Source organism: Manis pentadactyla, chromosome 2, assembly GCF_030020395.1.
Source record: "Manis pentadactyla isolate mManPen7 chromosome 2, mManPen7.hap1, whole genome shotgun sequence".
Taxonomy (NCBI): Eukaryota; Metazoa; Chordata; class Mammalia; order Pholidota; family Manidae; genus Manis; species Manis pentadactyla.
This window is the reverse complement of record NC_080020.1, coordinates 66,008,897-67,162,329: the sequence shown is the minus strand read 5'-3', so window position 1 is coordinate 67,162,329 and position 1,153,433 is coordinate 66,008,897. Positions and strand designations below refer to the sequence as shown.

At 37.3% G+C, this 1,153,433-nt stretch overlaps 10 protein-coding genes, 1 long non-coding RNA gene and 1 pseudogene across 48 annotated transcripts in view; 6 read left to right on the top strand and 6 right to left on the bottom strand.

The window, feature by feature from the left end:
* KIAA0825 (KIAA0825 ortholog) overlaps positions 1 to 95,070 on the bottom strand; it is a 432,275-nt gene extending 337,205 nt beyond the window's left edge. The window contains exons 1-5 of one of the 3 annotated variants that reach the window (XM_057493388.1): positions 94,983 to 95,070; positions 62,300 to 62,448; positions 31,523 to 31,654; positions 14,476 to 14,644; positions 10,810 to 11,479 (exon numbers count right to left, since the gene is read on the bottom strand). In XM_057493388.1, coding sequence (XP_057349371.1) covers positions 10,810 to 11,479; positions 14,476 to 14,644; positions 31,523 to 31,653 — 970 coding nt within the window. In that variant the 5' untranslated portion in view covers position 31,654; positions 62,300 to 62,448; positions 94,983 to 95,070. Of the gene's footprint in view, positions 1 to 10,809; positions 11,480 to 14,475; positions 14,645 to 31,522; positions 31,655 to 33,676; positions 34,755 to 62,299; positions 62,449 to 94,982 lie in introns of those variants that run through there. The other 2 variants (XM_036925703.2, XM_057493384.1) reach the window with 2 other exon arrangements.
* LOC118932312 (U4/U6.U5 tri-snRNP-associated protein 1-like) lies at positions 90,842 to 93,521 on the bottom strand (annotated as a pseudogene).
* Positions 95,071 to 95,128: 58 nt separating the features above from the next.
* On the top strand, positions 95,129 to 172,570 carry SLF1 (SMC5-SMC6 complex localization factor 1). 4 transcript variants are annotated; one of them, XM_036925710.2, is made up of 21 exons: positions 95,129 to 95,252; positions 111,571 to 111,684; positions 111,857 to 111,932; positions 113,058 to 113,298; positions 124,259 to 124,421; positions 128,430 to 128,570; positions 130,173 to 130,319; positions 131,190 to 131,330; positions 132,188 to 132,310; positions 133,904 to 133,957; positions 135,528 to 135,686; positions 136,540 to 136,703; positions 138,584 to 138,709; positions 139,288 to 139,453; positions 148,721 to 148,868; positions 164,729 to 164,874; positions 165,825 to 165,988; positions 166,761 to 166,891; positions 168,820 to 168,912; positions 169,331 to 169,513; positions 172,055 to 172,570. In XM_036925710.2, exons 2-21 carry the CDS (start codon positions 111,571 to 111,573, stop codon positions 172,534 to 172,536), a joined length of 3,162 nt encoding a protein of 1,053 aa, XP_036781605.2. In that variant the 5' UTR covers positions 95,129 to 95,252; the 3' UTR covers positions 172,537 to 172,570. The 4 variants fall into 4 exon arrangements, with proteins under 4 accessions (XP_036781605.2, XP_057349378.1, XP_036781604.1 ...); XM_057493395.1 differs by lacking the exon at positions 133,904 to 133,957; XM_036925708.2 differs by lacking the exon at positions 131,190 to 131,330 and having other exon boundaries at positions 95,131 to 95,252.
* A 9,756-nt stretch (positions 172,571 to 182,326) lies between these two features.
* MCTP1 (multiple C2 and transmembrane domain containing 1) lies at positions 182,327 to 698,886 on the bottom strand. 23 transcript variants are annotated; one of them, XR_005032713.2, is made up of 25 exons: positions 698,035 to 698,885; positions 442,254 to 442,368; positions 408,209 to 408,351; positions 402,977 to 403,056; positions 399,733 to 399,844; positions 394,380 to 394,427; positions 391,490 to 391,528; positions 382,704 to 382,763; positions 377,334 to 377,411; positions 372,696 to 372,866; positions 369,883 to 370,013; positions 355,925 to 356,111; positions 351,058 to 351,151; positions 333,192 to 333,294; positions 331,382 to 331,484; positions 330,949 to 331,050; positions 330,501 to 330,575; positions 328,364 to 328,483; positions 270,782 to 270,901; positions 251,448 to 251,501; positions 198,132 to 198,179; positions 194,077 to 194,186; positions 185,818 to 185,932; positions 185,286 to 185,383; positions 184,323 to 184,342 (listed from the first exon to the last, which is right to left on the bottom strand). XR_005032713.2 is itself a non-coding variant. In XM_036925712.2 (24 exons), exons 1-24 carry the CDS (start codon positions 698,752 to 698,754, stop codon positions 184,271 to 184,273), a joined length of 3,045 nt encoding a protein of 1,014 aa, XP_036781607.1. In that variant the 5' UTR covers positions 698,755 to 698,881; the 3' UTR covers positions 182,327 to 184,270. The 23 variants fall into 23 exon arrangements, 20 of the variants coding, with proteins under 20 accessions (XP_036781607.1, XP_036781620.1, XP_036781613.1 ...); XR_005032711.2 differs by having other exon boundaries at positions 198,070 to 198,179; positions 698,035 to 698,884; XM_036925712.2 differs by lacking the exon at positions 185,818 to 185,932 and having other exon boundaries at positions 182,327 to 184,342; positions 198,070 to 198,179; positions 698,035 to 698,881.
* A 73,497-nt stretch (positions 698,887 to 772,383) lies between these two features.
* Positions 772,384 to 826,794, top strand: FAM81B (family with sequence similarity 81 member B). Its single transcript, XM_057497504.1, has 10 exons — positions 772,384 to 772,483; positions 786,697 to 786,893; positions 790,308 to 790,372; positions 803,087 to 803,330; positions 808,647 to 808,765; positions 815,898 to 816,027; positions 817,861 to 817,967; positions 822,868 to 823,003; positions 824,669 to 824,864; positions 826,565 to 826,794. Exons 1-10 carry the CDS (start codon positions 772,384 to 772,386, stop codon positions 826,696 to 826,698), a joined length of 1,428 nt encoding a protein of 475 aa, XP_057353487.1. The 3' UTR covers positions 826,699 to 826,794.
* An 8,785-nt stretch (positions 826,795 to 835,579) lies between these two features.
* SKIC3 (SKI3 subunit of superkiller complex) lies at positions 835,580 to 919,947 on the bottom strand. Of its 6 annotated transcripts, none has more exons than XM_036925731.2 (42): positions 919,868 to 919,889; positions 919,253 to 919,351; positions 913,025 to 913,115; positions 909,689 to 909,832; positions 908,523 to 908,614; positions 908,034 to 908,109; positions 907,365 to 907,505; positions 905,204 to 905,302; positions 904,992 to 905,100; positions 899,724 to 899,864; positions 898,881 to 898,982; positions 897,927 to 898,066; positions 895,691 to 895,777; positions 895,499 to 895,602; positions 894,878 to 895,004; positions 894,061 to 894,240; positions 893,613 to 893,737; positions 892,540 to 892,793; positions 891,302 to 891,404; positions 889,054 to 889,230; positions 888,824 to 888,968; positions 888,587 to 888,665; positions 888,441 to 888,502; positions 888,269 to 888,325; positions 886,845 to 886,913; positions 885,122 to 885,196; positions 884,374 to 884,515; positions 881,662 to 881,755; positions 879,381 to 879,458; positions 877,030 to 877,154; positions 876,090 to 876,213; positions 872,753 to 872,974; positions 872,030 to 872,102; positions 870,302 to 870,355; positions 870,006 to 870,117; positions 866,924 to 867,052; positions 856,125 to 856,246; positions 854,247 to 854,405; positions 845,466 to 845,618; positions 841,758 to 841,888; positions 838,022 to 838,148; positions 835,580 to 836,364 (listed from the first exon to the last, which is right to left on the bottom strand). In XM_036925731.2, the coding sequence occupies exons 3-42, from the start codon at positions 913,112 to 913,114 to the stop codon at positions 836,290 to 836,292; spliced, it is 4,698 nt and encodes a 1,565-aa protein (XP_036781626.2). In that variant the 5' UTR covers position 913,115; positions 919,253 to 919,351; positions 919,868 to 919,889; the 3' UTR covers positions 835,580 to 836,289. The 6 variants fall into 6 exon arrangements, with proteins under 6 accessions (XP_036781626.2, XP_057349265.1, XP_036781627.2 ...); XM_057493282.1 differs by lacking the exon at positions 919,253 to 919,351 and adding an exon at positions 915,153 to 915,219 and having other exon boundaries at positions 919,868 to 919,882; XM_036925732.2 differs by lacking the exon at positions 919,868 to 919,889 and adding an exon at positions 915,158 to 915,219 and having other exon boundaries at positions 913,025 to 913,117.
* A 107-nt stretch (positions 919,948 to 920,054) lies between these two features.
* ARSK (arylsulfatase family member K) lies at positions 920,055 to 971,276 on the top strand. 3 transcript variants are annotated; one of them, XM_036925792.2, is made up of 9 exons: positions 920,215 to 920,323; positions 926,251 to 926,354; positions 926,821 to 926,950; positions 932,510 to 932,669; positions 945,926 to 946,208; positions 948,314 to 948,485; positions 961,176 to 961,400; positions 969,524 to 969,748; positions 970,641 to 971,276. In XM_036925792.2, the coding sequence occupies exons 3-9, from the start codon at positions 926,881 to 926,883 to the stop codon at positions 970,928 to 970,930; spliced, it is 1,425 nt and encodes a 474-aa protein (XP_036781687.1). In that variant the 5' UTR covers positions 920,215 to 920,323; positions 926,251 to 926,354; positions 926,821 to 926,880; the 3' UTR covers positions 970,931 to 971,276. The 3 variants fall into 3 exon arrangements, with proteins under 3 accessions (XP_036781686.1, XP_057349255.1, XP_036781687.1); XM_036925791.2 differs by lacking the exon at positions 926,251 to 926,354 and having other exon boundaries at positions 920,055 to 920,323; XM_057493272.1 differs by lacking the exons at positions 926,251 to 926,354; positions 926,821 to 926,950 and having other exon boundaries at positions 920,205 to 920,323.
* A 10,467-nt stretch (positions 971,277 to 981,743) lies between these two features.
* Positions 981,744 to 983,718, top strand: GPR150 (G protein-coupled receptor 150). 2 transcript variants are annotated; one of them, XM_036925537.2, is made up of 2 exons: positions 981,744 to 982,712; positions 982,911 to 983,718. In XM_036925537.2, exons 1-2 carry the CDS (start codon positions 981,861 to 981,863, stop codon positions 983,145 to 983,147), a joined length of 1,089 nt encoding a protein of 362 aa, XP_036781432.2. In that variant the 5' UTR covers positions 981,744 to 981,860; the 3' UTR covers positions 983,148 to 983,718. The 2 variants fall into 2 exon arrangements, with proteins under 2 accessions (XP_036781432.2, XP_036781431.2); XM_036925536.2 differs by having other exon boundaries at positions 981,744 to 983,718.
* A 27,298-nt stretch (positions 983,719 to 1,011,016) lies between these two features.
* On the top strand, positions 1,011,017 to 1,022,886 carry RFESD (Rieske Fe-S domain containing). 2 transcript variants are annotated; one of them, XM_036925736.2, is made up of 4 exons: positions 1,011,017 to 1,011,114; positions 1,019,150 to 1,019,313; positions 1,019,418 to 1,019,452; positions 1,020,044 to 1,022,884. In XM_036925736.2, exons 2-4 carry the CDS (start codon positions 1,019,151 to 1,019,153, stop codon positions 1,020,305 to 1,020,307), a joined length of 462 nt encoding a protein of 153 aa, XP_036781631.1. In that variant the 5' UTR covers positions 1,011,017 to 1,011,114; position 1,019,150; the 3' UTR covers positions 1,020,308 to 1,022,884. The 2 variants fall into 2 exon arrangements, with proteins under 2 accessions (XP_036781631.1, XP_057349213.1); XM_057493230.1 differs by lacking the exon at positions 1,011,017 to 1,011,114 and adding an exon at positions 1,012,376 to 1,012,509 and having other exon boundaries at positions 1,020,044 to 1,022,886.
* SPATA9 (spermatogenesis associated 9) lies at positions 1,022,621 to 1,055,546 on the bottom strand. The gene is given in 5 exon segments (XM_036925737.2): positions 1,022,621 to 1,022,908; positions 1,035,517 to 1,035,612; positions 1,047,316 to 1,047,543; positions 1,053,924 to 1,054,012; positions 1,054,190 to 1,055,546. Coding segments are annotated over 5 exon segments (762 nt in total). The 5' UTR covers positions 1,054,251 to 1,055,546.
* Positions 1,055,547 to 1,075,918: 20,372 nt separating this feature from the next.
* On the bottom strand, positions 1,075,919 to 1,097,682 carry LOC118932321 (uncharacterized). The gene is made up of 4 exons (XR_008994149.1): positions 1,097,561 to 1,097,682; positions 1,094,841 to 1,094,992; positions 1,085,281 to 1,085,432; positions 1,075,919 to 1,079,003 (listed from the first exon to the last, which is right to left on the bottom strand). It is a non-coding gene; the product is annotated as an uncharacterized LOC118932321 (long non-coding RNA).
* On the top strand, positions 1,096,682 to 1,152,957 carry RHOBTB3 (Rho related BTB domain containing 3). Of its 2 annotated transcripts, none has more exons than XM_036925734.2 (12): positions 1,096,682 to 1,097,304; positions 1,097,479 to 1,097,704; positions 1,102,196 to 1,102,382; positions 1,112,385 to 1,112,536; positions 1,115,498 to 1,115,609; positions 1,125,273 to 1,125,638; positions 1,132,463 to 1,132,575; positions 1,134,097 to 1,134,217; positions 1,138,843 to 1,139,016; positions 1,140,735 to 1,140,901; positions 1,144,859 to 1,144,955; positions 1,150,049 to 1,152,957. In XM_036925734.2, coding segments are annotated over exons 1-12 (1,833 nt in total). In that variant the 5' UTR covers positions 1,096,682 to 1,097,302; the 3' UTR covers positions 1,150,165 to 1,152,957. The 2 variants fall into 2 exon arrangements, with proteins under 2 accessions (XP_036781629.2, XP_036781628.2); XM_036925733.2 differs by having other exon boundaries at positions 1,112,382 to 1,112,536.
* Positions 1,152,958 to 1,153,433: the final 476 nt, after the last annotated feature.

Below are 1,153,433 nucleotides of genomic sequence, written 5' to 3'. Positions count from 1 at the left end.
AACATCTTGCAAAAAATATTAACTAATGGGATTATTGTTAATCCTAAAATAGTCTCTCAAACCTGGAAGTAATTACTACAACTATTTCAGTATCGTAGTTATTTTTAGCTTAACTTTGGCAAAAAGTTTAAATGTAAACAGCTTATCTGCATTTCTAGAATTAAAATGAGAATCTCCATCTGGATTTTTTTTTTAGTATTACGTAAAAAATTAATGTTATTTTCTTTTCCATGTGTTAACATGTAAAGTCTTGGATTTTTTTTCTTTCCAAATCTTTCCCAAACAGAAAATCTAGCTTTGCACTCTTTTACTATCATAGTTCCTTCCAAAATTCAAGTTTGCTTAACTTTATCTGTAGAAAAATAAATACATGTGTTATGATTCCAGAAAGGCAAACACAAAAATCAGGATTGTGGCTAAAATGCGAATTACTTTTCAAATTATAAAAGGACTCCTTATCTTCCAAATGAATTCTTTTAGCAAGTCATTGTAGCTAAGAGAATAGGCTTGGTCATAAATCAGAAATGGATATGAAGTCCAGTGAGGTACATCCTAGAATGGGACTTGAGGCTACTTTACTTATCCAACCTCTTTCTCAATCTATAAAACAGGGATAATGCCTACCTTTTCAGAGGCATTGTAAGAGTCAAATGCCTAAAAATACCAGTGCATAAAGTTCTTAGCATGATGCATGGGTACTTAAAAGCACCTAAGAAACAGTATTGCACAATTGATTTTATATATTTGTAAAAAGATAATAAGGAAAAATGAAGATGATCAATGAGAAAATGTTAATCAAAATTAATGTCAAATTCATGTTCTGAGTACATTCCTTGCAAAGTATATACTTCAGTTAAGTATTTCCTGCTAAAAAAATCCTAAGCAATGTGTGCCTTATGAAAACTCAAGAATCAGAATGACTGGGAACAGCTTTTAACACAGATAACACTATCTTAAATGGGAATTTGTCCTATTATACCTATATAAAGGATGAAATAAAAATGAATAGTCCTAATTTTTATCCTCACCCTGAAAAATCAACTGTGCACTTCTACTATTGAGAGATTGACAGTATAGAAAGGAGGAAGAATGAATGGAGGAAGAATGCCCTCTTGTCCTAGAAAAAGAGTAGGCTAGGCCCCTTCATACTCTAGAAGTCCTGTGAAGGCACTGAACATGCCACGTGGAAAGTCATAAAGACTGATTATGCCAGGACCCAAATAATCGCTTTTTACTTTCTAAAATTTACTAATATTATTTGCAAAAATTTAAATACATATTTCTTCCATTATATATGGCTCCTGAAATTCTTACCCAAAGACTCTTAAAACAAGATCACTTCCATGCTTTATAGACCTAATTCTGATGCTTTTATTTTGTGCTTATACAGGCATTTGTATGGATACCAAGATGTTTTTTTTGAGAAAAAGTACTGTCCACATCTACTGTCTATAATCTTGCAGAAACGAGCTGGTTCTTTCCCGGGGAAAAAACACAAGTTTTTTTATCTACCTTTGAAATTAGATCCCTGTCTTGCCTGTTTTACATACATGCCAGAGAAAAGGTATATGCATTCCTTTCCAATCAACAGTAAAGAATCATAATTGCATTTCCAGTTTTGGCCTGTGATCTTGATTTTCAATTATCTGATTAAAAGTGCTCCCACAAAAATAAATAAATAAATAAATAGAAATTGAAACTAAAAATAAAACAAAACACTTGGTTGTAGGATCAAAGGGGAAATCTAAAAAAGAATTCCTAGTAACAATTTCAGATATTCACTGGAAGAAGACACTCCACCTCCTTTTTTTTGCTTAATCACCTGCTCCTTCCCTTCTTCACCTTCCCCTCCTTAAAAAAAATGCAACCACAGGGAGTGGGCAGTTTTCATATTGTTATTTTCAAGTGTCACTTGGGGAAGGAAATCTCACATAAGATCTAAAGGAGATTTTTGTGTCTGTTACTGTGGCATACAAAGCCACATGCTTAGCCAGTGAACACATCTGTACTGTCAGCAGAGAAAATAAAGTGGCAGTTACCAATGACAAACTGTAGGCATAACATCTGGTTGTACAATGATTTCCACGTCACAGAGGCAGAAAAAGTTTTGGCTAAAACATAAGATATTCTCTAATATAACCCTTTCATTTTATCAATTAGAACAAATTGAAGAGGTTAAATGAGTTACCTAAGGTCACAAAAAAAGGGGGTGGGAGATTCAGGACTAGCACTTCTGACTCCCAGTAAGTGTGCCTTTCTCCTTCAGAAAGCAAAGTAATTGTACACAAGGAATGCACCAGGACTTCATTTAAAAATAGTAATTATGATGAAGCAGTGGGGGAAACAAGCTGATCAACAGCATTAGGTAGTGTTTTCAAAAACAGCACAGCAACAGACCCTTAAACCACATTATTATTTTAAAGCCATTCGTGATAACTGAATAAAAATACCACTTTCTCTTACAATTTACTCCCCCACTACTGTTTTGTATTGTGTGAAATTCCAAGCTTCTGTCAGTGTAGGGTTAGACAGCAGTAAGCACAATGGTCAGGAGAGAGTCGATGCAGATCGTCACCCGTGTCTCAGGAGCACAGCAGCAGGAGGAGAGGCAGTGTCCTTCTGGAGGCTGGTCTCTCCTGTAAAAACACTCTTACAGATCTTCTCTTTGTGTGCATTTTACATGCTGGCCTCAATATACCTCTTCACATTTCCTTGAGATCATTGCCTAGCTAGTCAGAGCTCCTTGAAGAATAGGAGAGAAATTAGGGTGGCTGGAAGACTAGCCTACTTTTCAGTTGTGATCTGGGCCTTCCTATGCAAGAAATCTACCTAGTTTGGTTTGAAGGCTGTCTTTACTCTGAAGGATCTTTTCATCTGCTGAGGGAGTCGTTTTCTCCCACTTCCAACCATCTTTAACAAAATAGCAAGGTCCTGCGAAAGGGAAGGGGCTGTAGAGGCCATTCACTTTCAACCAACTCCCTGCAGATCTTTAGAAACTCTCCAAATATTCAAAGGCATGTGTCATATTCTCTTAAGTCTTTCCCTTCCAAGCTAACAATGACCTCAAGAAAAATTCAGAACAAGACACACAGGGGACCATGAAATTTATCTACATTTGAAATCTCCTAATTGCATTGTTCCTTATTAAAATACAGAGGACTTATTTAACTGAAATTACTACACATAAGCAATCCCCTCTTTTTCAAGCATTGAGAAAAGTAGCAATAACTTTCCTTAAATTCATAGAAAATACTATTTGAAAAGTAAAAGAAATTTGATCACTTAACCCTCCAAATATAGATGTAATAGATGTTACAAAATGACAGTGTTCTCCTGAAATGTAGATGACACCTGTGTATGTGTAAATATGAATCTGACTTTACAAATAATGACAAATCCGGTTATGATCAAAATGCTAAATGCAAATGTCTAGCCTTTTGAAAATTGTTTATTTTGGCTTTAAAGCCTTATAAAATAAATGAAAAAAACAAATATTGTAGCATAAGCCTTTATAATACAATTGATAATTTCCCCAAAAAACTATTAGAGAAACTATAAGAATACAGGTGAACAAAATCAGAGTTGGTGAGAAAGTCTTGGTTCTTAAGTCATTCTTGAAACTTTCTAATAGAGTATCTGTAAAAATAGTACTGTTCCTTTGTAGGATAATCACCAAATAACAAAGATTCTATAATGTTTATATTATTTCATCATTTTCTTCAGAGAACAAGACATAAAGCTATACACTTCGAAATGTATTATTAAAACAGCACATGCTCTCAAAAATAAAACACTTAACATCATATGAATATATAGGAGAAAAATGGTTATCATACAATGCCAAGATGCAGAATTTAAGTCAAGGGATAAGCTTATATAAAATATAATTAAGCGTCCGTCTGGTACTTTATCACAGGAAAGTGGTTAGAGAGATTGTCACAATATTTTAAATAAATGTACAGGAGAGTCTGCATGGCTGCTGGTGAAACTGCTTTAGAAACTCTCCAAATATTCAAAGGCATGTGTCATATTCTCTTAAGTCTTTCCCTTCCAAGCTAACAATGACCTCAAGAAAAATTCAGAACAAGACACACAGGGGACCATGAAATTTATCTACATTTGAAATCTCCTAATTGCATTGTTCCTTATTAAAATACAGAGGACTTATTTAACTGAAATTACTACACATAAGCAATCCCCTCTTTTTCAAGCATTGAGAAAAGTAGCAATAACTTTCCTTAAATTCATAGAAAATACTATTTGAAAAGTAAAAGAAATCTGAGGTGTCCAAGTGAACACTACCACCAGCAAGGCGAGTTCAGTCATTTTCGGAGTTAATAAGCACAAGCAAATCATGAGTCAGTTATGAATCAATGTTAATAAAAAAAGAAAAAAGAAAAAACACTAAGATTAGAACACAGAAATGTTAAAATCAAAAAAAAGAAAATGTGAAAGTATTTTGTAAATTATTTTTTACACTAATTATCACAGTGACTTGCACAGGCTTTTCCATTGAGGTTGGTATCACATCAAGATAATATATCAATCAAACACCAGTTGTTAAAGATGCTGTCATTTCCCCGTTGACACAGAAAATCCTTTATACGGGTTATTAGCTGTGTGGCCCTGGAAAATATTTACTTTTATGAGTCAGATTGCTCATATTTAAAAAATGAATACAATGAAACATTGTACATAAGACTAACCTCACATATGTAAAATCTTACATATAATAATATATAGTAAGTTATTTTTGATCTTCAAGTAATATTATTTTCTCTCTATATATAGACATACATACATTATAAATACAGATATAAACATATGTATGTTTATATGTATGTGCAGATAAGACAATTAATGTATTATTCAGGGAAGAATAACTGATCCTCAAACCAGCTAGAAAAATCAGAGGCAATTAAAGATTCAGTAGTTCCAAATTGCATTATATCAATAATGTGGTAGGCATATGTATAAGCAGATAGCACATTAGTTCATAAAGACATGCATACAAACTCTTCCAAAAACAGAAGGGGAAGGAACACTCCCAAACTCATCTAATGAGGCCAAGTATTACCCAGATACCAAAGCCAAATATGGACACAATAAGAAAAGAAAACTACAGGCTAATATCCCTGATGAATACGGAAGCAAAAATTCTAAACAAAATATTAGTAAAGCAAGACCTATACCCTGAAAACTACAAGACAGCCTTAAGAGAAATTAAAGAGGACACTAATAAATGGAAACACATCCCATGCTCTTGGGTAGGAAGAATTAATTGTCAAAACTGCCATCCTGCCTAAAGCAAATACAGATTCAATGCAATCCCTACCAAAATACCAATAGCATTCTTCAATGAACTGGAAGAAATAGTTCTAAAATTCATATGGAACCACAAAAGACCCCGAATAACCAAAGCAATCCTGGGAAGGAAGAATAAAGCAGGGGGGATCTCACTTCACAACTTCAAGCTCTACTACAAAGCCATTGTAATCAAGACAATTTGATACTGGCACAAGAACAGACCCATAAACCAGTGGAACAGAGAGTCCAGATATTAACCCAAGCATATATGGTTAATTAATACATGATAAAGGAGCCATGGATATACAACGGGGAAATGACAGCATCTTTAACAACTGGTGTTGGCAAAATGGACAGCTACATGTAAGAGAATGAAACTGGATTACTGTCTAACTCCATACACAAAAGTAAACTCAAAATGGATCAAAGACTTGAATGTAAGTCATGAAACCATAAAACTCTTAGAAGAAACCATAGGCAAAACTCTCTTGAATATAAACATGAACAAATTCTTCATGAACATATCTTCATGGGCAAGGGAAACAAAAGCAAAAATGAACAAGTAGGACTACATCAAACTAAAAACCTTCTGTACAGCAAAGGACACCATCAGAACAAAAAGGCATCCTACAGTATGGGAGAATATATTCATAAATGACATATCTGATAAGGGGCTGACATCCAAAATATACAAAGAGCTCATGTACCTCAACAAACAAAAAGCAAATAAGCTAATTAAAAAATCGGCAGATGATCTGAACAGACACTTCTCCAAAGAAGAAATTCAGATGGCCAACAGGCACACGAAAAGATGCTCCACATCACTAATCATCAGAGAAATGCAAATTAAAACCACAATGAGATATCACCTCACACCAGTTAGGATGGCCACCATCCAAAAGACAAACAACAACAAATATTGGTGAGGATGTAGAGAAAAGGGAACCCTCCTACACTGCTGGTGGGAATGTTAATTAGCTCAACCATTGTGGAAAGCAGTATGGAGGTTCCTCAAAAAACTAAAAATAGAAATACCATTTGACCCAGGGTTTCCACTCCTAGGAATTTACCCTAAGAATGTAGGAGTCCAGTTTCAAAAAGACATATGCACCCCTATGTTTATCGCAGCACTATTTACAATAGCCAAGAAATGGAAGCAACCTAAGTTCCATCAGCAGATGAATAGATAAAGAAGATGTGGTACATATAAACACAATGGAATATTATTCAGCTATAAGAAGAAAACAAATCCTACCATTTGCAACAACATGGATGGAGCTAGAGGGTATTATGCTCAGTGAAATACGCCAAGCAGAGAAAGACAAGTATCACATGATTTCACTCATCTGTGGAGTACAAGAACAAAGAAAAAACTGAAGGAACAAAACAGCACAGACTCACAGAACCCAAGAATGGACTAACAGTTACCAAAGGGAAAGGGACTGGGGAGGATGGATGAGAAGGGAGAGATAAGTGGAATAAGGGACATTACGATTAGCACACATAACGTAGAGTGGGGCACGGGGAAGGCAGTATAGCACAGAGAAGACAAGTAGTGACTCTATCGCATCTTACTACGCTGATGGACAGTGACTGTAATGGGGTATGTGGTGGGGACTTGATAATGGGGGGAATCTAGTAACCACAATGTTGCTCATGTAATTGTATATTAATGATAACAAAATAAAAAAAATTTTTTTAAATAAGGAAAAATATTACAGACTTATGTCAGACAGTAAATAATAAAACTAATCTGTAATTTTGGGGGTTTTATAATGTTTGTGGAGTTTGTCAGCTTTTTACAATTTGTAATTTGTTAGGATTCCTTTTTTCATACTGAATAAACATTCACTTCTGTACCTTAAAAAAAAATATTAGTAAACCAAGTTCAACAGCATTTTAAAAGGATCATACACCATGAACCAGCAGTATTTATCTCTGGGAGGCAAGGATAGTTCAACATATGCAGATCAATCAATGTGATACACCACTTTAATAGAATGAAAGATAAAAATCACATGATCATCTCCATAGATGTAGAAAAAGTATTTAACAAAATTCAACTTCCTTTCATGATAAAAACTCTCAACAAATTTGATATAGAGGGAACATACTTCAACATAAAGGCTATTATGACAAGCCTATAGGTAATATCATACTCAAAGATTGACAGTTTTTCCTCTAAGATTAGGACCAAGACAGGGTGCATATTCTTACAACTTTCATTTAACATAATACTAAAAGACCTACCCAGGGCAATAAGGCAAGAAAAGAAATAAAAGGCACTGAAACCACAAAGGAAGAAGTAAAATTGCCTTTCTTTGCAGATGATATAATCTTACAGAGAATATTCTAAAGACTCCACTAAAAAATTGTTTGAACTAATCAATGAATTCAGTAAAGTTGCATGATACAAAATCAATATACAGAAATCAGTTGCATTTCTATATACTAACAATGAAATAACTAAAAAAGAAATAAATCAGTCCCATTTACAATAGCATCAAAAACTAATTTACTAGGAATAAATTTAACCAAGGAGGTAAAAGATCTGTATGTTGAAACATATAAAAATATTCTGATGAAAGAAAGTGAAATAGACACAAATAAATGGAAAGATAGTGCATGTTCATGGACTCAAAGAACTAATATTGTTAAAATCCCTACTACTCAAAGCCATCCATGGAATTCAGTGCAATCCCTATCAAACTTCCATTGTGATTTTCCACAGAAATAGAGAAATAATCCTAAAATTTGTATGGAACCACAAAAGACCCCAAATATTAAAGCAATCCTGAGAAAGAAGAACAAAGCTGGAGGCATCACATACCTTTATTTCTGCTATATTGCTGGTGATCTAATGCACAGCATTGTGATTACAGTTAATAATAATGTATTACGCACTTGAAACTTCTTAAGAAAGTAACTCTTCAACGTTCTCACCACAAAAAAGTAATGGTAATTATGTGATGTCATGGAGTAATATGCTAATGTTATGGTGGTAATCATTTCAAAATACGTAAGTGTATCAAATGAACACATTGTACATCTTAAATTCATACAATGTTATATGTCAGCTCAACAGAGCTGGAAAAAAATACTTGTAGTATACATACAAGACCTGCTTAAGGTATTTCAAATAGATCCCAAAATAGGAATTATACACAGAAAACTTCCAAATTGGCATTATGTAGTCTTCAAATAAGAAGAGTGTGGGTAGTTTAGAGAAAAGTAAAACAAATACTCCAATAGAGTTAGCACACAGAAGATTCAGAGTCCTGTTTTTAAAAGCAATGAGCTATTTCCATCCTGATTTTTAGGCAGTAGAGCATAGTCATAGAATAAGAGCCCTAGAGTCAGCCAGACCTGAGTTTAAATCCTAGCTTTATTCTGTAAACTTGACTAAATAATTTAATATCTCTATGCTTTAGTTTCCTCACTGTATAACAGAGATAATAAATAGAGGTATCTCCCTTGTTGGGTGGTTAGGATTAAATGAGATAATGCACATCAATGTCTTATACTATAATGTTAGCTATTGTTACTTAAGGAATGTCTTTCTACAGGCTCAGGCAAAATATCAAAGCCATGGAAAGCATAAAGATATAAACATAAAGATAATATTATATAGAATCCATTTAAGCCAATCTACATCTCATTCAAATAAAATTGTAACTTACAATTTTATTAATATTTATGATTATTATTATTTTGCTTATCTCAAACTGTATTTCCTTTATAAATAAAATATGGCCATCGTGTCAAATATGCATGGAAAATATGACTGATGCATTGAGAGTCAGTTTAGCAGTTCTCAAACAGCTTTGGCAGCATTTACTCGTTTATTTTCTTCTTTTTACTGTCTAGCTCAGAACCTTAAACATGGCAGCTGCTAAATGCCTTGCCTGTGATAGGGTAAGTAAAGCTGAACTGAACTGATTTTCAGGCAGCCCATTTGAACAGTACTGTTTATTTATTTTACAAGTGACAAAACATTTAATTCTATACTTTGAGACAAGGTCCAAAAGAATGGTGGTTAAGAAAAGGTCTTGGAGACACACAGATCTACACATGAATCCTCACTCTGTACAACATGATCCAGGGCAAGTTAACCTTTCAAAGCTTCTTTCTTTGTTTATGAAATTGGGATAGTAAGAAACAGGATATACTTAGCATAGTGCCTAGCATACGGAAAGCATTCAACAAGTCATTTATACCAGAGTTTAGTAAAGGAGCTTGGGAAAGATCAGTGCACCTAGACTTTTGGAAAATGCTTCAAAGTTTGGTGTTAAAGCCTACACACACAGTTTTCTCTTGCGTATGAGAAAACACCTCAAGGTCAGCCCTGAAGACTCCACAGCAACTTACACATATTTTCAACCATATGGATCTTTTTCTTCTGTTATAAACTATATTTAGCACATAAAAACTTTCATACTGAAAACACTTTATGAGTAAGCAGGAATTTTTTTAGATAATATACAAATTTTTAGTGAATACATGCATGAAATTCATTTTAAAGTTATGTAACAATTAAAATGAAAATCTATTGCAATGCTCCTAAATTAACTGACTTTGTATTCTGCCATAACCTAAAGTTGGCTGATGGTATCTCTGTTCTATGATGTGATACAGCTTCCAGAGGAAAATTAATATTTTAAGAGAAAACATTAAATTACTTAAAAATTCACATGTCAGAACAATTTTGCATATTCTGGCATTTTATTAAAAGAGTTAAGTAAAAATAGTCAACTATGGAAATTTTTATGAAATGATAATAATTCAGGGTTAGCAGTTAACCAAATAATTTTCAAATACTTAAAGAATACAGTTTAATAACCTATTTAGAAAAATGTCTTATAGTTTTACTTAAAGCCATAACTATTCATAATTTTCAAAATAATCATAGTTTTTACCTTGCATTTTCTCCTCTGGTAAGAAGTTAAAATGATAGGAAAAAGTTTACCTTATCACAATAGTTTCTTTCCTTTTTCCTTTATCTTTTTTTTTTTACATAAAATTAGGAACTTTCAAATCATCTAAGAAATTAAACTTCCAATTTTAGTTCATGCAAATTTTAACAAACTTTCAATAATTCATTTTACCTTTGGAGGAAACAATGGGTTAAATGTTATACTTTTCTGCTTTATATATATGTATGCATGTGTGTATATGTACACACATGCATACATATATAGTTTATATACATACACAGTTTTACCCCACAATTTATATAATCAAAAAACAAAACTCTTATTGCCAATTTTTCTACTTATATTTCCAGTATCTTGAACAATTTAAATAACAGGAAAGTACACACTTCTATTACTATACTTACAGGAAAAGGAATGCATAAGAGAAATGTGTACTGCAGAATTTCATGACATTTATTTTCTAATTTTCAAGTTTACAATTAAATTTAACCCAGTCAAAAAGTGTTAGAAAATTAAAGATATCGAAAGGCTTAAGTTAAACCAAACAGAAATTTAAAAAATCACTAACCCAATGCATGCACTGCTCCTCTATGCCTGCTGGAGCTCTTGCTTGTTTTAATCACACGGACAGCACTTTCTCTGAACTGCAGCTCACAAAAATTTTCAAGAAATTTTGCCATTTCTTCTGTAACAGTATCCAGGTAAGTTTCTTTAATGAATTTCACCATTGAGGATGGAGCTAAAATTTCACGCAGCATATTAAAATCATCTTTTATCATTGAGTATAACTTAAGCATTGTACTTTGGTATCCATGAACCATTATGTCTAAATTTGATTCTCTGCTGTAAGAAGGAAAACAGTTCTGCAGAAGTTTAGCCAACAGTTTATTCTGTATGTTTTGGTATTTGACTATAACTTCTGATTCTGGATAGAGAAACAAGAGTTGTTGTATGCACTGATTTTTCAACAGAATCTTTTGCTGTGAATTGCTTATTTCATTAACACTTTGTAGTCTGCTCACTAAGAAGCGTCGAAGATGTAATCTTATATCATCCCATATAGACTTTACATTCATAGAGGAATGATCTTCAACAGAATGAAGAGAAGTTCTAGAGAGGAAATGGAACGATGTTCCACTTAGGGTTGATGGGAATGAAATGCTGCTCTTGCAGGAGAGGTCCCAAAGTAAGTCCAATACCATTTCTTCTTGATTTAGCTCATTGTTCAACAAATCTTGCTAATAAAATTAAATGAAAACATTAGAAATGTGATTAACTGTAAGAGTAACAGGAAAAATGATTTCTACAGTCACACACAACTTCATAATAATTCATTTCAACTTAGAATTAATACACTGATGCTTTACAAGATTTTTCTGCATTTCAAATTTAATCAATTTAGACATTTTAGAATGTTAGCGTTATCGTCTGTAAAATTTTGTAAAGCCCAGGTGATGAATTATACTTTTCATTTGGTTTCCAAACATAACGTAGTTTTCAGCCCTCTGTGTTAACCCAACACTGACATGATGTGAGATGTATGAAAGCTGAGCTTAAAAATTCTAAATAAAGATCTAATGTAAAACATTGATTGAAACATATTCTTAAGACAAAATAAATTGAAGATCATGCCCCTAATTAATTCCTGGTATAAAATTTTCATGTCTTAATGAGTATATTTACTATTATAGAACCCTGAATGAACATACAAAATGAAGACCTTTAAATATAGTATGTGCCTAGGGGTTACTAATGCTGCCATCCTGAGAAATACAATTTAATAGACTTAAAGACTTTAATTTTCACTTAAATTCCTTTTTGAGAGCCATATTAAGAAAGGTTTTACTTTGGAAATTAACCTGAGACTATTCTACTTCTCTCCAAAGAAATAACTAACTCAAAATGGAAAAAAAATACCCTCAGAATTGTTCCCCACAAGATGGTATGAAATTATTCCTTTTAACTTTCCAACAGAAACAATGGTAGGTATATTATGAATAGTAAAGGAAGAAAAAATTTACTTTCTTTTTGGACTTTGAATTATGCACACACATTCTCCTTACATGCCGACTTTCTTAATACTGTCTATTTCAGCTAATATTGAAATTCGTTGATATTCTGAAGTAGCAACATGCTGATTATAAGAAAAATGGAAGCAAGGTTCAAGTGGCATAAAATCTGGTTGGCTTTGAAATTTCTTATTGACAAAAAGACCACAAATATTATGTGTGATTCAGAATCATGAACTACTCCTAGACACATTCCGGGAATTTGCTCTCAATCATTCAAAGCACTGTAATGTCTAAATAATGTCCTCTCTGATAAAACCCAGTATCTATATAGTGTTTTATTAAAAGCACTTTTTCATATAGTCTCTGGCATACTGATAATGAAAACTCTTTCATATAGATATTTTAAAACCTTATTTACAAATAAGTACACTAATGTATAGCACATTTAAGTTACTTTCCAAATGTTACAAAATCAAGCACAAAACCAAGAAGGGACCCTGGCTTTACTCTCCTTGTCCATGTTCTACTACACCCTAGAGAGCCACCAAGTGCATTGACCTTTCTGAAGCTTCTTTATCTCTCTCTCTTCTCCCTCTATTTAGTTCTTTTGATGCTTCTGGAAAAGAAATGTCCTTAGAGTCCAGAACATCAGCATTATGATAAATTCTATTAAGCAAGCGAGTTATATTAGTGTCCCAACCTTGAATTCCTTTAGTCAATAACTATAAATATTTCATCAAGCAAATATTATTTAGAGAATAAAAGATTACAAGAGGTTTAAAACATGTGTTTAGTATGATTGCTCAAATTTTGAAAATAACTTCAGTTTAACTGCCATAATGAGGATCTCTGTTTCTTATTTAAGTAGTTAGGTAATTAATAAACAAAATTTTTTTCTATGGAAAAAACAGATTTATGAAAAAAGCTATAAGACTGACCCTTTTAACATACAAAAACTTGATAGACAACAAGGTTGTTTTAATCTGGATCTGTTTTATAATGCGGTTCTTTCCTCAAAATAACATGATCAATTATGAAAAAAACCTCGGTCTGGAACAATCCTATCAGTCTAATGAATTTGAGCAAAACTAAAATGGCCTTTGCCCTGCAGTGAATGGAGAAGACTTATGCGTGACAGATTAAAAGATAATTAAAAGCCTTTGCTTTTAATTAAATGAGAAAGCATTATTACATCAATATTAATGAAATTCAATACACACAGCTCTTAATAGAAATTAAAGGAATAACTATATCCATATTTATTCTTCAAGGCTTCACCTTTGCAAGATAATGGGTGAAAGGATTTTTTTAAAAGAATAAAGCTTCAGGGCACATAGTCTTCTTTTCTCTTCCTTCTATTACTTTGTAAACATTAAAGAGACATCTGCAATAATAACAACAGCTAAGAACTATTTTCATCTGATTCTGTCATCTTAAGTCGTCTACAACCCCAAGATATTTTCCACATCTGCCTTAGTCAATGTTTGATGTTTAGACAAAAAGAGTGCCTTCCCCCCCACCAACCTAAGTTAAATTAATACCATGGGTACAGAAATACTGCTTTCTAACAATCGTGCTGCTTCTCTGGGAAGCTGTACTTGCAAGCTAGCTACTCTTGTAGAGAGAGGTGTATTAAAATAACTGTTCTTACATAGAGGGTGGTCAATATCAAAGAATGAGCAATGTAATAATTCTCTATCAATTAAGAGTGGTCTTGTATAAATCACTGCCTTGATTGAAAAGAACTAGGTATGCTTGCAGGTTGAGAATGCAGGGAATGATAGACAAGGCTACTTACTAGATACAATCGATGGTGATCTTACTATACTTAATAGTGAGCACAGAGAAAATGAGTATTTGTGAATGGCCACAAAATGTAATTAATATAAACTTTTCTGGTAGACAATTGTGGTACATATCGATCAATACATTTCGTGGCATCAATATGGTATACATCGCACCACAAATTATGCAGGAATGAATATATTTAATCACTATGTAAAGTTTCATTTTATTGATAAAAATCATAGTAAAAAATAAAAACAAATAGCTAACTGGATTCCACTGGGAATATAGAAACAAAACAAAACACAAGCCCCAACCCCTACAAAAGGCAGTCTAACATTGTCACTAAAATAAATATTTACATATAGAAATTGAATGAATTATATTCCATGATCACCCAATGCACTCCAATATATATCAAAGATTCTTTTATTTACCAGTGTTTTGAGGAATTTCATCAAATCTCCATGAGGAATAGAAGTTGACTTGGATGAGTTATAGTTACAGTTATTTAGCCATTCAAAACAGTCAGTTGTTGTTTGCAGCTGCACATCTGGACAATGTTTGTTAACTTGAGACTGTATTTCTTTAATGCAGTGCTCTATACTACAAAAAAAAGAAAAAATTATTTTGGTAGGAAGTAGCTAACAGTTGCATCTCATAATAAACAGGCCCTGGCATGTTTGTTGTGTACAACATTACAAAATTACAAAATGTACATGTGATATGAAAATAAAAAGATTATATAATTTCATTCATAATTAAAAACTGAAAGTCCAAATTTTCTGGCAGTTTCCTTCCAAATGCAATAAAGGAAATGAGATAGTGAGCTACTCACAGATGAATTAGATATTCTTTTGTGTTAAAAGAAAAATCAAGCATAGATGCAATGAAATAATTGTCCCCTTGACAAGCAGTGGATGGAAGGTGGAGAAAATACTACTGATGACTGAAGATCAGAAACATATTATCTACTAATAGGTGAATGACTATATAAATTATGGAAAACCTCAATCAATGGAATATTAAGAAGTCACAAAGCAGTTACAAAGAGCTTGTAATTTTAAAAGCTGTAAAAGATACATGTTGTATATATACTGTTACTACAACCAAGTCCCTTTACTTGCCTTGGAATTCCATTCCAAAAAAAAAACAAACCAGAAAACATACTAGAAATTGCATATCTTAAAAAAAAGACTGGAAGGAAATGAAAGAGAAGGTTAATAGCAACTATCTCTCAGTGATGAAATTTGATGTTTTTAATTTTACTTTTCTATATTTTCTGAATTTTTACAAATTCTCCATTTATATAAATAAAAAAACAATGAAAATGTGCCTAATTGAATTTTACAATAGATGTTTTTAAAATTCCATCCAAAATATCTTTAGCTGTGATACTAAAAAGGTCTACTCTGTTGTTTTGCTTTTCATATGAAAATCTGTACATTCATTATTATAAACGTTTGCGAGGTAAACTGGTGACCTTAAGCAGAATGTCATCAGTGGAGCCACAAGGACATTACATATTAATACCACCTGATGGCAGCATATCTAAACTCCAAGAAAGCTTATAAACAGGAATATTCTTTTGAAGCTGGATCCCCTCACCCAAAATTTACAGCTATGCATTTGTATTTGCCTCTTAACAATATTAAGACCTGTTACTGAAGAGGTTACTACTGTTTTGAAAATATCAATGCTATTGACTGTAACTTCTGTGTGATAGAATCATGTAGGCTTTGGAAAACAAGCTATGATGATTAAAATTTATGTCATATGAAAGACTCCAAAATTCATCAGGTGTCAGTTCCCAATATTAAACACACAAACTGTACAACTTGCAGGAAGGCTTTTCGGAAGACTTCTGAACATGAGTGAATTCAAACTGAATTACCTTGAAACAAATACATTTTGAGAATTAAAGGGCCTTTTCATGAAAACAAAAAACTTACAAGAAAAACAATACCTCCTTAGGTCACCGGCCACGCAATTTCCTGATGGCACAGTCTTATTCAGGAATACTAGTTCTAAATCAGACATGAGATTGGCATATATTTTCTTAAATTACATAAGCACTTCTATGGACTAAGCTTACACCTTGACTCTAGGGACCCTTATCAAAGGTTTTTATTATAGCATCATCATGTGTCTCATTCAGTGAAACCTAATAGAGTGCAGCAATGTGATTCGGAAAGGCTCAGCGGTTAGTCTACCGAAATCTTTTTCAATCAGGACTCAGCTTTTAGGCTTATCTCTAACATCTGAATCTGGGTAGAGTCCAATAACTACAATTTCTAAATAGGGTAAAGACCTAAGAGAGTAAGTAATTTGTCTAAACACTGATAAAGGGATTGAGCAGTTGCATTTCAGAGGACCCTCCTTACTGATACAGTTGAGCTGGCTTTTAAAATCATTTTGTCACAATTTTAAAATGTCGGAAATCATTATCTGCACCTGATTTGATTTTAGTTGACAAAATACCTTGTCATTCTGCCATCCACAAATCTCTATACATCTTGCTTTAGAAATGCCAAATGTTTGAAGTCTAGAGACTTAGTGCCTGAGTGTTATACAAAAGAAATATTTCCAAAATTTAAGGCAAATGTAAGGTTAGTGTACAATTATCTTAATTGAGGTCAAAATTAAATTTAAAATTAATTTTCGACACCTAAAAAGTAACATTATTTTCATATGAGTGTAGTAATATTACTGATAGGGATGGGAATCTTGGGTGGGAGGAAGTCCACATATTACATTTAGATGATGCAAGAACTTGGTATAGGTTTTTCTTTTCTTCTTTTTTTTTTTGGTATCATTAGTATACAATTACATGAGCAACATTATGGTCACTAAACTACTCCCATTATCAATTCCCCACCACATACCCCATTACAAACACTGTCGAACAGCATAGTAAGATGCTATAGAATCACTTCTTCTCTTCACTGTTACAGTGCCTTCCCTGTGTCCCGCCCCCCTACATTATGTGTGCTAATCTGCATGACCCTTTTTCCACTTATACTTCCCTTCCTAATTATCCTCCCCAGTCCCTTTCCCCTTGGTAACTGTTACTCCATTCTTGGGTTCTGTGAGTCTGCACAGAAAAACCTTCAGTTTTTTCTTTGTTCTTACACTCCACAGATGAGTGAAATCATGTGATACTTGTTTTTCTCTGCCTGGCTTATTTCATGGAGCATAATACCCTCTAGCTCCATCCATGTTGTTGCAAATGGTAGGATTTGTTTTCTTCTTAAGGCTGAATAATATTCCATTGTGTATATGTACCACGTCTTCTTTATCCATTCATCTGCTGATGGAACTTAGGTTGCTTCCATTTCTTGGCTATTGTAAGTACTGCTGTGATAAACATAGGGCTGCATATGTCTTTTTGAAATTGGACTCCTACACTCTTAGGGTAAATTCTTAGGAGTGGAAATCCTGGGTCAAATGGTATTTCTACTTTTAGTTTTTTGAGGAACCTCCATACTGCTTTCCACAATGGTTGAACTAAGTAACATTCCCACCAGCAGTGTAGGAGGATTCCCTTTTCTCTACATCCTCGCCAACATTTGTTGTTGTCTTTTGGATGATGACCATCCTAACTGATGTGAGGTGATATCTCATTGTGGTTTTAATTTGCATTTCTCTGATGATTAGTGATGTGGAGCATCTTTTCATGTGCCTGTTGGCCATCTGAATTTCTTCTTTGGAGAAGTGTCTGTTCAGATCATCTGCCGATTTTTTAATTGGCTTATTTGCTTTTTTGTTTGTTCAGGCATATGAGCTCTTTGTATATTTTGGATGTCAGCCCCTTATCGGATATGTCATTTATGAATATATTCTCCCATACTGTAGGATACCTTTTTGTTCTATTGATGGTGTCCTTTGCTGTACAGAAGCCTTTTAGTTTGATGTACTCCCACTTGTTCTTTTGTTTCCCTTGCCCATGGAGAATTTTTTCATGTTTATATTCAAGAGAGTTTTGCCTATGTTTTCTTCTAAGAGTTTTATTGTTTCATGACTTACATTCAAGTCTTCAATCCATTTTGTGTTTACTTTTCTGTATGGAGTTAGATAGTAATCCAGTTTCATTCTCTTACATGTAGTTGTCCAGTTTTGCGAATACCAGCTGTTGAAGAGGCTGACATTTCCCCATTGTGTATCCATGGCTCCTTTATAATATATTAATTGACAATATATGCTTGGGTTAATATCTGAACTCTCTACTCTGTTCCACTGGTATATGGGTCTGTTCTTGTGCCAGTACCAAATTGTCTTCATTACTGTGGCTTTGTAGTAGAGCTTGAAGTTGAGAAGCGAGATTCCCCCCTGCTTTATTCTTCCTTCTCAGGATTGCTTTGGCTATTCGTGGTTCCATATGAAATTTAGACCTATTTGGTCTTTCATGGTTCCATATGAATTTTAGAACTATTTGTTCCAGTTTGTTGAAGAATGCTGTCAGTAGTTTGATAGAGATTGCTTTAGGCAGGATGGCCATTCTGAAAATATTAATTATTCCTACCAAAGAGCATGGAATGGACCTAATGGGCATCTACAGAACACTCCATCCAAAAGCAACAGGATACACATTCTTCTCAAGTGCACATGGAACATTTTCCAGAAAAACACAGTAGTCCGGGCAGGACCCAGAATGAGCTGGAACTGACGAGACTCAGCCTGGCCTTATATTCCAAGGCACAGTTAGAGCTCTTCTTCTCCCTCTTAAATTTACATGTGACGTGGGATCACTTTTCATAGACTATAGTGATGGGAGCTAAATGGAAGTGACACAGGGCTATGTTTATGATGTAAATAGAATTTTTTAGAAATGTTCTATAAGGACATGGCAGTTTAATACCCATGAAAAGCTTGAATAAGTTAACGTGGTTTCTTTTTCATCTATAGAGGCTTGTCCAGTAATTTCAGCACAATTACTAAAGTCAGATGTGGGGGATCACGGGAAGATGGTGGCGTGAGTAGTTCAGAGGAAATCTCCTCCCCAGAACATATATTTTTATGAAAATACAATAAATACAACTATTCTTAAAGAGACACCAGTGGATGCAGTACAACAGCCAGGATACATCTGCATCTATGAGAACTCAACATCACACGAAGGGGGTAAGATACAAGCCACGGCCAGGTGGGACCTGAATGCTCCCCCACCCCAAAACCCAATGGGAAGAAAGGAGTCGGAATGAGGAGGGACTGAAAGCCCAGGAGTGCTAAACAACCAGCTCTAGAAATCCGCACCCGGAACGCAGACACAAGGTGCACGGGGTGCTAGATATTAGAGAAACGGAAAAGCAAAACCTGTGGGCAGGTCCCGGCAACTGGCGCCCCTGAGACAAAAGAAAAGAGAGTGCTTTCTGCAATTCTTAAAGAAACAGGGACCCCATAGCTGGATGAAGTTGTCCCGGCAGCTGGGAATACTGGGGAAACTTAGGCGCCCTAAACCCCAGGGAGACAGTGCAGCTCTGAAGCCCCTCACGGCACTGAACAGCCTGCCAATCATTCCTCCAAGTGGCGCAGACCCCGAAACTCTGGCCCAGTAGCCCAGTAGCGGGAGAGTGGCAGCGTGTGCCAGTGATGGCAGCGCCGGAAGGGACCGGGAGCAGATCCGTGCGCCACAGGAGAGGCTTGAGCTAGCCTGCAGCGGCGCAACCAAACAGCCCGGGCGCAGCTCAGACGCACCGGCGGCAGTGAAGCCAGAGGAGCCCAGTAGAGGCCTGCATGGAAGAGCCCCGCGCGCACCTTCAGTGGAGCTAGAGGGAGAAGGCGTGCTCCCAGCAGCCGAACGGAATCCCAGCCCAACACACAGCCACCCAGGCCAGACCCAAAGGCCACTGCTGCTACACAGCTGCCTGGCAGGGTCGCCGCTAGCACAGAGGAGCACACCAGGTGTGCCTGCCACTCCCTGCAGGGCTCCCCGCTGCTCTGACAGACACCCCGCCGACAGCAGCTTAGGGGACTAACCCAGTGGCTACTCCTGGAGTGCGGGTAACTGTCACAGGCAGCGGAGAAGGGCAAGGCATCCAGCAAGCAGGAAAGGACTTTCTTCTCCCAGCTGACACACCTGCAACATGCCTACAGCCACTGCTATCACCATGAAAAGGCAAAAAAATCTGGTCCAGCCAAGATACGTCAAACAACACCTGAGAAAGGATCTGCAGAGGCAGACCTAACCAGTCTCCCTGAAAAAGAATTCAAAATAAAAATCATAAACATGCTGACAGAGCTGCAGAGAAATATGCAAGAGCTAAGGGATGAAGTCTGGACGGAGATTACAGACGTGTGGAGGGAGATTACAGACGTCCGGAGGAAGATTACAGAAGTGAAACAAATTCTGGAAGGATTTATAAGCAGAATGGATAAGATGCAAGAAGCCATTGATGGAATAGAAACCAGAGAACAGGAACGCACAGAAGCTGATACAGAGAGAGATAAAAGGATATCCAGGAATGAAACAATATTAAGAGAACTGTGTAACCAATCCAAACAGAACAATATCCGCATTATAGGGGTACCAGAGGAAGAAGAGAGAGAAAGAGGGATAGAAAGTGTCTTTGAAGAAATAATTGCTGAGAACGTCCCCAAACTGGGGGAGGAAAAAGTTACTCACACTAAGGAGGCACACAGAACTCCCCAGAGACAGAATCCAAAGAGGACAACACTAAGACACATAATAATTAAAATGGCAAAGATCAAGGACAATGACAGAGTATTAAAGGCAGCCAGAGAGAGAGAAAAAAGGTCACCTACAAAGGAAAACCCATCAAGCTATCATCAGACTTCTCAACAGAAACCTTACAGGCCAGAAGAGAATGGCATGATATATTTAATGCAATGAAACAGAAGCGCCTTGAACCAAGGATACTGTATCCAGCATGATTATCATTTAAATATGAAGGAGGGATTAAACAATTCCCAGACAAGCAAAAGTTGAGGAATTTGCCTCCCACAAACCACCTCTACAGGGTACCTTAGAGGGACTGCTCTAGATGGGAGCACTCCTAAAAAGAGCACAGAACAAAATACCCAACATATGAAGAATGGAGGAGGAGGAAAAAGAAGGGACAGAAATAAACATCAGACTGTGTTTATAATAGCTCAACAAGCGAGTGAGGTCAGACAGTAAGGTAGTAAACAAGCTAACCTTGAACCTTTGGTAATCACAAATCCAAAGCCTGCAATGGCAATAAGTACGTATCTTTCAATAATCATCCTAAATGTAAATGGACTGAATGCACCAATCAAAAGACACAGAGTAATAGAATGGATAAAAAAGCAAGACCCATCTATACACTGCTTACAAGAGACTCACCTCAAATCCAAAGACATGCACAGATTAAAAGTCGAGGGATGGAGAAAGATATTTTATGCAAACAACAGAGAGAAAAAAGCAGGTGTTGCAATACTAGCTAATATCAGACAAAATAGACTTCAAAATGAAGAAAGTAACAAGAGATAAAGACGGACATTACATAATGATAAAGGGCTCAGTCCAACAAGAGGATATAACCATTATAAACATATATGCACCCAATACAGGAACACCAATATATGTGAAACAAAAACTAACAGAATTAGAGGAAATAGAATGCAAAGCATTCATTTTGGGAGACTTTAACACACCACTCACTCCAAAGGACAGATCCACCGGACAGAAAATAAGTAAGGACACAGAGGCACTGAAAAACACGCTAGAACAGATGGACCTAATAGACATCTACAGAACTCTACATCCAAAAGCAACAGGATACATACTCTTCTCAAGTGCACATGGAACAGTCTCCAGAATAGACCACATACTAGGCCACAAAAAGAGCCTCAGTAAATTTCAAAAGACTGAAATCCTACCAACCAACTTTTCAGACCACAAAGGTATAAAACTAGAAATAAATTGTACAAAGAAAGCAAAAAGGCTCACAAACACATGGAGGCTTAACAACATGCTCCTAAATAATTAATGGATCAATGACCAAATTAAAATGGAGATCCAGCAATATATGGAAACAAATGACGACAACAACACAAAGCCCCAACTTCGTGGGATGCAGCAAAAGCAGTCTTAAGAGGAAAGTATATAGCAATCCAGGCATATTTAAAGAAGGAAGAACAATCCCAAATCAATAGTCTAATGTCACAATTATCGAAATTGGAAAAAGAACAAATGAGGCCTAAGGTCAGCATACGGAGGGACATAATAAAGATCAGAGAAGAAATAAATAAAATTGGGAAGAATAAAACAAAAGAAAAAATCAATGAAACTAAGAGCTGGTTCTTTGAGAAAATAAACAAAATAGATAAGCCTCTAGCCAGACATATTAAGAGAAAAAGAGAGTCAACACACATCAACAGAATCAGAAATGAGAAAGGAAAAATCACAACAGACCCCACAGAAATACAAAGAATTATTAGAGAATACTATGAAAACCTCTATGCTAACAAGGTGGAAAACCTAGGAGAAATGGACAACTTCCTAGAAAAATACAACCTTCCAAGACTGACCCAAAAAGAAACAGAAAATCTAAACAGACCAATTACCTGCAACGAAATTGAAGCGGTAATCAAAAAACTACCAAAGAACAAAACCCCCGGGCCAGATGGATTTACCTCGGAATTTTATCAGACATACAGGGAAGACATAACACCCATTCTCCTTAAAGTTTTCCAAAAAATAGAAAAGGAGGGAATACTCCCAAACTCATTCTATGAAGCCAACATCACCCTAATACCAAAACCAGGCAAAGACCCCACCAAAAAAGAAAACTACAGACCAATATCCCTGATGAACGTAGATGCAAAAATACTCAACAAGATATTAGCAAACCAAATTCAAAAATACATCAAGAGGATCATACACCATGACCACATGGGATTCATCCCAGGGATGCAAGGATGGTACAACATTAGAAAATACATCAACATCATCCACCACATCAACAAAAAGGACAAAAATCACATGATCATCTCCATAGATGCTGAAAAAGCATTCGAAAAAATTCAACATCCATTCATGATAAAAACTCTCAACAAAATGGGCATAGAGGGCAAGCACCTCAACATAATAAAGGCCATATATGATAAACCCACAGCTAACATCATACTGAACAGCGAGAGGCTGAAACCTTTTCCTCTGAGATCAGGAACAAGACAGGGATGCCCACAGTCCCCACTGTAATTCAAAGTGGTACTGGAGGTCCTAGCCACAGCAATCAGACAAAACAAAGAAATACAAGGAATCCAGATTGGTAAAGAGTCAAACTGTCACTATTTGCAGATGACATGATATTGTACATGAAAAACCCTAACGACTCCACTGCAAAACTACTAGAATATCGGAATTCAGCAAAGTTGCAGGATACAAAATTAACACACAGAAATCTGTAGCTTTCCTATACACTAACAATAAACTAATAGAAAGAGAAATGAGGAAAACAATTCCATTCACAATTGCATCAAAAAGAATAAAATACCTAGGAATAAACCTAACCAAGGAAGTGAAAGACCTATACCCTGAAAACTACAAGACACTCTTAAGAGAAATTAAAGAGGTCACTAACAAATGGAAACTCATCCCATGCTCCTGGCTAGGAAGAATTAATATTGTCAAAATGGCCATCCTGCCCAAAACAATACACAGATTCGATGCAATCCCTATCAAATTACCAAGAGCATTCTTCAATGAACTGGAACAAATAGCTCAAAAATTCATATGGAACTGTCAAAGACCCCAAATAGCCAAAGAAATCCTGAGAAGGAAGAATAAAGTCGGGGGGATCCCACTCCCCAACTTCAAGCTCTACTACAAAGCCATAGTAATCAAGACAATTTGGTACTGGCACAAGAACAGAGCCATAGACCAGTGGAACAGAATAGAGACTCCAGACATTAACCCAAACATATATGGTCAATTAATATATGATAAAGGAGCCATGGACATACAATGGGGAAATGACAGTCTCTTCAACAGATGGTGCTGGCAAAACTGGACAGCTACATGTAGGAGAATGAAACTGGATCACTGTCTAACCCCATATACAAAAGTAAACTCCAAATGGATCTAAGACCTGAATGTAAGTCATGAAACCATAAAACTCTTAGAAAAAGACATAGGCAAAAATCTCATGGACATAAACATGAGTGACTTCTTCATGAACATATCTCTCCGGGCAAGGGAAACAAAGGCAAAATGAACAAGTGGAACTATATCAAGCTAAAAAGCTTCTGTACAGCAAAGGACACCATCAATAGAACAAAAAGGTATCCTACAGTATGGGAGAACATATTCATAAATGACAGATTGATAAAGGATTGACATCCAAAATATATAAAGAGCTCACACGCCTCAACAAACAAAAAGCAAATAATCCAATTAAAAAATGGGCAGAGGAGCTGAATAGACAGTTCTCTAAAGAGGAAATCCAGATGGCCAACAGGCACATGAAAAGATGCTCCACATCGCTAATCATCAGAGAAATGCAAATTAAAACCACAATGAGATATCACCGCACACCAGTAAGGATCGCCATCATCGAAAAGACAAACAACAACAAATGTTGGTGAGGTTGTGGACAAAGGGGAACCCTCCTACACTGCTGGTGGGAATGTAAATTAGTTCAACCATTGTGGAAAGCAGTATGGAGATTCATCAAAATGCTCAAAATAGAAATGCCATTTGACCCAGGAATTCTACTTCTAGGAATTTACCCTAAGAATGCAGCACTCCAGTTTGAAAAAGACAGATGCACCCCTATGTTTATTGCTGCACTATTTACAATAGCCAAGATATGGAAGCAACCTAATTGTCCATCAGTACATGAATGGATAAAGAAGATGTGGTACATATACACAATGGAATATTACTCAGCCATAAGAAAAAAACAGATCCTACCATTCGCAACAACATGGATGGAGCTAGAGAGTATTATGCTCAGTGAAATAAGCCAGATGTAGAAAGACAAGTACCAAATGATTTCACTCGTATGTGGAGTATAAGAAGAAAGGAAAAATGAAGGAACAAAACAGCAGCAGAATCACAGAACCCAAGAATGGACTAATAGTTACCAAAGGGAAAGGGACTGGGGACGATGGGTGGGAAGGGAGGGATAAGGGCGGGAAAAAGAAAGGGGGCATTACGATTAGCATGTATAGTGTGTGTGGGGACACGGGGAGGACTGTGCAACAGAGAGGAGACAAGTAGTTCTCTTACAGCATCTTACTACACAGATGGACAGTGACTGTGAAGGGGTATGTGGGGGGGACTTGGTGAAGGGGGGAATCTAGTAAACATAATGTTCTTTCTGTAATTGTAGATTAATGATACCAAAATAAACAAAAAAAAGTCAGATGTGGTCTAGCCCAGTGAAAACATACAAACTAAAATCAGGATGAGAAAACAGGAGAATTTACACTAGCATTTACTCTGTGGTGATTCCTTCAATTTTCTTCCTGAGAAAGAGACAGGAAAATGATGAGACAGGGAGAACATGTATAATAATAAGATTCAGAAGAGATCTGGGAAAGCATCTAGTCTACATCTTTATCTCCATTGCAAGGATAATTTCAATCACCAGCCAGACAATAGATTTGTCTAGAAGTTAGAAATTGAAGGTCCTAAAAATACCTGTGGTCACGCTGTAAGGAGGTAGACTATACAGCATGAATTCTCATATAACGCCTATGGGAGAGAAGACAATTGCAGTACTGCTGAAGAATAATATGCAGCAGCTAACTGTACAACTCCTAAGAAGCTATCGCATAGATAGTCTCTTATAAGGAAATGAGGGCACACTCGTCTGTATGTACAGCTAATGGAAGAAAGACTGAAAATATTGTAAGTGTTCATCCAGAGGGAACTGGATTAATAAACTGTCATACATTCATACAAGTAAATTTAAAAGATAAGGTACAATTATATGGAGAGATTTAAGAAATCTATTAAGTAGTAAAAGCTAATTGAAATACATACAAATAATTCCCATTTGTATAAAAAAGGGAATGTATTTTTGGTTACATATATATATGTATATATACAGAATATTTCTGGATAATGATATACATAATTTCATAATATAGGTTACTTCTGAAGACCAAGATTTGGGGGGTCAGAGGAGTAAGCAAACTTTTCCTCATCTCTTCACTTCTGTACTGAACTTTTCCTTATATCTGCCTTTTTCTACCACCTGAAATTTTCCATGAGAATGTATATTACTTTTATAACTTAAAATTACTTAATAGAAAAGAAAACGAGTATTTGATGACTGCTTTTTGTATCACATTCTATTTATCTAACTGCACATTTGCTTAAGATAAACAAACATGCCAAACACACATTTATTGACTGTATTCAGGCCTACTTTGTACCAGGATTTTTTTAGGCAGTGGTAAACAGTTAAAGTCTTACAGTAGCAATGAATGAAGTAATGGACCCAGCTTCCACTGTAATAGTTTCCCACTCCCTGCCCCTTGCAGCTCCCATATGATATTCTTAGTTAAGACACTGAAGAATTAGGATTGTAATTAGCAAAGGCGTGGTGTTAGTGACCCTTTTTTAGACAAGGTGTTAAGAACTCTGCTGGATCCCTGGCAAGGCTGTTTTCTAGGGAAATGCCGCAGGATTGGTTTAGATCTCAAGGCGTCAGTCATCTAACAGGAAAAATGGGCAAGCCACACCTCATTACCAGGGCCCAGTTCTCTTCAGTATTCCCTCACCTGTTCTTGCCCTCAGAGCAGGGCCAGGTCTTCAAAGGCACACCCCAGGTTGTAACCTCAGGAGTGGGGCCTTACTTCCCACTGGCCAATTAACTCTCTGGAAAATAGTGGCCTATTTTTGACTCAACCTCCTCATCAGGTCTGGATTTGTACTATAACATTACTCATACTTTTGTTATCATAATAGTTTGTAAACTGGCAGACACTTGCTTCCCTTTCCTTATTTCCCATCGAAAGACAATTACAATAATATTCCTTAGGAATATCCTCAAGCAGTAATTCTTTATTACCTTATGCCTATTTGGACAAGAGCAGGTGAAAGTAACACATGTAAAAATAAAAGTTATACTTCAGATAAAGTCAGACACTTAAAATAAATGTATTACTTGAAACAACTGCTTAATAACCATCTCATAGAGCAACTGACCCCACATTTTACCCTACTCATCTCAGCCTCCAAAAGCAGAGGTCTTAGGGAAGCACTGAGGGTGCATGTTGTAGGACTGTGGAGAAGAGTTAAGAACACCACAGGCATTCAAATAATGAAGCTTATAGTGAAAGAAAATGATGAGGAGAAAGTGGTTGAATAGGCCACCATGAAACAGAGAGTGGTTTGTCTCCTTCCCACTCACCCCCATTTCTACCTGCATGGATCACCAGACTTCTGGTTGAGAGCTTCAATGGGAGGACTGGAGATATTTAAAAGGTAGGATATATGAATGAGGCCAGAGAAAGTTTAGGCCAGAGCTGCAGAGGCCCAGGAGTGTCATCTGCCTGGAGGCATTTTTAATTTCTGAGAAGAACAAGAGTACTCAAAGAGCCCAGACAGAGGGAATGGAAAAGTGGCTGGTTAGGCCTTAGTCTGGGTTCAAAGATGGGTGGGGAGGCCTTTCGGGTTTCTTTCCATGCAGCCTGGTCCTATTCAGTAAGATAGGAGAACAGGTAGGGATTCTGTGAGAACCCCTCTTGTTTTTAAGTGCCAAACTACTGCCAGGAATTATAATATACAGTAGTCCTTGATAGCATATTTGAAGATTTCTTTTGGTTACTTCTTTCAGACCTTCAGACTATAAAGTGGAAAACTGTAAAGAAATTTTCAAATGTAAGTTCAAGAATTTCAGCATTATGTAAAAAATAAGTGTATCTATGAAATATGTATACTCCATGGTTAAACTTCTAGAAACCATATATCCAAAATAACTGTCAAAATATAAAGTTAATGCCCCTCCTCCATCCCCACACCAAATTTCCTAGATTAAGACAAATTTTAGCCATGATAGCACTCCCTGTTCTTTCTCTAGGTTAAAAAAAACATAGTAATCCTGCACCAGTACCAGAAAAATTTATGTTCTGAGGGACACATAAAGATTTTCTATAATTAGGAAACAGAAAGGTAAAATGAAATCTTAATGATAAAATTACATCTATCCAACTGAACACTAAGAAGAGAATAATCATTCTATGTTATATTGTAAGTCCAAGAAAAATTCTGTATCTCTCTATCTTGTTAAACGAGTAAGTTCCAGTCAACTCAAACAGTACTTCAGTGTTATATGCAGTTTTCAGTTAGTGAACCGAGTCTGTGGGTGAAACATTCATGCTCTTCCTTTTTGGCAGGTTATTTACCTTCTTGTTACCACTTTTGATGTGTGTTAAAAGTAAGAGACTCACTATCACTGATTTCTACTGTCAAACCTAAGAGTGACCTAGCTCTAACTTGAATAGAAACAAGGATGTAAGAGTGAAAATGGTCTGAGAGAATAACAGCTTCTCTTGAAAGGAAGGTGAAGGTTCAGTGACCTCTGGGCACTCTGGTCCATTCTGTTGAATCACTGCTTTGGGGAAGCAAAAGACCCTGTGGCTCATAAAACTTGATGATATTAGGAAGAGGGAAGGAATTTACAGTTAGAATTCAGGGTCACTGATAGAAATATAACTTTAAAAATTCAAGGATAAGGAAAAATATCATATTTAAAAATGAATTACTAATGTTTTTTCTTTTAAAACATTGGGAAAACCCACATCATTTAGATGATCATTACTTATTCAATGTACACCACTGAGAGATAAATAGAACATAGAATACAAAAATGCCAAGGGTAATTCAACTACTGCAGTGTAAGTGTGGCATAACTGATTCGTCATGACATACAATTTTCTAAAAGCTATTCTGTTAGAAGGCAATAAATGAGTGCATAAATGATTTACGCTCTTCTGAACCATGGTTATTATTCAGTATTTTATTTTTTTAAATATATACACCCTGTACTATTATGTTTATTCTCTAGAGTATAATAAAAACATAATTGAATTTGATGAAAAATAGACTTGATTCTAAATGCAGCATACAGCACATACAGCTACTCCCTGTTTTTATCAACCTTGTGAAGATCAATGGTAACTTGAGGTGGTTCTGTTCCAGGTTTGCTTTAATATATGGGCAATAAAATATTTTTAATTTAAAAATTATATCCTTATATTCCATGTTATATATTTTTTAATAACATATGAATTTTGACCTAAATAACAATTTATGAATTCAAAGTATACTATTTTAATCACTGTTCTACTCCTAAATATGATTTCTCAGGTAGGGCAGAAAATTAACCACAGATGGTTTAGCAAATAAAACTGAAGAAGTCTATAACAAAAGCATCAGAAATTTGTTCTGATGGAGCCTAAATGCCACTATGAACAGAGGTCACCTTTTTTTTTCCATTCATGCAAATTTTTTTTTTATTAAGGTAACATTGATATGTAATCTTATGAAGGTTTCACATGAGCAACATTGAGGTTACTACATTCACCCATATTACCAAGTCCCCACCACCACCCCATTGCAGTCACTGTCCATCAGCCTAGTAAGATCAGAGGTCACCTTTTCAAAGTTATTTAAAATTTGTTTTACTATAACCATCTCTGGAATTTAGACAAATGACTTATTAATCTATTTAAAGTAATGCCATTTTCATTTATAAGTTCTTTTGATTTAAAAACTGTCATGTAATATATAAATATGTAATACATAAATTACATAAATACATAATTACATCAAAGTTTAATGAAGTTATTTTCTATTTATATACAAATTATATACTCTATAGTATGGTAAAGTTATTTTTATATATGCCCTTTTTAAAACTGTAGGTAGATAGACAGATAGTAAGGGCAAAAACAAATTAAAATAAGAGGTTTAATTCTCCCATTGAAAATAAGTAAACAGAATTCCCTCCCTTCTTTTTTCTTAAAGTATTTAGCTTAGAAATGTGTAAGTTCTTTTTCATCTCTTTGAAATGTATCCCTTGGAAGACTACTAGATGGGGCTTTTGTCAGCTTTTTCAGCCAGGACACTTTTTCTCAAGAACCAGGGAGCCATCTTCTCAAAATACAAACTCCAAGAGAGATAGCTCTCCTATCTCCCAGTTCCTGTGGAAGAGTAGGAGTCTAACTTCAGTGTGTGCCTTCTTCTAATTTATAAAACTACTTCTCCTCATAAAGATGAGAAGTTTCTCCTCAGGATAAAGCCCATATGCTAAACATAAAGTGTTCTTTAACCATGGTAAAGTTAGGATGAACTATGGGTGAAAAAATGTGCTTGCAATCCTCTTAAGACTAGTTATTATTTATCTTGAAAACATGTATGTAATGAGTCATAACTACAAGGCTATATAAACGGGGTGAAACCCTTTCTGTTTTGCATTCTATTAGCAGATTGCCTGTGATGTGCATTGCATTCTGGTTTAATGCCTGTTGAATAATAAGTGTTTTCTTTCTCTTCTGCCTTTGTGAAGAGGATTTCTGAGATGAGAGAAGATTTTGTTTTTAATTATAATTCCCCAAAAGTATGCTCTTTTAAATTCATGTTATTTACGCCCATTAATATGATGAAAAATTAACTGTACTTGCATATAAAATGAGGGAAAAAAATCATAGGAACATATCACTTGCCTGGTTCAGTTTCTTTGACAATTCAGTATAACTATACCTTACATTTTTAAAAAGGAAACACTATTTATCTTTCTACAACAGAATTTTTTTACTGTGGTTTGCATATTTATAACCCACTTGAGACAAATTACTATGACCTTTGACCAAAAGGACTCAAATAAGTGAATTAACTCTAAGGCCCACAAATACATAAGATGACAAAGTCCTTTCTATCAAAGAATATGCATTAGTGGGTAACTACTTAGCTGTCCCTGCCTCCCCCAGTGCTTGGTAACACTAACTTTAGAATAGCTGCTACAGACTTAATTTGCCCTTGCAACTCTATGGAGTCCCTAGTCTCCCAAGTAAGCTGGAGACTTAAAATGACAAACATTACATAGACAAAACTAATTTTTAATGCTCTGTTTTCAGCAACTCAAGCAATCCATGGCCTTATACTACAATTTTAGTATCTTAATTTCATATTTTTAATTTCTGTGTTTACCCATCAAATGAGAATGTTTAACCATAAACTAAATGTATTAATGAAAAGGCAGTCCATCGATATTGGCAAACTCTAAGAAATCATTAATAGTAATTTGGTAAACTTTAATATACCTATTTGAAGGTAGTGCCCATATTTTCCAATCTTATTTAAAGTACTAATCAGACACTGATTAGTTAAATTTTAGGGGGAGGACATAATCTAATTTTTTTCAGGAAAATTAATGATGATTAAAGCCTAAAGTTAGCTAAGAGTAGGAAACTAAAATTGACCTAGGTAAAGCTCCATAAATAAAACATGAAACCAACTTGTTTTAAATATTTAGCAATATTTACCTTGTAGCATTTTGTTCTATCTTTTCATCGATGTCACTGAAGATCTGCTTAAACTCCAAGTCTCCAGGAAATGAATTTAACAAACAATGAAGGTCAAAAGAATTATGGGAATAATCATCTTCCCAATCCATTCTGAAGAACAAGAATTTTAAAAAATGTCAGTTCCCCAAAATGAAAGAACAATAATAATAATAAACACCTCAAGTTGTGATAGTAAACCAAAAATAATTCCCATTTACATGCAAAATAAAACATAGCAGTACAAGAACGAGGGTATTATTAAGCTAGGTAAGGGTGTTTTGTTATTAAATTTCATGAAGTGTGACCTAATTTCCACACTTCTCCACGTTTGAAAGCAGAACATAACAGCATCCCTCAGAGAGTACTTAAATATCCTTTTGCCTTTCACTGTAACCAAGAACTGCAAAGGAAATCACAGAGCCTCACAGACCACTGTAAACAAGGGTAGCTGCAGCAAGAATTCAATAGCTTTCCTCTACTCTTGCCAACATGGAAATAGAAACTGCAACCTTGGAACTCTTAAGGTCTCATCCCCTGACCCCATTTATATGTGAAGAAGGCAAGATTTCCCTTGAGTACCTCTAGCATTCTGATAATGTAAGCACTGATAACTGATTTAATCATGTACTGATAAAACTTAACTATGCTACTCCTTTTAGAGAAACATACACTTCCTACTATGAAAGCTTCAATCAGTCATTCTATACATATTTATTGAATGTTTGATACGTAACAGGCAAGACTGTAAAGGCTGGAGTTACAGCTGTAGCAAGTGAAAGCCCTGCCCTTATGGAGTTTTTATTCATGGAAGGTAGATTTTCAAAGCACAAATACATTTTATAAATGACCACATAGTAAGAAGTCCTACAGGAACAAGTAGGCAGGGCAATGGGATGAACTAAGAATGATGGAGTTGAGGCAGAGTAAACTACTTTATTTGAAGATATATTATTTTTGGACATAAAATAGTGCTTATAATAAGGTATTTTGGTGACTCATGGTGTAAATGAAATAGAAATTAAAACATTAAATTAAAACAAATATACATGAAATAAAATTTAACAAGAAAAAGCCTTGGGAAATGTGGTTTTAGCTTAGATAAATCTAAAACACTTCGAAAATTGTCTAAAAAGTTTTGCTATGGCTACAACATTAATGGGTTTTCCTCATCTTCAATTATTTAATTATAATAAATCCAACTAATTTATTATCTTGTAATGAGATAGTGTGAGTCCTATCTGGAACTTCAAAGTAGTCTTGAAATAATGCTTTTATTTTTCTTCAGATATTTTAAAAGGAAAACAGTCAACTGAAATGTAATTCTATGGCATGACAAGGCTTCTCAGTTGTAAACTCATTTAGTTCCAAATACAGAATAAGCACAGATATACCATTTTAAAATACCAAAAATCCTAATACATGTGGATTCTCTTCTTTGAAAATATTTCGCAGTAAGAGGTATAAGTTCTCATTTGAGAACAAATATTTACCTATAATGTACCATAATAAATATTAAGTTGAAATCTGCCAAAAAGCCAAACAAACCAACCTCCTACCACCAAAATAAAAACAAAAAACCCCAAACCTATAAGCTAAATGGTAGAAAACTCTATGTCCATCATAAGTTATACTTTTTTAAGGCCACCAAAACCTCATTATTTCCATATAACCATTGAGTTTGGTAACTTCTCATCTTCCTAGCAGATCAACTAATTACAGCTTGTCTTGCCAGAGGTTTCAGTCCTGGATAACTTCATTCTGGGTTTGCTGACACCAAATCACAATAATTGAACGTTGAGGGCAAAAGAGTTTATACCAAGCTTTACTCTTGTGGTGGCAGGTCAAGTGCTAGAATCCTATCTGTCTCCAGGCAAGTCTACATGCAGCAAGCCAGTCTCTGCCTCTGGGCCTCTCTGTCCCCATAGCCATCTCACCATCTCAGTCTCTGCCCCAGGCACTGCCACCATTCCAGCCTCTGCTCTCTTGCAGCTGCACAGCCCAGAGCACTGGGAGGAGCTCTTTAATAATGTACTGCCCACACGTGTGCAGTGGGAGAGCAGACCAGAGTCAGGAGAGAATCTTCACTACAGGAACTTTCATTTTCTCTACATTCCACCCCTCAAGGATTCTCACCTCACACTCTATGAGCCTTCAATCTTCTGTGATGGTCCCTGTGTGAGAAAACTGGAACATTGTAACCAAATTCCACAATAACAACAGAGGCTGTGACAATATAAAAATAACAAAAATATACAGATAACAACAGAAATTATAATAATTCTCAAGCCTGAGAACATCGATGCTACCAAGTGGTCATTCCAACTGTATTCCACTCTCAATCTTCTGGGCTATAATTTCCTGGATTATAAATGGCATTTTTTCATGCCCAACTCCTTAAACACCTGTTGGAGCTTGGCATACATCTACCATCTGGAAGGGGAAGATGGTAAGTCACCCATATTAGATCATATAGTACAAAGGGAGGCTAGCAACCATTCAAGAAGGGAATGGGTCTCTGGGGTCTGGCATGCACTCTGCAGTTGTTGTTGCAAGGCAGGACAAGTTGTTAGGGAAGCCAGCTTTCCCATCTCTGATACACACAGGAAAATACTTCTCACACCTGCATCCCAAAGACACAGAAGCTAGGATGATATGGACTCCAAGGGCTTCTGCCGAAACCGGGAGCCCAATTCCACCAGTTCCAAATGTGTATAAGGGTGGAAAGTGGAATGCTCCATGACCTGGGGAAGAGGCTACACTTCTACTGGAGGAACCTGCAGTTGCTGTGTCTTTATTTCCTTAACTACAACTGGGTGAACTTTCAATAGAGGAGGGGTCGATGCCTCCAGCACTATTTCCAACCCCTTCATCTTCCCTGGATCCTCCACCATTTCCAGGGCTGTTGGCACCACTACATCCTTTTCCTTTTGCACAAGGCCTTGCAGCCTGAGTTCTCATGCTGCCACTACATCCTTTACCACTTCTAACACACCTTGCAGTGATGCCAAATCAGTTTTTGACACATCTTTTACCTTCTCTACAGCACCTTGCACCCTGTGTTCTTGTGCTGCCTCTTCTTGTACTTCTTACAGGAGTATGTCCTTCTTGAAGGAGTATGCCCTACTCCTTTATGGCCTCTCTTAACATTGTGAGAAATACCAATCCACAGCTCCCACCACTATGTGGGCACTAAGTTTCTTTAAAGATTTACCAATCTTGTGCAGGGCCTCCAACACGTATCGCCTCCAACTCCTCCCAGTCCTGGGGGGGGGGGGGGCATTCCTCTAGCAGGACAGCCATCTCAGACCATATGCTCAATGGGGGATACCTGTGTATCTCCCCATCCATAGGGGTAGCCTGCTGAAGTACTCTTCCCATGAGGGCAGCTAATCCCATCAGCGAATCCTACCGACTATGCCAATTGTCTTGTCAGAGGTTTCAGTCCCAGGCAAGTTCACTCTGAGTTCTGAGTCCAAATCACAAAAACAGAATGTTTTGGGTAAAAGAGTTTATACTAAGCTTTACTCTTGCAGTGGCAGATCAAAAACTAGCATTCCGTCCACCTACAGGCAAGTCTGCGTGCAGCAAACCGGTCACCACCTCTGGATCTCTCCATCCCAGCAGCTGTATCAGTCTCTATTTAGATGTGGCCACCACTCCACCCTCTGCTCTCTTGCAGCCATACAGCCCTGGGTCATTAATAATGTATTGCCCACATATGTGCAGTGGGAAAGCAGGAAAGGTCAGGTGAGAACCTGGCCACAGGAACTTTCATTGTCTCTATATAGCTATTATCAGAATAGTCATTTCTAAATCCAATAGCCAATATTACCAATAACGATTTTAGTTTTATGTATCTGCATATTTTTTCATCATTTTTTTTAATTCAACTACTCAGATGATGAGTTATTCAAAAATTGTTGCAAGAAAATAAAATTTAATTTGTAATGACAAGATTTCATTGGCTGAGGGTTCTTGAAGAGAACTAAAACTTAGCAAATGTTTATAGGCAGCCTCTCTGTAATAAAATAAGTTATATATCAATACTCTGTTCAGAGTTGTCCTAATTTGTCAATTCTATAAAATTTCATTTATTCAGACTCCATAAATTCAAAACTTAAGAAAGTATGTATAGAAGTCAGCTTAAATATAATACCAAAACAGTGCTGGGGAAGAAAAAGATTTCTTCTACCCTTCAAAGATTTTTCTAGCTGATCTAAAAATCAAATTGACAAGGAATAGATTAACAAGAGGAAACCAAATTTAATTACATACATATTTATGGAGAGTCCAGACTTGAAATTCCAAAGACAGAGAATATGAGGTTGTGGGGGAATGGAAGTTGCTATGGCCAGGATTCTCACCTGTCCCTAAACTACTTGATGATGTCATTAGCCTACTGCTGGGCTAATGCTTACACACCCCTTGGCAAAGAGCCATTGTTGTTGGTGTTGCATAAATAGCTCCACCCAGTGCTCTGCCTGGAGGCAAAGGCTGAGGCAATTGTGCTTTACAGACTTGCTGGATGCAGACATGATTATAGCACTTGACCTAACACTGTGAGAATAAAGATGGTATAAACTCTTTTACCCCTAATGCTCCATTGTTGTTATTTGGTCTCAGAGAATACAGAATGAACTTGCCCAGAGCTGGGAGCTCCCTCTGGCCCAGAGCTACAGAGGTATATATGTCATCCTGAACTAAGAAGGGGCTAGAGGATTGGGACTACAAAGGGAAGGAAATTCACAGGAATAATGAAAGAGTAAATATTTGGTAAACAAATGTTTGCTAGGCCGCACAGAAACCATGGACATAGAGAGGAATTTTAACAAAGAGACTTTGCTAAATTCCTCCACATCTGTAGATCTCTAGTTCATATTATAATAAAGCAGGTCTTCTTTCTAAATTTTTTCTCTGCAGTTAGAGAGAAGGTCTAATTTCTTTCTGAGTCTTTGGACCTTTATTGTTTTTAGCTCACAATACGGTGCAAGCCAAAGCAGTACATCTTGGGGTGGCATGCGTTTGACCCCTACAAGAACAATATGATGTGTTGTGAAGCTACTATGTACATGGTAGCTTATGTACATCATATTTCTTAACCCATTTAGTAACTCTACAAAATAGTTTTTATCCTCATTCATAGGGGAGAGAACCTGGGCCCAAAAGATTTTAACTAACATGATCATGTTACATAGCTACTCAGGGTTAGGTGTAGGGTTTGAAACCAGAACAATATGCTTCTAAAACTTGAGGGGGGCTAGTCACTTTAAATAAATCACTTAATGCATACAAAATATAGCTTTGTCTAAATGCTGTTAACCAAAATGTTAAAATGGTTATCCCTGGGTATTTTGACTATTGTTGATTTCTATTTTCTTCTTCATACTCAGCATTTTCCTATGTCTTTGCAATATGTACTTATCATTTTATATATAATTAGGAAAAATACTTAAAAAAGAAATTTTCCCTGCTCTCAGAGGGGTTCTGATGTTTTATTTTACATTTCCTATCTGTCTTTATTTGAACCATCTTCCAACCACAATACTTCTCGCTTGCCAATACATGTCTATCATTTCTTTCAAAGTCTAATTCAAAGCTTACATAATTAAATATTTCCCAACTACCTGTTTTCATTTCACCAAACTTTTTCTATTACTTTTGTGGTATTTATGCTTGCAAACACTGTTAAAAGAAAATCTGTTGTTTTCATTATTTTGATATTGTATGTGTGTTACGTCCTTCATTGAAAGCAGTTCTGAAGTAAAACTACAACAGGTTGAAACATGTTGAGCATTCACATGCAGTTGGTTACCACAATTTTGAAGGATATCCAATCTACGGGGATGTGTGATTTTTCTCTATGTAACCTCAGTAGAGAATTTAATCAGTAAATACAAAGAATGCATTAAAAGATCGTCATTTGATAACAATGGCAGGGTGCCAGAGTGATAGTGGTTCAGTTTCCATGTGCCTAGCACAGATCTGTGATGCTGTCATTTTTATGATAAGGTTCCAAGGTGATGAAGGACAACAGGAGCAAGAGTCACCTTTTTAGGTAAAGTGGAAGCAAGTTTAAGATGCTGTCAGATAGGAAAAGAGAAAACTTGATGGGCAAAACAATATACAATAAGAAAAGTAAGCTGAATGAGTAGGGATGCACAGGACTAATATTAGAAATAAATGAAGGAAGGGAGTAAGCTGTGGTAAGTGATGCTACAGTTTGGATTTAACAAGTTTCCTTATTAGAATAATAATGTCCATTCAGGACTGTGGAGAGATAGGCACTGGCACCAATCATTCCATTTCCTACATGTACTCCTCTCAAGGCAAAGAGACAGTAAAGAGAATTAGACCATAAAAAAGGAAGCCAGTAAGAACAAAAGAACTATGACCTCAACAGGAGAGAAAGCAAGTTACTGAGGAGCCAATGTAGTTTGTTTGGCAAATACTTCAGTGATACTTCAGAAAGGTAGAACTACCTTTAAAAACTTTAGGGGGAAACAGGAAAAGGCTGTGAAGCTGTGGGTCAAGATATAGCTTTACATTCTGTTCATGTTCTTATTCTTCCAACTGTTAAGTTATCAATACAGACATAAAATAATTTGACATAATGAACGAAGTCTCTTATCCAACCCATGATCAATAAAAAATGGGACTTATAACATTTAATATTAATGTTTGCTTTTAAAATTGCCACTCTACAATATTGTTTTTAAATGTTCATCCTACTGTAATGTTTCCGACCATTTATTGTATAAGATTTTTAAAAACAGTGCTTAATATTTCAAATAAATATAAACAAAAAATCTAATATTAGTTATTATCTTTTAAAAATGACTTATGTTTAAAGAATTTATTTAAGCCAAACATCTATAGATCAAGTTTCAACTGTAGGAAATTATAACAGTTGAGTTACAAATTTCTAAGAACAGTGACTACCATAAAATATGAACATATTACATGCACTGCCAGAAAACATTTCAATAAAGCAATAAAAAAAGTCATACCTTACATGTGATCAAAAGAAAGCACACAAAAGTAATTTTGGAATCTCACTTGTCTTCTAACATATTTTAAAATACCTTTCTATTCTAGGGTCTCTTTTTCTTTCTTCAAACACATAATGTGGTTAGAGTTCCTATTTTATCTTTTCTCAGTTTCTTCAATAATAAAAATCCAGAGTGCCATTCTTCTTATGACCAATGAACACATGCTTAAAAGGCAGTGAAAGAAGATAGAAAAACCAACCATTGGGAAGAAAGCCACAGTGAAACTGAGTTAGTACAGGGGAAAAAAATCATGTGATGTCTCCTCTGTGGAAAAGGCCAGTGATGAGAGTCACATGCCTTCTCAGATATACGGACAAACTATGGACTTAATGTGTCCACCATTTCTGGCTCACCTTAAGTCCTACTGTTCAATATGGTAAGGAAGTGGGGTGTTCTGATTAATTAAAAATAACTGTATGTTTCACATATAACTGAACATGTTTCAAAATGTTGCACTATAATAAAACACATCAAACTCTAAACATCATCAAACGCTAAATATCATTGTACCAAAAACTGACAGATTTTGAGTACTGATCCAGGTTGTCCATCTGACTTTGGATAAGTCACTCAATCTCTCAGAGGTACAGAACTCAAGGGCTTATTTATAAATTGATGTCCATGGTTTCATTATGCTCTGAGGTTTCTTCTAGCTATAAATTTGTTTTATAAGTAATCGTAGGAGAAGGACATACTGATGAATCCCCTAAATTGACTCTTCAAATGGACTATTTTGTTCACTAAACCATTATTTTTCTTTTATCTTGGACTCTCAGAATGGTTTTTTTTTTGGTATCTTAATCTACAATTACATGAGCAACATTATGGTTACTAGACTCCCTCTATTTACAAGTCCCCCCAACATACCCCATTACAGTCACTGTCCATCAGCATAGCAAGATGCTGTAGAATCACTACTTGCCTTCTCTGTGTTGTACAGTCCCTCCCCGTGTCTCACCCCCATATTATGTTGCTAATTGTAATGCCCCTTTTTCCCTCTTGTTCCTCCTTTCCCACCCATCCTCCCCAGTCCCTTACCCTTTGGTAACTGTTAGTCCATTTTTGGGTTCTGTGAGTCTGCTGCTGTTTTGTTCCTTCAGTTTTTTTCTTTGTTCTCATACTCCACATAAGAGTGAAATCATTTGATACTTGTCTTTTTCCACCTGGCTTATTTCACTGAGCATAATACCCTCTAGCTCCATCCATGTTGTTGCAAATGGTAGGATTTGTTTTCTTCTTATGGCTGAATAATATTCCATTGTGTATATGCACAACATAATCTTTATCCATTCATCTACTGATGGACACTTAGGTTGCCTCCATTTCTTGGCTATTGTAAATGGTGCTGTGATAAACATAGGAGTGCATAAGCCTTTTTCAAACTGGGCTGCTGCATTCTCAGGGTAAATTCCTAGGAGTGGAATTCCTGGGTCAAAAAGTTTTGTTTTGTTTTGTTTTTTTTTGAGAGGGCATATCTTATATTTATTGATCAAATGGTTGTTAACAATAAAATTCTGTATAGGGGACTCAATGCACAATCATTAATCAACCCCAAGCCTAATTCTCAACAGTCTCCAATCTTCTGAAGTATAATGAACAAGTTCCTACATGGTGAACAAATTCTTACATAGTGAGTAAGTTCTTACATGGTGAACAGTGCAAGGGCAATCATCACAGAAACTTTCAGTTTGGATCACGCATTATGAACTATAAACAATCAGGTCAAATATGAATATTTGTTTTTTATACTTGATTTATATGTGGATACCACATTTCTCCCTTTATTATTATTATTATTTTTTTTAAATAAAATGCTGAAGTGGTAGGTAGATACAAGATAAAGGTAGAAAAACTTAGTTTAGTGTTGTAAGAGAGCAAATGTAGATGATCAGCTGTGTGCCTGCAGACTATGTGTTAATCCAAGCTAGACAAGGGCAATAAAACATCCACGTATGCAGAAGATTTCTCTCAAAAAAGGGGGGAGAGGTTCTAAGCCTCACCTCTGTTGATGCCCAATTTCTCACCTGATGGCCCCCCTGCGACTGTGCCTGTCTTAGGTTCTTCCTCCCTTGAGGAATCTTACCCATCTTTGGCTAACCAGTCATCTTCCGGGGCCATACAGGGAGATGTAAAGTTGGTAAGTGAGAGAGAAGCCATATTGTCTGAAAAGGTTAGCTTTTTACTTCTTTGCAGATTTATGCCCTGTGGCTTCTATACCCAGCATTTGTCTTGAGGTGTCTTTACCACTTGGAGGAATTATGATACTCGGTAAATTCGATATGAGGCACAAATTCTATTTAAGGGTTGTAATTAGGAAGGAAGAAGAAAAGCTATAGAGGTAGCAGACGGAAGAAAACATGGGGAGATTGATTATTTCTTTGACATATCTTCTTGTAGAGTAATTTAAGCATGTATAGGTTTTAAACTACTAATTAAATTGCACACACACATTAACATAATAGGAATACAGTTACATAACCAAAGCAGATCTATAATTACCAGCCATCTCCAGTGAGGCCAAGAAAACCAGTTAGGCACCCTAGGCATTTGTGAAAACTTATCTATGATATGGTGGATATTGTCCAACTGAATTTGAACAGTCTGAGAGAAATCAGACAAATTAAAACAACCCATTCCTGGGGACTGTTCACATCCCATATGTTCTTTTAACCGTAGATAGTCTGTAGTCATAAGATTTTGGAGCGCTACAACTTGCACTTCTCCTAATTCTTGGTTGAGTTCCAACAGTATAGATCCAGTCAAATTTGTTGTTTTACTGTATGCACAGGCCAGCTTAGATAACTCCTTCTTCATTCCAATGGCAAGTCCAGGAACTGGTGGGATGAATGCAGCTACAACTGCAGCATCGCCTGGATCTTTGTTGAGGTTTTTTGATGATCATCTTCTGGTATGACTCTTCCAGAGAGTGCTGATGTTGGAAGTTCTTCTTCATATCGCATCTTAGTTCATTTTCTGGGTAGCCAAATTAGGCTTTGATCCTCTGTATAAACACAAACAGACCTTTTGCCCACACTTTGATCAGCCCTTTCTACCATTGTGTAGAACTCATTGGAGGTCACCACACAGGAACTGCTTTTTTTTTTTTTAAGAGAAAGAAATATTATCAGAAAAGTGTACCTCCATAACCGATCATCTGACACCCTTTAAGTGATCAAAATTAAGGATATTTAAAGCATGCATTAATTGTTGATTTACAGTTAGTTTTGTCCTATCATGAAATAATCCCCCTTTTCTTTCTTTCTTTGTTTTTTTTTTTGTTATCTTTAATCTACCCTTACATGAAGAATATTATGTTTACTAGGCTCTCCCCTATACCAGGTCCCCGCTATAAACCCCTTTACAGTCACTGTCCATCAGCATAGCTAAATGTTGTAGAATCACTACTTGTCTTCTCTGTGTTGTACAGCCCTCCCCTTTCTCCCACCCCCCCATGCATGCTGATCTTAATACCCCCCTTCTTCCTCCCCCACCATCCCTCCCTACCCACCCATCCTCCCCAGTCCCTTTCCCTTTGGTACCTGTTAGTCCATTCTTGGGTTCTGTGATTCCGCTGTTGTTTTGTTCCTTCAGTTTTTCCTTTGTTCTTATACTCCACAGATGAGTGAAATCATTTGGTATTTTTCTTTCTCTGCTTGGCTTATTTCACTGAGCATAATACCCTCCAGCTCCATCCAGGTTGCTGCAAATGGTAGGATTTGCCCTCTTCTTATGGCTGAGTAGTATTCCATTGTGTTTATGTACCACATCTTCTTTATCCATTCATCTAGCGATGGACATTTAGGTTGTTTCCAAATCTTGGCTATTGTAAATAGTGCTGCAATAAACATAGGGGTGCATGTGTCTTTCTCAAACTTGATTGCTGTGTTCTTAGGGTAAATTCCTAGGAGTGGAATTCCTGGGTCAAATGGTAAGTCTGTTTTGAGCATTTTGATGACCCTCCATACTGCTTTCCACAATGGTTGAACTAGTTTACATTCCCACCAGCAGTGTAGGAGGGTTCCCCTTTCTCCACATCCTTGCTAACATTTGTTGTTGTTTGTCTTTTGGATGTTGGTCATCCTAAATGGTGTGAGGTGACATCTCACTGTGGTTTTAATTTGCATTTCTCTGATGATTAGTGATGTGGAGCATCTTTTCATGTGCCTGTTGGCCATCTGAATTTCTTTATTGGAGAAGTGTCTGTTCAGATCCTCTGACCATTTTTTAATTGGCTTATTTGCTGTTTGTTTGTTGAGATGCTTGAGCTCTTTATATAATTTGGATGTCAAACCCCTTATCAGAAATGTCATTCATGAATATATTCTCCCATACTGTAGGATGTCTTTTTGTTCTACTGATGGTGTCCTTTGCTGTACAGAAGCTTTTTAGCTTGATATAGTCCCACTTGTTCATTATTGCTTTTGTTTCCCTTGCCCGGGGAGATACGTTCATGAAGAAGCTGCTCATGTTTATGTCCAGGAGATTTTTGCCTATGTTTTTTTCTAACAGTTTTATGGTTTCATGACTTACATTCAGGTGTTTGATCCATTTTGAATTTACTTTTGTGTATGTGGTTAGACAATGATCCAGTTTCATTCTTACATGTAGCTGTCCAAGTTTGCCAACACGAGCTGTTGAAGAGGCTGTCATTTCTCCATTGTATATCCATCGCTCCTTTATTATATATTAATTGACCGTATATGTTTGGGTTAATATCTGGACTCTCTATTCTGTACACTGGTCTGTGGATCTGTTCTTGTGACAGTACCAAATTGTCTTGATTACTGTGGCTTTGTAGTAGAGCTTGAAGTTGGGTAGCAAGATCCCCCCTGCTTTATTCTTCCTTCTCAGGATTGCTTTGGTTATTTGGGGTCTTTTGTGGTTCTATATGAATTTTAGAATTATTTGTTCCAGTTCATTGAAGAATGCTGTTGGTATTTTGATAGAGACTGTATTGAATCTGTAGCTTGCCTTAGGCAGGATGGCCATTTTGATAATATTAATTCTTCCTAGCCAAGAGCATGGTATGAGTTTCCATTTGTTAGTGTCATCTTTAATTTTTATTAGGAGTGTCTTGTAGTTTTCAGGGTATAGGTCTTTTGAAACAGCTAGCCCATGTTTCTGAACTCCTCTACCTTGTTATACTCTCCACTCAACAAAAGATGTCTGAGACCAATTGACTTAGGGCATTATGCCTCCACAAGAAAAAGGGTGACATTATGGTATCATACCTTCATAGTTATCATGTACCTTTGATCACTTAGTGTTTAAAATTTTTATATTATTTGTATTATTTATTGTATTGCAGATTTGGTCTGAGTTGCTGGTTTTGTTAAAAAGCAAAGTGAAAATAAACTTTGACTAGGTCATTGCTCTTAAACCTGAACTAGTCTTTTATTGCTGGTCTGGTTCATTTTTATTATTTGACCCATATCTAATCACAAAGTAGTACTATATCATTCACAAAGTCCTGCCAACATTATACAACTCAAAATTTAACTGATAACTTTACATAGCTCAGGGAACTCATTCACTGAGACATGGATTAAAGGTATAATGGCTAAAGAACAGCAATATTAATGATAACAGCTGCTAACTCTTATGTAGCATTTACATGGGCCATGCATTGTTCTAAGTACTTTATATATTATGAACTCATTTAATTCTTACCATAATCCTATGGGATAGATACTTTATACTCTCCATATTAAAGATGTGGAAACTGAGGCATAGAGAGGCTCATGACTTGCCTATAAGTCATGCTCACCTACATAGGAATTAGCAAAGCTGGGATTCAGACTACTTCAAAGGCTGTCCTTAAACACAATGCTATAAACTCTCTCTCTGTACAGACTTGTACTTAAAAAATATTACTTTACTGCTTATATGTGCTGATTGTTTACTGCCATATATATTTGACAGGTTTAGTCATTCATTATAAAACCTATAAATTTCATTCATTATAATACCAATGTAATTTCTAAAAAAAATCTTTTAAGGCTAGATCTCCCCTTGTGGTATTTCAGGATTGCCAGAAATTTATTTATTTTCATCAATTACTTGAAGTTGAAATTTGAATATTTTAGTTGAACTTTATTTCAACTAAAATTTATTTCAACTTATTTTAGTTGAAAACTTAATGTGCTCCCCCAAAGACTGAGAAACAATTCAAATGGATCTCAATTTGTTTCCAGTCATTTAAAATACCTATGCATTAAAGTCTTATATTTGAAAATACAGAACTTGCTATTCTACTTAATTTATTTTCTCTACTCTCATCTAAATATCAGGTTTTCCCCTACAGACTACTATACTTCCTGATAATTGTGGAACTTCTGATTAATATAATTGTGTGGGTTAGAATATTAATATATCCAGTAAGTACTCATATAAACACACTATAGCTATTAAAATCCCCTGTGATAAAATATAAAATATCTCATTGTAATTCCTCTATTAGTAATTTATATACATGTATGTATGAAGTAGAAATTGACAGGATCAGTCAGAATACACTATTGTAGCTTGACAAGCAAACAGAATAATTGTCATGTGCTTTACTCAACAAATCTGACAGTGCTTTCTTTATTTTTCAATGCACTTCTCTTCCTAGAAAATATTTTCATTTTAACAACTCTCTATAATCTTCAATATGCAATCCTAGCCATCTCTTGCTTTAATACAACAATGAAACCAAGGTACTGTGAAAACACATTTTAATTTCAGCATTCTTTTATAAGGTGGCACTCATATTTCACATGATTTAAGTCATAAAATTACGTATTTTGAAATTAGACTTAAATAATGTTACAAACCACAGGGTTAATGATTAACTACTGAATTTTCAAGTACAGTAAAGCCTTATTAATTTGGAGAATAGTAAATCTGCATTATTAGAAAGTTTGTTATGGATTTAACTTAGAATGATTTGACCTTAGCATGCATTTTCTAGCTACATGGGTACTGAAGGACTTAGGGTTATTAAGGTATATTCCAAGGGTTTAAGAATTTCTCCTGAAATGTTAATAGTATTATTTAGCTATTAGCAGTCATATCAATGTGATACTATTCTGCTAAGTTTTGTTAGTATTATTAACATTAATTTGATGAATAAACGTATCCACTGATGTGCCCTTTTATGACTGCCAGGGCTTTGCTTCATCAATATCCCTTTCAGCTGCCTATAAACATGTTCAAGTTTCTTACCTTTTAGAAACTGAGAAAACCCTCCCTAGGATCCCCCTTTCATAGCTCAGCATCTCAAAATAGTAGTCCATAATTCCTAATCTTATATTCTCATCTCTCATTCACTTTTTAACCCAGAGATATCTGGTTTCTGCTTCTATCATAATACTGAAACTTACACAATATTTTTCAGTCCTACCATACTTCATCTCTACACTATATTGCCTACTACTACTATTCTTCCATGAAGTTGTCTCCTCTCCCAGTCGTCCTAAGTATGAAAGCTTCTTAGTTCTCTTCTTGTCTCTACGCATTTACTCAAAGGCTCCTGGCAGGAGTTCCCACTTTAGGTAGCTGGCCTGCTCCTTTTTTAAATCTGATATACAATATATACATACATAATGGAGGTCCGTTTCTATGCTAGGGGACCCAGATTCCCTGGTCATACCTAACTGATCCACTGACAGACACCTGACCCAAGCTGAACCAAATGCATACTAAATGAAATTTGAAATTTGAAATGAAGGCAGGGACAGGGTATCCCTGGTGGTAAACCAATCAAGTTAATTCCAACCTCGTAAGAGAAGGTGCATGCATTTTTTTTGGCTTAAACTCATGTAATTGCCCAGTTCCTGTCTTCTGCCTGATTGCTCATAGTTTTCTTTTGGTTCTGTGAGATATACACAATAAATCTCCCTGCTCCGTTGTACAACAGCCACTTTTTTTTCTTAAATTAACCAGAGTAGTTTTTATTACACTATTAAACATCTCGTGTGGCTCCTCTCTCATCTCTGCCATTAAACTCTGATATTTACCATAGGATTCTCCCAAGGTCTGGTTCTCCTTTTAAATACTTTCTCTGAGCATTCTTCATTCAAAGCTACTTCTTCCTCTTTTTATGTAATTTCACGACAGATTCATTTTGTTCTGATATATAAAATATGTTTTAATTAAAAAAAAAGTTTTGTTTTATTCACTGGATTTTCTCCTCCTCTTTCATTCAAAGCTACTTCTTCCTCTTTTAATGAAATCTCATGACCGATTCATTTTGTTTTGTTATATAAAATTTTTTAATTTAAAACAATTTTTGTTTTATTCACTGGATTTTCAAGGAGTTTGTTGTTGGTACTCAAAAACTCTCTATTAGTTCTCATTGTCTAGTCTTTACAAATGTCCTTATTCCTCTTGTCTGACTTAGGAAGGGGAGTACAGAAATTTTTCTTCCCCATCTTTCTCTTCTCATCCATTTCATGCTCAAGTTTTTGGTGCTCTTGTTATTCTACATGCTTTTCGCTGAGAAACCACATTTCTCTATTAGCTCTATGCTGAAAATTCAGTCTGTATCTCTAACTCTAGTTCCTCCTCCAAACCCTTCCTGCCAAATATTTCCAAGCACTTACTAGACAATTCCACTTTGCTGATTCAAAGGTCCCTAAGCTCAACATATCTAAAATTTAATTCAAAACACTTCCTTAAGCTGACTTTACAGGGTCACCACCTACCTAATCTCTCTATCCTTGCCCTCGTATCTTAAAATCAGGTGTCACCAAACTGAGGCAGTCGGTTTTTTTCTATGGCCTGAAAACTGAGAATGGTTTTTACATTTCTAACAAATAGTAAAAATAAAAACAAAAAAGAATATGGTACAGTGGCCATCCATATGTGGTCCATATATCCCAAAATATTTATTATCTGGCCCTTAATAGAAAGAGTTTGCTAACCATTATCTTAAACGGTCAGCAATTTCTTTGACCCTTTCTCTTCCTAATATCTTAAATGGTTAATAAATGCTCTCAAGTTTGACTTCTCCCTTATATGCTACTACTATCCCAAATCTGATGTTATTTCTTACTGAAAAAAATGTTAGAACGTCCTATCTGGCCTTACACCTTGTGATATAATAAATAGACTTACATACTTAATATACCTTGTGGTATAATAAATATACATATTTGGTTTTTGCTCCTTGTCTCTCCCTACCCCCTTCCTTTCTTTGTCATATGCATCTCTTCCATTTGGCCATTTCTGAATTGTATCCATTGTAATAAAACTATAATCAGAAGTACAGCACTTTCCTGAGTTCTTTAAGTCATTTTAATGAATTACTTAATCTGAGGGTGGGATGTGGGAATCCCCAAATTTGTAGTTAGCAGGGCAGAAGTGGGTATACCAAAGAGACTCCAATTATGGCTAACATCTGAAGTGGGGGCAGTCTTATGGGACTGAGCCTTTAACTTGTGGGGTCTGTGCTAACTCCTGGTAATCAGGGTTTGAACTGAATTGAATTGTAAGACACCCAGTTGGTGTCCACCTTGCATGCTGGCATTAGACTTGTTTTACAAATCAATCAGATCATTTTACTACCCTGCTAAAATACCACTGAAGGATTTCCACAATGCATAGAACAACTGCAGGGTATTTGCTTGTTTTATATATTTAGTTCTTCACATTTTTCTACTGTAACTGTCCTTGATTGACATCTTGAAATAGTTTCCTAGCTATAACACCCTCTACTAATGATGTTTTCAGAAGGAAATCTAATTTATGGAAAGCATTTATTTCATTAATGTACATAATATTATTTATGGGCAATGTATTACTGTAACAACTTTTCTTTGTTTAAAGAAAATGTACAAATTATGGCTTAAACCACTCTAAAATGTCTTTTAGCAATTAAAAGCATTTTTTTTAAAAACTATAAAAAGGCATGAAAATATACTTGTGATGAAAATTCAGGATTTAACATTTAAGCAATCAAATAAAAATTTTAAATTGTGATACCTTAAAACTCTTTCTAGTTTCCATCTACAAAAAAAAAGATATTAGATAAAAATGATCTTCAAGGACCCTTCTAGTTTTAAAAATCTATTGTTTTAACCATGTGAGCTATTTCTTTAATATTTAATCTTCTATTATTGCTGCCTTTGCAATACACTTTTTAATTCTATAGTTGAATGGAAGGATAATTTCTTGTTGGTTAAATTCATATGAAATGACATGAAAATCTATTTAAAGAGCAATCAGCAAAAGTAAATATTGGATTTCTTTGTAATAAGCCTGAAAATCCATCACTATACTTGCTTTTTACTTTATTTGCTGCTTAACATATCTCAACAGTGAATCTATCATATCAACATAGTCATCATGATCCAAGCTGCAAATAATAGAGAGTGTCAGTGTCAATTTTGCTTTCTCACACTTGCTTCCCTTCACTTCATCTGATTTTAATAATCCCTGTCAAACCACAAACAGTCCAAATTACCTTCACGACACAGAAGCTTTCAAGGAGCAGACAGAATCTCAACTTTCATTTAGCAACTACAAAAGAAAGCTGTCCAGCTGGACAAATATTATTTCCACACTTGACAATCTCTACAGTTGAGCATGCATTTTAATTTTAACTAAACCTGCCAGGACTGTGATATGAGCTTGTTGTTTTGTGTAGATTGACTCACAGGATTATCAGGCCAATGACTGTAATTGTGATGAAAGGACCCAGCATTTTTCTACTAAAAGATAAATCATACACCAAAGCTGAGGGATCAAAATGAACATATAAAAGATAATGTAGCGGCACAGATTATAGGAAGAAAATGACTTAAATTGTGTGCTTTAATTACTAAAGTGTAAAGATACATTCTTGACATGATTTTGAAAAATAACACCTAAGTAAATAAAACGTAAAAAATTAAAATTTTACCTATAGATAACACTGAGAAAAAGGTTCTAAGAATGAAACCTAAAGATATTTAACTGTTTAAAAGTTAAGAGATTTTTTATTGTCCTAGATTGACTCAATTTCAAAGTCAAATTTCCAGAAGAGTCCTATGTATCAAATTATAACAGAATTGGTGCTCTTGATAAGAAATTAAAAAGTTAATTTTATATTAATTAATGTGCCATTGTATATTTAATGTAAAACCTTTAAAAACTCAGAGTAAAAAATGAATTTTAATAAGTTTGTAGAGGGGTATTAAAATAAAAGTTGCAGTACAAAACTATACTATGGACTGTTATATATTTGAAGTTTAATATATTAAATAAATCTAAAAGTTTCAAATGGTCAAATATTTCTAGGGACATTTCCTGTCTAAGATAGGCTGAATTCCTCCTTGTTATTAGAACCTTACAGTTGCCAAACGCAAATCTTCTCTCCAATCTGCTTCATTTAACACTAGTCCTGGGCTCTTCAAAGGCCTATCTGTTGGCTACTAGAGCATTGTTTTTCCCAACTCTTATCTTGGACACCACAGCTCAGTTTCCTTTACCAGCTCCTTTTCTTTCTCTTCCTCTCAGTTTTCTAACTGGACAATTTCATCCATTTACATATCTTCTACTACAAACTCAGTGTTGAGTTCTTACTCTTAACTCTTCAACTTCATACTGGATAACTCTCTTCGATGTCCCACAGGTACCGCAAATTCAACAAGCCCTCAAACAAGGATAATCTTATTATCCTTCCTCTGAAGCTTCTTTCTTTTCTTGAGGTCCTATCATAGTTAGCAGCACTACTAACAACCTAAGCACTCGTGTCAGAAATGTGGGAGTCATCCCCACATTCCAAATATTCTCTCAGCAATGTCACAGCCAAATGATCAGGCTTTCTTTATGTCAATTATATCCATCCACTGCCTCCTGTTGTTGCTGAATAGGTTTGAAATCCATCGTCTGGATTAGTGCAACAGTTTCCTCAAGTCTCCCTATTGTTTTGTATCATCTTCTAACTCATTCATTATCCCACCACCAGAATGATCTTGGTAAAACAAGAGAGAGGAATCAGTGTTTATAGCAAGATTTTAAGTCTACATAAGTGGGAGAAAATTCACACTCAGAGAAAGAAAAATCAGGAGTTAATTAGTAGGGAGAACTGATGTTTTTAGAGATAAAAAATTTTAAAGTATAAGAATTACATGTATAAACATGTACATTACATGTACATGTCATATATAAACATAAAGCAATCATTTGAAAAAGAGGAAATGGAATTAAGGGAGGGGATAGAGCATATATACATAAAAGAGGAAATGAAATTTGGGAAGGAGGGGATAAAGCATATATACCATATGATTTATCATCTAAACTAGGACTTTTTAGAGTAAAAAGGTACTGAAAATAATTAAAATTACATGATTTTTGAAATATTTACTGACCAATTAAGTGGTTTTATTGTATCTGTGGCTCTATATAATTATATTCAAAAATTATTTTCAAAAATAACATTGTTTCAAAAAAAAATCCTATAACTGTGCTCATTAAAGTAATTTATAGTATTTTAATATTAAAAATATATACAATTCTTGATACATTTTCACATACTTTAATCAATTTTTTACTTGTATGTACCTGTCAAAGATATTTTTCTGAAGAATGTATTTTTTTAATATAATTACATTATGCTCATATTTTTCCAAGTTGCATTTCAGGGTTAGTACAGTTTATATTTTTGCCACCTTCAACTGACTCTTCAATATACTCTTCCTCAGGTGCTAGCTACCTGGTAAATTTATTATGTTTAGAGCGAATTTTGGTAGTGGAGAATACCCTTATTTTAATTTAATTTTTCTTGTGTAGATTGACTCATACATAAATATTATATTCTAATATATTTTCACAGGTAATATTTTTCTTGTCTCCATGCCGAATACCATTTTTGACCAATACTTTAAAAAAATAAAACTCTTCAAATAAATATGTATGATTATTTTCAATATTTTGCTAAATTTAGAACTACAAAATTGTAAGCTTTCCAGTTTAACCTCATTCTAGACTACAATTTAAATTATTCAATTAAAAATACAAGCTCCATCAAAATATTTTTCTCTGTAAGTCCAGATATTTCAAAATGTAATTATGGAATTTCACAATTAAATCTTGTACACCATTTGAGTTCTCATCATTTAATTTGTTTGGTTCCCCTTCTGATTTCATGGGGACACATTTCAATGTATTTCTATTTTTGAGCTTTGTTTTCATAATTGTAATTCTCCAAAAGCTTCATATGAATTGATTTTTTTTTTTTGCCGTGCATTTGTTAAATGCTTTGATTAAAGATTTCTAATAGATTTTTAAGAAACTGCAACCAAAATTTAGAGGATGTTTTTACAAGAGGATTTAATACCATGGTAGGGTACTTAAAGTTGATTTATAAAGTAATTCTTCAAAGTCTCAAACATTTCTAAAATCCAACAAGAGAAGCTGTATACTGCCATGCTGAAGTTATTTTTTCTCTTCAATATGAATCTAATCATAAAAATTTATACTGGTTATTTTGTGTATGTATAAACACATTTGTACTTTTTGATAACTACATCATCTATTTAGAATGGTAATTTGCATGTTTTGGATGCAGTTATGAATTACCATGTTCATCACAGCAAAGTCCAAGTATAGACCTCCCCTTAGGTTCTACCTTTATTTTTTTAAATGTTATAATTTTATGTTCCACCATGTGTATTTTAAATATTCCTAAGAGCAAGTAATTTTATCATGTTGCAGTTTATAACCTGATTTACAGGAGTACTCACAATAATATCAAGTGTTTCACATTTTACAGAATGAACTTTTAAATACTTTACTTTCATTCCATAAATTAGACATGAAAGTTGAACCATTAGTGGAACTGATTGATTTTCTTATCAGAAGTATCCAATGATACTGATGTAAAACTGGTGTAATTTAACTGTTGATAAAATTTTTTAAATGAAACAAATAATGTTAACAGTTATTGTTTCACCTTCCATACATGCACAAGAAACTGAAAATGAGAAATTAATTTAGAATAGTCACTTGATCTAAATGAAAAGACATGTTTCACAGATTGGGACACAATTGTACCATCTGCAGCTAAGTATTAGAATGTATTTTCAGGCACAGGCTTGAATTATGACTATGTAGTAGATTTTGATGTTTCTATAGCAGATATGTGTTTTCTTATCTTTAAGTCATCAGTGACATTATTAATAGCCCTGCAGAGCAAGCTATACATTAATTCTTTTTGGAAATTCAAAGGAAATTCAGTACTGTTAACACGCTTGCCTTTCTTTAAATCCTTGTCACCAAAAGGGTTATTACAAAATAAAAAAGTGTTACCCAACAACAAAATAAACAAGTAGTTGTAGATTAATACCTTATGATACTTGACAAAACCCTTGTATCAATAGTTAGACTGCATTCCTTCTATGGCAAGCCTGAATAAAGGCTGGGAAATGTACAGTCCATGTAATAATAGGGCATGGGCCCAGCAAAAGAGGCTGGCACAGAAGTGGTCAGCAGAGGTTACAACACTGAATACTTGTGCCACCACCACCACCACCTAAAAAGGCTCTGTCTAACTGCTCATGCCACGGTGCATTCACTTTATCAGCAAGCACCTTTCATGCTGCCCTTGAAGAAGATGTGTTAGTTTATTCTGGAAAGAATCTAGAAGAAGGAAATGGGTTATTGCCAATTTAACCATATGTTAATGTGACAATTCTGTTTAATATATTGGCATTTCACATATGAGATGATGTCAGAATGTACAAGTACAAAGTGGAGGTCTCTAGAAACCTCACCTGGTTTACACAACTATTAATACTTCATTAAATAATGAAGAACATGACACAAATGCTAAACCAGATGAAATACTAGGACAAAAGGTAAAAATAGGACTATCCTGGGCAAACTGGATATATGATGTAATGTCAACATATGATATTTTAAATAACAATATAAAAAACACAAAATGGAGCTTAAGTACCTGTAAAAATTATACTCTTGTTCTGAATGGCATGACATGGAAAGATTTCCAGAAAATTTTCATTTTTAAAAAGTTGTAGAACTAAATATACAGCATGACACAGTATAATACTTTAAAAAAGAACCCCCCAAATCAGGAAGGATATTCAAAGAAATATTAATAATGCTAATCTGTGGGTGGTAGAACTAAAAAGGGACAGGAGAAAAGGGAGTTTTTATTCTTTATAATCTATTTTTATTTGAAATTATAATGAGCATGTCCTACTTTTGACACATAAGAAGCAAAAACAAGTTTAAAAAGATACAAAAAAAATGTTACAAGGCATTAGTTAATTTAGTTATCATTGAGTGGCATAATTAACAAAAGATCTAGAATTTTGCAGTGGGAAGTTCCCTGTGGGCAGATTGAGATAGGGAAGTCAAGCCACCAAGAGAAAGGAAGAGGCATTACTAAAGGTAGGAGGCACTGATCTTCCAAAATCCATAGCCTCACAGACACCACAAGCACCCTCCAATTCTGGCAAAGATCTAATAGTAGTGAAGGGAAGACGTAAGAAGCCTAAGCTAGACAGTAACATTAGAAGTAAATGAATTCATCCCCTGCTTATTTCCCTCCTCTCCCACAACCTGGGCTCTTAGGAACTTGTTTACTACCAGTGCAGAGTTATGTCCCCCATCTTAAGGTTTCTTTGTATGTGCTGGCATTCCACTCCTAAACCAGGGTCGGCTACCTGCCCTAGTTTTATGAAGTACCACCAGCAGGCCCTGGTGATGCAAATGCTGAGAACATCCCTGGAACACAAATGGGACTGCTCTGGGGAGCCAGAGCAGAAAATTCATGGATGAAAATAGTGAAAGATGAAATTAAAGAGGCACGTTATGGCCAAATAGGTAAGCTAAGGCCATTTTTTTCTCCAGTTGGAAAATATCTGGACTCTCTTCTGTGCAAAGCAGGGAGCCATAGCTTTTGTTTGTTTGTCTTTGTGTTTGTTTTTTTTACTAAGGCAGTATGTGACAAGTGTTTTATAAATATTTACCCAACAGGATGTTTAGACAGTTTGGTGTTGGGTGAGAGAATAGAGGTACACAGATCAATTAGGAGGAAAGCAGATGAATCCAGATGAAGGTGACAATGAAAAGGAAGAGAATGGGAGTGTGAGAAAAGGAAAGGTAGCTTTTGAAATGACTTTCCAGGGTATGAATAGATTCATTATGGTTGTTGAGTGAAGCAGACAATTATAGCTGAGAGAAAACCAGGTGTTACACGTCCCCCGAACAAGCTTGGATTTCAGACCCAGTCATCAGAGACATCAAACAGGACAATGTGAAAATTCTCAAGTCATGTTAAGAGGCAGAAAACTTGGAGATATGTCATTAGTAAAGAGCAAAGGGTAAAGGCCACAGTGGGGCTGTTACTGGGCAAAAAGAACCAATGCAGTAAAAGACTGATTATGACAGTAGTGGCTAAGGAAAGAAGGCAGGCATCATACAGAGCTGGGCATACTTGTTGTCAAGGGCAGTTACAGTTTTGCTGAAGGCAGCCATAGACACCACATACAGTGTATAAACAAGAGAGCCTTCAGGAAGCTAGCCGAGGACAGGGCGAACACTACGGTTGTCATGAAGTTTTCTGCTGCCAAGGGTAGAAAGAAGAGACTATAAGCAAGTTTATGCAGTAACAGCTAAATTATTTACAAAGGTGTCTTGCCAATGGGTTTCAGCCCCGGGCAAGTCTGTTATAGATTCAGTGTGACCAAAGAAAATGACAGCAAAACACTCTTTGGGGTGAAAGGGTTATACCCAACTTTATTTCCAGGTGGCAGGTCAGTCGCTAGAATCCCATTCACTCAGAGCGAATCTGTATGCAGCAAGCCAGTCTCTGCCTCTGGGCCCCTCTGTCTGCACAGCTGTCCTCTGGGCTTTTCTGCATAGTCGTCCCACACAGCCGTCCTTGGGCCTCTGTCCTCAGCACCGCCACCACTCCAGCCTCTGCTCTGCTCTCCTGCAGCCTTGCAGCCCTGCCACCGTGTCGCGCATGTATCTTTTTATAGAGTCAAATTGCCCACAGGTGTGCAGTGAGCTAGTCAACCAGGGCCATGTGAGAATTCTGGCCACAGGAACTCTCATTTTATCCACAAAAGGAAATTCTTAAACTTTACTTTGAATGACAGAATGATAGTTTATGAATAGATTTTAAAAACTTAAGAGGTAGATGGAGACATGAAGGCATGGAAAATTCAGTTTACACATGATGATTTGGGGTGGCTTATAGAGATGGGAATGTCCAGAATGGAGATGGAAAAGGTACATGAGGTCTATACATGAGAAAAGATAGTGCTCATAATGTCACATTAAAGATCAGGAGACCAACACTCAGGCAGTATCTTTCAAAATTTTTGGACTATAATACACAGATTAAAAATGCATTGTAAGCTAATGTGTATGTGTGCACACATGTCTTTAACAAAAGCTTCATGAAACACTAGTTACCCTTAACACTTGATATTTTCTATTCTAATCTGTTTGTGGGTAAAACTGCAGTATTTTCAGAATCTTTCACCTGGCCTTACTGCATCTCCCTATCAACAGGTGTTTCCAAGGGGTGGAGAGAAGTAGCCATCTCCATACCAATAGGTAATTACAAGGGGAGCAAGGGCATATCTGGACCTGAGAGGTTCGGTGGGGCCCCTTTTTCTGCAGCTGGGTCATGAGAGAGATGAGCAGAAGTGGACAATGGCTTGTAAGCAATAAACAGGTTTCTCCTCCTTTATTTCTCCTTTTGACTGATTTCGACTTCAAAGTAATTTTCCCTGGGCTGGGAACATTATTCCCCCCATCCCTTTTCTTTTCTTCTCGTTCTTCCTTTTTTTTTCAACACATTGCCTACAATTGCTAAATTAATTTCAGCACCCGCATTTTGGCTTAGAGATTTTTAATTATTTTGTGATCATTTTGTAGAACCATCTGCAAAGATGATTGATAAGTCTAGAAGAGATGTTCTTTGAGAAAGGGTAAAAAAGAGAAAAGCAGAAAACATGGGGACCACTAACAGGGGTAGAAGAAAGGCCAAAGAAGACAGTGGGGTCAGATGGAAAAAAAAAAAAGAATCAAAGAGGACAATGTTACAAAAAAGAATGGGTAGTCAGCAAAACTTTTTCAATTCATGTCTTTGCCTCTACTGCAATGTTTCTAAAAGTGCAGTCCAAAATTATTTAAGCAGAATTACCCAGTCATTTGTTAAAAATGCAAATACCTAGGCCTCATCCCAGGCTTAGTGAACGAACTCTCGAGGTGTCAAACCTGGAAATGGCAACTTAAAAGTTTCCCATGGCATTCTTTTCACCAAGTATTTTTATCTCAGTATCTTTCACAAATCCAGCCTTCAAAATGGTCCTTTCCAGGAACATACACTCTCGCTTCACACATTAGATGTACTCTTGAACAAAAGTTGTTGAGTACTTGCACACCAAATCATTATGCCCCTAAAGACAACCATGATAAACTTCAGACTTATGTTCACCCAAAGAAAACAAACATGTTTCTGGAGCATTTAGCCTTTAAACAAACATTCTTTATTCATCTAAAAAAATTTTTTCTGTATTACTTATGCAATTGGGGGGGTCAAACAGGCTTAAAATCCTCATAATTTTTATTCTCTTTAAAAGCACATATACTTAAAAATTCAACATACTTTTGTAAATCCAGGGAGAGGAAATCCTGGGACAAAATGTCTCTAGAACTGAAATCAGTCAAAGGGAGAAATAAAGTTTAAAAACCATTTCTTGCTTACAAACTGCAGTCTGCAGCTGTCTCTCTTCCCTGCTCCAGCAGAAGCAAAACCAGCACTCCCCATCACCTCTCAGGTTCAAATAAGCCCTCCATTGCCCAGGTAATTACCCAATGATATGGAGATGAACTTTTCTCCACCCCTGAGGAACACCTATTGATATGCAGATGCACTAAAGCCAGGTGAGATAATACTACAATTTTACCCCCAACTGTTAACACTTTTCATTTTGATTTTGAAGTGATTTCATTGTACTTAACTGGTTAAGTACCACAGTCAAGAGATATTTAGCAGGACCCACAGAAAGGAAGTGCCACAGGAAGACAGTTCTCAGAAAATACAAAAACTGAAGCTTGTAATTTGGACTGTAACAGTAAAGATATCCTTTTATGTACAGAGATCTCTTAACAAAAATATTTGGTGTTTTATTACCAATTGTTAACAAAGAAGTATGAGATGTGAATCCATTCTAAGATAGGAATCATAGGTAACAACTAGAGTAGCTATCGTTCACTTTGTATCAGGCCCTGTACTAAATCCTTTACATGGATGAACTCATTTCATCTTTACAACAATCCTGGAGAGTAAGTACCATTTTAGACCTCATTGCCCAGTTGATGAAGCTGAGTTGCAGAGTTATGTACCTTTCCTGAGGTCCCTCAGCTAGAAATGGCAGCTGAGTTTCAAATCTAGGCAGCCTATCTTTTGAGTCTGTACTCACAGGCTACACTGTGATTCTAGGTCTCAGATGTTGAAGTAGTTAACTGCCATTGTAGAAAGAAAGACTTGCTGTTTATATTGAGTTTATTTTTCCTGCTCTTTAAACAACTGATCTCAGGATAACCTGTATTTACTTTGGATTCCTGCCAATGTTTAGTTCTTAGATCTTATAATGGACTTTATACAGAAAAGGGATACCCAGAATAGCATAAAGATGGGAATTCAGTATCATATTATACACAGAAGTAGAAATTCTTAAGGATACTTAATTTTGTATGTAAGAGCAGGACAGCATAGTAGTTTAGAACTATGTTTCTATAACTTTAATGTACCAATAACCTAATAATCTTGTTAAAAATTCAGATTTTCAGTAGGTCTGGGATGGGGCCTGAGATTTTGCATTTCTAACAAGTTCCCAAGTAATGAAAATAGTGAAATTGCTGGCTCAGGGATCACATTTTATGTAGTGAGGGCTTGGAGTGCAAGCTCTGGAGTCACATGGCTTGTGTCTGAATCCCAGCTCTGTTACTTACTAGTTTTGTAACCTCCTTGTGTAACTCTACATCTGTAAAATAGTGAAATCATTAAAGGGTTGTTATGAGGATTATGTGAGATAATCCATGGATAGGACTTAGAACAGTCGATGATATATAGAAAGCATTCAACAAATATTCTCTCTTAATATTACAGAAAACTATTAAAAGCATATATTGTTCCCATTAGAAAGCCATTTATAGAACTGACTGATGTAGCAGAAACATTAAATAAGATTTCATCATTCTTTTCCAGGCAGTCACTAGAACATCACTGTACATTGAAGGTCATTAAATATATAAGTTAGATCCACTACCCAGCTTTATTAAATACATAAATCTGAAACTGTTCTAAATGAATTTGCTTTAAGCTGGCTTGGTCTATAATATTTACAGAGAATATTTTGTTTCTCTGCAAGAAAACTTCTATATTTCAGGTATAAAGAGTTCTAATTCATTTATTTGAATAGCTGCCACTGAATTTAGAAATAGCCATTCTTGTTTAAAATTTTTCATTTTTAACTCATAAATGTCAGAACTAGTATTAACGTGAATGATAATAATTATTTTTAAAATGTGTTCAAACAAGGGCACTATACAGTTAAATGAGTCTGGAAGAGTTAACCAAAACCTCCACAGACAACTGTAGATATTTTCAAACCACTACACAATGCAGTACAATTATGTCATTGTTGAAGACTGGGATTTAGAAAGAATATTATTTGTCAGAATCATAATTATTTAATAATGATGTGATTTTGAAGGTCCAAGGGATAAGAAAAAGTAAAAGTTAGGATTGAGAAATGAAGAAAACCTATCTTCATAGCCACATCCCAAATGAAAACTGTTAGAAACTTCTCAAATTTAACACTGCATGAAAAATAAGGAGGTAATAAGAATGGAATGGAATATGCTAAAAAGAAAGATTAATGTTCACTTAATCATTAATAAAAGACCAGGAAGTGTAACTGGTTAGCCAGAGACGGGTAAGATTCCTCAAGGGAGGAACAACCTAAGACAGGCACAGTCGCAGGGGGGTCATCAGGTGAGAAATTGGGGATCAACAGAGGTGAGGCTTAGAACCTCACCCCCCCGTTCTGAGAGAAATCTTCTGCATACGTGGATGTTTTATTGCCCTTGTCTAGCTTGGATTAACACATAGTCTACAGGCACACACCTGATCATCTACATTTGCTCTCTTACAACACTAAACTATGTTTTCTACCTTTATCTTGTATCTACCTACCACTTCAGCATTTTGTTAAAACTAATAATAATAAAGAGAGAAATGTGGTATCCACATAAAAATCAAGTATAAAAATCAAATGAGTATTCATATTTGAACTGACTGTTTATAGTTCATAATGCATGAGCAAAACCAAAGTTTTCTGTGATGGCTGCCCTTGTACTCTTCACCATGTAAGAACTTATTCACTATGTAGGAATTTGTTCTCCATGTAAGAACTTGTTTGTTATGCCTAAGAAGATTGGAGACTGATGAAAATTAGGCTTGGGGTGGATTAATGATTGTGCATTGAGCATTGACTCTCCTATACAGAATTTTATTGTTGTTAACAACCATTTGATCAATAAATATGAGAGATGCCCTCACAAAAAAAACAAAAGTATACACTTCCAATGGTAAAATAATAAGTAACCGGGATGTAATGAATATAGTCAAGATATTATAACAGCTTGGTATGGTGATAGCTGGTACCTAGAATTGTCATGTATATAAATGTTGAATCACTATGTTGTACACCTGAAACTAATGTAATGTAATACTGTGTGTCAACTACCCTTCAATAAAAAAATAATTATCTACAAAAAAAAAAAAAAAAAAACCAGGAAGTGTAAAATCTGGTGTTTCTTTAATCAAGGAGATGAGAGATATAAAGTATTTTGGGTTGGTCAGTATCTTTATGAGTCAGCAATAAAAGATCCACAAATAATTTGGTTCTCTTTTCATCCTTTTTATCTGTAACACAGATGATGAAAAGACAGATTCTGATATTTCTTTTTCTAAATTAAAACTAGGTTTCAGCATAGATAATGTTGACCCTTGAGATCTTGGCAAGTAAGAATCAAGGAAAAGGGAGGAATTTGGGTGAATAGATTATTCTCTCCCTCCTCTCTCCTCTTTATCTCTCTCCTCTCAAAATACTCCTGCCTGCTTCTTTAATGTCCAGTGTGGTACTGGAAAAAATTTTAAAGCAAAATATCAGATTTTACTTTATATTTTACTTTCTATAACAAGCATTACTTTAAAAACCAAGATTGTAACCCCCAAAGACCTGCATAGCAATGCTTTATATAAAGGACTACCATATAAAAGTTTTTAAAGTAGGGTTTACCTATTCTCAACTACACCAAATAACGATTCTTCAAATGAAATAATTATTAGTTTTGACTCATATTTTTAGTGAAAAAAAAAAAATCCACTGTGAGAATTGTGATTCATAACAACTATAGAGGTGATAACCAAGAAATCAAATAGGATTACAGATACAAAAATAACAGTGTGAACAGAATTATATCAACATCACGTCTTGTTATTTGGACTCATATTAGCCTGAATCATATTCATGAACAACAGAAATTTACTAAAATATCTGTTTTAACTTTTTCCAATTAGAAGGCAGGTATTTGCTGTCTCTCAAAACCAGAGAAGCAAGGAATTCCACTCCAGTGTGACCTACTTATGCCTCTTAGATTTATCATATGCATTTTTTAATGACCCTGAACCAAAGGAAATGTAGAAACCTATTTGAAAAGCTGACATTAAGGTTGTGACACCAACCAAACAACAAGAGAATTTAAAGTTAAACTGACACACAATCCCCAAATCAGTCTGTTACACTCCTAATTTAAAAAACAGTTACTATGTGAAATAGTGATGGCATGTCAGCCTCTGCTTTGAAACTCCTGAATTTTGTCAGTTGGTGTTTGTGTCACAACCTTAACATTATTTAAATATACTTTTTAATATCTATTATTTAAAAATTATCTTTGAATTGAAGGCACTCCTAAAGCTTTGAAGAAGCCAACCTCAAAGCATTGCATTCCTTTCATGCCACTTTTATCAGAAGTGGTGCATAAAACATTTGCTATTGACAAATCTGATTCATTAAAAAGTGAGATGGATGCATTTTAAAATAATTGGCTGGCATCATTACCTTCGGTGCCTTTTATAAATTATTCCTCTTTTCCCTTCTGACTGAACTTGTCACAGTTCCCTTTCAGAGGCTGAGTGTTATGCCTTATAGTCAATGCTTTCAACATGTTTAGACAAGTCATAAGTTAAACAAGCAGTGGTATTTTATTTTCTGGAAATGTGAAAGGGTAGCTGAAATACTTACAGATTATTTCATTCAATTCATTTATTTTTAACTAAAGACAAGTAAAGTCAGTTAGTGGTGGTTTCATCTCACACAAACAATTTAAAAATAAAGCTATACTGTTTGGATAGAAGGGAGAATTTCAAAGAAAGAAACATAAAGAGAGATGCTGGCAGCCTGGCTGCACTGTTGTGCAGAAGACTTAGTTTAAAATTGAATTGTGCTTCCCTGACAATGGAGATCAGGTATATCATAAGGCTGACAGCTGGCTGGCACACTAACTTCTTAAAGGAAAACACTAACTGTATTTCTCTTAGAGGCCAAAGGAATAGAATTATAGAAGCCTTCAAGGAAACTGAGCAGGCAGAGCACAAATTATTCAAAATACGAAGGAAAACATTTCTTACCTAACTTTTCTTCAGAAAACTATGAATGAGCTGGTCTTCTAATCCTAAGTAGTTAGAAAATTATTTCCTTTCGAGATGTCAGCAGAAGAGCTAGCTGCCCTTTCTTTAGTATCTTGAGCAGAGTTCTGTTCCAAATACACAAAATGAACCTATAAAATAATTAGATAAAACTTTATTGCTGCCACAATGAAGGGGACATGGTCACAACATTTGCTGTCTACACTGGTAGTGATAGCACTATCAGTAAGTTATGACATGCAGGCTTGGGCCAAGAGATGATAGAAATATATTGACATACTGAAGTTGGGTTACCGAAGAAAAGCTGAAGGTGTTCCACAGATTATATGCACATGGATAACAGAGGAACCTAGTAAAATGCACATTCAAAACAATGTTTTTATTCTCACTGATTCTGCAAATGTCCCTAAGGAAATGTAGATCAGAGAGGGTAAATGATGGTTGCATGCCATGCCTTTCAATACAACTGCTTTTTTGCTGTTTAGTTACCAGTTGTCCCAGAACAGTTTATTAAAACCATTTCCCTGCTATTCTGGATTATCTTGTTAAAACAGATTCTGATTTGATTGATCTGGGGTTGGGGTCAGGGGTTCTGTATATCTAGCAAGCTCCTAGGTAATGCCACCACTACTGTGGCTCTCTGCACTACACTTTCACTAGTAAGATTCCACCTGTCTATTTGTCTTTTCCAGCACTGAAGTACACTGTTGTTATTCTTGACTATACCCCTTGTCTTTCCATACCATTTTCCAATCTTTTGTCAAGTACTCTCCCCTCCCAACCAAAAAAGACAAGAATTTGATTGAGATTGCATCAATCAAATTGGGCATCTCTAAAACATTTGAATTTTCCAAGCCATGTGTGTTGTATATCCCTTCACTTATTGTTGTCACACAATAATGTTTTATATTTTCCCCATGGGAGTTTTGTACATCTTTTTATGTTAGATGTATTCCTAGGTACTTCATGTTTAGAATATTAGTATACATGATATCTTTGAAAAAAATATTTTCATTTTTTATTTATATATGTGTATATTTGTATAACTTGTTTTTATCCAGCATATTTGCTAAACTCTTACTTATATTTTTTCTGTAGTTACATATCATGCACAAATAATGAGTTTTACTTCTTCATTCCAAAATCTTTACTTTTTATTTCTTTATCTCACCTTCCTAAAAGAAAAGTTGAATAATAGATGGATTTTTAATAGAAAAGACTATTTTGTTATCTATAATCAGTCAAACTCAACTCTTGGTTAGGCCTAGGTCAGCTACACAAGGATTATGAAGAAGGTTCCATGTGTTCCTTTTGATATTTATTAATTGTCCTCATATTCTCGCCTTTCTCTGTTATCTGATATACCAGTGCTTACATGTTACTAATATCCATTATCCCAAGCTGACTTCCACTTGACATTTTATCAGAAACATACAAAAAACTCTCATGGACAACTTCGCCACTCTGGGAACTGAAATTGAACGAAAAAGTTAACAGGAATTATAAGGAAGGAAATGATTTTTGTTCCATTGAAGAACTAAGGCAGAGATTATAACATAGGAAGCCATTACAGAGTTATAACACATCACCTGTATTCTATAGCTGATATCATAAGATTTCTTGGAAAACCCATAAATAACTGAAATTGCTTTCTTGATATCAATGTCAGCATGTTCTAGGGTTAACTGCCCCTCTTGATAGCTTTCAGGCAATCAGCTCGACTAAAGGAAAAACTTAAGACTTACTGTTCCATAAACTGTCAATGTTGTTAACATTGGTTACCTTAGAAAAGGGAAATGTGAATTATGGTGAGATGGAGGAGAGAGTAAATAAAGGAGGCAGTAATTAAAATAACAAGTGTTATAATAATAAAAACACAACAAACTGTTTCTTTAAAAATGTGCTTATAATCCAAGACAAACAATAATTATGAAGTACAGCAATGCAGAAAATGCTTACATAGAGAAGTGAAAACAGGACCCTAGACAGCATGTATATATTTTATCACAACTGTTTAAAAATATGTTCACAAAATTTTTAATTAGAAAGCTCAATCAGTGGAAAGATCCCTCCACAGATCCCCCTAAAAGATAATACAGGTGTGTGTTAGAGGTCGGGGAGAGGATGTAAACCCAATAAGGAAGAGGCTGATAGGGCCACAACTACAGATTTGTATAAGGTAACACAGATGAAAGAGCATTCACAGAAGAAACAGATTGGGAAAAGCCAAACTCTAGAATGTGTACAGAGAACATTACAATTATGAATGACTTGATATCCCTGGGATAGTGTGGCTAATATATGCAATCAATTGAAGATTGTTCAAGAAAGACTGAATTTCCCTCCCCTATCTTTTTGTATAAGTAACTATTTTTTTCTTCTGCGTAGTTGAATTTCTGACTGTGATAATAAAAAGTAAATGGGATAAGAGCTGTTGTGTTTGAAGAAGTGAGTTAACTGTCTAGAAAACAAACAAAGGTAATAATATGGGTAAGGGTACCTGAAAGAAAAGTCTGCCTTACTATATGCTTTAGCTGACTACCAGCATACTCATGGTTCCCTACCTATTCACTCTACAATACACTGTACCAGTGACATCCATATCATCCAAATATAGCTTCCAGGCAGCTTTTGGTTTTCTCTTTTCTAGTACGAATGCATAACCAAGGATCATTAAGCATTTGAAGAAAATCTCTTTTTCACATTTGAGACCAATGTAAAACAAAAGTTTATCCCAAAGAACACAGAGATAAATCAATTAATAGAATAAATAAATTTTCCATCTTCCTAAAATAGTAAAGAAAAAAAGGTATACGTGATACAAAACCAGAAGGACTACCAGCTTTGAATGAGTGAAATTAGCAAACTATTCTAAAAAATAAACTATACAGCTAGACAAAATTGATAAATACAACCATTTCAGTGCTGTAGAAATTAATCAAGGAAATAATTTGAGAAGAAAACTACTAATCTTTACATAAGAACACTAGGTCCCTGGCCTATAGGTACTCTTATCACCATCAACCACAGCTCAGTTGGTAAAGAGGTTATCCAGGGTGGGGAAGATCATTAGGACTAGAAATGTCTATGCTGTGGCCAAATGGAACTCACTTCCACTTTCCATTTTCCAATGGAAAACCCAGCAGTGTTTAAGTGGAAGTGATGATCTTAGAAGTGGGCAAGCAGAGAGAGCCAACAGCTATATTAGCCTGAGGTCATGGTCATAACTGGGGCAAGCATATATTTTTGGCTAAGGCTTAAGAGTATGTGCAACGGATACCAGAAGGTAACAAGGCTAGTTACATGTTCCTGAGGCTAAATGATCACATGACATGTAGAGAGGAAATGTCAAAGAGCCCAGCAGACAGCAAAAGTCAGGGCACAACTGAGAACAGCGTAAACTTTAAATGCATTCTTGTATCAATACAGAGATCCAAAGCAGATGACAGACAGCATATGGACTTGAAGTGTTTAAACACAAGCACTGTCCAATCATTGGTTTACCATTTCAGCAAATCCTAGGAAGCCAATTGTCAAACTTATAACAAAAATCTTAGAAACACACATACACACACACACAGAAAACCAGATAGATCAGTGCCCACATAGGGAAGACAAATGTCAATGATTTGTTTAGGCAAATTATTAAACAAAGAACAAGCAAATAAAGCAACAACAATGATCTTCAGGGAGGAAAAAAAATCAGAATCCAAAGTTACTACAATATATGATATAAAATATCTAGTTTTCAACAAGAAATTATGAGACATGCAAAGAAATAGGCAAAAAGGAGTCCATAGGAACCATCTGAGCAGCCCTAGATGTTGGATTTAAACAAAACTCCAAAACAGTTATTACACATACATTCAAAGAACCAAAGGTGACCATATTTAAAGAGAAAAACAATGACCAAAAATAGGGATTCTCAATAAGGAGACAAAAATTTTTATAAAGAACTAAATAGAAATTCTGTAGTTGAAAAGCACAATAAAAAGAAAATTCACTAGAGGGACTTGACAGCAGATTCAAAACAGCCTGAAGAAAGAATTAGTGAAGTTAAGAAAGATGAATATAAATTACAAATCTGAAGAACAGAGAGAAAAAAGAATTTTTAAGGAATGAACAAAACTCAAGAGATGTTTGGGACAAACTTAATCATATCAAGACATGAAATGAGTATTCCATAAGCAATGAAGAGAGATAAAGGGATAGAACAAATATATGAAATGAGAGGCAAAAACATACCAAATTTGATGAAAAGCATTATCTACTCAAAGAAGTTCAATAGATCCCAAGTAGGACAAATATAAAGCAAAGGATATCTAGACATAATATAATCAAACTTTTAAAGGACAAAGACACAGAGAAAATGTCAAAAGCAACAAGAGAAAATTAACTTATCATATACAGGTGAGCATCAATGAAACAATGCAGGCCAGAAATCAGTGGAATGAGAAATTTAAAGTGTTGAGAGAAAAAAGTATCCATCATATATTCTGTATCAACAATAACTATCCTGTAAATTGGAGGCAAAATAAAGCCATCATTTTTAAAACTCACGACAAAATAAAAGCTAAGAATTTGTTGCTAACAGGCCTGTCTTAAAAGAAATACTAAAGGAAATCCTTCACGTTGAAAGAAAATGACACTGGATAGTAGCAAGTCCAGAGCAATAAATAAAAAGCAGTTTTTTTTTTACTTGTTTTCAGTATACAAGAAACAATGCTTATAAATAAAAAACAAATGGTAAATATGTGGGTCAATACAAAAGACTCTGAAATATTAACTCATTTTCATTTCATTGAATTTTTTAAAAGATACTGATTGCATAAAACAATAACAATAACTGTATTATTTAGTTTATAACATGTAGAGAATATATATGACAAAAATAGCAGAAAGGGGAGGAAGGAATAAAACTATTTTGGAATGAAGTTTATACTTTATCAAAATTAAGCTGGTATTAACTGCTTGGTATCAAGTTGGCTGTGGTACAGTAAGATGTAGATTGCATTTTTAAAAGCATACACTAAAAAAAAGAACTTCTAAAAAGATTAAGTTACATTAGAAATTAAAATGTAAAAATATTTATTTAATACAAAAGGAGGTGGCCAAGGTAGAAAAAAGACAGGAGTCATACAAGAACAAAACAAAATGAAAAATGTAAACCCAATCATATCAATAAGTACATTAAATGTAAATGGTCTAACTACTTCAATCAAAAGGCAGAAATTGTCAGACTAGGAAAAAAAGAAAGATTCAATCACGTGTCATCTATAAGAGATACATCTTACATTCAAAGACAGAATAGAAGAAAAGTAAAAGGATGGAAAAAAGATATGCCATGTAAACAGTAACCATAATAAAAGCAGTTACTGCACTAAAATTAGACAAAATAGCATTTAAGAAATAATATTTGAAAAAAATGGGATATTTCAAAATGATAAATAGGTCAATACACAAGAAACAATGCTTATAAATAAATACACACCTGAAACAAAGCACCAAAACTAATGTAGCAAAAAATGGCATAATTGATAAAAACCATTTGACAATTATAGCTAGGTATTTCAGTGCACTGCTTGCAACTGACAGAGTTAAACAGAAACATCAGCAGGATTATATAAGATTTGAATACTATCAATCTACTCAACCTAACTCACGTACACAGACGACTTCTCAATAGTGAAAGAATACACATTTTTTTCAAACAGCAAAAACCATTTTCCAAAATGGTCCATATGCCAGATAATAAAATAAGTTTCAATGAATTTAAAAGGAATGAAATCATAAAAAGTATGTTCTACAAGTATAACATAATTAAATTAGAAATCAATGACAGAAAAAAATCTTGGAAAATTTCCAACATTTAAAAGTTAAAAAACATACTTCTAAATAACATTAAGTCAAAAAAGAAATCACCAGGGATATTAGAAAATATTTACTGAATGATAGTGAAAATATGTTACATTTTATAGGATACACAGAGTGCAGTATTTGGAGGGAAATTAATAGCTTTAAACACCTGTATCAAAGAAAGAAAGGTCCCAAACAGATAACTTAAGATTCAATCTTAGGACACTAAACATAGAAAAAGAGAATAAAGGGAACACAAAAGATTACAGCAGCAATAAATGCAATAGAAAAGACAAAAGCAGTAGAGAAAATAAAATCAAAAACTGGTTCTTTGAAAAGATCAACAAAATTGCTAACCTTTAGGTAGACTAATCAAAAAAAAAAAAGAAAGACATAAATTACCAAAAACAATAAATGAGAAAGATGTCACTACTGACCTATAGCGATTAAAAGCATTGAAGACCACAATGAACAGCTTTATGCCAACAAATTAAGCATACAGATGAAATGAACACATTCATTAAAAGACATAAATGACCAGAACTGACTTAAGAAGAAATGTGAAAACTGAATAGACCTAAATCAAGAAATTGAATTAGTATTTCAAAATCTTCCCACAAGGAAAATCAAAGAAAGTCTCAAGGGCTTCACAGGTGAATTCTGAGAAGCAAAAAATACCAGCATCTCACATACTCTTTCAGAAAACAGAGGAAATTTGTCCTATGATGACAATATTACTCTGAAAACAAAGCCAGACGCATAACAAGAAAAAAAAGCTGCAGACTAAATGCCTATATGAATGGAGATCTAAAATCAATACCTAACCTTCAACTTTAAGAAAACTGAAAAAGAAAAGCTAAATCCAAAGAAAGCAGAAGGATGTAAACGATAAAGATTAGATTGAAAATAAAAAAATAGAGAAACAGAAAACCAATTAAACTGAAGTTGATTCTTTGAAAAATAAAGTTGAGAAACCTTTAGCTCAACTGACCAAAAACAGAAAAAAAGAAGACTTAAATTACTAAGATTAGGAATGAAAGATGGAACATTATTACTGACATTACAGAAATAGAGATTATAAGGGGATACTATAAATGATTGTATGTCATCAAATTATATGATGTAGATTAAACAAATTCCTAGGAAGACATAAAGTTGGAAATGTCTGAAGATGATTTAAAAAAGTGAAGAGACTTATAACAAGTAAGTAGATTGAATTAATAAAAAATTTTCCACAAACAGAATCCTAGGACCAGTAGCTTCATTAGTGAATTCTACCAAAGATTTAAAGAGTTAACACCAAGGCTTCAGAAATTCTTCCAAAAAACAGAAGAAATGGGAGCATTTCTCAACTTATTCTCTGAAGCCAGTATTACCCTAAAACCAAACAAAAACATTACAAGAAAACTACAGACCAATGTCCCTTATGAATATAAAGTCAAAAATACTCAACAAAACATTAGCAAATTGAATTCAGCAACACATGAAAAGAATTAAACATTATGACTGAGTGGGATTTATCCCAGTAATGAAGGTTGAATCAGTACATGAATCAATATAATACACCTTTTTAACAGAATAAAGGACAAAAACTACATGATGCTCTAAATAGATGCACAGAAGAATGTGTCAAAATCCAACACCCTTTCATGATAAAAACATTCCAAACAAACTAGGAATAGAAGGGAACTTTATCAGCCGAATAAAGGACATCTACAAAAAACCCACAGTTGACTTCACACTTAATGGTGAAAAACAAAAGCTTTGCCCTTAAGATGGGAAACAAGATAAGAATGTCCTTTTCACCATTTACATTAAACACTGTACTGGAAATTCTGGCCAGGACAATTAGTCAAAAAAAGTAAGTAGAAGGGAACCAGGTTGAAATGAAGAAGTAAAACCATCTCTACTTATATGACATGATTTTATATGTAGAAAATCGTAAGGAATTCTAAAACAAATAAAAAACCCAAACTATTGGAACAAATTAATAACATTCAACAAAGCTTGCAGGATCTAAGATCAACAGGCAAAAAATCAATTGCATTCCTATATGCTAGCAATTAACAATTTGAAAATGAAATTAGGGAAAAAATTCCATTTACAATAGCATCAACAGAATATTTAGGAAAAAATTTAACAGAAGTGTAAGACCTGCTCACTGAAAACTACAAAACATCATAGAAAGAAAATGCATTAGACCTAAGTAAATGAAAAGTCCATTTTTATGGACTAAAAGATTTAATATTGTTGAAGAGGCAATACTTCCCAAACTAATCTACAGATTCAATGTAATCCTATCAAAACCTTAGCAGCTTATTTTGCAGAGATTAACAAACTGGTCCTAAAATTCATATGGAAATTCAAGGGACCCAGAATAGCCAAAACACTCTTGAAAAAGAACAAAGTTATAGAACTCACATTTTCCATTTTTCAAAACTTACTAGAGCTACAGTAATCAACACTGTGTGATAAGATAGGCATGTAATGAACTCAATAAAAATGAGAGTCCAGAAATAAACCTATACATATCCAGTCGATTTTTAATGAGGGTTTCAAGAAAATCCTATAGGAAAAGATTAGTCTTTTCAAGATATTGCTGAGACAACTGGATGGATACCAACATGCAAAAGAATGAAGTCAGACCCCTTCATCAAGAGATAAAATTAACTCAAACTGATCAAAGACCTAAATATAATTGCTAAAGTACATAAAATTCTTAGAAGAAACAATAGATGTAAATTTTCTTGACCCTCTAGAATGACAATAATCAAGAAATAGATAACAAGTGTTGGGGAAAATGTGGAGAAACTGAAAACCTCATACATGCTAGTTGGAATATCAAAGTCTCTCTTCAACCCTGTCTGTGGAGCTATTTCCTTCATTACAGTTTGCACTTTGTAATTATTTTTGTGATATCTCCCACTAGACTGAAAGCACATGAAGAGAGAGATTAGGTCTCTTTCCCTCACCTAAGCATATCAGTTAGGGCACTTCTCATTCTGTGCTATTCACAATCATTGATTTGCTTACCTCTCTCAGCCGATAGCCTATAATCTTAAAAGAGGGACTGTGTCTATTTTTTGCATCCCAGTACCTAGCCTAGTGGTTAACACAGAAGTAGTATCAAAAAAAAGTTAAATAAGAGATCTCAAAGTGTTGTACACAGATTCTGGTGAAGCCCCAGTATACTTTCAGAGGGTTCACAAGGTCAAACTATTTTTATAATAAGACATTATATGTCATCTCACTAGACTGACATTTGTACTAGAGTAAAAGCAAGATGCTCTAGCACAAACTGCAGTTCCTAAACTGTATTAGTTTTATTAGTTTCCTATTGCTCCTGTAATAAATTGCCACAAATTAGTTTTACTAGTTTCCAATTGTTGCTGTAATAAACTGTCACAAATTTACTGTCATAAAACCACACAAATTTATTACCTTACAGTCTCTAGGTACGAAGTTTGAAACAGGCCTCAATGACTGAAACCAAAGGATAAACAGAGCTGCATTTCTGTTTGGAGGCTCTGAGATGAATCCATCTGTTTCCTTGTGTTTTCTAGTTTTTAGAGCCTGTTCTCATTCCTTTGCTCATGGGCCCCTCCCCCCATTTTCTACCTAGCTGAGTGAGTTCTTCTCACTCTGAAGTCTTTTGCCATCTTCCACTTTTGATAACCACTGTGATTACCTTGGATCCATCTGAATAATCCAGGATAATCTATTTTAAGGTAAAGTGCTTAGCAACTTTAATTCCCCTTTGTCATATAACATAACATACAGGTTTCAGAGATTAGGATGCAAGCATCTCTTAGGGTGAGGGTTGGTGGGGGAGGAGAGGATTATCCTGTCCATCATGGTAGGCATATTTTTTTCACCACCACAAAGTTGATATAAAAAATAATGCCAGGTTCACTTAACAATGACCTTGTGAGGCAGTAAAAGTATTTTTATTAGCTCAACCTTTGAATATGACACATTTTCTCAAAATTAACCAAATTGGGCTCTTGCTTCAAGGCAAACAGACAGTATTTGTTGCCAATGATAAAATTAGAACTTACAAAGTAAAAACAGGAATTATGGAAAATTCATACACTGTCAGATAGTTTCCCAATATTTTAGGATTTTCCTGATGAGATTGTTGGTAACACTAAAAAATGGGATTTTTTAAATATTGTATAATGAATGTTATTAAGATTAGGCAGATCAGCATATGTTTGTAAAAATATCATGGGTTTGTAAAAGATTCATTCAAAGTGCAAGATAGACCAAGGGAATTTAAAATAACAATACAAAAACTACATTGATGCAGTTACAGACTCTATATTGCAATTAAACTTTAAGAAACAACCTCTTGTTAAATTTTGGTATAGAATCAAAAAAATATTCACAATTATCTGAAAAGGCCATTAAAATACTTCTTTTACAACTATATGTCTGTATTCAGTTGGACTTTATTCTCCTCACCCAAAATAAAATATCACAACAGACTGAATACAGAAGCAGATCTGAGAATTCTGCTCTCTTCTCTTAGGCCAGACATTAAAGAGATTGCAAAAATATAAAACAATACCACTGTGGATAAAACTTCAGTATTTCCAGAATCTCTCGCCTGCCCTTAGTACATCTCCATACCAACAGGTGTTTCTAAGGGGTGGAGAGAAGTATCCATCTCCATATCAATATGTGATTACAAGGTGGGAGGGGAGCCAGCAAGCCCTTGAACTGGAGAGGTTTGGTGGGGTCCTTTGGCAAGAAGGAGCAGACGATTGCTTGTAAACAATAAACGGGTCTCTCCCACTTTATTTCTCCCTTTGACTGATTTTAGCTTCAAAGGTTTATTTACCCTGGGCTGGGAACACATTTTCCATTGGAGTTACAACCACACTTTCACTAAAATTTTTAGAAAATACAGGTTTAAAAAAAATGCTATTCATGTTAACATGTAATGGCTTTGTTTTGAATTACAGATTCTTTTTACTTGTTTTTAATTTAGAATAAATTTAGGTAGATGTAATTACATACATAAAAACTCTTGAGCTCAACGGTAATTTTTAAGAGTGTAAAGGACTCCTAATCCACACATTTGAGAACTGTAAATTAGTTAAATGAGAAAACCCCCAGAAAGAACATCAAAAGAATGAGTTTAGACAGCCTCAAAGATACCAGGGTACAGAAGGCAACATAAAACAAAGCCTAGAAGGGAGAGTTCCATTTACAAACAGCCCCCCTCCCAAACTCTTTCCAGTCAAATCTCTGAATAACAGAGGAGAAATCTCACCTTTGAGGAGCTAAATTGCCATGGCATTATCAAGGCAGGTATGGTAGAGAAGGAAACAATAATATTTTTCTTTTAATTACAACAGAATAAATTATCATATGGTTATACATAAACCTTGCATTTTAAAAATGAAAAATATTTGGTAAGTTGAAGTCTAAAAAAACAAGGATAATGGGTAAAGAATGCCATGACAATGAAGCACAGGGTAATAATCACTGGTATTATTGAAAACTGACTTGATTAGTATAATGCTCTCAGAAAGAGTCCCCAGCACTCCTCAGTTTAAATTAGGTAAACTCCAGTCTTAAACTGTTGAATTGCCTGTGTTCACCAAAAGGAAAACAGACAGTAAATTCAAGTGATGTGGCATGGCTGCTGACAGCTAGGAACAATTTTAGCTATACAACCTCCCTGACACTTGATGGTCAGAATCTGGGAAGAATTCTTCAGTAAATCTTAGCAAGCAAATAATGAAAGTGACAGAAAAGGACTATCATATTAACTAACTGGAAAACAGAGTAATTACATGCCCTAAGTAGAGCAAACAAGAAGCCTTTCCTGGAAGCATGAGTCAAAAGAGCCCAAAATTTAGATTTTTAAGACAGCTGCTTCTTCAAGTCACATGTTTTCTGAGTTACCTGGACAAGTAAAATCTTGACCCTCTTGAGCTTTCATTTCCTCATGTAAGATAAGTTGGTCTAAATATTTTGCTAAATTCAACTGTGATTCATGATAGCAACCACATTTTATATCCAAATCCTGAAGCTACACATATCTTAAATAAAAATGCAAGCTGATACTTACCAAATTCATGGGTCATGATCTGCCATTTGAGAAGCACTGAACTGACTGACCTTTCCAATTGCTTATTAAAAACAACAAATGGTGGTGGGAGAAGGGGAGACCTACAAAACAAATATTCTGATCTTTTTCATCACAGTATTGTCTTTGGTAAGAAGGGAAATAGTCATTCAAGTATAGGCTAATATTCAAACTATGGACAATAACATTACTCAGCTGTTTATGATTGTTAACATTTATTGGCTCCCTGAATTGAGAAATTTAAACAGCAATTTGTGTTTAACCACCTCATGTCAAAAAATCAATTGCTGGAGGAGGAGCCAAGATGGCAGAGTGAGTAGAGCAGTGGAAATATCCTCCAAAAAACCACATATATCTATGAAAATATAACAAACACAACTCTTCTTAGAATAAAGACCAGAGGACACAGGACAACATCCAGACCACATCCACACCTGCGAGAACCCAGCGACTCGCAAAGGGGGTAAGATACAAGCCCCGGCCCGGTGGGACCCGAGCGCCCCTCCCCCCAACTCCCGGCGGGAGGAGAGGAGACAGAGCGGGAGGGAGAGGGAGCACAGGACTGCTGAACACCCAGCCCCAGCCATCGGGAACAGAGCGCAGACACAGTGCATGCGCGGGTCCCTGGATACTAGGGAAACAGGGCAGCAAGAACGGTGAGCGGGTACCGGAGGCCTGGCGCCGGAGGACATAAGAAAAGCCAGCGGCCATTTTTCTTGTTGTTGTTGTTGTATTTTTGTTGAGGTGAGTGCTTTTTTGAAGTCTTAAAGGGACAGGGACCCCAATATTAGGGAAACAGGGCAGCAAGACTGGTGAGCGGGTGCCTGAGGCTGGTGCCAGAGAATAAAGAAAACGAGCGGTCAATTTTTTATTTTTTTAATTAAAAAATTTTTTTGTGTGTGGTCATTTCATTTTGGTGGGCGCTTTTGGGAAGTCTTAAAGGGGCAGGGCGGGACACTTAGTCCAGAGGTAGGGAATCCGGGGATCTCTGGGCACTCTAATCCCCTGGGCTGCAGGGAGCACGGAGGCCCCTTACGGAGATAAATAGCCTCCCAGCGATCCCCCTCCAACGCGACTCCACCACACTGGAGCAGGCGCCTGAGCCAGGCCACGCCCACAGCAACAGTGGAGATAAACTCCATAGCAGCCGGGCAGGAAGCAGAAGCCCTGTCTGCGCAGCTGCCCAGCACAAGCCACTAGAGGCCGCTGTTCTCCCAGGAGAGGAAGGCCACAAACCAACAAGAAGGGAAGTTCTTCCAGCCGTCACTCGTCCCAGCTCTGCAAACTATTCCTATCACCATGAAAAGGCAAAGCTACAGGCAGACAAAGATCACAGAGACAACACCAGAGAAGGAGACAGCCTAACCAGTCATCCTGACAAAGAATTCAAAATAAAAATCATAAACATGCTGACAGAGATGCAGAGAAATACGAAAGAGATATGGGATGAAATCCGGAAGGAGATCACAGATGCCAGAAAGGAGATTACAGAAATGAAACAAACTCTGGAAGGTTTATAAGAAGAATGGATAGCATGCAAGAGGCCATTGATGGAATTGAAACCAGAGAACAGGAATGCATAGAAGCTGACATAGACAGAGATAAAAGGATCTACAGGAATGAAACAATGTTAAGAGAACTGTGTGACCAATCCAAAAGGAACAATATCCGTATTATAGGGGTCCCAGAAGAAGAAGAGAGAGGAAAACGGATGGAAAGTATCTTGGAAGAAATAATTGCTGAAAACTTCCCCAAACTGGGGGAGGAAGTAATCGAACAGACCACTGAAATACACAGAACTCCCAACAAAAAGGATCCAAGGAGGACAACACCAAGACACATAATAATTAAAATGGCAAAGATCAAGGACAAGGAAAGAGTTTTAAAGGCAGCTAGAGAGAAAAAGGTCACCTATAAAGGAAAACTCATCAGGCTAACATCAGACTTCTCGACAGAAACCCTACAAGCCAGAAGAGAATGGAATGATATATTTAATGCAATGAAACAGAAGGGCCTTGAACCAAGGATACTGTATCCAGCATGACTATCATTTAAATATGATGGCGGGATTAAACAATTCCCAGACAAGCAAAACCTGAGGGAATTTGCTTCCCACAAACCACCTCTACAGGACATCTTACAAGGACTGCTCTAGATGGGAGCACTCCTAGAAAGAGCACAGAACAAAACACCCAACATATGAAGAATTGAGGAGGAGGAATAAGAACAGAGAGAAGAAAAGAATCTCAGACAGTGTATATAACAGCTCAATAAGCGAGCTAAGTTAGGCAGTAAGATAATAAAGAGGCTAACCTTGAACCTTTGGTAACCATGAATTTAAAGCCGGCAATGGCAATAAGTACATATCTTTCAATAATCACCCTAAATGTAAATGGACTGAATGCACCAATCAAAAGACAGAGAGTAATAGAATGGATAAAAAAGCAAGACCCATCTATATGCTGCTTACAAGAAGCTCACCTCAAACCCAAAGACATGCACAGACTAAAAGTCAAGGGATGGAAAAACATATTTCAGGCAAACAACAGCGAGAAGAAAGCAGGGGTTGCAGTACTAATATCAGACAAAATAGACTTCAAAACAAAGAAAGTAACAAGAGATAAAGAAGGACACTACATGATGATAAAGGGCTCAGTCAAACAAGAGGATATAACCATTCTAAATATATATGCACCCAACACAGGAGCACCAGCATATGTGAAACAAATACTAACAGAACTAAAGGGGGAAATACACTGCAGTACATTCATTCTAGGAGACTTCAACACACCACTCACCCAAAAGGATAGATCCACAGGGCAGAAAATAAGTAAGGACACGGAAGCACGGAACAACACAGCAGAGCAGATGGACCTAATAGACATCTATAGAACTCTACATCCAAAAGCAACAGGATACACATTCTTCTCAAGAGCACATGGAACATTCTCCAGAATAGACCACATACTAGGCCACAAAAAGAGCCTCAGCAAAATCCAAAATACTGAAATTCTACCAACCAACTTTTCAGACCACAAAGGTATAAAACTAGAAATAAATTCTACAAAGAAAACAAAAAGGCTCACAAACAATTGGAGGCTTAACAACACGCTCCAAAAAAATCAATGGACCAATGAACAAATTAAAATAGAGATCAAGGAATATATAGAAACAAATGACAACAATAACACAAAGCCCCAACTTCTGTGGGACGCAGCAAAAGCAGTCTTAAGAGGAAAGTATATAGCGATCCAGGCACACTTGAAGAAGCAATCCCAAATGAATAGTCTAACATCACAATTATCGAAATTGGAAAAAGAAGAACAAATGAGGCCTAAAGTCAGCAGAAGGAGGGACATAATAAAGATCAGAGGGTGGGGGGCGGAAGATGGCGGCGTGAGTAGAGCAGCGGAAATCTCCTCCCAAAACAACATATATCTATGAAAATATAACAAAGACAACCCTTCCTAGAATAAAGACCAGAGGACACAGGACAATATCCAGACCACATCCGCACCTGAGAGAACCCAGCGCCTCGCGAAGGGGGTAAGATACAAGCCCCGGCCCCGCGGGAGCCGAGCGCCCCTCCCCCCAGCTCCCGGCGGGAGAAGAGCAGGCAGAGCGGGAGGGAGACGGAGCCCAGGACTGCCGAACACCCAGCCCCAGCCATCCGGGCCAGAGTGCAGGGCGCTCGATACTAGGAAAACAGGGCAGCAAGAACAGTGAGCAGGCACTGGAGGCTGGGCGACAGAGGACATAAGAAAAGCGCGCGACCATTTTTTTTTTTTTGCTTTTTTGCTGTTTTGTTTTGGCGAGCGCTTTTTGGAAGTCTTAAAGGGGTAGGGACCCCAATACTAGGGAAACAGGGCAGAAAGACCGGTTAGCAGAGGCCTGAGGCTGGCACCGGAGAATAAAGTAAAACGAACGACCACCTTATTTTTTTTTTTTTTTTAATTAAAAACTTTTTTTTTTTCTTTCATTTTTTGGTGGGCGTTGTTTTGTTTTGGCGGGTGCTTTTTGGAAGTCTTAAAGGGGCAGGGCGGGTCACTTAATCCAGAGGTAGGGAATCCGGGATCTCTGGGCACCCTAATCCCTGGGCTGCAGGGAGCAGGGAGGCCCCTTACGGAGATAAATAGCCTCCCAGCAACTCCTGCTCCAACGCGACTCCACCATTTTGGAGTAGCTGCCCGAGCCAGGCCACGCCCACAGCAACAGCGGAGATTAACTCCATAGAAGCCGGGCAGGAAGCAGAAACCCTGTCTGCGCGCAGCTGCACAGCACAAGCCACTAGAGGTCGCTGTTCTCCCAGGAGAGGAGGGCCACAAACCAACAAGAAAGGAAGTCCTTCCAGCCATCACTCGTCCCAGTTCTGCAGACTATTCCTATCACCATGAAAAGGCAAAGCTACAGGCAGACAAAGATCACAGAGACAACACCAGAGAAGGAGACAGACCTAACCAGTCTCCCTGAAAAAGAATTCAAAATAAGAATCATAAACATGCTGACAGAGATGCAGAGAAATATGCAAGAGAAATGGGATGAAGTCCGCAAGGAGATCACAGATGCCAGAAAGGAGATCGCAGAAATGAAACAAACTCTGGAAGGGTTTATAAGCAGAATGGATAGAATGCAAGAGGCCATTGATGGAATTGAAATCAGAGAAAAGGAACGCATAGAAGCTGACATAGAGAGAGACAAAAGGATCTCCAGGAATGAAACAATACTAAGAGAACTGTGTGACCAATCCAAAAGGAACAATATCCGTATTATAGGGGTCCCAGAAGAAGAAGAGAGAGGAAAAGAGATGGAAAGTATCTTAGAAGAAATAATTGCTGAAAACTTCCCCACACTGGGGGAGGAAGTAATCGAACAGACCACGGAAATACACAGAACCCCCAACAGAAAGGATCCAAGAAGGGCAACACCAAGACACATAATAATTAAAATGGCAAAGATCAAGGACAAGGAAAGAGTTTAAAAGGCAGCTAGAGAGAAAAAGGTCACCTATAAAGGGAAACCCATCAGGCTAACATCAGACTTCTCAACAGAAACCCTACAGGCCAGAAGAGAATGGCATGATATATGTAATACAATGAAACGGAAGGGCCTTGAACCAAGGATACTGTATCCAGCACAACTATCATTCAAATATGATGGCGGGATTAAACAATACCCAGACAAACAAAAGCTGAGGGAATTTGCCTCCCAGAAACCACCTCTACAGAACATCTTACAGGGACTGCTCTAGATGGGAGCACTCCTAGAAAGAGCACAGCACAAAACACCCAACATATGAAGAATCGAGGAGGAGGAACAAGAAGGGAGAGAAGAAAAGAATCTCCAGACAGTGTATATAAAAGCTCAATAAGTGAGCTAAGTTAGGCAGTAAGATACTAAAGAGGCTAACCTTGAACCTTTGGTAACCACGAATTTAAAGCCTGCAATGGCAATAAATACATATCTTTCAATAGTCACCCTAAATGTTAATGGGTTGAATGCACCAATCAAAAGACACAGAGTAACAGAATGGATAAAAAAGCAAGACCCATCTATATGCTGCTTACAAGAAACTCACCTCAAACCCAAAGACATGCACAGACTAAAAGTCAAGGGATGGAAAAACATATTTCAAGCAAACAACTGTGAGAAGAAAGCAGGGGTTGCAGTACTAATATCAGACAAAATAGACTTCAAAACAAAGAAAGTAACAAGAGATAAAGAAGGACACTACATAATGATAAAGGGCTCAGTCAAACAAGAGGATATAACCATTCTAAATATATATGCACCCAACACAGGAGCACCAGCATATGTGAAACAAATACTAACAGAACTAAAGGGGGATATAGACTGCAATGCATTCATTCTAGGAGACTTCAACACACCACTCACCCCAAAGGATAGATCCACTGGGCAGAAAATAAGTAAGGACACGGAAGCACTGAACAACACAGTAGAGCAGATGGACCTAATAGACATCTATAGAACTCTACATCCAAAAGCAGCGGGATATACATTCTTCTCAAGTGCACATGGAACATTCTCCAGAATAGACCACATACTAGGCCACAAAAAGAGCCTCAGAAAATTCCAAAAGATTGAAATCCTACCAACCAACTTTTCAGACCACAAAGGCATAAAACTAGAAATAAACTGTACAAAGAAAGCAAAGAGGCTCACAAACACATGGAGGCTTAACAACACGCTCCTAAATAATCAATGGATCAATGACCAAATCAAAATGGAGATCCAGCAATATATGGAAACAAATGACAACAACAACACTAAGCCCCAACTTCTGTGGGACACAGCAAAAGCAGTCTTAAGAGGAAAGTATATAGCAATCCAAGCATATTTAAAAAAGGAAGAGCAATCCCAAATTAATGGTCTAATGTCACAATTATCGAAATTGGAAAAAGAAGAACAGATGAGGCCTAAGGTCAGCAGAAGGAGGGACATAATAAAGATCAGAGAAGAAATAAATAAAATTGAGAAGAATAAAACAATAGCAAAAATAAATGAAACCAAGAGCTGGTTCTTCGAGAAAATAAACAAAATAGATAAGCCTCTAGCCAGACTTATTAAGAAGAAAAGAGAGTCAACACAAATCAACAGTATCAGAAACGAGAAAGGAAAAATCACGATGGACCCCACGGAAATTCAAAGAATTATTGGAGAATACTATGAAAACCTATATGCTAACAAGCTGGGAAACCTAGGAGAAATGGACAACTTCCTAGAAAAATATAACCTTCCAAGATTGACCCAGGAAGAAAAAGAAAATCTAAACAGACCAATTACCAGCAACGAAATTGAAGCGGTAATCAAAAAACTACCAAAGAACAAAACCCCCGGGCCAGATGGATTTACCTCAGAATTTTATCAGACATACAGGGAAGACATAATACCCATTCTCCTTAAAGTTTTCCAAAAAATAGAGGTGGAGGGGATACTCCCAAACTCATTCTATGAAGCTAACATCACCCTAATACCAAAACCAGGCAAAGACCCCACCAAAAAAGAAAACTACAGACCAATATCCCTGATGAACGTAGATGCAAAAATACTCAACAAAATATTAGCAAACCGAATTCAAAAATACATCAAAAGGATCATACACCATGACCAAGTGGGATTCATCCCAGGGATGCAAGGATGGTACAACATTCGAAAGTCCATCAACATCATCCACCACATCAACAAAAAGAAAGACAAAAACCACATGATCATCTCCATAGATGCTGAAAAAGCATTTAACAAAATTCAACATCCATTCATGATAAAAACTCTCAGCAAAATGGGAATAGAGGGCAAGTACCTCAACATAATAAAGGCCATGTATCATAAACCCACAGCCACCATTACATTGAACAGCGAGAAGCTGATAGCTTTTCCTCTGAGATCGGGAACTAGACAGGGATGCCCACTCTCCCCACTGCTATTTAACATAGTACTGGAGGTCCTAGCCACGGCAATCAGACAAAACAAAGAAATACAAGGAATCCAGATTGGTAAAGAAGAAGTTAAACTGTCACTATTTGCAGATGACATGATATTGTACATAAAAAACCCTAAAGACTCCACCCCAAAACTACTAGAACTGATATCGGAATACAGCAAAGTTGCAGGATACAAAATCAACACACAGAAATCTGTAGCTTTCCTATACACTAACAATGAACCAATAGAAAGAGAAATCAGGAAAACAATTCCATTCACAATTGCATCAAAAAGAATAAAATACTTAGGAATAAATCTAACCAAGGAAGTGAATGACATATACTCTGAAAACTACAAGTCACTCTTAAGAGAAATTAAAGGGGACACTAACAAATGGAAACTCATCCCATGCTCGAGGCTAGGAAGAATTAATATCGTCAAAATGGCCATCCTGCCCAAAGCAATATACAGATTTGATGCAATCCCAATCAAATTACCAGCAACATTCTTCAATGAACTGGAACAAATAATTCAAAAATTCATATGGAAACACCAAAGACCCTGAATAGCCAAAGCAATACTGAGAAAGAAGAATAAAGTAGGGGGGATCTCACTCCCCAACTTCAAGCTCTACTATAAAGCCATAGTAATCAAGACAATTTGGTACTGGCACAAGAACAGAGCCACAGACCAGTGGAACAGACTAAAGACTCCAGACATTAACCCAAACATATATGGTCAATTAATATTTGATAAAGGAGCCATGGACATACAATGGCAAAATGACAGTCTCTTCAACAGATGGTGCCGGCAAAACTGGACAGCTACATGTAGGAGAATGAAACTGGACCATTGTCTAACCCCATATACAAAAGTAAATTCAAAATGGATCAAAGACCTGAATGTAAGCCATGAAACCATTAAACTCATGGAAAAAGACATAGGCAAAAACCTCTTAGACATAAACATGAGTGACCTCTTCTTGAACATATCTCCCCGGGCAAGGAAAACAACAGCAAAAATGAACAAGTGGGAGTATATTAAGCTGAAAAGCTTCTGTACAGCAAAAGACACCATCAATAGAACAAAAAGGAACCCTACAGTATGGGAGAATATATTTGTAAATGACAGATCTCATACAGGCTTGATGTCCAAAATATATAAAGAGCTCACACACCTCAACAAACAAAAATCAAATAATCCAATTAAAAAATGGGCAGAGGAACTGAACAGACAGTTCTCCAAAAAAGAAATACAGATGGCCAACAGACACATGAAAAGATGCTCCACATCACTAATCATCAGAGAAATGCAAATTAAAACTACAATGAGGTATCACCTCACACTAGTAAGGATGGCTGCTATCCAAAAGACAAACCACAACAAATGTTGGCGAGGCTGTGGAGAAAGGGGAACCCTCCTACACTGCTGGTGGGAATGTAAATTAGTTCAACCATTGTGGAAAGCAGTATGGAGGTTCATCAAAATGCTCAAAACAGACTTACCATTTGACCCAGGAATTCCACTCCTAGGAATTTACCCTAAGAACGCAGCAATCAAGTTTGAGAAAGACACATGCACCCCTATGTTTATCGCAGCACTATTTACAATAGCCAAGATTTGGAAACAACCTAAATGTCCATCGCTAGATGAATGGATAAAGAAGATGTGGTACATATACACAATGGAATACTACTCAGCCATAAGAAGAGGGCAAATCCTACCATTTGTAGCAACCTGGATGGAGCTGGAGGGTATTATGCTCAGTGAAATAAGCCAAGCAGAGAAAGAAAAATACCAAATGATTTCACTCATCTGTGGAGTATAAAAACAAAGGAAAAACTGAAGGAACAAAACAGCAGCGGAATCACAGAACCCAAGAATGGACTAACAGGTACCAAAGGGAAAGGGACTGGGGAGGATGGGTGGGTAGGGAGGGATAAGGGGGGGGAGAAGTAGGGGGGTATTAATATCAGCATGCATGGGGGGTGGGAGAAAGGGGAGGGCTGTACAACAGAGAAGACAAGTAGTGATTCTACAACATTTAGCTATGCTTATGGACAGTGACTGTAAAGGGGTTTATAGCGGGGACCTGGTATAGGGGAGAGCCTAGTAAACATAATATTCTTAATGTAAGGGTAGATTAAAGATAACAAAAAAAAAAAAAAAAAGAAAGAAAAGGGGGATTACTCCATGATAGGATAATACTAACTGCAAATCAACGATTAATGTATGCTTTAAATAGCCTTAATTTTGATCACTTAAAGGGTGTCAGATGATCGGCTATGGAGGTACACTTTTCTGATAATATTCCTTTTCCTTAAAAAAAAAATCAGTTCCTGTGTGGTGACCTCCAGTGACTTCTACACATTGGTATAAAGGGCATATCAAAGTGTGGGCAAAGGGTCTGTTTGTGTTTATACAGAGGATCAAAGCCTAATTTGGCTACCCAGAAAATGAACTAAGATACGATATGAAGAAGAACTTCCAACGTCAGCACTGTCTGGAAGAGTCATACCAGACGATGATTATCAAAAAACCTCAACAAAGATCCAGGCGATGCTGCAGTTGTAGCTGCATTCATCCCACCAGTTCCTGGACTTGCCATGGGAATGAAGAAGGAGATATCTAAGCTGGCCTGTGCATACAGTAAAACAAATTTGACTGGATCTACACTGTTGGAACTCAACCAAGAATTAGAAGTGCAAGTTGTAGCGCTCCAAAATCTTACAACTACAGACTATCTACTGTTAAAAGAACATATGGGATGTGAACAGTTCCCAGGAATGGGCTGTTTTAATTTGTCTGATTTCTCTCAGACTGTTCAAGTACAGTTGGACAATATCCATCATATACTAGACAAATTTTCACAAATGCCTAGGGTGCCTATCTGGTTTTCTTGGCTTCACTGGAGATGGCTGGTAATTATAGATCTGCTTTGGTTATGTAACTGTATTCCTATTATGTTAATGTGTGTGCGCAATTTAATTAGTAGTTTAAAACCTATACATGCTTATGTTACTCTACAAGAAGATATGTCAAAGAAATAATCAATCTTCCCAGGTTTTCTTCCGCCTGCTACCTCTATAGCTTTTCTTCTTCTTTCCTAATTACAACCCTTAAATAGAATTTGTGCCTCATATCAAATTTACCGAGTATCATAATTCCTCCAAGTGGTAAAGATACCTCAAGACAAATGCTGGGCATAGAAGCCACAGGGCATAAATCTGCAATGAAGTAAAAAACTAACCTTTTGAAACAATATGGCTTCTCTCTCACTTACCAACTTTACATTTCCCTGTATGGCCCCGGAAGATGACTGGTTAGCCAGAGATGGGTAAGATTCCTCAAGAGAGGAACAACCTAAGACAGGCACAGTCGCAGGGGGGCCATCAGGTGAGAAATTGGGGATCCACAGAGGTGAGGCTTAAAACCTCTCCCCCCTGTTTTGAGAGAAATCTTCTGCATCTGTGGATGTTTTACTGCCCGTGTCTAGCGTGGATTAACACATAGTCTACAGGCACACACCTGATCATCTACATTTGCCCTCTTACAACACTAAACTAAGTTTTCTAACTTTATCTTACATCTACCTACCACTTCAGCATTTTATTAAAAATAATAATAATAATAATAAAGGGAGAAATGTGGGATCCACATATAAATCAAGTATAAAAATCAAACAAATATTCATATTTGACCTGATTGTTTATATTCATAATGCGTGATCAAAACTGAAAGTTTCTGTGATGACTGCCCTTGTACTGTTCACCATGTAAGAACTTATTCACTATGTAAGAATTTGTTCACCATATAAGAACTTGTTCGTTATGCTTCAGAAGACTGGAGACTGGTGAGAATTTGGCTTGGGGTGGACTAATGATTGTGCATTGAGCATTGACTCCCCTACACAGAATTCTATTGTTGTTAACAACCATTTGATCAAGAAATATGAGAGATGCCCTCTCAAAAAATAAATAATTAATTAAATAAATAAATAAATAATAAGAGGATTAGGAGGCCAGCCTTGCCTTCCTTCAGCTCGGCTGCCCTCTCCACAGGTGCACAAGAAGGGCCTTTTGTCCCTGATGGGCAGGCTCAGGCTTCAGTGAGAAAGGCTCACACTGTGGGCCCATCCAAATATTAGCTGTGGACACTTTCCTACTTTGAAATAGAAGATCCTGTGCACTCAGAGCCTTGCCTTCCAGAGAACACATCTCTTCTGTTTTCCTTTTCCCAGTGCATTGAGGCCTGACTCTGGCTTTGACTTTATGTCCACATCACCCCAGGCTTGGGGTCAGGGCTTAGGCTCGCTCTTATCTCTGCTTCTACCGGTGTTCTTGGCCTGGGCCCCCACCAACAGAGAAGCAGGAGAGCACCCTGAGGGTCCACAAAGACCCCTGCATGGCTGACAAATTTCATCATAACTTTGGAGAAACTTGCCTTAAGCTGATGTTAAATAAATTTACCTCCTGTACCTGGTATTAAGATGGTTCCAAGATGCAACTATTATGTGTAACCAAAATCAATATTTTTCATGTCATTATCTGATCACACAATGAAGGTCAATTTATCAAATTGGAAAAATGTTGCATAATGGAGCAACACTGAGTCATGGCTCTACAACAAACTGGATGCTATTGAACCTAGTCTGTGGCCTGTCAGGTTGAATTGTCATTTTCTCAGCCTAGATTTTAAAGCCAAATCCACAAGCATGTCAACAAAAATTAGGCTCACATCCAATTCACTGGGTAGTCTTCATTGACTATTATTCCTAATGATTGGCATTGCTGTGGTGTGAGGTCATGGGAGGGGCAGGTGTGGTAGGCTCCTGTCAGCACTGACCACAAATACAGGCTTTAACGAAGTGAGTCTGGTGTGCTTTTTCCCACCAGAACAATAGGTTGAGAAGTTGTATTTTTTATTGTTTTAAAAAACTCTATAAACCCAAATAACCATCAACTGATGAACGAACAAATAAAACGTGACATATCCATGCACTAGAATATTATTTGGTTATAAAAAGGAGTGAAGCACTGGTAACATGCCACAGCACAAGTGAACCTCGGAAACATTATGCTAAGTGAAAGAAAATGGACATAAAAGGCCAAATATTGTCCGGTTCCATTTATATGAAATGTCCAGAATAGGCAGATCTGTACAGACAGAAATTAGTTTAGTGCTTGCTGGGGAAGGCAGGCAGGGAGAATGGAGAGTGACTGCTAGTGGCTCTGGGGTTTCTTTATAAACTGATGAAAATGTTCTAAGATTTGTTGTGGTGATCATTGCCCAACTCTGTGAATATACTGAGAACCACTGAATTTTACACTTTATATGGGAGAATTGTATGATATGTGAACTATATCTCAATAAAGCTGTTTTGTTGTAAAAAAAAATCAATTGCTTACCTAATGTTTGCATTTTTCAACTGTAATTTGGAATGGATCTTTTGATTCCTTAATTGTTCTCTGGATAACAAACTGTATTATAAAATACAAGAGGTCGTTAGTCTAAGAACATGTGCCTCAAATGTTAATGTCAATGTCTGGCAGCAGGGACTGTACTTCACTAGGGAGAGGAAATAAAATTCAAGGGATGAAATCTAAACACACTTACAAGTTACAGTATGTGACAACCATTAATTATTTTTACTAACAGCTACCATTACATTGAGTACCGTGGCAACACGATATTCCTCTAACTGATGACTTTGGCTCACAGATCCCCCATTGGCCTGACTTAAGCTTTCTTAGAACAGTGCAACAGTTTGAGATCCTTCTTATCCTCCTTTCCTTCCTTCCTGCCACCTCTTTGTTTCCTCCCCCTTGCCCTTCACAGGTGGTCAGACCTGCAGTGAGGCCTGAAGGCACCTCCTCAGAATTCTTGCCATGTCTCCTTTATCCTTCACAGGCAGTTTCCCCCATAAACCTTTTGCACATCTAATCCCTTCTTGGCATCTGCTTCTCTGAGAATTTGAGGAAACAAAGTGCTTAGAAGTCTAGCCACCGTGTTAAATTACATGCATCATTATTTCATTTAATTTTCACAAAGGCCTATGGCGATACTACTATTCTCAGTTTACAAATAAGGAAACAAACACTCAGAACAGAAAAGTAACTTTCCAGAGTCACACAACTAGTGATAGATTTGAACTCATTTGACTTCACAAGTTGGAACCACAGATCTTATTTTAAAGCAATTAGACTTTATTAAACAACAAAATCTAGAAAGATCCCTAATAAAATTTTTCTGATGCCTCTATGTGGTTTTATAAATTCACACTTAATCCTAATAAATTCATAAAAGTCGGCATTATCACCTTTCCTCAGGGTTTCAGCCCCAGACAAGTTCACTACGGATTTGATGAGACTGAGAAATGACAACGGAATGTTCTTGGGGTAAAAGGGTTTATACCCAGCTTTATTCTCATGGCAGTAGGTCGAGCACTAGAATCACGTCTGCATCCAGCAGTCTGCAGGTCCATAATGCTCCTCCAGCCACCTCCACCCAGTGCTCTTTATATAGGGATTCAGTCAATAATAACTCATTGCCAGTGAGTGTGGAAGCAGTAGCCTAGCGTAGGTCAATTACATCATCAAGTAGTTTAGGGTGAGGTGAGGATCCTGAAAATAGGAACTCCCATTTTTCCCCACACCAGGTCCTCCAGAATCACCCCTTTCTACTCAGTGATCATTCATGATGCTTTCTCTACATAGAAACAAAGCCAACAACAGAAATCTTCCTCCTTCCAGTGCTTGAATACTACTGAGTTACTCCCAGGCTGCTAAACATCCTACTCTGCTAGCCCTAATGCCCACTACTGCTAGACTGTGTCCTTTCAGAGGCTGGGAAATGACCAGTTTTGGTCATTAGAAGTGATGATTTTGCAGACGCTGACTCAACTCATCAGGTTAAGGGAAGTGTTTGAGTGGTGAGCTCAAGATCTGCAGCTGAGTTAGCAAAGGCAAAACCCAGCATGATTATATTAAAAAGCCTGAGGAATGGGGAAGAGAATACTGCCTCTCAGCCTCAACTGTTACGCTATTGGAGACAGATATTTAAAATAGTGCTCCAGCTACTTCCCTGTACATTTTGGTTAGAATACAAGTAGACAAGGAGACAGATGGCTCAGGAAATATTCTAAATGCTAGTACAGTATATATGTGTGGTGGATATACACACCCATAGCAAGAGTGAATGAACATACATAACTGTTTAAATCATTTAGGGTATTTTTTGCTGAATAAATTTTTCCATAAAATAACCTAAAAAAATTGTCATTTTAACTAGTTAGGCAAAGTGATAAAATGTAAACCAGCTGAATTCAAGTAAGAGCATAAGTCCAAACTCAGGAACATGTAATATTTTGAAGTTAAATTCTTTGAGCCCCAATTTCTTCATCTGTAAAATGGTATGTGGGGAAAATGGAAGTTCCTATGGCCAAGAACCTCGCCTGACCCTAAACTACTTGATAATGTAATTGGCCTACGCTAGGCTACTGCTTCCATACCCATTGGCAATGACCTATTATTGACTGAGTCACTATATAAAGAGCACTGGGTGGAGGTGGATGGAGGAGCATTATGGACCTGCAGACTGCTGGATGCAGACGTGATTCTAGTGCTCAACCTACTGCCATGAGAATAAAGCTGGGTATAAACCCTTTTACCCCAAGAACAATCCGTTGTCATTTCTCAGTCTCACTGAATCCATAGTGAACTTGTCTGGGGCCGAAACCCTCAGGCAGGACACATAGGCATAGGCAGGTCAGGAAGACAAGGCAGTTCCAAGTGTGACACCACATTGGAGGGGTCCTGGAGCCACTTCTGGGTGGGGAGAGCACAGAAGTCCCCTACCCAGTCCACTCACTGACTTCAGATGGGGAAACTGAGGCTCAAAGAGAACAGGTGGTTGCTCAGGGTCACAGACATCAGGAAGGGGCAGAAGGCATGGAGGTGACAGCAAAGAGGGGAGTGTGTGAAGATCTCTCAGCTGGGGAGAGGGCTTACACTCCCCACCATTTGCAATCACTGCCATTTCGGCTGGTGCCAAGGACCAGCATGCACCCCACCAGAAAACATGTTTGTGGACCAGCCCCCACTCTCTTGGAACAAGACACTTGTGGACCTACCCCAATATGAATAGTTGTCTCTCAGAATGGGGGCCCAAACAGAGGCTAGTTCGCTCCTCTGAGCCCTCTCCTTCCTCTTGGCCAGCCTGAGCCCTAAGATAGCTATTGACTCACCAGGGCAGCAAGGGGGTCCCCAGGAGGGCACCCAGCTGAGGGTGGGGGTCAGTGGACAGGTGTGGGCTGGGATTGGTATAGGATTAAGGGCAGTTTTTCATTTCTTCTTCTTTTTCTCTTATTACATTCTTATTTCTATAACAAATGAGTAAATTTCCATAACAAATAAATTAAACGCCAACCCCATCGTTCACTTTATCTTGATTATACATGCAAATCACTGCTTATTGTAAAAAGCCTAACGTCTTTGACATGACAAAACTGTTACCACAGTTTGCCCTGAACTCAGTCTTTTTTTCCTTTATTATTAACCTTCATCATTCTAAACATCCAAAGTGAAGTTATCACTATTCTCTTTGCAGACACCTTTGCATTGTCCAATGGAATATTCTCCCCTTTTGTCCCCCTGCCAAAAGTTCTCACCATCCTTCAAGGCCCAAACTCAGCATTACCTTCTTCATGAAAACGTTCATCTGTACAAAGCAAAAATTAATTTTCTCTGTGTTCTCACCCTGCTTTGTGTTCAATGATCATATGTAAACTGTCCCTTATATAAGAACTATTTTGTATATAACTTTATCTTTCCTAGTAGACTATAATTGAAAAGTTTCCTCACCTTCGGCTAATTTATAAAGCATTTTTATATGCACCAATCTTTCTTCCTCACAAGGTTAGGGGAGAAAGAGAATATTCATTTAATGGCAACTGGATGTCAGGTAGTATGTTGGAAGCTTTATGTATATTATCTCATTTAAACCTCACAGCATCTGTGTGGATCAGTTTTATACATGAAAACAAGCTCACTAAGTTTTAGTGACTTATCAGGGTCATAAGCACAGCAGAGGGTTTTTGTTGTTGTTGTTGTCTTAAACTCTGGTCTTTTTCTTTCTAGAAAACAGGATATTCTTCAGAATTAAGTTCCATGTCATTTCTAGTATTGATCATTTCAACTTAATCAGTCTTTTCTGTTTTTGTTTTTCATTTCTTTTCTTTTTCGCTTATTACATTCTTATTTCTATAACAAACTTCATTTAATATTAAAGTCAGGGAGGGTGTTGGAAGGGAGGTTGGCCTCACTTGGTGATGGTGTTCACATTCATGCTCTTGCTGCTGCCACTTAGCACAATGTATGGTGTTTTCCAGGCCTTTTGCTTCTCCTGGAGCAAAGTCACGGTGCTCAGGGCTGGGGCTCATCTTTTTCAGGAGTGCCTCCTTGTCCAACTTCTTATTGTTGTTCGGTCTTCCTCTTTCCTGAGCCCTTCCCATGGAAGCAGTGGGACAGCTCCCAAAAAACCTCCTTGGGTGTGAGCTTCTGGCCAGTGTTGTCCACATACTGGATATTAACGTCGGGCCTGTTAACTCCTCCTTGAAGTCCTGGGTGAAGCCAAGGTGCTCCTCCTGGTGGCTGTATTTGTTGTCAATGGCCACCTTGTCCTCAATGCAGTACACAGCAGACAGGGACTTGTTGAGTGCCTCCACCCAGGCCACCTTCTGCACTGTCATCTCCAGCAGCCCTTTGTTCTGACATAGCAGCAGGGTGGCTGCCAGCCCTCCATTCATGATGGGCTCCTCATCCAGGATGGTGGTGGAGGAGGCAGAGAAGGCCTGCTGCTGGTTCTCCTCGTCCAGGTTGACTGTGCTGCAGCTGATGTTCTCTCAGTCAGACTCGGAGCTACCACTGGCAGAGCGCTCCTTGTTGCATTCAAAGTCCATGAGCTCCTTCTGCTCCTCCAGGTTGCCAGCCAGCTGGTTCGTGGGGGTCTCCCCCAGCATGCTGTAGAACTCTGATGTGGCATTGACCACGATGGCCCCTTGGATCCTCACCCTCCTCTCGGCCCCGCTGGCGAGATGACAGCTTCTTCGTAGTCTCCACCACCTTCCCCCCACCATCTCGCAGCTCCGCTCAGCCTCGTTCTCCTCTAGCACCTCTGGGGATCCAGAGCGTGGTGCTCCCTGCTCCTCCTCGTCACTGATGTCCATGATCTCCACCCGGGTGTCATATGACTGTGGGGGCTGGGGCATGGGCTTCTCCTCCTCCTGGACCTCCTTGTCTGCCTGGGGCACTCAGCAGTGCGGAGCCTGCCCAACAGTCGAACCAAAGTCCCCATCTTGAGTTTGGTCTCCAAGAGGAAACAAGTTGTCAGCCCGCACTACCACTTTCCTCTCCTCTTTGCAAATCATCTTCACCCTCCGTTTGTTCTTTAGAAAGGTCACCATTTTCTCGGGCGTGAGGTACTGCTCAGTGGCAAGCGAGGGCCGGGCTGTGCTCAGGGCCTGCGCTTGCAGCCACAGCTTCGTGTGGATCTCTTCCAGCCCCTGTTCCTGTAGGCCACCAGCCATACCGCCCTGGTCCAAACAGGAGTGTGGCCACTTGCCCTGGAGCTCCTCATCGTCCTTGTAAAGGATAGAGTAGGGCTTTTACTGTGACAAGTCGTCCACGCTCTCGTGCTCTGCATAGGGCAAGCAGACAGGCTTCTTCCTCCACAGTGCCCTATCCTGCTTCACTAGCTTCACATTCACAAGCACACCCTCCTTCTCCTGCAGTACACCTTTGTCCTTGAGGATGAGGCTCACAGTCTCTCTTTCACAGAAGGATTCAATGGCATGCTCCACGGTGAGGCCCTGTAGGTCCCGGGCACTGTACAGGCCCTGCTACCTCTGCCCAAACTCCTCCTCCACCAGAATGCTAACACCAAACTCTTGGTCCATCTTCTCTAGCATCTTGGCCTCTCTGCCAAGTCCTTCTCCTTCTGGAGCTGTCAGCTCCTCTCGATCCAGGCCACAGTGTCATTTAGCCAGGGATCATCCACCCCCAGCATCTTTACCTTCCCCAGCTTTTGGTTCAGGAGGTGCTTTTCTTTGGCAGCCGCCAGATTCTCCCTCACCTCCTCTCGCTGTCTCAAGGCCATGGGTTTCATCTTACTTAGACAATTAGACTATTTTTATTTCACTACATAACATAGAATATTGGAAAAGGTAGGTCTAATTAATCATACTCCCTTTAAATGTGTGATAAGCACCATTTGTCTGAGGGTCATGAGTGGAACAGAACAATTTTGTTAATAACCAGGAAATAGTAATTTCTTATACTACAAAGCACTATTTTATTAATTTCTACTCATTTTCTCTTTCTCCATATGTATGTGAATGTGTATGTGTGTGAGAAAAACTGCCTAAAGAGATAGCTGATACTGTGCCCATACAGTCACTAAAACATTGATGGTCTCTAGATGCCTTATATTTGTTTAAGTTAGGATAAAACTGGCCAAGGATGAACACAGAAAAGAATTGGATTATTCATGTTGTAAAATTACTTGATGGTAATTAAATCCCTAACACATTCCTTAATCCTTAAGGGATTAACTTCTTATATTAATATGTTAGTTCCTTAAGACAGTCCTTTAATCTCTTTATACTCAAGTTTTGCTATTCATTGTACTTGTGAATATGACACATTATCCAATTTTACCTGAGGATAGGGGAAAAAAATGATTGTTGTGATTATTTATGAAAGCAGAGTAAAAAGAGCCAAAGTTGGGAGTCAGATTGTTCAAAATATCAATTGTGCCATTTAATTGTATAATTTGTGAGAATGTCTTTGAGTCTCAGTCATAAGCATTTGTGTCTCAGTATAAAATGTTTGTAAAATAATAATATTTTTCTTGATGAACTGTAGTAAGGTTAAATAAAATAATGAAAGTACCTGGCAGACAGTAGCTATTTGTGGTTAGTATGACTGGTTGGTGCTGTTAATTTGAAAGAAGATATCATAAATTAAGAGCAATGATACCAAAAAATCAAAAACCACTGCCTGTCTTAAAACTAGTTCTTATGTAGAAACATATAACCTCCCTTTAAATTATTTATAATCCTTTCAACTGGAGAAATAAAGAAAAAACACAAGATTAAATTAAACTGGCAGAACTGGGACCAAATGAAAAGATTATAAAAAGTTTCTTGAATTATTAATCAACAAGGAGATTAGAAAATCTATGTACTAAGTCTAAACATGGTTGTAATACTCTCAAAAGGTAACAAAGAATTTGGCTGGTACATCAGGGGTCTTGAACTGAACAGATTGCATGTTCTTTAAAAAAAATCAGCCACTTTTTATAAAGAAAAAACATGATTTGTAAATATAAGATGGTGAGTGAAAATCACTTACTTGAAGACACTGCATTTATCAAGGAAAGAGAAGTAGCCAAGGTTCACTACACCACATCTTTCAAATATTCCGCTGAATGAGCACCTTTCCTCATATTAGCCCTTACCTCAAAGCAATTTCTCTTTAAAACTATTCTGGTTACTCCAACCAAAATCAAAATTCTTCATTATAGAGGAAGCCTGGAACAGAGCACTAATACTCCTTTCTGAAAGCACACCTACTTGATGACGGGTTTCCAAAGGGTAAAAGTTGTATGTAAAACCCATGCATGAAATTTTAAGCTTGTTTTCATACCTCATGAGCTCACAGTCAGGCAAACAAAGACCATTCCCACCCAGTGCAAACTATGGCGGGAACGTTTACTTAATTCTATCAGGAACAACCCCTCATCCCACTTCCAAAATGTTTGCAAAGAGTGTCCATTCAGCTGACTTCCTGCCTCCCAGGCACTGCATCCAGGGCAACAGGTACAATACTTGGGAAAAGGACGGCAAAGCCCAGTAGAGAATCAAGGGTGACCAAACTTTGCCAATGAGCGTGAGGACGCTACTTGATCCCTGGCAGAGGGACTACTAAATTGAATTCCAGTAAACGGTGTCTTCAGCCTCACCCAGGGACTGCTGGGGGCCCGAGGTCGAGTTCCAAGTGGGAGAGGAATATTACGAGTGGGGAAGATAGTAAGCAGGGATCCCAAGGCCTTCTCCAGCGGCACAGAGGGTCAAGCACCACAGAGCTGGTTGGGGACTTCTGGTTCAACCTTCTCTCGGTCACTTCTGAGTCCAGCCAAGATGTTGCACGGAACACCGACCGGTCAGGTGACAATATCAGATCCAGGAGGCAACCCAGAAAAATCACTTACCAGTCTCCCACCTTCGGCGGTGATCTAGCAGGCGCCTGGCCTCCCGGCCAGAATCACACGAACCACCAACTCAGAGTACCCTGACGACCGTTCGGGAGCGTCACTGACAACCAACCGGAAATGATGCAATAACTTCCGGGATCACCTAGCGCGCGGCGGGAAATTTTTTCCCAGAGCCCGGATTAGTGAAGCAGTGAGTGCTGCGGCGGCAGTCGTCTTCCGTTACCACCGCCGCCCGAAGGAAGCAGCCTAGATACTTCGGTCGGGAAGGTAAAGGGCCTCAGCTCGGAAGAGAGTGCAACCTGACTCTGGGGATGTTTCCTCCGTAGCTCCAAAGTTTCTGCGGCTCCCGGCTGTGAGGCTGGGAAAGGGCTGGGGTGAGCGTTGGCGGCGACGGCGCCTGCCTCTCGCGCTTTCCGCAGTTGCAGTGCATTTCCACTCCCCCGGCCTCGCTGCGCTCCGCCCCCGCGTTGGTGGGCTGCGGACTCAGACCCCGCGCCGCGCCGCCCTCGCCGCCCTTGCCGCCGTGGGGACAGCCGCCAGGAGCCTCTCCGAAGTGCAGGGCTGAGCCTCTTCCCCCGCCGCCTGTTTCCGCAGCTCTGTAGGTCGAGCCCCTGTCGCAAGGCGCTAGGCCAACCGCGTCTTTCGTTGCCATAGAACCGTGTAGGAAACCTATCACTGAGTCTCCCAGATTCTTGGCCGCTTTCCATAATTTAGCGTTGGTGCAGGTGGCTGGGATTCCCCCCAGGCCCACCTTCCAGTGACGAGCAAAACAGTGTCATTCTTTCCCTCTAGAATTTTTTTTAACGCATCGAAGTGGTAATGATCATATCTCTGCAGCTACTGGAGGCGTTTAAACACACACGCGCGCGCGCACACACACGTTTCCCTAAAGGGAACGTAACACACACGTGCATGTATGTTCCTGGAAATTGTAATATCTCAGCTGCCTGAAAGCTGGAGACAAGACTGGTTATTCTGAGATTTCTTCCACTCCCGAAGCCTCTCATTAATGTCAAAAAATTGACCTACCTCTGGGACTCCATATCAGGATTTGACCCAGAAAGTAGTAGATGGAGCTTAATTTTGGAAGCTTGCTCTTGAATTTACAGTATTACGTGTGACAGACACTGCCCTTTGTGAACCTTTTGGTTTATGTTATTAACGCCTCAATTCCTAGAAGTTTCTATTGATGTGCAAGATGTTCCCATTCTAGGAGTTGGACTAACCTGTATTGCGGGTGTTTAGTACTTTAGTTGATAGTTTGGGGTGGATTTTTGTAAGGGATCTAATTTGATTATGCCTACATTAACTCAAAGAGTATAATTAATTTAATTGAACTATGATGTTTAAATATTTGAATGTATAAATTTTTATTGTAACGACAGCCTTTGATAATGCTCTAACCCTATTTGATCTGTTTTGTAAATGCAGATTTTCTTTTGCCTTACTGACTTAAGTGAAATTCAGTTATATGATTTAATATTTTCTTGCTTACCTAAAGCAGGAAGCGTAAATCATGTAAGTCTTTGAAAAGGTGGTCCAACGTGGTTACTTTTCATAATCAAATTTCATAATTCTTAAGATTTTGTAGTAGGTATCCACAGTTTATGCTAATGTCCAAAAACACTTTGGTGTTAGAAAACCAATAGTGTAGCTTTATTAACTAGACAGTATTTATCTGATTAACTATCCTAAGAATCTTTTAACTAAAAAAAATATTTTTAAATAATATGAACAATTCCATATAGTCTCTGAATAATAAGACCTAATGAAAGTGAAAAATTCTTTCTCAGAAATAAAACTAAAATGAAATATTATCTGTTACTTTTGTAATTAACTTTTCCTTAGATATGCAGTGGAAATATATGCTATAAAATATGCTAAGTACTATTTCTTAACTTCTAAAGATATCTTACTGCTTAAAAGTAAAATATCCCTTTTAAGTTCATTTAGTTTTTATTTTCTTTTTATCATAATTACTTTGAAATAAAAATATATTTTGTTACTTTTGTTTAAGAAAAGGCCATATGAATTAGTCTGGGAATTAATTTCAGGAGGAAAATAATGAAAATTTTATCTTTTTTCATAAGAAAAAAACCTTCTTCATAAAGAAAATATGGTACTCTTTAGATTATTCCTGGAAATACTTTGAAATTTTAGACGTTAGTGTTATTTCCCTGAAATTGTTTTATAATTGTGTTTAAATTTTCAGTGATAATACTGATATAAATGTCTCCCCATCCATAGTAAATTCCTTTTTATGCAATGTACTTTTCTCTTGCACTAGCTAAAACAAGATTGCTTTGTAAAATTATAATGTGGTTAAAAATATTAAGACTAAATTCTAAAATTTAACTCAAAGTGGTTTTGTAGAAAAGACATACACTTTTTGCAGAAACAGACTTAGATTTTTTTCATCTTGGTTTCACCATTTACAGCTGTGCCCTTGAGCTGGTTTCCTTATCTCTTAGATTCCCCAGTATCTGTCAAATTCCTCATCTGTATAAGAAGGGTAAACAGCACTTAATACTGTCAAGAAGGAAATTAACTAACATATATAAGTGTATAGACCATAGCAGGTCAATAAAAGTGAAATCCTGCTTCTTCAGCCTTAGACCTGATGTTCCTCCTAACATATCTTTTGTCCATCTTGCTTCTTTAAAGACCCCTTTATGCTTAAAACTAGCATCTCCAGTCCACCTTGTGCCTTGTATAGTACTGGATAGACTGGACATTTCCGTAAGTTCTCTTAACCTCTCATTTCTAATTCACCACGGTCACTTTGCCTGCTACTTTTCCACTTTTTTCCATCTACTGCTAAATTTACCATCAAAGAGATTGATTGTGACTGCTCCTTTCCTAAATCATGCAACTGAAGTGCAAACATCCCTCAAGTCTCACCACTGGAGACCTCAGTCAAATAATTAATTTATACACACACACTCTCATACCCCATATCTTTGAATGGTGGGGCAAGAAATGGACACTATATCTTTAAAAAAAATTTCCAAAGGCCAGCTGAATGAAATTAAAGGCCTAATTAGACTCCTAGGCCAAAAGGGTTCAGAATTCCTAAACTCCACTTGATGGTATAGCATTCAGAGCAAAGCAGTATTTTACTCTCACAACATGAGTAGTGTGATTTGTGTTTACTTTTTGAAGTATTGGTTAAAACGAATCTAACACTTTAACCCTTTTCAGTAATTTTTCTGATTAAATACATTAGGTAAGAGAAATTCATATAAATCTTTCAAACTCTTGAATTCAAAGTAGAATATTAATTGTATTCAAGACTTGGTATATCCTTTTCAGAAGAGGGAAGGGGTCTTTTGGTTTATTTTTTATTTTAAAAAATATTGTACATACAGAAAAATGCACAAATCTTAAGTGTACAGCTTGAGGAGTTTTGACATGTGTATGCATTCATGTAACCATTGCCCAGATCAAGACAGCAAATATTCTCACTAATTTTTTTTCACTTCATTTATTTCACCCATCCCCTATGGTAACCACCAGTCTGTTCTCTGTATTTATGAGTCTAATAGAATTTTGTTATCTATTTTGTTTTTTTCAATTCCACATACAAATGAAATCATATGGTATTTGTCTTTCTGTGTCTGATGTCTGACATATTTCACTTAGCATAATACATTTTAGGTCCATCCATGTTGCTGCAAATGGCAAGATTTCATTCCTTTTTATGGCTGAGTACTATTTCATCGTATACATGTACCATGTATTCTTTATGCATTCATCTGTTGATGGGCACTTAGGTTGTTTCTGTATTTTTCCTATTGTAAGTAATGCTGTGATAAACATAGGAGTACATACTTCTTTTTAGATTAGTGATTTTGTTTTCTTTGGGTAAATTCCCAGAAGTGGAATGTCTGAGTTATATAGTATTTCTATCTTTATTGAGTTTATTTTTATGTATACTGTAAGACAGTGATCCAGTTTCTTTTGCATGTAGCTGTCTCATTTCCCCACCACCATTTATTGAAGACTCTTTTCTCTATTGTGTATTCTTCTCTTCTTTGTCATATATTAATTGACTCTATGGGCATGAGTTTCTTTCTGATCAGAAGAGGGAAGTTTTAAAGGTGAATTTCCTTAGTAGGCTTAAAATCAAAGTAGTTCACTAATATAACAAAAAATTAAGAAACCAGCAGTTTACAACCTGTTGACCATAAAACCATGAAGAATATTCAATGACATGGGAAAAGGATCATGATATAATTTTGTTTGTTTGTTTGTTTTTTATTTTGGTATCATTAATGTACAATTACATGAGCAATATTATGGTTACTAGACTCCACCCATTATCAAGTCCCCAGCACATACCCCATTACAGTCAGTGCCCATCAGCGTAGTAAGGTGCTATAGAATCACTACTTGTCTTCTCTGTGTTATACTGCCTTCCCCTTGCACACACACCCCTACATTATGTGTGCTAATCGTAATGCCCCTTTTTACCCCCTTTCCCTCCCTTCCCACTGTTCCTACGCAGTCCCTGTCCCTTTGGTAACTGTTAGTTCATTCTCTGGTTCTGTGAGTCTGCTGCTGTTTTGTTCCTTCAGGTTTTCTCTTTGTTCTTATACTCCACAGATGAGTGAAATCATTTGATACTTATCTTTCTCTGCTTGGCTTATTTCACTGAGCATAATACCCTCTAGCTCCATCCATATTGTTGCAAATGGTAGGATTTGTTTTCTTCTTATGGCTGAATAATATTCCATTGTGTATATGTACCACATCTTCTTTATCCATTCATCTACTGATGGACACTTAGGTTGCTTCCATTTCTTGGCTATTGTAAGTAGTGCTGCAATAAACATAGGGGTGCATATGTCTTTTTGAATCTGAGAAGTTGTTTTCCTTGGGTAAATTCCAAGGAGTGGAGTTCCCGGGTCAAATGGCATTTCTATTTGTAGTTTTTTGAGGAACCTCCATACTGCTTTCCACAATGTTTGAACTAATTTACATTCCCACCAGCAGTGTAGGAGGGTTCCCCTTTCTCTACATCCTCCTCAACATTTGTTTTTGTTTGTCTTTTGGATGTTGGCCATCCTAACTGGTGTGAGGTGATATCTCACTGTGGATTTAATTTGCATTTCTCTGATGATTAGTGATGTGGAGTATCTTTTCATGTCCCTGTTGCCATCTGAATTTCTTCTTTAGAGAAGTATCTGTTAATTGGATTATTTGCTTTTTGTTTCTTGAGGTGCATGAGCTCTTTATATATTTTGGATGTCAACCCCTTATCAGATATGTCATTTATGAGTATATTCTCCCACACTGTAGGGTGCCTTTTTGTTCTACTGATAGTGTCCTTTGCTGTACAGAAGCTTTTTAGTTTGATATAGTCCCACTTGTTTATTTTTGCTTTTGTTTCCCTTGCCCATGGATATATGGTCATAAAGAAGTTGCTCATGTTTACATCCAGGAGATTTTGCCTATGTTTCCTTCTAAGAGTTTTATGGTTTCATGACTTACATTCAGGTCCTTGATCCATTTTGAGTTTACTTTTGTGTATGGGGTTAGACAGTAATCCAGTTTCATTCTCATACATGAAGCTGTTCAGTTTTGCCAACACCAGATGTTGAAGAGGCTGTCATTTCTCCACTGTATATACTTGGTGCCTTTATCATGTATTAATTAACCATATATGCTTGGGTTAATATCTGGACTCTGTTCTGTTCCACTGGTGTATGGGTCTGTTCTTGTGCCAGTACCAAATTGTCTTGATTACTGTGGCTTGGTAGTAGAGCCTGAAGTTGGGAAGCAAGAACCCTACTGCTTTATTCTTCCTTCTCAGGATTCCTTTGGCTGTTGGGGGTCTTTTGTGGTTCTATATGAATTTTAGAACTATTTGTCCAGTTCGTTGAAGAATGCTATTGGTATTTTGATAGGGATTGCATTGAATCTAGATTGCTTTAGGCAGGATGACCATTTTAACAATACTGATTCTTTCTAGACAAGAGCATGGGATGAATTTCCATTTATTAGTGTCCTCTTTAATTTCTCTTTAGAGTGTCTTCTATTGTCCAGGATATAGGTCTTTCACTTTCTTGGTTAGGTTTATTCCTAGGTATTTTATTCTTTTTGATGCAGTTGTGAATGGAATTGTTTTTCTGATTTCTCTTTCTGCTAGTTCATCATTAGTGTATAGGAACGCAACAGATTTCTGTGTATTATTTTTGTATCCTGCAACTTTGCTCAATTCAGGTATTAGTTCTAGTAGTTTTGGAGTGGATTCTATAGAGTTTTTTTATGTACAATATCATGCCATCTGCAAACAGTGACAGTTTGACTTCTTCCTTACCAATCTGGATGCTTTTTATTTCTTTGTGTTGTCTGATTGCCATGGCTAGGACCTCCAGTACTATGTTGAATGAAAGTGGGGAGAGTGGGCATACTTGTCTTGTTCCTGATCATAGGGGAAAAGCTTTCAGCTTCTCGCTGTTAAGTATAATGTTGGCTGTGGGTTTGTCATATATGTATGGCCTTTATTATGTTGAAGTACTTGCCCTCTATATCCATTTTGTTGAGAGGTTTTATCATGAATGCATGTTGAATTTTGTCGAATGCTTTTTCAGCATCTCTGGAGATGATTGAGTGGTTTTTGTCCTTTTTGTTGATGTGGTGGATGATGTTGATGAATTTTCTAATGTTGTACCATCATTGCATCCCTGGGATAAATCCCACTTGATCATGGTGTATGATCCTCTTGATGTGTTTTTGAATTTGGTTTGCTAATATTTTGTTGAGTATTTTTACATTTATGTTCATCAGAGATATGGGACTGTAGTTTTCTGTTTTTGTGGTGTCCTTGCCTGCTTTTGGCATTAGAGTGATGCTGGCTTCATAAAATGAGTTTGGGAGTATTCCCTCCTCTTCTATTTTTTGGGAAACTTTTAGGAGGATGGGTATTATATCTTCTCTAAATGTCTGATAAAATTCAGTGGTGAATCCCTCTGGTTTGAGTGTTTTGTTCTTGGGTAGTTTTTTCATTACCAATTCAGTTTCGTTGCTGGTGATTGGTCTGTTTAGGTTTTCTGTTTCTTCCTTGGTCAGTCTTGAAAGGTTTTATTTTTCTAGAAAGTTGTCCATTTCTTCTAGGTTATCCAGTTTTGTTAGCATATAGAATTTCCTAGTATTCTGTAATAAATAATTCTTTATATTTCTGTTTTGTCCATCATGATTTTGCCTTTCTCATTTCTGATTCTGTTTATGTGTGTAGATTCTCTTTTTCTTTTTATAAGTCTGGCTAGGGGCTTATCTATATTGTCTTTTTCTCAAAGAACCAGCTCTTGGTTTCATTAATTTTTTTCTACTGTGTTATTCTTCTCAGTTTTATTTATTTCTTCTCTGATGTTTATTATGTCCTTCCATCTGCTGACTTTGGGCCTCATTTGTTCTTTTTCCCCTTTCAATATTTTAGAACTAAGACTATTCATTTGGGATTGTTCTTCCTTCTTTAAATAGGCCTGAATTGCCTTTTAGAACAGCTTTCGATGCGTCCCATAGAAGTTGGGGCATTGTGCTGTTGTTTTCATTTGTCTCCATATATTGCTTGATCTCTGTTTTAATTTGTTCATTGCTCCATTGATTATTTAGGAGCATGTATAAGTTTTTGAGCCTTTTTGTTTTCTTTGTACAATTTATGCCTAGTTTTATGCCTTTGTGATCTGAGAACTTGGTAGAATTTCAATCTTTTTGAATTTACTGAGGCTCTTTTTGCGGCCTAATATGTGGTCTATTCTGGAAAATGTTCCATGTGCACTTGAGAAGAATGTGTATCCTGCTCCTTTTGGGTGTAGTGGTCTGTAGATATCTGTTAGGTCCATCTGTTCTCGTGTGTTGTTCAGTGCCTCTGTGTCTTATTTTCTGTCTGGTTGGTCTGTCCTTTGGAGTGAGTGGTGTGTTGAATTCTCTTAAAATAAATGCATTGCATTCTATTTCCTCCTTTAATTCTGTTACTATTTGTTTTACATATGTAGGTGCTCCTGTGTTGTATGCATAGATATTTATAATGGTTATATTCTCTTGTTGGACTGACTCCTTTATCATTATGTAATGTCCTTCTTTGCCTCTTATTACTTTCTTTGTTTTGAAGTCTATTTGTCTGATACAAGTACTGAAACACCTGCTTTTTTCTCCCTATTTTTTCATGAAATATCTTTTTCCATCCCTGACTTTTTGTCTGTATATGTCTTTGGGGTTGAGGTGAGTCTCTTGTAGGCAGCATATAGACGAATTTTCCTTCTTTCCATTCTATTACTCTGTGTCTTTTGATTGGTGCGGTTATTCAATGTACATTTAGGGTGATTGTTGATAGATATGTACTTATTGCCATTGCAGGCTTTGGATTTGTGGTTACCAAAGGTTCAAGGGTAGCTTCTTTACTACCTTACGGTCTAGCTTAACTCACTTATTAAGCTACTATAAACACAGTCTGATGATTCTTTATTTTTCTCCCTTCTTTTTCTTCTTTGTCCACTCTTTATATGTTAGGTGTTTTATTGTGTACTCTTTTGTGTTTCCCTTGACTGATTTTGAGGATAGTTGATTTTAGTTTGCATTTAGTTAGTATTTGGTTGGTCTACTTTCTTTGCTGTGCTTTTATTTTCTCTGGTGACATCTATTTTGCCTTAGGAGCACTTCTATCTAGAACAGTCCCCTTAAAATACCCTGTAGAGGTAGTTTGTGGAAGTTAAATTCCCTCAACTTTTGCTTATCTGGGGATGTTTAATCCCTTCTTCAAATTTAAATGATAATCTTGCTGGATACAGTATTCTTGGTTCGAGTCCCTTCTGTTTCATTGCATTGAATATATCATACCATTTTCTTCTGGCCTGTAAGGTTTCTGCTGAGATGTTTGATAATAGCCTAATTGGTTTTCCTTTGTAGGTTATCATTTTTCTCTTTCTGGCTCCTTTTAATACTCTGTACTTGTCTTTCATCTTTGCCGTTTTAATTATGATATGTCTTGGTGTTGTCCACTTTGGGTCCCTTGTGTTGGGAGATCTGTGGACTTCCGTGGTCTGAGAGACTATTTCCTTCCTCATATTGGGGAAGTTTTCAGCAATTATTTATTTGAAGACTTTCTGTCCCTTTCTCTCTCTTCTTCTTCTTCTGGTACCCCTATAATGTGGATATTGTTCTGTTTGGATTGGTCACACAGTTCTCTTGATATTCTTTCATTCCTAGAGATCCTTTTATCTCTCTCTGCCTCAGCTTCTCTGTATTCCTATTCTCTGATTTCTGTTTCATTAACAGTCTCTTGCACTTCATACAGTCTGCTCTTAAATCCTTTCATTGTTTGTTTCACTTCTTTTATCTCCCTCCTGAATTCTTCCCTTAGCTCTTGCATATTTCTCTGTAGCTTCATCCCCATGCTATGACTTTTACTTTGAATTCTTTTTCAGGAAGATTGGTGATTTCAGGCTCATTAGGCCCTCTCTGTGGTGTTTGAGGGATTTTGGACTGAACAAAGTTCTGCTGTTTCATGGCAATGGAAGTGATCACCGGCGATTACCACATTTGTCAGCTGTGAGAACAAAGTCCTTTCCTTCTTGCTGGTCGCCTTGCCCGTCTCCGCTGCCTGTGTCAGTTAACTGCACACAGGGAGCGGCCTCTGGGTTAATCCCCTGAACTGCTGTGGGCCGGATGGCCCTCAGGATGGCCTAGGGCACTAACAGGTTCTCAGGTGAGCAGCGTGTGTCCTTCTGCAAGAATGGCGCCTCTTTGTGCTTTCCGGACTCTGTACCATTTTCTGCTGCCTGTGCTGGGCAACCACACACAGTGAGCAGCCTCTGGGTTGAGCCCATGAGCTGCCGTCTGCAGCGCATCCCTCGGGTTGGCCTGAGGCACTGGGGGTGGTTGCAGGTAAGCAGCATGCGTTCAACGCTTAAACAGAGCCCCTATGTGTTTCCTGGACTCTGTGCCAATTTCCTCTGCCTGTGCCCATCAACCAGGTGCAGGAGGCAACTTCTGGGTTAATCCCCTGAGCTGCCATGGGCAAGACGGTCCTCGGGATCCCCTAGGGTACTGGTGGTGGTTGCAGGTGATCAGGGCATGTTTGCTGTGAGAACAGAGCCCATACATGCTTTGTGGACTCCACGCCGGTTTCCTCTGCCTGTGCCGGTCAACTGGGTGCACGCGGCAGCCTCTGGGTTAATCCCCTCTGCTGCCATGGGCATGGTGGCTCTCGGTATGGCCTAGGGTACTGACAGTGGTTGTAGGCCATCAGCATGTGTTTGCCGCGAGAACAGAGCCCCTACATGCTTCCCTGACTCTGTACCGGTTTCCTCTGCCTTTGTCAGTCAGCCAGGTGCAAGGCACAGTCTCTTGGTTAATCCCCTGAGCTGCTGTGGGTGGGGCGGCTCCTGGGATGGCATAGGGCATTGGCGGTGGTTGCAGGTGATCAACATGTGTTTGCCGTGAGAACAGAGCCCTTATGTGCTTCGCGGACTCTGCACTGGCTTTCTCTGCCTGTGCCGGTAGTCTGCATGCAGTGGGTATCCTCTGGGTTAATCCCCTGAGCTGCCGTGGGCCTGCCTTTGGGATGGCCTAGTGCACTGATGGGGGTTGCAGGCAAGCATCGCATTTTTGCCATAAGAATAAAGCCCCTTTGTGCCTCCTGGACTCTGTGCTGGTCTCTGCTGTCTGTGTCCAGCAACTGTGGGCAGGGGGCAGCCTCTGGGTCTGGCCAGGTTAGCCACACACTGGGAGAACCCTCTGTGTCATTGCTGTGGACAGGACTGCTCTCTGGTTGCTCCACAGCAATGGCGGATCAACCGGTTCACTTGCAGTGCTGGCAGAGGGAATGAACAGCAGGCTGCTTATCCCTGTGAGGCGCTTCAGAGCTGCATTGCCACCCAGGGGTTAGAGTGCCTAAAGTTCCTTAAAGTTCCCAACCTGCTGGACTGAGTGTGCCAGGATGATTTTGTCCACCTGTTAAACCCTTGTCCCTTTAAGACTTTTAAAGTACCCGCTTTTCTTTTGTCCTGTTCTTTCCGGACTCTGTACCATTTTCTGCTGCCTGTGCTGGGCACAGTCTTAGTCTTGGATTTTGCTTTTCCATTTCTCTAATATCCGGTACACCATGCAATGTGTGTCTGTGCTCTGGTGCAGATTGCTAGGGATTGTTATTTAGCAGTCCTGTGCTTCCACTCCCTCCCCACTCTGATTCTTTTCCTCCTGCTGGTGAGCTGGGGTGAGGGGAGTGCTCGGGTCCCACCAGGTCACAACTTTGTATCTTACCCTTTCTGTGAGATGTTGAGTTATCGCAGATGTAGATGTAGCCTGGCTGGTGTACTGTATCTTCTGGTCACTCTTTTAGCAATAGTTGTATTTTCTATATTTTCAAAATATGTATGGTTTTGGGAGGAGATTTTTGCCACCCTACTCATGACACCATCTTGAGAAAGCCCCCCAGTCATGATATAATTTTACATAAAAATTAACATACACTACAATTTGTCCAATTTTTGTTATATAATATGTTTATTTCCACATGCAAACGTAAAACCTTCAAGCCAAACCCCTCTCCCCCTCCCAACCTTAACAGTGCTCTTACAGGATGAAGAAATTAGAAATTGTTTTAATATAGTTTCTATATATTTTGTAGTATTTTTCAAATTTTCTATAATCCTGTGTTAACTTTTACTGATCTGTCTTTTAATTTTAATTATTTTGGGGGAAATTTTTAGTTCTTAAATGCAAATGTGTAAATAAAAAAAATATTTTAAATCCCTCTTATCTTAATCATGGAGAGATTTTAAGGTGCATGGTATTCTCAAAATTCTAAAATACCCTATGGCTGATCATAAAAAAATTGTGATGTAGAGTAGTAAAGGTTTATCTTTATTTTCCTAGACCTCTTTGAGCATCCCTGCTTCTCTTTTTTGCAACATCTTTCCTTTTTTGCCCAGCTCTTATACACTGCTCTTTCATCCTCACTCTTGAGCCAGACCTTTGTACAGTAGTCCCCCATTATCTATGGTTTCACTTTCCCACGTTTCACTTATCACCAGCAATCAACTGTGTTCAGGAGCAGGTGATCCTATGGACTATTGGCAGGTCAATAGTAGCCTAATGCTAGGGCACAATGCCTGCGTCATTCACCTAACTTCAGCTCATCATGTAGGCATTTTATCATCTCACATCATCACATGGGTGAATGCAGTAATGCAGTACAGTAAGATGTTTTGAAACACCACATTCACATAACTTTTACTACATTATATTCTTATAATTTTTCTATTTCATTGTTATTGTCAATCTCTTACTATGCATAATTTTTGAATTAAACTTTATCACAGGTATGTATATATAGAAAAAAACATAGTACATATAGGTTTGGCATAATCTGTGATTTCTGGCATCCGCTGAGTGTCTCAGAACATATTTCCTGCAGATGGGGGGATCTACTGTATTTGTATCTGTATTCCTGCCTCTACTTTTCTGAGTTCTCTTTTCAGCATATTCTAGCTAATATGTGTGATACTCTTCAAATGTGTTCCAACTATTTGATATAAAGAATTCTTAGGATATAAAAAGTTAGTGCATAATAAAATTTTCTTAATTATGATGATAAATGCTATAGGTTTATTTGCATTTCTGACTGCATCAACTGCAAAGGAATTTCAGGCATTAGGGATAGGCCCATGTGGGAGATATTTTGGGAAAGTCCAAGCCACAGGGACAGTTGCTTGCTTTGCATAAATGCCTGCTCTGTTCACAATCATTACCTCCTTAATTGTGTATATTATTGGTTCAAGGTAAGTAACTAGATTTTTTTTAATTACTACAAAATTTTACAAAATTACTACAAAAGCATTTTTCTTGTAACTAAGAATAAAATATATACTTTATAACTTTTTGACAGAAAACATAAAAACACTTAACTGCTAAAAACAAATGCTCTCTTTTTTTCTTTTTCTTCTGTTGTATTAGGATAGTATCTCTTGTGAGAATGCCTGAAGGGCCATACCCTGTATGTTCTAGAAAACTCTATAATTTCTCTAGAAATATTACTGGTACAATTATATTACAGTATATTTACTTTCTTCTTTGGCTGGAAGACTTCTAGCAGTTAGCTCTTAATCCTCTATATGCCACAACATTATCAACTACACAAAACTGACCCAACTTTTAAGGAATTTGAATTGTCTGGGTCATCCATGGGTATTTTACATCAACTTTATACAGTGTTCTCTTTGGGTTCATTGGCATATCAAGGATCTTATTTATTGTTTTCCATACCATTAAACCACTAATTTTATAAGTAAATCAATCTGTATATCTGTATATGCTTATGTCTATTCCTCTATAGATGGATACCAATATTCCCATGTAACTATGAATTATCTGTTCTAGACTATTAGTTTGTCATATGATGTTTAATCACAATTTTAAAACATTGGTAAATGTATTATAAACTCTGTTACTTGAGTAGATCATTTTATTAGATTAGGTTAATGGAATTTGTTCTTTGTAAACTGTGCTAGGTATTGTGTGCCATCACTGAGATTCACAAATCTGAAAGTTTATTATATATAGCCCAGTTTTTCTGGTAAAACTTGTAAATGTTCTGTGTTCTGATTTGTTTTTTAACATTCATATTTGCATAGTGTTTGAATCAAGACATCCTGTTTTTTCACCTGCATTTCTTCCCTTTCCTCTTTGCTTAATTTCAGTTTGTATTTAATTGTTTTTCAAAGAAGAGAAATTGATTTAAAAAGGCTTTCTTGATTTCTACCATTAAGAACAGTTGGTCTGGTTTTCATTTACTGTGGAGTCTTGATTTGACAGAAAATACCAATAAATATACAAAATTCATTCCATTATAAGGACACTATGATTTAAGATGAAAACTTGGCACTATACACTGACTCTAATAAGTCCAAAATCATTTACTAATTTGTATTAGTATAAACCAAAATATGTTCGAATGTAACCTTGTTAATAATAAACATTCAAATTGTAAAATACCTAGTAACAGCTTCATCTAAGAGGAAAATTGTATGATGGGTTTTTTTTTTTCCTTACAGGTCTATATAACATATATTTAGTTGTCAGGAAGCAGAAGAATAAAATTTAGAGGACAACCTTGAAATAAAACTTTTTGGGTGATAGCATTACAATGATTTTTTTCCATTGCTTTCTATATATTCCAATTATTTAACACTAGTGTCTATTTTTTAGTAGTTTAGAATGGCCAGATAGGCAAGATTTTAGGTTTTTAAAGCTATTCAAACTTCCTTCTTTGGCAACAGTTCTTGAAATAGCCAACTAAGTAGCTTTTGAAGTTCTTAAATATATAAACAAATTACAAGTAGTAGATAATATGCATGATTAAAGCACTTGCATTCTTCTGATAAAAAAGGCTTTCAGTAACTATAGAAATAATTAGATTGCTTTTTCCATAGAATACCAAGAAGATATTCACAGATATATTAAATTTCATTTGTCTAGTATTTCTGAAAGGACCCATCATTTTCTTAAGGAAATTTGCTTAAAGTATTTTAATAATTCCCTAGAAATAATGAAAGCAGTGTTTCTTGCTGGTTATGGTCACGTGTCTTTTTAGCTACATGTGGCTTTATTTTATGTGTTAATATATGTTCTGCATCAGACTAAATCATTATTTCTAGCAACTGGGTATATTCTTTGTAAAGTTTTTATGTATCACCAGTTTATATTAATGGGTATTATTACCCAAGGGCAATGTTATTTAACCCATGAAAGTGGTTTCTAAAAATTGAATAATTCCTTAAGCCAGAAGGTACTTGTATTTTACTTACTGATGATAGTAGTTTATGTATGATTATTTTATAAGACACCAAGCCCTACTGTGTATAGTTTATAATTTTGTACTAACCAGAGCTTTTAAAAAATTGTTTCACTGAAGAGCCTTATCATTAAGTCACCCTATGTTCTATATCTTGAATCTTGGTATTCTAATGTTCTAATACATAATAATTCCTTTCCTGCTTTTGGAGCCAATAAAGAAATGTGAAAGTCAGATATATTAAGGTCAGAATATCAGCTTGTTTTTCTGAGTAAAAATTGGCTTGGAGGAGGTGGGTTTGATGTGCAACTCCAGTGTTTTTCTTAAGACATAACCTCTGAATTGATTTACCAACCCAGGTGGTACAGGACTACAACTGGCAGCCCCTTAGGACATGTCAGAAAGTATTAATATGAACTGTATTTGCAAATATGCAGATAAGCCTAGCAAAGCATATACAGTTAGTTCTGTCCAGTAGCTTTTCCTCCCAAAGCAAGGAATGAAGAAGGGTACAGAGAGAAACCAGGAGTGCTATGACCCTAGCTGAAGTTCCTCCTCTTAACAACTTCAAGAAGGGGAAATAAAGGTTCACTCTTAAACTCTTGGGTTATGCTTTCAAGTTGTTTATAGTGACACTGTCTTTCAAATTTTGCTCTAAAATGAGTCTCATCCTTTAAATAAATGCATATATGTATGTAGTTCACATATACTTAATGTAAGTACATTTTTATTTAGCCTTTTAAAATAAAATTTGTGTAAAGAACACTTTTCACTTTACCAGTTGTCTGTTATTAGCTGGACTTAAACAGTTATAATTTTTGAAGTTTTTAATTGTCTTGAAAGAAAACAACTGCAGTTGAACTGCCTATGGCATTAAATAATAATCCAGGGGTATGGTGACAACATGATTAGAGAAATAAAAAACTACCCCTGATTTCTCTTATCTCTGCTTTCCTCATTCATAATGAGAATAGATTTTTCTCTAAGATGCTATTGAGTTCTGAAGTTTTAACCACATGTAAACAAAAAAATAACCTGTATCCTAATTAGAAATGCTGTTTTCCTTTCTTAGTAAATCTGCCACCTCAGATACAAAGTGCTATGTGAAGTACATTTTAATATGGATTAAGGTCCCTATTAAAATAAATTTGAAACCACATGATTTCCTTCAGTCTACGTTGTAGGTGATGAAATTAACATATATGTAGCAGAGTTCAGAAATGTAGATTGGGAATAGGTTCCAGATTCATTATATGTACCCACTATACTAAATTATTTGTTGTAAATGCTATGGGACCATTAGTTCTATCAGCTTCTGTAGTGACACATATCTTCAACATCTGTCCAAAAACATTTTTAAAATAGGTATAAAATCTGATTTTCATTGTGTAAAAGTATACTTTTTCAAAAGTTCTTAACAAAAACATTATCTTTAAAATGAGGCCAGTATTATTATGCTAATATTCATATAAGCATTTGTCCTTTTCTGAAGAATTGTATATGTTCATCAGTGTATTCTAATAGCAAGTTTGTAATGTGGACTATCAATGTTCAAACCAGCAAACAAGATCATAATTTATGGTCATATTTTAAGAAGATAACTTTTACAGTAATTTCTATTGTGTGTAAGTAATTTTAACATTGGTATTTAAAATTAACCCTCATGTTTAATTCATTATATGATTAATAGTTTTCATTTTTTTAACACTCATAGTTAAGAGAAAATAATACCAATCCTGTGAGTAATTAACATCTGTTATCTTCTTTATATGTGTATATGTATGTTAGATGGAAGATGGTACCCCAAAGCATATTATCCAAATGACAGGATTTAAGATGGAAGAAAAGGAGGCTCTAGGAAAATTGCTTTTAAAACTAGATTGCACTTTTATTAAGAGTGAGGTGAGTACAGAAATTTATCAAAATGTTGAAGATATAGTTGAAAAATAACTAGAAATGAAATACTGGCCTAAGAATGATAAAATTGACCCCTTGATATTATAATAAAAGGAATGTGTTAAAATGGAAGTCTTACCTTAATTAAAAATTTTTTCATGTGAATTTTTCCTTCCAGAAGTATAAAAATTGTACACATCTTATAGCTGAACGTCTGTGTAAAAGTGAAAAATTTTTGGCAGCTTGTGCAGCAGGTAAGTCAACTACCTTCTCCCCACTTTTGAAAAAAAATGCTCATGTTAAAGAAAAAGTACTTTAATCTTTGAAAAGATGGTATGCTTATTATATCAAAAATATATGTGCTTTTTGCTAAAAATGTTTGTTTGATCCAATATTTTTACTTTATTCTTCTAAGTAAAACGTTGTAACACATGAAAATGTATTAGAGGCAGAAATATTTACTTCACCAAAGATTTAGTGTAAGTACTTTATGTAAAACAAAATATTTTAACAAAAAGAGTTGGCACAAAATGCCACCTCACGCCCCTCAAAAAAGCTTTTGTTGAAGTCTCAGCTGTTCTTAGTCAAGTTTCTTTTCTTTGATCATTGGAAATAATCATTGCTTTTGTTCTCCATCTGCTGCTTCCCCTCCCATCTATGCTTTGAAGCAATGATCATCCTATTTTATTTTTCAAAGATTTTAAATTTCATAAACCCAAATTAGAATTTAGTTCCCTCTTCTCTTTGCCACCATCAATGTACCTTTTATAGTTTACTGTAATTGATCTGTTATATCATTAGTTCACTGATTGCAAAAATAAAATGAATTAGGTGAGTTTAACCATTTGTTAAAGTAACTTACCAGAAAATATTTGGAGACATCGTTACCTCCACAGATGAAAATATACATTGTCCCTATTATAGAAGATCATTCATACTCATATAAACCACAGAATGTTATTAAATATACCGGAAAATTTTCTAACTCAATAAATTCATTTCAGAAAGTATAAAAATGCTGTAAACATAATCGGACAAGTTTTTAACTTAGAAGGAAGAATATAAATCTCACTCAAAATAGTGAATAATAATATAGTCATAATTTAAGTAATACCACATTTTATTTTATTAAGGCTTAGGTTTATATTTTATTTAATAACAATTATAATTATCATGGGAAAGAGTATATACAATGTTCAGTGATGTTGTAGGCCTCTATCAAAAAATTCAGGGAAAGAAACAAAATTCAAAGATAATATTGGCAATGTAGCTTAAGAGTCTCATGCTGAAATGCATCAAATTTTATTTGATATTTCATCTTTATTATTTACCATTTATCAGAACCAACATTCTTTTCTAACAGTTCATTTGCTTTCTAGGAAAGTGGGTACTAACTAAGGACTACATAATTCATAGTGCCAGAAGTGGCAGATGGCTTGACGAAACAACCTACGAATGGGGATATAAAATTGAAAAAGACTCCCATTGTTCACTTCAAATGCAATCTGCGCCAAAAAGGTGGCGTGAAGAACTGAAACGCACTGGTGCTCCGGGAGCCTTCCACAGATGGAAAGTTGTTCTCCTTGTTAGAGCTGATAAACAGAATGATTCTCTTGCAAGGTAAGATGAGATCTAATAAAAGCTAAAACAATGAATGAGAAAACAATTTTGGTTTGCTTTTTTCTACATCTTTGCAATTATTAATTTAGTCCAAGTGAGCAGTAGGATTTACTCTTTGATCTAATTAAGCCATTCTCCACTTTTAAGTGTATGCGTCTAATGGAACAAAGTCTATTTTACAGTATTGCTTTAGATTACTCTCGTGAGCTCTTTTACTTGCCATGTTATTTCTTTTGGCCAACTCAAGCAAAATAAAATACCTAATAAGATTTCTGTTTTTAGTTTTGAAGCACATTTAGATTTTTGCAAGTAAAATATTATACTAAGAGCGTTTATGGTGTTTATATAGTGCAGCCTTCATGGTGTATACCATTCCCTTCATAATTTCCATTCTCCTCTTTTACATAATATTTTTAAAAGGCTTATTGGGTAAAAAATATTTTAAGGACTGCCATGATATATTTTTTTAATTGTTTTATTTTGATATCATTAATGTACAATTATGTGAACAACATTATGGTTACTAGATTCACCCCATTATGAAGTCCCCCCCACATACCTCATTACAGTCACTGTCCATCAGCATAGTAATATGCTATAGAATCACTCCTTGTTCTCTGTATATACTGCCTTTCCCGTGTCACTACTCTCTACATTATGTGTGCTAATCGTAATGCCCCCTTTTCCCCCTTATCCCTCCCTTCCCACCCACCCTCCCCAGTCCCTTTCCCCTTGGTAACTGTTAGCCCATTCTTGGGTTCTGTGAGTCTGCTGTTGTTTTGTTCCTTCAGGTTTTACTTTGTTCTTATATTCCACAGATGAGTGAAATCATGATACTTCTCTTTCTCTGCCTGGCTATTTCACTGAGCATAATACCCTCTAGCTCCATCCATGTTGTTGCAAATGGTACGATTTGTTTTCTTCTTACAGCTGAATAATATTCCATTGTGTGTGTATATATATATATATATATATATATATATACATACCACATCTTTATCCATTCATCTACTGATGGACACTTAGGTTGCTTCAATTTCTTGGCTATTGTAAATAGTGCTGTGATAAACATAGGAGTGCATATGTCTTTTTCAAACTGGGATGCTGCATTCTTAGGGTAAATTCCTAGGAGTACAGTTCCTGGGTCAAATGGTATTTCTATTTTTAGTTTTTTGAGGAACCTCCATACTACTTTCCACATGGTTGAACTAATTGACATTCCCACCAGCAGTGTAGGAGGATTGCCCTTTCTCCACATACTCGCCAACATTTGTTGTTGTTTGTCTTTTGGATGTTGGCCATCCTAACTGGTGTGAGGTGATATCTCATTGTGGTTTTAATTTGCATTTCTCTGATGATTAGCGATGTGGAGCATCTTTTCATGTGCCTGTTGGCCATCTGAATTTCTTCTTTGGAGAAGTGTCTGTTCAGCTCCTCTGTCCATTTTTTAATTAGTTTACTTGCTTTTTGTTTGTTGAGGTGTGTGAGCTCTTTATATAATTTGGATGTCAACCCCTTATCAGATATGTCATTTATGAATATATTCTCCCATACTGTAGGATGTCTTTTTGTTCTACTGATGGTGTCCTTTGCTGTACAGAAGCTTTTTAGTTTGATATAGTACCACTTGTTCATTTTTGCTTTTGTTTCCCTTGCCCGTGGATATATGTTCATAAAGAGGTTGCTCATGTTTATGTCCAAGATATTTTTGCCTATATTTTTTTCTAAGAGTTTTATGCTTTCATGACTTACATTCACGTCTTTGATCCATTTTGAGTTTATTTTTGTGTACGGGGTTAGACAGTAATCCAGTTTCATTCTCTTACATGTAGCTGTCCAGTTTTGCCAACACCAGCTGTTGAAGAGGCTATCATTTCCCCATTGTATATCCATGGCTCCTTTATCGTATATTAATTGACCATATATGCTTGAGTTTATATCTGGACTGTCTATTCTGTTCCACTGGTCTATGGGTCTGTTCTGGTACCATTACCAAATTGTCTTGATTACTGTGGCTTTGTAGTAGAGCTTGAAGTCAGGGAATGTAATTCCTCCTGCTATATTCTTCCTTCTCAGGATTGCTTTGGCTATTTGGGGTCTTTTGTTATTCCATATGAAATTAGAACTATTTGCTCTAGTTCGTTGAAGAATGCTGTAGGTATTTTGATAGGGATTGCATTGAATCTGTAGATTGCTTTAGGCAGGATGGCCATTTTGACAATATTAATTCTTTCCAAGGGCATGGGATGAATTTCCATTTATTAATGTCCTCTTTAATGTCTCTTAAGAGTGTCCAGTAGTTTTCAGAGTGTAGGTCTTTTAGTTCCTTGGTTAGGTTTATTCCTATGTATTTTATTCTTTTTGATACAATTGTGAATGAAATTGTTTTCCTGATTTCTCTTTCTGCTAGTTCATTGTTAGTGTATAGGAATGCAACAGATTTCTGTGTATTAATTTTGTATCCCGCCACTTTGCTGAATTCATAGATTTAGTAGTTTTGGAGTGGATTCTTTAGGGTTTTTTATGTACAATATCATGTCATCTGCAAACAGGGACAGTTTGACTTCTTCCTTGCCTATCTGGATGCCTTTTATTTCTTTGTGTTGTCTGACTGCCGTGGCTGGGACCTCCAGTACTGTGTTGAATAAAAGTGGGGAGAGTGGGCATCCTTGTCTTGTTCCTGTTCTTAAAGGAATAGCTTTCAGCTTCTTGCTGTTAAGTATAATGTTGACTGTGGGTTTGTCATATATGGCCTTTATTATGTTGAGGTACTTGCTCTCTATACCCATTTTGTTGACAGTTTTTATCATGAATGGATGTTGAATTTTGTCAAATTCTTTTTCAGCATCTATGGAGAATATCATGTGGTTTTTGTCCTTCTTTTTGTTAATGTGGATGATATTGATGGATTTTTGAATATTGTATCATCCTTGCATCCCTGGGATGAATCCCACTTTATCATGATGGATGATCTTTTTAATGTATTTTTGAATTCAATTTGCTAATATTTTGTTGAGTATTTTTGCATCTGTGTTCATCAGGGATATTGGTCTGTAATTTTCTTTTCACATGGTGTCTTTGCCTGGTTTTGGTATTAGAGTGATGTTGGCCTCGTAGAATGAGTTTGGGAGTATTCCCTCCTCTTCTACTTTTTGGAAAACTTTAAGGAGGGTGGGTATTAGGTCTTCACTAAATGTTTGATAAAATTCAGCAGTGAAGCCATCTGGCCCAGGGGTTTTGTTCTTAGGTAGTTTTTTGATTCTCAATTCAATTTCTTTGCTGGTAATTGGCCTGTTCAGATTTTTTCTTGCTTTCTGCATCAGCCTTGGAAGGTTGTATTTTTCTCAAAAGTTGTCCATTTCTTCTAGGTTGTCCAGTTTTTTAGCATATAATTTTTCATAGTATTCTCTCATAATTCTTTGTATTTCTCTGGTGTCTGTAGTGATTTTTCCTTTCTCATTTCTGATTCTGTTTATGTGTGTAGACTCTCTTTTTTTCTTGATAATCTGGCTAGGGGTTTATCTATTTTGTTAATTTCTCGAAGAACCAGCTTCTTTCATTAATTCTTCCTATTGTTTTATTCTTCTCAATTTTATTTATTTCTGCTTTAATCTTTATTATGTCCCCCCTTCTACTGATTTGGGCCTCATTTGTTCTTCCTTTTCTAGTTTCATTAATTGTGAGTGTAGACTGTTCATTTGGGATTGTTCTTCTTTCCTGAGGTAGGCGTGTATTGCAATATGTTTCCCTCTTAGCACAGCCTTCGCTGTATCCTACATATTTTGTGTTGTTTAATCATCATTGTCATTTGTCTCCATATATTGCTTGATCTCTGTTTTTATTTGGCCATTGAACCATTGATTATTTAGGAGCATGTTATTAAGCCTCCATGTGTTTGTGGGCTTTTTCATTTTCTTTGTGTAATTTATTTCTAGTTTTATACCTTTGTGGTCTGAGAAGCTGGTTGGTACAATTTCAGTCTTTTTGAATTTACTGAGGTTCTTTTTGTGGCCTAGTAGATGATCTATTCTTGAAAATGTTCCATGTGCATTTTAGAAGAATGTGTATCCTGTTGCTTTTGGATGGAGTGTTCTGTAGATGTTCATTTGGTCCATCTGTTCTAATACCTTGTTCAGTGCCTCTGTCTCTTTACTTATTTTCTTTCTGGTGGATCTGTCCTTTGGAGTGAGTGGTATGTTGAAGCCTCCTTAAATGAATGTATTGCACTGTATTTCCCCCTTTAATTCTGTTAGTATTTGTTTCACATATGTAGGTGATCCTGTGTTGGATGCATAGGCATTTATAACAGTTATATCCTCTTGTTGGACTGACCCCTTTATCATTATGTAATGTCTTTCTTTGTCTCTTATTACTTTCTTTGTTTTGAAGTCTATTTTGTATGATACAAGTACTGTAACTCCTGCTTTTTTCTCCGTTAGTTGCATGAAATATCTTTTCCTATCCCTTTACTTTCAGTCTGTGTATGTCTTTGGATTTGAAGTGAGTCTCTTGTAGGCAGCCTGTAGGTGGGTCTTGTTTTTTAATCCATTCTAATACTGTATGTCTTTTGATTGGTGCATTCAGACCATTTACATTTAGGGTGATTATTGATAGGTATGTACTTACTGCCATTGCAGGCTTTAGATTTGTGGTTACCAAAGGTTCAAGGGTAATTCCCTTACTATCTAACAGTCTAATTTAACTCACTTTGTGTGGTATTACAAACACAACCTAAAGGTTCTCTTTTTTTTTTCCTCCTTTTTCTTCCTCCTCCATTCTTTGTATGTTATGAATCATATTCTGTACTCTTTGTCTATTCCTTGGGTGCTATCTATTTAGCCTTAGGAACACTTCCATCTACAGGAGTCCCTCTAAAATGCACTGTAGAGGTGGTTTGTGGGAGGTAAATTCTCTCAACTTTTTCTTATCTGAAAATTCTTTAATCCCTCCAATTTTAAATGATAACCTTGCCAGGTATAGTATTCTTGGTTCAAGGCTCTTCTGCTTCATTGCATTAAATATATCTTGCCACTCCCTTCTGGCCCATAAGGTTTCTGTTGAGAAGTCTGATGATAGCCTGATGGGTTTTCCTTTATATGTGATCTTTTTTCACTCTCTAGCTGCTTTTAAAAGTCTTGTCTTTATCCTTGATCTTTGCCATTTTAATTATTATATGTCTTGATGTTGTCTTCCTTGGGTCCCTCGTGTTGGGAGATCTGTGCACCTCCATACCTCCATGGCTTGAGAGACTATCTCCTTCCCCAGACTGCGGAAGTTTTCAGCAATTACCTCCTCAATGACACTTTCTATTCCTTTTTCTCCCTCTTCTTCTTCTGGTACCCCTATAATATGAATATTGTTCCGTTTGGATTCATCACACAATTATCTCAATATTCTTTCATTCTCAGAGATTCTTTTTTCTCTCTGTGCCTCAGCTTCTTTGTATTCCTCTTCTCTAATTTCTATTTCATTTACTGTCTCTTCTACTACATCTAATCTGCTTTTAAATCCCTCCATTGTATGTTTCATTTCAGATATGGAATTTCTTAATGATTGAATCTCTGACTTAAATTCATTCCTGAGTTCTTGAATATTTTTCTGTACCTCCATAAGCATGTTTATGATTTTTATTTTGAACTCTCTTTCAGGCAGATTGGTGAGTTGAGTTTCATTTGACCCTTTTTCTGGGGTTTGTGAAATTTTGGTCTGAACCATGTTCTTTTGATGTTTCATATTTCTGTGTGGTGGCCACTAGTGCCCAGAAGCTCCGGTCTCTGGAGCTGCTCAGCCTCTATAGTGAGGTTGGGGGTCTTAGTGGAGTGGAGCTGGTGCCTGGGGGGAGGAAAGATCTGTTTCCTGATTCCCGTCTGCAGTGCCTGTCTCTGGTGTGAGAGCCAGTGGGCCAAGCACACAGGTGTAAGCCTCTGTGCTTTGCATCTCTAGCTGTTGTTGGCAGGGCCTCCCTCTGGCTGGCCTGATGCTGGCACAGTGACTGCAGGTTTGTGAACCGGTGTTGGCAGGCTAGGAGGAAGATGCAGCAGGCTTCATATCACAGTGGGGGACCTTGGAGCTGAGTAGGCAGTCAGGGTGATAGAGCACCTGAAGCTCCTCTAAGTTGCTGACCAGCTGGGCAGACCGCACCCAGACAACCTTGTCCAGCTCTCCCCTCCCCTGCGCAGAAAGCTCAGTACAAACCCTGCTCCTTCAGCAGCCCTCTTGCTGCTAGGAAACCTCTCAGACTGCCTGCCTTTCCCTTCTTCCAGAGTAGCCAGGTGTGGACCCCATCCTCCACAAATGGCCAGAATCTGTCTCTCAAGCACTCCACCTGTCTGAGCTCCCCATCATCCAGAACACCACACAGTGTAGGTTTCTGCTACCAGAGCAGACCTCCAGGGCTCGGTGTTCAATGGTTCCAGGCTTCCACCCCCTCCCCAACTCCATTTCTCTTCCTCCCGCCAGTGAGCTGGGGTAGGGGAAGGGCTTGGGTCCTGCCTGATTAAGGCTTTCGTGCGTTACCCTGTTTCATGAGGTCTGCTCTGCTCATGAGGTCTGTGTGCAGTCTGGTTCAGCCCTCCTTCTTGTTGCTGTTTTAGGGCTAGTTGTATCAATTAACAACATTTTCATACTATCTGTAGTTTTGGGAGAAACTCTCTGTCTCACCTCTCATGCCGCCATCTTGCATGTAGTGATGAGGACTGCAAGGGCTTTTTGTCACCTTTATAGAAGTGTAATTTATAGACAGTGAAATGCACACATTTTAAGTGTATATTTTTATGATTTTGGACAAATGTACACACCCATGTTATCCCACTATAATCAAAATCTGTAACATTTACATAATCCTGTAATGTTCCCTTGTATCCTTCTACATCTAATTCTGTACTGTCAAAACCAGATGACCACAGATTTCCTTTTCATTACCATACATTAGATTTATCAAATTATCAAAGTTCATATAAATGGGATCATACTGTATATACTCCTTTGATGTAGCTTCATTTGCCTAACTCACTATTTTTGAGATTCATGTTTACTGTTACACATATTAATAGTTCATTGCTTTCTCTTATTGAGTAGTAGTCCACTCAATGGATGTATCACAATTTATTTATTCACTTTTTTTTTTCCTTTTTGCTAATATAAATAAAGCTGCTATGAGCATAGTGGTACATGTAGTCTTCAAGTAGACATGTTTTAATTTCTCTTGGGTAATTACCTTGGAACGAACTTGCTGGTTCAGATAGCAGTTGTGTGTTTAACATTATAGGAAGATGCCGAACTGTTTTCCTAAGTAGTTGTACCATTTAACATTCCCACTAACAATATGTGAGTGTTCCAGTTGCTCTGTAATTAACTTGGCACTATTGTCTAATAATCAGTCAACTATATTTAAGTGGTCTCTTCTGGACTGCTCATTCTATTCCATTGATGTATATGTTTACCTTTTACTGGCAACACACTGTTTTGGGTACTGTAGCTTTGTAGTGAGTCTTAAAATCAGGTACTGTGAGTCCTCTAACTTTGTCTTCTTCAAAATTGTTTTTGATGTTTCTGGAGCCTGTATATTTCCATATGCATTTTAGAATCATGTCAATTTCTCAAAACAAGCTTGGATTTTGTTTGTTACTTTATATAAATTACCTAACAATCTGAGGAATATTGAAATCTTAACAATATTTCCCTCCTATCAACATATCTCTCCAGGTCTTCTTTAATTTCTGTCATTAATGTTCTATAATTTTCATTGTATAAATCATGCACATATTTTGTTAAGTTTAATCCAAGGTATTTCATATTTTGGGATGTTTTAATTGTATTGCTCTGAAATTTTTTGTCTGCATCTATTGAGATAATTAGCTTTTCTTCTTTATTCTGTTAATATGGTAAATTATTTTGATCAATTCCTAAATGTTAAACCAAACTTATATTCCTGAGTTAAACTCCACTTCATCATATTATATTATCTATTTTTAATAATTGCTTATTCTATTTGCAAATATTATGCTAAAAATTTTTGTATCCTCAACCTGATCAATAACAACTATGAAAATATCGGTGTGTAATGTCATGACTTTTTTCCTCCATAATTGGGAACAAGACAAGGATGCTCACTCTGTTTCTATTCAGCATTTCACTAGAGGTACTAACCAGTGAAATAAGGCAAAGAAAATAAGAGGCATAGGTGGAAATAAAGAAATACAAAGAACCATCTTTATTTCCAAAGGGTATAGTCATATACTAAATAATTTACCCAAGAAAGCTATTAAAACTAATAAATGAATTTAGCAAAATCATAGGATAAGTCACTATATAAAATTTGTGTTTTTATATGCTAGTAATATTGGAAATTAAAATTTAAAAAGCAGTATGACCTTTGGGGTTAGTGGTTTGATTATGTGTCCAGAGTTATTTATTTATTATTATTTATGTTTTTTATTTGCTTGGAGTTCTCTGAGCTTCTTGGACATGTGGTTTTTATCTTTTATTAATTGTAGAAAATCCTCAGTCATTATCTTTTAAATATTTCTTCTGAAACTCCATTACCCTTATTTTAGACCACTTGATTCTGACCCAGTGTTTGTATGCTCTGTTGTTTGTTTGGGATTTGTTTTGTTTTGTTTTGTTTTACCTTTTTTTTTTCATTTTTTTGTCAGTTGGATAATTTTTACTGACATATTGTCAAGTTCAATGATTCCTTCTTCAATTGTGTGTAGTCTGTTGATAAGCCTGTCAAAGAAATTCTTCAATACACTATCATTTATTTCTACCATTTTCATTGTACTATGTGCTGAATTCCCACATCTCTTCATGCAACTTTTGTCCACCTTTTCTGTTATATCCTTTAACATTTCAGTCACAGTTATTTTTAAGTTATTTTCTGATAATTTCAACATATGGATCTTCTTTCTGTGCTATTTACTTTATCTCTGGACAATAATTTTGTTTTCTCTTGCTTTTTTTGTATGTCTTGTTTTTTTTAACTATATGTGTAGACATCACATAGAGAAGAACAGTAGAGGCTGAGGTGAATAATATTTATATCAAAAAATGATCCTACCTCTTTTGTAAGGCAATATGGGTGGTTGAGTTAATCTTACCAGATGTTGAGCTGGCTTTGGGTTTTGCTAATGATCTTTTCACCTTCGATGCATCATTTCACGTTACTCCAGGATTGGGCTACACTTCCTTTGTGTTTAGTGTGGGATCTGAGAGGCTGGAGGGTTATTAGGCAGTGTTCTTGCATCACTCTCAGTTTTCAGTCATTCCTGTACTTTTAAGTCACAGAAGGCCTGTTTCTTTATACTCTTCTTCTTGCCTGTTATTCAGTTCTGTGCTGGGGTAAGGGTGGGTGTGTGCTCAGGTTCTGCTGGATAGGCTTCAGCTCTAAGTTTACTTTGTGTTCTTGGTCTCTGGGGTTGACACTTTCTAGATGTTTGTGTCTCCATGCCCCATGGCAGCCAAATTCTGCTTTGTATCTCTTGGCATGGTCTTGGGCAAGAATTTCCAGCCTCTCCCATAGTATTAGATCTCTGGTTTGTATTGATGCAAGAGCCTACACCAGAGTGGCCTTCCTGCCTTTTCTCCAGAAACAGATGGCTTTTGCTCCTATCTTTCATCTAGAAACAGTGGATATTTTTTTGGGCTGTGCAGCAGGAAGTTTTCCTATCCCTTCCCCAGAAGCAGATACTTCCACTCTCACAACAGAAGCAGTACATCATTTCCTGGGTTCTAAAGGTAGAGAACCTTCTTACCTTATCCAGCTGACTTTAAGGCTTGCCTCAGATGAGAGAAGGAAATGGGCCTGATTTTTAATCTTTCTCTTGATGGCAGCCTGTGCCTTGGTCCACCTGTGCTACCAGTGAGGGCTTCCTCTGTTACCTGCCCCTAATCTTTTTCATGAATATGTAATTGAGGCCTGTGGCAAAGAGGTTGCAAATGAGATAGGCTTTCTGTTGTCACCGATTCCTAGTTATTTTAAACTGTCATGCTATTTACCCTTGACCTTTAAATTTGGTAATATGTTATGTTATTATTGCTGCTGTTATGGCGGCCACTTCTTTCCTGCACCCTGGCAGAAGTGAAATAGTTTGGGGACCTATCTCTTCACAAAGAAACCTCTCACTCTTGAACATTCAGTTTCTTGGATGGCGTGTTACCTCAGTTCTCTGATGGGTTCATGAAAAATTATTTTTTTTAGATCATTTTGCTTTTTTTTAATGCTAGGTACAAATGTTCCCTGTGGCTTTTTAAATCCTAAGTAGAAGCAGAACTTTTGTGAAACTTGGAATTTCATCTGTATCTACATGTGTTTGTCTTCTAAAATTAAATGTAAAACGTATTTCTTAATGTAAGTCAAAGTTAAAGTTTTTCAAAAGCTAATTTTTAGAAGAAGGTTGGTGACTTTAGTTCCATTTTTTGTGGTCCAGAATGATTACATTGGAGGTATGCTGCCTACAGAAGTAGCTACTTCCTTAGACTTTCTTTTTTTTTTTTTTTTTTTTGGCTATTGAAGTGATTTTTCTTTAGGTAACTTTTCCTGGATAAATAGAAGGAATAGCAATGGTATCTGAAACATCTCTTGAAAACTTATAATTTAAGAAATAACTGCATAATTATTCTCTGTGGCACTCAAATTAACCCAAAGGAATTAGCTCCTTTCAGAAAGTTCCTCACACTCCTAAGATGTACTTGATTTAAAGAATTAGACTGAATATACTTTTTAAAAGAATATTTTCTCTGTGGCATCTTACTACACTGATGCACAGTGACTGCAATGGGGTATGGTAAGGGGGGAACTTGATAATATGGATGAATATAGCAACCAAATTGTTTTTCTTGTGAAACCTCCATCGGAATGTATATCAATGATACCTTAATAAAAAAATAAAATAGAAAGGGTGAATGCAGGATGGACAAAATATATATATATATATTTATTTCCTCTTATTTACATTCTTAGAGTTTTGGAGGCTGGAAAAGCAACTGTTATTTTACCAAATAGTTCACCAAGTGGAATAACTCATGTGATTGCCACTAATGCAAGAATCAAGGCTGAACAAGAAAAAGATAACTTTAAGGCTCCATTTTATCCAATTCAGTATCTAGGGGATTTTCTTTTAGAGGTAAGTAAAATAGATAGTATATATTTTTTAATGTTTATTTTATAAAATATATATATATAATGAAATATATATTAACATTAAATTATGGTCCAAATTTTGAAAGTACAATGATTGGAAGTAGTAATTAAAATGACATTTTTAAGGCATTGTTCTCAATTATTTCAGTATTCAAGACTACTTCTGATACATCTGGAAGAAGCTTGCTTGTTAAGTTTAAAATTTGTCTTGAGTTTCCTTGTTTTCAGTGCTATAGTGATGTGTACTACAAGATAATTTTTGCATTTTAATTTCAGAGCATAGATAAAATAACAGTGGACCATAATATCATAGAGCATCATATGAGAATTTTTGGATTATTTTCCCATTGGAAAACAGGGAGCTATTTCTAAGGATTTGGAAGTACTTTCTTGTCCTATTCTTCTTCTACCTCCCTCTGTCCACTTGGTGCAAATACCACTTGAGTAGTTTAAATGGGGACAATCTTAGAAAACACCGTCTAAAGATAAACAAAGAAAAATTTTTAAGAAAGTTCACTTAAATTAGAAGAGAAACCTCAGTATTCTTAAAACTGCATCTTGATCTTCTAGGAAAAACAGGCTCCTTCAGTGTTTCCCATCTTAATAGTATAACCTTTTTATCAAATGATTTATGTTAGAAACCTGGGAAGCACCCTCAAGGGTGCTTCCTCTCCCTTATTCCCCACATCATGTCAATTACCAATTCTACTAATTATATCTTAACTGCCTCTTGAATCACATTGCTCTCCTTCTGTACTAACATCATATTGAGTTCATCCTTTTTCCCCTGCAATTCTGGAATAGACCTTTAGTTACTCTTCCTGTTACTATACCTTTTTACTCTTGCTAATTTCTAAACTACTCTTACCTGTTTCTTACCTACCCCATTCTACTTCATTCAAGAGCCAAAAATGCTCTTTCTAAAACAGTTCTATTTCTGTCACTCTCCTGCTCAAAACCCTTCAGTGGCTTCCCATTGCCCTTAGGATAAAGTCACAAAACCTCTGACATGGCTTATAAGTTCCCACAGGATGCCTGTCTTTCCTGCCTTTCAGCTGTATCCTGTTCCACTTTTTTCTCAGCTCACTTTGCTATAACAAAACTGCCTTCTCCCTGTTCCTTAACCAGGCTAAGCTACTTCCTACCTCAGTGCCTTTTCAAAAGCTATTTTCTCTGCCTGAAAAGGTGCTCCCCACTACTCTTTCATTTCCTGTGCCTGTCTGCCTTCTGCTTATCATTCAGGTTCCAGTTACGTTGCCTCTTCAAAAGCATCTCTGTAGTCCTCTTATAGTTAGTGTCACCTATAATGTGTTCTCTTAGCATTTTTTTGCTTTGTAATACTCATCACAGTTGTAATAAATTGGCTGATTACTTAATGTCTATTTCCCAAATAATGTCCATCTAAACCAAAAATACCGTATCACCAAGGATGATGTTTGCCTTTTCCTTTGTTGTATCTGAATCATCTTGCCTAAAGCCTGGCACTTGAGTTCTCATATTTGTTAGATTAGTTGAGAAATTATGAAAGACCTTTGAGTTTTCCAAGAGTAGATGTAATATATTATTCTATAATTGCCTTTCCCCACTGAGTAGCAACAATGTAGATTGGAAATTTGACCTTAGTTCAAGGTATGAATCTGCTTGGGCTATGGATAATCTCATTGCCCTTGACAGTGATTGGTCTAGGAATGGGCATGTGAACCAGTTCTGATCTTTGGAACATAAAGAGAGGTATGTAAGAGTTTCTAGGATGTTTCTTCCCCATTCTGGCAACCTAACTCCTCCTACATGTATGTGAACATGGAAGAAGGTAACCTCAATTACTACTAGCACTCATTCTTTGACTGTGAGAAATAGCCTTAGGGTGAAACCGACCCTGTAGACAGCAAAATGTAGAGACAGACAGCGGATCCTTGTTGAAATACTTAAGTTGCTAGACTAACCAACTGTGAAACCTGTCTAAGCGCTGGACCACATTGCTATTCTGTGAGGTACTACATTTTCTCGTTTACATTACTTTGAGTTGATTTTCTATTACTTGCAGCCAAAAGCATCCTATCCGATCTGTCTCTCTGAACAGTTTAAAGGTAGTATGTCAAAAGAATGAATGCCATTCTTAACTAGATTAGCAAAAGTAACTGAATTTTCCTTTTTGTATGGAAAAAAAATGAATAAAGTATAATGTACTATCGGCTTTATCTTAATTTGCATTAATCTGACAATAAGATTCAGCTGCTGAAATACTGGAGGGCAGCAATAGTACATCAAGTAAAAATAGCAGATAATCTCTAACCTACATTTGTTTTTAGAATACCTTGGATTAGATAGCTGGGAGTTCATAACCATCATTCCAAATAAGGAAGACATTTTGTGATCACTTCTCAGGAAAAAACGGACAGTGAACTTATCGATGCCTTGCTTTTCTTTGACCACTTTGGCAAAGAGCATACTACATTCCTAACTAAATGAATTCTAAAGTCTCCTCTAAGAAGAGTTTTGTTTAACTTACTTATACTTTTTTGGAACCTGCTGAATGACAGAATCAGGAATCTATTTAGTTCAGGTTTATAGGTAATTACTGAAGACTTTTGCTATACCAGGTACCATGCTATGCATTAGGGAAAATGAGTAAGACCATGTCAGACTTTGAGGTGCTTATTACTATTCAGTGGTAAAAACAGAACATGGAAGCAATTGATTACTATTCAGCATGTATTGTGCACTGGTAAAATTATGTGTGAGGAACAGGAATGCAGAGGAACAAATGACTGATGTATCTCAATTGTTTGGTCCTAGGAAGGCTTCACAAAAAGGAGAGGACAATTAAGAGTACTTAAAATTTCTTTCCACTATCTACCTAAGAAAGAAAGTGAACCATAGAAAAGTCTCAGGGAAATTTAGTAGGAGTAACGGGGAAAAAAACAAAAACTTTTTGGGCCACATCAACTAATTTGTGACCCAGATTTATAATTTATATTTAAACTCACTTTATCCCCCTTTAACTTGTCCTTAACAGAAATTGTTGTTTGTACATTCAGAGTAATTCTTTCTTTGATGCCAGGAATAGGAAGGAAAAAAGTCATCATTTTTCTTAGCTGTCAATTTAACTTTTCTGCGTAACTGAAGAAATCAGCTACACTCACGGATTTTTCCCTGGTTGCGGGATTGCAGCCTGCTAAAGGGCCCTCACATCCATAAAGGAAGCAGCACAAGTGAAAGGGACCTGAAGATCACACCACAGACACCATAGACCTTATCATAGTGCAATTTAGGTCCTTAGGAAGACATGTTTTTCCTGTCTTAACAGTGGAAAGGTAGTGAATCCCTGAATACCCTTTCATAAGTACCTTTTGGGAACTATCATGAGCTCAACTTTACTCCCATCTCTGTTACTAAACTTTTAGAATTATGTAGGTACATATGCAAATATTTTTAAACTTATTGCCATTGGGTGATTTGTGAATTCAGTTTGGATTTCTTGGCAAGAGAAATTTAAATGTTTGAGGTAAATGTTAAGTGAAGATAATTGTTTATTGCTATTTAAGTAAAGTAAGAACTGTGAATTCAGCTGTTAGCCACTTTTTCTGTGTAGTACATTTGCAAATGAGAAGTCTCATCAGTAAAACAATGAAAATAATCTGAGAAGTAATCTATGTATAATCTGAAAAATTTTTATCTAGATTGTAACTTCAACTAGGACAGGGACTCAATTAAAAATTTTTGTTTGTGATTTTCACAAAAAGGATTCTTTGTTACTAGACCATTAAAAAGCATTAGCCTATTTTTTAGATATACAAAGCCATTTTATTTCAGGACCTTTGTTGTGATTTTTTTCCTTGAAAGTATTTACTAGTGTTTAATTACCTTTGATTTATAAGAGTACATTTTACCTACCTGCTTGACTATTAAAGCATTTTACATTTGGAAACCATACAAGTACAGAATGTTGAAATTACACTTAATTGATCTCCTAAACTATTCTTACATACAGAAAGAAATTCAGAATGATGAAGATTCCCAGACCAATTCTGTTTGGAATAAACAAAGCAATCAAGAAAAAAACAAAGATTTCAGTGAAGATACGGGATTTGAAATGAAAGGTGCCTTAAAAGAGAACATGTGTAGAACCCAGGTAAAACTTCATAGGTTAGAAAATTTCCAGTTCTTCTTCGAGAAACAATATATTGTGGGAATAACATGGATTTTGGAATCACAGAGCTGTTATCTGAACCCAGCTCTGTGTTTTATAGCCCATTATTTGTGCATATAAGGATATTGCTTTATGTCTCTGTTTAGAGACTCTTCCTGGAATAATGTATATGCATATAGAAACACAGTACCTAACATATAGTGTATTCTAACACATAGTAATTACTCAAAACTCCTTGTATGTTTAATATAACATAACTTATAAAGGATTCTTATCTGTCAGCAATATGTATATTCATAATTCATGATGTAAATTCAAGTATGTTGCTGCATTTAGAATAATCTTTTTTAAGTGACACAAATGAATTTTTTCTTTTTAAATATGAAAAAACAAAAAACAGAAAGGACTTTGAGCTTGGAACAATTAGAAATTCCTTAAGAAAGCATGTATGTGACTCTCAAATAAAATTTTTCAAATAGCAGCAGCAACTTAAAAAAAGACATTATTCTATCCTACGAGAGCTAATGTTCAGTTATGTTCAACTTCATATTGTGTTTTAGAAAACAGACTATTTAGTTGCTTTACCAAATCATTAGTCTACTGATTCTTAGTCTAAAATGTTTAAATATGACTAGGAAAAAGTTAAAAATTCTGTTTTTGCTGCACCTATCAAAAGTTTTAGGGAGAATTCTGAGAACAATTTGGAACTTCTTAAACTGATAAAACTTTCCAGGAATCTAAAATGTTTTTGCAATTTTTTTCTTGCTTTTCCAAAGTATGGTTGATAGTTACACAACTTACAAGACTACTTCCTATTATGATAATTACATGTACATGGTCTTTTTTAAAAAAGGCTTTTTGAGTTGATGTGTCTGTTGAAATGTGTATTATTAACCACAGTATACAACTTTTACCTTCAGAAAGGAATGTAATGTTATTAAGGTAAATTTAGTTTTTATTTAACATAGAAAAGAGAATCAAGTGGAGATTTTATGGAAAGAAAGGGAAATTATTAAAATACATCTACATATATCTTGATTTCCTTTTAGAACTCAAGAAGATGAATATAAAGTTAAGGTAGAAATTTCCATTAAAAAATAAATAAATTTGGGTAATGAATAAATAATATTTGTGATACTCTTTATAGGTATGTCCTATAAAAAATTTTCTTAAAGTGCTTCATTTGATTTTCCCAATAAAGACAAAATTCTCTTTGTCTATAGCCTAAGTTATTTTTACAGATATTTAGAAAAATAAAATAATGAAATAACCAAATTCCGATTTGACTAATCATCTGACAAATAGGAAGGGAAAAGCAGAGATTCCAAGAAAGATTACATTAAAGTGCCTGAATTAAATGTATACTTTAACACAATATAACCCTTTGTGAACTAAAAATCTTCGCTGCTTCATGTTAGTATAACTAAGATGTAATGTAATTCACAAGGCTCTTTATTATGAATCTTTTATGTATGTTTTACAAAACTGACTTTCCTGAGTGGGTTTTCCTGTTGTGATTTGAACTAATTGTGTTGAGGCTATGTTAATCCACAGTCTGACTAAAGTATTGTTACTGACTTGCAGAAAGAAATACAAAATCATGATGAAGATGTTAATGTTAGTTCTATTTTGACTGAACATCACAAAGAAGAAAAATTCAGAGGTTCCAGTAAAGATTTGAAATTTGTAAAAATGAAATATGCCGTACGAAGGCACACATACGAAAATCCGGTAAGACCTTATACATTAAAAGTAATTAGTTATATTTTATGGCTCTTTTAAAACTACCGAATATAATGATATTCATGAAATTATGATTTCTGAATTATACATAAAAAAAATATTTGTAAAGTATTTGTGTACAGTTTTAAAAAGAATACGAAAATGAGTGCTATGTACCCACCAGCTAGTTTAAGAAACAGAGCATTAACAGCTTTTTAAGATCCTGCTGTCATTTAAAAACTCTGTCCTTGTTTTCTCCGTTATCTAGTGGTAACCTGTCTTGAAATTGGTGTTTATTATTTCCTTATTTTTCATTATAGTTTTACCAGCTATGTATGTATTTCTAATAATATATTGTTTAATTTTGCCTGTTAATGAACTTTTTGCAGTTCATAGTACTTATAATCATAAGTGACTTGGTTTTTTTTTGCTGGTGTATATGATGTTACATTGTTTCACAATTTTGTCTTTTATCCTTTTTGCTATTGATAAGCATTTGGGTTTCTTTTTGTTGATTTGTGTTTGATTAATTGGTTAGTTTTTGCAGTTATGAACAGTTCTGCCACAAACAGTGAATTTTTTCTAATGTGGCTGTGGGTGTACATGTTCAAGAGTTTCTCTAGCTTATTCTTAGGAGTGGAATTGCTTGGTTTATAAAGACTGCATGTTTGACTGTATTAGGTAATGCCCAACTGTTTTCCAAAATGTTTTACAAATGTATACCCAGTTCAACATGGATGAGCTTTTCCCTTGTATATAACTCTATTATTCTTTAAATGTGGTATACTTTTGTTAAAAGTCAGACTCTTCTTGCATTTATTTGGATTTTATAACAGATTCATGTTAACATTTGTTTAATTGTGGTCTAAATACATGTAGAAGGAAGTTAAGAAAAAAGATGAAGATATTCAAAGGAATTATACTTTGAGGAAAAAACGGAAAAAAGAAAGAAGTTCCAGAAAGGACATTGAACGTGACAAAATTAAAAGTTCCTTAAGAAAGCACATATATACAGATCTGGTAAAACTAAGCTAAGTCAAAGAGTTTTCTTTTTATCTAGTTCTTCCCTAATATAATCCAGACATACAGTCTGATTTTTTAATTGTTTGCTGTGTTAAATATAACAGCGCATCTTATGGAAAAAAATCATCTTGAGTTAATATGCTGAGATATTCATAATTAATTTATAATTAACCTTGACACAATGGGAGTATTTTTACATTAATTACATGAAGAAATTTGAATTAATAATCAGGATATTCAAATAAATTGTTTTGCTTGAAAAAAAAGGAAACAAATGTTCTAAAAAAGAAGCTAAAACTCTTAATATGAAAGCTCTTAAAATGTATGTGTATGTAGTTTGTGTAATACATTCTAATCTAAATTTTAGTTTTTGTCTTGCTTAAGCCAGACCATTTTTAATAAGGTAGCTTGTCTTTTAAGTGGAATCCTTCTTGAGTTATTTAGATTATAACTTTATTTTAAAGTCTAAACTACAACATGTTTATATATATATATTCAGAAGGATCTTCAGAGATATGATAAAGGTATGGATCATGTTTTGTGTAAACATGGCAACAAAGAAAAAAAATAAAAGAGAGAGAGGTTTCTGGAAAGATATGGAACAGGTTAGAATGAAAAGTACCTTAAGAAACTACATATATAAATATCAGGTAAAACTTCAAAATTAAAATGTTTGCTCTCTTTAACTTTTTATTTCATTTTATAATCTTTATATATCTGATTATAAGGATTTTTCTGTGGTTAATTAACACTGCATGAATGTGTTCTTGTGTTATACTGTCCATTGTGATATTTAATGTTTGTATTGACCCTATCTTTAGCACACTTTCTAAAGTACTTTTATGTGTATGCAGAAGGAAGTGAAGAATTCTCTTTTTGCTGATCATGCCAAAGAATCAGAAACCAAGCATGTCAGGACAGATGTGGATATTTCTGAAATAAAAAATGCCTTAAGGAAGCACATATATAAAGCTCAGGTAGAACTTGACATACTAAAAAATTTGTGCAGTTTCTTCTCCTTCTCTAGTGTAACCAAAGTATAAGACTCATAACAGATGACTATTATGTTTGGTAAGTCTTAAAATAGTTGTAATAGTTCATTAATTTGTTTTAAGTAGTAATATAATTAGGCATTTAGTAAATATGCTGAATTCTTTGCTGTTTATACTTCAGTGGTGTTACAGATAAACTATAGGTATTAGGTATATTGCAGACTGCTGTAATTTGTTGCTGATGCTTGTTAGCATGATGTTGGAGGGTGAGGGCTGAAAGATCCTTTGTTCTGTTCTGGTTCGGACAGCCTGTCTTAAGCAGGGATAGAGGCCCTGGGTTTTGGGGAAAGGCTTTCTCAATGATCATACCCCGCCCCTAGTGGTAGAGGATCTCTTAATAATCTGTGACCACAATCTGTTCCTACTCCTCTTCAGGGATAGTCTTTTTCCCCACGTGTGTTCATGTGTGCATGCTTGTGTGTGTGTGTTGCCTTTTCACCAAGAGGGAGGCTTGCTTTAGTCTCCTGTCCTGTCTCTTGTTTTTTGGCATGAGCACCCAGTAAGGTCCATGGAGAAGATCCTGCCATTGACAAATTCCCCTTGTGTCTTTGATTCCTGGGGTTTCTGTTCCTTCTTGCCAGCACACACTAGGCCTATAGTAAATGGTGAAAACTTTTAGCTGAAATTTTCATACCTTCTTTAATGGAGGCTTCCTCCTCCTACCAAGCTTTGTCTCAGATAAGTCAGTGCTCATATTCCATGTCTTTGGACACTCTTGTCTTCATATTTCAGTGTGCTTGATCACATTAAGACCTCTGTGTCTTATGAGTTCAAGAAAAATTAAGATTTGGTAGATTTTACAACTTCTCTTGTTCATAATGTGGGATCACCTTTTTCCAGCTTTCTACATCCTGAGCAGAAGCCAAAGCTATGTCATTGCTCTAATTTATATCTCTCTGGTAGTAGCAACTTTGAGCATATTTTATACCTTCACTTGTCATTTCTGTATTTCTTCCTCTCTGAATTGCCTATTCATATTCTTTTTCAATTTTCCATTAGGTTGTTTTACATCTTTGTTTCTAGAACTCTTTATGTAATCAGGATATTCCCTTTTTATGCTTAACACATATTTTTCCAGTATAATCTTTTAAGCAAATACACGATTGTGGGTATTTTAAAACAATAGAGAAAGAGTTTACTTTTGATTCTATAGAGAACATGACTGCAGTTTTTTCTCCTTTTGACTCTTACACAAACTGTTCTTCACATTTGTATTTCTAATTACAGTACTAAGGGCAAAAGACCTTTTCAGGTCTTTGAAGTGAATATGGCTTTACCTTCTAAGTTATTTTCATTTAGAAGGGGAAAATACAGAATGTTCATACTCATGAGTGTCATTACCCTAAAATTATGGCAGTCGTTAGTCTGAGCAAACATGAGTATCAGATCAATTATCACTATCAATGTCTTCCTGAATCTGTTTTTTTAAGTTTGGTCAACACTTTATGTTTGGTAAGCTGAAATGTATTTTTTGACCTAAAAATGTTTAATTTTAGTTAAATGATTGCTGTTTTGTAGGCTATCAGATACAGCTGCATTAGAATAGATAAACAACCAGTATACAATATCGAGGTAAGGGGCTTGGAGTAGGGTGGTTATGGGGGCAAAAAGGAAGTTTTGTATCATGTTGCTTTTAGTTATTTTGATATAAAGGAATGTATTGTCAGCATAGACAGTTCCTATCAAATTTGAAATGTAATTTCTCTAATTAGAAATATAATGCTGTTGTATGTCAAAGCTCCAAAAATAATTCCATATAGTAGTAAAATCTGGTACTGGAAATTAAAAATTTATCTTGTGTTATCATGTGTGCCTGTTCTGACATTTCATAGTTTTCATAATTACAACTTATAGACTGAATTTTCAGTATATTTACAAAAATATATTATTTCCTTTATATCATTATGCATTCTTTTTTTTTAAATTAAGGTATCATTGATATACACTTTATAGAGTTTTCACAAGCAAAACAATGTGGTTATTACATTCACCCTTATTATCGAGCCTCCGCCCATTACTCCATTGCAGTCACTGTCCATCAGTGTAGTAAGATGTCACAGAGTCTCTATTTGTCTTCTCTGAGCTACACTGTCTTCCCTGAGACCCCACACACACCATGTGCACCAATCATGATACCCCACAATCCCCTTCTCCTTCCCTCCCCACCCACCCTCTCCTACCCCTCCCCATTGGTAACAGCTAGTCCCTTCTTGGAGTCTCTGAGTCTGCTGCTTTTTTGTTCCTTCAGTTTTGCTTCATTGTTACACTCCACAAATGAAGGAAATCATTTTGTATTTGTCTTTCTCTGCCTAACTTATTTCACTGAGTGTAATACCCTCCAGTTCCATTCATGTTGTTGCAAATGGTAGGATTTGTTTTATCCTTATGGCTGAATAATATTCCATTGTGTACATGTACCACATCTTCTTTATCCATTCATCTATTGATGGACACTTAGGTTGCTTCCATATCTTGGCTATTGTAAATAGTGCTGCAGTAAACATAGGAGATTATGCATTCTTTTAAAATTGTTTTATTCCGTGTAGTCTTTCAGAGTGTTTTTGATTGTCAATTAGTTCAAAGTAGTTGCATTTATTTTATTATTATAAATATTTTGACTGAGGGAAATGTATTTTGTGGAACTCAGTTTTACTAATGTACATTCTCAGAGTGATTTCCTAGTACTGTACAATTGTCACTGTTTGCAGATATTGATTGTGTTTGATGGCACCTTTGTATATTATATTGAGTTTATCTTAATAGGCATCGTTGGCTTATGTTTAAAGGAAAACTACAAAATAATTTTACACCTAAAGAACTATATATAGTTATAACTCAGAGCTCCTCACTATCAGCCACACTTTGCAAATGTCTTTTAAATTTTTCTTCTGGAGATGGTATTCTCCTTACTATTTAAGGCAACATAGAATAATAAATAAAACAATTAATGTATATTTTTGCAGTGCCTTATAGTTGTAAAACACATTCATAAGAATCATCCTTTTTGAACCACATTAACAATCCTGTGTAATTGTTAAGGACAGAAATTATCTTCATTTACTGAGAAAATTAAGGCTTCTTATTTAAGGTTTGATCCCAAATTTTACCCATCTCTTGAGTCATAGAATCTTTCCTTTCTTAGGTTAAAAATGCTGAATTTCCCAGAGGTGTATTAAATTTAATTGAGAACCTCATAGAAGGACAGTTTTTTAAAGAAGCAATTGAAGAAATTTCCTCTTTGCAAGCACAGTATATTCCTCCTGTATGCCTTCTTCATGCTCTTCTAGAGAACATTCTACAGGTAAGAGTAGTCAGAAGCAGTTGTAATCTTTCAAATAATGTTAATGTATGAACATCTTCTCAGTCTGTGTGTTTGCAGTTTATCATTTCAATATTTTTTCCCTCATTTTATAGGAAATATGGTACCCATTTATTATAATTTCTTTTCTATTTTTAAACTATTTAGTAGGTTTACTCTGAGTGCTTTCACATTATTTTCTCAGTTTCCAAGATAGTTTTCTCTTGGAAAAAATATACATGTTTTTTTTATATGGCAGTAAAATATCTAACTATAAAATACAAAATCTTCATATAAAGTATAAAAATCAGATTACAATGATCTAGAATTTCATGTGGTAAATTACTCCTTTATTTGTTGGTAATACTCATTTGTATTCATAGTATGCATAGTTAATGAACATATTCCTAAAACTGTGAAAAACAATGGGAACAGCTTTTCAAAGGTAGCTTTCTAATCATACTCTTCAACAGAGTACCATTTTGAAGAAATAACAAGTATAAGCTATGTTAGACTAATATTGGTGATAAGTAAGAATGTTTTCATGAAAAGTTTATCTTTAGTTCCTTTGAGAAATCTTTGAGAACTCTTAATCTCACTATAATCATGAAAAATAAAATAGACATTTCATATAAGTCAGTCCCAAAAGCAAGGATTACCTAGTATGTGGATACATATTTAGAGTGTGCCTCTCTCTCAGTTGCACTGTTTAATTAACTGAACATGGTACTTCCATCTGATTTCCTTGTTCCAAACACATGTATTTGGCAATAGAGGCCAGTTATTAGAGTTAAGACTGAATTAGTGAAACTTACTTTTCAGCTATAGCATTTTGTTTGTTTGTTTTAAATAATAGGATAACATAGATATGTTTTCTGGTCGATACTTTCATGTATGGTCAGCTCTTCTTCACCTACATCCTCCTTGGAAGTCCCCAGCCATGTCAAGATATTACTTAGAATTGTTTCAGTGTCCAACTTGTATGAAAGGAACGTGGTCTCTAATAGAAGTGCTTATCAGGTAAGGAATTTTACATGTGAGGCTGCTAAATTTCACCTAGTAGTTACTATCTGTGTAATTTTTAGATGGTGATGAAAAAGTACACTTCCTTTTTGAAAAAGCTTCTGTATGTGTGTATAGTAAGTTTATGTGTTGTGTTTGTTGTAAAGCTCTTGTTACAAAAAGGCCAAGTCTAAATTGGTCATAGTTATCAACCAGTTTATAAAAAAATTAGTGCTTACTGAAATATGAAATGTACTTACAGGAAAACAAATCATTTGCATGTTTTTTTTAAACCAAATGTATTTGCATACATTCAGTTTTTTAAAAAAAACTGATTTGTAATTTCCCAGATAGAAGTCCATCATTAACTCACACATCACCTGTAGAAAAGTTAAATTCCTTATCAAAACATGTAAGACCCTTCATGATTTAGCCCCTATGTGTGTCCTCATCTTAATCATTTTCCCAAATGGGTCCAGTGACAACTAGTTTTCATTTCCTATCTCTTTGCTCTTATGTTTTCTCTGCCTATACATTCTTGCCACCCCACAAGTATCTGTCCAACTCCTAATCATCTTTTAAAATGCAACTTAGGTTCCACTTCCTAATTTTTGCCCTTTTCTTTGTTGGTCACTCACATTAGCCTCTGACTTTCTTAAGAATAGATGCTAAATATATGTATCCTAGGTGTTTAATATAATGCTTGGAACATAATAAGTGCTTAATAAGTGATTAGACAAATTAATTGATGCTACAGGAGATAGAATTTGGACATCTTAAAAATAGACTTTAAGATAAGCATAAATACCCTATTTCATTTCAAAATAATTCAGTTCACTGAGGAAGGAGACAAGGGAAGTGGTGGTAGTATAAATGAGCTGAATGATAATAGGCTACTTTTGAATGCATTTGAAATATTACATTATACAAGTTTAAAAAAATCCAAAAAGATTATATGGTATCCATCTCTGGTGGTTTTCAATAGACTGGATAAACTATATGGGCATGGAGGCTCTTATAGAATAGACTCAAGTATAGAATGGTTAAATTTAGTAGGTATTAATGACTTACCTAGTCTGACAATGGGGAATTCAAAAAGAAGACAGGGAAGGTGGAGACAGATGTAGAAAGTACACTGTTGATATAATTGATGGTGAAGTTGGAAGATTATAATAAATACTGTTGTCTAGATTTTATCTCTCTCAGACCTAGAGTTCTGAGTAATCTTATATTCTAAGAAAAACACCATAGAACTGTGCTACCCATCATAGTAACCACTAGCCGCATGTGCCTATATTTAAATTTAGTTAAAATTAAATAATTAAAAATTTGTGTCCTCAGTTGCACAAGCCACATTTCAAGTGTTCAGTAGAACATACCCATTATCATAGGAAGTTCTCTTGGATAAAACTATAGAAGATGGAAAGAGAATAAATACTGAATTTTTAAAATTTACAAAACAGCCAAGTGACCTTCATTTTACTAAATAATGAAAAAGAAAGTTACCTTGAGTAAGAGGATGATTATTGAGAATATTATAAATTAAGAGTATAGCTGGTCATCTGAATCAAAAGGGTTTAATGAAATTCATAATTTTTTGTTCTTTATTAGTGAAATAAAGAGTACAAAGAGTACCAGATGATTATTAAACATTACAATCACTGAAATACAGATAAATTAGGTCTGTATTATTAAAAATTCAGTGTCATGAGATATTTGAAATGCTTTAATTTTTTGAAAGAAGAAAATATATTATTAGAAAAATGTTAAACTTGCTTTATATTTTGTTGGAGCAAATTTTTAAATTCCAGTAATACTCAAATAAAAGAAATATTTTGCCCACAAATTACTCAGTGAATTGCTTGTATGTTATAAATTGCTTGGTTAATGTTTTTCAGGTCTTGCCTTTTCAACGAAGGCTTCTGTCATCAAATTTCAAAAAACAGCTCTAAGGTGCTCCACCTGACATTGCTCAAATTTTTCTTTAATTTAGTTGAAAGTGAAGTGCAACATCTGAGTCAAAAGTAAGTATTTATTAAACACAAAAAATACATTATCTACATATTATTTTATGTACCATTTTTCTAATCATTTATGTATATAATTATAAAAAATAGACCTTGTTTTTTAAAGTAGACTTAATTTAAAAACTTATTTTCAGACACAGTCTTCAGTGGCAGTAAGGTATTATGCACTTTTTGTTTTCTTAGTTCACATTTTTATTTTTTACTAACATACATTTGGGTAGGGTAAGAGCATTTTTTTTTTTTTCAGAATTTTAAAAATTACTTAGTAATTGAATGCTTAAATAAAGAGCTACAGGAGGTTTTAGTACTGAATCTGTAATATCCATAATGTTTTGTGTATGCTCTAAACTTGCAATTAAATTATGATGTGAACTTATTGAGATTATATTGAAATAAGGCTATTTAAAAAATTTTGTCCTTTATTGTAATTATATATTATAATCTTATATTAAAACCTTTGTGAATTCAGAAATTGCTAGAATTTTTTTGTCCATTTTATGTCAAAACATACTATGCCTAGTAACAGTAGTGATCAAGTTGGTGTAAAAAGTACTTTTCATTTCTGTTTTCATTAGGTTGTATGACTGGTCTGATTCTCAGAGTCTGAAAATAACAGGAAAGGCAATTCTTCTTGAAATCTTTTGGTCAGGAAGTGAGACTTCTGGGCTTTTGACCAAACCTGTAAATATGCTTTTGGATTGGACTATATATTCTCATAAGGAGAAATGCAAGTCTAATGATGTAAGTGGGATTAATTTACACATAAATAATGGCATATGAAAAAGTGTATCTTTGAATTATTCGTCTTTTTTCTTCCCCCTATTATTTGACTGACTTGAAAATAATTTAATCATACTTCAATATATCATTGTTTTCTATTTAGTATATCTAGTTTTAAGATAAAAGGTCCTTAGAGACTGGTTTCTTCATTATTACATTTGAATGTAGTAACTAAGAATAGTTATTTGATCATTACTGCAAAGAAATCTATAGTTACTTAACATTCTAGATTTTTTACTTTGTACATTTCAATTCTGAAGAAATCTATGATTTAAAAATTTGAGTAAATCCATACAATTTTTTGTATATTACTAATAACATTTTTTAAAATGTTTCTAAAATTACCATTTTGGGTGCTAAGAGTTATTTCCTGACTATTTCTTCATAAGTAGGTCTTGCTTGTGTCATTAGCAATTTAACATACACTGGTTTTAGTTTATTATCTATTTATCTGAAGGGTAGTTGGGAAAATTAAGTGCAGTAAAATATGTAGAGTGCATGGCAACATACTGTGCCACATTTTGTGTGCATAATATTAATCACCTTTCTCCTTTTCATAATGATCTGCCTTTGGGACTTACTGTCTTTGTTATATCATTAATTTCTGCTCTTATTTTTAGAATTCTTTCTTTTTACTTTCTCTTTATTAAATGTTGTTTGGATCTTTTTTCTTTTTAGTCTTTATTTTAATATACACACTTAATATAAATTGCCTTGCGAGTACCACTTGAGATTCCTTTGGTTCTGATTCTTTAATCTAGAGTTCTCTTACTGTTTTTTCAAAGTGTTTTTTATTGTCAATTATGAATTCCTCTTTGATCCAAGAAACATTTTAAAAGACTGTTTGAAAACTCATAAGTAGATGGATTTTTGTTGTTTCAGTGGAATTGTCTGTGCTTTTGTTGTTAGTTTCTGAAAGTAAATGATCATTAAAAATGAACCCTGCATAATTTCTGCTTTTCTGAAAACAAGTCAGCTTTTTTTTTGGACTCTCTATATAAGATTAGGGGCCAAAATGTGTGTCCCATGATGCTTTACATTCTTCTCTATCACCTATTAGGCCAAGCTTAATCATTGGTTTAATCAACTCTTTTGAATCTACTTTGTGAATGTGTTCATTAATTTTGCTTTTTATGCTAACAGTTTGTTTTGTTTTGGTTTTTCTGTTTGTTTTTGGTTTTGGTTTTGGTTTTTTATTAAGGTATCATTGATGTACAATCTTATGAAGGTTTCACATGAGCAACATTGTGGATTACCACATTCACCCATATCATCAAGACCCCCACATGCACCGTAGCAGTCACTGTCCATCAGCATAGTAAGATACCACAGAGTCACTAGTTGTCTTCTCTGTGCTACACTGTCTTCCCTGTGACCCCTACACACACCATGTGTACCAATCATAATACCTCTCAATCCCCTTTTCCCTCCCTTCCCCAACTTTAGTAACCACTAGTCCCTTCTTGGAGTCTGTGAGTCTGCTGCTGTTTTGTTCCTTCAGTTTTGCTTTGTTGTTATACTCCACAAATGAGTGAAATCATTTGGTACTTGTCTTTCTCCACCTGGCTTATTTCATGGAGCATAATACCCTCCAGTTCCATTCATGTTGTTGCAAATGGTAGGATTTGTTTTATCCTTATGGCTGAATAATATTCCATTGTGTACATGTACCACATCTTCTTTATCCATTCATCTATTGATGGATAATTAGGTTGCTTCCATGTCTTGGCTATTGTAAATAGTGCTGTGATAAACATAGGTGTACATATTTTTTTTTAAATCTGTGATCTTGTTTTCTTCAAGTAAATTCCTAGGAGTGGAATTCCTGGATCAAATGGCATTTCTATTTTTAGTTTTTTGAGGAAACTCCGTATTGCTTTCCACAATGGTTGGACTAATTTACAATCCCACCAGCGGCGTAGGAGGGTTCCCCTTTCTCCACATCCTTGCCAGCTTTTTTTGTTCCTTGTCTTTTGGATGTTGGCCATCCTGACTGGTGTGAGGTAGTATCTCACTGTGGTTTTAATTTGCATTTCCCTGATAATTAGTAATGTGGAGTATCTATTCATGTGTCTGTTGGCCATCTGAATTTCTTGGGAGAAGTATCTGCTCAATCCTCTGCCCATTTTTTAATCGGGTAATTTGAATGTTGCTTTTTGGGTGTTGAGGCATGTGAGTTCTTTATATATTTTGAATGTTAACCCCTTGTCGAATATGTCAGTTACAAATATATTCTCCCATACTGTATGATGCCATTTTGTTCTACTGTTGGTGTCCTTTGCTGTACAGAAGCTTTTTAGTTTGATGTAGTCCCATTTGTTCATTTATGCTTTTGTTTCCCTTGCCCAAGGAGATGCGTTTAGGAAAAAGTTGCTCATATTTATGTTCAAGAGAGTTTTGCCTATGTTTTCTTCTAAGAGTTTTATGGTTTCATGACTTACATTCAGGTCTTTGATGCATTTCAAGTTTACTTTTGTGTATGGGGTTTGACAATAATTCAGTTTCATTCTCTTACATGTAGCTGTCCAGTTTTGACAACACCAGTTGTTGAAGAGGCTGTCATTTCCCCATTGTATGTCCATGGCTCCTTTATTGTATATTAATTGCCCATATATGCTTGGGTTTATATCTGGGCTCTCTATTCTGTTCCATTGGTCTATGGGTCTGTTCTAGTACCAGTACCAAATTGTCTTGATTATTGTGACTTTGTAGTAGAGCTTGACATTGGGGAGTGTAATCCCCCCAGCTTTATTCTTCCTTCTCAGGATTGCTTTGGCTACTGGGGGTCTTTTGTGGTTCCATATGAATTTTAGAACTATTTGTTCTAGTTCATTGAAGAATGCTATCAATATTTTGATAGGGATTGCCCTGAATCTGTAGATTGCTTTAGGCATGATGACCATTTGACAATATTAATTCTTCCTAGCTATGAGACGGGATGTATTTCCATTTATTGGTATCTTACTTTACCCTTTTCTGTGAGGTTTTCCCCAGATGTAGGCAGTCTGTCACAGTCTTCAAATTGCTTTTTCAGGATTAATTGTATTTGCTGTATTTTCGTGTTATATGTGGTTTTGGAAGAAGGTTTCTGTCTCACTTCTCATGTCACCATCATTTTCCACCCTCGCTAACAATTTCTCTATTTTATATATAGTCATTCATAGTGGTTAGTGTGGCAAGCTTTGCTGCCAAATGTCTATGATTTTATTCTATCTTAAGGAAAATTCTTATGTAGTTTCTCTTCTAATGTTTCCTCTTATCCATTTTCTCTCTTTTGCATTTTAAGTTCCAATTAAATTTGTTATATGTTTTTATATATCATCAATTAATATTCGATAAAGGAGCCATGGACATACAATGGGGAAATGACAGTCTCTTCAACATATGGTGCTGGCAAAACTGGACAGCTACATGAAAGAGAATGAAACTGGACCACTGTCTAACCCCATACACAAAAGTAAATTCAAAATGGATCAAAGACCTGAATGTAAGTCATGAAACCATAAAACTCTTAGAAAAAAACATAGGCAAAAATCTCTTGGACATGAACATTAGCGACTTCTTCATGAATATATCTCCCTGGGCAAGGAAAACAAAAGCAAAAATGAACAAGTGGAACTATATCAAGCTGAAAAGCTTCTGTACAGCAAAGGACACCATCAATAGAACAAAAAGGTACCCTACAGTATGGGAGAATATTTTCGTAAATGACAAATCCGATAAAGGCTTGACATCCAAAATATATAAAGAGCTCACGCACCTCAACAAACAAAAAGCAAATAATCCAATTAAAAAATGGGCAGAGGAGCTGAACAGTTTTCCAAAGAAGAAACTCAGATGGCCAACAGACACATGAAAAGATGCTCCACATCACTAGTTATCAGAGAAATGCAAATTAAAACCACAATGAGATATCACCTCACACCAGTAAGGATGGCTACCATCCAAAAGACAAACAACAACAAATGTTGGCGAGGTTGCGGAGAAAGGGGAACCCTCCTACACTGCTGGTGGGAATGTAAATTAGTTCAACCATTGTGGAAAGCAATATGGAGGTTCCTCAAAATGCTCAAAATAGACTTACCATTTGACCCAGGAATTCTACTTCTAGGAATTTACCCTAAGGATGCAGCTCTCCAGTTTGAAAAAGACAGATGCACCCCTATGTTTATCGTAGCACTATTTACAATAGCCAAGAAATGGAAGCAACCTAAGTGTCCGTCAGTAGATGAATGGATAAAGAAGATGTGGTACATATAGACAATGGAATATTATTCCGCCATAAGAAGAAAACAAATCCTACAATTTGCAACAACATGGATGGAGCTAGAGGGTATTATGCTCAGTGAAATAAGTCAAGCGGAGAAAGACAAATACCAAATGATTTCACTTGTCTGTGGAGTATAAGAACAAAAGAAAAACTAAAGGAAAAAAACAGCAGCAGAATCACAGAACCCAAGAATAGACTAACATTTACCAAAGGGAAAGAGACTGGGGAGAATGGGAGGGTAGGGAGGGATAAGGGCAGGGAAGAAGAAAGGGGGTATAATGATTAGCATGTATAATGTGGGGGGTGGGGGAGAGGGGAGGGCTTTGCAACACAGAGAAGACAAGTAGTGATTCTACAACATCTTACTTTGCTGATGGACAGTGACTGTAATGGGGTGTGGGGGGGACTTGGGGTAGGGGAGAGCTCAGTAAACATAATGTTCTTCATGTAATTGTAGATTAATGATAACAACCAAAAATAAAAAATAAAAAATAAATTTGTTATATGTTTTTGTATGCCCTGTGAATTTTATCAATTTTTTTCCAAACTTGGAGCATTCTAAATAGTGCTTTGTCATCCTATTTTTACTTCAATAGTCTCTCTTGTTATATTAAACATAAACGTTGCATTTTTAATTTTTGGATTTTTTCCAGTTCCAAATTACTATGTCAAGTTTGTGTGTTTTCTAGTTCCCTACTAAATTTTCAAGGTTTTGTTTTTTCTTTGAACATGTCAAACAGTATTACAGTCTATGTCTCATTATTCCACATTTGAAGTCTTTTGGGATCTGTTTCTATTTGTTGTTTCTGCTTTTTCCTTCTCTTGTGTCTTTTATATTCTTTTGTGAGCCAGTTATCATTTACTGTGTGCTATAAATTGCATTTGGAAATGTATTTGTAAAAACAATTGTGGCAAAGACACAGAACATCTTTCTCCAGAGAGAATTTCTATTGCCAGATTTGAAAGTTCCTGGGTAGTCCAAGTGAAGTACAGGTCTATGGATACATGTAGTTTTACTTATGATTCACTCCTACTCTGAGAATGAAGCCCTCCAGGGTCATATTGGATATTAGGCCTTGAGCTGTGACTTACACTCCTTTTCCCTAGACTCCCAACAGCCACTTTCTGTATGTCAGCTCTTTCTCTGGGTCAGCAGATGTCCTTGTGGCAGAGTTAGCTAGCTTTGAATGCCTCACTTGGCTTTTAGCTTTTCCTAGATCTTGGCTTTGCAATTATTCATAACTTTTTAGAAGAAGTTTTGCATATTTTATTCAACAATTATGAATTACCTAGGCCTCCATTATCAGAAACAAAATACTGGTTATTTAAAAATAAAAACCCTTACTGGTTTTTTAAAATTCTATTAAGGTGTGTCTGAGGCATGCTTAAAAAAAGAAAATCTTTTGGAGGGCCCTAATTTTTTTTTTAATTGGCATTTAAAAAGGAAGCTTGGTTGTGGATATAGCTAGAATTTTTTTGATCAGGTAAATCCTCTTATGTGACAATAACCAAATGACTAGCCACTCATTTGGTTATTAAACATGTATCTGATTTATAGAAGAAATGAATATACTAATGTGTATAAGTTGAAAATATTCAGAAAGAACTATCTATACATCAGTCAATTAAGTATTCTAAGCTAAAATTGGTAACATATGTATTAATTACCATCTGCCATTTTATGTATTTTTTAGACAATAGAATCATTTAGGATAGAAAGTATTTCCTCAGTTTGGATCATTTCTTTTTATCCACATGATTACATAAATAAAATTTCTCATTTGTAACTGAAAACAATAAAACTTACATTTTCACAATTTTACTAAATCACCAAAGGGCTGCCACAGATAACAATTTACTCTGGAAATACTGCTATACATATATACAGATTTATACATATTTAACTTGAAGAGTTTTTTCAAATTTATAAATAAATTCAACATATTTGTGAAGCACTCTGCAATAAATTGTAGCATCAATTGTAATATGAGAACTGGTTTTAAACTTTGCAAATTAATATTTTATTTAACATTTGAATTGCTTAAATTCATATAAACTGCTTTTTTATTTTGCTAACTTTTCTGTTAGAATTCATTCTGGTACCTAATTAAGTCTTTTTGGCAGTTTCCAATTTCAAAAATTCCATGCATGTTCACAGGCATCATTTTCTGTACTGTAAGGCATTTGTTTCTTGATTGGCTGAATTGAAGCATTCAATTTAAGTCATTAGCTAAACAGAAGTCCTCAGTTTATGCTAATATTGTTTTGTCATAATGTCAATCAGCAACTGTTGCAGAGTGGCACAATGGCAGTGAATTTCATTGTCATTAATCTGAGAAAGCTTTGGGCTTTCCTTGGCAAAGAGCAGAGGTGGACTATGTCAAGGTTATGAAGGAGGCACAAATTTGACTAAGCTCTTGGTAGTTAGTCCTACTTTTCTTTGTGATGTCCTCAAGTACTATTTAAGGATAACCCTGCAGTTATAGGTAGAAGTGGAATCTACTTTGTATTTAAAAATAAGAAAATTGATGCTAAAGAGCTTAAGCAATTTTTCAAGGTGTGGTAGCTAGTTAGGGCAAGGCCTTGTAGAGGTGAAGTCTCCACTGCAATATACTTTCTCTTCTTTAAAATGCCGGTGTTTAAAACAGGAAGAGGCACAGTATGTGCATTACGTTTGCATCATTCTGAGGGAGGTACTAGAGAAGCACTTTATCATCTACTGCAGTGGAATATACAAAGCCCTAACCTGGGAGTCAGAGGCCAAGATTCAGTTTGTTTTACATTATGTACTAGTCAATACTGGGAAGATCACCAAGTTTATAAACTGGAGATTACTTGTATTAGCAGATAATAGAGATAGTATTGAGAGAATGTCTGATAATAGATTTTAATATTAGAAAGGAATTCTAAGATAAATATATGTCATCTGTGCAAATAATGTCATTTCATTTCATTTATTAATTCTTAGGGTATACATGTTTTATTCTTTTGACTTTAACAAACATTTCAGTATTCCAAGAAAGCTTCTCTCCTCTGACTATTTATTTGCCATTTCTCACTAATTCGCTTCTGAAGCATATATATCCACTATGGTAGAAATAGTAGCATTGCTTATATACTGTTAAAGTTGCAGTGAGAACAGTCCAGAGCATGTTGTCTGGCCTATGCTTATAGTGACTATTATGAATACATGGTAGTATGTACATTTAGCAAATGTCACAAGGACAGGAATGACTTTGGCAGGATTTTTCTTATCATGGTAAAGAAGCTAAAGGCATGCCTTGAAAATAGTTTAAGGTCTACCCATCTCTAACTGTTTAATAACAGAAACATCAAGATAAATTGAATATTAAGCAATATTGATATTCATTTGTGGTGTCAAGTACATGTGTACATATATTTTTGGAAGGAAAGAGGGTACATCCCAACAAATTGATTTTATATTACTTATAATTGGTGGAGTGCTGGATTATGGTTTTACATGAAGCTTAGACCTCCTTCTTCCCTATCCAGAATCTTAGGGCTACAGATCTGAATTGATCCTTCTTTACCATACCCTTGAGATGGGGAATGCTTTGAGAAATCAAAGATTACCAATCTCTTGCTTTCTTCCTGAGTAAAGTTATTGCTGATATTCAGATATACATTATGTTGAAAGGAGCCTTTTGTGGCATGGATCTTGACATGATCTTCAATTTGTAGTTTAAATATAGGTTTTTCACTGTCCTGTTTTGTATTCTCTTCATAACTTGAACCATGAGAAGTAAAATTTGCTCAGAGTGATCATCTACATGTTGCTGTTACAAAGAATGGGGTTGACTTCCACCAAAGTTCTTTCAAGACTAGCTAACACCCAGTGCTTAAGGGAGTCAGTTCTGGTCGTCTTCAACACTTTGACCCTACCAGGATCCAAAAGAGGTGTTGTTACTCTCCCAGCCTGCTGATAAGCCAATCCTGCTGTTCATTTCCCTTGTCACACAGCTGCAACTGCAAAACTTTAACCCAGCTTTCTAATCAGAGTGGGAGAGAAGGTAGTACTGACTCTACTCGTGAATCCTGAGCTGGTGAGATTTAGTCAAGGTTCTGTATCACGGCCCCTAATCATGCAGTTTAAAATCTCCTTGGTCTTATTCTTCAGAGTCTTGCTCTAAGTGTCTAATGTCAGCCCTGACAGAATGCAGTATGTTCTCCCACGTGCGATAGGGCGACACCGTTTCATCAGTAGTTTATGGATTAGAGAGATATTCTTAAATACTAGGTTAAACTACACTTATTGTAAGTAAGGCTCGTATTCCTTGCTTATTTCTTAGAGGAATTTAATGTTTTTGTAGAAAAAACAGTTTAATGCTTTTAAAGCTTATCTGTACATCTCTAACTTAGGTAATGGCATTAGATATGATTTATTAGAATTTGAGCCAGTCTGTTTCTATACAGTAAAGCACAGTTTTGTTTGCTAAAGCTTTTATTCATTTTATTTTTCAAGTATTTTTCTGAAAAATGCCATTTTTAGAAATGTAAAGGTTACCTTTATAAACAGTAAGGATGACTAAGTCTATCCTTTTTGGTAGTTTTATGTTCCTTTTGACAGAAATCTGCAGAAGCCAGCTACTTCCTCATCATGTTAATGGAATTAATGCCCTACAGCAATTGACAGCATTGGATACAGTTAATTTAAACGTTTGTTATAAGTCCTGGCAAATTTGTTTCATTAACTGTCATATAGATATAGATGGGGGAGGAAAATAGAGGGGAAGGAAGGAGACAGAACAGAGGGAGTGAGTTTGCTTAGGTTTTTAAGAATACCTTTAAGCATTAGCATACACTGTATTTATTTTTATTTTATTTTTTTACTCTCTATTTTTAAATAGCTACAGTTTACCTCAAATTTTCAAAATAAACACTGATATAAATCATACATTTTAATAATTTTCATAATATTTTTCTTATTTTAATGTTAGGTCTTCATACATGAACTAGCTTACTTACTGACTGGAATTCTTGGAGCAACAGTAGATTATTGGATCTTTCTTGGTCTTAAGATGGGCAGGAATGTGATGCGACACATGTCTGATGACTTAGGAAGTTATGTTTCCCTTTCATGTGATGGTAAGTGTGTCTGTGTTGTTTTTGGGGGAATTAGTTTTGATTTTCCTTTAGACAGTCTGTAATCTTTAACATAAGTTCATATGAAGCTTTCTTAAAATAGTTTTATTTATACCCACGCACACACGCAAATACATATAAAGAGGAAGGTAAAAGTTTCCTATAATGAGTGTTTCCACACAGATAACCAATGTTAAGTTTACAATATATTTCTTTCTGGTATTTCTAAGCATTTTTTTCATAGTTGAGCTCATGCTATATTTGTATTTTGTATTCTTATTTTTGTCTAAATAGTACATGAACCTTCCCCCCCAACACACATCATTTATTATTCAAAAATGTTATTTTGATGATTTCATAAAAATTAAATGTTAGGTTAGGTTAGAAAATAGTACCTGAAAATAAATTATATATATATGTTTATATATAATATTATTAATGTTTTCCTTAATCTACAACTAAAAATTGTAGCTAAGCCATCCTATGCAAGTAAACATTTAACTAGACAAATTTAAAATCAGTTTATTCTCTTATCATTGGAGAGACAGATGTGTTCTTTTATGTGTGGTGTCTTAGAATCTCACATAATAAACATTTTCAGTACTTTTAACACCTCTAATCATTCAAGTTGAATAGAAAGCATTATCTTATCTTTAATTTTATATGTGCCATATGAACATTCCAAGGTCTTTTCCTGCATGAGCACTTAATAGTACTAATAAATGAAATTCATTGAGTCAGAATACTTATTATGTTATAAAGCCACTTGCATTAACTTAGGTTATATCATCAGGTAAAACATTTTCTCCATGTACCTGTTGCTGTATAATTCTTCTTATTACAATATAAAAAGCTGCTACTATTTCTTTTCCTTTGAGTCTGGTGATCTAACAAATGAGCAATGATGAAGCAAATAGAAGTCATTTATAATTTTCTAACTTTTCCTCCTCCCTCCATTATCTACTTTACAGTTACCTTTAAATTAAGTGGGTGATGGAATATTATTTAAGTAATATAATGACAGAACTCATTTTCACGTGCTCACCTTATGAAATGTTCTACCTGACTCCTTTGGGTTTTTAGAGTGAGGGAGGGTTCCATAAAGTCTCATATACATTTCTAAATTTCAAAGCCAGTTTAAGGAATTATTAATCTTTTTCTCTCTTATTTCTGTAATCCTAAATTCCTAAAATAAACATATTTTAAACCAACTGAGCTTTTTCAAATATAAAAGATTATTTTTATATACTTAAAAATTTTAGATTGCCTAGTAAGTATTCTATTTTGTTACACATGTGTTCCATTGCAACTTGGTTTAGATAAAAGAAAAAGTTCTTGAATATGCTGTCAATCCCTTTAATACTTTGAAGAGAGATTCTAGAATAGGAATTCAGGTTATAACTAGGTTCAGGATTTATTTGATGATGCCCTCTACAAAGAAGTCTTTTTTTATAATACCTATTGAAGTTAGAAGATTTTTATCTAAAGCATTTTATCTCCTTTTTTCTCTTTCTGTTTCATTGAACTGAGGGGGTGATTACTGTTCCTTTTGTGTAGTAGCTGTCTTTTGTTGTATGACTTTTTAACATTTCTTAGCTCAAATTCAATCTTCCTTCAGAACATTTTTCTTACTTCTTTCCCACCATTCCTACTACGTAGTGTTTTGTGTTGTTTTTTTCCATTTTAGAAACATCAGAATTCTGGCATTATTTCCTTGCATGAGAACTAAACATTCAGCTGAAAGTATTCCCTGTTTTTATTCCATAATGAAACCTGAGCTTGGGCACCCAGAACAGGGTTAGCAGTGGCTTTGGAGACTATTGAGATAGTTACGTGTGTTCTATTGGTTACATTTAGGGAAATACAACAAGTTTAGCTAAATGCATGAAATAATGAGCCTTGTATTTAACAGGGTTCTCCCACACGTTATATATTACCTTCAGTGTTTTATCACATGACAAGTTTAAGCCCAACATGTTTGAACCTGTAACTGACTCTAAGCTAAAACCAGACTTTAATTTATATATTAGCTATAGAAAAACTTCTCTCTTGAGGATAAATTGTTCATTTCTATCTCTTGACAAAAGTTAAAAATCAAGATGTATTAACAACAAAAATCCAGGAAGATACTAATTTGAACCATTTTTTTAGAAATATATTAGAATATTTTTCAACTCCCTAGCTGTACCTAATTGGAATCCTAAGGAACCAGTTGTGTGCATGTTTTGAGAAGGGTAAGGAAAAGCCTAAACACACTTTTCAGAGATACAGTTTAAACCCCATCTAGAGTTTTAAATATTAATGATCAAACATAGATCATGGGGAGCAAAGTAATCACTCAGTTTGTCCACAGGATTGTAATGGTAACATTAACATCTTTATATGGTATATATTATATATATGTATGTGTATATAAAATATAAGTTTATGTATAGATTTATCATTTATAATTGTGACAGTGTTTTTTATGGCATTGATAGAATAACACTCTTATCACTACAAGTGAACCAGGTGTTTTAACAATATCCTTTTTGAGAATATTTTGATATTTTATTGAAGAATCATTTCTTTTTCTCTACAGATACTCCTCCTTTATTTTATCAACATTTATTTGAATTGTGCTTCAGCCTAATTACTATTTTTTGCTTTTCTTAAGTCATTAATAAAGATGTTATAATCCAGCTGTTACATAATTTTTAGTTGAGGCTATTGGTCCAACTTTTTCATTTATGCACAGTGGATATTTTTGTTTTTCCTAGTGCAAAAGTATAAAATTCACATTGTGACACTACTGAGATTCAGATCTACTTACTTAATTTTAGTTTAGTGAAATTGTTAGTTTTTAAATGTTTCATTAGAAAACTAAAGCAGAAGATATTTCAGCAGATAAGTAAAGTCCTTTCTTCTTTGCATCAAATCTCATGTCCATCAATTGCACATAAATGCCATTCTCTTTTACTTATCAGTACTTTGAACAAAAAGTTTTCATATATATCCCTTACTGTATTTTAAGATCAAATAATCTGAAATTTCTTTTTTATACCTAATTGAAATTTCTGATTTTTGGCTTAAAGTAGGGCTGGCAAACTTTTATTTGCAAAGAACCGGGTACTAAGTATTTTTGGCTTTATAAGCTCTACAGTCTGTCCCAGCTGTTCAACTCTGCAGTTGTAGTAAGAAAGCAGCCATACCCAATAGATAAATGAACATGACTATGTTCCAGTAAAATTTTATTCATAAAAATAGGCAGCAGGATATAATTTGCCAATCCCTCAGTTAAACTTACTTCTTCTTCTGTGGGAAGAAAACATATCATCAAAATCTGCTTTAATGCCTTTCACATCTTTAGAAAACTTTAATAAATCTTCCTTTGCCCTTCTCAAGTTACATCATTATCTTCTGATAAATAGTTTTTCCAAACCTTTATTCACTTTATTTTTTAATCTTATTCTAATACTTCTCCATGCTTTAGATTTCTCCCATAAATTTAATTTTTTTATTATTTTACTAATTATCTTTCTAAAAATGTTTCCATTCCTTTCATTTATTCAACACATTTTTATTGGCACTCTATCAGGCTTGAGCTGAACACTTCATATACAGTGGAGGAAGAAAACAAAGCATGGTCCTTGCTTCCAAAGGGAGAGACAGACTGTAATTAAGTTAATGTAAATATATCATTTAACAAGGCTCAGTGCTCCAAACAAAAAAACTAGGCGTTGAGGTGGGTGAACTTACTTTATATTGGGTGGTCATGGGAAGCAGAACCTGAAGGGTAAGTAGAAGTTTGGCAGAGTAAAGGAAGAATGCTCCCCTCAGAAAACACATTTGCCACAACTCTTGAGTTAGAAAAAAGCTGGGCCTATTTGAAGTCTGGTGGATGGCTGATGGCAAGTGACAAGAAGAAGAGTAGCAGAATAAAGCCACCGAAAGGGTAGAGGAGTTTGCATAGGAACTGCTAAGCCATGTTGAGGAGTTAGAAGCCATTTTAAGGGAGCAGTATGATCTGATTAACTTTTTAAAAAAAATATCTTGCTTAGGGGTTTAAGGGGCACTATAATTTGCAATCACAATATAGGTAGGTCACCAGGACAGTACAGCACGGAGAATACAATTCATGACTCTATAACATCTTATTATGTTGATAGACAGTGACCGCAGTGCAGGCGGTGAGAACTTGATAGTATTGGTGAATGTTGAACCACTGTATTGTGTATGTGAAGCCATCATAAGATTGTATATCAATGATACTTAATTTTAAAAAAAAAGATCTTCCTTGTTCAGCTCTCCAGAGTTATTGCTATCTGCCAGTCATTCATTTATTCATTGATCTATTATGTACTAAATGCTTATATTGTACAAGTTAGTGGCCTAGTAGTAGCTTGGTAGACCAAGTTAGTGGCTGTGAGCACTACAAAAATGATCTTGCTGTTAAAAGGTCTTGCAGTCTAGGGGCTCAGTATCTCCTGTTCTCTTGTTCATCTATTAATTTTCATTCCATTTGAATGTGTTACCTCATAATATGTGGGTCCATTATAGTTTGTATTCCCTATTTCTTTAAATCTATCAAATACTCTTTCTAGATGAATAACTATTTGGAAGTTCCAAGGCAAGATCAGTTCTTTTGAGCTGTACAGTGCAAGTTATTTCTGCTTTCCTTAGAGACATGTCTCTGCTTAACATGTCTCTTGACATGTTAAGAGATCACTTAGTTGTAGTAAACCCTGTGATGATAGATATACTTTTTTCATATGCATATTGAATGCTCAAAATAAATCCTACAGAATGGAGAAAATTTTTGCAGACCATGTATTGGGTAAAGGGTTAATATCCAAAACATATAAAGAACTCAGTGAACTCAGTAACAACAATAAGAAAACAATCCAAAAAATGGCCAGAGGAACTAAATAGGCATTTTTCTAATGAGGACATCAAAATGGCTAACAGCATGAAAAGATGCTCAACATCACTAATCATTGGGGAGATGCAAATAACAAACACAATGAGATATCACCTTATGCCTGTTAGAATGGCTGACATCAAGAAAGACAAGAGACCACAAGTACTGCTAAGGATTTGGTGAAAAAGGAACCTTGATACACTGTTGGTGGAAATGTAAATAGGTCCAACCACTATGGAAAACAATATTGAGGTACCTCAAAAAATTAAAAATAGATCTACCATACGATTCAGCAACTCCGTTTCTGAGTATGTACCTAAGGAAAGGATTTTTAAAAGATATATGCACACCCATGTTTATTGCAGCATTATTCACAATAGCCAAAATATGGAAACAGCCCAAATGCCTATCAATAGATGAATGGATTAAAAAGATGTGGCATATATACACAATGGAATATTAAATATTATTCAGCCATGAGAGAAGAGGCTATCCTGCCATCTGTGACAAATGATTAGACCTTGATGCTAAGCAAGATAAGTCAAACAGAGAAAGACCAGTACTCTATGATATCAGTTATATGTGATATCTAAAAAAGTCAAACCTGTAAAAATACGGAAAGTAAAATGGTGGTTATCTCAGAGGATGAGAGATTGGGAGGATAAGATTGATGGTGTTTTAGGGTACAAACTTCTAACAGGTAGTAAATAAGCTCTAATGCACAGTATAATGAACATAGACAATAATATTGCTCTGTAACATGTAATGTGATAACTTTCACTTCATTATGTTCACAAAATGTAAAACATCAAATTTTGTTTTTTTTTAATAAGATCTTTTGGCAATCATCTTTCAGTTTACTGCTTGCAGTTTCATATAATAGTAAGAGCCTAGTAGGTTTTAAGTGATTAATTGTTAAGTTGTAACAGAAGGTTGTAAAATGCCTTTCCCATTTCCATTTCTTACAAATTGTATCTTTATTAGGACATTTTGAAAAGGATTATTTGAATTCACAATCCTATGTCTGTGTAGAGTTTTGTGGATCTTCTTAACATCTGACTGGAGCCATTGCCTGTATGGCAGTCTGTCACAAGCAAGAACCTCAAGTCTGTTTAGTCCAGACAGTTTCTTTCTTAGCCTGTTCACTGTTTATGTTTTGGGTCAAATGTTTTTTGTTATAGAGGCCTGTCCTGGGAACATTGTAGGAGGTTTAGTAGCATCCAGTAGCCTTTGCCCACTGGATGCCAGTAGTGCTTGCCTCCCAGTAGTGACAACCAAAAGTTGCCAAATGTTCCCTGGGGTGGAATCCTCCCCACTCAGTCCATCATTCATCACCTCCCCCGACCCAACTGAAAAATGAAATGGTCAAGGACTGCAAGGACACCAGAGCCCCAGCCTTTTGGGAGGGCATGTGAGCAGGATAGGACTTTGATGGGGTGTCTGATGTCTCCTTAGCCTAAAGGACCTAAATCCCTGTATTGGGGAGTCAAGTTTTATACTTTATATTGCTATTAAATTTATCATTTTGTCCAATTTTTAAAATGTATTTTAACCTATTATGTTTATTTTGCTTATTTTAATTGAATTTTCCTAATTCTTTATTTTCCAATGCTTGTGGTAAAGGGGAACACAATATTCTGGCCAAAATACCCATTTTGGCATGTGGATTATTTCGAGTTAAAGATAATCAAGGGCCAAAAGACTCAAGAAGAGCCTTTTACTCACCTCTTAACTGCCTAAAAGAATTTAGATAGAGAGCTATCATCAGAGATAGGTACACAGAGTATGGACTGAGTGTGGTAAGCTGGGGGAAACTCTGCAGGTTCTATATGTTCAAATTCTTCTGTGTCCCATTGTTTCCACATAGCATGACAAACATTTGTTTACTAAACATTTGCATTTCCTATCTTCCTGTAAATTATCTTCCTTCCCTTTGAAGCCCCAGAACCCTGGTCCCTTCTTCTTAGCTCAGGATAGCATATAAACTTCAACTGCCTGACTGTCTTTGAACCTCTCATGTCTATGTGAGGCTCCCAAATGTATGAAATTAAATTTGGTTTTCTCCTGTTAATCTGCTTTAAATCAATTTAGTTAATAGACCAACCAAAAGAACCTGGAAAGGTAGTGGAAAGAACTTTCCTCCCCTACAGTTGGGGACCACAAAGGGACTAACTTCACTGGCTGTACACTGCTCACTCCAGGGATCCTGCAGAGAGATCATGGGACCTCTGATAAAAAACTAGCATAAGGTAAGAATCCTTACCATGTCGGTCTCCCTGATCTCTGCCTGCAGGGTCTGGTGGAAGCAAGAGTGGTGAGAGTCCTTTTTTCCTTTTCTAAATTTAGATTAGCAGGAGAAAATATTTGTGAAACTAGTTCCTTGGATTAGTGACTCTAGTAAAGATTTGTTATGAGTAATCTTGGTTTCTATTAATACTTTTCCTCCCAGAGATGGTAACTGGTTTTCTTTATCTCTGCCTATTATGTTGTTTATCTTAAGGAGGAAAACTATAGGGTAGATGTAGGCATTGGCCCCTGTAAGTCTACTGTTCCAGCTGGCCTAACAGACTAATGAGTTCACAGTTCTCACCAAACCAACATCTGTTTAAACAAATTTTACTGTGGGTTATTGTACACACAAGGTCCAGGCTGTTGCTAAGGGACTTCTGGACAGCCAAAGCTGCAAAAATTGGTGGGCATGGATTGAGTACTTAAAAGCTATTAGAGCACCCACCACCTAACTCAAAGAGTCCCATGTTAGGATAAGTTGGTCACAGAATGGCTTAGATTGGTCACCTCAAGAAAATTTCCGTGCAATGAAGTGCTCTGTAAAACACCTCACAGTTCCCAACCCAGTAGCACATCCCTCTTAGGTGTTAGTTTGGCTCCAATAGAGCCAAGGCTTACCTAAAGCTGTTAATGTGCATTTAAGAAAAAACAGATGAGGTTTTCCTTATTTCTCGTATGTCTTCAGAGCTTGGCTCTATGACCAGTGAGAATAAATTCTCTGGTTTCTGCCACCTGGAAGGTGCCCCTACCAGTGTGCATTCTAGTGGCCAAATAGACTGGAGTCCTCAGACACCAAGTCACAAGTAGCACTTCCTTTGTCCGATGATGCCAGATGTTAGGGGAGTTTGTCATAGGGCACTCCAGTCCATAGAGAACTTTTGTTGTTTCAATCTTCACTGTTTTGTTAGTATTGGAAAAGTCCTATTCCAGTTGCACCTACCCAGTGTTACAGATCAGCACATCTGTGACTGGAGGCCTCTCAAGGTCTAGTGGGAAACTAGAGACATCATTTTCACTACACCACTTTTACCACCTGGAACAATGAAGGGCTTTATTTTCTTAGACTGTCTTTGAGAATAAACCCTTTGGATCATGGGGACTAAGTCTTCTACACCCTCTCCAGAGACACCTCTTGTGTCCATGGTGAAGATTTACTCTAAGCCTGGAAAGCTACATCTAAGTCTTTCTGCAAAAAAGCTTATTTGTTTGCATCCATACTGAGATTAATAAAAGATTCTAGTTATCAGTGGCCAGACAAAAACTCCTTTAAAATGACTATATTAGGAACAAAAATTAAAGTCCATATCCAATGTAAATTCCCCTTCTGAAAGTCTAGTACCATCTTCTCAGCAAACTCTCTGAACTCTCAAAACTCCCCCACCTTCCTCCAAAAATCCTTTAAACACCCAGTTACCTGTTTTAGCTTCCCTTTTCATACAAGATTTACAGAGAGCATCCCTGCCTGATCTCCAGGTCCTGAACATACAAGTTAGTTGTTTAAGTGCTGAAAGCCAGGAAGTGAATTTAACAGGAGAATCTGAAACAGGTAATAGGACTAGGTTTGCTGTTTCTTACAGCTCCTCTTACTTTCCAGGGCTCTGTAATCAGGCTATGCCAGCTTTGGGCCTTCCTATGCAATATACTTTGCAGATATATCCTGGACCCCTACTGCAAAGAATTCATGTCCCATGAACAGCAGCATATCTTTTAAATTTATAAAGCCTTTTTACCCCCACTTTCAAATTTAGAGAAGAGTTTAAAAGATCAGTGGCCATTCACAACCCCCTCACAGGGACCCTGATTACTGCTGAGAGGTGTTTCTTCCCACCCCTAGTTATAGTTAATAGACAAACCAGATGGCTTCCTGAGGGGAAAAAAAATGCCTTTGACAGAGGAATCAGATGGCCAGAATTTCTCCTAGGCCTTCATCCAAAGAGTTAGCTGAAGGCTGATGATGGTCAAGGGCTGATAGAAGCAAAGGTAGAGACTTTTTCCCCATAAGGTGAATTGGTCCAAGGTTGAATTGTGCACTCAGAGAAGAGGCTTTTGTTAAAACACTTTATATAGACTTTACAAAGGTACAATGCATTATACCTTGAAGCTCTACATAGAGAAATCTTTTGATTTCCATTTTAGTTGGAAATCTTCTCCCTGATATGAAGTAGCAAACTGAAGATAATGTGATTGGATGGTTGGATCAGCTCCTTGTTATCATTTAGGCTACAGCCCAGTTCTTTGAGGAATTAAAAGCGATTATCCCAGCCTTCAAATCTTTGCAAAACTAGAAATGTAGCTCTAGAAACAGTGGCCATCTCCAGACTTCCCCTATTCATCTCAAAATGCTTGTAGATATTGTAAAAGATTGGGACATCAGGAACAGAATTGTCCTACCTGCACTTAAGAAAAAGGAAAAAAATTATGTAATAATTACTCTAGACCTCTGATAATAGGTAAATATTCCATCTTGAACTGGAAACCCCAAAACTCCATCTTGGAGAAAAGTTGGATGCTTTCTCTATGCTTCTGTAATACAAATTTTCTACCTTCATCTCCTCTAGGACCTAAGAGCCATTCTTTGAAATGCAAACTTTTAAGAAGTTTCTCATATGAAGGAGAAAAAAGGAACTATTTGGAAATTGGGCTAATGAAAAATCTTAAATGTCCTTTCCAGATTTTAAAAAGCTTTAGCCATCTGGGCAGGTGCACTTATCCCAGCTGACAAAACAAAGTTTGGATCCAACTGCTCTTTTACAAACTAGTGAGTTTTGCATTATACCTGTCTGATGGTTAAAAATTTTAAGTGAAATCTGTAAGGTCTCTGCATCTGTCTATCTGTTTATATGTGTCTGTGTTGTAGATGTATTTTTCTACCTCTGGATGGTATTGCTAAAATTTTTTTCTAATAAAGATATATTAATGCAGTATTAATAATAGTATAGCATCAATAAATTCTATTAGTGAGATCCTATAGCAGTGTTAGCCATTTTGCACAACCCTATACATTTTTTTTCTTAGTCTCTTCCAACGTGGGATATTTCCTTAGTCTACTTTGCCTTTCTGGACCATGGTGCTTTCAGAATAACTCATCAGTTATTTATTTTTTATATTGAGGTATATACAATAAAATCCACAAACCTTATTGTACAGCTTGAATTTTGATGTGTGTACACTGATATAACCATCACCTAGATCAAGATATCAAACATTCTCACTAATATTTCCTCCTTCACATGCTTCTTTTTGCTAAAAATTTTTTCCTAAAATTTGCTAAACATTAACTTGTACAAGAGCTCTATTTAATTTAAGAACAAAAAAAGTACTGATATGAATTCAGGAGTCATAAAATTCTCAGAAGTATAGCAAACTAACCCAGATGCTTTTCAGGCTCATGTGATCTGAAAAAATACCCAATATCAAAGCTATTTTAAGTTTATTAAAATAGACATATCTTTAGTGTTTTCCACATCAAATAATGCAGAAATACAACTTTTATTCTACTTGTGTTTATGGGTCAAGTATATTCATGCTATCTCTGTTACAAAAAGGTTGTCAGCAAGAATAGCAACTTGTGATGATGGCTGATTTTATCTAAGGTCTCATTAAGTTTTTATGTGTAGTCCAAACATAATTTTTGGGAATAAGTGATTTAGGTAGATGTAAGTGAATTAAGAGTTTTTAGGTGAACTTTTTTCTATAATAATCATGTTTTATGGTATGTGTACTTAGTTTCCCAAATCTCTTTGGTAACATACTGTTAGTGTTTCTAAGTAAAATGATGGAAATTCATTGAATATCTGGGTCATTTCTAACTAAGATAAAATACTGAAACATTAATAACATAGATTATCCAATTGTGGTTTCCTTTTACAGATGTACTAAAGATATCTGGGTCTATTTGTAAACATGTTTTATATTGCATTAGAAATTCACCATGAGGAAGAATATACTTATAGAAATTATAACAAATTCATAAATTTGCTAGTAACAGGTAGTTCACAATTGTTTACTTCCTAGTCTTCACTAGAAATTAACATTTCTAAGGATTAATAAGTCTAATGTGTGTAATTAATAAGACTACTGAAAATAATAGGGGAAACAACTCTGTATACAAGGAAAGTAAGTTGTGTTTTTTGGCTGAGACAGGCAGAGGTTTGGAGATGTGTTTTTGTTGAGGAGGAAAGAAGTAATTTTGTCCTGGTTAAGAATGAGAGGGCGGGAGAAAGGGAGGAAGAGGGGGAATTTTACCTTACGTGGTCCAATTGGCTAAAATTAAGTTACTATAAAGGATTTTTTTAATAAGCTTTAATTTTAATTAATGTTCTTATGCGTAAGTAAAACTAAACTTAATTTTCTTTCATTTGCTCAAAGGATAAATTTTTCTTGAACTATGGTTTTTTTCTACCTTTAAGTAATCTTCCTAGAAGACAAAGATTCTTTTTCATCAAAAGATTTTACTGGGTTGTCTTCATCATGTCTTGATTACTGAGGAAAACTGAATCTTCTTTATTAAAAGCACAAAGTTTTTTTAACTACTTAACCTTCTGTTTAGCCTACAGTGTTGTTAATTGTCATTTTGGTTAAATTGCTTCACAGTGACGTATGATTCTATTTTCTAAAACCTTCTGATATACTTGGCAAATTTCCTAAATTCAAATTCTAAATAGTTTTTTTTTTTACCGCAAACTAAGTTTGGGGTTTTCCAGAGGGCCTCTTCTTTTTGTAAAGGTGTATATTATGAAATTACATAATTTTTATAAACTAGAAATGATCAAAATTTTCCACAAATCTGATATGTCCTGGTATAATGTATAACTTGTAATTCTTGTTATTATCTTAATATATTGTATGCCACAGAAATAGCCAAATTTTCTTGCTAATTGCATTTTAATGAACTCTCAACAGACCCTTAACAATGGCCATTGTGAAGTCTTTATAGGGAATTACTATTTTACTCTAATGCCTTTACAAATATGTTTTATCTTCAGAGAGATTCATGGAAAGGACTCTGACAATTAGCATAGAATATAGGTTTCAGAAAATATTAAGACCATACCAGTGATCTTGTTAAGAATTTGCAGGATTCTAATGGAGAAACTGATGGCCTCATAAAACTGCTAACAAAAGGTCAAGATCAACAAGAATTAATTTCATACTAAATGAATTGATCAGGATGATAATAATTTTTCCACTCCTTGAAACATTGCTGGTTCTTTAATGTTTTGTTTTTCCAGATTTAAGGAAACTTTTTACAACAAATTGGTAAAGTATACCTTAATAAACAAAGATGAAACATTTGCTTTTTTTCCCCTATCTGATCCCTCCAGAATTTGGAAACTCAGTATTCTTATTTTCATGGCAGTAGAGTTATTTTCATAAGTTCAGTGAAAATCTGTTATCCTTGTAACAGGACACAACTGAAAACATTATTTGTATTGCAAGGCTTTGCCTGGAATGTCACATTTGTGACTGTGCTTAGAATTAGATATGACTGGACAGCTTTAGACTGTAGGGTTGACTTCATGGACAGTAAAACCCCTTGGAAAAACAGCTTGGTACTTTACTTTCAGGGTTCCTGGCAACCTTACCAGGTGAGTAAAGAAGGTCACTTTCTGACAGGCTCAGAAACTGCACGATAGTTTGGAGATCTTGAGAAAAGTAGAATTCATCCAGATCTATATGTATTACTGGCAAAATCTATTTGTGAGACCTTGGCTTGGCTTCTTTGCCTTGAGAGGCTTTTAAAAGTTCAATATGAGACTCTTGATGAAAAGTTCCAGCAAAGCAGATTTAAAAGAGTCTATATGACCATCACTATTCTTGTCCTTATTTATATAAACAATCAGGCCAAGTTTATTGAAACTAGACTTAATTTGTAAGCAAATTAGTTTTACTCTGGTCATCTTTGATAAAATGGGGTTGACTGTGTAGAGAAAAATTGTTATACAATTATAACACACCTTCATAGATATCAGATTCTAGAGCTGTTAACTGTCTTTAAGGTTTTGTTTTCTACCTATAAACTGGGCTAGATCCTAGTTATTCTAGTTTCCTCCAATATTAGACCCCCACTCTGCAAACTAACATTTCTAATTTTTTCCCACATTTCTGACTTGGAATCATTGAGAATTTGATTTGGCCTTTCCCGAAAGCAATGCAAACTAAAGCTGGACAACTTGATATAAACTTTAGAGAAATCACAACAGCTCATGCATGGCAAACATATTTATTGATATGTGGCCACTCAGAAAGCCCACCAGAGACGTTCAAGCTTCAAATTAGGAAGCTGCTGCCTGCCCTCACCTGAAGATACTTTAAGCCAGACATCTAGAAATGTCAGTTCTCTTCTTCCAGAACTCAGAAACTTGGATTATATTTTGCCCTACCATTAACCTTCATTTTTCTTTTGTTTCAATAGAAGTACCTCTCATTAAATACCTGATTACTTGTACTATTTAGGCCTAACTTTGAGAGCCCACTGCATCACCACCTCCTGAAATATGAGACACAACCCTTTTAGTTGAATTGACCTGTTCTCAGGACTAACAGACTGTTTCAGTGAGATGGAAAAATGTACCAACTCATTTACTGGAATGTAAAAGTGTTACCAGGTAGAATGCATTGTATTTCCCTGATTCTTGTCTTTTCAAAGGAGAGAATTCAATCTAGAGACCAGGTAGCAAGAAAAAACAGCATGGAATTTGTTGGGTTAAAGGGAAAAAGTACACTCTTGAGACAGAAAACCAGAAGCAGCCCTGCCATTTGTGTTAGGTTGGCTTTTTATTTTTTCTTAAGATGGCAGGGAGTCCCAGCCTGGATCTTAGGTCATTTGATTAATAAGTTGGTTGACAGCTCTAGGTTATATAACCTTTTTTCTCGGTGTGCAGGCACCTTACCCATAAGTACCTAAGCAAAGCTCACAGCGGGGCCAAACCACAATTGTAATTAGATTTAGATTATTATAATGAGGTAGGCTACTTTCAGACAATCATCATACCTTGCACATGCCCTGTAATCAGGGAAGCCTCTGTGGTCCTGGGCCTCTTGACAATCTAGGTGTTCCTGACTCTCTCTGCCTCCTGATAAACTAGGCATCCTTGATTGTGGAACTGGGAACTAAAGAGGGTTTAGGAGTTGGTCAAGGTAGAATCTTACTTGGTGATGGGCTGGCCCATTTCTCCCGTTTATGTCTGCTTACTCTAACAAAAGTTCCTGGGGAAGATTCAAAGGCAGGATTGAAGTAGACCAGAATATGTCCACCTAAAAATGTGCCACTTGGCATGCAGATTATTTTGAGCTGAAGACAATCAAGGAAAAGACTGAGGAAAAAGCATTTTTACTTACTCCTTAACTACCTTAAGAGAATTTAGATGGAGAACCTGCTCCAGGAAGAAAGCTATATCAGAGATAGCTACAGAGATTATGGGCTTAATGTGGTAAACTGGGTAGAACTCTGCAGAGCCTATATGTTTACATTCCTCTGTGTCCCATTGTTTCTGCACAGCAAGACATTTATTTACCAAATACTTTTATCTTCCTATAAATCATCTTCCTTCCCTTTGAAGCCCCAGACCCCTACCTATCCACTTTTCCTTAGCTCAGGATGGCATATATCCTCAATTGCTTGACTGTCTTTGAAGCTTTCATGTCTATGTGCGGCTCCCCATAATTACAGAATTAAATTTGCTTTTCTCCTGCTAGTCTGTTTTATGGCAATTTAACTAATAGACCAGCCAAAAGAACCTAGAAGGGTAGAGGGAAAGTTTTTCCTCCCCTCCAGTAGTTAATCTGCCTTATTGTATATCACAACTTTTTATCCTGTTTAATTTTGCTTAATTTTAGTTTAGTTAAATGGTCTTATTTTACTAATTTTAATTGTTCTTATTTCTTCTTTATCATTTCACTTTATCATTCTTATTTTTCCTTGTTACTTACACAGAGAGCATTCATGGAAAATTCATAACATTGAATAGATTACATGGGAAATAGTCACCAAAGTCCTTTATCACTTTCTCTACATGTGTATATTTATGCATTTCCATGTTAGTGGAGAACCTGAGGTTTTTGGGAAGAAGAGATTTTAGGCTCTTGGAATTTTTTGTTGTTTGTTTTGTCATTTAGCCCCTTCCTCCACTTGATGTAGGAGAATGGATACAAACATTTAAGGAAATTCTTATACATTCTCTTGTCTTATATTTCTCTCTTCTTACCTTTCTTCCTCTACAGTGATAGGATTCATGGGTGTTGTTAGGAGAAGGCACCTAATTTCTTTCTTCCTATCAGTTCAAGACTAATCACTGAAAATTAAGTACATGTGTGCCCATTTAAAATCTAAGTACTGGTTTTCCAAAGGGACAACTCTGTTGTGGGACAAGATCTTTAACATTAACTGGAAAAAATAAAATCCCATTGTATATCCATATGTTATTTGTCTATTCGTGTGTGCATATGTATAATTTCAGGACTTCTATTTAAAATAATAAAAATTATTTCAAATGTAAAAATTTTAAAGGCAAAGAATAAGAATGTTAATCTATTTTTTGTGGCTTAAAATTATGAGGGTGAATCTTAAGTAGTATGAGAATCATTAGAATAAAATTCACAGAGAAAATAGTCTATAGAAAGACATTTTATAGGGTGTAGCAAGAACTATATTTACTTCTCTTGTTTTCTACAGACTTCTCTTCACAGGAATTAGAGATTTTCATTTGTTCCTTTTCCTCCTCCTGGCTTCAAATGTTTGTTGCAGAGGCAGTCTTTAAAAAGTTGTGTTTACAGAGTTCCATCAGTATTTCTTCCGAGCCACTCTCTCTTCAGAAAATGGTGAGCACCACTCTACTCTTGTTTTTTTTAATTTGCAAGAAGTTTATAAATTCAATTTTTAAGTATTCTTCATTATTTCTTATAATTGGGCCAAGTATATTAATTATAAATCTTTCTATAAAAGGATTTTTCCTATCTCAAAAATGGAATAGTGAATAGAAATTTTAATTATTTGAGAGTAATTAAGAATTGATAACAGAAAAATAATACAGGAATCTTTGTTTCCTAATCACTTGCCACAGTACATAAGATTATTACTTTGGAAAGACATAGATCCAAAAAAAGTTCTACATGGTATTTAATGGTATTTAAAAAGCAAAATTTGCAAATGATGCCAAGGGTTAGTCTGTTTTTTCCTATGTATACACACAAATAAAAGCTGCATTAAACACGAAGCTGTCCAGTTTCATCTTGGCTATCTTCAGCTATTATTTTCAATTATTTCAAACAGTTTCCTCAACAGATAAGAAATACACCTGTTAATGGGTCAGATTGAACAAATACTATTTCGGTAGCAATTCTTGTCTTTAGCAGCTTTTGCACTCCTTATTCCAAATTGGTTTTCTGTTGAAGGAAGGAATTACTAAATTGGAAGTGGCAAAATACCAGTCATATACACATAAGTATTAAATATATGCAAATGAATTATAACAAGTTGGGCATAAGACTAATCAAAGAATTCACTAAATGAACACTAAAATTGAAATTGAAAAAAGTAATTATTTTCAAGAAGGTATTTTTCTTGTTGTATATGTCATAGTGACTTAATGACATGGAACTAACAGCTTTCTTAATAGTCTAACATGTTCAAATGAGATAGGGTGGCAATCATAGTGATGGGACCAAGAGAATATAACCAAATTTAATGATGAAATGAATCCAGTAGTTTCTTTTTACTACTTCCCAGGTCTTTGTAGTTGAGAAAGCAATATAATATTATCTTGCAACAGGTATATTCCTATTTGCCAGCTTTGGGGAAAACTGGTGTATATCAGATTGGAAAGATGCAGACTCCAAAGAAAATAGGACAGAGGCCTTGCCTTGAGTCTCAGAGGGCCTTACTAATGCTGAATGGTGCTAAACAGAAACAAGTTGAAGGGCTGTCAGAGTTACCGTAAGTGATGCTTAAATACCACTACACTTTGTTTTAGAGGACACTTCTCTTTCTGACACATTTCTTGAACTTTACTGTTATCTGTAGGGATTTCTGAATTATTCTGATTAGCAGAAAAGTCAGTTTTACGCCTATAAATACACACAATCCACATTTTTGCTTTCTTTAATTCAAGTACTACATGCTTGCTTTCTATTAAGATTAAGTGCTTTTCAAAAGAAATAAAACTATTCATTCGTTGTTCACACAATTTTTGCCTGTAATTTAAATTACAACTTATCTCTAATAAAGATGTGATTTTAGAATGCATGGTCATGTGACAAACTCTGAATTGTTATAATAGCTTTGCCCAAATGAGAAACCTCCTCTGAAAGGATGCTACATAAAACTCAGAAATCCTGAACTGTTTTTAGGAAGAAGAGAATTGGATCAGAATATGAAAATATGAATGGGGATCAAAGGCCTGCATCTCAATCTTAATGTTTTGCTTTGTTCCCTCTGCCAACTATAGTTTGCCTGGTCTCTTCCTGTACCTGACATTCTGTATTCATAAACTTTTCAGGGGGTGGTTGGAGTATAAGGTTAATAAAATGAGAATTAATGCTTTAAAATTTGCTTCTATACAGTTGAAATAAATATAAAAGGCAGTAAAATTTGAAAGAATAAGGGAGTTTATATTAACAGAAGGCTAGCTTTTAAAAAATACCATCTAATGTATGCTGCTATTTCTTGGTGAAAAACAAGCTTTCATTATGTCTTACTTTCTTTTCAGAAATCTGAACCTTGCTAAATGTTCATCATTAAAAAGATTGAAAAAGAAGTCAGAAGGAGAATTGCCATGTTCCAAGGAGAATTACCCCTCTTTGGTTACAAAGATGAATTTTCACAAGACTAATCTAAAAGGTATTCCAAGTATCAATTAATTTTTGCTGGGAACTTCTCGTGGTTGTCAGTAATTGCACGTTTTACACACTAGCCCTGATGAATACTTGAACTTAAATATTGGGCTAGGTCCAGAAATACCTTCCTACATAGCCCTTTTATTTTGAACTGTTATTTATGCAAAGCAAGTGATTGTTTAACACCCAGTGTAATAGAGTATTCCTCCTCTTCTTTTCTCCTATTCTTCCTCTCTCAATATTTGACAGTGTGTGTGTGTTATTCCAGACTTGCCCGCCTTACTTTTCTATTCTACCTCAACCTGTGCTGCTTAGGATCAAAGTCTTTTGATTTGAAAGTATAATGCAGTCTTCATCTCTTTCAGTCCTAGACATTTTGTGAACAAAGAGTGAGGAGTAGACTATGTTACATAGCAGTGTTAAGCATATGGACTCTTTTCTTCCAGGCATTGAGCCCAGACTATGAAATGAGTTTGGCTTTTGGTTTTAACCATACTGGAACCTAAGTACCTAAAGGATGCAGTTAGCAAGAATAGTGTTGTAGTAATTTACTCCAGTACCTCTTTATTTAAGTACCTCTTATCCCACAAATATGTTACCTTCCTAGAGTCTATAACTGGCCTAAGTAAATTGCTGAGTCTCTTGTTTATGAGCTATAACATGTTTTTAATACAAATATTATCACTGACACCAGTGGAAACAGTAATGTTGAAGCTCTCACAATGTTTGAATAGGATAAAAGTTCATAATTACATATCAAAAATTCAGAACAACTGCCTATTTGGTTTAAAATGTGAAAAGTGTATTAAACGAGAAGTCAGATATTGATTTCACAAAACAGGGTCCTTTTTCTTTGTTTATTGTTTCAGAAAGTAAAATGAATATGAAATGACTAGGCTGAATGGCAGAAGAAACTGGGAGGGAGGAAGAGAATTGAGAAAGAGTAGAGAAAAACTTCAAAAGCTTTTCAGTGCATGTAAAATAAATGTTTCGTTAGAAGTTACAGAGATAACTTGTAAAACTGAACAGTAAAAATGTGCTACTTAATATTTTATGGCAAGAAAGAGTTTGATTCAATATTTCATTTGTTTTCTAAGCAATTGCTTATTGTTAAGTTTTTTAAAAATCCCCTTACATCAGATTGTCACTTAGATCTTATTAGTCTTGGTTACAACAGAGATGGATATAGACAATCTTAGCCAGCACACTAATTGCATCCCTCCTACAAAACATTTTGCTATTCTGTTTGTCACTCTTGTTCAGCTTTAAATGGTACTAGAGAGAGAGAGAGAGTGTGTGTGTGTGTGTGTGTGTGTGTGTGTGTGTGTGTGTGTGTGTGTTTATATTAAGATTCTCCCATTTCTTCTTCTCTGTGCTGCTGTAGCCAAGCCAGACAGCCTATTGAGAAGCAGCAAACCATCTGTTAATGGATTTGAAGTTCTGAATTATACTTGAGTGTGTAGAGGCACTCGTGCTTAGCCAGAAACATTCATTTGAATTAAGCTATAAATGCTGTATAAAAAAGCGCCATACATTTAATGTAGGTTCATGAATAAATTTAAGAGAGGGCAATTGCACTCTAAACTTTTATTGCTGCAAAACCCAGTATTTTTGGTGTTCTCTGATCATTTGAGGGTTTTATAGTGGGACTGAAGCTTTAAACCTTGAACTAGCAAGAGACAATGCCTGTGTTAAACCTTTTGCAGTAGAATTTCATTGCTGAATTGCTGATAGAACAGAAGCTCTATGGATTGGTGGGGTTCCCTCCCCGACTCTCTTTTTTAATGCTAGAGATTTTTAAGCCAGTCAAAAGGGAAACTCAATAAATAATTTTCTGGCATAGGGCCAGATCTCCTAGTTCATGCCCTTTGATTATTTTCTTTAGTTCATATCTTGTCTTCTCTGGAATAATCTATTAATTTTTTATGGCAGGAGAAACAGCCCTCCATAGAGCTTGCATAAATAACCAAGTGGAGAAATTGATTCTTCTTCTCTCTTTGCCAGGAATAGACATCAATGTTAAAGGTAAGTTCTAAATCTTTGTGGTCTAGTCCAATGTTGTAATATTTGTAGTATTAAATAGTTTTATGTCACCATTAAGAAAAATCATTTAAGTATATTTATCTAACATATCTTTAAAATATCGCCAGTAGCAAAACCAAGAAATTCATCATACACTGATTTATAACTAGTAGGGTAGACACATTTGTGTCCATAATATGATCTGATCCCAGTATCACTATTTTAAGTTCTTTTAATTTATTTTATTTTTCTTCTTAAAATTAGAAATATGATTACGCTTATAGGCATGTTTATCAAAAAGCATTCTATTTGTGTATGTGGCACCTAAAAGTCAAACTGACAAGGAAAGTAGAATATGAATACTTCACTACCAAAAGTCCTACTTTTGCGATTTTAAAACTTGCCTTGATTTCTGATTTAGACAATGCTGGCTGGACGCCTTTGCATGAAGCCTGTAACTATGGCAACACAGTGTGTGTCCAGGAAATTTTGCAACATTGTCCAGAGGTAGATCTGCTCACTCAAGTGGATGGGGTGACTCCTTTGCATGATGCACTGTCAAATGGACATGTAGAAATTGGCAAGCTGCTAATCCAGCATGGGGGTGAGTACATTTATGCTAAACAGGTTTTGATAAATTATCCAATTTTTTGATGAATCCCTGAGGTAGATAGCATTTTGTTTTTAAGATTTATAAGGAAAGATGCCTTAATTTCATATTAATGAAAAAATAAGGATAAAAGTCTCCTAGAATGTAAGTACCTTTTATTTAGTAGGAATAAAAAAGCCTTTTCCTAATATATATATATTTATTGATTTATTATTAAGTCTATTTAGGTTTGTGTATGAGAGTGTATTTTGAATTGAGTGTGCTGGTAAATATTAATCTGTTTACTGAAAATGTATAATGTCTTTGTGAACAGCCATTTGTGAAAGCTTATTAATAAATGGATGTAAATGCTCAATTATGAATACTTGGATTTTTTATTCTTGCTTCATTTCCTGTGTGTAACTGCTAACTCAATCAGTCTTTTTTTAATGAGTCATTTCTTTACAGATGTAAAAAAAGATATCCTAGAATATCTTTTCTTCATTCACATTTTGCAGTCAATTAAGTTAAAATAGGAGGATTTTCAAATGGTGATAACTGTTTTACAGGGGATTTGTGATGGAGGTAACTTGAGCTTAATATTTATCTACTGCTTTTTCTACTGATATATCTCTGCTTTCAGAAAGCACTCCCACCCTTCAGTGATATTCTCCTTATATCTGAACTGAATAATATAAATTTTATATCAAAATGTTCAAAACTGATTTTTTCAAAAAAAAAACTGATGACTAGTTTACAATGCAGAAATAAAGATTTATATAAATTTCCTGTTACTTTTATTTGTACTAATTTTAACTTGAAATTTAAAATAGTTTTTCCAATAATTAAAGCTATTTGATTCTACATGAAAATAAAAAGCATATTTTCTATAAATGTCTTTTTACTCTCTAAGAAAGGTTGGATAGCATGGTAGCTTAAGACATTTGGTTATTTATAGTCATCTCCTGCCCCCTAAAGGCGTTAGTGTGTCTGTTTTACTGACACTGCTTCATAATCAATACATTTTTCACTTCTACTTTCATTAGTATTATATATTTACTGAACCATAATGTTCTGTCTCCTGTTTTATTTTTCTATTCCACTACATGTATGACATTCCATGCCAGTATTTGGCCTGTTCTTCAAATACTTTAATTGATGAAAGAGCCATTACTGTATTAAGTCCAACTCTTCAGGAGAGTATGGCATAATACTAAACAATGTGAATTTTTCTAGGGCCTTGGTGAAGAATAATAATGGATTAGTTCCTTGTACTAAGATAGGAAATCTAGTTGTACTTGCATGTGTCAAGGTCCTTTGGCAATCATACAGACTTATCTTTGCCTTAGTAATATGATGAGTTTGGACTTGTCAAATAGTTTGACACAATCATTGAGGTAACTACATTATCTCTTCATTGTGAGTCACTTAGCAGAGAGCAATAATTTAAAGAACTTATATCTTTAAAACCTTTGTTTACTTTTGGTGTGTTATGTCCATAATTTTGTTGTGTGTGTTTTTTTTAAGAGGAGTCACGTGGAACATTTTTCTTGAAATACCAACATAATGAAAAGAAACTTAATTCTGATTTAGAATTATCTTTTTTTCTGTGAATTATATGTTAATGATATTATCAATGATCTGTTATATTCAATACAGTTTATATCTAGGCTAATACTTATGTGTGTGATCAGATTCATCATAAGAATTTTATCAGCTGTAATCTATATTATCTATAATATGTTCTCTCAGTCCTTGTTTTGCTCCTCCCACATCATCCTTTACTACCTAGGAAATAAACTCTATCTTAAGTACCCTCTAAGTAGATAGATGGTTAGCTAGGACAGATAAATGAAATCTGAATCTGACCTAGAGCAGTTAAGACTTAATTTTTAGCAAATTAAATCAGTTACCTGTATGAAAAATTGAACATAAGCAAGGGTAAGTGAAATGTGTTCTGTGCCTATGCAAGGATTTGCAGTCTACACTCCAACAGTCGCCCATCAGCAATGGAAGGAGGCAATACTTTTTCCTCTTGGCAATATAATTATGAGATACTCTTAAGACTCTAATACACAATTTAAGGTGAATATATTTTTTTAAATTTCTTTAGGGAACACTGAAATTCTTATTTTAAGAAGATAATTTATAAAGTTTTATGAAAGTATAGGTATGTAGTAGGGACTTGATAGTGGGGGGAATCTAGTAACCACAGTGTTGCTCATATGATTGTATATTAATGATATCAAAAAACATATATATGAAAAAAAAAGTTTTATGAAAGTTTTTTGTTTCATTTATGTTATTTACTGAATGAAGGCATGCACTTTTTAGGCAAACCTCATTAGGCAATTGATTAGAACTTTGTTGTTTTTTTTAAAGCAACTTTATTAGGCAGTCAGTTATGTATAGCCAGTTAACTATGTCAATATTAATTAGTACAAAAGATGACTGTGGACAAAGCCCTGGGTGCTTTGGAAAAAGAGGTAAAACAGCTGTTAAGCTGCCAAAATAAAAATGTTTTGCTTTTAACAATTTGGATTTTCTTCTTCACAGGCCCAGTGCTTTTAGAGCAGAAGAACTCTAAGGGAGAGTTGCCCTTGGATTATGTGGCATCATCTCAAATCAGGGAAGAATTATTTGCTATTAAAAAAATAGAAGATAAAGTGGAGAACTTTCATGCACAAGCAGAGAAACATTTTTGCCACCAGCAACTTGAATTTGGTTCATTTTTAATTAGTAGAATGCTGCTAAATTTTTGTTCAATTTTTGATTTATCTTCAGAGTTCCTCTTAGCTTTCAATGGGTTAACTCACCTAAATGAGCTACTGATAGCTTGTAAGAATTATAAGGAAACCACCAATGCTCATACTGACTGGTTACTGGATCTTTATGCTAGAAATATAAAGACATTGCAGAAGCTCCCAAATATTTTTACGGAACTACCTGAGAATTTAAAAGTGTGTCCTGGAGTACACACAGAGGCCTTATTGGTGTCGTTGGAAATGATGTGTCGTTCAGTCACAGAGTTTTCATGATAATGTCAAAAATATAAGACAGCTTTTTAACCTTGCTCAGCTTGAGTTGTCATTTATTATGGACTTCATAGCTTATTAACAAATAGTAATTTGATTTATTTTTTGACAGAATTTGCAGCCTTGCTAAATTTTAAAAGCACTTAAAGAACTTCTGCAGAATGATATAGACTTAGCATTTTTTCAGTGTGTAGAATTTGACTCAAAGTAAAAAACAGTTTTGTTTGGTGTACACTGCTTTCATTAATCCTTATTATTACTTTTTTCTTCTGAAAGTGACTGAAAGTGGTATTATTTATCTATTTATATTGTACATGTAAATTGTTCTTAATTTAAATATTTTTTTCAAATCAAATGTAATGTCCTCTATTCCAGGTATGCTAGGTCTTAGAATCATGGCAAGGGTATTCATGTACACAAACACACAAACACTCCCTATTTCTTCTCTGTAGGCTCTTAGACTCACATACTCATTTTAATTCCATGTGTTCCTAAAATAAACATTTCTAAAATTTACATTAATAATATTCTCTGGGTTTTTTAATGTAATGGATGTCCAAAGTTTGGCAATTTGATTCCTTAATCTGTTTTATTTTAGCAGGTCATGTACAAAGTATATTTCTACTCCATTTAATCCCTGTTCTGTAAGTGAAAACATTCTGCATAGTAAGTTTTATTAAATATTAAGATTCTAAATGGCAACTAAGTAATATATATGAGATTATCTAAAATTTTAATGTACAATGTGAATATACATAGTAGTAATATTTCAATTTGCAGTTTTTTCCTAATAGCAATTTATAGTAAAACTGAAAGAAAGGGTGTGGATAATAACCACTTTTGAAATTGGAGTTGCTTCACTAGTGGGAATAGAAAAGAAACACTAAAACTTCATTTAGCTTTTATGTAACTAAAGTGATGATCTAACGGCAATTAATATGCTAAAGGAGCACACTTAAGTTTTATCTTGGAAATAGATCTTTCAACAAGATACAAATGCTGTTTCAGTTTATAATCTAAACTGGAAACTGCTACATTAGTATATCAGCTTAGAATGAGCTTTATTTTTAAATCAGTAGTTTTTTGCACATAGCACAGGAAATAGTAGTTTCTAGATAGTCTTCAAATGTGACATCATACATCCCCGTTAATACTTGATCTGCCAATGTATCAGAGAAAACATGAAGTAGTAGAGAGTATTTAAGGAAAATTAAAATATTCAGATAGAGTATAGTGCTTCCCAGATAATGAGTAAGAACATTTTTATTCCAAAGAGTAGCCACTTATTTCACTTGTGAAGGTATCTGGAATAATGTTTACTTGGCAAACTGATGTAAACTTAAAAACATAGACTTTGACATAGACAGTTTCAACTCCTCGTCTATATTCTTTTAACTAAATTACAAGGAAAGTTCCTTTCTGAACTTTGGTTTTCTTACCTGCCAAATAGAAATAATACCAGGTACCATCTTTGTTGTGATAGAATTCAATTAGCCTATCGCCTTATATGGTACTTAGTAAATGTTACTTTCTTTCCAATTCTTACCTCCTCTTTTTAGTTACAGTGAATCATTTAGGTAAAAAAGCAAGATAGTAAGTGCTTAACTTGGTAATAATTGTAAGTTAATGAAATAATCAACTTGATGAGCTAGAGTTTTGTACTGCTAGGGAGAAGTAGCTTTCAAAATTTATTTAGTTGCATTTAATATTAAAATTTCATAATTGTTTTATCCAGCAACCTCTGCAAGTCATGATAACATAAAGTCTTAAAAAGTCAAATACCATGAGATCTCTGCCTTTAAGAAGGTGTTTAATTTCACTGTTGCTCTTCTTCAAAAGTGTAGCTTGGCAAACACAGGTTACTTTATTCTGTGTCCTAGTTAATAATACCAATAAATATATGAATTTAAATCTTCAGTGAGAAACTTTAATTCTTGTATTTTATTATTCATTATATATTATTTCTTATACTTTTATTTTAGAAAACTTAATAATTGCCTTAAATCTGTTTTAGAGGTAGGGGAATTAGAAGTTTTAATAAATAAAATTCATAGTCTTTTCTGAGTCCTAGCTTTTGGTTGTAGATGTCTCAGAGTTCCAGCAGCTGAAGACAAGGCTGAGTAATGCTATTCATGGTACTCTGTCACCAGATTTCATATCATAGTTCAATGGAATTGTTTAAAAAAAAAAAACACTAAATGCCCTTATTACAATGTAAATAAAGCCTGGAAGAAAATTTCTGAGCTGTTAAGATTCCGCTTCCTAAATGCATAATCCCCACAAATATTTGGAATAAAAAAGATTTTAGTATCCTTACTGGCAGCTACCTAGGATGGGTCTATGTGAAGTTATGAGTTTTCTAGCTTGTTCTTAATTTCCCTATGCAGAATGAAGTGGTTCAGGTGTACATGTTTTCTGTCATTTCACTAAATCTATGATGACCAGAAAAAACATTTATCCTCATATAAATCAAATGCTAAATTAGTGTTTTAAATTCATCGTTTCTTAAATAGCTACTAGATAGTTTGCTTAACATAGACAGTTTCAACTCTGTAGTAATGGGTGTTCTGTTTTTGTTTTTAAATGTAAATATTACAATGAAGTTTCTGGTAGTTTAACACTTTGATCAGTATCATTTTAGCAATTTTATTTTTGAGTGACTGGAATGAACTTTTGCAGTCTTATTGAACTAGTACTCATTCCTAGGTAAACACAAATGCATTAATGCTAGGATACTTTACATAAATACCGGGAAATATTTGTCATTTTTATTTATATTGTTACAGAAAGTTAAATGGTTACCTTCACATGGAAATTGGTGGAATGTTCAATTTATTTTCCTTTACACACCTTTCCAGTTAAGTGATGAACTTGATGAGAGCCTGTCACTTGCTTCTTAAGCGGTAGGAAGGGGTCATCTTTGAATGACAAGAGGCACTCTTTCCCTCAGGCATTTATCATGCAGTTTCCACGCCAGTCGCACCTCCTGCTGAGGTGGAGCTTGGAAAATTCAGAATGATAATTGTTTTTATAACAAATGTGGATTGAGTTAGAAAGGCCAGTGATGGCATTACTGGAATTAGCCTGTGCCTGGTGATGTCAAAACTGGAGACATGGAATAGTTAACTGTTTCTTATAAATCAAATTATGCTATCAAAAAATTCACCTTGTAGATTGAAAAAAACTGTGGAAGGGTATACTTTGGAGGTTATTTGTTCTGATACAGAATTAGAGATTATTAGACTATAAATTAATAGAAAGGCTATGGTAATGTTTTATTTGGTTCCAAACATATATATATTTCAAGGTACTGCAAATCCTACTGAAAGAAGACTTTTTCAGAGGAAACAACATAAGGTATTTTAAGCATCATTGATCATTACATGTTTAAGAAAGTTTTCCCTCTTAAGTAAATGTTAATCTTTGAGAACATCCAAGATATATTTAATTCATGCTTCCCAGTTTATGAAAGCACCTAGCAACAAGACCCATAAATATCTGTTTCTTGAGACATGCAAATTTATGTGAATTGTTAGAGGAGGAAAAAATCTTCTATTAATTGTTTGAATTAAAAAAAGCCTTGCTACTATAGTAACATTGACCAGTCACAAATTTGAATGATTAGATTTTTATAACAGAGGAAACTGCTATTTGGGAGTACTTTTATATTATAAGCAAAATTACACTTTATATATTGTATATACAATATTTTCCAATATTTTGTGTGTTTGAATTTTTTAGTGTAGCTCTTTTTTTTTTTTAGTGTAGGTATATAGATAGTTTTGGTTAGTGTAGGTCTTTCTTTTTTTTAGTGTAGGTATATAGATAGCTTTGGTTATAAATACATTATGCTTTTTTAAAAAACCCTCAGCATCAGATAGAAGTGATTTTTTTGTAATGTTTTTTTACTGTTGAATATATGTATATTTTTTATTTTAGAAAAAAATACATTTTTTATTTTTAAAGCAGAGATAAAGTGAACTCTTTCCTGAGTTTAACTACTTGCTAAATTAATACCCAACAGTATTAAGTCAACAAATTAACCAGTGATTGTTAAAAACAATATTCCTAATAAGTATTATTTATATATGTAATTTTTAATTGTAATATTATACTTAGCAGAGATGAAAAAATTTTTTTCAAGTTCCTTATTCAAGCCCTTGTAATTTAGCTATCCCCAATTAGAATTGAAACATTTCCTCCAAATTTTTTTAAATCTTCGTTGTTTCTCTATTACAGCACAAAGTTACTGAGCAATAAGTACCATTTGATAGAAGTATACAAAACTTCTAAGAATGAACCCAGATTTGGTAAATATAATAATCCCCTTCCTTCAATAAGTCTCTCAATTATATCAAATGAACATTACTGCACCAACAGGTGCTAACATTTAATAGAGAATGGCTAACTACTTTGGAACACATTTAGTTCTCTCAAAAAAAATGGAAGTTTTTCAAAAATGTGCTTGGTACTTCCAGCAGGTAAATTGCACTGAACTGAAAATCTGGAATCCACCTTTGAATTTACACCTACTGTACTTTCATTTGTCTTAATAGTAGATGAGCTAAGATTTCCAGTGATTCTCCATTCCTCTGTCCTTAAATGAAATAAATAGTCATGTTGAAAAAAATCATTAATCTAAAAGTGGTGACAGATAAAAAGAACTTAGTTTGTTGTCAGTACAAGGTTAGGTCAGCAATGGTTTATGTCATGACACTGATAAATTTTTCTAATGACTGGAATGGTTTGATTTATAATCGTTTTTTATTTTTGTTTTAAGGAATATATATCTTGGATTTCTGACTTAATCCTGGTTCATTTTTCTACTTTACATTGTTCCTCTTTCACAACAGAAAGACAAAGTTACAAAAAATAAAATTTGGTAAAATAAGGATTTTTAAAAAGCTCCATGGAAACTTAAAAGCAGAACTGTAAAGATGAAAACTGGGCAAAGGAATGAGGGGAAAAATCATTAGGAATTACTCTGGTGTAAAGGAATCAAGAGGGTGAAGATTTCTAGATGCTGTTTTAATATATTGATTGAGAAGTTAAGGTATAAAATCAGGCAAGAGGTATATAAGTAAATCTAGTCTTGTAGGCAAATAAACTGCTAAAGTGATGTTTGTGATAGAATTTTGAATATTTCTTTTTCATTTTTCCAAGTTTCTTTGTAATATAATTTGTTTATAATGCCATAGTCAATTTATTTTTTTTAAATAATGCTTTTGATATAAGAACCAGTCCTGAAGTTTTTCTAAAGTTTTATTTAAACTGGCATCTGTTGGATTTTTGAAATATAAAGTACGTTTTTAAAATATGCCACTTTTCTTCAAGGTAGAATGTAATTAAACATAGTATCATCTAATGCAGATCTCAGATAATACCCATGCACTATATTCTTCTCCTTTGAGAGTAAGTCTCATTTTATGAATATGCTGCTTCGATCTTCATGTTAAGCCCCTTGAAAGTAGCACCTCACCACATTGGATGGGGTTATTACTCTCTAGTAGGATTCTTCGATTGCTTAAGATTAACCTTCATGTAGATACCATGTAGAGTCATGATAATGCCTGTTCACTATCAGCTTTTTCCCATTTTAGAAATATTTTCAAGGAACCTAAAGAATTACTCGTTCTCTGAATTTTTTTTTTTCAGATTCAACACCAGAAAGCAACTGTAAGATTAAATGATGGCTATGTTTATCAAAGTCTGTACCTTAAGTGCCTTTGAAGGGAGTTCACTACTATATTACTGAGATTTTTTTCTTCTGTCATCATAGATGTGAAAAAAATTCACTTTTTAATGCAGATTTTATTATCTACAACATTAAGGCAGAAGTGAGCAGCTAGCCATCTATTGAGAGAATTCTGAGTGAAAGTGTCTTGCCACTGTTCTCAAGAGCATATTATTCTGCAGCTTTTCTGTGAAGGGCAGGAAAATGGATTTTTGTATGGTACTGTTTTAAGTAGTACAATTCAAAATATATTGGATCCCTGTATCATGGCTGCAGTATACTGGAGAGTACTATACCAATGTGTTTTTTGGGGGAGATGTCTCACCTGTTTGTCAGGGTTGTCACAGACTTAGGAGATCTAAGAGGCCAAGTACATGTTTGTTCTTTGTATTAGCATCATAATACTATAAGAATGGACATTGTGTACCTGGTACACCACCCTCACAAGAGTTAGTATGCCTGCCCTCTGAGTTAAATTATCAAGTGCCAGATGTTCATATCCCCCCAGAAATTTTTTCCTCTGTTATATCTGAAAATACATTTTTTCATTCTACAAATCTAAAAGTACTGCTCAGCAACTTTAAACAAAAGAGAATACTACATTGATCTATTTTAAAACTACTACTTCAAACATATGTAATATTTGACTTTTCCAGGTAGCTTCCCATGTATTTCAGAGGCCCTGCTACAGTTTGCTAGGTCTCTTTGTAAATGGAATCTGAAGTTTGTAAAAGTTTCAGTTCAAAGGTAAGGGGTAGGCATACCACTGTGTAAGGTTGGGTCAGAACTTGGGTTACCTGCTTTCCCCATTATACAACAAAGATAACAAAATCACTAACATCCCTTTCTTTATAATGGAAAATAGACACTTGTTAGTCAGATTTCTCAAGAGTTTATTAGTTTTTGACACCAAAAAATTGTTTTCCATGGTTTTAGTATTATAAGACACACAGATTTTAACTTGTAATTGCCATGATCACAGCTGTATAAAGGAAGAGTGTTTTGTGGAAATGATGTAACATTTAGTTATAATGTTTCCAGTTCTCTGAATATCTTTATTTAAATACTTCTGAACTTGGGACAAATCGTGGCATTTCCTTCCCCTCACCTCTCTTCTATGGTCCAGCTGTCTCTGTAATACCCTTGACTGTTGACTCAGGTGTGTCTCTAGTAATTAAGAAACAGGAGTGGTTGTGGCCAGGAGTGCACCTTTCTCAATGCAGTTAGCATTTCCCATAAACTTGTTACCTCTTGAACTCCAGCAAATTAAAATGCCTCAAGTTAACTCATGCCATTTGAACTTTGACTAGGAAGAGGAACTGAGCCTGTATTACCACCTCACTAGCACCCCGACGACCCCACTCAGCCAGGTCTGAGTGCCTTCAGTGCATTCCTCCCGGGAATACGAGAGGTGGCTTGCAAGGTTCACTCTTTGCCTCTCAGGTTGGTCGCTCCTTTTCTCTTTTGAAAGCACACTGAAGAATCTACAGCAAGTGAGAATTACATAGCAATTTTATTTTTGCTGAAACTGAAAAAAGTTTTGGCACAACTACTTGTCTATTTCTGTTTTAATACAAATAAAGCTTTCAGCTTAACATAGAAGAACACTGTTAATCAACTAGAGCAGAACAACAGTGCCATTTGGTTACCTTTTTTCAAATGAGTCATACTGTTTTTCAGGGACAGCTGTAGACACAACCATCAGATAAATTTAAAAAAACCTATCTACAAAAATACTGCTTGTGCACGTGATAGAACACTTTTTTGTCATTGTTAGTTTAGAATATGAAAGAAGGAGGATCCCAATACACTGAAACATTTGAGACCAATTACATATCTGATTGTTTCCCTTTTTTTGGTTCTTAAGTCAGATGCCCTTGGAAAGCACAAATAGACATAATCATTAATTCCAGCAAACCTTTCATAGTGTTGTTAGTTTCAATAGCATGTGACCACTGTGGACCCTTAGTGGTTTTTGTTTTGGCTTAGTATTCTTACATAACTTGTAATTGCCATGATCAAATTGTATAAAGTAAGAGTGTTTTGTGGAAATGATGTAGCATTTAGTTATAAGGTTTCCAGTTCTCCAAATATCTTTATTTAAAGATTTCTGAACTTGAGACAAATCCTGGCATTTCCTTTCCCTCACCTCTCTTCTGTGGTCCAGCTGTCTCTGTAATAACTCTTGACTGTTGACTCAGGTATCAGGTATGTCTCTAGTAATTAAGAAACAGGAAATTTTATTTGGTATTTCATAAACCTCAGAGATTTAGGTGAATAAGTCTTATCATGTGATTGCCTCTATACAAATGTAGAAACTGAGGCATAAGAGGTAACATTTTCACCCTCCCAAAAAAAGGGGGTTCCATATTTTTTTTCTTTCAGTGAGTCACACCAGTCATTCTGGGAAAGAGAATTGGTTGAAAGGAATGATACTGTTGTAAGTATTTATTACATTATTTTTTATGTGGTTTTAATTCATATTTGACTGAGCAATTAAAAAGACTGATTCTAAATTAGATACTCTAAAATCAAATAAGCATCTGTACACACACACACACTCAATCTCTCTCTCTCTCTCACATACTTGACATACAAAGCCCCAGAATTTAAAGAAGCATTAATTTAATCATACTTGAATCTTTTGCAAGAAGTACAATGGTGGCTCTCTTTGCTTGTATGTCTGGAGCCTCAGCTGTCTTATATGTATATTTTTGATGTGTTTTCTAATGCTGAGTAAAAAATTGAAACATAAACAGTTAGGTGAATTTAACAAGTGTATAAACTGAAATTAAATCCTCCAGTAAGGTGTGTTAATTCAACTTAGACTACTTTCAGCCATAGATACATTTGGATAGTGAGATAATGGAAAAAAAGTTTCTATGGTTCCTGAATAAGAGAGCTTACTACTGAATTTTTTCTTCTTTTAAATACAGGATAAAATTCTATAAAAGGTATTTTCAGAAACATACCAATTTAATTTCACTCTCATTATACTTTAATTCCATATTTGATTTTAATATAGTGTTGTTGGTTTGACCGTTACCTATCACAGAGCAAATTCTACAATAGATACTGAATGTGTGTATATATATATATATATCATGTTATTTAAAGAATCTGTAAATTCAGATTATCTTACATAGAATGGTTCAAATATAGTTTGGAATCCCTACTGCATCTATCAGTTTAAATCTGGAACAGTAGCAGAATGAACAAGAAGTACTATGTTTTTTTATAAATGAAAAAATTAAAATTTGCATTTCTTATGAATTACTACAATTAATGGCAACAATAGTAGACTGGAATATAAATGACCATCAACAAATTTACTCTAAAAGATACCGAAGAATGTATTTAATAGGTCACATGACTACTATATTTAGCAGTCCAAATAGGAGTTAAGAGTGACATCCAATTTCTTAAAGATATTTTCAAATATTTACAGTTGACACTTGAACAACACAGGTTTGAACTGTGGAGGTTCACTTACAAGCAGATATTTTTCAAAAAAATACATTAGAAGTAGTTCTGGAGGTTTTTTTTTTTACAATTTGAAAAACACTTTCTTCTCTCTAGCATATTTTTTTTAAGAATGTGTTCAGGGAGTCAAAAGTTATACTTGGGTTTTTGATTGTACAAGTAATCAGTGCTCCTAACCCCCCATATTGTTCAGTGGTCAACTGTACATGGCAAATCACTCAAAATTAAATCAAGTTAAATATCTTTCAAGAAGCAAAACTAAACCTTAGCCTGAAGGAGAAATTGTTAAAATTCTGTTAGACACAGTCTCTTATTTTTTAGCCTGTGAATCTAGTAGTTTGTAAAAGCAGTAAAGATTCCTCTCAGTATCTTATCAGTCCTCAAGTTAAGTTTTTACTTCTCTGAGTTCTGTAGTCAAGGTTTTAAGTTTTCAAGGAAGATTTCTGAACTTGAGACAAATCCTAGCTGTCCAAACCAAACCTAGGTTTCTCTAAGAGAAGTGACAGTTACATGAATATGCTGACAATCCTCCATTACTCACTCCTCTCTTCACCACCAAAAAAAGAATACTACTGATTATACTTAGAAAAGATTATTTTTTTTATTTAATGCAGTGAATGTATAGTCAACATTATCATTGAACTAAACATCTGGAATTTGCTAGAATGAAACAAACAAATTAGTCATCTGTTAATAATGGTTATGTTACTATCCACTAGGTGCATCTGAAGTTGTAGAGTATCAGACTTGTAGACACTGTCAGCATAGAACATAAATTTCACACAAGATATAATCAAAAGTTATTTCAAACAAATTATCCCATCAATAAACTTTCTGTAGTAACAACTTCATGGAGTTTTATGTCTTAGCAACAAACTGATGGTATGCAGATAGAAGCATGTTATTATAAATAAGAGCTGAATAGAGCATATTGAGGTTAAAGCCTTTCTCTAGAAAGGGAATTTAATTGACATTCTTTCAAGCATAGTGTATAAACAGGTCAAAATAGTTCTATCATAAGAAATAGTATTTAACAACATAGCTTTAAAATAAAAATACTTTAAAAAATCAGCTTTGATGAGAGTAAATTTATTTTTAAAGTCTCTTCCTTTAGAGTGAAATATATACTTCTTGCTTCTGGCTTTTCTACATTTTTCCAGTATAACACCCACCTTCACCTGTTCCAGGCTATTATTAATAAAATAGTGCACAGCATTGCAGCAGTTTCAAACCAAGCATAATCCCCTACCATGTCAGGGAAGTAAGACATTGTCACCAAATTATTTCTGTCTCCAGAGGTATACTCCCTTGATGTACCAGAGAGTTAAGTACAAAAACTACTGTAGGAGTCTTGGGAATGCAATTTTTGAGTATAGATTCTATGGTAAGTAGCAGAACATTCTTTTAAAGGCAAACTCCTCGCCCCATAAGCAGTGTATTTTACAAAATAGGTTTTCATGCATTCATATCATCAAGAATAATTATTTTCTATACATGAATGTAATGAAACGCTGGCATATCATAGTCTACATTAAAATTCACACTGAGAGCAAAAATCATAGTATGCACTAAAGCATTTCAGTAATCTAGTGAGAAAACAGATACTTTGTGTGAGAACACTTCAGTATTAAATATTTTTAGATGCACATAAGTATGATCTGACACAAAAAGCAATATGGATTTAGTTTGCTAGTTTTTGGTTTTGTTTTTTTGAAATTGAACTGGGTTGCTGATTTGCAGACTTGGTACAGATTAAAGTAGTGGTAAGTATAAAAATTCAGATAAGCAATCATTTATAAACCTGGCAGTATTTGTGTGCAGTCCTGTAGAGATTTTAAGGTTTAGATGGAATGATAGAAGGTTTGGAAGTTCTCTTTGTAGGATTTCAAGAGTGGAAGTTTCTCTTCAAGGGGTAAATATACCTTTACTGGTTAAATTAAAGTCAGCCTAGCATATCTAAATAATTTGCACAGGAATGAAGGTCAGGATCTGCAGTCAAAATTCATGTTAAATTGAAATGCATCTGTTCTCTTAGATTTTGCAGTCCCCCCCCCTTTTGAAATGTACAAAACATAGAAAAATGTAATGGATTACTTTTCAGATAAAAAATAGTCACATTAAAAAAAAACCTTAAAATCAAATTGACATTTATACTTTATGTAGATTTCATCAGAGCATAGCTAAACATTTAATCTAATATTCTGGTTTCTCCACTTACAACTAAAGACCTGTGTGTCTCCCAATGTTCCCATTCTTAACATTTGTTCCAATGTGTTTTATTATTACCACTGCTAACCAGGCTTTCACGCAGCAGTAGCAAAACCTTTATCAAATCGATTCTGTACAATGGAAGTATGTTTTCAAAGACATATGCCTTTGTACACTATTTACAAATTCTCTCATTCATGATAAAAAGGCAAAATAAATAAAAAGCAGGAAGAAAGGAAATGCTGCTGAGGCTGAAGGCTTTTTCTTTTATCTTCGCAAACAGATGCTGGTCTCCTCAGTGCTGGGAGCTAGCTAGCCAAGATTGTTTTTCTTCCTTTTACATGGGCTGTGAGAAGGATCTGGTTTCAGTTCTTGGTATTGCACCTGTTTAAACAGAGTTCAGAGGAAGACTGGTCAGGTGGCCACTTTCTGACGTAGTAAAAGCAAAGGAATGAGAGACTGTGCTTATGGGGAAAAAAAATTGCTCACTCTGGAAGCGGTATGAAATCTGCAGCTGGGATGTTGAAAACAATAGAATGATAGAGCAAGAGTCAGAAGGGAAATCCTGCTAGAACCTACATGAGAGTTCTGGGTCATCACTGTCCACAACACATTACGTTAAAAGCAAAACCATCTCCATCTGTTTGGAAGGGCTGGATAATAATTCTTTGCCATTTATTATTTGTTTAATATAGGCTTAATCTCCATCCAGCCCACTCTCATGTCTGATACCAAATCAAAAACAACTGATACAAAGGAAAAAGGTATTATTACAACTCAACTTCCAGATATTTTGATAAAAAATATTTCTCATTTTACTCTTAAATAGATGATGATTAATGGGCATTAAATTAACCTCAAAAAATTTCAAAGGAATGAGGTATGCCCCAGTCTTCAAAAAGGAGTCAACCCCCCTTCCACTGATTTCCAAAATAACGCATCTTTAAAACTCAATGTAAATTATGCAAAGAAGTATAGTCTCTTAAATGTCCACTAGCACACTTTGCCTTCATCTAATATTGCTATTTCCTCCCTTCAGTTAATAGTGACTTCCTTTCAAAATCTCCTGCAGAACCATCCTTGGAAGAAAATTGTCCCTAACAGCCCTGATGGGTTCTTTATGCAACCTCCTCTCATTCTCCATTTCCCTCTATAAGTTCTTGGATAACAGTCAAAATGGGCCAAATTCTTGAATAGCAAAATCTGCTACAAGTTTTGTTAACTTTACCTGACTCTTCTAAAGCCTTTGAACTTAAAAGGATATAAAAGGTAAAACCCAGTGCCGTACTACATTAAAATAATAGTAATAATAATGAGCCTTACATACCACTTGTACATCTGAATGGACTCTGGAAAGGAAGTCAAGTAGTTCGTTGTTATCGATTGCATATGGACTCCGAAGCTTTTTTGTAAATTTATTGATGCCTGAAAAAGTGACAGATCAAACATTATTGAAATCTCCCAAGTTTGGAGTTACAGAAAACATTTCTGGCAAAAGTGTTGTACTGATTTGAAGAGCTAGACCTAGCTGCCCTTCAGTCTTGACTGCATGAACCAGTAAATCCAGTTTTCTTCCTTCCTCAGCTTTCCTTCCTTCTTTTCCCCCTTTCTTTCCCCTTCTTTCCTCTTCCCAACTCAGTGGCTGCTCTGTTTTTCTGTTTGTACTTTAGTCATTTTTTCCCAGCAGGAAAGGCTTTTTATTCGGGGAGAAAAAAGGCACCTGGCAAGAATATGCAATGACTATCTTGTTTTGCCCCTCCAGTGTGCTTAGCTGTCTTTCTTTACTGTTCATCTCTGATGAAACTTGTCTGCCAACATTTTGAATTGGGATTGCTTTTAATGCAAGAAGTCTAACTTACTGGTTTTCCCCTTTTTCGAAAGATACACCATCTTTTTTTTAGTTGGGGGAGGTGTTGCTGTTATGCAAGCTAAATGTTTGGAAGACATATGGACTTGATTTTTCCTCACAATAACCTGAAATGAGAAAGGGATTACCACCAGCTTGTTCAAAACATAAACAGCTTTGAAGATGGCAATATTAGAGGATCCTAAACTCACCTCTTCCCACATATTGGGCAAACAAGAGGAGAAGGCTCACACTGAAGAAGGTAGTGGAGGCTGGGTTACAGTCTGGCCATAAACCCCACCTGCAGCACAGCAACCCACAGTTCAAAAGGAACTCAAAGCCCAAAACTTCTCCAAGTAGTGAAGTGTTTAAACCCCACATCAGGCACCCCCAACTTTTACATCCTGCATCTGAGATACAAGCCCCCAAAGCACATAGCTTTGAAAACCAATAGGACTTGTATTCACGATACCCACAAGGGTACAGTGACCTTAGAAGTGGATCACGTGCTCAGACTCACCTGTCCCATATTCCACGGTGGAATTGGCTGATTGACAAGTGCCTGGACTTTGTGTGGGAAAGGCTTAATTGCTTGGCTTGAAGCATTGGCCTAGGTCAGGCTTCTGACTTGACACACATTTGGGGGCCTACTGGGGTGCTGTTTCTCCACCTTGTTCCAGCTGGAAGATGCTATCTTTTTTTCTTTCCTGGCAGGTACCATCTCTGCTCTCTGCCTCACTCTAGTCAGTTGGCACCATCTTCACTCTCTCCCTCTGCCACACTCCAGTCTCTCTCCAAGGGGAACTTTTATGTATGTCTGGTACCTTGGTTTTATGTCTGATTTTACTTCTAGGAGGTGGTTCAAGATGGAAACAGGAAGATCCTGACCTCACCTTCTCCTATGGGTATGCCCAATCTGCAGCTACAAATGGAATAATTTTCTCTGAAAAAGACCTGAACACTTAGCAGTGCAACTCCTTCACACTGGACAAATGCGAAAAAGGCCACACTGAAGCAGGTAGGAGAAGCTGACATACAATCTTGCCTTAAATTCCCCACCCCTGACTCAGTGGCCAGCAATCAGAAGGGCACTCACAAACCTGGAGCAGGCTTCTCCCTGAGGAATGAAGGGTTTGTACCCATTGATCACTTGAACCTTAAGACTTGCACCTGGGAGATGAGCCTCTAAAACATCTGGCTTTGAAAACCATCTGGCTTGCATCCATGAAACCCAAAGAACTGTAGTGAACTGAGAAACGGCTATTAAATTATATGTCCACAGAGACAATTACTCTTGGACCCAGTGCAGAAGCAGCTGTTTGAAAGTACCCGGACTTTATGTGAAAGAGATTCATTTGCTAAAGCATTGTTCAGAGAGGCAGGAATACTCTGGGGACAGAGGCTAGCAGGCAATATTTTCACAAACTCCATCTACCCTGCTAAAGCAGGCAAGCGCTGTCTTCACACTCTGCCTCTACCATACTTCAGAGTGCTAGTATCTCCCAGAGGGGAGCTTTTATACATGTCTGGTGACCTAGTGTTTGTGGCTGCCACCCGGAAGACACTCCTTGGACACTTGGCTCTGGAGGCCAGGGAGGCTTGTGTTTTGAGTCCTGTGCGACTGTGACAGTTGGAGAGGATGTTCTTGACCAACTGCAAAACACCCTTAGGCTTTCCAAGAAAAAAGACTGTTTCCTCATCCAGGAGCTTTGGCCCAAGGGTCAGACTTCTGGTCTGCCATAGTTATAGGAGTCTTTGAAGGTTCTGTCAGGGAACAAAGGCCAGTGGACACAGTCCTTGTACTCTCCCTCTGCCTTGCTACATCTTGCCAGTATCTCCCAGAAAGAAACTTATATCCTTGTCTGGTGCCACAATTTTTGCAACTGCTGTGAGGGACACTGCTATACCACCTAGCTCTAGTGGCCATCTGGGCTTATGTTCACAGATCCCACAGGACTGTACCCAATGGAGAAAGTTCTTAAAATGATATCACCCTCAAGGCACAGCAAGAGGCAAAAGGCCCAACAACTCAGTCTTGCTATGAAAGAGGCCGATAAGCTTATGATCATAGCTGCAGCTTGAGGGGCAGGCTTCTAATTAAACATATATCTAAGGACTGAATTTTCTGTCTTTCCAGAGAGAAATACTGGCTGAAAAATTCACTAACCTAGAGAAGGAAAGAGACATCTAAATCCAGGAAACCCAGAGTAAGAGGAACCTAAAGAGATCTGTACTGTGACATATTATAATTAAAATTTCAAAAGTTAAATGAGAGAATCTTAAAAGCAGCAAGAGAAAAACTCTTATGTACAAGGAAACCTGCATATTATGATCAGATTTTTCAGCAGAAATTTTATAGGCCCAAAGAGGGTGTGGCACAACGTATTTTAAAGTGCTGACAGAAAAAAACTTCCAACCAAGAATACTCTTATCCAGCAAAGTTATCATTCAGAATTGAACGAGAGAGAGTGAGTTTTCCAGGCAAGCAAAAACTGAAGGAGTTCATCACCAATAAACCTGGCTTACAAGGAATGTTAAAGGAACTTCTTCAACCTGAAACGAAAGCATCCAAAAGCAACAGAATACACATTCTTCTCAACATATGGAATATATTCCAGGATAGATCATGTTAGGCCACAAAATAACTCCTAATAAATTTAAAAGACTGAAATCATATTAAACCTCTTTTACAACTACAATGGTATTAATCTAGAAATAAAAGAAGAAAACTGGAAAATTCACAAACATGTGGATGCTAAACAACATGCTATGAAACCAGTGGGTCAGCAAAGAAATTAAAAGAGAAGTAAAAATACCTTGAGACAAATGAAAATGGAAATACAACATACCAAAATTTATGGTATGCAACAAACATAGTTCTAAGAGGTAACACATAGTGATAAGTGCCTTCCTCAGTAAACAAGAAAAATCTCAAACAACCTAACTTCACAACTCAAGGAACTAGAAAAAGAAGAACAAAGCCCAAAGTTGGTAGTAACAAAGGTTAGAGTGAAAATAAGTGAACTAGAGACTAAAAGGACAATAGAAAAGATCAATGAGCTGGTTCTTTGAAAAGGTACAAAATGACAAACCTTTGGCTAGACACAGCAAGAAAAAAAAGGCAATGCTCAAAATCAGAAATGAAAGAGGAAAACAGTACAGCTGACACTGCTGAAATACAAAGGATCATAAGAGAACTACTATGAATTATATGCCAACAAATTGGGTAACCTAGAAGAAATGGATAAATTCCTAGAAACATAAAATCTTCCGAGACAGAATCATAAAGAAAGAGAAAATCTTAATACACTGATTACTAGTAAGGAAATTGAATCAGTAATCAAAACCTCCCAACAAACAAAAGTCCAGATCCAGATGGCTTCACTGGTGAATTCCACCAAGCATTCAAACCCTTCTCACTCTTCCAAAAAATAGAAAATGAGGAAACACTTCTAAATTCATTCTACAAGGCCAGCATTACTCCAGTACCAAAAGCAGACAAATAAACCACAAGAAAAGAAAATCCCAGGCCAATATCCATAATGAACTCAGACACAAAAATCCTCAACAAAATAGTAGTATACCAAACTCATTGATAGTTTAAAACACTCATAGACCATGATCAATTTGGGCTTACTTCAGGGATGTTAAACATCTACAAATCAGTTATCATATACTCCATTAATAAAATGAAAGCTAAAAATCACATGCTCATCTCAGTAGGACACAGAAAGAGCATTTAACAAAATTCAACTTTAATTGATGATAAAAACTCTCAGCAAAGTTGGTAGAGAGGGAACATGCCTCAACATAATAAAGGCCATATATGACACACCCACAGCTAATATCATATTCAACAATAAAAGCAGAAATTTTTTTCTCTAAGGTCAGAAACAAGACAAGGATGCCAACTCTCACCACTTCTACTTAGTATTGGAAGTCCTAGCCAGATCATTTAGACAAGAGAGGGAAAAAAAGGCATCCATATTGGGAAGAAAAAAGTAAACCTGTCAGTATTTGCAGAGGATATATTACATACAGAAACCTTTTAGACTCCACTAAAAAACTGTTTAGAACTAATAAATGAATTCTGTAAAGTTTCAGGGTTGTTGGAAAGGTAATTGAGAGAATATGATCCTTGAGCTAGACTCAGGCAATCAAAAGTTTACCCTCTCTTGTCCTTGGAATGTAAGTTCTGCCCACTGTTCCCATAGAGGTGCTGTTCCAAGGATATAACGTCGAGAGAGAAAGGTGTTGAGAACATCTGGACTATATATGTGACTGAACCCAGTTAAGGCCTCTATATAAACTTTTAAGATTCTGGTGGGTGGGTGCTGAGATCTATTTTCCTTGAGGCCACCCAACACAAGCCCTGTAAAGAAGTTCCCTTGTTTATTAAAACTGCCACCTACCAATCTAGAGTGGTTGACCTCTTTCTTTCGTCTATCCATGCCCTCTGTGTATGGGTGGTCAATTTGCAAACTTACAAGGTAATGCAGTCAATATAAAAATATGTTGCATTTCTCTATACTAATAATGAACTATTAGAAAATAAACTAAGAAAATTCCATTTATAATTTTATCAAAAAGAATAAAATATGGAGGAATAAGTATAATGAAGTACTTGAAAGATCTGTACACTGAAAACTATAAGATGATGTTAAAAAATTGAAGATGTTACAAATAAAGGGAAAGATATTCTTTGTTCATGGATTGGAAAAATACTGTTAAAATGTCTCTGCTAACCAAAACAATCTACAGATTCAATTCAATCCCTATAAAAACTTAAATGGCATCTTTCACAGTAGAACAAATAATCCTAAAATTTGTGTGGAAAGACAAAAAACCCTGAATAGCCAAAGCAATCTTAAGAAAGAAGAACAAAGCTGAAGTATCATGCTCCCTGATTTCAAACTGTATTACAAAGCTATAGTCACCAAAACAGTATGATACTAGCATAAAATCAGACATAGACCAATGGAACAGAATAGAGAACCCAGAAATAAACCCATTGATATGGTCACTTAATTTACAACTGAGCAAAGAATATATGGGGAAAGGATAGTCTCTTCAATAAATGGTGTTGGAAAACTGGACCATATTTTATACCATACATAAGATTAACTCAAAATAGATTAGAGATCTGAATATAAGACCTAAAACCACAAAACTCCTAGAAAATATAGCCAGTGAGCAACTTGACATTAGTCTTGGTGATTTTTTGGATTTGACACCAAAAACAGAAGCAACAAAAGTAAAAATAAACAAGTAGGACTACATCACACAAAAGTTTCTGCTCATCAGACAAAACCATCAACAAAGTGAAGAGGCAACCTACTGAATCTTAGAAAAGATCTCATAATATATAAAATACATAAATAACTTGTGACTCAATAGTTAAAAAAATAATAAGCAACTACTTAAAAACTAGGTAGAGGATCTAAAAAAGTTTCTCCTAAGAAGACAGTTAGCCAATAGGTACCTGAAAAGATACTCAACATCACTAATCATTAGGGAAATGGAAATCAAAACTACAGTGAGGTATTACCTCACACCTGGTAGAATGGCTATCATCAAGAAGACAAGAAAAAAAAAATCCTCATGCACTGTTGGTGGGAATGTGAATTGGTGTAGTATGGAAAACAGTATGGAGGTTCCTCAAAAAAACAGAAGTACCATATCATCCTGTAATTTAACTTCTGGGTATTTATGTGAATAAAATGAAAACACTAACTTGAAAAGATACATGCACACCCAGTGTTCACTGAAGCACCCTTTATAATAGCCAAGATGTGGAATAAAGAAAATGTGTATGTGTGTATATATATATATATATATATATATATATATATATATATATACACACACACACACACAGTAGAATATTGGCCAGAAAAAAAAGAGGGAAATCTTGCCATTTACAATAATGTAGATGGCCTTTGGGGGAGTTATGCTAAGTAAAATAAGTCAGAGAAAGATGAATACTGTGATCTCACTTATATGTGGAACCTATAAAAAAAAAAAAAAGCTCATAGACTGGTCGTTACCAGACATGGGTGTTGGCAAGATCGAAACATATAAACTTCCAGTTATAAAGTAAATAAGTCATGATAATGTATGGTTGGTATACTGACTATAGTTAATACTAGCATAGTTGAAAGCACTAAGAGAGTAGATCTTAAATTCTCATCAGAAGAACAAGTTTCTGTTTCTACATCTCTGGCATTAAAATTTTCAGAAACCAATTTTCCTTTTAAATAAAAAATGTAAATGTAATGCCTACAAAAGATGTTGCTATGATTGAGTCAACTTAGATCACTTCTTAGAGTAGAATGGCCAAGAACGGTTAAAGATGAGCCACATTTACCCATATTAAATTATTCTACAGTTAATCCTATGCAGTACCTGAAGACCAAACTGGATGAGGGGTAAATACAGGTGAAATTGGAGTTATACAAGCAAATGAATTAATGAGACAAAAATGTCAGTGTACAAAACTAGAAGTATCTACATAATCTCTGATATAGTGAAGAATTTCAGTGAGATAAGTCTTCTCTTTTACATTTATATCACACTTAATAAATTACCAAGCATATTCACATAAAAAATATATGAAATCAATAGACTGGCAAAAACTGGGCCATAAATTAGAGCATCTTGGCTCTTCAGGATATTCAGTAGAAAAAACTTCTGCAGCCATGATTTTACTCTGCCTCCCCATCTGACACCCACGTCTTAGAGTTCAGGTTAATATTTCAGCAATCACCTACCACTATAGAAATACTGTTCTTGTTTAATTTCATTTGATGAAACAAAAGGCCCCAACATTCTCTAAAAATTACATTTGAGACAGCTAGCCAGTGAGGCCACCCTAGGTTACATAGCCAGATGTCTGCCATGGGCTCCAGTTTCTGGGAACCTGGGGAATCTAAACCAGAGGTTCGCCACCTATCACTACTGAGATGGCAGGTCTGACCTGAGGTAGGTTAGAGGTAATAAACTACCACACCTAATGCCCTACCCTAATTCCTTCAATAAAATAGCATCTGTTTTAAATATCAGAGGAAGGAATGAAAGATGAGGGCTTGAACCTACAATAGGGAAGCAAGAACATGGTGGAAATGCCTCTTCCCTTGTATAGTCAAAGTACTGTGTTAGTTGAAACTGTCTCCTTAAAGTAGAGAAAATAAGGATAAAAATAATCATTCCCCTCATCCTCCATTCCCTAACCAAGATATAAAGATAATAATGATAGTGATGGTTAAGGGTTTACTCAAGATATGACAAGATAGTCCAAAAAGAATAGAGAGAAGAATCTTGAAACAGGAGGGTTTGGAGACATTACATCCTTTCTCACTTTATTCCAGCGTATTTCTTTAAAAGCTTTAAAAATAAAAGAACATTTCCTTTGATGTTTTTGCTTTTTGTGTAAGCACATGCTTTCTGAAGTTAAGACCCATTTTGGTTCTTTGCTTTTTGTATAGATTTAGTAAACTTAGGTGTATGCAGGCCAGGGGCAAGTAGAGAATTACACTTCTACTCAGTTTTGCTTATATATCATTAATGTAGTTTTATATGTCAGTTGATCTTAGAGACTGAAAAGTGAGTTTTTGAAACCAAGAATTTTGTCGAATAAAGAAACAAAAACCCCAAAACTGTAAAGAATGCTGAAACCACCACCTAAAATGGAGTCTAGGTGCATAGGAAGTGTGCCGTATAACTGCTTTAAAAATAGGACTCAGAAATACTGCCTTTAAAGTAGGTTTTGGGAGAAGCATTCTTGTTTAGTACGCATAAAGGTTTCTTGCTCCTAAGCAGCCTGTCAATGCCAACACACTTTTTCCTGCATCCTAAAGGTGACCTCTTAACAAGGCAGCCATATATAGTACCATGTTGATGGACACTCACAAGATAGAGTACAAAGAACAAAAGCATATTGTTCTAAATGTACTGTATGGATCAGAATGCCTCTGTTTAAGTATAAGTGGTGAAAATAAATCAGAGTGATTTCTAGACAAAGGTACACTTTGAAGGATCTGCACAACTACATGTTTATAGTATGATGGAACCTATGGTGCCAGATAAGAAAAATGCATTTTGCAGTAGACCTAAATCTTTATACTGTTGTAATTTTTAACTGGCCTGTCTCTTTTCATCATGGAGTAGCTTCACGACTATAAATACAAGAAACTACTGACATATAACTCATCCCTTAAAAATAGTTTATTCTTAGCAGCTAAGGCAGTTTAAAAAAAACAAAGGCTTCACTTACCCCAGACAAGGACAATGTATCTCAGTGGAATGAAGTACAGGATGACTGTGAACACACAGAGGGCTACAATGGCCAGCCAGCTTAAGAATGGGACGGTCCAGTTGAACGTACTGAATGAGAAATTAACACATCAGCAATCTGAGCACTTTGTACTTTTTCAAACAAAGATTAAAGTATAAATGTGATTCTGATTTAAAATCTGGACTAGGGATCTATCCAGTAGGACTGCATTTCTCTCTGAAATAGAATCCAGCTGTAGTGGGCTATCAGAGGACGTAAGTTGGTCTAATTTGATCAGCTCCGTGAACCCAGCCTTGCCACCAACCCCTCCAGATTGTCCCAGGTGACTTCAGGGTCTAAAGTCATTGCACTACTTGGGTGACACCCCACATGGTAAAACAACAAAACAATTTTGTTTTCATATTTCTAAAGCTTGCACCCAATCTTGGGTTTCTCCAACTTTTCGTGTAGGAGAATGCACCTGGGCTTACCATTCTTTCTTCTATCAACTCTCACACTGAATCCCCCACACTGGAAATAAAATGTATAGCATTTGTCTGTAGACCCAAATCTCACACTGTTGTGCAAATCCTCTGACCTTTAGAATTCCTTAGAGGAATACTCACTTCCCACTTCACCTGTGTTTCGAATGGCGCTAGAAGTCGGGAAGGGGGAACAGAGCAGTTAGGCTTGTAAAACTTCACCTGCCATCATGCTCTTCTTCCCAGAAATACATAGATAACTTAAGAAATAAAGTCAGTATGGCCTACTAGTCTCCCTATATTATTTCTGGCAAAGGAGAGCATCACACATGGTAGATTTGTTGGACGGACTATGAAAAGGGAAGGTAAGCTGGAAGAGTGGGTTATAACAGGACCTGGCTGATGGCTCTGCTGTGTCCCCACACTCTGGTAATAGATAATGGAGAAGGTCAGGGAGGCTCCAAGACTGAGTAGTGATTGAGACAACAGCAGAACAAAGAAAATGGGTCAATGAAAGAAGTAGAGGAAGTTACAAAAAAGACAGTACTAAGAAGATGGGAAGAAATGCAGTGGGACAAAAGGAAAGGAGGAAAAATGAAGACAGAAAAAGCAAAAATGATGATGTGGGAAATTAGGGAAATGGAACATGGAAAGACTAACTAAAACTTTTTGTGTAGAAGTTCTGCAGTGAATCTCTTGAAAGTTTCTAAGAGAGAGTGACAATTATAAAGAAAACAGAACCATGGAGACTTCACACTGGGGTATCTAACTATACCCCAGTGGTATCAGGCAGACCACTGCCACCTCGTTCAGCCTCCAAAGAGGAACTAACATCCTGTCGAGTGATTCTTTAGCAAGTTTAATGAAATGAGCAAAAGAAAGTAGCAGACCTGTGTCCAAAGCCTAGATTCTGTTCTGCAGCTTTAGATATGTCAACCAACCTCTTTAAGCTTCAACTTCCTCCCTTTATAAGTAGGGGACAGCTGATACATCAAGGAAGACTGGTAGTTGTGGTAAGGTATATATGTGAACCAATGTGACATTTTAGAGCCAGCTAGGAATCTAAGTATGGCATTTCTTGTAAGGCAGAAGGCACTTGAGGAAAATAAGAAATTGTGTATGATGTTTGGGGTTTTTTTCTCTTCTAATTTCCTGGTAATGTATGTTGTATTCACTTGGGGTGGGGTTTGTCAAGGGCAGTTTTTGATTCAATAAAGAATGACTGTTCAGAGATTTTCTTCCCATACTGTGCCTCAGCACAACACTTTGGAATTATTCCTTAGCTTTGTGGCATATGGCTTGCTTTTTGTGTCTAGGTCAAATGTTCCCTGAAATGTTGACAGTAAAATAACCAGATCAATTTCATTGTCTTGTTTTCAGTATGCTTGGGATCTGGCTTTTCTATCTTTGTCTTTTTCCTCCCATGGCCAGAGTGAGCATCCTGCAACTGTCACCAGGTAGAGTTCATGGCTTCCCTCACTTCCTAACACCTGTGCTTCCCTTGCTTCTGCCTGCTTGTAGAGAGAACAGAAGGCTGAGGGTCTGCTTGCTTTCTTGTGGCTGAGCTCAGAGCCATCCGTCACACTGCTCCATATGGGAGGGCACTGGCTCTTCACTCAGAAACCCTCCTTCTGGGCAGCCTCGCTGAAGGGCTCCCTGTGTTCTCCTTTCTCCTCTTGGAAGGAAAAATGGCAAAGAATCCTTACCAGTGTAGCTAATATCAGAAAGAAAAAAAAAAATCCCTTTTGTATTTCCACAGTGCATTGTGAAATCTTAATCTAGAATATGGTCTTCCTCCCAAAAAAGAGATGTGATTCAAGAAAGTTCTGGTAAAATTATTTAGTAATAAGATATGGTAATTATACGGGCTATTCCCTTTGTACTAAAAGATGCTTCTGAATCTGCTTTCTGGATAGATGCAACTTATCCCATGTGACCCCAGGGGAATTTCTCTGTTTTAGTATTTGAAGGATTACTGTCACAGAAGATGGCTCCCACAAGACTCACTGGACCCTATACCGTGTTCCTATACCTCAGTCTGTATGTATGAGAAGTTTTATAAAACCCAGTTTTCCCCATGGCCAGGCCATAGCCTCTGGCCATGTTTTTCCATCAAGCATCTATTCTAAGGTCTCCTACCACCCAGATTTAAAAAGAATCGTCTTCCCCTTAGGCATTCACTAGCCTGACCTCAGAGATGACCCAGAGTCTTATGGAATAAATGAGAAGCTTCCTTCAGGTATAAACACAGTGTACCTCAGAGAAAGAACAATACTCAATAGGGAAATTTTTAAGACTTTACTCTATGCTTCAGTGGATATACTGGAGAACAAGGGACCATTCTTAGAGATAGAAATAACATGGAAAGGAAGAAGGAAAGAGAAAAGATGTGGAAATCAGTCTTCAGAAATCTGAGTTGTTGCTTAGAGGCACATTTGGAGTGAGAGGAAGGCTGTTCTAATATAAGAAAGTGGAAACTCAGCACCTATTCATATGTGGAAATGTATTAAAAATTATACAAAATGCATTATACCTTGAAACATGAAAGGCACTGAATGAATGACTCACACCTTTAAATAATTTACTCCTTTCAAATCCTGTATATGCCCAAGGATGCAAGTCTGCAGAACACTTTTGGTTATGAATATAAACATGATACTAGGAAAATGTAAGCTTATCCAGATATACAGCACCTCTTCTTGAACAGACATTTAGCAATTATTATGTAGACCAATTTCACATAGTTTAACAATATGGGGCCTTAGTATATTTTTTACTAATAATCAGTTATTGCAAATCTACCTTATGGTTTTTATAATTAAGCAGTTGTTTTTAAAAGCATATTAATAAAAATTATTTGAAATAAACACAAGTAATGTAATATAAAGTTTCTTAATTTTACATTAGATCTCAATGAAGCTGTATTTCCTTATTCTAAAAAAAAAGGTTTTTATAATTATAAAAATTCCATGCATTTTCTAAGTGACAAAGCACTAGTTTATTTCATCTATAATTATGATCTCATAAAAGCTATTTAAATACACACATTTGAAAGAATATTTTTGCAGGTTGCTACATATAATATGATTTTCTTAAAATTTAGTATGACTTGATGAAAACATACTTGACCAATAATAAAATGTAGGTGTGTCTTGATTACCTGAAATCCTCAGTTTTCTTGGTTTATTTTTTTCTTACCACAATTTCATATTCCATTTAAGAACAAAGTCTTTCACTCTGAAAATGTGCTAAAATTTAGGATTGTGTTATTTCTTCAAAGCTACAAGTATGACTTCTTTCCAACCAATATGTTCTAAATTTCAGGAAGGAAATTGACAGAAGTTTCATAAAACCCAAGACTGGCAGAAACAAAGTAAATAATGATGAAACTGAGCAATAAATCACCCAGAAGGCGTGTCCCCTGCCAAAAAGAATAGCATTTCACCCTCCAAGAAACAAATGGACACTATGTCCCACAGAAAGCCAGGGCTCACATGTCATCATCACTCACTTCTTTATCCTTTCGCCAAAGGAAGCCACTTCATCTAGGATGTTCTGGACACTGATACATACCTCTTGGATGGCATAGATTTTATTTATAAATCCCTTTTTTTCACTGTCCTAAAATACAATAAAGAGAGATTCTGTAAAGGTATTGTTTAGTGCATGAATTCTTTGAATTGTCCATCTTATATTTTTACACTTAAAAAAACTTCATATCTGCATATATATAAATGGATACTTGAAGCCCATGAAAGTTTCAGGATACAAAGGGAGATGGAGGAGGAAGGGTACCCAGCATCACTGACACGTACAAGCATAAAGGTAACTGCAAAGAACAAGGCACAGATCCTGGTGCTGTTGCCCTGAGGAACAAACATTTCAGCAGCCAGGGGGAGGGGAGGTGTAAAGTTGCAAGATAGAGGTCAGGTCTCATAATGACCAAATCCAGAATCTGTACTGACCCTGGACACACCATGACTCCATCCTTAGCACACCTAGTTTCTTGTACCCTACCACCTACAGACGTAAATTTAGTCTTGGCTCCAGATAGTTCAACAGTAGAGAATGCTGGGTGCAAATGAGAATACCTGTGAGCAATGAAAACTGAAGGAAAAAAAAAAAAGACAAGGTCAACTGAAATCCTTTAATTGGCACTTCCTAGATAGTACCTTAGGTAGATCAGATTCACGGTAAGCCTGGTTAGTCACATACTTTATACAGTAGCATATGCTCTAGTCAGGGTTCTAACAAGACATTTTCCCCCTTCTTTGTACTTAGTTCTTCATTTTTAAAACGTGCTGGATTTAAGCAAAGCTGGTATGCTCCAAGGAATGGGTGAGGATTGAGCATAAAGCACCCAGAGAGTGGTGTGAGCCTGGGGGAAATGTGCACATTTTGTAATTTTAGACCCAGAGGAAGAAATAGTGGTGGCCTTTCACGATTGAAAATTCTGCTTAGTAGCCTGGCATCACAGGCACTTGCCTAGGCTGTTCGGTGGAGATCATCCAACCCTGATTCCATGACTCCATTCCTCCATGCCAGCTTGAATATCTATGGAAATGTAGATCCAATTTCATTACTTTAGCTTCTTTTGAACACTAGCACACTGTGCCAGAACACTTGAGACCTCATGTGGCAGTCAGTGCTTGCTGAAAGCAGCCAGGAAGCTAGAATAATAATGTCGTCATGTTGCACATTTACATACTGACTTTCATTTCAGAAGAGTTGAAAGCACTTTGCACTGTGAACACTTGGCTGGGACTGGCATCCTGCCACCTTTGAAATCGAGGACAAGTGAATGACAGGTGTGTGTGCAGCCTCCAAGGAAGGACAACAGGGTACGTAAGACTGAGGACATGGAGGCCAGTTTTATAACATCATCTTTAGATACCAGTCATGAGCCCTCATTTTAAATTTAATTACCATGGGAGATATTGTCTACATTTTTCACCTTGCTTAAGCCAAAAAGGATTGTCATATGATGATATATATGAGATGCATAAGGCTTAAAGTATATGGAACAACTAAGTACTCTTGGGGTCCCCACTATCTTCAAAAGTCACTCTTCACTTGTCACTACAGACATGGGTGCAGTAATTTCTTGTCTTTTTTCCCTCCCCAGTAATAAAACAAAATGCATTAATTTCATCTATGCAATTGTACACTTTAGAATAACCAGTGGCTCCTAGTTCTCTACATAATTACAAAGTTGTTCTGCTCTAATCATCTCCATGGCCCTCAGTGTTCTCTCTCAAGCACCAGCTAAGTTCATTTATTACTATTAAGTGAAGTGCTTTTCAAATATTTTTCTATATACAGAATAAATCAAGCTGGAGTCCAAGCATGCTGGTTGTACAACAAAAGTTCTTTGAGAATAATATCAGTTCAATATTATAATGTGAAAAATATTTCTTTCACAGTAGCAATAAAATATGTAAAATACTTAGGCATAATCTTAACAAGAAATGTATAGAATCTATCTTAAGGAAACAATACTGTGTTTCTGCGTTATAACTCTGAATATTAAAATATATTCTTTTTTTCAGTTGGACTTACATGCATAATGCAATTTCAAGCAAATAGTAATGTATTTGGAGTGGAGTAAAATGGAATTTGATATTAAGTGTTTTTAAAATTTTGTAGAATAAGTAACTGTAGCCATGAAATTTTTCACAAAAGAGAAACCATGATAAGGCATTTATTGTACCAAATATTTAAGTAATTAAACTATGAATGATGAGCAATGAAAGATTGGTGTATGATATAGTCAATAAACATCCGGAAAAACTTTCATTGCAGGTTTGTTTATAAAAACAAAAGGAGAAAAACCACTAACATGTTAGATGGAATTAATTATGGTACATACAATTGATAGACTTATGAAATAAAAAATATTGTTTATAGAGTATATTTTGTGACAATGAAAATGCTATGATCTAATAGAAACTGAATAAAATGGGAAGTAAATGTGATTGATATAGAGCATAATCCTAAATTTTTTTTCAAATGGATAGATTAGAAAAAAATGAAGGGAATGTGTCAAAATATTAAAAGTAATGGAAGTTTATCTTCTTCTTATTTTCCTGTAATATTAAAATTATTTGCAATTAATATGTTTTCCTTTTATAATCAGAATATTTCCCTAATTTTCTCCAACAACATTATTGAAGGAACATGGGTAAAAGAAGTAAACTGGCACTCATTGAACATGATTTTATATGGTTTATCTGTTTTTTTCTCAGTGAATTTTTGTATTTTTATACTTATTTTTAGAAAATAGTAGAATATAAATAGACACTTATTAAGCAACTGTAAAGTGCTTTTCATTGTTCATTCAATCATCACAGCCATCCTACAATGCAGATATTTTTCTCTGCTCTATGGAAGAAGAAACTGAAGCCCAGGGAGACTTGACAGAGCTTGGATTAGGACTCCAACAGGCCAACTCTGCCCAAGTCTGTTCTCCCCACAATATACCACATGACCTTCCCATTCTCCCCAGATGCTTTCAGTTCCTATCCAGAATCCCTGTGAGGTAAACAAGAAAAGATTTGAAAATATCTAGGAACTTATCTTGTAGGAACCATGATCAGCAAGAAAATCAAATCTGGAACTTGATTTAACAGTGGAAAGTGAAAGAGGTGTTAAAAACCACCAGATTTCATGTCAATAACACAGTGTATAAATATAAACATAGGACCCTAGTGAAGATGTGTCATTTAAGGAATCTACAAAGACTGTTTCCAGTAGATAGTTAAAATGCAATTACAGATGTTTGATGATTGGCTGAGAGTTTTACAAATCTGCTACTCTTAATTGTCTTTGTTTCTTCTGCACTCCCACCCTACCCCCAGCCCCTCACCCAGGGCCACCAAAAACCAAAATAAGATGGTCTGTAATTCTGGCAAAATGTTAAAAAGCAAATGCTTTGAACCTCACACCAGTAAGGATTGCCACCATCCAAAAGACAAACAACAAATATTGGCGAGGTTGTGGAGAAAGGGGAACCCTCCTACACTGCTGGTGGGAATGTGAATTAGTTCAACCATTGTGGAAAGCAGTATGGAGGTTCCTCAAAAAGCTCAAAATAGACATACCATTTGACCCAGGAATTCCACTTCTAGGAATTTACCCTAAGAATACAGCAGCCCAGTTTGAAAAAGACAGATGCTCTCCTATGTTTATCACAGCAGTATTTACAATAGCCAATAATGGAAGCAACCTAAGTGTCCATCAGTAGATGAATGGATAAAGAAGATGTGGTACATATACACAATGGAATATTATTCCGCCATAAGAAGAAAAATCCTACCATTTGCAACAACATGGATGGAGCTAGAGGGTATTATGCTCAGTGAAATAAGCCAGGCAGAGAAAGACAAGTACCAAATGATTTCACTCATATGTGGAGTATAAGAACAAAGAAAAACTGAAGGAACAAAACAGCAGCAGAATCACAGAACCCAAGAATGGACTGACAGTTACCAAAGGGAAAGGGACTGGGGAGGATGGGTGGGAAGGGAGGGATAAAGGGGGCATTACGATTAGTATGTATAATGTGGAGGGAGGCACAGGGAGGGCTATGCAACACAGAGAAGACAAGTAGTGATTCTACAGTATCTTACTACACTGATGGATATTGACTTTAATGGGGGTTGTGGGGGGGACTTAGTGAAGGGGGAAACCTAGTAAACAATGTTCCTCATGTAATTGTAGATTAATGATACCAAAATAAAAAAATAAAAAAGCAAATGCTTTGGGATAAAACTTTCATTTTAAAATCTCCTTCATTAAATTCTATATTCCTCTATTGTGGTCTCCAACCAATGAAGTAATTACTCTTTGTACACAGTATGTGACCCAAAACTGCATTGGGTAATGGAATTGCTCTGTGTTGCATTCCAACATTTCATACTTTTTTCACTAATGTTCAATACTTTATTAGTAGAGAATAAATTGGTACATTTCTTTTATTGTCATTTTTGCTTTCGTTTATAAACCAGTTTGGATGAAAGAAATATCATAGGGTAGTTAATCATCCAAAAGCTTCGTAGTAACACTTTATTTTTTTTAATGCATTATTAAGGTTTCTTTTGAAGATGTAAGAAAAAAATTACCCATTAAAAAAGAGCTATAGCTATAAATCTGAGTACATTTGAGATTTATATTCTATAAGTTTTTCTAATGACTATAAAATTTAAAAAAATCTTAAATAGTCTATAAAGCATCAAGAATTGCAAATCTGAAATAGTGATTCTTTCATATTCACCTATTTATTACCACATGTCACATCAGAAAGTTAACTCAGTTTTTCTGAAAAAGTACTACTTCCCAGCTTTGAGATATTTGGGAAAATCTAAAGACCTAAAGAATCAATAGGAGTACCATACATATTAGGAGAATTCTGTTCACTGGCTTTCAAATAAAATGACAAATGCCCCCAGTCATTGATTCTGTTCCAAGTGGGGACAAGAAACCAAATTGATGGGTACCAGGGGATGTGTATGACGGGCTGGGTCCCTCATCCAGCTGCATCCTGCCACAGCCATGGTGCTTTTCGTGGTCCTGCCAAGGTGATCACTATCAGCCCTGTTGATATCATAGTAAATGAATCTGGTGAACACCTGTGCTGTACCAATCAGCAGGTATGTAGAATGTTTGCTCAAAATATAATTATAAAATTAATGTTATTTCAGTTTCTAAGGTGAGAGAGTGTCATACAAGTACAAGTGGGGCAGCTATCGAATCTCATGCCAGGATGACCATAAAATGGAATGATCCCAGCAAACCAGAACATATGTTTACTCATTTATGATTTCCTGGAGGAAACATACAGATTGCCACCCCAAAGAGCTGATCTTCCTCATAATTTTGCTTTTCCTTTAAAGTCTTCCTATGTAACCTCTAGCAAAAAGTGAGAAATAAGATTGAAATTTGCTCTGAGACAAAACTGTTATAATCAATAGAGTACAGCTCTTCTGTTAGCATGTATATGATTGTGTTGGAATATGTTTTATGTGATTTATTTTTTATGCTAAATATGGTTTTGCTACACAGCTTTCTTGTTCATTCAGTAAAATGCCCTGCAAAACAGACTTGTTTCCACATCTTTACTCCTAACCTTTGGAAAATATATTAGATATAAAGTATAGATTCAATAAAGCCACACAAAGTGATGGAATGTTTTCTCTGGGCCAATATTCCTTCTTTTTCAGATATAGAAGACTATGTTTCAGCCCAAAATCCAGAATAGTGAAATTCTCAAGAGAGTAGCTTGGCAACTCAGAGACCACTGACCACTGCATCTTACCCTAGTGTCTTACTTAGTTTTCATTACATCCAATCTTAATCAGGTTACTTAGTGCCTTGGCTCTTTTCCTTAAAAATAGGAACTCGCCATTGAGACATTAAAGGATTCTGAGATATATTCAAGGTTAAAAGGACAGATGGACATCATTTAAGACAGTATATTTTTCTTTTAAAAAGTAAAAGTGCTCAAGGACATCTGCATTTTAGGGTTATAAAAGAGACTAAATAGGATAAGACGTGGAGAGCTCAGTACAATGCCTGGTACCTAATGTCTATAAGTATTACTGATAGTAGCGGTAGTAGGAATGAAATTATGGATACAATTCCTTATTGAAAGAATTCAAATTATTTTTATATATTTTTGCTTATACTAAAAACAAAATTTTGTAATATTACAGAGAACTCCCAAATATATGAAACCTTTTATGCATGTTTAATTTTGCCCCAGATGACTTAGTGTTAACTTCTCAGATTACATTTTGGAAAATGATGGTAGGTTCTTTGTAATAGTACATTGAGAAGATTTTTCCTCCCTTCTGCTAACTCTGCACATGATTTCCTGCAGAATGAGCATCTACCTAGTCTTAATTTTTTGCTTACTCTGTTGCAAGGTAGCCCCTATGATTTTCAGTATTCATTTTCTACAATGCAATTTTTCATCACATTTAGTTGTGCCTTGCCCTATTAATTTAATAATATACATTTTGCATGTAACCTTAAAGGTGGTTGTAAAGTAAAAAAAAAATTTGGAGAGAAATGTTCCGTGGGCTAGGCAGTATAAGCAGTAGGCATTTAAAAATGGCAGCTGGCATTCCTAAATTGTTACAAAAGCCAAGAAGGAAAAAGGAGGAAGGAAGAGAAAGGGAGGGAGGGAGGGAAGGAGGAAGAAGATAGGAGGTGAAAAAAGGGAAGAAAGAGAAAAAAGAGTAGACTGAGGGAAGAAAAAGAAGGGGGAGGAAAGAGGGAGAGGAAAACTTGAGGAGGAGACATTCCAGGGAGCCAAGGAGGAGGAGGAGGAGACCACGAGCTCGCGGGGTGAAGACAAGGAGCAGAAGGAATAGCTTCTTGGATCAAAAACAAAACTGACCTAAGGCCAAGGGAAAACCAAAACCCCTTAACGAACTAGGTTAACTTCTAATTCAGTAAAACTATTATTTATAAAGGGCAGCATATAAAATATTTAATTTCCATTAAATGTAAATGTGAATGAAACTTATAGAAAACACCCAGGGACGCAGATGTATGTTAGGAGGGAGAGTTCTTAGGAGCCGATTTTGCCAAATCTCCCTCTTTCAAATTATTTCAGGTAACCCCTTATAACTCCTTCTAGTACTTAAAAACTCTTAAATATTAGGGGTATATGTCAATATCAAAACCTTTGGCTTAATCTTGCCAGCAGAAGTGCATGTTCCAGAGAGTGGCTTTACAGCTTGTGAGCTCAGGTCATTTTGCCCCAAGAGAGGTTGTCCTTTCAGAGGGACTCCCATGTGAAGGGGCCGGAACGCCTGGCTCCAGGTTCACCTCCATAGAACCACAGCAGAAGCTGGGAGGCTGCTGCTCCCAAGGAGCCAGAGAGGAAAATAAGTGACAGAGTATACTTTCACCCAGGACAGTACAATATCAGTGCTGAGAAAAGAATCTGTAGGCCTCACAGGTCTCTGTAAAGTCAAAATAGCTTGTGGAAAGGTTTTGCAAATGTGAAAGCACATTGCAGGGTTATGGTGGCCTAGGACAGAGCACTGCCTGCCTTAGACTCTGGAAAAAAGTTAAATAAAGTGTGCCCTAAAATCCCTTCTGGTTACAAATCAGCCATTTTACAGAAAAGATAATAAGGGTTTTGGAAAAGCCTCTGGCCCTCAAATCGTTTGAAAGCTTATGTAAGGACACTGCTGGTGGGTGGGATTTCTCCTGCCCCTTCCTTGGGTTCTGTAGTTGAAACCTTAGTGACAGCAGGGAACAGAGTACCCAGCTTGTTTCTGAATCCAAATAACAGACTAGTTTTCCTTTATTCCTACTTATAATAAAAATGTTATGAGTACATGTATGTGTTTTAAGAAACTTCTTCTGAAATAACGTGTTTCATTGTCAAATGTGTGTTTAAATGGTTGGCATTCAAATGCAGAACTGAAAGAGAGGACAACTGAATATCCAGAGAAGGCTGGGGGTACTCTCTTATTCTAGATGACCCCAATCTTACCTAGAAGATGACTAGATTTCTAACTGGCTCTATTGCTAAACCTGGCTCCAATCCTTTCACATGTGATTTTTTAGCAATTTATTTACCTTCCTCTGTAAAATGGGGGAAATAATGGAAACTACCTTTGTGATAGTTATAAAATTAAATGAGTTTAATCCATTAAAAGCATTTACCACAAATGTCAGGAACATAGGAAATGCTCAATACATGTTAGCCACTAATATTATTAAAAATTTGAAAAGACTAAAAAAGGAAATAGTATAAAACTTACAAATGCTGAATTTTATGAAATTTAATGAAAATGACAAATTGCTCCCTTCTTATTTAGAATATATTTCAGGACTCTTACATTGGTATAGCTTCTTTGTCACCTAATGCGAGCATAGATTATTTTTTATGTATCATCTTACATGATCCTTACAAAAGTTACAGGTGGGTGGCAAGTATTCTCATTTCCTGCGTGAGGAAACCCGAGACCAGTCGCCTAATGTCCTAACTCAAACTTCTGCCCCAACCCATGCTCCCTCTCCCTGGGTGTCTCCAGCCATATCTGTACTCATCTGAGATGTGGGACCTGAAAATAAGTAGATGCATCTGTTTACAATATTCCTGCCTGCTAAAAATTGTACATTCTTCATAGCCCAAAGCTAAACTCATGCAAGGTGCACGCCTTCTATCCTGTGATGTTATCTGTGCTGATAAAGGTAGAATCAGTGATTTGTTCTTCAACAAGCTTCATGGCTGAATCCGGGCCAGAATTTATTATTTACTCTCCTAACAGCACAAGCTTTGTTACTAATTTACTTACTAATGCAGTTTTTAATCAATGAAAGATTCTCTTTCTTATGTACACAAAGTCATATACACAAAGCTGTGGAACCCTTGAAGGTTTCTTTCTTGAATAGATTTTGTTATGAAAACAATCATTTACCTTTGTAAAGGATAAACTTTCTGGCTTATAAAGCATCTTAAAGTTATTCTACCACTTGGATGACAAGGGCAGGTGGTCCCCTGCTTTACAGATAAGAAAACTGAGGCTTAGAGAAGTTAAGGTCTCATTACTAGTTGAAAAGTGTTCCTGGGACTTTAACCCGTATGTCCTGCCTGAAATTGAGCTCCTTGCAGGTCCCTGTCAAAAAGCTGTCAAGTCACATATGGTATTTCTTCACTACATTGTTTCAGATATTCAAACTTGGCTCTTCCCAAAAACCTAATCTTTGAGTTATAATCAAATTGTGTGAGAAAAGAATCATATTAATATTATAAAAACAATGCTCTATGTGACTTCTCCAAAACCAAGTCAGGAATACTTTGTGAAATCCGGAGGCTATTTTTCTTTACAAATACTTTACAAGACAAACTTGTACCTTTCTAAAAAAGCACATCTGTTGTAAATTACTCCTTTACAGAAAGAAAGAATCACCATCTTTTCTTCCCATCTGAGCTTAAAAGAGATTTGTTGACATATTCTAAGGCCGGCATAGACAAAACAGCACAGGAAAGAGGAGGCGGTCAGCAAGACCAGGGCTTGGTTTTGCTTAAACTAATACCACATGCCCCATGAACCATTAGCTGTTTTTTATTTCCTGCTCTAAAGATCTGTACTGAAAATAATCTGGGGTAGGAAAAAGTTGCACATATCTTTTTTTCCCCCAACAAGATGCTGTGTTAGCAAATAGAACATATGAGCCACCTTCAGCAAACCAAGGTCTTTAACAATCCATTTTTCAAATACTACTGGTATTTCCTTTCCAAACAAAGATGGACTGTGACTGGAATCAATTTCATCATTTGTATGGTTACAATTGCCAAGTTTCTGGAAATAATAGCCATAAATACTGGATAATATTTTTTATATGAAGCCAACAACAGTTTTATTGCCATTTAATTTCCATGATTTGTTTGTTATAAGTTTTCAGTGTTCTGAGAGCATGATGTTTAGGGATAGAGAAAAATCTTAAGTACAAATCAGGGGAAAAGCGATGTCAAAGTCATGTTAATGGCCTGACTTGAATCAACCAAACAAGGGAAATCAGCATGAGGTAAAAACTATTCCCTCTACCATTTAGGATTCTTTTCCTCAGTTTCCCTATAAATTGCATAATATAACATCACCCATCATTTTCAGACCTTTGCATATTGTAGGAAATGGTAAGGACTGAGAATTCATTTGTCCCCTTTGAGATGATAATAGAGCTCTTCAGTGAAATTTGACAAAACAGAGGTGATGGTACAAATAAAGGCCTGGTGAATTTGAAGAGAACTCGGCCATCTTTCTCTATTGATGCCATATGTAGCACATACCTGAGTAACAACTTCATGGTCTATGGGATGCTGCTGATATATGGGGTGGGCCTCTCCCCTAAGCCCCTTCCTTACTGCAAACTAAATCACTAAAACAGGCTCATTCTGAGATCAACCTGGAAGAAAACACCAAAGGCCCACTTCATTGAGCTGATGGCAGAATTGTTACTTACTTAGTTCTGCAGATCACGGTCTTTCAATTTATTTGGGAGAAGAGGAAGGGAGTATAAATGGCAAGAAATACTAGGAATCAATTTGAAAAAAATCTCTCAAATTCTCTCTCTGGGGATGGCCATTGGTTTAACAGGATAAAATAAGCTCTTCAGAAATAGTAGCTTATCCATTTTCATATAAAATTTCTGCATTTTAAATAAAAGTAGGGTAGCCCTGGGTTGAGGCTGTGATATACATTCCTGGTGTGGCCCTAATCAGGCAGATGGATGCTGTAGGCTGGAATCCTGTTGTACATTTTACAGCCACGTGATCTTGTCTAAGGGACGTAACTCCTCAGATACCCAGTTTCTCCATCAGTAAGATGGAGAGACTGTCTACCTGACAGCATTGATGTGGGAACAGAATGAAGTCATGTATATAAGGAAATGACACATTAGTAGATATTAAATAAATACATTTCCTTTCCCCCACTAATTGTCTTTCTGCCCAAAGGGTAACATTTTCCCTTTTTTTTTGCCTAATTTCTCTTACTTTCCTTTCTCCTTCCTGGAGTTTGTATTTAGAAGCCCAATTATCATTCCCTTCATTTATATCACCTCCCCAATGTTCAGTTTAGCCAAATCTTAGTCTATTCTTTTTATTCATTAATTCAATAAATATTGAGCGACAACTACATACTATTCTAGGCTCTGGGAATACAGTGATAAACAGAACAGCATCAAGCCAACATAGTAGTAAAGAAAAAAACCAGCCATGTGTAGCAATGACAGTGCCGAGTGTAACAGTGAGACCTGAATAGGTACATCTCGAGAGTGTGCTGAGGGAGGGCTGTCCAGAGGATGACCTTCATGGGTGAGAGCTGCTCATGTTGAGGAGAACAGAAACTACTGTAGGCATTTCAGACAACCTTAACACAGTGAAGTGGCTACACTGGGGGTGGAAGAATTCAGAATCCAATAGAGCAACAAATATTAGGGGCTCAGGAGCCACCACCAGAAGGAGGGGGTGTTCCTGGGGCCCAAATGATGGACCACACGGACCCACCATGGCATGAGCCACAGGCACGGGCAGGGCTCCTTGGCAGAATTTGCAATTTTGAAGGAGATGCTGACCCACTGCAGAGGGCAGCACCTCATCCCAGCTGGAAAATGTCCCTGTAAGCATAGGTGAGGAGGGGCTGGAGAAAGGAGAAAGAAAGGGGAGGAGAAAAAGGAAAGAGAAACAGAGAGCATAAAAGAAATTGTACTTTTTCCCTTCCAGCATCTCCTTGCCCAAATCCTCCAAGAGCCATTGTCAAGGCAGCTGGGAAATGTGGAACCAGAAAAGCGGGTGGGCATTTCCCTGAAAGCAAACAAGCAATAAACAGAAGAAGGCAGCCCAACTGGAAGGAGCTGGGGACGGGGGTGGGTAGGAATCGGGGACCCAGCACAGGGCCCTGTCCTGTTGTCTCCAAAGGAGAAACGAACTTGATTTGTTCCAGGAAATTAAGAAAGTCTAGAGCAAGGTGGCCGGGTGAAGGGGAGAGAAGCCCAGGAAGGTCCCAGAGAAGCAGGCGGTGCCACAGAGGGCCTTGTGAAGCCGAGTAAAGAGGGGGGATTCTTTTGTAAGGTGATGGGAAACCTGGAACATTTCAACCAGAACAACATGATCTAATGTATGTTTTTAAAAGACCACATAGTCATAATGCATTGTAGAGGAGAAACAAGATAGGAGGTCACTATTGTAGTCCACAGGAGATGGGAGCTCAGACCAGGTGGATATATTCACAAAGGTTTGGAAGTACAGTCACCGTAGTTAATAGATTGTATTTGGGAGGTGAGAGAAAGAGAACTCAAGGAACTGCCTACATTTTTGGCTGAGCGACTAGGTAAACAAGGTTGGCTTTACTGAGCTAGAAAATAGAGGAAGAGCACTGTTGGGGAAAGAGCAGAAGCAGAGCTGCATCTGGGCCGTGAGAAGGTCTGCGGTGCTTATGGGACATCCAAGAGGTGATATCAGTAGGCACATGAAGAGAGGGGGAGGGCCGGAGATACAAATTTGAAAGTCCCTGGCATCTGGAAGGCCTGTAAAGTCGTGCACACAGAAGGAGTCGCCCAGGGAAAGAACACAGACGGAGGGGGCCGGAACCAAGCCCCAGGGCACAAAACTTAGTTGTTGAGCAAATGAGGAGGAACCAACAAAGGAGACTGAGAAAGATGGAGACAGGAGAAAAGTTAGCAAGAGGCATCCTATAGGTCAAAAGAAAATGTTCTAAGAAGGAGGGAGGGGCAACCTCACTGACCCTCTGCTTTGAGGCCAAGAAACGCCAGCGGATTGCCGAGCACGGCGTATGGACGAGAGCAAGTCCCACTCAGCAGCAGCAATGGGAGTTCTGTCTAGATGGAGCAAAGGTGAATGAAAGGCTGACAGCAGACACCACTCTCAGAAAGTCTTGCTATAAAGGGTCGCTAAAAAAGAGGGAGGAAAATGGAGAGTATATACATGGGGTCAAAAAGGGGGATTTTTTTTTTTGAGGATGGTAAATACAGCCTTACTACTCAAACGATGATCTGCATTTTAACAAGATCCCCAAGTGATTCATACATCAGCATATTTGCTTGCTCTTGGAATGACGTAGAATAGAGGAGAAAGGGATGGCACAGACAAGGGGCATGACCCCAGGAACGCACGTTTGGGAAGGTCTGGGGCAGAGCCCAAGTGGAGGGGAGACACAGGACTCTCTCCTCCCCTGGGAGCAGAGGGAAGGTATGAGAGTGGTGCTAATGAAGCAGGACTGAGCTTTGGTCTGAGGATGTGGAAGTTCCTAAACTTGTTTGTGATTTCTCAGTGTTACAGGAGGCAAAAATCATCAGCTGAGAGCGAGCAGGAGCAGCAGCTGGCTGGTGCGGCTTGGTGGAAACAAAAGCAGAGGGGAACTGTTCACTGGTCCTTCTCAGGTCTGTTCATGGCCCAGTAGGGTGACTGATATGAGCTCTGCACTGTCCTACTTACTACTGGTTTTGTATTTCAGTCTCTTTCACTGCCTTAATAAAATTAAGACTTATCCATCTTGCCTAGCAGTCTTTTATTAAATCCCCTTTTATAAACCTTAAAAGGATGCCACATAATTTACCATTAAAATACCTTAACCAGATTTGTGTTCAACAGCCATGATGGGCCCCTATAAGGAAGACAAAGACCCTTCTTTTGGACAAAGACTTCCTCTCCAGGCCCTGCCCCAGCAGAGCTGGCCATGCAGCCGGCACCCAAGTCCAAATCCAGCCTCTGAAAACAAGAAGATACAGCTGTGTTTTCTTTTTATTTTCTCACCCATTCCTGCTTTTTATTCCTGATTTTGATTTCTGAGGAGACGAAAGACAGCTCTTGGCTAAATAACTGGGTAAACAATGTAGAACTTGGCCATGTCACAGGTAATCTGTGTTTGTTTCATTATGCTGGTGGGAAGCAGAAAGTCAGTTTCTAATGTATGAACGGCCCAACCAGATCTGTACCGTCTATCAGGGAATTATTTGCTGCTTCAGAGAAGGATCCTTGTTGATCTCTAGATCCATTGGCATACAACTGGTCATTGTAAAAAAAAAAATATATATATATATGGTTCCAGCACAAGCTGCTCTAGCTTTAGTGATGTGTATGATCCTTGTCCTGGATTTTAAATAAACCCTCAAGTCTGTTTTCTGAGTGGACCTTTTACCCCAGTTCAGTTTGTGCCAGAGAGTCCACCATCAAATAAGGATGAGGAATCATTTCTAATGCAAGCTGGAAAGAGCTGGTGACAGAGAAGGGCCTGCATGCAGCTGGTGATGCAGAGGTGGGTTTCAAAGCCATACCTTGTAGGAGGTGGACCTTGCTGGGCATCTCGTAAAAGTGCCCCTGCCAGCTCTGTGAAGGTTGCCCTCCTCTCATCTTGTGACACCTATTCTTCCCTCCTAAACCCATCTCCTCATGTTGCAGAAGGGAATCAGAAATAGATACTCGTTAGTGTTTGGGAAACTGTAATAAAATCATGAACACACTGAGTTCTGGACCACAGCTAACTTTAGCAACTCAAGCCAAACACACACACACACACACACACACACACACACACACACACACACACACACACATTCATGTAATCACAGTAATTGCAGAAGAACTTGACCAACATAAAATCAAGTACCTGTGTTACAAATGAAAGAAGAAAACCTACAATATGAAGGAATTGGGAAATAGTACCACTGCAAGAAAGAGTGGACTTAGCTTCAGGAGAACAAAAAATTATTTTTGGTATATTTTCTTGCAGAGCTTAATAAATCTCTACATACTTAAAGGAATTTAGATGGTTCTGAGTCTAACATGGTAAATCAATCCTGAATTTGAAAGCATTTGGTCTACTGCTTGGTATATAGTAAGTTCTCAAAAATCTTACTTATTACCATTTTAATATTATTACCATTATTTTTGTTACTATCATTGAGTGTTGGAAGATAGATTACAATAAATATTGACTTTTCCAACTGACTCTTTATATTTCTATGATATCATATATACACAAACATCTAAATGCCTCTGTTTATGAACGTGTCCTGACTGTAAGCATGAGTTACAACAATCCGCTCTTCCTCAAATACACTGTGCAGAGTTGATAGGAATTATTTTTAACCTTCTGGTTTGTGTGACTTTCTGGCACACCCACCAGTATTATGAATTAGCTATTTATCTGAGCCAAACTGCTGCTACACAGAAAAACAAATAGAAAAGTAGCATTCTCCAGATAAACAGATAGCTGGGAGAAACAAAGACAACACCATAAATAGATCTTTTTAAAAAAGAAGTTTTAATATTCACTTTATTAGTCCAAATGCCAAATTCATCCTTCTAATTACTGCATTCTTATTTTTCTTTCCATTCCTGAGAATCATTTAAGTAGTTTTCTTTAGTAAATGGGCATTTATTTATTCCTTTTGAGTTAACAGAGATAACTGTAATATCAATTAAAAACTTGAAATCAGGGATTCCAGGTAGCAATGTAGAAAGTCATTTTGTGGAAGAGACACCTACTGGCAAATACCCTGTGAGTTTCATCATAACTGTAGAGAAATTAGTCCTCAGTGACTACATTTGAGAGACATGGTTTTAAGAAATTTTGAAAGACAGTATTATCAAATTACAGAAAGGATTAATTGACAGGCAGTTCTTTTCAACATTGTGATTGCTATGTTTTTTTTTTTCTGTCAGTATAAAATGTTCATCCATCTGAAGGTTTGTATATTTCTCCTTAGCATCCTATTAGCTTGATTAATAAATTTAATCAACATTTTAGTTGCTTAAAAAATAAGCCAAATCATCCAGGTATGGTTTATAAAATTGTTTTTATATATTAAAATTTTATGCCTACAATGGTCACATTTGAAGTTGAATTTTGTATAACTACTTAGAATAGTTTTAGCTATTCCATATATGACAAATTTGATCATTTTCATCTCCTTTATTATTTAAGTAAGCTCATTACGTTAGAGGACATTAGAAATTATTTGGAACTCACATTGGAAAATTGTTTTGTAAAATTAGTATTAGAAAAAATGCTTTAATGCAATGGAAGTCAGACAGCTAGGAGGAGCAGAGAATTTTCCATTAAAGTCTTGTTTTATCTTGTATGCAGGAATTATATGGCTGATGAGGAATTTCTTAGGGCTAGAAGGTAGATATCAAAAGGTTTGTGACTTTAGGCAAACATCCAAACCCATATTAATGCAATAAGTTCTCCAGTGTCCTCAGGCACAACAATATGATCAATAGAGGATTTCCATCTACTTTCCTTAGAACAAAATTCTGGAGGTCACAGGCTCTGTGTACATTTTGTATCATCACATTGTAGGTGCTAATCACTGGGGTCTTAGGATGGTCAAGCAACTCTGGCAATATTCCCTCCCCAAATCAATAAAGGGGATGATTCCTATCTTAAAGGAGCATTAGTAAGATTAATAAAATGTTTGATTAAAAAATAGTTGCTTTCCCCATTTCTAAACTAACTTTTAGTTCTTCATTCAAACCCAGGACACAGTGATGGATGTGGAGAAGCAGAAAGGGGAGGGAGGCATCCTGAGAGTCCTTCATAGGCCAAGAACTGGGCATTAATACTGGTATCAATACTTTTAGCCTCATTTTGCAGGTGAATATATATAATGTTAGAAAGATCACAGAACATGTAAGTGGCTGAGTGGGGACCAGATCTTAGATCTATCTGCAGGCAAAAACAGGAAAAAAAACCCAAATATTTATCATTACAGAAAAGATCTTAATATACATATCTCTGTTCAAATCACTCCAATCCTAGTTCTGTGATCCCTCCTAAGTGCAGAGTGATATTGTAATTAGCATTCAAATGAGCCCCTCACGTACCTCCAATACTCACTAAATGTACCAGCTGCCACTTACATCCCACCACCATCCTTTCCAGAATTTCTGTAAGCGCTGCTGATCAAATGCAAAGTCTCACTAGTACTCATTAAAATAGCTGTTCATTCCTCTATAGATAGTTATGGTGTGAAAAATGCGAATTTTTTTAGGATGCAGTCTTATAATACTTATTGTTCTTCTTTCCAGGCATAAACATAATACATGCTTATTGTGGAGAACTCGGAAAATAAAAACAATCATAGAAAAAAGTAAAAATCTCTGGTAAACATCTTAACATTTTACAATAAGTTCTTAGGCTCTTTTCTATTTTGTAGTTTTACTATCATTATTAATCATGTGATTGTTATGTGTCAAGCCCATCAGATGCTGGGCATTCAATGAAAAAGGCAGACTGGATCTGAATCCCTGATATTGAACATATAAATGCATTGCATTTTACAAAGGAGATGTGTCTGGTGCGCACTTATGCATATGTTTCTTGCCTTTAGTCTCCAAATGCTGAGTGTTTTGATTCCCCTTTCAATTTTGTCATTATAAAAAATGATGCAAAGAACATCTCTATACAAGTCTTTGGTACATCTTTCATAATACCCTCAAACTAAAGTCCTAGAACTTGAAATGTAGAATTGAAGGATATATGTACTTGAAGAAATTTTTTAAATTAAAATATGAGGTTTTAAAAAATAGATTATACATGTTCAAATGTATGGAAAAACTCCTTTTCTCTCTCTGGCTCCCAGCTAATTACTCTCTACCCTGGAAGTAACCAATTTCACCAATTTCTCATACATTCTCCAAGAGATTATCCTAATCACAGCCAATAAAATTCAGTCATGAGTGTGTGTGTGTGTGCATGTGCACATGCAGGCACATGCGTGCATATATTATTTTCTTTCCTTTTTTCTTAAGGCACAAATAGCAGCTTATTATAAACATTGCCCATTGCCCTGGCTTTTTCTACTTAAAAAAATACATATACATATTTGTATGTATATATGATCATTCCATATCAGTGCTAAAAATCTTCCTCATTTTTATAACTGCATGACAGTCCATTGTATCAATATACTGTATTTATTTAATCAGTTTTCCCTTAATGGATGTTTAAGTTCTTTACCAATATTTTGCTATTACAAAAAAGCAGAAGCAAAAAATACCTTGTGTATATGAGAATTTCATGCATGTGTCAGGGTATCCGTAGGATAAACTTCTGGAAGTGGAATTGTTTGGGCACAGGATTTGTGTTTTTGTAATTGTGATACCTATTGCCAGATTGCCTTCCAAAAGAGATGGTACAGTTTCCATTCTCACTAGGAAGACATGGGCTACTCAGTTCCTTGCCAGGCTGTGTCAGAGACTTCCTCTTTTCCAAGTGTTTTTGAGAATATTTGTAGAACTAGATTAGTTCCTATGTGGGCTCCACAGTGTTATTTTTTTAAATTTTTAACCAATTACTTGTCTACATTGTGTTTTGAATTAAGTGATAATCATTTTGGTTTACGGAATTATTGAGTACATAACATATATTAGACAAAAGGATAGTTTTTTCTATGGCTACAGAAATGACCAATCAGTTAAGTACCTTACAGTATGGTAGGGTCATGAATAGATTAAGTAGACGTTTTCTTGTTAAATAGCAATTTCCATAAAAATTGCTGCACCGAAGGAGATTTTATTTAATTTATACATTATGTCCAAGGTATTGAACCCAATAAGTGTGTTTGAATTAAAATATTTCTATTTTACTGTTGGATGGGTTCTCAAGCAGGAAAATTCAACACAGTAGCAGAGACACGCAGTATAGCATTCTGGTAAAGTATGCAGGCTGGCCAGCCCAACAGCACCAACAGGTTTGGAACTACGTTTGCTAACTTTGTGTCCTTGTGTACCTAACTCACCCTATTCGGGCTTCAGCTTCTTTTTCTGTAAAAAGTGATATTGGAAATACCAAATGACATATACTAAGTCTCAATAAATGACTACCACTATCACTAATATTACTGCGGAAACACATTCCCAAATCCAAATAACTTATCCCATTGTAAGATGTGCTCCCATGTACACAGATAAATATGAGCAATATAAACATGTTACCTGAGAATTTAGCATAACCAAAATCATAATCTTGTTGAGTTCCTCATGAAAGATTAATACCAAAGTGCCTTGACTCTAAAATACACACATACACACATGTGTGCAAATATTTTAAATGAAAGATTTAAGGAAACAAAGAATACGTGAAAATCTTTGCATGAACTTCTTTTGAGTCATTCTCAGAAGGTAATGGGGTAAGCTCTGGTTGGCAAAAATATACTATGCAGTTGTAGCTGATTTACTGAGATCAGGTGGAAACAACACTGCACTATTTTTCTGACCAGCAGAAAAAGTTATTTAACTCATTGAGATTCTACTCTGTGCTTGGCACCATCCCAGGCACAGGGATAGACTGCTAAACCCAACAGGCATGGACCCCGCCTTTCTGATGCTTACAGTCAGGTAAAATATCCTGAGGGAGACAGCCTAAGTAAGACACACTTTCGCTGAGCCGCCTTCTGTGGCAGAAGTACTGCCAGATAAGGGTATTATGTAACACATTAGTGCAAACAGCTTCGTAGAAAAAACAGGCTCTAATCCAGAGCAGTCAGCTCAGATATTAGCATGTAACACCATTTCCAAATCTCTAAGTACCCAAATAGTTTAATGTCATTTATTACCAAAGATGCTTGTCACTATTTGAATACTGAATATGGGAATTTCCTGAGTAAGCACCAATAGGGAAAATTAATGTGGAGAAACCTGTAGGAGTTTTATTTAAATAGTTCTAATTTTGTACAATTCCTATATGTTTGAAATAACCACTGATGAGTAACAGTTCAGTTTCCTCTATCTATTAATAACTAGTTATATAAGTAATAAAGTTATAGCTCACTAATAGGAAATCTATTTTGATTTCATTAGAACCTGAATTCTCAAAATTATCTAAAATCCTTTCACCAAAAATCACGAATAATGCACGTTCACCACCTAGCGGCACTTTTAGCAAACTGCAGGTACTTTACACAGTATATTCTGCTAATTTAACTCATGGAAAACATCAGAAACTTTACAGATACCTTTCATTTTATAAGTAATCTATGTGTTATAACCCTTAGCAATTTAGCAGAATACCCTCTCTTTTTATCCCTCCTCAATTCCCACTATGCTGTCTAGACCAGACCCCCCCTTACCTTCTCCTGGAGTTGCAGTACTAGCCTGCCTCGATTCTCCAACTCCTCTTGAACACTGCCATTTATCTCATTTCTTTACTTAAGAAATAGGAATAAATTCCTTTTTGACACATCTAGTAAATGCACCTGGCCTGGTACAAAGCGTCTGATTCTCAACTTGCTCAGCAAACTAAATTCTAGCAAGAGTTTCAAATGTGACAGCTCTGTGAGCACACATCTCGTCCCAGCTTGTACAGTATTAAACTCTGGACCTGAAGCCGCCTTACTCTGTCCCCTCCATCTGGGAAGATCCTACCATTCTTCAAGGCTTATCTCAAAACCACTGCCTGCAAGAAGTCTTTCTTGACTTCTGCAACCCATTTACTCTCCCTGTGATGGATTTTAAGAATGGTGATTGTAGCCTTGAATGGCTTTTGATGCCCTCTTATTAGCACCCATTATGTGGGTGGATTAGAGACATTTTTACCCCTGATTTAGGAAACACCTTTCAAGGCAGTGATTGTTTAAATACTTCTTTTTAAATACCCCCGCTTCTCCACTGCACCCTGCTCAGTGAAGAACACAAAGCACCATAAATACTGGAGGGTTGCAACCACCATCCTTAATGGCATTTCCTTATTCTGATGTTTTAGTATACTGATGACTCCCAGGTGTGGCTTCTGATCACTCTGTCATCTTCCGTTAGTTAAAACACGTGATCTTTTCAAAAGCAACAGTAGCTTCATGTCAAGATATCTGTATATTCAGTGAGGAGAACTGGCATGTTTCCTAGTAATTTAGGCCAAGAGAACAGTTCTTTGATTACCTGGGTTTTTAAGGTGGAAGTTCAGGTTAATATTGGCAAGGATTTGCCTCATTTACTCACTTTAGTTTGTATCTGCTAGTCAGTTGTGATTTATGAATACCTTCCAAAGGTCACTATCTATCTTTAAGTTACAACAGTCTTAAGTATCCACCTTCCATTTTGAAGAAAGAAATTTAGTTTCACAAACACATGAGACAAGAACACAGTCTGATCAACAGTGCATAGGATTCACGAAATCAATATTAATTTATGTGATATCACCTGAAACAGCCAGAAGGCGCACTTTCGATTCTGATTAAAACTACTGTAACAACTGATGGGTCTAGAGGAACATTTTGTTCTTAAATTAATTTAAATAAATCTTGGAATAACAAAAGGTATTAAACTTTGCCATAGATGCCCTCTATGGCATGGCATTCTAATAGGAAGACATGTTGGTACTAAAAAAGTGGATACTCCAGAGAGTGCAAAACCAGCCCATGGGCATCTGTAACCTCCATTTTAACCTGTTATAAACATACAACAGGATCCTAATGTTATTTAATTTGGAGTAAGGTTTAAGACAGTTTTAAATGCATTTTCCTAAGCCTCAAATCTCTTCATCACATGCAGTGGTACAGCAATTACTTGCTAGACACAATATTTTCTTGAATCATACACATATTGAAAATATATGTATATATAAATTACAAAAAATAAAACTCATGTTGACTTATCATACCTAAAATAACTTTTACTCGTATCCATTTATCTCTAGACAGTCATTTAAAATATGATTTGCCAAGGATTTGAATTTGTGTATGTACAGGCTGCATATTCTTACAATAAAAAAGTAGAAAAAACCTACTTACATGCCTTCAGTTATCTTTGTTGAATTTGATTTTTTAGATATAAATAACCAAAGTCTCTCAATGTAAACCTGACACTGATAATGAATACGTTTCAGATGGCAACAGGAAAACATACTACTGCTGCAATTAAATGCAAATGTTTTGAGTGCATACAGTATTAAAGCTGAGTTTAAGTCACCGAATAAGGAAATTCAGAAGTTAAGTGGCTCAAAAGGAATAATTTAAAACTGCTGAGTCAGATTTTCCCATAGAACAAGCTGCCTCTTGGGAGTGAATCTGGTGTGTTTGGAAGTGGGAGAAACTCTGTTGGATTTCATAATTTTAATAGGAATGGAGACATTATTCCTGGTACCTTAGCAATTTTTATGCAAAGTACATGGGCTTCATCCTGAGAGGCATTGCCTTGTTTATACAGTCAGACAATCCAATTTCCTGTGTACCCCAAGTGTGCAGGGTCATAAACCCAGCATTTAAAGAGATACCAGACGTTTGTGCTCTTCTGTTGCTGCACAGTTCCTACATGAAAATGCCTTCAAATACTTAAGAATCCTGAGTCCATTAATTCTAGAGGTAGTGATTCATCAGGTAGGTGGGATTAATCAAAGAAGACTTCTTGGAGAAGGTGAGGTAAGATGCAGAAACATACAAGTTATTGTATGGGGAGGAGAAATCCATTGCTGGGTTAAGCCAAGAATCCACATGAAAGAGAACTGAGGTTCGAGGAAGCTGGTGGGGCAGCTACCAAGGGCCTCGATGACCAAGGGCACCTGTTCAACCAGCTCAGAACCATCTTCACTCTCATTGAAGTGAGAAAGGTTCACCACTCCCCTCAGTCTGTGCTAAATATGAGAGAACCCTGCAAAGTTAGAGTCTTATTTACAATTCTTCTGTGAAAACTTGAAATTTCCCAAGAAATACTCAGCTTCTGGAGATACTCTCCCATAACAATGCTTGTAAATCAACATCTCAAAAAAGGGAAATAATGAGCATTACAACAGAGGTATAAAAGTGGAACCCTGGGTTACACTTTCCTCTTTAAACCACAGTATGAGAGAAAACACTGAGACATGTTGGCTTCCAACATTCAAATAGCTGCACCCACTTTTGGTAAATAAAATGACTTTACTTCTCTTCTTGGACTAAGAATTAGGGTATTAAATTCAAGATCGAGTCCAATATGAAAGTAATCCTGGATGATAAAGGCAACCAATGCAAGCTCAAGGACTCAGACCTGACAGCTACTTCGGGAGGCTCTGCTAACATTACTATGTGCATTAGATAAAAACGAATTTAACTTGTGTCTAGCTTCCTCTCAGATGCTTCAATAATAGCTAAATAATAGCAGCCTGTGCCACCAAGTTAGGAACCTCTTCTAGTGAGAGTCACCAGCAATCTTCTGGATGAGGAGTTTCTGCAAAGTTCCCTGTGAGAGCAGAATGTGGGGATGGCAGAGGCGCAAACGCATACGTGGCTTGAACTGGAATTCCACTCGATGGTTTACTAGCTAGGATGCTGCCTGAGACCCTTAACTCCTCAAACCTCCTCATATTAAATATCTGTGTTAATAAGAACACATTTCTTAGGGTTGTTATAAGGATCAGATGTAATGATCCAATTAAAATGCTTACACCAATGCTTGGCACACAGCAATATTCCATACATGTTAGCTCTTATTTTATTTCCAGCATCTTTAAATGACATCACAATAAGTTGCGTGGTTAAAGGCAAAATTTTGAGTGTCATTAAGGCAATAAAATATTTGGGTGAAACTCATGGAAAATAGAAAACAATAAGAAAAAACGACTCTGGAATACTTCTATAATCCAATAGCAGAAAAGTAAAAGGGCACATCTCTTTAAAAAGGAGTTTTAAGTATTTCTATTGGTTTTTAATTTATTGGGCCTAAGCAAATGGACTGTCATGGCTGTCATTTGTTTTTGTCAATGAAGTCCTGGTCGAGCCAGCAACTGTGCCTGCTGACAGATCAAACGCACGCGCCCTCTGCAGGGTCTCAGGCTCGCCTCTGAAGGCTGTGGCAGAGAAGCACAGGCTAATGAACCCAGTCACTGCCTGTTAAAACTGCCTCAAAAGAAGAAAGAATAAGGAACTTCTGAAGTTTCTTGACTTTGCCAAGATCTCGACAACAAACTATCCCTTTGGTGCTTATGAATTTAAAAACAAAATTTTAACTGGAAAGAAAGAAAAAGAAAAATACTATATTAAACTATTGATACCATTGATTAACTTGAGGCCGTAGTGCCTATGCCCCTTCATGTCAGGCTTAAGAAACTTCAATTTAGGTCATCTTTCTATCTGAGGTACATGAGTTTCAGGCAATAATTCAGTCATGGAAATTATACTGAACACCCACTATCTGCCAGGCAGTATGCTGAATGTGAGAAAGAGATGAATAATGTTCAGTCCCTGCCCATAAGAGAACAAGCCAGCAAACAGATCCTTAGGATCCTCTCTGATAAATCCTATGCTAGAAATATGGAAAGGCAGGGAGATGGCAATTTGGCTGAAGCAGGAAGACTCTGCTGGGAAAGAAAATGATTTTATCATCTACCAATGAGAACAATCAGGAACAAATATCTAATGAAAATCTAATGAAAACATTGTGTAATTAAATGTAAAAATAATTGGTGACGATTGTCACTCCTACTGTTTCCTACAAATGAGATGAAGTCAGAATTGGGTATATTAAAATTAACCTGAAACCTGTTCTTTGTGGGAAGTATTAAATGTCAGTCTTATTAGTGAACCTGCAAACTTACTTACATTCAGTTCAATGGAAAAGAAAATTGAGGGCCTCCGATATGCCAAACACTGATTTCACGCTAGGGAGAGAGAAAACCCAGCAGAGAAGGCGGAAAGAAAGGAGAAAGCTTGCAGCCTCAGGATGGTAAAATGAGATAAGTGAGAACTTGAAAAACGCTTTATGACAGGTGCCAACAAGTTTCTTCCAGGGACACAGACTCAAATGCCTGCATAGGCCAGACCGGGTGAGTACAAGTCCCATGGGGAGGGGGCATCCACGACCTGGCTCCCCTGGATCCAGGCCATGTGGGACCCAGATCCAGGGTTGCCAGAATGTCCTAATTTTTCAGTAGAAGCCCAAAATTCAAGTTTTTCTGGCCTCCTGATTTTTGAAGACGGTTGCAAAATCCTGCCCACAGCTGAATCCAATTCCTTGGCTGCCAGTGGGCAGCCTCCATGTTTCCAAACATGTAAGGAACAATTATGGAGGGAGACAGGGTTAAGGGCAGGGACTTTAGTACTGGATTCAAATCCTACACTGCCTGTGCCACACAAACTTGGTCAAATCCTTAAAGTGGCCCTGAGTTGCAAATTCACCCTCTTTTAAACTGGGGGTAAACAGACGTTTCTCTTAAGGTTTTTGTGAGGAGAAAATGTGAGCTAGAATATAGTAAGCTCTCCAAGACATAATAGGTTTATCATTATCTTCAGAAAACCTTCCTGTAGGAAAAGGAATAGGAGCTGGTCCTTAGGAATAGGTTGACTTTAGGGCTGGCCCAGCAGAGGTGGCCCGGGGGCTTCCCGGGCATTCTACACAGAGGGAGTGAAGGCTCCGATCCTGGAAAGCGGCAAGAGATCCTGTCTCGGCAAAGTATTGTCACCTGGTTAGGCTGAAACAGGCAGCAGATGATGAAGCACAGGGGATGAACACCAGCAGGTCACACTGTGCCTCAAGCTCTGGAGCTTCAGGAGTGCCGCCCGAGGGAGGGCTGGACTTGATGGCACAGGAAATGAAGAGACATTGTTTTTTGAAAAAGGGATCAAAATCTCAGGGCTACTCTTCATGAGGCATTCATCCAACCAGTATTTACTGAGGCTTACTATGTGCCAGGTGCTAATATTTGGTTCTGGGGACGTAGTGGTAACAAGGCAAACAAACAAGGTCCCTACTCCATGGACCTTATGCGCTAGAGGCTGTAGGAAGGAGCTGTGGGTTGCACTGCATGGAGCCTGGGGTCGAGGAGACTAGTTGGCAGCCTATTGCTAGCTCCAGCAGGAGGTTATGATGGTCTCATTTAGGGCAGTGGTGGTGAGATGGTCAAGGAGGAGATGAGTTGAGGGAGGGTAGGGAGAGAGAAGCAACCTAAGAGGTTGGTAGGACTCAGGTTTTTGGGCTGTAATGATGACAGAGCACTTAGGATGATATTAGCAGAAATAAGGAAGGCATGAGGAGATGTTCGTTTATTGGCAAGAGGGATGGTCAAGTTTATCCCCATAGTTTTGATAAACAGCACACTGGTCTGTTAATGCCTCTATATCACTACAGCATCTTGGCCAAATGATCATTTCTGAGGAAGTTGGGTTTTCTCACCAAAAGGTAATTCTTACTTGGATTACATCCAGATATTTGATACCAAGACTAAACCTAGGTTCAACTCACTTCCCCAAATACAGTGTTAAAGGCAGATCCTGAACGGAAAGCATTTCCTGTCAGATAACCATTTGCTTTTAGGAACAAGATGAGAAGACTCCAGAGCATTTCTGTGATATGCTCCCACTTGCATAGAATAAACATGTTGTCCAGCTGAGTCTAATGCTTGTGGACTTCACCCAATTAATTTTCTCATATTCAGATGGATATAACAGAATATTCAATTAACAATAGTTTAGACAATAGAGTTAATTTTCCTCATATAATAGGAAGTGCAGAAGTCAGTGGTCACTGATATTTTATATGTTCAAAGATGTCTTTGGGGCCCTAAGAACTTTGATCTTTCCATTCCATCAACTTCTTGTTTTTGCTTCATGGTGCTCAGATGGTTGCCCCAGCCTTAAGCATTACATCTGCATTCAGGAATAAATGACAAGAGGAAGGATGGAGCCAGCAATATCTGTCCTCTTTGATCAAGAAAGTGAAAAGCTTTTCTAGAAACTCCCAGAAAATGTCTTCTAGCTCTTTGGCCAAAACTGTACTAATTCATCATTCATAGCTATAGCCAAACCTTAGAAAAATGAGCATTTAGCCAGATTCTTTGCCCTTGTGTATAAAGTCAGTCTTCTGTTAGCAAGGGAAAAGGGAACATTGGGTAGACAACCACCACACTTTTAGAACCCTCCCTGCCCACACTCCTTCTGAATCCTCAGATTACTTACAGCCTTGTATAAACTTATTTATGTCACTATTTTCACCCCAGATTGAAGGCAGAACCCATGTTTTACTCATTTCCCTGGTACTGTCTTTTATACAGTAGATCCTTAATAAGTGTTGAATAAACTGTAAGTATTGTACTTTTTTTGATGTGTAAAATGATGCTTTTTAAGTAGCCATAAAAAGAAAAAATAACTTCGTTTTTACATTTGTGCATTAGCTACTGCTCTTTTTTAAAAAATACACTAGGTAAAGTAGGTCTAAGTGAAGTTTCAGAAAGGGTATGGGAACAAATACAAACAACAAATATAAAACATTCTTATAATGTTAACAATGCAGACAAAACTGAAACTCAGATCTACAAAATAAAGTTAATTTCCTGTTTGTCTTCTAGTGCATGCTGGTGCATGAAGATAGATAAGTTTTTCTAGAAATACTAATTCTTTCAGGCTCAGAAACCTTCAGTTGATCTCAGTGCACATAAAAAACTTCCACAGTCCTTGCTCAAAACTCTACATCCTGGCCCCAACCAACCTTCCTACCTCTGTCATTTACAACTGTTGTATCAGAATATTTTGTTCCAGCCAAATTTTTCTATTCACTGCTCTTCAATGCCTCTTGGGCATCCTGCTTCCCTTGACCTTGAACACTTTGACCTCCTTTCTTGGCTTGTCTGAATCTGATGTAGCCATCAAAGATTGACTCAAGTCAATAATTATATAGTGTGAGTTTCCAGCATTCTTTAGGCTGGAATACAGTTTGTCTGTGGCCTCTCTTCTGCCTATGTCAGTTTTGTGGCTCCAGTTGTCCAAGAGTCACATGCATAAACTGTCATCCATTCCCTTCCATGGATGCCTTACTCAGCAGAGCACCAGAGCAGCAACTCTCTCTTCTGTGATGGGAAACTGATCGCTAGGATTCTGATAGTAATTATACTCACCATGTAATTAACAAATATACAGTTATATGTATTTGCTAATATTTACTAAAGGAACTCTATTAAAAAGTATCATTTAATTCTTATAATCTTACAAGGTACTATTTTTATTTCCATTTCCCATAAATTTCTGAATAATTTAATTCTTATAATCTTACAAGGTACTATTTTTATTCCCATTTTGCAGATGAGGAAATAACTTCTAATCTGCAATTCAATACATTTTTTTCTGTAAAGAGCTAGATAGTAAATATTTCTGGCTGTAACTACTCAACTGTTACAGCACGATAGCAGTCACAGACACTATGGAAACAAGTCATAGACACTAGGGAGACAAATGAATGGAGTTATGTTCCAATAAAACTTTATTTACAAAATCAGGTAGTGGGCTGGATTTGGCTCATGGACTGTTTGCTGACTGCTCTAGTTCAAAAACCCATTGTATAGATTAGGCCAAGAGAAGTAAAGCCACTTGCTCCAGACTGCACCAGAGGAAGATCTAGAATACAGGTCTTCTGGTCAATTGTTTAGTGGTCTTTAATACAATCTGAATTGGGATTATTACTCCATAATAAACGGAACCTCTGAAGCTGTAAGGCAGATCTGATACTATTGACACAAATTAGACAATTTTGACCCAGATGATCTGATTCATGTGATTTGATGTGAATTTTATTCTATCTTCTCGATCTTCCAAGGTATATGGATATTTAAACTCAGTTTCCTTGTTTATCTTGGAAAGGAAAGCATTGCCCAGACCAGGCAAGCACACGTATAGTTAGGACTTAGTGCTTGTTCAAAAGCTGGGTTTGGTGGTGTCAGAATCCCTGAGACATTTTCAGGATAGTGGTCCCCTGGCAGGATTTCTCAGAATGGCTCTGAATATGCATGGCTCCCTGCAACTTAAACTTAGCCTCCTGTTTTACTAGGGGACATTCTGAGATGGATAGAAACCTTTGTGGCTACAAGACAAAATCCATGATGGCTTGACCTCCTTAGCCTCATACTCTAAAAAATTAAGTTCTGTGTTGTTGATTGAAATCTTTGATAGGAAATAAAATTTCTGAGGGGCAAGCTATTATTCTGTGACCTTTGTTCCTTCTACTAATAGCCTTGTAAAATCATGGAAAATATAGTTAACATTCCCTTGCACATCTACTTCAGCACCATCATGAGCAAAGTTTCTCAATCATTGTCTTAGGACTTCATGATGATACTAACAGCTTTCAAGAATTTCTTGAGCTGCAACTACTATAACACTATATGTCAAGCTCTCTGTTCGGCCTGCAAACTAAGCAGAAAATGGGAAAAGTGAATTGTGTCTAATATACTTTACTCTCCTGGGTAAAAGTAAGACACTGTTACTTTGACTGTTCATAGTACACTAACTGTTAGCAGACTGGCCAGCCTATTCAGCAGCACTCAACTCAATGAGAAGCCTGGGAGATGAGCTGACTCTAGAAGGTCAAGAAATACAGTTATCCTTCATGATTTTGCTATAATTGTGACCCCACAGTGTTCTTGTCCTTGATTTATGTCATGACCTGGGGTTATGTTTTGATTCTGAGTATTCATCTCTTATTAGGTTATGCGCATCATATTTAAATACTTAGCTCAACCTTGAAAGATGTTTAGAATCCTCACCAGCCTATATAATTTTTGTTAGTCAAATCTATTATCAAGGAGACTAAAGGAAAAAGTGTCTGTGAGGAGACAGATATATTTGCTGTGGATAACTGGGCAAAAGACACCTGTAATAGTGTCTTATTAGTTGTTATGTCCTACCACTTAAAATACATGCAGCTCTGTGCTCTAAAACCTATTTTTGAAGAATGGAAAATGGAAATATTTTATCAGAGCAGAGGAAAAAGATCAAGTTTACCCAAGTTTCAGAATCTATAAGCATTGCATTAAATAAGAAAATTGTAAGTGATCTTTTGTTAGGGATAACATTTATAGAGACATTTATAAGAACTATAAATACATTTTATCCATACTGTGAATAGTATTACTGTATCTATTACACAGATGAGGAAACTGAGGCTACAGAGAGGTTAATTTGCCCAAAGCGATTTAGCTAGTATGTGATGGAGCTGGAATCTAAACGTAGTAAGTCTGACTCCAGTTCCAGAGTGAATCATTACTCTAATGTGTATAGTCACTTGGTAAAATCTATATCCTTCAATAGAGAGTTACTGAATGAGGGGGTGGGGCAGGAAATAGCATATTCTAGTCCCCTTGCTCCCCAGGTCACTGCTGACATATTACAGAGCACATGCCCCTTGGGCTACTGTCCATGCCCGGCCAGTCACAGAAGGAGATAGGTACCAGCCACAGGACCAGGTCTCAACATCACTGTTTTCCAACAGTTACCAAAGATGGAACTTTGCTTTTGTATTGTTATTGAAGTGCAGGGGGAAACCTTAAATTCTTAATGGTTCAAATTACATACTTTTTGGTAGACAAAACTTAATATAGTTCTTATTATAGTCATTCTCTCCCTTCAATATCTTAGACTCATGAACCTACTAGACCCTGTAGTAACCATTAAAACCATGCACAGATATTCTGCCTCTCCCTTTCTGGCCTGTGGTAGGATCACACATGTCCAGACCCTAGATGTGACTTGCTTTGGCTACTGAAAGGCGAGCAGAACTGATCTATGTTGCTCCCAGGAGGAAGCTTCAAGAGTCAGTACCTGCTTTGCCTTCTTTCTCCTTCAGATGTGGTGCCTGGCAACATTCAAAATGGCAGCTGCTCCATTACCCTAGGACCCAAGGTGAGGATACCTGCAAAAGTGTGGGGCAAAGGCCCCTGCCCACCCCGAGGAACACATATGATAGGCAAGAAATAAAGCCTTGTGGTTCTAAACCACCAAGATTTGGAGTCACAACTGAGGCAAAATGTAGCCTATCCTGACTAGTCTGTTCTTACAGAAAATATTGGTGCCTAATTCAGAGCGGCAACATGGGAAGATGGCAGAAGGAGGGGATTAGGTTTCTGGCTGTTGTGAAGGCCATCAATGCTGCCAGGTGTAGGAAATATCCAGGTGTTGCCAAAAGGACTGGAGATAGCAGTACATAAAGGAAAAGTCCTCATTGTCCAGGACTGAACCCCGGTCAGGATTTCTCTGAAAGTAGAAATGTGCAATTTCCAATTCCTGCAACTGACCCAAACTGTCAGGAGCACCCAAGAAGCCCCATATCTTTCCTATATGGCCTTAGACATGAACATACGCACTGTGGAAACAATGTGGAATTTTTACTAAAATCTGGCCAGGCTGAACTAACCCCTTGGAAGCATACTATTTTAACTTTCTTGACAGGTATGAACCATCAGAAGAGCAACCAACAGCTTTTCTCTCTCCTCTCCTTTTGGGAATCAGCAAAAAGAGTGATGCTGTGAGTTAGGGGTTTAAACAGAAAGAAATTGAAATCCATGACAGTGATGACTTAATAATATTGCAAATTATAGTTTTTAGTTCAGGTAATTTAGCATACCAAATCATGGTTGAATTTCCTTCCACAAAGCCCAGGCAAGTGAGATACTGTATGGAACAAGGGGAAAGGTGGGTTGAAGTGGGGAGTGAAGATGAGAGGAAAAAAATATTGTAAGACCCCTCAAAGGCAGGTGCCCTTCAAAGACTAATACAATGACCTGGAGAATGTAAATGACAGTTCATTAATATATGCAAGGCCCAGAGCCCTGATATTTGGGAGGCCGAGTCCTTGCTTCCTTTTGTTCAGATGCCGGCTTCTCCTGCCTCGTGGAATGTGAGGATCCAGTGCCCAGAAGGAATGCATGAAGTGTGCAGAGCCCCACAGCTGCAAAAGGAAAGCATGACTTTGAGAGTGCCAGCAGCGTGGAGCGGCTGCTCAGGGGCATGTGTCCTTGATCGCACAGAGCACGATGCCTTGTGAAGGAACAAGGGGTGGGGGACTGAGTCACTTAATGGTTTGGCTTTTGTTCGAGAATCAGTCTTCCAGAAATAAACTGTTAATCCACACTCACCACTCACCTCACAAAATATTCAAAATAGCTTCCTCAGGTATGTCAGTTCATTTACCTGGGTGAAGCAGTGTCTGTGTGGCTGGAGAATTGGGGAGAATTCTTCTGACTGAATTTCATTCAAAATAATCACCTGAGCTCCAGCCATTATAAGGTAATGAGGACAAGCCCTCTGAGCTCGCTTGGGAAATACTGGTTGTCCCAGCCTGTCAGTATCACCCAGCCAGATGGCAGCTGATCAGCTTGACTGAATGTTTACCAGAATACCTAGAAGTAGTTATGTCCCTTTGCATGTATCTGAGTTTAGAGGTTAGGGGTCTAAGAGCAAGGCTGAGTTTGCAGGTGCTTGAAACTAAAGTTCTTAAACTCTAGGGTATCTAAGAATCACCTAGTTAAAAATTTTCCTATGTCCCACCCCATCCTTACTGAATTAGAATCTCTGAGGGGTGGGGTTGAGGAATCAATGTTTTAACATGGTTCTTAGGTTATTTCAATGAAAACTAGGGTCTTTTTAAAAAAAAACTCAAATTTAGTTGGGTAGAAACTAAGTAAACATAACCCCTTATAAACATAAAACTCACAAACATACCTAAGGAAATAAAACTCAGTCCAAAGATCTAAGTAGAGAGACCATATCCTTTGTCATACAAAGCAAGATACTTCTGAAAGTGAAACTGGGCACCACTAATAATCACGGTAGGATAACAGGCATGAACCGGGACTCTGCTCGGTAGTCCAGGACTCAAGGTCACCTGAATTCTAAGACCAATCTGGGCAGGAAAGTGAGTAGGATTTAGAAAACCCTCCTCTAAGTCGTAAAGTTTAACAGCCACTGCAAGTATTTTAATAGGGAGGGTTTAACGTGCCCTAATCCCAGAGGATCTGGTTTGGAAGCTCCCACTGGCTCTGGCAGACTGGGTGAACTCTTAGGTCCCTAGTCCCCTGAGTAGGAAGACACAGTAGAAACTTTGATCTCCCAGGGGAAAAATGCAAACAGCAGTGACATTCATCCACAGCAACTTCAGAAGCCAGTCTCAGGAAACATAAAGGATTGGTCTTCAGAGGCAGAGGAGAAGAGATACAAACTGGGCATTATTCTGTACCTTACACTCAGTGCATATTTTCTAGGAAATACCTTTTCCCCAAGTTTTTAGCTCTGTTCTCACAGGTCTGCACAAACCACCTAACAATTACTGTCACATGGACTTCCTGCTGCTTCCTTCCTGGGGGAGCTATTGCAATGTTCTTGTAGGACAAAGGAAGAGTGGGTTGTGCATTTTCATCATTCAATGTGTGCAAAGAAATCAGTGTGCAAAGGAAGTTTTAGAAGTGCAACATGTCTAAATGAGAAAGCATGTATTTCTAGGAAACTTTCATTTATTTCTTTGGTTTTAATAATGATTGTGGTATACAGCTGCTTTTGCAAATAATTCCAATGACATTACTACATATTTAATTTCAGATATTACTTGTTTTAAAAATAAACTCAAAATACAATGTTCATTCAAAGATGTATCTTTCAGCAAACAAAACTCTACTCCTAGCTCTATGGATAAACTCACCAATATTAGAACACCCTTTTTAAAACATGAAGACCAAAGAAAATATGTATGTAGAAGAATTTTGGATCTTTACCAAGTAACTTCTCTTCTAGAAGTTATACATAGGGTAGATAGACTATGCCTCTTCTCTGTATTGTTGCCAGTGCATAGAATGGACCAAAAAGCAAAGCTGGTGTGCTGGCCCCTGAGACAAAAGCTGTATCTGAGTAAACACTGAAATAATTACTAAATATGTATATAAAAGAGGCATGGTTACAGGAGAAGGGAAAGAGAAGGAAAAGGAAGAGAGAAATCGTTCTTAGATGATTATAAAACATACCTTATTTACCTGAGAGAGTTAAAGTGCATTGGGCACGCTTTCTAAAAACTGGTCTTAATTACCTTTGAGACAAGAATTCCATATGAGGTAAATATGTTTTTAGATAGTTTTCTAAAATATGTATAATTTACTCAAGGAAAAAGGAACTGTGTCCTCTGGAGCCAATCTAGCCTCACAGGTAAATACAAATTTAAGTAGATTCCTAAGAAGTATATTATGTACTGTGGCTGATGGAGTGGAATGTCTATGAAGAAGCTGGGAAGGTCTGTATGTTAAGTACATAATAAAAATGTATTGGAAAAATACATCATTTTCTCAGTGGACTATAATTGGCTATGCATAGTAAGAAGTCTTACTTTCAAAAAATGTATTCTGCATCCACAGAGTTTTAAATCTCAATAACTGTGTTATTTTTAAAACTCAGAATGCTAAGCAATATTAGTGAGAGTGACAGAAGAACTGCATGGTGGATGTCATTCTATAATTTACAACTCGCTTTGACATCTTTTTTTTCTTCTTTTAAAGCAGTCTTCATCTAAAGCCATAGGTGAAAAGTTAAAGATGGAGAACAAAATTCAAGTTTCCTTACTAAACAGTTTGATTGATGCTTTCAAAAGTGTCAAAGTACAGTTGACTTTAAAATACATCCTTTTTTATTATCCCAGAAGAGTTTTCTATTATAAACAAAACAGAAAGGGAAAAAGAAAGGAAAGAGGGAGGGGGAAGAAATTAAAGTATCTGGATTAACACAATTATCTGGTTCTGCTCATTTCCACCTTTGTTGGGTGGGCAAGCCTTCCCCATCCCACTGATTAAGAGGCTTCCTCCTTCCAACTCCTCACCACTCTCCCAGGCCATCCACTCAATTTTAGCTTCACTTGTCTCCTTCCCTTGGAAGCTTATGGACTTAATTGTACCTGTCCTTATGTCCTTTCTGTGTTATACTGTCTCTGTACAAAGCATCCGGGGCCACTGAGCTGTGCACCCTTCTGCTCTGATGCTATCTACTGTTACGCCACAGAGCCCCGACCAGGCTTTCACAGTTACTTGATGATCTGTTCATTCAACTGTGCTGGCCGGCTATCACATTCTTCCCAAGCCCTCTTCATATCCTCCTCTTCTCTCCAGAGCCTTCTATCTCAACTTTCAACTCACAGAAGGTGGCCATTTCTCTCACTTTCCCGAGAGAATGGGGCCACATGTGCTTCCTCAGCACCCACCCACTGTCCCAGAATGTCCCCATGGAATCCATCCCTTCTTTGTTGCTCTTCCGTCCACCCACTCTCTTCTGAGACCTTGATCTTCCATTCTTCTGGCTCTCGTATTATACCTCCCCCACTGGTTCCTTCTGAAATAGTGTGAGTTCTCCATTACCAAAACACCCCAAGTTTTAACCAACTCCCTAAGTTCCCATCCTTCCATCTCTTCAGAGTCAAACCATTCTCAAGGGCACTTCATGCAGGCTGCCACCTCATGCCCTCTGCTTTCTGCTCTCACTACTCTAGGGAAACTGAGCACCAAGAGCAAGACTAACCAACCTAATCACCAATGCTCAGGAGTTTTTTCTCAGTTCTCATCTTCTATGAGCATTTGCCATATTTACTTCCAGTGTATGTTTCTCAAAACTCTTGGTTTCCATTGCAGGGACCCTTCTGATTCCCCTACTATTACTCTGATGATTCTCAGCAAATGCTCTGCTCTTCATCCTCCTTGCTGCTTAATTAGAAACATTCTCTGCAGAACTCATTGGCCCTCTTCCCTTCATGCTCAATGGCCACTGTTTCAGTAATTACTCTTACCTCTAATAAGCACTGCTCAAATTGAGTCTTTGGCCATAACATAGCCTCTTCTATGAATTCCAAATTTCTGTTTCTAGTATCTGGTGGAATATCCACTTTGATGGTCTAGTGACATTTCAAACTCAACATGTTAGAAGCAAAAGTAATGTTCTTTCCTTCTAAAAATCTATCCCTACTCAGATCCTCTGTTTCATTCAATAGCATGACAATCTTCCTGGGCACCCAGGGCTGAAAATATTGCTGCTGCTGTTAACAATAATGATAATGCTGCTAGTAATAGTATGCCTATAAAATTCTTGCTATATCATAGACATTGTTCTAGGCTTTACAAATATTTATTCATCTAATTCTCATAACAACTTTATAAAGTAGGAACTATTATTAACCCTATTTTTCAGATGAGGAAACAGGAAGGGAGGTGAAGTAGTTTGCCTATTACCACACAACAGCCTGGTACCAGAGCCCACACCCTTAACTCCTATGCTATCCTGCCCCAGGAAGTCTCCAGCGATGGTTGGCAGCATTCCTAAGATAAGTTATAGCTGACAGTGGCTGGAAGGTAGCTCACTGGAAGTATGTGGGACTTGAAACCTGGTTATAGGAATGGAAAGGAGGGTAATTGACAGGAATACCTTGGAGCTCTGTGATGAGAGGAACTACACTCAACCTGTGTCACCTACAGCACCACGAGTGATTCCTGCGGCTCAGAGATAGGTGAATGCGGATATGGATGAATTACATACAAAGGGAGCGAATGTTCTTTTATCATACCAGCAAAGCTAGATGAAATTCTTTTTATTTTTTATAAAATTGAAATGTAGTTAATATACTATATTATATTGGTTTCAGGTATACAACACAGTGATTTGAAAATTACCTACATTGCAAAATATTCACTACAATAATTGTGGTTATCACCCATCCACACACAAATATATTATAAGATTGTTAACTATATTCCCTATGCTATAAGAGGTAGATGCAATTCTGGTTCCTTATAGGAGATGTAGACGTTAGAGAGATTAGAAAGATGAAAGTGATTTGACAGTCACTTTTCTTCTGCTAAGTTATATCTGGGATACAACATGGCTAGTTTCAGTGGTTATGGGACTCTGGGGTCTGAATTGCTATTTTCTATTCATACATATATTTCTATTCATTGGGTGTTTAACTAAATGTTTACTATTTGTATATCACTGTGCATAATTGGTATTATAATACTCAGTCACTAGAATTTGTAATGTTTTTGTGGATGCAAGACACATTAAAATTAAGTAAGATCATATATTAATAAATAGTATGTAAATGTCATAAGGTGATGTGGTCCAGTAGTTTAAGTCATGGACTTTGGAGTTGAGCTAGAACTGGGTTCTAATTTCAGTCTTTGTGACCATAGGCAAGCCAGCCCAGCACAGTCTCATTTCCCTCATCTGTAAAATGTGGGTGACAGCATCTACTACATAGAGTTGACATGAAAAGAAGAAATGAGATGATGCATGTGAAGTGCTCAGCACAGTGCTTGGCACACACAGTAATTCTACAAAAAAAAGGAAGGGGAAAAATAGATGAATGTCAACTGAAGAGAATAAATGCATTATTATATGTCCTAAAGTGGAGCTCACTATTGGCTAAGGAGTAACTTGCCTGGAAGAGGGTTGCAGATTCCAGCTGGGTCTTAAAGGATGGATGATCTTGAATAAACAGAGCATTTCAGGTAAGCAGCAAGGCAGAGCATATCGAAGAATCCAAGAGGAAGGGACAAAGTAAGGAATAATTCAACCACAAAATCTATGAAATTTTTATTACAGAATAGATAGAACCACCAAGGATGAACTGAGTTTTTGAGTCTCCATGAGTAAAATAATTGTGCTAGTAGGGTCCATTAGTTATGAAAGGAAACCATTTTTAGAGAAAGAATACAAGTTCAGATTGAAATATACTGAGTTTGGGTTTATGACAGGACAATTTTCAATGTCCAGGAAGGTGGAGAAAGAGACAACAGGCTTGGACAAAGGGCATAACCAGAGATTTTATCCCCTTAAGAAGAAGACTAGTTAGGTCCCATTTCTCTTAGTGTCCCTCAGAGCACTTAGCATAGTGCTTTGAACATTATAGATACATAATATTTGTTGTATGGTAGATGAATACATGACTGGAAGTGAAGATTTTTGCTATTTTCATTGAGGTGTTAGTTAAGCCTGTGGGCACAGATCAGTTCTCACAGGAAGACCAAAATTGGGAGGTACTCAAGGATTGGAGACAAAAGACAAAAACTGAAGTGTTAGAGGAGACTACATGAATTCACAGGGAGACAGAAGGGGATACTAAATGTTCAAGAGGGCATTTGGATAAACGCACTAAAAAAGTAAAAGACCAAGTGAGGGTATATTAATGTCTTCAAGGAATAAGTTTAGTAAAGTGTTATAGATGTATACCCCACCCCAAAGGAAAGAATTAAGATTGAACAAAAGAGGGGAGTAAAATGGGGGCCACAGACATAGAACATGTCTGAGATTGATAGTGAGCAAAGGAAAAGAAATTTAACCACACTGTTTTCTTAATATGCATCAGTATATGGTGAACGGAATAGGCATTTGTCATAGATATGTAAATATTTATTAAATGTATGCATGAATTTGTGAACAAATGAGTGAATCGAGTGAATCATTCATATTGTATATGAGAAAATACTGTATCTTGATTTTTTCTTAATCAGAAAATTTGCACCTTCATTTCTGTGCTGTGGCTATGTAAATAGATGCAAATGTCCTTATAGGTGACAAAGTTGGTCAACCCTCGTAAAATAAAAATTAATCTAACGTATTATTCTTTTACTTGATTTTATTGGAAAAGACCCACACAAGAAGTTATATCATTATAATTTAGACTGTAGGAAGGGGAATATTTATGAATAAATATAAGGAAATTTAATTTTCATATCAATTGTTTCAGAATGAGCTATACCCCCTCCAAATGGCTCCCATCTGGATAGTCTCTTTTATTAAAACTAATTGTTTTGTATGTTTGGAAAATGCACAATTTTATCATCATAAAGGAAAGTCTGTACAATATCATTATTATATAAAAAGCAAACATGACTTATGGAAATAGAGAAAAACACCTGAAAACAATAAGTATCTATTTACTTTTCCTCATATAAATGAGAAGCAAATATCAAGAAAATAGTTTAGTTATGGGTTTGCTTTTTTTTAATGCTATGAAATTCATGCTGAGTGGAGAAAAGTCATGCTTGATACATTCAACTTACAGTGCATTTTATTTTCAAGGTGAATTACTAAATCCTCAAAATATGACCTTCTAATGAAGGCACTGATGCAAGCACAGGGTTGGTGAAGAAAACCACAAAGATATAAAAATGCAGAGATATATGATCAACTAGGGACAAATTTTGATGGAATTATCACCAGATCTCTACAGACAGGGTATATCTATCAAACATGTCTACAATAAGCTTTGATTCCATTAATTCCCTGAGAAAAGACATCAGGTAGAGTTCTGGATACCAGGTGTGTAAACACTCAGAGATTCTGATACTATGCTATCTTTCACGTAGAAACATGAACACAACCCAACCAGATGCAGAAGTGAGTTTCCACTGGGAATGCTACCTACCCTTTTACTACTGGCATCATTATTTAAACGTCTAATGTAGGAGAAACTGAAGGCCGAAAAAGAACATGCCTGCACTTAATTTCAAGTGACAGCTAATACAGTGCATTAAAGGAGTAATACTATACACATGGTAGTTATATATAAATAGTAACATTAAAAGGGGTTACAACATCCCTAAGACATCCTAAGTCTAAAACACTTAAAAAGCACATTTGCAGTACAACTTATCTTAAATTATTTTAATTGGTTTCAAGAAGACTTCAGATTTGTGATGTGCTTTGACTTTTTCTGATTATAAAAGAGCAACACAGATGAATGCTTTTAGGCGGCCTAATATCATCTACCTAATACCCACGTAGATTGCCATGTAATCTGTATTACTTAAATGCCATTAACTATCAATGAATGTTATTTTCCCATCAGTGTTTTACGTAAATTTTGTTTTCCTGAAGTTATTAGTTTTCTTAATAAATACAGCTAATGCAAAATGTCTTTTTCTTGTTCTTTCTCTCATTCATTATCTAGGAACTTTTTCAGAGAGAGAGAGAGAGAGAGAGAGAGAGAGAGAGAGAGAGAGAGGCAGAATGACAGAGCTTTAATACTTAGCAGCCATTTTACAGTTGAGAGTCTTTTCTTTTTTATAGTATGAAAAATAATCCCGTTACATTCTTTAGCTCGATTACTTACAAATAACTTATCTGGAAAAAAAATCACGTAAATCTGTCAGTTTTGGAAGTTTATTTTTCCATGTGTTATCTAGAGATAAGCCAGCCTATACTATTAGATTTCCCCTGACATAATTGTGCATGAATTCTGATCTGATTTGGTATTACATGGTGCAAAAGGTGACACATTTTCTCTAATATACCCCATTAGAAAGGAAAGAAATTGCCAAAGTATGAAATCTGAGGACCTTGATTCAGAAACTCTGTGACTTTGAGGTCAGCTCAATGGAAAATAGAACTTGTTCAACTACCCCAGGCACTGAAGGACGTGACAAGCAAACCTAACACCCAGGGTAGTTACTCTGTTGGATAATCAATAACATCTTACGTTATCAGACTGCAACAGCTGTATATTCGTTTATCATATTGCCTTGTTACCTCCAAAATATTCAAGTGTGGAATTACAGAGAATATAGATGTCATCCCCACTCCCAAACCATTTGTGGATCAGAATACTCAGCTAAGATACCAGACCCAAGAAACAGCATTTATGAGCACAACACACTACATAACACACTACAGCACATCTACATAATGCTACCTCACTGTAGCAGAAAAACAGTAGCTCTAAGCGTCCTGAAAAAGTCTTAACAGTTCCTACAACAAAATGTTTAGAGATATTTGGGATCTTTTAAGTCCTATTGGAAATGTCCTTGAACAAATTAGTAAAAATACAAGATGTGAAGTGCAGGCAATTTCAAATTACATTCTCTCTAAAAAGTAGAAACTCTTATGTTTTAAGAAGGAAATGTTCTGCAACCTTCTTTCCTCACCTGACTTTCTATTTTTGACAGCCATTCAGAGTAAGTAAAGCCTGACTTCTGGAACACAGGACAGTGACTTTCATCGGTGGAGAACAATGGATCTCCATTACAATTTAAACAGTAATTTTAAAAGGATTCTTTACAACTCCTTCCTACCCACTAACTAGCTTCAAGCGACAGCTGACTAGAAGCAGAAATTTTTGGACTGAATCATTATCTGTTGGCAAAGCAAAAGAACAAAAGTTTAGGTAGCCTTTTGGATTTCAGCCAAGACGTAGAAAAAGACAATTCAGTCAGTCCTTTGCTGCTTCTCATCTTGTAAATCAAAAACAAAACTGAAATAAAAATACATAGGATAATAAAAGTTGGGTATACCTGACAATTTGAAGGTACTATGTTTGTTTAATTTTTGAGATACCCTAATCCAGCCCTATGTGCTGATACATCTTAGATAAAGAGAGAGTCTCCTGGTAGGCAATAGACCATATTCCTTAATGCTACAGGGCACCTATTAGAAGCTTTTGCTTTTTGAAAATTGTTGCTCATTTTATTTTCCAAAGTTGGCCACACAGTATCTTCCATCCCTTAGATTATTATACAATATGTCCTTAACACTCCCGATTAAGAGGTACAATCAAATGCACCCTCTCCTTGAATCTGGGCTGGACCTGGGGACTTGCTTGGCTAATAGAATATGACAGAGTTAACATTCAGGACTTACAAAGCTGTGTCATAAGAAGCCTTGCAGTCCCACCTGGGTCTCTCGCCTTTGGAGGCTGCCTCTCAGAACTGAGCTGCCATGTTATGAGAAGCCTGCAACAAACTCTTGGCATCTGAACAAGCCACCTTGTATGCCCAGCCTACTCAGGCCTTTAGCTGACCGCAGCAGCCCCAGACATCTGGCTGAAACTACACAAGAGATTCTGGCAAGAACTCTCCTGAGTGAGACCAGTCAACCTGCTGAATGATGAAAAAATGGTAAATTATTGCTTTGGGTCACCAAGTGGTTTGTTTTCCTTTTGGGAGAGAGGGCTGAGTGTTGGGCAAAAAATGGCAGGCTTTGAAGACAGACAGACTCAAGTTTGGTTTATTTTACTTCTCTTGTGACTTTCAGTGACTTAGTTTATGCCTCAGAGGTTTCTTCAGTATTTTTATCTACAAAATAGTGATGATAGTAGATGCTTCTCAACTGACCCATGTTCCTCTGGCATCATATTTTCCTAATGATTCTTAGATCAAAGTCAGAATAAGCATGGTTACTATATACCTTTCTCTCAGAATCAACTTTTGAGGCATAAAAAGTATTTTGCCTCCCTTTACACTGATGCTTGCTTCCACATTAAATCTGTATTTCCTTATTGAAAGCACATTGAATAGGTAAAGACTGTATATGGACCTGTTGCCATTATTTTTCCAAATGCTCTCAAGACCAAGTGCCTAGAGAAAAGAGGACATGGCAGGTATACAGGATACTTTCTCTGCCTATCCTGAACAGAACAGACAAAATGACTTGGCAAACCTGCATCCCGAGTGACCTGGCTGTCATCACAGATGGGTCAACAGGCTTTGCTACAACATGTCTAGGAAGGAAAATTAGAGGGTGTGTTTTCTGATCCCAGTTTTCTTCATTGACAGACAAGTTAACTAATTCCTAGTCTCAGCTTTCCTATTAGATAAGTTAGCTTGTTTTTAGGCTCAACTACTTTTCTGTTTTAGTCACATTACCTGGTTTCTAATCTTAGCTATTTCTCCACCAGCCAAGTTAATCTTCATGATACTGAGGCATAGGAATGATACTTGATAAGCCAATACATAGTTATTGTAAATATTAAATAAAATAAGGAGATGAAAATACTTTGAAACATGTGAAGTGCTACACAAATATAAGGATATCTTAGCTCGACCTCTCATAGTCATCCATAACCCCCAATTTTCCCTTATTCTATTCAACATAATTTTTTTCAATAATCCTATTATATTTAGTATTAAAAAATCTCAATTTTTTTCTATTATCACTATTACTGTTTAAGTGCAAGATGCCATTATTTCTGGCACCTTCTAGCACATTTCTCTACTTTGTCTCATTTCCTTTATTCCATTCTCTGTCCCATTGCCAAAGTGCTCCTCTTAAAGCACAAATTTCATCATGGCAATTATTTACTTTACTACTGCCTTTGATTCCTATTGCTTGGAGAATATAATTCAAATTCCTTTGATGATGGCTAAATCCTTCATAACCTTACATTTCCCTTTCCATTGTCATTTTCCTCCACGTTTACTCCAGCCCTTTATGTTCCTACTACACCACATGTTCCTTGATTTTACATAACACTTCTTCTTACATCCTCATTTATCCTTCAAGACCCAGACTAAACGCCACCTGCCCTGTGCAGTATCTGTCAGGTGAAGATGGTCGCCCTCCTGGTTCTCCTGCCCAAACTCCTCATCACGTGATGATACCATTTGTCTCACTGTATAATTATTAATTTACGTAACCAAGGGTCCCATCAGACAGTGACTCCTCAGAGGTCTCTACTGTTTCATATTTATCTTTGTCTACCCAGTAACTTGTCCCTCAATATATGTTTATGGAAAAGAAGTTTCCTTTTTCAATGAGAGACAATAGCAAAATAGTTTCATCCTACATCTGAAACTGGTCTTCAAGGGGTGGGGGCAGATCTGTAAATTTAGGAAGAAAGAAGTACTTCAAAACCTCCTGAGACTTTATTTTAATAAAGCATATTTTATGTCAAATTATAATATTAAGACATTAATTCACACAGAGGGGTATGGGATGGGAAGCTGTATCTATCAGTCTAGGCTAAATTAGGTTGCAGTAACAAAGACCTCAAAATCATAAAGCCCTATATAAAAACAAAGGTTTAGTTTTTGCTCACACTACATGTCCATATGGGTTGGTTCCATGTCATCTTTATTCCAGAACTCAAGTGGAAGGAGGACCCTTATGTAGACAGTTCCAGCTGTATTTAGAAGGAAAAGAGAGATGGCAGAGCCAAGGATGGCTCTTGAACTTCTGCTGGGAAGTGGTACGGGTCAGCCAAAGGTAGTTACAGAACCAAGCCTGAGAACAGTAGGCAGGGAAGTATATTTTGAATGGAAAACAATCTGCCATAGAGGCTACTAAGGCAGACAGACAACAGTGTCACTACCACGTTAAGACCTCTAGAATAGTTTCCTCTTCCTGTTGATAAGAACCTAAGAAAACACACCCTACTAACATGATTGTAACCATACATTTTTGTTCACTTTGAGTCTAGCTTAAGCTGGCAAATTTCAAAGAAAAAAATATAGTACCATGAAGTTTTCATATCCATTTATTTTTTTATTAATTAAAAAGTGTGGTGTAAGACAAGAAGTACAGTATTTCTTGTGTAGCAAGATTCTGGCCAATGGAAGCAAGGCCCAATAAAACTGAAGGAGTGCCTCAGGCTGCCTACTCTGAAAATCTATAAGATGTTGTGGATCTTTTCCTTTATATAAAAACATCTTGATTTTTAAAGACTGGGACTTTATCTGGCTTTGGATTTGTATTAAAATATTTTTGGAATTCATCCTCTCATCAAGAAAAATAACTCACAGGCCACTGGAAATATTTTGAAGCTACACATTTCTTGAAGTTGTGTTCTCATCAAATGATGTCAACACCAGAATTTCTGACATTTCTTTAATACTTCATGTACCTTAATGAAAATAGATACCTTTGTTTGCCTAGCCAACTCCCGTTGGCACGTTCTTACAATCAAGGAAGAATTCCGGCTTTGCGAACTCCTCTTAGAATCTGCAGAGTCAGTGTCTTTAACATGGTGAAGAATTTCTTTGCCAAACAAACTTTCAGGCGGAATAAGAATCTTGGCACTTGGGGCTCATGTGGAGCATCTGTGAAGCTTGGCAACACATCTGGTTTGCCACTTTGATGAAGAAACGAGCTCCTCATTGCCGCGTACAGTGGTGTCAGCCGGTGTCAATGATTCTGCCAACGGTCCTGAAAAAACTGTCTATTTCTATGAATGTTGTCAACCTCCTGAGAGCCAGGGCTGACACACTGCTATTTCAAGAGGTTTTGTCAAGAAATGAGAGGAGAGGAGCAAGTTCACTGCTGCAATACAGAAGTTAACTAGCTTTCCAGAGAACCTGCCTTGGAACATTCACTTTTTGAGGTAATGGAAATCTGATTGTTAGAATAACCCAAACAGAAAGAGTCCATTTGTGGTTTGCTTTACTTGTTGGATATTCTTGCCAAATATCTGGGCAAATCTTTCCATTTAAATTAATTTAGCTCTGCAGTCACTCTGAGAGGGCAGGTCAGAGGCAGACATCAGCCTAAACACTCGGAGGCTGGGAAAGTGCTTCTGCCAACAGGAACAAGGAGGGACAAGGCTTGCTGATTTGTTTGCAGGTAGAAACCCACAGATGCTGGAATCATAAGACAGCTCTTTGAAAGCTAATTCTGCCTCCAATGACCTTAACATAAAGCTATGAATATTTAATCCTCTTTTAAAAAAATGATAATGGATTAATGATGCAGACTTAAAAGATGATCTCATCAACACAATATGAGTTCAACCAGGATTTTGGAGAGCTCTAGGAATCCCACCAGGCCTAACCTTAATCTACTAAGGACACAGCAGATCCCATTTTGTTTGTTACTTTTTTCTTTTGCCAAGTCACTGTTTCGAGCACTTATTGCCATGAACTGAAAAATCATAGTCAGACAGATGTCAAAGATAACAAGCCCTTAGCTGTGTTAAAAACGACTCCTTAATTTCAATATCCAAGACAAACATCAGCCTTCTTGTACAAGCTTACTTTAAAGCTAAATTAAACTTTATTTTTACTTGAAAAAACTGCATTTATCTCAGGTGTTTGAGGAGAACAGGCATTAATGTCAAGAGAAGCTGGTGAGAGCAATACAAGTATGACTTTATAGAGATACTTTATTGTCTCTCTAAAATAATTCAACTCCCATCGTGATAAAAAACATGAAAAATTTCTGTATATGTGTTACGTGGTTTCGTTTGGGGAGGAAGCTTTCTTCAAATTTTCAAAGGATCTGTGACCTAAATAAGGCTAATACTCTCTGCCCTGGCGCTTTATAAAATGAAACATTTTAAGGAATGGAATGAAAGTTCTGAGGGAGTGAAATTCTTCTGTTAAAAATGAAGTTCGGTGGGGGGGGACTTGGTGATGGGGGGAGTCTAGTAAACATAATGCTCCTCATGTAATTGTACATTAATGATAACAACAACAACAAAAAAATGAAGTTAGCCATGCCTGATAGACAAGACGCCTCATCAATGCATGAGACGGCCTCCTGAACAGCCAAGTGACCAGCTGCACTGGAGATGGGCTAGGACTACCCCACTCTCATTTCTGGACAAGCTTTTCTGGAACAAATACGAAAGCGGTTTGGAGATAAAAACATTCACTTTGTTAGACACTCGTTTTAGTTTCCATATTGAATGAGAACTGTGTAGCCATATTTACATAGAGGGGTAGGACTAAACTACTAAGGAAAGGTTAGGAGCTCAGATCTAGTGCTTTCCAAAAATATTTTTCTGAGGAGTGTAGAAAATGCAGTTGGAAAGAACCTCTATTCCTTTTACTACTGTCATGGATGATCACAACTCTTAGATAAAGTTGAACAGCACAAGTTTATTATCTTAGAGTTCTGTACTTTGGAAGTTGGAAATGGCTCTCACTGGGCTATAATCATGAAGTGTGCAGAGCTGCATTTCTTTTTGGAGGCTCTAGTGAGAATATATTTCATTGCCCTTTCCAGCTCCTAAATGCTGCTTACATTCCTTGGCTTCTGGCCCCCTTCCTCCCCTTCAAAGCCAGAAAGGTGGCAGTTCACCCTCCTCCCCTGGGCTACCCACAGTCAGTTTGTTTTATCAATGCAGACGCTCTGGCCTTAACTGCCTAGTCCCACCTTGGATGCCGTACAGCCACTCTTGCTGCTATTTCTCGGTCTTCAGGCTCTCCTTGTGCTTGCTGAACTTAAGATGCAGAACACATGCCTTTCTGGGCTGCAGATTCTGGGGTATGTAGAACTTCCTGAGGTTCTTTTCCTGAATCTGGTTTATGAAGGTGAGAACAAGAGTGATGCACTGGCAGGAAAGTTCAGATCTTGGGGAGCTTGGACCTCATGCTGCTTGTCATTTTGGCAACTTGAAGCTGGGTGAGCTCCACCTGTGGTCATCCCGATGTTTCAGCAGCTCTTCCTCCCTGGTCCTTTGTTAGTTTTGGCCATAGCAAGAGGCTGCCAGCTGCCACACACACTCATGGCCTCTTCTACTTTTAAGGACACTTGTTGGGACCCCTCAGATAATTAAGAATCTTCTTGTTGTAAGCTCAGTTGATACGCAATCTTCAACTCATCTGCTACTTCAGTGCTTCTTTGCCATGTCGTGTAACATACTCACAGGTTCCAGAGATTAGGACAAGGATATCTTTGAGGGGTTATATTCTGCCTACCACATGCTCCAGTAGTTGATAAGGTGGGGAAGGGCTGAAGGGACAGAACAGTGAGAAGTAGAAATCTGGAAGTAAGAGCCCCTAGCTAAGATGGATAGTGTTTTTTTTTGATGCACTTAAGTTTGTATGAACCGGTTTCCCCATTTTAAAATGAAGTTGAACTGGGAGGAGCAGGGAGAGGATGGGCTGGGATGTGCTGAGCATCAGGTGCCACTGAGAAGGTAGATCTTATGGGAACTCAGGAGTTGTGCTGGCCTGCAAGAGAATCCTGGCATGAGAAACACCTGGTGCCCCTGGTGCCAAAGGCCCCTAATCCCAGATTCCTGCTGAGGAGTCTGGCTAATGCCACCTATGAAGCAAACCCCAGTTCTCGCGGATCTCTCCTCTGACGCTTTCGTCAGATTCACGGTGCTGTGGAGCCTCACCCCAGGGGCCCAGGCAGGCGTGGCAGCTGGGTTCTGGGCCAGGGGCTGTGCCAGGGCAGCACCAGCGAGGGCCAGAACAGGAAGTGAACCGCGCATGTGCAGGTCTCTTGCCTTCCACGTGGTGGAAAGCCATAGGGCAGAAGGATACGTCTGACACCTATCGTGGGTATCCTCTAGTTTTAATGTTGCTTTGGTTTTAGATGAAATAAAGATTGTTTTTACTGATTCGAGGCCAGTGGGTATCAGCTCAGTGGCTCTAAGCACCAACATAGGTCCCCAAAAAGAGGAATGGACCTTTCCCACTTTTTGTCAATTTTATTCTTATTTACTCTTTTCCACAGAAAGAGACTAGGTAAAAGAGCCCATCAGGCTCTATGCCCAACCACCCTTTACTCTAGAGCAGAATTATATAATAAATATAACATATTATACCACAACTATAATAAAATGTATCTCAGTTTACACCTGTAGTATGAGATGTCGCCTATACTATAATATTTGAAAGGGCATGTCTAGACAGTCAGGCTTTCCTAATTTGCTTACTGTAGGACAGTTATAGCCAAGCAACAGATACATACAAGGAACACAAAGACCGTTCCATTTTTGCTCTAGAACACTGAGGCGTTTAGATGATGGCAGTCGGCAGAATCCCAAGATGGTGGTCAAGAGCCCCCCCTCCTGGCAGATACTTCCTGTACAGTCCCCTCCCCTCACACACAAGGGGATCTGGGTCATGAGATGGGATAGTTAGTACCATGATTAGGTTATTGTAAGATAAATTCTAGCCGAAATAAGCAGGCGAAGAGAGGCAACAAAGGGCCAGGTAGTTTATTTGAACGCAAACACCCTGGCGAGATTTCCCCAGTCTACAGAAATAGAGGCTGGGGAATTCGCGCGCTTAAGCAGACAGGCAGCGAGTTTTTAAAGAAGGTAGGGGGAGGCAGAGCTTAGATTTACAGCGGTGCGAGGATTGGCTAGCCTAAGGCACATATTTCAGGTTAGGAGGGGGCAACAGCCGGGGACTTTGACACGTCATCAGGGTCCGACGTGCTTGCTCCTCCCGTCAGTGCTCTCAGCCTTACAGTTATAATACACTACAGTAGAGTTGATTTTAAGAAAGGGAGATTATTTTTGGTGTGCCTGACCTCATTAGGCAAGGGACTGGATTCTTTCTGAAGAAACAGATTTGAAGTGTGAGAAAGATTTGACACGAGGGAGGTTCTCCATTGATGGATATAAAGATGGAGGTGGGCAACAGGGCTGGAAAGCCAACAAGAACACAAGGGCTTCAGTGCTCCAACTACAAGGGACTGAATCCTACCAACAGACTCAGTGAGCTTGGAAGAGGATTCTTCTGCAGAGCCTTTAGATGAGAACTCAGCCCAACTGATCCCTTGAGTGTGAGACTCAGCCGAGGACCCAGCTGAGGCATGCCTGCACTTCTGACCTGCTGAACTGGAGCTTGTGCATAACAATAACAGTGCATTGTTTTAAGCCTCGAAATTTGTGGTAATTTGTTATGAAGCTAACAAATAATAGAAAACTAATAAACCGATACAATGGCATTCAAGTTAATAATGAGTTAGAATTTTTTCCCCTTATCTTCTCTTTCCCTGCCTTTCTCCAAAGCTTTAATCTGTTTCACCACCATGTAGTTATTTCATTGACTATAACCAGAAAATGCCATTTTGTCAGAGTAAAATCTTCTCTCGTATCACATATCAGGATTATCTTTTTCTCCCCTCATAGTTAATTTGAGATGCAGAGACGTATGCCTCTTGGTTATATTATATACAAATTTAGAGCTGGAGAATCAAACCAGAAAACACAGATTTTGAGAATTAAAGCAAACTATCTGCGTATTTTGAAGTAACTCAGATGTTTCATTCATTGCATCTAGTTATCTCGCAACACAGTAACCTTGACATAACAGTTGAAGGATAAAGAGTAGCAATGTGAACATAAATGCCTCACTATTTTAATACTTTTTAAATCAATAAACATTAGTAGAATGCCATGCATTTGAATCCTTGCTTTTCCTGAGGAAAACCTGCATTCTATCATCAGCTTCCTGATACTGCAACTGGATTCTATTACAAGAGTAGGACATACCATGGGAAGGATGCCTAAACTTTCTAAGATATAAAATGAAAGTTAATCTCATTAATTAGATGTCTAGATTACACAGATTGACCACTGTGTTATTACATGTAGCATGGTGAAAAAAACAATTACATGGTTTGTTGATAGTTCCACCTGGATAATTTAGCTAAGCCTTATTTACTAAGATATTCTATTAACCACAAAGGCAGGATTTGGTGTCCATCAAAAATTACATCAAACTGTGACTTTGTGGTTGATGGCTGAGAGAATGCTCTACAACAAAGGGAACTAAGAATGTAGTATGATGTATTTTTAACATTTAATTCAGGAAAAATTTCATTTCTAGGACAGCTTAACAGTGCTACTACTATGTAATGCAGGTAAGTGCAAACACTACTAAGACAATGAATCTATGACTCACCATAGATTTAAAACCCATGTTCTCTGCCTTTATGAAAACCATGGAATTGGATTAAGAGAGAAGGCACCTAATTTTAGATTTAAGCAAACGTGGACAATAGATTCTAGAATGAAGGATAAATCTGAGGCTCTCACACCATTGCCTGCATAATAATTAGCTGTTCTAATAAAAAAGAAGAACACAGAAAAAAAATACTCAAAATGCCATAACATGGTAAAACCTAAAAATCTGGAGATCCAGGTAAAATCACCTAGCTTTCATCAACTTTAACCAAAGTCTTCCCAGGTACTAAAGTCAGCACTAAAGAAAAGCTATTATGAAACTATTATGTTAAGTAATTATAATCTTTGCTTCAACTTCTTCTACCTGTGTCTTTGCCATCTATATAATTATGTTGAGAGAAAACATTTCAAGCTCAAATGAAATAAATGACTTCAGTTTATGCCCACACGGACCTTGTCAAGCCGCCAATGACTTGCCCTTTCATTGTGAGTGACTAATATCAACGCTGGCTCTAAAGAAAGACACTTTTCATAATCGCCCAACAATCTGCTAAGTGAAAACGTATGGATAGGCTTAGGCAAAGCCTGCCAGGGGTCTTTGCTGAATGGAAAACAGGTGCTCTCATTCTGTGCCCCGTAATACCCCATTTACCCCCAAGTCCAAAGGTTATAGGACTAATAGCTGCCTTGTGGTAATCAGGGAAAGCCAAAAAACTAGCCCTGGTGAAACATCTGGGACATATTTTACATACTTGCAACATATGCTTCAGGTTCAATTAAAGTGAGGCTTTGGCACATTTATTAATCTTTTTTACTTTTATCCTATAAGAGGACCCACTGACCTGACCCTACTATTATTCCATATGAGAAAACAGAGAAATAATGAGAGCTAGAGGTCAGTACCTGCTCGTATGGCAAGGAAACACATTTGTTTTCTCATGAAATTCCACTATGCATGACTCTATACACAAACTTTAAATAGAGGAACCAATGAATTTTTTAAAGTAGGAAATTACCCTTTTCCCACTCAGACACACAGATAGCCAAGACTTACAACATTTACTGCTATGAGAGCCATTTGAGAGATGAAGCTGGTAAATGCAAACTTGAAGGATCCTTTCATATTTCTATTTGTTATACAAAAACTTTATATTTCAAGATGTCCACTCTAAGATTCATCCCCCCATTATGCAAGCCCCTGAAAGTCTACTGTGAATTATTACACTTGAGATTTTCTTTTTGTTCAGATATGATTTTTATGCTATCAATTGTATTATGAGTAAAAAGAAAAACCTCCCTACATATCACTCAAATGAAGGGTTGGATTTATGAAAATCAGCTCACAATCTTTTCATATGGAAAACACACCATTTGTCGGCATCCTGTACAGAAGAATACAGTTGAATTCACACAGTAATTTAAGCACCCACTTTCAATCAACTTTGGTAACTAGATCTGAAAATGTGTTAGAATCAGGGTGTCAATTTCAGACACCCAAACACTAGATTACAATAGATGCCACTCCAGAGATTTGGTATTGTTTCCACCCTGGCATGTTCCACTTGGCATCAATGTTTTGGTGAGCTGGTTAACCAGCTGTGTTATCTGTTTCCCACTCCTAACATCCTCTCTATTAAAAAGTGGCCATAAAGAGGGAGATTAGTGGCATAGAATATCAACAAACCTGCCTAAAAAAATACAGGTTGACTTCAAGCAGGGACACTGAAGTACTAGTTCACTAAAGGTTTCCATTTATTAACATTTCTGGGGAAACGCCTGCTGCTGGAATGGCTCTTTATGGTGGCTTTAATAATAAAGCAGCAACAAGCAAGGGAAAATGGCCATAAATGGATGGCAGCTCCGTGTTTATCAGCAGAGAAATGATGATTCAGAGCTGGCATGTTGAGTTAAAATACAAGCTCTCTCCAGCTCTACAACTGACCTTAACAATAAATCATATCCTTTATTGCCAGAAGTGTACGTTCATGTTATCTAACATTAAAAACAAGCGCATATGTGTTTTTGCAGGGAGAGGATTTTGTTAGTTTGTGTTTGATGATGTCGCTAATGACCAAATGATACACAGAAGAAAAATTTCACATAAAAGCTCTATCAGCCTAAAAATGTTTGAAATAGCTTTAGAAGGGAGAAAAACGTGTGTGTGTTATGTATTTATGTTCCCATTTTCCTTCTAGCATTGAATATTAGGAAAAAAATCATTTGGGAGGTTAACTAATCATTGTGAATTTTTTTTTTTTCATTTCCAATGCTTCCTTCCAGCACACAAATTCTTATACTGGCATGTAAGTGTACATCTCTACTGGAATCAAAGGTCAAGGGCATAAATTGAGATACACTGTATTTCTTCTTTCTTCAAAAAATTTCACTGCTTTAACTATCACAGAAGTCAGAAAGATGCCAGTGAAGGTCAAAATCTGGTTTCATATGCTGAACAATGTGGAAATAATGAATGATAATCTCCCTCCCTCCCATCTCACCCTAGCACTTTTTAGATTTCAGATATAGAAATGCCCAAGGATGATGATAAACCAGAATCGCCATCCTCTTGCCGTAGAAAGCCATTCTTCCGACCCCAGCCACTGCTGCAGTAGTACAAGGCTATTCTAATTCCTCTCTCCAGTTGTCCCCTCTCCCCAGGGAACAACCAATCCAAGCAGCCCCAGAAACTATTATTTATTGTGGTCACCATCCCCAAGCCAACCAGCAATCGAAAAATGAGCCTCTCCAACAGGCTTTCCTGACCAAGGAGCCAGAGGGCCGTTCCAAGTCAAGCCTAAGCAAGGGCAGCGAGCACTGGGACTAGTTAAACACCCTCCAGGGCCCTCTGCACACTTGTGTTCTTTTGCTGAGCAATTCTTTGAAAATTACAGTTGACAATATCCACGTTCAATGCACACAGGCTGCTATTTTTCCACTTCTCTCCTCCCCCAAAGTGCAGCCCGATTTGTAAAACCCAAGATAGGACAAATTTTTGCCCTTCAAAACCAGTTGTCATTGCCATTATCTTCATGAGAGCTATCAAGTTCCAGACAAGCTGAATTATTTTATTTTGTTCTTGGCAGAAAAATATTTGACCCAGCTCTGGACAAAAGCGAGGAGGATTTATAGCCCTCTCTCCCTCTTTGCAACATGCAGTGGCATTGTTAGGATGATAAACAGCACTGTCCAATTTTCTGGACTCAAACACTTCAACTCCTTTTTTAACTGTCTGTGAAAACAGTGTCATGTCTACATTTCCCCATCCCCAGGTCCCAAGTGCTGGGAAAGATAATTACCTTGTCATCTCTGTCATCTTCTTCTTCCTCGTCCTCCAGCATGTCCTCCACTACCTGCAGACAGAAACACAAGTCATTTTCGTGCTCTTAAAGGAGCGAGTTTTGTTCTGTCATTTTGAACCTTTTGGAAGTGAAAACTTTGTTAACATTTGAAACAGAGATGCACTGAGAGGGAACATTTCATCTACAGATAGGGATTAGGAAAATTCTGTGCCTTTAATTGATTAAAACAAGGGAACTGAATGCAAGGGAACCCTATTTGTGTGAAATGCTCTGTGACAACATAAATAATTTAAAATATGCATAAGGTAAACTAACACTAATTTGAGGGATGCTTTAAATCCAAAAAATTTCCTTTCTACCTACTCTGCTGTTTGTATTAATCAGACACTTTAAATTTGGAGATAGATAGCTAAGCAGAAAACAACTCTGCTATTTCTAATTTACTTTTCACCAAAGTTTAAGGTAAAGTACTATGTCCGTTCATTGATTCGTGCTAGTGGTCTATGACATAAAACTAACAATATCTTTCATGGCTCAATTTTTATTTAAATTTTTATTGAATAAATTTGACACATAACATTGTGTAGGTGTTAACTTTAAGGTGTACTGCATATTACTTTGATATATTTATATATTGATGTGATATTTATCACATTACATAATTATAGTATGATACTGTCTACATTCGTCATAGTGTGCATTTGATCTCCGTGGTTTATTTACAACTTGTTACAAATTTGTACCCTTAAACACCACCACTCTTATCCCTCCCCTACCTTCATACCCTAGTAACCATTTACTCTGATTTTTATAGGCTTAAATCATTAAAATCCATATAAGTAATATCATACAGTACTTGTCTTTCTCTATCTCACCTGTCTTGCTTAGCATAAAGAGCTCAAAGGCCATCCATGTTATTGCAAATGGGAGGATATCTTCTTTTCTCATGGCTGAACAATATTTCATGGTGTATGCGTGCCACATCTTTCTTACCCACTCATCTGTTGAAGGCATTGCTGTTTCCATCTCTAGCTATTGTGAAGAATGCTATGATAAACATGGGAGTGTAGATATCTCATTGACCCTTTGTTTTCATTTCCTTTGGTTATATATCCAGAAGTAGAATTCCTGGATCACATGGTAGATCTATTTTTAATTTTTGAGGAACCTCCATATTGTTTTCCATAATGGTTGGGCCAATTTACTTTCCCCAAAACAATGATTAAGCATTCCCTTTTCTCCACCTCCTTGCCAGCACCTGTTGTCTTTTGTCTTCTTGATGATAGCCATTCTGACTGGTGTGAGGTGAAATCTCACTGTGGTTTCGATTTGCATATCCCTGATGTTGAGCATCTTTTCAAGTGTCTGTTGGCCCTCTGATGTCTTTTTAGGTATCAAATTGGAGAAAAGTCTGTTTAGTTCTTCTGCCCATTTTTAAATGGGATTATTTACTGTTGTTGAGTTGATTGGGTTCTTTATATATTTTGGATATTATCTCCTTATCCAATATACGGTTTGCAAAAACCTTCTCCCATTCTGTAGGCTATCTCTTCCCTGTGTTGTTTCTTTGGCTGTGCAGAAGACTGAGTTTGATGTTCTACCATTTGCTGATTTTTTCTTGTGTTGCTTGTGCTTTTGGTGTCATCATGGCTCAAGTTTTAATTCTCACGCATAAATTTCAACTCTTGCCTACCTCTGTATTACTTTTTGATTTTGTGGATTACCTAGAACTCTAATTTTAATTCTCTGTGATTTTACACAAGGATTACATTGTGAGAATGGACATGATTTATGATTATTAGAAAGAAAATTAGAAATGCCTTCAGTAATCAAATGTGTAAAATATAGGTGGATATGCATGCATGTATTTTTTAATTGTTCCTAGTTTAGCCACTTCAGCAGAATGGAAAAGTCATTTTGGATTTGCCAAATAATTTCCTCTTGGCTCAATCAGTATATGACTGCAGGCATTACAGATGCGACATAACCTTATTTCAGGTGTTTTATTATGGTTTTATACACCTACACACATGCACGCACTCATGGAAACAAAAAATTTTTTAAACTGGGGGGTTGTTATTCAGGTAAGTGCCAACTTATGATTGCATTTATGCCATTTGATATAATTTCAAATTCTTGTGCTGCTTTTTAGATCCAGTCTGTATCTCTATCTTTGAATAAACTTAATAGAATCATGGTTATCAAATATTTTTAAACCTTTCTCCCAAAGCTCATAACTTGAGATGGTAGAGACAGCAAGCTCTTCTTTATGTGGCTTTATGATACAGACTGGAATATGATATGAATGAAAACTTCAATAACTAAGACTGTATCATGGAAAGAGTCACATAAACTGATGTAACATGGCAGGACTCTTAGTTATTCCATAATTTTTTTCTCAAATATTCTAAAAGCCTTAACTAATTTAAAAGAATAGCTCAAACACAAACCTCCAGTTCTTGTGAACTGATATATAAATCTGACAACCTCTGAGATTGTTCCTAATTTAATATTATACTTTAAATCTTCTGTTATATGGTAGAATTTTGTGGTCTTTCATTTGGACATTCAGCATTTTGAAAGAACGAAAGTAGCACAATGTGCTGTTTACTATAGCTGGTGAGAGTTTACACTTATTTTAGGGACATATAAGCAATTCAGCCCCAGCCAGAAAAAGGGACTATTAACATTCTAACTATATTCAGTGCCCATAAGCATTTATTATAAACCCCTTTGTTCAGGAACACAGTGCTAGGTACCGTGGGATATGAAAACGAATGACACCCAGATACTTCATCTATACTCATGTCAACCCTTATGAGGCATATAAATCTGCAGAATTTAAATGGAGACTATCAGATAACCTCTCATGTTGACTTTTCATTTCCTGAAACTTTGAAGTATTCACATCGTAAGTATACAGAGAACAATTGTAACAATGTATAATTGAGGTGTTATATATGTCAGCTCTTCTAAATTGGTCTATTTATAATGGAGGTTTAAACAGTAAAACGAGCCACAATATTTCAGTACATGTGTTGCATTAAAAGAATATAACACACCAAGAGGCTGAACTACAACTTAAACCCAGAGTGTCGGATAGCAGAGGATACTTTCAACCCCTGCCTAGTTCCAAAAAAATAAATCCACCTAACCCTTCCCAGATTTTAAAAAATTATTATAATTTTGCATCTCTAATAAAATGATACTCTAAATCAAATTTAAGGCAATGTTTTAAGGGTGGTCATTATTATCTATATTGTTTTTTAAATTATATATATTTGAGTTGTATAATAGGATGATTTGATATATATTAGATTAAGTAAATTTTTGCTAAAATTACCCATGCACAGTCATTTATCAAATATGTGAAGGAAAATGAAATGAATATTATACTTTCATTCCTATGCATAAATTCAAACACTATTTTAGCTAGTTATTATTAAGAATGTATTATACGCCTCCCTCTTCAGTACTTGCCATTATACTGCAGGTGGTAGGAAGGCGGAATAATGTCAGATTGGTGCCTAGCAGATAGCAAGGTACATAATAGGTACTTAAGAAGTATCTGTTGACATAGTGAATAGATGAATGCATCATTTATTCTTCATATCTTTAAAAGCACTTTTTGGTAAAGTTGACTATCATTTATTTCACAGAACTGAACCAGCTCACCTGGAAAGATTTATACCTAACCAATGATATAGATTAATAAAAGCAAATATTCAACATGCTTTCAAATGTTTGCCTAGAATCTACCTCTAGGCATAAAACCAAAGATACTGAACCTTTATTTTACAATTTGGAGATATCCACTATTTTCAAGGTAATTTTCAAAAAATTCAAAATATTTTATTGAGCCGTAAGACAAACCAGTAGCTTCATTTACACATTTCACAAATCAGCAGCACATCTTATGTTCAAGAATGACTTCAAAGAGGTCTATGGAATCAGGCTCTTCATTTGCAAAACCCAAACTGTTCTTACCCTGCACAAGTGGGTAATTGGCTACGCGCAATTACTCCACAAATGTGCAGCCAGAACCACCCAATACAACCATTTGCTTTTACATTTGGCAGAAAAGTGTTGTGTTAGTGAGAGGCCTATTGTGGTGTGTTTTAGCGCTCTGATGAGGGCTTTTCCCCTCCTCCAGTGCCTTTTTAATGTTACATCATAAACATCTGCAAGTGAGGATTTATGATACAGATGGCTTCCTACTGATGCCTTTAAGCTGCATCAGAATGTATCCCCTATTACATTTTGCTCAGGTGAACCTTGAGGTGGCTTGGAAATAGAGAGAATAGCACCTATCCCACAGTGCTGATTAAGGATTCAATGAGATAATGCACTTGAAGTGCTTAGCATACTTCCTGTACTGAACTATGTACTCAAATTTTAACCATTCATAACAATAACTTCAATTTAATATTTGAAACATTAATTTTTGGAAATTAAGTCACATACTCTTTTCCTGGGCAAAATAGTGTTCTTGATGACACATGAAATTCCGATGGATGATTCACTGACACTAATAAACACACAAAGGGGCACAGGTAGAGGGGTGGATAAAGAGTCCCAATTAAAATGATAATGCTTCCCCAACTAATTGTCAGGCTTTCACAGTCCAATGAGATGGACAGCTTTGAAGGCAAGAGCATCTCAGAAGCTGGGCTGGGCTTTAAGGCACGAGCCCTGGCCAAATGCAGTGAGGAAAGGAACAGAGCTTTGAGAAACAAACTGTGTCACTGAAGTGCATTTAATGACCGCACAAAATTGCAACCCTTCCCAGAGAACTCAAATCACACCTACTATTTAGAAAGAGTGCTGAAGTTTAACACCTAAAGAAGGAAAACAAATAAGACAAAGGAGTCCTCGTCTCAAATTCCAGCTCTTTCCTCTTCAAATTAAATCAAATAAGGACTACTTGGTTTTGTTTTCCAGTGTGTGAAGTCCAGTTGCTCAAACATTTGTTAGTAGTAATTTACTAACAACACTTCTATAGGATTTCCTTAAGGAAAAAAATGAAGAGTAAGGAAAAAAAATGCATGTGTTAGAAAAGACACATTTTAACCGAGTTGTTTTTCTTTTTTCTTGAGGGGGAATATCTCAGATCAGCTCTCAAATTCTCTTTCCAAATTATGCTTTCTGATACCTTGCTTGAAAGCAAGTAGTATTAATCAAACAAAGGAAGGGCACTAGGGAAATCAGAAAGATGTAATGCAAGCAGTTAAAAGTGACATGACCTTCTGTAATGTCGCTCGTCACAGACTTATATGCCACACACTGGAGGAAGGTCTTGAAAGAAACTGATTCTTGGTACTATTCCTTGAATGTAATACTAATAAAGATGACATTTAAAAAAACACACATAGACAGCCCCAAATATAGCATGCCAGCTACATTACAGCCAAAGAATAAGCAGGTAACATTATTTTTAAAAGCATAATATTTCTTCTTTTATATTCCATATTTGCTGAACAATTGTCATTAACACATAAAATATGTGGCTGTACCTTTTAAAAATCCACTTTCAAAATGGAGCAAAACTGCTTCTGGAGAATCTCTATATAGTATATAGCTGTATAGGAGCTCTTATAATATTCTGATTTTTAATTATAATTCAATTCAACTAAATGCTCTATGACTTACAAGGAAACAAAATTTTATTTGGCTGAAAATGTTAATAATGCTGTTGGCAATCTGGATAAAAACATGACATATTTGGAATTATTCCACCAGACAAAGATGTGTAAGGGAGGGGGCCAGAAAAAATCAGGAAAAGAAGATCAAGGCAGTGAATGGATGAGTAAAAGTAGATTCAGGTAAACTTCACTTTTAAGGTTGTCATGGGACAGTGGATAGGAATTACCACTTTTTAATGTCAGTTTGGGGTGTACGTTCTAAAACTAAAGTGTCAAGGGGGTTAAAATTCCATGGATACTTCTTTAAAGCACTTAGTATCATGATTGTTCCAAGGATAAAGTCCTCCACTTATTTATAGCTCTTTAAACAAAAAGGAACCAAATGAATCTTGGTTATGTTAGGCTTGTAAAATGAGTACTGAGGACCACAAAGCCAAAAACCCTAGAAAGCCAAAGCTGACACAAACCAGTTTTTTAATATGTTTACTTTTTCCCCTGGAAATAATCTTTGAATTAAATGGATGTTTTGCTATGTTCAGAAGGAATAGCAGCATAATTCCAATTGCTTTACTCAAACGTGGTCTATAACAAAGGCAACACTTAAACGAAAGAAGCATCACTGCTGTCCAGTTGTGCATCCAAATGTTAAAAAAAATTAAAGGAAATTGTCACAGAAGACAAAAGTTTCATATTTAATATCATATTCATAGAATATCCAAATGTGTACAATACTTATACCCGGACATATTACAAACTAATTGCCAATGTCCACCCCAGAGTCACGGAGGAATTTGGAGAGAGCAGTGTTCTCTACATGGTCTGGAGCTCATTTGTACCAATTTGTGGGCACATAAACCAGGCAGAACATGCATTTGTGTGCCAATGGACTTATTACACGGGTAAGTATCACATGAATTACCAAAAGTCTATGGATTGAGAAGATGACATTTATGACTCAGATTATTTCAGAACACTTAAAAATCCTGGAGATTGAGCTGAAGACTTTTATGGTCAATAAGATCATTACAGGGATGTCTGCACTATCATTTTCACAACAGGACAACTGCTTCTCATGAGATTTTTGAGAAGGAACTTCTGAAAAATGAATGCCACAAGTAAACTGTACATATAATTTATTCCATGTTTGAAAGAATAATAAGACTCATAAACAGGTCCGGGGTAGACTGTTTCATCTAGTATATCTCAAAAGCAACTGGATATATGATGGCTGCTAAGTTTGATTCACGCTATTAAGGATTTGACCTTGGAGTATTTCAGCTACAGTAGTCATCAAGATAACTGAACCACTAGATGCAATAATAATTAGTGTGATAGGCTTGTCAGTGAGGCTGAATACATTGCAGTACAAAAGAAGGCAGACTAAAAAGAGAAGCATTATTACTTACTGCTAAAAGACTTCCTGATTTTTACAGAGACACTCAAATACAATTATTTCTTCTTGCAGAATGCATTTCCTTGGCTCATTCAGGGAAGTGCCATGTTGTAATTTAGTCTGATTCTTAATAGGAAATGTGGCTTTAATGTGGCTATCAGATGACTTTTGATACATGCCACTGATTACATATAGCCTGTATTCTGCATCATCAACAACATTCTTATTTGCAGTATAATATGCTTTGCTGTAAGGTGCAAGGGCAGTAAATTTACTTTACTGGCCAAGAATATGTAACCTTCTATTTTTTTAAGTGTCAGATTAATTTGCAGAAAAACCCTTCCATTAAGAACAGCTAAATATAATATAAATTCTATAATCACTATAAGCATCTTAAATGAATTCCTTTTTATTTTTCCTTCTCAGTATTCTTAATGTTCATTCTTATACTTTCACAAAGCACTGTGAACAGAATTCTAGTGTTTATTTGAACTATGTCTCCATCTAAAGGCTTCACAATGTATTGTATTTTTGCTTGCAGAAAAAATTCTAATCTGGTGTCTTTAGAATACTGCATATTAATATGACTGAGTAGGGAAAAAATAGGTCAACTGTTAACCTACAATGTGCTTTTTAAATACTAATGCTTTCTTGAAACAATTATTTGTCAGGTTAAAAAAGTATGCAAATGGCCAAAAAGATTGAATTAATGTGTCTTGCAAATGAGACTAAAAGATAACTAGTCTTACTACTAACCTATTTTATAAAATTTAGTACGTTCAAAACAAAATATTTTGTCCATTAATGATACAGATTTCAAATACGAAAACTGTGTACTTAAGCCTCCCTATATAAAACCAGATTTCCATCCCAGAAGCACAAATTTGTAACAAAAAAGGCACAATTTTAAATGTTTCAAATTTTAAAACAACTTTAGAATTTTTATCTTTAAAGTGTTCTAATGACGAGTCCACATTATCTATTCAAAATATTTTCTGCAAAGCAAGAGGGAGACGCTGTGACTCTGTAAGTGCGCCATGTCCTCCATTCTTCTCAGAAACGTACTTTGCTCTAACCCCATCAGGTAGGTTTGAGAGCATTGAAGCTACAATAGGCAAGTTTTTTTTTTTTTTCAGACAAATGTATAGTTCAGCATATGTAATACAGGCAAATGTTACACTTTTGGAACATTAGGGATCCTTAAAGAATAGAATTTGAAAAAAATGAAAAGAATCATTTATCTTGGCCATTAATGTTAGTAAACTTTTGGAGCATGCTGCTCTGCTAGGTTTGATTCACTTTTACAAACATTCACAGCTACTCCCTATATTAAGCACCACGTTAGGGGTAATGAAGGGCTGAGGGAATAGGTAAACATTTGTAGAGAAAAATAGTCTGTCGGTAATTTGAAGTTTTTCTTTTTTTTCTTGTGCCTAGAATATTTTGGGGCCTGAGAACATTCTGTCAGAAAATCTAACTTTAAAAATGGAACAAGTTTTGAATGGCAAAAATCATATAGTTAGAAAACTTCAGGTTTTCCTTTCCATCCATTCTCTATAAATAATCATAAAAATATTTCTTTTTATCTCTTTTGTAAAGAAAAATCACCTCATAAAAGAAAGCCCATGTGGGTTTAGACCTACATTTAACAGGGAAGAGTGTCTGTGGTGAATGGTGAATTGTAGCATAAAAGCCTGAATGAAAAGAATATTCACGAAATCTCACACAAAACCCCTGTAACCATTTTATCATGAGCCTCCCATGACACAAAACAGGAGCTCTGTATCCTAGGAAAAGCTTGCCTGGTCCACTTATCATTTCTGCTTTATGTAGTGTACTGTGTGATTGCTAAATTAGTGCCTAATGCATTTATAATATTTATAGTACCAACATTTAGTTAAATAACCTTTATGTAAGATTTATGTTGATTTTTTTTATTTCTCATTTAATGGCAAATTATGAAGAGCATGTTTCATAAAGATAATTCTCCATTTAAATTCATCAGTCCATTAAATATTAAAATTATGTTTCTGATACAATCGAGAACAAATTTGTCCGGCTTCAGTGATTATTTGCACTCATAAAAATTAGGCTTGATTAATAAAATTTAAATGCTTGATTAAGTTGACATTTTCATGTTCTATTCTGATTTATTAAAATTAGTCCCCATGCCCAGGCCTGGTATGGCAGTGTAGGTCTACCTTTCTCCTTCCCTTAGTCGACATCCAGACAGAGGCTGTGAGGAAGGAGTTATTTTGCTTTTGGACTCAATGATGGCTTCAGGGAAATGTCCTGTTCCTTGCTTACAGTATTGCTGGCCTTTGTCTTCAGGTATTGTGCCTGGTGGTGACTTGTATTACAATAATCAAGGAAAATGTTTCTTTTAAATATCTATGAATGTGAGATATAAAATGGCAGGATATGAGATATAAAATGGCAGGCATTTATGGTATTTCTGTAAAATTCAGTTACCAAGAAGCTTTAAGCTAGAGGATTGCTCAAATTTCTTCATCTGATTTTTTGTTGATAAAAATCATTTTTATTTTTGCAGGACTTCCATATACATAGCAGAAGGATTAATAGACACAGGAAATCTTTCTGTGTAATGTTGTTGTCTTTGTCTACAAGCTCAAAACCAAGAAGGACTAATGCTAATGGCCATGGAAACGTCTTCAATAGCACTTACAAGAGAACTCTTCAAGAGAGGTAGTTACCTATATAAATGTTTAAAATCCCTTTATACCCCTGCTGGCTTGTCCTGTTCATACATGGTCGGGTGCCTAATTGTTACTTCTTGAGCACCCACTATATGCTAAATACTGTGTGTTAACTGTCTCTTTAATCCTCATGAGACCTCAACAAAGTAGGTATTATCCCCATCTTATTGGTGAGAAAACCAAGGCTTAGGGGAAGAAATTAAGTCATATAGCTAACAAGTGGAACATCTGGAATTTCATCACAGGTCTTCCTAATTTCAAAGTCTGTGCTCTTACCCTCTACCAACTGGAAAGACGGAGCGACAACACTTGTTTTTAAGATGTTTTTGCTGATACCCACAGGAGTTTAACCCATTTGGATACTTTGTTTAGGTCTTTAAGCATTATACCAGAATATTTGGTTATTTTTAATGTAAATGATATGGTATGATACTTTTTTTTCTTGTATGGTGGAATAAATTCAGTAACAAGTGGCAGAAAATGGCCTTGAAGGCATATTTTAGTTTTGATACTATACATACTATTCCAGTTCTGTGTACAGGATGGTGGAAAAGCTTGCTCTTTACAAATGTATCTCAAGCAACTCTAAAAAAAATAATGAATAAAAAACTTCTCAGGGTATTGGACTACTAATAATAGTTCTGATTTATAAACATTTTCTAAAGGCAGATAAAGACATATCATTTGGTTTCCACTTTTAGTTTGTTAACTGAGGTTTTGTAATTTCTTGTCACCTTTCTGAACCAGAGACAATAAGTCTCCACAAATACCATATGGAACCCTCTGCCGCCACCACCCACCACACAGGCGTGCATTAAGATGAGTCATGGCACTGTGAGTCAGCCAGAAGGGGCTTCTGCTGGCCCTATGTCCTACCTCCCTCACTACAGTGGTTCAAGGATTGTAGCTACCTGCACAGAGGAGAGTGCAGAACTATTCAGAAAGAACAAACAGGACCTCACCAGAAGTAGATAGGATAACATATCCACCCACCTGAGAGCTGAGGCTGAAACTGTACATATCCTTTCTCCTCTCCTGAGTCTCATCAATTATTGAAATGACAAAATTGTGGGGGCAGAACGTTTGGAAGGAGAGCAGAGATAATAAAACTAAAACATAGAGGTTAAAGTTTAGAGAACGATCTAGATGGCAAATTCTCTGGATTCATGTGAGGTTTTGAGGAAAGTTAAGGAAGTTGGTTTTTCAGTGAGTTTCTGAGGCTCCAGGGGTCAACTGGGGCTCACCTAAGAGAAAATTAGCCATTTGGTGGGCAAGATTTTCAGGTTTCTTTCAAGGCTGCCAAGATAATTCACTGGGTGGAAAAGGGGCTAGGTTTCAGGGCAAAAATACTCTGAGAATGAAAAAGCATCTCTTTGCCTAGTTACATCCTCATATGCATCTTTGGAGAATCTGAGCAAAGTAGGAGGGATTCAGAAAAATGACAGGGAGGTAAAATATGAGAGTAACAGTAAATGCCCTCCATGGCAACTACCACTAACTTTAAATTCTAAGTGTCTCTGCTGAGTCCTAACAGATCTTAGGCAAGAAGTCTGCTTTCCAGAGAGGAGGATCTTTAGTAAATTGACTTTTAAAAATAGAAGTGTTTTCCTTTATATCTTTCTCTATATGAACTGACATGTCACGTACAGGTGATACTCATCTTCTTCAATTGTATCTTTCCAATTTAATGCTTACCTGCAGTTTGAGAATACAGTAAAATGGTAGCCAATAAACTGAAGTATTAAAGGCAAACATGGAGCTACTGAGTGAAATGTACAGGCTGAAGGGTAGAATAAGAGCTGTGGCCACAGATAGACTCCTTTTCTTTACATATGCCACTTGTGCACATATGTCTGGGATGATGTCAATGTCTCGGCTGTCCACTCTGCACATCATATGCAGACCTCTACCATTGCACCTATTATAATCATGTGTTCAATGTAGTTGCTTCTCTCTCTTACTAGACTACAAACTTTCCTGGGCAAGGACCATATCCTAATCATCTTTAAACAACAGCTAGCACAATACCTATAAATGTTCAATAAGTTTTTGTTGAATGGAAATAATTATACATGAAAATTAGGCAGTTTTTGATTTGGAAAGAATGTCTAAATATTCATTCATCAAGCATTTTTGAGCAATTATTCTGCTGTTTCTGAGACATCTTGCTTTGTGCTGGGATTAGATACACAAATGCAAGACACAATTAGAACAATCTTGGGCTGGTGGGGAAAATCTATAGTGAGCTGAACATTCATATGATGAAAAATATGCAGTCATTAAAAATTGGGTGGTTTCGAATAATTTGCGGGATGTTTCTTTATATGTTACTGCATATATAAAAAAATAGGAGTGCTAACAGTACATTTAATGAGATTCAATTTTCATAAAAAAACTAAATATGTATAATAAGAAATATGCATTTGCATTCATTAATACATTTTTAAGGAAAAGAATAGTATAGAAGGCATAGAGAGATTGTATGACTATTGGACACCTACAAATACACTCCACTCCACATACTGTGCTACTGCAGCCACAGCCACCCTCGGTCCTCCTCTCTGGGACCGCCATCCCTCAAGCTCCCTTTTCCCCAAAGTGGAAGGCCCCTCCTCCACTCTCTCCTTGGCTGGGGAGCATTGACCCCACAACTGCCCTGCGACCTGCTAATTGACACCAGCAGGGTCCAAGTTCGGGGTGCAGCTTGAGGAGGAACCCCGGAGCCCACCCCCAGGGCAGTGGGGTCTTGGTGTCTGGTACTTGGACCCCTAACCTTTCTCGCAGGGCTATTTTGGCAAAGACCAAGTGCTCCAGCCATCTGTTGCAGAACCGCAATGCACACTGAGCCAGGGCTAGCTAGCCCACTGCAGGTCTGCCCTGGTGCCCACGTGGCTTCCAGGACACCTCGGAGCTGATGCAGCACTGGAGCTGCCACTAAGTTCCAGACCCGGCCTGCACTGCCCCTCCCTGGGCCACCGCCTGAGTCCCACAAACTCACTGCTCTGAGGGTGTCACCATCTCATCCTGGGCTTCAGTTTGCCCATCTATACCAAGAGAGAAGGATTATTTCTTCCTTCCCCCCTTTCTACTGTGTTATATGGAATGCATGCATGAGGAAAAGGAGCAGAGACAGAGAACCCTGGCCTGGGAGTCAGTCGGGCCAGTCGGGACTGGGTTCTGGCCCTTCTGTGCTGTGTGAGCCTTTGCAAGTGGCATAACCCCTTTGAGCTTTGGTTTCCTGCTCTCCCAAGTGGTTAACTTTTGTTTTCCAGGTGAGACAAATGACAAAAGAGATGGGCCCTGTCTGGTTCATTTCTGTACCTCCCCACTTCTGCCTGCTACCCCTACCTTTTGTTCAATTAACATGCCACATTCAAAACAAAGACAAAAACGAGCATATGAACAATTCTGCTGCAATACAGGGGAGATAAAGCTGAAGCTATGGCTGGGTGGGACCTGCTCACAAGGGGTGTTCCATGCCACGCCTAAAGATATTGTGGAAACACCAAAATAGCAAGACAGTCAGCCCTTTATCTCTGAGCAGATCACCTTCCTACAGTTCTTGAGGCAAGAATACAATGTGAAATTGGGGTACAGTTGCCAGTGAAGAGAGGCCATCGAATAAAACTGTAATTTCAGATAATTATTTTAGTATAAATTTCAGTTGTTTATCTGAAATTCCATTTTAACTGGGCGTATGTATTTCTATTCGCTAAGTCTGTGTGAATGCAGAGTGCTGTAGGGGCGGGAGTTTGAGGGGAGTCTGCAAAGCAGAGGCCATCTACTGAGAGGGAGGGGACAGGAGCATGGTGGTGGGGTGAGAGACATTTGGGAAGAGTGGAAAAAATGTAGACGTCCTGTTGGTCCACGTTCAGAGAGCCCGCTAAGGCAACGTTCATGTATGTGTGGGACACCAGTCTGTGCGGTGGTTCTCTGGCACAGCTTAGCAGTGGGTGAACAGCTCTGACAGGCGTTACAGGGGATGAACTTTCCTACTGGTATCTGATAGGCTGTTGGTTTCTATTTCTTTATGCTAGTGACTGTGTTGGAAAACTAAAGGTCTGGTTCTTTTCATGGTCCTCCTCAGATTTTTGCAAGCTGGTGACCTTCTGAAAAAATTGAGAAAATTGCTGTTGAAATAGGCAGGAAGAAAAAAAGAGTGATCATCCATTTTTAGATGTGTTTACAGGCTGCATGACTCAATGCTGCTTCTGTTAGGAGCAAGTATGTGGTCTTTTTTGGTACTGAGATGCAAACACAGGGGGCTTGTGGTCTATGCTACTTTCTGTGAATGATAAAGTAGTGAAGTAGAGAGGACCTCACTGTATATCCAAACCACTTTGCATATGGAGTCTTCTCAGCTTGGCCTGGGCCAGCCTCTTTAGAGCCTGTTAGGAATATTTCTTCAATATTCTACCTATCCAAATATTGCACCATTGACTTCTTTGGAACTGAGAGCGCTGGCTGAGAAAATAAATGTACTGTACTTGGTTTATAGGAACTCAGGTCAAACAGGCAAAAGTTTCTTTGGTGGACCAGCCCAAATTGTCCACTTATCAGTGAAGAAAATTCTCTCCTGACAAGCTTGATTTCTAGAGATAAGTGCTCTGGGCCTAACAGGAACAGACTCGTTCAGAAACAATACTCAGTACTGTTCTAAAGAGGAAAAGCGGCATCAAGGGCTTTGCCATTTGAGGGAGCTAACAAAACATTTCAGTATTTACTAAAGTCTTTAGCAAAGCAGACTTTGGCTCAATGTGTGTCACAGTAGGATCATGAGTCAGAGAATGAGTCCACTGATTCACCCTACTCTTCAGTCTTTTAATGCCTCCATTGATTAGGCAACTGAGAATGTTATGTGGGAAGGACATCACGACAAAAAAATGAATGGTCTTTTCAAGTGGAATTTTAAAAACACTGTTTGCAGAGCTTTTATAGGTCAAAGATAGTCAAGGACTTACTTAACTCATGTGAAGGGTTCTCAGCTTTGGCTTGCTCTTCCCATGCTCACCTGCGTGGAGGGAAGGTAGTCCTCCAGGTCATGAATGATGTAGAAATTAATGAAGTCACCTGGGATTAAACTGCATAAGGAATTTGGGGAAACCTGGGATTCCATGTAAGGCCCTGGACACTTAGTAAGTGATACTTTGGGGAAGGCATCCCCAAGATGTAGCATGGAAATAGCTTGGGGCTTCAAAACAAGGCAGAGTTGAGTTCACATCCCCCTTACCTCCTGAAATTCACTATTTATCCCTTTTGATTTTGAATTTCCTCATTTGTAAAATGAAGATAAAACCATTTAGAGTAATTTACTTGCCATAGTTATTGTAAAGAATTAAGAGATGATATCTCTAAAAGGCTTAGCAGGATACATGATACATAGAAGCTGCTTAATAAAGATCTGCTCCATTTCCCTGAATGAGAGATAAAGATGGTAGAGGAGTGGAGGAAATGAGGGTTTTCCATCAATCTGTCTGCTTGTAGAATTAGTGCTACTGGCTTTTCTTTAACTCAAGAGAAAAACTTGCTCTAAGGGTGCCCAGGGAGATGTGGGATGTACCAAAATATGGTTAGGAGTACAAACTTCAGTCACATCGGCAGATTCTAATCCCTTTCTCATGGTGTGATTTTTCTGACTGTGTGCCTTTGGGTATGCTATTTAACCTGTCTACTCTGCTTCCCTGTATATAAAGTAGTAACAAAGACACCTGTCTCATAGGGAGTGCCATGAGCCCTGGGTCACTTCGTGCACCTACTCTTTCATTCTCTGAGATTGATTCCTCTCTCCCAAGGAAGGGCTCTTATGCCATGCTTGTCCCTCATGAGTATGTGCTACAGAGGAAGGGGAGTTCACCTGACTTAGGAGCCCCCAACCCATTGGCTGGGTGGCCACCATCAGCTTCCCCTTCCTGGGGAAGGACTAAATGACATGATGAAAGAAGGTGCTTATCATGGTGCCCAGGGTGTAATAAGAATTCAGTGTGGTTCTTAAACCTAAGGTTAAAGGTCACTTCCTGGCACCTACTCTTCAACTTAGAAAATTTCAGTCCACGCTAACTACAGTATGGACAGTTGGTGCAGACCTAATGTACAGTGCAGGGGGAATTTTCTCCAGGTTTTGGAATGACAGCGCAAATGGAGAGAAGGACAATGTTCCTATCATTATATACCCTTCATGCCAAAGATACTTCTGAATGAAGCATGTATTAAACAGTTTTCTCTCGAAAAGTCCAACAATTCTCATGCTAGAAATTTTAATGTCATGGTCTGAGTATAGGCAGGTTCAGATCTAGGAGTGCTGATTGTGACCAAATCCGACTGGGAAACAGTAGGGGTGACCTACCATTTCTAACCACGCCTCTCTCATGTGCACCTCTGGGTCTAGAGCATTAGACTCAGGAATGGCTGTTTCCTTATCCTGTCCTCAAAGGGTTCAGCTCATTAAACGTGGCAAAACTTACTTGGCAAAGATTACATTTCATTTTTCTCATTGAACTAAAACAGGCACCATGGTAGGGAAAAGACAGAAGTTTTAGCTCCTGTGATCTTAAGTCTCCAAGAAAGGAAATGGTCTCCTTAATAAACAAACACACAAAGAAATCCTTTCCAATTTCAGTACTAATCTCAATCATCAACCAGTATGTTGAAGACAGAATTTTTACCCATCTATGTCCTTTACATCTTTCACAGTATTTTCTTTTCTCTTTCAACTTTTTACATCATGGAAATATTAGTTCTTTTCCTCTCTTTGCTATACAAGGCTGAAGGTCATTTTGATCTGCTTTTATAATTTTTATCCTAATTGAATTTTTTCAGCTGAATGTACAGGTGATTTTTTTTTTCATAACAGAAATTTTGCCCACCTGCCTGCCTTCCCATCCTCCCCTCTGCCTGTCCCCCACTCCTAAAACAAAGTTTCCTGGTTTGGAATCAGCCAATGGTGTGATTAATGCCCTCCAGAGATTCCCTAAAGTTTTCACACATGCTGAAAGATTCTGCTTTATTTTCAGGCTACCAGTAAGGACTCAAGGCCAAAGTACCACTCTAGTGCTATGCACTATGCAGTAGCCACTTGGGTACAGTAATGGCAATTCCTAAAAACACTTTCCCTTAATTTAAATATATGTGTGTTTGTATGAACATAAGTTTATGTATATATACGTGTGTGCATGTGTGTATACAATCTGGAACCAGCAATGTATAATGCAGGTTTCTTTTCAAAAGGAGCAACCAGTTCAAATGCACAGCTGGGTATGGCAGAAAACACATAATTAGACAAATTGGGTTTAAGAGTTACGTAAGGTCTCAACTGAGCCAGTGAATAAGAAGCTGAATGAAACATTGTGATTGCTGCTCTGGTGCCTAGAAAGAACAGAATATGTGGGTACGGGTGTTTTGGGCAAATAAAAGGCAATTACTGGGAGTTATGGAGTATAGTTGGCATTCCATGAAAGTTAGACTATACAATGTTTCACAGTGGGCTGTACTGGGGAATGAAATGGTGTCCATGGCTAAAAGGAGAAGTCTATCAGACGTGCCTAAAAGGAAAGATTCTCTAAATACTATTTTGGAGTTACTATTCTTTGGGGGAAAAGGGGCAGTAGAAAAATTTACATAATATGTAACATTTCAATAGGCTTATAAAAATTTCTGGAGAATTTTAAGTGCAATGGGATACATTATATATTATTATTTTCCCTCTAAAAGTGGACTTTACCAGCCAAGGCAGGTATTTTCTGGAGATGATAAAGTCAACAGTTTCAAAATTTTTCACTAATACTCAAAACAATGACTAAACATTGAAGATAAGCCCCCTTACAGGATTAAGCTGAAACTAAATTACCACTTTTTCCTACTTGCAAATAACCTTAGTGACAAATTTGTCTCAAGGCAACTGAATGAAAAGTAGGTATTCGTTCTCAACAATGTCCCTGAAATAAATGGCACAAAAAAGCAATTGTCTGAGAGACTCATATTTTCCTAAAAAAAAAAAATCCTGGATTAATTGACAAAAGGACCTATTAGTCCCCATCACACTTAAGGCATTTGTGGGGCTTGTCTCTCAGTGTATGATTTAAATATATATCCATAAAACCCTGGCCAATAACAGTAACTTCTCATCTGTTGATGCTGTCTAACCATTAAAATCTCAGTTAGCAATCTCATATTTTGTTTGATAAACTTACAAAAAATGATTTAAATGCCTCTAGTTTGCAAGACACTTGCTAGAGGCAGTGGCAAGTACCAAGGTGAACCAAGAGCTCCCCTAAAATTTATAACCTTGGGAAAGTAAAAGAAATATATACAGTTAATACAGGGAACTAAACATGGTGCGTTGTTGGCAACTTTGCATGTACTTGGCAGTTGTGCATCAGGATTTTCATTTTATTTTGATGATAAAATTATTTTGAGGTATATTTTGCTAGTGTTACCATCTGAACTATAATTTGCTTGAGTTATTTAAGAGGGCAATTCTTTTATGTTACAGGTATGTCTGTGCAACCATTATGATGCTATTACAATAAAGAATGATATAATACTATTACACTCATGATCAAATAACTATTTCCTGCTTCATCACAGGCACAGTAGTTGGCAAAAGATTCTGATCATAAATCAAATGGAGACCCTCAATGGCAAATAAAAAGAAAATTCATGAAATCTGATGAGGACATAGACCTACCAAATTGACTTTGTTAGATAAACCTTCAAATTCTTCTCCACAGTTGTCTGTAGAGTTATCAAATTGCAAATGTCTATTTGGGGAAGGCCCCCCACCCCCTCATTTATTTATACATGGGAAGGCTTTTTTAAAGTTGTATGTTTTGTAGGGGTGGAGTGACAAAGACAATCTAAGAGGAATGAAGCTTGGCAGAAAAACAACAAACGTGATTATAATGTGGCTAGCTTCTGCTTCTGTCTAAAACTCTGTTTGAGAGAGAAGGTTGCCTCACACATGCTAGAAACTTTCAAAAAATGCTTGAGAGGGCAGGGAGGTTCAGTGTAACTTTCCCCAGGTTAAAGGAAAGCTCTCCATTCTAGGGCTTATCTGTATCCAAATAAACAGCCCCGACACACAAAAGGATTTTTGCTATTGTTCAGGGAATGATCATTGAATTAAGGTACTTTATGCACTTTTCCAAGCCAGTGACCAACAATCCTTCCTTCCTTCCAAAGACAGACCACAGAGAAATGTCTTAAATATATATTCGTTTGGTCTGATCATAAGTAATTTTGTAGTATTATATCTCAATTCAAGATTCATTAAGTCATAAAAATAAGGAGAATAAACAAAACAATCATTTGGAATAATCTGTTTGTAATCAGAAGTTATAGCTTATTCTTTAGTGTGCTCCTGACTATTTCCTATCAACACAAGTAATGTTAGGAATAGGTGAATACTTTCTATTTTGTTAGGACCAAAGAGTTGTTAGCTTTGAGCTGATAAAAAATTTTCCTCCAACCTTGAGTATTTATAGGCAGAATTTCTGGTTTGTAAAACCAAATTCAATGTTGATCTTGTCAGAGAGACTAGGAAAAAGAACAAAAACACATACAAATACAAAAGTAGAGACTTACCGTATCACGTTGCCTGTTATCTTTCCCTGATATTATCAAGAAGTAATTCCATGTCAATAGTAACAACAAAACCAGGGGGATCATGTAGAGTTCAAAGTTCCAGACAACAAAGAGAAAGAGCTGGAGGAGAGAGAAGGGAGAAAAAAAGATGAGTCAACTCTGAATTTCATTAAATGGACTCTTATCCATACTCTACTTCAAAAAACACAAGCTAAATGCTTCAGAACAGAAAACAAAACCTTGAGAACTTGGTAGGCATTTTTCTAAAAGTACAACTGAACCCTGGAAAGTCACTGTTAAGATTTTGCTTTAATTTCTATGAAGGAAAAACAGATATCATTACACAGTCAATGAAGCAATTTTAATTTTTCTCCTCCAGTGAAATTATTGTTGGGTTGGACAAAGTGAAAAAAAAAAAGGCAACAAAATGGATTTAAGTACATTGTCAGAAATAGCTGGTCTACCTGCCTTCAGGATAAAGAGTGAATCACTACTTAATATCAGGGATTTTTTTTTAAAATCTCACTTGGAAGACACATTATAACAAGCATACTAGGCAGATGAAAATACCAAGTCTACACCAGAGCGCCCCAAAGATTTCACATTACAAATGAAAGCACCCACTATCAACAAATGTGAAAAAAAGCTGGCTTAACATTCAGTATTTCCATACAAATTGAACAGCTATTAAAAAAACAGTAACTTGTCAAAAGAAATTTTTAAATGTCTATATCTATTACCTTTTAAAACTACCAACTCCTCTAAGTATATAAATGATTTTTTTTATTGTAAGATAAATAATAGATTAAGAACTCACTGAGGCCGGCAGAAGGAGCCATTCTAAGAGCAACTAAATCAACCAGCATCGTATATAAAGTGTAACTCACCCTCATCCCACACCAGACTTTCATAATCCTGAGCAGATTACCTAAATTCTCTGGGTCTGTGGCTCCTGCTGCCAAATTAAGGTAACGTTAAGTCAGATGGGAGTTAAGAGCAAGATTCCATTCTGTGATGCTAACTAGCCCTATGTTCTTTCGGCACCAAACATACCCTCCCTCCAGCTTCATTTGTAAAATGGGGATGAAAAGAGTACCCACGTCAGAGGTTCTGAGAATTAAACAGTTGAAATGTGTTAAGGGCACTGCTAGGTACCCAGTAAGTGCTCAAAAAAACCAGACCTTACTGGGTAAATGTTTATCAATACCTTAAAAAACTCAGAAACTAATTATTGGCTAAGATAACACATATTCTAACATTGAAAACTAGAAAATCAGCTGCCTGCTAAGATTTAGCTGAACCATGGTGTAAGTGGGAATTTGAGCCAGCTGGCTAGGGTAACACAAATATCCTGCATTTGACAGGTCCCAAGAGATTTGGGGCAGTGCCTTAGGACGCTAGGAACACTCATGCCAATCTGCAGCATGGCCCATTTGCAGCCTTCTCAATGGGCCTCAGCTACGCTTACAGCGTAATGGCGGAGAAAATGAACTGCATGGAGTGGTGGAGAGACCCATGGCCTGAGGGCCAGAAGACAGGTTCCAGGCCTTAGAAAGTTACTCTGCCTCAGTATTTTCATTCCAAAACAGAGGTCTGTAGGCCTCATAACCTCTGGTATCCCTTCTCTAATATTTAACATTATTTTATGACATCATTGTCTCATTTTTTAATGTGATATTAAAATTTGAAAACTGTATATTTTACTGAATTCTTTGGTCTTCATAACCCAGAGGACACCAAAAAGCTTAAGTAATGGTTTAGTTACCCAAGAAATGGATTTTGGACAGAATTACATGGTAACTACAAATTCAAGATTCTGAATAAGAAAAATCTCAAATATGTCAATGCATGAAGCATGAGCCCTTATCTTTTCTTTCACCAGAGAAGTAGATTTATAGAAAAGGAAAATATTTCCATTTAATTTTTGAAATATATACCATATATGTAAAGAGGATACAAATTATAATTGATGGTTATGATCATTCTCTTAAAGCATAGTTTAAAAAGATAATTCTTTATTCAGGAAGTGAATTAAGGCAAATTTGACAGACATCAACACACGTGAAAGGGAAAATCATTTCTAGCTAGAATTCACATTAATTATTTATACATTTATTTGTACAATATGGGTAGTCACTAGAATATAAGCTCCTTAAGTGTAGGGACCTTTTCATTTTCTTTACTGTTCTATGCCCAGAGACTAGAACAGTGCTTGGAGTATGGTAGTCATTCAATAAATATATAGTTGCTGAGTTAATGAATAAATGGGTACTGGGTTCTCAAATCACTTAACATAAGTCTACTTAATTATTTGTATTAGTAAGCATACTGTAGAGCCACTATATAAAACCAAGTGACTTCAGGAAAGTATTCAGAATTACAACCTGGGATGCCACTAACAAATATCTCCTAGAGGCACTTAAGGTAGAAGCAACTTAGCACTTCAAAAAGAGTCTCTTTCTGCTCTGGCTATGCAGTCATGAACTGTCTTGTGCAGTATGGTCTGACTACAGTCTATTTTCTTGGACCTTCCTATATGTTTGCATTTTCCAAGGACATTCATTTGACTTGAATGTGTTCTGGCTTCATGGATTGGACTCAGATAATACTATTGCTAAATATCACCAGTTGTAATTATTTTTAACCTACTGAGTATATATATATATATTCCCCCTTGTATGTCTACTTATTAGTGTTGGTTAGATTCCTGGTGTTACCTAGGATAAACTTACTTGTAATGTCTACGTATTGGTGTAAGCTGGGTGTTGCATAATCCTGCAAGTAATCAAGACATCTATCATGCCTTTTCTTCTCTAGGTTCATCACCACTAGTTGCCTGAAGTGCCAGTTACATGTATCATTTCTGAGCACTTCTCCTGAGGGTATCTTCCTCTCACCACATCCGAATCAGTACAGCACTAGTTTTCTTAAAATATAGAACTCAGAACTGATAAAACACTTCTAATTAATACCTATGGTATTTATAGGCCCTAACAATATGGCACCAGCACACAGGATAAGGAACGATATAGAAGAGAGAGACAAAGGAAGAAATTACATTAGTTTCATGGATCCTGGCAGTGGAAAAACAGTCTCTCTAACTATTTGTGTTCCTTAAGAATCTAATATTTGGGTAACTAAGAACCCCTGCTGCTGAAAATATCTTTTTTAAAAAACAAGAGAGCTTTGAGTAAACTCTAAATATAGGGATATTTATTTTTTCTTTCTCAGCTTCTAACTGAAGATTTCAAAAGTTCCAAAAAGAAAAAAAAAAGAACATCAATACAGATTGACAATAAAATGTATTTATTGAACACTTACACAATATTCTGTGTTTGAAATTAGGATATGACATGGTCTCTGAATTCAGTTTTTTGAAAATCAGTAAGAAAAAAGCAATCATTCACTATAGTATTGTGATGATTCTAATATTTATTAGCAGGTAAGGATCCTCTAGAAAAGAGAGCCCTCAGAGAAAGAAAGGTGCCTTTTACCTTATTATCTCCACACGAAAGCTTCCCTTCTCCCTGCGGCCCACCTACACTGAAGTTTGTTCTCTCATCTTTTCTACAACAAATACCCAAGATAACATTCAAGGGGTCATCAATGTCCCACTAGGGCAGCAGGAAGAAGGAGAAGGCAGCTCAGAGAAACCCCAGGAAGGCCAGGGCAACAAGTATCTGTCCTTGGTCCTGACTCTATTTTTTTCATATGTTTTGGGAAAAAGCACAGGTATTTTAACAATGGGCTAAAATGGGGTGGAAAAAGAAATCAAGGAAACCCCCCCAAAAAAAAAAAATCCCAAACACATTCCAGAACCCCCTTTCGACTGTGGGACATGGAAAGAGGACTCTATTCTAGAATTTCCCAATGTTAAATTAGGTAATAAGGACTCACACATTTGCAGAGTGTTTAAGTTCCTTCAACTCCATCACTATGGCATCCTTTCCATAGTTTCCTCTCTCTCTCTGTCAGTCTACTTAGCCTTCCCCCAGGACTCCCCCCTCCCCCTCCCCACCCCCATCTCACACTTTAAATAAGGAAACTTGACCTACCTACATTTTATTGTCATGGGATCCACACCCTCATTCCAAACAAATCTACATTACTTATCCTTGCTAATTAGATACTAAAAGTTTTCCACTAATTTTTTGGTTTTCTTTTTTTTTTTAAATCACTACATGGCTGTTGTGATTTACAATTAGAATTTTATAGCAGAAAATGTTCATGGAACAATAGTTCAAATGTTAATAAGAACACACAAGTTCCTTCATTGGAAAAAGGATATTGACAATTTTACCCATTATCCTGGATGTTAGGAGCTTTCTATCATCTGCCTTGTACTGTCAGCCTTGACCATGGGCTCTCTCAAGGAGCTGCTGCAGAGCGGGGTGCTAGAAAGAGCATGAGTGTTTGATCAGGCCCATGTTTGTACCCAAGCTCTTTAGTCACTATTTGACCTTGGGCAAGTTACTAGATTTGTCTTAGTGTTATCATCTGAAAAGCAGAAATTATATATTTACTTTGCATACTTGAGAAGGTATTAGCCTAGTACTTGGCACCCATTAAGATGCTAAATAGGCACTAGGTATTACTATCAGCAGGAATATATTGGCTCATACTATATATAACTTTTTTGGCCTTTCTTGTAGCTTGTCGCTTTTACCATACCACCCTAGAATTCATAGATAATGACTATATCAAACACAAGAGCTACGTTAAAGAAGCCATGTCAACTACAGTAGGAAGAGATGGTGAAATGAGTGCCATTTCCAGTATTTTTATATTTAGTTCTCAGTGATTGCATGCACTAATAACTCCAATTTCTTCATGTCTCCCTATATCTTGACTTTTTAAATAACCACCCACAATAACACCGGGACTGGGCATATGACTTGTTTTGCCCAAGCGAAGAGTAGCAAATCTGATGAACAAAGAAGCTTAAAAAGCATTTGCTCATTGGAGCTTGCCCCCTGCACCTGAAGCCACCATGTCAACAATCCTGGGCCAGTCTGCTGGATTATAAGAGACATGTGGCATAACTGCCTCCATCACCCCAACTGGGAGTCAGCATCAGAAACAAAACTGCCTGACTGACCAGAAGCTGACGAGAGGTGCCTGTGTGAGCCAGCTGAGAACAGAAGAAATTCCCAGCTGAGCCTGGTCCAACTTGCTGACCCATGCATGCATTTACCACTAAGTAAATGGTAGTTGCATTAAGCTACTAATTATGCAGTGGTTTGTTACACAGCATAAGGGAACTGGTGCCTATCCTTTCTCCAAGGAGACAAGTGGTTTTATTCTATTTCTGCTATTTGATGATCAGGACCTCAAGCAAGTCAGTGATTATCTTTTAGTCCATTAGCTATAAAATGAAGATAATAATACTTGCCTATTTCACAAGTTGGCTGTGGGGGACAAGTGATGTAATATATTTGAAAATGCTTTATCACAATGTACTACTATACAAGTCCAACTATTACTGGTTTAATGTTTTTCATACTTAAAATTGTTTCTGAAAAATTACAGAGACTTTATGAACTAATACTCCAAGATAAGATAATATGATCATTTCTCTTTGAGCAGTTATAGAAGATGGGTGATGGTCCTTAGAGAGATTTGTGTGTGCTGGGGGAACACAAGGGTTGTTAAAATTTGTACTAATGATTGCAACAAGAAAAATCTAGATCTTTACAGAAACTCATTATTGTTAGTAAATGGCAGATTTTTGTGAACTCTGGAGTTAAAACATTTAGGCTTTTAAGTGCTACCAATTTTTGACAACTTCATGCCTCTTGATATAAAAGAATTTTGTTCTGAACTGGCAGTTTTGTGAATGTCCATTCCTGTCCATAATTTTTTCTCACTTTTAAGTCCAAATACCTTTTATCTAAATCAATGTTAGCTTGCCTATGATATTAGCATCAACATCACAAAATGCAATCCTTCAGTATCTGTTTGGGCCAGACCTTAAATCTAAATTTTAATTCTGAATATTCAGAATGCCTTTTTTGAAAACCCATAATTTCTGAAAGGTAAATAATATAATGTCCTAACAAGCATTTTATAGCATATTGCATAGAATGAACTTCAGGGAATAAGTCCTGAGAGGCAGGCTGGAAAAGCAGAGACTCTTATCTTCATTTTACAAATGAAGAAACTGAGGCTCAGGAGTATAAGACTTGTCTAAGGACACCCTCACCTGAATGGCAGAGCCAGGTCTTCTGATTACCAGTTTAGTGTGCTTTTCCACTGCCTTTAAAGTAAAGGATTTCATAGTGAATACTGATTCTCTAAAGGTACCAATTATTTAGGGACTGATTATTCAGTCTGTTGATTTTCAATCTCTCTCTTTCTTCTCCTTCCTTTTGCTCCTGGATAACTATTTTTGCATTAGTGCAAAGAAATGGACTACTACTTCATAGGTGTCCTGGTACAGGTTTGGTATGGCAAAGAGGTCAAAACTAATGGTCAAGATGAGGTTTGTGGAGCCAGTTTCATTCTTCCTTTTTCTCACTATCATGCATAGCTCTGAATAATCAAAAGTTGGCTATTCACAAGGTTTCTATTAAATGGGTTTTTCTTCTGTCCAAAATGTTTAGAAGGGGTTAGCAAGGTGGCTGTAAGGCAAAGATTGGAAAAAGAATGAGCCAATTACATTTTTATAGACAAAAAAAAAAAAGCCTCACTTTTCCACATGAAGATTAAACAAATAGGAAAAAACCTTTTCTCCCAGAAGGTACGTGAAGGTGGGCTAAAGCTTTTCACTCATTTAAACCAGGCAAATTATATAAAATACAGTGAATGATTCAAAATATTAAGATTTTATAGCAACACCATTTCTTAGGAGTGTGCAACATGCATGATTTTTCTTTCTTTGAGCCTGGAGTCTTAAGAGTCCCAGGCAAGACTGGGCCATTCACATCATCCTGTCAATTGCTGCTCTCATTGAAGTGCAGTGGAAGATGCCTGCATTCAGTGATCATTCAGTGCGACACATGACAGTATCCCTGGGGGAGCGTACTTCAAAAAAATCATTTAAGTTAGAATATTGAATATCCTATTCTTTTGCAAACTACAGTATATTTTAAAAAGAAATCTCATCTAAAATGATTAACACTTCCTACTGTTCAGGAAAAAAGCCTGCCCTTTCAGACTAACAGCTGTGGATCATTAGCTCTCCAGTGATGAGATGTGTTTGATGAGTATTTTTCTTTCTAATTAAGAGATGAGATTCTCTATTTGACTGTCTCTTCAGAAAGAAGTGAAGAAAAAATTCTCTGCCTACATGGAAAGGCCATCTCCTACAAAACAATTAATTATTTCATGGCCCTTTTAGAAAATCCTTTTTCTCTTTAATTTCAATTCATTTTTTTCTTAAACTTAACACATTTGCACACAGGCCTTCAGAGTATTAACCCATTTTTCACCCACCCTTCACTTACTGGGACATTTTTCTGTTTGTTTCATCATTCAGTAATATCTATTTCAGATAAAACAGAATGAGGAAATGCGCCAAAATCACATACATGCTGACCCTAACGGACAGCATTTGGCATGGAAATATTCTCTGATGTGAGATGAGCCTCAAATCAGAAAGAAAATAAGCACACAGCATTTGCCTTTTGAGGATCTAGGCAGTGGTTTAAAAAAAAAAAACTGTAAGGGGCTTCACAATATATAAAAACTGATTATGATAATTAGTCCTTAAAAGGAAACCATTTCACCTCTACTAGTAAGACTGGCCTTGAAGAAGAAAGTCAAGGAATATAAAGTGAGACCTAAAATATATGGCTTTTCTTTTTGAAAAAGCCATCATTAAGGTTATAAAATTCCTGGATTAAAACCATGATTGAAGAGTAGAGTGAGGAGGAAATGAAAGCACTATTGGAGATTAAATCCCATCGATTGCCTACTTACATCCTCGCTGGCACACGGCGAGAAAGAGAAGGATGGGGAGAGATGCTGCACTGCCACCTCCCTCCCCGGGTGCATTGGGCAAGACGCAGGGATGTTTGTAGTTGTCAGAACTGGGCTGGGAAAGGGGAGATAGCGGCATTTAGAGTTTGGGGCCAGGGCTGTGAAACACCCTGAACTATGTGGAACAGTCCCACCCACTGAAAATGTTTCCTCTCCCAGAGGCTAGCAGCACTCCTCTTTGGGAAACATGGCCAATTTCTCACACAGATAATAGGATATCCTACAATTAACTTAGAAAAGAATTAACTACTATATAGAAGTAGGCTAGGTGTATTTCCTAGATGATGGCATGAATTGACTTAAAGATAAGGGATAAGACAGTAGTAGAGAAAAAAATTATACTCAGTCATAAGCATTTGTACCATATTCTATCTCTCCATCTGTTAGTGCTTAATGTTTCTTAAAAATATGGCTAAATAAGAATGGGAGTGTAGCCCACTCTGCTCATTTACTCTCCTGTGAATTAAGTCAGGCTCCACACATCATCAGAGCCTTCAGAACTTCATCTTTTGGGAATGGGATGGTTACACTTTGACTTAAAGAGTCAGATGGCATCACCACCTGTTCTGAGGTCTTTATTTCTGGTTGGTTCCACTAAAGCCATTTGGACCACCTCCATTCCACAGGGGAGAGAAGATAGGAAAAAGTGAACCTGGTGAATTCCCCACATAATGATAGCTTTTTCAAGGTAACTTTCAAGTATGACATGTTGCCCTTTTGAAGAACAGCTTTGCTTGTTTGGACAATTTTCTAAAATAACACTAGCAGAGATTTGGTGGCAACCTTAGACCCACTGGCTGTTTCCTGTGGTCACACCACAGTGATGCAGTGGCTTCTCCTCCCCTCCCCCAGTTAGAATGAGAACCCAGATGGTTCCCCCTGCTGATTGTTTTTGAGTAGTTTCAACCAGACACCAAACTGACGAGACTTTTGTTGTGTTCTGTGGTGCTTTGGGGTGTGTTTGTGTGTGTGTGTGTGTGGTTTATGTGTTTACAGAAAATTCAAAGTGCACTCTCTACTAAAATTGATTAGGCAAAATCATGCCAAGAGAACCATCCATCAGTGTTCTGATGACAGGATGAGTATATATATGCTTAGGAGTGGAAAAAAATGAGAAATTGGTTGATTTGTTGGAAAAACTTTAAATTGAATGCATATAATATAACTTAGTTCACTTATTTATTGATGATGTTGAAAAATCATTGTTTATTCAGATTTACTTAGACAACATATAAATATACATCATAAAGTTCTAATTGTTTACTCTGTGAAATTGTACACTGGGTTTTGAAGTTGCTATCTGAAATCTAAAGTCCACCATCTTAGTATATCCATGCCTTTTCGAAAAGTATAGCTTGACTCCGTCTATTAAAGAAGCAAGTGTGACTAGATAGGACTCATTTGATATCTTACTTATGACCCACAGAAATACCTGCTGAAGACCTTCAAAACAACCTCAGAGATGGTGCTGTCAACTAATCACACCGCTTCCCTCAATGGAGATATTATAGCCGTAGAACTTGCCAGCTAGAGGCTTGGGAAGTTACTTATTTATTTAGATTTTTTTTCTTTTTCAACTTACAAGTTGTACTGATACTTCATGTCATTTTTATCAAAGTCAGAGATGAAAGGCTCTGGCTTTGCTTTGAGAACACTGACAACTCCAAAATGTAAAGCCCAGAGTATGTCCAACTTGAGCATCACATCGACCACACATGAATAACTGATAAGAGATCCCTGAAATGTTGTGTTTAATGTTAGTAAAAGTTGGGATGCAGAATGAAAGTGACAAATGTGCCTGGAGAATGTCATTTTTCTGAGGTCCCTTTAGTTAGAAATTAGCACTGTACCTAGTAGTTTGCAATGCCTACCATGGTACCGATCACAGGTTTTTCATTTTAATAGCTTTATCATTCACAGAAGCTCTGTTCCTTCAAAATCAGGTTCGATGCAAAGTCATTCTTACAGATTACAGATCAATACATATGTATTATATTGTTTTAAATGACCAAGTATGGATAATTAAGAGGAATTGGTATTATTTGGTAGTTGATACCAAGTAATAATTGATCTAAAAATTACTGAAGGATTATACAAAGAAACATGTAAGAGTGAGTTAAGGCTATTAAGCTCATTGAAGCTTGTCTTCCTTTAGTATTCCATTTGTCCAGGATCCAGCGGGTTCTAGAAGGACCCACAGCTATTTCACTAGTGTATGTAAAGAATGTTCCTTGCTTTAATTTAAAAAAGAAAGTGTTTTAATGTTGGTTCTCAAATTTTGTCTTTCATTTATGCTTCCAGTGCCAATAAAAAAGGCATCTTTTTTTCCATGATAGTTCAATCACCATGTAATGTTCTAATATCCTTTCCTTTTAAGTTCTGAAACTATTATTTAATAAAAGTGTTGGATTAAGTGTGATATTTATTCAGGAATATTTTCATACAAACATACCATTTCTCTATCTTTTCTAAGGCTTTAGAGGTGCTGCAAAATTAAAGATAATTATCCTTCAAAATTTTTAAAGAAATAAATCTGTTACCATTACTATTTTTGAAGTAGGTTCTTGATCAATTCCTCTCTTTATGTGTGTAAATGCTGTATCTAAGACAGACAAATCTGATACCAATGTTTGCTGATGTAAGAAATGTAAAATTTTCCCTGAGCCTGAAATCTGGCTTTAAAGCTATCTCCATCATGAACAGGTACAATATTTAGGGCAACAGCTGGCACTTCAGTTGCTCATGGGGGGAAACTCCCTCTGTTGTATATACTGTGCCAGAAAATAGATACCCAGCTATCTAAGAAGCCAAACACATGTTAGTGAAGTCTGGGATACAAGTTACATTAAAAATTAGTGCTGTGGTCTTTATATTTCCCATTCTATCTCACTGAAGGGGAATGCTCTTTAAAAAGCAGATGATCAATTATGGTGACTGCTTTTTTTATACAGTAGCTGAAGCACAGAGGGTTTCACTCTGCCAAGCTTGCGGACGTTTGGTACCATTCTGATTCACTGCTACTCAGTAATCTCACTCAGACTTACCCAACTTATCATGAATTATCTTGAGTTCTGATCTTTCTTTTTAATCTTTCTTTGTCCAGATTTTAATATCTTCATTTCCATCTTAAAATCACAGAGCTAGAGTCAGAAAGTGTCTTTGAAAAAATCCATCCTCACAAACAGACTTAAGACCTAATAATAACACATATTCCAGCTATCTGACCAGCTTCTGAAACTTCATCTCCCATTCTGTCTTATAATTTTCTAATTTTCTCCTTCACTGGTCTCATTCCCCCCAATCCCTCTGTTCTGGAAAAACTTCAAGAGTTATGTTTAGCATCTCTAGCTATGTCTGAACATTTCTCTTTGCAATTCAAATAATCATCTTCGGCTGCTTTTAACAGCCTCCTTTACTCCATTCCATCTTTCACCCTTGCTGTGTAATGTTTACTGATGAATGTCTTTCTCCCATTTCTTAACAGATCTAAGTGGTCTAGTTACTGCAGGGGAAGCCTAGAGGTTTGAACACTAAGTATACATTTCTCTTGGCTATTTTCCACACCTCTAAACATTCTTTTAAATGCAACAGGGCTTGTGTTTCAATGGTAACAGAAGTTATCAGAGAACACTAGTTTAGACAGCAAGCAAGCCGAACTCCAACTGTTCAAACAGCCTGACTTTTACAGTAAAAGGAAAGGCCCTGGGCCAAGACCACTGAGATGAGCAGGTATTTTTAGTTCACTTGTAGGCCAGCTCTAATGTAATTCTGAAATGTTTTCTTCAAACCAAACCCAACTTTTTCAGGGCTGTCCAAATCTGTTTTCTTTTATAGCAAGTACAAATTCTTGGAGCAAGGGAAGCATGCGTATCATTTGCAATGCTGCTGCATGTCTATGGTGTTGATGCCCGATGGCTCAAATTAGTCCGCAAAACAGATGAGCGCATTGTAATTAGCTCTTGTCAAACTGTTAGAAATACAAAAACCATTTCCACTGTAATAAAAATTATAAAAACGAAAAATCTCTCATATCATTTTCAGCCAAAATAATTCCTGAAATGTCTGGTAGTTTAGGATTCCAGAGTTCTAAAAGAAGGCCATTTCATTTTCAGAAAAGCTTTCACTTCATTGACATGGAGATGCAGAGATGTGTTATCTTTCAGGCTTTTCTGTTGTTGTATTTGATTGCCTGTAAAACCTCATTTCTAAAAATGATCTGCCTGGAATGGACCCATTTTGTTGAGCCATATGGTACTAATATATGATTCTCAATAAACACACTTCTTTGAGTATTTTTTAATCTAGGTTTTTCTGGACTTTTTCTATCAGTGTGTTACTATTATCAGTTTTCCTAAATAACTAAATATTGCATTCTGTTTAAACAAAAAAGGACATTAAGGAGGCAGAATTGCAGGTCCAGGTGGGATAACTGCGATGTCAAACTCAGATGCGAGGATCATCAGTTTCTTGTTGACAATTTATGTGGTTATTGTTGGGACAGTGACTCAAAAGACTACTTTGAGAAAGATTTAAATTAGTTACATGCTTCAAGTGGGTTCTGGAGCTCTCTGGAATCTCATGTCCTCTCCAAGAAAATTATGGCTATTAATAGGTATCTATTTCAAAAAGTAAATTTAAATACTAACAAAAGGTGGTGGAGTTTGAGATTAGGTCAGGTATAACAGAAAACCACCCTCTTCACTTGCCTTCAGAACTTTCTCAAAGATATCTTCCAGTGTTCTTGTGGGAATGAGCAGGATGGTATAAATGAATCTATCTTTAAAAGCAGTAAAGCTACCATATACAAAAGTTAATACAAAATTGAGGTTAGAGCTGTAACTAAAAATTCCAGAGAAAAACATACGAGTAAGTAGTTGTGGCCTTGAGGTATGCAGAGAATTCATAGATACAACACTAAAAGCACAATCTAAACCTGTATTTAAAAATTAGACTTCATTAAGGCTAAAAACTTTTGTGCTTCAAAGGACACCTTTAAGAAAATGAAAAGAAAAGCCACCTCCTGGGAGGAAATAATTGCACATCATATCTGATAAAGGACTTGTATCCATAGTATATAAAGAAACTTGAATCTTAACCATACAAAGACAAAAACCCAACTTAAAAAATGAGCAAAAGATTTGAACAGACATTTCACCAAAGAAAACATGTAATGACTAGTAAACACATGAAAGATCCTCAACATCCTCAGTCACTAGGGATATGTAAGTTAAATCACAATGAGATACTGCTTCACACTCACTAAAATGGCAGAAAGTACTAAATGGTGAAAATATAAAGAAACTGGAACTCTTATCCATTGCTGGTGAGGATGTAAAATGGTGCAGTCACTTTGGAAAATAGTTTAGTAGTTTCTTAAAAAGGTAAACAAATATAAACATAGAAACCAACAATTCCACTTCTCATTATCTACACAAGAGAAATGTAAACACATACCCACATAAAGACCTCTACTCGAATGTTCATTTATAGAAGCATCATGATACTCTCAAGAGGGAAACAACCCAAATGTTTATCAACTGGTGAATGAATAATCAAAATATGCTATATCCCTACAATGGAATACTGCAACAGTGAGAAGACACATTCATGTCATAGACTCAGAATCATTATACTAAATGAAAAGGTTAGATGTAAAGGACTAAATTTGTATGACTCCATTTATGTGAAATGTCCAGAAAAGGCAAATCACTAGAGATAGAAAACAGATTAGAGGTTGCCAGGGGCTGGGGGTGGAAACAGGGAGTGACTGTAATTGGCATGAAGGAACTTTTTTGAGATGGTGGTTGTACAACCCTAATTTACTAAAAATCAGTGAATTATGCATTTAAAATGGGTAAATTTTAGAGTATATAAATGTATTATATAATTGTGTTTTCATAACTATATAAAAACGTTAGTAAAGTTTTTTAAAATAAAAAGTGATAACTTCTGTGGAGGTAAACTCCAAAGAACTGAGAAAAATGAGGCCGAGGCAATGAATGACCAAAGATAGACATATCTTGCCAACACTCTCAAAATACTCAACGTGCTGGTTGATGATACCATCTACATACGACTCTGTGGGTGGCTGCTGCTCCTTTGTACTTAGAGAAGTTCCTCAAGGGCTATCTGGATAAAATGAAAGTTCCCATGGCCAGGATTCTCACCTGGCCCTGGTTGGCTGGCTCACAACACACGTGTGAGCAATACATTGCTATTGACTCTATTAAAGAGCTCTGCCCAGTGCTCAGGGTAACATGGCTGCAAGGCTGCAGGAGAGCAGAGCAGAGGCTAGAGTGGTGGCAGCGCCAAGGACAGAGGCCCAGAAGCAGAGACTGGCTTGCTGCATGCAGACTCGCTCTGAGTGGATTGGATTCTAGTGATTGACCTGCCACCGTGGGAATAAAGTTGGGTATAACCCTTTCACCCCAAGAATGTTCTACTGTCATTTCTTTGGTCACATTGAATCCATAGCAAACTCACCAGGGGCTGAAACCCGCTGGCAAGACAGGCTATTAAAAAATAGCTACAGCAAACATGAACACCAATCATTGCTGATTATCACTGGCAAAGTGAGGCCCTAGAGGCAGGTGATGCAAAAATGATAATAAAATGCTACCCTCTTAAGATGAGACTCTTGGCGCAAGTGGTTCTAAACTTCCATGAAAAACATGACCAATTTTGAAAAAAGCTATGTTGAATTTCTCCCCCTATGAATAAAATAACTGCAAGGATGAAAAATATGCTAAGAAAAACTTAGTCGGAGAAGAAATGAAAAAAAAAGAAAAGGAAGGATAACTTAGAGCAACAGGCTGAAAGAAAAGAAAAAGTGAAATAAAGCAAAACAGAAACAAATCTTACACAGGAGAATGAGGACAGAGCATGCAGGGTCATCTGCCCTGTCCTGTCCAGAAATAAGCACTACGGCATGAAAATGACGTTTCTTCCTTGCCATCGTGCAAGGGAGCTCTTTTAATTAGGGCCTGGAGTGGTAGGTTTCCACTTGAATTCCTCAAGCTCTCTATTCTCAACTCACCTGCAGTATCACCTATTGGGAAATAACACTTCCCAGTCCCACATCCCTCCACAAAAATGGCAGGAAAATGTTAGGAGGGGTTTGTTTCATTCTGGTCAGCACCAGGGTGCAGCGCCCTTTGCTTGGGTGGGCTTGTTTCTCTCAGTATATAACATCAAGAAAATAGATATGAAAACTGCTGAACACAGCGGGAAGAGTGAAAGAAATCTGAAAAGCACTTCCAACTGTTTTTATTTCAAGCACTTCTGAAACTCGAGGATAAATCCTGTACCTTCCTAAACTGCTGCATACATTTCGTAGCTTTTTTTTTTTCCACTCTAAAGTTTAATACACGTGTTCATAAGGTAACTAAATTATATCAAGCATGGAAAAGCAGGTGAGCCCCGGCAGATTTCCCGTTGTTTCTACAGCCATTTTCTCTATCAATTGCTGCAACCTGAACTGACTCCTGTTCTGCTGTTAGTGCCATGGAGCTATTCTATCTCCAAGGGCGACAGGTGGGGCTTTGTCTTCTAAGTGCACGACACTGGGCAGAATCCAGCTCACCTTTCAGAAGCTCACTGTTGTGACAACATTGCACTTCTTTCATGTACGTTGTTGTCTTTCAGACATGTCTGACCACACTTCGGTGTTCATCACATTTCTCGCTCTAATAAAGACATCGACTCAGTGGCAACTTCGGACTCGGTGTTTACTAAGGTAATATAGAGCAACCTGTCTCCCCTTGTCTAGCTCTTGCTCAATCTTGAGGAGTCAGGGAAAAGTGTATGGCTCCTAAATACCAACTAAAATAGCACCTCATTGCAAATTAGAGCAAAAGCAAATGGATTGGGCTGGTGTCACAGAGATGGCACTGTGCTCCTAAAAACAAAACACATATCATACCCTCTATCATAGAATTCTCTGATTGTCTGTATAGTTCTGTTTCCCTCTCCTTTCAGCCTAGTCTAGGCAAAATTAAAGGTAACTGGCATACAGAGGAGAGCCTAAAAGGGAGCACCATGAAAAGGTAAAATAAAAAGGGCTGAAAAAAATTTCTCCCATAAAACAGTTAAGCTTGGTTGTTGTTCTTTTTTTCTTCCATTAAGAAACTTTATGGATAATGAGAGCCCCAAATCAGCTGAAACATTTTAGTATTCAGGGTAAAATAGGTTATGTGTAAATAACATTTACCAAGTGTATATCTGGATATAACCTAAGATGTGTATATATAAATTTTTATCTATATCTTTCTATACTTTTATTTGTTCATCCCAGGGGAAGTGTGTAGCCATAAATATTAAATGATTATTTATGGGCCCTTCCCCCTCAACGGTAGAATGGAAATACCAATTTAATTATACTGTGAAAGTTCATTAAATACTGTTAATGATATAGTTTATCTCACTTCTAAGGAAATAACTTTTCATTGGATTAATATAGTACTGTTAATATATTTAAGAAATGTTATTATTTTGAAATCTCAATAGGAACTGAAAATGAAGCCAGCTTTAAATAATTTTAATTAAATAAAATTATTAACATGGAGGAATAATTATATCTAAGCACTTCTATGCCCCAAGGGGTCATTTAGCATTTTTAACCTTTATAACTTTTAATTACTTTTATTCCCATATTGCAGATAGGAAAATTGAGTTTAGGATGAGGCAAGTATTTTCTAACATGTACAGCAGGCCTACTTTTTAATCTCTACCTCAAGATCTTATTAAAAGATCCTAAACATAGTTTCAAAGCCTCTTAAATGTACAATAATATTCTTATATTATATGATTTAAAGGCATTCTTTTGTTAATCTGCTCTAAGAACTTTTCCCTCATCATATTAAGATCCATTTTAAAGACTGTGTTAAAGATAAAAGGTGTCAAAGGTAAGAAATGTTCTTGATAACTGGCACAGAAAACCTGTAACAGAGAAATCCTATCCTTTGCTGAAAACCTCTTATCTTCTCACACCTTCAAGGTTCACCCAGTGCCTTGGCACAGATAAAATGTGCCTGGCCTACCATACAGAAGTATGGTGAGCAATCTGCTGACCTTTCAATTCCCCCACCTTTTTTGACAATTCCAACCATCTTAGTTTCTTGATGCACTGGTTACCTAAAAAAGCACAGTGCTGGCTCTTTTTTTTTTGGTTGTTGCTTTCATTGTTGATTCTTTTGTTATATTTCAACCTCAATTCTAGATGAATTCTAGTTGTATGAGTCTGACTTCATCTGCAACACAAGAAAGTGAGTGGGGGGAGGGGGAAAGGAGGAGGAGAGGGTGCCTTGCCCCATCAATAATCAGTTCATCCATTTCTTATTGATACGTGGTAGTTCCTTTTCTTATATTGTTGGTTCAAGTATATGATGATTATGGCCTTTATTAGGAACTGTTGGCCCATCCACTGTCAATGTGTGATTGACATATCTTATCTTTTATTCAACATTCTGAATTTCCTTGTGGAAACCCTCTACCACTCTCAGTTGATGGTTTCTGGTGGAGCTGATACCACCTCTGGCTGAAGATGGACAGACATTTGACCCAGACCTGGTCAAGGACAGCATTTAGCCCAGCTCCTGGTCAGAGTCAGTGGTTCAAGGATGGGTCAGTCAGAACAAGTGAGACTGAACTCTGGGTCTTTGGACCTATTGAAAAACAGAATCTCTCTGTTCCTGACCAAAAGCTAGAATAATGTAAGCCTGGGGTGTTGATTGCCACTTTTGGGAAATCCTGCCTAGGATCAGTGTTGACACAGATGAAAACCGGCCAAGAAATGGCAAGAAACTGAGTTCTTATTGAATCACTTTAGCCCCCAAATCCAGACATGTCTGAGAGTTTAATTTGGCTGTCCATGCATACACATACAAAGGAAGTTTAAAAAGACAATTCAAACATTTCAATGTAATTCTTGCAGCTTTTGAAAAATTCAGAATTCATCCATCACTCCTGGCACCTACTAGACTGACTTAATTAGAATCTCTGGCAGTGGGGCCCTGGAATCTATATTTTTTAATCATTCCCTCAGCATTTCTGGTGATCAGAGAATTTAGGGAAACATTACAGGCATTCATCAAAGGTTCTCACCCCTTTCCAACACTATCAACAGGCCAGATGAAGTTCACATAAGGCCCAAGAGGATTCTTGCAGAACAGATTACAAGATAGATAAAGTAGGCTGAGGGCCACAGTTTTTCTCATTCTGGTAGCTGTAATGCCACCCCTCCTCCTCCAGTCATGAAAGAGAAGAGATTGCAGTTACGTGAGAGAGACTTTAAAGGTGCTCTCCTTTCTTCCTTGGTAAATTAAAATGGCCTCTAATCCTTCTGTGTTCTGGTAGATGTGGGGTTTACTTTCCTGGTACCTGTTTGATTAGAACTGGTCACAAAGTAGGATGACCAGATAATAACTTGAAAACAAACACCCAAATTCAATTTTTCTCATTGTCTTAGAAAATTTAGATAATGTAAGTTTGTCGGTCAGGTCTTAGAACTCAGGACAAGGGATTATTTTGGGGACATAGTTTCCTGAGGTGTCAATGGAATGAGATCACAATTGACTGGCTGGGCTTTTCCTGAATTTTATAAAGCAAGAGATATTACTCTAAATTTACCCTACTGTGTTTCTGATTGTTTCAAGCAATACTCTTCACATAGAGCAGTTGTTTAGAAAGGCTGAGATAAAATAAAATCTTCAGAGATTTCCAGCCCTCAGATTTGCTTAAGGGTGGTTTCCAGCTCTGCAGGTATGTTCATCGATGTCAGCCCTAAGGGCAGGCAATAGGTCCAGTAAGACCAGCCCATTAAAAAGAGGTGACTGTTTATTCTCCAAAATTATCAACTTTTTCATATAATTAGTCATTCTGGGCTAGTTTTTCCAGCCACGTCAACCTTCTAATTGACAAATCAACCCTCTCAGGCCAAAATTTTACCTAAGGAGCAGGCCGAGAATTCTACCACTGACTGCTCAACCTCTTCAAGAATTGGCAATGAACAATATTGACCTTTAGACAGTTCAACAAAACTGGCCTTCAGATAATTCATTTTGAGACTTTTCAAAAGGGACAGGAATTCACTATAGACAGGTCCTCGGAGTCTCCAGTGATTCGTGAGCCTACAGAATCTTTCCCTTTGTGTCACTTTGAGTTGGGTTTTGTGGGCAGGTTTTCTGGATGGATAGGAATTCCCACTAAGATGAAATGGGATATGTTCCATCCCCCTATACGCTGGTCCACACCTTCTTCTTTTAACTTCTACCTGAATGACTTGTTATCATTTTTGACTGAGCTAGATGCAGAGTAAGAAGAGAAGAAAGAGCATACCTAATTTCTTATGTCACAGCTTTATGGTCACAAAATAGGTCTGAGTTTAAAAAACAGATATCCTACAATTTAATTAGTTTTGAAAAAAAATAGTGTTAATATTAATCATCCTAAAATCCAAATAATTATTTTTGGCAGATGCTCTGTTACACTTAACTTGCTTATAGCTGACCACTCTGAGCAGGATTTTATCAACTAAGAGTACCAATTTTGGGGGGCAGACTCACAGGAAGTTAGAGGCTAGCTATTCTCTGAGTGCTCTAATGGGACCCCTTATGCCTATGGCAGGGTTGGATGGGGGCTTCACAACACTCTTTTTAACATTTTTGCAGGCTAAAATAATCAAACGCATGCTCTTTGGCATAGAATTTTGAGGTTTGTGAGAAAAATTCTGTCCCATTCTCAGCCCATGTCCATGTGGAGGCGAGGTGGCATTTTACAGACGTATGTTTTGGTTAGGCTTCTCAACTTTTAAAAGAGTTGTCAACTATATTCCCATCTCAGCTGAGGCTTAAAGCATGGTCTGTCCCTAATTGGCAACAGAATATTTGCACTCCAAGTACTTGTCAAAAGAGGATAACGCTGAATGCTTGCTGCCCAGTGCCTATCAAAAATCAGTCATAAGGAATTGTATTTATGGAAGGTTGCCTGAAGGACATGCATTCCCTTTTAGATCTTCTAAGTTTTATTTTTGGATTTATCCCAACCATTTGAGACTAACATACTTAAACCCCATGGCTATGTCACCTCAAAATAGTAGTTATCATCTGTGGTCATGTGCCTAGCACTGAGGGAAGTGCTTTTCATGCATTCATGATAATCTTCAAAAGAGTCAGGCAAAGTAGGGGTTAATATCTGTTTTCCAGATGAGGAAACAATCCTAGCACCATCAAATCACTCACTTAAGACCACCCAGCAAGTAAATGGCAAAGTCACTATTCAAACTAAAGTGTGTCTGGCTCCAAATTTCGTGCCCTGCAGAGTTAGAGTTGCTTTTACTGAATTGCATTTTGGTGTTGCAGCAGCCTGTATTGAGGGAAATAGAAGAAAGAATTCTATGAAGCATAGCATTGTATTTAACTCTGGAGATTTGTTCACATTATACTGTCAGCTTCATGGAGCCTCTTGAATAAGAAATTTTGAGGTCTTATTACCAGAAATAGTTGGGCTTTTGCTGAGCAACTAATAGGTTTAATATAAAAATAAGAAAAAGAATGTGAATAGTGTAACTGATAGTGTTTCCCTTCCTCTACTTTCTGGGAAGCCCAGATCACAAATTTTGACCTTCGTCTGTCTGGTAGCTGAGCTACAAATTTTATGTGCCACTTTCACCACTAGTATCATCTTACTTACCCTCCCACTGTGGCCATCAGTGTGATTCCTTTACTAACATATTAACTTGTTATACTGCATGTATTTTGTAAACGACTTCCATTATTTTTCTGGAATGATATAGGATATAATAAAATGCAATTAAGAAGTCTGCTCTTATTTATTAAGTATTTAGTTTCAGGAACTGTGCTAAATGGTATTATGTAATATTTTATTTTTTAATCCTTATGGAAACTGTGAATGAGGTTACATTATTAGCCCCATTTTACAGATGAAGAAAATGAAGCTCAGAGAGGCTGAGGCCAACGCCCAAGGTCACACAGTAGATCCAGATTTCTGGCAGACTCCAGAATCTGAATTCCTGACCACTATGCATATGTCTCTTCAGTTTCACATCGTGGTCAGCTAGTGGGAGCAGATGGACACAGCAGAATGGGAAGAACAAGAGACACAAGGGGAAGGAAAAAGAAAAGACAGGAAAAGATACCCGAAAGGGAAGAAAAGGAGCAATGAAAACGAAATGAGAAAAATAAGACAGAAAAACGGAATGAGAGATAGTAGGAAAAAGGAAGACCAGGGGACAGAGATGGGATGTGTCCACAACTCTGACCCGGACGTGTACGACTGAACTCTCAGAAGGGTTGTTTCCTTGAGGTTTCGGCCCTGAGTGCTATCAACACACAAGCACCAAGACTTCACTATAAACTTCTGTACTTCTTATCTGAATCACTCCTTTGCACGAGCATATGTTGCTTTCTAGTGCTATTTATCCTATTTTGTATTTCTGCTTGCAATCCAAGTAGATTTTACTTGATGGAAAATGGGGCCACACCCTTTAAAGCACCCGACCAATCAAAGGTGGATTCATGACGTTTCACAACGTCAATTTCCAGTAAAGAGTCTGGTATTTTTTTTTTCATTCTAAATAAATTCTTCTGTTATCATCCATAATGGTAAAAAAAGAGAAGATTCAAGCATGCAAAGGAACAAAAGCAAACCAACATCCTTTTTTTTTCTGACCCAGGCCAAGAAAACATCATTTTTAGCTTCTTTCCATAGCCAGGGACATAAAAGGTGAATGTGAAAAAAGTCACTTGGAGAAGTACAGCTCTTTACATGGGGTTATATACATCACCATAAGTTATCCCTGGAGTTTAAATTTATAATTTAACTCTCCAAAAATGTTAATAGTAGCCCTTGCTATATTAGAAAATAGTTTTCCTTAACTTGACTTTAAAATTTTAAATTTATTTTTAAAACAGAGGTTTCTTTTCCTTTAAAACAAAGGATCTATTATAGATTAAGTAATGATATGGGTTTTAAAAGTTCACATTGAAACCAGTTAGGTGTCTGTGAATTTACCAGCTGGAAACATCTTTCAGATTTAATATCTGTCATATTGATAGTATTGGAGATAATTAGGCTATGGAACTACTGATTTCTGTAGGTTCTATTTGGATTTGACATTCTAAATATTAGGATTCTTTGAGATTTTATATTTTCCAGATCAAATTTAGTTTTTTATTAAGTTGGCTCCTCATGGAGGAAATACATGACCAGAGGGTGGAACATTCCTTGTGTTTCCACATGAAACACCACCTCACGGTCCTACTCTTAGCATCTTCCCTTCATCTTTTAGCCTCTCTGTCGAGAGATTTCTAAACACAGACAAGCTGGACCATTTCTTAACCTGCACGGACTTGTCTTCACAAACTGAGAGGAACTGTAGAGTGGTGAAGCGAGCTCTGCGTTTGGTCCCAGGTTCAGCCCAAATCTACCATCCATGATGCCAGCCACTCCAGATAAACTCGGCCCAACTAGTCATCCAAGACTACTGTGAAGATAATATATGTGAACATGCTTTGTAAATGGTAAAACATTAGCAAATTAAAGCTAACTAGATCCAGATCCACATCCATATCTAGATATAAATAAAGGAGAGACTCTGGATTTTCATTCTGCTGCTGCCCATTACCTAACACTTATTGAGTGCTGTTAGATCATGCCAGGACACCGGGGGCCATTGACTTCTCCTTTAAAGGGTAGGCTACTGAAGTGAAGAGTCACATTCAGAACTCAACACCAGTATTAGTAAAACAGACAGTGCCAGTAGACTGGAGAGTGAGAATTAAGTTGATAAGCATCCATGCCAAGAACAATTCTAGCCTACTACATGATTAGAGGCATACCCAGTTCAGAATTTATGACATGAAGCCAAGAGTATTCCTGAACAGGGCAAAACTGGCTCACACATTATGTTCCAGTTCACTCAATTTTCTATAACTAAGTGTCCAAGAAGAGCCTCAAAACCATTGCTATCTGTTTCTAACTTGCAACAAATTATAAAGCATTTATTTTGTCTTTTATAACCACACAGAAATAAAAATGTTTACAAAGAATTTTTGTGAGACCCACACCTAGTTGTTTTTTATAGTCAACAACTTCTATTATGATTCACAGATTTCATACAAACTGGAATGTAGCAAGACCCACACTTGGTTTTTAAGCTTCCAAATTTAATGTCAGAAATAGTCTTTGACTGTCCTTTAAGGACATGCTGAAAATTTTCTTCTCACAACTGACAGACACCTGACATTTTAGCCATTTAGCACAGTGTTCTCGTCTTGTCTGCAGAATCCCTTTTTAAAAGTTGAAGGTGCTTAAATATGGATCCATCATGTAATATAATTAAACTAAACTTTAGTGAGTTTTCTTTTAAATGCTCTTTACAAACTAACCTCAGGATGTTTAAGAGTGTAAATGACCACAAGGATTTCATGAGGTGGATATATACATTTTCTGGTGGCAAATATATAAGCATTCAGTTCTTTCAAATAACACTAAAAAAGATGAGAAGAAATTTGTTAATGCCAATGATATTCAGGCTAGAGAGAAGGGAAAAAAGGAAAGTTCTAAGTAAGCAATACTTCTATGGAATCTTACTGATCAAGCAGCAACCTGGGACAATTTTTTAATGAGCCTGCTAATGTTTGGGGTGTTAAGAGATTTCTAGAAACTGGGGAAATCCCAAGGGCTCTGCAGTTTCTGTGATATCCTTAATTAACTCCACTTTGAGTTCATTACTCAACAACCTCATAAAGAAAGTTAAAGGAAAGTGCATCTCTTTACACAAATGGGAGTGACTTTATAATGCTGTCCCTCCTTGCTTATGCTATTTGCTCTGAACTACATACATTAAGAGAAGGTATGCTGAGAAGCTACTTAGATTGCCCAAGGAGTGAAAAAAGCTGTCCAGTTTTACCTCTACTTCCTTCAGGGTGGGAACACAAGGTTTGCAAGTAATCACCACACCGTCACCAAGAAGACAGAGCCATTTCATCCCCAGCTTTCAAAGTTTCATTTCTACCTAAGGTTATTTTTGCTGGAATATGCCAGTAATTTCTTTGATGGACAATTTAAACATTTAGATCTTCGTCTCTAAATTGCTTTGAAAAAGTGCATTTGGCTTCTTTACAGCCCACAATTTATCCTTTGACTTCTTCCCTCAGTCATTTTGACACAAGTTCTCCTCTTTTATTTTGGGCTATGTGAACTCACTCACACACGCACGCGCACACACACACACACACACACACACACACACACACACACTCCCCTTCAGAATGACTTCATGACAGGTGGTCTGATTCTGAACACTACCTTACATTTCAGCTGCCCTGTTGGCTCTTGTACTTACAAAGTCTGAATTTATTGTGGGCCCTTGTAGTGCAATTTTTGACACATCATTAAGCTCCCTTTTCATTGGGAGCCTCAGGGCATATTCTGGCTCACCCGCGAAGAGCTAGCCTAAATAACGGTTAAAATACGTGTCACGGGCTGCAAGGGGCTTGTTTGCCAGCAGGGCAAACAGTTCGCTGAAGCTCAAGCAATACCCTACAACAGGGTGGATAGAGATAATGAGATAACCCCACACTACAAGTGAGTTGTTCATCTTTGTCTTCAAGCATCTAAGAACACAGTTATCTCAGTAGGATGGTGCACCCTGGAGAGTTATAAGTATCTTTCACAAGGTAAAGAAGAACAGTCAAAGAAAACACACCCGAAAAATATAAACAGAAAAGTCATGAACGATTTTTTTAAAACAAAATTTCAGCTACACAAGAATTTACTGAATCAGGCCAATGAGCCCTGTGTACTTTTTTTTTCTTTTTTGCAATATGTTTTATTTTAATTGTATGCAGATTTATTCTAATGTTCTGATGCTAATCAACCTGTGTAGCTATAATAAAATAAAGGCAATGTCAACACCTCATCAACTAATCACATTGCTTCTTTCATCCTAGACACTGTATCCTCCCTACACAACACCAAAGTACTATAAAAATTATTTATACAAATAAACTATTATATAAAGACTGAAAAGGCATAATAAATTATGCATAATATGGCCCAATTATGTGGTAATTTCTTTGTTTTAATTATTCGTATAGTTTTAATGAAGGGGTTGCTAGAAGGTGGAACCATTTTTATATTTAATGGAAAAAACAAATTTGTTTTTAAGAATGAAAACAAAGATAATTAGCTCTTAAATTAGAGGCATACTAATATATGCATGTTCCTAAATTATTACCAGTATTATTACTCTGTTTGTGCTATCAAAACTTTTCTCTCTGGAGTGCTGATGTTGGCTATTCAAGTTATTTTTCCCATTTCTGTTAAATGTATTAATATCTTGCTGTTCATCAAGTGCCAAAATAAAGGTTAAAAAAGTTCTCTAGATTATCTATAGAAGAAAAATTGGGGTGGGTGATGACAACTTTGATCTTTCAAGATGCAGTTTACGAATGCATAATAACTTAAGAAAGTGAGAAAAAAAATAGATTTATCAAGAAAAGAGAGAACTATCCTAAATTCAACACAGCAAATCAGCAAATTTCTTCAGGGAAAGACATCAAATTTGAAAGGCATCAATACTTTTCTGCTGTCACCAAACTGTTATTTATGCTCATGTGCCAGCTGGATTTGTGTATGTGCGTGCATAATCTTTTTCTCACCACTGATGTCATCATTAAAGCTGTGCAAGAATTTTGATTTTCGCTTTGCACAATCTTCAGGAGAGACTTGGACATTATGGTGAAAGTTTGTGACAAGTTTGTAAAAGTAAGAAATGCAGGCTTTGAGGAAATGAAATTTCACCACTGCAAAATAGAGGAATCTTTCCTAACTGTGTATTCTTTTGCCTGTCTGGTATACATGATAGAAACCACACAAAGCAATTACAGAGAAACAGGTATCTCACCATTTTTGGAGGGGAAGGAAGACAGGCATTTAGTATTACTCACATAACACTCCCCAGAACTAGCTGAATTTTCAAGCATATTCTAGAATTCTTTGAAGACATTTTTTTTTACACTCCCCAGAACTAGCTGTCATTTTTGAATTCTCAAGCATATTCTAGAGTTCTTTCAAGACATTTTTTTTATAATGTGCAGAAAGATACTGACCACTGGACATCTGCTTTGCAAGGCAGAAACTAGTACTGCTTTTTATTGCTATAAGCCTTAGTTAGTGAGGCTTATAAAAGCTTTAAGACACTGACACTTTTAGAAATTTTCATTTATGAAATCTCAAAGCTTCAATGAATTAATTTTCAGACTAGGTAGCAAAGCCAGGAACAAAGAGACGTCCTATGCACGGCAGAGGCAGCTGATTCCAGAGCTGCAGATTTCCGGTTGCGCCTGTACAGAGTGCAGAGGGTAGGGCCTGAATAAGGGATCACTTCCCACATCACTGACTGGCCTGACAGTTCCTCAAGTAAGGAAACATGTTCTGTCTCTTTCATCAGTGCTTCAGTTTTTCCAGAAACAACCTAATCCAAAGTAACCAATCTCAAAGCAAAACTTCATTGTGAGACCTAGTAACTGGATGAGGTGATAGTGAGCAGTGACTACATGTTACTGTTCTGAGTTAAGTCACCAGTTACAAATGGGTAGATTTGAGGCATTGGGCACTGGGGAGGGGATTTTGAAAGGGAAGGTAAACTGTTATCTAGTGTCTCCTGTGGGAGTGGCTCAGTATTCAGACTCCTTTCTTACATTTCCTTACTTTACTCTCACAAGACCTTGCAAGGCAGGTATGCATCTCTCCGTTCTGACAAAGGAGCTAACTGGAGGTTAGAGAGGTTAGGTGACTTGTCCAAGGCCAGAAATGCAATGGAAAGAGGGAGTTACAATGGCCTGAGTGTGAATCCTGGCTCTGTCCTATGAGCTCTGTGGCAATGGGTAAGATCACATCTCTGGGCTCCGCCGTCCCCATCTTTTAGGTTGTTACTTGTCAAGAGCAGAGATGCTATCTATATTCAGCAACTCAACGGGTGCCTGAATCAAATTTGCCCACTACGAAGGCAGCTTCTGCCCGTGCTTGATCCCCAGAACTTCTCATAACCACATCATCATGATCATTCTTAGCAGTCATATTTGCATCCAGGCTGTCTTGCTTCAAAGCACTTGCCCTTTCCTCAGTACAGTTTTTCAAACTAGATTATGGGAAGAAATGAACAAAATCACAATCCCATCTGTTTGTCTGCAGTGTGTCATTGAGAGGTGCCAAAGGTAGAAAGAATGCTAACCAGTTCTCAAGGGTTTACTATCCAGCTGGGAAGAGAAACCACATACACAGGACCGATTTAATACATAAAACATGATACTGTGTTGTTAAGCAGCAGAATGAATGGTAAAGACAGAAAGCACTTTAGGAGTTGAGGGTTTTTCATTAATATAGTTCTTCACCTTCTCCAGTCTCCTCTGCTTTTCTGGTTACCATGGCGGCTGGATTCAACTCAGATTCTTTATAAAGACACTCATGTTTGAGACTTAATCCTGGGAGGTTTATACTATGAAATTCCCTTTCCCGGGTGATTTTATGATTTCACAGTCTAAGCCTTTGTTTTTGGAATATATTTAAAAGACCCACCTGATTGCTCATGGTTTTCTCCTAAGCAGCAACCTCAGTTTCTTATATAAACAGAAGCTGATAAAATTTGCAATTTCCTATTTATAATATCTTTGTTTCTCTTAGACAAAACAACAAGATAAATAAGATGATTATTGGATCCTATTCAGCAGTTTAAAAATTGTGGGCTTCAAAATTATGGGGACATTTGTATCCCAGGAAGCAAAGAGGTTTTGAATGGGAATATGCTGTGCTATATACAGGACCATTAGTAATGCAAGTCTTAGAGTGCTTTTTTTCCCTAAAAGCCAATCTTCTTGTTAAAAATATGACTTTTAATCTCTTTCCAGGAAGATTCTATGGTTTTGACAGAAGCAAAAATGAGTCACACTGTCTCTGGAGGGGCAGGAGACCATGGTGGTTATGCAGAGCTGGGAGCCAGTTTGTTTGGGTATGAGATCTACTACTTAGCATCTATGGGTCCCTGAGCAAATTACTTCTCTGTCCTCAGTCTCTTCTTCTGTATGTAAAATAAGGATAATAGGAATAACTGCCTTATGAGAAGTTATGAGGGTTAAATGAGCTACTGTTTATCACATCCTTAGAAAAAAGCCTGGCACCTGGTAAGCACAACCTAACTGTAGGTTAAATGAGTCAGAAGAGTTGAGCTTGCTTACACATTTCTGGAGCTAGTCTTCTTTAAGCTTTTCTCTGGTTAGTGGGATGAGAAAGTAAGTATCTGAAATCTGAAGCCCTTGGGCTTGAGGGTGGAGACTGGGGCACTAGTTCATTGAGCAGTCATCCCTAAAGCAGAATGAGTCCTAATAAGGGCTCCTGAATCAGATTAGTCTCCCTGCTCAAGCAAGGGGAAAGTATTCTTCTGTGTATCTAATATTACTCTATGCTTACAAGGAGTCAGAAAGGCAGATATCCTGAGGCATAGATCTTGCAAAGGACTTTTGGCGATGATATTTAAATATTCCTTTACATACCACTTTTGATGTAAGGCCGTGATTTGTTAACTGGGTCATCTATAACACATATCCTTTCCTTTTTTTGGAAATACACCTGTTTTCTGGGATTTGGTTTGGCTCCTAATTCAAACAGACCTTCAAGTGCTCTGAAACAAAATCAACCTAAAATTACACACTTATCTAGACTTACATTTAGGCCATATGGTTTAAGTTGTCCAAATGTCACAGAAGCAACGGCAGCAGCCATCATCATACTTTACACTTACCCAGCATCTTTCCTGCCAGAATATTATGTAAGTTATAAAAGTTTCATTAAGACAGAGGTGTTAACCCTAATCCAAAAGGACAGTCACTTAACTGCTGCAGTTTGGTTTAACTCTGTTTCATAGTGAATTGCTACATTAGAGTTTCTCAAAGTCCATAATAGTTTCATGATGGTATTCTTTTTTTTTTTTCTTTTTTATTGAAGGGTAGTTGACAACAGTATTGCATTACATTAGTTTCAGGTGTACAACACAGTGATTCAACATTTATATACATGATAATTCTAGGTACCAGGTATCACCATACCAAGTTGTTACAATATTTTGACTATATTCCTTATGCTATACATTACATCCCGGTTACTTATTTATTTTACAATTGGAAGTGTGTTTATATATATATATATATATATATATATATATATTTTGTGAGGGCATCTCTCATATTTATTGATCAAATAGTTGTTAACCACAATAAATTTCTGTATAGGGGGGTCAATACTCAATGCACAATCATTAATCCACCCCAAGCCTAATTTTCGTCAGTCTCCAATCTTCTGATGCATAACGAACAAATTCTTACATGGAGTACAAATTCTTACATAGTGAATAAGTTACATGGTGAACAGTGCAAGGGCAGTCATCACAGAAGCTTTCGGTTTTGTTCATGCATTATGAACTATACACAGTCAGTTCAAATATGACTATTCATTTGATTTTTAAACTTGATTTATATGTGGATACCACATTTCTCTATTATTATTATTTTTAATAAAATGCTGAAGTGGTAGGTAGATACGAGATAAAGGTAGAAAACAGAGTTTAGTGTTGTAAGAGAGCAAATGTAGATGATCAGGTGTGTGCCTGTATACTATGTGTTAATCCAAGCTAGACAAGGGCAATAAAACATCCATGTATGCAGAAGATTTCTCTCAGAACAGGGGGGGTGAGGTTCTAAGCCTCACCTCTGTTGATCCCCAATTTCTCACCTGATGACCCCCCTGCGACTGTGCCTGTCTTAGGTTGTTCCTCCCTTGAGGAATCTTACCCGTCTCTGGCTAACCAGTCATCTTCCGGGGCCATACAGGGAAATGTTAAGTTGGTAAGTGAGAGAGAAGCCTTATTGTTTGAAAAGGTTAGCTTTTTACTTCTTCGCATATTTATGCCCTGTGGCTTCTATGCCCAGCATTTGTCTTGAGGTGTCTTTACCACTTGGAAGAATTATGATACTCGGTAAATTCGACATGTGGCACGAGTCATGATGGTATTCTTATAACTGATAAAGTCTAAACTGTGAACTCTGATGGTATGGAAGACAGATGTCAGGCATGTAAGACCACAGCCTTTTCCTTGGGTCTCTGTGAAGAATCTTAACTAAATGGTTAGACTTGCTGCATCACAGTCAGAGAACAATGGCTGGGTATCATTTCCAGAAACTCTTGTACAATGCATAGGACGGGTCTGGGCAGTGAGGACATCTCAGTGCATCAGCTTAAGTCTTTGCCCATCTGAACTTGACATTCACTATCAGATTACCAGTCCTTCTTAGCATCCAGAACCATGCTCAATAAAGGTTGAATGGGCAATTAAATGTATTAAATGCATAAATGGCCTGTTGCATCTGTAACAACCTGAGAGTTTTACAGTATATATCTGGAGTAGATGTGATGGATTTAGGCAGAAAAAAGGAAGTGAGATGATGCTGGGCAAAGATTATGATAGGGCTTGCAGGGGCAGCCATGGACTCGTTGGACTGAAGGGATCCTAAGAATTGTTAGTGTTAAATTCTCTAAGTAGTATAGTGTGACTCAAGGCAAAATTCCATCATTACCTTACCTAGAATTAGTCCTATGGTATTAAACGTCTCTGGAATAATCTAAGCTGGAATATTGTGAAGATCTATGCTTGCCTGATCATTACCCATTGAACCCATCAACAAACTGAGTGACCCAGCCCTGTGCTAAGTGCTAGGCCATATAAATGAAAACTCACATTCCATCCCTAGAGCCAGCAAGTTCACAGTGAGATGCAAGAGCTCAGAATTTAGCCTTTTGAGACATGTCCCACCTTTGCCCAGTACTGGCACTTGGCTATCACCTGCAAGTTGAAGTTATCATACCTGAAAATCTAGACATTTTTATAATCAACTGTAAGCATGCCTTTGGGTGGTATCCTATTACCACCAGATTTTGTTATACCTGCTAACCCAGAATAGGAGGACATGATACCAATATGCAGTATTTCCCCTTAAGTCGAGTTTTCATACTGCGATATGAAAAAAACTCCAGGGTTTACAGAGTTTGCTGAGGGTAGGCAGAGATAAGGCTAAACAAGATAGGAAACTTTTTTGGTAGTACTTGTAAGAAGATGTAAAAATAAGCCTGAAAATGTTTCAGAATGGAATGGCTATGTCTTATTCATTTGAAAATAATAGGAGATTTCAAAAAGAATTTCTTGCCCATTCATGGCTCCTTTCAGGCTGGGTGGACCAGGCCTTCTTGGGATGTGTGTTCACTCTGCCCTCCTAATGATGGGCTATCAGGGAGGGGGTGAGGTAAACCCAAACAATGAGTCTGAAGCACTTTCTAACTCTATGATCTCAGACAAATTTCTCTTTCACAGCTTTGATTCCTTCTTCCATGAAATGCTAAAATAATAGCACCTTCCTCAAAAGATGATCATAAAGATCACATGATGACATTTGCACACTGCCAGACATAGAATATATGCTCAATAAATATTCATTCTCCTTAGTTGAAAGAAACTAATTCACACATCAAATTTTAGATGTTATATACCCTCAATTCAGAATTTAATTATGTCCTCTGGTAGTAATTAGAGATCTAGAGTAATGACCTCAGGCAAAGCACTAGAAATATGGCTGCATCTGACCACCATAGGGGATACAAAGCCAAGTCCTTTGAATCAACCTTAAATCACCATAAATGAATCCCACATGCTAAAACTGTATGGAGTTCAAAGTGACACGCATCTTAAACTTGAACAATGTGGCTAGGGAAATCCCCCTTTGCTCGGCTCTCAGGGGATTCTGGGGTCCTGGAAGTAAGCCTGATAGAGGAAGAACCAATGAAGGGAGAGCCTCCTTTAAGAATGCAAATGGTGTTAATAGGAAAACAGGACAAAACTGAGAAGACTGAGATATACAGAGAGTAACAGAGAGATAACAAATAGCTTTGTCTTCCTCTCTCCTTTCTCATTCCTTTGTTGTAATGTGAGTGTCCTGGGAAGGTGAATGTGAGAGATAAGCTTAGCTGCCTCTAAGAGAAGAGCTTATAATGTGAAAAGAGTTTGACCCTCCTAGAACCACTTGATTGGGGCTTTCAATTTCCTAGGCTGTTCTACATTTCTTAAGGCTCGCATCCTTTCCCCATAACCCCTTTGTTTCATCTTTATTTCTTATTTTGGGTTGGGTCCAGAGGGAAACACCTGGATTTATTAGGGCTTACTAGCCATGTGCTATTGAGCAAATCATTTAAATTCACTGGACTCTGTTTCCATTTCTGAAATAGGAGTTCTTTCACAAGACTCAAATACTCTTGAAAGGACAAAATAGTTTAATATTTGCCATATAATCTAGATGGGAATATCCCCTAAGTACCAGAAAGTCAGTATTGCTATCTAAAAAGTAGCTAGATTTGTTTTTGAAGGCAAATTTGAATATTAAACAAGCTGTTTTTACAAAGCATCTGTGTTCATTTGAGGTCGATGTGTGTGTGTGTGTGTGTGTGTGTGTGTGTGTGTGAGGTTATTGATGGCGACTACTACTATGAGGTTTGGCTGTTTTAGATAAAATGTCTAAGTACATGGCACAGAGTAGGTGCTCAGTATGGGAAGCACCTTTGACATTGGCATGCCATAAAAAACCGAAAAAGCTGGCTGTCCAGCAGGCACCTAGGCTTAAAGGAAAAAAGGAAATATATCATTCCCTTGCCCCTCTGGGGTTACCAGCCCAGCTCACCAGCAAATGGAGACAGAATATATCCCTGGAGTGGAAAGGTACCACTGAAAGTAAAATAATGGTGCTGCAGAGAAAGTACTTACTGGGTTGGCCACCTCAGATACAATGGTGGCAAATGGTAACTTAAGTCACAAACCTATGGTTTATCACAAAGATTGGCATTTGCATTGGAAAACTCTTTGGATGTAAGTTTTTTCCATTAAAAACAGCTGAAAACAAAGCTGATTTTCTATGCTGCTGCTGCAATTCACCATTTCATAGAGGCATAACTCCCATCCCAAATGTTGTGGAATTACATTCGGTATAGATTTGTTTATCAGTTCTTCTACCCTATCCATTTTTCAGCAGCTGATTAGTCTCCCTGGGATGTAGACACATCTCTGATCAAGAGCCTTCTGACTCTCTCCCATCCTCACACATGCATCCCAATATCCACATTACTTATAATAAATGTGCTTATATGTACATATATAAGCACATTTGTATGCATATATGTTCCCAATACTGTATTCAAAGACACATTCCAAATGGATGTGTATAGGCACTCATATACATATAGGAATCCAACTGGATTCCCAGAGGGAAATGTGGAACACATTGTTAAAATGTCTGTCATCCACGTAAAAGAAACAGAAATGAGCTGGGCATTAAATTTGCATACAGCCCCAAGCACAGAGGTTCCTGTATGTGCACTGTTCTCCTGTTCTTGATGATGGGCATATCTGACAGAAAGATTCTGTCAGGATTAGCTCAGGAAAAACACCCCCAAGGAGATAATTTGAAGACATACTGAGAATTTGCCTCAATACATGAAAATAAACATGAAATGCTCAGCACTCTCTGCACATGGGGAAGTTCCCACCAACACCCCGCTGCACACCGGGGGATAATCTACTGGAGCTAATTAGCACACACTCATTCACAACACTGTTCGAAGTGGTTGCCACTTAGGATTGATATAGTTGCTGCAGTGCTTAAAAGAGACTTGAGAAGGTTTTTGTGTAAATGTAGGAGGAAAGAAGAGGAAATAAAAGTGTAAAAACAGCTGCAAAATTAAAAGGTGCTATGGTCTTTTATCCCCCCTGAAGACATTAGGGAAATTTATTGAGAAACTATTAGTATTCCAGTAAAGAAAATATTTTACTTGATTTTATATTTTCTTCCACATCAAAATTACACGTGCGTGTGTGCACACACACACTCAATGCAGAGTCTATAGACTGTGGCTACAAAAATGGGCATGTTCTATTTCATAAGCAAATGAGCTCTTCATTATATGCTAATACAGGGATTGTGTCATCTAAAAAAACAACAATCTTTTCTCACTGTGTCTACTTCTCATTTTACCTTATCTTTCTGATCTATGTAGATTTTCAGCCAAGTTGTTAATTAGTAATATGTCTTGGGAAAAATCATCAAGAAATAAGGGCCACAAATGATTTTTTCTTACTAAACTACCTTTGTGATATGATAAGGGTAAAACCAATCTAACTACTTTAAAATGATCTTCTACAAAGTGAATATTATGGATGCTATTTTATAAATAAACAGTATCTCTAGTAACTGTGATATTGAAATATCACAATGGAGTAAATAAAGAGATTTGGCAACTTGGTTTTTATTACTGAAACATGATGGAAATAATATTCAAAAGACAATTAGTGTAAACCCCACAAATTAGGCTTCGTGAAATTTAGAGCTGCAATTCATTTTTTGCCCTGATAAAAGGTTTACTAAAGAAAATTATAATAACACTCAAAGGATTTCAGGGGAGAGAGTGTCTACTTTGGATTTGAAAATCTTTTTATTTTAGCTGTACTGTTTGTATCCAAAAGAGCTGGAAATCATTCTTGATTCAGGACAATTATATTTTGCTTTCCATTAGTCAAGATACTGTTTATTAAAAATAATAAAACCTACGTAAAAAAAGTCTATAAAGCATTTGCCCATCAAGTTATACTAGCCTACAAAATAAAATTCATAAAAATGCATTGGCACTGAGGATCTGCTAGTAACAAAGACCTCTACCATATTCTGAGTTGAATAGAGAAACAAATGTAACCTCTTCTCCATCCTTTGGACTCTCAAACCCAGGAGGGAAAGCAGATACATTCACAAAATATTAGGGAATGGCAAATAGGTTCATCTTGGGAATCAACTCTAACTGGGGGCGCCTATTTGGCATGTCTTATTGAGGTATGATACATGTGCACTTACAGAAGGATATGTATGTGACCAATGTTTAAAGTCTATGAAGAGAAAGGACATTGGAGATGTTAGAATGTAGGCAATGTCTGTGCCAGTTCTGGCCTAGAAGATGGACTATAACAGTGTTATGGACTTTAAGTAAGAAATAAGGTTTGAATGGCTAGTGAGGTTTTATTTTCAACAGCTTTCATAAAACAATGAATTGTTAACAATGGTTTGGGGGCCATTAATTGTGCCACCTTAAATGAATTTTAGAATGCTTTATGTAGATAATAAAAGCATAAACAAAATAACCAATACTAAAGTTAAAGATAACAAATGTTTACAAGTTTAAATGCAAGTAAGAGACTGCTTTGAACTGGACACAATACTGAAGGATTCATAGTTTCTGGGAATTTGCAATGTGAGACCTGCATATCTGAATGAGGCAAATGGGCTGATTATTAGGGAGAGAGAAAGGTTGTGTTCTTAAGAACGATTTTTTTTATTTGCTTTGTCTACAAATATTAACCAAAGAGACTTAGCTGGAAGCAGCTGCTCAACCTACTCCAAACAGAACAGACACAAAGTACTAAACAGGACTATGAAAGATCACCCACCTTCCAACTCTATTTCCTCTCATTCTTCTTGGACATTCCACCATTAACACTGTCATCAAGTGACCTTGAGAACTGACAAGGCTTTTGTTATTTACTCATTAAAAGGAGTTGGAGAGAGAAGGAAATTTAAAAAATATTCCAACAACATTGAAATATTTAATTCATTTCATTAATTTACTTCTGCAGCTACACTCATTTACCTGAGAGCACCGAAACCCTATCGATGCTACTGCAAGAGGCAGCTAGGTCTAAGGTGGCAGAGAGGCATGTAGGAGACATGCAAAGAGAAAAATGGATTAGAGTGTCAGGATGTCAGTCTCAATGAAATCCTGACAGCTCCCCAACTGCCAGTTGTTGGAACATTTTTCTGAACCTACTTAACTCACAAGTTTTACTTTATATTGAGGATAAAAACAATAAAATGGATCTTTACCATTTCTTTTCCCTCCCCCTCCAGCAATTCTTCAGTCTTTTGAAACTCTGTCTCCTTTCTTCTCTAATTTAGTTCCTCATTTTCCAATTCATTATAAATCCTTTAATGGAAGGACTCCAGTTGGGTTTTCCATCCTGCCTTCACATCAACGTAAACTGAGGGTAGTTGTATACTTATCACAGTTGGGTCCTATCCACAACCAGTTAAATCAGAATCATTGAAGGACACACTGGTATATGTCCATGTGTGTATGTGTGTGTTCTTGTAACACACCCTTGGTGATTCTGATAATGAGCATCCAGTAGAGTAGATGATAGTGGACCAGTGGTTCTCAAAGTGTGATCCTTGGACCATCATCATTAACATCACCTGTAATCTTGTTACAAGAGCAAATAGTTGGGCCCCACCTTCACCCTACTGTATCAGAAATCTTGCATTTGGGGCCCAGATTTATGTTTTTAAGAGTTTTCCAGATGATTCTAATACATGCTTGTGTGTGCATGTGGGGGGAATGGAAGTTCCTATGGCCAGGATCCTCACCTGACCCAAATCTACCTGATGATGTAATGGGCCAGCTGCTAGGCTACTGCTTCCACACTCACAGGCAATGAGCTATTATTGACTGAGTCACTATATAAAGAGCTCTGTCCTCTGGTTGGAGGCAGAGATGGAGGTGGGTTACAGACGTGCAGACTGCTGGAAGCAGATGTGATTCTAGTGCTTGACCCACCACCATGAGAATAAAACCGGGTATAAACTCTTTTACCCCAAGAACATTCTGCTGTCATTTCTCAGTCTCACCAAATCCAAAGTGAATTTGCTTGGGGCTGAAACCCTCTGGCAAGACAATGAAAAAATTTGAAAACCTATGTGCTAGGTTATTGACATTTTTATTGTCTACGTTAAGATCATTAGTAAAGTCTTATTTGAAGTGTGGTCCCTGACCAGGAGCATCAGAATGACCTAACGTCTCCACTCTTGACCTACTGAGGTTTTTAACCTGGCCAGGTGATTTGTATGTGTATCAGAACCTGAGAAACACTGTTTTAAGAACTTATTCAAAGTTCCACACACTCTGCCAAGTAGTTGGCTATTATGATCTGATTAATAAAGTAATAATTATTCATTTCTCAAAAATGAAACTCATTTATTCTTTAGTTATTAATAGAGAAAATTTTTTTTTCCCATGTGGTGCCAGGTCAAGTCTTTTTCTGTACTTTGCTTCTATTCTAAGGCTACGTTCACACCCTAGGCAGTGAAGAAATAAAAGGTCAAAATCCCTGATGTTTTCCTTAGCTCTGAGATGTATACTTTCTATTCCTCAAATGGGATCTCTTAGGGTTGACAGAGAACAAAGATGGATTCTTTGGTATGCATCCTCTCCCACACACAGGAAGGGATCTCGGGGGGTAAAAAATAATCTTTATTGACTGTATTAAGAGGCAGCAATGTGTATATTTGTATATATATGAGAGTGAGTAAATTAGAAAAGGAAATGTCATCCCCACCGAGGCAAGCTCATCACCCCTTAAGGTCCAGCTCTGGCATGAGGATGCTTCAGATTCCTCTATCACAGAGGGAGCTCTGTTGCTTCTTTGATTATCCTAAAACTATGAGAACCAGTGTAATGGCAAAAGATCACAAACCCACCTGCTCAAGCACCTGTTTTTCTACTCTGCTATTTTCATCTGCAACTTCAGCCTCATTTATCTCAGATAAGAACTGATCCCTTGAAACTGTGGGCCCTTCACCTGGTTGGTATCCTAGCCTAAATCTTGATTTGGAAGGTGTGGGGAGCAGGTGGAGAGAAGGGCTATCAGATGGTCAACATTTGTAGCTAATTGAACATTTTGAGAGTTAAAAAGGACATAGTAAAAAATTATCTAAACTATGCTTGAATTTGATCAAAACCAACATGTAAATCAACTAACCACACTTACTGAATCTTATAACCAGAACATCTTGAAAAGGTAAAGGATTCAAAATAAAACATTTAACATTAAGAAATGAAGAAGCCTCCTTACCCCATTAAAGTTAGTTCTCTTGTCACAGTTTTGCCAGTCTATTCAAGACTTAGTCCGTCACTCAAGTTACTTCTTTCTCAGCTTTCCCCCACCCCTAGCCCCGGGGGTCACCCTGTGAGAAAATGACTTCTCTATCTAACCACTTAAGATGTGAATATTGTGAACCAGCTGCAGCTCTAAAAACCACTGATCCATGGAATCAAAGGCTTCTCCTCATAAACAATAGGCTCCTCTTGTTCCTCAAACTGCACTCTGGAACTTTTGCAGGTATTATAAAAATTAGGCATGAGGGGTCCACAATGCAATCACAGCCATAAATTTCTTATGATTGGATTAATTTCAAACTTCAGAGAGGTAAGTAGTGGAAGTTTCTTTAATAAAGGTGGTAACTATGACATACAATTTCCAGGGCTCTGGGGCAGTTCTGGCAAAATAAGATGCACTTTGCAAAATAAGACTGCCAATTTGGTTAAAATGCTGGCAGTTGGAAATACATTGACACAGTGGTGACAATCAACGTTTTCTCTCCCACCTAAATGTAATTTTCCATATTAAGAAATATAATAATTCAGAAACAGTTGTTCAAAGGATCCCTGAAATAAACCAAATTCCATTCTCTAAAATCCAGTAAGTTCCTTGGTAGCAAAGGAATACACATACATACAAGGGAGGGTTTGTAATTTTTTCTGTACTCCACAAAAATATCATGGAATTAACCTTCACAGGTAAGATGTATTACTTGAAGGAAAACTATATTAATGGATTTTATAGTCTAATTAAAATCCATTCCCTTCCTCAGTAAGATAAGACTTTAAGGAAATATATGTGCTTTCACACTCAGGTCCTAACCAATTTGGAATCCCCGTCTAGAGACTGGACACTTAGTGGTCACTCATCCAACATGAGGGAAGACAGAATGAAGGAACGAAAGTAGATCAAAATTGGACAAATAGCTCTTCTAACAAAAGGGCACTGTCTTTCTGAAATAAAAGGTATACTCCTAAAAACATCATGTACCATCTTCAACCCATTAATTATAAATAAAGGTACATTTTGGTATTGAGCACATGCTCTACAACTGTTTGAATTTATACACTGCTGCCAATAATTCCAGAAAATGGCTGAGGAGAAAGGAAGGAAATGATGATTTTTGCCATTTAAAAATATAATACTGAGAACAACAAGTTTTGGTGAGGATGAAAAGAAACCGGAATCCTTGTGAACTGCTGGTAGGAAAACAAAATGGTGCACCTGTGATGGAAAACAGTATGGAGGTTTCTCAAAGTACTACCATATGATTCAGCAATCCAATTTCTTGGTATATACCTCAAAGAACTGAAAACAGAATCTTGAAGAGATTGAATGGATGAATGGACTTGAAGACACTATGCACGTAAAGACAGACAATGCATGATTCCACTTCTATTTGGTATCTGAAATAGTCAAATTCATAGAAACAGAAAGTAAAATGGTAGTTTCCAGGCAATGGAGGGAGGGAAGAACAAGCATTTATTGTTTAATAGGTACAGAATTTCAGTTTTGCAAGATTAAAAAGTTCTAGAGCTCTGTTGCACTGCAATATGCCTATAGTAAACAATATTGTATCATGCACTTATAAATTTGGGAAGGTATATCTCATGTTAAGTAGTCTTACAATTTTAAAAAAATCTCAAATTTCAAACAACAACAACAGCAATATATATATATATATATATATATATATATATATATATATATATATTAATAACCAGTCACATTAATAATGCTGGCCCTTTTGGTTTTTAACTACATGTAATAGAATTAAGATTAAACAGGTTTAAACTAGTGAAGGTATCGAGACGCTGACAGCAATGGCCTCATCACATGTGAAAGTGTCTGACTTTAGAAGCACTTTTTGTAATCTTTGCTGAATAAGTACTAAAATATTACTCTCTATCAGAAGACTTGTGGATTTATTTTTTATTTGAAAGGCTGTTTGAGAAACAGAGCCTTATGTTTCAGACAAGACACCTCATGCTTTTCAAGATTCCAGGTTATGCACCTAACCATTCAGCTGTCTCCCACCTACATGGGGTCACAATGCAAAGTGGAGTCACCTCTGAGCAAAATCATGAAGCTCAAGGCCAAACAACTGCATAAATAACCTGTAGGCCACAGACCATCATCAAAGTCTGGAATTTATGCAAATAGCAGTGCTTACATTTAACAGATTTGTAATGGTGTAAGCTTTTCCAGCCTAAATAATTGAGAAAATGGAAAGCTTTTATGGTGCAAGATTGCTACCTACAGGCCAAACTGCAGAATGACATACAAAACAATTGGATTAGACGGGGAAAGAGGTAAATAATTTTTTATAACAGCATGTGAATTATTTACTGACAAGTAGGTTAGCTCAGGAGAAGGTAAAGTTTGCTTAACACACATTGGGATATGTATTGACTGCTTTGTTTTAAAACTTCCATTCAGTTTTAAGAGCTTTCTGTTATTTCTCACTTTTTCCTTTTGGAAATTTATTTTCTGAAAAATGTCAGTTGTTTTTCTGATGGGGAAAAGTTCTGTTTTCAATAATGTATTCTAATATCTTTGAGTGTATATTGATTATCTACATAGATTCTACATAGACTCTGTATTGATAATTTTATTTTGGTAGTGCAATCAATCACAAAATTTGGAATTAGTTTCCATGGTACAAATAAATCTCATGAGATGGCTGGGGTTGGGGGTAGTTTATACTACACATTCCCTGACTCAGTATAGCTTTAAAATTCACTTGTTCAAGACTATTTACTTTCAACATTTAGAGTAATTGAAAGATCATTTCTTCTTTAAGGAAATATCAAATACTTTTCTCAGATGGTAGTTCATCTTACAATAATGGAATCTGATTTTCACTGGCAAAAAAATCAAATTAACACTGAATTCTCAGTAATTTATATAACATCCACATTTTCTGAAATTCAGAGTGATTGTAAAAATGGAAATCTTTGAAACCACAAGAGAAATTATTAGAAATGCATTTTTCTCTTCGACTGTAAAGAAATTTCAACTCTAAAGAGAATAGGTTTCAAAACTGAGTAATATATTATGGTTAAAACACATCAACAATCTGTCACACCATATGTACAAATAAACACACCCCATTGTCACTGCACATGCCATAAATGAGGCCAACGAAACATCTGAAAAGGTAGAGCAAATTCTTCTTCATGCTGTTATAGATGCTAAATAACATTGTCAACATTTTCTAAGATTTGCATAAAGCAAAGTTATCATTCTTTAATACTGCTATTTATATAGTTCAAACATTCTGCTTGCCCATTTGATGAAGATGTTCTACAAATCCTTAATTTTAAACATAATTTAGAACTTACCAGGTTGGGGAAAGAAAGAAGGCTATTTATTGTTTATAACTAGATTTTGGTTTTGAAAGGCAAAATTTTAAAGAGCTCAAATATAACAAAATCATCAAAGAAAAGGCATGGTACTAGCAATAAATAGGCTAGCTTGTTCTGATTATAGCCAACTGTGTTTTGTTCAGCATTTTCCCCAACTGAAATATGAAAACTCTAAGCAATTAGGTGATGTAACGAATGTATGTAATAGAATCTGTAACTTTAAAAGTGGATGTGGTGAAGGCATTAACCTACAGGTTTCTTTTTCTTCCTACGGTTAGTCTCTCCTGAAGAGCAATGTTTTATATATGGCATTTAATTGTATATAGTCATAATATATTATGCAATGATTAAATGATCTCAATTTTACTAGAATTAGTTTTTTTTAATTAAATTGTTCAGGAGAAATTTTTATAAAGATTGAAGACAAACCACGTAATTTCTAAATGCAAATTCATAACACATTTTCTGAGAAATTAATATTTAATCATCTAACAATATTTTTCCTCTTATAGAGTTCTCAGCAAATTGGGTTGTTACTTTTCCAACTGATTGATACCTTATCAGTCAGTATCATTGTGAACATAACTAGTGAAAATGTTCAGGATGTGTGAGAGAATCATTAAAGGTAAGAAAAAGTTTTTAATATTGTCCTCTTAGGCAAAATGGATTTAAAAGGCCTATCGTCCTTTACCCGGAATAAACAAATTCATATGTAGAGCCCTATGATAATTCTATCATAACACAATTATAAACCATAGTAATGTGTGAGAAATTTTCCTATTGCATTTAAGAAGGCTGTAGGGACAAAATATAAAGCTGAATAATAAAAATTATATCATGGCTGGTAGATACTGATCCTAAAGCTATCAATCAAAATCAGCTAAGTTTACTGATCATAAGAAACTGTCCTTATTCTGTTGGTCCAGCTGTAATGCTCATAGGTAGGTAACCTACTGTGTTTATGTACTGACTTAATTGTATATCAGGAAAATTGCCCATATATGCAGCAAAACTATTTTTTCTTAGCTAGCAGAACTATATTTGACATTCTTTTCTTCTCTGTGTTTTTCATTGTTCTCATGCTAAACATGAATGCATTCTAAAACTAAATTCATATTATCAATATGAATTCGAGTCCCATCAGGTCTGTTCTAGACAGGGATGGTACTTTCATCTTTGTTACATTCTCTGTAAAACTTATTGGTAACATACTTTCAGAAAATGCCAGCCAATAATCTAGACTAAAATAATTTTCTTTATAAAAGCACAGTGATCTTTGGCATCATTCACTATTTTCAAAGCCATAAAAGAACAGATAACAAATATATGACTCACAAATGATCAATTATGAAAAATAATCTGGTTCAGAAAGCTGCACTAATGTAAAAAGATGGATCACTTGTCATAAACCAATAAAGGCTATTGTTTGTGAATCCAATATTTGGTTTTATCATTTATGTTGGGCAACTTAAAATGATTTTTAAACCACATTATTTTTGTAAAAAAAATTGTTATAAAGGTGAACACAGGGGTTCGGAGGAGAAGAAACCAGATGTGTAATCTGTCATCCATAAAACAATTTATATTCTTACACCGAGTCCAGCCTACAAATCTAAATTGTAAAGACCTCGTCAGTAAGGAAGGATGCCTTAAGAAAGGGCCCTACCATGTTCCAGAGAAGGGACAGCAGCAGGACTGTTCGTATGACTTTGATTCTATCCTTCCTTTGCATGTGCCATTCCAATGGCTGAAAATTTGCAGCTATGATGCTAACTATGCAGGAAAGGTTAAATGCTATGTTTTTTTTAAGCTAAGTGTGCTTTGTTATGCTTCTTATGAGGGTACATGCTTTTGCTTATTTAGTATTACACAGAGAAAAAGCACAATGAAACTACAAAGCTCAGAAAACCTTTATGAGCAATTCTCCTCCAGATTGTTTCATACTTGTAATTTTATAATGAAGGAAGAGGTACAATTCTCACCAACCAAGAACAGCATGCAGGTGAGTGGCTGGGGACAGAAATTTCCTACATGAAAATTTCCTACCTGAGGGCCACTTCAGTGCTCTACCAGCTTTCTGATATCCCAGTTATAGCCTCTTACACCTGCTTATGAATAAGGACTTGGATGTCTAAGAAAACCAGAAATACTTTGCCCACAGGGCTAGTGATAAAACATGCATATATTATGTAGGGGTGGTCCAGTCCCTCCCCTAGATAATAAATATGATCATCAGTTGATATAGGGCTCAGGTGAGTTTCAGTCACAATAATACATGGCAGACACAGATAGAGGTGAGCAGGGACCATAATGCAGATAATGGGGAGTAATCCCAGGATAATGACGTGCCCAGGTGTGTAACTGGTGTGGAGACTGGAAAATGGCAAAAGGGTAGAAAGGTTATCACATCTTAGAGACATTATTGCACAATGGGTCTTTACTATAGACTTCTCTCCCCTCCTTACTCAGTGAAGAATACTAATAATTCTGAAATAAACAGAAAAAGGGAGAGCCTGAGGGCCTAGTTATATATGCCAAAATATAGTAGGATACATTAAATACTAAATGCTGGATCAACTAACAGCTTGTCTGAGGTGGGGTCATGAATTTTGTTTGAAGTGGGGCTCATGAACGTTCTTGGATATAGCCCTATTCGGGCTCTGGAAAGAAGTGAAAATGAAGTTGGGGGATGGACATAATTGAGTATCTATTCAATTATGGCAACTGCTAGTTAATGAAGACCTATTACCACTAAGTTTTTTAATAGAATATGTGCTAATTGACGAGGCTGGAACTCAGAACAAGCATATGGCTAAGATGTTTGATTACCTAGTCTGATTTCATGTCAGTGATCAACTATAACACTGTAAAAATGAGTGTTTCTATGACAACTACTGAGCTTGCTGACTAAGGAGTGGATGACCAACTTGAGGGATGAGTTTCTCCAAATAATGTATGATCCATTAGTCCCCACACTGTGTGACCTGGAGGCTCAGCAGCTGAAGTATGCTTTTTCTCGTCCCTTACTCAAAACATTCATCTTGCTCTCAGCCTTGGCAAAGCTTAAATCAGACTCTTACGTGAAGAGTATTGCATAGGATTTATTTTTTAATTGGAAAGCATATATAAAGCAATGCATCTAATCTTATAGAAGTGAAACAAGTCAACACACAACTAGGTCATAGTCTAGCATTCAACATCATAAGGAGTGATTATAATAATTTCTGAAGTTTCTGGATAGGGCCAGTCTTGAAGTCTAAGTCGGCCTGTATAGCAACCATCAGGATATGGGTATTTCCTCATCCACAACTGTAAACAAAAAACTTACCTTTCTAATGTCATTCTAAACTAAAATTCAAAACAGGTGTTTGATGCTAAGGCTGTAACCAAAATATTCCCTTATAATCTGTGACTCTGATAAGACTTCCCTCGGAAATATAGTGATTACATAGCCCTTGTATGGCTTTAACAAACCCCTACTTTCTTCCTTCTGCACCATACAATGTGCAGTCTATTTGCACCCATTCAGAACTAAATTACAGATAAAGTTACAGCAAATTTGTTTTCTCAAAAAAGCAGTCAGCCCTAATATCCCTTGAGTAATAAAAGCCTTGTCTTTCATTCAGAACTAGAACTGGCATAATTTTCTCCAAGAAACAAACTCTACTTCCTGCGACAATGGACCTGTTCTTAAAATTCTGAATGGGATACAGCTCAATTTGCAGGTGTTCAGGTATAAAGGTAAAAGGGCATTTGACCCCCCAACTGGCAATTGTTGCTGTGGTAGGTAACTCCAGTCTCCTCGTTATATCATTCTATTAGATAAGCTGCCAGAGTTTTCAGCTCTGAATTACAGAGGTAGGCTCAAGTGAATCAATAATTTATACAGATATATCTCATTCATTCTGATGGTATAAAGATACGTACTAACAGCCTGCTGCAGCCATGGGACAAAGCCAGAGAGACATTATTTAAAAAGAAAGAGAGAAAAGGAAACCCATTTATCTGTGTGAGCAAAAACATTATGTAAGGATGACCTGGCTTATTAATTTTATTTTTCAAATGTTTTAACAAATACTGTGATGAGATAAATATGATCTTTATGAATCTCAGCAAGGTTGCTCTGGCAAATGTTAACATTTAAAATTTTCAGACTGACTTTAAAATAGAATGATATTTTATATAGCAATATAATACAAATCATTTGAAAAGATTCATGCACCTAAGAAGTGTACATTAACTAGCTTAGCTAAATCCCTCAAATATTTTATTACTGAATTTTGGTATAAAATTACTTCCTAAAAGAAGAGAATCAAGTATATTTAGGGACTTTACACTAAGAGTATTGTTAATATAGCCTTATGCTGTTAATCATTACCTAGGGAAAATTATATAGTGTTTTATTCACTAATGCTATGACATTTTTATTAACTCATAATCCCTGTGCTAACAATGGTGCATTAAATAAGTTCTATTAAGAGGGAAGCAAATATTAAAAATGCCTATTTAAAATTCTTCAATCATGTTAAAGGGAACCTTCTAACACACGAGTTCCTCTAAAGAAAAGCAATACCAAAAAGTGTGGCTACAATATAAATTACTAACCAATAGCCTACATGGCTCAAATAATATTTATACACATTACTATTGTTTTGTCCTCAAGGATGAAGGGAATTTGTGATCCAAAAACACAATAAAAATCTCTCCTGGCAACTTTAATTATGAACAGTAACTGTTCCTTGACAGATCTGAAAATTTATTTGAGGATAAGATGCATTAAAAGTTGGTCCTTGCCCATTTTGCCTCTTTCAGTTCAAGGTCGGACATATGTCTGGCTTGGACACATGAACGGATTGCATTCAGTTGGTTTAGGAAGACTGTCCAAAATTAACTAAGGCAATAGATCCAATAAGGAGGAGGGTAGTAATTAGAGGTAATACTCAGGTACCCTATTTTCCTCCACATGGAGAAATTATCTTTTTCCTTCTTTACCAAGGAAACCTCTTGGGGAATAGGGCAGATGATAAAAGTCTGAAAGAAAATAAAAGCGCACATCCGAGAGAAAAAGAGAATGAGAGACACTAATTTTGTGGTCTCTACCTTAAGTCCTGAGGCCTTTATATGCCATGCTCTGTGGCTGCCTGCTGTAACCAGTTAACATTTTTGGACTTCCAAGAAGATATAATCAGTCCCTTAAAAGTAGTGAAAGGAAGGAGACATAATGGAGTGTCCCATTTCTGACAGTCAAGAAAGAGAGGAGAGAAATGTTCCCACACTGATTTCATTAAGATGATGAGAATAATGAGTGTGAATCTTATGTATGAATCTCATAGTAGAGAGAACAGGGTATAAATGTATCCCACATTCACCCTTTTATGATGTCTGATATACTACATTTATCCTCAGCTTCAGCTGATACTATAGTCAGGAGTTTCTGCTACAACACTGTAGTATTAACTTCAAGTTTTGCTGCTGCGGCCGTCTGAGTCAGTCACTCAACACATCTTTACTGAGTGTGCATGAAAATGGGGAAGATCTGTTAATGGCAACGGAAATGCATCTCAAGCAGAACAGCCTGAATTTATTTCCTGTCACTGGTTCTAGTAATGGATTAAAAACACTGACAAATGGCATTTTTCAGCTTACAATCTATTTTATTTTCTAGGTCCTTAAATTTAGGTTAAAAATTTTAGTCAATTAGAAATAGAACCCAGGTATTATTCAATATGTCTTCCAAAGGGTTTCTCAGGAAGGGTCATGCCTTTTCAGCAACACTGATGAGACATATTTCCTTGTGATTTACCTCCCTTTCTTAAATCCAATATATGATATTTCCAAATGATAATTTCAAGTTAAATTGTTTTTCAAGATTGATACAAATTTTGAAAGATTCCAGAGCTCTCAGAACACAAAAACCTGTGTTGTGTGGGCATGCACATTATTCAAGCCTAATTGATCCACGGGCCCTTTTACTTAAGGACTTCAAAGCTTTTCCCAGAGATGATTTAATTTAGCTTTCTTCACTCCAGTAACTCCAATATCCATAAATGGGTGCACCAACTTTATAAGAAATTATGCCTCACATAATTTATATAATGAAGTGGGCAATACCCTAAAAATTCTAATAATATCTCAAAATATACCCAAATTATTAGTTCAGTAATTCTATCACTTTGTAAAGGGATATATCATTCTATTATATTGCTTAATTATATGCTAGAAAACTTTTGATCTGCATAATTTTAAAGGAAATTTAGGATGAGAGCAATACAATGAAGCTGGATCACCATTTTTTCCTAAATCATTCAGAATACATACACTTTCCCTGGCATTTATTTAGTCTAATGGAAATTTAGGCCATGGACAAGTTCATCTTAGCTACCATTACATCAATATGGATCAATATAGATGGTTTAAACTGTTTAAGCAACTCAGTGAAAATATATGTTTGAAACCTGGGAAATATATTCTTAATGAGACTACATTTACTTTTGGGAATAAGTAATTTATACCACTTGGAGGCCAAATGACATTTCTTTACTTGTCTAAAATGTACCTCACTTAAACGTACAGTGAACTCTTTAAGAGTTCTTTATTACTATACACACTTCTCTGAGCAATGTTTTTAGAGCCAATTTGTGATGTGACCTCAACTGATAAGGAAAGTTCATTAAAATGTAAGATACACACTTATGACCTAAATTGCAGGACTAATACCAGCAAAGTGAGCACAGATGTACTATTTCAAATAGGCAATTCCAGCCTTCTCAGTTCAACATATTCCTTAACAGGAAATACCAAGGTTCAGGAGTTGAATTTCATACTCTTAGAAGTCTACAGGACAAAGTCAGATACTTGGTTTCCCTAATTAAGGACGGTTTGATTTATAAACCTCAGGATATAGAGGCAGGTCTCTCTCCATGTCTCTCGCTGCCCTTCCTACCTTCTCAAAGCTGCGGTCTTTAAAGCTTTGTTACCAGCAACTGGGGGAGAAGGAGAGTTAGTGTCTCCTGTTCAGTCCCTTTACTTTAGAGCACTTTAATATTCTCTACTGTCAAATGCTCTCTAAGCTTCCTTCCAACTGTAACATGCTGTGGCTTCACCGGTACCCTTTAAAGCCCATACATTCTCCACGTTTGTAGGCCCCTTGCCATTGTGTGAGGAAGGTGCTCTATCTTGAAGGTGCGTCTGGGATAGGTATGTTCCTGGCATCCTGAGCACTAAGCCATGACTGCACTAAATCCACTTCCTAAATGTGATGTGCTCTATGAAGGGTTTGATAGGCTTTTGAAAATTCTATGTCAGTATCTATGGCATTGACACTGTAGAGAAACGTGTTGCAAGGTCTAAACAACTATCTTACAAACAGACTTTTACATCTTGTTTGGAGGTTGGGAGACTCTATTAAAAACATTCAGTTTTAACTACAAAGCAACCAGGATTTAGAACTTAGAAATATAACTGTGGTAGGAGGCTTATATTCTGGCAATTTAAAAAATGAAGGAAATAGTGCACACCCAGGGAGGCTAGTAGAACCTAGGTTCAAGGTCTCTCATAAATAACCAGTTTCCTGGTTGAGGCATGCAAGACACTCTTGTAATGGAAGAAGCAAACTCCATTAAAATAATTCAAACAGAACCAGATAAGTTTTCAATTTTGCTGCTTAACTAGAAAAAGTGAACTCAGTTAGCTGAACTTGCCCATTTATGAATTAATTTTCTCTGTGTAGCAGCCATCACTTTACTAATATCATGTCAAAATACAATCCTCTTTTAAATAACCTCATTATATTAATCTGTGGATAATGAATGGACTACTTTTAACCATGGCCATCTATTACTTTAAATTATATCAACAAGATTCTCTAATTGACTGAGGAAAATAATATTTAATTCACCAGCATTTTATGATAAAACTGGATGATATATTCTTGTTTCAAATCATGTAAGCATTGTCTGAAGTCTGCTTGGCAGGAACTGGTATAGAATGCTAACTATGGAAAATGCAATAGAATTATTTGTATATAGCTAAGTGGGATATAAAACATTATAAACTTATATATTATCAATAAATTGCAATAATAATAGTTTTTTTATTTCTGTGGGAAGCTGGGGAACTTGCCATGCAGAATAGCCAGTAGAACATGTAGCTTCAGTGTTTTAAAGGACTTCCTTTTTACCTTCCCTTCCAATGAAGGTCTAATAGGTCAACCAGCCTAATGAAGCATGATTTTATATCTCTGACATATGACATTCATTTAAGAATATAAAGATTGTCTATTAGTCATAAGTACAGTGCAATATATGGACAAAACCCATCAAATCCTCATAAAAACAGAGGTTATATTTGTTTGGCCAGAATTAATGTCAACCCCACTTCTCCATTTCATTGAAGCACAGGAAGGCACCCTTGGAATTGGTGTACAGAAGAAAACTCTCAGACGGGTTTTCGTAAGGGGATGACTCAATTCTTCGATTTCTATGAAACCATACAAAATCTTTCCTTTAATTGGATTCCAGTGTAGTTAATAATTTTGTATAGAGATCACAAATTCTCTCCTCCAGACTGACTATCTATGGGAATAATTTGAATTGAATACAAACTACAGAAAATCCAAACTAGATTTTACTATCAAGAGCATGGAAAGAGTAAACATAGTTAAATTCACAATAAACCTCATTTAGGGCCTGCGTTCTCAATGGGAGTGATACAGCACCCAAGGGGGCAAAAATTGGTTCTTGGGGAGAGCATTAAAAAAAACAAGATATTACAATGATTTGTAATCATTTGAGCCCTCCAAAGCTCAAAACTCTGAGGAAATCTTGCCATGCAAGATTTATTCCTTTGTATTTAATTTCTCTTGTTAAATTAAACGAAAAATTTCTACTTAGAGGGGTGAATATGAAAAAAAAGAGAAACACTGATTTAAGATAAAATAAAAGCCAAGTATTTTCTTTAATTTTTTCCCCATCCTTAAAATCAGGGTTGTCTGTCATTTTTATTCAAATATATGTTCACACTTCTATATAATTTCGATCTTTCCTTGTTTCTTCGCTTTTCTCTGGTCTTCGTGATTTTCCTTTGAGCCCATAGCTGCTGACTGGTGTGAACACAAAAAAGGGTGACTTGTACATCTATGCTCTGCTACTGATCTCTGTGTTACCACTTAGTAGTGGTGGACCTCGTCCTCACAGCAAAGCAGAAGATGCAACATGGAGTTGTGACTCACAGACGTACTGTGGCAAGATTGACTGCTGTGTCTATATCCAATTCTGACTGCAGTTTTAAAATGGGGTGAAATGAGGTCATGAGAGATGGCAAGGAAAGATAGGACAACTTCCTTAACAACCTTTCAGTTGTTAAATGGTAAATTAACTCTAATACATTTGTAATTCTAAGGTCTATCTTCACAGTTGGTCAAAATAGAAAAATGAAACAACAGAAAGCATTCTGCTATTTCTTAATCTTCTCCTGATACAAATGGGCATGAAAACATGTGGCAGGGGAACTTACTGTCTGAAGTATATTAGTGACTGCATGTCTGTTACAATTCACAATCTTTTCGATGAGCTAATACCCTTGTTTTTAAAAATTTTACTAAAATGGGTTATATAATTATCCCCTTCATTTAAACTCTTCCTTTTGCAAAAAAAACTTGCCCTAATATGTTGCAGTTGAATATGGCATGCTATTTTGCTCAGAATGTATGTCCCTAACAATTTAAATTGAAGCTGGAAGGTGGAAAATTCTTCAGAGTTCAAGAACATCTGTTTAGGAATCTGAGGACTGACAGTGAGATATATTTGATTTCACTATTTCATAACTTTTTATCCTATTTAAGGGTCTCATAAGGGCTTTAAGGCTGAAACTACCTGTTCAGAAATGCAAAGAGGCTGCTTGAGGAAAAATGGGACAGCAGCCATACAGCTAGAAGGAGAACACAGTCGTGTCCCCACCACCCCAATTTTCACTGCATACACCATTCAAGTTTATGAGAAGGCTAATTCCTGGAATTAAAAAGTTATCATAGTTCTGTTGGTGATCTTTGTGGTTTATGTTTGATTGTAAGATAGCACAACAGCACTAAACCAAAGAAAAAGTAACAATTTAATTTTCTCTAAGTCACCCACAGAAGAAAAGAAGTCCCCAGATCACAGCATCTTACTACTTTCCATTTTGGAGAACAAAGGAGGGAGGGCAGAGATAATAGAAAATGTGTGTGTGATGTGCTATAAGAATTAAATTCTTCTTGCTGTAAACATAAAATGAAATTTAAGAGGAATAAGCTTTTCAGAGAGTGGTAAACTCTGTGGTTTATGTGAGATTCTCTCTCTCCAAAGAGCAGGAGGCCCTTTTGCTGACGTCTATAAAAATAAACAGAAAAGGGGCATTGGCACCATTTAAAGAGAGCTAAGTGCTGACTTGAGGATGTGCTGCATCTGTATATATAATAGCCACAAAAATAATACGAAAAGACTATCCATTTACATACACCTACAAACTGAACTAGAGCACCACTCCTCAAGAAGTATTAGAGAAATCTGGTCAACATGCTTTGTTCCATTAATATCTGCTTTGCTATATTTCCCAAGATTCAAGATTGGTTTTAGCTAATTGTCATCAATCTAAAACTCAACTCACTTCTAAATTCTGCTCTTTGGGGGGGGGGCTTTTATTTCAATTGCAGGAATTTCTATGCAATGCTTTGTGAAAGGCACTGCTTAAGAGAACCTACTTGTTCATAGACCAATGTTTGAAAAAAAGTGTTTCTTCCTTTGAGTTACAATAAATTTGAGATAAAAAATGTATATTTTGATTATCAGTTTGAAGTGCCAGCATGCCATATGAATTGGGCACACAATCTATTTACTGAAAAGAAAGTTGGAGTACTAGAATCATCTAAGTGTCAGTAGTCTGACTTTGTAAAAGTAATTTCAGGCAGCTTTGGAGGTATATAATCTTCTAAATCGATGAAATTTTACATTTCCTTACAAGGAAATGTTCACTGTACCTTGAAATTTGTATAAATTAAATTGGAAGTATTATTTACTAAACTTAGTAAATGTTTATGTTAGGGGAAGGCATAAATGAAGGAGGGTGGGCAAAAGGCCTTAGAACTACAAATTCACATACCATAGGAAAATTCAAGAATACAAGGATTGAACCATCAGTTTTCTACCATTTTGCTTTAGTACCTGCTTCTTTGATTTTTGGAGGTCCTTCCATTTTGCTGTTGTGAGGAAAGTAACAAAAATTGCATCTGGAACATTTCCAATTTTTCTGCTAGCACTAATAAGCAAAATTGTAACAACAACAAAAAAAGCTTGTACAAAAATCAGTGGAAAATTATCTACTTGAAGCATAATTCTGTTGGTGTGTTATTATTGATATCTTAAAAGTTTTTAAAACAGAAATTTCTGTTTTAAAATTTGGAATCTTAAAGTGACCTTCTATATGCCCAGGACAATCACCCTATACTGTTCAGTAATCTGAACACTTAGAATGTCCTTATTGTTTGTAACAACTTTTAGAAAAATCCATATGTTGTTTAATAGCAGCAGGCTTTTTATTCAGAGAGTGCTCGGTAGGTGTCTTCCAGAGCCTACTGCCTGCAGATCACGGGATCGCACTCCTACTACCTCTGCAAGTTCGGTTCCTCCTCCTTTGCTTATGCTTCTACCATTTTTAAAAAACAATTTGGCTACACAGAGCTGCCTCGTGTTATTCTTTGTATACGTTATCTCTGTTTTTCTCTTTCCCAGCATACCGGCCCAGCTTTTCTGAGAGTAGCTGTTGTCCTGAGTGTGATCCTTTACTAAAACAGGGATTGAATGAAAGCAGAGCACAGATTATCTGGAAGCAAAGGAAAACCAGACATTTGAAAAGGACCCAGAAAGGAACGAGAAATGAACCAGAGTGGCTTCGATGAATTGCTGTAGAGGGAATTCTCAGTTTTGACAAAAAAGGAACATAGGGATACCAAGGAAAACCTAGAGGGAGAATCTCAGCAGGAAGCCTGCCTCATGGGCTGGTCAATACAGAGAGTTGAAGCCAGTAGCCCTCCAGATTGAGCAGAAACAAATGTATTTTATGAGTAACAGTTAAGCATTCAAACAGCAGTTTGGAACACAAGGTACTTTGAGGAGTAGACATGCCTTCATAATTCATGTTCATTGCTCCTCTAAGTAAAATATGTGTCTCCCTGTAGTTATTCTGTTAGGAATTATACTTTTAAAGGCAAGAGGACATCCTTGATAATGCACATCTTAAACTTTTCATTAAACTACCAAATTTAAATTCTACCTTTTTGTGCACTCTGACATTTTTGTCTGGCATTTTCATTAATTTTGCGACATACATAAATGTAGCTGAAATGTTAACTGATCAATACTTTGTCTCTCTCATGTAGCACTAGCGCTCCATTCCCTAAGGACCATACAGCAGAACAGAAATTAAATGTGTAAAATATCAAATGTTAATGTTAAACACAGCGGCACTTACTGTACAACGACAGAAAAGGCTAAAACAATTCCAAATGGACAGATGGTATCACAAATTATCTACAATCACATTTAAAGATTAAAGTTTGTCCTGTAAAATAATTCTTTGACGCACACTGAAGTATGTCCTTTCACTGATAGCTCAGTTGTCCAATTATTTTTGTGCTCATTACAGTGAGAAATGACAGTAACGAAAAGAAAAAGAGAATGAGCACTCTTTTTTTTTCATTTTGCACCCACTGACATCCACAAGAACACAAATGTCTGGTCAAGAGCCTGATGAAAATTAGGCCCAATTTATGAGACATTTCCACATCTACAATAGATGATTCCAAAAGACAAGCAGTGCCTTCTGCACCACATTCGTCTGGGTTTGCTCTTAGGCATACAATATCCATAGTAAAATTTAAAAACCTAATTCATAAATTCATAGCACATAAAAACAAAGGCATTCCCAGAAACATGTTTGCTTATATTTTATCCATCACCGTCCACACGGATTTCAGCTTCTAATATCCACAGCTGGCTCCGAATCTTTTCCAGAGCACGCAGCCACTGCTAAGAGGCCGGAGCAGCTCTCACCCTGCATTTCTTGTGCTCAACACTTTAATTGATATCGGGACAAGAAAATGATGTTTTTCCATTTGATTTCATTATTCTACATTTATTTTTGGATATCAAATTGGAGAAGAAAAATAAAATGAAATAGAAAAAAGGCACTTAAACATTATAAAGTTTACTGATCTGGGCCTCACACCAAGCTGCATAATAGTATAAATGCATGGGCTCCAAAAGGCAGCTGCGTTTATGAAAAAGTGGGCCAAGTGGAACCAATATTATAATAATAGACCCGTGATCCATCAACAGGGAATGATGGGAACAATATGTTTGTAACAATGGGGTGCTGCCTATATGCGTCTCCTAATGGGAAGCAGTTCTTTTCAATAAACTGGCCTAAAATGGCTCTGGTTATGCAATGAAATCTTTGAAACATTCTGTTTTTAAATACAACATTTAATATCTACAAGAGGAATAAAAATGCTAGAATAGTTGTTTTCTGAATTGTTATATTTAGATAACAAAATATATATTTAAAAATCTCCTTTAGAAAGAAAATACTACCTGCTGTGTGGCTTTGGGTAAGGTTCTAAACTTTGCTGGGCCTCAAGTTCTTCCTTTTATTTTGGGAAAATAATAGTGTCTACCTCATCATAAGTTTGTTGAGAGTATTAAATTAATTAATTCAGGAAAAGTACTAGTGCTTTCGTGTATCAGTACCTGAAAAACAGTTCCCTGGCACATAAAAGCTTAATACTTATTAGTTGCTACTATTGTATAAGTTGTTACTTATATATACTATATAAGATCTTTTCATATTAGAATTTCATCTGAGGTTAAAATAAATGAGTGATAGAGGATTAAGAAAAAGTTTGGAATTTAAATGCAAGGTCTAAGGAAAATTGTTACAAAGCATTAGGCTATGTCTAATCATTTAATAACTAGCTTCATTATAACCATCCCTTATTTATCTGACATCACTGAAAAGAGAGTTTTTCCATGTAGGAAAAATTTTCAGACTGATTGACTGGTTCATTGGTTGGTCTATCAATGCAGACAGCCATTTATAGGGGGAGCCTACAAGGTGCCAGGTGCTCTGCAGGTGATGCTAGAGTACTAGGTGAAAAGGGCTGGGCTCCCATGCTCACGGAACCCCCAATTCAGGTCTAGATAAATGATGTTTGGTGGTATTATTCGTCATTTTAATCACATCAACAGAATGTAATCCAGTGCTGCTTTTATTCAGCAAAATAGTTCATAGTATTGTTTCTTCTCAAACGTACGCCTTTTGTATATTCACACTGCAGTCTGTGGCCTTTCTGTCACCATCAGGGCTAGCTGTCCCTTTCCCTGCCTTTATTTTGGCCTCCTCCCCTCTTTTGCAAGCATCTTGCATTCAGCTTGTGTTTAGTAGGACCAAGTCTGTTAGGAACTGACTACCAGCTATGAGAAATATTACTATATTTTTTCCGTAGTGAACTTTGACTCCCTTACAGTGAAATCTCAAGTATTATCATGTCCATATAACTAAGTTTCTCAGAATTTCAGTGCCTGATTTGTTTTGTAAATCAGAAGGAAATTGTGAAAAAAGTCTGCCATCTTGAATTCATTTTACATGAATAACCAGATGAAGTTTATGAACTTACATAACACGCTATGCTAAAGTGTTCAAAATGAATGTTGCTGGACAAATGATATAATTATATAGATTTCTCTGTTTTCAAAATTTCACAAACAGCTGTAGGAGGCGGCTTTGAAAGGAGTGAATCAAAGATGGCAGCATGACATTTTTGGCAGAATATTATTGTGCCTCTCTAGACCCAATGGACCCCAGGAAGTAATGGCATAAAATATACATAGAAACTCAATATCATTTTTTTCCACATTAACATCAAAATGCCTCTATGATAGTGAAAAATCTTGATAAAGTTTGCTTAACAGTACCCTGATGAATTTATTATGTGAAAGAGCTGAATAAAAGAATATTAAAAGAGGCAGATTTTCTTTTCTAAAACTTGATGATAACAATTGCTTTCTTTAAGGAGACAACAACATGTCTATGGGAAGCAGGCTGCCTAACTTTCTGGTAACTTACAACACAAAGGGACATACACACTCTTTGTTCCATGTGCTCAGACATTAATGAAAGTCCCATAAATGGCCTGAGAGGACAGAGCTCAAAGTACTAAACAGATGTGCATACACACATTTGAATGGTAATACTAAAATGTTGATTTGTTACTATAATTAAGGCTCTTTTTGTAAACCCTCAGAATAAAGTCATACTCTGCTAAAGTCATACTTCCTTAAACTATAAGGAAGCATAAGGTACTCATATTTTAACAAATAATGACAATAAAGAATTTCAAAAGAAGGACTCCACTCAAACTTCACACCAAAAGTCTGAATAAGCAAAAATAATGTGAGAGTAGAAAATCCCAGCTAAAGCTCAGAGGAAAGAATTTTGGGGGATTTTCTAGCTCTGCAAATTGGTCTCATCAGCAGTTTTTAAAGAACCAAAGTAAAAGGCTACAAAATGAAGATTGTTAGAGGATTATTTGGATCTACCAAATTCTCACTTGTGCCTTTTTAAAAACTAGAAATCTCAGAAATAATAAAACATCTCTTAAATAGGTCATATCCACTTCCAATTGATTCACATATTACCAACTAACATTCTACTGTGATGATTTTCACATTTTGAAAAATATCTATAGAATGAATAAAATTAAAATGAGGATGGTCAACATTATTAATTTTTTTTTAACACTAAGGACTTTTCTTGGCTCTGCTCTTGGAATTTGGAATTATGCAATATGCAAAATTTTACTTTTTAACTGTCACAGAGAATATTATACATTGGCTGAGATGTCTTGCGTTCCGGAAATCTGAGGGGGAAAAAATGTATTCTTGGACTCAGACCTCAAACAATCCATCAGGTTCCTGCCCACGGCAAATCTGTCCAGTTGAGTCTTAAAATAGGAGTTTTAAAATGGCCACATCAACAAACTGTTACTATAGCCACAGAAACACGCAGCTATGATTACTGAATTGAATGACTAACAATGTAAGTAATAAAGTATCATCATACCACAAAAGCAGCGAGGCTCCTTGGGGGTGAGTCCCAATCAAAGCAACTATTAACGTAGTACGCAGCGTTTACGAGCACCATGACACAGCGCTTCATTCTGACAAAGTTTCTTAGGAGCAGCTGTAAGGAAGATGAAAATACTATTAGAGTTTGCAAAACTAAAAACCATCAGATATGCTACAGAATTCTTCAAGCTTAGTGTGATTTAAAAAGGATTTGGAAAGTTAATAAAGTAAGAAAACACTAAGTCATTTGGCTCACAAGTTAAAGAAGTATCTCTGGAGAAAGTGAAAAGAACTGAATTATAAGAGAAATTTCTTAGCTAAATATATATATTTTAAATGATACTACCATGTAGGTTGGGCCACCTCTGTTCCAAAGAAAAAAATGTCCGACAGATTAAAAATATTTTTTGCTACTTACATACATGTGAACCTTGAATATATTTAACTTTTAAGTCTTATTGTGGTTTTAAGATTCTCTAAATGCTTTAATTTCAAGATATTTCAAAGTGAAATGGATAATTTGGAATGTTTTTATTTTGGATCTTAGAGAAAAACCTGTCAAATACTGCTTTATCAGAGAAAACAATTGTTTTTCACTGTTTTAGAAGGATTTTCCCTTTCTTACTATCACATTCTCCCTATCTTCCTCACATGCAATTTCTTTCTCCCTCCCCATCTCCCTCTTTTCCACAATAAATTTAATCTATATTTTCTCTGTGCTTTTTCATTATTTTGGAGTTAGGGGAAATTTTGTGGTAACCAAGTGCTTTGCAAAATCTTTTATTAAAAATGGTATATGAGAGTTGATATAATTTAAATTTAAAATTTTAAACTAAGGCACAATGACAATTATAAAAAGAATAGTAAATATGCTAAATGATGGTTCTAAAAATTTACCCACGGTTGTGTTAATAATTAGAATAATATGTCTGCATGTTAATACTTTGCTATTTCCAAATATAAGACAGTGCTGATCTGTTATTTTAATGAAGTAACAATGTAAAGCTTACTGTGGTCATATGGAAAAAAAATGTATGTGTGTGTGTAAATGTAGATGCATGTACCTGCATACTAGTTTAGCAAGTTGTTAAAACTGAAATTCCTTTTAGGCAAAGTTAGCAGTCTTCCTACTTGCTTTCCTTTTGGCCCCTGATCACCTTCCTTTAGGAGTGACTTTAATTACTTTTCTCTATAATTGTGGAAAAATGTAAACTGTATTTCTATTTAGATAGATACTGCATTTGTAACTCATGCACTATCTTTAAACAATCAAAGGTCCTACTCCTAATGGTGAATTGATTGGATTCAAAACAAAAATATTTTCAGTCTTTTAATAGCACAGAAAATTATTAAATATTTTAACAAAAACAAATGAGTTCTGTAAACTTCATAGTTTATGTTTTAACTGTAAATACATTTTAACTGTGTTAATGGCAAGTAAACATTTTCTAAAGGAGTAGCTTAGTACTCTTTCTTCACTTGAAACCAGATCTAATTTAAAACTACAGGTCTAATTACAAGATATCTAGCCCAAATTAAATTTCATTTATGATAGAAAAATCAGATTTGCTGATTTTCTGTTTTCTTCAGTAAAAATACCTAGAAAATTTCACTTCTAAAAGTTCATAGCCCAAATCTAATAAACAGGAAGGTTTCTCTTAAAAGATGGAGCCCCTTTCTTGTGGATTAGAGGGAAGAGCGTTATGCTGAGCTCCCTTTTACAGACACCTGCATCATACCTGTGGGTGGTCCAGACACATATTGGAACCTCAGCTTTTGGTGTTCTCATTTACAGATTCCAGGGCAATCAAACAATATTTTATGTTCAAAATGATCATTCTTTTGCTAATGCATGAACAGATATCCCTTCTATGCAGCACCTCTAATATCCACTTTCCTTTCTGACCACCCCCATCCAATTTATTAGTTTGGTATTATCCTTGTTTGATCTTTTAAGGAAAAGAAGAGAGAAAAAGAAAGAAAAAAAGAAAGAGCCATTTCACATAAGTAGATGATTAAAAATTCTATAGTCTTCCCCCCTCCATGCCTCCAAAGTTTATTTGAATTTACCTAGATGTTTTACAGATATAATCAGGTCTAACCAGAGGGATTAATCTTGCCTTGCTTTTTACCTGTTTAGAGAGTCTGTTTTCCTCTTCAATGTACTTCTGTTCTTTGGGTATTAATGTTCGTAAGCTGGCTTTCACCTATACATCAACATATGTGTCTGTTATGGATTAATATATTACAATTGTTTACAAGTTTTCACGCAGTTCAATTTGCAATAATTGCTAAAGTTTCAAAGTCCTGGCTGCTGTGCTCATAAAATATAAATGTATACAGTTGCACAGGCATGTACTTCCATGTCTTACGCCGGCAGGCAGTGGCTGGAAGCACAGACCCACAGCAGCCGCCAACTATAACAGAAAGTGTGCGTGTGCCAGGCAGAGGCAGAATCTCCAGGATACATCAAGGTTTAGAGAAAATGAGGAATGACAGAAATTCTCTACAAATCAGGAACAAAAGCTTTCATGAAACTGAACTCTTTAGCAGTACAAAAAAGCCAAAGTTAAGACTTACAGCATTAAAAATCACATCTATTTCAAGATAGATGACCCCCTTTGTTGGCCCTGTCAGCTGCTTGTTTTTCAAGACGTAGGCTTTCTGTTCACCATTTTGAATCTGCGGGAAAAGGACATGACAGCCGTCTGTCTCGCGGTCTCCACTGAATACACTCCCTCAGTGACCTTTGACCCCCAGCTGCTGAAACTGACAGAGAACCCAAAACAACTGTGGCAATTCTGACAAGTACCTGTTCATTACCAGGATCAAGTCTGTCAGGAAAAATTAACTATCATGGGATTCAACATGGCCGTGAATTGAGTATGTTAAAATTTTTAGTGTTCTTATTACAGACCTTGGTTGAGAAATGACAGATATAGAGCTGAGGGTTTTTTTTTTGTAACTTGAGCAAAAGCAACACAGAGCAGTGTGTCAGGTGAATAAAACTTACAGACAGCAGTGGTATAGCAACTTTGCCCAGAAAGTCAGCACTTCGATCCCGATCTTCATCATAAACTGTCACTTCAAGAACTGAATGGATATCTTTAATGTTGCTGCATAACAAATAGACGTGAGAAAAAAAGACTTCATCAGTGGGGAACAAGAACAAAAATGCTTTTGAAAATTTAGATAGCTCCAGCTGACTTTGTGTGTGTGTGTTTTCATGTATGTTGCTTGAACACACACATACGTAAGGTAGCTTGGTATCTGACAGAATTTCCCATAATGCACCTTAGCAGACTAGAGTGATGGTTCTATTATCGGGAACTTTGAACAACCTTGTAATTTCAAGTTATAATTTTTTAATGAAATAAAATTTTCTACCTGGACGGGCACAGAATCAGTTACAAAAAAAAAAACAAAAACAAAAAACCAAACCACCAATAAATGGCACTGATGTTTTTTTGAGACTTTTCCTTCTTCTCATTATCTCAATAATTCTTATCTTTTTATCACCCTCAGCTTTGATACCAGCAAGAAACTCAGTATACTTTATATAATTTTTCTTTTTTGTAGTAATAGGATATCTCATTTTTGTTTACCAATATATATACTTATTTCTGTTAGGTTTACAATAAAAATTAACCAGAATGGAGAAAACGTAACATTTATAGCTATGGATTTAGAAATGAAGTAGTGTTCCATTATGTTCTAAAGATAACATGTGTTAATAAACAACTGTGTGAGCTCTTCATATTTTGTTTCTAGAAAAATAAACCCCAATTGTTGACAGCATTTATTCTTTCATCAAACTGTTTACCAAGAAAACGTGAATTAAGAGAAAACAAAAAATGAATATAATCATTACAGAAAGACTGCGACCACATGTGAGAAGAGGCTTTATCAGGGTGCAATCAATTAATGGCTTTGATAATAATCAAACCTATTCATTCAATTACGCATTCCAGAGAAAAACACTCTCCACAACCTTCTTAGGAGTGCAAGTCTCCTGACCAGGCTTTCATCTCTTATAAAAATGTAGGATTCCTTAAAGATAAATCGGTCAGATAATTAAATCTGATTAGTTACTGGCTCTTAAGCAGAGACATTATAAGAAATTAATGAGGAATTTAGCAGTTTTTCATATAAAAAAAACTATGTTAGAAAACTTTTAAGAAGTACTTCTGTTTGGAGAGTTTTCCTTTGTTCAGAGTTCATTTGTAATGCCCAGTTTAGAAAAAAAAAATGAAAAGACGAATCTAGGAGATACTATAGGGTAGCATTGACAGCTTTTACAGTGCATGATGTAAAAGATTTACAAAAGTTTTTAAAACGAAAGAAAAATTAACTGAAATGGTGTTTTGGTAACTAGGACAATACTTAATATTCTTATTGTGCTAAAATGCAACAAACCAAAACTAAAGCATCTGCCGAATTCAAGACCAGATTGTTTGCTGATTTGAGCAATGGAACAAATAGAGCTTTGTCCTCCTTGGTGTCAATGCAACTGGGGAGATTTTCAATAGAAAGTATAAAAGGATGAAGCAGTATGGCAATTCAATTAATGGGAGTAAAATCCTTAGTCAAATCATATAAAAATAAGTTTTAAAAATATTTGTGTAAACAAAGAAAAATGGCATACTCTTTCTGCGTGTTTCACTTTCAGGAAGATAATGCAATTATGATATTCACCGTTGCTAGCAAAGGCAGGCCAGATGCATTGAGTTGTTAATCAGTTAAGAATAAACACACACAAAATCTCAAAAATAAATATCACTTAGCACCATTTTTGCAATGAGCTCAAGGTAATGAATACTTACAATGTGAAGACTTTGTTCCATTCAGGATTCAGATTTTTGTAGACGGTATGTGTTAGCAGCCTATCATTGTTCAGTTCAACTACACAAAATGGGTCACTTTTACCTACAAGAGATTTTGGGGGAACATTTTTAGTATAAATGACTCCTACAGTCTGCAGTGACTTAATCATGACCCATCTCTTTTTTAAAAAGTCTTATAGAAAATGAAAGGTAAAGTACAATTTTAATAAATAAAAAACAACATCAAAATAGAGTTAGATGTAACTGGATGATGTTAACAATATGGATGTTGTGAATTCATAGCAATTTAGAACCCAAAAAAGTAAAAGAGAACAAATTATATAGCTAGTATTTCCATTTGAGATTTTTTTTTACAAAAATAATTGCCAATTATGAGAGAAAATGTGAGGCATGTCCATCCCTAAATCAGTTTTTATTTAGTTTAATAATGACCATTTGAAAGGTTCAGGCCCTTTCCATGTATGCATCTATTTTCCAACTCATCTGACTTGCTAGTAACGTGTAGCAGAAATTTCTAAACAAGCTTATTTTGGGAAAATTGCTATATTGCAGAATTACATTTTAATCTGACTTTAGATTTTTTTCCTGCAGCATCTATGGCATTACAAGAAGGTAAAATTAGACCCTCTGAGAGAGAAAAATTCCAAAGATCTTGTTAAAAAGCCGTTATTTTTTTCCTGTTCACTGAGAGTAAAGGATATGTAAGTTATCATCTGTTTACAACGACTATGTTCTGCCATAGTCAAATCTTGTCCATTTGGCAATTACATTTTGTGATGTCCTTAATATTTTGTAATGTCATGTCCTGTATTACGAGAGCCATAAAACCAGAGACTCTAAGGGGGCAACATTAATGATATTAGTGCAACATGTAATTTGTTTGATACCTTATACAAATGACAATGTAATCAATATTTAGACAAAGCTGTCCAGAGGTCATATCTTTTAAACTACAATATTGATTTAGACTACATAAGAGGTTAATGTGCATATTATTAACTTTAATGATAAAGAATAATTGTTTTAAATGCATTGTGAATTGTAGTCACAGTAGTTTACACTTCTGTGGAACCTTAAATATCACTGCAGATTTTCAATTAAATTTTAATAAGGAGGAATTCATTAGCTATCAGTGACAGATAGGCTGTGTATTCCCACACAGCACTGTATTTACTTTCCATATTGTAATTCTTAAAATGAGCTGTACAAAATTTGGCTCACCTTTAATTTATTAATTTTATATTAAAAAAGAGATTTAATATGTGTGTGTTAGTTCAGTGGCCTCATATACTGCAGGATAATTGCATAATTTAACTTTATGGTAGTCTTCTCAATTTTGGGTCCTAGGAAAAATTTTCAATGAAGAATAGAGAATTGAACGTCTTTAAGGTCTGGTAAATTTTGTAACCTCTGGCTTAGGATCTGTAGTACCCTTTCTCCCCCACCTTCTTCAGTTCTCTTGCCCTACCTGCTGCTATTCCCACTTACAAAGTCATACACACATGGAAAATAGTATTCAAAAAAGAACATTTTGTTAATCAAAATACACTGTAATAGGTTTTATCTGCCACTTCAACAACTTAATTTTCTTCTATAGAATTCAGCTATAAGTATAAAAGGTAGATTATTTTCAAAGCCTTGTTCTTTTTTTGATTTTTTTTTTGAACTGTACTTAACATAAAATACTATATTCATTTCAGGTGTACAAAATAGTGATTCAACAATTATATGTCTAATGAAATGCTCACCATGGTTACTGTAGTTACCATCTGTCCCCATACAAAGTTATTACAATATTATTGACTATATTCCCTATGCTGTACTTTTCATCCCTATGGCTTATTTTATGACTGAAAGTTTGTTCTTCTTTATCCCCTTCACCTATTTCACCCCACTCATACTGTTTTCTTTTCAGCTAGATTTGTGTTGAGTACTATTATGTGAACAAAAGAACAGAGGATATAAACTACAACCTCAAATAGCTTATAAGAAGGTTGAAGAGGTAAAACATATCTACCTATAACAGCCAGAAAGAAAACTAAAGCCATATTTATGATAGAATTCCATGTCAAAAGAGTAATTTTTTCACCTTCACTTTAGACAGAATTTTAGATTAAATGATTAGCTTTGGAAACATTCCCTTAAAAAAAAAGTGTAACTTAGATACTCTTCCTGAGACCACCTTTTAATTTTTCTCATATGCATGTACATTCATATTTATCTTAATTTAGTAGAAACAACCCTATATAAAGATAGCACTTTTTGGAATTTTTGTTCCTTTGTTTTCACCAGCTTTACTTGCATTACTATTATATTCCAATTCACTTGGTTTTACTTGCCCTCAAATGATCAACAATGTCTAATAGTTTCAGTCAAAGTTGCACCACTTCACCAATAGCCAAACACAAGAACAACCTCCCAGGGACCATTTTCTATGGGGGAACAATTTACTTTAAACTTCTATAAGCAGAGGATGAAAATCCTCACTGTATTTTTTTCCCCATAAGGAATTATATTCAGGTGTGTAAGAGGTTTTTCCATACTTTTAACCAACCCCATGGAAAGTCTCTTAAATCACCTTCTTTGTTCCTACATCTTTATTCAGTGACAAAAAAAACAACCAGGAGTCAGCGATTGGCTGAAAGATCTTAGAAACAAAATCTGTTCTTAATGTTTAACACTTTCCATATCTTGTTAAGAACTGAATACATTTCTCAAACCCTATGAGGCAAAGACTATCTGTATTTTCTTAGCATTTAGTTAATTATTTCTCAACACCATTCCTGGAAAAACCAGCATCAGCCATCTATCAACATATTACTTATTCTCTCAGTCACTCTTTTCTATCAGAATAAAGATATGAAAGCGCTAAAGACATTTCCACACCAAAAACAGTTTGAGCACCCTTTGACGCCAGTACTCAGTTATTCTGCTATTCTAAATTCCAATGGCATACAATCATGGGCAAAAATATCCTCCTGTCTTTTAATTAATTTGAAATGGGTAAGCAATATAATCTTTAAGAGACCACGTTAGACACTATGTGGAATGTAATGGTGCTTCGATTAAAAAAAAGAGAGACTTTTGCCTAAGACAAACTATTTAACATGGATTTAATTTATGCTGAAATTTCCTAATTTGAAATGTATGATTCTTAATGTGCTTATAGTCATATTAAAGACTGAACTGTGGTCAGTGACATGAATCAGCCCACGTAAATTCTGTCATTTTACACTTTCTGGAAACCTTATTCTCAAGTTTAACACCTCTGATATCTTCCCAGAGCCTACAGGTTAAAATCTACATCATATGGTATGGAATATAACATTTAAGCCTCATCTCCAATCTTAACACCTTTTCCCCTTCACTTGAACTACACCACATCTTTCAAATCCTCAAATACTCCATGTGTTTCTAAGAGCTCTGGACAAGGTGATGAAGTTCAAAGTGAGAGCGCAGTGGTCTGGGGAGAAAGGCCTAACCTTCAGAGGCTGATCAAGCTGAGATTAAACACAAAAATAAAGAAAACAATGCACATCTTGAGCTAAATTTTGTGGTCAAAAGAGTAAGCATTTATAAAATATTTTACCAAAAATCTTAACAAAAATCACATTATTTATTATAATAATTTTACATATTTACTGAGTTTTTGTTATAAATGCAACATTATGATTTTTGCCCATTTGCTCAAAAAATGTTATGATTATTCCATGAGAAAGCTACTTTTACTATCCCCATATTACAGATGAGAAAACTGAGGCTGGAAGATTATATAACTCAGCAGGTCACACAAGTTGTAAGTAGTGGTGCTATTATTCAAACCTAGATCTGACCTTAACTTGCTCTGACCTATGGCCCCTGCTCCCTTTAATTAAGCATATTTAAATGTGAGCCACTAGGCAAAACCTTTCCCAATAACTGTGCCATATCTTAGTAGGTCACATACAGGAAGAACTGGCTAATGTTTTAACTACAGATTCATTCATTCAATAAATATTTACAACTTACCACATGCCAGGCAGTATTCTATGTGTTAAGGAGATAGAAGTGCAGAACATAATTCATAAAAAAAATCTGACTTCATGGAATTTGCATTGATGAAGGGCACCGACAACGAATAGAAACATTTTATAGTATTTTAGAAAGTGGCTGAGTACTATGGAGAAAATAAAGATGAGAAGGGTGATGGGGAGTGCTGGTGTGTCTGTGCAATTTTTAAAAGGGCTGCCAGAGAAGGTCTTAGTGAAAAGTGACATACAGGGAAACAAATGAAAGAGGCCAGGGAGCAAGCTACCTGGAGGAACAGGTCACAGAAATGTCAGAGAAATGTCTCTGCCTGGTGTTCCTAGGAATATCCAAGAAGCAAGAATGACTGGACGAATGGATTGGGGGTTGGGGGAGTGCATTAGATGGTATAGTCAGAGGGGCACGGGGAGGGTGGCAGGTCTCTTGTAGGACCTCGCTTTCACTCTAAGAGCTAGGGGAAGCTTTTCAAGGGATTTGAGTTGAGGTGTGACATGATCTAAAAGCTGCTCTTTGGAGAATAAGGTAGAGAGACAGCGTTGGAGGAAGTAGGGAGAAGAGTTAGGATATTGTAACAATCCTGATGATGGAAAATAGTTGGACTCTGGATATATTTTGAAGGTAGAACCAAACAGATTTGCAGATGTCAATACTAAACAATCTGTTATGCCTGATATTATTATTTGGAGATGGAAAACAAGTCTCTAAACTCAGCCAAGTCAGTGTTTTTTCCCAACGACAGGAAGCATTCAACAAAATGCTCAGACTAGGTATCTCTAAATCTGGAAAAAAATAATCTAGCAAAAGGAAAACTGAGACTAAGGAGAGAGCAAGCAATTTGATACTTAACTTCTATTCATCTTTTCCTTCTGAAAAGCTATGTATCTACAGTTACAGTAATGAGTACCAACTAAGTTATTCTTTTACTAATTTAGAAACTATCTTTCTGCCACTGCATGATTCAAGGGCAATTAAAAATTAACAGCACTTTCAACCAAAACAACAGTAAACATACAACATCAAATTCTGTGAACTTACTACTAAAGAGCATACACTATAGTTTTATTTTAAAGAAGTGGCTACACATAGTTAATGTGCTTATCTGGTTCACAAATGACGCTTAAATGACTGGCTTTTCAGTTCCTAAATTTTGCAGCCTTGATTATGTGCCACTTTAACAAACAAAAACAATTACAGAAATACCAGTGATGGACCTAACCATTAATTATCTCCTTAATGATTCCTTCTTTTCATCCTCTTACCATTCCAGTTAGACCCTGTGATATGCTGCTGTGCTTGCTGAGAGTATCTGAGAAGTGGGTTGATTAGAGGATGCAATGTTGATGTCTATAAAGGGCATGCTGTTCTGAAAAGCTCTAGAGGGCGATACAAAACCCTCCCCTGTAATGATTTTGTTCAGAACTATATGGCTAGATGTACAAGAAACAAAGGCAGCACCCAAAGTTCAGGTGTATTTTGTTCCTGATAATTTTTGGCTAAAGAGCCTATATGTATGGGAACACAGATTACATAACCTCTGGTCTCTCACTCATTCTTGTCATACGACTAAAGCAGATCTGTGGCTACCAACTGGCTCTTCCTTAACTTTCACTATTTTGACTTAAAAGATGCCTAAGCCTCTCCTTTGCAGTGCAAGAAACTGGAGATTTTGGTTTGGATCCAATAGAGAAATTGCATTAGCATGGGTGAGGACGGGGTGGGGCAATGAGGTTGATTGCATTAATTGCCATGACAGCAAGAAGAGAATCTTAGCCTTACTTGAGAACATGGCAATTTTCCACACTGACAATTTGTATGGATTTTTATAAGAAGAAAAATAGAGAAATATGAATACTTTTTGAACATTCATTACTTACTGAGTATCTGCTCTTCTCACCCCAGAATTGTAAGTATGATTAAGATGTAGTCCAGCTCTCAAGGCACGTACAATTTAGTGGCACGATGGACATGTAATACACAATTATGGTGCAGGGTTGTAAGTGCTGTAAGAAAGGTAGGTGAAAGGTGTGATGGGAGCAGCGAGAAGGACGTATATCATTCTCCAGAGCTAGAACAGGAAGGGGAAATGGAAGTGAAGACTTTTCCCAAGTGGAGATGACTCTGGTGATCTATGGTGATTACAGATCTCCATCACCAGGAATTTTAGAAGTGGAGGACAATTACATAAAAAGAAGATCTTAACAATTTATGATAAAGAATATTTAGCTTAGATCTTTTTGTTTATCCCTTTAGTAGGGTCTCCATAACACAAAAACCTAGATATATGTTCAATAACAACTCTGAAGTAGATACTTAAAATTATTATGTTAGGATTGGTGCATTTATCCATACTTTATTTACATATTAGGGTCTATTTTTTTTCTATGGATTTTTATAAGAAGAAAAATCTCCCAAGGGAATAAAAATTAGAAAGAGACTCTTTTACCTTAACTCATAAAAATAAATAGCATTTTAAAGCATATACTCTATTATCTCAGTTACTCTTATGGTAAAAAAAAAAGCCATTCCTACACCAGTAAAAACAAACATCAGAATTGTCTCCAGAGGGCATCTTTTTTGGCACTCTTCAAGACGGTACTGAGGATTAAGTAGGGTGTGCTAACTGGCTAATCCTCTCCCACTCCTCACCACTGCTTTGTGAGGTTACAACACTGACATCGTTATAAAGAACTGTGGAATGCCACCCCTGCTTGCTGGCTACCTGTTTTGTGGGCACTGATGACTTCAGTGCATGCTACTGTTTTGAGCATTAAAGTGACTCAACTGATACTGAATGATATTCCTGTTCCCAGAACAGAAAGTCAATCCCAACACATCAGTGGTGGGTTTTGTGCAGTCATTTTACTGCTGACAAGTAGAACAGTTTGCTGGATGCAACGTGTTACAAAAACGTGTGTAGGGGAGACCAGACCCAGTGACCACGTCTTTGTTGTGGTGTGTCGGAAAACACAGAAGGCTTTCAATAGCATGGAAAGTAATTCATACCCAAGAGGGCCATTTATTTTGGGCCTACCTTGCACAAATTGAGCTCCTTGGCTTAATTTCCTCAGGTGCCACAGTTCAAAATGGCTATACTGTCAATGTTTTTAAAATTATAATTAAGGTTGCCATCTGTCCTTTCTACAAACTGGAATTTAAATCATGACATACATAATTGAGGGAATTCCATAGTATCCACTAAGACAAAAAGCGGTGTCTGTTGGAGACATCTTTCAGTTTTCTGTTATCACTGGAGATGGGGCTTTGACCTTAGCCTTTTTCATCAACTGACCTAAATATATTTTAAACATCTGATTGGTAGAATTATGTTAAGTGACACTCTTCACTAGGTTCCCACCGGGTCTAATTCTGGGACTAAGTAATAATAATAGGGCTTCTCTTTTCTCACTAAGTCATGAAGCAGGTTTCAGTGTGGCAGGAAAATTGGCCCCCTAGAGTTGTGGCTCTCAGCCCATTTTATCTAATACATCTTCTTTTATATTGAAGATTTTGTAATGGCCTCCTTTCTATTCTGAAATAAAATTGACCCATATATGATTTCAAAATTTAATATAATACCTTAATGCTATTATAAAGGAGGACTAAACAGAAAACTGTTTACAATAAAATCATTCATATATTGATTTACTCAGAAAATATATATCAAGTGCCTACTATGTGCCAGGCCACATGAACAAAAAAGGGAAGGTTCCTGCTTCCTTGGAGTTTACTTGCAGTGGGGTTGGAGGAGAAAAATAATCAATATTGAACTATTAATTAATTAATAAGTAGATGATATTATATGTAGAGAGTAAATCATGTTAATGGGAAAAAACAGAGCAGATTAAAGGGTTTGAAGCTTGTTGGGAAGGATCCAGTCTGTACAGTTAATTGGGGTGACTGAAGTAGGCCTCTGTGAGAAGGTGAGACGTAAGTCAAGGACTGAAGGAAATGAAGGAGTTGGCTGGAAAAAAGTGTGCCAGACAGAAGAGCTAGAGCAAAAGCCTGGTGTGCTCCAGAACCCTGATAATGGGGCACAGTAAGCAAATGGAAAAATAATAGACCACAGCAGAGAAGTAAAGGGGAAGCAGATCAGGAAGTGCCTCAGAGGCTCTCCTAAGTATTTACTATGTACAGTGGCAGCCATTTGCAAGACTAGAGTAAATATTATGTATTTCAGGATGCAATCTAGGCTCAGATGATCATGAAACAGATTTAAAACCTGTATCAATGTCTATATTTAGTCATGAAAGACATGGGATAATTTTTACTATCTAAGATTGGTTGTCTAAAGCTTAGTAGGACATTTAGCATCTCTAACCCCTTCCCACCAAATACCAGTAGTACTCCCCAACCACTGTGGCAACTAAATTCCCTCCCCCACAAATCTCTAAAATGCCCAAGAGGGCAATACTGCCCTCCCCCAAATGAGAATCACTGCCCTATACCAAAGTTATTATACATCTTTGTCTTTAGATTCTTAAAAATTACTCAAAAATAATAATATATGCTAGAAATATATTCAAAATATATTAATAAATATGTAACATTAAAAAATAACAATAAATCTGACATGTTAACCTCAAAGTAATCAAATATTATGTAGCCTTTGAAAATTTTGAAAAATTCTATTGTACTTTCATGAGAGAATGAGAGTGAAAACGGCAAATAACATATTAGTATTATTATGAAAATAATTTTGACTACAGATCCCTGAAAGGGTCCTAGGGATGCCCAGAGGTTCTCAGACTATACTTTGGGAGCCATGACTAAAAGCAATGGGAATAAAACTCAATGTAAATATGAGTTTATTTCCCTTGGAATCTAGAACTAGATGTAAAGAATATTTATAGAATTGTGTATGACTAGATACGTTCCTGAGTCCTCAAATTCAAACTGTCTTGGCATACGCTGGGAAGCTCCAAATTCATGACAGAAGAACAGGAAACAAAATTAGACAGATAAAAACCTGGAAAAGAAAGGAAAGGGAGACTATAGAATCTATATGTTGAGGAGCGACTAAAATGATGAAATTATGTTGAAGCTTTTAAGAGTTTAGATAAGTTATGGTAAAAACATTTAAAGATTTAATTTCAATTAATATTGACTATAGAAACTATAAACAAGTGACTTGTTACAAGATTAGAAAAACAAGTTATTTGGTCTAAAATAAGTATAAAAAATTTATTATGAGCTCCTTTGTTTTGGGAAGCTCTTGTAGATAGTTTAGGACCTGCCATAAATACATATTCAATTAGACTTTCCACACAAAAGCATGAGGTTTTAGATAATCTTCCCTATAGGTAAATTAATTAGCTGGAGAAATCTTTTCCAGTGGAATAAAATTCTTTGGACTTAAAAAAATTAAGTACTATATTCGGTGATTAAACTTTTTTATATTTTTAGGCAATAAAACTGAAAATTGTCATGTGTCAAGCTTTGGTCTTCAGAATACTTTGTCTTTTTATTTCTCTTCTACAAAATATCTACTCATTCAGGAGCCTGTTAATCATTGTGGCACTAACTGCAGGGCCTCAGATTCTGAGGGCTGGGAAAAAAGCCTTGGAGACCAAGTTCAAAAGCTCACCTAGCGCTTGGATCCTCTCTTCAACCAGGCAGTCATACAGGCTCTGCTTCCACAGTTCCAGTGATGGGGAAATCACCACTTCAACAGCAATATTCTGATCTATTTTTTTGCAATTATAATTTTTGGGAAATGCTCTGTAGCTTTTATCTCTTCTATGATTTGCCTCTGTAGCAATTCTCAAGTTTAAATGAAATAATGGGTGTGAAGTGGGGGCATCTGTCACTTAGGAAGTATCTGACTAATGTTTGTTACCTGCCTTCCTGCACTGGTTTGTGTGGGTGGCTTGCTAAGCAACTATTCTAACTACCTTCTAGTGTCCCTTCCTGAACTAGAGAAGCCATAATGGTCAAAGTGCCATTTCTAGGCCCTCTAGGCCTTGCAGCGAGGGTTGAAGATGTTACTTAGCTTGCACCAATCAGATGGTCTTGCCTAACATTTGTCATTGAAACTCAGTTAGCTGGCAGCATATGGAGTACATTTTGCTGCAGCAGAGTGCAAGCAGAAGCAGTATAAGCAGTTGTCACAGTGTCTTCCCAACTTGCTCATGTTGACAAGTTGCCTAACCACTCTGTATCTCAGTTCTCCAATTGTAAAGTCCGGGTGACAACAATACCTAATTATGTCATGAGATTAATTGTGATAATCCTTGTGCCACACATAGGGTCATGTTTGACACGTGACAGGCTCAATGAATTTTAGTTGCTACTATTATTGCTAGTATTATTTCCTTGTACTCTTCTCAACTGACTTGATTTTAAAACGTCAGATATCCCACTTGAGAATATATTCCAGTTAGTTTGTCAACGTCCTTCTGTAAAGAATATCTTCCAAAGTGAATTCATACCTCAAGTTCAAAAGGTAGTGTCATTCTCAACATTTCCCTTTTATTCAATGTAACAAAGTTTATTTATATATATATATATATATATATATAAAATTCACTCTCATAGAGCTTAAACTTGATTCAAACCCTCAAATCTTTTCTATATTTTCTACTGTTAAAGCAAGACATCTCTGTTTAGTACCCAGGCAAGACTTTTGACTTGTATTTGTTAATGCTCATCTTGTTGAACTACACCTATTATTTCAGTCTGAACTAAGCCTATTACACAATTTATACATACACACATACGTATACACACACACATTTACATATATATATACATGTTTTATACATATATTGGTCTCATATCAAATTAACTATCTCTCCTAGCAAGTTTGATAAGGAAGTAGTCAATTATCTCCCCAAAGTCATTAGTAAATAGGTTAAACAGGTTAGATCAAAGACAGGGTCCTGTGGTCCTCCACTTGGCATCCTCACTGACATCAATCCTTTGCCATTATTTCTTTTTGGCCTTGGCTATTTAGTCATTTACACATCTAACCATGTTGTCATATAATGCAAATATTCCTGCAAGAAGATTTGTTTTTCAAAAGCCTAGCTAAATCAGATCCTTTCTGTGTACAGCATTTCTCTATCCACCATTCCAGGAAATGCATTGCTTAATTATATAATTATATCACAATGTAATGAAATATATGTAATAGTTTAATTTTAAACAATGATCTGAGCATCTGAAAGCATTTCTTTAAGCACTGAATGAAATCCTGGAGCTAACTCTCCAAGCCAAATCAGCAATTCTCTGTTTCTTTACTCAGCAATTCTCTGTTTCTTTACTCAAAGGATCATTTTGTAATCTTAGTTCCACAGAATGCAAATAATTATTTTATAGTATTTCTCTTCCCCTCATTTCCCATTGATAGTGGGACCACCACTTTCTGAGCCCATAGTCTTTCACCTCTAGAGCATATCAAACCCAATTATTAATCTCTTTTGTCATCCCACCTATTCTTCCAGAGCAGTATCTTCTAACCATGTGACCTGCATATGAATCACACATGATTTCTGCAAGTCCCTGTAAAACACTAGCTCAGACTCAGGCTTCACCAGCCCTTGTGTTAAATTATCATTTTAATTCTTCTTTCTACAATTATGATATGAATTGTTTGGTTTTAGAAGAACACTTTTGCATTTCTATATTAGAGTATGATTTAGTTTTTAAAAAAATGCAATTACTAAAAGGAAGCGACTTTTATTTCTATGTGAGATACGGTGACATAAAAGAATGAAGAGCAATGATTTGTTTTCTTTCCTCATGATGCCTTTATTTTAGTCTTATTCTTAAGGGAGATTTTATATTGTAGGAAGACATTTAACATGTATATGTATAATACTGTTTTCCAAACTAGGCATATTATAATAAGAATGACAGGTGTTGGATATTTTTGATGCATTATGAATTGCATGAATTTTTCTCTCAAAGTCTACTATCTGCTTGAGAGTCTTCTACAAACTTAATTATTCGAAAGCAATAGAGACAACATTAGGTTATACAATGGGAATAAAGAATACTTTGGGGAATTTTCAGTATATACTGTGTAAGGCTTAGGTATCTTTGTTTCAAGCAATGTAATTCTAAGATTTTAAGATAGTAAAAGTTAAAAAATTAAGAATGATATCCACAAATAGCCCCCTTTTATTTGGTAAGTTATTTTACCCTTGATAATTCACAGATATGGACTTCCACTATATTTTATATTTAGTATTTTCAGTAGAACCATGTAGTTTAAGGATATATATTTTTCTCTTCTTCCAACATAGGTTTTATATAATGATCATAAAATCTAATGCTGCATTTATATCAGATATTATAAATGGTATTAACTATGATGGCAATTAAAGGCACATGCTATTAAAAATTCAAACTGCTACAATTCTATAAGAGAAGCAACATACCTACTTCTTTAAGTAGAGCTATTACATTCCAAGGCCAGGTGAGCAGCAATTGAACATATCTTATGCAATTTGCTTGACTAACCCATAAAAAGTTAATTTTTTTTAAAGGATAATATCTTGTCTATGGTATGTATATGTGCTTGGCATTTCTCCAACTGTATGTAAAACTTTCAAAGAATAGACTTGCCTTTTTCTGTATAGCTGCTACCTTTTCATTTTCTTTCTCTGAAAAGACCCATAATGTTCAGGGAAAATACCAAGAATAATAAATCCAAATCTCTGTATAAAATATACCTTCATGACACACTCAAGCTGGAAATCACAAGAACCAATAAAAATTCAGGCAGCCGACTGATAATGAGGTCAGAAATACAAATAAATTTACTTTTAATGAAGACTGGAGGCACAGTAATCAAAGTGTTAAAATTCATTTCATGCATATCTCATTTGCTTCTTAGCTGATATTTACCACGCAATTCTGTGAGAAAGTAGAGGCCTAAGATGCTCCAGATAAATGGCTCAATTAATTGTACAGAGGTAGACCTCTTTGAGCTGAGCCAGAGCTGTGAGCTCTTTATTAAAAGCACTATTCTGTAGCCCATAACCTTGTTCCTTGACTCCTCTCTGGTTTCCAATTTAAACAAGTCCCCATGCGGCCTGCTCTAAAGGGCTTTGTCTCCCTGTCATTGTTAAGAGAGCTGAGGCATCCTGGAAGTGTGAAATCAGACCTCATGAGTTGAACGGTTCCCCAGGGAACGCTGGACTGTGCAGAAGGTCAAAGTCATGGGCCGGACCATCTAAAAGTGTCTGATCGCCGGTCTGTGACACAGCAAGTTGGGAGGGGTGGGGGGACGGCGCTAGACTGAAGAGGTCTGAAATTGAACACATCTTAATTAAAGCCCACAGACAGCAAAACAAAATGTTTTCTCGGCAGCCTGTCAAATGGGGCTTAAATTTAGCTCTGCTAATGAATCTGAGCTGCTAACTGTTATTTCTTAAGATAATAAGACTCTCACAGAAGCTGATAAAAAAACTGTAGCATGTCTTTTTCTGCTGTTTTGTTACTTAAATATTTTTCAACAATGAAGACAGTTTTCCTAAAGAAAAACATGGGGAAAGTCTATGCAAATAAAGCGGTAGTAAACATCTCTCTTAATAACCAGTAGGTTTCCAGACTATGGGTGGTGTGTCCCAAGTCTTAATGCATAGCCTTGCTTTAGAAAAAGATACGCTCATTTAACGGGACTATTTCTGTGATGGGTTATGTTAATTGTAAAATTCTCTCCTTCTTTTGTTTCCTCTCTTGAAAGAGATGGTGCATACATTTGAGAAATCCATTCACCTGCGGTGGAGAAGTTTTATATTAGTATACTTTTAATTCAGTGGAAAGGTAGGGCAACTTTTGAAAAGGTCGCACAGTTCTCCCATATCACTGTTTCTGACACCAAGCGGCTGGTATCCCTGGGGAGGCTGTGACCTCTTCCTCAGGAGATCTGAAAAACAACCCTGGGGAAAAGGAAGAGGAGGGGCCAAGGAGAAGGACCCTTTTCTCTTTCTTCTCTTAGAACTTGAAAGAACCAATAGGCCAGGTCTAAATACTCAGCGAAGAAAGTCTCACTCAGTATAGGAGACTTTAAATGTTCTACTGAAAGCAGAAATTAGGCCCTGCTCAAGGAAAATAATAATTAGAAGCTAGAAAAGACAAATTCCAACAGGAACTGCTTCCCACCACCAAAAAAAAAAAAGTATTTCTCGCCATTGGTCTTTCTATCCTTACAATCTGTCCCATTTTAAGAAATACTTGATTTAGCAGTAGAATCTTTCCCAGCGAACACCGGGCCAGACAGTTGCTAGGTTTTGCTTTGATGGTATAGAGAGACATTAACCTTTTCACTGGTTAGCTGAGAGGTAAGTAAGTTGTACTGTGCAGTATTTTCCAGTTGATCAAACTTTTTCCCTTGTGAAGAATTTAGCTGACCAACTCTGAAAACCGGAGTGCCACTTTCTCAGGCTGTGAAAGGCTGCCCACAATTTGACTGAAATTTCAATCCACTCTTGTGCCTTTTGCTCAATGCATGTGTATGTGTGGGAGTTGTAAATTGAGGCCTTAACCACCAGAGTTAATCTCTTTTTAAAATCTGTATTAACCTTAATGATTTGAAGTGCACTGTCCAACACTGGGCTATTGAGGCTGAAGAAAAAACTACCCTCGACTATCAACAGTTTATTAGGGGCTTAACTGAAGTGACCTACTGTAGTAAGTGTTCAGCTGAACAAGGCTATAGGCTTTTTGTGGAAAGGGAAAGAATTGAGGGTTTCATTAAAAAGTAATTTGTGCTTTGTACTCCCTCATTCAAAGAGTCTCAATTGCTCTTTATTCACACAGAGTTAATACAGTATCACAATGTTTCTCAATGAATGTGTTGTAACAAAAGAAAAATTTTACATTTTGAAAGGAAAAAATTCTTTGTAACTGCTGTGAGATTGATGGCTACTTAGAAGATTACAGAATCTCTTTTTCCTTTATTTGTGTTAAATGATGGAATATTACAATTTAAAATCTTTTGCTTTAACTATGGGCATTTATCTTTATGTTCTGATCATTAAAAATATTTTAAAAACAGAGCAAAGTTGGCCAAAAATAAGACTGTCTTGTTAGACTTGTTAAGAAAACAGTGTTCTGAATCCCAGTAAGCATCCTATATATAGTAAAAGCCTCATTTATAGGTCAGAAAATATTCTTTGCTTAGTTAGCACAGCTATCATGATTTAAAATCTCCCCTCTCTATCTGCAACACTCCTAAACGGATGCTAATTCGAGGATTTGAAGACAGCACCATGGACTCAATTCCCTGTTTTCAAACTGTTGCTGAATATCTTGCAGAGCCTGACTATGATTATCCAGTGAGATGTACAGCATATTTTTTAAGTTCTTCTTTGAACAAGTAAGAGATAAAGTATACAAAGAGCTTATTTGTGCCCCTAATTTAATGATAAAGGCCAGGAAGAATCAGTATACATATAAACATCCTTTCCAGAAGTAAAGATTACTTTAAAAATTGGTAGTACATTCAGACATTTCTGACTTAAATATATGGTCCTCAGTTTCTGCCACCATCACAAATGTCATAGAGACTACAAAGGTCCACGAGTGAGCAAGGTCAAAGGCTGAATTATCCTCTTGCCCCCGAATAGTTCAACATCTCTCTTATTCAATTCAGAGCACATTAGATTATAAAGTCAGTGTGGAATGAGGAATCATCAGATTTATATCCCTAAAACCGGAGGGAAAAAAATGGAGAATCTGTTATTTAGTATTCCTCAAATTAAAGTTCATTTTATCAGATCAAAATTATGTCTCATTGAATCCCTAGGGAAAAGGCTATTGTTACTCACATTAATTTACATAGAGCCATTAGGAAAGAAATATATTTTTTCCAGCTTTGAAAGAACACGTTCTTTAACGTCCATAATGGCATACAGGCCAACTGGGTTAACATAGTTTGCATATTCATGAAGCTTTAAAAGCAATGACAGCTTCTCTCCAACAGAAGCAAACTTATATAATTGCATTCAACTTGTATAATGGGCAGGTATCTAAGCTTTTGAGGTAAATTGGATGTGAATTCTTGTATAAGAAATTATTATGCCTACTATAGTTGTCCAGTCATAGTTTGTAGCACTTAGATACCCCCTGGGATACTGATTACTTTAGGCTTTTCTCCCGAACTTCAGATGTTTTCAGCCTAACACTTGGTGGCCCCCTTCTCTTACAGAAAATCCTGAAGAAAAGTGGAGGTGCTTCCGTGATGGTGAACGTTACTACCATGAAGTCCTGAATCCATCTGCTGCCGGGAATTAGAGGCTAGCCACAACCTCTGTAGTATAAAAGCAATACTGTGCTCCTATTCCAGTCTTTAAGTTTATGTCCAAGGGAACAAAAAACAGCAGCTAGTCTAGTCATTCATTCAATGCTAACTATTGGTTCCAATAATAAATGCAGCATAACAAAAAAAAAAGAAATCATTGTGCCCAGATTAATTTGATTATAACCATGCCAGAAGTAAAAAATAAAATGAATAAACTTAACATTCACTAATTGTTTAGTACAAGAAGCCAAGTCAGCCTATATGCAAAAAAGATTACAAACTACCCTGTCTCCCCCACTCCTTTCAGGTATGCCTATTTTGAAAGAATATTTGACAGTTGTTATTATCTTCCTGGTTACAAATGAGTTGATAATTACCACTTTAAAGAAAGTCTAAACTCTCAACATTTTAATTTTAATCACAATTGTCATTTGATACTATGAGAATACTAATTTTTTTTTAAATATTGCCATTTTGGAGCAGACATCTGCTCTTTTAGTTGGAAGGTATGTAATCTTCTAATTTGGTTTTGATTTTGTTCCACGAATTAAAGAAAGGCACTGGCATTCATGTATTGATTTACAAGCCCTTAGATGGTAGGAAAAGTGCGTTTTTCTCCTTCAAATAAGTCAGCTACCTTTTAAGGGTCAACTTGCTCAACATTCACTATGGTAAGTATATTTCCACAAATAATAAGTGGATTCTTTCAAAAGCAGTAAGGATGATGCAAAAAATTGGTCAAGTCAGTCTTATTTATTATCCATTTGAGATGGACAATTTAAGGGACAGTATAAACATCTTCCAAATCCTATGCAATTAAATAATAAGTGAATGATCACATAGTTGCAAATTCAAAACAATATTTAATTCGGAAAATTGATGAAATAATTACTATTGGCCAATTAATTAACATGTCATAGAAACAGCAATATCCAAATTAGGGAGCTTGAAGAGACAAGACCAATTTTGGTATTTTTACAGGCCTGTTTCTTGGTCAAAAATAGTTTAGAACACTGTAGATATTTAGTTTATACCCAGAATTTTAATTTACCTTTGGAGTCTGCTAAGAGATTCGGACAACTAAGCAATTGGGTCAGCATCCCAAACACTAGAGGTTCATACCAAATAACTGAGTATTACGCATTTGAACTTTTCAGTGAACTATGCAGATTTCATGCACATTTGCATTTAAGTGTTGATGCTATGATATCCTCTGAGATAAGCTGATTCTGTCTGAGAGAAGATACAGCATTACTCCAAAATGCCAAAAAGACAAAACCTAGAAGAAATATTCCTACTATGTTGATTGAACCTTGGAGAAGGCAACAATTCAAGTTATTTTACTTTTTATTATGTATTTTTAATATAACACCCTTCTTTTAAAAAGCAGAGACAGTATAAAAGTCAGGTGGTTGGCAAATCTTTGTAAGATGAAACCTGAAACTTTGTGCTCCTATTATTTACTTTGACGATCCAGGTGAAATAAAGAGCACAGTCATTACAGAAGGTCTGAGGCCTCGCACACTGCTTGATACATAAACGCAACAGGAGAACTGCATGATTTCCTACCTGTGACATCAGCAGCCATTAATCCTTCTGCTCTGATTACTTTCACCTGGAGAAATCCCACATCTTTCAGGTTGTGAAATATCCGCAGTGGACTCTGAAAGACCCCCAACATCAGTGTTAGGAAAGAAAGGTCCTACAGGTCTCAGACAGCATGCTGAGAAAACACTTAAGTTTTATGGTTGATCTCGGGTGCTGCTTAAATGATTCAAAGGAATATTTGTGTTTCTTCAATACAAATTACCATCCCACCATCATGAAAGCGTACACCCACACACACATGCAGATTCACATAGTTATTGCTCTGTAAGTAGTTCTGAAGGATCAAAAACCCCCTCATTTCTTCCCCATAAATAATTATCAGTAGATGGTGAACAATCAGTTATAGACTAGGATATGTGTACTTTGTTCCTTTGATCTCCTTTACCAAAGCACTTCAAGAAATCTTCATTGATAAATAAGGAAATCTTTCTTCTCAGGAAATGATGGTTTGGAGATTAATTGTTCTTAATATTGAATATTAAATTGTTGGCTATGTAACACACTTCAGATTTGGGGAGTAAGCAAGTCAACATTAAATTAATTTATTATTCTTCCTGTTATTTCCTTCTTGGTGAGTTTTGAAAAATTGCCTGTGCTAGATAAGGGTTAAATTATTGAAAGACTATTTTCTAATATTTCATTCAAAAGACTTATATAATTCTGTAAATCTTTTAGGTAAATGACATACATAATCTAAAAGAAATCAAATTGACTGCTAAAAATAATTTCAAAAGTGATGAGTAATTTTTCTTGAATTTGTAATTGTATTTGCCATTGTAGTACAATTAGAAATATAGAAATTTTGATAGAAGAATCATATCCAAATGATAAACCTATCTATTTTCACAAATTAATAGTAGTAATTAATAATGGTAGTCTTCCAATACATACAGTACCTGAAGAATTAAAAGACAGACACCGATACAATAATTCAGAACTCTAATAAATGGGCATAAATACTTAGAAAGTAAATAGAACATTGATATGCATTTGTTTATTTATACTTGATAACATTTTTCTAATGACAAGATCAGCATTTCTACTTCGTAAATCAAAGGTTTTTCCTTAGCTAATCTATAAATGTTTTTAAGATGAGGAGCATAACATAATTCTGCATAATAAAGTTATCTATTAAAATGTTACTGGAATAAAGAACATTTCCATCCTGTATTAGGAGGGTGAGAATTCTGACAAGTAAAAGCTTATGGTGTTACTAACTTTATCAGTCCAATATGACTAGTCACTGTTTACACTGAAGCTATGACCTTGGTACATTGAGAGGAGAAAATACAGATATTTGTGTACCCTCATAGCCTAGCTGTTGAAAAACAGTATTTAGCACAAGGATTAGCACTTAATCTTTTGTTGCTTCTAAACAGTTGTTTATCTCCAAAAGTCTGGTTCAACAACCTACGTGACAGTGTTCAGTAAAAATGCACTTCTTCCTCCTTTCCGATTCCTGTGAATTAAGGGTTTAACTGGGGGAACTTTAGATCACAGTTTAGAGTTCAGAGGTTTGTAGGCATGTTGGTACGATCAGGTTTGGGAAATTGCTTATCTCAGAGCTCACTGAGTATTAGAAACCAGGCACGTCTCCTAGCCCAATAAGGAAGACTTTCATCACAAGGTTCCTATCCTTTAATTTTCAGGAGCAATTTAAACCAAGTTTCATTGTGACTAAAACAAGTATCATCAGTTCTCAGTCTGAGAATCATTTCATACTGGTAATCTCATTGCACAGACATAGCTTCTGGCACTTCCGCTCCAATGTTCTGCTTCCCATTTGGAGGGGCAATTATTGTTCGAAGATTTCATTTCCTCGAGTCAGCTGACACTCAGTAATTTATTGCAAATTTCAACTGTTTAGACCAGTGACATATTGATTATAATAAGAACTCCAAAAAATGTGAAAAACTTAAATATATCAGTTTAAAAATATAACTTGAAGTAATGCTTCATCAAGAGGTATTCGTGACTTTTTATTTATGGTTATTTTAGAAGGCCTCTAAACCTGGATGGCTTCTGAAGACAGAAATTTCCATAGCAGAGGAATCTATGATTTGCTGTGAATCCTTTCAGCCCTCAATAGATGGGAAAAGATTGAAATGCTCTGGAGAGGAGTCCTCTTTATTTTTTTAATGAAAGGCTGTATAATATATTTTCTCTATGGCTGCAGCAGCTGTCAGGGAGAGCATCTCAGTTCAGCTCTATTACGGGAGAGGCAATACCCCATCCTATGGCATCGAGATGCTCTGAGGGGCCAGAGCTGATTGACAGCTTGTCACCGTGACGTCTTATTCCATCTCTGTTATGGAGAAAATTAATGTCACACCACCAGCCTTATGACTCGCTGTCATCTTAGAACCGCTCACCTTTTATCAATGCTCTAAATAACATTTCAAGCCCATCGCCTCACGGTGGACAATCCGGTCAAGGGACATTAAATCAGATGACTGTGAAATGTCATAATAAAAATGGAATGCTAACAACTTCTTCTCTAAACTAGCTCCTCTGGTTTTTAAACTGTGACAAGGGAGAGCAAGGGTTCAGCATACCCGTTCTGAAAAGGTCATACAATCGCTCTTGGTCTACTACCCATTACTACTCACCCCCTATTGACCTTCCCTACTCACCCTCCTGCCCCACCCAAAAGAAGAAAAAAAAAAAAAAAGGAAAATGGAATTAGCCATCTTTTCCAATTGTGGTGATCAAATAATGGCTCACACAGTAATGTCTGTTTAATTTGTGGGGCTTAAATGCTTCGCAATGCACAGCTGACTGACGGCAGTGGACAGCCTTTTCAGAGCTGTTTCATATGAGTGTGGGCCAATTCATTCACCTTCCTCACACAACCAGTGTCAAGTCAAATTCTTAAGTTTAACTTAAACTTTAAAAGTACACATGTTCTCACAGAAAAACATAAATAATTCTCAAAATAACCTCCTATGTTTCTTCAAAACAAGTCACATTTCAGACATGATACAGCATTCATTCATTTCATAATCTGTATAATAAACAGGAAATGCACTAAAACCCTAAATATTAGGCCTTTGTCCTTGTACTGCCATGAGCAATTATAACCTGTTATAATATAGCATAGCATGTGATATGCCACGTGCTATATCACAAAGACTAGCTTCTCTGCAAGTATATCTCTAGAGGGGAATACAGGCCTATGCTTGATATTAAAGGCTAAAAAAAAAAAAGTATATTTAAACATGGTTCACTTTTTAATATATTGAGCAGAACACAATCTGAGAATTAGATGCAGTATCTACATAACTAACATTTGAAAGAAGATATAGAAACAAATATTCAAGTTCTGACTGGAAATGGCCAATTTAAGGAAGCCCATCCAGCAAAAAAAAAAAGAAAAAGAATCAATAAAGTAGTTAGATTATTTCTAATTACCTAGCCTGCAGGATCATTCTTATATATGGGATACCATCAAATATTAATCCATTCAATACAGTGTTATAATACCCAGGATAATTTTTATATTAATACAACAATTAATTCCTTTAAAATTGTTTTAATTCCTGAGGCTCACTTCTGGTAACAGGAGAATAAGTTTTGGTGGGGACCAAAATGTGAAAGAGTTCTCATAATTGCAGTTACATATTAAAAGATGCCACACAATACTTAGGCTCTTAGGTGGCTTAAAAATATATACTATTTAGCCTTGCGAAGTCACCTCTATTAAACTGTTTATGATAACGCCATTGGTGGGTGAGTTGTTCAAGCATTAGCGGACAGCTGATGCAGTGGAGATAGCCAGAATAAATTTGCTGAAGCGCACATCCTGCTAATCTGTTTGAAGAATATTGTAGAGCATTAGTACCAGCACTTCATGTTATCTGCACAGCCTGATAAGGTACATCTTTATTAAATTCAGTTATTGGAAGGATGTCAGTCAGCAAATAGGAATATTTTAAAATCTAAAAAAAAAAGGAAAAAAATGAAGCAGTTCTTTGTTACTCAGAGCTTGGTTTCATGGCTGAGTGTCAGGAGGAGCCTTCTAAACACCTGGCAGCCTTGTACAATGCAAGCTTTGTAATTTTAAGTGGAAAAGCTTTCTTCCCAGCTTCACGGCTACTGTGGCATTCACTTTTTCAAGCCTCTATTGCGAAAGAATGGTGGAGTAAGAGCTCCCCTCTCTGTTGATTCAAGAAACTACATGATGGGCAATACATTGTGTGAGGATGCTGGGAAATAGGTAGATTTGATTGTGAATTTTGGTTTGGTATAATTTGAGAAGGGTAGTTATTTTAGTGACTCACTATTCCACCTCTCACTGTACATTTGATCCAAAGGTAAGGAGGCTTCCTGTTAATTATATTTCACATTCATTTAAAATAATTTCAAGGAATGAAGTGAGGCTTTACTAAGCAGTTAAAAATAAAAATTACTTCTATACACACCCTCTAGTTACTAAGCTAATAATTAATATAAGTGCCATTAATTCCATTTCAAACTTGGAAAGACAAATCTTAATTGCAATTACAAAAAGTCAGTGAGTTAATTTTAAAGTGATGTTGTGGTAAACTTGCCTTTCCTTTAGAGGAAGTTTCTCTACATGATAATTTTGCTATATGATAAAATCACTGAGGAGAATCTAGAACCTAGAATTTGTGCTGGAAGAGAAGAGCAGGCATCTAGACATCAGTGGGTATCACAAGAGCTTTGGCAAAGATATGCATGGCATTTGCATTTTGCTTCTGCTGATTCATTTTTAGACGGTTTTCAGATGTACTTCTGTCACTCCAGGTAAATTATTCGTGACCTCATGGTGACACATGACCCCAAAGGAGAAAGGTTACATACGTACATATCTCCTCAATATTTTCTCCCGTTCTTTCTGGTCCTCCAGGGAGTTGACAGAGAAGTCAGAAATACTGACTGTGGCTGATGCTGTCAGGGTGACCAGCAGTACCAGGTGTCCCTCACCCTCTTCCAGCTGTAACTCCAACTTGTGCGTCTGTTCCCTACTGAGGGCTGACAGGTCGACCTGGCACCTAGATACAAATGGACTGAATTAGCAAGTGGCTTTTTTTTTTATTTGCCACATCAAATAGTGGAAGTACAGGCTGTTCAGAACAATGTGAGAACTACATCAATAGAAGTACTATTTGAACCACTGGAAGAATTTGTCTTTCATATCAGCTAACTTTCCTCACAAAATTCAGAACCTGATTATTTTAGTGTCTAATTGCTTATTTCCTGTAAGGTACAAAAACCATGCTTATCTGATTTGCCTTCAATTACTACCCACTGTCACCATATTTGTAAACTGGCAGGGCTTCCAGTCCCTAAATGGCCTTGGTCAGTAATGCTTTGCTTACAGAAAGCTTACATGAGCTGTCTGGAGATGCAAAGGACTGAGAGTCTGAATTTTTATGTCACTTTTAAAAGAGTGGGTATTTTTTACCCATTTATAAATGTTATTAAGCAGTGACTAGAATACATACTACGGTAATGTCATAGTTCTACATTTTTAAAACCATGCTAACTTACTCATCGGATAATGCAAACATTTAAATAAAAAACAAACAAATCCTCTGAAAACATGATAGCTTGAATGTTATATAAGACAGTTGTCTTAAAACAGGTTTCATAAATCGGCAGCCCACACTCTATTTGCCCCTCTCTCAAAGCTTAACATCTTGCAAGTTCTTTTCATAAAAATGTCAACTGGCTTGGAAGAGAAAGATACTGCGGTGACTGCAAGGACAATAAACTGAGAGAAAAGGGAAGATACAAGTAAAACAGGAAACAGCCCATTACAAGAATAAATGTGTAACACATTATAAGCAGGGTGGTCAGCAATCAGGAATAGATTAAACATTAATTCCTTCTTATTCTTCACTCAGGGCCTCAAAACTTATAGTTGGATTCAAACATCTCTTTCGTGTGAATGATTACAGACATTGAACCAAAGTCTGACATTTTCCTTTTATTTTTGCCTACCAAAAATGACATGAGAGATGGCTGGGACTAGAAACAATTGGGAGGAAGAGTAATAGATGCAAGATATGAAAAAGCCTTCAGAAAAGCCCCGGTCAGTGACAGAAAGTCTGTGTGTGCTAAGTGCTAACTACTGAGAGAGCAGGAAGGCAGAGCCTGTACCAAGTCTGGGAAACATCTCCCTACAATTAGAATGTATATCCAATGACCTCGCTGTTTCTGTGAACACGACATCCATTTCAAGGTACTCTCAGGCTGTCTCCTTAGACTCTAAAAGATGAAAAAATATATCAAATGCCTTATCTCATCTTCTAACTTTAATTGGAATTAAATTCTTATCAGTAACACCTGGAACAAATTGAGAGCTTAAAAAATATAATAATGAAAAAACAAACAACCACATGTATTCTCTAATAAAAAGGAAAAACATGAATACGATTCTCTACAGATCTTTCCAGCATCTGGCTCAGTGCCTAGCCTGTAGTTCGGTGCATGTGAATGAATCGTTGGACTCGTTTGGGGTCTGATCCTGAGAACTGATCAGGGATTACAGTGCAGATAGGACGTTTGGTTGGATAAAGTTGGGACCAAGAAGGGGCTTTCCCTCACTTTGATCATCCAATTCCCAGTCCTGTCCTTGCCTTATTTTTTTTTGGTATGACTCTGCATCATTCTTAAAACACTAGAACACAGTGAAGCCTTCTAGAGGATTTCCTTCTGTGCCTATTAGCATTTCACTTGGGTCATTTAGATGCTAGCCTACTTCTCAGTTACAGTTGAGTTACTGCATTTAATGCTTTAGAGTTGGGAAAGATGCTCTGGCCCAGGAATTGCAAATTGGCAACTTTCAGATCAAATCTGACCCATGGATTTGTTGTTTTTGCTTGTAGTGCTAAAAGAAAGTTTTGAATTAAAAAAAAAATTTTAAGAGAGCAAATGTCCTCTGACTTACATTCCCAGTACTGTTGATTAGTTACAGCTGGCCTGTTTCACGCACTTCTATACCTCTTTCCATCAGGCATAAGGATTTGTGATCCTTGCACTCTCCTTAATTTACCAATGAGAAAACTGAGGGCCAGAGACTTTACATGATGTAATGGAGATATACAGTTAGTTATTAGCAGATCCAGGACCTGAACTTTGAACTCTGGATTCTAAGAACCATCCTGTCATTAAGTGATTGTGCAACTTAGGAGGAAGTATTTACTGTTTGCTGTGGTTCTTACACTGGGCAATATCTGGACTTGTTTTTAACAGAAAACAATTATCTCAGTTTTCAAGCATGGAATTGTGTCATTACTTTTGTGCTTCTAAAATACATATAAACTAGGGAAGAATGCTATAAATTACTGCTCACCTTTCCCAACTCTAAGAAAAATAGACAAATTGAATTTAAAGAACTATGAAGCTAAAACAATTTAAATTAACATTATACAGTTATAGAAAGGGGTTATGCTTCTCTGCTGCAACTAAATTTTTAATATTAGGTCTACATGTTGAAATAGTCTGAGGTCCTGTCTTATATGTAATGCTTCAGAATTTTGATTTTACTAATTCTAATGTAGAAAATGCCTATTTATACAAATATATCAGATGAGAGTGTATTAATGATTTCAAGGTTCTTTTTTGTTAGTAGAGGTTATTCAGATCTCCTATTCATCTAAAAACTGCTCAGAAGTAATCCTCAAATGCCATTTTAAATGAAATGTCACTTGATAACTAAGCAAAATCATCTTGTTAGCCTGAGGACAAAATTAACATCACAGCATCATTGATACCTGAATTAAATGGGTATCAAACCAAATTATTTCTGGAATTTGGAGAAAAAGCCTTTGCTACCCCTTTGTTATTTTGAATAAATATGTACAAGGATGGGACTCTTGCAACACAGTCTATTGCAAAGTGCATTCAGTACTAATGACTATAGGCCAGTTCTATAGTTTGAATGTGTGTGTGCCCTTGAAATTCATATGTTGAAACCTAATGACCAAAGTGATGGTATTAAGAGGTGGGGCCATTGGAGGTGATTAGATCTGAAAGTGGAGTCCTCAGGAATGGGATTAGTGCCCCCATAAAGAGGCTGCAGAGATTTCCCTCACCCCTTCTGCCATGGGAAGATACAGAAAAGCAGCAGTCTATAAACTGGGTAACCAGACATTGACTCTGCTGGCACCTTAATCTTCAACTTCCCAACCTCAGAAATGTGAGAAATAAATTTCTGTTGTTTATAAGCTAGCCAGTCATTGGCACTCTATTACGGCCATCCAATGCAGAGCCACCTGTATTTGACTCACCTGAACCGTTGTGTCCTGAACAAAGGACAGGTTCACTGTAGTTAGGATTCAGAAGTACTAGGTGGTCATCCAGATGGTTCAGAATAGGCATAAATTAATGGTTTTATATTGTTATCAAAAGGAAAATGTAAAATTTTTAAAATATTGAAGCAAATTCATGAACTCCAAAATGTGTACACAGGTACGTACACAGGGAAAAGAGCCAGGCCTGGGAGTTAGATTCCCTTGGTTCTTGCCCTCCATTTGTCATTAACTAATTGTATGACCTCATCTAAGCCAACATATGCTCTTCAATTCTAGTTTTCTCATCTATGGTATGAGGTAATTGAACTAGGTGAGTAAATACTCAAGACCCCAAATACCACGATTTGTTATAATTCTATCCATGCTCACTTTTGTTTACATCTTCCTTTCTTGGCAATTTCACAAGCCAGAATACTAGGAGAACAAGTTTATCTTACAGGCAACGAAACATTCCTCTGATGTATTACCTCCCTCCACCAAAATAAAGTCTGGACGTTAGTGCTAGAAAGCAGATAATCTAGGATAATGTCAAATGGTCATCCACGGAGCACTAGGAGATGCCTCAAAGGTCACCATGGAGTGGGGAGGATAAAAAAAAAATGGAGTGTGGACTATCTTCTTTGGTTCAAAGAACAGCTCCTCTCACATCTGTTTTATATCAAGTTTCCACATGTATGCTTTGAAAACTTACCAGGCACACCTCATCACCCCCTTAGATTCTCCTGGAGCCATGGCCTCCTGGGTCCTCAGCTGCCTGCTTTGCCTCCACTTAAACTTTGGCTGTGCCTTCCCAAGGGGATGCTCTTCATCCCACCACCATGACCAGGCCACTGGGCTTGGGTCCGCCTGGGTCTTACACTTTGGACTGGCTGAACTTGCACTTGCCCAGATGGGTTGGGCACTTGCCTTGGCTGGAACTCTGCATCTAGGCCTAATGGCCACATGCCCCAAGTTTCTGGCTTCTAAGGCCACTTGTGCAATTGGGTGAAAGGCCACACTGGGATCTGGCTCCATGATCAACTGCCAAAGTAGTTGAATGAAGCTGGATGAAGCGCTGCAGAAGTTGTCTCCTTGTACAGTGAATTTAGATCAATGGAATATGCGATGGGAAGATAGCCCCCTGCACCTTCCTCCCCCTCCCAAACCTTTCCAAAGCATGAGTCTCCATATTGCCTGTCCACATGTGGCCAGGTGGGTGCACTTCCTGAGCATCCAGCTGTGTCTCCAAAACACAGGACACAGTGGCCGGCCCAGTAGGGCATCACCTCAGTCTTCCCTGCCCTGTGTTCTTTCTCTCTCAATCTCAGTTCCTGGGATTGTACCTCCTAAAAAAAGGATCAGCACTTAATCATTGTCTCAAGCTCTATTTCTTAGGGAACCTGGGATAAGGCAAAAAACCATTGATATGATTTAATCCCCTCAGTTACGGACGTGTAAAACACAAACCTGATCACGGCCCTCCCCTGACTTCCCACCACCTATGAAATATCCTTGGCAAGGCAATAGTGCCCTCCATGACCTGCCATCAACTGTGTGTCACCTGCTGATTCTCACTATTCAAATTATGCTGGACAGCTTCAAATCCTCCTCCCACCATTCATGCTAGGGCTCACCTGTTACTTCGTGTTTGGCTAAGGCAACCCGTTAGCCTGAGATGATGTGTCTACCTATCTCTGCTTGGCTGATTTTTATGAATTCTCTTTGAAATAACCTGCAATTGTCTTTGTTGATATCCTGAGATGCCTCAAGGGCAGGCACCTAGCATGGCACTTGGAATACAGTTGGTGTTCTCTAAATGTTTTAAAATACTTACGGACAAGGAGATAGAGGTTCAGAGGGCAACATTTTACCCATGGTGACAGAGCAGAACCAGGACTAGCATGAATGTGCTCATTCTACCACTTCTATGTAGTCTCCCTAGAAAGTATTTTGATTTCTTTCCAACACTCATTTCACTCATTCATTCATTCATTAACAATTAAATGCCCTATGTCTCAGGCCAATTTTGGGGAATTCAGTCCCTTCCAAGTCTTCCAGCTTCTCACATCCTTCTTTCCATAATCACCACAGACTCAGTGTTTGCTTTGTATGAAGTTATTTGGCTTCACAGTCTATGGCCGGAGGTTCAGAACACTAAAGTTTTAATAAAGCTCAATTATTCATTAGTATTGTAATATTAAACAAGTCACTTAAGGTTTTTGTACATCAGCTTTCCTCATTTATCAAGTGGAAATTTCAAAGAATCGTGCCTTCTCTTTGCATAGTGGTGTAAGAACACAGGAATAATAAATGAAAAAGGGCTTTGAAAAGTTGGGAGTGCTACATAAATATAATGTATAGTTTTATTATCACATATGTTTAGTTTTATATTAGAAAATCTAAAAACTTGTCTCTATACTGAAGCCAACTCATCAATAAATCAACAGAAGATTCAAAACTGAAGATTTCAGATTACTTTCTCTCATTCCACAAACAGGGAAATTGAGACTCAGAAACATTAAGTGATGGCAGGAAACTGAACCATGTTTCCTTACGTCCATATCAAAGTTTGAAGTTCCTTGAACTTTAATAAAATGACATGCATTCATTTAGCTACATGAAAGGAATATATCATATTAATTTAGTGGCATTTTCCCCAAAGAGTTCAAGGAGAAACAGTGTTCTTATGACCTTTTTTTCTCCCCTGCCTTTCCATCTACCATGCTTGAGCCAGTGACCGGTCATATTCCTCCCAGATGAAAGTCTTAAGATTGCATATGTGAGTATACATGTAAGGACACTGGGGCACAGGAAGTAAATGTTAGAATTATTTGTTTTGTTTTGTTTTTAATTTAAAAATAGTACAGGAATCAAGCTGTATACATATTTACTATATGCACTAACACAGGTTGCCCATACATGGGGTCACATATGGCCTGCAAGTATTTTGAGGGAGGAGTGGGTGGTGCCCTTACTTGCTAACTTGTCTCACTGGATTGCAGTTAATATATGCCCTGCTAAGTGGATTTATGGATTATATAATCTAGTTTTTAACTGAACTAATCCTCACAAAATGGACAAGTGGCTTTCAAAGATCCTAGTAAAGAAACTGTGGATTGAAGATAATGCTAATTGAACAAGCACAAGTGAACAGAAAGATAAACAAGAATATGCAGAGCTGACACTTCAGGCTGAGCTTCAATGTCAGCCCCATTCTGATTGATAAACCAATGGTGGCATAATCAGATCTAACAAGAATCAGCCAAAACATTCCCAAATTATCAAGAATAGTATTTTCAATAGACATTTACACCTACTCTAACAATGAACTTCTAAGTGTGTGTTATGCCTTGAAGTATTAGCTAATGATATGATGAAGCTATCATGATTAGCAAGAGCAAAACAGAAGCTTTCAGAATAGAAAGACAAGCCCCTATAGAATTTCTTTAGTGGGGAGTAATTCTAAAAAACCCAAAGTTATACCATGTTGACCAAGTTTAATAATAAAATTATGAAGCTTCTTGAGATTTCCTTATATATAAGAATGACTTCACATTAGTAAAATTAATAATACATAATACCTTATAAAATCTTATAAATCAATAGACTACATAGATCCGTAGAATCTTTGCATTTTAAAGAATTCAGTTAGTAACAGCAAATGTGTTTTCAGGTTTCATGATTTTATCATTTTTATGCCATCTTGACATTACAAACCCTAATGCTGTTTACTGCCTCTCCGTTTTCAGACTTAACACCATGCAATTGTGTTTGGAGATAGTGCTTTATCAGAGCATACTTCTGCAAACTTGTAAAATTCCTCACTCACTGACTCAAACGTAAACTAATATACACACCGTGGTGCACAGAGACTGACTTTGGAAACTTTATCCATCGTATAAGAAAAACTGCAGTGAGTATAAAATTTCTGAGAAAGTCTTCAGAAGAAAAAATAGTAACCCACGAATGAAAATGGATTAAAACCTTAATATATTTGGCTTAAACTGAGTTTATGAAAAGCCAAATCAAGACTCAATTACACATTCCTGCCATTACTTGAATATTGTCTATCTCCCTAATGAAACACTTTACTCAATCCTTAGTAAGAAAAATTGTGAACTATAATGATTTATATAAAAACTTTCTTCAGTTTAGAATTTTCTGACTAGCTGTCTTTGTGCTTTCATATTAATAATGTAAAGAGATTGCTCCTGCTCTTATTTATGTAGGAAGTAAAAGAATCATTGCAATATCAATATCACAAATAAGAAACTGCAAATCAGAATCTAAATGTCAAATGCTCAAACACTATGACCCTAAACCTTAAGAAAACATTAATTTGGTTAATATATGAAGTTAAAGGTTGTTTTCCTCATTTGCTACACTACACCTGAACACATATACATGTAGACCTATACATTCCACATTCTCTTTCCTTCAGCATTAGAGACAAGAGTTGAAGATTTATTTTTATGGTTGCAGAATTTGAAAGCCTATGTTCTTCACTCAGAACTTGCCCATTTGGAGTAAGTTTTGTTATTATACATCATTAATAAAAATGCTGTAAGAATAGAGTCCAGGCTGAAGCTGACACATAGCACTTTGTTGTCATGGACTGTACCCAATGCTTCAGCCCTGGCAACAATGCAACAAATAAAGTCAGTAGCAATTCACCAACCTAAAATATATGTGCCCCAAATCAATGCCACTTTAAAGATAAACAAGCATTTTGCACACAAATAAATAATGCTATAAATCTTGCTATATTGGATTGCAAATAACTTCAACTCAATGAAATTGCTTGACACAGGATTTACTTATTCTGCGCATTCATATAAACAACTTGTTCTCTGACAGCACTCATTCTTGGCAATTTACAGCAGCTGTCAGCAGCCAATTTGTTCAGATTACTGCTCTGCATAAAAGTGTAACAATCATGAGGATTTATTAGCTGATTATTACAAAGGTGGCAGTCTGTCTTGCCTGCCAAAATGCAGGTGATCTGAAAGTTAAATAATTACATGCAGATTAACATTATTTCACCTTCACTTGAAATCTGTAGTTCAGCGACAGGTTAAATTTGTTGTTCAAAGTTGCAGTATAGTGTACACCACCTAAATTGGTTTATTGACTACTTGGCATTTTATTGAGCACTTAGTGGTGTCAGAACATATTAAATACAAGACTGAGGTAAAAGGAGCATGGGCTTTAGAGTCTGGAATCCTGGATTTCAGTGACAAATCAGCCCAGATTCATATTAGATAAGCAACCTCTAAATCTCCTTCCACCTCACTTTTTGCATCTGCAAAATTGGTATAATATGAACCAGTCTTGTTTTCCCCTAATGTTGAGTTTATGTATATAATAGTACCCTATACATTGTAAAGCAGTATTATTATTGTTTCTTTCCACTCATAATTTATTTTTGTGTAAAATTTAACAACCAGATAGCATTAATTTCCTAGACATCATAATGATGAAAAAGTTATGATATAAATATCTTGGTAAATGTATAGGCAACTTTTTTTTCAAGTGTAACATTTCAGTATTCTTTAAGTGTAAAGATTACTCAGACACTTTTACCTATTAACTCTCCTTTTGAACTGTATACACATATCTTTCCCCAATTACACTGAAACTTTGTACCTTCCATTAAGTCATGTTGTTCTAAGTGCCTTTGCACTAATGCCTGGTGTCAAATTCTATATTCACTTATAGAAGGAAGAGCCATAATTTCTAATATTAAATCAAGCTTCAGCATTAGTTTAAATGAAAATCAAGCAAATATTTATTAAGCACCTATTATGTGCGCGCTGTGTGTATATATATATACACACACACACACACATTATATAATCACATATACTATGTTAGGCATTGAAGATGCCATCGTGAACAAAAATGGAACACTCAAAAATCCCTGACTTCATGAAGCTTACATTCCAGGGGTGAGAAATAAATAAAATAAATAAGTGAAATGCATAGCATGTCCAATGGTGATTACATCTATGGAGAAAAACAAACTAGGTTGGGGAAAGGAAATATCAAGAAAAGTGTCTTTCAGTTTTACAAAGGGTTGGTATGGATGCCTCCCTGACATGACATTCGTGCACAGACCTAAAGAAGGTAAAGAAGCAAGGCAGGTGGATACCTGAAGAAAGAGTGTTACCGCAGAGGGGAGAGGCAGAATAGAGGTTCAGGGCAGAGGAGTAAGAGGGCCATATGATGAGGAGCATTACAGATCACTGTAAGAACTTACTCAGGCTCTAACCTGATTAAAATGGGAAACAACTGAGGGGTTCTGGGGCAGAGGAATTAAATTATTTTATTTATGGTATGGGGAAGGAAGAAGAACGGGAGGCTATGGCTATTGTCCACATAGAACGACATACAATGGCAGTTTCGAAAATAATTATAATAAGATGATGTGGGAAGTGAATTCTGAATATATTTTGAAGGAAATATTAACAAGTTGCTGATGGAGTTGATAAGAGTGAGAGAAAGAAAGGAATACAAAATGACTCCAGGACTTTTGTTGTTAGCAACAAACAAGGAAGAGTCCTGAAGGACAAGCAGATTTGGGGGAGCTAGGGGTCAGAAATATGACTTTGGACCCACTACTAGATAGTCAAGTGGACACAGCAAGCAGGCAGTTGGATGTGGGAATCTGGAGTCCAGAGGGGAGTTACGGAGTGCGGTGGGCCTGTGTCCTCAGATGGCACAGAAATCTCAGATGGTATGGAAAGCACAAAAGTGAATTAAGTCACCCTGGGAGCAGGCGTAGACAGAGAGCATGCCCAAGGAGTGAGTTCTGAGGCTTTTCTGAACTAAGAGGAGGAAGACGAGGAAAAATCTATGAAGGAGACCAAGAAAGGCATGATGAGGAAGTGGAAACAAAGAGTTGCTGTCCTGGAAGCCACGTGAGAAGCATGTAAGTTTCCGCACTGCTGGGGGAAGGCTAAAGACTGGCCTTGGATTTAACAATTTGATGGTCACAGGGGACCATGACAAGAGTAGTTCGGTGGGGCAGAAGCCCGTCTACGGGTTCGAGAGAACTGGGGGGTGGGGTGAGTAATGTGCAGTGTTAAAATAGTTCTCACTGTATGCACACTACAGGTATGCAAGTGGCTCTTTTGTTCGTAGCCATTCTCGTCTTTATTATGAAAAAAAAAGCCCTGTTATTAAGTATACATTTATAAAGCACGTATTCAAAAATTATTATATGTGAATAAAACCGGGAAATAAAGAAGACAGTAACAAAACCATAAGACAATAAACTAGCCTACATAGATAATCTAATCCATACAAGTGTTCTGAAATTTGGGACTGAATTTAGACACTAACCTTAAAAAAAGTTATTAGCCATTAAAGGGACAGTATTACCTTCCATGGCCAACTTTACATTTACTCACCAGCCACTAGCCAACTCCCAGAAGTCTCCTATTTTTAAGTTAATATGGATGTATCTTAATTATTCCAACCACAAAAACAAAATGGTAATTATGTGATGTGATAGAGGGGCTAACTGTAGCTACATGGCAATCATATTACAATATATAGATGTATCAAAACATTTGTACACCTTAAATTTACATAGATGTCAAGTATATTTCAAAAAATAAATATTTTTATAATACATACAATGTTGTAATGATAGCTAGCAAAAGAAAGCACAGTGACTGTCTTACTTCTATTAGTTCACTCTTAGAATCAAATTTAATTGGAAGGTGTCAATTCTCTTCTAAACTATTCTAGGAACCAAGGAATTCTATTAGTTCTACTGTTACCACACAACCTTCACATAAACACAGGCAACTTTACTTGCCTGCCTCTTGCGTATGATAATACATTGTTTTTTCCATGGCAGGATGTGTATAAAGTACAATTTAATAAGCATCAAGTTAGATTATTTTATTTATATTGCACTAGAGTGTCTGGTGCAATCTAGGTATTGAACAGAGTTGAAACAATGATTTCCTTTTTGTGCAACAGGCATCTTTGCTAAATTATCTGAGTGTATGACAAATTTCTATTTTCCATCTCTGATTATCTCAAAATTCAACAATAATTCCCTTTTCTTGTATGTAAAGTGCTTTCAACTGATACTCAAAAGCAGTCTGAGGAAGCATCTTGTCTACACCTGTGCTCTTGTTCCCTCTAAGATTTTTGACTCCAATTGCTTTCATAGGCAATTATGTTTGGCCTATATCCAAAGGTGGATATTTTTTCTTATGAGGCTAATGCCAGATAAGTTTCTGTAATATTTAGAAAAAAACTGGGAATAAAAGTAAGTCATTCAAAATGGAGTATTTTTAAAACTCCTGTAATTCTCTAACGGCAGCCTTTGAATTCACCATCATGCCAATTGTACTCCAACCAAGACACTGGGAAGCAGAGCACAGAGTAGTGCCCAGCAGGACACTAAGGGCGATAACACCCAGGGCACCTTGACTTGCTTGCTGGGTTCTCCTGTGTAATAGCTGTGAGCACAGAAAACTCATCCGAGCATCCAGGCAAAGCCCGAGTCAGAAACTATATGTGGGTGGTAAACATCTCCAACAGCAAGAGAAGGTAAGAAGGGAGAATACACTTCCAACTAGATCATTAGTTTGTTATAAAAGGATGTCCCCTGGGAACAGCCAGATGGAAGAGGCACCAGGGCAGTGTGCGTGGGAAGGGGCACAGGGCTTCCACACCAGTCAGAGTGGCCTAGTCTCCCTGCACTTCCATGGCTTCAGCCACCCAGAAGCTCCAAAAATAGGTATCTTCTTTTTTTCCAGACTTTGTAAGTCAGCTCTCCCAGTTATCTGGAGCCATCCCTGCGATCTTCAAATGAGCCATTTGCCACTGTTCTTCAAAATTTGCCAAAATACGAACAAACTCATAGAAACAACATGAAGTGAGACAAGCAGGTCCACACCTCTGCCAACCATTTCCATGACATAACAAGTCATGCGCCTGAAGAAGTCACATTATCATGTGAGAAAAGGGAAAGGGCACTACCAAATGGGATGACAAATTTCCATAATTCCCAAATTCTTTTCAAAGGAAGAAAAAAATACATGAAAGGATATCCTTGATGATGGAAGAAAAAACAGGAAAAGGGATAAGAAGACTTAATATAATATGGACCCATAAGTACAGGAAGCCAGTACATTTTTCCAATTACTTCATTATTATACCAACATATTTTCTGGTAGTAACCAACTATAGCTTATGTTGCTATAAATTATGAAAATGAATTAATTATTCAAGGAATAGCCACACAGTACCCACTTGACAGAGTTCATAGTGTATTAAGAGAGAGAGAAACACTGATATATAATTATAATGAGATGTATTCAGTGTATTAACAGACATATACTGCTATTTAAGATGGTGGTATATTCCCTAAGAGAACAAGGGAGCACTTCAAGAAAATTCGGAAAATAGTGTTTTACCAGAGGGAAATAATATTTAATGAAGGTCTATCCTTCAAAAAGCATTGAAATGTAGCATAGTTTTGGGTTGCAGTGGTGCTATTCCCATTTCATTTTATAACAAAGTATTAAAGGTTAACGAAAGCTTATCTTTGACCTCTTACTTTACAATTCTGTGATGAAAACCATTGTCTAAAACATATGTATCAGAATAACAAAAGAAACAAAGAGGTAAATATGTTGTGTTGGATTTCTGTTCTTGCTTTTCTAGCATAAAATTCTCTTATAATTATTAGCATGTATGCATTTCTTCAAGCTGTATGTTTAGAGATTTGGGAGTCATGTGAACTGCAATGATGAAAGAATTTTCTAAACTAACAAATTCTTCTGTCCACCATGCTGTGTTTCAGTAGTAGCAGGTTTCAATTTGCTTTGCTACAAAGACATATATAACTATCTAAAAGTAGAAAAACAGGCTTTAAAGTAAGAAAAAAACTCATATAATTCAAGCAGTCATTCAAAATAACCTTCTTTATGGAGAGATGTCATATAAACCTCAGAATACTCTCTTCTTCCCTGCATGATCAGATTAACATGGATCTGCCTCACTTGCATGTTTCCTTCACTAAAATTTGGGGACTCTGCAGATTTATGAACTCTTAGGAGATTATAAAGATTCTCTACCTTGCAGAGAGTTGTAGGAAACAATGCATTTCATGGTCACAATATGCTTTATGAAAAGTGATATTATCTCAGATCACTTTACAGACTATGAATATGCTCTTTGTTCTTTTAAGTATCTTACATCAAATGAGATTCCTCTTTCTCAATTCCCATAGCTTTTACACACAGCGTTCCTGACATCTGGAGAACATTTCTGGCTATCCAATTCAGACAGCTTGTCTATCAACTGGTCAAAACTGCCACCTACTGGTCAGTCTTCAAATAGACTTTTCAGTTCGCCCAAGCATTGCCTTACATGGTAAGATACTTTCCTCCAGGACAGTAAACCAGAAAAGGCCAGTATAACCAGACTGAAAGAAATTATCCTTTTAACAAAATTCCCCCTCTGCAAGGTGAAGCAGAAGACACCAAGCTTCACAAACCTGCCAATGAAATCATCCCTTTTCCCAGCATCTTTGTCCCAGGTAGTGATGTCAATGATGCCGCCTCTCTCTTCATAGAGATGAAAATCAAACTGTTCCCTCCACTGAGGATTCAACGTTTTTGGCATAATCTGGAAAAACAAAAGTTATTACTGTCACATCAACATCAGTCTTTTAAAAACCTTAACTCGAGACCATTAAATCAATAGGACTTTAGATACCATCTAAAAAGCACGTAAGTGTGAGAATTGAACATCTCCCCAGAAATGATGGAGACGAGTTACTAGATCTCTAGCATCTTTACTGCATATCGTCTGAGAGAACCCGAAAGGGTGTGCCCTGAAAACACAAGGCACCCCCACACCACTTGAATCACAGATGAGATAGATGTATTACATAGAGAAGGTAAATGTCTATAAGTGAAACAACTCACTCAGACATTAGCATGCATTTTACCTAACAACTTTATGCGCAAAGATGTAACTCATAGCCTGTCATCTCATAATAAAGGAAAATAAGGATTCCTAGGTTTTGTTTTATTTTCCTTGCTTCCTCCACACAGGAATTCTTAGCTGAACACATGAAAAAAAGAAAGAAAAACAGACAGTGAAGTTCTGTGGGGGCAGGAGGAAAAAACAAGTAACTTTGGGATAGCCAGGCAAAGCTTTACCTTAGAGTTACAGCATGATGTATCATCCCTACTTTATATATGGAAGAACTGAGATCTAGAAGTTAAGTGACCCACCAAAGGTCATTATGTTTTATTATCTAGACTCTAACTCAAGTCTTTGTTTAGAGCTTCAGATCTCTTTCCCCAAAACAATATGCCAAAAATGTTTGTGAATTAATATGAGCATGTGTGTGTGTATAATCTCTATGCTGCATATACAAGAAAGATCTTATCTGAAGTGCAATTTTGTAATTTTTAGTATTCAGATAAGACACCCGGTGGAGTCAATGAAAAAAGTGACCTATATTGATGCATTCTAAGATTTCATTCACCATTGTATTAAGCAACATTCCTATTTGTTTCCCTGTTCTTTCTTTTTAGAGAGAGGCATGCAGTGGCCTTTTCTCTTTTTAATGTATGAGAGACAGATTTTCAGATGTAAAGACTTTGAAAGCGATGAAGTATGTTATGTGCGAAGGTAATGCAAATGAATCACAATTTTTAAAGTTCATAATCTGAAATTAATCAGCAATAGATCATGGAAAGAAAGAGCAAAGAGAGACACGTGTCCATAGCTGGGTTTCATATTTCATATCTAAAGAGCAGAACTATAAAAATAAGTAATGTTTAAGCCTACCAGAACATGGGAATGATGTTAATTGATAAAGGACAAGATAGAAGTGGTCATCAGTACCTATTTTTGGAATCAGTAGTTTCTTTAAAATGTTATTAAACCCATGGCAGAAAAAAAATGATGGCACTGGATGGATGCTATGATAATTCAAATTGGGTCAGATGAAGTCCTATGGTATCCTGGGGAGTGGTCTGTCTCACTTATTTGGCCAAAAAGAGCCTAACTTTTCAGTTTCCTTTTTTGTGATTGTCTTCCCTATATGATTTCCTTCAGGTCAGAAATGATGCCTGCCCCTTCCATGTGGACACTCAGTGAGGTAACTCTTGTTTGTAAGTGAGGTAAGGTTCTTGTGTTATGATGAAGAAATTGAGACATGAAGAAGTTCAGTAGTTTACCCAAGTCACATTACACGGCCTGCCTGCAGTTCTTACAGCCAGCTAGTGAATCAGCTCTGTGACATCTCGCCACCTTAGGTGCTGATGAACACCTCCTGGGCCAGAAGGAACCCAGGCAGGCTGTGTTCTAAACGATGATGTCAAGGAGCAGGTATTTCCACTGAAGCAGCATGGGATTTTTAACCCAAGATGGGTGTAATGAGTAGTCCCAAGCTGTCTACAATACCAGCTGTAGAAGCTGACCGTTGAAGAGGTTGTATTTGGGTATAACACAGATAAGACTTGTGCCCAACTATAATGGGACTATAATGACCTTTACTAATTATTACTACTTCTATCAATAACATGATTATTTAATAAAACATAGTATTACTACTAATGGAATTGTTATTACACAGTGCATTTCTTATTACTGCTGCTACTCTTCGTTTTCCTTCTGCTACCATCATTTATCTGGCATTTATTATGGGTAAGGCAGTATTCCAAGTCCTGTGCCTGAAAAACATATTCGTTCAGTCTTCTCAGTAACTTTATTAGGGAGGCATCATTTTAGTTCTAACTTTACAGATGGGGGAATTGGGGCAGGGAGCGGTGAAGTAACTCGCCCCATGGCACACTGCTAGTAGTAGTCGCAGGAATTTGGCCCTTTGTTTTCTAAATTAAAAAAAACCAAACAACTGGCAATCCATAATGGCACAAGTCAGCTTGAATAAAATGGTTCAGAGGTACAGAGGTTTTTATGGCATGTGAAATAATATTAGCCGTACTGATGTTAGTGCTAGCGGTAATAATAATAGTGACCAATACTCTTTCAGCACTTCATGTTTCAGCCTTTTTTTAAAGAGATAGTTCCTGCTATTGTTCTTGTGTTATGATGAAGAAATGGAGACATGAAGAAGTTCAGTAGTTTACCCAAGTCACCATAGCACATTAAGTGAGAAATGCAATAGAATTGTAATACAAATTCAATATAACACCTCTTGTTTTTTAGGACGTTCAAAAGAAGTTCCGGTTAGCATTCTAAAAAGTACCTAGTGTTTTTATCTCCCAAAGCATGGCTATTAACCACCACTGCCTTATAATGCTGAAAAGAACCCAAAAGGGACATGGTCACCTTGCTCTTATATTTCTGGTGCCCGAGCCGAAACTTCACATAGGGGTCACTCAACCCGTTTGAATCCATCGCCTTGAGATCTCGCCCCTCAATCAGCGTGATGCTGACTATTCCTCTCCAAAGATGTGATTTTCTGTGTACATCTGATAGGCGTAAACTTTGGGTCTGAAACTTTTGGCAAAGGAAAACAAAATTAGCTTATTGTGTTTTAAACCAAAATACCTTATTTGGCATTACTCTTTCCCCGGTCGTAATTTTTCAAAATTAAAAAATAGTTACACTCTTTAAGAAATAATGTATGGATTATTAATTATTTATTATAAAACAATAAATGAGAAGTTATATGATAAATTTAAGGTTAAGTGAGTAGTCAAAAAGAGGTAAGTGCTAAAAATAAAGTCTGGTTTCTTTAGTCTTAAAATTTACAAGATGTAGATACTTCAAGAATATCAGAGATTATTTGCATATATGTCAAATATGCTTATGTCAAACTACATAAAAATAAATACATAAATATCAAAGTCCTCATCCTCACTGTGCTATTTAATTTTTAATTACTTATACTTTTTGAAAACCTTTTTTTAATTTTATAAATGGATTTTACAAGTGATTTTCAGTTGTAAGATTAGTTGCAAGGTCTATTCATACAACTTAAAAATTTCTTTATTGCCACATTAGAAGATAACTGAGTTTCAGTTCACCAAGGAACTATTTAAGGTACCACAGAACAGAAAACAAAGTCAATACGCCCACCTGAGAAGTCTTGCTTATGTCTGAACCTTGCATCACAAATTTTTAAAATTATATATGTGATTTATATCGGTAGGTATGTTTCTGAATTTATTGCTCATTCTAGTATTTGAACATTTTCTTTAATGTTTTTATTATGCTCAATTCTAAATCACAATATCCAGGCCAATGAACATCAGAATTTTTAAAAATTAACATGTCTACTAAAAACGGCCATATATATTAATCTCTTTGAACTAAATACATAAAACAAGTCAGAGAAAGTGGCTAAAATTTTAAAACGTTTTCATTCTGGTTCAGAACCAAGCAGTATTATAAAAAATGCTGTGTCTTTCATATTGTCGAGCATGTTTTCTCCACTTATAGTCATTTCATGAAGAAATTCAATGTTTTTCTCAACCTCAAAGTACTCCACTTCTAAATTATGGATTAGCTCTACTTCTGGCCTAATTCCTTCTATATTAACATTATAAAATTATAGCCAATTTTGAATAACTCCACCCCCCACTTTGAAGTACCACCTGGTTTCCATACCCCAGTAATGCCATAGCCATTTTTATTTGTTGTCATCAAAAGTCATGCATTTCAAGGAGCTTTATTGCGAAACTGAAAGCTATGTTCTTCAAAATATAATACTTCTAATATTTTAACATTTTAATGGAAATCTTTCTAAATCACATTGTACATTTCCTTCCCTTGGTAACCAGCAAATTTTGAACATCATTGGTGGCTCTACCTTATTAGTATCAACTTTGTCTACACACCCCTCACCTCTGAGAACTCCAAGAGCATTGTTCAACTGTGTTCCAAAGTACATCGGATGGAGCACCTTAACATCCACAGGAATCCATGCCCCACTTCAGCTAGAGTCCCTCTGCTCCCATCTGTTTTCCACATCAGTTTTCCACATCAGATTTTGTTTGAACCAAGAATTTCTCAGATTGAAATAATTACTTAGAATTCATTGCACCAAGTGATCTTCAAGGGGTTTTAAGACTTCACATTACTTATTATTATATAATGTGGCAACAGATTTCAGTGTTTTTATTTTTTATATCTATCATCTATCTATCTATCATCTATCTATCTATCTATCTATCTATCTATCTATCTATTATCTATCTATCATCTATCAATCTATCATCTATCAATTATCTATCATCTATCAATCTCTAACCACTTCTGATTCTGTGAAAATTTCCTCTAATAGCACTGTAGAGAATCAAGTTCTCAACTTTGGGACTGAAACTTTTGTTCAGGAATATGAGCAGAAAAGAGGAAAGAAGGTAAACAAATTTGTGGAAAGTGAAAAGAAAGACCTTAGCAAAGACCAACAAATTAATAACTACCCATTAATATAGGGCTTCAGAACTTAAAAGTGTATATGTGTACATTTTATCATTTGATTTGTACTAAAACCCTATGCAGTAAGAAGTCAAGGCCTGGGATTCCCATTCTACTGATTAGGTGTCCGAGGCTCAGAGTAGTAGGGCTAATTAAATGGGAGGGCTATGACTAGAACCCAGTATTTCTGACGTCTATTCCTGAGATCTTCCAGTATTGGTCTTTAAGGCAAAGACTCTCTCCTAGGTTTAAAAGTAATCATGATTTAAGTATAATGTTCCTAAAGGGTACTCTCCAGTTAAGTGAGTTGATTATATTGGAAATGACATTCCAGTCTAGATTTTCTTACATGGCTAATGCATGGAATCACCTTCCTATTATATGGGCACATGTATTTATAATCTTTTAGCTTGATGATGGATGATATACTAATGACATTTTGTATGTACTCTAAGAAACAAAAGTCATACACTACACTCAGTCAAATAATAGCTGGGTACAATCTAGGCTACACAACATCTTGAATTAGTAAAGCTAAGTTGGGTTCTTGAATGGAAACTAAGGGGGAGGAGGGAGAACTATTCCTTCACAAAAACAGAACTAATGGATTTGGGAATTAAGGTGATTTGCACAAATGGTCAAAAGAAAAAAAGGGGGAGTTCCAGAGACACACTAACTGATATCATTTTTTGAAGTGAGTTTTTTCCTTATTCAATATTTTGTAAGAGGTACTTTACTAAAAAGAAAATCTATAATTCATCTGTGATTTGATTGAGTAACTACACAGTCATAAAACAGATGAATATTCAGTCTAAGTGTGAAGAATAGGAGCTTGAAATAAAATTATAAGGTAAAGGGGAAAGAAATAAACTTAGGCTATTAACAGTAGAAGAGATAAGCACTTAACATAAACATCCACTTGCATCTTTCCAGCAATTTCTGACCATGTGACTTGAGCATGTAGCTCCCTCTCTGGATCTCAATTTTCTTATCTATGGTTTCCCAGAATCTACTAAGAGCACTTTCTTGGTGTGTGTGTCAGGGGTGCAAATTAGGGGTGTCTGTATGTTGGGAGCCTGCATAGAAAAAAACAATATTCCATAAACAAAGAAATGTAACCTAGTTAAGACAGTCATTTTTTACTTTATTTAATTTTAAGCCAGAGTTTTGGGAAGCTCGTTGAAGGGGTGGTGGAAAGAGGAATTCTACAATACCCCCAAAAAAACCCTTTGAAAACTACTAGCTCCAATGCTCTCCAAGGTACCTTCTGAGGCGCTTGTTGCTCTGTTTAAAGTTTCCTTCCTCTATACAGCAAAGTTCTAAGTGTGGTCCACAGACCAATGGCATCAACATAACCTAGGAAACTGTTAGAAATTCAATTTCTTTAGCCCTCCCTCCCGCCCCCCCCAGACCAAGGGAATCAGAAGCTTTGGGGGTGGGCGCAGCACTAGCTTAACCTGTGGTCACACAAGGAGTTCTGACACACAGTCAAGTGTGTGGACCCCTGCTGTGCCATTTCCAAGGTACACACGCATGGGCCTGCTCTTATGTCCTGATCTCTGTGATTAATCACTACAACTACACTTTGTCCACTCTCTGGTATGGAGAGTACATATGCTAATTAAAGTCCTTTAGTCCTGCTTCTGAATTTACTGATTAGGAAAGCTGACTGGTCTGGGTAGTTGGAGCATTTAAAGAGAGAAGTAGTAGCCTACTGAAAAATTATGTGAAGTTTGCATAATTTACTATTCCCTTCCTTTGCTAGTGTTTTTCCTCATAGAATGTATGTAAATAATACACATTAAGTATCGACAACCAGTCAACCAAAAATTACTTACTGAGCCCCTAAATGACAAGGAGTGTGAAACAAATCCAACATATCCCTCAATAAATTAACATATTACAGCTGGTCCTTCATTGTCTAAGGTAATGTTCTGAACTATGTCCTTGTTGAAATGGAATTCTATTTGAGGAGGGAAATCAAAAAGGAGGGAAGAATAAAAAGGGAAACTAACCTAGCTTCAAAGCAAAGAGCCAATTCTGCAGAAGGAGGTGTAATCTTTGATCTTTTAAAGCAGTAATTTCCAAATTTTAGTGGGAAGTTCACTGAAATCGCTAGGCCTGACCCCCCCGGATGTGATTCGGTTCTCGTGGAGCAGAGTGCATGTGTATCTCCAGCATATGCTCCACGTGATTCTCATGCACACCAAAGTTTGAGATCCACTCTCATAAGAAAAATTCATCCAGGTTCAGATTTAATACAGAATATCAAGATATCAGGTACTGATATAAATTTCAAGATCAGAGGCAATTAGTGAAATGTATCTTTCGTTAAGATTTTAGAACTAGTGAGCTAGCATTTTAAAGAGAATATTAGTTTACATGTATTATTCCTTGAGAAGGAATTGAAGATTTCAATTCCTTTTCATGTGAATAAAAAAGTTAGGATAGGGAAGAGGTTTTCAGAGCAGTAAGTCAGCCATGAGAGTTCACAGCTCATGCAAGCTCAGAAAAAGAAAAAGGAAACTGAATGGTTGAACTTACTTGTGCATTTTGGTAATGAGCAGTCTGAAGATCTGCTCTGCAGACACCCCGGACGGGGAAAGCAGGCCTGCCGCATGTCTGGATGGAAATGAACGATCAGAGCTGTACAGGAAAGCTTTGGGCCACTAGCAACACCTCATTTCAATTAAAAGTTAGCATTATTCTTCAAAAAACATCATTTGAAACAATATGTATTTGTTTCTCAAGTCACTCCCAGAAAATGTCTTCTAGCACGATGAAGATAATTGCCAGTGCAACAGTATAGTTTCCTGCCTCCATTTTCTTCACAGCATAATGCTGCAGTAGTCAAGAAAATAAAGCACCAGAGATTGTAGGGTGATGGATCCTACTTAAGTGGTTTCAGGCTTTTATTAATAGTTGTAGCAGAGAAAAGAACCATTGTAAGAGAATTCATGAAAAGAATCATTTTCCCAAGTCTGGTGTTTCAAAAATTTCTTGAGACTTGTTTCCAACATCAAAAACGAGGTAAGGCTCCAGAAGAATAAATATTACACGGGCAGGCAATAACCATGATCCAATTAGCTGCATCCCACACGTGAACCTCCCATACTGATTAAAGAGAGATGTCTAAAGCAACAGAGAAATTTTGCCCCATATAACACTTCCCTTTGTTGCCTTTGCTCCTAAAAAAGCAAGCAAAAGGTCTTCACTATTAAGACCAAGAACAGCAACAGATGCATTGAGATACAGCTATATAAGAAATTTTGAAGGAAATTATCACAGTGGGGCTAAGAGTTTGTATCAAATGACTTCCAGTGCAGCTAGACAAAGTTTCTGAACAACAGTATTATGAGATGAGCTTTGTCAGCTCTAATAACATCAACAGGGAGATTAGACTAGGCCAGCCTGAAAGGTAGGTTAGATTATACAGAGAGAAATAAACTTGCATTGAGCAGCTACTATGTGCTGTAATTTTCATACTTCAGGGTTTTTCCAGTCACGACAAGTATTTTTATAAAGAAACTGATGCACAGAGAAGATAAATACCCTACTCAATGCCAGATGGCTAGAGATTGGCAAGGCTGAGATTTGCTTCTGGGGTTGCTGATACCTAATTGATGACTTTCTCCACCATATCTCATTTTTTGGACAATGCCTAAGAAGTTCATGATATGAAAAATAATCTGTACAGGATTTGTTGAAATACTCTGACTTAGGTTAGATGAAATATATCCTTCAGTATAGACTATCAAGAAAGGTTAATCAGGAGCTTAGAGGAAATAAAAGTTAGCAAGTAGTAAACTCTACCATATATTGTTCAGTAAAGCATGTGAAAGTGAACTGTACTCTATAATAAATTATAGTCTAATACATTAATAAGGTGAAGTTGTAGAATCTTGTATATAATTGAGAACACCTCTGCATTTCGATTCTAGTTAATCAAGTTTATTAATTCCACTCCTTGAAAAACTGGATCACTAATAATAGGAGATGTGCTGTTAGATCCTGATTAAAAAACAGATCAAAACCAAAGAAGTCTATTTAGACTTAACATGTGGCTAAAGGAACACCCAGTCATACCAATTTTCTCCCTGATATGTGCAAATAATCCTTGGCTTTTGTTATCCTGGATTTTATTACTGGTGAATGACCTAATCCTTCCAAATGAGACCCAGGCACTTTGAAACTGGATTGAAATACATTGCTTGTATCTTACAATAGCTTGGAGTCAGCCCTTTTCTCTACTTTCGCACAGAGGTGCACATACTTTTATTTAATCAAATGATCCATGAGATACTACAAAAAAGAGATAATGTCAGCTGAGAGTGACTGTTTTGTGCTGCAAAGCCTGGAGCCTGGAGCAATTATTAGCTCAATCCCAGGCACAGGCATGTCCTATCTTTTCCTTTTCCTGTTGAGTTCATTCCAGTGAATTGCACCTGGATGATGAAGTTCAACAAGTAGATTTGTTCTACAGCCCATCCACCCTTTCAAAACACGATTGCCTTTACAGAAAACCCTCCCAGGGCTTTGTCTGGCCTAGTTTGAAGTGTCTCAACTAATAAAAAAGCTTCGATCCTTTTTTCTTAGAAGGTGATTCACTGGCACTCTAATCCTTTGAGAAATTCTCCTGGTTTTCATCCTTAAACTTTCCCATTTCTATTGCTTCTTGATACAATTTATGGTGTCAGGAAGATATTTATGTTTACTCCACATGTTTTAACTACCTTTTCTAAATTTAATTGCGGTCAAACAAAAGTTTTGCAGCTTTTACATTATTTGCTCAAAATATATACTAGTTACAAATCATCATATATGTTATAATCTTGTTGGTTTGTTAAAGTAATCTACTTGTTTTCACCAATGATATGGTAAAGAAATAATGAGTCCTGGGTTTGACTTACAGAGACTTCTTTTTTGGAGATTTTTAAATTAAAAGTTACAAATATTTTTGAGGGTCTTGCTTTCATACCTAAAGATAGAAATAATACCTGAATTTTTCTGGGGTGTATGTCAGATACTGTTGAATTCAGAGTGTAAGCCCTTTAGCACAGGATCGCATTCTTGTTTTACAAAACCAATCTCTCTTCTCTTGGGTCTGCAGGTCCTCCTCCAAGCTCACCTTTATTTGACCCTAGGGTAATACCTTGGTACAACTAATTGTTCTGTATTCTATGCACTTGTTTTGCTCATTTTATATTATGACCCATTTCTCTACTTTTTATATAAGCTATCTTGGTGTAGATCAGCCTTCACTATGTAACAATATTAAATTTTCTCTTTAATTCACTACAGTGTTCTTATAAGATGGTTTGTTCTATTAACTCTCAGTCATCAAAATCTAAAAGTCTAGTCAAGGAGATAATTGGAAACTAACTTAAATGTACTAAATATCTGAAAAAAACTGCACTGAGTTACCATTCTTTAGTGGGAAGTTAAAAGTCTTTAATTCTGACTTAAGAAAAATCCAATTGGCTTCACGTAATTTTTATTACTTTCATGAAGAACATGGTAATCGCTATACTCATTGCTTAATGTTCTGTGGCCTAAGATAGCAAGTTTTGATGAATTATGTTATGCTTTTGAAAAATTAATCCCTGTATCACTTCAGTCTTATTTTGTTCTCAAGAAAATTAAGATACAGCAAGTAGCACCAATATTCACTGAACAAGTTCTCACCAGGATTTCATTTCACTCAGTGTTACTCAGTTGCTATCTCCTGGATACATGTATTAATCCTTATAAATATCCTGATAAATTTTTCTTTCAAATCACATCCTGTTAAACTCACACAGTGCTCATAACTCTTCATGTAAGATTGTGTCTGAGCTATTTAGGTTTTCTGCCCATCTGAAAATGTCTATGGGAAAACTCCTTCTGTTTATACCACTTCTAAAAGATCATCAGAATACAAGTGTTGCCTGGGCAAAGAGCAATGCAGTTGATTATCAGAGTGACCCTTGAATGTGGATATTAAAGATCATACTCATCCAAAGCAGATTTGGTCACTGACTTTCTGAATTTGTCAAATGGGCCCTCAAACACAGCCACATCATAGCCCTCAAACACACCCATCCACTGGTGGCTTAAAGAGCTGTGAAGGGCCACATACATGCAAAAGAGTCTGAAGGGGTGTCAATAAAGAAAAACTAAGGGGCAGTTCACATACATTATCTTTCTATTTAGCAATTCAGAAAGGAACTCTGCTGCTTTAAGTCTCCACCAAAACATGTATTTCCATGACCTTCAGTGAGAGCAAAGTATTGGTTCTGATCATGCCATCACTTCTCTGGGCCTTAGTTTCCTCGATGGTAAAATAAGTGACTCCTAAAGGTTCTGCCTTTATGACTCAACCTGTTTGTCACTCAACATATGCTCAGAAAAAAGATATTATACCAACTGTACCTCAGATACAGAAAAAGCTATCTTTTAAATTTGCGTATTTGTTATTCTATAATAAGATGGATCAAGAGATTGAGAAAGGTTAATAATGAATATGTAAGGAAGAATACAACCAAAAGGAAAGTACTGATAAGTGAAAGACTAAGTTGGAAGCAGCAAAGTGGAAGGAAGATGTTGAAAGAGTCATTGGAAAAGGAAACCACTAAAAAGTATTACTTAGGCAGTTGGTCCCAGTGGCAAGTCTTCATTTATAATGCTTGGTCTGTACATTTGCTGCATATAGAACAAACTCAACACAGAATACCCCTGAATTCTGCTCTCTGAGCAAAGGAGTATACTATATGAATTCATCGTATTTGTGGGTCTTAAGAAAATAGAGACAAAACTTTTACAAAAAGCCATTTTCCACTTAAGGAATGGAACAATTCAAATGCAATCACTCCATGTGATCATGGATAATGCATGGACATAGAAGAGGAGTTATTATTTTATCACAGATACAGAATAACATTAGTGAAGGCAGCTGTCAGTAGACTGAAAGGACATAAAGAGGTTGTGATAATTAGAATAAGCTCACAACAATAAAAGGTTGCAAAAAAAGTGTATGCAGAGAGGTCAGAAGATGAATGGGTGTGGTTTACACTTGCTCACTGGTCAAGTAAATGCGTGACTTAATCTAGTACCTGCCAGTCTGCTTAAGAGACACAATCCTAAAGGAGAAAGGTAGTTTTTGGTCATGAGCAGTGTAAGAGCCAAGAAAAGAAAATGGCAAAGCCCTGGGAGTGTAGCGTTTTCATTGAGTATCCATTGCTAGGTAATCATGTGCCGAGTGTGAATTTTCAAAGTGGGAAACTTGAAGGCAAAGCAGTAAGTGCCTTAGTGATGAATTACTGTGCATAATGCAGAGTTACAGCAGAGAAAATGGATGGCAGAGCTCATTATGCTTACGTCATGAAGAGTAAATAACATTACATTGCAATAGCATTTAAAACAAATTCTCTGTGGAACCTTCAATTTTTTACATTTAAATCCAAAGCAGAGCTGCCGTTTTCTAATTCATGGCATTTTTTTTTTTAAAGAAGGAACACTGATTATTTCGTATGTATATAGCAAAAGATCACGTTATAGAAAGAAATTTTTCTCAAACAATGGAGCAGATTTTACAAGAAGGGGAAAAAAAGACCTTAACGGGCCCTCTAGATAAGTCTTAATGGACCCATCCTATTCCTGGCACGTTCGTAGGCCTCTAGCTGTTAGGAATTTGGGATAAAGTCAGTTCCACAAGGAAATGACTTCAAGGCAATGTACGAACTACATGAAGTTCTTTGTTTTTATAAATTAAGAAATGAAAGAGTCAGCCACCTAAATGACTTCGAATAGAGGAGGCAAATGAATACATCTCTCGGAGAGCCTATTTTAAAAAGTGAATTTCTTAATTCACATATAACTTTCAAAGTTACTAGAGCCCCAAGTCAAGAATAGTAACATAAAGGATTTAGACATTACCCTCCAACAGAAAGACTTCACAGAAAAATAAGATCCGACTGCTTCATTTTCTGAGAGCTCCTAAAAACAAACAGATATTTAGCTAACCTTGAGGCGTTTTTGAGAAAATGTAATTAGCCAAACAAAATCAAAACAAAACCCCCCAAATTAGACATTCTGAAGACACTTTGGATGTTTATAAACTGTAACTTTTATTCCCTTGGATAAATTGAATTTTTTGTCTTATTTATATCTGACATCAATGATCATAAAGTTCAGAGAGGGTTATTTCTGTAATTTTTTACAAGTCTACTTACCTCTTTATTTTCAATTGTTAATATATTTTGGAGTCTAACACTTTATTTTAGAAAGTAGAACTGTTTAAATATATTTTAAGATTTTGAAATAAGCCAAATACCTGTTCTGTTTCACAAAACAATTCAATACCACTGAACTTTAAAGAATTTTTAAAGAATGATAGCAGAAATCTTATTTGTAAATACACATTTAGTCAAAATTTGGTTTAATTCCTTACTAAGAATTTCCTAGTTTTATGATACAATGTATTTTATGTATATACATAAAATAAATGACTTAGTTAACTCAAGCTCCCCAAAGATAATTTTAAAAAGAAATGAATACTAAGAAAGGGGGCTACTGGGCTGAAAACAAAATGATCGATCCATGTTGGATATTTTATTACATTATCCTCAGACTTTTGTAAAGTGAAACCAATTACATTTTAGGAAATCAAAAACATAGCTACTCACTTTTAAAGAGAACATTTAAATTACATGCATCCTTTAAACTTTAATGCTTTGCATCCTGACATCTGGGTGCCATTTTAGGTAAAATGGGAAACTGGTGACAGCTATGGGAAAATACACACCTCTGAGAACGTGATGAAAAGGAGGCAGTTTTGTAATGTATTTACTTATTCTATGATTTTGTGTTAGCAACTAATATAGCAGTGGTCCAGCACCTCACATGATGCCTAATATAGAGTAGGTGCTAAATAAATACTCGTTGATTGGCTGTTAGTCACTTGGGGTTTCACTGGTTAAAGATACATATATTCTTTTCAACTGTGATCCCAAAAATCACATGGGAAAATAATAATAAACTAAAGTACTTTAGGGTGTACAGCAATTTGAGTAATTTAAGGTTAGAAATAGAATTACATCACAGATCATCTATGGAACCTACCTGTGCTTTTTACATGAAATCTATTACTTAATGAAACCGATTACATTTCCCTAAGTTATTGGCACAGGGTTTGATCAGGTAGCATGACTAATATCAAAGGCCATAAGGGGAAAAGTCTTGAGTTTAAGACATAGTTTTACCATCACTATACAGTTATAACTCATTTACATTTACAGCTATGGTTCTTATGTGTCACTGCACATTGTCACATCAATTTCTAAAAAAAAATCTTAAAAAGTACACTTACATTGGACATTGGGCACAAACCTTAGATGGAATAATTGCAGTCTTTTTTCTCTATACTATTGTTTAACTCAGAAAACCTTATTGTAGTTTTAGAAAAGATGAATGTTTTCTTTTTCTATCGCCAATTCTTTTCTTTCTGTGATTCCCAGTTCTTTAGTAGCATGTTTCACAACATGTAGAAAAATTTTAAAGCATCATATTGAATAGATTATTGCTCAAAGTCTCCTTACACAAATAATTTCTCCAGAGTCAATAACACAAATTATACAACTAACAGTGAGTTTTATCTTAATGTAAAATGTGTTAAGGCCACTTAAATAGATGTGAAAAATCTTGATTCTAGACTCAAGATAGTTACAACAAATATAACAACCATTTGGCATTTTAAAGCCTTGTTAATTCACTGAAGTTTTGGTGGTCTCAGGTGACCAATAATGAAACTGCACCAACTCCATACTTTTCATTATTTCTTGAATGAACACAGAGGGTAATGACCTCATTATGTGACTAGTATGCAAAGAGCAAAAGAGGATTGATGAATATTTTGGAAGTGATTTTAATAATCAAGATTTGGAACTTAGGCATTTCTGTTAAAATTTGAGAAACAAAAATATTAACCACATTTCGATCCACTCAAGTCCCTAGGCTATGCTTTTCATGCCATGTTTAATTACTTGTCATTATACATCAACTAAAATTTGTATTTCACTTCACAACATACATTCACATGTACATTTAGGCCTTTATTTCAAATGAAACAATTTAAATTTTCTGTGGACTCTTCTGTCATTTATAGCTCTGATGAATATTTAAAAAGCTCCAGCAGACTAGCGAAGGCCTTCCTTTCCCTAAAGGTTCTAATCATAACAATAACAACAATAAAACACCAGGCATTATGATAATAGCTGTAAACACAAGTGATTTTTTTTTTTTTATGGAGGGCAAGTAAGACAGAGTAAACTATTCATGAATGCTAGAGACTTGTCTTAAATCATATGTGCAGACATTTAGTTACATTTCATTCTCCATCAAGACAAGACGTTGGTAAGTGAGGGCAATGCCATTTTAAGAGTGCTAAAATTATAAAGTAACAGCAAAAAGAAACAGAAAAAAAAGAGACATCAAATTGATAAAGGGAAATAACAAATTATTCTGAACAATAAATTGTTTAATTATTTCTGCAGGGGTTTTGAATTTGTTAAAGTAGCAAGATCCATTGGTAATATCTTATTTAAATCTGTTTTTGCCTCCAAAACACCAACACACACTAAGAACATTTCTCCTCAGAGATCAAAAATCCTATGAATCCAAAAATTAATGAGATTTTATATTTTAAAAATCTAGAAGATATTCTTTTTTCTTGGAGATATAAAATTGAAGGATAGTTCATTTTTTTCCCCTAACAAATGAATATGATGCTATTTTTCAGCCATCTATATAAATCACAGAACTCTTTAAGGACATTGCCATCACATAACAAGGTTTAGGTACTAAACTTTTATTAAAAATGATTATTTTATTAGCCTGAATATATACAGGACTTTAAACACATGGCAAGTTATTATTATTCAGCAATTTTTCAATGCTTAAAACATTCACAATGGATTTGTAATTGTGAAGCCTGAGGACCAAATGTGAAAGTCAAGCCAGGTAGCATTCTTCCTACACAGCAAGTTTTTGTAGGTGTACAACTTCTTTTTATCAATACATAGGCATTTAAGAAGTAAAAAATTAATAATTTCATAAGTAAATAATTTTTGTAGTTTCCTGGTCAGACTGAGATCACTATTTATCAAAGTTATGGCTCTTGGGTACTTCTATCAAACTCACAAGCCTATAAATACTTATGTAATTGAAAACAGGGACATGAAATAAGTGGAAATTCACCCTGAAATGCCATTATCCTGTTTTCTTGGTTATTCAAATAGGTGTTCATATCATTTATACTCATTAAATGTAAATATGATTCCCTCTGCAACTCCAACTGCCCTTTAAATACTGCTGAAGAGAGAATTTCAGCTCCCCAGAGGACCTGCCCTATAACTGAAGCCTGGCATTGCTTTGTCTTTTATTTTTCTATACATTTTACCTTAAATCTTTTATATGAGTATGTTAGTGTGTGCACGGATGTGTGTTTGTGTATATGTATGCATAAATACATGTATGTATGTGTATATATTATTATCAACCAGGGCTTTGAAAGCAGAGTCCTCACATAATTATGATATATTTTCATTGTGGACATTTAGAGAACTTTAAAACCAATAAATCTCCTCCCAGTTCACACTCAATGTAACATATATATATATACATGTATAACATATATTCATATGTTTTATATATATGTGTGTATATATATATCTATCTGAGGTACATACACACTATCCTGAAGCCAAGTCCAGTCCCTTTGATCAGCTCAGAAAGGGTCATGGGAAACCATCAGCGCACTGGGTAATACATATTAGCAATGTGAAGGCCAATCACCAACACCACAATTAACATCTCCGGGCTAGCACACAGGCATTAGGGAATCCATCCTCTGCTTGAGATTACATTTTGTCCTTTCACGTTGTGCCAACTCATCCAGATTTGCTCCCTGAAGGACCCACAACTTTTTAAAAATTCAACAAGAGCAGTTGAATAAATGTAATGCTGTTGTTAGAGCAAATCCCTGTAGTTACAAATTACAATACATAAAAATGCATGATATTTTATATCTATCAGAAAATATTGTGAAAAGCAGCACAAAAAAATCATCTCAACATAAAATTTAATTATGGCTCCATGTATTTTGTGGGGATAATAAAATATTTATTGGCATTATGATATCTCTATTTTAAACAAATTTTTAGGAGTTCACTTAATGGAGGTAAAAATAAAATCCTTTGTAATAGAAATGTTCATACTATTCATCTTATGTTTACTGCTGGATTTTGGAATCTCAGAAGCCTTAATTATGAGGCTGATTTTATAGCATTTCCAAATAACATGGATTTGGGAATATAAACAGTGGCAAAGTAAGGACTTCTAAAAGAATTTTGTATATTTCCTTCAAAATCATGTAAACATTAATATTTTCAGAGGCATATGTATTATAAAATGAAATAAGCCACGAAAGAAAATCCTTTTGGTCACTTACAGGTGAAAGAGTCAGTGGCCACTAAAGTTTTCTTTTCTTTGCAGCTTTTAAAAAATCATCTATTTATTATCAGGATATGAGGTCTTTGTAGAAAGGACCTGGCAACTGTTAAAATAATGACTTTTTTCACTATGTCTGAATGACTGTGTGAGATACTTAAAAATGTGTTAATCTGTTTTTCTACTGTTTCTTAAATTAAAGCACTTAAAGGTTTTCATTTATGCATTTTTAATGTGTCATCTAAGGTGTCAGGTTTAACTATGCCCTGCAGACTTAGAGTTGAAAGTATTCTGTAGTTTAAATTAACAATATGCTCACCAAAAGTCTTATTAAAAACTGCTTCATTCAACCAGTGAATTAAGTGTTTTATAGTCCATTAAAATTATGCTAAGAGATTATAATAAAATCTTTGTAACTAAAAAAATAAGCCATCAAGTTACAGAAGATATGCTAATAAGACATGATCACATAGTCTATTTTATATTATTCAAAGGATGAACTCTTCTTAAAACAAGTCTAAACTGTTTTTATGAACTGCAAGATGTATATCTTTCTATTACTGCAATGGTTATTTCTCATATAATTAAGGTGATAATTGAAAGCACATAAGTTTAATCACGCCCATTGACAAACTCATTCTTCTACATTAAAACACACACCCACAATGAGGGTAAAATCATTTCTGCTTACCATCTAATAGAGGCAGTTATCTTACTACTTTTTTTCCATTTTTTGTTTGACCTCACCAAATTTATTCACAAAATACATACACATCTTCTCTTCTGAGCCCATGAAACTTTCTTGTTGAATAATTTAACCTTAGAATAAATTATCAATGATAAGCTTCTTCTAAAGAATAAAATATTGCAGTATCTCAAAGCATTACCACTTTTCTGCCAAAATGTATTTTGTCACATTGAAGTAAAAATGCACACTTTGCACACTAAAAATGTGCAAGCTGGAAAATGTGCTATGGAAAAATAGAATGAGTGTTTTAAAGGATGTTATCATCCCAAAGGAGGATGTATTATGGAATTCATGACTGTTTACTGGTTAACACATCATTCAAATATAGCACATATTTTATATATTCTTGCCATTCAGAGGTAAGTCTAGGTGGTTTTTTTCCCTACTCATCATTATTAGGTGGTAACACATTTACTCCAAATAATATGCAAGTCAGTCCTGAACAGCAATTATAACTTCTCTGTCCTCGAGTTGGCTATTCATCTCTTGTTTTCAAGAGTAAAGACAACCTCACATTATATGAGTGCCACAAATACTAATGTTTCAATTGAAAGAATCTATTATTGGATAGACAATGAAAATGATGAGTATATATTTAAGTAACAGAAAATTTCCTGAGCTGATTCATTTGTATATAGGGGAGATGTGCATGTTAAAAAAAATAACATGTCAGTTTAGCTTTTTCCCTCCATGGTTATACCACTTTTGAAAAACCCAAGGAAAGGAAGAAAAACAGATAAACTTCATACTGTAGACAATACCGTACAACATTATCTGACTATATTTAAGTCTTTGCCACAAAGTTTATAATTTTCAGATTTACATTCACCACTGGTGCTCAAAGGCTGCATATCAAAGCCCTGTTACAAAAAATACCAGAAATAGACTCCTGAATACAGAGAACAAACTGGTGGTTGCCAGAGGGGAGGGGAATGAGGGGGTTGAGTAAAAATAGGTGAAGGGGATAAAGAAGTACAAACTTAAAATAAATAAGTCACAGGATGAAAGTACAGCAGAGGGAGTATAGTCAATAATATTGTAATAACTTTGGTGACAGATGATAACTACACTTACTGTGGTGAGCATTTTGTAATGTATGTAATTGTTGTATCACCATGTTGTACACCTGAAACTAATCTAATACTGAATGTCAACTGTACTTCAATTTTAAAAAAAGCAGGAGCTCTCATTCCTGTAAATCAAGATTTCAAAGAAGAAACTGACATGTTTATTTGCAAACTTCAACTTCGACTTTGAGCATAGTTATGTCAGATATACCTGTATTTAAATGCAACTGCCTATAAATTATATCCTTTTTCTGAAAATAAGAGGAAAATAAGATTGAAATAGTTAGAAAGATACATTTTCACAAAACAGTTACATGGTAATACATAAAACTACATGCTACAGTCCCTTATCCTTTAGTCTCTCAAGATGCGTAATTTACTTGGGCATCACTTTTTCTCATTTAATCTTGGAGGAAAGAATTGGGGAAGCAGTTCAAGTATGTGTGGAGGTTGGCAGACTAGGTGGTAACTGAAGTTTCAAACTTTCCCTGGATTTTGAATTGGACACTCTGCTACTGTAATACTAGTATGGATGAATATGGCAAATGTTTTAGAGGACAATGACAATTTGAATGAATTGTGAGGTGTTCTGTATATTTTCATAGAAAAAAATAAATGGGTTAACTGATTTTCTTTACTCAGTACTCAATTAATTTCCCCATTAAATTTTATAAAATTGGAAATCCCTTAGGCAAAACACCCAATGCCATGTTACCATACCCACTAAAAATAATCCGCCAAGTATCCCAATAAGTGTGGAGTTAAACACAGGGAATTCTGTATCTTCAGTGGCAAGCCAATAAATGTGCCAGAATGAATGCACAATAAGATTATTAATAATAGATAAAAACTCCAATAATGTTAGATACAAAAATAGTGTTGAATAGGTGCTTGCTGTTGATTTTTAATTTTTTTGTAGACCTAAGGAAAAGATATGGATTTATGTTTACTTATCATTAAAATTAAAAATATAAATTATTTAAAGAAAATCCTCATATTTATTCCTTCTTACTATAATAAAATGATTATTCTCACTAATCAATACTAAATACTATATAATATAAATACCCTGCTTTAGCATTACATCTTATAAACATCTGAAAGAGAGAATATTGCTACATGTTAATGGACTCAAATGTTTTTACACAGAGACATAAAATGAGGAAAGCCAACTTACATGAATTTTTAAAAGTAAATACTTCTAATATTGCACTAATTTTGATGTACAAGTACAAAGAAAAAAGTGTAATGCAAGTATAGATAATGCAACATTTCTTTAAGACGTCTTAAAACTTAATTCTGGCCAGTCAAAAACACAGTGAACACTAAGACAGAAATATTCAGCAATTAGCCTTAAAAAATGTTTTTCATTTTATTAAAATGACACAGGTGATTTTTAGTGTGGCCCTGAACTTTTTGTGAGCCAAATTATCTTTTGGTCTAACTCTACAAGATTTGGGAAGAAACTACACAGTAAGAAATACTTGTTAAAGCAAATTAATACATTACCATAAATACAAAAATATTTTGATGAAAGTATGTTCTTGATTCACAATAAAAAAAATGACAACATTAAAGAAAAACATCATAGCATGATTCAATCAGAATGGAAGAAAAAAAGACTGCCATGATCCAGGGTCTAAAAAAATTAGTTACTATTAAAAAGGAATTCTGACTTTTTAAAAAGAAATTTGAGAAAACAAGATTTTTACAAATAAAATCTCTTTGATTTATTTCAAGGAGATTTCATATAAACATCAGTTTCATCTTGATATTTGTATCCAAGAGTGGTACTACTACTGAACAAAGTAGAAGTTTAGTTTATATCATATATTCTATAAATTATAAAGGTAGAGCCAGGGCTCAACAAGTCACAGTAACCATATACTCCTCTTGCTCTCAAGAGCCATTTATTTCTTGGAAGTGAGAAGAGGAAATGATGGAAAATTGTTTTTCATTATACTCCAAAGATGTAGCAATACAGAAAACATTTTTATTTAGGAAAATCTCAGACTCAATTTTCAGTACACAAAGACAGTAAGCTACACGGATCTTTGTTCACTATGGAGTTGTCCCTACTCTAGTCTCATCATTTTACTCCTGATCTGGAGCAAAGATATTTTCTAGACCCTGTGGTACATATGCCAGAAACCATATGCTGAGAATGATGCTGATAAGCGACCAGAGATTAGCAGGAGGGTGATTTGGATGTGACTGATCAGTGTGATTTCTATTTACTTAAAAAGCATCACATGGTTTGCTTAAAGTTTATGGGGAAAAAAATAACAGCTGAAGAGTGATGAAGTCCTGTGATACAGTTTGAAGAGATATGAGAGATTTGGGAAAGCAGCTGATAGTTCTTCTCAACAAGAAAAGCTGAAAGATCGCATGCTAAGCATTACCTTACTTGATCTTTTCCAATTCTTCCTCATTAGCATTGTCTGTAAATGAAATAAACCATTTTCATTATCTTATCACTCAAGTAGAGAACAGGGTGGCCAATTGTTTTCTAGAGGAAGCCTAACATGTAAACAGCAAACAGTTTCCAACAACAATTATACAAGACAAAAACTGTTTTTCAGGTATACATATCAAGAAGAAGCACCTTTAACATTCAAGCAGTCTTTCTGGTGAGAGTTCATTTGCTTCATTCTTTTGTACGAAGAAATGGGATGGAAAATTTGAAAAAAATCACATTGACTCTCATGGTTGGTGATTGTTTCTACTGGTTGTGGAAGTTAAGGAAGAACCATGACTTTACCAGATATATAATAATTTTTCTCTTCAAAAGATATTCAAAGTCTTTTGCTTTGATGGCCTCTTAGAATTGTCTCTGCTTCTAGTTCACTTTTAATTACATCAGGGTCTACAAATACAGAAAAAAGTGCTGCATATTGTGATGGCTTTTAGTGGATCTTCCTGCTCAATGTTTAGCCATAGCACATCCTTTAAATTATGTTTTTGGGGGCATGATAGTCAGAGTTATTTATGGTTACAAGTTTTAACTAAGGTCAATGGAGATTTGTGAAGAGGGCTCAAGATCATTGGTTTCTTGCATAAAGTAAGTCATAAAAATCCAACAATTTTTTATTTCCTCCCTGGTTTGAAAAATTTCTCAATGTATTAACTTCTTGATTAACCTCTTTGCTCTCACTTAACTTTATCATTATCTTTAAGGCAGAAGAAGTGGAGAATAGGGTATATTTGGGGCAAAGAATACACCCAATAGAAATGCTTGCCGTACTTGTATATCAAGTAAGTGCATTGGTGCCTTAAGAATTACATTTACTTCAGCAGAATTCACTAGAACACAGGACTATTTCAGAAACCACTCATAAATTACAAAAATACAAAAAGACAGATTTTAATATAGGATTAAGTCATATAGAAGGCAACCTTTGGCCTAAACCAAGACAGTGGAATCAGGTCGTGGTTCTAGGGTAGAAAATGAGAAAGTCATAGAACTGTCAGATATAAGGATACATTCCTCTTTTCTGTAGATAGTGGTTTCATAGCTTCTAGTTTCTCTATATACTCTTTGCATTAAATATTGGCTGAAATATGGCAGAGTAATAGATTTCTTAAGATTACAATAATTCCCTATTTTATTTTTTTGAATGGAGACAGGAAACTGCAAAGTATTAGAAAATACTCAGACAGAAATATTCTGTATGCGTTCTAAGTACTAATGTCCATTTCATTTTGAAGAAACAAACCCAGCACTGGGCTGTGGAGATGGTCATGGAGTGGACATGCAATAAACGTTTCTTCTTGATGTTAAATGAGTCATTGTCATCGCCACCACCACTTTCTCCATTATCACCAAAAGGTAACTGGAAACCAAATATTTTTGTAGTATGCCATATTCCCCCCAAACTGCCCTATTAGGAATCAGACAATAAATGTTCAACTTTCTCAGAAAGTAGAGTTTCAATGAAGAAAGAATGGTATCTCCTAGGAACAATGTGTTGAGTCAAATCAAGTGAGAAAAATTAAGATAAATGAAAAAGTAGAATCTCTTAACTCATGGCCATTCATCATCATCATCTAGTATCTAAGAATCTTATAAAATTACATTCTAGTAGAAATGTTAACTACAAAAAAGGGGCTAAGAATAGAAGAGTTTTATCTCAAGACAACCCTGCTCTGTACTATACAGATTCACTACTGCCAGTCAAAGCACTTCCCCTGACTCAGAGCCACTGCATGCAATTAACCTTCTCTATATAAAGCAAACTACAGGGTTGGTATTTCTCCTGTCTCTCAAAACTGGCTTTGTAAACAGGCTCCATAATAAAATTTTTTATATTGGGACACTAATACAAAAAGTCAGTGATTTCCCCAAGTATAAATACGGAAGATTTGTCAGTTATGGGAACCAATTCATTATTTTCCTGTTTCAGTTTCCAGAGTTCTTTTATTAGCTTCAGTGACTCTCAAAATGGCCCTAGATTTTATAACAAAATTTCTGCTTCTTGGGCCAAACCAGCTAGCTAAGCAATGGGTTTAAGTATCCCATTTCCAAGTCTCTTTTTCTTTTTTAGATGGTTGGATGAAGGTAGATTCAGTAAAACTGAAAACAGTAGCAAAGTAAACAAACAAAGAAAAAAGGTGGATGTAACAAACATGTTATTAATACTATTATTACCTTTGCTATCTGTGAGACATGTTAGGGAAGAAAGATTGTTTGGGGAATGTTAAAGATAGGCGATAAAGCAAATTATAGAAAAATAAGATTTATTTTCTTGCCCTATGATTTTAACTTCATATGAGAAACATACGAATTTTTTTTTGAAAGTGTAATTTTCTAATATTATTAGAGCATAATTCAAATTCTTGATTGGCAGTTCAACTTTCTTTGAAGCCAATAAAAGGAATAATCAGCCTAAAAATATGGCCTGTGACAGAACCGCTGAACTGATAATATTTTTAAAAGATTCCACAATCTCAATCCATTTTTTGCTTTTATCTTTTGTTATAATGATTTTCTAAGGCAATTACATGGTTATTATAGATATAGAAAAGAACAGAATGGCTAGATATTATAGTGCATACATATTACAAAACATATGTTAAGTTTTTTTTGGTGGCTATTTTTTCAAACGTCGGCTATGGAATAATTCAGAAAAGTTTCAAAAATAAACCAACATAAAAAATACTTTCTTTATTCATTCACTAAAGGCCAACAAAATTCAATTCATATATTTCTTAGAATTTTCTATTTTTAAGCTTTAGTCAAGCAATTTGTAGGTCTAGGTTATCTAAGAGAGTGTGTAACACAAGTTAACTCACTTTTATTTCACAAATTCTCCAATGAAGAAAGCTGTGGATTGAACTCTGCTAGAAAAAGAGCCAGAAAGAACTCAAACACACTAACAGACCATATATAGGACATACATGTATGCACTACACACTTCTACAGGTTCAACAGGACATGTGTTCAAAACAGAAATGACAGTTTTGTCATGCAGCTCATCAGCATGCCTCCCAATACCTCCCACATGAAGGTTTTTGTTTCTCATACACATAATGCTGGAAACTTAAAAAAAAAAATATATATATATATATATATATATATATATATACATATATACATATATACATATATACATATATATATTATATATATATATGTGTGTGTGTGTGTGTGTATAAGAGTATATATATATATATATATATAGTCACATCTGGGATTTTTTTTGAAGACTCAAACATGACTCAATGGGAGAATATTTTAATATAAGCAACGATGAAATACTTTGGCTATTACTCATACTATACTTCTTAAATTGCTGTAATTAAACACTGCATATTTTGAGGCTTTAGTAGAGTCTGTAGGCTGATAGGTTTTTCAACTCATTCTTCAGTTTTGCTGATTTCCAGAACTGGCAATCCACACAAGGAGGAATCATCCCAACTGCATTATTCATGGAATGTATTGTCAGTATTAACAGTGTATAAACAATTCACAAGATAACTGATTTAGAAATCTTAGCACTTTGTGATTATATAACACCAAGTACTCTGTATTTCCAGTTACTCACTTCCTCCTGCTTTTGATAGCATTTTCTTAACATTAATGTTCAATTGCCTATTTGATTGTTAGGGTTTACTTGTTAATGGCTCTTGAAACTCCTATCTTCCGTTCTCCACTTTAGTACACATAAAATATTTAGCAAAGTTTTATAAATACAGGCATAAGAAAAAACATGTGGTTTCTGAACTAAAATCTTAAGTCCCAAAACCTTAAAATAGATGATTTCTGTGCTAATAAGAAAAGAGAACAGAACTCTTAGAATTTTATTGTGTGAGAGTCAATGCAAAATAATTCTCTATTCCTTTCCTATACATCATTCTGAATATTAAATGGAACTGTAAAGTATTTAGTAACTGATTTCTTGTTTAATTTTGAGTCTGAATTTCCTAAATAAGATTTGTTCCAGGATAATTTGCGAAAGTTCAGCATTGCATTTTCACTGCAGCAATAAGTTAAGTATTTCAGTCATATAAAAATTTAATTTGAAGACACATTGGATCTCTGGTTGTTTTTAACCAAGAAAGTTCAAATGTGTTCCAGGGACATGTATTTAGCTAACAGTAGACATGTTACAAAATGAAGAAAATGCAATGATATGCGTCCAATTCTCTGTGGTTATTAGAAATCTTGAAAAGATCAATTCAGGCTGATTTTAAGCAGATTATCATTAATATATTAATTTTGACAATTCAAAAGGAAAATTAAACCATTATTTAACACTGTCTGTGACAATCCTGGGGATTTGAATATCGAAGGAAAAAAACCCTAAAATACCATTCCCCTAGACCTCTGAGATACCTCTACAAACCCTCATAGAGATGTGTCTACAACCCATTGAACAAACAATAGGCACTGAAAAGTTGGATTATTGAGAGGAGTCATCACAAGAAAGGCAATCAGAAACAATAATTTACATACACATATTTTTTTTTACTGGGAGAGACAGGACTTAATGTGGAGGTGGGGTAAAGTGTAGTGTAGGTATATTTTGGATAGGACAGGTTACTCTGCAGAAACCTGGGGCTTATCGGAGGGGAGTGGTGCAGGAGTTTGCATGGCTGGGACAGAGCTTACAAGAGAAGGAACATAGGTTGCCTGTTGGAGAGCCTTAAAGTCCTTTATTATAAGGAATTTCCATTTAATCAAAGATGTAACCACAGATCACTGAACACTTAGAAGAACAACAGAGAGTTATAGAAACTGGGACAATGTTTATAGATGAACAAGTGCTTCTTTTTTTAATAGCTGCTAATGAGTAAATGGTCCTTGTTTGGTTTCAAAATCTAGTAACTGGTGTCTTTGACAGTTTTAGACATCTTCATAGCTATAGAACTTATAGACCAAAACAAACAAACAAAAAGCAAATGTATATGTCTTCGTTGGGTGTCATTTAAAACATATGCCTAGAAATCTGATTCAAATCTAGGACATCAAACCAGCCAAAATACTGGGGATCCCAATAGAATTTTCCACAGGGGATCTTCTGTACTTCCTCTCCTGTCCCCGGCCCTGCTTGCTTCTCTATAACCAACCCCATGCTCCTGGTTACTGATCACCCCCACAGCACCCTTCCTTCTGCCCCTCCGGGGTGACTGAGGTCAGGATGCTCACAGCCAGAGGCTGGCTCTTATGCAGGCTGCACCTGGTGAGCCTTTTCTGAGGCACTGAGTCCTGGATAAGCCACTTGCTTCTCTGGCAAAGAAGACAGAAACCAGGTGAGAGTTAATGTTAAGTATGGGAGGAAAGAAGACACCGTTTTTCAGTTGCTGCAGCAGAATGAATCCAGTGCTACCTGGGACTCTGAAATGGAAGGACATGAAGCAAGGCAGGGAATGAAAAATACTTGGCAGTAAACGATTTCTTCCCAAAAGCTCACATAGCCAAATGGATTTGAATCAAGAAAACAGTGTGAAGATTTCAGGAAGAACTCTTTGTGTTAAGGGTGAATGTGGCTGGAGAGGTATCAGGATACCATGAGGAGAAAGGAAAAGGGAGAAAAGGGGATGAATAATACCGGATTTCTGATGTGTAACTGTTTCAGGTAACCCACCTGTGTTCTTCACTATTCATGTTTGATAAATCACTTGATAATCAGTAACCAGGTACTGTATTATTTTTAAGTGATTTGTTCTAATTAGACATTGTACCTAAAGAATATGACTGAGCAGCTATGGAGACTGAGGGAAGCTTGCAAGAGTTGTTGAAGAAAAAATGATGTTGGAACCACTTTGCCTGTGCTGACTTGTATGTCTGTGTAACTTTAAATAATTCAGCAGATTCATCACTAGGTCTCTTGAAACTAACCTGATCCCTCAAACACTTGGTTTGACATTAGAGTATATAACTTTAACATCCCTTTAATGTAAGAATTCAGTAGAACCTCCGTCTCAAATCATCCGGTCACCTGTATCATTCCAATCTCCAAGAATACTGCCATTTGGAGGGCTCGGGGATACACAAGACCTCAGGCACTTAGGTATTCTCATTTATGAAGTGTTGCTTTTCATTAAAGTAATGGTGAATCCCAAATCAAAAACATTCTGTCACCAAGTTTTGCTGACTTTACATCCTGTAGGTAAATCTGCCAATTTCTCTCCATCTCTACCTCTGGCCATTCTCATCCAAACCTCCATCATATTCCACCAGGATGTTTGAAATAACCTCCTCATTGGTCTCCAAGCATCCATACTTACTCTTCCATCTGTTTTCTACAGTACAGCTACACAGCTTTTTTTAAAAGCAAATATGATTATGCCACCTCCTATTTACAGACTTTTGAAGACTAACCATTGCTCCACAAACCTTCATGTGGCCAACAGTTCCTACACAGTTTTCGCTGTCATCAGGCACTATGATCCCTCACACTCTTTTGCTTCCTTTCACCTTCTCTAAGCTCCAGTACTTTTTGAATTCTTGGTGAAGAATGGTTGTTCTAGCCACAGGGCCTTTGCATGTGCTCTTTTCTCTGCTTGAAATACTTCCTTTCTTTCTGGTTTCTGCCTTATTAACTCCTATTCACACTTCAGATCTCATCTCTCATTTGACTTTCTTAGAGAAACCCTGTTTTCCCAACTATAACTAATTTTATGACATTTGCTCTTAAAACAAAATGTACCTCTCTTTCAGGACACTTGAAACAGTTGTTATTTTACATTTCCTTCAGTAATTATTTGATTCTTAAGTTCTCCACTCTATATAAGGAGTGTGGCACAGGACCTGGTTTATAGTAAATTTTTTGTGAATACAAGGATTATTTGAATAAAGCAATAAATGCATATTTATAATTTATTCCTATGTAAGGATTAGCCATCTAGGATATACTCCTTGGCTTGTGATGGTGAAATAATGTATTCTGAATTGGTGACTTCTAATCTTTTTAGAAGATTAGAATATTTTAAATATTTCTGAATATTCTCTGTAAAACAATTACTTCACACACCCTTCCATCTGTACACATGGACCTGTGTATATGCACACACACACACACACGCACACACACACACACAGGCATTCTTTCTCCATGCTAAATTCTCATAATAGATACTATTTGGTAGTACTTGATGGAAAAGAGAAATTTCTTCCTCACTGAATGAAGTATAGATACTTAAATCACACCTAGCAAATACTATATAGGAATATGTGGGTTCATTGTTTAATTTTTTAAAAGCACAACAAAAAATACCTGTTGAAAAGGGTGAACTTTTCAATTAGCTTAAAACACTTCTAAATCTGAAGTTGGAATTTACTTTTTCTCTACAATCCAGAAGAAAAGTTCAATAATACCTTTCCAGCAGACATCATATGCCAACTTTAATCATGCATTATTTTAAGACAGCAATATACACATTGCCAAAACAGAGTATTTGAACTTGCCTAAAAAACTGCATTTGCTCCAAAACTGTGTTATAATCAGAACTGGTGAGTGTAGCTCTCAATACATGAAAGCACATTGAGTCTAAGAACTCTGGTAAACGCAGCAGAAAGCGTACTTGCAAGCATTAGGAGGTGGGTCAGATCTGATATTTTTTAACGTCACTTCAACCATGTTGGAGTAATCAACTCTGTATCCCTTGTCAGTTTCTCGTAACAGCTTGGTGTGCAGGAAGTACAGACAGCCAGTGCTAGGAAATGGGTAACACTGATACAGAAGCCCATATCATTCAGCAAACAAATATCAGAAAGCAGAAACTCTTATAATTTCACCTCATTTTCTTTGTTATGGTACACCTGACAATACAGTCAAATAATAGTAGGGTCTAGATACCTCAATGTGGAATTCCAAATATGCAATTCACTAATAAATGTATTCCCTGAGTGAAAACTACCCTTTGCCTGCAATATAACATGTCTGAAATTGGGAAATGAAATGATAATAAAAGATGCAAATGTGTCCCTTTTGACAACAAGAGGTTCTGATCTGGAGCATAGAACAGGGAATTTAAATTCAAAAGATACAATATGCAGGGATTAGTGATACCCAGGGTACTCACAGAAACAAAGAATGGGCCAGATCTTCATATGCCACTTCTCTTTATTATTACTGCTGGGTTCACAGAAGGCTCACAACATTGGAACAAGGGAGAGCAAGGAAGCGTGGGGGGGACTTACCACATCCCTGTGTTCTCCTTCTTTAGGGGTAAGGATGACTGAGAGCAAAATGATCCCAAGATAATGGTCAGGATAATGGGGATCTTTCAGTGTAAGGGTCACATCTGTGGGCCTATGATATAAAACATTAAGATTTTGAACGATCATTAAATGAATAAGCCAAAAAAAATTTTTTTTTATATCAGCAAGTTGTTATTTTTAGGAGGAAAATCAATTTTGTCTTCCTTTCCTTTCCTGGTATAATTTTTATGTTATTAAAATGTCGTCAATGTATTAAGTTATCCAATAAATTGTGGGCCAATTGGGTACCCCTGGATTCACTGCATACATTTTCAGTTCTTTGTGGGGTTCTAGAAAGGCCAAGGAACTATAACAGTATTGAAGAATTTATAAGTCCCTTCTCCATGATCCTTAAAAGCAGAGAAAGCAATGTGGGCTATTTACCATAAATTCGAGTCCAGCAACTAAATGACGGTCACTTATTAACCACTGCATGATTCAGAGTAAACAGATGAGTAGGAAGATAAAATACAAGTTGCCTATTATATATTATAAATGTGTTTTTAAAAAGTTTATGTTAAATAACTTCTAACATTTAAAGTAATGCTTCTATGCCTAAACTTATAAATCTAAAATCACAAGGAAATAAATTTAGAATTGAGTTGATCAATAGTTAGAAGGCTTTAGAATTATATATGTTTTTCTGAGGAAAAGATTATGAATTATTCAATTATTATCCACAATCTCTTTTAGAAAATAATGCAAAATACATATTCAGCTGATGATGTAGAGGTAATATCTTGTTTCCATGTTTCAATTAATTTTGAACAAATAGGGATTCATGTCCTCCATAAACCTAAGGGATTGAAGAAAATTCAGTACCAAGCTTGAATCTTGAAATGTTGGCAAATTAGGAACATCCCCTTGCTTGTTTAGTCAATTACTCCTTCATTTCATTCACAAAGCATGTATTAAATACATATAAAATGTCAGACACTGCTAGATTCTGCATAAAAACCAGAGGTCATGATCAAAGATAAGATCTTTGTCTTCACGGAGCTTAACTTTAAGTAAATGATATGAATGGAGTGTAGTACTAAGGAGAGGGCTTTGTGGAAAAAGCTGGTCTGAATAAGAATTTTCAATTCTGGTTTCACATCAAGGGTAGGGCCTGGAAATCTGTATATTTATAAAACTCCCCAGTTGATTTTTCTCATATAGCCAGGATTGAGAACCACAGTACTTTTTAATACTACGATAATACCAGGAAACTCTGTAACATGATGCTTAATTTACCAAGTTAAGGAATAATGTTATGGAAAAGATGAATAGTTTTCTGTTGTCAGGGGTTTTAACTGAACCTAAGCAACCTATCAGACTGACAATATATCTATTATAATAATAGATTGTGATGCAACTTGCTCCAATGTTAATTTAGTTACAATTAATCAGTATGGTTTGATAGTAACTACTTGTTCCTTTTAACAAATGCATGGTATTATAGCATATATGTATGTAGTATGTATACTTACATGTTTTATATAGGTTTATAGTTTGCTTTGGTTCATCTTCCTATAATGATTACATGTAACAATTAATAGGAAAAACTTCATTACCTTTTTATAATGATTGCAAGATAAATATTTAAGAATATTTGCAATTACTTTATGATGCTTATCTATTTTTTTCTTTCAAAGTAATACCTTAATGCATTATATAGTAGCATAAGTATTTATATGACTGTTATTATTATACATCTGTCTACATCCAGAGACTACTGATTAATATATATAATGTAATGGCATACATAAATATGTGATTTTTAAAAGTCGTAATTTGATGTTTACATGGTTTTGAGTGGAGGGAACATGTAGCTAAATACGTAAAATAAGTAATGTGCCAAAATAAACACTAAATGCTGTATATAATTTATTTTTGTTTTCTTAGTCATTCCGTATTTTTTAGCAAAGTTATTTTTCATCAGTGATCTATCTTAAATAAAGAACAAAAGAAAGCTATGCTCTGTGATGAAATCCAATAATGTGTATATCTTTATGTAAGTCCACAAAGAAAATAATTGTGGTCTTTATAGAAGAACAACACAGTCCCTTCTACTGGAGCTCAGTTTCCATGGTAATGGACTACAGGCACCACCACCTAGGACACTTCCTTCAACTGCAGTGAGGCAGGAAGTCAGCGTCACCTACGTTCCATCACTAGGTCAAGTCTACATGAGGCTCTAGGTTGGAATGGTGAATGTGTAGGACGTACAGAAAAGGCCATTCTTCTGTCCAGTCCAAGGCAAAAATGACCATCAGAAGAGCAATAAGCTTCCACTGTGCTCAAACTTTGCTGACTATGATGCAGGGGGTTCCACCATTTATATCTCACCTACTTCTAAAATATAAAGTCATGATCTGGCCCATTATTCTGCTTTCCTGCTTTCCAGTACATTCCTGCCACATGATGTGGCCATGGTCATCTAAAACATCTTAAAACCACCGAAAGAAGATTTCATGGCTTCCTTTGTGACCCATTCCAGCACTGCTTGACCTTTTTGACATGTAATTTTTTCTTCTGTAGTATTAATTAATTCTTAGCTCCTATGTTAAAATGCATTTTAAAAAGATATAAGCCCATTTTTAGGTGCAAGTCATGATTAATACAATAATAATTATATAACTTTACAACTAGTCAAGCAGTGATAAACTACTGTGACTGAGTAAACACAACCAATCTGCCTCCACTTCAGAGGTGCTCCTTGGTACCACGACTACCAGCGACGGCAAAACTAGATTCGACTTTGGCTCAGGTGATAAGAGAGCAGCTATTTTTGAAGCAAAGTGCATGTGTTTTATTTCCTATATGGTGGACTGATTCCTAAATTAATACTTTCAATTAACATGTATGATCTACTTTATGCCCCCCTACAACCATACCAGCAAAGTGAGAGCAAAGAATGTGTCTTTTATCTCTAGATTCTTGGTGCTTAGAGCAGTGCTGGGGGGTAAAGCAGGTATCCAACGTTTTTCTGTTGAATAGTTGTCAAATGAGATAGTCAGGGAAGAGGCTATTATTTTCACTAGGTAGATGAGAAAGATGTACCTGAGAAAGGCTGGTGAGCACAAAAGCTCACAACTATGAATGACAGAACAGTGACAGGGACTCAGATCTGTGGACATTTTGTATTTCACAGGCCCAATTTCATAACAAGGTGTAGTAATACTACAAATTCAAAAGTTACCTGTTTAACTCCAATTGTGTGAGATCTAGAAAGGCTGAGCCCATAAAGTCATCCTGTAGTCCAAAATCATAGTCAAATACCTAAGAAGGTGAAGAGACAAGGCATTATCATAAATAACTATAATATAAACTTTAAATGAAAGTTATCTTGCTTATAAAAAGATTGGTTGTCTATCACATGAATATTCTTAATATTTTTAAAGTATTTGGAATAGTAGAGTCTCACAAAACATTCAAAAGAAATTACATTTAATTTTATTACCTGAAATTATTGGTTTATACTAAATAAAACTTTAAGGAAGATGAATATATCAAATCAAATTTTAAAGAAAAATATCAAATAAAATACAGTATATCATCAAATACCTAGGGAACATAAGCTTATTTTTTCCCATGTTATAGAAGGGATGTTAGCATTGCTGGAAGGAAAAGTAGGTTGGTATAAATTCAACAAATATGTCTTCCATACTAGGCTATTGGTGATGAGAATATGATTCCAATTCTTCCTAATTTTTTAGGTCATTGAAAAGAAATCCTCTGAAATTATAGGATGTCATTTTAAACATACAAATAAGTAAAAATAGAGGTATCATTATTGAATAATAACTGTACTTTGTAAAGTTATATAATGTTAGATCAAATTACATTTTTATTGTCACAAGCAATGACTAGTGGATAATATTAGTGTGACTAGCAGCAACAAACAGAAAGGAAAAGAACAGAGAGAACAAATTTCTTCCTTCTGTCAAAACTATTCAGTATTTTCTCTGTGCCTTTCATGGTTCTTATTCCTACTATGGAGGATAAGAAAGCCATGTCCAATAGTACCTGCACTAGTGGGGGTGAGGATTTAATAATGTGGATAGCTGTTGAACCAGTGTGTTGTATATTTGAAACCAATATAGGATTGTATATCAACTTCAATTTTTAAAAAAAGATATTCATATTATTCTACTCTTAAAAAAAAAAAAGAAAAAGAAAAAAGCAGTGTCTCTGACCTCTTAGAGCCTATATATTGGGGCTGGGACAGTCAACAAAGACTCAGAATACACACAGTTCAGTGACGAGCACTGTGGAGACAAAAGTCTAAGGTGGTGTGCTGGGAGGTGCTACTTTGGATAGGGAGTCCAGGAAGGCTTCTCAGAGGAAGTGTGTGTGTGTGTAGAGCCAGGAGTAAGTCTCATTAGTATGGAACATGGATCCAGGCAGAGGGAACAGCAGTGTTTAGCATATTCAGTGATCCTCAAGAAGCCAGGGGTTGAAGCAGACTGAAGAAGGAGAGTGGAAGATTGGAGAGAGAGCTCTGAGCTAGTTCAGTTAGGGCCATTCCCAAAAAACTAAGTAAATGGGAGATGGCTAACTTCCATCCATGTATTAACTTTCTTATTCAGTCCCTCAGCCAGTTTTGGTCAAAAAGTTATTATGTACTGGACTGCATGCTAGGCATTTTGTAAACAGTGGTGAGCAAACTGACATTGTCAATGCCTGCAGTTTAGTGAGGGAGACACATGTTAAACAGGAAGTGCACAGGTGATACATAATTACAAATTTGTTAAGTACTGTAAGAAAAGAACAGGGCATGAAAAGTTAAAAACAGAAGTCAGGGAAAACTTGTAAGGTGGGGAAAAAAATGCTCCTGCATGAAGTTTAGAACTGTGCCTCCTGACATTTTCAAATAAGAAATGTTTTTATTGCACAGGGGTAGGAGTAAGTGAGAATGAACAGGTGAGTACGTTCTTGAATGGAAGAGCCAGGCCATTGGGCTCTCCAGGATGTGACAATCCATTAAGGCTTAGAGAAATCTGAGCTCAGCACTCCTTGGTCCAGTGGGCACAACAGCACAACAGCTAGAAAGCTTGAAGCAGAGGGGACAGCAAGTACAGCTGTGGGGCAGTTACTGCCTCTTCTCCAGCACAGGTATACTCCAGTGCGAACAAGCCTAATATAGAAAACGTTGGTGTTTAAAGGAAAAAATTAATACTTTGCATTACAAATGGATTCTTAAATTTGAAGAGTCACAGGGGATTTATTTAAGCAGTAAGTTTCCCTAATGCCTTTTAAATTATTTAATTTACAGTCATTTGATTTACATACAACCTTTCAGGAGTACGGTTGTTGTAGAAAGTGCAGCACTTCTGCAATAAATATTCTCCTTGATCAATTATACTTCTGAGCTTTAGTCATCCACTCAGTGGCAGATCACATGAATATATTGCACGTCTTATGCAACCGACACCCTGGTACTTTGCAAGTGGCTGTAGTAGTGTATTTTACAACATAAAATTTACACCAAAAATTATAGAAATTTCTCTTGTGTGATCTTTTTTAATCATACCACCCTAAGGCTTAAAATCTTGGGGAGAGTATAGTGACATACAATCAATAAGAACACCCAGGGTACATCCACACATGTGAAGGAGAGAGGTGTGCATCCACTGAACTGATTAGTGTGGGCAGCCCAACTAGGTGACTCAACATTCAGTCAAACTCTCTGTTTGCATGGTGAAGTCTTTCCTACTGCCCTAATGTCAGATGTTTAGTTTAGTTCTCAATTCCTATTAATCAGCAAAGGAATAAACATGGGAAAGAATAGAAACACCAGAATCCATTCATTAATGAAATTATTAGCTATAAGGTTGGCTCTAAGCTCTATAAACTACTCAACAGAGGGAGCAGTGCTCTAGCTGGAGCTTCAGAAACACTGGGCATAAAAAAGATAAAATTGGATCAGGTACTCCCACTGCAATCATAACGAGCAAGCTGTTGCTGATTTATGTTTATTTAGTGCTTACTATATGTTAGGAACTGTGTCAAACTCAGAGAACAGGGTACTGTTTCCACTTTTTAGATAAGGAACCCAAAGCTTACAAAGTTTGTGTTACTCGCTTCCAAACCCAAGGGCTAGGAAGAGGTGATATTAAAATCTTACTATTTGAATCTATTCAGAAACAGAGCATATTTAAATTTAACAAATATACTTGGAGACCCACTCTGGGTGAAGTTCTGGGAATTCAACTATAAGCAATTTACATGAGATCCTTGCTGCAAGGACGCTCCCCCATGAGTCAGAAACATTAAGTAACATTAGATAAAAGTTGGTTGGGGATCAGTAAGACCTCTCTTCATTCTCACATGAATGTGGAACGAAAAATGTTTTATTCTAATCAATTATTTCACTTAGCAATCTTGATTCAATTGTCTCCCAAGAAAAATTGCATTAGGGAGTATATCAGTTAAAATGCTTTGGATACAAGTAGCAGAAAACTCAACTCCCACAATTGGGAACCTGTTAGCTCAAATGACTGAAATGCCCATTGGTAATTAGGACTGCAAGGGAGTTTTGATCTGGCACTTCAAAGGATTCATATATTTATTCATTCATTTATTTGAAAACTACTTGGTGAGTTCCTGCAGTGTGCCATGTACTGTTCTAGCACTGGAAATACAGCAGTGCAGTGAACAAAACAAAGTTTTTGATTTCTTGGGCTTACACATGGTGGGGAGGCAGACAGTAAACAGATGCATGTTAGGTAATGTAAGTGCCATGGGGAAAAACATCTCAGCATATGGAAATGGTGGGAACTGCTACTTACACAAGACGTTTAGGAGAACAATGAGAATAACCATTTCACTATAAAAGAATAATTAAACTCTAAATCATAGACTTGATATTGTAAAACAAAGAAACAAAAACCAAACCTAACTTTCGCCATTGCCATTAGTCATCTTTAATGGAAAATAGAAATTGTGTAATTTAACTGCCAGGTGGACATAGTAAACCTCAATCTCTTTGAGTCTCATTCACCTATAAAATGGACATGAGGATAGTTACTGTGTAGGGTTATTGTGAGAACTACATGAGATAAAGCAGGCTTGTCATGTAGCACAGTGCTCAACAAATGGTAGCTATTATTATGATGAAGATGTGACTTCAGGTTCCATCTTCCCAACACTCAGTAACCAAACATTCACGTGTTGTTTGCTCATAAACCAAAAGCAAGTAGAGTCATGCTTTTTCTGCTTCCTTATTTTATTTTGCTATTGATTTTTTTTTTTTTTGTCTAAAGTAGTTGAGACTCTTGATTCATGCATTTAGGAAGTATTTTTGAAACATATGAGACAAAACATCTAAGTCCAAACATCTAACTTTGGAATGATTTTGTTTGGGTGCACTGCGGTTTATGGCTGGAAATACATTTCCACTCTAACTATTCAGTTGTTGCCATTTAAATGTCCAAAAAGGTGACCCCTTACCCAAGCAGTGCAGCAGAATAACCTATTGTGTTCTAAAAATCCAGAAGCTTGCTTCCTACCTCAAAAGTCCTGAATCAAAATCACAAAATCACAAAATCACAAGAGACTTGGACATCTAGATTCTTTAAAACTTGATAGATAATTCTCATACATATAGCCCTTAAAACCTATTGAGAAATAATTTTGGATAAGATAGTATGGGTAAAATTGCAGTATTTCCAGAATCTCTTGCCTGGCCTTAGCACATCTCTATATCAATAGGTGTTTCCAAATGGTGGAGCAAGCCCACACTGAGAAACTCCACCCGTTCCTTTTGAAACCTGACCCCACTTAGTGAACATTCACCTCCCTTCATATAAAAAAGGCTTCCTTTTGTTTCCTCGGTGTGATTCCCTCTGGGTCTGTCTGCACTCCAACTATCAAGCATGTACTCCTGTCTTTCTCTAAACTTTTAGTCTCCAAATAAACTTTTAATGCTCAACTGCTTTTTGTGTCTGTTCTTTAAAAAAAAACAAAAACTACCCCAAATGAAAGGACTCTTTTTTTTTTAATATAATAGAGGTAGGAATTTTTCTCCCCCTCTCACCTTGTCCTTCTCCAAGTAAAGAGAACTTGGAGGAGGAATAGTAGATCCCCTGATACGATTCTTAAACAGAAAGACTGGGTTCTGTGTAAGCTTTCCTTCTTGTGGAGACTTGTTTTTATATGTTCCCAAAGTGCACTAAATCAGTTAACTGCACCAAATGGGAGGAGATGGACTTCACAAATCTCCTAAATGAGAACCAATACTACTGTCCTCAAGAAAAATGCCCCCACTTGCTGTCCTTTACCTCATTTCATCACATCAACAGTTTAGAATTGTGCACAGCAGAATTTATCTCTGGTGAGAAATCTCATCAACTGGAGAGACATGAGAGAAACCATTACACAGAGATGTTTATGTCAGATTGCATTAGGGAAGGACAAGTCAAGAGCTCACCTTTATATACAATGGCTCCCTGAGGTGGTCAACAAGAATGCAAGCTCTCTCCTCCCACACAGGATTGAGGTTCTTGTGTATTGTTTTACTCCTAAAAACTTCTTTTCCTCCAATTTTAAACTTTACATATGGATCACTTGTCCCTGTAGAAGAGATACACATCAGTCCAGTCAGTCACACCTTTCTATGGAAGCAAGAGAATAGCTCATCCGAGCATCACAAAGAATAAAAGTTAAATGAGGTTTATCACATGGGGAATAAGGGTTAAGTGTTTTTCCTAAATTTTTCCTTAAATAGTGAAGTGACAGCAAATTATAATACTATAATATTGTACCCTGTCCTGGTATTTAAAAAACTCTACCGCATGCTGACATTAACTAATCAGTCATTTCTCTTGGTATCATCTGGTAACTATAAAAGGGATGACCCAGGATCTCAGCTGATTTAACTAGCTTTAGACTTACGTATGTTGACAAAATTTTACACTACCCCAAAAGGATTAAGGAAAGGTGAATCTCAAACTGGGCTTCAGTTTTATCCTTGGTCACATATTCTTTCTTGCTCAAAAATTTCAATTTTAGAATGTTAGGAAGGGAATGAGGTCTTGGAGTAAGGCATCGGGGGAAGGAGACAAATGATTAATTAATCATCTGGATACTTTACATTATCTCTTAACACCTCCCAAGCTCCCCAGGATGATAAATCAGAGCTGTCAAGTAAGTGGCTCAAAGATGCACAGCTAGCAAGAGATGGAGTTAGGGTTCCAAGCAAGGCTGTCTGACTAATGCCTATGATTTTTCTACTGCAGTTGCAAGAGTGATTGGCCTTTACATACATACACATTATACCATTTCTCACTTTGACTGATGAATGAGACCAATCTTGATGTAGTGAGTCTATGCTGTTATTAAGGAGTCAGAGAAGGTGAATCAGGGACCACGCCAAGTAAATCATTAACATGTGACAATCTCCATCCTCAGAGAATAATGTATACAAGTCCTGACTCCCTTATAATAAAATTTTAATTGTTTTATCTAAATGGAATCCATAGTTGATAACTATGGTCCATATGATGTAAAGGAAAATATGTGGGGCCCTGAAAACTGTAAAGCATCATATAAATGTTAGGCACTACAATTATGACACTAATATCCTTAAACTCATTCTCTCTATTCCTCTTTAACACTCCACTCACCTTCATGACACATAAATACCTATGTGAAATGGAAGGATTGCCTTATAGGATTTGTTTGTTCTTAGTCAATCATTTGCAGCTCTTTCAAAACTTTCCAAATTCCCCAAATAAATATAATACCTTGTTTTTAATATGACTAGATTTGGGTATAGTAAAATAATGATCCCAATTTCCCATCATGAAACTCCCTTTCTGACACTTTGGTTTTATCATAATGGTACAAACTTTTTAAAATACTTACAAATTTAAATGCAGGCTATCACAAGATAATCTATTTTAATGCATTCTTTAGGAAAGTCAGTGAACCAAAATGTTTAATAGTTAAAATGGGTATTTTTAACATTGGTTCCCAGCCATGGGCTGAGGACTCAGGGATGTGGAGTGTTGCAGAACATATTGGAGGGCCATTACAGTCCATACATACATTTGAATTTTCTCAGACGTGCCCTAGATCAAGCTATTGTCTTTGATTTTCAGAATCATCTAAGTCAACTACGACCACTTGCTAAAATATTATAAGATCTATAATATTAGAGCCGTTGGATCACTGGTTTTTAAATCTCCAGCAATTAAAACACAATCAGACATATTGTCAGTCCTCAATAAACATTTAGTGAATAAATGAGCGACTTAATGATTTACTGTGGTGAGTGGCAGACCTCTCTTTCTGCAGACTTTTGTCTTCTCCACTTGGATTTCCGATAGCCATCTGGATATCTATGAACATTCCAATAGACATCTGTTAGCATCTTGGTGTTAACAATGTCCAGAACTTAAGTCTTGGTCCTCTCTCCTGTTAAACTTGCTCCTCCTTCAGGCTTTGACTGGTCAATTAATGGCTCCAGTACTTGACAGTTGTTCAAGCAAGACATCTGGAAATTATTCCATACCTCATTCTCCATGCTTTGTATCCAGGATACTGATTAATTCTCCTCCAAAATTCACCTTATACATTTTCTCTGTCTCCACTCCAGTTAAGCTACTATGATTTCTTTGCTGTACTGTTATAATACTACCCTCCTAACTGGGCTAGCCACATCTTTGCATCCCTTCTATTAATTCTCTATATGGCAGCCAGGTTGATCTTTTAAAAACAATTCTATCTCCCCCTTCGTTGCTTAACACATCTCAAAGGCTTTCAACGACACCTAGAATAAAATCCAAAATCTGTAACATGGTATATAGGACTTGTCATTTCGCCATCTTCATTTTTGGCCCCTTTCTGTGTTCCATCTATCTTGTTACCAGAAGTTATTTTTCTGCTTCCAGTCTTTGCATATTCTGGCCTTTCTCTTAAAAAGCTCCCCTTTCCATTCTCTTCCCTTTTTGCCTGGCTGACATTTTATTATCTTCTAAATGTTAGCTTAAATATAATTTGCTCTGGGATGCCTTTCTCAACCTCTCAGTCTAAATTAGTTCTCTTGGTCATTTTCTCTTGGCACTTGCTCTTTTGCTTAGTAGTACTAATCCTTTTGTTACTTACAAGTTAATTTGCATGTCTACCTGTTTACTATGTGAATTTTTCCCCTGGATATAACACACATAGAGCCAAGACTCTCCCCCAGCACATGGCGGTGTCTGGGGAGCATCAGCATTCAATAAATATCTGTTAAATGTGTTAGGGGATGTTACGCATTTTCCTTGGTCCTGCTGCAACAAAGAATTGAAGGGCAAAGACACAGGAGTGAAGCAAAGTAAAAGTTTTATTTAAAGTTACCTAAAAAGAGAAAAAGTACAGGTGACCTCAGGGAGGAGAGGTGCCCTGAAAGGCTGGCGAGAGAAGTTTAAGGCTTCTCACTTCAGAAGTGTAGGTGACCTCAGAGAGAGAGGAGCGCTCTGAAAGGGTTAGGGTCTGGGGTTTTATGGCCGGTTGAAGATTCTCAGGAATGTGACAAGGGGCTAGGGGTGTGGACTTGTTAAGTGGTCTCAAGATATTTATCTTTGAGGAGATATTAAGTTTTATTAGTCCTCCAGGGAATTCTGCAAAATCAGCTTAACACAAGAAATTGACTGCTCTGATTTCCTCCCATTATAGTAGCTTCCTGGTCTGGGAGCATATCAATCAAGACTGCCTGCCCTTCCTCCAAGGTGGGTTGAGTTATTGTCTGCTGAGGAGTATGTTAATAATCTTCTTAATTTCTTGAGTTTTTAATAATGCAAAATGCAATTTTAGCTTTAAGATGGAATCTTCCTGTCTTTATTAGCTGTTTATAGGTTGGCCTATTAGCAGGCTAGAGTATATCTTACAATGGCATGATCTAATTGACACAATGAAGACATGGGCTATGCTCAGATACTTTTCTTTATCTGGGTAATATTCAAACATTCCAGGCCAATTTGCTCCTGGCCTTTTGAGCTTTAACTGATTAACTCATTAACTCTGAGTTTTTTCTGGCTCTCTAGTTTTAACTGGTTAACATTTTGAGTCCCCTGTAACGGACTTTACTGGCCTTCATTCTCTCTCCACCCTGCTAATATCTATTTTCCTGCTTAACAAATGGATGAGTAAATGAGCAACTACAGAGTTTACGGCACACAGAGTATTACGGCACACAGAGTATTAGACACATCCTCTAAGAAGTTGGTAAAAGCATGTATTATCAGCCTATAATGCAGATGAGATTCAACAATCTGAGATTCAGTGTGACTTGCCCCAAATCACACAACAAGTACACCAGGAACAGGATGGAAAGCAAACTTAGACTTTCAGACACCAATTGGAATGTTCTTTCTACTTAGCTTTTAAGGAAACCTGAATATCCATATTTTCCTTTTTTACTCTACCACACCATCAGAGAATTACTATGTAAAAATATTGAATAATGATTTAGATACTATAAATAAGACTAATATTGAGAAATAACTTATTCTGGTAAATAATCCTCAAACGTTTCTATTTGTTTAATCACCCTATGTTTCTGTGAGTATATTGTCTCCATTTTACGCATGAGGAGGAAAGGTTGAGTAGCTTGCCCAGGTCCCACTAGAACTCACATATGGAGGCCAGTCCGGTTAGTGCTTTTTCTGGCACATCACCAAAAAACATTACTCAAATAGACGTAACAATCCTCTATTTTTTTTGTCTAAAAAAATATAAAGAACTCCCTTACAAGAAAAATGATTCCAAGAAAGCTTGGCCTTGTGTTTCTAAATAGTTATTGATATTAGCATGTTACTCCATTTAGTTTCACTATTACCTAAAAAGACTGACAAAGCTTCTAGTAATTTACTAGATGTCCATCCGTATGCTCAAAAACTAATCTTTTTGAGATGCAGTGTGCTTTTTTTGTGTGTGATTCATTTTTTTATTAAGGTATTATTGATATACACTCTATGAAGGTTTCAGATGAAAAAAACAATGTGGTTACTACATTCACCAATGTTATCATGTCCCCTCCATACCCCATTGCAGTCACTGCCCAACAGTACAGTAAGATGCCAGAGCCACTATTTGCCTTCTATGTGCTACACTGTCTTCCCCATGATCCCCCCCCACACCATATGTGTCAATCATAATACCCCTCAATCCTCTTCTCCCTCCCTCCCCACCCACCCTTCCCCACTCCTCCCTCTTGGTAACTGGTAGTCCCTTCTTGGAGTCTGTGAGTCTGTTGCTGTTTTGTTCCTTCAGTTTTGCTAGGTTGTTATACTCCACAAATGAGGGAAATCATTTGGTACTTGTCTTTCTCTGCCTGGCTTATTTCACTGAGCATAATACCCTCCAGTTCCATCCATGTTTCTGCAAATGGTAGGATTTCTTTCTTTCTTATGGCTGAATAGTATTCCATTGTGTATATGTACCACCTCTTCTTTATCCATTCATCTACTGATGGACACTTAGGTTGCTTCTATATCTTGGCTACTGTAAATAGTGCTGCAATAAACATAGGGGTGCATATGTCTTTTTTTACTCATTGGGTAAATTCCTAGGAGTGGAATTCTTGGGTCAAATGGTGTTTCTATTTTTAGTTTTTTGAGGAACCTCCATATTGCTTTCCACAATGGTTGAACTAGCTTACATTCCCACCAGCAGTGTAGGAGGGTTCCCCTTTCTCCACATCCTTACGAGCATCTGTTGTTCTTAGTCTTTTCGATACTGGCCATCCTAACTGGTGTGAGGTGATATCTCATTATGGTTTTTATTTGCATTTCCCTGATAATTAGTGATGTGGAGCTTCTTTTCATGTGCTTGTTGGCCATGTGAATTTTTTCTTTGGAGAAGTGTCTGTTCATATCCTCTGCTCATTTTCTAATTGGGTTGCTTTTTGTGTGTTGAGGCATGTGAGTTCTTCGTATATTTTGGATGTTAACCCCTTGTCAGATATTTCATTTACAAATACATTCTCCCATACTGTAGGATGCCTTTTTGTTCTGTTGATGGTGTCTTTGCTATAAAGAAGCTTTTTAGTATGATGTAGTCCCATGTGTTCATCTTTGCTTTTGTTTCCCTTGCTCAAGAAAATGCTTCAGAAAAAAGTTGCTCATGTTTATATTCAGGAGATTTTTGACTGTATTCTTCTAACAGTTTTATGGTTTCATGACTTATATTCAGGTCTTTGATCCATTTTGAGTTTACTTTTGTGTATGGGGGGGTTGGACAATAATCCAGTTTCATTCTCTTGCATGTAGCTGTCCAGTTTTGCCAACACCAGCTGTTGAAGAGACTGTCATTTCCCCACTGTATATCCATGGTACCTTTATCATATATTAATTGACCATATATGCTTGGGTTAATATCTGGACTCTCTATTCTGTTCCACTGGTGTATAGGTCTGTTCTTGTGCCAGTACCAAATTGTCTTGGTTACTGTGGCTTTGTAGTAGAGCTTGAAGTTGGGAAGCAAGATCCCTACTGCTTTATTCTTCCTTCTCAGGATTCCTTTGGCTATTGGGGGTCTTTTGTTGTTCCATATGAATTTTAGAACTATTTGCTCCAGTTTGTTGAAGAATGTTATTGGTATATTGATAGGGATTGCATTGAATCTGTAGATTGCTTTAGGCAGGATGGACATTTTGACAATATTAATTCTTCCTATCCATGAACATGGGATGTTTCCATTTATTGGTATCTTCTTTTATTTCTCTCATGAGTGTTTTGTTTTCAGAGTATAGGTCAGTCTTTCACTTCCTTGGTTAGGTTTATTCCTATGTATTTTATTCCTTTTGATGCAATTGTGAATGGAATTGCTTTTTTGATTTCTCTTTCTGCTAGTTCATCATTAGTGTATAGGAATGCAACAGATTGCTGTGTATTAATTTTGTATCCTGCAACATCGCTGAATTCAGACATTAGGTCTGGTAGTTTTGGAGTGGATTCTTTAGGGTTTTTATGTACCATACCAAGTCATCTGGAAACAGTGACAGTTTAACTTCTTCTTTACCAATCTGGATGCCTTTTATTTCTTTGTGTTGTCTGATTGCCGTGGCTAGGACCTCCAGAACTATTTTGAATGAAAGTGGGGGGAGTGGGCATCCTTATCTTGTTCCTGATCTTAAAGGAAAAGCTTTCAGCTTCACGCTGTTAAGTACAATGTTGGCTGTGGGTTTGTCATTTATGGCCTTTATTATGTTGAGGCACCTGCCCTCTATGCCCATTTTGTTGAGTTTTTATCATGAATGGATGGTGAATTTTATCAAATGCTTTTTCAGCATCTATGGAGATGATTATGTGGTTTTTGTACATCTTTTTGTTGATGTGGTGGATGATGCTGATGGATTTTCTAATACTGTACTATCCTTGTATCCCTGGAATAAATCCTACTTGATCATGATGGATGATCTTTTTGATGTATTTTTGAATTCTGTTTGCTAATATTTTGTTGAGTATTTTTGCATCTATGTTCATCAGGGATATTGGTCTGTAATTTTCTTTTTTGTGTGTTGTCTTTGATGGTTTTGATACTAGAGTGACGTTGGCCTTATAGAACGAATTTGGAAGTATTCCCTCTTCTTCTACTTTTTGGAAAACTTTAAGGAGGATGGGTATTAGGTCTTCCCTGAATGTTTGATAAAATTCAGCAGTGAAGCCTTCTGTCCAGAGGTTTTGTTCTTAGGTAGTTTTTTGATTAACAATTCCATTTCGTTGCTGGTAATTGGTCTGTAGATTTTCTGTTTCTTGATGGGTCCACTTTGAAAGGTTGTATTTTTCTAGAAAGTTGTCCATTTATTCTAGGCTATTCAATTTGTTACCATATAATTTTTCATAGTATTCTCTCTTAATTCTTTGTATTTCTGTGGCGTCCATAGTGATTTTTCCTTTCTCATTTCTGATTCTGTTTATGTGTGTAGACTCTTTTTTACTTGATAAGTCTGTCTAGGGGTTTATCTATTTTGTTTATTTTCTTGAAGAATCAGCTCCTGCTTTATTTGATTCTTTCTATTGTTTTATTCTTTTCAATTTTTAAAATTTCTGCTCTAATCTTTATTATGTCCCTCCTTCTACTGACTTTGGGCCTCATTTGTTCTCCTTTATCTAGTTTTATTAACTATGAGTTTAGACTGTTCTTATGGGATTGTTGTTCTTTCCTGAGGTCGGCCTGTATTGCAATATACTACCCTCTTAGCACGGTATTGCCTGTATCCCACAGATTTTGCGGTGTTGATTTATTGTTGTCATTTGTCTCCATATATTGCTTGATCTCTGTTTTTATTTGGTCATTTATCCATTAGTTATTAAGGAGCATGTTGTTAAGCCTCCATGTGTTTGTGGGATTTTTCATTTTCTTTGTGTAATTTATTACTAGTTTCATACCTTTGTGGTCTGAGAAACTGGTTGGTACAATGTCAATCTTTTAAAATTTATTTAGCCTCTTTTTGTGGCCTAGCATATGATCTATTCTTGAAAATGTTCCATGTGCACTTGGGAAGAAAGTATATCCTGCTGCTTTTGGGTGTAGAGTTCTGTAGATGTCTGTTAGGTCCATCTGTTCTCATGTGTTGTTCAATGCCTTTGTCTTCTTACTTATTTTCTGTCTGGTTGGTCTGTCCTTTGGAGTGAGTGGAGTCTTGAAGTCTCCTAGAATGAATGCACTGCATTCCCCTTTTAATTCTGTTAGTATTTGTTTCACATATGTAGGTGCTCCTGTGTTGGGTGCATAGATATTTATAATGGTTATATCTTATTGTTGGATTGACCCCTTTATCATTATGTAATGTCCTTCTTTGTCTCTTGCGACTTTCTTTGTTTTAAAGTCTATTTTGTCTGATACAGGTACTGCAACACCTCCTTCTTTCTCCCTATTAGTTACATGCAATATCTTTTTCCATCCCTTCACTTTAAGTCTGTGTATGTCTTTGGGTTTGAAGTGAGTCTCTTGCAGACAGCATATAGTTGGGTCTTGGTTTTTTATCCATTCAGTGACTCTATGTGTTTTGATCGGTGCATTCAGACCATTTACATTAAGGGTGATTATCAATAGGTATGTACTTATTGCCATTGCAGGCTTTAGATTCATGGTTACCAAAGGTTCAAGGGTAACTTCTTTACTAGCTAAGAGTCTAACTTAACTCAGTATCCTATTACAAACACAATCTAAAGCTTCTTTTTTTTTTCCCCTCCTTTTCTTCCTCCTCCATTCTTTATATATTAGGTATCATATTCTGTACTCTTTATCCATTTTTATTACCTCTGGTGACAGTTATTTAACCTTAGAAACACTTCCATCTATAGCAGTCCCTCCAAAATACACTGTAGAGAAAGTTTGTGGGAGGTAAATTCTTTCAGCTTTTGCTTATCTGGAAATTGTTTAATCCCTCCTTCAAAGTTAAATGATAATCTTGCTGGATAAAGTATTCTTGGTTTGAGGCCCTTCTGCTTCATTGCATTAAATACATCATGCCTCTCCCTTCTAGTCTGTGAGGTTTCTGCTGAGAAGTCTGATGATAGCCTGATGGGCTTTCCTTTGTATATGATCTTTTCTCTCTGGCTGCTTTTAATAGTCTGTCCTTATCCTTGATCTTTGCAATTGTAACTATTATATGTATTGGTGTTGTCTTCCTTGGGTCTCTGTGTTGGGAGATCCATACACCTTCATGGCCTGAGAGACTCTCTCCTTCCCCAGATTGGGGAAGTTTTCAGCAGTTACTTCCTCAACGACACTTTCTATCCCTTTTTCTCTCCTCTTCTTCTTCTTCTGGTACCCTTATAATATTAATATTGTTCCATTTGGATTGGTCACACAGTTCTCTCAGTATTCTTTCAATCCCAGAGATCCTTTTTTCTCTCTTTGCCTCAGTTTCTTTGTATTCCTCTTCTCTAATTTCTATTTTATTTATCATCTCCTCCACAGTATCTAATATTTTAATATCCTCCATTGTATTCCTCAACAATTGGATTTCCATCCCAAATTCGTTCCTGAGTTCTTGAATATTTTTCTTTACTTCCAGGAGCATGCTTATGATTTTTATTTTGAAAGCTCTTTCAGGAAGATTTATTAGTTCAGTCTCACTTGATCCTTTTTCTGTTGTTAAGATTTTGCTTTGAACCAGGTTCCTTTGACGCTTCATATTTGTATGTGGCACCCTCTAGTGCCCAGAAGCTCTACTCTCTGGAGCTGCTCAGCCCCTGGAGTGATGTAGGGGGTCGCAGGGGAGTGGTGCTGGTGCCCTTTTCCATGAGGTCTGTTCTTTCCTCCAGGTGTATGCAGTCTGGAGAACCTTCTTTCCTGTTGCTCTTTCAGGATTAGTTGTATTAATTATATTTTCATATTTTATGTGGTTTTAGGAGGAGGTCTCTGTCTCACTTCTCACACTGCCATCTTTAATCCTGCAATGTGCTCCTTGTTCTTTCACAGAAACATTTTCTCCAACCACCATATAGGTTAACTGGCAAAATCCCCTGAGAATTAGGTACAACTGGTTCCTAGACTGCTAGGTAGTCTGTCCCCAGTTCTTAATAGTAGAATTTAAATTACAAAAGGGAATCCAGATCACTCAATCAACATTTATTGAACACTTATTATATAAGATAAAACATTCTGCCTAACTAGCCTATGAGATTAGTTCTAGTGTTATCCTGAGCTTTCAGGTGAAGAAACTACAGTATGGAACAGGTAAGTGAATTTGCAAAAGTCACACAGTGGGAATGCTGGGACTGGAACATAACTGCCACAATAGGCCACCTTTAAACACAATGTTTTTTATGCCTGGGGTCATATCCATGATGCCACTTAAAGCAGTAAGTAACCAATGGCCTGAGGAAATAACAATCCAGCGTATAAGTGTAGATCTCATTCAGTGTTCCAGCTTTGATTTGATGCCATATGATAAAATTTGCTACATTTCTCTCTTCCTAATTATCACTTAGAGGCCTCTGGTGCTACTATTAAAATTTAATAATATTTTAATAGTCAAGTTTCTTTAAGGAATTTCTAATTGTTTTCAAGGTCTTAACTAGTGAACCTTTAGTGATTTAGCGTTCTTATTCATTTAAGACCTACAGCTTGTGATTCCAACATGGGAATTGGAGAGATTGCTTTTTTAATTAATTTAGGTTCAGCAAAAGATTATCTAACCCTCTTATTTTCTAACTTTGAAAGTGTTTTTCTAACCTTATTTCAGCAAGTTAATATTTAGTGATTAATAATAGGTATTATTTTCTCTTTTAAATAGGATCTCTGTGGTTAAGCCTACTTTGAAAATGCTAGTTTAGAACAAAACTAAATAGATTCATTTTCTACAGCCTTTAAAAAAGTTAACGTACACTGTGACTCCCCAAGGTTGGGATATGACTTGTGGCATTTGGAAGGCTTCTTTGACCAGGTGGCCTGCTTTTCTTGAGTGCATATTTCAGGACTAATAGCTCCTGATCTCTCTTGGGAAATGCTATCTTATATTTCATTGATAAGGATGTGCTGGAGGTTCTTTGATTTTCATAGACTTCCCAGAGAGCTCAAATCATTTTATTATAATAAAACTCCACATAAAGCTGAGCCACTAACATGTTGTTGATCTTTATAAATGTATTATGCCAAAAATAAAAAAATAAAAAAAGATTTAGCTTGTTGGTTCAAAAACCAAAAAATTTAATAAATCAGCGTCTGTGCTTTTTTGTTGCAATATTTCATTCAACCACAAGATGGCACTAACACTTACCAAATTATTGCCAGGCCTGCCGTTCTGCCAAAGTTAAGGCATCTCTACCGCACACTTTGTGGTTCTCAGGCATTTCTGGCAACCTATGCTTTGTTTTTATTAGCTGGGTGAAGCCCTTCATAAAACCTTTTATGGGTGATAATGATATGAAAATGCAAATAAATGCAGAAGAAACCTGGAAGGGTTAACCATAAAATAAAAAGAAGATTTTAGTGTTACTCATTTTATATTCATGAGCAACCTTTCACACATCCATTTGGGCAGGTAGCACTAATTTTTGAAACATTACTAATTATTTTATTCTATAATTTTAAATTGTATACTTAAAAAATTATAGAATATTGTAGACCTAGGGATTATTAATTATTTAGTTCTGAACCCTGGGGTCAAATTGGTTAAAAAAGAGGAATTACATGGTGTGTAAAATGTTTTCTCACGTAATAAAGTAATACATATCTCCAAAGCTACATTTTTGTTTTTGTTTTGAGTCAGGTCACTGATAAGTACTTCAACATGCTGGTGTGATTATTTAGCTTTTATGTAAGTCCAACATAGAACAAACTGTCTGAATAGGTCCATTTTGTGCAGCAATAAACACAGCATACACAAGATGGCAGTCTCTCTTCCCTTAAAATAATATTAAAGATACTGAAAATGTAAACAGCATCTAATAATGAGGCTCTAGTTTTCATTCTCAGAATAAACAAGTTTAAATCAATCTTATTCCAAACCTTGTATATAATGAAACAGGAATGGCTACTCCTGTTCCAGGGACCTCTAATTATTCAATAAGGCCAATTCCTAATAAAAAATAATGCCAAACTGAAACTCAGTCTCTGTTTTAGAATAAGGGGAAGGAGGAGAAAGAGAAAGAGGCAAGAAGACAACAAAAGAAAGAAAAGTGAACATAAATATTCAGTGTGGACAATTACAGATTTCAAATTTGAGCTGCATCTTCCTGAAGGTGTGTTTTTTCTACAAAGATTTGAAGCTAGCTGTCTTTGTTGCCCAAACGGAACAGAAAAGCTATCTGTTGTATAATAAGGTCCTCGATACTTGAAAGAGGCCTGTAAAAACAGAGATGATCAAAGCACACTCAGCAATACGTTGTATCTTTATATACATTTATTTTTTACTAATGATTTTTTAAACCTTCAAAACAGGTACCTTATTTAGGTGTTAAAATTATTTCCTTAAGCTTTCCCATTCCTTCCTCATTTTTTGTTAGAGATTTGGAATGCCCTATAGAGGAACTTTCACGAAGCCTAAATAACCAAATAGATCAAGATTCAAATGCACGAAGTTTATAATAATGTATGGCTTTATGCATAAAAGCAAACTAACATTTTCCAATAATGAGGAATATGAATATTCCAATGATTTTTAAATTCCTGGTTAATGAAGTTATATGATACAGCACATAGATGAATTAAAAATAATACTGTGATAAAATGAATTATAGAACTGAACTAAACAAATGTCTTCCTTTGAAGAATGGAAGGCACCTCAAGACACATTGTACAGAGAAGGTGTAAATGACAGGAATAGGCTATCGATGTTTATGAGTAATTTTTTTGGTTTATTTTTCTCTTGTAAATGCAGAGTTCAGGATATGCAAGGAAAAATAATATACATTATATTTGGGATAAAGACAGTTTACTCAAGTTTCCTTCATATCTGGCATAAATTACAGGTGGTATGTACATGCAATTTCCCGATTACTTTTGGAAGTGTAGGCAAACTAAAATATGGAAGGGTGGTGCTTTTGTTTTTCATACTGCTTTAGTCAAATCCTTATTTAATTTTAAAAATAAACGTTTATTAATCTGTGACATAAGAGCAACCACCAAAGAGGAGAGTGACTTAGATATTATTTTTTCCAAAGGGCTTTACTCGCGTTGCCTCCAGGAGCAACCTCTGTGGCCAGTAATGAATTCACTGACTAGATATCATATATATATTCATCACCATTAAATTGTTTTTCACCCAAAGGGAAACTGTTTCCCCTGGAATTCTTCTGAAACATGTTACTATATTTCTACAGCCAACCCAATACCTCCAAAAAATCAAATATAAAAATTTTTTCAAAAAATACTTCGAAGTACTTTAACTTCCCTATTAAAAAAAGTTAGAATATTAGAAAATTAGGCTCTGAAGTATCTATTCTCTCCTCAATCTTTTTGCTTCTGGCTATCCCAATAGTTTTCTGAAATTGTTTCCTTGAGTGTCACAGTAACTTTTAATCGCCAATTTCAATTGCTCTTTCTCAGTCTTCAGCCACTTTCCTCTGTGGGTGACATTGAACATTAACTCCACTGACTCGGTGACTTCTTTTCCTTTTCTTGGCCCTATGACACTTCTCACGGTAATCCTATGATGAAAAGAATATTGGCCAGGGTCAATTTTGCTTCTTATGGGCAGTGTGGTCTTTTAGAAGTCATTTAGCATCTCCTGTCTACAGACTAATATTAGGTGTTAAAAGTCATTTTAAAGTCTCTTGTCATGTCTAAAAAGAGGGGATTTCCAAAATTTCTCAGAGAAGAGTAAAGGATCTCTAATAAAGTTCACTTACATGCCCTTAACTGAGAACAAGCCATTCCACATAGTATGAATTTTCCAGAAAACTAACAACTGGCATATCAAATGAGATCTGTTTTATTAATACATTTGAAGGAACTGTTTCTAAAATGTATTGTTTTTCTCCTTTTTCTCCTTAATACTTGCAATTTTTTTAAAAAATGGAAAGAGCATCATTTGTTGATTTTGTGTGTCTAGGAAATTATCATCAAGGTTGTAGGAAAATAAAGTTAAATCTTCTGTAGAAAGCTAGTGCAATCCGAGGAGAAATATTTCAATTTCTGAAATTCCCAACTGAATGCTGCTAAAAATCAACAGATAGATCCTTACCACAGAAAGTATTCCTACGATGGATGTTTCTGTAATCTGTTTATTTTGTATATTCTTATTCATTCCTTTCAACTTAGAGTTGTTATAAACTCAGAGAGTATTATTTCTGCTACTATTTATACCAGTGAAGAATATGTGGTTCTTAAAATAAAACAATATAAAAGTGATTTGAGGTGTAAGGAGTTTGAGTTTCTGAAAAACTATGTGGAAGAGAGCCATCTGCCAATCAAAAGAATCAGCCTTGGACTGTTATATGGGTGAGAAATAAGCTTCGATTGCATTGAGCTATTAAATGTTTTTTTGGGGGGTGTATTTATGGAACAGCTGCTCAACCTACCATAACCGAGGCAGATTTCTAAATCTTGTGCATTCTGATTAAAATTCCACCTGCAACCACAGTTTAGCCTATCCCACCTTGAAAATGTTCCTAAGCCCTCTGATTCTGATTCTTAAAAATATCTCTTGAAATCATCTGTGCCACCATTGCTTCATCATTCCTTATCTAGACTATTCTAAGAGCCTCCAGATTGGTTTCCCTACTTCCTTTCAAACCTATTCTCCAAACACTGCCAGAGTTTTCTCGTCCAACACAAATCAGGCTACTTGATTCCTCTTAGACTATATTTACTCTGTTTTCCACAGCCAGAACCGCTGCTGTGGCTAACCCAGGCTCCAGGACCCAGGCTCAGCACCAGTATCAAAGCTTATCCTGGTCCAGGGGACTTCGCACAAACTGAGTGTAATTTAATTATCTTACTCTTACCATGGAGCCTTCTGATCCTAATGTGGCTTCTGTGACAGACTGAACTCCAATGACCATTTTCCTCTTTTTCATTTTAGTAATAGTGCCTCTGTGAGTTTAGCAGGACACGTGATCATCCCATCAGCGAATTTCTTATCCTCCATGCAATCGGTATGGTCACCTGACAAAGTTTTTGCTGGTAGGTATGAGCAGAAGTGACACATGCAACTTCTGGATCTTCTGGTAAAAAGAAAGGAGCTGCTTTGGATCAGAGAAGGAAGCCATGGGTAAGTGAGAGCAGAGCCATTTCATCAGCCTGCAATCTCTCACTTCTGGACTTAATATGGGAGGGAACATCTTTTTAAAGCCATTTTGTTTATGGGTCTTTTGTTACCCGACGTTTAGCTTGTACTTGAATATTTTCCAAGTAGACTTTCCTTCTAGACAAGTTTATTTCTTATTGGAATGATTTATTTGACTTCATATAGCCAATCAATCTTGAGTTCCATTCAATTGAGTTTCATAAGTCAGGTGATATGGGCCAGGTATTTCCACAGTCTTCCCACAGGCCATTCCTGGGCACTAGGGGTTATTATTTACAGAAATGGAAGATAAAATCCAGTAAAGAAAAATAAATGGGTCAAGTGGGAGGAAACTAACTTTTTTGCATACTTACTATATGCTTGGGGTTTTTAACACAATATTCCATTTAGTTATAACTATAACCTTGCGAGGTGGGTTAAACCAGCACACAGGAGGCATCCAATAAAAGTTTGTGGAATTAGTGAATAAATAAATACTCTTAGTACCTTACAGATGAGTAAACTGGTTCAAGGAGGTGGGTTGCTTGACCTGGTTACAGGGCTGGTAAATGGCAGCTCCAGAATCCATTACAAGATCAACTTGACTCTAGATTCCAAATTCAATCCACTACATCACAGTGCTTTACTACTGTAAGCTTTTCCAATCAACTGACCTGCCCCACCTATCTCACACTGTTACTTTTGAGCTTAGCCTTCCCATACGGTGTCCCTGTTAGGGACTGGATTCTATTCTAGGATGCCACGGGCCTTACTGAACTTGGCAATCAATTCTGAACTATTACCAAGGCAGAATAGCAGTTAGACGAGTACAGGTGAATGACATGGAAGAGATGTGTCTTTTAGTGTCTTTTGCCTCTATCAGGTAGAAAATCTCAAGAGAGCAGAGAATTATTCTGCATCCCAGAACCTACCAAAAAGCAGGTGTTCAACTGATCAAAAAATATTCATTGACTTGTATGAATAACATACAGTACTATTAATATATTAGCTTTGGTAAGCTGGGCACTTAATTCAGATACCTAAAACTGGGGTTCTCTGCAAAGAATGAAATTGTTCAGTGGTGTTCTCCATAGAAAAATATAATTAAATCAAATAAAATTGTTCAATATATCTTTGAAGGGGATGAACAATCATTTTCACTCCACCCACAATAGAGGTGGTTTAGGTCGTATAGGGCAGTGGTTAAGGGCTTGACCTCCAAGTTAGAAAGCCTGGGGTCTAATTCAGCTCCAGCACACAGTAGCTGTGTGAATGGGGGCAAGTCACTTAACCTAGATAAAAATGGAGATAATCATAGAACTTCATAAAGATCACTGTGAGGGTTTAATTATACAACACATAAAGTAGTTAAAACAGTTACTGGCACAAACTAAACATTCAATAACAATTAGCAATTATTCTTACTCTTAATCTTATTCAACATGAACACAAAGTAATATAATTACATCACAATTTGAAAACTTGAATAAATATAGTTAATAAATAACTACATACACATCAAAATGGGTATCAAATACCTGATTTCCCATGTAGAATAATTCATTTCAGTTGAAATAACAGTTACTATTTAGCTAACTTGCTTAACCATTAAAGAATACATGAATATATAGCAAAAAAATTAGTGATTATTATTTTTAGAGGATTTCTCCTTCCCAGTTGTGTAGAGATAGGAATTCTACTGGATTTGTTTAAAAGAAAATAGACTGTAAGTAATTATAAACATTATAAGAATAAACATAAGTATAATGAAATATTATAAGGTATGACATTAAAATAACTGAAGTCCATTAAAAAGAAAAAGTTACCATCCTAAAAAGAAAAACAAAATCCTCTTTATCAATTGAAACTGTAAGTAAAAACAATATAGTTTTATGACTTCTTGATCAATTACTATCATTAACTGAATCAATTTCAAGACAATTATATTATGATATGATTAAAATGCATCACAAATGCACGGTAACTGAGTAATACATTCCTTAGCATATTCACATACTCAAATTTGAGAAAAAAGAAAAGCCTAGATATTTTTCTGACAGTAAAAATCTGATATCACTCCCTTGCTTTAAATTCTTCATTGCTTTCTCACTGATTTCAGAAAAAAGTTCAAATGTTTTAGCATGTTATACAAATACTCCCCCTGTTAATTTCTCCACTCATTCTTCACCAGATCTCTGATCTACAGAACAACCTGCAGTACATCAAGTTCACAGCTTCTCTCCTCTGCATCCCTTTCCCTCTGCCTTGAACATCCTTCTCCACCTTCCCTGGTCCCCCTTCAGTACTAATTGCAAATCTCACCACTGATTGGACGTCTTCCCTCATCCATCCCATGGACGTTATTAGGCCTTCTCTTAGGCTCCCAAACATGCCCAGCAATAGCAACTGTCGCCTTGAGGCCTTGTTTACAGCTGATGCTTCATGTCTGACACAACCCCTGGGTTATCACAAGTGAACAAGAAATGTTGGTTGACGGAAAACACTCTTGTATAACTGAATGCAGGAACATCTGTATCATCTCAAAATAACAACAGAAACTAGTAAGGCAATCAGTACTTAAGTTGCATATGCTTTATTTCCCACTCTTTTCCCCCCACTCTTATTCAGTATGATTCTAAGAATTTCATCTAAATTTTACTCTCAAATACCGAACATGAAATATGTAAAGCTTAATATCACAAAAGTACTGTGTTATCACTTCTGCAACAGTGAGCATTTTGCCATCTCCACTTTCCCAAACTATGGTAATGTAATTGACTTTCATTATAATTCCTCATAATGGTCAACCTGTCCAAGTTTTACAAAGTGCTTTTAGACAATTGCATTTTAGTAGCAATCTGCTTAGAGTGTTTATTTGATTGATAGAATGATTTGGACTTAATCAGAACAATCAACTAGAAATCATACCAGAATAAAGGTGAATGAATATGCTTGTGACATATCTTTTCTATTATTATATCATATGTCCAATAAACAGATATTCCAAACATACAGTTAAAGCTGTCATATTTTTGAGAAAATATTTAGAAGGAAGGTTATTTTCATGCATATAGAGAAACTGTGGCCGAATCAGCTGCCTGCACCGACATCTGTGTTTCCTCCTCTTCACAGGCCAAACTACATTCTCCAGTCCTTACATTTAGGTGTGGCCATAAGGCTGAGGACTAGGCTCCAGCCAGTGGAATGTAAGCAGAGTTTCAGGCCTAGCCCATGATATCTTCCCATATGTACTCCCCTCTCTTTTTCCTAGGTGAGGGCAAGGTCACATGATAGAACCTAGAATTCTTGAATGGAACAGAAGCCCAACTACCACCACCTACAGTGAACTGTGAAGTAATAAAGAAATAATTTTTATTTTGTTAAACCACTGAGGTTTGGGTGTATATTTTTTATGGGACCTAACAATAGTCACCTTAACTGATACGAAAATTGATAGCAAGAATAGAAGCTGGCATTAAAGAAAAAACATACAATATGTGACATTGACTCTGTGACTGGGAGGGGGGTAGAAAGGCAACACGGGAGGACTGGGCAGTCTTGTTAGGCTAGGGTAACATTAGGTGAAACTGTTTCTATAATAACGTGGAAGGCAGATCACCTGCTATTGAACCTGAGCTTGAGGAGACATGGTTGGAAAGAGCCAGAATGAAGGTTTATATTTTCTAAAATTCTTTGCCTTTAGTAAGTAATCATATGGAAGAGATGAATTCAGGTGAACATAGGCTAATTTAGAAGTAGAAATGAAAGGGAGTAAAGGGAAGAATTGGAGAAACTATGTTTAGACTTCAAATAAGAGAAAATATGATTGAAAAAGCCTTTGAACAACAAAAGCTCACTGAAACAGCCTAGAGGCAAAGATCAGATTAGCCTTCCCATCCAAACATGATGGCTTTAAGGTAGCTGCCATCATGTTCAAAGGAATCCATCTGGTTCGAGGAGAATGTCTAGTAAAGAACATTAGTTATGGATGTTGGCATATGGAAGCCTACTATGTTTCTGAGAGAAAAATTAAATGGTGAAGATTTGTGTCTTGCACCACCAGCAGGAAACAGGATATGAAAGCTGTGCAATTCCCAAGGAGGACAGACACCCATTTCAGATATGGCTATAGCAGGTAACAGAGGACAAGTAATTTCCCACATGGTGGAGCCAGTTGCTATGGAGAGCAATAGACAAAAGGACTGTCCACAAATGGTAGAGTTCTAATCAAGAAACTTCCCTACCCTCCAGGTAAGTGGCCTGCATAAAACCTGTCCACGTGGACTTCAGAATTGCTATGGACACATAAGTGCTATGTGTCACTAGGCTTTCCTGTCAGTCATTATACATTGAATGTATAATGTGAAGGGGTGGGCAGATTCATAGTTCACAATTCTACAAGAAACCACATTTGGAACTGATAAAGTATTTCTGTCTATTCAGAGATCCTGGACTTGGAGCTGGATACAGTGACAATAGGGGACTCTGTTCTCTAGGGGGATGGTGAATGTTTTCTATGTGCAGGAAGAAGAGTAAATCAGATGTTTGGTGACCAGAAAGGTAGACTGTAGCCATGGCCGCCATTGCTAAGCAATATCCATGTTTTCTTCTTGTTCCTGGGCACTTGCTGTTTTGTAGCTCCCATCCTCCTCTACTATTAGGAGGGGCCAAGTGGCTGCATTCCGATCAATTGTATGTAAGTCCAGAAGATTATATGTGTCAATTCTGAGCATGTACATGATAAACCTCCCATGTGTGACTCTTACTCTATTTTCTAACTAGCTGAAGAAAAAAAAACACATTGAGGTCCAAAACGGAGGTAAAAACAGTAGATTGGAAAAAAAGCTGCATCCCTTAATGACTGTGTGGAGTGGAATTGGGACCTCACCCTCCACCACTGCTCCCTATTGCACTCTGATAAGAACAAAATGTAAGATTGCCTTATGTTACATTATTGATACATGTTATATTATTGATATTTACAGGTCCTAACACTAGTTACCTTAACTGATACAAAAATTGATTGCAAGAATAGGAGCTGCCATTAAAAAAAAGTCCAAGAAAATATGTGATGTTTATCATTGATCACGATTGTACTATGATAAGAACAAGATATAAGATTGTCATATGTTACATTATTGATATATGGGGTTTATCTGTTTAGAGTTATAACCTTAACAAATTAAAACCAAATCATTACACAATAATTATATTACTTGGTACAAATACTTTTTTAAAAATGCATGATTTTTGGCCTTTAAGAAAGGACTTCATTGATATTTAGTTTTTAAAAATACTTTAAAAATCCAATTAGCAAAATATCTCAGCAAGTGATTGATAGTTTATCCAAATAATGATTCTTTAGAGATTTAATACTAAAAATATAATTCTAAGGACTATGTTATATTATACTCTATTACCTGATTAGGATTTAATGATATTTAAAATAATATTCATAGATGTTTTTAGATATATCCTTTCTATTCTTTTAGTTACTTCACCTATTTTAATAACAGTGACAAAATGAAAAAAATCATATTTTGCATACTGGTTACCTTTCCATTCAACAATGTTTTCCCTTCAAAATTAAGTGAAGATTGAGTATCTTAAAGAAACATTAAGTCTTAGAAGGGAAGAGACCTTGTCCAGTCTTTCACTGAATACAAGAATCCCACCACAGAAGTGACACATGACAGATGGTATGTAGATGAATATAGAGGCAGTTTGAACATTTCCAACTCAGCACTTCAAAATGAAATTCAGTATTTTTTGAACATATATATTATGTGAGGTTCTGCAGTATTTTATTTTAGACAAGTGTATTATAAAATGTATGTTATAGAGCTAATCCACCTCTTCTGGATCTTTAGACCTATAAGGAAATAGCTAGGTCCTGCTCACAGACACTCCTTCTAAGCATGTGTAGTCCTTAAAAATATTTAGTCACTGGAACTAAATAGTTTTAATTATTAAAAGAAAGATGCAGTAATCAGATCTTCTTGTCAATTGTTTTTCAATCACAGAATTGCTAAAAGATATGCTTCTGCAAGTAAGCACTTAAAGGAAAGATTATATTCTTTCCAAAATAACAAGTTTAAAGGGAATGATTACAGTTATCTCCAAGTCCCTGTATTACTAGTTAAAGGTTTTTCTTCAATTATCATATTATTTGATATAGTTGTTATATGTGTTGTAAGCAAATAAAAAAGATAAGCGAAATGTTAACACCTACAATGTAATAAAATACTTAAGGAACAGTGCAAAACACTTCACCCCTTAAGCTAAAAACAGTTAATAAGTGTTTAAGGTGACAAGTGACTTCAAAACTTGCAATTATCCTGCTAAAGCATGTCGTCACCAGAAGAGGCAAAGATGGTGGCTAGAGGATAGTAGTAGGTGTTGTGAGTCCTTGTTCCCATCTTAAACACATTCCCTTCAACTCTCTGGTAGGGTATAGAAAAGTCCATGGCCTACATTGGTAAGTGTAATAAATGTTGTAGAAACAACCTACACACTACATTTCCCAATGACCACTCTTGACTTCTGCCCTTCTGTCAAGTCCCATTTCCATTAACATTCTGTTACTTTTTTAAAGAAACACAGGGCTCTTTCTTAATGTAAGATTTGTGCTAGTTTGCAGAGTGAATGAATTCTCCATTTTTTGTATACTTTTCCTTTCCTGAAATACATTCATGCATTCAACAGTATTTTCTGGATGTCTATTATGTGCTAGGCATGGGGGATTCCACAGAGCATTAAAAGAAGTCTCTACTCCCAAGGATCATTTGTTCTAGTAGAGGGAGCTGGCAAGGAGCCAAAAAGAGGGGGCTACTATGTCATGTAATGAGCAGTGTGCAAAGCAACATAAAGCCATGGGTAAAGGGAGGGTGGTCAGAGGGGCCTGCTAGACAGGAGGCGGAGAGAAATCCTCACCTATAAGAAGATATTTGAAAAGGGATCAGAACAGCAAGGGAAAATTTCCTATGGAGGAAGCAGCAAGTGCAGAGGTCCTGAAGAATTCTAGTGTGGATGGAGCGAGTAAACTAGGAAGTGAGTGGCAGGAAATGAAGTTAGAGATTGGCAGGACCACAAATTATGTGGGACTCTATAGACCCTTGGTAAGAACTTGGTATTTTTCTTCAAGGGATTTAAAATAGAAGAACAAATGTATATACAGATAAAAGATATTTTAAGATTGCTTTGTTTGATATAATGATTGGTCTTTGATTAGGGAATAGGAACATCCTGAAAAGTAGGATGTACCAAAGGGCCAATTATAAAAGAGCAAGGATACAGTTTTTTTAAACTACTTATAATAATTTCTAAATTTAAGACTAGTTGGTCTGAAATATTTTTACAAAGTCAAACTAAAGATTAATAATATATATAAACTGAGTGTGAATTTTTATACTTCTAATCTTTCTGTCTACACTCCATCCTTTATATTTTAGGTTTATATACTATAACATAATACAATATAATCAACTACAAATTATTTTGGAATCTGTTACAACTCCTGAGGATATCAATATTATTTTATCTTTATATTAGTATAATAACATCAAATGAATTTGGCAACCACATTCATCACCAAGATATCATATTTAAAGTAATGAGAACTTACTAAATGATTTATGGCTTGCCCAACACATAAGGGGATAGTCATTACTGAGAGCTGATGGTACATGTAGGGTAGAGTAAATGATTTTTCTACTGTGGTAGGCAGAGTTCCAAAATGCAACCCCAAGATCTCTGGTCCCAATACCTGTACTGTGAGTATGATGAGCTATCATTTCTGTCACTACTCTGTTTATATGACAAAAGGCATTTTGCAGATGTAGTTAAGGTTACTAATCAGTTGACTTTGAGTTCATCAAAAGTAAGACTGTCAGGGTGGACCTAATCTAATCTAATTTCCTCTAAAAAACAAGTAACAGAAAGGAAAGTCAGATTTGAAGCATGAGAGAAATTTGACATGCTATTGCAGGCTTGAAGATGGAGGGGGCCACACGGAAAGGACCTGAGACTGGTCTCTAGGAGCTGAGAGAAAACACTGGTTGGCAGACAGCAAGAAAAGAGGGACTTAAGACCTATTGCCACACAGAATTAAATTCTGTCGATATGAGGAAAAAACTCCTGGTATTGATAAGATTTTTGCCCAGCTGACACTTTGATTTTGGCCTTGTAAGACTCTGAGCAGAGAACCGTTATACCATGCCCAGATTCCTGACCTACAGAAACTGTGAACTATTAGAGGGATATTGTTTAGTTGCTAAACTCATGGAAATTAATTACAAAGCAATAGAAAAAAAAAACAAATAAATCTACCTTGAAGAATATGTTTATGGTGTAGTTGGAGAAACAAAATCAAGGTAGAAGGAAACTTAGTTGGGCCTAATAAAAGACTTTCTTATAACAGGTATCCATGTATTCGCTAGAGGACTAAACTGCCATAACAAAGAGATTTAAAAAATATTTAGGGATTAAACTAGAGAGAAATTCATTTCCCTCTTGTAAAACCAGAGGGAAAGGTGACCCTAAGCCTACATGACAATTCTGCCATTCTCAATGTGTGGCGAATGACTCTCTGTCCAAGACAGCTAGTCTTATTTTTCTAGATTTTTTAGGATATAACTGACATATAGCATTGTGTAAGTTTGAGGTGTCAAACATGATGATCTGATATATGTATACACTGTGAAATGATTATCACAATAAGGTTAGTTAACACATCCATCAACTCACAGCGACCATTTTGTATGTGGGGTGGGGGGACATTTAAGATCTATTCTCTTAGCAACTTCAAAGTACACAAGACAGTATTATTAACTACAGTCACTATGCTGTGCATTCCATACCCAGAACTTATTCATTATATAACTGGAAGTTCACACACTTTAATTATCATCACTTGTTTCCCCTACCCCCAGCCCTGCAACCACTAATCTTCTCTGAGTTCAGTTTTTTTAGGTTCTATGTGTAAGTGAGATCATACAGTACTCAAGACAGCTCCTCTTGTTTTCTTCTCCCAACTGGAAGGAAGGTGGAAGAGGGCCAAAGGAACACTTGTGTTTTTGTCTTAGGGATATGACGTAGAAGTTACCCAAAGTAGCATATACTACTTCTGCTTACATCTTATTAGACAGAACTTAGAACTTAGTTGCAAGGGAGGCTGGTACCTTCCAGCTCTAGCTGAGAAACTGTATGTCTGTCTAAAACATGGTAGCACTATGATGAAAGAAGGGGAGATAACTAGTAGTCTCTGCTACAATTCAACAGATGAGCTCAGTACTGCATTGTGAATATTGAGTTACTCAAACTGTTATCACTTTTTTCCATGGGAGTCAGATAGCTTTTTCATCAACTCTCCCCAATTAGTCCTAATCTTTTTTCTAGACTCTACATGGAGAGAGAAAAAAAGTGAATAATTTTATGTAATAGTCTTCCAAATATTTGAATAATGTTGTTACTATCTTCTGTAAGTTTTCAGGTTTAGAACCCTCTGATCCCTCTCCTATTTAAAAAGTGATTTCCAAACCCAAGTCCAACTCTCTAATTTTGCATCAATTTTTGATTGTGACAGTTACTTCATAAATTCTATTTACTTACCTCTTAAAATATATGTTGAGCAGGTTTGGGCCTGACTCTGCAGCCAGAATGAGTTTTAAAAGTATGAAAAATAAAAATGCTATAGAAATGCTGGATGTGGCTATCATTGTCATTATGTGCTTTTTTTTCTTGCACAGCTGGAAAAATAATCTACTCTTATTTACTTCCACAACCTTTCCTAACTACTTCTCTTTTGTTTTACATGTTTTGTGGCAAAGAATCCACTTAGACTTGTCTTATAATGGACCTCTGCTAAACTTCAGTCCTTTGATCATAGTCTGTTTTACTAAGAATGTAATGCAGGGCTGTTTTCTTTCTTTCCTAATAACCTGTAGTTCAAATTTCAAAACACCCTTCTATGCTTAGGTTCATTTGTGATTGGTATTTTTATTAAAATAACTAATATACTGCATGCAAACTATGTGCCAGGCATTATTCTTGACACTTTACATATCTCAACTCACAAAATCTTCAAAATAACTTCATACTAGGTTGTTTTATTATTTTATACCATATAATCTCTAATGGATAGTTGTAATTATTACCAACACACCATTGTCATCTATATAACTACCAACACAGGACTTTACAGAGCTGCTGTGTTGCAGAACTCCAGGTGTGAAGTATGCTTCCTAGAATTGGTAATGTGTTAGGCATCACACAGACTAGGTGCTCAGTAAATGCTCATGGAAATTTATTTTTTAGAACTGTTTGAAAGTAGAGTTTATAGAGTCTTAAAAGGCAGTACACATTGAAAGTAGAATCATACACTTGCACAGGGAATAATATTGCAGGGGTAGAAAAGCACAACAGAGGTCTTTTAATGATGGAGCAATTTAGACTCTACCTTGGGATTTCCTAAAGATATTTACTAGCACCACCTGCATAACCTGAACACATAATTTAATGTGTATGTATAGAAAACAATAGCTATTCTCCATCACTTGTGTTTAGGAGCTAATGTAGTATTCTTGATAAGTCAATGCATGATTTCTACATTCCTAGAAACAATCTTTCATGACTGAGTTGGGAAAAAAAATCTAATTAGACAGATTGCTAGTAATGAGATTGAATCAGTAATAAAAAAAAAACTCCCAACATAAAAAAGTTGAGGACCAGATGGCTTCACAGGTGAATTCTACCAAACATTTAAAGAGGAGTTAATATCTATCTTTAACAATTCCAAAAGACTGAAGAAGAAAGAATGCCTCCAAATTAATTCTACAAGGCCAGAATTACTCTGACACAAGAACCAAAGACACTACCAAAAAAAAAAAAAGAAAGAAAATTATAAGTCAGTGACTTTGATGAACATAGATGTAAAAATCCTCAACTAAATACTAACAAATTGAATTCAACAATACATTAAAAGGATCATTCACCACCATCAAGTGGGATGAATTTCAGGGATTCCAGGATGGTTCAATATCCAAAAATCAATCAACATGACACACCACATTAACAAAATGAAGGATAAAAACTATCTGATCATCTCAATAGATGCAGAAAACGCATTTGACAAAATTCAGCATTCATTCATGATAAAAACTCTTAACAAACTGTATAAAGGGAACATACCTCAACATAATAATGGCCATATATGACAAACCTACAACTAATATCATGTTCAATGGTGAAAAGATGAAAGCTTTCCCTCTAAGATCAGGAAGAAGACAAGGGTCTCCATTCTTATCACTTTTATTCAACATAGCAGTGGAGGTCCTAGCCACGGCAATCAGATGGGGAAAAGAAACAAAAGGCATCCAAATTGGTGATGGAGAAGTAAAACTCACTACTTGCAAATGGAATTATACTATATATAGAAAAACCAAAAGACTTCACCAAAAAACTATTAGAATTAATAAATGAATTTAGTAAAGTTGCAAAATACAAAATTAATATACAGAAATCTTTTTCATTTATATACACTAATAATGAACTAGCAGAAAGAGAAATTAAGAAAACAAATCCCATTTACAACTGCATCAAAAAGAATAAAATACCTAGGAATAAATTTAATCAAGTAGGTGAAGGACCTGTAGCTTGAAAATGATGAAGCATTGATGAAACAAACTGAAAACACCACAAATAAATTGAAAGATATACAATGCTTGTGGATTGGGAGAACTAATATTATTAAAATAGCCATACTGCCCAAAGCTATCTACAAGTTCAATGCACTCTCTATTAAAATATGCATAGTATCTTTCACAGAACTAGAACATACTGGTCATTACCAAAGAGGAGGGGCATGAGGGGATGGGTGAAATAAGGGAAGTGGTAGAAGGTGAGGAATTTAGCATAGCATGTTTGTTAAAATTTCTAAGTCCCATTTTTCTGTGTGGCCCAGTAATCATTTGTTTATCAAACATTAACTTTTTCATATTCCTGTGAATTGCTTTCCTTCCTTTTGGAGTCCCAGTCCCCTACGCACTTCCACTTAGTTCAGGATGACATACGTACCTCAGTTTGCCTGTCTTTGGAATCTCATGTCTACAATGTGAATTCCCCCTATGCCAGTAATTAATATCAAAATCCAGTAATTCATAAAATTTCCTTTATGCTTCCACCATGAAGGAATATATCTTTTAAGAAGTCTAAATATAGAACACTGTGAGTACAAGCTAATTAACCTCAGGTGAATTTAAGGATGTGTCTCTAATAAATGGAACTCAGAGATGTACTTTTAAAATTAGTTAAGCTTAAAATAATCTTTTATTAACAGGTGCTGAATTAAACTATACTTATTCCAAATCAAATTCACCTATAAATAACCAAATCATACTTCAAAAAAAAAAACAAAAAAAACAACAACCCACCATTGGCAAAGTCCATGCAGATTCTGAAGGAAATATGCTATTGATTGGTCTTATCTGAATAAACTACTGAGAACAGTAGCAAGGATTGTACACAGTGCCTAGCTGAGGACCTTCTCCTGTTCATGGCAATGATAGCTATTTGAAAATGTTCAATAAAAATCGATCCTTTTTCCTATCTATACATAATTAAACAAAGCAAACTTGTATCCATAGTAACAGAAGCAATAGCACATTTAGAAGTAAATATTATTTAGTTAGGTGTGATACGACTGCATTTTGTATGTGGAAACATCATCCTCAGAGTCTCTTCAGGGAACTGGTGTAGTATGTGCTCTATGGCTTAGGAGTTGCGGATTTACATTTGGCAAAGGATGCCACCTATTGACAAACCTTGGAAATTTTGAAGAAAGGATTATCCCCACGTATGCAGTGCTGCACACAGTCTGGAGAAGAGCCACTGGACCCTTTGCTCTGGCTCTGGATAGATGAAGTGTTAAGACCAGTATAAAAAGCTTTCTGGGACAATGGTGCAGTAATGGAGTCATTTGCTAAATCTCCAGATAGAATTTTTTGTTTGGGTTTAGTAATTTTATGGTTCAAGTGATATTAATATGCAACAAGGGAATCTTTGTGAGTCAATGAAAGATTTTTTTTGCATCTATGAAAAAAAAAAACAGAACAAAATATATGTATTCTGCAGAAGCTTATGTATAGTTTATATATATGTGAATAAATATGTGTATGTATAATATATATACATATATTAGAAGCTTAAATCATAGACTATATGAAATAGCTATCATTAAAAATGAGTCACTATGATTTTTTTTTAAATTTTCCCAATGGTAGGAAACTGGAGAAAGATCTGAATAACATTAACATGTATGTATATGACTGTGTCCATGTTAGGTAAAACAAGCCTATTCCTGATTCCACCATCTGTAAGATATGCAAAAAAATGATCAACAGCTACAATTTACCATCTTAATACAAAAATGCAATGTAACAAACCAATTCTTGATCAAAATAGCTCATTAAAAGCTGTACAAAACTAAAGAACAGGCTGCCAAAAAATGTATCTCAAACTTCGGAGATAAACCTTTCTCTGATGATAAGTTACATTCTCCTGGGAAAAAAGGTATGTTCATAACACTTAATTTTCAGATTAACTTTAATGGAGATGAAGATTTTTTTTCTAGGAGGCATCAGTATACACTGTGTCTCTGAAATGTGGACATTTCTGAAAGTGAAATGGAGCACTATTAACAATTATGCCAATGAACAGGTGAGACAAACAGAACTGCCCCCAGGCAAACCAGGACATACGGTCCTCTTACCACAGAGGACATTCCCAATGGTCAAAATCAAAGAGGACCCTGAACACGAAATGGGGTGTGAATGTGCTGGGGTGGCAGCTGCTTTTAACAGTCAATCCTTTTAAGATTAGAGGACATAAACGTAAATACCAAATCTCAGGCCTGATGCATAATCCACACTAGAAATATTACTACACTTTGACCACTCAGAGACTAACTCTCTTTAAGAGCTTTCATAAATTACATTCTAATTTTGACAAAATTGTTGGCAGGCCCTCCAACGTGAAAAAGGCTTTGTTTACATTTAGAATACAGAATATGTTTTAGTTTTGTGAAATTCGAAACAAATGCTTTCCAATTCATTTTCTCAGACCTATCTTACAAGTGGTGTAAATCCTCAATTAGTGAGGTTTCACTGAAGCATGAATAAAGTACAACTTGGCGGGGGTTGGGTAACCTTCTAAACCCTTTCCCATCCCCCAGGTTTCTATAATTCTCACTCCAACCTGAAAACACTGTTCTCAGAACATGGAAACTTTTCCTTTAGTGCTGACACATCACACTCAAAGTGGGCTTTAGTACTTCAGAGTGGAGTAATAGAAATTCTCTACCTCAACTCCGTGTACAAATTCTTGATACTCACAGACCGAATCACAATTAACAAGTTCGTAAAGATTGCTTTTTTTGATATCTGAATTTGTTCCTAGTATCTGAAGAGAAGCAGTTATCTTTTGCCATGGCAGACTTGGGTTCCCCCAAAGATATGTCCAAGTCCTGAATTCTGGTATCTATTTGAAAACAGGGTTTTCATAGATGTAATTAAGTTAAGAATCTTGGGATGAGATCCTGGATTTAGGGGTGGCCCTAAATCTAATGACTGATGTCCTCATGAGAGATATGATAGGGAGATGGAAGACACAGAAACACAGGGGAAGGCCATGGGAATGTAGAAGCCAAGCCTGGAGTGGCGCACGGCTGAGCTAGGAATGCCTGGAGCCTTCGGACACGGAAAGAGGCAAGGAGGAATTCTTCCCAAGAGCCTCTGGAGGGAGTGTAGCCGCCGTACCTTGATCTTTTGACTTCTGGATTCCAGAATTGTGAGGTAATAAATTTCTGTTGTTCTAGGCCCCCAAGTTTGTGGTAATTTGTTAAGACAGCCCTAGGAAATTAATACATTCTCAATGGCAAATTTCAAGAAATCAAATTGTAGGGCATTGCTATCACCAGACATATCTACACACGTTGCTTTTATTTGTCTAACTATATAAATTGTCACATCAAGACATTACATTCAATATGTGGTAGATGATAATATAGTTCTGAAAAGCCCAACTCAGTTGAAATGGCTTTTTCTAGTAATAACTAGACATTGATATTTGTCATAGGACTTCTACCTAAAATAAGGAACTCAGTTAAATTAGAATTCCAGATAAATAATAAATACATTTTTAGAATAAGTATGCTCCAAATATTATGAGATGTATTTATTTTTTTAATATTTATTTATTTACTTATTGAATAAATTTCACATGTAACACTATGCAAGTTTAAGATACAGTATGTTACTTTGATACATTTATATATTATAGTATGATTGCCATTATATCAATACTTACATTACATAATTATCATACACTATTATTGTCTATATTCATTATACTCTGTATTAGATTCATGAAATGTTTATTTATATTAAAAGATAATGGGTTGTTTATCTGAAATTCAAATTTAACTAGGCATCTTGTATTTTTATTTGTGAATTCTGGAACCCTATAATTGCAGCAGAGAGATTGCTCATCTCACTCAAAATCACATAGCTGATAAAATGTTGAGCTTAGATTTGATATTATGTGCACCAGACTCCCCAAGATCATATACTTTCTAGTCCACTATGCTGCTTAAGGCAGAGTTAATAAAACTTAGGAAAAGGCAGTAGCATTCCAAAGAGCCATATGGTTGCTGTTCTATAAAACAGGTTATAAAATTGAAGAATGATGGCCAGTTTTTACAGCTGAGCCCACATCAGTGCCTATTATGTATGAAGGAAGATTCTGGAGATGTAAAGCTCAGACAACATCCTAGTAATGGTGTTGATATTGGAAATGAGCTTTTCCCTTCCACTATTCTGTGTGAGGATGATAACGGACAGAGAAGGCATAGGCGTTTTGGTTTTGCTGGGCCAGAGGTAAGAGGATCACTGTAAGAAATGATAAAAGAGTACTATTTCTGCTAATTCTAGTAGTTATACAAATATTTTTGATTACATTCACCTTTCCCCAAAATCCACATGACTCCCAGGCTCCTTAATCATCAGCCTTAAAAATCTCAATAGTTTATCTGAATTTCCCCATCCAACTGATCTCAGGTGCTACAAGACATGCCCCTGAAACTTCTCTAATATTTTCCTTTCCTTCTCCATTTCCACATTCACAATCCCAGCTCAGTCCCCCAAAACTGACCTTCGACATGACAGGAGTGCTTGCCAGCTTGTTTTCTCATTTCAGACTATCCATCTCCATTTAATTTTCCTATATGTATGTAAATTATATGTATATAAATTTGCAAATGTAAACTGACCCAATACTATCTGTCCAATCATATGCTTAGCACATCTGTTATTCATATAGGTAGAGCTTAGATAAATTGCAATCAATCCCAAACTTAACTCATATTATTTCCTCTGATGAAATATCTCCTCTCATATCTACCCAATAAAAACTTCATGAATGCCAGGCAAATAAGTATAAGTAAACAGTGAAGTTGGATTAGAGCTTGCATTTTAAACACTTCAGAAGAGCTTTCATATCCATAAAGTAATCTTTTCTCTCTCTTTTTTTTTAAAGAATATCACTCTCTCATTCTACCATTAAAAAGTTCTTATTCTTGGCAGAGACATGTATAGAGAATAATTTGCTACTATAATAAAGACAGTGGTGCCTGCACAGTGCCATCCAGACTCAAAATTGTGGAGACATGGAATGATGGAACAAGACTGAGCACACCTTGTCCACAGGGTAGTGCTACTCAGCTCAAGTAACTGGCCCCATATGTTGTCAGAGTTTGCCTGATGTTTTCTCATGATTACATTGAGTCTATGCATTTTTGACAAGAATGCCTGCAGGGCATCACATCCATCTGTCTCATTACTGCTGAAGTTAACTTTGATCACTTGGTGGTATCCTCCAAGTTTCTCTACTGTAAAGTTACTACTTACCCTTTGTAATTCATATGTATCTTGTGGGGAAATACTTTGAAGTGACACAAATAGCCTGTTTTTCATCACAATTTTGCACATATAGTTTTACATCAATTGTTTATTTCTGCCTTCAACAATTGTGACTACAGTGTTTGTTGAAAGGTGATTTTCTGTTTCTGTTTTCCCTTCTGCATTTGTTCTTTGGAGCTCTACCATAAAGAAAAGCTATACCTTCTCCACCATGTATCTATTTACCAGCATGAACTCATAGATATTTATATTATTCTATAGGTTGCAATCCATTATTACCATGCTTTATTTTGTTGCTGAAATTGCCCCAGCTTTGACCATTAGGAGCTCCTTAAAGTTGGCTCCTGTCATTTTGACATTCTGCCATCAATGTTTGAGTACTTCCTTACTTTTTGGCACTGCAAAATGTTGCAGGCTCATCTTGTACTTCCCCACCCCAGATCTGCAATGAACCATTTCTCCAGGAGCCCTGCTTAATAAGCTGTATTTAGAAACCAAGGGCTGGGCCTGGGGTGATGGCTCCTTTGTCATTGTACCTTGATGGTTGCTTCTAGGACCTTCAGCAGTTAGAGCTAGGAGCACATACACACACACACACATCTCTATCCATTTTAATTTCTATCTATCTGTCTATATATTAAAAACCACTTAGTTCATACTGATACCTCTCTAACACACCAAGGTTCATTCCAGCTTCCCCCATTCTACATTGGAACTTTCTCCAAACAGTGAAAGGCCTGGATCTCTTCATCTATAATCATTTAGTTATTCACTCATTAAGTAGTTTCAGAATCAATAATTATGCTTTAGAGTACATTATTTATGAATAGTTCTTTTTGTCTTGATTTTTATAGTGTATAATCCAAATACTACTTTACATAATCATTTAGATTAGTTGTTTTATTCCCCATCCAGAGGTGTGGTTACAGCTATATTTCATTTTAGGTTCCTCCCACATGCTGGTTGATACATATACACATATATATGTATGAAACTTAAAAGATATATATTACATATAAATATATATAATTTGGTATAAATTTTACAAAAAATAATTTTATATATTTATATAAAACAAAGTGTTACATAAATACAGCAAAATAATACTATATTAATAGCATTATTTTCTTTCTTTAACTGTAAATTATTTTGGGGCAATTCTTAAAAGCTTACATATACATAAAAGTTCATATATATATATGTATATATATATATATATAAATTCTTACATAAATCTCTGGTCCTGCCTCTAAACTGGGTTAAAATAATGCTTAAGGTAATCCAGGCTAACTGATCAGGAGACTGATTAGATCAGGAACTAAAGAATATTTGTTTTTCCTTCATCATGGCCTATGAAGACTTATTTAATCCACAGTGAGACTAATGACATGTCCAACCAAGCCTCAGAAAATTACTTGTTGGGAATCTTCAAAGTTTTAGGGAGATGCTAGTCCCAGATTCTGCAATTTCAGCAGATTCAACTGAGCAAATCTATACAGCAAACAGAATTTCAGGTCTGCCAAAAAGTGACTTCTGATAAGGCTTCAATTATTGTACATGTGCTTAACCAATTGTGCTACTAATTAGGTATAATGCAGAGTCTAGTTCATTAGCGGTTCTGGGTGGGACTAGTTCAGTGCTTTCGAACTTGCTTCCTAACCTCTTTCCCATGGTCACAGCTGTCAGACAATGTTTCAAGCCACATCCCTGAACCCAACCTTCTAAAAAGAATAATATTATAGTTGATTTTTTTTTTTTACTTAAACAACTATAGGACAACAAAGTTTGTCAAAATACATAAAATTAGCTTCCAGGTAACGTTGTTCTTGTGTTCTTACCTCCTCGATCTCGGGCGGCTAAACTTTGACCCCTTCTTAATGTAATGTCCAGTTGGTACATTCCGGGATCAGCCAAAGAGACATCTGCATTACTGGTTCCAGTGGTATTTATTTTCTGGAAAACAAGAAATATACACAATATTAAATTTATCATCTCTCTTCCATGTCTACCAATGGGAGACTATATGTAGCTTAACTCAAACTATAAGAACTAGTCAATAAAATAAACCACCTTCTGAATTCACACATCATAATCACCCAGTCTCTGAAGATTTGAAATTCATGAGATTTACCTTACACTCAAAGTAAAAACATAGCAGTTATAGGAATTTGTATTTTCACTCAGATTAGAGATAAGAAATAAAATATGAAAACCGTTTCCCATGGAAAGTCCCACATAATTCAAGTAAGGAAGACTAACATAAGGAACAGTGTCTGAAGTAAAAATACAACCAGTGATAGATGTAGAATGGAGTTATGCAGGAGCAGGTGATTTCCACATATCTGAGTTGAAAATTAAAATGATTTATTCAGGTGACTTTGTTGACTCATTTATCTACATAAAAGGGCTCATACTGATGGATTACACACTTCTATATCAATCCCAACATAAAATATGATATAATTATACAGAAATTCACCTAGCATTTTGACAGTATTTGCAAGAAATAAATTCTCAGTGGGACTAAATTTCTAATGCTGCTTTCTATAGAACAGACGTGCACAAGCTATTTCTAGAACTAAAAATCTTTGTAAAACTACCTCTGTAGAATATCTTTAGCAACAATGCATGCTGTTCATTTACACTTTAGCAACAATACACTAGGCATTGAGTTACAAATGCACAGGGAAGAAGAATGACTACATTAAAACCACCCAAAAGAAACATATTAAAATTTGTACACGGCATATTTTATACTTTCTGCCACTTTGAATACAGCAAGAATATTTACTTTTCTTCACATGTTGGAGATGATTTTGAATTCTTATAATTTTTTCCATTTCAAAATGAATGTCCTTTTGTTTTAAATAATATGCATGGATAAGGGAAAATATTAGACACCACAGTTTACAGGAACTACAACTACACAGCAGCAATCTTTTTGAGGTTTCAAGACCAAAACAGTAAGCTTTCCTATAGGAGCAATTATCATTTAAAATAAGCAGCAGCGCAACTTTGACTGATAACCCAGACCCGTCATCTCGCCTCCAGTGACAATAAAAAAGAATTCACTTCTCGTGATGTCCCTGTGTCTGTGACTGATGGCACAGATCCCCAAGTTGCTCAGGGTAGAATTTGACAAGATAGCTTTGATTTTTTCATTTCCCTCTCCCCCATCCAGATCGCTGCCAAATCCCACCCACTCCATTTCCATCTTATATCTCCCAGGTGACTTTTTCCTTTTAATTCCTATTACCACTAATTGGGCCAGACCTTCAAGCAACAGAGGCGAATAAGGTAAACAGATTATCTGGCTCTTCCCTCAAACATCCAATTGCCCCACCTCCTTAGGGTTATCAATTATAACAATTTAGGGCATATCCTTCCATTCTTTTGAAGGTCTTACATAAATGCACATACATATAGGTTTATTTTTCTATGGATGAGTTTTCAGCTTTTGTTCTTAACAAAGATGATATCACATTTTGCTTATTATGTCACAATTTATTTAACTTAAGGAAAATATCATGGGCACTCTTCTAATCCATACATATAGACCTAGCCAATTTTTTTTGAAGTATATCATTTTCCACAGTGTGGAAACTTCCACCGTAACTTCTTCAATTATTTCCCTAATGATAGACATACAAGTTGTTTCAGGAATTGCCACTATATGGACTTGTGCTTTTGTTTCTCTTATAGGATGAATTTTTCCAGACATTTAAATAGTTCACACTCCTATCAAATGTGCACAAAAATGCATCTTTCCCATATCCTAATCAGCATGAGATGTTACAAATTTTCAAGTTTGATAGGTGAAAAAGGTTATTTTCCCTTAATACACATTTCCAGAACAATAACAAGGTGCCTTGAAAACTAGTGTAAATGGTAAGAGAGTGACAGCTGTTCACTGGGCCACACAGAAGACGCCAACTTGGAAGGAGAGAAAGCTAACCAAGGTGGTCTAAACAACTTTTCAAAGAACAGTTTGTATGTGGGTTTAATTAATATTAAGTATTAATATTAAATAATAAGCTTTAAGTTCAAATCCAGCAAATACTTGTTAAGTTCCAAGTATGTTCCAAGCCTTTCATTAGTTTCTTTTATATACATGGTTTTAAAAGAAACAAATCCATTGATAAATATTAAGTGTAGATAGATTTACTATTTTCTAAAAACTGCAATAAAATCTACAGGAAAGGGGAATTTTCTACCCACTTCCATCTTCTTGCAGTTTTTAAAGGGTACCTAAAGCTAGAAAAGATTGAATACTCTCATATCTGTATTCTTTGTAACTTTCACTGCTCTATTCAGTGCTTCTTGAAGTTCAGAGTGAATAACTTATAGAGTATCTGGTTTTATATTTTTAAATGTACATTATATTAAGTGGGCAAGTTAAGGACTTTTCATAGGCAATTTTAACTATACTAGATTTTTTACTTTCACTGTTTTAGAATTTAGTACCTAGTTAAGAAATAACTTCACTGAACTTATATTTATTTATATTATTCAGGCTTTTTAGAGCCTGAATAATATTCCATGGTGTGTGTAATATTTTCTTTATCCATTCATCTGATGACAGACATTCAGGCTGTTTCCCTATCTTGGCTATTGTGAATAATGCTGTAATGAACACGGTAGAGTAGCTATCTATCCAACATACTGATTACATTTCTTTTGGGTAGATACTGCCTTCCCCCTCCTGTTCACCACCCATGCTTCAAGGACCATTTCATTAGCACTTTATATTTTTCTTGTCCATTAACATATTCTATCTCAAATGTTATATTTGCCATTTTAGATTGTAAACTTTTAAAATCAGGAAACACAGTACTTAAGGACTAAGCTGAACACAAATTATGATAGAGGCTATAAAAACAGAATGCTGTCCTCAAGGGCACATGATCTAGCTGAGCGGACACATACACGGGTGTCTCTGACAGAGTTGACCACTCCATGGGTAGTCTGTTCTCTCTCCTTTACTGGACCCGTATGACACCTAATTTGCATGACCTTCTTTCATGAGGAACCTAAGTGCACCCTTAGAATCTTCCTCAGTGTACTGTTCTAGGTTGCTATTACCAATTGATCAAGATTGGCAGTTAATAAAATGAAACCCTGTCCACTCCAAAGCCATAATTAAAGAAAGCATGTGCTCCAAATGAGTTATTAAGTCATTGGGAGAGCAGGAAAAGCAGGAAAGAAAGACCAATTATTATGGAAGAAGAATCTGTGGTGGTCTCATAGAGATAACAATGGGTCAGGGTGTGAAAATATGGGTAGAACTTTGACAAGTGAAGATTTGGAAGAAAGGATGATGGGAAAACCAACATGAGCCCAGTGATGAGTAGTCACCAAGGGATGCATCACACTGGATTGTGCGAGAAATATGGTAGAAAGGCTGATACACAGCAACCCCAGGCTGAGGAGGGTCTTAATCTGTGGGCAGCAGCCCATCATGACAGGCTTTTGAAGGGAGAAACAATATAACAAGACCTCATTTAACACTTACTTCCTGTCTTGCATGCTTCCTGCACTGGGCTTAAGTGCTTAGACTTCAGAGCTGAACAAAAGCTGGCCTTTTCTCTCTGTAGGATGTTAGAGAGTAGAGAAACCCTGTGGAGATAGGAATTACTTAAAAGGCTTTATAATGATCCAGTCTAAGTCACAAGGGCCTGATCTGGTCAGTGGTAATGGAAATAAACAATGAATTTGAGAGATATTGAGGAGATTCAATCAAGTGAATGTGTCAACTGACAAGATGTAGGAGATACACGGGAAATGGAGAGATGAGTCAGAGTTCGAGCTGAGACCCTGGCAGCACCGTAATGGCAGCAGGCAGCAGACAACGGAGGAGGAGCACGTTCCAGGCCCCCGCCGCCCCCCGCTGCCGCCTCAGCCTCTAGGGCTACAAAACAAGGAGGTCCAGAATGAAAGCAGATCTAGAAAGGCACCTCTCCCAAATAGGCCATTTGTGGAGAGATACTACAAATACAGTGTTTTCTTGTAGTCTCTTTTTAAAAATGTTTTAAGTTCCGCAATAAAAGGATATATTAGGAAAGATGTATCTGAAATGCTAGGCACACATACAGCTCTAAAATAAGCTTTGTCATTGTAAATGTCTTTCTTTTCAAATTCAACATTCAGTGACTATGATAAGAACTTTAAACCCTTCCCCTCCTCAAACTGTTGCCCCACACTTAGATGTGTGTTCTATTTTTTTAGTCACTTTATTGAGGTATGATTGATATGTAAAAAGTTATACATATTTAATGTATACAACTCGATAAGTTTACAAACATATCCAGTGCTTCCCAAAGTTCCCTCCCACCCCCTTTTTATCATTATCATTATAATTTGTGTGTGTGTGTAGTAACACAACGTGAGATTCACTCTCTTAGAAAATTGTAAGTATACAATACAGCATTGCTAGTTACAGGCACTATGCTGTACAGTGGACCTCCAGAAATTACTCATCTTGTGTAAATGAAACTTTGGACCCTTTCACCATCACCTCCTCCTTTTCCCCTCCCCGCCAGTTCCTGACAACCACCATTCTACTCTCTGCTTCTATGACTTTGACTATTTTAGTTGTATATGTAAGTGAGATCATAGAGTATTTTCCTTTCTGTGTCTGGCTTATTTCACTTGACATGATGTTCTCCAGGTCCATCCATATTGTTGCAAATGCTAGACTTCCCATCTTTTTTAAGGCTAAAATAATATTCCACTGCATGTTTATACCACATTTTCTTCATCCATTCATCCATCAGTGGACATTCAGGTTGTTCTCTTATCTTGGACATTGTGAATAATGCTGCAGTGAACAGGGGAGTGCAAGTATTTCTTGGAGACCCTGATTCAAATTCCATTGTGTGAATACCCAAAGTAGGATTCCTGGATCATACCAAACCATAAAAACCCCAAAAAGCAAAGCCAAGGCAATCCTGAGAAAAAGCAAAGCTGGAGGCATTATACTTCCTAATTTCAAACTATACTGCAAAAGTACAGTAATCAAAATGGTATGGTGCTGGCATGAAAACAGACACACACATAGACCAATGGATCAGAAACAGACCCATGCATATATGGACAACCAATAATATATTAAGGGCACCTATAATTCAAGGTGGAGAAAGGTTAGCTTTTTTAATAAATTGTGTTGGTATAACTTGATATCCACATGCAAAAGGATGAAACTAGACCCTTGTCTTATACCACAGGCAAAAATCAACTCAAAATGAATTAGAGACTTAAATATAAGACCTGAAATGGTAAAAATCCTAGAAGAAAACTTAAGCAAAAGCTTCTTGACTTCGGTCTTGGCACTGAATTTTTGGATATGACATCAAAAGCACAGGCAACAAAAGCAGAGATTGACAAATGGGGGCTACATCAAATTAAAGAGCTGCTGCACAGCACAGGAAACAATCAACAAATGCAAAGGCAACTAGGGAATGGGAGAAAATAACTGTAAACCATATGCCTGATAAGGGGTTAAATCCAGAACATGTAAGGAATTCATATAACTCAATAGCAAACAAACAATTAAAAAATGGGCAAAGGACCTGAATAGACATTTCTCCAAAGACAACATACAGATGGTCAACAGGTATATGAAAAGGAGCTCAACATCACTAATCATCAGGGAAATGCAAATCAAAACAATGAGGTATCAACTCAAGCCTATTAGGATGGCTATTATTATATTATAAAAAAAGATAACAAATGCTGGTGAGGATATGGAGAAGAAGGAATGCTTGTACAACTTTGGTGGAAATGTAAAAGAAATAAGCTCAAATTGTTAAATTCAGAGTTCTAGGCACAGTTAGGGGATTCTGGAGATTTTTATGATGATAATTAAAGTTTTGGGACTGTTGAAGCCAAAAAGCAGAAACAATGTTTGAAGTTGTAAATTATAACTAAAATTCGCAGTCTTATCAGGTCACTTATAAGGCAGTAAAAAAAAATAAAAACTGCGGAAGACTGGGAGCCTGAGGATCAGAAAGGAAGCTTTTGGAAGGATTATTATGACCTGTGCCCCCACATCTTCTTTCCCACTAAGGCACCATATTTGCTAAGTCCTTCCTCTACTGTTCCTGGCTTGTTTGAACTGCACCAGTTACTATACATGGTGATGTCAAATTTTCTTGTGCCTGACCCTTCTTTTTATATCCCTCAATTAAAAAAAATTTTTTTTATTAAGGTATTATTGATACACACTCTTATGAAGGGTTCACATGAAAAAACAATGTGGTTATTACATTTACCCATATTATCAAGCCCCCCCAGACCCCATTGCAGTCACTGTCCATCAGTGTAGTAAGATGCCACAGAGTCACTATTGCCTTCTCTGAGCTACACTGTCTTCCCCGTGTATATCCCTCATTTTATATAGAGTAGTGGTTCTCAACCTTGAACACTTACTTAGGCTAGGCACACAGGAACTCTGCTGGGGGGGCCCAGGTATCAGTATTTTTCTTACAGGTCCTCAGTGATTTCACTATGAAGCCTGCATTGACCCATTTTGCCAGTGACAAAGCAAGTCTTTGAGCTTATACACATAGCATTTCCAGACTTTTCCCATTTATATCACTGAAACATGTGGGGAATGTGTGTGGCAAATACTCTGAGGGTCCCTGTGACTGTGGGCTCTGGTGCTTTGGAGGCCTTTTTACCTGAGTGACAAAAGCTTCCACCAGAAGAATAATGGTGCTGATGAATTCAAAGTTGAGAGTGCCACCTAGCCTTTTTGAAATGTTCAGTACAGGCAAAAAATGGGGTTCCTTTGTCAGCTGGGATGATTAATCCTTATTATTAATAGGAAGTAAAGTTATTGTAGCAATGGACAGGGAGGGAGAAGTACGCCTGCATTCTAGGAGATTTTCTTGGGTGCTTCTAGTACTGCCGTGCTCAGTGGGTTACAGATTGGTTGAATTCCCTATGTATTTCATATACACTCAGGCCATGCTCAGTACAGCTCTACCTTTGTCTACCAACAAAGCCACTTACAGTTAGTCAAAACTACATGAAAGCTTTCACATTTTCTACTTCAAAAATTTAACAGCCTTGTAAAGGATATCAAGAGGTATCACTGAGGAGTGCTACTTAGTCATACCAGTTTCTACACAGTCCTCTCTCCTCGTTTATATGGCACTAAAATATCTGCACAGTGATATCTCCATCAGATGAAAATCAAAGGTTTTTGAAATTTAATTTTCAAAAGCAGAACTCAGAAGTCACTGGGATAGTCCAAATTCAGTGAAGCTCAAGGATCCACTTCTCAAAGGAACCTTATGATTAGTCAGAGGCCAACTGAATAAATGACTTTAAAACTTGCAAGCACACAGAAGGGGGAAAGTCCATGGCAGCCAATGGACGTCAGTCACAGGTCAGCCCACCTGGAAGAACAGCTTAGGTCGGGTTCTATATAAACTTAACTTCCTTGCCTCTTGTGCACAGCTGATGACACTGGAGCTGGGTATCTGAACTAAGGGGTATCTGAACAGGGTGACTGGCAATAGGTTGTTCTTTAGCAAAGGTGCTTTTTTTTTTATTAAGGTGTCATTAATATACAATCTTATGTTGGTTTCGAATGTACATCTCAATGGTTCCACAGTCCCCATGATCAGATTACACTGTGATTGTGAATTATTGTGCCCTTTTATCCCCCTCTTCCTTCCCCTACCCACCCCTCCCCCTTCTCCTTGGTAACCACTAGCCACTTCTTAGTGTCTATATGAGTCTACTGCTGTTTTGTTCCTTCCGGTTTTTTTTAGCAAAGGTGTTTTTAAGCAAAGGTTATTCGGACCAAGTTCAAAGAGCAGTGAAAGTTAAAAGAGGCTGGAAAAGCCAAAGGGTCATAATAGAGAGACTGGAGAGGCCATCATGGCCCATGTATAACCTCAAATCAGGAAACAGGTGCTATACTTAAACAGAAGTATGGAGTAGAAAAAATACATGCAGTTGAGGGTAGAGTGTGACAGAGAGGTTGCAGACAGACAGAGCTGCCTGGGCCTCCAACTTCCTCCGTGGTGCTGTGCCATCACTGAAGTTCACATACAATGCTGAGCGGTGTGAGCTGGCCAAAAAAAGTCAAGGCTCTGCAGCCAGTAAGTGAGGAAAACTTCATGTTTTAATGAATATTTTCCACAAGAATTGGGGAGAAGGCTTAGGATGAGGGTAGCCATATAATCTATCATTCAGTCTGGGTTACTCTGAAGAGAGAAAGGGAGAGCTATTAATAATTATAGGGCATAAACAGGCAAAACCAAAACTCTCAGGTAAACTGAGATGCATGCATGGTTATAGGACTTACTCAGGTAGCCTTTGGTTAACCAGAAAGATAAATGAAGCAGAAAAGTCTGATTTTCTGGTCATAGAAAAGCTTTACTGTAATTTGTTTTAGAGCCAAACTACAGCCCTGGCTTAATCCCAGTATTTTGATTTTGCAATAGCCCACCAAACAAAATGGGCCTATAAATACTCAGGCTCACAAAATGGCAATATTTAACTGCTGCTGAAAAAAGTACGGAATTCAGTGCTCCCAGAATGTCTTTGCTGGGACTCCCACAACACAAATTACTCATCCTTGGCTTGTCTGCTGAATTGACTGTTCTGTGCCACATCACTTCATTAAAGCTGATAACTTTTCCACCTACACATTTAGTATATAAAATAACCTGAGTCAAAGGGAAGCAAATAAAATTCTCTTTTTTTAATCCTTACGTACATGGACCACTACTTTTTGGGAGACTCTGTACCCAGCCTTTGTGTTGCAAGAGGCCAGTTCTGAGGTTGGGAGGGCAGCTATGGTATCAGCTATTTCACTCCAGCCCCAAATACTTGTCCCTTCTGAAGCTTTGTTTTCTATCTTTAAAATGGGGTAATAGATTCCTTACCAAAGACTATTTTGATTATGAGATAAAATATATAAAAGTGCTTTGCAAAGGTAAGAAATTATTTAAATATAAGCAGTTATTCAGGAGCAGGTGATGAGGAGAGAGATTATAAAAGAGAGGAAAGATTAAAGGAGTCAAAATATGAGACCTGTACACAAGGCCTAGCTATACTATTAAGTTGCCCTGAGGAAGCGGGAAAGATTTTTTAGTTCCAGGGCCTCATTTGCCTCTTTAAAATAGGAGACTTGTCAAAATGAAAAGAAATAATGTAATTGAAACTGCTTTGTAAAGAGTCAAATGATTTACAGATGCAAAGTAGGTTCTCTCTGCTTTTTCAAATCATATATATATTATGAATACACTATTGCTAGTTTCCACAGAGAGTTGATCAGATTAGGAAGTAGATCATGCTTGTGTTGGCTCTCCTGCTTTCAGTGCGATTTCATTGCTTAGTGACTGTTATTTTTTTCTACTTCACCAACATAACACCTGTCAGATCTGAGTCATGATAAAATTTATTTAACTCTTCTGACCTTCTGTTTGGTGATTTCCTAAGCACACCCTTCCTTCCCCATGGAAAACCACACTGCATTAAAAAGTGCAGAGGTACCAGCAAAAAAACCCAACTCCAAGAAGGAAAGACTTGTCAGAAAAATGGTGTAATGACCTAATGTGCTTGATGTTATCTTTCTCACCTTGATCACTTCTGCCATAAAATGTCTTAATTGAATGGGAGTCCAGTTCTATCATTTCCAAATTGGGGCAGCATGCAGAGGGAAGCGTTTTGTTTTGGAGGACTTGAATTTTTGAGATTCTAACAAATATGGAAGGGAGAAGCTTGTTTAATGGATGTTATGCTTGATGCTAAACATTTGCAATTTTGCTGAAGAATACATCTAGTGTTTCTATGTGTTCACATCAGTAAAACTGGCAGCACACAGATCCAAGGCCTCCTCAGCTTTTAGTATGAACAAAAAAAGAAATATTCTTATTAGACTTAAATGCATATCTCTACTTTGTGTGGAACAATTCTACAGTTTTCACTTTTCTTGTGAATCTTACATGCTTTTTTTCATATTTGGGTTTCTTTTTTGGAACTCTGTTATTTCTTTCAAAGATAACTCCAGGCAAAACTGAAGAACCAATGTAATATTTTAGTTTTTCTATCAGGTATCAGCTTTGTTTGAATGTCCTATCAATTCCTCCAGTAAAATTATATAAGTATCTTTCAAAAGAATATGAAAATGCTCTACATAGCATGAAATCTACACTTTTATTCTAACCCTTGGGTTTCTTGGGAGAAAACCATGGCGATGGTATTTTTTCTGAATAGGAAATTAGAAAATTTTAGCAATTAATCTCCAACCCTTCCCCCCATCAACTGCTGACTTTCCCCAACACCCAAGATTCATCTCATCCTCACTCTGCTTGTTACTCACTCACTCACTCACTTAGTATTTTTAATCCTTTACTGGATGCTCAGCACAGAATTAATATTATAGAGAATACAGAAAGATGTTGAAATATATCCTTTGTCTTCAAAGACTATGATGGAGACAGTTTTACAAGTAAAGTTTAAGCACCAGCATGGAAGAACAAGACAAGAGGTGTTCTGGGGCAGGAAATGAAAAGTCCTCTCCTTCTCCTACCAGCTGCCTTTCCTCTTTGTCCTGGATATGGGTTTGAGGCCTCATTACAGAATGTCCAGCCACCTAGGCTAGAAAACCTCACACTTGCTACTCCTGGGCCCCTAGACTGCAACCATGGGGTCCTATCAATTATATTTGAAAACTGTTTCTTTAGTTAACCTTTTCCATCATTTCAGTCAACACCTTAATCATCTACTCTGTAGGCCAACTGCCATAGCTTCCTGCCTGCTGCCAGACTGATCTCTCTTGTTCACGGAGTCATTTAAAATGGTTCTTATGCAGCATTTTTAATCATATGGGCAAATGCTTAGGAAAAAGCAGGAGGTGGAAAGTACGGTGCAAACCTGCATACAGAATGATAAGAGCTAAGTTAAATCCATCTAAGTCCTTGAGAAAAAGACTGGAAGGAAATAGAACATGTTAATGGGAGCTATTCTGTGGATGATGAGATTAAGGCTAATTTTACTTTCTTCCTACTTTTCAGAAGTTTTTAAATTCTTTACAAATGTATAGTATTATTGGTCTAATAATTTAAATATTTAAATCATTAAATAACACTGTGTTCTGCTGCTTCTACCTTTGGTAACTGTGTTAAGGGTACTATGAAATGGAGTTTTATAAATTTGCTTTGATTCAAAAATGCTTTCACATGGGGCAAAGCACAACAAAGTGCCATTTCCTTCTACATATGAGTTGAAGATGAAACTCATGTGCATTTTATCCCTTAAACACTCTCACGGCCACAGGTGCACAGCTAGGGTTGAAGAGCTACTCACACACTCAGCTGTGCAAATAGCAGGTGATTCCTCACAGGTATAACTAAAGCACAAACATGGAGCTGCAGTGGAGTCCGGCATAAAGTAGCCCTCAGTGAAATGGGTGAATTTATTTCACTATTTACCATCTTTGCCAACCCTGGTAGAAGGAATTATTAGGAATTTCAAGCAACAACAACAACAAAACATAGTATTGCATTATAACTCAGAATATCAAATAAATATGCATGATCCATATTGATACAAATTGTTTGAATAAGGAAGTAAATAAATAAATGGGGGAGAATAGATAAACATATGGTGCACAAGAATTCATAATAATTTCTGTAGATCTTGCTCAAGGAGGTTGAACATAACTCCCCACCTCTTAAGTGTGGGGGGCGCACAGTGACTTCCTTGTGAAGAGGAAAGGATGGAGAAACCTGAGGGATACTGCCTCAACCAGGTGCTCAAGGTTAAAGTCAGTCCTGGGAAGTCATTTTGTTAGTATGTTCCCTTGATTGTTTGTGATGAGAATGGCACTTTATCCCTGTGGTCTTCCTTCCAAAACACATAACACACAACATCAGACAAACCCACAGCGAAGGACAGTATATAAAATATCTAACCAATACTAAACAAACTGTCAAAGTCATCAAAAACGAAGTCTGAAAAATTGTCACAGCCATGAGGAGCCTACAGAAATATGAAAACTAAATGAAATGTGGCATCTTAGATGAGATCCTGGAATGGCAGAAGGACCTTAACTGAAAACTAAAGATCTGAGTGGACTTATTATTAATGTATTAAAATTGGTTCCTTAGTTTTGACATAAGCACTATACTAATTAATGTAAGATGTAACAATACGGGAAATTGGGTGTGGGGTATGTGGAAATTATCTCTTCCATAGATTTCTGTAAATCTAAAAAATTTCTAATATAAAAGGTTTAAATTTTTCCACAATGTGGTTCATGTGAAACCTTCATAATTTTGTATATCAATAATATACATACTTTAATAAAAAAATAGTTTTAATAAAAAAAAGGTTTTAATTTTTAAAAGTTTCCGCATAGTTAATTATTTTGTGTAAATAACCTAATGTTTGGTAGGGGAGCAACTATTCTAATTTGGTCTTTGTTTGGTAAGTATAATGATACACATCACAGAATGCATGTGACTGATAAATTAACCTAACCTGCCTCACCATCCCCTTTCTTTCTCCCATTTCATGGATGAGAAAACCAAGGGTGAATGTATTTAAGGGATACAGTTATACGTTAATCATGATTAATCAAATTTTTTAGTGTGACTATTATAAACATTTCAACTGCACGTAAATGAGACAACAAACACAGTAACCACACATTAGGCTGTAAGTAACAAGACTCGGATTTTACTTCCTATTTCTGCATAAAACAAGCTTTATTCCTTACCTAAACAATCTACTCTCTTTGATCCTCAATTGCCAATTTGTAGAAGGAGGAGGCTGCTCTGTATTACTTCCAAATTTCCTTCTTGTTTCCAAAAGAAAAGAGAGAAGATTCTAGCCAGAATTTTTTTCTTTAAATTTTGGCTCTTTGACTCAGTAGCTTAGGTTCATTGTAAAAAATGACGATAAAACCAGTACCTAGCAGATAGAGTTGTTGTGATAATTAAGTAATATGTATGAAACACTTAGTATCTATGCTATAAATGGAATATTTGGACCCTGCCTTTACTATTAAGATGACAGTCAAATAACAGATAAGGACATAGACTATGGTGTGAAAGATAGATTAGTATCTAGTTGAGACTTTAAGACATATTCACAAAGGAAGTGCTTTAAAGAAGAAAAGTCCAGGCAGCTGTAGGAAGTCATTTGTCAGGGATAAATATTGAGATTTCTCTATTCTCACAGATCTTCAGAATCTTTCACCCATGAATTAAAATGCTCTCACCTGAGCATGAATTTGTGAAGAAAGTGTAACATTCTCAGTTATTTTTATATACAGTGGGTGAGAGGGCTGTGGCCTAAGGCATGAATAAATGAAAAAGCCAAGAAATCAAAAATACATTTCTATGTTCCTTTGAAATATGTCTTCCTACTTTTTGGTGAGATTTCAAATTCAAAATGTTGCATCTCAGGAAGAGTGTTAGTTTTATTTAGTACACAAGTCTGTCATAAAGATATTTTATAAGGGCTTTCCATATGTAACTATTGGCTTAACAAATGTTAAGGTAGGATCTACTGTGGATAAATGGTGGACCCTAGACATTATTAAGATTTGTCATAGCTAGGTAAATACAATGCAAATAAATGTTTAGTTTAAATTATCCAATTAACTAATATTCTTCAAGTGTTCCTTAATACTACTTTCGAAAAAAGAGCTGCCTTAAAACTGCCAAAACTTGTGTACTTTCATGTGAGTAGATAATAATGTTAGATATCTCTTTCACTTCCATATTTTTTAAACTTCCTCATAGCTTAGCATTAAACTGATAATCTGCATGGGCCAAATATATCTTAGTAATAGGTATTCAGTGTAGGTAAGCTTTGACTTACTACAGAAACACATACCATTCATCTTGCCAAGCAAGTTGTGGGATTTTTCCTTGAAATTACTCTTTCTGATATACTTCTAAAAGTTTTTTGGGGGCTAAGTTTTCCCTGAGCCCACTCAGGGATACAGGTAACTTCCTACCTGGCCAATGGGCAGCCCTCTGTGTGGTGCCTGAATAACAGTGACGACAATGGCGACACATATTGACTACCTTCTAAGCAGGCATTTGTTTTTGCCTTTTCCCTTCCCAATAGCTATCAATTTTTTGTTGATAATCAATATTACTTGCTCCTCAGATTAAGGGTGGAGAATGTCAAAAATATTAGTCCAATCCAACTCCCCAACTACAATGACCTGTGCAGGGTTGGGAATATGACCTAAGCTCTTCCAATCAGGGTAAATCGTAGGACTTTGTTGAGAATGCTGGAACAATAAGCTCAATCATTCCTCCTGGACAAGAATGAGAAAACACATAGATGGCTGTGGGAGAGCTGGCAGCCATCTTGGGTTCATGAGGGAAATTAAATGGGCTAAAGCTAACACAGGGAAGGCTGGGTAGAGACAGAAATACAATATATTCTTGTGACTTGACTGAACCACTGAGTCAACCTCTAGATCTTCCAGTTATATGAACCAACAGATTCCCTTTATAATGCTACTCAGTTTGAGTTGTGCTTTGTTACTTGCAACCAAAGTCATTCTAACTGATGAAATAGTTAACACCAATGGAACACAAATATTGTCTCATTTATTTTGCACAAACACCTAAGAAATAATGACTGGTTATCCCAGGAATACAGATGTGGAAATTGAGGATTAGAGAGGTTAAATACCTTGCTTCAGCTAGGAAATAATAGAAGTAGGCTTCAAACTGTTCTGTCAAATGTCGAAAGCCCATGCCCTTAACTACTATGCTAATGCTTTCGTCCCAGATTAAAAAAATAAGTCAAAAAGCGAATTAGATATCTGAAACTAAATGACAGTTTTAACTCCTCAGACCCTAATATAATTTTTCTTAGCTTAAAGTTTACATCAAAAGGAAAGAGTTGGTTGTAGTTAAGGGAAAAACACTTTAAATTCCAGAATCTTTCTCATAGAGACGATACTTTTCTCTGCCTTCTATTACTTATTTTAAGTAATTTGTAGGGCATTTTGGGGTTTCTAATCAAATATCTTTGGTGTCATTAACTAAACTAAATAGCTGGATACACAGGATGAAGGCCTTAATCAGTGTATGTAAAATTCAGGAGTTACAATTAGTTAACAGAATTCAATCATACATATTACCTTTATATCAACTCAGGTAGTATAGAAATAACATATAACTTTCTCCATCCAGAAGGTACAGAAAAACATCTTTCCTAAGAAAGTAGAATGTATAATTTAACTGTAATTTTTTTGATTCCATAGACTAAAAGGCACCCCTTCATCTTACATAAAAATGTTGTTCACTTCTTTTTTTAAAAGCTGTTTTACATCAGTCTCCTGTTTCTGTTAGTTGAGAAGCCAACTGTGAGCTCAAACATCTCACTTTCCACAAAAGCACTTGGTTCAAACCACAAAAGTCTGAAGGCCTGAGATGTCATCACAGGTTCTGAGTCTCACCGCCTCACCGCTGGAATCAGAGGCCCACTACGGCTCCTTGGGTTGGGTCAGTGCGGTCTTGGAGAAATTCCCAGTCACTGATAATGGGCATACCCACACTCATTTTTTCACTGCTAGCAGTCTGGTTTCTGATTCCAGTCAGGAAGAGTTTGTATATACAACCAAATCAAATAGGTATTAGGTCTATTTACTGCCCAATAGACGCTTTAACTAACAATGTGAATATCAGGGATGCAGTGTATAAAGGGTGCAAACATTTGGAAATTCAAACTGCTCCATATGAAACTACCAGGACTGAGCCATAAACAAACGTAAGTCATAGCAAGTTGCCATAAAACAGTGGAAGACCCAGAAATTTCTATTTGGCATCATGGTGTATGGATGGTGATGGGCAAGCAAAACAGCAGAGTAAAAAAATAGCCTGCTATGCCATTCTCTTGCTAAAGACAAACCACAGCCTGCACATGTAGTTGGGCAAACTGCACGCAGAATCCCCGTATGTCTATCTCAGGGTGTCGTTTCATTAAAACATATACACTGACTTCATATTCCAAACTGTACACAAAAAGTAAAAGTGAAAAATCCAATTTTCTATCTCCCATCCAAACTCCACAATGGTAACCACCATTAAAATTTTCTTAAGTATCCTCCACAAAGAAAAAGTTGGTACAAACCAATTTTTAAAACATACAGGAATGGATATATTGCATGCACTATTACGCACTTCACATTTTTCATTTATAACATTGACAATCTCTTGACAACAGCACATCCAAATCTACCCATCCTTTCTAACAGACCCATAGGATTCTATTAAGTGTATGCACCAAAATTTATTTAGTCAACTTTTTGTGGATGGACACTTAGGTTTCAAGCCCCTCAACACCATTTTCATACTATTACAAACAATGCTGAAAGGAATTTCCTCTTACGCAGATCATGGCAGATACTTTTATATCTAAGGGGTATATTTCTACCAATGGAATTGCTAGATCAAAGAGTTGCATTTCTAATTTTGAGAGATCTTTGCAAATCACCAACCCTCCAAAAACATCCTACGAATTTAAATTTCCACTGACAGTGATTAAGAGTTTCTCACAGAGCCACACCAAACAACAGGCATTATCAGATATTTCAAATATGCCAATCTTCTGCAGAGGGTCACACTCAAAGATGCACACTTCAACAGCGAAACAAAAAATTTCACTATCTACTTACATTTCTCAAAAACTAAAGAATTTAATCCAGTTTGTAATCTATTTTCACACTGCTCAAAATTGCCTTCCTACCTCTCTAAACTCCTGTGCACAGATCTGCCCCTCGATCCTCTCACAGGTCGGCCCCAACTAAGTGGTACTTCCCACCCACACGAGTGCGCTTTCTAGCCCAGCCAGCACAGTCTCCCCTTCCTTGAGGCCCATGTCTCCCTTCCCATTTCTATTTCCTGATTCTCTCGTTCCACTCAGCCCTTTTCCTTCTTTACTCTGCATTTGTGGAGAAGAGGTGAAATTGAGCATGAAAGTGCTGCAAATGCTGGGTGGAGAGTCATGAACACTCATACCTTCATCACTGTCTGTCTGCCATACAACTGTTTTACTGTTTGCCACTCTGGTAGATGAAACAGGCATCTCCTTGTTACGCTTCGTATGCCTTTAATTACTAGTAAGACTGTCTCTCATGTCTATTAGACATTCATATTTGTCTTCTGTGAACTGCCTGTGCATATCCTTGACTCATTTTTCTTTTATGTTGAGCTCTTTTTAATTGGTTAGTATGTGCTCTTTTGTAAATTAAGGAAATTAGTAAGGGCTGCATTCTAAAGGACATGGCTTGTGTGGACGGAGCAGGGAATACACCTTTGGGTGATTCTGACAGAGTATTCTCAGCAGTTCTAGTTCTGCCTGCTAAACACTGTGCTCACGGCCTTGCAACAGAATGTCTTTCTGCCAAGAAGCCATTTGCTAGATTTGTCTTGTGCCGTACAATGCAACTTAGTGTTCTTAGTGGAAAAGTGGTGGAGGAATGTGGATATCCTATCCTTCTCTGCACATAGGTGGAATGATTCTGTGTCTAAAGTGGGCAGTATCCATCCTAGAACTTGGCTGGCATCAGTGGTGTGGGATCATAATGAGGAGTGAGGTTCTGGGAGGACCTGCTCAGAAGTTAAATTCAAGTGAAAGAGAAAGGGACTCTAGGGAGAGAAGAATGGAAGTGACAGAACAGATTCCTTTCCACCTGTGGAATTCAGCTGGTGTGCTGCTATGTGCAACCACAAGAAAAAAGCAGAATGGGTGGCTTGGCTATTTCTGCCATTCCAGCAGGCAGCAAAGGAGGAGAGGGATTGCCTGGAGAACAGAGAGCACTACCTCCTCCTCCTCCTCCTCTCTCTCTCTCTCTCTCTCTCTCTCTCTCTCTCTCTCTCTCTCTCTCTCTCTCTTGGCTGGCATGCCCCTGGGTGTGACCTTCACTTCTGTCCTTCGGGGAGTATAATTCCTACAGTGTTAGGTAATACCCAGGCCCTGGGGCTCAGACTCTTCTGAGTTTCAGGTCCACATAGCTAATCATTTACTTGACATTTCTACTTGCCTCTTAGGCAAGTCAAACTTAACATGTCCAAAACCCATCTCTTGAGTGTCCCACTCCCACCTGCCCCGATCCTTCACCATGCATGTGGTTGCTCAGCATCATCTTCCCCTCTTTTTCCTCCAACCATCTCAACAGACCCATTAGCGAGCCCTGTCAAATTCACTTCCAAAACACGTCTGAACTGTCCTCTTTTCCAAACCCATCGCCACCTCTCTCCTAGTCTCTGTCACATCATCCCCTACCTGAATTGGCCCAGCAGCCCTCTAGTGATGTTCCTCCTTCCACTCATGTCTCTCTACAATTAGTCTCCCAAAGCAGCTGAAGTGATCATCAAACATGAAAACAATCACACCACTCTCCTGCCTGAAACTTTTCAGTGGATTTCCATGCACTGAAAACTCTGTATTGTGGCTTACGAAGCCCTCTACAACCTCTACCTGTAACTCTCCAATGTCATCTGCAGCCAGTCTCCCCTTCATTACACACTAGCCACAGTGGCCTTGTCTTGAGCTGCTTGACTGTGCTAAGATCTTGTCCACCAGGGCCTTCACATAAGCTGTTACTTTTGCTTGGAACCTTCTCCCCAAGCTATTTGCATAACTACCCCCTTCTTATCTTGGAGGTCTCAGCTCACGTCATCTTCTCCAAAAGCCTTCCCTGACCACCCTTTGAAAAAGTTCTCCATCTGTTATTCTTTACCACAGTAACCTATTTCCTTTACATAACTCATTATGATCTAGAAATAGCTTATTTGTGACTTGACCTGGTTTTAGTGGGTTTTATATCTGTGTGGTATACCCTCAGAATGACTGATTTTACCATAGTGCTTGGCACAGAGGTTCTCAATACACATTCTGCTGAAAGGATGAATGAATGAAGAATGGTTCCTAGATTCAGTGAGAATTGGAGGGCTAGTTCTCAGAGAGAAGATAGCATAGTTTAAGAAGGAAACAAAAGCCTCAGCATTTGGTGAAATGTCTCAGGATTTAGTGAAGTGTGATTTGAGTCGGGTGTTAACCATCACTATCACCATGATCTAGAATCAGTGGTTGTGTGTGAGGCAAATGGGATTCAAAGGCTTTGGTGCCCTCAACATTGAATAAGGTTTTTCTAAAAGGATATGTGTATCTAATGTGCAGATACATACCTAACATCTGATACATGGTTACAGGTTATTTCTGATACTTGGAGTTCTTAAAATAGTCCCATTATAAGCATGCTCATTCTGTATTTTAGAAACAGTATACATAATACAGTGGTGAGGAAGACAACTCAGTGGGCTGACTGCTCAAGTTCACATCCTGGCTCTGATATTTTCTAGCTGTGAGACTTCGGGGAAGGGGCTTAACCACTTACCTTTCTGTTTCCTTTCTGTGAATAGGAAACAAAAACAAGTCATGCCTCATTGGGCTGTGAGAATCTGATGAGTTAATAATTATACAGTGCTTTTAACAGTTTCAGGGACATAGTAAACACTATAGAAATGTTAGCTATTAGTATAACATTTCCAGAAACAGCAGGAATGTTTGTATTTGGAGAAGATAAACTCTGAGAACTTGTCTCCCAGCAATACAGTATTCCATGGATCCAACCACATGAGGCAATTCATGAAAATTTGCACAGATAGAGATGCTATAATTTCATTGCTATCATTACCTTGAAAAGAATTCATCTGAAAGGCTGATTAGCCACACATGCAATTCTTTAGAAGTTGCACAGAAACCTTGAACAAAGCTATGGTCAACTAAATGAATGTGAAATCTATATTAGTTATAACAGCTAATTTCACAATTTGATTGCCCCTCAATATCTCTAAAGATAGAGCTCTTAGAAATAAATGTTCCCATTATATTAACTTTTATCTTGGATGTTACTTCATTATGCTAATCATCTCCCTGTTGATCAACTCTATTCTTCAGTTTGCTTTAGCCTCATGAAGAAATGCTAAAATATTCAAGGACTAAAGAATAAATAAATATGAGCACCAGCATAAATACTATCTCACCACTTTGACCTTAAAACTTCAGGTTGTGAGTGTTTTAAAGGATAATTAGGAATTCCCCTGACAGGGTCACATCCTAGAAGCCCTGACCATCCCTACCCTAACCCCCTCTCCCCTACTCCTCTTCTCCCTGCTGTTAATTACCCTCCACTCTGTGCTATGTCAATATTCACCTCTGTTATTGTCTCACTGTATTTTGCCTCTTAACAACTTATTTCTATTTACCTCACTAGACTGTGAATTCCAGATACCAGAGCCAGCACTGACTCATCTTTGCAGGTACTCTAATAAGGATTGATTAGATTGATTTGAAGTTCATGTAAGACTATATTCATGTTTCATATTTGACACTAATGCTGTATTTCAGATATCATTCCTGCTTGAAGGTAAGCTCTTTGAGAGCAGTAATTTTTATCTCTTTGTTTCACTCCACTATGTATCTAGAAGTGTCTGACATGGTGGGCACTCAATAAATATTAACAGAAGGAATAGAGGAGATACCTATAACCTAAAATGCTAGTTTTGATTCCTGTATTGGAATAGGCCTGAGAATTAACCTGAGGTTGCAACAACTATATGGAAGTCTATATGAGACCATTTCTTTCTCCCATGTACTAGTTTCCATTTCACTTTGCAGATCATCTATGAACATGAATACAATCCCACCCTAAGATATGCAAAGCTTACAAGAATTTGAATTTTTAATGTGTTTCATTTGATATTCCTGTTGTGGCTTAATTTACACAGTGCTTAGTTTATTTAGTTGTGAAGATTGGACTGGATTTCCAAGGCCTTAGAAACAGCTACTCAACAGCTTGGAACCAGGCTGCCATGATGCTGCCTTCATAGTTGTATAGATGGCACTGGTTGCCTGACGTTCTTGCCAAAAACTCAGAATTTGCTTGTTGAAAGCAGAGTCGCTTATGCGTCTTGTCCCTTGTGCTGGAGACCTTTTCAACATTCTTATTTTCATATTGTGTAGAGAAACTTAAAACTCCATATCAATTGGCATCAACTAAAGAGACATTTTCAATCTTCAGAAAAGATGCCTCGTGTGGCTGCATAGGGACCTCTAGCCCTGCATTACCGTGGCTTCTGTAGCGTCTGCTCCTCCTGGTGCCTCACATGACCCTGGTGAAGTGGGGGACTGCACGCCACCGCGGCACAGCCTCACACTCCTCCCTGTGAACAGGGAATGTTTCTTGTGGGCAGGGACAATTTGTCCTTCGAAGTCAAGTTCCGGGAGGCGGTTCTGGCTCCCTAAACTCCTAACTGGCAGCCCACGGTGGGTCATGACTGACCACTCCTGAACTAGTATGTCAGCACGTTAATAAAAATGAGGAACTTTAGCAATATTGCCCTTTTAATAAAAACTAGTAGTTCTTTAGGACTCAATAATAATTTAACATAAGTTTAAAAAAATAAAGAAAATAAAAGGCCATCACCACTGAGTTCTCCTGTCCTCCTATAAAAACACTGTACATCCTCTGAAACTTACAAAGGCAGCATTTCAGTAGTCTGACACCGAGTCAGGGAATTCATATCATTATTTCTGAGGAACATGAATTCTGAGTAACAAACGGCCTAACTACCCTCTCTTCCTTTTTCTCCCACCCCCAACTCTTTCTTCCATCCATCCATCCATTAGGGAGTAGATACATAAGCATGGATGAAGACACAGTGCCCACCCATCAGGGAACTCATAAGTTTGGTGTTGCATGTAATATAACATATTAAAGTAGAGAAATTATTAAATCAGGTAATATATGCAAAGGAAGCTCTCTGCATTTAAAATGTGTGAAGTACAGGGAGCTTATCACACTTGGGCTTGAATAACACAAACCAACATAACTGCAGCATAATTGTTTATCCTCATTTTCTGACACATTGAACAAAGGAACAGAATTTGCAGGTTTAAAAAAAATTATTATTTAGGAGCCAGAGTGTGAGTAATTTACTGATATACTTTTAATCTTTGTCTGCCATTAGTTGTAATTGCTGCCATAAAGACGGCAAAGAAAAAGCATAACATATGGTCTGTATATTTTTAAAAGAAAAATATTATTTTAACTGACAATATTTACTAGAATTTGCACGCCATGGAAGAAAAGACACAGATCACCATAATGACAAATGCTTTGTCACTGGGATTAATTTCATAAAGAATTTATGCCCACTGTTGTCATGCTGAGAATACCAAATAATCATGATAAGTGTTGTTACAGAATCTAGTCCAAATGTCACTTATCTCCCCTGAGGGAAGATGAGAAGCTACTAAAATAGATAAATCATTGTTAAAAGTAAGAGTTCACCCTTGATCAAAACACATATTAATTACTTACTTCCTGAGCAACTAAGGTAACACCAAAGAAAGAGTTAGCAAGATGCCCAAGTACTAGATCTCCTGGTCCTGACTTCTGTAACTGCTTGCTGAATGACTCAAGGGCCCAATTTAGAGTTTCCTCAGTTGAGAAGAGTATTCATTATTAACAAGTTACAATAACAAATAGAGTTTTCCAATTAGAATCCCCATCAACAAAGGGCAGGAGATGTGGAGAAAAGAAGAGAATGAGAAGGATCAATGCTACCATCTTCCACCTTGCAGAGAAGAAAGAGGAAGTCACATTTCATAGCAAAGACTTCTTGATGGGTGGTTCCTTGAGTACACTTCCAAAGAACTTCCTCCTAGCCATTGGAAAAGAGATATTTATGTATAGCCAGCAAGTTGCACTAATGGAAAGTATTTTGTGTATTGGAACATACTAAAGTCTTAAGGTATGGGTGGCAAAGCCTCCCATGTTTTGACACTAGCTGTTTTGCTCTTACACCTCAATTTCTCTAATAGCATCAACTGTAATTAAGGAACGATGGATCTGAATCCCCAGAACTTTACTCTCCTCACCAAACTCAAGTGTGAGGAGCTCACAATGCTGAGTCTTAACGTTAAATCATTTCCTGGCAAGATGAAAAAAATGCCAGCAAGGCATTTCTGGGTTTAGCACTTCCCATCAAGTTTCACAATATTTGCCTCCTAAGGAACAACACTCTCATTCAAGGGAAACAGGCTCAAAGTCAGGTGCCAAGACTCTTTTGAGGAGGTTTGAATTACTGCCCACTGATAAGAGCAAAGTTTATGGGAGCTGAGAACTCATATGAACAAATAAAAGTTGAATATCATAAAGGCTACATAAAATTATTTTAAGATAGTTTAAATAAATGTAATAAAACCAAATGAGAAAGAGAAAAAATGAACAAAATTGCATCTTCAGGTGCATAAACTAAAAGAGCTAAAATGCATAATAGTAGTTATGAAAGGACTAGACTCCCAGGAAAGTGGTCATCTATTCTATATTAAATTGTGCCCCTGGTAAAAAAGTTTTATCAACTCTCTATCTGGTTTCAACAATTCAGCAATAACTGTCTAATGATGATGTCCTTTATCATAATGCCCAAAAATGGTATTTTCAAATTCATCAAATCAACAGTAGTGCTAGGACCAGGCTGAATACAAGAACCAAAAAAGAATAAACTTCCCTTCACCTTATCCCACTTGAAAATGGAAAGAAAAAGTAGCCTAGACATGGCTTCCAGGTTAAACTAGCTCCCTTATTACCCTATCTTCTCTTAAGTCACATGGGTCAAAATCGAGTTAAAATTTTAAAAGGAATATTCAAATTCAAAATAAACATTTGAAAATCATCTTCTCCTGGAAGCAGGAGAGCCCGAGGTGACCCTATGTCTTACCCCTGGGAACAGTTAAGCAGCCACCTAGATGATGCGATGGTCCATGTGGCACCAAAGAAACACCTGGGAGACATGTTCTACAGAACTAAGGTTAAATTCTCCTTTACAGCTAAAGAAGACACAAGCAGTAAGATCCAAGACAGATGCCAGATATAGAAAAAAATAGGATGCCCAACTAAATTGGAATTTCAGATAATTAAGTAATTAAGGGGGAGAGGATTAAAGATGGCAGCATGAGAGGTGAGACAGAGACCTCCTCCTAAGACCGCATATAATACAAAAATATAATTGATACAAATAATATCGAAAGAGCAACAGGAAAGAAGGCTGCACCAGACTGCATACACCTGGCGAAAAGAACAAACCTCATGGAACAGGGTAACGTACCAAAGCTGTGACCTGGAGGGACCCAAGCCCTTCCCCCACACCAGCTCATTGGCAGGAGGAAGAGAAACAGAGAAAGGAGGGAGTAGAGGCCTGAGACTACTGAACACCTAGCCCAGGAGATCTTCTCTGGGAGCAGGAACCTACATTGCATGGTGCTCTGGTGATTAGTGGGGTTGGAAAGCTAAGACAGGTTGAATACCTGGAAAGACTGAGATTCCACCTGCTTGTGGAAAACAGGGATCCATATCCAGCTGCTCTAGGCCGGCAGCCTGAGAGACTTCATAACAGCAAGAGGGCTCTAAAGGGGCAAGGATTGCACAAAGCTTACTGCTCAGGAGAAAGGACAGGTAGACAAAATTGTTTGGGCGCACTCTGCACAGCAGGTTGGGAACTTTCAGGAGCTTCAGGCACTCCATCTCCCTGGCTGGCTACACAGCTACAAGGCCCCCCACTGTGATATGCAGCCTGCTGCACCTTCCTCCTGGCAGCCCGCACCTGGCTGGCAAACCGGCAACTCCTGCCCTGCTGCCAGGCCAGCCAAGGAGAACTCCTGCCTACAGAAGCTACAAACACAAAGCATCGAGGCTTACACCGGTGTGTTTGGCCCACTGATTCTGGCAGTGGAGACAGGCATAGCAGCTGGTAAGCAGGAAACAGCTCTTTTCTATCCTCAGGCACCAGAAGGCTCCCCTGCAAACTCTGACATTGCTCCAGGGGCTGAGCAGCTTCAGAGAGTAGAGCTTCTGGGCTCTAGAGGGTGCCATATACAAATATGAAATAACAAAGGAAACTGCTTCAAACCAAAATCTCATAAACACCAGAAAAACAGGCAAGTGAGACTGAACTAATCAATCTTCCTGAAAGAAATTTCAAAATAAAAATTATAAACATGTTCCTGGAGGTACAGAAAAATATTCAAGAACTCAGGAATGAATTTATGATGGAGATCCAATTGTTAAGGAACACAATGGAGGGTGTTAAAAGAAGATTAAACACAGTGGAAGAGACGATAAATGAAATAGAAATTAGAGAAGAGGAATACAAAGAAGTTGAGGCACAGAGAGAAAAAAGGATCTTTAGGAATGAAAGAATATTGAGAGAAATGTGTGACCAATCCAAATGGAACAATATTTGTATTAAAGGGGTGCCAGATAAAGAAGAGAGAGAAAAAGGGAAAGTGTCTTTGAGGAAGTAATTGCTGAAAACTTCCCCAATCTGGGGAAGGAGATAGTCCCTTAGGCCATGGAGGTGCACAGATCTCCCAAAACAAGAGACCCAAGGAAGACAACAACAATACATATAATAATTAAAATGGCAAAGATCAAGGATAAGGATAGACAATTAAAAGCAGTTAGAGAGAGAAAAAAGATTACATACAAAGGAAAGCCCATCAGGCTATCATCAGACATCTCAGCAGAAACCTTACAGGCTAGAAGGGAGAGGCATGATATATTAAATGCAATGAAGCAGAAGGGCCTTGAACCAAGAATACTCTATCCAGCAATATTATCATTTAAATTTGAAGGAAAGTTTAAAGAATTTCCAGATAAGCAAAAGCTGAAAGAATTTACCCCCAACAAACCATCTCTACAGTGTATTTTGGAGGGACTGCTATAGATGGAAGTGTTACTAAGGTTAAATAGCTGTCACCAGAGGTAATAAAACCACAGTAAAAAAAGTAGAACAGTTAATTACTAAAAAAGTGGAAAATTAAATCAACTACCCCCAAAGTAAGTCAAGTGACAGACAGAGTACAGAATATGATACCTAATATATAAAGAATGGAGGAGTAAGAAAAAGGAGGATGAAAAAAGGACCCTTGGATTGTGTTTGTAATAGCATACTAAGTGAGTTAAGATAGACTCTTAGATAGTAAGGAAGTTACCCTTGAACCTTGGTAACCACAAATCTAAAGCCTGCAATGGCAATAAGTACATACCTTTTGATAAGCGCCCTAAATGTAAATGGTCTAAATGCACCAATCAAAAGACACAGAGTCACTGAATGGATAAAAAAACGAGATCCATGAACAAGAGAGGCGGAGTCAAGATGGCGGCATGAGTAGGACAGTGGGAATCTCCTCCCAAAAACATATATATTTTTGAAAATACAACAAATACAACTAATCCTAAAAGAGAGACCAGAAGACACAGGACAACAGCCAGACTACATCCACACATGCGAGAGCCCAGCGCCTGGTGAAAGGGGTAAGATACAAGCCCCAGCCCAGCGGGACCCGAGCGCCCCTCACCACAACTCCTGGCAAGAGGAGAGGAGTCGGAGTGGGAAGGGAGAGGGAGCCCAGGACTGCTAAACACCCAGGCCTAGCCATCTGCACCAGAGAGCAGACACAGTGCATGCGTGGAGGGCTGTAAACTAGGGAAACAGGGCAGCAAGACCTCTGAGCAGGTCCCGAAGCTGATGCCCCTGTGACAAAGAAAAGCGAGTGCTTTTTGAAAGTCTTAAAGGGACAGGGACGCGACAGCTGGACAGAAACAACCCAGGTCACAGAACAGCAGCTGGAAACCCCAAGGAAACCCGGGCGCACTAATCCCCCTGGGCAACAGCTCTGAGACCCCTCATGGAGGTAAACAGCCAAACAGCCCCCAATCCATTACCCCTCTGGGGCCCCTACAGAGCAGAGCAGAAGCCTGAGGCTGGCCATGCCCACAGCAAGGGAGCTTCCTCAATACAGGCCAGGCAAGATACAAAGACCCAGTCTACATGCAATTGCCCAACACAAGCCACTAGGGGTCGCAGTTTTCCCAGTAAAGAAAGGCCATTAGCAAGTGGAAAGTTTGGCTCTCCCAGCTGACAGTCAATAGCACCTATCAAGATGAAAAGGCAAAAAAATTTGATCCAGACAAGACTAACCCAGACAGCTTCAGCATCTGCAACATCTTCCCCTGAGAAGGAACCTGGGTAGATAGATTTAACCAGTCTTCCTGAAAAAGAATTCAAAATAAAAGTAATAAACATGCTGATGGACTTGCAGAGAAATATGCAAGAACTAAGGAAGGAGAATACAGAAATAAAACAAGCTCTGGAAGGACTTCAAAACAGAATGGACGAGATGCAAGAGACCACTAATGGACTAGAAAACAGAGAACAGGAACGCAGAGAAGCTGATGCAGAGAGAGAAAAAAGGATCTCCAGGAATGAAAGAATTTTAAGAGAGCTGAGTGACCAATCGAAATGGAACAATATCTGCATTATAGGGGTATCAGAAGAAGAACAGAGAGAAAAAGGGATAGAAAGTGTCTTTGAAGAAATAATTGCTGAAAGCTTCCCCAAACTAGGGGAGAAAATGGCCTCTCAAACCACAGAGGTACACAGAACTCCCATGAAAAGGGATCCAAGGAGGGTAACATCAAGACACATAATAATTAAAATGGCAAAGATCAAAGATAAGGACAAAGTATTACAGGCAGCCAGAGAGAAAAAAAAGGTCACCTACAAAGGAAAACCTATCAGGCTATCATCAGACTTCTCAACAGAAACCCTACAGGCCAGAAGAGAATGGCATGATATACTTAATGCAATGAAACAGAAGGGCCTTGAACCAAGACTACTGTATCCAGCACGATTATCATTTAAATATGAAGGAGGGATTAAACAATTCCCAGACAAGCAAAAGTGAGGGAATTTGCATCCCACAAACCACCCCTACATGGCATCCTACAGGGACTGCTCTAGATGGGAGCACTCCTAAAAAGAGCACACAACAAAACACCCAACATATGAAGAAGGGAGGTGGAGGAATAAGAAGGGAGAGAAATAAAGAATCATCAGACCGTGATTATAATAGCTAAACAAGCGAGATAAGTTAGACAGTAAGATAGTAAAGAAGGTAACCCTGAACCTTTGCTAACCACAAACTTAAAGCCTGCAATGGCAATAAGTACATACCTTTCAATAATCACCCTAAATGTAAATGCACTGAATGCACCAATCAAAAGACATAGAGTAATAGAATGGATAAGAAAGCAAGATCCATACATATGCTGCTTACAAGAGACTCACCTCAAACCCAATAACATGCACAGACTTAAAGCCAAGGGATGGAAAAAGATATTTCATGCAAACAACAGAGAGAAAAAAGCAGGTGTTGCAATACTACTATCTGACAAAACAGACTTCAAAATAAAGAAAGTAACAAAAGATAAAGAAGAACATTACATAATGATAAAGGGCTCAGTCCAACAAGAGGATATAACCATTATAAATATATATGCACCCAATACAGGAGGACCAACATATGTGAAACAAATACTAACAGAACTAAAGGAGGAAATAGAATTCAATGCATTCATTCTGGGAGACTTCAACACACCACTCACTCCAAAGGACAGATCCACCAGACAGAAAATAAGTAAGGACACAGAGGCACTGAACAACATGCTAGAACAGATGGACCTAATAGACATCTACAGAACTCTACATCCAAAAGCAACAGGATACACATTCTTCTCAAGTGCACATGGAACATTCTCCAGAATAGACCACATACTAGGACACAAAAAGAGCCTCAGTAAATTCCAAAAGATTGAAACCCTACCAACCAACTTTTCAGACCACAAAGGCATTAAACTAGAAATAAACTGTTCAAAGAAAGCAAAAAGGCTCACAAACACATGGAGGCTAAACAACACGCTCCTAAATAATCAATGGATCAATGACCAAATCAAAATGGAGATCCAGAAATATATGGAAACAAATGACAACAACAACACTAAGCCCCAACTTCTGTGGGACACAGCAAAAGCAGTTTTAAGAGGAAAGTATATAGCAATCCAAGCATATTTAAAAAAGGAAGAGCAATCCCAAATGAACGGTCTAATGTCACAATTACCGAAATTGGAAAAAGAAGAACAAATGAGGCCTAAGGTCAGCAGAAGGAGGGACATAATAAAGATCAGAGAAGAAATAAATAAAATTGAGAAGAATAAAACAATAGCAAAAATCAATGAAACCAAGAGCTGGTTCTTCGAGAAAATAAACAAAATAGATAAGCCTCTAGCCAGACTTATTAAGAGGAAAAGAGAGTCAACACAAATCAACAGAATCAGAAACGACAAAGGAAAAATCACGAAGGACCCCACAGAAATACAAAGAATTATTAGAGAGTACTATGAAAACCTATATGCTAACAAGCTGGGAAACCTAGGAGAAATGGACAACTTCCTAGAAAAATACAACCTTCCAAGACTGACCCAGAAAGAAACAGAAAATCTAAACAGACCAATCACCAGCAACGAAATTGAAGTGGTAATCAAAAAACTAGCAAAGAACAAAACCCCCGGGCCAGATGGATTTACCTCGGAATTTTATCAGACTACAGGGAAGACATAATACCCATTCTCCTTAAAGTTTTCCAAAAAAAGAAGAGGAGGGAATACTCCCAAACTCATTCTATGAAGCCAACATCACCCTAATACCAAAATCAGGCAAAGACCCCACCAAAAAAGAAAACTACAGACCAATATCCCTGATGAACGTAGATAGAAAAATACTCAACAAAATACTAGCAAACCGAATTCAAAAATACATCAAAAGGATTGTATACCATGACCAAGTGGGATTCATCCCAGGGATGCAAGGATGGCACAACATTCGAAAGTCCATCAACATCATCCACCACATCAACAAAAAGAAAGACAAAAACCACATGATCATCTCCATAGATGCTGAAAAAGCATTTGACAAAATTCAACATCCATTCATGATAAAAACTCTCAGCAAAATGGGAATAGAGGGCAAGTACCTCAACATAATAAAGGCCATATATCATAAACCCACAGCCAACATTATACTGAACAGTGAGAAGCAGAAAGCTTTTCCTCTGAGATCGGGAACTAGACAGGGATGCCCACTCTCCCCACTGTTATTTAACATAGTACTGGAGGTCCTAGCCACGGCAATCAGACAAAACAAAGAATTACAAGGAATCCAGATTGGTAAAGAAGAAGTTAAACTGTCACTATTTGCAGATGACATGGTATTGTACATAAAAAACCCTAAAGATTCCACCGCAAAACTACTAGAACTGATATCGGAATACAGCAAAGTTGCAGGATACAAAATTAACACACAGAAATCTGTAGCTTTCCTATACACTAACAATGAAACAATTGAAAGAGAAATCAGGAAAACAATTCTATTCACAATTGCATCAAAAAGAATAAAGTACCTAGGAATAAACCTAACCAAAGAAGTGAAAGACCTATACTCTGAAAACTACAAGCACTCTTAAGAGAAATTAAAGGGGACACTAACAAATGGAAACTCATCCCATGCTTGTAGCTGGGAAGAATTAATATCGTCAAAATGGCCATCCTGCCCAAAGCAATATACAGATTTGATGCAATCCCTATGAAACTACCAGCAACATTCTTCAATGAACTGGAACAAATAATTCAAAAATTCATATGGAAACACCAAAGACCCCGAATAGCCAAAGCAATACTGAGAAAGAAGAATAAAGTAGGGGGGATCTCACTCTCCAACTTTAAGCTCTACTATAAAGCCATAGTAATCAAGACAATTTGGTACTAGCACAAGAACAGAGCCACAGACCAGGGGAACAGACTAGAGACTCCAGACATTAACCCAAACATATATGGTCAATTAATATTTGATAAAGGAGCCATGGACATACAATGGCAAAATGACAGTCTCTTCAACAGATGGTGCTGGCAAAACTGGACAGCTACATGTAGGAGAATGAAACTGGACCATTGTCTAACCCCATACACAAAAGTAAACTCAAAATGGATCAAAGACCTGAATGTAAGTCATGAAACCATTAAACTCTTGGAAAAAAACATAGGCAAAAACCTCTTAGACATAAACATGAGTGACCTCTTCTTGAACATATCTTCCCGGGCAAGGAAAACAACAGCAAAAATGAACAAGTGAGACTATATTAAGCTGAAAAGCTTCTGTACAGCAAAAGACACCATCAATAGAACAAAAAGGAACCCTACAGTATGGGAGAATATATTTAAAAATGACACATCTGATAAAGGCTTGACGTCCAAAATATATAAAGAGCTCACACGCCTCAACAAACAAAAAACAAATGATTCAATTAAAAAATGGGCAGAGGAACTGAGCAGACAGTTCTCCAAAAAAGAAATACAGATGGCCAACAGACACATGAAAAGATGCTCCACATCGCTAATTATCAGAGAAATGCAAATTAAAACTACAATGAGTTATCACCTCACACCAGTCAGGATGGCTACCATCCAAAAGACAAACAACAACAAATGTTGGCGAGGCTGTGGAGAAAGGGGAACCCTCCTACACTGCTGGTGGGAATGTAAATTAGTTCAACCATTGTGGAAAGCAGTATGGAGCTTCCTCAAAATGCTCAAAACAGACATACCATTTGACCCAGGAATTCCACTCCTAGGAATTTACCCTAAGAACGCAGCAATCAAGTTTGAAAAAGACAGATGCATCCCTATGTTTATCGCAGTACTTTTTACAATAGCCAAGAATTGGAAGCAACCTAAATGTCCATATGAATGGATAAAGAAGATGTGGTACATATACACAATGGAATATTACTCAGCCATAAGAAGAGGGCAAATCCTACCATTTGCAGCAAAATGGATGGAACTGGAGGGTATTATGCTCAGTGAAATAAGCCAAGCGGAGAAAGAGAAATACCTAAGGTGGGAGAAAGGGGAGGGCTGTACAACACAGAGAAGTCAAGTAGTGATTCTACAACATTTTGCTATGCTGATGGACAGTGACTGTAAAGGGGTTCATAGGGGGACCTGGTATAAGGGAGAGCCTAGTAAACATAATATTCTTCATGTAAGTGTAGATTAATGATAACAACAAAAAAAAAAAGAATGAACGAAAAGGGGGATTACTCCCTGATAGGATAAAACTAACTGTAAATCAACGATTAATGCATGCTTTAAATATCCTTAATTTTGATCACTTAAAGGGTGTCAGATGATCGGCTATGGAGGTACATTTTTCTGATAATATTCCTTTCTCTTAAAAAAAAAAAACAGTTCTTGTGTGGTGACGTCCAATGAATTCTACACAATGGTATAAAGGGCATATCAAAGTGTGGGCAAATGGTCTGTTTGTGTTTATACAGAGGATGAAAGCCTAATTTGGCTACCCAGAAAATGAACTAAGATACGATATGAAGAAGAACTTCCAACATCAACATCCTCTGGAAGAGTCATACCAGAAGATTATCATCAAAAAACCTCAACAAAGATCCAGGCACTGCTACAGTTGTAGTTGCATTCATCCCACCGGTTCCTGGACTTGCCATGGGAATGAAGAAGGAGATATCTAAGCTGGCCTGTGCATACAGTAAAACAACAAATTTGACTGGATCTATACTGTTGGAACTCAACCAAGAATTAGGAGAAGTGCACGTTGTAGCGCTCCAAAATCTTATAACTACAGACTATCTACTGTTAAAAGAACATATGGGATGTGAACAGTTCCCAGGAATGGGTTGTTTTAATTTGTCTGATTTCTCTCAGACTGTTCAAGTTCAGTTGGACAATATCCATCATATCATAGGTAAATTTTCACAAATGCCTAGGGTGCCTAACTGGTTTTCTTGGTTTCACTGGAGATGGCTGATAATTATAGGTCTGCTTTGGTTATGTAACTGTATTCCTATTATGTTAATGTGTGTGCGCAATTTAATTAGTAGTTTAAAACCTATACATGCTTAAGTTACTCTACAAGAATATATGTCAAAAAAATAATCAATCCTCCCATGTTTTCTTCCATCTGCTACTTCTATAGCTTTTCTTCTTCCTTCCTAATTACAACCCTTAAATAGAATTCGTGCCTCATATCGAATTTACCGAGTATCATAATTCTTTCAAGTGGTAAAGATACCTCAACACAAATGCTGGGCATAGAAGCCACAGGGCATAAATCTGCAAAGAAGTAAAAAGCTAACCTTTTCAAACAATAAGGCTTCTCTCTCACTTACCAACTTTACATTTCCCTGTATGGCCCCAGAAGATGACTGGTTAGCCAGAGACGGGTAAGATTCTTCAAGGGAGGAACAACCTAAGACAGGCACAGTCGCAGGGGGGCCATCAGGTGAGAAATTGGGGATCAACAGAGGTGAGGCTTAGAACCTCACCCCCCCTGTTCTGAGAGAAATCTTCTGCATACGTGGATGTTTTATTGCCCTTGTCTAGCTTGGATTAACACATAGTCTACAGGCACACACCTGATCATCTACATTTGCTCTCTTACAACACTAAACTATGTTTTCTACCTTTATCTTGTATCTACCTACCACTTCAGCATTTTATTAAAAATAATAATAATAAAGAGAGAAATGTGGTATCCACATATAAATCAAGTATAAAAATCAAACGAATATTCATATTTGACCTGATTGTTTATAGTTCATAATGCGTGATCAAAACTGAAAGTTTCTGTGATGGCTGCCCTTGTACTGTTCACCATGTAAGAACTTATTCACTATGTAAGAATTTGTTCACCATGTAAGACTTTGTTCGTTATGCTTCAGAAGATTGGAGACTGACGAGAATTAGGCTTGGGGTGGATTAATGATTGTGCATTGAGCACTGAGTCCCCTATACAGAATTTTATTGTTGTTAACAACCATTTGATCAATAAATATGAGAGACGCCCTCTCAAAAAAAAAAAAAAAAACGAGACCCAAATACATGCTGCTTTCAAGAGACTCACTTCAAACCCAAAGACATAAACAGACTAAAAGTGAAGGGATGGAAAAAGATATTTCATGCAACTAATAAGGAGAAAAAAGCAGGTGTTGCAGTACTTGTATCAGACAAAACAGACTTCAAAACACAGAAAGTCACAAGAGACAAAGGACATTATATAATGATAAAGGGGTCAATCCAACAAGAAGATATAACCATTATAAATATCTATACACCCAACACAGGAGCAGCAACACATGTGAAAAAAATACTAAAAGAATTAAAAGGGGAGAAAGAATGCAATGCATTCATTCTAGGAGACTTCAACACTCCACTCACTCCAAAGGGCAGATCAACCAGAAAGAAAATAAGTAAGGAGACAGAGGCACTGAATAACACATTAGAATAGATGGACCTAACAGACATCTACAGAACTCGACACCCAAAAGCAGCAGGATACACTTTCTTCTCAAGTGCACACGGAACATTTTCAAGAATAGATCATATACTAGGCCACAACAAGGGCCTCAGTAAATTGAAAAAGATTGAAATTGTACCAACCAGCTTCTCAGACCACAAAAGGTATGAAAGTAAAAATAAATTATGCAAAGAAAATAAAAAAGCCCCCAAACACATGGAGGCTTAATAACATGCTCGTAAATAACCAATGGATCAATGACCAAGTAAAAACAGAGATCAAATAATGCATGGAGACAAATGACAACAATAATTCAACACTACAAAATCTGTGGGACACAGTGAAGGCTGAGTTAAGAGGGAAGTATATTGTAATACAGGCCTACCTCAGGAAAGAACAACAATCCCATATGAACAGTCTAAACTCATAGTTAATGAAATTAAAAAAGAAGAATAAATGAGGCCCAAAGTCACTAGAAGGAGGGATATAATAAAGATTAAAGCATAAATAAATAAAATTGAGAAGAATAAAACAATAGAAAGAATCAATGAAAGCAGGAGCTGGTTCTTCAAGAAAATAAGCAAAATAGAGAAACCCCTAGTCAGACTTATCAAGAAAAGAAGGGAGTCTACACACATAAACAGAATCAGAAATGAGACAGGAAAAATCACTACAGACACCACAGAAATACAAAGAATTAAGAGAGAATACTATGAAAAATTACATGCTAACAAACTGGATAACCTAGAAGAAATGGACAAGTTTCTAGAAAAATACAACCTTCCAAGGCTGACCCAGGAAGAAACACAAAATCTGAATAGACCAATTACTAGCAATGAAATTGAATTGGTAAACAAAAAACTACCTAAGAAAAAAATTCCTGGACCAGATGGTTTCACTGCTGAAATTTATCAAACATTTAGTGAAGACCTAATACCCATCCTCCTTAAAGTTTTCCAAAAAATAGAAGAGGGAATACTCCCAAACTCATTCTATGAGGCCAGCATCATCCTAACACCAAAACCAGGCAGACACCACAAAAAAGAAAATTACAAACCAAAATCCCTGATGAACATAGATGCAAAAATACTCAACAAAATACTAGCAAACCGAATTCAAAAATACATCAAAAAGATCATCCATCATGATCAAATAGGATTTATTCCAGGGATACAAAGATGGCACAATATTAGAAAATCCATCAACATCATCCACCACATCAACAAAAAGAACAAAAACCATGATTGTCTCTATAGATGCTGAAAAAGCATTTGACAAAATTCACCGTCCATTCATGATAAAATCTCTCAACAAAATGGGTATAGAGGGCAAGTACCTCAACATAATAAAGGCCATATATGGCATACCCACACCCAACATCATATATATACATACTTAACAGTGAGAAGCTGAAAACTTTTCCTTTAAGATTGTGAACAAGACAAGGATGCCCACTCTCTCCACTTTTATTCAACATAGTACTGGAGGTCCTAGCCATGGCAATCAGACAACACAAAGAAATAAAAGGCATCCAGATTGGCAAGGAAGACATTAAACTGTCCCTGTTTGCAGATGACATGATATTGTACATAAAAAACCCTAAAGAATCCACTCCAAAACTACTAGACCTAATTTCTGAATTCAGCAACATTGCAGGATACAAAAATTAATACACAGAAATCAGTTGCATTCCTATACACTAACAATGAATGAGCATAAAGAGAAATCAGGAAGACAATTCCACTCACAATTGCATCAAAAGAATAAAATACCTAGAAATAAGCCTAACTAAGGAAGTGAAAGACCTATACTCTGAAAACTATAAGATACTCATGAGAGAAATTAAAGAAGATACCAATAAATGGAAACACATATCATGCTCATGGATAGGAAGAATTAATATTGTCAAAATGGCCATCTTGCCTATAGCCATCTACAGATTCAATGCAATCCCTATCAAAATACCCACAGCATTCTTCAAGGAACTAGAGAAAATCATTCTAAAATTCATATGGAACCATAAAAGACCCTGAATAGCCAAAGCAATGCTGAGAAGCAAGAATAAAGGTGGGGGGATTAAGCTCCTTGACTTCAAGCTCCACTACAAAGCCACAGTAATCAAGACAATTTGGTACTGGCATAAGAACAGACCCATAGACCAATGGAACAGACTAGAGAGCCTAGATATAAACCCAAGCATATATGGTCAATTAATATACCATAAAGGAGCTATAGATATATAGTGGAGAAATGACAGCCTTTTCAACAACTGGTGTTGGCAAAACTAGACAGCTACATTCAAGAGAATGAAACTGGATTATTGTCTAACCCCATACACAAAAGTAAACTCAAAATGGATCAAAGACCTGAATGTAAGTCATGAAACCATAAAACTGTTAGAAGAAAACATAGGCAAAAATCTCTTGAATATAAACATGATCAACTTTTTTCTGAATGCATCTCCTCAAGCAAGGGAAATAAAATAAGAAATCAACACATAGGACTACATCATGCTAAAAAGCTTCTGTACAGCAAAGGACACCAGCAGCAGAACAAAAAGGCATCCTACAGTATGGGAGAATATATTTGTAAATGACATATCTGACAAGGGGTTAACATCCAAAATATATAAAGAATCCACAAGCCTCCATACCCAAAAAGCAAATAACCTTATTAAAAAATGGGTGGAGGATATGAACAGACACTTCTTCAAAGCAGCAATTCAGATGGCCAAAAGGCACATGAAAAGATGCTCCATATTGCTAATTATCAGGGAAATGCAAATAAAAACCACAATGAGATATCACCTCACACCCATTAGGATGGTCAGTATTGAAAAGACTAAGAACAACAAATGCTGGCAAGGATGTGGAGAAAGGGGAACCCTCCTACACTGCTGGTGGGAATGTCAACTAGTTCAACCATTGTGGAAAGCAGTATGAAGGTTCATCAAAAAACTAAAAATAGAAATGCCTTTTGACCCAAGAATTCCACTCCTAGGAATTTACCCAAAGAATATAATTTCTCAGATTCAAAAAGACATATGCACTCCTATGTTTCTTGCAGCACTATTTACAATAGCCAAGATATGGAAGCAACCTAAGTGTCCACCAGTAGATGAATGGATAAAGAAGAGGTGGTACATATACACAATGGAATACTATTCAGCGATAAGAAAGAAACAAATCCTACCATATTCAAAAACATGGATGGAGCTGGAGGGTATTATGTTCAGTGAAATAAGCCAGGCAGAGAAAGACAAGTAAATGATTTCCCTCATCTGTGGAGTATAACAGAAGCAAAACTGAAGGAATAAAATAGCAGCAGACTCACAGACTCCAAGAAGGGTCTAGCAGTTACCAAAGGAGAAGGGTGGAGGAAGGTGGATGGGGAGGGAGGGAGAAGGGGATTGAGGGGTATTATGATTGACACACATAGTGTTGGGGGGAACATGGGGAAGACAGTGTAGCCCAGAGAAGGCAAATAGTGACTCTGTGGCATCTTACTACATTGATGGGCAGTGACTGCAATGAGGTATGGGAGGGGACATGATAACATGGGTGAATGTAGTAACCACATTGCTTTTTCATGTGAAACCTTCATAAGAATGTATATCAATAATACCTTAATAAAAAATAAATAAATAAAAGAAGTAATTAAGGTAATTAAGTAATTTTCTAGTATTAGCAATGCCTGTGCAATATTTGGGAAATGCTTATACTAAGAAGGGTATTTGTTGTTTATCTGAAATTCTTACTTAACTGGGTTTCTTGTATTTTATCTGGCAACTTCCTTCCTGGAGTAGGGTGGGCCCCTAATTCAACATGACTGGTATCCTTATAAGAAAGGCGAGATTTGGACACAGAGACACACACACAGGGAGCACACTCTGTGAGGGCCGGAGTTATGCTTCCACAAGCCGAGGAACTACCGGAATGCAGGAAAGAGGCTTCCTAGGACACAGAGAGGACTGTTCAAATCACTCATTTTGTTGTTATGTTGTTAGGGCAGCCTTAGAAAATGCACACACACACCAAATCAGCATTCTATGGTCCTTTTTTTTCATTACTCTGGTCACAGGAACCGGTCTCTGGAACCACTGATTTGGCCAAAGCATGCCTTGTACCCCAGTCTTATCCAACCCCATCCCAGGCCTGAGTACTCCAGATGCTCACTGTGGCCCAGCAGAATCCCCAGTCACTGAGGTACAGAGCAGCTCATCAGTCCAAACACCCAGGGCAGGTCCCCAGTGGTGCCCAATCCTGTGGCAGTGAATCTACCCACCAGCCAAGATGCTCACCCATTGCCTCGCTCGGGACCTGTCTGCCGGTGTTCTTTTAATCACCAGCCCTTCCTCCTTAGGTTATTCCAAGTGTGCCCTCTCCAGACTTCAGTCTATCAAGGTTGGTCTGTGAGCTCTTGTTCTCAGCCATCTGTATCCTTGACCAAGTGACTTATCATTGAAGTAGAAATACAATAAAATATGTATTTGAGAAATATTATATCTCTTTTCTTTATCAAAAAAGTACAAATCGAAAGATAAATAAACTATAAGAGGATAACCAAAGAGCAAAGCACTTATGTATAATATTGAGTAAGTTCTGTCTGAAATTTTGAGAAAGTACATAGGTCATTTTCTAAGTCAATCCTATGAAGTTTGAAAATGAGATGCAACACTTTCTGGTTGAATATCAAGTTAGGCTAATTCCAAACACATTAAACAGATTTTTCTCAAAATGCGGTCCACTAAACCTTCATCAGCTTGTTGCCATGGCAATGACCCAGGTTCCACCTTAGAGCTACTGAATCATTCAGACTCCTGTGGGAGGGACCCAGGAATTTGCCCAGAGATGCCTGTGCATATTAGAATTTGACTTTTGAAATGATTTACAGTGTGTTGATGGTTAGCTAAAACTCCAAACCTGCCACTCCCTTTCCACATTTTTTACATATTGGATTGTTTTCTAGTACCCAATCAAATAGCTGCAGTCTTAAGATCTAAAGCTGCCATCCTGTATCTCTCCTAGGAGTTCTCTGCTTCTGCAGAGGTTGCATCACGGATGTGAGAGGGCCCCAGACTTCAGGACAGTGGCCCTGATGGGAGTTGGTATGCAGTGATCAAATGAGTAATGAATAAAGGAAATACTATTAAACATGTTTACTTAGGGGCCCCAGGTTAAATTTATGATAATTGCCTATAGGGCTCTGAATGTGTATAATATAAATGCATAAAATTTCATTAAACTTTTTTTATAAAAGAAGAGGTAGCTATCCAGGTGAACCAAATTAGTACAGGGAGAAATTCCTTAGGTCCTTACTCAGTTCTGGCCATGCAACGTTTAAATGAAAAGAAACTAATACCTCAAAAGGAAAAAGCATTTTATAGCTCTCTTTCCCTCAGAAAATTACAACAGCAAGTAAAATGTGACAAAGAAATACTGACAATATTAAAATAATTCTATTTATCATTCAAAAAGCAATGGATCTATTCTTAGGCACAAAACAATATATTTGCAAATGTTCCATATTTTTACATGTAAATCAGTGAAATAAAACAATGCTTCAGAGAAGGGTAGACCTAAATTTGAGGTGACAGAATTATTTTCAGATATTAACAAGAACAGATGAAGCATGAGCTCTTTTCATGGGTTTAAATAAGCATATCTCCACCCCCTTAAATCAGAGTGACAAGCTGCTCAGTCCCTATAAAATCATACACTCCAAAGTTAGACATCAATTCAAGGTATTATTGTGCTTATGACTGTGCTGTTCACACATAGGAATGTAAACCTCTGACTACACATAAGTCATGAGCTGCTTTGGGAGTAGTGAGGGGTGTTCGCACCGCCATCTGTGGTCTCTGATTCCCCCGTCTTCTGTCTAACTGTGCAGAGGAAGCATTCGGCAGCCTGGTCAAAATTCAGATTGGGATTCCTGAGCCACCAGATGTTTACAGACCACACTTAGAGCAGGAGGGCTCTGATCTGGAGTCCTTGTGTGAGAAATAAAAGAACAAGCAGAGAAACTAAAGGGGACAAAATGAAGGAAAACGACCTTTACTGAGTCCCTGCTAGGTGCCAAACAGAGGGTGATGGGCTTTGATTCACAAATTGCTGCACAATCCATTCTAACTGATGTCAGGCTCAAGTGCAGCCTCCACAAGTCAAAAGACAGAGGCAAATTCAAGGAGACAGCTAGCCATCCTCAGCGTGTTTGAAACCGTAAAGCAGACCTTGACAGGAAGGTAGAAGGAAAGTATTATGTAAAAAGTAACAAGATTGAGTTTAAGACTAAAAACCATACTAGGCAGTGGATAAAAATAAATTGTCTTCTACAGTCATGATTAAATGTCCCGTGCTTGCCCTATCATAAGAATCATCTGGTGCATTTGCCAAAGTAAAACCCTCAAGCTCCACACACCGACCTGCTGAATCAGTCCAGGTTGACTCTGATCATTCTTCTAATCTATGAGTTCAAAAAATACTGGGTTTTTCTTTTGTTTTACTTTTAGGAATTTTGAATATTTAAAGCTGAAATATTATCCAATAGGCCTGAGGAATAAGACATGATAGAATAGAACACATGAGGCCAGTAAGGCCCCCACAGCTCCAGGGGCCTGTCCCAGGTCCCCCAGACAGTTTCCGTGGAGCCAACACTTGTCTCCATGTCTCCAGAGGCCAGACTCAGTGCATCATGACCACAAAACCAAATAAAATCATTTTAAAACAGAGAACAGTAATCAGGACGATTATCTTATTGGGACTGAGTCATGATTTATTCTGTACAGGGACACAGTATTAATCTTGCCGAAGATACAAAAATTAACAAAATAAAAATCCCTCCAGCTCTTACTTAGATCTCTGAGGACCAGATGTCATCCGCTTGACAGATGTAGTCAAGATTCTGGTACCCAGTATTTGCCCCTCCTCACTTACAGAAAATACCTGGATCAAACTAATTTTCCATGCCCTATGCTTTATCAAAGCAGAATTCACTCCACCTCCTGCCCCCCAGTCACTGACTATCAAATCCCCAGTATCTGGAAGACAATTTCTGGATATTAATGAGAACAATAAAGGAGAGAAATAGGTCCTCAGAAAGCTGACAGACAAAAGGGAAAAACAAATCTACAGTGTATTTTTATTGCCATCTATTTGATACATACTCCAGTGTTTATTTCTTTTGGTGCATCTTAATGGGTAGTTCATTACTGATAAAGCAATCATGGGTGCTCAGTGGGATTCTTTTCCATTGGTTGGGAAAAATTAAGTTTTCCAATGGGGAATTTCCTATTTTATCTTTATTTACTGCATTCTCCCTTTCTGTAGTTCCTCGTCTGGGCTAATCAAGATTATCATCAATACTTACTTTCCATAGTACAAATATAGGCATGCATTTATTCATTTGCACATTCAGCAACACAAAATGTTTTTGACAACTCCAGAAGTACTGAAGATAGAGGGAAATGGCTGACAGTAGTCACAGTGATTAACATTTATTGAATGTTTAGTAGGAGCCAGACAATTTTCTAAACATTTTCCAAATACTGACTCATTTAATCTTCATAAATAACTCTATAAAGAGACTGAGACAAGAAGTTAAGCAACATGCCCAAGTTCACTTAACCCAATAAGTTGGTGTTTAAGCCCAGACAATCTGACTGAAAGTACATCTCAGGGCAGTATTTGTCTAACAGACATTTTGTATGTTCCTAGGAAACAATGTGTTCTGATGGAAAAGGCACTGGCTTTGGAGTCTGGCAGATGTAAGTTCAAATCTTGTCTCTGCTACATACTACTTATATCCCCTTGGATAGGTTACTTAAAATCACTAGGTCTGGGTTTCCTCACCTGTAAAGTAGGATCAGTATCTACTGGGCAGAGTTTTGGAGATAATTAGAAGCAATGTATGAAAAGAATACAGGACAATGCCTAGTTTATAAGCAAATAGACATAGCTGTTATGATTTTTTATAATAAAAATAGATATTTTGATGACTTAAGGTTGCACATCAACTTTTAATGTAATATAAATTATGTGAGATAAGAAAGATAATAACTTTGAATATCTACCCATGTATTATGCATACTGTGTATTTCATAGTATATATTTGACATCAATCTAGATGTAAAATTCAGTGTTACCCAACAGAAGAGAGAAAGTAAATTACACATGACTTGGAATATTATATGAAATTGTGAATGTCGTGATTTCTTTGTTGGCTTCATTTTCCACATATTCAATATTCAATAGAATTACTAGCTCTTAATATATCCACTTGAAGAATGCTTATACGTAAAATCTCATTAATGTATCTTTCAAAATTCTTTCATTGCAGGCATAACTTGCTAGCATGAAACTTTGTAGACAGTGTAGGTAGGAACATGTTTAAGAAAAAAGTACAGGGTAGGGAGGGATCAGATCATGGTAGTTAAGCTACTGGTAATTTTGTAGTTAACATTTTGTGAGTTTCTTACCTAAGATTTGCAAATTCATAATCTAGATAAGATGTATGCTATCAGAATGACGTTTTAAAATACAAAAAAAGTGGATATAATGGTTTTTTCCTACTTAAAGGAATTATCAAGGATTCATTCATACTGCAAATGTCTTTTTTTTTTCCTCAGCATTTAGGCTATTTATTCCTTACTAGTGAGTGGGGGGAGCAGAAACTGGCCTTTCACTCTTTGAGTCTCTCTAGTTAAGTGCACACAGGGATTCTTGATGACACAGTGGCCTCACTGGCATTCCAGTTCCAGCACTGGGGTCCCTATGTTCATACCCTGCTTTGACGGTCATCGGTCCTGCTTGAGTAATCTTGCTCTTGCCAGTTCTCTGGGGCAGTGCTGTCTCCTAAATCCCAAATGGTGCTGCTCTGGTCTAGGGTTTCTAGTAAAAGAACTGTGAACTCTCCCATCCCATACAGACTGAGACACACACACACACATACACACACACACACACACACACACACACACTTCTAAGGACTGATCTCAAAGACATAATAGTATAAAAAGCAAATTACACAGAACTAGGTAGTATGATTTCACTTCTAAAGAAAAAAATATACTATATTTTGCATATAAATACACACATACTCATGTAAAAAAATTAAAAGGGGGTTGAAAGAATCCCAGATTCATGGTGACAAGACACTCTAATTTTATCGTAATATTTTATTCCTTGGGGAAAACAAGATTGGAAGCAAATATCACCAAATATTATTAACATTTATTAATTATGGAGAATGGAAAAATAGGTACTTGTTATTCTTCATAATTTCTATGTTTTTAAAAACATCTTATAGGAGAAGACTAAAATAAGCCACTATACAAATTACATCACAGGTATGGTTGAACTTTAAAATGTTCAACTGGACAGCAAAAACGATTTTGAGAAACAGTTCTTTTCTTTTTGAAAACTTACTTGTTCTCCAATGTGATGAACAGGGAAATGAATCACTTAGAAGCATAAAGGTTAGTAAGAATAATTTAGTTGTTATGAATTAGAATTAGTGATTCTTTCTGTACTAGATATAATTTACTAAACAAATTAACAGCAGATCATAGGCCACAGCAGTGACTTAGAAAGAAGAGAAGCATTCAACAGGAATTTACGCAACTAATAAAAAGCATTAAAAAACATTTTTACATAGTGACGGTTATTGCGTCTCAGAAGAAAGTAACTGTTCTGTCTAGCAAATAGCTCCCAGACTTTTCGATATGGTGGGGCAGGACTAGTCCCAGAATACAAATGCTTGCAAATCTCAATTTAGTATACACCTTTTGGTGGTTCTGGGTGGCTCTGCCTCCCCCCATTTTTCTTAAGAGCAGTCAGTTGCAGTGCCAAGCGGAGCCCGCTGAGTTCTGTCTGATTCATGGTGGGGTTTTTTGCCCTCATCCTCTGGTGGAACACAAATGAACAGCAAAATCTCAAAAGGGAAAAAGAATAGGAAGGGCAGAGATAATCAAACCACATAACCATTCCCTGAACAACAACATTTATTGTCCATCTCTATTTCATGGGACTTATTTCAATAACTAGAAGCTTGTTTATAATAAAAGAATAACTTTGTTCATATTAACTGGGGTTCTTTGAATTAAATTACAGAAAAAAAAACAGCTTCTCAAGATAAATCAGGGTTCAGATTGAAAGCGCTTTCAACCAAGCAATTTTTACAGCCTTGACTTTGCTATTCATATTCTAATAGCATAAATTAGCTGAGGCTTCAGCTCTCTTCTCTTATTCTAGTCAAGCTCTTCTGAATAACTCAAATACATAAATTATTTGTGATTGATTCTTAGAAAACAATAGAGGGTAATGTAATATTACAATGTGAAAGAGGAAATATCTAAGGAAAATACATCCCTGCTTTAGTCTAAACTGTTGCATAGCTCAGATTTTACTTTTAAAGATTTCCATGAAACATTAAACATTAAAACTTACTGTATTTTTACATTAATGTATTTTTGCTAATCCCACGAGTCAAGACCAGTACAAGGATGAATTCAAATGTAGGGGAAAAATAGTAAATGAATAATTGAATTCCCAGCCCAGATCTGTGCCACACACTACAAGTATGATCTTTGGCAACTCTGTCTTTCTTCCTCTCCTTTTTTTCCTTCAGCAAAATAGGCATTATAAAACCTCTTTTGCTGACCTTACTACTGTTAAGAGGTTCAAGGGTAACAATGTACGGGAAGTGCTTTGGAAACTATTAAGCCTTAGACAAATTTAAAATACACTACTCTCCTATAGATTTAAATAAAAATAGATGAAAGGGTGGGAATAAAATATTTCCATGTAGGGAAGACTGGGAATTTTCCCTTCTCTCCTATGCCTCTTTTCATTGCAGAACTTCCTGCCACGTAGGATGGCTTTATTCCTCCTTTTACCTCACGCAAGGGATGACTCCAAAGATGGTTTTCAGGGGGCAAGGGAGCAACATGCTGTACAGTTTCTTTGACATGCTGTTAAAAAGTCCCCAGTTCCTGGACCCGAGCACTGGTCCTCTCAGTATTATGTCTCCCACTCCCATCTAGGACCACCCTCCTCACTAGGACCCAAGGGCTCAGAAACTCCAGCCATTCTGGTAAGAAGCATGTGCATGTCAAGAGTTGAGATTATTCTCTGAAATGTTGCAGAAATCTCAGTTGAGTCCATTTTGTACCCTAAGTTTTATTATGGGAACCTTATCTCCAGAACATCAGAATGAAAAGGAGAGAAGAGAAGGACAGAAAGAGTAGATATACATGGCGGCGACAGCAGGCATAAGGATGGAGTGAGGGGAGGAAAGCATAATAAGGACACTAAGGGTGAGGGAAGCCCAGGTCAGAAGCAAGAAGTTAAGGGCAACAGAAAAGGAAGTAGGTAGCTCAACCCTAGGATCTTTGGTGAGACAGGAAAGAGACATTCAAGGGGCTAGTTTGGAAATCAGGAGTGTATTTTGCTGGGCACAGGTCCTAAGTCCCTGGCCGTCAACCGTACCCCACTTCCCAGTCTCATCTCTGCCTCTTTGAAACATCTATTCAGGGTCCTGAAGCTGGAAGTAATCCGTGTGCTACCAAAGGGAAGCAAAGAAGTGAAGAATCTATCCCCATGCTTGCAGGGCACCATGGGCATTCTGGGTGTGGGTAAAATTATAATGTTTCCAGAATAACTCACCTGGCTTTAGTACATCTGCATATCAGTAGGCATTCAGAGGTGGAAAGAAGTATGGCTTTAGTGCATTTGCATCATTCCTCAGGGGTGGAGAGAAGTTCATCTCCATATCAATGGGTAATTACCTGGGCAATGGAGGGCTTACCTGTACCTGAGTGGTGAGGGGGAGGGCCGGTTTTGCTTCTGCTGGAGCAGGAAAGAGAGACAGCCTGGGACTGCAGTTTGTGAGCAATAAACAAATTTTAAACTTTATTTCTCCCTTTGACTGATTTCAGTTTTTAGAGGAATTCTGCCCCAGGACTTCCTTTCCCCAGACTTACACTGGGTTACCAGTTCCTGCAAAGCTGTTAGAACTTCATCAGCAGCCTTTTTAGTAAACAGCAGGCTAAACAGACTGTGGGTTTCTCTAGAAAGCTGGTTATTATTCATAAAATTATGTCAGCTGAAAAATGCACCCAAACTTTGAGTTAACAAATTTACCCCTAAACTCAAAAACGTTGAAAAGTACAAAAATAAATGGCTGTCTGCTGGTGTATCAAAATGGGAGATAGAGGACAAATATGAATCTTTTTCCTTTTTGCAATAATTTAAAAATCATTGCACTCTACTGGTAGTTTATGGTTCTATCCAAACTGATTTTGTTCAGTGCAAAACTCCAGAGGATTTTTTAAAACAGAATTTAAAGAAGAATCTACCCTCAAACTATGTTTATTTTTGCATTCTCAGTTCCTGGCAAAAGGTTATTAGGTCTTTACCAGCTCTTCTCGTAAACTGGCAACTAGATTTGGCAATTATGGGGACATGCTAGTCATGGAAGATAGGCTGGTACAGACATTGTCACAATGACTGTCTGACATCTTTCATTTTCCTTTTTATGCCAAATACAGAAAAAGAAAAGACTTAACAAAAATGTGTAGGCTGAATGAATAAAAAGGGAGGACTAACTAGTGATAAAAGAGATAAATCAAGGAAAAACATAACTTAAAAATGAAGGTAGGTTTTCAAAGCCATATTGATAAAAGATTCCCTTGGTCTGTCTTTATACATGGCCCTCGTGCTTCCGATGCACATCCAACGTATTTCCATATCCATTTTCACAAACCTTCTCAAGGTTGTTTTTAATAACTAACATTTATTGACTGCTTTTTTGTGGAAGGCGCTGTGTTAAGTGCTTGGCATTCACTGTCTCATTTGAAACTCACAACAGCTCCTGGAGGCAATTTTATGCTGATCATCTTTTGACACATGAGGACAGTCAGTCAGTCATAAGGAGGTGAATGAGCGAGCGTGCCTCAGGTTAAGGGAGGGGTGGGAGAGGACTGTGATCACAATTTGAAATTTATATAAAATGGCCTTATATCTGAAAATATTTAAATAATTCAAGAAGAACTAGAAAACTTAAATATTACTGAAACTACTTAAGAAATGCTATCATAGTTAAAACTTTATCTAAGAAATTATTGCTGTGCTATACAAATTATTCTAGAGTATTAAAAAATGATCCATTCTTTATTTGAGGTCAATATCTTAATACCAAAATGTGACAAGAGGACTTAAAGAAAGGAAAAAATACCAGCCAATTTCACTTACAAATATATATGCAAAAATTCCAAACAAAATATTAGCAACCTAAATCCAGCAATGTACATAAAAGATAAAACATTATGACCAGGATGGATTTATCCTATGAATCCAAATGGTTCACCATAAGACAGTCAATTAATATAACTCACCAGTTAGTAAATTAAAGGCAAAACTCATATGATCATTTCAAAATAATGAAAATAATTTGTTTAATATCTATTAATTTTTAAAAGATCCTAGCAAGGGATAAAAAGGGAACTCTTTTAATCTGATAAAAATAATTAGCAATTATCAATGTACTTTATGGTAAAACATTAAAGCTCTCCTCCTGAGATCAAGAAAAAAACAACATATTTACTGTCATCACTTCAGTTCAACATTTTACTAGAGGTCCTGACCAACGCAGTAAAGATGGAAATGAAATACAAATATAAGAATTAGGAAGGCATAAAATTGACATTATTTATAGATTGTCTCTAATCTATACAGAGATTGTCTTTTTGTCTCTGGAAAACTCAGAAGGATTTACAAATAGCATATTAAAATTAATAACTTCCTGAAAAATAGTCATATAAAAATAAACTAAGGTATATTTATTAGCAACCTATAAAATATATTTACATGTATTTTCAAATACTTTAAATATGCATTTTTCAGAATGAACTTTAACAATTTCTTAGCCACAATTCAAAAAAATAAATCATTAAATAAATTCAATCTTACAATAAGTTCCCTCATTTTTGATAGGGATAAAGAAGCAGTTATTCTATTCTATTAAACTTATTATTATCTTTATTCTATTCAAATGAAGTTCAAATGAATTATATGTTCAGCAATACTAGAAAGTGGACTAAGCCACATTTGACTTTGAGTTTCTCAAAGATAGAGATAAACTTCGGGGTAGGTTCCCTTTAAGAAATATCCAGTGAGAGAAAATGGATTTAATTCACAGCAAAAAGAGAGGGAGAGAGTATGCTGACAGAGGAAATATACATTTAATTCTCAGGGAGAGTAAATGCTGGAATTTGGCCACAGCGGTTTTTTAAAAGTAAATTAAAATAAAACAAAACAGGAGGGTGTAGCGAACAGGCCAACAGCCTCAGGGGCAAGTGGCAGAAGCACAGGTCCTTGCAGCTTTGTGGGTTAATTTTCCTTAGCGTCTAGCACACTGGGGACACACTTGGTGGAAGGTGAATATTTCAGCCCCTCAGTTGCCAGGATATGTTTTCTATTTAGTTCACTCCCGTTTCCTTTGCCCTTTCCTGCCGCATTTTTATTATCAGTGTGTATTACTCTGTTTCACAACTGGGTCAAAAATAAAGCTTCTTGTGTTTAATTAAACACTGAGCTAACGCACGTTGGCAGTCATTTCTATTTAGAAATTTACATTTACTGTATTTGGTCTGTCCTCTCCAACCTTACAACACAGGGTTTGCAAAAGGAATTATGAAAACTTTACATAATATTTGCCCATAAGAATATAACTGAATACCAATGGTAGCATTTTATAGCTAAAAGCAAACTAGCCTTAGGAGAAGAGCATGAGAGACTAGCAGATAACTTTCCTGTCCTTTTTTTTTTTTTCTGAGAGAAACTGAAACAACAGAACAATCTGTGCTACATACATAATTAAAACAGATGTTCTCAATCTCAATTTTCATAGCTAATTTTGACAGCTAAAGAAATTGTGCTTGTCTTTTGTATAGTCACCTACTTTCTCTCAAATGTATCCTTTCTTTTTTCATCGCCCACTAGGATTGCTCAGAAAGAAAGGGGTGATGTGATGGAGGGTATTCATGCCATAGCAAGAGCTCCGTCATATTATTTGTAGGTCAGTGAATGTGACGGGCATAACAGAAATTGACCAGAAAATCATTCTAAGGTTCACACAGTATAAGCATTTTTATGTGCTCCTAACTTTGCAGATCAGTTTTCATGGTTCTGTGGGGTCTCCTGTGATGGAAGCCAAGCTGACCACATTAAACAATAAAAAAGGAACTGCTGATAAGGCCTTCCCTTAGTCAACCCAGCCTTTGAAAGCATTGCTTTTTTTTTTAATCAGAATAACATGTACAGAAATCTGCTACATTTGATGATACAGGCCAGGTGACTTATCTGCAAGGGCGGAATCTGATATACTCCTCCATGTATGTGTCTGAAAATAGGAAGCACATGCCCCAATAGCAAAGCCTTCCCTTTTCAAAGCATGTTCTTCTTGGTCTCCTGTCCTTCAATTCTTCTCGACTGGGGGTGCTTCAGACAGGAAAAGAAAAGAGCATCCCTTCCTGTAAGTGGTCCCAGCAGCCTGGAAACCACAAACCTTAGAAACCACAGAGAAATGAGAGAACTCTCTTCCTGTTCTGTGGGGAAGCTTAGTATTTTCAGACCCACATCAAAAAACTCTCTGGCCCCTAAATTCTCTTCTGACAATCTGCCAGCACCAGATCCTCAAAAGACCCACTTGGGGGGCTCCAGGCAGGAGCCAGCTTTACTCTGAATGACTCCAGATTTGCTTCCCACCCTGAGGAGGGAACAGGTGGTAGACCAATGCTGCAGGTACTGCCCAGCCCTTTGATGGCTCTTGACCTGTTCCATCTCTCCTACTTTCCTGCTCCTCTGTTAGAGGAGCTCCAGTCCTGCAGCACAGTTTGGGGAATACCTTTAGGGAACTCCAGACCGCCCAGCATCCAGAGTAACTCTGGTCCCTTCATAATTACTCTTGGATCCTTGAACAACTCATTCAAAGCCACCCGATGCCCAGTCTAGATAATGGTAGCATTCTCCGCAGGGAGCCCAGTGTGGCATGATCCAGTCCAAGCACTGCTACTGTCTCCTCTGTCTTGGTAGTTGTCCTGTCCTGCCATGGCCCAGGGGGCAACACTCCAGGCCCTCGCTATTACCCACAAGCCTTGGCCATGTTTGAGGCAGGGTCATGAAGAGCAGGGAGAGGACTAGGCAGGCCTGAGTTGCAGCTGGGTGAATTCACGCAGTCTTAGTCAATTCCCCAGAGGAGTGAAGGCAGAAATAGGAAGCACAAAGTCTAAGGGGGAGATAAAGCTCATTCTGATCTATGGACTGCACTGGGGGCCTGGGTCCTGGTTAAGGTGGTTTCCGGGTGGGAGACAGGCTTATATTTCTCACTGGGTAGACAGCAATGGATTGGCTCAAGGGAAGTCAAATAGAGTTGGGGTTCCAGGATAGGGCTGGAGTCTGTTCCCAAGGAGAGGAGGCAGGGAGTAGGAGCCAAGCTGAATAGACTGGAATGCAGGGGAAGGGAGGGGCAGTGTGCTCATCTCTGCAAAGAAATGCTGAACAAAGCAGATTTGTGCAGAAATTCACACATAGAGCATGTTCAGTGAAGGCTGACCAGGAAAGCTGTGGGTGCGGTGGGTCTGCAGCTAAGGGGGGCTTATCTACAACTCATGACCTCCAGGGCTGAAGGCTTCGCAAACATCCTACCAGGGTCTCTAAAGCACTGCCCAACTTGACATTCATAGATTAGGAGGTAGTGGCTCTGATGCCCTCAATACCTTTTGTGTAAAATACTATGCTGGATTTTTTATGTACATTTTCTTTAATCCTTACAAACTTTCAAACAGTGGGGAAACTGACATTAACTCTACCCATCCCTAGTCTCAGCTCAAAAGTCACTTTGCCTCAGAGCAGACTTTCGAAGCCCATAATCTAAATTCACTTTCCCTATTAAACTCAATCTCATCTTCTACTTTATCTAATGTCACCCAGTATAGATGGTAATTTGATATTCATGAGAGTGATTAACGCTTTTTGTTAGCATACACTGTGTTCATTTTATCTACTAAATGTGTCTCCACAGTTTCTGGCATGCAGACTCCCTGAAAGCGTGTTTGTACCCTTGAATTCAAGGAAGGGAATTCAGTGAACGAACCAATGAAGTGCATGTGACCCACAGAGATTTTGTGGGTTCAGTTTCACTCTACGGACTTATGGCCACTGCACAAACTCATGTGTCTAAAAATCAGAATGACAACCATGAACACATAAATACAATTGTCTTAAAATAAAATTTAACAATATTAGGTTTTTATTAAAATCTGGCAATCAAATGGCAGGTGAGTTATATTTTACTTCTCTGCAAGACTTCCAACAAAACAGAACAATCAGAAATATGTACATGTGGAACTCACATGCCTCAACACCCAAAAAGCAAATGACCCAGTTAAAAATGGGTGGAGTATATGAACAGACACTTCTCCAAAGAAGAAATTCAGATGGCCAACAGGCATGTGAAAAGATGCTCCATGTTGCTAATTATCAGGGAAATGCAAATAAAAACCACAATGAGATTTCACCTCACACCAGTTAGGATGGCCAACATAGAAAAGACAAGAAATGCTGGCAAGGATGTGAAGAAAGGGGACCCCTCCTACACTGCTGGTGGGAATGTAAACTAGTTCAACCATTGTGGAAAGCAGTATGGAGGTTCCTCAAAAAACTAAAAATAGAAATGCCATTGTCCTGGGAATTCCACTCCTAGGAATTTACCCAAAGAATATAATTTCTCAGATTCAAAAAGACATATGCACCCCTATGTTTACTGCAGCACTATTTACAATAGCCAAGATATGGAAGCAACCTAAGTGTTCATCAGTAGATGAATGGATAAAGAGGTGGTACATATACACAATGGAATACTATTCAGCCATAAGAAAGAAAGAAATCCTACCATTTGCAACTACATGGATGGAGCTAGAGGGTATTATGCTCAGTGAAATAAGTCAGGAAGAGAAAGACAAATACAAAATGATTTCCCTCATTTGTGGAGTATATAAGGAAGCAAAACTGAAGGAACAAAATAGCAGCAGACTCACAGACTCCAAGAAGGAACTAGTGGTTACCTATGGGGAGGGGTGGGGGAAGGCAGGTGGGGAGGGAGGGAGAAGGGGATTGTGGGGTATCATGATTGGTGCACATGGTGTGTGGGGGGTCATAGGGAAGACAGTGTAACTCAGAGAAGACAAATAGAGACTCTGTGGCATCTTATTACACTGATGGACAGTGACTGCAATGGGGCATGGGGAAGGACTCGATAATAAGGGTGAATGTAATAACCAAATTGTTTTTCTTGTGAAACTTTCATAAGAGTGTATATCAATGATACCTTAAAAAAAAAAAAAAGAAATACGTACATGTGAAAAGCCAACTATCTGTACTCTTTTCCAGCATTTCCATACAGGAAAACTCCTAGAGAAATTGTAATAGATCTATGAGAAAAATAAATCTTCCTTCACAGCAGACAAGTTTAACTGAAATACAGGTTTCTTAACTATTGGACTTCTTCGGGACTTTAATATGAGACTACCCTTTACAATTCTGTGTGTGTGTGTATGTGTGTGTGTGTGTGTGTGTGCGCGCGCGCGCTGTGCTTGGAGGTTGGTTGGCATACTGATATTAAGCATATTCAGCTTTGGTTCTGGAGGCACCAATAGACCCCATTCCTCTCCTCCTATCTAGAACAGAGTTTGACAAGTTGATCCTTCATTCAGGTAAAATCACTATCAAGAAGCATCCTTTCTGCAGTGCATTAAATCCTGCCCTCTTAACCCTCGTTGGATAAATCCCAAACAAACAAATTACATAAGGCTGAGGAATAATACACAAGAGCTGGTAAACAAGACTCCACTCGATCATTCTACTGTCAGAATCCCCCCACATAGTACAGGCTTCTGCCTTTGAACACAGGTCTTCTAGCTCCGAATCTGGACTCCACTCACCAGCTGTTTCCATGGGATGGGCTGAGACTTTCTCAGGTTCCAAGCCACATGGCCCTTTCTGCTCCTCGTTATAGCGCGTCACGCTCCCCCGTGGTCGTATCACAGCTCCCTGGGCCTTCTCTCACCCGCCGGGCTCTCCTGGAGTTCCCCATGCCCTATGCCAGGGCTCCTCTTAGCTTTCTCCTAGCCGTGGGCAGAGGGGCTCAGCCCGCATTGCAGCACTTGCCAAAGCTGGTCTTCGGTTGTTCAGTGGCGTCTCAGCTTCCTCACCTCATGAGTTTCCTCTGCGTTTAGACTCATGGCTCAGCTTCTCTCTGCTGCTGGCACTTGTTTGGGAGCCTTTGGCTCAGGACTGAGGACACCCGCTGATGGCTGCACTTTGGGATTATCCTCCTCCACACCCCTCTGCCCAGCGTCCTCAACCTCACTGAGTGTTGAAGGGGGAAATGGCTGATCACAGCCCTGCTAGACTCACCATGCAGGGTGTTCCGTGGGTTCTCCTACGAACATCCTTCATGCACCTGTGTCTCCCCAGATGGCTACTCCCTTACTCAAGAGGTTTCCCCAAGTGCCTTCTTGATCCTAGGATGTTTCTACCCACAGAACAGGGCCTCTCAGGGAGCTGCTCAGTTGCACAAAATTTCTGCTGGCTGCACAGTTAAAGGAGATGAAAGCACCTTGAGGGGAGAGCATGTTAGATGTGCTGCGAGGTAGCTGTAGGTGGGGAAGCAAGACGGCAGTGAGCAGGAGCTCGTGTGTCCCCGTCAGTGTCTCCTGCACTGGTTGTCGGCACCATCAGGCCAGAAGCCTTCTCACTCACACCTATGCTCAGCCACCAAATACCCAAGTGGACCAGATCTATGGCAGCATCCCTCCTTCCACGCCATCACTGCCTTTGTTTCCCTAGTTGTTTTTTGCCCAGACTGGTGAAAGAGCCTCCAAATAGATTTCCCTGACTTTGGGATCATTCTTTTCAAACCTTCCTCCTCAACGCTTTCAAAGTTCCTATTATAATCTCCCCCTTCTTGAAATGCCTTCTTGGTGCACCAAATTATCTTAGCTCGGAGCACACATGAGAACTACCTGGGTACTTTTCACAAAATTTACATTGTTTAGCTCTACCCATAACTGAGTGTATCAGGATCTCTTAGGCACAGGGCCTGAATACACATAGTTTGAAAAAAGATTCTGGGGAATCTGTTGCATCATCCCTGAAGAATCACCACGCTGGAAGGTGAAGGTTCAGCTCCTTTAGCACAACATTGAAAGACCTGAATGAGCTCACCTGGGTCAGCCTGCCTCATCAGCGATTCCTTTCTTTTCACCTTGGGATCCAAAGATACTGCCTGTTTTAAAACCAGTTTTCTAAACTGTTCTGCTGAGCCATGCCTCTGTGCCTGTGCTCTTATCCACCTGGCTACTGACAATATATCTTCTAGATCCAACTGAAAAAGCATTTCTGTAAAATCTTCCCTACCTTCCACCTCAGAGCTTCATCACCCCTTGCCCTGAGTATCCATTGTTTCTTGATCAAACCAAATCAGATACACTATCTTAGGTGCTTCTGATATTATCAAATGAGGTGAAATCTCAAAATTACCCTTAAAAAAATTCCTTAAATCACTCCGAAAGTTTTCTCTAAACAGACCTTGAGAGTAATTGTATATGTATGTGTGCATTTGAGTGTCTGTGTGTACAAAGAATATAACTATATAGTAGTGGTGTTTAAACACCAGTTACACTCAGCAGTGAGCTCATTATGGGCTTGTGGGGACAGAGGGCCTAGAAGAACAACAGATTCACATGTCCCAATCCACCCTCTTTCCAGGACACACAGTCACTAAAGGTAATGTTTAATCAGGGTTTCCCAAGAGTGTTCCACAGTGGGAGTAGGTAGTATTTTGAAAATCATTTTGTTTGGGAGATTCTGAGTTCAAGAATATTAAACAAACCCCCTTTTTAAAGCTTTGCCTTCAGCAGGAATAATCAAAAGGGAAAAAAATATGCCACATTTCCCAGGGTGATTTGATTATAGAATGCCATTTTAATACAACTAGCATTCTGAAGAATGCTCTGGAAAAACATCTGCCTTCCTCATTCCCCAAGGAAGCTGTAAATGAGGAGCCAAATGAGCCACAATCTTCTGGTTCTTAACCAAAAAGAAGCAGGGCAGCCCACATAACCTGGAGTGGCCTGCACCTGGGCCATCTTCTGAAGGGACCTTTCACTTGGGGATACAGAGAACAGCCGTCCTAAGAGCTGCTGCCAGGGTGTGGCTCCCCAACGTTTGAAGCAACCACCAGGAGAGGCCATGACACTGGGAAATTGCTGCATAGTACTGCCCTGATGGCAAGTTATTACTACAGAGCATTGTTTAGTAATCATTGCCAGTTATTTAGTAAAATGATTTGAATAGATATGTATGTTGTTTACAAACACAGTAATTTGCATTTATGGAGTTTTCTGTCAAGTTGAGGTATGCATTTATTTTGAGGATCTGGAAAGTTGGAGGGGGTGGAAAAGCATAACCAGCTATAGGTGTGCAGGAATGGTTTAACATGGACCACTCTCTGTAATGTCAAGTGCATCTGCATGACCAAGGGGATGGAATGAAGCTAAACTTTCAGGTGTCAGGAAATGCTTCTGTATAGAATCTGTGGCTAACATATGCCCTTCTAAAAAACAGGGTAAAAAAAAAAAAAAAAGGTTTAGTGGCCTAAAGGAAATTAGGCTAAACTTAAATTGATTTATGTTGTACTTAATTAACATTTTAATAAGAAGAGCAAATCCAAAGCACCATTTGAATATTAAACTCAGATAATGATGCTCTCATTGACTGATGTAGCAAAAAGATTGAAGAGCTGCATTTCAAGAATGCCATGTCCAGCTTGGCTCTGCTGGGAGCTACACGTACATAACCTTGGAAAAGTCATTTTTTTTTAACCTGTGCCAGAATATTTTTCATTTGCAAAATGAGAAAGTTGAACTAGTTGATCTCTAAGGTACCTTTTAATCCCAAAATTTTGTGACTATGAATTACGTGCTACTCAGATAAAGGAAGGAATCATGGAAATTCTACAGCTGGCACAATACTTTGAACTACTTTGACTTACTGAATTGGACTTCTTAAATAGGACTGATAGCTTCTAGTTAACTTTCTCCTTAATTTTTGTTTTAAAAAATTCAATTAAAATAGTAAAATGTAACAATAATCTTCTATGAAAATGTCCAAAAATAATAGATACAATGAAGAGGTCAGGATATAATGAGAAAAGTGTTTTATGCAGCAAATATAGTTTTCAAATCTTAGTTGATTTCTGAAAAAATTTCATTAGTGTCTGATATATAAAAAAACCCACATGAGGGCTCTGCCCTTTGTTGTAAAGCACCTGCCACCTAGGATCCAAAGAACAGGACTACTCTTCCCACAGATTTCTTTCCATTCTTCAAAACTTGCAAATATTTTGAGCCCATTTAGTTGTATTTGATCAAGTACTTTCATAGGACAGTTTTCTGATTTCTCCTACCTTGGAAAACTTGAAACAATAACTACCTTAACACCTTTCCTCTCTCTCCTTTTTTTATTAAGATATCATTGATATCATATTGTTCACTAAAGCAACATTGTGGTTACAACATTCACCCATATTATCAAGTCCCTCCACCCCCATCCCATTGCAGTCACTGTCCATCAGCGTAGTAAGATGCTATAGAGTCATTACTTCCTTAACACATTCTCTTGAAAGTAACTGTAAGAAGTGGTAGTCCTGTGCTATCAGTGGCTTTCTGGAAGTTATCTGGATACCTCTGGAACTGCAATATATTTCCCATAAAGTCACAAACATTGATATACTGTGAATTCATCAGTGACTTAAAACGGTAGGAATAAGTCTACAAAGTCAGCTTATGTCAGATGCATTAATCATTCTTGGTAACTATTTACATATTTAGACCACATTTGCCATGAGGCAGTTAGTCATTTATCCATCACCCACCTATCTATCTTCTCTCTCTCTCTCTCTACTCTCTACCTATCTATTCCATGAACATTTCTCAAACTCCAGGCATGACTTTAGCAAATGTTCTCCACCCATGTTGGCTATATAAACTTGGAAGTAATTGTTTCAGAATCCTATCCTAAAACAATTCCTAGTCTTGGGAAAACATGAGAGAGGTGAGAGGACGAATCCTTCATTTGAGAAATTTTGAAACTGAAGCCCAGACACTATGAGGTAAAATGCAGGTCTGCTGTTGGCCAGAGTAAGGCTTCCCGCTGACGGCCGACTTGGAGCATGCTATTTCTCAAGTAGGAAAATCACCCCCAGAAGAGGGAGCCACAGGAATCCCATGCCTTTCAAATAAACACAAGGTACCTGCACATCAAGGAATAGAAAATCCTTGAAGAGTGAACTCTTCAAGAGTTGCTGTGTTTAGGCCTAGGGAAAAGAAAATCCATCCAGGGATTTTGTGCTGATTAGGATCTTATTTTTCTTTTCCTGCTTCTTTCTTTCTTTTTTGTTTCCTTTTAAATGATTGCTTTGGGTTAAGGCCAAATGTGTAACTTTCCCAGTAGAGTTCCTCCCATTGTCTAAAACATATTTTGTGTCAATCACTGTTTTTACAGGAAGGTTTTCTCTGTGCTTTCCCCTTTGGAAAACTTGAAACGTTAACTACCTTAATACCCTCCTTCAAAATCTGCATTTCCTAAAACAAGCCCTTAGTCACAATCCTCATTTTGAAAGGCATCCCTTACAATTGGCCGATTATGCCAAATAAATTGTGATTCGGTTCCCACATTTCTTAGTTTGAGCCCTCTAATGAAATTTTGTGGAAAAAAAACAAAGCTTCTATTCCATGACTGAAATACATATTTTTGTAAACAACATTTAAAAATGATTTTTAAAAATACTTCTCTTTTCTTTGATACTCTCAGTTGTTTCTTCTTCATTTTGTTCACTTTTTTCACAATAAACTACATTAGTCAAACTTTGACGATTCCTGTTAATTTAGGTATTCAAATCTATTTTGATCTTTTAATTTTATTATCTACTTTCTGAATATGCATAATGTTTATGAATTATATATGTACATATCTGCATACATTTAGCTTTTGAATCAAGGGGGTAAAGCAATTATGGTTCCTATGTGCAATTAAAGAAACTCCAAATGAGATAGAGGGAAAGGCCTGTGGCAAGAAATGACTTATAGCTATGTCAGTTCCACACTGGCAACCATCAGATGATAAAGTGTGAGTTGAACTGAGGTAACTCACACTTCACCCATCATTCTCATGTGCCCACATACTCACTGAGAGTCTGGTCTCAATCCAGTCTCAGGGGCATGAGTAATGATTCTGAGCGGATCTGGGGACGCACAGCTTACTCTTACCAGCCAGCCAGCCAGCCAGCCAGCAAACCAGCCAGCCAACTTGCCAGAAAATCTCACTGAGGATCTACTATCGACTAGGCACCACACTAGCACTCAAGGTATACAACATTATGAAGCAAGTTCTTGTTTGCAAGACCTGAGGAAACATAAAGGTTAAAAAACTACCCAAGAATTTCAAGCATCTTTTGCGGAATCTCTGGAGAAAGTGGATCAAAATGGACCTTGTGACACAACAGTCCTAAATTCCATCTACCATTCATTCAAAGTGCTCCTTTCTCCAAATAATGACTTTCATCATTATGTGTGAGGGGTGTACATAGAAAAAGAGACATGGCACTAGTCTTCCCACCAAACACAAAAATTCCCTCAGGCTTTCCTGGAACTGCATAAGTTGACTATGTATACAGTGTTTGAATTTTCTCTCTCTCAAAAAACAAAACAAACAAAAAAAGAAATCTTTTCACATCGCCAAGAACTATGGTCACCTAAGAGAACTCTCAATTATGTCTGCTCATTTCAGACACACTTGGCATTATTATCAGCCTCATCTTACCTGAATTCCCAAATAACTTCATCAAATTTCTGGTTCATAAAGGCCTAAGTTTCACTAAGAATGAGAAAGTTGGAGTCACCAAAATACTTAAATGTAGTAGCATTAAAAAGATTTCTTTTCCTTCCTGCAGCACACAGCAGTCACTTCACGTTCCTGGGATCAAGGGATGCCAACGGAACGCAGCGCAGAATGCAGGTAAGCACCCTGACTCTGAAGCCTGACTGCCTAAGTTCAGCTGGTCACTCTACCACCATTCGTGTGACGCTGAGGATAAGCCACCTAGTTTCTCGATACTTCAGTTCCTGCATCTGTAACAAGGGAATAATTATAGTGCCCAAATCTCATGAGGTGAGTTTAAGAAATAAATTAATCCATAAAAAGATTTAGACAGCCTGACTTAAATGTTAGCCATTATTACTATTTTCATTTTGGAAAGAATCACTTGTGGAGTGAGGGATCTAGAACTTGATTTATTATTTGGGAATGTGTAAATTGCCATGAAAATATTACCAATCCCATCCCACTAGTGAACTGACTCGAGCAAAGGGGGACCAAATGACTAATTTGAGCATCTCTACTACATTAATATAGAATTAAAACCCAAAAATAATCTCCAAAGCTTTCTTCCTTGGGTTTCTCTCAAAGAGATGTTTATTCCAAACCTTGGCACTTATAACAATGGCACATCGATGGACTATTAAGCTGAGTTCATAGGTCTCCTTGATGTTCACAGAATCACTCATCGGTATTTACTAAGCATCTACGACATATGTATGATGGTTTTCTGTCATTAAAGTGTTTTCTTAAATTTATAAGTAAGGAAACAAAATCAAAAGAAGACAAAGCCTTTTCTGTCACTTCCAAAACCACAGGAGAGGTCGCTATTACAAATAGGTATTGATTCCTAGTCCCACGCTCATATAGCCCAGGGTTCTGCCCCTTGGACCGCATACTATCTAACTGCATCTATATTTAGCAAAGTTTTTTAAGACCCTTACCTGTTTATCTCCTAATAGTTTCTTTGAATGAAAGTAAACATAAACTTTATTACAAAGCAGGGCTAAAGTTTATTCTTAAGCTAGCACAATGGTTAATTCCATGTATTTATTGGAGCTGTTAAGTTGGAGCACAGGATATGAAGAGAGTATATACCTTTTAAAAGAGTTATATTTTTTCTAAAAATAAATGGTAACAGTGTTTTGAATTCTTAGGAGTAAGGGACAACCCTTATTAATACCACCAACACAAAAAACCTTTTAATTAACCTGTCTTCTAAGCTTACTGTTAAAAGGCTTTAAGGAAAAATTTTCTTTATAAAGCTACTGTGTTCATTAGTATAGTAGAATATATGTCATTAACTTGGATAGTTTCAAAAGTCAGCTTTCTCCCATCTCATCTCCCTGAAAAAAGAGTAGCATTCCATAAATATAAAACAACCAAATCAATTCTAACAGAAATGGTTGGAAGTGCATTTGTTATTTAAAATTTCCTTATCTCTTCTTAAGTGTAAGCACTTAGGGAATATCTTTTTGCTAACCACTTTGAACAAACATATCAAAACAATCTACCATACTACCTAGAATTTTAAAAACTACAAAGTCTACTTCTGTCCATTACTCATTTTTACCTTTTGATTCAATTCTCCAAAGTAAGAGCTTGGACTCTTCTGTTGTGACAATAGCTAAGAGATTCCAAGAGTCAGATACCACAGTTTTAACAGTCATCCTACAAATCGAGGCTCCATTAAACTAGATCCAACAGAATCCTCAGCCCTTAAACCCTGGAGATGAGGAAACATGTCTTCTGTGAAACATTCCTCAGGGATATGGCTTCTATAAAAATGTTTATCACTATTTAAAAATACTATTAAAAAAATCTTAACAGACTCATGAAACAGCTGGTCTTCTGGTCAATTCTAGCTAACTGGGTTAATGTCTTGATTCAAATATTAGCTGAGTGAAGCCAGGCACTCTTCTTAACCCTTCTGGACCTTAACTCCCTTCTTTGTGACATGAGCACGTATGAGATGACATGTACCTTCCTTCCACATACATGATTTGTATGTCTTACTTTGTGAGAGTGATGCTTGTAAGCTCTGCAGAATTCACAGGAACCTACCACACCAACAGTCACACTTGATACCCATGGCTGATTTTCAGAGGTAGGTGGGCAAGTTATCTCTACTTATTTTTCAACAAGTGTGCAGCTTTTGATATGCAGCAAGATTCTCTACAGTCAGATCTAAAGCACCATCAAGATAGATTTAGTCTTCAGTAGTCGGAATGAGTACTCTTATGAGAAATTTCTTCCCACTCTGTGGTTCCTCATCATGAACCCTTCAAAGTCTTAATTAAAAGAAAGAATACCTGTCATGCTATGTGCTTCTGCTGGTGCAGACCCCCATTCAGGGAAACCATGCTGATTTCACATTGAAAATAAAATTTAATTTCCACTTGATAAATAAATAACTCTTGAGTGAAGATGAGTTTCTTTTAAGCTCTTTGAAATTTTTTAAACAACACTGGGGCTTAGGTAAAATAGAGTTTTTATTATTTATTTTTAGAGCTTATCTTTGCAAAGTCTTTTTACCTGGGTTGGAATTTAACAAGTAAATAGTTTACAAAGAGGAGAAAAGGAGACCACCATTACGAAAAAGAAATATTCTGAATCCAGAGTGGAATTCTGAGTCTCTCTGATGCCCTGTCATCCCATTTACTTTAGGAAGACAAAAAACAATTTCTCAAAGTATATCCAACATTATAGTTAATAAAATACAACAGATGTGATATATTCCATCTTTGCAACAATCCTGTAAGGTAGATAAGGTTGTCCCAACTAACCTCCCAACTATTTTTTATTTCAGAGGTCAAGGAATTTCCTGAATAACTGAAATCCACAGGTTATCTCAAAGACTCATTTTAGCAATTATACCTAATCTCTTTTGGACCTCTTTCCTCATCAAAACAATTATGAGAGATGAGAAACAGAAATTATTTACACTATCTGTGTTCACTTTCCTTCTTTCTCTCTGCCAGTTACCCACACCCCTTCTGGAAGTGCAAAGCAGGAGAAGAGCCAAAGGATGGGAACACAGAAAGGAAAGAGAAATAAGATGTCTCAATAATCTCATCAGGTAATTAACAGTTGGCTGTACAATGTCATAAATAATTAAGTCCAAATTTATAATAGTATATTATAAAAATTTGATTTTACAGCATTTTATCAGTAGGAGGTGTCATTCATGACAACAGTTTGTATGACCATTGTGATCCATAATTAAAATTCTGAAATAATGCCAAGTATAGTAAGACATGCCTTTGTCTTGACGGAGATGTATTATATACTGTTCTTTTTATCAACATTTAATAATTCACATATAGCATAAGGAAAACTTCACAAGCAAAATTCTTAACTAACCTGAATAGCTCCCTCCTTGCCCAGGCAAATAAGCAGAGTCTGATACATATCTCCTATCAGAATATTCTATTTATAACTCCTTGAATTCAAATCTTTTGGTTTATGTGCCTTTTCACTATCCAAGCTCCCAAAGGCTCTCATAGTGCTAAGTCATTTTCTTTAAAGTTTTTATTTCCCAATTCAGAATACTGCCTTCAAATATATTTGGAAGTTGAACTAATTTTAATTTTCCCTTCAAACAAATGGAAAATGACATGCCTCCCATCAGTTCATTAACCCTTCAACCTTTGCAAAAACATGAGTTATTAAATATATATCTAATGAAAAGTAATTTCTATGCTGCAATTAGAATCTAGCAATCTTATAACCAATATAAATGAAACAATCTCTAAGCATGATTAGGGGTCAATTAAGAAGAAAAATGGTATTTTAATGCCAACTGTCAGTGTACATACAAAAATCCCTCATTTCAGTAATATCTTACAAATTCATAGCTATAGCTCTCAATCAAATTAACCTCCTCTCCTCCAAAGAATTCAAAATCCTTAAATATGAGTGACCAAAGTTACATGACACCAGATACCACCTTTAGCTCTGATGTAATGTTATTTCTTAATCAATAAAAAACAAGACAACATTCCTGCCTTTCATCCCAAATTGTCAACAGCAGGCTTAAAAAATGTGAAAAACAAACCACTTATTCACTTCTCTATCCACAGATTCCCCCATCCATACAACTTATATATGAGTGCCTCCAACAGTACCTGAGGAAGCAGGTTTGTGATAAACTCATACACATTTTAAAACAAATCAATCAGAAGTTTATAAATTTGGTGGCCTTTTACTAAACTAGAGTACCAAATATGAAAGGGCAAAAGTCTTCCATTACTTTTCAACTTTCAACTTTCTAATAATTACTAGGATCACTTTCTGTTTCAATGGAGAAATGTAATTGTTGAGCTATGATAAGTTAGGATAAAATCCAGCATAATCATATGAATTTTATGCATGTTCTACGTTTAACTGAGATCATTGAGAAGCAAAAAGAAAATAAATAAAATAAGATCCTGGTACTACTTCATCCTTAAAAAGACTACAATGATATAAAGCTACTACAATGCTTCCACTTCCCAGGCATTATATTTTCATAAAAGAACTATCATAAAGGGAATATCAATCTAGTAAGTATCTCACAAATGGATAGTACTGTAGATTTAAAATTACTTGTATTAGAATCTCAAATGCCACTTTCAAAGCCCTGTGAGAAAGTATTTTCTGAGGCACAACAATATACAAAAACTGCCACTTAATTCAAGGCTGCCACAGTACAATGAGCAAACCAAAATATGAAACTTACCTTATTATAAATAAATGGCAAATTGCAGGCACTTTTCAGCTTCCAGCTATCTAGCATAGTTGATTAGAAATAAATAAAACATCTTTCACTCCAAGTGAGAGAACTGCATATTGAGATTTGGCTTTCTTTACTGACTCTTGGCAGGAGAGGCTGTTCACCTCCAAGGGCTGGTAGAAGCCTCTTCACAGAGAGCACTTGCTGCTCTGAACTGCAGCGACTTAGAATGAAAGTGAGAGGAACCCGTGAGGTTTAAATACCGTTGCTTCACATTCACAGGATGTGTGACTCAACTCTCTCTCAAGCCAGTAGGGATAGAGTTTCCCCTCCAAAAATGGTGAGATTACATAACAAACATCACATTTGGGGTCCTTAAATGCTTATAAACTAAGAACTAAAAACTTCACCTGCTAAACCAAAAATGTGCACCTTTAGTAATTCACTTCTTCCCTGTGGCACGAGCCGCAAACAGAAATGAGAACAACATGGCACAGAGATACTATTCTGCTAACTCTCTGCAGTGCATTAATTTAATGTTAAGAAATCTGTGTGAACATATCAACATCTCCCTGACAGGGATGGAAAAAAGAGTAACACTAAGATCATTAACGTTCTCATTAGGGCAAAAACAATGTGGAGAATAAAACCCTATCTGCATGTGCAAGAAGTGGACATTCTATACAACAAAGTAGACTCTCCTTCACGAAGTCAAGGATGGAAATAGATCTTTGGGTTTGCTGTCACCGATTCCCACAGAAATGCTGTCCTACGCTGTCATTACCTTGTGATGCTCGCTCTGCCTACCTCTCCAACTCAAAGCCCTCCTTTATCTGCTTTGTTAACGTTTCTAAAGGAACATGACTAATGACACAACTCTTCTAGTAAATGAGGCAATTTTCTGTGCTTTCTCCACCACCCACTACCTCTTAACTCTGAGCTGTATTAAGCTTGATCACACATTGAATTATTATATTTGGACTCCTCAGTCAATAAATATTAGAGACTTAGATCCTTGAAAAAAAAATCTACTACATGGATTCAATCGCCATTGCTGTCATAAAGGACAAAAAGATGAAAAAACACATGTCAATAATAGCAAAGTGGCTGGAACTACCTAGACCAGTACTGTTCAGTAGAAATATAAGATGAGCCACATTAAGTAATTTTAAATATCTTAGCAGTCACATTAAAAAAAGAGAAACATGTAACACTAATTTTAATAATGCTTACTCCAATATATATGAGATATCATTTCAACATGTAACCAACAGAAACATTATTAATATTTTACTATTTTTGCACTAATCTTAGATAGCTGATGTGTATTTTACATTTATAGAACATTTTAATTCGAGCTAGCTACATTCAAATGCTCAACAGACATACAGGGCTAGTGGCTACTCTATTGGGCTACCCAAGTCTAGAGTCTGGAGATCATTATTCAACCTTAGGTTTAGATTCAGTGTTCTCTCTTCAAAGAGGTCTAACCTTACCACCTTACCTGAAATGACTGTCCCCAATTAATTTCCATCTCATGAACCTTTTTATTTCCTTCATAGAACATCACAGCCTGAAATTTTCTCCCTTATTCATTTGTTTACTTTTTGAAGTCTGTCGCCCCTAACAATAATGTAAGAAACCTGAGGACAGAGATATAGCAGTCAATATTTTAAACCCAGGCCCTGACATGGTGATGAGTATGTAATGGAATTTAATAAATATTATTTAGTAAATGAATAAATAATATATGGAATTTGTGCTATGTCTTGGCAAATAAAAGAATATTAAGAAATGTGTTCTAAGACTAGGAATTTAATGCATAGATAATGATCTATCATATCAGTGATATTTTAGCAAATACATTGAGTAACACTTCCCTGAATTGAAAAATTATCTCTTTTCATAATGTTAATGATCTTTAGTCTGTAACACACTTTACTTTCATATACGACATTATATATAACAACATGCTTCTTTCATTATACTAGCAAAGATTTGGAAAGATACTTATAAGAATATTTTTGTCCTTATGGCATAAATCTGGAAACCAATTATGTCTATCTCCTACTAACAAAAACATAGTGTACTGAAAGACATTTATAGGGGACATTGATATATTTGCCTGACCAGCTTATGTGCCTCCTCCTTCTGTTATCATCATTCTGATTTTTATTTGGAAAATCATCTATGTGTTCCTCCTTCTCAATCTATTTTGGGTCATGCTGATGTGGCATCAGAAGGGGGCATGTGACCCAGGCCTGACCAATCAGTATATACTACACACAGAGATACAGTGATAGGTCAAAGTTGGGCATGTGACCCAACTGGTCCAGTGAGAGCTAACCCCTTTACTTCTGCTGATACTGAAAAAGAGATTGTTAAGTTTGCAGAAGGTAAGCTTTGTACTGCTGGTTAACTTATTTGTTAGTACCCAAGGTGAGGTTGTGTGAAAATGAGGTCAACCAAGAGAAAAACAAAGCCAAAGATGTGAAAGGCATATTCCTGACAACATAATTGTAGTTCCTAGATCTGGCCATATATTAAATCACAAATGCCCTCCGCTGCAATGATGGATGTACCAGAATGTTGACTGTCAAATTGTTTGCAATAGTGAAAGACTGGAAACTGCAATGGGCTAAACACATTGAGGAATATTATACAGCTATGAAAAAGAACTAGGTTCTCCAGATATACTGACATGCAAAGCTCCCTAAAAGACCTGAATGGAAATAATATGTTGCAGAAAAATATATTATCCCAGTTATGAGTACATGAATTTTTGCATACAAATTCATAGAAAAGACCTGGGTGACTGTATACCAATCATGGACAAGTCATTATGCCTGGAAAAGAGATTTGAAGTAAGGAAGTGATAGAGGACTGTGGATAAAATGAAAGTTCCTGTGACCAGGAATCTCACCTGGCCCTGGTTGGCTAGCTCAGTACACACGTATGGGCAATATGTTGCTTTTGACTCTTTATAAAGAGCTCCACCCAGTGCTCTTAGTGACATGGTGGCACAGCTGCAAGGCTGCAGGAGAGCAGAGCAGAGGTGGGAGTGGTGGCAACACTGAGGACAGGCCCAGAAGACAGCTGTGCGTTTAGAGAGGCCCAGAGGCAGAGACCGGCTTGCTGCATGCAGACTTGCTCTGAGTGGATGGGATTCTAGTGATTGACCTGCCACCATGGAAATAAAATTGGGTATAACCCTTCCACTCCAAGAACATTCTACTGTTATTTTTTTGGTCACATTGACTCCATAGTGAACTTGCCTGGGGCTGAAACCCATTGGCAGGACAAGGACAAAGATCCACTTATTTTGTTCAGTGTACTACCAATTGCATAAATCTTTTAAAAATGAATCCATGTATTTTTCAGGTAATATGAAAAGAATGTTACTTTTTAAAACAAAATCATAATTTGATATTTTATATCTCCATATCTTAGTATACTATTTCACTCTAAGTGGACCACACATCATTTCTTTTAAAAGCAATGTAATAGAAATGACAGTGCTCTTCTTTTCCCCACTTTCCATTCTTTACCAGCCCAAATTTTTGTATTCTCTGATTTTTTTTTTGGTCTGGCTAAAGGAAATGAGACAAAGACAAGAGATTAGAACAGACTGCAGGGTACATTAGAATCTCCAAAGTACCTCCTAACAGTGGCCAAGGCCTTTGCTGTTTCTTTTTCTTGGCTTCCTGACAGCTATTTTATTGACTTTATAAAAATACAGTTTGTATTTATTCAGCTATCAACATATCAACAGCTAAATGTTTATAATAATATGCCTTACATTAATTAAGTTAGTCTTGAATCAGAGTAAATAAACTTGTTTATTATTTCTCACTGAGAAACTCCTGGTTACTGAATTGGGCACAACTACTTTCCTAATTGACATAAAATCAAAACCTTTTGGCTTGCTCTAGTCCTCAAAAATCTTCACATTATCTTAGGTGTGTTCATACCACTTCATGCTTTTCTATTCCTCTAGATCTCCACAGTTTTCTCTGCTTTAAAATGATATAGTTAGAGATGCTTAGAGTCTAAGGGAGGGGTCGGGACCCTTTTGACTTTGGTATTACCAGCCAGGACTTGAACTGATATAGTGCCAACAAACTAATGATCTGTCAAGCAGTTAGTATTGCTCTATTTTACTCTCAAAGTCCACTTATCCTAATAACTTCAACCTCGTAGAGAGTCTAGTGACTTTCACCTTCTATTCTCATTGCTTCCACTTAAAATCTTAACATTATGCCAAATTTACTCCAGGTTTTCTGGAAGAAGTAAAACATTGCAGATAAAATCGAAGCTACCATACGCCCCTGCCTGCCTATCCCATCTCCATTTTTTCTCTGCAAAGACAAATGCTCCCATGGTTATCTTTTATCATTTCCATACCTCTTTTTACACTTTTATTAAAGATGTATTTATCCATAAACAATATATTGACTTGCATGTTTTAAGTTTTATGAAATGGTATCATACAGATCTTTCAATTTTTTTGATTAACATTTGTGGGGAAGTTGGGGTTCCTATGGCCGGAATCCTCACTGAACTTAAACCACCTGATGATGTAACTGGCCTGTGGCTAGGCTACTGCTTCCACACCTTTAGGCAATAAGCTATTATTGCGCTATATAGAGAGCTCAGCCCAGTGCTCCGGGTGGAGGCAGAGAAGCTAGTGCTTGACCTACCACTGAGAGAACAAGCTGGGTAATAAACCCTTTCACCCCAAAGAATGTTTTGCGGTCTATTTCTTTGGTCACATTGAATCCATAGTGAACTTGCCCGGGGCTGAAACCCATTGGCAAGACAATTGGTGTAGTCAGCAGGGTTCACTGTTGATCAAGGAAAAAGACAGGCTGCCCTTATGGGAGGGGTGCTTCAGTGGGCTGCCCCTGTGAATGGGGAGACAGTGGGTTGTCCCCCAGTGGGTATGTGGTCTGAGGGGGCTTGCCTCCTAGAGGACTGGGCCCCACCCCAGGACTGGAAGCAAGTGGAGGTGATACCTGAGGCAGTAGGGGTGGCCCTTGGTATAGTAAGTAGCTCTTTTGAGAGACAAAGTGCCTGCGAGGCAGCAGGGACTGTACGTTGGCTGCTACTCACAGTACTAAAAAATTCTACAGAAGAGAAGGACATGCTCCTGATAAGGACCCAAGATGGCGGCACGAGAACACGAGCTGCAAACTTCTGTGGATTCCCTGAAGAAGGAAATGGCATTGATGAGAGAGGAGGCAGCACGAGAATGCCAGCAGCGAGGTGCCATTGAAGAGGTAAAAAATTCCTTAGAAAATGAGACGGCAGAGCTGCCAGGTGCCCTGAAGGAGGAAAAGTCCATCAAGGAAAAAGACGAACTCCTGAGGGAAGCACAGGTGAAGGCTGCAGGAGAACACCAGCTGCGAAGCATTGAGGTGAAGGTAAGAGAGCTTCTGAAGACTGAGGTAGCATTGCTGTGAGGCATAGTAGAAAAGGTAAAGGTTATAGCAGAGGAGGCACTTGGGGGTGGGGAGAGAAAAGTGCCATCAGTCCCAGAAATGGAGGAGCTGGGGAAGGATTAAAAGCACACCCAGTGGTTGTAAAGAAAACAAAGACCCCGCAGCTGAAAGTTCCCCAAGGAGAGGAGCAGCCCCCTCGGCAGGTCATGGAGCACTCTGTGGTCTGCCCCTATACTCAGGCTGAGCTGGTGGATTTGAGCTCCTGGTTTAGGCAGAAGCCCTCAGAGTCAATATCAGCTTGGCTCCTGCATCTGTGGGACTTAGGGGTGGATGAAATTGTTCTGTTGGGATCAGAGATGGGAAAGCTGTCTTCCCTGACAGTGCAGCCTGCCTTGAGGAAGTGATTAAAAAATGCACATTAGACTCCAGGGAGCCACTCCCTCCTCAATTGCTTATGGCTGCACTTCCTGCTGTGTAGCCCAATCTGGGTGATCTACCATCCTCTCCTGTTAGATGGAAGACATATGCTGAGCTCCAACAGGTGTTACGAGAGCTAGGCATAAGAAATGCCATCTATAGTCCAGGGAATTATGGCCCAGATGAAGAGATTTTTCACTATTGGGATGAGAAATATTGTGCTTCAAATGGCTCCCACATCCCTCTTTGGGTCTCTAGTGCCCATCCTTCCCCTCACTTAAGGCATCCCATAAGCAAGGTGACACATACAGTAGCAGACTTAGGGGAGGCTGAAGCAATGAGAACACAGAAAGAAATAAGATCTGTTACTCACAAGAAGAATTGAAAGGGCCCCATGAAGGATACAAGGACCCAGATATGGGTTGATTTAATAGGGGCAGGAGCAGATGGAAGGAAATTAGATGGGAAGTCAAACAGGATCTTACTAGAGCTATGGCAACAGCTGAAACCAGAGCAGCAGTTCCAACCATTAAGACCAAAGAGGCAGAGGTCAGTGACAGAGCCACAAGTCCAGCCTGTGTGTTTGCAAGAATTCCTGCTGGAGAGCAAGCCAACCTTACTTGAGCCCACACAGGAAGATGATTGGGGAACACAGTTTGACTGAGGGGAAGGTCAAGGTATCTGCCCCGAGGGACTGGGAGGGGACTGGAGGCCACATGTTGAAATAGCTACCCATTGGTCCCCAGTGAACATACAACATGTCCTGGCTCTGGTGGACACAGGGGCTGAATGTTCACTGATTCATGGTAAACCTGAGTGGTTCCCTGGGACCCCCACTATCACAGACGGATACAGGGATAAGTCTATCAGAGTGAAAAAAGCCCAAATCCATTTGAGAATAGGGCACCTACCCCCAAAAGAGTATACTGTGTATTTATCTTCTATCTCTGAGTATATTTTGGGGATTGATGTCCTGCAGGGTCTATGGCTGCAGACCACACTGCAGATGAGTTCAGACTGAGAGTACGTGTGGTGAAGGCAGTTCTGAGGGGACAAGCTAGGCACCCACCCATAGCTTTTCCTGTGCCTCGGTGGGTGGCTAATACCAAACAATACAAACTGCCTGGAGGACATAAAGAGATTGGAGAAACTCTCCAGGAGCTGGAAAAGGTGGGTATTATAAAGTCCACCCATCATCCTTTCAATTCCCCAGTGTGGCCTGTAAAAAAGCCAGATGGCTCCTGGCGTATGACTGTGGATTACAGAGAACTGAATAAAGTCATACCCCCTATACATGCTGTTGTCCCCTCTACTGCAGGCTTGATGGATACTCTCAGCCATAAACTAGGAACATATCATTATGTGGTAGATTTTGCTAATGCCTTCTTTTCTATTGACATTGAGCAGGAAAGTCAGGAACAGTTTGCCTTCACATGGGAAGGATGGCAATGGACTTTCACCATCCTCCCACAGGGATACCTCCACAGCCCCACCATCTGTCATGGACTTGTAACCCAGGACTTGGCTACATGGAAGAAACTGCCAATGGTGCGGCTGTACCATTATATTGATGATGTCATGCTCACGTCTGATTCTCTTTCAGGTCTAGAAGGTGCAGCACCTAGACTGCTGCAACATCTACAGGAGAAAGGATGGCTGTGAACAGTACCAAGATTCAGGGACTTGGTTTGTCTGTCATATTCTTGGGGGTCGTCTGGTCATGTAAGACCAAAGTTATACCAGAAGCAGCTATAGATAAAGTCCAGGCCTTTCCTATCTGTACAACTGTAGCATTGCTACAGGAGTTTCTGGGTCTTCTAGGCTACTGGAGAGTGTTTATCCTGCACTTGGCACAAATTCTGAAGCCCTTATACTGGTTGGTATGAAAGGGCATCAGGTGGGACTGGGATGAGACATGTGCATCTGCCTTTACTACAGCAAAATGGGCATCAAGGCCAAGTAGGCCTTGAGTGTGATAGACCCATCAAGGCCCTGTGAGCTGGATGTTCATTTGACTGAAGATGATTATGCCTGGGGTCTCTGGCAGTGGCTTTAATGAACTTGAAAAACCTATTGGATTCTGGTCAAAACTCTGGAAAGGGGCAGAGGTATGATACATTTTGATAGAAAAACAACTGGCTGCCATGTATCATGCCTTGATGGCTAAAGAACCCATAACTGGAATGGCCCTGATAAAGGTAATAACCACCTATCCCATCTTGGGGTGGGTACAAGACTGGACCCATAAGCCAAGGAGTCATGTGGCACAAACACCCACACTAGCCAAGTGGGGTGCTTACCTACAGCAGTATAGTGCCCTCTCTAGTAGCCCCTTGAGTGAAGAACTCCAATGCTTATTGGGGCCAGTGACATATACTAGTGAAAAGCAGGAAGAACTTGCTTTTGAACCATTAGTAGCAGAGAGTCCATATCAGGATGGAAGAGCCCCTATACTGGTACACAGATGGCTCCAGCCATGGGAAGCCCCCCAAATAGAGGGCCATAGCTTTCCATCCTAAGACTGAGACAATCTGGATGGAAGATAGTGAGGGGAAGAGCAGCCAATGTGCAGAGTTGCATGCTGTGTGGCTTGTGATCAGCCAGGAGCCCTCCCCTATAGCTGTCTGCACAGACAGCTGGACTGTCTATTGGGGCTTGACCCTGTGGCTACCAACCTGGTACCATGCCAACTGGTTGGTTGGTCACCAACCCATTTGGGGGCAAGAATTGTGGCAAGACTTATGGTCCTGTGGTCAGATTAAAATAATTACAGCATACCATGTGACAGGTCATTTGCCACTGGCATCCCCAGGAAATGATGAAGCACATAAATTAGCCCAGATACGTTGGTTAAAAGGAACGCCTGCTTCTGATGTAGCCCAGTGGTTATATCAGCATTTGTTGCATGCGGGGCAAAAGACAATGTGGGCTGTAGACTGTCAGTGGGGCTTGCCTTTGACGTTTGAAGAAGTTAGAAGAGCACAGCAGGTGTGTGTCATGTGTTCCAAAAGGGACTTACCCCGAGTTCCACAGTAGCATGGGATAATAGCTAAGGGGCTTATACCCCTGGTCAGGTGGCAGATAGATTATATTGGGCCTCTGCCTGTGTCAGAAAGATATCAATACGCTATGACTTTTGTGGACACAGCTACTGGACTTCTGGTTCCTTTTCCTACCCATTGTGCAGATCAGCAGATGACCAAAAGAGGCCTGGAGCATCTCTTTGCTGCCTATGGATGACCACAGATAATTGAGAGTGATCAGGGCACCCATTTTACTGGACATACACTGTAAGAATGGGTGCGACAGCTGGGAATCAAATGGAAGTTTCATGTGCCATACAATCCTACTGCAGCAGGCATGATAAGAGAGGCAAAATGGCTTGTTAAAATCCGGACTAAAGTCAGACGCCAGTAGTCTGCATGTTAAAATCCAGACTAATGTCAGATACCAATAGTCTGCAGGGATGGTCAGTCCACTTATGGGCCATGCTATGGCATTTGAACGAGAGACCCTGAAAGGGAGCCCTGAGCCCCACAGACATGTTAACATATATGGCTGCCTCCCCTACACAATTGCAAGTACAAACCAAGGAAGACTCAGTGAAGCCGAGGTTCATCCACCAGAATAATATCTTGCTGCCAACACCAACTGCACTGAACCCCGGAGACTCCATTGAGTGGACGTGGCCTTGGACCTTTCGACACATGGACCAATGATGGCTGTCTCCTGGCACCTTGGGGACAAGGCCTGGAAGCTGGCCTCCTGTGTATTTCTGGAATAACAGCAGAGTGGCCAACAAGATCACAGTAGTATATTCTGAACAGCCAAAAAGTAGGAGCATCTTACCAGGGAGTTTTGTTTTATCATTAGGCCCAGTCCATTCACCTCCAGTAGCACTATATATAGACCCTTGAGTGAACCCCACGGGGAAAGGAGTAAAAGTACAGTATACTAGGCCTGAAAGGAACCCCCTTCCTGCTACAGTCCTATCACAGGACTATTCTCGTGCATGCATCCTACCTGATGGACAAGGTTTGCCTACGTTGGTGTCATTAAAACATGTGTCTTATTGCCCCTAAAGTCTTTGTGGATTGGGAACTTCCTCTGGCTTGAGGATTATTATAATTTTTGTTATTAGGAACCTCCTCTGGCTTGAGGATTATTATAATTTTTGTGACCTGTATCAAAATCTTGCTGTATCTTAATTTTTATTATCTCTAAGTTGTTGTTATCCTCCGTTGCTACTGTGGAATCTGGTTACAGTGCTCCAGCTTTCTCGCACAGGGACCATTGCGGAAGATTGAAAGCATGTAGACTGTAAGGTGAGAATCCTGGAGGGGTGGAGTGTGGGGAAGTTAGGGTTCCTATGGCCAGGATCCTCACTCAACTTAAACCACCTGATGATGTAACTGGCCTGTTGTTAGGCTACCGCTTCCAAACCTTTAGGCAATAAGCTATTATTGTGCTATATAGAGAGCTCGGCCCAGTGCTCTGGGTGGAGGCAGAGACACTAGTGTTCAACCTACTGCCGAGAGAACAAGCTGGGTAATAAACCCTTTCACCCCAAAGAATGTTTTGTTGTCAATGTCTTTGGTCACACTGAATCCACAGCGAACTTGCCCAAGGCTGAAACACATTGGCAATACAACATTATCTTCTTGTGATTTACAGGTAATACTATGGAATTTATTATTTCTAATTTCTGTATAGCATTCCAATCCATATCAGCATTCTCTTGTTGGTAGACATTTAATTTGTTTCTAATTTATTGCTACTATTAAACCTCTCTAATTCTTGTACATGTGTGAGAATTTCTTTAAAGTTGGATACTTTGGAATGGAATTATAAGGTCTATGACCAATATACCAACCCACATCTCAACGTAATTACATTAAATTACAATTCAGCCAACAGTGTATGAGCTTTTGTCATACTAGATTTTTGCAAACAATACATTTTTTTTCTTGAGTTAAAAATATGGTGGAAGTGAAGTGTTCCTCAGTTATTATGTCTGAAGTAATCCCCTAAATAATGTCAGTATCTAAAAGGGAACTGAGAAGAATTCCTATTTCTCATAAGCAGTTTAGTACATCATTTATTGAGCACCTGCTATGTGCCCTATACTGTTAGAGGATATAAACACAAAGCAGTCCATACAATCAAGAAATATGCAGTCTAATAGAGGAAAAAAACTTGTAAGCAGATGATGATGATGAAATGGATAAGTAAACATGTGCCAGAGATTGTGCTAATTCATTATTTAACTTAATAGAGTTTAAGTAAGATGGAGTAAACATTGTTGTAAGAGATATGTGCAAGATACTATGGAAGCAGAGAAAAGAATGTTATTAACTTCTACCCTACAGATGATTCATGGTATTAAGTGCTCAAGTTTGAGATAGCATGGGCTTGAGAGATACAGCAAGACCTAGAACTGACATTTCTGTTTTCCCAAGCAGACCATTTTCCCAAACAGATCACTCATAAAGGAATCCTTATTTATCTAGAAGATCAATCAATAGGAATTAAGGGGCAAGTTTCATCTGAAAAGAAATGCTTCCTTGGGAAACAAATGCATTTTTACAATCAGTGATCCAATCACATGGTGACATTTTTGTCAATCATTAGAGATAAAGTTGAAAAAAAAGCCAAGAGTTTCTTAGGAATCAAAAGAAGTGGCATATCTTCTTTTATCAGATTATTAATAACTTATAATATTAATGTTAAAAATAAGACCTTATTCCCCTAAAGAAATCTCATGATAAATACATTTTTAAACAAAGCATCTAAATTTTTGTCTTTTATACAGATGTTCACATGTTTCTTTCAGTGTAGGTCTATCTATAGCCTTAAAAAAGTACAGACTATGAGAATACTTAATATTCTTCACCCAGGAAGAAGAAAAGACTCTTAAATTAGAGACAGAGGAGGGAGGCCAAAAGTATCACAGATTTCCTGAGGAAAGATTAAAGATATTCTCACTTTCTTGAAGCTATGAACTTTATATGTCAGTCTTCATATCACTGTAACCCTTTAGGACTTACAAACTGTGTTTTCAATACTTGAGTGTGACAGTGAAATGAATCTGGAAATAAGAAAATAAGACTGCTATCTCAGAATTAAACTTTGAATTAGAAGTACATTAGGTCAAAGCATAGGTCAAGGAAAGGCCACTCAAGCATCAGAATGACACAAACTCAAATGCCTAGAGGTGTCCACATTTCCGGCAGGCACTGCAGGTTAGCTGGACCTGGTAGGGACCAGGTGAACTGAATAAAGGGCAGGACTTAAGCTCATCAAAAAGAGACAACCTAATGGCTAATGTCAATGAGAGAAGAAATAAGTGTAGGCGAGGATGTGGAGAAAGGGAACCCTCATACACTGGGTGTGTGGATGTAAATTGGTAAGCAGTATGGAGGTTTTTCAATAAACTAAAAAGAGAAATACCATTCTACTTCTGGAAATTTACCCAAATAAAACAAAACCACTAATTCAAAAAGAAAGATATTTGTACCCTTACATTTATAATAGCACTATTTACAATACCTGAGATATGAAAGTAACCTAAGTGTCCATCAATAGATGAATGGATAAAGATGTGGTACATATACACAATGGAATATTACTCAGCCATAAAAAAGAATGAAATCATGCCATTTTTGACAACATGGACAGACCTAGAGGGTATTATCCTAAGTGAAATAAGTCAGACAGAGAAAGGCAAATACCATATAATTTTACTTTGTGTGGAAAATAAAAAATAAAAAAACCCAGATAAACAAAACAGAAATAGACTCATAAACAGAGAGAACAGATTGATGGTTGCCACAGGGAAGTGTGTGGAGGGTGGTGAAATAGGTGAAGGGAATAAAGAGGTACAGACTTCCAGGTATAAAATAAATTAATCATGGGAATGAAAGCACAGCATAGAGAATATAGTCACTATTATTTTAATATTTTGGAATGCTGACAGATGGTAACTATATGCTTTGTGGTAAGCATTTAGTAATGTATGTAATTATTGAATCACTATGATGTACCCCTGAAACCAAGTAATGTTGTATATCACATGTATTTCAATTAAAAAATAAATAAAATAAAGGGCAAGCTCTCCACACAGCTACAGACGACCGCCTTGATGTGGGAGAACCCGAGAAAGCCAGACCTCTGGATTTTTCAGAAGAGGATAGAGATCTGGATGGTTATGTGAATACTCATGTTTAAACCTTGGCCTCTGTACTATGTAAGAGACAAATACAAGCTTTTGAAGGCCAGATGTGCCCTAAGGAGTCTTGGACCCTTAGGCATGACAATAATCTATTGAGTGTACTGGCTTTACTGCTGGAAAGACACAGTCCAGACAAGGAAATCAGTACAAAGCAACCTCAGAAGCAAGCACCGGCAGTGGCCTTTCAAATACCAGGAGGGGTGCTCTGGGCTGGTGGCACACCCCTTCCTACTATGGATCTGCCACTCTAATTCCACTAACCCTGTGAGCCCAACAACAAACTGTCCTTCTGATTCCATGTCTACAAGCCATTTTCTGATTAGAATGTGGTATCCTGTCAGCATGCCTTCAGGGAGAACACCTGGGAAACTTGAAGGCCTTGAGGGGCAACTCAGCAGCTCTGTCTCCAATTATAAATTCACAAATTGACAGCCTGGTGGAGATGCGACCTGTTTGCAGGCAGAAAATGGGGTGGGTGGGAATACCAGCCACTAGGCCCCTGCAGTTTCACTTCTCCTTATAAATGGAAAACACTGGCATTCTGATCCTGTACATTAGTCATATGAGCTCAATTAATATGAGCCCAACTGGGGGACAGATGGGCCCTGGAACTGCTGACAAGGGTGGTTTCCGGGCTCACAAGGCTTTAGGGCAGATCGTGGGTAGTGGCAAATTCCCCAGCACAAGTCTACCCTGCAGGCCTCGTGGGAGCTTAGGGAGTTTATCTCACAGCCTCACCTGTGACCATCCCTCTCAGAGGATCCCGATTCGTTCTCTGAAGGCCCAGAAATGACCTAGAAATGTGGAGGGAAGATTAATGATAAAAACCCAAAGAACAGAAACAGACAAAAAGCTCCCCAAAATCAAGTATGTCTTTGAAATCTTCATTGCTGGGAAGCCGACACCGTGAATTTATAATTTGTGAATTTATAATTGGAGATGTGCTTGCCATACGCTGTTCCATTAAATCCTCAGAGACTGTGAAGCAGGTACTACTTTTCACAGTTAATCTATTCACAAAGAATAACTGAGACTTAAGGAGACTGAGTAACTTGGCCACACTTATACAGCTAACAGGTAGTGGAGTTGGAACTAGAAACTGTACCATTTTACATATATACTTGTATACTAAATTATACTTTTTTAAAAAAAAACACCAAATGTGTATTTTGCACTTGTTAATTGCTAGACATTGTTCTATTTCACCAATATTAGCTAATTTCTTTCTCATAATAAGCCTATGAAATGGGTGCTAACATAGCCCTATTCTGATAAGGAAACTGAGGCAAAGAGAAGTTATGTGCCTAAGATGATACAGCTAACAGATGGCATCACCAGGATTCAAACCTAGGCAGTCTGGCCCCAGAGTCCCAGTCTCTGTGCTACTTTTATAATGTTGCCTAGGGAGAACTGATGGAGATTCCAGTTTTAAGGATTAATTTTAGTACTACAGCAAGTATAATTTCTCAGGAAGATAGATAGAAACACAATGGGAAGAAATCTCTTATGTCATTTCTCTTTATTATATGACAATTAGACACACTGCAATTCTTCTATATTTAAGAACTATGGAGCACGTAAACACCATAAAATCCTACAGGGCTGGTTACAATTATTCTTAGGTATATCCCAGGAGGGTAACAAATTTAATTCTATATCTTTTTTTCCTCACTACTGTAGAGACAATGAAAGGAATACTTTTATTTCTGCATTTGTAAACTCTGGGAGGTAAAGATTGGAATACTTTTGGGAAATCTGAGATGAAGCAAATATTCCAGAGTTTAATTTAAAGGTCATTTTCACTTAGAAACAGAGCAAGTTTAATTGCAGAATTACAGTGCATTGAACCTGAAAGAAATCAATGTGGCTACCTCCTACTTTAAACTAAACTTTCCATTAAACTTAAAATGGAATTTCCAGGTCCATAAATTGTTAATTTTTATTAATAATATTTTGGAATTGATTTGGTAAAAATAACACCTTCTGAATCATATTGTAAATGTGAAGAAAACTTTTCTATTTAAATAGTGAGAAAAGACCTCTTCGGTTCCTCTACCACTTAACTCCATTTAGGCCCTCTGAGCCAAGGTCTACAAAGCTAACTCCAACCTGAATTTTGAGGTCTTTTTAACTTCTGGACATGTGTCATTCCCTTCAGTCTCTGCTGTTTAATTTAGTTCATAAAGTCATTCCAGAAAGTGTCTTGGGAAACAGAGCATGCAATGTAAGGCGCTCATCACCTGGCACTGACCGCGAAGGGGTGACACTTAGGGTCCTCCCACCCTCTGTTTTTCTTTCTTTCAGTCTTCTATTCTCCAAAACACTCCAACCACCTTCGCTTAGCACAGTTTGTATAGCTATAGCCTGGTCATCAAAACATAGCTCACTTCCCCAGCAGTCCCATTTTCTGAGCCTCATATGACCTCACAGACTCCTCAACACAGCCCATACTCAGACCCCTCTCCTCGAGGCTCTCCAATTTCATCTTCACCTCTCTCATCCTCTCTGTGGGTAAAATTGTAGTATTTCCAGAATATCTTGCCTGGCTTTAGTACATCTGCATATCAACAGGTGCTCAAGGATAGAAAGAAGTATGGTTTTAGTGCATTTGCATCCATTCTTTCTCAGAAGTTCATCTACATATCAATGGGTAATTATCTGGGCAACAGGAGGGGCTTATCTGTACCTGAGAGATGAGGGGGAGGGCCAGTTTTGCTTCTGCTGGAGCAGGAAAAAGAGATGGGACTGCAGTTTGTGAGCAATAAATGGATTTTAAACTTTATGTCTCCCTTTGACCTATTTCAGTTTTTACAAGTATTTTGCCCCAGGATTTCCTCTCCCTGGACTTACACTCTCATGTTGTTCCCATTCTTCCTTGCATTCCTCTCCATATCATAAAGTGATTTTTGAAATTTTAAAGCAATTTTTGAGGGCAATCTTGCATGGGTATTAAAACAGTAGGTTTTCAAATTTGACTGCTTAGGCACAAATTAACTCTCTGCCAGTTATATACAATGTGTTTGCCATCATCATTATTATTTTTATTTGTTGAATTTTGACTATCTTAACTTTAGATAAGAAATAAAAAAATAAACAAGTTTTGTCAATACAAACTACTATCTTTGTTTTTGGCCAGTGTCTCAATTTTTTGTATGTATGTTATCATCAGCACATAAATCAGGAATGTTTTGTTTTGTACACTCTCCTGACTCAATCTTTCGTCTTTCCTTCTTAGTCTTGTTTTCTTCTGTACCTTAAATGCTGCTGCTCCAGAGTAACTAGCATGGGTCCTCTGCTTTTCATGCTACAGGGCAGTGGCCCCAAATTTAATGGGGCAGACAAAGCGTAGCGTGCAGTGCCCAGGCACACATGGGGAAGGGTAGCGCACAGAAATCACATGCCCCCTGGAGGGCACTCCACTGCTTTGCTCTGCCCAGCATTTGCTAGGTGGGATTGAAGGCCCAGTGTGATCAGATTTTCTAAGTCTTAGAGAATATACAACATATTAATTTTTAACAATTATTTCTATCTTACTTTGGCTTCCAGATTCAGCCTGAGCCAGTCAAGGACAGCAACTGCTCTATTTATTCTCACAGAGCAGTTTTATCCAGGCTCATAATACTAGTTACTACCCCTATGCAGATCAATTCCACATCTCTATGTTTATGTAAGAATAGAAATGGGTTAGCATAAGAGTAGCCATCTTTAGGGCCTAAAAGCCATTTCCTGAGTGTGTGAACTGAAACTGGGTAAGGCTGGGAAAAACAAGATAATCAATCATGAGCACTGGAATAAGGCAACGGTGACCCTTGGTCCGTTAGCCTTGGTCAGTAAAACCTACATACCAAGCTTATCGTGCGGAACCACCCCGACAAAATTGAGGGATGGTCTTACCCTGACCTCTTGCTTAACCCCAGGATGTATGTCCGCCCTGACAATTGAAGAATGGTTTTATCCTGCCTAACCCCAGGATGTAGTATATATGTCTTGCAAGAATAATGTATAGCTGTAGGAAATTACTATGAGTTAAGTGCTTTGAAAATGATATATAAACCCTTGGTTTCGAATGCTCGGGGTCCTTGTTGAAACCCGCTGTGTCGGGCAGACACTTGGACCCCAGCTAGCTGGAATAACAATAAACCTCTTGCTTGTTGCATCGATCTGCCGTGGCCTTGTCTCCTCACTGGGGGGGAAGCGCAGACCAGAATAAGGCCGTTGGGTCTTACATTTGGGGGCTCGTCCGGGATTGCGTGCCCCCCCCGGAGGGACGACAAGCCAAGGATCGGAGGCTTGCCCTGGCCAGGTATTACTGTGTTTGTATCCGTGTCTGTCTTTTGTCAAATCTGTAAGAACGTTCTGTGTTTAATCAGAAAGTGCCTTGCCGGCTGGTGAGCGCACTCACTGTTTTGTTCGCGAACAAACCTGAAACCTGTACAAGCCTGTGGGAGCTCCAATCTGTTTCTGGGTCGGCATAGACTTAGGCGGACGCGCTGGCAGGTCGCCGACCAGGGGTCTTGGGAGACGTCCCTTGCCCCCGTCTGGAGGACGAAGTCCTCATCTGTGAGGAAAGTCGGCTGCCGCTGCAGTCCGACAGGCCCTCAACATACTTTCAGGTTTGTCTTCGCGGCCGCGGCAGACTTTTCTCTGTAGGCGCCTGTCTGTTATTCGTTGTGTTTATCTTAGCTTTGTTGCTGACGGAAGAAATGGGGCAGACGCAGACGACTCCATTAGACTTGACTTTAAGACATTGGGGAGACATAAAGAGTAGAGCACACAATCTGTCTGTTCTTGTTAAAAAAGATAAATGGAGCACTCTGGCCTCAGCCGATTGGCCTGGTTTTCAGGTTGGCTGGCCTCCCAAAGGAACTTTCTCTCTTCCCCTTATACAGGCAGTCAAGAAGAAAGTTTTCGGTACTGGATCCCATGCACGCCAGGACCAGATTCCTTACATTCTTGTCTGGGAAAACTTAGTCACAGAACCCCCCTCTTGGGTTCAGCCCTTCTTACCCCACCCATCTTCACAGGTTTTTGCGGTCCACAACGGCCTGAAGGAGCCTAAGAAAGTTCTGCCTCCAGCCCCCGACACAGATCTCCTCCTCCTCGATTCTCCCCCTCCATACCCTCCTACCGCTTTCCCCCAACCTGCCGCTCCCCCGGTCCCTATTCCTTCCCCCCATCTCTCTCCTGTTCCTCCTGTCCCTCCTGTTCCCGTTATTCCCCCACCTCCTCCGACCCCTCAGGCCAGTGGAGGGCAGAACGTCGGCCCCGCCGGAGGGACTAGGAGCCGCCGGGCCCCCTCACCAGGGGCTGCTGTGACGCTTCCCCTTCGAGCCCTCGGCGCCCCCTCTGAGGATGGCCAGCAACTCCTACAGTATTGGCCTTTCTCTTCCTCAGACCTCTACAACTGGAAGACCCAAAATCCCCCTTTTTCAGAAAATCCCAGAGGGCTGACCAATCTGATTGAATCTTTGCTTTTCACCCATCAGCCCACTTGGGATGACTGCAACCAGTTGTTACAGGTCCTGTTTACAACAGAAGAAAAAGACCGGATCCTCCTAGAAGCCCGGAAAAATGTGCCGGGAGTCGATGGGCGACCCACTCAGAACCCAGCTATTATAGAAGAGGGGTTCCCTCTGACTAGACCTGATTGGGACTTCAACACCCCGGAAGGTAAGGAGCACCTGAAAGTCTTTCGCCAGGCTCTGATGGCAGGTCTCCGGGGAGCGGCGAGGCGCCCCACTAATTTGGCTAAGGTAAAGGGAGTCCTTCAAGGACCCGATGAATCCCTCTCAGCATTTTTAGAGAGGCTCATGGAGGCTTTTCGGCAGTACACTCCGTATGATCCAGTCAGTGAAGAACATAAAGCCACAGTTACTGTGGCTTTTATAGATCAGTCTAGTAAAGACATCAGGAGGAAATTGCAAAAGCTAGAAGGACTGCAGGACAAAACCCTGCGAGACTTAGTACAGGTGGCAGAGAAAGTGTATCATAATAGAGAGACAGAAGAGGAGAAAGAGGGTAGAAAGCTGCGGGAGACTGAAGAAAGAGAGCTGAGGAAAGAAAAACGGCAAGAACGCAACCTCCATAAAATCCTCACCACTGTTGTGAGAGAAACCAGAGAACCTAAGCCAGGGCCAGGCGGCAGGAGGCAACAGCTGGATAAAGATCAGTGTGCGTACTGTAAAGAAAAGGGACATTGGGCCAGAGAATGCCCAAACAGGAAAAAGAAACTTCCGCAGTGGGAGAAACCCATTGCCCACCCCAAAATTCTAACCATGCACGGAGACAGTGACTAGGGGGGACGGGGTTCGGAGCCCCTCCCCGAACCTAGGGTAACCTTAACTGTGGAGGGGAAACCTACTCAATTCTTAGTAGACACCGGGGCACAGCACTCAGTATTGCAACAAACTGACGGACGACTTTCAAATTGGAAGTCGTGGGTCCAGGGAGCCACGGGAAATAAATTGTACTCTTGGACCACCGCACGGACGGTGGACCTGGGAACAGGATTAGTGTCTCATTCTTTTCTCGTGATCCCGGATTGCCCATACCCTTTATTGGGAAGGGACTTGCTCACAAAAATGAAAGCCCAGATCCATTTCCTGCCAGAGGGGCCACAGCTTAAAAGGCCCACAGAGAATCCCATACAGATATTGACTGTGATGTTAGAAGATGAGTATAGACTCTTTGAATTCGAAAAAGAGAACCCAGGCATGGGAGACCTCAACCTGTGGCTAAGAAAGTTCCCCCAGGCGTGGGCAGAGACAGCAGGAATCGGGGAGGCTAAACATAGGCCGCCCGTCTATGTTGAACTAAAACCACAGGCCACTCCCGTAGCCGTTCGCCAGTACCCTATGCCGAGAGAAGCCAGAGAGGGAATCCGGCCACAGATCACCCGATTACTCCAGTTGGGGATATTGCGCAGATGTCAGTCTGCCTGGAACACCCCCCTTCTTCCTGTCAAGAAGCCAGGCACAAACGAATACCGCCCAGTCCAAGACCTGCGAGAAGTTAACAAGCAGGTAATAGACATTCATCCCACGGTTCCTAATCCTTATAATCTTTTGAGTTCCCTGCCACCTCTCCGAGGCTGGTATACTGTTTTAGATTTAAAAGACGCCTTCTTCTGCCTCCAACTTGCGCCGAAGAGTCAAGAGCTTTTTGCGTTTGAATGGAGAGACCCAGACGGAGGAGTGACGGGGCAGCTCACATGGACCCGGCTCCCTCAGGGATTCAAAAACTCCCCCACCCTCTTCGATGAAGCTCTCAACCAGGACCTGGCGCTATATCGAGAAGCGAACCCCCAGGTAACCTTGTTGCAATATGTTGATGACCTTTTGCTTGCAGCCGAAACGAGAGAAGATTGCCTGAAGGGGACGGAGAAACTTCTGGCAGAATTAGGAACTCTAGGATATCGGGCGTCAGCCAAGAAAGCACAAATCTGTAAACAACAGGTAAGCTACCTGGGCTATGTGTTAAGAGAAGGGAAGAGGTGGCTGTCAGATGCAAGGAAAGAGACTGTTCTCCATATCCCCCCGCCTGAGACCCCTAAGCAAGTCAGAGAATTCCTGGGGACCGCAGGATTTTGCAGGCTATGGATCCCCGGGTTCGCAGAGATGGCAGCCCCCCTTTACCTCCTCACCAAAGCCGGACCGTTCTCTTGGGGAGAGAAAGAACAGAAGGCGTTTGATGCCATTAAGTTGGCATTGATGTCCGCCCCAGCTCTGGGACTCCCCGATGTGACAAAACCCTTCCATCTGTTTGTGGCAGAGAACAAGGGGATAGCTAAAGGAGTGCTAACTCAGAAGCTCGGACCGTGGAAACGGCCTGTAGCATACCTGTCTAAAAAACTAGATCCAGTAGCTGCTGGCTGGCCTGCATGTTTGAAAGTAATCGCGGCAGCAGCATTGTTAGTCAAAGATGCGGACAAATTGACCCTAGGGCAAAATCTAACCGTGACTGCTCCGCACGCGCTAGAAAGCATAATCCGGCAGCCCCTGCACCGGTGGCTTACAAATGCTTGGATAACTCACTATCAAGCCCTGTTGCTCAACTCCGACCGGGTGACATTCTCCCCGCCAACCAGCCTCAATCCGGCCACTTTGCTGCCAGACCCTGATCTTGAACCCCCAGTGCATGACTGTCAGCAAGTATTAGCCGAAGTCCATGGGTGGCGTAAAGATTTGACTGACCTGCCTTTACCAGATGCTGAAGCCACCTGGTTCACAGATGGAAGCAGCTACCTAGATCAAGGAAAGCGTAAGGCAGGAGCGGCTGTAGTAGATGGAGAAAAGATAGTGTGGGCTCAGCCCCTCCCCGAGGGAACCTCGGCACAGAAAGCTGAGCTCATTGCTCTTACGAGAGCGCTAGAACTGGGGTCCGGAAAGAAAATTAACATCTATACAGATAGCAGGTACGCCTTTGCGACAGCACACGTGCATGGAGCCATTTACCAACAAAGAGGACTCCTCACCTCTGAAGGAAGAGAAATAAAAAATAAGCCAGAAATCATGGCACTCTTAGAAGCTCTGCACAAGCCAGCCAAAGTAAGTATAATTCATTGCTCCGCTCACCAACACGGGAGGTCTTACATCGCCGTAGGCAATAATATGGCTGATCAAGCTGCCCGAGAAGTGGCAGCAAAGACTGTAGAAATCTTCCTCTCTGAAACCCAGCCTGAGCCGAGCCTGCCACCCTATCAATATAGCCCAGCAGACTTGGAATTAATCTCCAAAAATCATACTCACTATTTTGATGAACAGAAGAGAGCCTGGTGCACCCAAGATAAAAAAATCATCCTGGCCCGAGCAACTGCCAAAGCCGTAATTAAACAAATGCACCAGTGGACACACTTAGGAGCGCACAAACTTGTCCAGACTGTTTTAAATTCTGGATGGTATGCGCCGAACCTGCAGCAGATAGCTGAATCTGTAATTAAGCCATGCATTCCTTGTCAAGAAACAAACTCGCCCAGGAAGAAGAAATGGACTGGGAAACGGGCAAGGGGGAACCGGCCCGGACAGTTTTGGGAAGTAGATTTTACTGAAATTAAACCAGGAAAGTATAAATTTAAATCTCTTCTAGTGTTTGTAGATACCTTTTCAGGTTGGGTTGAAGCCTTTCCGACAAGGCAGGAAACGGCTGCAGTGGTAATAAAGAAAATATTAGAAGAAATATTTCCTCGGTTCGGGATACCTAAGGTAATAGGATCTGACAACGGACCTGCTTTCATCGCCCGGGTGAGTCAGGGATTTGCTAAGTATTTGGGGACTGATTGGAAATTACATTGCATGTACAGACCCCAGAGTTCAGGGCAAGTAGAAAGGATGAATCGAACCCTAAAAGAGACCTTAACTAAATTGACCATAGAGACTGGCTCAGACTGGGTGGTGCTCCTTCCCCTGGCCTTGTTTCGAGCTCGGAACACCCCTACTCATCTCAACCTCACCCCCTTTGAAATTTTGTATGGCTCCCCCGCCCCGCTTACTTGCCTGTATGACCCCCTCCCCGTTACCCAGACTGACAATCGCGATTTATATAATAGGTTGAAAGCTCTCCAGGCAGTCCAAAAAGAAGTGTGGACCCAACTAAAAGCAGTCTACGAGCCTGGCACTCCAGAAGCAGCCCACCGGTTCCAAGTAGGAGACTTTGTGTTTGTAAGGCGGCACCGAGCACAGACCCTCGAGCCACGGTGGAAAGGACCTTACTTAGTGTTGCTGACCACCCCAACAGCAGTCAAAGTCGACGGGATTGTCGCCTGGATCCACGCATCTCATGTGAAACCCGTTACCTCAGCCGAGACAGCTGACGATCATCTCACGTGGAGAGCCCAATCTACTGAGAATCCTCTCCGGCTTAAAATCACCAGAAGACCCCTAAAGTGACCAGGTGCACGTCTGGAGACACCAGCGCCGTTCAGCTGACCCATGCACCGTACCCAAAAACTCTGCTCCAAGATGATCACGTCAGCTGGACAAAGACAATTTACAAAAGCTAAGACTGTGCCGCTCATCTTATATATTTTGTGCCTTTCCCCCATTGCACTCAGTAACCCTAACCCCCATGTTCCTTATCAGCTCACCTGGGAAATAGAGAACTGGGAAACTCATGAAATCTACAACCGCACTTCCCACACCACCCCCTTAGGCACGTGGTTCCCTAACCTGTACTTTAACCTAGACAGAGTAGCAGATTTAGAAAAGAGAGGCGGGAAGGGCAGGAGCCAGCATTCAGGCCCCCCTCTTCCCTGCGCCCCTCAGTTCTGTCCAGTTGGAATGGGAGGGGGAGACTGGCGAGAGAAGCAGCGCCGAGTCTCTGTGAGTCGAAATGGGTTTTATGCGTGCCCGGGGTTTCGAATGGGGCCAGAGAGGCAGCAGTGCGGAGGGGCCGAGTCCCGATACTGTGCACGCTGGAGTTGTGTTACCACCAATGACGGGGAGTGGAAGTGGCAAGTAACCCCCCAGCTCGTCACTCTCTCGTTTGTTAAACCATGCACCCGAACTAGGTATAGCCCAGACTGTAATCTACTCAAGCTCCAGTTCACAGAGCAAGGGAAAAAAGACACCCGATGGCAGACGGGGTTAGTCTGGGGCATATATCTTTACCAGACCCCTCCTTTTGGAACCCTTATCCGAGTCAAATTAAAAGTTGAGCCTGTAGTTGAGATAGCCTTGGGTCCAAATAAATTATTGAGACCCGAAGCACCGAAAACCCCTAGACAGCCCCTTAAAGTGACACAGCCCCCTAAGTCCTTTCCCCAGAGCCTGAGCCCAGCTTGGACACCAGCCCCCGCTACAGCAAGCCAGCCATCCCGGCTTCTTAGTCTGATCAGAGGCGCTTTCCAAGTTGTCAACAATACCCGTCCCGAGCTAACTCACTCCTGCTGGTTATGCTATGATGTTGCTCCCCCGTACTACGAAGGTATAGCGTTTGTTAATGCTCTCAGTCAGTCTTCTGACCCCTCCCAGTGTAGATGGCAGCAGAAAGGACCGAGACTCACTTTATCCTCTGTAAGTGGGCAAGGAACCTGCATTGGGAAAGTTCCTAAAACTTACACCTCCCTCTGCAACAAGACAGAGGTAATAAGCACCACCCCAACTTACTATATTCCCCCCCCTAACGGGTGGTGGGCTTGCCAAACCGGAGTCACTCCATGTGTTCATTCCCAGAAGTTAAGAGAAACGTCTGACTTTTGTGTTCTAGTACAATTAATACCCCGCCTTATTTACCATCCTTATGACGAAGTCCTGTCCCAGCTAAGCCAGTCCTCGCCCTGAGTCAAACGAGAAACCGTGAGTCTGACTATCTCCCTCTTACTGGGCCTCGGCCTGGGGGCAGCAGGGGCAGCCACAGGAGCATCCTCACTAGTTCTCCAGAACCAGCATTACCACAGTCTCAGAGAAGCTATAGATGCGGATTTAGAAGAAATAGAGAAATCCATATCCACTCTGCAAGACTCTTTAACTTCTTTATCAGAAGTAGTCCTGCAAAATAGAAGGGGGTTAGACATGTTATTCCTCCAACAAGGCGGACTGTGTGCTGCCCTTAAAGAAGAATGTTGTTTCTACGTAGATCATTCAGGAGTAGTAAAAGACTCCATGGCAAAAGTCAGAGAAGGGTTAGCTAAGAGGAGAAGAGAAAAAGAACAAAACCAAGGGTGGTTTGAGTCCTGGTTCAACTCCTCACCTTGGTTAACTACCCTCATCTCTACGCTAGTAGGGCCTTTAATAATCTTAGTATTAATTCTAACCTTTGGCCCCTGCATCCTAAACCGCCTAGTTACTTTTATTAAAGAACGCATTAGCACCGTGCAAATCATGGTGTTGAGACAGAACTATCAGAGTGTTGACCAAACAGATGACCTCTAGTTTCATGATTGAAATAGATACAAGAAGAAGAGGGGAATGTAAGAATAGAAATGGGTTAGCATAAGAGTAGCCATCTTTAGGGCCTAAAAGCCATTTCCTGAGTGTGTGAACTGAAACTGGGTAAGGCTGGGAAAAACAAGATAATCAATCATGAGCACTGGAATAAGGCAACGGTGACCCTTGGTCCGTTAGCCTTGGTCAGTAAAACCTACATACCAAGCTTATCGTGCGGAACCACCCCGACAAAATTGAGGGATGGTCTTACCCTGACCTCTTGCTTAACCCCAGGATGTATGTCCGCCCTGACAATTGAAGAATGGTTTTATCCTGCCTAACCCCAGGATGTAGTATATATGTCTTGCAAGAATAATGTATAGCTGTAGGAAATTACTATGAGTTAAGTGCTTTGAAAATGATATATAAACCCTTGGTTTCGAATGCTCGGGGTCCTTGTTGAAACCCGCTGTGTCGGGCAGACACTTGGACCCCAGCTAGCTGGAATAACAATAAACCTCTTGCTTGTTGCATCGATCTGCCGTGGCCTTGTCTCCTCACTGGGGGGGAAGCGCAGACCGGAATAAGGCCGTTGGGTCTTACATTTAAGCTCAGAGCTCTCTCCTGAGCTGTATTGTGTGTTTGTGTGTAATATATATATATATATATATATATATATATATATATATATATATATATAAAACAGTCAATGAGCCCTCTGTGCCAGGCATTGGGAAATAAAAAAAGACACAAACTTAGCTCCTGCCCAGACAGAGTTTTCAGCAGTCTGTGAATCAGATACTTCAAAGACACCTCTACCTAGACATGTTCTTGGCACCTCATGCTGGGCTTGTTTGAAATTGTATTTATCACTGCCACCCCACTCCATAACTCCCCCTTCCTCCCTACCTCAAACCTACTCCCTTTACTGCCTCATTCCTTATCTGCATGGAAGGCTGGGTTAGAAACAAAAGCAAGTGAAAAAAAAATGTCCTTTCTTATTCACAGCCTGTTCAAACTGTAAATGATTCTCAATTTAAGAAATGGTTTTAGGGCAAACAATAATCCAGAGCAGAATTATAAGATCTTTTATTAAGAGTTCAGAAAAATCTAAGGCAGTGTCTTCTAGAGCTTTTTATAGATAGACAGAGCCTCTAAAAATCTTCAAAGTGTGCTTCACAAAACCTCCCGATTAAACAATTGGGCTTCCACATATCTTAAGGACATTATCTCAGGATATCTCATGGGGACTCAAAAGTAAAGAAGGGCTTATCTTGGGGATACTTGTTGTTGTGGATTCATGAAAAACCTTCAAAATATTTAAAAGAATTGTCCTAAAATAGAAACCACCAATCTGGACTAAAAGAGAGCAACAGTACAAAATGAGAAGTGGACTTTGGACCTCCAATACTCAATGGACAGTAAATAGGCAGAGAGGCTATTTAGTTGCAAATGCAGCTTTTTTTTAAAATGTAAAATAAGGACTGACTCAGGAGGCAGAACTAAGAGCCTACAGGCTAGACCAAGAGCTGGAAAGGACAATTCCCAACAGTAGCACTACACCCTAACAAAGAAACTGGCAGGGTCAGGGTGAGCCTGATCAAATTTCATGATTGCTGTGTACTTCCTGCTTCCCCCCTTAAATGAGCGTTCCTACAGTAGTTTGCCTATGCCTATCCTGCCATTGAAAGTTGGGTGTGTGAGGGGCGGGAGAAATGGGGAGATGTATGTTAAAAGGTACAAAGTTCCAGTTATGCAGGATGAATAAGTTCTGGGAATCTAATGGACATAATGGTGACCATTGTTAATTATACTATGTGGCAATTTGCTAAGAGGGTAAACCTTAAATGTTCTCACCACACACACAAAAACGTTAACTAGAAGAGGTGATGGATATGATAATTAGCTTGTATTGTGATAATCATTTCACAGAGTAAATGTATACCAAAACATCATATTGTACACCACAAATATATAATTTCTGTTTGTCAATTACACCTCAATAAAACAGGGGACAGGAGAGAAAGTTGGGCATGGGTGGGGCAGACAACTTGTCTCTAGTTCAGTTTCTCAGATTTAGGAGTTGTGCTCAAAGAACATCACTGAATGAGTGTAATCTTCACCTGGACCTTAGGTGAGAAAAATACTAGACTTTAAATGGATGTTTAGATTTGGAGGTCTTGGGGAAGAGGATGAGTTTATTTTGCATGTGAGTTGTAGCTGCATGGTAGATTATCAGAGATTGAATTTTCCAAAGGGGGCCACACACACACACACACTTTCCCTTTCCACATGCTCTTCTCATAACATGACAGATACTTCTCCCATCAAGAGGGGATGGCAGTGTCCTTCCCCTTGAACAGGAATATGACTATAGCAGAGGTGATGCTATGTGACTTCTGACGGTATGTCATCAATGCTGGTCCACTGTCCCTCTGCTTCTCTTGAGCACTTACTCTTAGCACCTAGTCACCATGCCACAAGGAAGCCCAGAAGCCCTTGGAGAGGCTCACATGGAGAAAAGCTAGGCCTCCAGCCCCAGATGAGCTCCCTGCCAAAGGCCAGCACCGAGTGGATCCTCCCGTCCCCAGCTGAGAGGTGCTGCATCCTGGAACAGAGACGATCTGCTCATGCCAAGCCCTGCCAAAATCACATACTGATCAACAAAAGAAGTGACTGATGCTGCTTTAAGCCACTACTCTTTGGGGTAGGGTTATACAGTGGTTATAACTAGAGTGCTTTCTTACTGCTTTCCTTAACCTCTGTCTTCCATTTTATCTCATTCCCCATGAATTTTCTAAAAGGTAAAGTTGATCAAGTTATGTCCCAGACCTTTTTTTTTCTATTTGCATTTCTGATACTAAACTGTAATCACCTCAAGGTCATGAATGGTTTCTTAACTTTATAGTAGCAACCATTTATTGAATAAATCAAGTATTAAAAAATCTTGTTCCTGGAACTTTAATAGGATCTCTTATGGAAACTTGACTCAGAGTATGTAAATTCTGTGAAATTAAATTACAAAATTAACAATACTGCTGAATTGCCAAACATTTCTTTATAAGCAGATGATATGCTGTTTTGCCTAATCCTTAGTAATCTGACTCTGATAAATAGTGAATTATAATTACATAGTTCTGCTTTCACATATAGAAGTACAGAATTACAAGCAATTCTCAATATCCCACAAGTAATATTTGCTATTACCATTTCTAGGAATTTCTAAATTTTCTGTTAATATACATTTTTTTCCTAAGTATTTCTTTACTCCTTCTGTAATACACAACCATTCCCAAATTCCCTCTGAACAAATTCTTGGTATTTGCACTTTTTGTTTTTTGTTCTGTATCTTAGTGATTACTTCTTCCCAAGGCAGATGATTTTCTCTTTTACTATTTATGTTAGATTTTCATAACACCCATTTCCTCTAAGGAGGTAAAGGTGCTTGGCCCACAGAGGTGTTTGTTGTTATCTGTTTGATTTAATGAATATTTTCCAATTATTGCAATAGCCAAGAAGAACAACAAAGTTAGAAGAAAAGATCACAGCAAGGGACAGAGTAGCAAGGTCAGAAATGAACAGGGGCTGGTTTATTTGTAGAGCAGTGAGAACTCAGGGAATTGTGAAAATAACTGCATCCAAACCATGTTCAACTTTATAGTGCTACCCTTGGGAAAGGTGTCCTGGTACCTCATCTTTAAGTTGACTTGACGATCCCTGGCTCCAGGCTACTCTGCTTCCGCCAGTCTCTTCTATTTGTGTCAAGACAACTGATTTTTGTACTTTATGCTGGACTTGGCCAAGGCTAAAGGAGGAAGCAGCCTGAAGTCAGTGACTCTATTTGACTTTCCCTATATTTCAACTCATTGAAGAAATTAAGTGATATATCATGAAGGTAGGTGGGGGAGCAGTGACAGTGGACTTGAACTAAAGAGAGGCCCAGAGGACAGTAAAAAGAGTTCTGTGAGTGACAAGACCTCCAAAGGGGAGGCTGGTATATAACACTTATAGAAGGTGGACCTTAGACACTGCAAATGGGAATTCAGAGTTAGAACTAAGCTGATTCAAAGATGCGGAAGAAATGTGTTACTTATCACACACTGATTTTGTAAGCAAAGACTCATTCAGAAGTGCCACATCTTTTGCAAAGCAAAATTAGAAAAGCATACATCAGTGTTCCATCTGTGCCACACAAGAATATTCAGTATTTCCATTGTAGAGAGTGTGACGTCTTCAGAGAAATTTTTGATAGGGAAAAAAAAATTAGCAAAGTATTTCAACAGCTTCTTTATGAAGATATTAGTGACCCCATTATAACTGGTGGACAAACACCAAAGAACATTTTCATTCTTAGACAAAAAGGAAATTTTTAATTGCTTGTTCAGTTTGATACAGTTATACATATGGAAATGGAACAAACCTCTTAAAACCAGCATAGTTGGTAATGACAGAGAAACTTCCATGCGGAGTGATTATAAGCTACTCAGGTTCTGCTTTGCTTTGGCTGAGAGCCTTAAAAGTGGCGAAGGAAAAGGAAGAAAGACTCAGAATGTATGTAAAGCAAGAAAGGGAAAAGCAAAGAGTTGTCTCAAAATTTGCTTGAGAAAATGGGTCTCCTTTAAAGAGCTGCCATAAATGGAAGAAGCTCTAATTTTTGCAGTATGCTAAAGCACAAAAGCTTTCAGCATCTCACAGAGCTACATGAAATAAATGAGAGCAGAACTCCAGGAACAAAGCTGAATACCATAAAAGGCCTGAAATATCCAAGAAAGGACAGGATTTTAATTGTAAAGTCTCTTCACGACTTTTGAATGGGGCAGAAAAAGGATGAGTTGAATTGTCAAATACCTCTCAACCCACAAATAAATATTATATCATCTAGAATATATATTACATACAATATCATTCTCAGTAGCTCCAATGGGAGCCACTGCTACACAATTTCGTGTGATTCCATTATGGTTTTGCTTTTTCATGGTGTTTAACTGCATTATGTATTATACTTTTTCAAGCACACATATGCAGTAGGACTTTGGGACTTCTAACACGATAATGAATCATTATTTTTAATAGCTTTTTTCTTTGATTATTATGGTAATTAATATTTATTTTTACATACTATGAAAATTCCAAAAAATATAGATTTTAAAAGTTGCCTATAAAATAAACTCTTACAAATAACTATTGTTAATATATTTTTGTCCTTAGTATTTAATGAGCATGCACTTTGTGCCAGGCCTTTATCTTAGAGTAAAGGTACAGCAGGATTTCCATCTTTCTAGTGAGAAGGGACAGAAAATAAATCTATAAACAAGCAAATAATATTAAAACACGAGAAAAATAATGTAAAGAAAATAAAATGAGCTAATGTGATAGTGAGTGAGTGACCAGTAGGGAGAGGAAGAGTTTGAGCTAGGCTGAGAATGGATGGTCACTTTGACAAGGTGACCCTTGAGTGGAGGACCAGATGATGTGAAGGAAGCAGGTGTGGCGAGACCCACGGACCCACGGGAAACTTTTGGGAACACAGATCAGCACAAGCAAAGGTCCTGGGATAGGAATGTTCTGCTGGTGTGGGAGAGACCAAAGAAGCCAGTGTGGCCAGAGAGTAGTGAAAAGTAGGCAGAGTAGAGGGAGGAGATGCTGGAAACTGGGTGGGGAACTAACAGTGTAGGGTCTCAGAAACAATGGCAGGAATTTGGATCACATTTTGGGGATTTCCATCACAGGAGTCACATGATCTCTTTTAGAAAAATTACTCACGCTGTTGGGGAGGTTAGAGCCCAGGGGACAGAAGAGTAAGCCTGGGTTGGCCTGTCAGGAGGTTGTGGCAGGAATTTAGGTGGTTTGGGTGAAGGTGTGTTAAGATTCAGGATGTATTTTGGGTAAGGTGAAATAAACAGCAAATAGAATAAATCAAAGTATGATGAAAAGAAAAGGATCAAAGATTATTTTTAGGTTTTTGGCCTAAAGCAATTGGGTACATAGTAGTTTTACTGAGTAGCAAAATTTTAAAAACAAAGGTCTTTTATCACACAGTAAGAAATATGTTACCAAATTGTTCCCATGTTTAGTTAGCTGCTAAGCAGCTCAGAGATACAGTTAGCCTTAAATGAGATTTCTAATGTTTTTCTTTATGATCTAAATAATTTGTGATCTTGATTTTTGGTTTATTTAGGATCCTATTTTTCAGGTCATGGTAGGCTTACCTTTTTAATAATGTAATGTTATTTATTATAAATAGAAGTAAGTGTGTCTCTAAACAGGACATAGCCAAATTCTGAGATTGAACAATATTTATACCCATTGGTCGTCTTTATTTATTCTTCTGTTATGGCTGACTTGGGCTCCTTGCATATTTTTAAGTGTGTGTGTGTGTTTCTCCATTAATTTAAAAACACACTTGTTTTATATTAAGAATATTAACCCTTCATCTGCATGTAATCTTGATTTGTCATTTGCCTTTCTATTTTATTTTGGCAGTTTTCTTATACATGTAACTATTTCAATTTTACACAAATTTATTAATATTTTCCTTCATGGTTTTCTACATTTATAATATTATACTAGTTAAATATTCACTCTTTGTACTTACGTTTTCAATGTACTTGAGACTAAATCAATCATTCACAAAATGGGGTTTTCATGAACTTAGGTCTTAGGGAAAGGTCCTCTGCTTTCATTAAAATAACTCCATTTTTCCTGGCACTTCCCCTTTTGAATGCTCTGTCTCCCAGGGTTTTCATTGCCAAGTTACTTAACAGGTCATAGCACCTACAACAAATGGCGATGGCATTTCAGTACCACATATCCCAGAAATGAAGTCATTAAATCAATTCCAAATATCAAATCAGTTCATTAGGGGTAAAAACAAAACTCACCAAGCAATGAAATAGAGCAAAACTAAAACTGAATACAAATAGAAACAAACAAAACTATGGTTTACCAAAGAGATCACACAGCCACAGAGAGCAAATATGTATATTTCCACCAAAAGGAACCAGTAATTCCTAAATAAATGACCAGCTCTGAGGCAGGGAAAGCACAAGGTGAACATAGGACATTTTTTGCCATAAGTCAACAATGCAATCCAAGATGAATAGGTCATGCTCAAAGAATAAAAGATCCAGCTTGAACAGGTTTTTATTGGAAGGAACCCCCCACCCCAACCCCCAAAACTTGAGTCCATAGTAATATTTGAGAGAGAGATTAGGGAAGTAGAAGAAAGCTCTTCTTTGGAAATGAATTGCAGTTCTTCTAGGCAAATGAATTCTTTGCAAATGAGTTCCTGAAGAGGAACTTTTGGTTTCTGGACTGGCATATAAGGATCCTGGAAGTTATCACACCACCATCCCAACAAATAAAAAGCTGAACAAACTGGAAAACTGACCACTCTTCTTAGGCCAGCAGATAAGTGGGGTCACAGGGCAGCCTGCTGCTTTAAAAATTGGAGACACAGACAGATAAAGAATCACAACCTGTTGGAGCAAAAACTCACTAGCAGAAACCTCTGTGGGAGCCAGTGCCAGGAAAGGAAAAATGAAACTGGAATTGACAAATTGCTGGAGGCTCAGTGTGAACTAGTCTGAGAGTTAAAAATTCCAGCAGGGCCTCATCATAGGGATCCCCCAGGCTTTTTACCTCTAGGAATTCTCACAGTATGAAAGAAAAATCCCCTTTTGCTTCCAGCAGTAGGAGGGGAAAACGAATTATTTTGAAATATGCCAGAGCATTTTTTTCTTAACAGGGTCTGCCCACAGGGAAAACTAGTTACACAGAGCCTGACTACCCTGGGGGAAGGGAAATACCCAGCTGCAGCCGCTCTAGCCATCCTATCCCACCTAAGGGAACTGGGATGGGGCTGAGATGCACTTGTGAAGTTCACAGCCCAGGGGCACAGGCTCACCTAAAAGCCTGAAATTGAATCCTGGGATTACAGCACACTTTCCTGTCCCTCACACCTCACCACCACATCACTAAAGGTTTATTTTACTGGAATTCCTCATACCCAATACTTCATGTTCTCCTTTGAACAAAAAAATCACATGGCGTACTAAAAGGTAAAAAGCACAGTCTGAAGAGACAGAGCAAGTATCAGAACCAGACTCAGATATGGCAGGGATGTTGGAATGATCAGACTGGGAATTTAAAACTATGATAAATATTCTAAGGGACCTAAAGGCAAAAGTAGAAAGAATGCAAGAACAAATTCTAAGCATCAAAAAAAAAAAAAACATGCCAGAGAAAAAAATACTGTAACAGAAAGGATACCTTCGATGGGCTCATTAAGAAACTGGACACAACAGAAGAAAGAATCTGAACTTGATGCTATGTCAGTAGAAACTGCCAAAACTGAAAATCAAAACAAAACAAAACCACAGAAAGGAAGATCCAAGAACTGTGGGACAACTGCAGAAAGTTTTACCTACGTGTGGTGTAACTGGAATACTAAGAGAGAGAAAGAAGCAGAAGAAATATGTGAAGCTATAATGACTGAGAATTTCCCCAAATGACTGACAGCTACCAAACCACAAATCCAGGAAGCTCAGAGAGCACCAAACAAGGTAAGTGCCAGAAGGAAGGGTAGAATTTTATAATTTTGTAAAAATATCAAAATAAAAACAAAAAAGTCTACATCTGAGGCGTTTACATAGGAAATTAAAAAGTTCTATATCCTGAAACAAACCCTCTTATTTAAAATAGTTTTTCCTGCCAAGACACAAAATAGCATAAACAGGAGAGAAAATATCTTATTTCTTTCTGGTTTAATTGAGTGAAGAATGAGGCACATCACACATACAGAGCCTTGGCTCTTAGCCAAAGTAACAGTTTTCCTGCATATACAATAAACCTAATGGGGATTCTCAGCCAGAACCAGGGGTGTGAGTGATTCACTGCTGCCCCACCAAAACCCCAGTCCATCCATCAGATTGGTCCTAAATGTGTGGCAGGCAGTGTGTGCCTGGGCAAAGGTCCACCTGGCAGAGAGTGAGAACCTAGAGAGTCAGGTTGAAGCTGCATCAGCAGGTGATCCCACTCTTCCTGCAGCTTCCAGGACCCTATGGGGCATGCATTCTGTGGCCACAGTGTCATGAAAAACCTGAATTATGTATGAACAGACTAAAGAGTTAGTAAACTTAAGGAACCCCCATCAAAGACTAAATAAATGGCCTCAGTGGTTTCTAATTTCTGATGATTGGTGGAAAACAACTGTTCTTCGTGACCTTACAAGTAACACAGTATTTCATCCACTAGATCATAGGCTCTCTTAGGCCAGAGACTGCTTCTTTTCTTACCACATGTGGTCAACTGCTAACGTGACCACAATCTCTTACTCCTCCTTGAGGTCACATATGAGGCAATGTGACTTTGCAGCAACTCTTGTTAGAAGATGGAATTTACCCTCCCCTTGAATGGACGTTGGCCTTGTCACTTGCTTCCAATGACAGGATAAATCGAAAGTAATGCTGTTAGTTCCAAACAATAAGCCTCAAGAGGTCTTTCGTGCTCTTGCAGACTTGCTAATATGCACAAGCCCAAGCTAGCTGGCTGGAGGATGAAACCACTTTGACCAGAGATGTGCAACTGAGGCTGTTCTAGTCTAGACAGCCTCAGCTGACTCAACAGCTAACTGCAGGTGAATGAGTGAGAAGAAAAACCCAGTTCAGCTCAGCCAAAATGCTAACTTGCAGAATTATGCAAAAATAAATGGCAACTGTTTTAAGCCACAAAGTTTAGGGGTCGTTATTATGCACAAAACCTACACCATCATCCTTAATGACTATCACTATACCAGGCATTTAGAAGGCATGCATCAAAAAAAGTTAGATAAATATGATGTAGAGTTAATTAATCCATCTAATAAAATGTTCAGCAAGTGCCAGGGCTGTGCTAGGTACGAAGATACAGAGAGAACAGACATGACCTCCATCATCAAGGAGCTTTCAGGCTAGCAGAAGAGACAAGGAGATGGTATTTCACAAGCTATTGCAGCAGTCCATGAGAGTGGTGTGTTCTGGATAATGTGGAGAAGCCCAGGACCCAGATTAGGGGGAGAGGTCACAGGAAGCCCTTGAGGAGGTGATACATTAGCTAAGTGTTAAAAAAAATGAGCAGATGTCACTAAATGAAGTAGTGGGGATTGTGTGAGTGAGTGTGTACTGTAGGAACATAGAAAGAAGTACCAAAGGCTGCAAACTGAGCTGCTCAGGACTATGGGACTGGAGTAAGGGAGGGGAAGATGATTAATTTTTAGTGTGGCTCCATTACCAGCCAGGGGGGCCTCAGCAAATTACTTCAGCTTTCTAAGTCTTCCTGGACCCTCTCCATCATATCAGAGTAACATTTCTGTTCCTGCATCTGAGGCCTGTGATTACAAGTATGAAAGCCTTAGGTACCATTTACGAAAGGAAGGACACAATGATTTATAATATCACATAACCTGGGTCCAACAGAATTAAACCACAAACATTGCATATTTAGATTTACCCCATTCCCAATTCCCAGAAGTGAAATTTGGAAACTTTTCGCTTTTGCTAATGGAACCCAAATTTATAATAGCTCTCTAAACTCCGCTAACCAACCATACAGTGCAGCAAAAAGCCAAGTTTGATTACTTTGAACCCTGTGACTCTGAGTTTCATAAGTTTGAGGTTTTGTTCAATGTCAAGTCATACATGAAAAAGCCTTGGTATGATGTATCCATAAAATTTGAATATTTGATAAAATAGAAACATCCATTGTGAAACTTTTAAGAAACAAAATCCAACATGAAAAGCTTCGAATAGCTTTTGTTATTATATGGGCTTACTATAATCAGTTAAGCAAGAGCAACCACCGGCCACAGCCAGCATAGGTGGCAGCACACAGCGTCCCTTCTTACCAGGGACCCTCACCCATGGGTCCATATTTTCAAGCTTTATATTTGTGTTCAGTTTGTGTTCATCTGCACCACAGTGTGCACTTTAATTATGTGGACTTTTAAATTATTTAGCTGCTATACCAAAATCTACTGCAAGAACAAACAGATACTAAAGAATAAATACTATGGGTTTTCTCAGAACACAAGAAAAAATTATCAGTGGGTATCAAATGTCTAACTAGTTTGGGAAAGTCAAACCATCATCTTCAACATCTTGTGACCCTTACTTACTTTTATAAAGGATCTCTCATCAACTGCACATTTACATAGGCAGGGCTACAGATGAGATCATTATAAAATAATGTGTTTTTGGATGACTGAAATCCCCTGGGTGCCTCCTTTACCATTATTCATCAGGAAAAATTTATTTATATGCATGTGCCCCATTGAAAGCTACAACTGGTATTAAAGTTTCCTAAAAATAGACTTGCAACCATCCAATTCAGCATGCTTATATATACTGTGTAATTCTCATACATGGATTCTTAGTGAATGACAGCTATGTTAGCAGCTCTTAGACAGTTAGGAAATTATAGAACTAGAATTTGAACCAAGCCATTCTAGCTCCAGAGTCTGTGCTCTTAATCAAATTATATGTCTCACTACCACTGAAGTTAAGGTTGATACCCCAACAATAGAGGAAGGACTTAGTATATGTTAGCTATTATTATTTTTACTGTTTAACTTGACATATATGCACATAATATACATATATATATCTGATAGATTTAAGTATCTTATAGATTCAAATATCTGTGATATGCAAAATATATTTATACATTTGTGACAATTTTTAAAAATAAAATGAACAAAAAAAAAAAACCTAACCAAAGGAGAAAGAGCATTAAAAGATTACAAGTAAATTAAGAAATTAAAAGAGAATAAAAGATACAAGCTGTATTTTTGTCATGTGCTCTTTTTGGTCTATTATGGCTATTTATTTTGTTTTGAAGTTTTCATCCATGATGACTACAAAAATAGTACCAAAGTGATAGTATTGAATCACATATTACACAAAGAAATAAAATAAGAATATCATGCTGAATGTTAAGGTGGAAATACTTGGTGGCTCAAGTAACCTAGTAATTATTCTAGGAAACAAAACAATAATAACAGCAATAATAATAATAAGATACTGACTATTAAGGAATGGTGAGAATCCCTTATTCCTTTGAAGACATTTCCAGCATTATATATTTAACAATCATATCCTCATGTGGGTCTTGATGCACTCACACATGAATTTAAATGATAATATGAAGACTCACCATTTAGATTTTATAGAAAAAGTTCTCTGTAAAATAGCAGGTTGCCTAACATTTGAACTAATTTGTTGAAAAAAAATTTTTTCAATGTATTACTACTTTAATTCAGATATGAATATTTATAAAATGAATTCTTAAATAAGAATATAAATAAAACAATATTATTTGGCTATAAATATATATTCTATCACAGTGAACATTTGTCTGTATTCAAGATATAATAATCGATATGAAATTCTTCAAAGGTCAGTTAATCTTTTCCAGTAAATAAAACTATTCATAACATAAGAGTAGCATAGTGGTATATGAATTTTCTCAACATCTGAATATTGAATATAAGTCTATTTGAATAGCCATTGAAATTTTATTATATTCGGCTATAGCAGAACCTTACTTTCCAATATTCCTAATTGGTATGATTTCTCCAGACATTCGCAAAAACAGAATGAGTCAAAGTCACCAGGAAGCAGTATCTCTGTAGTAACAGAGGGCCCCAGACCACTTGCAAGTCCATCTTGTATTTGGAAACCAAAGGAGGAAAAGTAATACATTATGTCCTTAGGGTTTAGAGAGTTTTTGATATGACTTGATAACAAGTTTCAGCTTCTACTTGGCCCAACCCCATGAACCTAAAACTACCTTGTAAGGATTCCAGACTAGTGTTAACTCAGAATGGACTTTCTCATGGAACCTGGGGTCATTATTAGGGCCTTGTTTGTCTGTCTTCTCTTGGGGAACTCTGGGACCCGCACAATAGTGCATGGGCGTAAGTTTGCATGTGAGTACTTGTAACCCCACAGAAGGACATTTCAAAAGAATGTAGGCTCTTTTGGTGAGTCCCTTAGAGACTTGGGCTGTGAGGCAGAGAAGAGGGGGTCTCATTTCTGCACACACAAGAAGCCTCTTGAGAAGAATGAGCATGTGCAGGAGCTCCTGCCACCAGCATGGAGCCTGGGATCACTGTGAAGAGCAACGGCCAGGAATTGTTCCTTATGAGAGCTACCATCAGAGCAGCAGGAGGGAATGTCAGGCTAAACAAAACTTGTGGTAGTAGGTTTCCATTCCAGCATGATTCATCTTTAAGAGAAAAATAATTCCGTTCCCACTGGGTATAATATCCAGAACAAATATGATAATTAAACTTCTAATATTTTCTACACCAAAGGGAGAGAATACGTTTTTCCCACCACATCTTGTAGGTTTAGAGGCCCAGAAACTCCAAAGAGAGGCTTAAATTTATTACTGAGCCCCTAAAAACATCAAGCCTACCAGGAACATACAGCCCAATAGAAGGAAGTTAATCTGGTTTCCAACTTGACAGTATATTTTGTTTGTCATCTGCTGCCAACTGCTACCATTCCTTATTTTTTGACATTTCCCTGAGGTGGTGATCACCTGCTGGTACCTTTCTGAGGACCCACCACTCCCCATTCTTAGGACATATGATTTGGCTAGAGCTGACCACAGGTGGGCTGTCTCTGACCCAGGTCTGACCAGAATACACTCCTCCCCTGTACAAAGTGAAGGTTCAGGGACAGTGAGGCCACCCAGGCCCGGCCGCTGAGAGGCAGAGGGTCAGTACTGAGACTTGAACAAAGCTACCCACAGAGACAGTCCTCTTCCGGAGAAGGCTGGCTGTCAGGGTAATACCCATCTAAAGCTGCGGGTGGTCCCTTTGCCCCCATGCGTAGGGAGCCTGCCAGCGCAGAAGACAGCAGAGGCCAGAGCACAAGGAGAAAGTGAGAAAGAGAACCCAATGACATTGGGCAGGCCCTTGAGTCCTGACAAATCTAAAGCCACGTGGATCCCCGGACAGCTTAGATACTGGAGCCAATATGTTTCTGTTTTGTTCTGACTGGCTGAAGCTGGCTCTTCTATAGCTTGATAACCAGAGAATCTTGACTTACTTGCCTGTATTTCTGTTCACTTCAATTCAACAAACACTGAGAAACTACTGAAGGCCAGGCACTGTGCCAGGTACTCAGGCTACACGTATGAATGAAACAGTTGCAGATCTCATGGGAGATCTGTGCTTGACCTTAAACCTAAGACTTAGAGCTTCCCTACAGGTTGCAAGCTACTTGCTATTTTGAAAGCACAGATCATGGATGTCTGTACTGACCTCATCTCACTGGACCAGAGCAGTCATTTTGAAGGGCAACAAAAGTAATAACACCCCATTGGTAAGCATGCTTTAAAAAATATAAAACTGGATGCACATTTTTACAGACTAATAAAAAATAAATTATCCTTGAGGAGCTCTTCTATGAGACACAGAACATGCATCATCTAAAAACAGTATCCTAGAACAGAATAGTAAATACTTTATTCAAAGCTTAATTTACCAAAAATAACAATGCAGAAAAATAAACTCAGACTAAATTTAGTTGAGTGCTAATTATGATGGGAGATAAAACAAATGTACGCAGAGTGAGCATAAAACATGGGTACACAATATTTTATGCTTTCATTTAGTTTTACATTTAAATTAATTTACTTTGATACCACTAATCAATGCTCACTTTCAATCAAAAAATGCATGAGGAAAGAGATTGCCTTTACAAATCAACATTTACCTAGTTCTTACTATGAACCAGGTACTCTGGAAGAAACAATACTGAAATACTTCATGGTATTTACTTTTAATAAGTGAAGAGTATCATTTCCTCATAAGAATATAGCTTTATATTCCCTCATAAAACTAAACTAGATCTTTATGCTGAGTCAAAAAGAGACTCCTTTCCTGAAGATCTCATAGTAGTGGCATTCACTATTCATAAATAAGAGAAACACTTTATTAGAACAGTTTCTTAAGTAGGTTTTAATAAAAAGATAAAATAAGAATTAGCATATAACTTTTACAGAAATAAATCTGGTAGGAATCCCAAGGCTGTCATGGACAGCAAACCTGAAGAAACACTGAGAAGAAAACAAAGCGTGGTTTCAGCCCTTGCTTTTCTGAGCTCCCAGTTTTGTTCATTCTTCAGGTGCCGCATGCCCCTCACCTCATCAATCTGCGAAGTTCTCCAGTGTCTAAAGGTATTACCACCTTTTTGTCCAGGCATTGACTCTTCACAGTTCTTAAGCAGGGAAGAGTGGTATGATGGTGTATGGTTTAGAAAGCAATTTTCTTGAGGTGGGACAGGGCTAGGGAAACTGCAGTCAATTTTCCGTCTAGTTAGCTCACTATTCAAGGCAATGTGACATGGTCGCTCTGAAAGGAAACTTGGGGGCTCGCTTTCCTATAACATGTTTAAGTCAAGGTAACAGAATAAGCAAAACCAATTTGAGTGTGCATATAGTTAAGAAAAATAAGAAATCTGTACTATTTTGCTCTTTATTTTCCTTTCTCCACAACATCCCAGTAATAATTTCTTTAAAAGACTGAGCCTCATCCAAGCTGCCCTAAAGGAAAGGGATTTTTCAAGTGCTCTTTGTTCTAGGTACAGTGATGAATGCAGCTAGCATGACTCTGGAACCCACAAGGAGGGCCAGACGGAAACCAAGAACCTTGAAGTGAGGGTGGCCCCCTCCTGCCAACTCCAGGGCCTCAGCACACCTTATTAACCGGCACAGAGCAACCTCACAAAATAATTCACAACAACATGTTAATTATTGATAACCAGCTGAATGTGACAGAGCTCAAACAAAGGCCAGAAATATATTTTAAAAGAGCAAAGCAAGGGGATGGAATATTACAATGGAATCTCAAGAACTAGGCAGCTTGTAAAGATTTTAGACCAACAGGCAAACCAACAGCCCTCAAAGCAAATCAGTTTCATACAACTGATTCCTTACATCATAAAGGAAAGCTGGCCTTGCCAACAACTGGTAAATCACCCACATCTAGACACCTTTCCCTTTTGACCATCTATTAGTGTTTATGTGTCATAATATAAACCAATACATGAAATAAAGCCCCTCACACTAGTAGAAACTAATAAACATTTGTGGAAAGTTCTAGCATGGGTCAAAAAAAAATTTCCAACGTGGAGCCAAGATGGCGGCGTGAGTAGAGCAGCGGAAATCTCCCAAAACCACATATATCTATGAAAATATAACAAAGACAACTCTTCCTAGAATAAAGACCAGAGAACACAGGACAACATCCAGACCACATCCACACCTGCGAGAACCCAGTGCCTCGTGAAGGGGGTAAGATACAAGCCCCGGCCGGGCAGGACCCAAGCACCCCCTCCCCCCAGCTCCCGGCGGGAGAAGAGCAGGCAGAGCGGGAGGGAGACGGAGCCCAGGACTGCTGAACACCCAGCCCCAGCCATCCGGGCCAGAGCGCAGACACAGTGTGTGTGCGGGGCCCTGGATACTAGGGAAATAGGGCAGCAAAACCGATGAGCGGGTGCCAGAGGACATAAGAAAAGCGAGCAGCCATTTTTTTTTTTTTTTTTTTTTTTTTTTGCTGTTTTGTTTGGGCGAGCCCTTTTTGGAAGTCTTAAAGGGACAGGAAACCCAATACTAGGGAAACAGGGCAGCAAGACTGGGCGAGCGGATATCGGAGGCTGGTGCCGGAGAACAAAAGAAAAGTGAGCAGCCAATTTTTTTTTTTTTTTTTTTTTTTGCTCTTTTGTTTTGGCGAGCGCTTTTTGGAAGTCTTAAAGGGATAGGGACCCCAATACTAGGGAAACAGGGCAGCAAGACCAGTGAGCAGATGCCTGAGGCTGGCGCCGGAGAATAAAGACAAACGAGTGGCAATTTTTTGTTTTTTTTTAATTTTTTTAATTTTTAAATTTTTTTTTTTTTGTGGTCATTGTTTTGTTTTGGCGGGTGCTTTTTGGAAGTCTTAAAGGAGTAGGGCGGGACACTTAATCCAGAGGTAGGGAATCCGGGGATCTCTGGGCACCCTAATCCTCTGGGCTGCAGGGAGCTGGGAGGCCCGTTATGGAGATAAATAGCCCCCTGGCAGCTCCCCCTCCAATGCGAATCCACCATTTTGGAGGAGCTGCCCGAGCCAGGCCACGCCCACAGCAACAGTGGAGATTAACTCCATAGCAGCCGGGCAGGAAGCAGAAGCCCTGTCTGTGTGCAGCTGCGCAGCACAAGCCACTAGAGGCCGCTGTTCTCCCAGGAGAGGAGGGCCACAAACCAACAAGAAGGGAAGTTCTTCCAGCCGTCACTCATCCCAGCTCTGCAAACTATTCCTATCACCATGAAAAGGCAAAACTACAGGCAGACAAAGATCACAGAGACAACACCAGAGAAGGAGACAGACCTAACCAGTCTTCCTGACAAAGAATTCAAAATAAAAATCATAAACATGCTGACAGAGATGCAGAGAAATATGCAAGAGATATGGGATGAAGTCCAGAAGGAGATCACAGATTCCAGAAAGGAGATTACAGAAATGAAACAAACTCTGGAAGGGTTTATAAGCAGAATGGATAGGATGCAAGAGGCCATTAATGGAATTGAAACCAGAGAACAGGAACGCATAAAAGCTGACATAGAGAGAGATAAAAGGATCTCCAGGAATGAAACAATATTAAGAGAAATGTGTGACCAATCCAAAAGGAACAATATCCATATTATAGGGGTACCAGAAGAGGAAGAGAGAGGAAAAGGGATGGAAAGTATCTTAGAAGAAATAATTGCTGAAAACTTCCCCAAACTGGAGGAGGAAATAATCGAACAGACCACGGAAATACACAGAACCCCCAACAGAAAGGATCCAAGGAGGACAACACCAAGACACATAATAATTAAAATGGCAAAGATCAAGGACAAGGAAAGAGTTTTAAAGGCAGCTAGAGAGAAAAAGGTCACCTATAAAGGAAAACCCATCAGGCTAACATCAGACTTCTTGACAGAAACCCTACAGGCCAGAAGAGAATGGCATGATATATTTAATGCAATGAAACAGAAGGGCCTTGAACCAAGGATACTGTATCCAGCACGGCTATCATTTAAATATGACGGTGGGATTAAACAATTCCCAGACAAACAAAAGCTGAGGGAATTTGCTTCCCACAAACCACCTCTACAGAACATCTTACAGGGACTGCTCTAGATGGGAGCACTCCTAGAAAGAGCACAGCACAAAACACCCAACATATGAAGAATTGAGGAGGACGAATAAGAAGGGAGAGAAGAAAAGAATCTCCAGACAGTGTACATAACAGCTCAATAAGTGAGCTAAGTCAGGCAGTAAGATACTAAAGAGGCTAACCTTGAACCGTTGGTAACCACGAATTTAAAGCCTGCAATGGCAATAAGTACATATCTTTCAATAGTCACCCTAAATGTTAATGGACTGAATGCACCAATCAAAAGACACAGAGTAATAGAATGGATAAAAAAGCAAGACCCATCTATATGCTGCTTACAAGAAACTCACCTCAAACCCAAAGACATGTACAGACTAAAAGTCAAGGGATGGAAAAACATATTTCAGGCAAACAACAGTGAGAAGAAAGCAGGGGTTGCAGTATTAATATCAGACAAAATAGATTTCAAAACAAAGAAAGTAACAAGAGATAAAGAAGGATACTACATAATGATAAAGGGCTCAGTCCAACAAGAGGATATAACCATTCTAAATATATATGCACCCAACACAGGAGCACCAGCATATGTGAAACAAATACTAATAGAACTAAAGGGGAAAATAGACTGCAATGCATTCATTCTAGGAGACTTCAACACACCACTCACCCCAAAGGATAGATCCACCAGGCAGAAAATAAGTAAGGACAAAGAAGCACTGAGCAACACAGTAGAGCAGATGGACCTAATAGACATCTACAGAACTCTACATCCAAAAGCAACAGGATACACATTCTTCTCAAGTGCACATGGAACATTCTAAAGAATAGACCACATAATAGGCCACAAAAAGAGCCTCAGTAAATTCAAAAAGAATGAAATTCTACCAACCAACTTTTTAGACCACAAAGGCATAAAACTAGAAATAAACTGTACAAAGAAAGCAAAGAGGCTCACAAACACATGGAGGCTTAACAACACGCTCCTAAATAATCAATGGATCAATGACCAAATCAAAATGGAGATCCAGCAATATATGGAAACAAATGACAACAACAACACTAAGCCCCAACTTCTGTGGGACACAGCAAAAGCAGTCTTAAGAGGAAAGTATATAGCAATCCAAGCATATTTAAAAAAGGAAGAACAATCCCAAATGAATGGTCTAATGTCACAATTATCGAAATTGGAAAAAGAAGAACAAATGAGGCCTAAGGTCAGCAGAAGGAGGGACATAATAAAGATCAGAGAAGAAATAAATTAAATTGAGAAGAATAAAACAATAGCAAAAATCAATGAAACCAAGAGCTGGTTCTTCGAGAAAATGAACAAAATAGATAAGCCTCTAGCCAGAATTATTAAGAAGAAAAGACAGTCAACACAAATCAACAGTATCAGAAACGAGAAAGGAAAAATCACGACGGACCCCACAGAAATACAAAGAATTATTAGAGAATACTATGAAAACCTATATGCTAACAAGCTGGGAAACCTAGGAGAAATGAACAACTTCCTAGAAAAATACAACCTTCCAAGACTGACCCAGAAAGAAACAGAAAATCTAAACAGACCAATTACCAGCAACAAAATTGAAGCAGTAATCAAAAAACTACCAAAGAACAAAACCCCCGGGTCAGATGGATTTACCTCAGAATTTTATCAGACATACAGGGAGGACATAGTACCCATTCTCCTTAAAGTTTTCCAAAAAATAGAGGAGGAGGGGATACTCCCAAACTCATTCTATGAAGCTAACATCACCCTAATACCAAAACCAATCAAAGACCCCACCAAAAAAGAAAACTACAGACCAATATCCCTGATGAATGTAGATGCAAAAATACTCAACAAAATATTAGCAAACTGAATACAAAAATACATCAAAAGGATCATACACCATGACCAAGTGGGATTCATTCCAGGGATGCAAGGATGGTACAACATTCGAAAATCCATCAACATCATCCACCACATCAACAAAATGAAGGACAAAAACCACATGATCATCTCCATAGATGCTGAAAAAGCATTTGACAAAGTTCAATATCCATTCATGATAAAAACTCTCAGCAAAATGGGAATAGAGGGAAAGTACTTCAACATAATAAAGGCCATCTATGATAAACCCACAGCCAACATTATATTGAACAGTGAGAAGCTGAAAGCATTTCCTCTGAGATCGGGAACTAGACAGGGATGCCCACTCTCCCCACTGTTATTTAACATAGCACTGGAGGTCCTAGCCAAGGCAATCAGACAAAACAAAGAAATACAAGGAATCCAGATTGGTAAAGAAGAAGTTAAACTGTCACTATTTGCAGATGATATGATACTGTACATAAAAAACCCTAAAGACTCCACCCCAAAACTACTAGAACTGATATCGGAATACAGCAAAGTTGCAGGATACAAAATCAACACACAGAAATCTGTAGCTTTCCTATACACTAACAATGAACCAACAGAAAGAGAAATCAGGAAAACAACTCCATTCACAATTGCATCAAAAAAAAATACAATACCTAGGAATAAACCTAACCAAAGAAGTGAAAGACTTATACTCTGAAAACTACAAGTGACTCTTAAGAGAAATTAAAGGGGACACTAACAGATGGAAAATCATCCCATGCTCATGGCTAGGAAGAATTAATATCGTCAAAATGGCCATCCTGCCCAAAGCAATATACACATTTGATGTAATCCCTATGAAACTACCAGCAACATTCTTCAATGAACTGGAACAAATAATTCAAAAATTCATATGGAACCACCAAAGACCCCAAATAGCCAAAGCAATCCTGAGAAAGAAGAATAAAGTAGGGGGGATCTCACTCCCCAACTTCAAGCTCTACTATAAAGCCATAGTAATCAAGACAATTTGCTACTGGCAAAAAAGCAGAGCCACAGACCAATGGAACAGACTAGAGAATCCAGACATTAACCCAGACATATATGGTCAATTAATATTTGATAAAGGAGCCATGGTCGTACAATGGCGAAATGACAGTCTCTTCAACAGATGGTGCTGGCAAAACTGGACAGCTACATGTAGGAGAATGAAACTGGACCATTGTCTAACCCCATATACAAAAGTAAACTCAAAATGGATCAAAGACCTGAATGTAAGTCATGAAAACATTAAACTCTTGGAAGAAAACATTGGCAAAAACCTCTTAGACATAAACATGAGTGACCTCTTCTTGAACATATCTCCCCGGGCAAGGAAAACAATAGCAAAAATGAACAAGTGGGACTATATTAAGCTGAAAAGCTTCTGCACAGCAAAAGACACCATCAATAGAACAAAAAGGAACCCTACAGTATGGGAGAATATATTTGAAAATGACACATCCGATAAAGGCTTGACATCCAGAATATATAAAGAGCTCACACGCCTCAACAAACAAAAAACAAATGATTCAATTAAAAAATGGGCAGAGGAACTGAACAGACAGTTCTCCAAAACAGAAATACAGATGGCCAACAGACACATGAAAAGATGCTCCACATTGCTAATTATCAGATAAATGCAAATTAAAACTACAATGAGGTATCACCTCACAGCAGTAAGGATGGCTGCCATCCAAAAGACAAACAACAACAAATGTTGGCGAAGCTGTGGAGAAAGGGGAACCCTCCTACACTGCTGGTGGGAATGTAAATTAGTTCAACCATTGTGGAAAGCAGTATGGAGGTACATCAAAATGCTCAAAACAGACTTACCATTTGACCCAGGAAATGCACTCCTAGGAATTTACCCTAAGAATGCAGCAATCAAGTATGAGAAAGATCAGTGCACCCCTATGTTGATCGCAGCACTATTTACAATAGCCAAGCATTGGAAGCAACCTAAATGTCCATCGATAGATGAATGGATAAAGAAGATGTGGTACATATACACAATGGAATACTACTCAGCCATAAGAAGAGGGCAAATCCTACCATTAGCAGCAACATGGATGGAGCTGGAGAGTATTATGCTCAGTGAAACAAGCCAAGCAGAGAAAGAGAAATACCAAATGATTCCACTCATCTGTCGAATATAAGAACAAAGGAAAAACTGAAGGAACAAAACAGCAACAGAATCACAGAACTCAAGAATGGACTAACAGGTACCAAAAGGAAAGGGACTGGGGAGAATGGGTGGGTAGGGAGGGATAAAGGGGGGAAGAAGAAGGGGAATATTAAGATTAGCATGCATGGGGGGGCATAATGGGGAGGGCTGTACAACACAGAAAAGGCAAGTAGTGATTCTACATCATTTTGCTATGCTGATGGACAGTGACTGTAAAGGGGTTTATAGGCGGGACCTGGTATAGGGGAGAGCCTAGTAAACATAATATTTGTCATGTAAGTATAGATTAATGATACCAAAAAAAAAAAAAAAAAGGCAGTTCATGTGTGGTGACCTCCAGTGAGTTCTACACAAGGGTATAAAGGGCATATAAAAGTGTAGGCAAAGGGTCTGTTTGTGTTTATACAGAGGATCAAAGCCTAATTTGGCTACCCTGAAAATGAACTAAGATACGATATGAAAAAGAACTTCCAACATCAGCACTCTCTGGAAGATTCATGCCAGAAGATGATCATCAAAAAACCCCAACAAAGATCCACACACTGCTACAGGTGTAGATGCACTCATCCCACCAGTTCCTGGACTTGCCATAGGAATGAAGAAGGAGATATCTAAGCTGGCCTGTGCATACAGTAAAACAACAAATTTGACTGGATCTATACTGTTGGAACTCAACCAAGAATTAGGAGAAGTGCACGTTGTAGCGCTCCAAAATCTTACAACTACAGACTATTTACTGTTAAAAGAACATATGGGATGTGAACAGTCCCCAGGAATGGGTTGTTTTAATTTGTCTGATTTCTCTCAGACTGTTCAAGTTCAGTTGGACAATATCCACCATATCATAGATAAGTTTTCACAAATGCCTAAGGTGCCTAACTGGTTTTCTTGGTTTCACTGGAGATGGCTGGTAATTACAGGTATGCTTTGGTTATGTAACTATACTCCTATTTTGTTAATGTGTGCGCAATTTAATTAGTAGTTTAAAACCTATACATGCTTAAGTTACTCTACAAGAATATATGTCAAAAAAATAATCAATCTTCCCATGTTTTCTTCCGCCTGCTACTTCTATAGCTTTTCTTCTTCCTTCCTAATTACAACCCTTAAATAGAATTCGTGCCTCATATCGAATTTACCGAGTATCATAATTCTTCCAAGTGGTAAAGATACCTCAACACAAATGCTGGGCATAGAAGCCACAGGGCATAAATCTGCAAAGAAGTAAAAAGCTAACTTTTTCAAACAATAAGGCTTCTCTCTCACTTACCAACTTTACATTTCCCTGTATGGCCCCAGAAGATGACTGGTTAGCCAGAGACGGGTAAGATTCTTCAAGGGAGGAACAACCTAAGACAGGCACAGTCGCAGGGGGGCCATCAGGTGAGAAATTGGGGATCAACAGAGGTGAGGCTTAGAACCTCACCCCCCCTGTTCTGAGAGAAATCTTCTGCATACATGGATGTTTTATTGCCCTTGTCTAGCTTGGATTAACACATAGTCTACAGGCACACACCTGATCGTCTACATTTGCTCTCTTACAACACTAAACTGTGTTTTCTACCTTTATCTTGTATCTACCTACCACTTAAGCATTTTATTAAAAATAATAATAATAAAGAGAGAAATGTGGTATCCACATATAAATCAAGTATAAAAATCAAATGAGTATTCATATTTGAACTGACTGTTTATAGTTCATAATGCATGAGCAAAACTGAAAGTTTCTGTGATGACTGCCTTTGTACTGTTCACCATGTAACTAATTCACTATGTAAGAATTTGTTCTCCATGTAAGAACTTGTTCATTATGCTTCAGAAGATTGGAGACTGACGAAAATTAGGCTTGGGGTGGATTAATGATTGTGCATTGAGCATTGACTCCCCTATACAGAATTTTATTGTTGTTAACAACCATTTGATCAATAAATATGAGAGATGCCCTCACAAAAAAAAAAAAAAAGAGCTATAAACTGTTCACCTAAAATAAATTACTTCTTCAGAGCTGCCTTAAAAAAAAAGAACCCTTGTATGAGTACCTTATGGATTTGTATTTGTTTTGCTTTTGCTTTTCTAGCTGATTCCTTTAAACTGCATCTACAAAACATCTGTGAAAGTAGGGAGAGTATAATGAATCCTTACGTACTCATCTCCCAGTTTCAACAATTACCCCAGTCTTCTACTTTCATCCAGATCACCAACCCTTCTACTGGATCATTCTGAACTTCTGCAGACATTTCATCGCAAACTATTTCAGTATGTATCTCTAAATCATCATTTTTAACACAATTGTAACACTATTCCTGTACAATTGAATAATTCTCTTAATATCATTGTACCTAATTAGTGGTCAAATTTTCCCCTGAGTATCTTAGAGATGCTTTATCAGCATCTGAACAAGGTCAGTACACTGCATCCGGTTGATATAACCTTTAAGTTTTTAAGTCAATCTATGAGTTGCTTCTTTATTTTTTTTTGCAATTTATTGCTTGAAGAAATTGCCATATTATGTTTTTAAGGTTCCCATGCCTGAAAACAGAATTAAGTTTTCAAACTAGTAAGCTAACTCTTATGATGTAAACTTTCATTCTGTTGCTTGTGATGAGTACTATTAAATATAAAGAATAAGAGGTTAAAAAAAAATTTCCAAAAGAATCAACACAGCCTTGAAAGGATGAAAAATTCAGGAAATATATTAATAGGTAGAAACAATATTTAGTTACCTATTGTTCTGTCTCTACTATATAACAAGCATATTTTAAAAAATTAAAATAATACTTAATATGTCATTCAAAGAAATCACAAAAGGAAAATGGCATTAAATAGAAGTAAAATTATTTCCATTGTAAGACAAATTGAAACCTGGCACATGATAGTTATACCTGATAAGGACACGTTCAGTGTATTTACAAGTTCAGCAAAAGTCTGAACTAATCAACACACAGCCAGAGGTCAGTGACATCCCCTCTTCCGGAGGCTTGGTTGCCCTTGTGGACTCGGCAGAATTGAGGGATGTTCACACTCAACAGATTCAGCCTATACCACGTAGGGTGCCCTGGCACCTGTATTTCCTGAGAGAGAAGGTTGCACTCTTTGAGCAAAAGCAAAGTGGAATTATCAATGAAAAGGTAAGAACAATACAAACTTGAGTCAATTTACAATGCTGAGAGGACCAATAAAATTCTAACCACCCCCTAAACTGGCAGATAATTACAAAATCATTATTTGATTCATTTAGATTTTGAATACCTTTTTCTCTGAATATAAATTCTCAGAAGATGGGAATGTCTTTGCTCACCAAGTAAAGTACTTTATGTGGTAGCAATATTCTCTTTACCCTTAATCTTTAGGCTCTTCAGAGTATGACTCTGTCCCTTTAAATTTCAGAGTCTTCAAAATACAGATGGAAATTTTAGTACTGTGCAGAAAGTGTCAGAGCTGGACCATCAAGTTCAAAGGTTAATCTTACAGTTGAAGATAGTGAGCACTCACCTGGGGTCACACAGAGGTATAAAATAAGATCAGAAGACATATCTACTACTTAAATGAGGAGCTATTTCTTACACACCTACCTTACGTCTTTCTCCATGTCTAATAGTTCCTAGTCATTACATTCGTCTGTAGATTAATACATTTATCAGAAGGCAATTTCCTTACATCAACTCAAATGTTTACAGACAGGCAAAACAAGTCAAATGTACCTTTGCATAAATTCCTATTTCATTTTAGAAGGGATACGCAAAATTAAAAAAAAAACGACTAGGTAGTTTTACTGGATTCACACACAGAATCACCTGCCAGAATCATTCACAGACAATGCCTAGAAGAAATAAATCACTAGTTCATGTGTGGTAGACTGGTGAGTTTTATTACCATTATATCCTAGTTATCTCACTCAAAGAATTCTTACAAACATTCAGCTGGTGGGCATGAAATGTTTTCCCCAAAGCAACACAGCTTCTGGAAATACACCACACAGCCAGTGACATTTCCCAGCAATCTTTGCATCTTGATAGAGCCATGTGACTGTGCAAGAGATGTGTGTCACTTACTAGCCAAGGTGGACAAAAGGAGGCTGTGTCTTCTCTTTATTCTCTCTCTGTCTGCCCAGAACACAGAGGACTCCAAGACCCCTCGCATATAGCAGAGCCTCAATATGGAAAGAACCTAGATTCAAAAAAAGCTCAGAAACACACACATTTGATGTCATATGAGTGAGAAATAAACTATTGTGCTAAGCCACTAAAATTTTGAAGTTTAGTTTTTATAGCTACTACAAAACCCTATGTAACACATTGACCTTACTAGATATATCTATGGGCAAAGTGGACATCCAAAAGGTAGTGGAATATATTGATTTTATTATTAAATTTCTCCTCTGTCCAGCCTGCTCCTAAGATCACACTCACTGGCTAGGCTAAACTGAGTTCAGTTAAAATTCAGAAGTTCGTATGGTCAAGTGAAGCATTTACAAGGACTTTTCATTCTATCATTATGGTAGGTGATAAGATTTACTGTGATAACTTCTGCCTTCTGATTTCTGCTGTCAATTCCTCCTCTGTAAGTTTCTGAAATCCAAGGATATTTCCTTAAGACTCTTTATCTTAAGATATTAGCAAAATGACCCCTCTTCCCATTAGTAGGCTCCGTGTGAGAGGACTTATTATTCTTTCTTTAAGGGGGAACAAAAAGCAATAGTTCTTCATCTACATCATACGGTGACATTTGGAAGTAAGAAAATTGTACTTTTTTAAATGCTAGTTATATTTATCACACTGTAGCCTAAAATCTAAAAACAATTAATGACTGGGAATAAACTTTAGTATATTTTTAATTTTCATTTGGGGGTCTAAACAGAAACCTAGCAACCCCATCCTCATTTATTTAATCTACCATAATTCCATTTTGTCACTTATTTCAAAAACTAATCAGAGGACAAAATAGCATATTTCCTCTAAGATACAATTTTGTGTCATACCATTATTTATTGTAACATTAAGAAATATAGACATTGCCAGTTAATTGTAAGATGCCAACTTTAAGAAACATTTTAATTTCTGTAATGTTCAAAATGTGAAGTAAAAAGTCATGATCCATTCATAGAATCAATGAAGTGAGACAGCAGAGAACACGTAAGATACAATAAACATATCATGGAAATATAATATGAGAAAAGTGAAATACTTAGAACTGGAAATCTTCTTTCATGATGTCTATTTCCTCAAGTAATATCAATTATTTATATAATTATAGCATATAATTTTAAAGGTATAAAGTATATTCAGACTTTGAGCAATTTACATTGACTATAATATTAACAGAACCTTAATGGTCAAATGAATGGAGTACTGTACATGCCTAGAAATTAGTAATCCTGGTTCCCTCCAGAGAGAACTAGGTAATAGAATATAGTATAGGAAAGAGAATTTTCACTATTTTTCATTTAGTGCCTTTTCAACAGAGTGCCATGTACATGTATTAGCTATGGAGATTTAAAACCAAAATCACTAAAATAGCCTTACTTCTCTTCAAAAAAAATGGGAGGAATCGAATATAATATGTAAAGGGTTTGATTTTTCTAATCTACTCACTCAAGGGGAAAAAAATTGTAAGCAAGATTTATGAGCTTGAACTAATTGCAGGCTTCAGCCGAAGTTTAGTTATCACTGAGGATCCATGATGTGTATTTCGGAAGATAAAATACTTTTCCTTTAAGAGAGAGGATTCCTCCTGAGGTTTGCAAGAAAAACACCCACCTCTTTGTGAGTGAAATGTTTATTGCCCTTTTCTTTGAAGATATCACTGGGCTTTTTGATGAGAGGCAGAATTTATCATTCAGAAAAGATTATACTTTTGGTTTCCAAGAATGCATTTTGCCTGTAACAAGATCTGATCTTTCTGGATAGAGCCATGTAGTGATACAAATGAGAGTTTTCTAAGACTTTCTTGGATATCTAAATGCATATAAGAGAAAAGGCTTTTAAGGATCATATACACAAATTTAAGAGTACTTAAATTTTTGGTGTAACCAATCCGGGGCCTCAGAGAAGCTACAAAGGCCCCAGGCTTTATTCATGCAGTGATTACTTATTATTGGTGCAGCTTAGGATCCCATATAAATAAAGGTTTAAGATGAGTTTTTACTTTTGCGTTTTAACCAAACTGCCTCTAGCTGACTGGCATTCTCTGCTTCAGAAAGTTTTCAAATGTGAACCATAGGTGGGTGTGGTGGATAAAGATGAGTGAACTGACAGATTTGTGTGGGATAGTACATACTGTCAGACTCTTTAAGAAATGGGAAAAGGTATTTATAAATGGAAAAATCTGATTCTAAAATGTATGGATTAAACAAAGACTCAAATAGACGCTTTCTATAACCTTAAAATTTTGATTCGCAATCTCCTCCTAACAGTTTGCTATGATGCTGTGACCAGGTACATCTTTTCATAGCATCTACAGCATCTAGCTGGCTGGAGTGTGTACAAGAGAAAACCCATTCCTATGTTATATGACTAGTTTTCTTGCCAGAACACTTCCATAGACTCTCAGCACCTCTCCAAAAATTGACTGTGGGAATTCAAAACAGCACTGCATAGAGAATCTGGTTCAGTCTTCACTGAATATAGTTAGGCACTTTCCATGGACTTCCTGTCATTAACTGAGACTTGAAAGACCTGTGGGAAGGGGATTTTTGCAGGGGTGGGTGGAGGGAGAGTTCAATAATTTTGTTTTGGCCAATGTTAAGTTTGAGATGCTTATCAGAAATCAAAATAGATATGCCGGGTAGGCCTTGACTCTGTAAGTCTATAGCTCATGGGAGAAGAACAGCCTAGAGATGTGCATTTGAGAAATCAGCAGTGTAGACATGGTATTTGATGCTACTAGCTTAGGCTGTGAGTAAAGAAGAGGGCTGAGGACAAAGCTCTAGGGAACTATCGCCTTGCAAGGGCTGATGGAAGACGAGGAGGCAGCAAATGAGACTCAGCCCCAAAAGCAAGAAATTAAAATTCATTCATTAATTAAAATAAAATTTTAAACTCTGCATAGTTCACAGAGATCTAGAAATAAAGTGGGTCATGTAGGATACTGTCAACCATATCTGCTGAGATGGGAGGTAGGGTATTGCTAAAGAATAATGTAGTGGTTCAGAGAAGAGATCCTGAACCAGACCACTCAGGTTCAAATCCTGGCTCTACCAGGCACCAAACTGAGACCTTTGTCAAGTTATTTAACCTTCCAGTGTCTCAGTTGTAAAATGAGTGTTATAATAGTACCTACCTTATATAGGTGGTTGTAAGACTTAAATGAGTTAATATATATATTAAGCACTTGGAATAGTGCCTGATACATAGTAAGCTTCACAGAGGTGCTATTATTATTATTACCTTTGGTTTTGGCAAGATGTTGACCTTGTTAGAAGCTATTTCAGTGCAGTAGTAAGAAAGAAAATCTACTTTATTTCTTCAGTTCATATCTTCTGAATCCAGAAGATATGAAGTGAAGAAATGCAGAAAGCATGAAGAAAGACTTCAAGGTGTGAAGGGAATGCGGGAGTAGGTGGAGGATGACATAGATTAAAAAAGGGATTTTTGCTTCTTTAATCATAGGTGACTAGTATTAATGCATGTTATATGCCAAATGGGAATTATTCAGTAAAAAGGAAAAAAATCCAACAGGAGGGAAGAGATAATTTCAAGAGCAAAGTGTTTGAGCAATGCAGAGGATCCAGGGCCTAAATGGCAGATGTGTCCTTTGATGGAGCAGGGATATGCCTGCTACCAAAAGAGAATGGTCGGCCAAGGGTGTAGGTTGGTAGATTTTGGTATTTGGAAGATGAAATACAGCTTGTCTAAGTGTATGCATTTTCTCTCTAAGTATTTGGAGAAATGACCAACTGGGAGAAGCTGCTGGAGATTTGAGAAGATAGAAAAAAGAGTAAAAATATTGTCTCAGAGGAGATGACTTTTAGAGAAGAGTAGGATCATCTGGCAGTATTGAGCATCTATTTTGAATCTGTAGACATAAATTTATAGCAAGTCCAGTCAGCCAAGTCAACATTATTCTAAAATATCTCTTCAAAAGCCCTTCCAGTGCTTCATAAAAAGCGAACATGTAACATGTTTCTCCTGTATTCTATCCACATGAGACAGCCATTTCAATATAATTTGTTTAAAATTTACTGAAGATATGGAAGCAACCGAAGTGCCCATCAGTAGATGAATGGATAAACATGTGGTACATATACACAATGGAATATTACTCACCCATAAAAAGAATGAAGTTTTGCCTTTGTGACAACATGTTATTTGCAGTGGACCTAGAGAGTATTATGCTAAGTGAAATAAGTCATTCAGAGAAAGACAAATACATATGGTTTCACTTATATATGGAATCTGAAAAACAAAACAAGTGAACAAACAAACAAAACAGAAATACACTCATAAACACAGAAAATGGAAGGCTGGTTACCAAGAAGGAGAGAGCTGAAAGAAATGAAGGGATAAAGAGGTACAAACTTCAAATTATAAAATAATTTAGCCACAGGGATGGAAGTACTACATAGGGAATATAGCTCATAATGTTGTAATATCTTTCATGACAAATGGTAACTACACATATCATGGTGAGAATTTAGTAATACATATAATTTAACTGTCATATGATCCAGTTGTTCATCTGAAACCACTATTGTATATAAACTATATTTCAACAGAAATTTTTTAAAGTTTACTATGTAGGGAATCTAGTTCTTTACTACACAGGGAGTGTGTATATATATATATATATATATATATATACATATATATATATAAAATACACATAAATATTTGGTTATTCAATTAGAATATTTATTTTCATACTGGAACAGGCAATTTCCTATAGATGATGATTATTTTTTGAAATAAATAAGCATTAGAGCCATATCCACCCTGAGAATGTGTTTCAGTACACCAGTGCTTGGGTGTCTGTTAAACATTAAGTTCTGAAACACAGTACTTGCTTGTTTGAATTTGAGAAAGATTCTGGAACTGCATTTTGGTGTGTTTTCCCTTTAAAATGACCCTACAGTATTTGCAATCCTTGCTCCTTCCATTATTATCATGCATGACACATATGCTTAAAGTAGAATATTATCCTAGTGTTTATAGGAAAGCAAAGGCATAATTCCTGTTTGTGGAACTCCACACTATGTAACTTCCCACAAATATGTGATCCTACTAGCCTTGATTTTGTGATGACTAACCACTTTGTCAAACTACTCAGTAAATCTAAGAGTTCTTAGAGACCTCAATATTTATCTCAATGTCTTCCTTCTCTTCTTACATTACCTCATGACTTTCATTTCCTACATGTCTTTTTATTTTGTTTAGTTAGAACTTGAATGTGCTTTCATTTGTACATCAAATATAACACTTCCCTGAGAATAGGTTATAGTTAAACCATAAGATGTTTCTTTGAATATCCTTCAGCAGTGATCAGCAATAAAAAATCAGAGTGCATCGGGCTTTTATTCTTAAAAAGCAAAGCGTTTTAAAAGGTCAAGAAATTTTTTAACACTGAAATTGCACACACAGTGGAGGGGAGGGAATACTGTCCCTCAGTCATAAGGAAGTCAGTGCATGCTGCAACTGCTGACTTTGTACCTCCCAAACGAATTACTTGTTTAATTGACGGCAGTTATCTTTTTAGGTTATTCAAATGACTCACATGTTGTTATGGACAGAATTGTGTCCTCCCCAGATGCCTGTGTTAAGCTTTAACCTCCAATGTGATGGCATTTGGGTGGGCCTTTTGGATTGGTAATTAGGGTGAAATGAAGTAGTAAGTAGGGCCTTAATTTGAAGGAATCAGTGCCCTTAGGAGAGGAGAAAGTCACCAGACAGCACTCTGCGCACGGACAGAGGAAGGACCATGTGAGCAACCAGCAAGCAGAGGACCACCTGCAAGTGAGGACGCACGCTCTCACCAGAAACTCAATGTGCTGGCACCTTCATCTTGACTTTGGGCCTCCAGCACTTTGAGAAAATTAGTTTCTGTTGCTTAAGTCACCAGTCCTGTGGTATTTTACTATGGCCACCCAACCAGACTAATCGAAGCATATAGCTGTTTACTTCCAGGTAGTTAAAAGAGTGAAATATGCTGCCTCAAAAAATGATGGCTCAGGTTTATTTATTAGGAATATGAAATTTTATCCATACTTACAAAGCACTATAAGGAAATCAAAGTATCCAGGTAGGCCAAATGTCCAGTTTGAGTTTCGGTGGTAGAATTTTAAACATATAAACTGTTATACTGAGGACAGAGCAATAATACAATCACAGTCTAGCCCTCTGCTATTAGTTAATTAACCTCAGCTGCCACCTGAGTCTCAGAGCCTTTGTCCCTGATGACCCCTCTGGCATTTATAGCCCCAGATGCACCTAGTTGTCTCCCTGTCATTTAGCTATCAGCTCGAATGTTGTCAATTCAGCCAGGCTTTCTCTGGCTATCTAAGTTTTCCCCACCACCATGCAAGGACACTATGAAATCAGTATGTCCTACTTTACTCCTAACACTAATTACTATCTAAATGTTCTTCATTGATTTATTGTGTTTTTCTTAATAAAAAGCTCATGAGGACAGGAATTCTGTGTCATTGACTGGTGCATCCCCAGGGTTTGATATGGCACTTGTCACAGAGTAGATGCTCAATCAATGCTCAATGAATAAAGGAAACCATACACATAAATATACTTGCTTTAAAATTAGTTTGTACTTTATCATATCTAAAAAATCTGATTTGATTCACCCATTTTGCATTGATCTCATCCATGCATACCAAATGTCTAATTATCTGACAAAATCTTCTTCAACTACTTTCCAAATCACTCCCAAACTGTAAGTATCCTTCAATTCCTTATCTTTAAAGTCAAATTGAAAACCCAAACCCCAGAATAGAAATAACCCATACTGGGCTTACAAGTAGTAGATGTGGACTTCAATCATTAAATCATTTTAAGTCTGAAGGTTGAAGCACGACATTTGAGTGAAACCATAGCCACAAGGTGGTACTAGAACCTAAATGGGAGGCAGAGAGGGGAGCAAGAATCATGGAGCAAAAAGGCTGGAATGATGGGTAACAGGCGGATGATAGGTGTACTTGTACTTTGTTACAGAGGGCTAGTACTCCCCCCGGTGATGATGGAAAGCCACCGGCGAGCTTTAAACAGGGAAGTGATGTGATTAGATATGCCTTTTAGATGGCTCACTCTGGCCACTGTGCAGGGGTTCGTTTAAGAGCAAGAAGGCTGAAGACTGGACACTAGAAAGGAAGAAGTGTGGTCAGTGATGAGAACCCTTCCCTTGCCCTATGACCACCACCACAGCTAGTTATGGTAGTTGAGAGCTTTGGTAAATAATCTGACAGTTTCTCAAACCATTCCTCAAATGGTTAAATGTACAACTACTATATGACCCAGCAATTCCACTCCTAGGAAATTCACCCGAGAAAGGAAAATGTGTATCCACACAAAAACTGGTACATGCATGTTCAAAGCAGCACTATTCATAACAGCCAAACAGTGTACATGACCCAAATGTCCATTGACAGATTAACATATAAAATGTGGTGTATATATAAACAATGGAGTATCATTTAGTAAAAAGGGGAAATGAAATACTAATACATTTTATAGCAGAGATGAAACTTGGAAACATGGGAAGTCAAGTAAACCAGTCATAAAGTACCACATGTTGTATAATTCCATTTATATGAAATATCCAGAGTAGGCAAATCTACAGGGGCAGAAAACAGATTAATGGTTAGCTAGGACTGAGGTGAGGTGGGGGAGAGAAAGAATGGAGAGATTGGTGGGTGGTGACTAAGGGCACAGGAGTTCTTTTTGGATTAATGAAAATGTTCTAAAATGAATCAACTGATGGATACACAACCTGTGAATACAGTTAAAGCTACTGAATCACATCCTTTAAATGGAAAGCCACCGGAGAGCATGGGGAATTGTATGGTATGTGAATTATATCTCAACAAAGCTGTTTAAAAAGAAACAGAGTCAGTAAGAGCTCTCCCAGCCGCAACACAAATATTGTAAAGTAGTCCTACAGTGGCCATCTGGGGACCACCAACATGTAAGGTGGAGTGAGAAAAACCCCCAAAAGGAGACAGAAAAATATGATCAGAAACATTTAAGAATGGGGAGTTAAAAGAGTGAAATATGTTGCCTCAAAAAATGATGACTCAGGTTTATTTATTAGGAATATGAAATTATATTCATACTTACAAAGCACTAAAAGGAAAACAAAGTATCCAGTTTCCTCAAACAATCAAAGAAAGACTCTTTACTAAGCATTCAAGATTAGAATAAACACCAGTTCAGGAATGTCTAACAGGAGAGGGATAGCCCAGGAAGAGAAAGGACCAAGTTATCAGCCTTGTATTTTTAGCCCACCACTTGGAGCATTTCTCTGATGCTAGTTTGATAGTTTTTATCAAGAGTATCAGATCAGTGTAACTCAATAACCATGTGACTGATGCATGTTGTCCTGGATGGCTCATCACTGTTGGTCTTCACTTAACCTCCATCAGGAGCAGTTACCTCATCCATAAAACAAGGGGCACAACCATACTGGAGTCAACAATCTTTTTGTGAGAAGTCTTTTTTCTCCAGAAACTTCTAGGTAACTGAGGTGGAATGAATGCTGAAAATAAGGTCATAAGTGAAGCACAGTGCTTCATTTCCCCTGGGAAAGATTTTTGACTAGATACAAGGACATGGAATTTAAGGGTACGAATTATTGTATCATCTTTAAATTTGAGAAAAATCCCAGGTTCTTTTGTTGTTGTTATGTTTGTTCGAATTGAAGTTATTCTTCTATTACTTAGAAACTGGAAGTTTCACTCTAGGCTCAACTCAGTCTGGCAAACCGCTGGTGGCTACAACTGGTGTCGCTTATCTCCCTCTGCACCACTGAAATGCTCTCGGGCTCTTTGGGGATAACAGAACAGTTGCCTTTCCGGATCTTGATGTTGTTCAAGAGTTGCCTCTGGAAACAAGGAAGGAGACCCCACCTATCTCACACTAATGCTGCATGACTCTCAGATATAAGACACTGCAAACAGGACAAAGACAGAAAAATAAGACCCAACATGCGGATTATTAATAAAGCCAGGCTAAGGGCCAAACTATGTGATTTAAGGAACTAGGTTTGAGTCAATAGACCTGCTTCTGTTCGTGTGGCTAGGTTTTGAGACTGAGGATTTTTCTCTTACACACTGAACTATAAAATTTTGAAAGTTGCTCGTATAACCTCAGAGTTAGACTAATTAGTGGCCAAGATTGTGATCAGGAAATAGAAGTTAGGGCAAAGATTTGAAATGGGCTTTTTTTTCCTCATCTCTCCACCCCCATTTTACCTCTTGGCACTTCCAGTTCTACTCTCAGTTCCCCGATTCTCAGTATCTCTCAGCTAACTCCTGAAAAGCCCTCTTCTTTCTCCTCCTACAGATTTTATTTATTGAAGTATAGTTGATATACAATATTGGTTTCAAGTATGTAACATAGTGATTCAATAGTTACATACATGATCAAATCCTCACCCTAACAAGTATAGTTACTATCTGTCAATATAGAAAGATGTTACAGAACTACTGACTATATTCTTTATGTTGTATTTTCATCCCAATGACTAATTTATACTATGAGATTTTGTGCCTCTTTATCCCCTTCATGTATTTTACCCACTCACCCCAACCCCTCCCCCATAGTAACCACCAGTCACTTCTCAGTGTCTATGAGTCTATTTCTGTTTTGTTTGTTCATTTTTTTTGATACCATATATAAGTGAAATCATATGGTATTTGTCTTTGACTTATTTCACTTAGGATAATATCCTCTAGGTCCATCCACATTGTTGCAAAATGGAAGAATTTCTTTTTATGGCTAAGTAATATTCCATCGTATATATGTATCACCTTTTCTTTATCCATTCATCTATGGATGGACACTTTGGTTGCTTCTACATATTATCTATTGTAAATAATGTGGCAATAAACATAGGGGTGCATATTTTCAAATTAAGAGATTTTTTTTCTTCAGGTAAATTTCTAAAAGTGGAGGTACTGGGTTGTATGGTATTTTTATTTTTAGGTTTTAAGGAACTTTTATACTGCTTTCCATAGTGGTTGCACCAATTTATATGCCTACCAACAGTGTAGGAGAGTTCCCTTTTCTCAACCCCCTCACCAACACTTGTTTCTTGTCCTTTGGATAGTGGCCATTCTAACTGGTATAAGGTGATATCTCATTCTGGTTGTGATTTGCATTTCCCTGATGATTAGTAATGTGGAGCACCTTTTCATGTGCCTGTTGGCCATCTGTATTTCTTCTTTGGACAAATGTCTGTTCAGGTCCTCTGCCCATTTTTTAATTGGGTTATTTGATTTTTGGGTGTTGAGGCATATTAGCTCTTTATATATTTTGGATGTTGACCCCTTATTGGATAAATCATATACAAACATATTCTTTGATACTGTAGGTTGCCTTTTTGTTCTGTTGATGGTGTCCTTTTCTATACAGAACTTTTTAGTTTGACGTAGTCCCACTTGTTCATTTTTTATTTTGTTTCCCCTTGCCCAAGGAGATGTGTCCAGAAAAAAATTGCTCATGATTATGTTCAAGAGATATTTTCCTGTTTTCTCCTAAGAGTTTTATGTCTTCATGTCTTATATTTAGGTCTTCAATCCATTTTAAGTTTATTTTTGTGTATGGAATTAGACAGTACCCTAGTTTTATTCTCTTACATGTAGCTGTCCAGTTTTCCCAACACTAGTTACTGAAGAGACTGTCTTTTCCTCACTGTATATTCATGGTTCCTTTATCATATATTAATTGGCCATATATGTGTGGATTTATTTCTGGGCTCTCTATTCTGTTCCATTGTTCTATGGGCCTGTTCTTATGCCAGTACTAAACTGTTTTGATTACTGTAGCTTTGTGGTATAGCTTGAGGTCAGGAAGCGTAATACCCCCAGGTTTGTTCTTTCTCAGGATTGTTTTGGTTATTCTGGGTCTTTTGTTCCATATAAATTTTAGGATTAGTTGCCCTAGGTCACTGAAAAATGCCATTAGTGTTTTCATAAGGATTGCCTTGAATCTGTAAATTTCTTTGGGTAGAATGGACATTTTGACAAAATGAATTATTCCTACCAAGAGCATGGGATAGATTTCCATTTATTTGTGACTTCTTCAATTTCTTTCATCAGTGTTTCATAGTTTCTAGCATACAGGTCGTTCACCTCCTTGGTTAGGTTTATTCCTAGGTTATTTTTTTTAATGTAATTGTAAATAGAATTGTTCCCCCAATTTCTCTTTTTGCTAGTTTATTGTTAGTATATAGGAATGCAACAGATTTCTGAATATTGATTTTGTTTTCTGCAACTTTTCAATGACCTGAAACAGGCTTTTTAATGATTAAGATAAATTTTTAAAGTAATCTCATTATTTACTATGGTTTGGTTCTCATTTTTGGTTTAATAATGTTAGGTGATTTGGTCTAGGTACTTTCCTAACCCCCTTACTCTGCTCTACTTCTTTTTTTAATCATAGTAGTTAATTCTAACATATTACACAGTTTACTCATTTAATTTCATTTGCTTTTTTTTCTGTCTATACTAAGATATAAATTCCTCTAGGGTAGGGATCTCTGCCTATTTTGCTCATTAATGTATTCTAAGTACCTAGAATAAAGCTGGTCCCAAAGCAAACGTTTAATAAGACTGGCTGAGTGAATGAAAGAATATATGAGTTTCATTAAATGAAGTAAATTGATTTTTTAAACATGCATTCAGAATTCATAATTACATAAGTTTTTTGTGTCTTGAAACAGTCACTCTGTGGGGTTCTATCCTTATTCCTGTTGTGCCATTTCTCAAAAAATAAAGTTTCTTAAGCTCTGCTTTATGAGCCACATAAGAAGTTTGTCTTGTTACCCTGTAGATGTTTTCTTTTTCAATATAATTATCATTATCAGTGCAATCATCTATTTCCTTTATCAAACCTTGTTTCAAAGTGACTTTTAGTTTTCTCCCCAAGTAAAACTCAACTGAAAGGACAAAGATCTGTGATAACTCCTTAGAGAATTAACAACAAAAATCTCTCATTGCATAATCACCAGAATTGAAGAAAGAGAGCTCAATAACGTCTTATAATGTTATTAATAGCAGCACAGACTGTAGATAACATTTTGGGCATAACACATAACTCTTCTTCCTCAAGAGGCATTTGGATAATCACATTTGACAGCAAATTTGTTCTTTTACAACTGCGTGTTTTACCATCTCTTGATGATTTAATTAAATTTTAAATTCAAGTTCTCTCAGCTAGATAGGACATTCAGTACAAGAACCAAAGCCATAAAAAATTAGCAAAGTGACACTTCTTTGTAAGGTACTCATGGGGCTACTGTTTGCAAACAACTTTTTTTTTTAATACAAAAATATTATGTGCTCAATGGATAAAACCTGAAAGACACATAAAATAACAGAAAAATCTCCTGATGGAACTTCTCTGTGTGCAGAAAATAAGTGTGAGGGAGGCCTGATGGTCATAGTCTAATCTTAGGTCCCATTCTTTCGCTCTCTACTCTCCAGACACACTCATCTTCCTTCCTGACTGCTCAGTGGTCCTGCATCTCAGCATCTTTTCAAATGGCTGATTCCTCTGCCAGGCGTACTGCTCCCCCATCATTCCTCTCTTCCTCTGGAGGTCCTGCCTCACCAAGCAGATCAGAGCCATGACAGCTTCCTCAAGGGAGCCTTCTACACTTCCAGGTTTGTGAGGTTCCTTGTGTTCTGGCTTTGCAGCATTCGCCAGAGTGGTGCTTATATATTGAGTGATTTTTTGATTCATATGTGTCTGCACAGTTACCTAACATCAGGGCAGGGCGCATGGCTGTTTTGCTGGCTTTTAGTCTGTTTCTCTTATTCTCCTAATTAATTTTTTGTTTCACTCTTGTTCTTAATTACCCAGGTCTGCATATTTTAATAGTGTAAAATTCTTCAGATCTGTTCTGTAAATAGGTGAAATTATATATGATAAGTATACATTTATTAGATAATTTTTCCAATGTCAAGTGTTTTAATTATTCTAGTTATGCTTTTTAAAACTGTTTTTCATATCTTGAGTTCTTATGTATTCCACCAAAAGCATTTGGAGAGCTAATTTCATCTCAATTCTGGTAATCTGTAAATTACTCTCATAGGTGAGATTACACATAAAAGAGTTGCATACAGTATGTCTGGTATTGTGAAAAAGCGTCTCCCACTTGGTGGTAGCTTACTAGCTCAAAACTCCCTGCACTGGCAATTTGAGCTGGGTCAGTAAGCAGTTCTTTTACTGAACTGGGTGCAGCTGCAATCAGATAGCTTCTCAGCTGGGACTGGATGGTCCAAGATGTCTCATTCACGTATGTTGGCGCTGGCCTTCAGGACCCACAGGACTCCAGCAGACCAGCTAGGGCTTCCTCACACAGCAGCTGGGTTCCAAAAGCAGCAAGAGAAACACAGCCAAAATCCTCAAATTCTTGTCAAAGCTCTACTTGGAACACTGTGCTAATATCACAGTGGTCAAAGGAAATCACATGATAAAAGCTCAACATCAGAATGAAGATTGATACAGGGAGGTGTGATTAATTGGAAGCTAGCTGTAACAATTTACTGCAAAATATAACTAATTAAATAATTTTTCTCCTCAGTTTTCAAAATACCATTGCAGTTACTGTCTTTGACTAAATAGCAGGCAGTCTCTGGATAACAATTGGGGGTTTATCATAATCTCTATGCTACATTGCTTTTCTAGGATCTTAATTCAATTTTGCCTCCTGGCAAAAGAAATATCCTTTTTTTCCAAATTAGAAAAAAGGTCAGACTCAGACACTGAAGTATGTGAAAATCAACATTTCATTAGATTACACATAGTTCTGGTACCAGTGCAGAGACATAAAACTGAAGAGAAAATTTATGTTTGCAAAACAGATATGAAGACAACTTCTATAACTGTGAAAAAATAAGTGAATAACAATACAAATTTTCAACTTTTCAGTCAGGGGCCAAAATACTAAATGATCACAAAGAAAGAAATAAAAATATATATCATGGGGATAAATTGAGGATATTAATTACAACTATGACTTACTATCTATATTCTGAATTCAAAAAGTTATGTGAAATAAACAAGTTTCCAAGCCAAATAGACACTGTAATTCAGTGAGCACTGTAGTATTCTGGTTCAAGTGAAAAAAAAATTATAGCTTGGTTTACTCTTTAAAACCAGTTCACTAAGCATTTTCTACTTCTTAAAATAACAATATTAAGAGTCAGGCTCTAACATCCACCTGGAAGTTTGCAATCAGAGTAAATTTCAATGTGACAGGAGCAGATTTCAAAAATCTGTCCCTAGACTACTTTATTATCCCCATATTCTACATTAACCAAACTTGCTACCTTCCAAGTACATTAAAACACTTGATCCTTCAAGAATGCCCACTCTCAGCACTTTTACTCAGCATAGACTGGAGGTTCCTAGCCATGGCAATCAGACAACACAAAGAAATAAAAGCCATCCAAATTCGTAAGAAAGAAGTTAAACTGTCACTGTTTGAAATTAAATGATATAATACATAGAAAACAGTAAGGATACCACAAATAAAACTACTTAGAATGAATAACTGAATTCAGTAAAGTTGCAGGATACAAAATTAATACACAGAAATCTGTTGCATTCCTATATACTAACAATGAACTAGCAGAAAGAGAAATCAGGAAAACAACTCCATTTACAATTGCATCAAAAAGAATAACATACCTGGGAATAAACCTAACCAAGGTGGTGAAAGACCTATACTCTGAAAACTACAAGACACATGAGAAAAATTAAAGAAGGCATCAATAAATGGAAATCTATCCCATGCTCATGGATAGGAAGAATTAATATTGTCAAAATGGCCATCCTACCAAAAACAATCTATAGATTCAATGCAATCCCTATAAAAATACCAACAGCACTCTTCAACAAACTAGAACAAATAGTAAATAGTTCTAAAATTCATATGGAACCACAAAAGACCCTGAATAACCAAAGCAATCATGAGAAGGAAGAATAAAGCTGGGGACATTATGCTCCCTAACTTCAAGTTCTACTACAAAGCCACAGTAATGAAAACAATTTGGTACTGGCACAAGAACAGACCCATAGATCAATGGAACAGAATAGAGAGCCCAGATATAAACCCACACATATATGGCCAATTAATATATGATAAAGGACTCATGAAATACAATGGGGATGAGAGAGCCTCTTCAACAACTGGTGTTGGCAAAACTGGACAGCTACATTCAAGATAATTAAACTGGATTATTGTCTAACTCCATACAAAAGTAAACTCAAAATGGATCAAAGACCTGAATGTAAGTCATGAAACCATAAAACCCTTTGAATGTGAGCAATCTTTTCCTGAACACATCTCCTCAGGCAAGGGAAACAAAAGCAAAAAATGAACAAATGGGACTGCATCATACTAAAAAGCTTCTGTACAGCAAAGGACACCATCAGCAGAATAAAAAGGCATTCCTATAGTATGAGAGAATATATTCATAAATTACTTATCTGATAAGGGGTTAACATCTAAAATATATAAATAACTCACATACCTCAACACCCAAAACACAAATAACCCAATTAAAAAATGGGCAGAGGATCTGAACAGACATTTCTGAAGAGAAAATACAGATGGCCAACAGGCACATGAAAAGATGCTCCACATCACTAATCATCAGAGAAATGCAAATCAAAACCACAATGAGATATCACTTCACACCACTTAGGATGGCCAACATCCAAAAGACAAAAAATAACGAATACTGGTGAGGATGTAGAGAAAGTTGAACCTCCTACACTGTTGCTGGGAATGTAAATTGGTTCAACCATTGTGGAAAGCAGTATGGAGGTTCCTCAAAAAACTAAAATAGAAATACCATTTCACCCAGGAATTCCACTCCTAGGAATTTATCCAAAGAAAATAAAATCCCTGATTCAAAAAGACATATGCACCCCTATGTTTATCACAGCACTATTTACAATAGCCAAGATATGGAAGCCACCTAAGTGTCCATCAATAGATGAATGGATAAAGAAGAGGTGGTACATATACACAAAGGAATATTACTCAGTCATAAAAAGAAAAAGAAATCCTATCATTTGCAACAACATGGATGGAGCTGGAGGGTGTTATGCTCAGTGGAAAAAGCCAGGTAGAGAAAGACAAGTACCAAATGACTTCACTCATTTTTGGACTATAACAACAAAGCAAAACTGAAGGAACAAAACAGCAGCAGAATCACAGACTCAAAGAAGGGACTAGTGGTTACCAAAGGGGAGGGGTTGGGGAAGATGGGTGGGGAGGGAGAAGGGATAAAAGAGCACTATAATTTGCAATCACAATATAGGTAGGTCACAGGGAAGGCAGTACAGAATGGTGAAGACAGATAATTACTCTTTAGCATCTTACTACACTGATAGACAATGACTGCAATGGGGGCAGGGAGGGTGAGGACTTGATAATACAGGTAAATGTTGTAACTACAATGTTGTTCATGTGAAACCTTCACAAGATTGTATATCAATGATACTTTAATTAAAAAAAAACAATTGATCCTTTTACATGTATAGGTTTGGTAATCATGATTATTCTATGCCTTCACATCCCTTCCCTCTCTTTTCAATTGCTTTCATTCTTTTACCTTCTGAAGACCCCAAGAAATGTCACTTCCTGTCATTGAATGCCCCCCAAGCAGAGGTAACTGCACGCTCTGTGTGCTCCCACAGCACTGCAGGTCCTCTGTCTTCCCTGACAGTTCTTGTCACTCCTTGGGCTGGCCTTCTGGGTGACTCTGTCCCCTCAGGAAGGGCCCAGGTTAGATAGCTCGGCAAGGAGTCAGCTCGAGCTATCTGCTCAGTTAAAGAGAGGAGGATGAAATGGGATTGGGAGAGAGAAGAGAGAAGATGGAAAATGGGAAGGTGATTAGGGGAAAGGAGTCAGGAAGGAAGGAAGTTAGGGAGACAAAAAATCTGGGGGGCGCAGGGGAGTGGGGAATGAAGGAAGTCAGGGAGGGGGAGTGGAAGGAGAAGGGAGAAAAAGCAGCATTAACTCTCGAAAGCTTACATGTGCCAGGCTTTATGTGTTACATACATTATCTTTTTTAATGTTTATAACAAACTTAAAAAAGTAAATACTATTATTATCCCTATTTTATAGATAAAGAAACTGAGTCATAGCGGTATTGGGTACCTCATCCAGAATCTCACAGTGAGGGAAGGGGAGGGCAAGAGAATTCATAGTCTAGATACCCTTAAGCCAGAGCAACAGCCACTGGGCCTTCCTGCCTCATGTTGATCTACCCTTAAGTCAGCAAAAGGTAACTCCAGACTCTAACTTGCAACTGTCTCCTGAACAGTTTCATCAAGACCACATGGAGAGAAATTATATTTTGCAAAGATTATTTGTGAAGTACATTCTATCTAGTCATCAAAATGGCCTAGATTTTAAAGCTCATCAACAAAAACGATTACTAAGCTATGTATTTGACTTACTCATTCAGTTTGTAGCAGAAATTCTTTCCCTGAATTCCTTCAGTATGATGCCCCCGGATTACCTTCAGAGATGTTATAAGCAACAGCTTTATGAACTCTAATGCCGTATCTGTTGCCCACTTGCTGGTTAGGACCTTGCTCCCTGCTAGAGAAGGCAGGCAGCATGGCACAGGAGGCACAGGCTAGTGATGAAGAGGGCAGGCTCTGCAGGTGTTCAAGCCCTGCCTCACCTGTTCCTAACTGTGCAGCATGTAAAGCTCATCAGATTCTCTAAGCCTTGGTTTTGTCATCAGTAACATACTAGTCCTTAGCTCATAGAGTCGTTGTGAGTATTATATGAGAAAATGCTTGTAAAACACTCAGCACCTTGCCTAGCACATAGAAAGAGCTCAATAAATGCCATCATCAAACTGTGCAAGTTCTTTAAGGCGTACATTCTAGGAAATGCTTTGTCTCTCTTAAAGAGCTGGCACATGTTTTTCTTAATGAACACTGAGCTTCTCTTTAGGGTTTGGTCAGTACTAAGACCAGAGTCAGAATTTCACCTCAACCTTAGCATTTTTGTGGCATTCTGCTGCTTGCTAATCTCTCACCTAACATTGCTTTCCATCCCATCTTTATTTTCCTTCATTCTGATTACTTGTTCATATTGAAATATACATTATTGTAAGCTGCTTCAAATATTGGTGGGATAAAGCAAAAGCTTAAGTGAATAAATAATTTTGTTTGTTTATACATGTGGTCAACCACCAGAACAGACCGTTCCTCTAAAGTTGGGAACATGTTGGTTCCCCCTGCAAAACTGAACTTGATGATTTGTATGCAACATATTCTTAGAAAATGTTCACTGAATTAATACATGAATATTGAATTATAGGAAATCTGAAACTTAATAAAGGCCTACCAAAAACATTAAAAATTCCAGTTCTTGATAATAGCATGTAAATTTAAATATTTTCAAGTTACTTCAAATTAATTTTTTCAATGAGAAGTGTTTTCCCCATTATTTAGATATCTTTCATGATAATTTCAAATAATATCCCTTTCTCATTCTCCCAGGAGAAGAGCTGTGCTATGTCTGCTAGTGAATGCATTCTGATTATATACTATGGTACAGTCATAGACCTTTCTGTCAGACTCCCATTGCAGTGAGAATGTTTTTGGAGCCGGATAGGAATTCAGAGAGCAGTGAAGCCAGGTGTGTCACTTTTTAGATGAGAAAACAAGACCCAGAGAATTTTATAATATGAAGATAGCAGCACCAGAGCTTAACAAGAACATAGTTTCCTCAACCCCCATTCAGGTTCTTCTCAATATACTCACCCAGAACTTTCTAGAAGAGCAAGATTCATAATGGCAGAACAATAAATGTGTTACCTACACAAAGAAGGAATAATCTGTTCTTTCAGTTCAAGGTTCTTTTTTAAAATGCCTTATTAAATAAACTATTTAAATAAGTACTTCATGGAACTGGTCTGGCAGGGCCTCTGAGAAGTTTAGGAAATCGTATGCTAACAAAAGGAATAGCCTCCTCACCTCTCAGCTCACAAAACAAATGTCACCTCCACATGGAGATGTTCTCTGACAGTCCAAGTGAGCAGCTGTCCCTCCTGCTGCCCTTACCACACTAGGTGGTCCCAATCATATTGCCCTTTGGAGTCCTTATCACAATGTACAACTATTTTCGCTATTTCTCGTCCAATTTTTTTTTTTTACTGACACTGCTTTTGAGTATAAAATTTAGACCTTGCTTATTAATGGGGTGGCAGTTTTTAACTAGTATCTGTAAGGCATCTGGACAAAGTAATGTAGATTACATTGTGTTATATATACAAATAATAGAATTTATTTTAGCTAGTATCTGAGCAATCCCATTACCAGTTATTTTCAATTAGATCCTTTACTGAAGTATTGAATTTGTCAGTTTTCATTTACATCTTCTTATATCATATATATTTTTTAAGAATTGTTTACAGAATCACTTTAAAAAAGATAATTCGGAGAGGGGCAGAAGATGGCGGCGTGAGTAGAGCAGCGGAAATCTCCTCCCAAAACAACATATATCTATGAAAATATAACAAAGACAACCCTTCCTAGAATAAAGACCAGAGGACACAGGACAATATCCAGACCACATCCGCACCTGAGAGAACCCAGCGCCTCGCGAAGGGGGTAAGATACAAGCCCCGGCCCCGCGGGAGCCGAGCGCCCCTCCCCCCAGCTCCCGGCGGGAGAAGAGCAGGCAGAGCGGGAGGGAGACGGAGCCCAGGACTGCCAAACACCCAGCCCCAGCCATCCGGGCCAGAGTGCAGGGCGCTCGATACTGGGAAAACAGGGCAGCAAGAACAGTGAGCGGGCACTGGAGGCTGGGCGACAGAGGGCATAAGAAAAGCGCGCGACCATTTTTTTTTTTGCTTTTTTGCTGTTTTGTTTTGGCGAGTGCTTTTTGGAAGTCTTAAAGGGATAGGGACCCCAATACTAGGGAAACAGGGCAGAAAGACCGGTGAGCAGAGGCCTGAGGCTGGCACCGCAGAATAAAGAAAAACGAACGACCACCCTTTTTTTTTTTTTTTTTTTTTTGTTTAATTAAAAAAATTTTTTTTTTCTTTTTTTTTTGGTGGGCGTTGTTTTGTTTTGGCGGGTGCTTTTTGGAAGTCTTAAAGGGGCAGGGCGGGTCACTTAATCCAGAGGTAGGGAATCCGGGATCTCTGGGCACCCTAACCCCTGGGCTGCAGGGAGCAGAGAGGCCCCTTACAGTGATAAATAGCCTCCCAGCCGCTCCTGCTCCAACGCGACTCCACCATTTTGGAGTAGCTGCCCGAGCCAGGCCACGCCCACAGCAACAGCGGAGATTAACTCCATAGCAGCCGGGCAGGAAGCAGAAACCCTGTCTGCGCGCAGCTGCGCAGCACAAGCCACTAGAGGCCGCTGTTCTCCCAGGAGAGGAGGGCCACAAACCAACAAGAAAGGAAGTCCTTCCAGCCGTCACTCGTCCCAGTTCTGCAGACTATTCCTATCACCATGAAAAGGCAAAGCTACAGGCAGACAAAGATCACAGAGACAACACCAGAGAAGGAGACAGACCTAACCAGTCTCCCTGACAAAGAATTCAAAATAAGAATCATAAACATGCTGACAGAGATGCAGAGAAATACGCAAGAGAAATGGGATGAAGTCCGGAAGGAGATCACAGATGCCAGAAAGGAGATCGCAGAAATGAAACAAACTCTGGAAGGGTTTATAAGCAGAATGGATAGAATGCAAGAGGCCATTGATGGAATTGAAATCAGAGAACAGGAACGCATAGAAGCTGACATAGAGAGAGACAAAAGGATCTCCAGGAATGAAACAATATTAAGAGAACTGTGTGACCAATCCAAAAGGAACAATATCCGTATTATAGGGGTCCCATTAGAAGAAGAGAGAGGAAAAGAGATGGAAAGTATCTTAGAAGAAATAATTTCTGAAAACTTCCCCACACTGGGGGAGGAAGTAATCGAACAGACAACGGAAATACACAGAACCCCCAACAGAAAGGATCCAAGAAGGGCAACACCAAGACACATAATAATTAAAATGGCAAAGATCAAGGACAAGGAAAGAGTGTTAAAGGCAGCTAGAGAGAAAAAGGTCACCTATAAAGGGAAACCCATCAGGCTAACGTCAGATTTCTCAACAGAAACCCTACAGGCCAGAAGAGAATGGCATGATATATTTAATACAATGAAACAGAAGGGCCTTGAACCAAGGATACTGTATCCAGCACGACTATCATTCAAATATGACGGTGGGATTAAACAATTCCCAGACAAACAAAAGCTGAGGGAATTTGCTTTCCACAAACCACCTCTACAGAACATCTTACAGGGACTGCTCTAGATGGGAGCACTCCTAGAAAGAGCACAGCACAAAACACCCAACATATGAAGAATCGAGGAGGAGGAACAAGAAGGGAGAGAAGAAAAGAATCTCCAGATAGTGTATATAACAGCTCAATAAGCGAGCTAAGTTAGGCAGTAAGATACTAAAGAGGCTAACCTTGAACCTTTGGTAACCACGAATTTAAAGCCTGCAATGGCAATAAGTACATATCTTTCAATAGTCACCCTAAATGTTAATGGGTTGAATGCACCAATCAAAAGACACAGAGTAACAGAATGGATAAAAAACAAGACCCATCTATATGCTGCTTACAAGAAACTCACCTCAAACCCAAAGACATGTACAGACTAAAAGTCAAGGGATGGAAAAACATATTTCAAGCAAACAACAGTGAGAAGAAAGCAGGGGTTGCAGTACTAATATCAGACAAAATAGACTTCAAAACAAAGAAAGTAACAAGAGATAAAGAAGGACACATAATGATAAAGGGCTCAGTCAAACACGAGGATATAACCATTCTAAATATATATGCACCCAACACAGGAGCACCAGCATATGTGAAACAAATACTAACAGAACTAAAGGGGGATATAGACTGCAATGCATTCATTCTAGGAGACTTCAACACACCACTCACCCCAAAGGATAGATCCACTGGGCAGAAAATAAGTAAGGACACGGAAGCACTGAACAACACAGTAGAGCAGATGGACCTAATAGACATCTATAGAACTCTACATCCAAAAGCAGCGGGATATACATTCTTCTCAAGTGCACATGGAACATTCTCCAGAATAGACCACATACTAGGCCACAAAAAGAGCCTCAGAAAATTCCAAAATATTGAAATCCTACCAACCAACTTTTCAGAACACAAAGGCATAAAACTAGAAATAAACTGTACAAAGAAAGCAAAGAGGCTCACAAACACATGGAGGCTTAACAACACGCTCCTAAATAATCAGTGGATCAATGACCAAATCAAAATGGAGATCCAGCAATATATGGAAACAAATGACAACAACAACACTAAGCCCCAACTTCTGTGGGACGCAGCAAAAGCAGTCTTAAGAGGAAAGTATATAGCAATCCAAGCATATTTAAAAAAGGAAGAGCAATCCCAAATGAATGGTCTAATGTCACAATTATCGAAATTGGAAAAAGAAGAACAGATGAGGCCTAAGGTCAGCAGAAGGAGGGACATAATAAAGATCAGAGAAGAAATAAATAAAATTGAGAAGAATAAAACAATAGCAAAAATCAATGAAACCAAGAGCTGGTTCTTCGAGAAAATAAACAAAATAGATAAGCCTCTAGCCAGACTTATTAAGAAGAAAAGAGAGTCAACACAAATCAACAGTATCAGAAACGAGAAAGGAAAAATCACGACGGACCCCACGGAAATGCAAAGAATTATTGGAGAATACTATGAAAACCTATATGCCAACAAACTGGGAAACCTAGGAGAAATGGACAACTTCCTAGAAAAATATAACCTTCCAAGATTGACCCAGGAAGAAACAGAAAATCTAAACAGACCAATTACCAGCAACGAAATTGAAGCGGTAATCAAAAAACTACCAAAGAACAAAACCCCCGGGCCAGATGGATTTACCTCGGAATTTTATCAGACATACAGGGAAGACATAATACCCATTCTCCTTAAAGTTTTCCAAAAAATAGAGGAGGAGGGGATACTCCCAAACTCATTCTATGAAGCTAACATCACCCTAATACCAAAACCAGGCAAACACCCCACCAAAAAAGAAAACTACAGACCAATATCCCTGATGAACATAGATGCAAAAATACTCAACAAAATATTAGCAAACCGAATTCAAAAATACATCAAAAGGATCATACACCATGACCAAGTGGGATTCATCCCAGGGATGCAAGGATGGTACAACATTCGAAAGTCCATCAACATCATCCACCACATCAACAAAAAGAAAGACAAAAACCACATGATCATCTCCATAGATGCTGAAAAAGCATTTGACATAATTCAACATCCATTCATGTTAAAAACTCTCAGCAAAATGGGAATAGAGGGCAAGTACCTCAACATAATAAAGGCCATCTATGATAAACCCACAGCCAACATTATATTGAACAGCGAGAAGCTGAAAGCATTTCCTCTGAGATCGGGAACTAGACAGGGATGCCCACTCTCTCCACTGTTATTCAACATAGTACTGGAGGTCCTAGCCACGGCAATCAGACAAAACAAAGAAATACAAGGAATCCAGATTGGTAAAGAAGAAGTTAAACTGTCACTATTTGCAGATGACATGATACTGTACATAAAAAACCCTAAAGACTCCACCCCAAAACTACTAGAACTGATATCGGAATACAGCAAAGTTGCAGGATACAAAATCAACACACAGAAATCTGTGGCTTTCCTATATACTAACAATGAACCAACAGAAAGAGAAATCAGGAAAACAACTCCATTCACAATTGCATCAAAAAAAATAAAATACCTAGGAATAAACCTAACCAAAGAAGTGAAAGACTTATACTCTGAAAACTACTAGTCACTCTTAAGAGAAATTAAAGGGGACACTAACAGATGGAAACTCATCCCATGCTCGTGGCTAGGAAGAATTAATATCGTTAAAATGGCCATCCTGCCCAAAGCAATATACAGATTTGATGCAATCCCTATGAAACTACCAGCAACATTCTTCAATGAACCGGAACAAATAATTCAAAAATTCATATGGAAACAGCAAAGACCCCGAATAGCCAAAGCAATCCTGTGAAAGAAGAATAAAGTAGGGGGGATCTCACTCCCCAACTTCAAGCTCTACTATAAAGCCATAGTAATCAAGACAATTTGGTACTGGCACAAGAGCAGAGCCACAGACCAACGGAACAGACTAGAGAATCCAGACATTAACCCAGACATATATGGTCAATTAATATTTGATAAAGGAGCCATGGACATACAATGGGGAAATGACAGTCTCTTCAACAGGTGGTGCTGGCAAAACTGGACAGCTACATGTAGGAGAATGAAACTGGACCATTGTCTAACCCCATATACAAAAGTAAACTCAAAATGGATCAAAGACCTGAATGTAAGCCATGAAACCATTAAACTCTTGGAAGAAAACATAGGCGAAAACCTCTTAGACATAAACATGAGTGACCTCTTCTTGAACATATCTCCCCAGGCAAGGAAAACAACAGCAAAAATGAGTGAGTGGGACTATATTAAGCTGAAAAGCTTCTGTACAGCAAAAGACACCATCAATAGAACAAGAAGGATCCCTACAGTATGGGAGAATATATTTGAAAATGACACATCCGATAAAGGCTTGACGTCCAGAATATATAAGGAGCTCACACGCCTCAACAAACAAAAAACAAATAACCCAATTAAAAAATGGGCAGAGGAACTGAACAGACAGTTCTCCAAAAAAGAAATACAGATGGCCAACAGACACATGAAAAGATGCTCCACATCGCTAATTATCAGAGAAATGCAAATTAAAACTACAATGAGGTATCACCTCACACCAGTAAGGATGGCTGCCATCCAAAAGACAAACAACAACAAATGTTGGCGAGGCTGTGGAGAAAGGGGAACCCTCCTACACTGCTGGTGGGAATGTAAACTAGTTCAACCATTGTGGAAATCAGTATGGAGGTATATCAAAATGCTCAAAACAGACTTACCATTTGACCCAGGAATTGCACTCCTAGGAATTTACCCTAAGAACGCAGCAATCAAGTTTGAGAAAGACAGATGCACCCCTATGTTTATTGCAGCACTATTTACAATAGCCAAGAATTGGAAGCAACCTAAATGTCCATCAATAGATGAATGGATAAAGAAGATGTGGTACATATACACAATGGAATACTACTCAGCCATAAGAAAAGGGCAAATCCAATCATTTGCAGCAACATGGATGGAGCTGGAGGGTATTATGCTCAGTGAAACAAGCCAAGCGGAGAAAGAGAAATACCAAATGATTTCACTTATCTGTGGAATATAAGAACAAAGGAAAAACTGAAGGAACAAAACAGCACCAGAATCACAGAACTCAAGAATGGACTAACAGGTACCAAAGGGAAAGGGACTGGGGAGGATGGGTGGGTAGGGAGGGATAAGGGGGGGAGAAGTAGGGGGGTATTAAGATTAACATACATGGGGGGGTAGGAGAAAAGGGAGGGCTGTACAACACAGAGAAGGCAAGTAGTGATTCTACAACATTTTGCTATGCTGATGGACAGTGACTGTAAAGGGGCTTATAGGGGAGACCTGGTATAGGGGAGAGCCTAGTAAACATAATATTCGTCATGTAAGTGTAGATTAGTGATACCAAAAACAAAGCAAAAAAAAAAAAAAAAAGGGCAGTTCCTGTGTGGTAACCTCCAACGAGTTCTACACAAGGGTATAAAGGGCATATAAAAGTGTAGGCAAAGGGTCTGTTTGTGTTTATACAGAGGATCAAAGCCTAATTGGGCTACCCCGAAAATGAACTAAGATACGATATGAAAAAGAACTTCCAATATCAGCACTCTCTGGAAGACTCATGCCAGAAGATGATCATCAAAAAACCCCAACAAAGATCCACGCACTGCTACAGCTGTAGATGCACTCATCCCACCAGTTCCTGGACTTGCCATGGGAATGAGGAAGGAGATATCTAAGCTGGCCTGTGCATACAGTAAAACAACAAATTTGACTGGATCTATACTGTTGGAACTCAACCAAGAATTTGGAGAAGTGCAAATTGCAGCGCTCCAAACTCTTACAACTACAGACTATTTACTGTTAAAAGAACATATGGCATGTGAACAGTCCCCAGGAATGGGTTGTTTTAATTTGTCTGATTTCTCTCAGACTGTTCAAGTTCAGTTGGACAATATCCACCATATCATAGATAAGTTTTCACAAATGCCTAAGGTGCCTTAATGGTTTTCTTGGTTTCACTGGAGATGGCTGGTAATTACAGATATGTTTTGGTTATGTAACTATACTCCTATTATGTTAATGTGTGTGCGCAATTTAAGTAGTAGCTTAAAACCTATATATGCTGAAGTTACTCTACAAGAAGATATGTCAAAGAAATAATCAATCTTCCCATGTTTTCTTCCGTCTGCTACTTCTATAGCTTTTCTTCTTCCTTCCTAATTACAACCCTTAAATAGAATTCGTGCCTCATATCAAATTTACCGAGTATCATAACTCCTCCAAGTGGTAAAGATACCTCAAGACAAATGCTGGGCATAGAAGCCACAGGGCATAAATATGCAAAGAAGTAAAAAGCTAACCTTTTCAAACAATAAGGCTTCCCTCTCACTTACCAACTTCACATTTCCCTGTATGGCCCCGGAAGATGACTGGTTAGCCAGAGACGGGTAAGATTCCTCAAGGGAGGAACAACCTAAGACAGGCACAGTCGCAGGGGGGCCATCAGGTGAGAAATTGGGGATCAACAGAGGTGAGGCTTAGAACCTCACCCCCCTGTTCTGAGAGAAATCTTCTGCATACGTGGATGTTTTATTGCCCTGGTCTAGCTTGAATTAACACATAGTCTACAGGCACACACCTGATCATCTACATCTGCTCTCTTACAACACTAAACTATGTTTTCTACCTTTATCTTGTATCTACCTACCACTTCAGCATTTTATTAAAAATAATAATAATAATAAAGAGAGAAATGTGGTATCCACATATAAATCAAGTATAAAAACCAAATGAGTATTCATATTTGAACTGACTGTTTAGAGTTCATAATGCATGAGCAAAACCGAAAGATTCTGTGATGACTCCCCTTGTACTGTTCACTATGTAACTTATTCATTATGTAAGAATTTGTTCTCCATGTAAGAACTTGTTTGTTATGCCTCAGAAGATTGGAGACTGACGAAAATTAGGCTTGGGGTGGATTAATGATTGTGCATTGAGCATTGACTCCCCTATACAGAATTTTATTGTCGTTAACAACCATTTGATCAATAAATATGAGAGATGCCCTCACAAAAAAAAAAAAAAAAAAAAAAAAAAAGGACAGACTTCCAATGGTAAAATAAATAAGTAACCGGGATGTAATGTATAGCATAAGGAATATAGTCAAGATATTGTAACAGCCTGGTAGGGTGATAGCTGGAACCTAGAATTATGTATATAAATGTTCTACCACTGTGTTGTACACTTGAAACTAATGTAATGTAATACTGTGCATCAACTACCCTTCAATAAAAAATAATTATTTAAATAAAAAAAAAAAAAAGAATTGTTTACAGTACAATCTTAAAATTACAGTTCAAATTTTCAAAAAATGTAGCACTTCTTCAAAACCTTTAGAATTTTTTCTTTCAATTCTCATAATACTTTAATATAGATTAAGAAATGTAACTATGATTGAATACAGCCACTAATAAAGTTAGATCTTCATATCAAAGCTCAAAATATAAATGCCAAGAATAGAAGATTTAGTGCATGCATGTTAATAGCCAGAAATGTGCTGCTCAAAACAAAGAAAACAGAATTAAGTCTTTGTAATCTAGGACGCTTTATGAGAATATACATAACAGGATTAGAGATTTACAGATATTTGCATGGTGTTCTTTCTGGCAAATGCAAATTTCTTCAGGAAATGAAAAGATCTAGAAATTGCAGCACATCAAATGAAAATGAGTGCAGGTGAGAGCAGGCTTTGCCTGTTGCACTATCTTTGCCTCTTACTCTGGGAATAAGAAAGCTTCTTCTTACATTTCTGTCTTTTTCTCCAAACCATCTTAGGCCAAAGGAATTTTTAAAGGAGTCTTAAAAATTTTAACATAAAATAGTTTAAGATATTTTGAGCCTGATACAAAATACAAAAAAAAAAGTTAAAGACATTTTGAGCCTGATACTAGGTAAGAATTCTTGCTACTAATGCATCAGTTTCTAGACCAAACATTTCTATTTGTAGCTGCTTATCCAGGAACAGAGGTTGAAAGCTATGTAACTCAAAGACTGTCTCTTTATGGGTAACATTTAGTGGCATTAGCCCCACTCCCCACTAAATGGTGAATTCCTAACGAGTAAAAGCTGTCATTAATTTTTACCTAGCACACAACCTGACATATAGTGGGGCTTAAATCGTCATGCTGTCTGTACACCTGAAGCCAAAAAAAAATAGTTGAATTAAAAAAATGCGTAAGGGAGTAGTAGTCAACTTTCACATCTATAAGCTTTGCTTTAAAAACAGATAATCCAGAGAAGAGTGGGCACATTTTTAAAATGACAAAATTTAAGGTTTAAAGAAGGGGACCTTTACTGTCATCTTGTCCCAGCTTTTTTTCAATGCAGTCCTCTCACTGAGAGCTCAATCACCTTGAACTTCCGCCTGACCGTCTGCCTTCTGATCTCATGTTCCCCAGATGCAACTATGACTCAGCACTGCAGAGAAGGGTCTCATTTCTAGAGAGGATGGACAGACTTTTGCCTTCAGGAGGGTAATCATTCCTTTAAAAAAAGTTGATATTTGCAACCAATGTGTTTTTGGTAACCTGTATCACTGACTTGTTTTGTTTTCCAAAGTGCTGGCTATCATTCATGTTCTTGTCTACAATCTGGAATTTGCCACATGTTTTGGAAGGTATCCTAAGCCAATTAGTAGCAGGAAAGAATAAATGCAAGTTCTTTTGTCACTTCTCTATACTCCCAAAGAAAACTTGAGAAGACAAAAGGAATCTCTCATCAAACAGGAAATTATGCCATGCATAAACTTTTGAAACAACTAGTTTTTTGAAGATTTGAAATCTTCGAAGGGTAAAATATTTTCTTTTCCTTTTTTCTTTTTTTTTAGTACTCTGAAAAACTGTTGTCACAATAAACCTTTGGGCTATTATTTTGCTTTAAGAACAATTTAGTGAAAATTGAAAATTTACTAGAATTATGGATTTCTTCCATGATCAGCAATTTCAGAATGGAGGTGTTTTCCAGCAGAGGCACAAGAGAAATCCAAGAGACCCAGTGTTTCTATTCTCATCCAGAACACTGTCTATTGCCCTTCACATCAGGGTGGAGCAGCTTACCCATGCTGCTTCTCTTTCTTAAAAACCTTAAGATTGTACTGAGCTGAAAGTTTTTTCAATGCAGCTTACTCAGGCTTGCTAAGATACATAAATTTTGGCAGGTTAATACAATCTCATTAGTTTAGTTCCTCCAAATTTGGAATTTATTTTTGGAAAATTAACCTTCTCTTTTTTTCATAGACACTTAACCAAGCAACTAAAATGTGTAAAAAGATTACAATAGGAATATGCTGGTTACTCAGGAGAACAGACATTCTCTTCAATACTTTAGAAATCCACTCATCACCTCCAGTCAACCACACGAATCAAATAATGGATACTTGTTTTAGTTGGTAACACCTCCACAGCCTAACACTTACTCACATGGTTAAGAGACTGGAGACACTGGCTCCATTGAGATCACAGCTGTTTAGTGTGCAAGGACCTGAGTGGCCCTATTTTTAAAAGCAAAGGCCATATGCCTTGATTTTTTTTTACTCCATTTTGCCTTCTGACACCAAATCGTTAAAAGAGTGTGTCTTCACATCCCAGCATCTCGTAATCACTGCTTCTGCTCACTCTGATTGTCTTCCTGGCTCCTTTTCTTCTCCCTCTCCCTCCCTCCATTCTTTCCTTCCTTGCTTCCCCCCACTCTGGCCCCCATTCGGTGTACCAGTGCTGGAGTTTATAAACGAGCATAACTCTTAACTTCATTTGGATCAGAATTTTTATTACAGCAGGTCAGCCCCTGATGTTGGGCAGTGAGATGACTGCTGAAATGTTTTTCTTTAGAAAAATTATTGGTGAAGACTTTAAGAAAACTACCTGGACAAGCACAATAACACTTTATTTATTGCTGGTTTCCATTTTCAACAATAATGGCCATAATGATTTATTGCATGCTTCAAAAATGTTTTCACAGAATAGCTACTATGAATCAAAGGAATGTAAACTTCATTCCTTTTCAAACATACTCAAAATTTTTCCTCCTCATTGACTCAGATTGATTTGCCATTAGAATTTTTCTTGTCAGATGATGGTCTAAAAGCTCTAATTCGGGTTGTAAGAAAGCTATACACACAAAGTTAACCTCAGTCATGGGAGATTCCACTAGCACAGAGTTCAGCTTGGTCACTGTCTCCAGAAAGACACCGTGTTATTCTCCTAAATGCCAAGTCTCCAGTTAACAGGAATCATGGCTTATCACATATCTCTATTGTTAGTACTAATGTGAACTCCCAGCCAAGAAATAAACCTAACAGGAAAATAACTTTTTAAAATAGAACTTGTGCTTATAATTAGGAATCATAAATGAGATTTCTACATAAGGAACAACCCTCAGTATGCTTGGAAATTTCATTCCAGTTCAGGGCCTATGTCACATTTCCTTGCAGACATTTGTGATCAGTCTTCAGTTCCCAGAAAGCCAAAAGTTATCATTGGTTTTTCCATTATTACAGTCACCATGGGTCAAGAAAGAAAATAAATATAAGCAAGGACTATGGATCAAGAACACAGCCACTAAAAGTGGCAAATTTAACTTCCTTTTAATGAAAAAAACTTAACAAAAGCCTGTTTTCAAGTCAAAATTCAGTTTATCTGCATAAAACCAGTGGGTTGAAAAGAGCTCACTGAGTCCTGGCCATGGCTTGCCCTGGACCTTAAACCTTGGACCCAGTGTATATAATATGAAACCTTGATACTCACTAACTTAAAAAAATGTAAAAGAGTAAGAAGAGCAATGGCCTGGTCAGAGATAGTAACTATGCAGCTCAACGTCACGGAGTGAATCAAGCCAGTGAAGAAACAGCTAGTGCTATAACTGTGATGACAGACATGGAATAAACATCACTGTGTATTTCCTAAAGAAAAGAAAATTAAAAATCTAAAAGGAAAGACAGAAGGGTCAATGTCAATAGGAACAAAACTCTGGGTTACTAAGAAACACCCCCCTTGCCCTGCAAAGCGTAGTTACACGTGTCACGGGTGGTTCCATCTTGGGCAGCACCCCATCCACCACACCGTCTTGTCCTGGCGAGAGGACCCGGTGGCAGATTATTCACGGAAACCTTACCGCACCACCCTCAGCACCGCTCACAGGTGTTACCAAAACGCTTTCCCTCTTTTACAGGCTCCACATTGGCCCAAATCTCTACCAAAAAAAAAAAAATTTTGCTATAAAGTTATAGAATGAACTGTTCTACATAAATAAATGAAAGTTCCAGGAAACAGTACCTCACTTCCTCAGATAACAAAAGGAGGGTTCTTATGTTTTAACCGTTTTTGATGAAAGCTTTCTAAAATGTAGTTCAGCCTCTAGCAGAACAATTCTCCTTAGAAACTGCTGGCTCTGATTGGCTTTGGAAACAGAGATACCGTTTATACTACGCCTAAGCAAGAATCAGCAAATTACATCAATGCATCAATGATTCAGATCTATGAGGCCTAGGACTAAAAATTTTGCCTCTAGCTGACAGGTTCTTCTCATTAGCAGTTTTATCTATTTTTGGATTAAAACAAAAACTTAAAGTTAACAACAAAATCCAATTTATGAATAAATTGACTATCTTTCTATGAGGATGTGTTTTCATCATAACATTTTCTAATACGACAAAGGTACTAAAATTAGAATAATTTAGCACTTTGTCTAAGAAAGTAAAAAAGAACACAAGTTCAACTGAATTTTTGTTTCATATGTTTATTTAAAGGTTATAACATCAAAAGATGACACCGTGGGAAGAATATATATATTTTAAATATAATATTATTGCATTAAACTTATTATATATGATAGCTTCTGAAAGGGCCATTATTTTACAGCTCTATTAGGGAAGGACTAAGAGTAAAATACAGCCCATTACTGACACCAGCTTGGACTACCTATAATGCTGTCTCTCTGTAACACTGTATTTCTGCAATGCTGTCAGCCCATTTCCCCACTTACCTGCCTTCCTCTCTGACCTGGGTATTAGGATTAAGAGATCCCATCATCTGGATTTTTTTTTAAGTTTCAGGCAAAACGCTTCTTTCCACTGACCAGCAGCAGTCTCTTACCAGGCGTTTCCTTTCTGCTCCATTCTTTGACTCAATGTCTCCAACCAGAAAGACCATGACTCCCAGAATAGCCCTTGGCCACTTTCACACACACACACAAACACACACACACACACACACACACACACACACACACACACACACACACCAGCAACATCCTCATGTCTCCCTCCCTAGACAAGCATTACACATGCCAACACTTGCATAGGTCTTTACTGTTGAATGGTCTAGGTGAAATTATCCTTGGCTAAAGATAATACTTTGCCATTTATCTTTCCTGTAAACTAGTTAACAGTATGGTGGGGGAAAGCTTTGGATTATGAATGCAATTAGTACTGTTTTTTTTTAACTAAAATCATTTATTATAATCAAAATAGTAACTAAAGAAAAACTGAACTGAAGCCTAAAAAATCATGCCACTTGCTCTCCACTACTCTAGGAAAATTCAATGGGAATTCAAAATGAGAGATGATTTGGATTTATTCCTAACTTAAATCCTATCAAAATACCAGGATCGTTCCAAATTCTATTCCACTATTTTTGCATCCTCAAATTAGGCACGCAATGGAAATGAGCTTGGGCAGAAAGCCTCAGGCACATCAATCTGAAACCAAGAGCCAGACAAATGCATTTGTGTAGGGCATAAGATTTCTCTTCTATCCTGGGCCTTAACTTTGACCTATTCTTTTTGGAGGTTCATCACAAGACATATGGATAATACCTAGGATACTTTTCCATTTAGAAACTAGGGAATGTTACCAGGTAATGAGAAAAAATATTAACTCTAGAAAGTGGATACATTTGGACCCAGAAAATGAATCTAGATCTATTTAGCTTCATTAATAACAGTTATAGTTAAATTCTATTACTTTGCTTCATTCTTTTGGCAAATATTCCTTCAGGGCAGGGTAGCCCAGGAAAGATAACTTTTGGCTTCATTCTCTATATTCCTGTGTTTGTGTGGAGGCGCCAAAAGGAAAAGATTTCACATTAGCTGATCAGATACAGGAATACCTATCAATATAGGCTTTGTGGCTGACTGGCTCAGCTGCATAATATACCCGCCAAAGATACCAAATACATAAACTTGGTCCCAAACAGTCTTTTCTTTCCAGAAAAAATACATATTACCTTATTCCCAACCAGTCATCTCATGAAGGAGAAACGGACACAACCCCACAGATATGGGCATGTGGTCTTGTTAACTCATCATTTTGTTTGAGGGTAAACTAAAGAAAATATAGCCACATCCCTAAACCAACAAAATGCTATCATAGTAATCACTCTATATACATACAAGAAGATCAATTAACCCAAGCTGAATCCTGGCCAGTTAACTAAGCAGCTCAGCAGGCTGAACACTCATTAAACTGTGCCCAGGACAGCAGGCGCGGGCACTGTGGTGCTAATAGTTTTCCAGCTAGACGTCAGAGATCTCTGCGTGGGGACAAAGGTGGAGAAGGAAATGAGAGAAAATACTCCCAAACATTACAGCCTACATAAAACCCTGAGAAGCTCCATGTAATGGCAATAGATAAAGTTTTAAAGTAATACACAATATGTCCCTAAATCTGCTTTATAGTTTGCTCTCTGAGGAGTGATCAAGAGGTAGTGAGCCAACATGTTTTCCCATAAAGAGGAAATGAAACTCTAAGTTGCCAGGAAGGTCTGCAGAATCCTGAAGTCTCACTAGGAGCAGTTGCTGTTTTTGAGGGTTGTTTTCTCTCCGAAGAGAATGAGTAATTAGAGGGCTCTGAATTACCCGTGCTTGTCTTTCTTAAAGGTTTTTACTGTATTTTTTTTTAAAGTAAAGAAATTATATTTTAATCTCTTGTCTCTAAAAAAATCACACCTGAAAGAAATGCCAAATAAGTTTTAATGATGAAAGAAATATTTCTATTTGATGAAACGCATTTACCATTTTATTCACTGGTATTCTAACAGTGATGCTGCTAAAAGAAACCTCTGCACCAGGGGCGGCTGTGGCACTGTTACTTTCACTGTATTGGTGATACATTCATGCTCATCTTCTCACACTATGTTACTCAACCACCAACAGGTACTTAACCCACTGTCCCCACTCAAAGGTGAACTAGGTGCATGCCCAGGGCTTAGTTGTTTCTTACTAGCACCTATTATGTGAGCTTCATTCTCTAGTTAAAAGAATTAGAGACCTAATGACAATTAGAGCTAATAAAAATTAGGGCACCTAAGATACTGGCAAAATGAACTTTAAACTATGATGTACCTTCAAAAGAAGCTCACAGGGTTCTGGGTAATACAATGAAAACTGCAGCTTGCTCGTGTAGCAAAATGAAGTTTTTATGCCAGCAGAAACCTGAACACATTTCTTTGAACCTTTGAATACATTTCTACTAGATGTTCATGCCCTTGGTATTCATGCCCTCATTTGTGGAACAAAAGGAACAGAGTTAAATGAACTGTAGGTCCCATTTCAGCTATAAAATTCTAACATTCAACATAATAAACAAGACAGGTGCCACCACATTTACATACTAAGTAAGTATTTTTTGGCTTACATAAAATTAGCTTCTTAAATGAAATGACACAGGATCCTAACTGAAAACCAAAATACTAGGCATCTGTGTAATTATGGCAAAGAATTCATTCAATCCTATATTACAATTTTGTGAATAAGGCCCCAAATTCCCATATAGTACAATTTATAAAATAAGTGAAACAAAAGAGAAAATAAGAAAAAGCAGAGCATCTGGAATATTGGAAAAATCAACTTTAACTATGATGCACCTTTCATAATGATATTAAATATTAAATAATATTTCATAATAAAAGCCACACTTGTTTTTTTAAAAGATGTAAAGCAGGGTCATGGTGAATAGTTGTGATAACTGTGTTTCCCATGATTTTTTAGGTAAACATTGATGGATATCCTACTTAGAGAAATTTTCTCTTGCAATATAAAGTTGGCTAACATGCACATTTGATGAGTTGTATGGCTCATAGAGAGGATGGGGGTCTTCAAATTTAGGCACTATGCGGGTTAGCTATATTTTGTAAATAGAAAGTATAAGCTTGCATAATTTTATAGTTAATATACTCAACGAATATGAACAGAAGCAAAATAGATGGCATTAGGAATATAAACCCACCAATAATTACTAATGAAATCAAATGTTCTTTTTAAGCCTTTACTTTGAAGAAAAATTTAGCTCTTCAAGGTTCTAATCATATCATGCAATATATATATAGAAGAGTGATGAGAAAAATAAGAAAAGGTTGCATGATTAGACTATAGGGGCTCAGGTGAGGAGATGCTGAGGTGAAATTAAAGGCATACTGCAGAAGTACGTGCTATAAGAAGGGAAAGGCAGGAAAGTGTGGGTTTATAATTTGTGGAAGATCAGGCTCAACACATTCCTAAATTCTAAGAAAGGGTTTTGGCAAGATTGTTGAACTCTTATTCACCTAATCTCTTTGCATAGAAAATTCCCTCAAGTGCACATTAAATATTTGAAACCAAACACTGTGTGTATGATTGTTTTCCTTTATTGGTGAATAAAAGGGAGGGAAACCCAGGGTGGAAATAGTAAATTCGTTTTTCAAACTGACACCTTAATCCTTAAAAATATTTAACTTTGAGCCCCAAGAAGAAGCCTGTAACAAAGACAGTGTACAGACTGGCAATCAAGTTTAGGATTCTAATCAGATTCCAGGATAGCAACCTACCAACAAAATGACTAGAACCCACTAAGCTGCACAGACCTCAAAGCCGTTGAAGGAGGCCTAAACAGAATGGAAGGCAGAATTCTGAACTTACCCTCAAGATTCCTGTTCCCTGGTGTTCCTGCCCCATGTAATTCCTCTCCATTGAGTGTGGGGAGATCTGTGAATATGACAGGCTTTCCCTATCTGACAAATAGGTTCCACTATCTGACAAAAGTGATGAGATAGTCACCCCCTTGCTTACATTACATTTCACAAGCCTTCATAGAAGCCAGCTGCAGAGAGTTTCCAGCTGGCTTTGAAGATGTAAGCTACCATACTGTAAATGGATACATGGCTAGGCCCTGAGGTGGTCTCTAGGAGCTGAGAGCAACCCTCGGCCAACAGCCATTAAGACAACAGGAACCTCAGTTCTATAACCACAGGACCTGAATTCTGCCAGTAATCTCACTGGACCTGGTAGAGTACCTGAGCTCCAGATGAGAACCACAGTGTGGCCAACACTTGGATACAGTCTGGTGAAATTCTGAGCAGAGGACCCTAAGAAGAGGTAGCCTGACTCCAGACCCGTGGAATCTGTGAGATAATTAAATTTTGCTAAGTTGCTAGCTTGATGATAATTTATTACATGGCAAGAGAAAAAATGACCAATGCTTGGCTGTCCATGATTCATTTAAGGACCAACGAGCACATCTTATAAGAGATGATCTGAACTGTAAGGTGAATTAGAGATATTCTGAATCAAATGCCCAGACCACTTCAGACACCTCTTTAGTGAGTTTTAATTATGCTTTACATGCACTACACACCAGTATGGATAATTTTCAGCTTAAGCAACAACCCCAGTTCTCTATCAGCCTTGACTCAAATTGTCCTGCTCACAAACAGTGCTTCTCTAGCATGTTAGATTCTACAGTATTTTTTAAAACTCTCATTTTCTCTCTTCAAAGCCACCCTGGTAATGGTTCTGAAGATAAAGAACAAAAAGAAAGTAGACTAAATGACTCACTAAAGAACACATTCCTAATGAGATTCTAACTTTGATAATCTGGGTTTATGTCAAAACCTGTAGATTTCTTATAAATATCTTTGCTTCCTCCAGTAATTAACTATGAATATTTATACAAAAATACAGAGGTTTCTATATCCATGTTACTGGTCAACTAAAACCACAAAATTATTTCATCATACTGATATGGCAATAAAATATAATTTCCCCAATATCTGATTTATAGGTGTAATAGGATAAAGACACTGGGCCCTGGGGTACCCTACAGATAATCTCAATACTTTATAAATTTACTTGCAATGACTCTAAATATAGATACTGAAAGCTAATATTCTAGTTTATCTTATTCTATTACAGTAATTCAGCTGCCTGTACAGAAAACCGAAGAACAGAATAAGTAGACAATGCACAAACAAAGCCACATGCAATCATGGCTTAGTCTAGCTTCTCATTTTTAGAATAAAAATATGATTATGTGGAGCAGAGATCAGCAAACTATGGCTCATGGCCAATTCAGCCAGCTGCATGTTTCTATGAATAAAATTGTACTGAAACACAGCCATGCCCTTTCCTTTATGTATTATTTATGGCTGCTTTCCAGCTACAATGACAACATTAAGAAAGCAACATAGAGACTACATGGCCAGTGAAATCTAAAATATTTACTTTCTGACCCTTTACAGAAAATGTTTGCCAACCTCTGTTCAAGTTCCTCAAAAATCAGTATTTAGGCTAAGTTTATATCTACTATTTCTACAAGACCTAAAAGAAATTATACATGACCCTATTTAAAGGCAGTCCTTGGTTAAGAAAATAAACAGAATTAACAATAAGTGTACATAACCCAAATATATATATTGAGCCTGGCTGTTGATTCCACGAGCACAGATCCACACAATATGAATTATGACATTTTGCTCTTTTTTGCAAGCAATCCTAAAATGGTAAACACATTCCACTGGTATTTGTGGTTATTACGTATCATTCATTAATTGCAAAACTCATTTTGAGATTCAATTAACAATATTTTTTGATGGATTTTACTTTTCCATAGACTTTTTTATAATACAACTCTGTACAGAAATTTTACAACTTTCTGTGTACAAATTAATTCTAGAACCTGGCTGAGATGGAAAACAGAGTAAAAATGGAAACTTTAAAAGGCCGTAATAGCTATCAAAATTGCAGGATATGTTTTTGTAATAAATATTAAATCTAGTTAGTATGTTCTAAAGACATTATTGTTAAGGACCCAGAAAAAAACCATCAAGTTATAGCAAGCCTATTCCCAGCATTTTCCAAAAGGCATCTAATTTAAACAGCATATGTAATTTTAGGTAAATGGTTAAACTCAAAAGCAAATATATCTAATTTCCTTCTTTATGGTGAAGAATTTTTGAGTTTCTGATGAGTATTTATCATATTTTTGAGATGATTATTTTTTGAAAAATATTTGATGTTGCCTTAAGCAACCATTTTAATCTACAGCCCATGTGGGAGCAGAATGACATCATGTCTAGAGAAGAATTAAAGTCAGGGTACGTGACTTTTAAGACATAAGCTGATTTGTCAGCTTAATAAAAGAATGTGTCTGTTCATCTAGTGCAAAAAAATTCAAACCATAGTATCATGTCTCTAAATATACCTTCAGAGAGATCAACCATTGATTTCAAATATCAATTACCCAAAGTTCAGATAACATATCTAACACTTGGAGTAGTTGAGAGATTTAGTGGTCTATGTTAATAATTTCTCTAGCCTCTCTGAGCTCTTTCCAGTCATTCAACCATTCATTTATATGCCCAAACATCACACACTTTTTGATGACCTACCATGTGCTACGTATATTAACTGTTCTTTCATTATGTATGTTAGCTTATCAGAAACAGAATGCCATATTTTATTTCCAAAAAGCATTTGTTAAGTACCCATAATATGTACTTTATGTACTGTGCCAAGTTCTAAGGATAAAGAGATGACTGAAGCAGAACAATGGTTCTAAAACAGAGATGGCACAGATGCGTCTGGGGATTTCATTAATATAGAGGCTCTTACACTCCATCCTGATCTACTGGATCAGAATTTCTGATGGTAGGACCATAACTTTGATTTTTGAAAGTTACACTTGTGAGTCTTGGGTACCTTGAAGTTTGAGATTCATTTGTCTGGCAGATGCATCATATAGTACAGAGGTAAGGAAAGCACCATTAATAAAATAGAAATACAAGGAAAGAAGCACCAAGTTTTACCTAGAGAGATCAGAGTGTGTCTCGGAAGAGGTAGCTTTGAAGCTGAGTCTTAACAAATGAGAAATTCACCAAGCAGATAAGCAGGAGGAGGTAACCCATATGCAAAAGAGGTAATGTATGTGGAAATAAGTGAAGGCATGAGAATAGCACGGTGTGTTTGGGGAACTGCAAATAGCTAAGTATGGCTGGAGAGCAGGCATGGGAAAAACTCAGGAGAAGTTGGAACTCAAGCAGAAGTCAGACCATAGAGGAACTTGTATGCACTGATAGAAATTTTGATTCTATCTTGTGGGTCACAAGGACTTGCTGAAGTTTTGTAATCAAGGATTTTGTAATCATTTTAATCATTATTAGACAAATTGCAAATAGTAATTTAGAATTAAATGGAAGCAGGGAGATATGTTATACTGGTTGAGAAATGATGAGAACCTCAACTAAAACAGTGGTTTTAAGGCGAGAAAGTAAAGACATGTAAAACAGATTTTTAGGGAGTAGTAATGACTTGTCCAGATGATAAACTGTGACAAGAGAATGAGGAAAATTATTAGTTTCTACTTTGAGATACTGACTAGATTATGCACCCATTGGAAATAGTAATAATAGCTAATATTTACAGAACATTTGCCATATTCTAGGACTGCTCTGGGAGCTTAGTCCATTCAATCCTTATTCAACATCATAACCTGTGGCCTTAAACACTCTGCTATACTTGTATATATAGATAATATGGAGCAGCACAGGGAAATTTAGGAATTAAAATTAGTACTGTAGGAAAGATGGTGGTCTATTTGGGAGACTTGTTGAGATGCCATATGAGCAGTTGAGAACGTGGACCTGAAGGTCAGTAGAACAGTCGGCTCCAGGCATTTAAAATGGACTTAGAAGTCACTTAGTATGCAGGCAGCGTGACACTGCTGGTACAAAGGAGATGCCTAGGAAGAGCACGAGAAGTAAGAAGAGAAGTAACCTATGAATAGCATTAATAATGTTTTAGAGGGAGACAAGCCTTTCATGTATACAAATGTAATGCTATATTTAGACAGATGGAGATTTTTATCCTAATTTTCTATATACCTTTTCCATTATAAGCTGAATTTCATTTCTCAGAGAGAGAAGGCTACTTCTTTCTCAGATAATAACAATTATATTTTTTAAAAAGAAATGAAACAATTACTTGACAGGGTTTTTGAATACTCTATATGGACCTAAAATTTTAGAAGAGCAAAGCCATAGTGGGGAAACACAGTTAAATGAAAATAAAGCCATATGGCTTCCTGTTCCAAACTATTTACAGGCTCGGGGCAGACAGGCTGCCACACATGTGGCTGAATCTATAGACTACATTATGTCGGCAAGATTTTATCAAACTATTTTTAAAGGATTATTCCAAAAAGACTCATAATATTACTACAAGACATTTCAGCCAAAATATTAATGGAATATCATGAGCCAATGGGAAACTGTGCAAGCTGCACACACATAATTTTGTGGCAAGGAAAATTTGGGGTTACTCTCATTTCTCCCAGCTCCAATAATAGCCTATTTTATTCTGTAATAATGAGACACCATGTCACTATTGCCACTAATCTGTCAAGTATGAACATTACCTAACATCCATGCTTTTCCCTGAGTATTTATGTATAAACCCAGCAGCATCATTTGGTGCCATTTCCTGGCTCTATTCAGCAAAGGCACAGTATTGGCAGGAGCTAGGATTAAATGCTAAGTTACATCTTAAAGATGGCCTAAATTAGAAAGCATTATTAGAGATATCATTCTTGTTCTTTGAACAAGTCTGTGTGATACAGACCTTCAGAATTTTAATATTATTGACTATTAAAGTACACTTGAGTTTAAAAAAATTTATACAATAAAATATGCTTGCATCTGTATATGAATCTATCCAAAGTACATTCTTCTAGTTACTGTCTCACCCAAAATAATCTTAGCTTCATATTTATTTTTAAGGAGTTAAAGATTCAGTATAGTGAAGTGGAAAGATTAAAAAAAAACCCAAGTCTGAAGGCCTGGCACAGTGCCTGTCATCCAGCCAGGATCAATACCTGTTGAATGGACGTGGCCTCAAGTTGCCAAGATGATAGATATACAGTGACCTTTTGGGTTAGACAGATAATGTTAAGTGTGCTGTTGTTCCAATATATATATATACCATATATTGATGTTTCTTGGTTGGCCTTAGCTTAACATTGAAAAATCTATCCTTTACTATAACAGTATTCTACAGGTTCTTTTGGTTCATTCTTGCAGAGAAAATCCCTTCACTGTTTCAAATGAAAGGAAAAAAATATAACATTGACCTAGGAGCCATAATCGTTATATATGTAGTAATAGTACTGCTTAACAGGTATTGGGCAATACTGTATATTCAGGAGTGTACAACCTGTCTTGATACTTAAATGATTGAATTTTTTATGACTTTCTACTCTTCTCAGAGAGATGTGTCATATCACAGCAGTTGGGCTTTTGTACTTAAATGCCCATATAAATGAATGTGGGTATTGTCCTGTTAACAATGAAACCGAATTTGGTGTTTTTTCTTAGTTGCTTCCATTATGGGGATTTCCCTGTAGAAGAGACGAACATAAGAAAAAGCAGGCAGTTGGGATTTGTAGTGCTAATTAGCTGTGTGGTCTTGGGGCATATTTACAACTTTTCTGGACATCAGTTCTCTCTGTAAAAAGGGGAGATTTAATTAAATGATAGTAGAGAATTGTTAATTTTCTCAATTTAAATCTGTCAGGTTAATTATCTCATGCTTTTATTTTGCAAAGACATTTTTCTTATGGCTTTTCTAGTTTTTATTAAGAAGTTTTGATTAAAATACTGTAATGTCAGTCAACTTTTATTTTCCCTAATTGGTAACTCTTTGTAATTCTTTGTATCTATGATTTACTACTTCTGTATCCAAGTTCATCATTCTATTTTCCATGACTTCACAGCCAGGCAGAAAGGAACCAGCCCTGGAGGGCAGTTATGGTGTTCCTTAATTTTTTTGAAACTACACGGAGCTTTTTTTCCTTATCTCTATCAAAGAAGAATGAAATTCAAGTGGCAGAATTATTTGTCTCCATTTTAAAAATATGATCCATTCATGTGAAACATTTAACTCATTTTTAATTTCTTTCTTTTTTGTTGTTGTTTCACAACTTTCTTTTATTTTCAGGACAGGTTACAAGCAGCCCCTCAACAAATTCTCACTTTTGAGTGTTGCAAAAGTAAATGTCTTGGGGTTTTAAAACTCTGCAATTCACCATAGACAGTAGGATTAAAGGAAACATTTGCTCAGAAACAAATCCTTTCCAAAACAAAATGCTTCATATAATAAATTAAAAATTAGTTAAATAAACACAATTGTATCACCGATTCTTAATTAGTTTTCTCAAAATTCTAGTGTTATCAGATAAAACACAGGGTTGCCTAGTTAAATTTGGATTTCAGATGAACAGTGAATAAGTTTTAATATAATCATGATGAAATATTTGGAACATACACTAAAATTTATTCTTATAAATGATCAATATATTAAAATTATTTGCTATTTTTATCTAAAATCCCCTTTCAACTGGGCATCCTAACTTTTTATTTGCTAAATTTGGCAACCCTTCTCAGGTCCTATTGGTAAAAGGAATTAATTAGTCCAGATGATGATGGCTCCTGAACAGCCTCGCTAAGTGACCTGAAACAGACTCAACAGAAGTCTGTTTCTCACTTTCTAATGTGAATAGTCCTCCTCGGCAGGTGACTTCTCTCTGTGTGGTCATTCAAGGACCCAGGTGCTTCCCAGTTTGTGCCTCTGCCATCCCATGGGGCTTAGAGAGAGTCCCCTACATACAGCTGTAGAAGGAGAAAGAAGAATGCATTAGGCACACCAACTTCTTAACTGCTTTGACCCAGAAGTGACATAATTTCCACTCATAAGTCATTAGTGAGATGTAGTCTTATTGCCCCACCTAGATGAAACAGAGGCTGAGAAATTTAATCACTTACTGGGTAGTGACTGCTTAGAGAAAGCTCTGCATAATGAAAAGGAGATGATATTTTGGTAAAAAGTTATTTATTTGTGCCTCAGTCTGAAATCAGAGGAAATAATAATAATCACCCTACACAAGTTCACTTTGTACTTTGGAAAGATAAAACACTGAACATATTTGGGACCCTTGCTTTCTGTATTAGTGGTACACAATCTGTGATATTTAGTAAATAGTAGAAACAAAGTCAACCTATTTGATGGTTTGGCGTGGAGTTATTTTTTCGGATACAGAAAAATTATGATTCTGTATCTACATCAGTCTCTGTTAAAGATCTACCATGAGAATCAACAAGGTAATAGATATGAATTGCTTTGAGGAATTCAAATGCATTTTACACATAAAATCAACACATGTTACGACTAGGGACACCTCAGAGGATCTAGCTGTCTGCTGCAAAGACTACCCGCAGTCAAATTCTCCCTTAGTGTGGTTTGTAGCACTGTACTTATTAGCCTTGAAGGGTACTTGAAATTCAATCACAAGGATGAACAACGACCTTTGCATCTTCACCTGTGAGTCTTCCAACTGAGGGACTCAGTTCCTTACTTGCTTGCCATCCTGGTCTGAACTGAAACAAAGACAGTTTTGTACTTTCTGATGCTGTTCAGCTGCTTCCTGTTTTTCCATCACGCGTCTCTTCTCACTGCCTCTGACCCCCAGTTGGTCCAGAATTTTGCCTTCGACCTGCTGTCAGATCTGCCTCACTTTCTGACCATCATAATGCTCCTCTCCTTGTAACTGGGCTCCTGGCCCAAGATTCTGTAACCCCACTGGTACCATTTCACTTGCTAGATCCAGTCCCCTGGGCACTGGTATTAAATCTGTGGCCACTGTTAATAAGCTGCAACTGTGAATTACATCTTTATGAAAGCATCTTCCTGACATATTTGATGTGACAGAAGGTTACCTCTTGTTCTCCATACCACTAACAACGAGCTCCAGGACTACATGGAAGTAAAAAACGCTCAGACTGCTCGAGACCTGGCTACCTAAACTTTTTCTCCCGAAGGAGAAAATGGAATCACTGAGTTTACTGTCCTGTATGCCACTCAAAGGAATTTCGCTCTCATTTTTCCTCTTTCCCAAGAGCTTTAAAATGCTTCAAGCAGGTATGTTCATTTGACTCTTCACATCAAAACATTCCTCCCCATTAGTAATGTAGTCAAAATGCAGGTAAGTATGTTTTCATTGTAACACTTAAGAGCTAGATTCTTGCAACATTCCATTGTCCCTGGGCTAAATTCTTACCCCTCTTGTCAAAAGCAGTTATAATTCATGTTACTTTTAAGAGTTCTTCCTGCAGCTTCACTCTACGTAACCATCAGAGTGCTAGAACGCCCTCCCTGACCTTCGTCACAGGCTCAGATGAATTACTACATTCTTTGTCATCCAACATTTATGTGGTACCCATATATCTTGTACTACATGAGGCACTGCAGAGATAAGATTTAAGTTTTGCCTTTTGTTAGTGGTGCCTGGTCCTTAATATACACAAAATGCAAATCTCTAAGAGTTCATGAGTGCATAGGGCTCTGAGAGACCACAATAAATACTCTTGGACCTTCACAATAAAAATGTATATATATATTTGTTGAATAGGAACGTTTTTCCACTTCATTCACACCAGTAATTTGCACAAATTATATACCATATAATAAAAAATATTAAGCTATTAAAGATTTTAAGGAAAGGAAATTTTGTTTCGAGGTGTTTTGCTTATATATGCTGTTAAACTGAACATTGTCACTTATTTTACTTGGGACAACTTAGAACAAATAAAATTTATTATGTACTATGGAAAACAAGGACTCACAATGTTATCTTTTTTTAAAGTAGTTACTAAAACATATACCCAGAAAATATAAATTATTGACTGACTAATGTTGGAGCCAGTGAGGTCACAGTTATTTCAATCAATTAGAACTCAGCAATTCCTTGGACAGCAAGAAAATAACTGGATAGAGTTGTTACTTGATACCTGCATTCAAAATGCAAGAACTAAATTACATTAGAATGGATATAGCCACAGGAAGCAACAGATTAATATTTAGCCACTAAGATTAAAATATTATCATAGCCAGAGGAAATGTTTATGAAAAACTGTAACAAAGATGTAATTTGCATCCTAGGACTAAAGGGAGTAATTACAAAAGACTTACCTCAAGTATGGCCATCATCTAGACTCTCAGTGTTTACAGAATAAAGCTTCAACCACTCATGTGAGTACACAAGGCACACCACACTCTGATCTCAGCCTTAGTTCTACTTTCTCCTCTCTTTGCCTCCTGGCCACATAATTGACCTGTCAAGCAGATTACCAGACTAGTAATTCATACATGCATGCAGAGCATCTGATCAACACTTTAGTGCTTAACGCCTAACTACTAACGCATAGACAAGGATCATCACACATTTAGGGAAAGCCATTATCATGAAAGAAACTCAAATAAGAAAACCACAGAAGGAATTCAGAGTAAATAGAGACAATGCAGAAAACAGAAGAATACTTAAAAATAAAAAACTTTTAGTTAATTCCCTCAGAGAAAGATAAGAAACAAAAACAGAAGAGTATAAAAAAGGTGCAATCAGAGAAAAGGAGTAACTTGAAATAAAAAATAAAAGAGCTGAATTAAAAATAAATTTGTAAAAGATTTGGAAGACAGCCATGGAAATCATTCAGAAAATACAACAAAGTAGATGAAGAGATGGACTACAGGAAAAATAAATTAAGAACATTAAAGGCTCAATTGACAAGGCCCAATATCTGTCTAATTGGCTCAATGAAGGCAGTGTTTCTCTCACTGCAGTACCCAAGCACAGAATCACAATGCCTGGTATAGAGAAGGTGGCTAATAACTATATTTGTTAAATGAGTAAATGAATGTTCCAAAAAGAACAGAGAACTTGTAATGGGAACAAAAGAGGAAAACACATTTCCAAAAATGAAGAATAGGCATCATATAAAATGGCCCACCAAGTGTCCAACACAACCATGAAAAACACACAGAAACATGAATGCTCATTATGAAATTTCAGTATCAGGGAAAATGTGATGGTCCTAAACCCAAGAGCAAAATCAAGTCAATTACAAAGAATTAGAAATCAACATAGCTTGAACTTCTCAAAGAAATATTAGAAGTCAGAAGTCAAAAGAATAATGCCTTCAAATGTTAGGAGAAAATTATTAGCCCAGTACTATTAATCAAAGGGTAAAGACATCTTTGTATGTAAAAAGTAACACAGTTTCTCTCAAATACTCGTCCTCAGAAATCTTCTGGAGGGTATGTTCAATCAAAACAAAGAGGTAAATGAAGAAAGAGATTCACATGAACTTTACGAAATCAGATCCAAAATTAGATACAATAGGAATTCCAGGATGACAGCAAAAAGTGTCCCTGAATGACAGCAGTTCAGCAAGCCTAAAGAGCAACTTGTCCACATCTCCTCGAGCAAGGAAAACAAAAGCAAAAGTGAACTCATGGGACTACATCAAACTAAAAAGTTTCTGTATGGCAAAGGACACCATCAACAGAACAAAAAGGCATCCTATAGTATGGAAGAATATATTTGTAAATGACATATCTGACAAGGGGTAAACATCCAAAATACATAAAGAACTTACATGCCTCAACACCCAAAAAGCAAATAACCCGATCTACAAATGGGCAGAGGATATGAAGAGACAGTTCTCCAAAGAAGAAATTCAGATGGCCAACAGACACATGAAAAGATGCTCCACATTACTATTCATCAGGGAAATGCAAATTAAAAACACCATGAGATATCACCTCACACCAGTATGGATGGCCAGCACCGAAAAGACTAAGAACAACAAATGCTGGTGAGGATACTGAGAAAGGGGAACCATCCTACACTGCTGATGGGAATGTAAGCTAGTTCAACCATTGTGGAAAGCAATATGGAGGTTCCTCAAAAAACTCAAAATAGAAATACCATTTGACCCAGGAATCCCACTCCTTGGAATTTACCCAAAGAATACAACTTCTCAGATTCAAAAAGACATATGCACCCCTATGTTTATTGCAGCACTATTTACAATAGCCAAGATATGGAAGCAACCTAAGTGTCCACCAGTAGATGAATGGATAAAAAAGATGTGGTACATATACACAATGGAATACTATTCAGCCCTAAGAAAGAAACAAATCCTGCCATTTGCAACAACATGGATAGAGCTGGAGGACATTATGCTCAGTGAAATAAGCCAGGTGGAGAAAGACAAGTGCCAAATGATTTCCCTCACCTGTGGAGTATAACCATGAAGCAAAACTGAAGGAACAAAATAGCAGCAGACTCAGAGATTCCAAAGAGGAACTAGTGGTTACCAAAGGGGAGGGTTGTGGGAGGGCAGGTGGGGAGGGAGGGAGAGGCAGATTGAGGGGTATTATGTTTAGTACACATGGTGTAGGGGATCACAGGAAAAACAGTGTTGCACAGAGAAGGCAAATAGTGACTCTGTGACATCTTACTACACTGATGGACAGTGACTGCATTGGGGTTTGGGTGGGGACTTGATAATATGGGTGAATGTAGTAACCACATTGTTTTTTCATGTGAAACCTTCATAAGAGTGTATACCAATAATACCTTAATAAAAACTTTTTTAAAAAAAGAGCAACTTGTGCAGGGGGCAGCCAAAGATGGAAAATTCCAGCAGGAATATCTCCAAGGAAAAATAAAAAAGGAAACAATAGATTTGACAAATTTGACCTGTGGAATATTACAGACTTTTTGGAGGGTGTGGAAAAATCTAGCATAGATTCAAAGAAAGTTAAGCAAATGAAAAAAAAAATCAGGAAAACAAGTTACACATAAAAGGAAATCTTGTGCAAGATACATAGTCATAAAACAGTAACACTGACAGTACATGTAATGACAATTTAAAGTATACTGGGAGTACGTATACAGGGATAAGAGCTAAAATCCTCATTTGAGAACTACAGGAAGTAGGGAAGCTGTGGGGTATGTTGAGAAAGAAAGAGAGTGACAGCTTTTTACTTTAAGCTGTGGAACATCGTTTGACCTTTTCATCTATGTTATGGATGACTTTGATTGTAATGCTTAAAGCTAATGAGCATATTTTTTTAAAAGGGTCATAATGTAATGGATAGATTGGTAACTAGCTTTTTAAAATCATATTTAGTCACGAAGTTTGGTATCCATTGACTTTTTGGATTTAAAAATCATAAGTTTCATTAAATTTAGTCAGAAATGGCTTAGCAGATCAATTTTGAAATTACTGTTTGTCTCCACATACAGCCATCTGAAAAAGGACCAATTGATAACCAACATCAACACAAACCATGTCAAAGGCTGGTGTAATTCAGTGGTTAACAGTGTTTCATCTGGAGCCATGTTGCCTGCATTAGAACCCTTTCTCCACTACTTACTAACAATGTGGCTTTAGACAAATGAATTCACCTTTCTAGCTTCACTTAATTCAAATGTAAAAGGTAAGTTCTCCTAACTACTTTAAAGGTTATCGTGTGGATTCTGTGAGTTCATGGAGAGTACTAAGAACAGAAAGCCCAGCATAAAATAAGTACTCAATTGTCAATTACCATTTTTAATTATTCTAAAATACAAAAAGAAAAGCCTCTACAAACCAACAGGATATTTACTAAGTTTATGTACATTCTTTATTTGGTTACGAGAAAGCCATTTGTATTCTTCTACCCACAGTGCTAGCCGTATCTCGTATTCTCCTTTACTTTTTTCCCATTTTATCTCCCTGTCTTTCTTCCTTCAATGTTTACTATATTACTGGGACAAATGTTAAGTTTTTGATAAGTGAGGAGAAAATGGCTATGCTTAAGGAATTTTTTGTCTGCAGGACAGCCTCCGGGGGCCCCACCCACTCCTACCTGATCGGATGTGGCTGGCCTCCACCAACAACAGTCCTGTCCATTACACAAAAACCCCTGGCAAATTTAGCTCAGCTCAAGAGGAACAAAAATTAAAGCAAGTTCTCAAAAATAAAATAAACAAAAGTAATTAAGCATAAGTAACAAGTAAATCTGACTCAACAAGTAATAAGTAAACAATTATAACACCACTGACAAAAAGAATACAAGAAAGACTTGTTATTCAGACAGTGGGGAAAAAATTAAATTCATCCTCTTTTAAACCAGTTTTTTAAAGTAAAATATTATAAGCTATTCATTCATCAATATTGAATACCAGCCCTTGGTATCTCTCCAGCTCTTAACGTCATCCTGAACTGACATGGTTCATTATCATCAGGTGAATTTTTGTAAGAGGATCACTTTGAACACTCACTGCCCTTTAGCAGAGCAAACATTTAGGAAATAGCGCAAGCTTTAAGCCAACCTCCTATTCTTAGACTCAGTTTGTTTTTCATTAGGCATGGCTGATAGTACCTGTTCAACACATACTGGTACCCTTTAGCTCTATTCCTTCATGAGGCTATATTTTCTATTGAGGAGAAAATAGAAGAATATTTTTAAAAATTTTATTCAATATGATTCTGCATAATTTCAAATAGTATACTGAACTACTCTTTTTTTATTAAAGTTTCATTATTGGTTTCAAATGTACATCACAGTGGTTCAACAGTCTCCATGATCAACTTATACTGTGATTATGAATTATTGTGCTCTTTTATCCCCCTTCCCATCCCCCCTTACACCCACCCCAACCCCTCCACCTTGGTAACCACTCATCACTTCTCGGTGTCTACGAGTGTACTGCTGTTTTGTTCCTTCTGTTTTGCTTTGTTTTTATATTCCATAAATAAGTGAAAACATATGGTATTTGTCTTTCTCTGCCTGGCTTATTTCACTGAGCATAATACCCTCTAGATCCATCCATGTTGTTCCAAATGGCAGGATTTCCTTTCTTTTTATGGCTGAATAATATTCCATTGTGTTTTGAAGTGAGGTTACACGGAAAGAACTAGGAGAGTCTCCAAAGCAAAATCCTTCTCTTATCAAAAAAAAAAAAAAAAAAACTCCCAGAAAAATTCATTTTCAAATCAAATTTTGGAACATTCTGGAGGATTACTTTTGGTAAAGACTACTTGAAATAGCTTCTGACTAGGTCCATATGTTCAATACAATTGCATTTTAAGTATAAGGGGAAATGCCTTTCTGTAGCCACATTTCCTTTACATAAACAAGGTGTCTGCAGGACAGCCTTCGGAGGCCCCACCCACTCCTACCTGATCGGATGCGGCTGGCCTCCACCAACAGTCCTGTCCATTACACAAAACCCCCTGGCAAATTTAGTTCTGCTCAAGAGGAACAAAAATTAAAGGAAGTTCTCAAAAATAAAATGAAACAAAAACAGGAAAACCAGACATTTATATTGTCTTTTTGTCTTCAGGAGTCTTACCAGGACATCAGGACACAATGGACAAAACACAGATGTTTGGTCAAATAGTCTTCTGGATATTTTAATTTTTTATTTTCAAATAAAATTTTGAATTTTGGAAAAAATAAGACATAAAACATCCAAATGAATACATTCAAGCATCGTAGGAGGAAGTAACTGTGAGTTATATGCATGCAGTATGGCAGAACCTTTTAGCTCACTAAGTCAAGAAACCTAATTCTAGTACCAAAATCTGATTTTATTTTTCTGAATCTACATCTCTACTCTGTAAAGTAGTGGTAATTCCTATTTATACACCTTATTGAATCCTTGAGAAAAGCAAATAAGTTAATTGACATGAAAGGACTCAGAAACTTTGTTATTCCAACTGATAAATATTTTTAAACAAATATTTGAATATGCCCAGCACTATTCTAGGTCTGGGGCACATAACATTGAGATTTAACAACAACAACAACAAATATAGATAGAGAGAGAGAGAGAGAGAGAGAGAGAGAGAGAGAGAGAGAGAGAGAGAGAGAGAGAGAGAGAGATTGATTTTAAGGAATTGGCTCACACGTGGAAGTGTGGCAAGTCCAAAATCTGATGAGGTAGACTAGCAGTTTGAAGTCTCTGGGAAAAATTGCACTTCAAGTCCAAAAGCAGTCTGCTGGAAGAATTCTTCCTGGCTTGGGGAAGTCAGTTTTGTTCTATCAAGGCCTTCAACTGATTGGATGAGGCCCACCACATTATGGAGGGTATTCTGCTTTTCTCAAAGTTTACTAATTTAAATGTTAGTCTCATCCAAAAAATACTCATAGAAATATCCAGAAGACTGTTTAACCAAACATCTGGGCACTGTGGCCCAGCTAAGCTGTCACATAAAATTAACATCACATTATAAAAATATATGCAATCCTTGCTTGGCATATACTGTGCGACCATAAAAATGACTGTGCCAGCTGAAACCACACTAAGCTATCTTAATAATGCACAAGAAAAATTATAATTGTTCATGACTTTAAAATTTCTATCAAAACATTACAAAGCTCTCCTACTGTCAGTTATAAATATATAGGGAAATGACAAAAATATTAAAACAAATACTAATGTAGTATACTATAGTTTGAAACATTAAAAACATTGAAAATTTCAGGTGTTTTTATTCCTTTGTAAAAAAATTTATTAATAGTAATTTAAGCCATACTTCCAACTTTCCTTCTTGTTGTATAATTTACAATCCAGACCAAACATCTTTTCTGTGCCTTGGTGAATTGTCATACTTGTTTCTAAGTTTGGATCAGCCTGCAACATTTTATGCATTGCATTTTCAAAAGTCATGAGATGCTGCCCAGTGTTGCTTTAATGGGAAGGTTTTTTCCTAACACCACTTCTTATGGGACATCTTCATACTTTGCATCACAGCCACCTTTCTCATTGTGTCAATAAGTGCATTCACACAGTTCCTCTGGCTGCATACCTAGAGTCTCTCAATTCTACACAGTGTTAACATGGGTAGACATTGTTAGTATTTCCAGGTCAGCTCATTCTTTTATAATTTCATTTATGTTTGATTCAAATACTACAAAGTTATTTGTTAAGTGAGCTAAAAGGTTCTGCCATACTGCATGCACATAACTCACTGTTACTTCCTCCCATAATGCTTGAATGTATTCATTTGCATGCTTTATGTCTTATTTTTCCCAAAAGTCAGCTGAAGAAACTGCATGATCTTAGTTTAATGCCTTGTCTGAAAGTCCATCTAAGATAATAGTCTTTGGAAGCTGAAATAACTGTATGGTCCACTGACTGGATTGATGAAGTTGTGTTTGATCATAAAAGGCAAATTTTCACATTTTATTCATGTCAACACGAGAATCAGCATTTTCTGGAGCATTTTTCAACAGCGTTGCTTTAAAAACTAATTATATGCGTATTTCACTAAGAGTTAAGCAACACAACTCAATGCTTGTGGTCTGTGTATAAGCTGAATAACAGATGTATAGCAACCAATCACAAAAAACTTTGAAAGAAGTAACATGACTGATCACTAATTGAGACACACATAGATTAATTATCATGATTTGTGGACTGAAGAGGTAGCAGCAAAGTTTGTACTTTAATCACAGTTAATATTCTGTGGTAATTAAAATTTGAACCATGTTATTTAACTAACCTGTGGTAACTAAATTCATACTTGCAAACAAAATATTCTGCAAAGAAAAAATAAATACATATCCTCTCCTTAGACTTAACCTCTTGCTCCAAGAAGTACCCCACTTCCCTTCCTTCTCCTTCCCCTTTACAACAAACCTCATTGAAGAGATAGCCAGTATTTGCTGTCTCTATGTCCTCGCCACCCTGTCTGTCTTCAGACATTCCAACTGGGTGTTAGGCCCTACTACTCTGCCAAAACATTCCCATTAATACTAAAGTTCAGTGGTTAATTCGTCCACATTACTTGACCTTTTAAGAGCACTTTGACAACACTTCCTTGAAACACTACCCAATGTGGTTTCTGAACACTCTGCTCCTTGGTTTACCCACTGCCTCCCTGGCTGCTCTTCTGTATCCTCTTCCATTAGGTTTTTATCACTGTCTTACCGCTTAGTCCCTCTAGGGCTTTGCATTTGTTACTCCTGCACATATTTTCTTACCCCTATATTAGTGATGCTTTATTTCTTTACTTCATCAGTTCTCTTTGCTCAAAAGTTAGCTCATTGAGAGGACTTGTATGATTACATAAGACTGCACTTCCCACTTCCACTCAATATCCCCGTTGCCTCTTCATTTTACTTCACAGCAATTATCACACATCTTGACACTGTATCACACACACACACACACACACAAGCAAGCAGGCAATCCTCATTTTGCACACTTCCAATATTCATGGGCTCAGTTACCATGGCTTAGACAAAAACACCAGTCCCTCAAAAACTTAGTTTAAATTTCAGTTACCATGATAAATTAATTGCATAAAGTACAAACTTTGCTGACAGCCCTTTATTCCACAAATTACTATGTCAAAGACAGATGTGCATACAGCCGGAGAAGAGTGAGTAAGAGGGACGGCAATCAAGAGATACGCTTAGAGAGTTATGCAGAGGACAGCTCACATGAGGCCTTTAGGCTACAATAAGGAGTTCGGATTTTACACTTTGTATGATGGGAGAAGTGGTTCCACGTACATCCCAAAGACAGAACTGAGCAGACCTGTTACTGGATTGGGTATGGGCTATGAGGAAAAGACAGGAATTAAAGAACATTCCTAAATTTTTGGCTTGGGCAAATGAGGATGTGATAGGATCATATATAAACTTCAGCAATTAGTCACTGTTTATCTGTTATTCAGTTCACTTACCAATAGCAAAGCATATAATTTGATGCCTCCCTGTCTCTCATATGTAAATTCATGGGACATTTTATAAAAATGAATCATTGAGAGAATTGGCCAACAGGGATGAAAATGTATTAGAGAAATAAAAAGGGATTAATACTGGAAATGAAACTTGAATAAAATATAAATGAGGTTACAGATGAAATCTCTGGTGCTGGGAATGCTGACATTGCCACCACTTGAGAAACTCTAGATAAGCAGCTTGATTAACTTGGTGAAGCACAGTTAGCAACATAAATGAGAAAAGTGGTAGTTGCGACAGAAAGGGCGAGGATGTCCCAGAAGTCACACTTGCCAGAAACTTCCCCTGAAAGGCACTGTCATAGATATTTTAAGACACTGAAGGCACAAAGGATAAAACATGGGAAGCTGATCCAAACTTAGAAGGGAGTATAATAATTTGTCAAGATATAAGAAGATGGTCACTCTGTATCATAGGTTATACAATGATAAGAAGGCAAACATTATTCAAAATACTCGGTAGATTTTTTTTCAGAAAATAAAGTACTTTAATTCTGAATGTTTCTAATGTTTGCAAGGTCTCAGGATGAGCTCACAAAAAATCCATTGCATTCCTAACAATGAACCCAGAGAAACTAGAATTAAAACCATAGCACTACCTAGAATCACTTTGAAGAAAATTAAATACTTAAGTATAACATTAACAAAACATATACGGAGTCTTAAGCTAAAAATTGCAAAATGCTGATGACATAAAACAAAGACACTTAAAAAAATGGAGAGACATACCTTGCTCACAGATTGGAAAACTCAACATATTAAAGATGTTAATTCCCTCCCAAACTGATGTGCAGGTTTAATATAATTCCTACCAAAATCCCATCTTTGTAGACATAGATACTGTAGACATTCTTGATAAAGAAAAATAAAGTGCAGCAAAAAATCACTCTCCCTGATAATAAGGCTCACTATACAGCTACACTAATCAAGGCAGTGTGGTGTTGGTGAAGGAATAGACAGCAGATCAATGACACAGAACAGCGAACCCAGAAAGAGACCCACAAAACACACTAATTTTTGACAAAGATGCAAATGAAAGTCAGTGGATGAAAGATACCCACTGAGGCTGGAGCAATCAGACATCTTTAGGCAAAAAAAAGAAAGGGAATGAATCTTGATCTAAGGTTCACACACCTTATATAAAAATGTACTCAAAATGGATCACAGACTGAAATGCCAACTGTGAAAATATAAAGCCTTTAGAGAACACATTTTAGACACAAACACTGGAGAAAATCTTTGAGATGCTAAGCAAATAATTCTTAGACTTAACAACAAAAACATGACCCATAAAAGGAAAAATTTATAAATGGACTTATTCAAAATGTAAACTTTTGCTTTGTGAAAAACTCTAGTAGGAAAATGAAAAGATAAACTGTAGATGGGAGAAAATATTTGCAGACCTCATGTACAATAAAGGACTCATAACTAGAATACATGAAGAATTCTCAAAACTAAACAAAAGAAAAGCCCAAACAGAAAATGGACAAATGACATGAAGAGCTATTTCACCAAATAGGTATACAGATGGCATAGTAGTGCATGAAAAGATGTTCAGACATCATTAGCAATTAAGGAAGCAAGTTAAAACCACAATGAAAGACATAAACTAGTGACAAATAAAAAATAGTGACAGTATCAAATGCTGACAAAGATGTAGAGAAGTTGGATCATTCATAATACACTGCTGCGGGAAATTAAAATGGCACAGACACTCTGGAACGTAGTTTGGCGGTTTCTTTAAACTAAACATTCTATTACCATGTGATCCAGCAATTGTGCTCTTGGGCATTTATGCCAGAGAAATGAAACTTATGTTCACACAAACACCTGCACACTAATGCTCATGACAGCCTTATTTATAATAAGTAAAAGCTGGAAACAAACTTCAATGGGAAGGAACAACCATTATTAGACATAAAACTTAGATAAATCTCAAGAGAATTACGTTTAGTAAGAAATTCCAGTCATAAAAGTTATATATTGTATGGTTCTCTTCATATTATATTCCTGAAATGATAAAATTATAGAGATGTAGAACACCTTAGTGGCTTCTAGGGGTGAGGGATGGGGGAGATGGTAATAAAAGGGCAACACGGGAGATCTCCGTGGGAATCGTGCTGCTGTGCAACTGACTGTGGTGGTGGATATACAAAACAACACATAGGATAAAACTGCCTGGAACTAAATACACACACATACACACACAAACAAGTAAAACTGGGAAATCTGAAGAAGATCAGTCAAATGTATCAATGTTAATTTCCTGGTAGTGATGTTATCATTGGAGAAAACCAAATAAAATATACATGGAGTTTGTCCATATTACTTCTTAAAACTGCATGTGAATTTATTATTATCTCAAAATAAAAATGTTTTATGAAAAAAAATTTTGCACACATAGTCTCATATAGTATTGTTTTTATGAATCCCAGAATGGGAATTACCCAAATGTCCATCAACAGATGAACAGAGGAACAACTTACAGTCTAGTAATACAATGAAACCCTACTCAGAGAAAAAAGTGAACAAACTGCTTATACATGCAAAGATAATCTCCTGGACATTATTTTGAAAAGAAGAAGTCAGCATTTCATTTAATTCGAGTTCTAGAACCAACAAAACTAATCTATAGTGATAAAAACTAGACTGCATAAAAGAGAAGAGTGGGAGTGATGGCAAAGGGACAGGAGGTTTTCTAGGGTGATGGAAGTATTTTATATCTCGATTAGCATGGTGGTTTCATGGTACACACATTTGTATGTATCAAAGCCCATCAAACTGTACTTGTAAAATCTGTGCTTTTTACTGAATATAAGTTTTACCTCAATAAATTATTTTAAAAGATAAGTGTCTTCATGTTTATACAGAGGAAAGAAGGCTATGATATGGAGAATGGAGGCAAGGAAGGTTTGGGGATGACCTGGTGCAGGCACTTTATATGCTGGTCAGAGGGACTTAAAGGGCAAGGTGCACCACTCAAGGACACAGAGAACTGCACATCTTATAGAGCCTAATAGCCAAGACGTAGAAATCATCTAAGTGTCCACTGATGGCAGAATGGATAAGGAAAATGTGTATGCACACACACACACACACACACACACACACACACACACAAACGAATATTATCCAACTGTTAAAAATGAGAAAGAAATCCTGTCCTCTGCAACAACATGGATGGGCATTGTGCTAAGTGAATAAGTCACAGAAAGACAAAGACTGTAGATCCCATTTGTATGTGGAATCTAAAACCATCAAGCTCATAGAAACAGAAAGTAGAATGGTGATTGCCAGAGGCTGAAAGGTGGGGGAAATGGGGAGATGTTGGTGTAAGGGTCATCTTATAACTCTGAGTATGTTCTGGGGATTTATTGTACGGCACCATGACTATAGTTAAGAACACTGTATACTTGAAAGCTGCTGTGGAAGTAGAACTCTAATGTTCTCAATGTAACAACAACAAAATGGTAATTATGTGAGGCACAGTACGTATCAACTACTTTACTGCCATCAACATTTTGCTATATATATGTATCAAATCATTACATTGTATACCTTAAAATTACACAATGTTATATATCAATTATATGTTAATAAAGCTGGGGGCAAAAAAGAAAGCCAAGATATCAGTAAGAGATAAAGCCTTTTCTGTTACAACCCTAGCATGTGGGGGGAATGGAAACCCTAAAGCCTATACTTCAGTGAGATACTACTGATGATGACATAATTGCACAGGCTTTAATATGAATTTTTCCACATATGCTTAATTATTGTTATGTTTAAGGTTTAAATAAACAAACTTGTCAGTTCAGGAACACACCTAATTTATGCCTTCCATTGACTGTGCATTTTGATTACCAAGCACAACAAATAAACTAGGAGATGAAATGACATGGAAAAATATTGATAGGTGGCTTTAATATCCAAACTTGGCAGGAGAAACATACATGCAAAGAGACTGAGTTTCTGAATCTGTGAATATATTCCAGGGAAAAGTAAGCTTAGAAGATGCAGATATCAGCTTCTTATTAATGGCCTTCAACTGCCTCATTTCTGCTATGTTTTTAAAGCAGCAGAATGTGATTCTAACACAAACACTCCAGCAGCCCCCCACAGCCTGGAAGGGAAATCTGTTAAGGACACAAACAGCTCTCTTTCATTTATATCTTCTGGAATCGCCAATAAACTCTGATGCCCAGATATTTGTAATCTCTAACTAGCCTGCAGAGAAGTCAATTCTAGGAAATTGCACCATTTTCTTAATCGTTTTTTAAAGTAATAGATATTAGCAAAAGATGTCTGAGTTGCTGAATGTAAAGATAGTATTCAATTATTCTGGAGTTGGTTATTTAATTTAAAAGCAATACACCAATCTCTTCAAGTGTGTTTTTTTTACTGCTAAATCTTTTCTTTTTGGACACTTATATTCTACAGATATTGACTTTTTAATCTCCTTCCATGCAAAATGGGAGCAAATCTATTAAGTATTAACTTCTAATAGGGAATCTAAAAAGAGTTGGGCTATTAAAACCTAAAATACATAACATTTACTAGCTGCCTGCTTCCCGGTTTCCTTACCAGAAAAACAGTGATTAAAATTATTTATTCCCTAACTTCTTGAAAAGATTGTTTGGAGAATCAAATAAATGAATGAACACATGTAAAACACAGAGCATGTTATCATATGCTAAGTATTATACAGATGCTATTTGACATATATTTTGAGAAGAAACTTGATGGTAGAGATAAATTTACTATATGAAGACTTGAAGTTTGAGAATTAACTTTTGTTTTGACACATGAGCAACCAAAAATAAATAAAACTAAAATTCTGAAATCTGCAAAGTTCCAACAGGGATGAAAAGTAACTTGCTTATTTGGTCTTACGGAGTATAGTAATGATGTGAAACCAAGTCAAACACAAAGAAAAGTCCTGTACAGTTAAATAAATCACATCAATTCATGAACTTTCACAAATTTACTAAAATTTATTTATTCTGAAGATCAAAGTACATAATAGAAACAAATATAAATTGTTAAGTTAATGTTCTCTAGTCTCTTCCTTTTGATCCATAATGAAAACACAAAATCAAATAGATCATGATTTCACAATACATTAAAATATGCCAGGGAACACTATTCAAGTATCTGTACAAAAGGATCACATTAAAAATGGCTGTGTTTAGATGAAAAATTACTTCAAGCAGAATAAAACTTTTTAAAATTTAAATGCCTCTAGGTTTCAAAAAGAAGGCTTAAAATGCTAATGAAAATACAGCAGTATGTGCCAATCTATATTTACACTACCTTCAATCACATGTAATCTGAAAAGGAGGCTAACTCATCTGAGAGGCTATCTGTCAGAGTCTTCGATTCACCCAAAAAAGAAATTTGCTTTTATCTTCTACCACTGTACCTTATTTATTGCATAGCTCTCAATTATAAGTCCCTGAGTTGCTTCCTCAGTTTCATTTTTCCAAACACTTCTAGGAAGGTAAAACTAAGTATATAGTTTCTCTACAGTTCTTTCTCAAGTGGTCAATAGTATATCACTAAAAAATGCCTTTCAAATAAGAATATATGTTTCCTGAACCGACTCTCACCCCTGTTACAAGTCCATATTTATAGTCCAGTAATCTATTTGTCTTCCCCTCCTATTGCATAAAAAGTTCTCCTAAGCTAAGATTTTAAAGGGATTCGTGCTTTGGGAATCAAACTTATGTCACTATAGTAAAGGTGTAAATTATTCATCCCTTAAACAAATTACAAACTTAGAAATCAGTTTCTTTTTTTCAATCTTATTTCCCAACTGAGACAGCTAATTACTGTGTGACAAGTCAGAACACCAACCACACAGCCAACATACTAAAACTTAGATACATTCAAACTTTTTCCTTTTTTCTCTATGGCAAAATTTCCCCCGTCCCCCATACCCTGCGGCTACCCAAGACTGTGTGCATGGTATGCCCACAGATTGGAAAAAGCTTTTCACATTAACCTAAGCAAAGTAATTAAAAATATAAATTTAGTAAAATAGACATATGTTTTAGGTTGCTAAGTCATTTCCAATGTGTGATGAATCACATATGTATAACTGTACACTAAGAATTTGACTTTTTTTTCCTTTATGATACTGAGAATACATAATTCAGCCCATTTTCATTTTGTTCCTGACTTGCAGGAAGCTGAGAGTCAAATAAATCAGCTGCTAATTACATTACTATATTAGCTTCTTTTTGAACAAATGTGATTCCTTTTCTTTCCCAAGTTTTAGAGTATTGTCTAGTAAAAATGGTTTTATTGTGCTTATATTATGTACCATAACATTTTAAAAGTCTTTTAGGGAACTGGTAGGATACAATATAAGTGCATACATATGTATACACAAGTTAAGATGAAGGGAGTGACTTCTGATTTTAGTAAAAATTAACAGAAGTTGACAAATACTTTTTTGTATCTCAGAAAAGCATTTAAAACTCAAATGGATTAAAGACCTAAATGTAAGACATGAAACCATAAAACTCTTAGAAGGAAACATAGGCAAAAATCTCTTGAATATAAGCATGAACAATTTTTTCCTGGACACATCTCCTTGGGCAAGGGATACAAAATCAAAAATGAACAAGTGGGACAACATCAGACTAGAAAGCTTCTGTACAGCAAAGGACACCATCAGAACAAAAAGGTAACCTACATACAGTATGGGAGAATAAATCCATAAATGATTTATCCGGTAAGGGGTTAACATCCAAAATATATAATGAATATAATGAACTCATATGCCTCAACACAAAACAAAAAATGAACCAATTAAAAAATGGGCAGAGGACCTGAGCAGACATTTGTCCAAAGGAGACATATGGATGGCCAACAGACATATGAAAAGATGCTCCACATCACTAATCATCAAGAAAGTGCAAATCAAAACCACCATGAGATATCACCTTGCACAAGACATAATTGTCACTATCCAAAAGACAAGAAATAACAAGCGTTGGTGAGGATGTGGAGGAAAGGGAACCCTCCTACACTGTGGGTGGGAATGTTAATTGGTGCAGCCACTGTGGAAAGTAGTATGAAGGTTCCTCAGAAAACCGAAAAATAGAAATACTTTACAACCCAGTAATTCAACTTCTAGGAATTTACTCAAAGAAAACAAAATCCCTGATTCAAAAAGATATATGCACCCATTCATCACAGCATTATTTACACTAGCCAAGCTATGGAAGCAACCAAAGTGTCCATCCATAGATGAATGGATAAGGAAGAGGTGGTACATGTACACAATGGAATGTTATTCATCCATAAAAAAGAAATCCTGTCATTTGCAGAAACACGGATGGACCTAGAGGGTACTATGCTAAGTGAAATAAGCCAGGTGGAGAAAGAGAAATACCATATGATTTGACTTATTTGGGGAATCTAAAAACAAAAGATGAACAAACCAGCAATAGACTCAAAGACACTGAGAAGTGACTAGTGGTTACCATGGGTAAGGGGTTGGTGTGGGTTGGTGGGGAGGGAGAGAGTAACAAAGGGACACAAAAATTCTCAATCGTAATACGTTGGTCATGGGGATGGTAGTAGGGCATGGAGAATATAGTCAATGATTCTGTAATATCTTATTTTGCTGACAGCAACTGTACTAGTCGGAGTGAGGACAGTAATATGGGTAACTGTTGAACCACTGTATTGTAAACTTGAAACCAATGTAAGATTGTATATTAACTATACTTCAATTTAAAAAGCCATATTCCATAAAACTAAGATTTTATTTATCTTACATATTTGCTATTTTTAGGCCCCCTGAGAGGCCTGGGAAGCCTCTAATTAAAGAATATCTGAGGATTTACGAGCATGATTGCTGTTTGCGCCAATACTGAAACCATGATTTATAAAAGACCTAGTACGGTTCTGGTGACATTTCGTTCTTATTTTTCCACATCAGCAGGAATATCTTGATGAAATGGACTGCTATTTGATGGTGAGCTTTTCTGACAGTAAAGGTAGACTAGGTGAGAAACTGGAAACTAGAAAATGAAGTATTATCAAATGTCAGGTATGTAACATTCCACCTGTTGTATAAGCAGATTTATCCTGAGTCTGCAAAGGTGAGTCATTGCTTTTCCTTGCACTTACTGCCTGGTCCCAGCCCAAATGCAGAGCGGACTATTCTGGCTGCTTTGTACTCTTAGAGGGTTCAGATCCAGGCATGACTCATAAATAATCATAGTCATTGATCAACAAATTAGGGGTGAACATTATATCTCATGCACTTTTTATCATCTTCAAGACTTTTTGACTACATGACTCTAATCACAGCTGTCTTATTTACACCTGAAGGTAACTATTTTATAAGTCCATAAGGCTATTTATTATTAATACATTTTATATTTATGTAGCATTTTTTCTGTTTACAAAGGATTTTCATTCACAGATGACCTCACCCAAACCTCACCATTCTAAGAAAATTGATTATATTCACACAAAAAGGACTGGATGAAGTTAACAGAACACATACACACAGTTTCATCGGGCTGATTAAGGCTACAGGATTTACATATTTTGAAGGCTTTGAAAACCCGAGACAATGCACTTGATCATTAAGCTCATTGAAAAGGTTTTATCCAGTAATACTTGTACAGAGTACTGTTCTTTAGAATCAACTCTAAACCATTAGCATGGACAAACATATATGGAGCACACAGGTAGAGAATAAAGTCATGATAAACGCACATAACTATAAGTAAAAAAAAATCTCTTTTATCAAAATCAAGATGCATCTACAAGAACCCTATAAGTATTATCATCATGGCCACTTTAGGCATGGGGTGGCTGCAGAACAGAGATTAAGAAATGTCACTCAAGATCACACCTGCAAGTAACCAACATGAGATTCAAACCCAGATGGTTTGGCTCCTTACAATTTGTGCCAATTCCATTCTACTGCTTTGTGAAGTTATCTGCTATTATGTTCAGGAACTTGAAACTATGTGAACGGAAGAGGAGGGCAGGGCTTGTCTTATGATCAGGTGGTACCTATAGGCATAATTTGAGGGAAAAAGAAAAAAAGGTAACTCTTTAAAATATTGACCTTCCTGACTTACCACAATTAGGAGTTTCCTTCTTAGGATCTGATTTCAAAAATCTCCTATTTGATGCAGATACTCAGAATGTGTTCAGTCACTATCCAATACCTTAGTTTTCATGGAATATAATGGAATATCCATTAATATCATGGAAATAACATGACCCTTATGATATCCACCTGAAAGAAAATAAAACCCCATGATCAGAGTCATACCTGGATCTGAACCCTCTAAGAGTACAAACCAGCCAGAAGAGTCTGCTCTGCCTTCAGCTGGGACCAGGCAGTAAGTGCACAGCATGGAGAGGAACTGTCTCACCACGCAGAAGAGCACCCACAGAAACAGAGTCCTGGGGGCATGGTCACTGATATGAGGCTAGAGGGATGGAGGGGAAGGGCAAGGCTTTCAGGCTTTAAAATCAGGGGCAGAGACCTTGGCAATAAAACTATTGGAAAGAAGGTTCAAAATAGAAAGGCAGGTTGGTTTATTTGGCACCAGGAGAAGTACAAGGTGGAGTCTAGCCAGGCCTAGGAGACCTTGAATCCTGAGACTGAGAGATGGCAGGCCACCAACATGCAGGAGGAGGCATCATAAGCATCCTTATTCACAAACATTCTAGAATACACTCCAGGGATTCAGCATGATGGATAACAGAGAAGAGGTTCTTGCTCATGACCTTTCCAGGCAAGATTTGAGACACAGAAGCCTCACAGAATCTCAGATTTTGCCCCAGAGGCCACTTGACTGGAGGTGATGATTTTGATACAGAATACCTGCTTTCCTGCTTTATCAACCACAGCAGCTCAATGGGGAATTGAAAATTAAGATTCACTCTTCAAAAAGAGTGAGATAATATTTCATATGTGCTTTGAAAAGAATAAAGGTGGGGAGGAAAGGTGAAAGGAAGGGAGAAGGATTAAGAAAGAAACTATTGAGACAGAAGACAAGAGGAAAATAAAAAGCAGATGTTAGCAATGGTGTGAAGCACAGGAAGTGAGCTCCCTGGGTAGCATTATCACAGAAAGGGGTTCTGTTGGCGACCTGTATTTTTCCAGAAGGAAACAGACAATTAAAGGAGGAACATAAAATCAGATAAGAAAAGGAGAAAGTAGAAAGAATTTCAGGAGCAGACAGTACACTAAGTACCACTTTGACAGGCAGACATTATAAAAGGTATAGGTTTGAATTTAATGCCCAGTCAGTAGAGCCCTGGTACTCTGAAATAAATAACACAGAGAAGGGTGGGCATAAAATGACTAAACTAAAGGGTAAATATGATTCCTAGACCCAGATTTCAATGGTAGTAGTATAGCTTTTGGTGGGAAGAATAAATATTTTATATATACATATAGAAGTTAGAGTGATAGATGAGTTAATCCCCAGGAGGAGATTAAAGATCTGGGAAGATGATAATGCTAGCCAGGAGACTGCATTCTGAAAATGGGCAATGGTTTTCTTTACAGATGAACCCTCACCTTGCTTAAATCTCTACGCTGGGCCAAACAGGAGACTATTGAGCTCAGTGCATGGCTCATTCCTGGGTATTTTCATCACTAGTATGGGAAAGTCCTGTGCCCTCTGCCAAAATTTTTAAGTGCCTGATTAAACATATATCTTGGAAATGTGACTATATTTTGCATCAAGGTCCCTAAGTCTGGGCTGAATAAATGCAAAGATATAGCTTATACTAGATAAAAAACAAAAGTAACACATCTATTTCTTATATTGGAAAATAAAAGACAGAAATTTGGGGGTCATTTTCAAAATAACCCTTCTTCTACTTAATGTTAAGAGTTTTTCTTACATATTTATCTCTTAAACTATATTCCAACAATAATAATAATACTAATACAGCTATCACTACACTATTTATACTGTGCTAAGCATGCAAATGTTAATATTAATTCTCCCCAAACAATCTTTTAAGGTAGATAGCCCCAATTTACAGATAAGAAAACTGAGATGTAGTTCTCTTAAGCAACTTCTCCAGGAATACACAGAGCAGGAAAGTGGCAGGACTGAAGTCTGAACACAGATCTGTCTGAAGCTCACATCCTTAACCACTAGGCTTCTACGTTCAGTGCTACTAGCTGGGAATACAATAATGAGCAAGTCATGGTTTGGTCTTCAAAAAAGTCCACATAGGTTGTGAAGAGAAAGAGGAAAAAGAGTAGACAGAACCCATAGGAATATGAAAGGTTCTATAAGAATACACAGACTTGGCCTGCGTAGCTCTAATTGCCTGGGTATGAACAGTGAGGGAGGGTAGGTGTGTCTGCACTAGAACACTGAATGGGGAGCTAGATGGAGAAGGGGTGTGGAGAACAGGTGAAAAGTATCTAGTCAGGAGAAGGGCCAATTACTAGCTGGTTGAATTCATTCTAAACATCTTTGGAATGAATCATTGGAAGGAACACCAATGAGGAAGACTGGTTTTAATGGTCACTTTTCCAAAATAGCTCAAGGTCCCCATTATTTTAAGCTAAGTTCAGTTTTATTAAGCCTGCTTTTTATTGCAATTAATTTTTTTTTAAATTAAGTGAATCAAAGCAGAGAAACTTCAAAAAAGACCCTCAGAGTGATGCTAAGTTATTGATTGCTGGCTTGTGGCAATATAGCTATTTGGGTGCTTGATCGTTTTACATTTCAAAGCATTTTTCCCAAGTTCACTAGTAAGAAAATTAAGTAATTCAAATCAAAATCTTCACTTCAAATATACTGCTTTTCTTTCTTCCCCCTTATCTGCAGAGCTATCGCTCTTTGTTGAGGAAATTAAACTGGGCAAGAACAAGTTGTTTTTCACAAAGCCCACTTTCAAGATTTAATACTTTGTAATATTAGTAATATTAGATCTACACAAATTAATTTAGCAATTTGGAAGTACCTAACAAAACATAAAAGTATATAACCTATAACAGAGCAATCTGAGTACTCAGTGGCTACCCTACAGAAATCCTGACATAGGCAAGCACAATGAAGCACGCACAAGGAGGGTCAATGCAGTAATAGCTGTAAGAGCAAAAGCCGGAAGCAACATAAGTGATGACCCACTGAGTAATAGTTAAATAGGGATCCCAGGTAGCACTTAAAAACAATGACATAAATCTTTATGGACTGACATAGTAAATCTCTAAGACTTGCTAATGAACAAAATTAAGCTATGGAATATGTATAGTAAGACACCACTTATATAGAAATATCACACGCTCTTACCCAGTCACTTATATATTTATGTAGGGATCTCTCTAGTTCTCCCTCCCACCTTCTCTGTCTCTCTCTCTCTCTCTCTCTCTCTCTCTGTGTGTGTATATACATATATATATATATATATTACATAAAGATAAGGTTTGAGGGAAATATTCAGAGACCTCACCTGCCCCCATTTATTTATTTTATTGCTATAGAAATAATAAATTTCTATATCACTTGTATAATTAAAAAAAGGAACTTTTCAAATGTTTTCAATAAAGAAAAAATATATACTTGTAATTTATCATAAATTAATCTACAGCATTCCATTTTTAAAGAATTTGTTAAAGTTAACTAGCCTGTAATTTTTAGGTCTCACCTTTAAAAGAAAGATCACAGTTTGGCATTTTGCAAACTTGTATGTCCCAGGCTCATGTTCTGATTGAAATTCAGTGTTACATATAGTCCAGTATAAGCTTTTTAAAAGTACTAAAGGACCCTACTACCAAAGCCAGAAAATACATTACTCGAAAAAAATACATAGACCAGTATTTCTCATGAACAGAGATGCAAATGTCCCCAAGAAAATATTAGAAATGGAATCAAAGAGCATATACAAAGAAATATACACCATGACTGCTGTAATCTAAATGTATAATCTCAAAATTCACATCTTGGAATCCTAATGCCCAATGTGATAGTGTTAGAAAGTGGAGCCTTTGGTAGGCACTTAGGTAATGAGAATGGAATCTGTATGAATGGGATTATTGCTTTTATAAGAGATCTCACAGAGCTCCCTAGATACTTCCACCATGTGGGGATTTGATGAGAAGTCTACAAGCTAGAAGAGAGCCCTTGCCTGACTGCACTGAAGCCCTGATCTTGGACTTCCAGCCTCCACAACTGGGAGAAATAAACTTCTGTTGCTTATAAGCTAACAGTCTGTGGTGTTCTGTATGGCAGCTGGAACAAAGATGGCCACCAAGTAGGATTTATCCCAGGTATGCAAACTTGGTTCAGCACTCAAAAGTCAACTAATGTAATCCATCATACCAACAGAAAGAAAAAGAAAACTCACATAATCACATCACTAGATGAAGAAAAGAATTTGATGAAATCCAACACTGATTCATGAAAAAACTCTCAGTAAACAAGAAATAAAGGGGAAATTTCCCAACTTGATTTTAAAACTCCACAAAAACCTTACAGCTAATATCATACTTAATAGTGAGAAACTTGAATCTTTCCCACTAAGATCAGGTACAATGCAAGGATACCCCTTTTACCACTTATTTTCAACACCACACTGGAAATCCTTGCTAATGTAATGAGGCATAAATAAAAAATATGCAGATTGGGAAGGAAGGAATAAAAGGCATACAGACTGGTAAGGAAAAACTAAAAATGTCTTTGTTTGCAAATAACAGGAATATTTATGTAGAAAAATCCAAAGGAATCAATAAAAAAAACCCTCCAGGGGAGGAATTAAAGCTGGCAGTGTGAGAGGTGAGACAAAGGCCTCCTCCCAAAACCACATATAGTACAAAAATATAATTAATACAACTAATCCTGAAAGAACAAGAAGGCTGCACCAGACTGCATATACCTGGAGAAAAGAACAGACCTCACAGAACAGGGTAACTTACCAAAGCCATGATTTGGCAGGATCCAAACCCTTCCCCCACCCCAGCTCCGCAGTGGGAGGAAGAGAAACAGAGCAAGGAGAGAGTGGAGTCCTATGACTGCTGAACACCCAGCTCTGGAGATTTGCTCTGGGAGCATGAACCTACATTGCATGGTGCTCTAGTGATTAGTGGGGTTGGAAAGCTAAGACAGGCAGAATACCTAGAGAGACTGAGATTCCAGCTCCTTGTGGAAAACAAGGAACTATATCTGGCTGCTTAGGCCGGCTGCCTGAGAGACTTCCTAATAGCAAGAGAGATGCTAAAGGGGCAAGGATAGAACAGACCTTACTGCTCAGGAGAAACGACAGGTCAACAAAATTGTCCAAGCACACTCTGCCCAGCAGGTTGAGAACTTCCAGGAGCTTCAGGTGCTCCATCCCCCTGGCTGGCTATGCAGCTCCAAAACATGATATGCAGCCTGATGCACCTTCCTTCTGGCCAGCCCACAACTGGCTCGCAACCAGCAGCCCCCATTCTGACATCAGGCCAGCCAAAGGGAAGCCCCACCTGTAGAAGATACAACCACAAAGTATACAGGCTTACACCTGTGTGCTTGGCCCTCTGGTTCTGGCAGCAGAGACAGGCATAGCAGCCGAAAGGCAGGAAACAGCTCTTTCCTCCCCCAAGGCACCAGCACTGCTCCCCTGTGACCCCTGACATTGCTCCAGGGCCTGAGCAGCTCCAGAGAGTAGAGCTTCTGGGCACTAGAGGACACCACATACAAATATGAAACCTCAAAGGAACCTGGTTCAAACCAAAATCCTACAAACACCAGAAAAAGGGTCAAGTGAAAATGAACTCATCAATCTTCCTGAAAGAGATTTCAAAATTAAAGCCATAAACATGCTCATGGAGGTACAGAAAAATATTCAAGAACTCAGGGATGAATTCCAGACAGAGATTCAATCATTAAAGAATACAGTATCAGAAATGAAACATACAATGGAGGGATTTAAAAGCAGATTAGATACAGTGAAGGTAATGGCAAATGAAATAGAAATTAGAGAAGAGGAATACAAAGAAGCTGAGGCACAGAGATAAACAAGAATCTCTGAGAATGAAAGAATATTGAGAGAACTGTGCAACCAATTCAAACAGAACAATATTCATATTATAGGGGAACCAGAAGAAGAGAGAGAGAAAAAGAGATAGAAAGTGTTGAGGAAGTAATTACTGAAAACTTCCCCAATCTGGGAAAGAAGATAGTCTCTCAGGTCATGGAGGTGCAAAGATCTCCCAATACAAGGGACCAAAGGAAGACAACACCAAGACATATAGTAATTAAAATGGCAAAGATTAAGGATAAGGACGGACTATTAAAAGCAGCCAGAGAGAGAAATGAGATCACATACAAAGGAAAACCCATTAGGCTATCAGCAGACTTCTCAACAGAAACCTAATAGGACAGAAGGGAACAGCATGATATATTTAATGCAATGAAACAGAAGGGCCTCGAACCAAGAATACTGTATCCAGCAAGATTATCATTTAAATTTGAAGAAGGGATTAAACATTTCCAGATAAGCAAAAGCTGAGAGAATTTTCCTCCCACAAACCATCTCTACAGTGTATTTTGGAGGGACTGCATTCATGGAAGTGTTCCTACAGCTAAATAGCTGTCACCAGAGGAAATAAAACCACAGCAAAGAAAGTAGAACAATGAATTACTAAGCAGATGCAAAATTAACTACCCCCAAAGTCAATCAAAAGATAAACAAAAATTACAGAATAAGATACCTAATATATAAAGAGAGGAGGAGAAAGAAAAAGGGGAAAAATAAAAATAACCTTTAGATTGTGTTTGGAATAGTATACTAAGTGAGTTAAGTTAGACTGTTAGATAGTAAGGAAGTTGCCCTTGAACCTTTGGTAACCATGAATCTAAAGCCTGCAATGGCAATAAGTACAGACTTATCGATAATCACCATAAATATAGATGGTCTGCATGCAAAAATCAAAAGACATAGAGTCACTGAATGGATAAAAAAACAAAACCCATCTATATACTGCCTACAAGAGACTCACTTCAACTCAAAGACATACACAGACTGAAAGTGAAGGGATAGAAAAAGATATTTCATGCAGCTAATAGGGAGAGAAAAGCAGGAGTTACTTGTATCAGACAAATCAAAACAAAGGAAGTAACAAGAGACAAAGAAGGACATTACATAATGATAAAGGAGTCAGTCCAACAGGAGGATATAACCATTATAAATATCTTTGCACCTAACACAGGAGCACCTACATATGTGAAACAAATACTAACAGGATTAAAGGGGGTAATAGAATGCAGTGCTTTCATTTTAAGAGACTTCAACACTCCACTCGCTCCAAAGGACCAATCAACCGGACAGAAAATAAAGAAGGAGACAGAGGAACTGAACAGCACATTAGAACAGATGGACCTAACTGACATCTGCAGAACTCTACACCCGAAAGCAGCAGAACACACATTCTTCTCAAGTGCACATGGAACATTTGCAAGAATATATCATATACTAGGCCACAAAAAGAGCCTCAGTAAATTAAAAATGATTGAAATTGAAACAAACAGCTTCTCAGATCACAAAGGTATGAAACTAGAAATAAATTTTGCATAAAAAAGAAAAACCCCATAAACACATGCAGGATTAACAACAAGAGTGTCAAGAAAACTCAATGGGGCAAAAATGGTCTATTCAACAAATGGTGCTAGGACAAGTAGATGTCCACACACAAAAGAATTAAATTGTACCCCTACCTCTTTCCATATACAAAAAAATAGCTCCAAATGAATCAAATACCTAAATATAAAAGCTAAACCCATAAAACTCCTGGGAGAAAATATAGGTATAAATCTTTGAGACCTTAGGTTAGGCAATGTTTTCTTTTGTCATACTTCATTAAACTGAAAATCTCTATATTTCAAAAGATACCATCAAGAAAGTGAAAAGATAACCCACAGAATAGGAAAAAAACATTAACAAATCATATGTTTGATAAGGGAATGTGTCTAGAATATATATATTTTTAACTTATAATTAAATAATAACAAAATAAGAAGACAAATGAGTCAATTAAAAATAAGCAAAGGATCTGAAAAGACATTTCTCTAAAGAAGATATACAAATGACTAATAAGCACATGAAAAGATCCTCACATCATTATTCATCAGGGACTGCAAACAAAAATTACAATGAGATGCTATTTCATGCCCACTGAGATGGCTATAGTCAAGAATTCAAATAACAAGTATTGACAAAGATGTGCAGAAATTGGAATCCTCATACACTACTAGGGAGAATTTAAAATGGTGCATCCACTTTGGGAAACAGTCTGAGAATTCCAGGAAACTTTAAACACAGAGTTACCGTATAAACCTGTATGTGTGTGAGGTGTGAGGTGATATCTCATTGTGGTTTTAATTTGCATTTCTCTGATGACAAGCGATGTGGAGCATCTTTTCATGTGTCTGTTGGGAATCTGAATTTCTTCTTTAGAGAACTGCCCATTCAACTCCTCTGCCCATTTTTTAATTGGATTATTTGCTTTTTGTTTGTTGAGGTGTGTGAGCTCTTTATATATTTTGGATGTCAACCCTTTATCGGATCTGTCATTTATGAATATATTCTCCCATACTGTAGGATACCTTTTTGTTCTATTGATGGTGTCCTTTGCTGTACAGAAGCTTTTTAGCTAGATATAGTCCCACTTGTTCATTTTTGCTTTTGTTTCCCTTGCCCGGGGAGGTATGTTCATGAAGAGGTCACTCATGTTAATGTCCATGAGATTTTTGCCTATGTTTTTTTCTAAGAGTTTTATGGTTTCATGACTTACATTCAGGTCTTTGATCCATTTTGAATTTCCTTTTGTGTATGGGGTTAGACAGTGATCCAGTTTCATTCTCTTACATGTAGGTGTCCAGTTTTGCCAGCACCATCTGTTGAAGAGACTGTCATTTCCCCATTGTATGTCCATGGCTCCTTTATCATATATTAATTGACCATATATGTTTGGGTTAATGTTTGGAGTCTCTATTCTGTTCCACTGGTCTGTGGGTCTGTTCTTGTGCCAGTAACAAATTGTCTTGATTACTGTGGCTTTGTAGTAGAGCTTGAAGTTGGGGAGCGAGATCCCCCCACTTTATTCTTCCTTCTCAGGATTGCTTTGGCTATTTGGGGTCTTTGGTGGTTCCATATGAATTTTTGAACTATTTGTTCCAGTTCATTGAAGAATGCTGTTGGTAATTTGATAGGGATTGCATCGAATCTGTATATTGCTTTGGGCAGGATGGCCATTTTGATGATATTAATTCTTCCTAGCCAGGAGCATGGGATGAGTTTCCATTTGTTAGTGTCCTCTTTAATTTCTCTTAAGAGTGACTTGTAGTTTTCAGGGTATAGGTCTTTCACTTCCTTGGTTAGATTTATTCCTAGGTATTTTATTCTTTTTGATGCTATTGTGAATGGAATTGTTTTCCTGATTTCTCTTTCTATTAGTTCATTGTTAGTGTATAGGAAAGCCACAGATTTCTGTGTGTTAATTTTGTATCCTGCAACTTTGCTGTATTCCGATATCAGTTCTAGTAGTTTTGGGGTGGAGTCTTTAGGGTGTTTTATGTGCAATATCATGTAATCTGCAAATAGTGACAGTTTGACTTCTCCTTTACCAATCTGGATTCCTTGTATTTCTTTGTTTTGTCTAATTGCCATGGCTACAACCTCCAGTACTATGTTGAATAACAGTGGGGAGAGTGGGCATCCCTGTCTTGTTTCCGATCTCAGAAGAAAAGCTTTCAGCCTCTCGCTGTTCAGTATGATGTTAGCTGTAGGTTTATGATATATGGCCTTTATTATGTTGAGGTACTTGCCCTCTATTCCCATTTTGTTGAGAGTTTTTAATCATGAATGGATGTTGAATTTTGTCAAATGCTTTTTCAACATCTATGGAGATGATCATGTGGTTTTTGTCCTTCTTTTTGTTGATGTGGTGGATGATGTTGATGGATTTTCGAATGTTGTACCATCCTTGGATTCCTGGGATGAATTCCACTTGGTCATAGTGTATGATCCTCTTGATGTATTTTTTAATTCTGTTTGCTAATATTTTGTTGAGTATTTTTGCATCTATGTTCATCAGGGATATTGGTCTGTAGTTTTCTTTTTTGGTGGGATCTTTGCCTGGTTTTGGTATTAGGGTGATGTTGGCTTCATAGAATGAGTTTGGGAGTATTTCCTCCTCTTCTATTTTTTGGAAAACTTTAAGGAGAATGGGTACTATGTCTTCTCTGTATGTCTGATAAAATTCCGAGGTAAATCCATCTGACCCGGGGGTTTTGTTCTTTGCTAGTTTTTTGATTACCGCTTCAATTTCATTGCTGGTAATTGGTCTGTTTAGGTTTTCTGTTTCTTTCTGGGTCAGTCTTGGAAGGTTGTATTTTTCTAGGAAGTTGTCCATTTCTCTAGGTTTTCCAGCTTGTTGGCACATAGGTTTTCATAGTATTCTCTAATAATTCTTTGTATTTCTGTGGGGTCCGTCGTGATTTTTCCTTTCTCATTTCTGATTCTGTTGATGTGTATTGACTCTCTTTTTCTCTTAATAAGTCTGGCTAGAGGCTTATCTATTTTGTTTATTTTCTCAAAGAACCAGCTCTTGGTTTCATTGATTTTTTTCTATTGTTTTATTCTTCTCAATTTTATTTATTTCTTCTCTGATCTTTATTGTGTTCCTCCTTCTGCTGACCTTAGGCCTCATTTGTTCTTCTTTTTCCAATTTCGATAATTGGGACATTAGACTATAATCTCCCTCCTGACTTCATCCCTTAGCTCTTGTATATTTCTCTGCAGCTCTGTAAGCATGTTTATGATTTTTATTTTGAATTCTTTTTCAGGGAGACTGGTTAGATCTGTCTCTGCAGATCCTCTCTCCGGGCTTGTCTGAACTATTTTGGACTGGACTAAATTTTTTTGCCTTTTCATGGTGATAGCGGTGGCTGTAGGCAGGTTGCAGGTGTGTCAGCTGGGAGAAGAAAGTCCTTTCCTGCTTTCTGGATGCCTGGCCCTTCTCTGCTGCCTGTGTCGGTTACCTGCACTCCTGGAGCAGCCACCGGGTTAATCCCCTAAACTGCTGTGGGCGGGGTCTCTGTCAGAGCAGTGCGGAGCCCTGTGGGGAGTGGCAGGCACACCAGGTGTGCTCCTTCGTGATAGCGGTGTCCCTGCCAGGCAGCTGTGTGGCAGCAGTGGCCTTTGGGTCTGGCCTGGGTGTCTGTGTGTTGGGCTAGGATTCTGGTCGGCTGCTGGGAGCACGGCTGCTCCCTCTGGCACCGCTGCAGGTGTGCGCGCGCCTCCCCCGTGCCCCTCTGGCACTGCCACCACTGGCACACACCGGCCACTCCTGGGCCGCTCGGTTGCCGCTGCTGTGGGCTTGCACGGACCTCTCCCGGGTTCCTCTGGTGCCAGTGCTGCCAGCGCGCACGGGCCACTCCCGGGCTGCTCTGTCGCCCCACAGCAGGCCCACATGAGCCGCTCCCGGTCCCCTCCAGTGCCGCCACCCTCAGTGCGTGCTGCCACTCTCCCACTACTGGGCTGGTGCGTCAGGGTCCGCGTCAGTTGGGGGAACGACTGGCAGGCTGCTTAGTGCCATGAGGGGCTTCAGAGCTGCGCTGCTGCCCAGGGGGTTAGGGCGCCTAACTTTCCCCGGGATTCCCAGCTGCTGGCTAAGTGTGCCAGGACGACTTTGTCCAGCTGTGGAGTCCCTGTCTCTTTAAGACTTGCAAAAAGCACTCACTTTTCTTTTGTCTCAGGGGCACAGGTTGCAGGGACCTGCCTGCAGGTTTTGCTTTTCCGTTTCTCTAATATCCAGCACCCCTTGCACCTTGTGTCTACACTCCAGCTGCGGATTTCTAGAGCTGGTTGTTTAGCAGTCCTGGGCTTCCACTCCCTCCCCATTCCGACTCCTTTCTTCCCGCCAGGTTCTGGGGTTGGGGAGCGTTCGGGTCCCATCTGGCCGCGGCTTGTATCTTAGCCCCTTCGTGTGATGTTGAGTTCTCACAGATGTAGATGTATCCTGGCTGTTGTACTGTATCCACTGGTGTCTCTTTTAGGAATAGTTGTATTTATTGTATTTTCATAAATATATATGTTTTTGGGAAGAGATTTCCACTGAACTACTCATGCCGCCATCTTCCCCATGATCCTCTACTAACAGCTTTTTAAAAAGATAAATGTAAACATATATACTTTACTATTAAAAATTCTCATTTTGATTTTGATTTCATATTTCATGTGAAATTTGATTTCACATTTTATATGAAATTTATTTACCAAAAAAAAAAAAGGAAGGAAGCACTGTCTTTTAAACTTTTAACATGAGCCTGCTGGCTAAGCTTCTTAGCACTGGGTTTGCTGAGAAATGGAAATCAAAACTTTTCTTTAAACTGGTAAAATGAAGGGCCTGGCCAGCAGTGATTCCCTGATGCTTTACTGGAACATTCGAGTTGACTTTCCTACCACACTGTTTTGTCTTTAGCTTTTATTGGGATTATGCACAATACCTAGTTACATACTTTAAGATGAGGTTTACAAAAGTCTAGCGAGAGGAAGAATGTAGCAAGTACTGCCTCAGAGCATAAACTATCAGGGAGAATCTTCTGCTAACATCAGGGGCTACGTTCAGATTGCTATTATTGGAACCAATTGGCCAGAAATACTCGCCAGTACTTTCAAAGTACTGCTGTGAAATGTGAAATACTTTTAAATGATTGTCATTTTGTTGTTAATATTTTTTCTTTTTTATTACTTGCATGGTTCAGTGTCAGAAGCCATCATCTTCTTATATTGTTTGAAGATTGAAATAAAACAGTATGGTGCCATAAAAATAAATAAATAAATGATGTACGGATTCATGCTACAACACGGATGAACCTTGAAAACATTTATGCTGAGTGAAAGAATTCATACACAAAAAAATACACATTGTACAATTCAATTTATGTGAAATGTTCAAGTAGATTATTGGTTGCCTAGGGCTCTGGAGGGTGGAAGAAAACAGAGAGTAAGTGGTAATGGGTATGGAATTTCTCTTGGGGGCAGCGAAAATCTTCCCAAACTGATTGTGATGATAGTCAGACAGCCCTATGACTATATGAAAATCATTGACTCATACATTTAAAGTGAGTAAATTGTATGGTATGTGCATTATATCTCAATGAAGCTATCATAAGAAAAAAATTTTCAAGACTCCCTGACTACTAAAAATCATGGAATTACAGAGATAAAAAGTACATTCATATACTTCATTTTATAGATTATTTTTAAAAAGACATTCAGAGAGTTTTACATTAGGTCACCGAACTTGAAGAGTATCTACACTTACAATTTAGTTTTGCCATTTACTAAATGTTAGTACATATGCGATTTAATTTGTTCATTATATAAGTCAAATTATATGTTTATATCTACTGATATATATGTGCATTCTATTATCTCTAGGCAATAGACCAATGAGTCTCAGTCTTTTTTTTTCCCCCACTAATTCTAACACGCTGAAGAATTTGGCCAATTTCCATCAGGAACATTCCTCAATACAGGGCAGTGGTAGTAAGGAATAGGCAGCATGTCTCTGGAATGAGGGAGGGAGATAAATGTTTGATAACTTCCAGAGTAAAATATATTATTTGGAAAGTTTTCTCCCCTCAAATTCTGAAAAACACACCTAAGAGCTGTGTTTACACCAATATAATGAGAATCACTATAAAGGCAATATTCAGAAGTTTCTGCACACTCTTCAAAATGCTATTTAAATATAGCTGCAAATTCTGATTAAACTGATCAGAGTTTAGACAAAATAAAGTAGATCTGGAATAGTGAACCTGATGACACTGAGGTCCAGACTATAAATAATGAGCTTTGTCAGAGTGAGTTATAGTAACTAGGACAGATAAATTCAAATTTGTATAAAATTATCCTGGTAAACACATAAATACAAAGACCACAGACTGGTATATGTTCAGATCCCAAAGAGTTCCTAGAACAAAAGAGGTGTTCAATAAATATTTGCTGAATACATGAATGCAATAATAAAAAATATGATCAAGGAGAGAGAAGATGAGGGAGAAAACTAAGAATGAAAGTAAAAGGAGGTGAAGAGCAAAATTTAACAATGAGGAAACCTGGAGAGACAGAAGAGACAAGAAACACCACTCAGAACTTTCCTACATAAAGTAAAACATGGAGTTACTTTTTAACACAGCCAAAGTGAAGAAAAAAAGGAATCATTAGGTGAAGCAACAACAAGAAACAGATTGATAACTTGTAACTCTGTATTCACCACTTCATCAAGTCAGTACAGTTATGATAACAACATCTGTATAGGACTTACTTAACAGTTAACAAAATGCTTTCACATGCAATAGCTCATTCCCGACATTCTCTAAAGTAGATATTATATTATTTCCATTTAGCCTATATGTAAACTTAGGCTTTGAGGTTTCAGATAACATGAGCAGGAGCATTCAAATAAAGGTACTGGAACTTCAGTCAGTCGTGAGCCCATGCATCTAGAATGGGCGTCAGGAGTAAAGAACCACAGAATGAGACATGGAGGAGGTACCAAACCTGTGCATGGTTCTAAAAAGTATTTATTGCCCTTAGTTGGAGTGTTCGTGTTTAATTAAAAATCGTTTTCTTGAAAGTCACCAGTGATCCACTAATCAGAAAAGTCAATGAATTCTCAATTTTCAGTCCACCTTTGCCATCTATAGCATTCATCACCGTGGAACATTCCTTGTTCCTTTTCATGATCCTGTTCCCTGAAAATAACCTCTTTGCTTTTCTTTCCCTGTAATTGCTCATACATATAGATACTTCCTTCAATATTAGGAAGACATTTAACATATCTAGAACTTTATCATTATTACTGTTACCATAATTCATGAGCTTCATTGCCCCATAAGAACACTGATTCTCATGCATAACACAACCAAATGGAATTTTTTATCTTTTCCAGCTTTCTTACAATACTTCCAGCTTTAGCTAACAGCATTACCAGTCTTTCAGTTACTAAGTCAAAATATTGAGAGGAAAAATGGTGACTTCTCTCTTTGCCCCTTATCACCTTTCCAGGCCATATTCCAGGTTTGCTGATCAAACCTCAGCCATATTCCTCAGAAATCCATAATCACCAGGACCCTTTTCCATTTATTCCATTTTCTCTGACCAAGAAATATCTCCATGTACCTGGTCTCCCTCTTCCCTCCCTCTTTTCCACCTATATCTTTCCTCCTGCCATCAGAGTCACTGCCCTTAAAGAGTATTCCTCTACTCAAAAGCCTTCAGAAAATACCTCCAATTCACAGAATGAAGTCCAGATTCCTCAGCACAGCCTTCAACCCCTTCCATCTCAACTTACTTTTTGAGTTGTCCCCTAAATATGGATTATTTCATGCTTCCAAACATACCTGAGACTCACCAATGGCTACACTTTAACTCACTTTAGGCTACCTTACCACCAACCCACACCTAGCATGTTCCCACAGTTGTCCTAATTGTCTTTCAGGGTCCTGTTTAAACATTACTCCTGCTAGCTAACTCCTTTTAGTGTCACCTTTAGCCAAAAGTAGTGCTATCTTTCTTAATAGTTACATTTTGCTTTACCTCTCTTACTCATTTTACCCATACTTACTCTACAATAGCCAACAAATACAGGCATATCCCCCACAAAATTACAACCTCCCATTTCTTTATTCCACACAGCTCTTAGCATATAAATGCTGCACAAACAATTATTTCATTGTGGCATCACCAAGTGAAAAGCATTTAAATTAAAAAATTAAAAGCATTACAGTAACAGCGTATGACATTATGCAACAACTTAAGGCAAAAAAAAAAAGCAAATAAAATGCCTAGTGTAGAAGTTACAAGGAAGTATACATACTTTAAAAAAATCTTAAGGTTACATTACAATTAATAATACAAACAATAAAATTGTTTCATCTCTTCCATTTTTTATTACAGTACAAAAAAGAAAGATGTAGCCATTTTTGTTCTACTTGTAGGCCCTGGGATAAGTAGAATGAGCTCTCTAAGGAGTACAGGAGCTTGAGCTGGTAAAGGAAGACCAGATATGATACAGTTTCAATTCAAAGTTTCTAGCTATGACCCTTAGCTATAATCAGTAAGTAGTGTGACCTTGAAACTTGACTCCCTCTGCTCAGTTTCTCTCAACAACCTGCAACTTCTAACTTGTGTGCTGAGGGCTGTTTTCTAGACCTGCCACAGACCCTATAAATGTGAATTCAAATCCTTCTATTTTTGTCACTTTGATGATGCAAGACAAACTAAGGATCTTTTAAAAGAATAAAATGGGGTCAAAGAAAATAGTTGTGCTAATTTCTCCCTTTGCCCAAAGAACATACAAAAAATCTCAGCAGTGTATGAACAAGTGAGAGCACAGATTATCAAACAGGAACATTTTGTCTTGTAAATGCTTGACTCTTACACATAAATAAATTTAGTTTCTACCAGTTTGAAGGGAGGAAAAACTGACTGCAAGCATTTAACTGCCATTAGTTTGAGCCTTTTTGAAGAATCAAAATCCTCTGCTACATCAAATAATATTATAAAGCATTGCCATATAAAAAGTGACAAAACTCTGAAGCGTGTTAATTTTCTCATTAAGAAATATAAATTTATGAATTTCAAGATATCACTGGTATATATTCTGTGAATTTCCTTTCAATCACCATTTGAATTAACTTTACTAAGTCATCGCCAGAGAAAACTAATGCCCCAATGAAGTAATTCAGGTTCGATTATCTATTACAAATTTCACAGCAGAGTTGTCCTTGAATTACATGAAGTTCATTGGTTTGGGATTACCTTTTTTGTATTTTTGTCAGAAAAATAGTATGTGATTCATCTATTTGTCTACTGTCCAAGTAACATATGACCCATAAAATAACAAACCATTGTTACATAATAATTTCCCCTACACATAATAATTTTCAAGAGTTCACATGAAAAACCAACTTCATTTTGCTACTAAAAAGAAATCTAAATATACCTACCCTTATCATTCATAACTGTCTCTGAATGCAAACTAGCTAGCTAGAATATCTGTTCTCTAATACAAAAATAGATTTTCTTGGGTGTTTAATAAATTCTCTCAAAAAAGCACATTAATTTTTTTCAGGATTGTTTCAGAATTCTTAATAAAACTAAAGAAAATAAACACCATAATTCAGAGTGTAAATAATGAGCTACCATTGGTAATATTTTATTTCATGTATTATTTTATAATGAGATAATTATCACACAGTAGTTTATGCCTAGTAAATTACAATAAATTTTGATTTTAATAAAAAACCTGAAACTCACCAATAAAGTTATTTCAAGTTCTAACAGCACACCATAATACAAATGGGTATTGTGTTATACCAGTTTTTTCTAAGGAAATGATTTATAATACTATAGACTAGAAATGCAATAGAAGTTGGATGTGGAAGTGCCTCTCAAGAGAAGGTAACTATCCCTCTTCTCGAGGCAAACAGATTGAACTAACTTCTGTAATCAAATAGCCCATTCTTACTACATGCTGAGGAACACCACACATATATTTTAATGCAGTTAGAACCCCTATAGCATAAAACTAATTACTAACAGTTCAGCCCTTAGGATGCAGAAGACAGAATGGTTTCATGTATAAAATGCTGAAATTATAACCTGAGAACCACTTGCAATATATAATTAGTGATTCTTGTTAAGCCAACAAATTTGATGGTGAAATAACCTTCGAACAATTATGTTTTCATAAATTCATTCTCTGACTCTCTTTCAAAAAAAAAAAAAGGAACTTGGAAAAGAAAAAATAAATTCAATATAAAATATCGAAAAGAGATTGTCCAGCCACAGAAAATGACAACTTCCCCACATATTATTCCAAGTCCTCCTAATGGATATTCCTCTTCCGATTTCAGATAGCCTGGGCTGACTTCCCTGGTGAGCTGGGAGTTCACCCTACCCAGACCACCGCAGAGCACCCTGCCATGCGGCCATCACCGGCTCCCCAGGACTGTTGGTAGGTTGATCAGAAGCTGAACACGGAAGTGCCGAACGCAAAGCCTGGGTTGTAGCAGGTACTCCATACACAGTGGTTGTTCATCTCTCTTTAGAAAAACAAGCAGAAGACAGTGGGAGGTGGGGAAAGTGAAAGGGTTTTGGCAGAAAGGAGGATGTCTTCTGGTCCCTTGCATTCCCATCTCCTCAATTATATCTATGCCCTCCTGCATTCCCCATCTCCCCTCCCGGAGTTTTTGCTCCTGATGGCCCTTTGCCCAGTCTAAGGGTGGCCCTAGTTTTCATTGTCCTGCCTCATTTCTTTTGTCTCCCCTCAAAATAAAGCTCCACTAATGTGTTAAAGGATAAAACACAGGAGGGTTGCATCCACTCACCCTACTCCTTATAACCCCACCTTCCCAAGGGCCTCTGACTCAGCACAGACAATACCCAAATCTCCAATGGAGGATCTACATTAACCAGAATCCAGAACAAGTCCTTTTCTTTTAAACATCGTTTTTCCTTTAACAGAAAGGACTTCCATAAGACAAAATGAAACCAAACAGAATTACATGACCCTGAAGAGGGCCTTTCTTTTGACACTTGCTGAGTCACCCCCATCTTCATTCTTCATCTCAAGCAGCCGCTTAAACTAAGCAATGCTGGCAACACCTTTCCTGTCCTCAGGGCTTGCTTGGCATCCCTGGATTCACTCTGATGAACCAAGAGGTCAAGTTTGGTCGATGGGTAATTCTCATCCAACAGATCTAGGAGGCAAGTGTGATCTCTCTGGTAAGACCAGAAGCCTCACAACAATGGGAAAGATGGTGCATAACCATGGTTTTGTGGTCTTCTTATTAAACATACTTCTGATTGGTCCCTATAAAATAGAATGTTCTGAATTTCCCAATAAAAATGTGGAAAGCTACTAAAGCTTCCACAATCAGATGAATTGTGATAATTAGAATAAGTAAATAATAGCAGATCAAGTAAATCTGCATTAACTTCAGAGATGACAGACTTTCATTTTTAAAAAGACTTCATTATCAATCCTACATGTTTCAAACATGAGTATAATGATACTTATCATGGAAGAATAAGATGGTTGTAATGTTTTTGCACTGATTTTATATTGTCATTTAAAAGTGCCTCCCTTTTTAAATGTAATTCCATACCTCCAATAGAGATATATAGGACTATGACTTAAATATATTTCTTTGTTAGGCATAACTGATAGAAAGAAAGAGAAACCCATACATAGCAGTCTAAGACAATTTACTGAAAGGACACTGTAGATTTTCAAGGAAGGAAAGGTAAAGTAGAGCCAAACCTTAGGAAACTAGACATTTTGATGTCTTTGGAGTGATGCCACCTCATTTCTCTCTGCACATTTTCTCCATGCAAAACAGCTTCTGCTGTTTATTCCTGGTTTATGGCCTTGCCTCCCTTACCATCACTCAGATCTGCTTGTCAGTGATCCTATTTCCACATAGCCTAGGTAGTTTTATTCCTGAAAGTTAAATTAAGACTCTCAGAAACCCTTAGCTCAAGTTCTCAAGAGAAAATATATTTGGCTCAAATCACCTGCTGTGAATGAGCTTCCTTTGACTCCGATGATCTGTGAAAAAAGACATGTCTGAAGGAACTAACATGGCAGCTTAGGCTGACCTTTCAGCAGGAGCTATGGGCCATTCCCAAGAGTGCTGGTTACTTGAAAAAATACAATTTAATTTGATTCTGCCATTATGGGGTACTTCCTATATTATAGGAAGGTAAAGAAATGTAAATTACCCTAAAAACTTTAAAAATTCAAGGTAGCCCCAAAAAAGATTGGCTATAGAAACAGAGAATGAGTATTAAACAGCTATCGATGGAGTCTGTACTTAGAGATGAGTTTCTTTCTTTTTTAGACTTTAAGGATTAGAGCTTCCCTTGGACTAAGATTTGGATTGCTTCATGCTTCTCCACAATGCTACATAACAACAGATCTGAATATCTGACATAATTCTCTCCATCCATTCTATTTTTTAAAGAAATAGCTGTAAAATTTTCTAAAATCTCAGCTCAAACAAGTCTGATCTCCTGTCTCTGCCCATGAGCATAATCACACCCATATGCACCATGATCATTTCCATCTTGGGAATTTTTGTTCTCTTCTTTCTTTCTGTTTGGAATTCCCACCCCCACTTTCTTCTCCAAATTATAGTTAAACTTCAAAACTCATCTTCAAGTCTCACCTCCTCCAAGAGGCCCTTCCTGATCAATCCAATTAACTGATATTCTCTTATTTCTCATTTGTTAAATATGATACAAATGAAAAACAGAAATATGAATAGATTTGAGAATTATTGAGATAGCACTAATGATATATTTATGTGACTGACTCATTTCCTACCCTTTCCATCTTGCTTGTAAGAGAGTATCAATTTGGGAAGTAAGTTGGGGAACAGTAATATTCTCATCTAAGAAACAATAACCAGCTTCTCAGAGAGAGGATGCCACATGAAACAATTCTGGCCGATAAGATGTAACTAGATTGAGCTAAACTCAAAAAGCAAGTGAACTGATGCTAAATTAGCATTAGCCTGTTTATTTTGCCTTCCCTCTTTTTCTACATGGAATAAGGATGTGATGTTGGAGACAGAACAACTATCTTATAACCATAAGAAAACCACAAAGAAAAGGGTAAGAGATTTGTAGGACCTAAACTCTGAAATCTGTTAGCCAGCAACCATCTACTGCTCAACTTCTAGATAGGTGAAAAAATAAAAATTTTTTCATATTTAAGCCCCTGGGTTTGTTTGGTTGTTTTGGTGGGGGATGTCTGTTATGAGGAGACCACAAGTCCAACCAGATTCATGACTCTTTTCTTTCCTCATGTCCCTGCTGGAACAGAGCAGGTCTAAGTCAGCACACACTATCCAGATCTTCTCCTAAGTTAGTGGAGCTACTGTAATGTTCTACATATTTATATTCAGAGTTATTTTCTCAGAGAGTTGAGAATGGGCAACTCAGATGCTAGTTAGCTTCTCTACCACCTTAACCTCAGACTTGCTCTTAAATAGGGTTTCTACTCTGGAATTCAAGGTCACAGCTCAGGAGCGGTCTTATTTACCCTGCCAGGAATATCAGATATTATAAAGAAAAGTGGAGAGCAAGGCTTCAAGTCTAATGCAATGGAAAAAAGTCTTTGGGTGGTAATAAGAATTAAAGTTGCCTCAGATTTCACTTATTTCTCTTATTCTCCAACTAGTCCCCTCACAGGTGATGATTTTTCAAGGACAACTGAAGAATTATTTGAAAATCATTTAAGGCAAATGACAGAGATAATAATTCACTATATTTTGCCACCAAGGAATTTTCTGAAGTCTGCCCAGCAGCACTTTCAGGACCTTTTAGCCCAAATGCATTCAATCAACAACTACCATCTTCAACATCCTAAATTTAAATTCTTACATGCTCACAACATTTATTTTTAAATAAAGAAGAGGTTATATGCTAAGAAGTCTCAACACCTTTACTAATATTAGCCTATGCACCCTTTTAATAACTGAAGAATTAAAAAGCAAAACAAAAAAAACACAAATAAAAATTTTTATGCTGCCTGGAAAGATAACATTTTTGGAATAATTCAATATCTTCTGGATGTCTTTCCTTGAAATTAAATATTTCAAAATTTCAAATTATTTAATATATCAATATAATATTAATTTAATACAATTAGTATATTTCTCAATTTGATAAAATACGAGTTTACCATCTTTGATTTAAATAGTAACAAATCACCTACAAATTAACTCTTTGACCTTTGTTTGGCAAAGTAAACATTTTTTTCATGGTACTCTTAAGAAGAGTCTATGATAGGGATTCCTTTCCCAATGCAGAAAAATACGTACTAAATGCTATCTAAAAAATAGTCATGCCTTTGTTAATGCCCTTTCTATTCATAGATGTCTCTATAAGGTGCATTAGCATAACTGGGGACTCTGCTATGTTGCCAGGAATTCTTACTATGATATGTCCATAGGAAGGAAACCTGGGCTTTGGTCCAAGGAAGTAGAGCTGGGCAAGTCATTCCCTGCCTTTCCAGAGAATTACTAAGAAAGTACTCATCCTGCAGGCTGTCCTTTTTCCACAGCTACCCATAGCAAGAATAGTTTCCTGGCATTATTCCTTCAGTACTGTGTTCTGCTGGCATTTCTCCAACTCAGAGGAGAGTGAGGCTCCCAAGCCTGACAGTTACCTGCTGGGATGGCCCCACAGAAACAGCTACGAGTTCCTCCTATGGCATTTAGAAATTCCACAAGATGTCAAAGCCTCCCTATCATCACAACACTCTCAGAAGCAGCCATTTACAGGAGATGTAGGTCATACACACTGAGAATTAGACAGCAGGATTATAAATTCTTGTTATAAGCACAGTCACACTAAAGTGAGAAATTGCAGACTTACACTAAGCAGATGGATAATCTGGCAGCAAACAAACATATATTTATTGTCTTTTCAGTCTAAACTGTGCAACTGTTCCCTCCTGTCTTGCATGCCAAGCTTTTCAAAGACTTCATCTCAAAATTACTATCATTAGTAAAGTCCAAAAGGGTAGCTAATAGCATCTCTCCTGAGCTATCTTTGGAAGAAAAGATGATATAAAAAGAGAAGGTTTGAACTCTTTTCAGTTAGCACTTTTGACTACTCAAGGGCTACATGACTCTAGCAGATGTATAAAGTTATATACAGCCCTAGAGGAATTCATAATCGAAGGCATACACAGTAAAGCTTTCAAAAAGTAAAGAAGACAGATTCATTTGAAGTAAGACCACAGATGAATGCTCACTGATGTCTATGCAAACTTTCAAACATACTTATTACTCATGCATCCTAGCACATTCATATTTCCTAGTATTGTTTCCAAATATTCCTCTCAGACACTGTAAATAGCTTTTCTTTCCTGGAATTTACTGCTGGCATTACTTTTTAAATTTGTTCATGGGTTTGCTTTCATCAGAATTTTCAAGATTTTTCTTCCCCTAGAGGATGTCAAAACTTACCATATCTAAATTTAGAAGGATAATGGAACAAGTATACCCCTTCTCAAAGCACTTAACATAATTGCCCTGAGGTTCAGGCAGAACAACAAATGGAAACTGGGGGTCCCACATTCTGACTGAAGACAATACTTTTATATTTGTTCCAATAAAGATTGGGGGGTTGCCAATTAGCACAGCAGGTCTTGACCTCAACTGCTTTCCTCTGGCAAATGGAACATGAGGACTTAATCTTTGTTATTAAACTTTCATGACATCAGATAATCTACACTGTGATTAATTTCTATGGGGAAGATGGAGAGTTAACTGGGGCATTCACAAGTATTAACTCTGAAGAATTAAGTATGAACTCAGAACTCTGAAGAAGTTCTGAAACTTGGTAATAACACCGGAGGCAAGATTTTACATGAAAACTAGAAAAGCTCTTATTAGTACACTAGATAATATTAATAAAATAAATACCTTTTGTATTAACCACCATTAGTGAAGTGGTTTAACCAGGCAATGTCTGGGTAATTGATGTGGCCTGGTGGTATAGTTGAGGCCCTAGAGTACACTTCACTTTGGGATTAAGGCCAAACTTATATCAGATAGTAATTCAAATGGAAAAAATAAACAGAACCCTGGACCTGATATTAGATATGCCTCTTAGCTTTCTCCCTCCTGTGATCTTACAGGAATTGAATAAGAAACTCAAAATATTATTTAAATTTGCTAGCGGTCTGGAGAAGTTCTGCCAGTGGGGAAGATCAAAATGCACCCCAAGGCTGAGCCTTAGAAAAAGGAACTCGGTTGATGTCAGAAGAGAACAAGGACTTAGCTAAGGAGTGTCTAGTTCCCACAGTTGCACTGGACTGGGATAGCAATGAAAGAAGAGCAGAGACAAAAAAAATAAAAAAAAAACAGAGAAAGTAGGACTACATGCATGATAGAACAGGTTGAAAGGAAAGATCAGTGTTTGATGGCAAGTCCGTGGGGGTTGGGATTTGTGTATTTTTTTCTTTTTCAAAACTGCATACTCAGTTTGGAGGCATAAAATAAGTTGAATGGATGAATGAATAAGTCAGTTGATTAGGCCATTGGATCCATTTTCTTTGTTTCTTTAATCCAGTATTTCCAAAAGCATGGCCTGGGATATCATTTTAGGTGGTAATGGTACATTAAAAACTCTAACACAGGGATTGACAACGTTTTCCTTTTCAATTTTCTAATATCAAGGAGAAAAACCTCAGTCAGGGTGCTAGTGGGTCTTTAAAATCTTTCCATTTTTGTTTTAACATGAGAAAGATGTTCTCAGGCACTGAGCCTCCAGGTGACATAATTTGGCTAGAGCTGTGTATTTTTTTGGTTTTTCACCCTGTTTATCTTAATAGCTACCATCTATTTTAGAAGAGTATTTTTCTGATTTGTGGCAGTAACATAGTTTCATTTTAAAAATAACCTATGTAAGTCCCTAAATTGAGTTGATTTAAAATGAAAACATTGGGTAAATTATGAAGGTGATGTTATGTAAATATATATATATATATCACAAAAATGAGATGATACTCAAATGAATTAAATCTGGGAGGCTCTGTTCTAATTGCCTTGGGCCTATATGTACCTTAGGTCTTATTGCTATTTTAACAAGAGAGACTTAATGTCAGCTTTGAATGGCCCTCACAGAGCCCTTATCGGATCAATACATGACAAATCATAGGTCCAGAAGCCACTGACTGCCTCACCCAGCAGGTACAGCAACTGGAGTCAAAAGTCCATCAGAAAACCCCACATGTATTCTTCAGTCTCCTGGTGAGCAATTTAAATGCAAATACAAACATTGTACTTCCTCCCAAAATCTGCTGTAAGTTTTATATTCTTATTGAGAGACATGTCTGTAACTGCCCCTTCATATTTACTCATTTGACTCCTCCACTGTAAAGCTAATTTCTAAACAAATTTGAAGCTAGTTAATTAACAAGCTGAAGAAGTAAGAGAAAATATTTTTTGAGGCTCCTCCATACCATTTTCCATAGAGGCTACACCATTTTACATTTCCACCAAGAGTGAACAAGGATCCCCTTTTCTCCACATCCTCATCAACACTTGTTATTTCTTGCCTTTTGATTCTAGCTATTCTGACTGGTTTAAGGCCATATCACAAAATTGTGGTTTAGAAATACCATATGATCCAATAATTTCATTTCTTGTTATTTACCCAAAGAAAATAAAAACACTAATTCAAAAAGACATATGCACCCCCCATAGTTATTGCAGCATTATTTATAATAGTTAAGATATGCAAACAATTTAAGTCCATCAATAGATGAATGGATAAAGAAGATGTGGTGGATTTTCAAAAATGATGGCAGAGTAGGATGCAAGCTGGAAACCTCCTCCCCTGCGCACACCAAGGAAGCAACTACAGCAAACACAGCTGACCCTGAGCACCACCTGGAGACCACCTACACCTGGGGAAGAAGAGAGGACCACAGAGAGAAGGGTCAAGTGGCAGAGCCATGACTGACCAGGACCCAAGCCCTTCCCACATCCCAGCCCACAAGTGAGAGGGAGAAGAAGAGAGCAGGAAAGGGATAAGCACCCAGGAACTCTGCACACCTGGCCCTGGAAATCTGCTCTGGGAACACGAGTCCACACTGCGCTGGGCTTTGGTGATTAACAGGGCTGGACACCAGGGAGAGCTGGAGCACGCTGGGAGGTTGAGACTCCTGCCACTTGTGGAAGACAGGCACACTCCAGTGGTCCTCCTGAGACCCAACACAGAGGAGGCAGCTTGAAAGACTTATCAGCAGTGGGAAGGGTGCCAGACGGGTGATGGTTGGATGGACCTCTTCCCACAGGAGAAAGGTCAGGTGGACGACACTTTCCCAGCTTTCTCTCAGCCCAAAAGTCCAGGCACTTGCAGGAGCCCAAAACACTCCATCCCCCTCACTGGTGGCTCAGTCCCAAATGCACCTGACTGCCTGCCCACCTGGCCAGCTCAACTCAGCAGTGGTCAGACTGTGCTGCCTGGCAGGCTGAGGGAGACTTTTGCTGCCTAGAAGGCAGAAAGGAGGCTCTCCTAACTTTCTTGGCCCTCTCTCAGCCCAACTGGGAAGGCGCCTGAGGGAGCCAACCCTGAGGGCTCCTTCCTCTTGCTGGCAACCCAGCCCTGCACCACGTTCCCCTGTACACTTGCCCCTCCCACCCCATCAGCCCAGCAGGCCAACAGTGCTGCACAGCAGGCGGAGGGCAGTCCTGCCCACAAAGATGGCACAAGTGCCCCTGCTTGGCTCACAAAAGGCTGGCTGAGGCAAGCTGCCACTTGCAGCCGACCGAGATCAGACACTCTAGCAGACAGGTGGGAAGATGGCCCTTCCCACAGTGATCCCAACAGAAGTGCCAGCTGCACAGCTCCCACAGGGCCTCTGCTGACAGAGATCAGCCACTGCTGGCAGACAGGAAAGTGGCCCCACCCACAGCCCACCAACAGTAGCTGGGGCTCCGCCACAAAGGAGAAACAGGCACTGGTGAGTAAAGAGACTTGAGCTTTGGCCACCATGGGACACCTTCTTCATAAAACTGTTACTCTGTAGACAAGGAGGCACAGTGGATCTGTCCAGTACAAAGGAAGAAAAACAGGAACCCTGACAAAGTGAGGAAGCAGAGGAATATGTTCCAAACAAAACTACTGGACTAGAAACCAGAAAAAGGGTGAAATGAAATAGAGATCACCAATCTTCTTAATAAAGATTTCAAAACAGCAGTCATAAATACACTCACTGATCTGTGGAAAAGTATTGATGGACTCAGGCAGGACTTCAACAAAGAGAGAGAAGAGCTGAAAAGAGCCACTTGGAGCTGAAGAATATACCATCTGAAGTGAAAAATACAATAGAGGGAATGAATAACAGATTGAGAATAGTAGCCAGAGAAAGAAAAAAGAACGTATAAGGGAAATCCCGTCAAGCTATCATCGGACTTCTCAGAAGACACTTTACCAGCCACAGGAGTGGCATTAAGAATTTAATTAATCGAAACAAAAGGACCTTCAACCAAGACCTCTACCCAGCAAGGTTATCATTCAATATTGAAGGCTAGATTAATAGTTTCCCAAATAAACAAAAGCTGAAGGAATTCACCACCATTAAACTAGCCTTCCAGGATAAGTTAAAGGGACTTCTGTAGATGGAAATGTTCTTAAACCTAAACATTTTTCACCAGTGAAAATAAACCCACAGCAAAGGTAGTAAACCAATTACTTACCAAGCAAGTATGATGTTAAAACAAAACAAAGAAAACAAAAGTAGTAAAAGCATTTATACACAAAATCAGCCAAGGGATGCACACAAAATGCAGATTATGACATATAATATATAAAAGTACAGAGGAAGAAAAATAAATAAGAAGTAATTTTAGATTGTGTTCAAAATAGAGTGACCATCAACTTAATACAAATTGTTATTTATTTAGGAAGCTATCCATGAACCTTATGATAAACCATAAACCTAAAGCCTATAATAGATACACAAAAAATTTTAAAAACAAAACAAAATACAGCACTAAAGAAAGCCATCAAATAAAAAGAGAAAGTGTAAGAAGAAGAAAGGATCAGAGAGGAACTACAAAAACAGTAGAAAACAATTAATAAAATGGCAGTAAGTACATACCTACCAATAACTACTTTCATGTAAATGGACTGAATGCACCAATCAAAAGATATAGGATGGCAGAATGGATAAAAAAACGAGACGCATCTATATGCTGCCTATAAGAGATTCACTTCAAACCAAAAAACATACACAGACTGAAAGTGAATGAATGGAAAAAGATACTTCATGCAATAATAGGGAGAAAAAGGCAGGAGTTGCAGTAATTGTATCAGAAAAATTGATTTCAAAACAAAGAAAGTAATAAGAGACAAAGAAGGACATTACGTAATGGTAAAGGGGTCAGTTCAAAAAGAGGATATTACAGTTATAAGTATCTATGCACCCAACATAGGAGCATTTAAATATGTAAAACAAATCTAAAAGGAGAAATAGACTGCAACTCAATCATATTAGGGAACATCAACACACCACTTGGTGTGCTGATGGACAGATCATCCAGACATAAAATAAATAAGGAAACAGGTACTGAACAACACATTAGTCAGATGGATGTAGACATCTACAGAACATTTCACCCAAAAGCAGCACAATACACATTTTTCTCAAGTGCACATGGAACATTCTCCAGAGTAGACCACACAGTAGGCCACAAAAGGAGCCTCAATAAATTCAAAAAGATTGAAATTGAATCAAGCAACTTCTCAGACCACAATGGTATGAAACTAGAAATAAGTTACACAAAGAAAACAAAAAAAACCCCACAAATACACAGAGGCTAAACAACATGCTTCTAAATCAACAGATCAATGAGTAAAACAGAAATCAAGCATCACATGGAGACAAATGACAACAAAAATACAACAGTTCAACATCTGTGGGACACCATAAAAGCAGTTCTAAGAGGGAAGGACATAGCGATACAGGCCTGCCTCAAGAAACAAGGACAACCCCAAATAAACAGTCACAACTAAAGAAACCAGAAAAAGAAGAACAAATGAAACCCAAAGTTAGTAGAAGAACAGACATAATAAAGATCAGAGCACAAATAAATAAAATAGAGAATAAAACAAAACAAAAAAAAATCAATGAAACCAAGAGCAGATTCTTTGAGAAAATAAACAAAATAGACAAACCCCTAACAAGACTTATCAAGAAATAAAAAAAAGAGGAGAGGACAAAAATAAAATCAGAAACAAAAAAGGAATAGTCACAACTGACACCATAGAAATACAAAGAATTATTAGAGAATTCTATGAAAAATTATATGCCAATAAATTGGACAACCTACAGTATGGGAGAATATATTTGTAAGTGATTTATCTGAAAAGGGGTTAATAACCAAAATTTATAAAAACTCATATGGCTCAACACCAAAAAGCAAATAACCTGATAAAAAAAATGGGCAAAGGACCTGAACAGACATTTTTCCAAAGAACAAATACAGATAGCCAACAGGCACATGAAAAGATGCTCTACATCACTATCATCACAGAAATGTAAGTCAAAACCACAGTGAGATAATGCCTCACACCAGTCAGAATGGCCACTATCCAAAAGACAAGAAACAAGTATTGATGAGGATTTGGAGAGAAGGGAACACTCCTACACTGTTGTTGGGAATGTCAGCTGATTCAGCCACTATTTAAAGCACTATGGAGGTTCCTCAAAAAATTAAAAATAGCAATACCATACAACCCAATGATTCCACTTCTTGAAATTTACCTGAAGAAAACAGAATCCATGATAGGAAAAGATATAGGGCATGTTTATTACCTCATTATTTACAATAGGAAAGCTATGGAAGAAATCAAAGTGTCTATAAATAGATGAATGGATAAAGAAGAGGTGGTACATATACATAATGGATTATTCATCCATAAAATAAAAGAAAGAAAGAAATCCTGACATTTGCAACAACATGGATGGACCTAGAGAGTATTATGCTAAGTGAAATAAGCCAGGCAGAGAAAGATAAATACCATATGAGTTCACTTATTTGTGGAACCTAAGAACAAAATAAACAAAATAGCAGTACTCATAGACACTAATAAGTGACTAGTGGTTACCATGGAGGAGGGATTAGGGTATAAAGGTGGGTGGGGAGTGGGATAAAGGGGCACAAAAATTCTCAATCATAATATAAATTGGTCATGGGGATGGTAGTACAGCATGGAGAATACAGTCAATGATTCTGTAACATCTTCCTATGTTGACAGATAGTAACTGCACTAGTTGGAGTGGATTTAATAATATGGGTAACTGTTGAACCACTGTGTTGTATACTTGAAACCAATATGAGATTGCATGTCAACTATACTTCAATAAATTTTTAAAAATATGTGATGTATGTATAGACAATGGAATATTACTCAGCCATAAAAATTAATGAAATCCGGCCATTTGCGACAACACAGAAGGACCTGTACAGTATTTTGTTAAATGAAGCAAGTTAGACAAAGACAAATACCACATGATTTCACTTACATGTAAAATCTAAAAGACAAAACAAACAAGAGGGACCGAGTAGGGGGATGGGCAAAATAGGTGGAGAGGATCAGAGGTACAGCCTTCCAGTTATAAAATAGGTAAGTCATGAGGATGAAAAGTACAGCATAGTGAATATAGTCAACAATACACTAATAACTGCAAGGGTGGCAGATGGTAAGGACACTTACCATGGTAAGCATTCTGTAATATATACAAATGCTGTATCACTATGTTGTTTACTTGAAACACAATATAATGTCAACTATACTTCAATTAAAAAATTTTTTTAATAAAATAGAAATTTAGAAATCAAATATCAGCTAGAAATCCTGTTAAATACCATAGACTCTTTTGGATGATCATAACTTTAACTCTATAATAAGTTTCTCCTAGATCTCAAACTAAATTCAGCAACAGCCTGCATTATCTAATTTAGGAGACCAAAGTTCTTAAACTAACTTGCAATGGTGGTATGGGTTGTTAACAGATGACATTTAATTTCTGACTTTTCAAAACTAGGGATTAAAAAACAGGTAAACCAGAGCTGAGGTTCCTTATACACCTGCTAATGGCCTGTGCTATTGGGTAGTCAATAAAAATGCTGATTAACTACAGAAGAGATTGTTTTCTGGTTACCCAAGCACAACCATTGCCACAGTACACTATTAAAAAATAAATAATAAAATAAAATATACACATTCAGTAACTGAATGCACATTCAGTAAATCACTAAGGATTCCTTGGTCTGCAGGCCTCTGGAAGATTGTATAAACATTGATATTACTATAATTTAAAAGGAAGAGAGATAATATGGGGAACTTTTAATTATCCTTAATAATTCATTTTATCTGATTCTCCTCCATCCTCTAACTTTACTGGCTTTTTGCCACTTCACTGTAATTAAGGTTTTGATGTTGGAGCCAATAGGGAATAGGAGAAAAAGTAAAACTCATTCATCAATCTAATCCAGTAACTCCCACATCTCATGTCATTATACAACTACCAAAAGCTACTGCAATACTTCCTAATGGCTCAGAGCAACAAGAATACCTAATAACAGACATGCTTAAACTCTAGAATCACTGAAATATTTCCTTCTATTTAAAATAAGCCATACTAATGTTGAAATGCTCTATAACTGTAAAACCCTTTACCTCACATGGGTTCAATTGTTTAATACAATAACTTTATAAATATACTTTGAGTTTCCTGGAAAAGTGACATGTAAATAAAACATTATTGCCATAACATCTTCCTTAATGATCTAGAAGAGGCAGTAAATAGCAAGCTGATGGATTCACAGATGGTACTAAATTGAGAGGTGTTGCAAACATCAGTAAAGGCAGGAAAAATTATGCAAAAAAGACCTACCATGCTTTAAATAAAAGCAAAACATGTTTAATTTTATGGGGGAAATAAAATGACATTTTTTAAAGTGCCCAAAACATGCTATCCAGCATAAATGCTACAACCAGCATGTAAAAACATGCTAGTCAGAATCATTTTGAACTCTTGAAAATCAGCTAACTTGCCGAAATGCATTGAAGGGGGCTAGCTGTTCATAAATATAAGCTTGTAATAAACAGGGGGGAAAACCTATGATTTCATTAGAAAACGCCAATAAGTTCAGGTTTGTGTGTTTATAATTTGAAACACCACAAAGCTCCATTTAGAAAGCTGATAGAAGTAAATCTACTTCATCCTAAGCATTTTCATAAGTCTAAATTTGTCTCCCATTTAGGCAAAGCCATCTGTCTGGGCAGATTTCGCATATGGACCCAAACAGAAATGATGTATCTTACAAGGACTGTGCTTGGCTTGCAGGTGGCTCAGTTTGTCCTCTGCTTCCCACAGTGATAAATGGGGTACATCTGAGCATGTGGTTAGAAATACCGTCTGTAACAGTGGTGACAGAATAAGGTACACCTTGCTAGCTTGGATTAATACTTAGTCTATAGGCACACACCTGATCATCTACATTTGCCCTCTTACAGCACTAAACTATGTTTTCTACCTTTATCTTGCATCTACCTACCACTTCAGCATTTTATTAAAAAAAATAATAATAATAATAATAATAATAATGGAGAAATGTGGGATTCACATATAAATCAAGTATAAAAATCAAACAAATAATCATATTTGACCTGATTGTTTATAGTTCATGATTCGTGATCAAAACCGAAAGTTTCTGTTATGACTGCCCTTGCACTGTTCACCATGTAAGAACTTATCCACTATGTAAGAACTTGCTTGTTATGCTTCAGAAGATTGGAGACTGTTGAGAATTAGGCTTGGGGTTGATTAATGATTGTGCATTGAGTCCCCTATACAGAATTTTATTGTTGTTAACAACCATATGATCAATAAATATGAGAGATGCCCTCTCAAAAAAAAAAAAAAAAGAATAAGGTAGACCTTGATACCATCACAATGCTTCCATCTTCTACACTCTAACCTGTGTCTTTGGGAAAATTCAGACCATTTTTAATATCAAAATATTTTAAAATCAAAATATATGTATTCCCCCTTAGCTCCCAATACACTTAGTGGTTACTTCGTTTGTTCAGATGACAGACAATAGGTGCTGAATACAAGATCTTGAGGAACTTGGTATAAGTTCATTTCTTCAGGAGCCAAGCCTATTCACCTATTCTACCCAACTGAGTTGTCTGATCACTGAGGTCTGACACATGAAGTCTTACTGCAAAACAAGCCTTCAACACTGTTGTTGATCTGAGAATGTGCCACTGAATTTTATTATCCCGACAGATGTTTACGAGATGATAAAAAATAAACTTCAAGTATTCTCTTTTTCTACTAAGGCCTTTACTTATTTTTTAAGTAGAATTTTAAGGCCAGTTAAAACAATCACTTTAGTAAGGATCATTTTAAATATTTTGGTCACATCAGACACTTTAAGTAGTTTTATGTATATTCCTTCACATTTTAAAAGTATGTAATTAATATACATTCACTGTGGTTTACTTAGCACATCACATTATATAAATAACTATTCATTTAGTCCCTCTTTTAAGGAGAAGTGAACCAGGTACTTTCTGCTTAACAAGCGGCTCATTGCTGGTTATAATTGCTAACCAGGGACATTAAAAATTATATTAGTTATTGTTAGTGATGATTCTACAAGTCTCTCTTGTAAATTTCTAGAAACTGAAGAAAAACTATGATAATAGAAAGTCTAAATTCAGAAAAATTAACAGCGAACTTAACGTGAAAGGAATATCAAACACTTGCCACACTCAGAAGGAGCTGTCTTCAGGTATAACAGCTGACAGTTACAGCTCCTCTTCAAACTTAATGTGAGCTGAAGTCTAAAGTTCACTTCCAAAGTCTCTAAGCTATTCCCTGTATTTTGCCTAAAAACTATGTGTTTTTAAAGATCATACCAAATATTTGTAATCAGCTTGAATAGAAACACTTTTGTTGCTCTAGGTGGGTTTTTTTTCCATTGTAAACAATGAGACTATTTGAAAACATTTCTAAGAAACGTATCTGAATAGCAGGAAATCATGTGTACACTTTGGGAAATACAAATAGGGGAAACTATGATCTTTAGCAAGGTGAGAATTTCAATTTTCCAATCACCATGGGCCCCAGAAGAACCAAGTAACTGTGGGGCTGAAGGGTGGGGAGCCATTCCTGCCTGGCTGGAGCACAGTTTCTGTTGTACAGCAGCCCCTCATGTCCCTCAGAGATGGGATTTAGTCTTCTAGACATCTTCCTGATGAAACCAAAAGAACTTTCAAGATTCATTCTTGCCTGCCAACATCTATGGGGATGTTTAGATTTAACTATTAGCAAATAATGCACAGCACCCTGCAGCATCCAAGGAATTAATCCAAAGTCTAACTTCTCTGCATTTAAGCAACTGTGTGAAACCGTCTCCCACCAAGGAGGTCAGTGCCCCTGAACCAACACAATTTGAGGCACACAGAGACTGGTCTAAATGAAGGCATGAGCCTTCCTCTCCCTCTGAGGGAGGAGAAGAAGGAGTAAATGCCTTTTTTCCCCCTATTCCTTTACCCAGAGCTACTGTTTCTCATGTCCCAAAAGTGTGCCCCCTTTACACTGAAAATGAGTATCTGTATGCTTATACCAATTAACAAACAGGCAGAAAACTTCCAAAGAATACTCCACACCTTATCATTGTGGTTTTCACTGCTCAGAGGCATAAAATTTATTAGTAACTGTCAATTATGCTAATTCTCTTTTCCTCTATATATTTTTCTGTCTCTGTCTCTTGCCTTTCTCTCTCTCTCTCTCTCTCTCTCTCTCTCTCTCACACACACACACACACACACACACACACATACACACTCACTCACTCACTCACTCACTATGTCCTCACAGTTCAGAAATACTAAAAAGCCATAAGGGTTCAAAGACAAAATTCTGTGTCTCCAGATGCCAACCTAAATTCAGAATATTAAGCTTTTCCCTGCTCCCCATCTGTTACGAACTAGCAAAGAGTACATGATTTGACTTCAGTTTTAATTCTAGCTCTGTACTACTTTGGACAAAAAGTTTAACCTCTCTATTTCCCTAGCCTTAAAATTAGGATGATGCCTGACTCACATGCATGTGATAAGGACTAAATGAAATATCATCTTCAGGAGCCTGACACACAGTATCTAGCACACAATATGACAATTAATGTAAGTTTCTTTCCACTCTTCACTTATGAAGCAAGATTCTTGGCACCATTGCACACTCTGGGGTGAACATTCCTGTATACATGCAGGGAAACTAAGCAGCCAAGTTAAACAGACTGTTTAAGATAAATTACTAAATGGTATCATCTGCTCTTTTTTTTTTCAGAATCCATTTGAAAAAGCAAACCACATAGGCCTTTCAGAAGTGACCAATACTTATGGAGCAAAATGAAAGTTGTCAGCTTACTCACTATGGATATAGAAATCTAATAATACCTTGCACAGCATTGAACAACAGTACCTAGTATCTCCAATAACCCAACAAAACTTCTTTCTGCTTAGGCCTCAGAGCAGCGGTGAAAGTGCCTTGGAATTTAGGTCTCCCAAGAGCAGCCAGTGCTCAAGGGATTGAGTAGTGTGATCATACCAGCTCCCCCACCTTGATCTGGACCCTCTGCAGTGGGGCCTGTGTTGTCTTCAGGGCGCCCCTAAAAGACCAAGCCAGCTATGCCCTGGGTCTCTGCTTATCACATCCTTGCTGCGCTTGCTTCCTTTCTGGTCCTGCTTTCCAACCTTCTCCCACCTTTTCTGAGCAAACATCCTAATACATCATCTGTATACAAACAAATCCTTTCAAGATCAGCTTCTAGGGAGACCAGTCTAAGGCATCTATTCTGGGACACATCTGGGTCAGAACAGAGGGCTGTTCTCATTCATTCAAGGACATGGGGATAATCACCTGAGTCACATATGAACAATCCATAGACAGATAACTGAGAGGTCTTCTACCCTCACTCACATGTGATAAGAATCTTAACTGGCCCACACCTGCATTTACATTGTGCCAGGCATGACTATTAGTGTTTTATCCCCATTAGCCCATTTAATCCCCACAACTTCATGAGAAGTCTATATTACTATTATCTATTTTTTATATCAAAGAGGTTAAGTGACTTGCCAAAGTTCACACAGTTAATGAGCGGCTGACCTGGGATTCAAACCTCCAGAACACACTCTTTTAACCTCCATGCCCCACACTCTCCATAGACAAACAAGTTATACTAACTGTAATTGGCCATAGGATGGAAAACAGACACTATTTAATAGTTTGTCACTGGATTTGTAGTATTTCAAAAGTGGAAAACTTATTAACAGGAATATTTAAGCTACAATTTTAATTGCATTTTAATATGACACCTTTATAACTTGTATCCTAAAATTAATTACATGCCCAAGAGTATGACTTCTTTTTTCTTTAACTATAAGGCCCTAAGTTTTCAACTCAACTTTTAATTTTTGTTTCTGAACTACACATCTGCCCCTTAATTTCCTACTAAAGGAGTGAAGGTACTTAATCTTGGTTTTTCAATTTATTGTTGAAAGAATTAATACACAATTTCATTTTCAAATAAAATATTGTAATATCATATGCTATGGGCAAAACCTGACATTGGGGGTCACAAGACTTCACTTCAATAAATATCATAATGATACTGCCTTGTCTCAAAGATATCTCTTAGGAGGTTTTATATTCTGTTAACCAGTGACATCTTAGCGGAATGAATATGTGTTTTTTTTCCTAAATATGTAACAAAATGCCATGAAGTACAGAATCTAGATGCACCACAAATACCCTATGCCATCATTACAAATGTTTGGACTTATATCAGTTCATAATGCCTTAGAAAAAACTGGCAGTTTCATGACACAGAAGTGCATGACTTAGGTCTGCACAACATACCAAGTTTGCATATGTCAGCTAAGTCACCTATGTCCAAAATCCCATGCCTGACATCACTCTGAAGTGTGGATGGCATAAGCCCAGTCATTCTTATTGCTGTATTTATTTGCCAGGAATTAGAAGGAAACTCATAAAAAAACGAGAAGAAAAATACCAAAGGAACACCAACAAGGCACAGTTGTGTGCAATGTTACTTTATTACAATGGGTCCAGATCCAAGAAGGAGGGTCGCACAGCTCCCTAGGGCACATTTGGAGGTAACACAGGATAGTGGTGATTAAGTATTTAGGTATTAATATATTATTTTACTGCAAATGCTTTCTTGTTATCTTTCTTAGAACATTACATTAATTTTTTGAAACTATACATTTTGCTAAATTAAATGACTCATTACAAATTATTCATTATTTTAAAAGGGCATTTTCTGATAGAACTGAGAACCACTGCTTTGTAATAATCACAAATACAGAAAACGCTGTCAAATGACCAATTTCTACAAATGGATGCTCAGAATTGGATGGAATCTTAGTGGCATGATTCAAAGACATCTGTCTGGTGCACGAACTGCCTCTATAACACAGTCAGTCGTCTGCCCTCTTCCTGATCACCTCCTTGATTCAAATGTGTAAAGAGAAAAGCAGAGGTCTTTAACTTCTCAACTGGGGAGACGAAGTTATTTCTGTCAGCGTCCCCTTTGCCATGTATAAATGAGAACATGCATCAGAACATGTTCCTGAGTGGTAGTGGACATATTAAAAGGCTGTTGCTGGCAACAAAGTATAAATTAAAATCTGAAAACTAACCCAGTCAACTACAGAGTTTTTTTAGCCTACAAGATGAATTTTTTCCTCATTTCTCAGATAAATGTGCAAAAACAGCTCATAGGTGTGTCATACCAGGAGACTAATGCAGTCTTACATGGTAATGTTTCCTCTGGATTCTCTGTGGACTCAACCTTCTATGAATAGCCCCTGACAGCCTATTTATGTGCTACTATTTAAAAAGATCCTTATATAGCCATGGCAGTTAAAAGATCATTTATTTATTGCCTGATACTGTCTCAGTTGTATAGGTAATATTGGAATAATTCCATGATCTCTCTCTGAACAAAAGTTCTCACAACAGGTCAGGCAACCCAGACAAAGGGGTCACAGCTTCTGACCCCCGATCTGAGACTATACCAAGGACTCTGAAAAGAAAGCAATACCAAAGAATATTTGGCAGGCTCCCAAATTCGCCCAGACTGCGTGGAGAATCTGTGCGGTGTACGCAGGACTTCTCTTCCTTCAAGTGAATTTCAGTCAATGGCCTGTAGGTCCGTGGTAGATGCTTTCCATATCTACTCTCCCTGTTAACTAACCCCTCCTTCACCCTGCACCACACCCACAAAAGCATGTCTTGTTTTAAACTCAGCAGTTACTCAATATTTCTCAATATTCCATGAGAGGGTTTTGTTAAGTTTTATAGATTTGGGTTTTTTTCCTTAACTTGTGAATTGTGAAACTATTAAGAATATATGCAACTTAAAAACAATTCCAAATATCCACCCAAATCAAATAACTTGCTTCTTTTAAATAGCGATATGATTTTAAACAGTGCTGACTTCAAGACGAATCTGAAGCAAAGAAAAAAATTAATGTGAGGTCATTTTCATATAAGGTCATGAAGAAAGAACACTTCATTTTCTGAAGCAACTAACAAAATGACTATGCCAGTTCAGTCAAAAGCTGGATCACAGATACTGTGGAATTCTAGGCTACTCAAAAAAGAAGAAATTAGATAACTATAAAGAGACAGGTTGAAAGGTCTGGATTAAAGGTCTCTATGATCGATCCCCTCCAGTCTTTTCCTGTCTCCGGGACAAATACATTCAGACAAGCCTACTAAGGTTCGGAGGCCACAAGGACAGGACTTGATTCATTTTTTTAGTTCTAGAGAAAAAGAAACTAATAGCTCAAATTCTGGTAAAAATGGTAAAATCAAGCTCAGATTTAAGCCATCCATGTTTCATGTGGCTAACCTACTACTGTACCACAGCACTACTAGATTTTCTCTTGCCCTCCAGTCTTCTTTTTTCCTTCTCACTCCCAACATCTAACAGGTAAAGCACAGTAGACACAATGGCTTTCTTTTAACATGAGAACCCCTTAAAGTTATGCTCTGAGTGATGGTTAATATTAGTAAAGGAAAGAATGTTATGTGTATAGATGTTCTACTCAGGTATACAGAGGCTTAAAGCATTTGTCTGCAGGCACTGAGAAAACCACCCCTCAACTCTTTCTAGATGGAACCCAGAACAAAGCTCAGGACCTTAACAGCTTCCAGATTTCAGAAAAGACAAAGTAAAAAGGGAAAATGAAAGCAGCCAGAGAGATCAGATTCCCATCTGAGACTGACTTTGTATTGAGTAAAAGGCAACTTGGTGAAAATCATAAAAAATAGTTCTTACCATCCTCTAGGATCTGTGCAATTGTCTTAAGAGCAATGCTACTTTCTTTCTGGTAATGGGCCGTGTCTGCGTACCCTTCCAAGCACAGTGGGCTGACTAGAAGGATGACATATTATAATATACATCATACTACTTTTCATCACTAGGTCATTCTCTTATGTTACCACTATCAATGAATGAATCTGTTTCACAAACAAGAATGCAAAGACTTTATCAGGTTGTAAAAAAATACAAAGAAGTATAAGGTATGCCTCTTCCCTAAAAATGTTTATGATCTAGTTGGATGGAAAGCTCAGTATATGGCAAGCAAAATAGTTTAGACAATGAATACTTGAAGGGCTCAAAAGAAGACAAGATCATGTCATTATTCACTTAAATACTTACTTAAAATACACTAGAATAAGACACCATAAGCACTTTTTCAGCTAGACTACTCTCTAAAGCTTATGAGCTAGTGAGATAGAAAGGATATATTCACAGATAACACTAAGAATACATTTATAAGAAATTGCTATTATAGCAGTTCAAACAAAAGGCTGTAAGTATTGAGATATTTCCTTCCCTCTCTTCCCTAGGAGAATTTGTTTACAAGGAGAAGATTATTTTTCTCTTTCTTTTTTTCAGAAGGGGAGGATTCAACATTTATACTAGTTCCCAGATTCAAATTTTTACAGTTCCTCACCTACAGTTTAGAACCCAGTATACAATGGGTGACTTCTGACTCTCATTCCCCAAGAAGGGGGAAATGTTAAAGAAAGGAAAACCAATATAGTTATGTCTACAAATAATAATTTCTGTCCTTGCCTCAGAAATCTTGAGTCTATTTCTGCAATAATATGAATAAATATAAACACTTAAAACCCACTAGTGACATAGACAGTCTACAAATACTAAAAGGATAATGAGTGAATATTATAAATGACAGTCCCAATAAAAATTGACAATTTAAAAGAAACGGACCAATTTCGTGAACCTGCTTGAGAGACACAAACTACTAAAGCTGACTTAAGAAAATACAGATAACCAGAATAACCTTATAGCTAGTAAATAACTTAAATTTACCAAAACCTTCTTACAAAGAAAACTTCACCAGTGATAGCTTCATCAGTGAATTCTAGCGAACATTAAAGAAGAAACAATATGAATTCTATACAAAATCTTCCCAAAAATATAGGATGAAGAAATATTTCCCAATTAATTCTAGAGGTCAACATTTCCCTGATGTTAAACCAGAAAAAAGATATTATAAGAAAATAAAACTAGTGACCAATATATCTTATGAGCATAGATGCAGAAGTTTTAAACAAAATTTTAGCACATCAAATCCAATAATACATAAAAATCAATATATGAAGTGGGGTTTTCCCCAGGAATACAAGGTTGATTTAACAATTTAAAAAAGATAATTCACTCACTATACTAACAAACTCAAAAAGAAAACTCATATGATAATTTCAATAGATGTAAAAAAAAACATTTGACAAAAATCCAACTCTAACCAAACTAAGAATAAAAAAGAAAGTCCCTCAACTTTAAATAAAGGGCATTTATAAACAAACAAACCTACAGCTAACCTTATAATGATGAAAGACTAAATGCTTTCCCTCTAAGAACAGGAATAAGGCAAAGTTCACTTTCATAACTTTCATTAAGTATTTCGCTGGAAGTTCAAGCCAGCACAGTAAGGAGGTAAGAGGATATAAAAGGTATCTAGAATGGAAAGGAAGAAGTAAAATTGTCCTTATTCACAAATGACACAATCATCTATGAAGCAAATCTGTTGAATTTTTTTTTTTTTTTAGGAGAGCAAGGTACAGGCTTTTATTTACAAATAAAGTGAGAGGAAAGAGCTCCTAGCTCATGCCAGGAGGGCACAAGAGAGCCTGAAAATCTGATGAATTTATAAAAATTCACTAGACCTGTTGCGAGTTTAGTAAGGTTTCAGGGTACAACATCAATACACAAAAATCTTCTCTGGTTTTCATATACTAGCAACAAACAGGAAGGTGGAATTTTAAAAGAATTATACTATAAACAACAGCTTTAAAAAATATGAAATATTTAAGTAGAAATCTAACAAAAGATAAGCAAGACCTGAATACTGAAAGCCATAAAACATTACTGAAAGATTAAAAATCTCAGTAGAGATCTACTGTATTCATTTGTTGGTAAATTCAATGTTGTTAAGAAGTCAGTTCTCCCCAAATTGATCTAGAGATTCAGCAGAAAGCCTGTCAAAATCCCAGCAGGAATTCTTCGTAGAAATTGACAGACTGAATCTAAAATTTGTACCAAAATGCAAAGGACCTAGAATAGCCAAACAATTTGGAAAAAGAAGAAAAAAGTTAAAGGACTAACACTATCTGATTTCAAGACTTACCATAAATCTACAGTATTCAAGACAGTCCAGTGCAGCATTGGTATAAGAAGAGAAATACCTCAGTGGAATAAAATAGAAAGTCCAGAAATAGACCCACACTTAAAAGGAAAACTAATATTCAGGGTGGAAAAGTAATTCAGTGAAAAAAGCATGATTGTTCAATAAATGGTGCTGTAACAACTGGATTTTTGTATGCAAAGCAATGAACTTCAACCCATGTTTTGAATAATATACAAGAATTAATTAGAAATGGGTCATAGGCCTAAATGTAGAACTTAAACTATAAAACTTCTAGGAGAAAACATAGGACAAAATCTTTGTGAAACTTGCATCAGGCAGAGACTTGTTAAATGTTAACAACACAGACATGAGACATAAACATTTTTAATTGATAAATTGGAATTCATCAAAATAAAAACTTCCACTTTTTGAAAGACACTGTTAAAATAATGAAAAGACAAACTACATACTGGGTGGAAATATTTGCAAATCATGTATCTGATCAAGGACTTGAATCCAGAACATATAAAGAATCCTCAAAACTCAATAATAATTTTTTGATCTGATTTAAAAATGGACAAAAGATTTGAACAGACATTTCACCAAAAAAAAAAGATATATGGGTGGCACACAGCACATGTAAAGATGCTCAGTATCATTAGCCTTTAGAGAAATGCAAATTAAAACCACAAGACACCCCTACACCCCTATTAGAGGAGCCAAAATTTAAAACTCACTATACCAACTGTTGATGAGGATGCAAAGGAGCTGGGACTCTCATGGACTGTTGATGGGAGCGCAGCATGTTAAAACCACTTTGGGAAACAGTTTGAGAGTTTCTTAAAAAGTTAGACATACACTTACTATATGATCCAGCCATTCCGCTCCTAGGTATTTAGCCAAGAGAAGTGAAAGCATATGTCTGTACAAAAATATGTATCGGATATTCACAGTGACTTTACTTATAATAGCTGAAATCTAGACACAATCCAAATGTTCATCAACAAAGGAATAAATAAGCAAATTCTATATCCATACAATAGAACACTATTTGCAGTAAAGAGAAATGAATGTCAACACTCTCTAGTCCTACCAAAGAAAAGGAATTAAAACAGAACATGGTTCCTCATTAGAAAACAGAACATGATTCTTCATAGTTGAAAGCAGTCCAGGGTCTAACCCAGAGCTAAAGGTATAGATAGTTCTTACTACTTCCCTGACCCATTTCTGCATTCTCCAGACTCTGGTGATGTAACTGATTATTTGTCATTTATATTCGATAGCAATTTTACTTTTTTGGATCAGCACATTAACATTTTGTTTACATACATTTTTTGTCTCCCTTTCTAAAAGTTCTAATTCCAAGAAGTTTGAATTAATCCACAAGGAGAGTTGTAGCCATGTTTCAGCAAGAGCTCTTTGCTCATTTGTGAGCTGCACCAGAATCTCATGAGGAGTTTGTAGAACATGCAAATATATGGGTCCTGCACCAGATATACTTTGGTGGGAAGAATTCTGTGATGTCCCCCATGATATCTATCCTCTGGTGTTCTTCCCATAATTACGTTATGTTACCTGACAAAAGGGACTTTGCACTTGTAATTAAGGTTACTACTCATTTAACTTCAAAATAGATTATCTAGTTTAGTTTAACATAATCATATGAGCCCTTTAGAAACAGGAAGTTTTTCTGCCTAGATGCAGAATGCGAAGTCAGAGAGATTCGAATATGAGAGAAAGTTGTTATGAGAGAAGTCCTCTGTCACTGAGACGGAGGTGGCCAAACGGCAGGAACCTGAGGCAGCCACTAGGGACTGAGAGCAGTCCTTGGTCAACAGGTAGCAAGACGCAGGGGCCTAGCCTACAACCCACAGGGAAGTCAATCCTACGAACAACTGGAGGGAGCTTGGAAGCTGATCATTACCGAGAACCTTCATGTAAGAGCCCAGCCCACCTAACACCTTGACTTCAGTTTTGCAAGACCCTAAGTAGAAAATCCAGTTGAACCCACTCTAACTAATTCTACAGAACGGTGAAATGTTAAACAGGTAGTTTCATGTGACTACATTTGATAAATTGTTATGTAACAATAGAAAACCAATACACCTTCTGAATCAACATCTCTGGAAAATGGTACCCAAGAATTTATATATTTAACCAACTCCCAATTCATTTTTATGCAGTTTAAGACCAATTGAACTAGAGGAACATGATCACAGAAATGACACAGATTATACTTTGAGAGAACTTGTCTCTCAAAGCTTGAGAGATGAAACTCATTACAACCTAATACAGTTCTTAGTTAATTCCTTGTTGATGACATTTCTCCTTATCAACACAATGAAGGAAACTCTTAAAGTTATTTTAATCCATCTTCCAGCCTCTGAGCAAGGCTGAATTTACACTCTAGTCAAAATGTACTCATTCTGTTTTCAGAAAATCTTTAATCAATACACTCGCTCTCAATAATATGATCCATTGTACAAAACCATTTTCTTCTCTGCACATTCTCCCTTTAGAGGCATTATAAATTCTCTTTCATATCATTTAAGTCAACTGTCTCTCTTCAGATCTTGAAAAACATAATTAACACAAGCCTTCTTCTTTTTTTCACATCCTTTATTTCCTATGAGAACTGTTGCATAGCAATGTGCCCATTCCTAGGAGGTCAGCTGTGATTGGTCTAGGTTGAACCTATATATCGTTCCCTGCTGACAGTTGGGTAAAAGGTGACATGCAATCCAGTTCTAACTGAAAAGACCTAACATGAAGTCTGCTGAGCGAACATGGGAAAGGTTTTCCTCCTTGGTAAAAAGGGGGATGCAGAAAGACACTCACCACAATTTTTCTCCTAAAAATCACAGAAAATTCATGCAGATGCCAAATCAATGTACACTCATGTCAGAATTCTTTTGTTTAATCCATGCTCCAGCATCAGCTTCAAGGAAGTTGGGCCACACATGTATATAACACACTCAGGAAAAGAACCACAATCACAATCTTTATAAGAGAACATGCAACTAGGAATCCTAGAACCATCTATGACCATTAGTCCCCTGAAATTCACCCCTATACCCTTTCAATTAGTCCTTAAATATTGGCATTCACACTCCAACTACATTAACCACATAATTCCTGGACCACCGCAGACTCCTCAGCCCTCCCCACTCCACCTCTCCTCCACATGTCCCAGCTTACACACTGTACATGCACACACATGCTCAAAGTCTTGCTCAGTATAATCTCAAATCCCTCATTCTCTGAGACAGAGATTAGTGCAGTCTATTTGGCTTCAGTTTACATGCAGCAATAACAAGACTTTCCACATCTGAGGACAACATAAAAGCCTTTTGGTTACAATGACACATGCTTGAGTGCCAAAATGCACTTGCACCCCATCAAGTTTTCTCAAAAGAAAGAGAAAAATTTTTGCCTGAAAATGTCACCACTACACATAAGTAAGATTTGGTCTCCTGAATGAAACATCCAAAAGGCCAGTGAGCCCTCCAGTGGCAAAATTATGAAAATGTTATTATGCACATCTAAACACCCTGGAGAATTCTCTGGAAGACAGGTACAACAGAAAAGACAAAATTAAGTCAGTTCAGGGTTTGGGGTTTTCAAGTTACCGGACTTTCTATAAGCACAATCAGCCCAGTGTATGACAGTGACCATTGTCCAAGCATTCCATTTTCAGGAAAAAATCTCTTCCAGGACCCATGATAGAAAAGTTCCCTCAAATTTATTTACTGTTCTTTAAAGTTTATTTATTTTCACAGCTGTAGGTCACACTAATGACTTTAATTAAAGGTGCTGTCATGAAACATATCTGGTAAGTCTAGTTCCAGGTTTAAATTACAAGGCTTGTGAAAATCAAACATAAAATGCAAATAACTGTCTCTCCTGGAAGTATGTAATCAAAGACTAAATTTTACAATTCAGACACTATCTGGCTTGGGTTAAAGATGTTCAATGAATTTGCTAATTATTTTTTCTTGCCATAGACATTTTTCTGCATTGAGTTACACAGACTCTTAAGTACATGTTTATAACTCTCTTCTTTGCTTTTCTAATTTCTTAAAGATTCAGGGTATAGAGAGAGGCAAGGGCCAGTCTTTTGATGGCCAGTCAAGACAGCTGCATCTCTTCCTATGAGACTCCTGACATTTGACTGTGCTCTTCCTCTTCATTGTGGTCACCAAGCCAAAAGCCCAGTTCATTAAATATTTTGGCCACAGGCTTATCATCTTCTTTCCATCTCATTATTTTAAACATTCAATCCTGCATTAGCTTATTCACAACTCATCTAGCAAGTATCTATTGGGTGCCATAAGTTTCTGTCCTCATGAAGTATAGACTCTTTATGGAGTGAAGACTCCAAGGAATGGAGACCAGCTTAATCATATATTTATTTGAAAACAAGCTACAAGAAAGAAAATCACTAAGAGTCTTGAGAACATATAACAGTGGGAACCTAATGTACTCTAAGGGATGGTCAGGTCATTTTCTCTTTTTTGATAAAGTGGTATTTAAAAGAGATCTGAAAGAGCAGGAGGAGTTAGTTAGGAAAACATGAGTGGCAAAGAGAAGGGCATTTCATAAGAACAGCATGTGCAAAGGCCCTGAGGTGGGAGGGGGGCACATATACTGAGTCCAAGTTTTAACAGGAGATAAAGTTGGGATCTCTCCCAAGGATGCTACAGTAACCTCCTTATGGTCTTTGCCTATGCTGTTATCCTATCCCCAGCCACTTTCCAGTCCAGCAACCATTGTGATTCCTCTAAGATCTAATCAGGTCATGTCATCATTTTGCTCAAAACCCTTCAACACTTCCTATGTCATACAGAGGAAAAGCCAGAAGTGCTCACAAAGAACTACAAAGTCCTACATAATCCGGCCCCAGAATACTTCTCTGACCTCCCCTCCTTCCACCGCCCTCTCCCTCACCCACCCCAGCCACCCTGACCTCCTTCATGTTCCTAACATACACCACGCACGCTCCCAACTCAGGGCCTTAGCTCTGGCTATTCCCTCTGGTGTACAACACTCTTCCCTGGACATCCACATGGCTGACTCCCTCACATCCTTCAAATCTTTGCACCACCCTTACTTTCTCAATGAAGCCTACCTTGTCCACTTAATTTAAAAATTAAAACCGTTTCCTAAACTCCAGCACTCTTCATGTTCCCTACCATGCTCTATTTTTCTTTCTACCATGGCCCTTAGCACCTTCTGCTACTCTCCTCAAGTGATCCCATTTACTTCCATGGCATCCACCACCCATACGTGGATGGATCTCAGATGCACCTCTCCCTCAGCATTGCCCGATCATTCGAGGAAGCTTTAGACATATGCCTCCAGATCCCCACCAAACTCCACTGATTACTCACTGCGCTGAAACTCAACATCATACCTTCCATTACCACAAATGTCCCTTCCTCCTGCCACATCTCTAACTACACCACAATTCAGTCGTTACCCCACTACAAAGGGTCAGCTTCTTAGAACCCTCTCTTGCTCCCCAAATCCAACCAGCATGGAATTTACTGATTTTACTCAACTTACCAATGTCTGCCATTGTTGACACTCAACCACCACAGAATGATACAATTTTGAACAAATCACTCCTCCTTAAAAATCTTCAGAAGAAAAGCCTAAACCAGTAGGCCTGGCAGACAAGTCCTCCAGGACCCAGTCCCCCTCCGGTCTCAGGAGCCACAGTCCCAGCCTCATGCTGCCTCAGTGATGCTGACCCTTTGACAGCCCATCACCCTTCCTGTATTCACCACATCCCTTCTTTACCTCGAGAACTCACATTCATCTTTTGATACAACTCAGGAAAACTTCCTGAGTCTAAGTGGAGTTACAGACCCTCCCTTTACAGTCTCCTAATGCCTGTGTGAGCCTCTATCCAGTTGAAGCTGAGTTCTTAAATCCACATCGAGCCAACGCTGAGGCTAGAGTCAATTTTACCATAACACAATGAATGTATAGATTGAAAGAATAATGAGGAAACTTAATCAGGTATGTTAATTAATATCAGAATTAGTATACTTTCATGTAAAAATTCTTTTAAATCTTTCTCTCAGCCCTGTCAGTCACTAGGTTCCCCCTGCAGTTACTGTCTTCATCTACTTTACTAAATAGATAGATGCTCACTTTCAACTGAGAGAGTGGTTGATATTTTAAAGAACATCATTTTTTTCTACCGCTTTCTTCTTCACACTTTGTATGTTATTTATTATGTCTGATTAAAGAGTACTCATGGAAGTTGTTACACATTATTATGCAAGTTTTGTCGTTGTAGAGATTAGATATGATGCTAACCTGGTGTTAACACACAAGTTCAGGAATGACAGTGTTACAGCAGGCATTTCCTCTGGAGCCCTCCAAAGGCTCGGACCTGATAGCAGGTTCAGGCTGAATAGTGAAGTCAAGGTTAAATTTCAATGCAGCCCTAAGCTCTAGACTGATTTCTGGTCTTTGTCTCCCTTCACAGTATTGACCATTTGACGGCAGATGCTCTACATTAGTCATGTAGGATAGTGTTTGGCAAAGAGTGAATATTCAATAAACTTTTTTCGAATAATCAATAAGCAAGCCTATCTAATCAGTGCAGACTTGCAAATTTCTGAGATCTTTGTTAGCTGCATAAACCTAGGCAGATTCAAACTTGGTCATGCCCATGAAGTCTTAGCACCACACCATTTTATGCTTAATCAAAACCCTCTACTTCTAGAATCTCTCCCCAGTCTTTTATTATCCACATTTCTTTTCATATGCACAGTTTATATTCTGATCAGTTAAACCCTAATATTTCCTTCTCTGTTGTCCACTCACACACACACACTCTCTCTCTGTTAATTAAGAGCACATATTAGAAAACATCCTAGTAGGATATTGTATACTATAAATATTATTTGTCATGTTTTTATTCTAAGCCAGGCAAATACTTATTTTTTCTCTTTAGGGGGTATTTTATTCTTATGTACAGATTTTGATCAGGTGTCACAAATCCAAGGAGGTGGTTTAATACTGTACATATCTTTAAATGATCAAAATAAAATAAAAGTGCAACAGTTTAAAAGATCAAACTGGTTACATTTATTTCCATGAAATGCAAAGTTTAAAACAATGAATAGCTTCACAATAATACTCAAAGAATAATTTTTAATTTTACTGTCCCATCTTTCAGTGTTCAATTTCTCCATTTTTCATGAAACATTATTAAGCACATATTATATATAATGTGCTGCTCTAGGCACTGCTATAAATTAAGAAAAAAAATTTAATTAGCCAGATATCTACTATATATTATTACCTTTCATATTTAATAAACCCTCTCCATAGGAGTACTGTACCTAAAAACACTGACATCAGCTTTTCTACACAGCAGAAGATCATTCTTGTGTCTCAGTATGGCGCTGTTTTGCAGGACAGTGTGCTATTTGCAACTCAACCTCTTATGGTCTCCAAAATGAGGACAATGACATTATTTTTAGAATTAAGAAGTCTGCAGAAGAAGATAACTGTACAACCCACTTCCTAATTTCTTTATACCATAGCAGTCTGAAGACCATTTTCAGACTTGGAGATTTCTGTGAGTTCACAGCAGTCAGAAGTCTTAACAGTTGACCTGCATGATCTGAGCTATCAGGGCTACACGCCATACCTGAGGGATCATCCTGCTTAGGCTTGCACAGTCCCAAACCAGTATTTAGCAGCTCAAAGAGCACACCATTCTCACATTAGTCTGTTAGCAACTTCATAGCACTCCTATCGCTTTTCAGTTTGCCCAAAGTTCTCCCTCAGAACACAGCCCTTACCAACTTCTGAAGTTATTTTCCCCCAATTTAAATTCTTAAGAAAACTGACATTTTTCAGATTTTAGTAACTATAAAACTCCATTTTCACTGGCATTGCAGTCTATTTCTACCTAGAGGTAACATTCATCAAACACCTACATGCTACTGTATAGAATGAGTCATTTCCTCTTCTGGAGGAGACTCTCAAAGCAAATACACTGGAGAGCTAGAAGGTTACATACTTGGCAAAAAAAAGAAACATTGAACCATAGTCTCTTTACTGAGTGAAAATAGCAAAAGAAAATAAAAATATAAATTGAGTATAAGGTTTAATGAATACCAACACCTGTATGAATCAAAACACCTATGCAAAAAGCTTAGTGAGAAGAAAATGTCCTCAGAAAAATGTTTATAATGATTTCATTCAAATGATGTGGTCTTTATTCATTTAAAACACAACTCTGTGGCAATTTTCAACTAAGAAATACAAAGATTCATCTCTAACCAATGAAAGTAGGTTTTTCAAACTTGTTACATCACTCTTCACCATTGTTCCCTTTTTTGTTTCCCAATTATTTCTGGTGAAGCTCTAATGAAAAAAACAGAGGAAAAGTGCTCTGTAACACAGTCATTTGGAGGTTTAGTTGGGATTCTGAAATTTTTCTAGTAGTTGGCATATTTTATTTTTTTAATTTAAGTATAGTTGGCATAAAATATAATACTAATTTCAGGTATGCAACATAGTGATTTGACAATTATATCCATTATAAAATGCTCACCATGGTAAGTGCAGATATAATGGTTGGCATCTTTTGAAAGTCATTTTTTTAATGCAATGCTGTTTAAAATGCAAACTAAATCTGTGATGACAGAAGTCAGACCAGCAGTAACCTGGGGAAGGGCAAGGAAAAGAGGGACTCAAAAAACGGCACAAGGAAACTTTCTGGATCCATGGAAATGTTATTTTGATTATAATCTGGCAAAGCAACCTACAATTGGGAGGGAACTCAAAATCCAAGGGTCCTTAAATTACTGAATTGCAAGAAGCAATAAGAGAATATTCTGCCAAATGCAGTAAGAAGTTTTACATTTCCAGCCTTACTTTTAACAGCACAAAAGTGGAAATAACCCAAATGTCCACTAATAGGTGGACATGATGAGCAAACTGGAGTATATCTATACAACAGAACACTGCTGAGCAATAAAAATGAATAAACTATTAATACCTGAAACAACATGAAGAAATCTCAAAACCACTATACTGAATGAAAAAATTCCGGCTCCCCTTCCTAAATATATACATATAAAATTCTAGAAAATGCAAACTAAATCTGGGATGATATAAGTCAGATCAGCAGTAACCTAGGGAAGGGGAAGGAAAGAGGGATTTAAAAAATGGCACAAGGAATCTTTCTGGATCCATGGAAGTGTTATTTTGATTATAATGAAGATTTTATAGGTGAATACATAGATCAAAACTCATTAAATTATATACTTTTAACCTGTGAAATTTATTAAATGACCACTGTGTGGCAATCGAGCTATTAAAAAAAACTATCTGCTTATGAAATGACACTCCCACAAAGAAGTCATGGAAGTTCCTATCAAAATTGAAACTTCTAGGAGTTCTGGTTCAAGATGGCAACATAAGTGGATCCTGAACTCACCTCCTCCCACGAATTTATAGACTCTAAAGCTACATATGAAACAAAATCCTCTGAAAAGAACCTGAAAAGTAGCTGAGTGACTCCTCATTGGGGAAATGAGAAAAGGCCCACATTGAAGCAGGTGGAGACATGGGGGTACATCCAGCCTTAAACCCCGACTCTGGCACAGCAACCTGCAATTGGGAGGGAACTCAAAATCCAGAGCTTCACCCTAAGGAGTGAAGGATCTGAACCCCACATCAGGTACCCCCATCTTTTAAGAACACTATAAAGCCAGGATGCCCCCCCGAGGGCACTGACCCCACCCCTAGCCCTGCGGATCCTGGGAAGGTTATGGGTCCTGGAACCTCAGCCTGGGAAGGTGCTCCGAGGACACTGAGAAGGGCCAGTGTTAACCCTTTTCTTAGCAAGGATAAAATTAGAAGGCTGTGATTCATGTTTCCTATTTTAAGCAGGAGTACAGACAACACAGGTTAGGCATTGCTTAAAAGGCAGAGGGTCATAGAAACAGGAAGTAAAGACTCAGACTAATTCCCTTAGCACCTAAATGCATCCTGCCTTTAAGGATTGGGCCCCAGAACTTCTCCAGATTCTTCCAGAGAAATCAGTGAGTCACTGCCCTCCCTGAGCGGTCTGTCACCCCAGCCCTGAACCTGGAGGAAGTGCACTCATAGGCCGGCACAGGGAAGGGGTCACCTGCAGCTGGTCCTGAAGCACCAGACTCTCTTAACTAAAGGACTAAGTAGTGTACTTCTCCCAACACTTTTGGTAAAAAATCCACCCCAGCTCTTGACTTGTGGCATTTAAATGGGCAAAACCCTAGCTGGAATTACCTTACATCTTTCATCCTTTGCTGCATTCCTTGATTTCTTCTTTGGTATTTCTCAAAAAAGAAAAGGAGGAGAGAGGAGGAAAAGAATAGAAGAAAGGGAAGGAAGAAACAAGGAAAGAAAATAAACAAGAGTTCCCTTTCTGACTGGTGGGGAAAGTATCCTGCAGTGGCACTGGGAGAAAGTAAAAAGTTTACACACACACACACACACACACACACACACACACACACATTTAGCAGTAGGGCAGGGCATATCTGTGCTGGTCCAGGGCCTGTCTGCCAGAAGACCCATTCTTTGCCCTCCCTTTACTCATCTCAGACTCCTGCGGACTTAGGCAGCTGGCATCAGTGAGCAGAGGTTGGAAGGGAAAAGCCAGCGAATTTCTCCTCCCACCTCTCTCGATGCCTCTGGTGGAGGCTCTGGCCAGGGCAGTGTGTCTCCCCGGCCTCCAGCCCCCATCCACCGCACAAGTTCAATGTGGGACCTACTTCCCGGGGAGTCTAGCCACTGGGCTCCCAACACCCCCTCCCTTTGTCCAACCAGCCTTCGGGGGATAGCTGACTGCCTGTTCTTGCCAAACACTGGGCTGCCCTATGGCCTCGGTTGGCTTCTCAGCTCCTCCACTGTCTGTGCTGCTGATGCCCCACATTATATTACCTCTGCTTCAGATACTCAGCGTGGTTTGTGCTTTCTTTATTAGACCCTGACTAACATAACTAGGGCTAAACAGAGAGGGAGGAGAAAAAACTGTACATCATTAACTGTGACTATAATAAAGTGATCTCTTTAGTAAAAGAAATATTTAATAAATAACTCCTTTTAAAATGGTCTTTTCTGCCTTTCTGTCACTACTCAAATCACAGCAGTCAGTGTGGCCCACGGCCTGATGTGCACACCACTGGGTATGCAAAACATTCCTAGGAGAGACACAGACCATCTCTTTTCTTTCCTAACTTAACAGTTATGCACATATTTTAATGTGTTGAAGCCACAGCTTTGCCATATTACAGGTATTTTATGTGACGGTTAGGCCACTGATTTGGGAAATTGCTGGAATGGCATTAGCTCAGGAAGAGTCAAAGGCCTAAACCATGAAATCCTTCTGAAGGGTACAAGAAGTTAATTGTTTTTTATTCCAAATCTATTATTTTTGCTTCATCAAACTCAACACGACTTGGGAGACAGACAAATTGAGTAGAGAGAAGCAATATTACACTTACAAGGAATGTTTGGGATTCACTATTTATAACGTCAAAACCCCCAGGGAATGTCATATTCATGTATTCATACATTTCAATATGTAGTGAGTTCCCGTTATAGGCCAGGCACTATCTGGCATGCTGGGAATATAACAGTAAATTCAGGTCCACACTCACATTGAGGAAAAGTAGACAGATGGGCAATCAAATCATCTCACTACTACAAGGTTCCAATTGGGAACAGTGCGACAAAGCAGAGAGTGAAAGGAGGAGATCTGACCAAGGCAGGAAGACCCAGAACAGCTTCCTGTAGCACGAGCTGATAGCTGGCAAGTGAGCAGACATTCAGTCAATGTTTCCAACAGAGCAAACAGCACAGCAAGGGGGGTTATGACCAATGAAATGCTTTAAAGTAAGAACAGCACAGCTTCGTTGAAGGGAGCGACAAAAAAAAGCGGGATGAGGTGGTGAAACAGGGTCCGAAACTTGCAGGACTTTTGGCAACTTTCACATGTTGGCTGAATTTATATTAGAACATCCTTCACTTTATCTTTTAACTTAATAACATTGTTTTGTTCCATTGTATTTTGTTTTATGTTTACATTCTATTCATGATATGAGATTTTTACTTAGGGCAGTAAAAAAGTTTTTCTTAAGTGTGTCTAAAGTTTTTTTTTTAATCTAGTTGAAAAAGCTATTAAATACATATTGTGTAAGTAGTGGGTAGATAAGGCAGAAACTATGAATTACTGGAATTTAAGAAATCCTGACATAAGAAGTACTATTTTCTTGAATCATTTCAATACTGGTAAGGACATTTCACAATATTGTGGTTTGCTGGAAAATTTCCATCATTACATTAACTGTCCTCAAGTTCTCCTCAAAACAGATGTTGGTAACAACTTCTGGCTCAATTTTTAGTGTTTACTATGAGAACTCGTGACACACAGGAGCTTAGTGATTACTAAAAATACAGTCTGAGAAGATAGGTAACATTTACAAGATCTGCCTCATTTTACTTTTGAAAAATAATTTAAATGTTTAAAAAAAACCACTAGTGTTGTTTCATTTTTTTCTAATTATATGAATCATGATCCAGAACATGGGGAAAAAAGAGAAGTATAAAAAAAAAAAATCTCACAAACTTTTGATAGATGAAGTGTTGATATTTTGTTGTTTTTTTTTCTGTGAACTTGTATTTATTGCTTATACATGCATGTACATCATATCACTGTTTATCTAATATTTTAAAATTTTAGATTATAATAAACAGTTTTCTATGTCATTAAAAATAATCCCAATAGCAATAAGTACACGGGTACCCAGATCTTGATTTCTAATACCATTCTTCAATAAAAGAAACTAGGAATCTTGGAGAAAGGGTTATTACCAGGACTAGGGCAGGAAACATACCAGATGAGCCTAGAGTATCTCATAGTAAGAAAATAAGGAAGTATCAAGAAAACAAACACTCACACAATGATGGGACTATGTCAGAGGGACACAGTGGCCAAATGAAAGAGCTCCCAATTGCCAAAGCTGGAACATTCTGAGCAAAAAAATCAATCAGTACTGGATTGTTATACAAAGTATAAAATGAGTGTTCATGAGTCCATACTGATGTAAATAAATGATTGAATAAATCAAAAATGGGGGAGACTGGCCAAATCTCTGATGCTGAATTATTTATGTGAATACCCCTCCCCTCAAAGAAGTAGAACATAACTTCCCACCCCTTAAGTGTAAACTGTGTATAGGGACTTCCTTCCAGAGAGCACTGTATGGGAAGGGAGTGGGAATAACTTTGCAGAGAAGAAGCCTGCCTGTCAGACTCTACCTCAGCCAAGTAATCAAAGTTCCCTTTAACCATAAGTCATGTTGAGAGTTTGCACCCTTGATAAGATGTGATGAAAATGGCACTTTACCCCTATGTTTTTTCTTCCCAAACTCCATAACCTGAGTCTAGTAATGAGAAAAACACAGATAAATCCAAATTGAGAAACACTACATATCTAACCAGTACTCCTCAAGCTTATCAAGGTCATCAAAAATAAGGTAAGTCTGACCAACCATCCTTAGCTTAAGGAAATGAGACAAAATTTAATTTGGTATCTGGGATGAGATCATGGAACAAATGACATTAGGTAAAAAAGTAAGGAGACCTGAACAAAGTATACTCTTTAAGTTAATAATAATATACCTACATCACTTCATTAATTTTAACAAATTGTACCATATGAGATGCTAATAAGAGAGGACACTGATGCTGAGTATATAAGAACTCTCTGTACTATCTTTGCAAATTTTTTGTAATTCTAAAACTGTTCTAAAAAAGTTTGTCCTAAAATGTATGCCAAAACATGTTTTTGAAAACATTTAAAATTATCACAAAATAACCCAGATAGTTTATTTATTATAATTATTTAGGCATGTCCCTATTGTTGAAAATTTGAGCTGTTTCCAATTTTTCCCTGTTCAAAGTAACGGAGTGATGAACAAGTCGATGTACATATTCGGTTCACACTTTTGATTATGTCCTAACAGTAGATTCCAAAAGTTCATTCTACTTTTCTAAAAAGTCAAATTAACACATAACAGTTCTCTCAGCCATAACAACCAAAAGCACTGGAGGTCCCACGAGACTGAAACATTTCTGAAGTTCCATTCCTCTTAAACAGTAAGGAAAATACACAAAATTTGCATTCAGCTCCCAGCCTTATTCATTGGTTTGTGCAGTCATTCAATAAACATCTGAATAACTGCCATGTATCTGACAAATGTGCTATTAGAAAAGATATTTAACCACCTTAAGACCTGATACATAATAAAGGAACACCTAATTCCCAGAATTCTGCATTTGACAGTTGAAGACCATTTCCTGATTTTTACAGGGACACATATACAAATAGTAAGCAGTGGGAGATTTTATATTAATTTTTTGCAGCACTTGAATCTCCATGCCATAATGTGATTCTGTAACTAAAAGAGATTTCTCTCACATTAGCATTTGGTGAATTTTTTTCAAGTGATTATTTGAAAACTTAAAATTTTTGAACTATACTAAATGATTTTTTGTAGTATTTTTTGTTTAAACTTCACTGCCCTCTGGCGCCACCTAACGTCCATCTCCTCTGGCACTTTTGTGCTTTGTCCTCCCATGACTGTTATTTTAAGCCTGGGTGTAACCCCACCAGCAAAACTTCCCTTGATTGTCTTCAAAATGTCCATGTGTCACCAAGCCTTATAAAACTTGCCATTGTTTCCACGACATCCAACTGTTTCTTCCTAAAACTCAGAGATCACTTCAAGAAATACAACAATGATGTCTGTTAGATTGAGTTCCTTGGAAATGTTCTCTGTGATGAAAGCTGCATGCAGTTTACTGCTGTGAGAGGGGGTGCCCTGGGGCATACATCTGTAAGGAAGTGAGGAGGGCAGGACTGGGCAGAGGAAGAGGGTGCCTCACAATGTGAGACCTCCACCATCCTACGCGGAGCCCTGGAGCGGGGACTGCAGAGGTGCCCCAAACAGAGGCGAGAGGGCTGGGCCTTTGTATACCCTCAACCAGCAGTCACCTGTTCCCAGCACCCCCTCGGACGGTGACAACCTCGGGAGAAGCAGGTTCCTATGGCCAAGGGTCACGCCCGGTGAGGGACACAGCTGTGAAGCCCTCACAGTGCCTGGCCCCAGCTGCGAGGCCACAAGCTCACCACCAGAGGAGGGGGCCTGGCTGGGGCACCAGTTTCCACTACGAGTCTGTTCTCGCCAGGTGTTGGCCTGCTCATTTACTCTCACAAGTCCATCTTAAAGGATCAAGCTCTAGAGAAAAAAAAATCAACCATCCACAGACATTGTTTTAATCCAGGAGACTTGTGAGAGCACATAGTTCATTTCAGATGTGAACTGGGTAAGGGGAGTAGGCAATCCCACACGCCCAGGTAGGCATACTGTGGATGTCTTTTAAAAACACCAGAAGTACCACCATTCTAAATATTATACTTACTTTTAGGAGATGAAAGGAAATGGCACATGCAAATAAAAATATAAGGAATGGGAAGGGACCAACAGTGAGATGAAGATGCCTCAAACAATTTTTGGCACAAAAATCTGAGGGAGGACTATGTGGACAGCTGTGTGCTTAGAAAAAGGAGGAATCACATTAGAACACCCATGTTTGAGAAACTGGTTATTTCTGCCTACCTAACCTTGAAAAATAAAATCCCTATAAATGTACTTATAACAATTTGGGATATTCTCAGGAGAATAAAAGGTAGCTTAACTCAAAAACTTAGGATTTTATGAACACATATTTGCTCCCATATTTTCTTATGTTGGGTTATCTGCTTCAGACTTAATGTAATAGTCCTGGGTCTGACAATTTCAAACATATTGACTAAATCCTTTCTTTAAACAGAGTTTTGGATTTACGAAATGTTTTATATGAAAAGGTTTACTATTACATAGATACTGGGAAATTAACAAAGATATATTGAGTATTTCTGAAAAATGCATAGCTAATCAGCTGCTTGAGATACTTTTGATAAAGTGAGCAAACAAAACTATTCAATAAATAACAGAAAATTAAAAGGGAAAGTTCATTATTGTCACACCATATCCTCTATCTTTAAATATTCTTAGTACTTAAAAATTAAAATTTTTCTTCAATTAAGAGAAAGAACATATATGTTAATTATTCAATCTGATTTCACAATTGTGAGGTATCTTCTATGTGTAAGGCATATATTATAAAAGGAAGTAACTAAAAGTGGCCCTTTCTAAAAATACCACTCAAGACATGGGGAAGAGATATTCACAAGTGTAGGAAGACTAATCATTAGGAAAATACTATCTATTAAGTGCAGGCTGTTCCTGGCTTCCTGAAACTGGTGAGATTCCAGAAGTTCATCAGAAAGCTGTTTACCAACTTCATTTGACCAGAGAAGTAGTATCATAAATGGGGCTGGTTTCCACATGAGGCCCCATGTGCAGTACCAGTAGTTTCAGCCCAGGTCTGGGAGCAAGAAATTATGAGGGACAGGAGGAGATCCTGGTCGTTCCCCATCCTTGCCAGATCCAAAGCTCTTAAGTTCTGGATGGAAGTCTTTAGTTAGCATTTTCCCTTCCTGTGCACCTCCTCTCAAAGCTCAGGCATTTTCCAGGCTCTTAGCAGCCCACCCCCATACTAAGAGCTGTAGTACCCATCCAGGCCAGGGCACTGCCACAGTTCTGCACACCAAGCTGATTCACTCCCTGTTCATTTAATCTCACCAGTCCATCTTAAGAGGAGCAACACTACCCCCTCTTCAAAATTTAGTTTTCTATTCAGGAATCAGGAGGAAAGAATGAATTAATTCATGCTGAAGTGTGAGTGATCATTCCTTAAGACCCTAAAAGAAAAGAGACACTGTGGTAACTTTAAAAGAAAATACTTGTTAAGCCATATGTGGAGAATATTCTCACAGGCTTTTAGCAGTGATGGGGCAGGAGGGTCATGGGTGGATATGTATTGAGCACTTACCACATGCCAGGAATTTATGCTGCTTCACTGGGCCCTCTTAATACCACCACCAGGTAGGTATGTTACTCCCCTAGTTTTACAGAAGAGAACGTGGGGTTTGGAGAGATGAAGCACCTTACTGAGCTCTGGAAGGCAGTCTGCTTGGTCCTCGCTCCACCAGTTCAAGTCAACCACCTGGTACCCACCCCACGGCTAGGAGGCTCGCCTAGCCCGTTCTGCTTTTGCATTATTTCTACATTTCCTTTGTACTGAAACCACAGATCCTCTAATGGCAAAATTTGTTTCTAGAGTGTGACGGCAGGAGAAGTAGGAGAAACTCAGGCAGTGATGGGTGAATATTACTAAAGCACATTTTACAAATGAAACTGCTTCAATGTGGCGTGTGGATTAGGAACTGCTTGATTCTGTGCTCGGCAAAAGGTAAGTGAGCACAATACCTTAACTTCTTCAGAGTATTTATCCCCCAAGCATCAGCAAATGACCTATGTGATATGTTTTATAAGTTCTTGTCTAACAGTCTAGGACTCAATTAATGACAGAAATTTCAGGCTAACTCAGGTGTTATTATTTGTACCACAGCTGACTTTAAAGCTAGCTATCTCATTACTATGGCTATACAAATAGCATATCCATTCAAGAAGAAAGGCATAAAAGAAACCTAGTTGACATACTTTTTTATTCTATACTCTATGCTCATTTTATATCAAAAACACAGGAAGGGCAGTGTCCTTCTGCAGGGCTACAGCAAGCCCTGCGCCAGGCAAGCAGCTGAGTCTGACAGATCACAGAGAGATCTTGTGTGTGCCTGATCACTATCTTCCCAACTGCTCATTATTAACCCAACTCCAAGTGGATGCTCGAAGTCTCTGCCTGCCCCTACCAATCTGATTTGCCTTTAAGGATCTGCCTCTCTCCCATTCCCAGTCCACACTGTTCAGGCTGGATGCCCTCACTCCTGGGCTCCAAGGGCACACACATGACCTGGCCCAGCACCTCATCTTCTCACCACGGTGAGCAGAGTGGGACCCAGGTCATTCCATTGAGACTCACTCCTAAGAACTGTGAGGAGGATGTATGCCAAGCGTAGCTAGAAAGAACCTATTTGAGAGAGAAGTCCAGAGGCAAGCAATTCTGAGGGAAGGAAGGAGAGAAGGAGGGGGGAGCAGAGACTGAGACCTGGCGGCAGTGTCCCAGGCTCCGGATCCACCCTGACCTGTGTCTTTTCAGGTGTGAGCTGATACACTGTCCTTTGATGTCATATCCAAGAAGAGCTGGGCTCCTGTTGCATACAAGGAAAGAGTCCTGAATAAGACACCCCTGTGCCTGGGCTCCATCCATCTCTTTAGATTCCTGCATTCCCACCCACCTCTCCTCCAATGTTACCATTTTAATGATGGGAACAGTGTAGGCCCCTTCAGCTCCTGGGCCTGGCCCACCTCACAGGACCTGCGGAACCAGCCCAGCAGCAGGTCAGTCTCCTCGTTCCCAGTACATCAAGCGTCAGTTCTCTGACAGGCACTCACATTCCCCACCAGTTCCACCCATCCTCCTCCCATAGGCTGCTGCCCCAAGCAGAGAATCAGGCTTCCAGTCAAGAGCTCTGAATTAGGCCTCTGGTTGGTTTGTTTATTTTAAAGGGAGTAATTGTGATTCTATTTGTGAAGGCCCAGAGCAAACAGCACAGATCTGTGTTTTCTGAATCATCTGCCTCTTAGGTTGGAGAGCTGCCTTCTAACTTGAACAAAGCTCTTCCTTCAAAATGACAGACTGTGGGCTTCTACATTTCCTAGCACATTTATTTCTAAAGCATGGTGATAGAATCATTGAGAGGAAAAGAGTAGAGAGAGATGAGAGGACAAATATCTATCTATTCATACTACTAGCTAGTGCAAATCAGACCAAATGTCCCAACAGCTGTTACAAGGAGGCGTTTAAACGTCTTTCTTCTGTGGTTTTATTTACTTAATAGTGGACTGTCCATACTACCTGGTAGTGACATTTATCTTTTATGTATATTTACTACCTCTTCAACTAAAGGGGCAAATCTCTGCTTGGCAGGAGCCTTGGGTACCCAAATTCTAGAACAGAGCCCTGTAGTGTAGCCCATAGTTAGCGAATGTTGACTGCTGAGAAGAACTATTAGAAGAGCTTCTGCTCTATACCATGTCCTCTGGCAAAGGTATCTTGCTTCTCAGTGGCTCAGCCCCAAAGGAGAGTCTCAACATGAGGTTAAGAAACCAACCTCCAAGTAACAGAACCCAGTACTAACAGGAAACTTCAACTACTTAGGGTTCCAATTGTATGTTGGTCTCTCAGTGAATGCTGCAAGCCACGACTGTTTTTATTTCTGGGCACATCTGTACTTCTTCCTAAGAGGCCAGTCTATAGCTCTTTACTCCTAAGAATCAATTCAGATCCCCCGCATCATTCTGAGATAAATGCACAAAGTCATGGCTGAAATTCAGAGACTCAAGTTTTTCTTTTTCATTGGGCTAATGGGGCCATCTTATTTCATGAGAATTATTACTGAGTCTTTAATCAGAAAAGTGCTAGCTGAGGGTTCTGGAGTCCATGTGTGGGAAATCATGGATTTCCTTGCCTGAAGGTGAATGGACAATATGGGCTTTGTGTACATTTGTGTTTGTGAGAAAAATTCCACAATTTTCATCAGTTTCTGAAAAAGGGTCTATGATCCCCAAACAGAATGAGAATTAATGTTAAACTCCTTTGTTGTTTGAAGACTGTAGTGTTTATTTGGTTATGACTCCAGTAAAATGCTACATAAAGAACAGAAAAAGGAGACTACACTGCATTTTTTCATTATAGCAGATAAAAGAATATGTAGGTTCTTGACACTTCTTTGACTTGGGCATGACTTAAGTCAAGAGGGTTCTTACTAGATGCTATTTCCCACTCCAGACAGCAGTAAAGCATGGATGCTTCAGGCAGCCCATGTTGCCTGGGTGCTGATCATCACAGTAGCTGGCTGTGGAGGTCAGAGTACAGATGGACAGGCCTGACTTGAGCAGAGTTTGGTACAGTTTCTGAGCACTCCTGCCAGACATGCTAGAATCTGTACCCTAAGCTCTCAGAGAATAGCAGGCAGGCTGTCTAATGCTGCCACTTCAGGTTTGATTGTTTGATAGGCTATAGTCTCAATGAGGAATTTTTCTTTTCCTTTTCTTTTCCTACTATAACATTTTATGATAAACGTAATGGTGAGCTTCTATATACTTTAAGCTATTCTTCTTGCTTAGACACTATAGCACATCTGTTTTACAAATTTAAATATTGGCTTTACCTAAAAATATAAAACTTAGCTTTTCCATCTTAGGAAAATGTAAAACTTAAATCTCCTTCACCATGCTTTAGGTCTGTTCACCAAGCAGTCTTCCTAATCATCCCATTATTATGTTAACAAACAATGTAGACTTTCAGGTGTACATGTCCTTAAAGAATTCCTTTCCAAAGTTCTTCATATTTTGACCCATCTTAACCTCAGGAAGGAAACTGTAAGCTCATGAGAAATATCTTCTCAATAATTTACAGCTGTAACATATGAATCACTAGGCTTTATTTCCTCTTCATCTCTACCCAACTCTGAAATGTGCATCTATGAGAAGGCCTTCATTTACCTTCTAATAGTGCTTGATAAAAAAGCAGCAGGAAGAATCAAATGGCATGTATTTCCAAGGGGAAAGATATTTTCATTCACTAGGTATGTCTATATCTTATAAACATTCTTTAAATACAATAAATATCTTAGGAGAGAAAGGTAGCCCCAGCCAACTTCTCTCTTTACAAAACAACTCTATGAGTACAATGTGGTTCCATATAAAGCAGCAAAGAAAAGTTATTCTTACACAAAAGGCATGAACTAAAGATGGTTCCTAAAGATGGTTCTCTTCATGACTTCACTGCTTGTTAAAGTCCAAAATCTCCCCATGGCCCACAGGGTCCCACATAATCTGGTCCCTGCCAACTATTCCAGACAGATCCCGCCATACTTTCCCTCTTATTCACCAAATTCCAATTCTCCACAGTCTTTCTCTAAGCACAGTCTGCAGTGGTTTCTTCTGCCCAGATTGACCTGCCACATTCCTTCCTTACCCCTGTTCTCCCAATCTGGCTAACTCCTATTCATTCTTTGAATTGCATCCTAAACGTCACTTTTCTGCCTTTCCTCTTCCTGCATGATTAGGGTGGGAACTCTCACAATGTGTTCCTGTAGTTCTCTGTACTCCTTTGAATCAGTTATCACAAATGTAATAGATAACGATTTGCACATTTTTTTAATTTAATGTAAGCTTCTCCTAATAGATCATAAGCTCTATGCAAACAGGAAGTGGTCTGTCTTCCTTATCAAGGTATTAATAAGATAACTTGTGTACCATAGGATAGACATTTCATAAATATGTGGAGAAAGGAGAGAGAAAGGAAGAAAGATGAATTACCAAAATTGTTGGTATTGTATTAGAAGGAGATCTTCTAGCTACACATATACATCTGGGGCTGGTTCCTTATCTAGAACATTGAACCAAGTCTTTTCCCCATTCCAAGACATCTAGAAAATAGCTGCATGACAATGCTCATGAGTAGATGTGGCAGCTTTCGGTACTGAGGAAAGCCAGGTGCAATTAGACCCATGAGTTTGGATCCAGCCACTTAGGTACAAAATTCCAGCTCTGCCACTTACCAGCTGTGTGGCCTCAAGCAATGTCCTCCCCCTTTCTGAGCCTTCACTGATTCATCTATAAGACGAAACTAGAATTCTCACCCCTTTAGAGTTGTCACAATGAGTAAACGAAATAATGCCTGTGAAGCTCTTAAGACAGTGACTAGCATAAGACTAAGATTTTAGTACTGTTATTTTTATTACCAATAAACATTAGAAGTTGTACCAAATTGAGAATACATAGTACAGAATATAAAGGAATATACTACCAATCAGCACATTCACAGACAACTAGATGCTCAGAAAACAATGTTTTCCTGTCCAGAAACCTTAACAGCTAGACTAACTTCACAATATGTAGCTTTATTTTTCACAGTTGTTTAACAACATGATTAGAAGTCAAGATGCATATACAGAACGCATATGATGAATAATAATGAGCTCTCGGAACTGAACCTACAAATAAACAGATTAACCCACTCCCACTCCCTGTACCTTTCTGGATTCTCCAGGGGATCGTGGCACATCCTCCAGCTGTCCCTCCAAAACAATGGTGAGACTCAGACCCATAAGCAAGGCTGGTATTGAAGGAATGCCAGACTCAACCGTGAACCACAGGTTTGGACACCAGTCATGGACTTGGCACAGGTGCACTGACGGGGCCTTACTAACTGGTGGAGTGGTGGGTCCCTGGAAACCATGGATCTGGCAGAAATCAGACATTTGTTACTCAAGCTCTGCCACTGACTAACTATGCACAGAACCAGGATGGCAGACAATTTACTTTGCCTAAGAGTTTCCCAGATATAAACTACAACTAGCATACCTCTCTGCCAAAATTGCTGTGAGGTTCTAAGTGAGATAATGTGTATAATGTATGTCTGTTTGAAATACTGTGTGAAGAATGTCTAGCAGATAGATCTATGTAATTTCTTCCCCTAATATCGTGTCTTTCACAGGACAAGAAAGCATTAATGACAGAAATGAGATGAGGCTATAGAATATAGTAAATACAGAATTATAAGGGTGTTATACCTCATAACAGGTATCAATAAGAGAATCACTGTATCAATAACAGAAATGATGATGATGATCCAGTGGGTACCTGCTGAGGAAGAACTTTTTTAAGTAGGACTGGCAGGCACCAGTTGCTAGCAGTACGTATCTAGCAATCAGAGAGAGCGTAGGGGGTGCCCGACAACAAAATCTTGTTACACTAAATCTATTTCTACCAAATTTACTTGTTATGAGATCACCTTCAGAAATCAGAAAGATGGGGAGGAAAGGGCAGAGGCAAAGAAGAGCTGTAATGCCACTTCTGAGATCAGGAGGGAGAAAGGGTTTAAAACTTCATTCCAAACTTGTGCCTGGCCTTCTGTTTTCCTAAGCTGGGCTTCTCAGGCAAAACCTACTCCACCCGGCTTCCTTGGTAGGACTTAAGCGCCAGATGATCTGGATCTAAATTATACTGACCTATCACTTGGGGCAAGTTACCTCCAGTGACTCAGTTCCTCATGTGGAAAATGCAAAGATAAACCTGCTTCAGAAAGTGGTGTAGCAAACAAATGCACTGATACATATAAAGCACCTAGAATAGTGCCAATGCATCATAAATACTCTGTATATTTAGCTATTAGGAATACCAGTTATAAAGTGTCATTTTAAAATGGCACAGGGGTGGAAGGCCCACAGTGTTAGTTGGCCTCAAGTCAGAAGTGAGGTAATAAAATTGATCAAAGAGAGTCCACCTTGGGGTGGGCTGGGGAGGACCACAATCAGTGTGTCCCACCTCACATAATACAACTCTGGAAGACAGAATGTGCATCGTCATTCAACAAAAATTAATTCAAAGACATAATAGTAGAGGCCAAGGCTTTTACAATAGATATGACTGACTATAAAGCAGTTCATGGACACATGCAAAACTAGTTCACACAACAAATTTCTAGGACCACATACAAACAAAATGTGGCTGCTTGAAATTCACATTACACTTACACTCCTAGGATGAAAAAAAATTTTTAATATGAAATGGACACTTGTAAATACACCACTCAAGATATAGTCTAGACATAATTTCGATGCATAAAGTAGCAAAATGTAGAAGAAATTCTTTTCAAGACAGCCATTGAGAATCACTAGCAACATTAACAGAAAACAGAACATTTTTTAAGAAGCTCACACACAAAGGCTCTGCCATCCCAGACCCACTTACTCCTAATTCCTAATTCAGTTTGTCTCCAACTCCCTTTTTAGATAATTTCAAAAATGAGCCTCCTGTGATTATGAGAATACATCCTACAATCCTAGAAGTATCATTTTTTCTCTACCTAAAGGTGACCTCTGGCAATAAAGCTTGCCAAAATGTTTCCCCACTTTTTTTCTCCTTTTTTTCGTATCATTAATCTACAATTACATGAGCAACATTATGGTTACTAGACTCTCCCCATCAAGTCCCCACCACATACCCCATTACAGTCACTGTCCATCAGCCTAGTAAGATGCTACAGAGTTACTACTTGTCTTCTCTGTGTTATCCACCCTTCCCGTGCCTCCCCCTTACATTATGTCTGCTAATCGTAATGCCCCTTTTCCCCCTTCTCCCTCCCTACCCACCCATCCTCCCCAGTCCCTTTCCCTTTGGTAACTGTTAGTCCATTCTTGGGTTCTGTGAGTCTGCTGCTGTTTTGTTCCTTCAGTTTTTTCTTTGTTCTTATATGCCACAGATGAGTGAAATCATTTGATACTTGTCTTTTTCCATCTGGCTTATTTCACTGAGCATAATACCCTCTAGCTCCATCCATGTTGTTGCAAATGGTAGGATTTGTCTTCTTCTTATGGCTGAATAACAGTCCATTGTGTATACGTACCACCTCTTTTTTATCCATTCATCTACTGATGGACCCTTAGGTTGCTTCCATTTCTTGGCTATTGTAAATAGTGCTGCGATAAACATAGGAGTGCATCTGTCTTTTTCAAACTGGGCTGCTGCATTCTTAGGGTAAATTCCTAGGAGTGGAATGACTGGGTCAAATGGTATTTCTATTTTGAGCTTTTTGAGGAACCTCCATACTGCTTTCTACAATAGTTGAACTAGTTTACATTCCCACCAGCAGTGTAGGAGGGTTCCCCTTTCTCTACATCCTCGCCAACATTTGTTGTTGTTTGTGTTTTGGATGTTGGCCATCCTAATTGGTGTGAGATGATACCTCATTGTGGTTTTAATTTGCATTTCTCTGATGATTAGCGATGTGGAGCATCTTTTCATGTGCCTGTTGGCCATCTGAATTTCTTCTTTGGAGAAGTGTCTGTTCAGCTCCTCTGCCCATTTTTTAATTGGATTATTTGATTTTTGTTTGTTGAGGTGCATGAACTCTTTATGTATTTTGGATGTCAACCCTTTATCAGATATGTCATTTATGAATATATTCTCCCATACTGTAGGATGCCTTTTTATTCTACTGATGGTGTCCTTTGCTGCACAGAAGCTTTTTAGCTTGATATAGTTCCACTTGTTCATTTTTGCTTATGTTTCCCTTGCCCAGGGAGATATGTTCATGAAGAAGTTGCTCATGTTTATGTCCAAGAGATTTTTGCCTATATTTTTGTCTAAGAGTTTTATAGTTTCATGACTTACATTCAGGTCTTTGATCCATTCTGAATTTACTTTTGTGTATGGGGTTAGATAATGATCCAGTTTCATTCTCTTGCATGTAGCTGTCCAGTTTTGCCAACACCAGCTGTTAAAGAGGATGTCATTTCCCCATTGCATATCCATGGCTCCTCTATCATATATTAATTGACCATATATGTTTGGGTTAATACTACACTCTCTATATTGTTCCACTGGTCTGTGGGTGTGTGCTTCCCCACTTTTTATCTGCAAGGACCACTTTGTAAGGGTAGGGCCAGGCCACGCTTGAAAATGCTGATGATAGATATCAGTTATTATGACACTGAGGTCTCAAAAGAATAAGGGAATAATTCAATGACCTCTCTTTCATGGTGGCTGAAAATAAGATGGATACTTACAGAAGAATGATTATTCTACTGAAGGAAAGGCATTCCTTACACATTAGTTTAAGTTCAAAGCAAGAGTATTCATTCCCTTTGGAGAGAGCGTACCCCACAGTAATCCACAAAAGCTGTCTTTTAATTTTTTCTTCTTTGGATGAGCTGGTTATTGTATAGCTACTCAGAGTAGATAAACGTAAACCATTTGTAAAGATTATGTTCATAATGAAATTCAGTACTACCAGATTAAATTTATAAGTGGAAGTATATTAGAGTTCTTCTGCTGTCATTGACTCCAGGGGAAAATATGAAGTGTGTGAAAGAACAGGTGTGTATAAACCATACCTGGTGAAGACATAACTGTGTGTGTGTGCGCACATGTGTATGGTACATGTCAAAGGAACACAAAATGTCAAGACATCATAGCAGCCAATTACTTAAACTTCACCATGAAAAACAAAAAAACTATAAAAGCCTCTAACTAAAAAAAATGTCTGACTTCCTTTTTTTGTTCTCCCTGCCCACATTCCCAGAAAGAAAGAGAAGTGAAATAGCTGAAAGGCAGACAGCAGGAGGGAGGGGAAGGAAGAGCCAAGCTCCAAATGATATGCCACCTGGACAGTCCCATGACAGAGTGAGTAGACTAATGATGATCGTCCAAGACACACAAAGATCCTCTCATGGCAAGTTTCATCTAGTTCTTCCTCACATTCTGGCATAATTCCAGGAAGAAAAAGTTGAAGTCAGAGAATGTGAAATGTCTGGTAGAGAGGAACAGATAGAAGAACTTTACAAATGTCCATCTTCCTTGGAAAGAGAGAGGGTGGGGGGCCTGGGAAACCATAAAGGTATGTCTCCCTCCCAACTCGGCATGTTCCACTAAGCCTTCCCTGATACCCACAGAGAGGCTGGGAAGTCACAAAAGCTGCAGCCGGAGTCTGGAATAAACAAATGCTGCCTCTCAGGCCAGAGGGAGCAGAGACAGGCTGAGGGGTGATGACCAAAACAGTCAGTTTCTTTATGTGAAACTACTGAGTTAAATTGGCATCTGTGCAAGGCCAAGAGAACCAGGTGACGTCACAGTCAGAGCTGGACCCCACTCCATACCTTCACCTCCAGCCTCCTTTTAAAGGGAGAGGGAGAGGAAGACAAAGAGACCAGAGGCAAACTGTGGCCCATGTCTGCTCTCAGCCAGGAGACAGCGGGGGGCGTGCTGGTCCAGGGCGGTCAACCACTGGGGAGCAAGAGGTTGGGCAGCAGCTCTGTAGCAACAGAGAGCTTGTCTCCACAATCTATCCCAATTTCAAGAGATATTTTGGAAAACACTTAAACTTATAATTTGGTGTGGTGAAAAGCAACTATGAGAAATGCTGAATTTTTCTTTTATCAAAAGCTACTTTACATTTCAATGAAAGAATAGGAGTCAAATATGGCCTAAGGGTCTAGATAGAATATGGTTTCTATTTGGAAAGAATATCTATTTGTACATTCCAGAAACAGATAATTTGCTGTGCACAGGTTACCCTTCCATCTGAGAGGGCAAGCATATTCTAACACATGTGAAGCACAATGCCTTAAGAATAAAAATTTCTAATAGAGCCCATGGATTCTAGTCCCTCCCATTACCACTCTTTCTCCAAATATTTAACCACCCTGACATCAGGCACCATAAAAATTTGTGGAACAGGATTATATAGGAGGTTTTCTTACTTCATCTGATTTTTTAACTGACAAACATGTACTTCACTTTTTCTTTTTCTCCATTAACACTCACTACCTTCAGTGCCTAATGTTGCAGAGAAAAGGAAAACTCAGTGTTGATAAAATGAGAGTTCCTGTGGCCAGGATTCTCACCTGGCCCTGGTTGGCTAGCTCCCCACACACATGTGGTCAATATGTTGCTATTGACTCTATATAAAAGAGCTCCGCTCAGGGGTCTGTACAACACAGTGGCACGGCTGCAAGGCTGCTGGAGAGTAGAGATGAGGGTGGAGTGGTGGCAGCACCGAGGACAGAGGCCCAGAGGACAGCTATGCAGGTAGAGAGGCCCAGAGGCAGAGACTGGCTTGCTGCATGCAGACTCACTCTGAGTAGATGGGATTTTAGCAATTGACCTGCCACTGTGGAAATAAAGTTGGGTATAACCCTCTCACCCCTAGAAAGTTTTACTGTCATTTTCTTTGATCACATTGAATCCATAGTGAACTTGCCTGGGGCTGAAACCCATGAGCAAGACACTTACTTTATTCAGGAAGAATCTAAAATAACTATAAAGGATATGAGCTGTTACAGTAAATAGGTGACAACCCAGCACTCAGGAGCCTGGTACCTTCAACCATTCTGCATAAATACAGATTCAAGACTCAGTCCTTCCTCGCCCTTCCTCTCCTTCCCCAAGAAAAGGCTTTTCAATAAAAGCGTTTTTGAACAGAACCAGGAAAAAATCGAAGACATATTAAGTGAAGGGGAGAACATGCTGTGACGAATTCCTTCCACTCTCCCTTGCCCTGAAGGTTCAGCCAAATCCCAGGTCCTTAAAATCTTCCCACTTTCCTATCCCCAAGGTCAGGTCACTGCCCACTGAGACAGCTGTGGACCCACATGGTCTCCTGCCTTTGCTGCTGACTTCCCCTTTGAAGGCTCACTCAACCCTTTCTCCTCAGTGCCTCTGGGGTTCCCCACTACTGCGCGGGAAGACTCAGCCTCACAGCCCAGCTGCACCCTCTTTTCCTCTTTATTTCCCTGTACCCACTCCCCACCCCCTCAACCTCAATTCTACTACTGACTCCCATTTTTTGAATGCCCGGTGCACTCATTCGCCTCTGTCTATGGCAGTATTCTCTCCCCTATCTCCCTGGGTCCAAATCCTAACCACACTTCAAAACAGGGCAGGGGCCAGCAGGTGGGAACACCCCAAGTCCCCACCACCAAACCTACTGCTCACCTGTATCCACACTTGGAAGAAGGGCCCTTCTCACCACCACATCCCTTTGTCTCTGGGGCCCGCCCCACCCGTGCCCTCAGGGAACCCACCCTATCACTTACTCCCTTTTCTGTTTAAACTTGGACTGCTCTCTCTCCACAGCTGCCTCCTCATCAACCTGCTCAGGTGACATCCATTAAAAAAAAAACCTTCCAGTGACCCCACCCCCACACTGGCCTGGTTCTCCTATCACCCCTTTCTTTTATCCCCTGCATGGAGCCAACCTCTTGGCCACTCTCCCTGTCCCCACCTCCTCTTTCCACACGCTCCTCAGCACTGCATCCTGGCATCCATCCCACCATTCCTGATTGTGTTATTTTGTAAAATGTAAAACACCCCAGATAACATATGCCTAGATAGAGGAGAGGAGAAATCAGACATGAGCTCTTGAGTTCCAGAAGTTCAAACTGAGAGCTAAATTCAGCCCAGAAATAGATTTTATTTGGCCTGTAGTTTTCAAAATTTTTGAATAATTTGCCCAAAATTCAAGGATCTGGAGACTTTACACAAAAATCCAGATTTGGGGCCTCTATTATGGAATACAGAAACTCTGACACCACCACTTCTTTCACTGCCTGACGACAATCAGCTGAAGCTGAGAAGCAGCTGCCCCCTCATTTGGCTGAGGGCTCTCCGGTTCACCATGGGCCCCATCAAACCCTCTTCTCATTTTCTTTACTTTGATGGCCCCTGTGGACTATGGAGTTTGAATCCCTGCTCCAGATCAATGCTGTCCAATAAAAATAAAAATGTGAGCCACATATATAATTTTAAATTACCTAGTAGCCATATTTTTAAAAAATGAAAACAGGTGAAACTTTAATAATATAATCTATGTATCCAAATGTCCAAATATTATTTCAGCATGCAAGCACCATAAAAAATTAGTAATGAGGTCTTTTTTTCCCTTGTGCTAAGCCTTCAAAATCTGGTGTGCATTTTACACTTAGAGCTCACGTCAATTCAAACTAGCCACATTTCCAGTGCTCCACAGCCACATGAAGCTAGTGGCTGCCCTAAGAGGCAGCACAGCTCCAGACACTTAAATGATTAGTTACAAAAATCATTCTGCAAGCACAGGGAGAGAGAGAGAAAATTTTAAGAAGAAAGAAGAAAGCAGGAAGGACTAAGGAAAAGGGTGACGATGAATAGGCATGGTAAGAACTTTAAAAGTAGGAGGGGAAGGAGGAGGGACACAGAGACAATGAACAGTGCTCTGCAAGGAGATCATCTCTAGTCTGGTGCTTCGGGAGAAGAAACGCCCTTTTTGGCAAATGCAGTTGACTGGCAATGCAGATTTTTGGGAGGGAGGCTTTGGTGTTTTATAAATAGGTTCAGCATTAGACGGGTGATCACTAAGAAAAACAATGTCTGAACCACAGATCACACAATGGGCACTCAAAAGGCAGTAGAATGGACCAGGCTAGTGAGGACAGGATTCTTGGTGAAGACTGGGACTTTAACCTAGTTTAAGGAGATTAACAAGATTGAAGAGAACAATCAGTGAAGCAGGCAGGAAAGTATCTTGAACTAAGATCCAAACAAAATTCAACACTCAGAGATCATAAGTAAATAAGAATATGTCAGCTGGTACTAGGAATCCAGATGTAGGGGTACAATATCAGAGGCCAGACAGGAGACGGGTGCAAAAACGGATACTGAAGTCAGGAGCCAGCACCAAGAAATGCATCCCTGAGACAGACTTCAAAAGTGGGAATCGCTCCTCCATCCTCCACATGAGCACAATTTGGGAGCCGCTTAGTCCTCCCTTCACACCCACAGACAAGAACCAGAATTAATGTTCAGGCTGGGAAAAGGGCAAGCCACCATCAGGGAGAAGAGGGGAATATCAAATACATCTGCCAGGCTTAAATAGATTTGGAAACAAGAAGGCAAGAACATCCTTACATAACTACAAAGTGATTTGGAAACTTTTCCAAAGAACTTCTGAACAGCTCTGACCCATGCATTCATCCCTTCATTCATTCAGCAACCATTTAAGTTTTCCAGCAAAAAAAAATGTCCAAACTAAAAGTTTCAGATTTCAAAAAATTAATTTAAAATATTTTTCTACTTATCTAAAACATATGTCTGCTGTGATAAAGAGCTGTGAATTAACAAAAAAATACATGGCCCTAACTTCTGAATCTGCAGATTTTATCAATGCCTACAGTGCTATCTAGACATACTACTTACTACTATTCATCAGTCTAGAGTTGGCAGATGTTCTGATAATCATCATAAGCAAAGAAATCACACTAGATGTTTCCTTGAGGTACAAAAGATATATTAACGTTTAATTTTGTGAAATCATCCCTCATTTCCAAATGATGTGGTAAAAGAAAAAAGGGGCAGTGCCCATCCTCTTTTCTCTGTGACTCTATTAATCCTATTTTATCCCTCAAAGTATTTATTCACTTTTCCATGATAATGTGCACACACTTGCCAAAAGCAAGATATCTTCATTATTGTGTGAAAGTCTAATGTCACTAGTGTTGCCTTGGTTAATTTGAGGCTACTTGTGCCACCACTGCAAGTAAAATAATTTACATCTTAAATTAAGTGAAAAGGCAAGCAATGTCCTCTGTTAACTTTTTTCCACCCACTTATTTGCAATGGTGGTCGTGGCAAAACTCGAACGTATTGTTCAATAATAATAACTATACAGCAATTGCTACTGTTTATCAAGCCATGGTTTCAAGCCATTCTCATTCAACATCTCCTTGATAATGCCTCCATTTATACAAGATTCATCACTCTACTCAAATCATCCAGATACACACACAGGAGAGTGAGTAAAGCTTACAGGGAAATAATTGCACTCCAAAGTAAACCCGTCACTGTTTACTCTCTTTCTCTGGAATAATCTGCTGATACCAGTACTTTTCAAGAATGTTCTCATACAGCCAGCTACACTTCACTTGTCCTAAGATTTTACCCTATTTCTCTCACGTTGAAAAAGCTACTAACATTGTTTTTAGGATTTGAGATTATTAGAATTTTTTAGTGGTTTTAGTCATTTTAGTTATGGAGTCCATATTTTTAATCTGCCTCCTCCAAGATCAAATTATATTATTTGAAGTAATATTAAAGACACCTGAAAAACACATAGCAAAAATTAACTCCAATCACACTTTTTAATAATATGTGAAAATACAGGCTTTCTCTAAGGGTAATGAAGCAAGAGGCACTTCATAGAGACTTAATCTTAGAAAATATTTTCCTACTTTTTGTCTGAGTTTTTACAGACATGTTTTAAGAATTTTATCCCAATGAATGGATATTCCTTTTATTATGTTTTTTTTCATTGAGGTTCCTACCATAAAATGTACAAATCTTAGTGTACAGCCTGATGAATTTTAACAGATCCTCTTAACTATGTTTTGAAACATTTTTATCATACCCTGAATAATTTACCCACTTTTTTTTCAAAAATAATTTTCTTCTCTAGGAAGGCAATTTTAGCAAAATGTATTTAAAAGAAAAGACAATAAAAGTTTAACATTCATAAACAATACATGCTTTTGTTAAAACACTAAGAAAATGAAATGTATTCATTCCTCACTATGTTAAAATACTGACTTTCTGATTCTAGCAAAATATAATTTTAGAACTCATCAAGACAGAATACATAAAATTGGCATACTTTTGATATGCACACAAATTGAGAAAGCATCTTTCCCAACTGTGTTGCAGAAAATGAAATGCATCTGGTATGACAATATGGCCCAGCACGTGAACTATAATCAGTGGGAAGGAATGTGGTTTTTTTCCCAAAGCAGAACATGGTAAATAATGCAAATGCCTCAACAGCAAGGCATTATTAAGCCTGTTGAAGTGTGTTTCAAAGGTATATTTGGCTAAACAAAACATAATAGCAAAAGGGCTTGCAGGGGCATGGGGGATGGCATGGTTTGTTCGGTTTTAATCATTGTATAGCAGTGACTTCCAAATCTTTCCACAGCCATCCAAACTGATTTTTTTGCTTTTGCTTAACATCTCCACCCAGTCAGAGTATGTACACATATGTTGTTGGGGCTTCATTCTCGCCTTGGGGGTGGAGAGGTGGGGAGTGTGTTAGAGAACATGACTGATGCCAGGATCAAGCAGACAAGAAGAGAAAAATTGAGCAATTTGCCTTATTTTTGCAACCAATTTTCCTTCTTCCTTGAAAGTTATTTTTATCTAGGCAATTTGAGGATGTATTTAATGCTTTTATTGTCTTTTCTTTCATGTACATTACCCATCTGTGCTTGTGACCTCTAAATAAAACTGAAATCTGCCATGTGCTACACCCTCCCTCCCCAAGCCCAGGTATCTCCTGAGACCAGGCGCTGAGAGAGCAAGGAAAGATCTCTGAGATGTGCAAGAAGTGAGGTTGTGGGGGTGCTACAGAGCTAAGTATACTCCAGACACTTAGAGAGTCCTCTTCTAGTTTCAGGTTCCAAATCTATTTCTTACTCTTCCTCATTCACAGAGATGGGCCAGAGCCCAGCTCCTTTGAGTTGGGCGAAGAGGTATTGAGAGGGCTGAGGAATCCTCTTTTCTGCGCTGGTGAGAGAGTGATGTTGAAAGCTGGATTTGTGACTCGTAGCAGAGAAAACTGTCCCTTCATGGGGAACAGGCTCCATGAGCAATAGATGCAGGGAGCCAGTGATGTTGCCTCTTCCTGGGACTGTGTCTGGCATCGAACAAGGCCCTCATGGTCAACTATGCTGCCTACATTCTACCTTTCACTTAGTCTCTGAAAGATGTTTTGGTTTTTCTAGTCCTTTGTCTTCACTGAAATGCTGATTCTTTATAATGAAAAGCTCCTTTATAGCCATAGATGGTAGGATTAATGTCATTTGTAAATGTGATATAATGTTATGCAGCACACTTTAATAATGCAGAAAAGAGAAAAAAATAAATTAGCATAGCTAATCCATCAGAGAACTGATTCTAGGGTTGGGGGCAAAACTTGCAAGTGTTAATAAGACTTAAGTCTCTCAGAAACATAAGCTCTATATACTGTCAAAGGTAGCAGTACTAATGGAAAAAGATTCTGGAGAATGACTTGAGTACAAAACCTCTCTCTGTCATTTATTAAGCATGTGACCCTCAAAAGGTTATTTAATTTCTTTGAGCATTGGTTTTCTAATCCATAAAATGGCAACAAGAACACCTATCATGTGTGGCTGCTGTGAGAATTAAACCATGTAAGCCTATATAGTGCCCAGCATATGATGAAGGCACACACAGTAATGTTAGTTTAGTATCTTCTCCAAAATAGATTTAAGTCTTTAGTATACAAAATTCATATAGCATACAAATAAATAGAAGTGTTTTACAAAAATAAAGATTGATAATGTCTGGAAACTTTTTGGTAGAAATGAACACAAAGATTAATTCAGAATTCTCTGCTTTTGCTGTGAAAATATCTCATTTCAATGAACTACAAACTAATTTAGTAAGTTAGCATTCAAAGTAATATATCTTTCAAAATACTTCAATTATTATTGTTGCTTTATTATTATTGATAAAAATCAATAAAAACAAATGTAAACAATAATCCAATTCTAAAATTCTAATACATTAAGATTATGTACACATGCAAAGTAAACACATTTTAAATATGTACTATTCATCTACACTGAATTTAAAACATCCCTTTAAGACCACTTTTTACCTTACTTTTAGAACCAGAAGGAGGAGTTCAATTCTCTTTCAAAATGAAAGGAAAGGTAGACTTAATTAGGATTTTTGTCAATATTATCTCTACCTACTTTTCTGAGAATGATTAAAACCTTTTTCTAGGACATCAGATTTTCTAGAACATCAGTAAGATCAGGTTATTGCAAGCAATAGCGTTTATTAAACCAAACACACTTGTATTCCGGTTTGTCTTCTGAAACTACACTAACAAACTAGCTAATGAACTAAAAAAAGTTTCAAATGAAAGCCCGTTTATTCCCATACCTTACCCTTCAAAGCATGGCCCTATGTTTTTTGTAGTTCAACCTTAAATAAAAATAAAATACATATATCATTAACCTAACAATTAATGTGAGTCAAAATAATGAGGTATTTAAATACACTAAGATGTGTTGGAAGAAAAGAATTTTTTAGGTCCCTAGCAGAATGGAACTTCCAAAAGATTTTGCTGGACTAACACGATTTGATAACCATTTACAAAACAGAGCATCACCTCTACAAATCCGAGGGAGTAAAAGTAAGCTGCTCAGCGGCATATACCTTAAGGATCCTGCATTTTCGCTTGACTCTGGCCCGACCAAGAGTCAACATGCTGTGTTATGCAGCACACTTTAAACGCAACTATTTCAGATGACTATTCCAACTTAGAAAAAGCCATAGAAACATACTTGTTTGACTAAACGCAGATGAGATGTTCACTCTGCCCACTTGTTAGGCAGTGATACGCCTGCAGCCCAAAGTTTTAAGAGAGCGTGGGAAAATGTGCAGACTATATTGCTGTAAGGGTTTCCCCAAGACACACGTCAGTTTTGCCATTAGTTCACCTACCGCATTTCTATTCTTTCTTGAAAGCCATTTGTTTCAAATGATCCCTCTGCACCGTCCTACGCGGTTGTAATTTAAGTTTGTCGGGTTTCTCTTTTGACAAGGTGAGACTTAGCTGGACAGTCGGTCTTTCTAGAAGACCTCCAAAAAGTACCCACGTTATGTCTAACTATTCCTCTCCTATCTGGCTACTTCCACCTTCATTGGCAACTCATAAAGCTGCCCAAACAGCTGTTGTCACAGTAGGTATTATTTCTGTCCAGAGTAAAGTCAGGAGCAAGTCAGAACTCTATTATTACTAAGCACGAGCGAGATGTTTTCTTTACACCGACTTACTTGGTAGCACACACCCCCGCTCCGCAATTCCAGGGGGTAGCGATCGGCCACAGCTGGAGGCGTGGCCCGCGTACCCAGCCCGCGGCCGCCCGCGCTCCCGCAGTCACTCACCCGGCTGCTGCCACACTCCTCGCCCTCCTCCGGGGTCCGCGGCTCGGCTGGGCTCGGCGCGGGCTCCGCGGGAGGCGGCGGCGGCTCCAGCAGCTGCTCCAGGCGGGCGGTGCCCGGCAGGGAGGAGCTCTTCTGATGGCACAGGTGCGCCGCGGGGCTCCGACGCTGTGCACCCTCATCTCGGGCGCGGTCCCCCCTCGGGGGCGGTTGGGGCGAGGAGGATAGGGAGGATGAGGCGGAAGACGACGAGGGAGCCGAGTCCGGGGAGCGTCCGCCAGGAGGCGTCCCTCCGGCTGCTCCGGCGGCCGCCGCCGCCCCCTTTCCCGCGGGAAGCAAATGCTCGCGAATCCGGCGGCGCAGCCCGGACCCCTGCTCGGCTCTGCCCGCGCCACCCGGCTCGAGAGGCTCCGGCGAGGAGCAGCACAGGTTGGGCTGGGAAGAGGAGAAGACGCGGTCCAGTACTTGCTTCTTTTTCATGAAGCCGCTCCACCTGCTGCCCGCGCCACCCACGCCGGCCAGGGCGTCCCGCCTGCCCCGGGGGCGCGGCGGGGAGGGCGACGGGGTGTCCGCAGTGCGGCGCTCGGGGCCCCCCGCGCGCCCGCCCCCGCCGCCCTTGCTCTTGCCCACCCCCAGCTGCAGGTTCCTCCAGAGCCGGGCCTGGAAGGAGGAGGCTGCCGCTGCAGGCTCGGGCGAGCCCGCCGCGGCAGCCCGGGGCTCCATCCTCCACCCCCTGCTCCTCCTCTCCACTCCTCCTCCGCCGCCGCCGCCTCCTTCTCCTCCGCCCTCCTCGGCTGCGTCTCCTCCCGGAGCGCCGCGGTGGCGGCGGCGGCGGGAGCAGCAGCCGACGCCGGTAGTGCCCGGCGGCTTCAGGCCAGCTCGGGGTGAAGGTGCGGCCGCCGAGGCTCTCGGGCCGCGGGACTCTGGCGCCGCCTCTTCCCCCCGCACCTGCCGGGGCGAGCAGGCGCTGATACCGAATCCCGGCCGCCGCGCCGGCAAAGTTTCGAGCTCCGAGCTCCGCGGCTCCAGTCCACTGGGGTCCCCCAGGCCGCGCCCGGCTCCCTCTCCTCGCTGGTGCCGGGCTCGCGAAGCTACACGCACCCGGGCGTGCGCGTCCAGCTGCACCAGGGACCGCACGCGGCGCCCTCCGGACGGCACCTGTCAGCGGCAGGGGCGCCTGCCTCCGAACTGGTCGCGCGCGCGACTCACACAACAGGGCGGATCCGGCTGAAGACACCCGGACCTGCCACCCCGCGGGAGCGCCCCGGGACCATCCTCCAGCTCCTAGTCGGGAGGGCGGGCGGGCGAGAGCCGGGTGGAGCTGGGTAGGGACCGGAGCCAGCTTGCTCCCCAGGGCCCGGCCACGGTTCCTCACGCTGCTCGACCTGGGCCCGCCGCTGCACGCGCCCGCCGGCAAGCGTCTGAGTCCGATGAAGTGGACTAGACTGGAGATTTTCGCCTCCGGTGGGTCCTGTGGGGGCACTGAACATCCACTGGAGAGGTGAATCCGACCAAGTTCTAGGGGCTGAACACCGCTGCTCCCGCCCCGTTGCCGGCCCTCGGTCCAAAACAAGAGCTGGATCTCTTCTGTCTTGATTTCATCCCCATCCACCCCTCCTTGCTCTTTATGTGCACATGCAGTGGTAGTTTCTCTTATAATGAGGATATCGAGGTTTCCGGAGTCGGACAATAAGGCCTGCCCTAAAGTTGCAGGGAGTTTATGGTGGACAAAGATGTGGAACCTGCACGCTGCCTCTCCCCCATTCCAAACGCAGAGAATCTCACTCTTTTCATTCAAGAGCATTTTCTTTTGATTACTTCATATGCTTCTTCGTCAGACAAATGGAAAATACTTTTTAACTCATTCAGACTTGCCTTCTCCTGGAATCTACTTATCCAAGGGTCTTCTGACTCTACTAAAAGAGCCTCTTGAAAGGCAGGTGACACTGGCCCTCCACACCCCCAAATGTGGAAAACATGGAAGATTTTCCTGAGCTCTGGCACCATGCTGTCTGATTCCAATCCACCTAGCTAGCAGTATGCCCTGGAGGTGTTACCAACCTCTCTAAACTTTGAATGTTTCTATTTTTCTATTTTACCCTTTTAACAAATACTTAAGCTGAACTATGTGCCAAACAATACAAGCTCTGGGAATGCAGCTGTGAACGAGTCTACCAGGGGCTCACTCTATGAAACCCATCTTCCCCCGCAACCCAAGAGTCAAGCAATAAACAAAATTTCTAATACTAAGAAGTCCTGTGGGAAAATAAAACAGTACATAACAGTGTGGCTGGAGGTAGGTTTGCCAGATATACTGCAGGAAACCCAATTAAATTTGAATTTCAAAGAAACAATACTTTTGAGTAAATGTATGTCCCCAATATTATACAAGATGTACTAAAATAATATTTACATTGCTTCTCTGAAATTAAATTTTAATGGATGTTTTGTGTTTTTATTTGCTAAATCTAAAAACCTGAGAGTTTGGTGTTTTGGTTTTTTTTTTTAACATTATGTGTACAGAAAGAATCTGAGAAGCTAAAATTTGACATGAGTCTTAATGAGGACAAAGCCAGACATTGAAAGATCTGATTACAGCATTCTAGGCAGGTGGAACAGCAGGTGCAAAGGCCCTGAGGCAGGAAGCAGCTTGGCTAACTAAGCATGTTAAAGGACAGATGAAGACCCCTCCATATAGAGTGGGGCAAAGTGAATAGTGATGGTAAGAGATGGAATGGAAGACATGAGCAGGGGCTGGGGGGCATGGGTCCTGTAATTGTGGCAAGAGTTTGATGCTCCTGTAAGTGAAATGAGGAGTCATTAGAGAACTTTTAAGCATGAGAATGATTTGACATGATTTACTCACAGGGCTGGTTTTTTTTTATGGTATCATTGATATACACTTTTACGGAGGTTTCATATGAAAAACATTGTGGTTACTACATTCACCCATATTATCAAGTCCCCACCCATACCCCTTTGAAGTCACTGTCCTTCAGTGTAGTAAGATGCCACAGAGTCACTACTTGTCTTCTCTGCTACACTGCCTTCCCTGTGAGCCCCCTCACACACACACACACCATGTGTACCAATCATAATACCCCTCAACCTGCTTCTCCCTCCCTCCCCCCCCACCCTCCCCCACCCCTCCCTTTTGCTAACGGCTAGTCCCTTCTTGGAGTCTGTGAGTCTGCTGCTGTTTTGTTCCTTCTGTTTTGCTTTGTTCTCAGGGCTGTTTTAAGGATTAAGTGAAAAAGGATTTAGCTCAGTGCCTGAGATTTTTCCACTGAGGCAATCTAGCTGAAAGTACCATGCCTATTAAAAATTACCTCAATATAGAGCTGCTCTGATAGCCCAAAAAGAAACTGCGTTTCCCAGAAATCTTATTCTCTGTAATATAGGAAAAATATTTTGCTACTAGTTTTTCTAGCATGTGAAAAACAAAAGCACAGAGAAGAAATACAGGATTACTGTAGAGAATTAAGAAGACATGACCACTTTTTAGCAAAATTCTTTATAAATATATTAAGTTTGTCATAATTATCACATGGAGCCATGGATCCATGGAGATAACTCTACACAATTCAACCTTATATTCATAGTCTTTTATGACGCATTTGACTTTTAAAGCTTCATGCTTTCATTTCCCTCTTCTACCTAATTTTGCCTTGAAAATGCTAACTCTTGAGATTTCAGATCCTGAAATCCATGATCCCAAATACCACTTATCCATCAATGTGAATACATTTTTACAACCTGAAAGAACATAGGTAATTCCTAAATATTTGAAGTGGATTATACCATCAGAGGCTGTCCTACAAATTGTGCATTATATAAAGTTGCACTAAGCACTTTTTACAATAGCCAAGATAGGGAAGCAACCTAAGTGTCAATCAGTAGATGAATGGATAAAGAAGATGTGGTACATATATACAATGGAATACTATTCAGCCATAAGAATGGAACAAATCCTACCATTTGCAACAACATAGATGGAGCTGGAGGACATTATGCTCAGTGAAATAAGCCAGGCAGAGAAAGACAAATGCCAAATGATTTCCCTCTTTTGTGGAGTATAACAATGAAGCAAAACTGAAGGAACAAAATGGCAGCAGACTCAGAGATTCCAAGAATGAACTAGTGGTTACCAAAGGGGAGGGGTGTGGGAGGGCAGGTGGGGAAGGAGAGAGAAGGGGTTTGAGGGGTATTATGTTTAGTACACATGCTGTAGGGGATCACGGGGAGAACAGTGTAGCACAGAAAAGGCACATAGTGGATCTGTGGCATCTTACTACACTGACAGACAGTGACTGCATTGGGCTATGGGTGGGACATGATAATATGGGTAAATGTAGTAACCACATTGTTTTTTCATGTGAAACCTTCATAAGAGTGTATATCAATCATACCTTAATTTTAAAAAGTTGCACTAGATATGTCAATTGTCTTATTATATTTACTAGAAGATATTCACAAAAACTACAACACAAGGGAAAAGTGAATGGTACAAATTGATCACTGGGAATTCGGGCAGTAAAGAATCACTTCTGCCTTGGCTAGTCAAGGAAAATTCTCATTGGAGGCATCGTCTGAGCTAAGATATATTATAAAAGAGAGTACAAAGTACACCAAGAAGATGGATTGCCACCCATAAACAAAAGCAAAATTCATGGCATGTAGCAAAACCTCAATAAATGGTAGTTATCCATTTTACTACAATTTACTAACACCTTAAATATTGATAGAGCATCTATTGTTTGAATTAATATGAAATAAATATATGCATCACAATATATGGGAGGTTGGGAAGCTAATGGGTAAGGTCATATTTAAGCAGAAAGCAAAAACTCAAAAGAAGTGAGGGAGGATACCAAGTAATGAATCTGAAGAAAAATTTTTCCAGGAAGAGGGAACATTACCTGTCAAGGCTGGGGCAGGAACTTACTTAGCTTGAGGAACGGCACAAAAGACAAAGTAGCTGGAACAGAGAGAGCAAAAAGGGAGTTGGAGATGCAGAAATGGCTAAGGCCAAATCAAGAGGACTCTGTAGGTGGGATGGGAAGCCACTGAGGGACTTTGAGTTCTTTTATAATCCAACTTGCATTTTAAAAGATTCACTCTAGCTTCTATGTTGACCATAAAGTGGGGGAAGTCAATGGGTGGAAGAGAGTTTAGATAGGAACTATCACTGTAACACATGAGGGGCAATGGCGGCCTTGCCTGAGATGGTAGGTGAGAAGTCAAAGTGGTTAAATGCTAGATACACCCTGTGTGGAAGACAGGGGTGACGGGACTGCTCTTAGTTTGGAAAAGGGTACAAGCATTATGCCAAATGGTTTGCATTAACTACCACTGTCATTCTAATAGCAACCCCACTTCACAGATGAAGGAACCACGTCTGAGACATGTTAAGTGATCTAGCAAGGTCACTCACAGAGTAATTAGCAGATCCCAGGCGTACAGGAATACAAAGCCACACAGCTTTTTAAATTTTGAAATGTATGCATCAACAAATAGAATAAAATAATTGAAAAAGGCCCCAAAACATAAATATCGATCCATGTCCTTGCCTTGGGTGAGCAACAAGACCATCTTCGACACAAACCCAGCTTCCACTAGGCGAGATCAAGGACATAATTGCAAGCACAAAACAACATTTCTAGGACTAACTGAGTTAAAGACCAACTAAGTGGCACTTAAGGAGCCCTCATGTCAGTGGGGCCCTGGCTGCTGTCCCAGCTGCCAGCACCGGGCCAGGTGCCTTCAGGCCCTCATTTTCTCTCTCCGTCTCTGAAATAGGAAGAATAATATCCATTAGCCTGATCCACTTAACAAGGACCCAATGAAAGGCCAAATGTAGGCAGTATTTTTGATGAGTAAAGCCTGTCCATTAGTATTACTGTCACTTTGTAACCAAAAACAAGAAAAACTACTAGACAAACTTGTTCCAGCCTACATGGGAAAGCCCTACCTGTGTGGACAGAAGCATTCTGAACCTTTTAAAAGCAAGAACCCAGTCACCACAATTCCACATGTTGAGAGGGCTGCTAACAATATAGTCATCTCAACAGAATAAACTCCTGCTCAGGTATAAACTAGTTTTTACCATTTTGTCCTTGAAATGTTTCTCAGTAGTTCCCCAATGCAGTTTAATGTTTAAGTAACTTCAGAGGAGCTATTTCTGTTAATTCTGCTTAACCTAACCACTTCCTATTTTCTTCTTAACCAGAGAGGTAAACAAATTCTAGTCCTAGACCAAGAGATGAAGTTTCTATGTCAAAGGGCATAGGAGTGTCTATGTGGCTTAAATTAAAGAGAGGGAAGACTTGAAGGTGTATTTGAGTATGAAAAATGTTTAAATCAATTGTATAAAAGAAAACAAGAAGGGTTTAACTGAAGAAGTGGAGGGAGCAAAAGCCTCCCCTTGCCCGCCTGGCCGCTGATTCTGCAGTCAGAAGACAAGGCCTTTCCCTGGTGTTGCACCTGAGTGCTTTAAGGGCTCTTCAACCACGCAACTTTGGAGCCTGTTTTTCATTAGTAAAATGAAGAACGAGGATTACTTCCCTGTAAGGACCTTATCCTCTAACGTAGGATATAATCCATTTCCTCATTCCTGCTCAGATTTCCTACTTTCCATAGTGTATACAAAGGCAGGTACTACAGGATCTGGATGGGCATGGAAATAACCCCCTTTGAACACATACTATGTCACAGAAGCTGTTAGGGCACTGCACCTAACCCTCAGGTCTCAGCACTTCTGTGTGCAAGTGTCTGATCTCTCTGCCTAAGGGCTGTCCTCTGAACTAGCCCTGACTCACCCACATCCACCCCGCCTACTGCCTACATAGCGCTCTGCCAATGAGAGCTGGTGCTAGGTGTGTAGGTATCTTTAGCTCCCTCATGCCTCCCTACACTGGTGGGACAACTCAGAGGCAGGGATTCTGTAGTTTCCCAGTTCTAGTGCCATTGGTGCTAGCTGGCTTGATAACATGCCTTTTCTCAGCTTCCTTTCCTTCTGTCTCACAAGCCTCCTCTCTTAACACTGGGCCCTGAACCTCACAAATAAACTACCTGCATTCAGATCCTTGTCACTAAGTTGGCTTCTGGGGGACTCTAACTAAGCCACATTATAGGACATTTCAATCTCCACCTGATGAGGTTCCCAACTTGACCACTCCATGGGAATAAAAGTAATGTTCTCCAGCAAGATTCCTCTGAGTCAGACATTTCTTTTATAGGGACTATAAAGACAAAGTTTATCCCAAAGCCTACAATCTATCCCCTGAAACTGAGACTGCTTGAGAACCAGAGTATCCATCTATGATTTACCTCCTCGGTACAGTCCGCTGGCTCCTAGGGCAGAAAATACAGTGGACTCCTCAGCATCCACTACACCCTGGAAAATTAGCATCAACTGACCATGGTCATTCCATTCCTTTTGTCAGACCTGTAACTAATCCTGGAAACTATAAAGTTATATTACTATAGACTGGATTCAACTATGAGTATCACATAAACCCAAAACATGTTCAAGAAGTCTAAAGGTCATCACCCAAATCAGAATGGCACTCACATCCATCACGTATGCCTACCATTACCAAAGTCACCTCATGTTCCATCATCATCAGTGGTGCTCCAGCCATTACATTTACCTTCCAGCCAGCCAGCAAACAGGAGGGAAGGGAGAGGAAGAGTATGTCCCTTCCTCGAAAGTTACTTCCCACCTGTTCTTATATTCCAGGGGTTAGAACTCAGGCACATGGCTAGGCCCAGCCATAAAATCTTTATTCTGGGCAGTCATGTGTCCACCTAAAAAGGGTTTTGTTATTGAGGAAGAAGGGGAAAGCAGATATTGGGGGACAACAAGAAGACTCTGACACAGAGGAGTAGTCATTTGAGGGGCTTCTCACTCATAAAGAAAAGACACGAAAGAGATGATTTCTTTTTTTATCTACATGTTTGGCGTTTGGTACAATGCCTGGAACTGCGGCCGCTGTCCTGTTATGAACCTGAGGATGAAGTGAGCAGCAGGGTTGGCAGAGAAGAGAGATGGAAACAATCTCATTTCTTGATGATGTCATTGTGCTACAGAATCAGTTAACCTTGAGGCCTTCTTCAACTCTCATCCTATTATCATGTAGTTATCTACTAATTATAACAAAATTAATTTATCTGAGTTTTTAGCTGGTTTTAGCTGAGTATTTGTGTTGTTTTTTTTTTTTTGCTTTCATACAAATTCAACTGCTTAAAACAACACCCCTTTGTTATCTCACAATGTCTGTGGGCCAGAAGTCTGGGCCCAGTGTGACTCAGCTGGTTCCTCTGCCTCTGGTCACATAGAGAAATCAAAGGCGGGCTGTGCTCCTTTCTGTAGGCTCTGAAGAAGATTCTACTTCTTAGCCCATTCAGATAATTGGCTGAATTAAATTCTGGGCCCTTGTAGCACTGAGATCCCTGTTTCTTTGCTGGTTGCCCACAGGAGTTGGGGGAAAGGTCAGTCATATTTGCCTCCTGTAGACTGCCAGCAGTCCTGGCTCATGGCCCTCTTCTGGATCTGTAAAGCCAACAATGGAAGATTGAGTGCACCCACCTCGTCTCTCCCAGACCTCCCCTTCTGCCACACAGCTCTCACTGGCTTGTCTGGAGTCTTCTAGTTTTAATGGCTCATGTGATCACATTGCGCCCACAAAGATTACAGGATAATTCCCTGTATTAGGTCAGTTAATTAAAAAACTTAATTGCATCTACCAAGTCCCTTCACACCTGCACCTATATTAGCATTTGATTGAATAACTAGAAGATAGGAAGCCTGGAGGGATAGCTTTAGACTTCTGCTTACCAGAAGTTTCCTAGGACCCAAACATCCTGAAGGACAGTCCTCATTGGCAATCAAAAGAAAGGACACATGTTCTCACACTGTTTCATTCACGGAGAGGTATTAAACCCAGAGGAACTGGCTCAGTGTTACAAAGTAACAATTAACACAGACTAATACTCAATAACAAGAACACTGAGAGACTGGCCAAACAGGGAGGACCTTTCCTCTTTCCTGTGCTATTTTGAATCTATCCACTTTGCTAATTAGAATCATACTGCTCCCCTATTTTCGTATAACATGATTCATTTCAGGTTGCAATCAGTTTTTGGTTTATTTCAAATCCAATCTCCTAATTCACACATTTTTCTCTGAGTGCGATAAAATAGTTATTTAAGAAATATACATTATTGATTTCAAACCAGTGCCTAAAAATTGAGCTGTCTCTCTGGCAAGCCCTGTTTTAAAATGCCTGCCTGGAAAATACATTAGAAATAACTGTATTATAGAGTTTTATTCTGAGATGACTTTATTTCTAATTCTATAGGGGCAGTAGAAAACTATAAGGAAAGATGGAGTAGCTAAATGTGTATAAACATCCTTTGAAAAAATAAAATCAAGTATAATGTCTTTTATAAGGAAAAGTACCTCCAATGAAACTATCTTGGCTAAAATAAGTTTCTCAGACCCTGATGTGCAGCCTTTAAATCACCCCCGAGGTTTGTTCTTAATCTTGACTTCTATCATCATCCACAGCTAAACCTCTGGCCATGTAGTTATAGAAACAGTACAGATACTGTTTTCTCCCTTTGACAGATCACCTGTGAAACCGAGGTCCCAGGCAACTTGGCCCAGGTCTCCCATAAAGCCAGCAGTGGGACCAGTGAGGTGATTAGGGGCAGCAACCTCTTTTAGGGGGCCTTAGGTTTAGGCCATCCCTACTCCTCACCACTCCCAGTGTTTGTGAATCTATTTCTTATTCACTTCTACAGTTCAGCAAATCGGATCTAACCACACTTTAACCACTAACACGATCAAGAATTGTTTGTGTCTGTCAGGATACAACAGACAACAGCCTGAACTCCAAAGACGCCAGGTCTGGCATTGCACAACCTCGGCTCAGGCAGAATACAGGGCCTGGGACCTCTGTTCTCTTCCCCCAGCATTGGGATAAGAAACTGATTTGAGGCAGAAAAATTGCTGCCATAAATAAACAAAATGGCATTTATGGAGCCTGGCACCTATTAATAGGTCCTCTGAGCATTAATGAGATTGAATGTATGGCAAGAGGGCTAGGAACCGGTAGGGACAGTTTCACATTACAAATAGCAGTGTACTGGGATCAAAAATCTGTCCTGCTAACTTCTGTGCAGAAAGGCAGAAAAATATTGCTCCTTCATGTTTTCTGTAATTAATCTGGTTTTCCTTTATAGTAACACCACTCAACCAGAGGTTAATGGAGAAAAAAATACCAAAATATCCAAACTAACTTTAACAATCATCAGGATTTAATTATGCAGACAGCTCCTTTAGGAAATGTCTGTAGTCTTGGGACAAAATGTCTCTCAGGTAGCTTTCTCTTCTCTTGTTACTCTTCCTAGCAAGGTATCTGGGTGGATGGGGAAAGGATGTGACCATTGCATCTTTCTGAAAGCAGCAGAGTCAGGGTCTTGGGGCAGTGCCACCTGCTCAAGGAGGAGATACCCCTCATCCGCCCCTATTTCGCCTAACATTCATAAGCAAGTCGGCACTCAGATGATCTGGTCTCTCCCGTCCTAATCAGAGCCCAGAGAAGCTCCCAGATACCTCAGCCTCCCCTTGGCTCCCACAGGCTGCGGCCCCTGACATCTGCCGTTCCCTATCCAGCCCAAGCCCACTCACTCATACTAAGCCTCCGCTGTAAGGCCACTTCTGCCCATCCACTTTCAACTCCAGTAATCACAAGAAAGATCAGAAACCTGAACGTCAGCGCCTCCTCCTGCCAGCTACAGAGCGCCACCTAGGTTTTGTTAATGTAGATGCCTTTCAAGTTGGTTTGCAACAGCTCTGTCCTCTGAGAGTAAATAGTGGGAACTCACTCTTCTGTCTCTCTGTCATCTCTTTCTCTGTCTCCCCTGCCCTCCCTCTGTCTCCTTGGACTGTCCTTTGGCATGCAGACAGGATATGCTTATCAGTCAGGGCTACAGAAGGAAATAGATGGCAGATTCAAGTAAGGAAATTTTGACATAAAATTCATAGATTGAATTATTTTCAAAGGTATGGCAAGGTTTAGAACAGTGGCTCTCAGATTGGACCCAGAGACTTGAGATCCTTTCAGCCCAAAGCTATTTTTCCAATAATTCTAAGATACCATATGGTTTTTTCACTCTCAGTCTCTCACAAGTGCACAGTGGAGTTTTCCAGAGGCTATATACATGTAATATTTACAACAAAGGACATTATAAACAAAGAAAGGTAGAAAAAAAAGTAGGGTGAAGCATTTGCAAAGTGTATGACAGATCACAGATTAAAATGCAGAAATTATAAAGTAGTTCTCAAACTGATAAGAAAAAGACAAACAGCCCTAGAAAACTAGGCAGAAGTCATGAACAGGAAATTCACAAAATAACAAAAAGGAAAAATGCAAAATTAAACCCAAGATACAGTTTTAAAATTTTTACTACAGATATTGGTCAGCTTTGGTACAGGTGTGGGGAATGGATATCACAGTTATTGATAATGGTAGTGTGAATCGTTCCAGCCACTTAAGTGGTCAATTGGGCATACCTATATCAATGCATGTAATTTATGACTCTGGAATTCCACTTCTAGGCATCTTCGTACCCCCATACCACACCCCATCTCAACACCCTACAAACTCTGTGTACAGACTAGAAGATATGTCAAAGGATTGTATTGCAGCATTGTTAGAAAGAGTAATAATGACTAGTAATAGCCAAAAAAAAAAAAAATGGATGCCTTTCAACACAGGAATGATTATATAAATTGTGATTTATCAATGCCATAAAATTCCATGCAGCAGACAAAAAGAAAGGAATAGGTTAATATGTTCACATAAGAAGGATCACCTAAAAATTGCCGAGCCATAGAAGGCAAGTTATAAATTGATATTTATATTATAATAGTATATTTATATTTGTAAATAAATAAATTCACAAATAGAAATCAATAGTACACTTAAAAAAAGATGAAACACCACAAAATATTTAGATTCATCTCCACCGTGGAATAATAATTTGATATTGGGGAATTTATTAAAATAGTATGTCCTATTTATTGGTCAAATGATATCAAATAATATTTAAAAAGCATGTAACAAAAGTCACCATCCTTTCCTAATTTAAAAAGCTTAGTGAAATATAAAGAGATGGATAATTCCTTAACATGATATAATAACATATGCACAAACCACAAAGCCACAATATCCTTCATAGCAAAGCAATAATGGAGGCAATCCTGGGTAAGTCAAGAACAAGACAAGAACTCCAAATAAGGAAGTTACTTTAAAGTGTTATGCAAGAATAAGACAATACATTAAAACAAGAAAATGAAATAAGATGTGTAAATATTGGAAAGAAAAAAGCAAATTTTTCATTATTTATGGATAATATCAGTATATACTTGAAAAACCAAAGGAAAAAAAACATGAAAACAAAAAGAAAAGCCAGTAAAGGAGTAAATTACAAAATTAATCTACAAAAATCAATAGTTTTCCTTCCTACAGAAAGAGGTTATAGAAAAAATAATACTGTTAAAAATAATAACCAAAAAATAAAAGCCAAGTGGACAAAATAAAATACACCCAAGAGCTAAGTGAGGAAAGCTTTAAAACTCTACTGTGGGGCACGGAAGAAGACTTGAGTAAGTGAAAACACCGGATGAGAGGCTTCACTCTTCAACAGCAATTTTCTCTACTTATATTCATAGTCAGTGTGATATCAGTCACAATACCAAGAATTTTTAAAGCATGACTAAATAGCTATAAAGTTTATTTTGGAAGATTACACATGTTATAAGAGTCAGAAAAATAAATCTGTAAAAGAAGTTTTTAGGGGAAATGAATTCATTACAAAGCTACTGGAATTTTAAAATTGTAACACTGGTTCAGGAACAGATACAACCAATCAGTGTTCAGAATGGATTTTAGAAACAAACCTAAGTACCTACAGGTATTTAGTTTTTCGTAAGAGTCCTACTTGAAAAATCAAGCGTAAAAGATAAAATATTTAATTGAGATAAGTAGCTAATCCAATGAAGGAAAACAAAAAAAAAGATGTATCCCTACTTCATCCCATTTATCAAAGTAAATTTCATATAGTTTCACTATTAATCTAATGCTAAAATAATTAACAATATCATAGCAAATCAAACTGAGTATATAAAAGAATATCGAAGTAGATCAAACATCATTTCATGAAGAAATTTTTGTCTGTTTTGTTCATGAATGTATGATGCATGACACACAGTAGGTATATAATAAATAGTTGTTTGATGAATGCATGAATCATAGACCAAAAACATCATAAAGATAAAACTACAGAAAAAAATTATAAATGACTTTTAATAATCTCTTAATTAGGAAGTTTTTTTCTCCTTGTAATAGGAAATCCAGAAACCACTGGGCGAAAACAAGATTGAGAAACCTGGTCAAATGAAAATTAAACTTGTCCACTTAACAAAAATTTCTATAAGTAAAAAAATACAGAAAAGGAAAAATACAAATATTTTTAATTCAAAAATAATTTACTAATGAATACCAAACACCACAACACAATAAAAAAATTAGCAGAAATTACTGCAGAGACTAAGCCACAGATAAATGAGTGCAGATGATCAACAAACTCATCAATAAGTAAATACAAATTTTTTCAAGTGTCACATTTTCTAACCTATAATACTGAAAAAGACAAATGGATTATACTGAGCGTTCACATGTGTCACTTACTATAAAGGAGCTCTTGTGTGCCATTAGTGGAAATACAGAGTAGAAAACATTTGTTAGAGGAGGGGGCGGAAGATGGCGGCGTGAGTAGAGCAGCGGAAATCTCCTCCCAAAACAACATATATCTATGAAAATATAACAAAGACAACCCTTCCTAGAATAAAGACCAGAGGACACAGGACAATATTCAGACCACATCCACACCTGAGAGAACCCAGCACCTCGCGAAGGGGGTAAGATACAAGCCCCGGCCCCGCGGGAGCCGAGCGCCCCTCCCCCCAGCTCCCGGCGGGAGAAGAGCAGGCAGAGCGGGAGGGAGACGGAGCCCAGGGCTGCCGAACACCCAGCCCCAGCCATCCGGGCCAGAGTGCAGGGCCCTCGATACTGGGAAAACAGGGCAGCAAGAACAGTGAGCAGGCACTGGAGGCTGGGCGCCAGAGGACATAAGAAAAGCGCGCGACCATTTTTTTTTTTTTTTTTTGCTTTTTTGCTGCTTTGTTTTGGCGAGCGCTTTTTGGAAGTCTTAAAGGGACAGGGACCCCAATATTAGGGAAACAGGGCAGAAAGACCGGTGAGCAGAGGCCTGAGACTGGCACCGGAGAATAAAGAAAAACGAACGACCACCTTTTTTTTTTTAATAAAAAATTTTTTTTTTTTAATTAAAAAAATTTTTTTTTCTTGTTTTTTTTTTGGTGGTCGTTGTTTTGTTTTGGCGGGTGCTTTTTGGAAGTCTTAAAGGGGCAGGGCGGGTCACTTAATCCAGAGGTAGGGAACCCGGGATCTCTGGGCACCCTAACCCCTGGGCTGCAGGGAGCAGGGAGGCCCCTTACGGAGATAAATAGCCTCCCAGCAGCTCCTGCTCCAACGCGACTCCACCATTTTGGAGTAGCTGCCCGAGCCAGGCCACGCCCACAGCAACAGCGGAGATTAACTCCATAGCAGCCAGGCAGGAAGCAGAAACCCTGTCTGCGCGCAGCTGCGCAGCACAAGCCACTAGAGGCCGCTGTTCTCCCAGGAGAGGAGGGCCACAAACCAACAAGAAAGGAAGTCCTTCCAGCCGTCACTCGTCCCAGTTCTGCAGACTATTCCTATCACCATGAAAAGGCAAAGCTACAGGCAGACAAAGATCACAGAGACAACACCAGAGAAGGAGACAGACCTAACCAGTCTTCCTGACAAAGAATTCAAAATAAGAATCATAAACATGCTGACAGAGATGCAGAGAAATACGCAAGAAAAATGGGATGAAGTCCGGAAAGAGATCACAGATGCCAGAAAGGAGATCGCAGAAATGAAACAAACTCTGGAAGGGTTTATAAGCAGAATGGATAGAATGCAAGAGGCCATTGATGGAATTGAAATCAGAGAACAGGAACGCATAGAAGCTGACATAGAGAGAGACAAAAGGATCTCCAGGAATGAAACAATATTAAGAGAACTGTGTGACCAATCCAAAAGGAACAATATCCGTATTATAGGGGTCCCATTAGAAGAAGAGAGAGGAAAAGAGATGGAAAGTATCTTAGAAGAAATAATTTCTGAAAACTTCCCCACACTGGGGGAGGAAGTAATCGAACAGACAACGGAAATACACAGAACCCCCAACAGAAAGGATCCAAGAAGGGCAACACCAAGACACATAATAATTAAAATGGCAAAGATCAAGGACAAGGAAAGAGTGTTAAAGGCAGCTAGAGAGAAAAAGGTCACCTATAAAGGGAAACCCATCAGGCTAACGTCAGATTTCTCAACAGAAACCCTACAGGCCAGAAGAGAATGGCATGATATATTTAATACAATGAAACAGAAGGGCCTTGAACCAAGGATACTGTATCCAGCACGACTATCATTCAAATATGACGGTGGGATTAAACAATTCCCAGACAAACAAAAGCTGAGGGAATTTGCTTTCCACAAACCACCTCTACAGAACATCTTACAGGGACTGCTCTAGATGGGAGCACTCCTAGAAAGAGCACAGCACAAAACACCCAACATATGAAGAATCGAGGAGGAGGAACAAGAAGGGAGAGAAGAAAAGAATCTCCAGACAGTGTATATAACAGCTCAATAAGCGAGCTAAGTTAGGCAGTAAGATACTAAAGAGGCTAACCTTGAACCTTTGGTAACCACGAATTTAAAGCCTGCAATGGCAATAAGTACATATCTTTCAATAGTCACCCTAAATGTTAATGGGTTGAATGCACCAATCAAAAGACACAGAGTAACAGAATGGATAAAAAAACAAGACCCATCTATATGCTGCTTACAAGAAACTCACCTCAAACCCAAAGACATGTACAGACTAAAAGTCAAGGGATGGAAAAATATATTTCAAGCAAACAACAGTGAGAAGAAAGCAGGGGTTGCAGTACTAATATCAGACAAAATAGACTTCAAAACAAAGAAAGTAACAAGAGATAAAGAAGGACACTACATAATGATAAAGGGCTCAGTCAAACAAGAGGATATAACCATTCTAAATATATATGCACCCAACACAGGAGCACCAGCATATGTGAAACAAATACTAACAGAACTAAAGGGGGATATAGACTGCAATGCATTCATTCTAGGAGACTTCAACACACCACTCACCCCAAAGGATAGATCCACTGGGCAGAAAATAAGTAAGGACACGGAAGCACTGAACAACACAGTAGAGCAGATGGACCTAATAGACATCTATAGAACTCTACATCCAAAAGCAGCGGGATATACATTCTTCTCAAGTGCACATGGAACATTCTCCAGAATAGACCACATACTAGGCCACAAAAAGAGCCTCAGAAAATTCCAAAAGATTGAAATCCTACCAACCAACTTTTCAGACCACAAAGGCATAAAACTAGAAATAAACTGTACAAAGAAAGCAAAGAGGCTCACAAACACATGGAGGCTTAACAACACACTCCTAAATAATCAATGGATCAATGACCAAATCAAAATGGAGATCCAGCAATATATGGAAACAAATGACAACAACAACACTAAGCCCCAACTTCTGTGGGACACAGCAAAAGCAGTCTTAAGAGGAAAGTATATAGCAATCCAAGCATATTTAAAAAAGGAAGAGCAATCCCAAATGAATGGTCTAATGTCACAATTATCGAAATTGGAAAAAGAAGAACAGATGAGGCCTACGGTCAGCAGAAGGAGGGACATAATAAAGATCAGAGAAGAAATAAATAAAATTGAGAAGAATAAAACAATAGCAAAAATCAATGAAACCAAGAGCTGGTTCTTCGAGAAAATAAACAAAATAGATAAGCCTCTAGCCAGACTTATTAAGAAGAAAAGAGAATCAACACAAATCAACAGTATCAGAAACGAGAAAGGAAAAATCACGACGGACCCCACGGAAATGCAAAGAATTATTGGAGAATACTATGAAAACCTATATGCTAAAAAGCTGGGAAACCTAGGAGAAATGGACAACTTCCTAGAAAAATATAACCTTCCAAGATTGACCCAGGAAGAAACAGAAAATCTAAACAGACCAATTACCAGCAACGAAATTGAAGAGGTAATCAAAAAACTACCAAAGAACAAAACCCCCGGGCCAGATGGATTTACCTCGGAATTTTATCAGACATACAGGGAAGACATAATACCCATTCTCCTTAAAGTTTTCCAAAAAATAGAGGAGGAGGGGATACTCCCAAACTCATTCTATGAAGCTAACATCACCCTAACACCAAAACCAGGCAAAGACCCCACCAAAAAAGAAAACTACAGACCAATATCCCTGATGAACGTAGATGCAAAAATACTCAACAAAATATTAGCAAACCGAATTCAAAAATACATCAAAAGGATCATACACCATGACCAAGTGGGATTCATTCCAGGGATGCAAGGATGGTACAACATTCGAAAGTCCATCAACATCATCCACCACATCAACAAAAAGAAAGACAAAAACCACATGATCATCTCCATAGATGCTGAAAAAGCATTTGACAAAGTTCAACATCCATTCATGTTAAAAACTCTCAGCAAAATGGGAATAGAGGGCAAGTACCTCAACATAATAAAGGCCATCTATGATAAACCCACAGCCAACATTATATTGAACAGCGAGAAGCTGAAAGCATTTCCTCTGAGATCGGGAACTAGACAGGGATGCCCACTCTCTCCACTGTTATTTAACATAGTACTGGAGGTCCTAGCCACGGCAATCAGACAAAATAAAGAAATACAAGGAATCCAGATTGGTAAAGAAGAAGTTAAACTGTCACTATTTGCAGATGACATGATACTGTACATAAAAAACCCTAAAGACTCCACCCCAAAATTACTAGAACTGATATCGGAATACAGCAAAGTTGCAGGATACAAAATCAACACACAGAAATCTGTGGCTTTCCTATATACTAACAATGAACCAACAGAGAGAGAAATCAGGAAAACAACTCCATTCACAATTGCATCAAAAAAAATAAAATACCTAGGAGTAAACCTAACCAAGGAAGTGAAAGACTTATACTCTGAAAACTACAAGTCACTCTTAAGAGAAATTAAAGGGGACACTAACAGATGGAAACTCATCCCATGCTCGTGGCTAGGAAGAATTAATATCGTTAAAATGGCCATCCTGCCCAAAGCAATATACAGATTTGATGCAATCCCTATGAAACTACCAGCAGCATTCTTCAATGAACTGGAACAAATAATTCAAAAATTCATATGGAAACACCAAAGACCCCGAATAGCCAAAGCAATCCTGAGAAAGAAGAATAAAGTAGGGGGGATCTCACTCCCCAACTTCAAGCTCTACTATAAAGCCATAGTAATCAAGACAATTTGGTACTGGCACAAGAGCAGAGCCACAGACCAATGGAACAGACTAGAGAATCCAGACATTAACCCAGACATATATGGTCAATTAATATTTGATAAAGGAGCCATGGACATACAATGGCAAAATGACAGTCTCTTCAACAGGTGGTGCTGGCAAAACTGGACAGCTACATGTAGGAGAATGAAACTGGACCATTGTCTAACCCCATATACAAAAGTAAACTCAAAATGGATCAAAGACCTGAATGTAAGCCATGAAACCATTAAACTCTTGGAAGAAAACATAGGCGAAAACCTCTTAGACATAAACATGAGTGACCTCTTCTTGAACATATCTCCCCGGGCAAGGAAAACAACAGCAAAAATGAGTAAGTGGGACTATATTAAGCTGAAAAGCTTCTGTACAGCAAAAGACACCATCAATAGAACAAGAAGGATACCTACAGTATGGGAGAATATATTTGAAAATGACACATCCGATAAAGGCTTGACGTCCAGAATATATAAGGAGCTCTCAAGCCTCAACAAACAAAAAACAAATAACCCAATTAAAAAATGGGCAGAGGAACTGAACAGACAGTTCTCCAAAAAAGAAATACAGATGGCCAACAGACACATGAAAAGATGCTCCACATCGCTAAGTATCAGAGAAATGCAAATTAAAACTACAATGAGGTATCACCTCACACCAGTAAGGATGGCTGCCATCCAAAAGACAAACAACAACAAATGTTGGCGAGGCTGTGGAGAAAGGGGAACCCTCCTACACTGCTGGTGGGAATGTAAGTTAGTTCAACCATTGTGGAAAGCAGTATGGAGGTACATCAAAATGCTCAAAACAGACTTACCATTTGACCCAGGAATTGCACTCCTAGGAATTTACCCTAAGAATGCAGCAATCAAGTTTGAGAAAGACAGATGCACCCCTATGTTTATTGCAGCACTATTTACAATAGCCAAGAATTGGAAGCAACCTAAATGTCCATCAATAGATGAATGGATAAAGAAGATGTGGTACATATACACAATGGAATACTACTCAGCTATAAGAAAAGGGCAAATCCAATCACTTGCAGCAACATGGATGGAGCTGGAGGGTATTATGCTCAGTGAAACAAGCCAAGCGGAGAAAGAGAAATACCAAATGATTTCACTTATCTGTGGAATATAAGAACAAAGGAAAAACTGAAGGAACAAAACAGCAGCAGAATCACAGAACTCAAGAATGGACTAACAGGTACCAAAGGGAAAGGGACTGGGGAGGATGGGTGGGTAGGGAGGGATAAGGGGGGGAGAAGTAGGGGGGTATTAAGATTAACATGCATGGGGGGGTAGGAGAAAAGGGAGGGCTGTACAACACAGAGAAGGCAAGTAGTGATTCTACAACATTTTGCTATGCTGATGGACAGTGACTGTAAAGGGGTTTATAGGGGAGACCTGGTATAGGGGAGAGCCTAGTAAACATAATATTCGTCATGTAAGTGTAGATTAGTGATAGCAAAAAAAAAAAAAAAAAAAAAAAAAAAGGGCAGTTCCTGTGTGGTAACCTCCAACGAGTTCTACACAAGGGTATAAAGGGCATATAAAAGTGTAGGCAAAGGGTCTGTTTGTGTTTATACAGAGGATCAAAGCCTAATTGGGCTACCCCGAAAATGAACTAAGATACGATATGAAAAAGAACTTCCAACATCTGCACCCTCTGGAAGACTCATGCCAGAAGATGATCATCAAAAAACCCCAACAAAGATCCACGCACTGCTACAGCTGTAGATGCACTCATCCCACCAGTTCCTGGTCCTGCCATGGGAATGAGGAAGGAGATATCTAAGCTGGCCTGTGCATACAGTAAAACAACAAAATTGGACTGGATCTATACTGTTGGAACTCAACCAAGAATTTGGAGAAGTGCAAATTGTAGCGCTCCAAACTCTTACAACTACAGACTATTTACTGTTAAAAGAACATATGGCATGTGAACAGTCCCCAGGAATGGGTTGTTTTAATTTGTCTGATTTCTCTCAGACTGTTCAAGTTCAGTTGGACAATATCCACCATATCATAGAGAAGTTTTCACAAATGCCTAAGGTGCCTAACTGGTTTTCTTGGTTTCACTGGAGATGGCTGGTAATTACAGATATGCTTTGGTTATGTAACTATACTCCTATTATGTTAATGTGTGTGCGCAATTTAAGTAGTAGCTTAAAACCTATATATGCTGAAGTTACTCTACAAGAAGATATGTCAAAGAAATAATCAATCTTCCCATGTTTTCTTCCGTCTGCTACTTCTATAGCTTTTCTTCTTCCTTCCTAATTACAACCCTTAAATAGAATTCGTGCCTCATATCAAATTTACCGAGTATCATAATTCTTCCAAGTGGTAAAGATACCTCAAGACAAATGCTGGGCATAGAAGCCACAGGGCATAAATATGCAAAGAAGTAAAAAGCTAACTTTTTCAAACAATAAGGCTTCTCTCTCACTTACCAACTTCACATTTCCCTGTATGGCCCCGGAAGATGACTGGTTAGCCAGAGACGGGTAAGATTCCTCAAGGGAGGAACAACCTAAGACAGGCACAGTCGCAGGGGGGCCATCAGGTGAGAAATTGGGGATCAACAGAGGTGAGGCTTAGAACCTCACCCCCCCGTTCTGAGAGAAATCTTCTGCATACGTGGATGTTTTATTGCCCTGGTCTAGCTTGGATTAACACATAGTCTACAGGCACACACCTGATCATCTACATGTGCTCTCTTACAACACTAAACTATGTTTTCTACCTTTATCTTGTATCTACCTACCACTTCAGCATTTTATTAAAAATAATAATAATAAAGAGAGAAATGTGGTATCCACATATAAATCAAGTATAAAAACCAAATGAGTATTCATATTTGAACTGACTGTTTATAGTTCATAATGCATGAGCAAAACCGAAAGTTTCTGTGATGACTGCCCTTGTACTGTTCACTATGTAACTTATTCATTATGTAAGAATTTGTTCTACATGTAAAAACTTGTTTGTTATGCCTCAGAAGATTGGAGACTGACAAAAATTAGGCTTGGGGTGGAATAATGATTGTGCATTGAGCATTGACTCCCCTATACAGAATTTTATTGTCGTTAACAACCATTTGATCAATAAATATGAGAGATGCCCTCACAAAAAAAAAAAAAAAAAAGGACAGACTTCCAATGGTAAAATAAATTAGTAACCGGGATGTAAGGTATAGCATAAGGAATATAGTCAAGATATTGTAACAGCCTGGTAGGGTGATAGCTGGAACCTAGAATTATGTATATAAATGTTCTACCACTGTGTTGTACACTTGAAACTCATGTAATGTAATACTGTGTGTCAACTACCCTTCAATAAAAAATAATTATTAAAAAATAAAAAAAAAAAAAAAAAAAAAAAAAAAAAAAAGGACACACTTCCAATGGTAAAATAAATTAGTAACCGGGATGTAATGTATAGCATAAGGAATATAGTCAAGATATTGTAACAGCCTGGTATGGTGATAGCTGGAACCTAGAATTATGTATATAAATGTTCTACCACTGTGTTGTACACTTGAAACTCATGTAATGTAATACTGTGTGTCAACTACCCTTCAATAAAAAATAATTATTAATAAAAAAAAAAAAAAAAAAAAAAGAAAACATTTGTTAAGGCAATTTGACAATATATATCAAAATGCTGAAAATGCTTACCACATGACCCAGTAAGAGTTGGTTCACAATCTGAGAGAGTTCCCCCAGGGAAAGCTGGAGTTGGCCCCTGTACACAGGCTTAATAAGCAAGAGAACTTTGTCGTCTGCCAGAATCTTAAATTTATAGAGCGTCCTTAACTGGGTTCAGTCACATATTCAGCCCAGCCGGTCTCAGCACCTTACACTCTCAAGGCTTTGCCTTTGAAATGGCTGCTAGTATGGAAATCGTAGGCAGAACATACATACAGAGCATACAAGGACAGGGGAGGGGGTCCAGGTCTCTAGCTAACGGGCACTCACATCCTCTGGATGACTGCCTCCAACAGTAAGCTTTTCTAAGAATTTGCCCAACAGATATGTCACAGATGTCCAAGGATGTGTATTCATTACAGCATGTTTATAACAGTAAAATTTGGAAACAATCTAAGTATTCATCAGTAGGGTCTAGTCAAAGGGCAAAGCATCAAAACAAAGGAATACCACATAGCCATTAAAATTAAGTACATCTGCAAGACATGAAAAATAACTATAATGTATATTTTAAATTTAAATATAAAAGATATATTTCTTAAATTATCAATATTAATAATTAATATAATTATTAAAATAAAATTATATATGTATAAATATGTTTATAAAATATATTTATTATAATTTTAAATTATATAATTTATAAATATAAAAATATATTTAAATTTATTACAGAAACTGAAAATGTCATTTTTTGGTCTGTAAAAGGGTATATGTAGATATACATATACCCCATGTGCACAATTAGGGCATCAGGAAGGAAACACACATAGATAAAATTTCATAGATAGTTACACTCTGATATGGGGCACAGAAGATTTTCACATCAAACAATTCTGAATTGTCAGATCCTTACAATCATTTGTTAGCTTTATGATAAAAATATTTTAAAAACTGATTAAATTTTAAGGCAATATGAAAATCCTTACTATTTTTAATAATAATGAATTTAATATAGAACACATGATTTTATTTGTTGAAGTATAGTTGATATGCAATCTTATATTGGTTTCAAATATGCAACACAGTGTTTGAACAGTTACCCACATTATTAAATCTTCACCCCACTAGTGCAGTTAATATCTGTCAACGCAGCAAGATGTTACAGAACCACTGGCTATATTCCCCATGCTGTACTACCATCCACATGACCAATTTATATTATGATTAAGAATTTTTGTTTCCTTTATCCCCCTCACCCTCCCCAACCACTCCAACCCATCCCCCATGGTAACCACCTGTCACTTCTCAGTGTTTATGAGTCTGCTGCTATGACACATGATATGTTAATATCAATTAACATCTATCACATTAATACAGGGCATAAGGTAGTGGGCATTAGAAGGCATGTATTTGAATTCAGCTTTATCCCTTATTTTCAATAATTATCAAATCCATATTTACTGATACTAGTACCTCTGTGCAAATGACTAGAAGTCAAACAATTAAGATAGAACAGACCTATCCCTTATGGAGTCAACAATCCCATTTATTGGTTGTATCACTAAATGCACCTGACTGCGGTTTCCCCATCTGTAAAATGGGAGTAGCAATGCCCAGCTCCCAGATTACTGTGAAGATTAGGTGAATTAATGCATGTGAGAGTACCTGGGCAGTGCCTGGAACACTGGAAGCACTCAGGAGACATTTGCTGAATGTGAAGTGTGTGCAGTCACAGCAGACCTCACTAGTCTGGGATTTTAGTGAAAATGCAAAGACAACGTTAAGTGCCATGTTTCGGAAAATAAATGATAGATACTGCCATACTCACCTTGGGCTGCTATAATGAAGTATTATAGGCCAGGTGGGTTAAACAACAGACCTTTAGTTCTCACAGCTCTGGAGTCTGGGAAGTCCAAGATCAAGGTGCTGGCAGAATCCCAGACAAGAGTTGTCTGCCTGGTTTGCAGACGGCCACCTTCTTGCTGTGTCCTCACATAGCAGAGAGAGAGAGTTCTGGCCGCTCTTCCTCTTCTTGTAAAGACACTAATCCCGTCATGAGGGCCTCACCCTTAGACCTCATCTAAACCTAATTACCTTCCAAAGGCCCACCCTCAAACAGCATCACAGTTGGAGTTATGAACTTGGTGAAGGACACAATCACTCAGACCATAGCAGATATCAGTGCTTACATATTCACTGCATAAGAGGATATTGCTTCCTCTGAAGAATCGGTCAAGATAGATAAACATTTTATCTGAGTGTATTTGTCTGCAGTCCTGTGAACAAATGGTAGTTTTTATATGTCAAATGGCACATGAACACAAAAAAGCTCTTGGGATGTGTTTAGGTTTGCTGGTTATCGCCAGCCTTATATGCTAGAATTCCCAGCTTCAATCTGTAACAGAAAGATGACAGAATTGGTGTACATGATTTCTGTCAAATATTGACCAACTTGACTTTGGTTTTAAAATATTTATTTTAAATATATTTTAACAGTCTTTGTGTATGACATCTGCAAACAATTCTGAAGCAACTTCTTTTCATGGGTTTGTTCAACTGACAATGAAAAGAGTTGAAATCAACAAAAAAGAGGTAAAGTGGAAGAGAGAATAGATATGTTGAACCCATGGAAACATTAAAGATAATTGCTTATATACCAATACAACTTTTATAAGTAATGATTGAAAAGGCACTTCACTTTGGAAATCACTTGGTCAACTTGAATTAAAGGTGACTGATATTTTATTGTAGTAGACATGGTGAAGAGTGAGTGCATTTCTTTCAGCCAAGTGTTTCTTTATTTGTTTTTTTAGTGTTTCTGGATTACTTGTGTGATTGATTCTCTCTGGCAGTAAACTGAACAAGAAAATCAAGTGACATGAGTAACTTTAAAGACAATTTATATTTTAAGCCAAAAATGCAACAAAAGGACCCAATAATTCAACTCAGCACACATATTATGGTCATTTCCAAAGTACAGAGTCTGTCCTAGGTGCTAAGTGGACACAAAGATGAATCATGCCTGATTGCCCTTGCAGGGCACATATTCTAGAAATGTAGTATGACACATGCATAAGTAATTATTAAATAATAAAGAATGATTTATGTTCTTTAAGAGAAATGAAAGATGCCTTAGGAACATATTGAGAAGACAGAATTTTTGGTTGGTGGGGGGCAATACGGATCAGGAAGCTTCTGTAACCAATGTGGCCTTTAAGCTAAGCCTGGAAAAATGGATAAGATTTTGTTTGACAGGTGGCGATGAGGAGCAGGAAAGCCAAATGGAGGGAAGGGCATGAGTAAAAGCACAGTAGTAGAAATGTAAGATCGTGCACAACAATTAGCAAATGGTCTAGCTTGCCCAGCTTACTTTGGCAAATATTGGGGTGAGGGGGCATATATATTTTGTATGAGCAGGCTATTGCCATACTTCATTTGTACAGTATCTTGGACTTATCCTATGTAATGGAGAGCCACTAAAAAATGTTTTTTAGTAGTAGAAGTGACGTGGTAAATCACATGGCTGTGCTTTAGAGAGAAACTCTGACTGTATTGGACAAGAACAAAACTGGCATCTGGAGAACAGTTCTAGAGGCAACAGAAGAGGATAAGTAACAATGATCTTGGAGACTCGGGCTAAGGTTGTGGCAAAAAGGAAGAGATCGTGAAACCCCAGAGGCAAACGACACATACGAGGAAAACTAAGGCATACTGAGATCTTTATATTGAGCATTTGTTATTCTCACAAAAATCCTAGAAGGTAAGTAATATTATTCTCTTTACTTGAGGCTAAGAGAAATTAAATAACCTGCTAACTAGGTGTGTCTGATTGAAAATAGCATATTTTTCCTATGTACCCCTCTGCCTTATTGAGTAAAACTGATGGGTCTGCTAGAGGATTGGTGTGGGGGGACAAGAAAGAGAGAGACGTGTAAAAGATGGCTCTCTGGCTTTAAGTATGAGTGATTGTAAGGATGGAGATGCCAACAGTAAAAATAAAATATTCTAGAGAAAGAATAGATTGAGGAGGACAATGATAGTCTGGTTTTAGACACTTTGAGTTTGAAGCAGTTCAAAAGTGCTGCCAATATTTACTATATAGAGTTCCTGTCACCCCACTCTCTCTTTTTCACTCACTTGGATCAGGCTTTCATACCTACGATTCCACCAAGATTGCTCATGTGAAGGTCACCAATGACCATCTCATTTTAAATCCAATGGTTGCGTCTACTACCCTCATCTGAAATTATCAGCAGCAATTGATGCAACTGTGCTGTCTCTCCTCACTGATAATTATTTTTTTATTTCTCTCTAAGACCTTGTGTTCTCTTGCTTTTCCTTCTACCTTACAAAAACTCCCTAGTCTCCTTCGCTGGCCCCTCCTCTCTTCCCCAAACTTGTAAAGCTGTAGTGCCCCAGGACTCAGTCCTTTGTCCTTTGTCTTCTCCAATCGCACTCATCCTCTTGCTGATCTTATCCAGAGTTATGATTTTCAATACCATTTATATGCCACCGTTGGACACATTTATATTTCCAGTCCAATATCACTCCTGATTCCCAGACTCTAACAATCCATCATCCTATCCAACATCTCCACTTGAACGTCAGAGAGACGCCTCAAATTTAACATGTCCAAATCTGATCTCCTGCTCTTCCCCCATCAAATCTGTTAAACCTGTAGCCTTCCCAACCTCATTTGATGACAGCTCCATCTTTCTAGCTGCTCAGGCTAACCATATTTGATGCATCGGGAAATTCTAATGTCTCTGTCTTCAAAATATATCCACAAGCTGCTCATCTTTCATCAATCTACTCCTAACATTCTGGTCCACTATCACACCTTGCCCAGATTAGTAAATAGCTTTACAATTGGTATCTAGTATTACCCTTACCATCCTATAGCTTCTTTACAGCACAGTAGCCAGAATGATCCTTTAAACACGTAAAAATACATCACATTATTCCTCTGCTCAAAACTCCCCATTTCACAAAGGAAAAAAGCCCAAGTCTTTACAAGGGCTGACAGGACCCTAAATAATCTGACTTCTCATTTCCTCTTTGACCTTCTCTGCTACCACTGTTCTTTGAATACACAGACACCTTTGTCATGAAGGTCTTTGCAATGGCTATTCCTCTGCCTACAATGCATTTCCCCACAATATTTGTAGAGCTAACTCCTTCACATCATTTAAGACTTGTTCAAATGTTTTCTTCTCAGCAAGGCCAACGCTGACCACCCTATAGAGGAGTGCACTCAACACTCCCATCACCATCCCTGCTAACTGTACTCTTGATTCCCTTTATCTTGCCTTTTTCATAGTGCTTCTCACATAAAATCTGATTTTTACTGATTTTTTTGTCTATTTTCTACCATAAAAAGTAAAGATCATGAGGGCCAGTAACTTTGTTTTAGTCACTGATGTATCCCAAACACCTAGAACATTGTCAGGTATCAAGCTAGTAGGCACTAAATGTCCATTGAATAAGGGAGACATTTAGCAAACAGAAATTTAATTCGAGAAATATTTAGTATTTACTATGTTCAAAATTATGAATCGATCTAGAGCTCAGGAAGAAAGTTGAAAGTTCATCAGAACACTTCTAAGAGCTGAAATTGTGGAAATGTATGCATTTCTGGAGGAAGTCTGTGAAGGCAAAAGGGAGGCAATTAGGGATAAATCTTGGGTGTGGAAGGAAAAAGAGAAGCTGACAAAGCATAGATGGAGAACTCAGAATCACTAGCATGCCACGTCACAGAGAGAAGTCTCCAGGAAGAAAAAGGGTGTCCAAGTACAGCAAAGAGGAGAGGAGGATAAGTACCAAGCAATGGTAACTGCATTTGTTGACTATATTTCAAAAGTTACCATGACCTTAAAAAGAACAATTATTAAAGCACTTATCTCATAAAAAGTTTTATGATGTATAAAAATAGTACAATAGAATAAGGAAAGATTTTGTTTGCTACATTAATGAGAAAGCCAAACATACATAAGAAACATTTTATGGTATAAGCATTATTTATTAAATATTAAGCAATCAAAAATGTTAAAATATTTATACTCCATTGCAACTTCATTTGTTGGCCACTAGTGGACAGCAGGCAGCACGTAGACTTGAGGAACCCGAGTTTGGGTCCAGGCTCTCCCACTTTCTAGCTTGACTTTTCAAATCACTGCAACCCTTGGAGTCTCAGTTTTCTCCTCTGTCAGATCAATTGAATAGTATTTGCCTTATCTCTACCTCACCAGCTTATTGGGGAAAATAAATGAGATAATGTAGAATGAGGAAACAACAAATGTCTTCTTTCCAGAGCCAGTTATTCCCCCAGGCAGAATGCTAAGAGAACCTCATTTTTCAGCTCAGCTATGACTTGACCATGACAGTCGGCATTACAGATACCCACTGTCTCACTTGTAAAATAAAAATATCAGTGCCTTGTTCATCTCATTTGATCCTTCTAGGGACCTAATGGGCAGCTGTATTGTCTCGCCTGAGGGGGATTTCAGCCCCAGGCAAGTTCACTCTGGATTCGCTGAGATCCAATAACAACAGAATGCTGGGGGTAAAAGGATTGATAACAAGCTTTATTCTCCTGGTGGCAGGTCCAGTGCTAGGATCACGCCTGTCACTGGCAAGTCTGCAATTTGTCTCCATCTCTGCCTCTGCTACAGGCTCTGCTGCCCAGGACAGGGAGGAGTTCTTTATAGAGCAACACAGGCAATAATGGCTTATTGCCAATACATTTGCAAGCATGGCCCTGTGCAGTAGGCTAAATATTACATCATTACACATGCACAGTGGGCAAGTAGCTTAGAAGCAGGTGAAATCCTGGTCATGGAACTTCCATTTTCCCTATCTGTATAAGAGTGCTTTGCAAACTTTCAAGTACTATACAACTGTAAGGAAATATCTACAGATTTCCTGTGTTCAATTGTCTTCAAACCATGATTCTCAAACTTCCGTGTGCATAAGAATCATAAGGCAGAGAGCGGCAAGGCTGGGAGTGTTGAGGAGGTATAAGAAGGCTGAAAGGGGAGTAGAAAAAAGGTGAGGTCCCTTCTTCATTCCTCCTGGTGGAGGCATGGAGGTATGGGAAGGATGAGCTTTCCTCCAAACAGTCAAGAAAGTTCTAGAATAACTGCAAGAGTTTAGTCAGAAAGTGGACAGTATCACTGATCATTTTATAAGTTCAAAATTGGAGTCGATACTTGAACACTGAGAACATATTAATATAATGGGATATGGAATTGTTTTACACCTAAATGTTAGCCTCTACCAGTCCCTGATGACAAAATTTCTAGGCCTGAAAACTGATGATCCTGCTGGGCACAAAGGTAATCTTTCTCCCAGGTCTTCTCTAGCTGTACCTCAGCCTTCTGCTTCAGAGGATGCTGACACCTCAGTTCAAATGAAGCCAGCCATCCGTCCTGCACTGATTTCACAGAGCTGAGACCGGATCTGGCAATAATTGCCATTTTCACCTGCAAAAATCCCCTTTTAGCCATTAAAGTATGTAAGTTTTTAAAAGTACAGGACAGTAATTTTCTCACAATTAATCTGGAACCATGTTATAGCACTGAAGTATTTTTCAATGCTTAAAATTTCAAATAATTTACATCTTTGAAATCTTACCTGAGCTTATTTACCATAGATCAAGAAACTTGAAATACACTTTAGGGAAGGTAAATAAGCTATACATTCTCTCAAGAGCGTATAAATTCCACAAACATTCACTCTAAGACCTTCAGGTTCCCCCATTCAGTTTTACAAGTGTGTGGTAGTTTCCCCTTGGGAAATAATCCCAAGAGATTTATTGTACTTTTCTCCTTCACTTTTTTATCCCTGCAATACTATTATGCCACTTCATGTCTATGTTTCATAATTTGAAATAGAACTTTTCCTATCTAAAGGAGCATGGCATATAAGCCCTTTATTTTCACTTGCCAAAGATCTATACATGGGGACTTTACTGTTTAAGACACCATGAAAAACTGTTTAAGTATAAAATTCAAGATTAAACATGCCAGATTAAACAAAGTATGTTTAATGTCGATGATCATTCTTATTACCAAACTGGTGTACCCAGCTGTGCTTTGCCATGGGATGGAAGAATATGGCTAAATAAATAAAGATATGTCAACCAGTGAAATACAGTATTTTCATCAAAACTACAAACTATGCTAATATCATAAAAGGAAATATGTATGATGTTCATTTTTAAAGTAACTGCAAATTATAATGTACATGCTGTTTAAAATTACTACAGCTTATTTATTTAAATTCTGCTTTCTTCAGGAAAATAGTTGGTCATGTTGAAGAACATATAACATGTAAAATAATATATATTAGAATAAATTTAAAAAGTAAAAGGAATAAAGTATGACCATGTAAAACATTTATATCTAAGCTGATAAAATTCAGAAGTTAATTTAGTGAAATATAAAGTTTTATGCTCCATAGGTTGTTTTTTTCTGTAAAGTCAAGTGCATAGCAAAATATTTTTCAACCACAGTTCATTAAAAATGCCTAAAATAGCTTCGTGAAGGAAGTTATCCCTGAGACAGAAGATACATTCTGAGCTCATAAGACAAGCATTTCCAAAGTATATTATTTGAACATCAGCATACTAAAGGTTATTAGTATGAACATAATTCCTTGGGCTGTGGTCCCTTCTTTTGGATTCCATCAATCTAAGTCAACAAAAATGAGAATCCATTATATACAAGACACTGTTCCTATCTCCCTCTATAAAAAAAATCCTTTATAATGATTACTGTCTGCTTCACACTTTGGGGATAATTATTCCCCCCTTGCTAAACCAAGCTTTTCCTGATTCCAACAAATGACAGCACATTTAGAGGTAAATTGTAATTGCCTGAGCAAACCACATTACGTGCTAAATTTATCTGAATAATCTAAAACAATTAATAGGAAATAAATGATTCTAACTCCTAAGGACTAGGATTCTCAATACCTCAGCAAAGTATTTTAACTCAATGAAAAGGTTTCAGAGAAGTGAGACTAAAACATGTATCACCACAATCTTGGCATTTATTCCACACTAATTACATTTTAGTCAAATTAAGTATGAGAAGAAAATGACTCAAAGCTTCTAATATATTTCACTGTCTACAAGATCACCAAGCCTCCTAGGTTTGTTTTGGCCTTTAAGTTAGCATCATTTTCCTTCTAGGAGGCCTGACGAGAGGGCATATTCCTGTGAGAAAGTTTAGCATCTTCCAAGCAACTCCTTGCCAGGGGAGCAACAAAGAAAGAAGAGAAGCAGTGGCCGGAGGTCGGAACAAGTACTTCAGAGCAAGAAAGAGAGTGAATAGGAAGGGCCCAGTTCAACCAGAGGTCGGGGGGCCTCACTTAAGGTGGTGCAATCTGCCTGATAACAGAATTCCCAGCCAGCGCCCCCTGCAGTTCGCTTCTGGATTGCACAAATACTGCAAGAGAATTAACACACTGATAGCAGTCCCAGGCACCTCCCTGAATACCAACATGTTGATCATTTGTATCTGCTCGAGTACCCTGGGCTTTTTCAACTATAGACTATCCCTTTTTTCTTTTTCTTTTGTCCTCTGTCTTTTGAATGGTTTTATTTTCCCTCTGACATCAGGGTTAACACCCATCCTTTCCATAAAATTTGTAATATATGGTCTCCACTATATATAATATGAAAAATGCTTGTGAGGGAGCTATGGTTTAATTTCTGGCCTGTCTTAAAGAGTAAGTCTCATTCCCTATTATTTCTCTAAATTTTACAATTAAAAAAATCTGTTAACGTGAAGCTCCAAGAGGGCAAGGACCACGCCCATTATATCCACCATGGTGTTGGCATCAGAGTGTTAATAGAACAATAGCCCCAAAATTCATATTCTTGAAGCAGGCGGCCTGGTTCAAATAAATACTGAGTTTACCACTATGAGCTGTGTAATCTTTGTGCAAGTTAGGGAAGCTTTCTCTGACTCAGTTACCTCCTTAGGAATAATAATGATAATTTGAGATAGTATCTATCTTAAAGAATTGTTGAAAAGATTGAATGCAATAATCCATGCAAAACACTTATCACAATGCCTGTGATAAACATATAGCAAATGTTAAGTAAATACTCATTATATGTTGGTTATTGATTATTTTAAAAGGTTTGAATAGGGCTATTTGGCCTTCTTTGTTGCAAATAAACCAGGTTAATATTGCAGATATGCCTCAAAGCATACTAATTGATTTATCACATGTACAAGTTGGCTTCATACTGAGTTTTGGTACATGCAATTCGATTCTCTTTTCATTTATCTTCATTAAATTGAAGAATACAAAACACTGACATGAGCTACTCTTCCTGGCTACTGTTTCACTATTGTTTTATGGTTTCACAACGTAAGGTAGGTCAGGAAGATAAAGCTTATACTCGTGATACTGACTCATGAGTTCTTATCTTTACTTTGAGTAATTTTCTATTTCTTGGTGACTATTTTGTTTCCTCTGTTAAAAATTGCCTTTTTCCTCTTGAGTAAAATTGGATTCACATTTTAGGGTATCTTTAAACCATAAATATTACATCTTAAGTTTTCTTTTCCTTTTTTTTTTAAATTTTGAAATTCACTTCTATGAGAAACTATCTTGCAACGAGTAAGAGGAAACCTTGGAAAGGTGGTTCCTCCTCACAGTTGCCTTACTAGATCGAGCCAGAGGGCCAGTCCTTGTCCTGGTGCGCACATCATTCTGGCCTCTTTCTGGCTATTTTCTGATTTTAACATTTTAATGTTTAAATTTTCTGACTTTAACATTTTAATATTATCTGAGTTGCTTCAACATCTGTAGCAACAAGAACTAATCTCCACGCTTTTCCTCTACATTTGATAAAGTCAAAGGACTTTCATGAGAGGAATAACAAATTTGTATTGTTGGCACTAAACTAGATCCAGAGGCATTGTTGGTTCTGCCTTTTTCACTATCTTTCCCGTTGTTATAATTCTTGTGTTTTTATACTCTTCCCTACATTGTATTTTAAACACAGAACTTGGGGTTAAAATCATCTTTTGGAAATAAAAATGGTAAGAACAAAAGGGCTTCTAACAACACAGCCTACATTAAAATCCAGTCCTGTCCTGTCTGGGTGTCACAGGCCTGGCATGGACCCCAGTTCTCTCTGCATCTCACCATTGTGGGCTCATGAATCTCAACCTTTCTGAGCCTTGGTGTTTTGATTTTGTTTTTGTTTTCCTCTGTAAGAAGAGGTTAAATAAATGTGCTCGAAGTATCCCTGCAGATAGAAAATTTATCTTCAACTGAATACAAGCTAAAAAATACAACCATTTATATTGCCATGGCACTTACAAGAAGTTACAAGAAACAGCATAGAGTGGCACAACAAAATACACTGGGACCTGTGATCTTCCTGTTGAAAAATTAAGTCAGCTGGAAAATGTACTTCCTTGAAAGAAATAACTCTCTCCCTCAATATTCAATGATTATTTAAATATACTTTGCTGGTGTTTGAAATTTTTTTTTCAGTTTTTTATTTTTTATTAAGGTGTTATTGATATACACTCTTATGAAGGTTTCACATGAAAAAACAATGCGGTTACTACATTTACCCATATTATCAAGTCCCCACCCATACCCCAATGCACTCACTGTCCATCAGTGTAGTAAGATGCCACAGACCACTATGTCCCTTCTCTGTGCTACACTGCTCTCCCTGTGATCCCCCACACCATGTGTACTAAACCTGATACCCCTCAATCCCCTTCTCCCTCCCTCCCCACTAGCCCTCCCACACCCCTCCCCTTTGGTAACCACTAGTCCCTTCTTGGAATCTGAGTCTGCTGTGATTTTGTTCCTTCAGTTTTGCTTCGTTGTTATACTCCACAAAAGAGAGAAATCATTTGGCACTTGTTTTTCTCTGCCTGGCTTATTTCACTGAGCATAATATCCTCCAGCTCCATCCATGTTGTTGCAAATGGTAAGATTTGTTTCTTTCTTAGGGCTGAATAGTATTCCATTGTGTATATGTACCACCTCTTCTTTATCCATTCATCTACTGATGGACACTTAGGTTGCTTCCATATCTTGGCTATTGTAAATAGTGCTGCAATAAACATAGGGATGCATATGTCTTTTTGAGTCTGAGAAGTTGTGTTCTTTGGGTAAATTCCAAGGAGTGGGATTCCCAGTTCAAATGGTATTTCTATTTTTAGTTTTTTGAGGAACCTCCATATTGCTTTCCACAATGGTTGAACTAGCTTACATTCCCACCAGCAGTGTAGGAGAGTTCCCCTTTCTCCATATAGTGTCTTAAAACTTAATGAAGTATGGGGACTAATCATAACACTTTTTATCCATTAATGAGGGTTCAAATGTTATATTAAATTTCAACCCAGTATCTGTATTTTCTCACAAAACGAAATAGAAAATTTTGCTACCCAAAACCGGCCATTGACCATGCTTCGCCATCCTCCTTGCTCCTCACGCTCCTCTTTCTGTTGGTGCAGGGCGACCCACTAGCTTGCTGAGCACTACCGAGGGGCCAAAGAAGCTCCCAAAGTGACAGCTCTCTCCAAGAATAGCTGCGCTTCTTCCTAGACCCAGGAGAAGGTGGGGAGCTGAGAAATGCAGCTATTTGGTACCCCATCACAAATACCACACCACCCTGATCTCCCAGCACGGACTGTGAAATGGGCAGTCTGGAATGGGAGGAAGGTGATCATTCATTTGAAAAAGAGCGTTTGACTACAGGAAGATGCCTGTTATTACAAAGGAAGTTGTAGAAGTGTGCATAAAAGTATTCCATTGTTTCACTTGAACATGAAAGTCTATTGGACTATACAGTGTGCTCTATTAAAAGAGCAGCAGGGTTTATTTTAAATGAGTTAATTTAAATAAATTAATACAGTCTCTCCCATTCAAATGTAAACATCCTAGGTTGAGACTATATTCATTTTTTTCCTCAAAGCATATGAATTTTTAGACCCTTTCCTCAAATGACATTTTTATGAGGAAACAGAAAAAAGCAGGGAATACTGCGTAATCAGGGGTTAAAAAGTGAGTAACCACGAAGGTGGGGTGCAGAAGCTATCTGACTGTGAACTCGTATTTTCCCTTCGGAGCAGGTCTGCCTGGGAAACATGGTAGTCTCTAGGTGTCGTTCAGCAAAGGGTGAGGGCAGCCCAAAACCCAGCTCGGGGACTGGTGAGAAGTCCACCTTTAACCAAAGAAAGCTGGTAAGAAGTCTGGGCAGGAAAAATATTGAGGAACTAAAATCTCGTTAGCTGTCTTTATCAAAGAATGAAGGGTGAGACTTTACCAAATAATTCATCTCTCATTTAAATTTCAATATGTCTCTTTAACAATTTTGACTGTAATATTTCTAAGCATATTAAGGGGATGACCATATTATTTATCAACCAGATGGGGACACTTTCAAAAGTAAAAGGAAATACTGTTTTTAACAGTGTCAGGACAGTATGTCTACACCAGGACTGTCCCAGGAAAACCAGATGTATGTTTACCCACAGTAACTTTCCTGTGTTCTTGGGGTATTCTATATAAAGTAATTTCCAAGTCATCGGTAGGATCCCAGTCATTTCACTGGTGAAATGCAGTGTTAAATGTGGGCCACACAACTGAGGTGCTATCGATGCAAGACTCTAAAGTTTACAAAGTTTTTACTGAGCTTTGATGGTAACAGAGAGGAAACTAATACAGTGGAAAAAACAACTTCAAATTCAATGCAGATCTCACTGCCCCTAAAACAAAAAGTCACCATTACCATTTCCAGTCAGATGGTCTTTTCCTTCCTCTGGTTCTGACTTGCTATCTTTGACTGTCCATATTCTCATTCCATGTGCTCACCATTCTATTCATTCCTTTGCCTTCCAGAAATCTCAACCTCCTCTCAAATCACTAGTGTGCAATCAAATATTTTCTGTTCTTTTAGCATATAGAGCCATTCAGTTTCTCAGACTCCATCCTGTGCTGGTTGTTGGTTCCCTTACACAACCAAAATCAAGCTCTTCCTCCCTGAAATTCGTATTATCACTGTCCTGGAATGTTAATGCAATGACTGTAGTCATCTTTATGAATAGCATTTTTTTCTTTCCGTGACCATAGCACATGAACATGTGCAAGCTGATTAATTTATCTGAGCCTCAGTTTACTTGCCTATTTCATGCGGCTGTTAGGAAGATTAAATGTAAAAATCCAAAGTAACACTTGCCAAATGGTAACTGATAATATTATTAACATTGGGAATTCCCATTGGAAAGATAATTAATAATGGCAGCTCCTGAGCAGTATTAGCCATCACCCACGGCTAGGAACTGACATGCCAGGTAAAGCTGGGGGTACCAGGCTCTGGCACCAGGGACTGTATTTCCTGGTCCTCTGAATGCTGCATTTCTGGCAAATATGTAGTTAGAAATATTAGGCAAATCATCTCACCCAAGAACTAAAAATACCACCACCACCCCCCAACAGCAAGGATGGTGTTCTATCTTGCTTATGTTGTTTACTTCTTTCTCTCAGAGCAGAGAACAGAGCTGGACAGAGGCCCAGTTATGTGCTACATGCTTCTGCCATCATATATCTGCTCCGAGGATAAACTGCATTTTACAAGGATTTTAATGTCCCAATGAAAAAAAGTAGATCTATATATAATCTGCAACTATTTCAACTGACAGATGAGCTAATATGTCAGTTAATATCAATGAAATGAGTTAATGTCAAAACAAGAGCCAAATTTAAGGTGATGATCAAGGAGTGGACTTGAAGCAGCTCCTATCAGCCTCCTCCCTGCTCCCAGGACCCTCACATCAGAGCCACCCAAGGCTTTCACTGAGCAAAGATACCACCCCCACTCTCATCCTTTTTACATGTTCCAAGGAGATCCCTACACCTACAGACCCTCCCCTGAACCATAACCCAAGCACTAATCTACAAAGAGGAGGCCTAAGTGTTCTGACTGTCTGGGGTGAAGTACTGGGCACCAGGGATGTGCCAGCCTCTCTGCCATGTGCTTCACATGTATAATTTCAGTTGTTTTTCCAGCCATACCATGAGATAGATATTATAAAGACAGGGAAAACATACTCAAAGAGGGTAAGGCACTTGAGCATGGTCACACAATCAGTAAGTGGAATAAACAAGATTCAAATCCACGTCTCTCAGATGTCAGTTCTCATGTTTTAACTGCAAAATTCTCCCTATGTGAGACCATCAGCTCAAACAGGATTTAAAGAATTTTAGAATTCTTAGTGTGAAACTTCCCACAGCCTAAAATATCTCCAAATACACTTATCTTCACCAAACCTGGGACAATGTGGCATTTCTGTGTAATGAAGGAATAGTCCATCATTTTGGGCTAATTTGATAAAGTATGAAGCGCTGTCTGGTAATACATTAGGCAATTAATACATTTAGAGCCCTAGAACCACCTCAACGATGGAACAATCATTCCCAGCCTTTGCTTTTCCCAGTTCAGCCTACATTAGAGTCCCCTTTATGCTCTGAATTCCCAACTCCTGTTATGGCATTTCGTTCCTTAAAATTCCCTTGTACCCTCTGATGTGCCTCTTCTTAGCATTCCAGGCTCTGTGAAATCTGGCCCTAATGCAATGTTTCAGCTTTATCTTCCACTGGCCCTCACACCTAGATGGCCCTCTAGTAATGCAAAACCACTGAAAGCACCCCTCACACACCTGAGCCTTTGCCCTGCTATGTAAATGCCCTAATTCAGGGTGGAAGTTGAGAGTAAATTTCTCTGCAACAAAATTTACCACAATGAGATACTACTTCATACCTACTGTGTGACTGCCTATGTCATAGGATGGCAAGTGGAAAATAACAAGTGTCAGTAAGGATGTGGAGCAACTGGAACCCTTATACACTGCTAGGGACTGTAAAATGGAACAACCACTGTTGAAACTGTTCGGTGGTTTCTCAAATGGTTAAATATAGCTCTACCACATGACCCAGCAATTCCAATCATACACACACACACACACACACATACACATACACACACACACATACACACACACATATACCAACAAAAAAAAAAAAAAGAGGAAAAACTCAAACAGATATACATACACCAATGTCCACAGCAGAACTATTCACAATAGCCAAAAGGTAGAAACAATCCAAGTGACCATCAATAGATGAATGGATAAACAAAATGTGGTGTATGCTTACAATGGAATATTATTCAGCCATAAGAAGGAATGAGATTTTGATATATGCTACAACATAAATGGACTTGAAAATCATCCAGTGAAGTAAGCTAGACACAAAATGCTCCATATTATATTATTTCATCTATATGAAATATCCAAATTAGGTAAATTCATAGAGACAGATAGCATATTAGTGGTTACCAGGAACTGGGATGAGGAGGAATGGAGAGTGACTTCTTAAGGTGATGAAGTTTTCTTTTGGGGTATTGAGAAGATTCTGGAACCAAATAGTGCTGATAGTTGCACAACATTGTAAATGTGCTAAATGCCACTGAATTGTGCACTTTAAACTTATTAAAATGATAAATATTGTTATGTGTATTTTATCAAAATAAAAAAATTTTAAGTCTACAAAAATTACTTATAAAAACTGCTCTATGCTATTTGTTCAATAACTCATTTATCTAAGGACGCTTGCCTTGAGAAAAGATGGATGCCATTTCTAATACAATATATATTTATTTGGAATTGTTAAAAACAAAAAGTACCCTCAATCAGATGTCAAAATGAAAGAACTGGGCCCCCTCTTTTGTGGTTAAAACTCTAGGGATAATGATTGATTTAGTATGTGGTTATAAACTGGGTAGTATTAGTATTTTGGGAAATCTATCTAAATGATCAGGGTGTACTAGATTCAAGTCAACTTCATAAGTTATCATCCAGGAGAGATATCTAAAGGATGCTACAAATTTTATATCTCTATTCCTGAGAAGCTTCATAACAGAATCTGGGGCCCAATCCCACCAATGATAGTTGCATTTCAGACATTCATCTGTTGCCACTAATTATCTATTAATCACTAGCAAATAATTAAAAATATTTGCAATGTATGCAAACCCTAAGGGAAGAATAGCCTTGGTAAATTCTCACCTTACAGGACCTGGTAACCAACTAGAAAAATCATTCAGCATATCAAATCCAACACAGCAGTCAGTTTCTATAGAAATGAATAGTCATTCCCGACAACTTAAATAGACAAATGTAGTTAAAAGAGAAAATGTGTATTTCTCCTACCATTCAGGATAATGCTCTGCATAGAATCTGTAGTAATGTCAGCTTCAGCCATTTATTAGGAATTATGATATTATTCCTGGAGTCATTAAAGACAATCAGATGGAACAGAGATGCCAGGAAAAACATTGTACAATTTAATGTTTGGCACTCTCCCACTTTTTTTCTCATGGCTGTTGCTTTTTGAACACCGGTTCTGACTCCACAATCTTTCAAATATTATTATCGGAAGGCCTGGTACAAGGTAAGATAGACTGTGCATTGCATGGTAGAAATAGCGGTGTCTTTTGAAACTAGAAGATTCAGATTAAAATCCTTCTCTGCTTCTTTCTAGCTGGGGAAATGAGTCCTTTAACTTTGGTCCCTCTTGACCTCTATCGGTAAAAAAGAATGATAAAATAATCTGTCCTACCTATTTTGCAAGGTTGCTCTGAAGATTCAAAATGAGATGATGACTAGGAAAGTAAATGGTAAGAGGTGATGTTGAAAACAGTGACAGTGATGATGCTGATGATGATGGAAGCGATGCACCGAAAGGGCAATCTAGGAAGGCGCTCACATCCTCTAAAGGGGCACACACCCCACCAATCCGGTCCTCTCTCCTGGCTGAGAAGCTTCTGCACCTCAGACACACAATAAGTCACTTAATAAATGAAAGGCAGGGTAAAGTTTACTGTGTGGATAGCAGTTAACAAATATTTAAAACAAAAGCAGAAATATTCATTTATGCTTCTATTTTTTCTACCTGCTTCTACTAAAAATATACCTTCCTTGCTTTCAGTTGATAGTAATCATTTGACAGTTCCTCCTTGTTATTCAGAATGAGTTTTAATGTACCACCCACATGAAATTCTTTACAAAAACTGAAGTTCAAAAATCAAAACAGATTCATCTTATGTGTCAGTTGATGTTACTCCCTGTACACTAGTAGTTAGGGAAATTCCACCATTAGACATAAATGCATATAGTCTTTCTCAAGGGCACTAAAATGAAGCAGTCTCTTTGACCTTGAAATTCTTTTACAGAAATTGATTCTAAAAAACATCTGTGGGTGTTCATAAAGATTTGGCTGTAAAGGTTTTCAATACACAGTATTTGCAGTATTAGAAAATTAGAAATAACCTAAATATTCAGCGAGTGCGTAGTCATATAATTGTTATTTCTGGGATTCAAAGGGATTTTCTTTGTTTTCATACACCTCTGTATTACCTACAATAAGCACCTCCTGATTTTATCATAATAAAATACACAATAAATTTTATTCTATGACTATAAATTAATTAATGGCCATTTTGATTACTATGATGAATTTAACAAATACATTATTTCATCTTTCCATAACCCCACTAAAGTAACAGTAAAGGGAATGTTTTAAGGCACAATTCTACAGGAAAATAAGACAGGAAAGGTGCAACAATAGCTACAAACTCTTGGAACTGGAAAACATATGAATCATTGATAACAAGAAAACAGACTTGACAAAGCTGAATCCTAAATAGGTATAGTGAAGAAAGCCAAAAAGCAACCAGATTTACAACACAGATTCTCTGAAAGCCTCAGGAATTAACAGCACCAGGAACCTCTAGGAAGTCGGCTTAAGAAGTCAGTGCTCCTGGTCATCTCTCCCCACGCTGTGCAGGCTGGTCTCTCTTCCCCTCATGTACCAGCAGAGAGCAACACGGAACCCACCCTGAAAATGGAAAGGGAAGGTCCTGACGACATGGACACTAGGCTCCAAGCTCCATGAAGGCACAGACTGCTACCTACTTTACTGACAAGAATTTGTACCAGATGTGCTTATGGCCATGTCTGACACACAGAAGGCACCTGGTAAAGATTTGTTGAGAATATCATTGGAGCCCCAGACACAATATTACCCCTGGCATTTCAATTACATGGACCAACACATTTCCTTTTATGACTAAGCCATTTGGACTCAGGTTTCTGTCATTTGAAACTAAGGTCCTGAGATTCCCCCCTTCCCCAAAACCCCAAACAAAATAAAACACTCCATATTTACTCCTTCCCTTGCAAAGCCTGTATTCAGTAGGTTGCACAATATTCACCTGCCCTTATGATAGGTGAAGTACATCGGCAGTTGTCTGTGGTTTAAATTAAAAGCATAGCTCTTTACTACCTGGCTGTTTATTACAATTAATCCAGCCATTCACTCTCTTCATACCTTCTTCCCTTCTGTTTGTCAAAATGACTTTCTTGGGAGATTTTTAAAGCTACAGTAATCAAAATGGCCATTAATTCTTTTAAGTTAAGAAGCTGAAGGCAAATCCCACCCTTCTCCCAGAATGTCATACCCCTCTTGGGTCTCCTTCCCTGCCAGGCCCCTTCAACACTCAACTCAATAATTATCTACCAGCTTCTTTAATTTACTTACCTCCTTGTCCTTATCCCTTAATCCTACCCTACCAATCCATAAACTTCAATCAATTCAACAATTCACTTTACCTATGAAGTTGAACTATCGGAGAAATCTCAGGGCTTTATTTCCTGGCAGTGTTACATGGGTAAAGTTTCTTGAGACAGAATAATGTCCCCAACAAAGATGTTAATGTCCCAACCCCCCAGTATCTGGGAATATGTGATTTTATATGGCAAAAGGAACTTTGTGGATGTGAGTAAATTGAGGATCTTGGAATTCCTAGAATATTCTGGATTATCCAAGTGAGCCCAAGAGTCAAGATCAAAGGAAAGGATGTGAACAACAGAAGCAGAGACATGGAGTGATGCGCTTTGAAGATGAAGGCTACAGGAGGTGTCCTCTACAAGCTGGACAAGGCGAGGGTACAGACTCTCCCCGGATCCTGCAGAGGAAACAGAGCGTTGCAGACACCTTGACTCCAGTCCCATGAAACTCGTTTCAAACTTCTGGTGTCAGAACTCTAAGATAATAGATATGAGTCTCCCAGGTGGCTGCTGAAGATGACAGAGAGACAGGTCCTGGTTCTCAATGCTGATGCCATCTCCGGGCCACCCACAGCCATCATGACCAAGGAGATACTGCTAGGCCAGAAGGTGGGGTCCATGTGCTGTGAAGGCATCAACATTTCTAGCAAATTCTACAGTAATGAGGGAAGACCACTCAAAGTATGCTACTCCATAACAGCAAATGAAACCAGGCTGCCCTGGACCACCTCACCGTGTCTGATGGTACCCTGCCACCCCATGACATGAAAAAGTCTGTAGTGGCTCCTGTTATCCTCAAGGTTGTACATCTGATGCCCACACGAAAGTTTGCCTCCATGGGGTGTCATGAGGTCAGGCAGAAGTGCCAGGTGGTGACAGCCACCCAGGAGGAGAAGAGGAAGGAGAAGGCCAGGATCCATTATTGGAAGAAAAAAACAGCTCATGAGGCTATGGAAACAGGACGAGAAGATGTGGGGCAGAAAACTGACAAATACAGCATTTTCAAGACCCATGGACTCTCGGCCTCTGCCCAGTTAAGACTGTTTATTCCTCACGCTTGGCCTGGCCTGCTCTTTCCCCATGGCCGCCCTGGGTGTCATCCTGTGCCAAGGCATGCTAAAGTGTAAAAGTCTAGGGGGACAGATGGGGCCTTAGTCACTCCTCCTGTTTAAGAAAGAACTTCCTCCTAAAAATGTACTTTAAACAGCTCTAACAGTTGTGCAGACAAAATTTGTCTGTGATCCACTAGTTCATGAGAGAATTTTAGAACACTGAAAGTAGGAACAACCAAGTACTTTAGTTTCAATATTTGTACACGTGATCTGGAAAACTAATCGGAGAGAAACCCTACGTTATGAATGATGCATCCGTTTAAACTTCCCACATGGTCTGATGCTGTATCTGCAGCTGGCAGGGAGTGAGAGAATGCTTCTGGGCAGTCTGAGCCTCGTGTTGTACAAAGGCATTTAGAGATGATCCTGGAATGCTACCAAGGCAGTACTGGCTTTAATTACCCTTGCTGCTTCCCTGATTTGTGAACAGAAACAAACACAATTATTTTTTAATAAATAAATAAGTTCGTGTTGTTTTGAATCAACTGGGCTTACAATAATTTGTTACAGTGACAGTAGGAAATTAATACAGTTTCCAACCTCAGATGAGTCTTGAAACTCTCAAAAATTGTGGTGGAGAGACTTCAAAGAGGACTGCTAATCGACTCTTTCTCCCTGAACACACATGCAGCTCTCTCTTCAATAGGTAGAATCTGTTTCCCATCCACCTAAATCTCAGCTGGACTTGTTATTTGCTTTGACCAGTGGAACGAAACAGAAGTGACACTGTGCCAGGACTGACCTGCCCTTGAAGCAGCTTCTGCTTCCTCCCTCTCGGCAGCCAGCCACCCAGCCGGAAGTCTGACTAGCCTGAGACCATTACGCTGTGAGGGAGCCCAAGCTCTTCAGGCATCCCAGCTGAAGCCCCAGACATATGAGTACGGAAATCATCTTAGATGGTCCAGCTGACACCATGTGGAGAAGAACTGCCCAGCTGAGCCAAGCCCAGATTGCAAAACCATAAATATTAAATGGTTGCTTTTTTAAGCCACTAAGTTTTGGGTGGTTTGTTACCAAGCACTAAATAACTGAAACAAAATACTTTCCACTTGCCACTAGTCAACCTCTTCTCCCATTCTTTTATCTGTCTGCTGATGATCTTGAACCCTTTTTAGAGAAATTCTTGTCCCTCTTGCATATTTTCCAATGGCTTCAACCCTGATGTCCCCTACCGTATCTGTAGCCACATTGACCCTCTGGTCTTCCTTAGAATTATCCTTCCTGATCTAATCCCTTCCTGTCTCTTTCAAAATTTTGATCTCTCTGCATGCTCAGTTGCTCTTATTTTCCACTGGCTCCTTTCTTCAATCCACAGACATGCCCAGGTTGACCTCAAGCCCTTTACTTAACTTACAGTTTTAAGTTATTGCCCTCTTTCCTTTTTCAGATCAAACTTTTTGAGAATAGTCCACACATGTCATGTCCACATTTAATACTTAGCCAGGTATTGGGCTAAACCACTTGAAGATCTAATAAGGGGGGGATTGGTGACAACAGTGCATTGGGAATAGGGCAAGAAGGATTGGGGAGGCAGGTCCATTGTTTAAACAGAATCCAGCAATAGAAAACCAATACTGAAAACATGGTTCAAATCCTGTCATTTACTACCTGTGGGTCTTAGAAAACATTAATTTTTATATTCCTATTTATTTGTAAAATGAGACTAATAATATCTGCTTGAAGATTAAATGACATAATACATATATTTAGAATAATGCCAGACACATAGTAAGTGCTCAATAAATGTTAAATGTTTCTGTCATTTTATTGCTGTTTATCTTCCTCTTTAATTTTTATCATGAGATTTTTTTTTTACTTGAGAATTATATTTGTCTTTCCTATATCCATTTAAACAGCACAAGAAAAGTGTCTGATTAAACGTTTAATAGCATTAAAGTCCTGAATTGCCTGGAGTACCTTATTAGGATGTTCTGTTTTTACCTTTGAACATCTAGCCCATCTTGCTGTTTTCTAACTTGCGGGAACAAGCCAAGCTAACATCATTTTTTAAAAGAACTTTGTTACTTCTTGAGGACTTAATTACAGTGCTTCTGGGTGATGAGACTGCATTTTAAACCAAGACCTTGAAATAAACACAGTCATTTCAGTTCTTGATATAACTGAGTGCAAGTGCATTCTCTGATTAGCTTGTCCTCTTAAGCGGGTGCCATGACAATGGGATAAAATTAGCCCCACTTGCCAATAACCTGATACCATTACAGGTTTTGGCAGTTTCTGGACTTCTCTTTTTGAAATATATTTATTTGATCTAATCCCTTCCTGCCTCTTTCAAAATTTCAATTTTTCTGCATGCTCAGTTGCTGTTATTTTCCACTGGCTCCTTTCTTCAATCCACAGACATGCCTCTGGGGGAGGTGGAGAGAGGAAATGGGAGGAAGACGCCACAATGGCATGGGTGGCAGTGGAGTTCTGGAATGGGTGGTGCCCTCAGGTGTTCATTCTATGTTATGTTTCAAAACATACATATGCTTTACTTATGTTATTTTCGCATATCAAATATTCACTTAAGAAGGACTAACCATTTGTTTTAAGGCGCTTGTAGTCTTGTATAGTCTCCAGAACTTGACTATTACTTGCTTGTATCTTGCACTGTAACCATAGCCTCCTGCCCCTCCATACTTAGAAGACTGTCACTTCTTTTTAAGCAAAAAAAATCAATCTATATACACTTGAAGTTTTTTTTTAAATCCTTAACTAAACAGTATTACAAGCTCCAATGTGATTGCCTATTCTGAGTTCAAAGGTCTGAGGTTCATCTCCGTCTCTTAAGAACGTGGGTGTACTGTTCTCTGCCACTGAAGCTCAGGGTAGGGTGAGCCCCCCAGGACACCTTGTGTCTAACATAGTCTAAATAGCCTACAGGCAAGTCTCTAAACTCAGTTCCACCACTAACTCATCCTATGGCCTTATGCAAGTGACTAAATATTCTGTGGGTTTTTTAAAACTTATCTGTCAAAATGCTCACATATATAACCTGTCTCACTGGGCCTATAAAATACAAGTATGAAAACATTTTGAAAACTTAAATGCAATATTGAAATTTTAAACTATTGTAAGTATTCTTATGAAAAGTATACAAATTTAATAAATATTTGAAAGGAATTTGTACCTATAATTCAATGCAAATAATAAGATACAAGAATACAGAGTGGCAGAAGGAAGGTAGGTTTACAGCTGGACAAGTCGGGGTTCACTCAACTTTGGATCTGTTACTAGGTGTGTCATTTTGGTAAGTCAGTTTCTTCATTTGAACTTCTATTTCTTCACCTATGAAATGGGCTAATGATACTAGGCTTGTAGTTATTGGAAAGATCAATTAAAATGTAACAGTAAATCCTCCTACTCTGTTGGTGGGGACGAAAGCTGGCACGGCGTCTGAGGATCGCTATGTAGCAACATCTATCACCTAAAGCAGTCATACCCTTTGAACAAGGAATTCCACTTCAAGAAATTTATCATACAGTGTCTCACAATTGTTAAGTGACTTTGTATGCATGGTTGTTCACTGTAGGATTGTAATTACAGAGGTTTATAAGTTACCTATACACACATAGAGTGCACTGGTTCAAAAAGCTACATCCATACAACAGGAAATGAGAAAGCTATTTAAAAATGAGGAAGTTTTAGCGTACTTACAGGGAATGATCTTCAAGATAACTTATTCAGTGAAAACCCAAGGTGCAAAAACAGAAGTACACCATGTACCACCATTTGTGTGTTTTTTTTAAAGAAAAATTGTTAGTTTTAAAATGCACAAAATATTTCTGTAAGGGCACACAAAGTTCATATCACTTCGGTGACCTCTGAGGAGGAAAACTGGGAGACAGGAGGACAGAGGTAGGGGGGAGATCCCTTGTGTACCCTTCTGTACCTTTAAAAATTTGAACCATCAAACATATCACTTATTTGAAAAGAATGAATGAACAGAGAGATGGATAGAAGGATGGGTGGATGAATCATAATACCTGACATAAAAGAAGTACTCAAAACTCTTAGCTTTCATTTTTTACTCTCACCCACTACCTAAATTAATGTAAAAGTAAATGTATACATTTTGACCTGTTACTAATTTCTGCAATAATTTCAAATATTCAATTCCCTCATTTAAATAAAATAAACAGTAAATATTCCAGGTGTTTAAAAATATCCATAGTTCCTATGGTCAATTGCAGAAAATGAAATAGAACACTGTATCTTTCAGCCATTCTGATTCTTAAAAATAAAATGGCCCATTTCAAACCCAAAGTGAACTCAAAGACTTTTAGGAGGGAACAAGCTCAGACATCTCTGCACCTCCAGAAAAGGAGCCGGATGGACTCTCTTCCTGCAGAGCCTGAGCTACGTCATCCCTTGAAATCAGCCTCCTCTCCCATCTGACCTTTATAGCCACTTTTAAGCAGCAAAAAGAAATTCACCGATTGAAGTGCCAACAAGCAAGGACATGTTCCAGGAAAGGGAAGAGGCCGACAAAGCTACAAATTTAATAATCCAAAGAGTTGGGAGGACAGAGAGTGATTTGACTTTATTATCTTTTCAATTTTTATTCCACTTTTTCTATGCATTGAAAGCAATCTCCCTGTACCCAGGACTTACCATCCTTCACCTCTCTGCTTCCTGGACCACTTTTAGAATCCTTTGCTAGTCTTAAGATACTAGAATAGGTTTGCACTCATTACTTCAATTCTCAGATGACCTGCCTTCTTTCCAACTTAAAGGTGTTGGTTCTCTGAAAAAACAGACAGAGATACCACTGCTTGTTTTTTCTTTTGACTTCATTTACCACATCCATCATGCCCTAGCTACTTGATAAATATTCAATCATGAAAATGTACATAAGGATATAGAGATGTACATGACATGGACAACGAAAAAGTAAATAATAACCCCAGATCAGGATGCTGAAAAGGCAAAGCAGTGTGGAACCTGCCATAAGAGTCAAATGAACGGGGAGAACCAGAGGTGCTGTGGGACCTTGACAGGAGGAAGCTATCGTGGTCTTAAGGGGCTGGAAAGGTCTCGTGAAGGAAGAGGCAGTGATGCATGCTAAAAGACTTGGATCATGGAATGAAGAGGTGAGAACATCCCAGGTGGGAGAGACAGTATGAGTGAAAGTACAGAGAATGGAAAATCTAAACCACGGGCAACCAGGAGCTGTTGGCCTGAAGCAGTATTCCCAAAGCGTGGACCATGTAACTTCAGAGGTACTATATGATTTTAGGTGATACAAGGAAAATGATTTTATATTCAATACTTGAAAACCACACATATAAGGAGAGGCCAGACTTACCTCAGACAAGTGAGGGTATACCCGGTACCGGCACATGCCTTCGTAGGCAGCACTGCGCCTGGCAGCTCGGGGCTCTCTGGAGGTCCCCCGGAGCCCTCAGCACCCATGTGAATTCAGGGACCAGTGAAATTCAGATGGAGCACAGCAATGCAAGAATCCCAGGACTAGCAGAGCCATTGTACTGCAATTTCCCCCATGCTGGAGGCACCCTCACATCCTCTACCACACTCTTCGTGAGGCAGGCCAGGCTGGGGTCTTCCCCAGACTGATGACATGGAGAGCAGATAGGCCCGGCTATATGAAGGGACTCAGGGAAGTAAATTCATTTCAGTTTTAAAAGTGAGTCATCTTGGGGGAAAAAAACTATAAATAATAATTAATAATTGCAAGAAGTTCTCACATAGGGCAAAAAACATGGTGGTTGTATTAGCTGCCCAGGGCTGTCAGCCACACTGAAGTACCACAAACTGGGCAGTATAAACAGCAGACACATATTGTCTCTCAGTTCCGGAGGCCACAAGTCTGAAATCAAGTGGTCAACCAGGTTGGTTCCTTCCAAGGGTTCGAGGGAGAATCTGCTCCAGCCTCTCTCCAGCTTCCGGCAGCCTGAGCTGGTCCTTGGCTTGTAGATGCTGTTCTCTGTCTTCACATCTTCCCTCTATTTGTGTCTGTCTCTGTTTGCAAATATCCCCTTTTTGTAAGGACACCAGTCATATTGGATTGGAGCCCACATTAATGACCTTATTTTAACTGGATTACCCTTGTAAAAAGCTGACTTCCCAATAAAGTAACATTCTGAGTACTACAGGACTTCAACATATCTGTTGGAGGGGGAGCCACAATTCATCAAGAATCAAGGAATGACCAGTTTGGGCAGCACTGGCCTAGGGGAAACTGTCCAGCCTGGCTTAGGTTCATTTAAGTACAAATGTGCTATTGTATAGCTGTGCTAGTTTGAGCAAGTCATTTAGACTTCCATAATAAAGTGTTCTCATTTATGAAATGAAGAAATTGAACTAGATCAGTGGTTTCCATACTTTTTTTATTTTGTGGACTTCTAAATGTTCAAAGAACAAAAGGAGACACGACAGAAGGCTTGAAACATAGCTTGGCCAAATGTAGCAAGGATTGGCTGATTTGCCACTAATCATGCTTTTTCCTCCTGAGCACACGGCTAATCTGTATTTCCCAGCCTCATTTGCTGTGAGGTTGGCCCCAAGGTGAGTTTTGGCCAATGAAATGGGAGTAGAGTGATGGGCTCCACTTCCAGGCACAGCCTTGTAAACCTCCCTCCTGAAATCTTTCTTCTTTTTCTACATTTGCCAGCTGAATGGAGAAGACTTGGGATCCAGATGAGCGCAGAGCCACAAGCTGGAAGGAGCCCGAGTCCCTAAGGGAACATGACTTAATGCTCCGATATTGAGGTTTTACTTGGGGACAGTGTGAACTTTACTGGGATGATCCATTGATATCTGAGGATTACAGCAGCTGTCATTACTTCCCATAACTTATATACTTCCCCAAAGTAAGGATATTTTTAAAAAATACCACCTATTATCACAAAGAAAGGACATTTTAACATTAAAACTGTAAGACGTATGCAATCTCAGAAATAGGAACAGTCCTTTAGATTGCAAAGCTGGCTCTGGAAAATTCATTGCCTTGAACCTTCTTTTCTTCTTTGTTTTCATTTCACCATGAATGAACTTTATAAACAGTCATTGGTCTTTGAACAAACATTGAACCTCTGGGACAGATGACTCTCCATTCAATCAGAACTCAAGTGACAGACTGAGTTCACCTACTCAAGGTTTTCAAGAAGTAGCCTCTCTCCAAATCATGGCTGTGCCACGTGCTAGGCTGCTTCATTTTCAGCAGGCTCAGTTCTCATGGCAGGCTTTATTTCTCCCGGCTAACATGAGCATAGCTCCAGGGCTAGAGGGAAGAAAAGCCTCTTGCTTTTGTTCCTTGAAAAGTCTCAGGATCAGCTCTGAATGGATCAGCTTGGGTCATGTGCCAACCCCCAACCAAGCACTGCAGCCTGAAGGACAGGATGTGCTGGATGGCCAGGCCTGGGTCACACCCAGGGCTGAGGCCCCAAGGAAAATGCACATGTTCTGCTACCCAAAGAAAAGAGAGTGAGCCTCATGAGGCCAAAACAGCGGATACGTACTACCACTTCCAATGCCCTTCCAGTTCTGAAATCCTGTGACTGGGGCAACCTGACTTGAGGAAGCTTAGAGAATATCACAGTAGTCCTTGGTAATCCTCATAGCTGGGTGCCATAATGTCACAGAAGACCATAAACAAGGAATCTGCCAGCTTTTCAGTGGGATTAAAACAAGGCATGAGAGAAGAACTGGTATACTGTGAAGCACTTTGAAGATCAAAGGGAAAATGAATAATAATCAAGCAGGCAACATATTTCAAATAAAACAGGTTCTTATCCACAACAAGACAGATGTAGATGCCAAATTCTTGGGTTTAGGCAGGCTTGTTAATTTAAAATGTGAGCCTTGTTTTTTATTAGAACCATAAGAACAAATGAGAATAATTTAAAATTTGGTTTCTCCATCTATCATAATATTTTTATATCTATTAGTATCATCCCATCTGTGAGGAAAGGCTCAAAATAAAGATAGCCAGCACTTGGTATTATCCAGGCCACATAATTGTTTTCCCTTCTGAAATCTAATGTTTTTTGTCTTTCCTAACTTGGTGATTCTTAGCATAGTTATATGTGCTTTTATTTACCCAAATTAGTACAAGATTTCAGGCTTTCAATTCAAGTTCTATAAAATTTAGCATCTCTCTAAATCCTATGAAAGACCTGTGCCTTATTTTGGTTTCTTTTATAATTATAACAAGATGATGGATTTATTTTCCTATTTTTCAACAATCTAGCATAGTCTCATAAAATATAACCCAGCATATATCTTCCAGAAATAATTGCACAAAGAAGACTTTCCAAATATAGCTCAGATAAAAACCACAATATTACTCTCCATTCTGGTGTTTTTCAGGCTATCTTTTTTCCCATCTTTGCTATCATTAATTCAGTCAAGAGTCCTTCAATATGAATTCTCAACATAGTAACAGAATTGTTTCTGTTCTTTCCGCCCATACTTTCCTCTCTCAGGCAAACACAAAATCTAACTCCTATCTTTACTACTTCAAAGCTATCTCTCCCCTGAATCATCATGTTACACTGTACTTTCATTTTTTGCCTTCAAAAAGAGAAAAAATCTATAGTCTTATGTACCCACTCGTTCTTTCTAATGTATCATATATAGCATGTGGTCAACTTCTGTTTTGGAAATAAGGCATTCATGATTACTAAGATGCAGATCAAATGTAAAGATAAAATTTAAAGTTTTCTCTTAAGAAGATTTGGCATTTATAAAGCATTCTCAAGTTTTAAAGGATAGCCAATCATTCATTCTTTTAACAAGCATTTACTGGTTCCCGAATGTGCCAGTCCTTACTGTCTAGTTGCTGAGGACACGGCACTACACCAAACATAAGCTCCTGCCCTCAAAGAGATTATATTCCAGAGAAGGAGCAGGAAACAAACACATAAACAACAACAAAATGTCGTGTTGTGAGGAAAGCTGGGTAAAGAGGGGAGTGATTGATGGAGAACATAAGGAAATCTCTGAGGCCATCACATCTGAGCTGAGAAAAAGAAAGCCCACTATGCAGTTTGGTGGGGACATATTTCCAGGCAGAGGGAACACAAATGCAAAAGTCTAGAAGCTGAAAAGTGTTCACCAACATCAGATGATGGGAAGGATGCTGTTGTGTAGATGATTTTCACTCATCTCCATAATCACCTGACTTCAGAGACATATTTCTTGTATCTAATGCACCATTTTAGTTTCCTGATGAGTAACTTATTCCTTAACTTTAATAAGGACTTATTTTTATTTTTCTTATGCATTTAGGTCATTCTTAATTCTCTGAATGAGTCTGTCTGTAACACTAGAGAGGCCTTTTGAGAGTCAATGTATTAAAAGCATCAGCTCTCACTGAAAGAGTTAAAACACCTCCCAAAATATCCAATTTACTGCCAAGAAATCCTGTTTACCCTGAGAGAATCTGGCTGGGTATTTGTAGCCATCTGGTATTTAAAAACAAAACCCATTGTGCAAAACTGGCTCATATTCTTAGAACATAATTCAAGCAATCTAGGTTTTAAATGCATATATGTCCATTGACTAGGCTATGCTAAGCTTTTCCTTTGCATGCCTTGATTTGAATAAGATTTCAAACTCTAACAGAATGGTCATGTAAAAAAGAAGGAAGGAGTAGGGCTTGATTGTCAAATTTGAGCTCAGCCTACTATCCTAGTGTCTGCTCCATCTGCTTCTACAAGCACTGGGCCAATCAGCAATCAGCCAGTCTGAAGATGGCAAAATGCTAACTGCTGCCCCAGCTCTGTTCCAGTTCCGGGACAACTGGGATAAGAGGCTTCCTTGGCAAGGAATGGGGTGATCATAGGGGGGATGGGTTTTGATGTCAGGAAGACTTGACAACAAATTCTATGCTGCCACTCCCTGGTATTAAGACCTCAGTCCCTAGGTAACTACCTGACCTCTACAAGCTTCACTTTCAGCAACTGCAGAAGAAGGATAATAACTATTTATCTGATTTGTTATAAGAATTAAGTACAAACATGTATATAAACTGTGTGGTACACAGGTGTTCAACAAGAGACATATTATTTTCATTCATCTTCATAATAAATTTCACTCTTCAGGTGAGTAGAGGAACACCTGCTAAGCAATTCCCAACTCATGGAGGTGCTGAGGGTATAGAAGGCCAGCAACCTACCATGGCCACCCGTTCCAGTTCAATCACCATTATCTACTCTCATCCCCCTTATCTAAGGCTAGAGAGCTTAGGAGATCCACTGACCTACGGGCCACCATTGTTGAAGTATCTCATATTTAGCATTAGATAAATACCTTGCAGGGTGATTCCAACATGACCTTCCTACTGCCCTATGCCCTCTCTCCAAGGGTCCCCTGGATTCCCATGTGGCAACTGGTAGCAACTTCCTTTCCCCACCAACTCTAAGATAGTTCTGCTGCACCCGTCTCCTGCATATCTGCCAATCTCAAAGTTTGAGAGAAATAAAAATTAACCGCTTCTCACACCATAAAATGTCTAGAATGTCCTGCCCCAGGTATAGTGGAAAACACTTTAAATTTACAAATGATTTCAGATACTCATCACTTGATGGCGCTATTTGCTATTTGTAACTTGGCTTCATAAAGGGCTCTGAGTCTCAAATCAAAATAGACTGTTAAAATGCCAAGTTTTCTACAAAGAAAGAATACAGGCTTGAAACAGTACTTTAAAGCAATAATATAGAGAAAAACAACTCGCAGGCATTTTGAAGATCCCTCTACTTTGTGCTTGCGCCTTCCTGGACCCGCGATGACAGGCTTCTGAAGGCTGGGCCCGCCCATGGCCCCAGTTAGCTCTGCCTCCAGATCGGCTGCTGTGCCTGGACGGGAAACTTCCACAGGACGGCTCGAGTCGCAGTTGTCCTCCAACAGCTTGTTTTCTCTTGTTGGCTTGTGTCCTAAGGCGTTAGCCTCAGTTCGGTGATGGATTATCTGGAAAGTCCTTCTTGAAAAGCCTCTCAAGGGAGTGGTCCCTGGGCCACGGGAAACGCTGGAGTTTATGGCAATGCAGTCGGCTTCCACAGCTGCCAAAGCTTTCTGCTCCTTCTGACCTCACTTCCTGCCACCCTGCTTCTTACTCCTTCCTCTTTGCGAGTCTTTGTACCGCAGTGCAGTTCTAACACTTACCAAGAGTTGGCACAGACGCCCTAGGTTTAAGGGCACACAGTCCTCAACAAGACTGTCCCCACTTCAAACACCAGCCCAGGGTCTGGTGTCTCCAGGCCACCCACACTTCCCACCAGCTGGATACATACTTCAGTTTGGGGATAGCAGGACAGGCCTCTCAGGTGGTTTCAAGTGGCTTGAGAGAGCAAAGAGAGGAGACTGGGTTTAGATCGTGGTGAGGGAATAGGGATGGGGATGGGGTGAGGTCTTGCATGCTTGGGAAGGGGCTTATGTGTCAAAGGACAGAATCAGGCTTGTCCAGATGTGGAGTAGAGAAGGGTGAGGCTTAAAAGCTCTCACCATTAAGATCAAAATATGGAGTCAGACTCATTTCACACACATCACATAGCTTCAAAAATTATCTTGCAATTGTTTGTTTTTTGGAAACTTCTTCCCATTTGTCCACCCCCATCAGATTATTTTGAGGTAAATCCTAAGCATCAAATCATCAAAACATTTCATTTGTAAATATTCACTACCTATCTTGAACATACAGACATTCCTTTAAAATAAAACTATAATTCCATCATAAGACTTTAAAAACATTAACAATAATGCCTTAATATTATCATATATTCATTCTGTGTTTATATTTCCACAACTGGCCTAGAAACAATATTTTTTAAAGTTTCTCTTGCTGGAAATTTGAATTCAAAGAACATATTTAGATAATGTGATTCTTAAGTGTAATAATTTATAGGTTCCTACTACATGTAATTTATTTTTTCCTTGCAATTTTACTGCTGAAGAAACCAAGTTGCTTATCTTATGGAGTTTCCCACAGTCTGACTTCTGTTTGTATTCTCAAGATGTCTTTCAACATGTTCCTGTGTCTCTTTATTTTCTATAAATTGATAGTAATATGTAGAAGTTTATCATATTCGGGTTTTTTTTGCAAAACTACTTCACTGGTATTGTACAAACTTCCTTTGGGAGATACATGATATCTAGCTACCTTTCTTCATGTGATTGTAGGAACCACTGAGGGTTGACTCACAGATCCATTAATTCATTAAGGGTTTGTATAATGATGATTTCCCAATTCTATCATTCCTTCTTGATTAATTAAAATACTTACATAAGGAGGAACTTCTCTTTGTCAACCATTTGGTTACTCTGAGGTATAGTTCCATAGGAAAATTAGAATAAATGCTTGATTCTTTCCCTGTATTTATCTTTGTTTATAATAAGTAGGTGCCCTGTGTCCTCGAAAGTTTGTTCTCTGAGTGTGTTGGAGGCCTTCTTAATAAATGGTTTTGAACTCATGGATTTAAGTATATTTGCTTTCATTATTCTTACTCATTATCAAATTATCTGACCTTAAACCAGTGAGAATCAGTTCACGTTGGCTTTTGAGTTCATCTGGCATGACCCCAGTAAGCTCTCTTGCTTGTTGTAACAAGGCTAATCATGAATGTTTCCTTAAACCAGACATTTCCCCAAAATGTCCTTGTTCCTTTAATGAGAAATGGCACTTGGTGATCACTACCTAAGAGCTTAAAGTATTCATTGCTAATTGAGTTGGTATCTACAACTGTTTATGTTCCTGTTTTTGTATATTCACTCTTATTGCAGATAGTTTAAATTCTAACTCCCACTCTCATTAATTTGGTAGTTTTACAATATTTAAAGGTTCTTTCACCTGTTATATTGGAGTTTACAAGAATCATCTTTGACTTATCTAACATAAAGAAGTATTTTATCTGCTTCCAGATAATGTAGAGACCTTGGAAAAATATTTGATGCCATTCACCTTTTCTCTCACCTTATATTCTATTGCTGTTTTACATAACTTTAAAGAATATGTATTTACATGTTCATATAGCCCTTTTTATATATTGTTCCATTCTGTCCATATTCATTTATATTTACCCCTTTCAGTGCCTGTCATTTCTTCCTGCATCACTAAGCTTTCATCTGCATCTTTTCTACCTGAATCCCTACTATTTCCTTTAGTGTAGATCTTCTGATGAGCAGTTCTGTCAGTTTTTGTCTGAAAAAGTTTTATTTTATCTTCATTTTCTCCAGGTTAGAAATCATTCTCTCTCAGTAATTTGGAAAATACTATTTCACTGTCTGCTGGAGTCCATTGTGTTTCTTATTTTTGCCTTTTAACTCTGGCTATTTTTTTAAAAGATTTTAATCTTTTTCATTTCTTTTCAGCAGTTTTATTGTGATGACTCTAGATGTGATTTTTCTTTGCATTGACCTTGCTTAGGCTTGTACTGTCTCTCAGATTTATGGTTTGATGTCTTTAATTGGTTCTGGAAAAATCTTTAGCCATTATCTCTTCAAATATTTCTCCTGCCCTCCCCACTCCTCCTCCCCCCAAGTTTTTCTCCTTCTGGGACCTCAGTGAAATACATATTACTTTTTCCTATGTATTCTTAGTATCTTTCACTCTTTTCAGTATTTCTAATTTTGTTTTTTCATTCTAGATATTTTATTCTACCTACCACTCTGTTCATTAATTTTCCCTTCATTAAATCTCCCTCCCAACTGATCTTCTGTTAAGTCCAACCTTTGAGTCATTACTTTTAGATATTTCATTTCACTTCCAATTCTTTGCAAAAGTTCTTTATCCTATCTTTTATGTCCTTAATCAAATTTTACATATAGTTTTAAAATTTATTATCTAGGTCCCCTATGAATCTGTTTCTGTTTGTAGTTTTCAGTTATATTGTCTGGTTTCCTCATATGCCGTTTGTATTTTATTGAGTGCCAGATATTATAAATTGAAATAATAGATGTAACTTGAGCCCTATGATGATGTTATTTTCTCCAAAGAGAATTTAGCTTTAACTTCTGGTAGAGACCATGAACACAGCAATTCTGGATTTGTTTAATACAATAAGGGATTGAAATTATTTGAAGCTGGGCTTCAGTAGCTGAGAGCACTGGTCTCACTTCTGTACACTCTTACTTGGGTAGTATAAGCATCTATGGGGAGTTAACCCAACCCCTAGGAGTTTATCAGGGGTCTCCTTCCTTCCATTTTTCCCCTGAGCCACACGAGTCTGTTGAATTATCTGTTCATCTTTTCAACAACATTTCTGGATTTGGCAGGCATCATTGTGGGAAAAGCAGCCCAAAATTCTGAGCTCATCTCTTGGGTTTAAGCCCAAGAGATGTCTTGGATCTTAGTTCTATAATTCTTTGCCACCTTGGTAGCTCTTTGGCTTCTAAAAAAGATTAAATGGTGATTTGGATCAATACCCCCACTAAGGGACAACTAAAACGAGTGGACAAAATATGAAATGATCTTTTTGAAGGTATCAGAGAGATTGAAACAACCAGAAGCAAGGAATGGACAGGTGTGTGGGAGCGAATGGGAAGGGCCAGAGCCCCGGTGATACGCTTAAACTTCCCTTATCCAGTAGATTCTGAAATAGCGTGTCTATTCATAAACAACATAGCATGACAGTTCAATTCATTCTTTCATTCTGTTTTCGATTAAGCTAATTTGAATTGTTTTTTTTCCTTACTAATGAAACTGTTTACCTGTCAACTGATCTCTAATCTCTCGGCCAGATGCCAGGGTTGATATATCACTCTGGCTTAACTGATTCAAACTAATCATAAGGAGACCTTATTTTGTATGCAGGCTTTCTGTGGTCAGAATTTCTGCTTCTTTTCTCCACATGAGAAAGAAAGGAAAGGAAAAAGCTGCATGGCATCCCTCCACAGAGTACCTAGTGGTCAGCACCTTCCCCCTTAGGCCAAAGTGCTCTTCAGAGGAAGACTTCTTGACCAACTACCTTTGTTTTTAGCTTTAATATTTTTTCCAGAAAACTCCTTTGTTTAATTATCCAGTAACACTCATTTCTGAAAAATGAATTGAGATACTGGCTCTAAGAGGCCTAAGTAATTTCCTTAAAAAATTGTATTCTTTGTAGAAAACAGAATTCTAAACAAAATTTACATGTGGGTTTTTAGGAAGACACTAAATTGATTTCATCATAAGACACAACATTATTTCTCCCTATTTTGGGATTTGCTTCACAGAATAGGTTATTCTGTGGAGAAATAAATGCCTTCCCTTTGGGTCTGTTATCAACTACATAGGTTTATGAGCCGTTCCCCCAGCACACACACACACACACACACACACACACACACACACACCACCTCTCCTGGTCTCTCCTCTCCTCTCCTCTCCCCTTTCTCTCTTTCTCTCTCTACACGTGCCTGCACGCCTGACTCTAAATTGTCATCATTCTATATTCTTAGTTACATTTCTAATTCAGGATTACTTTTCATTTGTGATTTCTCAGGTTTATTATGTAATCAGTTCAATATGTCTACTTCAAACTTCGAAGCAACTTGAGGATGCCAGTAGGTCCAGTCTCGCTTTCTGTGGTAACCCTGGGAACCACTCAGCCCAAACAACCTATCATTGTCACCAGTGACTGTGGCTCTATTGCCAGGGTGTTCGCTCTTAGTTGACAACATTTTTATCTGACTTCTGCTAAAATTAACCTCACTTGGAATACAGTCTTTCTGTTTCATCAGTATAATTACTGGCCCTAGAGTGCCTTCCCAAAGCTGTTGTTTATAATGATTCATGTAGCAGAAAATACACAACTTGGTTCTTGAGAGCCAAGCAATCACAGTTCAGTCCTGGTAGAAGAAAAAATGCAAAAAGAATCAGTTTAAAAACCCAATGGTATAGAAGATTTCTTCCTTTCTAAGTGAGTCATTTGTTGATGAAGAAAACATACACACACACATTAACTGCACTTTAAAACATTTCTCATTCTAAAAATCAGTAAACAACATCTATTTGGTGGCTCACCTCAGCTGGGTTAATAAACTGGGTAAACTATATGCAAGGGTAAAATAAGCAACTACTGATATTATTTCAGGAGTAATGAGGGGGCCCTGATACTTTTCCCAGTGCTTTTCCCAGTCCTGGGAAACGCCTAAGTGGTCACCACTAATGCTTCATTCCTTTAGCTTTCGGGTGGATGAGTTTAGAAGGCAATCCTCCTGGGGAAGTTAGCACCCAAACCTTAGCTTCCACCATGTGGAGGATGGACAGGTTCTTCCCATCGAGTTTAGCTTCAGTAGCAGTTCTCATCCTGCTGGCACATTAAAATCACCTAGGATACTTTTACTAAACACAACTGAATCCTCAGGGGTGGGGGTATTTTTTAAAGTTAAAGTACCCCTGGAACTTCTAACGTGGGGCCATGATTCTGAGGCTAGAGGGCTGAGGTATGAGGAGGAAACAGCGAAGACAGGAGCCAGGCATACAGTGTGAAGGCACAGCGTGTGCACACTGACAAACTGCACCCAGGAAGAAAGGTGTCCAGGAGGGCCAGACCTGACAAGGCTGTTTTCTCTTCTTCACTCAAAACCCCTCTCCACCCCTAAGCCTGCCTTTGGGCCCTCTAAGTCTGTTTGACTCAGGTGGCCTCCTCTTGGTGGGGAGGGGCTATGTGACCCAGCTTGCCAATTGGAGCAGTGAATCCTTCTGAAATAGTAATTGGTTCATGGAACCCAAAATGAGGGGAGGAGCTGCATGAGAGGAAGCAGAATGAGGATTCAAAGAGCCAGTCCTAGGCATCCCAGGACCACTGGGTCCTGCCTACATATTGCCTAGACTTTACAGTGGTAGGAGCTAACAAGTTCTTTTGCTTGAGTCATTTGAGTTGAATTATCTATAAATTACAACAAAAAGAATTCTGAATAATAGGTAAGTGGTGAGGCCCAAGTGAGTCAATGAAATCCTCTGGGTTTCAGGGCCAGATCTGTGTACTGCTCGTACCCTTGGGTAGACTTGGTCACATCAGTAAGGTTAAAGGTTACCATAAGCTATAGAAAAGAAATTGAGAGTCTCCTAGTGTTTCAAAGTTAATGTGTTAGACTATTTTAGTTGTAAATAAATATCATATAGAAGAGTTATGCCTTTAACTAGGCTTCTAATTTTAAAATCTACACAGTCCTCTTTGGCTAACTGGGTTAATTTGAGAAAGATTAATACCATTAGTTATTTATCACCAACACTTAATCTCCCATGGTAAATCAACTTTCCATGAAAAACCAAGTTTATAACTTCAAGCAAAAAAATATAGTTTTCTGAAACAAACATTCTAATAAATTGGGTTTCTATATACATCATAGTCTAGTCTGAAACTTACAAATAACAGTTCTTGAAACTAGTCAAATCAGATTCATAGTAGTTTAGGAAAGCTAAATGCCCTTCGTAACCAACAGAGACAAATATTGATTTTATGGCAAGATATAGAATAAGTTATAGTGAACTTAAATTTTATAACTAACTGTTCTGAAAAAATTCAGCACCTTCACCTCATCCATCTAACATGTAAGGCTGCTGATTCAAGTCTTGTCTTTCCAAATCTCATGTGTCAACAGATTCCCTTTCTTTCCTGGTTCTTTATAAACAATTTCTAGTTGGAACTGGAAATTCATCAAATTCAGTTATACTTTGTAACCAAAATTGGTTTAAGTACGACTTACAATTTTCTAATTTTACAGGCCTGTGCTTGAAATGCCCCAATCTTGTGTTCTCTCCATGAATCAAGTAAGGTGCGGGATAAAGTTTTAGGGACAACTCTCCACAAGAAAGGGGAAATGAGCTTAGGACCAAACCACACATGTCAACAAAGTCCCAGGCACAAGGCCGAACCGTGAAGCATGGGTGCCCCAGGTAAAACTCATTATCTGGCCTCCTTTCTAATGCTCCTTAAATGCTCCTTAAATCTGTCCAACATTTACTGATGCATGAGCTGCCAGCTAGCTGAGTTCAGTGTGATTGTTGTTTTAAATTCCACTTGAGGGCACTGCTTTCTTCAGCTACCGTGGGACCGATTAATCTTTCATTATGTAAGAGGTCACATATGGAAACCTGAAGTAACTGGTGCCATGATTCTGACTTACCCAACAATTTCTTAACAAACCTTAAAACCTAGGGACCTGACTGCTTTCTTACCTTGCCTTTGGCCCATCGTCACTGGTCTGGAGCAGGTCATTGCTTACACTGAATCCTAGTACTGGCGTGGCTATTGTCCTTGGGCATGACCTACCTCAAAAGGACACCTCCTCTGGGATTTCACTTCCTCAGGTGTATTCTGCCACTGATCCAAAGGCAGCTCACAGCGCTCTGCCTCCGGTCACCTTCATTCCCTCTCAGACTGACATGTGCCCTTTATCCCATCGCATAGGCTCAGCCAGACCACAGAACATAGTCAGCCCCTCTCTCACCCAGAATATTTCCTAAGAGGACATACATCAAGTTCTGTAAGCCATTGCATTGAAGCCCCGAAGCCCCTTTCTCTTGATGTGGCCTGTCAGGAGAGCGTGCGCACATGGGCACACACATACACACACACATGCACGCACACACACTCCTTTTCCCTTGGGAGCTAGGTCTCCAAGGAAATCCTCCTCACAAATTCTCCTTGATCCCCCAGAACTGACCCTTTCTGATCCTTGAGTTATATGAGATATGTTAGAATCATGTAACTGATTTCTGAACACTTACTTGCAAATTCCTATAGGATGCTCTGTCATACAGCTCATATTGTTACCTGATATCTATCACCTGAGGGTTAACAAAAATGTCCATTTTAATATCCTGTTCTCAGCAAGGACTAATATAGTTAGCCTACAGCAGCATCAAAATTCCATAAATGTCACTGAGATCAAAAAGTTAAAAGATTCTTTACCAAGTACATTTAGAACACTAACCCTTCATTGTCTCAACTGGAGAATAATTGGGTCATAACCACCTTGTCCACCTTTCTCATCTCTGAGGTTACATCCTTTTTTAGGGAAGCTTGAAAAACAGCATTGCTTTTCTCATTCTAAAGACAGAACCACCTTGGCTGCCTGAAATAACTCCTTTCTTGATTTACCTGTAATAGTGTCAGATTCCTTCCCCAAAGAGTGTCCATGCACAGCAGACAAAGGGCACACAAGTTCAGCTCAGCAGAATTTCAAGAGTCAAACTACTGTAAATAAGTACATGTTACCTTTCTGCTCTGGGTTTAGTTATTTGAGTCTGTATGTCTTTACACTTGTATCTTCTAAGTAACAGGACAGATAAATCCATGGTTGATGTTAGATGAGGCATGAGATCTAAATACTTACAAAGTCAGTACATTCTTCAATTATTTTAGAATAGCAATTGTAAAAAATAATACATGCTCAGATTTTCAAGAATCAATACTGACCAGGATAAAGAACAGTCACTTGAATCCTACTATCTAAACTATCCAAGATTAACAACATGTAAACATCATTCCAAATACTTTTCTCAACATGCATACATCGATAAAGATAGACTGCTAATTTAAATGGCTAGATAGAGAAAAGTGTCTCCTTTTAAAAGCCAGAATAAAATCTATTATAGCATCAAATACCTTCAGGCTTCTTTCTAAGCACCACGTACTTTACCCCCCATTTTATTTATTCCTGGAAATATGGGGACTCTGTTTTGTATCTAAAAAAAGAAAAACAAAAACCAGGAATCCCTGTTGTCATAGATTGCAGGGGAGAAGTCAGGTGAGAAGTCCAAGGTGCATTCCTGAAATTTCCACAAGAGCACAAGATACTGGAGCAGAAATAGACTCTGAGGGACTGACAGCCAAGAGTTCTCGAAAACTAGAGGGAGTTTGTTGGTATGTGGGTTTGAACACAAGGAAAGTACAAAGATATTTGATGTTTTAAACCTACTTTTTTATCATGGTCTTGTTTCATAGTAAAGATAAACTTTGTGATATCCATGTGCTATTCAACAGAAAACATTTGCCAGAAGCTGTAATAGGTTCTGGAGACACAGAGATGAACCCAAGACCAGCTGTGTACTCAAGATATTTCTAATTCCCTGGAGAAAGCAGCACATCATTGAACAATGACAGTAAGATGTGGCAAGTACTAGAGTCACTTCAAGATGGTTAGTAGGACACTCCCACCACCAAAAAAATCCCCCAAAATACCTGAAGTAGCTTAGTCCGAGGCACTCTAGGCAGGTGGAGTGGTATATGTGAAAGATATGGGGAGTGACAACCCATGATTTATTCCTGGGAAGAGAACTGGTTCCACAGGCAGAGGAGGCTGCCCTGTCAGCATCCCATCCCTGTCTGGGTTTGCTGACTCTGATGTACATAGTTACAGGCTGCCATCAATTTCATAAATTGAATAACAAGAAAGAGGAAATGTCTAAGAAGATTTACCCCAGTACCAATCAAGTGTGACATACTGAGACCACCCTGGTGTTTAGGACAAACATGCTCCACAGAGAAAGACATCTCATCTAAGTAACTGTGTGCCTGCTGTGTGCAATAGGCTGGCCAACTGAAACAACACACTTTCTCTTCTCTGTCCCGGCCTCACATCCAAGCATTTCATTAATCTCTTCATTTGTTCCTGATTAGAGCATCCAGAGGAATAACGTTTTCATTGTTTTCAAGTCAACTTATTTTAAAACAAAAGGGGCTGGAAGATATCCTTGAGTGATCTTCAGAACACTTTTCTAAGAATTTTGGAAAGGGAAAAGAAAAAGGGAAATCCAAAACACAGGTATTGGAAATGCCTTCCCCCAACCAGGACACTTTCTTTAGGTCAATTTCCTCCAGACCACTAGCATCAACCAGAACTTGTTAGAAATGCCATTTCTCCAGCCTCACCCAGGCCCACTGAATCAGAAACGCCTGGGCTGGAGCCCATCAGTCTTGGTCTAACAAGGCTCCAAGATGATTGTGATGCAGGCGCAAGTCTGAGAACCTAAAGTAGTAAGTAAGGGCCTAGAAAAGTCTACAAGCCTACAGATATTATCATACAAGACTGACAATTATGTTACAAGAAGATTCATCATTTAAATGTGTTCCTTGGGATCACTGTGCAAGCCCTTAAACTGGCCATTTCTTATCTTGGGGAGTGACAGCCACAGTCACCCTAGAGAGGTTCCTTGGAGGTCGTCTATCTCCTCCAAACCTACTGATGAGACTACTGAGGCCCAGAGAGGACGGGGAATTTGTTCAAGCTCACAGAGCAATCAGCAGAGGGCAAGATCTGTCACCAGACTTTTGACACAAATTCAAGGTCTGCACTGCAGAAAGTAACATAATTATACAAATAAATGTGGTTCCTCTATCAAAAACACCAATTCAAAGAAGTGGACCATTTGGAAATAGTTCTATTGTTTCTAGTTATTTTTTGTTACTAGGAAAGTAGTAACATTCATTGCAGGGAATTTGGAATTAATAAAATGCATAAAGAAGACAAAAACCAACTATAATTATACCAACAGATAAGTGCTATTAATGTTTGAATGTGTGCGCAGGTAGGCATAAATGTGTGCATGGAGAGAGTACTTATGTAAAATATATATTATATACACGGTAGTCTCCCCTCACCCAAGGGGTGTCTAAAACTAAGGATCATACTGAACTCAGTATTTTTTCTATACATACATGCCTATAATAAAGTTTAATTTACAAATTAGGCACAATAAGAGTTTAACAATAATAAATAATAAAATAGAATAATTACAACAATAGTCTGTAATAAAAGAAATATGAATGTAGTCTCTCTCTCTCAAAATACCTTACTGTCCTACATTCACGCTTCTTGTGATAAAATGTGTACCAGATGAGAGGCAGCGAGGTGAGTGGCACAGGCATCTCGAGGTAGACTTAGGCTCCTGTTGGCCTCTGATGATTGGTTTTTTTTTTCAGACTGCAGTTGACCACAGTCACTGAAACTGCAGAAAGCAATACCAAAGACTACTGTATGTGTGTGTGTGTGTATTTATAAGTATATAGACATGAGAGAGAAGGGATATATATATAAAGAGAGAGAGAGAGAGAATGTGGATTATATAATACAGAATTTTATAACTTTTTTTGTCCCCACTGGGACATAGAACTTTTATCTTTCTTTCACTTAACATTTCCTTAGTGAACAAAGCCACCATTATGATTGATTTGTATTTCATCAGAATATATTTTTTAATTTTAATTTTCTTTTTTTAAATTTCATTTAAAAATGTTTCTTACTGTTTCACATTTGTTTCCAATGTTTTACTCTTGTTAACAGGAAAGAGCATAAGATCTGAAGTTTCAATAACATGCAGGAAAGGTACCTTTGTATAAGGCAGCACAGGAGGCGTGCCAGAGAAGGACCTTGGCTGCTAGGGAACTGAAAGCCTGGACCCCTGCGGAAAATCTAAGATGGGGAGGAAGGATAGGCTTGGGGACGTGGAAATCTCCCAGAAAACTAACCACTCACAGATTTTCCTGGACATGGTCCTGTGCACAGACATGGCAATCCCACAAAGAGCATCTAGGTTCCCTCAAGGCCCACACATACGCTCACCTTCTTATGTCTCAGAACTTTCAGAAAGAAACTGCTTTTCTAGAAGACTGCAGTCAAATGATAATAAACCTCTTCAGTGTTTCATTTATCCTGGAAAGAACAATTCATTCAAGACAAATCTTCAGAAGAATTCTTGAAAGTTAATACACCCTTTTTCTAAATATTGTTACTGCCTATGGTTTCCTCTCATCTGAGTAAAGCTCTCTCACTCTCCTTTTTTTTTTACTCAGTGCAAAAAAATGTTCTCATGTAATGATGGATGACCTATTTATATCATATGAAAATGAAAGTATATTGCTTCTAATCTAAAAGGCTATGTTTAGGCTACTCAGCTAAAATGTTCTCTAGTTATAAAATATTTATGAAGTAATTTTCCTATGTTTTGCCCTTGCAACAGGTTTGTAGTTGTAAAGGTAGTGTTTGGGTAGGAACTACATTTGTATTTTACTAGTTCAACCATTTTCCTGATAGAAATCTTCTGGATGTGATCTTTTTAATTCCATACAAATTTTAGAAAGAATTTCAACACCTGTTTCAGGTGATTAATTTTTTTCTAATTGAAATATTCTGATTTTCAAATGGTTGATTTAATTTTCATATATGTCTTTTTAAGAGTCTTCTTGTTCATAGCATTTCTAAAAAACCCGTCTCTTTTTAGATTTTGGATTTTAAAGGTCTTTTTCAGAGAGATTCACAAAGATTCACTTGTGCAGAGCTCCAGTGAAATAAGATGCTGCTTCTTCTCTGAACAGCCAGGTGTTCCAAACTAAATTTTAGCAGAGGGCCCAATCTCTTGAGTGGCTGGTACTGACCCTGGCCCTATTCCTCTGTCTGGTTAAGGAAGTATTGCACTGTAGGAGTCCACCAGTGAAGATACCATTGACCTCTAAAAGAAGTTCAAGGTGAAGATACCATTGACCTCTAAAAGAAGTTCAAGGATATTCTGTTTTGAGCTTTTCACTGGGATTTTTCTCAAAAACCTTTCTTAGGCAGTATTTCTGAAAATAAGTTCTGTGGTTCACTATTACTCTGGGGTGATAATAACTGTTTCTCAATTTAAAATAAAACAAGATTACCTTATTATATAATTCTTAGAAATAAAGTTAAGCAGTTTGACACTCTGAAGTACATGCTGAAGAGGGAGCTGAGGGAAACAGTGTGTCCCAAACTTATTAGACCACCAACTCTTCTTTCATGGAAAACCTATTACAAGCCCCAATGAAGAATCTGAAACCACCAAGGGAGGTTCAAAGTTAAATTGTCCCTCCCGTTAGGCCCCACTCCACCATTACCTGCACAGATGCTTACTGATAATTGTCCAGATTCTTTTACCCCTTCAGCTCTGTTCTTCATGAATTTACATCAGCAGGTGCCCACCCCATTTGTTGGAAAACTTTTCTATAGTGAAAGAATGTAACTGTTTTATTTTTTTAGTTCCTGCAAAGGATGAGTAGCTGTTCCTAACCTGTCCCACGGCACTACTTCATCTCCTCCTGTAGTTGCCCCAGGGGGCTTTCCCACATATACACATATTTCAGTGGAATTTAATTTCACATTTGATTGCCTCTTTCATATTTATTTTCATATAGTGATTTCTTCCAATAGGAGCTATGGAATGTGCTTTGTTTCCTGTCAGGAGAAAGAGTTAAGTTAAACAGCCAGCTTCTTGCTATGGCAAAGGTGGGGACAGAAAAAACCTACTCCATAGCATGCCTCTACAACCACCTGCTACAGCACGTGTTTGTAGACTTTTATCTCTCTCCCCTGAAACAGAATGCAGGTCTGTTAATCCAGACCTTAAAGTAACAGCTTTGTTATTCTCTGGATCAAGGGATCCTGAAATTAAATTAAAATGAGAGAAAAGTAAATCTCCTTTGTGAATTGTGCTTTTCAAATCTCCTTCCACTGCTCCCCCTTTGACTTGCCCTGGCTAGTAATACTGCATCCAAGAGAGGACCATTCCCTTGCAAGGTCTCTAAGCACTAGCCCCACATCAAATTCCACAGGATTCCAGGGTCACCAACCACTGAGAGGTCTCACAAGATTCAGGACTTCCAGTGCAAAAGCCTGGGAAAGTCCTGGACAAGGCAGGATTGGCCACTCTTCTCAAACAAACCACCTTTGACGAATCTTTCCTAGCCAGAGCAGAACCTCCTTTTTCCTGATTCCCGCCCAAAGCTTTCGCCTCTAGGGAGCTAGTAACCTGCTGCAGCCAGGCCAAGACAAGGACCCAGTGGGGGTCTGGCTCCTCCCCATCCCTATCCTCTCTCAGCACCTCCACACGCCCCCGAAACCTCCTCTTTCCGTTCCTATGTTCTTCAAGTCTTGGTTGCAGAATGTCCCACGGCTAAGTTTACCAGGCATCATTCCCTTTATCATGCCTTATTAGCATGTCATTCTGATTGGGAGAGTCACCTCGGGACTTTATCTCCCTCGAGTCTGGACATAGAGTCAGCACAGTCAGATGTCCCCTGGAGACAGCTGGCACATCTATCTCCTTGTGGCGACGCTGATGCTGTTATTTGTGGCTAAAGGGGTTGATAAATGTGCTTGATCTGGTACAGCAACTTCCAGAACTGTCTGGCTGACTCACGGCTTTCTGAACCCACCCTTCCTCATTTACATTCCATCAACAGATGCGACGGAATGGAGAAAACTGAATGCTCATGTTTGTCAACTTCTTCCTATTACTTTCTTCCTCTCTTACAGCAAGCCTCTCACTCAGACTGGGAACAGTAACAGAGGCATACCACAGGGAAAAGATTCCAATAGGAAAAGTCACAGTTCTTCAGTAAACAAGAAAACGAATCTTAATAATTAAGGAAAAAGTCCCCAGGAATGGGGTGTTCTAGTTTATCTGAATTCTCTCAGACTGTTTAAGTTCAGTCGGACAATATCCACCATATCATAGATAAGTTTTCACAAATGCCTAAGGTGCCTAACTGGTTTTCTTGGTTTCACTGGAGATGGCTGGTAATTACACGTATGCTTTGGTTAGGTAACTATATTCCTATTATGTTAATGTGTGTGCACAATTTAATTAGTCGTTTAAAACCTATCCATGCTGAAGTTACTCTACAAGAAGATATGTCAAAGAAATAATCAATCTTCCCAGGTTTTCTTCTGCCTGCTACTTCTGTAGCTTTTCTTCTTCCTACCCAATCACAACCTTTAAATAGAACTCGTGCCACATGTCGAATTTACCGAGTATCATAATTCTTCCAAGTGGTAAAGACACCTCAAGACAAATGCTGGGCATAGAAGCCACAGGGCATAAATATGCAAAGAAGTAAAAAGCTAACCTTTTCAAACGATAAGGCTTCTCTCTCACTTACCAACTTCACATTTCCCTGTATGGCCCTGGAAGATGACTGGTTAGCCAGAGACGGGTAAGATTCCTCAAGGGAGGAACAACCTAAGACAGGCACAGTCGCAGGGGGCCATCTGGTGAGAAAATGGGGAGCAGCAGAGGTGAGGCTTAGAACCTCCCCCCTCATGTTCTGAGAGAAATCTTCTGCATACATGGATGTTTATTGCCCTTGTCTAGCTTGGATTAACACATAGTCTACAGGCACACACCTGATCATCTACATTTGCTCTCTTACAACACTAAACTCTGTTTTCTACCTTTATCTCGTATCTACCTACCACTTCAGCATTTTATTAAAAATAATAATAATAGAGAAATGTGGTTTCCACATATAAATCAGGTTTAAAAATCAAATGAATATTCATATTTGAACTGACTGTGTATAGTTCATAATGCATGAACAAAACCGAAAGCTTCTGTGATGACTGCCCTTGCACTGTTCACCATGTAACTTATTCACTATGTAAGAATTTGTTCTCCATGTAAGAATTTGTTCGTTATGCATCAGAAGATTGGAGACTGACGAAAATTGGGCTTGGGGTGGATTAATGATTGTGCATTGAGTATTGACCCCCCTATACAGAGATTTGTTGTGGTTAACAACTATTTGATCAATAAATATGAGAGATGCCCTCACAAAAAAAAAATATATATATATATATATATATAAACACACTTCCAATTGTAAAATAAATAAGTAACCGGGATGTAATGTATAGCATAAGGATTATAGTCAAAATATTGTAACAACTTGGTATGGTGATACCTGGTACCTAGAAATATCATGTATATAAATGTTGAGTCGCTGTGTTGTACACCTGAAACTAATGTAATGCAATGCTGTTGTCAACTACCCTTCAATAAAAAAAATAAAAAAATAAAAAATAAAAAAATAATTAAGGAAAATTACTGTACGGAAAATAGATCTAGGCACAGATTCCCAGGACGACTCCTGTTTGGAGGTGAAAATAAAGAAAGATGGGTTTACATTGTTAAAATACAAAATTAAACCAGGTAAATGTGAAGATTAAATTGGTTTTATTATGTGATTCATGAGTTGGGTAGCATCCCATCTAGTAAGTAGAGAAATGCTCCTAGGAGTTGTACAAAATGGAAGGTTTTCCTAGATAGGAGGGTGGGGCAAAAAGTTATTAGCAAAAGAAGAGAGTAGGGGTTGTTTCAGGTAAGGTCAACCTCCCCTAGGAGGAGCAGGGGTCTTATGCAGATGACCTCACAAGTGATCAGGAAATTTCAGGCTGATTGGCTTAAAACGCCACTCCTGGGAGAGGCTGCAACTGCGATTAAGCAGTAAGCCCTAGCTTGGTGACTTGTCTAACAGAACTTACCCCATGGTGGGCTGTGTTTTTCTTAAGAACAAATGAAAGAAGTGATATTCTGAACCTCTTTCATGAGGCCTTGCCAATATGTTCTTTCAGCCAATTATACTAATAGTTCAAGCTTTCTAATGTTCAAATGGTCTGTAATTAAGTTGTTATACTTGAAATTATTAATTTTTATCTATGGTCTCAACTTAATGTCTTGCCAATGCATTTCAGCCCCAGGCAAGTTCACTATGGATTCAGTGTGACCAAAGAAATGACAGTAGAATGTTCTTGGGGTGAAAGGGTTATACCCAACTTTATTTCACAGTGGCAGGTCAGTCACTAAAATCCCTTTCACTCAGAGTGAGTCTGCATGCAGCAAGCTGGTCTCTGCCTCTGGGCCTCTCTACCAACACAGCCATCCTCTGGGCCTCTGTCCTCGGTGCTGTGACCACTCCAGCCTCTGCTCTGCTCTCCTGCAGCCTTGCAGCTGTGCCACTGTGTCTCCCTGAACACTGGGCGGAGCTCTTTATATAGAGTCAATAACGATGCATTGCCCACACAGTGTAGTGAGCTAGCCAACCAGGGCCAGGTGGGAATCCTGGCCACAGGAACCCTCATTTTATCCACAATAACCATTTAGCTCCTTGGAACCTCCCCTAGGAGCTTCATTCTGAAGCTTTAAAAACATGAATTATTACAAAAGGTACAGGAAAATATGATTAAGTTTGCACTTTGGGAAAATTGTTCCACATCTATTAAACACCACAGGTCCACGAGCAACTGTAGACAAAATGACAGTTCCATGGCCAGAATTCTCACCTGACCCTGGTCTGCTTGCCCACGGTGCTTGTGCAATGCTCATAGGAGCAGGTTTGCACACGTGTTGGCAATAGGCTATTACTGACTCTATATAAAGAGCTCTGCCCAGTGCTCTGGGGCTGCAAAGCAGCAGGAGAGGCCCAGAGACAGAGACGAGCTTGCTGCACACAGATGTCCAGAGGCAGATGGGATTCTAGCTCTTGACCTGTCACCATGAGAATAGCTGGGTATAAACCCTTTTACCCACAACTTTCCATTGTCATTTTTCAGTCTCATCAAATCCAGAGTGAACTTGCCCAGGGCTGAAACCCTTAGGCAAGACAGCAACTAAAAATATTTATGAAATAAATCTGCTTTCTCAGAGAGAGAAGTTATGTTTATCACAGACTAGATTTATCATACTTTATTGGTATATTAAAAAGTCTGTGAATATATAAACATAAATTTGGAGTTGAGACCTAAACATGTTGCCAAAATGAGGTAAAATTCTTATGTTTTTTAATGTTCAACTAAGCTTTCACAGAAGATTTAAAACATTGAGAACTATTTTAGATCAAGTGAGACAATGTCCATCTCACAAAATACTCATAAGTCAATGGGTTGTTTCATACCTTTGCTTGCTTATCCAGAGCCTTGTAAAATAAATGTCATCTTATTTGTACAGCTAAGATCTAAAGAGTATTACTTGGATATATGATAATATTCTTTTTATTACTTACATCAATTAGAATATTTCTCTTGCAAGTAACAGACAGTCCTATTCCAATGGATTTATACAATAAGTGGATTGTGCTATTTCATAAAACTTGAAAGTCTAACCTGCCAAAGTTTTCAAAAGATGTTTGAGTTAGTGCTCTGTGACGTCACCCAGAATCTAATGTTGTTTTCACTGTCACCTCTGCGTTTCTACATCAAGTGATGTATTGCTTCATTGTAAGACTGGAATCATTACCCCAAAGGTTCTTGCTTGTTTGTTTGTTTGTGTGCTTTGTCACAGACAGGACAGTGTGAAATCCTCAGGGCTTCCTTCGTGATCCTCTCCTGTCCAGCTCCTGCGTCTGTGCTGGGACCGAGATGCTGACTGGTCACAGATTTCCAAAGGCAAACAATCAAACTAAAAACCCATGTTCTCCACCAGAAATGAATGAATCTAGAAACAGGTGGAGGTCTCCAGGCAAAGAAGGGATTCCCTCCAGCCCTAATGGGTCGACACCTGGATGCTCTCTCCTCGGTCTCCCACACACATCCCAGCAATCCCCTTGCCTCTCGGGAGCAAACCAGTCCTCACTGGCTCCCTGTGAAGTTTTCCCCTCCTCTCAGAAGCCTGGGCTGGACATGCTCCCCAGGGGATAATGAATATATTTTCTTTAAAAAAATTGGTTGATTCCATCTTTTTCTTTTGGAGTTTTTTCTCCTGTTTTTTTTTCCCTTTTAAAAAAAATTTGGTCAGTTCCATCTTGAGGCATGCTCACCACATCGCTCAATCTGACAGGGGAGTGGCCCCTGCAGGGACTGAGGCCTACAGAGGGGCAGTGTTATCCTCCACCCCACAACCAAGTGTGGCAACAGGCCCTCCCACTGGGGTGTGCCACCCAGGGAGATGTTGAAGAACAAACTCTTATTGGATATTAGGATTGCTTTTGCAGTCTTTGTCATGGAGTCAATACTATTATACATGTTGAGTCTTATAAATAGCTTTTGGTCTCTTTCTGTCAATTTGGATAAGTCGAAACACTGCAATGTTGAATAGTGTTATTACTTAAGCATACAGTTTGATTTATTCATTATTTCCTTATTACTTAAACAAAGTAGGCCAACAAAGAATTATCCACTGGAATTCTCAAGGACTTTGTTGAAGAGATTTCAAAATAAATAAGTAAACATATACATACCATCTACATACATAAATCCATACTTCTTCTTTCAAAATAGTTGAAGTTAGTATTAAATGATTTCACTCATCTGTGGAGTATAACAACAAAGCAAAAACTGAAGGAACAAAACAGCAGCAGACTCACAGAACCCAAGAATGGACTAACAGTTACCAAAGGGAAAGGGACTGGGGAGGATGGGTGGGAAGGGATGGAGAAGGGGGAAAATGGGGCATTATGATTAGCACACATAACGTAGGGGTGTGGGGACATGGGGAAGGCAGTATATACAGAGAAGACAAGTGATGATTCTATAGCATCTTACTACGCTGATGGACAGTGACTGTAATGGGGTATGTAGAGGGGACTTGATAATAGGGGGAGTCTAGTAACCATAATGTTGTTCAAGTAATTGTACATTAACGATATAAAAAAAAATAGTTGAAGTTTTCTCTCCTGTCTTCAATATCCATTTTCAACCTTATTCTATTATTATCTAGACTCTTGAGCTTTTTAAAAAGAGATACCAAAAACTTCAGTCCAACTCACATAAGCTACCCAAGATTCCACACAATAAATTTGAATCAGTGTTATTTGCATAATTCACTTACATAATGTTTAACATCCAATATTAGATTACATTGCATTGTTTCTCAAAATTGGCATTTCTAAACTGAATTTGTGAATATTAAAAAGTAATTATGAAGTATGGCTTAGAGGTTAAGACAGAGGTGACTAAAGACATATTGGTAGGTAGCGTTCTTTCCCATGCAGGGCACTCGTTCACTCAGGTGTTCCCACCCCTTCACCTACAATGCCCCACCCAGCTCCCCATCCAACCTGCTCACTGCCACAACTTTCCACCACCTTCTGCATTTCCCAGCCCCAAGTCATCTCCTTCCCAGTGAGCACTGCTCTACTCCTTAGCTTTGGCTGAAGCCAAAATGAATGGACCCACTGTGGGACTTAGTAACAGTCAGTGACAAGTGCAAGCAAACACCACCTCTGCTGCTTTTACTGTGAACCAAGATGCGAGGCAAGGTCCCCCTGAAAACATACATCTTCAGGAACAGTGTCCAATAGAAGACTGACTGTTAGGGTGTGGTGGAAATGAGATTATCTGCTTTGCCCATTTCACAGTCTAAATTTCACTGTTTCTAACCAGCGGTACTTTAGCCATTCCTTGAAGCATAGCTTATGTCACCATGATTAACATAAACAATAGAATAAAATAAAAAGGATGATGATGTTTAGCCCAAAACTGCCTTAAGAGAGACTCTAACAGGCAGTTGGAGAGATGCTTAGCTCAGAAATAATGTTGTTTGTTTTATTAACTTGTACCTATTGCTCTGCCTGTGTTTGGTACCATCGTGAAAGAGAGAGAAGAGCAACAGAAATATTGAGACAGAGACTTAGATTCTGTCTCCATGACACCAAGTCAAGAACTGCCTCCTACATTTTCTGCCACCACCTGGAAGATGCTTGTACAAGAAGAAAGAGCTGTGTGGCATCTGCAGCACAGCAAAGGTACCATGGGAGAACTCTGACATTTCCTTGAGTGACACCCTGTCACCAGCAAAGCATTTTCACTTCTCCCTCATGTTTCAGTCATTACATGGTCCCACAGGATAAATCATCCCAACTCCACATGTCATCACCAGTGGGGGAGGGCAAGGACATAGTGACTGATAACAGAGTCTTCACAGAAAGTTCTAAAACCCCCAGAATGTGAATGAATAGAAGTGCTTTTGTCTTACAAACTTTGTTTGTGAGTAGTTTACTTATACCCATTTTAAGTATATAGTTTACTAGGGTTTGACGAATACTATACACCTATATAATCACCTCCACAGTCAAGTTATAGAACATTTCCATGACTCCGGAAAGTTCTCTGTGCCCTTCCCTGTAAATGCCACAGGAAATTATTTTTTGTTTTTTAAGTCATAGAACATTCATTGGAACATCTTTAAATTGAGGTAGTATGGACAAGAATCCGATTTTCCAGAGACAATATTTAGATCTATAATTCTTACCATAAAATCAGATAACACTTCTCTAAGTATAATTTTAGGACAGACTAGCTACTAATGAGAAGCTGATGTCACAGAGCTTTCAAACCTGGCTAACATTTAAAGTGTAGCATTCTGGGTGGGAAAGGGGTGTTTTAATCTACTTGATGTATTCTGAAGCTATAAAGGTCTGCTACTAAGGCTAGTTGGTAGGTAGGTAACATGGGTAAGAGGGATGGGAGAAAGGAGCAAGCAAAAATGGACAGAAAAAGACTTCACTTGAAATACATGATATCACATTTATGTAGTTATGTAAAATTATATATATATATATATGTATGTATGTGGAAACTGAATTTAAAATGTAAAAAAGAATTACAGAGACACCTCAGTTCTTGTAAAAATTTTAAATGTCTCCTGGTGAAGTTCCTTCAAAACATTTCTTGCTTTATGTTGTATCAAATAATTTTCTCTTCCATGTTAAACAATAAAAACAAGCTAAAATCGAAAACAGATTCTTGACTGATGGGATTTGGACTGAAAGTGCTTTCTCAGTCTGAAGCTGAACATTCTGCTCCAAAAGTGCTTGCCCGTCTGCTTCTCCATGGATCAATAATAGATCAGACAAGAACTTTCCCTGCTGCTCATTTACAAGAGATGCAGAGACCTGGGCAAGTCAGGAACCCAATCAGAATTCTGGACCCTAAATCCTATATCCATCTGTCAGGTGCATCTGGAAAGCACCCTGGAATTAGCAGGCACTTTCAACCTGCAGCTAAGAAACTCATGTGATTTCTAGTATGACTTCTTAACAAAATGTAAAAATGCATGCACACATTAGAAAAGGAAACTATAGCTGAAATTTTATCTAAAAACTGACATTGGTAGGGAAATTTGGCAGTGGAGGGACTATGTAATTGCAGAACAAAGGAAGCATCTTTTACAGATTCACTTTTTAAATATAAAAACAATTCATACTAATACAAGTATGGTAAACTAGAAGGAATTCAAAAATTTTCCATAATCCCACCTCCTAAAAACTGCTAAAGCTTTGATAAAATTCCTTTTGAAAGCTTTCTCAACATACTTAAAATCAAACTGTATAAAACATTTTGTATCCCAATTTTCCATTAACATTATAGCATGTACATTTTACATATCATAATCAGTAATAAACATTATTTTTAATGGTTGTTATAGTTAAGTCCAACATCAGTAATTTCTCCATTGTTGGGCAATTAAACTGGTTCCAATTTTTGGTTAACAGTGTGGTTAACATGTTTGTATGTAAGTCTGTATCTTGGGATATTTCCCTAGAACATATTTCAAGGTGTGCAGTTTCTGCATTTGGGTATACAAATTTTACATCTCATGTGATATATTTCCAATTTGTTTTACAAAATATAATAATCTCTTTTTAGGGCAATTTCACAGTGTATCAAGATCCAACCCTTTGATCCATTACTTTCTTACAGAACAGAGATTTCAAAAGAGAACAAAAATAAAACCACCACATAATTAATAGGAATTGCTCTAACAAAGTGCTGTAAAATGCTTCAACAATAATGTGGTATCAGAGACCTAAGTTTCCAAGTAATTTTATTAGGTTATACAATGGCAATCTTAGACACAAGCAAAAAAATGACAAGTTTTTCACAAGAACTAAAGATTTTATCTAATTCTTACATTTGTTACTTAGTGTATTAACTTTTTAAAAAAAGATCCTTCCCAATGCAGTGGGAATAAAATTCATACATTTGCCCATGTTCACATTTTACCTGCCTTTTTTGGGACTTAGTTCTGACATTTAAGCATTTCCACAGGACTCAGGGACCCAGTAAACACTGTGTGATCCCTCCGTTCCCCATCTCCTGCCAGGTAAATTCCAAACTCCTTGCTATGCCTACGAAGATAGAAGACCTGTCAGAATTTGGCCTCTACTCACCAGTACAGCCTCATCTCTGATTATCAACTCCCCCCATTCCTGCCATTCAGCCCTATTTTCATGGGGATAGACATTCACCAAGCGGAAACATGCTCCATCCATCTCACGGGGGTACTTCCCACAAGGCAACGGGTTTCACCCCAGGTGTCTCCTCTTCCAAGTAGTCTTCTGTTTCCTTCCCTGCAGGCTGCATTTCCCCCAGATCATCACAGTGCTTTTTCTTTTCTCCATAATTTACTCTTCATACTTAATTGAACACCTGCGCACTATATTTTACATTTCTGTTTAGAATGTCAGCAAGGGCATGAATTTCTTCCTGTTTTGCTCATGTGGTATGCCCAATGTCTAGAGAAGAACTTAGAAGTTCCCAATAAATGTCTGAATGTTTTTATGACTGACTGACAGAATAAATGAGTGAGGGAATTAATGAATGAATCTATGAATTCAGCAGAAAACTTAAGTGTCTAAAATCAAGGTATCTGACAAGGGCAGAAGTGATGCCAAAAAGAAAGGGACACAAAAGGATTAAGATATATAGACTTTAAAGACAGGGAGCTTGGTAAGATGGAAAGAGCACAGACTCTAGTCAAATGCTCTTATGTGTGACTTTAAGAAAGTCCTCAATCTGCACCTGTAAAATGGGATGCTATGTTTGCTTGGTTGCGAGAACTAACTGAACTATAAATACATAAATACACACATAGAGCACCCGGCATGAAGTAGGCATTCAGTAAATGTTTGCTTTTTTTCCTAATCCCCCCCGTTTTATTGTCTGGTCTACTAATTTTTATGCCTATGAAAAACTGATCACAAATTTCTATGAAAAAATGCACTGGACAAAACCATTTTTACCTTAATTTTTAAGAAGATAACAATGCTAGAAGAAGGGCAAAGGGAAGATGGCCAAAATTACAAGTAACCTTGGCATCACAGTCATAAGGATATGTGGGTATGTAACCCATACTGAAGGAAATAGGCCCCAGAGATTACTCAGGCATAAGTTTTGTATAGAACAGAATCCTATATATATATAATGGTAGGACATAGAGGTATTCCCAGAGCACAGGGAAACTTCTCTCTTTGGGTTTCATTATCCTTTCTATTGATGAGACAAATATATACAATATTAAATTCTGTCCTAGAGCCATTTGGCTTAAAGTGTGGATTTCTAGAGCCAAAAATACATTCATTGATTTGGGAGTTAGAATCTATTAATATGCTTTTCAAACAGATATTTCTGTTCACCTTGAGGCACTGATGCTTATGTTGGACTGGATGGCTGGGGACACTGGTGTTACTACACAACAAAATCAGATCGCTAGAGCAGTGAGACAGCTGCCCACCACCAGCCCATTCTGGTGAACTGACGTTCTCAGGGTGTTTAAGGGGAGGATTGTCAGAGCAGACTGCTGGGTTCACAAAGCTTGCTCAGGGCCTACCTGACAGCAAGAAACTTCTCCATAGTAAAAGAAATTTTTGCAAAGAAATGAGAAATAAGTCACGGGACTAGGGTAGCTAAAGTAAATATTCCTGCTGCCTCTATCACAGAGATTCTGGAAACTCACTTAATAATGAACACCAGCTTTTATTTCATCCCCAGAAACTCATGGTTCCTGTATCTGATGACAATACAGTAATGTCATTGTCTTTGAATTATTAGCTTGCCTACCTTAGCACTGCATTATCAGCCATGTGGGCTTTTGTCCGTTTTCTTGTAGTTGTGTTTTATTTTTGTTTGTTTGTTTTGGACTCTGCACATGTGAATATGAGTGACAGCATATAAAGATGAATTGATCCACTTCTCCAGAGTATATTTTTTTCCTTGGCATTTTATTTCATTGTAAATCATCAAAATTACTATATCTTAAAGTATTGCACTTCTTAATTTGGTTAGTCAATTATTTGGCTGATTTCAGCCAAAATCAGTTAGAGGGCAGTGGGAGTTGGAGGTGGAAAACACAGTGAAAGGAGGTGGGAATTCACCATAGCAGCTTGGCTACAATTAGGAGAATCTGTTTGTGCAGAGGCTGGGGGAGAGAGAAGTGATAACAGAAAACCAAACAATGGAAAAAGGGAGTCTTGATGGTGGGTGGAAGGAGGAGGAGGAGACAGGTATAAACAAAAGGTAGGAATGAGAGCATATTGGTAGTTGGCACCTGAGGGGACTGCTCCTGGTGGGATGTGGTTTGGCCTGGCAAGAGGTGCAGCTGTAATTGGAAGGTTCACACAGACACAGGATCTCAGAGGACAGCAGATGACACAGGGAGGGAGGGACAGGCAGGTGAACTGGCAGGGGGAAAGACAGACAGACAGATGATTGTGTATAGGAATAGAGTAGCAATTTTAGGAACACCAAAGAGGTCCCTTGATTAAAATTATGTTCTCTGTGGACCTTCAGCAATGCCACCATTAGAAATTCTTTCCTTGGAGTTTTTCAGGGTGTGGTCCTTGGGTCTCTGGATCAAAATGAGCTTTTTTAGTAACCTATTGGGCTGCGGTCTAAGAATCTACAGTTTAAGGAGCTCTCCAGGTGAGCTTCAGATACACCAGTGTTTGAAATGCCTTGTCCCTGGTTAGGTGCAAAGTCCATACTGAATTTATCCTTTCTAAAAGAGAACTGGCTGAAAGTCAGACAGGAAGAAAATAGCTTTTCCTCTCTCCAAGGGCCAGTGGAGGGTTTGAGGCAGTAAGAGCCTCTGGAAGAGTTCTTAGGGCTGTTATTGCAGGAAAAAGAAGAGTCAAACCACCATGAATGCCACTCAGAGCTTAGGAGCTACCAGTCTGTGCATTTTTCAAGGTTCAGGGGAAATGCCAGCTCTCCACAATCCGTGCCATGTTCAGCCACCCAATCTCAGCAAGAAGTCAGCTGTACTTCTGAACTCTCCCATAGAATTGTCTACACATCTTTACTGACTTCATTTATTCATTCATTTAACAAGTATTTATCAAGCACTTACCATGTGCCAGACACTCTTTCATCACTGGGGCAGAACAGTGAACAAAAGAGACATGAATTTCTGCTCTCAATGACTTAGATTCTAACAGGGGAGACAGTAAGAAAAGTAAAATGTAGATTAGATAAATAAACATTAAGGGGCAAATACGGAAGGAAATAGTAATAGGAAGTGTGTGTACATAAGAGTAAACTATAATTTTAGATAACCAGGGAAGCCATCTCTGAGAAAGTGACATTTGAATAAAGACAAGAAGGAAGCAAGGGACGAGCAGAAGGAAAACCCAGGGCACATGCACTCAGGCAGAGGCAACAGTAAGATCAGAGGCTCTGAAGCAACAGCTTGCCCGTGTGCTCAGTGCATATGAAGGTGGCCTTTGTGGCTGGAGGAGATTAAGCAAGAGAATGAGACATGAGAGAAGAGCTCGGATGGCTATGGGAGGACCCTATCACAGGGCCTCAGAAAGCTTTGGTACGTATTAGAAAGATCTCATCCTTTATAAGATGGAAACCTGTTAAGGATTTTGAACAAATGAGTTTCATAGTCTTTCTGTTTTTTAATTTTGGTATCATTAATATAAAATCACATGGGCAACATTGTGGTTACTAGATTCCCATTATCAAGTCCCTACCACATACCCCATTACTGTCACTGTCCATCAGCATAGTAAGATGCTATAGAATCATTACTTGTCTTCTCTGTATATACTGCCTTTCCCATGTCCCCCCGCTACATTATGTGTGCTAATCATAATGCCCCATTTTCCCCCTTATCCCTCCCTTCCCACCCACCCTCCCCAGTCCCTTTCCCTTTGGCAACTGTTAGTCCTTTCTTGGGTTCTATGATTCTGCTCCTGTTTTCTTCATTCAGTTTTTGCTTTGTTCTTACGTTCCACAGATGGGTGAAATCATTTGGTACTTGTCTTTCTCTGCCTGGCTTATTTCACTGAGCATAATACCCTCCAGCTCCATCCATGTTGTTGCAAATGGTAGGATTTGTTTTCTTCTTATGGCTGAATAATGTTCCATTGTGTATATGTACCACATCTTCTTTATCCATTCATCTATTGATGGACACTTAGGTTGCTTCCATTTCTTGGCTATTATAAATAGTGCTGCGATAAACTTAGGGGTGCATCTGTCTTTTTCAAACTGGGCTGCTGCATTCTTAGGGTAAATTCCTAGGAGTGGAATTCCTGGGTCAAATGGTATTTCTATTTTTAGTTTTTTGAGGAACCTCCATACTGCTTTCCACAATGGTTGAACTAGTTTACATTCCCACCAGCAGTGTAGGAAGGTTCCCCTTTCTCCATATCCTCACCAGCATTTGTTGTTGTCTTTTGGATGGTGGCCATCCTAACTGGTGTAAGGTGATATCTCATTGTGGTTTTAATTTTCATTTCCCTGATAATTAGTGATGTGGGGCATCTTTTCATGTGCCTGTTGGTCATGTGAATTTCTTCTTTGGAGAAGTGTCTGTTCATATCCTCTGCCCATTTTTTAATAGGGTTATTTGCTTTTTGGGTGTTGAGGCATGTGAGTTCTTTATATATTTTGGATGTTAAGCCCTTGTAGGATATGTCATTTACAAATATCATAGTCAGTCTTAAAGTTGATGTCATTGGCTATTTCATTGAGAATAGTTTATGAGGAGCAAAACTGGTAGAGGGAGACTGGTTTAAGAAAGCCGTGACAGTGAACCAAGGGAGAAACAGTGGTAGCCTGGGACAGGGCGGCAGCAGGCGAGGTGGTGAGAAGGGACCCATTCTGGACACCCTTTGAATGGGGGCAAACAGGTATGAGAGAAGGAGAGGAATAAAGGAGGATTCTAAGGTTTGGGGCCTGAGCAACTGGAAAAAGACTGCTGCCATTCAGCACAGTGGGTAAGGCAGTAGGGGAACAGCTTTGGCGGAGAAGGAATTTGGGGGATCATCAGCTTAGAGCCATGAGACTGGGTGAGATCATCAAGGTAGTAAATACAGAAATGCAAGGAATGAGGTCTGGGGCACTTCCACACTCAGATGGGTGACCAATTGCTAGCAGAAAAGTAGATATGATGGCAAGAGAATAAGGCCATAAAGCCCACTAGAAGGGACTCAAAATGTTAACCAGTTAAAACTAGAGAGCCAGGAAAGACCCAGAGTTAATGAATTAATCAGTTAAAGCTTAAAAGGTGAGGCCAGGAATCAAAAGGCAACTTGGCCAGGAAATGTCTGAATATTCCCCAAATAAAGAGACGTATCTCAGCATAACCCTCATCTTCATTGTGTCAATTAGATCATACCATTGTAAAATTTACTTTAGTCTGCTGAAAGGCTCAGCTATAAACAGCATAATAAAGACAAGAATATTCCACCTTAAAGCTAAAATTGCATTTTAAAAGATCCAGGAAGCTAAGAAGTAAGATTTTTAACATATTATTTAGCAAACAAACAGTAACTTGGGCCACCCTTGGGGCAGCACAGGTGGTATTAATTGATATGCCCCCAGACCAGGAAGCTGCTATTCTGGGAAGAAATCAGCAGTAAATTTCTTATGTTAATTTTGCAGAATTACCTGGAAGACTAATAAGAAAAGAGATTTAATGACTCATCAAGGATGAACATTCTGGGACCACTGTAACAATTCCACACCTCTAGCCCTTTGAAAATCCTCAACTGTCTATAAAACCCCAGACCCTAAACCCTTAGCCACACCTCTTCTCTGAGGTAGCCCACACTCCCCTTTCTCTGAGTGTGCACCTTTCTGCTTTAAATAAACTGCTTACTGCTCAACTTAAAACATTTTGTCTCTGTGCTTTTCCAGTGGTGTCTTTGTTACTTTGCTTTTTCATTTCAATCCTCTGGATTTCAGTTCAAACCTTCACTCCTTCTTTCTTATTTCAGATAAGTAGGGAGGAGATGCTGAGAGCTCAGATCTGGGCTTGCAAATTACCATCGCCTGGGTGACCTGGATGGAACTGCAGTTTACAGTCATGCTCATTAGTAGCCTGCCTGAAGGTCTTCTTTCTTTGTCTCTAAGAAGCTTGCAGAACATAATCTCATTCCATCTAGTGCTCTGTGGCTCTCCCAAATCCTGGGGTAGTAGGAACTCAGTTCCCACACCTTGCAGATCCAAGCACTGGACACCAGGTGATACTGGCTTAAGGAGTTAGTGGGGGATGTGTGCCCCATGCTAAGCAGCAGTTCAATGAACTTCCTTTATCATTTTGTTCTGTCATTCCCTGGCACTCTTACTTTAATAAATTCTTTCCTCACCTTGTATTCTGACTTCCCTGCATCTCTGAACCAACTTCCCCCCAACACAACTGTTCTGGTTTGCCCAGGCTGAAGGGTCCTAGGACACAGGACTTTCAGGAAACTTCTGAGCAAACTGAGTTGGTTGAACTCCTGCTCAGAGGTCAGGGAGATGAATGAGAAGCCCATGAAAGGGAATAGCAGAGTCGCAGTAGACACATTGCCTGGGGAGCCAAGTAAGGACCAAGTTTCAGGGAGAAGACAGATCCTGACTCTGTCAAATGCTACTGCCGGGGCAAGTAAAAGAAATGGGCATTGGCCACTGGCTTTAGCAACAAAGAAGTCACAGGGGACCTTCTTGGAAGGTGCAAGGGATAGAAAGCCTGACTGCAATGATTCAAGAGTGTCGTAGTCCACTCAGGCTGCTACAACAAAATACACTGTGCAGCTTAAACAACAGACATTTATTTCTCACAGTTCTGGAGGCTGGGAAGTCCAAGACCAATGTGCCAATAGTCGGTGAGAAACCTCTTCCTGGCTTGCAGACAGCTGCCTTCTCACTGTGTCCTCACACTCCTCAGTGTGTCTGTGCAGAAAGAGACAGAGACTGAGATCACTCTCTCCTCTTGTAAAAGTACTAATCCTATCAGATTAGGACTCCACCCTATGATCTCCTTTAACCTTAATTACCTCCTAAAGACCCTGTCTCCAAATACAGCCTCATGTGGTGTTAGGACTTCAACATATGAACTGGAGGAGTTGGAGAGGACACAATTCAGATCATAAAAAGAGAGAAGTTGGAAGGAGGAAAATAAAACAATACTTTTAGGGAGTTTTCCTGTGTAGAAAAGGAAAAACTTGAGTGGTAGATGGAAGGATATGTAGGATCAAAAGAAGTTGTTTGTTTTAAAGTGGGTAGAAGAAAAAAAGTAATGTATGCCAATAGGAATGTTGTAGTAAAAAGGCAAGAGGGGTTGGTGAGAATGAGTAGCGCCCAAGGACAACGGGGGGAGGTACCTGAACGGGCAACACAGATGGTTCACTGTCTGCAACAGGAACAGAAGCAGGATTTATGGACACAGATGCATGTGGATCTGTAATATCTCTGACCTGAAATGCAATGGTATATTTTTTCCCTACATGTCCTTATGATGCCGGGGTTTTTGTTCACGAAGCTGAAGAATGAGCTTCACAAACACTCAAGGTAGAAGAGCAAGGTACAGGCTTTTATTTAGAAATAAAGTAGAGCTCCTGGCTCATGCCAGGAGGGGACAAGAGAGCCCGTAGTGGTGCATTGTCTAGGGGGTTTTATAGGCAGTTGAGGATTTTGAGAACATGAAAAAAACTTAGGGGTGTGGACTTGCATCACCTGCCCTGTCCTCAAGGTGGGCTGGGTCATAGTCTGATTGCCAGGGCTGACAGCGGGATCATGGGTTATGCGGATATCCTTGCAGAACACTCAAACATTCCAGGCCAAGTTGCTTCTGGCCTTTTGACCTTTAACTGATCTCACTGAAGATGTCTATATTCTTAGGCATCTTTCCTTAGAGAAAGAGTGTGACCTTGATTTTGCATAATGCTTAACAGAGTTTCAATGGGGACTTCTTTGCCCATTGTTACATTGCTTTGACTGTAAATATTCTGCCCTGCTTTTCCAGGAGGCCCTCACCCTACTCTGACTACACCCACCGTTCCGGTCTCACTTACACTTGTTACATGTATGCCTAACAGTAACAATATTATACACAGCAGTAACAGTAGTGTACTTTGTTTGGGTACCCAGACCCAATTCCAATGTGTGTAAATATGTGGGAGGGGGTCTTCCCACACTTATTTACACCAGGCAGCTCTCGAATGAAGGCCCACAGGGTGTTGGAGAACTCAACTCAATTTTGATGCTATCTGCCCAGAAAGAGCACTAGATTCCCAGGTTAAGGGTTCCATCCTACAAGACTGCCCCCCACCCCCAACTCCAAACGCCAGTCACAAGCCCCAGAGTTACCTTTGCTTCTGACCTACAGGCTACAGACTGGAGGTTCCCATGACCTTCCCCTTGGGTTTGATTAATTTGCTAGAGTGGCTTACAGAACTCAGGAAAACACTTATTTTTACCAGCTTAATAAAGGATACAAGTTAACAGCCAGATGGAGAGAGACTTAGAGCAATGTCCGAAATAAAGGAGCCTCTATCCTCATGGAGCTTGGGGCCTGGCTCAGTGGCACAAGGAGGCATTCTGGCTCCCCAGGCATAGAAGCTCTCTCCAACCAAGAAGCAGGATCCAACCAGGCAGACAAAGCAGAGCAGACAGGGCAGAGAGACGTCAGCTCTTCTCCAGGGCTTTTGTGAGGGCTTCATTGTATAGTCATGATTGACTAAATTATTGGCCATTGCCTGATCCAACCTCCAGCCCCTGCCCTTGGGTGGTAAACCTTTCTCATTAACATGACAAAACACCCATATCACCTTTAAGACTTTGCAGTGTTTTCAGGAACTGTGAAGACCAAACACACCTGGGAAATACATATATTTGGTCATATGAATGACCAAAAAATATGTATTTCTTATGATTTATTATATCACAAGGTCTATAGATGTAGTGGGTGAGCCCATCAAAATTCTGATTACTTCTATTTTCATGGTGAAATAGAAAAGGAAAGTACATGAGCTGAGAGTGAGGAGGACAGAGCAGGTGACAGCAGTTTGAGGTCAGAGGAAAGGTAGGAGAGTGGGAGGGGTCTGGACTAAAGAAATATAACTGCCATGGAGGAGGAAGGACCCACGTAGCCTTGAGCACCCACTGAGAATGGAAGCCAAACACTCACCTTAACAGAATTCAGTGCCATGCATCCCAAGACGACGTGTGCACAAAGCAAAGGGTTGGAAGACTTGGGGTCTGGTCAGTTTCACCATTACTTAGGTGAGTTACTTAATCTCTCTGAACCTCCTGTGATTTTATCTGTAGAACTGGGATATTCATACTTGCACTGCCTTTCTCAGAAGCATCATGAGGTAAGACATGAGGAATATCTTTTAAAATGTTAATAAAGTATACAAGTTAACAGCCAGATGGAGAGAGACATAGGGCGAGGTCCCAAATAAAGGAGGTTCTCTCCTTGTGGAGCTTGGGGCCTGGCTCGGTGGCATCAGAGATCACTAGAAGACAAGAGCAGGTAAAATTAGAACAGCACAAGAAAAGGTCCTCAGGTCCAAATGAGGTCCTTCCAGGAGCCATGGCCTGTGGCACTTGGGACACAAGTGGGAGATGACTTAAAGGAAGAGGAAGTTGAAGAGGACAAACTCGGCCAATGCCTGCTGGCTGCTGCGTCCCAGGGCTGGTTCCTGCTAGTTGGCTGAGGATGCGGCTCTCAGCAGAACCTCGGGGTCCAGGCTTCCCCTGGCCTGTATACACGTTTTTGTGTAAGAAATGGGAATTCTTTCCTCAAGGCCCTTTACTTCCATTTTTGAGAAAACTGTCCTCATTAACTTACCTTGTTAGAATAAGATGTTTTCTTGACATATGCCTGAACAATTGTCGTCACAAATACGAAAATGCAGTGAGTGCTCCTACGGGAATAGCACCCCTAGGGTTGTGTAGTGCAGTTCAGTCTAACCTGACCCCAATGCCAACCAACCCCTTCACTGACCAGCACCTCAGGATTATTTCTTTATGACTACATTTAAAGTAATATCAGAACATATGCCATTTTTAAGTTTTTAAGATCAAATTGAATATTACTGGTTTTCATGCTTTTAGGCTGTACTCTTGGTAGGGTGGGATTTATGGGTTCTTTGAGGACCATTGACTTCCAGGAAGGATTTTACATTTACATTCGGCAGGCAGCAATTCAATATACATATATGTTATGTGCACTGTTCTGTTAAAGATCAAGCAGCCATTTAAAGAACAAACAAAATAGACTCTCAATTCACTGGGGTGCATTTTCTAGCCAAATCCTGTGGAGTAGAAGCTGAATTTGAAGAGAAAAAACTGTTCAGAAAGGTCGAATCCAGTTTTCCTTCCTCACACAGACCCTGTACCTATTTCTTGGGTGATGGCCCTCTTGTGAAATACTCACTGATAATAGCTACCACTTAGTGGATTCCTGGCCCAGCACTCAGCTGAGCACTTTAACTGCATTACTGCATTTAATCCACTCAACCACCTTTTAAGATCAATACTGTTAGCTCACTTTACAGATGAGAAAACTGAGGCTTCAGAGGGTGAGGTAATTTTGCCCAAAGTAAATAGCCAGGGGTCAGAGTTCTAATCCACTGCCTCAGGATCCACAGTAGAGCCATAGAGTCACCTTCTCTCAGACACGTCTTTCAGTCTCCTTGGATGCTCAATAAAATGACAAATAGGACGGTGTGGTAAACCTTTTGAGCTGCTTGCAAGCCATGAAATACTTTATCTCTAAGTTGTAAGGCTTAGCTTAGCACCAGAAGACATACCATTGAAGCCCAAACCGTAGGTGGTTTTTTTCTGTGGGATTAAGTGTGTCATTCAGCATCCTGAACATCATGTTTCTCAGAGCAAGTTTCTCTGGTACCATTTTTTGAAAAGGAACTCAGCCAAAATAATCTCTTAAGTGAAGGCCAAGTAGTATTAACAAAATGTTCAAATTCCAATTTTAAAACTCAGGAAAATACTTCAGAGCTAAAACAATCCACACTCTTCTACCCAAATAACTGAACAAAATTTCCCCTACAAAGCCAAAGTTAGGTATTTTCATTTATTTAAATCCCTGACTCACCTCACCTGTCGTTATTGCTTCATTCTTTGTGATACTCCCCCTAGAGGCCTAGAAGAATTTGCTTCCTTAACTAGTGTTCTGGGAGGACGCGTTGGAGGTACAGCATTGATTTTTTGTCTGATTTGATGGCATCTGGTCTCTTTTTAACTGTGAAGGTGACATCATGGGAAAATGTGAAATCTGTTTAAAAATAACCACTACCCCACTGATGAAACAAAAAGCCAAAGGACCTACTGGTTTTACGACAATGAGCATTAAGGAAAACCCCTGAAACTAAAGCCCAGGGACTTAATGGCCTGACATGACTGACATGACCGATCCTGCCCACCTCGGGGAAAATGCCCCAGAAACATGAAGACTTTAGTCAGGATGCGATCGAATTTCCTTAGTCCTTCTGAGAGAGAGAGAGAGAGAGAGAGAGAGAGAGAGAGAGAGAGAGAAACCTCTGTTCCCTTTCAAAAAAATCGAATCAACAAAAAATAAAGCCAGGAAATCAAATATCATGAGTTCAGGTATTTATCTCATGAATTACTTAAAGTCTTTTAAGTTTTCTATCTCACGTATATTTCTTATTACATATAAACAAGGTAATAAATCCCAAAGAAGATCCTTGGAAGGTTTAGGTACAATAGGGTGAGAAACCATTCCCTGTTATTTTAGAACAGTTTGATCTAAATGAGCACATCTCAAAATGTTTCCTAAATGTCTAATGGAAATACCAATATAATAGCTCTTCCGACTGTAGCGGTGAGGGTGGCCCAGGGGAGAGTTGGGGTAGGGGAGGAGGCAAGAGGGGAGTGTAAAACAAATTGGAAGCCTACTTTTAACCTTCACCATATGTAGAGAAATTGCTCTCACTTAGAAAAAAAAAAAAGTTACCACCACTGCAAAAATTCATTTGCTGTATAGTTCCTCATCTGATTCAGCATTCTGGTTGCCTAGATACAGATGCAAACAAAAGTGCCTCCCTGACTGCAGAGAAACAGCCGGATGAACCTGATGGCCCCCTTCCTGGCTCAGCCAGTGACCAAGAAAAGCAAGCAAGTACTTTTAGACATTCCTATAAAAATAGAATATTTTGTTCAGCTTTAAAGCTTAGTGTCGTTCAGAGAGTTCTGAGTCCTGCAGGGGTTGCTTTTCTTTTCATTACCTACATTTCCTGTTTGTTCTGCTTGGACAAAGTGACTGATGATAGCACAAGCTGGAAATTTAAAGGGTTCAAATTTTTGAATAAATTCATTTTAATATATAAGGCTAAAAGTTGACAATTTCATAAGTTATTTTTTATGAAGATTCAAAAGAACAATGATGAATTCAAGGCATAGACTTTAGCTCTAACCTGAGAAAGAGAATAGCTAAATAGAATGTCTCTTTTATTGGTACTTGCTGTATCTTCTCCATTAATGAAAGAGGAAATTCAAAGTAGTGTCTTTAGACTTTGTAATTCTTGTATGCCTGACCAGCAAATGCAGGCTCTCACGATGCAAAGAGCACTGGAAAGCTAGCGTAATATCAAGAATTGATTTTTTGAGTCTATTGGTTGTACTACATACTAGCTGTGTGACTTTCAGCTATTACTTCACCTCTATTTCCTCCTCTGTGAAACAGGCTAATTAGACTTAGCATACAAAGATGTGTAGTATGAATGAGCTTCTACAGTAAAGGAAGTAGCAGGTAGGAAAGATTCAGTCATAGCTAAGATTATCATCATCTACATGATCTTGAGCAAATCCATTACTTCTCTGATTCCCAGATTCCTCACCTACAAAAATAATCATCTTAAATTCTTTCTGTAATAAAGAAAGATTTCAGCTACTTAAGGTAACTAGTGTTATCCATAGGTAAAGGTAGTGATTCCTACCTACAGAACTGCTGGAAGAATGAAATCACATCATATATGTGAAAGCATTTTATAGGCCATTAAGCCATAAAGGACCATAACATTTTAAAGTATTGTATGAAACAGGTGAAGACTGACACATGCAAAAAGCCCCATAATAACCACCAATAATTACATTCTAGCTTGTAGGAATAGTGATAAAACAGAGCTGACTTCTATATTCAACAACAAAGATACAAAAACTCAAAAACTGTCTTACATAAAAAATTGCATAGAAGAAGAAATAAATATGCAACAATGTTAATGGCTTTTGCTCTCGGTAGCAGAAATATGAGATTTTTTTCTGTATCTTTGACTTTTCTATATTTTTCTAGATTTTCCTCTATCACCAGGTTTAACATTTGTTGCTTTAAAAGTATGTGAATGGTAGGTGTGTTTTTAAGAGGAAACTATTAATGGTCTTCCAAATAAAACTTAAAAAGTAATAAAATTAAAATAAAACATATACATCCAAGAGTTTCACACCAGAAGGAGAAAAGAAGACAATAACCCAGTAATTTAGTGTCTTTGGATACAATATTCACATACTCTTTCATTCCACAGACACTTACAAAGGGCTACTAGATGCCAAATTTAGTAAGGCCAGGGACCAGCTGGTCACTAAGGAGATACACAAACAGACCTCACAGGCCAGGGGTAGTGGTGGAAAGGTGAGAAGGAAAGAGCTGGTGTTCATAGGTGAGCAGCAACAGGACGCAGCACTAGTCCAGCTGGAACCTGGAGTCAAAACACAAATCAGAGCAGAAGACCAGTCATGTGCTCTAGGGAGTTAGGATGATTTCCCTAACATGACACCTGGGTGCCCAGTGAGTCTGTGTCCATTCTCAAGGGGAAGACCTGGCTTCAGAGCATCAGACCTATTGCAAACTCCACTCGGCAACAGGGTGAAAGGGTCTAAAGCACTGTCGTGGTGGTTCACTGGCTTCATCCTCGGTGGCTTTGAGCCGGTCTTAGCTGCCCACCCCTAAGTGGGCTACGTCAGAGGCCTAACCACTGTCAGGTATTCTTATTAGCTTTCTTGACGATGGACTTACCTTTTTTTTTTTTTCTTAAGTTTTACTGAAGAAGAGAGGTTTTCAACTAAATTTCCTAGGCCTTAAATTAAGAAGTGGTAGTTCCTTAGGCATTTGCAAAAGGAATGATTTCTGCATGCATACTCTGCTCACCATTATAGTATACGATAACATAAATCAAGAAAAATATCCAAGTAATGTACTTGGTTTAAGTTAAAACTGAGGTGGAATACCACTCATATTCTCCCTATTGTACCTGTTCAGTGAAAGACTATTAAGTGAGGATAAATCTGTGTCCTGTTCTTATAAAAATAAAAGAACATTAGGGTTTAAAACAGTTTCTGCATATGCAAAACAGTGAGGCCATTTGGTATCCTCTTTCCTCCCAGAAATGCTGTGAAACTGTGAACTTTCATGCACATAGAACTTTATGATAAGACCATTTTAATGAATTAGTTAAGCATTTATATGGCCAGCTGGATAATAGTAGTAAATTATGTACATAACTGTGCTCTGTACTTTCATTTCCTATTGAATATAGTCATCTGACATCCAAGTTTCTTAGAAAACAAAATTACCTGGTTAGAATTATTTTTTAGTTTTACTTTGTTTTTGAAAATTAGCTGATGCCTCTCAGAAATCAGGATTCAGGAATAATCTACCCTGTAAGGACTTCTTTAGTAACTCAGACAATAACCATTGGATTTTTTCATTAAAAAATTGTCTAAGATGGATAAAGAAGATGTGGTACATATATACAATGGAATACTATTCAGCCATAAGAAAGAAACAAATCCTACCATTTGCAACAATATGGATGGAGCTAGAGGGTATTATGCTCAGTGAAATAAGTCAGGCAGAGAAAGACAAATACCAAATGATTTCCCTCATTGTATAGTATAACAACGAAGCAAAACTGAAGGAACAAAATAGCAGCAGACTCACAGACTCCAAGAAGGGACTAGTGGTTACCAAAGGGGAGGGGTGGGGGAGGGTGAGTGGAGAGGGAAGGAGAAGGGGATTGTGGGATATCATGATTGGTACACATGGTGTGGGGGGGGTTACGGGGAAGACAGTGTAGCTCAGAGAAGACAAATAGGGACTCTGTGGCATCTTACTACACTGATGGACAGTGACTGCAATGGGGTATGGGGGCAGACTCCATAATGGTGAATGTAATAATCACATTGTTTTTTTTGTGAAACCTTCATAAGAGTGTATATCAATGATATCTTAATAAAAAGAGAAAAGAAAAAAAATTGTTTAAGAATAATCTATGGCTTTGACTTTTCCAGAAAGTTTTCCTGTGATACCAAATTTATGAAATGCAGTTCCCTGGTATCTTTCCAGAACTTGATTTTGGTTTTCCTTTGTAGTAATACAAATAGGGCACATGCAAGATAAAAGTAACTGGGTTGATGGTCTATGATCTATAGGATTGATTCTATTTAAAATTATAACATTTATATAAGGATGAGATGGATAAGATTTCCCTGTAAAGTAGCTAATGATACATTTTAAACCCATGACCTTTGTTTTAGGTAAGATTATCTTCAGCCGACATGACAACCAAGAATTCTACAGATCTAGTCGAATATGTTGACAAGTAAGTCTGTAAATCACAACTAGTTTTAACTGCATACTCTATTTAATGATATAGTTAGAGATTAAAGTGTCCAAATGAGATCTCTGAGTTCATCTAAACTAGTTGTCTGCTTTCAGAAGAGACCTCATTAAACCGTCTCAGAAAGACAAACCTCTCTATGCTATTCCTTTCTGAATGACAGCGCAAACCAATTTTACTGCCTCCTTTAAAAAAAAAAAACTTCTATAGATTCTTATAGATTTATGAATAAAAGAATACATAGGCAATGAGTGGCATATGACAAGATCTGATATAGTTAACTATGACTTTCAGAATAAATAAATCTGCTAACATTTCATGATACTCAGGAAAATTTGAAATAAGTTATTCATCAGAAAATTTTGTTTCTGCTGTTTCCAGTGCCACTCCTGGGGCTCATCCAGCGAAGGTCTACAGAACAGGGACAACTCTGGGGACTTGGAAATATAACATAATACAGATACATGGCCCGTTGATGCAGTGTTCAAAAGGTCCTAGAATTCCATTTGTAAAGGCAGGATCGCAGAAGCAATTCATATTAATTTGAGTTGTTCTCTCTCCTGTATGTCCAAGGAGGATTTTGGTCTCACGCACTCATTAATGTTTTCAGGGCACTTGGGATTTAGTATCAGGCTTTCCGCCGTTTCTGTCTGACCTCTCCAGTCGGTCCTAGAGTATCTCTTGGCTTTGGTTCTTTCCCTTGCTAAATGGAGAGGCTGGATTAGAAGCTCTCTAGGACCCACTGCAGCTTTAAACTAATTCTGATCCTAAAATATACCTCATGACCACAGAAGAAAAGTGACCAAACTAAATGAGTCAATGTTAAGAAAAAAAATCTAAATATTGAGTTTTCTTTTTTTGAATTACCTTTAACAATGAAGATGATAAAATTTTTAAATGCACTGATATTTATCACTGTGTTCACAATTTAAAATTCCCTGTTCCAGAGTTAACTGAATTTAACATTGCCAAGAGTTCAACCATAGTGTTTCTTTTCATGCTGCCAATAACTTGTGTTTATTTATGTGATGAGGCTGTAATTTAGAGAAAATGGAGCCAAACAAGGGGAAAGGATTTTTTTAATGTTTAAAATTACAACATTTGAATAGATGACACTTTTATGAGTTAAAGACAATGATTTGGTATGCACAAAAGTAAGTACAAATGGATATAATAGATAATTTTGCCACCCAAGGAGAAGAGGGAGATTTGTCCATGCCTGACTCTCCACATGACAAATGGAAAGTAGAGGTCATTCTTCTGATTTGTCGAATTCCAATATGAAGCCAAGGGGATTTCATTAGCCCAGGCTGGTGACTTTCATCTCAGGAGATGAAAGAACAAATTCCTGAAAAATGGCAACAGACTTAAAAAGAAATCCAAGGAAATTTTTAACATTTCTTGGATTCCAGAGAAACTTGGATTCCAGAAAACAACAATCCAAAACATAAGCGTGATGAAGATAATCTGGCCCTAACATTCATTTCTAGCTTGATCTACTACACATCCTTCTCTTCCTGTGTAAGCCATACATCCAGAACTTTCTATGCACCCCTTAGGATGGTTAGTTTTCTTTTGGTCTCTTCCCTCGAATCTTGCAGAGCATGCTGCAAACTCCCTGAAGGCAGGGACTCTGTAGCCTCATGCTTTTTGATGCCCTTACCTTGGCCTATCACAGTTATTGAATACTGATTCCTGAGGAACTGTATCTGACAGACTTAATGGAGAGTATTGGTAGAACAACCGTATCTAGGGCTCTGCTTAGAGTAGTAGTAGGCTTCTGGGTAGCTCATTAACCGGAAAAGCAGAATGACATTCAAGCATTTCAATCACAGTGCACATATTTTGAATTAACATGTTGAGTCCAATAAAAAAATATAACCCAAAATTTTAAATAACTTCATTTTTCAAGTCATAGTACTCACCGAGCAGCAACAAATATATTGAAAGTAGAAGTCATTATTGACTCATTCAACTGCCTAAACATATATATTATATATTCTCAGAGGTTCTGCCTTATAAATCTATATGGGTATATATTTATGGGTAATACTAAAATACTAAATATAACTAAATATAACTAATAATACTAAAAATAACTAATAATACTAAAATAATAACAACTGAAAAAAGTAAAAATCTAGCAACAGAAGAGGTAATACATATCGTATGAAAAAGGGTTGGCTAGAGATATGCACATTAAAAAGAGAGGCAGACTGAGTGTTCACAGGCCCTTCTCAGCCTCAGGCAGTTGGAAGGCCACCCACACAGTATGAGTACTTGTTGTTAGGTCATATTAATAATCCATGGGACAGGGGGAGGCGGAATGCTTGCAATCATTTATAGGACAATTATGGTAATATTATATTAATGGCAGAAAATAAATCCGATTTGCACATGTGTTCATCGATTCACAATAAATAGACATCCAGAGATTTCATGAAGTGCATGTGATGCTCATGTAAGCCTCACTGAGCAGAAAGGCACAAAGCTCTTTTTCTTCTGCTGCTGGGAGGAGCACTGCATGGAGGCCAAGCACCTCAGGCTACTCTTGAATTTGCCTCAAGTCAGCTTTGTGGGCTTGAGAAAGGCAGCATCTTTTCTTCTCTGGACAATCTGCCTCCTCTCTAAAATAGGGTGAGGTTTGAAGGGATAGGTGATGAGCAGCCAGAGTCCCAAGGGCTGTCTGCATCCAAGATAAGGTCCAGATTTCACTGCCAGGATGCAGATTAAAAAGCAGCCTCTTTCTCCTTCTGAACTCTGCCCCCAATTTTTCATAAATATTCTTTTATGTAATGAAGTGGCTAAGGTTTAACACACATTATTCCCAGGATGGGATTTAATTTTGAACAAATTATGCCTATAAATCTTTTTATTTTTCTTCAGTTGACCCTCTTTAAAAGAAAGAGTTTCTCACCACTGAATCAAATAGTTCTAAGGTATCTTCCATCCCTAAGATTATTTGGTCTTCAAAAACTGGTTGTTACTGCTTATTCACTTAACAAATATTTATTGTGCATCTACTACATGCCAGGCACTATGGAGCTTCTGTTCTAGCAGGAGGAAGAGACAGGCGATTTTAGATAGCCTGATGAAGGCAGGCTTCATTGAGAAGCTGGCAGCTGAGCAAAAACAAGGAGATGAAGGAATTGGCCTTGTGGACATATGGGGACAGAGCAAAGTTTCTAAAGCAGGAAAATTCCTGTGGTGTTGCAGAAACAGCAAGAGAGTGAAGATGGCTGGACTAAACAGGAGGGAAGTGTAAGCCTGAAGTGTTCTGCTATCTGAGCTAGGGAAATGAAATCATACTGAGGAAGTGTCTGGGCTGGGCGATAGCCAATACATCTCTCTGGAATTCTCTCAGGAGTACATTTTGGGAAGATAGAGTCTGGCTGACAGTCAAACAATGGTATTTAAAATTTGGATACATAAGGCTTTCAGTATGTCAAATGAACAAAATAATAAATGGTTAATGATTTCTCTTTGTGAGTAGAATATGGCATTCAGGGTCTAGAACATATTCATTTTCAAGGTTTTTTCCTAGTGCTAAGGCAGACAGTTACTATACTGTGATTCACTGCCTCTGTTGCTACATGAAGATGACGTATTTCACATGACAGTCCATGAGAAAAGGGAGAATAAACACTGTTGGTTGAGCTATGGGGTGTCATGTTAGGTTAGAGATCTTCTGAGTTGTATTTTACAATATCACACCCGTCTTTGAGGGCAATTAGCTCCCAGGTGGGAAAGCTCAAAATAATCTGTGTAGCTTATGAAGAAAGGGAAACTTGGGACACTCTTGGTTGTTGGCAAGTTTTTATTACTTGGTGGACTCTCTCCCCCCCGTGCATAGTGCCCTGGACCCACTGCCTTTACTCACTGTTGGAACTCCCAGCTCTTACTCTGTGTTAACCTTCTCATTTGATCCTCCCAATAACCCCAAGAGGTGGACAGTGTCATTATTTTAAAGATGAAGACACCGGGATTCACAGGAGTCAAATATTTGCCCAAGGAACACAGTGCTGTCACAGAACCAAGATTCTAACCCAGAAATCTATGTCTATGATTCACCAAAGCCTATCAGAACCACTCTTCTATCCCTGCCAGCTATCCTCTTCACACACACACACACACACACACACACACACACACACACACACACACACACACACACACACACAGGCACCCTGGGACCTCATCACCTCCAGCCCTCCCTGGAGCAGGGAAGATGTGAGGCCACCACAGATTTCTGCTTCCTCCACAGGTGCGCCTTTGTGGGTTGTAGGCATTTTGGACTCACAGCATCTTAGCTGTACCTGGGCACCCCTGCCATCAGACACAGTGCTGTGCTTTATTCTTCCCTCTAGCATTTTCTCACTGCCCCTGGCCTGTGGTGGACAAGGCTGGCTGTGGGCAGACACAGCTACAGGGACCAGGCATTAGCCACGCTGGAGCTGCCCCATCAGGCATGTCCCTCCTGCCCCGGGAGGCTCTCTGGATTCTCACCACACCTACAAGCTCCTGCTCAAGTGGCAGAACTGTGCTGAGGTCGGGCGGAGCCCCTTCTCAGTTCCGAAAGACGCCCATCTCAAAGACGGAGAGAGCAGTGAGCCAAACCGGGGCACCTGGGGTGAAAAGCATAGGATGTGGGGAGTAAGTTATGTATTTTATATATATATATATATATATATATATATATATATATATGTATATGTATATATACACATATACATATATATATATAAAAGCAGAGGAATAAAATAAACATATCTTATCTCTCTGAGAAAAATAAATATGACAGTAGGAGCTACTAGTTGGTCTAAACAAAGCTGCTGTGATACAAGGAAGAGTCAAAGAGCCAGGTTAAGTTGTTTCCAGCTGAGTTCCTAATAATCTACAAGCCTCAATTTCCAACTAAATCGAGAAAAACTTTCTTACGTCAGGGGCAGTCATGGGGATGAAGTGAAATAATGTTATGAAAGTGATATGATGACTTCAAGTGTTAACACAGAAATAAGCAGTGTACTAGCAAATTCCCTACATTTCTCCTGAGCCAGGAACTGCCCTCAAATAATCTAGCCCTTGTATTAGTTCCCTACGGCTGCCATAACACGGCACCACAACCTGAGTGGCTTCAAGCAGCCGATGTTCATTGTCTCACAATACCGGAGATCCCAAGTCTGAAATCAAGGGGCTGGAGGGCCTGGTTCCTTCCGGGGGCTTGGAGGGAGTCTTTCTCACTCTCCTCTCCCAGCTTCAGGAGGCAGCCAGCAGGCCCTGTGCTCCCTGGCTTCCAGATGCACCACCCCAGTCTCTGCCTCTGTCATCACAGCTAATCTTTGTGTCTCTGTCTTCACAAGGCCATCTTCATATAAGGACATCAGTCATACCAGATCAGGGGCCCACCTCACCCTAGTATGGCCTCATCTTAACTAATTACATCTGTAATGACCTACTTCCAAGTAAGTGCACATTCTGAGGTACTAGCGGTTAGACATCAACGTATCTTTTTATGGGGACACAATTCAGCCCATAGCACCATCTAATAACTACTAATAATTATAATAAGAACATGAATATGACTCTTGGAGACATACAAAGCACTTCAGCAACATTATGTAAATTAATATCCTTCAGCCAGCTGGGTAGGGCAGGAGTCGTGATCTCCACAGGAAAGACAAGGAGCTCTCTTTGCACAACCGAAGAGAGGGTAAAGGTACTAAGTGGCCAAGGCAGAACTTGAACCCTGGTCTTTGACTTCAACTACACTGTTCTTTCTCCTGGAGACTCATGTAACACACACAACCAAAATAGCAAGGTAATATGGGAGTGTCTCAAAAGCATTACAAAAAGCTGTAAGAACTCCAAATATTATCAAAACAATTTGCTGCTGCAGTTTACATGGTTTACCTGACATCCACCATGCCCTCATTCACAAAAGACTCTGGAATTTGCCAACCTGATTGCCTCCACAAGAAAGCCCATCACAGCAGATGCATCACTAATTCTGGAATTTGACTGAGAATTTTACTGAACGTGAGTAGTTTGCCTCGTGTAGTCTGTAACTTTTCACTGGACAAGATCCACAACCAGTCTTTCTCCAGCCTTTAGTTGGCCATGTCCCTGCTTGGGGTCCTCTCCTTTCCAGGCTCCTCCACACAGACCCTGTGCAGGCCCAACCCCAGTGACCTTGGTCCGCTTCTTCTGGACTGTGCCCACCGAAACCTGGGTTGCCTCCCTCACCTGCCTAGAACATCCAGCCCTATGTAAAAGTCAGCAGTGGAGACTTCTGTAGCCACCAAAATCCATCTGCCAGGGTGCTTAGAAACAAGCAATGAAGAAACTATAGAAAATATATTTTCAATTACATCACTCTGCACACAAACTCACAGATTATTTCTGTGAGGCACCAAATGTTCTAAAAAATTTCACTTATACACACACACACACACACACATATTTTGCAGGCTCTAGCACTGAGAATATAACTAGTCATAAATTAAAATCTTCTCCAGTTACACTCTTTCATGTTCCAGAGAAGGGTTTAAATTTTCAAAATGTTGAGTTGTATTACTGGTTGCCAAAATGATTATCAGAATCTCCTAAGTAAATTTAGTGCTCTACTCACAAGAACAGAACAGGCAGAGAAGTGAGAGGTTCTATGTACCAACGCATCTGCCAGTGACGAACAGCACAGCTGGTGCAAGTCACACCGAATTGCAGAGAAACAGAACTCAGTTTGTGGAAAATCTGTTCAGATGCTGTTGTCAGCTACATAAGCGATGATTTATGTAAAACCCAAATACCTCTCTGAAAAGGCCCCCTAGGAATTCTTCCTCCTGTGGTTAGTAACTCCATCTGGACTAGTCTGGAATATTCAGTTATTTCTTCCCTTTCATAGTTAAATTTATATATAAGTCCCATTGACATACCATACTAATAGAGCAGTTGTTTTATATTTTTATTTGTTTACTGAGAGAATCAGAGTGGCCACATCTTGTTACTACTAGTTTTTAACCTTTGGGATGATCGATGATTTGAACAATGGTATCATGAGGAATCTCTCTTAGAAGACTAAGAATGCTCACATGTGTGTTTTTTCTAGTTGTTGATTTAGAAAGGTTAGTAGGAAAACAATGTTCTCTTTTCTTATGGTAATGGAATAGAAAAAAAACATAAGCTGTTTATCTTGTAGGAATCATGCATAGAAACACACAGAGCTTCACTTGGTACCTCATTAAGCATCATTAATAAATAATATTCCAATCAATAGTAAATCTTAGCATGAAAAGAAATTTCAAAAAGGAATGCTCTCTACTTAAATGTAACTTCTAAAAATAAAATTTAAAAACGAAAGGAAACTATACAGTCCAGCATTTCTATGCCACTTATCGTCCCCATGGTTGCAGGCAAATACATCTGCATCACACCAGATACTACCCTCCTTAGACTTCCTTCAGTGTGCCGAAGAGCAACGTTGAGGCCGATCCTGACAGGCAGAACCACAGAGTGGCATCTGAGGTGCCAGCACTGTTCCACTGACCCCCCTGTTGGCCTAGGTCTGATTCCTTGTGCTCTGAGTACAGTCTTGACTCCAGTCAAGAGCACACCTGAAGAGTAGGTGCACATGGGCCCCTCGTAACCCAGACTGCTGTGCGGCTGGCTGTCCAGCATTTGTTTCATGGCCCTATAAAACGTTTCTTACAACTTATCTGAGAATTTATGATGATGCAGTGAAGTAGACCCTGTTAGCCCTGCTTAAAGAACTAACTGAAACACTTGTGTAGCAAGTGGTGGAACCTGTAATCTATCCTGTCTATTGCCTTCCAACTTGCCAAGTTGCTTCTGAATATCCACAGAACTTGAGAGCTCACATTCCATATCTCGGACTTCAGCACTTCATTGTATATCCTGCTTTATATTATTCACTGATTCGCATGAACAGTGGTAACTAAATCAGTGGTGTTCAGTCTTTAGAATACATGAGAATCACCTAAGTGCTTATTCAAAATATTCTTGCTCTGTCCCCTGCAACCCTGAAGACTTTGATTTACAAGGTCCACAGTGGAGTGAAGGAATCTGTACTGTAAGAACTCCCTATCTTCCCTATGAAAATAATTTAAGTTTCTTTATGAGAAACACTAAATTAGATTAAGTTCCTTAAGGGACAGACCATTATATAGTGGGCATGGATAGAGCAGACATTATATTTACTGATACATTTTTATTTAACTGACATTATAATTGTTAGAGGTACAGCGCTTTCAGCTGCACGTCACAAAAATTTGAACCAAAAAGGCATAAATGTAAGGACATTGATTAGTTTACGTTTTGAAAAAATCTAGATTTGGTTAATGTAGAGTCTTTAGCATCATCATCAAGCACCCAGGTGTTTTCTATCTTTCCTTCCTGCCGTCCTCTTCTCCATTGTGATCCCAGGACAGCGTCAGGGGTCCCAGGCATCACACACAGACATGATTGGCATCTGGCAAAGACGGGAGTTTCTTCTCATGTATCTCTTCTGGACGGCCAGAACCTACCCAGAAGCCCCACATCTTTCCCCTTCCACCTCACTGGACAGAACTGTTTCACATGCTCCTACATAATTCAGTTGCATCTCAACCTAGAAGAATGGGACCACATGACTAGCTTGCCCTCCTTGAAGAACATGGAGGACAGGAGGATGAACAAGACCAGGCAGGAGGGGGCTGGCTCTGAAGAAGGTAACCAACAGTGTCTGCCACACTGGGGACACCTAAGAGAAAACACATTCTGAGAGGAATGCAGCACAGTTTACAAGTGTCTATATGTACACTGAAGACTGGAGATCACATACCCTTTCACAGGCACATCCAAGCTGTAGACTGTCCCGAGGCCAGAAAGATGCACTAGCCCAAGGGAAAGAGCAAGCAAACCCACAGTCCACCACTAGGCTGTCACCATGAGCAGGGCCTGACACTCTCTTAGTTTCTGTGACCCATACATCTAACCCAGGGGGAGCACTGCCAGTATGTCAGGGTTTTTAGAGGAATGCATTTTATATACATGAGGTTCCAACTGGTAATTTTCTGGAAGAACATTTTTGAGCCAAATGAGTAGTAGATGGAATCTCATAAGACCCTTAGCAAAGCCTTCTTGGTCCCTAGGTGGGCAGGTGTTAGGAAAGAGGAATCTCACCCAGGCTGAGGCTATTTTATACTGCTCAAGAGAGGAAACTGAAAACCTTAAGGCTCTACCTACTTACAGCTTTATGGAACCATTTTTCCTCCAGTTTTCTAACTGATCCTTAAGGGTGCAAACAGTCCAGCTAGAGAAGTCAGTCAGTCAACATTTATTGATCATTTACTATGTACCAGGCACTCTTCTCAGTTTTGGGGACACTGTGGAGAACCAGTTAGATAAAGCAACTGCACACAGGAGCTTTCATTCTATGATGGAGGGCAAAATATGAACAAACACAAGTAAGTAAGTTTAGGTGATGACAAATGTCTTGAAGAAAATGAAATGGGGTATTATGATAAAAAGCGACTGACGGGGAGGCTTGTCTGAGGAGGGGATATTGTAGCTGAGACCTAAACAATGATAAGGAGGCAGCTATGAAGTGACTGCAGGGAAAAGCATTCTGAGAAAAAGAAACAGCAAGTGCCAAGGCTCAGAGCTAAGAAATAGCTTGGTATGTTTGAGGGACAGAAAGAAGACATCCATGACGCTGAATAGAGGGAAGGGAGGGGAGAATGGGATGAGATGAGGTGGGAAAGGAGAATGAGAATTTCATTCTCAGAAATGGGCAAGCCATCAGAGAGCCTTAAGTGGGCAAGAGTTATCACACTTTTAGAAAGACTACTCTAGCTGCTATATGGAGGATGCGCTCTTTGTTCAGATGCAAAAGTAGAGGACACAATGGTGGCCAGGACAAAGAGAGGAAGAAAGGACTAAGGAAAGAGTGGATATGGGGCCTGGGGATACTTCTATGTGTCATTTCTGCTGTCCCTCTATTAGGTCACATGAGCAGCATTAATCAAAGTATGTCCCCTGCTTCTGTTTGTTCTCTCTTGGAATGATAGAAATACATGGGAGTTCACATTTGATTTTGGAGTCAGACACATGCAAATGTCAAATTCTGACCTTGACATCTCCAAGTTGTTTGTTCCTTCTTCTGTCTGGTAAATTTCCTCACTTTGATATTCCAAATCACTAGTTCATTCTTTAGCTATTTCTTCTGTCATATATATATGCCATCTTTTATTTTTATTTCAACTATTATATTTTTCATGCCTAATATTTCTATGTATAATTTTTATGTTTTCCAGTTTTTTGTTTTCATTTTGCTAATATCTTCCCTTATCTTTCAATTTGTTTATTAGCCTTTAAAATTTTTCTTGTTACAGATCTGTCTATGTTTTTCTTAGGTTAGGAATCTGTAATCCAGTAGATTATTGGCTAGTTGGTTTTCAAAAAGACTGCTCCTCAAATGTCCTGTTGTTTTGGCTTGCAAGTTCATTTTCCCCTTGGGATTTTAGCCACATCCTGCTTTCCAATGTCTTGTCACCTCCAATAAACTCATGAGGTGGGGTATGGATGAGGCCCAGGCATACTCCCCATCTTACAAAATAACTTGTTCTGTCAGGCTTTCTCCTTTGGTTCCTCAGGAAGAACTAACATTAGGAGAGCAGTTGCTTTCCCACCCGGGAGCTTGAGGAGATAGGACAGTATAGATACAACTGCCCAAGGTCAGTTGTTCTCTAAGATTCTGTTCTTGTTACTCAGCTTCCTACTAACACAGGTCTTCCGCCTTGCCTGACCTTCCTGTTGAGGACACTCAAACTAGTGTCTGAAATTTCACGTGAATGGAGCAGTGTCCCAAGGCAGTGGAGATGAAGAAGCAAAAGCAGAGTACAAGGCTCCTCTTCCCCATTTTACCCTCCCACAGCCATGCTGAGACACTTGAGGTTGGTTTGCCTGGGAACAAGTCTAAGACACAGACTGGTGAGCAGAAGGCTTTTATGGAGTGCTCTGGGATCACCACCTGTGGAAGGGAAGGAAAAAGAATTGGGAAAAAGAAAATTATTGTGATGATGCAAAATCCACAAAGATTTTAGCTTACCCCACAGGGAGCTCTGAAGCTGAGATGCTCCTTGAAAGTTGTTCCAAGATGGAGCAAATGTGCCAGGCCTTTACACCCACACACTGACCAATCACTGAATTCGAGCTGCCTCAGGAAGTGGGCATGACCCGGGCAAGGTGACTCTCTTCACTAAGGCAGTTCTCAGACAATGCCAGCAGCAGGGATCTGCTGACCAGAGGCGCTCCCAGCAGTTGGGGAAAACAGTTGGGGAGTCAGGTGGTACCTACACAGCACCCACTACACCACCCCACACATTCACCAGTTTAAAACAGCCCCCACTTCCCAGGAGTTTTTCAGTTCTCTCTTTTTCTTTCTAAGTCTTCAAGATTGTAGGAGGGAAGGAGGATGGGAAGCCAGTAGTCAAGGCTAGTTCAGCATTTCGATGGGGACCACAGTGGCCACAGCGTACTTATGCTCCTGAGGAACTATGTAGCTCATTTCCTTTCTTGGTGTGTTATGTCTCACATGGTCTGTCACGATCCTCTGGGGCAGATTTTCTTTAGTTGACTTGTTCACTCTAGATCTTAACTCTCTTGCTTACTGAGAGCTTAAATTTTCCTGGGAGGCTGAAGCTAAGTGAGTCTCCTGAAGACCAACCAGAGATGAGCAGAGGAGCGCTGTGGTCGAAGGAGCCTCCCCTGAGGGCTCCGGAAAGACCCAGGCCCTCAAGCAAGGGGAATGGCAATACTTTCCATAGGACTAAAGTCTGTCCTCTGAGCCCCACAGAAACCCCCACTCACACCTAGATACCCACCTCAGAGCAAGTCCAGACTTGGTTTCCAACAAATTATTCTGATGGCAGCATGAGGAGAGGGTTCAAGGGAAGGCGCCACTGGAGACAGAAGCCAGTTAGATAACTGTGACAGTGAGGTGGTTTTAAATGACCACAAATTCTTTGATACTGCATTACTCAAGAACTGGAGCCCAATTCCCCTTCCTTTGAGTGGAGGCTGAATTTAGTGAGTTGCTTAAGGAAAAGCACAAAAGCACAACTGAGTGTATATGACTTCAGAAACTAGGTCAGAAAAGTAAGTGAAGTAAATAAACAGACACAACAAAAGTTGCTCCTCTGTCAAGAAATGTATTAGTGAAGAAAAAGAGTAATATACTAGTGCTGAGACGGGCTATCAGGGTTTTGTACATCCTAATACTAACCATAGCTCTTGTCCTTTTCCTTGTCTAATTTACTTTGTTACTTTTGTTGAACTCTCGTTAATCTTTGCCTCAGAGCTATCATTTCTGCCAGCTTAGCAGGCAGCCCTCTCCTCAATATAGAATTACCAGGCATGAAATTTAAGTGGACCCAATTTAGCCTGTTGGAATATTGGGTAAAATATAAAGCAATTCCTGCTTGGGAAACATGAGAAATGCATGATTCGAGATGAAGGCTAAGTCAGATCTCCTTCTTAGGTGAGACATAAACCACGATTCTATCTAAGCGGATGCTTCAAACCCTACCAAATTCTCACAGGGAAAAAAATACAGGCGTAGAATTAAGGGTGCAAGTTCTGGTTCTGGCTCCTGCAGCTCACTCCTGTAACATCCTGGCATTGTTTCCTTTTCCTGACCAGGGGTCAATGTTTTCTGCCTGTCATTCCAAACACCCAGAGAAGTCAGCCAGCAGAAAGACTGAAGAGCCAGGAGCGCACCATAGCTTTCCTTCTGGAACGAGCCTTCCGCATCAAGGCAGACATCGCTGCTTGTCTTCAGGCGACCCATGGCTTTCGGAAAGAGGAGTCACTTGCCAGGAAGCTATTGGAAAACCATATCCAGACCATCACCAGCATCGTCAAAAAACTCAGCCAAAACATTGAGGTAGTTCTTTATTTCCTATATGTTGGCAGTATTGGTTGGCAAGGCATCAATGTCATTTACAACTACAGAAATGAGTTGCTATTGTTTAAGTTTAAATGATTACAATATAGTTTACCCAGAGGGAAACAGTCAAAATTTTCAACTGCTCATTTATGCCACAAAAGAGAAGGAAATCCTATTAAAAACTGTTCACTGAGTATCTATTATGTGACAGCAAACCCAATAGTTAAACATTACGTTAGATATTATGCTAGATTCTTATTTTAATCTAAAGTTCCAAGATTCTACTTATGTGATAATTTCAAAAAGAGGTTTTCATAATGCATTGGGAATGATGGTTCATGGGTCCATCACAATATGACCCCAAAGATTTCTCTGGCCCCATCTCCCAACCCTCTCTCTCTCTCACTCTAGCCGCACTGGCCTCCCAGATCTTTCTAGAACATACCAAACATGCTCTGGCTACAGGGCCTTTGCACTTGCTTTTCACTCTGACTGGATCATCTTCCCCTAGATATTCCTACGATGTTCTTCATTTCCTTCAGGTCTCTCTGCTCAAAGATCACTTTATCAGAGAGATTTCTTTGACACACTACTAAATAGCAACCCTCCCAATGCCAACAATTCATTATCTTCTTTACACACACACCACACACACACACACACACACACACACACACACACACACACACACACACACACACACATATACACTATCTCTATGGCACAGATCACTGTGATAAGCAAACTACCGTGGTCTGTATTGGTTTACTATTTGTTTTCCTCTTCTAAAATATAATCTCCACGAGGGCAGGGACTTGTTTTGTTTCACTGCTAAATCCCACACCAGGTGATGACAGAGCTTAGTAGTTAGCATTTTGTAAAAATTTCCTGAGTGAATGAATGAATGAATAAATGAATGATGTTTAACGTATTGAAGGAAAAATAGGGTTTCTGATCAAAAAAGAAAAATGCTTGAGTTAAACCAAGATAACAGGGTTCTACTGCAATTTTTTCCAAGCAGTTAAAGGTGCATGGGCACAATGGATCTGTGGAGGCAACTTCTAGACAAGGATTCCAGAGATTACATTTTAGGAAACTGACCAAAAATTTGTGGAATTATCATGAAAAAATTGATGATAATGCCCTCCCACAATACATGTTCTCTTCTACTATCAGCAAGAATAGTGGATCTGACAAAACAATAGAAAACTTATGATTAACCCAGCAATGACTTCTTCATGATTTTGAATATTTATTAATTTATTCTCTATCTCTAGGGTCTGGAAAAAACCATAATGCATTTGGAGGCACATGGAAAGTTACAAAGTCTTAGTGAGGTTTTAAAAGGCACTTTATTGGTATTTAACATGTATTAAATTTACATCAGTGCCTAACAAGTCAATGCCATGTCTCAAAGTGGTTGAAGGTGTTTCTACTTATAGTAAAGGGTCATGAAAGTTACAACAGGAAGCAGCTCAGTGCCTTTGATTTAATGAGAAAATCAAGTAAGCACAGCATTAACACTAAAATAAGATCCTAATTTAGGAGTCAAAACCTGTTATTTACTGAAAAAAGAACAGTATTCTCAGAAATGTATCAAAATGCTTCTGGAATGTTCTATATTTTGATCTAAAAGGTGATGGTGACATGGTTGACTTTGATTTGTACCTTTTAGTACATATTAATTATACCCCAACAAAATACTTTTAACATTAAGGGGAAAAGTTCCCAGATCTCTAGAAATCTCGCTAAGCACTTCTTTTCCTATAATAATTGATTATCTTAGATTAGCTTTGAAAAAAAGACAAAGCGAAAACATTTTCCAAAAACTATAAAATCTCAAAATATTTGCAATCCTGTTCAAGAGTTTGGCATATATAGGGAAAATAAAGAGGACGGATCTGTGTAGAAAGCTAAACTAGAAAATATTTTAAGGGCTTAGATATTTAAACATAGTTAGACACATAGTTTAAACATAATTAAGACATGATGGAGAAAAAAACTACTAACCTATAGTTAGTAAATGGCTAAGACTCTAAAATATTAAGCACCTTTAGAGAGAGGGATGATATTCAAGTGTTTTTTAAAAACATAAAGTCATCCATCAGGTTAGCCTGTTTGCAAAATGGCTAGCTAGCAAGAGAGATACAAGTGTGAGCTGAAGCTTGACAGGTCTTTAAAAGGAATGAAAAAAGATTGTTTTTTAATCAACTGTAATTGCAGCAGTTAACTTGCTTGTTCCTTTAAAAAAAACATTTCTTTTTTAAGCTGGCAGCTAATTACAAGTTTTAAAATTTATTTATTTTTAACTCTCTAAAGAGAATATAATATTGCTTTATTCTGTCCCTCCCAACCCCCCAACTCATAAAAGCAATTCTTGCTCATTGTAATTATTTTAAAAGTTTAGAGAAAAAGTTGAAAACCTGGGGAAAAAACTTCTCATAATTTCACCACAAAATGGCAGTTTCTACAAACACCCGGATGCATTTCCTTTTAGTCCTTCCACACATTACATTTAGGAGTCTGAGACTACATTTGTAAACATAATCTTGAACGTAAAATTATATCATAAACGTTCAAATGTCATTAAAAGCACTTTGCATAGTGCATACCCCATGATTTGCTTAATTATCTCCTAATATTGAAATATCTTTGTGCACAAATGTATTTGGATTACTTCCATTGCATTTATTGTGAGAAATGGTATTACCAGGGTATGAATGTTGTGAATGCTTTTGATGCTTGTTGCCAAATTGGTTACCACAAAGTTTATACCTATTTACCCTTCCATTAGGATTAGATGAGTGCTCTTTCACTGTGCCTATGCCAGCATTGAGATTTATTGTTTTAACTTTGCAAATTTGATGGGATAGAAATGAGAGCTTTTTTTTCCCCATTTTTAAAAAGTGGCTATGACAATTTGTATTTTCTCTGTCAATAATCTGGTAATGTCTTTTGCCAATTTATCTTTGGGATTTTAGAGCTTTTTAATTCTTATTGATTTGATGAGTTTTTGTTATTAATTAAGGATAATAACAAGTGGTACTTTGGTAAACGTTTAACAATCAGCAATCAATTTTTTGGGGGGGATAAAAACCTGGTTTACAGTGTATGCCCATTTCCATGATCTAAGTACTCATACTATGATTTATTTCAAACACCAAAACACCAAACACAAAGATGTAAAGAAGTAATGTACAACTGGTTCTCATGAACAAGTGCATGCTGATTGTAGCACACCACTGGAATCCTTAGCAATAACATTTGCTATAAATGTTTTTCCAGTTTGTTGTTTATATCTTGTGTTTATAATGTTTTTACAAGTTTTATATAAAGTTAAAACATCCCAATATATTGCTTTGTAATGACAAATCTCTCACTTAAGAATAGGAATTTCATTCAAAGAGTGAAATCATCTCTATTATCTGTTATTTTTATGGCTCAACATTTTACCTATATTTATAAACTATTTTTTAAATCTATATTGATGCATGACATGAGGTAAGGATCTAAATTTGATTGTTTTCTAAATAAGTAACCAGAGATCCCAATACCGTTTGTGAAATTGCTCCTTCATTGATTTGTGAGTCTCAAGTATAGCGTTATTTCTTCCTTACACTTGACAATGTCTTCATTCCATTTCACTGATCTTTTAAGCTATACATACCTATTTAGCTACACTTATTTACTTAGCCTTGTTTCACACAATGTTTTAGTATTTAGTAAGGAATGTTCCCTTTCACTACTATTATTTACCAAAACAAGGCAGGAACATCTACTGCAATGGTCTGATGTCTGTGTTCTCCCAACATCCAAATTTCATATGTTGAAATCTAATGCCTAATGTGATGGTGTTAGGAGGAAGGACCTTTGAAAAGGGCTTAAGTCATGAGGGTGGAGTCCTCCTGGGTGAGATCAGTGATCTCGTAAGAGACTCCACAGACCTCCCAGGCCATTCTACCATGTGAAGACACAGAAAGTAGTAGGCAGTCTGCCACCTGAAAGAGGGCCCTCACCAGCAGCCAGACATGTGTGCAACTGGTCTTGGTCTTCCAGCCTCCAGAACTGTAAATAACAAATTTCTGTTGTTTATAAGCCACTCATCCTGTGGTATTTTGCTATAGAAGCCCAGACAGACTTAGACAACTGCACAAATGCAAAAACAAACAAACAAAAACAAAAAAACTGTAGTTAGTGTTTTTGACACTTTTATGTCTTCATTTAAAGTTTTATTTGTTCTTGGATTGTCTCAATCTGCCAGTCTACAAATGGGAAAGATTCTTTATACAGTTTTTGAAATCTCTGTAATTTGTTTGTCACAAAAAACTTTTCCTTGAAAAATTCATAAACATAAGTTTAAACATAGTTCAGGTCTTGGTCAAATATAATAACTAAACTTGAATGTTTCCCTAAATCACAAATCTGAATTTTCCAAAATCCTACACTCTCACTTTTTCTGAGTAAATGCAAATTATTTTTTATATGTCTTCACTTTACACTGGAATTTATTTGAATATAAAGTAAGATACAACTTTTTCTATGGACAAGCAGGTTTTTTTTTCAATTTTTAAACTAATACTTTTATATGAGTTCAAAAACATTTAAAACTAATGTTGGGACTACCAACCGGTGGTACAGAATAGGCAGCTCTATTTTAGAACACCACGACATATGGAAGACGTGACTAAGAATATTTAAGGGAAAAATCAAACACACTCTAGCCATAAAACACTCATGTTCTCTAAAAAATTGAGAACAACAAACCTTTTTCACTACACATGTGTGAACACTGGTTCAGATTTGCTTGTGTTAGTTCTATTAGCTTCACTGTGATTCTGATTCAATCTGTAAAGGGCCTTGCTAATGTCACATGAAGGATCCCTTTTTCTAAACTTACCATCAATTCTGAAATTGGTTTTTGTGAAAAGCTTTTATATCAATGATGGCCAAATGGCAACTCATGGGCATAACAGTGCCTAAGTATGTTTTGTTTGGTCCATATAGTATTTATAAAATATTTTGAATAAGATGTCAATATTAACAATTGAAAGATTTAAAATAAAATAAAATCTGTGGGTATCTGGCTCTTGTTGAACAGTGCTGAACTATCATACACACCCGGAAGCAATCAGGCTGTTGCTGCCTCCCTCAGATAAAGCAGGGATCCCTTATCTTGGGCACAGGACTCTCTCACTCATCTGCACAATCAGCCTAACTAGGAAAATTCACTTGATTTGGTAACCTCTTCTTTAAGTGATATGATCTCATCATGTATGACAGGAAATTAATGGGAATTTTAACTCAAAATTACAGATTTTAGAAGACCAAATAAGAGTTCGAGACCAGGCTGCCACAGGAACTAATTTTGCAGTACAGGAGCTAAACACCAAACACCTTCAAGGTGTCGGAGATCTTCGAGGAAGAGTGGCCAGGTAAGCAGCAGCACATTTACTAACACTTAGCGGTCAGGTCTTGGCCACTGATTCTCATTCTCAAGTAAGTTTCATATTGCAGAAAACAAGTTGCTGTCTTTTTATTGAGCTAAACTGATGAGAGGTGGTAGTTGAGAAACTATATCACAGAACTGGAAAGCCTCATGCTACCCACTGGATCTGATGGTTCTATAAAAGACCCCTTGTATATATTGAACACCCAGTTTGGTTCCATCTGCAAGTGATGAGAGTATTAACTTTACAGTCCTTAGCTCTCCAAGTGCCAATATCTACACACTCACTCACTCTCACAGCCACATATAAAATCCCCAGATACATCAAATGCTGATAAAAATATTTTCAAAATACAAGAATTACATATAAAAGTCTTAATAAAAGGGATTTACTCCCAAATGAATAAAATGAGCAACATCTTTCATATGAGATTTTTAAATAAAAAGAATGGTATACAGGTCAGCAAAAATCTGTAGGTATATATAGTGGCAGGACCACTCCAGTAGACATCAATGATGACTTGTGAATGGCTGGCTGTGGACACCTTTCCATGCCTACATCTTCCACCAACACCTTTCCCTTCTCCCGGAATAGCCCCACCTCCAACTTGTTAATCTGTTCTGAAGTATTAATGACCAAATAAGAATTAGGTGATTGACGCATAAGACAAATCTCTCATAGGATAGCTGTCCATTCAACAAAAAATGTACTAAGCCATATGTCATATATGCTATATAACCATATGCCATTCCTATAGCTGTACAGTCTACCTGGGAAAACAAGCTCCAAATACAAGCAATCAAGTGAACATATAATGAAAGCCTGGGGTGCTATGGGACTATCTGAATCACACTGGGCACAGGGAAGGCTTCCTGGAGGAGGTAACACTTGAGATGAGGTTTGAATGATTTGTAGCAGTTAGCTAGACAAGGAAGGGTGGGAAAGGTACTTCACGCAGGTGGAATAATATATGCAAAAGAACTGAGGGATAAATTACTATGACTTATTCACAGGCCTACCTGTAAGAAGAATATTTTAGTTATGATATTTTGGGGTTTGCACTTAGGGAGAGATGGGATACTGGGAGATGGAAAGACAAGTGCCCTAGACTTGGATGATGAGAGATCTTGTGAGCTAAGTAAAAAGTGTGAACTTTATGTGTAGAAGGTTATAAATAGCCGTGGGAAGATTTTAAGTAAGGGGGTGACATATTTAGTGACATTCTAGTAGCTAAATTGGTCAGGTACAGAAGGAGGGCATGAAGATACAAGGAAGCCTGTTACAGCAGTCAAAGTGAGAAATGTCAACGGCCTAAAGCACTAGCCATGAAACACCAGAGCAAGTAACAGATATTAGAACCAGATTCTACAGGATTAGTACCTATGTATACATACACATGCACACACATATACGGTACAGTATTTCCTACCCATTTTGATGTGGGTATTTTCTTAGTTGACCAACATGTAAGGGTCTCTAGTTTCTAGGTTTTTCTTAAGAGGAAATTGATCTGTGTGTAGCTGTTCATTTGGTGCAGCCACTGAGAAAGGGAAAATCAGGCGTCTCCTGTTGTTCATTCTTGCTTTCCAATTGTTCAGTTACCTTCCCCTTAAATCTTAAGGACTGATTTTAGGAAAAGGCCTTATTTTCCCTTGAAATGTCTCCCTTTTAGGAAAACTAGTTAAATCTATTTGGTAATCAGAGACAGAGTCTGGCTAAAAGCCATGAGACTTAAATTCACCCTTCCTCTCCTGCTTCTTTCTATAGTTTTTGCCAGGCAAGTGACTGACTAATGGACAAGGTGAGACAGATTAATCACTGTCTTTCCACATATATTGACCTTAATTCCAATTAGCATTTTGGCATAAGTGAAACTAAGTTCATTATTTTAACATAATTCCTATCAAACATTTTATTGCTTCGTAAATCAAACTCAGTAGTTGATAATGATGATATACTTTAAATTTTACACCTTTCCCACTCCAATATAGTGGCAGTTTAAAAGCAAGTACTTCCAATGAGATGAAGTTCTCAAAGTTGTCTGCTTGCCTTTGACACCCTCTCCTCTATTTGACAGATGAGTCTCAAGTTCAAAAACAATGTAAGTATGTGAAAGGCACCCAGAGGGATAACTATGACTTACCATCTGCAGCAGCTGCAGGAGCCAACCTTCTAGCCATACTTGGCTATTTGGAACCCTAAGGCAGATTTGCATATGGAAAAAAAATGATAAATTGTGTCTATGTGTGATTAAAAACACAAGTCATGTCCTTCGAAGAAAAAATGATTATATGGATATTGTCAACTTTCTGAAAAGGGAAGGACATCTGGTAGAATAAAGACATTTTTACTCCACTCCTCTTACTTGAGTTGTAAATGCCAGTTAAAAGTAAAAGACGGGAAACAAAAGCTCTATCTTTAATGTAACATGGAAGTTGCCATAACTGCTAACTACAAAAGAACACACTTCCAAATACTGTGATGTTTGGACTGATAGAGTCCTCTTCAGACCCTTAAACCTAACCATTTCCTTCAATCAAGAGGCATAATCCTAAAAGGCTAGGCCAGATAATCTGAACAAAGCAACCTAGGGACTTGGGTGGGTCGGAGGAGAGATAGGAAATGTCCCTTTAGAGATTCAGATCAGTGACACAGAACAACTAGGAATGTGTAGGTGAAGATGCAAATGTGTTATTTCATCTAGGACCTCCCTCCTTGCCAATTCATGCCTGAGAAAAATGTTGAAGTACAACAGGTTGAGGAAGGAGAGGAGGCCTGCAGTATCAACAGAAAATCTAGGACATAATGATTTGCTTGTGAGATACATCAATCTGATTTTTGAAGAGAAAATGGGGAGATATGCCCGCCCCACCAGGCCTGAGGAAATAACAGATTTGATGCTATAAGCCTGAATAGCAGATGTGTCTACACCCCATGAAGCAAACATTCAGTGATCTGCAGGTAGGCAGAATCATTCAAAGAAAGAATGTGGTTTGGAAGACTAGAGTGTGTACACAAAAATCACTGCCACGACTATCCATCAGTGGGTGGACGGATAGATGAATGGATAGATAGATAGAAACATAAGGCTGATGAACATACCTCATGAGAGGAATTACCCAGAAAGACACAAAAGTGTTCAAACCAAAGTTTCTCCTGATTTCAAAGAGATTAAGAGCAAAAGAAACAGATAGAAGATTGCTGACTGAATACTCACATGTAATTTTGCTCCTTCCAAATGCCCCTTTAAATTTAGAGTAATATGATTTTCCTCTTAAAATATACCCACCAAAACAGAAGATATCAGCTTAGAAACCTTGGAAACTAGATAACAGATGGACACGTGGAAACTGACTTAGACATAATAAAACCAATTCTAAAGCTGTGGGATAAGCTGAGAATGACTCACTTTACACCACAGAATTCTCAAAGCCTTAGGAGTTGGCTGCACCAGGAACCTCTGAAACTGTGGGATAGGCAGGCACTTATCTCTAGGGAGTGGAACTGAGAGAAGTAGGGAGAGGCAGAGCAAGGAACCACTATAGCTTGTTATTAGCCTTTTAATTTTGATTGACTTCTAAACTTCAGCAATGTTTTTACTTTGGTAAAATTTAATTTTAAAAATAAGAGGTAAAAGGGATCCCCCCCAAAAAGAGATTATCAGATAACAAAAGGAGATAGATAAACTGGAATTGTTCAGGTATAAGATGAAAGAAAAAATTAAAATATAGTAGAGATTAAATCTACTTTAGAAAACTCACAAACAGAATAAATACAACTAAAAATAGTAATTTATTTTAAAAAAACAAGCATGAGAAAGCCATAAAAAATGAAAAGAAAATGCTTTCTCAATATAAAGATGGTTGTAGAGAAATGATACATACGGCAGACAAATAAAACTCATTCAACATAGACCTAATAGGAACTCCTGAAGAAGAAACAGAACAAATTTCTCAGGAAAAAAAAAAAATTCTGGGTATAAGAGAAGTTAGTTTCTTGAAACACAGATTTGAGACTTTAGATCAAAAGAGAAAAATATGACCTCAGAAAAAACTGTTAAGAACAATTAAATCAAGATACCCTGGTTGAAGTTAGTGAACATCAAGAATAAAGAATCATTTAACAACCAGCAGACAAAACAGATCACATAAAAGGAAAAAATGTAGTTACCTCAGACTTCTCTTCCTCAACGAGTGCCAAAAAAGAATGAAGCAATGTTTACCATGTTCTCAACAGAAGAAAAAGTGACCCAGTAATGTTATCATTACCAAATTACCTTTCAAGTGTAAGGGAATGGACAGGCATTCTCAAGTACCCAAGAACTTGAAGATTCCATTGCTCATGAGTCCTTGCTTTTTGAAATCTAGAAATCTGGATGACAAAATCTGACCAGTCAAGGAGTAAATTTAAAAATGGATCTCAGAAAAGAAATTGTAACTTTAAAGGACTGTCTAGGAACACAGAATTTAAATATAGAACGAAGATTAAATAACAGTAGGAAATCTAGTTACAGAACACAGTGTAAATGTCATAAAATTTGACATTTAAAAAATAGCAAAATATTAAAAACTATTGAAAAAGCAAGCATGTAACTCATTTTCTCATTTTCTGACATATGGTCAATAAATATCTAAACTTGAAATTGTAGTTATAAAAGTATAATGATTCCAATTTATGATAGCTTTTTATAACACAAATATATCTGAAGTTCAGCAATTTCCTCATTTTCACTAGTTACCTTTCCTTAGGTTAAATTAAAATTCAGTGTAATATTTTTAACTAAAATTGGCATAAATAATCCAAATATTCTAAAATTATTTTTATTTCTATCTTCCTATCTGTGTGTGCATATGTAAATAAAAACATACATATATATATTTATATAAATGTGTATATATGTGTAATATGCATATATATTATAATGGTAAAAGGAATAATAACCAAGTAGTAACAATGATTATTTCTGAACAGTGAGATTTGGGATGATGTTAATTCTCTTTGATCGTTTTTGCACCTGTGTACATTTTTCATAATGTGCGTGTGTTACTATAACAGATACAATAAAATCAGTCGGAAGAACGAAGAAAGAGAAACTTCCTTTTGAAATATAGAGTTCTCTTTGCCACCAATTCTCAAATTTAGGGTGTGGAGTCAGGCTGGTGGCATGGTGGGGGGAGTTGCAAATGAATAGGAGGCAACTCTCAGGCCGAGTAAATAAATAGTAGCAGCTGATCTTGTGTGGATGCTTCCTCTGTGGCAGGTACCGGCTAAGTGCTTTGCATTCACTACCTCCTTTTATCCTTAAGTAGCTCTATAAAGTAACATTTCTCAGGATAGCCACTTTCGCTTCTGAAGGTTGAACATGCAGCACTCTGGGAAACACTATTCACGTGCTGCCCATGTGTCTGGCATACCCTGGAGTTGTGTGGTGGACAAGTTATGCAGCTACATGCAGTGATTACCCTCTTTCTCAGATAAGGAAAACTGAAACACATATGCAAGAAACTTGTCACAAACCTAGGAACAGCAAAAGCGAGATGAAAAGCCTGGTGGATCTGACAGTAGAGACCAAATTTTTTTTTTAATAAAGATATCATTGATATACAATCTTATGAAGGTTTCACATGAGCAACATGTAGTTTCAACATTCACCCCTTTATTATCATGCACCCTGCCCTCCCCTGCAGTCACTGTCCATTAGCGTAGTGAGATGCTACAGAGTGGAGACCGAATTCTTAACTACTAGCCTACAATGCACAGACCAGCTGTCCTGAGGGTGGGAACCAGATGGGAGTTGGGTGAGAGGTGTCAGGAAGCGGTGATAGCAGCAACTACCCCTGTGTAGTCTTTTGGGGGTCTCAGTGTGGACTCAGAATATTCTAACTAACCAACTATAGCGATTGCTGTGACATCACCAGTTTATACATACAGATGGAATGGCTTTCACCCATGGTTTTGCTGCATACCTTCTGGCTCTCATTTTTGATCAGGTTAATTCATAATTCTTCCTCCCAGCAGTCTCCCCACCCAACATTCTGTCACCTGGTATCCCTTCAAGGTATTTCTCAGGCAAATTTACCATCTTAACTCACTTTTGGTTCAATTTTGGCACCAAGAATCTTAAGAAATTCATTTCTGGATCCTACAAAATGTTGACAGTTACAAAACAAACAATATTTTATAGCACTCAACATGACAACATGAAAATGAGGTTCCTAATAAATAGTTTTTGATGACAGGCAGAACAGTTATTTCATAAAATGACAAACTTCAAAGTGATCTATGAAAACTTACATGCAAATGACATTACCCTTCAGTGCTCTCCATCCTATCTTTCATGCATATATGTGTATGTTGAAACTGATAATACAGTAAGTAACCTGCTCTCTCCCAAGAGAGCCTGTGAGTGGTGGTTGTAGGGTGGGCTTCCCTGACATACTGGGAAGATAGTTAATCTTCAACTTCAACCCCATTTCACTGGAGTTCCTTCCTTAAAATACCAAACAAAACCTTATGCACCAAAGCTTCATTCACATGTTAGTGCAAATTGCTGTTGTCCTAATATAAGACAACACCTGACTAAGACCACTCAAGGAGCAGGAGTTTTGTTTGGGGCTAAGAGGAGCAAAATTGTTTTTTATAGATGGGTTGGGACTTTGGTGGGCTGGGACACTTTTTCTAGCCATACAAGAATCACCAATCTTGTAGCCAAATTAAGAGGCTAAAGGAAGGAAAGTGGATGCAGAACACAATATAAAAGATGAAAAGATTTCAATTTGCCTAACCATAGGCAGCAGGGAGTATTCCCAAAACCTCAAAATCTGTTGGAACTCCTGACTGAGTTAATACATGTGGCTGAAAATCTTAAGTTTCCCCCTATTTCATCAACTCCAACTTAGTGCTTTGATTTGGACCAATTATCATTACCCAACCTGGCTTCTCTCTCATCAGGAAAAGAAGAAAATGAAGGAGATTCTTATATATGCTCCTATATCCACCAACTCTTTATTCAAAGAACTTTAGAACTTTTGCCATCCAATGAATGCACAGGTCTTACAGTAGTATTAGAAATGTTTGAGCCTATTGATCTTACACCCAATTTTCACCTTGCCACTAGATGTGATTCCAGCATTGTGAAGCTTTCTGGAGACATTTACCTCATCAGGAATGAGAACCGGAGAATTGAAAAAACAATTCAAGAACTCATGTCTGCCCTAGAAAGTATTTCTAAGAATTTGGATATGAAGGTAACTGAAAATATTTACAACTCTTACATTATGTGTTACTACCAGAAGTTAAGGTCCTTATAGCCTATGAGATGTCCATTCAAGTGCCAATTACTCAAAATAACTCTTTTTTAACAAAGGTTTTTAATTATGACACTCACGAACATACATGATGAGTACTCAGTTCAATCAACCAATATTTAAAGAACGGCTCCTGTGTCCCAACAGAGCCACCCACTGTAAGCACATGCTGCAAGACTGTACTGCTGCCCTTAGCTCCTTATTCTCCGGGCTGCCCTCAGCCACTGCGGGACTGGAGATTATAAGCAAAGGAGTTCCCACCGAAGCTATTATTATAAAAGGTCCAACATTAGTGTGAGTTCATCATGGTACAGCCCTGCAATGGGTTATGTCTCTTACAAAATCCATTGGCCTGGATTTTAAAGGCCATCTCTACCTGGGTTTTTTTGGAATAATCTGAGAGTTTCTTTACAGTCACATGTGTACTTCATTGTTGCAAATGTTTAGTGAGCAGTGGCAAGAAATGTGTGCTGCTTCCAAGTTAGATTGTTTGGTATGTTAATCTATTAAATGAACTATATTTTTCATATCATCCTATATCCTTATTTACATTTTCCTTATTTGACCAGTAAAGGATCAGTCATTTAGAATTACTAGTATGTCATCTCTGTTAGTTTATCTGTGTAATTCTACAGCTACTGCTTTTTAGTTCAATATATACAGTAAATAAAAAGTTCAAAACCGTTTTTCATTGTGGATTCTACTCTTCATCTATAAAATTGGCCATATTTGTCCCATTTAACCATTTTGTCTTGAGTAATATTTTATCTAATAATATTGCTGAACTGGCTTCCTTATCCTTTGGTTTTGCCAGGCATGTACTTGCCTATTATTTTATTGTTAATAATTATGCCTTTAAGAGTATATCCCATAGATAGTCACTCATGTGCTACTGGTTGCCCACCCAATGTTTATCTATACAAACCCTTCTATTATTCACTTTTCTTTTCTAAGAAAACTTAAATTTTGTTAAATGCCATTTTCTTCCATATGACCATCTATTTCAGATTTTGAATTCTGTTTGGCTACATGAGACAATCATGTAGTTTCATTCCTCTTTACAGTGATTAGTGTGACAGGCATGATTATGTACTGCAGTTCTGCATCGATTTTTCAATCCGTCCTTTTATCTAAAGGAATTTCCTCAATGTTTCTGGCAATGTGGAAGGCAATATTACCCTAACTTCCAGAATTGGAACTTGTTTTGTCCTATCTTTACATGCCTTAAGTCATTTCATTTGGGATTCACTTGTGTTCATGTCAGAATCCAACCTGGAAATTCCTGAGGCTTAATCTTAGGCCACTCATGTATGTTTCTCTTGGAACCTAATTGTGCATTTAAACATTTATTCAGTAAGTATTTGGTAAGCATTTACCAATAGTCACCTAATGTGGGCTGAGGATATATTGGTGATAGAGCATATAATGGCTTACACTGCAACTGGAGGGACAGCAAGTAAAAAAAAACACATTTGAAATTAATGATTTGATAAGCAAACAAATATTAATAGTACATTTTTGTTATATCATGAGGTAGCCTATTATCAAAGAATAATATAGGTAGTAGAATGGAACATTTTCCTGTTATTCTTTCCCTGAAGATAGCTCTATAACTGTTGAATCATTTCTTTGCAAAAATAATCATTTTCAAATGCAAATGTGCTTTAGACTCAAGTCTATTTCCTGGCTCCTTTAGGAATAAAGTATAATTAATGTAAGTGCTGCTGGTTTTGTTCACACACACACAAAAGCTCCCTTTTGCATTTTCATTAGGTAATGCAGCTCTTAGGGAAGATAGAAACTTCCAGTTCTGAGCAAACCTCAAATTTAAAGACGGTCCACGGGGATTATCACCACCAAATGAACCTTTTGGAGTTCAAGTAAGTGAATGGAAGATTTTTAATTCTGTTAAATATATTCCAAAAGGTTTTTCCTATGAAAGCATCAGCATTAAATAAAAACTTATCCCAGGAGTTTGAACTTGGCCAAGAAATAAGCACCAAAGTGCTGGACAAAGTATTCTAAAGTAACTTATACAATATTCATAATAAAACAAGAAATAGGAATATGAATTCCTCATTTTCTTTGTTTATATAATATCTCAAATAAATTGATAATCAGCCTGACCTTTCCATCAACTGTATGTTAAAATACCGCAATGTAACACACTATTGAACATACATTGATTCCACAAGACTGTCAAGTAATTTTTAAAATAACTTTGATTTACAGGCTTTTAAGACTTCCTCTTGGCTCCTGTACTTGCTCCTTTACATTGTCCCTTTGGAAAGGCTGTTCTCTACTGCATCTTAGATGGAGCTTTCCCCTATGCAATAGAGGAAACAGTTAAAGGAAGAAAGACTCCACAAACATTCAAATATACCAGCCTCTTTATTCTCAAATCCTCTTTTCTTTTTTAAATGACCTTTATTTCCTGGGAGCATGGTGCAGCAAAGGAAAATTCTAGTCACTTAATACTACTATATGCCCCTTCTACCCTTGTTCTTTTCCCTCTGTCCCACTTGGGTTTAATACCCTAGTCAAACCCAGTATTCTGAATATACTCTGTTTCTCCATTTTCCCCTTTCTCTACTGTATTTCTTTAAAGCTAAGTACCATTGACTATAAGGTATACCATGTTTTTATACCTCTAAGACATGAAGCTAACAATTAAACCATTAGCACACCATCATTTTAAGACACCTCTCATTTCAGAGATGTTAGATTGAGAAATGTGTCCTAGAAACTGGTGAAAAACAGTAGTCATCACTACAACATGGAGAAGTAAGTGTCCTGAGTAAACAGAAAATACCCACTTTCTTCATACTCTAAAGAAGCATATCTAGGTTAAGTTCTAGCACAATGAGGATGTTCAGTAAGTATCTGTGTGGTGTTTGATTAATCCCTTTATCTTAGAATTAAGATAAAGAAAACTGTACAAAGGAGAAATAGAAAAAATAAACTCTCTCTAGAAGTGCAGTTTAAGAATTTATTTTATTGTGGAAGAAAGGGAATTCCTAATTTGGAAAGTGAACACTGACTTAAATGGATGAAGTACATTAGCAAACAGAAAAGAGGGGGAAAAGGAAATGTTTGAGACCTGGGCTAACTGCTTTATTTTTTATTTTATTTACTTTTTTGGATTGGTACATTTTATTTATTTTTTTATTAAGGTGTCATTGATACATACTCTTATGAAGGTTTCACATGAAAAACACTGTGGTTACTACATTCAACCATATTATCAAGTCCCCCCTGCCATACCCCATGGAAGTCACTGTCCATCAGTGTAGTAAGATGCCACAGATTCACTACTTGTCTTCTCTGTGCAACACTTGTCTTCCCCGTGACCTCCCCATACCATGTGTACTAATAATACAACAGTATCTCACATTATCCCAGTGAGGTCTCTGGCTATAACTAGAAAGTCTGCCTTTTGTGTTTTGGAAAAAAGAAAGAAAAAGTATCCATCCATCCATCCATCTACCTACTTACCTATTTATACCTATCTACATCTGATGGAAATACTCCTATAACCAGGAATAGAGGATTTGGGTACTAAAATGTGAATATCATCCAAAACATATTCATTTTATTGAGATTTTCACTATAAGCTCTACTATTAACAGAAAAATAATTTTTACATGAAAAATCATGTTCATTAGGAAAAAGTCTAAGGAAAGACAAAGATTTATATATACCTTTATTTTAGTTTATCCTTTTTATCTTTTGAGGAGAACGCTTTTTTAAAAATGCTTTCATATCTTAATAAACTATTAATAGACAGTCTGACTTTATTACCAGAACAGTGAGTCTCCAATTGCAGGCAATAAAAAGATCATAAGCAGCAATTCATTTTTTATGGCTTTATTTTAATTTTAGAATTTCACTACTGATATGCCCTTCTAGAGATATTACTTGGGCACATGCAGTGGTTCCTTGGTTTTCAGAGGGATGTTACTATTATATCAGTGATGAGAGTAAATGCTCTCATTTATTTACATAGTAAAGGTGAACACAGAAGGCTGGATTCTCAATTGTAAAGCTACCTCTTGATTACCTGGGGATTTACTGCCCTGCTTAACTATCATTATTAATATTCCACCAGAGACAGTGAAGGGGAGATGAAAATTGAATATTAGATCTCTAAATATCTTGACAAGTCCATGATTTATTAGTGAATAGCCCTGAAAAAAGGTATTGAGAAAGAATCATTCATTCATTTATTCAACAACTATTTATTGAACACTTTCTATATTTCTGGTATTGTTCACAGCCACAACAACGCAAAACCTTTGCATGGAGCTTAGGTTCTAGTGGAGGAGACAGCACACGATTAGTATATATCACACGGTGATTAGCATTTGGAGAAAAATTAAATAGGGTAAGGGAATAAATAGTGTGTCAGGTAGGGAAAAGAGGTTTTATTTTTTAGGTGTAGTCAATTAAAAAAAAAACAGTTCTGTGATAAAGTGATGCTTGAATATACATTGGAATAAAACGAGGACAGAAGCCACCATATATTCTAAGGAAGAGTGTTCCAGACACAGAAAACAGCTGGCTGAAATGAGGCTGTTCATGTATCAATTGGGGGGCTTTTTGTCCGAGCTCCAATAGCTGTTAGCTAGTAGCACAGCTGTTAGGGAATCATGGGTAGATTAAGAACAGGAATAGGGATCAACTTCACCTTCTTCACTGTTGAAGGTATGCTTCAACTGAATCAAGGCATGCTTTCTATGTGAAAAAAATCTCTACCAAAAAATGTTGTAATTCTGAGAGATGAAGATCAGAATTTAGCTATTATACTCCAACTAACATAACTATTAGAAAACTAACTTTTCCGATTCCTTGACTTCATCTAAATACAGGTATCTCAACCTGGGCATTATTGGTATTTTGGCTGGATAGTTCTTTGTGATGGAACTATCATGTTCCTTATAAGGATATTTCACAGCATTTCTGGCCTCTACCCACTACATGTCAGTAGCACCTCCCATTTGTGACAATAAAAATGTCTCCATGCATTACTAAATGCCCCTTGATCTAAATAAAAATGGAAATGGCCTCATGTATTTATTTGTCTTTTCCAGTTAATAGTCCAAACACTTTTTCAGGAGAGCTAGAGAGGCATATACTCGCAGTATATGTCCAACATGTCTTAAGCAATTTCCAATGGTAAGTATCACAAACTAAATTATCTGCATATAATTTTTCCTGAAAATATAAAGCAGCTGTTATTTCAAGACACCCACACATTGTAAGGCAGTCGAATATTTTACATAATAAATGTGTTGTTCCTGTCAATCTAATATTTTGCCTGTTCTACAATAAGCAAGTCACATGCAAACATATTCAGAAACCAGTTGCCAGTCTCCACCCCTCATCCTACCTCTTCTGTCATTCCAAATATGGCTTCCCCTTTCTGCTTAAAAATTTCAGTCATTCTACAGTGACTTTTCAAATTGATGATAGATGATACCAGTCCTTTTAATCTCTATAATAATACCCATTTCCATTTAAAAAAATCTTTTACTCTGTTATTAATTACTTCTATGGTTTATCATCTTGGTGTTAGAAGTACCTTCCTGTACTTTGCCTATTATTTGTTTTTGCCCCACATGAGTAAACTCAGCACCTCATTAGGACCTCCCCCAAAGATCCACTCACAAAGACCTATTGGTAACAAATGGGGACTTTATGGAAGATTTCACCTGAGACAGAAATGATAACCAAGGGGTGTGTCCCTTGGACACTCTATTCTCCCGAAGTTTTGGGGAGGGCTCTCTTCCTTCTCCCTTCCCCCACTCCCTACCTCTGACTTTTCTCTCCCTAACTAGACAGTGCAGGTCCTTCTGGCCCAGCTCCTCTGCCAGCCTCACAGTTGCCCTTGTGGAGCAGGGCTTCAGCAAACTACTACATTAGCCAAATCTGTCCATAGCTAAGGATGGTTTTCACACTCTCTAGAGTTCTTTTTTAAATAAAAAAATGTATTTCAGAACATGTGAATTTTTTTTTTTTTGCATGTACTTCATATTCATTCCCAAATCCATCATTACATAGGGATAACCCAGGTCACATTTTAAAGATGGAAATTCCTGAGTACCACCCTGGTCCACTTAAACAGCATATCTCATGATCCTTGTATTTTTTTTTTTTTGGTATCATTAATCTACAATTACATGAAGAACATTATGTTTACTAGGCTCCCCCCTTCACCAGAACATGTGAATATTATATAAAATTTAAATTAAAAACAGATTAGAAAGGCATGCTCATTTATTATTTGTTCATAAATAAGCCCTGCTTATTCATATCACCTGTGGCTGCCTCCCCACTGCAACGGTAGCACTGACTGGTTGCAGAGCTGAGTGGTCCAACACACCACATGGCCCACAAAACCTAAAATATTTACTATCTGACCCTTTACAGAAAAAGTTTGCCGACTCCTGCTCAGAGATACCCTCCACCAAAAAGACATGTCAAAGTATGTCTTCAACACACACTATGAGGTGGGAAGAAATCTGCACGGATAACATACACATTTTTGTGTACATATGTACTTTGGGGCATGTAGAAAGGTGTTGCCTACTACTGGACTGAACAAAAGTTTGGGCCATGGACCCAGAGTGCTCCCTTACACCTCCCAGCAGCCCATAGGGGCTTTTACTAGACACACTGGGCCTCATCATCTGAAAAACATGCAGACTTCTTCAGTACTAAATTTTGGTTTTATGTTTAAAATTACTTATTATAATAGAACAAACTATTTCTTCCCCTTAGATTTAACTCACTTTCAACTAAACTTTGTGAGGAAGTTGAGAACAATAAAAAATGGACTGAAAACCGCTTCATCAAATATGAAAAAGACCACCTTAGCCATATAAATCAGTGTCTGAAGCTCCTACACGAGAAACTGGTAAGGAGTTCTGTTCGTGAAATGAAACAGCGCATGGTCATAATCTAGGTGTTAGTGACGAGTGAAGGTCTTGAAAGTCACACTTTGGCATTTATAGTAACCTCATTGTGTCAAAACTACCTCTTTTTTTTTTTGCATTGGACTAGGAATCCAGAGGCTTGCCTTCTGGTCCTGTTTGCTATTCCCCAACTCTGTGAACCCACACTTCTCGGAATGTGCTCTACCTGTACCAGAATAACCTAAAGAGAGTTTGTTTTTAATACAGATTCCTGGTCCCAACCCAGAGCTGAGGCGTCAGGCCCTCTGGGGCTGCCCCCTGGGAATCTGTGTTTCTAGGCAAGCTCCCTGGGTGATGCTTAGATACAGTAGAGCCTGAAAACGTCTGCCTTAGGCAAGACAAAGTTCTGTCTTATCTCCCCAGAGAGCCATTAGTAGATCAAAGTTTTTCAAAACTTTCTTTCCAGATCAGACCTTGTAGAGAAAACCCCAGCTTTGGGGTAAGACTACCAGGATATAAGGTAAACTTACTCATTGTAGGGCTTCCTTCTCCCACTCCAAACAGCACAGCCAGGCCTGCCCCTGCACTCCAATGGGAGAGCAGCGCAGGGCTGGCCATCCACGTCATCAGTGGCTGCCAGCCTTGCAGGTGATTCAAATATGTTTCTGCATTTTGGTAGAGTGACTTTAGGCAGCCCAGTAAATAATGCCCATGTACCCTGACCTGAGTTTGTAAACGACTGATAGAGACAGGAATCCAAGAGAGATGCACATTACAGTTTTAACACATATAAAGCTATTAAAGTTTGTACAGTCAGATCTGCAACCAAGTGGGCCTGCTGGTTCTTCTACCCAGTTTTAGGCTGATGCCTCCACCAGTTCTAGCATAACTATGTGATAACAGGTGACCTGGAAGCAGAAGCCTAACATGAGGAGGAAGACAGAGACAGGAGACTGGACTCTACCACTCCTTAAGCAGGCAGGGCCAAAGAGAGGACAACCAAGGGGGCCAAACCAGTGTCACTAACTTCAGCTCCCAAATTCCCTGTTAGGTATAAAAGAGGGGCAAAGAAGCCAATCAGCCTCAGGCAGTTTCTGCAGTCTCCACCTCAATGCACTTTAGAATCACCTGGAGACCTTTTAAACCACACAAATTCTTGGGCTCCATCACAGATAAATTAAATTTTGGAGGTGGTGTGATGGTCCAGGTGATTCCAATGGACAGCATGGGTGGGAAATCACTATTCTAGCTGAAGTGCTTTCCACATGGAGGTATGAAGCTCAGGAGGTATGAACACCTAACAGGAGCATGTCCAAGGAGCTCAGGTTAAGCAGCATCTAAAACACCTTCTTTGGCTACTTTTCTTTAAACAGGAGACTGTAATTCCAAATCCTCAAGGCAATTCAGTGAGCCCACAACCCTTTCTTTTCTTTTCTCTCGTAATCAGAATGTCAGAAACTACAAACAAGGACAAAACAAAGGGATTAACCCTACACTTGTGAACACAGTTTAAGATGCTTGCAAAGGAACTTGTAAAAGGAAACTTGGTTGAAATTCTTATGTTTAACATGGAAAAGTGAATTTGTTAAAAACATTCTCTAAACTGGAATACAAATCCACATAGATTTTATTCTCTGCAGAGTTTTATCACATGATATCTTTTATAGGAAAATTCTGAAAACAAAATGGAAGAAAAATTACTGCAGCTTTCAAGCAAATTAGAGCATTTCATTAACACAGAGAAACAGGCAGCAGAACTAAACAAAGTAAAGCACATAGAAAATAAACTGTCCAAAAAGATGAACCAACTGGAAAAGCACATCTGGGGTGAATTAGAGAAAATGCAGAACGAATATCAATCAGGTGAGCAGTTACTTTTTCTAAGAATATCAGTTCTTTCCTATCCAATTCATTGGAGTTTTCTACTTTGAGCTAATGCCCAAGGATCAGTCTTGTCACCACTGACATCCTTTTGAATTTAATTCAACTTTCCTAAATATCCCATACCATGTCCATATACCACTGACAGGTAGGTACATTCTTCATTCACACATTTGGCAGTGCCACTTGCTTGCCTCTGCTGTGAGATTTTCTTACTAAGATCACAGAATCAGAGAATTTTTAGACTTAGAAAGTCCTTGGAGATCATCAAGACTTGATTTGTGGGTTTATCATGAAATTAGGAGCCTAAATAAAATGCCCCTCATCTAAGTGCAGGTAATGAGCCTGGACAGATGTCAGACTGGAAACCTGACCTTTATAAGTTTGAAAGAGATGAATTAATAGAGTCCAGTATAATGACTGTTTTTCTTCTTAAGGAGGCTAATGGCAGCAGTGTCAAGCTGAGCTAACATCAAAGAGGATTAATTTGAAAAGCTCATCTAATTTGTCAAAGGAAAGGACATAGAATAGGTGCTGTGGAGAAGCCATCTGCCTCAAGTCACAATTCTGAGGGAATTACCAGGAATCAGGTTCCTTTTTTAGAGAAAGCTCCAATTCATTTTCTGTCCTCTAGCTCTCAGAAAAACTCATGTAAATTCTACCAAAGCTTGGTCCTGCATAGAGATGCCTTGAAGGTGTCGTGGGGAGACATCAAGGTCTCATTTTGTCAGATGCTGCTAGCATATAAGTAAAATTTGCTGCCAGCATATAAGTAAAATTTGCTGCCAGGCATTCTAACCCTCACTGCCCCTATCCCCAGCTCCCACCACCAAATCAAAAAATTACCTGGCCAGGAATTACGACCCAAACTTAACTGGCCCTTCTTTAGGGCCCTGCTTTCTATTTAATTACCAGAGGTTTAACTTTATTCATTCCATTAGTACAACCCCAGGATGAGCTGAAGAAGAATTTGCAATCTACATGTTCCTATATTTTACTAACTGGGAGTTCTAGCAAAGGAGGGTTCCAAATTAATGGTTTGATCCTGTATGGCTTAAATTAAAAATGTGTTAAGAAATGACTGTGTGAAAGGCCTAGTGAATAAGAAATGGGCTGCAACCCAAGAAGCTTGCTTTGTGGTAAGTCTATGGCCATGAGTGACTAGGCTTGCATAAGAGAGATACAAAGTTTTGGGGGACAGGGTGTGAGAGGAAGGGGGCCAGTGGGGGTAGCAGCCAGTGGCCACTCTTTAAGTCCCTCAAACAGGTTACTTTGAGAGAAGTTTTAAAAACTCATCTGTGGTCTTTACCTTCAATTGGTAACAAGAATAAAAAAAGAGATTATCCATATCTCTTGTCAAAGTATACAGAAAGAAGAAAATATTGTAAATTTTTTGAAATACAGAATTATTTCACTATGCAATCTATTTGGGGGGAAGACAAGGAGAGGAACGGACCTGAAATTTCACAGTGAGGCCAGATACAAGTTGAAAAACACTACTTCTAATGCATCTTCATGACAAATAAGAAATGGATTATTGTACATTTTTAGACTGGTCTTAATGGAATTTAATATGCTTTGATTTAAACCATGATCCATTACAGAAGCAAATAGCAACTTTTATTTTTTAAAAAAGTTCCAATACATTGTTTAAATATACCTATTTTCATACCCTCTTCTAGGATTTAGATCAATTCATGACTCTCTCAATTCACTCCAACAAATACAGAAGACAAAGATGGATTTAGAGAAATACAAAGTACAGAAAGACCTAAAGAAATTACAGCATGAGATAGTGGAACTGCAGGAAGTATAACATTTTGCAGCCATCTTTTTCACCAGCCAATGGAGTGGTTTGTTGGTAAAAGAAGGGAAGAAGAAAATTATTACCTCTGGGATGTTTTCTGCTTCTAAATCTGTATTTCTTACCACCTTTTAAAAGAGATGAATGTACCAGAAAACCCAAGAAAGGAAAGAAGCTTTATGATGTCTTTATTAATTTATCAATGAAAAACTTACGGAATTTTTTTACATACCTGTCTTTTTGTATTTTTATTTGCCTACAAATAAAAAAGAGCAACCTACATAATTTACATAAATGAGTGAAATAGGTCTATCATAATACATTAAAGAATGGCGAGAACTGTGGCAAAGTGGAGACCACTTCTGTTCAAAAAGAACGTACTATGCAATTCGAGTTCATTATTAACATGTATATAATCCAATAGTGTCAAAATTTTCATTTTTCAAGAGAAACAAACAATCTGGTTTTATATGAAACCATCCATAAGCATTAGCAGCTAATTCAAAATAGTTTTTAAACTGTAAGGGAATGTCTGAGGGGCAGATACAGACCTTGGGCTTGTCAAATTGCAACTTCTGATGAGAGGCTTTTGTTTTTCAGTAATCCCAATATTTGTAGCAAGTCTAACATAGGCATATTTAATATATTGATTCATTGTATTCAATATATATCAGGAACCCTTAGCTTATAATGTTCAGATTGACAAAAATTAAAGTGATTTATAATATTGGGTTAGCAAGGGTGTAGAGAAATGTGCACTCTTAACATTATTGGTATATAAATTAGCATAATTAGAGGACAATTAGAAAACCATTTTTAAATGTACATAATCTATTACCACTAATAGGTATCATGTAAGTCTACATACCTATTACCATTTTTAAATGTACATACCATTTAACCCTGGAATTCTACAGCTTAAAAATTACACTACAGGGGAAAAAAACGTTTCAAAGTATGCACAGATATATAAAAAAGAATGCTCATTAAAGTACTACTTGTTAAAGTAAAAATACTGAAAACAGTCTAAATATAAGGAATCGATCAACTGAATTAATGATATCACCAGACAAAAAAATGGTATCTAGCCCTTAAAAAGAATACAGAAAGATATTAAAGATACACTGTTAGGTAAAAAAAGCAAGTTGCAAAGCAATGTGAATATGATCCCACTTATGATTAAAAAAATATTTTTAAATAAGTTGAACAGAATAATCATACTACAGCACACACAAAAAAAGTAAGATTTTACAGCAAACTTAGGAGAATGGATTATGAAGATTTTTTTCTACATTAAGCATTTATTAATGCTTTTATATTATTACAAGGTGATATTTTGTTTCTAGTAAAAATATTTTTTAAAAACCACCACCACAACAAATATAATACTAGGCTGGAAGAGTAACTCTATAATGTATTAACTAAGAGGTTGTAGGAAGTGTTAAATAAGGAATTTATATAGACCAAGGGCCAAGTCACCTCACTCATACCCATTTTTTACTCTATAAAAAGCTGCAAAAGCAGCAAGAATATACAGCAAGTGGTGGCAAAAAAAGATGCTGATATAAGATCTTATAAGCAAAACACCCTAAACCAACTGTAGTTGAAATAACAGTGCAGGATCAAACCAAAAGCTTTCCCTAACGGGGCTCTCTCAGTGGTGTTGACAGGGTAGTACCATGTAGAACTGAATGTAATTCAAGAGGCCAAGGGATCAAAGGATTCTTTCCCAGCAATCTCTTGTTTAGAATCCCTAGCTGGGGTCTTTACAGATTGGCAGACTCTGGAAGGCCTGACAGTGATGCCTAGTGAGAAGGTGGACCCAGGGTTTCTAGGGCCTAAAGTTTATGCAGTTTTGACTTGTTGATGTCCTGTCCTGTCGGCACAGTAGATTGTAGGACTGTTCCTGGAAGCTACTGCTACCTCAAGACAATGAAACTCTGTACAGAAGTGACTGTGAACAACATAAATATATCCCGCAAATGGATCCCCAACTCAACTTCTCTTTAGCTGGATCCAAAGATAACCACAGCCACCCAGGAGCACCTGACATCAAAAGAGGTGGGAGTGACAGTGATCTTTAACAATGGTCTCATTGTAGTTAAAATGTTTTATTTCTACAATTTTACAACAACCTTGTAAACACATTGCTAGGGCTCATGTGAGGGAGGGGTCCTGGAGCTCAAGAGCCACTGTTTCACAGTACATGCACCTCAGCTCAGGGGCCCAGTGGGGCCCCGAACCTCACCACCTTTGTACTTATTTTGCCATGGATCTAAACAGATGACAGGGATAAACAATCCCCTAGAGAAGCTCAATATGGCACTTTATTCTGTATCAAACAATGACACTTAATCCTTTGGGAAATGTCAGACTTCTCTCTCCACAAATACAGAAGATATTTGAGCATCATAGAATCTTCCAGAGCCACTCTGTGAACTTGAAACATTTGTCACAATACCTCAGAAAGTCCTCCCTTTAGGCACAAATGCCATCTAAGCAGGTTTGGATATTCCAACGGTCCTGCTGCCTCCCAGCATTCCCTGCCATTTCTTTCCTTTTACCAAAACCTGCTCTTGTGGTGGGGAGGGGAATCATAGGAAATTATTTATATTGAGGACTAATGGTAATATGTTCAAAGTGTTTTGCTTCTTTATTGAAGATGAAGTATAAATCCCTCACCTTATGCTACACAGGTAAATACCTTCTCAGCCTCACTCTGAGGTGGATATGCTAATATAATACATCACCTGATGGCCAGGAGAGCAATAAGGCCCAAGGTCAAATAATTAGCATTCCCAGAGTGCTCTGGACACCAGCAGCCTCTCCTCTTCTACAGAAAGTTACCAAACATCTGCTTACTCTACATAAAAGCAGCAAGTAGCATCCAACAGCACCAAGAAGGAAACACTAGATCTATAACACACACATACACACACACACACACACACCTATACCTGTGTATATATATAACACACACACACACACACCCCTATACCTGTATAACACACACACACACACACACACACACACACACACACACACACACACACACACACACACACACACACACACACACACCTGTGCTTTTAACCTTACAAAGGCAGGTAAAGGAAGCGCCTGGAGAAGCATTAAGCATAGACACAAGGAACCTGGCAGGGGCATCTTCTGGAAGGAAACTGAGACCTCTGAAGTTCAATAGCCAAGGGAAAGGGGCTTGACTGGTAGAGGTGGTGGCTCAGGTAGATGGAGCAGCCGAAGCAAAGGCCTGGAGGCCAAGGGAATGGAACACATGCCAGGAATTTTAAGAGGTTCAATAAGGCCAGAACCTAAAGTGCATGACATGGGAGATGGAGGTGGAGGGTGAGAGAATGGGGAGGTGATTGGTAAAAAAGGCGGCTAGAGAAGTTAGGGGAAGTGGGGTGTCATCACAGGGGACCTTATAACTTATGCTGAGGAACTTGAACTTTATATTCAGGTCCCAGAGTAGCCTTTGTAGGATTTTAAATAGGAGAGTGACATAATCAGATTTGCATTTTAGAGAGCTCCCTTTGGTTGTAGGGTGGAGAATAGACTATAGACACAATGAGAAAAGCAAATGAGGATAGAAAAAGAGGGAGATGATGCAGGAGAGAGGGCCTAAAGAGCTCAGTTTTAATTTAACTGATTTTGAGCTATCTATGGGATATGCAAGTGGAGATGTCCAGTGGTTAGGGAGAGAGATATCTGGAGCACAAGAGAAAGATCTAAACTGAAGATTTAGCATAGAAGTAGTTATTGAAGTTATGGGTGAGGAAGGAAGAGTTTGCTTGGGGTTGGGAGAGGTGGAAGTGAGCTACATTTGTCTGACCTGGTCAAGACTTATTTCTCCATCAGAGTCAAGAGACCTCCCGCCTGGGGTGAGGTTTCACCTGGTGCGCAGGGGGAACCTCCCCAGATGCAGCTGCCTGACAACAGCAGGACTGTTGCCAGGAAAATATCAGGCTGTTCTGGCCTCTACCCAGCTTGGCATTTCCCTCTCCAGGAGACTAGAATCACACACATTTGTGGTAAAGGTTTGTTATTCTCAGATCTTTCCCTTAATACTCAGTTGTAAAATGTCTAACTTCACAGACTAAATTTCCATAAACCTTGTTCCTTGGTAGAGTTCTGCTTCTTCATTTTTAGAAGATATTTACACATGTGATAAACGTTTTGAGTAAAAAGAATGACTGATATGCTCAGCAGTATGTCATGAACAAGGTCCTTTTTTACAGTCTCAAAAACACAAACTGGGCAACTGAAAAATAATCCAAACTGCTATGCTGAGAAGTCTTCAGGGTCCTGAGGTCTGACAGACCTGAGTTTAACAACATGCCGCCAGTCACTCTGCATGACTTTGGAAGTGTTCTTAGAGTCTTAATTTCCTCATCTTAAAATGGGGATAACAAACAAAAAAGAAATGGATCCATAAATACTGATGACAGACTGCTGGTTACCATCGGGGGGGATGGGTAAAATAGGTGAAGGAGATAAAAAGGTATAAACTTCAAATTATAAAATAAATTAGTCACAGGAATGGAAGTACAGTATAGAGAATATAACCAATAATAGTGTAATATCCTAGCATAGTAACAAGGGGTAACTACATTTACCATGGAGAGCATTAATAATATATATAATTATCAAATCACTATGTTTGTACATCTGAAACAATATAATATTGTATATCAACTATATTCCAATTAGAAAAATAAAAATTAAAGAATGGGGATAACAATACACAGATTGGAAGAATTAGAAAAATATTTATTGAGCTATTACCAACTATCAGAGACTACTCTAGGCACTTTGCCTCACTTAATCCTCCAAACATATGCCTATTGCTGAGGGCACAGAGAGATTAGGTAATTTATGTAAGGTTACACTGCTAGTAAGAGGTAGAGCCAGGATTTAATCTCATCAGTCCAGAAAATTGCTCTTAAACATTCTGCTATACTGCTTTTCTAAATATACATAGGCCATCTAATGCAGTATCCAATATATAGTAGTTATTGTAATTGATAAATGGTACTGATTAGTAATAATAAACAGAGCTTTTAATTTTTATGGGAAAGACAAGTTTGACAGTATGCTTTAATCCAACTCTGGCTCAGATAAATATCTAAAAGTACATGAGTTCAAAAAAGTCCTTGTACTATGTATGAAAAGAAATGACTTGCAGTATTCTAGCAATGGATCAAAACAGAAAGAAGTGCAAAATATAATTCTCCTGGAACAAAATTACCATGAGAAGTATTCTTCAATACTTTCAGAGCACTGCTTTCTATTGTCTCTGGGGATGAGGCTAACAGGAGAAAAATAGACATTGACTGGAGGTGGGCAAGGTGCTCATGCCAATGTCCAGTGAAGCATATTTCCTCTGTAAATTCTGGCCATCATAGCAAACCTAGTAGGTCATCACTGCCAGATTAAAGTTATTAGTGTCCAACTACCAGGTGTTTCTCCAAAAAAGTAATGCACTGCTTTCACAGGGGAAACACTCAAGCAGGTGGGGCCTACATGAAGATGTGAGCATGGTGCTGGCCACACCCACTCTTTATGTCTAAATTCCACCACTTAGCACATAAAAGCTCTTAAGTATTCACAATGCCAATGTAAAAATCCTCCAATACACAAACACTTTTGAGCTTTTATCAATGACCTCTTTTGCAGGGACTCAGTTGGTAACTAAGGAGAGTGAAGTCTTTCAAAATCAAGAAACTACTAAGTATCCGAGACATGAGAAGGACAAAACAAAGTTGATGAGAGAGAGGTTAGAAACTCTGAAGAGAAAACCAAGGCTGGCACCAGTGATGTTATCAAGGATTAACCAAAGCAGCTCATGGTTGGCCTCACTTTCTATCAAGTTCAAAATCTAACAAGGGTAGAGTATTCCTTATCATTACATAGGTTTAAATTTGCAAATAAAGCTGGGGAAAAAAATTAAGTTGCAAAGTTAGTCCTTTGGAGGAAATATCCCTCCTCCTAAAGTTCTTCCTAGAATTCAGATAGTGGTACCAGGTAAATGGTAGTATCAGAATACACCTCGGTAGGATAACTGAGTCCCAAAGACACACACCTCAACTCATTTACATTTCCTTGAGATGGCAACAATTATTAACAAAATTTGAAAAAATTGGAAATGATCTTTGGGGTCAGATTCTATTTACCTAAGAATATAGATAATTTTAGGAAAGTGAATGTATTTTTGTTGTTTTGTGTTCTGTAAAATGAGGACAATACTCAAACAATGCTGTGAGAATTAAATAAGGTAATAGCATAAAAGCTAGGCACATAGTAGGCATTCAATCTATCCCTGCCTGTAAGTCTCAGTTGCTGAAACCCTGGTGATTACTGTTGGATAAGCACAGAAAGCTCCTCCGTGGTACAGTACGAAGATCCTCTGCAGTACTAGATCTTACTTGGACTTTCTTAAGAAGCTACCTGACTCACACAAAAACTACTGTCTGCATATTTGCCAATGTTCACAAGGTATTCACCAATGCTTACTGTAAACTTGGGTCTAGTGAGTTAATAAATAAGTAATTTATTCTCAGCCTAATCCTTAGACAGAAAAACCTTCTAACCATATACACTGCACTTGTTCTGAGGCACTACAGGGCTAGCCTCAGGCAATTCAGAAATGTATTTATTTCTACCTTATTGTGCTTAGGACAATATAAAATCACCTTCTCAGCAGTGTGCTTTCTCTCTAATCTCCATTTCACATGAAGAATCTTCTGCTCATCTGCTGTCTCCTGTGCCCAGACACACTTGTGTCTAAAACACAAGTAAAATTAACACTGCCATGAATGCCCACAGGTAAGAAATCACATAACTCAGTCTACAAAGTTAGAACTTGTAGTTGTCTTTTTTCCCACTCAACCTGACTTTCCAGGCTAACTTCCAAAGTTATGAAGCTGGGAAATAGTCTTTATATTAAGACTGTACACTATTTTCCCTCTCTTCATCTACTAAATTGAGCAGAGCTACTAAGATTAGAACTTTAAAACCAGTTTATAGTGGTTTTGCCAAAAAACTTGATGGTTCAATACTAAACTAAGCGGCACTTTTTTCTTCATAGGGATTAAGCAACAACCATATTTTATATGATCAAAGGAGAGGAAATGCCATTAAAAAGGTAGGACCTAAGAAATTCCAGTTACTTAAGCCTCTCGAGAATCAGGTAATTGAACATGCATATACTATTTACTGTGAGTGGTTTTTCTGTATGAAGTATAACCTATTTGGCATGTAGCAGACACATGGAGTTACATTCAACCATTCACAGATATTGCCTTTCATGAAAACATTCTCTTAACAGAGGTCTACTTTCCTTCTCAGGGTCTTAATATCCAGAACGGATAACCTACCTTCTGCAGTATAGGTCTCCCTGGAAAGGGGTTCTACCCTAAGGAGGTCTGTAAGCAGGTGGTGCCCCCTGTTCAGTGGAAACCAGAGCTGCTGCTTCAAAGGTGCTGCACCAAACAGTTTATTTCAGTATTGCTTCTGCTCACTTCAGGCTTGGACAACTTTGGTGACCTTAGAACAATAGAATGCTGCTGTTAGAAATCCAGCTCAAGGCACTGATTTTTACAAATCACATAAAAAACTAAAGGCAAAGAGATAAGACTTATCCAGTCACATCATTCAATATTGAAACTCAGTCTGAAACACACTGCTTAGGATTTGTGAATACAGTTTAATGCAGTTTCTTTAAAGAGAGTTAGAGTGAAGTACTTAACCATGTTGGTGTCACAATGCTGTAAGTAGCACGCTGAGTGAGAAAGTTCAGACTGTTAAAGAAATGAACAACCCCATATTCTTAAGAGTCAAGTACTTTTGACAATTCTATTTGTCTAGTTTTCTACAGTTGTTGTAACAAATTACCACAAACTTAGTGGCTTCAAAAACAACATAAATTCATTATCTTAAGAGTTCTGTAAGTCAGAAGTCCAACATGGGTCTCACCAGACTACAACCAAGGTGTCAGCTGGGCTGCATCCTTTTCTGGGAGCTCCACCGGAGGAAGTTCCTTTGCTCCTTCCTTTCTGGAGGCCACCCTTATCACATGGCTGGCAGTGCCCTTCCTCCACCTGCAAAGCCGCGATGTTGGATCTCTCAGACCTTCTTCCGCTATCACTTCTCTTTCTGAAAGGCCTCTACACTTTTAAGGACTCATGTGATTAAATCAGGATAATCTCCCCATCTCCCTTAATTTAATATGCATAGTCCCTTCTGCCATGTATTCACAATTTGTGGGGATTAGGGGGAGGACATCTTCAAGGGCCATTATTCTGCCTACCATAAGCAGAAACAGCAAGATAAGAATTTTTTTCATTATCTAACTTCTTTCCAGAAAACTTAATTTAAATGTTTTTATAATAGGTATTACATACAGGGAAAGTATGCAGTAAAGAATAAAGCGCAAATGAACTTTTTACTGATTCAAACTCAGAAGAGATTATGACATGTTAATTATTTCAACAGGCCAGTGACATTCAACCAACCCTTTTATCGTTGGATACTACAATTTTAATTATCCCTATCCCAGCATCAACTGATGGAGTAAAATTAATTACAGAGTATTACAATTTACATTATTTCTCAAAGGAATGTGAAGCTACTGGTTTAGAAAAACTACATCCATAAATTATACAACCACACTTATTCATGCAATAAATATGTAATTGTCTGAAAATGTTTTTTAAGACCATAAATCCAAACTAAGTGACATACAGTTTCTTCAAATATATAAAAGCCTTTTTGGAAAAAATAAAATAAAAATAGGTAAATATGCTTTCTTTCAAGTTTAAAAATTTTAAACTTAGAAATTATATCTGATATTGACACTATAAAGAAAACAAGACACTTTATTTCAGAAAGTTCAAGTCTTTTTATCATAATTGACAGAGTTGGATAATCAATTAAATATTATCAGCATATTTCCAAAATTTTCCATTAACTTTTTAAAGGCAGCCATATACACATTTTGAGTTATATAAAACATATCCATTAGCAATCTGAGACTCACCAACATTTATGTTACGCTTCTTCAACAGAATTTGAAATGAAACACTAGTAAAATAGGTTATAAGATTATTTGGATTTTATAAGTTATTCTGCTTAACTCTAGGACTAATAGAAGGAATTAGCCTTTGAATTTGTTTTTTAACAAATGAAATTCTGGAATGTGCTAATCTGCTTTTACATATTATTTAGAAAATGGCTATTAAGGCTTTATTATAAGGGATGACAAGAAAAAATATCCTACTGCGTACCATGCAAGATGGAGAAAATAATGGTTTACAAATTAACTGTTGAACAACTAAAGAAATCATAGTTTTTCCTTTGATTTTGGAATTCTTGAAATCAAAGATGTTTTTCACATTATAAATACATTAAGAGTTTTGGGAAAAATAAATTCCTGAATTAAGAGCTTAAATGTCTTAAGATTTAAAAAAGGGATGGATGATTTTAACTATTGTTTTTTAAATGTTGCTTTGGAGAAAAGTCTTGATTCATTGTTTCATTCTTTCTAATAGCTGTTTCTTTGCTTGCTTACTATAAAAAAATGCATCATTATTCTGAGGACAATTTCTGATTCAGTTCCAACACTTTTGTATCTCCATGAGTTTTGGCATTGTTTACCAGCACCTGTGAGAAATCACAAACAGGAACATTACTATTTTGTTTATTAATATTATTTATATTTAGGTTCATAGAAGCCAACTATGCCAAGGCAAAGCAGACAATATCAAACTATGTAAGAAAAGTGGCTGTGCAATCTTATAGTCATTTTTGCTGAAATTGTTCAACCAAAGCTAGTTATCAAAGATAAGGACAATTTATTTGAATGCTCAATTAGTACAGATGTCAACATTTTGATTGTTACCAATCAGCACTGTATAAAATTAAACATTTTGTTTGGTTGTTTTGTTTATAATTCTGTCACTTCTGAACCTCTACCCAAAAAGACCATTTTATGAATTGAAAACTGTCCAAATGGAATTGCTCTCCTTTAAAACCACAGCTTAGGACTGAGGCTCTGTACACTAGAAAATTAAACAACAACGAGGTTGTTCATTTTCCAACACTGAAGGATCCAAGATTTTGCTCTATTTGCATGCTAACAAGTTAGCCTGCCACAGTATCTGTGAAACTGTCCAGAAGACACAGGACTTCTGAGTCAGAGATAAAGGTCTTTAGTACCACGGTACAGCAAATTACATGGGCATCAACGTGCTTGCATCTGTTTCCCTTGCCTTCTAAGTCTCACAGGAGCAACATGGATGGATGTACAGAGTTTCCCACATATGTAGTGGACTGCATTACGAGTGGGGAGCCCTGGGCCTAGGAGACTTGAATCTTTTATAATGGGCAGTAAACAAGCCTACGCTTTGCTCAGAAGGAAGACACCTATATCTGTCTCCCAAAGCTCTCACCATACAAATAATCTTTGAAAAGACAGTCTAGAACACAGGCAGGCAAGGCCTTCTGCTCACAGGATGTTTATAAATGCAAAAGACCCATGGTGAACCATCTCCCAGTATTCACCAAGCTCCACCTTTTTGGTTCTCAATCTGTTGATTATAATGCCTTTCTCCAAGCATTGTTTCTATTAACATTTCTTTAATATGGTTATGTTTCACTGAAAGGCAAGCAGTATTTCAAACGCTGTAGCTATTTAAAAAGCTTGTCATTAATTTTCATCATATTTTTTAATTGTTGGTTCAAGTTATGAGAATCATAACCTAATACATGTTTTACATACTCCATTTAAAAATAATTTTATATATACAAATGTTTATATATTTAGATACCAGAGCCATCCCATAAGTAGTTGAGTAGAAACTGTCACATCCATTTTATAGAAAAGACAAGAAAAAGTAAAATAAATTTTCCAAAGATAAAATGAACATCACATCCCATTAAATGCTGCTACTTCTAAACCTATCCTATCTACCTACTTGCCTTCACTGCAGTGGTCGTAAGAAATACCACAACCAATGCCTAGCACTTTTTTCTATCTTTTCATCTTCTACATAGCACATTAGGAGAATGTATTTCCTATAGGTTAAGTCAGGTTCTCACCCAGGTGTGATTACACCTCAGGTATCATTTGGCGACGTCTAGAAGACATCTGCGGTTGTCACAAGTTGGGAATGGTGGACGAAGGCAGTGCTACTAGCCTCTAGTGTCTAGAGTGGTTAGGAATGCTGCTAAAACCCCACAATATAAGGAGAGCAACTCTTACCCACCCCAACAAAGGTACAAGATGAAATATTTTGAGTAAAATAAATCAATGCCTTACATCAATAAGCTCGTAGTCATTTTTGGCATGTAAGTGTCTCAGTAGGTACCAACGTGCAGTTGATACAATAGATTTGGGACACCCAGGCTGATGATAAACCACTCTCTCCAAAAGTCGCCGTGTCTCTCTGGGGTAAAGATATTTACATTTAGTCCAAAGCATATACATTAATACAACTATTTCATATACTAGTCTCACATATACTTTATCTTTCTCATTCTTTTGCAGACATTGTGCTGACTACTTCATTTTTTATTCACATGACAATAGTAGTTAACATTTATTAACTGGTTATTACTTGCTAGGTACTATGTTAAGAGTTTTACATATAGAGTCACATTTAATATTTACAACCTTATAAGGCAGGTTGCTGTTATTATTTCCATTCTGCAGATAAATAAATGAAGGCTTATTCCAAATAGAAAGGGGGAAAGACCCACCTATTTTATGAGCACTTCTGAGTGCTCTCCGTCTAAGCTTTTTTGAAAACAGGCTGAAAATCAATAATATTATTGAGTGGAACAAGAGGAAATGCACTAGAGCGCATTCTACCAGGCTTTTTAGTATATGTTTTCAAGGACATTTACAGTATGTAAGCCCAGGCTGATTTACAGTTGTGTTCTAATTTTTTCTTTGCTAATTTATTAACACCTATGACTCCAAAGACTTCTGTACTGTTAGAAATAACACAAACTGTGGTAATTTCACAACTGCTGACTATGAGGATCTTATAAGTAGCAATTCTGTTTTGAAGCAAGAGCTACGAACTTGTCTTGAAGATGCTTTTACATGGCAATCACATAGTAAGCACACTGTTTTTTCTTCAACTATGTTTGTTTGGAGTGCTTAAAATTGTGGGAGGTGCTTAAAATTAAGAGATTACAGGAGGATGGGGATTAAGGCTAAGTCAACCACACTGTGCTTCAGCAGAAAGACTTCATTAGGAAGCTTAAATTATAACCTAAAACATTTCTTGGTGAAATTAGTCATATAAAAAATGGGCAAGAATAAATATTAACAAATTGTAATGGAATTACTGATTAGCCAATAGGTCTTAGTCCTTCCTTCATTCCTATTTTGTGATGTTGATGTGACCTTTGCCTAATATTAAGTTGTAGGTCTATAATACCTATTCTGAACCAATAACATTGGCTCCTAAGCCACTGTTTTACTTAAGGTTGCTTTGTATTATGTGTGATATTCATTGGAACTAGATATTACTCTCAGAATTTAAAAATATTCTTCCCTGCTTTACCACCAATAGGACCTTTAGTAATATTCTTCAAATTTATTTCTGATCCCATCCCCAGTTTCCAAAAACATCATTAAAATGTTCATACTTTTATAATTTTATCAAAAACAATAAAATACCTAGGAATAAACCTAAGGAGATGAAAGACCTGTACTCTGAAAACTGTAAGACACTCATGAGAGAAATTAAAGAAGACACAAATAAATGGAAATCTATCCCATGTTCACAGATAGGAAGAATATTGTTAAAATAGCCATCCTCCTCAAAGCAGTTTACAGATTTCAATGAAATCCCTATTAAAATATTAACAGTATTTTTCAATGAACTAGAGCAAATAATCCTAAAATTCATATGGAACCACAAAAGACCCAATAACCAAAGCAATCCTGAGAAAGCAGAACAAAGCTGGGGGTATTATGCTCCCTGGTTTCAAGCTGTACTACAAAGCCACAGTAATTCAAACAGTTTGGTTCTGGCATAAGAACAGACCCATAGATCAATGGAACAGAATAGAAAGCCCAGATATAAACCCACACATATATGGTCAATTCATACATAATACAGGAGCCATGAATACACAATGAGGAAAAGACAGTCTCTTCAGTAACTGGTGTTGAGAAAACTGGACTGGTATATGCAAGAGAATAAAACTGGATTACTGTTAACTTCATATACAAAAGTAAACTGGAAATGGATTAAAGACCTAAATGTAAGACATGAAACCACAAAACTCTTAGAAGAAAACATAGGCAAAAATGTCTTGAATATAAGCATAAGCAATTGTTTTCTGGACACATCTCCTTGGGCAAGGGAAATAAAATAAAGAATGAACAAGTGGGACTACATCAAACTAAAAAGTTTCTGTATAGCAAAGGACACCATCAACAGAACAAAAAGCAGCCTACAGTATGGGAGAGTATATTTGTAAATTATTTATCCAATAAGGGGTTAACATCTAAGATATATAAAAAACTCATATGCTTCAACACCAAAAAAAAAAAAACCAAAAAAGAAATAACTCAATTAAAATATAGGTGGAGGATCTGAACAGATGGGCAACAGGCACATGGAAAGATGCTCCACATCGCTAATCATCAAGGAAATGAATATCAAAACCATCATGAGATATTACCTCATTCTAGTCAGAATGGCCACTATCCAAAAGACGAGAAATAATAAATGTTGGCAAGGATGTGGAGAAAAGAGAAACCATCCTACACGGTTGGTCAGAATATCTTTTGGTGCAATCGCTGTGGAAAGCAGTATGGAGCTTCCTCAAAAAACTAAAAATAGAAATACCATATGATCCAGTAATTCCACTTCTAGGAACTTACTGAAGAAAACAAATCGCTGATCTGAAAAGATATATGCAACTCTGTGTTTATCACATTATTTACAATAGCCAATTATGGAAGCAACCAAAATGTCCATCAATAGACGAATGGATAAAGATGTGGACATACACACAACGGAATAGTATTCAGCTATAAAAAGAAAGAAATCCTGCCATCTGCAACAACATGGATGGACCTAGAGGGTATTATATGCTAAGTGAAATAAGCCAGGCAGAGAAAACAAATACCATATGATTTCACTTGCATGTGGAATCTAAAAACAAAACAAAACAAAATGAATAAAATAGCAGTAGACTCACAGACACTGAGAAGTGACTGGTGTTTACCATGCAGGAGGGGTTGAGATGGGTTGGTAGTGAGCATGACAGGGATAAAAGGAACCAAAAATTCTCAATCATAAGTTGGTCACAGGGATGGAAGTGCAGCATGAAGAATATAGCCAGTGATTCTGTAACATCTTCCTACATTGACAGACAGTAACCTCACTAGTTGGGGTGAGGATTTAATAATGTGGGTAACTGGCAAGCCTCTGTGTTATATATCTGAAACTAATATAAGATTGTACATCAACTATACTTTAATAAAAATAAACTGTTTCAAATAAAATTAATAAGTAACAAACCATACGCACTGAGTTGAGAAAAATGAAGCCAGAGAATACTTAAAAAAATTTTTTTTAGATTTTAATCACAGAAGCTTTTGGATTTTCTAGTTATAAAACCCATATTATTTGTAACATGTCTATGCCTTTTCAGTATTTATTATTTTTTTCATAGCTTATCAATTTAGCTTTGAACTTGAGTCTTTTTAGTTTTGTTTCTAGATTCCACATTACACTTTGGTGCATCCTAAGAAAATGAACAGCAAAAATTCCTTCACTTGAAATGTTGTCATGCCAAATCTTTCATATTCTATATTTGTGTACCCAATCACTTTTTTAAAACAAATGTAAAACTTTATTTTCTTCCTTACTGGGTTATTAGAACCAGCTTTTCCAACCTATTTTCCAAATTAGATGGAGATACATGAATAATGCCAAGTCTGTTAAACTAATTCTAAATCTTTATTTCCTAGAAGGATTGGAATTGAAAAAAACATTTCAAAGCAAAAAAGTGAAGATTCTTCATACCTTGCCCCCATTTTGCGGTTGAACTGTAACAAAGCTTGCACAAGGACAGCCAGTGGACAAAAGCAAAGCTTTAAGGCCTCAGTTGTAGCTTCTTGAACCAAAGATGGCCAATGATCACTGGAAATATTAGCCTGTAAAAATATAAGACAAATATTAAATCAAAGCTTTTGACATGTTTACTTTAAAAGAATGCAACTCAACTCATTTGTTGAGTGCCTACTTGTTCAAATTGCCATGTAAATGCTACAAGGAGAATAATTCTACAAAGTGGTTAAGATCCGATTCCTCCTCTTAAGGAGCTACAAAACAGGATAGACTGGGATAAAGGAAGGTTTCAAAGAGGAGGTATCACTTAAAAAACACTAAAGTATTTGTGAAAAGAAAACACACTGTTCTATTACATAGGTGAATAAAATCTACCACACTAAAGCCTCTAGTCTACCAAACACACAAAACTCAATGTAACATGATTCTTTAACTGGTAGTGAAAAGCTCCACATTTCAAAAATTATCTAAGGAGAGAGGAAAGACTGAAATAAAATATTTTAGTAAGTCCCAACATAGAAAAAAAAGTGCAGAGATAAATAAATTAAATTATGGTCATAGATACTGAAAACTTTTTTATGTATTTCACTTTATGGGGAAACTGTTCAGGTATCTATATGCTACTTAGGTTATAAACTTTAATTTCTTATAAAATATACTGACTAATAATACAGATAAATATTTCCTAACAGTAACTGAAAATCAAGTGATAAACCACTGAATTAAGAAAAATATGCATTTAAAGTCTTTCATTAAATACCCAAATTAAAGCTGATTTCATAATTACAGTTATCTAGGATACACATTTTAATAAAGTCAATATAATGAATTAATACACAGTCCATTTCAAACACAAATTATAAAGAAAAATTACAACAATAACTCTGAGTGCAGTACTGGCAACCGTAATTTGTATAATCAAGGAAGAGGAAACTATAAAGGTAATGAATTTGAAAATAGAAGGGAGGTTGTGAGGCATTTTCTATAAAGACAGGAGCAGTGGGACTTTGGGTACATCTGCAAAGAAAATAAAGCAAAGCTCATAATAATAAAATAATTTCTAATATATATTTAAAAACTAGTAACACAAAACTCCCACTGGTTACTTTTATAATGTACTCTCCAAATTCCAAGAATTCATATAAGGCATTCTGCAACATTAGCCCAAAGATTATTATATAAAGGAAAAGTCTATACTGTAACTATTATATTAAAACAATATAATTAGAATGTCTCCCATTATGTCTTTAAAATTTACTATATTAGGGTGACATTTCCTCTGTCCCTGGATATACATTATAGTAGGCCCCAGGACTCTCATATCTATTTTTCTTATATTCATTTTCTATATTCAATTAGAATGCCTTCTTCTTTACAATACTTCAATCTTCATTCAAAGGTAATATTTGCATCCCACTCCCATCTCAGCTCCCAGCTAGGGTATGGTTATAGGCAGCAGCAGACGGCAGGAGTAGTCTCTCATCTGCAGATCAGCTGTGTGGGTAATCTGTGGGGCCCAGTGCAAAATAACATGCAGGGACTTTCATTCAAACACCATTATGAATTCCAAGTGACTGCAGACCATTAAACCAAGCATGGAGCCCTGTGCAACTGCCCAGGACGCACACCATGAAGCAGCCCTGCTCATCTGCAGGCCCACTACACTAGGCAAATGGACTCTATCCCACTTACTCCCTCCATATCTTTTAGCAATCGGGAAACCTGTGCTTCCTTCCTGCTGAGATCCCACCACTCCTCTCCACGGCCCTCCTGGACAGAATCTAGACTAACTTAGCCCCCAACACCGGCCCACTCACACCTGGCAGCACTAGGTCTGAGCTCCTCCACACTCCAGGAGCGCTGCCCATCCCACGCTGCAGCAATGTGCTCACGCCCTCCGGCTACGCCAGCACACACTCCTACCCACCTCTGGGACTCTCCATGGCTGCCTGCCCTCTCCCAGAAGCATGCAGGCCCCTCCCCAAACGCTCTCCTCTTCTGTGACCTAACATAGAGAGCCATGGTTTCTGAGTCGTGTGTCACAGGACTGCCCATATTCTCCTAGATGTATGTGTCCAGAACCTCAGAGGCCACACAACGAAACCTCTCTCACTCTGGCAGCATTCCCTTCCTCACCTTTGAGGGCATCTGGGTGTGGAAATGTGGCAGGAAGAAGATGGGGGAGGCAACAACTCTCTCCAGAGAAATATCTTCACAATCCTTCTCCAACTGCACTCTTCTAAGTCTTTACGGTGTCTTATAAGTTAGTCTTCTACCTGCTTCAGAATCTGTATCTTGATCTGATATCTCACTTTGGAATCTGGTATTTAATTAATCTTAGCTGAAATTTTCAGTTTAATATCCTCTTCATATATTATTATCAGACATATAGTTGCCTCTCATTAAAAAATCTAGTTTCAATATCCTCTGCACACAGCCAGCTGTTACCATAGAAATATGGCATTTATATTCCCTTACAATAACTGGGTGTCAAATCTTATAACAAGAACAAATTAGATTTAGATAGTGCTTTAAGGTTTACAAAGGCATTTGTAAATTTTATTTCATTTGGTATTCGTCACAACCCTGTAAGAAGGCAAAGTATCCTACTACTGTACCAAAACAAAAAAGGCTCTGAACAGCTTAACAGGTTGAAGTAAAGCAAGGACACAAAGATAACACAGGACCCCTGACCTAAGGAGTTCTTAAAATTGTTCTACAGTAATAGCACCAATGTCGAAAATTTTCCTATTCATCTTATTTCTTTGTCAGAATGTCTAGCTAAAGCAAGTAAATAACATTGGCAATGGACTGCTATAGCCAAAGCATGAGTTAATTCAGGCCTGTCTAGGACAATTTCTTCCAATCATGCAAAACAAAAAAATGGCAGTTTATGTTCTGGTTATAGAAGTAACATGCATATGATAAAAAATTCAAGCACTATCAAACGATATAAAATGAAAAATTTTCCTCTAACAGCCCTTAAAGGGCTCTTCCCCAATATAACTGTCATTAAGTTTCTCATATCTTTTATATCCTGCTATATACCTATAACTGCACATACACACATACACACACACACACACACAGGATGTATTTAGATGTATATATTCTTAAATATACACCACACATACATATACTCAAATAGCATATTATACACACTCTCATGAAGTCCCCCCCATACACACACTTAAACATTACCTGGAAGAGCTTTCCACACCAGCACGTAAGACTTCTCAATCTATTTAACTTAGTTTCAAAATTAATGCAAGAAAAAATTACTAGAAATCCCTCTTACAGAACGTCAGGTTGAACTGAGAAATGACTGAAATGTTAACTATTGGCATCTTTGTTACAGATGAGTAGCTGGATTAATTCTAACTTAAATCCCACAAAGACAAAAATGATTTCTACCATAATTCAACTTTTAAAATTACAGTCTTTGGGTTTTTTTTTTTTTGCCCACAGTGACAATGTTCTGCTGGAGTCTATGCGTTTATGTTACTCTTATGTTCATCAAAAGCCCAAATACAAAGTTTATAAAGAGGCCACACTGGGAGGCAACAAAACAATAGGAACGTAATAGAATATCACTATGTAAGCAGCTTTCATCTTAAAGTAAAAGAATCAATTTTTCATGATCATATTATAACATAATCTTACCATGCAGACTTTTAATGCAAGCAGTGCTAGTCTCAACAGACTTGAGAGCTTCCCACTCCAACTGCCCTGTTGGGATGCTACTTGTAGACTCTTTCTATAACACATCTCTGCAGCGCTCATCATTCCTTGAGACTGATATATGTGCGCCAGCCACTGAGGAACAGAAAGAGAAAAGAACCCAATAGATTTAGTATGCAGTTTGGTATTCTACTTCCAACAAATTCAACAAACTTTGATAGACTAATTTTATTTAATTATTGGTAAGTTTTGTGCCCATAAAACAAAAGTCACAGGTCAAAAAAGGGGTAGCCATCTTGCAATTCTACTAACAGCTTACTTGCCACGCTTAGTCTGAAGTCTTAAAAAGTCTCTCAACATGATAAGTCAGGAATAAAATCAAAATGTAATGTGGAAACAGATATATCATGTAAATACTAATCAAAATAAAGTTTGCATAGCTGTATTAACATCCAACAAAGTAAACTTTAAGATAGGAAGTATTAAGAGACTACGGGAGCTGTTTCTTAATGATATAAAAATCAATTCAGTAGGAAGATATAAATTACACTTCTACATTTTTTTCCCTCCCTGCCTGAAAAAATTCATATTTTCTGTAACTGCACTTGTATTTGGGGGATATACTGAAACACTATTGTCTTTGCTTGATGTGCAAACTATTTCAAAATATTCCTGGTCTCCCTAACCTAAGATTTGTCAGTGTGTAGCAGGGAGTCTGAACAAGACATTAATTGTTTGGATTGTAGACAAGGTCTGTCAGCAGGGAAGTTCATTAGGCGAGAGGGACACTCCTATATTTGTATACACCTAAGAACACAGAATTTATGAAGGAAAAGTTGACAGAAATGAAAGGAGAAACACACAAATCCAGAATCAAAGATGGAGATTTTAACACACCTATCTCAGCAATACTAAAAGAAAGACAAAAAAATAAGTAAGGATATAGAAGACTTAAACATACTTAACCAGCTTGCATTAAATGACATTCTTAGGAGACTATACATTAGTAACTAAAGAATATACCATCTTTGCAAATGTGTATGCAACATTTACCAAATCTGACCCATATGCTATGCCTTAAAGCAAGCATGAACACATTTCAAAGAACTGAACTCCTATAAAGTCTATTCTGATTAAGTGGAATTAAACTAGAAATCAGTTACACAGAGATAATTAAAAAATCTCCCCCATATTCGAAATTTTGCAACATGCTTCAGAAAAAATCATGAGTCAAAGAAGAAATCCCATGGCAATTACAAAACATTACAAATGAGTGACAAGGAAAGAACTACATAAAATCTTATAGGGTACATATACTGGAGAAAGATAGAAAATCTATTGTATAACTTTTTATCTCAAGGTGGGGGGAACTAAATCCAAAGAAAGTAAAGCAAATAACAGAAGAAACCAACAACATGCAGAAAAAGTATAATGAAGAAAATCAAAACAAAAAGTTGGTTCTCTGAAAATTAATACAAAAATACTGTAAAGAATTAATAAAATAGCTAATTATCAATAAAAAAATTAGAAAACAAATTACCAACATTAAAATGAAAAAGGGAAAATCATTACAGATTTTACAAACACTAAACAGGGCATCATGAACAACTTTATGCCAACAAATTTGAAACTGAGATGTGCTAGTCAAATTCCTTGCAACTCACCAATGCTAAAGAAACAGTAAATCTTTTAACAGTCCTGCCCTAAGAAATGTAATCTCTAATAAAAAAAAACTTTCCCATAATGAAAATTCTTGGCTTGAATGGCTTCAGTGGCGATTTCTTCAAAACATCACAAATAAATAAATAAATGAATAAATGAATGAATGAATGAATAAATAAATAAATAAAAATCATTTGCATCAACCTCTGACAGAAAATAACAAAAAAGGGAATAACAACATAGATACCAAAACCTAACAGGGACCTGAAAAAATGAAAAATTACAGGCCAATCTCTCTCATGAATGTGAATATAAAAATTTTAAACAAAGATATTAACAAGTTGACTCCAGTGATATATAAATGTAATAACATATCATGACCAAGTAGGGTTTCTTCTAAAAATGCAGAGTTGATTTCACATCTGAAAATCAATTCAATCTACCACATTAACAGAATAGAGAAAAAGAACCATTCTAATAGACGCCTTCCCCAAATCTGATCAAATTCAGCACGATAAAAAAATTCAGCATGATAAAAAAATATACTTATCTTGACAAACTCAGAATTTCCTTAATCTGATAAATATAGCTACAAAAGCCTACAGCAAATATCATACTTACTATGAAATAATAAACACTTTCTACCTGAGGTAGAGAGTAAGACATTAATGTTCAATTACCATCACTTCCAGTTAATATTATATTCAAGGTTCTTAACAGTGCAATATGGCAAGAAAAAAAATTAATACAAAAATATTGTAAAGAAAAAGTAAACTTTACTATCCACAAACTTAGTAGTACTACTTTGTCAGTTCTCCCCAAATTAAACTATAGATTCATGCAATTCCAATCAAAGATCTCAGTAGGGCTTTTGTTTGGGAGAATAGAGAGGAGAAGGGAGAGGGTAATTGACAATTTATATGTAAATGATAAAAATCTAAAATTACTGAACAAACTTGGAGAACAAAAATCTTGTAGGTCTTAATATTACCTCCACACTCAAAACTAATTATATGAACTAGCAGAAAGAGAAATCAGGAAAACAATTCCACTCACAATTGCATCAAAAAGAAGAAAATACCTAGGAATAAACCTAACCAAGGAAGTGAAAGACTTATACTCTGAAAACTACAAGACACTCATGAGAGAAATTAAAGAAGATACCAATAAATAGAAACACATCCCGTGCTCATGGATAGGAAGAATTAATATTGTCAAAACGGCCATCCTGCACAAAGCAGTCTACAGATTCAATGCAATCCCTATCAAAATACCAACAGCATTCTTCAGTGAACTAGAGCAAATAGTTCTAAAATTCATATGGAATCACAAAAGACCCCGAACAGCCAAAGCAATCCTGAGAAGGAAGAACGAAGCAGGGGAATTATGCTCCCTGCCTTCAAGCGTTACTACAAAGCCACAGGAATCAAGACAATTTGGTCCTTCCTTCCTTCCTTCCTTCCTTCCTCCCTTCCTCCCTCCCTCCCTCCTTTCCTTCCTTCCTTCCTTCCTTGTACATGAACAACATTATGGTTACTACACTCCATTATCAAGTTCCCATCACATCCCATTACAGTCACTGTTCATCAGTATAGCAAGATGCTATAGAATCACTACCTGTCTTCTCTGTGTTATACTGCCTTCCCCGTGTCCCCCCCCCCACATCATGCCTGCTAATCCTAATGCCCCTTTTTCCCCCTTATCCTTCCCTTCTCACCCATCCTTCCCAATCCCTTTCCCTTTGGTAACTGTTAGTCCATTCTTGGGTTCTGTGAGTCTGCTGCTGTTTTGTTCCTTCAGTTTTTTCTTTCTTCTTATACTCCACAGATGAGTGAAATCATTTGATACTTGTCGTTCTCCACCTGGCTTATTTCACTGTGCATAATAGCCTCTAGCTACATCCATGTTGTTGCAAATGGTAGAATTTGTTTTCTTCTTATGGCTGAATAATATTCCATTGTGTATATGTACCACCTCTTCTTTATCCATTCATCTACTGATGGACACTTAGGTTGCTTCCATTTCTTGGCTATTGTAAATAGTGCTGCGATAAACATACGGGTGCATATGTCTTTTTCAAATTGGGCTGCTGCATTCTTTGGGTAAATTGCTAGGGGTGGAATTCCTGGGTCAAATGGTATTTCTATTTTGAGTTTTTTGAGGAACCTCCATACTGCTTTCCACAATGGTTGAACTAGTATACATTCCCCCCAGCAGTGTAGGAGGGTTCCCCTTTCTCCACATCCTCACCAACATTTGTTGTTGTTTGTCTTTTGGATGGTGGCGATCCTAACTGGTGTGAGGTGATATCTCAATGTGGTTTTAATTTGCATTTCTCTGATGATTAGCAATGTGGAGCATCTTTTCATGTGTCTGTTGGCCATCTGAATTTCTTCTTTGGAGAAGTGTCTGTTCAGCTCCTCTGCCCATTTTTTAATTGGCTTATTTGCTTTTCGTTTGTTGAGGTGCGTGAGCTCTTTATGCAATTTGGATGTCAACCCCTTATCAGATATGTCATTTATGAATATATTCTCCCATACTGTAGGATGTCTTTTTGTTCTACTGATGGTATCCTTTGCTGTACAGAAGCTTTTTGGTTTGAGATAGTCCCACTTGTTCATTTTTGCTTTTGTTTCCCTTGCCCAGGGAGATATGTTCATGAAGAAGTTGCTCGTGTTACATGTAGCTGTCCAGTTTTGCCAACACCAGCTATTGAAGAGGCTGTTATTTCCCCACTGTATATCCATGGCTCCTTTATCATATATTAATTGACCATATATGCTTGGGTTTATATCTGGGCTCTCTATTCTGTTCCATTGGTCTATGGGTCTGTTCTTGTGTCAGTACCAAATTGTCTTGATTCCTGTGGCTTTGTAGTAAAGCTTGAAGGCAGGGAGCGTAATTCCCCTGCTTCGTTCTTCCTTCTCAGGATTGCTTTGGCTGTTCGGGGTCTTTTGTGGTTCCATATGAATTTTAGAACTATTTGCTCTAGTTCACTGAAGAATGCTGTTGGTATTTTGATAGGGATTGCATTGAATCTGTAGACTGCTTTGTGCAGGATGGCCGTTTTGACAATATTAATTCTTCCTATCCATGAGCACGGGATGTGTTTCTATTTATGAATTTTAGAACTATTTGCTCTAGTTCACTGAAGAATGCTGTTGGTATTTTGATAGGGATTGCATTGAATCTGTAGACTGCTTTGTGCAGGATGGCCGTTTTGACAATATTAATTCTTCCTATCCATGAGCACGGGATGTGTTTCTATTTATTGGTATCTTCTTTAATTTCTCTCATGAGTGTCTTGTAGTTTTCAGAGTATAAGTCTTTCACTTCCTTGGTTAGGTTTATTCCTAGGTATTTTCTTCTTTTTGATGCAATTGTGAGTGGAATTGTTTTCCTGATTTCTCTTTCTGCTAGTTCATATAATTAGTTTTGAGTGTGGAGGTAATATTAAGACCTACAAGATTTTTGTTCTCCAAGTTTGTTCAGTAATTTTAGATTTTTATCATTTACATATAAATTGTCAATTACCCTCTCCCTTCTCCTCTCTATTCTCCCAAACAAAAGCCCTACTGAGATCTTTGATTGGAATTGCATGAATCTATAGTTTAATTTGGGGAGAACTGACAAAGTAGTACTACTAAGTTTGTGGATAGTAAAGTTTACTTTTTCTTTACAATATTTTTGTATTAATTTTTTTTCTTGCCATATTGCACTGTTAAGAACCTTGAATATAATATTAACTGGAAGTGATGGTAATTGAACATTAATGTCTTACTCTCTACCTCAGGTAGAAAGTGTTTATTATTTCACAGTAAGTATGATATTTGCTGTAGGCTTTTGTAGCTATATTTATCAGATAAAGAAAGACAGAAAGAAAGAGAGAGAGAGAGAGAGAGAGAGAGAGAGAAAGAAAGAAAGAAAGAAAGAAAGAAAGAAAGAAAGAAAGAAAGAAAGAAGGGAGGGAGGGAGGGAGGGAGGGAGGGAGGGAGGGAGGGAGGGAAAAGCAATGATTATTTTAACCACTTTAAAAAATAAAGATAATGGATATTTCTTATCTAAAAAGAATAATTATAAAGCTATAAGCAAGAATAAATAAAGAGATCAATGGAAAAGAATAGGGAACTCTAAAAGACCCACACATACACAGTCACCTGATGTATGACAAAAGCGTCACTACAATTTAGTGGAGACAGAATGGAATGATCTTTTCATAGAATGGTGTTTGGGACTATTAGATATCCATATGGAAAAGAATGAACCTTGACTGTAACATTCACAAAAAATGGATGGATTATAGACCTAATGTGAAAGTAAAACTCGTTTCTAAAGGACAACAGAAAGTATCTTCATGAATTTAGTGTAAGCAAAGAGTTCTTAAATAGAGCACCTAAAGTAAGAAATGATAATTTAGACTTCATTAAAATTAAGAACTATTCATCAAAAAACATTGAGAGTGCTAAGCCAAGACACAGATGTGAGAAAATATTCACAATGCATATGCAAAATATGCTTGTATCTAGAAAATACAACAAAGTCCAACAATTCAATAAGGAAACAGCCCATCAAAAACTACACTAAAGAAATGGCACTTGAAAAAGAGGATATGCAGAGATTCAATAAACATGAAAAGTGGCTCAACATCATTAGTCTTTGGGTGAATTCAAGTAAAAACCACCATAAGATACTATTACCTATGTATACAATGAAAAAGGCAAAATATAACTACCATCTAGAATATCAATAATTGGAATGTCATAATTTTCTGGTGGGAACATAAACTGGACAACCATTTTAGAAAACTATTTGGCAGGATTTACTAAAGTAAACATACATATCCCCAACACGCACCACAAGACACATTCAAGGATGGACATAAGAGCCAAAACCTAGAAATAGTCCAAATGTCTGTCGATTATAAAAGGACTAAATTTTATAGTATATTCATAAAATGAAATTAAAAAAAAAAAAGGCTACACAAAACAAGTGAATTTCATGGATATTGATGGTTGAATTAAAATAACCAGATACAAAAGAGTACTTCATTTATATGAAGTTCAAAAATAGGTAAAACGAATGGAAGTGATAGAAGTCAGAATAGTGGTCCCTCACTACCCCAGTTTTTTGTTTTGTTTTGTTTTTTAGGCTGGGGACATCAAAGGGAGAGGCATGATAAGGGAGGCAGCTAAGTTGCTTGATATATTCTATATCTTGATATAGGTATAGGTTAAAAGGTATATTCCTATGTAAAAATATAATGAGTGGTTCTTTCAAGATTTTTACATTCTATCTTTTGTGAATTATATCATAATATAAAAGAAAACACACTTAAGACTCTACTTACTACTTTAATTTTTCTCTTTTAGTTTGACAAGGTGTATTTTTCTCCTTGATAAAGAAAGATACATTATCACTATCTTAAGTGATATCTTAAGATTATAGTATCTTAACTCACACATGTCAAAGTTACTCTGAGAGGAAAAAAAGCAACATCTTTCTTCAGGAATTACAGTAAAAAGGAGGCTTAGCTTGCAAAATTCAACTACTTTACGCCACTGGATTATCTTTTTAAGCAAGGGCATCAAAAAGTTGATACAATGAAAGTTCAAAGTGAAGAACAAATTACAGTAAAATAAGATTCTGTAAAATCTATATAGAACATCCCTTTGATACTTTTCTCTAGGGCACAGAGGGAAATATAACAAATTGAATAAACTAATTATATGCTTTCGTATTTTAATATCAATAAGAATAAAGTACATAGTGATCATTACGTATTTGTCATTGTAGGCAATCAGAGCCAGCTTAAAGGGCAGTCTATTGATTCAGTTATCAATCCTGAAAATAACTATTTTTTTTTTGACAGTCACAGTTTTTACCTTTTTTGTTATCATTAATCTGCAATTACATGAAGAACATTATGTTTACTAGGCTCCCCCCTTCACTGAGTCCCCCCTGCAAACCCCATTACAGTCACTGTCCATCAGCTTAGTAAGATGTAGAATCACTACTCGTCTTCTCTGTGTTGCACAGCCCTCCCTGTGCCCCCACCACATTATACATGCTAATCGTAATGCCCCCTTTCTTTTCCCCCGCCCTTATCCCTCCCTTCCCACCCATCCTCCCCACTCCCTTTCCCTTTGGTAACTGTTAGTCCATTCTTGGGTTCTGTGATTGTGCTGCTGTTTTTGTTCCTTCTGTTTTTCTTTGTTCTTATGCTCCACATATGAGTGAAATCATTTGGTACTTTTGTATTTTAATATCAAATTTCACTGGCTTATTTCACTGAGCATAATACCCTCTAGCTCCATCCATGTTGCAAATGGTAGGATTTGTTTTCTTCTTATGGCTGAATAATATTCCATTGTATATATGTACCACATCTTTATCCATTCATCTATTGATGGACACTTAGGTTGCTTCCATTTCTTGGCTATTGTAAATAGTGCTGTGATAAACATAGGGGTGCATCTGTCTTTTTCAAACTGGAGCGCTGCATTCTTAGAGTAAATTCCTAGAAGTGGAATTTCTGGGTCAAATGGTATTTCTATTTTGAGCTTTTTGAGGAACGTTCATACTGCTTTCCACAATGGTTGAACCAATTTACATTCCCACCAGCAGTGTAGGAGGGTTCCCCTTTCTCCACAACCTTGCCAACATGAAAATAACTATTTTTAAAACCATTAAATACCTATTAAAACCTCGGATATGCATTACAAGTAGCTAAGGAAAAACCTCATACATCCCTCTACAGGTAGAATTAAACACCATTATGGCAACCTTATTATAAAATGTTTATAACATTCCTTTAGCTCTCTTACATTAACCCCATGTAAAAGACAATATTTTCAACAATGTCTTAAATTGAGGAAATTTGTAATCAAAGATTAAGAAAGTTTTGAAGCAGTGTAGCAGCAGATACTAAATTAATATTCAATTTTTTTAACATCTCCAATCCCAATACCCTTCACAACTTGAAAATGAGAGAAAGATGGTGAGTTTAAAGGTAGGACAAATAAAAATGGAGGATATCCCAACTTCACCTAATATCATGGAATATTTTAATTCAGGACTCATGTCGGAAAGGAGAGAATTTACCTGCCAAGCTGAAACAGATGTTGAGTTGGACATGACTGTTTTCTGCAGCTCTTCAAGTACAGCATCTGGGAGAGACTTTTGGGACTCCAGGAGTGGTTTACACTGAACTTGTCTTAAAAGTAAGATAACGGCTGGCTGATCAGGGTGACTTTTTAAGTTCTAAAAATTGAACACCAAATAGAAATACATCAAACAGTTATTCAATGTTAAATGAAAAAGGCAATTATACTACTCTCCATTTTGAAAAACAAAATCTGAATTTAACCATTTCTCATTAAAATATAAACAGCTGCAAAGGAAAATAAAACACTGAATATCTTGGTAATATCAAACTCCACGTTTAAAAACTTTAATAATGGTAATGCTATTATTGCAGTTCATAAGTCATTTATTTTACATTTACTATGTCCCTTTGACTTGGTTTATCCTCACATATATCCTGAAGAGTTTAGGTTCTGAATGTAAGTAGATGAACTAAGAAAATGTAAATTTAACAGTGAAGGAATAACACTACTTCTTATTGGAAGAAACTATAACATGTAAGAAGCAAAAGCAGTAGTTTTTTTCCTTTGCAATCTCTTAACAAAGATATTCATTGCATATCTTTCCTCTAGTCACAGACTTCTAATGCATTGGGATTAAGAGAAATGACTGAATTACCCATTTCCCTAAGCTATCATTTATACCCTAAAACACATACATACACACATAAATGTATGTGTGTGTATATGGAAAAGGTTAAAGAACATTCTCCTAATAAGTCCTTTTATTTCTTTATTGCTTATCCCTCAATAAGATACTTCTCTATTTTTTATTAGGTCACAGACTTAAATATTTACTTCTAAAACATACGTGATTGCTTTTTTCAAGACATTGGAACAATAAAATGACAAGGAAAGGGTCACAGAAGTAGCATTTATTCTGTCAGAGGGCACAGCAACTGTTAATTTATGCTTACTAAATACTCCCTGTATAATACTAACCTATCCTGAACTTAGATGGAATTTCTTAAATAAAAGAGAAATTACTTTCTTTTCAGAGAATTCAAACACCAAAGGGATCCTCAAAGATCCATTCTTCTTTTTCTGTAAACTTTATATTGACCCTGACCTTTCAAAAAACCATTTCTAGAAAGACAACATGATCTCCCTGATAAAAATGTATGAAAACAAGGTTTTTTCAGGAAAAGTGGTAACTAAAACTCTCCTTATCTATTAAATTATTTCTGACTATGTTTATGAATGAGTAATTTATTGATAGATATTTATTGAGCCCCTACTATGTGCCAGGCAAGGTGCTAAGAATTCGCTCACAGACTCAATACTCCAGGTATGAAAAACCAACTACTGAGTAGATCCAGTCATTCACTTAAACATCTCCAGTCATTCTATATTGTTCGGAAATCTTTGGAAAAGTTTGGAAAAATGCAGAAATGCTAGAAAACATAGGATTCTACAGGGAATAACCAGAAATCAAAGAAAAATACTGCCTCCATAACAGTATGCCTTATGGGCAAAAAAAGATCTATTAAGGCTTTTAGTCCTAGAGTCAAACAGGAGTTCAAAAGGCAACTCTATCAATTTCTAGCTGCGAAATCCTGTGCAAATTACCTTCCCTCACAAAGCCTCAGTTTTCTCATTTGTAAAAATGGGGATAATAATAAATACCTATGTCATAGGGTTGCTGTGAAGTTCAAATACAAACTGCTAAAATGTACTGGCTATAGTAAGTACTCAATAAACATGGGTATTATCATCACCACCACTATGACCACTATCACCATATGTGCTCTATAAATAACTTGCACTCTATTTTTGAACTTATTCTCCAAGAAGGAAAAGAATCCATAAATCTCAGTGCTCCCTTTCATAATAATACCTTTGTACAGAGGGCTTCAGCTTCAGATAATCTTCCTGTGTCTATCAGACCAGTGACAGCTTGGGAGAGAGACCACTTTTCAAGAGATTGGTTGTAATTTTCAAGGAATTCGTTGTCCTGAACTGCAAACAAAAATGGCAATGTCCCCTTCTGTGCAATTTATAATTTGTTCTCAGAGGAGTAATCAGTTGCTAAGAAGTATTATAACTAAACTTACCATGCATATACAATTTTTAAAACTTACACATAGCATTGAAATACCATATACTATCCTGACATAAGTTTCTGAAAAGTTTCACACTAGGAATATTTCAATAACTTAAGACTTACATCAAAAATCACTCTATCTGCAGTAAAACTGAAAATAGTTCATTGAAAAAAATTAAAGATTTATCATAATGTAATTGACATGATAAATTGTCCATACGCATATATTCAGACTGTACAGTCTGATGACTTTGATGTGAGTATACATCCTTGAGCCACCCCTACAATCAAGGTAACGAACATGTTCATCATCATGAAGTTTCCTCCTACCCCTTCTGTCATCACTCCTGTCCCCAACCTCCCTCCCTTCTTACTCTGTCTCCAGGCAACCACTAACTGTTTTCAGTCACAAAGATCACTTTGTTTTCTAAAATTTCACATAAATGGAATCATAAAAGATAAACTCTTTGGCATCTTTCACATCTGTTAACATGGTAAATTACATTCATTTTCAAATGTTAAAGTGACTTCGTATCCCTAGGATAAACCCTATTTGATCATGTATTATTATCTTTTTTAAGTGTTGTTGGATTTGAATTGCTGGAGTGTTTTATGTAGGTCTGTAGTTTTCTTATAATGTCTTTGGTTCTGGTATCAGGGTAATGCAGGCCTCACTGAAGTCAGAAAATGCTACCATCTTTTCAATTTTCTGGAAGTACTTGCAGAGAACTGGTATTATCTCTTCCTTAAATGTCTAGTAGAATTTATCAGTGAAGGTATCTGGTCCTTGAGTTTTCTTCTTGGGAAGATTTTTAATCATAAACTCAGTGTCTCCAATAGATACAAAACTATTCAATTTATTTACTTCTTAAGTGAACTATGTATCTTTTAGAAATTTGATGTTTTCTATTTCATTGATCTCTACTCTTTGTTATTTCTTTTCTTCTGGTTACTTTGTGTTTAATTTCCTCTTTCTTTTTAATTTATAAAGGTAGAAGCTGAGATCATCGATTTGAGGTCTTAGAAAATCATTATTTTCTAATGTAGACATTTAATGCTACAAATTTACTGATAAGGAGCACTTTAGTAGCATTACAGAATTTTGACACATTGTTTTTATTTTCATTCAATTCAGAGTAACTTCTAATTTCCCTTCTGACTTATTGTTTGACCTAGATTATTCAGAAGCACATTATTTAGTTTCCAAATACTTACAAATTTTCCATATATTTTTAAATTATTGATTTTTAATTTAATTCCATTGTATTGATATAATATACTTTGTATGACCTGAATCCCTTTAAATTTATTTAGGCCTGTTTTATGGCTCACAATATATTTGGGTAAACGTTCTGTATGCACTTGACAACATGCATTCTGCTGTTGTTAAAAGTGTTCTATAAATGCCAATTATGTCAAGTCAGTTGACAGTGTTGTTCCAGTCTTTATTATATCTATATTGATTTTCTGTCCAATTGTTCTATTACTTATCAGAAGAAGAATGCTGAATCTTTTTAACTGTAATTCTGAATTTACCTCTTTCCTTTCACTTTTATAATTTTTTGCTTCACGCATTTTTTTCACAATATTTCATTTTTTATCTATTTTATTGTGAAATACAATGCAGATTTTATGTGTTTTTAAATCTGTTGTTTGTTGGCAGCCGCGCCTGCCGCACCCTGAAAATGGCGCCCTCTTTAAGAGGAAGCCCCTGCATAAGGGAGAAAACAACTTGTGCAACAAAAACCCATGCAAATTGAGTCTGAGCATATGAACCAATCAGGCCAAAGTGTCATGCTAATTAAGGCTTATGTGACAGCACCAATCAGCGTAGAGCATGAGGCCTATATAAGCAGACCCTTTCTTCCTGTCTGCGTCCTGCCCGACACATTTGTTTCACAAAGAGCTGAAGAGTAAAGCTTTCTGCAGAAGAATCCTGCTGTTGTTGCATGCTGTTCTTGCCGGCGAGGACGGGGCGCGCGACAAGTGGTGCCGAAACCCGGGAACCAGAACATCACCGGCACAGGGAGGACCCTTCAGACATCTGGAGAGGATTCAGAACTGCAGGACAGAAGAAAGCCCGGAGAGGTAAGTTCCGAGAGACGCGCTTTTAAGGGTGGTGGCTGATGGTTCTCTGTAAATAAAGAGGCACCATGGGAAACGCACCATCGTTAGTCTCAGCACTACAGGCAGTTCTCAAAGAGCGAAATTTGAAGGTCTCCACCAAAGTTTTAGGATCATTTGTAAAAGAAGTAGACCGTGTTGCCCCCTGGTTTATCTGTTCAGGGTCCCTCTCCATCCCGAGCTGGGACAAGTTAGGGAAAGATCTTGATAGAGAAGAAGAAGAGGGACACTTGAGAGGAGGCACTAGACCACTATGGAAACTGATTAGAGCTTGCCTGCAGGATGAAAAGTGTGAAAAGGTGATAAAGGCAGGTCAGAGAGCCTTGTCAGACATCCAAGAAAGTATGTCAGAAACGGAACGGGAGACAGAGCTAGCTCGCGGCCGAAAAAGGGCCACTAAAACGAAAGTTAAAAAACCCCAGAGTGAGGGAGAGAGCCCGTCCAGGGCAAAAGCGAAAGAGCCCCGAGAAGCAGGTGACGACCGCCTCGGAGAAAATAGCAAATACCCCTGGAAAGAGTTGAGGGAACTCCAACTTTCCAATAGGGAATCAGAAGATGAACTAATGTCCTCGGAAGAGGAGGAGGGGACTAGAACCGCGAAGTGCGGAAGTAAGGGAACCAGCAAGGCTGAAAGGCAGACCAAAGAGAAAATGAAAGCAGGGTGCTCTCCGTCGCCCACTGCTCCGCCACCTTATGTGAGCGGTACACATACTTTCTGTCACCCAGATACCATACAAGCAATTAAGCAAATGTTCCCTGTGTTTGAAGACAACGGGGTACGCTCCCACCAGCCCCTGAGCCATAAACAAGTTAAAGATCTAGCAGAGTCCGTTCGGGCTTACGGAGTCAGTGCTAACTACACCTTAGCGCAGATTGAAAGGTTGACAGAGACAGCTATGACACCTACAGATTGGCAGTATGTGACTAAAGCATGCCTTACTAGCATGGGACAATATATAGAGTGGAAAGCATTGTGGCATGATATCAGCATGACCCAGGCACGTGCAAACGCTGCCGAAGGGCAACCCGCATGGTCATATGATATGTTGACAGGCCAGGGACAGTGGGTTGCCAACCAGACCGCCTTCCCCACGCAGGTGTACGCACAAATAAACGCGTGCGCTGCCAAGGCATGGAAAGCCCTCACTAACAAAGGGGAAGTGTCAGGCAATTTGACAAAGATTATCCAAGGGCCGAGCGAGCCATTTTCAGATTTCGTCGCTCGCATGATGGAGGCCGCGGGTAGAGTATTTGGGGACCAAGAGCAAGCTATGCCCCTAGTGGAGCAATTAGTATTCGAGCAGTGTACCAAAGAATGCAGGCAAGCGATAACGCCCTGGAAACAGAAGGGGATGCATGCTTGGCTAAAAGCCTGCAGAGAAATAGGGGGACCACTCACCAATGCGGGCCTAGCCGCGGCTATATTACAAAGCCACAAACAAGCCAGAATTACCAATAAAAATATTAAATGTTTTCAATGTGGGAAATTAGGACATATAAAGAGAGAATGTAGAAGCCCAACTTTAGAGTACACAACCCAAGAGACCCCTGGATTGTGCCCTAAGTGCAAAAAAGGCAGACATTGGGCCAATGAATGCCGATCTGTTAAAGACATAGAAGGGAAACCCTTAGAGTTGCCAAAAAACTCCCAGAGGGGCCCCCGCCGCCAGGGCCCGCAAATATATGGGGCAACCAGCACACAAGTATCATTTGGGAGCAACCAAGCCCCCCGAGGAGAGCCACTCCAGGTTCCGCGGGATTGGACATCCGTGCCACCACCAGAATAGTGTTAACTCCACAGATGGGAGTTCAACCCATCCCCTCAGACTTTAAAGGCCCTTTACCACCAAACACAGTTGGATTACTCTTGGGGTGCTCTTCTGCTGCCATAAAAGGCCTTGTAGTCCACCCTGGAGTTATAGACCAAGACTATGAGGGACAAGTGAAAATTATGTGTTCAGCCCCCAGAGGTATCTACCCCATATCCCCAGGAGACCGCATAGCCCAACTCTTAGTGTTGCCTAGTCTCCATGCCAATTATCCAGCTACCACCACGGAGAGAGGAGAAAAGGGCTTTGGTTCCTCTAATTATAACTCAGCCTTTATAGTATTAGATTTAGCAGACAGACCAAAATTGACCCTTAAAATAGAGGGAAAAAGTTTTGAAGGAATCCTAGACACTGGAGCAGATAAAAGTATTATCTCTGCAACCTGGTGGCCCTCCAAATGGCCTGTAACACAGTCCTCACACTCTTTACAAGGTTTAGGATATGAGTCTAGTCCTACCATTAGTGCCAAACCATTGAGATGGCAGGCGCCTGAAGGGCAAAAAGGTACAGTTACCCCTTATGTGCTCCCACTGCCAGTCAATTTGTGGGGGAGAGATGTTATGCAAGGCCTAGGCCTTAAACTCATTAATGAATACTCCACCCCTGCCCAAGGCATGATGATGGATATGGGATATATTCCTGGTAAAGGACTAGGGAAACACCAACAGGGACGCACAGAGCCTATCCTTCCCAAAGTAAAAAATGACCGTCATGGCCTGGGTTTTTCCTAGGGGCCATTGAGGACGCCATGCCCATACCCTGGCTTACAGAGGAGGCCATATGGGTTCCTCAGTGGCCCCTATCCTCTGAGAAATTGGAAGCAGCTCATCACTTAGTTCAAGAACAGCTCCAATTAGGACATTTAGAACCCTCTATATCTCCATGGAATACACCTATATTTGTAATCAAAAAAAGGTCAGGATCATGGAGATTGCTTCATGATCTAAGAGCAGTAAATGCTCAAATGAGAATACTTGAACCTGTCCAACGGGGACTGCCACTTCTCTCTGCTCTACCCAAAGAATGGAAAGTAATCATAATAGATATCAAAGATTGCTTCTTCTCCATACACCTAAACACCAGAGATAGAGAAAGGTTTGCTTTCACCCTGCCAGCTATTAATCATGAGCAACCAGACGCCAGATTTCAGTGGAAAGTCCTCCCTCAAGGGATGGCAAATAGCCCCACCATATGTCAACTGTATGTTCAGCAAGCGCTGGCACCGATTCGTAAAAACTACCCCAAACTAAAAATCATTCACTATATGGATGATATCCTTCTCTGCTCCCCACAATCAGCAGAAGTAGAAGAGGCCTATGTAAAGCTCACTAAATCCCTAGAGACTTGGGGACTGAATATAGCCAGTGAGAAGGTCCAAAAATCTAGTATTAGCAAATTCCTAGGAACCACTATTTCCACAGATGTTATTTACCCCCAAAAGCTTGAGATAAGACATGATCAGCTGCGAAATTTGAATGACTTTCAGAAACTCCTAGGGGACATTAATTGGTTGCGGCCATATTTAAAGATACCTACCACTGAATTGAAACCACTATTTAAAATCCTAGAAGGGGACTCACAACTAACATCTCCGCGCTCCCTTACACCTGAGGCGGTGCAGACCATCCACAAAGTAGAACAGGCCTTAATGACAGCACAATTGAATAGGATACAATTAAATGAACCCTTTGAGTTATGCGTCCTTCCCACCCCGGGACTGCCAACTGCAGTCTTGTGGCAGCAAGGTCCACTGATCTGGATCCATCCCCAAGCCTCTCAGGCTAGAACGATAGAATACTATCAGGCTGCCATAGCCAAACTCGCTCTAAGAGGAGTAAAGACCTCCATAACACATTTTAGAGATGCTCCAGCAAAAATCATAACCCCTTATAATATGGAACAGATTCAAACATTATGTGCTATGAATGATGATTGGGCCATACTTGCTTATGGCTTCTCAGGAACCTTTGATAATCATTTCCCAAAACATCCCCTCATCAATTTTGCTAGAAATCATCCCCTAGTGTTCCCTCGGGTCACTAGCTTAACCCCGTTGCCACATCTAGAGACAGTCTACACAGATGGGTCCAAGACAGGTACAGGTGCCTATGTCCATAATGGCGAAGTTGTGACAAAAAAATATACACCCAATACTCCACAGGTAGTCGAATGCCATATAGTTTTGGAAGTACTACAAACCTTTCATGGACCTTTAAATATTGTGTCAGACTCTAGTTATGTTGTTAATGCAGTTAATTCCCTAGAAGTGGCCGGGCTAATCAAAGCATCCAGCACAGTAGCCACTCTGTTCAAGCAGCTGCAATCAGAATTACTTAATAGACGCTCTCCTTTATATATGACCCACATTAGAGCACATTCAGGCCTTCCCGGGCCTATGACCCAAGGCAACCACTTAGCAGACCTTGCAACTAGAAGTATAGCTTTCCCTCTGCTAGACCCTGTCACCACAGCTTCAAAATTCCACTCACAATTTCATGTCACTGCTGAAACACTGCGCAAGCGGTTTAGCATAACCAGAGCCGAAGCTAGGAACATTGTTCTTAGCTGCCAACACTGCTGCAGTTTTCTTCCCACACCTCATGTTGGGATCAATCCTAGAGGTATTAAGCCTTTACAGGTTTGGCAAATGGACGTAACACATATTTCTTCCTTTGGGAAGCTGAAATATGTACATGTATCTGTAGATACTTGTTCGGGAGTCATCTTTGCCTCCCCATTGTCTGGAGAGAAAGTTTCCCATGTCATTCACCACTGTCTTGAGGCTTGGAGCGCATGGGGGTTACCCCAAATCCTCAAAACAGACAATGGTCCCGCCTATACTTCTGCCAAATTTGCTCAATTTTGTCATCACATGGGAATTAAACATATCACTGGTCTTCCTTACAACCCACAGGGTCAAGGGATTGTGGAGCGCGTGAACCGCACTCTCAAATCCTATCTAATTAAACAAAAAGGGGGAATTGAGGACATACCCCCCACACCCAAAACAGCTATAGCCCTAGCACTCTTCACTCTCAATTTTTTGAACCTGGATGCTCAAGGCCATACAGCGGCGGACCGCCATAATCAGTGGCCAAAAGACCCACAAGAACTGGTAAAATGGAAGGATGTATTATCTAACCAATGGAAAGGCCCGGATCCAATTATAATTAGATCCAGGGGAGCTGTATGTGTTTTTCCCCAGGGTGAAGAAAACCCCTTCTGGATTCCAGAGCGCCTGACAAGGAAGGTCCTGGACAAAGGAGATGACCTCTCTGTGCCTACTGATCCTGCTCTCGTCGCTGGGAACCCCGATTCAGGGAGTACTGAGATGGGGAATATTGTCTGCCTTTCCTAAGCCCATGCCCGTCCGCTTCAATGCAGCAATTTTTCCACGTTTTTTTACTTCCAACTCTAGCATAAATCTGCCATACCTGGCAAAAGACACCACAACAGCTCCTTTGGGAGAAAACCGATCCTTTGTAACCGACGGATCATTATGTTTCACCACTAAGAATCTAACCAACTGTATCTCCCTAAAGCAGAGAAAATATGGCTGGTTCAGTGATCCGATAACGGGGATCGTGCTTGGGGGGCCCGAGAACCTAATGATCCCCCAGAATGTTCTCTGGATCAATGGAACATTTGTAGACCCTCCCGGAGGCCTTAACTCAACCACCAGCCTCCGTCAACCCAAATATGCTCCCCACTGTTTAGGTGATTATGAGGGAGAACCATGGCCCTGGACAGACTGCCAGTCAGCTACAGTGACTTGGGCAGACACACACCAGAGGTTCACTATCTCCCCAGATATGACCGAAGGTAGAAGTTGGGGAACAGCAATGATAAAAGATAGCAATTACTCCCAGCCTATGAACAGGAATCCTTTTCACAAATGGATGCTGTGTGGCATTAATGGCTCTTGTACAGACCTGTCCCCACTATCCGCCCTTTTGGGTGGAGGGAAAGGCGTCAGCTACAACATGACCTATCAGTGCTATACTGATGTGAAATCCTCAAGCCCTACCACTCGTTTCTGTTCCCCGGTCAATTCTACGCAGGGAGCCCCCAGGCTCCCCTTCCCACCAGCTCCAGTATGCCTTTCCCCCCCATTCCTGTTTATCTTGTCCAATGATGGTTTTAACTCCTGTTCCAATACCTCCTGTTTTCTGTCTCAGTGCTGGGATGCGCTTAACTTTACCAATGCCTTAATAGCCCGTTTTCCTCGTTGGGTCCCCGTCCCAGTAGACGCACCTAATACCATGACACTTTCGAGAGAAACGCGACTTCGGTGCTACAGCCGCTATAGTGCTTCTAATCTCCATATCCGCAGTTGCAGCCACCGCAGCTGGAATAGCTTTAGACACCTCTATCAAATCAGCTACAGAACTCAATAACCTTGCGGAATCAGTATCCTCTGCCCTTGACCATCAGTCCACGCTTGATGGCAAGCTGAAAGGAGGAATAATGGTCCTCAATCAGCGAGTAGATCTAGTGGAAGAGCAACTAGATGTGCTCTGGCAGTTAGCCCAATTGGGATGTGAGCGAAAGTTTCGCGCTCTCTGCATTACTAGCATACAATATGAAAACTTTACGCGAGCAGCTAATCTGTCATGAAGCCTGTCCCAGTATCTTTCAGGAAACTGGTCCCAAGACTTTGATGGAGCATTGGAAGAGCTACGGCGAGAAATAACCCACATCAACTCCACCCAGCTAGATATCTCCGTAGCAGAAGGACTCTCTTCCTGGTTCCACAGAGCCCTCTCCCACGTCAGAGTGGGCGGGCATGGCTGGAATGGGTGTATTCATGCTTGGAGGTCTCATGCTCCTACTCTGGTTGTTATGCAGGCTCCGTGCCCAACACAGGCAAGATAAAGTGATCCTTGCTCAAGCATATTGGCGCCTCTCCCCAAGTATGGCTCAACATGCTCAATAAAGAAGCTCAGCTTTAGCTTGAGGTAGCCCTTGCACCCTGAGCCCTTGTGGCATTGCACCAGGCCCGGGTACCTTATCGCTTACCTGCAGCTTTCCCTAAGAAACTTGCGGTGCAAGAGGGTCAAAGAAAAGGTCCAAGACCCTTTGTACCAGACGGTCCCAACGTCTGCTAGAGGATGCGAGGCTATGCACTGCAAGAGGTTTTGGACCCCTCTGAGAGACATGCCTGATTGCATAGGGGTAGATGTCTACAAACCCCTCTCCGAAAATAGGACATCAAATGTTTCTGGAGATCAGGCCTCTATCTCCGCCTCAGCTGACATGTTCCGTTCTGAGTTTCTATTAAACAAAAAAGGGGGAGATGTTGGCAGCCGCGCCTGCCGCACCCTGAAAATGGCGCCCTCTTTAAGAGGAAGCCCCTGCATAAGGGAGAAAACAACTTGTGCAACAAAAACCCATGCAAATTGAGTCTGAGCATATGAACCAATCAGGCCAAAGTGTCATGCTAATTAAGGCTTATGTGACAGCACCAATCAGCGTAGAGCATGAGGCCTATATAAGCAGACCCTTTCTTCCTGTCTGCGTCCTGCCCGACACATTTGTTTCACAAAGAGCTGAAGAGTAAAGCTTTCTGCAGAAGAATCCTGCTGTTGTTGCGTGCTGTTCTTGCCGGCGAGGACGGGGCGCGCGACAGTTGTTCAATGTCTAAGTGTTTAGTATTGTTGTGCCTTCTTGGTGAACTGATTTCATTGTTAAATGACCCTCCTTATCACTGACAATATTCTTTTCCCTGAAATCTAATTTATCTGAAATTAATATGGCCATTCCACCTTTCTTTTGCTTAGTGTTGGCATGATATCTCTTTTTCCATTATTTTACTTTTTAGGCTATTTTTGTCTTTATATTTAAGTATAGGTTTATATTTTATCTATGTTTATTCTAGATAGTATATGATTGGCTCTTGCTTTTTTATCCAATCTGCAATCTCTTGCCTGTTAACTAGGGTATTTAGATCATTTATATTTACCTTGATTATTGATACGTTAGAGTTGGCTTTAACTCTAATGTATTATTTGTTCTCTATTTATTTTATCTATTTTTTGTTCCCTTTTCCTCTTCTTTGTTTTTTTTTTTAATGACTTCATCTTATCTGCCTTGGTGGCTTATTTGTTATAACTCTATTCAGTGTCTAAGGTTTAGAGTATTCATCTTTAAACTGTCACAGTCTATCCTTAAATAATATTACACCACTTAATTTATAGTATAAAAACTTTATAAAAGAATACTTTCAGAAAAGTTCCTGGCCTTTGTCATATGTGCTTTAAATAGTCAATGACATTTTAAAGAGATTTCTATCATGTGTCACTTGTAGATCTATTTCTACTGTTTTTTTCTCCTCATTATGGGTGGTATTTTTCTGCTTTTTTGCATGCCTATAAAGTTTTAACTAGATATTGGACAGTATACATTTTACCTTGTTGAATGCTGAGTATTTTTTTTCCTATGATGTTCTTGTGCTTTGTTCTGTGTGCAGTTAAGCTTCTTGAAAATGATTTGATCTTTTCAAGGCTTGTTTTTAAGCTTTGTTAGATGAGACCCTAACAGCCTTCAGTGTAGGGCTAATTGTGCCCACTACCTTTTGACAATATCCTTTTGAGCCCTTAAACCCAAATTAATCATGTTTAAAATGTTTTTTAAACTTACTTGAAGCAGAAACAGCAGATAACAGTGCCAAGTATAAGTCCATCCTCTTTGGCTGAGTGTTGTTGATGAGAGCCAGTTTATCATCAGCATGACAGGCTGCCATTAACCCAGCCCAGACAGCAGGGTCACCTAAACAAAGGAAATGTGGTTAGAATATTTGTTAATATCAATATATTGCTGGAAAACTACCAAAAATGAGAATAAGAATTCACAAATACCAAAAAATAAAATAAAATAAAATAAAACTATACTTCGGAAAAAGTCCATGTTCTTAAAGAAAAACTAACTTATACTTGTTTTCTTATTACTATATTCATCCTTCAAGATTGGCCATTTTTTCCAAACACATCAGAAGATAAGAAATATCCTATTAAGCTCTTCTATGGCTGGTTAGTTCAGTTGCCTAGAGTACTATGCTACTGTGGGAAGGTCAATTACATCCACTTTCACTGGACACCAAGCCCAAGTCTCAAAGAGACACTCACGTTCACATGGTCCCTGTATTAAAGGCCCAGTAATAGGAAAGGCAAGATAACACAATTTTTCAGTTCTTAAGAAAAGTTTCAGCCAAAGGAAAAGCTTAAGACAACTCCATTCTACCTACGTTCTAACAGCCAACCATGAAAGTCATTTTATCATTTCAAGTGAAGCAATTAAATGATTATATATCCCTTCATTCATTTGATCTTTTCTTCCTTAGCAGCTTCAGGGGTGGGGAACAGCCTGACAGTACTTGGTTGAGGAGGTATGGTAGAGATTATGAGTATAGATTCCTCTTAATAAAGTTAGTTGTCAAAAGAAGCAGCCAGAAGATTTCAACTTAGAAGGTTTATTTGGTCTTTGATTTTATAAACAACATTTTTCAGGCTAGTTTTTGCATGGTTAACATCTAAATCCTGCTAACAAATGGATAATTTTGAATTACTCCCACAAGGGGTACTAGTTAACAACAGGGCCCTTTAAATGTAATTTTTAGCTTTTATTTTATATTTTTTCTTATCTAACTGTCTTATCTTATATGTATCTCCTATAAAGTGTCTGAAATATGTATTTCATCTATAAATGATCAGTATTAATAATAATACAAGAATCATTAAAATTCTTAGTTGACCAAACTTTTTTCCCAAAAAATTAAATACATGCCTCTGTATCACAAAATAATTTCTGTCCCAGATAATGACTACCCGATTTTAAATAACATAAGACATAACCAAATTCCCAAATAAGCAAATGGGAGCCATTCCCTAAAATTTGCAATGGGATCTGATTACTGTATAATGGAAGGCACATGACTAAATCTTAGTTCTCTGTGTTTTAGGTTTAATAATGCCACTAATTAATTGTGTTGGGACTCATTTCTCCACCAAACAAGGCAACTGAACTGAATGGTGGCTCAGGTGCCATCAGGTCTAAAATCCTGTAATTCCAATGAAAGTGGACTTAATTTCTGAATGTTTACTTATTTCAAAGATTAAGTGAACAATTCCTTTAGGGATCTTAGGGTATTCTATAGTTTAGATTTTGGGTGGGGGGCCATGGCTGGCAGTAATTTCTTCTGTCACAATTCAAAAGAATTGCTGTTTTCTTTAACTCTAGATATGAATATCTAGATAATCAACAATTCAAATTTTCTATGAAACAAAGTGCTATTTTATATGTGTATGTGTGTACACACACACAGATACAAACTTAAAAATGTTTAACTATTTTTTGTTTGCAAATAACTTTTAATATCACAGAAGCACCAATCTAGTAGAAATTGAATTTCTTTCTAATCAGTTTTTATTCTGAGAATTACATTTAAATTTGAAAAGATTCCTTGGAGTACCATTCACTAAAACTGTACTTTGTTCAACTAAAGATCTACAATGACTAGGTGTACAGCTATGAAACCTAATTATATTCACTTTCATTGGACTCCAAGGACAAGTCTCAAACAAGTTCTCATCTTCATCACTCAGATCCTGTTTTACACATCTCATGGGATGATTCTGCCTCCCTGAGTATGTATTTTCTCCAGATAAAATGGGAAAATCAGAGACTTTATTAGGCAATCTTACCTTTCTAAAGTTAATGTCACTTACACAATTAAAGACTAACAGATCTATCATTCTAGATCTACTGTAAGAATTCTTCAGAGTAATTCTATCTAATACATGCTTGAGTACACTGCTAAAAATTAGAAATTTACCCATGTATAACACAGACAAATCCAAACATTTAGGGTCTTGTGTTCTATTTCAAAAATGAAAGAAAGAATAAACAACAAGGTATTTGTGTGTTTACTTGTTTCATAAAATAATCTCTGAATTGTTAGAGATGTCACAGTTTACATAGGATCTTTATAATTTATTGTAAAGACAACACTGAACCTGTTCTTTGCACAATGTTTCCCAACAGTCCCCAGCCAAAAGTAATAGCATTCTGATCTAACAAATGTTTGAAGTCTTCTGTGGAAATTGCTTGATATTATATTTCATATTAAAAATAATATTATGTAAAAATACATCTCACAACCCTACACTGTTAAACATTCCAGGCCTTAAGGCATTTATTTCTCAAGCAGTGATAATAGAAGCATACTGATGTGGTTATATGCAAGTCCTCAGTACCTTCTGTAACCGAAGGAACACATATGACACAGCTAGTCAGAACCAAGAGGAGCTAGCTCAAGTGAGGCCATCACCTAGGCATTTCTTACAGTTATCACAGAAGACACATTTCCACTCTTCAAGTAGCTAATAACAATACATAAAAATAACTAAATGTGCTTATTAAATAATTTAATAACTACAGGTAAGCCAGACTGATGGAAATCAGAAATAAAACTACTTGTTGAAAATATGTAATTCAGATTTTCAGCAATAGGTAATAAAATATCTTCCTTTCAGCCTGCTTCAATAATTGATTACCTCTCAGTTATCAGCAGCCAAATGCAGATAATCAAATAATACGCAAAATCTTAAAATATTTTCTTAAAATTCCCTTATTTTATTTTATGAAGATACAAACTTTGCTCTTTTAAATCACAAATGCAAGATTGACAGAAGCCAAAGTACTGAAATGGGTTATATATATTCACCTGGAGAAAGGAGAGCTGCCTTTTGAATAGTCTTTAGTGCACTATTTTTTTCATCTTCTGTTGAACTGCTTCCCATAGCCAACTGATTTACTGCAGTGTACAGTAATGCTTTCTATGTAAGAGGAAAAGAGTGGTGTTAACCAATTCTCTTTATAGCTCCCAGACTTTCAAAGTGACTAAAAGAAGGACTATATTGAAAAGATGTGACCCCTAAACATAAGAAGAAAAATTATTTTATTATTTCATCAATAATATTTAACAAGTAGAACATTTCCTTTGTACTGGGGAAAACCAACCTTTCCATGATTTGAGTCCAGGATGTGGGCCACATTTCCTGCAACAGCACCTCCCTATAATAGAAAATAATTATTTAGATAAATGTATAAACTTTCAGAAAACAGTAGAAGACTGATAAAATCTTTCCATTAAGTCATTTGAAAGGTTCAGTTGTATCACATTCACAACCTTTAAACTCCACAGGTATCAACTTAGTATTACTGCTCTAAAAGAGCAGTTTAACATTTCTATGAAAGAAAATCTTTCCAACTGTGATAATTTCAACTTCCCTCTTCTAAAATACTTATTAAAGTCCCCAAAGTTACATAATTTTACAGTGGTACCAAACAAATGTACACAATTTCTAACAATATAAGATTATGAAAGAAAGAAAGACTGAAGGAGAAAAAGAGAGACCACAAAACTTATTGTAAGAGAAATTAACATGGTTTTACTCCATGAAAATACAGTATTTTTAAAACTTCTCTAGTCCCTAGTAAAATGAATGAAGTTCAGAGCACCATTAAGCTCATGAATGCTTCAATAATCAACTCAATATTAAAATGAGAAAAATATATGCAGCATTATAGTTTTCATAAAGTTGATTTGAAATCTTAATTTTAAAAAATTCAATTAGATATCTTATGTAACTAGGAAAGAAAGTAATTATAATGACTTTATTTCAAATCAGAAGTATTCTGTACTCTTCATTTTACACTGGAAGTGTATCAGAAATGTTTTCAAAATCATATTTTCCATGTAAAGAATGCTAAAAATAAACTTTAAAAAATATGTTAATATAAAACAAATAAAAGGTGGATTAAAAAAACAGACATGGCAGAAGAGGAGGAGGACTCAGAAGTCGGGGGCGGGGGGATGATCCACCACCACAACCCCTAACCATGACTTTGTGTAAGCTATTAATCTCTGTCTCAAGGGTCCTCTATAAAATGGACATTAAGTGCAGCTACTTCATATGGTTGTTGGCATTAAATGTAAAATACATAAAAATGTCTAACAGGGTATTGGCACATAATAAGAACTTCATTGCAGGGTCCAATTAATGGAGGTCTTCTAGGCTCTTTGAACCACCATGTGTGAAAAACAGTCAGAATAACAAACAAAACCAGACCCACAAAAGATTTCAGATATTGGAATTATTAGATGTAGTACATGTTCAAAATATATTAGCCACACCATTATGTTTACCAACTAATTAAGTAAACTATGAAAGGACATAATAAACATAGAAGTTAACAAAATACATATAGACTCCTGTAGATACCTGGTTCTTGTGAATTAAAATACAGTATATAAACTCTTTTATAAAACATCAATGACTTCATGTTTAGACTTACATTTTTAGATAGTATAGCAGTGTTCAGTTCTTATTTCATTATCTCTAAAGACCTTTTTAAATAAAACTTTCTTTTGGGATTCAAAAACACAATAGCCAATGCTTACTAAATGGCAACATTACAAACATAACCTCATGATACAACCATTTAACATAACCTGTATGTGTTAAAAAATACATTAAAAAAATATTTTTGTATCTTCCATAATGCCCAGAATAGTACAATAGTACCTGGAAGAAACTCAGTGAATAACTAATAGAAAATTTCATTAAATAACAGAACCCTTACTATATTAGTTATTTTCCAGAATGTCAATACTTTATAAAATTGTATTATTTTCCACATTACAAGTTATTTTACCCTTCTGCCAGAAGTTAGGACATTACTCACCTTTGCATTTTGTTGAGCATACTGAGCAACCACTCGGGACAACAGAGACCAAAGAGCAGGATCAGCTGGGTTACTATAAAGATCATCAAAAGAGGAGGGCTTAGAGATGGGAGTTATTTTAATCACAAAAAGTACCAGCAACCAGCATTTTATTTAGGACCTAAGTTAAAAATCTTCTAGACATCTAAAATATCAATTGTCCATGTGTGGTTCAAAGTGCCTGAATTTTTAAAAGGTACTTTTAATCTCCAATATATACCAACAGTCCTTATGAAAATAAGAAGAAAAAATCAGCAATGTGATGATTACAAAGCCATGAGATGTAATCAAGTAAGGTTAAGGAAGTTTAATATGTTGTGTTCAAAGAAAACAGAGATGAGAACTGTGGAAGGAAAACAAACTATAGATTTAACACTCTACTGCTGAAAATAAAACAAATAACCACATTGACAGTGATAACAGGTTTCTATTTTCTAACATCCAAATGAAATGTCTGGCCAAAAAATTCCTAAAACCATCAAACTGGACAGTATCAGATAACAAACTGACAATTTCACAAACCCTGGAATTAGTAAGGGCAATTCATGTACAATTTCATAAAACCACATTCTGGTTTTCAAACATACATGCTTACCTCATTTCATATTTATAATAAGGCCCAAATGCCAAAGACAACTTCATGAAGCATATAATTAGACCTATATAAATAGCTACAGAAGTTACCTGTGAACAGCTTTTGATGCTTGTCTCTGCACTGCGACGCTGCGGCCTTGCAGTGCATGGATTGCTGAAGTAAGAAGGTACCTCTGATAATCATTGTCTTTCTGTTTCACGTGCTTCAGTAACTCATTAAGTGCTGCTTTGGACAGTGTGGCATCTTGCATTGCCAATCCTAGAGCACACAGGGCTTGAAGACTTTCTGTGGTTGGTTCCTTTAAGATAGAGCTGTAAAATATATTTTTAATAGCCTATTAGTCATGAGTACTGTTGTCCCTAACTATTAATATATCTAACAATTAGTAGAAAAAGCTATTTAAAGATTCACCAAAGCTTTAAGATAGATATAAAACAAATTCATTGACTTTAGGGACAGCAATTTCCCTGAATGTCTGAAGCAGTTAAAAGTACCAATAGCCTTTCACAGAGCAGCAATAGCCACATTTCTTTTCGTTCATTATATCAAAGTTTTAGAAACAAATACAAATCAGTCTCTTTGGGTCTTGAGATTAGTAACTAGAGTAATTTTGCTAAAACAATTAGTTTCAGTAAAGTCATAGAACATATAAATAATAAAGAAAAACCTCCAAAATAAGGTCTAATTTTTATATTATCAGAAAGCTTTGTCCTACTGCTCTATAAGTACAAATTGTATCTATATCCACCATATTCCAAGTATTTTAATTGAGGTACATACAATGCATAAATCTTAGTGTACAGCTTAGTTTGACATGTGCATACACTCATGTAACCATTACCCTGATTAAGATACCAAACTTTCTAATTTTTTTTTTCCTTTTATCTATTTCACTGTTTCTACCATCACTCCCTCCCCTATGGCAACCACCAGTCTGTTCTCTGTTTTAGGGTCTATTTCAATTTTTTTTGCTTTATAAAAAGATTCTACATATAAGTAAAACATAAGTATTCATCTTTCTCTGTCTGACTTATTTCACTTAGTATAATACCCCTAGGTCCATTCATATCGTCAGAAATGGAAAGATTTTCTTTTTTATGTTTGAGTAATAGTCCATTGTATTCCAAGTGAATATTTTTATAATTTAAGGAGAATTTAAATTTTGTATTTAAACATCTTTTTTTTCCCTACTTTACTGTAAAATCTGATTTAGCTTTATGAAGGAATATGTCAATAATGTTTAGGAATCTTTATTAATTTAATGAAGAAAACCTGATCTCTACAAACTTAATACATCTAATAATAATTATGAATGTTGTATTACAACAAAACAACTTTCAAAAACTTTTAAACTAAATTCATTAAAATATACTAGAAATATTTTTACTATTACAAAATATCACATACCTGTCACTATGTCTTCCCAATATTTTTTGGAAGTGTTTAGAATTTAATACTGACAGGTATAAAATCATGAGTTTTCATGAGCAGCTCTGTAGTAATCAGCTAACTTAACAGATCCATAGTAACTCTCTTTATAATAAAGGTTAATAGATGTAGGAGTCAAATATGTAAGAATGTGAATTAGTCATTTCTAACAATACCAATAGCCAAATTGTAGGATGGTACAACTAAGAAAGCAAATAATAAAATATAAATTCCAATAGTAACAGAAAAGAAGAAATCCAATTTGTGCTTTGATTCAAAAGGAAAAAAAAAACTATCTCCTCTAACACTTTTTAATATACAAAATCTGAATATTACTGAAATGACTGTATCCCATTAAGCTAACATATGCTGAATGCTCAGTACCTACATGTTGTCTTGTACCATGTGCTAGGGATTTCACATCCAATTATTTAATATTATAAATTTTGTAAGATGATAACCCAACTTCCCCCCTATATACTGTACTTAACTCTTATTCCTCTTAAATAAGCACCAAAGACACTGCTGAGTTCCCAGCATATGGAGGCCAAATCAGATCAATAAAGAATTTTTGATTGAAACTAAATTTTTCATTGAAAGAAAGTAAACAAGAAAATTCTATGTGGCGGGGAGGAAAACAATTATAGTGTTAAATTTGAAAGATGACATGCAGAGATCAAAGACAAAAACAACAACAACAAGAAACACTGATCAGATAAAATACGTAGCCCTGGATCCAAAAGCATTAAACAAGGATGTTAAGGTTTTCCTTCTGATAAATGAAGCATAAAAGAATATAATCTTAAACTTTTACATTTCCCTACTTCCACCAATTTTTAAAATGATTTTGGTTACTGTTTTAAATAGTAGCCCAAGACTAATCTAATTGTGTCTAATTTGGAGTTACTTTTGTCCTTGATAACTGCAGTAATACATAAAAGCACCTATGACTGTTGTCCCCAAGCCATTTGCATATTCTGGTTTCTGAACATGTTATATAGAGCCATCTATACATTTTACATGAATGTAAAAGGTGTAAAGTGTTAAGATGTTATTTTAATTCTGATTAATTTTCTCAAAAATAGCAAAAAGGAAGAGAAAGAATTGTTTATTTATTATAAATGAAAATCACTTTAATCAGGATGGGACAAAAGTATCACATTGTATAAATATAAAGTTTATTCTACAGAAGTTGTTCTCAACTAGTACCATCTTATCCTCTCCCTCCCCCCACTTTTGGGAAGGTAATTTGGAGACTGTGGAGGCAATGTTTTGATTTTCACAATGATTGTGGGGTGAATTAGGATTTAATGAGTGGGGAACAGGGATGCAATCTTCCTGCAATGGGGGACAATCCTGTACTGGGAGCATTTATAACACTGAAAATGCTAACAAAGCACTTACTGACAACCACTTTCCAACAGCATCTATTAGTTACCTGCTGCTTTTGAAGGAATTAGTCAACTTTCTCCAAAACAATTTTTTTTCAGAAAGTTGAAAAATACCATTAAATAACCACATATATCACAGGCTGTTATTTTACTAATTTATTCCAAAAATACAGAAAAAGTTACAAGTTTTATAGGCAATTTTTTTGAGATTCAGTTTTAAATGAACCTTATTTTATCAGGTTAACTTAGAAGGAAAGAGAAAAAAATCTCTTTGGGGACCCAAGAGGCCAAAAAAGTTATCACATCTGCCGTCATTAAAAATTTTAAGATCTTCTAGATCGGGTGATCAATTGCTCTTTTAAAACAATAAATAAGACACACAGAGTACAGGATGGTTTTGAAGGATCAGATGGATCCAGACCTAAGAATTAGACCAAGATTTCTATTATCACATATCAGTGTTCTATGAGTGCAGAACCAGGTAGGTCCAATCCCTTTTGTTCACCAAAAAGTTTAAAAAATATTAAGAACTTCATTTCACATTCAAATTTTAACTAATATTTAAGTATCTGTCCATATTAAGCATTGATGTCAACTATATACATACCATTTAAACAGCAATGTCTTGGCTACATCCATTTTTCCTTGTTTATATTCCGTTATTGCCAGAGCTGTCAAGATATGGGCTTTGTCTTGCTCCAGTTCAACAATAGACAAGGCTCTCTCATAGGCTATCATATGGAGTTGGAAACAAACAAACAAAAAAACCACAATATACAAGCAATTTTGACTGACAAACAGAATTTTCTCCTTTCCTAATCTTATTTTCGAAAAGGTATAACTAAAATTATATCTTGTTTCCTTATTTTCAAGTGGAGGAATAAAAATTTATAATAATCGAACTTGGTTTAGCTGTTCCAAGGAGATCCTAGGGATATCATTGGGATTATTATGTGATATTCTGCCATTTCTATCTTCAGAATCTATAAGAAGCTCTTCAAGAGAAGTGGAGGACAACAGGCATTGAGATCATCACCAAAATTCCCATGTGCAAGCCAGCAATTCCATTAAACTATAGTTACTTACCATGAACTGCACACACACAGGCTGGGCCTATGTGTGTGAAAATGCACTCGATAAGCATTTTTGGAGAAACCAAAATACACTATTACTAACAATGGTTGAGTTCTTCATTTATCAGATATTTACATTTAAGCACTATGGAGTAGTAAAGACCTGCTTTCAATGCTAACTTGCACATCTACTATAAGTGATCCTGGGCCTCAGTTTCCTCACCTAAATAATGAGGATAATATTCAGCTCGTAACACTGCTATAGGACTATTCACCATAATAATGTACTAAATGAGGGAACAGGTGAAAAGTACCTAGGATCATTCCTGACCCCTAGTCAGAGTTTAATACACACTGTAATCCTTACTCCCATCTCAATACTGTATCTTTCTACAGGTAAGCTCATCATGATTAAATTCTTCTCAGTCATGAAAAAGTTAAGACACGGCCTTTAGCTTCAAGAAACATACTCACCTTTACTGCTCTCTTTATAAAGACCTTTCATAAATAAAGCCAGGGCAAAACCTATGATGTCATCTAACTCTTCAAGGGGTGTTGACTTAAAGACTTGGATAGCTTTATCATATTCACCAATGGAACTAAGAAGCAGAACATAACTTATTTTTAATATGAAAAATAATGTTGGCTTATATCATCAAAATACAGATATTATCACATTAAGATGCAGATACTATTATACTAAGCTTCTTTTAATACCTTCATCTACTTCACCTATCTGTGTTAAAGCTGCAGAAAAGACATAAATTAAAATGGAAGGCATAGCACTTATTTCAAATAAGATGTACTAGGGGGATTTAACATCACACTTTGCTTCTTTTAAATTACTTGTGAAAATGACTAGTTTCGCTAAATTACAAAAGTGCCTTTTTTTTTACAAACTTGAATTAAAATCCCAAGTTATAAAAAGTATTATCAAGTGGACTCTTATATAGAACTTTTTAAGCATAATACATTAGTTAAGCATTACCCTGAGTATGGTTTCTAGCTTCCCTGATAAGCTTAACAAGTCACAAAATACCTAGTCAGACTTAAACCTAGCTTCTGTATGTTTATCTGCTTATTCATTTTTTTGGCAAGCATTTGGATACACGAAAAATCCCACAGACAAAACTATAAATTATCTTTCCTGTACTTAATAGGAAGAAAAGTAAAAATTGTTATATATAATACTAAAGTATAATGTTTTTTGGTAACAGAAAAATAAATTGTTTTATTTAAAAATGAAGAGAAGCTGCCATCACCTGCAATAGATGCATTACATCTTTGAGGTTCTTATTTCTGGTATTCACCACTATCATCAGAAACGGTTTCTATTTTTAATGTGTTATTAGAAATCTTTTCATAAAATCTTTTTAATCTAGGGGAGTGTTGGGAGGAACTAAAAATACAGACAATCTTTGCTTCCAAAATTAGTTTTATAAAGGTGAAGAATTTAAAAATCAATAAACTAAAAAACTGGTTAATATTTGAGGAAAGAAAGAGCAATTTATATTGTTTACATATACAAACATTTATTAAGTTTTTTTAACGAACACTATCTTAATTAAAAATGTGATTACTTTTATAGAAAAAAGAATGAAACTAGAGAAGGGCTAAAGGACTTCAACTTTATCTGTAACTTTCTTTGAAAAAGGAACAAGAAGTCACTTGACAGAATTTTAAAATGTCATGTTTGAAAGTTATGTTAATTTTAAACAGTTATGTTAATTTAACTATTCACTAAATTACGGTCTATATTAGATTACTTACTACATTTTGCATGTTTAAAACACTTAATAATAAAAAGAAACTTAAGAGAAAACAGATGACCTATTTTCAAGGGGAGGCATAACTTTTCTTCTAAAATATTTACATTGTATGAAACATCAAAACTAAAGAGAACAGATACTTTGTTCCATACAATTTCTTACAACCCGTCTATCTTCTGCCATAACAAAATTTTGGAACTGAGAACTCTGTCAACTCCCAATCACAACAGCTGGAAAGAAAGGAAAGGGGAAGCAGTCAGAATGATAAAATCATGCTGTCTATGGGTATGATTCAACTACATGGTTGTACAAGAAATGAACTGGCTACCTCAGATGTCTACTACGCAGCACTTTTAAAAAGTAGGCACTAATCCCAAATATCAAAGTATAGTTGTAATTGTGTTTTAAACTGGATCGTTTAATTTTGGGGCAGTTCTCAACTTGAGAAACAACTCCCTGACTTGAGCCAAAAATCTTCATCTCATAATACTTTGATTCTCTGGACCTAGTTTGTCCTCTAAAACAATCAGTCTTTTCTTTTTCTAAATCTTTTTTTCGTTTTTTACATCTTTTTTGAAGTCAGGGTCTTTGAGAATCTAAAGGAAGCTCTGTGTCTCCTCTCCACCACAAAATGTATACAAAAATTTTTTTGTACTATTTCAAAAGGGTTTTAGGACTCCTGATGTTGATCCCCAGTTCAAGAATATAGAACAAGCGAATCAGAATAGATCCAATTCCTCTTCCACTTAACTAGGCTCCTACTATTAGACAGCAACTGGCTCTCTTCCAAATGTTCTCTAACATAGTCTACAACCATCAGTTCTAAACCTGTTCCTTACAAGGCACACTGGGGTTAGGTATTATCACAGATACAGGAAAAACTGTTAGCACAGCCTGGTATTATGGGAATTATGTATCCTGGGGGAATGTTACCAGCCTACTCATCTATACATGCTCCACTATACTGGAAAGTGGTCACCACCTGATTAGTTCCATGGCTTTCACCAGAAAAATCTAATAAGAGTCATAGAATTTTAGTGGGAAAAATATGCTTACCACAACAATCTGCCATAATTTCTTACTGTAACATTGTAAGTATCTTGGTCTTCTTCTGCAGTCTGTAACAAAATTGCTCTTTAAAAAAAGGACAAAGTATTTTAAATTATTTATGTGCAATAGGATTCTTTTATCCTTCCTCCTTAATTGAATCTACAGAATTCTGTTTTCTTCATTTAATCAGCTAATTATTTAATGTTAGTTGTAACAGCTTATTCATATTTTATTAAGTTGGCACCACAAAAGCACTTAGTATTTAGAGTTTAGATTCTCAGGAATATAACTTTAATAAAGTGACCTCTTAGTAAGTGAAATTACTCATCACACTTGAGTTTTAAATATTGTCAAAATTTTAATCTAAATATGGGAAATAGTTATTTTGCTGTTTTAAGTTTTGACATATTTGAAATATATAGAAAACACTCTGTAATATTTATATACTAGTAGTTTGAGTTAGGAAACCAGGAAATTTGAGTGCTTTCATGTGCCCATACCTGTTACATACAGAAAAGTGTTTAAGTAATACTGAGCTCAGAGATGGGAAAGAATCATCAGGGGTCCCTAGAAGCTCAGAATAAATACACTGACGTGCTGACACCCCATATTTCTACTTTCTCATGCTCAGTCCCTTGGACAAGCAAGGAAATTAAGAATTAAGAGGAGTTGGATATTCAGTAGATTTTTAAATTTTCTTTTCTGCTTCAAGATGACTAACCAGGGATAAATATCTAGAAAAACTTTTAATTTCATGATATTACATGAAAAACTAAAATTTGCAGGTAGTCTAAAAGACAGTATTACATTAAAAACTGTATCTCTAGTTAGATTTACACCTTATTTGTGGTTTCAAGCCTCAAATACTTGTTTGAAGCAGAAAACAAAAGCAGTGACCAGGCAAGAAAGAGTGACACATATCCAAGTGACTGTGGAGTTGCCATTTTAAGCTGAAGTATAACCAGTGTCAAGAGTCACAATATTGGCAATTATATGTATAAAAAAAGTAGCAAGCACTCTAAAGCTGTCTAGTTTTCTATTTAAAAATCCTGCTCACTATTCCAGTCTATCATACACACACACACACACACACACACATTTTTATTGGTAAATTTATTGTGACATTGAAAGAAATAGAATCATGGTTTTCCATAAACCTCCATATATACCTGGAAAAATATCTTCTTGATTATACAGCCTCCAGTACCATCTAGTGATTACTCCTTTGAACTACAAAGATCTCCATACAGGCCATGGCAAAGCATTTGGGACACCTCAACTATTTTTTTATCTGACAAGTCTTTTTCTAAATGGCTATTTATTTAGGTTTAGAGCAATGATGTGCAATCAAGCCTTTTAACTTTTAACTTTCCAGGAGATCAACAATTATTTTCTCATGCACCAATCAATTAATTTGTAGAGAATACGCCTTCAAGTCCATTTCACTTGCTACACTCTCCTGGCTAATTGTTTCACTGGAGCACACTGACTTTGTTTCTTCAATTTGCCAAGCCCACTCCTGTGTCAGAGCATTTGCTCTTGCCATTCCTTCTGCCTGGAATGCTTTTGCCCTGAGAGCCAAGTGGCATCATGCAGGCCAGGCTGCACCTGCCTCCTTAGTAAACCTCCCCATCCTAATTATATCTCAAATTCACCACCCCCCTCCATATACTATGGCCTTTTATACTATTTTGATTTTATGTCTTAGCAATTATTACCACCACAGATATTTAGTAGCTTATCATGTGTCACCCCCAATAGAACATGAACTCCATGAGAACAGAGCTTGTATCTGTTCTAATTCACTGTTAAATGGCCAATGTCTGGGATACTGCTTGGCACACAGCAGTTCAACAACTGTTTACTGAATGAATAAATATATAGTAGATATCACAGTGATTCAAATAAACATAATGTTCTCATATCTTCTCTGAATGACATGCATTTTTTAATAAAGCTAGATGAAATCTAAAGGAACAGATTTCTCTAAAACAAAATTTGAGGGGGGTTTTTTGTTTGTTTTTTGTTTTTTCTCCTCTCTCTCTGTCTCTCTATGTCTCTGTGTGTGTCTCTATCTCTTAGGTTGAGAGCCAAAGAAACCAAGGTATAGCTGAAAATTTGAAACTGCATCTTTTTCACCTTCAAAGATGTAATAATGGTAGATAATGAGAGGTTAGGAAAGGAATAAGAACATTTATTTAGTACCTTTCTTTTTTAAAATGAGACTAAATTTTAAAAAGGCCAACTGATAAATAAGGACCGTACTTTAATTAAATGTAGAGTTTACCTTTGGTATGATTCTGCTGCTTGCTTTTTCAGGTGTAGATGTTCATTTAAGTAACCCAACATTGTGAAAGCTGGAGCATAATTTTGAATTCTTTCTGGAAATACAAAAATATCTTCTCTTTACATGTGCATATTGGTTGTGTTTATAAAATATAAATTTTATTTTCAATATCTTAAATACCAGATTGCCTCCTAAGATCACTAGCATTGTTAAGAATAGTAGTCTGATTTTATCTTAACTATAAAAACAGCAATCATTTTTATAAGTGTTTTAAATTATTGTATAGATGTTACATGAGTGATTACACGTGTCAAAATTCATCAAGTTGTCCACTGAGACTTGTGCATTTTATTGTGAGCTCAATAAAAACACAAAACAAATAAATTATTGAATATATATGGTTTCTATCTCCAAAGGTATATAGTGTTTTGAAGTTGTAGCTCATGTTAAAACTAGTCATCAGATATATAAGGAAACTCAGTTCTGTGGCTAATCACTTAAACCTTCCTGTGAATAAATTTAGCAACAATTTCTTTTGTTAGTTCTCTTCCAACTTCTGTTTTGTTTTGTTTTTTAGTTAACTCAACGTTGTATACTAGGAACAGGGAATGCCTTGGAATTTTCAATGCAATATTTTGCAATTTTAATGTCAAAAAACATCATGTATACACTTATGTACAAAGGAGAAACACATCTGATCTACTTAAAAGTACAGGTGACTCTTGAACAACATGGGTTTGAACTATAGAAGTCCACTTATACATGCATTTTTTAAATAATATTTTGGAAAAATTTTTGACCATTTATAGCAATTTGAAAAACCATTTTCTTTTCTATAGCTTACTTTATTGTAAGAGTATAGTATATAATATATTTTATATACAAAATATGTGTTAATAAACAGTAAGGTTTCTAGTCAACAGTAGGCAACTATTGGTTAAGTTTCTGGGAAGTCAAAAGTTATATGTGAATTTTACTTGTGCAGGGGGTGTTGGCTATCTTCAATCCTCCTAATTGGAAAGTAAATCTTCAAATTCCTTATACTGTTTAACTATTTACAATGCAATGACATCTTATGTGGTGACCAGGTTCTAATGTTAAAGCATACAGTGAAAATCACAAAGTTATTCTTGAAAAAATTCTAGTCACCACACAAGGAGAGAGTCACCAAAACTGAGTCAAACTAAGATATCTATACTCCATCCACACTCACACTGAGGCAAACAGTTAGCAGGACAGAGGGAGAGAATGCATGCTCTCTTGACCATCCCCCTCCTTTTCTCATATATATATATATATATATAATTCATTCATTCACCAACCACATACAGTTGAATTTGTTAAATGAGTATATAATATGGCTCCACTAAAAGTTAAAAACCTTGCTATGTGTAGCATTTTCTCATATATATATATATATATATATATAATTCATTCATTCACCAACCACATACAGTTGAATTTGTTAAATGAGTATATAATATGGCTCCACTAAAAGTTAAAAACCTTGCTATGTGTAACAGGGAATGATTTCTTTGTTGCACTAGATATCTGTATTTTGCAGAAAGCTAAAGATTTACCTCTCCATGTAAATCCTTTACAAATGTTACCCATCTTAAGGAAACCTATCAATAACATTTGTGATCATACACTGTCACAGAGGCTCTTACTATTCTTAACTAGCGTCATTCATTCTGACATAATACATAACATTTAATGCTCTGAAGTACTGAATTTTGTAAACTAACTGCCTTCTACTCAAGTGTGCCAGGCTCAACTCAAGAAGAGTATTACAATCCTTTCAATACCTATGATGAGACATTTTTGTTTCTACTTTTTGTGGTTTATCTGATTCTTCATATTATTCAACTGTCAATATTCCTGCTTAAACCCCTTGATTCTTTATTGGAATTCTGCCAGGGGATAAATAAAAGGCTAATTAAACTAACATTTGTTGAATATCTAGGGCATGCCAGGTACTCTGCATAACATTTTGTATAATCCCTAAGTAACAGATATATTCATTCTTATATTATAGATAGGAAAACTAAAATTCAATTTGGAATTATGCCCAAGGTTTCATCATGGCTACTAAGTGGTATAGCAGAAATTAAAACCCAATTTAATTTTGATTAAGTTTTATTAAGCAGTTTTATTAGGAAAGAAAGGAAATTATTACAATAGATGGTTAATAAAACTTCACCATTCTGTCATTTCCCTAAGCCTAAATATATTTTTTTCAGTATCATAAAGAAAAATTAGGTGTTAGAGTGGGAAGTTTTAAGCACTGGATTTGGAACTTAAAACATATTGCATGCTTTAATTCTTATTTAGTTTAATTCTCATATCTCTACAATCTAGGTATTATTATCTCTACTTTCCAAGATTAGCAGCAGTTAAAGGAAGGCTTAAGACTGTAGAGAAAGTAAATGGCTGAAATAGAACAGCAGCCAACTCAGGCCCATTAACCTCCAAAATACTTTTCACTTCAGCATGAATATCACTTTTATCTTGAATTATCAGATCTAAAAATTTTCATCACTCTTTCAAAGTGCTTACTAAAGTTTAAAAAGCAGACTGCTTGGCCATTGCAGGGAACAAAGGCAAATTCATATCATAAGAAACACTAGTAATTTGGATACTAATTTAAAAAATTATTCAAATTAATTCAAGTTATCCAAACATCTTGCCATTATGTAATAGGCGCCTTACCTATATATTTACTCAAAACAACTTGTGCTGCTGGAATAGCATTCATCTGGAGAATGTTGTACTGGTAGAGTTCTGTTTCTCTGTTGCTTTTATCTTGCAGTGTTGTACAGACCCAATATGCATAACCTATTGCTCCCTCAGTCTTTAAAAAAGACAAAGTTAACAAGTGGACATAGGGTAATAAATAAGCCAATAAAAGGTATGAAACAATGCACTTCAATACAGTAAACATCACATCTTAGTCTTTACATCAATTGCTAAGTGCCTTTAAATACTCACTATTATACACATAGCTAAGAATATATTTAAATCACTTGCTTCAATCCTAAGTAGAAGAATCAACTATGATAAAAATAAGTACAGAAAACAGAGCCCTGCCCAATGAGTTGGTATACTATTTCTCCATTCCTATAGGTCAAACTAATAATTACCAATCAAAACAATTTTTAAGATACTTTCATAATCTAGAAATGTCAACCAGGTCAAGTCCTTATCTCATGTTTATTTTTTTCTCAAATCTCAGTTTCTGTTGTATGACTACTGCATGTATTAAATCCCAGTCATTTTTTTGATCAGCTCTTGAAAGACTATAGGAAGATGAGTTCTTTAATTAAAGACAGCTAATCTGTTTCTAAGATAAAGAATAAAGACAACTACTGTCATTAACATCTGATACTATTATGTATTCATTTTCTCAGTATGAGTAAGTTATTCATCAATGAATCTTCAAGAATGCTCAAATTCTTACATGCATACTGAGTTCTGTAGTGTGCCTGAAGAGGTCCATGGTGTCATAACTTCCAACTATCTCTGCAATAAGAGCCTGTAACAGACAAAAAGAAAAAGAGGTTCTTAATGCATTTAAAAGGAATATTAGTAATAACAATGGTAAGTGCAACTGTTTGGAACAACCAAAGGTTTACCACCTGTGTTAAAAAGTAAATTTCTTTTTCAATCTTGTCTGCCATATTCCCACAGCTCAGGAGACCAGAGAAGACTTGTTAAATTGGCCCATAAACTGACAAATATATCCAGAGTTCCACCTGCAATAGGCAGTGGTGGCATAATCCACATAAAAAACCTTCAGAACACTGATGAAGCTGTGCCACCTTTTTCCTTCCTTCTCACCCCTGATTTATTCATACTGGTATTTACATGGAGTAGAGTTATTAGCTGTAAGATCACCAGAGATTCACCTGGGTAGCTTTTTAACAAGAGATCCTCAGTCCTAGATATCTAGTTTCCATGGTTCTGGAGTAGAGTGTCAGCGTGTTTACTTTGTAAAACTGACTCAAGATTTTAAATATTATACTTATACTTTTGACTTAATAGACAATGTGATAAGTTAAAATTACTTTCAAGTTCACCCATCTTTATAAGAAATAAGGTTTTCTTTTACTTGTACATAATATTAAGTCGCACTTCCATTGTTACCATTTTAATTAAGTCTAACAGTTACCTCCTGAAATAAATTATTTTTAAGAACAAAAACAATATAAAAAAGATGCTTCAGTGACTGATAAGCACCTAATTTCTGCTGACCTAGAGCAGTGCTATTCAAAATGATGTCCCTTGGGAGCACCATCATCATCATCACTTGGAGCTGTTAGAAATGTAAATTCTTGGGCCCCTTGGGTCATTACCTTACACAGAGATTAGGATAGTAATGCCATTGCTCCTAGATGCCACCACCGTATATGGGAATAGGAGTTTGCCTTCCTACTCTGACTGCTTTACCCATTAACTAGAATTAGACCCAAGAGTCAAAAGGACATAAAAGATATCTAAACCCCATTTAATGATTTTTCTGATAGATTCTCTGAACCAACATAATCAACCACTTACTGATTTATTACAATTTCTCAACTAGACAAGCTCTTGGAGGCCACTCAGTCCAATACCCTTCTTTTTCAGGAGAGAAAAATGAAATCCCACAATGATATGTTAAGGTAAGACAGTTAGTGAGAGACTCAGACCAACAACCAAGTACCCTGATTCCTACCTGGCAGTACAAAAATCTAAACTTAGGGGTTGGGGGAAGTACTCAGAAGCAAGTCCTGAATCAAATATGAACAATTCACAGAAAATGAGAAAACAAAATGATCTTTGTTCATTTTTTTTGGTAAATGTACATTAAAAGGCAGGGTTCTGGGTTTATTTTTTAAGCACAATAACAGCAGACTGATGAGGTTCGAAACCCCCAAATTAAAAATGATCATTATAAACTGTATGACCTTGGACATACTTAGGATCTCTAAGCTTCAATTTCCACATCTTTAAAAAGGGTTTAATAGCCACCACCATCTCAAAGGACTGAAGAAAGATGAACTGAACTAATGTTTACAGAGCCTAGCATAGTGACTGGCATAAAGTAAGCCTCCAATATTACCTGTTATCTTTATCATTGTTATTTATATTAATAGGTTATTTGTATCATAGGATGATCACTAACTATATGTTAGATAACTTACTTGTCCAATCCAGCACATTAAATAAGATGGATCAAGGGACTGAGCCATTTTGAAAGCTTCATGAGCTTGCTAGGGAAAAATGTCAAGAAAATAACACATAAAGTCATTTTATAACCTTAGTATTAAATTGATTATATTTAAAAACATAAGAGAATAAGAAAAGTCAGACTTGTCAACATAAGTGCATATGAACCAGAAATTTCACTGTCTAAGCACAATTGAATGCTTAAAACAGTGTTTTAACTGCATAGTCCTAGAACACTCCTGGGTACAACAGATTTCTCTACAGGCTTAGGAGTTGCCAGAGAAAGGGCAATATAGGTGTCTATCTCAGTGTCTATCTCATTGTCTGTAAACTTTAACCAACCACCCATCCATCTGCTAACCACAGGTCTGACAGAAGTACCTATTCCTCTCTAAGGGACCTTGACTGGGAGGAGAAGAAGTAACAATCAGTGAGGTCTGAGACATACCGACCACTGGGCAAAGAAGCATGGCCAAACATAAATCTACACTAAGCAGTTAGGAAACCTTAAAGATACCTCACTTGGACACAGTAAGCTGCATGCTTAATGCTATAAAGAATAACTTATTATTATATGCTGCTTTGTATTTTCTCAATAAACTAGGGGTAGCAGGAAAAGTCTTATTTTTTCCTACAAAAAAATGCTAGCCATGTTTTCATAAACCACATTCATGACTTACTAACTAAAACATTGCTTTGTTAAATTTTTTTTTCACATATTTTAAGATCCAAATTAATATTTTCCTTCATCTATTTACAATTTTCTAAAGCAATCTCTGCAGTGACTTAATATTATCCCTGAGAATATCACTGAAGCTATTCTGAAAGGATGATATCCAGTATATTGGCCAAAACACAAATCAGTTCAGATGTGCTATTATCTAGATTATGGAAACTTCTAAACATGAACTACAAACACACTCCCAATTACTCTAGTTCCAATTCTTTAATATGTGACTGTTCCAGTATGACAAATTACACTGCGGTATTTCACAGAATTAATACCCACTAAAGCCAAACCTAAATCACCCAAGCAAAGGTTAAATTTAAGGTGCTACAGAATATGAATCAGCTCCCTTACTTCATCACCCTACCCCCAACAGCTTCTCTTACATGTTCACACATAAAAAAAAATCATAATAATTCATAATAGAATTATTTTAATCTCTGAATGAAAAAGCAACATAATTATTGAGTGGTGTGGAAAGGAACATAATCTACACATTCATGATTCAACATAACACATTGAATGTCATCAATTTTCTATCATACTGGGAGCACACTGGATTAATAACACGGTGCAAAAGTATTTCTCCACAAGAAGTTGAGCTATTATGAAAAGGTCATAAACAGAAAAAGTTCTTCACTTTTAACATGACAAAACGGACAACACATTTACCTCAAGGTTTTCATTTGCGAGGTATAACACTCCCAAGTTGGTCCATGCTACAGCATTCTAAAAAGCACATACATATATAAATAAAATTAGGTCCCTTATAACATGGCAGCCTCAGTAAATTATTAATGCTAAATTCTGAAGTTCTTTTGCACAGAAAAAAAATAACACGCACAATTTGTTCTGTCAGGATTGATTTGATGAAACAGTGCTGAGCAAGGGCATAATTTCTGATACCTGAAAAATAATTTGATAAAATTGTGCTTGATTATCTTAATCAGGAAATCTTCTAAAAATATTGAAGTGTAACTCAATGCTTACCATTGTAACATGAAACCACACCAAGAGCATTCCAGTATAAGTGATTGCGACTGTCAAGTCTCACTGCTTTTTTCAGACACTGAAAAGTAAAATTGATTTTTTAAATCTAGGAATATCAGCATTTACATCAAGATAAATGTGGTTTTATGTAAAAACACACGAGAATTTGCTTTATCAGAAGCATCATTTAGAAAATAACTTAGTTTTTAAACAGTAAAAAATTTCTCAAAACCATACATGTAAAGATTTCTCCAATAACTCTTTAAGATCATCCATGCTGCTGCCTGTTTCTGCTAGATGTTGTGCTTGGCGATAATAATTAATTCCAAGATCACACCATGTATTAGATGTAGACATTAGTTTTAATGCACGACCATAGCACCTATGAAAACATAAAGTGAGTTATGTTTCGTTATAATGTCTTAATTCAATTTGGATGTCATTAAATAGCAATCTTTGTAAATTACCTTCCTCCAAGATGAAGAAGCTCGTTTTTCTTTAATACCTGCTTTCCTTCTTTCTGACCTAGAAGGACTCCTAAAACATTAACATTCACTTTAGACGGAGAGACAGCGTACAGACTGGTACAAGCATCCCCAACTAGCTTCCAAAGGCAGGACACATCAGCATGAGGCTGCAGAGCCCTGAAAAAAACAGAGTGATTCTCATTAAACTGTTTCCAAAAAGTATGAGGTTTATCTCCCTCATTACTCCTAACAATTAAAACAGAAAATTATACATACAACCTTCATTAACAGCTACTTCTATAGTTACGTGCAGTGAATTTACTAAATTCTTTCAAACTGAATCACACCTTGTCAACTCCCTATTAGAAAGAAGAAAGGAAGGGAGGAAAGGAGAAGGAATTGACTGCTTTAAGTGCCAAAAATTTTGCCAACATTTCTTTGGTACTCTTCATCATTTTTGTTAGAGGTAGCAGAAATCACATAAATAAATCAATAAATTTTCCAGGACCAATTTACCTTTAATACTGCATTTTTTTAAACTATGTTCTTTGTGTTTGTCTGTTCAAACAATAACCAAAGTAAAGTTAATAACTCTCCCAGTCAATATTGTAAACTCAGGTTTTTGCTTACAGATCTTCCCGCAACAGAAAAAAAGACCAGTAAATGTATAACATACCAAATATATTCGGTGGTCCAAAGGATTTTTACTCTTTGAAACTAAGGATATAAAAAATTTAAATATGAAAATGTGAAAAACTCATATTTACTGAAGCAACTAAGACTGGACGAGCTCAAAAGTAAATAAAAATATTAGTCATGGTGATAAAGGACACTTGCTCTTAGAATAAGAAAATCAGCTATCCATATCTCTTCATTTTTTTCTTCTTAAGATCTTACAAATAAAACACAGCAATTTCACTTAAGCCAAGTCTCAATAATCAGCTATCACAAACAGCTATGCTACTGGCAGATGGACAAGCAGATGGAACATATTTCACAGCCTTTTCTACTCATGGATTCCAGCCATAAAGCATTTTCCAGTGTCTTCCTGAGAAATAAGATTAATTACTGCAGTCATCACTGAAAGCCCACTGTGAGGATAAGGAAGGTAGACAACACTATCTGTAGTTCCTATGCATAAGTATCTTAGCATAATTCTAAAACTGACAGCATGAAGGAAGAAAACAGAAGGAAAAAAAAAAAAGAGAAACAGAGGCATGTGAACAACCTAATTTCTTATCTCCATTTCAGAAAAAATTAAATATCTGTAAACCCTCACACAATAATTGTGGTAGCATAAACTTTTAAGCCTAGAAGTAAATATAAATTTGGGGATTACCACTTAAAAAGAGTTATATATCCCCTTATAATTGGCTCTGCGTGCCACATTCTATCCAGAACAAAATGTTCCAATCTCAGAAAGGCAGTACTTCTAGTTCAAGTATCATTACTCAAAGGTTCACATTTACTCTTAAATACTAGTTCAAATAAAGCATGCCTTCTTCTTAAAACCTTCCTTTTTGGAAGGCACTCTGTTACGTGAAACTTAAAAGTAGCAATAAAAGTCAAGTAGGAGAAAAAAGGGTAGGGTTTTTGCTTCATATTTGGTTCACATTCAAAACAAAGCAATTCTGGAGCAACCAAATCAGTAAGAAATAGAGGAGAAGGCAAGTAGGAAACAAAAGGAAGGAAAGCACAAGAAAGCACAATGGTATCTAAAATACCATATTTACTCAAATTTTTCTAAATCCTTTCTTATTATTAGACATCACCTTTTTTCCTACACAGGAGCTATCAGATTGCTCACTTCCTCTTACTTTCAGCCCTACCAATAATCCTAAACTAGGCCCTTATCAGTGACTAAAGTGTATTTGTATATCTGAAGCCCTATTTCCCTCAGTTCCAATCGGAGATACTCACATTTCTAGGTCTCCTGAGAGAGAATACTAATACACAGTACCTGAGCTGCTGCTCCACTAGCAGACTGTTCCTTCCCTTCGCCCCTTCCCTGTGCATTCAGCATGTCAGCTGCTACTAAAAGCAAGAAGTTTTACCTGTTCCCAGTGCAAAATTAGTATAATATGTACGTTATGGAATTAATTGGCTAATGTTATTCTTAGTGTTTGATATTCTGAATAACGATTACTTGTGTAACACAATAAACACAGTATGATTTTCTACATTTGGCTTTATTATAGTAACTAAGAAAATAAACATAATGAATAATAATAATAGTAACAACACTAACCAAGTAAAATATTCCAGTGCTTTTTCTATGTAGTCTACAGCTTTCCCATCAAGGTAATCAACCAGAGCTGCTTTTGCCATCAGGAGATGGCATTCGCCCAAGCCTAAAATGCAAGTCAGTTTACAGATGTTAAAACATGTTAAACAAACACTAGGAGTGAACTTCAGATAAATTCATTAATGTTACTAAGGCCACTTTCCAGAACAAAATATTTAATGGTATTTTATAAAAATTCTCTCAATGGTCTTGCATGCATTTAGTAAAGAATTCAAATGGTACGTTTTTATTGGAGTAAACGTGTACTGAAAGTGATTAAAACTATGGAACCTAAGAATTTCCTTGGCTTTGGGCAAGTTACTTACTTTTTCAAACCTTGGTTTTGAAAAGGGGGATATTACCTAAATGCTCTCTATTATATTACTACTTATTAACTGTTGTGAAACAAGATTTGATCCTTCTATATTAAAAACTGTATAGCAAATAATACTATAAAAATTAAATAGCAATTTCCTAAAGTACCTATTAAACATTTAAAAAATATGAGTTCTTCTCTTGAGGAAAGTTCAAAATATTTTTTAACAAGTTTTCAAGGCCTAGGTTACATATCACTTAAAACAAATACTATTTCTTATGTAAACTTCAACTGTTTCTTTAAAAAGGAAAAGAAAATGGAATAAAGCGTACATAATAGGCTTCAGGTTTTCTGAATATGGTTAGTTATAATCATAAAAAACTTAGATGTGAATGGTGGTGTTTTATATTACAAATTTTTTTGTGTGAAGGAATAATAGATATCTATGGAGAATCGAAATTAGTAAAATTAGAAAACAATGCAAATTGCCTATAAAGTTCAAAAATTGGAAAAATGAGTTTCTATAATTTATAACATAATTAAAAGGCATTAAGATATTCTAAGAATATAGCAAATTAATTATCAAACTATAACAGCAGGGAAACACTTATTTTAGAGGTCCATTTTAGACCAAATATCATACTATTTGTCAAAAAGTTAAATTTCTATCATATTACTATTTATTAATTGTTAAGAAACAATATTTGATCTTTCTTTATTCAAATCTCTGTAACAAGCTAGATACTATAAGAGGTTCAAGAAAGAAGACACTTGGTTATTGACTAAAGAAGTCCTTTACAAGTTACTCAATACATTTAGGAAATTTACTCAAGGATTTTATGCTTTAGTATCACAAAAATCAAAGGAACTATTAAAAAGAAATTACCTTTCAAAGCAGGCACATAATCTTCTTTCTTTTTAATTATCAGCTCGTACTGAGCTACAGCCTCCTTATATTTGCCTAGGATTTGCTGTATTGCTGCAACCTTAAACACACTGTACGTGGATTCTGGGTTCAGCTCACTGGCTTTTGTGAAGGATTTCAAGGCTGTTGTATAGCCACCTCTGCTTAAGTATGCCTCTCCTAGTGACTCCCAACAGTTGAAGTCCTTTGGGTCTGCCCTTAATGCTGCCTGTAAACTAAATTTTCAAGAAAGAGTAAGAGAAATAAAAGCAAATAGAACAATTTCCACATCTGAAAGGAAAATATGAAATAGATAATTCAACTGAATCACATATATCCATGGTTCCTTCTATTTGTGTAAGTGCTATTTAAAGCAGGTATACCTCTTCCTTTTATAACTTGAATATTTTTAATACTAAGGAATTTTATAATGAATTCGGAATAATAAGAACATATATCTCAGTATTCTTCATGAGAGTCTATAAACACCCAACTCCTACCAAAACAGAAATATTACAGTTGAAAAATATGGGTAATAGGCATGCTTTAAATTTCTGATCAAATTAATTTTCCATGAAAAAATTTAAAATGCTGGTATTCTAGATAAATCAGGAACAACTTAATCTTGACTGAAATATATTTTATTTATCTTTAAATATATATAATTGAAGCCAAGTGACTCAAAACAAGCTGCTCCAAATGCACTTAAGCCAGCAAAGGTCTCCCTGTCCAAAAACAATGTACATCAGTGGAAGAATAACAGCGATACTAACTTCAGCTTTTCATCATCCTTTACATTTCTGTGGAGCGCCTACAATATGTATAGCAGCAGTAAGACTTTACATTACTGGCTATCTCCTTAACAACATGACATCATTTAATCCATGTTTGCAATTCCAGTGCCTAGCAGATAATAAGAACCAAGGAACCATAAATAAATTTTAATATTTCTTTCTTCAAAATACAACATGGTATGAAGCAACTTGTGAAGTTCATTTTGGGCATAAAGGGAGTTTAATTTAGTCTGTCTAACAGTGCATAATAAGGTGCCTTACTCAGCCACTGCTTGAGAATGTTGACCAGCTTTCAAATGGTATAGTCCTCTCCTAAGCCAGGCCCATTTTGCTGTTCCAGCACTTGCCTTTTGAGTTACTGTTGTTAGGATAGTTAAGGCAGTTTCCTAATAATTAAAAAGACTGCTATTAGAGATACTAAGTTTTCACAAAAACACAGTACCCCTATGTAAATTACATAAATCTATTTTCATTTACCACTTCAGATTTTTAAAATATACTGAACTATGCCAACAAAGCGATGAGCAATTAAATGTCTGCCAATGAAAAGAAAATTTACTCTATAAAAAAGGGGCAAAAATATTTCTATTGCATCTATAAGGAAAAATAAATAGTAATAACTTCTGAATATACATATATAAAAATATTTCTACTTCTACACTGAGATAAAGGAAAAGATAAAAGTGTTTAAGTTATTAGACAGACATACCATGTCTGCAAGCTCCACACTTAAGTCAACTGCTGCAGCTCCAGATTCAGCATCAGTGTCATCCAATTCAAAAGCTTTCCTGTAACATCCACGGGCTCTGTTTTTATCTCCCACTACATCTCTGTAATAGTGACCTAAATAGCAGAAAACTTTGCCCATGTATGTATCCAGTCTGGCAGCCTTTGAAACAAAAATGGATAATAACAGAATATTAAAGTTTGTTTGGGTGGGCCTATTCAAAAACACAAGATTAATAATACACATTAAAGGAAAAAAAGAAACAATTTTATTTAAATAGAAAAAATTATGCTAAAATTTACATCCTTTAATGTAAGGTTTAAAGGAAACATAAAAGCTGTTTATCACTGCTTATAGGAAACGGGAATAAAAATATTATTTAGTAAAAAGAAATGTGAAATTAGAGTTATTATTATATTAATCTTTTATGAGTAAAGATAAGAATATAAGACTTACAGATGTTAAACATAAAAAATATAAGAAGTTAAACATCTAGGTATGTAAGACTCAAAGAGCCATATAACTATAGTCGTAATTACTTAAAAACAACATTATTTTCCAGAGATAATTATGCATCATTTTCTGTAACTGGTATTTCTTAAATAAGTAACTTTCACATTTCATAGTCTAATTTTCTCCTTGAAAACCCATGTAACATTCTCACAAAGCCTTTGTGTGAGAGATAAACACAAAAAACAGTTCAGTAAAGAGTAATTTTAAATACCTACATTAGATGATTATTATTTATTTTGCAATGAATCCACTTGAACTAAGAATTAAATAATAGCACGTGTTTTACCTTTAGAAAGTGATTAAGAGCCTTTGTTTTATCCTTTCTTGTTTCTTCATCCATGGACCAATAGGTTAACCCAAGCTGGTAATGATATTCAGCAACTTCAGCATCTTTCTCAAGAGCTCTCTGAAAACTAAGTCACAAAGGGAAATAAAAGGGAATATTAATATATATATATATATAATATAGGAGACTCCTAATTAGAACAAAGTTTAAGTGATTCAAGGATATTAAATTAGAACCAAGTCAACTTCAGAATTTGGGTTATAATGAGAAAAAAATGATTTGAAGAAGAGAAGCTTAAAAAAGCACAATGGCCTGTTAGTACCACTAATGCACTAGGTGTTCAAAGCACACACATGCATTATATATGCATTTTAACATGATGATCAGCTAATCAGATTCCAAACTCATCATGGAAATTTTTTTATACTTACTGTGCTATATGATAAATACATTTCCTAAAAACTCTCTGACTTACAAGGATCATGGATAATATTTATATTTATATATAACTGGACCCTTATTTATATAAAACTGGACCTTTATCAAGCCAACTAATTTTGTACTTTTGAGAAAATAAATTAAGATATGACTGGGTCTATAGGCAATATAAATAATCTTTACCACTTTTCTGCTTGTAGATAGTCCTTCTTGGTAAAATTAATCAAACCCTCCAGGGCATGAGCTTCAGCTAAGTCAGGGTAAGAAGAGAGAAGTTCTTCCATAATCTGTAAAGTAGGTATTTGTCAATTCTTTATCCAAATAAAAATAACTTTTAACTTAAAAAAAAAATCTCAGTTTGAATGAAAAACCAACCTTTGAAGCTTCATCTAATGAGCCTTTGTTCAGATAGGCCAGGCTTTTGAGAACCAAAAGTCCTGGGATATTATTTGCATCAGAAACCTAGAAAAAGAGTTGTAAAGAATTAATATAAATCTCCTTCAACACAATGCAGCAGTATTTGCATTGCTTAAAGAATGACCATAGAAAAGCACAGAATAAAAATGGAGAGGTCCTGATTCTATCACTATTAACATTTACATTTTTTATAAACTTTTTGCTAATTTCAAAACTTAAGTTTGAGAATAGTATAATAAACCCACATGTACTAATCATCCAGTTTCAAAATCACTAACTCAAAGCCAATCTTTTATTATCTATATCTCCACCCACTTACCACATTGCTATTTAGATTATCCTAGGTATTAAAACTTTCATCTGACACTTCAATATCTGTATCTAATAAGTAAGTTCATTCTTAAATAACACAATCATGCTACCACTATAAATACTTAAACAAAACCAACAATACATCCTTAATACCTTCATATAATGAGCCAGTGTTCAAATTTCCCAGTTGGCTCATAAAATATTTGAATAATTTATTTGTTTTAATCAAAATCTAAAGGTGGTACATATATTTCAATTGGCTGATATGTCTCTTACACCTCTTTTTTATCTATAGGGTTCCCTTCCTTCACCTTTTTTATCCCTTACACTTTAACTATTAAAATATATGGGCCACTGGTCATACTTTCTCAGTATAGATTTTGCTGAATGTATTCTCACAGTATGACATTTTCATTGGTCCCCTGTACCTTCTGCAAATTAGTAGTTAGGACTAGAAGCTTGATCTGATTCAGGTGTGATGTTTTGGCAAGAATACCCTCTGTGTACTTGCACCTCATTTTGTCTGGTTGTTTATCTTTTGGTGATGGAGCGGCCACTGGTCCTCGATGCCTAGATCTGTTCATTCATTACAGATCAGCAAATAGTGATTTTCTAGTTCTATCATTTCTTCTTTCCTTATTTAACGGAATACTTCAACAAAGAGAAACGCTCCCTCCTTTTATTATCTATTTCATTATTCTGAGAAAAGTTCATAAAGGATAGGCAGGATAAATACTTTCTTTCCAATTGGTTCCTTAGCATCTGCCAAAGACTTATTTTATTAAGGATGTTCTGTTGATATTTTTTTTTTTGTATCATCATAAACACATGGATTTAAACATATTTAGTATCTTTCAACTCATTATAGTTACTGGTGCTCAACCTGACCTTTTTAGCCAGTGAGACTCAATTAATGATAGTTCCTGAGCCCTTTTTATATAATTCTAGTAGACTTCTATAGTTCCCTTGCTTTTTAGCCTTCTAAGATGTTGTGGGCTCATCTCGTATATTTTCCAAGACCTGGACTCTTAACAGTTCTCAAAGGAACTTCTCATTTTTTTTTTTTTTTTTAATAAAAACAATCATTGGACAACCTCTACAAAGCATTCACATAAGACACATTATTGGTGGAAGGCAAGTAGAAAATAAGAAGAAAATAAGAAAATAAGATATTAGTTCTTGAAGGACGCTGACAACTGTTATAATTTTAAAGAAATATTATGAAATGCAGAACCCTTTGAAATATACAAGAAAATGATTTTTTAATTCAAAATTCTATAATATGATGCAATTTTAATTTTAAACAAAAAAAAACAGCCTTTGCCTGACAAAAATCTTCAAAGGCACAATGTTGTTATAATTCATAATTCACTAGTTTTTTTGCTAGGGAATTTCAAATTGCTTGAATCAAAAACATTAAGGAGACAGTTTCCTTCTTAAATATCAATCTTTCTCCGAATGTTTAATTAAACTGAATACAGCAAATGAACTTTCTCTACCATGAAACTACTTAGTCTCCTTAGTCATTTTTGTCAATAATCTATGAACTACTTTTTGGAGGGAAAAAGCTTAGAATCTCAAATTAATACTAATCAAGCAATAATAACTTAAGAAGGCAAAAAGAGAAAAGGAGAATGAAAGCAAGAACTAAAGAAAGAAATTATATCATATGAAGAGCACTGTAAGCCCTTAACCAAGAGGCAAACAAATAACTTCAGGAGTTTACAGGAGTGTGAATGATTTACAAAAGTGCAGATGTGGTGAATTCACACCTCTAAAACAAAATTTGTGTAAGTAAATACTTGTAAGGAGAGTGGTTGATGCCTGGTCGATTGGGAACTAAATAAAGCTGAAAGGAAAAATTCAGTGGTGACAAGACTACCTGATCAAGAGTATAAACTGCTTCCTCTGAAGATTCACAATCTGAGAGTTTAATCAAAGCCTCTGCTTTCAGGCGAAGACAAAGATTCTTCTGATGAAGACTGCCACCAGACACACCCAGATTATCTACGTTCTTCAGAGCTGACAAAATTAAAGACATCTGAATGAAGACAACTGTATCACTCCACTTTTTTTTTTCTTTTTAAGAGTGACAAATAATAAATCAAAGAAACAATAAGAATAAACTGCCAAAATAATATACATGAAGATAAATACAAATTCTTCCTTGAACTCTTTATGGAAATACCTGTATTTAAAACAGAACAGATCTTCATTTAAAATCTCTATCTTTACAAAACATGTAATAAAACTGAAGATCCTGAAACACACAATGGCTTTCTGTATCTGCTACATAAAAAAGGTTAGCCTAAGCAGGCAGCAGCAGGAACAGAAAATTAAGAATACTGAAAGGGGAAAGGAACTGAAGTAGAATGGACCAGAGTGAACTATTCCTAAACTACAGAGGGTAGGCCACCAGCTACCCTGGTAGGTAGGGCCAAGAGCAGTGAATCACTTTTTATTTTCCTATATCCACATCTGACCTATTTGATCACATTCAAATAGGCTCCAAGATGCCTAAGACTTGTCTACATCAGAGGAATTCAGAACTCCTGAAGGCCATGGACATACCAGAAACTTCCTTGTTATGTGGACAGCACGTCCACAAAAGCCTAAGTTAACTATGTCAAAATTCAAAACTTTAGAATTCTCAGTTTAAAAATAAATACACTAGTAGACATGCATGCAGACTTGGCATTTTTTTAACTCTCTCAATAAAATTTACATTTAGTAACTTAAAACATAAATATAGCAAATGGGTTTTTTAACACCACTATCTTTTCTCCTGTAAGATGAAAAGAAACAGGACTGCCATCCTGAAAGATCTAGAGAATACCTTGATTGCATGAAAGAACAGCTTCCTTAGGTCTATGCATTTTGACTTGGGCTTCTGCCAGACGATACCATCCAGTTGTGCAGAGGGGGCTTTCCTTTAACCCTAAATGGATTAAAAACAATCCCAAAATCCAAGGTTTCCATGACTACTGAAATGAATGGAGCCTCCATCTAATCCCCAAATTAGACCCTAGCCCACTTCCTTGTCTCTTACATATAATTAGTCACAAAGTCACAGGATTCCACACCCCAATCCATCTCTCTATCACCACTACCTCAGTTCAGGCTTCCCCCTTTATCCCAGATCACTACAAGTAGTTGCCATCAACTCCAATTCATTCTTTACACTGTAGCCAGAGTATCTCTAAAAATACGAATGGAATCATGAAATTCTCCTGCTTAAAACCTTCCACTGGTTCCCAGCTGCCCTTAGGATAGCATGCAGCTCCTTAACGAGGTTTTCAAGGCCCTTCTCTGGCCTCAATTCTTACCCCTTCCTGCTCTCATGTTTCAGCTACCAGCAGTTCCCTGAATACCAGCTTTCCTCTCACCTTAGGCTGTTTCCTCTCTCGGCTTGCAGTGTTCCTCCCACCCTGAGACTTGTATTTGTCATAGATAAAAAATAATATAAAATATTATTACCCTTATTTTACAAATGATAATACTGAGACACAGAGTCAACTACTTGCCCAAGGTCTTGAGATTAATGAGTGACAGATGGAATTCAGCCTCAACTGACTCCAGCACATGCAGAGACATTTTTTTTACTTCAATCTTAAATATAGGGCTACTGACTGAGTAACAGCTGTAACACTCTGGTTCATGTTACACATTGTACACGTACCTTCTGTTAAATTCCTAACAGCATCTTCATACTTTTTGTCTTGTAATGCTTTAATGCCTAAACCAATGAGGCCTGGACCACTTTTTGAATCCATGTCCACTAGTCTGCAACAATACTGCTGTCCTTCATCAGTAAGACTTCCTGGAATTATAAGAAAACATTATTAGCACATATATACAAAATTTCCAAGTGCCAAACAAGTGCCACGATACTATTATGCTTCTAGACATGAATTTCCTTCTGTCAACATGTTCTCACTAATGCTTCCATAAATATGAATTCCAAGAATACAAATGCCTAGCTCCATACACCCTATATCCTCTCAAGCAGACGAGTGGGGTGTTTTCCACTTTCTATTCAGTGGTTTTTGTCTAAACTAGACACCAGAACCATCTGGAGGACTTAAAACATAGAATGCTGAGCCCCACTCTCAAATTTTCTAATTCAGCAGGGCTGGTGTTAGGCCTGAAAGTTTACATTTCTAACAAGTTCTCAGGTGACACTAATGCTACTGGTCCAGAAATCATACTTTAGGAACCACAAGTCCATAGCGTTTACCAATACCATGTACTACCTTTATTAGTAGTATTGTAACATATATATGCCTCTGTAGCTAAACAGTAACTGCTGGAGGGTAGGGACTAACATGGTATCTTGCACATGGTAGACATCTATTAAATATCATAAATAATCCTTTAAAAATACCATTATGAATTGATAATCTAAAAGGCTTAGTCTGTTTAGAGGTAATGGCTGGGAACTACTGCAAAAAATAAAAATCTTCACTACTCTAAAACAGAAAATAAAATGGCCATTAAAATTTTACCTTCAATTTCTACCCACCTGAGTCAAAATTCTTTTACTACATAGAAACATAATTCAAGACAGACTATTCTGGCTACATAAAACTGCCTTTATTATAGAAAACATACCAGGGATAAAAAGAAGAAAAGTAAATCATGCATCTTTCCAATGATCATCCATATTTAGCGTGACTAAAAACTACACACAGATAAGCAAAGTGTGGATAGGTACATGCACAGTTTCTAAAGGCTAAGACAAACATGAAAAACTTAAAATAAGGTAAACTTTCTTTACATATTCCCCCTTTGTTAATATCTGGGAACACACTTATATAAACAAAAGAGGTTTGGGGAGACTATATTCATATCTAGCCCTGGGTGACATATTCTCTCCATATGACCAAGGGGTACTTAGAGGAATTCTCTCTATTATTTTGGAAAACCACTGACAGTAAAAAAAACACTACTGATTCTGTGTAAAGAGACAGGAATATTCCAGCTTCCATCCTCAATCCTTTTCTCCATATTAACTCTTGCTGAGAATACCAGCTAAATTAATGTGGAAGGGAAAAAAAGAGGAAATGGACTGACTTCATTGCTTTTGAACAGAAAATCATTTGTTTAACTTATCTGCTCTTTTTAACATTTAAAATATTCGAGATTCAAAAACTTTCAAACAGCTTGACTATATTATTTTTTATTTGTGAATGAGGCAAGCTAGACTTAGGGCTGATGAATGCTAATTCTCAAGAACAAAAGGTGTTCTGAAAAGGTGCAGGGTAGATGTTATGTAAAATCTAGGAGAATTTTGTTTCCTAAAGTTCACCACAAAAAAAAAGGTTAAGTTTTTATGTGTTTTTTTTTAATAACTAAATCATTTCTGACGTCCCTAATCACTACTATAGAATTTTTCTTTTAAATAAAGCTAGCTTGGAAGAAAAAAAAACCCAGCATGTATTCAGTTCTTTATTTTTCACCTATATTTTCTAGTATTTCTGGAGCATAAAATCTTAAGCACTTTTCTGTTTGGATTTGAAGAATCAAGAATTTCTTATCCTCCCCCATTTCAGCAATAAAGCAAAATAAATCAAAAAGGTCATTCAGCATGAAATAAATAACATTTCCTCAGATGACAACTGTGAAAGTTATTCACTACTTGTTACATGAAGATTTATAAACTGAGTCATTTTGAAAGTGAATTTTCAAGTCTCTACATGCAAAGTATGATAAAGAATAATGAAAGATATTTGCCCCCAGTGGAAAGAACCCAGTGATTAACTGCTGTGAAATAGCAAATTCTGCAGATACTAAAGTAAGGAAGTCTGGGGGAGGGTAGGTCAGCCTTCAAAGACCTTACTGATTTTCAGAAGTTCTTAATACACAGGACATTTGGTTTAGAGGAGCAAAGAAAAGACAAAAAGAAATTATTTGGCACAGCTTCCTACTGTCCTGCATTAACTATTAAACTTCCACCCCCTCACCCCCAAATAATGCTTTACCTTCCAATGTACCTAAGCCTAAACTACTCCATTCCAAATTCTTAAAGCCATTGATTCAGCAGAGAAAGAGCTCTTCCTTGGTATACTGTATGTGTAAATATCCACCTTCCCACTACCCTGTGATGAAGTATAGACCTCTCAAGTCTGCAAAATCAAGAATGATTTTTTTTTGGCACATAAACCAACACACTCTCTAGTCAACAGCATAGTCACTTTGCTAGCTCTTTCTTAGAGAACTTTGTCAAGAACCAAATTTATGTGCAATACTCTGCAGACTTGTTGATCCAAATGTCTCCCACAATTTTGTAGGCTTTTTGGAAAATAAGGACCATGTTTACTCAACAAGTCCATATTATAGGCCTATGTATGCTTATTAAGAGAGCATTCAATTAATCCTCAAAAAGAAATTTCAGAGTATCCGTACTTTTGTGCCATTTGGCACGTGAGCAGGTCAAGAATGGTACAAACCATTAAAAGCTGAATGGGAATAATAAAAAAAGAGTGAACAACAGCCACTAATTTCTCAACAGCAATTTTAACAGCAACAACAAAAAAAAAAGGAGCTGTAGATATAGGTAACCAGAGGTCAATAAAGAAAATTTTCCCACTTATCTTAGGAACACATTTGATCTCATGTGAAATTTAAAGAAACTAGGTGACTTTGGAACTATGCTTGTTATCAGTGAAAACACATACACACACACATTCATAAGCCTGCTCACTGTACTGAAAGTTTCTTAGCATGCCTCATCTTCCTTGATCTCAATTCAACATTCTGATTGTTAACTAGCCCTTTCTTCTTGAATCTCTCCTGCTACGCAACCCTACAGCCAATTCTTCTGCTCCTCTAAAAGTTACTATCCCCTTTGCGTGCTTGTTCCTCCTCCCCCTTAAATACAGTCAGTAAGTCCCTTTATAGCTACTTTTTGTACCTGATAACCACTTCTACTCTTTTCCTGTCTCTGTAATCTTAAGGTTCAATTCAGTCACTCTGATTAAAAAAGACAGCCCTACTAAAAGCCTCCTAATCATAAGATTAGATGTTCAGTCTGTTAAGACAGATCTCCTTTCTGAAATGCTCTTCTCCTTGCCTTCTCTATTGCTTCACATCAGGTTCCCCCACCTTCCTCTGTGATCTCTGGTTCTCTGTCCTCTATTTCCCTCTACCCCTTCTTCCTCTCCCTCTCTTTCAGCCAGCCAGCAGTGTCCAAAGTCCAGTTCTCAGCTTTTTGCCCTTTAATCATTGTCTGAAGTCACCCAGTTCACTTCAACTTCCTTTCATCTATATGTAAATGATTTCCAAATCCTGTGCTAGCCTTAGTATTGATCTCTCATCTGAAACCACTGAGGGGAATTTCCCTCTGAATGCCCATTAACATCTCTCAACAACTAACCTTTCCTACAAACCATCATTCCAAATTAGGACATTTCAGAAGAGATACAAGTTAAAATTGATTTCTCTCTCCCTTTACCTCTAAGAAATCTCTTCTATTTTTTTTCATTCATCTGTTACTTTCTATTGCCACTATCATATTGCCAGTTCACTCATTCTAGTGTCACCCAATCTAGCCTATCTGCTATTCAATCTACCTTGCAGACCATATCAGTTTAAGACTTTACTCTTCATAAAATGACTTACTATGACACTTTTAATGTTTTCTTTTCTCATATTTGTGAAAAGTGCTCCTATAAGTCTATCTTTGATTCAATTAAAGTAAGAAAAGGGGAATATAATTACTTTTCGCCAAAAGAAAATCTGAGACTGAAGGTAACAACAGTTCTGGATTTTAATTCAGACACAAGAAGAAAAGAAGAAGGGAAGCTAAAGTGGGGAAAGTTGGGATAGATGCAATGACACTTTTCTAACAGGAATTTTCCCTCAGTTTTCTCTGGCAGTAGTTTTCAACCAATTTCCCATTATAAAACATGTGATGGTCATTCATATACAAAGCATTCCTTTCTGTATACTCATTTAGCAACAAAGTGAAAAAAATTTAATGGATTAGTAAAGCTTTGCAATAATTAACAATCGCTGGTGCTAGGACTGATATTTCTATTTCAGTGACTGACATCTGTGAACTTTGTTCACATCAGTTGAATATATAGACATGGACAGGAGCGACAGTCAAATTATTTTAAAAAACAATCTATTCAGCACAGACACTGACAAAAAGGACAGGCTGGTGAAAACCAATATGGTCAACCTCCTATAAATGACTGAACTCCAGCCTCAGGCACAAGACTTCTACTGCTACAGGTTTAGCAACTTCCAACAAACCAGATGTCATCACTTCTCTCTCTTCCTCCAAAAAAAAGCACACAAAGCATAAAGTATACACTGAGACACAGTCTCTGACTTGAATCTGCTGTGTTTCATTAGACCATTCTAACAGTAAACAGATCATTCACAAACTTCATTACTTTATAATATTACAGCATTTGTAACCATGTACTGGTGACACCATGACATTACATCAATGCTGAGAATGCTGATCTTCCACAAAATCCTCTGAATGACATTCATAGCCCTATGTAATCCCAGTCCAATGTACTTAACCAAAATATACCTTAGTTATTCTTCCACTGTAGCAAATAAAACTATTTTACTGTTCCTAAAAATTGTACCTAGCTTCACATTTCTGCTCATGCCACCTAGAGTACCTTTCACTCTACCTGTTTGTCTAATTTCTAAGGCAAATTTACACCCTCTTCAATTCTCACCTTCAAAAAGACTTCACTAACCAACAATGAACTCAGTAACTCAATTCCTCTGTATCAATATACTTTCCTATATTTTTTAGCCTTTTCATGTTTCAAAGACTTCATATTTTACCTCCTTTTGTGCCAAGAAATACTGAAACAATACCTTACACATCGTGGGTATTAAACAATTTCTGATTGATTAAATATCACTCCCACATATTTATACACCTCTAGGACACATGATATAATAAAGAAGAAATTACCTGATTCAATTAAATGCAAACAAAGCACTTCTAATGGATATTGTACAGTGGGATAGATGTTTATCATTCCTTCACAGGCCTTCTTCAACCTAGCAGTCTCATGAGGAAACTTGAAAATATAAAAGTAAAATAAGCAGGAGTAAAATATACTTGTGAACATTTTCCTAATTAGGATATAAAAGTTGCAAAAGAGATTTTAAAAATCAACTTACTTTAGATAAACACTGAATGAAATGTCTATAAAGTACTTGATGATCTTCACTTGGAATCTTATCTGATAAGCCCAGTGCATTCTCAAAAGCACTTATAAGCTGAAACAAACAAAAAAGCTATCATCTACAGCATACTGAAATGATAATGCAATAAATAGTTGAATGTGTAAAACTCACTTATACAAAGTACAACCTTAACTAACTGCAAATTTTATTTGTATTTTATTGTCTGCCCTGACTATTTCAATGAGAAAAAAATGTTATATAAGCTTTGGAATATATTCAAATTCCATGTGGCCAGCAGACTGCCTGAACTAATAAGAGGTAACTACAATAACTACAATTAGCAACATTAATTTAACAAAACATTCTTATAAGTGTTTGCCGTTCTCTAGAAAGTAGTCAACCAGATAGGTACAGTCTTATTGACAGTTGATATTGGTCAGACCATTTTTAAAATAATTCTCCTGAAATCATCAGCATGTTCTTTGGAACACCTTCAATGATAGCAAATTTTCAAATAAAAAAAAAGTTTATGCAGTACATTATACTTCTCGTAAAAGAAAACCAGGAATATGACTGCACTATAATGAAATCACTTCTCTTATATAGTACTATTAACTGACTTTGAAGAAATTTCCAAAAGAAGCCTTCCAATATGTGTTGAGTCAGAGGAGCAATACTAAAATCCAAGGCAAGCACTTAAAAGGATACCATGCAATTTGGTTAAATAAATCTGTATTTTTTTAGTGAATTTCTTTGACTTTATAATGAAAACTCATAATATAGTTCACAACATGAAATTTTCTTTGTAAAGCATAGTATAAAATCTATATAAATAAGTAAAATTTTACTGCTCTGATAAAGTTAATGATCTTGCAAAAAAAAGAAAGCCTAACTAAAAGAATTTAGCAGAAGGGGTTTAAAAAATAATAATGAAATAAATCCACCTGGAAAATAGGTGATAAAAAAATATATTTCTTTCTGAACACACTTAAATCAGAGTTACCATTGGTATTCAAGGTGGTTCCTTGGAATATTCAAGGAATATTCCTTCCAAAAAAACCTTTCATTTTATTCTTAACACAAATCAATTCTAAAAATGGTAACTATAATTAGTTCTCTTTCACAGAGTGTAGTGTAGATAATTCAAAAAAACATTTTACTTATTTTGGTATGTGTTTGATATTCTGGTAAACTACACTATCTCATGGAAAATAATAAAGTCATAAGTGAAGATAAAACTTAAGAGAAGTTGGTAAATCACCTAATTTTGTCACTGCTCAGTATTTTCCACAACTGAATCTATATGCAGATAAACCAACACACAAACAATTCAGATCTTATTCTCAAGTTTTTATCCCCAGCACTTTAGGACCCTACCTGACAGATAGCAGGTTCTCAATAAGTATTTTCCAAATAAAGAAACAAACTAATGAGTGAACAAATGAACCAACACACAAAGAAATAAATTTCCCATGCTATATAGAGCCTATAAATGCTTATGTTTAAAAATTCCATTCAATTTAAGAAGTGTACGTTGAGTGGCTATTTACTCTAATACAAAATTAAGTTTATTTTTAAACTTACAAATATAAAATGATGGAAATATTTTTCTATTTCAATTCAAAACCAGTGTTTTTTTTTATAGTCTTTTAAAAATTATTTTCAATTACTTCAAAATCTGCACACTAAAAAGGGATATCTCTAGGTAGTACTTCCAACACTAAATATATATACTTTAAATAAAATACTCTAGTTGAATTGTTAAACCTCCAAGTTACTTTTGTACTCTTAGTTCATAAATATACAGTACAATTTTTTAAAAAATATACCAGTTTTGCAAAAGCCAATTTCACAATAATTACTTTTTTACAAGGATTAAGTAATTAATTTTTTGTGGATTCTTATGAATACAAAGGAGTAAATTCTGATACCCTAAATACCAATTCCACTTTTTTCAGACTGAGTATGAGACTGCAGGCCAATAACTCTGATTTTATCAAGGAAAGCCTCTATGAAATTAAAACTGAACATTCATAAAATATCTAACCTGACCTATAGTACTTTTCTGTATTATATCATTATGTTTCCATTTTCTAAATTCAATTACACTATAAATTTTCATGACATAAACTGTGGGGAATAAAATGGTCAATACCAATTGCTGGGTCTCATTATTCTGATCCTCGGTACTCTCAGCCAGCAACTGAGTCAGTTTCCTCCATAGCTGATGAAGCTCCTGGTTGTCTGCACCTTCTTCCTGCCGTGTCTTTATCAATTTGTGCCATGTTCGGGCCACCTATCAAGAAGAAGATTCAAAATGGTTATTTTATCTTACATACTAAAAATGTCAATAAAAAATATAAAATCTGCAAATAAAAATATGTTTTATCTGCTAATACATTAAAACAGCAAAAGCACAGAACTCCATCTAGTCTGAACTCTATAAAAAATTAGCTGAGTGGGCAAGTCGACACAGCCCTTACATTAAAGATATTATGACTGAGATAGCAGAGTAGATACAGAAATAAGGATGATATGCCCCAATCCTCATAACTTATAGCATTAGTTATGGAGACACCATAAACGGATCACCAAAATCTGTGGATGATGCTTTCACTCTGCCCAGCTTCAAAAAGGTTTGGAAGTTATGATAGCTGTCTAATCTACAGTTTTCAAAGTACTGTAATTTGTATTACCTCTCTAAATTCTTTTAATATCATACTACATGCTAATTTTTTTTAATGTTCCCTTAAGCCAAATGAAAGCTTTCTTAAATAATGGTTTTATTAAAAGAAGTGTACTACCCAGCAAATCATTAACCAACCTCTACATGTTTCTTTTCTTGATAATAGAGATCCACAAGTTTCTTACAGACATCACACCACTTCTGTTTGTCAACACTTAAAATGAAAAAAAAAAAGTATTGAATTTGATTAAAGAAAATAACCAAGGACTTAAGACACTAAAATAAAAATATCCCAATAATAATTTGAGGTACTATTCTAAATTAGAACATATCCTCTTTCATAACCACAGTAAAATTGTATAAAATGATCCTTTCATAAAATGGGTTAAGAAATTAATCTTCCATTATATTGACTGAAAATAATATCCGAAATTCCAAAATTACTCAGTCTTCTATTAGTGTTTTGAGTCTTTCACAGTCACAATCAAGAGATTCTGTACAACAGTTTGAAAGAAAAATCCTTTCCAATTCCCAGTAAATGTTCAGACTACTTGTATATAATTTTTTAATCAGTTTATTCTAATTAAAGCTTTTAAAGAAAGTCGACTTTCCCCACACATGGATTACCTTTCATAAAGATCCAGAAGCTTTTGGTAAACACCAGGTAAGTCATCCTTAGCATTTATGTGATTACATTTTTCATACAGGTTTGCTAACCCCTAAAAGAAGCAGTAGAGATTATTCTTCCCAAAACATCTAATGTTCTTGCATTTATTTTGTTAAATAAAGAGACAGTCTATAAAAATTACAACATATAAAGATTACAATAAAGGTAATCATAATTTTACAAATGAAATAATATGTCTGGGATTTGCCTCGAAATAATTGGGGGTGAGAGGTAGTAGGTGAAAATAAAGTATAGATGAAAGAATATTGGCTGTGAGAGAATTTTTATTGATGCTGGGTGATGGGCATAGAAGGGTTCATTATACCATTCTCTTTACTTTTCAAAAATATATTTGAAGTGTTTTACAACAAACGTATTTTTTAATGGTTATTATACAATCTTAAAACTTAAGATATTACCAAACTACCAAATTACTTTTATATGGTCAAATATAAAAAAATCCAAGTACTCTGTGAAAATTGTCATGCTTTGCTTCAAATAAAGAACAAATATCTTAAACCAATCATACATAATAAAGGCAGCATCTCTTTATGTTTACCAGATACTCCCACTCATGTTCTTATTCATGTGAACCTGAGCCTGCTACCTCTTATTAATCTTAGTTTCTAAGAAGTAATTGAGATACAGAAGTTACTAAATATGAAAAAGTTGGAGAAGTTAACAAAAATACATGAAGAACAATAAATAAGAAAAGAATTTAACTTTTATTCAAAGATACAAAATTGCAAACTTTTTATATTAACTTATTTTTAGAAAATATATTAATATACATTTCCCTCAGGTAACCATAAAGAATACTCTAGATAAGTCTTTCATATGCACATATAATTAAGTTGCAGATTTACATAATAGCATTTTAATTCCAATCCTTACACTTGGAAATAAACCATTAGATTGGATGTTAAATAGTGGTCAACAGAATCCTGTGGACTACTTTCTTTTCTTTTTAACTAACTTTTAGGCTAAGGAGACCAATAAATATAAATTTTTTCTCATGTGGGGTAAATGGGGGTATAAATGCTTATCTTAAAACTATTACCTATATTTTGAAAAAATGGGAAAAAAATTCTTTCCTATAATTGAGCAGAAAAAAATTTCTACATACCTGCCAAGCTAGTAATTGGTCTGGCTCTAGTTCAGCAGCTTTCTTATAGGCACCCTGGGCCTGATCAGGTTGTTCTAGCTCGGCTGCAGCAACACCAATAAAAACCCAGGCATTATAGTTGTTTTTCTCTTGTTTTAACACTGTCTAAATGAAAAAATTAAAAGAGCAGGTTATTAAATTTTGGAAGCTGATGGAGAAACAACAACAAAAAGTCTATATCAGGGTCAGGAAATCTGAATCTACAACTAACTTGCTGATCTTAAGAATATCACTTAACCTCTCTGGTCTTCAGTTTCTTCAAGGAGAAAAGGAATTGGACTGGATTGCTAGTTAAGGGGTCAGAAAAATGAGATATATTTTTTAAAAACTGCCCAAATAATCTTGATGCCTCCACCAAATTCCTCTTCCTGCCCCTTGAGAATACTGGGTATAAAAAGAACAACAAGACTTTCTTACCATCCAACCATCTTGTCTGCCTCCACTCCACACTGCCACCAGTCAACTCACAAAACCATTTTCCATATCATTTCACCTTACCCAACTCCCATATTTTCCTTCACTATGATAACATTTCTCCATATTAGACAGACTCTCCATTGAAGTTATAGGCTAGGAAAATGACCCCAATGTGACTGTACCAAATATATTAAAAATAAATAATGGTGATGAATGTTTAAACACCTGTCAACTAGAATACAAATAACATGTGGAGCTACTCTTTCAGAAGTAACAGCTACTTGCTAAGGTAAAAGTTTGAAACAGAAAGCAAAGATGTTCTAGTGAAAGAAATCAAAACTAACAGCTAAAATGAAATTAGCTCTTAAGAATAACATATTCTAGAAAAAACATTTCCATTACCTGAACTTAGACTATTAGGCTTATGTGCATCCAAATAACACTTCTAGAAATCTGTCACCCAGTTACAGCACAAGTTCCATTCTAGCCAACAAGGCTGTCTCCCCAAAAACCAGCAACAAGATAACTACCAAAGTTAAGCTCAAACACTGGGACCTTGTTAATGCTTGTGTCCCCAGCACCAAGAACAGTGACTGGCGCTTAACTGAACAATGACAAATGTCACAGTCAAACAACAGTGAGTACCTACTACCTGCCTGCTGCCCAGGTTTTCACTGTTGGAAACAGACTTCTAAGGAAATAATTATAACAATGTAGATATGAAGTTCTGAGAGACCATAGAGAAAAAAGTACCTAATTCAATCCCAACTGTACAAACAAGAGAAGGCTCCTTACTGGGATGCTTACAACAAGTTATAAAGGCACACAGGCCAGGCAAGGGGATAATCAGAGCAAACACAGCAATTAAGATGCCGTGGGTCATCAACATGAAGGTTAGACATTTCTGTATTAAAAATTTCACTTAGGCTCAAACAACATTCTGGGTTACTACACATACATAATCATCTGCCATTGACTAGTTCCTTAATTATTGTTTTCCAGTTGGGTCTCTCCAGTAAAAATTATAAACTGCTTAAAGAATCAAAAAGGAAACTGCTATAGTGTTGATGTATGTAATAACAGAAACAGATTCATATATATGTTAATTAGATAAGCCCCCATGCTGATGGAAACAATCCCTCCCCCCTCCTCTGCAAGACTGCCCACTTTCTTCTATATCAGGGTTAGTTCTGTCTTGGCCTTCATCACTGCTGGGCTCAGGCACCACCAGAAAACTAAACTTCACAAAGGCATCCTTTACTCCTTAAGACCCTCATCCTACATTGCTGTGTATTTCCCTCAGTATTACCTAGTTCTCCATCTCTCCTACACTCTTCAACTCTAGAACTCCCAGTCTGGACCCATATTCCCCCTATATTTTCTTTCTTTAACTGTACCAAGTTCTGCCTCAACTGAAACTTGGCTATTCCCCTACAAATCTTACATGCTGCAGCTGATATCTGTTCTTTTGCACCCAATAGATCACAGGACCAGGAGATAAAGAAGGGCTTCTCTTTCCTCACACTGTCACCTACACTTCTATTATTCTGCTCCTCCCTCCTACAGAAACCCAAGTACTTCTGAAGCTCAAGTGATCCAGTTATATTATGAAAAATATCCTCCTTGGTGCTACCATCTACTAACCTCTTAGGAACTACCATTTCCTTCAGTGAAGACATTGTATCCCTCCTCTGAACCCTAATTCCTACATTCTAACATTCATTTTGACTCATTCATTCAATCAGTCTAACATTTATGCTGATGACCTAATGAACACTGTGATCTCTTAGATCACCTCAGTGTTACTACCCAACCATCCAAAATCTGAAAATCCAGAATTTCCAGCCCCCTCCTACCCCCCCAGTTGAGTTACTGCAATGGTCCCATGGTAACAATTCTTTATCTTCTGATAGGTCCAATTTGTTGACCCCACCTTTTCCCACTATTTCTGGACTTCTCAATTCTCCTCCCTCCTTTCCCAGGTTAGACTCCATGACCCATCACTGTCATCACTCCCTTGCAACATCTTCAGCTTCTTTGCCTGTTCTTCCTCTCATCTTTCTCACTATCCCTAGGTGAACCCCATAATGCTCATCCAAGCCTGAGAACCTGGACATGGAGGGAGAAATTACACAGCTTAGTTGGATGATTCCACTTTAATAACGTGAACTTCAAATGGACATTCACTAGGGCCTGGTAATCCTTCAAATCCTTGCTGGTAAGTTTAGTTCCCTATTAGAAGTAACAACTATTTCATACCTTCTTTTGTCTCAAACCTCTTATGCAATTCCTCCTACACTCTCAGCTTAAGGTTCACTAATCATTAGAGAACATTTTTGTCTTCCCACCCCCAAATCTACAAACCTGAGAGCATAAGAATATGTACCTATCTTTGCTCCTGTTAAGATGGAAGAAGTATCGAAGGCCCTCTTCTCAAGCTCTGTATCCCATCCTTTCTCACCTTCTCAAGGACTTCACTCCTCCTATCACTCTTTCTCTCTCCTGCACATTTGATTTCTCCCTCTGGACTGGAACATTCCCATCAGCATACAAAGGAGCTTAACAATCTTGATTGTTCCCACCCAAGAAGCATATAAAATTATAATGTCACCATGACATTAAAGAATGAAAACTTTAAGATACAGAAGTGTTCCACAGTACAACCCACCAAAAGATACCTAAAGAGATACATAACTTCTGATTAATTGGCTTTGATAAGTTACTAATATGAGAAAAACAAAAGTGTGGTGGAACCACTCTAATGGTTCTACTAAATGGCTTTACCCTTTCATTATATTTAGACAGTAAATGATTCACATATTTCAAATAGATAATGCTTGTAAATGGGCAACATACTTGTAGAAGAAAAACTCTGGTTACCTTACAGTGTTTCAAAGCTTCTTTGTATTCTTTGTTTCTGATTGCATCTCTTGCACTTTTTAGAGCAGTCTTCACTTCCTTGCTGGACATTCTGTCAAAATAAAAAGCCTGAGTGAACCTACAATAATATCTGCCTAACCGTAACAGTCCCAACAAACTTAAGTACCTGAGACACATGTGATTCCTTCTACCTGGAACACTCTTTCCACCCTAACAGAGATATAACTTACTCACTCACCTCTTCAGATTTTACTCAAATGTCACTTCCTCAGTGAAACTTTCCCTGGCCACACTATTTAAAATTTCAACACTTTCTCTCCCAACTCCAATCACCCAATATTCCCATAACCCTCTCCCTAATACCATATATATTTCATTCAAAGCACTCATCACCATCTTATACAGTATATATTTTACTTTATTATCTTTCCCCAAACCACACTAGAATATAAGTTGTGGGCACGGATTTTTGTCTGTTGTTCAGACATACTGCATATATTAATAAATATTTGTTGAAATTGAGCTATATTGAATTATGCTCAATCTTCATATAGTATGCTAAAACTCAGCTGACATTATGGACCAGGACTCAAGCACACATATCAATCTCAATCCATTTATACACTAAGTAGGATGTAGTAGAATAAGCCCAAGTCACAGAGTTAAAACACTAACACAAATAAATTTCAGTAACTGTGATAAAGAGTCTAGGAGATCATTCAGAGAAGAAAAGTGTGCTGTGAGGTCATTAACAACCACCAGATGGTCACAACAGGATTTAAGGATAGAGAGAAGGAAAATTATTACAGTCAGAGGCACCCACATTGGTAAAGTCAGAGAGGCAGGAATCAATGTGGCATGTGTAGGAAACAATGAGAAAACCGGGCTGAATGGAACAGAAGGGATTTGATGAAGAAGAGAAGAAAATTAGGCTGGGTAGGTAAAGTAGAGCACCTGATTACAGAGGACCTTGAAAGTCAGACAGACAAGTTTGGACTTAAATATGAATAGCAACAAATGAGGAGTCATTAAAATGCTTTTAAGTAGGTTATTTTTGAAGCCCACTAGAGACTAACTCCATTCCTCCCTTAGGAACCCATTCTAATGTTCAATACTCTTCCATATCCCTTTATGGCTCCATATGTAATTACAAATACTCTTGCTGCAGTGGAATCCTCTATGCCTTCTTAGTTTGATTGGTATTTAGCATAATACACTAGCACTGAGGTCCTCTCTCTTCACCTAACATTTATATAACCATGTATATATATACTCGTATATCTGTATCTATATCTGTTTCTGGAGGTTAACTAAGACAAAATAATCTCCCCCTTTCTATCCCTGAAAACTTCTTCCTCTTTGGGGGAGTAGGGTGGAAAAGAGAGGCTCATTTTCTAAGCAAAGCTTTACTAAGCAATAACCATCTACTGGGCACCATCAAACACATCTCCTTTCACAGAGTAAAAACCTGCTACCCGTGTAACTCTATATCCTGTTTGGGATACTTCCCTCTACCCCAGCATTTCCAACAGAGAAAAATCTAGCTCTCTTACAAGCATCTTCAATATTCTTCCACACCCCCAACCATTTTCTCCTTATAACATTCCTCCCATTTTTTTCCTCAGTCTCAACTAATTCTTTTAAATAAGATCACTCATTCATGCATTTTCACTCAATGAAAGTTTTTCTACCACAAACCTAAAAGGGTTGTCAGTCAATGTGTCAGTCATAAAAAGTAACAGCTGCACTTAAAAAGGAAAGTGATAATCATGCCAAAAAGACAATGTTATACCTCAAAACTACAAATATAGGTTGATGAATTAATAGGTCCCACATAACCCAGCTAAAGCTATGGAACCTTAAGCTACGTTCTGTTGTGCAGATACAAAAACTCCACAAAGCAAAAATAACAACAATAATAATAGTAACAATAATGACAATGGAAGTTAATTATACAAAAGCGAAAAATGAAACCTTTATATGTAGTAACAAAAGTCTAAAGGTATTTGTGTTTAGTCTGGCATAATAACCTATAACCTATACTATTAAAACTTTCTCTGGAAAGGAATTGGTAAAAACAACCATTAAGCAAAAACAGACTTCAATTACCTATTATTTAGTATTTTACCTATTATTATTATTACTCTATCTTCTTTTTGGATTGAATTTCAGATTGTTGCTTAACCGTTCTCCATCTAAATTAAGTAAAATATGAGAGAGTTAGACACATAAAAAGGGTGACAATCCAAAACTTCTGAATTTTTTAACACATCACATTCAGGTTCAATTTTTCTAGTTCATAATTTGAAACATGAGAAATAATTATGTGCAACTTTTCATCTTTTTTCTTTCCCAAAGAGACACAAATCTTAATCTCCAAATTTCTAAACTGGCCTAAACTATGTTCACATAAGCCTCTGGTGATACATTAGCAATCAGAAAAATCCTGAAAAAATACTCTATAAACTCAAAATACACTAGTGCCAATTTAAAAAAAGAAAAGCAAAAAAAAAAAAAAAAATCAACTACTCCCATTTTGAATCTAGGACAATTAAGGGTACTTCTTTACTCTCAATTTGCAGCCAAACCAATGTGAACCTTGTTCTAAACCATATAAAGGATTATACCTAAAAAAAACAGTTGCTCGCATCATATAACTAGATTAGTCTGTAATCTAATGAAAACAGAGGAAACTTGTTTTAGATGTTAGAAATCCATCTGAAATATTAACACAAATTCTGCATGACTACAAGTTCTATGTATCTTTTGGTGGCATCTCTGGAATGGATTCTGTCAAACAAAATTAATCTAGAATGCTTCATGGAGAGAAAGGAGGCAGCTCTGAAAAACTGAATAAGGTAAAACAAAAAACATGCTACTTTAGAACTAGGAAATGAATAAAATTTAGGTGAAGCAAGATGAGTTTACTGGACATATACTGTACTAGCCAAATACTTAAATAGAATGATTAGTTCTACAAAAAAGAGTCTAATGAGTAAAAGAAGAAAGTATTGTGATACAATGTTTAGTAAAGTAAAAAAGCAAAAATTTTTTAATGTGTGTATGTGGTGGGAAGGGAGGGGAGGTAAAATAAAGTAAAAATAAAAACCTGACTCTACCCATTACACTAACTTCTTTAAGCCCCCATTTAGCTACACTTGACTACCACCCCCCACCCAACCTAATTATGATTTTTCAATCACTTCAACTCTGTTACAAAATACCCCAGATTTTGTCAGTTCTTTCATTTTGCCATATCCATCCACCAAGCCAAGACTTAACCTGTTTAGTGTGAACAGGAATCGGATGCATCTGGGTTCAAGTCCCGTCAGAATGTGGGCACCTTACTTCACTACACTAAGCCTATTTCCTCAATGGCAAAGTGAGGATTACACCACTTACTTGATCTGTATATAGATGGGATGGAGTGAATGAACACAATATGTGTTAGTTCTGTTCTCCTTACCCACTGCCACGCTCTCAATCATTTCACTACTTTTTTCCTATTCCTAACTCACAGTAGTTACTGTAAACTTGCTCTACACATTTAAATCCCAAAGCTCCCCTTCAACCTCTTTCCTTGAACTCTAAGCAACCTTCTTGCCCATGTTCTTCAAAAGATGGCTATCATCAAGCCCAAGTATCCTCCTCAAATTAGTCACTACACAAATAGAGGAGGAGTAAAAAATGCAACAGAGACCACGCCCTCTTCTGAGCCACCAAAAAATGTATCAGTTGAGCTATTCAATTCAAACATAACATGTTTTTTATTGTTCTACACAGATGCATCATGTCTCTCAGGTCCATAAATTTCTTACATACCCAACACCTATTAAATAACATGTACTCAATAAATGGTTGATCGTTCAGCTTCCAAAGCCTACTCAAAAACATTTAGTTTCTCTACTACCAAAAGGCAGTGATTCTCAATTTGCTAAAATGACAAAGGATCTCTTTTTTCAATATTAGCTCATATTAGCTTCTTTCACCATCCCCCAGTGCTTTCCATGTCTACATCTTTGCTTCTCCCATTCATCCTGTCCAGTCAAATGCTACACATAGTTCAAGACCAAATTCAAGTGTCAAGCATAAAGCCTTCTAAGATGAATCTACACTAGTCTGCACTTGTAACACTCTCAATCTATACCAACATTTCCAAAAATGTATTCCAAGGAATATTAACATGCTTGGAGGCATTAATACTAGTAATGTGTAAATACTGCATATTATACATTTCACTCTTTTAAAGTACCAATATATATTAGCATTTTAAAGACTCTGAGAAGTCCTAAAGACCACAAAGTAGTTTGACCCAGCATTTCTGACATTTATGTTACTATAGAATATTTATTTTAATGAAGCAATAAACATTTTTAAAGCACATTAGCATTCTCCAAAGTACAACCTGGAATATTTTCATTTTTGTCTGGCAACTAACTGTACTTTTTGAAACATTTTATACTATTATTAAATTTATGGGTTTGTGTGTGTGTGCTTGTCCATTTCCCATAATAGAGTTGAAATTCCTTAGGAGCAAATGACTATCTCTATTACTCTTATTTCCTACAATGTCTGGTACACTGCAGACATTCAACAAATATTTACAGAATCACAGCAGGTGAATACTGAATTTATTCCACATAGTAACCTCACACTGAGCTTCTTTTTCCTAAGGCAGAAAACAGTGCTGCTGGTATTTTGGACATTAAAGGAACCATGACGAATCAAAATCTAGACCAAGACTTTCAGTTGAAGACCTTGAGAACCAGTTATTTCACAAAAGCAAGCAATCTCTAACATACGAATCTTTAACTGATGACTTACTCATACACATAACAGAGTACCTGCCGCATTGCAACACACAGATACATACATATGCACGCAGAAGATGTGCACACACACACACACCTCGGAAGTACCCTTTCTGATAGGGTGAGTTACTAATGGGCAAAAATGTTTTCTGTTCAAAAAAGAGTGATCAAAATAATGAAGAAACCTTAAATTAAATGATAACTAGCTGAAGGAAGTCCTGGGGGGGAAAAATGGGTTGGGAAGGTAAAAGGGTTGTTCAAAGGAAGAGATTGCATGTAAAGGTGGAGAGAAATAGACTAATGAATAGTTACAAGTAGAGGGAGACTGACTTCAGCTCAAAATAAGAACTTTAAATAATTAGACATGCAAATGTGGAATTAGCTATTCAAAGGGAAGTGTGCTTCCTATCACTGGAGATGTAAAAGCACAAACTGGACAATCCACTTGGCAGGAATGCTGTAGGACAAACTGAATGTCAAATGGGAAGTAGGACTAGAAGCCTCTTAGATTCTTCCAGCACTATGTCTCTGGGGCCCTAAAATATTGATCTTGGTCTAACCCACTGCAGCACCTGCTCCCACTGTCACTGTCAAGGGGAAGAGAGGAGAAGAAAAAGATGTGTTCCTGTCATCCTGACTGTGACTCAGAATTCATGCCCTGTGAAAACAAAGCAATAGAGAGTAAATACAGTTCACAAAAGCAGTACTATGCCACATATAAAGTTAAATATATTTTTTATTAATCTAAATGTCACTCAACATTTCTATGGTAAAATGTGTTCTAAATTTCAAATTAACTCTAAACATTTTTGAAACATATCCTGATCATGAAGGAGCCTACCTATATTACCTTCCATGCTATTTACTTCTATTTCATGTATGTTTGTTTCCCCAGAGTCTAAGTTCCTTGTGCACAGGGATATTGTTTATATATTTGTATGCTTAACACAGGGCTTTAGCATGCTTCCTGATTAAGAATTCTTCACTAATAGAGATGAAGCTTAGTAGAATACCATGAAACTTCAAAATTAAACAGAGGAAGGGTACTGCAGTGAGTAAGGCTCAAACTACTCAAGGACTTGAACTGGCTCCCTGTGTAACCTTGGACAACTCATTTACTCTGTCCAAACCTCAGTTTTCCTATCTATAAAATGGTGAGAGTCAGGATTATGGAAAATATTCCATGTAAACATATTAGGCTCACAGGTGCTCAAAAAATGCTTAATCTAATACACACCATGTAATAAGTGCTACTGAGTATCAAATAAATAAGGTCTGTTCCTCATTACAATTATTTTATGTTAAAAAGCACTGTCAGATATCACAATTGAGTTGATTTTATGTTAAATAAGTACTTCAACTCCTTCTTTTCCTGTCAAAATATTAAAATGACTAATGTGATGTGCAAATTATATACCTGAAACTATGATAATGAAATCAGAACTTGGCTGTAAGACAGAAATCTTCGTCCATACTTCTCCAAAGAGGTTCAACAGTCAGGATGGACGTGATTTATCTGCAGCAACACAATGGTATCCTGAACCTATGTCAATTAACCGATCATGTCATACAACCCAACATTTCTTTCTCTGAGAGCCTGTTCTGTTTCTCTCCTTTGCACTCTGAAGGCAAGGTGGACCAAAGCTTTTCCCCACCTAGAACCTGAAACTTAACTAGGCCCCGCTCGTTACCCCACCGGAGCCCAGTAAATCCTCACTGCACGGACAAAGAGGGGCAATAAGAGGCAAGCTGGAAATTTTTTTGGGGAAAGGTATTCGAAGGGCCCCACGGTATCCATAACTGCAACTGAGGCGGTCTATCCAGAGGCCCCACAAAGAGCCACCCCATTCAACTTACGTGACAGGCGCGCCGCCACCGCATCATCGCCCCGTTCCCGAACTCGCCAAAAACTCAGTTACGCTTGCTTAGCGCAAAATGAGAAACCCCGGCCCCGATCCTTTCTGTCTCTAGGTACCATTTCAACCGCATATCGGCTCCAACTTCTGCAAAAGCGACAGTGTTCCGAACCCACCTGAGACAGATGTTCCTCCTTCAAACGCCAAACCTGGAGTCAGGGCGCATGCGCATTTCCCAGGCATCGCTCACGTGACCGAACGTGGCTGGATTTTTAGTTCGCTCGGTATTTGACTAAAAGGTCTTAACGCGAGTAAAGGCTGGGAATTTCTCCTTGCGATGTGAGCTCTCTGAGCCTTCTGGGAGCTGTAGTTCTGTGGGTGAAGCACTGGAAGGAAAGCAGCCTGCGGTCTCTGTGATCCCGCCCTGCTCCTCCCGGGAGGGAGTTCCCGGAGGGAGGTGATGCGCCCAGGACTGCGTCCCAGAACCGTTCCGGGCAATGCTGCTCTGGTTGTCCGTGGTCACAGCCTCGGCGCTGGCCACACCAGCCCCGGGGGCAGATGGGCAGAGGCGAGGAGATGCTCGGGCTTGGCCCGTTGCTCCCAACGTGGTGCTAGTCGTGAGTGACTCCTTTGTAAGTACGAGTGGGAAGCCCCGCTGCAGACTGGTGACTAAGGGCCACAGCCTTTTCTGTTGTGCCGGCTTTTGGGAGCAAAATTTGAGACTTTCAAACATATTTTACCCTGATGCAAAGTAAGAAATGTATTTTATTTTGAGAACACGCATATGCATACATATAAAACAATACGCTTGTAAATAAAGTGCACTCTGATAGCATCTTTGCCAATCTTTTTTTCTAATGCTGGTCTCGACCAACTAAATTGTTTTACCACTACTAATAAACTTTCAGTCTACACCCCTGTTTGATTCAGTCACGGGGAAAAATAACATTCTGCATCTCCATAAAAGCATGTTAGATTTCAAGCGGTCATTCCCCAGTTCACCTCAGATTTGCACGAGTTAATGTTTAGATGAGAAGTGAAGAAAACTTATGTTGTTTTTATTACCCAGGCAGCTGATAAATCAGCACTAGTTTAAATGCGTTAGTTGATATAATTTGATTATCTCCCCATATTCCAGAGAAATTGTGCATGCATGTGTATTGCTTAATCCCAAACTTAATGCCAAACAATTTTTGAAACTGCCCTAAGCCATCAAGCAGAAGAATACTATAGTTGACCCTTAAACTGTTGGGGGTGAGGGATGCTAACCCCTCTCCCCAGTCAGAAATCCATATATAACTTTTGACTCCCCCAAAACTAAACTAATAGCCTACTGTTAACCAGAAGGCTTACCGATAACACAACAGTTGATTAACACATACTTTGTATAAGTATTATATAGTGTATCCTTACAATAAAGCTAGAGAAAAAGTCTTACTAAGAAAATCTTAAGGAAGAGAAAATGCATTTAGAGTATTGTACTGTATTTATTGAAAAAAAATCTACATATACTCTGTTTAAGGGTCATCTGTACTGCCAAACCACCCTGACACTTTTAGTATTATGCATGATTTTAAAACTGCGTAGACAAATGTTTAGTTAATAATTATAATACTTCTTTATTATCACAGGGTCTTATTGTGGTCACATAGATGCTTGGTGTTAAGTATGTCTGGTACCAGAGTGTTTTTAATCACTTGTTGTTGCCTTTCTGACAGATTAACCCATGATGATTAAAGTTTCATAATCTGGATATGCCCACTGGATTTGTCGAGAACATTATTTTAGATAATCTGTATGATTATCTAAAGTTAAAGAACAGGCAATATTCGCAATTAACATGAAAGGTTTCTTAGGGAGTGCTCTTACCATCAAGGGAAAGGAACGAAGCAGGATTGTGCAGAGAGACGTTAAGTTTTTGTTGCTGACTCAGTGGAGACCTCAGATGCCCTTACGGGTAGTTCTCAAAGGTAGCTTGATACTTCAGAACTGTCTCCAGTTGGGATGAGGGGATGAGGCCTTTATACCATCTTGTCGGATGGCCATTAGTTGTGGGCTACTCCCAGAATCTTGGGCAAGGCAGCTCCCTTCAGCAGAGGCCATCTTTCTTTCTTAAAGGGAATCTGGGTGGGGCATCACAACATCCTAGAAACTACCAAAGATGATTGAAATATTTAGGTTTTTTTCCCTATTGTACTGGGAATACATAGAATTTTATGTTTGTGTTTAAATCCTTTACATTCATTATATTTATTATTGTTCAAACTGTCCCATCTTTGGGCTTCAATACATAGAATTGTATGTTTGTGTTTAAATCCTTTACATTCATTATATTTATTATTGTTCAAACTGTCCCATCTTTGGCCTGTAGAAGCCCCTTTTGGTTTTGACCTATTCCCAGTAGTCTTCAGCAGCATGCTTTAATAGAGTTCCATGTCCATCTTGAGTACTTCCTGTCCCACTTTGTGTTCAGAGACCATGATCTGGGTGTTCGGATTTTCTTTGCTTTTAGACCTTTCTAGCAGAGCTAGAAAGTACATATATTAGAAAGGGAAAAATAAATCAGGACATCATACTGATAGTTTCTATTCAAATTTAAGATTATGAGGTTATTAATTCTTTAATTTTTGTACTTGTATCTATTATATACCAAACATTTTGTTCCTAAATCTATTAATACAATTGTTTAGTTTCTTTAACCAAATATATATGTATTTAAAAATGAGATAATATTATTACAAATAATGGTAGTCCTGAGTGCAGCTATAATGTCTTCATAGGTTCTGTGTTTAGGTAGGTTCATCTGTACAGTCAAAACACTGTTCTTTAAACTAACTTGAAATAATTCTTCACTCTATGGTTATACCAGTTTGGTACAGAGTGAGATTCCTGACAGTACAGCTTGTCATCTCTAAAACTCTACTAGCAAGATAGGGCAGGTGGGTCAATACTAATTCTGGTAAGAAAATAAGCACATTGGTTTTTACTTTCAGGATGGCAATGTAAGGAGCCGCACAGACCTACTCCCCATCAAAACAAGCAAAATTAGTGAAAACTTTAAGTTACAAATAAAAACTATTTTTAACAACTATTAAAGAATATTTAAAACATTTTAAATGTCTAGAGATTGTCTTAAGAACATATAACAAATGAAGAAACAGTCATTCAAGAACATCTGCTAAAATTCAGTAAGAACAGCAAGAGTCTGTGGCAGTGAGCTATGGCTCAACTGGACAGAGGCTTTATTCTGGGCAGGTGTGGTGAATAAGATAGGGCTTCCTTTCCTCTCAACTCCCAATTAAGTATTATTGTATCTCAGCAAAAGGGATAGGATGCCAGCATTTCTCATCCCCTTTGAATTCCAAGTTGAAGAGGCTGAACCCCTGGTGAGAGCAGCTGAGAAGCTGAGGACTCTCTTCTTCCACATAGCCCCCAATTATAGGATAGAGGCCCTGCAGCAGGTGCAGGAGGCTGAGAATATTAGGGTCCCAAACACCTTTGCCCTAGTTCACTAGTAGGGAGAAAGTTCAGTACCAGGTGAGACAAGCCAAGAAGACCAGACAAGTTCCTGATACTGGATAAATAAAATGGGGCAACATTTCATTCAGCAATGAAAAAGAAATGCAGTACTAATACATGCTGAAATGTGGATGAACCTAAAAATCATTGTACTAAGTGAAAGAAGCCAGTCACAAAGCACCACATACTGTATGATTCCATTTATAAGAAAGTACTGAGAAAGTAAATCTCTAGAGGCAGAAAGCTTACCAGTTGCTTAGGTTTGAGGCAACACAAGGATTAGAGGTTGATGACTAAGGAGTATAGGGTTTCTTTCTGGGATGATGAGAATGTTCTAAAATCAATCATGGTGGTGGTTGCACAACTCTGAATAGACTAAAAACCATTGAATTGTACACATTAAATGGGTAAGTTGTGTAGTGTGTGGATTATATCATAAAAAACCCATTTTTTGAAAAGAGAAAGACCTCTACCTGGGTCTTAAAGGATATTAGCACCCTCCCGCCACCCCATACTTGCAATGGTTGGTCTTGGTGAGATTTAAGGAGGGGGAGGCTGGGAAAGGAATGTGTACCAGAGTCTGGTGAGAGTCATTCAGTCTGATAGACAGATCTGAGAAGAATTCTATCAACACTGTTGTTCTGATAACAGAGCAGACAGTTAGAGTTACTGGTACATTCTTTCATTATAATAATGCCTTGAAATCTAAACTTCTCTGGTTTTCCCTGGCCCGGAATGATGAGGAACTTAGTACCAACTCATGGTTCTAGAAGAAGCAATCACAAAATCAGATCTACCAACAGGCTCATCCATCCTGAGGGGGAAAATGTTTAGATTCATGAATCAACAATAATAACATAATGCAAAAGTTAAGACAATTGGTACCATTTGTCACTTTTATGCAGAAAGCCATTTAATTGGCCTCTTTGTATTTTTAAATGCCCAATGTTAGTATTTAATTTGTTCGAACCACAGAAATGGCCTTGAGAAAACTGAAATGGACTATGAGTGAATTATGGAAGTTATCCTGAAAGCTATTCTGCAAGATTTTTCTCTCCCAACTAAATCTGATAGAATTGTACTTAGACCTATTATTGACTACTAAACCACATTACCATACTATGGACAGTTAATCTCTCTTGTGTTTTTCATCAGCTAGCCATTTTAAGATCCATTTCAGTTCAGAGTTAACTATTATGTGGACCATCTCCCACTGACACTGTTATCAGTGGTACCAGTAGTAGCCTATTTTTTAAATTATTGGCTAATATGTAAAAACTACATAAAGTTAACCAAAACTTCTAGAAAATATTTAATATTATATTTTCATCTTCACTTAAGGGTATGTTGGTATGCTTTTGACATTTCAAATATGTGTAACATAATTTAAATATTTCCTGAGGACCTAATCAAATATAAATCTTGCCACTGATGGACTTAATGCAGGTTTATTAAGCTTTGCAAAAATTAACTGTTGAATTTGAACATGCCAAATTTCCCTTCTTTATAAATAGAACAGCTCTGGATTAGAGATTCATTTCATTTCATTCATGAAATATTTATTGAATACCTTACATATCTCAGACAATAATCTTGACGTAGACCACCTTTCATACATTCCATGTTAGAAACTTACCCAAAGGGGGCAGTTATGCCTCCCTCTCCTGCCATCCCTGCTGCTCTGTACTTTAGTTTCTTGCTTTCTAACCTGCTTTCAGTACAGATGAAGTCCTTGTACCAGTCACAGAAATGAGTCAAGAAGTCACAAGCATGGATTTTAATCTGATGCATGAGCTACTGACATGTTGCAGTAGCCATTTGCAGTGGTAGTTATACCAGTTAGAACCTTGCCTGCAGGATTTGGAGTCCAAGCCTCAATATTTGAGTTGTGTGGCAGCACAGTGCTTCTGCGTCCTCCATCCCTCCCACCTGAGTTGTTTAGATTCCAATCAGTGGCCACAAATGTTATTATCTCCTATGTCCAAAAAATTGTAAGACTAAGACACATAGGCATTTGGGATTTGTGTAAGTTTCCAAGAGTTTAAATTTATGCATTTGGAGAAATTCCTCTGAGGGGAGAATATGCACTTTTGTCTTGGGCTTCCCAGCTCTCATTAAGGAAATCAGTAATTTGCTCAGCATTCAATGATCACTTCTGCTAGAAGTGGTTGTTTGTTTTTGAGATACAGGAATGCTCTCATTTTCTCTCTATAAATAAAACCTGACCTTAATCCCACATTCTCCTCCAGCTAACACTCCATTCTCTAACATCCATCCCATTTTTCTGTTTTGCAAAAAGTAACTTGTCAGGCATTTTCCCCCTGCTATCTCACCTCCCATTCTCTTCCTCTTTCCAGTTTAGCTGCCCATCCCTACCACTCCGCTGAAAATGCTCTTATCAAGATCGCCAGTTATCTCCATACTATGAGTTCTAATGTGCGTTTGCTGTCTTTGTTTTAGATACCCTCTCAACACAAGTGACAGTACCCCTTTCTTGACACACTGTCTTCTCTTGGCTTTTGTGGGTCTCAATCACTCAGTATCTTTGTCCCTCACTGGCCATTCTCAGTGTCCCATGCTGCCTTCTGCCCTTATTTGGGATTCCTCAGTTCCTTTTTTTCCTCTTTGTTCACTCTCTCCCTAAAAGGTTTCATTCAAACTCAGTTTTCAATATCATGAGTATGCTGAAGACTCCCAAGTTTTTTTCACCAGCATAGACTTCTCTGAGCTCCAGATTCCAGTCTGTACCCAATAGCCTACTTTATATATTCATTTGGAAATTTCAGACATCTCAAGAGTTTATGTATATCCTATATTTTGGATTGGCTCATTCAAAAAACTCATTGATTTAGTATTTATATTTATATTGAAAACAGATATACCCCCAAGACTAGAATATTCTTTTTTTCTGCCTTTGCCCTTTACTAAGGGGAGTTGTTTGATTCAATTCCAAAATGCATATATCCTACCCAAACTTTTCTTCTAATCTTCAGGCTCATTTATCTAGCTACCTAATGATATCTCCACTTATGTCTTGCAGGTTTCTCTAACTTTACGTGTTCCTATGTTATGAATGGCTGGATCCTTCTCATTTTTTAGGTCTCATACTTGCCAGAGAAGCCTTCTCTTTCCACTCTATCTAAAGTGGGTCTTCCTTGTTATTGTGTATCTCAGGTTTTTTCAAAGCACATATTAAATTTTTAATTGTTCATGGTTTAGTTAACAGTATACTTTTTGCCTCCTCTACTAAACTGAAGCTCAGGGATTCTGCTGTGTTCTCCATTGTATCTCCAGATCTTTCAGCACTTGGCACATAGTAAATAACTCAGTAAATATTTGTTCAGTCAGTCCATCATCCCCCAGAAGAGCTTTTTGGGATGTCCATTAGTTTATTTACTGTATTCAAATGAATCCAAGTAGAGTACTACACTGAATTCTCAATATTATGAGCCAAATACTGATAACATTCTCTATACGTCTTTTAAACTTTTGAGGATTCTTAGGATCATACTGAAGTCTTTTGCTGCTTGTGAACTTTAAATGGTTAAAACAAAATGAAATAATATTCTTTTGTGGTACAACCAATGTTAATTAAATTTATTTATTTCAGGATGGAAGGCTAACATTTTATCCAGGAACTCAGGTACTGAAACTTCCTTTTATCAACTTCATGAAAGCACATGGCACTTCCTTTCTGAATGCCTACACAAATTCTCCAATCTGTTGTCCATCACGTGCAGGTAGGAACATGCTTAATATTAATGGAAGTGGCTACCCACACTGAGTATATTCTCACAATTTAAAAGATTATACCCAAAAGTAAGATTGTAAATCATATTTGTCATCTAATTAAAAATTTTTTAATATGAATGATGTATGTTTTAAGGTATGTCTTGGGTTTTGGGGTTATTAGAATTTCTAGTTTATTTTTCAAGAGTAAGAATTTTTACCATCTAAAATGGTGTTTAGTTCAGGTATTATGTTTCATTTCCTTATGATTGGTGACTAAGAATCTTTTGACTGTCCAAGCAAATGAGGAAATACTCATATTTCCTAGAAAAATTCTATTTCCAAGGAAAATTTTCAGTAAGAGTATAGGAACTTGGGAGGGGACTTCAGAGTATGCCACAAAGTAGTGAGAACTTCTCATACATCAGGTTTATCTGAATTTTTCCATATTATTCCAGATTACATGCTTTATCTCTTGCTCTTCAGTCTCATTTCACTTATATAACCCAAACCAAATTGTTCATTTTTATTATAGTAAATTAACAAATAGGTATAGTTTTAGTGGCAAAATTCAGTGATAGTGAGACTTGAATAATTGAGAAACAGGGAAAAACTACCATTTTTATAAATTCTGTCTGTTCTCTGATGGAGTTATTTTCCTTTTACCCTAACTTGTGATTGCTTGGAACCCATAAACAGCACCCAACAGTTTGCTTTTGTCTGAAAGTTCCTGACATGATATTCTCTGTGATTTGAGTCACAGGTTCTTTCCCCTATGTTTTTAACTATATAATCACCAATGATTGAAGAAACCTAAACTATATTACAAATATTTCAATGATGAAGGACGAGGTATATTAAAAACCAGTTCTGTTACTTTTTTTGTTCTTTTTTGAGCAAGTGGAATGAGCAGTGGAGTAGGGTTAGTTGCTGACCTGGATTCTAATCCTTAGTGGGCCATGTCAAGCAGTTTCCTTATCTACAAAATGCTGGATATGCTGTGTACCTCACAGGCTGTTCCCAGCATCAAATGCAATAATGAATAAAAAGAGCTCAGTGATTTCTAAAGGTTTCAAAATGTTAGATGATACTTCTTTTAGAAGTATATTTTGAAGAGTTTAAACTAAGAGAAGGAATAATGGTAATAAAAACAAATATTTATTGCATTCTTACTATGTGTCTGGCAATATTCTTATGTCTTTATTTATCTAATTCTCACATTTCCTAAAAGTAGATATTATTATTATCCCCACTTTGCAGATGAAAACTAAAGTACTAAAAGCTTAACCAAAGGCTGCTCCATAATTGACATTATTGGGATTCAAACCAGGTACTCCCCTATCCTACTCCTAACAAAAAGAAAGCATTTTTTTAGATGAGAAAACTGATTCAACTCTACTATGTGTACACACAAATGGGAAAAGAAAAAGAAGGACTTTTTCCCCAATTTATTGAGATAGAATTGACATATAACACTGTATTAGTTTAAGGTGTCAACATAATGATTTGATAATGTTTATTTTGAAATGATCATCACAGTAAGTTTAGTTAACATCCATCACTTCATGTAAACTTTTTATTCTTAAGATGAGAACTTTTAAGATCTACTCTCTTAGCAACTTTCAAATACATAATACAGTAGTGTTAACTATAATCACTATGCTTTACAATACATCCCTAGAATTTACTGTCTGATTACTGTAAGTTTATACATTTTCACCACCTTAAACCATTACTGCTATCTCAACTCCTGCTTCTGGCAACTACCATCTGGTCTGTTTCTAAATTCAGTTTTTTTAAGATTCCAAATATATGTGAGATCATACACTATTTACACTATTTGTCTTTTTTCTGACTTACTTCATTTAGTATAATGCCATCAAGGTCCATCCATGTTGTTGCAAAAGGCAGGGTTTTCTTTTTTTATGACTGAATAATATTCCTGTATGTGTGTGTGTGTATCTCACATCACATTTTTTATCCATTCAACTGTTAATGGACACTTAGGTTGTTTCCGTGTATTGGATTTTGTAAATAATGCTGCAATGAACATTGGGTGTTGATGTGTCTTTTGAGGTAGTGATTTTGCTTCCTGTAGACATAGTCCCAGACATGGAATTGCTGGGTAGACGTGGAATTAGAACATGGTAGTCTAATTATTTGAGGAACTTCTGTACTGTTTTCATAATGGCTTCACAAATTTACATTCCCACCAACAGTGCACAAGGTTTCCCTATTCTCTACATCCTCACCAACACTTGTTATCTCATCTTTTTGGTAGTAGCCATTCTAACAGTTGTGAGGTGATATCTCATTGCAGTATGAATTTACATTCCCGATTAATGATTTTGAACATCTTATGTACCTTTTAGCAATTTCTGTCTTCTTTGGAAAAAGTTTCTCTGTCCATTTTTAATCTAGTTTTTATTTTTGTTATTTTTTGGTGTTCAGTTGTATGAGTTCTTTATGTATTTTGAATATTAACTTCTTAGATAGATTATTTGAAAATATTTTCTTCAGTTCAATAGGTTGCCTTTTCATTTTGTTGATAGTTTCCTTTGTTGTGCAGAAGCTTTTTAGTTTGATGTAGTTCCACTTGTTTATTTTGCTTTCCTTGCCTTTGCTTGTGGTGTGAAATCCAAAAAAATTATTGTCAAGACTGATGTCATAAGCTTACCTTTGTGTTTTCCTCTAGGAGTTTCATGGTTTCAGGCCTCATGTTCAAGCACTTGATCCATTTTGAGTTGATTTTTATAAGATAGGGTTCCAGTTTCATTCTTTTATATATAGCTGTCCAATTTTCCCAACACCATTTATTGAAGAGACTGTATATTGTATATTCTTGGCTCCTTTATTGTAAATTAATCGACCACATGTGCATGGGGTAATTTCTGGGCTCTCTGTTTTATTGGTCTATCTGATTGTTTTTATGCCAGTGACACACTATTTTAATGATTACAGCTTTGTAATATAGTTTGAAATCAAGAAGTGTGATGCCTTCAGCTTTGTTCTTCATGTTCAAGATTGCTTTGGCTATTCAGGATCTATGTAACAAAAGTTAGGCTTGTTTATTCTATTTCTGTGAAAAATGCCATTGGAATTTTGGTAGGGTTTGAATTGAATCTGTATGGAATATCATTCCATTTATTTTTGTTTTCTTCAATGTCTTTAATCAGTGTTTTAAGGCTTTTTAGTGTACAGATCTTTTACCTCATTAGATTTTTTTCCTAGATATTTTATCCTTTTTGATGCAATTGTAAATGGGATTGTTTTCTTCATTTCTCTGATAGTTTGTTATTAGTATATATAAATGCAACTGATTTTTGTATACTGACTTTGTATACTGCAACTTTACTGAATGTGTTAATCAGTTTTAACAGATTTTTGGTGGAGTCTTTATAGAGTTTTTTAATATAAATATTATGTCATCTGCAAATAGAGATGGTTTTACTTATTTCTGATTTGGATTTTATTTTTCCTTATTATGCTGGCTAGGACTTCTAGTACTATGTTGAATAACATTGGTGAGAGTGGGCACCTTTGAGTGACAGAGTGCAGTCTTTTGTCTTTTTCCTCAACTTAGAGAAAAATCTTTCAGCCTTTCACCATTGAGTATGATATTAGCTGTGGGCCATAATATATGGCCTTTATTATACTGAGGTATGTTTCTTTTATACCCAGTTTGTTGAAAGTTTTTATCATGAATGGATGTTGAATTTTATCAAATGCTTTTTCTGCATCTATTAAGACGATCATATGATTTTTATCCTTCATTTTGTTAATGTGGTGTATCACATTGATTTATTTGTAGGTGTTGAACCATCTTTGCAGTCCTGGAATAAATCCCAGTTGATCATGGTGTACAATCCTTTTAATGTATTGTTGAATTCAGTTGGTCGATATTTTGTTGAGAATTTTTGCATCTATGTTCATCAGATAATTGACTGTAGTTTTCTTTTCTTGGAGTATTCTTGTCCAGTTTTGGTATCAGGGTAAAACTAAATTGAGTTTGGAAGTGTTTCCTTCTCTTCTGTTTTGGAAAAGTTTTAGAAATATTAGCATTAAATATTCTTTAAATGTTTGGTACAATGCACCAGTGAAGCCATCTGATCCTGGATTTTTCTTTGTTGGAGGTCTTTGATTACTGATTCAATCTCCTTACTCATAATTAGTCTGTTCTTCATGATTCAGTCTTGGTAGTTGTATGTTTCTAGGAATTTACCCATTTCTTCTAAGTTCTCCAAATTGTTGGCATATAATTATTCCTTGCGGTCTTTTATGATCCTCTGTACTTCTGTAGTATCATTTTTAATTTTATTGAATCTCTTTCTTATTTGGTAAATGTATCTAAAAGTTCACCTTTTATTAAAAAAACAAGACGCTTACTTTGATTGATCTATTGTCATTTTAAAGTCTCTATTTCCACTCTGATCTTTATTATTTCCTTTCTTCTACTAACTTTGGGACTAGTGTGTTCTTCTTTTTCTTGAGATGTAATGTTAGGTTGTTCATTTAAGCATTGTCTTTTTTATTAATGTTGGCATTTATCAATTTAAACTTACCTCTTAGAACTGCTTTTTCTGCATGCCATTAGTTTTGGTATGCTGTATTTACATTTTCATTTGCTTGGGATATTTTTTTATTTCTCTTGATTTCTTTTTGACCTATTGGTTATTCAGTAACATGTTTAATCCCTACATATTTGTGAATTTTACAGTTTTCTTTTTGTAATTGACTACTAGCTTCATCTTATTGTGGTCAGAAAAGATGTTTGATATGATTTCAATCTTCTTAAATTTATAAAGACTTGTTTTGTGGCCTAACATATGATCTATCCTGGGGAATGTTCGATGTGTGCATGAAAAGACTATATATTCTGTTGTTTTGGGAGGGAATGTTCTGTAAATGTCTGTTAAGTACATCTGGTCTAACATGTAGTTTATGTCCAATGTTTGCTTATTGATTTTATGCCTGAATGATCTATCCATTGTTGAAAGTATTTTGATTGATCTATTGATTGTTTGGGGTATTTAAGTCCCCTAGTATTATTATATTGCTGTCTGTGTGAAAAAGGATTTATTGAACAAATAATCAGAGTTATAGCAAATGAGAAAGAAGACATAGTACCCTTAAAGTTTTTGTGGGAAGTCAGCACAAGGACAAGGAATAGGAAAATCCTTAAGGATGTGGAGGAAATGAGATCTGTACCCAAACTGGCTGACTTAGAAAATGAGCTAATAAATACTTAGCTATTATTTTTATGATTGAAATAAGACTTTAGAATCAGACAGGCGTTATATTTAATTCCAGCTGTATTTACTTTGAACAACTTAACCTGTAAGCCTTAAAGACTCACCTTTAAATTGGAAATAGTAACTCCTTGCAGAGTTTTCCCCTTGATGAGGTAACAATCAGAAATGTTAGGTAAAGCACCCACTCAATGCAGCTATCTTATTCCAGAGCATTAGCTCTAAATGAGTAGACTCTTTTCTCTCTTGGTGTAACTGTCTTAACAGTTAAAACAAATTGTTAAACTTTACACTAATACCAATTTCTTTTTTATCCCCCAGCAATGTGGAGTGGCCTCTTCACTCACTTAACAGAATCTTGGAATAACTTTAAGGGCCTAGATCCAAATTATACAACATGGATGGATGTCATGGAAAAGCATGGCTACCGAACACAGAAATTTGGAAAACTGGACTATACTTCAGGACATCATTCCATTAGGTAAAATAAAACAAAAATAATCCTAATAGGGAGTCCTCTGTTATAGCACATACATGTACGCTTTTATTTTTTATTTCTCCACAGAGGTAAAAGTAAATCTTACAGTTCCTTAATATGTTAATTTAGCTAAAACCTTACCTCTTTTTAATCTTCTTAAAGTGTTAAAATTGCAAATATGCTGGTAATTTGTTTTTCTTAGGCATTAAAGGCCTATGAAAGTGTCTACAAAATTGTTTAGCCCATGATTTAATTGAGTTTCTGCTATATAATGGCTACTTTATTTTTCACTTTACAATCTTCTTTAAAGATAATGCTTTTGCTACTTGGTTTTGTCATTTCTCTCCAGTATGAGTCTATTATACCTTTTTCTTTTTTTCATTTTGTTAATTCCTCAAACACCAAGCAGCCAAGCATAGTGGATAAGAGTAGAGATCCACAATCTGATTGCCTACTTGTGAATCCTAGTTTCTCAGATTACTACGAAGTAAAATCTTGGAAACATCATCTAAACTAACTGAACCTTAAATTGTTTGAGGATTAATGAAATAATATTTGTATAAAAGAGTTAACATAATAGGTCTGAGACTATAACTCTTAGAAAGGCGTGCTAAGTTGGCTGACATCAAGGAACTTGAATTACAGGAGTGTCTCTTCTACTCTCTGATAAAAGTGACTTTCTGTGAACCTAGAGTATTTGCACAACATAGTTTATACTAAACATCAGCCTTCCCTCCGGGAGTCTGGGATTTGGGTATGTGCTGGGAAGACAATGTCCACATGATCAGCCTTCGGTACTCACTTGGGTATTGAGTTTCTACTGAGCTTCTCTGGTAGACAACTCTTCTAATGTATTGTCATGTTCAGAGCTGGATGAATTAAGTGTGTCCTTTGTGATTCCACTTGGAAATTTATACCTAGCTTCTTGGGGATTTGCCCTAAGCACCTTTTCCCTTTGCTGATTTTGCTTTGTGTCCTTTCATTGTAGTAAATCATAGCCTTGAGTACAGGTATATGCTGAATCATGTGAGACCTCCTAGCAAACTGGGTGTGAGCTTAGGGTCTCCAAATATTTGTGGACTCTGGCACAAATACATATTAAGATCTTAGAGCAGTGCCTCTTGCCTAACAGGTACTAATTAAGGATAATTATAATAGTAGTGTTGATGATAATAATGCTAATGATGATGATAATAACCAGCAAAATAAATTCAGTAAAAATAATGGTAATGAGATGATTAGTGTTCCCTAAAAATTCATGTCCACCTGGAACTTCAGAATGTGATCTTATTTGGAAATAGACCATGTTTGCAAAAGATAAAATCATCCTGGATTTAGATGACATGATATTGCACATAAAAATCCCTAAAGAATCCACTCCAAAACTACTAGAACTAATATCTGAATTCAGAAAAGTTGCAGGATAAAAAATTAGTACACAGAAATCTGTTGCATTCCTATACACTGTTGCATCATCCTATAATGATGAACTAGCAGAAAGAGAAATCAGGAAAACAATTCCATTCACAATTGCATTGAAAAGAATAAAATACCTAGGAATAAACCTAACCAAGGAAGTGAAAGACCTATACCCTGAAAACTACAAGACACTCTTAAGAGAAATTAAAGAGGACACTAATAAATGGAAATTCATCCCATGCTCTAGGGTAGGAAGAATTAATATTGTCAAAATGGCCATCCTGCCTAAAGCAATCTTTATCAAAATATCAACAGCATTCTTCAATGAACTGCAACAAATAGTTCTAAAATTCATATGGAATCACAAAAGACCCCAAATAGCCAAAGCAATCCTGAGAAGGAAGAATATAGCAGGGGGGATCTTGCTTCCCAACTTCAAGCTCTACTACAAAGCCACAGTAGTCAAGACAATTTGGTGCTGGCACAAGAACAGACCCACAGACCAGTGGAATAGAATAGAGAGTCCAGATATTAACCCCAGCATATATGGTAAATTAATATACAATAAAGGAGCTGTGGATATACAATGGGGAAATGACAGCTTCTTCAACAGCTGTTGCTGGCAAAAATGGACAGCTACATGTGAGAGAATAAAACTGGGTACTGTCTAACTCCATACACAAAGTAAACTTGAAATGGATCAAAGACCTGAAAGTAAGTCATGAAACCATAAAACTCTTAGAAGAAAACATAGGCAAAACTCTCTTCAATATAAACATCAGCAACTTCTTCATGAACATATCTCCTCGGGCAAGGGAAACAAAAGCAAAAATAAACAAGTGAGACTATATCAAACTAAAAGGCTTCTGTAAAGCAAAGGACACCATCAGGAGAACGAAAAGGTATCCTACAGTATGGGAGAATATATTCATAAATGAGATATCCTAGAAGGGGGTGACATCCAAAATATATAAAGAGCTCATGTGCCTCAACAAAAAAGTAAATAATACAATTAAAAAATGGGCAGTGTATCTGAACAGACAGTTCTCCAATGAAGAAATTCAGATGGCCAACAGGCACATGAAAAGATGCTCCACATTGCTGATCAGCAGAGATATGCAAATTAGAACCACAATGAGATTATCACCTCACACGAGTTAGGATGGCCAAGATCCAAAAGACAAACAAGAAATGTTGGCAAAGATGTGGAGAAAGGGGAACCCTCTACATTGCTGGTGGGAATGTAAATTAGCTCACCCATTGTGGAAAGCAGTATATCAAAAAGCTCAAAATAGAAATACCATTTGACCCAGGAATTCCACTTCTAGGAATTTACCCTAAGAATGCAGTAGCCCAGTTTGAACAAGACAGATGCACCCCTATGTTTATTGCAGCACTATTTACAATAGCCAAGAAATGGAAGCAACCTAAGTGTCCATCAGTAGATGAATGGATAAAGAAGATGTGGTACATATACACAATGGACTATTAATAAGCCATAAGAAGGAAACAAATCCTACCATTTGCAACAACATGGATGAAGCTAGAGGGTATTATGCTCAGTGAAATAAGCCAGGTGGAGAAAGACAGGTACCAAATGATTTCACTCATCTGCAGTGTATAAGAACAAAGCAAAATCTGAAGGAACTAAACAGCAGCAGACTCACAGAACCCAAGAATGGACTAACAGTTACCAAAGGGAAAGAGACTGGGTAGGGTGTGTGGGAAGGGAGAGATAAGGGGATTAAGGGGCATTGTGATTAGCACACATAATGTGGGGGGGGCATGGGGAAGGCAGTATAGCACAGAGAAGACAAGCAGTGACTCTATAGCATCTTACTGTGCTAATGGACAGTAACTATAATGGGGTATATGGTGGGGACTTGATAATGGGGGGAATGTAGTAACCACAGTGTTGCTCATGTAATTGTATATTAATGATACCAAAAAAAACCATCTTGGATGCCATAGACATACAGAGAAGGCAGTGTGAAGACAGAGGCAGAGATCAGAGTGATCACAGCTACAAGTCAGACTGCCAAGAATTATCAAAAGCTAGGGATTAAGCAAGGTAGAATTCTTCCCTAGAACATTCAGAGGGAGCATGGCCCTGCTGATAACTTGATTTCAGATTTCTAGCCCCAGGAATATGAGAGAATAAATTTTGTTGTTTTAAGCCACATGGTTTATGGTAATTTATTACAGCATCCTAGGAAGCAAATACAATGAGTTTTGGATAAACAGATAGTAAAATACTAAAATCTAGAACAATCTCAGTATTAATTTTGCTCTTCTGGCTAATGTTAAATTACTTTCCTTTTCTGTCTTCTAAAATCTAAAAGATATCAATTCTGGAAACCCAGAAGTGATCCTTGTATTTCTTCCCTACACCATCTCCTTTTAATTTTATTTATTTTCTGACTCAACAGTTATATACATTAAGTGCTCACCCTAACTAGTGAAGTTACTATCTGTCAACATAGAAAGATATTACAGAATCATTGCCTATATCCTCTATGCTGTACTTCATTTCCATGACTAATTTATATTATGATGGAGATTTTGTGCCTCTTTCCCCCCTTCTTTATCCTCACCCCTCAACCCTTCCCCTATGGTAACCACCAGTCACTTCTCAGTGTCTATGAGTCTAATGTTTTGCTCATTTTCTTTTGTTTTGTTTTTAGATTCCACCTGTAAGTGAAATCATACAATGTTTCTTTCACTGAGCTTATTTCACTGAGCATAATACCCTCTAAGTCTATCCATGCTGTTACAAATGGCAGGATTTATTTCTTTTTAATGGCTGAATAATATTCCATTGTGTATATGTACATTTTCTTTACCCATTTATCTATTGACAGACACTTTGATTTTTTTCCATTTCTTGGCTATTGTAAATAACACAGCATATATGTAAATAAACATAGGGGTGCATATATCTTTTTGGATCACAGATTTTGTTTCCATTGGGTAAATTTCTAGAAGTAGAATCACTGCGTCCATATGGTATTTCTACTTTTAGTTTTTTGAGGAACCTCCATACTGCTTTCCATAGTGGCTGCACCAGTTTACATTCCCACCAATAGTGTAGGAGGATTCCCTTTTCTCCACATCCTTGCCAACACTTGTTATTTCTTGTCTTTTGGATAGTGGCCATTCTGACTGGTGTGAGGTGATATCTCATTGTGGTTTTGATTTGCATTTCCCTGATGATCAGCAACATGGAGTATCTTTTTCATTTATTTTTGTCCTCTTCAGTTTCTTTCATCAATGTCTTATAGTTTTCAGAGTAGGTCTTTCACCTTCTTAGTTAGGTTTATTCCTAGGTATTTTATTCTTTTTGATGCAATCATAAATGGAATTGTTTTCTTGATTTCTCTTTCTGCTAGTTCATTGTTAGTGTATTTTCTATTCGGATTTCTGTATATTGATTTCATATACTGCAACTTTGCTGAATTCAGTTATTTGTTCTAATAGATTTTGGTGGAGTATTTGGGGTTTTCTATATATACTATCATGTTGGCTGTAAATAGTAACAGTTTTACTTCTTCCTTACCAATTCGGATGCCTTTTATCTCTTTTTCTTGTCTGATTGCTGTGGCTAAGACTTCCAGTACTATGTTGAATAAAAGTTCCACCCCTGTCTTCTAATCCATTGCCAAATGTTGCCAGTTCTACTTCTTAAAATATCTCTTCAGTTTATTCACTTATCATCTCTACCAAACTACTCTCATCTCTCTTACCTAAACTATTGAAATGGCCTTCTAATTTGTTTTATTCCATCTGACCCATTCTCTATAGGCAGGTAAAATGATCTTTTTAAAATATGCATCTGATCTAATGACTTACCTGTTTAAATCTTCCAATTTTTTTTCCTTTGCAGGTAGGCTAAAATCCCATAATCACAATGAGTTATAAGATCTTACATCATCTAGCCTCTGCCCAAATCCAATCTCATTTCACACCACCCTCTCTCTCCTTTGGTATGTATTTGTTCTTTAATTTCTTGAGCATGTTTTTTACTACCTCTGGACCATTGCACAATATAGTCCTTCTGTGCAAAATGCTCTTCCCCAACTCTGCCAAGCTAATGCATCAGAAAGGAAGGGTGGCAGGGAAGGTATATCTGGTATACAGAGCACAGGCTTTGAATCTATCAGAACAGTTAGACACCCAGCTTCCCTGCTTATAATCCTTATGCCCTTGGGAAAGTAACTTGACTTCTCTAAGTATCAGTGTTCTTATCTGTAAACTGAATTAAAACACCCATCTCACTGGATGACATTGAGTTTTAAATGAGTTAATATAAAAGATCATAGGATTAAGTGAGATAGTACCTAACAGTACCTGGCAATAGTAAGCATATAATAAAGGGAAAATATTACTGCCATTATAAAAGTGGCTTAACCAGAATTGTAGTTTAATATATCTATAACCTCTTCTTTTTCTAAAGTATGTTGCATTACTAATATGTCATGAAGTTTCACAAACTTCTCTTTAAAATCCTTCTTTTTAGGAAGGAAGGTTAATACAAAGGAAGATATGACTGATTATTCTATCTTATTTGAAATTATTTTCTTCTTGTTTCCTCTTCAGTCCAATAATAATAAGAATCTATGGTCAACTACCTTGTACACCCTGTATTCTATTTATGAAATGGTTAAAATATGATCTGAATTTTATTCCTTAATGGGATGATAATTCTTGGAAGGCAAGAAGCCTATTTCTTTTTCATTGCTTTATTTCCATTGCCAACATAGTGTTAGTTCGTAGAAGTACATAATTAAGTGTTTGTTGAATGAATGAAATAGAAAGGTATATTAATCTACCTATAGCTTATTATTTGATAAACATTGATGTTCTATTTACTCTAGGATTAAAATCAGTAAAAGGAAAAGTGTCACTCAAATGTTGATATATTTGGGAGTTCAAAGATGGTTTTTAGTAAAATAATTGCTTGTAGCATATTTTCATTTACTCACCCTCTCACCAGAGCTTGGGAAACTAAAATATGCTATCAGGACTATTTGTGTTAATGTTGTGTGTACCACACAGTCATTTGGTTGACAGGTCAAGGTTGCTATGAATAGCATGTCTGCAAAAGTGGTATGAATTATGGCACATTATCTTTCTAATTTTTGTGTGCAACTTTAAAATTAGGTCTTAGGAAAAAAAAATGTTCTCTCAGAATCCAATTTCATAAATAGGAACGTTCAGTGTTTCTGACAGACTGACTCTCAAACCTAATTTTTATAACTTTCTTTGCTACCTTTGCCACCAAAACTGGCCATTTTTGAACCTGCTTGTATTTCAGCCAGAATTAAAGTTCCTTTAGTTTATTACTACAATACTCCACCTGTGTTTTTTTTATTAAGTTATCATTGATATACAATCTTATGAAGATTTCACATGTGCAACATTGTTCCACCTGTGTTTTTTAGGCATCAGGTAATGCTTTCTTCTAGTACCAGCTTAGGAGCACTAGTCCTGCCATGTGTCCCTTATATATATAAAACATCCTACACCATACTGGGGACTTTAAAGGCTGCCTGCTTATTTCTTCCAGGCAAGTAGTAGTGGTGCTGCTCATTAAGACGCCACTTACTAACTGTAAAACCTTGGGCAAGTTATTTATCTACTTAGGACCCTAGTTTCATCAAATGAGCTTACACTAGAGTACTTTAAAAGTTCATATTTTTTGAAGTTATGGGACTTCAATGGAATATTAATAAAGTGGTTTATAAAGTCCCAGTATTCATCTGTCTCCCTCACATGAAATGTATTATGCTTATAAGAGGTTTGATTAGGTTCCACTTTGCCATATCACCTTAGCAAATGAAAGGAACCATTTGTATTTAATTGACAGGGCATTTTGAGTATTTTTTCTCTGAGGTAAAATTGTTTTGCCTAGCTGTTCCCGTTATCTAAAAGAATGGTTTTTCAGCCAAGGGTAATTTTGACCTCCTCAAGACATTTGACAGGGTCTAGAGCCACTTTGGGATGGCACCAGTAGAGGAATGCTCCTGGTATCTAGAGGGTAGGGCCACAGTTGCTGCTAACAGCCCACAACCCTCACCAAAAACATATCAAGCTCAAACTGTCAAAGTGCAGGAGATGAGAAACCATGATCTAAAGCTAAATATTTTTTATTCATCAGCATGGCCTTAGGTATGTAACACTGAAAGTAGTTGCCTACATTTTTAATCTTAAGTTTATTCTTCCAGATTTGAAGGGATCAGATCCAATTGACACTAGTAGGTCAATTTTTTTAGAATCAACAAACCAAAGAAAATGCTAATTTGGAACTCTATAGAATTGGTAATTAATTTTACATAAACATTTTTAAAAGTAGATTTCTAAGATGAGTTCAATTTAAAAAATAAATTGAGTACTAAGTAATATTCCTTAAAATGCTAAGACTAAAAGATGATCCTTATTTAAGTTACAAATGTAAAATCAGATGTACGGAATACCCATTCAGCAAAATATTTATTGAACCACCTACTATGTACTAGACACTATTTTAGATGATGGGAATACAATAGTGATCAAAACAAAAAATTCTGTAACCTCATGGAACTTACATTTTGATGGCATCAGAAGTGAATTTAAAGAAGCTGCTTTTATTTCTTAGCTAAAAGTTTAAAACCTAAAAACAAATCTGTCATCTCATCTTACTACATGTAACTACAAATGTTCTCAGTTCATGCAGTTTAGTGTTTTTTTGAAGCCAAGTCACAATATACAATTTTTAATCCTCTGAAACAAAGGAAAAATAAAGGCCTACTTCCAAAATGAAAGAATTGCTATGAGACACTCTCAAGCTTGAGCCTCTTGAGAGGCAAACAGCAAAAGGAACCAAATCATGGGCTGCTAACACCTCTCTTCCCGTCCCGCCAGGCCTGCAGATCAGCAGCACAGGCTCTCTGAATAGAACCAGTGACCAACAGAGAAGCAACAGGACTCAGACGGCAATCATGGAGCCCTCTGAGAACCTTTCAATTCTGCCCTAATGAATAAGTCTGTCATTTATCCCATCACATCCACCATTATTTTATAAATAATGTCATATATACCTTTTGATCGGTTTTCTCCATATTGAGGAGTTTTTATTATTTTCCTTTTAATAGTGAAAGACATCCATCCCTTTGACCACTTTAGAAGCTTTTTTAGAACCACTCCCCTACCATTATCTTTGATGAAATTCAGTTTCTAGAACCCTTGCATTATTCTGGTTTCATTCTCAGAATGAATTTTATGACAGTGGAAGAGCCTGCTGTTGTTTTTGTTATTCTGGAATCCTCACTTCTGATGACAAGTAAATTTTTGACTGAAGCAGCCCCTGGGGCTGTCTTCAGAATGCTGTCCACTTTAACTCCATTAATTTCTTGGAATACCAGTGAAGTTCTGAGCCTACAAGCTCATTACAATTCTTGGATTTTTTTTTCCATTTAAATACAAAGGTGTAATGTATTATGTTTAGCCCATAATGAAGTTTTATCTCCTACGTTTATCAGCATTAGCTATTTGTATAAATTTACCTCAATCTGCTTGAGAAGAGCTAGAAGCTTTAACTTGTCTATTTAACATTGGCATTAGCCAGATATGACCTAGTTGAAGACACTTACAATTTAAAAGAGGAAGTAAAAGAAAGATCTAGATAACAACAGTACAGGGCAAAATATGGTGAGTTCTGTTAAAAGGAGGAAGTGATCATTCAGATTTTTACTTAAGGGGTGAGAGAAAAGGCTATAAAGTACTATATTTATTCTATCCTAAGGTGTACGTTTTTTTCACAATTTAATAGCTCTGACATTGCAATGCATTTTATAATTGATGATTACAAAATTCTATTATAGTCTTACTGGCAACGTTTTTCTTAATTGTGTATATTTTTCAAAAAAGTACACTTTACATTCACAGCATGTTAGATTTGATACACTCTCACAGAATTAGAACATCAGTAGGCTTGAATAGAGGATAGAAAGGAGAAATTTTGAACAAAGGCATCCAACTAGGAAAACACAAATCTTTTGAAGGATATTAGATAAATCAGAATTGCTGTGAAGAAGCAATAAAGGAAGACTTGAGAAGGACTTGAATAGCAGGCTGAGGCAACTGTTAGAAAATAACCTTCATGTTTCACCAGATAGGCTGAATTTGAAAATCTCCACAAAGTTCTTGTTGTCTTAAACAAACAAACAAACCTTGGAATGGTTCTGTTCTATTCTTTTCATCCTTGAACATATTTTTTGCCCTCTGATCAAATCCCATGATTATTTTAGAGAAGCTTTTGGAGTTCATGAAATTTCTTGATCTAATTTGTCATTCCCTAAAATTTTCCCTGTGTTCCTCTAAGTAGTCATTCCATCTTTCCAAGTGGCTTGTTCATTGATTATATTCTATTGCCAGAAAAAAATGGAGACTTTATTTACTATGTGTGTACTATTATTATTATATACATAAGATATTAAAAAAAATAATTGTTATTAATTATAATATTGTTTAGAATATAAAGCATTGTCTGATTAATATTAAACTAATTTTTATATATAATAAGTATTAATAAACATTAATAGACATTATTATTTGTTTAGTGGCAAAAAAAGCATTGATTTTTCATCATATTTATTAATAGCTCTATGAAAAAAGATTAAGGAACTCCAGCTACTGTAATTTCACCAAAAAAAGAAAATGGTTGGAATTAATCAGTGGGGAAAAAATGCATATATTGAACATTTAAATAATGTATATTAAAAAGTGACGTTCCATCTTGAATTTCAGAGGACAATTAAAACAGACCATTATGAGTGATCATATAGGTAAAGAAGAATATAGATATGACAGCCTTGTAAGTCCTTTAAAAAATGATAGTTACTCATAACTTTGAGAGAAGAGCATTTAATGGGAATGAGTATGGAATATTTTTTCTTTTCTAGAGTTTTTTAGGCTGACACCAAAATTTGCAAGGACATTATTCAGAATTGCAATTTTTCCATGCAAGAGACTTATCTGACACATACTACCTGTTTCAGTCCTATCAATAACAATAATTGTGTGTGTACGTGAAAGAGAAAGATCTCCACAGACCTCTTAAAGTCTGAGATATTTAAATACCTTAGGACTCTTAGGAAGCTGAAGTTCAAGTCTAGCCTCCTATTTCATGTCAAAAGAAAATTATCATGTTCTCATGGTCAGTGTTAGTGTGCGGTATTTTTTTAGATGTGATTGTTACTATGTACATTAGTCCTGTGTTAACCTATGGACTGCCTGGATCCAGCGCCATAGCAGAACTTGGCACACTGGCACAGAAAACCACTCAGCAATGGCCCATATACAAATGTATGCAACAAACTGTTGGTAATGTGTTCAGTAGTGTCATTTTCCATTTATAGTAGGAGACTTTGTTGTTACAAAGAACTAATCAAACTGCCGATTGTCAGATAGCACATTGCTGTTGCTTTGTTTTCTGGAGTTGAACCAAGGTAGAATAATTCTCCTATTCTTGGGCTACTACAGAAACTATTTTGGTTATCCTGTGTAATACTTGAGAGGTTTTTTTTGGCATAAAAGGATTCCTACACTGTTATGTAGAACAGTGCATCTCAAGCTTTCATATGTATACACATCACCTGGGCATCTTATGAAATGTCCCTTCTCATCCAGGGGGTGTGGGATGGGGCCTGAGATTCTGCATTTGTAGCAGGCTCTCAGGCGAGGCTGACTGCTGCTGGTCCATGGACCACTCTCGATTAGCAAGAGTATAAAGAACTGGACCTCAGGTGGAGGTAGGACAAAAGGCATAACCAATTGTGAATGCCTTTATCAAAAACGTGGTTATTTTTTATGTCCCTTTGATAAGAGAAGTTCCTCTTAAATTTCTACAAGGATTTGAAGTAGACTTTTGAACACACAGGAGGGACACTTAGGTACAAAATATACTGGGACAAAACAACAGATTAAATAAAGCCTCTTTAAGTTTATAGAAAACAGCCTCCTTTGAGAGAGATATACTCCACGTCTAAGCTCCCACCTAGGGCTAAATTAGAGTGCTCTCCTCCACTGTACATTCCTGAGAGAATGAGAGTAAAAAAGGCAAAAAATATCTTATTGTGATAATGGTTTTGACCTCATGGACCCTTGAAAACCTTTCCAGGACCTTCCAGAGATTTCAGGGCCATACTTGAGAAATGCTGGCATATAGGAAACCATACATTGTATGTTTGTGCCTATTTCAAGTAACGGGTAAATCTACAATAAGAGGAGCCAGTGAATCCTAAAGTACCTAACACACAGGTAGTTTTGGCTCCTCCCCATTAATATAAGCCCTTTTTAGTTGTCCTGATTGAAACCGTACCTTGATATTCCACAGTACATAGAAACGAAATGGAAATTTATTCAAAATACCTCAGTGGCCAAGTAATTAGAAAGTTTATATTTGGAGAAGGTTATAGGAATTAGTTGTGGGGTGGGGGAGTGGAGACAACACTTAGAACAAAGAAACAAGAACTAAATCTAAGCATACGGTCAGAAGATACTGTTTCCTGATGCAGTGGTTTGGCCCGGTTAGGAAGGGATTGGAGACACTGGTTGTTTAGTAGAGAGAATTATAATTTTAAGTGTTATTTTCTGTCACAGTAATTGTCAAAGATTATGAGGTTGCATATTTATGTTCTCTTTCACTATTTTCCTCATTAATGTTAGTGGTCAGAAGGAAAACTGGGCTGGGAAAACAATGATTTAAGTAAAAGACTGAGAAACTAATATTATATTATCTTGATAGTGTGATACATTTTATAAAACTGTTTTAGTTTTCCATGTGCTAGGCAGAATAAATTAGAATCTGTTAGACAGATATAATTCCCCTGATATTCTGTTTTTTATTATGGCTGCTTAAATTTTTCGATCTGCCCTTAAAAGTTAGATAAAAGATCTATTTTACCTCATTTATGAACTTATTAATCACTTTTTGTGGTTTAAAATTTATATTTTAATATAAAATATTCATCATTTCTATATTGGTTTCTGAATTTTTAAAACTCTTTTCTTAATTGAGCAGGCACTTCAGAGGTGCTTGCCTTCAGCTGAAATATAAAAACCAGCTGCTTAGAAAAGTCCAGGACTGTTTCTTAAACAATTACGCCAGCTAAATATACTTACACATTAAGAAAAGGTAGTAGTAAATACTACTTACTTATCAAGCAGTAAGATAAAACTGACTAAAGATTGAGAAAAATTGAGTTGGTTTAATCATTTAGCTTTTAAATCAGTTAATAAGGAAAGTATACCTAATTTATAATGGATAGGAAATTTGCATCACTATTAGCTTAGATAGCTTAGATCATTGTTAAAATTGTTCTTATAATAACATACAGCTTGAAACAATTTAAAACATGAGACTCCAGAAACCCATAAAGTACACATGGGAGGTAGGACTTAAAAAATGTTAGGACTCACTGACAGGAAATTATGGGAACTTTGGCTAGAAATACTCTTTCTCTTTTCAGAAAAAAGGACAAAATGCTAGAAAATTCAGAAGTACTAGGAATTTAAAACATTTTTTATTTTACCTAATATCTTGTTAAAAAAAAAAGGTAACCCTTCTAAATAATGTCTCAATTTTAAAGAACACATAGGTGAATATTTGATTCTTGTTCTTTTTTTCCTGGCTTTTGAATTTGCAATGTCCAGTGACTTTCTTAATGAGATCTAGAATAGTTAGTCTGAACATTTACATGACAGAGTTTAAAAATGGTTTCCATGTGCTTATGTTTCTGCTTAGTAAGTTTTCTAAACATTTTTTAATACCTTACAATGTATCTGTCTTTTTGCCCCCTCAGCAATCGTGTGGAAGCATGGACAAGAGATGTTGATTTCTTACTCAGACAAGAGGGCAGGCCTATGGTTAATCTGATCCCTAAAAAGACTAAAATAAGAGTAATGGAAAGGGACTGGGAAAATACAGACAAAGCAGTAAGCTGGTTAAGAAACGAAGCAATTAATTACACTCAACCATTTGTTCTGTATTTGGGATTAAATTTACCACACCCATATCCTTCACCATCTTCAGGAGAAAATTTTGGATCTTCAACATTTCACACTTCTCTTTATTGGCTTAAAAAGGTAAGCATACCATGTGTGCTCAGAAGTAGACATTTACATTATAATCTGCTGTTGGTATTTGCTCAATGTTTCCTGTATTATCACTTTTCAAGAAAAATGTGAAAATTGTATATTCTCAGTAAATCAGCCATGAACAAAAACTGTTTGACAGAAACTATAGGAGCAGTTTTTACAAAATAAAATAGATGTTAAAACTAAGAAACCTACTTCTGAGTTGAATATATATTTACATATAACATGTCTAAAAGAAGAGAAACTGAAAGACACATTCCCTCAGGAGCTCAGGCAGTCCTCACTTGGCACAGTTCTGGATGGTGTAAATGGCCACGGCAAGCTGTGACTGTACAAAGAGATTTAATAATCAATTGGGAAAATGACCATTTCTCTAGGACTCTTAAAAACATTTGTCAAAACATTTAAAAACTCTTTTATTTTGGGTTATAAATGTATAGGGAAATGAAACAAATTGTAAAACTAATGTTTATATAATTTGCTGTAATTGAAAACACTAGAAACTTTGAGAATAAAAGTGTCTTGGTGTTTTGCAAAAAATGAATCAAGAGTAGTTTGAACAGTACTTACCCTCTCATTGTATAACAAGATTCAGGGCAAGCATCTTCTTTATGTCTTGACAAATTGTCATATTCTTTTCTAAATTGCGATCACCTTCCAACATTTTACCCTTTGCATGCCAATGTCATGCTATATTTCTGAGAGTTACTTTTATGTGAAGATCTTTTGCTTCTGTCACCTCCTCTAGAACATGTTCATCCTTTTCTTCACAATGACCTTCCTCATGCATATCAATGAGTGTGTCTTCACTAAGTTCCTCTAGCTGCATATCTAGAGTGTATCAAATGGTGGCAGTGACAGATTTCCAGGTCAGCTATTTCTTCTATAACTCCAGTTAATGTTTAATTCAAATTTCATATCCAGTGTTATCAACTTATTTCTTTATTGTACATTCATCAGTGTAGACCAATTCCCTCTTCTGAGTATCCATTTTCACAAAATGTCACATGGATTTACCACTGGGAGACAAGGAGACAGCACAATGACATACTGCTGAGGGTGTGTGTACTGAATAAAAGATGTTCAGTGACCGTCACTGACAGATTTTGAAAGAAATGATGGGATTAGTCACTGATTGTAATACACATCTGTAATTTATACAATGATTTGTAGACTAAAGAGCTGGCAGCATTTGAATGTGAAAATTTGTTCTTTAGGCAATAACTCACAGTTAATATACCTTGGTAACTAAAATTTGAACCCTGTTGTTGGGGGCCTGGTGTTATTTAAACAGTGGTAACTGAAATCCATGCATATCTGGACCCTGCTAAGCGAGGACTGCTTGTGATTTGAAATGTGTCATCTTGAATCTAAATTAAAAATTCTAATCAGAGATGCTATTTGGTGAATCCTATTTTAAAGGAAACAGTGTCAAAATTTTAGATACTTCATGTCTTCTTAAAAAGTTCTAACTGGGTCTACCTTGAAAAATTTGTCTGAAATCAACTACTAGTCTAATGAATTGAATCAACTGACTTTTTAAGTAAACAGTAAGTAGATATTTGAAATTTTTTAAGTTACATGACTTAGATACCTATAAATTAAGTCATCTTAAGTATTTTAATTATTTTATCTAAAAATAAGCATTATATATATTAAAAAGTTGTATTTGTTTTTAACAAATATTTAACTACTTCACTAGATACTGGCATTTTTAACTAGTGAATTATTGGGAAAAACAAGTCTAGATTCTTAGGTTATTGATTCTGGGGTTTTGAACTGATCACACAACTATGTTAAAGTACTTGGATACTTTTTCTGGACTAGAATACTATCTAATATAGGTGATGTTTTTTCACTGACATGTATAATTTTAAAAAAATTTTACAACTGTTTCATGATAGATACAGATACGTATATATGTTTTGTTACTGGGAATATTAATTTTTTCCTATTTTCTGTATTTGACTACTATTTACATAATTTATAGCCATTTTTTTCTATTATCCTAAGTAATTAAACATTGTCTAGTTCACCATACATACTTGTTGGAGGAAAGGAATATTACTACTTTGTTTTTCTCTCCTTTTTAGGTGTCTTATAATGCCATCAAAATCCCAAAGTGGTCACCTCTGTCAGAAATGCACCCTATTGATTATTACTCTTCTTATACAAAAAACTGCACTGGGAAATTTACAGAAAAAGAAATTAAGAATATTAGAGCATTTTATTATGCTATGTGTGCTGAGACAGATGCCATGCTTGGTAGGTGATATAATTAATAAGCAATTACATGAAGAAGAAGTATAATATTTTTCCAACAAACTGATCATGCTGATTGTTGATGAACATCCTCATATAATGTCCAATAGTTGCTTAAATACTTCAGATTTAGAATTGTAAAAATCTTGACACATACAGAAATGGGATAATTTACATTATTAATAGAACAAAAAGTCTTTTTTATCTTAATTATGCATAAGTCAATAAAAATTCAGATTTGTTCATACGTAAAGACAGGGCCATAGAAGGCTATCATCTGCTTGAAACAAAATGTCTTACCATCTTTATTAAGGAATCAGTGTTCAGCCAAAGACAGGTTACACATGGACAGGGAATTGTAAGACAGCTTCGGTTCTAGGAGATGATAGTTTATTCATAGAATCTTGTGACTTCTTTCCATTCTTCCCAGACTTAAAATAACTGCAAAACAAATCCATTCTCCTCAGGCTCTTTAGAACAAGGCTTAACTACATTGAAATCAATTTCCCATGCATGTTATGGTTCAGAATTATACTGAATTTCCTTCCCTAATTCAGCTCAAAACCAAATCTGCTTCTATAAAGTGATCGTCAAGAAAGTGTTTTGCCTATTCACTTGTAGACATCAGTTTCCAGTTCAGTTGTGGAAAAACCTTGGTTTAAAATGTATCAGTTTTTCTAACAAGTTATTTTCATAAAACTGTATCATTTATTTTGCTATATTTTGGAGTAGAGCATAACTGCTTTAATGAAGTGTGGGTAGCACTTCTTCTGTACAAAGTAAACCTGAGAGTTAACAAGTGAATGGCTGTTTTTAAAAAGCATTCATTGGGTAAAAATAGAAAAGTATAAAGCATAAAGCAAAAAAGTCAAGTAGATAAATTATTATAATATAGCAAGATAATATGTATTGAAAGTCCTAAGGACTTTGCAAGTACTCAATCTTAAATGCAAATAAGATTTTAAGTTAAATTTCTTTAATCCTAATCCACAGATGTTGACTTGTATTTTAATATTTTTCTGTTGGTAGTAAATAGTCTGTACTCTGGAAATCACTTTTTTGAAAGTTTGCAGCTCTCCATTCATCCACATCTATTAAGGTGAAATACTGTCTCTCTCTCTCTCTCTCTCTCTCTATATATATATATATATAAAATGTTGCTGCAGCTTGTTGGGAATACTTCTTGAAGTCTCTTCACAGAAAAAAAATACAGCATCTTACTTCAAGGTACAAAGTTTATGGAATATATTGTATCTTTTTTGTTATATCTACACTAGTTTGGCCACCAAATACTGTTCACTGTGTTCAACGTTCTGCCTATCAGCTCTCAGACATTAAATTGGACATTATTAAGAAATCATGGAAGATAGCAGAATAAGAAGGCAAGGCAGAAACCTCCTCCCAAAACTACATAAAAGAAAATACAACAAATACAACTAAATCTGAAAACAACCTGAAAACTGCAGAACAGACCAGCTACACCTGATGAAAAAGAGAGGACTTCACAGAAAGCGTAAAGTGGCAGAGCTGAGAATGAGTGGGACCCAAGCCCTCCCCGACCCCAGTCTACAGGCAGGAGAAAGAGGAATGGCATGGGAGGACGTAGGAGCCAAGGAGTGCTACACACCTGGCCTTGGAGATCTGCCCTGAGATCATGGGCTTACATTACACTGGGTTCTGGTGATTATCGGGGCTGGACACCAAGGACAGCTGGAACATTCTGGGAGGCTGAGACTCCAGCCAGTGTGGGGAGCAGGCATGCTCCACCAGTCCTGAGACCCAAAACAGAGGTGGCAGTTTGAAAGACTTGTCAGCAGCAGGAGGGGTGCCAGAGGGGTGAGGATTGGGCAGAACTCTCTCCTCAGGAGAAAGGTCAGGTGGATCATACCTCCCCAGCCCTCCCTTGGCCCAACAGATCAGGAACTCTCGGGAGCCCCAGATGCTCCATCCCCCTTGCTGGCAACACAGCCCCAAGGCTCCTCCCTGTGCATGCTGCTAGGAGCCAACACACTTGGCCTGGTGGCAGCATCAGACTTTTCTGCCTGGCAGGCAAAGGGAGACTCCCCCAGCTTCCTTGGCTCCATTCCAGCCCAACCAGGGAGGAACCTACTGGAGCCATCCCCAAGAGCTCCTTCCTCCCTGCGAGTGCCCAAACTTCGTGCTGTGCATCTGGCCAGGGCAGAACAACACATCAGTCCACCCAAACCACTAATCTTGCAGCCCTGCCAATCCTGCAGGCCAGGCAGAGGGTGACACAGCCCACAGCGAGCTCAACAGAGACTCCTGAGCTGATCACAAAGGCACAGCTGAAGCAAACTGCCCACCCAACTTAGACTACTACAGAAGCCAGACAGACAGGTGGCCCTGCCCATGGCATGCCAACAGCTGGGGCCCCTGCAAAACAGAACCAGATCTCAGGGAGGATTTCAACAAAGAGATAGAAAACCTGGAAAGGAGCCAATTATCACTGAAGAATACAGGATCTGAAATGAAATAGGCAATGGAAGGACTTAAGAGTAGACTAGAACATGCAGAGGAGATGGTAAATGAAATGGAAATTAGAGAACAGGAAAAAGAAGCTGAGGAACAGAGAAGAAAAAGGATCTCTAGGAGTGAAAGAATGATAAGAGAGCTATGTGACCAATCCACATGAAATAATATTCACATAATAGGGGTATCAGAAGGAGAAGAGAGAGACAAAGGGATACAAAGTCTCTTTAATTGTTGTAAACTTCCCCAATCTGAGGAAGGAAATAGACACTTAGGTCATGGAAGTGCTGAGAACCCCTCACTAAGGGAACCTCAGAAGACAACACCATGACATATAATTAAAATGGCAAAGACCAAGGATAAGGAGAAGTACTGAAAGCAGCCAGAGAGAGAAAAAGGATCACTAATAAAGGAAACTCCATCAGGCTATCATTAGACTTCTCGGCAGAAACCTTACAGGCCAGAAGGGAATGGCATGATATATTTAAAGTACTGAAACAGAAGGACCTCCAACCAAGAATCCTGGCAAGATTATCATTTGAATTTGAAGCTGGTATTAAACAATTCACAGATAAACAAAAGTTGAAGGAATTTGCCACCACTAAGCCAGCCTTACAGGATATGTTAAAGGAACTGCTGTAGATGGAAAAGACCCTAAAGCTAAATAGCTTTCACCAGTGAAAATAAAACCACAGTAAAGGTAGTAAACCAACTAATTACCAAGCAAGTTCGAAATCAGAACAAAACAAAAGAAACAAAGTCAACTATACACAAAATCAGTCAAAACTATAACATCTAATATGAAAAATGTGGAGGAGGAAAATGAAGAAGGAAAAAAAAAGTACCTTTAGATTGTGTTTGAAGTAGAGTAATTGCAATTTAAGATAGACTATTATATAGTAAGGAAGCTATCCTTGAACCTTTGGTAACCACAAAACTAAAGCCTACAATGAAGACACACACATAAAAATAAATAAATTTTTAAAAAAGAGAAATCCAATTATAGAACTAAATAAAAGCATCCATAACAAGAGAAGAGAATAAGGGATGAAGAAAGGAACAGAGAGGAGCTATAAAAAACAGCCAGAAAACAATAAAATGGCAATAAGTACATATCTATCAATAATCAGCTTAAATATAAATGGACTGAATGCAACAATCAAAAGACACAGAGTGGCAGAATGGATAAAAAAGGAAAAGACCCATCTATATGCTGCCTACAAGAGACTCATTTCAGACCCATAGACATACACAGACTAAAAGTGCAGGGATGAAACAAGATATTCCCTGCAAATAATAAGGAGAAAAAATCAGGAGTAGCAGTATTTATATCAGACAAAATTGATTTCAAAACAAAGAAAGTAACAAGAGACAAAAAAAGAACATTACATAATGATAAAGGGGTCAGTCCAACAAGAGGATATACCATTATAAATATCTATGCACCCAACATAGGAGCACCTAGATATGTAAAATAAATACTAACAGAATTAAAGAGGGAAATAGATTGCAACACATTCATTTCAGGAAACTTTAACACACCACTCACATCAATAGATCAACCAGACAGAAAATAAAGAAACAGAGGCACTGAACAATACAGTAGATCAAATGGACTTAACAGATAGCTACAGAACATTCCACCCAAAAGCAGCAGGATATACATTTTTTTCAAGTGTACATGGAACATTCTTTAGAATTGCTCACATACTATGCCATAAGAAGAACCTCAATGAATTTTAAAAGACTGAAATTGTATCAAGCAGCTTCTCAGACTACAATGGTATGAAACTAGAAATAAATCACACAAAGAAAACAAAAAGACCTACAAAAATATGGAGGCTAAACAACATGCTTACATATAATCAATGGATCAATGAACAAATTAAAACTTGAGAAATCAAGCAATACATGGAAAGAAATGAAAACAAAAATACAACAGCTCAAAATCTGTGGAAGGTGGCAAAGGCAGTTCTAAGAGGAAAGTACACAGCAATACAGGCTTACCTAAAAAAACAAGAACAATCCCAAGTAAAATCTAAACTCACAATTAAAGAAACTAGAAAAAGAATAAATGAAACTGAAAGTCAGTAGGAGGGTCATAATGAAGATCAAAGGAGAAATAAATAAATAGAGAAGAATAAACAACAGAAAAAAATCAATGAAACTAGATGCTGGTTTTAATTTTCTTTGAGAAAATTTAAAAAATAGATAAATTCATAGCCAGACTTACCAAGAAAAAAAGTGTATACACATAAACAGAATCAGAACAAAAAAGGAATAATCACAATGGACACCACAGAAATACAAAGAATTATTAGAGAATACTATGAAAAATTATATGCCAATAAATTGCACAAACTAGAAGAAATGGGCAACTTCCTAGAAAAATACAAGAATGACCCAGGTACTGGCACAAGAGCAGAGCCACAGACCAATGGAACAGACTAGACAATCCAGATATTAACCCCTACATATATGGCCAATTAATATTTGATAAAGGAGCCATGGACATACAATGGAGAAATGACAGTCTCTTCAACAGATGGTGCTGGCAAAACTGGACAGCTACATGTAGGAGAATGAAACTGGACCATTGTCTAACCCCATATACAAAAGTAAACTCAAAATGGATCAAAGACCTGAATGTAAGTCATGAAACCATTAAACTCCTGGAAGAAAACATAGGCAAAAACCTCTTAGACATAAACATGAGTGACCTCTTCTTGAACATATCTCCCTGGGCAAGGAAAACAACAGCAAAAATGAATAAGTGGGACTATATTAAGCTGAAAAGCTTCTGTACAGCAAAAGACACCATCAATAGAACAAAAAGGAACCCTACAGTATGGGAGAATATATTTGAAAATGACACATCCGATAAAGGCTTGACATCCAGAATATATAAAGAGCTCACACGCCTCAACAAACAAAAAACAAATAACCCAATTAAAAAATGGGCAGAGGAACTGAACAGACAGTTCTCCAAAAAAGAAATACAGATGGCCAACAGACACATGAAAAGATGCTCCACATCGCTAATTATCAGAGAAATGCAAATTAAAACTACTATGAGATATCACCTCACACCAGTAAGGATGGCTGCCATCCAAAAGACAAACAACAACAAATGTTGGCGAGGCTGTGGAGAAAGGGGAACCCTCCTACACTGCTGGTGGGAATGTAAGTGAGTTCAACCATTGTAGAAAGCAGTATGGAGGTACATCAAAATGCTCAAAACAGACCTACCATTTGACCCAGGAATTGCACTCCTAGGAATTTACCCTAAGAATGCAGCAATCAAGCATGAGAAAGATCAGTGCACCCCTATGTTTATCGCAGCACTATTTACAATAGCCAAGAATTGGAAGCAACCTAAATGTCCATCTATAGATGAATGGATAAAGAAGATGTGGTACATATACACAATGGAATACTACTCAGCCATAAGAAAAGGGCAAATCCAACCATTTGCAGCAACATGGATGGAGCTGGAGGGTATTATGCTCAGTGAAACAAGCCAAGCGGAGAAAGAGAAATACCAAATGATTTCACTTATTTGTGGAATATAAGAACAAAGGAAAAACTGAAGGAACAAAACAGCAGCAGAATCACAGAACTCAAGAATGGACTAACAGGTACCAAAGGGAAAGGGACTGGGGAGGATGGGTGGGTAGGGAGGGATAAGGGGGGGAGAAGTAGGGGGGTATTAAGATTAGCATGCATGGGGGGGTAGGAGAAAAGGGAGGGCTGCACAACACAGAGAAGGCAAGTAGTGATTCTACAACATTTTGCTATGCTGATGGACAAGTGACTGTAAAGGGGTTTATAGGGGGGACCTGGTATAGGGGAGAGCCTAGTAAACATAATATTCGTCAGGTAAGTGTAGATTAGTGATACCAAAAAAAAAAAAAAAAAAGGGCAGTTCCTGTGTGGTAACTTCCAATGAGTTCTACACAAGGGTATAAAGGGCATATAAAAGTGTAAGCAAAGGGTCTGTTTGTGTTTATACAGAGGATCAAAGCCTAATTGGGCTACCCTGAAAATGAACTAAGATACGATATGAAAAAGAACTTCCAACATCAGCACTCTCTGGAAGACTCATGACAGAAGATGATCAGCAAAAATCCCCAACAAAGATCCACGCACTGCTACAGCTGTAGATGCACTCATCCCACCAGTTCCTGGACTTGCCATGGGAATGAAGGAGATATCTAAGCTGGCCTGTGCATACAGTAAAACAACAAATTTGACTGGATCTATACTGTTAGAACTCAACCAAGAATTAGGAGAAGTGCAAATTGTAGCGCTCCAAAATCTTACAACTACAGACTATTTACTGTTAAAAGAACATATGGGATATGAACATTCCCCAGGAATGGGTTGTTTTAATTTGTCTGATTTCTCTCAGACTGTTCAAGTTCAGTTGGACAATTTCCACCATATCATAGATAAGTTTTCACAAATGCCTAAGGTGCCTAACTGGTTTTCTTGGTTTCACTGGAGATGGCTGGTAATTACAGGTATGCTTTGGTTATGTAACTATACTCCTATTATGTTAATGTGTGTGCGCAATTTAAGTAGTAGCTTAAAACCTATACATGCTGAAGTTACTCTACAAGAAGATATGTCAAAGAAATAATCAATCTTCCCATGTTTTCTTCTGCCTGCTACTTCTATAGCTTTTCTTCTTCCTTTCTAATTACAATGCTTAAATAGAATTCGTGCCTCATATCAAATTTACTGAGTATCATAATTCTTCCAAGTGGTAAAGATACCTCAAGACAAACGCTGGGCATAGAAGCTACAGGGCATAAATATGCAAAGAAGTAAAAAGCTAACCATTTCAAACAATAAGGCTTCTCTCTCACTTACCAACTTTATATTTCCCTTTATGGCCCCGGAAGATGACTGGTTAGCCAGAGACGGGTAAGATTCCTCAAGGGAGGAACAACCTAAGACAGGCACAGTCACAGGGGGGTCATCAGGTGAGAAATTGGGGATCAACAGAGGTGAGGCTTAGAACCTCACCCCCCTTGTTCTGAGAGAAATCTTCTGCATATGTGGATGTTTTATTGCCCTTATCTAGCTTGGATTAACACATAGTCTACAGGCACACACCTGATCATCTACATTTGCTCTCTTACAACACTAAACTACGTTTTCTACCTTTATCTTGTATCTACCTACCACTTCAGCATTTTATTAAAAATAATAATAATAAAGGGAGAAATGTGGTATCCACAGATAAATCAGATATAAAAATCAAATGAGTATTCATATTTGAACTGACTGTTTATAGTTCATAATGCATGAGCAAAACTGAAAGTTTCTGTGATGACTGCCCTTGTACTGTTCACCATGTAACTTATTCACTATGTAAGAACTTGTTCTCCATGTAAGAACTTGTTTGTTATGCTTCAGAAGATTGGAGACTGACGAAAATTAGGCTTGGGGTGGATTAATGATTGTGCATTGAGCATTGACTCCCCTATACAGAATTTTATTGTTGTTAACAACCATTTGATCAATAAATATGAGCGATGCCCTCACATTAAAAAAAAAAAAAGTATACACTTCCAATTGTAAAATAAATAAGTAACCGGGATGTAATGTATAGCATAAGGAATATAGTCAAAATATTGTAACAACTTGGTATGGTGATAGCTGGTACCTAGAATTATCATGTATATAAATGTTGAATCCCTGTGTTGTACACCTGAAACTAATGTAATGTAATACTGTGTGTCAACTACCCTTCAATAAAAAATAATTACCTACAAAAAAAAAAAAAAAGATTAACCCAGGAAGAAACAGAAAATCTGAACAGACCAATTACCAGCAATGAAATCAAATTAGTAATTAAAAACTTCCAAAAAACAAAACCCAGGTTCAGAAGACTTCAAAGACAAATTCTACCAAACATTTTAAAAAAAGCTAATAGCTATTCTTCTTAAAGTATTCCAAAAAGTAGGAGAAGGGAATACTTCCAAACTTATTCTGTGAGGTCAGCATCACTCTAATACCAAAAGCAGACAAAGACACCACAAAAATAGAAAATTACTGACCAATATCCCTGATGAACAAAGATGCAAAAATCCTCAAAAAAATGTTAGCAAACTGAATCCAAAAATACATGAAAACAATATTGACCAAGTGGAATTTATTCCAGGGATGCAAGGATGGTACAATATTCATAAATCAATCAATATCATAAACCACATTAACAAAAAGGATAAAAGCTACATGATCATCTCAATAGATGCTGAAGAAGCATTAGACAAAATTCAACATCCATTCATGATAAAAACTCTCAACAAAATGGGTACAGAGGCAAGTACCTTAACATAATAAAGACCATATACAACAAACCCACAGCCAACATTGTGCTTAATACTCTAAGATTGGGAACAAGACAAGGATGCCCACTCTCACCACTTTTATTCAACATAGTACTGGAGGGCCTAGCCATGGCAATTAGACAACACAAAGAGATGAAAGGCATCCAAATTGGTTAGGAAAAAGTTAAACTGTCACTATTTGCACATGACATGATACTATACAAGAAAACCCTAAAGAATCCACCCACAACTGCTAGAACTAATAACTGAATTCAGCAAAGTTGCAGGTTACAAAATATACAGAAATTTGTTGAATTCCAGTAACCTAATAACAAACTAGCAGAAAGAGAAATCAGGAAAACAATTCCACTTACAATTGCATCAAAAAGAATAAAATACCTAGGAATAAACCTAACCAAGGAAGTGAAAGACCTATACCCTGAAAACTCCAAGACACTCATGAGAGAAATTAAAGAAGACACCAATAAATGGAAATACATCCCATGCTCATGGATAGGAAGAATTAATATTGTCAAAATGGCCATCCTGCCTAAAGCAATTTACAGATTCAATGCAATCCCTATCAAAATACCAACAGCATTCTTCAATGAACTAGAACAAATAGTTCTAAAATTCATATGGAACCACAAAAGACCCTGAATAACCAAAGCAATCCTGAGAAAGAAGAACAAAGCTGGGGGGATTATGCTCTCCAACTTCAAGATTTACTACAAAGCCACAGTAATCAAGATAATATGGTACTGGCACAAGAACAGGCCCATAGATCAATGGAACAGAAAAGAGAGCCCAGATATAAACCCAAGCATATATGGTCAATTAATATATGATAAAGGAGCCATGGATATACAGTGGGGAAAAGGCAGCCTCTTTAATGACTGGTGTTGGCAAAACTGGACAATTACATGTAAGAGAATGGAACTGGATTATTTAACTCCATACACAAGAAGAAACTTGAATCAGATCAAAGACCTGAATTAAGTCATGAAACCATAAAATTCTTAGAAGAAAACATAGGCAAAAATCTCTTGAAGATAAGCACAGGCAAGTTTTTCCTGGACACATCTCCTTGGACAAGGGAAACAAAATAAAAAATGAACAAGTGGGACAGCATCAAACCAAAAAGCTTCTGTACAGCAAGGGACACCATCAGCAGCACAAAAAGGCATCCTACGTTATGGGAGAATATATTCCTAAATGACTCATCTGATAACGGGTTAGCATCTAAAATATATAAAGAACTCATATACTGCAAAACCAAAAAACAAATAATCCAATTAGAAAATGGGTGAAGGACCTGAACAGACCTTCTCCAGAAAAGAAATACAAATGCCTAACAGGCAATATAAAAGATGCTCCACAGGACTAATAATCAGGGAAATGCAAATTAAAACCACAATAAGACTTCACACCTGTCAGAAAGGCCACTATCCAAAATACAAGAAACAAGAAATGCCAGTGGAGAGGATATGGAGAAAGGGGAACCCTCCTACACTGTGGTGGGAATGCAAATTGGTGCAACCACTGTGAAAAGCTGTATGGAGGTTCCTCAAAAAACTAAAAATAGAAATACCATTTGACCCAGTAATGCCACTCTTAGGAATTCACTTGAAGAAAACAAAATCCATGATTTGAAAAAACATATGCACCCCTATATTTATCACTGCACTATTTGCAATAGCCAAGATATGGAAGCAACCTAAGTGTCCATCAATAGATGATTGATAAAGAAGATGTGGTACATATACACAGTCTAATATTATTCAGACATAAAAAGAAAAAGAAATCCAGCCATTTGTGACAACATGGATCATCTAAAGGGTATTATGCTCAGTGAAATAAGCCAGGTGGAGAAATACAAACACCATATGATTTCACTTTTTTGTGGAGTATAAAAACAAAGCAAAACAAAGGAACAAAACAGCATTAGTCTCATAGGCACTGAGAAGTGACTAATGGTTACCAAGGGGAAGGGGGGTGGCAGGGGTGATATGGAGGGGAGGGGAATAAAAGGGCACAATAATTAATTCACAATCACAATATAAATTGATCACAGGGACTGTTGAACCACTGTGATGTACATTTGAAACCAACATAACATTGTATATTAATGATAGTTTAATAAAAAATAATTTTAAAAAATAACACGTTAATTAAGAACACTCTATCATCCCACCTCAGGGCCTTTATATTTGCTGTGCCTCTGCCTGAGATGCCCTTCTGTCTGATTTTTACGTGGTTGGCAATTCTGTCTTTAGCTCCCAGCTCAAATAGCATCTCCTCCTCTGTGGTCTTCCCAACCACCAGAACTTAGTGTACCAGCCCCATCATCCTACTTGCTCTGTATCTTATCCTATTGTTTGTTTACATCATAACCTTTAATTGTCTTGTCTGTTTACTTGTTTACTGTCCTTTTCCCTTGAAGAATGTGAACTTAATGAGGGCAGGCACTTCTTTTTTTTTCAACATTGCATACTAGGTGTATAGCTTTGCATCCATAGTGTCTGGCACATAGTAAAGACTTGTTAAACACTTATTGGTTGAGTGTAAACACCAGCAATTATCACATGTTGTTGTAACTACAGTAGTATACAAATTGTAAGGGCTTTGGGGGACTGAGTGATTCACTCTGCCTGGAGGAGCAGGGAATGCTTCACCAGGGAGGTAATATTTCAGCGGGGTCATAAAGGAAGAATGGGAGTTTGCCAAGCAGACAGTGGGAAAAAGGGCATTCAACACAGCAGGAGAGTATGTACAGAGGCAAGAAAGTCTAAACTATTATTAGTTCAGGGAATTCTAAGTAGTTCAGGATAGTGGAAGGTGAAGGTCGAGGGGGTAGCTGAGTGTGTTGAAGCTTTCTAAAGAATGAGACAGTGGGAAGCTGTGAAAAAGCTCTAAGCGAGGGTGGGACAGGGTCAGGTATTTTAGAAAGACAGCCACCACGGTGTTACAAGGGATGGTGTAGAGGGGAAAGAGGAATGGAGGCAAGAAGACCAATTAGGAAGAAATTACAGTTGTCCAGCTGAAAGATCCTGATGCTCTGAACTCTGTAAATAACTCTGTAGAGCAGTTGGTCTCAGTTCTCACTGCACCTCAGAATCGCCTGTGGGTTGGCTGGTTGGTTTCAGTAATGCAGACCCTGTCGGCCAGATTCAGGGACTGCCAAAGCAGGGGTGACTCTTCTCTGGACCTAGCCTCAGGATGACTCTCTTATTTACAGTAAGGAGGAAGTTTCAGGACACTTGGAGACAGGAGTGGACAGAGGAATTTTACTGTCTGGTTATTCCTTATCCAAGAATATGCTAAATCACATTCATATCCTGTCTGTACTGCCTCTAGATCTTCTTCAAAGCTGGGATTTCCATAATCCTCAACCAACCTCATGGGCGTCATCTGATGATTGGCTGCTTAGAAGAAAAGGTAGCAGGGAGGAGGGATTCTGACCCCTCACATCCCCTGCCATTGGGCAGAAATTGTGGGTTGGTGATAGAAGTCCTTTCATCATCTGAGACATCAACAGGGCTGACATCTCGACTTGCCTTTCTCTTTTCATTTGAGTCACTATGCGGAAAATCTTTTTTCTCTGTTCCCTGATAGAAACATAGAAAGCCAGCCAGCATGATCTCCAAATAAAGAAACTTATCCTACATATATTTTCTCCTTTCTCCCTCTAGTCTGTCAACTGAGGACCAGGCACATGAAACCCTTGCTTAAGAACAGTAAATAACATTCAGATATTAAGAGCCTTGACAAACTCTCATAGGTACAGTTTTTATAAACTTACTGGGACAGAATAAAACAACAACTAAAAGCTAATTAAGATTTATCCTGATTTATGTTGTAGGTGAAATTATTTTGGCTCTTCACCAGTTAGATATTCTTCAGAAAACTGTTGTCATATACACCTCAGACCACGGAGAGCTGGCCATGGAACATCGTCAGTTTTATAAAATGAGTATGTACGAAGCTAGTTCCCATGTTCCACTCTTGATAATGGGACCGGGAATTAAGGCTAACCTACAAGTATCAACTTTGGTTTCTCTTGTGGATATTTACCCTACTATGCTTGGTAAGTAATGCAATTTTGTACATATTTATTTGTAACAATACTGGAGAATGAATAAGCAAAGCAGTCAGAGGCCCTGCTGACATTTTTTATAACCTGGAGCAACTCATGTAACTGTGAGTGAAATCTGTATCTGAAAAATATTCCTCAGGTTCCTTTGTCCTTCACTTAACTACATTTTTCCTTCAAAAGATTCATAATCAGGATATGACTATAAAGTAAGCCACATAAGATATTCAGGATCAAAACTTTATACATATGACTCCTGTATCATTTGGTTCTCTACCACCACCACCCTAAAATGTAATCATTTCCCTTCTGGATTATTCCATCCACTTTGAAACTACTAATTTTGTACAGTGTTAGAAAAGTCCCCTAATCTGATAGTATGAACATATATATTTCTCTTCAGAATATTTAGATTGTTCTGCACTATTTGCTTTATGTGCTTCTTCAGGTCTATGACCATAACCTTAGGTCTAGAACAGCAACATTTGGAAGGGCAGTGAGCAGTTTTGTTAAAGGTACTAGAATAATACCATCAGAGGAAATTATATAGAACTGTCAGTTTCTAATTTAGCAGAGCATTTTTAATTCCATAACATTTAAATACTGTAATACTTCTAAGGCTCCATCAATTGGAAAAAATACCATCAATTTGTAAACAGATTCTGGTGAAAGAAAAAGATAACACTACAAGATATATATGTTTAATATGTACATACTAATATGTGAAAAAAATCTGAAAATCAAAGAAATAAAAAAGTTCTTTTTATCTCCTTCCTCTTGCTACAATGTCTTTCCCTTTATTTAACCAAAGACTATTTCAGTGTCTTACATTTATTTAAAGTTAATTTGTATCAGTGCTCTTTCCTTTTCTTTCATTTCACATCACTTACATATTTGAACACACTTTGCTATTCTTTTGCCTGATGTGTATTTTTAATCTCTTCGTTTCTTAGTCATCATTTGCTGGTTCCCCTCTATTCCAAACCAATTATCACACTTAGCTATATCTCTGCCATTTTCTGGTTCCATCAATTTCCAGGCAATCCCTATGACTCATTTTCATTTTTATAAAGAATATATGGACAATATGTATATTTTTAAGTGTCCCTCTTATGATCATCTTTCTAGCTTTATGAATATATGCTCCTTTATGGTAGCATTTCTTTATATTTTTCTCCCCTAGTTTTTCCTCATACACAACTCCCCACCCCATTTCTAAGTTTGCTTAGCTTTTTAGCCTTTTCTGTTTCCTTGGAGTACAGTGACCAGAACTGCAGAAGATTGTGAAAGGTTGACATGATTCTTTCTAAGTTTTCCTCAGTATATTTTGTAGTGAGATTTGGTATTTTGGCATATTTGACCCCAGTGGCTAAATTGTCCATTATCTGTGGGGAGCTGTCTGCACTGAGTCCCAGTCTTCTTGTCATTCTATCACCATTTATGTTAGTTGATGAATATGCATTGTTTAAATCATTTTTCTTTAATCATTGTTTTATATTTGTCTACAATGCAAATTTTCTACTTGATACACCATCATTATTATTTGCCATTTCCTGCATCACAAAAGTCAAAAGTCATCTGCAAACTGGAGTACTTCATAAAGTATTTATCTAAGAGATTATAAGAAAATACCAAATAAAGTTGGTCAGAATGAGAGGATTTATTTATTCACCTGGAAAGACACCTGCCTATCTGCACCTAGTTTATATTACTTGACATTAAGCATTTCTTCAGCCAAGACAAAGCATTCCCTGAAACTCCTCTGCATTCCTCCCTACTCTTCTGTAAATAATGTAGGTTCTCTGCGATTGTGTAAGTTTTTTTCTGCAATTTGTCCATTATTTTAATTTTCTAAAACTCATAGTTCTACATAGATTTTCATTTATTTTTATCTTTCACTGATTCTTAAAAATAGACTCCTTCTGAGTCACATTTCCCTGCAGAGTATATTTTATTAACAGCATTTAGATCATGTATTGATGAGATCTGCCCAACTAGAGTCAAGGCAGTAAAGGCAAAAAGCAGTGTCTTTCCATTTCTAAACTAACATCTTTAAGGCATAGCATGGTTTATAATGTATTTCATAATGAATGTTTTCATTACTAAGAGACTAAGAGGGAAAAGTTACTTTTATATGATTGTGGGTAGAGAGTGGAGGAGAATATCTATGTTTGGGTCTTTAGATAAAACACAAAACATCTTATTAACCAGATGTTAACCAGAGAAAAGGTAGGAAGAAAAGGAAGCAGTGGGGTATACAAAGACTTATGTTGTACCCGGAAATAACATTGCAACATTATTTATCTAAAATTAACCTTTTAACAATGATAAAGGGTTAATATAGTTCTTATAAATCTGTAAGACAAAGAGAAATATCCTATTAACAAACTGACTGAAAGATAAAACAAGCAATTCACAACAAAAGATACAAAATGGCGGGGGTATAGCTCAGGGGAAGAGCATTTGACTGCAAAATGGCCAAGATATTTTTAAAGGTTCAAACCCAGTAGTCAGAAAAATATTAAAACAAGAAGGTACCATTGTTCTTTCACTTACAGAGTTTGAAAAGATTAAAAAGAATTAGAAAACCTTATATTGGAAATAGGTAGGCCTTCTCATATAGGGAGTATACACTGGCACAGATTTTCTGGAGGCAAAGGTGGCATTATGTTCCAAATTACTTAAAAATGTACTTCCCTTTGACCTAGAAATTCCAATTTCAGACAGTAACCTATAGATATATATGAAGATTTGTATCCATGGATATTTATATTATTATATTAAAGAACTAGAAATAGTATTAATGTCTACTAATGTATTAGGTAGAATATGTCAATTTATTTTAAAGGTGACAGGATATGTGAAAATGGCTCCTATGTATTGAAAAGAAAATGTAGGCTTTAAAAGTATATAAACAGATTTTTGTTTTGGTTTGGATTTGTTTATTGATATAGGGTGCCCATCTAATTTATTGTCCAAATCAGCACATTTTTTTAGATTAACAGGGTGCTATTAACAATTACAACAGGATTAACAGGAATAAACTTACCAGGCCAGCAAGGCAAAGATAACTCTGATGGTCTGTGTTTAATCTGATGTTCAGTTCAACATTTTAAAATGAAATTTCTCAGTGCTAGAACAGTTTAAAGCTACCTTAGCAGTGATTGATTCTAAAATTAGACCTGTGGGATAGTATGTTGTATTTCACTTCTGCTTAATAAACATAAACAGATTTTGATAAAGTATCTACAAAGGACTTCTTTTGTGATTCTACTAACAATTAGGAGCTTAAAATAGACATAAAACATAATCTATTCTTAGAAACATAAAGGTCCTTTATTAGCTTAGCCATAACTGTATTATTTTTTATGAACACACTTGACACACAAAATATAGGGGATTACTCAGCCATAAAAAAATATAAAATCTTGCCATTTGCAACAAAATCTTGCCATTTGCAACAACATGGATGGACCTAGAAAGTATTATGCAGAGTGAAATAAGCCAGGCAGAGAAAAACAAATACCATATGATTTCACTTATATGTGGAATCTAAAAAACAAAAGAAACAAATAAACAAAACAGAGAGAGACTCATAGACACAGAGAACAGACTGCTAGTTGCCATAGGGGAGAGGGGTGGGGAATAGGGGAAAAAATTAGTGAGAATGCTTGATATCTTGATCTGGGTAATGGTTACATGAGTGTGTGCACACGTCAAAAGGCATCAACCTGTACACTAAGATCTGTGCGTTTTATTGGATGACCTTTAAAACCTTCAAAAAGTTTTTTAAAGAATGAATAGAAGAGGAGATCCGAAGAATTTCTAATAAATATGAGAGAAAGCATTAAAAAAAGGATCAGGATTAAATTTTTCAGATCAAAGTTTCAAGCAAGACCTCCCCTTTCCCTTCCATTCTGTGGACCTTAGGAATATCACATAAAAGATGTTGTTTGAAAAAACCTTAAACAGAAAGACACCAAATAGGAAAAACCAATTGGTATTCCTGTGTTAATAAACCTAAATGAGCATAAAGAGTCTGTTGAACTTTATAAATTTCAAATTGTTTTTTGAAATTTAAATTTGTTAGTTTACAACCTAAATTTACAAATATTTTTTACAGGAGTCTTAAAAGAGTGCATTTCCTATAAAATTATATTTTTATGATAAAGTAGGAAGAATATTCTTAGTCTATTTGTCATTGTAGGTCCTTTAGAGTATACTATCACTTTACCATTTTCTAATACTAGCAGAAAAATGCCATTTTTATGAATAGGAATTCTTTATACTATTAAAGTTGATATCATTACTTCAGAGATTATTCTTTAAAAATAACTCCCCCAAATATTTTCTTCTCTAATAATCTAGTATCAGCATGCTTTATTTAGTTCAGTTAGAAATAAAGGTAGTTTTGTTCTAAAATTAAAATTATTTTGATTTTACCTTTTAAACTGATTTTCATGTGAATATTTTTCTTTTAATAGTTGGTCATTTTTGTAAAACACCTGCCTTCCTTTCACATAAAGGATAAATCCAGATTTTTTTGAATTGTGAAAAATGTAATTGTATAAAAATGCTGTTTTGTTTAAGAGAATGCTAAATTGCTAGTGATTTAAATTGCAAAACCCTCCTTATTACAGGTCTTAGCAGAGGGTTGGGAGAGACATTCTACATAGCCAATTTGATTTTTATTGGCTGAAAAATAGTGCAAAGTTGAATAACTACAGTAAAGCAATATTTGTGTTGTAGTACTGAAGAGTCCAGACATCCTGGAGTCAGACTGCCAAAGTTCAAGTCCCTTGTTCAGTATTTGCCAACTGTATGGCATTGGGCAAGTTACTTAACATCTCTGGTTTTCAATTTTCTTATCAAGAAAATGGAAATGGTATTGGCTATCCCATAGCTTAGAACAATGACTGAATGTGGTCAACAAGTAAGTGTTAGATATTATTATTAATATTTTCTATTCTTCTTAGTTATGCCCTAAAAAATGTACATAGTTTGCATCATTGCCATCCCAGTCCAATTCTTATGTACTCATATGGTCAGAAAGAAATATGATCTTGTATCTCTTGAGGAGGTCATCACTTATATCCAGGTCTGCATTTTTACCCATTTGTTTATTGTTTTAAATTTAAGGTACTTTATTAAGAATTATTTAATAGTTACTTTTAATCTTTGCTTATACTACCAAGAAAGATGAAACTTCCTTAAAATGGAATGGAAATGACATATATGCCTGAAGAAAAAAAGTATGAAAAGTGGTTTTAAACAAAGATCAAAGAGCTTTTTGAAAAGCAGTTTAAGGTAAAGTGTTTTTAAGAAAACCACTGGCAAATATGTGGAAATGAACACCCCATTTCCTGAAGTGCAGAAAAGTTAATGAATATTGAAGTATTTATTAAATACTACATGAAAGAAGAGAGGGGATGCAAACTCAACAGTCCAAGCAGGTTTACTGCTGAACCTGAGAGGGACCCCTCTGTCCTGGCCAGCAGAACAAAGGAAAAAGAGGGTCTCTAACAGGTCAAGAGGCTTTTTATGGCCAGGGCTTTGGCAGGCTCTTTGAGGAGAGGGATCAGGGGGAAAAGTGGGCTTGTGGCTTGCTGACTTGTCCTCTGGAGGATGCTTGTAGCCTAAGTAACAAGAAACCTAGGTCTCTCTAAGATGGTGGGTGGACTTATTCAAAGGGCCGTATTCAGGTCCGGATTCTATCACTATGGATATTTGACGTGTTTTGTTCTTCAGCATCAGCTTACAATTTACTGATAATACACTGGAGATAGGTCACCATTATCTCATCCCTGAACTCCCTGCAGTAGCTTCCAACTCCTACCTTCTGCCCAAACCTACTTTTAGCCAACTTACCATGCAGTGATTAGCATCAGGCTATGTCATGCTCCTGCTCAAAATCCTCTACTGGTTTCCCATTTCACTTAAAGTAAAACCCAAAATCTCTAATTGGACCTGGGAGTCCAATATGATCTCCTCCCTCTACAACTCATCTTACACAATTTACCCCTGACTTACCCTGCCCCAGCCATATAGAACTCCTTGGTGTTTGGGGAATGAACCAAGCAGGCTCCTGCCTCAGGGTCTCTACATTTGCTATTCCCTGGGGGAATGCCCTTACCCCACCACCCCCAGATATCTATAAGACTCCTCTAGCCCTTCCTCGGGTCTCTATTTAAATGTTGCCACACTGGAGAGGCCTTCCCTGACCACACTGTATGAAGCAGCACATCGTGCTCTATCTCCCTGTCCTGTTTATTTTTTCTTCATTTCACTTATCACTACCTGACTTATTTCTCCGTCTCCTCACATTAGGGCATAAGCTCTAAAACAGCCTATCTGCTTTGTCCACTGCTATTTCCCTACACCTGGAACTGCACCTAGTTTGTTGAATGAATTTTAAAAATTGATACTTAAATGGACTTTTATCCCAGTTTACTGCTGACTTACATAAACACAGGAGAATCATGTACATTTTCTTAAGTCTTCCAAGCTTCTTTAGGGAAGTTAGGCTAAGAATAGATCTGAAATAAGGTATTTCAAAGTATTAAAGTTTATTAAAATGCCAAACACAGGAACTTCCCAGTCATGGTATATGCCAGCTGGTCCCTGCTTCCCAACCATCTTCAAAGTCCCCTTTCCGCCCTTCCTGTTCCTCGCTGGCGATGCCACCTGGTGGCTGACATGCAGACCAGCGTGACCCAGTCCGTTCCCCGCTCCTTTTTGGCCTCCCAGGAGGCCTGGCCGCAGCTTGCTGTCCTGTAGCTCAGTCACATCTGCAGTCCCTTTCCTCTCAAGCAGCACATCCTCTTTAACGTCTTTGCTGCTGCTCCTCTAGTTTTTAACCAGTTACCTCTGAAATAGTTCTCTCTTTCCTCATTCTTTCTTCTTTCTTTTGTTCTTTCATTTGGTCATTCATTCTTCCTCAAAAACATCCCTGATTGTCATTGGTTGGCAGGAGATTATTACTTGTAATTATTACTTTCCTTTCCATGGAAGTGGAAGACACCTCTTTAAAAATTAAGTGTAGATGTTTAATTAAATGTAAAATAAGTATCTCTAGGAAATTTATAGAGGTCTTTGTCTACTTTCCCATTCTCCCTTAACCTGTTTTTCCTCAAATACAGTCAAATTAATTTTCCTGTTCAATTTTGTTTAATTTCTAGCACTGCAGATATATTACTTTCTGTTTTTCATTGGGAATACTTAATTATACCTAGAAACACAGAACACTGAAACCAGAAAAGGGATGGAGAGGCAACTGCAGAGTCATTTGGAACCACCCTAAGTACCCAGTCATGTTTAATGGTAATTTTTCTACAGGAAAAGGATAGTTTGAGTCACAAATACCTTTAAAAAAAATTTTTTAATATACAACCTCTTTTTAAGTTAGACATTTCTCATGTTATTGTTTTATATGTCTACGTTTGATAAATAAAAAGTAAATTATTTTTTTCCTAAATCATTATAATGAAGGACTTCCTAACATATGTTCTGCACAATACTAGTCCCTTAAGATGCTGCCTAGGGGTTAAGAAAAATGTTCTATCATCAAATAATGTTGGGACACACTGCATACTATATACCACCTTGAAAGTATGTGATACACATCAGCAATAAATTTATATCAACAATAAATTAACTGATTTTATTTTAATCATTGTTTGCAAACACATATGACTACTAAAGCCCTTTCTTGTATTGGTCTTATTAATATCCCATGGAACAAATATGAGAAACAACTGTGATTAATCATTCAGAAATAAAGGACTAATGACATTAACTAATGTTTGTTGAGGGTTTCCTATGTGCCAGGCACTGATCTCAGAATTTTACATAAGTTATCATATTTAAACCTAAAATAAACCTATGCCATACGGGTAATATTATAATTCCCCTTTTACAGATGATGAAATTGAGGTTCCAAATGGTTAATAACATGCTCAAGGTCACATGGCTAGTAAAGAAAGCATTTGGATCTAGACTGTATTAACAAAATCCATATATAGTCTCTAGTCTCTGTGATCTATAATGATGTCATTTGTGAATGTTCAACTAATGAAAGGATGAGTCATTAAAAATACTGTGTTATATTTGTTACATAGATATTGCTGGAATTCCTCTGCTTCAGAACCTGAGTGGATACTCTTTGTTACCATTATCATCAGAAACATTTAAGAATAAACATAAATGCAAACCCTCACGTCCACCCTGGATTCTGAGTGAATTCCATGGATGCAATGTAAATGCTTCCTCCTACATGCTTCGAACTAACCAGTGGAAGTATATAGCCTACTCTGATGGTGCTTCAGTAATGCCGCAGCTCTTTGGTAAATTTGTTGATATATTTCTTAAGTGTAGTATTATTATTATATGTAATGAGCTGACCCAGATCATCTTGCTCAAGAGATGATCCAGTAATCATCATGAAATAAATAAGTATCTGCTGCTTAGCATGCTGGGACAGTCTATAAAAGATTGCCCATGTGAGGAGCAGCTTATTTGCAAATTAGCATCTGAATTCCAGAGTAAATTGCCATAAGATCATTGATTTGCTGTTTTTCCAATTAAATTGGCCTCCCAGGTATATACTCTGTCTTCCTACATCATAGATAAAAAGGGTGTTTATAATACTGAAATATTCATCATTATTTTCTTTATGGCAGTGATTTAAAGTTTTTATTTCCATAGCTATTTGCTGAAATGGACAGTACTGATGAATCTAACTCAAAAATCCAAGCACACAATGCTCATGTATATAGAAAATTAGGAGTGAGTGAAGTTTCAAGAACATGAATTGGGTATATAAATAACTCTTACAGCTGGAAAGTTTGGGGCTATTGAAATGGGCTAATGTAAGCATTACTCTTTTTTTCTCTGCATGTCAAAGTAAACAGGGTATCAGAAACAGGAAGAATTAGGGCTAAGCCAGCTTACTAGTGATAAGAGTGACTGTTTCTGCCATCTAAGAATGGATAAGAAAAGAATTGGAACAGCAGGATGATGCTAAGAAGGAAGATAATTAGATATGCATTTTACAGGGGTATTTGACTTTTAGTATATCATTTTACCATTTATGCTGTCCTTCATCTTACTATTCTAAGAGGAACTGAAAATAGAAATAAATTCTAATACATTATCTGTCACAGAGTAATGACATTCTAAAATATGTTTTCACAGCAGGTAACTATTTTAACAGGTATTTAATTTTTTTTCTTTCAGATCTTTCCTCGGATCCAGATGAACTAACAAATGTTGCTTCAGAATTTCCAGAAATAACTTATTCTTTGGATCAGAAGCTTCGTACCATCATAAATTACCCTCAAGTTTCTGCTTCTGTCCACCAATACAATAAAGAGCAGTTTATCAAGTGGAAACAAAGTGTAGGACAAAACTATTCCAGCGTGATAGCAAACCTCAGGTGGCATCAGGACTGGCTGAGAGAACCAAGGAAATATGAAAGGGCAATTGATCAGTGGCTTCAAAACCACACTAACCCAAACAAATTTTGAATGATAATAAAAAAATAATATTCTAGAGCTATACAGAAATATGTTGAAAGATCATAATTGTTAGTTTTAAATGTTAGTTTTAATAATTACTGATTTTTAGTTACTTTTAAAGGATGTATGTAGTCTATTTTAAAATAGAATAGTAAAGTCATTATAATATTATATAGTTTCAAAAATGATTACTATCAAGACTCATTCTTACCAACTTCTAACAGTTTAATCAGAGTATTAAAAGGAAGCAAATAGTATAATATACAGTTAGGTTCCTGTGAATAATACAGACTGTAGACTATTTTTAACAACTGAATATTACTTGTAAACCATAAAATAATTACTTGTGACTATCTGATGGTGTCTGATGAGTTATTTGTATCTGGTGGCACATAGACCATTTGGATGTATTTGATGGGAGTATTTGGAGTATTTGATGAGACATAAGACCCTGGATATGGCTGACTTCAATACTATTTTTTTAAAATAGGTAACATACGCACAAGGTACAAGCCTTGAAAGGTACAAAAGATTTAACAGTGAGCATGAGGTCTCCTTTCCTAGTCCCCCAGGCACCCAGGACCCCTTCCTGGAAGCAACTACTGTAACCGTAATCACCTTCCTACCTATCCTTTTAGAAACAGACCCTGCATCTGCAGTCTATTATTCTTTTTCCCCTTGACACAAATGGTAGCATACTATACAAAATGTTCTGTATCTTGCTCTTTTTTTTTTTTTTCCACTTAGCAGTAGACACTTAGAAGTGAAATTGCTGGAGTAACGAGACAATATCTAGCAAAGTTACACTGGATACTAGGAAGTTGTCCTTAAAGAAGTTATACCAATTTAAACTGTCACCCTCAAGGCATGCCCTCACATCCTTTGCCAATCTAATTGAAAATATATTATTTTTGTTTTTATTTTTCTTATTATGAGTAAGGTTGATCACATTGTCATCTATTTCTATTCCTGTTGTCTCTTATTCCTCTGTCTCCCCTTCCTCCTAACCTACTGGGATGAAAACAGGGCTTTTTGCTTTTTTTATTTCCTTAAGTATCTCAAGGGCCTGACACATAGTAGAAGCTTAATAATACTTGAGTTAATTTGCTGGGAATTCGAGTTTTTTAGATAACACACTGGCTTAGAAAACCAACATAATACGCCATGATGGGCTCCAGCAGAGCCTCCTGGAAATAGTAAATTCTAACAAAGCCTGTATGAGAGAGCTGACAAAGGGACTCTACTCTCTTTGTTTAGACTTTTTTAATGGAAAAGGCCAGATCCTAAATATTTTAAGCTTTGTCAGCCATATGGTCTCTCACAACTACTCAATTCTGTCACAGTAGCATGAAAGCAGCAACAGATAATATATAAACAAATGAGCATGGCTATGTTCCAACAAAATTTGTTTACAAACACAGCATTTGACCTGTGGGCCACAGTTTGCTAACTACAAGTCTACAACGGTTCACAACTTTGCTGCAAACAGAATCATCTGAACATGCTTAAAAATTATGTATGCCTCGCTCCTACCTCCAAAAATTGGTGTTTTTAAAGGCTTCTTATGATTCTAATGTGCAGCCAAATTTGAGAACCATGGGTCTGGAACCTTGTCACAGGTATAGCTCGTTTTATTGTACTTTGCTTTATTGCACTTTACAGATGCTGCATTTTTTACAAATTGAAGGTTTTAGTAACCCTGTGTTGATTGACCAAGTCTATCAGTGCCATTTTGCCAAAAGCATATACTCACTTCATGTCTCTGCATCACATTTTGGTGATTCTCACAATATTTCATTCTCTTACTACTATTTTATTTGTTATGGTGGTGTGTGATCACTGTTCTATCATACTTCCTTGTAATTGTTTTGGGCACCACAAACCACAACCATTTAAGAAGGCAAACTTAATAAATGACACAACACCATGGACATTAAGCCAATTAATAACCTTTCAATGAGTGTTGAAGTAAAAGGAAGAATTGCACATCTCCCACTTTAAGTCAAAAGCTAGAACTTACTAAGTTTAGTGAGGAGGGCATGTCAAAAACCAAGAGAGGCCTAAAGCCTTGCCTCTTGATCCAGTTAGGCAAGTTGTGAATGCAAAGGAAAAGTTCTTAAAGGAAATGAAAAGGGCTGCTCCAGTGAATGCCTTTTTGCTGATAGAAAGAATGTTTTAGTGGTCTGGATAAAAGATCAAACCAGCCACATCACCTTAAACCAAAGCCTAATATAGAACAAGGCCCTCTCTTCAATTCCATGAAGGCTGAGTGAGGTGAGGAAGCTGCAGAAGAAAAGTTGGAAGCTAGCAAGGGTGGTTTTCATGAGGCTAAAGGAAAGAAGCCATCTCCATAACATAGAAGTGCCAGGTGAAGCAGCAAGTGATGATGTAGAAGCTCAGCAAGTTATCTAGAAGATCTTGCTAAGATTAATAGAGATGGCTACACCAAACAACAGATTTGCAGTGTAGAAGAAAGGGCTCTCTATTGGAAGAAGGTGCCATCTGGACTTTCTAGAGAGAAGTCAATTCCTGACTTCAACACTTCAAAGAACAGGCCGACTCTCTCGTTAGGGGCTAAAGCAGCTGGTGATTTTAAGTTGAAGCCAATGCTCATTGACCATTCTGCCCCTAAGAGATATCCTAAATGTACCCGTGCTCTATAAATAGAACAACAAAGCTTGTATGACGACACATCTCTTTACAAGATTTACTGAATCTTTTAAGCCTATTGTTGAAAACCTACTGCTCAGAAAAATATATTCCTTTCAAAATACTACTTGCTCATGGACAATGCACATGGTCACCTAACAGCTCTGATGGAGATGGACAAGATGAATGTTGTTTTCATGCCTGCTAACACAATATCCATTCTGCAACCCACAGATCAAGGAGTAATTTCAACTTTACAGTCTTATTATTTAAGAAATACATTTCATAAGGCTATAATCATCATAGACAGTTATTCCTCTGATGGGTCTGGGAAAGTAAATTGAAAATTCCCTAGAAAGGATTCACCATTCTAGATGCCATTAAGAACATTAGTGATTCATAGGAAAAGGTCAAAATATCAACATGAACAGGAGTTTGGAAGATGATTCCAACTTCATGGATGACTTTGAGGGGTTCAAGACTTCAGTGGAGGAAGTCACTGCAGATGTGGTGGAAACAGCAAGAGGACTAGAATTACAAGGGGAGCCTGAATTTGGGACTGAATTGCTGCAATCTGATGATAAAAATTTAATGGATGAGGAGCTATTTCTTACGGATGAATAAGAATATTCCGTAAACTTAGTCAATAAAGGAGCGGCAGGGTTTGACTCCAAATTTGAAAGGACTTTGGTGAGGAAAATGCTACCAAACTGTATCACATGCGACAGAAATGGTTCATGAAAGGAAGAGTCCCTTGATGCAGCAAACATCATTGCTGTCTTAGCTGAAGAAACTGCACAGCCATCCCAGTTTTCAGCAACCAACACCCTAATGAGTCAGCAAATCAATACCAAGGCAAGACCCTCTACCAGCAAAAAGATTACAACTCACTGAAAGCTGAGATGATGGTGAGCATTTCCTAGCAATAAAGTATCTTTTAATTAAGGTATGCCTATTGTTTTTTTAGACACAATACTATTGCACATCTAATAGACTACAGTGTATTATAGTGTAAACATAACTTTTATATGCACTGCAAAACCAAAAAATTCATTTGACTTGCTTTTTTGTGGTGGCCTGGAGCTGAACCTGCAATAACTCCCCAATATCTCCAAGGTGTGCTTGTATTCAAATTATGGTCCTTGGACCAGAAGCATTCACATCAGCTGGGAGCCTTATAAGTTTTTGTCTTTTTTTTTAAAGTTGGTTTTGTATTTATTTTTTTCTAGAATTTTTGGTTTTCCATTTCATTAAACCCAGGGGATCCTAGTAAAAATCATTAGAGTTAGTAAAATTTGTTAAATGACTGTATATACAAAAATCAATACATATTTGTAAGAATAATCACTAGAAAATTAGGATAAGATTCCATTCACATTATGGCATTCTATAAAATAAATTTTAACAAGAGGCACAAACCTAGATGAAAAAAAATTAGAGTTCTACTCAAGTGTACAAACAAGGTAAGAACATAGAATGACAGCACATTCTTGGATAGGAGGACCTAACATTAAAATGTCACCTCTCCAGAATTAATGTATAAATTTCATGCAATCCTGATTTTAATGCTAATAATGTGTTTTTTTTAACTGGACTAGATGATCTGAACATTTTCATGGAAAAGGGATGTCTAAATTAGCTAATAAAATTATGGAAAGAGAATACTGAGGTAGGTCTATTCTTACTGATTCTTAAAGCATATTGTAAATGTCTTGCCAATGGGTTTCAGCCCCAGGCAAGTTCACTATGGATTCAGTGTGATCAAAGAAATGACAGTAGAATGTTCTTGGGGTGAAAGGGTTATGCCCAACTTTATTCCCATGGTGGCAGGTAAATCACTAAAATCCCATCCACTCAGAGTGAGTCTGCATGCAGCAAGCCGATCTCCCTCTGCCTGTGGGCCTCTGGGCCTGCACAGCCGTCTTCTGGGCCTCTGTCCTTGGTGCTGCCACCACTCCAGCCTCTGCTCTGCTCTCCTGCAGCCTTGCAACCATGCCACTGTGTTACCCCGACAACTGAGAAGAGCTGTTTATATAGAGTCAATAGCAATGTATTGCCCACACGTGTGCAGTGAGCCAGCCAACCAGGGCCAGGTGAGAATCCTGGCCACAGGAACTGTCATTTTATCCACAGTAAACCACTGAATCAAACTATGAACTTAGTGAGAGGAGCCATGAGCAAGAAAGAGAAGTCTCAACACAAACTAGGTGGAGGAAGCTCAAGGGAAAGCAGAAAAGATCTAGACCTATGCTACAACTATTCCCTTCTACATTCATCATATATTCTGTGCATGTGTCTGTGTTGTTTACAATTATGTATATTAATTTCTCAGATAAGATTTTTAACCCCCCCTTTAAAAATTTTAAAGCAACAAAGCAGAATATTAAGTAATTCTTTGATCAAAAAATTACACTACAGACTATTTTTTAAATAACAGAAATGAGAAAACTCAGAACATAGGACACAACCAAAACTGTACTCAGAAGAATATTCTTAGCCTTAAACTTTCTATTATTAAGAGGAAATAAAAATGAACTGTTCAATTCAAGAAGTTAAAGTACAAAATAAGCATACATTTTATGATATTCATGGTAAAGGATTAGTATCGTTGTAGGGAAAATGGAAGTTCCTGTGGCCAGGATCCTCACCTGACCCCAATCTACTTGATGATGTAATTGGCCTACTGCTAGGCTAATGTTTACACACCCCTTGGCATTGAGCCATTATTGTTGGTGTTGCTATACAAAGAGCTCCACCCAGTGCTCTGCTCTGAGTCAGAGGGAGAGGGGTTGTGAACTTGCCAGGGCAGATGTGATCCTCGCACTTGACCTGCCACTGTGAGAATACAGCTTGGTATAAACCCTTTTACCCACAATGTTCTGTTGTTGTTAGTTGGTCTCACCAAATCCAGAGTGAACTTGCCCAGGGCTGAAACCCTCTGGCAAGATAATCCTTAAACAATGTTTTAAGAGTTCTGTTTCCTCACAGGATAGGGAAAGCTGCAAGGGAAGAATGCTCCCAAGGTAACAAAAACCAAAAGGAAAAAAAAAACACGAGATAATCTGCAAAATCAAAACTTTTCTGAGCCCATCAGAGGCCTGAGGTTGTAAGACAACAGGTGCACTGAATTCAAATAGAGGCAAGCCCCTCTGAGGGGACATAAGACATTCAAACTGTTTTCACCTTTGGCAGAACACAGGAGGAAAAACTAGCTACCAAAAGAGTGGGTAAGTAAACAACTGATATTTTGACAAATGCTTAAAAGCCAAATGTGGGTGCAAATAACAGGAGAAACACTGGGTGCCCTTCACACAAGGGAGCCCACCCCAGTAATGACCTCTTTTTCATGGTCCTCAACCAGCACTCATGAGAAGGATTGGGAGCAGAAACCCGATGGTGCCCCTTCAGTGGGACAGAGGTAAAGATGACTGTCTCTGAGGACAAGCAGAAATCCAGAACCTTTTCTCATACAAAACAAACTCATCTGCCTCTTAGGCAAGAAGGAAACCTTCTCACCCACAGTTCTCAGCAAAAGGTCAGCTGTCACTGGGAAGGGGCAGATTATAGCAGAGGCTAATCACTGCTGGGGAGAGGCAGAAACACAGGCACTCAGGATTCTGCAGATAGACAGCAAAGATCTCTTGCAGCAGGGATAGGAACAGGACATTTGCATGCAGAGTTCAACTGCCACAGGGGGAAGGGACAGGAATGTGGAGACAGTCCCACGCTTGAGGCTCAGGCCCCAAAGACCTGCATCAGACAAGCTAGAATAGGAAAGCCGAGAAAACCAGCCTTCACCTACCATGAGCAACAGCAAGCTATTTCTGGGAGACACACAAAAGCATGAGAGAGAACCCCCCCAACCCTGACCTATGGCCAGGTGTGCTGAACCGTTGGGGATGGAAAGGAACACTAAGAAAATCCCTCTAGCGTTCCAGGCCTCACACTAATGTGAGAGATCAGCAGTGTGGAGGAACCTGAAGTCTGAAGGATAATAATGCTAACAACAGCAACCACAAAACCCAAACCTCACTCAAATACTGACCAGATTTAGTCAGCCCCCAACCCTACTGGCCTGACAGATAAAGAGGCCTGCCCGTGTATAGAAGTAAGCACTGTTTACATCTGTCAAGCTTATTCCCAACATATAATGCCTGCCATTCATTCGTTACAAGGCAGAAATGACCCATTGTCAAGAAATAAAGCAGTAAATGGAACCAGACTGTGAGATGGCCCACAGGTTGAAACTGTCAGAAACTGACTTGAAAATACTATGATTAATCTGTGGAAAGATCCAGGGGAAATATGAACATGAATGAGTACATAGGGAATTTCAGCAGAGAGATTGAAACTATAAAAAAAGAATAAAAGTGACTCCCTAGAAATGAAAAACATATTCTGAAGGATAAAGAATTCCTTCAAATGCCTTACCACAGTCTAGACACAGAATTAGTGAACTTGAAAAAGATACTAGTGAACCCTTGTCCAAAAATAGGGGGTTATTTAAATAATTATAACCCATTCATGTTAAACAGATAATTATATCATTTTTGTATTGATTGACAAATATAATCTTAACTGGAAATAAAGCAGAATGTAAAACACTATATATAGTATGTATTTTTGTAAACATATAGATCTGGTCATTTGAAGGATATATAAGTAGTAACAGTGGTTATGTGATTTTTGTTGTTAATCTGTATTGTTCATTTTTTCTGCAATTAATATGTACTATTTATATAATAAAAATATATATGTCAAGCTGAACATCACCAATATTGAGACAGTCAAGCATTGTATACCCCTGAAATGATGCACTGAGTGTTACCTATGTAGTATTTTGGAACAAAATTCTAATCCAAATTTAATTACAGGAAACAAATACAACTTTAGACACATTCTTCAGAACATGTGTTACAGACCCTTCAGATCTATCAGTGTCATGGAAGGAAAAAGAAAGGATGGGAAACTGTTCTAAATTAAAGGCCACTAGAGAAATATAGCAATTAAATACAACTCAGGATCCTTGATTATGCCCAACACAATGGATGAAAATCAACTTTGGCAAAACATTTTTGTGAAATTTGTCAGAAACAAAGAAAAGAATCAATAAATTTCTAGAACAGAAAAAACAATGATTATATCCAAACAAATCAGGAATCCAAATGGCATTAGGCTTCTCAACACAAATACTTAGAAACCAGAAAGCAACTGCGTAATGCCATCAAAATTCAGAAGGAAAATATTTCCAATACAGAATTATAAAGCATGAGGGGGAAACAAATAAATGTTCAGACATGCAAGGTCCAAAAAATTACCCTTTCTTAAGAAGCCACTAACGGATGCTTTCTTCCCAAGCAATGAAATAAGCCAAGAAAGAAAAAAAAACCACTGAAATTAGAAAGCAGGAGAACCAGCTGAGATAAGTGAAAAGAATCTCTTGATGAGGTAAAGGGAGGTGTCCAGGTGACAGGTGACCTAGAGGGCGACATGTCCAGATTCAATCTAAGTGACTCAAGTAGAGTAGTAGGCACAATGACGGTTCTCACTGCTATGCCCTCGGCCTCCGTATGATCTTTTTAACCTTATGACATATTGGATGATGTGTTCTGCCAAAAGGGAAGAAATCAAGAAAAAAGACCAGAGATCCAAGAAGCAGGGACTCCCACACAAAACAAAAGAAGAGCATTTCAATGGTGACAACAAATGGACACTGCAGGATAATACTTATGCAGCAGGCCTAGGGAGAAGCCAGCCCACACAGGAGGGAAATGAAGGTCTCTGGTAGGAAGGTTTCTAAGAAAAAACAACTGGAAATACTTTATAATGTTACAAAACTGACCTTGTAGAAATTGTACTGGGGGACTATGACTATTTAAAGGTATAGGAAGAATTAGCTAGGGTAATGATGAAAATTAAGAAAAGGCCATTATTAACTGTAACAAAAAAGAATATAATAATATTCACAACATACTACAACATTCAATTGAGAATATTTTATTCCATGATACTGTAAACACTGAATATAGCTCTAACCCAAAATTATTGTATTACTGTATTAATAGTAAATGGGAAAGGAGAAACAGATGTGTGAGAGCTAATACTCCAATCTTATCTAATAAAGTGACTAGATTATATCTACAGTCATTGAATCAATAAATAGCATTACACACAACATTTAGAATTGTGGAATTAAATAAATGCTAGAAGAAACAGCAAATAGAATCGAAGTCGGTTTTCTCTAGAAGAGGGGAAGGAGGAGTGGACATGTGTGCACAGGAAACTCTACCTCATTACCAGCCCCCTAGTTCTATTTAAGTTTTCAAACTGTGTTTATATATTAGTTTGAGAAGAATTATTTTTTAAAATCATTGTTTTATCAGGGCAAGTTGAGCTCTATGAAGTGTAATTTCACTGGTGGAGTCTTGTTTTCCTATATGAGAGCATTTCAACAAATCTGAGCCAAATTATAGAATTATCTTGAGAAATATTAAACTGATATTGGCCCAGGGAATCATTGCATTATGGGTATTCCTCAGAGAGAGAGCTCCCTGAAATAAGTGGATCATAAGCTGGAGTGATGTATGTTACAAAAAAAAAAAAAGACCACTGGCCAAACCCTCTGAGGAGAGAATGTGAAAATTAAACCAGGAGTTTGATTTCCCAAAGCTATCACTTTACCTCTTTCTAAGTGTTTTACCAAGAATGGCTGTTCTTTCATCTCCCTAGAGCTTCCCTGGGCTCTTCTGGATGACACTCGCATAGGTATGAAAGGCATTTTTTTTCTTAGCCTGATGGATTTAAAGTCAAGGCAGAAATATTTGCTCAGCTATCTGAAATGCATCAGACATCCATTATTTCATCAACTCAAAACATATTCACTGATATCTACCATGTGTCTGGTCCAGTGCTAAGCCCTGGGAATATGATGATGAAAATGACAAAGGTCCTTGGCCGAAGGACAAGAGCTCAGGAAATGAGATTCCTACAGCAACTGGCAGGACTGTCATCTGCACCCACCAAACCCTCCTATCCCCTGCGTCTTAGTGTCAAATGTTTTCTCAGGCTGGAAACGTGGACCCCAGCAGACATCCAGGGCAGGAAGCACAGGAAGTCATCTTTCACCAAGACTAATGTGGAGGGTGCATAAAAGACAAACTGATGCTTCCAACAAAATTAAAGTTTGTTTGTGAGGAGGTAGGGCTAAATTAAAAAAGGCATTTAATCTAAACCATTTCCTGTGACTTGGATTTCTTTTTTAAAAATTGGCCGCCTTATCATTTTCTTAGTCACCTTTTCTCTAGGCTTATTGGAGGCGTAGTCCCTCCTAGCAACCTCCCATCTGCTGGAAAGCAGAATCAAGGGACTGAGGAACCAGGATGACACAGCCATCACTGGATGAAAAGACAAGAAGGAAAGCAATAAATGTACTACTATTTGCATAAAACCTATTAATGGCCTCTTCAGAATAATGAAATGAATTTTACATGGAGAGCAGCTGGGATCCACTGCTTCTAGTAATGAGTATTTGAAACATCTCCAAACCACTGCTCCCCAATTGCCAAGCAATATCAGTGACTTCAGTTCTTTCCAAGTATAATACTCTCAACTGTTGGCAGAGGAAGACATCTCTTTATCAAAGATTCATCTGCTGGGCTCCTCTTTGCTCAAAATGCTGTTAAGTTTCTGGTGTTCCCGTTTTTCTCATGCTACTGCAGATCCATGGCATTTCAATCTTCTTCTTTTTTTTTAAATAAACACTAGAGTGTCTATTTTAATAAACACTTGTCTATTTTTTTCCTACTGGCAATCTGAAACCATTTTGAGTGGTACAATCTCCTTCAGGACCTTCCTCTCTGGTGTGTTGGTCCCGAGTTAACATGAGCCTTTACAATAAGCAGGCAAAGCGACCTTCTGCCGTCTGTGCTCTACAGGTAAACAGCGACCACAGAGGTTCCCAGAACCCAGCGGTGCACAGCGTGGGGGCCGCGACAGAGACTGGAAGGGGATCCACCAGAATGGGGAGGGGAGACGCGGAGAAGGTGGAGAATAGGAATCATTTGTGTTCCTCGAGTGTACAACCCACATTTGAGTGACAAATGACGAGGACAACCTATAAAAACAACAAAGCGCAAATCCACCCTCATCCATCTCCCTCCAGGTGCGTGTGCGATTTCAACTAACTTTGGGAACTCGGAGACCCGGCGTCTGGCCCCGCGCACCTCGCCCCACCTCGGTTTCCCGCTCCCTGGCGGCCCCCTTCGGTACCTCCTCTTCCTCCAGGCTAAGGATGGAGTTCAGCCCCCCAATTCCGTCGGCGGCGCCCAACCTCTCCGGAGCAGTCGCACTGGGCTGGGGTCTCAACTTGACTTCCGGACAGGGAACCCCGGCTCCGGTGCTCCCGACGCCTCCGCCTCCCGGACTGCCCAACCGCCGCGCCCGCCTGGTCCTCCTGGGGATCATCCTGGTGGTGGCGGTGGCCGGCAACGCCACGGTGCTGAGCCGCCTGTGCGGCGGCGGCGGGCCCTGGGTGGGTCCCAAGCGTCGCAAGATGGACTTCCTGCTGGCGCAGCTGGCTCTGGCCGACCTGTACGCGTGCGGAGGCACCGCGCTCTCGCAGCTGGTCGGGGGACTGCTGGGCGAGCCGCGCCGGGCCGCGGGGGACCTGGCGTGCCGCTTCGTGCAGCTGCTGCTGGCGTCTGGCCGCGGCGCCTCGGCCCACCTCGTGGCGCTCATCGCCCTCGAACGCCAGCGCGCCGTGCGCCGTCCGCAGGCCCCGCCGCTGCCCGCGCGCGCCCTCGCCGCCCTGGGCTGGCTGCTGGCGCTCCTGCTGGCGCTGCCGCCGGCTCTCGTGGTGCGCGGGGGCGCCCCCTCACTGTCCCCCGCCGCGCCCCAGGTCCCTCGCGCCTGGCCCGGGGAGCGTCGCTGCCACGACATCTTCGCGCCGCTGCCGCGCTGGCACCTGCAAGTCTACGCGCTGTACGAAGTTGTCGCGGGCTTCGCGGCGCCGGCCGCGGTCATGGGCGTCGCTTGCAGCCGCCTGCTCTGCGCCTGGTGTCAGCGCCCGTCCCAGGCTCCGCCGGCTGCGGCGCCCTGGTCGGCGAGTCCCTGCAGAGCTCCCAGCGCGTTGCCCCGCGCCAAGGTACAGAGCCTGAAGATGAGCCTGGTGCTCGCGCTGCTGTTCGTGGGTTGCGAGCTGCCGGACTTTGCCACTCGGCTGGCGGCCGCGTGGAAGTCTGGACCGGTGGGAGACCGGGAGGCTGAGGACCTGGCGGAGGCGCTGCGCCTCGTGGGGGTGGCCAACAGCGCTCTCAATCCCTTCGTCTACCTCCTCTTCCAGGCGGGAGACTGCCAACTCCGGCGGCGGCTGCGGAGGCGCCTGGGCGCGGTCTGCTGCGCGCTGGAGGGAGTCTCAGAGGACGGCGAGGGGGCCCGGGGCCACCGGGCTCTCCACCGCCACCGCTGGCCCCACCCCCATTATCACCACGCTCGGCGGGAGCAGCCAAAGGGGGGCTGCTTGCGCCCACCCCCGCCGCGCCCCCGGCAGCTGCCCTGCTCCTGCGAAAGCGCCTTCTAGGTGCTCGATGGCCGGAGACAGGTCATCTTTCTCTGCGCAGCCCTCCACGAACGCGAGGCCGGGCCTGGGTCTAACTAGTTCAAAGCCGGCAGGAAGGTCCCCGAGAGAGTCACACTGAGGCTGTCCCCTTCTTCCACTCTCCTAGTATATTTCTTTATAAGGTTTCTTTTTCCAACACTCTTCCAGGTTTTCTCCCTTCCAGTTCCTCTCATATTTCTCCATTTGGAGACTGGACAGCGAGCCATTAGGGAGTTGTATTAACAAAGTTAATAGTTACGATTGATTGACAGTTCCCTTTAACGCTCCCATACTGTTCTGGATAAGATCTTTTGTGTTAGCTAAATTGCCGGGCTATCATTATTTGTTGTGTTATTATCTGTTTTTACTTATTTTGAATTGCGTTTAAATCAAGTGTACCTTCAGGACAAGAGAATTTGCCTTTCTTTCCAGGAAGACAATCCCCATATTGCTCTCCTCAGAGGAGCCTGGAAATTATGTTAGCAATACTGTCAGAAATATAAGTGTGCTGTCATTTCAGAGCCACAAAGTATTTGTAAAATAAAAACATTTCCCACAGAGCTACTAGTAATTTTCTTTACATGGTAATGCGTTTTCTCAGAAGAAAATCAGTGTGGCTTTTTTTTTTTTCAGTCTAGTTTCCACCTCAACAGAAGCTGCAATTGTAGGAGGGAGACATAAAAGCTTCCTTTAGTCCCTCTCAAATGTGCCCAGTTTCTGTAGAAATTGTTCTTGCACCCGGACCAGTCTCTACAGTTGAGATGCTGTTCCCAGGTGGAGCCTCTCAGTACAAAAATCCCCCTGGCAAACTACAGAAGGAAAGCAGACCAGGTGGGATCACTGTCCCAGAGGAAGCCTCTTGGAGAGTTGCACCTAGGAAGAAAGCAGAACCTCCCAAAGCTGCATGTAAATATAAAACTCCCTTTCAAATATGAAGGCAATGCCTATTGGTGCATGTGGATTGCTGAGAACAAGGTCAAGAAGCAGATTTAATCAGTGACCTTTTCTTTTAATCAGTGCCACTTCTAAAGAGAAGTGCCAGCACTTATGAACAGTATATTCATGTGTTTACCATCTGAAAATTATAGTTTTCCATTATAGTGCTTCCTGTTCATGCACAAATGTGAGACTAAGATGCAAAAAGGAGAAATGATTGGCAAATTTCATTTATAGAGCCAGTAAATGCTCTCTCAGGGCTTTCTTTGTTTTGTTCATGATGTACCCCAAAATCTTAAATAGTGCTTGACACATTGTAAGCACTCAACACATACATGTTGGACAATTCATCATATGAGTCAGGCATGGAGAGAATGGATACAAGATCTACAAAAGAAATCTTCATTAAGCTTGGTTTATCTTCCTCCAAAATTTTTTCAAAAACTGTTACAGAATCACAGGTTTTCCTTCTCTCCTTAATACTCCCTACTCTGCTGAGGATGCTATGGTATGCAGTTTAGTAAGAACAACTCAGGTCAAAGACAGGACACAGTTGTTTTCATGAACCCAAACCTGGGTTTTTGCATTATTTTTATCCATTAATAAACACTGCTTCTTTATTTTGTACCAAGCAATGTAGTAGGCATTGGAGATGCTAAGGTACATGAGACACATCTTTCCCTTATAATCATATGTAGCAGTATATTAACTGACAATCACAGCACAGTGTCATATGTGCTTTATCAGGGGTTCCAGTCAGAGGGTCAGGATGCTGAAGAACATCTGACACCTTTGGGAGACTGAGGAGGGTAAAGAATTAGGAAAAGTTCATCAAAAGAGGCTGAGTCTTGATGGCTGAGTTGAGATGGGGGTGAGGAAGGGTGACCCGGCAATTGGAAATAGCAAGTGTAAGAGAGAACACATGGTTAAGGAATGACAATATCTAGCATTAGGATGCCCGTGGGGCCTGACCTGATGGATACACGGCCAGAGAAACCCAGTCTGAACTCAGGGAAAAGGTCTGCATGTTATGTTGAGAAAGTAAAAAGTAGCCTTTGAAAGATTTAATCAGAGTTGTAATATGATCAGATTTGAATTTTGTCAAGGTCTTTCCAAGGATGATATGAAAGATAAATTAATTGGAAGAGGGGAATGTCTAGAGGCAGGGATCAAGAGAGAAGCTCATAGAGACCTTGAAATATGACCTGTAATGTTCTATCACTTTGCATGCTCTTAACTGAGATAATTAAAGCCAGCTGCATCAGATTTTGTTATCTGCAGTTGAGAGCACCCTAACAGAAAAACTGACTCTGTAGGCTTAAATTTATTATGTCACACGGTGAGAAGTCCTTTAGTAGCGCTGTTCCAGGTTTAGTAATTGAATAAATTTATAACTTCATAATTAGGGACCTAGATGTCTTTTCATCTTTCTTTTTGGCCATCCTGAATTGGCAGACTTGATAATAAAGTCAGTTCCCCTTGAGGTCACAAAGCGGCTGCTGCAGTTCCATGCATCACACTGAAACATGACAATGTCCATAAGACTTTCTCTTTTTTTCAGTCTTTATAAGAATAAAGAAGCATTTCTCAAAAGTCCTAGCAGACTTTTCCACATGGCTCATTGGCCAGAACTATCATATATCCATATCTAGACCTATCATAGCAAAGGAAATGGGGCCCATGATTAGCTTAGACCTGGAATTGAAGATATGAGTTGCACAGAGAAGGGGTGGAAAAGATAAGACTATCATTTTTTCTTTTAGGAAAGAAATAAGGGGAAATGCTTGTTGGGAGAGCGAGACTAAACCTTCATACAACTGCCAAAATTTTGGAGATTAATTTTTATAATCTATTAGAGATTTCTGGCTGATTGCAAGCTAGAAATTTTGAGAAAGCTCCATCTGAGTCAAAATTACAGAATGCCAATTCAAGTAGCTAATTTGAAGTCAAATTAAACTGCATTTTCCCTAGATTTTGTGTAAGATTTGGTTAAGCCCAATTCATACTAAAATGATTCTCTTCTTTAAAGAACTTTCTTTACTTCTAACTAAATCTGAAACTTGAAGGTAGACCTAGGTGATGTGGTTCCCATCCCTGGTAGCATTTGTAAGGTTAAGAATTTGAAGCATCCCCTCAGAATGGTCAGCATTGATCTCAGGGATCTACATTGCTATACACAACTCAGAGATTCAGTTCTGTCCCAATCAAGGAAGCCCCCAAAGGTTATTCTAAATTTAGAGTCTTGCTGGAGTGGGACATACCATTCAACTTACACAGCAAAAGTAACTGAGCAGTTGACACTGACCTTGATCTCTTTTTTAGGTATCACCTAAATAGGATATGACTATTTAGAGAAACCAGACCACATACTTGATGTTTAGGAGGAATCAAATAACAATCCCCTTACCCACTGTCCATTTCCCTTGGAGTGAGATCTTAACAAGGCTCCTGCACACAGGCCTGGCCTGCAGGACTCTGGGTGACACCATTCATACAGACGACAATATAAAGATCACCACCAGAACTTTAAAGACTAAACAAAGACTTCTATATACATAATTAATATCTTTAAAATAATTAATATTACCTTTTGAAAAGAACTAGCCACATGGTAACATATGGTTAACATAAGTAAATATGACGTATTATATAATTTGAAGCAGAAAAAATATGCAGAAAACAGCTGGGAGTATAACTAAGACCACAACTAGTGACTAGCTATAAATCATTTACTAAAAATAGAATAGTCTAGCTCATTTATGGAAGAGGAGATAAGATTTTTTTATGCTACTTCCTAGGAAACATGACAGTAAGTAGAAATTTTGAGGAGTTGCCTTGTCATTCCTAAAAGTTTCTGACTTGATCAAAAGGAAAATATTATAATAAATGAATAATCTAATTAAACAGAAGTTTGCCAAGCTGACAGGTAATATAATTTAATAAAAAGAGAGTCTTTAGAGCGTAAATACTTGAACAAGCCTAAGGACTTGAATTTTATCTCTACCACTTAGTAGCTGTGTGACTATAGGCTGTTCGCTCAATCTTTCTGAGTCTTCATTTTCTCACCCCCAAAAATGTGATTTATATTATCTACTGCAAAGGACTAATGCATGTAAAATACTTGATTGATTGGGGTACTGTCAAAGTGTCTTTTTAGATTCATCCTAGAAATCAGTATGTGATAGCTATTGTTCTTTCTCAACACCGGGCTATGAGGGATAAAATCCAGTTCAGTAATGTTACATGAAGGGAAACAAGATCTTGGGGAAATCTGTGGAACATCGGTGTAACAATGGTGGTACACACGGATAGGGAAATTGGGCCTTACAGAAGGTATGGTGTCCACAATAATTGTTGATTGCCTTCCTGGTGGTTTTCCCCTTACTAACTGGCATCAGATTCTAATTATATCTATGCCTCTTACAAACAGTTAAGTGCTCTGAGCATGTTGAACTCTCTCCTACTCAGAGACTGGGCCTTGATTCGTCTAAGCACATCAAAGTAATTAACCCCCTTACCAACAAGTCCTGTTCAGGAATGATCATGTGATCTAGTTGAGAACAATAAGATGTGGGAGGTGGTGCTGCTGAAACATCTAAGAAGAAAGTCCTAAATTCTTCCGACGGCCATGGGAGCCAAGATGCTCTCTCCATCTCTCCACTGAAGGTAAACAAGGGAGCAGTTAGTGCTGCTGGCTGCTGGCTGCTGGCAGCCTATCCCAGATTATGAGAGGCTGATAACACCATACGATGAAGCTAACACTGTGGATACAGCAGAGCAGAGGGATGAAAAGAATGTAGGTCCTTAATGACCTCACTGAGCTGTCAGATCAAACAGTACTGAGGTAGGCTTATTGGATGTCATGTTAAATAAACCAATACAGTTTTTTATAGCTTAAAAATCCAGTTTAGCTGGATTTTCTGTTATATGTAGCATCCAGTAGCCTCTAATTGAAGAAGATTGGCAAGAAGAAGAGTCTCATTTAGCTTACTGCATGCTCTTTATCAAAGAAATAGGAACATCCAAAGTGTACTTCTAGTTATCCATCATATACTATGTATTAAGGGACTGCACACAGACCTTAATAGTGGGGAAAATGGAAGCATAGTGGGGAAAATGGAAGAAAACCAAAAATGTAATTCTTGTATTTTAAAAACTTGTATTCTATGAAGAAAATAACTGTTATGGTAAGAACTTTGTTGAGAAATCTCAGCCTGCAATAATTAATGTTACAGGACATTATTTGCAAAATCTTGCCATTGGTAGTTTTATAGATTTATTCATTCATGCATTTAAGTGCAAAGTACTATATGATCTTTCTTATATACATAGATATACATCACACCACAGATTAAAATTTTTGCTTTTGGGTGGGTACTAAAGACCAACTATTATTGTATTTTCTATGTCTAGCATGGAAATGACAAGCATAAAATGCACTGAGGTAGATTATTATAAAATGGCCCCCAGAGAATCATTCTTCTTGATTTTCACCACTTCAATCATCTTTTCCCACAAAGAGTCTGGGGTTGGCCATGTGACCTGCTTTGGCAGTAGACATCAGCAGATCTTTCACAAGCAGGGCCTTTATAAGCATTTATGCATAGGGCTTGCCCTCCCAGAAAAGCTGCCCTGAGACAACTATTCCATGAAAAAGCCAAAAACGAAAGATCACGTGGAGAGGGAGGCCCAGCTACTCAGCCATTGCAGCTGGGCCCAGTTCCCAGCTGACCTTCCAGTCAAAGGCACCCATGTGAGTGAACCCAGGGAAAACCAACAGAGGATCTGCCAAGCTAACCCACAGATTTGTGAGAAATAATAAACCAGTCATTAAGTTTTGGATGGTGGTTTGGCAGCAATAGCTAACTGAATCATGTAAAATGGTGTTAGATGATTAACACTAGGAGTCAAAAGATCCAGACGTCAGAAGATCTGGATTCTAGTCCACAACCATGTGTCACACTGGGACAGTTAACTGACCACCATATAATCTGATGAGACTTCACATCAACTTGAAATGAGAGAACTCCAAGAGGAAGGTCAAGCACAGGAGATAACGTTTGGGCACCCAACTCTAACTGCTTTTCCATGTGGTGAAATCTCCTGCTATGGCCAAACTCTGGAGCTGCAGCATGGTTTTGTTAAGTAAGGTACTATTGTCTGCCTTACAAAATGCCCATTAGATAAATAATGGGAACCACAGTCATAATAATAACTAAATTTATTAAATGATTTCTTTGAAGTTTGGCACTTTACCAGCATTAATTCATTGAATCTTCACAACAACAGAAAGGACTCTATCTCCATTCCACAGATAAGGAAATAGAGGCCAGAGGTAACTTGCCTATAGGGTCAAACAGCCAGTGGGTGCAGAGCTGTGGTGGCTTGTAGTTGTTACTGTCATAGGAACAATAATAACCAAGAAGTCCTTCTGACCCTAGAAAACAGGTCTGGCTTTACAGATAATTTTCTGTCTGCTGGAGCCCCAGCTTGGACATTCACTAGTGAGAGGTGAGAAGGAATGTGTTCCATAAACAGTGGCTATCTGAAAAGTGAAATGCGTTTTAGAAAACCAGTATACAATTATGTCAGTTTCATCATTTCAACGTCCAAACTATCCAAGTAAAAAACTCACTCTCTAGGAATGAAGGAGACTGCCAGCCATTCACCAAAATTCATTCTCCCCCTTATTTGGCCATTCAGCCAGAGACTGCATTTCCCAGCCTCCTTTGCAGATATTTACAGCTATGTGATAATATGCTGAGCAAAAGGGACATGTGTGGCTTCCAGACTTGGGCCATAAGACATAGGACCTGGGCTCCTCCATGTTCTCTTTTCCCTTCGTATTGGCTAGAAATATGATGTGACACTCACATGATAAGACAATGATCAGGTACAGCCATGCAAATGAAGACAATATTCTAGATGGTGGCAGAGCAAGATGAAAAGAATCTGGGTTCCTTTAGAATCTTGTGGGGCACAGACTACCTAAACTGCTCAGAAAATTGTGTGAGACAGAAATAAATTTGTCTTCTTTATGCCACTAAATTTTAGGAATCTCATTATATAGCAAGATTAGTCTTTACCTGAATTAATATTTTGAGGGTCTATTAAATTACATCAGGGAGGAGGGAGCCAAGATGGCGGCATGAGTAGAGCAGCGGAAATCTCCTCCCAAAACCACGTATATTTTTGAAAATACAACAAAGAAAACTCTTCCTAAAAGAGAGACCAGAAGACACAGGACAACAGCCAGACCACATCCACACCTGCGAGAACCCAGCGCCTCGTGAAGGGGGTAACATACAAGCCCCAGCCTGGCGGGACCCGAGCGCCCCGCACCCCAGCTCCCGGCAGGAGGAGTGGAGTCAGAGTGGGGAGGGAGAGGGATCCCAGGACAGCTAAATACCCAGCCCTAGCCATCCACACCAGAGTGCAGACACAGTGCGTGTGTGGGGTGTTGGAAACTAGGGAAACAGGACAGTAAGACCTGTGAGCAGGTCCCTGCAGACATTACACCAGGGACAAAGAAAAGCAAGTGCTTTTTGGAAGTCTTATAGGGATAGGGACCCCACAGCCGGACGGAAGCGTCCTGGGACACTTAGTTCAGCAGCAGGGAATCTGGGGATCTCTGGGCACTCTAACCCCCTGGGAAGCAGGGAGCACGGAGGACCCTCACGGAGATAAATAGCCTTCCTGCCATTCCCCCTCCAACACAGCTCCACCATAACAGAGTAGCGGCCTGAGGCAGGCCACGCCCACAGCAACAGCGGAGATAAACTCCATAGCAGCCAGGAAAGAATCAGAAGCCCTTTCTGCATGCAGCTGCTCAGCACAAGCCACTAGAGGTCGCTGTTCACCCAGGAGAGGAGGGCCACAAACCAACAAGAAGGGAAGTTCTTCCAGCCGTCACTCGTGCCAGCTCTGCAAACTCTATCACCATGAAAAGGCAAAATTACAGGCAAAGATCACAGAGACAACACCAGAGAAGGAGACAGATCTAAACAGTTTTCCTGAAAAAGAATTCAAAATAAAAATCATAAACATGCTGACAGAGATGCAGAGAAATATATAAGAGCTAAGGGATGAAGTCAGGAGGGAGATTACAGATGCCAGGAAGGAGATTACAGAAGTGAAACAAACTCTGGAAGGATTTATAAGCAGAATGGATAAGATGCAAGAGGCCATTGATGGAATAGAAACCAGAGAACAGGAACGCATAGAAGCTGACACAGAGAGAGATAAAAGGATCTCCAGGAATGAAACAATATTAAGAGAACTGTGTGACCAATCCAAAAGGAACAATATCCATACTATAGGGGTACCAGAAGAAGAAGAGAGAGAAAAAGGGATAGAAAGTGTCTTTGAAGAAATAATTGCTGAAAACTTCCCCAAACTGGGGGAGGAAATAATCGAACAGACCATGGAAATACACAGAACTCCCAACAGAAAGGACCCAAGGAGGACAACACCAAGACACATAATAATTAAAATGGCAAAGATCAAGGACAAGGACAGAGTATTAAAGGCAGCTAGAGAGAAAAAGGTCACCTATAAAGGAAAACCCATCAGGCTATCATCAGACTTCTCAACAGAAACCTTACAGGCCAGAAGAGAATGGCATGATATATTTAATGCAATGAAACAGAACGGCCTTGAACAAAGGATACTGTATCCAGCACGATTATCATTCAAATATGAAGGAGGGATTAAACAATTCCCAGACAAGCAAAAGTTGAGAGAAAAAGGTCACCTATAAAGGAAAACCCATCAGGCTATCATCAGACTTCTCAACAGAAACCTTACAGGCCAGAAGAGAATGGCATGATATATTTAATGCAATGAAACAGAACGGCCTTGAACAAAGGATACTGTATCCAGCACGATTATCATTCAAATATGAAGGAGGGATTAAATAATTCCCAGACAAGCAAAAGTTGAGGGAATTTGCTTCCCACAAACCACCTCTACAGGGTATTTTAGAGGGACTGTTCTAGACGGGAGCACTCCTAAGGCTAAACAGATGTCACCAGAGAAAATAAAATCACAACAAAGAAAGCAGACCAACAAAATACTAACTAAAGGCAAAAAATAAAATCAACTACCCACTAAAAGCAGTTAAAGGAAATACGAAAGAGCACAGAATAAAACAACCAACATATAAAGAATGGAGGAGGAGCAATAAGAAGGGAGAAAAGAAAAGAATCTCCAGACAGTGTATATAACAGCTCAATAAGCGTGCTAAATTGGGCAGTAAGATACAAAAGAAGCTAACCTTGAACCTTTGGTAACCACGAATCTAAAGCCTGCAATGGTAATAAGTACATATCTTTCAATAGTCACCCTAAATGTAAATGGACTGAATGCACCAATCAAAAGACATAGAGTAATAGAATGGATAAAAAAGCAAGACCTATGTATATGCTGCTTACAAGAAACTCACCTCAAACCCAAAGACATGCACAGACTAAAAGTAAAGGGATGGAAAAACATATTTCAGGCAAACAACAGAGAGAAGAAAGCAGGGGTTGCAGTACTAGTATCAGACAAAATAGACTTCAAAACAAAGAAAGTAACAAGAGATAAAGAAGGACATTACATAATGATAAAGGGCTAAGTCCAACAGGAGGATATAACCATTCTAAATATATGTGCACCCAACACAGGAGCACCGGCATATGTGAAACAAATACTAACAGAACTAAAAAAGGAAATAGAATGCAATGCATTCATTTTAGGAGACTTCAACACACCACTCACCCCAAAGGATAGATCCACTGGGCAGAAAATAAGTAAGGACACGGAGGCACTGAACAACACACTAGAACAGATGGACCTAATAGACATCTATAGAACACTACACCCGAAAGAAACAGGATACACATTCTTCTCAAGTGCACATGGAACATTCTCCAGAATAGACCACATACTAGCTCACAAAAAGAGCCTCAGTAAATTCCAAAAGATTGAAATTCTACCAACCAACTTTTCAGACCACAAAGGTATAAAACTAGAAATAAATTCCACAAAGAAAACAAAAAGGCTCACAAACACATGGAGGCTTAACAACATGCTCCTAAATAATCAATGGATCAACGAACAAATTAAAAAAGAGATCAAGGAATATATGGAAATAAATGACAACAACAACACAAAGCCCCAACTTCTGTGGGACACAGTGAAAGCAGTCTTAAGAGGAAAGTATACAGCGATCAAGACACACTTAAAAAAGGAAGAATAATCCCAAATGAATAGTCTAACATCACAATTATCGAAACTGGAAAAAGAAGAACAAATGAGGCCTAAAGTCAGCAGAAGGAGGGACATAATAAAGATTAGAGAAGAAATAAAACAAAATTGAGAAGAATAAAACAATAGAAAAAAATAAATGAAACCAAGAGCTGGTTCTTTGAGAAAATAAACAAAATAGATAAGCCTCTAGCAAAACTTATTAAGAGAAAAAGAGAATCAACACACATCAACCAGAAATGAGAATGGAAAAGTCACGACAGACTCCACAGAAATAGAAAGAATTATTAAGGACTACTATGAAAACCTATATGCTAACAAGCTGGAAAACCTAGAAGAAATGGACAACTTCCTAGAAAAATACAACCTTCCAAGACTGACCAAGGAAGAAACACAAAAGTTAAACAAACCAATTATGAGCAAAGAAATTGAAATGGTAATCAAAAAACTACCCAAGAACAAAACCCCCAGGCCAGATGGATTTACCTCAGAATTTTATCAGACATACAGAGAAGACATAATATCTATTCTCCTTAAAGTTTTCCAAAAAATAGAAGAGGAGGGAATACTCCCAAACTCGTTCTATGAAGCCAACATCACCCTAATACCAAAACCAGGCAAAGACCCCACCAAAAAAGAAAATTACAGACCAATATCCCTGATGAATATAGATGCAAAAATACTCAATAAAACATTAGCAAACCGAATTCAGAAATACATCAAAAGGATCATACACCATGACCAAGTGGGATTCATCCCAGGGATGCAAGGATGGTACAACATTCGAAAATCCATCACCATCATCCACCACATCAACAAAATGAAAGACAAAAACCACATGATCATCTCCATAGATGCTGAAAAAACATTTGACAAAATTCAACATCCATTCATGATAAAAACTCTCAGCAAAATGGGAATAGAGGGCAAGTACCTCAACATAATAAAGGCCATAGATGATAAACCCACAGCCAACATCATACTGAACAGCGAGAAGCTGAAAGCTTTTCCTCTGAGATCAGGAACAAGACAGGGATGCCCACTCTCCCCACTGTTATTTAACATAGTACTGGAGGTCCTAGCCACGGCAATCAGACAAAACAAAAAAATACAAGGAATCCAGATTGGTAAAGAAGTTGTTAAACTGTCACTATTTGCAGATGACATGATATTGTACATAAAAATCCCTAAAGACTCCACTCCAAAACTACTAGAACTGATATCGGAATACAGCAAAGTTGCAGGACACAAAATTAACACACAGAAATCTATGGCTTTCCTATACACTAACAATGAACCAATATAAAGAGAAATCAGGAAAACAACTCCATTCAAAATTGCATCAAAAAGAATAAAATACCTAGGAATAAACCTAATGAAAGAAGTGAAAGACCTATACCCTGAAAACTACCAGACACTCTTAAGAAAAATTAAAGGGGACATTAACAAATGGAAACTCATCCCATGCTCTTGGCTAGGAAGAATTAATATCGTCAAAATGGCCATCCTGCCCAAAGCAATATACAGATTTGATGCAATCCCTATCAAATTACAAGCAACATTCTTCAACGAACTGGAACAAATAGTTCAAAAATTCATATGGAACCACCAAAGACTCCGAATAGCCAAAGCAATCCTGAGAAGAAAGAATAAAGTGGAGGGGATCTCACTCCCCAACTTCAAGCTCTACTACAAAGCCATAGTAATCAAGACAATTTGTTACTGGCACAAGAACAGAGCCACAGACAAGTGGAACAGATTAGAGACTCCAGACATTAACCCAAACATATATGGTCAATTAATATTTGATAAAGGAGCCATGGACATACAATGGGGAAATGACAGTCTCTTCAACAGATGGTGCTGGAAAAACTGGACAGCTACATGTAAGAGAATGAAACTGGATCACTGTCTAACCCCATACACAAAAGTAAATTCGAAATGGATCAAAGACCTGAATGTAAGTCATAAAACCATAAAACTCTTAGAAAAAAACATAGGCAAAAATCTCTTAGACATAAACATGAGTGACCTCTTTTTGAACATATCTCCCCGGGCAAGGAAAACAAAAGCAAAAATGAAGAAGTGGGACTATATTAAGCTGAAAAGCTTCTGTACAGCAAAAGACACCATCAATAAAACAAAAAGGTACCCTACAGTATGGGAGAATATATTTGTAAATGACAGATCCGATAAAGGCTTGACATCCAAAATATATAAAGAGCTCACCCACCTCAACAAACAAAAAACAAATAATCCAATTAAAAAATGGGCTAAGGAACTGAACAGTTCTCCAAAAAAGAAATTCAGATGGCCAACAGACACATGAAAAGATGCTCCACATTGCTAGTCATGAGAGAAATGCAAATTAAAACCACAATGAGATATCACCTCACACCAGTAAGGATGGCTACCATCCAAAAGACAAACAACAACAAATGTTGGCAAGGTTGTGGAGAAAGGGGAACCCTCCTACACTGCTGGTGGGAATGTAAATTAGTTCAACCATTGTGGAAAGCAGTATGGTGGTTCCTCAAAATGCTCAAAATAGACTTACCATTTGACCCAGGAATTCTACTCCTAGGAATTTACCCTAAGAATGCAGCACTCCAGTTTGAAAAAGACAGATGCACCCCTATGTTTATTGCAGCACTATTTACAATAGCCAAGAATTGGAAGCAACCCAAGTGCCCATCAGTAGATGAATGGATAAAGAAGATGTGGTACATATACACAATGGAACATTATTCAGCCATAAGAAGAAAACAAATCCTACCATTTGCAATAACAGCGATGGAGCTAGAGGGTATTATGCTCAGTGAAATAAGCCAAGCGGAGAAAGAGAATTTGCAAATGATTTTACTCATCTGTGGAGTATAAGAACAAAGGAAAAACTGAATGAACAAAACAGGAGCAGAATCACAGAACCCAAGAATGGACTAACAGGTACCAAAGGGAAAGGGACTGGGGAGGATGGGTGGATAGAGAGGGATAAGGGTGGGGAAGAAAAAAGGGGGTATTATGATTAGCATGCATAATGTGGGGGGTGGGAGAAAGGGGAGGGCTGTGCAACACAGAGAAGACAAGTAGTGATTCTACAACATTTTGCTATGCTGATGGACAGTGACTGTAATAGGGTTTGTGGGGGGAACTTGGTATGGGGGGAGCCTAGTAAACATAATGTTCTTCATGTAATTGTAGATTAATGATAACAAAAAAAAAAGAGAAAGAAAAGGGGGAATTACTCCCTGATAGGATAAAACTAACTGCAGATCAATGATTAATGCATGCTTTACATATCCTTAATTTTGATCTTTCAAAGGGTGTCAGATGATCAGCTATGGAAGTACATTTTTCTGATAATATTCCTTTCTCTTAAAAAAAAAAGCAGTTCCTGTGTGGTGATCTCCAATAGGTTCTTCACAATGGTATAAAGGTTATATCAAAGTGTGGGCAAAGGGTTTGTTTGTGTTTATACAGAGGATCAAAGCTTAATTTGGCTACCCAGAAAACGAATTAAGATATGATATGAAGAAGAACTTCCAACATCAACATCCTCTGGAAGAGTCATTCAAGAAGATGAACATCAAAAAACTTCAACAAAGATCCTGGCTGCAGTCATCCCACCGGTTCCTGGACCTGCCTTTGGAATGAAGAAGGAGATATCTAAGCTGGCCTGTGCATACAGTAAAAGAACAAATTTGACTGGATCTATACTGTCGGAACTCAACCAAGAATTAGGAGAAGTGCAAGTTGCAGTGCTCCAAAATCGTGCGACTATAGACTATCTACTGTTAAAAGAACACATGGGATGTGAACAGTTCCCAGGAATGTGTTGTTTTAATCTGTCTGATTTTTCTAAAAATATTCAAATTCAGTTAGACAATATCCATCATATCATTGATAAGTTTTCACAAATGCCTAGGGTACCTAACTGGTTTTCTTGGTTTCACTGGATATGGCTGGTAATTTTAGGTCTGCTTTTGTTATGTAGCTGTATTCCTATTATGTTAATGTATGTGCACAATTTAATTAGTAGTTTAAAACCTATACATGCTTATGTTACTCTACAAGAAGATATGTCAAAGAAATAATCAATCTTCCCATGTTTTCTTCTGTCTGCTACTTCTATAGCTTTTCTTCTTCCTTCCTTATTACAACCCTTTAGTAGAATTAGTGCCTCATATCGAAAATTACCGAGTATCATAATTCTTCCAAGTGGTAAAGATACCTCAAGAAAAATGCTGGGCATAGAAGCCACAGGGCATAAATCTGCAAAGAAGTAAAAACCTAACCTTTTCAAACAATATTGCTTCTCTCTCACTTACCAACTTTACATTTCCCTGTATGGCCCCGGAAGATGACTGGTTAGCCAGAGACGGGTAAGATTCCTCAAGGGAGGAGCAACCTAAGACAGGCACAGTCGCAGGGGGGCCATCAAGAGAGAAATTGGGGACCAACAGAGGGGAGGCTTAGAACCTCACCCCCCCTGTTTTGAGAGAAATCTTCTGCATCCATGGATATTTTGTTGCCCTTGTCTAGCTTGGATTAATACTTAGTCTATAGGCACAGACCTGATCATTTACATTTGCCCTCTTACAGCACTAAATTATGTTTTCTACCTTTATCTTGCATCTACCTACCACTTCATCATTTTATTAAAAATAATAATAATAATAATAATAAGGGAGAAATGTGGGATTCACATATAAATCAAGTATAAAAGTCAACGAATAATCATATCTGACTTGATTGCTTATAGTTCATGATGCGTGATCAAAACCAACGTTTCTGTGATATGACTGCCCTTGCACTGTTCACCATGTAAGAACTTATTCACTTTGTAAGATCTTGTTCACCATGTAAGAACTTGTTTGTTATGCTTCAGAAGATTGTAGACTGTTGAGATATAGGCTTGGGGTTGATTAATGACTGTGCATTGAGTCCCCTGTGCAGAATTTTATTGTTGTTAACAACCATTTGATCAATAAATATGAGAGATGCCCTCTCAAAAAAAAATTACATCAGGGGATAGTTTTGCTCCACAGTTTTCTGTTCCAGGAGCCCTCTGTGTTTTCAGAGGAGGTTGGTGTGAATTAAGGTAGACCCAATTCTAGAATGTGAAACTCCTCAGAGGCTTGAGGAAGGACCTTAGGTCCAAGATGTCCAAGCCAAACCATGCCTGTGGGGTATATCTTTTTTTTTTGTTCCCCCAGAGGAGGTTACTTACCTTCAGGTACACTTTTTTTTTTAATCTAAAAGTTGAGTTTTTTAGAGAAACCTCATGTCCATGGACATTGACACAGAAGCAGACACCAAAAATGTGGCAGGCTCCTTGGTTGCCCACATTACTATCTATTATTATCTTGTCTTGTAAAACCCTGATTTTTTTCAGGATTAACATGTTCTGGTTATCTATTGTTGTACAATAAACTACCTCAAATGATGTGGTATAAAATCACCAATATTTAATTATGCTCATGGATTATGTGGTTCAGGATTTGGACACAGTATAGCAGGGCTGTCTTGTCTCTGCTGTTTGGAGCCTTACTGGGAAAGACCCAAATGGCTTAGAGCTGGAATCACCTGGGAATGTCTTTACTCATATATCTGCAGCCCAGGTTGGCATATTCAAAAGATGGGCTCCTCAGGAACTACTAATCATGGCCATCCATGTGGCTTTGGCATTCTCACTGCATAGCAGCCTTAGAGCAGTCAAACTTCTCCTAAAGCAGATCAAGTTTCCAAGAGCAAACATTTTAGTGAATAAGTTGGAAGTCACATAGCTTTGTATGATCTTGCCTTGGAAGTCACATAGATTCTTCTGTACTCTGCTGGTGAAGCAGTCACAAACCTGCCCAGATTCAAAGGAAGAGAATATAAATCCTACCTTCTAAGAAGTGTCAAATAATTTTCTTATTTTAAAATGGCCACACCACCCAGCAAGGAAGATAAGCCTACCCCCAGGTCTGGGAGATGTCTAAGACAACGATGATAAACCCATTCCTCCTGCTAGTTGACTGGTTCTGGACAATGACATTACAGGTGAAAGCTTCTGATAAAGGTTTCCTAACCTTAAACAGGAGATACCAAAAGAGGCAATTCCTCCTCTTCCTTTGGATATTGTAGTTTGTAGATGTGACTTAAAGCCTTTTCAGCCATCTTACAACCTGCAGACGGAGATAAATCTTAAGACTAGCACCTTGAAGCTGGAAGAGTGGAAAGGTGAAAAACTCAAGTTGATTGTGTAGTTCAGCAGATGAATTAACCAAAGTTTGAGCCAGCCAACCTCAGATCTTCTTAAGTGAAATAGTAAATTTCCTTGCTGTTAATCAGTTTGAGCTGCTGTTTTCTCTAAAGGCATCCAAATGGACATAAGGAATGGATTAGTTAGAGCTCTCCAGAGAAACAGAATCAATAGGAGATATCTATCTATCTATCTATCTATCTATCTATCTATCTATCTATCTATCTATCTATCTAGAAATTTATTATAAGGAATTAGGTTAAGTGATTATGGAGGCTGAGAAATCCCATATCTGCTGTTTGCAAGCTGGAAATCCATGGGGTTTCCTTATACCTTCATCCCTGATAGGAATTATCAATGATGCCTACAAATTTTTGTTTCTCTCTGTTCCTGAAAGTGCCTTAAGTGACCTATTATGTCAACTAAATCCTTAAGCACAGAATGATACAGATAATTGAAAATTTAGCTTGGATCATCATCCAACAGGATATAATAAAAGAAAGGACTTAGATAATGAACACTAGACATTCAAGAATCACTATGTAAGCTACAACTTTCTTTCCTCTGGCCAACGAAGTCACACCACTGTGTTAAGAGTATTAGAACTGCTCCATTGTAGATGATGAAGTAAACATTTCCTCAGCTAGCTGGATGGAGTTAAGTCCATTTGAATTTTTAAAAAAATTTTTATTCTTTACTGAGCATTTATCATTATTGTGTATTTTTTCAATGTAGCCACTAAGAGCATACCCTATGCCAGCATGTCCCAGAATATACTTTGTGAAGCATCAATTGTTCCATATTTAGTATATTATAAAGAAAGAAAGAATTTCATAGTGAAATGTTTGGAACACTAGGTTAAATAGGTCTCTCCCTCATTTTAGATTTTTTGTTATAAAATACATGAAAAGTAAACTAATAATACAAAAGAACACCCACATATTCATCACTGAGATTCAACAGTTGTTAACATTTTGCCATCTTTGCTTTTGTATATGCTTGTTGTTTTTGAATAACTTGAAAATTATTTGCAAATATCATAACATTACACTTCATCTCTGAATACCTGAGCATGCATCTTCTAAGACATTCTTGCATAATCACAAAAACATTATTACACCTAAGAAAACTGACAACTCCCCGATAGCACCTAATGCCCAATCCATATTCAAATGTTCCCTTTGTCCTCAATATAACTTGAATAGATAATTTTCTTTTGAACCAAAATCTAATTATAGTCCATACATTGCATTTGATTGTTATGCCTTTTTAGTCTCTTTTATTCTAAAACAACCTCCGTGACCTTTTAAAAAAGATACTGTGTTTTTTGAAGAGACCAAGCCAGTTGTCTTGCAGGATATCTTACATTCTGAATTTTTCTGAATATATCCTCATGATAGCTTCTAATTTATCCCCTCTTTCCAACCAGGTTTCTTTACAGCAGTACCTCTCAGAACCTTCAATATGCCAATGTGCAAAATGAGTTCCCAGGTGAATGCCTTTTAGGAATCTCTGGTCTCTTTACAATAACCCTTTCTTTAGGAATTGCCCCCACTTCCAATACACACACACACACACACATACACACTCAGAAGTGGACTTTGTAACCCCATTTTTGGGGCTAGTTAGAACCACCCCACATTAGAACCACCTTCTTGAAGACTACACATTTGACAAGCAGTTATATTAAATTTCAAAAATGGACAGACTTAAGGAAGAGGAAAACTAGGGAATGCAGGATGAAATATTCAGTGTTTTTAGATGAGTTCAAAAATGTTCAGTTATTAGAGCTGTGGATATTGGTAATGCCTACACCTTGAGGGAATAGGCAAGAGAAATGTATTGAGTTGGTTCCTAGAGAAGGCACAACCAAGATGACACGCTCTGAGGCAGAGCCAGGTTGGACGCTACCAGAGCAAGGCCAGGTCTGGCTTAGATGTGGATCTGAAAGGTTATCGCCTGTTGGGACCTAAAGGAAAACTTGTTTTGGCATAGTGTGTGCTTTGGGCAGACCCAGAAAAAAAAATGGGGTAGAAAGCAAGGAGAAATGAAATGAAAGAAGGCAGGTGCTCCATTTTGGCACACAGTGCATGTAGCAGTGAAAGAGAGACCAACATAAGAAGCAAGTTAAAAACTGTTAGAAACTCTAGTCTTCCCAGAAGGAATAGAGGCACAGTGGAGGGGACTGGAGCACTGAGGGTATATTCCACCATGCAAAACCGGGAATATTCCAGACCTGAGGAAAGGCAGTGTCTTGAAGAACATGTGGCAGAGGTATTCTTGCTCCCTAAGACCGGAGGAAGCCAGACTCAGAAGCATCAACAAGAGTCAGAAACATGCCACAGGTGACACCCCATGTAAAGTGAGGAGGAATACTGGGGAATCATCTCTGGAAACATGTTGCATGGACCTAATCAATTCTATGAGACAGGAGAATCAGCCACTCTGCTCAAGACTTAAAATGCTGCTCACAGAGATTCAGAGACCTTGACACTGGATAAAGCCCACACTCAGTGCAGTACCTAGATCCCAGAAACTGGATGTGACGGAGCATTAGATGGGAACACACACAGCCCTTTCCCCTTGGGTCTCAGGGGAAGGATCTTCAGTTAGACGACTCCTGGACTCTCTCACTTGTTGCAGTTAGAGGGACCCAATTAAAAACAAGATAAACAACCAAAAACCCAAAACAAACCTTTTCCATATGTCCTCTAAACCAAAAGCTAGGTTCAGGATTAAAATATCTTGCAAGTTAAAATTAAAGCCCAAAGATAACACAATCCAAAGAATTGAACTTCAAAAATCAAAATTTTCTACCTTGTATGAAAAATTTAAAGATCTCAATTGCCAGTTGCAAGAAGCATGGGGGAGTTGTGAATCCTTCCTTCAGCAGTGCCAACTGCAGCCTGCCTCTTCCAGAAACAGGGCATTCTTTTCAGACCTCTGAGGTTCTATTTATTCATTTCCTGCTTTACGAGGAGCCTCACTGTTTTTTAAAGAGTTCAAAGTGTTAAGAGGAAGCAGAACTGACACTGGCCCCTCACTACCTACCAAGGTTAGGACACAAACTACTCCCCACCCCTACAAATAACAATGGCCAAGTAGGATTGTATTCCCAGGACCCAGTACTTGGTGTGACCAAAGCCTCTAGAATAGACTTAGGATCTGAGAGAAGGAGAGCCCTAGGTCTCAGCTTCCCCAGAATGGCTGTCAGGAGGTCAATATTTTGTTGTCTACAATCTGTGAAGGTAAGCTCAATTGGGAGAAATCTTTCCGTTAGAGGTTAATCTGGCATCATGTTTACCAAATCTGGGGGTGGGGGAACAATTAATTTGTGCATTTATCTGAGCCAGAGGCAAGTGAATCATTCCCATCTTCTTTCAAGTTTAGAAATTTGCAAAAGTGTAGGCCCCAGTCTCCAGATGTCTTGTTCTTCTTCCATATTAAAAATCTCTTCATTGCCATTTCTACTCTGAGTGGGACCTCCATCTCAGGCCCCAGAGCTCTCTAGGAGCATGTGTTTTCAGTCCTGCCCCTCAGTGGCTATTTTCACTGACTCTGGCTAAGCAATCTGCCTCTAGGTACACTTTCTCCAGTGTCATCTTGACTTCACGGGTTGGTGCAGAGTGACACTGAGCATGTGACATACTACATGAATCCAAGGTCAGTCTCATCATGTTTGAAATGAAATGGACCAGAATTAAAAATGGAACTTGGAGCAGCCCAGGCACTGCTGCCTATCAATGGACAATCTCCAGTTAGATGTTCATCATTGCTCTGCAACAGGAGCTGAGCCCAGCCACCCTGCAGTTTAAATGCAGCTGAGGGTAGGTCCAGGCCACTGTGGGAGATGGAGGGGAGGCTCTCTTGAAGAAGAAAAATACAAAATAATAGGTAAAAAATTAGGTATGAAAATATATGTTTAGAATGGGAAAATAAACACAAAATACCAAAATATAATTGTTAAAAAGCTGACAAAATAGCAGTTATTAGTTAATTGCTAGACACACCTCTAGCATACTTTCTGCCTACAAGTGTTTGACTACCTACTCTTTAATCATCCTTTCCCATTATAACAATTTTTTAATATTTCATACAAAGAAAATAGAAACTCAGTCTTTCCTGTAACATAATCGTTTTGTAATTGACAGAAAACATAAAACTGTTGTCTTAGTACAGGCATGTGTACTTACAGACATAGGGAGGTGATAAATTATGTTTCATATGATTCCCATCAAGAAAGATATAAGGTGGGTTTGTAGTTTACATGCTATATTATTGAGCATATCCCACGTGTACTGTTTGGGAGAACAGAATCCTGTACTTACAATTTTTCCAAAAGTCTGATGATAGACAGAATTTTCCACAGAGTAGTTTTGGGCCCTGTCCTTTCAAATCTTGTTTCTCCTCCAGGATTTCCAGACTTTTTGTGCCAGACACAACACATGCTCACATTCTGAGAGAACTCTGGCCTGCACAGAGGACAGTCATCACAGTGGGCAGTGGGAGTGTTTTTGGAAGCTGTTTCTACACTGGGACAGCCAGCAAAAACTTAACTATACACAGAATTGGCTGCAAACCATACCAATATATCCCACTAAACCCAAACTAAATCTATTTCCAACTCAACTGCCCCTTAGTCCAAATCGCAAAATGCCTGCATGACAAATGGAAAAGAGACAATTGTCCTTAATCTATCACAGCTGAATCATCTTACTTTTGTGTATTTTACAAAGGCATAAGGGCACTCTTCCTTTCCCTCTCCCCTTTCCTTCCTTAGCCACAGGTGGGGCGGGGCAGGGAAGATCCCCATGCTGGCGAGGATGGAGGTGCACAGGGAGGTGCACAGCAGCTTAAAGAGGAGTGTGAGAGGGCAGGTGGCGGGGTTGTGGTGTGGGGAGTCTGGCTCCAGCTGAGTGAGAAGGGAAGAGGGGGTCATGCTTCAGGGGCTCAGAGTTCAGTCTCTGTGAGGTTACTGCCAAAGATGCATAACCTGAATCTAATCGTAAAGAAATGTCAGGCAAACTGAATTGAGGGACATCTACAAAATAAATGACCTATAATCTTTAAAAATGTTAATGTCATGAGGGTGAAAGAAAGAATGAGGAACTGTCCCAGACAAGAAAGCCAAAGAGACATGACAACTAAATGCAACTTGACTCTGAACTGGATTTGAGGAATAAATGGTAGAAATATGTCAGTGTTGGCTTCCTGATTCTGCAGGTTGTATTGTACTTATGTAGAGGAATGCCCTTGTTTGCAGGAAATACACACTAAAGCACGAGGGGCTGGGGGCATCAGATTGGCCACACACTCCCAAATGGCTGCTGGAGGATAGAGTTCCCTTTACTACTTTTCTGTAATTTTGCCTGTTTCCAAATTATACTAAAAGGACATAAAGGATGACCATGTGAACTTTTGGTCCATAGGGTCACTCACAACGTTGGAAAGGGTGCATGCATGTGAGGGAACCCTAAGCTTAAGTTTCATTAACTTCACTACCTCTCATTGCAGCAAATATTATCTTACCCAGTATTGTCTTCAAGGTCAACTCATTGAAAACCATTTTTACTACAGATGAGTCCTTGCCTTAGCACTGTCTGCTTTCTCAGATCGTTGTGGCCTCCGTATCTCTGCTGAGACCCAGTGTGGTAGAATGAATATGTTCTGAACACTGTTCCAGGGCAAGGAGCAGCAGTGTGCATTCTGGGGCCCACATCACCTGAAGCCCTCCAGCTGTGCCTTTGCAGGGCCCGCAATGCTCTGTGTGTATTTGCTTAGCCTGGCTTGGGACTACTGGCTAGTGTTTTGCCTGGGGCTCAAGGCAGACCACCTGGTGTTCACTGGCCATACTCCCTTCTCTATCCCCTTGCCTCCACTTATGCTCAGCTTGTGCATCATTTGCTTAATGCCCAGGACTTGGAGTTCTACCTGGAAGATAAAAATCAGGAACTAAGAAGAAATATTAAAATTTCCTTTTTAAATTTCCAACCTTTACTCACTTTTTTCGGTATTCTCAGTTCAGCCCTTTCCTTTCTACAAATCTGTGTACCTGCAGAGAGGGTATAATCTGGTCCATTTTCTCAAGAAGACAGCTCTGAAGAGGAAGGCAGCAGTTTGGGTACATAAATTTAATTCAGAAGACTGTTAGAAGTTCATTTGGCTGCATATTTAAGCCACCACAATCTAGATATTTATTCTTTTTTTAAAATTTATTTTTATTCTTTTTATTTTGGTATAATTAATCTACAATTACATGAAGAACATTATGTTTACTAGGCTCCCCCCTTCACCAAGTCCCCCTGACATACCCCTTCACAGTCACTGTCCATCAGCGTAGTAAGATGCTGTAAAATCACTACTTGTCTTCTCTGTGTTGCACAGCCCTCCCTGTGCCCCCCACACACTATACATGCTAATCATAATGCCCCCTTTCTTTTTCACCACCCTTGTCCCTCCCTTCCCACCCATCTTCCCCAGTCCCTTTCCCTTTGGTAACTATTAGTCTATTCTTGGGTTCTGTGATTTTGCTGCTGTTTTGTTCCTTCAGTTTTGTTCTTATACTGCACATATGAGTGAAATCATTTGGTACTTCTCTTTCTCTGCCTGGCTTATTTCACTGAGCATAATACCCTCTAGCTCCATCCATGTTGTTGCAAATGGTAGGATTTGTTTTCTTCTTATGGCTGAATAATATTCCATTATGTATATGTACCACATCTTCTTTATCCATTCATCTACTGATGGACATTTAGGTTGCTTCCATATCTTGGCTATTGTAAATAGTGCAGCGATAAACATAGGGGTGCATCTGTCTTTTTCAAACTGGAGTGCTGCATTCTTAGGGTAAATTCCTAGAAGTGGAATTCCTGGGTCACATGGTATTTCTATTTTGAGCATTTTGAGGAAGCTCCATACTGCTTTCCACAATGGTTGAACTAATTTACATTCCCACCAGCAGTGTAGGAGGGTTCCCCTTTCTCCACAACCTCGCCAACATTTGTTGTTGTTTGTCTTTTCGATGATGGCCATCCTTACTGGTGTGAGGTGATATCTCATTGCGGTTTTAATTTGCATTTCTCTGATGATTAGCGATGTGGAGCATCTTTTCATGTGTCTGTTGGCCATCTGGATTTCTTCTTTAGAGAACTGTCTTTTCAGCTCCTCTGCCCATTTTTTAATTGGATTATTTGCTTTTTGTTTGTTGAGGTGTGTGAGCTCTTTATATAGTTTGGATGTCAACCCTTTATCGGATCTGTCATTTAGAGTATATTCTCCCAAACTGTAGGATACTCTTTTGTTCTATTGATGGTGTCCTTTGCTGTACAGAAGCTCTTTAGCTTGATATAGTCCCACTTGCTCATTTTTGCTTTTGTTGCCCTTGCCTGGGGAGATATGTTCATGAAGAAGTCATTCATGTTTATGTCCATGAGATTTTTGCCTATGTTTTTTTCTAAGAGTTTTATGGTTTCATGACTTACATTCAGGTCTTTGATCCATTTCGAATTTACTTTTGTGTATGGGGTTAGACAGTGATCCAGTTTACATGTAGCTGTCCAGTTTTGCCAGCACCATCTGTTGAAGAGACTGTCATTTCCCCATTGTATGTCCATGGCTCCTTTATCATATATTAATTGACCATATATGTTTGGGTTAATGTTTGGAGTCTCTATTCTGTTCCACTGGTCTGTGGCTCTGTTCTTGTGCCAGTACCAAATTGTCTTGATTACTGTGGCTTTGTAGTAGAGCTTGAAGTTGGGGAGCGAGATCCCCCCCACTTTATTCTTCCTTCTCAGGATTGCTTTGGCTATTTGGGGTCTTTGGTGGTTCCATATGAATTTTTGAACTATTTGTTCCAGTTCATTGAAGAATGCTGTTGGTAATTTGATAGGGATTGCATCAAATCTGTATATTGCTTTGGGCAGGATGGCCAAGTTCCAGAGGCTAGCCTGGGCCAATTTTGCAAGCAGAGATTTTAAGGATAGTAGTCTCAGGTAGCTGTGTTAATTTTAACTCTTTCCTTGAACAGGAGCAGTGAGTAAAAGGGAAATGTAAGTATGGCATCCAGGTTTTTACCTTGAACATATGGATGGCAGTGTTGTGTCACTTACGGAGAAGGAGAGGATAAAGGAAGTACAGATTTGTAGGAGAAAATTATATTTCAATTCTGAACATATAAAATTAGAGACACCTATGTGGTACATATACACAATGGAATATTATTCAGCCAGAAGAAGAAAACAAATCCTACCATTTGCAACAATATGGATGGAGCTATAGGGTATTATGCTCAGTGAAATAAGCCAGGCGGAGAAAGACAAGAATCAAATGATTTCACTCATCTGTGGAGTATAAGAAAAAGCAAAAACTGAAGGAACAGAACAGCAGCAGACTCACAGAACCCAAGAATGGACTAACAGTTACCAAAGGGAAAGGGACTGGGGAGGATGGGTGTGAAGGGAGGGATAAGGGAGAAAAAAGGGCATTATGATAAACACACATAATGTAGTGGGGGGGACACAGGAAAGGCAGTATAGACAGAGAAGACAAGTAATGATTCTATAGCATCTTACTATGCTGATGGACAGTGACTGTAATGGGGTATGTGGGGGGGACTTGATAATAGGGGGAGTCTAGTAACCATAACGTTGTTCAAGTAATTATACATTAGCAATATAAAAAAAAATTAGAGACACCTATGAGATATAAGGTTAAACTATGCTATGTTGCAATCATAAAATAAACCTTAAAATTTCAGTGGCTTAACACAAGAAAAGATTATTTCTTACTTGAGTTATATGTCTTTCCTGGTTTGGTGGAAGTTAGCAAGTTGGGGAGGGCGGGTGCAGTCTCTGCTCCTCAGTTACTCAGGGGCCTAGGACAATGGAGGCCAACGATCTAGAATGTCAGTTGTCGTGACAGAAGATGAGACTACTAGGGCGGTCTCATACCTGCTCTTCCGTGCTTCAGTCCAGGAGACACACACTGCATTTTCACCCACAACCCATTGGCCAGAACAAATCACATGGCCTCAACCACCTGTAAGTGAAACAGGGTAATGTGGGCGCGAAGAAGGAAGGTTTGGATATCCACGTGGGACTGTCACAAGTCACCATGATAAACAGATATTGTAGAGATTTTTGCTTAGGAGTCATTAGCAGATTAAGTGGTATTTAAAATAAGCCACCCTCACTTTCTCATGAACTGAATCCCAATGGGCTAATAAGGGCAATGTTATCACCATTTTCTACTTTGAAGGAATAGGAAACCCAGATTGGTGGACAGTCTCCAAACCTCCCTGTAGTGGATGGAACCAGCAGCATAAGGGTGTCTTCAAAAGCTCACAACACATACTCTGGTTCAGGACTGAAGGCAGGTTTTCCTCTCGCAGAGGAAGGGCTTGTTCCTGGAGAAGCCTGCCTAGAAACAGTCTGATGCTCAGAGTAGAGGAGAGGGTCTCACAAAGGTGAGAAGGATCATTTGAAACCACAGACGAAGGTACTGATGGGCAAAGATCACAGAGGAAACGCTGATTTCTGTGTGGTAACAACACTCATGCAGAGTGACCACTAGGTGTCACTAGTAGGAAAGGAAAGATTGTAAGAACAACCAGAGGAGGGTAAAAGAGGGAGATGCAAATTGGTTCCAAGAGAGGATCTAGAAAGTGCCTCCAAGTAGCCTCAGGTAAAACTTTGTGGGAGCAGTGCCCACACTAGTTGGAACTGTTCTACTGGGGAATAAACGAAAAAGAAAAAACTAAAATGGCTAGTAAGAAGCATGAATTTTATTCTGAGCTGTAATGACCATTCAAATGGACTTTATGGGTTCCTGCTGTTAACCAATGCGTGTGGGTGTGCGCGTGCTTTTATATCTTGAAAGTGCAGAGACATAGTGTATTCTGCTCCCACGCCCCCACTAAGGCTTTCCAAGCATTTCATATTATTACATGACTAACCACATTTATACTACATAGTTAAAGGAAAATGTCCATTTTTCTCTCATTCTTATGTATATATGTGTGCGTATCTGCTGAGTTTTTCAGTTTATTCAAAATTACCTTTTAGGTCAATGGAGCTAAGAAGTGTCTTATTTTAATGCCCAGATTATGCCAAAGTAAAAAAGGACTTTTCATTAGCATGGCAAACCTTATTTAGCCCTTCATTGACATAAGCTGAGAACTGCTAACACTCTCCATGTGCCAATAAAATAATTTGGGATGGCTAAGAGACAATGTAAATTATAATAAATCCAAATGTATTTTATTATTACATTGGTAAGGCAAAATTTATCAAAACTAGATGGTTAGTTTGTGCTTGGATCAGTAAAAAAAAAAAGGGTCAAAAGGGAAATTACCCCATAAAACATTACTATCACTCTAAAACCATACTGAACAGAATAGAAATGAGAAGAAACTAGCATTGGTGGCAAATCCATTATTCTGGGTTTCTCAATATTTCATATATTGAGGCTCATAGAAAAAAATGGTATTTATATGGCATACTGGGGTAAATGGACGAGGCTCCTGGATTTTCACTGCCTTGAGATCTGGATCTAAGATCAGTATGTCAGCATATTAAACATTGTGGTTTCAACTTTGAGGTCACACTGGAATCACTTGGGAAGGTAGAAAAAAATATTGACCCCCTTCACCCCCAGAGATTTTTATTTCACTGGTCTGGGCATCCTAACTTTTTAATACTCCCTTGTGACTCTAAGGTATAGGCAGAGTTAAGAACCACTGCACTAGAAGATAGTCAAGGAAACTTAAAAAAAAAAAACCATCATATTCATCTACCTTCCAGCTTCTCACACAAGTAGGAGGTGGTGGTGGTGGTGTTTAATTCAGACAAGTATAAAAATAAAAAACAAAGTTGCAAAAAATGAAAGTGGAAACCTTCCATCTCTCCCAAAGCAACCACTTCCAAGTTTTTTCTTTCTTAAGAAAAAGTTTCTGTACATACCTACATACTTGTATCTCGAGAAATAATTATTTACACTGAAGCAAGCACATTAGACATAGTATTATACACTTTGCTTTTTAACACTCACTACATCATGAAATCTGCTCTGTGAGTACATGGTCACAAAGTCATTCGCATGTCTACGCTGTATTTAATCATGCCCGTTGTTCACCTCAGCTCTCCTCATTCTTCCGTTTCAATAAACAGCCTTACACATAGATTACATGCAACGTGACGAACTTTTGCAAACATTTTTATAAGGTATGTACTCTTAGAAGTGAGTTCGTTGGGTGCACTAAAATAATGGATAAATGTGGTGAGATCAACAGCCATTTAAAAATAAACTGAAGCCACCTACGTTTGTCCAACCCCGGATCCAGCCTGGTGATCTGAGGTCCCCGCAGAGGGTGGTTGGCCCGCTTTCGGGTCACGCGTACGGCTTCGCCCCGCCCCCGGAGGCTCCGCCCCTCGGCTGGCGCCCGGGCTCGCGCAGCTGCGTCTCGCGGGGCCCGCAGCAGGCCGGCCTTCGCGGAGGAGGAGCGAGGGGATTAAGGAGGTGAGGTCCGCTCTCGCTGCGGGGTTGGACGGCCGGGCGCGGGGCGGGGCTCGCGAGGTGCGCTGCTTCCGGCTGGGCGGCGGGTCTGGGCTCTGGCATCCGGCGGCGTCCGGGTGCTGGCGAGGGCCGCGGTTGCAGGCCTGTTCGCTGGGCGCTTCTGAGTCTGCGGTCGTTACCCCTACCCGCCAGGCAGGCTTCCGCCCAGTCCCAGCGAGGCTCAAGAGCCTGTGCACCGTAGAGTCTTGGGAGCACCCCGGATCCGCCGCCTCTGGGCTAGACGGGCCGTTTTTAACAAGTTTTCCTAGCACTGGATGCTTTAAGGCGTTAAAACTGCGCCAGGGTTTCTGCAGCCCCGTCCGTCCTGCATACTCGTCCCCTGAACTCTGCAGGTGGAACAGTCCACGTCATCAGGACAGCCACGGTCATTGTGTCAGGCTCCCCAGCGCCACTCCGTCTCACCGCTGCTGACCGTCCTCATTAAAAAGTTAACACAGCTTGGAGTCTTGCGTTGTTAAACTGTCAGAGCCGGGAGGACTTTAGCGATGACAGCTAACAGGGTTGGGGCGGTTCCCAGGGCCGAGTCCAGCTCCAGAGCACTTGATGTATACAGTGAAGCACGTATTCCTCACCACAGTCCTGTGTGGCAGGCCTTACAGACGCAGCAACTGCAGCTCTGAAATTAAGCAGCTTGCCCCAAATCATGCAGAGCCGGGGAGCTCACTTGGTGCTCGCAGATCTTTAGTAGCAAACACGGTGGTGGCGGATGCCAGCGCGGCTACGTGGCCTTATTAAATTATTAGGGAAGCATTCCGTTTTAAACATTTGTTGACACGACTCTTGCACATTAGCGTTCCGAAGTTTTAAAAAATTCAGGACCATCTTTGGTGAGATATATGGTGAGATATACACATACACACGTATCTTCGTTGAAAAGGTTTTGTACCTTTAAGACAGTTTACTTGCCGGCCACGTGTCTTTACAAATCCGTGGCTGCTACTTTTTCGAAATGTTAACATTTATATATCAATGTTCACAAAATGTAGACTCATAAGATCAAGGTTGGAATCTTGACTGCTATTTTGGGAGTCTGGGCATGATTTTGTTCAAGAGGATCCTTTATTCTTAGTTTCCTCATCTGGAAAGTAGTTATGATACCCTTTGGTAGGATTAATTAACTCCTTGTATGTAGAGTTGAAGTAGTTGGCACTCACTGAAGGATAGCTAGTTTTATCTATTATTATTCTGACATCCAAACAGATACAAACCTACTATCTAAGGCATTTCTCTTCTCTGAACCTAAAAGCAAGGGTGTCACCCTGGAGCTGTGCATTCTGATAATGTGTCAAGCCCCAGACTTGGTAAAACACCTTAGTAAGTGCTCAAGAGGAATAACAGGTAAGTCCCTTTAATTTCATGTCTCTTTTGTCTCCAGTGTCTTACGGAAATTTTTGTGTTTTAAGAAATTCAACTTGAATGGATTTCCTATTCTAGAAAGGTACCTAGTAGAGACTGAGGAACCTTTTGGCTAATTTCTAAGTTTATATAGTAGCATCTTTAGAAACCTAATTTCAGGCAGAGACCAAAGAATATTTTTTGAAAAGAACTGTGGAACAAAATGGCTACACTGTTCAGAAGTAACTTTTCTTCATCTGGCTCCCAAACTGGATACAACTAAATTAAATCACTTTTTAAATTCAGTTATGATTCTACTATCTTAAAGTCAACTCAAAATAGAGGAAATGTGTGGAAGTGTATGAATAGTGCATGTAAGTAAGTAAGTAAGGTGAACACATTGACTCTTACTGTTGTAGAAATGGACCATGATATTCACAATATTCAATTAAGAATAATATGGATGTTAATTATAGTCACCAGATATCATAAATAAATAGACCCATTTATGAATGGAACAATTATTTGAAGGATGAGATAATACTTTTCTAAGCAAAATGCAAGACTATAATCGTAGTTCTTTGAAACTTATCATTTAGCCCCAGCATTCTCTGCTCATTTCTTATCAGCCCCTGCAAAGTTCACTAGTTTTCCTTGGTTGAGGGAAAACCCTGCAAAGACTTAGTAAAGACTGTCTTCAAAAAGACTGAAACTTGAGGGAGGATTTATTTGGTTCTCATTTATTTGAGAGTTGGGGAGAACTTAACTTCTGATGCTATTCCACATCTCATATACTTTGTTAGTTGCTTGATACTAGTATTTCTAGTTGTTGCCTGGCAAAATAAAAGTAAGAGAACCATTTATTTCCTCTTTTAGTGCCAACTTTTAAAATAAGTGATACAAAATCCTCAAATAGTTCATTCATGATCAATGCACAGGCACATTCTCTGAGGATAGAAAGTGTCATTTTTACTCCCCTTTTCTTGGATTTTGGATCATTTGCTACCTAAACATAAAGTAGGATACAGTTTAAATATTGAAAAAGAGTAATTTTAAATATAAGAATATATTTTCAGACATTTAAGAGATTTTGTGTTTACTATCTCCTCACTTTTCTTTATAAATTTACCCTATATACATATATTTATGAATAATATTATTGTTCAGTTTTGGCTTTGCACTTGATAAAAATGGAAACATACTCTGAATTCTTTTATTGTTGTTTTTATTTAAATAAAGGTACATTTTTGAAATTAATCCAACTTAATGTACCCAGATATTTTTCACCACTACATAGGGTTCTATTGAAATAAACATAAAAATTATCCATTCTACTGTTCATGAATTTTGAGTTGTTTCTCATCTTTTGCTGTTGGAACTATTCTTGTATATGTCTCCTGATATACCTGTGCATTTTCTTTGGCATATATCCAAAGTGGGATTATTGAGTCATGAATGTGTTCAACTTTACTAGGTGTTGCCAATCTGTGACAGCACTAATTGATGTCCTCGTTATCAGTTGCTCCATATTTGTTATAATTTTTTGCCAGACTGTTGGATAAAAATAGTATTTCATTTGTGACTTTGCTTTGCATTTTTTCATTTCCTTTACATTTGCCTGGTAATGAGGTTGAGCATCTTTACATGTGATTACTGGCCTTTGCAGATTCCATCTGTGAAATAGCTGTTCATGTCTTCTGTCTGTTTTTCTATGGTTATTTGGCATTTTCTTTCCTGATTTATAGGATTTTCTTCAGATATTCTGAATCTCAATCTTTTATTGGCTATGTGTTGCAAATTCCATATTTCTTCCCTTTCTTTTTCCACAGCCTATTTCCCTCTTTCAGTTCATCTGTTTGTTCCTATCTTTCTTATTATTGCCCATCTGTTCTGCCACAAAATGTGATAAAGGCTGCATGTCCAACACCATGTGGGTAAATAGAACCACTTGACCAATTTGTGTACTTTGGGTACCTGCCAAAATCAAGTAAAACCAGATAACCATTTAGAGATGTAGTAACCCAGTCTCCTGTCAGCCATGGTTAATCCAGAAAATCATGGCCACTGTCTTCTTTGTTTTTTCTTAAACTGTATTTTTGCTTTTTATATTGTGAAATGATTAAAAAAAATTATATGTGTGCTATTTTTTCCATCATTTTAAAAGTAGGTTAGAGCAATCTTCAGAGTACAAATTTGACATCTCCATAATTTCCTAAGTTTGATTTGTGTCACACACACACACACACACACACACACACACACACACCCTTCATCCTACACCTCAGTTTTGAAGCCCATGCTTATATAATATATCTAATAATTGTCTTCCCTGTGGCCCAAGAACTACCCTTCTCAAAGTAGTGGCCTATAAATTCCTTGTTTTGAAAGCTTGCTCCTTACACCTTCACATAGAGATTTTACTTCTAAATTAAAAGAGTCATGTTTTCTTCCTCCTAACATTCTGAAACTTCCAATAAGTCATACAGGATTAATAAATATTTGGAGAAGCCATCAGAAGGCCAGAATCCCCTTGGTACTGCCATGTAACAAATTTTCCCTCTTGGGAGGAGGATGGGCCTGTGGTTTGTAAACATTCTCAGCGAGATACATCAGGGTTCCAGTGCCCCTTTTAAAAAAGGTGAATACATGTTTGTATGTAAAATGTTAACTTAAAACTTGGGTGAAATTACAATATGTTTCCTTTTAATCAAGGAAATATACATCATCATTCTGTATAATTTCATGTGAAATATGACACTCTTTCTATATTTGAACACTGTGGATTAGGAAGGATAATCTTCCTAAAACTAGAGTATTTGAAGTTGAAATGTTATTTACAATTATGACATGTTATTTACATGTTAAATATCTTAAATTATAGGCAAGGGTATGTGTGTTTAATCATAAGCATTCCATGGCATCTGGGTCTCTACAACTACCATGGGCCATCACTTTGATATACTTTCTTTTTCTGTATGTAATTCTTTATCTTGTAGAAGGCAGAGTGGTGTACCTCTCAAGTTATCTGTAACTTTGTCTTTTCCCACGCTGATGAAATATACATAAAATGATGAGATTGTTAAAATGAAACTGGAAATGGAAACATTGATTAAACTTAGCTTTGCCACAACCTTTAGAATTGCTACATTCTGTTCTAGAAGGCTTGTACTCCACATAAACATCTGTTGAGATGTTATGACTTAAGAGTTATTTTGGGTTGAAAATACACACATATGCCATTTTTAAGGCTGACTGTGTGCTTAACTTTGAATTTCAAAGAATAGCCCTGAATTTTGATTAGCCCATTATTTTGATTCAAAGATTGGATCAGACCTATGTAGAGTTGAGCCAGTACCTATGAACAATATTGGGAGATTTCTTAGTCTTGATTGTTTCCACCTTTTTTTAAATGTCTATATTTGGCTAAAAGGATGTTTAGGAGTGCAATAGGAGACAAATGTTAGAAATATAGGGAAAAGAGAGTAGTATAGTCTATTCTGGATATAAGCCCTTACTTGGATGTTAACCAGTATTTGATTCCTAGGAGAGTGGACGTTTAGGGAGTAAGTGAAATTACAAGAAGAGAGTGTAGTGTAGGTCTGGTCTCTATGAAACAACCAGAGTTGCAGGATGGTTTCCTAGGAAGCCCATGTTTTCTTCATATATCTTTCATTGTTTGATACATAGAGGTGGTAGCATGGGAATGGATTTTAACTCATTGTCTGCCTTTTTTTTGCTGGTTTACCACTTATTTGCCATCTGAGAAGAATTTAGGAGAGAGAAGTCAACAGTGAATGCATTTCATTTCATTACCAATAGATTGGACAGTCTTGTCTTGCCTTTCTTCAGCTTGTCTCCCACCTGACCTCCAACTATGTATGTGCTTCAGGAATTGTATTAGGCTCTCTTCCCTACGTATGCTACCTTCCAAGTGATTCCAGTGACTTCTATAACTTGGAAACTCCCAAATTTATGTGTTTAGATATTCTCAACTCTAGTCTCATGTATCTATTTACTTGATACCTCTACCTGAATGTGCCTTACGTACCTCAAACTCAGTATGTACAAAATGTAGCTAATTCTTTATTTTTCATTCCTATAAAATATCTTTTTCTTAGTCTTTTCTATCTAGTTGCACAAACCTAAAACTTGGGAGCTACCCTTTTTCTTTCATTCCAGTTCATCGGCCCAACCTCTCTGTGCCTCACTCAGTTTCTTCACTGTAAAATTACAGTAATACTTTCATTGTAGTAATATGCTGGGAGAATTCAATGAGTCATTAAATAATTGTAAAGTCTTAAACAGTGCCTGAAATGTGGTTAGCACAGTCTAATTGTAGCTGCTGCTATTATTGTTGTTATTGTTGTTAGTATAGTTGTTGTTTTTCTCCCTTATGGAGTCAGCACCCTGGTCCAAGCCGCCATCTTTTCTCCCATGGACCACTGCAACAGCTGTCTGATTTCTGTGCTTCCCCTCTTGTTTTGCTGCAATCCATTCTGCACAAAGCCAGAGCATTCTTTTAAAAACAAGTCCCTTCCTGCTTTACACCCTTCAGTGTGTTCCCATTGTCCTCACAATAAAACCCACCCACAGTGCTGCAGGGGCTGCCTCCTATCTGTCTCATCAACCCTGCTAGTTATTCTCCAGTCTCCTTTCTGTTCCTCAGATTAACCAAGCCTTTCATTTTTCTTTCCTTCAGGCTTTTCTCTCTTATTCTCAGCTGGAATTCTCCTTTGCCAGCTCTTACCCTGTCTAGTTCATTTGCATTTTTCAGGTCTCAGCTCAACTGTCACCTCAGAATTACCTTCCCAGCCCATTCTTTGCAAAATGGCCTTCCCCAGTTTCTCTCTCATATTACCTAGTTCATTTTCTTCATGGTTTTTATGGAAGTATGTAGTTATCTTATTTGTGTACTTATTATTGGTCTCACCAATTGCAATATAATTTTTAGGAGGGCAGAGACTATCTATTTGATTTCCTTGAAGTGCCAGGCACACAGTAGGTGTTCAGAAAATATTTATCAAATGAATGATAATCTCTGACAAGGAGAGAGAAATTTGGAGAAGGAGAATCTGAAGATTATTGAGAATTTTTAAATTTTGCTATTCTGATGTGTTAAAGATTATTGTCAATAGGCTATCCCTGAGAATTGTGCCTTCTTGCTTTTTAAACATATATTCCTGCCTAAATGGGTTAAAGAAGACTTGTCCATCAGTGTCCCAAAGATAAAAGTAAATTGTAATTAGATGTCACCTGAACCTTTAATGGCTCAGGTGTGTACAGGATCTCATGCCTGAATGCTGTAGGCAGCCACTCTCCTGTCTGCCCACATCATAGAGTGAGCTTGCCTTATGCCAGTTGCAGAGCTGGATATTGTCCAGATGCTTGAAGATTCCCATTCTCCAGCAGAGGGCAGACACCATACAGGGATATCTGATAATGTAATTATTAGGAAATAAAGGAAAAAGCAAAAGCTTTGTGTGCTCTTAGTTTCTGGTCTTGTGATTTTTAGTTCATTACAAGCAAAGATTCAAAATATGCTCTTGCCTAGTGGAGAAATCTGTCAACCCTAAGATAGGATTGTATGTGGTTCTTTACATTTTTTGAAAGGTATCATAATCTCTGTCTTCAGACAGGAAAAGTGGGAATGTTTACAGAAACTTTGGGATAGCAAATCTAATCAAAAGAGGGTAGGAATAATGGTAGATTTGAGGTTAGGAAAGGAGAAAGAGTAAGTATAGAAAATGTTGGCAAAACAGGATATATAGTTTTATTCAGAAACTATCATAGAAAAAACTTAAATAGTTCTATGTGGGAGGCCCTCAAGAAAATTATCTACATAGGGCCTGGAATTCCTGATACTGATGTATCTTGATATTTCTTTCTCATGTGGAATGAACAGACTATGACTATGTTCTTAAAGTATATAGAAGGTCTCTTTGAAAAGGTTCCTTTCAAAGAAATAGGCTATCTGCTGAGAAAAAATACATTTAGAATACCTGCAAATTCTCTACTAAAACTTCTTATTCAGAAATATAGGTTCATATACTTTTATAAATTGAAGAGAAAGCCATCTCTTTGAATGCCCAAGTAAGGCAGAAGTAAGGACAATTTCTAAGTTAAGAAAATGAAGTGTGTACATCCACATCTGTCCCCTTCTGCTAGAAGAGTTATGTGGCTGATGTGTAAGAACAAGCTGCCACTCCAGGCAGAGCAGGTGAGCCACCTCAGCCATGAGGTCCAAGACTATTCACACTATCAAAGAATCTTACCTTCAGCAGAAGGCACAACACTGATAATAACCAAATGTTGTTTAGTGTTTAATCAATGGGGAATAAAAGGATAGTGAAACTTTAGTCCCTGTTCTTAGGAGTTCTAAAATATGCTTCTTACACATTGAAATGACTCTTTGAGTCCAGCCTCAAAAGTGGTGAGTCCTCCCTAATTTTGGCAAGCTTTATGAGTCTCTAACTCAAAATCATGACTAACTACAACCCAGTATTTATAAATGCTTTGTTTTGAATAGCTACAAAAAAAGTCTCCATCAGTTTCACAGAAATCAAACTTCTCTTATGATTATCTCTGTGAGTTAAATTGTAGCTAAACTAGTGAAGACTACTTGTTTTTTTTTTCCCCCAACTAGCATGGATCCTGATGGCTCTGAAGCAAAGGAATATTCTTCTGTCTGTGTTGGCAGAGAAGATGACATTAAAAAATCTGAAAGAATGACAGCTGTTGTCCATGATAGAGAAGTGGTCATTTTCTACCACAAAGGAGAATATCATGCTATGGATATTCGCTGTTACCGTAAGATTTTATTTTTCATTTGTAAACCTTATTTGTTTACTAGCCACAAAACTATCAAAATTTCTTTTTTTTGTGACCAGATATAATATTCAATTCCTTTTCAGACTCAGGAGGACCTTTACATTTGGGAGAAATAGAGGTATGTAAAATTAAGTCTATTCTCAATAAATTCAGATGTTTCCTATTTGATCTTAACTTCATTCTGTATTCAAAAATAAATTTTATTTGGGTTTGAACTATATTTTAATGCTTTAGGTATAGTTGCTAATATTCTAGGAATTTACAATCCTATAATACAAAGAAAACCAATTCACAGATTATCTGAAAAATATGCATGGCTTATGAATTTTTATCTGAAGCTTACCATTCTTTCAGCAGCTAGTGAAAATTCCTATGGAAGCTCTTAAAGCCCTTGCCCCACTTCTGTCAAAGAACATCTAGTTAACATCTAGTAGATAACAGCATGGCTGCAGTCACATGGTATAGTTGTCTGAGCTAGTTATCTCCTGATAGAGTTCTGACACACTGGGTTTCTAATCAACTGCAGAAGGGACCTGATGGCTGCAAAGATTAGGTTCTGCCTAATGCTAAATAACTTGTAAATGCAAGGAAAAAAAAAACTGGTTTGTCCTTTAACCTGGTTCTTCTACAATAAATTCTCTTCTGAGTCTGAGGTTTATTGTGAATGTTGGAAATATCAGATTATTGAATCAATTATTTCCTTCCCCAGGATTTTGATGGACGACCGTGTATAGTTTGCCCCTGGCATAAATACAAAATTACTCTGGCAACAGGAGAAGGACTGTATCAGTCTATAAACCCTAAAGATCCATCAGCAAAGCCCAAGTGGTGCTCCAAAGGGATAAAACAAAGGATTCATAAAGTGACGGTGGACAATGGGAATATCTACGTGACTCTTTCTAATGAGCCTTTTAAGTGTGACTCTGATTTTTATGCCACTGGAGACTTCAAAGTAATTCAGAGTTCTACCTGATAAAATATGGCAACAAAAAACATTATGTATGTTTTTAAAATATTTTAGAGTACCAAAGATGATTGATTTTTCCAACATAGGCATATTTACTACTTGTCTTTAAAAATCATGTAACTCTAAGAGGTTCAAAAGCACATGTACTTAATATGATGTAAGGATTATCATCAGAATCTATAGAATACATTTCATCCAATCCCTGGATTGACTGGAACATGAAGGTTGTAGGTTTGGAATGTGCAATTTAAAAAGGATGAAAATAATTTAGAGTAACCAAAGTGAAGAAAAGGTGAAAAATAAGATCTACTAAGAAAAATTGGGGCAGAAAATCCCTATTTGATGTAGCAGACTTTATCATGGAAAAGTTTTAATTGATACAAAGTAAACAGTAGTATAGTTTAATACTTTTTTACAATAGAATAAACTCCCATCACCATCTTCAACAATTACCAGTATTCTTCTATTCTTCTTCATTGATAACTCCACCCATTCCCCACCTCCCCTATTTGATTACTAGTCTTATTTATTTTTTTAGGTAAAATTTAAATATATTGAAATGCTTAAATATTAACCATTCAGTTTTCTCATATAGCAGACTTTTTTACACTTAAAAATGCTTCCAAAAATAGGATCAGTTTATATGCTGAATTTAAAAATCAGAAACTTATGTGCTGGGCATCAAAACCAAGTAAACCTTCACTCAGTTTCTCTCTAGTCAAGGCAGAGACTCTCATACATTGAGGAAGACACAACAGCAGCTGCCCAGTCAGGGGGGTGTGAGTATTCAGTGAATGGATTCAAAGAAAGAACTTTGAATGCCTGTAAGAAATTTTCAAATAAAGTTTTTTTTTTAATTTATAGAGAACTTTGTGCATATATGTACAACTAAGTGTTTCATGTAAATGTTACAGAGACAAGAGATAATAAGAGTGTTATTTCTCAGAATCTTTCCTGCTGAGTTCACAGGCAGGGTTAATGTTAAGTTGGTTCACCAGCTTTTACAGTTCTAGTTATTTATGGCTAGCACTGTTCTGGTTGCTGGATGCCACACCCTGGGTGATCATGAAAAACTCTGCAGCATGTAGTAGTATGCAAAAGGGGGACCAGAAAGAACTAGGATGAGCAGATTATTAATTCAGAGTGAGAAAAGCTGTTTGTCAACATTGGAATCCAATCTCAAACCACAGTGATCTTAGTGGCACAGGATTGTAATAAGGCTCTAAATGTAATAATTAACTTTCTAAGGGGCGCACCTGGACTCTCCTTTGCTAACTGTAAAAATAATAAGTGAATAAAGTATCTACCGCTAAGGTTTTTCTTATAGAGCCTTTTTTTACATATTATTCATATTTTCTGATGGAATATGGGTAGCATGAGCTAATAAAACACTTGATACTTGTTTTTCAGTCTACTACTAAAGAGCCAGGGTTGGGCTTTTCATAAGTACTCTTTATGGCAGCATCTAGTCACCAGGTATAGGAAATGTACCATCTCTGGGCTGGGTACCTCTCAGACAGTTATATCAGGTGCTAATCCAGCAATAATCAGTCAGGTCTTACCACATGTCTACAATTTGAAAGGCATGGTAGAAAACAAAGTACCTCCTACAGGCAAAGCCATTACCCCAGTTTGCAGGGCCAATCACTGAAACATTTTCTCTCAGGATCCAGTGACAATAATGAGTAATATAGACTTGATTTCTGGTTCTAAATTTGTTCCTTTATATCTGGAAATAAATGTCCTATCCTTTACTCACATACACAACTCTTATAGATTTGTAAATAATATTTTGTTTTATAAATTTATTACATCAATGAATGACAATTCTTTCACAACTTTATAGATGAGTTATAAAAGAACTGATAGTAGGCAGGCCCAAATTATGCAGCCTGTAGATAGAAAATAAATACCCTTTTGTTACCTCTGTAAAAGATATACAGCATTTTAATAGGCAGAGTTTTCTTCCCTCACAGATAATTGGAAAGGTACTTGAAACAAGTCCTTAATAAAAACATAAATGTATTTTAAATATGACCATATTATAAACAACAGCATAAAGTGTAGCCCACCAAAGGGTATATTTTCTTGTTCATTAGAAAATAACATATAATCATACATATATTCTACATTGATTCATTTTATTTTCTCTACCATACAAATACTTGAGAATGACATTTTAATGGTAGCTCCTTCTACCCTTTTTTTTAAAGCAAAGCAGTCAGTATATGAAAACTAGTTTTCCAGTTTTGTTAGATGAAATGTCATTAGATAGATAACTCTTAAGCTCTGTTCAGTGATATTTATGTTGAGATTTGTTCATTCATTCATTTCAGTTGATTGATTAAGCACAGAATGTAAAACGTGGATCTTATCATTCAACTTACTAACAGGAAGTTTGGGGTGATTTGAAAAATTGCCTAGCTTCTCTGGTAAGGACTTGTAAGGTTTTGCTTGGATTTCACCTTCAGAAAACGAAGGCGCAGAAAGAACAGGCTCAGAAAAGGCTCTTCTAAGATTTCCATTCTCCTCACTGTTTTGCCTTATGGATTCTTCTTCTTGGAAATTTTTCTTTACCTTCTCCAGCACTACATTAACACAGATTGTCTAGTAATAATAAAGAAATTGAAAAGAAAAATTTTTTTGTAAGCTGCTTAATTTATAGATTAAGAAGTTCAATAAAATGTTTAACATAAAGTCATTAATCTACATATTCTAATAAAGCCTGCAATGGCAATAAGTACATATCTTTCAATAATCACCCTAAATGTAAATGGACTGAATGCACCAATCAATAGACACAGAGTAATAGAATGGATAAAAAAGCAAGACCCATCTATATGCTGCTTACAAGAGACTCACCTCAAACCCAAAGACGTGCACAGGTTAAAAGTCAAGGGTTGGAGAAAGATATTTCATGCAAACAACAGAGAGAAAAAAGCAGGTGTTGCAATACTAGTATCAGACAAAATAGACTTCAAAATAAAGAAAGTAACAAGAGATAAAGAAGGACATTACATAATGATACAGGGCTCAGTCCAACAAGAGGATATAACCATTATAGACATATATGCACCCAATACAGGAGCACCAATATATGTGAAACAAATACTAACAGAATTAAAGGAGGAAATAGAATGCAGTGCATTCATTTTGGGAGACTTTAACACACCACTCACTCCAAAGGACAGATCCACCAGACAGAAAATAAGTAAGGACACAGAGGCACTGAACAACATGCTAGAACAGATGGACCTTATAGACATCTATAGAACTCTACATCCAAAAGCAACAGGATACACATTGTTCTCAAGTGCACATGGAACATTCTCAAGAATAGACCACATACTAGGCCACAAAAAGAGCCTCAGTAAATTCCAAAAGATTGAAATCCTACCAACCAACTTTTCAGACCACAAAGGTATAAAACTAGAAATAAATTGTACAAAGAAAGCAAAAAGGCTCACAAATACATGGAGGCTTAATAACATGCTCCTAAACAATCAATGGATCAATGACCAAATTAAAATGGAGATCCAGCAATATACGGAAAAAAATGACAACAATAACACAAAGCCCCAACTTCTGTGGGATGCAGCAAAAGCAGTCTTAAGAGGAAAGTATATAGCAATCCAGGCATATTTAAAGAAGGAAGAACAATCCCAAATGAATAGTCTAATGTCACAATTATCGAAATTGGAAAAAGAAGAACAGATGAGGCCTAAGGTCAGCAGAAGGAGGGACATAATAAAGATCAGAGAAGAAATAAATAAAATTGAGAAGAATAAAACAATAGAAAAAATCAATGAAACCAAGAGCTGGTTCTTCGAGGAAATAAACAAAATAGATAAGCCTCTAGCCAGACTTATTAAGAGAAAAAGAGAGTCAACACACATCAACAGAATCAGAAACGAGAAAGGAAAAATCACGACAGACCCCCAGAAATACAAAAAATTATTAGAGAATACTATGAAAACTATATGCTAACAAGCTGGAAAACCTAGGAGAAACGACAACTTCCTAGAAAAATACAACCTTCCAAGACTGACCCAGAAAGAAACAGAAAATCTAAACAGACCAATTACCAGCAACGAAATTGAAGCGGTAATCAAAAAACTACCCAAGAACAAAACTCCCGGGCCAGATGGTTTTACCTCGGAATTTTATTAGACATACAGAGAGGACATAACACCCATTCTCCTTAAAGTTTTCCAAAAAACAGAAGAGGAGGGAATACTCCCAAACTCCGTCTATGAAGCCAACATCACCCTAATACCAAAACCAGGCAAAGACCCCACCAAGAAAGAAAATTACAGACCAATATCACTGATGAACGTAAATGCAAAAATACTCAACAAAATATTAGCAAACCGAATTCAAAAATACATCAAAAGGATCGTGCACCATGACCAAGTGGGATTCATCCCAGGGATGCAAGGATGGTACAACATTCGAAAATCCATCAACATCATCTACCACATCAACAAAAAGAAGGACAAAAACCACATGATCATCTCCATAGATGCTGAAAAAGCATTTGACAAAATTCAACATCCATTAATGATAAAAACTCTCAACAAAATGGGCATAGAGGGCAAGTACCTCAACATAATACAGGCCATAGATGATAAACCCACAGCTAACATCATACTGAACAGCGCGGGGCTGAAACCTTTTCCTCTGAGATCAGGAACAAGACAGGGATGCCCACTCTCCCCACTGTTACTCAACATGGTACTGGAGGTCCTAGCCACGGCAATCAGACAAAATAAAGAAATACAAGGACTCCAGATTGGTAAAGAAGAAGTCAAACTGTCACTATTTGCAGATGACATGATATTGTACATAAAACACCCTAAAGACTCCACCCCAAAACTACTAGAACTGATATCGGAATACAGCAAAGTTGCAGGACACAAAATTAACACACAGAAATCTGTAGCTTTCCTATATACTAAAAATGAACTAATAGAAAGAGAAATCAGGAAAACAATTCCATTCACAATAGCATCAGAAAGAATAAAATACCTAGGAATAAACCTAACCAAGGAAGTGAAAGACCTATACCCTGAAAACTATAAGACACTCTTAAGAGAAATTAAAGAGGTCACTAACAAATGGAAACTCATCCCATGCTCCTGGCTAGGAAGAATTAATATCATCAAAATGGCCATCCTGCCCAAAGCAATATACAGATTCAATGCAATCCCAGCAAATTACCAACAGCATTCTTCAATGAACTGGAACAAATGGTTCAAAAATTCATATGGAACCATCAAAGACCCCGAATAGCTAACGCAATCCTGAGAAGGAAGAATAAAGTGGGGTGATCTCGCTCCCCAACTTCAAGCTCTACTACAAAGCCACAGTAATCAAGACAATTTGGTACTGGCACAAGAACAGAGCCACAGACCAGTGGAACAGAATAGACACTCCAGACATTAACCCAAACATATATGGCCAATTAATATACGATAAAGGAGCCATGGACATACAATGGGGAAATGACAGTCTCTTCAACAGATGGTGCTGGCAAAACTGGACAGCTACATGTAAGAGAATGAAACTGGATCACTGTCTAGCCCCATACATGAAAGTAAACTCCAAATGGATCAAAGACCTGAATGTAAGTCATGAAACCATAAAACTCTTAGAAAAAACATAGGCAAAAATCTCATGGACATAAACATGAGTGACTTCTTCATGAACATATCTCCCCGGGCAAGGGAAACAAAGGCAAAGTGAACAAGTGGGACTATATCAAGCTAAAAAGCTTCTGTACAGCAAAGGACACCATCAATAGAACAAAAAGGTATCCTACAGTGTGGGAGAATATATTCATAAATGACAGATCTGATAAAGGATTGACATCCAAAATATATAAAGAGCTCACATGCCTCAACAAACAAAAAGCAAATAATCCAATTAAAAAATGGGCAGAGGATCTGAATAGACAGTTCTCTAAAGAAGAAATCCAGATGGCCAACAGGCACATGAAAAGATGCTCCACATTGCTAATCATCAGAGGAATGCAAATTAAAACCACAATGAGATATCACCTCACACCAGTAAGGATCACCATCATCGAAAAGACCAACAACAACAAATGTTGGCGAGGTTGTAGAGAAAGGGGAACCCTCCTACACTGCTGGTGGGAATGTAAACTAGTTCAACCATTGTGGAAAGCAGTATGGAGGTTCCTCAGAAAGCTCAAAATAGAAATACCATTTGACCCAGGAATTCCACTTCTAGGAATTTACACTAAGAATGCAGCACTCCAGTTTGAGAAAGACAGATGCACCCCTATGTTTATCGCTGCACTATTTACAATAGCCAAGATATGGAAGCAACCTAAATGTCCATCAGTAGATGAATGGATAAAGAAGATGTGGTACATATACATAATGGAATATTATTCAGCCATAAGAAGAAAACAAATCCTACCATTTGCAACAACATGGATGGAGCTAGAGGGTATTATGCTCAGTGAAATAAGCCAGGCAGAGAAAGAGAAGTACCAAATGATTTCACTCATATGTGGAGAATAAGAACAAAGGAAAACTGAACGAACAAAACAGCAGCAGGATCACAGAACCCAATAATGGACTAATAGTTACCAAAGGGAAAGGGACTGGGGAGGACGGGTGGGAAGGGAGGGATAAGGGCAGGGAAAAAGAAAGAGGGCATTACGATTAGCATGTATAGTGCGTGGGGGGCAAGGGGAGGGCTGTGCAACACAGAGAAGACAAGTAGTGATTTTACAGCATCTTACTATGCAGATGGACAGTGACTGTGAAGGGGTATGTGGGGGGGACTTGGTGAAGGGGGGAACCGAGTAAACATAATGTTCTTTCTGTAATTGTAGATTAATGATACCAAAATTTTTAAAAAATTAAAAAAAAACTATATGTATTTAAAAAACAAATAAATAAATAAAAACTTTGTTTTTTGCCTCTACCTAACCCCCTCCCCCCACCCTGTCCCTACTTTGGACAGTGATATGCCTGTGATGCCTGAGCGCCAGGCAATAACCTAAGGATGGAAAACACAAACAGGATAGGCAGGAGAAGAGAAGGACTGAAAGGCCTTGGGTTTATGACACTAGATATACTGTACAAACCTGGAAACTGTCTAACTTCAGATTTCTAATTAAATAAGATATTTAAATATATCTTTATCAATTAAGGCACTGTCAGGTATTTTTTGTTACCCGCATCTGAATATATATACAAACCTAGAGCTATAAACCTTGAAGTCCATCACTTCCAGCTACAAACAGCTTCTTCCTTTTATCCTATATATGATCATTTTCTATGTATGCCAAACCATGAAAAAAATTGGAAAACCCTATCTGATTTGATACATTTCTTTTTCCCTCACCTATATAACTTCTTCTGTACACATATAACTTCTGTCCCAGTCTCAGAAAATGAAGGGTCTTGATCAAGGTCCCTATTGCTTTTAACCTATACCCTACCATCTTCTGTCAATTATTTCCTGCCTTTTCAACTTCTTTCTTGACGGGTTCTTCCCCTGTAACATATAACCTGCTCAAGCATCTTACATCTTAAAATTAAAAAGTTAAAAATCTCTGGGACCCTGTTTTCACCTTAACTGCTCCACGTACTCTCTTTTCTTGATCAAACCAAAGTCTACATTCATGGTTTCCATTTTATCATCTCTTTACTCCAAAGCCTGCTTACTTCTGTCTTCTTTATCCTAACATACCATTGAAATAGTTCCCAAGATGGTTAATTCCAACATCTTCACTGATAGCTCTCATCGACACTTTTCAAACCTTCATTTTACTTTATTTTTTCTGCTCATATCTGACACTTCACTCACAAATTCCAGAGGCTCTACGTCTTGAATCTGTCTCTTCTGAATTTTTTGCCTACATTTCTGATGATTGCTTCTTTCTCTCCTTCATGGATTTCTTCTTAGCTCACCTTAAATGTTGCTGTTCTTTACATTTCTGTTGACCTTTCACTTGGCATGGTTCCACTCCCAGAACATTAACTTCTAACATATTATTTTGCTTTCAAGACCATAATCCCAGGCCTGACCTTTCCTAAGCCTTGGATGCACATAGGACCAATTACTATGTCACTAAAAAAATTGTTTCTATTATCTACTTAGAAAGTTTACAGCACGACAGAGCATGTGGGATGATTTCAAAAGCCTTTGAGAAATTAGTTTAATTTTGGTTTCTCCATAGCTATTTCTTCCCACCCATTTTTTTCAGCATATTTACATCCTAACTCTAGCTGAATGTCTATTTTGTATGAGACTCACATTTAAGATACTTAGCACTTAAAAAATTTAAAACACTTGCAAAGTATTTATTTGATATGTTCAATTTAAAAAAAAACCTAAAATATGTTTAAAAGTAAATTCATTAACTGTTTTTTTTTTTTTTTTAGGCTGTCTTGGCTATTCTTGACCCTTTCCATTTTCCTATAAATTCCAGAATAAACTAGTTAACTTACACACATACCTGCTCATTTTTATTGGGATTACATTGAATCTGTAAATTTTGGGAAAAACTTCATCTTTATTATTGTGTCTTTCAGTATGAGCGAAAATATTAACAAAAATATGCAAGATCATACTAATATTAACAAAACTGTATTAATATAATATCAATATATTAATAAAGTGGACTACATTAAAATTTAAACCTTCTATTTTAATAGAATAAAATGTGCAAGACTTCTAATAAAAAAATCATAAAAATCATTAAGAGAAAATTAGAGAAGACCTACATGAACAGAAGGATATACCACATTCATAGATTGGAAGAGAGACTTACTGTGTTACAAAGATTTATTGTAAAGCTCCTGTAAATAATACAGTGTTGAATTGGTGCAAGAATAGGAAATAGATCAACTGCATAGAACAGTGTGGGTAAAATTGTAACATTTCCAGAATATCTCCCCTGGCTTTAGAACACTTGCATATCAATAGGAGTTCATATGTGGAAAAAAGTATGGCTTTAGTGCATTTGCATCATTTCTCAGGGGTGGAGAGAAGTTCATCTCCGTATCAATAGGTAATTACCTGGGCAAGGAGCGCTTATCTGTACCTGAGAGGTGAGGGGGAGGGCTGGTTTTGCTGCTGCTGGAGCAGGAGAGAGAGATGGGCCAGACTGCAGTTTTGTAAGCAGTAAACGGGTTTTAAACTTTATTTCTCCTTTTGACTGATTTCAGTTTTTAGAGGTATTTTGCCCCGGGATTTCCTCTCCCCAGACTTACATATGGCGGCAGTTGGTAGGGTTCCTCTGAACCCAAAATCTGTTATAATGTGTGCAACCTTTGGGAGGGTCACCCCAAGAAATGATGGGGAGAAGCGCTCACACTGAGGGACGTGTGTCTACACTCGTGTGGTCTTGGAGGCACCACCACTACTGCTGGCCGTGCTGACCTTGGCCTGTGGCCCGAGCCTAAGGTTCTGCTTCCGCCACTGCTGCTGCTTCTGCTGCCAGATGGAGCCTGGTCACAACTATGGAAAGGAGCAGAGGTCTGGGTCACCTTGATAGAGAAGCAACTGGCTGCTGTGTACCACACCTTGCTGGCTACAGAGCCCATCACCGGAACAGCTCCAACCAAGGTAATAACCTCCTATCCCACTGTGGGGTGGGTGTGAGACTGGACTCAAAGGCCACAGAGTGGTGAGGCACAGACACCTACCATGTATTTGTGACTGGTCATTTGCCTTTGGCATCCCCAGGGAATGATGAAGCAGACTCATTGGCTCAGGTGTGCTGACTAGAAGGAAAGTGCCTCTGATGAGGCTCAATGGCTACATCAGCATCTGTTGCACGTGGGGCAAAAGACAATGTAGGCTGTAGTCCATTGGTGGGGCTTGCCATTGACCTCTGAAGAAGTCAGCCGAGCCCAGAAGGAGTGCCCTGCACATTGTGCAGATCAGCAAACCACCAAGAGGGGCCTCGTGTGTCTCTTTGCAGCTTATGGCCAGTCGCTGGTGATAAGAGCAATCAAGGAAATCCACTTTATTGAATATGTGTTGCAAGGATGGGTGCAGCAATTAGGAGTAAAATGGACGTAGCCCTGGACACATGTATTGGTGATGGCTGACTCTTCTGGCACCTTGGAGAAAAGGCCTGGAAGCTGGCTTCCTGTGTATTCATGGAATAACAGCAAAGTGGCCCCCCACAATCACGGTTATTTGCTTCTACAGTCCTTGTGTCCTGGATGTGCCCCCTGGCTGCAGCTGCCACGTGATGACTAGAATGGATGAGCTTTGGACTTAATCTACATGGGATTTTGAACCGAGCTGAATCATCTGGCTTGAGAATTATCATGATTGTGTTGGTGTTGTCAAGAAAAAAATGCTTAAAGAGAGGCTTGACGTTGTCAAATGTTTGGTAAAATTTTTGTGAGCAATCTAGCATAGTTGTTAGGAATGAGTAAACAAGTGTAGAAACATATTTTGTGCTTAGTGAGAGATTGTGCTGTAAAGTACATTTACTCAGTCTGCATAGGCTGAATCCTCTGGCTTGAGGATTATCAAGGCTTTATTGCTGTTACTATTGTATGTTGTTAGATAGGTCAGAAGAAGGGGAATGAGTAAATTGTAAGGCAAGATTTCTGGAGGGGGTGGCCTGTGGGTAAAATTGTAACATTTCCAGACTATCTCCCCTAGCTTTAGTATATCTGCATATCAATAGGTATTCAGAGGTGGAAAGAAGTATGGCTTTAGTGCATTTGCATCTTCCTGAGTGGTAGAGAGAAGTTCATCTCCATATCAATAGATAATTACCTGGGCATGGAGAGCTTATCTGTACCTGAGAGGTGAGGGGGAGAGCTGGTTTTGCTGCTGCTGGAGCAGGAGAGAGAGATGGGCTGGACTGCAGTTTTGTAAGCAATAAACAGGTTTTAAACTTTATTTCTCCCTTTGATTTCAGTTTTTAGAGGTATTTTGCCCCAGGATTTCTTCTCCCCAGACTTACAAACAGAAAGTCTGTAAACAGACCTATATATAGACACATATAAAGATCCTTGGTTTATGACAAAAGGGGTGTTCTGAGGCAACAGGAAAAGGGATTTTTTTTCACTAATAAATTGAGTTGGATCAATTGAAAGAAAATTGAACATGGAGGAAAAATTTAACCCTTACCTCATACTAGTTCCAGGTGAAGTATAAATCTAAAAATGAAAGGTAAAGTAGCAGCATTCCTAGAACATATCAGAGGGAATAGTTTCATGACCTTGGGTGTAGGTCAAGATTTCCTAATTAAGAGATAAAAAGAACTTAACATAAGGAAAACATTAATAAACTGGATTACATTAAGATTTAAAACTTCTGTTTAAAAACAGTGCTAAAAGAGGAGAAAGGGAAATACCAAATGATTTCACTCATCTGTGCAGTATAAGAACAAAGGAAAAACTGAAGGAACAAAACAGCAGCAGAATCACTGAACCCAAGAATGGACTAACAGGTACCAAAGGGAAAGGGACTGGGGAGGATGGGTGGGTAGGGAGGGATAAGGGGGGGGAAGAAGAAAGGGGATATTATGATTAGCATGCATAATGGGGGGATGGGAGAAAGGGGAGGGCTGTACAACACAGAGAAGACAAGTAGTGATTATACAACATTTTGCTATGCTGATGGACAGTGACTGTAAGGGGGTTTGTGGGGGGGGGGACCTGGTATAAGGGAGAGCCTAGTAAACATAATGTTCTTCATGTAATTGTAGATTAATGATAAAAAAAAAGGAAGAAAAGGGGGAGTACTCCCTGATAGGATAAAACTAACTGCAAATCACCGATTAATGCATCCTTTAAACATCCTTAATTTTGATCATTTAAAGGGTGTCAGATGATCAGCTATGGAAGTATATATTTCTGATAATATTCCTTTTTCTTAAAAAAAAAAGAAAAAAGAAAAAAAGGCAGTTCCTGTGTGGTGATCTCCAATAGGTTCTTCACAATGGTATGAAGGGCATATCAAAGTGTGGGCAGGGGGTTTGTTTGTGTTTATAGAGAGGATCGAAGCCTAATTTGGCTACCCAGAAAACGAATTAAGATACGATATGAAGAAGAACTTCCAACATCAACATTCTCTGGAAGAGTCATTCCAGAAGATGATCATCAAAAAACTTCAACAAAGATCCTGGTGTTGTTGCAGTTGTAGCTGCATTCATCCCACCGGTTCCTGGACTTGCCATTGGAATGAGGAAGGAGATATCTAAGTTGGCCTGTGCATATAGTAAAACAACAAATTTGACTGGATCTATATTGTCGGAACTCAACCAAGAATTAGGAGAAGTGCAAGTTGCAGCGCTCCAAAATCTTGCAACTATAGACTATCTACTGTTAAAAGAACATATGGGATGTGAACAGTTCCCAGGAATGTGTTGTTTTAATTTGTCTGATTTTTCTAAAAATATTCAAATTCAGTTAGACAATATCCATCATACTATTGATAAGTTTTCACAAATGCCTACAGTGCCTAACCGGTTTTCTTGGTTTCACTGGATATGTCTGGTAATTGTAGGTCTGCTTTTGTTATGTAGCTGTATTCCTATTATGTTAATGTGTGCACACAATTTAATTAGTAATTTAAAACCTATACACGCTTATGTTACACTACAAGAAGATATGTCAAAGAAATAATCAATCTTCCCATGTTTTCTTCCGTCTGCTACTTCTATAGCTTCTCTTCTTCCTTTATAATTACAACCCCTAAGTAGAATTCGTGCCTCATATTGAAATTACCGAGTATCATAATTCTTCCAAGTGGTAAAGATACCTCAAGACAAATGCTGGGCATAGAAGCCACAGGGCATAAATCTGCAAAGAAGTAAAAACCTAACCTTTTCAAACAATATTGCTTCTCTCTCACTTGCCAACTTTACATTTCCCTGTATGGCCCCGGAAGATGACTGGTTAGCCAGAGACGGGTAAGATTCCTCAAGGGAGGAGCAACCTAAGACAGGCACAGTCGCAGGGGGGCCATCAAGAGAGAAATTGGGGACCAACAGAGGGGAGGCTTAGAACCTCACCCCCCTGTTTTGAGAGAAATCTTCTGCATCTGTGGATGTTTTGTTGCCCTTGTCTAGCTTGGACTAATACTTAGTCTATAGGCACACACCTGATCATCTACATTTGCCCTCTTACAGCACTAAACTATGTTTTCTACCTTTATCTTGCATCTACCTACCACTTCAGCATTTTATTAAAAATAATAATAATAATAATAATAAGGGAGAAATGTGGTATTCACATATAAATCAAGTATAAAAATCAAATGAATAATCATAATTGACCTGATTGTTTATAGTTCATGATGTGTGATCAAAACCAAAAGTTTCTGTGATGACTGCCCTTGCACTGTTCACCATGTAAGAACTTATTCACTATGTAAGAACTTGTTCACCATGTAAAAACTTGTTTGTTATGCTTCAGAAGATTGGAGACTATTGAGAATTAGGCATGGGGTTGATTAATGATTGTGCATTGAGTCCCCTATACAGAATTTTATTGTTGTTAACAACCATATGATCAACAAATATGAGGGATGCCCTCTCAAAAAAAAAGAGAAAAAAACAGTGCTAAAAGAGTAAAATGATAAGTCACAAAATAAACTTTTCCCCTTTATAACCAAAAGAGGGCTTTTTCCTAGAATACACGTAAAAAGTACAAATCAGTAATAAAAAGATAGACAACTCCTAATAGAAAAGTGAGAAAAGACTTGAACAGAAATTCACAAGAGGATATCCAGATGTCCAATTAATGTATAACAAGCTATTCAATCTCATCAGTAATCAAGGAAATGCAAAATAAAACCACAATGACATAATACTGCATACCCACAATAATGGCTAAAATGGAAAAGACTGACAACACCAACTGTCAGAAATGTTGTAATGCAACTGGGACTCTAACATTCCATTGAAAGGAAGTATTAAAATGATTTTGGAAAATCATTTGGCAATATCTACTACAGATGAACACATGCATATTCTATGGTCTAGCAATTTCACCAAAACATATGTGTAAGAATATTCTTAACAACCTTTTCAAAGTAGCCAAAACTGTAAATAATCTAAATATTCAAAAGTAGAACGGACAGTGATGAAATCAGTCAGTGGAATACTACACAGCAATGAAAATCAACAAATTATTGCTATAGGCAACAAATGAATGAATCTCACAGTGATAATGTTGAGCAAAAGAAGACAAACACAGAAGAATATTATATAGTACATGATTTCATTTGTATACAAAGTAAACAACACTGTCTATGGTATTAGAAGTCAATATAGTGGTTGACATTGTAGAAGAGGCTAGTGACTGTAAAGGGAGCAAGAAAGAGGCTTCTAGAATTATGGTAATGTTTTGTTTCTTGACCTGTGTGGTACGTAAATGAATAGATTTTATGATAATTCATCATTATGTACCTTTCTCTTCATCTTAAAAAATATTTGAGGTAGGCCTGTATTGCAATGTATTTCCCTCTTAGCATGGCCTTTGCTGTGTCCCACAGATTTTTGCATTGTTGAATTACTGTTATCATTTGTCTCTATGTATTGCTTGATCTCTGTTTTTATTTCATCATTGATCCTTTGATTATTTAGGAGCATGTTATTAAGCCTCCATGTGTTTGTGGGCTTTTTTGTTTTCTTTGTGTAATTTATTTCTAGTTTCATACCTTTATCATCTGAGAAGCTGGTTTGTACAATTTCAATATTTTTTAATTTACTGAGGCTCTTTTTGTGGCCTAGTATGTGATCTATTCTTGAAAATGTTCCATGTGCACTTGAGAACAATGTGTATACTGTTGCTTTTGGATGGAAGGTTCTGTAGATGTCTGTTAGGTCCATCTGTTCTAATGTGTTGTTCAATGCCTCTGTCTCCTTACTTATTTTCTGTCTGGTTGATCTGTCCTTTGGAGTGAGTGGTGTGTTGAAGTCTCCTAAAATGAAAGCTTTGCATTCTATTTCCCCCCTTTAATTCTGTTAGTATTTGTTTCACATATGTAGGTGATCGTGTGTTGGGTGCATAGATATTTATAACACTTTTATCCTCTTGTTGGACTCACCCCTTTATCATTATGTAATGTCCTTCTTTGTCTCTTGTTACTTTCTTTGTTTTGAAGTCTATTTTGTCTGATACAAGTACTGTACAGTATATATTTAACATTACATAAAATAAGTATATTTGTAAACTTTAATAAGTCTCTTAACTTACCAAATAAATTAGTGCTGTATATGAAGCATATATTATGCTAGTTAAAGCAGTCTTTGCTGGAAAGGAAATTATTTCAAACAAAGAACCCCTTCTGACCTAAGCAGAAAAAACAGAAGAGTTTTCTTATTAAAATAAGTTTTCAGTGTTACAATGTTAAGTTTTACAATGTTAGTATAAAGTGAGAATTTAAATATTCTTTCTAAAGAAAGTTAACTACTTTAGATCTATCTGTTTTTTTCACATTCTGGAAATATGTTGGTTTATTTATCTCCTTTTACAAAAAGATTATTTTGCTAATCAAAACCTATGGCAAATATATTTAAAAACCTTGCATTTCCAATATCTAAATTACTTTTTATACATTTAAAACGTGTGTTCACTAGGGGGTGCTACTGTGCATGCTAGAAAAAGTCTTTTCTTTGTTCAAACTCATGTAATCATCCTTTACTAAATTATTCACCAGTCCAATTAAACAAACAGCAATCAAAATGCTTAACGTTTTCTGGAGATTAATGACCTTCTTGGACTTTAAGTTAATCATGAGACTAAAGACCAGCATTAACCTTAGATGATCATTAAGCTTCAGGAAACGCTCTGTAGTCATACCCACCATGTTTTTTTGAAACGTAAAGAAAGGTTTACACCAATAATGAATTTGTCTCTCGGTGTTTCAAGCTTCTGGTTAAAGGAAAGGTCCCTGCCTCAAATGTAACAGTATAATATATTCTGTTTAAGGGAATTATATTGTCTTACAGGCCACCTCCATTCCTTGAGTAGTACGTGAAATGAAGACATTAGGGAAAACATTCCTTCCATTTGGCAATGAATTAATCAGTCAATTATACAGCACTCTTAGCCATGCTCCTCTGATGTAAGAGCCAAGCCAATCAATCAAAGGCTTCAATAACTCCCCAGCTATTTTACAGGTGATAGCTGATAAAATCATGTAAATGCATAGTAAAAATGCACACAAACTAAAAAGAACAGTATGTACGTGTTCATTAAAAAGTTATTTTTAACACTGAAACACATGTTCATTGAAAAGTTACTGAAAAATCAACAATGATAGAATGGTTGGGTAAATTATGCTATACCCAGTTAATGGTATACTGCAGCCTTTTAAAAGATGCTTCTGAAGAATATGTGGTAACATTTTCTTGAGCAAATGCTTATATAGCACTGTGTACCAGGTCCTGTCCTAAATGCTTATTGTAGTACACTTAGTTTTCATTTACTGCTGCCACTATTGAATAAAGAACAAAACTGCCCATCACAATTTCCTTTCTCTCTGATTTGTGGGATGCCGACACCACGAGTACTATCTAGCCTAGTAACTGAGATGGTGGGGGTAGAGGGAGAGATCCCTTCTTATTCCCTACCTTTGAGGCCATGCTAACTCCTACATACAGTGAGAGGCAGGGACAGTTTTAGCCCACTCTCTCTGTAAGTCAGTCTGGACAATTTCCCAGAGTTTCCGGCTTCTGGAAAGAGCTTCCAGGAAATGAAGCAGCTGCTGCCCTTTCCCTCTTGCTAGGAGCAAAGTGATAGCATAAATCTCCTTTGAATTACACTACTAGGCTACAAGGAGACAAACATACAAGTAGAGAGCAGATGTTGGGAAGGAAAGCAGGTATACTCCTAGAAAATGCCTCCTAGCAGATTATATAGATTCATGAGCTTGTGACATATGAATGTGTAGTGGGAAGTCCATATTCAATAACTGGCAGGCCTTGTGCAAAAAAATTAAAGCAGCATCTACATGCATGAGAAATTGCTCTGGTTTCTGTTTCACTGCATCTTTTTTTTTCTTTCAGATTTTGTTCTTCATGTTAATGAAAACTGATTAGTTTCATAATAAATGATGTATTTGATATATGCTATTAAACGATCAATGAATATATTACCTAAGGGTAATTTTTTCACCAGTTTAATGCCTTAGTAAATACCGGCTATTCCTGTAATAAATCATCCCCATAGAAGATATATTTTCTCCAAAATTTATGTAGCTACTGGCAAGTAGCCATTTCTCAATTTTATGCTCACTTGTAATACATGTTTTTCATATTATAAACCATACTGTTTCATTTTTGGCTTGTTCTGAGCAGAAACAGTATATGGTAAAAACTGAGGTAAACAAACAGGAGAAATTTATAAATTGGTGGCTTTATTTAGAATGTCTTGGCCTATTTAAAAAATTTTTATTTTAACCTTCTTATGTTTATTTACACATATCAGTTAAAAGTATCTTAGTATCAATTTTATGCCCATGTATATTTTTTGAATTTGTAATATTAACATTAATATTAATATATAAGATATATGGAGAGTTATATAAGGTATATGGATATAAGACACATGGTAATATTAACATATAAGATTTATAGATATTTCAACAGTAAGAACATTTTAATCTTTAACTAAATTTGTCCCACATAATTTTGTATTCCATTCCTCTCACATAATTTTGACTGCCTAACCGCATAAAAGTAGTATCTATGTTCATCTTTTTTTCACTAAGAATGAGATAAATCACAAAAAAGCAAATCATAAGCAGTTTAGAAAATACAGATCCACTAATAGAGGACCTGAAGGTTAGAGAATTGCCAGGCCGAACCTAGTTTATTATTCAAAACCACCTTGATGGAAGATATCAGGAGGGGAATAGGGGAAACTCATTCAGTGACTCACGAAGAAGTGTTGCAGGAAGCACTGACCACTGTTAATGGACAGGTCCACAAAAAAACTGTAGCATCTGTTTGGGAAAGCTACATGACCATGTCTTTGCACAATCCACAGAACTCAGGAGCACAGGTAAGACTCCTAGCATTCCACAGTAAAGAAAACTATTTGACTTTGCTTACCCCAGTATTAACATCCTGTGGAATACTGCTTCTGAATAAGCTCTTAATCAGGTGGTCCTATAGGAGCTCATATGTCCCAACCTCTTGGCCAACCTGGAGAAGTATGTCTTCAAGATTCTAAAGGGTCTACTTTCTAGGAATTGTCTTTTTTCCCAAGTCTTGAATTATACCACCCAAGATAGCCTTGTGGCAGACCCATCAAGGACCTATAGAAGTTCCTGATATTTGTGAAGTTTATACATATTTTTTACACAAAAATATTTGTGAGGTATGAGTTTAAACCCTAACCTGGAATCTACCTGGGAAGGTTGAGATTGAGGCAGAAACTTTACTTGGAAAAGACTCTGACCTTCATCAAGAAAAAGGGAGCACAAATTCACTTGGATCCACATAAACATTTTAAAGGCTGTTTTCTTCATTTTTGCCTGTGTTTTGCCTATACCACTTTACAATGCCTTACAACGTAGAAGCATCATCTCTAATCCCACTCTAAGGATGATTCTATCACAGGAAGAGCCCCTGGTCTGGTGGCCCCACACTGGCCTGCCAAAGTCAACAACTATGTCTGTGAGCTGAGCTGACGTGTCTTGGCTGAAGTCAGCATTCAAGCTGATTATGTAGGTCACTGCAGCCTAAAGCAGCTGCCAATTTCACTCAGCCAGGCAGCTTTCAAGGCTAAGCAGATACACCATTCTGCAAGTCCTGATGCTCGGGATGTTGAAAACCTCCAGAAAGTTCTCTGATTAGAGTTTTCCATTCCTGAGGTCCCTTGCAGAGTTGGCAGGTGCACAGTCTCAGCCCTTCAAGTCAAGGAAGGGTTTGAGGAGAAACCTGACTCAGCACCGCAGAGTAGCAAAGGAAGCATCTTAACAAGATGGCCACGTGGAGAGGCCGGACTCCAACTCTCTGTGCTTGCATCACGACCTCTTCAGAATCCATCAGAATCTCTTCAGGTCACTTGCACCAGTTGGGTCTTTGGATAGTTCATGTTTGACATAATATCTTTGAATGTACTAAAGATATATAGAACATGCTCTAGAGCTGAGCGTCAACCAAAAAGACCTGGGTAGATTGTCAAGGGCACTCCTTTAACAGCACCCATTCTCTGATCATCTTGAGGAGATCATCACTGTACGTTTCATCCCAGACCATATCAAAATGCTGGAACACTATCCTAGACATACTAAGGGTCCTAATGAAAATGCTCCTCTATTCTGTACTCTTGAGGGAGGCAATTTGCCTGACTGGCATTCCCATCTACATAATGCCCAAAGAGTTTTAGTAGAACCATTTAAGGTGCGTTAGGTACAAATGCATCCATCATGCATCATCCTCAGATCAGTGACAAGAGCACATGAAGAATATCTTTGACACATGCCTTCACATAGGCTAACTAGGCCACTTACCTTCCTATATAAAGTAATGTCCTCCATGCATCCACAAAGCATATCTCCTTGAAGAGTAATTCCAGATTTCACTATTTTTTTTTTTCTGCACACCAAAAAAGTCCACTTTGACAGAGGCAGCCTGACAATTCTTAAAGGAACTCATGCTGGAATCCACTCTGGGTAAACTGAACTCTGTCACTATGGGAAGGCAGCCAAAGAGTGTACATACGAGAGCTGGTGCAGCTCCTGTGTATTATGCCACTTACCTCTCAGCACTCTGATACCTTGAATACACTCTATTCACAGGCCAGTATGTTTACCTCCACCACACCTCTCACATTGCTCTGTTTTTTCTTTGAATCTCTAGGCCATTGTTCTCACTATTCATCCTTCTATTTCTATCCTCACTGAGACTTTCAGATTTGAAATATGTTGTTTTCTTTCTTGCTACAGTTTAGTTTCCTTTCTGTGGCAATTTTGATTCTCTGCCCTAGCTTGCTCATGTTATCCAAGTAAAGCTTCTCCTCACTCCTAACCTGAAAGGCCCCTGGAACTTCTGACCTGGGACTGTTCCCACTTGTCTCACTCCAGCCATATGGAACTACTTACATTCCCTAAATAAGTTATGCTCTCTCTCGTCTCAGCATCTTCATATGCACTATTTACTTCCTAAAATAATTATCTTACTTGCTTACCTGGCTAATTACTCCTTCTTCAAGTCTCAGATCCAGTGTCATTTCTCAAAAGCATACACTGACTACTCTCTAGAATTATATGTATCTTGTTGATGCCCCCCTGGTACACTTTGCCCACTTTGGTCAGGCACTGCTACACTCCTGACATTGCTCTCTTGCCTATCATCTCCACAGTCCACTGGACAAGGGCAAGACATATATGGATCCCTAGTACCTAAACAAGTGATTTCACATGTCAGGTTTTTAATAAATACTTGTTGAATGAATGAAAAAGTAAAATCATAGATGTCACTTACTCCCAGAAAGAAATTTAACCATCTTATATTAAAATTTGTAGAAGACATTAAGAAGCAAAGCTGAAGGACATCTTGATCTAGCAACATGGCAGATAAGCTAATGTGAACTCCCCCACAAAAATATATGAGAGAAATCTCCCTGGGCCAGGAACTAAAACCCAGAGCAGTAAGTATGTGAACGTATGTCCCAGGACCTCTGGGAATGTTACTGGACCCTGACATAATGACTGGGGGATTGAGTTTTAATACAGAGACTGGAGAAGAGACTTGGACACACATGAGGTGAGGATTAGGCCTTTGCAAAGCAGCAGGCTCAGTGAAAGTGGGACTAGACCAACTGCATCCACCAGTCCAGGAAGAAGGTAAGGAAGCTGGTCTGCAGGCTGATGCCCCTGGTGCACAGGCAAAATCCTCTAAAGGGACAGTTCTACCACCAAGGCCAGAGGAATTTCTATTTTTAAGAAAATCCCTGTTGAAAACTTTCAGTTAAAAAAAAACACAGAAAAACAAAAGAAAAAGGAAATGATCTACTATGAATGAGACACAATATAGATCATAACAGTCAGAGCATCCCCCGAATATCTCAAAGAATAACTGCTAAAAAGACCATACATAATTATGCTTAAAAATAAACAAAGTTTTTAAAAGAAATAAACCTGTAAAGGATACTTTGCAAAAAAAAAAAAAAAGTAGAAATCTGGGGAAAACACCAAACAGAACCTTCAGAAATGGAAAATATTTTTGAAATTAAAAATAATTGAATAAGCAAAGAGTACATTGGATACAGCTGGGAGAGAACTGGTTAACTGGAAGATAGATCTGAGGAACTCATTCAGGAGGTATCAAAAAGATAAAGGAAAATATGAGGATGGTAAAGAGAGGTAAAGAATAAAATGACAAGGTCCAAAGTATGTTCAATAGATATTACAGAAGAGATGAGAGAAAATGAAAAAGAGGCAATATTTAAAGAAATAATGCATAATAATTTTCCAGAATTTAAGAAATTATCTTCAGATTCAAGAATCACAATGATTCCCAAGAAAGTGTACCCATTCTGGAAAGCATTTTGACAATAACTAATAAAATTCAAAATGTGTACCTCTCATGACCCAGCATTCTCTCTTCTAGATATATACCTGGAGAATGCCTCACACACACAGATAAGGAGTCATTCATAAGAGTATTCGCGGAAGCACTGTTTGTAATACAAAAAAATTTGAAGCCTAAATTGTCCATCTGTCCAGTAATAGATAAACTGTGGATTAATTTATCTTACAAAGAAATACCACAAAGATGTTAAAATAATACACTATAGCTATGTATATAAAACATGTTGAGTGAAAAAATGGGGAAGTTTCGGAAAGACAAAGTACAGTATAGTATTAATAAAAAATTAAAAAATATATATAATAATAGATGCATACAATTGTAGTAAAAATATAACAGTATGCATGGAAATGGTCAACAACTTCAGAGTAATGATTACCTTTAATAGAGAAAAAAAGGAGAAGGGATTGGGGCATGGTTAATTATATTTCTTTTTATAAAGGAGATATACGAAGGCAATAAAGCAAAATATCACTGCCAGTTTAAATTTGGGTGGGACTTCTGATAAACTACCTTTTATATATTTTTGAAGTATTTCATTGATAAGAATTTTAAAAATTAAAGCTAGAGTAACTGTTTACAATAGCCAAGATATGGAAGCAACCTAAGTGTCCAACAGTAGACGAATGGATAAAGAAGATGTGGTACATACACACAATGGAATACTATTCAGCCAAAAGAAACAAATCCTACCATTTGCAACAACACAGATGGAACTGGAGGACATTATGCTCAGTGAAATAAGCCAGGTGGATGGGTAGGAAGAATTAATATCGTCAAAATGGCCATCCTGCCCAAAGCAATATACAGATTCAATGCAATCCCTATCAAATTACCAACAGCATTCTTCAATGAACTGGAACAAATAGTTCAAAAATTCATATGGAACTGCCAAAGACCCCGAATAGCCAAAGCAATCCTGAGAAGGAAGAATAAAGTGGGGGGGATCTCACTCCCCAACTTCAAGCTCTACTACAAAACCACAGTAATCAAGACAATTTGGTACTGGCACAAGAACAGAGCCACAGACCAGTGGAACAGAATAGAGACTCTAGACATTAACCCAAACATATATGGCCAATTAATATATGATAAAGGAGTCATGGACATACAATGGGGAAATGACAGTCTCTTCAACAGATGGTGCTGGCAAAACTGGATAGCTACATGTAAGAGAATGAAACTGGATTACTGTCTAACCCCATACACGAAAGTAAACTCCAAATGGATCAAAGGCCTGAATGTAAGTCATGAAACCATAAAACTCTTAGAAAAAACATAGGCAAAAATCTCATGGACATAAACATGAGTGACTTCTTCATGAACATATCTCCCCGGGCAAGGGAAACAAAGGCAAAGTGAACAAGTGGGACTATATCAAGCTAAAAAGCTTCTGTACAGCAAAGGACACCATCAATAGAACAAAAAGGTATCCTACAGTATTGGAGAATATATTCATAAATGACAGATCCGATAAAGGGTTGACATCCGAAATATATAAAGGGCTCACACACCTCAACAAACAAAAAGCAAATAATCCAATTAAAAAATGGGCAGAGGAGCTAAATAGACAGTTCTCTAAAGAAGAAATCCAGATGGCCAACAGGCACATGAAAAGATGCTCCACATCGCTAATCATCAGAGAAATGCAAATTAAAACCACAATGAGATATCACCTCACACCAGTAAGGATCGCCATCATTGAAAAGACAAACAACAACAAATGTTGGTGAAAGGGGAACCCTCCTACACTGCTGGTGGGAATGTAAATTAGTTCAACCATTGTGGAAAGCAGTATGGAGGTTCCTCAGAACGCTCAAAATAGAAATACCATTTGACCCAGGAATTCCACTTCTAGGAATTTACCCTAAGAATGCAGCACTCCAGTTTGAAAAAGACAGATGCACCCCTATGTTTATCACTGCACTATTTACAACAGCCAAGATATGGAAGCAACCTAAATGTCCATCAGTAGATGAATGGATAAAGAAGAGGTGGTACATATACACAATGGAATATTACTCAGCCATAAGAAAAAAACAGATCCTACCAGTCGCAACAACATGGATGGAGCTAGAGGGTATTATGCTCAGTGAAATAAGCCAGGCAGAGAAAGACAAGTACCAAATGATTTCAGTCATATGTGGAGTATAAGAACAAAGGAAAACTGAAGGAACAAAACAGCAGCAGAGTCACAGAACCCAAGAATGGACTAACAGTTACCAAAGGGAAAGGGACTGGGGAGGATGGGTGGGAAGGGAGGGATAAGGGCGGGGAAAAGAAAGAGGGCATTACGATTAGCATATATAGTGCATCGGTGGCACAGGGAGGGCTGTGCAACACAGAGAAGACAAGTAGTGATTTTACAGCATCTTACTATGCAGATGGACAGTGACTGTGAAGGGGTATGTGGGGGGGACTTGGTTAATGGGGGAGCCTTGTAAACATAATGTTCTTCATGTAATTGTAGATTAATGATACCAAAATAAAAACAAACTAATAAATAAATAAAAAGAAAAGTAAAAAAAAAAGAAAAAAATAAGCCAGGCAGAGAAAGACAAGTGCCAAATGATTTTCCCTATTTGTGGAGTATAACAATGAAGCAAAACTGAAGGAACAAAATAGCAGTAGACCCACAGACTCTAAGAAGGGACTAGTGGTTACCAAAGGGGAGGGTGGGGGAGGGCGGGTGGGGAGGGAGGGAGAAGGGGATTGAGGGGTATTATGTTTAGTACACATGGTGTGGGGGATCATGGGGAAGACAGTGTAGCACAGAGAAGGCAAATAGTGAATCTGTGGCATTTTACTACACTGATGGACAGTGACTGCAATGGGGTATGAGTAGGGACTTGATAATATGGATAAATGTAATAACCACGTTGTTTTTTTCATGTGAAACCTTCATAAGAGTGTATACCAATAATACCTTAATAAAAAAATTAAAGCTAGAGCCTAAAATAATTAAAACAAGGACAAAGGAGAAGAAAATTTCACAGTGTGATTTTGAATTATGTCAAAAGAGACAGCCATAGTCAGCATATGGACCCAGGACAAGTCACTTAATCCCTCAACCTGTTTCTTTCATCTCAGATTCTTGGAATAAGTTATCACAACCAAGTTCTAAATTTGCCTGTGAATACCATAGTCAAGGCAAAATAGCAAATACATTGTATATTTTAGTTCTCAATATTGGGTAAAGAGGAACAACTGGAAAGACAGGTTATTTTTCTGCCAGTGAATTTTCATGAGTATCGGGAGACAGTTCTCCATGGATGCCTCTTATTCCTATACAAATTGAGCCTCTGAGCCAAAGGTGTGGTTGAACAGCAAGTACCTGTGGATGCTAGAGAAAGTGTATTCCTCTGGAGAGCCCTAGGGATACACCTCCCAAAGACATGCCGCAGGGCACTAAGCTAAGGCCCCCTTCACAGACATGCTCTTCTACCTTGTACTTCCTCTCTTTCTGAGGCTGGAAGGATAAGGCTGGATCCGTATAAATAGCTAGGTCTCCTAATTTCAGGCTTCCTCTCCTGTAATGCAACTTAATACATCTGCAGGTAACACCTGGCCCACATCACATTGCCCTTTGGGAACTAAGGAGTAGGGAACTGACACCAGACGCTGCTCTGGCCGCTGCTTTTGCTGTAAACAATCAATGACTTGTATCTCTGATTCAAGGGGGTCTACATCTTCTATCAGTGTGTGTGTGTGCGTGTGTATATGTATAACTGTGACAGGCTAACTTGTTAGTTTATGAACAGTGTAAAATCTCAGTTCTGACTTAGCAAAGAAACAAAAAAGAAGATGCCAATAACATAATGGACTTTCAACATGATTTTTTTAGTGTCTTTAAATATGATTTCATAATAAATACAAAAATAGTCTTCAAAGGACACATTATCACCCTTTATAGAAACCATGGGTCTAACAATGCCATGAGAGAAACATCAAGGCAAAACATTAGATTCCAAAAGATATTTCAGTGGGAATTACATGGTTTGACTATGTTTCTTTTTGAAGATCTAAAGATACAGGAATAACACTTGTGGTGCTTAGAGAATCCAGTAGTTAACAAACACAACCATTTTTTACTTTCTCAAACATCAGGTGCTATAAGGGAGCCTTTTATAAATGTTGGCTCAGGCAATTGATAGTTGAAATAGCCAGTGGTTTCTGGAAATTTTAAAATTAAATTTAAATAAATTAATTTTTAATTTTAGAGGTTTTTTTCATTAAAAAGATATTTCTGTGTAATTGATAGTTCATTGATTCTAGTCATTCATCATCTATTCTCTCATCTTCTTGAGACAACCCAGATTTTTATTTGACGAGTCATCTTATCCCCATTCTTAGGCCATGTGCTCTGGATGGGGCTTCAACTTACACTCCAGGGACGAAGCAGATAACCGAGTCCTAGGCCAGTCAGCGCATCCCATCTTCTTGGCTTTGAAGCACACCACTCTCCAAGAGCGAACCTAGGGGGTTGGCCAGAACTGCAGGGTTTAAGACTCTCATTCTTTTCTGCTATAATTGAACCTGGAAAGATGTAGCCCTGAAAACAACTGCAAATCATCTTGTGACCACGAAGGAAAAGTCAATCTAATAATGGAGTCAACACAAAGAAAGCAGAGCCTGAAGATGGAGAGAGAGAATCCCAAAGTACCTATATCCAGCTCTGCCTGAAGCCTTATCAACTCTGGATTGTTCGACTACATGAACTAATACATCTTCTTTTTGGATTAATTCAGTTGGTGCCAAGTTTTCTCTTCCTTCAGCAAAAGAGTCACAATTGATTCACTCTGGGGTTTAGATGACAGACTTACAAGATTCTGAATCTTTCATAGCAAAGGGACATTTTGAATAATGCCCAGACTGCAAAACTCAGAGTTCTGTGCTATAAAGTTTAGGAAAAAACAAACTGGCCTTAAAAAAGTTTTAAGAGCTGTTGTCCTTAACAAAATATAAGAAAGCCTCAATAAAACAAGGTAGAACATGCAATTTGAAACATATCTGGATGTAGATGAGTCTATTGAAATGATTTATAGTTAAATATACTCTTTATATTATGTCAAACAAAGATTATCTTGGAAACAAAGTTATAGGGAAAAGGGAGCAAAACCCAGTAATTGTTAAGGCTTACTGTAGGATTTCTTTTAGGTTTGATGTAGGCGATAGTTTGCATGCTTATATCGAGGTTGAACCATTTGAAGTTGACAGCTTCATAGAGTTCAATCAAATAACAAAGTAGAAAAAAGCCCGTATTACTTCCTCTTCCAAATTTATGTAAACGAGAGTATACGCTATATTGAAAAAAGGGTAATCACTTATTTCTTTTACCCAACTATTCTTGTTTTACATGTAATACAAATGCGTTACATTTTTATTTTTCAAATCTTGCAATTTCAAAACAGTTCCTGAAAGAAAGGTCCATATCTTGTGCAATCTCACTTACCTGCATGTTATATCGGGGCTGCTTTGGTGCGTTAACTTCCCTCAGCAGACGATGAGACACGTCTCTTCACTCTAAAAGCCTTCAAGCAAGCTGAGACTGCAGAAGTCTGGCCATTGATTTGGAGGATTTGAATATGCTGTTTAATCCTTGAATCAATGTTCCTCAGCTGATCTTCGCTAAAGCTACAGACATTCTGATTTTGGATGTTTTCTGTATCTGTTCTCTTTGCTGGAAAATAAGCCTCTGAAAAGTGACTGATGTATGATTTGCCAGTGCATTATTAAAATCTACTTCAGGCAAAGGCCAATCGCCACATACATGTACATTGTACATGGTCCTGTGCATATACTCAGTGTCTAATAATTATCCCACCCCTCACAACTCATTGACCCCCACCATGTACTTAAATCCTTATATGAATATAGGATTTTCTTCCCTGAGGATAAATATCCAGAATTTAAGTTACTAGTCTAAAGTTATAAATTTTTCATTTTTCTCTGGGTTTATTTCTTGTATTCATTTTTAAAGAGCTCTTTCAAAGGTAAACATCTCTTATTCAAATATTGTTCAATGTTTGATTATTCAAACAATAATTCTTATTTAAAATGTGCAAATATTTTCTGTTTACTTTAAAATTTTAAATGATAAAATATAGCATACATACACAAGTAATATACAATTTACTTTAAATTTTTAAATAAAATATGCATATAAAATACATTGTACAATTCAAGAAAAATATAACAAATACCCTATATACTAATCAACAAGCTTGACAAATTTTTACTTCTAAAAACTTAAAACATCCTATGAGCATTGTGATAGAAAAAATTTGTGGCATTACCAAAACAAATGACAAATGGTTCTTTCTCTGCTCTACCAGAAAGTGAACCACAGGGAAATTAATTATAATGTGGTCAGACTGCATTCCAGGCAACAGACAAGTACAGTTTCTATTATTCCCTAAAGTAATTTTATGGGCTATTCTGGCTTTTTGTATATAACTTGGGAGAAGGGAGTGGTTAATAACACAAATAAACAACTTGTATTGAGTCCAAATATGTAAGTACAAAATCTCTCTTAAATGGATTTTTGGGGGGTCTACAATGAGCATCATATATTTAAGAGCTAACATACTGTATATTTATTTTAAATGCCTTACCTTTTATGCTGAAGTACTAATCTTATTATTGCTGATTTTGTCCTCAAAGTTCAGTACTTCTCTTACTGTTCGGCATTTGTCATTACAGATAACCGAAAGTTGTTCTAGCTTGCCAATCAATACTAACAACAGAGAATGTGATCTAAGTTGTGGGCTGCTACAATGTCTACAATTACAAGCCACCTTGTAGTAAAACAGTCCCTTACCAGCAGTTCTGTGGTGGGCAAATAAGCAAAACAACATGCTGGTGCAATCCCTTGAAACTCTAAACTCCACTGGTCACCAGCACACCACAGAGAGCAACCTTGTGACCTGCAATATCCACACTCGGCACATGCAGATTCAGCTGCTCTTGTGACCTTATGCTTTGCTGTGCTGACTCTTCTGGCTCCTCAAGTTAGAGCAGCTAGAATATTTGGCTACACTTTTGATTACAATTTACTGTCTTTTCTCTCATTATAATTTATAATCATAAGGTGAGGGGCCTATTACCAGGGCAAGCAGGCACGAAGTTTTCTGTTCCACCTTTACTGAGACGTCATCTATGTGGTCACTCACTGTTTGCCTTTCATTTTTGCAGTTGGAAAACGCTGATGTGCTGCAGTTTCCCTCTCCTTATTTTGTAAGTTTTAGAAAATCATGGTGATCTGTGCATGTGGCCTGAATTCACTGAGTTTACACATGTATTTCTAACTCATCTTGATTTATTCCCCAAACACTGCACTAGATTGATCTGTTCCTTTTCCCTCTTTTACAAAGTTGTCTTTCTACATTTTTATCTCTGTAGAAAAATAAGCATATTTGTAATTGATAATCCATTAACCAAAACTCTCTTGTAAGATTCACATTTGTGTTGGCCAAAATATTGACCAAAAAAACCGTATTTTAAAATTTCAAGTGTGCATTACAATAATGCTTTCACACACTTGGTGTTATCTTTCTTGCTTAGTCTGCTCATTAATTCATGTATTTTTCCAGCAGACTCAACTTGCTCCCAATTAATATATCTTTTTCCCTTTAATGTTCAAATGGTTACAATTTGACTGTGCTTCTCTTCATGGTTTTTAAAACACTTTCCTTTTTTGATACTTTTTTAGAAACCTCTGAAAGAATTATTAATTTTGACATTACAAAACATGAAAAAATATTACAAAAATGTTTCTGAACACCTTTATTTTCACTGCTACAAAACATAGAATCAACTTCTTTCCAAGAAGACCATCATTGCTTTCAAGAAGGATAGTACTGGAAACCAACTCTGGGCAGTGGTTCATGTTCAGTGGTTCATGTTCAGAAGGTTCAGAGAACCTTCTGGGAATATGAAGGTGACCATAGAGGAGAGGCTACTTACATTCCATTAGACACAGAATGAACACAATGAGCCACTCTTCTTTTTAAAAAATAACAGTCACCATTTTATGATAATGATTTCAATTCACGATAGTTCACTGACACCTTCAGTGAGTTGACTTTTTAATTAGCTATAGCAAAAAAAATTTTAAATAAAAGGTGTTTTTCCTTTTGATAAGCTACTGACTTTTCTTTTGTGTGATATTTATGCTATGTATTTTCTCACCAAACTGTGTACATAAATTTAAATATTGACCCCAAATCCAGAGGTTCTTGTTTCTTTTTTTTTTTCCTTTTTTGACTCTTGGCCTAAGTAACCTGATAATGGCTCAAAGTATGCAAATTTAGATCATTCTTTTTGTCATCATCATCTAAGCACATCACCAAATGTCAGAAAAGAAATTCCAACTTCCCATCACAACCAATATCTAAGAGACACTCAGAGGTACTTAAGGACCATTTCTTTTAATAAAAGAATTTAGCATCAGTTAATCAGACTGGTTTGAGAATCCTGCTCCAGATTTCTCTATTTGGGTTCCACTCTTTGAATATATCTCCTGCTTTCCCTTTTTATTTTTTTCTAGAGCCATGCCCATTTCTCTATCATCAGCAGTTTTAAGGCTGAACTCCAATTTCTATTACATCAGCTTTTTACTACCCTCCATCTATAAAACCCGCCTGTCAGCAATCTTATTCACTCCTTTCTCTGACTAGTCTCAGAATTTGACCACTTTGAACTACCCCCAATGCCAACAGTCTGTCCACTGTATTTATATATCACCATTGTCTCTTCTCCAGACTAGTAAATTAGCCTCCTCAATGGTCTCCCTGCTTCTACCCTACCCTATTCTCATTCTGTTCCTTAACATACCAGCCAGAGAGATACAACTATCACATCCTGCTTTTCTGCTCAAATGCGTCAGTGGCTTCCTGGCGCGCTCAGTGTGAAAGCCCAAGGGCATATGGTCTACAAGGCTCTTTGAAGGTTGTCTCTGCTTTACCTCTCAGGCCTCATTGTCATTTCTCTCCCTTTCCCTCACTATTAGTTGAGCCTGTTAGGTGTACCCTCACCTTAGGGACTTTGCACTAACTAGCCATTCCATTCCTAAAGAATATCGAATTACTACCTCACTTACTTCAAGTCTTAATTCAGAATCACTTTCTCACTAAGACCTTCCTGGTCATCCTACCTTAAGCGTTCATTGTTCTCCCTATCCCTACCCCTACTTTTATCTCTTCTTTGCTGTATTTTTTTTCTCCTTAAGACCTACCATTAACATAATATATAGTTTATTTTCCTTGCTTCTTGTTTTTCTACTTGACTAGGATCTAAGTTGTTTGAGAGCTGTGTTCTCCATTTGGATCACTGATCTTTCCCCAATACCTAGAATAGTGTCTGACATATGGTAGGTGCTTTATAAATTATTTGTTCAAATAGAAGAGTATCAGAAAATGTAACAGACAAATATACCAAATATTAAATTAGAAACCATCCAGAAAGCTTTCAGTGAACAATGGGCTCTGTAACTTTCACAATTATGGTAGTGCCCCTTAAGAAACAACTCCCCAAAGACAAAAATATAACTGAATTATAGAACACTCTAGTTACAGTCCTACTCTCACATTTAGAAACCTGAATACCAATATAAGTACTTCCCAGACATCAGTGGTGCATCCCTTAGGAGTTTTGTCCTACATGCTATTTTTTTAAAGCATAGAGAATTCAGGAAAGTACACCTACAGCTATAAAAACCCGAAGTTTTGCATGGATTCTAATATATTCTATCTACAAGTCCCAATTTTGAAGTATATGGTTAAATGTAAAATACAGACTAAAACACATAATCAGTCAGCTTTCAGAATTAAAACCCACCATGACCCTATTTACCAAAAAATATTTCTCTCATTCAAGAAAAGACCACTAGAATTATAATTTTTTAATTCCCCAGTTGTAGTACACATTTTCCATTTGTTCAGATATAAAGGCTTAATATTTTTATATCCTCATATGGAAATCATTTGCAGTTTCCAAGTACAAACCTTAAAAAATTACTTTTTGCTAATGGAAGAAGATACTAAGGGTATAGGGGTATGGGCTTGGTTGAACATGAGTAGAGAGCACATGACCTCAGAAGCCACAACTTCAAGCCAAGATTCTAACATTAACTCCTCTCAATACCACAAAGAAAATTTCCATCAAAATATTTAGCCATGAAAAACTATTATAATAGCCATTATTCTGGGTATATTCTTTATAAAAATTCCACCATTACTCCCATCAAATCGGTTTTTTTGTTATTTTGGTTTTTTTGTTTGTTGCTCCAGGCCAACAAGATGGCCTTTTACTAAATAAATAAATGACTAAAAATTTTTTTTAAAGATTTAAATACTAATCACCAAATTAGGGATTTAAAATATAGTCTAATTAATAAAGCCCTTCGAGCTATTTCTTAGAACCATTCCTTTAAGTGTATTTGGGAACTATGGATCACCCTGGAAATAATAAAATTTACAGCATTTACAATATGACCTTTTAAAAATAATCTAGTATTAACTAAGTATTAACATTGTTTTCTGGATGATTTATTTTTGAAGAGCAAATTAACTTCAGTGTGTTACAATGGCCCCTAACTGCTCAGGTTTCTTGCCAATCTGAGCAACACACTTTTAAAGTAAATAGCAGAAAAAGAACCTTATTTTATGTTACTCAGTAGCACCATGTACATGCCAACTTACGACCGTGCATCTATACATTTCAGTATCACCCCTCCCCAAAGTCTAGACCCAAGATTCATGCCACTGATTGAGATTTACTTGACATTCTGGGAACATGCTATGCTGTTTTATATTTTTTGGCTTAACTGACATTGCTTCTTCTGGAATATTCTTCTCAGCTCCTACCCACTTTTTCTATTCCACTTCTCTATCTTGAAAACTTCTATTTTTCCAGATCCAGTTTAAGCATCCTTCCTCTATAAAGCCTTTCAACCATCCTAGGTAGAATCATTCATTCCTCCTAAATTGATATACCTCTTACTACATTCTATGCAATTACTTGTTTACAATTCTGTCTCCATTAGATTAAGCTCATTGACTGAAGGAATCCTAGCTTGTTCTTTCTGCATTCTCTCTCCCCAGTCCCAGGCAATAGTACTAAGTATTTAGTAAATGCCTGATGCCTGGGTGTCTGGATAAATGGTTAAAAGTAACTGCAATACCTCTCCTTTGGCAGGAAATACTAGACTTTGTGATTCCTATGTTACTCAGAATGTTTTTTGCTTTCTTTTTTAACTTTCATGTTTTGGTTCCTCATGTTTGACAGTGCCAAAAGTCTGATTTCTGGATAAGTAGACTGTTACTGTACCATGTAACTTTGCAACATATTCTATTCCAACTGTAGTCAAGATGAATAAAACACATTTTTCCATTAAGAGTTGTATACTTTTGAGTAAGTTAGGTTACATGTGTCCCCTAAACGAGATGCTACTTTTTCCTAACCATATGTCCCTTCAAAATTCTCTACCTATTCCCTCTTCTACTCCCAATATATTTTATCTGTCTCAAACACTTTTTGGAACAGAGGTTTAAAACATATGCATATATATTTTATTTAAATTGATATCACTATTTTCTTTCCACAATAAAACACACACCCATACTGTGTTTATTTTAATCATACTTATCTTTCCATCACTATAATTTTTATGTTAGGTATGTTTTTCACTGATTTGATTGCCATAGATTTCAGTTAAAGTATATTTAAGTATTTTTCTGATTTTATATTAAGCAAATCTTGAGCAAATGTAGCAAACTACACTGCAATTGTGGCTATGAGAGAGTTCCCGATTTCCATTTGAATGGCACAATGATGGTCTTTAAACTTAATTTATCTAAATACCTTCCTTCCTCATCCACAATCTCCTTTCCATAAACTCTTGCCAATGAATAAAATTTGAAATTTGTTTTTCTGTGGGAAAATCAATGTTTTCCTAAGCTTCAAGCACTGATTTCAAAATCAAACATTAAATAATCAGAATGATATTAAAAATACAATATGCTTTTTATAATCCTTTCCAAAATTATGAAATCACATTACCTGATTAGACTGTGATAATCTTAAGATGGTAGGGAACTCATCTTTAAACTCATCTACAAGGTCCATGCTTACTTTCTGGATCCTCTCGACTAAGACAAAAAAGAAGTTAGGAAACAAATGCTTCACTAAAAACATCCCCTAATCATTAACTCAAATGAACATGGAATATTGGGCCCACAGCCCAGGTGACTGGGAAAGCAAGTGAACCCTAGGGGACTTAATTCCAGTTGTTTCCCACATCCCCTTTACAACAAGATTCTTTATACTTTTTCCAGAAAAGTTCTTCAACACCTGCCTGGAGATCCACCCAACAGGTCTGATTGGCATGATGAGTGCTTGTTTGGTCTCCTAAGGATTGGCAAGTTTGCAGGCCTGCGCACTCCTTGTCCTACTCCGCCATTAGTGAGACGAGAGCAGCCTACCACTCAGGAAAGCAGGCAAGGACAGAACCTGCAGCTCAATGCCAGAATTCTTTGTTACTGCACAATGGGCCTCTAAGAACTTGTTACAGAATCTTCTAAAATCACTCTGGCAGTGAGAGGATGAAGCATGTGTTTGGAGGCATAAGGGGAGGAGAAAGGGGAATGAAAAATGAACACACCATGGCATTCTGCAATATAAGCTGAATTTTATCCCATTTTCTGCAGTGATACCTCTATTACTAGATAGTTTCAGAACAAAGCTCCCTTTGAAAAGAACTGGCATACGCTTTGAAAGAAATACTTCATATATGATGCCAAGGGGAAAAGAAATACCAGCAGTTAATTCAGAAACTCTGTACAGATTGCTTTTCTGTTACCCAAATGACTATCACTAGGTCAAACCCAGGCAAAATTATAAAGTCTTTGGTTTGTCTTTAAATCCTCAACCTTTTTTTTCCTTTATCTTTTTCCCTCATAGTACTCTGCCACTTCAGATGAACATTATTTTCTCCTTAGATAATCTGGGAAGAACTTCATATCACGCAGACTTGATAGACTACCTAGTTTTAGTGTGGATGAGTTAAGAGTTGGTTTACTCAAATCTTATCTTAATTTGAAGCCTTACATTTAATTGTGACTAGTCCATTTTCTTCAGGAAGCTAAAGCTATGGCTGCTGGAGAGTTATTCGTGAAAACTGGGAAAGAGAAATACATGTTCATCAGAGAACTGCTCTAGCATGTGAAGCCTGCTGGATCCCTAGCTTTCACACTGTCCTTAGTCCTAAAACACCTGAAAACACTCTCCACCACATTGCAACCACTTCTCACCTTAACAGAATGTGCTTCCCCCCTTCATGACCCCAATATTTAAGACAATTACACCCTTCACATTTGGAAAGTGTAATCCATTGCCAGAGAGAAAATCTTACTAGACAATGATGAACATACACAACTGGGAGCCTGAGAGATAATAGAAGCCTTTATCTGTCCTATTAAGATACATGGCTATCAGAGTTTACCCCAAAGGAACATCTGGCAGTAACTTCTCTCTCTGGTCTTCCCTGTTCTCTTCTCCACTGACCCCCTAATTCTTTTCACCCATTTGTTCACCCTGCAGTGCCTATCTCCCAATTGGTTTCACCCAGTTTTCTTTCCATCAGTTCTTGCCCTCCAAGGCATCCTATAAAATTAACAAATCTACAGGAAATACATTTCTTACAAGATAATATTCCCACTTATAGCAGAACCAGATTTTAGCTGTTAGGCTAACAAAGTTCTTTTGTCTTTTCTTTCTTAATGACCCTATCCCTGGAAGGTAAGCAATGAAAAAAAGATAGGAGGTAATGGAGTAAAACAACCCCATCCTGCCACACTTATTTTATATTTGGACCATATCTGATAATATTTTGGGTTTTAATTACATTTTATACCTATATCCTTATGTATCTTATATTACCTCAGATGATAAAGTTAGACAAAATAAATAATGTTAATGGTTATCTTTAACTATTATGTTATTCTTTACAGTTCATAACACATGGCTCCATACTTATAAAATTGATTAGGAAACAATTATAAATACCTCCAAATAATTTTTATAACAGTCCTACAGATTTATCTGCATTTAAAAGGCTTTACTAAAAAGAGAACCTCTGACTTGCACATAGCTGTGAAGAAAATGAACATTTTACACATGTATGTGAAGGCAGTATACACTTAACTGCAGAAATAACGAGATTTGGAGCTCAGTCAGATCTGGTTTTGAATTCCAATTCTGTCACTTACCTGCCTACCAGGCTGTTTAAACTTGGGCAATTTAAGCTTTCTAAAACTCAACTTTACCTTTAAAAAGATGAGAGTACTTATTTAATGGACCCGAAATGCTCAATAAATGGCAGGTATTATTAAATACACAACAGACACTTTGCTTTTGGTAAGTTTGCACAACTTAGGTAGAAGTCAGTTGAGTCTGCCTGGCCCACATGGGTTTGTTTCAGCCTGTGAAGTGGCACCCAACAACAGGAATTGTGATAACCTTCCTAACTGGATCCTTCCCTCAAACCTACTTCAAACTCAACTGATATGGAGCTATATGCCTTTCAAGTGTTACCTATCAAGTCTCAAAACTTATGCACTATATGGGACTCCTTTCAGAATTCTCCTTGGCCCAGGCAAGAATTTGGACTAGGAGTCACTTCTTTTGCATGCCAATCTCAACAACCAAATTAGTTCTACTGGTCCCAATACTATACTCTTTCAGTTCATGGCAATACTTTGAGACCACATACACCTCAGTTAATGGCAAATGCTTAATAATGGCAAAGTGATTTTTATAATCTAATGGTGGTCTGATGGTCATCTTGCTTAATTAATTTAATACTTGTGAGGAGCTTGCACACTCTTTCTGGGCTCTTTATGTACTTTCAGAGATAGGGATTTTCCAAAAGCACTCTGAAAATATCAAACAATACCAGTACATTTTATTACCAATGCTGTCACCCTGGGAATGTATCACAATTTTAAAAATCCTCAATAATAATTTGTATAAGGACAGTTAATGCAACACTATTTAGGATGGCATAAATTGGAAATAATTCAAATATAAGTATCCCGCCTGCTTTCTGAAAGTAGAGTGTTCTTATAAAACCTTTGGGGAATCAAAATGGCATAAAGCAAAGAAACAATTTCAATTCATATGGAAAAATTTTGAGTGTTTCCAGATCTGCCCAAAAATAAAATGCACACTGCATCTAAAATGGCGCATTGCAAAACAAACACTGAACATTATTTTCACTTTTTGATTTTTTTTCATAAAAGTGAAAATCCTGTTCGAATTTCTTTTGGTTAGTAAAAACAGGTAGGTCTTTCACAAACGTGATATGGCATAATGTGAACTTCTGAAAAACAGGGCATACTACTTGTACACAACCTTAAGTGACTGTTACCCCAAGATTATGGAAAAATTTCTGTTCATTCTACTTATAAAATGTGGACTCTCTATATTCAACTGTGCATATAAACTAAATTTAAGAAAAAGTATGGACAATACAGTTTATAATCATACAAAGTTATATGTCCACAAATAAGACCTAGAAAGGAATGTAGTAATAAAATCAATGTTCATTCAGTTCTTTATTCCTTGTATTGGCAAACAAAGAACCAAAATAAAAAAATACTATAGAAACATTATTTCCATGTGATTATTCACTTATGTCTAACTGATTAAATACCAAGTTCATGTCATGAAGTGTGACTGAAAGTATGATAGCATATATCACTTTGATCAGAGACTAGTGAAAAGTTTTATGTAAATCAATTTAGTGTGTAGAAGTCTCAACGTCTACTGTTAAAAGGCCCAGACAGGTCCTGATGCTGGAGAACTGATGGGCAGCCTGATAAAGGCCTAGTATACACACAAAACTATAGGGTCCTCCTGGGAGAGAACCTTCATTTAAGGAAGGCTGCCAACTCTAACAAAACTTTACCAGTCTACTAACAGTCCCTTAGTCATGTTCGGAGAGGAGTGGTTCTGAGCACAAGCTAGTGTGTGCCCCTCAGATCTATCCTTGATCTCATATCCAGTAGGGATTGGGAGTAGATTGAATGAAAAGATAAACTTTAAGTAGTCTTGCTAAGCTTTCTAAGGCAGCTGGGCACTAATTAGCTGTACAGAGAGGTACCCTTCCCAAAGAATAAAATGATAACGGGAAAAAAGGCATTCTGGAGGACCTTGACAAAGATGTTTGGCTCTTTGAAAGTGCCGCTGCATCAGCAGTGGTACCCACTGTGAGCATGTAGAATCCAGAAAAGAGCCAAAACTGAAGCAGCACCTGAAGGAGACATAATGGTACCCACAGAAGTAGTCACAAGTGCCAAACATAGGCCACCTACGAGGCAGCTGACCAGATTTGATCTTGATAATCAGATACTCATTGGTGATTCCCAAACATACTTGGAAGAAGAGGGCAGATTCAAGGCATTTTAGAGATCTGAAATTTTGCAGGTGGGGCAAAGTCAATGAAACCCAGGTTGCTATTATTCTTGTGATCCCACTTGTAATCATAGGTTGACTGAACTTGGGAAATCCTGGGTCACAAGAGAAAATGTAAAGACCTCCTCATTATAATAAGAATTCAAGGCAGTTTGTGTATAAATAGGATGATTATAAACTGAATCATTTGAAATGTACTAGGGGAGCTTATTCTTTAAAAGTAATTCTAGATAATTCTGTAAGGTAAATAATCATTTTTATATCAAAAATAAATACCTGCTACACATTTTGTGAACACAGGTTTTTTAATTAAAATGTTCCAAAACAGTATACTTATGACGTTTTGTTTCTTCTAAAAAATTCTTTAATAACTATATTCTGCAGTTCTAGCTGGGTACCATTATATGGAATAGACCTGGAAAGACCAAAGGAACTCTTCAAATAGTTACAGTAAAGTGAAAGGCCACATGGGACAGAATTAGCATCAGCATTGCTACCCAAGTTTGGGGATTGCTGAGGTTTGTTATATGGTAGGAAGCTGAAAAGGTCAGACTTATTTATTGTCTGTTTCCCCCATTTACAATATAAAGCTCCATGAGTTCAGGGCCTTTGGCTTACTCAAAGCTAAATTCCCAATACCTACACAGTGCTTTCATGCACTTTTACAACTTTACAATAGTACAATGACTATTTCCTCACATCAGTTAGGATGGCCAACATCCAAAAGACAAGAACAACAAATGCTGGCAAGAATGCAGAGAAAGGGGAACCCTCCTACACTGTTGGTGGGAATGTAAATTGGTTCAGCCATTGTGGAAAGTAATACAGAGGTTTCCCAAAAAACTAAAAATAGAAATACCATTTGACCCAGGAATTCCACTCCTAGGAATTTACCCGAAGAATACAAGATCCCTGATTTGAAAAGGCATATGCACCCCTATGTTTTTTGTAGCACTATTTACAATGGCCAAGGTATGGAAGCAGCCTAAGTGCCCATCAATAGATGAATGGATAAAGAAGATGTGGCACAAATACACAATGGAATATTATTCAGCCATAACAAGAAAACAAATCCTACCATTTGCAACAACGTGGATGGAGCTAGAGGGTGCTCAGTGAAATAAGCCAGGGGGAGAAAGACAAGTACCAAATGACTTCACTCATTTGTAGAGTATAAAAAGAAAGCAAAACTAAAGGAACAAAATAGCAACAGACTCACAGACTCCGAGAAGGGACTAGTGGTTACCAAAGGGGAGGGCTTGGGGGGGAGGGGGAAGAGGATTAAGGGGTACTATTAATTCACAATCACAATGTAGGTCATGGGGAAGGCAGTACAGCACGGAGAAGACAAGTAATGACTCTATAGCATCTTACTACGCTGATTGACAGTGATTGCAATGGGGGTGGTGGTGAGGACTTGATAATATAGGTCAATGTTGAGACCACAATGTTGTTCATGTGAAACCTTCATAACATTTTATATCAATGATACTTTAAGAAAAAATAAATAAATAAATAAATATTTCCTCAATGAATATAATTAGATATGTTACTTATGTCTCAGGCAGAATGAAAATTATTAATAAATTCATCATGGAATCAACCAACTGATACATAAATACAGAACACTAAGGCACACACACATACATGCACACATAACGTTTATCAAACATTGGGAAGAAAACTTTTTTCACATACAAAGGACTATATTTTTATTTATTTTACCCATCATGGTGAAAACTAGTTCATGTGACAGTTCCTAATTAGCAGATTAATTAATTCAATATGAGCTCAATAAGAACTGAAAAGCAGACACAGTGAGAACATTCATCTTTGTTTTCCCTTTCTGCTTTTTTGATAAATAATACCAAGCATATTAACTGTAGACAGTCAATTATTCTTCATATCTGAGAATAGCAAATAAAAGTAGAGAAGGTTAATGAAGGTAGTATTAACAAACATCTGAGTAAAATAAATGAAAATATGTAATGAAGCAGAGATCAAAAGAAAAGACATATAAAAAATCTCAAAATATTCATTTTTTAAAGTAATCCCTAAAACTGAAAACAAATTGAAAAAAAACAGCTGTGTATCAAATTTGGTTACACCACCTAGAAATGATTTATTTAGAGTGACTTTAGAACATAGTTCAAAACATTACAAGGACAAAAAGAACTAAAAAGACATTTCAAATTTCATTCAGTCATTTTCTTGGTTGTATTAATATTAGTTTTGTTATTTGAAATGATTTTCTTATAGTGCAGGGGAAATAAATTTTTTAGTTAAAAATGTTAGCAATCAATAATTTCAGTATAAGAGAAAAAATGACCTAATTATAAACTCAAAGAACTAAAACACTGAAACGTTAAACAGAATTGAAAATAGCATAATCAACTCATGGTATTTGAAAATTCTTTTTTTCCTAGCTATATAGACAGAAATGGCTAGAAATACTGCCTGCCTAGTAGAAAAGAGCACCCCCTAGGACCTCGATTCTGGACTTTAATATCACACCCCACCACTGTGAACCAGGACTCTGAAGAAATAGCTGATATCAGGACTGGGGAGGAAAGTACAAGGTGAACCAGGAAGATCTCAGGCCAGAAGAAAGAACTGTTGAAAACTAAAGGAGTCCTAATCAAAGGACACGGAGGCCAGCTTGAGGGAACTCCAACTGGCCTACTGTAAAATTCGGGTTTTACAATGGAAGGATCAGCAATCATAATGCTAACATGGTGATCAATACAGCATCACTAATTATGGGACAAACAGATATTATGTTTCTCCAAATATAGGGAAATATGAAGTACATCCCATCTATGACATATTCTAGCCAAAAATGTCCCAACTTGATCTAACTTTTAGATCTATCTTCCAGTCTCCCAGAAATGCAGGTGACAGACAACCTAAAAAAGTGCTTCTTAAACTGTAGTGAAGATCCAATATTTTTATAAATGAAAAGTGAATTATCTAAAAAAAAGAAACATTAAAAAAAAACAGAAAAGCAAAATTTAAAAATATTTAAATATTAATAGTCAAATAAAACTTATTTTTAAGGTTTCTGTTTTTCCTGTTAAAGAGGTTTTTCCAGGCCCTACCTTAAATATATAGTCTCAAAAATTTCTTGTTTTATTTAAAAATTAATTTATTTTAAATTTTATTCCATCTGTGATTAATTTTCAATAGGCTGCTTTTTCTTCCATTTGAATATCCAATTGTTTTAGTATCACTGATTAAACCATTGTTTTGTCATTGACTTTAAAAACTTCATTGATTATTACATGGTGTGGGGGATCACGGGGAAAACAGTGTAGCACAGAGAAGGCAAATAGTGAATCTGTGGCATCTTACTACACTGATGGACAGTGACTGCAATGGGGTGTGGGTGGGGACTTGAGAATATGAGTAAATATAGTAACCACATTGTTTTTTCACGTGAAAACCTTCATAAGAGTGTATATCAATAATACCTTAATAAAAAAGAAAAGAAAATCTTGATTGATTATTTCTCACATACACTCACAAAGATATATATTGGGTACCATTGCTGGACTTTTCTATTCTTGCCCACTGATCTACTTATCTATTTCTATATCACTTCAATATTGATTTGACTAAAGTGATTTTATGGTCTGTGTTATTTTTTGATAAGGAAAGTCTCTGCCACTCTTCTTTTTCATTCCATTATTTCTAGTGGTGGTTTCTCTGACCCCCACACTGGTTAATTTCATTTTTTCCACTAATCTTTTGGATTTTCTACTCTTCAGTATCATCAGTGGAAAAAAGATAATTTTATCTCTCCTTTTTCCATGTCCATAACTGATTATTTATTATCTTATTTAAGCATTCATGAGGACTTCCAAAACAATGCTGAATAATAATGATTACAGGAGGAATACCTATCTCATTCCTGTTTTCAATTAAAATGGCTTCAATATTAAAGCCATTTTAATGCTTACCAAAAACCAACAACAAATGTTATTCTCTACAACCCTTATGATATTTAGTTTCCTTCTAGCCTTACTATGGCTTTGTTTATTCTTCATGGGAATGAATGTTCATTGAATTTTATCAATTGTAATTTCATAACCTATGGATATGATTGCTTTCTTCTTCCCTCCAATTTATTATTGATATAATAAATTATGTATTAGCTTTCCTGATACTGGAACAATTTTTGCATTCCTGGAAAAGAATGTGTACTTGATTATATAGTGTATTATTCCAATGATATTTTACTAGACTTCACTTGCTAAGATTTCATTTACAATTTCTGCAATTATATTTGTAAGTGAGATTAGTTCAGTTTTCTTTTTTGTACTCAACAGGTTAGTACTAAATTTGTGTACTCTGAATCAAGAAGACTTGCATCTTTCAGAGGTGTCTGAACAACACATAAGCATTAATCATTATTCCTTTTTTTCCTTTTCCTTCTTTAAAACAGAGGTATAATTTATATGCAGTAAAATTCCCTATTTTTTTAATGCTAGCTAGAACTCAATTGTGGAACTATGTGGTCCTGATATTCTTTAAAAGATAGATTTGTCAGATATTAAATTCCATATATGTCAATTTGTATATTAAAATTTTCTTCATCTTGGGCAGTTTTGATAATTTATGCTTCATTAGGGAATTATCAATACAAGATTTTAAAATGTGTTGTCACAGAGCTTCATATTTTAATCTTCTGTAACTGTATTATTTCTATCTTACATATTTTTCTTTCTCTTCTTTAACTCATGTTCAGGATGAATTTAAATGTGAAATTTCACTATTTTAGTCTTTCTTCTTTAATAATGAAAGTACACTGAATATACTTTCCACTTTATCCCACTGAGTTTTGAAATAAGTTATTTTCAATACTTCCTTTGATTTCCTCTTTGCTCCAAGAGCTATCTTAATTATGTTTAATACTTTCTGAGTAATGAAGATTTGATACTCTATTATTTATTTCTACTCAGTTGGCTTAAGTCAGAGAATATGGCCTATAAAATCTCTACTTTCCTTATTCTGAGGTTTCTTTTGTGGCTAACTAAATGACAAATTTTTCATAAATGTCCTAAGTCATATGAAGGAAAACATATATTCTTTAGTGAAAGAATGTAAAAGTGCATTTATATGACAAAAAAGAGAGCTTATTGCTTATACTGTTTTTTTATAGCCCACTAGTTTTTGCCTATTAGCTCTATTACCAAAAAATAAATGGCAAAATCTTTCACAAATTATAATCTCATCAAATTTTCCTTGCATTTCTCATTGTTTTCATATTGTAGTGCTAACAAGTATGTGGAGCTCAGAAATCCCCATACACTGGTAGTAAGAATGTGAGTTGGCATACCTACTTTGAAAAACCATCAGCATTATCAAGTACAATTGAAGATACACTATGTCCATTATGAAGATAGCTATGATCACCAATTCCAATCCTAGAAATATCTCCACTAACACAAGGAGACATGTACTAAAATGTTCACTCATGCACTAATTGCAGTATCAAGAAATTTAAGCAACCCAAACATTCATCAATTATAGTTAATAAATGAATTATAATATATCCATAATTGTTACTATACAGTAGTAAAAATGAGTGAATTACAGCTAAATGCAACATCATGAATAAATCTCAGGAATGTAATAATTTTGAGTAAGAAAGAGAAAGATACAGGAAAAAAAACACCAAGATTCTATTTATATAAGGTTAAAATATTAAAAACTAAGCAATACATTAGCAATGTACATATATGTGATAAAACATAGTGACAAAAGAAAGGGAAGAATAAATATAAAATCCAGGATAGTGGCTGCTACTTCTAAGGAAGGGATGAAGAGATGGAATTGAACAAAGGACATGAAAATTTTGAAGGTAATGGTAATGTACTTTTTCTAAAACTTAATCATGTGTACAGATGTCAGTGTACTATAATTCTTTATGCCTTGTACAATTTATAAACACATGTAATTTCTCAATATTTAATACAAACAATTAAATGAAAAAACCTGATGAACAAATTGCTCTAACAACTTTTGTGAAAAATTATCATTATAGACCATTCCAGTAAAAGTGATAAGGGGACTTCTTTCATTCATTCAATATTTTTTGAGCATCCACTATGTGTTCACTGTTCAGCAGTGGGGATAGAGTGATGAACAAAAAGATACAAACCCTTTCCTTACTGGAGTTTACATCCAGTAGAACAGAATCAAACCATTTATTTGCTATTTTCTATGATGATAGGAAAGCCTTTTCTTAGCAATTTGGTCAGATTTAAGGTTTTTCACAACTACATTCTCTATAAGACTTGAACAAAATTAGTATGATATAAACTATACTTCTGATTGAAAAGTAGATCTTATTTTAGCTTTTAGAAAATTTTACAAGTTGTAAATCTATGTTTTAAACTAAAATCTTTCTTTTCTTACATCTCACCCATCCACTCTGTAGTCTTCATCCAGTAAGGGTTTTTGAGCAGCTGCATATCTTCTGATAGACATCCCCATCTTGGAAATGAGCAATCTATAGTTGAAGCATTTCAAGAAAAGCAAATAAATACATATTAAATACATGTAATTGTTTATATTTTTTATGGGTTTTGTTAGAAGTCTTACATTTATCTACTTCTGTAGTAATCTTTGCAGAGCATGACTAGTAATATGGATTTTGTATTTTGGTCCCTTCATTTGTGGTCATAGAATATATAATTTAATTACCTAGATACGTAAGCAGATCTTCCTGGTCAAACCAATGGTCAAACATAATGAAAAAGAAAATCGGTTATCCATGTAATCCTACACAATTATAAAAAAGAAAATTGTATTCGCTTAACAGTGCTAAAAATGAAAACACTAAAGGATGCACCCCACTCTTCCTTTTGGTCCAACTGTTTGACAGAAAGTTGATGACACTTCTGTAAAGCAGAGCCCAGACAACACATAATTCATCATATGTGAATTTATCTAAACTCACCATGAAACTACATTCTTTTCAGCCAGTAATAACAAATCCTCTTGGGTATTTCTAAGTTATTTTGTACAGAAATAATTCTTACATGTTAAAGTATAATAAATCACCTATTGTCTTAAACTGTGAAGAGTTTATATAACATTTATATTAATAACAATGTCCTTTGTTTTAAAGTAAGGTCTTCCTGACCAGTGATTTAAATCGTGTCTGTGCAATTTGTAGTTCTTACTAAATTTTTACATGAATGAGTTAATAAAATCAAGGCTAAATATATCTGATATGTGTTACCTTGGCAGAGGATTGGGAAAGCAAAGAACCCATTTTCTTTTGAAGGGATTATAGCCAGTTTTTTTTTTCATATTCTATTTAAAGATATAAAACAAAATGGTTAATGGGACCATGCATAAATATTACTATCTCTATTTACAAATGATGAACCAGGCTCTGAGGAATTTAGGGAGTATATCCAAACCAGCAAGTGGCAGAGCAAGGACTCTTGTCTAGATTTTCATTTCAAAATTTGGAATTCTTTTCACCACCACATTGTCTCTCTCAGTTGAATTGAGAGTCTCTCAAGATGAGGGAGAAAAATGAAAGAATACCAACAAGAGGAGAAATAGCCTATTTAAGATGGTCTAAGAAATTTAGAAAAAGAGGATTATCAGAAATTCTATCATGGATAGCATTCACCTTTTCAATAAAAATCTGAGTGTCTACAGTATGCTAGGCACTTGGGATGCAAAAAATGAACAAAGGAAGTCCTTGGTCTAAATAAGGGAACACGCAGTTCAACAAAGACATATTCAAGGACAGTTACAATAAAGTATCAGAAATGCCGTAACACAGACATGCAGAGGATGTTACTATTTATGCAAGCTACTCCGACACTGGGTGGTCAGAGTCAGAAAAGATTTCACCTCATCAACAAAAATAGCAGGCACTGGGCCAGAAGGTGGAGATAAGGACAAAGCAGACCTATCCAAGCTCTGGTGTAGCTTACATTTTCGTGGGAGAAGAGACAATAAGCAAGCAAATAATGCGGCCATCCCATGTAAGTAATAAATGCTATAATGGAAATGAAATAGAGCAATGTAGGGAGAAGACTGGGCCATTACTTTACACTGGAATGTCAAGGAAGATCTCCCATGAAACAATGAGTAAGACCTGAGGAGTCATGGGTGTGTGCCACTTCAAATTGTTACTGCTTAGTCTTTGGGAAAAAAATTAGTTTTTAAAAACTAAGCACCTTAATTCCATACATACTTTACTTTCAGGTAATTTCGCCAGAGCTCAAAATCTCTTGATTCAATTTTCATCTTTTCCCACTTTGAAAAAAAAAGGTGGGGAAAGATCGCTTTACTTACAATAATCAGGGCTGCGGCTGCGCAGGACTGCGCCGAAGGCTGTCAACTCTACCAGCTCTCCGGGATGTGCGGGGTCCGGAGGAGGCTGCGGTGCATTCCGCACAGGTGCAGGTCCATGTGCCAGGTGAAGGCCTTCAACTCGCCCTGGGCGCTTGGCCACTACCAGCGCATCTCCCCTAGGCCTGTGGCCGGCCTTCTGGGCTGCAGCCTCGCACTCCAAGCTGCGAAAGCAGCACCCCAGACCCACCTACTCCCATTCCCAACCACGGAAGCCCGGAGGTCTCGGGTCAGTGCTCACAGACCCTGGCCACGCGCCTCAATGCGTCACGTCACACATCACGCACGCAGCGTCTGGGACAGACGCCAGGCTCCAGAACCAAGGAAATGGGTCATCTGGGACTCAGGGCCTCTGCAAGGCCCATGGATGTGGCTCAGACACGGAGGGGTTGTTTTCCTTCTTGGAAGCCACCAGAGATCTCTCTCCTGAAACGTAAATGCCTCCCCAGAGAACCGCCCTCCTGCCTAAAATTGGAGACTTTCTGACCACAGGGATTTGGAGCGTTGCCTGTGGAGAAGAGCAAATGGTGAAGAATGTGGCTGATTTTCTTGTGTTGAGAACGAAGGTCATAGAGAGACAGGGTCCTGCCGTACATCATTTTGATGAAAATGGATGATGGTTTTAGAAAGAAAGCCCAAGAATAGTACCAGAAAGCAGACAGATTACATACTAAAAGCAATGCCTTTTAATTTTGTCAATCCAGTGTCCCTTATATTTCAGAGATTCTTCACCCTTAATCCCCCCTTCCCCAAAGTATTAAGTTTCTGCTAAATCACATCAGTCATAATTTTGGAAACTATCAGAAGCAGTGTAGTATAATGTGATGTGAATAAGGAAGCCCCAGGATTGGAACTCAGGAGACCCTGGGATGGTAGTGTCAGGCTTGATCTGATTACCAGTCAATCCCTTGGCTGAAATCTATTAATCAGTAAAGTGAGGGAGTTGAAATAGATATCTCCAAAATTTTGTGTCTGACCTTAGCTATTATAAATACTATCATTTTGGGGAAAAGCATGTATAGTTGTCCATCATTATTACAGATAGTCATTGCACATTTGTGCAACTGTAATTTTGTAGTTTCTCCAGGGTCAAACCAAAAATTAGGGCATTTAGTATGGGGAAAAATCAAGGCTATACCTACAGCATGTTGGCAAGAAAAAAATATAAAAAAATTCTTGGTCAAAGCAAAATTTCTAAATTTTAGTTCATTAAGGCATTCCTTTAAAAATATAATAAATGAATTTCATTAAAATTTGGCTCCTGATTTGTGTAAAGAATACAGGCTGTCATTAAAATTCTTCAATGCATAAAGTAGTGAATGTAGTAAGACACATATTGAGATCTCCTGCTCCTTAGATCTTGGAACCTTCTTTTGTTTTCAGCCCAAGTTTTCTTCCCTTTGTTGTCAGCTTTCTCATTTCCTGCTTAGATTTGCGTTCTGGCCCCATTTGGGATAAAGTCTCCATCACCAAGTCTCAGCCTTTTCTCAGTCTTCATCCTTTCAGGCTTCATAGTATCTGATGCTATTGATAACTCATACTTCTTAAGGTAGCGTTCTTTTTCTTTTATAAGATAACTTTCTATTTTATTTCCCTGGCTACTTCTCTGTCTTTTCATTTCCCTTCAACACATTCCTAAGTCTTGTCTTTTAACCATTTTATCATTAAACTGTGTTCCATGGCAATCACATCTGGACATTGGGTTAAATTATTATTTCTTTTTAGAAACTTAACAAATCTCTAACTCCGATAATATTTTTTGTCCAGAGTTTTCCAAATAGTTGCTGAACAAAATAATAATTTAAAAAAATCACCAATAACTGCACACTGACAATCTAACACTTAATATACTGAATAAGTATTATTTAAAACATTTTAAGTGAAGTATTCTCAGATATGTGATGTACAGTACATAACAGTACTTGATAACCACATCTACTGTATACCTAAATGTGACAAAGGCTATTATATTTCAATATGTACTTGTGTATCTTGTAATGCTATTGTAAATACTATCATTTTGGGGAAAAGTGTATATAGTTATGAATAATAATAAAATAAGGCATGTTTTATCAATTCCTGGATAATGCCCTACATCTTCACCATATGGACAGCCACTATTTATATTACTACAACAGCAGTTATCAAACTTTACAGTCTAAAAATCTGTTTACACTCTTACAAATTGAGGACTCCAAATAGCATGAATTAATATTTTATAAATTTTTTGATATTAATGACACAGTTCATTATACAACAACCTCCTCCCTGTCCCCTCCCCCAGAAAAAAACCCTTTGTTAATATCACCACCACTCTAATCAGGAAAGTCTTTAAGTTTTGGGAAGCTGTTGTATTATTATTTATTACTACATAGCAAATTACCCCAAACTTAGCAACTGAAAACAACAAACTTTATTATCTCAGTTTCTGTGGGTCAGGAATCCAGGAGTGGCTTAACTGGGTCATTCTGACTCAGTGCCTTTCAAAAGGTTGCAGTCAAATTGTTGGCTACACTGCAGTTGTTTTAAAGCTCAAGTGAGAGCTTTTCCAATTACTTCCAAACTCACTCATGTGCCTTTTGGCCTGCTTCAGAAGGTCCACTTCCAAGTTCACTGACACGGCCCCTTGTAGGCCTCGATTCCTTGCCATGTGCACTTCTCCATAGACTGTTTGAGTGTCCTCATGATGTGGCAGCTGGCTTCCCCCTCCCAGGGCTACCTCACAACTTGGCAGCTTGCCCCATAGCAAGTTATTCAAAAGAGGAGAGAGAATAAGAGAGCCCACTCAGGACAGAAGCCACAGTCTCTTTATAACCTAATGTCAGTATGACAGCTTATCACTTCAGTCACATCCAGTTCACTAAAAATGATCCAGCCTACAATCGAGGGGAGAAAAACTAATCCCCACCTCCTAAGGGGAGCTGGATAAGACAACGTGGAGACGCATCTCCAAAGCTACCTCAAGTTGTTGTTCAAGGTGCCAGATGCAAGTTTTTCCAAATTCTAATGTTTGCTTTAAATGTCAAATTTCTTATGGACAATAAACATGGCCAGTTGTTTTCCCTGAAATGACAAGTTTACTTCTCTCATTTTTGAGAAAATATCTTGCCAAACACTCAAATCTGTATAACCATAGTTTCTCTGTTGGTCTTTCTTCCAAGTGAAAATGATATTCCATGAAAACAGCAGCTGTAGCTCACAGTGTGATCAAACATACCATTGCTTTTCCTTGAGGCAATCATGTATTTTCAGTATGCAGCCAGGAGGGCTTTATGAGTACTTCCTATTACATCACACACAATATTAAAATGACGTGCTCAAAGGTCAATATTTAGTAGAATTAATCATTTTTTGTTGCTTCATCCAGGATATTCTTAGATAAAACTAACTTTTTTGTTGTGGTTTGGATGGAATAGAATGCCCAGGACTTCAGACTGGGAATATCACTGTAGGAGGGGGCAAATTGGGAAAATCTTGGGGAAAGGTGTGTGTTGAGAGTGGCTGGGAATTACATTTAGATTAGTAGAGAGGAGGAAAGGTAGGTGGGAGAGGGAAATAAGCAAAAACTGGGGCTGGAATAAAATGAGCACGTTATGTTCGGGAATAAAGAGAGGGGACACTGAGAGCAAGCTGTGGACTTGATTTGGGTACCTGTGAAGGGCACCAGCCTGATATCTTCACAAAATAGACCCCACCTGAAGGGCCAGTGTGAGAGAGGAGGACAGAAGTCCAAGGGCATCTCAGGATTGCTTTCTAGCCAGAAATGCAGAGGAGTTTCCATGAAGCATGAAGTCACTTTTGACTATTTGCTACTCCTGAGGGCACCAACGCTAGTCACATGCATATAGCTAACTAAGAACTTTCCCCTCATCTTACTTTTCTCCTTCCCTCTTGCAGCTTTGTAAAGGCCAAAACCAGCCACTGAGAGGAAGAAGGGGTACTGAGAAGAGGAAAAGCAGCTGACTGTAGCTCCTTCTTTCCTCCACTATAGACTTCCAAGTCTGGAACAACTGGGAAAGGAAAGTTTTAAATGGAGAGAATTAGAGTTTGGAATATTACACTGGACTGAACTCCAACTAAAATTTCATTTATTATCTGAGTGCAAACACAAAACTATAACACCTACCTGATATTTCAACGGATGGAAATGGAGCCCAGGGAGTTGGAATGAACTGACACTACAAGTTTGAAGGACAGTGGGAGAAAAGAGATGGTTGCTTTCAGCTTGCACCCCAATGGGTTCAACTCCTTTACTAAACTGGTTACAGAAACTATTCATTGGACACTTATTTTTGCCAGGCTGAAGTTCTGCTGGGCATGTGTTAATGAATGGACAAGATGTATTTTTATTTAGGAGAGCGGTGTTTCCAGAGTGATTGGGGCCTGAGGCTAACCTGAGTTTTGTCTTAGTAGCTGCTTAAAAAATGTGATGCATTGTTAATATCATGGACTCTCAATTTCCTCATCAATAAAAAGGAGATATATAATGTCTACTTCATGGTGTCCATAAGACATATAAAATATTGTCAATAAGATAAATATGTATAGTAACAGTGCCTGGTACATAGTGAGCATTCAATAAATGGTAACAATGATTGTGGTCATCATGATTGTACTTGGTTTAGTGATTTGACAAAATAGTAGTTTAGAAAAATTTACTAGGCATTAGCATGCCAGACAGATTGAAGGGGAATCAAGATCAGGAGCAGGGAAAAAATTAGAAACATAGAGTAAAATGAGGCTAAAGTAATCACAGGAACAAAATTGAGGTGAAGGGACAAACATAAGCCATATTTAAGAAGAAAATGAACAAAAGTAACTGTTTAGATATGGTAAATAAAGGTGAAGGAAGAGTCAAAGGCAACTCAAATTTTTAAAGCTTGGTTGGGTGGAAGAATAGTACAAATGGGAGAAATACAGACTTCAGCAGAATGAGCAGGTTAGGTGGGTGTGAGAGGTGGGAAGAAAGTATTAATTTTGTTTTGTTACATTTCAACTTTTGATATGGTGGGACTTCCAAGTGCAAACATCCTGTAGATACTCAGAAAGTCATTATTTTGTTCGTACATCTAATATTTCTTGTCAGCCTGTTTGGTGTCAGACAACATATAGACTCTAGCAAGAAAAACTTCCTGAAAAGTTGGAGTTTAAATGGGACATGTGGGCGAGATAGAAAGATCTGAGGACACTCAGCATAGAGCTGGTCCCTGAAACCATGAATATTAATCAGTTTTCTAATGGAATGTGTCAAGAAGAGACAATTTCAGGGAATATTCACAGTTAAGGAGACAAGAAATAGGCAAAGGAGTGAGAACTAAACCAGGACCACATGTTGTAATTATTTTCCTATAAAATTGTTAACACCTATAGTTTATAAATATTTATGACAGAAAAAGTAGTTTCATAGTAATTCATACTTTTAAACTTTTTATTTTGGAATAATTATAGATTCACAGGAAGTTGCAGAAATAGTAGAGAATGTCTACCCTTCACCCAGTTTCCCCAATGACTAATCTTATATAACTGTGATACAATAGGAAAACCAGGAAACTGACATTGGTGTAATTCACTGACTTTCTTCAGATTTCACCAAATTACATGCACTCATTTGTGTGTGTATGTATATATATTTCTATCCCTTGTATCACAAGTATGGATTCAGGTAATTTTTCATCCTTAATTGTTAATTTTTTTCCTTTTTCCTCACTCCAGTTACTTATGTGATATAATGAATCCACACCACAGGAAGTCTTTTAAAGTAGTTTTTGTAGTTTACTGATACTCTGTAATGTTCAAACAGCGAAATATAGCAAAGGTAATAAAGTTTTAAAAAATATTTAATTAGCAAGGAACTTGTATATGTTTTACATGATTGAATATATTGAGCCAGATTCTTCTGAAACCTTTAGTCACACACTGTTCCCAAAGTTCTTTATCAGTAAAATGTGAGTTATGTTTTCTAAAGTCTTTGATAACCCCGCAATTTTATGATTTTTAGAATTCTAATTACTAGGTCACCTAGTCTCTTAATTTAAAGCAAACACTTGTGGTTATTACATCAATTCTTTTGATCAGGGTCAGTCTCACCTTATCAGGTCAGTGACCCGTGGGACACAGTTAATCACTGTCTTATTGTAGTAAATAATACCCTGTTAGCCTGAATGATTTTAACATAGCTTCCACAGATGGCTGCACCCTCAAATGGGCTTGCATACATTAGGTAATGGGAGAACAACTAATAATTGCTCTAACAAACATAACTTGTATTTTTTGACTGAAAATATTTGATATCCTGTTATTTTTAGTAATAATTTAAGTAAAACATGAACCATTTCTATTCCGGCAATATACAGCATTTTAACATTGAGCCTCATTCCTCCTTAATGAAATAAAAAATTGTGATATTCTGACCTAAGTTAGGCAAGGAGGAAGCATCCTCTATTTAGGCAATTGTTAAGAAGGTTAATATTTATAAATTGGACTCCTCCAAAAGTCTGTAGTTAATTTCATGAAAATAGTAAAAGTTTTTGTGCTTGGGCAAAAGTGTTAGTAGAAAACTCAGATAAGTAAGATTGGCATCAAAGTAGATATTTGGAAGCTGAGTAAATGCCACTTTATAAAAATGGCCATGAAATGTAGACTTTGTACAATAGCTATGTTAGAAAGCTTGAAAAACTTCCTATGTCTTACATATTTGATGGCAACACACAGCAATAGTAAAGTTAGATTTCTAGTTCAGCAATGTTCTAGGAAAAAACCACAGTGGACTAAAGCACTTCACTAGGTTACTTTTACTGAATTAAAGTTAATGGAGTATATTTAAATCCTTACGGGGTTACGGGGTTATTCAGTAGTTTGTTCCACTTAAAACTGTTCTAGTAGTTACATTTCATGATACCAAGATTCTCTTAAGGGAAAACTTAAGAAGACAAAGTACTTGCCTTAGTCAACAGAATTGGTAGAGAAAAAAAGCTTCTCTGCAAGAAGTATAAAACATGATACAGTAAAACCAAGTATTTAAAAATAATTATGGCAAAAAAACAAAACAATGTACAAAACACATAAATATATTTTTTCTCATGTCATCTTTAGATTTTTGGCAGAGAGCCTGAGCCCAATCTGAAGCTCTAGATCTAGTTTGTTTTCATATTTAAGAATAAGTATCCATTTTGGAAATACCCATTGTGGGATGGAATGCCACATAAAGACCATTAGCTGAGCACTACTGCGCATTAACTCATGGAGGGAGGGCTGATTATCGCCAATTTACAGATGCTTTTAGAGGCACTAAATGATTTTCTCGTATCACACGGCTACTGAGGGGTGGAAATAAGAATCAAGTCTGTCTGACTCCAAAATTTACTGCTGTCAGCATATTCTGTGTTAATACCTACAAATCATTCCTGTATCTTTATATAAACAGAGCAGAACCTCACTGGTTCAGCCCTTTGCTCCTATATATTGGATTTACTTTATTTATTTCCCGAAAAGTCATAATAAAGCACCATTTGTATTAAGTCAGATGACATTTTTATTCAATTAAATGAATCTAGATGTTTGAATATTATTTCCAAATATTCATTTGGAGAAGGAAAATTTAAGTGTAAATGGGGGAAACAGCATTTGTAACATATGTATATAACAAAAGGCTAAAGTTCACTTCATTTGGAATTCATAAATAAATATATAAATATGCCACAGGGAAAATAATGACAAAGACAATCACAAAGGATTCCTCCATTTATGTAACACATATTTTCTTAATGCCCTCTATATATCCCATACTGTGCTATGTGTTAGGGAGAGAACAAATAAGTACTTATTGACTTCTTGCCAAATTAGTAAAAAATGGTTTATTTAGGATAATCCCATTTTGCAAAACCATGTTTATATATAAAACATATCTGGAAGTATATATATCAACAGGTTATTAAAGGCTGGTCAGGTTTATTTGAAACAATAATGAACACACATATATCTATTGTAATAAAGTTATATAAAAAAGTTTAAAATCTATAGGCACATAAATTTTCTATTGTTTCACCTATTGTCCAGGGATCTTTTTAGTAATAAAAATACACTTCTTTTTTCTTATCCAGTGGAAGATGGATTCCAGCAGAAATGGATTCCTTCTTTCTTTTATACCAATACAATCCCACCTCTGGGTCCTGCCCCCGAGACACAACAGATACAAAAACATTGACAGATGGATATGTACATGGAGACACAAATTCATGGACACACAACAGTCTCCCACACAGCACACACACACTCACACATCATAGAAGCACACACAGAGGCACACAGCCTCATTAAAACTTACTTTGGTGTAAATGAGTTTGGCAGAGATCTGGCGGTTCAATTTTGGAAACAGCTTAATTATTCTCTATATCTCTTCACTTATAACCTCTGAATGTAATATTTTTCATGCGTGCATATTATAAAATACATAAATTATTTTAATGGAAAGATAGCTGTCTGGCCCCTTTTTGGGTTTTCATTTTTGTGCCTCAATCATCTATTTGTCTGGGTACTAGACTATCTTGGAACATGTGACAGATGCATGGCTGTAGCAGCTGCTAGTCTGGCAGAGGACAAATAACTTTGGGAAGTCAAAATAGATTAATATGGAACAGTTGAAAGTAGACAGTAATTTTTTTCACTTAATTTAAAAATTCCTTTGTTTTAGACTCACATGTATAAAAGTGGCATATGTTGTTAATCTATAAGAAGTAGTTTTAAATAAAATATAGGGATCCATTAATTGATTAATAAAATAAGGCATGAATTAGAGAGATAAAACCAACCCCCACAATACATTCCATGTAAGTGTACATTATTAAATATTTCATTCATAAAAGTCAATAGTTCCATGGTAGTAGCATGTCAATTACTATTTTCTTTTTTTTTAATTGAAATACAGTTGATATAATTTTCTATTGGTTTCAGATGTATAACATAGTGATTCAGCAATTATACATTCCTAAATGTTCACCATGATCAGTGTAGTTACTACCTGTCAACATACAAAGAGATTACAATATTAACTGTATTCCCTATGCTGTACTTTCATCCCGTGCCTAATTTATCTTATAATTGGAAGTTTGTACCTCTTTATACCCTTCACCTATTTTACCCATCCCCCTACCCTCCTCCCCTATGGCAAGCACCACTCTGCTCTGTGTTTATGAGTTTGTTTCTGTTTTGTTTTTTAGATTTTATACCTGAGTGAAATTATGTCTTTCTCTGCCAATGACTATTTTTAAAATATGCATATTAATGGCCTAATATAATGAAAAGTTCTCTGATTTAAAAAAAGTTCACTATTTAAAAAATATATGTATTAATGGTTTAATTATAATGAAAAGTTCTCTGAAGCTTAACTTTTTCAGTTTTATAACTATATACAGAGCAAGTAATGAAAACTTTCTTTAATAGTCCAATAATGGTCAGCTGGTAGTAGCATTGATGAAGTACATTTCCCTAATATAAGTTTGAAAAAGTAAATTAATTAAATATTTATAGAAAGTCTGCTTTAAACCATCATTACGGATTTCTATTTGAATGGCAATAGACTAGATTGAATTTCACTGTAATCTAAGTTACCCAATTCTTTTTACCTCAGTGTAAGAAATTTCATTTTAAATGACTTTTTAACCTTTAATAACCATTAAGAAACATGCAAATGTTAACTGAAATTTCAAGTAAGACTTGATTTAGTTGAAACCTATCTAAAGAGTACAATGTTTGTAGTGTCTATGGTTTCTATTCAAACATAGTCTAAGTTTTCTATTACTCAGAAAACTTCCAAGATTTTCTTTTCTGATACTCTGGAAGGATTCATCTATCTCCTTACTTTTCTATTTCTGTAAGGATAGGAAGAAAAGCATGGAGGGAGAAAATGAGAAAAGACAAAATATTTCCTGCAATGCTCCGGGGTTCACTGATTGCTGAAGCACATCCATTGACCTCCTCCCATCCCCATGAAAAAAAAATATATTTTCCAAACCATTCCCCAGACCTTCTTCTGTTTATTAGTAATATATCTTTGACAGGTCACTTTATTCTTGTAGGCTATGTAGTCTTCTCAAATCAAGAGAGGACTTAGTTACTTCCAAAAGGAACTGCCCAACAGGTCAATTTTAGGTAGATCTCAGGCAGATCCTCTGCTTTACATCAGAAAAGTAAATTAAGTTGTGTTCTTCCTTGCTCATTCATTTAAGCATTCAAATAAATTCTTAATTTCTAATATTTCTTTAGTAACTAGAAAAGAGGGCAATTTCTTCTCTTCTCAATATTATTTAAACAAAAATTCTGAATGTATCATCCAAATTTTCAACAATATTTATTTTGTTTGATATATAATATAAAATTCGTATATAAAGTATATATTTATTTTTTGTTTAATATTTCTGCTTTGAAGTTAAAGAGACAATAAGCTTCTTGTTAGCAGGAACACACCTTATCAATTTACTAGTATGACAGATATAATGGGGCAATGGGGGGTTTGGTTTTGCCAGTTTGTCTCCGTTGTTTTTGAACCTGGGAGTATTTTGACACAAAATCATTTTAAAATAAAAATATTTAATATTAGTAACAAATAGTAATGAATCTTAGAATTCTATATTTAGCTAAATTATCATTCAAAAATAAAAGTGATATAAAGGCTTTTTGGACAAAAATCAGAATTTACCACAGATGGGGCACATTCACTTTTATTCTTGAATGATAATTTAGCTGAGGAATTTTAGAAGAAAGAAATTCCAAAGGATGGATGGATGTGAGAAGGAGTATTAATAAAACACTTCAATTAACACATGGTAAATATAAACAAATATTAACCTTTAAAATAATAATAAAGACAAAGTTTAACAATTAAAAAAAGAAATACTGTACAACAATTACATGTGAGCTGGGGGTGGGGTGGGTACATTCTATACATTAAATTACACATTAACTGGGGGATAGGTCTTGTGGAGGACCTTCCTCTGCCTTCTTTGGGGTTTTTCACTCTTGGAGTGGTCTGCACTGAGCCTCCAGCAATTCTTCAATGACAATTCACATTTTCCTACCCTGGCTCAGATTTTGTGGTGGTTTCTGCAGCCAGTCTCTGCCCCGGTGCAGCTGACCACATATGCCTGAATCTTTGACCAAAAAAAAGGATTTCATGTTCCTAGTCATAGTATCTGCCTCACTTATACAACCATCTCCCAAGCCAGGTCAATGAGAAGTAATCTGGGACTTTTGCTGGAACTACAGAACAGAATCATAATTTACTAAGGAGTGGAAAAGCTGTTAGAATATTGTATAAGGAAATTGGAGCCCAGAGAGGTTAAATAACTTGTGAAATGTAAAACAGCCAGTAAGGATACAGCCAGTGTGGCCAACTCCAAAGACCAAGAAGACCAGTCCTTAGCACTGGGGCAGACTCATTTCACACTGTTCCATGGCTGCCTTTGTCTGTGGCTGTTTTCATGCATGGAACTCAGTGCTTCTGTGAAAGAAGAATTCAAATATGCCATGGGTTCTCCATGCTAGGCATCTCAAACTTCAAGGTCTTCATGTTCTTCCACAACCTGGGGAACGAAATGGTTCACAGAGCCACCATCTATCTTACGGATCAGGTTACCCATACCCTTTTAATTCAATCAGAAGGAAAGAGAAGAGAAATTAAAGTCTGCAACCCCTTCCTGTTAGACACCTAATGCATAAATTAGACTTTCTCCCCGACACTCTTCAATCTCCAAGTGTTCTATAAATGTTGCAGGTGAGAAATTTTAAAAATAAATTTCATTATAACAACTTGATTCCAAGTTTGGGCTCTCAGAGGAACATGTTTTTACAAAAACTGCTACTGCAGCTCAGTGGTCAACAGAATTGCAGTTAGAGGTTATAAACTAGATTAATAAAGATATTTTTTAACTTCCCAAAAAAATAAATTACACATTAACTGATAAATAATTAACATTCATATGATGTAAAATTATTCTATCCAAGAACACGTGTGCCCAATTACATTATTACATTTTCAAAGATGCTGCAACAATATGTCCCATCCCACGGCCTGTTCTACAATGTGTCCTTAGCATTCAGTTCATTAAGAAACGGGGGCTCTGTCCTCTCCCCTTTCATCTGAGCAGGCTTGTCACTCTTTGTAATGGATAAAATGTAGCTGAAGCGATGCTGTGTGGATTCAAAGACGCTGTGTGGGTTCAATTTCTTCTTTTTTCAGTGTGGACACACACTTCTGTAGCCCTGAAGAACCATGCAAGAGAGCCAACTACCCTGAGGCCTCTACACTGTGAAGAAACCACAAGGAGAGAGCATGTATGTGCTGTCCGGTTGTCCCCCAGCTGAGTCCCAGCCAAATATAAGCATCAGCTTGTATGATGAAAATGCCTGCAGATGACCCCAGGCCCTGTCACTGGACTTCTCAAAGCAGTTGCATTGCTGCAGGCATTAGGGTCTGTCTATCTACTCGAGGCCTCAGACGCCACGGAGCAGAAAGCCATTCCTGCTGCGTCCTGTCACAGTCTCTGACCCACAGAATTTATGAGTATAATAAAACAGCTGTCTCAAGCCACTGTTGTCAGCATATTTTACTTGTTATTCTAGAAATAGTAAGTAGAGGAAAGATGGAATGCCTTTTCATTGGTTCAGTTCTTTTATTGTTTTTCTTACTAATGTTGAAACTTTTCTTTGTATAGATCTCATACATTTCTTGCTAATTGCATTCCAACAGATTTTATTCTTTTTGTTGCTATTGTAAATGGAATTTTTAAATTACATTTTCTAACTAGATAATATATGTTATATATTATCTATTAGATTATTATGTTATCTATTAGACTATATATATGTTAGTTACACACATTTATTTGTTCCCCAATCAATTTACTTAATTTTCTTATTGTTTTAGTGGTTTTCCTAAGGATTCTCTTGGGATTTGCAGGCATAGAGTCATAGCATGAAATGATGAATGTATTTCATAGCATGAAATGATGGATTTATTAATTTTTTTCCATTTTTTTATGTTCCTATTTCATTTTTCTTTTCTATTTGTCTTAGGCAATTTAAGTTCCATACATCCTGAGTCTACTTATATGTATTATTTTTAGGTGGTTAAAGTTATCAAACTTAAAGTTATCAAACTTTTATGCATAAGTTTCCTGAAGAACAGCCAAATGAAGATACCTAGACAATTAGATATAAAGGCCTGATGCTCAGGAGAGAAATATGGAACCTAAGAGTTTGAAATTTGAGAAATCACTATCTAAACAATTGTAGAAGCCATAAGAATAGGTGAAAGGGAGGAACAATCTACAGCCTAAGAATAGAAAGCGTCTAGGACAGAGCCCTAGGAAGCACCAGCATGGAGAAGGTGACAGAGCAAGATAACCCCAGCAATGACCAGCAGAGAGGAAGAAAAGAGCAAGGAGAGTGCTTTTTAACAAATGAAGCCAAAATAGATTAGCAAAGTCTTGAGAAGCCTGAGGAGAGTGTTCAGTTTGGGTGATAGGAAGGTCGTCGGTGACCTTGAGAACAGCAGTTTGGGGTGGGAGGGATGAAAACGAGCCTGTAGTGAGTTGACAAATGAGTAGCATGTGAGGAAAGAGCCTCATTTGTAAACAACCTTTTGAAGAAGTTTAGCTTCATTGTAAGAATAATAGGACTTGCCAAAGTCACTGAAAGGAAAAATCAGCATGAAGTATCTTCATTTATCAACAAACAGGAAGAAGGTGAAATAGGAAAATTATTTCTTTTACAATAATATCTAAAAATACAAAGTACCTGGGAATAAACCAAAGACAAGTTCTGTAATATGTCTGTGGAGAAAAGTACAAAATTCTTACTGAAAAACATGAAAGAAGACCTATATAAATGGGGGATATACTATGCTCCTATTTTGAAAGGCTAACTAAATATAGATTTAATGCAATCTCAATTAAAATCACAACTAATTATTTTTTTTGTGTGTGTAGAACTTGAGAATATGACTCTAAAATTTACAAAGGATTACAAAGGGCCAAGAACAGGCAAAAGACACTTGAAAAAATAGAATTGGGTAGAAGTAGCTCTCTTAACACTATAATACATAGACAGCATGGTAATCCCAGGAGAGCCAAATGACCAATGGAAAAAGCACAGACCCAGGGCATTTATGGATACTTAACATGAAACTGGCAGCACTGCAGAGCAATAGCAAAAGGATACTCTTTTCAATAAATGGTGTTTGAACAACTGGATATACCTATGAGAGAAATAAAATTGCATACCTACTTTGCATCATATACAAAAGTCATTTCCAGGTAGACCAAAGACCTACATGTAAAAGGCAAAATATAAAACCTTTGAAAATCATATAGAAAAAATTTTATATTCTGAGGCTAAGGAGACATTTCTTATGTAAGACAGAAAAAGTCCTAACTAGAAAAGAAATACTGATAAATTTGACTTTATTCAATTGAAGAACTTCAGAAAAATAAGAAAGTGAAAAGATAAGCCACAGAATGGGAAGATTTATTTGTAACAGATAAAGCCAACAAAGGACTATAATCTAGAATAAATAAATAATTCTTTCAGATCAAGGAAAAGAGATTACCTGATGCAAAAACAGACAAAAGACTTCAACAGGTACCTCATAAGTGAAGAAATCCAAATAGCCAATTAAATCAACATTATTATTTGTTAATGCAAATTAAAACCATAATGACCCAACTTCCCAGAAGAGCTGGCAAAAATTCAAAGGTCTTAAGATAATGAGATGGTTACTTTGGTGAAGATGTAGAGTAACAGAATCACTCATATACTACATGTGTGGTTTAAACTGGAGCTACCACTTTGGGAAAAATTGTTTGGCATTATCTCATAAAATTAAATGCATGCAGCCCAGTTTGAAAAAGACAGATGCACCCCTATGTTTAATGCAGCACTATTTACAATAGCCAAGAAATGGAAGCAACCTAAATGTCCATCAGTAGATGAATGGATAAAGAAGATGTGGTACATATACACAATGGAATATTATTCAGCCATAAGAAGAAAACAAATCCTACCATTTGCAACAACATGGATGGAGCGAGAGGGTATTATGCTCAGTGAAATAAGCCAGGTGGAGAAAGACAAGTATCAAATGATTTCACTCATATGTGGAGTATAAGAATAAAGAAAAACTGAAGGAACAAAACAGTAGCAGAATCACAGAACCCAAGAATGGACTAACAGTTACCAAAGGGAAAGGGACTGGGGAGGATGGGTGGGAAGGGAGGGATAAGGGTGGGGAAAAAATGGGGGTATTACGATTAGCATGTATAATTAGCATGTAGGGGGGGCATGGGGAGGGCTGTGCAACACAGTGAAGACAAATAGTGATTCTACAGCATCTTACTACGCTGATAGACAGTGACTGTAATGGGGTGTGTGTGGGGGACTTGGTGAAGGGGATAGCCTAGTAAACATAATGTTCTTCATGTAATTATAGATTAATGATAACAACAACAACTAAAAAATTAAATGCACGCATATTTTATGATGTGGTAATCCCAGTCCTATGTATATGCTGTGGAGAAAATTGCACATATAGGTGCCATGTGCAAGAATGTTCATAGCAGTGTTATTTATAAGAAATAGCTCCAAACTGGAAACAACATATATATTCATCAACATTAGAATGGATATAGAAATAATAGTACATTCATGTGTAAGAATACTATACAGCAATAAAAATGAATGAATTGTTGTTATATGTAACAATATGGATGAAACTTCTATAACTAACACTGAACAAAGGAAATATGACACAACAGAACAGAACATATATACCATGACTCCACTTATATCAAGTTCAAAAGCAGTCAGCTATATTCTCTAGGAAAACACACTTGGGTAATGATAAACTCAAGCTGCGTAATTGAAGATTGTCTAACAAAAGGTGTAGGCAAAAGGAAAATCTACAAAAATTGGTGCAGTGTCCTAGGGCTATAATAGCAGAACCACCCCTAGGCCTGAAAGGGTAAGCAGCGGGAGCCCAGAGGGAGAGAGTTGCATAAAGAGGTAAGTCTCACAGAATCTGTGACCTTTGGTTGGTGTGATGGTTAATTTTATGTGTCAGCTTGTCTGGGCCATGGTACCCAGATACTTGGTTAAACATATTCTAGATTTCTGTGAAGATGTTTTTAAATATAACATTCACATTTAAATAAGTGGAATTTAAGTCAAGTAGGTTACTCTCCACAACATGGATGGCTCTAATCCAATCAGTTAAAGTTCATAATGGAACAAAGACCGACCTCCCTGAAGTAGGAAGAAATTCTGCCAGCAGATGGCCTTTGGACTTAAAGGGTTGCTCTTCCCAGGTCTCCAGAGCACTGGCCTACCCTGCAGATTTTGGGTTTACCAGGTCTCAACAATTGCATGAGCCAATTCTTGAAAATAAATCTCTTTCTCTCTCACATATATATATGTCAGTTCAGTATATGTGATATATTTGTTTAGTGTTATACACACACACACACACACACACACACACCACACACACACGCACATCCTGTTGGGTCTATTTCTCTGGCTAACCCTGACAAATACAGCTGGTGATAAAACCAGCCCAGCTAGCCCTTGTAGAGTGTCTGTCGGGGAGGAGCCAGGCGAAGGAAATATCCTGCCTCATTCTGCTCCCTCTGATTTCCCTGTTGACTAAAAGCAACTGGAAGCCAGAGGTCAAAGGAGCCTGTTGATAAACTTCATACAAGCTAGCTTCCCAGGATGCCAGGAGCTCCCTTTCTACAGAGCAGGGTAGGGAAAAGAGTGGGCCTAGACAGGAAAAGAGACTTATAAACTTATAAAAAAATCTGAGAAAATGTTATAAAATTCAGAATGGTGGTGGTGACTTCTATAGGGATGAGAAGGGAATGATCCATAAGGGGTGCAGAGACTGAGATACTCCCACAATCTGAATGGTGCTTAAGGAGTGTTCGTTTACCATTTTTCATTAAACCATACATTTATGTTGTGTACTTTTTGTATATTTCAAAATAAATAATTTATAATTATATATATATAATATATATATAATATAATTTAAAATTTTAAAGAAAATTGATGAATAATAAGAACTTGTATAATATTGGAATTCTAAAAGTCACAATAATTTCCCAGGTGAGCAAGTTTGTAGCACTTACAACAAGTCCGTTTGAAACACTAGAAATTTGTGATAGACAAGCATACACGTCCTGACAAATGAAAGGATTAAAAGAACTAAAAGATATTTCCTTTTTTTAAAAAAAAATAATTGCTTCACTAGATGGGAAAGAAAAATAGTAGCTAGAGACTTGGACATGTTTAAATGCTGATAGTAAGAACAGTCAAGAGGTAAATGTTGAATACACAGGAGAACAAAGAGGAAATACATGGAGTACAGTCCTTCCAGTGTCAGAAGGGGAAGCACACAGCTCTACCACAGGAATTTAGCCTTAAATAAGATGAGGGATATTTATTGCAGTGTGACTGAAGGAGAAAGAAAAGCATGTATGTGGCTGCATATAAAGTTGTCAGCCTAGTAGTGGGAAGCTAAGGAGAGTTCCCCATCTGATGCTTCCTTTTTCTTTGTGACTGAAAACACAAGGGAGGAGAAGGGGGGAAGAGATGTCAAAATCAGAGATGCGGGATGTTGAGAAGGCTTGAACCACTTTGGAGAACAGGTGCACTAAGTAGGTTTGCCGAAGCAGTACTGAATGCTTGGTTGGACCTGGAGGACATGAATGTGTAGTACCATCAATCTGCACAGTTTTGTGACTTTCTATAGTAATATTTAGCAACTCGGATATGAGCATAGAAAAATCAGACACCTGGATTAATCCAGGGTTGGGGTTTTGGACTGACGGACAATAGAACAAGGGATGTGAGGGTAGGGACAAGAGATGCACTGTGAAATCTCAAATGGATAGGGAAGGAAATGAAGACAGAAGAGGGCTAGCTGAGACTGAGGAAGCAGAAGGGTCAAGAGTTTGGAAGTTCTGTGAGAACATGAGCAGGAGTTTGGAGGTTCTGTGAGAACATGAGCAGGGAGCAACTGAGTGATGCAAACCAAAGACAAAGAGGCTGAGATTTTGTAAGGGTAATTCATGTGGACGTGGACATCACAGAGGATCAGGGACAAATCTGAGGTAGAAAGAAAAACAGTGAACAGTGTATGTGGGGGAGGGGATGTTGACCAGGAGGTTGCTAAGTGACAGCAAGTTGCCAAGTGACAGGTGAGTATAGTAAACGTCTCTCTCAGACCTCAGAACAGAAGTTCTTCTGAGGAGGATGGAGGGTAGTGGCCTGGCTCTCCCTCTTCACTCCAACTGGAATTCCAGAAGGTAGACTAGAGAGGTTTGGAAGGAAGCAAAGCATGGGCAAACCCTGAAGACCAGAGTAAGTTATAGAATTCTAGAAATGCCTGATACTGAGTAAGTGGTGGCATTGGTTGCCTACACGCCCAGATTGCTTTGGAAGACTTCAGGTTTTCAGGTCACTCCCTGACAAGAGAATCTAATAGTAAAAAACACTTAGGCATTACACACACTTGTTTGCATACCTGTTCAGTGAGTTATCAGATTCCTTTGAAGCTCCAGGTCAAGAACCATATTTAGAAGTTGGCTTTGTGAATGTGGCTATTGATCTTTGCAGCTGATTTTATCGTGCAGATATTTATTTGTCTCTCCTAGAAGGCTGAACCTGGCAATCAAAAGAGAAAACTTCAGAAAATTGATCAAGTCATAAATTGGCACAAATTTCCCCTTTACTCTGGAAAATAATGTCTCTGTGACAATTCAGGGCTGGCATTAATTCTAATTAAAGTGTTTATTTACACATGCAAAGCATCCTTGGGATCAAAATGACCTTAGGTGCTTAACAAATGTTTGTTGAACTGAAAAGATAATAACAGGTTTCTCTTGTATACTTTCCTACAGGGAAAAGAAGGTGTTAACCATGTACCATAAGTTTCTAGGCCTTTTGAAAGTTACTTTTCTCATTATAAGTGAGCGAACTGGTAATCTAATTTACACACTGGCCTCTCGTGCATTGGGTTAGCACGCATCTCGTCCCTGGAATATGATCAACTCTGGGCACTATGACAAAATAAAGTCTCTGAACTTGCAAAACCAAGGAATGAGCCCTGGAAAATGTGACTTGACTGAGGCAATGTCATCCTGAAGCTAGCCTGAGCAGCCCAGCTGGCCTCTCCCTATGACATTTCTAGCTTGGTTATTTAGAACAGTGACTCCATTTAACTGGAGTTGACCTCCTGCGGTAAAAATCTTGGAGACCATAATGAAGTTGTTAGTAAAACATTGTTGTAATGATAGTTAATGCAAGAGGACTGAGTAATTTATTAGAAATCATAGTGCGTTAATAAAATACACTGGCTGAAAATGTCTCCTAAAACTAGAGTCTAGCATGGGGAGTTAGGAACAATGTATGATTTGTGACTGTTCATGGGTAGCGACCTAGTTACAGACTGTTCCATTTTAAGGCTATGGCTAGTGAGCACTAAAATGCTTGTAACAAAACAAAACAAAGCAAACTCTGCTTTTTTGTCATTTTGTTTTGTTTGTAGAATATTATACTTCATTGTTTCTTGTGTTATGCCAGGGCTGCACATTTCTGAGTGTCTCATTCTTTGTGTGCATAGAATCATAGATTCTTCCCACCACTCAAAGGGTTAGACGTAATTACCAGTAAAAACAGGAATTTTCCAACATGGCAAACATTCCAAATAATCAGTAACGATTACTGATTATTCTTTTGTTTCTTTTCATTAACAAAAAATAGTTTTTAACTACGCAGTTACATGAAATGTCATTTTTTGCTAGATGTCATTAGAAGTGAAGAGTTTTCTTCTCCCTCAGAATTTCATAAGTTCTCCTTATGATTTGTCAGTTTGGTCATACAGCAAGGGACATGAAAGAAAAGTCACAGTATAAACATGCATATCCTTCCATTTTCCCTGGTGGTAAATAATCCTCACTTTTATGTTAAATCAACAAGGATACACTATGGCTTAAAGGCAAAATTTGAGACTTTAAAAAATTCCTGGGCTTGGAGGGGGCAATTTATGTTGCAACCTTCGCAGGAGTTTAGGGATGGCAATGTTGTAGGGGGTTGTCCAGGTATCTCTTTTTCAGGGGCTATTTCAGTGGAAAGGTTGAGAAGCACTGCTTACTACTAGGATTAGTCCAGAAACATATTGGCTTGTTTCTCCACTTATCACTTCCTTGAAAAAGGTCTTAGTACATTTTGATGTAGGCTGAATCGCCCTCATCCCATGTTGGTCCTAAAACTGGAAAGAGCTTGTAACACTAGAACGCCCTGAGGAAAAACACTGAGCCAGCCTTCTCACTAGCAGAAATGATAACTGGCCTGTAGGAGTGCAGGCAGTTATCAGCTGGAAAGGAGGTTTGGATGTGGCTACAGTGGGGAAAGAAACTGCCTGTACAGCTGGAGAGATGATAATAATTACACAAGTCCAGATGACTTAATTTGAATGTGAGAGGAGAGAATATTAATCAAAAGTAATATTGAAGTCCCAGATTGAGATTTTAAAATTTGAATGGGCTCTAAAGAGGAGTGTAGGAACCAAGGGTAGGTTGCCCAAGATGTGCCATTGAAACATGCAGATTATTGAGCTGAAAATCATCAAAGCCGGAAAGACTCAGAAAGAAACTTTGAACTCCCTCCCCCATCCCCTTCCTAATCCCACAACTGCATAAAAATAATTTAGATGGAGGAACTACTCCAGGGAGAAGTAAACTTCCTGTGGTAGACAGGGAGGGATGTGGTTAAGGCTGTTAAAATTTCTCTTTGTGCCTCTCATCATTTCTGTGTGGCCCATCAAGTATTTTGTTTATCAAACATTTATTCTTTCATATTCCTGTGAATTACTTCCCTTTTCTTTCCAAGTCTCAGACTGCTACCCATTTCTCCTTGGTTAGGGGTCTGAAATATATATTTCATTCCTCCTGTCTTTCAAACCCATGTCTGTGGCTTCCCTGTATGTAGGTAATTAAGCTTTGTTTTTTCTCCTTTTAATCTGTCTCATGTCAATTTGATTATTATACCAGCTAGAAGAACTTCAAAGGGTAGAGGACATTTCTTCCTCCTCAACAGGAGCATAGAGATCAGTATTGGTAGGAATGTGCTCAAGGAGATCTCTGGAAAAGGTGAGAATCAGGAAAAAAGGAAGGTAAAAAAATTTAAGATAAGTCAAAAATTGTAAATGCCTCAGCTGGTTGATCCGTTAGAATGCCAAAAAGGACTATGCACCAAGGATAAAGCTGCCAACTTAATATTTAACGGTATCAGTTTGAATGTCCTCAGAAAAAAAGACCTCTAAGAAAATTTCTATTGCTTATCATTATAGAGATTTTAACTACAGACAGGATTATAGACTCAGAACTGAAATGTAAAAAGCAAGTTGAGAAAAATAAGGATCAGAAGTATTAAATGAGGGCAGAATAAGTCAGGTGAAGTGGCACATGACAGCCGTTGAATGAAAAGTGAGAACATTTCAAAGCATGCTTGTGAAATGCTCAGCTGGGATAATGCCCAATGGATGGCCACAGCAGAGATGCATCTACCTGAACACAGCAAGTAAGAGGAGTGTAAGAGATGGGTAACTCTTAAGGGGAATTTACCATTGTGAATGGCACCACTTTTAGTACAGTTAAAACTAGTGCCAGATTATAGTAATATTGAAATAAATCTGTTTTAAATGTATTCGAGTTCTTCAAAAAGAAGACCTATCAGCAGAGTATTATACTATTTAAATCTAATAACCTACATTTCTGTATGGCTCCAAATGGAAAAATTGCACAAAGTATTAAGATAAATAAAGGATATAATTAGTAGTGCTTGATAATGATTATTATATATATGTATTTTCAAGAACTAAATAACAGAGCAGGAATATTAAAGGGTGAACAACCAGAAGTTTTTGAAGTTCAATGCTGGTAGAAATGGGCAGTCCTCTTTCAAGGGAATATATGTTCTGGTATTTTTAAGTAACATTTTAACTGGAAAATAGAATGGTTGTCTGACATACATGATTGGGTACAATAATGGAGGTGGGCAGATAATATAAATCCAAATAAACAACATTTGAAACCTTTTCTGAAAGAGCTTAGGGTAGTTAGATTTTGAAAATAAGCGACATTTTGGATTCTTGTTTTGGCTTCTCCAAACAGAATTGATGGTATTGCAGCCTCACAATTTAGAAGAAAACTGTTGGCTAGTTCTCTGGGAAGAATGGCTCAGGTAATAAAGTGAGTAAAGTTAACTTTTCTTTAAATGACTGTATGGTTACTGATCCTGGTACATGACTTTGCTTAAGTAAGTAACTCCTACATGAAGTACACCCAAGCTCCTGTTGCTTAAAAAGATAAAAAGAAACAATGCTAATCCTGAATTAAAATTTTTTTTATGTGTAAATTTGCACACTTTATCTCTCATTAAACTACTTAATACAATACAAATACATTTTTCCCTGTGCGGATTTCTAAGCAAGTAGGTCTCCACTTTGTGCTGCCTTCATTCTCCTCTTTGCTTCCTCTCTCTCAGCCTCCCTTCTCCCAGCAGCCAGCCTGGATGCCTGGTTCTGCTTCTTGGCACCACTACAGTGTCCTTCTAAGCTCACTCTTTTATAGAGTACAGCCTTAGGCACCAGACTGGTAGTCTCCAAATTTTTTTGACGGAGCACCGTATCAGAAAGAGTTTTGAGCACACCCTCAATATCTGGATAAATTACATGCATATTTACTGTTACATTATGAATGCAATAAAACATACTGAAACAATTTTTTCAATAGATGAGATAAAGATGAAGTCATATTTTAAATATATTAAAATATATTAATAATAAATTTTTATAATTTTCTTTAAAATACAACTTTCTCTAAAATAATTAAATACGCTTCATTAGTTTTTAAATCTTGGTTTATCATTTGTGATACAGCAATGCAGATGTCTGCTTTTGTGTTCAGTTTATTTTAAGACTCATTGGAAGAGCTCACAAAGACATGTGGATTTAAATGGCAGAACTGCTTCATTAGCCGGGTTACTAAATCATAATACTTTATTTTTTCAGTCCCCTTACTCATGCAAAGATTTTAGTTGAAATCTGATGAATACATTTCCATCTTGCCTAATGCAGCTCATTTGTTCCTGCATACTAATCAGAAGGTGCTGTACGTTTTTACATTTTTAACAAATGGCTTCAAAATCTATAATTTATTTTGAAAATGTTTAAATGGGGTTAAAAGTCCTGTAAGGTACAAGTTTTTATACATTAAATGTGTTGTTTTCCATCACAAAGATTACATTACAAAGGAAATATTTCTAAACATCAACATAGCATAGCAGGTAAGGGACTAGATAGACCCTGTAGCCAATCCTTTAAATTGGCATCCCAGCTCCTTTACTCACTACTCTGTAGCTGTGGGCAAGTTACTTAGCTTCTCTGTGCCTCAATTTCCTCTCCTGTAAATTAGGATAGAAACAGAACCTACTCAATAGGGCTGTTATGATAATTAAATAAGTCAGTATCAGTAAAACACTTAATATCTGGCTGTACTAAGTATATTTAAGCATGCAGTGAATTTTGGGGAGAATTCTCATGCCCTGCTGTTGAAAGTGTAATAATTAAAATGACATTTGAAATAAGTTGGCTTTTACCTACCAAAGTTGGACATACACATACCCTGTGACCTAGCATACCCATAAAGGTATTATATTTTACAAGAGTGGTCTTAGCAGCTTTGTTTTTAATAGCAAAAACTAGGAATAACGCACATGTCCATCTACAATGGGATAGATAAATAAATGGTAGTACATATATCCATTGGCTGCTAATCAGCAATAAAAGGGTATGAAAAAAACAAACCACAGCTATATCAACATAGATAAATCTTGTAAATGATGATGAGCATGAGAACCAAGACACTGAAGAGTACAGTGTGATGCCATTTATAAAAAGTTTAAAAAGAAGAAAAACTAAAATATCTGCTTAGGAATGTAAAGATAGGTAGCAAAACTGTAAGGAAAAATAAAGAAATCATCACAAAAGTCAGGATCATGATTATCTCTAAGGCAAAGAAGAGGACTGTAACTGAGCAGGGGCACCAGGGATGTGTGTGTGTGTGCCTACCTATAATGTGCTATTTTCTATTTTCTGACCTGGGAGAAGTTTAGGAATGTTTATTTATAATTATTAACTTATGATAGGTTTATGTACTTTTCTGTGTATCTGTCTTCTACCTCACAACAAAGAAAAAATTTTAAAACTCTATATAAAGTCTTGTTTGCACAAAATCAATTTTGTTGATAACATCCTGTAGTTCTGGGCATTCTAGCTTCATCTTCTTTGCTGGAATGAGATATACTGTGAATGAATTCCATGTGGTTGCTCTCACTGTAATCATAGCTTAGAATCCTTCCTTCTTAAAAAAAATTTTAGGCAAAACAGCTAATCTGTCAGTGGTTACACATACCCAAGTTTTGCATAAAACATGGCTCTTATTTTTGAACACTCAATTATTGTTTACAATATCATTAAAAGTTGTAGTAGAGAAAGAATATCCTCTGTACTCTAGCTTTTTTGAGTGGCTAGCAAAAAAAAAAGTCATTTTAAAACGCGTTTCATTATTGAAATACGATCTAGTAAATATAGCACTGAAACAGAGTCTATCAAATACCACAAAATGAGACATATTGAAAACATCTGTGCTTTCAGTTTAACCTTATAGGAAACTTTTCACATTGCGTAACTTGTTCTAATACTTGGGTGTTTGGATCTTTAGCAATGCTTTATATGCATATTCTCAAAGTATTTGCTACCAAAGGAATGCAGTTGTTTTTTTTTCATTTGTGTATTATTTCAGACATTTTTATCTTGGCAAGAAGAAAACTATTTTCCCAGTTATGTTTTCCTTGTACTTTTCACTGTTAAGAAAGCTCAGAAGAGTCTTTTTAACACTCATAATTGGTGAGTTTTCTTTAAAAACTGGCTTGAATAGCACTTTAAATATACTGAATATTGTTGAGTTTGCCTTCATGTTTGGATGCCTCGTTTTTGAATGGTTAGCTAATTGTAATTAGTTAAGAATATCATTATCTAATAACTGTAATAGGCACTTAGGGTGAAGCGGTTAGCAAAAGTAGATGCAAATTCATATAAATTCATTAAAACAGTGTTCTTTATAATTTCAGTTATTATGACTAACTTCTTGTCAGATCTGATTAGTCATCGGAAATGTCAGCTTAGTTGATTATATTTGCCTGTTCTTGCATTATTAACACTACCTCCATTGGTCCATGCTTTAACAGATAGTTTACTTAAATATCCTCCATAAAGCCCCTTAGATACAGAAACTGCAGCATGTGGCACTATGTTGAAAGTGAACAAAGGAGAAAGGCCTCTCCTCTCCCTGCTGTGTGCTGCTGTGCTCCCCACTTCTGCCCAGGACAGCCTAGGTGCCTGCTCCACTGTGGTCAAGTGGGGGTGCTGGTGCCAATCCTCACATTAAATATCAGTAAAGCTTAATATCTTTCCTCTCTTTTGGTAAAGAATATGTTTGTTTGTAAGTAGAATTTCAAATACTTTATTTTGGAATTTCAGGGATCATCTTATGTACCCCATTTTGGAGACCCTTGATCTAGATGAGTAGTCTTAAAGTTTTGTTTGTTTTTTAATATTAGAAAGTCCTTTTTATTGAAAATGAATGAAACTCTAATATTAAAAAAAAATCAATAAGACTGCTTTGATTGACTATAAGATGGGAGGGTGTTGGTGCTCAGATTTCTCTAGGAACCTTTCTGTCCTATTGCCTCAGGTGGACAGTGCAAACCTAGCTTCTTTGAAACACAGTTGGAAAAATCTTACGCCAATCCTAGCTGTCAGACCTGCCCTTACCAACACTTGCTCCCTCTCTAGTAACTAAGGAACCAACATGTTTCTCAAAGGTTGGTATATTAATATTCATGATCTGGGGACAAGTAACAGCTGACTGAGTTACCTCACATGTACCTTACACACACATGTGGCCACATTTTATCTTGGGATAAGAACATCTATCAAAATGAATACAAAATGGTATTTTTGTATACACACACAAAAAAGGAAAACATTGTTTGAGCTAGAGGCCCTTCCGTGTATGTTCCACAGTAACCTTGAGATTGGAGGACATATGATAATTCAATTTGTTACAACCTGGTAAAAGATAAATTAAAAAAAAATACAGCTAGTGAGGAAAACTACAAATATATAGACCAAATAAAAACTGTTTAAAAGAGAAATTATAAAATGTAGTTTAAGACAATTATAAAATGAATCTTTATGATATCAGGAAATGGACCATCTGTGATATTTTATTAACCAAGATATATAATATTAGCTGCTGGAATTGACCCCCAAATGTCTGGCTTAACTCAATCTATTTTCTCACTCATATAACAGTACAATGCATGCTGTGAAAAGGTTCTGCTGTAATAATCATTCAGAGGCCTAGGCTGCTTCTACACTGCAGACCAACATATTCAAACACGTGATTTCGAGGTTATCTGGCTTCATCCAGCTGGTAGACAGAAGTCTCAAAGAGAGTGGAGAAGGCAGCTTCTCATATCTGCTCAGCCAGATCATATTCCACTAGTAAGAACTAATCACGTGGCCCTACCTACATGCAAAGTCTTTGGGAAATGTAGTTTAACTGTGGATCCTGGAAGAGAAAATGGGTTTGGTGAGCATCTAGCCAGGCTTTGCCTTATATACAAAGGCTGATTTAGGGATTTCCAATCTATATTTTGAGTATCACCAGGTGACTTTGGAAATCTCTTGTGAAGCCTCTACCACTCTCTTTTCTGCCTGCTATAATAAAGGAAATTGCAAGATGCACTAATTTCAGCTCTTGGTGCTCCCTGAATAAGCCATAATCTTCCATGTCTCTATACCTTTGCATGTAATTTGCATCATGTCTGTCCATTCTTTCCAACATTCCTTGTCTTCCAACCACCTCTTCCCCCAACTCTAGCAAGCTACATCTCATCTTTTAAAACCTAAGACCATGTTTCCTTCCTCTGTGAACTTCTCTCTGGTGACAAATCTCTTTTAATGTTCACTGAACTTTATCCTAAGTAGACTTTGTATCTACTTCTATTACTGAATGCATATGCCTGTATTATAATTATTTAAGGAAACAGTATGTTTTCAAAGAATCAGGTGCATTAATATTTATCATATAATGACCATTAATAATAGACTCAGCTTCTCAAGGTTGAGGACTGTGTCTGATGTATCTTAGTATCTCCCATGCCTACCCAGCACAGGCTTGGCTCACATAACCAGTAACTGAGGAAAAAACTTAATGTTATCTCCCTTCCAGTCATTTCCCATCTTCTCTCTCTCTCATACTGTGGTAAAAAACATGTAATATAAAATTTATCATTCACCATTTTCAAGTGTACATTATAGTACTGTTAACTATACACACCTTGTTTGCAAGACATCTCTAGAACTTCTTCATTTTGCAAAACTGAAACACTGTATTTGTGAACAACTCCCCCATTTCTTCTCCCTCCAGTCCTCCCAGTAAAACCAATTTACTTTCCATTTTTAAGAGCTTGACTACCTTAGATACCTCATCTAAGAGGAATAATGTAGTATTTACCTTTTTGTGACTGGCTTATTTCACTTAGCATAATACCCTCAAGATTCATTCATGTAACATATGACAGGCTTCCTTTTTTATGGCTGAATAATATTTCATTATATGTATATACCACATTTTCTTTATCCATTCATTCATTCTAGCGCCTTTGTTTTTGTCCTGTGTTTACTGGAGGGTGTTGTTGGGCAGCTGCGTTTGGGGAGGTTTCTCCATGCACACTTCCTGAAACTTCAACCTGGGCCAGGGAGGGTTCTTGATTCCAGTGGAGAAACAATTCTTGAACAGGTCTTAACAGTGTAGGTAAGGAAGGAATTTGTTAAAGCAAGAGCAGAAGTGAATGTCAGCAGGCATGCAGGCAGTAGAGAAAGGAAAAACAGAGGGAGAAAAGGGAAGTTCATTGAACTCCTGCTTGGCATAGGCCAAATACCTTGTCAACTCATAAAGCCAGGGTCCCCTGGTGTCCACTATCTGCTTGCATCTGCATGGCGTGGGAACTAAGCCCCTACCACCCCAGGATTTGGGGGAGCCATGGAGCACTGGATGGAGTGAGTTTGTGTACTAAGAACTTCCACTTCCCTACTGGTCTGAAATAAAACAGGAAGAGAGACAAGAATTGTGTTAAGACTAGAAAGCTGCATGAAATAGCAAAGTGACAAAGACATTTACCACCAGAGGTGGAGGTTAGAGAGTTCTTGCCTTTATCATGGAAAAGAATTCCAAGACAAGTGCAATAGGCTTATGCAATAAAAAAAGTTTATTTGATACAAGACAGTACACACTCAGATGGGAGTGTGGGCGACCTCAGAAACGAGGCACATTAAGAGTTTAGGGTTTGGAGTTGTATTGGGCCTTTTGGATAGGGGTTACTGTAAGGCATGATGTATATGGATGATTCATAATTCCTTTGAAGTTTTGTCTTAAGAATAGGATTATTTAGGTGACTGTGTTGATCTGGATCACTGCATTCTTTATCCACAGAGCTTCATTTACACTTTGGAGGGCTATCACTTGTCCTAGTTACAAAGTTACTTAGTTGATTGAAGGGCTGGAAGAAGAGGAAGAACAGCATGTAGATTAGGTTAAAGTATAAATTGGGCCTTTTTTGCAGGCTAAGTATATTTTATAATGGTATGAACCTTGTCTCATTTACCTGCTCTATCTCAAGGGTATTGACAATATATTTTCTATTCACCCAAGAGAAAGATGAGCAGGTACTCTTAAATATTTCAGGATGGTTTAGGTTGTAGAGACTAAAAGAGAAGTTATTCTGAGTGCAAAGGAAAACTAGATTTAAAAAAAATCACTGACTACTGAAAGAATGCCTCCTGTTATATCCTATCTGAGCATGAGAAACTATTACACTTCTTTGAACTGAGCAACAAGGGCCCATTTTAAAAAGCTGTTCACATTCCAAAGCCATTTTATCCTGGTTCTTTCACTGACCTACTCGGGCCCTCCTGTTTCATACTCTCAAAATAGCTCTGTTGAGAAGAGAAACAGAGAAATTCTAAAGTAGGGCTAAATAAACAAAGGGATAAACTGAACTCTCACCACAGAGCACTTGTAAGTTTTCCTGTTTTTGGCTAAGCCTAGGCCCAGAGTAACCTCTGGCCCTAACCTCTGGTATTAGTGGATTCAGTGTGCATTTGCACTGAGGTAGTTGGAGGCCGTTGAAGGACATTCACAACCTTTACTTTCATGCATCATCATGCAGGAATCTCAAATAGCCTTGCATTAGCATGATTGTTATTTTTTCAGTTGGTCTCTCAGGAACCATTATTAAATAGGTACCCATATGTGTACTGAAAAATCTCCCAAGTAATCTAGCATTTCATTGCAAAGCCATCAAACACCTTGCACGTAACTTCTTTTATAAACTATCACAATAAGAACCCCAGCACCTAAAAAAATATTCTGCAGTTTTTAGTAAAATATGCCAAATATAGCTTGAAATAGTAAATAATCCCCCATAAGTGATATTAGCAAATTAATTGGTATGTGAACAAAGAACTCTTTTTGCACCGGCATGAATGTTGCCTTTATTTTTTTTTCTCACAAGTATGATTTTAGAAAGCAGCTGCAGCGCATGTTGACAAATGACAAAGCGGCAGACGTGATAAACTACTTTCCGCCAAGGCCAAGAGGGAAAAAAAATTTCCGGCTTGACTCCCTAGCTTCCCTAACCTCTTTTTTCCTAGTCTTTAGGGAGCGGGGGCCTCATCGCCCCACCCCCCTTGCCCTGGCTCTGGTTACAGCCTTCCGAGTTGAACAAACTTGCTGCAGGAGGATTGGCGATCGGGAGCTCGCCGGTTGGGCGTTGTATTTATTAATTTATATTCCACGGCGTCCCGCGCGGGCCGCTCCTTTGTATCCGGCAGCAGCTGCCCGGGCTCCGGGGCCTCGGCGGGGAGCGCGTCCCCGCGGCCGCCAGACCCCCGCGGCCGGCACGTGCTGCGCCCGCCCGCCGGGCCAGCGGAGGGGGGCGGCGGCCCCGCTCTCCTCCTCACCCGTCTCGGCCAGAAGGAGAAGCAGCCGCAGGAGGCGACAGCTGCCCGGCCGCGGGAGTGCGGCGGAGAGGGGGGCTGCAGCGCCCAGGCGCCGGGCGACTCCCGGCAGCGGCGACCCGGGAGGCAGGGAGCAGCGGCAGCCCGGGATGTCCCCGGGCACTTCCTGACTGGCTGGCAGGCGCGCGCGGCCCGACTTGCACGGCCCGGCCCCCCTGGCTGGCTGGGGGGCCCGCTCTGCGTCGGCCGCGGGGCGGTGGAGGCGCGCGAGGGGGCCGCGGCCGGGGATGAGCTGACTGCGGCTAAATACGCCGCCCACGGGCCGCGAGAGGCCGCGAGGAGCCGCTTTTCTCCCAGTCGTCGCCCTGCCCTTGGATTCGAGATCATGTACGTACGCGTCGCGGTCCTTCCATTGTCTGCCCAGCGCGCGTCGTGCGCCCCGGGGCGAGGGGCCCCTGCCCGTCCTCGCCGCGCGCCGACCTCCGCACTTCCTGTTCCGAGCGGAGGGACCCTGGCGCTCACCGCGCGCCTCCTGACCCCTCGCCCCCTTTCCGTCCGTAGGTCCATTCACATCGTGGCGCTGGGGAACGAGGGGGATGCGTTTCACCAGGACAATCGGCCGTCGGGGCTCATCCGCACTTACCTGGGGAGAAGCCCGCTGGTCTCAGGGGACGAAAGCAGCTTGTTGCTGAACGCGGCCAGCACGGTCGCGCGCCCGGTGTTCACCGAGTATCAGGCCAGCGCGTTTGGCAATGTCAAGCTGGTGGTTCACGACTGTCCCGTCTGGGTAAGGGGCGGAGGCCGCTCTGTGCCGGCGCTGACGGAGCTTTCCTCCCCCACCCCCCCAAGCCCCCCTCCTCTCATTTTCTCCCCCTTCAGGAGTATGGATCGACCGGGTCACTTGGGTAGCGTTTTTAAACATTTTTGGGAAAATCTTTGGTCCTTTGGTTTCTCGGGCAGCGCAGTCAGAGAAAACTCTGAGAGGGAAAAAAGCCCCAGTGGGAATGTGGATCGGTTACCCGTGCACTTCACGACTGTGGTTTGTTGGTACAAATGACAGTTCAGTGTGACAACCCAAGGCGACAGGGTCACTAAGTTTCACCAGCACAGAGCAATGTTTTTTCATGCCTACCCTGTGGGTGATAGTGTAATATTAGTGTTCTAAAAATAAAGTCCTTTGAAAGTGCAACACATGATATTTCACTGGGGAAGTTCAGAAATAGGACCCTTGGAAAGGAGGGGAAAAGACAGCGATTGAGAATTACCTTAAACGACTCATTTACAGCACTATCCACCTTTGAAAAATTTTAATTAGTGCTCTGAATTTTAATAATGCAGATACTCTTAATATATTAGCTATTTGTTTTTAGTGAGTCCTAAATCAGAAATAATATTACTGTTACAGCTTGGAATTTGTAAAAGACTTTAAAATTTGTGATCATTAAGAGAAATTGTAATACAGTTGATAAATTCTACTCTAATTTTTGAGTGTTTGATAAAAGGAGAAAGGAATCTATTCCCTGACACATAAATGATAACAGCAGATTTTAACTGTTTTCATTTATTCTTATTTGAATATTTCTGTTTCTTAACTGGTATTGATGTAATATTGCAGCTAATGATTGCATTTTATAACAAGAAAATTTAGTGTCTGAAAAAGAAAATACACATCGTCATTATGTGAGATTTTTACACTTACAACAGCTTTAAAAGACAATTAGGGGAGATAGGGAAAGAAATGAAAGAAAAATAAAGAATTTCTTTATAATAAATACACATATATAAAGAAATGTATAGAATGTACATAGAAAAATTTCTTTAGTAAATTTCCATTTTACACAAAAGATCACTAGCCTAAATATATGTTATTAGGCCGAAATAAATGCAGAACAGGCTTTTTCAATAACAGGGATGCTATTGAACCCCTAGATATGGCAGTGATGATGCTGGCATAAGAAGCATTGAGAGAGCTTGTGGGCTGGAATCCATGAAAGCAACTGAAACACTTCTTTGACTTTTGTCATTCATTGTGAAAGATCTTACAGTCTAAAAACTTATTGATTCTACATGCAGTTGAGTGAATAGAATAAATAAATGTATGGAAAATAAAATAAGCTGAATTAGGATGTAAGGGTTAGCTTTTGTGTTTTCTCTTTGAACTGTTAAGTCTTTCCTGTTTATGTTGTTAATTTAGCAAAAAAAACAATACTTGTGATCCTCCTGTGTTGGAGTCAGTGAAGTCTTCCAAATGGGTTAACATAAGTCTCTGTGATCTTAATCTTAGCCATATACTGATTGTTATGTTTATTATGCTAATCACCTTTTGTTTTGTAGACTCTGGCCCTCTTTAAGGTACAATTGATTCTAGGTATAGTGGTCTTCAGGCATAGTAGAGTATATTTTGTAGACCTACTCTTTTATAAGGTGCTTTTCTTCTCTTGGTAGTAAGTAAAAGCCCATCAGAGATATTACAGTTGATTGTATTCATCAGCTAATATTTGTACTGGATAAGAATAGTAAATACAGCAGAGCAGATAGAACACAGGTTTTGATATCAAAAGGACCTGATTTCAGATCCCTACATTGCCACTTAGTGGCTGTGTTCTTTGGTAAGTCACTTACTCTCTCTTAGCTTTATTTTCCCTCTATATGAAAGAAATGTTATAATAAATCCTGCCTCCTAGAGCTGTGCTGAAGAGCAAATGAGAGAATGTGTAAAGTTCTTAGCATAGAGGCTGGCAAGTGGTCTGTACTCAGTAAGTGGTAGCTACTATAATAAAGTGCTCATTACAACTTTAGTATAACCATGTATCACTTATATTAAGCAAAAGTCAAGTTTTCCCACATATCAGTCAAGAGTTACGTAAATACAGTACATTCTGGCAGCAACATTAGTATTTAGTTTGTGCTGTATTTGCAGCCCCAGAATTAAGTAGGATAAAAGAGTTGTTTTGCTACAAAAATTCAGATTATTTTTAAAAAGATGTGTTCCATTCTCCAAATGTGGCTCTATGCCTTGTGTTGTATAACCTCCTAGAGGAAATCTTGGAACTGATTTACAGGGGGTGGGAGAATTTGATTTCCTTCATATTTCTAGAAACCAGTGGAGCATTTTTTCTTTGATGTAGTTTGAGAAGAAATGGTGTTGTTTGGTGGTGGTGTATCCTTGGAGTTTGAATGAGATAGTTGTGCTACTCTTTGCTAATTTCTTCTGTAGTTCTGTTGCCTTATTCTGGATCCTTGCCATATATACTTGTCACTTTTAAAATTAATGTGCTTCAAATTCACTTTATGTAGTTCATTATTGAATATGTCTTTCTCAAAACCACTCCTTTTTTTTACAGTTATACTGTTATTTCATTTCTAGATCTTTTCCTGTTTACCAAAAATATTCCATATAAAGCAGTGAGGTTATATGTGCACAGTTTTCCTGTGCAGTGTTTGAAGCTCTGACCAGTATTAAAATAAAATTATTCATAGTCTTTATATCCTCAATATAGCAGTGTTAATGATGCTAAAAGCCATTTGCTCATGGTAATTTCCCTTAAATGTCTTCTTATTCCCCTGTATACCTCTCCAGTTACTCTGGATCTTTAAAGTATTTGGAATGCAAAGAGCAGTTACTTTTGATTTGTTCCCTCTTATGTTTAGTATTTTTATCCCATTCATCTGACTTTGTCCTCTTTCTTTGTTTTACTCATCTACTCTGTTGTACTTGTATTCTTTGAACTTGAGTACTATATCAGGTAGAATTGAAACAGAATGGATTTTGTGGTTTGGGATTTAGAAATTGGCATAGAACTCTGCTGGGAAGCTTTCACATATGCTTTATCTGTGTCCCACTTTACTTCTCCTCCCTCTTATACCCTCCCCTAAGTTCAAGACTTTGTCTTTGGTGTGTTTATATTCCCATGGGTTGCCTTTTTCTGTTGTTGTTCTTTTAATCCTCTTTTAAGAAAATGCTCTATGCATCCTACTTTCAATAGGGTATTCATATCTAAAAATTCTGCAGTTTTTAGATATGAGCATATTTATAGGAAATAGGTGGGTTGGGGGCAGGAATAGGGAGGGACTTGGAGAGATTTTTGTGGGGGCAGGGGAGGTGCTGGTGAGAGGTAGCTCTCTGCAAAAGGGTATTACTTTGTAATACTTCTCCAGAATTTTCCAGTATAGGATAAAAGTTCTGTCACATAGATCTTGATTGACTGATTCAAACACTGTTAACCCTGTTTTGGACTCATATTTCAAAGTGCAAACTTTCATAACCCAACAGTGTTTAGACCTGTTAGCCATATCTAACCATCTATTTTCTTAAACTAGCCTCATTATATCCTAGAAATACATACCAAAGGCCACACAAAAAGGCAAATAATGATTAATAGTTAACTAGAATACCAGAAGAAAGCTATTTATGCATATTTAGCTGTGGTATTAAGTTACATAAAGATATTTTCCTTATTCCATTATTCACACAAAAACTTAGAAAAAATGTTTTTAATGTCAATGCACTAAGTTTTAAGATGTAGGGTCCATAATAAATTACTTGTGCTCCAATTATTAATATAAATATTATTAACTGTAGTCCAGAAGTAAAGATTTCAAAACTGGAAATCCTGGATTTTCAGTTTATATGAGGAAAATACACAACTGGAAAATCTGTTTCTTAGCATGTTAACAACTTATAGTGCACAGTACCTTTTTATGAAACAAAAAGTTGTTTGTTTTGCCCAAACAGGCATACACAATACACATATACAGTACCGTCCAAAGGATGGATAAAGTTGGAAAGTGCATATGAACTTTACAAATATGGATGAAATATATGGAAGTCCACAGAATTCACAGTGTATTACAATTCGAAACACTGACCAATCCTGCAGTGTCTAACTGGGTCACAGAATACTCATACTGATGCCTTTGCATCTAATGGCAAAGTGTTACATTTTCAGATTATTAGGTGATAAAAATATGACAATTTTAAAGCACTGCTTATTTTTTAGGTACAAATATTGAAAGAGGTTGCTTGTTCATTAGATCTCAGGAATTCTCTAGATTTCTATTTTACCAGTACATTGTTGTCTAGGCTAAATGAATGTAAGAAAATAAAAAGGGTAGATTTCAAACATTTTCAATTTTATGTAGTTATTCAAAAATAATTTTTTAAATGAATCCTCAAAATTAAAATACATGAAAACATTTAAACTAATATGTTACAGTTCATTTCATGATTGATTTCAAGACAAGTAGACTAAAGATTGCTCTTTGCCTTTTGGTTTAGGACATTTTTGACAGTGATTGGTATACCTCTCGAAATCTGATTGGGGGTGCTGACATCATTGTGATCAAATACAACGTAAATGACAAGTTTTCATTCCATGAAGTAAAGGATAATTATATTCCAGTGATAAAAAGAGCATTAAATTCAGTTCCAGTTATCATTGCTGCTGTTGGTACCAGACAAAATGGTAAGTATTTGATTTTTTGTGCAGGTACCCTATTAATTACAAATGGTACTAAGCTTATTAATGATTGATACAGTTTTTTGTGTGTGTCAAAAATAAACAACTTGGGTTCAAATGCCAGCTGTTATCTTTACACTGTTGGATATGATAATGAGACATCAAAGGGAAGTACCACAAACTACTGCTGTGATTCTGATGCGTACAAATTTGTCTTCGAAACTGCTCTTCTATAGTAGTGAAGGGAATAAGTAATTGTGTTCCTTTGATAGAGGAGAAGTAATAGGCTGACACTGAGCCCTGGAAAACTCGTTGACAATCGGAAGGTGTATTCAGTTGGAAAGGATAAATTGTCCACATAAGGGAATAGGACTTTTAGGTAGATAGCAGTGAGTGAGCTGAAAACACTGACAGTGCCGCCTAAGAGAGAGGATTTACTCCACGGCTGATGGATTCATTTGGTTTCAGTAGTTGCTGCTATGCATATTACCAAATATCTCAGGGCTAACTCAAAGTTCACTTTGATTTGGTGGTATTTTAATAGTTCTTAGTGTATTTCGTCAGTAAAGCTGTCTTTGAAATAATATTTTCATTCATTTTCTTGCTTATTTCTGAAGCATAGCAAAGTAAAGGACATAAAGATCACTGATCTTAATTGAATGTATTTTTACATGTGAATACATCCATGCAACCATCACACAGATCAATGTATAGAACCTTTGCCTTATTCTAGAAGGCTGTCTAATGCCTCCTCCCAATTAATAACATCCCTTGCCAGAGATAGCTGCTCTTTTGACTTTTAGATTAATTTTATCAATTCTTGAACTATTATTGAACTTCCTACTAATGGAGCTATATGGCATGTAGTATCTTGTGTCTGACTAATTTCAGTTAGCATAATACTCTTGAGATGCATCCATGTTGTGCTTAGCTGTAATTTGTTCCTTTTATTGTTGTATAGCATTCCTTTGTATGAATATGCTGTGATTTATTTATCCATTTTCCTTTTGGTGATGCTTAGGCTGTTTCCTAGGTGTAGAATTGTTGGGTCAAAGTCATAGGGTAACTGTATGTTTAGCATCATTAAATAAAAATAAATCAGGCTTAACCCTTCCTTGACCCCACATCCCCTCTACTTTCTTACCTTTCTTTTGATTGCTAGCTAGATTCTTGAGTCATCTACATTTTCTGACTTCTCATTCATTCTTCAGCCAACTGCAGTCTGACTTTGACTATCATAGTTACATTGGGTTAGTTCTCAGGGTTGACAGTTAAATGCTTATTGCCAAATTTAATTTACACCTAAGTTACATTTTAGTTAAAATTACATTTTAATAAACTTATCCCTTTGGAATTATTCAAACATACCTCTTCTTCCACTTAATAAAGCTACTTTTCTTTTTTGGCTGTTCTCTGTCTTCTTTACTGGTTCCCTCAACTCTTAACATAGGTAACACCAAACCAGCATATCCCATAGTTGTCATCCAGGGTTCCATCCTTTTGGCTGTACCCCTTCTTGCTGTTAACTGACCTTGAACCCACTCATCTGTTGCTCTAGCCTCCCTTGTATAGGCACAGAAGGTTACCAGGCCGTTTCTCTGGTTCCAGTCTCTCTCCTGACTGACCCATCTCCACAGACATCTTCCTCTTTCTACTGAATTGCCTGTCTTGGTCCGTGATGCCAAACCTATCTATTCACCCAAACTGGAATCATCCAACCCAGCTTTCTCTTGCATTCCCCATACCCAGTTGACTAAGCAGCTTTTTTGATTTTACACTTTAAATAAACCTCAAACTCATTGCTTCCTCTTTACCTTCACTGGATTTCTGATCCTGCCCATTTAATTATCTATCACTGTGGCCTTCCTTTTGGTTCCAGATTTTGTAGGACCTGAAATTTAATACAGTTTAGAGGTCCTTTGTCAGGAGAAACCACAAAATGATGGATATATGTATGTATAAAAGTGAATGTTTAGAATGAGAAGAGAAAGCACAAAAAAATACAAATCTAAAAAGATCTAAAAACATTTTTAAAATGTTTCTATTATTTAACAGCTTGAGACTTCTTTATCTTCTCTTTTGTTTTTTGGGCTGCATGGACTTTGATCACTTCATATGATAATCACTTTCTAATATTTTCTGTATAGAGGAGAGAATGATAATGAATTTTTCTTCCAGCATATTTCTTCACTCTGCACATCTTTTTGGTGCTGGGCACTATAGTTTGTGTTGTTTTCGTCTTCCAGCTCAGCACCTTTGTGTCAGGACACCAAGTAAGTCTGCACAGTGGGTGACAGAAACATTACTGAAGGCTATTCATGTACCAGGATGACTTTCAAACACTTAACAAGGATGTGACTGCAAACCACAGATAATGTCTCACTAAACCTAAATTTAAAGTCCTCTTATCAGGGTCCCCAAAATAACCATGGTTACTGCAAGCTGCCTGATGCAATGTGAAATGAGTTGGAGTGGAAAGTGACAGTGTTCTTAACCAAACATAGTTAGAGTATTTTATTTTGCAGATTTGCCAAAAGCATGTGACTGTGTGAAATAATTTATTGCTCAGCTTTCTCCCTGGGCTTTGGAGCGGACCTGCTTGGAACTTGTGTTTCATCAGCTTCATGGTAGATTGGCCTCTCATCTTTTATTCCTGGTTTGCCTCTTTCTGAAATAAATCCTCTCAAAATAATCATTCTAGAATATAAGTCAGATCATGATACTCAATGCTTCAAATTCTTTGGAAACTTTCTTATCCACTAACTTTTGTTTGAAAGATTTCAAACCTAAGAAAATTGACAAGAACTAGGATAGTGAACCCCAGAAATTACAACACATACACACTTTTTTTTGCCTTTACCATGTGAGAGTAATTTGTAAATGTTATGGGATTTCTTCAATTCCAATTACTTAATATGTATCATCTAAGAACACAGCTGTTGTCCTGTTAACCATAATGCAATCATCACTCACACAAGAAATGTCGCATACTATTATCTATTATACTACTATTTTAGATACAGTCCATATTCACATTTTCCCGGTTGTTCTAAAGCTGTTTTTTTTTTTAAGCCAGCATAAAATTAAGGACTACACATTGCATTTACTTGTTATGTCTCCCTAGCCTCTTAATCCAGAATGGTTCCCCAGGCGTTTTTTTGTGTGCGTGTGAGAGGGTGGTGTCCTTCAGGACACTGACATTTTTAAAGACTCCAAGACCATTTGCATAATTCCTTCAGTTTTGATAACTGTGGCTGTGAAATAGGGATTTTCTATCATTCCTACTATACCTGTTAAGTGGTGTTCTTCTGTAAATAGAGCTTTCCCTTCTCTCTGCGCCCACATCTTTTAGATTCATGATGATTCATAGATTTGTTTAATTCAATATTTTATCATATATTCTTCTCATTATTCTTTTGATGCTCATATTACCCCAAATTTGCCTAGAGGGAGCCTCTTCAAGCTAGTGCCAATTAATTTTTGAGTTCTTCCTTATTTTCTGGCACATGATGTTCCAGGTTCACCTTAGACTTTGCCTGTCCCATCCCGAAATCAGTCATTTCTTTAGGGATCCCTGGTTCCTTTTAGTGAGTAATGATACTTAGAAACCAAGGTCTGGGTTCTAGGAGTGCTTCTTACTTAGGTGTCATTGCTTCTAGGCCCTTTCATTGCAATCATCATTTCATATATATATATATGAATCATGGGTTCCCATTGATACTCTCATTAAAATCCAGTATTTGTATCTCACTCCAACAGTCTTACATAAAATAGAAGATCTTTACGATGTTGCCTCTGAACCTTGTAGGACACAATCCTCTGTGTTTTAGGTACCTGTCAACTAACTACTTGAAAAACTTAATGTCTTTCTTTAGTTCTGCTGGGTCCATTCTGCTCTTCTGCTTTATTAATTTTTTTTCATTTAAAAAAATTTTTTATCATTAATATACAATCACATGAGCAGCAGTGTGCTTACTAGATTCCCCCATTATCAAGTCCCCACCACATACCCCATTACAGTCACTGTCCATTAGCATAGTAAGATGCTATAGAGTCACTACTTGTCTTCTCTGTGCTATACTGCCTTCCCCATGCACCCCCCAACCATGTTATATGTGCTAATCGTAATGCCCCTTATTCCCCTTCTCCTTCCCTTCCTACCCACCCTTCCTAGTCCCTTTCCCTTTAGAAACTGTTAGTCCATTGTTGGGATCTGTGAGTCTGCTGCTGTTTTGTTCCTTCAGTTTTTGCTTTGTTCTTGTGCTCCACAGGTGAGTGAAATCATTTGGTACTTGTGTATATGTACCACATCTTCTTTATCCATTCATCTACTGATGAACACTTAGGTTGCTTCCATTTCTTGGCTATCGTAAGTAGTGCTGTGATAAACATAGGGATGCATGTGTCTTTTTGAAACTGGAATCCTGTATTCTTAAGGTAAATTCCTAGGAGTGGAATTCCTGGGTCAAATGATATTTCTATTTTGAGCTTTTTGAGGAACCTCCATACTGCTTTCTACAATGGTTGAACTAATTTATATTCCCACCAGCAGTGTAGGAGGGTTTCCCTTTCTCTGCATCCTCACCAGCATTTGTTGTTCCTAGTCTTTTCTATGTTGGCTATCCTAACTGGTGTGAGGTGATATCACATTGTGGTTTTTATTTGCATTTCCCTGATAATAAGCAATGTGGAGCATCTTTTCATGTGCCTCTTGGCCATCTGAATTTCTTTGGAGAAGTGTCTGTTCATATCCTCTGCCCATTTTTTAATAGGGTTATTTACTTTTTGGGTGTTGAGGCATGTGAGTTCTTCATATATTTTGGATGTTAACCCCTTGTTGGATATTTCATTTACAAATATATTCTCCCATACTGTAAGATGCCTTGTAGTTCTGCTGATGGTGTCCTTTGCTTTACAGAAGCTTTTTAGCATGATGTAGTCCCATTTGTTCATTTTTTCTTTTGTTTCCCTTGCCCAAGGAGATGTGTTCAGGAAAAAATTGCTCATGTTTATATTCAAGAGATTTTTACCTATGTTTTTTTCTAAGAGTTTTATGGTTTCATGACTTACATTCAGGTCTTTGATCCATTTTGAGTTTACTTTTGTGTATGGGGTTAGACAATAATCCAGTTTCATTCTCTTGCGTGTAGCTGTTTAGTTTTGCCAACACCAGCTGTTGAAGAGACTTTCATTTCTCCATTGTATATCTATGGCTCCTTTATCATATATTAATTGACCATATATGCTTGGGTTTATATCTGGACTCTCTAGTCTGTTCCATTGGTCCATGGCTCTGTTCTTGTGCCAGTACCAAATTGTCTTGATTACTGTGGCTTTGCAGTAGGGCTTGAAGTCGGGGATCACAATTCCCTCCACCTCATGCCTCCTTCTCAGGATGACCCCTGCCATTTGGGGTCTTCTGTGGTTCCATATGAATCTTAGAACCATCTGCTCTAGTTCTTTGAGTAATGCTGCTGATATCTTGGTAGGGATTGCATTGAATCTGTAGATTGCTTTAGGCAGGATGGCCATTTTGACAATATTAATTCTTCCTAGCCAAGAGTATGGGATGAGTTTCCATTTATTGGTATCTTCTTTATTTTCTCTCATGAGTGTCTTGTAGTTTCAGAGTATAGGTCTTTCACTTCCTTGGTTAGTGCTTTATTAATTAAAAAAAAAAAATTCAACAGCTTTTCCTATACAAGATCTCTAATTGGTTCTTTTTCATAATTACTTGTTCCTATTTCAAGAATGCCAGTACTTAAATAAAACCCTCTCTCAATTAATTATACTATTTAAAAATTATATTTTAATTGGTTTATTAAGTCTTGTTTTGAGGGGAGCATTCTAAGTCTTTCCACTGGATGATATTTTATTTCATGGAATGAGTGCTTCTTAAACATTGGACAATTTTTAATTTGCCTAGTTTTGCAGTTCAGATTCTCTGTTGCCTTGATGCCTTCCTTCTTTGCTGCTCAGCTGCTCTCTGGGGTGGGAGTGGGAGTGGGAGTGGGAGCTCACACAAGATCTGCAGGCCTCCAGGCTTCCCCTGGGTCTGCGGCTGTTGCCTTTGGGTCAGCCTCCTCCTGGACCCCGCACTGTTGAGCAGTAAGCACTCTTGATGTCGCCACACTGCATGACTTCCCACCTGTACTCTGAGCTTCAGTTTCTCTCTTTGGTCTGATGCTGTCTTTCTTCAGCCCCTAGGCATTCCTACTTTCTGGGCCAATGAGAATCTTTCTCTAATTTTTGAGTATCACTGTGTATATACATCTCCCTCTCTCCATCTGTCACTTTCTTCCTTCCATTCTTCCTCCCACTTCCTTCCCTTCTCCCGCTATTTAATCATTTCTGTGATTGGCAGGAAGAGGAAATTGCAGTGTGGGTTTAGCTTGCCATGTTAAACTAGAGGTGAATGTGTGGCCTTTTTCCTCTCATCTAGACATTTGCATGTGCTATACACCTGATTGGAGTGTCCCTCTGTCCCACTGTCATATCTGCATAGCAAATTCATACTTACCCTTCAAATCATTACCTCTGTGGAGCCTCCCATAATCTCCTAGGCAGAGTTAATTTCCTCTCTTTTGTTCCCATTGTGATGTTGTACACCTTTATTTTAGTATTTGTTGTACACCTGTATTTTAGTACTTGTTATAATTGTTTGTAGTCATGTCTATGACTCTTAGCTTCTTTTATCTGTGTATCTTTGCATTTCCTGTTTGGAGTATGGTAGGTGCTCAGGAAACATTTGTTCAGTGAGTGAGTGACTGGTTTCAGACAAGATGAAATTAATTTACCATATCTGATGTGATTACAAAGTAATTACAAAGCTAAATTTGACTATTCAACTCAAGGACATCTATTTCCTCCCCGTCCCCCTTCATGTAATATATGAAGCTGTGCTGGGTGTTCTGTTAACTCCTCTCTTGAACTCTTTTTAGATTAGTTCAGCAAACACAATAGTCTCATCTCTTTCCTTTGTTGCACATGTTTTGACAGGCTTGGCTGTGTGTATGTCTTCTTCATCATACTTGGCTCTGAATAAATTTTTGGCTTTTACTAAATATTGACTCTATCTTTAAAGGAGATTTTTTCCCCCCGCTGAACATTGCCTATTCATAGTCTTAAGCTCCTGAAATGGGCATCCTGTCTTTCTTTTTGAAGCTGTGACAGTCTACTGTATTGGTAGACTAGAATTCTTAAAAGGATTTCTAAAACATTCAAGCACTGGCAACATTGTAAGAATCTCTGGAATTGAATTCCAGAGTGCCATTGTGTTTGCTTTTTAAAGAAAATAGACATTTTGTGATAAGACCTTAAAAGGCAACATATAAGGGAAAGAAAAAAAAGAGTACAGTGTTAACTAGAAGTGTGACACTGATTCACAGGGTCCCAGTGACCCTGAGGTAGGCTCTAGAAGTGAGCTTCAGAAGAAGGCACTACAGTTTAAAAGTATTTTGGGTCTTCTTATTGTCCCCAGTGAAATGTCCCATAATATAGGCTCATTTAATCTATAAACGTTCTGTTGATTCTCCTGCTATCCTCAACACATGATGACTAGGCATTTTTCCTTTTGGGTGCATGTGAACAAAAAGAAATGTCTTCACGACATAGAGGAGATATAAAGATTAGATGTAAGGAAGAGTTTTCTAGGCATGTGTGTCAGCAAAATGCTTATGGCTCCACATGAGGAAAAACCCCACTCGGCTGGGTTAAACCTGAAATTCAGTGGATTTTTTCCTCAAATCAAGATTATTTGTTAAAAATTAATTTACATTATGTTCACTTAATTTTTCACTTGAAATGCTACAGTCTTTGCCTTATTTTGTCTAGAAATATAGTTTAATTAGATGATCTGCCTTCCCACCCCATTCCATCAACATAAGGAGAGCTTTGTAGACATAAGAAAGCCTCAGTCTTCAGAAAATCAAAGGCACTGCTTATGAAGGCTTTGTAAAGAATGTGAAATACTAATGTGTTATTTTTTGAAATAGGCTAAATCTGCCTAAAAACTTTATTTGCTCCAAACATAAAATGATCTTAGGAAAAGCAAAACCTCAGAATTTATGGCTTAATTCAGAGAACCCAAGGTTAATTTTTAAATCACTATGTTTTTGGAATGAATAATTCTTTACTCAAACTAAATTTGTCTGTAATCTTTTGATATCCCTTAATTAGGTACAGCATGTAACAATTTTATTACTGTTTCTCCATCTCTAATACATATGGAGACTTGGACAAATCACTTAACCTCTCTGAACCTTAGTTTCCTCCTCTGCAAAAGGTGGAGTGAATACATGGCTTCTGAGCTCTAAAATGCTTTCACTGAAGCTAAAATTATCTAACTTGTGTGCGTGCCTACAAACGCATAGTTATGTATGTAGTATGCACATGCACTAAATATCCTGAGTATACACCCTATATGTACGTATATGTGCTCTATCTATATGCAGGTCATTGGTAGGAAGTTTGTTGTGTATGTTGTGGGGAGTGACCCACTTGTTCTTACTCCTTCAGTTACCAAGCTTGTTGGCTGCTGATGGTACACGGCTGAACCCTTTCCAGTCATTACCTTCTTCTGGTGGAAGCTGTTTGCCCAAGGTTATGTCCCCCTCCATGTGGGAAGCCTTCATCTAATAACTGGTTGACTTAGGGATACAAACTCCCTGCTGCCTCTCCTCAAACAGAAATTCACTATAAAGGGCCATCTAAGCTCTAGAGCCCCCTTAGGATCGTCTGAGGTCTCTGTTGCAACTATACTGCAATTTGAATTTTCTCTGCCCAGTCCTACTCCCCTCACCCCTGAGAACAGTTGTTCCCTAGATTACCCCCCAGTAAAGCTCCTGCACACCAGTCTCCATCTCAAGAGTCTGTTTCCCAGAGAAGCCAACCTATAGCAACATGTACATTTAGAAATCGATTTATTCCTTTTTGACTTTGCTGCCTTTTGAACAATGACATATTTGATGTTACAGCATAAAACAAAGCAAAACTAGCTAGTGAACATGGAGTCAAACATGTTTTTAGCCTTATGAAGGTGTCTCCTTACAGACAGGCTGATTTACCACCTTCTCAGTCATAGATCTGTACATGGTACAACCAAGACTCTTGGGGCAGCTCGTATTTTGAGTAAATACTTTTTATTCCTTCATTAAAAAATTTTTTAATCTAAAAGAAAAAGATAAAGAGTGATTGAATTTGGTCTCAACAGTTGAGTGCTTTAGAGTCTAATAATTGAACTGTCTGGATTAATAAGAATGTACTTTATATGATATCTACAAAGGGAGTGACAGTTTTACAGTCTTGAAGATTCAGGTCAAATTGAGGATTCTGTTAGAAGTATAAGGTCTGATGGGGAAGACAGTGTAGCACAGAGAAGACAAGTAGTGACTCTGTGGCATCTTACTACACTGATAGACAGTGACTGCAATGGGGTGTTGGGAGGGCTTGATAATATGGGTGAATGTAGCAACCACATTGTTTTTCTTGTGAAACCTTCATAAGAGTGTATTTCAATGATACCTTAATAAAAAAATTATTTAAAAAAGTATGAAGTCTGTTCAAATGTGATGAATATATTTAATCACACACCCATAAAGAGCCAACTCACCTTTTTCCATGATTTCTATGGGCAGTCAAGTGTTAGATTTGTACTGATACTCAGTTTCTCAAGGTTGTATAAAGGGAAGCAAGCCTGCCATTACCAACTGGTTGGTCTGATTACTGTAACAGCATTGGTAATATCCATTCACCTATTTTTTAATTCTTCTGTTTTCTAAAATACTGCTTATTCTTCTTGCAGTTAAAGATTGTTTATTTTGGGGACCTTTCTATTATCACTGACACATTTTATTCAGAGCCTAGTGGATAGTGGAAGTACTAAATGCCCTTGAACTGTGATTCTGGCATGAGCTCTTCATTTGTTGCTTAATGTTCAGACTATCTATGTACATTTTCTTCCCATTTAATTTCAAAGCTCTTTGTTACTCATATTTATTTTCTCAGAAGAATTACCTTGTACATGCCCACTATGTACCTCAGACAGAGGGAGCTGTGTCAGTACAACAGAAGGGATCCAACTTGCTAAAGAACTAGGAGCTACTTATCTTGAACTACACAGCCTTGATGACTTCTACATAGGAAAATATTTTGGAGGAGTGGTAAGTGGGAATTCCTGTTACATAAATTAAAGTCAATTTCAGGTCGCCTCTTTAGCTATTTTTCAGAACCTCAAATAGAACTTTTAAGAGCATGATTAGCTTTAACATTGAAAATAAAACAAGAGTAGAAAAAAGGCTTTTTCAGAGTAAAATTTATTTGTATTTTTCTCTCCAAATGAAACATTTGCTAATATAGGATATTTTGGAATTTTCCATTTGATGACACTTTATTGGTCTTTGCTGTACATGTCAAAGGCAGGTTTGCTTATGCTACTTGCGATGTTAGTTTTAATGTAATCTTTATACAGCTCAGTGAGCCTGACAACCCGAATCAGTGGGCCTTCAAAGTTCTCCTTCATTTCTATCTGCTGCTTGAAAAGAATAAGTTTTCTTCCTCTATGCTTTCGCAAGATTTCATAAGCTCTTAATCTTGGTGTAGCTCAGAACTATCCACAGAAACTAATACAAATAGTTTTTTTGGATATGTGGGGAGCCAGAGTTTGCTTGCTCTGTTGTAGTGACATTTATTGGGTCCTGCAGGCATTTTGAGGCCCATCCACTGCACCTAACCTACAATATTAGGACTGCACAGTCCTTGGCGATTAGTATGGAGTTGTAAGTATTAACTCTGGAGCTGTTTTTCCACCCCTTTAAGTGACTCCTCTCAGGGGACAAACATGGTACACATTGATGAGTGGTTTAAACCAAAGGAGACTCTACATTAAGTAGGAGCACTTTGGACTTCTCCATCAGTCCCCTAGCATTTTATCAAGTACTCTCCCCAGTATGCCAGAATATTCATTATGTAGGTTCATCTGAAATGTTGAGATTTCTGTGGATAACTCTAGAAATTTCATTTGTTCTGGAGTTGTTAAATTCCAGATAAGAACCAAATATAAATGGTTCTGCTATCCAGTATAAGTATTATTCACTCAGTATTATAAAGAAACAGTAATATAGCAATAGAAACAATAATAATTAAGGAAGATATACTCACAGTATTGATATTATCAATGATGGTAAGAAACTTGTGTTTTATTTATTTATAGTGATAATGCACTGGGTAGGAAGGTAGAGAGAGATGAAATCTAATTTTCCTGACAAGCATACTATATTGTAGTGGTTTTAAAAAAATCTTAATTTGATCTAAGAATCTTGAATTTCCCTGAAATACCTAGGGAGCTGGAGGATAGATAGTTTGGTTTTATTTGTTGGAGAGGAGGAGGCTGGTTCTCTTTGGGGCCTTAAGTCTCCTTGTTTCTGGGCCTGAAATTCTCAGGATCAGTCTTTTTACCTCCCATCTCCCACTTTCTCTTCTTTTTCTCTTATTCTCCCCCACCCCTTGTTTCTCTTTGTTCTTAATACCTAGTGTTGCAGTTAAGAGTCGGAGGCATGATGAGGATTGAACTTGTGGTCAAGGGTGGAATAAAGACATGAGAGTTTCTTTTTCCTTAACTCAAGACTTGAGAATATGAAAATAAGACCAAAACGATCCCTTTCAGACTCAAAGTAAAACTGGGATCTTGAGTGTAAGAAACAATCGCATTTGCAAGAATATGGGTGGAGATGATAATGTCAGGGTGAAAGCAGCATTTAAAATCTTGTGTTTAAGAGTCAGGAGTGAAGACCTGGGAGAGAGGGGCACATTCCCCCAAGCTTCAGAGAGCCCCATCTGGCCCACATATAGTGGACCCCTCCCCAGTGAGCATGCATTGATGGAGCCAGGTGTATGTCCCCCCTGGAGCTAGTAGCACCTTCTAGACCTGCACCATTCATTTGGTAGCCACTAGCCATATGTGGTTATTTATATTTAAATGATTTTTTAGAAGAAGTTCAGTTCCTTAGGCACACTATCCACATTTCAGGTGCTGAGTAGCTACATGTGGCTGCGTACTATATTGAATAGCACAGATATTACAAAACATTACCATCAACACAGAACAGAAATTTCTATTGAACCAATCTGTGGCCAAAACCCAGGCTCCAGAATTCTCTGACCAGCTAGCCCTGAGACTGTTTTCCAGGCCTCTGCAGGCCTCTCTCCTGGGTCCATCCTCCTGAAGGCAGACCATGTTGCTGGTATGTGCACTCCTAGGTCTGAGAGATAGCTGAAGAATGACTGCTTATGAGAAATGGGGGAGAGGAGAGTGGATGGAGCTTGGATGTGCAGGCGTGGACATCCACTTGTATGCACAAAGCTCTTCCAGGCATGGGATGGAGCAGGGAGTGAGAAGAGAAGGGGTGGTCTTGAGGCCAAGGAGTTAGGAGCCAGCCCTCCCTTTGCTTCAAGGAGACTTTGAGAACTTAAATCTGAACCGGGCCTTCCAGGCTTTTATGATGACCTGTTTGTCAAAGCAGGAGCATAGAATGTCTTTTACATAATAGTTTGTTTTCTTGATTTACAGTGTTTAAATATTTGGATATGTGGTATGTGGACCTCCATTTATATTTTGCCCCAGCCTCACAATTTAAGGCACAGCACTAGAGCTGTGTAATTGCATGCAGTTCAGATTTTTAATTTATAACATAAAGGATGTATTTCAAAGTAATTTATTCAAGAGGAAAAAAAAGCACATGTGTACTTCCCTAGATGATATAAACAACTGTGACATAGAACCAGAGCTGTTCCTGCCCAGAATTTCTTTAGTATTAACTGCTGTGGCTGCCCACGAGATGGTTATTGACAGTCACATGGTAGTACTGCTTGGCATTTTGATTATTCAAGAGAATAAATAGTTCTGTCTTGAATGGATAGTTTATGTATGTATGTTTAGACAAGGCACAATCTGTTCTACTCGATACATTTTTTAAAAATAAAAAGTTGTTTGAAAGTGTTTGCTAAAGCATACACATAGATGATGAAGGCATTAAAAACATTTGGCAAATGTGATTTGGGGTACAAGTAATCATGTTAGATACAGTTTTGTGGGTGCTTTAACTAAAATTTGATTCATGTTTTAGTTGGAGTATTTTATGATTCAAGCCTTAAATCAGAAGACAAGTGAAAAAATGAAGAAAAGGAAAATGAGCAACTCTTTTCATGGAATTAGACCACCTCAGCTTGAACAACCAGGTGCTTTTATTAACCAATATCTAGACATTCAATTGATATTTATTATAGATCATTTTGTAAGTCTTAGAGAAATTTTCTCAAATTTGAGTATGTTCAGGACTCATATGACATGCTTACTCAGTAATCCTGGGAAGGGACCCAGCAGGTACTTTTCAAATAAGTTTCCCAGGTGATTCCAAAGCAGGTGGTGGTTGGGCCACATTTTGAGGAATACTGTCTTAAAAACTGGGAATTATAGATTATTTAAAAAGTAGTGTGTGTGCTGGAGAGCTGTTCTGAATTGAAATCGATTGAGGTATAACCAAATACAGTACATGAATCTTGATTGGCTACTGGTTCAAAAAAAACATCTAGGGGGATTTTGGGAAGATGGTGGTGTGAATAGTGCAGCGGAAATCTCCTCCCAAAACCATATATATTTTTGAAAATACAACAAATAAAACTACACCTAACAGAGAGACCAGAGGATACAGTACAATAGCCAGGCTACATCTACATCTGTGAGAACACAGCTTCTTATGAAGGGGGTAAGATACAAGCTGTGACCCAGTGGGACGCAAGTGCTCTCCCCACCCCAGCTCCTGGTGGGAGAAAAGGAGTCAGAGCGGGGAGGGAGTGGAAGCCCAGGACTGCTAAACACCCAGCCCTAGTAATCCGCACTGGGAGTGCAGACACACATTGCATGGTGTGCTGGATATTAGGGAAACAGAAAAGTAAAATCTGTGAACGGGTCCCCGCAGCTGGCGCCCCTGGGACAAAAGAAAAGTGAGTGCCTTTTGGAAGTCTTAAAGGGACAGGGGCTTCACAGCTGGATGGAATCGTCCCAGCACACTCAGCACAGCAGCTGGGAATCCCGGGGAACTTTAGGCGCCCTAACCCACTGGGTGGTAATGCAGCTCTGAAGCCCCTCATGGCTATAAACAGCCTGCCGTTCATTCCCACTCCTGCGTGGCCCCGGCAGAGCAGCCTGGGAGTGGCTGCGCCCACAGCATCTGCCCAGAGTCTCGTCCCAGCGTGCAGCCGTCCAGGCCAGATCCAAAAGCTGCCACCAGCACTGCCCGGTGCAGGCAGAGGAAGCTGGGGCAAGGCGCGAAGGGGTGCTGTTCTCGCAGGAGAGCACACCAGGCACGCCTTACTCTCACAGCAGGGCTCTGGGCTGCCCCGCCCGCCGTGGCTCAGGGGTTTAACCTGGAGCCTGCTCCCAGTGTGCGGGTAACTGGCACCGGCAGCGGAGAAGGGCAAGGTGACCACCAAGCAGGAAGGGACTTTGTTCTCCCAGCTAACACAAACGCTACCTGCCTACGACTACCTCTATCACTATGAAAAAGCAGAAGAATTTGGTCCAGTCCAGAATCACCCAGACAACCCCTGAGAGAGGGCCTTGGGAGAGAGATTTAACCAATCTTGCTGAAAAAGAATTCAAAATAAAGTACATAACCATGCTGATGGACCTGCAGAGAAATATGCAAGAGCTGAAGGATCAAGTTGGGAGGGAGAATACAGAAATAAAACAATCTCTGGAAGGACTTCAGAGCAGACTGGATGAGGTACAAGAGGCCGTTAATGGAATAGAAATCAGAGAACAGGAATACAGAGAAGCTGAGGCAGAGAGAGATAAAAAGATCTCCAGGAATGAAAGAATATTAAGAGAACTGTGTGACCAATTCAAATGGAACAATATTCCAATTATAGGGGTACCAGAAGAAGAAGAGAGAGAGAAAGGGATAGAAAGTGTCTTTGAAGAAATAATTGCTGATAATTTCCCCAAACTGGGGAAGGAAATAGTCTCTCAGACCATGGAAGCCCACAGATCTCCCAACACAAGGGACCCAAGGAGGACAACACCAAGACATATAATAATTAAAATGGCAAAGATCAAAGACAAAGACAGAGTACTAAAGGCAGCAGAGAGAGAAAAAAGGTCACCTACAAAGGAAAACCCATCAGGCTATCATCAACAGAAACCTTACAGGCCAGAAGAGAATGGCATGATATATTTAATGTAATGAAACAGAAGGACCTTGAACCAAGAATACTGTATCCAGCATGATTATCATTTAAATATGAAGGAGGGATTAAACAATTTCCAGACAAGCACAAGTTAAAGGAATTTGCCTCCCACAAACCACTTCTACAGGATATTTTAAAGGGACTGCTCTAGATGGAAGCACTCCTAAGGCTAAATAGATGTCACCAGAGAAAATAAAATCACAGCAAAGAAAGCAGACCAACCAAATACTAACCTGAAAGGCAAAAAATAAAACCAACTATGCACAAAAGCAGTCAAAGGAAACACAAAAGAGTACAGATTAAAACACCTAACATATAAAGAATGGAGGAGGAGGAATAAGAAGGGAGAGAAATAAAGAATCATCAGACTGTGTTTATAATAGCTTAATAAGCGAGTTAAGTTAGATGATTAGATAGTAAAGAAGCTACCCTTGAACCTTTGGTAACCATAAATCTAAAGCCTGCAATGGCAATAAGTACATATCTTTCAATAATCACCCTAAATTTAATGGATTGATGTACCAATCAAAAGACACAGAGTAATAGAATGGATAAAAAAGCAAGACCCATCCATATGCTGCTTACAAGAGACTCACCTCAAACCCAAAGACACACACAGACTAAAAGTTAAGGGATGGAAAAAGTTATTTCATGCAAACAACAGGGAGAAAAACGCATGTGTTGCAGTACTTGTATCAGACAAAATAGACTTCAAAACAAAGAAAGTCACAAGAGATAAAGAAGGACATTACATATGATAAAGGGGTCAGTCCAACAAGAGGATATAACCATTATAAATATATATGCACCCAATACAGGAGCACCAACATATGTGAAAGAAATACTAACAGAATTAAAGGAGGAAATAGAATGCAATGCATTTGTTCTAGGAAACCTCAACACAACACTCACTTCAAAGGACAGATTCACCAGACAGAAAATAAGCAAGGACACAGTGGCACTGAACAACACACTGGAACAGATGGACGTAGTAGACATCTACAGAACTCTACACCCAAAAGCAGTAGGATACACATTCTTCTCAAGTGCATATGGAACATTTTCCAGAATAGACCACATACTGAGCCACAAAAAGAGCCTCAGTAAATTCAAAAAGATTGAAATTCTGCCAACGAACTTCTCAGACCACAAAGGTATAAAACTAGAAATAAATTGCACAAAGAAAACAAAAAGGCTCACAAACACATTGAGGCTTAACAACATTCTCCTAAATAATCAATGGATCAATGAGCAGATTAAAATAGCGATCAAGCAATATATGGAGACAAATGACAACAACAGCACAAAGCCCCAAAACAGAAAATTACAGACCAATATCCCTGATGAACATAGATGCAAAAGTACTCAACAAAATATTAGCAGACCGAATTCAAAAATATATCAAGAAGATCATACACCATGATCAAGTGGGATTCATCTCAGGGATGCAAGGATGATACAGCATTCGAACATCCATCAACATCATCCACCACATCAAGGAGAAAAACCACATGATCATCTCCATAGATGCTGAAAAAACATTCAACAAAATTTAACATCCATTCATGATAAAAACTCTCAAGAAAATGGATATAGAGGGCAAGTACCTCAACCTAATAAAGGCCATATATGACAATCCCACAACCAACATCATACTTAGCAGTGAGAAGATAAAAGCCTTTCCACTAAGATTGGGGACAAGACAGGGATGCCCACTCTCCCCACTGTTACTCCACGTTGTACTGGAGGTCCTAGCCATGGCAATCAGACAAAACCAAGAAATACAAGGCATGCAGATTGGTAAAGAAGAAGTCAAACTGTCACTATTTGCAGATGACATGACACTGTGTATAAAATACCCTAAAGACTCCACTCCAAAACTACTAGAACAAATATCTGAATTCAGCAAAGTTGCAGGATACAAAATTAATACACGGAAATATGTTGCTTTCCTATACACTAACGATGAACTAGAAGAAAGAGAAATCAGGAAAAAAATTCCATTCACAATTGCATCAAAAAGAATAAAATACCTAGGAATAAACCTAACCAAGGAAGTGAAAGACCTATACCCTGAAAACTACAAGGCACTCTTAAGAGAAATTAAAGAGGATACTAACAAATGAAAACTCATCCCATGCTCTCGGCTAGGAAGAATTAGTATTGTCAAAATGGCCATCCTGCCTAAAGCAATCTACAGATTCAATGCAATGCCTATCAAAATACCAACAGCATTCTTCAACTAACTGGAACAAATAGTTTTAAAATTCATATGGAACACAAAAGACCCCAAATAGCCAAAGCAATCCTGAGAAGGAAGAATAAAGCAGGGGAGATCACACTTCCCAACTTCAAACTCTACTACAAAGCCACAGTAATCAAGACAATTTGGTACTGGCACAAGAACAGAGCCACAGACCAGTGGAACAGATTAGAGACTCCAGACATTAACCCAAACATGTATGGTCAATTAATATTTGATAAAGGAGCCATGGACATACAATGGGGAAATGACAGCCTCTTCAACAGCTGGTGTTGGCAAAACTGGAGAGCTACATATAAGAGAATGAAACTGGATCACTGTCTAACCCCATACACAAAAGTAAATTCGAAATGGATCAAAGGCCTGAATGTAAGTCATGAAACCATGAAACTCTTAGAAAAAAACATAAGCAAAAATCTCTTGGACATAAACATGAGTGACTTCTTCATGAACATATCTCCCCAGGCAAGGGAAACAAAAGCAAAAATGAACAAGTGGGACTATATCAAGCTGAAAAGCTTCTGTACAGCAAAGGACACCAATAGAACAAAAAGGTGTCCTACAGTATGGGAGAATATATTCGTAAATGACAGATCCAATAAAGGGTTGACATCCAAAATATATAAAGAGTGCATGCACCTCAGCAAACAAAAAGCAAATAATCCAATTAAAAAATGGTCAGAGGAAGTAAACTTGAAATGGATTAAAGACTTGAATGCTTGAATGTAATTCATGAAACCATAAAACTCTTAGAAGACAAGATAGGCAAACATCTCCTGAATATAAATAAGCATGGGCAACTTCTTCCTGATCCCATCTCCTCGAGAGAGGGTAAGTAACAAAAGCAAAAATGAACTCATGGGACTACATCAAACTAATAAGTTTTTATATGGCAAACGACATCATCAACAAAGCAAAAAGGCATCCTACAGTATGGGAGAATATATTTGTAAATGACATATCCAACAAGGGGCTAACATCCAAAGTATATAAAGAACTTACACACCTCAACACCCGAAAAGCAAATAACCCGATTAACAAATGAGCAGAGGATATGAAGAGATAGTTCTTCAAAGAAGAAATTCAGATGGCCAACAGACACATGAAAAGATGCTCCACATCACTAATCATCAGGAAAATGCAAATTAAAACCACAATGAGATATCACCTTATACCAGTAAGGATGCCCAGCATTGAAAAGACTAAGAACAGCAAATGTTGGCGAGGATGCGGAGAACCCTCCTACACTGCTGGTGGGAATGTAAGCTGGTTCAACCATTGTGGAAAGCAATATGGAGGTTCCTCAAAAAACTAAAAATAGAAATACCATTTGACCCCGGAATCCCACTTCTTGGAATATACCCAAAGAATACAACTTCTCAGATTCAAAAAGACATATGCACCCCTATGTTCATCACAGCACTTTTTACAATAGCCAAGATATGGAAGCAACCTAAGTATCCATCTGTAGATGAATGGATAAAGAAGATGTGGTACATATATACAATGGAATACTATTCAGCCATAAGAAAGAAACAAATCCTACTGTTTGCAACAACATGGATGGAGCTGGAGGACATTATGCTCAGTGAAATAAGCCAGGCAGAGAAGGACAAGTGCCAAATGATTTCCCTCATTTGTGGAGTATAATAATGAAGCAAAACTGAAGGAACAAAATGGCAGCAGACTCAAAGAGTCCAAGAATGAGCTAGTGGTTACCAAAGGGGAAGGGTGTGGGAGGGAGAAGGAGACTAAGAGGTATTATGTTTAGTACACATGGTGTGGGGGATCATGGGGAGAACAGTGTAGCACAGAGAAGGGACATAGTGGATCTCTGGCAACTTGCTACACTGATGGACAGTGACTGCATTGGGGTATGGGTGGGGACTTGATAATATGGGTAAATGTAGTAACCACATTGTTTTTTCATGTGAAAACTTCATAAGAGTGTATATCAATCATACCTTAATAAAAAATTTATAAAAAATGGTCAGAGGAGCTGAACAGACAGTTCTCCCAAGAAGAAATTCATATGGCCAACAGACACATGAAAAGATGCTCCCCATCGCTAGTTGTCAGAGAAATGCAAATTAAAACCACAATGAGATATCACCTCACACCAGTAAGGATGGCCACCATCCAAAAGACAAACAACAACAAATGTTGGCGAGGTTGTGGAGAAAGGGGAACCCTCCTACACTGCTGGTGGGAATGTAAATTAGTTCAACCATTGTGGAAAGCAGTATGGAGGTTCCTCAGAAAGCTCAAAATAGAAATACCATTTGACCCAGGAATTCCACTTCTAGGAATTTACCCTAAGAATGAAGCAGCCCCGTTTGAAAAAGACAAATGCACCCCTATGTTTATTGCAGCACTATTTACAATAGCCAAGATATGGAAGCAACCTAAGTGTCCATCAGTAGATGAATGGATAAAGAAGATGTGGTACATACACACAATGGAATATTATTTAGCCATAAGAAGAAAACAAATCCTACCATTTGCAACAATATGGATGGATCTAGTGGGTATTATGCTCAGTGAAATTATGCTCAGGCAGAGAAAGACAAGTACCAAATGATTTCACTCATCTGTGGAGTATAAGAACAAAGAAAAAAACTGAAGGAGCAAAACAGCAGCAGACTCACAGAACCCAAGAATGGACTGACAGTTACCAAAGGGAAAGGGACTGGGGAGGAAGGGTGGGAAGGGAGGGATAAGGGGGAGGGGAAGAAAGGGGGCATTATGATTAGCATGTATAATGAGGTGGGTGCACAGGGAGGGCTGTGCAACACAGAGAAGACAAGTAGTGACTCTATAGCATCTTACTACACTGATGGACCGAGACTGTATTGGAGTATGTGTGGGGGACTTGGTTATAGGGGTAGTCTAGTAAACATAATGTTCCTCATGTAATTGTAGATTAATGATATAAAAAAAACATCTAGAAGATTTCTTGGGTCATTGTATAGGATTTTAATATGGACTGGAAATTAGATAGTATTATGGAATTATTGTTAATTTTATTATAGTAATTATGGTTATAATAGTATGGTAGTGGAAGAATATTCTTATTCTTAGGTGGTGAGTGTGAGAGTATTTAGGGCTGAAGGGTCCTGAAGATTACAACTTTTAAATGGTTCAGAGGTATGAATGTGCGAAAGTGTGTGTGTGTCTGTGTGTCTTTGTCTATCCAGAGATAAGGCAAAAAATGACAAAATGTTAATAACTGCAAAATCAAAGAGAAGGATATATGTGTACAGATTGTATAGTTCTTTAAACTTTTTTTGAATGCTTGGAAATGTTCATAATACCAAGGTAGAGGAAAGTAAAGTTAAAAATAAATAAGTAAAATTACACCAACTGCTATCAGAATTTTTTCCATAATTTTCTAATAGAAATAGTAGAATAGAACTCTATCCAGATCAGTTTGTTATAGATATTGCTTTAAAAAGTAGGTACTTGATAAGTATTTATTAAATAAATGAGTATAAATAAAAATCAAGAAAATACAAATTAGTATGGGAAGTCAATTCCAGGTTTAAAAATACATATAAATATATAGATTATAAATGATCTTGGTTTTGAACTTCCTGGAGTGCAAAGTGAAAGGCAGAGATGTTTGGGTATGTAGCAAACAATGAGGCTTTGTATGCTTTCTGGATGAGAAGGTGGGTAGGGAATAGCCAAATAATTAATGTAGATAGGTAGATTATTTCTTAGTTCTTACTATTGAAGAAGAGACAATATGCAAGTTCCTCAGAGGAAGCAAATCATTTCACATCGTTTAGCACTAAAATTTCTCATATGGGTCTTCATTTGGGGCACTGGGTTGCCTAGTGGTCAAGGCCTTCAAAAGTGTCCCATCAGCAAGTGCAGTTTCAGCTGTCAGAAGTCTGTTTCTTGTGTCCTGTTGGGTATCACACTGAACACCCAGGGGTCCAGGACAGTACACATTCGTTCTGGTGCTGACTTGTTCTAAGCACAGATCTTGGGCTGTGGGGCACATGGCTTTCAGACCGTCCTCAGCCTTCAAGGGTCTGTGAAGCTGCCTTGGGCAGTGGAGAGGAGGGTAGGTGGGGTCCACTTCAGGAGGAGCCTAGTCGGCAGAGAACCCCTGTCCTTGTCTGTCTTATAGGTTAGAGTTTTACTTTAGAGTAAAGAATTGTCATTGCTAAAGATTGAATTCCACTGATTTAGATGATTGCAACCCTTCATAGATAACACTTCCCTTAACTCAGGTGAAAAGTTGACAGGAGACGTTTTATAGTTAGGGTCTATGATGAGTCCCTAGGGTGTGGTCCTCTGTGTGGATATTTTGAATTGACTGAGGGTTACTCTATCCTTAGTAATCAAACTAGGAAATAGAAGGTTACATCCTTTTTTGAAAATTAGGGAGCCTAACCAACATTCTCCCTGAGTTGCTGAAGGGAAAAAGCCAGTTCTGGGGAAGCGTATTTTTTTATTAGGAGGAAAAGAGTATTAATTTTAGGATCAAAATGGTCAAGACAGTTTCAAACAATGGAGTCCAAGACTGAGCTCTGGCTTTGAGAAGTTGCAATTTTAACAGTTTAGCCCTCCACCTCCACTTCCAATCCCAGAGGAAACAGCTTCAGATGTGTGGTTATGTTCTTCAGAACTTACTCAGTAATTTCTTTGAATCTTTATCAGGTGGAAGTAAAGAATGATAACTATCAGCATACTAAAATTCAGTATTCAAAGAAATATTTTATTTTGGGACACACAAATAGTGAGAAATACTATTTTATTGCTCTTTATAGCATTAGTATATTTTTTATTTGCAACATTAAAAGTAAACATAGTTGACCCTTGCACAACACGGTTTTGAGCTGCATGGGTCCACTTACGTGGACTTTTTTCAATATACTGGAAGATTTTTATTTTTTGGAGATTAGCAACAGTTTGAAGAAACTTTCAGATGAACTACATAGTCTAGAAATATCAAGAAAACTAAGAAAAAGTTAGATAGTTCATGAATGTGTAAAATCTATGTATACTAGTCTATTTTATCATTCACTATCATAAAACCAACAGTAGGCTATTAGTCGTTGTTCTGGGGGAGTCCAAAATTATATGTGAATTTTTGACTATGTGCGAGTCAGTGCCCCTAATCCCCATGTTGTTCAGTATTTCTGTGTGTCTGTGTTATCTCTGATAATTTATATATGATAATTTATATACATGATTAGGTAGCTATACAGAATTGCTCTTTTTTTATTTGTCAAAACTGGCTTAAATTGGCAATTTCATACAGTTCAACCTAATAATACTAAAATATACGGTTTGTTGTATTTAAAACAAACCTGAAATGATTGGGTTTGTAGACCAGTAGAGTAGCTCATAATTTTTATCTTCTTTTTTTGAAACAGAAAAAATGCCTGTCTTAAAAGCTGAAGCATCACATTATAACTCTGATTTAAATAATTTGCTGTTCTGCTGTCAGTGTGTGGATGTGGTATTTTACAACCCAGATTTAAAGGAAGTTGTAGAGGCCCACAAGATCGTTCTCTGTGCCGTAAGCCACGTCTTCATGCTGCTTTTCAATGTGAAGAGTCCCACTGACATTCAGGATTCCAGTATCATTCGAACCACCCAGGATCTCTTTGCTATAAACAGAGATACTGCATTTCCAGGTGCTGGCCAGGATTCTCCAGGCAACCCACCATTACGAGTCATTGTTAAAGACGCCCTCTTCTGTTCTTGCTTATCGGACATTCTGCACTTCATTTATTCAGGTATCTTGTCAAGTGGTCTGGTAAATTCTTTCAAAAGTTTGAAATGAAGTGTTCCTGTGGTTCCCAGGTGTATTGGTTAGTTTTACACTTACCTTCTTCCTACCATCTGAAGTGAAGACTATACATGAAATAGTATTTGTTTTATGTATGGGAATTCATCCATGCTTTCTGTCTTCCTTACAAGTTAGTTGCTTTTAAATCTACTTGTAAAACCAATAATTTCTTTTGCTACTGAGCAGGTGTGTTATTTCATTTTTTTAAATACCCAAAATGTCCAATTACAGATATTTATTGTCCAGTTTAACTTTGAAGAACTGAAATTTTCTAAGTGTATATGAAAATCATTGTGCATTGTGAAACCTAGCTATTTATTCACTTTTCCATTTGACTCAGGTTTGGGAGGGAATTGAGATCATTTAGCAGGGTCATTGCATTAGGTTTAGGAACTGGTAATAGTATCTGAAGTTAATTTAAGCTGAGGTCTCATCAGCTTTGACTATGACTACTTTAGACTTTACTTTCTTTTCTTACTGTGCCCTTATCTTTTTTTTTTAATTAAAGTATCCTTGATATACAATTTTATGTTGTTTCAAAGTGTTTCAAGTTACCCATATTATTAAATCCTTGTTATTATCAACGTAGAAAGATGTTAGATAATCATTGACTATATTGTCCATGCTGTACTACCATCCCTGTGACCAATTTATTTTGTGATGGTGAATTATTGTACCCTTTTATTCCCCTATCTGCCTTAACCCCTTCCCCTTGGTTACCATTAGTCCTTTCTCAGTGTCTATGAATCTACTGCTATTTTGTTCCTTCTGTTTTGCTTGCCCTTATCTTTTTAATATTCAGCTTATCATTTATTTTTCTTCTTGTCCTTTTAAAACCTCAGTAACAGCTATATATTCTATTACAAGTTTTATCTGAGTTATTTTAGCAAATGAATTGAAGGCACCACATTTAAGTGTCGCATATAAGAATGGAAAAGAATGGATGTAAAATGAGTTTTAAAGTAAGAAACTAAATGTAAATGTTCTGAGAACTTCTCTCTTCTTTAATTTTCTTTTTCCACTTGGAATCACGTGCTGATGAAGAATTAGGTTGAGGTTACTCCTTCTCTGGAATTTGTTTGGAGAAAATACATTTTTAGATTTTTAGACTTAAGAATTGGGGCCAGATAAGAAGTTTATAAAGGTAGGCAAATTAAAAAATATGTAATTTCATATAGGTAAGAAAGTTTGGGGTTGCCTTCAGTTGAAATAATTGATGTTAAAAATAGATTTTACTTTTTTAATTTGGATTGTGATTATGTAATTTTGTGAGTTTAAATAAAAATGGTTTTGAAAAGCATAGTTCCAGGATGCAGATTTAGATGGATTGAAAAAACATATTGGAGTGGAGTGGTGCTAGATCTTAAATCCATTATTTAGTGGATATTGGCTTAGAAATGGCTTAAACAGCCACCTCTACAGAGCACATCACCACAGTGCCTGCACTATGGCAGGTTCCTTGTGCTGCCTGAATGAGTGAGCAGACTCTAGTGGCTATGAATCATCATATGAATAAACAAACTAAATATGTTATTTAGTACTACAGATTTTTATGTTTAGAGTCTTGCAGTTTATAATTTAAGATTAATTTTGAAAAACCAAAATGTTTACATGATAAAAGAAAAGTCTCTTTAATGGTATATTTAGAAAACTATGAAGCAAGTGTTTGGCTTTTCAATGAATTTACTGTTGAAAGTATGAATTATTCAGCAAGTTTCCCACAATATCCATTGAGTACTTTCAAAGGCACATGAGCACTTTGAAGTTAGTCATATATCCTCTCTCCTATGATAGCAGTAAAATAGCTAGATGTATCTCCAGTGATGGACCTGCTTGTCTTTCTCCTCAGGAGAGATTTTTTTAATTGCAAAATTAATACATGAAGATGGAAAAAGAGGGGAAAAAGAGAAGTTCTCCTTATCCCCCAGCTCCCTTTCTTAGAGTCAGTTAATTATCATTAGTGTTTCATGTGTTGTAATGCTGTTTGAAATAAATATATTGGGAAATTTGCATTAAGGAAAACATAATCTTTGGTAACTGCTCTTTTCTGGGAACCACAGGTAGTTTGCTCTGGCTAGAACATAGGCTGGGAGGTAATGGCTGGTAGGAAATGAGGCTGGCAAGGCCAGTTCCTAGAAGCTGTTGTAAAATTTTAAGTGTGCTCAGATTGGGTATTAGAAAGCTCATCTCTCTGGTCATGGTGGGAGGGTGCACTAGAGCAGGCATGACTGGAGTCCAATAAGGAGGGCCCATTACTCTGGAGCTCAACCTCAGAAAGGCCAGTATTCTGACAAAAGGTGGTTGGGGTGGTAGCTTGTCCATCATTTGGACCAGTGCTTTTCAAACCTTTACGTGAATACAGGTCAGCTGGGGATCTTGTTAATGCTTAAGTTCTCCTTCAGTAGGCCGTGGATGGGCCAGGAGATCTGCCTTTCTGACAGTCTCCCAAGTGATTCTGATGCTCTGGATCACAAGCAGCTACCACTCTTAAAGGACTGGGTGTCAGCCACAGCCCAGGGACAAGGACCTTGATTTCAGCCCAGGGGCCCGAGAGAGGAACCCACCAGTCTTGGGGCACAAAGTCAAAGTGGGGTCAGCTGCAAGACTGACTGATGTGAGCTCTTCCAAAATGTCAGTGCTCTGTTGTAGCCCTAGCCTGAAGTTGGGGAAAGTGGATGCTTAGTGATTGGGTAGAAACTAAGTGAGCCTGGGAATAGGGAATGGAGAGCAGAGGGGCACTATGGCAAGGGGGACTTGCTTTGCTACAAGCCCTTGATCAGTTCAGAGCACAGGCTTCCTAATCCGACACTGAGCTGTTGCATTTCTGCTCTGATCTCTCCTTGTATGTCATGGTCCAGATAAGAGGTGGTGTCAGATATGAGCAGTGCCATATGCCATTGACCTGGGCTGCAGAAACACCCTAATGCTGGTTGAGGAGAAGGGAAAGTAAAGGCTTCAGAAGGTACCTATAAATTATTCATTAGGTAGTTACAGAGTATAACATCAGAATCAAGCAAAAGTTACATAATAGCAGCTTTAAAAAATATTAAAGCTGCATTTGCACAGTAAAGACAATTTTGAAAAATTGTGAAAATTTAAGAGAAAAAACCCAGATTCCTACTCTCAAATGTTTAAACATTTATTGGTGTTTTATTTTATCCTCTAGTCTTTATGAATAAGTTAGCGTTTATAAAAAAATTTTTTATCAAATCAAAAATTTTAAATCTACAATTTTTTCTCATTACATTCATTAAAGAGAAGAGCCTTATGGGTTTTTTGGTTTGTTTTTCTTGTTGTTGAACATTTAAAAACTTTTGAGCTGAGCTCAAGTTTTAAGACCCAGTTATGCAATGGTTTCCCCACAGAAACCCTGGCCTGCCTGTGGCTTATTAGGGAACCTTTGAGGACAGAAGCTGTTTGTACTTGTGTCAGCTGGCTTAGTAATGCAGAGAGGTAGAAGTCCATGACTTGGCATTCTTAGGAATATTTGCCCTGAACAAACATGGGCTGAAAAACCATACTAAATCTATCTCCTGTTTTTTTTTTTAAAATGAACCAAATTACAAAGAATACCTTACTTTAAAAAAATTAACATACCTCTTATAATCTTTAGGAATTTGAAATTTTGTATATATTGTGTCACCATGGACATGTGGGTTCTTTCTATAGGAAGGGCCTGATAATCTGATCAACACATTATACCTGTATATAAGCCTTCGGTTTATTTCCCTATTCGATTTCTGAGTAAATGGACACAGTAAAAGTATGTCTGTTTTTGTATGTTAGTTTTCTGTTGGATAACAGCTAACTGCATAATGTGTAAGTACTTAATGACTAACACTGAAGGAGTAGTATTGTGAAGAGTGAGGCCAGCAGTTTCCTGGTCTTCATGGAGTAATCCTTAAATGTCATATAATTGTGACATTCTTACAATACTTAATACAGTTTTATGCTTGCGAATTCCTGACTCACATGATCTTAGATGGTTAGAAACTGAAATATTTGTAAGAACCTCAAGAATTTTGCTTTGAGCTCCTCTCACCACAGATGGCCCTTAGAATTTCACATCATTTATTGAAATGCCGCCAGAGTAAATGAACATGTGGAAATGAGCTTTCATCTTGAATTTGCATAGTATTCTCCAGCTCTTGGAATTATTCTGTGACATGCTGTTTTCTGTACTGCATAAAAACACAGCTTAGTGTGCATGAGTATACCATGCTCTCTAAGACTCTAAGAAAATAAATGCTCTGAGAAGTTAACTAAAGAAAATTCCAGTTAGTTATGCAAGAAGAATAAATTCTAGAGATCTACTGTACAGTGTCATGTCTGTTGACAATACTGTATTACACTTAAAATTCTGTTAAAAGGATAGAATGGCTTGTTAAATGTTCTTACCATGATTTAAAAAAAAAAAGAAAGAAAATCCTAGTCTAAGGGTTATTGCTCTATTAGGACCTAAAAGTGTCAAAGATGACATTTATAATTATGAAAACAGCCAGTCATTAGCATACCCTTATGAACTAGTCTTACTTTCATTTTAAGTTAGTGAATCTTTCTGAGTCTGTTCTCAAACAGATGAGTAGCCTGGAGAGATTTACCTGCTATTAATTCCATGGGTTTAGTCTTATTTCTTGTTTTCCTTCAGATAAACTTCTGAATGGAGATATTATGTAGGTGTTCTTTGCTTAATGTATTTTTACTTTTGAGAGACAGTATCTGTGCTTTCCTTTAGCTTTCCTTCGGCATGCATGAGTGTAGATCATCAAAAATACTTACACCTATTTGCCGCATACCACTCATCCTGGGTGTTGATACCAGATGAATATCTGAAGGAAGAGCAGTGAGCCTCAGCACTCAGGACACATTAGACTTAACTGGGAGACTTTTAAAATTGATGTGTAGGCTCCAGCCTCCAAAACTCTAATTTAATTGGTTTGGGAATGAGACCTCAACCAATGGTATTTTATGAAAGATGTTCAGGTAAATGTAATGCACAGTAGTTGAGAATCCCTGGCATGGAGTAAATATTCTTGATCTGGGGTTCATTGGCTTCTAAAGGCTCTACTGCACCTGCTATTTTTATATAGGCTTTAATATCTATGTGTGTATGTAAAAGTTTTTGGAGAGATGATCCAAGGAATTTATCATTATAAAAAGTGTGTGTGCCCTTAAAGTTAAAACTCATTAGTGCAGGAACATGAAAACAAAAACATAGATTTCAAGACTGCATACCTTTGGGAATTTGAGGAAGAAGGAGAGCTAACAGTGAAGTCAGAAAAAGAGCCATCAAAGGAAGGAGAAAGCTGTGGTGTGCTGGAGCTGGCAGGCATTAGCTTGTGAGTGCCTATTGTGTGTATCTCTTCCCAATTCTGTGACACCATATTGGTAGCTTGAATCTGGCTGGGCATTTACACCACAGAGATAGGAAACGCCTCAAATCAGGGGTCTTCTTGCCTCTTGCTCTCTCCTCAGGGTATACTGTAGTCCTCATGAGGGCCAGATGAGAAGATTAAAGATACCAAGAGTGTCCAGCACTGCAGGGCTTTGCTGAAATGAGGTCTGAGGTTCCCTGGACTACCAGTCTGACTCTTCAGAGTAGCTTTGGCTCTAGTTGCTACAGGCTGGCTACAATGGCCCGATCTCATTGATTCTATAAAAGGTTATTTTGTGCCATTCCCCATTGTCCATGGGCAAAGTTCTGTATACATTAGGGAAACAGAAAAAACACATTGAGAGCAGATGGGAAAGGATTTTGAGTTAGCCAGAGAGGTGAAGAGCCTTGCTTAAAGTCGCACTAGTAATGAAGGCCAGAGATAGAGCCAGAACCTGGGCCTTCCAATTATGCTCGCCCGTACTACACCTTTTTGAATTACATTTTTAGGAATCAGACCTTTAGATAAGCCGTGGGATGGGTGGAGGTAGTCTCATGTGATGATCAGAACTGTACCTTTGGAAACTTGTCAGCATTGAGTAATGGGATAGATTCAGTGGGGATTCAAATGGCGTTAGGGAGCAGGGAGGCTGGATAGGATGCTGCTTCAGGCCGAGTGAGAGGAGTTCTTGGGGAAAAGGCAAATTTTTGCTGTCCATGGAATAGGAGTTTTGTAACACTCAGAGGAAAAGCGGTTGACAGAGTGTGCGACAGAAGTAAAGTAAGCCTAGGAAGAAATATCTCAGAAGTGGGTTGGGGTGAAGACAATGGGATGAGAGACTAGGTAGGGTGATTTTGCTCCAGTGCCGCGGTCATGCGGCTCATCAGGAAATTATCCAGCTCCCTTCTTTCGTTGGTTCTATAGAGTTGGCTGTCGAACATCTTATCTAACGCTGACAATGCACAAGACCTTCTGAATGTGTTCTGTTCCTACTGCCTGTTCCTCTACCTGATTAACATTTTAAGTTAATACTTTAAAACAGAGAGAGTCGCTGTTTGCCATGAGTAGTGTGATTTAATCCAATCGTGGAAAAGACCACATCTGCCTTCTTACCCACGACAACTAAGTAATTTGCGTGCTGGGTCACTTGTGATGGCAACTCACATTCTAGCCATTGCAGGGATTACTTGCTGACCTCCTATTATAGAGAGGTGGTGGCTGTCCAGGGGGAAGACTTCAGGTTTTGAGAAATAATTTAGGGGGAAGAGCATGTTTTAGTATAAATATAAAGATTTTTATTTGGTAGAGAAAATACTAAAAGTGAAGGAACACTGATATCTGTAAGAGGTTTATTTTTCTTCCTGTTTTAACAGAAAAACCCACATATTATTTACAGGTGCTTTTCAGTGGGAAGAATTGGAAGAAGATATCAGGAAGAAGTTGAAAGATTCTGGGGATGTTTCAAGTGTAATTGAGAAAGTTAAATGCATTTTAAAGACACCAGGAAAGGTAAATTAATTTTTTGTAAGATAGTTTACTTTGACTTTCTCTAAATTATAACAGATATACTACAATGAATATAATATTGGGTCATAAGAAAAGTCAACAATACATGTTTTTCTAAGTCTTGTTTTGCTATTTAAATATTTTAAACACAAACACTATTATTACTCTCTCAGATTTTAGTTCATGTAAGAATTAAAGTACATGTGAGTCACGTCTTTAAAATTTTGTGAATGCTACCCTCTGAAACATTTCCTTGGAGGTCCAGGAATATGCAGCCCGTGTGAAGAATGAAGGCTGTTGAATTTGTCCAGTTACAGTTAAATTGTTGGAGAGGATGCTTTCTGATTCCTCAAAATTTAAGTCCAAATAGTTCTCATGATCTTGGAATGTACTCTGTAGGATCAGGATTTGTATGATCCTGTTTTGTTTCTCTGGATTGCTCATGGATATCATTCTGAAGTGTTTCATTCTTCCTTGGGAGGAAGGATTTACTTTTCCTTTCTCCAAACACTTTTAACTTCCCACCATAGTAGATTAATCGAGAGGGGAAATAGGTACCATTTATCCTTATTGCTAAAGTTGCATGCTTGATTATCTCAAAGGGATAAAGCTTTCCGTATTCCCTAGCTAACCAAGCAGAGGTCAGAGTTCTGACCCAGCCAGAGTTCTGAGATTCTTCAAGGGAAATGGGTGTAGAGTGAAGGAAGAGGTGGGGGCTGGTCCTCGACTTCTGGGGTTGGAACAATGAGTGTCTGAAGGATTACAGAAAGGATAAATAAAGCACGAAATCCCAAATGGGGAGGAGAGGAGGGTGGAAACCAGGAGGTGGGACAGAGGAACTGGTGCTGGAGGCCTCCAGCTGGAGTCAGCAGATGTGAGGACAGACAGTGTGGTCATGGGAGAGGTTCTCTGGCACTCCAGATCAGAGATCCTGGCAACCTTTCATAGATTCCAGCAATCCCAGCTGTGGGCAGCAAAGATATTTAGGATTAAAAGATTGCAGATTAAGGCAGAGATGAACCAGTTCATCCCACTCAGGTTCTTTAATATTGATCTAGTAAGCAGGAGGACATGATCTGATAGTGGAAAAATATGTATTTTTCCTTAATTACAAAATTACCTAATTTTAAATTACAAAATTAGTGAACAAACAAGCAGGTTGTATATGCAAATTTATTTTGCTAGGCATTCGTACAAGGTTGGGCTACTACTGTCTGTTTCTCAGACAACATAGACCCTCAGGGATTCGGGGCCCCACAACTTCTCAGCCTAGAGTTGAGTTTTCACACAGACGATTCATTCACTGCTGTGAATGCTGTGGAGTGGAGTGCTGCTCATTAGCAGGTGCAGATGTAATTCTCAAGGGTGAGTTCTCATGAGAGCTATGATCAGAGATGCCGTAAAGTAGGTATCATTATTTCTTTAGACATTTAATACAGCTTTCCAAATTCTCTAGCCATCCCATACATGTTATCAAAGCCTATTGTACAACATTTCCCCTTGTATTTTTGTTTTTCCTTATAGATTAATTGCCTGAGGAATTGCAAAACCTATCAAGCCAGAAAACCTCTATGGTTTTATAGCACTTCCCTCAAATTTTTCCTTAATAAACCAATGCTTGCTGATGTTGTCTTCGAAATACAAGGTATGGTTTAATTTTTACAAAGTTCATTATTTATTTTTGTTTCTTATTTTATTACTTAACTTTTTATTTCAGCTTTTAACATTTTGAGTGAAAGAGTGATTGTTTTCTATTGCAGGATGTAGATTAGCATGAAATGAAGTACTTTATTAAAATAAGAAATTCATATTTCTGTAGTTTTTCTTCCCCTTACTGTAATGCTTCATTAACTTCTAGGGGCCAGCCAGGGATGGAGTGATTTGTAATACAGTGAAAATATTTTTCTTCATGTATGTTTTTGTTCATGTATTTTCTTAAGATCCTAGTTTTCAGATCATCTGAAACTAACCCCTTTCATGTATGCTACGTCTGGTATATTTTGTTCAGTTCTCTTCCTTTTTGTTTGAGCAAAAGGAACTAACTATGGGTTGAGGGTCATGCTTACATCAGGCATCCATAGATACCATTACATTTATTAGCTCACAGCACTCTGAGAATTATTACCAGAGCAACTGAGAGCTGCTTTGTATCTCTATAGGAGGGTAATGATACCTAATTTTAATGAAAATGAGTTGTTTTAATGCCTGTTATTGATTATTTGCTTGGATAATTTTGTCACTTTAGTAGATTAAAAGCATAATCTTAAAAATGAACTGTTAGATACGTTCAACTGTGCAAGCAGGCTAGAAGGAGTTGTTTTTAAATGAATTAAGTACAATTTCAGGTGGGCTATTACTAAAAGGAAGATACAATTCTCATTTTATGATAGAAATTTATGGCAGCTAACAGTCATTTCTTTTTAAAATTTTTCCCCAGAAAGATTTATTTTAACTTTGGCTACTTGCCAAGACAAAAAAAGTGAATTGGAAACTTCCCACAGTGCCTCCTGATAAGCTAACTGTCAGCACTGCCTGCAGTGTGAGCATGGGACACTGAAAATGGTACAGTAAGAGTGATCTTGAAATACATAAAAAATGATTCGGAAAAAAAAGTTAACAAGAGACAAAATTTGCTTACAATTTGTATTGGAGTCATTAGCACCTGCTTATAATATGCACTGGAGGCACTGGCACCAAACACTTTTAGTGTAACCTACTGAAAAGATTTTCAAAGGGAATGTGCAATACAGGAAAATACATTAATATTAAGACAAAAGAAATAAGCAGTGATGTGGAGAATCCTTTCTCCTCATAATTTCTTGCTTTTCTTCTGTGATTCCACCCAGCCAACCCTTTTGCAGGCACCTGCTCCTGCCCCCACCATGCTCCATGCAGAGGCTGGGTCTGAAAGGCTAGTTGTATGCCTGTGCTGAAGCTGAGCAGCAATCACTGTGGTACTCTTTGCAGCCTCCCCAGCTCAAAAACCAAGGCCTCGCAGGGAGTTGGGAGCAGAGAGAAGCAGGAATGGCTGGAAGCAGGGGATAGCAACTGTTTCTCTGCCATCAGCTGGAGGAGAGACAAGCCTAGCTTCTGAATTGCGTGGAGAGGAGAGCTCCAGTGTGTACAAGGCAGCAGTATTGTCTCCTCTTGAGGAGGGCTGAGCCTGTGCTCTGGAGCCCTAGCTCCAGCCTTGGCTCTACATGCCAACTGGTGTGTGTCCTTGGGCAAGTCACTTAACATGTCTGGCAGTAAGTCTTCTTACTGTAGAAAGTGAACCATATAAAGTCTAGAAGGTCCTTTTTCGTGTCAAGGTTGATAAGATGATAGTGACAGTCACCAGAAAGACTTGGTTGGGAATCTTGCTTGGATACATATTTACTATGTAGTTGGCCATGTTACTTTCCATGTCTTATCCTTTGTTTCCTTGCCTGTAAAATGAGGATATTAATCTCTCCCTGGTGGAGTGGTCACAGGGATTGAGATGGTGCATGTAAAGGTGTGTACAGAGGTCTGACTGGTAACCTGCACTCCCCTTCCCCTGCAATGGCAACCAACATTGGTAGATGACTGCATTTTTTTCCTACTAAATCCAGGGCCCCAGCAAATCCTTTTGAAATGTCTCAAGCCATCTCCAACAACTGGATGGAGTTGACACGGGTCATAAAGCCTACTGACCCTCTCTGTAATAGGTAGTTGCTATATATATTTTTTACTACCACCCCAATTTGTTTTTTGGGTGTGTATCTTTTTCCATTAAATAAATGTTTTTAAAAAGCTACTGTATCAGTTCTAAAACTAGTCTTGGTAAACATTTAGACCTGATACAGAAAGGTTTGAGCTTCCTTTTGATACTTGAATATGTATCTCATGAAAAATACTTCTACAAAATTAGTTTGTCATTCTTTACTTTATATAAAACATACTCTAAATCGCTCTTGAACTAGGCAAGTTCCTGTTTTCAGAATAAAAAGAAAAACCTCTAAAAATTTCATTTTTGAAACTTGCAGAGCAGTGTGAAGAAGGTAGAATTTTATTTTAGTATAAAGTAAAACTAAAGATCTTCCATATTCTGTGCAAAACTGCTAGAAAACTTGGGCTTTTAAACTTTATTTCTCTTTCTCTTCCTTAAAAAGTTTCTTTAAATTGTAACAGCAAATAAATACTACTAAGGAAAGGTGCTTTAGGCTTTGACATTTTCAAAGAACATGTTTATCTTTCAACCAGAAAGTTGATTTCTTTTTCCCCTCCTTTAATTCTTCAGCTATATCCTATAAAACACTGGATTATGTTCATCCAGTATATTTTATACATTTATACAGCATATACAGAAATGCTTACAAATGAGACTATACTGAGGTATTGCATTACAGAATCACAGTAGACTAATTTGTAACACCAAAACAGTAGTTGGAAAAGGTGAGAAACAGAAGTTGTGGTTTTCTGAAGAGGTATAATGGTTTTCTTAAATTCCAAGCTTGCCAAGGGCTTGAAAATGCTGTAGGGTATGAGTGTTACTGTTTTGTAACTCTGTTGTGACTATATTATCAGTGGAAAATTTCTTTTAAAATTCTATGGTTACTTATCAAATTCCTTCCCCATCTACTATCTGCTTGGTTTTTTGGCCAATCTTAATTCCCTTCGCTTAATCCAAATGATGAATTACCTAGTTTGTTTAAGCCATGCTTCTAAAATTTTTTTTCATGGTGTCCTATTTAAGATTTTAAAACCTTAAAATTACAAGTCAAATTGCATTACCTGTTTGAATTCTTTGTTAGTTGCTGTATATAATTACAGCCGTGTGCTTTAATCAGGTAAACCAGTTGTCCCCTTTGATGAATGCATTATATTGAGGGCAGTTGGCCTAAAGGCAAAGCTGCAGGGAGGGGCAAGCGCTCTCCCGAGAGGTGAGGATGCCTGCTCTCAAGTATGTGTGTGATGACCTGGTAGGAGTGCCCACCTTGGCACCTTCTCCCTGTGGAGGTGCACTTGTGCAAATCACAGTGCCATGCACTGGGCTCAGGCTGGCAATGTTGGCCATTGCTTGTGGATCCGGAGGGATTATTGACTCTGGAGAAAATCACTGGGTTTAAGATGGGACTTTTTTTTTTCTGTACCAAAGGTGTGTGACTTGGATTTAAAGAGGGTGAAGAATCCGATCATTTTAAATATTTTGAGAATATATTCCCCTGAGAAGTATGAGAGCTTAGGGATGCATGGGTGAAGACCCATGGTTTGGCTCATAAGAATTATTTCCTGGAAGGGAAGAACTTTGTTCCACTGGCTGTGGTGTCTTCTAATAAACTAAAAGCTTGACTGCCCCAAGGCCTTTCTTCTCTGGTATCATCAATACTGAATGCAGCGATTGCCACATGGTGGGTGCTCTGCAGTGATCTATTGAACTTATGTAGACTGAACTGATGTAGGCTGGCTGTGGATTCTTGGTTTCCTAGCATGTGGGAGTGGTAAGAGCTGCTTCTCCACTCATAAGCCCTTGGGCCCCATGTGTCCCATCTGGCACTGCCTTGGTGGGGTGGCACAGTGGCTGGAGGGCTTAGCAAGCTTTCCCGTGTCAGTTCAGTTTAATGAGCTTCAGTGAGGGATAGGGGCCACCTTAAAGTGGCTCTGGCTCTCCCAGAAGCAGGCGCTGTTCATTTAGGAAAGAGGCTGTATGTATGGTAGTGTGCTGTTAAGAGGTAGTATGCTGGGGAGACATCTGGGGACTAAGTTATTCCCTTCCAAAATTTCCATAAGTTCTGAAATGCTCCTCTTGGCTCCACGAGAGATTCCCTTGCCATTGCTACAGTGGTATGCGGACTGCTTAGGCCTAGGCTGGTTTGCTTCCGAGAGTGTCCTATTTCTGTTAAGGGGAAGCCTGGTCAGGACTGTTGTGGAAGTTTGTCCAAGAAGGGTAATGGCAGTGTTTGCTTGGGAGGCACAAGGGCAGGGGTGGGTAGTGGTATTTCAAGCCAGTTGGAAAGGATAGATGTTTCACTGTAAAAACCTGAAGCAGAATGTTTCATTTCAGTGTTCGTACCTTCAGGAAATATAAACTAAGTAACTAATTGCCTGAGCTGCAAATTTGTTTCAACAGTATTTTTCAATTAAAAAACTAAAAAGTCTCTGGATTGATGCTGTTTATCAACATGAAATTTGCTTTTTGACAGCTAAGCTGTGCATAGTGCAGTCCTGCTCTGTTAGAAGGAGAATTGCTAGAATAATAGCTCTGCACGTTTACCTTCCTTAGCTTTGTTTCCCTTTTGAACCGTGTAGGTACGACAGTGCCAGCCCACAGGGCCATCCTGGTGGCCCGTTGTGAAGTGATGGCTGCCATGTTTAATGGGAATTACATGGAAGCAAAGAGTGTTCTGATTCCAGTTTATGGTGTTTCCAAAGAGACCTTCCTGTCATTCTTAGAATACCTGTACACAGACTCCTGTTGCCCAGGTGAGCAGTATGTTAGATAATATCTCAACAATTTTTATTTCCTTGCCACCTATTTTGTCTGAAAGTTTTTCTTAAGATGTTTAGAATGGCCAGTGGGCTGTAAGATTTATTTCCTTATTCACTGACCTAGAACAATCTTTGACTAGGAACCAGCTGTGTATGACAATTACAGGTTAGAGCAGATCTTGCCAATTTCCTCTAGCTGAAACACCTTGGAGAAAGTACAAAATCCTTTCAAAAGGCCTAGAACCTTGGGGTGTAGGCTTGGAAACCTCCTTTAATTAGTCTTCATCCTTTGGCCACCAGATGGCACTCACAAAAAACACAGTTAGAATAAGTCCCTGGTGGTTTTGTTCAGATGCCTGAGACCTTGATTACAGAACCTGGCCAGGTGCCCCTAGCAAACACAAAAAGAAAACACACATTTCAGACCCTACCTCTCTTCAGATTTACTGCTTTAAGTTTTAGATTTATAAAATTTCCAGTGTTTGTTATTGAAATCTCCTAAGTTTAAACAAGTCATGAGTGAAAGGTTTTAGAAATTCCAAAAGAGAAAATTCCTTTTAAATTGAATGAATTCTGATTTTGCAGCTAGCTATCGAGTATTCTGGTACCTTACAGTTGTTACTGTCAGTGTTAAAGACTGCCTTATCAATTTTGTGTAGTAAAAATAAAAGCATTGATTCTCATCAGAAGGTGTATTCTTCTTTATTATTTCAATACTGGCAAATTTGTATATTAAATACAAATTTTGACTAGATTTGAAATGATAAGAAAATTTGGGTTCTCAATCATCTTTCTACTAGAGTAATTGAAACTTCGAATTTTAGGTTTTATCTTGATAGTTAGAAAAAAAGCCCCTAAGAGAAATAACTATAGGACAAAGCACTTAAAAAATTGGTGGAAGTGCGGAAGGAAAATGAGTCAAAATGAACTATCAAAAAGTTTATCCAGATAATGGAATATTGCCTTGGGAAAATCACAGAAAGAAGTGTAATCTGTTCATTATGTTAAATATTTATCATACACAGTGTTCTTGGTTCCTAGCTACAAAAAATGTAAGAAATTTAGGGAGGGATAAAAAAGAGAATCATGTGAGAAATCAAACATATAGGGAAGTGTTAACAACTACCTGGGTGATCGCCAGGGAAGCGGGAAATGGGGAGTTGATTGCTTAAGCATTAAATTTCAATCTTTGAAGAAGAAACAAGTCCTGGAGATGGATGGTGGTGATTTTTGCACAACAGTGTGAATGTACGTAATGCCACTAAGCTCTACACTTAAAAATGGTTTATGGTGTATTTTATATTATGTTTATTTTACCACAATAAAAAGAAAACCAACAAACCTGGAGACTAAAACCAGGAGAAGAAAACTTGCAAGGATTTAGTTTAGCTCACAGAAAGAATTACACGATAGCCCTGGAATTGATTTTTAAGGGAATTGTAGGCTCTCCTTCTGTGAATTAAAATGCATGCATATACACACACACACATGGAACAGATTCGCTTCTGAGTATGAAGGCTTAAGTTAGTACTTTTTAAAATGGAGCTGTAGTTTAGAATGCTGACTCATTCCTTCAAGGCTTCTTCCAGGCATTTTCATCTACATTGGATGATATAGTCAGAATTTTTAAAAAATGTCTGTTGTTGTTTTGTTTTAGGTCAGAAAAGAAATGGTTTTATTGTCCGTTCTCTCTTATTTCCCTTTTGCACCAGCCGGCATTTTCCAGGCTATGTGTCTCCTGATCTGTGCTGAGATGTACCAGGTGTCCCGACTGCAGCACATCTGTGAACTGTTCATCATTACACAGCTGCAGAGCATGCCAAGCAGGGAGCTGGCATCCATGAACCTTGATATAGTTGACCTGCTCAAAAAAGCCAAGGTAAATGGCCCTATGTATCTGGTGGTTTTATTTTTTGAACATCTTATAAAAATTATACCACTTTTTAAACTTGTCTTAGTTTGGAATTTTGGCTTAAATGAGGTTAAAAGTGCCCTCACAGTATCTATGGCTAGATAATTTTGAAGCGTAGAGTTTTTGAGCAGTCCCTTTCTAAGGAGGTAGAATTTGCTGAAAGAGAGTTTTTCAGCTGAATGGTGGCATGCTTTAGAGTCATTTGAGTGTGGTGCTGTATTGTGTCCTATAGGCATTGCAGGAAATGGAATGTACATTGAATTTCTCTGAATGATCACATCTTAGAGTTCCTAAAAGAAAAATGACAGAAGTGGTCCATACATACTAATAGAGATGGAGATGGTTAGGCTGAACTCACTTGTTATGCATTCATTCATTCACTTTGTGAACATGTCTTGAAGTTCCAGTTGTTTGTGGGAGGCATTATTAGCATACTTCACTAATCTTTGCAGAATGCCTTCATATCTCATGATATCAGAATATATTCAGTAAAAACAAGTAAAAACATTTGTGTTGAGGATAACTGCAGTACACCATATCTTCTGCCCTCTTCTGAGCTCAGGGCCTTTTGGTTTTTCAGAATTTTATTGCTACACATTCTAGAGAACAGACAGAGTTTGCACAGTAAAACTGATTGTGAGTAACTGCAGTTATAAAGATCCTACAGTACGAATCTGACAGAGGACTGGGCCAGGTCAGTACACAATCTAGGTCAGCTTTCTTAAAATCTACTTCTGGAACTCTCAGATGTTCTTTGTCTCAGTTGAAAATCTTCCCTCTCCTCATTCCACTCTCTTTTATTCCTGAGAGAAGGAGATTTATCCAGATGGTCATCTGATAATCCTACCCTTAGTTATCCTACCACTCCATCTCCTCCCCTCAGACAGTTTTAAGGCTGGCTTTCAGCAGTCATGGGACACAATAATTTGTACTGAATTTCAGTAAGCTGAACCTTCTTTTAGGTGCTTTTCACAGGAATATGTTTGATCATTACAGACTATCAGGATTTGTAAAATATTATCTGGCACACAACAGATTGGCTATCCTTATCAACTTTTACATCCAGTACATCCAGAACTAGAAATATATGGCTTCGTCTTCATCCAGGTTGCTAAAGTGGAGCCATATAATGGGGCAAAAGATGGACTCTGTGACTCTAAAAGCTTGCTTCAGGCTGAGATGAATTCTTTAAGTAACATGTTTATTTCTGGGCATAGAAGAATTTGTTTAAAACATTAGGTCTTCTCTTACTGTCTCATTAACTATTTTGGAGCTCATTTCTCTCATAATCAAGTCTTAGGATTGCATGTATTTAGTATTAGGGATAAAAACTGAGTTACTCTGATCTCTCTTTGTAATATATTTACATTGAGCTTGGGGTAAATAGCTATCCTCTAGATTTAGTTTAAAAAATCTTTTTTTATGTATAATTTTCATACTGTTCTAAGTCTTTCATACTTTAAAACAACAGACACAAAGTTCTCTTTCCTTATCTTGTAGTTTTGTTTTAAAATAATTTCATGCACAAGCATGATGTATGGTGGCCTTGATTTCTTTAGGTGCTGCTGCCTGTACACACACGTGTGTTTTGTCTTCGGTGTCATATATGATAGCATTGTCAGAAATTCTTCCTAATCTGTTTTTTCTGACTGTAGGTTCTATGTGATGATTCTTATTTTTTCCCTTCAAATTTTAAAAGTCTAAGATACCAACTCTTTTTGAATTTTACTCTCGATTCTGAAGACTTTTGTTTGCTAAAATTAAGCCTACATTTACCAGTTTTCCTTTATTCTGTGTGGTGGTTCCTAATTTGGCAATTGTGAATCCCGGTTTATGATAATTTCCTTCCCCAGTTCTCTTTGAAGTTCTTAGTTTGAGGCTCCACTTCACCAAAATCCTATGGGTCAGGATTTTGTAGCCTTTCCTTCATTGTTTCTCTGACTTCTAGGAGGTAAAATTGTCTTTTGGCAAAATTAGACTCCCAGTAGCTCTCTGAATAATTAAAATTCCCAGTCACTCTATTACCATCTCTGCCAGTTTTGTATTGTGTATCAGGAAAGCATCGCTTGCACCTTTGATACAGCTGAGCAGTTTGCATATCCCCTCACTTCTGCTTCCCTAACCTACTTCTCTACTATGGTTCTTCCTCCAGGTTCAGGTATTTCCACCAAGTTGGACTCAACATGCAAGAGAAGCTTCTTTCCCTTTTAATCAGGTCATTCCTTCAGTTGAGGAAGAGATTTCCTTATCTCTACTCCAATTTAAACCCTATCTAGCCAAACGTTGATGAGTCCTCTGAAGTCCTATTTATTCTCGTATTAAAGTTTTAAACTCAGTCTTTTGTTTATAATCTGTATATTAATATTTGGCCACTTCAAGTCACCAGTTCTGTTTCTGACTTTTCCTTGTGAGTTTCCAGGTACGTTCTCCACCATTATTATTCTTCACAGAGCTGTTAAATAGTATAGCATTTGTTTTAGAGTTTTTGAGTTTTTTTTTTTATGCCTGTCTTTTTTATTCTGCTGTTTATTTCAGCTTAAATTTGTTTTCTCAGTTCAATACATATTCTTTCAAAGTGTAGATCTTACAGTGAAATACATTCCATCTCTTGCCAAGAGAGCCCACACTTGTGATGTCTCAAATCTTGGCCAAAAATAAAATTCTGCATTTTAATCAGGTTTTTGTAAGCAGTGACTTTTTGTGATTTCGCTTCTCTTGAAAGTCACAGCCCTTAGGCAATGTTCTGAACTTCTGTTGGTGGGTTATCTGCTCTGAGTTAATCATGGAGTAGTGCTTATGGCTTCTGTTAAGTAGCTACATGGTCTTGCTCTTGTCTTTTGACATCACTCACATTAATCTTCTAAAAGATAAGGTGAAAAACATTGTTGAAATGTGTGGGATTAGATGAACTATAAAGTCTCTTAAAATTAAAAAGTTTTTATTTTGAATGAAAATCAGTAGGGACCTGTGAATTTACATGTTAAAATATTCCCATGTTATAACTTTTATTTGTTTTTATTTATTACTGCTTGTGGGGGGAAGGGGAGTTATTATTTAATGGGTACAGAATTTCATATTGGGATGAAAAAAAACTCCTGGAAATAGTGGTGATGCTTGCACAATAATGTGAATATACTTAAAGCCACTGAACTGTATACTATAAAGATGGTTAAAATGGTGAATTTTACTACTGTAATAATAAAATGAATCATACTCACATACCAAAGTTGCCTTTCAGCGAGTTACTGTGATCTGAACCGAGTGTTCAGATGCATCAGAGAGTGTCAGTGGATTGGCATTAATATGATTTTATAGCCAAGCTACTCTAAGTTTCTCTTCCATTAGCTATTGGAACTCAGAATGAGAAATGTGCTGGAAATCCTGCTTGGTATAGTACATCCTAGTTAAAAGCAATTATTCAGACCTAATCTTCTCAAGGAAATACTCACACACTGAAACCCACGCCCTCAGGTTGATGACTTTTCCTCTGCAAAACATTTTTTGGTTTGCTCTTCAAGTGAACTTGTTTAGATATGGCCAATTGTCCACCTTTGCTGACCATAATCTTACCTCTGCTACATAGATAGAAGTGTAGTTAAATCCATTACCTTAGATTAAGAGTTTAAATCCTCAAAAACCTTAAATAGGCTTTGTTAAACACAGATGGAGCTATGCATCTGCTCAGAGACATCCAGCCACTCCAGCAGCAGTAGCTTGTCATTCATTTGATTTGGTTTTCTCATTGGTGTAGTTGTATTATTATTTGTTAATAATTCTCTCTTTTCCTTTCTGCTGTATCTTATAGAGACCCATTAGACATGAACTTAGGCTCTCCATGAGTTCTTCCGGGCCATTCTCTCAATCTAATCATCGTATCCATGGCTATTTTGTACAATACTGTTTCACTTTCCGTTTTTTTTGCAGTTTCACCACTCCGATTGCCTTTCAACCTGGCTACTTCATTTCATTGCCACTAACTACCTCATCTTCAGTCAAAAGCCTGAATTTCAGGACCTTTCAGGTAGATTGCCTATTATTATTTTGAAAAGAAAAATGTATATTATTTGTTCTTCGCTTTGAGACGTAATTTGTAAGAATAGTAGTTTTTAAAAAATTTAAAGTCAATGTAATACATTCCTTTTGAATATGCAGTGTGGTAACTGAGGGCACTTTAACCTACAATCACCAGTGTTATGCAAGTTTTCTATTGATTGTTTCATAGCTCCTGTCCATTTTTAATGCATTTTGTTAAACACAGGTGGAGCTATGCATCTGCTCAGAGACGTTCAGCCACTCCAGCAGCAGTAGCTTGTCATTCATTTGATTTGGTTTCCTCATTGGTGTAGTTGTATTATTATTTGTTAATAATGCTCCCTTTTCCTTTCTGCTGTATCTTATAGAGACCCATTAGACATGGACTTAGGCTCTCCATGAGTCCTTCTGGGCCATTCTCTCAATCTAATCATTGTATCCGTGGCTGTTTTAGAAAGATAAGGTGGCCTTGGGTGTCATTTGGTTATGATAAATGAAATGTTGGCTTTAACCACCTAGTCAGAAGCAAAATTTAAATAGTACAGATTTAAAATATTTTCCTTATAAAGAAATTTTAACTATTGTTCATTATTTATAATATATAGTTCTGTTGTACTGATATCTATATCTATTAAGTATAACTGTAGAGTCCATTATATTACCTGGAAATAATTTTTTATTGATAAAACAGTATTGCAAAACTTAGCAGAAAGTATACATAATGTGGTTTTTAAAGTAAATTATAAAGACTAAAACCAATCAAAAGGTGAGCTTCTGAGTGCTGCATAAGAGCAAAGGAAATGAAAATACAACAGTCATCAGAGTAGAGAGCCCATTTAGGTGCAGTGGTTTGCTCTTGTTACTGCCTTGAGGAGACTCAGGGAATAATCAGTGTAAAAGGAAAAGGAAATTAAGGTCACCTAGCCAAATAGCTTCACACTCTAAACAGAGATCTCCTTGGAGATGCCTGGAGGTCTTCCCAGGTAGGGGGCAAGGGCGGGAGGGGGAGGTGAGGGGAGAGGAGGAGGGAGGGAGAGAGGCTGACATTTCCAGTGCCTGGCCTCCTCCCTCCCACCTCCATCCAGAGCACTTCAGCTTTTATCTGTTTTATGCTTTAGAGTTCTACATAAAATTTTACCTCTAAACAATCTGCTGCTAAAAGAAATGAAAATCTCTAGTTTGGTTCAGCTACTCTGTATAGTTAAGGAAAACAAGAAACATAATCAGTTTTTGGCATACATATTGGCAGATGGATTTCAGACGGTCAGCAAACGGGTGCCTATTGGGAGCCTACTTACATAGATTCAACTATTAGTGTGGTAGTGACATAATAATCAAAGCAAAATGATAGATACTTACTAACCATCTACTTTGTGCAAGAAACAAACTAAGCTCATTCCTAAAGGTAAGACATGTTCTGTTTGCTGTTAATAGGGAAATTCTTACATGGTTGGTTATTCTTTAGGAAGTCAATAAAAAATGAAATGCGTGAACATTTTTATTTTAGGACAACCTTCTTTATGCTTAGGTCACTTTTGTTTGTAAAAAAAAGGAAAAGATTGATTTTCACTTTCTATCTGATATATATATGTATGTGTATCATACCCATGGAGTACTCATATATCCTTGAGAGAAGGGTACTCTGTAAATCCTTTGAATTATTAATTAAAAATTTTTTTTATTACTTACACAATTGCCTGTAAAGTATGTTATGACCTCCTAGCATGGTGAAGAGCAGGACACCAGAGTGTAATTTGAGAAGTCAGGTAGGAAAATAAGGCTGTGGCAGTATTTTCTGTTCCTTGATGGGAGTCAAAAAGGTGTCATGAATGCTCTGATTCGGCAGTACCTGTTCATGCCCAGGACCTACCACAGTGTGTCTGTCCTCTGGGGCAGAAAATAAAAGCCCCTTGAAGCTATGGGAGAGTTTGAAAGTCCAAATCATTGGTCACAAACTGAAGTCAAGGGTTAAAGTCAACTCTGCCAACAGGTTTTATTTGGACTACATGGTATTATTATATATTTAGTGTCAACATTTAAAAATTGTAGCATGTTAGATTTTGAAAATCCAAATTCCTGGCTTCTTTTGAAAAGTTGGAAGATCTAGCTACTCTGGGCCCATCTTCCCACAGAGCAGCAACCTGGAACTGACCAGTGGCTGTGCGTTTAAGTGGTTTGTCCTCTCCAAAGTGTTGGAGTCACCAGTCCTCCCTATAACCTTTACCGGTGGACTCCTTCATGTGGTCACTTGAAGTTCAAAAGGGTTCTTGTCAAAATTACGTTACAGCTTCCTTAAAGAATTGCCCATTCTCAGCTTCAAAAATTAAGTTATTTTTTTGGGATTCTGTGGATTGTTTTCTTTTAACTGAGAACTTTTCTTCTTTAGAGGTGTTTAGAAATCAGAGTGAGACTGGAGAAAGATCTCATGTTGATGCTGGCACTGATCCATAGAACTCAGTTCAACAGCTCATTAAATATTAGCCGTATTTTATGTACTGAACCCAGGAAAATGAACAGCAATGCACAGGAATACATTACCCTTGGCATTATTCTCACAGTTAGTATAATTCAGCTCACTATTATGTATTATGGAGCTTTTTGTCTTGTTTTGTGTTTTGCTGGCTTGCAGAGTTCATCTGTGGTAACTTCTTTTTTATTTTAACTGAGGGAGGCATCTGATGTCACCTTTGCTTCCTAATGAAAAAGCCACATCTGGTTCCCCCGAGCAGCTTGGTTGGTGGTGTTTATCCAGGTCCTGTAACTTGGATCAAGACTTTGTTAAAACTATAATAGATGAGGTCAAACAGTGCCTGGAGAAGTGGAAATTAGTAGAAGGAAACCTAAGTGTCTACAGAAGGCAAAACTGATGAGAAACGAGCTGATTGGTGCAGAATACCAAAAAGCCTTAGAAATTTGAGGAACAGGTATTTCAGAAAGCAGAATGGGGCTTGGGGCTGAAAGCCATAAAACTAGTTGAATTGGATTAAGAAGCTTTTACTATACTGCATCCTACCCAGACAGGCGTCTACTTCTCCCTCATTGGCACAGGAGATAGGAGATTTATTCCTGAAGAAATTAAACCAAAAAAGTTATAGAATCATAAACTCTGTATAGCTGAGATTGGGCTAAGAAACTGGACTGAAAACATGGGGCCCTCCTCCCCTTATCCAAGTTTTAGAATTCTGGCAGCTAGGTAATGGCTGCCTTAACTTTCATATTCTGGGCATAAAATTGAAGCATCCTTCTCTGACCTCAGAGGAAAAATATATAGGGGGCAGTCACTTGGAAATCATCTCAATGAACCTAACAGATACTTACTGAATTATGCTGCAGTGTATTCCACTGGTAACTACATCCTATCCATGAACATAAGATACCCAAACAGCTTTCCAGTATTTCAGTCTCAAATATAAAGAGATAACTGAGGATCAACAGATATTTGAGGCATTGCCCAATGTAAAAGATAGGTACCAAAACCAAAACAAAATGAATAAAACCAGAAGAGAAGGAACTTAGAGGAACAAAGAATAGAAAAAAACTCTAATTTAAAAAACTCTTAAATTAATGTTTTAAAAGAATAAGAGATACACATCTGTAAAGCAAGGATAGAATGCTATAAAAAAGAAACAGTATTCATAGAGACAGAAAGTAGAATGGTGGTTGCCAAGGACTGGGGGAGAGGGAGGAATAGGAAGCTGTTGTTTAATGGGCGTAGAGTTTTAATTTTGCAAGATAGAAAGAATTCTGGAGATTGGTTGCACAGCAATGTGAAAGTACTTGGCAGTAGTGAACTGTACACTTACACATGGTTAAAATGGTAAATCTTAGTGTGAATTTTACTGTAATTAAAAAAACAATAAAAGAACAAAAAGTCATTTTTAGAAATTAGGAATACGATAGCAAAAAAAGAAAAACCAACAAAACAAGAGTTGAAACAACTAAATAAAAGAGTTGAAAGGTAAAGGAAATCTCCCAGAAAGCAGAATAAATAGATGAAGAGACAGATAGAAGAGGAAGGTTTTTTAAAAAATTGGAGGCTTGATCCAGGTGGTCAAGTATCTAAGTAGTACAAGTTAACACAGAAAAAAAAACAGTGGGGAGGAAATTATCAAAGAAATAGTACAAGAAGTCATCCCGGTACCAAAGGACCTGAGTCAAGAGATTGCAAGGATCTGCTGAGTGCACAGCTTAATGAATGAATGAGGTCCATCATCAGGACAGGCAAGAACACACTATAAACAGAAAAATCTAAGTTTACAGGATAAAGAAAAAAACAAAACAAAACACGCACACACACATCATTTACAAAGAGCTATGAATCTGACTGGTAGTGGAGTTCTTAACAACTTTGGAAACTAGAAAGCAGTGGAGTATTGTCTTTGACATTCTGAGGGAAGTTTTTAACCTAGAATTCCATGCCAAACAGAACTATGATTTGTGCGGGAAGACAGATTAGAGACGTTTCATCACAAGCAAGGTCTCAAAATGCTTCTTTTATGTATATCCTTTCTTAAGAAACTGATAAAGGTTGTGCTTTACTAAAACTAAATAAACACAGAGAAGGACCTGTAATCCAGGAGTGGAGGGATCCAATATGACAGTGTGAAGCAGTTCTAAAAACAAAAGTGGGCAGGGCTCTGATGAGAAGGGAGCTCTCCAAGACAATGACAGCCACTACTGGAATGGATAGATTATCTGATAGCTGTGCCTGGGTGGAAAATAGAATTGACTGGACGCTGAAGAGCTTGGAAGGTTGAGTCAGCTACAAAGAAAACTAAATGAAAAAGCAAGCCTTTACCATCTCTAGGAAAAACAAATCTTATTTGGAAAAAAAAAAACACATAATCAAGTACTAATTGATGAACCAGTGGACAAGATGTAAAATGTTGCATAATAACATAAATCCTTGATGACTGATTTAACTAAAGTTGTGTTGAATTATTGTGGAAGGCTTGAGGCAAGGGTAGGGCATGTATAGCAGAGCTTGGATCTCATCTGTTAAATAGGAAATCAATAGTTAACATCTAAACTTGATCCAAAATAAAATATATTAAATTAACATTCTTTTTCTAAAATTTTTAGTGGAAGAACGCAGTTTTGTTGAGAAGCACAGATGGCCATCGAATATGTACTTGAAGCAACTTGCGGAATACAGGAAGTATATTCACTCTCGAAAATGTCGTTGCTTAGTAATGTAACCTGGAGCTTTTATGTACATATGCTTTTTTAATTATTATTACAAAGGGAATAACTCTGGGTTCCAGTAAAATTCTTATGACTGATACCCATAAGGGCGTTAAAAAAAATCAGCCTACAGCTTAATGTGTTTATTAGTTCTCTTCGTAAAAAACTGCTATTGCAATCTTGAAAGGGAACAAAATACCCACAGGCTAAAACTAAGGCGTCACCCTTGTGTATAAAGCTGTTGTACAGCTATTTTTTCCTTTAAATGCCCTGTTGCTTTAGTGATACTAATATTCCCCAAGTTAAGAAATGTTTAAATTAAAAAAAAATCATACAGGATTAATACAGAAATTTCATCATGTCTGATTAATTGCTCTATTAAAATAAGGGGCATTCAAAGGCTCAGTATGACTATCTCTATAATGACAAATCTAGGGTAAATTGATCAATCTGAAGTTTTCGGAATAGAAATTTGCCTGGGATTTTGAAAGTGAAGTGCCACATGGTTTCAAGTCAGTGACTTGTTAGAGCCATCATGAAAAAAATTTTCCGTTTTTTATCTGGACAGCCCACTGAGCCCCCTTGTCTCCTCCCTGGGATTCCGATTAGGTAGGAACCCTAAACAGTGCTGGCCTTATGGCCGTGTAACCTGTATAGTCACACAGGGCCTCATGCTTGGGGGGGCCCCATGCTTGGTTCAGTGCTCTGCTATCGCCATCTTGAAATCCTAATACTGTTTGAAGAAGGGCCCTGCATTTCACTCTGTTTCGGGCCCCCAAAATTATATGTATCTCCTAGCAGGATATGGCTGTTTTCCTGCTCAAGCATCATTCTTTTCAAAAACAGTAAGCGGCACCAACATCAAGGGAGGAGAATGAGGCTTGCTGGAAGGGAAGAGATCCCATGGGGTTCCTCATCTTTGGGAAAGTCTGTACCCCCTCGGGCCTCTGTTGACACGTTGCCTGGCGAGTGAGAAATGCCTTGTGTTGTCTTATCTTTAGAACAATCACAGTCTGGCTCTATCACAGATGAACAAATGCTTCTTGATCATTCTGCAAAACCAGGATGTTGGTAAAAGTGCCCAACCAGCATGACTTTAGTGCACATTTGTAAAAATGCTCACAGGAAAAGATGATTTCTAGAGAATTTGCAATCAAAGGCTCAAGCGTGTTTTTAGTATACTTACTAGGATTAGGATGTCAGTGGCTTGAATCATTTGAATTCTTTCTGAGGACCACAAGGTTATTGATGAGGAATAACACGAATCTTGCCCTTCAAGATTATCTAGTAAATTGAAAGAAAGTGTATACATGAGAGACTTGTTACATCTAGTAGGATAGAGGACAGAATTATAAGTTCTCATCTATCACATGTCAACAAAAATAATTACATCAGAAGCTTAAAAGCTGAGAGATGGAGAATCAGATTACTATTTATTGCTAGCATTATTTTCATCTGTAATTCAGTATTCGGGTGTATTTTTCTTTTAATTGTCAGTGACTTAAGAATCCACGTAGTTTTTCCAACTACTCAAAGATGTGATTAAGCAGTCCCATCCCATAGTATTAGACATAATATCATACAGTTAGTCCTTGGATATATACCAACACTGTCAGTAAAACAATAAAAATTCCCTGCATATATCTTCCAAGAAACCTGATTGCAATTGGATTATATTCATGAATATTAGCAGAATGCATTTTATATTTTTTGTATTTTAATCACCTGAGCTAATCAACTATTGGCAAATCCCATTTGACAAGGATTAGCATTGTAAAGAGTAGAGATACTGTGGTAGATTTCTAGAAATACATTCACATTTAAGATCTTTTAAAACACAGTAATAGCCTTTTCTTTGTAAGTATATTCTTGCCCCTATGTGAATTATAGCACTTAAAATTCTAATTCAGTAACTTTTCATCTAGGAAATTGAAAAATACAAGTTTTAAAATAAAGTATTTTCTTGAAAATACTGTTTAACATTTAAATAGACCATAGATAGTCTGTAGGTTGTTTGACCTGAGTGGAAGTAGGGTTTGGAAGCTGGTACTCTGTTGGTGTTGAGCATGTAGATTTATTAGGAAAGTTATTTGCCACCTGTGTGAGTGACTCAAATGCACAGATGTCACAGCTGTCCAGAGCTAGTCAGCACAGGAGTCAAATTAGTTTTTAAACTTGGACTCTTTAGTATCTTAGAATTGACTCAATTTAAAATAACAAGAAATTTAAAAAACTTATAAACTATCTTGGAGAAATAAGTGCTTTTTGATTTTTTTTTTAACTGAAAGATTATTTCTAGATGAACGTATGCTTTGTGCTGACCTCTGCTTCAATATATTTACCAATCATTTTAATTAGAGAAGACACTGTATGGTAAAACTAAGGCCTTTTCTTTCTGGGCCAGGTTTTCACTTTGTATAACCCTTTATACGTGTCTGACTACTCTCTGTTGGTATTATAAGAGAGTAAGCTGTAATACAGAAGTTTCAGTAGCATAGCTGAATCCACTGTGTCCAGGCCACCATGGTAGCTTCACATTGGGTGGCAGGAAACTGGAGACATGTTTAACTCCAAGACAGCTAAACTTTTCATCTGTAATTTTTAAAAACTACACTACACTGATATAATTAATTGGACAAAAAAAAAAGTCCTCAAGAATATTTTATTTAGAGCATCTGTTTAATTCAGTCTTTAATACTTTTGCAAAGAAGGGTATGTGTGTATTTTATTACAGCCTGACCCGAATTTATATGTTTTTAGTTTTAGTATTTAACATTTTATAACAAAATAAACTTTTTTAAAAACAAGTTTAGCATAGTGTCCTGTACTTATTTTACCTTGTATGTTGAAATGATGAAATAAATTTGGAAATACTGCCTTGTGTTTCTTAAGTATAATTAGGTTTCACAGATAATTTCCATTATGTGTAAAATATTTAGAATGGTGTTGATTTTGTATATGTGTGTGATGAGATGAACAAATTTATATTACCTTTAACAGCTGGCACCAGAATTTCTCTTAATAAAATAACTGCCTTTATTTAGGAAAATGCTTTGATAATTATTTAACATAGAAGTGAGCCCTTGTAAGCTTGAGTGTTAGCTGGAGCCAAGACTTTTGAGAAGTGGAGAAGCTGCTCTGTATGATAGAAAGTTACAAATTTGGAACTTTCAAATAAAATGAAAGGCAACCTGCTAAATGGGAGAAAATATTTGCAATCATAACTACTCAGAAGTGGTTAATATCCAATATATAAAAAGCACTCAAAAACTCAATAGCAAAA

Excerpts from the sequence above, each read along its gene's own strand:
- GPR150 (XM_036925536.2), top strand. The coding sequence starts at position 981,861 with ATGGAGTTCAGCCCCCCAATTCCGTCGGCGGCGCCCAACCTCTCCGGA.
- ARSK (XM_036925791.2), top strand. The coding sequence starts at position 920,189 with ATGCTGCTCTGGTTGTCCGTGGTCACAGCCTCGGCGCTGGCCACACCA. Across the intron at positions 932,670-945,925 it reads TCAGGACATCATTCCATTAG|CAATCGTGTGGAAGCATGGA; the intron begins GTAAAATAAAAC and ends TTGCCCCCTCAG. Across the intron at positions 946,209-948,313 it reads CTCTTTATTGGCTTAAAAAG|GTGTCTTATAATGCCATCAA; the intron begins GTAAGCATACCA and ends TCTCCTTTTTAG.
- SLF1 (XM_036925710.2), top strand. The coding sequence starts at position 111,571 with ATGGAAGATGGTACCCCAAAGCATATTATCCAAATGACAGGATTTAAG. Across the intron at positions 113,299-124,258 it reads CAGAATGATTCTCTTGCAAG|AGTTTTGGAGGCTGGAAAAG; the intron begins GTAAGATGAGAT and ends TTACATTCTTAG. Across the intron at positions 138,710-139,287 it reads GTGCAACATCTGAGTCAAAA|GTTGTATGACTGGTCTGATT; the intron begins GTAAGTATTTAT and ends TGTTTTCATTAG.
- RHOBTB3 (XM_036925733.2), top strand. Across the intron at positions 1,115,610-1,125,272 it reads ACCTCAGCTTGAACAACCAG|AAAAAATGCCTGTCTTAAAA; the intron begins GTGCTTTTATTA and ends TTTTTGAAACAG. Across the intron at positions 1,125,639-1,132,462 it reads TCTGCACTTCATTTATTCAG|GTGCTTTTCAGTGGGAAGAA; the intron begins GTATCTTGTCAA and ends TATTATTTACAG.
- FAM81B (XM_057497504.1), top strand. The coding sequence starts at position 772,384 with ATGACACCAAGTCAAGAACTGCCTCCTACATTTTCTGCCACCACCTGG. Across the intron at positions 772,484-786,696 it reads GCATCTGCAGCACAGCAAAG|AGAAATTGCTCTCACTTAGA; the intron begins GTACCATGGGAG and ends CACCATATGTAG. Across the intron at positions 808,766-815,897 it reads CTTCGAGGAAGAGTGGCCAG|ATGTGATTCCAGCATTGTGA; the intron begins GTAAGCAGCAGC and ends CCTTGCCACTAG.
- SKIC3 (XM_036925730.2), bottom strand. The coding sequence starts at position 913,114 with ATGTCCAGCAAGGAAGTGAAGACTGCTCTAAAAAGTGCAAGAGATGCA. Across the intron at positions 888,666-888,823 it reads TATTGGAGAAATCTTTACAT|TGTCTGAAAAAAGCAGTGAG; the intron begins GTATGGTTTTGA and ends TTTACTTTTCAG. Across the intron at positions 838,149-841,757 it reads AACCGCAAAATGGGGGCAAG|AGAGACACGGCGACTTTTGG; the intron begins GTATGAAGAATC and ends TCTTTACCCCAG.
- RFESD (XM_057493230.1), top strand. The coding sequence starts at position 1,019,151 with ATGGATCCTGATGGCTCTGAAGCAAAGGAATATTCTTCTGTCTGTGTT. Across the intron at positions 1,019,314-1,019,417 it reads TATGGATATTCGCTGTTACC|ACTCAGGAGGACCTTTACAT; the intron begins GTAAGATTTTAT and ends ATTCCTTTTCAG. Across the intron at positions 1,019,453-1,020,043 it reads TACATTTGGGAGAAATAGAG|GATTTTGATGGACGACCGTG; the intron begins GTATGTAAAATT and ends TTCCTTCCCCAG.
- MCTP1 (XM_036925712.2), bottom strand. The coding sequence starts at position 698,754 with ATGGAGCCCCGGGCTGCCGCGGCGGGCTCGCCCGAGCCTGCAGCGGCA. Across the intron at positions 442,369-698,034 it reads AGGAGTGTGGCAGCAGCCGG|AAAATAAATACCACTGGAAC; the intron begins GTGAGTGACTGC and ends CTTGTTTTCCAG. Across the intron at positions 251,502-270,781 it reads ATAACAGGCAACGTGATACG|GTAGTGGAGGACATGCTGGA; the intron begins GTAAGTCTCTAC and ends TTCTGTCTGCAG.